Source organism: Zootoca vivipara, chromosome 15 (genome assembly GCF_963506605.1).
Source record: "Zootoca vivipara chromosome 15, rZooViv1.1, whole genome shotgun sequence".
Taxonomy (NCBI): domain Eukaryota; kingdom Metazoa; phylum Chordata; class Lepidosauria; order Squamata; family Lacertidae; genus Zootoca; species Zootoca vivipara.
The window spans coordinates 5,156,730-6,310,162 of record NC_083290.1 but is presented as its reverse complement, the minus strand read 5'-3'; the positions used below and the strand labels follow the sequence as shown (position 1 = coordinate 6,310,162).

The 1,153,433-nt window shown below is 45.8% G+C and overlaps 14 protein-coding genes, 1 long non-coding RNA gene, 1 other non-coding gene and 1 pseudogene across 43 annotated transcripts; 7 read left to right on the top strand and 10 right to left on the bottom strand.

Moving 5' to 3' along the window:
- Positions 1-80,010: 80,010 nt before the first annotated feature.
- On the bottom strand, positions 80,011-94,116 carry MRM1 (mitochondrial rRNA methyltransferase 1). Of its 2 annotated transcripts, XM_035139756.2 has the most exons (6): positions 94,046-94,116; positions 91,211-92,041; positions 90,533-90,626; positions 86,856-86,976; positions 82,832-82,951; positions 80,011-82,671 (listed from the first exon to the last, which is right to left on the bottom strand). In XM_035139756.2, the coding sequence occupies exons 2-6, from the start codon at positions 91,984-91,986 to the stop codon at positions 82,619-82,621; spliced, it is 1,164 nt and encodes a 387-aa protein (XP_034995647.1). In that variant the 5' UTR covers positions 91,987-92,041; positions 94,046-94,116; the 3' UTR covers positions 80,011-82,618. The 2 variants fall into 2 exon arrangements, with proteins under 2 accessions (XP_034995647.1, XP_034995650.1); XM_035139759.2 differs by lacking the exons at positions 80,011-82,671; positions 94,046-94,116 and having other exon boundaries at positions 86,856-86,966; positions 91,211-94,038.
- Positions 94,117-94,382: 266 nt separating this feature from the next.
- Positions 94,383-126,059, bottom strand: DHRS11 (dehydrogenase/reductase 11). 2 transcript variants are annotated; one of them, XM_060268504.1, is made up of 7 exons: positions 121,609-126,059; positions 109,116-109,325; positions 106,921-107,015; positions 104,092-104,221; positions 101,207-101,299; positions 98,263-98,328; positions 94,383-96,711 (listed from the first exon to the last, which is right to left on the bottom strand). In XM_060268504.1, the coding sequence occupies exons 1-7, from the start codon at positions 121,738-121,740 to the stop codon at positions 96,670-96,672; spliced, it is 768 nt and encodes a 255-aa protein (XP_060124487.1). In that variant the 5' UTR covers positions 121,741-126,059; the 3' UTR covers positions 94,383-96,669. The 2 variants fall into 2 exon arrangements, with proteins under 2 accessions (XP_060124487.1, XP_060124486.1); XM_060268503.1 differs by lacking the exons at positions 94,383-96,711; positions 98,263-98,328; positions 101,207-101,299 and adding an exon at positions 101,315-101,686.
- A 147-nt stretch (positions 126,060-126,206) lies between these two features.
- On the bottom strand, positions 126,207-162,576 carry GGNBP2 (gametogenetin binding protein 2). Of its 2 annotated transcripts, XM_035139417.2 has the most exons (14): positions 162,458-162,576; positions 159,652-159,789; positions 149,239-149,319; positions 147,459-147,712; positions 146,464-146,562; positions 144,521-144,634; positions 136,761-136,970; positions 132,072-132,246; positions 131,456-131,650; positions 130,567-130,711; positions 128,896-129,021; positions 128,405-128,550; positions 127,714-127,956; positions 126,207-126,848 (listed from the first exon to the last, which is right to left on the bottom strand). In XM_035139417.2, exons 2-14 carry the CDS (start codon positions 159,742-159,744, stop codon positions 126,645-126,647), a joined length of 2,085 nt encoding a protein of 694 aa, XP_034995308.1. In that variant the 5' UTR covers positions 159,745-159,789; positions 162,458-162,576; the 3' UTR covers positions 126,207-126,644. The 2 variants fall into 2 exon arrangements, with proteins under 2 accessions (XP_034995308.1, XP_034995309.1); XM_035139418.2 differs by lacking the exon at positions 162,458-162,576 and having other exon boundaries at positions 136,767-136,970; positions 159,652-159,866.
- A 5,317-nt stretch (positions 162,577-167,893) lies between these two features.
- Positions 167,894-174,515, bottom strand: PIGW (phosphatidylinositol glycan anchor biosynthesis class W). 6 transcript variants are annotated; one of them, XM_035139160.2, is made up of 4 exons: positions 174,349-174,515; positions 174,065-174,110; positions 173,001-173,192; positions 167,894-169,988 (listed from the first exon to the last, which is right to left on the bottom strand). In XM_035139160.2, exon 4 carries the CDS (start codon positions 169,965-169,967, stop codon positions 168,456-168,458), a length of 1,512 nt encoding a protein of 503 aa, XP_034995051.2. In that variant the 5' UTR covers positions 169,968-169,988; positions 173,001-173,192; positions 174,065-174,110; positions 174,349-174,515; the 3' UTR covers positions 167,894-168,455. The 6 variants fall into 6 exon arrangements, with proteins under 6 accessions (XP_034995051.2, XP_060124588.1, XP_034995053.2 ...); XM_060268605.1 differs by having other exon boundaries at positions 174,065-174,515; XM_035139162.2 differs by lacking the exon at positions 174,065-174,110.
- Positions 174,516-174,540: 25 nt separating this feature from the next.
- Positions 174,541-201,247, top strand: MYO19 (myosin XIX). Of its 3 annotated transcripts, XM_035139156.2 has the most exons (25): positions 174,726-174,864; positions 180,897-181,038; positions 181,673-181,817; positions 182,281-182,429; positions 182,929-183,042; positions 184,242-184,374; positions 185,164-185,233; positions 185,449-185,551; positions 187,212-187,308; positions 187,694-187,770; positions 188,090-188,180; positions 188,535-188,706; positions 190,540-190,613; positions 191,528-191,649; positions 191,783-191,896; positions 193,178-193,354; positions 194,239-194,397; positions 195,358-195,465; positions 195,660-195,730; positions 196,412-196,521; positions 197,783-197,955; positions 198,938-199,067; positions 200,090-200,175; positions 200,329-200,637; positions 201,111-201,247. In XM_035139156.2, exons 2-25 carry the CDS (start codon positions 180,979-180,981, stop codon positions 201,237-201,239), a joined length of 2,973 nt encoding a protein of 990 aa, XP_034995047.2. In that variant the 5' UTR covers positions 174,726-174,864; positions 180,897-180,978; the 3' UTR covers positions 201,240-201,247. The 3 variants fall into 3 exon arrangements, with proteins under 3 accessions (XP_034995048.2, XP_034995046.2, XP_034995047.2); XM_035139155.2 differs by lacking the exon at positions 180,897-181,038 and having other exon boundaries at positions 174,547-174,864; XM_035139157.2 differs by lacking the exons at positions 180,897-181,038; positions 197,783-197,955; positions 198,938-199,067; ... (1 more) ...; positions 200,329-200,637; positions 201,111-201,247 and adding an exon at positions 197,358-197,718 and having other exon boundaries at positions 174,541-174,864.
- On the bottom strand, positions 198,753-207,294 carry ZNHIT3 (zinc finger HIT-type containing 3). 2 transcript variants are annotated; one of them, XM_035139167.2, is made up of 6 exons: positions 207,163-207,294; positions 205,396-205,427; positions 204,722-204,805; positions 204,380-204,460; positions 203,026-203,233; positions 198,753-202,819 (listed from the first exon to the last, which is right to left on the bottom strand). In XM_035139167.2, exons 1-5 carry the CDS (start codon positions 207,255-207,257, stop codon positions 203,046-203,048), a joined length of 480 nt encoding a protein of 159 aa, XP_034995058.2. In that variant the 5' UTR covers positions 207,258-207,294; the 3' UTR covers positions 198,753-202,819; positions 203,026-203,045. The 2 variants fall into 2 exon arrangements, with proteins under 2 accessions (XP_034995058.2, XP_034995057.2); XM_035139166.2 differs by having other exon boundaries at positions 198,753-200,159.
- A 2,898-nt stretch (positions 207,295-210,192) lies between these two features.
- LOC118097241 (lysophosphatidic acid receptor 3-like) lies at positions 210,193-211,344 on the bottom strand. Its single transcript, XM_035139974.2, has one exon. It carries the CDS (start codon positions 211,342-211,344, stop codon positions 210,379-210,381), a length of 966 nt encoding a protein of 321 aa, XP_034995865.2. The 3' UTR covers positions 210,193-210,378.
- Positions 211,345-233,611: 22,267 nt separating this feature from the next.
- On the top strand, positions 233,612-280,365 carry CA4 (carbonic anhydrase 4). Its single transcript, XM_035140070.2, has 8 exons — positions 233,612-233,824; positions 268,153-268,206; positions 270,411-270,581; positions 272,720-272,883; positions 275,148-275,237; positions 275,528-275,591; positions 277,324-277,487; positions 278,761-280,365. Exons 1-8 carry the CDS (start codon positions 233,764-233,766, stop codon positions 278,950-278,952), a joined length of 960 nt encoding a protein of 319 aa, XP_034995961.1. The 5' UTR covers positions 233,612-233,763; the 3' UTR covers positions 278,953-280,365.
- Positions 280,366-295,608: 15,243 nt separating this feature from the next.
- Positions 295,609-432,998, bottom strand: USP32 (ubiquitin specific peptidase 32). Of its 5 annotated transcripts, none has more exons than XM_035140032.2 (34): positions 432,845-432,998; positions 388,612-388,739; positions 371,596-371,701; positions 370,519-370,637; positions 360,954-361,113; positions 336,311-336,442; positions 335,035-335,142; positions 331,735-331,850; positions 331,290-331,352; positions 329,736-329,819; positions 325,838-325,899; positions 325,571-325,673; positions 324,507-324,696; positions 323,123-323,298; positions 321,602-321,742; positions 319,333-319,588; positions 316,310-316,464; positions 315,373-315,454; positions 314,137-314,211; positions 313,713-313,851; positions 313,269-313,374; positions 312,760-312,933; positions 311,240-311,414; positions 309,557-309,708; positions 308,920-309,034; positions 308,626-308,837; positions 307,422-307,606; positions 306,106-306,192; positions 305,239-305,359; positions 301,770-301,961; positions 300,875-301,169; positions 299,576-299,994; positions 298,804-298,896; positions 295,609-297,887 (listed from the first exon to the last, which is right to left on the bottom strand). In XM_035140032.2, exons 1-34 carry the CDS (start codon positions 432,900-432,902, stop codon positions 297,714-297,716), a joined length of 4,953 nt encoding a protein of 1,650 aa, XP_034995923.2. In that variant the 5' UTR covers positions 432,903-432,998; the 3' UTR covers positions 295,609-297,713. The 5 variants fall into 5 exon arrangements, with proteins under 5 accessions (XP_034995923.2, XP_034995924.2, XP_034995926.2 ...); XM_035140033.2 differs by having other exon boundaries at positions 319,429-319,588; XM_035140035.2 differs by having other exon boundaries at positions 319,471-319,588.
- Positions 432,999-446,197: 13,199 nt separating this feature from the next.
- On the top strand, positions 446,198-454,563 carry CHCT1 (CHD1 helical C-terminal domain containing 1). Its single transcript, XM_035139973.2, has 5 exons — positions 446,198-446,260; positions 446,925-447,056; positions 449,230-449,405; positions 451,800-451,899; positions 454,340-454,563. The coding sequence occupies exons 1-5, from the start codon at positions 446,198-446,200 to the stop codon at positions 454,520-454,522; spliced, it is 654 nt and encodes a 217-aa protein (XP_034995864.2). The 3' UTR covers positions 454,523-454,563.
- Positions 454,564-458,570: 4,007 nt separating this feature from the next.
- APPBP2 (amyloid beta precursor protein binding protein 2) lies at positions 458,571-505,736 on the bottom strand. Its single transcript, XM_035139137.2, has 13 exons — positions 505,293-505,736; positions 480,921-481,009; positions 478,811-478,962; positions 478,033-478,156; positions 474,998-475,166; positions 472,587-472,676; positions 472,188-472,255; positions 472,003-472,108; positions 470,593-470,717; positions 469,151-469,236; positions 468,580-468,770; positions 468,084-468,249; positions 458,571-466,264 (listed from the first exon to the last, which is right to left on the bottom strand). The coding sequence occupies exons 1-13, from the start codon at positions 505,431-505,433 to the stop codon at positions 466,011-466,013; spliced, it is 1,761 nt and encodes a 586-aa protein (XP_034995028.1). The 5' UTR covers positions 505,434-505,736; the 3' UTR covers positions 458,571-466,010.
- Positions 505,737-517,550: 11,814 nt separating this feature from the next.
- Positions 517,551-557,597, top strand: PPM1D (protein phosphatase, Mg2+/Mn2+ dependent 1D). Its single transcript, XM_035139684.2, has 6 exons — positions 517,551-518,394; positions 527,985-528,213; positions 535,719-535,843; positions 548,131-548,321; positions 549,062-549,304; positions 555,888-557,597. Exons 1-6 carry the CDS (start codon positions 518,034-518,036, stop codon positions 556,425-556,427), a joined length of 1,689 nt encoding a protein of 562 aa, XP_034995575.1. The 5' UTR covers positions 517,551-518,033; the 3' UTR covers positions 556,428-557,597.
- Positions 557,598-560,561: 2,964 nt separating this feature from the next.
- On the top strand, positions 560,562-1,023,666 carry BCAS3 (BCAS3 microtubule associated cell migration factor). Of its 9 annotated transcripts, none has more exons than XM_060268433.1 (25): positions 560,562-560,921; positions 566,738-566,825; positions 568,768-568,822; positions 569,483-569,558; positions 571,271-571,377; positions 582,060-582,141; positions 591,411-591,483; positions 618,800-618,907; positions 620,754-620,830; positions 635,093-635,169; positions 637,114-637,197; positions 645,351-645,521; positions 661,517-661,610; positions 685,428-685,561; positions 705,780-706,044; positions 739,821-739,971; positions 752,588-752,632; positions 765,386-765,510; positions 767,709-767,874; positions 771,559-771,659; positions 791,025-791,125; positions 794,534-794,730; positions 798,080-798,177; positions 1,000,016-1,000,183; positions 1,022,551-1,023,666. In XM_060268433.1, the coding sequence occupies exons 2-25, from the start codon at positions 566,755-566,757 to the stop codon at positions 1,022,697-1,022,699; spliced, it is 2,775 nt and encodes a 924-aa protein (XP_060124416.1). In that variant the 5' UTR covers positions 560,562-560,921; positions 566,738-566,754; the 3' UTR covers positions 1,022,700-1,023,666. The 9 variants fall into 9 exon arrangements, 8 of the variants coding, with proteins under 8 accessions (XP_060124416.1, XP_060124412.1, XP_060124414.1 ...); XM_060268429.1 differs by lacking the exon at positions 752,588-752,632 and adding an exon at positions 1,018,756-1,018,846 and having other exon boundaries at positions 560,563-560,921; positions 1,022,551-1,022,676; XM_035139557.2 differs by lacking the exon at positions 752,588-752,632 and adding an exon at positions 564,173-564,276 and having other exon boundaries at positions 560,564-560,921.
- On the bottom strand, positions 928,817-928,888 carry TRNAA-CGC (transfer RNA alanine (anticodon CGC)). The gene has a single exon. It is a non-coding gene; the product is annotated as a tRNA-Ala (tRNA).
- Positions 1,012,702-1,062,148, bottom strand: LOC118097019 (uncharacterized). Of its 5 annotated transcripts, none has more exons than XR_009556815.1 (7): positions 1,061,978-1,062,148; positions 1,048,137-1,051,512; positions 1,035,849-1,035,969; positions 1,029,335-1,029,408; positions 1,022,504-1,022,715; positions 1,022,092-1,022,207; positions 1,012,702-1,021,543 (listed from the first exon to the last, which is right to left on the bottom strand). It is a non-coding gene; the product is annotated as an uncharacterized LOC118097019 (long non-coding RNA). The 5 variants fall into 5 exon arrangements; XR_009556816.1 differs by having other exon boundaries at positions 1,012,702-1,016,863; XR_009556813.1 differs by having other exon boundaries at positions 1,012,702-1,022,207; positions 1,048,137-1,048,452; positions 1,051,375-1,051,512.
- Positions 1,062,149-1,064,403: 2,255 nt separating this feature from the next.
- On the top strand, positions 1,064,404-1,101,328 carry TBX2 (T-box transcription factor 2). The gene is made up of 7 exons (XM_035139564.2): positions 1,064,404-1,065,957; positions 1,068,361-1,068,628; positions 1,078,477-1,078,623; positions 1,084,576-1,084,652; positions 1,086,223-1,086,392; positions 1,090,133-1,090,758; positions 1,098,370-1,101,328. Exons 1-7 carry the CDS (start codon positions 1,065,593-1,065,595, stop codon positions 1,098,814-1,098,816), a joined length of 2,100 nt encoding a protein of 699 aa, XP_034995455.1. The 5' UTR covers positions 1,064,404-1,065,592; the 3' UTR covers positions 1,098,817-1,101,328.
- Positions 1,101,329-1,150,993: 49,665 nt separating this feature from the next.
- Positions 1,150,994-1,151,466, top strand: LOC118097124 (ATP synthase F(0) complex subunit C2, mitochondrial-like; annotated as a pseudogene).
- Positions 1,151,467-1,153,433: the final 1,967 nt, after the last annotated feature.

The following is a 1,153,433-nucleotide window of genomic DNA, read 5'->3' as shown; positions in this document are numbered from 1 at the left end:
ATAATGTATATAAGCAGATGGTTTTGGGAAAAGGGCATTCTTTTCTTCTCCTTGATGACTAAGAGCTGAATAAAGAGCATGAAATTCAGCCTCGACTCCGAGTATATTTCACTTATAGAGTTGGGTATAGTTTTCAGCATCGCATCTCTAAAGCCTGAGTAAATGGGACAATAGAGGAGGTAATGTATAAGATCCTCTTTAATTTTCATGAAGCAAGGGCATAAACGGTGTTCTGCTGGGATTTTTGTGAATCTACTGGTCAGGTATGCAGTTGGAAATGTTTGAAACCGGGCCATAATGAAAGCTCTCCGAAGGGTGGGATCAGTGATATCCACCAAGTAGTTGGCACAGATTTTGACTGCTTTTACTCGGGAAAACCAGTAGGAAAACCCAGAATTTTTTTATCTTTGTGGTGTCTAAAAAGGTGTCTTTTTCAAAGATCCATTCCCGAACTTTATCAGGGCTCCACTGTTTGAGAGTATTAAACTCGGGTAGATTGTATCTGGATAGGATATCTAAAAAGTTTTTACGCCAAGTAGTATTATGAACAACAAAACATAGTTTGAGATCAGCCTGTGTTCCTGCTCAGTGGGAACCTCCAGTGATGAAACCTCTTGAGAAAAATTGAAAGCTGATACTCAAAGTCTGCAAGGAGACCAAGCAGGAAAGGAGGCACTGAAAAACGAGGTGATCTTGTAGATCTGAAGCTGTTGGCTTTCCTTTTAATGGCTAGAATTCAGAATTTCGTGCATGGGGGGGGGGAGGGACGTTTAATAGACTATTGTATTTTAATATTTTGTTGGAAGCCGCCCAGAGTGGCTGGAGAAACCCAGCCAGATGGGCGGGGTATAAATAATAAATTATTATTATTATTATTATTATTATTATTATTATGGAAGGAAGCTGCGTATTCCCCAATGGGAGCATGCAACCGATCTAAGGCGGCATATCCCTCCCTTTCAGCCGCCACAACCCCTCATAACGGGCCTTTTAATTAAGACGTAACAGAGAAGTTATTGTATGTTAAATAAATACTAATTGATTATTTTAAATATATGTGCCAAGAGTTTAACGGCTAAGCAATGAACCTCTCACCATTAATGGGGCTGTTAAACGTCAATTATTATGGTTTTATAATCAATTGATAGTTTAAGAGGCTTTAATTTTCTCCGCTTAGGTTCAACGGGTCAGCATTTGAATGTTAGCCAATACAAAATGGGGGGGGGGGGGCGGAAGGAAGAAAGCAAAAGGAAAGGTTCCGTCCCAAGAGTTCCATGTATATGCCACATACTCAAACTTTTGCAACCGTCCCTGCATCAGCATTCCTGGGTTTCTGGAAGTGGAGTGCAGAGAAGGCCTTGTCCCTGCAAGCAAGACAGAGAGCTGAAAAGCTCTTTTTGCACTGGGTTTTCCCTCCCTGGTTCCTTGCTGAGGTAAGGCAAATTCTTTCTTCTCTTCCTAACTTGTCTATCCTTCTTCCCTCTTCCTGAGTGCAGTGGTACCTTGGTTCTCAAATGGCTCAGTTGTCAAACAAATCAGCTCCGAAACACTGCAAAACTGGAAGTAAGTAGCCGTGTTGGTCTGACGCAGTCAAAATAAATAAAAAATGTCCAGTGGAACCTTAAAGGTAAAGGTAAAGGGGCCCCTGACCATCAGGTCCAGTCGTGTCCGACTCTGGGGTTGCGGCGCTAATCTCGCTCTATAGGCCGAGGGAGCCGGCGTTTGTCCGCAGACAGCTTCTGAGTCATGTGGCCAGCATGACAAAGCTGCTTCTGGCGAACCAGAGCAGCGCACGGAAACGCCGTTTACCTTCCCGCCAGAGCGGTCCCTATTTATCTACTTGCACTTTGATGTGCTTTCGAACTGCTAGGTGGGCAGGAGCTGGGACCGAGCAACAGGAGCTCACCCCGTTGCAGGGATTCGAACCGCCGACCTTCTGATCAGCAAGCCCTAGACTCTGTGGTTTAACCCACAGCGCCAAACCTTAGAGACCAACTAAGTTTGTTCCTGGTATAAGCTTTTTTGTGCGTGCACACGAAAGCTTATACCAGGAACAAACTTACAAAGCTTAGAAAGAAAGCTTTCTTGTGCGTGCACACGAAAGCTTATACCAGGAACAAACTTAGTTGGTCTCTAAGGTGCTACTGGACAATTCATTATTATTTATTTATTTATTTATTTATTTATTTATTTATTTATTTATTCCAGAAGTAAGTATTCCAGTTTGTGAACGTTTTTCGGGAGCCAAACATCTGATGTGGCTTCCGCGGCTTCTGATTGAGTGCAGAAAGCTCCTGCGGCCAATCGGAAGTCACGCCTTGGTTTTCAAACAGTTTCGGGAGTGGAACAGACTCCCAGAATGGATTAAGTTTGAGAACCAAGGTACCACTATAAAGTCCTTTCTCAAACCTTCCTTGCTATCCTCACATTCAAGTCTTCTGTCCCTCTCCTCCCTGGCAGGACCTGTCCCTGAAATCTCCAAAAGCTTACCCTCCAACACCAGAGTGAGGCAGATTGGGATACAACCTCGATGGAGGCTGCACCCCCTCTAACTCTGGCCCCACCCCACTTTCCTGGTTCCCTCTGACCTTCACCCGCCACGACTACTGCCACCCCTACGGTTGCCGGCACTGCTTCAAGAAGTGTGGCGCCAGCTTCTGGAAGTACATTGGCTGGAAAGCTGTGGCGGAAGGAGGAAAAGTGGGGAACGCATTGGGGTGCATGGCTGCTTTTGGTTCTGTTCTTTGGTCCCATGCTCTGATGTGAATCAACTGACATGTGCCACGGATCAGGACTAAAAATGTGTGTCTTTTGATGCTGAGCTCTGGCGTAGCCAGAACTTGGGACATCTGGGATTGGGATCAGAAGCCGAAGTGGCTTCTGTACATCCCGCTTAAAATGGGACAGTTGCGTGGCATGCAAATGCCACATTTTATCCGGTGGCTTGTGGCGTCCTTAAGGGCATTTGAACACTTCTGGCCCAGACACCTCCATCAAAGACCCTTTCAAGCTGTCCGAATTGGAGGTCATTGTCACTGCATCTTGTGGGAACGAATCCCATTGGTTAACTTTAAATACACATCTAAATCTAAATCTATCCAATATCAGAAGCGCTGGGGGAGGCAGCAGTATTTTATTTTTAAATCACAGGTTTTTATGGACATTTCTTTTCTGCACATTGTTTTCCTCCTCCTCCATATTCTTGCTTGGAAATCCACATCTGCTGGAAGGCACTCAAAGAAGCCAAAAATGGAGCCAACCAACCCAGGAACTAAATCCCGGTACCCAAAAGAAGCCCAAATGGAGCCACTCATCCAGGAATGAAAGGCACGCTTCCTCCCTCACGCCCGCTTCAAGCCCAGAGAGCACATGCTGAAGTGTAATGGTTACTAAAAGCATCTTTGCACACAAAAGGAAGAGCCTTTTCTCTCCCTCCACCCACAAGATTGAGGTGGTGGGGGGGAAAGAAAGGGTGGAATTGGCTGGTGATTATCGCTGAAAGCCTAGGAGCCACCGGCTAACCTTATAACAATGAAATATGAGAATTTGTCTTCATGGTTCAGTGCTTGCTATTCAGCTGTCTACCGGGGGTCTAAATCAATGGTTCTGCACCTTCCAGTCAAGGTTCTCTTTCAAACACTGCGGGGACGACCTCAAGGTTCACCCTCCGAATGAAGCGCTTGGCATTTAATTTCATTAACCTAAGATCTCCCATAAAAATGGCAAGAGGGCACCCCTATACCTGCCCAAGTGATTCTGCGAGTATCTGTAGCCGTCCGAAAATCCCATGCATATCAATAAGGGCATATGGGCAGTTTATTAAAAGGGGGGGGTGCTTTGTCAAACACAGACCTGTTTATCGCCAGTGTTGCAGTGTCCCTTAGCTGAAAAACACGGCCACCGAAATCTTTCTCTTACATCTTAAGCACGAAGTGGGTGGGGGAGCTCTATCCCATGACAAAAACAACATAAACCGTACCCCAAAGAAGACCAGATCTATTCTGGATGATTTCAACTGTAAGCAGATTGAGACAGAGAATGGCTTTGCCCCCTTCCTTCTGTGAAACGGCATGTGCTTTGATGGCATTATATAAAGTCTCTGCCTGCCACACATTTAGAGCACATGGCTCCGCCACAGAATCCTGAGAGCTGACATTTGTTAAGGGTGAGTTGGAGTTCTATGAAAGGTAAACTAAAATCCCAAGATTTCTTTGAGAGAACTCATCTGCTTTAGATGTGAGGTGTAGTCTAGATAGGACCTCTGTAAAGCTGTTCCAGGGGCCTTACCAACATGCGAGGCTGCCAGACTCCTGCCTACTGCTCCCAGTTGCTTGGTCAATGCAATAGTCTAGGGCAGTGGTCCTCAACCCCCGGGCCATGGACCGGGACCGGTCCGTGGATCAATTGGTACCGGGCCGCCCAAGGAACATTTAAATACAATTAAAATAAAATTATTAAATCAAAACAATCTAAATAATATATAAACAATCAATGTTCCCCCTTCGGCGGGCCACGGTAAAATTATCAAATGTCGACTGGTCTGCGGCAATAAAAAGGTTGGGGAGCACTGGTCTAGGGGACTATTATATTTGGAGAAAAACATGACTAGCAATGGATGGACTGGTCAATTTCCACTTCGTGTCAATTTTGCACTTGTTCATCCCCAAGCCCCAATGTCCTCGTTCATCTGTGTGTGCTTAAAAAAAGAAAGTATATGAAAATATTGTTTAGGTGTTATTGGATTGCCTGTTTGCTTAATGTTATTTGTTGTTTATTATGTATATACTTTCACCTGCTTTTCACTGTAAGGGCAGGTTACACCAATGTTTCCTTACAATATTAAATTTAGTGTTAAAATTCCAATTAGAATAATAGAGTGGTTTCTAAATATATATGGATCTCAGGTGTCAAACAACGCCCAAGGTAAAGAGGGGTATATGGTGAAAGTTATACAATAAAAGGTGCCAGGTGCCCCTCTTGCTGGGAGGGAAAACCAGCAGCTTTAGGAACTGTGACAAGGAATACCCTCTCCTGGGCTACAGTCGTGCCAAACTTCTGCTGAGCTTAACACCTGTGAGGGTCTACAAGGAAGGACATGCATTGTATCACAATAAACAACACACACACAAACCCACATGCCAAATTCTAAATCTATTTTATGCTAAATTTAATGCATCTTGGTATTTTATTTTATTTTATTTTAGACTATTTTATTTTTTGAGTCAAAGGGCTGTACTACAAGATTCAGTTGGATCTGAGATCCCAGGCTGTGTAATCCAGGAGGTGCAAATTTGGCCAGGTCACTTAAAAATATTGACTGAATGAAATCCTCCGAAGTTCCCGTGAGCTGCCTTCTTTTCTCTCTCTCTGCTCCCCCCCCCCCCATGCACATGCACAGCCACAAGGAAAAGGACCATCAGTGGCTGGCTAGCCATTCCTCTGTCTCCTCTCCCTCCCTTATTTGCATGCTTGAACGTTTTTGAACTGCAACATTCACAGGCTGCGGATGCCAGTGATTCCACACAATTTGGTGAACGTTTCACTAATAAAGGGACCTTGCATTACCAAGAATGGATACTGGGAAATAGGAACTGTCTCTGGTAAATGGTGACCATTGAAGAGTAGTTAGTTCCTTAATTAATTCACTGAAACTTTTTTTTCCCGTACAAGACCCTCAGTTGTTATTTATTTCATGCAATTTATACACTGCTCAATAGTTGTTGTTTTTTTAAAAAAAAACTTCACAGAGGTTTAGAAAGAGAATAAAACAATAACATGATCAGCAAAAACGGTTAAAAGCAATAATTTAAAACATTCCATCAATAAACTAAAAACAGATTAAAACATGCATCTGCATTGTACATGCCTGGGTAGGCTTGTCTGGAAAAAAATGTTTTTAGCATGCACCGAAAAAAAGCACACTGAAGAGCCCTGCCTGCTGTCAAAAGGCAGGGAGTTCCAATGTTCATGTACTGCCACACTGCAAGGTTGATTTATTGCAAATGTGGAACGAGTATTATGTGGCCCATGTAGAGGTGCCAATTCCACCAACTGAAGCAGTCAAGTGGGCATATCTGGAGTAAGGCGATCTTGTGTGGAAACTAGTCCCAAATAGTTAAGGAATGCTAAAGTGTTGCCAGAAAGATCGAGTGAATCTTGGCTTACCTCTCTGTTTCTGTTGAAGGTGGGCTTTGTAAGCCAGGCGTGGTCAACTGGCATACCCTGGAAGCCCAGATTTGGAATGTGACACAACCTCATTCACTCCCTTAACGTAAACCACTCCTTTTTTTAATAATAATTTTTATTGATTTTTTCTTTATAAAGACAAAACATACACAACATATACAATAAACTCTGTCCCTTCATTTTCCCTCCACCCACAAGACCACTTCTGCCACCAGTGATACCCATGGGCATTGAGAAACAAAGGGGTCCATTTTTGAGCTGGGTTTGACCTCCCCCCTCCCTCCTCCACCCTCCTCCCCCCCTGCCACTGAGAGGACAGAGGCGGAGGAGCTCTGAGGTTTGACATCCCCCAGCTAATTCTTCCATTATAATTCAACAACAAAACCACAAATAGAAAAAAAAGAAAAAACATGAAAAAAGGAAAAAAGGAAAAAAGAAAAAAAAGAAAAAAACAAGAACAGCTAAATTCCAAATCTTATTTTCTTAACAGTTTGTTTGCGGCTTCCACGATTCTCTTCCTCCTGGATTTCCTAACTTCTTTAATTAATTTTGGCGAGTTTTCTAATCTAATTCAAAATCTTATTCTTATTATATTAACTTAATCCTCCTCCTTCTTCATGCTGCCCCCCTCCGAGTCCCCTCCTGCCACTAGCGTAAACCACTCCTTCCAAGCTAGAGAAGAACATAATGGCAACATAATTATGTGAGTTACATTATTTCGCTGCAGCAGACACAGTGAGATGAGCAAGATGGTTTGGGCAGCGGAAAATGAACTGCAGTGGAATGGAAACGCTGCTGTGTGCGGCGAAGAGAGGGCGGAATCAGAAATGGCGCCTTCTTCCATCCCTGCTTGGGCTGTAGGCTTTTCTCTTTGTGCCACCAATTCATCTCCTGGGTAGTTTAAATGAGCCAGAGCCTAAGGCGAGTTCAGGGATTGTTATCCCAGGGTAACTGATTGCCGAAACAGGTCTGTAGAGGCCTGCGGCTCCGTTCCCTCCACAATCCGTACAGCTGTTGACATTGAGACATCGCCGCAGAGATATCGCCAGTGACAAAAGCCTCCGGAGCTGATATTACTTGATGATTTCAACCTTGTCGCCTTCCTGCGTCCTGCCATTATAAGCAAACAAACTCGAAAGGGGGAGGGGGGAGGGGAGATGGAAAAGAAGCATTGAGGTGACTCTGTGCCTGCCGTCGTGGCATAACATTACTCTGGAGAAGCAATTACCGGGAGCCAGAGCAAAGGGACCGGGGACAGGTCGCCTAAATGAAGTGAAGAAGGGGGCTGGATGTGCGAAGGGGCGGGGACAACAGCAGGTGGAAGGCACACAGAGTACATGGGATAACAAGAAAATGGCTTCATCGCTTTTCGGGCTTCAAATTGGAAAAACAGCGATCAATACAGCAGAACTTCATTTAATGGTGTGAGAAACTATCCAGAACGGAGACCCGCAGGAATCGCTTATTGCAAAACAAACAAGCCAATTAGAAACCGACAAGGAAAGAGCAGAGGCAGCAGTTGGAGGGGGGGGGGACTGTCAAACTCAAGATTCATCCCTCGGCAAACAGGGTTCTCGTGTCGCAGTTGTGTAACAGTTGCCGTAGAGCCGCAGTAGCAGGCACCTGAAATTACCTGAAGTAAGTGGATTGATTGTCTGCCTGTTGGTGAGATAATCCAAATGCCATGTTTGGTCCAAAATGAGTTGGGTGGGTGCCTTGTGCTGTCATCTGCTGATGACATCATCATTGTGTGCCAGTGTCCTGAGTAGCTTAAAGTCCTGCTGTACTGTCCATAAGCACAGGGGCAAAAGCAGAGTGACTTGGCTTTGCCTGCTGTTGGCTCTGGCGCCACCTACTGTTTGGGCTCCCTGCATTCCACCACTCCTGTCCCAGTTGGGTACCAGGTACCCCTGCATCTAAGCATACATGCAGACAATGTTTGCCCAAAACGATCCCTGGCATTCCACAAACTGCCATCCATCTGTACTGGAGCTTAGGGAATCCGTGTGTTGGTTGGTTGGCTGGTTGGTTGGTTGGTTGGAAGCAGAGAGAAGACGTAAGAAGCCACCGCATTCCAAGAACGAGCCAGTCTGCCGTGTCAAGGTTTTACAGCTTCTGTGGCCGTGGGCACGATGGCCGCCTGCAGCATATTAAACAGATTAATTGGTTTAACCTAGAGGGAGTATAGAAACTGCCAATCTTTAGCCCCGTAGCCATTTCTGAAATGACAGGCAGAGGGCAGGAAACAGGAGGTCAGGAGGCGGCATTTGGCGGTGTAACGTTGTGCTATTAAAGATAAATTCAACAAGGAGGGAGCAAATTATACATCTTCCCTCTCCACCTCACCCCCAACACACACACAATTGATGGTGGTTGGGTTGGTGCTCAAAATCTGGATTTCCTGCATCCAGCAGGAAGTTGGAGCAAAAGTCACCCCCCTCCTCCTGCAACTTGGCCATGAAACTCACTGGGTGACCTTGGCTCAGTCTCACTCACTCACTCACTCACTCACTCACTCACTCACTCACTCTCTGCTTGACCTACATCACAGGGTTGTTGTGAAGATACAGCAGAGAAGGGGAGAGTCATGCATGTCTCTGTGAGCTCTGTAGAGGGATGGTGAGCTATAAATGCAATAATAAGCAATAAAGCCCCACCCTGCCTCTACGATGCAATGGATATAGGATCCAAAAGTCAAAACCACTGTGTCATTTCCAGTGGAGACATGTCAGAGAGACCCAAGTTGTCCTCCTGTGGGTAAAAAGACATAAAGTTAGAATTGGGAAGGAATCCGTCGAATAGTTTTTATATCGATAAAATAGGTGGCGATGGCAATCTGGGCTTAATTTTGATGCTGTGCCGTACTTCATAACACCGGCAGTGTCTTAAAAACGTAATGAAAAGGCTTGATAGATTACAGAACTAATCCATTTAGTGCTCCAATAAATAACTAGAGAAATACATCCAGGATTTCAGAAAGAGGGGAGGGGAATTTGGCAATGCATGTATGTTTTGCAGAACTATTCCGGATGGCAAAGTAAACACCCCCCCCCCCAAAAAAAAGGTTGGAGATCATAGAAGCGTAGAGATGTAGAGTTGGAAGGTTCCCCAAGGGTCATCCAGTCCAACCCTCTGCAATACAGGGAAGATGGCAGCCATGCTGGAAGAGTTGTGCACGGGCTGCCTATTAGCTGAAAAGCCACGTTCGAGGTTTATTGCTCATACATTAAACCGTTAACCAGGGGGAAGGAAGCTTCTTCACCCCAAGATCTTAATGGAACCTTGGCCAGTCTTCTGGCTGCTGCAATCTGGACCAAGGGAGTTGTCTTCAAGGGCAGCCCTACGTAGATCTCATTGCAATTGGTAGCCCCAAAGAAAGCAAAGGTGCAGTGGAGCATTGTTTAGGCTGCTCAGCTTCCCCGCCTTGCAGCTGACACATGAGGTATCGCAGCAGCTTCCACCCGGTCCCAGAGCTTCAACTCTAGATATTTTGGTCTGGATTGGAGAGAGAGCTGGAGAGCAGGGGGAAATAGGCATTTAGAGGTTTTTTAGAGGGTGCTCCCCACTTATGCATGCAGGAGGATGTAACCCCCACATAATTGGGGGACAGGGATGCCTGTATAAAGATTTCAGAGCCCAAGCCTGAGACCTGGGATGAGCCCTCTGAGCTCCCTCCCACCAATAAGCCCTGGAAATGGAGGTTAATTGGGAGAGGGGAGGGAGGAGGGGAGGAGGGCAGACACACCCATGCCTACAGATACACATGTGCCAAGAGTCCTTGCAATGATTTGCAGCTGGCTCCTGCTGGACTGAAGCTTGAAAGCTTCCTGCATAGTCTTGGGGAACCTGGAGACTCAATCCCTCCACCTGACACCTGGAATTAGCTGAGCAAACCTGGAAGTCAGACCTGGAAGTCAGGCAGCCCTAGTTCTAGAGACCCCAAGGGTGGTTCTTTAGCTTTGCAAATTTCATAACACATTGGTGGGCTATGGGGGGAAACTATTTTTTTTAATAAAATAAAAATGGAATACATAGACCAGGCAAGGGTGATGTAAGACCACCCGTTCATCACAGGCTCGGCGTGAGACCCTCGCGCTACCCACCACCCCACCGGCCTCGGCCGTCGCTCAATGAGTTAAAGGCATTCCGCAATCGACAATTAATGTACAGCTCATTCTGCGGATCTCTTACCAGAAAGCACAACAGGGCAATTAACCCACTAATACACTAGGCTATTACGTTGCTATGTCTCTTATTTTAGCCCGAGGTGATTTGAAACGCATTGGATTAAAGGATATTACAGGAGATAGCATGAAAAATAGTTTAACGTAATGAGTCGTCCCGTGATGTCTGCTATTAAAGATGATTTGCGGTCAAAAACTACAACATATTGGAGTTCAGCCATTTAGAACCTCAGGAGGAGGGTGGGGGGGGAGGCTTAACCCTTTCCTCGCTGCTGCCGGCTGAGTAAATCGAAGAGATAGCGGCACAGGCACACACTCTTCCCAGTCAGTTTCTTCCTCCTTGTAATAATTCTGCTGCTATCCAATTCCAAATGTAATTCTAGGCTGCATCAACAGATGCACAGTGTCCAGACCAAGGGAAGGAAGAGTACCTCTCTATTCCACCTTGGTCAGACCCCCACCTGGAGTCCAGTGTCCAGACTCAGAGCATCACAGATTAAGAATGGTGCTGGCATGCTGAAAGATGAGCAGAGGAGGGCAGCCAAGGTGATTGCAGGGTCTGGAAACCAAACCTTATGAGGAACGGTTGAAGGAGCTGGGTATGCGTAGCCTGGAACAGAGGTGACTTAAAGGAGATAGGATAGCAGAAGAAGAAGAAGAAGAAGAAGAAGAAGAAGAAGAAGAAGAAGAAGAAGAAGAAGAAGAAGAAGAAGAAGAAGAAGAAGAAGAAGAAGAGGAGGAGGAGGAGGAGGAGGGGGGAGGGGGAGGAGGAGGAGGAGGAGGAGTTTGGATTTGATATCCCACTTTATCACTACCCTAAGGATTCTCAAAGCGGCTAACATTCTCCTTTCCCTTCCTCCCCCACAACAAACACTCTGTGAAGTGAGTGCGGCTGAGAGACTTCAGAGAAGTGTGACTAGCCCAAGGTCACCCAGCAGCTGCATGTGGAGGAGCGGAGACACGAACCCGGTTCCCCAGATTACAAGTCTACCACTATTAACCACTACACCACACTGGTGTAGTGTGTGTGTGTGAAACACTCTGTCACATGGAAGATGGAGCAAGCTTGTTTTCTCCTGCTTCAGAAGGCAGGGCTTGAACCAATGTTTCAAGTTACAAGAGAGGAGGTTCCAACGAAACATCAGAAAGAACTTTCCGATAGTAAGAGCTGTTCAACGGTGGAACGGACTCCCTCGGGAGGTGGTAGACTCTCCTTCCTTGGAGGTTTTTAAGCAGAGGTTGGATGGCCATCAGTCATGGATGCTTCAGCTGAGATTCCTGCATTGCAGGGGGTTGGATTGGATGACTTGGGGTAACTTCCAGCTCTGCAATTCTATGATTCTATATTCTGAACAGCAAAGGTGCCTTTGGACAACGCTCAGGTGATCAGAAACGTTACACGCTCTACATCCATGATGCCTCCAGCCAATGTGATGTTAAATTCACCAAGCAAACGTGTGTCCTCAAGATCTCTTACCACTGCTGCATTTAATATTCCTGAGTTAGCATTCTTGCTTAAGAAGTGGGGTTCTTAAAGCAGGATGGGTTCGAGAGTTCAAGAGTCTTCCTGGAAGACCTTTTTGGAATTCCCCGGAGCAGAACCAAGTGGTTTGGTCCAGCTGTTATCAGCAGACTTGGGGAAATGCCAGGGTGAAAAATCCTTTGGTGGGGGGGGGGACCGTAAGGTGAATGTGGAGACTAAAACAGCCCGGTGAAGGGTGTGAGCACGCTTGGTGGCTACAGAACATTGACTGGCTATTGGAGGAGAATTAGGAAACCAAGCGGGGGATACTGGCGGGAATACTTGACACTGCAACACTTGATGCTGCAACATTTTGTTGCAGGTACAGTTTGCTCCATGCAACACTCAGACTCATACTGGCCAAAGGAATTGCGTTTTCCCAGCAAATAAATATTAAGATTGGGGAATGCAATTTCCTTTTCATGAGGAAGGAACCAACCTTGAGGGTTAACACTGAGACTCTGCACCGCAAATGAACCCAACTCCAGTTTGTCTGTGTGTTTAAGCATCATTTGTGAAGGCTCCTTCTGCCACAAAATGTACACACACACACACAAGCATTAATAAACAAATATTCAATGGGAATGGGTGTTAACTGGATTCAATGAGCCAGTGACTCACGCCCCATCCCTTCAGTGCTCTCCTCACGACTGCGAAGGTGTCTCGTAGGACACACCATACATTTAAAGCACAAAACTTTCCACCAAAAGAACCTTGGGAACTGTAGTTTGATAGGAAGGGTTGGGAACTGTCCAATGAGCCACACCAACTCGAGGAATGATCAACAGCACACCTGCAGGTGATCAATCACTCCCGAAGGCACCCAGGACCTTTGAGGGAAGCCATGTGTTTTCAATGTGTGACATGTAAGTGGGCAGACTCATGAGTGCGTGCATGTTGCAATTCCACAGGGATATCGGCCGGGGTTGGGGGGACACACAGAATGTGGCACTGGGCACAGTTCCTTAAAAAACTCAGCTTCCATGTTTAAAAAAACGGCAGGGTTTCTAGCCAATTGGAACATGAATATGGGCTTCAAAGAGTGTGTAGGCCAAAGTTTGCATCCGTGCTGTGCCTAGCTTCTTGTCCCTCCTCCACCTCACAAGTAAAACAAGAATGAATCCTGCAAAATTACGAACATTTCTTTCAATTTGCATTATGTATACCAGTTGCAGAATCCAAACCTTCTCAGTGCAGGGTGTGGATTCCTGGTTGCCAAGCAGACAGGGAGACAGATGAGGAGGCAAAGCTAAGCTAGGCCCATTCAGCACTTGGGAGGGAGGGAGGGAGGGAGGGAGGGAGGGAGGGAGGGAGAGCACAAGGTGGGGTTTCAGGACCACGGACAGCACCCCTGCTGCTGAGACCAAGCATCCAAGTTGTCTCAGCAAGGCGCTGGAGCAAACAGCAGAGCTTCATAGCAGCAGCCATTGTCTTCAGACCAGTTAAAGAAGCGGTGCCTGCTTCATGGCAATGGGGTTCCCAGCTGTGGGGCACTCTCTGCTCAAGGCTCTCTTTACCCTCCTGGGAGTCTGTGGACCAACCACCAGAGCTTTGTGGCAGAGGAGTCTTCTTGGGGCTCAAGGGGGCAGCTGAGGGCTCCAGCATCGGCACAACCACACAGGCAAACCTGGGTGTGGGCTCATCTCCTCCTCCGAGCTGCGGTTGCCAGAGAACTGTGGTCTAGGGCCAGAACATCTACCACATTTGGATGTAAGTGAAATACTAAACATTACTATCTAAAGAAGGAAGACCCTCCCACCCCCCACCACCCCACCAAAAAAATATATAAGACCATTAAGACCAGAGTCTAAAATTACCTAACTGTCACCACTAACTTAACGTGCTCTCATTTTCCAATCCGTGATGGACGGAGCAGGGGTAGCAGGAAGAGACCATCTCAAAAGAGCAAGGAGGGGGGGTGCAAGCACCGTCACCCCTCCCCTCTAATCAAAGAACTTGTCACTGTCTCTTTGGTGGCAGCATATGCCACTAACAATAACCGCGATCCGAAGGGTTTTGAAATCCATTATTAACGAGTAACATTCGCCGCCATCTCCCCCCGCCATTCTAACGAGCTTTCCCTTTTGGATGTCATCCGGGGCCGGCACGGATCCCCAAGCGGCGGGACGAGCTGTCATCTCCGATTTTCTTCCAAGGGGGCGAGTGGTTTCGGAGGAGGAAGGAAGATGACCAGGTCTTGCTGACCTTTTCTCCTTCAATTCCGCTCCTCTCCTTCTTCAGAGAGAGGAAGCAGGAGTGGGGAGGGAACCCCAGCAAATCACACTACGCGGAACTGACAGACTCATCACCCTGTTGTGCTGTTACATATACAATAGCCATGTCACTCGGCATCAGGCGGGAAAAGGTCCTGATGGAATTACAGCCCCATCATGGGTCTAATCGGTCAGTAGATTTTTCCTCCTGGCGGCCTGGTGTCAATATAAGTTTTTGTATCTCCCTGGGTCTCGGAGCAGCCCAAAGTGGCTTCGGTTACAGCTGAAGCCAAAACGCCCACGCCACCCATTTATTTGTTATTTCACAAAATTTACATTTCACTTGATTTTAAAAGAAAACATCTGATCAGGTTTTCAAATACATAAGAACAAAGCACAAGAAATTTAAATGCCTTCCTAACACAGAATGGGTCTAAAGGTAAAGGGACCCCTGACCATTAGGTCCAGTCGTGACCGACTCTGGGGTTGCGCGCTCATCTCGCATTATTGGCCGAGGGAGCCGGCGTATAGCTTCCAGGTCATGTGGCCGGCATGACAAAGCTGCCTCTGCTGAACCAGAGCAGCACACGGAAACGCCGTTTATCTTCCCGCTGTAGCGGTTCCTATTTATCTACTTGCATTTTGATGTGCTTTCGAACTGCTAGGTTGGCAGGAGCTGGGACCAAGCAACGGGAGCTCACCCCGTCACAGGGATTCGAACTGCTGACCTTCTGATCAGCAAGCCCTAGGCTCAGTGGTTTAACCCACAGCGCCACCTGGGTCCCTTAGAATGGGTCTAAGGTTATGGATAAATCATAATGCAGACACTTCAAGGTAACGGGGAGAAGTAAGAAGTGTCATGTTCCTTTTCAGCTCTACAGTTCTATGTTTCTAAGTCCATTTATAACAGAGGAGAGGAAGCACCATGAATAATAATAATAATAATAATAATAATAATAATAATAATAATTTATTATTTATACCCTGACCATCTGGCTGGGTTTCCCCAGCCACTCTGGGTGGCTTCCAACAAAATATTAAAATACAATAGTCTGTCAAAAATTAAAAGCTTCCCTAAACAGGGCTGCCTTCAGATGTCTTCTAAAAATCTGGTAGCTGTTTTTCCCTTTGACATCTGATGGGAGGGCGTTCCACAGGGCGGGCGCCACTACCGAGAAGGCCCTCTGCCTAGTTCCCTGCAACTTGGCTTCTCGCAACGAGGGAACCGCCAGAAGGCCCTCGGAGCTGGACCTCAGTGTTCAGGTAGGACGGTGGGGGTGGAGACATTCTTTCAGGTAAAATGTACTCATTCTTTTTGGTTGGTGAACTGCAGCACAATTTCCAGACTGGTTTGAACAACCAATCCTTCTTCCCGGGGAACTCTGGGAAGTGTAGGGCAGGCATGTCTAACAGGTAGATCGTGATCTACCAGTAGATCACTGGACGTCTGTGGTAGATCACCAGAAGATTAGTGGCTTTCCCCCCAAAAAAAAGAAGCTAAAAAAACTTTGGCTCCCCTAAAAAAACTCAACATCTTTGCCCTGCACCCCTAAAAAGGGGGTAGATCACTGCCAGTTTTTAACTCTGTGAGTAGATCGCAGTCTCTTGAAAGTTGGCCACCCCTGGTGTAGGAGAATAGGGGCCTCCTAGCAGCTCCCTCAGCACACCTAACAAACTACAGTTCCCAGGATCCCTTGGGGGACGCCGTGACAATTAAAGCGGTACGATACTGCATTAAATGTCGTGTAGGTGGGGCTTGAAATCTTGCATTATCAGAAAGACTGGAGATACAAAAGACAAAATAGCCAGGTACAGAGGCAGCAGCTATAGGGGGTTCTTGGGGCCCAAGCACCCACAACATTTTTGTTGTGGGTGCTCAGTACCCATACCACAGGGCCCCCGACGCAACTTCCAGTGCCTTGCGAATCACCGGAAGTCATGTCTGAGGCCTTGCGAGACCTGGAGATTTTATCCAAGGCCTTGCGAGACCTCGGAACCTGACTTCTGGTGCCAGTGGGAACCTGGGGTTCAACTCAGCGCCCCATGCCAGTGAGCAATGAGAATCACCTAATGCAAAGGTGAGCAGGTCTGTGGAATCCATTTATTGCTATTTATTATTATTATTATTATTATTATTATTATTATTATTATTATTGCTGATTTTATTTTAGTAATTTAAAGAGCACCAGACATTTACTAAGCACTGGACAAAGATGAAGGGAAACTCAAAGAGTGCCTGCCAGCAGGCTGACAATCAAACAGAAATGAAACAAGAGGGGAAAGGATGGAGGGGGGATACTGGGGAGGAACACACCCAGGTACCAATCTTTAAAGTCACACTGTTGTTGCTTTTATGATGACTGGCTTGAATGGAAACCGCTGGGGGAGGCAGCCCTGTGAAATGTCTGTCAGATTCCAAAGGCCACACCCTTCACCGGCCTTTCTTCAAGCCCTCCTTGAGGGTTTTTGCCTGGCTGGAATGTGTCCTTGAACTCAGATCATCCCTCTTGATGGCCTGCGTGGAGGACAGAGAGAGGTGAGTTCATACAAACCTGCTGTACAAAGGGCAAGTTTGTGTTTGCTGCTCCGCCCACTTTTGCCTCTGGCCCCACCCACCATTGCTATGTGGGCCCCGCCTCCAGAAGGCGGCTCAGAAGGGATTGTGGCCCTTGGGCTTTAAAAAAACACGCTCCCCACCTGATACAGGGTTTTAAAAAGTGTATGTATTTGAAATGTACTCGGAGTCGAGAGTGAATTTCATGCTCTTTATTCAGCTCATAGTCATCAAGGAGAAGAGGAGAAGAAGAATGGCTCTTTTCCCAAAACCATCTGCTTATATACATTATTTACACAATGGGCCTTGCGTGATTGGCTACTTCAGGGCTACACCTGTGGGCCAATTATATTGTGGATTGACTTCTGCCTGCAGCCTGATTGGCTGCTCCTACAGGCCAATCAGGTAGCAGATTCGCTTCTGCCAGCCGCCTGATTGGCTGCTCCAGCAGGCCAATCAGGTTGCGGATTCACTTCCACCTGGAGTTGGATTGGGTAGCTCCCGCTGATTCTGAATCCTATTGTTCTAGGATTCAGCTCAGTACATAACACCCCTCCCCTCTAAGTTCCAGTCCTGCCCGGGAAGTTGCATTCGTAGTCCCCAAGGTCTGCTGGCCGCCTCCGTGTGCGTTGTGGCCTGGGGTGTTCCTTGGTCAGGGGTTCTGGTTCTGGCTCGTGTTCCGAGGCTGCTGGCTGTGCCGGGGCTGTCTGGTCTGGCGCCACTGAACCACTAGGTTGTGGCTCTGGTTCCGGTGTCCTTCCAGCCTCGGGGCGCCCCTCTGTGCCTACTGCTTCTGCTTCCCCTGCCCACCCCTCTCGCTCTACAGGCCTCACTGCCCTGCTGTCCCCTTGGGACCCCTCTGTCCCGCTCTCCTCCCAGGTTCCTCCTGGGAATCGTCGCCGTAGCTGGTCGCAGTGGCGGCGCCAACATTGCCCCCCTTCCGTTAGTACCTCGTACGACACGGGACCGGTCACCTTGGTGACTGTGGCGGGTACCCATGCTGGGCCTGCCCCAAAATTCTTTGCGTACACTGCGTCCTGGGCCACAAATGTCCGGGGGTTCCTGCCTTTCCCCACCACTACCTCATCCTGAGCTCTGTCGGGGTGAAGTCGGTCCAGTCTAGTTGCAAGGCGCCGGCCCATTAGTAGTTCAGCTGGGCTCCGGCCCGTCGTTGTGCTTGGGGTGCTGTGCTGTGCTAGAAGAAATGCGGCAAGGCGGTATTCCCAGTCCCCTTGTGTCATGCGGCGGAGGCTGTCCTTGGTGGTCCGCACCATGCGCTCCGCTTGGCCATTGGTGGCAGGGTGGAATGGTGCTGAGCGGATGTGGCGGATGGCGTTCTGCGCTGTGAAGGTCTGGAACTCCTCTGACGTGAATGCGGTTCCATTGTCCGAGACGAGGGTGTCAGGGAGCCCGTGGGTTGCAAAAAGCTTACGTAGTACCCGGATGGCTGCCGCCGTAGAAGTGGACGGTACCAGTGCGACCTCCAGCCATTTGGTGTAGGAATCCACCACTATGAAGAATGTTTTTCCCTGGAAGGGGCCAGCGAAGTCCACGTGCAAGCGTGACCATGGATGTCGGGCGGACTCCCAGGGCTGGACTGGGGCCCTTGGGGGATCCGGGCGGGATTCTTGGCAGGTCTGGCAGTGTTGGACCCAGGCCTCTATCTCTCTGTCAATCCCCGGCCACCACACATAACTCCTGGCAAGGGCCTTCATCCTCACTACCCCTGGGTGTGTCTCGTGTAGGGCTGTAAGGACCCTTTTGCGGAGGGGCTGGGGAACAACAACCCTGCTTCCCCATAACAGGCACCCCTTGTGGGCCGACAGTTCATGTTTGCGGTTTGTGTAGCCGGCGAATTCTGGCCCGGGGCTGCTGCTGGGCCATCCTCGCCACACCCAGTCCAGGACCCGGGAGATGACCCTATCTTTTGTGGAATGGTGCGCAACTTCTTGTGCCTGAATGGGTCGGTCGGGAAGCAGCTCCAGGGTCATAACCTCTTGTGCAGGCGCTGGGTCGGGGCCTGTTTCTGGTAGTGGTAGCCTGCTGAGGGCGTCTGCGTGGCCCATCGCCTTCCCAGGGCGGTGGATTAGTGCATACTGGTAGCCGGCAAGGAAAATTGACCACCTGAGGACACGTGGAGACAACACTTGGGGGGTCTGCTTCTCGGGGGCAAACAGGCCAAGCAACGGCTTGTGGTCAGTCACTATGGTAAAGGGCCGCCCGTACAAGAAATCATGGAATTTTTTTACGCCCTTCACGATTGCCAGACCCTCCTTGTCAATCTGTGAGTAGTTTCGTTCGGCTGCAGCAAGCGTCTGGGAGAAGTATGCCACCGGCACCTCTCTTCCATCCGGGAGTTGGTGTCCCAGGACAGCGCCGATGCCATAGGGAGAGGCGTCGCATGCCAGCACCACTGGCAGCCTCTCGTCGAAGTGTGCCAAGACCGAGTTCGAGACGAGCAAGTCCTTGACTGCCTGGAATGCGGCCCTTTGTCGCTGGCCCCACACCCAAGGGGCCCTTTTATCTAGGAGTCTGTGTAGGGGCTCCGCTACCGCTGCCTTATGGGGAAGGAAGGCATGGTAAAAGTTCAATAGTCCCAAGAATGACTGAAGTTCGGGCTTGCTCTTGGGCGCTGGGGCCTCACAAATGGCCCGTACCTTGTCACCGGTTGGATGGACCCCTTCTGCGTCCACCTTAAATCCCAGAAAGTCCACCTGCGGCACTCCCAGTAAACACTTTTCCCGCTTCACCTTGAGGCCCGCCGTCTGGAAACGGTGCAGGACGGAGCGGAGGCGGTCCTCAAATTCCTCTGGTGTGGGCCCGGTGATCAGTACATCATCGAAGAAAGGGGTGACGCCAGGAATCCCTTTAAGGAGAGAGTCCATTAAATTCTGGAATATGCCTGGTGCCACGCTAACGCCAAATTGCAGCCGCTTTACTCTGAATGCCCCTCTGTGCGTCACAATCGTCTGAGCCTCTGCTGTGGCTTCGTCCACAGGCAACTGTTGATACGCTTGGGCCAAGTCCAGTTTGCCAAAGATTTTTGACCCAGCCAGGGTGGCGAGGACATGGCTGACCACTGGCACTGGGTATGCATGGGCCGTGAGAGCCTTGTTTATGGTGCATTTGTAGTCTGCACAGATGCGGACCGAACCGTTAGGCTTGACGGGTGTGACAATTGGAGTTTCCCAGGGGGCGTTGGGCACCGGCTCCAGCACTCCTTGCTCCACGAGCCGGTCCAATTCCTCGTCTATGCGGGGTTTCAGGGCGAATGGGACCCGGCGGGCCTTGTGCCTGATGGGTCGTACAGCGGGGTCTAGCTGTAGGGCAATGGGGGGTCCTGTATATCGTCCCAATGCCCCATCGAAAACCCCTGGAAACTCTTTGCATATGGCGTCCACGTCCACTTGTAAGCTAGTGCGGTTCACCCCGGTAACGGCTAGCCCCAGAGGTCCAAACCATGCCAGTCCCAGTAAGCTAACGTAGGGGCCCTTAACTACCAGCAAGTCCAATTGTTGCTTTCGCCCTCGATATTGCACCCTGAAGGTCCCCACCCCCATTGTAGGGACCTTACGTTTCTGGAAGTCCCGGAGGGTGAATGGGGCCGGCCTTAGTTTGGGACCCCCATTAGGGCACAGTTCCCTTAATGTTCGGGCCGAGATTATGGATAGAGTTGAACCCGTGTCCAGCTCCATGCGGCATGGGGCTCCCTCTATCTGTACCTCTATATAAATTTTCTCTGTGCTGGGATGGGGCAACTGGAATACCTGGTAGTCCGTGATCTCCGTCGAGTTGCCTTGGTGCATGGTGCCGTGTGACCTGGGGCTCCTGGGTTGGTCATCTGATGCTTGTCGACGGGTGAGTCGAGCCCGACACACCCGGGCGATGTGTCCCAATTTTCTGCACTGCCTGCACTCTGCGTTGCGGAAACGACAGGTCCTCCTCTCGTGGTTCTCCCCGCAGCTTGCACAGTTCCCTCCTTCTCGTCGAGGCTGCTGTGGTGTGTGTGCTGCTTGAGTGCGCCGCTGTACTCGGTGTACTTCCTCCCTGTCAGATTCGGATTCGTCGGTGAGGTCTTCGTGGTAGACCCTCGGTTGGGGTGGCGGGGCCGGTCGTGCCTCTTGCGTTGACCTCTCGGCGGCTTCGGTTGCCAGGGCTTCCTCCAGAGCAATCTGGAACGTGAGGTCTTTTTTGGCGTAGAGGCGTCGTTGCAACATCTCGTCCCTCAGGCCACCGACGAGGCGGTCACGAAGCATGTTCTCCAACTCTGAGAAGTTGCATAGCCGGGCGGCTTGGCGGAGGGAGGTCACAAACCCAGTTATGGTTTCCCCCGGGGCTTGCCGCTTTGCGTAGAAGGCATTTCGGCAAGCTACCACCGAGGGCTGTGGTGAGAAGTGCTCCTTCAGCCGTTCCATTATTGTTTTGTAAGAGACGGTAGCGACATCTCTAGGTGCAAGGAGAGCCCGGGCGATTTCAAACGTCTCCTCTCCACAGACGCTGAAGAATGTCGCCCTCTTCATGGCATCGTTGGTGACTTCTTTCGCTTGCAGGAGGAAGTTGAAACGGGCGGCGTACCCTTCCCAGTCTCCTGATGCTGGTTTGAATGGCGAGAAGCTGCTGTCGGTTGCCATTCTGGGTTCCTTGGGTCCTGGAGCTGAAGCCTGGATGCACAGTGCGATGCAGCGGTGCAGCAGGTGGCGGTGCTGCGGTGCAGTGCGTGGTGGCGGTCAGCTCAGCAGGATCCCATCCTCGTCGCCAGTGAAATGTACTCGGAGTCGAGAGTGAATTTCATGCTCTTTATTCAGCTCATAGTCATCAAGGAGAAGAGGAGAAGAAGAATGGCTCTTTTCCCAAAACCATCTGCTTATATACATTATTTACACAATGGGCCTTGCGTGATTGGCTACTTCAGGGCTACACCTGTGGGCCAATTATATTGTGGATTGACTTCTGCCTGCAGCCTGATTGGCTGCTCCTACAGGCCAATCAGGTAGCAGATTCGCTTCTGCCAGCCGCCTGATTGGCTGCTCCAGCAGGCCAATCAGGTTGCGGATTCACTTCCACCTGGAGTTGGATTGGGTAGCTCCCGCTGATTCTGAATCCTATTGTTCTAGGATTCAGCTCAGTACATAACAGTATTTATTTATAAAACATATTTGTGCTGCTGCATCATTTAAAAATATCAAAGCGGTTTGCAACGGTATCTGCATATCATAAAAAAAAACATGTGCACATTTAAAACCAGGGACCATCAACTAACTATTGAGGAAAGACAGTTTAAGTTCAAACCACTCAAAACAATTCGCTCTCTCTGGCACTACCTCTCTCATTTCACGGTTCCTTGCTTGAGTCTCTGTCTCTCACCCCTTTGTCTCTCTTCCTGACACCCCTTTTCTCTCTCCCTGTGAAGTGGGCTGCCAGGAAAGGGACAGGTAACTGTTGTCAGAAGCCGGAACAGATCGCATGAAGAAGATTTCATTTCTCCCTCTCCTCCTTCCATCCGTTTTAGCTCACCGCCCCCCATTCCCTCTCTTCCTATTCTTCCTCCAGGCTCCCCACATGCAATCTGGACACAGTTCGCATGTGGCCCTTGGACACTTGCAAAAGGAGGTGGTCATTTCTTTCAGACGACTCCACGTGTCCAGCTGTCCAGCACCAGAAACAGAATACAGTCAAATCTCGGTGTCGAAATGTTCAACAACCAAGACGCGACTTCCGATGGGTTGCAGGAGCTTCCTGCACTCAAACAGAAGCTGCGTCGGACGTTCAGCTTCCGAAAAACATTCAAAAACCAGAGCATTTACTTCCAGGTTTTCAGCGTTCGGGAGCCGAAACGTTCCAAAACAGAGCCGTTGGGGTTTGACTGTACTAGACCCAGGCCTTTCTTTTCAGCCAGAACGTGCCAGAACTTAGTTCTGGTACCTCTCAAGTGGGCGCCATTGCCATTCTAAGAAAACAAAGGAGAATTTCATGGTGAGCTCCAGCACCTCTTTTTTTTAAAGGAAAATAGCACTGACTGGGCCACATAGACGTTTGGTGTGATTCAGCATGAAAACACTTACACTCTGTTTATTTGTTTTGAAAACCTGAGCTTGGTCTTTTTATTCATCGGAGTGGGGAGAGGAAAGGAAAGGAAATTACGGTGAAAATGAGAGGGGGGGGTTGTTGAGTTGGCTAGAGAGGTATTTAGAGTCCCCACTGCCCTCCCCCAGGATCTGAAGGACACCACGGGGCGAAATTCAAATAAACAAACTGAGGGGAAAGAGCCCGGACGGAAAGGGCCCCGTCTGCCGATTATCATCTGAAAAGATTCTGTCTCCGCGTTCTCTCTCGTCCACCCCGGTGATGAAAATGAGATTGTCTGATGTGCTCGCCAGGACTGGATTTACCTTTGCGAGGGTTTGCCCCCAATCAGCAGAGAGGGGTCGTGCCACAAGCATACTCAAAAAGAGAGAGAGAGAGATGTCATCTCTCAGCTTCATCAAACCGATGCCAATTTCGGCAAGGAGATATTATGCATTTCAAAGGGAATAAGACCCAAAAGGGGGGGGGAACCTCTCTCACACCCCACGTGTGGCTCTTGTCACTGATCTCTATCGCTGCGTGGTACATGGGAAATGTGTGTGTGTGTTGCCTGTATCTCCACTCCAAGCATAAGGAGGGGCTTTGTTTGTTATAAGAGATGCTCCTTAAAGATGCACAGCTTGTCACACTTTTTGCGCTGTTTTTATTTGCTTTTGCCTTTCAGGATCTGAACGGATGCCTGCCTGGGATAAAGGAGTGTGTGTGTGTGTGTGTGTGTGAGAGAGAGAGAGAGAGAGAGAGAGAGAGAGAGAGAGAGAGAATAGAGGTGAACGATTTCTAAACACACTCCCTGGAAAGGAGGGGGGGAACCCTAATAGTCTTCCTCTCCCATGCGGGTTGCTCATTAAAAAAGAGAGAAAAGAAATCTCCATTTAAATGCAAATTCGAGTTTTAGCTGGGGACTTCCCCCAAAAGTATCTCTGGAAACGGCTGGGGAAATTGACTCGGGAAAACTAAAATGGCTGACGGCCATGGAAAAGCGCTTGCCATCCCAGGCGTCTCGGCCATGTTGAGCTCCAGGCGAATCCCAGGATGCTGACAGTTGGACGCGGCGTGATGAGGAAGACCGCCATGTTTGTTTATATGCAGGCACTGGGTTTATGTATAAAATGGGGGAAGGGTCGAGGGGGGGGTTGCCTGAATAGGGGCACATGGAAGGAAAGAGCTGAACGTTTCCCTCACAACTTAACTTTTGTGTCACAGCATGGAACCATCTAGCTCAAAATGGCCTCCACCCTGGTGCTGAGAACTGAGTCCTCCCCTTTCCGCATAATCCTTCTCCTGCCCTTCACCTGCAGATCCTCATCTGTCCAGTCCCATCTTGTATCTGGGTCACAGAATTGTGTCTGAAACTGGAGCGGGGATGTTGAGAACTAGCGTGTGTGTTGCATGTGTGGACCCTTTAACCATCCCCAAATAAATTCAGACAAGACTCACATTTTTGGTTTGGTTTTTGGCAGAATTTAGGCCACAACTTTATTGATTACAGCAAGTGAGTGGTTGCATAGGCTCTGGTTCGACTAGCTCCCTGCACCCTTGCAGGCAGCGCTGACCCAGGGCACACCATAGGTCAGCCTAGGGTAAACACCCGGCATAGTGGAAGGCGGGGTCAAGCCAGTCCACCAGCCAGATGCCCCCCTGGACTCTGGCTCCGGGCACAACCCCTCTCAGGGTTGACCAACCAAGAGTCCCAGGATTCCTTTAACGGAATACCCATCGCATAGGGATGGCCAGACCACTCTGCCACCCCTATCACCTGAACCAGAGCCTATCCGCAACCTTACAAGTTGTGACGATTTGCTACGTGGCAGGCGAAACCCAAATGGCACCAGCCAATCAGCCAAGTGGGGAAAATTCCTACCATGCCCCTGTCCCAACAACAGACGACACACGATGGCATAGCAAGGTCATGCATGCAAGCCCTAAATATAGGGAGAGGTGGGCAGGTGTTCCGATGTCCTGGCCCAAAAGAGGCAGCTCAGGGACACTTGCATGGGCTTAAATAGAGGTCCCTCGATACAAACTTGGTGGCATCCTATTGGTCTAATTGCACCCAGCATCGAGGGACGTCCAATAGGGTGTTGTGGTCATCCAAATGTTCCCACCCACAACACAGGGTCTGGTTGCCAGGTCACACCGCAACACGTGGCCTCTTTTTAGGGAGGACCCGATTTATTATTATTAACTTTTGAACTGGCCTGAGATCTATGGATGAATGGTGGTATGCAAATATAATAAATAAAGAAAATAAAGACATTTATTAATTATTAGATTTCTATCCCAATTTTCCTTCAAGGACCTCAAGCTGATGGAATACATGATTCCCTCCTCTCCATTTCCTCCTCACACAACAACCCTGTGAGGTAGGTTAGGCTAAGAAACAGTGACTAGACCAAGTCCTCCCAATGAGGACTTCATGACCGAGTGGGACTTGGCCCCTGGTCTCCCAGGTCCTAGTCCAACAGCCTAACCACTAGGCCACATTGGTTACCAAATTTCCAGCATTTTGAAGAGGTTGGTGATGTCGTGGAGTGAGACCTTCTGAAGTCAGGGAAATGCCAGCTCCTAAAAGCGAGAACTGTGATTCCTAGGCAGGCCAAATGAGAGGCAGTAGGGTGTCATAGCTATCAGACCTGGGAGATCAAGGTTCGATCAAGGGTCACCTTGGGCCAATCATTGTCTCTCAACTGGGGATGGAGCAGAAATTCGATTCAGTTCACATTTTAAAAAAAAACAACTAGGGAATTTCTGAAACAGTATGTGGCCCAAAACACATCTATCCCTCAAAATGTGTATGTGTATGAATTTCGAAATTCAGTTGCGTGTTTAGACCTTTAAACCTCCCCCTTAAATAAATTCACACAAGACTCAAATGTTTGGTTTGGTTTTTGGCAGAATTTAGGCCACAACTTTATTTGATTATAGCAAGTGAGTGGTTGCATAGGCTCTGGTTCAACTAGCTCCCTGCACCGTTGCAGGTAGCCCTGACCCAGGGCTCTACCATAGGTCAGCCTAGGGTGAACACCTGGAATGGCGGAAAGCCAGGGACATGCTATGTCCACCACCCAGATGTCCCCCTGGACTCAGACATGGGCACAACCCCTCACAGGGTTGACCAAAGCATTGAGTCCCTGGATTCCTTTAACGGAATACCCCTTCACATAGGGATGGCGAGACCATTCCCCCATCCCTATCACCTGAACCAGAGCCTATCCGCCACACTCTCTGTGGCTTCCTAGACTTCTCCCAGGATGCAAAACTCTCTGGTCTCCAGTAGCTTCTCAGCCTTTCCACTAAGATCAAGTGTTTTAAAAAAAAAGCCACTGCTTTTCATTTAGTAGTAATGCCAAGGTCTACCAATCTGTGAATTGCCATTTTAAGATGAATAATGCACATCCTTTGCATTATTATGGTGTAAGTCAGGAGTAGAAATATGAAAATGGGTGCCATGTTGTGGTTGGTGAATCAGAGGTGGGTCTTCTGTCTGGACCAGTTGCAGTCCAGTTACTGCTTTGGACTGACTGCCCCTTGCTTGGCTTAATCTTATGGGTTAATTTTTCAGAGAGAGAGCAATGGGCCGGATCCCCCCAACACCACCAGCATGCAATCTGAGGATGCTTTCCACCCTCCGGCTCCCATTATGCGGGTGCCATTTTTAAATATTAAGCAGTATATAAATGCTTTGGATAATAAATGAAGTTCCTCCCTCTACACACACACACACACACACACACACACACACACACACACGTCCCACTGCTAGTGATAAGTAAACTGACCTCCCCAACACCACGTCATTGGATCACCCCGAAATCCATGGGGGTGCCACAGCCATAGCAGAGAATAATGCAACCAGCTCAAAAGGGTGCTTTTTATATATATATATATATATTTTAAAAAGGAAGAAAGCACACAGCGAATAAGCAATGTATAGCAAGAGCAAAATGAACTTTAATGCAAATGGCCAACCTGGGGGAAATAGCTTTCCCTGCGGCTCAGGCCGTGACTTGTTAAGTATTTTTTGCTTAAGTGCAAAATCTTTGTGGTATGGGTCATTAGGTTTCTGCACAGCAATGATAATCATAGGGAAAGAGAGCTTAGGGAGAGGAGTTTGGGGGGGGGGCAAGGAAGGAAACCAGGCTGGGCTTCCATCCTTACTTGATCCTGGAGTACATCCAAAATAACCATCCATAAATCCCTATTTTGATCTCTCTCTCTCTCTCGCTCTGCAAGGCATCTCTCATTCATCCAGTTCATGTAAGACTTCCAGACTGCTCATTGCTATTGCGTTATATCCCCCCCCCCTCCCCGACGTAGAGGAGAGAGTTACAAGAGAGGCGAGACTGTGCCTGAGTCTAAAGCCCTCCCCTGCCTAGCCTGTCCCCTAAAAGGACAAACCGCCACGTGTCCTCCTTCATGGAGGATGACCCTCTATTTGGAGGGTCGTAGCTGAAAGTGCAGTGGTGGTTGGAGGCCATTGGGGCTGGTGGGGCAGAAGGCAGGGAGCCCAACAGCAGGTGGTGCCAGAGACAAGGATAGGCAGAGACAACTCAGTCTAGTTTTGTCCCCATCTTCCTCCCCCCTGCTGAGTTCTAGAAGGGCAACGCTGAGACTAAGGAGGAGGGGGGATTTGACAGCCAGTGACACCTCCTGGTTGCAAGGAAGAAAGCAGGTAGTGGTGGAGTTGTGATGGACTGGTTGGACGCAGAGGAATGGTGGGAGGAACCAGCTGGGAAACCCCCCAAAGGGAAGAAGGCTCAGAGCCTGGGGGATTGGTGGTAGGATGGTGGTGAGTGGTTAGAGGGAGAAGATTGGGAAGAGAAGGTGTTGGAAGCTGAAGAGGTAACAGGGCTTAGTGAGCGGGAAGAGTCTGTGGCAGAGAGAAGTCCAGAATCAGAGACAGAAGCTGAAGCAGGAGAGAGGAACGAGGGAGGCCAAGAGGCAGAGATGAGTCAGACTAGGGAAGAGGCATGGGTGTCTCCCCCTCCTGCTGCAACAAGCTCCCTTCCCCCTTGGTCTCCCAAACCCAGAAGAGGCGTGAGACAGGAGGAGCAAAGACAGGCATGCAGGCACAGTCTGTGGTTGCTTGGAAAATTCACATAGAGACATCACTGGTTATGGGGAGCTGGCAACCTTTAGACTCAGCAACTGATTTGTGGGGGCAAGCTCTGAGTTGCCGTGCTCATTGGGCCTGTGCAGATCCTCTTTTGCTAATAAAGAGTTAACTCCAGCTTTCTCGGTGTGATTTACTGCTGGCTGGCTCCTGTCCCTGGGATAGAAAGGTCCAATTTAATTGTCATTTTGCATGGGACTCCATCCATTACAATCACTATTTTGGTTAAAGACAGACAAAATGTGTCGGTTTCTCTCCCCCCCCTCCCCCAGTGATAGGTGCCATTCTCCATAATTCTATATCGGATATGGATATAGCTATATAGATATGTATCTATAAAGATATAGCCCCATGAAAATTCATCCGCATTTTACTGCAAATTTCTTCAAATATAATAATAATAATAGTATAATAATAATAATTTATTGTTTATACCCCGCCCATCTGGCTAGGTTTCCCCAGCTACTCTGGGCGGCTTCCAACCGAATATTAAAAACAGTACAGCATCAAACATTAAAAACTTCCCTAAACAGGGCCACCTTCAGTTGTCTTCTGAAAGTAAAATAATTGCTTATTGCCTTGACATCTGCTGGGAGGGCGTTCCACAGGCCGGGTGCCACTACCGAGAAGGCCCTCTGCCTGGTTCCCTGTAACTTCACTTCTCGCAATGAGGGAACCGCCAGAAGGCCCTCGGTGCTGGACCACAGTGTCCAGGCAGAACGGTGGGGGTGGAGACGCTCCTTCAGGTATACTGGACCGAGGCCGTTTAGGGCTTTAAAGGTCAACACCAACACTTTGAATTGTGCTCGTACCAGTGTGTTATGTGGTCCCGGCGGCCACTCCCAGTCACTAGTCTAGCTGCCACATTCTGGATTAATTGCAGTTTCCGGGTCACCTTCAAAGGTAGTCCCACGTAGAGTGCATTGCAGTAATAATAATAATAATAATAATTTATTATTTATACCCCGCCCATCTGGCTGGGTTTCCCCAGCCACTCTGGGCGGCTTCTAACAGAAAAATAAAACACAATAATCTATTAAACATTAAAAGCCTCCCTGAACAGGGCTGCTTTCAGTAGTCCAAGTTTGTTTGTTTGCTTGCTTGCTTCTTTGCTTATTAAATTTGTACTAACTTCTGACATAATGATGCTGTTATGCAAATCTGTGGTTCAATTCGAGGCAAATTTAGGGGAGCATAACCACCAGTTCAGTTGCCTTGGGCTCAGAGTCTTGAGGTCACAGCAGTAGGTGCCACAACTACGGTATGTTGTAGAATGGAAAGGGAGAGGCCAAGCGCCAAAATTTAGCATTGCACAGGGGGCCTCTGTAATTTGAGACCCCCACGTCTGCCACTGGTGCAACCACATTTTGAATACTAAGTACCGTTCTGGTTGCCTCACCTCAAAAGGGATATTGTAGAGTTGGAAAAGGTTCAGAAAGGGGCGTTATCTATCTATTTCACTGGCATTATCTATTTACAGTGGTACCTCTAGTTACAAACTTAATTCGCTCCGGAGGTCTGTTCTTAACCTGAAACTGTTCTTAACGAGAGGCGTGCTTTCACTAATGGGGCCTCTGCAGCCGCTGCGCAGCCAGCACACGATTTCTGTTCTCATCCTGGGGCAAAGTTCTCAACTCGAGGTAACTCTCCCAGGTTAGCGGAGTTTGTAACCTGAAGCGTTTGTAACCTGAGGCGTTTGCTACTCGAGGTACCGCTGTATTTCGTAAGATTCATCTGTACTGCTGGACTGTAATAAACCTTCTTAAGCGGTTTACATAAAAAAATAAAACATTAAAATGATGACTGGGAAATAGTTAAAAAAACAGCCGTATAAATTTTCCAAAAAGAGAAAAGAACTTGCAATCAACAATAAGCTAAAACCCAGGCCAAAGCATATGCCAACATTCTCCATGACGGAGATCGCGGTGGGTGGCACAGAGGGCAGATATCGCCTTCCACGCATCCTGCTTGGCACACCGGCACTCGCTCAGGAGTGGCGGGGGATGACGGCCCCCTCAATATTGGGGGGCTCCACCCCTGCCTCAAAATATTGAGGGGGCTGAGGCCCCTTGCGCCTCATATACCCAGTGCCCCTGGATGTTGTGAAATAAGTAGTGATCACAATCTGGTTTCAAAACTGGGGTTCTTTTCCGTAAAACACACACACACACACACACACACACACACACACACACATTTTCTTCTTAATTTAATTATATCCTCTGCAGTTTGAAAAGGGAAGGGAGGTGGGAGAGGAACAGCAAGGTGGATGAAGCTTCTTAAACCCGGTCTGTTTAATTTTCTAGTGCATTCACCCATCGTTACCCATGGCAAATTGGCTGAAATTATTCAGCAGCTATGGGAGTCCTAGATATAGGTGTTAAACACACACGCACAAAATTAGCTGTGAAGCAGGCATCGAAAGCCATCTCTGTCAGGAGCACAAATTGTTAGAAGGAAAGAGACAAGAGGATTGGGGTGTGTGCATGTGTGTGAGAGAGAGCGCACACACAGAGATTTCTTTCTCTCTCTCTCTCTCTCTCTCTCTCTCTCTCTCTCTCTCTCTCTCTCTCTCTCTCTCTCTCTCTCCTGAGCAATATGTGTTGCAAAACCAGATTCTGGATTTTAAAAGGAAAGAAAGAATAGCTTTGTTAATGTTTCGCCAGAGCCGTTCATCACCCGCTCTCCGCCGATAAAAACTGATGGCCCACATTCAGTTCCAACCATGTGCATTAAATTCCCATAACATGGACAGGGTTCTGTTAAGTCTACCATAGCCTTTCCTCTCCCTGTCTCTCTCTCTCTCTCTTTTCTCCCCCTCTTCTCCTTTGTACAGAGATTACATTTCCAACCTAATGACAAGAGCGGTTTGTTCAGACACTGTGGGCCAGAGCAGAACAGCCATTGAACTCTTCCTACAATCCGTCACAGTGGGTGAGTGGAGGGTTGGAGAGACCGAAGGCGTGTTCCTCACGGAAAGCCACCCCGGAAAAGCTGCAGAGGTGCAATGCTTCAGGGGAGCCTGGATTTTGCTAACTTTTCCCTCCTGTCTGGCGAAAGGTTCCTCCCCACACCCACCCATCCTCTCCACTGCCCCAAAAAAGCCCATCACCAAGGAACTACACATCAAATCAGAAAGGGGTGGTAGAGGCTGGAGGAGCAGGAAATGGACTGTACCATTTCAGACCGCAGGGGAAGGGAAATCACATTTTTAGTAAAGGTAAAGGTAAAGGGACCCCTGACTGTTAGGTCCAGTCGCAGACGATGCTGGGGTTGCTTTACTGGCCGAGGGAGCCAGCTCCGGGTCATGTGGCCAGCATGATTAAGCCGCTTCTGGCGAACCAGAGCAGCACACAGAAACGCCGTTTACCTTCCCGCCGGAGCGGTACCTATTTGTCTACTTGCACTTTGACGTGCTTTCGAACTGCTAGGTCGGCAGGAGCTGGGACCGAGCAATGGAAGCTCACCCCGTCACAGGGATTCGAACCACCAACCTTCTGATTGGCAAGTCCTAGGCTCTGTGGTTTAACCCACAGCGCCACCCGCATTTTTAGTACTTATGTATTATTATTATTATTATTATTATTATTATTATTATTATTATTTCCCTGCCGGCAGTGCTATTTTTCTAGAAAAAGAAGAACTCACCATGAACACCTCTCATAGAATGGCAATGGCACCCACCTGTCAGGAAACAAAGAAGAATGTTCCGGAAGAGGTGAGGACTGCATTGGAATGGCAGTGTGTGGAGTTCTCTGGCTCAGAGTTTACAGCCAGTGATCCGTACCCATTTTCAGAATACAGTGGTACCTCGGTTTATGAACACAATTTGTTCCGGAAGTCTGTTCATAAACTGAAGCGTTCATAAACTGAAGCGAACTTTCCCATTGAAAGTAATGGAAAGTGAATTAATCCGTTCCAAGATGGGTCTGTGGCGTTCGTAAACCGAAAGTTCGTAAACCGAGGTGTTCATAAACCGAGGTTCCACCGTACTCCATTTGGCACACACCAGCTCTGTTCTCCAACACCTCACCACTGCTCACTCACCGCTTGCTACCAGGGGTCGCGGGAGAAATTTGATTCAGCTCACATTTAAAGGCAAAACTCACACTTTTTGAATCTTCAGGCAGGACTTCCGAATGGTATCTGGCCCGCCTTTGGGCAGATTTGGAGAAATTATTAACGTAGACAGATTTAGCTCTTTCAGGCTGCCAAGATCTCTGCCAGTTAAATTTATCCTGCCCATCTGCTGTTCTTATACATTACAATTCTTAATCTGATTATGTTTTTCTTTCTTTATTTTGCAACTCACTCTGAACTTCCATGTTTTAAAGTATCATGCTGTGTATCTTATTTTAGGCATGTTTTAGATATTCCCAGTATTTTATATCCTTTATGTATTGCAGCTCATTTGGATGTATTTTGTATGTCATGAGGTTTTACTCGTACAGCGGTTGGTTTCGTTTCGTTCGGGTCTTTGACCGTATCATAAAGAATCACCTGTATCTGTGCATATGGCAATGCATAAGGGTTAAGTGTGCATAAGGATGCATACCTTTGTGCAAATAACGTACAAAGAAAATGCATACGATGTTAGAGAACACTGCTTTGCAAAAAATGTGTACAGAAGCCAAAATCTCATACAAAATTGTAGGTATTCAGAAAAATTCGCACTAAAATGCAGGTGAATTTTCATGAGGGTGGGTTGTTGTTTTTTCCCCTTCAGAAAAATATTGAAGCTTCACAAACTGATGTAGAAATGTGTAGGACTGAACTTAAGATTGGAAAAAGGAGAAACTGATAGAAATGGAAATGGACACTCGCCTGTCCGTAATCCAACTGCATCTAGAGGACCCCAAATATCCCACACCCATTGTATTATAACTAATTGGGCAGCTGTGAGCAACAGCAATGGCTAGCACACAGTCTGTGTGTAAATAGTGAGTTTTATTCCAAATAGTCAAAACAAAGGCAAGTAACCACAAGAAAGACTGCAACTTCCTGCTCAAGACCACTAGTTAATCAGATGATGACTCATCTAGCTCTCTAGCGTGAGTCCACCTCCTTTTATTCCTACGCTCGAACAACGCCCTCTGCCTCTCTCTCTGTAATTGCCATTTCCTCTTATCCTGTAACCCTCCCCTCCTACGTTCCTGTAACTTTAAAGAACTAGGACCAGACTCGGACAAACTCTCTTCTGAGGTTTGAGTTATTTCTGCCATTTGCTCACCCCTCCCAGCCAGTTCCTTTATCAAAGCAAGCCTCCCTTCCAGTTCCGGGCTATCAGCCAAGTCCGACAGCTGAGCCTCATTAGTTATCGGCTCTAACCTAACATCATCCCCCCCTCTAGGGGCCTCCTCTCCTTCCTCCCGCCTCCGCACTTCCTTACTTGGGGCGTTATGAGATACCTCCCACCATTCTCCCTCTTCACTTCCCCAATAACTGCAACCCGGTTGCGACTCTTCTACTTCTTCCTCCTCTTCAAACCCACCATTCACTTCAGCTTCCCAGTCTGCCTGTTCTGCCTGCTCCTCTACCCAACCCCGGGGTTTGGGTTTATTAGGGTACCTATGGTGAAACTCTCTCTGCAGCCTAGATGCATGTATATCACTCGCATTCACCCATGAGTTCTCCTCTGGTCCGTACCCTTTCCAAGCCACCAAATACTGTACCCCCCTGCCCCTTCTACGAGAGTCCAATAGCTGAACCACTTCATATTCCGGTTCACCCTCCACCCAGATGGGCAAAGGTGGTGGCTCCTTCCTCTTCTGATACCGGTGTCTTGGCGTTACTGGCGATAAGAGTGACCGATGGAACACCGGATACATCTTCATTGAAGTCGGTAAACGTAACTTATATGAAACAGGATTTATTTGTTCCAACACTTCGAATGGCCCTACCCGTTGCGGCAGTAACTTCTTACAACGTCCCTTGCTCGGCCAATCTTTAGTGGATAGCCAAACTTGGTCCCCTACCCTTATCTCCTTGCCCACTTGCCGGTGTTTATCAGCTTCTGCCTTATACAGAGCCTTCGCTTTTTCTAGCTGTTCTCGCAGAATACTGTGCAACGCTTCCATTTCTTCTGCGAACTGTTCAGCTGCAGGCACTGCCAGTCCATCTCCCTGACCTGGAAACACCCGTGGATGTCGCCCATGGCAGGCAAAAAATGGCGTCTGCTGTGTAGAAGCGTGCACAGCATTATTATAAGCAAACTCAGCCAACGCTAATTTCCCAACCCAGTCATCCTGTTGATAATTCACGTAACAACGTAGGTACTGTTGCAACGTCGCGTTCGTCCGTTCGGCCTCTCCGTTTGTCTGAGGATGCCGAGCCGATGAGAGGCACACCTCCACCTTCAGCAATTGCATCAGTCTCCTCCAAAACTGGGAGGTAAACTGCGTTCCCCTATCAGACACAATCTTCTGCGGCAATCCATGCAATTTGAACACATGTTCTATGAAGAGTTGCGCGGTCTCCTGTGCCGACGGTAATTTCTTGCAAGGAACAAAGTGTGCCATCTTGGAGAACAGATCTACTACCACCCAAACCACTGTCTGTTTCTGCGACTCGGGCAAATCAGTGATAAAGTCCATAGCAATGCCTTCTCACGGTGCTTGTGGTGTGGGCAGTGGTTGAAGTAGCCCGGCTGGTGTTTCGCGAGGTCTTTTGGACCGTTGGCACACTTCACATGCCCGGACATACTCCTTGACCTCCTCCTGCATCCGTGGCCACCAAAAATCCCTTGATACCAGACGTTCCGTCTTCCACTGCCCAAAATGTCCTGCTGTTGGACTGTCATGGCATTGTCTCAGCACCCTCGCACGAAGCTCTCCCTCTGGCACATAGAGAGCTTCCCCCTTGTACAGCAGCCCTCCTCTCTCAGTAAACTCCTTCCCTTGGACTTCCCCCTTACGTATTGCCTTCCTCTTCTCTTGAGCGAACCCATCCTTCTGCGTTTGTTGGAGAAAGTCTGACCGTTCTAATGCCGTCATTGTTGCTAGCTGCAGTTGTTCGGGGCTCAGGATCAATCTCCGTTCTAACCCGGTCTCTATTTCGGAATACTCCGGTTTTCGGGACAATGCGTCCGCCCGCTGGTTCTGAGCACTAGACACATACTTAATCCGGAAATTGAACCTGGCAAAGAATTGCGCCCACCTAATCTGTCGTTGGTTCAATTGACGAGCCGTCTGCCAGTACTCTAGGTTTTTATGATCAGTGCGTACCTCCACCTGATGCTGCGCCCCTTCCAAGAAATGCCGCCAAGTTTGTAGAGCATCCTTTATTGCCAACAACTCTCTCTCCCATATAGTATAATTTTGTTCTGACGAGTTTAATTTCCTTGAGTGAAAGGCACATGGTCTCAGTTCCCCTTTGTCATCTTCCTGGAGAAGCACCGCCCCAATGGCTTTCTCCGAAGCATCGGTTTCCACGACCATCGGCTTGTACGGGTCTGGATGAGCCAAGTATCTTTCCTCCACAAACAAGTTCTTAAGTCTCTCAAACGCCCTTTGGGCTTCCTCAGTCCATTTAAACGCCTTTTTGCCTTTCAAACAATCTGTTATCGGTGCTGTAAGGCCTGAGTACCTTGGTATAAACTTCCGATAGTAATTGGCAAACCCCAAGAATCTTTGTACATCTTTTCGAGTCTTGGGTCTTTGCCATGACACTACTGCCTGAACCTTTGCTGGATCCATGTGCACCCCCTCTGGGGTGATTCTATAGCCTAAGAACTCCACTTCTGTTACGTGAAAGTGGCATTTCTCCAACTTAGCGTACAATCGATGTTCTCTTAGACGCTCTAACACTTCCTTCACATGTTGTACGTGTTCTTCCAGACTCTCAGAGTAGATTAATAGGTCATCTAAATAAGCAAGGACCGAACGATCCAACAAGTCGGACAACACGTAATTAATAAATGCCTGAAAGGTGGCCGTGCCCGACTGTAGTCCAAACGGCATGACAAGATATTCAAATGTGCCGTACCTGGTGTTAAAGGCCGTCTTCCATTCATCTCCCTCTCTTACTCGTATCAAATTATATGCCCCCCTCAAGTCCAGTTTTGTAAAAATTTTAGCCGACCGTAATCTTTCCAGCAAATCCCCAATTCGTGGCAACGGGTAACGACTGGGAATCATGCGCTGGTTGATCTTCCTGTAATCAACTACAAGTCTTTTCTCAGAAGTGTTCTTCTTATCCACAAAGAAAATTGGAGCTCCTCCCGGAGTCTTGGTAGGCCGTATGAAACCCCGTTCCAAATTTTTTCGCAGGAACTCCCTCAGTTCTGCCAACTCCACTTCTGACATAGCGTAGATACGGCTGGCGGGTATCTCAGCCCCTGGCACCAGATCTATTTTGCAATCGTACTGGCGATGCGGTGGTAACCGATCTGCCTCCTTCTCGCAGAATACGTCTCTAAAAGACTTATACTGTGGGGGTATTTGTCTCTCTTCCCCAGTGAGCGGACCACAGTCTGGCGTACCATTGGCCTCACCATTCTTCTCCGCCCTGATTCCCAAACAATGTAGTCGGCAATACACTGACGAAAAGGTCATCGATCTCTGGCCCCAGGAGATCATCGGATCATGACGGGATAGCCAACTCATCCCCAAAACCACGGGGTAGGAGTTCAACCTGGTGATATGGAATGCAATGACCTCTCGGTGTCCCGGCAGTTCTAGACCAATTGGCATTGTGGCCTCTGACACACAGCCAGACAGCAACACTCTACCATCAATTGTTCTAACTTCTAAAGGTTCTTCCAATGACTGTGTCTCTATTCCCAACCTGCTCACCAAGTCCATGTCTATAAAATCAGTCGAGGCTCCAGAATCAATAAGAACTTCCACACGCTCGCCCCTTCCATCTGGGAGTCGTAGCATTGCGAATGCTGTAATTACTGGTAAGATCGGTCCAGGTGGAAGCCCTTTGGGTCTCTTTTCCCCCAACCCGAGGCCTCCAGAACGGGCTGGGTCATCTCGTTTCCCGACTGCTCCACTATGCCCTCTCCAGGTGTTGTTACATTTGTGCCAGACAGCGCACCTCGGTTTCTTCCTACAGTACACTGACGAGCCATGTGATTGGGGGAGCCGCAGATAAGGCACAACCGATCTCTCCACCTTCTCTCTCTCTCAGCGTGTGTAATACTAGGTGTTGTACCCCTTCTGATAGAACTACGTTGCATGGGTGCTTCTTCCTCCACCCTTCGTGAATCCGGCAGCTCTAAGGGCACAAATGTCCTGCGGCTCTCTGACCTTCCTTGGCCCCTACGCAACCTGTCCAGCGATTGGAACCTCAGGTCTAGTTGCAAGGCGACTTGTGCCACCTCTTCCAAGGTCTTCAACCCAGGATTTTTTGCCAACTCCACCCGAATCTCTTCACTGAGTCCCGCCTTAAACAATCCAACCAAGGCCTTTCCTTCCCAGCCTAGTTGTCTAGCAAGTCTCACAAAAGAGGACCAGAACTGTGCTACAGTTCCCTTTCCTTGCTTAAGGCTCAAGAACTCCTGTTCCCACTCTGCTTCTTGTGCAGGATTCCTGAACATGCTATCCAGAAGCTTCAAGAAGGCTGATAAGTTGGTGAGCACTCGGTCATTAGACATTAGGTAAGGGGCAATACACTGCCGCGCCTTCCCTTCTAAAAGCCCCACCACCAGGGCCACTCTGGCATCATCATCTCTGTATTCTTCTCCCTTAAGCCTTAAATAATACAAGCAGGAAGCCCGAAATGAATCATACTCTGCACCGCTCCCACTAAAACGTGGGGGAAGGGGAACAAAATTCTTTGCCACTTGCCTGCCAGATAAGTCAGAGAGTTGTCTTGCTTGTTCTGAGGTCACTCCTTCCAGCCGTGCTAATCTTGCCTTCAACTCTTGGTTCTCTGCCCAGAGAGCTTCAGTATTATCTTCTAACTTCATCTCCATTGCTGTTGCGCCGACTGATAAATCCCCAGCCGGTTGCTGCTTCCCCTTTTCTTCCATTCTTGCTTAAATCCACATGCTTCCCCTTCAGCAGCAAGTTAGATGAGTCATGCTGTGAGCAACAGCAATGGCTAGCACACAGTCTGTGTGTAAATAGTGAGTTTTATTCCAAATAGTCAAAACAAAGGCAAGTAACCACAAGAAAGACTGCAACTTCCTGCTCAAGACCACTAGTTAATCAGATGATGACTCATCTAGCTCTCTAGCGTGAGTCCACCTCCTTTTATTCCTACGCTCGAACAACGCCCTCTGCCTCTCTCTCTGTAATTGCCATTTCCTCTTATCCTGTAACCCTCCCCTCCTACGTTCCTGTAACTTTAAAGAACTAGGACCAGACTCGGACAAACTCTCTTCTGAGGTTTGAGTTATTTCTGCCATTTGCTCACCCCTCCCAGCCAGTTCCTTTATCAAAGCAAGCCTCCCTTCCAGTTCCGGGCTATCAGCCAAGTCCGACAGCTGAGCCTCATTAGTTATCGGCTCTAACCTAACAGGCAGCCACTTTTTATATACACCAGGGATGGGAAACGGTGGCCTTCCGGATGTTTTTGGACTCCACTTCCATCATCCCCATTCAACATGCCCAATGGCCAGAGGCAATGGGTGTTGTAGTCTAACCGTAACTGGTAGCCCAGTCTCTGATAGATACTACCAAGAAACCTAAATTTGCAGAACTGTCCCTGTTACAAGTGTCACATAACACCTGCCCTGCATTTCCAAGAAAACAATCTTTTAGTGTGGCATCGGACAAGCACCTTCACCATTCTCTTTTGTTGTTGTTGTTTAGTCGTTTAGTCGTGTCCGACTCTTCGTGACCCCATGGACCATAGCACGCCAGGCACTCCTGTCTTCCACTGCCTCCCGCAGTTTGGTCAAACTCATGTTCGTAGCTTCGAGAACACTGTCCAACCATCTTGTCCTCTGTCGTCTCCTTCTCCTAGTGCCCTCAATCTTTCCCAACATCAGGGTCTTTTCCAAGGATTCTTCTCTTCTCATGAGGTGGCCAAAGTATTGGAGCCTCAGCTTCACGATCTGTCCTTCCAGGGAGCACTCAGGGCTGATTTCCTTAAGAATGGATAGGTTTGATCTTCTTGCAGTCCATGGGACTCTCAACAGTCTCCTCCAGCACCATAATTCTCCATTCTCTTTTAGCACCTGCTAAAAACACGTTTGTTTAGACAACCCTACCGGTGCTGTGGGCTAAACCACTGAGCCTAGGGCTTGCTGATCAGAAGGTCGGCGGTTCGAATCCCTGTGACGGGGTGAGCTCCCGTTGCTTGGTCCCAGCTCCTGCCAACCTAGCAGTTCGAAAGCACATCAAAATGCAAGTAGATAAATAGGAACCACTATAGCGGCAAGGGAAACGGCGTTTCCATGTGCTGCTCTGGTTTGCCAGAAGCGGCTTTGTCATGCTGGCCACATGACCTGGAAGCTATACGCCGGCTCCCTCAGCCAATAATGCGAGATGAGCGCGCAACCCCAGAGTCGGTCACGACTGGACCTAATGGTCAGGGGTCCCTTTACCTTACCCAGATATCTAGGCTATCTAGCACAGGGGTCAGCAAACGTTTTCAGCAGGGGGCCGTCCACTGTCCCTTAGATGTGTGGGGGACCAGACTATATTTTTTGGGGGGGGTGAACAAATTCCTATGCCCCACAAATAACCCAGAGGTGCATTTTAATTAAAAGGACACATTCTACTCATGTAAAAACACTCTGATTCCCAGACTGTCTGCGGGCCGGATTTAGAAGGTGATTGGGCCAGATCTGGGCCCCAGGCCTTAGTTTGCCTATCCAGCGTGTTGACATGTGTTTTGATCTGTTTTTCATTCATTGCTTGAAATGGAATTAATCATTCGGATGGTTTAAATCACAGTTCTTTTTTTCTATTGTTGATTTCATTGTTTCATCGTTTATGTAAACCGCTTTGATGTTCTGTTTTGTTTTTAACAATCAAGTGGGGTGTGAATTTCATGAAATAAAATAAGTAAATCAATAGTTCTTGGAGTGCGGATTCCACTGTAGCCCAAACAGCACATTCCATGCACCAGAGGGAGGAATCGGTAGGATTAATGACGGCATACCCTCCAACTTTTCTCCGATGAAAATAGGAACACCCCATTCCATAATAATATGTTTAAAATTTATACCGTGCCCATCTGAATGGGGTGCCCAGCCACTCTAGGTGGCTCCCAACATATAGAAAAACACAATAAAACAATGAACATTATTTAAAAAACCTTCCCTATACAGGGCTGCCTTCAGATGGCTCATGGTATAATTCCATAGCCTCTACCATTCCTCCAATGAAAATAGGGACGTCCTACGATACCCTCAACATTTCTCCAATGAAAATAGGGATGTCTAATCCCTTAGGTTTAGACCTAAGGCATGGTCTAAACCACAGAGCCTAGGGCTTGCCAATCAGAAGGTCAGCGGTTCGAATCCCAGCTCGAGTTCCCGTTGTTCGGTCCCAGCTCCTGCCAACCTAGCAGTTCGAAAGCATTTCAAGTGCAAGTAGATAAATAGGTACCACTACAGCGGGAAGGTAAATGGGTTTCCGTGCGCTGCTCTGGTCTGCCAGAAGCAGCTTAGTCATGCTGGCCACATGACCCGGAAGCTGTCTGCGGACAAACGCCAGCTCCCTCGGCCTATAGAGCGAGATGGTTGCCGTAACCCCAGAGACGTCCACGACTGGACCTAACGGTCAGGGGTATCTTTACCTTTACCTTTAAGGAAAAGCCAGCCATTCTGGGATGAAATCAGAAACCAAGATGGCTTCTGTAAACCCAGGACTGTCCCTGGAAAACTGGGGCATCTATCATGGCCCCCTCAGCTCCATCAGGATCTGGAATGGTTTGCCAGCCCCAGACAGAGGAGGAGGAAAGGGGTGGAGGACTGGAAGGTTGGCACCCAGGGGCAGAAGACGGGGAATATCGGAGACTGGAGGAAGTAAACCTGGTGTCTCTCTCTTCTACCTCTCCATCAGAGGAGCAAGATTTCAAGGGAGCATCTGAACAGGAGGTGATGGTGGAGCTGGATGCAGAGGGACAGGACACGATCTTGTCACCAAGAGTAAGGCATCACCTTCATGGGTGGGATCAGGTGCACTCGCCCAGACAGAGTATGTTCGTGTGTGTTTGTAGGGCAGGGCTGTCAAGCAAGCAGGTCTCACTGCATAAGTTCGCTCTGCCTCATCTTAAAAAGTTTGACAGGAGAGGCATGTCAGGACATCTCCGTAACTTGCGCACAGCTGTGAACCTCCTGCCTCGTCTCTTGGATTCTGGAGTCTTGAGTTCTGGCGCTTGTGCTTGCTGCTGAGCCTGTACCACTGTTAGCATGAGTAAAGATCTCTTCCTTACTCTCCACATGCAGCTGCTGGGTGACCTTGGGCTAGTCACACTTCTCTGAAGTCTCTCAGCCCCACTCACCTCACAGAGTGTTTGTTGTGGGGGAGGAAGGGAAAGGAGAATGTTAGCCGCTTTGAGACTCCTCCGGGTAGTGATAAAGCGGGATACCAAATCCAAACTCCTCCTCCTCCTCTTATTCTTATTCTTCTTCGACGGTGTTGGGGTGTTTTGAGGACAGGAGCCTGCCAGGCTCAGGGGAACCCCAACAAGGGGAAAGAAGGGTGAAACCCACCTGAAAATAATTAGAAAATAATTAGAATTGAGGACGCTCCGTTGCCATGGTAGATTGCTGGCTAGAGGACGGAATGGAGTAGTGTGGAAATGGGCATGGCTGGCTAGCTGGCTGAGCCCTAAAAAGGGGGACTGCAACATCTTGCTATAGGTCCCACTTGCCTCTACTGCTGGTACCTGCAAGAGGGTTTGCTAAAGGCTAGTGCAACATATGGCAACTATTCTTTACTTTTCTTTTTAAGCTAGTCATGTTGTTGATTTTTATTTCAGCACAAAAATGAGCTTGACGAAACCTTGAACTTTTTAAAACGGCGTTTGTCAGGTGTGCAAACACAAAGCAGGTTTGAAAACGACCGTTTCTCTGGCTCTGAAACTCTGGGAGCCCCCTGCTCTTCCCCGGAGGGTGTTTGCAGCAGGGGTTGGGGGGTGGGGAGGGCTCTATGAATTCACAATACCCGCTTGGGATTTCGTAAGTAATTGTGTCTGAAATATCCATTGCGTTGGAGAGATACTTCTCTTTAGAAGCAAAGCAGATCATTTGAATGTATTCCCCAGAGAGAGGGAGGCAGGCGAAGGAAGGAACTAAGGGCTGGGGGGGGGGGAGAGACATAGGAAGATTAGTCCTTGTTTTGTAAAGTTTCAAAGCAATTCTGTTGCAGATTCCGCTTTCTGAAAATGTGTTCAAATTGGTTTTTCAGCTGAATTTACAAGCAAAAGTATATACCCCTATTCCTCCAGCCGCCGCCACCACCGCCACCCCCAGTGTGTGTGTGTGTGTGTGTGTGTGTGTGTGTGTGTGTGTGTGTAGAAGAGAGTGTGAGAGCGAACCCCCTAATCTCGCCTGCTTCTGTTTATTTACGATCCGCACAGATAACACCCTAGGAATTTTGTCTGCAGGCTTCATTACAGGCTGCCGGTCTCCTGGGCGGCAATGCATTTATAATTTTTATTGTTATATCTTTTAATTTTATTTTGCTTTCCTTGCTGTGCCGGAGAAAAGGGAAGATAGAGGCCTGTATTTATGGCAGAGCAAACGATCTACCCTGGGAGGATTGCTTGTATCAGTTAATTTAATCTTTACCAGTTTTATTTAAACTGGGTTCTGTTCCCCCCCCCCAGCCAGCTTCCCTCTTTCCTCCCCCCCACCGTAAGTACCCCCTCTCCTCTTTCTTGTTAAGAGGATGATCAGTTTCTGTTAGGTGTGCTTTCTTTTTTAAAAATGTAAGAATATCTAACTATTTCAATGCATATATATATATATATATATATATATATATATATATATATATGGGGTTTTTTTCCCCTTTTCCCTCGTTGCTACGGAATCACGCTTTCCCTCGCCACTTACTTATGCCTGTACACCTCCAGTGGTTCCTCGCGCTGATTGACGTTTACAAATTACCCAGCAGAAAGTGTTCAATCTTTGACCCGTGTGTTTCTATTCAGCAATGAGTAAGATTTGCAAGCATTTTGTCATATAATTACTGCAAATCCCTTGAAAATTTCCACAACAACGCTTAGATGAACGGTAATTTGCCCTGACAGCTGCTGATTCTTTTACAATAAGCTGGGATGCAAAACAGTTTCTCATATATATATATATATATATATATATATATATATATATATATTCATATTCTCTCTCTACTTCGGATCTAAGATATCTGGAGAGAAGGAGAGAGAAAAATATGTACGACATTCTGCATTTTGCACCACGTGCAACGTAACCAGACTCTTTTAAGATTTATATTCATGCATGGCTTGCTTGTATTGTAACTGCGGTTTTTGTTTTTGTTTTTTTGTATTGACGGTCTGGGTTCTCCTCCGCCATCTCCCCACCACCACCACCACCAAATAGCAATTCTACATTTTTATTATGCCCCTGTAATATGCATAGATCACTGGCGTTGTTCTCCGTGAAATTTATTCCACCTTTCAGCATGCTCTTGATGGGACTTATTACATTACCGGTTGAGTGAGGAGATTTGATACGACAAAGCTCCAGAACAAGCCCCTCGTAACACTCAGGTGCCAGCCAAGAGACCCAACACGATAACGCCACCTTGTAACGGGAGAGGTGCTCCCTGCCGCCGGTGTCTTCGCTGACCTTAAGGGTGGCCCTGGTTAATGCTCCAATCCTGCGCTGCAGGAGCAGAGGCAGGAGCAGGGGTAGTCAGGCCCATTGGCCTATCTACACTAGTCTCACCTACACTGACTGGCAGCAGCTCTCCAGGGTTTCGGGCAGGCCGCCTTTCCCAGCCCTACCTGCAGGTGTCAGGATTTGAACCTGGGACCTTCTGCTCGCAAGGCAGGCACCCTGCGACTGAGCTCGGTCCTGCCCTAAAGGAGTGCAAAGGAGCGTCGGGTGGATCATCCTTTAAGCCGGCAAGAACAAACTCTTTGGGTGGTACTACAGCCCTTCGCCAGTGGTGGGTGGAGCCAGAGGCAGAAGTGGGTGGGGCAATTCATGCAAATTTTGCCCAATAGGCTAGTTTCTACACACACCGCTCTCCATTGTCCATCCAGGCAACTAATATGTGCATGTTTAGGCGCAGTCCTGCCCTCACATACGCAGCTTGGCTGTTTGCAGAGCAGCTTGGCGAAACACAACAGAGAGCAAATTTCAGTTCGTGCACTGGCTCAAGGAGTGCGAATTATGTGGTTTCTCATTTAAAATGGACACAAAGTCAGATCTCTTCCCTACCCTGCTAGCGCTGTGTGTGTGTGTGCGTGTGTGTGCGTGTGTGTGCGTGTGTATGTATGTATGTATGTATGTATGTATGTATGTATGTATGTTGGGGAGTATTCCCTTATTCCCTCCCCTAGTTTAGTTCAACATCCGGTAGAGCTGGGTTTTGCTGTTGTTTTCCAGAGCTTGCCTGGCGCAACAAGTAAGTAAATAAAGAGCACCCATGTTTTGAAGGCGGTGGTGAATCTATTCAGCACTGTCAATTCAGGCTCTTCTTTCAAAGCACCAGCGTCCATTTTCACCCTCATTCTGGCTTCTTGCTCATGTCTTCAGCTCCACTCCAGAACAAAGGTTAATGAATCAGAGGAGGGAGAGGGGGCAGCGGTGAAAATGATGAAGTGTCATAAAGCCTCAAGCATCATAAAAAGGTACAATGAAAACTGAGATAAGCTATTGAGTTATAAATACAAGCAATGCATGCTGCATCACTCAAAACAGCAGAAAGCCGCTGTAAAATAAGTCATTTTAAGTCTTCTCTGCCCTCCACCCTACAAGTGACTTTTAATTCTCAAGGCATGCTTTCCTTTACGGAATCCAGTCCTCTTGCCTCCGTCACCAAGTGTGTTAGCATGCAACTTTGGGGACTGAAGGTGGGACTTTCTGCCTGCAGGCGTTGGACCACTCCAATATGTGACAAATGGCTGTGGACCTTCCAGGATAAATAGGAGACTGCCTCCTCCCACACCCCAATACAAAACATTAGTCTGCCTGGCTTAGTATGTACATTGACTAGTTTTCTCCAGCTCTATGTCACTGACTGTAGTTTTGCCATTTTAGGCACTTTTTAGCAACTGTGGTCAAATGGTCCTGTTTGTATTCTCCCCCCCCCCTTTGTTTTGCATTTATATGCCACCCTGGACTCGTGCAGGGAAAAGGGGTGGCATATAAATGCAAAACAAAAGGGGGGGGGGAGAATGCAACTGAAATGTTTTTGCTGCCTTTGTTTTAACTGTAAGATTGAAGAAGGAGGGGAGAGAGCAAGAGATTATTTAGATAATGATGATTCCCCTTTGAAATACTGTATTGGAAACCTATGATGGATAGCTTGCTGTGATTGTTTAGATGACTAGCATACACACACACACACACACACACACACACACACAAACTGTGCAGCTGTGACAATGAAACAGGATCACAAAAACCTTATCCACCCAATAGGTGTTCAGAACCATGCATTTCCAGAAGAACGGTGCTGTTGATGCCAAACAGAGGGACATGATTTGGGCTGAGATCCTGTGCATATTTACTTAGGAGTGCACCTTTGAGTGTGTGGTAACTTTAAATTTCACAGGATCCTAGAAGTGTAGAATTGGAAGGGATCCCAAGGGCCATGTAGCTAAACCCTTTGGAATGCAGCATTCACAGCTAAAGAATTCCTGGCAGATGGCCATCCAACCTCTGTTTGAAAACCTCCAGTGGAGGAGAGTTGACCACCTTCCAGAAGAATCTGTTCCACTGCCTAATAGCTCTTACTCTCTGTAAGTTCTTCCTAATGTTTAGTCATAATTTGTTGGTTCAGATCCTCCCCTTTGGAGCAGCAGAAAACAAGCTTGCTCCCTATTCCATGTGACAGGCCTTCAGATATTTCAAGATGGATATCCTATCACTTCTCAAGTCTTCGCTTCTCCAGGCCAAACATACCAAGCTCCCTCAGCTGTTTCTCGCATTATTGGCCCTACTTGGAGATGTCTGGGATTGAGCCTTGATATGCAAACCAGAAACTCCAACCCTGATCTACAGACCTTGCTTCCCAGCTGTAAAGTAAAGGTAAAGGGACCCCTGACCATTAGGTCCAGTCGTGACCGACTCTGGGGTTGCGGTGCTCATCTCTCTTTTTTGGCTGAGGGAGCCAGCGTACAGCTTCCAGGTCATGTGGCCAGCATGACAAAGCCACTTCTGGCGAACCAGAGCAGCACACGGAAACGCTGTTTACCTTCCCACTGTAGCGGTACCTATTTATCTACTTGCACTTTGACGTGCTTTCGAACTGCTAGGTTGGCAGGAGCTGGGACCGAGCAATGGGAGTGGGGATTCAAACCACCGACCTTCTGATCGGCAAGTCCTAGGCTCTTTGGTTTAACCCAAGCGCCACCCACATCCCAGCTGTAAAGTACCACTATGTTTAATGGAACTTAATCCCACGTGAGTACAGTGCTTGGAGTGAACGAATTCAGGCTAACTAATTCACTGAATTAATTCAAAAATCCTGTACAGTGGTACCTCGGGTTACAGACGTTTCAGGTTACAGACGCTTCAGGTTAGACTCCGCTAACCCAGAAATAGTACCTCGGGTTAAGAACTTTGCTTCAGGATGAGAACAGAAATTGTGCCCCATAAGCTAAAGTGGTACCTCAGGTTAAGAACAGTTTCAGGTTAAGAACGGACCTCCAGAACGAATTAAGTTCTTAACCAGAGGTACCACTGTATTGCACCTGAAAGTTGTTTGTGCAATTTCTAGGTGAACGTGAATTAAATTGGGTGCTTTTCAATTCACTCTCTCTCTCTCTCTCTCTCTCTCTCTCTCTCTGTGTGTGTGTGTGTGTGTGTCCTTTTGAAAAATTGTCAGCACAAACTTTTCTGAAGAAACAGTTTTGTACACAGTTTTGTCTAATATGCACACTTTTGCAAAGCAACTTCCCCTAATACAACACATTTTACGCTGTTATATGCATTTTTACCACAAGCTTTACCCTTTAAAAAACTTGCTCTTTTTTTTTTAACACAGTACTTTGCTGTGAAGCTGCGTCGCAAAATTCGCAGAAAAGCAAATTTTGAAGGATGGCTGTGTTTTGGTTCACATACTATTTCAGAAAGTGCAGCTCTGTTACATTTGCCTTTAAAAGTGAACTGAGTTGAATTTCTGCCCCGTCCCTAACTGGCTTCCCAGCTTCTTCCATTCACTGTGTGCTCACTGCATTTCCAGTGCCCGGTTTTTAAAATTCACACGCCACCATCCAAAATGCATGCGTATCCTGCACAGAAAACGCTACCGCTTAACGTACTGTTTCTCAAACGAGCCTCACACTAGCCGGAGTCCTCAGGCCATTCCTAATCCGTCTTTAGCCTAGGCACGCCCTCCCATAAACCCCAAACGCCAACGAATCTGACACTAAGGAAGCTGGGCTGATGTGACGCAGCTGGGGTTGGAGCTGCGAAATGCAGCAGGATGAGGCCATCACCTGAGGCCGGCGACCCACTCTGGCTCCTGGTAGAGCTACTCTATAATATTTTGCTTCCACCATTGGGGGGGTCGCCTTTTCCCTTGGAAATAAATAAAGTGGAACACTCTGGGCTTCCCATTTCTCTTTTGCCCATCTCCTCACAGCGGCTGACAGGAGGTAGGGGGCACCAAGAGCATTCTGAAATTCATCAGCCTAAATGGCCGCCGTCCTCGAGTGGGCAGTAATCAGGCCTCGCATGTCAGTAATTGGTTGCTACAATCCATCTCCTCAACCCGCCTGTAAACATTCCGCGGCATTAGACAACAGCCGAGTTAATTTCAATACCGCCTCTCGCCATCAAATGAAATTGGCAGGGTAAATAGGGAACGGCGGCTTATTTGATACTTACCTCTGTCTTGTTCAGCTTAAATACGGAGTAAAACGCAAAGGGCCATTAGAGGTCAGGGGGAAATTACAGAGCCCAAACATCTGACTGCAAGTGAAAATGATATTAAAAGGTAAGGAAGGGAAGGGGAGAGCGCAGACACAAAGGGAAGAAAGGAAGGGGGAAAACAGGCACGTTACACTTCCATCGCTTTCAGAGAAGGGGTGGATTTGAAGCCGGGTGTTTGAAGAGATAAAGTAAAGCGCTTCCTTTGCACAGTACACGGTTAAACTATGGAACTCCCTCCCGCATGAGGCAGTGAGGGCCACCAACTTGGAAGAAGATTCAGTAAATCCTTATAGGATAAGGCCATCAACAGCTGCTAGCAATGATGGCTGGTTTTTACCTCCACTGTCAGACACAGCATGCTCCCGAAGACCAGTTGCTGCAGACTACAGGAGGGGAGATTGCTGTTGTGCTAGGTCCTACTTGCAAGCTTCCCACTGAAACATCTGGTTGGCCTGATGTTGGACCAGATAGGCCATTGGCAGGACTTGTTTTACGAAGCCACGGGCAAGGATTTGCATGGCAGTCCACAAGGCAGCGCCCCTGAGTGCGAAAGAACTTTTAGCATCCCACCCAAAGAAATAAGCAATTATCAGGGATAGGAATCCTGAGGCCTGGAGTCCAAATGAGGCCCTCCAAACCTCTCTGTGTGGCCCTCAGGACTCTCTCCAAGCTACGCCCATCCATGAGAAACTGAGATGAGAAACCAAGGAGGAGAAATGCTTTTTAATTTATCTTTTCATTTCTTTAATTGCAATTCTGGGCTGCATCAATAGGAGTATAGCATCTAGATCAAGGGAAGTAATAGTACCACTGTATTCTGCTCTGGTCAGACCTCACCTGGAGTACTGTGTCCAGTTCTGGGCACCACACTTCAAGAAGGATACTGACAAGCTGGAACGTGTCCAGAAGAGGGCAACCAAAATGGTCAAAGGCCTGGAAACGATGCCTTATGAGAAACGGCTTAGGGAGCTGGGCATGTTTAGCCTGGAGAAGAGAAGGTTAAGGGGTGATATGATAGCCCTGTTCAAATATATTAAAAAATGTCATACAGAGGAGGGAGAAAGGTTGTTTTGTGCTGCTCCAGAGAAGCGGACACGGAGCAATGGATTCAAACTACAAGAAAGAAGATTCCACCTAAACATTAGGAAGAACTTCCTGACAGTAAGAGCTGTTCGGCAGTGGAATTTGCTACCAAGGAGTGTGGTGGCGTCTCCTTCTTTGGAGGTCTTTAAGCAGAGGCTTGACAGGCATATGACAAGAATGCTTTGATGGTGTTCCTGCTTGGCAGGGGGTTGGACTGGATGGCCCTTGTGGTCTCTTCCAACTCTATGATTCTATGATTCTAATCACAAAACCTAAGAGTGAACCTTTACAGAATTAAAATCAGCATATGACTCACATTTTAAGCATTTTTCAGTCACCAGGTGTGTGTGTGTGTGTGTGTGTGTGTGTGTGTGTGTGTGTGTGTGTGTGTAACCCAGATCATAGGACATTGCCTTATACTAGATCAGGTTGTTTACCCATCTAACCCAACCTTGTCTACTCTGACTAGCTGGGGCTCTCCAGGTTCCTCAGGCATTAATGGACCCATCTTGCAGCTTGATCCTTTAACAAAAATAATGGAGAAGCTTGGGATTGAACCCGGGGCCTTCTGCATGCAGAGCTGGTTCCCTAATATCTTGGCTGTCCCTTACTGCAGACCCAGGTCATTGAGCCTGAGCTTCCCCAGCCTCATCATGCACATCATGAACCCCCATGGGCAGAACTGCCGGTGGCGGCAGCAGTAGATATGTTCTGCTCTTGTGGTCGTATTTTATTCTCTTGCTAAATATGCTGTTTCAAATGTGAGTTTTATATTTTGACTTCCTTTAGTAACCTTTTCTTTTGAAATGTTTAAGATGATTCTTTTTGTTGTTAACTTAGCTGCGTTAAATGCAGATTCTGTAGTTGCAATGTTTTATTTTGAAATCGTTAAGGTAATATTTTAGTTTCCTGTTAATTTCGTTGCTCGGAATGCATAGTTTATATATTTGCCTTTTTCAGTAATGCTTTATTCTGGATTGTTTTATTTGATGGGTTTTTAGTGGGTTGTAAACAGCTTTGAGATTTGTTCTTTGAAAATATAAAGTGGTATAGAAATGAAATTATATTATTATTATTATTATTATTACTGATGATATGAGGTTACTTTCCAAGTTTGCTTTGTGACTTCTGTTTATTTTTCTTACACTTTTCCTCCAAGGAGCTCAAGGTGGAAAAATAGGAACTTGAGAGTTGACTTAAAGCACATTCTTAAAAACTGTAATAACCTTTAGTTTATTCAAAAACGACAAGGCACACTTTGGAATTTGTATATCTTTTATTTGTCTCTTTTTGTATTGTGTGTTCCCTTCTCATTCTTGCTGATGTATGTACAGAAAAGACAATAAAAATGAATTTTAAAAAAAGAATTATGACAAAAAATAAAAAATAAAGCACATTCTTAAAATTCCATACTACAGGAAGGAAGGAAGGAAGGAAGGAAGGAAGGAAGGAAGGAAGGAAGGAAGGAAGGAAGGAAGGAAGGAAGGAAGGAAGGAAACAGCCCAGACCTCCCCCACCATGACAATGGTCTGGATCAGAAACCATAGTGCAGGAGGTTAACCTTCTTATTGCGAAAGTAAAAAGCTCACAAAACAAATAGCTTCAGGGAAGGCAAGTTTTTGTGGGGAACATAAGAAGATGACAAGAGCCCTGCTGGATCAGGCCAGTGGCCCATCTAATCCAGCAACCTTGTCCCCACAGTGGCCAACAGGGCCGGATTTAGGTTTGATGAGGCCCTAAGCCAGGGGTCCCCAGACTTACCGTGCGGCGGGCCGGTGCCCGCCGCGCCGACCGCGCGGTGGGCCGGAGGGCAGGGGAGTGCGCGCGCAGCGGGCCGGAGGGCGGGGGAGTGCGCGCCCGTGCGCATGCGCACACGCGCCCGTGCGGGGGGGAAAATCGCCGAAAATCGCTTGTGCGCATGCGTATGGGCCTCCCCTGACCCGGAAGTGCACCAGAAATGACCTCTTCCGGGTCAGGAGAGGCCCATACGCATGCGCACAAAGGATTTTCGGCAATTTTTTGGCGATTTTTTAGATCGTCGCTGCGCCGCGCGCCGTGAGAGCGGGCGGCGGCAGCGGGCGGCGGGGGTCGTCGCGGGCCGGATTGGAAGGCCGATTGGGCCGCATCCGGCCCGGGGGCCGCAGTTTGGGGACCCCTGCCCTAAGCTACTGAAGGTAATGGAGCCCTTTATATATGATATTTTAGGGAGCAGGCTAGCAGGCGGGGTCCATGACTTACATCATAGGAGCCTACACAACACAAAACACTGTTGCTATATGTAGGTTTTATTTTATTTATTTTTTATCTTATATTTTGGAAATGTACATCTAGGTGTTTTTTTTCCTTTAAATTTTTTTGGGGGGCCCAATAGAGTGGGGCCCTAAGCTATAGCTTGTTTAGCTTATACGTAAATCTGGCACTGGTGGGCAAGCAGGACCCACAAGCAGGACACAAGAGCCCTCTCCCCTCCTGTGGCTTCCAGCAACTGGTATTCAGAAGCATTTACTGCCTCCTTCTGCAAGGCAGAGCATAGCAGCATTGCAGGGACATGGATGTGACTCTGGGAGAGCGGCATTAGCAGTCTGCTCAGGGAAAGCCCTGGTGCTGTGCTAAAAAATTATCCACCAGTTCATCAAAAACGCTCTTCCCCTGTGTGTTGGGGAGGGGGGGAAACACTCCAGAATATTGGTCACTTACCTTACCTTAGCACTGCATGGTGTGTCTTGTGTTTTTCTTTCCGGCAAACATTTCCACACAACTCTACAGCCTCCCTGGCTGCACAATCTGAAAATGTCACATGGGGTTGCTCCACGGTGTCATCCTCTGGGCTTTGATTGACACGTGGGAAGCCAAGGAGGTTGCAGAACGGCAGGCCACTGGTGAGATGGTTTTGTAGAAGGAGAGGGCACTCGGAGACACCTCAAAATTAAGGGCATTATCTTATGATGAGAGACCGAGCCCTGCCAAATTCCCCAGAGGAAAGGAAGCTTCGCCTCCTGCTTCGTAGGTAACAATCTACACCTCTGTGACACTGGCAGCTAACTTTACACCAATCCCCATTCTCTTCTGACACCTAGTTGCATGCACAGCAACCCAAGCACTTAGAAAGGGGGCAGAGAATGACACACTGCAAACAAAAGTGTCAAGAATGGATGCCTGTGCTCCCCGATCTGGGGTGGGGGGTGGGGAACCCACACGAGAGTAGTTCTGCCATGACGCCTTCCGCTGAAGTTTGAGTGACGTGTGGGAAGCCAGGAAGGCTGCGGAGAGGCAGCCCAGTGGTGAGGTGATTTGTAGAATGAGAGGTCACTCACAAACACCTCTTGCCCACCTCGAAAGAAAGGCAAAAAAAAAAAACAACCCTTGCATCTCAACCCCTGAGGATTTCACTGCAATTTTCTCTCTCCGCCCCCCCCCCATGGTTTTCTAGTGCAATTTATTTTGTCTTTGAGAATGTGGGCGGGGGGGTGGTTAAGGAAAAAGTGGGATAAGTTTTCAGCTAGAAACTACACACGGAGAGAAGTTGAACATTTTGGGATTGAGTAAATATGAATACGATGGTGCCATTGAAGTCCCATGTAGTTTGATCCCACAAGTCAAGGGGGAGGTAATATAGGCTGGAGAGAACCAGGGAATCTTCTTATTTTGGGGGGGCAGAGCCCTGCAAAATGCCCCAAAGGTAAAGAAGGTCCCCACCCCCCTGTTTATAGGGTCCACGCTTTTGTGACACCAGGAGCTACACCGGTCCCTTGTTACATTCATGGCAACCAACACATGAAGATACGGGGAGAAGAATGACAAGCTGGAAGCAAAGTGTTAAGAACGAACATGGACTTGCAGCCCTGAGCAGGTCTATTAACTCAGCACCAGAAGGACATTTTGCTAGCATCGTATACGAATCTACCTTATACCAAATTAGACTAATGGCCCATCTGGCTCAGTGTTGTCTACACTGGCTGGCAGCAGTTCCACGGGTATTCAGATGGGTTTTTTTTGGGGGGGGGGGGTTTGCTAGCCCTACCCAGAGATGCTGAGAGCTGTGAGCTCCGTCTTCTCCTCTTTGTAAAATGGATGTGAAATACAGCCATTTATTCAGCCCCATCAGCAAAGTAGGCGCAAGGTTCCCCAAACAACTGCAATCTGAAGCTGAGCCCTTGATAGGCATGTGTGGAATTAAACACATTGGAAATATAAAGGTGTGACTTCTAAGTAAACATGTGGATTGCAAAAATAATAATAATCCTGGTTGCAATTCTCTGCAAACTCACCCAAAAGCAACGGTGGGTGAATCTGTGTCAATTTCAGTGTCTTGGTCTTTCCCCCCACTCCTAAGTTCAGTTCTCTGCATTAGTTTTCCTTGCTTTTAAAAATGATTGTAAAAGTCGTCTTTAAAAATTCATCAGCATTTCAGTGCAAATTTCTCCTAATAGTCACCTGTCTGTAGATTTCTCCTAATAGTCACCTTCCCTAATACATACATTTTTACAGAGCAATTTTACCTAACACGATGCATTCCTGAATGTTGTTTTCACTAATATGTGCACTTCACCTGAGTCTATATATTTTTGTGCGCATCAAATGGCTGACGAACAGCACTGCAAAATTCGGAGAAGCGCAAATTTTGAAAGATGGCTGTGTTTTGGTTTCTGTATTGTTTCTGAAAGTTCAAATTAGGTACGTGCAAATTGAATCGTACCCTCTACCTGTGAATAAGTCCCGTGGAGCATAGCGGGATTTACACCTAAGTAAATACACGTGGGACTTTGTTAGAAGTCAGACAGGATAGAAGGGAAAGGCAGGGCATGGATGTTAAGGACGCTCTCAAATTAATATTGCTCTTATTTATTTATTTATTTATTTATTTATTTATTTATTTATTTAAAAAAATGCTGCTAAAATATCAATAAGCAAGGCAATCACCAGGTATCTTAATTTTTCTACACCATTCTCTGAACACTTTCAAAAATGGATTTTAACATCCCCCGCTTCCATCGCAAGAAATAATGAATCACAGCTATGAACAGAAATGTTTGTGGTGTCGGGTTGAGCCTACATTAAAGCAGTGGATAATGGCAAAAGAGGGGAGAGAGAAGGGGAAGTCGGGGTGGAGGAGGAAAGAGACACAGAGAGAAGGAAGGTGCTCAGAATCCCCTGCCGAGAAAGCAAAAGGCATATCTGAAATGGTGGGTGTGTTCCCCCCCCTTCCTCCTACCTTCCAAGGCGATTAAACCAAGAGAAGTAAACAGTTTGCTAATGAAATAAAACAATTATTTCTCCGCCTCCCCACAGTGTACGCTGGGAAGGGGTTCTAACTTGTTCCTGCCTTTGTGAAATTGGATGGATAGAGGGATAGAAGGAGAGATAGATAATTGTAATTTTGCTTTTATTTTTTTAATGGTGGCTACAGGTGTTTTTTTTGGGGGGGGGAGATAACCCGCTAGTATTTCTGAAGGCACTTACAACCTATGCATTTTTCTTCCTCAAGAGGCATAAGAAATGACCATAATTATGCTTACCATTTCTCTACCTCTTCAGACCAACTTAAATAACTCTATTATACGGAGCTCAGCTTCATAATTTTCTATGGAAGGAAGAAGAAGAAGAAGAAGAAGAAGAAGAAGAAGAAGAAGAAGAAGAAGAAGAAGAAGAAGAAGAAGAAGAAGAAGAAGAAGAAGAAGAAGAAGAAGAAGAAGAAGAAGAAGAAGAAGACCTAAACCAATTTACTTGTTTATGTTCGTTTTTGGAGCATTTCTGGGGAGAGAACTGTCCGCCCCCACCCCTAACAATGCTCTCTTTTTTTTTTTAGCTTAATATAAGTTCAAAACACACACTATGATGCGCACAAAATATAGACTTTAAATCCTTAAATTGTAACACCAATTTCTTTTAGGGGGGGGGAATGTTGGTGGTTAAACGGACGCTCTGATTTTTGCTACCTTACAGCATACTGTTTTGGGAGAGGAATTCAGACAATTGTTCATCAGTGACAAAAGGAACAACTGATTTGTTCTTAGTACAACAAAGCAACAAAAACTCTCATAAATTACAGCCACCCGCTCCCAAAAATTCTTTTCCCTTCGTCACACAAGCAAGATTTTGCACCAAGCTGCGACGCATGCTGCAAAAATCCTCTGAACTACATTTTTACTTTTAAAGAAGTATCTAGTCCTCATGATGATCGTAACAACTGCTGGCTGTGTCTACAAAGTATGGTGATGTTTAAGTGCTAGGAATTGCAGTCACCTCTCTCTTTTTATAGAGGATCATGGCCGAGGGCTATCTCTTTCCGCCCCCTGCCAGCTATATCTATATCTGAGGAGTCCTCATCATTGCAACAGCCAAAGCCGACTCAAATGCCACTAGCTGAAACATGTACAAAAGAAAACATATTTAAAATAAAACATTTTATTTCACTGTTCCTTCTTCAACATAACTTTGATTCCTCTCTACCAGATCTTGGTCACATCTACACCATAGATTTCTTATTCCACTTTCATAGCCATGGCTTCCTTCAAAGAATTCTGAGAAATGTGGTTTGTCCAGGGTGTTAGGATCTCTTGGATCCTAGGATCTCTCTCAGTAGGATCTACTGAGTTCTGTTATGCGATTGCACAAACTCTGCGGATCCATAAGTGTGCTGATGTCAGTTGGCATCAGTCGCTGTGATGTTTGGGCTAGAGAAAGCTTTTGAAGCTCGCGAACGATCGACCAGGAGGGAGGGAACATGCCAGTTGGGCGTGTGTCTCTGCCAGGGTCCTACTTGTGAGTAAGAGATCCTAACACAGGGCGCTAGGAATTATATCTATGTGAAGAGTCTCCTAACTGCTCTCTGCATCCTTAACAAACTACAGTAACCTGGATTCTTTGGGAGAAGCCATGACTTATCCAAGTGTTATAAGAGGGCATTAAATGTTTGGTGTGGGTGTGACCATCGAGGCCATATTGGTGGATGAAACAGGGGCAGGTCATTTATAAATTGGGGGTCAGCCACTGGGGGCTGCAGCTGTAAATTTGGCCCCAGTCGAGGCTGCACTTGGAAGGCATGCAATGCAACAAGGTTTCCGAAGCTAAGCAGGTCAGTTCTCAGACGGGGAACTGTAGCTTGTGTTCTTTGAGGGAAGGCATGTGCTCTAAATACGCTTTAAATATATGGTGCAAATGTGACCAAATATTTCAGAGGAAGCAAAACAAGCATTGCTTAGAGTAGTGGCATGTCTCAAAAAGCTTATATTCACACACTAGGGATAGAAGGAACTGTTAATTTTGGTTTCTCATTTTTTACAGTCTTAAATGGAGTTCTCCACATTTCTTCAGCAATTTGCAATCTCTATCTATATCTATCTATCTATCTATCTATCTATCTATCTATCTATCTATCATCTATCTATCATCTATCTATCATCTATCATCTATATCTATCTATCTATCTATCTATCTATCTATCTATCTATCTATCTATCTATCTATCTATCTATAAAAGATCCTCATGGGAATGTATTAGCATTTTGGTGTGAATTTCTCCACATAAGCACATATCTATTTGTGGGATGTGCACATTTCCGCAAGGCGTTTCCCCTAACATAATGCTTTTTTTTTTTACGTCATTTTCACTAGTATCTCAATTTCTGTTGACGCTCTCCCCTAATGTACATGTTTTTGTAAACGTGGTTTGGTTGGGGAACTGCATTGCAAAATTTGGATACATGCAAATTCCAAAGGCTGGCTGTGTCTTCGGTCCTCATATTACCGTATTTTTCAGTGTATAATTTCTAGGGTTTTTTAACCAAAAAATTAGGTTTAAAAATGGGGCTCGTCTTATACATGGGTAGTGCTGAGGGGGTGTTTTCTTAGTTTGGAGTCCCCCAAAATAGGGGGCGTCTTATACATGGGGGCGTCTTATGCATGGAAAAATACAGTACTCCAGAAAGTGCGAATTTGATAAGTTCACCTTTAAAGGGGTACTGTGTTGTCCACATGCACACATACTAAATCTATCCAGTGGACCAGGAATGGGTAACCAGGGAGGGACCATGTTGTGTACAAATTCCGAATTCTCTCTTAAGCCTTCCTTCTCCTTTATCAGCTTTCCCCCCAACCTGATTCCCTCAAAATGCTTTGGACTACAAATCCCATCATCCCCGTTTACAGTGGAAAACAGCAAATTCCGAGGAGTGATTCTTTTAAAAGGAATTGTAAAGAAAACGGCCAATGTCATAATGCCATTGTACAAATCTATGGTACAACCGCATTGGAATAGTGTACGTTCTGGTCACCTCACCTCAAAACGGGCAACCAAAATGGTCAAGGGGATGGAGAAAGTCCCCTGTGAAGAAAGGTTGCAGAGTTTGGGACTTTTTAGTTGAGAGAAAAAACAAATAAGAGGCAACATAAAGAGCTGGAGGCCAAGTATGAGGTGGCCTTGTTTAAAACTGAAACAATGAGCCATTTTGAACAGGAGCGCCTGTTACAGCTAGAAACCAATATTCATAAGTTGCCAATATTTCAGATATTGAGCACAAATGGTTTAACTGGGAATTAAAATAGGGGGGGGGAATCTTCTGGGATATGTGTGAATTTTTACCTCAGAACTCAAGTGCTTTTTCAGGGATTCACATTAATATTCACAAGTCAGCAACATCTCAAATATTAAACACAAATGGTTTAACGTGGAATTCTTTTTTTAAAAGAAATGAAATAAAATCACATCTTGGAGAAAACTAAGAATCTTTAACTCCAGATTCAAGTGCTTTTTAAGGGCTCGAGGATAAGCTAGAAGCTATTACTCACAAGACACTAACTTCTCAAATATTGAACGCAGATGCTTTAACTTGGAGCTCTTTTTTTGAAAATATTCTGGCCAGGGAAGGATTTTTACCTCAGGATTCAAGTGCTTTAGACTACTTGGCATTTCTTGACCGTTTCCCATTTAGCAAGCATCGGATGTATGCCGCCGCGTGACCTGTCAAACTGTCAAAATGTTGCACATTGAAACCCAAATATTATCAGATGTGAAATACAGACATTAAGGGTGTGGTGCGGGATTGGAACATGCCAGAGAAAGAAAGGAGCCGGTGAATATTCACAGAGGAAAATTCTGAGGAGAATTTTGGAGCGTGAGGTTGGGGGGGGGGTGGAAACCAGATTTATTTCGCCGCTAGTTGAAGCCCATTTTTTCCACCTCTGTCTCCTAACATACAAAGCAGAACATTCCCTTCTTAACTCATAACACACTTGCTGTGGAAAACAAGCCTTGGCTATTTTTCGGGATGGAAAGGGCATTGTCTAATAGTATAAGAGCACCATCTAGTGCCTCGAACGAAACAGTCGGCCGTGTCGGTGTGGCGAGGCTTCGGACCCCACAGCCCATAAGCCGGCCTGCTAATTTGACAGCAAAGTGGGGAGGTGGGGGCGGCGGAATTAAAACATATTAAAGGTGTTAATAAGTGACTTATTTAAACGGGGTATTGCATATTGAACATTAATCACCACGCCGTTAAAAGTGTAATTAAGGAGTCACTCTGCCTTCTGGGGGAAGGCGCGCTTGGGAGCCGAGAGAAAATGGCCTCTTTATTAATACAAATTATTTTATTTGGCTAAAGCTAATAATTCTAAGTGAGGTCAACGGGACTCCTTGCGCACAGGAAGCAGGCACCCTTGCCCGAGCAGCGTTTCCATGGCAACGGAGCTAAGTTCACCCTCAGCATGCGCACACACACACACTTAGAACGGCTCCGCTCGCTTGCCAAGGGGTTGGGTTGTCTCTGAGAGGAGAAATAGAGCATTGCCACGGACGAACACATTCACCCACCACCAGCAAAATAATAATTATTGGGGGGAGGGGTATGGTGGGTGGCAGTGGTGCAGGGTGGGGGTTTTGAGGCACGTTTTCACCAAAGAGCCTTTCCATTTTTTTAATACACAAAACAGCAAAATTTCACTTCGGCACATTCTTTCCCTGCACCTATCTATAATCATTCCAGAACTATAATCAAGTTTCTAAAAGATAAAGGTAAAGGGACCCCTGACCATTAGGTCCAGTCGTGACCGACTCTGGGGTTGCGGCGCTCATCTCGCATTATTGTCCAAGGGAGCCGGCGTACAGCTTCCGGGTCATGTGGCCAGCATGACAAAGCCACTTCTGGCGAACCAAAGCAGCGCACGGAAACGCCGTTTACCTTCCCGCTGTAGCGGTTCCTATTTATCTACTTGCACTTTGAGGTGCTTTCGAACTGCTAGGTTGGCAGGAGCTGGGACCGAGCAACGGGAGCTCACCCCGTCGCGGGGATTCGAACCGCCGACCTTCTGATCTGCAAGCCCTAGGCTCTGTGGTTTAACCCACAGCACCACCCGCAATAGAGAGGGTTAAAAAGAGACACAGGTTGCTTCCAGGCTACTTGTTCACTGAGTATCCATCCCGATTTGTTTGCATGAGATTAGCTCACGGTCGGCTGTTCAATGAGCATTCGATTTGCTGGCAGGGAGACGAGCCTAGGAGGATATCCACATTGAAAGCATGTTTAACACACATAAAGCAACACACACACCCAAAGAACCCTGGGAACTGTAGTTTGTTAAAGGTGCTAGGAGTTGCTCAGTGAGGGGTGAGCTATAGTTCCTAGGATTTGGGGGGGGGGTACAGAGGTACAGTTATCAGAGTTATTTAACCATCAATCCCTCTTCAAAGGCCTCGGTCCAGTATACCTAAAGGAGTGTCTCCACCCCCATCGTTCTGCCCGGACACTGAGGTCCAGCTCCAAGGAGTGCCTTCCGGCGGTTCCCTTATTGCGAGAAGCCAAGTTGCAGGGAACCAGGCAGAGGGCCTTCTCTGTGGTGGCGCCTGCCCTGTGGAACACCCTCCCATCAGATGTCAAAAAGGAAAACAGCTACCATATTTTTTAGAAGACATCTGAAGGCAGCCCTGTTTAGGGAGGCTTTTAATGTTTAAGAAATTAGTATATTTTAATGTTTCTGTTGGAAGCCGCCCAGAGTGGCTGGGGAAACCCAGCCAGATGGGCGGGGTATAAATAATAATAATAATAATAATAATTATTATTATTATTATATTATTATTATTATTATTATACTCTGGGAAACGTAGCTCTGTGAGGGGAGTAGGGGTCTCCTAACAACTCTGAGCAGTCTTAACAAACTACAGGTCCCAGGATTCTCTGGGGGAAGCCATGACTTTTGGAAGCAGTATGATACAGCTTTAAATGCATGATGCGAATGTGACTGAGCTGGTGCAATGTAGCATCTAAACTGTCAATACCAGTGACCATCCCTAGGGATGGACAACCCTTTCCATTTCGGTTCCTTTCATCTTCTCATTTTCCCAGTATAAGTTAAGTCCTCTGCATTTCCACATCAGAATGCAAAATTGTTTTGTTTTGTTTTTAACCCCAATGGTAATTCATCTGTATTCTAATGCGAATTTCTCCCCAGAGGCATATGTTTATATACAATTTTGCCCAACAGACATATGCATTTGCAAAGCAATTTTCCCCTAAAACAACGCATTTTTGTTTTATTTTCACTGATATGTGGGTTTGTTTTTTTTAAAACAGACCCTTCCACCTAGTATATGCACAGGTCAATTCTGTGTCCAGGGCAGCTGTCTATCAGCTTCATCTGGTACGCAGGCTGAGACCCTACCTGTCTGCAGACTGTCTCTCCAGAGTGGTGCATGCTCTAGTTATCTCCCGCTTGGACTACTGCAATGCGTTCTACGTGGGGCTACCTTTGAAGGTGACCCGGAAACTACAACTAATCCATAATGCGGCAGCTAGACTGGTGACTGGGAGCGGCTGGCGAGACCACATAACACCAGTCTTGAAAGATCTACATTGGCTCCCAGTACTTTTCCGAGCACAATTAAAAGTGTTGGTGCTGACCTTTAAAGCCCTAAATGGCCTTGGCTCAGTAGAGCTGAAGGAGCGTCTCCACCCCCATCGCTCTGCCCGGACACTGAGGTCCAGTACCGAGGGCCTTCTGGCAGTTCCCTCATTGCGAGAAGCCAAGTTGCAGGGAACCAGGCAGAGGGCCTTCTCGGTAGTGGCACCCGCCCTGTGGAACGCCCCCCCCATCAGATGTCAAAGAGAAAAACAGCTACCAGATTTTTAGAAGACATCTGAAGGCAGCCCTGTTTAGAGAGGCTTTTAATTTTTAATCAATTATTTTATTCTTCTGTTGGAAGCCGCCCAGAGTGGCTGGGGAAACCCAGCCAGATGGGCAGGGTATAAATAATATATTATTATTATTATTATTATTATTATTATTATTATTATTATTATGTACACATTATTTGACCAAAGAACAGCAGTGCAAAATTTGGAGAAGTGCCAGTTTCGAAGGATAACTCTGTTTTGGTCCTTATACGATTGTTGGAAAGTCTGGGTTAGGTGGGTTTGCCTTTAAAAGTGAACTGAATTGAATTTATGAGATCACAAGGACCTAAAGCTTCCCTGCTTGGGTTGGAAAGCTCTGACTCAGGAAGAACAAGAAACAGAGGGAGAGAATGAATGCTGGGAACCTGGATTGGAGTAGGAGAGGCTCTCTCCTTTTCACCCTGACTCCAAACATTTTGGAAAAGGGAGCAGACTCACCTGCGCCAAGGAAGCTTGTGTTTGCAGTCTCAATATTCCCACAAGGTGAGCATCTCTCCAGTAAGTGTGTCACACCCCACCTTTAAGAACTTGGCAGAAGGGTGGGAAAATTTGTTGGGACATCTTCATCTATTCCATGCAGTTCTGAACTTCTTGCCCTGCTCCTGAAACTTATGATGCCTGAGCCCTCTGTCTTCAGCTTGAGCCTGTACCACTATTGGCCTGAATAAATATCTCTTTCTTACTTCCAAGTAAGAGCCTCTGTCTATGTGCAGCAAGTGGGAGGCTGGAGAGCTATCTTTCTGCCTCCTCCCGCCCCAATCCTACGCAGTTGCTATACAGTACTTGTGCATTATCCAACCAATTTACTTTCTGAATTCTGCTGTGATTTATCTACGTCCACGTGTGATGTAATTCGTTTATGTATGGCATTACCCAGAATACGGCATTAACATTTTACTATTAGTCTTACCTTTCAACGGAAAAAGATAAAGGCGTAAATCTCCAGACACAATGGATGTGTCAGCCGAGTTGATCTAGTGTTACAAGTTGGGTTGCGGGTTTTTTTGGCATGTCCCTGCACCCTGAACGATGGAGGAAAGCTAAGATCATTTTTCTCCCAGCTGTTGAGCTCGCAATTGCCTTATCGGGGCATCAGATCTAATTTTAATTGACGTTTGGCTTGACTAAGTGGGCACAAGCAAATACTCCGCCCTGCACATGTTTCCAGCACGAAATCGGTTTCTAGCTAATAAGAACATAGGGAGAGCCCTGCTGGATCAGGCTAAATCTTAGCCTGGCATCCTGCTATCCCAGTGGCCAATTGTCAGGGCTGGAGTCAGAAACAGGTCAGCATGAAAGACACAAGGCAATGAAGTTAACGGCATACAACTTGACAACACTTTCCAACCAGTCTTGCCCCTTCAACTGCCAGGCCTGAAGGTTCCTGTCTTCTACCCCATCTAAGTTTCCTCCTCTCCCAGATGTTTCCCAAGCAGTCTCAAGCTGCTTCTGTACAGCTTCTGTACATAATTCTGCCCTCCTAATTATTCAGCATGTTCTTGGAGACCAGGAAAGAGGGGAGTTTATTGCAGCTGGAGAGGGAGACTCCCTGGATTCTACAGGATCCTCTTGACCAGGGGTCCCCAAACTAAGGCCCGGGGGCTGGATGTGGCCCAATCGTCTTCTCAATCCGGCTCTCAGACGGTCCGGGAATCAGCATGTTATTACATGAGTAGAATGTGTCCTTTTATTTAAAATGCATCTCTGGGTTATTTGTGGGGCCTGCCTGGTGCTTTTACACGAATAGAATGTGTCCTTTTATTTAAAATGCATCTCTAGGTTATTTGTGGGGCATAGGAATTCATTCATATATTTTTTCAAAATATAGTCCGGCCCCCCACAAGGTCTGAGGGACAGTGGACCGGCCACCTGCTGAAAAAGTCTGCTGACCCCTGCTCTTGACCACCACCTTTGCTTCAGCCTCAGAGTCTGAACTGCTCCCTGCCACCGGCTCTTCCTGCTTACCAAACCCTGCTGCCCCTTCAGCATTCAGCCCATCCTCCCAATCCTCTTTCTCTGACCCCTCCTCGGTGTCCCACCCCCAATCCCTGGGCTCTGAGCCTTCCTCCTCTGGGGTTTCCCTTGGGGGTTTCCCCCGGCTGGTGTCTCCCACCCCTCCTCATCATCCAGCCAGTCCCTGATACCAACCAGTTGCCTCGTGGGAAGCCAGGAAGTAGGACCTGAATGCAATAGCATTCCTCCCACTCGTGATTTCAGCCACAGTGCAACCAGAATAATAGCCATCGCGCCAAGCCATCATTTCCTGGGAAGTTATCTTCCCCTGCAAAAAAAGGGTTCCGATTTTGGGATGCAGGGGAGCCCTGCCTGCTCCTCAAGTTCTTCAGCTTCATCCTCCGAGGACTCTCTGTCTGGTAGCAGGTCAGGGCGAGGCATGACACCGCCCCTGCTATGTGGGCCGCTACATCCAGAGTAGTCTTTCTGGTTTAAGGAATAGTTTGTCCCAGAATCCTCCACAGCTAACATGACATAGCACCTTTTTCACAAGACCTTTTTTTACATGTGCAGGCCCAGGGAGACCATCCTTCTACCCAGTTGGTAAAAGGTAAAGGTAAAGGTACCCCTGACAATTAGGTCCAGTCGCAGATGACTCTGGGGTTGCACGCCCATCTCGCTCTATAGGCCGAGGGAGCCGATGTTTGTCCGCAGACAGCTTCCGGGTCATGTGGCCAGCATGACTATGCAGCTTCTGGCGAAACCAGAGCAGCGCACGGAAATGCCGTTTACCTTCCCACCGGAGCGTTACCTATTTATCTACTTGCACTTGACGTGCTTTTTAAACTGCTAGGTGGGCAGGAGCTGGGACCGAACAACAGGAGCTCACCCCATCACGGGGATTCGAACTGCCAACCTTCCGATCAGCAAGCCCTCAGCTCAGTGGTTTAGACCACAGCACCACCCGTGTCCCTACCCAGTTGGATGGCCAAGCAAATAGTGTATATTCGCAAGTTACAACCCAGCTCCCATAACTTATTAACACATAGTCAGGATTAATCAAGCGCAGAAACACTGAAGCAGGCCCCGCTAATTAGTCGACGATGATAACTATATTTGTCATCCCTTCCCAATTAGTCTCCACTACATTTCGGGAGTTTTAATTGCACCTTGTTCTCCATTCGCATGTCACACTCCCACCCACCCCCCCAACCCATGCATCTCCCCTCCTAATTCTTCTGCAAATTTGACAAAAAGTTGACATTAAATATAGATTATCTTTACATTTTCATAATTAACACAATGGAAGCCAGCCTTTGGTCTAAACACTTCCCCTCTGAACGATAAATCCTGGCATTCCCATGGAGCTGCGTGTTTATTAAATGAGCTGCAGAGAGGGGGCTGGAATCTGAAAGATTGCCTAAGTGTGCAGAATTCTCTCGCCGGTCCTGTGTCCTGGTAAATGAGGGCCAGGGGGTCAGCTCAAAGATGGGGAACTTCTAGACCTTTAGGTGTTGTTCGAAACATAAGGAGAGCCCTGCAGGATCAGGCCAGTGGCCCATCTAATCCAGCATCCTGTTCTCACAGTGGCCAACCAGACACTTGTGGGGAATCCACAAGCAGGACCTGATTTAAAATGATGAGTCCTAAAAGTTTTGGGAAATGACACTTTAGCTGATCTAACTTATTTTGGAAACATTTTGCATATTTCATATGTAAACACCGTTGAATGTAAGATTCAGCCCCCCCCCCACCGTTATTGACACCCATGTGGTTTTTTATGTCATAAAATGTCCACTGACAGCATCCAGCCTTTGCTATCTCATGCTGTCCCGTTTTATCTTTAAAAGAACCGCACACCTCAAACCCTGCTTTAAAAAAAAAACCTTACTATTATATTTATTTATAGCCTGCATTTCCCCACCCCCACCATCTTATACAAGGTGGCTTGCAAAAATTAAAACGAGACAAGTGAAATACAAAAAAAGCATAAGAAAGAGAATCATTAAAAAGTAATTAAACTCTATTTAAACTCTATTTAAAACAACATTTAAAATTCAGGTAATGACACGGCAGTATTAAAAGCACTTTCATTTTTAAAAGAAGTCAGTTCCCAAAGGCCTGTCAGAATAAAACAGTAGCCCCTTGCTGGCAGGAGGACAGCAAGGAGGGAGCCCGTCTAGCTTCTCTAGGGAGGGAATTCCAAAATCTGGGAGCAGCCACCGAGAAGGCCATCTCTCGCTTCTCCACTAAGCGTGCCTGCGAGGGTGGCAGGACTGAGAGAAAGGGCCAAGGCAGCATTATATGAGAGAACAGGGTCCTTCTGATAGCCTGGGGCCTAAGCTGTAAAGTTATTTCCCAAGGAGCCTTATATCATACCAGAGAACCGCCCCAGAAAAAAAATGAGACACCCCATTTTTTCTTACGAGAGTACAGCAGCCAAAATGGCTGCTGGGATCTCGTATGATTTCAAGTTGCACTTTTTTAGGGCAAACACTGTGTGTTTTGGGGAGCCACGCAAGATCGCTACTCCCCCCCCCCCCCCGAAAAACACTTCCAGGGAGGCTGTGGACCCGGAAGAGGGCACCCCAGATTTCGGCCACCTTGTGTGGAAAGGTATGTTATGTAGGAGATGACTCTGATTCAGAAAGCAACGTTTTCTGCTAACAAAGGATACCTATCACCTAGCAATGGGGGAAACGGAAATCCTTTGCCACGGTTTCGCACCGTTGCGTACAGACAGAGCTCCATCTAGAGAGATAAAGGTGCTTTTGTGTAAATGTTTAGCTCAATTTGCTTGGGGGGGGGGGGTTTGAAAGTGGGGAGGTGTGTCCAAAGGCACTGAATGATAAACAGCAGTATTTCCAGGCGCAGGAGCAGTTTTTAACACACCCGTAACTTTGCGGAGGGGATAAATAAAGAAATTATGCACGCCAAGATAATTTCACGGAAATGCAAAGTTCTTGTCAGGAGCTATTCAGAAATCAACGCGTACAAGGTTTTCCTTCGCGCTCTGTCGAGGGTCTGGAGCAGAGGCAAATTGTGTACACATGCACAGGCACCCATATATAAATCCACCGCTGACGTCGCCTAGGGCGAGAAACAGAGAGATAACCAGTTCTTAACTCAAGCTATATTTGCAGAACAATTGGAGGCCCTGATTTCTCTCACTCCAAAAGATATGAGCCAATTGCAAGAGTGTATCCTCCTTTAAAATGTAGAGATCTGGTCAGATTGCTGACCGGAGCCAGTTACAAGGAGAACGAAAACACTCCCTTCTTACAATGGGTCCACTGGCTTCCAGTCCATTTCTGGGCACAATTCGAAGTGGAACAGAAGAACTCTTATTTCATTAGCCCTTAGACTACAGCAGCACTACAGAGCGAGATAACAAAAAATGTATAAACCAGATAACGGAAATTTACAAAAAAAACTTACATCAAAAAACAACAACCCACTACTCGCTATTTACAATTTGCAATTAGTAAAATTAGTCATGGAGGATTAATAAAATAAAAAACTTAATAAAAATGTGTGTTTTTATTTATTTTTTTCATTTCTAAAAAAAAGAAGATAAGAAGCCAATAAACTAAAAATAGATTTGTTTGTTTGTTTGTTAAATTTGTACACTGCCATTCAGCATAGGTTTCAGGGCAGTTCACATCAACATAAACTTCTTTCTCGGTCGGCGGAGGAGTGTTGCATGCAGGAAAGGGTTAACTCCTCCTAGGGGGAGAGTGCCACCACTTGATTGGAAACGATGCCTTATGAGGAACAGCTTAGGGAGCTGGGTATGTTTAGCCTGGAGAAGAGAAGGTTAAGGGGTGATATGATAGCCATGTTCAAATATATGAAAGGATGTCATATGGAGGAGGGAGAAAGATTGTTTTCTGCTGCTCCAGAGAAGCGGACACGGAGCAATGGATTCAAACTTCAAGAAAGAAGATTCCACCTAAACATTAGGAAGAACTTCCTGACAGTAAGAGCTGTTCGGCAGTGGAATTTGCTACCAAGGAGTGTGGTGGAGTCTCCTTCTTTGGAGGTCTTTAAGCAGAGGCTTGACAGGCATATGTCAAGAATGCTTTGATGGTGTTTCCTGCTTGGCAGGGGGTTGGACCAGATGGCCCTTGTGGTCTCGTCCAACTCTATGATTCTATGATTCTATGATTGACATTCTTCCCGACTCCATTTTTATCCTCACAACAATCCTGTGCGGTAGGCTAGGCAGAGAGACGCTTCATGGCCCTGTGGGGATTTGAACCCTGGTCTCCCAGGCCTTAGCCCCCACACTCTAACCACTACACCACACTTCTACAGCCTAAAATTACCTAAGCGCATCATTGCAAACCTCCTCCATCCCAGATCAGGAAAGTGAAGATCTCTTCTGCCATCAGGCAGTTAAGACAGACCTCAAGCAAAAGCTCTTGTGACCTTTTATTAAAGGGGAAGCAAACAAAATCGCTCTACCCTTTAACCTTGAAAAAAAAAATTAAGCTAAAGTGTTTTGCCTCTGTACACATGACTTGCTAAAATAAATTGCGTCCTTAATTACGGACACCCTCCGTTCTCCTGCGCTCCGAGCTATGTTGGATCAGTGGATACCTCCCCCTATCTAATGAGTAGTTATTGAACATGCTAACGACAATCAGCCCTAATTAAATACTCAGCTGTTGAGGGGGAAGACCACGTAAAATGCAAAAAAAAAAAAGGGAAGGCAGCCCCCCCTCTTCTGTTTTCAATAATTAGTTAACAATATTCCCCGGGCAGCCTTTGGAAATCGAAGGAAGGTTTTTTTTCACATCTGTTTTGACACCCATTCCCCCACCACGAAAACAGGACAAAACACCCCATTTTTTAATAAGCCTGTAACCTTCTGTGCACAAATGTACCAAGCCTACAGAGTCTCAAAGACATTGGGATGCAGTACATTAGAGAGCCCATGTAGGCAAGGGCATGAAATGGGCACAGAAGGCCCTCTGGGGCCTAGCCAATGTTAGCCCTACTCAAAGTAGACCCATTCAAATTAAATGGGTACGGCTAACTTAGGCCCGCTAGTTTCGATGGGTGTACCTGGAGTGCAACTCAGTTGGATACAGCCCTATATTTCAAAAACGTATACCGAGTCTGACCCTTGGCCCATGTAGTTCAGTATTGCCTGTTAAACTGTGGAACTCGCTCCTGCAGGAGAAGATCAGCTGATGGAAACTGCAGAAGGAGAGAGCGCTCTGGTGTTTGGGTCCTTCTTGCAGGTTTCCCACAAGCACCTGGTTGGCCACTGTGAGGCCATTGGCCTGATCCAGTGGGCTCTTTTGTGTTCTTATTTTATTAGCTCCAGGGTGAGAGATAGTTTATCCCAGCTCTTCCTGGAGATTCCAGGGATTGAACCTGGGACTCATACATCCAAAACAGATGTTTTACCACTGAACTTATAGCCCTTCCCCTTTTTATTATTAAGATAACATTAAATTGGGGAAAGTTTCCCATCTTTTTGGAATAATCAGGCACACTTCCTGGGGAGACTGGCACAGGAGCCATTCTGGAAGAAAAGGTTGCAAGGAGACTCCCTATAAACCAGGCCATCAAAGACCCATTCAGCACAGGGTTACAAGGGAAATTGCCGTGGGCCTTTTAGAACGGTTGAAGTGCAATCCTATACCCTATCCTATACCAAACAAAAGCAAGCCCTGTTGAACTCAGTGGAACTTACTTTTGAGTTGACCTGTTAGGTTTGCATGGTTGTTATTTGTCACCTGAGGATCTGACCCGCTTCTGCCAGATACCCACAGCAGCAAGGCAGGCTTGTGGTTTCAGCACCACGGAGAGCTCCCATTGAGGCTCTGGCTCCAACATAGGCCAGAGACGGATGGAAGCCTTTTAAATTGGCTCCACTGGTGCACTTTAGACAAAGCTCTTAGGAAGACAACGTCCTGGCCTTCAGACAATCACTTTTTGCTTTGCACCAGAATCACCAGATTGTTCTAAGGCAGTCATAGCCAGCATTGCGTCTCCGGAGGTGGCTGGACTCAAACTCCCATCAGCCCTGGGCAACATGGCCAATGGCTGGGGTTGAAGGGAGTTGTAGTCCAGTACCACAGTGGCTGCCCCACCTCTGAGAAGCAAGGCTCAGGGAATAGAGTCTGTGAGGGTCTAAGCCCAGGTCCTCCAAGTCCTGGATTTTGAAGTTTGATGGGCTCCAAACCACCAGCTCTTGAGCTCTGTTGGCTCTGAAACAGCGGCATAAGGGCATGAAGATAAGGCCTTTCAGATTAAGTAAAAGGATCATCTCCTTCTCTCATACTACAGGCAGCCCACTGCTTACGCACATTCAAGATGTATTACCCCAAACCCGGAGGTGACCCGGAAATGTCATAAATATGTCACTGAAACGTCACTAAAAGGGCAGAACAGGGGTGGAATGTGATGTTTGCCAGCTGTTTTGATGGGTTTCAAGTATATGTGGTTTCACCAACAGGCGTAATGCCTCGGAACGTAACCCCTGCGTAAATGGGGAGCTGCCAGTACTACAACCTGAGACCATCAAATGAAGCTGAATGTTGGGAGATTCGGGATAGGCAAAGGGGGGGGGGAGACCTCTTCACACAGCTAAAACTATGCCATTCACACCCACAAGAGGTACGTAGCAGAGATGACCACCCACCTGTATTGGACAAATAATTCAAAGAGGGTGGGGCTATCCATGGCTTTGAGTAATGATGGTGACATTCTGCCTCCACTGTTAGAGGCAATGTGTCTCCGAATACCAGTTGCTGGTGATCGCAAGTGGGGGAAGATGCTGTGGCATCCTGCTTTTTGAGCTTCTCATTGAAGCATCAAATTGGCCACTGTGAGACCAGGATGTTGGAGTAGATGGGGGGGCCCTTTGACCTTCTCGCTTCCTTCCTGCAGCTGGGTCAAACGAAAGAGGGTGCATCTAGTTCAACATCCTGTTCTTGCAGTGGCCAACCTGATGCCCCAAGGAGAAGCCCACAAGCATGACTGGTCTTCCAAGCAACTCAATTCAGAGGCGTCCTGCATCAAGGGTCTGGTCCAGTACCCCCGTTGGCCACACAGCAGCCCCAGACTTGGTTCACTCCTCCTCCAGCTCGGAGGAGCAAAAGGCCACAATGTGTCAACAGAAGAGGCCAAATGGTTGCATCCCAGTCAGAGGCATCGCAAGGGGGGTGCGGGAGGTGGGTAAAAAAACTCAGCAACTTTGGCTCCCCCAAAAAAGCTCAATAACTTTGGCTCCGCAAAAAAATGAAATAAAGTCAAACCATTTTTGCAGGGGGAAAAATAAAATATATCAATGTGGGGTGTGTGACGAGAAATTTTCCGCACCGGGTACCACCTGACCTTGCTACACCACTGATCCCAGTGGGTCCCCTGGATATCATTGGGCTGAACCTTCCTGCAGCCTCTCTTTCAGAGGGTACCACAGTCCCACTCCAAAGGTGCCCCTGCAGACGAGTTGAGCCCTGCATATGTGGCTTAGTATCCTTTGGCCAGAGAGCGGAGGCTTGGCATTTCTTTTCCATGATTCTGAACTGGTGGAGAGTTTGTTTATAGTTAAACCACTTGAAAGTGTGTGTATGTGTGTGTGTCTGTTCCAAATAGATGGGCGAATGAGCATTTTCTCAGTAGGTATTTCAGCTACTGGCCTCTATAAAAGATTATTATGTAAATCATTCCGCCGCCACCCCTTCCTATCTGAAAATCATTATAATATTCAATTTCAGGGAAAGCTCTTGACCAGCTGCTTCTCCCCTAAGAAATGAGCCTGGGAGATTGTTTACTACCAAAAAAATATGGCCGGCATTTAGGATCAATCACAGAGGGAATGCAGGGGATATATATATATAAACACACACACACACACACACACACACACACACACACACACACACACCTACCTGCCTGACGGATATCCATAATGCAAAAGCTCAGGGACCTAAGTCCACAACCAGCAGCAACGTGGCACAGACTTGCACTGAGTGGGGTGTATTTACCTGCCAACCTATCACTCTAGGCTGCCATTTTGGAGCAGAAAATGCTCCAGGAAACCAAGGCCACAGCTAAGTGGACAAAGCAACTGTTTTGCCCCAGGTTCATTCTTTGGCATTTCCTTCGGGAATGTCCCCTATCTGAAACCCTGGAGAGCCACTGCCGGTTAGTGTAGACAATACTGAGCTAGACCGACCAGCGACTATGTCAGCTCCCTACTTTCCTATTGGATTCAGCACCGGCATGAGGACTAGAATCTTAGCCCGTTTCCAGATGAAGAGATCTCAGGAGGAGAGCACCTGCTCCGCATGCAAAAGGCACCGGGGAGGTTCAAACCACAATGGCGTCTCCAGGTTGGGCTGGGAGTATCCCCCTCTCCACTGAAATCCCGGAGAGCCTCTGCCAGTCAGTGAAGACAATACTGGTGATATACATGGACTTGCATAAGGCAGCTTCCTGAGTTCCTATGTAAGGTCCGGGGTCAAGAAGCCTGAGGATGGAGGTATTAGGTTTGGCAGTTTTGCAATAATCTTTGAAACCAGCACATGCTCCTTGGTCCTCACGCAAGCCCCCCGCACGGCCCCTCTCGCCTCCCCACCCACCCCGAACTCGATTCCCCATCCAGCAGCCGTCTGCTCCCATAACAGGACCCCGATAGCCAATTCAATCTGTCAATAGTCAGTCCAGTCACTAGGGAGAAGGAGCCTGTTTTGTAGCTTGGAGCATCACTGCCCGGGCTGGACTGGGGATCAATAGGCAGCTGTGCCTGCTATTGATGACTCCGTCAGTTATTTTTGTTCTTGGGGGGGTGGGATTTGCGCTGAGAGTGTGGCCAGCAGGCGGCCAGGCCAGCCCCAACTTGTTGACTGAACCGATATTGACACCCCCCAAAATAAAATTCTCTGCATTTTGATTCGTGGCCTTAGGTCTGTGTCATTTTTCTCACGTCCCCTCTTCTTTCCACAAGCCTTCCAAGTAGAATTTATCTGAAATAGCTTTATATATGCAATTGTGTTTTACAGGTGTCACTGTTCTAATTTTCCATACGCACAACAGTGCAGATCTATTGCTTCGAGGTACTTTGCAGGAAGCGGTTCATAAATGAAATTAATAATGTTAAATAAACAACAGTGGTGTGTTCACTCATAACTCCTTTCTGTCTCGTTTCTTCTCAAATCTGTGGATTTGTCAAAGCCGTGCAAAAACCCACATTTGTGGAGGTATTTCAGGGCTGTTTTCAGTCTCCTTTTCAACACTTCCAAACACATTTCTTCTCAAAAGGTTGATTTCTAAAAGGCATTTCCCCCTCTCGTTTTGCATTTTGATAACACTGTTTTCAGCTGAGAATCACATCACAACATTTGCAGAACTGCAAAATGCAGCGGAGAGGACTTTGGTCTGATCCAGCAGGGCTCTTATGCTCTGAATGCATTGTGCGACTTCAGGATATAAGCGAGAAATATCATTTTAGAAGGCTGCCATGTGTAAAAAAAACTCCTTATAAATAAAAAGCAAGTGTGACAGGGAGCGCTCCCTGCTCTGCTAGCTTTTTCCTTGCAAGGATTTATTTATCTTTTGCACAGAACCCAAGAGCTGCTGCCCTTGTCCCCCTTCTCTAAGCAGAGTAGTGAAATGAGAAAACGTTGCATTCATAGAAGGGTTTCCCCACAAGCTTTTACAGCAGTCCTGTAAGGGAGCTCCATCCTTCATTTGGCTCATTTGGGTGTTGCAAGGCAAACAACAACAACAACCAGGGGGAAATCTACTGACCCTATTCATCTAGACCAGGAATCCCCAAACGTCGGCCCTCCAGATGTTTTGGACTACAATTCCCATCATCCCTGACCACTGGTCCTGTTAGCTAGGGATCATGGGAGTTGTAGGCCAAAACATCTGGAGGGCCGCAGTTTGGGGATGCCTGATCTAGACAGAAGCAGAAAATGAGTTTGCAACTTGTATGTCTCTCTCTGTCTCTCTCTGTTTCTCTCTCTCTCACACACACACACACAGGGGCTCATCCACATGACACTCGCAGGCACCGGTTTGCCCAGCAGTAGCTCCTACAGCACCCATGAAATGTCTCAGTAAATATCTCATACTTTAAAAAATAGCCAGCCCACAACGGACAAAGCACTGTTCATTCCCTCCTGCTTAGTTCCTGTTTGCATTGGCTCAGTTCCTAAAGCTGCCAGGCCTCCAGGTTCACCTGGCCCCCTCCAGCTGGCAGGTGAGCAAGAGCGCCCTCAATCATAATAAAGAATTATTAAGACCCTGTATGCAGTTTGCAAGCTTCAGTCTAGTAGGAGCTGGCTTCAAATTATATCAGAGACACGCTGGCAGGTAGGTGTGTGTTTTCTGCCCTCCTCCGCTCCCCTCTCCCAATTAACCTCCATCTCCAGAGACTTCCTCTGTGACATCATCTGAGGCCTCCTCCTGTGACGTCACCAGGGACCACACTTAGCTCTCAGGTTTGGAGCCTGAAATCTCACAATATGGAATACTCCAGATCTGGCAACTATTGGCCCCTCCTACATCGAACATGCACTGCTTAAACATGCCCACCTTTCATTGGATGCAAGGATTGGATGTGTGCTCTCCCATCCGTTCTGAACAGAGGAGAGGTACAAGGAGCGCTGGTGTTACCAGTGAAAAAGCCCACCTCCAAGTTACCATAAGCCAATAATCATCAGGGTTCTGTTAGCTGGTTGTGTTGGCCTTGCCAGGCAGTTTTATCATACCCCAACCCCTTAATTATTCTCTTAACTAAAAAGCTCCAAATGTTTCTCATAAGAGGGACTTGTTCCAGCCCTGTCCTTTTCAGAACCCCTAGTGATGTTGGATCATGGGCCTTTTCTACAGGGTGTTGCGAAATGTCCTTCCTGCTGAAATATGAAAGGCTCCCATCAGTGTTGGCATTCCGCCGGCTTCTGAAGGCAAGAACTTCTGGCTTTATTGTTTTCCACTGTTTTACCCTCAAAATCTTCTGCTTGTGAGATATATATGAGATACACCATATTTTTCCATGTATAAGACTACCCTTTTTTCTGGATTTTTTTTTGTGATAAATTGAGGGTTGTCTTATACACGGGTTAATATGCTAAGTAAGCGAGGGCTGGTGCTACGGCAGGGAAGTGTTGCTTACCCACTCTTCTCGGATTAGGAAGAGTATTTGGTGAGTGCCAGCATGCGGTGTATTACGGCACCAGTTCCATCATCCAGAGCGGGAGATCGTCAAAAAGCTGCTCAACAGCTCAGCGAACTTACAAAAGAAGCTCAACAACTGTTGAGGGCTCCCAAAAATAGGGGTCGTCTTATACATGGGGTCGTGTTATACAAAGAAAAATACAGTATATATCATAGAATCGTAGAGTTGGAAGGGACCACGAGGGTCATCTAGTCCACCCCCTGCAATGCAGGAAACTGTTGCCCAACGTGGGGCTCAAACCCACAACTCCGAGTTTAAGAGTCTCACGCTCTGCCTACTGAGATAGAGACATAGAGAGATATACATACACAGAGAGAAACAGAGGTAATATAAAGAACAAAAACCACCCCATCACTGTTTGCAAGGTTTTCTATTTCTACCCCCCACCTAAACACACACACACACACACACACACACACACCGCTTTATCTTTCAGCTACAAGCCTCATTAAACTGCAACATAACGAACACACACAAACAGTTATTCTTTCTGGAGATGTTATAAAGCAGCCCCAAAGCATTCTGGGTTTATTCCAATCACATAACATTTTCACTCCAGCCCAATTCTATTCTGTGCATTTTATAATGCAGAATGTTTGGCGCATGCACACACACACACACACACACACACACACACACACACACACACGACGTCAAGATGAGCTGTGTCGAAAATGAGACGACCAAATTTATTTTGTTTTTAAAAGCACGCTCCAGAGGATTAAACAAAGTGAAATAATGCTGGGAGAAAAAGCCAGAACCTCATGAATGCTCGCAGGAGGAGTATATTTGGCAATGTGTGTTTGCTCACCTCCCTCTCCGATATTGGCTAGGAAATTCGTCAGAGCCCCCCCCCCTTCCTCCGTTCAGAACCTTCCATTTAAAAGCAACATTAGGAAGAGGAGCCAGGCAGCCATTTAGAACTGGTGTTTATATTAAAATGTGTATTAGCCGGCGATGCTAATGGAGAGAAAACGCAGCCTCTCCAATGAGCACCTCTTATTCAAGGCAGCCACTAATGAGCCTAGGTGAAGCCACGAACATATTGACAGAAACAAGCGCCTAATTTATTCTGGTGGGTAATGGGAACCCTGGCGCATCCTATTTGACTTGCCATTAGATTGCCAACCTCATCGTACTGTTAAAAGTTGCCGGTGTCAACCAGGGAGGGAGGGGTTTTCTTTTTTCCAACCCAGGGGCCACATTCCTTTCTGAGCAAGTTTCTGGAGGCCGCATGCTCAGCGGTGGGTGGGCCCAGACACAAAAGTGGGCAGGGGGGAGGCACAAAATTTTTATCTTTTTGCAGCAGGCTAGTTTCTGTGAGTCGGCATAATCGCCATCTTCAGTCTCTGAAGAGCTGTCACACGGAAGACGGAACAAGCTTGTTTTCTTCTGCTCTGGAGGGTCGGACCTGAACCGATGGGCTCAAACGACAAGGGATGAGATTCTGACGACACCTTCTGACAGGACGAGTGGAACAGACCATCTGGGAAGCTGGCGGGCTCTCCTTCACTGAGGTTAAACAGAGGTTGGAGGTTTAAACGGAGTTTGGATGGCCATCTCAAGGATTCTGCGATTGCCGGGGATTGGACCAATGACCCTTTGAGGGCTCACCTGCCCAGATTAGATTGTGCTGTTGATTTTACATAACTTCAATAACTAGCTTCTGACTTCTGTATGCTTTTCCTTTGCCCTCCCCATGCCTACATCCTTTTGTGCCAGCAAGGCCTGACTTATAAACTCTGCACAGCCCTTAGAAAAACATAGGTGCTTTATAAGTGATGGTTGTAACCTGCAAAGCCCTATAAGGCTCAGAATCCCAATATTTAACAAAACACTTCTCTTTACTTGAGCACATTTGGACCCTGTTTTCATCAGCCGAGGCCCTTCTCTGGCTCCCTCTGCTGACGAGGGAGAAGGTCTTTCCAGCAGCAGCCCCCAGTTGGTTGAATGTTTTCCCAAGCAAGGTACTTCCACTAACAGCCTTTGGGTGCCGGGCACCTAATACGAGTCATACTCAGAGTACATCCCTTGAAATTAATGGACATGCATCACTTAGGACCATTAATTTCAATGGGTCTACAGTCCAAGCAGAACTTTTACTGGTTACAACCCTATTCATGCAATGGGGGGAAAAATAACTTCAATTATTTGTGCAGTCCCTGTTAAAAAACAAACCAACCAACTTTTAGTGTGGCAGTAACTACACTTTGGAACTCCCTGGCACTTGACATTCAGTGTCTGCTTAGAACATTTTTATTTAGGCAAGCCTGTCTAGACATGTAAAATGCCAACACGTGTTTTGAGCTTTTTTCCTTGTTAATATTTCTAAATGCCAGCTTTTAACCGATGCTTATATATAAGAATGTTCTACCTGTAAGCTTTTTGCAAACCACTTAAAGAGTTTTTTTTAATTACAAGTCAAGTGGTATACAGATACCATGAAAATATAATTTTTTTAATCCTCATCATAAGCCTCATAATATCCTTTTGCCAGTTCAATAAGTATTGGCTGTGATTCCTGCATTGCAGCGGGCTAGACAATCCCTTCCGATGCTACAATTCTGTGAACATCTCATTATGACTCCACCGTAAAAAATAAAAATAAAAACAGCAACACCTTGCCAGTTCATTAACACGTCGCTTAACGTCGGGCTTCAAGATTTTCTAAACAAAACTTTTCGAAGCTCACCATATGTCATTCCGCAACCAAGATTTCCTTGCCCCCCCCCCTTCTGATTTGCAGTTGGCACCTCGGTTCCTTTGCAATTAGATCCCGTTTAGCAGCGGGTGACCCCCTCCCCCCCCCAGCTCCCGGACCTGTCATTGCTACAGCTGGTTCCGAAGTTTAACAGCGCTTTTAAATGATGAAAATGAAAGTTAAATAAATAAATAAATCAAAATGTTCAGCAAATTAACAGCAGGGGCACAGGCTAACTTCCGCCGGGAAAAGCGTTCCGGCGCCTTCCTTTCCTTAATGGGCCAGGAGCCTGCTCACATTTGCCAAAGAAAATCGGGAGGCGGGTTGGGAAGCTGGGAGGGGGGGTGGGCCTGGAAGGGGGGGGGTGTCTCGAAATAAGTGCCAACGTATTTTTTCAACACGTTGTAGCATATTTGTAAACATCGTTAATCACGGATTAGCAGATGGTAATGTTAATTGCACCTGCGCAAGTGACAAGACCTCAAGGTTGATTACATTTACAAACGCCGATTATCGCTTTGGCGCGGCTGGAGGGTTCCGCGAGGCACCCAGAGGTATCGTTGACTCAGGTAGACGCGGCTGAAAAGGAGGAGGGAAAAACAAGATATAATAATAGCCTGCAGCACTTGTTTATTTTGGGGTGGTGGGGTGGGAGGTGGGGAAACAGGCCTTTTGCAAAACTCTCCCAAGGAGGGTGAGGCTGGTGATGGCTGTCGGATGGAGCACACCTGGAGCTCTTCAATTGATGGAGGAGAGGGTACCAGTAGCTGGTAGCCACGGTAACTATGCGCTGCCTCCACGGTTGGAGGTCGTGAGGCATCTGAGTCCCAGTTGCTGGAAGTCACAGCAGGGGAGAGGGCTCTCGCGCCCAGATCCTGCTTGCTGGTTTCCCACGAACATTTGCTGGGCCGCTGCAAGGACAGGATGCTGGACTAGAGACGGACCGCTGGCCTGATCCTGCAGGCTCTTCTTATGTTCTAAATCCCGCTGATGTGACATATCACATGGTTTTCTGGGGTTCCGTGAAGGCTCCTCGGAACTCCTTGGGGAGAGCGAGTGGGGGGCGAGCTACAGCAGGGGTGGGAAGCCACTTTTTTCCAGCTTGCGGGCCACAATGCACTATGGGCTAGCTTTGGGAACATTCATCCCGAGTCAAACCATTGGGTCCATCTTGCTCAGTATTGCCTACACTTACTGGCGGGACGCGGGTGGCGCTGTGGTCTAAACCACTGAGCCTCTTGGGCGTGCCAATCAGAAGCTCGGCGGTTCGAATCCCCATGACAGGGTGAGCTCCCGTTGCTCTGTCCCAGCTCCTGGCAACCTAGCCTTTCAAAAGCACACCAGTGCAAGTGGATAAATAGGTACCACTGCGGCGGGAAGGTAAACAGCATTTCTGTGCGCTGCTCTGGTTTCTTTCACGGTGTTCCGTTGCGCCAGAAGCGGTTTAGTCATGCTGGCCACATGGCCCAGAAAGCTGTCTGTGGACAAACGCCGGCTCCCTCGGCCTGAAAGTGAGATGAGCGACGCAACCCCATAGTCGCCTTTGAATGGACCTAACCATCCAGGGGTCCTTTGCCTTTACCTTTTTACACTAACAGGAAGCGGCTCCCCAGTGTGTCAGTGTCCCAGCCATAGAATTATAGTTTGGACGGACCACAGCAATTATCTGGTGCAACCCCCTGCAATGCAGGAATCTTTTGCCCAACGTGGGGCTCGAACCCACGACCGTGAAATCGAGTCTCTCCTGCTCTACAGACCGATCCTGGAGATGCCAGGGATTGAACCTAGGGCCGTCTGCATGCAAGGCAGAGCTCTACCAGCGAGCCATGGTCCTTCCCCACATGCAAGTAGGTAGACAGAGCCAGAGGCAAATTTGGTGGAACTACTGGTGTTAATTTTACCTTCATGCGGTCAGGCTAGCTCCTGCAAACACTTGCGCAGATCCTTCTCCAGGCAAGGGAGAGGTGTTCTCAGAGCAAAAGGACATAGCCCAGCCAGATACAAACACTCAAGGAGGGTGTGGCACAGGGCCAGGGAGGGGTGTGGCCTGGGTAAGGGGGTGTGGCCTGGGAATGAATCCCGGGGGCCAGATGGAGATTATGAAGGGCCACACTTTCAGTGCATCACAGGCCTGTCTTGAAATTTCTTCAGAGGTCTTGAATGGAGAAAGCTGGCAAATCATTTTGACCATGAAAACCTCAGAAGCCGAGGAATCTCCACTTTCAGAAGAGTCCTGCGTTTCCGAATGAAACCGGACATGAAAGATTCCCGAGATCTCTCTGTGTATCAGGTGAGTCTGGCAAAAATCTAACACCATATGCAGACAAACATTTTAACAGCTCTCTTATTTTTGGTCTTCAGAGACGCTTTGATTATTGAACCAGCATTTCAGAGGAGCAGTTGCCGGGGGGAAACCTCCCACCACCACCGCCGATGGCATAAAAATTATTATCTGCTTTCTGGAAAAGACATCCCTGAAACAAATCCCTGACAAGGCAACCGGGATGAGAAAAGTCACTTTCAAATTACCATCACAACAATTCTTCCTCCTTCTCCAGGTATCAAAAGATCGGCTGTGTGTGTACAAAACCACAAAAGTAATCAGGGAGCTTGTTTCCAATCGTGCTGATGTGTGCGAAAAGTGACAATTAAAATTCTCCTTTATGAAATGGAGCTGGGAGGGTGTTTTTCTTTTCCATTAAAACAAAATACTGGGGTGTGCTTCTCTACAGTTATATCACAAGGACAATTATATTCAGGCTTAAGGCAAAAGAAAGGAAAAGGAAGATTATAAAAATGACGCTTTTGACATTTAAAAATACCCAGGAAATTAAATGGAGGAGGAGGAGGAGGAGGAGGAGGAGGCAATGATTGCATTTAGAAACATAGGAGATCAGTATGCAAACTTGTACTCGGCCGTACCGTCAGTCCGTCTAGCTCAGGCATGTCCAACAGGTAGATCGTGATCTACTGGTAGATCACTGGACATCTGCAGATCACTGGTAGATCATTGGCTCCCCGCAAAGAAACTGAACAACTGTGGCTTCCCTAAAAAAAAAGCTCAGCATTTTACCTCCTTCCTGAAAAAACTCAACAACTTTGACCCGAACCCCCCAAAAATGGGCCTTCCTCCTTCCTAAAAACTCGACGACTTTGGCCTGAACCCCAAAAAGGGGGTAGATCACTGCCAGTTTTTAACTCTGTGAGTAGATCGCAGTCTGATTTTCTATCATTCAGTGGAAGCCCTGCCCTTTATTTTTAAGATTTAAGATTCCAGTCCTCATTGTTCTGAACAGTTTGGGCTGACCCACTAGGGCTCTCCTTCTGTTCTTATAAAACGGCAAACTAGAAATTTTAACTCTCAGCACCCTTAACAAACTACAGTTCCCAGGACTCTTTGCGGAGAGCCAAGATTGTTTAAAGTAGTACTGTACAATCCCGCTTTCAGAGTATAGCACAATATAGGGTCCAACTTAAGTCCAGTGATTTCAACTGGTCTGCTCCGACCATGGCTTACTCAGATACCACCCAGTCTTGTACAATGAGGTATTTTGTTGGCACCATCTGTTGCTATTTTTTACCACAGAGTAGGTGTTTTTTTAAGCAGAAGAAAAAGTTTCTGAGTTTGCTATACTTTCATGTTTATTTCCTACACCACTTTTTGCCGGGGGGGCGGGGGTCTTGAAAAGCATTTAGAAATCTCTCAAATAATCATTAATAATATAAAAATCATTGCCCTCAAAATGGCATTCCATTTTTTTTATTTAAAAAATGGGTTTCTCATGCAGAGAGCTACAAAATACGCGCACACACAAATACGGAGAATCAGATCTTGGTATCAAGGATAAAGAAATGGTTTTTATTCCCATCTCCTTCCAGCAAACAAGAAAGGATGAAATGATATCTTGCTATAAAACTGTTTTCTGCCCATAGTGAAGCAAACCGCAGTCTGTATCTTTACCACCACCTAGTGGGAAGAGTATACTTCCTAAGAATCTGAAACTTCACACCAATTCCCCGGTTTTTATTAATTTTATTTTTATATTTTATTTTTTTAATTAAAAAAACAGACTTCTGCAGAACAGGGAGAGCAAAGCCAATGAAACATTTCATTTGTGTTCTTTTAATAGTTTGCTACAGGCCAAGGTACACATGACTGAAATGGATCCTTGTTGCCAAGAACGGGATACAATTTTTCCGATACACCATACATAGGGAAGACTCCAGAGGCTAAGGAAAAGCTGGCCTAGGCAGACCACTAGCCAGATTCAGTAGAGCATCTTCCTATATCTGTATAGCGTTTTCGGGCTTTTGCACTGCGCTCAATGCAGTTCTTAACCCCTTGCTCAACCCCGGAACCCCTCCACCTTTGAGATTACAGAGGAGAGGGATCCAAAACCACCTTCGGCAGGCTAAGAGAGGCAGGTTGGATCAGGTGGGGGTCGTTCCTCCGCCCAGCTTGAGCTCACCTCCCACTGGCCAACACACAAACAGATCAAAATACACCGGAGGTTTGTAAGATTTGATGAAGTGAAGGGCGGTGAGGGCCGGCCAAAAAGCCGTCTTTGGTTGACCTTTTTTTAGGATTGAAGTTTTTCTATGCACATGCCTGGCTACGCATTGAGATGCAATAGCGTTTTAGGGGGCTGGGTTTACACCCTGCCATCATGAATCACTGGTCCCATCACCTCCTGGCAAATAGAAGGGGAAGAAATGGAGGCAGTGAGAGATTTTACTTTCTTGGGCTCCTTGATCACTGCAGATGGTGACAGCAGTCACGAAATTAAAGGACGCCTGCTTCTTGGGAGAAAAGCAATGACAAACCTAGACAGCATCTTAAAAAGCAGAGACATCACCTTACCTACAAAGGTCCGTATAGTTAAAGCTATGGTTTTCCCAGTAGTGATGTATGGAAGTGACAGCTGGACCATAAAGAAGGCTGATCGCCGAAGAATTGATGCTTTTGAATTATGGTGCTGGAGGAGACTCTTGAGAGTCCCATGGACTGCAAGAAGATCAAACCTATCCACTCTGAAGGAAATCAGCCCTGAGTGCTCACTGGAAGGACAGATCCTGAAGCTGAGGCTCCAATACTTTGGCCACCTCATGAGAAGAGAAGAATCCTTGGAAAAGACCCTGATGTTGGGAAAGATGGAGGGCACTAGGAGAAGGGGAGGACAGAGGACGAGATGGTTGGACAGTGTTCTCGAAGCTACGAACATGAGTTTGACCAAACTGCGGGAGGCAGTGGAAGACAGGAGTGCCTGGCGTGCTATGGTCCATGGGGTCACGAAGAGTCGGACACGACTAAACGACTAAACAACAACAATCATGAATCAGCATCAGGACTAAAAGTATTGCAGAGCACATTCATTCTCTGTCTGTCTGTCTGTCTGTCTGTCTGTCTGTCTGTCTGTCTGTCTGTCTCTCTCTCTCTCTCTCTCTCACACACACACACACACACACACCTTCTGTCACGTAACAGCTGTGGATGCCTTGTGGCCAGGCTGCTCCACCAACCCCATCTGGCGGAAGAGAGTAGAAGTGAGGACTGTGCTCCAATCCTTTCTTTCTGGCCCAGAATATTCCCGGATGGAGCTTCCTCTAATCCCAGGACTTCTGGGTGAGTTCCTCAAAGGCCCAGTGTTTTCGTTTGTTTTTTCTTCTAGAAGCATCACGGGTCTCTCTCTGTCTCTCTCTGGCTGCAGATCGAGTGCAAGAGGATTCCTGAGGAAGAATTTTATCAAAAGAAAAAGAACAACAACAAAAAAGTATTAGAAGAGTTTTAACAGTCGGCAAGATTTTACTTGCTTGCTCAGGAAGGAAGAAGCTTCAAGGGGGGGAGGAAGCGTCAAGGAGAGTTGAGTTCAAGGGTGGAATCTCTTACCAGCTGCAACAGACACATTTAAGGACTCAATCCCAGGCGGCAGCTCTCGCCCTGGGAAAATGGTCAACATCCTTTGGCACAAGCTTCTAGTCCCCGGAGAAAGGCCATAACCTTCATTTCCTGCACACGGGCAAAACACAATGCAATAAAACGCCAGGATTTTAATTTCATGGTCTTGCCCTAAGTGCTTGTGAAGCCTCTGAGGGACACATACAAAAACCACACCCTGAGACATAAATAAAATCGTGTCTGTCCCTTTAAGAAAGCATAGAGCTGGAGAGAGAAGTAGGAAGAGTGGCGCTCTTTCCCACTTCCTCTTTTACCTCTATGGCCATTTCAAGGCTCCGACTTTTACCCAGATCTGTGTGTGTGTGTGAAAAAATGGACCAGAGGAAGTGGGAGCCCAAAACACTCGCTCAAAAATCCAAATGTGCCTATGGGCTGAAAAAGTTGGCAAATCTGGCATTAAAGCTGCTTTTATTTCATTAGTGCGAGGATATGTTGTTGTTTAGCATTCGTGCCTTTTCTTTTTTAAAAAATATCTGAAAGCAAATCAGAACCAAAAAGATATTGAAATAAAAGAGGGAGGCACCGATGAAGGGCAGTATATAAACTGAATAAATAAATAAATGTTTGTTCTATGCCACACCCCTTTAGATATTTTAAAACGGGGCTATTGTGCAAGCTGTGATTCCTGCATTCCAGGGGGCTGGACTAGATGACCCCTGGGGTTCCTTCCAACTCTACGATTCTGTGTTCTCCAGACGAAATGCATCATGCTTCCCCCATAGGTCCTCTTCCCCTAACATCACCATCTTCATCCCCTGAACCTGATCTCAACATGTTTGATTAACAGGCAATGAGTTTAGTTCAGTTGCCTTTTTCAACTCCCCATGGCTCTTTTTAAGGTAGGGTGTGTTTGTATTTTAGATTATGGATATTATCAGGCAGGGCTTGTGTTTTCTTGTTAAAAAGACTGCTAAGCCGTTGGGGCTGAAAGGCAGGGCAGAAACACCCAGGTAAATAAACTTGGGTTTAGGCAACAATATCCTACACAAGATCACTCCCCTGTCCAATTTAGGTAAAGGTAAAGGGACCCCTGACCATTAGGTCCAGTCGCAGACAACTCTGGGGTTGTGGTGGTCATCTCGCTTTATTGGCCGAGGGAGCCGGTGTATAGCTTCCAGGTCATGTGGCCAGCATGACAAAGCCGCTTCTGGCAAACCAGAGCAGCACATGGAAACGCCGTTTACCTTCCCGCTGTAGCGGTTCCTATTTATCTACTTGCACTTTGACGTGCTTTCGAACTGCTAGGTTGGCAGGAGCTGGGACCGAACAACAGGAACTCACCCTGTTGTGGGGATTCGAACCACCGACCTTCTGATCGGCAAGCCCTAGGCTCTGTGGTTTAACCCACAGCGCCTCCCGCGTCCCTCTCTGTCCAATTTAATCTCCCTCAAATTGACCACCCACCCAGAAACACTTGAGAGATGCTTTTTAAAAAGATGTTTGGGGGGGGGGGCATGATCCATGGCAATGTCCCAGAGCATGAGACAGCAACACTACCTCCATGATAAAGGTGTCAGGACAGACATGAGGGACGTCTTCACACTGTTAAACTGCGGAACTCCCTCCCACAGGAAACAGGGATGGCCACCAACTTGGAGGGCTTTGAAAGAGGGTGGGACAAATTCATGGAGGAAAGGGTTATCGATGGCTACTATCCACAATGTATGTCTCCGAAAAACAGTCAAGGGGAATCCCAAGCAGGGACAGCAGGCTTCTGTGAGATCAGTATGCTAGATTAGATTCTTATTACTTATTAGTTTTCTCTACCGCCCTCCATCACAAGATCTCAGGCAGATGGGCCTCCTCTGTCCCCATCCAACTGCTGCAAATTTTCAGATTCTCCTATCTTTCTGCAAACCGCAGGCTCCTCCCTCTCCCCCATATCTCCCAGGCTCCCTGCCCTGTCCAATTTTCTCTTCTGCCAAGCGCTCAACAGAGAGCGGAAATCACTGGCAGTGAGAAGAAGCTGGCTCGCTCTCGGGAGCCCCTCTGCTCCGCAGCCCCAACGAAAGAGATTCTGTTCCCTCGCAGGGACGAGCCGAGCCGTCCTTCAAAGTAACAGCCCCCGACTGTCACCAGAGTCCCCGGCTCGTCGTCCCGCCGCCTGTTGTGGAGATGGATTTCCCCGCAGCTCATCACTCCCGCCCCCGGCTTGCCAGTATCTCTTTCCTCCCTGTAATCGAAAAGGTATCTGAGCCCCGGGAGCGACGCCACTGCGTCCTGTCAGCTTCCCGGCTTCAATCAGCGTTTCGGTTAAAGATGAGCCTGGCAAGGAAAGGAAACAGGACCACTGGGGCACCAATGCCTTTCCCGCCGCAGCGGAATAATCCAAAGCATCTCTCATGCTCCCAGCCGTGGGCAAACAGCCCCCAGCACATAACTCAGGAGAGACTCCTTGGCGGTGGAAGGGGGAAAGTCCACTTCTGTCCTGTAACACAGGGGAACCGGCTGCCCTCCCTGGGGGTTGGGAGAGACCCTCCATGTTCGGACACAGTCTCTCTCTTCAAAGCCAGGTGCTGAAGATAAAGGACAGTGGGGAAGATATCTTCCCTGTTCTCTTTCCAAAAGCCTATGGGCTGGCAGGCGCTGGGTGCACAATACTTTGGTTTGGCACAGGTAAAGCCAGGACAGGGGTGGGGGGTGGGGCGTCTGTGAGACTCCAGAGGTAGTGCAACTACAACTCCCAGCATCCTCTGCCAGACCGGCCAATGGCCAGGGACGATGAGAGTCTAGAAAGGTCTGGAGGGCTGTCTACGGTACAATATCCCACAATAACCCTTTGGCTGACCAATATTCTACAGCCTTTCAAATTTGTTTGTGGAATAAGGGCCTATCATTTTGTTGTTTTGGTTTCAGCTACTTATTTGTGCTTTTGCAGTCATACTTCGGGTTGAGTACGCTGCGGTTTGCGTACTTTTGGGATGTGTACTCCGCGGCCCCGGAAGTGTTTACTTCTGGGTTCCACTGCGCGCGCATGCGCAGAAGTGTTCTGCGCACTTTGCGCATGCGCAGAAGTGCTCTGTTGGCGCTTCGTGCATGCGCTAAAGCGCCGTTCGGGTTAAGTACTTTTCGGGGTGCGATTGGGTACTTAACCACTGTACTTCATATTTTATCTTGCGGGTGGCCGTGAGATCTTGCGAGGAAGGGTGGTACATCAATCGAACAAATAAAAAATAAAAACTGGAACGCACCCCGGACCCAAGTTCTTGTAGTCTGCTACCTGGCTTCCTTCATTTGTCAGGGGTATCACAAGACCTCCAATCCACCACCCACGTGCCGGTTCATAAAGAGGGGCTTCCAGATTTCACGATCCTGCCCCCGTTATTACCATTACCCATACAGACTCAGTCGTTCTGACTCAAGGAACAAGGCAGTTGAGCAGCTCGGCAGCTGCGTCCATGACTGAGCAGCCCTGTTTAGGATCCGCTCTGCTCACCCCGAAAAGGGGGAGGGGCTAGAAAAAGGTGCCCTGAACATAGTCTGCCTCCCTTTTTCCCTGACTGGATAACCGCGCCCAGTGGGGTCACCACCTAGGGGTCGTAAAAGACAATTGAACTTTGGAACATGGAATATACAGACTTTGTCAGATAACACAGAGAGTGAGCGTCCTGAACGCAGAACTGCCATCATTGCAAGAGAGCTGTGACGTTTTAACATCGATATTGCAGCACTTCAAGAGACTCGAAGAGCAGGCGAGGGACAACTGAAGGAAGAAAAAGGAGGCTACACATTCTTCTGGAAAGGTCTATCTGAAGAAGAATATCGAATACATGGGGTAGGCTTCGCTATCAAAAATGACCTTGTGAAGCTCCTGTCAGAAGTCCCTACCGGGGACTTCTCAACCCTTCTCAAGTCCTCAACCCTTCTCAAGTCCTCCCAGAATGGATTACGTTCAACTTCCAAGGTACCATTGTACAGGGCTTCCCCAAAATTTAAGTGACGCGATGTTACATACCTAGCAGCAGGATGGTGGGTCTCATCCAGCGGAAATCTAAGCAACTCACGATGGGAACAGAATCCTGGTCCTTGGTGTGGGCAGCTGTTCCAAGGACTTCCCATCCTTGCTCTGATTTTGCCTTCCAGAAGAAAAGGGGGGTGAGAAAGGAGCAAGAGAAAAGGGCAAACTTGAGGATTACTCCGTATAAATTCCCACAACAGCTTAACTCCATGATATGGAAGGAAAAGGTACATCTGCGCTGGTTTGCTGTTTGTTCACTGTTCAAATCAGAAACTCAAACTTCATTGGTTACCAGGAACCTCAAAAAATGAAACCTCAACACAGAACCAAAAGCATCTGCAAGCTATGGAGGTGGGCCCAACCTCCATCGCAACCAGGAATTCAAACCCAGAGGAAGTCCAAGTATCCCTTGATAGCTGGGAGTCTCTCTCCAGCCGATGGAGCGGAGGGCCCATCAAACTGAGCGCCAATGGAGAGCTGTGGTTAGAGTGCCAGGCAAGGGCCAGGGTTCAAATCCCAGCATGTTTCCGAGCACAATTCAAAGTGTTGGTGCTGACCTTTAAAGCCCTAAACAGCCTTGGCCCAGTATACCTGAAGGAACACCTCCACCCCCATCGTTCTGCCTGGACACTGAGGTCCAGCTCCAAAGGCCTTTGGGCGGTTCCCTCACTGCGAGAAGCCAAGTTGCAGAGAACTAGGAAGAGGGCCTTCTCAGTGGTGGCGCCCGCCCTGTGGAACGCCCTCCCACCAGATGGCAAGGAAGTAAACAACTATCTGACATTTAAAAGACATCCGAAAGCAGCCCTGTTTAGGGAAGTTTTTAATGTTTGGTATTTTATTGTGTTTTTAATATTCTGTTGGAAGCTGCCCAGAGTGGCTGGGGAGGCCCAGTCAGATGGGCGAGTTATAAGTAATAAATAATAATAATAATAATAATAATAATAATATCCTCACTCAGCCATTAAGCTTGCAGGAACAGGCGTGGACCAGTCACTGCTTTTCAGCCTAACCAACCTCACAGGGTTGTTGTGGGGACTAAGCAAGGCGGGGTAAAGCCACATACTCCCCCTTGAGCTCCTTGGAGGAAATTAAGAAAGGCATTGCCTCTAGCTACTGTGAGAGGGGGGTAGAGGAACAGCTTAGCACAGGTGCTTCCGGACTACAACTCCCATCATCTCTAACCACTGGTCATGCTGGCTGTGGCTGATTGGAGGTGGAATCTAATGACATCAAGAGGGAAGCAGGTCGTGCCCCTCCCGGACACAGACTTTGCTCTGATCCAGGAAAACAAGTTGCTATTGCGTACATGCTCCCAGCTCATCCTTTCAACACAACCAGCTACAAAATCCATTTTAGAGGGGGGAGGGGGGAAAATCTGCCTCGTTTTCTGAAAAAAACCTGCCATTTCCAGGCCGTAACAACGCTGGGATTTATGCCCGCTCTGCGGCAAAGGTGAAGCTGGCCAATGTGGACCCAATTAAACAGAGCGCCTCAATGGCCCAAATGTTCATAAATTGCACATTTATAGTAGAGGGAAGCGGTCCGCACAGATGTTTCAATTAAGTTGCAACACCTTCTAAATGGCTTCTTTATTGGGTCGTTCCAGAGCGGGGCGGCTGGCAGAGATCGGAGGGGGAGGCTCCCCAGATCCACAGGAAAGGGGGCAGAGAAAAGGTGGCTGAAAAATTAGGCCATTTGCCTTTCATTGTCTGAAAGGCCAGCCAGCTTTAAATCACCTCCCAGCCGACTCAATGCCCAACTGGTGGGAAGACGAGTCTTGGGCTTATGTCGTGTGTGTCCCGGCGCCCAGATGCACCTGGCAGGTGCTCATCGGATAAATTCCATCCTTCTCCCAGCTTTGTAAACCCAGCTTTCAATCTTATGTGCCCACCCCACTTCGTATAGACCTCAGGGCTGGCCACCTAGCAAAATCCAACTTATTTTTAAAACCTTGTACAACGCTGCCACTGGGTGGCCGAACGGGGCACAGCAGCCACTCCAAGCAAGGCGGAGGAGATGCTAGAATGCAACAGAGCGGAATAAGAGACCAGCTGTCTGCTATGGAGTCAGGCCATTTGTCTATCCGGGTCAATGCAGTATGCTCTGAATGGCAGCAACCCCCCACCCAGGGATTCAGACAGGGAGCCTTGCTCAGCCCAACCCGGAAACGCTGGGAGTTGAAACGCTGGGATTGTCTGCATGCAAAGCGCTGAGTTACGATCTTTCCAGCTCAGAAACAAAGATTCTAGCCCCCTTGGTTCTGGGTTTAAAATGGGTTCGCAGAAAGCTGCCTCAAGCTGAATCTAGCTCAGGGTTGTCAACTCTGACTGGCAGCAGCTCTCCAGGGTTTGGGGCTACGTGGAGACGCCGGGGATTGAACCCAGCATCTTTGGCATGCAAAGCAGACAAGCCAGCATCCTTTCCTGGTGCTTTGCTTGCAAGCGCTACAGGAGTGTAGCAGTGATTTTAGATTGATGTCGGCAAACCGCATCAGATAAAAAGCTAGCTATCAAAACCCTCAGCTGTCAAACACAACGTACAGTGCTGGCAAACCTTCCTGTACATTAGTATGCATAAACATGCATTCACAAGTTGGGTCAGGGGGACATTAGAGGGCAGCAGGTCACTACTGGACTGGCCAGAGTTGGGAGGATCCTGATGGAACCGGTTAGAGCAGGTTAGAACAGGGGAGGCTGGTCCAAGCCTGAAGGGTCAGACCCAGGTGAGGAGAAAGACAATGAGAAAATGGCAGAGTGGTGGAAAAACCCCAAGGATCACGAGTTAGAGAGGAGGGGGATGTTTGAGGAGTGGGCAGGTGACAGAGGCATGATCATGGTGAACGTGAGAAACAGGGACTTCCCTTATGGTGGGTTTTTGGGGTGTTGGCAGGATGTGACCTATGCAAGAACACCACCTCTTTGGGGCTTGACCAATTGTCATTGGATGAAGGATGCACCTCTGGTTAAACATTGACAGTTCTTAAAATTTTCAATAAAAGGGGGCGCCTGCTTTCATTCTGGGCGACCTTCCGGATCCGCATTCTGTCTCCCGCTGTGTTCTTTATTGCGATCTCCCCACACAGGAGAGTCACCCCTGGGGTCTGAGTGTCAGACTAGCACCTGAGGGACCAGGCCTCAAAGCCCCACCGATTCATGAAACTCCCTGAGTGACCCTGTCTCTGTCTCTGATCCTACCCTGCCTCACAGGGTTGTTGCGAAGACACAATGGGGAAGGAGGCAGAATGACGTCCACCCCTTTGAGATCCTCGGAGGAAAGGCGGGATAAAAATGTACAGGCTCCCAATGTACATCTCCCATTGACACGGGGATTACATTCTGAGACACCGTGCGTTTAAGCGAAATCACATCTACGGAAACACCATCGAAAAGGTCTGCAAACACAGTCTGGAAACCCTTGAAAAACCACCAAAATCCACCACAAGCGCTCTCTCCAAACTTCCCTGCTTAAAATCCAACTTCCCACAGGCCTCAAATGTCAGTGCAAGGACTCGTGGGATTGTGTTTGCAAAGGCTCGTGGGACTGCTAGCTAGGCGCTATTTTCGTGCCGTTTTTGCCCCTCCAAGTTGTGCATGCCTTGGACGTACAGGAAGTTGCCTGTAACCATTAATTTAAAAGACCAACAGGGAAAAGGTTTGGGGGGCGGGGGTTGTTACCTTAAGAAGGCCCTGAAGATCATCTGTGCTAAATACGTCCAGAACTTCCATGGCCCCCGAGCTGGCTTTGCTGACCACTGGTGTCAGGGGACAGCTACAAAGAGAGAAGCCCGGGGTAGGGGCAACAATTATTAAATGCTTCCCGGCAGATCTCCACAAGCTGGTTCTCTTAGCAACACCCGTCTCCGCAGGGACGGAGAGAATGAAAAAAAACTGCATCTATAATAATAATAATAATAATTTTATTATTTATACCCCGCCCTCCCCAGCCAAGGCCGGGCTCAGAGCAGCTAACACAAATATAAAACAACTAGTTAAAATACAATTCAACAACAAGACTAAACACATTTAAATTTAAATTTAAAAATTAAAAATCCAACCCACAGCCTGCGCTCAAGTTGGCCTGATGCAGGATTGTTCCAAAGTAAACCCCACCGAGGCTAATGGCACTTGCTCCTAAGTAATTGCAGGCAGGCAGGATGGCGGGGACTCAACCTTCTGCCCCCAAAGCAAATGCTTTATCTGGTTGTTCAGCAAAAAACAAATTAAGATTCTAGTCCTCATGCCTGCGCCGAATCAAATAGGCAGGTAAGGATCTGCCTCCCCGCATTCAGAGCAAATGCTCTGCCCCTGAGCTACAGCCCCGTCCCCGAAATAATTCACCTGGTGCTCTTTTACCTGTTCCGTTGACTCATCACAATCCTGTCAACACCCAGGAAGTGAGCAGACCGCAGGACGGCTCCCAGGTTCATCGGGTCCTGTATCCCCTCCAAAGCCAGCCAAAGGAGCTGCGACCCCTCGCAAGCGGGCCCTCCCTCTACCTCAAGGGGCAGTGCCTCCTGCCAGCCAATGGGGCGGAGGGGCGTGGCTTCCAGGCACACGCCCTGATGGACACCGCCCTTGCAGAGGCCATCTAGAACCTTCCTTGGAACCACCTTCACTGGAATCCCCCTGTCCTTGGCGCGCCGGGAGAATTCTTCCAGCGCAGGCGATGGAGTGCCCTTGCCAGCCTTAAGGAAGAGCTGGGAAAAGTTCCTCCTGGATCTGGCCAGAGCCAAGGAGCAGGGAGCAACCCCAAACAAGATCTCTGAGCCTTTGGTCCTTTCGACAGGGAGGGGTTTCTGCGGGGGGCTCCGCTTCCTCTCGGGGAAATCGTCGTCCCTCAAGTTCTTGAGCTCCTCCCTGTCAGACGGCGCGGTCTGCGCGCGAAATTGCCGCCAGAGCTCGTTCCGAAGGACACGACCCTTCCGGGGTTTACGTAGCTGGGCTTCGCTCTGGTCCTTGGCTGTTTCAAGTCCATGATCAGGAATCACTTGGCTGCTCACCCCACCAGGAAGCTCACGCTCCCCTGCCTGAGGTTTTCTCCGCGTGGAGAGATGCCGGATGGTTCTAAAGGAGCAGGACAGTCTTGCAGCGTCCCATAGGCCAGATTTAAAAGACAGGAGAAGTGCCATCTCTGACGTTCAATATGCAAAATCGACATGGATTATGTGGTCTATCTGGAAAATCCTGAAACAGAAACTTTTTCCAATATCTCCTGCCCAGAGTTTCCACTTTCAAACAGTGTGCTATATTATCATATATTTTGAATCATGGACATTTATATTTTAACGGCCTGATGACATAGTTTCGTTCCGTATTTTAGCTATTTTGAGAACTGTGCAATTAGTTGTTATGTTTTGTAAGCCCTACCTGAGCATGCATGATAATTATAAAATAATAATAATAATAAATCCCCAAATCAACTTTGATCTGATGTGCTCTAGGCTTTTTCACTTGGTCTTGACTCCCCCACCCAGCAGTTCATGCAGGAATTATTATTTATCACTCACAAATCATCTGAAGAAGTGTGCATGCACACGAAAGCTCATACCAAAATAAAAACTTAGTTGGTCTTTAAGGTGCTACTGAAGGAATTTTTTATTTTAAATCATCTACAGTTTGCTAAGCAATTTCAGCTGAATTTGGGGAGACCACTTGAAGCATCCGTTGTGTTGAGCTACTTCAATTGCTTTTGTTTTATGTGCTCATTTCAAACAGCTGGAAAAGTCTGTAAATGTTGATAATAAACCTGATTTGCAATGGGGGTTGAATAATTCCTATAGCAATGGTAGGAGCCTCATTGAGTTTTAGTTAAACAGAGCATCTGCTTTCATGTGGAAGGCCCCAGGTTCAGTCCATGGCATCTCTGGGTACCATCTGAAATGCCAGAGTGAGTCAACGTAGGCAATGCTGAATTAGACAAGGCAATGGGTCTGACTCCGTACACAGCCTCTTCCTGTATTAAATCAGCCCTTAATTCAGAACCATGAGAACTTGTTTTGGCCAACCAGCGTGGTGTGATGGTTAGAGTGCTAGCCTCCAGAACAGGCATCTCCAAACTGCGGCCCTCCAGATGTTTTGGCCTACAACTCCCATGATCCCTAGCTAAGAGGACCAGTGGTCAGGGATGATGGGAATTGTAGTCCAAAACATCTGGAGGGCCAAAGTTCGGGGGTGCCTGCTCTAGAAGACCAGGATTTGAATCCCCAGTCAGCCACTGGGTGACCTCACTGTCTCTCATCCTAACCTACCTCACAAGGTTGTTGTGAGGATAAAAAGGGGGGCGGAAGAGTGGAAAAAGCCATGCACACACCACCTTGAGCTCCTTGGAGGTGGTGGCATAATAAATGGCAATCCATATCCAGCCGAGGTTTGCCTGAGCATCTTTTAAAAGCCACCCACGTCTGAAGGCCATCGCTGCACCCTGGATAATAGCAGCTAAAGCCTTGCAGTACATTTCCGAGCATAATTCAAAGTGTTGGTGCTGACGTTTAAAGCCCTAAACGGCCTCAGCCCAGTATACCTGAAGGAGCGTCTCCACTCCCATCGTTCAGCCCGGACACGGAGATCCAGCGTCGAGGGCCTTCTGGCGGTTCCCTCACTGAGAGAAGCAAAGCTACAGGGAACCAGGCAGAGGGCCTTCTCGGTAGTGGCACCCGCCCTGTGGAATGCCCTCCCAGCAGATGTCAAGGCAATAAGCAATTATTTTACTTTTAGAAGACAACTGAAGGCAGCCCTGTTTAGGGAAGTTTTTAATGTGTGACATTTTAATGTATTTTAATCTTTGTTGGAAGCCGCCCAGAGTGGCTGGGGAAACCCAGCCGGATGGGCGGGGTATAAATAATAAATTATTATTATCATTATTATTATTACAGAGATAACTCAGGATTAGCACCGCAAGGTCCTTCCAGTTACCCCCAGGGACGAAGGCTCGAAAGGTTTGGTTTGGGTTTGGCAAATTCTGCTCCTCCTTCCCTCCCTGATTTTGCAAATAGAAAAGTTCATGTTGCTAGTCCCTGTGGTCTGTCTGAGGAGCTAGTAACAAACTCAGCTGAAAATGGGGGGAGAGAGAGAGAGAGAGAGAGAGAGAGAGAGATCTGCAGCCCAGCCTCCCTGCCCAAGCTGCTCTCTATCCAAACTGCAGCAACCCCGTCCAGGATTGCATGCCCTCCTGGCAGCGCGCAAACCTACCTGGCCACCCACGTGGGCTGCTGCCTTCTCCGCCTGAAGAGGAAGTGGCTTCCAACCATAGAGGCCACGGCGAGAGAGCGTCGTGCTTGTCCCGCAGCGCCACCTGCTGGCTAAGCCATTTAGCGGCGTTTCCCCATCCGGCCGTCGAGGAACGTAGAAAGATGCCTGGCTTGTGTAGAAGCAAGCCCGGCGCGTGTGTGTCAGCAGCGTTTCCTACACTGACCGGCAGCAGCAGCAGCTTGCTAGGGTGCTTCAGATAGGGGTCTTTCCCATCCCTACTTGCGAGATGCCAGGGATTGAACCTGGGGCTTCCTGCCCCTGAGCTACGCTCCTCCCTGGTTCGGAAGGAAGGGCTTGCGATTCCCCATCCATCTTTCATGTTTATCATTAAATTCGTATTTTTTTCCCTTTACAAGAAGTACAGATCCGAAACACAGTTTTCCCCTTTGTTTTTATTTTACAATTCACAGTTAAAGAACATACTGATAAGTTAGAGCGTTTCCTGCATCACTGTCAACACTCGAGGGATTTTTAAAACGCACAGAGAGGATTCTTCCTTTTATTCTTTATTTTTGCCATTGCAGTGCTAGAATCCCAGCTGCTACGTCCACCTGATTCCAAATGAGCCCACCCGAAGGGAGATTCGAACAAGCGGCAGAAATATAGCCAAGAGTCCGGCTTGGGAAAATACCTGTCCAGCAAATTTGCACCAAGGCAACTGGCAGTGTGAGGCAGCCCACCAAATAATAAAACCTAATAGAGTACCTCTGCAGAACACATTGGAGTGTTTTGGAGCAAGGGTGGGGTGAAGTGATACCAGTATTTGTGGTGACTTCTAACTCTACAGTTCTATAACTTCTAAATAAGGCTAGTAATTCAAGGGAGAGAAGTGGTTCTGTTAAATTAAACAAGTCAAACAGAATGTGGAGCCTTAACAGCGTTTTTACGCCAAAGGAAGTCCTATTGTGCTCAGCAGGGTTTACTCCCTATTGTGCGCCTTTGGGATTAAAGCCTCAGACAGAGGTGGACAAAATGTAAGAAGAATGCTGCTAAATCAGATCAAAACCCTGTCTTGCCCAACATCCTGTTTCCAACACTGCTCAGCCAGATACTCTTAAGCAGAGCCTGAAGGCAAAAATCCTTCTCCTGATGTTTGCCCCACAGCAACTGGCGTTAAGAGGTAGACTTCCTCTGCACCTGGAGGCTCCATGAGTGTGGGTTCATCCTCTGCAAATGTTGCCTAAGTCATCTAAGTTGATGGCCCCATGAGGCAGCTACCAGCTGGCCCATCTCCATCACTGTTCTTTGAGATTGGCTGAATCAGGCAACTGGAAGTCTCCTCTGTCTCGTTGTACACTATTCCTCTCCTGGAATGCACAACCAGGTAGGGTTGTTGTGTTTTAAAAAGGTGGGTAGTAGCAATGAGATGCCCTTGCCCCCTACACACAAACACACACACTTCTCTCTATTAAAAACGTGTTTGCTCCACACACACACACACACACACACACACACCCCAACATTTTACATGAACCAAATATATCATTAACAAATTGTTGTATTACTTTGCAGTTCATAAAATGTGGTGCGGGCACCCATGATTGGCCAGAGAAGCCTTCACAAACTGGGTGCCTTTCCAGCTCCTTTGAACGACAGCTGGGGCTGATGGGAGTTGTAGTCCAACGCAGCTGAAGGGCACCAGGTTGGCAAAGGCTGGCCTTGAAGGAGGCATCCCCAAACTTCGGCCCTCCAGATGTTTTGGACTACAATTCCCATCATCCCTGACCACTGGTCCTGTTAGCTAGGGATCGTGGGAGCTGTAGGCCAAAACATCTGGAGGGCCGCAGTTTGGGGGTGCCTGGTTTAGCCTCACCACAAACAATTTGGTTTCATAGCCATCCCCCATCTTCCCTAGGAACCCTGGGAAGTATGGTTTTGCGATCGGGGAATCGTTAGAGGTCGCTAACAGCACCGTTACTCCCTTTCTCCAAACCACCTTTCCCGGGGTTCTGTTTTGGAAAGGAAGTCGCAACAGCTAAAATGGCGGTGGGAAACAGAGTCGTCCTGCGGCAGAAAATGGCGACTCATGGCTCAAGCATCTTTCTAGCCAAATGGATATTAAGGCGAATCCTCAGTTCCAAAGGGGGAATAATTGTTGCAGTGCTCATCACAGGTGAATTGGAGAGAGATGCAGAAACCGAGGCTTGTTTCGAGAGTTTGGGGCGGTAGCAAAGAGCAATGAGGAAAGAATGCTCCACGTGACGTTGGCGGAAATTCAGCAATGGAGGGGAGCTGGCAAGTCATTCATCAAACGCCAGCTAGGCCGTCTTGAACATCCTAAACTCCCACACCCCTGAAGTCAGTTGAGGTTGGATTCTGGGATCGGCTTCTCTGTTACTGAATTGGAGCACGGTGGAGAAGACTTCCGCAATCAACAGTCCCTTTCCGTTCTGAGTTTCCGCTCCGCTGACGTCGGCTCAAAATGGGAGAGTAATGGGGGGAGAAGGAGGATGGAGTCTTCCTATTGCAGCACTTAAAACGTCACAGAAGGAAAACCCTGAGCGGATCAATGGCGCTCCGCACCCCCTGCTGTGCCGCACCAGCAGCGAATCCTCTTCCGTTTGCTATGATACCTGCTCGGTAGGCCGCATCTGAATGTCGCCAATCTAGAAGAGACAACGGCACATGTCAGCCAAAGTGTTGTGGTACTGAAACAGAATGAATTTTAAGGAGGCTCTGAGTGTCCACTGGTACATCTATTGCATTGTCTCTGGACGCCTTCCAGAAATGGCACCACACCACCACGCTCTCTGTGAAGTGTCTCCACAGTCCCAGGAAAATGGATTATGCCAGAGGATGGGTGGAATTTCCCATGAACCCAAAAACAACCTCTTGCCGGACCATGAACCAGGCAAGAGGACTCTGAATACCACACCCCCTCTCTCTGCTATGCCGATATTTGAGGCTCGTTTGACAGGAACTCAAGAAAGGGCTTTCTCAAGGCCTGCTGCTACGTTCCGGAACCTTCTTTCGCTCCCTTTCCAATGGTCTTCTGTTGACCGACGAAAGACCTTTTTATTCAGATCAGGGGTCGGGAAGCTGCAGCCTTTCAAACATTTTCGTCTCCAATCTCCATCAGCTCCAGCTGATTTTTTAAATGTTGACATGAATTGGTAATTTCATGTTGGTATATTTCATGGGTGTTTTGTAAACCGCTTTGGGTGGCGTTTACAGTTAAGCGGCATACAATTTTTTTCACTCAATCAGTCTGGGTTCATGGGAACTGGAGCCCAGTAGCATCTAGAAAGTCACAAGGTTCCCTGGCTCTGACGCAAGAAGGAAATCTCGGTTGCCACAATCAGTGTGTGTGTGTGTGTGTGTGTGTGTGTGTGTGTGTTTTGACACAGTTTTGAGCACTGCCTACCCTTAGACCAGAAAGGGGGGGGGACCTTTGGCCCTCTGGAGGCGGCTGAACCACAGCTCCCTTGATCCCATTCCTGCTGTAGCTCAGCAACATGTGGAAGGCCAAAGTTTTCCTGCACTTGCCTGAGGCCCGCACACAGAATCCGCTGGCAAGCTGCGGGCAGGATCCCTGCATTGCAGGGGGCTGGACTAGATGACCCTCCCTTGCAACTCTACAATACTTTGGTTCTTCCCCATCCCCTGCACAAAGGAGACAAGGGCTGGTCGTCATGGAGCCAGCCACCAGCCTGAGGAGCGCATCGAGCTGAAGGGAAAGATAACCCCTGCATCTCTGTCCTTTCCAGCACAGCCAACAGATACACATAGCTGCCAAGTCTCCTGTATTCCCCGGGAAACCCCCGTTTTTCCAGCTGTCCCCAGCCGAAAAAACGGATTTTTTTTGTTTTCCCCCAGTTTATTCTGGCGCGGCGGCCATTTTGGAACTGGGCGGAGCATGCTCAGAAGCGACTTTTGATGCTGCTCTGCCCAGTTCCAAAATGGCTGCAGTGCGACTTCTGGTGTGGCGGCCATTTTGGAACTGGGCACAGCAGCATCAAAAGTCACTTCTGAGCATGCTCCGCCCAGTTCCAAAATGGCGGCAGCGCTACTTCCGGTATGCTACTTCCGGTCCGGTCCCTTATTTTTCAGAGAGGAACTTGGCAGGTATGCAGATGCAGAGGCCTAGCCAACGAGAAAAGAGCCTTCCTTTCTTCTTCTCCTTGAATTGAAGGGGTTGTGCTGGTTTTTCGACTGACCTGCACGTGAGGTGGAGCACTGAGCACATATATGACGGCGTTGGCCATATCTTCTGCTTTTAGACACTGGAAGGAGAGGGGGAAATGAAGAAACGAGAATGAGTTTGGTTGCAGCAGGCACCCTCAGAGTGTGTGCACCCTCCAAGACTTATTGCTAAGCTCATACACTTCACGGTTTGGGGCCCTCGCGTTTGAAAGACTGCTACCCCACAACATCTCCTGCTTCTTACAGGGTGGCCTGCTTGCTGGCATCATAAGTAGCCCCCGAGAGCCTTTCTCCTTCATGAATTTGTATATTTCATATTTAAATAGGCACAAATACAGGATGGGTGACACCTGGCTTGAGAGCAGTACATGCGAAAAGGATCTAGGAGTCTTGGTAGACCACACACTTGACATGAGTCAACAGTGTGATGCAGCAGCTAAAAAAGCCAATGCAATTCTGGGCTGCATCAATAGGAGTATAGCATCTAGATCTAGGGAAGTAATAGTACCACTGTATTCTGCTCTGGTCAGACCTCACCTGGAGTACTGTGTCCAGTTCTGGGCACTACAGTTCAAGAAGGATACTGACAAGCTGGAACGTGTCCAGAAGAGGGCAACCAAAATGGTCAAAGGCCTGGAAACAATGCCTTATGAGGAATAGCTTAGGGAGCTGGGTATGTTTAGCCTGGAGAAGAGAAGGTTAAGGGGTAATAATAATAATAATAATAATAATAATAATAATAATAATAATTTATTATTATTATACCCCGCCCATCTGGCCGGGTTTCCCCAGCCACTCTGGGCGGCTTCCAACAAAACATTAAAATACATGATAGCCATGTTCAAATATATAAAAGGATGTCATATAGAGGAGGGAGAAAGGTTGTTTTCTGCTGCTCCAAAGAAGATTCCACCTAAACATTAGGAAGAACTTCCTGACAGTAAGAGCTGTTCGACAGTGGAATTTGCTGCCAAGGAGTGTGGTGGAGTCTCCTTCTTTGGAGGTCTTTAAGCAGAGGCTTGACAGCCATCTGTCAGGAATGCTTTGATGGTGTTTCCTGCTTGGCAGGGGGTTGGACTGGATGGCCCTTGTGTTCTCTTCCAACTCTATGATTCTATGATTCTAAAGTCATGCAACAGGCTGTCACTTCACCTTGTGGTTGCGAAGGAACAAAATCATGGAGGAGGCGGCCATCCACAGCTACCAAGCCATGAGAGCGATGTTCTACCTCCTCTCTTGTAGGAGGCAGGAGGCTTCTGAATACCATTTGCCGGGAATTGCAGGTGGGGAAGAGTTGCTCTTGAACTCGGCTCCCCCTTGCAGGTTTCACTTTGGGGCATGTGCTTGGCCCCTGTGAAAGTTGCTGGTCCAGATGGGCTTTTGGGTCAACCCAGCAGCCAGGTTCTTTTATGTAACAACAACAGCAGATCATAGATTGAGCCAGTGTGGTGTGATGGTTAAGAGTCCTAGATTTGGACCTGGGAGACCAGGGTTCGAATCCCCTCTTGGCCATGATGCTTACTGGATGACCTTGGGCCAGTCACTGCCTCCCAGCCTAACCTACCTCACAGGGTTGTGGTGGGGATTAAATGAGGAAGGGAAGAACCATGTATGCCACCTTGAGCTCCTTGGAGAAAAAGTGAGATAAAAATGCAGTAAATAAAGAAGCAAGTAAATAGCTTGGCCGCTGTAAAAAAAAAAAAAAAACAGGACACTGGGCTAGAATCATAGAATCTTATAATTGTAGTGTCGGGAGGGACACCAAGGGTCATCTAGTCCAACCCCATGCAATGCTGGACTCAAGATGGGCCTTTGGCCTGATCCAGCAGACAGGTCCATTTTTTTGTAACAACAACAGATAAAGATTGAGGCAGTGTGGTGTAGTGGTTCGTGCGCCAGACTAGCTCTCACTGGGTGAACTTGGGCCAATCGCTCGCTCTCAGCCTAAACTACTTTGCAGGTAGGTAGCCGTGTTGGTCTGACGTAGTTGAGGGGGGATTCCTTCCAGTAGCACCTTAGAGACCAACTAAGTTTGTCATAGGTATGAGCTTTCGTGTGCATGCACACTTCTTCACTGAAACAGAAGTCACCAGACCCTTATGTATAGTCAGAGGGTGGGGAGGGGTATTACTCAGAAGGGTGGTGGGAATGGGTGATTGGCTGATAGGAGTGGTAAACCAGTTGATGACTGTTAGACTGTTAACTAGTGCAATTGGTCTTGCAGGAAAAAGCAAGGGGTGAGAAAGCTTTATCATGTATAATGAGATAAGAATCCGATGTCTTTATTCAGACCAGGTCTCTCCATGGGTTTAAGCTTGGTAATGAGTTGCAATTCAGCAACTTCTCTTTCCAGTCTGTTTCTGAAATTTTTCTGTAATAAGACAGCTACTTTGAGATCTTGTATAGAACGTCCTGGAAGATTGAAGTGTTCTCCTACTGGTTTCTCTGTCTTGTGATTCCTGATGTCAGATTTATGTCCATTTATCCTTTGGCGTAGGGTTTGGCCTGTTTGTCCAGTATAGAGAGCTGAAGGGCACTGTTGGCATTTGATGGCATACACAATGTTAGAAGATGAGCAATTAAATAGTCGTCAACAGGTTTACCACTCCTATCAGCCAATCACCCATTCCCACCAGCCTTCTGAGTAATACCCCTCCCCACCCTCTGACTATACATAAGGGTCTGGTGACTTCTGTTTCAGTGTATCTGAAGAAGTGTGCATGCACACAGAAGCTCATACTTTGCAGGGTTGTTGTGAGGAAATAAGGGGGAGGGGGAGAACTACCTTGCGCTCCGTGTAAGTAAATGAATAAACCGCTTTTCCCACCCCCGCCAGAAGTGCTATGGGGGCATCTCAGTGCACAGACAAGAGCAGGCTCTTCACATAGACCGAAATTATTCAAACGTGTGCAGTTCATCTGCTTCCCCTGCCTGTCGTATCCAAGCTCAGCCACCTACCCTAATGCTTTCGTACGTCGCTGCTGCTCTCTCTGGGTCATTATCGTGGAGTTTAAAAGCAAATCCAGTCTCTACCAGTCCCGGAGATATACACTAAAAGGGAAAAGGGAAAGGGAAGGAACAAACAAAGAAAAACACAGCAACCCTAACGGGATTTGCTAACTCCTCTTTTCAATACAGAGCAAAAGAGATTGGGGGGGGGATGATTGGCCGGTTTTGTAGCAGTGTTTCCAGGAAAACAGCCCTTAATGATCACTCGAGGTCTAATGGGTAGAGCTCCCCCATACACAATCCAAAGGAACAGATCGGATGCACTGATGAGAAAAATAACTGCAGATTAGGTCTGGCTGCTGAACAGCAACGCGGCAGATGCTGAGGCTCCGTAATCTGCCGTAGGTCAAGGAGGAACGGCTCAGTGGTACAGCATCTGCTTTGCATGCAAAAGGTCCCAGGATCAGTCCCCAGCATCTGCAGGTAGGGCTGGGAGAGAAAGTGCCGATTTGAAGTCTTGCAGAGCCCCTGTCAGTCAGTGTAGGCAACACTGAGCTAGGTGGACTGATGTACAGGTGAAACTCGGAAAATTAGAATATCGTCGAAAAGTGCATTTATTTCAGTACTGCAACTTATTGTGTTTTTTTTCTTTTTCTTTTGGAAATTCCACAGCAATAAAACAAATCGTTACAATAATACGAAAATAAAAATAAACATCGCTGTTACATTTTATTAATTCCATTCCATTTCTAATTGGCCCGCCTAACGACAAATAATGACAATTGCAACAAATAAAGGCTTGACATATCTTGCTTTGCATGTCATGCATCTCTCTCATGAATCGGTTTCACCTTTTAAGTTGCACCTTAAAGACCAACTAAGTTTTTATTTTGGTATGAGCTTTCGTGTGCATGCACACTTCATCAGATACACAAGTGTGCATGCACACGAAAGCTCATACCAAAATAAAAACTTAGTTGGTCTTTAAGGTGCTACTAAAGGAATTTTTTAATTTTGTTTCGACTCAGACCAACACGGCTACCTACCTGTAAGTAGAACTTTTCAGTTGCATTACTGAAATAAATGCACTTTTCGGCGATCTTCTAATTTTCCGAGTTTCACCTGTAGAAGGCAGTTTCCTGGGATATTCTTTAAACAGGCCCTCGATTCAGAACCATGAGGACGGGAAACTTGCTCCATTTTTAGGGGAAGAGCTTGGGCACAGAGTGTGTGCTTCGCATGCAGAAGGTCTCAGGTTCTATGACAAGCACCTTCAGGTAGGGAATGTCCTCTGCCGGAAGTCCTGGAGAGCCGCTGCCAATTAGTGTAGGCAATACTGAGCAAGATGGACCAGCACCTTCCTGCTTTCCTGTTTAATTCAGCACTGGCATGAGGACTAGCATCTTTTATTTTTAGAGCTGAGTGGTAGAGGCCCCAGGTTCAATCCCCAGCATCTCCAGGCTGGACAAGGAGAGACCCGTCTGAAACCCTGGAGAGCCACAACCAGTCCCTGCAGTCCAGCCCTGGAGGTTGGATGGTGGCTAACAGATTGAGGTTGAATCCTGACAAGACAGAAGTACTGTTTGTGGGGGACAGGAGGCGGGCGGGTGGGGGGGACTCCCTGGTCCTGAATGGAGTTAACTGTGCCCCTGAAGGACCAGGTGCGCAGCCTGGGAGTCATTTTCGACTCACAGCTGTCCATGGAGGCGCAGGTCAATTCTGTGTCCAGGGCAGCTGTCTATCAGCTCCATCTGGTACGCAGGCTGAGACCCTACCTGCCTGCAGACTGTCTCGCCAGAGTGGTGCATGCTCTAGTTATCTCCCGCTTGGATTACTGCAATGCGCTCTACGTGGGGCTACCTTCGAAAGTGACCCGGAAACTACAACTAACCCAGAATGCGGCAGCTAGACTGGTGACTGGGAGCAGCCGCCGAGACCACATAACATCGGTCTTGAAAGACCTACATTGGCTCCCAGTACGTTTCTGAACACAATTCAAAGTGTTGGTGCTGACCTTTAAAGCCCTAAACGGCCTCGGTGCAGAATACCTGAAGGAGCGTCTCCACCTCCATCGCTCTGCCCGGACACTGAGGTCCAGTGCCGAGGGCCTTCTGGCAGTTCCCTTGCTGCGAGAAGCCAAGTTACAGGGAACCAGGCAGAGATGCCCTCCCATCAGATTTCAAAGAGATAAATAACTACCAGACTTTTAGAGGACATCTGAAGGCAGCCCTGTGTAGGGAGACTTTTAATGTTTAATATATTATTTTATTTTTCTGTTGGAAGCCGCCCAGAGTGGCTGGGGAAACCCAGCCAAATGGGCGGGGTATAAATAATAAATTATTATTATTATTATTATTGTCCAAGGATGGGGGACCTGTAGGCCTCTCTCCCATTAGCTGCAGCCAACATGGCCGCTGGTCAAGGATGATAGGAGTTGTAGTCCCAATAAGCTCCGAAGGGGCCAAAGGTTTCCCATCCACTGACATAGTCAATACTGAACTAGATGGACCAATGGTTGACTCGGTATAAAACATCTTTCTGCGTTCAGTCAGGAAATGTCCAGCAAGGATTCATCCTGATTTCGCTGAGCTCTGGTGTGACCATCTCCTCTCAAGTGACGTCACAGCAGAGAGATGGGGGGCCTGTGGCCTTCAGATGTAGGCCCATTCTCATCAGCCCCAGCCAGCATGGCCAATGGTCAGAGACCATTGTGGCCCTTCCCCTGCTCTTTCAGATGTGGCGGCCATTTTTATTGCACCCTCCAGCCCATCTGCCATTTTGTGCTATGTCAGCCATTTTGTCTCATGCTGTTTGCGCCACTGACGCCCAATGCACCGACTCTGATGCACCAAGTAAAGGTTGGCGAGCCCAGAGCGGGCATAAGCTAAACTCACCGTGGCTCGTATGTGTGTCTTCGCTTCCCTGAGCTCCTGTCTCAGCCCTTCGGTCAGCGCTGTGACGGCGTATTTTGTGGCGCTGTAAAAATGCACGACGGACTGAGGGACCACGCTGTGGCCATTCATGCTGGAAGGGAACCCAGAGAGGGGGAGAAAATAAAATTCCTCAACAGAGGAACTCCGCAGAGTTGAACTCCACAGAAAGTTATCTATATATATAAAAATGTAGGCATTGCGTGCACAGAGGTCACAGCCTTTCTCCGTAACCACTGAACTGTAATGTAACAAATTTGGCCACAACGTTCCATGCCCATCAGTGAGGGATCTGGCATAATTTTTTTTCCAAAAAAGCAAACCTTTCATACCTAAAATAATGATTAAACACAAAAAAGTGGCGCCCAAATTAGACGTCACCAGCAGAAGCTCCAGCAGCATCCAATAGAAAGGCAGATTGCCCACTGCTGCCTCGAAAGCCGCGCCACCAGATGACATCGCAAAATTCCACAGCAACCAACTGAAAACAGGCCTATTACAGCAACAAGGCCCAACCAACTGAAAACAGGCCTTTTGCAGCAACAAGGCCCAACATTGCCAAGTGGAGGTAGGGGCCTGCCTGGGGGGGGGGGGCGAATAGGGGGCAGGGATAGGTAATGGGTCAGAACAGGGGAGGGGGAGACACAGGGATGAAACCTGCCCTCTCCACAGTATCTCGCCTCGGCTTTGCAGACTAGGCTGAGTGGATTTAGGGGCCTGCCTGGGGGGGGGTGGGGGGGCCGAATAGGCTGCAGCATAGAATCAACTGAATATGGGCCTTTTACAGGGCCGTGCCTTTGGGTAGAATACCGGTAAATGTTATTTCACATAACACACGTGGGTAGGGGAGTCAGGGTTGGGACAGGGCAAAATTTTACAGAATACGTGCATTGGGGGAATGATTGTGTGCAAAATGAACGGGTCACAGGGATAACCCGGGAGGGGGGTGGTTGAACAGAGGAGAGGAGGGAAATCACAGGGGTAAGTGGGGGGGTTAGGGGGAGGAGAGGGGGGGAAATCACAGGGATAAGCCAGGGTGGTGGGAAGAGGGGGCATAATAGGTCATGGATCAGGAGTTGGGGGATTCACAGGGATGAGGGAGGGGGATGAGGGGGGAATCATTGGGTTAAGCCGGGGTGTGTGAGGGGAGGAGTGGGGGAATCACAGGGGTACGTCATGGATCGGCACAGGGTAGGGGAAATCACACAAATAACCCACAGCAACGCGTGGCACGGCCAGCTAGTGACTTTATAAACTGGTGTGCAGAACCTCTGGCTCATTGGGCCTCCCTGTTTGGCAAACAAGCCCTGAACTTGACAGCATTTAGCTTAGCCACTGTTATTCACACATTTATTTATCTTCCCCCCCCCCACAATTTATATACTGCCTTTCTCCGTAACCACTGAACTGTAATGTAACAAATTTGGCCACAACGTTCCATGCCCATCAGTGAGGGATCTGGCATAATTTTTTTTCCAAAAAAGCAAACCTTTCATACCTAAAATAATGATTAAACACAAAAAAGTGGCGCCCAAATTAGACGTCACCAGCAGAAGCTCCAGCAGCATCCAATAGAAAGGCAGATTGCCCACTGCTGCCTCGAAAGCCGCGCCACCAGATGACATCGCAAAATTCCACAGCAACCAACTGAAAACAGGCCTATTACAGCAACAAGGCCCAACCAACTGAAAACAGGCCTTTTGCAGCAACAAGGCCCAACATTGCCAAGTGGAGGTAGGGGCCTGCCTGGGGGGGGGGGGGGCGAATAGGGGGCAGGGATAGGTAATGGGTCAGAACAGGGGAGGGGGAGACACAGGGATGAAACCTGCCCTCTCCACAGTATCTCGCCTCGGCTTTGCAGACTAGGCTGAGTGGATTTAGGGGCCTGCCTGGGGGGGGATGGGGGGGCCGAATAGGCTGCAGCATAGAATCAACTGAATATGGGCCTTTTACAGGGCCGTGCCTTTGGGTAGAATACCGGTAAATGTTATTTCACATAACACACGTGGGTAGGGGAGTCAGGGTTGGGACAGGGCAAAATTTTACAGAATACGTGCATTGGGGGAATGATTGTGTGCAAAATGAACGGGTCACAGGGATAACCCGGGAGGGGGGTGGTTGAACAGAGGAGAGGAGGGAAATCACAGGGGTAAGTGGCGGGGTTAGGGGGAGGAGAGGGGGGGAAATCACAGGGATAAGCCAGGGTGGTGGGAAGAGGGGGCATAATAGGTCATGGATCAGGAGTTGGGGGATTCACAGGGATGAGGGAGGGGGATGAGGGGGGAATCATTGGGTTAAGCCGGGGTGTGTGAGGGGAGGAGTGGGGGAATCACAGGGGTACGTCATGGATCGGCACAGGGTAGGGGAAATCACACAAATAACCCACAGCAACGCGTGGCACGGCCAGCTAGTGACTTTATAAACTGGTGTGCAGAACCTCTGGCTCATTGGGCCTCCCTGTTTGGCAAACAAGCCCTGAACTTGACAGCATTTAGCTTAGCCACTGTTATTCACACATTTATTTATCTTCCCCCCCCCCACAATTTATATACTGCTTAACTGTAAAAAGAAAAACCAAAAGAACCTCAAAGCAGTTGACGAAAAGAATAAAACAATAAAATAATTGGCGAAGCAGCTGAAACAACTATTTAAGACATTAAAAAATAAAGCGACCAAGAAACTACAAATAGTAGCATCTGGGTAAGCTAGTCTAAAGGTCTTCTGACGTCTTGCTTGAAAACTTAACTCAAGGGCATTGCTCTTGCGCCATCCCTCCACTTTGCTTTCGCCCACCTGTTAATGTTGATAATATGGCCGTCATCGATGCTTCGTTCCTTCATGGACTGGTAGGCTTCCCGGGTGCAGATGCTCACAGCCATCACGTTCACCTGAAAGGCAGGGGAAGCCCAACGCCGTCGAGAAATCAGTCGAGGCTTTTGCATTTTGGGAAGTGTTCTTGACGCTAGGGAAGCACTGTGCTATTATTTTTCCATTGCCAAGTTTCGTCATTTTAATACTGGGGTGGATGTTGTTGTTTTTTACATTTGCAAACCTAGGACCTGATCAGGTTTAGCTGTTTTGCTGGAATACCTTAGAGCCAAAACTAGATGTGCAAGTTAATTGAGGGTTTTAGTTCTGCGCCTAGGTGTTTTTCTTTTTCTTCTTTTAAATAATGGCTTGGGAGGTTGATAAAGATCAACACCGTGAGATCATAGCTGACAAGTCTCCCGTTTTCCCCGGGAAACCCCCGTTATTCTAGCTGTTCTCAGCTGAAAAAACGGATTTTTTTGTTTTTTTCCGGTTTATTCTGGCGCAGCGGCCATTTTGGAACTGGGCGGAGCATGCTCAGAAGCGACTTTTGATGCAGCTCTGCCCAGTTCCAAAATGGCTGCAGTGCGACTTCTGGCGCGATGGCCATTTTGGAACTGGGCAAAGCAGCATCAAAAGTCGCTTCTGAGCATGCTCCGCCCAGTTCCAAAATGGCGGCAGCACTACTTCCGGTCTTCTACTTCCGGTCTGGTCCCTTATTTCTCCCACAGAAACTTGGTAGGTATGCGTGAGATGCAGGCATGAAGGCTTTTTAACATTCCCTTGGCATATGCCTTGATCCTGATGGAAATTAACTCCCCAAACACGGTTGCCCAAAGGATCTTCTGGGCTTGGTACACCATATGTGGATTGGGGCCTCCAACCCCTCTCAAAAGATTTGCAGAACATTTTGTGGCGCTGTAAAAATGCACAATGGACTGAGGGACCACGCTGTGGCCATTCATGCTGGAAGGGAACCCAGAAAGGGGGAGAAAATAAAATTCCTCAATGCAGAACAACATATGAATGTGTGCCGTCTTTTGCAGGTGGAGTGAAGGGCCCCAAAATAAATCAGCGGTCACCCGCATAATAAAATATCAGACTGAATGTGAACAGGGAAAGTTTCCCCCACAATGGTATTTCCCTATTAGACAAGGCATTTCTAACCTGATGAATTTATGCCTGCCACTGAGCCGTTAAAGGCACAAGGATCCTGCTTTCTCCCAATGCCAAAGTCTAGGCTGCAATCCTGTATCCTAGAAGTAAGCTCCATTAAACATAAAGAGATTTTTCAGTAGACTTGTATCCCATTGTATTATTATTATTACTACTACTATTATTAATAATTATTATTATCCATTTATTATTTATTATCTGGCGATTCCCTCACTGCGAGAAGCAAAGCTACAGGGAACCAGGCAGAGGGCCTTCTCGGTAGTGGCACCCGCCCTGTGGAACGCCCTCCCATCCAAGGTCAGAGAGATAAACAACTACCTGACATTTAGAAAATACCTAAAGGCAGCTCTGTTTAGGGAAGTTTTTAGTCTGTGATTTTAATGGATTTTGATGTATGTTGGAAGCCGCCCAGAGTGGCGGGGGAGACCCGGCCAGATGGGCGGGGTATAAATAATAAATTATTATTATTATTATTATTATTATTATTATTATTATTATTATTATTATTATTATTATTCCCCACCATTTTCCTGGATGGGACTCAAGGCAGGTTACGTATTGTACTGTATGTTAACTGCACAGTGATTCCTGAACGAGTGCTTGGTCTTTAGCTCCCGCATAGCAAGAGATAACACCTCAGCATCTTTGCAAAGTTTTCACCACCATGATCACACCCTGCTCCCTTGTGCAGGTGGCTACCCTTCTCTCCCTTGAAAAGCACATAGAGCTGATGGAGGAAGTTGGAAGAATGGCCTCTTTCCCCACTTCCTCTTTCAACTCTATGGGCTCTGGAAGGCTCGGATGAGTTCCATTGGGGTTGACATTCACACAGGTGCCTTGGAAAAGCAATGGGCTTACACTCTCTATATTTCTGCCTCTCAAGGAGCAGGGCTGTGGGTGCTGATCCGAGCCAGGGAGAGAAAAGTGGCAACAAGCGTTCACACCCAACAAACCCACTTAAAAAAAACCACACCAACCCACAGATTGAATTGGTCTCTACTCACGTCAATCATCGTCCTCCAACCCTCGGTCTTGCCAGAGAGCAAGGGCTCTGGCCGGGCCAAGCCAGCGTTGTTGATACAGACATCAACTCCCTGGTGAAGGGTCTTGATGGCAGAGAACATGGAGAGAATCTCTTCTTCAACGGAGAGGTCGCACTTGTATGGGATGAGGGTGCCCGGGTAGCCGGCACTCTGACACTCAGCTGCCAATTTCTAGAAGAGACATAGGTGAAGGCATCAGAATGGAATTGGTAAAGGCAGGGGTAGAAGATCAAGGGCCCTCCCTCCAGATGTTGGTGGGCCATGCAAGGTTTCCCAAATTTGGGTCTCCAGCTGTTTTTGGAAACCCTGGACCACAGGTACATCATGGCTGACCACTGCCCTTGTTTGCTGCAAGGTCTGATGGGAGTCTAAGATGGGAGTCTAAGAACATCCAGCCACAGGTTGACTAAGGTCATGGCAGCAAGGCAAGCGGAGGCAAGAAAAGGGATGAAAACAACATATGAAGAAGAGAAGGGGAATCAGCTGGCCTTTCCCTCCTCTCTCTCTCCCTCTCTCTCTCTCTCTCTCTCTCTCTCTCTCTCTGCTTAATCACAAGCCAGGCAGCCATCACTGCCTCAGGTGACAAATCAGAAGACATCAAAGTTTCTCCCAGACAGGCTGCCTTTGACCTTGACTCTCCTCAGTTCCAGCCTGGAGGAGCTGACACGGGGAAGGGAGGAAGTGCCTCATGGATGCCACATGAAAGCTTCCTCTGGGTTAGCGCACCATCTTGGAACACACCCCTGAGCACTAGCTATAGGAAGGCTTCGTAACTTAGAATTACAGAAATAAGCTGGCGTCCTAAAAATATGAACCTCAAGTGCCACTGTTATAAAGAGGGGCGTCACCGGAAGCTGTGCAATGAAGATGCACCTCTGTGAGGAAGGAGTTCTGCAATTTAGGGGCTGCCACAGAGAAGACCCTAGAATCGTAGAATCATAGAGTTGGAAGAGACCACAAGGGCCATCCAGTCCAACCCCCTGCCAAGCAGGAAACACCATCAAAGCATTCCTGACAGATGGCTGTCAAGCCTCCGCTTGAAACCTCCAAAGAAGGAGGCTCCACCACACTCCTTGGCAGCAAATTCCACTGTCAAACAGCTCTTACTCCACCTAATGTTTAGGTGGAATCTTCTTTCTTGTAATTTGAATCCATTACCCCGTGTCCGTGTCTGGAGCAGCAGAAAACAACCTTTCTCCCTCCTCCATATGGCATCCTCTAATATATTTGAACATGGCTATCATATCACCTTTTAACCTTCTCTTCTCCAAGCTAAACATGCCCAGCTCCCTGAGCCGTTCCTCTTCCTGGGTCACCACCCTCTGAGCTAGTGAGGGTGGTTGAACAACAAAGAGGGCACCCCCTGCCATTCTTAGCTCCCAGGAAGGTCTGTAGGGAAGGAGGCAGTCTTTCAGGTATTTAGGGCTTGAAACACTGTGAGCGCTTTGAGTCAGCCCCAGAAGCAAACTGGCTTCAAACAGGGCTTCTATGAGATCTGAAGGCAGCAATCTGGCCGCTGCGTTTTGAACCAACTGAAGTTTACCAAGTCGCCTTCAAGGGCAGCCCCACATGGATCACACTGCAGTAGTCCAATCTGGAAGTTACCAGAGCATGGAGTGCAGGTGATGGTGATGTCGACGACAAAACGGACGTCTTTTTTTCGTCCCTCTCTCATCGCAATAAAAAGAGTTCAAGGTCATTCAGTGAAACCAGCAGGCAAGAGTTTCAGGGCATTATTGCACAGATCCTTCCCGCATTTTAAAGAAGCCCTTGACCCCAGTTAACAGCAAAACAACCACTGGGTTATTTTTGTTGTTTCGTCAGTAAAGGGAAGGGGATCAGCCCTGAGGTTGACCGGATTCTGCACCTCCGCTGGAGGCTATGGAATCCAGACATCACATGATGTTTCCTCGCTCTCCTGAAGCTTGTCGCCATCTCCCGGACTGACAGGTCAGAGACAGTGTGTCCCTTCCGGTGAGCATCAAAGCTCTTCAGAAGAAGGGGGGAGCGCAATCCTCGGGCGAGGTAAGGCAAAGGTTTGAGCTCTAACTGACAGAGCCTTTCCTCTATCTTTTTTTCTGAGCATCATTTGAATAAGGAAGATGGATGTCAAAGGGTAGCGATCAAATTACATTTAAGGAAGGGGGGAATTAAAAATTATTCACACGGTGGTTATACCTTGCACTAGGGAGAGAGACAGAAAGAGAGAACCCCTCATCAAGTGAGAAACTGCTATGAATGGAAAATGGGCTCTGTTTTAAAAAAATAAATTTAATTTTGATGTATGTAGTCTTGTTGTTGAGTTTTATTTTAATCAGTTGTTTTATATTTGGTGTTAGCCACTCTGAGCCCGGCTTCGGCTGGGGAGGGCGGGGTATAAATAAAAAATTATTATTATTATTATTATTATAGAAGCAGATCTAAGCAATTTGTTGTTTTCACTCTGCCACTTTGACGGTCAGGAATCGATGGCACAAAGCAATGTCGGTAGCGGCATTTCAGTGGCATGGAAACTTAGTGGTGGGTCAAAAGAGCAAAAGGGCTGTGGCTCTAAAGGTAAGGCTGAGATCCTGCGTACCTTCCTGCAGACTGTCTCGCCGGAGTGGTACCTGCTCTGCTTATCTCTTGCTTGGACTACTGCAATGAGCTCTACATGGGGCTACTTTTGAAGGTGACTCGGAAATTACAACGCATCCAGAACGCGGCTGCCAGACTGGTAACGGGGAGCAGCCACTGGGACCATATAGCACCGGTCCTAAAGGATCTACATTGGCTCCTAGTATGTTTCCGAGCACAATTCAAAGTGTTGGTGCTGACCTTTAAAACCCTAAACTGCCTTGACCCTGTCTACCTGAAGGAGCATCTCCACCCCAGCCTGTCAGCCCAGACACTGAGGTCCAGCTCCGAGGGCCTTCTGGCGGTTCCTTTACTGCGAGAATTAAATTTACAGGGAACCAGGCAGAGGGCCTTCTTGGTAGTGGCACCCGCCCTGTGGAATGCCCTCCCAGCAGATGTCAAAGAGTTAAACAACTATATAACTTTTCATAGACATATAAAGGCAGCCCTGTTTCAGGAAGCCTTTAACGTTTGATTCCCCGCCCCCTTTCCCTCTGTATTTTGTTGGAAGCTGCCCAGAGTGGCTGGGGCAACCCAGTCTGATGGGCGGAGTATAAAAAAATATATATTATTCTTATTATCAGTGGGTAGGCCATCTGCCTTGCATGCAAAAGGTTCCGGGTTCAATCCCAACCATCTCCAAGTAAACCATGAAGAGCTGCTGCAGGTCTGTGTAAACAATAGGGAGCTTAAATGGGCTAAGGGGCCAACTAAGGGGGTGGCCCCCTACTTTCCTATGAGGACTAGAATCTTAACTTATTTAAGTTCAATGGCGGGGCATCTGCTTTGCATGCAGGAGGTTCAATCCACAGCATCTCCAGGCAGGGCTAGGAGAGACCCCTTGCTGAAACCCTGGAAAGCTACTGCCAACCAGTGTAGACAATATATGGAGCTAGATGGGCCAGTGGTTTCATTTTCTACCCAGAATGGTTAAGCCAGGCACCCCCAAACTGCGGCCCTCCAGATGTTTTGGCCTACAACTCCCATGATCCCTAGCTAACAGGACCAGTGGTCGGGGAAGATGGGAATTGTAGTCCAAAACATCTGGAGGGCCAAAGTTTGGGAGTGCCTGGGTTAAGCACAGGCAAGCCTATCTGGAACACAAGGTTCCCAACGCCCAGGAGCTGGAAGTTCATCTGAACAGCGACAAAAGAAGATGGACAAGCATGCTCAGCCTTACGGATGATGCATTTCCTTGACATCGAAAATGTAATTCCTGAAGGGGGCATTGAAAACCATTATTAATCCGATTTAATCTTATTGAAGGCGAGATTCCGAACAGCTGCAGATTATTAAATGAGTTTGCTAATCTCTGCACAGACTGCCTTGGCCAGGTTCTCCGAGGACCGGAAGAAAAAAAGAGAAAGGAAAACATAATCTCAAATTTTAAAAGAGAGCGGTTCCTAGAACTCATTAAGTTAGCCAAGATGGGATAAGCTCACCAATGCAATGCAGACAGAGTAACCCATTCATAACCAATATCGCTGTGAAACGATCAGAGACGGGGAACTTTTTCAGACTGAGGGCCGCATTCCTTCGAGGCAACTTTCCAGGGGCCGCATGCTGGGGTGGGCGGGGCCAGCCGCAAAAGTGGGTGGGGAGAGGAATGCAAATGTCATCTTTGCAAAGCAAAGCAGGCTAGTTTCTACACACACACACCCTCTCCATCTTCCATCCAGGAAGAAAGAGGCACAATTCTGAGACACAATTCCAAGGACTTTTCCAGCCACACACTTATGGCCAGTGAGGGGCGTGGCCTGGGGACTGGGGGGGTGTCTACCAGACCAGTTGCTGAGGATTGCAAGTGGGGAGAAGCTGCTCTCGTTTTCCCTCCAGGGCATCCGCTTGGCCACAGTGAGAACAGGATGCTGGGCTATGGGGGCTCTGCTTTGGCTTGACCCAGATGCACGACTCTTCCGAGGTTCTTGTGCTTTTTCTCCAGAGGTCAGGTGGCACTCCAACCCTCCCCTCCACACTGGTAATTTTGGTTGCTTTTTTATGCACCTTTTCCAGCACTGTATCATCCTTTTTGAAGATTTTTCTTCAAGGGGTGTGTGTGTGTGGACAGAGCCGTATACAACATTCCAATTGCAAAACAGTTTTCCAGAGAGAAGCGAACACCGCTTTTGAATTTAAAAAAAGGAAAAGTACACAAACGGGTGACACCCACAGGTAGGTTGATTTACGAGGCTTCCGGCAGAGAAGCGAGGCTTCCTCGCCGCCAGCTATTCCTCACAGAAACCAGATTTGGAAGAAGATGCTGAGGTCAATTATACATTCGGTCTATGCCCAGATCTCTCTGTCATGTAGAGAGAGGGCTTGGTTTCACTGCAATTCTACAAGGGACAAAACCAGCAGAACATAAGAACATCCCCATTGAACAACAAATAGACACACAGAAGTGTAGCGTTGGAAATGACCTCAAGGGTCATCTAGTCCAACCCAAATATGCAGCTGCCCCATACGGGGATCGAACCTGCAACCTTGGCATTCTCAGCCCCGTGCTCTAACCATTTGAGATATCCAGGCTGAGATTCGATCAACGGTGTCTCCGAAAAATTTTACACATCACCTGGGAAGACAGGTGAACTAATACCAGTGTACTGGAAGAAGCAAAGATCACCAGTGTTGAAGCAATGATTCTTCAACATCAGCTTTGTTGGACTGGTCATGTTGTGCGGATGCCTGATGATCGTCTTCCAAAGCAACTACTCTATTCCGAACTTAAAAATGGAAAGCGTAATGCTGGTGGTCAAAATAAGAGATTTAAAGACTCTCTCAAGGCAAATCTATATAAAAAAATGTAGTATAAACACCAACAACTGGGAAACAGTGGCCTGTAAGCGCTCCAGTTGGAGAACAGCCTTTACCAAAGGTGTCATGGGCTTTGAGGATGCTTGAACTAAAGGACGAAAGGGAGAAACATGCTAAGAGGAAGGCACGCTTGGCAAACCCGCACAGTGATCAACTCCCGCCTGGAAACCAATGTCCCCACTGTGGAAGGACGTGTGGATCCAGAATTGGCCTCCACAGTCACTTACGGACTCATTGTTAAAACCGTGTTTATGGAAGACAATCTTACTCGGCTACGAGTGATCGCCAAAGAGGAAGAAAGAAGAAGGAGCACATGCTTTTCTGATGGTCCTGAACCTTCCAACCTTCAAGCCCTGGGTGACACACCAGGGCCACGTAGAGACAATGGCTGATAAGCATCGCTGTCTTTGGTGCCTGGCTTTGCAAGATACCTTATCCCCCAAAGCCTGGCCCAGCCCAGGGTTGATTACCTTGCAAGACAGGATTACAGCACCGGCTGATAACGCCCACGCCTACTTGGGCGTGCACTTCGAGAGCTAAATATACACTGGATGCTGACCTCTGAGACGGGAGTGCCCAACGCCACGTGAAAGATATAGCATTCCTCTGCAATAACATATCTACAAAAGAATATTATCTGCAAAAGGGAGCCCGTTGCCACACCACGGCTCATAGTTTGGATGCAGCCTGGAGGGACAAAGCCAGGAATCGCAGTCAAAGGGACACAATATATTAGGAATGTTGTCAGGGACCAGGCCAAATCTCAGCTCAAACAGGAAGCCCTTGCTGTCCATGAAGACCCAGGGCGGGTGAAGTTGATATTTTGCCATTCCTACCCTAGAAAACACTTTCAAACACTGATTGGGTATCTGAGGCCTGAGGGCCAAATGCCTTTCTGTCTGCCCCTTGGGACTCTTACTAAGCCAAACCCCCTCTCGGGCCAAACCTCCTCGCCAGAACCCACTTTTTGTGTTTTTGCCTTCCTGCAGGGTTTTGCCCCTGAGGCAAACCACAAAACAGCGAAAACCAACCGTCACTTAAGAGTAGGATTTGAAATGTTTTCCTCGAAGCTTAACTTTGTTTTATCCTGGATTGCTTTCTTTGATATTGAATGTGCTGTAAACCGCTTTGAGGTTTTTTCTTTAAAATGTATATGAAATGGATACTAGCAGCAGCAACCAATTTTGCTGCAAAAAAAAATATGTGGTGCCTAGACATTGTGTCGTGGTGACCATAACCTAGTTTTAAGGTGTCGTTTGGCGATTCACTTATATATCTGAGTTTCTAACGCTGTTCTGATCATGCTCAGTCGGTAGAGAGTGAGACTTAATCTCAGGGTCGTGAGTTCGAGCCCCGCGTTAGGCATGAGAGGGTTGGACTAGATGATCCTCGTCGTCCTTTCCACCTCGACAATTCCATGATTCAATCATTCTATGCCCTTTACTCGTCCAGATGGAGAATGCAGAAAGGTAGCAGGTTGTACAAGCTAGAAGGGGGAATTTGCCTTGGAGGGGTTGTCCAGAATGAAATGCAGCCCTTAGGATGACAGAGGATCGCCATCTCTTCCCAAAAGCCAAGCCAACTGCATGCAGAAACACTTGCCATCTCCTGGGTGGTTGTTGTTGTTGTCCATTGCCCATCTAATGACAAGGATTGGGGGGGTGGAGGTGGGGAGTGGATAGCCCAGAGGCACAGTACTGTTTCCACTCTGCCTCCCTGCAAGGTAAAGGGACCCCTGACCATTAGGTCCAGTCGTGACTGACTCTGGGGTTGCGGCGCTCATCTCGCGTTATTGGCCGGGGGAGCTGGCGTACAGCTTCCAGATCATGTGGCCAGCATGACAAACCCGCTTCTGGCGAACCAGAGCAGCACACGGAAACACCGTTTACCTTCCCGCTTGGAGCGGTAACTATTTATCTACTTGCACTTTGACGTGCTTTCGAACTGCTAGGTTGGCAGGAGCTGGGACCGAGCAACGGGAGCTCACCCCGTCGCGGGGATTCGAACTGCCAACCTTCTGATCGGCAAGCCCTAGGCTCTGTGGTTTAACCCACAGCACCACCCAAGTCCCCGCAAGGTAGGTTCAGCTGAAAGACAGTGAATAGGACACCCACTGACTTTTTGCAGTGTTATCAGGATTCAGTTTCAAGTCTTCCCCTCCCACCCCGCCAAGCCTCACGACTGCCGCTCTAACCACTATGCCACGCTGCTGCAAGCAGAACACTGGGCTGGGGGAATGAAAGGGCCAGTGGGATGTAAGCGGACAGGGAGCAATGGATTCATACTTCAAGAAAGAAGATTCCACCTAAACATTAGGAAGAACTTCCTGACAGTAAGAGCTGTTCGGCAGTGGAATTTGCTACCAAGGAGTGTGGTGGAGTCTCCTTCTATGGAGGTCTTTAAGCATAGGCTTGACAGGCATATGTCAAGAATGCTTTGATGGTGTTTCCTGCTTGGCAGGGGGTTGGACTGGATGGCCCTTGTGGTCTCTTCCAACTCTATGATTCTATGATAATGGTTCGGGGCTTTCGACCTGCTCTACCCCCCACAGGGTTGTTGTGAGGATGAAAGGGGGAGGGGGAGAACCACTTTGAGCTCCCTACAGGAAATGTGGGATATAAGCATACAGAATAATTTAAAAAATAGACCCATGAGAATGTCGAACACCAGGAAAAGAGGAACTGCATATTGGAAATTATTTTGGACACGCGTTGTTGGCGGCAGGCAACCCATTCACCCACCTGGGTTGTGTTATTAATAAACGACTTTTAAACTGTTGACAATTTATTGGGAATATCGGCCTGGTTACATTGACATGGATACTGGCGCTTAAGGAGCTTGCCACAACCACCTGATAACAGAGCACCAGATTTATTTCCATATTTCCAAGGGGGCTCCTGCACATCTTGTATAGAAGGTAGAAATATATGCATGAATATTTATCCTGCATTCTCATCGCACGCAGGCATCTCTGAGCCACGCGCAGCAAAAGGATGTGCCATTAACTTTACACCAACGAGGATCTGGCATTTTAACCGGCTTCTACATTCACTCCATTTGAGAGGCGTTGAAGTTATTGTGATTTTGATTTTATTTATTTTTTATCCTTTAAGCCTACAATGGATGTACAGTCTTGTTATTCTAAGCAGGTAAGGTGAGACACATTTAGTGAGACATCAGTTTTGTACCAAAACCCTATTTGGAGGGTTTATATTAACATATGTTTAACTTAAGATGCGTGGACTGGTGAATCCTTTATCTGTAGTGTGAAATTATCATCCTTATTATTATTACTGAATCATAGAACTGTGGATTTGGAAGGAACCCCCAGGGGTCATCTAGTCCAACCCCGTGCAATGCAGGAATCCCAGCTGAAGAATCCCTGACAGGTGGCCATCCAACCTCTACTTAAAAATTTCCAATGAATCAGGGCAGGTGACAACAGTAAAGCAGCCTAAAAACAACTTAAAGGTAAAGGTAAAGGGACCCCTGACTATTAGGTCCAGTCGTGACCGACTCTGGGGTTGCGCGCTCATCTCGCATTATTGGCCGAGGGAGCCAGCGTATAGCTTCCAGGTCATGTGGCCAGCATGACAAAGCCGCTTCTGGCAAACCAGAGCAGCACACGGAAACGCCGTTTACCTTCCCGCTATAGCGGTTCCTATTTATCTACTTGCATTTTGATGTGCTTTCGAACTGCTAGGTTGGCAGGAGCTGGGACCAAGCAACGGGAGCTCAGCCCGTCACAGGGATTCGAACCGCTGACCTTCTGATCAGCAAGCCCTAGGCTCAGTGGTTTAGCCCACAGCGCCACCTGGGTCCCTGGTACAACTTACAGCAACAAAAACAAGGTGGGTCCTTAAAATATACACCTCAAGTGTCAAAAGCTGGAAGCTGTATAATGAAGGTGTCAGTCAACACCTCCTGCAGGTAAGGAGACCCACAATTTCAGGGAGTCCAGCAGGATCAGACCGCCACTGGGGCAAACTGAGTGGGGTGGCATGGCTAAGCAAACTTTTTGAGCAGGGGGCCGGTCCACTGTTCATCAGACCTTGTGGGGGGCCGGACTATATTTTGGAAAAAAAATATGAACGAATTCCTATGCCCCACAAATAACCCAGAGATGCATTTTAAATGAAAAGGACACATTCTACTCATGTAAAAACATGCTGATTACCGGACCGTCTGCGGGCCGGATTTAGAAGGCGATTGGGCCGCATCCTGCCCCCAGGCCTTAGTTTGGGGACCCCTGCTACAGAGGCTCAGACAGAGAAACCAGTAACCTAGTTCAGAAGCAATCTAGACATCAGCCTTCCCCAACCCGGTGCCTTCCAGGTGTTGTCAGACTACAGCCCCCATCAGCCCCAGCCAATCTGCACAACGATCAGGGAAGGTGGGAGTTGTAGTCCATAAACATCTGGAGGGCTGGGAGTCCCCCATCCCTGGTTTCAAAAGTAAACACCTGTGAACAGACCTTATTTTGGGGACCATCACCACACTTTGTGGCATTGAGTTCCCCAATTTAACTTTTTAGAGCCTCCGTCCCAAAGTATTACACACACACACACACACACACACACACACACACAGAGAGAGAGAGAGAGAGAGAGAGAGAGAGAGAGAGAGAGAGAGAGTGTACTGTGGAAAAAATGCCAGTATTTACTCCCTCCTTCCAAACGCAAATAAACCGTGCAATTGCTTGAAACCTGCAACCTTTGACTCCTTTGCACACTTTGCCCTCAGAGATTCTATCTGATTTTTCCAAGAGATTGCAGAACCGCCAGCTAAACAGGGACTCCTCCAGCCTTTTCAAGACACTCTGGGTCTGCCCCACTGAGGATGGGGGGCTGGGAGTCGATCAGGCACACTTTCCACTTTGAGCTGGCTCAAAATAAGTCCTTCTGCCTCCGCATAATCTAGGCTAGTCGGGAGCCCCAGGTTGCTGGACTACAACTCCCATTGTCCACAGTCAGCCAACAGCCCAGAAGGAAGGGAGTTGCAGTCCAACAAAGTCTGGGGAAATGTGAAGAATGCTGGGACAGGGGTGGGGAACCTGTAGCCCTCTGGAAGATGCTCCTAGACTACAATTTAACCATGCCACCTAGGACAGGTGGGAGTTCCCCATCTCTCACTTACACTGGCTGGTAGCTCTAGGGCTTCAGCCAAGGGTCTTTCCCATTTGATATACGGCAGGAATTGAACCTGCCACCTTCTGCGTGCAAAGCAGATTCTCTGCCATGGACTCAACGCCCTTAACAAACTACTGTACAGCGTCCAGGATTCTTTGAGTGGAAGCCATGACTGCTTAAAAGTGAGATAACGCTGTTTTAAATGTAAAGTGCTGATGGGGCCTGAAATAAATTCAAAAGCTTGCCATCTATCTATCTGGACAGGCAGGCAGGCAGATTGATAAGATAGATTTAAGGAAACGGCACTGCCTATAAGCTTTCTGCGAAAAGTAAATGCCGTCATTCAACCGAAACTAATTCTTCCAATGTCGAGATGATCTTTGGGAAAAGTGAAACGGGACTTTATATAGCCCGGCAATATAAAAAGGTGTCTTCATCTTAGAAACCAGGAAAAAAAAGGTGCGACTCGTACGACACAATACCGTATGTACAATCCTTTTGATGAGAAACTCTTCTAACACTGGGAGATAGAATTTTCAGTTTAAAGAAAACCACACACGGAGAACACCTTCTTCTGTAAAAGGCTAAAAGTAGAGGGGGGGAGTTGTTTTTGGACTTTCTAACCCACTCACCTCCCCCAACAAAGGAGAATGGAGAAGGGCCGCTTTGGAGGCACCCTTTGCAAGCAGAGACGCCTCTGCCTTCCATTCTGCCCCATCTGCTCAGTTAATGGAAAATACGCGCCCCGATCCCACCCCTTTCTGCTTTTTGCACCCAACGGCGCGTGCTTGCCTTGCCCCCCTCCCTTGCTACACCGCACGCAGCTCCCCCTCACCCGCCAATTCAATACACGCACCCCCCGTCCCCGCTGAGTAAACAGATCCAAGCAAGGGAGAAGGTCGCCCGCCCTCCACGCCATGTGTTCTGAGCATTGTCTGCGGAATGAATGAATGAATGAATGCGGGAGCAGCGAAGAGAAAGAGGGCGATGGAGAGGAAGGGGGGCGGGGAGAGGTCACAGAGGTTTCCCCTACATACTTTAGAGTCTTCTTCCCCTTCTGAGAGAGCCAATAAGGAAGATTCCCCCCACCCCCCAAAAAATCCCAACCACCCTGGTTAAAATACCTTCCCTTCGCGATAACTGCACCAATTTCTCCTTCCCCTCTTTCCTTATCTCCGATTCTCTTTCTTCTTTCCTCCTTTTCCAAAAGTGTCCTTATCCCTTCTTTTCCCCCTCCACTTCCATTTCTCCCTCCCCAAGCCCCTCCTCCTATCCCTATTTTTCCCCTTCCCGTTTCCTTCCTCCTTTCATCTATTCCCCTTCTTGCGCCTCCTCCCTCCCTCCTTTTCCTTTCCTCCCCAGTTTTCCTTCCCTTTCTCCCTTTATCTCTCTTTTCTTCCTCTTTCTCCCCGTCCCTTTCTCGACCTCTTTTCCTTCCTTTTCTTCCTCTCCTACTTCCCATTCCTTCTACCCCCATTTATTTGCTCTCTTTCCTTCTCTCATTTCCCCTTCCTCTTTCTTCCTCCCTTCTTCCTTTCATCCTTGATTTATTTTTCTCTCCCCTCCCATTTCTCTTTCCTTTTTTTCTTCCTTCTTTTTCTCTCCTTCCTTTTCCGTCCTTCGTTCTTTCTCTCTTTTCTGGTTCTTCTCTCTCTCTCTCTCTCTCTCTCTCCTCTTCCCTTTCCCCTTCCTTTCCCCCTTTTCCCATTCCCCCTTCCTTTTCCCCTCTCCATCCCCCTTCCTTCCTTCCTTCTCCTCTTCCCCTTCCTCTCTCCCTTCCTTTCTCCTCTCCTCTCCTTTCTCTCTCTATCTCCCTTTCCTTCCTCCTTTCCTGTCTTCCCCACTCCTCCTCTTGCTCTCTACCCCTTTCCTCCTCTCCTCCCTTCCCGGGCTACCTCGATCTTGTCCACGCTCCGAGCACAGCCCACCGCCGTCATGCCGTGCTGCACCAGCGCCCGCGCCACCGCCGCGCCGATGCCCACCGAGGCGCCCGTCACCAGCGCCACGCGGCCCTTCCAGCGCTCCATGGCCCGCGCGCCCGCCTGCTGCCCCGGCTGCCCGTCCGCCGGGGCTCCCCGGCCAGCCTCCGCCTCCTCCTCGGCAGCCGCCTCCTCCTCCCTCTCCGCCAGCCCAGGCGCAAGACCCCAGCGACGATCCCCGCCGAGAGGCGGGACAGACGAGCGTAATTACGCGCCTCTTTCGCCAAGGGCAGCCTCTGCTGGAGACACAGAGAACGAGAGCGCGCAGCTCGGCTCCTCGGCAAAACCGCCCAGGTCGGGCAGAACTCTTTGCACCCACGCCCAGGCTGGCTCGTGGTCCTTTTTGGGGGGGAGGGGGAATCCCAGGACGCCAAAACATCTGGCGGGCACCAGGTTGGCGAAGGTTCCTCTAGTCTAAAGCCACCCCCGCCGAACACACGCCGCATGCACCGCTGTGGTCATCAAACGCATATCCTTGCTTCATCTTCAAACAACAAGCTTGCGAGGTAGGTCAGGCTGAGAGAAAGCGCCTGACTGGCCCATTAACTTCATGGAGAAGTGCAGTGGAGGATTTGAACCGGGATCCCCCCAGCGTTAGAGCAAGACTCTACCCACTAGACCATACTGCCTGCCTCTCTCTCTCTCTCAACCCTGCCTTCTGGTTTCCTATAAAAATAGCTTGATCTTCCTTGTAATTTATTCTCCACAAGTCGTTCATAGTTTTTAAAATCCTCAATAAAAGAGAGATGTGTCTACTATTTTTTTTTAATGGCACACAGTGACCATCACTATAATAAAATACAATAAAACTGCAGCTAAAGAGTCCTACAATTTCACAGTACAGTACAGTTCTTTGCATGGTTCAAGCCACCTATACCGTATTAAGTAGCCTTACTCTTTTGCATGTATGTTTAGGATCAGAACATAAACCACCAAGCGGAGGGCGGGGGTAGATTTCAAACATTGCCAACATCCCCATGGAAGCAAGTGGGTCTGGGGTTTCGATTTCCCCCCACACCACTGTAGCACAGAAGAAAAACCTGTCTATAAGCTAGCAGATGTTTGCAAATGTTCCAGCATTGGGTAAAGTGGTTAGAGTGTTGGACTGGACTAGGACCTGGGAGGTAAAGGTAAAGGTAAAGGGACCCCTGACCATTAGGTCCAGTCGTGACCGACTCTGGGGTTGCGCGCTCATCTCGCATTATTGGCCGAGGGAGCCGGCGTATAGCTTCCAGGTCATGTGGCCAGCATGACTAAGCTGCTTCTGGCGAACCAGAGCAGCACATGGAAACGCCGTTTACCTTCCCGCTGTAGCGGTTCCTATTTATCTACTCCCCATTCAGCCATGAAGCTCGCTGGATGACCTTGGGCCAGCCACTGCCTCTCAGCCTAGCCTACCTCACAGGGTTGTTGTGAGGATTGAATAGAGAGAACTATATACACCACCTTGAGCTTCTTGGAGAAAAGGTGGAATATTCTATATACCGTACATGTGCATCCTGGCACAGTTGCAAATTGATACCTCTTTTCTGAAGGTGCTTCAGCAGAGGCTGAATTTCTTTCTCGGGTCCAGTGGGCTGGCTGTGGCCCTCAGAATTTCTTTATCTGGCCCTCAGAACTCACACCAAGCCACACCTACTCTGCCCAGGCCCCCCTGGACCTGCCCCACTCCCTACTTTTTTTTGCTCAGCTGAAACGTGAGCTGAATCCCTGATCTCGCAGTAGACCCACCTCAACCAGGGCCTCTGAAGTGGATCTTAGGCACCAGCTTACAATCAGGGTAGCAGATCCAGGAGTGAGGCCAATTCCATGAGGTGGTGGTGGCAGCGGTTGGTGACTGCTGGAACTCATAGGGTGGAAAACAGGGAGTCCAACAGTAGATGGCGCTATAGCGGCTGGATTCTACAAGGGTAACACAAAGAAGGCAGAAGCTAACAGGCAGTGCCACCCCCTGGACCGGTTGTATTTTTTTATAATAAAACAGTGAACAGGGTGGTGATACATTGACTACTGCAACTGGCACAATATCACCAAGGCAACTCCGTAAACAAACAATAAACGTCCATAAAAATGGCAAAAGTAGTTTCTTTTCAAAATAGGTTTTATCTTAAACAATTCCAAATGCAGTAACAAAGAGTCCACTTGTGATGTACTCAGACGTCGTTCCAGTAATCAGACATTTCGTCGCTAAAGAGAGAAGACAGTATGTAAACGGCTTATTAAAGCAGGGGTTTATCTGTCCGCATCTGCATGTTACCATCGGGAGGAGCATAGAAAGATGATGTCCTTCAGTTTGTTAAACGGTCCATGGACGCCTTTATATGCTCCTTAAAGGCCTCCCTCTTTAAGGCTGCTTTTAAATGGGTAGCCAGTGGCTGTTACTGGGGTTTTGGTCTATACCGTCATATTAATTGGCTCTACATTCTTCATAGTGCATTGTACTGTACTGATTTAAACATAACAAAAAGGCAGTTTTTAACCAGAGGTTTTAAACTGTACTGCAATTCACCAGTGCATTCTTGCTTTTGAGAAGCGGTTTGTTTGAAATGAGGTTCATGCACCTTTCCAATAAAAGTGTTTGTGGTAAAAGCACACGTAGAGATTTGCACTTAAAGGAAATGGGACTTGCAACAAATTGTTGCAGTGCATCTGTCCAACAGGAGCAGTCTGTTAGTTTAACAGCCTGTGGCTCTGGAACATGTGTGCGCGCATTATTAGACATTAGACTGGGATATAATAATAATATAATAATTTATTATTTATACCCCGCCCATCTGGCTGAGTCTCCCCAGTCACTCTGGGCGGCTCCCAATTGAATATTAAAACAATACAGCATTAAATATTAAAAGCATCCCTAAACAGGGCTGCCTTCAGATGTCTTTTAAAATTAGGATAGCTGCTTATTTCCTTAACATCTGGTGGAAGGGCGTTCCACAGGGCGGGTGCTGCTACCGAGAATGTAGCAGATGTGAGAAGATATGTTTCTTGAAGTGGGGAAGGCGTAAATCTAATACCGGCTTCACCACCTGCCATTGCAGGCAAAGCTGAGCATTTTTCTGCTGAAAGGGCCACTCAACCTTCTGCCTACGTACAACGCAGAGAGCTCTTTGCTCGACGCCTCTCCCGAGGCTATGCAGCCCGACTCCATCGGAAAAGCACCCATTTTCCAACCGTGCAAACAAGTTCAGAGTGGTGGTTCGGTTCGTGCCACTGCAAATCACCAGGGGAACGGGTCAGGGATTGTGGGAGCCTCACTAGTTCAGAAGATCAATAGCATACCATGGATAGAAAGAGGTTTCGTCAGAGCAATGGTCTTAGATAGCCCCACAATGTTCCCACAAACTGGTAAGCGTGACTGTGATCTTTGCCAGCCCTACCGGGAGATGCCACAGATCTTGGACTTTCATTCATGCAAAGCAGATGCTCCACCACTGGGGCACAGTTGGACTGACAATATATTAAAAAGCAGCAAACAAAAAACGAAAAACCACCCTTAAGTCAAAAGAACTGTCAACCTAAGACTCGTGTGCGGCCTGTCCAGAGTTGGTGTTTAAATACGTTAACCGGTTTTGACGGCCACCCACCTGGGCCATGGCACTTCCAGCAAGCATGTAATATAATAGATATGTTTTCAGTTTACTTCAATTTTTTTCTCACCTTTCTTTCCAAGGAGCTCAAGACATCATACAAGGCTGTCTCCCTCTCCAGTTCCCCTGGTATTCAGAGCTGATATTGGAAGTACGATGCAGCCATTAGTAGCTTTATCCTCCGTGAAGTTGCCTAATCGCCTTCACTACCCTCTTGCCTCTTCTCTATTTCTTTGCCCCATTTGGCATCCAATGGGTTCACAATCTGCTGCCATCTACGCTCTATATTCAAAGCAGTACCATGCCCTTTTAAGCAGCCGTAGCTTCCCCCAGAGAACTCTGGGAATTGTAGTTCTGCAGGGGAAATAGGGGCCCTAACAAACTCTCAGCACCTGTATGAAACTACGGTTCCCAGGATTCTCAGGGGGGAGGAGCCATGATTGTGCTGTGCAGATGGAGGGGCCTTAGAAACGAACGGTTGTGAGCTGCTCTAACAGCGGGAAAGAAACAAAAAAATCAACTACAAAAAGTAGTCCCAACACAGGGGTGATTAACCAGTGGCCCTCCAGATGCTGTTGGACTCCAACTCCCATCAGCCCCAGCCAGCAGAGAGGAATGGTAGGAGTTGTAGTCCAGCACCAACTGGTCAAGCTACAGATTTCCCAGCCCTCTTCTAACATAGGGAAAACATGCCTGGCTCTGGAGACATTTCAGCATTCTTTCACCGCAAGGAGTAGAAACATGCACACCTTTTTTTTTTTTTGATTTTACTATGCATATTAATAAATATTCTTTATTTTTAAATTTTGCACATTGCGCTTCAACATATTACATCCAGAACATTTTTCCTCTTTTTGCAAATGGATGTCTACTTTGTAAAATCTTTATATTGAGTTCAGTCATTTCTGTACAGAATTATAAGTACAACATTACTTTTGCCACTAAGTTTCTTTTTTTTTGTCTGTTTGTTAAGTGTCACAGTTAAGAGAAACATTGAATGAAAAGACAGAGAGAGAGAGAGAAAGAAAGAAAGAGAGAGACAGAAATGGCTTAAATTATGAAGGTCTAAGGGCTTGCCTCAATCTACCCAAAACTAAAGATCTAAGCCTGAAACATTGTGCCAGGAGGGGTGGGAGGGGGAAGAAACCCAAAATTAAAAGTTATCACCTCCACCAGCCTCCTGCACAGGAGTAGGGGCATCAGAGAGGAAAAAAAGAATGAAAGGAAACAGAAAGCCACATTGATTTTTTAAAGGTAAGATTTTTGTTTAGTTGCTAAAGAAAAGTGTTTTGTTTACGAAGACAGAAAAGGCGCAGTAGTCGTCTCGAAAGTTTTCATTGAAAGACAGAGCTAATTTTATTGGGTTTAGTTCGCTCCGGCTGTCGTCAGCCAGCCGCTACAAACCGGCCTCCTGTGATCGTTCAAGCGGCAGTATTTGTTAAATTTCTCCTTCAGGTGCTGGCGGTACTGCTCTCTATTGCTGTAGAAAGACTTGTTGTTCGCCATGAACGACTGGATCTCGTCTTGCGAGATGAAGATTTCCTCGTCGGAAGTGCATTCGGATTCATCCTGCAAATGGGAAGAGGCGGTGGAGGGAAGATGAAAAAAGAACACGCAAGGCATCCCGATGCTGATCTCAACCCTACTTTCTGCCAGTTTCTTAAAATTAACAGGTGGCATTCTGCTGTATGTTAGTCCTATTCAGAGTGGACCCGCTAAAAGTAACAGAAAAGTAGAGTAGGAAGGGATGCCCCCAGGGTCATCTGATCAGATGCAGGAATCATATCTACAGAATTGCCACCTGACCTCTGGTTAGAAACCTCCCGTGAAGGAGAGCCCCACCACCTTCTCCAGCTGAGTGTTGGAAGGCTTAGGACAGATAAAGTCATTTTTTCAAGCAGCGCATAGTTAAACTACAGAATTCACAGTGATAGCCACCAACTTGGGTGGCTTCAAAAGAAGATAGAACAAATTCACGGAGGGCTATCGATGGCGACTGGCCATCAGCTTGGCCCCTGTGAGGACAGGATGCTGGAACTAGATGGGCCACTGGCCTGATCCAGCAGGCTTATGTTCTTATTCAAAATACAGACCTGATATTTGAGGATCTGGTGGCTGGGCCTAGGAAACTTGCCACAGTCGAAACCGCTGGTTCGTGGGCACTGGGAAGTGTGCTTTGCTCCAGCAAAGAACAACCGGAAACTCACTTGGAGCATCATCAGGTAAGGGCGCGGTTCTCGCAAAACAGCCTGGTGGGCCAACTGGGGAGGCCTGAGGGGCTGCATTCGGCTCCTGGGTGGACGCCTCCCACCCCTTGGCATTTTAGCTAGCCCAGTCCCAAGTTGGCTCGGCAGCTAAGAGGCAAACCAACGCAGCCCTCAGCCCGCTCGGCGCCACCATCCACCCAGAAAAGGAAGTCTCTCCGTCTACTTACGAGGAGTTCCACCAAGCTCTTGGCACCTTTCCCAGAGTCTGGAGCGGAGGCTGCCTCTGGAAGTTCTGCGCACGACAGCGCCGTTTTCCTGTGCTCCAACCACGCTTGCCCGCCCTTCTCTGCGCGGCAGCAGGTGTCGGTGTGCGGGTCTTTGGTCTTGTCCCGGTGGAACTCCGTGTGCGTGGCATTGGCGGAGCTCTCGTGGCTGCTCGGGTCTACGGCGCAGTTGCTCAGCTTTTGGATCTGAAGCCGGAAGCGCGCATCCAGGGAAGGAAGGAAGGGTTACTCATTTACACCCACACCCAAATTAGGAGCAACCGGCGATGCGCCATGGAGTCACCCCTCCTGGCAGTGACTCTGCTGCCACTCACCGAGATGGGGCAGGAGCAGGGGAGGAGGGGAAGAACAACCTTTGTGTGGCATGAAGCTCACCGGTGACCTTGGGCAGGTTGCTCATTCTCAGCCTAGCCTGCACCTCGCAGGGTTGGGCTGGGAATTAAATGGGGTGGGGAAGAAGGACGTATGTCCCCTTGAGCTCCTTGGAGGGAAAGCGGGTCCAAAAATGTGATGAAATGAAAACTCATTCATTCGAGTTGGTTTGGCTCCCCCTAGACGACATTGGGCCGCAGCAGCAGCAGCAGGAGCATGCGGCCTTCCAGAGCAGGCTCCCCGAGAAAAACCTCAGACTTACGTGTTCGGCCTCGCCCTTCTTGCTTTTCTTTTTCTTCTTCTTGCTCTTGCCTTTCATGTTGTTGTCTTCCGAATTCGCCCAGCACTCCACACAGCTGTCCCCGTCCTCCTCCTTGTCCTCGCAGCGATGGAGGCAGGAGTCATCGCCTGCCAGGGAGAAGGTGGTCTTCTTTAATTAAAAAGAAACCCTGGGCCAAGCACAACCCTCCAGATCGCTTTCTCACTGGCCCATGGGGCTGTTCCCAGGAGACACACAGGCCCCACTCTGCGCCCTCACTGAATGCTTGCAGGTCCTCTTGGCTTGCCTGGGTGGTCGAGAGGGGTGTGTGCATGTGTGTAGAAGCTACTCTGCAAAATTTACATGCACTGCTCTGCTTGCTTGTCCCTCCATTCCCTGCCCAGCCAGGGCTGATGGAGGTTGGAGTCCCACAGCCTCAGGGGCCGCAGGTGTATCCTACGCCCCTGCCCCATACCATTTTGCACCAGGCCTACCGTTTTCGTCGTGGTTGCAAATCCCTTCAGTGCAAGCAATGTCCGAGCCCTCCCGCGACCCCGTTTCGCTGCCCTCCATGCTGGAGGAGTAGCCACAATCGCTGCCATTGCAGTGTGCAGATAAACCTAGAATGGAGGGACAGAGACAGAAAGGAAAAAAGGGGATTGCTCAGCAGAGCAAAATCACATTATATAGCATCAAAGCTGAGAGTATTCTGTGAATATTGTGGGGGTTTTTTAACATCTGTATACCAGTAAGAACAATAGTTCTGAAGAAAAATACTACACTTTTGAAAATATCATCCCCTCCTATATTTTAGCTGGCATATTTTAGTTGAGCCAATCCCTCATACTGCAGACATCTGAAGGCAGCCCTGTTTCAGGAAACTTTTGATGTTTTGGTGTGTTCCTTTATACACAGTTGGAAGCTGCCTGGGGTGGCTGGAGCAACCCAGCCAGAAGGGTGGGGTACAAGAGAATACTACTACTAATAGTAATAGTAATAATAATAATAATAATAATAATAATAATCTAGTCTTAGACAACAGCATTTTAGAATCCTGGTCTAGATCAAGGAATGGATCTGTTGCAAACAAATGACTATGGTACTTTAAATGAGGTGTTTTAAAGGGCATGTCCTGGAGGTAGCATACAACACAGAGTGTTTTCAGTTCACTTTGTATATACAGTGGTACCTTGGTTCCCCAAGTTAATCCATTACGGGAGTCCATTCGACTCCCGAAACTGTTGGTGCGGCTTCCGATTGGCTGCAGGAGCTTCCTGCACTCAAGCGGAAGCCGCGTTGGACGTTTGGCTTCCAAAAAAAGTTTGCAAACCAGAACACTTACTTCCAGGTTTGCGGCGTTTGGGAGCCGATTTGTTCGACAACTAAGCCGTTCGGGAACCAAGGTACCACTGTAGTCTTAGTTCTGTAAATATTGTATTGTAGTTCTCTGGTCTGCCAGTAGGTGGCCGTGTCAACTGCAGCATGGGACGTTCGCAAGCAAGCAAGTGGGGCAGGTGTTGGGCAGACCAGGTGAGCTGCTGAGGAATGACATTTAAAGGAGGGGGGTGGGAGGCAATTCAGAGTGGCTTGCTTGCAAGGGAAGGGGGGTTTGGTGTGAGTTGTGGAGGGAGAGTTGTGGGGGAAGCGGTGGTGGGTTGGCGAGCGGCCCCTAGTAAGCATATATTGTTGCAAAACATTCGTTTCCATATTTCAGTGTAGAAGGGTTCCCTAAAGAGTGCAGACCAGCTCAAAATGCATCAGAGCTGAGGATCAAGAGCAGGGGGCCCCAAACTAAGGCCCAGGTGCCGGATGTGGCCCAATTGCCTTCTAATTCCAGCCCGCGGACGGTCCAGGAATCAGCATGTTTTTACATGAGTAGAATGTGTCCTTTTAGTTAAAATGCATCTCTGGGTTATTTGTGGGGCCTGCCTGGTGTTTTTACATGAGTAGAATGTGTCCTTTTATTTAAAATGCATCTCTGGGTTATTTGTGGAGCATAGGAATTTGTTCATATAGTCCGGCCCCCCACAAGGTCTGAGGGACAGTAGACCGGCCCCCTGCTGAAAAAGTTTGCTGACCCCTGATCAAGAGGAACAGCGCTGAAGTTTTACTGCTTGATGGGTTTTTTCCCCCCAGACGAATCCCACCAAATCAGCTCAACATACCTTTCTTTATTTTGGGTGAACCCAGTAAGGTGCCAGCAGTGGGACAAGTGCAGGAAGTGTTTTCGTTGGTCACAATGACCTCGATGCAGCTGCCTCTCTCTTCTGTGCTGCCGCAAGCTTTGCAACCGCTTTCCAAGAAGTTTTCCTGGAGGACGAGAGGGAAAGAAGGAAAACATGGAGGGCAGCAGAAGGACAGAGGGCAAGAGAAGGGCCTGGACTCAACCAGCGACAAGCCTGTGCAACCAAATTAAAAATGTCATTTGAGGAATTCCTTTTCTCAACGCAGGCAGGCCTGGTGGTTTAGTTGTTTATAAGGTAATTTATATACCGCTTGAAATTTAGAGGCCATCTCTAAGCAGTTTACCAAACAGTGATGAATACAGCAAACAAAGAAACTGAGAATCTAAATTACAAAGCACTGCAATATTAAATGAAAAAACTACAGCATAAATCTCAGAACACAAAAACATAGCAGCACGTTTTGAAACATTTTGAGAAGTGGAGATCCCTATGTGGAGGTCTGTTAAGACAGATCTGCTGCAACATCAGTGTTTGCCAACCTGGTGCCCTCTAGATTCAACACTGTTGCTGAAGGCTGAGGTGACCTTGGGGGCTAGGAGTGCCTTTTTCCAGCTATGACTGGTTCGCTAGCTACAGCCCCTGTTGGGCAGAACTGACTTGGCTTCTGTACTCCGTGCTCTGGTAAATTCCAGGCTGGATTACTGCACTGGGCTCTACGTGGGGCTGCCCCTGAAGATGACTCAGAATCTTCAAGGGGTCCAAAATGCAGTAGCCAGGGTGCTGGCTGCGGTGCTCTTCAGATCTCATATAACCCTATCCTATCCAGACCTGAGGAGTGGGTGTACAAAGTTGGAAGGCCAGCACTTACCTTGTCCTGGCTCCTCTTCTTCTCCTCCACCCCTTGCAAGGGAGCGGGGATCTCGCACGCACACTTATTTTTTCTCCGGTTCTTGCGCTTCTGGCGCTTCTTCTCCTGCTTGAGCTCTCGCACCCGCTCCTCTTCGGAGAACTCCTCGCAGAGCTGCTCCAGCCGGCTGATGCCCTGGACTCTTTCCACGGCCATCTGTGCAGGAAAGCAAGAGAGGAGGAAATGCTCAGTTGCATGAGCCTGGGAGCCGAAGGGAGACTTGGTTTTCTTTCCCCAAAGCAACTATTATGACATCTTCTCAGCCCAAAATGCAGCAACTCTCTCTCTCTCTCTCCACCCCATACATTATACACTCAACTTTTGAATTCAAGTCTTCTCCAACAGCTCTTTAAAACCTTAGTTGCAGGCAAGTGGGAAAAATCCACCCTGTTTTTTCAGTACAGTGGTACCTCGGGTTTACAAACACAATTGGTTCCGGAAGTCTGTACTTAACCTGAAGTGAACTTTCCCATTGAAAGTAATAGAAAGTGGATTAATCCGTTCCAGACGGGTCCGCGGAGTACTTAAACTGAAAATACTCCAACCGAGACGTACTTAAACCGAGGTATGACTGTACCTCGAAACTTTTGCGCAAAGCATCAACACCAAGGTAGAACAGCATCTGCCAAGTCTGCTCCTCTGCCCTCAGCTTCTGCCAAATGCGGTGCAGCCGTTCGTAAAGATGGATCCCCAAGCAAGTCAGGACCTCCTCTTGGGCGATGTCGATTGTCTTTGCATGCCTCTCCCTTCGCCTGGAGGGTTAAAGGGTTAACAAGAGTTGTTAAAAGGGGAGTTCCTCCCGATTTGCCAGCCTTGTGCAGATCTCCTGCAAATCAAGTCTGCTTTGGAAGCCATTTTTGGAACAGAGAAAGGACCAGAGGTTTATTTACCAGTGTAAAACCTCAGCACGGCTACCAGGGAGCCAGTTATATTGTTCTTTTTGCAAAACGCTTTTTAAAAGCTGCTGCTAAATACTTCTATGGCTGTGCCCTACCTCCAGCGTCAAAGGTGGCACGCTTCTGAATACCAGCTCTGGCCTTCAAAGAAACAGCTCTGGGTATACTCGATCCAACTTATGATTCTGACACAGTCTAAGACAGGGATGTTCTCGAAGTAGTCCTGGCTCCTCTCATATCTAGGAGCTATGCTGGCCTCATAGCAAGAGCTGGAGTGGGAGCCTTCCCAGTGGGGATGAATTTCACAGAGTCCAATCAGTCCCAAGGGTGTTTTTTTCTACTTAAGACACACATGGGAGCGACTTCTTTGCTGTATTTTGGATTAGAACTGGGAGTGATGCAGAGATCCGACTGGTTGGTTGGCCACTCTGAGAACAGCAAACTTTGGGTCTGATCAAGGACCCTTTTGATGTGCTTATGATCTTCGGTGGTGGAGAAAGCACCAGATTTCAGGGTGTGTAATAGTAATAATATTAAGAACCGTTAAAAATAAGCATCTGTACCAATCGGAATTAAAACTATAAAGAGCCAAGTACGCGGATAGTGCAGGGTTCTTCGTTCCAAGCACCAGATTGAGACCTGGCCCTCCCTTTGCATTCTTGATACAGTGGTGCCTTGCTAGACGAAATTAATTCGTTCCATGGGTCTTTTCTTATAGTGAAAAATTCGTCTAGCGAATCCCATAGGAATGCACTGATTTTTTAAAAAATTGTTTTTTGCCCATAGGAACGCATTAATTGAATTTCGATGCATTCCTATGGGAAACCGCGATTCGCTAGACGAATTTTTTGTAAAACGCATTCGTCTAGCGAGGCAACCTCCGCTCGAAAAATCCTTTCGTTAAGCGGAAATTTCGTTAAGCAGGGCATTCGTTAAGCGAGGCACCACTGTACAAGCTTCGATCCAGGGGACTACACCATCTGTTTTGTGTGTGCAGCAGGGCTGTGCCTCAGTTGTCTGCCTCTCAAAACAGCAAGTGGTCCTCCAATGTCACATGGCAGGCTGCTTTTGAAAATGACAGAGGCTTTAAAATGAAAACAGATGGCATGGAAATGGGGCGGTGGTGGATGGGGTTTCCTAAGCACCTTCGAAGAGGGATAAGGGATGTGGATTTGTTCCACAGGCCACCTTTGACCCACGCATCTGACATCACAGTGCTGCGCAAGCCTCTACAACCACTGGTGGCTGCCGGTGCGTGAGGCTTTGACTGCGGGACCCTACACTTGGCATCATATTGGTATCAGGTGTAGGGCAGGTGGGCCTGGTTTGGCCTAAACAGCCTCACAGACCAAATGGGCAGGGTCTTATTAAACCCCAGGCTGGAGGTTCCCCATCTTTGCCTTAAAACCTAAATTCTTATAACGTGTAGATCAAACAGCACTGTGAATTGCAGACAAAGACTACAACCGCAGATGTTTTGTGTCTTTGGGAGTTATGCCCAAGCAAATCAATTGTGTGTACACCTGTTCATCAAGGTACAATTCAGTGCCCATTGAGCAGTCAACCAGCCCCCACATCCCTGTTTTATCTCCCCCACCCCTACAGGTTACTTTTTTTACACGTGCGCAGGTCTGCGGAGCTGTCAATCGCCCGACATAATGGCTTGCAGAGAGCTGTGTGCAGCATTTTGAAGCCCTGGCAATCTGTGGAGGCTTTGGGAAACTCTGCAAAAGCACCGATGGTCAGCCAACTGCCAGGTCTTGCAAAGAGCCACACAGCTGTGTGGAGATAAACTGGAGCCCCGAAAGGTATTTGGGAAGCATCATCTAGTTATAATGAAGTTTATGCCACACGCAGGTTAAGATGCCAGAAAACACACACACACACACATAAAAAATGGCATCATTGCACCATCACCTATGCAGAGGAGAGCCCTCTAGCAAATTGCTTGGCCTAGGTTTCCACACGTCCTCAGAGGACACACAAATACTTTGGGTTTCCTGTTCTCGCACCCCAGCGTGTGGAAGAAATCACAGCAAGCAATTCACAACCGCAATTGCTGAAGCCACTTTGCAAAGAGAAAACTCCCCAGCAACCAGCTGAGAGAGGCATGCACACTCATTAGCTGACAACTAAAACTATCCCAAGTGCACCTAAGCTCAAAAAATATAATTTAAAAACTTCTCTTCTTGCAAGCAAGCATGGAGGGGGGTGGAAATGTGGATTAGAGGAGGATGAAATAATGCCTTCTGCTAGATCCATTTCCCTTTTTTGGGGGGGGGGGTTACTGCAGGGACGACAGAAAGGCATCCCACACCATTTCTTGCTTTCTTTTTAAAGCAGGGGGTACCCTAGTACAAATATAACTCGTTTTAATGCAAAGGAACAAGAGGTATGATAGGAAGAGCTGTCCAATGATATTTTGAGAGAGAATATCTGCGGTCGTAGACCTATATTATTATTTATTTTTATTTATTAAATTTCTATACCGCCCTTCATCCAAAGATCACGGGGCTATTTACAATATAAGAACACAAAAATACGTATCATAACAAATAAACCCCCTGGAGCTGTTTTTGTGCAGCATGTCAATATTCCCAAGTAAAACTGGAGGCAGTAGTTTTTTTGAATACCAGATGCTGGAAATCACAGAAGGGGAGTGGGCACATGCATTTGGGTCCTGCTTTTGAGATTCCCATTTGGGCACCTGGCTGGCTGCTGTGAAAACAGGATGCCAGGCTAGATGGGCCACTGGCCTCATCCAGCAAACTCCTATTTCGTCAGTCAGCAAGCAGACAACTATTTCAAAAACTATCCAAAGGCGGATCTGGCCTCATCATACACATTTCTTGCACAGGCTTTTAGGGGTGGGAGATCAGAATATCCTTCCCGTTTCACGCGCTAAGTACCTCTATCTATTTATAAGAATACTAGGGTATTGCAGTTTCATTTAGAAACATGTACAGTGGTACCTCGGTTTACAAACACAATTGGTTCCGGAAGTCTGTACTTAACCTGAAGCATACTTAACCTGAAGCAAACTTTCCCATTGAAAGTAATGGAAAGTGGATTAATCCGTTCCAGACAGGTCCGCGGAGTACTTAAACTGAAAATACTCAAACCGAGGCGTATTTAAACCGAGGTATGACTGTATGTGATATGCAACAATTGCAATGCAGAGAAAAACCATGCAAAAATTAATACCCCCGGCTGACTGTGGCGGAAAAGTTTTTTTCTTAGTTGTCCGCATAAGCCTGGCAGCAATGACAGTTTCAGTTTTGTCAAATGAGCCTTTCCAACTTGGGAGGATGACCAGCAACACTCCTGAAGGTGATCTTCGTAATCAAGCTGGGGTATAAGGGTTTGGACAAGGCAACTCGATTAGGGCTTTGTAAATTAATACAAGGACCTTGACTCTGGCTCAGCCGTGGACAGGAAGCCAGGGCGCATGTTTTTAATAATGATAATAATAATTTATTATTTATACCCCGCCCATCTGGCTGGGTTTCCCCAGCCACTCTGGGCAGCTTCCAACAGAAAAATAAAATACAATAACCAATCAAACATTAAAAGCCTCCCTAAACAGGGCTGCCTTCAGATGTCTTCTAAAAATCTGGTAGTTGTTTTTCTCTTTGACATCTGGTGGGAGGGCGTTCCACAGGGCGGGCGCCACTACCGAGAAGGCCCTCTGCCTGGTTCCCTGTAACCTCGCTTCTTGCAGTGAGGGAACTGCCAGAAGGCCCTCGGAGCTGGACCTCAGTGTCCGGGCTGAGTGACAGGGGTGCAGATGTTCCTTCAGGTATACTGGGCCAAGGCAGTTTAGGGCTTTAAAGGTCAGCACCAACACTTGTGCTCGGAAACATACTGGGAGCCAATGTAGGTCTTTCAAGACTGGTGTTATGTGGTCTCGGCAGCCGCTCCCAGCCACCAGTCTAGCTGCCGCATTCTGGATTAGTTGTAGTTTCCGGGTCACCTTCAAAGGTAGCCCCATGTACCTTTGCACTGAGCTGTGTGTATAAGCAGCCCCGGGACCGCAAGGCGAAGGGCGGGTTAAAAATAGATGCAAATAAACAAAGCTAGAGACGCCTCCAGGTTTGCTTGCAAGTCAACACACCAAGTTAGGGCCCAGATGACACTGCAAACACACACACACACACACACACACACACACACAACTTGGAAGTAGCGTTTGCGCGAGGAAGGTGAGCTTGTCTCCCCGCAAAAGGGCCAACAATGCAGCAGAGAGAGATGGAAGAGAGGCACGCACACCACATGTATATATCTGAAATATACATTCAGTAAAAAGGAGAAAAAAATGTTTTAAAAAGGAAGCAAAAGTGCTAGATAGCCCACTCTAGCAAATTACATACTCATACCCTCCTGCGAACTCGGGTTCGGCTCGGCCAAGGAGGTGGGCGATGAAGTCGGTCTCGCAGCACACGTGGATGTGGCGCTCGTGAGGACAGCAGCGCAGCCCCTCGTAGAGAGCGGCACAGTAGCCCTTCTCTTTGCTGCAGTCCAGCTCGCCAATAAGGATGGTGTAAGCCCGCAGGACTTTGTTCTTGCAGTCAGTGCAAAACCTGTTTGGAAAGGGGAAAGAGGACATGTCATCTATGTAAAGACCTCTCTCTGGTGGAGGATGAAGGATTTGTACACAGGGACAGAGGAAGCTGGATTCAGAGTAGTCCGGCCATCTAGGCCAGCACTGTCAACACTGACTGGCAGCAGCTTTCTTTCTCCAAACCTTCATTAGGCATTACAGAGATGGACCATCTTAAAATATACACAAATTTTAAAATATGTACAAAGAAGCAGCCATGCAAGATTATATAGTAACAAATTTTCGTTTCATTGTCTTCCCGCTAAACTGTGTCATTTACCACTCCAAGAGATACCGTGTTTTCCCCTTTTTAATACGTAGCCATAAAGTAAGCCATGGCAGCATTTTTTAGGAGTTGCTATATCTAAGACACCCCCCGAAAATAAGACATACCTCTCATACCGTGTACAGCGAGACCGCCAAGCGCCCCAGCCAGCCAGCGGAACCCAGCCAGCCAGCAGGGCCTGGAACCAGCTACTGCAGCGGCAAGCCACCTGCCGGAACAGGCGGCTGCAGAGTGGAGCGCTCCGCAGCGCCGAGCACTCAGAGCGCACAGCAGTGCCGAGCGGAGCGCCCAGCCACCCACCTGGCCTCTTCCTGGCCCAGCCGAGGAGGCCTGCCGCCCCCCGCCAGAACAGGCGGCTGCAGAGTGGAGCGCTCCGCAGCGGCGAGTGCTCAGAGCTCACAGCAGTGCCGGGCGGAGCGCCCAGCCAGCGGCCTGGCCTCTTCCTGGCCCGGCCAAGGAGGCCTGCCGCCCCGCCGCCGGAACAGGCGGCTGCAGAGTGGAGCGTTCCGCAGCGCCGAGCGCTCGGAACGTCCAGCAGCACCAGGCGGAGTGCCGAGCCAGAGCGGCGAGGCAGAGCGCATGGCCCAAGGCAGAGCGGCGGCGGGAGCCCCGCTGGCCCTGCCAGGGTGACGGGCGGCGGCGGGAGCCCTGCTGGCCCCTTCCGCGCCGCCGGAACGTTGTGGGCCGCATGGCCCAAGGCAGAGCGGCGGCGGGAGCCCCGCTGGCCCTGCTAGGGTGACGGGCGGCGGCGGGAGCCCTGCTGGCCCCTTCCGCGCCGCCGGAACGTTGTGGGCCGCATGGCCCAAGGCAGAGCGGCGGTGGGAGGCCCGCGGGTCCTTCCGCGGCGCCAGGGCACGAACGGCAGCGGAAGCGCTGCTGGCCCCTTCCGCCCCGCCGGAGCAGCGTGGGCTGCATGGCCCGCCGCCGGAATTTTGTGGGCAGGAAGCGGGAGGCAGGCAGGCGGGCTGGGCGATGGGCCCGTGGCTGCGCTCGGCGGGGCCAGTAGTGAGCTCAACGCTGGCCTGCGCCAGGGGCTCTGGCTCAGTCCGTTGCTGGCGCACGCCGCCTCATCGTGGCCAGGATCTGGGTCATGGTTGGGTGAGTTCCCTCCCCTCCCATAGCGGCACCCGGGACAAGGCTGCCTCTGAGCATGCACAGAGAGACACCCCCTTCACATCCCCCCCGCCAGTCCAGTGCCGGGGAAAAGGGGTCTTGGAAATCTTGGAAAGCCGGGGTGGGTTTATAGCTGGGGATGGGGTGGTCTCTAAGCATGCACAAAGTGCCTCCCTCACCGCTACCTTTGCTCTTTTTTCCGTGTCTCTTTTTAAAAGAAGTTGCTCCCCAGGGTGGGTCCATAATAAAAATCGTAATAAAAAATTAAGACATCCCCTGAAAATAAGACACCTTGTGTTTTTTTGAGAAAAAAAAGTTATAAGACGGTGTCTTAAAAAGGGGGAAACACGGTACTATTGACAGATTCTTAGCTACCCTTGCAGTTACCTCCGGGTTAATACCGGACAGGTAGAATCTGATATTTTCATTGCGCCGTGATGTTAAACCACCCAAAAAGGGGGATAACACGCATTTACGCAGCTAGTTGTACAGTAGACAGTAGAAAATAATGTGTTCTACAGTGTCCGGCACATTCAAATAACATCTGCAATGTCTCTCATTTCTAGGGATGTTTAAATATCTGCCCTTAACAAAAGCTGAGGGGGAAACATTCAGTCGGGCTAGCATACATGCACTGCATTGGGCTGGAATTATTAACTTTGAGAAATAATAATAATAATAATAATAATAATAATAATAATAATATTAATAATAAATAAATAAATTTTTATTTATACCCCGCCCTCCCCAGTCAAAACCGGGCTCAGGGCAGCTCACACCAATAAAATTACAGTAAAACATAAAAAGAAATTGATTAAAATACAGATTAAAATACAGTATTAAAATTTAAAATGCAGCCTGATTTTAAGTTGTCCATAAATCCAAGCCATGAGGGAGGAAAAACACAGGGATCAGACTAAGTCCAACCCAAAGGCCAGGCGGAACCGCTCTGTCTTGCAGGCCCTGCGGAAAGATGACAGGGCCCTGGTCTCCAGTGAAAGAGCGTTCCACCAAGTTGGGGCCTGTGATCCTGTTAAAGGGTGTATTTAAACCATAGACCCTGGGGGAGCAGATTTCACTTACAGGTGACTCAATGTTTTGTTTTTCAATATCCCTTAATCTAATTTGGATATTGTGATAAATATATTGCTCATTAGAATTATACAATAATTCCAAGTAAATACCGAAATATCTAATTTTGCTGGGTATGAGTTGGAGCCATCTTGATTTATAGGAGTCCTTAAGTAAATTGGAAAGCGGACTCAGAGGTTGGGAATGAAAATGGCAACGCAGCCAGTGTTTTATAGTGCTAGTCTACGCCCAATATTCCATCATGTGTATACCTAATTCTGCACACATCGTCTCTCATACTTGATTGACTTTGGGAGCCCGAGGATACGTCTCAAGAAACTTGAGTGTATCTTATCTAAATCACTATGATATGCTTGTATCCATATTGGGATCCCAAAAAGTACCTGGGATGACTTTTAACTTGAAAAATATGAAAGGCAGCTGGTATAAATCGGTTACCTCCAGTTGTAGGACTGGAAGCAGCTCTCCAGGGTTTGGGGCAAGGGACATTCCCAGCCCTACTATGGTAGACCGAGGGCCTTTCACAGACAAAGCAGGGGACAGCTGTGACTAAGCCAAATCTCGGCTTGAGAAGCCAAGAAACAAGGGAGTTTTGTGCACCCACATGGAGCCCCCTAGGCTCCTGCTCCGCTCCTGGAATGGAAAAACCAGGAAGTGTCCATTAAACCATGGTTTCTCATTACATCTGAACCAGGAAACTGTGGCTGCAGACAAACCAAAATACGAAACCACAATGGTGAAAGTTGGCTCCCAGATTCAAAAGCACGATACCAAAACAGATGTCAAAATATTTTAGAAGACGTGATTAAAATCAAATTGTATTGTTTATAGCTAATTGCCAATGCCTATGTTAACCAAACTTTTCGTTTAGTAAGAAAAAAAAAAATAGATAGTCCAGTTAAGGCAACAGGGCTGGGCGAACTCATTGCCCAGAGTTGCTGCCAGTCAGAAGCAACCAGGAGTTCCCTCCTGCACTATATGGCTGCATCTTGAATTTGGGGTGGAACAGACCGCTCCTTTTCCCTTTCTACAATCCCAAATCTTAATTTGCACCCGCATTAACAGCGCCACTGCATCTTTTTGGTTTTGGTTTTTTGTGCACTGCGACAAACACTTATCTATTGCTTTGAAAGAATTTATACATCATTTAATAGTTCAAAAACCTCCTTTTTGCAAAAACAAAAAACAAAACTCAAAGCAAAAGAGACATACACAAAACCTGTTGGAATTAACAGAGTGAAGCTGCGGCATGTCCATTAATTTTCATAGGTATAATCTAGTTTATTCCAAAAACATAAAGAAGTTGGGTTTCAAGAGGGAAAATCTAAATTACAGGAATTTTTGATAGAAAATAGGGAAAAATCATTAGCAAAATTGTATAATTACCTTCTGGAATGGGAACTGAAAGATGAAATAGTAAAGGCAACCATGATAAAGTGGGCCCAAGATATCGGAAGACCCATATACAGTAATCAGTGGGACAAATTATGGAAAGAAGGGATGAGATTTACAGCGTGTGTGGGGATAAAGGAAAATATGCTAAAATTAATGTATAGATGGCATTTGACCCCAGAGAAAGTTGCTAAAATTTATAAGGTAAATTCAAATAAATGTTGGAAATGTCAGGAAAAGATTGGAAATTATTACCATTGTTGGTGGCAGTGCGGTAAAATTAGGGAATTTTGGAATTTGGTATATGAGAAATTTAAAAAGATGCTAAAAATAACATTTGATAAGAAGCCAGAATTATTTCTGCTAAGTATGGTGCCAGAGAATCTCCCAGAAGATAGGAAAAATATTCTCCTTTACTTTTTTTTTAATTCATCTTTATTCATTTTCCACATAAAAGAAACCATACAAAAATACGAAAAATAGGAAAAAAGAGAAAACACAAAAAGAAAACAGAACAAGACAAAAAATGCATCAAAAAGGAGAAAAAAGAAAAAATTATCTAATAATCTTATATCATCATCATATCATTTAGACTCCCCCGGTCCCCCCCCCTTGGTTCCCCATTTCCAGATCCTTATGGAACAGTTTCCACATAATACCAATTATTTTCCAATTGATTAAAATTACCTCTCTAATTATATCCTTTCACTTTTATCTATTAACTCAATTTTTATATACATACATTCTAATTAATTAATTCCCCAACTTAAATTTTCATCAGAAAAGAATTCCCTTTTAATACTTCATTCTTCCCTCCTTCCCCCGGACCCAGGTAACCCAGAAAATCCAGCAAATTCCATAATTCATACCAGTGTCAGACTTTCCCAATCAATCCAGCCTTAAATCACATGAATAAACTTTTTAGCCCACCCCCACCCTTACCGCAAACTTCCCACAATGTTTTGTGAACCCAGCATATTGTTTCCCCATTTTTCTTGCTGCTTCCCAGCACCCTCCTCCCATCCCAGTTTGCCAGTGGTTTCCCAGCACTCCCTCTCTCATTGGGAGTGCAAGGGTCCTCCCTGGTTCTCGGTTGAGGGGTTCTTTAATCAAGTCCAGAATCAGACCCACATCTCTCACTTGTGGGACATTTTGCCATCCTTCTTCCTCCTCTTCTTTGTAACTTTGAAATTCTTCTTGAATGTCATTATTGTCTGTCATTTGTAATTCTTCCTTTATTGTCTCAGAGCTGGTCTGTCCTCTTTCCTCGTCTTTTTCCATGTTGTCACTTGGCTCCTCAAGTCTTTTATGAATTTGTCTCCATTGCGTGTTGTTCTTGTCCAGCTCATCTTTAATGTACAAAAGTTCCAGGTAGACCTTTTGGTAATAGAAATCCTGTGATAGTGTTGGAACTTCCATCGTCATTGCTCTTAAGTCCCGTGGGAAAACAGCAGATAGTGAAGCCGGATGTGGCAGGAATCAAATTACATAGTGGAAACCATTTTAAGTCCCGTCCTGGCTATTCCATTAATCCAAATAAATCATATCATCTCATCATGATATCAACAAAATGTTAAGTCCATTCACTGATCTCTCCAGGAACCAAGGTCCGGTCTCCTGGAGGGTTTCAAAGTCTTATTTCTGACGAATTGGTTGCTCCTCTCCCTTCCCCTGTCAGGGATCGGATTACTGTATTTTAAAGTACTCAATGTGGGAGACCGACTTCCGTTTTTTAAAAATCTCCCACCATGTCCATCTTTAATAAAAAATATTGCCGCTTAAAGTTTTTACTCACGTGTTCTTTTTCCAATCCTTTAATTTACGGAAGGCATCCACTGCTGACTGACTGAAGGATCAGGGCTTCATTTCTGGAGGTGATGAACGTGCCCAAGATGGCTCCCGCAACTACCACTCCGCTAACTCTTGAGAGCTCTACGGGCTTCTCGGGTAGCGAAGGAGCCGCGTTTAGGAGCTCTGCCGGGCCAAAAAGCCCCCGGGAAGCACAACCCGGGGTTTTGGGGGGTCCGCGCGCCCACGCGGGATTCCCCCCCTCCACAAAAGCCAGAAGCCTCGGAGCTCGAGGCTTCTGCGCCCTCTCGCCAGCGCAGTAGACCGGAAGTCCAAAAATATTCTCCTTTACGCATGTGCAGCAGCCAGACTCCTCATCACACAGAACTGGAAAGGGGAAAGAGTCCCGACCATTCTAGAGTGGCAGGAAAAATTAGTAGAATTTATGAATCTTTCAAAAATGACAGCAGCAATTAGAAATATCCCCAAACAGAGTTGCAAAACAGAATGGAAATATGTTGAGGACTATTTGAAAAAAGAAGGGATGAATACTGACTTGATTTGTTTAGATTGAAAGATATGCAGGGAAATATGGAGAACATGTGTAAATAGTAACTTAGATAAAGCAAGATAAGAGAAATTAAGTAAAGGAAAGCGGTGCGCAAACAATAGGAAGCCAAATTTTTAAAGTTTTATTAATGTTTTTCTTTTTTTCCCTTTTCTCTTTTTGTACTATCATTTTGTATTATATATTATTTGATATATTATTTGATTATATTATTGGATTGGATAATTTGTTTTCTTTGATTATTGCCTTTTCTTTTATTATTATTATTTGTCTTTTTTTGCTTTTTGGTTATACGTCTTTGAATGATGTATATGTTTGATTATTATTTCTTTATGTATTAAATTTTCTTTTCTTTATGTAATATTTTAAAGAATCGAAATAAAGTTTGGTTTTTTAAAAAAAAAATTCATAGGTGTAATCTGAGCAGGACTAATGTCGGATACAACCCGCTGTATGTCGTTTTAATGCACCTGGGTCCTACAGGGACCAGCTTCTGCTCATCTTCTTCACCCACCATGCTTTTAAGCAGGGGTCTCATCCAGTCTCAGACTGTGCCGGATGTAAAAGAAGAATTGTTAGGGCGCTTCCAGGCAGCCGCTATTGTCAGGCTGGATTCAAACCACATACTGGAAAAAATTGGATTATACCACTGAAGCTGATTTGGAGCTTGTGCATAATTCACCTTTTAAAACATTGCAGACTTTTTACATTAAGTACAATGACAAAAAGCAGTATTTATTTATTACATTTACAGCCCACTTTCCCCCCAGAGAGCTCAAGGTGGCCTTTATGCTTCTGCTTCCTCCCCATTTTCTCCCCACAGCAAACCTGTGAGGTAAATTAGGCTGAGAATGAACAGCTAGGTCCGAGGTAACCCAGTGAGCGCTTTGGGGCTGAGCCGGGATTTGAACCCTGGTCTCCCAGGTCTCGGTCTAATGCTCTCTAACCACTGCACCACATTGGCACCACAGGGAAATGCTTTATACAACGCAGTATAACTTCAGTGCAAGCTTTGTGCAAACAGATCAGGACAAATGCTGAACAGTCAAGCTGTCTGGGAGCCTCATTCCCCCCTCTCCCTCAGCGGTGTGCTCCTCCAGGAAGGGCCCCGTAAGCTCCTTAGCTGCTGATGCAAAAATGTTACATGAACTCTAAGGAGCTTCAGAAACTGGCCGAGATTTCACACGTGCATATAAGCCGTTTAAAAAACAACAAAAACCCAACTTTGCTGGACAGAGAGTTAAGAAACTCGAGCGCCACTCTAGGAAAATACACTTTTCCATTTGCTCACCTGTGTTTCCGGAGGTAAGTTTCTAATGTTTCTAACAGACAGCTGGAGTCGATTAAAACTACTTCGTCTCTGCACTCCTGAGACATCAGCTCCCACACGTCCATCCAGCAACCCCTGCAGGGGAGGAGGGGAAAGCGGTGCGGGTTAAAGCAGAACGAAGCCGCCCCAAGTGTGGAGGGCTGGAGGCAACGGGAACACGTTTACCTGGCTGCTCCTTGGAAAGGTCCATAGTAGAAAGTGATCCTACACCTGCTCTCCTTCCTGTCGTCTTCACTACTTCTTTTATCTGCACCTAACTTCTCTGCACTCAGGGCGCTACCGTTCCCTTCGCTGCAGCACACAGTGTTAAGACAAGAATTTAGCGGCTACGTCAGTGGGCACAACAACTCTCCTGACCCTTAGGAGCACCATTCAAAGTGCTGCTACTGCTGACCCTTAAAAGCCCTAAATGGCTTCACCCCCATCATCCAGCCCGGACACTGCTATCCAGCTCCAAGGGCCTTTTGGCATTTCCCTCACTGTAATATGTGTTTTTAACTTGGTATTTTTACTTTATGAACCACCCTGAGATCTTGTTATGAAGGGCAGTATATAAATCTAATAAATAATAATAATAACCACCACCAGGGAGAGGGCATTCTCAGCTGGGGCGCCCGTCCTGTGGAATGCCCTCCCAGCAGACATCTGAAGGCAGCCCTGTATAGCAAAGTTTTCAATATTTGATGTTTTATGTATTCATATCTGTTCGAAACTGCCCCAAGTGACTGGGGCAACGCAGCCAGATAGGCGGGGTATAAACAATAAAATAATAATAGTTGTTGTTGTTGTTGTTGTTGTTGTTGTTGTTGTTAGTTTGCCCAGCTCTTGGGGTCCAGGGAAAGCAAGGGAACCTCATTCATTCATTCCCACATTGAATGGAATGATTTCCTTCCAACCCAGGAGCAAGCCGTAAGATCGAATGCAGTCTTACACACTTGGTGCCTTGCAGATGTTTTGGAAGACAGCTGCCAATAGAGCAGTGTTTGGGATTGCCAATCTCACCTGTCCCAGCCAGCACCGGGAACTGTAATCTGAGAGCACCAGGTTGTGGGAGGCTGACCTAGCAACATAGAGGTATTTGGGATACTTTTGAAGAGGAGGTGGAACAAACACCAAAGACCTACTTTTCCGGGAGCTTGTTAGAGGTCTGCTGCAACAGCCTCGGTGGCTATGCTCTGTGTTCACTGTGGGAGGCCATACGCCTCAGAGGACCAGTTGCTGGGAATCGCAACCGGGGAGGAGTGAGCTGCTACACTCTGGTCCTGCTTTTGGCTTCCCGGAAGAGGCATCTGGTTAGCAACTACGGAGAAAGGACGCAGGACCAAATGGGCCCCCAGCAGGACTCTTCCCAAGACTTTGCTCTGATTCAGCAGAGCTTCTCTTATACTCTTATTTTGGATGAATAAGCAAAACAGCTCAAGTCAGGCTTTCCAGATTCAGCTTGTCTTTCTAGAGTCACATTTGCCAGAGGGGGCCAGTTTCTACTTAGGTTTTTATTATGATTTATTAAATTCTATCCCACCCTGCCACCCAAAAGCTAGAAGGTGGGCCCCGCCTGGTGGGGTGGATTTATTAAATTTGTATACTGCCCTCCATCCATAGAGCGGTTCACAACATAAAGCTTACATTATAGTGAGACGGACTGCTTTGCTTTTCATACCCGCCACTTTTAGGGTGTCCCAGAACTATTCTGGGTACTTTAACAGAGCATCCGTGTATAGGGATGCTTCTTAAATTGTGTGTTAAACCTTGCACATTTCAGCTACCCTGCTTCTTTCACCCTTGCTGCCCTGCTTGCAGCAGCTTACAAAGCCACTTGACTGGGAAGGTGCTCCCCCTCCTGCTCGTGGAAGAGCCCCCTTTCTGGCTTCTGCACAGAGGGACACTGCTTCTGAAGAACTTACCCCAAGGGCTTGGGTTTGTGCGTGTCCAAGGAGTGCAGCTGGCACCGCTTGTTCTTCTTACTTTTCGGAATCGCATCAATCATTTCATTTAACTTGGACCTTTAAAAAAAAAATCACCACAGAGAGGTATAGAAGATATTGCAGAAGCCCGCTGCGCAATTAACTTGCAGCCGAATATTAGCGTTTTACAAGGTGCTGCTGCTCACGAGTTAAAACTTTAGAAGGTTGCAAAGCAAAATCCTATAAAAACATTAAGACTGTTGGCAGATTTGATTTCCTTCCTCCCACGTTTCTTTTAACAAGGTTTGTGGTAACGTGGAGGCGGGCTTTTTCACTGGCGGCACCAGTATCCTATAAGGCCCGCCCTGCTGAAATACGAGAGTCCCTGACCCCCATCAATATGGGCATTCTGCCGGCTCCTGCAAGTGCACCTCTTTAGGAAAGCCCTCTCCGGAACTGAACTTCTGGTTTCATCGCTGTGTTTTAATTGTCGGGCTTTTGAATTGCTTGTTTGGTTGCCTATTTTAATTAAGGATTTAATTAATGTTTATTATGTATTTTAATTACAGACTGGTTTTGCCATTTTAAACTGCTCAGAAGCCATTCTGGCATATAAGCAGCATATAAATTAATAACAAATTAGTAACAGCAACAAATTATTGTTGTTAGTAATAATAGCAGTAGTTCCTTCCATCCATGATCTGCTTTTACACCAGGCATGGAGAATCAACAGCCTTCCAGATCTTGCTGGACTCCATCCCATCGTCAGCCCTAGAAAGCAGTCATTAGGTCAATGACCAGTGATGATAGGAGCTGCACTCCAAGATGAGACTCTTAATCTTAGGGTCACGGGTTCGAGCTTCATGTTGGGCAACAAGATTTTTTGCATTGCAGGGGGTTGGACTAGATGACCCTCGGGGTCCCTCCCAATTCTATGATTCTGCCCTAAGCCAGCCCACAAACTAGTGACCGCCACACTGCCCCCTTCAGCGTACCCGTGCACGTAGAACAGCGTGTAGAGCTTCTTTGCATCCCTCATGCAGCTGGGAGTGACAGAGAGGACTCCCTTGGACCCGACAGTGAGGGGTTCGAGGGCAGGATTCCCCGACTCCACGAGCTGAGAGAAGAGGCGCTCCACGCTCCGGCGGCAGCCAACGCACGGTACAAGCTGAGAGAGAGCACTCAAGACTTCGCGCGATGTCACCATCATGGCAATATTCAGGTCCTGCTGCTTGAGCATGCTGTGCCGCTAGAGAAAGAGAGAAATGAGCTTCTTCTCTCTGTTTTTGTAAAGGCCTGATTAAATTTATTCTGTTGCATTTATATCACCCCTTTTCGTTCTGCATCTCCTTGGCATCTTCACAACAACCCAGTGAGGTAGGACAGGCCGAGAGGGAGTGACTGACCCCAGGTCACCAAGTTGAGCTTCATGGTCAAGAGGGGATTTTGAACCCAGCCTCCCAGGTCCCTCTGATACTAACCACTACACTGCAATGCAGAACTCTATACAGTGGTACCTCGGTTTAAGTACACAGTTGGTTCCGGAAGTCTGTACTTAACCTGAAGCGAACTTTCCCACTGAAAGTAATGGAAAGTGGATTAATCCGTTCCAGACGGGTCCGCGGAGTACTTAAACTGAAAGTACTCAAGCCGAAGTGTACTTAAACCGAGGTATGAGTGTACACAGAAGCTGCACTCTCTTCAAAAATGTATCTCTTTGGCTCCACAGTAAACAAAGTAGGATCCAAAGAGCGCAGGGTGTTTCTTGTTATATCCTACCTATATTCAGTATATTGTATTGCATTTAACTGACCTGCTTGTTTTTTATCTTTTACCCCTGCCTCACAAACTGCTTTTTTTTTCATTTGCATGTTAAAAACTCAGTGCCGTTAGCGGAAGAGTTTCAGAGAAGGGCGATCGGTTGAAACACCTTTTGTAAAGAGACATGGGCCCCATCCACATGATACCTTTAAAGCAGTATCATCTCACTTTAAACAGCTGTTGCTTCCCCCAAAGGATTCTGGGGACTGTAGTTTGTTACAGGCACTGAGAGTTGTTAGGAGACCCCTAATTCCTGTCCTCATGTGAAGCTACAATTCCTAGAGGGGTTTAACAAGCAATCCCTCTCCCGATGGAACTCTGGAAAATCCCAAAATTACCTCTATGCAGTGACTACATAAATAAGCCATGGCAATCAGCTTTAATGCCAAAAATAATTTATTGTTTAAGATCAAAAGAAGCAGGATATAGACATAACAAATTTCTGAAAGTATGGCCTCTGCTTATACTGAGTAACCTTTACCTCTCTAATATTCCATGTGGTTTTGATATGTTTCATGAGATTAAACTTATTTTTTTAATGTTAGAAAAGCACATGCTGCTAAAGCCAATTCAACGTTAAGTAAGAAAAATAAAGAATGGATAGGGTTTTTTAAATATCAGCACAAGCTAAGATTTTTTTTTACACCCCCCCCCCTGACTGTAGCACAGTAAGTTTGCAATTGTGAAAGAAATATTTTTCTTTTCTTAATCTTTGTTTTGGTGTTGCGGTTATGATAAAATTGTAATCGCGGCAGAAATGTTTTGTGGGGTTTTTTTCTGCTGCTGCTGTCAAACCAACTAAACATGCCATGGCATTTGTGCAATAAAGCAACAAACAATTAAACGAATGCACAATTTAAACAAAAATGAAAAATGAAAAAAATCTTAGAAGAGCAATCACGTTGCTGGGGACATTTTGGTGCTCGGCTTTCAAGGTGCATGGCAGCAACCTACCTGGATGAACTGCTTTAACTGCGCCCCACTGTTCTGATGCCCATCAAGGTTAAGCACGTTGTCAGGAAACTCCATCACCATCTGCAAGAAAAAAGAAGGCACAGGAGTGAGGCCTCCAGGTGTCACACATCCAGCCAGATATTGCCAGAGGGGTGCAGGGGGGAGGAAATCAGAAAAAAAGTTGTAAGCAGTGTGAAAAGGGCAAAACTTGAGATGATATGTGTCAGGGGGCCTTCCTCTGGGGAACCTCCCCCTCTCCTGCTCACCAGCACTTCGCCCAATGAGAGCAGCAGCAGCAGGTCAGGTGAGGGGAATCAGGAAGTCAGCGGGACGGAGGTGTCAGGGCTCAGTGATGTTGGAGAGCCTTTGCAACGCCCTGGCCAACAGGTGGAGGGGAACATGCAGCCCCCTTCCGGCACCCGAATTAAGGCACGCCCCCAAACGTAAGGTCAGGAGAAGGCGTTTCGGGGTGCCCAAGCTCTTGTTCTGGTCACGCAGCCGGAAACGTCCACTCCCGGATTCTGCGAGTGACTGAGAGGTCATGTTTTCTGCTCTCTCTGCACTGTAAATACTATGCACAATAAAACTCTTAAAAACAGAGCGGACTTGAGCGTCTTTACTCAAGAGTAGCCGCAACAGCACCCTTACAATAGGGAATAGTGCATTTAGCAATGATCTTGATTTTAAGCAAAAGTTATTTTCAAAGTCTGAGCATATATTGCAGCAGTCTTATCAGACTCAGGATCCACCTTTTAGCCAAACATGCATTTGGGGACCCACTTCCTAATACGTTGTCATATACCTGCCTGGTGGTAGTGCTCTTGTTGCTACCCACCTTGGATCACGCCATAACCTGTGGTAGGTCCCAACTCACTAACTGAAGTGGTCTACTGCACTTCAAAGCACATCCAGCATTCTCCTGACCTTCTAAACCTTTTTTTAAAAAAAGTTCTATAATGCTTAATAGCAGTTTTCTATTGCCTCTGCAGCGCCCTCTGATGTCACATTTCAACAACGCATTTTTAACATTATAAATGACAAGTGTAGATCTGCCCCTGGTTCTCACTTTCTAGAGATCCTTTAGATGCAACTCCCCTCAAATTTTACATCATCAAGATCTGCTGCACTGGACAGCATTTATGCTCCTAGGAAGGTAGGCAGCAGCCTTACACAGAGTCAGCCCACTGGTCCATCTGGCTCAGGAATGTGTGCTGTCAGACCACAGCTTCCATCATCCTCAATCATTGGCTACATCAGCTAAGGATGATGGGAGGTATAGTCCTACCCAAGACTGAAGAACTCTGATCTACACTGACTGGAGGCAGTTCTCCAGGGATTCAGACTGGGGACATTCTCAGCCTTGTCGATTATGGGGACAGAATGCGGGACCTTCTGCATGCAAAGCAGATGCCCTACTATCGCACTGCAACTTGTTCCTAACCAGGTTCAGTCCTCATGGTTCAGCATTAAGGACACTGGCATCCGTCTGTCTTGAAAGATAGTGGAGCGTGCCTGTGGGGGTGAAGCCAAACTGCTGGAGAATCACAGCAGCTGCTGTGGCTGCGGAGATCCATCATGCTGCATTTTTGCTGCATTTGTAGCACCAAAGTGACACCTCTGGGGTGCAAGCCTGGGCACTGTGTATGGAGGTCCTGGGCTGCCCAGATGACAAGACACACCCCCTCTCAGCCTTGCAGATGTGGTCCAAAGGGAAGCAGAGCAATATGTCTGGCACCACCTTGGCTGCAGGAGTTGCCGGAAGGAGGTGTACCATCCAACCATCTTAGGGACTCCGCTCCCAATTTGTGGAGGGTTTGCTCCTTAGCCTTTTCTTCTCCCAAAGATGTCCCACGAGGCAGCGGAGATTTAGGATCAGAGTTTTTCATCTCCAGGTGGATGAGCCTCATCTGCCCCCCACTTCCCTCTACAGCACGTGCAGAAACTGCCTTCTTGACTGCTGGACCCACTATTGGTCTCATCTGCTCCATCAGCCAGAACCTGTCTTCGCAGGTAGGGGAAGTCCCTAACTCACCGAGGGTTTGAGACCCATCGGCTACTCTCATCTGGTTTAGCCGGCCAGTTAAACAGGAACAATGGAAACTGCCTTGTACCAAGACAGACCATGGGTCTATCTAGCTCAGTACTGTCAACACTGACTGGCAGTGGCTCTCCAGGGCTGCAGGCAGGGAGTCTTTTCTTAGCCCTACCTGGAGATGCTGGGGATTGAACCTGGGACCTTTTGCATGCAAAGCAGGTGCTCTAACCCCTAAGCTACAGTCCTTCTGCTTATCAAAGGGCTTGTGCAATTCCTAAGTAGTCAGCAGCCTCCAAACGCCACGCAAGAGTAAGTGATCCAACGGCTTAATTACAGCAACAAAATTACAGAGCGGGAATCACGCACGTGTGACAGCTTAATGGTGGGGGAGAAGCCAATTCTCCCAAAGTGCCAATTTAGGAGCGCATTAATTAAAAACAAGTGACTCCAAGGTACAATGTTTTCTGCTCCTGTAGCCTTGCGTGAGGAGGGTGGGGGAACGGCTGGGAGCAAGGACTACCCTGCAGATTTACACTAATTGGCACAGCGCTTTTGTGACACTTCCGGATTCAATTCCTTCTTGGTAAATCTACACCCAACAAGGGCTGGCAGGTCTACCTTGTGAGGCACGGAAACGGGCATCCCCTGAGAATCTCTCACTTTTGAGCTCTTGGCAAACACAAGCTGGAAGAGTGTGCAGAAGCCTCCTACTCTAGCAGAGAATGTGTGAAGGAGGCTTCTGCATATCAGAAGTTTGGACTACAGAAGTCCTGAACACGCAAGGTACAACTGTGGCTCCCTTCTCCAAGGACCCTCCACCCCCTTATGCCTTAATTTGGATGGTAACACTGTCTGCGTAATGGATCCGGCACACTTTCATTTCCCCGTCGCCTTTCAAAGGAAACCCCCAGGAACTTCTGAATTTGGGGGGGTGGCATTAATTGGGGGTGGCATTAATGAAAACAAACATCCCAAAGCCAGTTCTGCACAGGTGGCTCTTGAGAACCAGAATGAACCAGAACTACAGAACCAGAAAGAATCAAAGTGCTTTTTAATAGGGTGCATGTGGGGGTTCTTTTTTGGATGGGGGGTTCACAAAATTAAGATCTAGCTTCAAACTTGGGCACTTAAAAATTAAAAAAACTCTGCAATTCAGTTAACACCTTTAACACATTTCTCTTTAGTGGAGTGTCTGGTGGCCCCTTTTTAGGTGTAACAGGTGAAAGCAAAGCGGCCTGGCTTTTGTTATTTTCATTTTCCAAACAAAAATCATGATAGCCATGTTCAAAAATCTGACAGGCTGTCACATGGATGATGGGGCAAGTTTGTTTCCTGCTGGTCCAGAGGGTAGGACCCAAATGAATGGAATCAGATTGCTACAAAGGAGATTCCGACTCAACCTTAGAAAGAACTTTTGGATGGTAAGAGCTGTTCAACAGCGGAAGGTGGTGGGCTCCCCTTCACTGGAGGTTTTTAAAGAGAGGTTTGATGGTCACCTGTCAGGGATTAATTAGCTGTGATTCCTGCATTGCAAGGGGTTGAACTAGATGACCCTTGGTTCCCTTCCAACTGTACAATTCTTTATTCTATATAGCTATGGGTAGTGTTAAACCAGCCTGGCTAAAAATGAGTTCTCTTTCATTTTCTCTTCTCTGTGTACTTTGGCTCAGCATTTGTTCAAAGAGGTCCAAAAGTTACCCTACGCAGACAGCATTCCACGTGCTTTGCAACTGTGGCATAACAGTGACAACTAGTCGGTGTGCAGGTCTGCGCTCCTGCCTTGTGAAATATAACTTTTAATTACCACCCTGCACTGTCTCTTGCCACTACAGCACATGCCCACATCCGAAATAGCCCTGCCTTGGTTATGAGCATGCAAGAATATTCTTAGCATTTGTCCTTCTAGATTTCACAGCACCGCACCCCGTTATTTCGCTCAAAGTTCACACATCACAGTAAGCCGCAAACCATGGTTTACTGAGCATAAGCAAAACTGCACCCTCTTCATCCTCCCCATTCATACTGGGACCCAATTTCGAACTTAGCGACCTGCCTGAACCAAGGGCTGTGGTTTGTTCTGCTCTTAAGAAACCATGATCTATAGCTAAGGAAAGGTTTGTTCTGCAACATGGTTTCATGGGAGCAAAACCGAACCAATATCCCAGGTCCAAATAAGAAGGAGCAGTAGAGGCCTCTTGGGCACATACGTAGCCAACTGGACTGGAGTCTCCTACTTTCATTGCCTTCCCCTCTCTGTGGTGCAACTGTCCTCTGAAATGCACTGGGTGGTTAACTGGGAGAAGAACCATTTCAGTAGTGGCACCTTGATGTTGGAACAACCTTCCAAAGGAGATCCCCCCCCCCCGGATGCCTACCTTGAGGCTAGGGATGGGAGAGAAATTTGACCTGGTTTGAATCTAAATGGGACTCTACCTCAGGCTTCCTCAACCTCGGCCCTCCAGATGTTTTTGGCCAAAACTCCCATGATCCCTAGCCAGCAGGACCCGTGGTCAGGGATGATGAGAACTGTAGTCTCAAAACATCTGGAGGGCTGAGGTTGCTCTACCGCAGGCATCCCCCAAACTTCGGCCTACAATTCTCATCATCCCTGACCACTGGTCCTGTTAGCTAGGGATCATGGGAGTTGTAGGCCAAAACATCTGGAGGGCCGCAGTTTGGGGGTGCCTGCTCTACCTAATTTGCACTTCCTGAAACAACGCACCAACTCAGATATTCATCACAACTTGCCACTTCACCAAATTTTAAAATGCAGTTCCCCAACCAAGTCATGCACAAAAATGCACATGGTAGGTCAGATGTACATTTTTAGAAGCACGTATTAGTGAAATTAATGTACAAAAATACCTTGTATGGGGGGGGGGAGAACGTCTAACAAAAATTATAATATTAAGCAAAGTTGCATACGAAGACATGTGCATTAGAAATTCAGACGCAAACATTGAAGAATTTTCATAGTCATTTTCATGAAGATCTAAAAATAAACAAAATTCTGAAGAGCTGAATTTAAGACTGGAAGAAAAAGAAGAAATCGAAATGGAGAGATTTGCTTGTCCCTATTTGGTTTCATTTTTCATCACAAAGTCAAAGACCATTTTATGTCCCCAGAGCTTCTCATCTAATCTGGTTTCTTAAAATTATATATATATATATATATATATATATATATATATATATATATATTGCTGTTTTTATACTACACTCTAGATTCACTGCTTGTGTGTTTATTGTATATCTGGCTTATGTGGAAAGCCACTCAGTGTTTGGAGGGCAAGGGGCAGAAATCCCCAGAATGAATTTATGGAAGGTGAGGAGTACACTTTACCAATCCCCAACTCCACTCCAGATCTCCCTCTTCAAAGCCAACCACAGAAAACCTTATCTTGCAAGTGGTGGGCTTGATCCTGCAGAAGGTCAGAGGTCACTGAGAAGAGAAGAATGACTCATGCTCCCAGAAGGCAAAGGAGTGAACTTTGGTCCAATCCAACATTCCCGCTGCCTTATGAGCACAAACACAGACTCCTTTGGTTTGAAAAGGATCTTTTCTGTCCTTTAAACTGTGAGGTTGGGGGAACCTGTTTCCACCAGCACCCGGATGTTGCTGGGGGTTCCCAACTCAGCCCCAGCCAGTGTGGCTACGGGACAGGAATGATGGGAGCTTTTCTTAAATATCTGCTTAACCCTTTCTCTAGCCCTATGCAACGTACACAGAAGTATTTAAAAGCTCTTCCATAGAGACAGTGTTAGAAACTCAGATATATAAGCTAATCGCCAAATAGCACCTTAAACCTAGGTAACAGTCACCACTATGGAATGCCTAGGTGCCTTTTTTCCAATGAAATTTATTAATTAATTTGTTGTTGTTGATAGTTTCATTTATATACCGCTTTATATTTTAAAGAAAAAATCTCAAGCGGTTTACAATACATCAAAACATCAAATAATACAAATTCAAGCTTCAAGGAAAATATTTCAGATCCTTCTATAAGTGACTTTTGGCTTTCCCCCTATTTATTTGCCTACTTAATTTATAGAGCTGACCAGTGTGGTGTAGTGGTTAGTGTCTGACTAGGACCTGGGAGATCAGGGTTCAAATCCCCACTCAGTACTGGAGCTCGCTGGGTGACCTTGGAGTCAGTCACAGCCCCTTAGCCTACCTCACAGGGTTGTTGGGGGGATTAACAGATGAGGAAGGTAAACCATGTACTGCTTGAAGGAAAAGGCGCACTATAAATGCAATAAATAAGCTCTCCTGGTTACCTGCTTAAGCTGGAGGGGATAGTTAGAGAGAAATGTCGGTCACCAACCTAGCATCTAGCGATCTCCCATGTGGTCACAACTGGACCTGCACCAGTCGCAAAACGCACCTGGCTAATTTCTAACACTGCATAGAGGGTGTGTCATGAGGGGAGGGGACTAGCCCTGCACTATAGTTACCAATCACCACTGTATCAAAGGAAAGGATATGCACCTTGACACAGAAACTGAGCAACACTCACGCAAAGGGAAGAGGACACAGCTCAGCAGCAGAGCAGCCCCAGGTTCAAATCCTGGCATATCCAGGTTATCAGGTATTGGGAGAGCCCTCCAGATGTTGCTGAACTACAACTCCCATCAGTCCCAGCCAACATGACCTACAGTCAGGGATTATGGGAGCTGCAGTCCAAAATACCTGGTGCACGATGCTTCTGGTCTACATTGACTGGCGCCAGCTCTCTCTCCCTCCCTGCCCACAACTCTAGCAGGCTTGCAAGCTGCTGCTCACCTAGGGCACCCAAGCAGCACCTCCAGGTGACCAGGCAACAAAGTTTGGCAACCTGGAAGAAAAGTGTGTTTCCCCCGCCACACACACGTCCTGCTCTGCTCGTGTTTCTAGTGGGCCACAAACTAATCCTGGTACGCGTTGACTGTTGACAACTACCAAATATATTTGGAGTTTGGCAAATAGTATGGATTTGCACGGGTGCCACTATCCCAAGTCCAGGCAGCTGCGGGAAGGATGCTTTGGTCAGGGAGAAGCTGGAGGCACAGACGTAGCAGAACAAGAGGGAAGCTTTCACAGCCAGCTTCTGAAGTGACACATTCATCAGGGTGTCCCCAGCTTGGGGCTCTGCAGGTGTTTTAGACCAAGCTTTTAAGTCTCAGATGTAAGATAGTTCTTGGATCAGGAGGAGACTGTCAGTTCAGCAGGAACCAGATAAAATGGTTCATCTCATCCAAATCCTTCCACCAAAATGCAAGAAGCCTCACCTGAGCTTGTGGCTACAGCAAACACCTAGCTGTAGCGCCGAGTCCCCCAATCCAAGGCCTGCAACTGGTAACTACATTGCAGGAACACACAGTGACCCATTTCAGCACCTTTTGAGATGTTCGACATCTCAAAGAGTTATTAAAGTACTGTACAGTGAAATCCTTGCATTTTTTTGCTGGGAAGTTAAATATGCCACTGTGTCCAGCGTTAGAAACTCTTGATATATAAGCTAGGTGCCAAACGGCACCTTAAAACTATGTTACAGTTGCCACAACGGAATGTTTATTTGCTTGGGGGTGGACTAGAGGACCCCCAGGGGTACCTTACAATGCTACAATTCTATGATTCTATGGTCTCAACTACATTGCTTGACTGTAGCTTGCTCTTACAACAATTCACTTGTCCCAGTATCAAAGATGGGGAAACACATACTGTGGAAATGGAAATGGTGTTAACCAGGGACTAAGACAGAGGTTTTTCAACTGTGGTCGCCCAGAAATCTCCACACAGTGGCTATTGGACCCATGCCAGTAGCAAAACACACTTGGCGCCTGGCTAATTTCTAACACTGACTGTGTCTAATGGGGTCTTATGCCCTTCCCAATTAAAGGTGTTTAGGACTGCAGTTTTGTAAGGCTGTATACAGTGGTGCCTCTATTTACGAACACTTCTGGTTGCGAAGGCTTCGGGTTACGAACTCCGCTAAGCCGAAATTAGCTGCTCCTGGTTGCAAACTTTGCCCCAGGATGCGAACAGAAATCACACACCAGAGGCGCATGTGCAGCGGGAGGCCCCATTAGCGAAAGCGTGCCTCGGGATAAGAACGGTTTCAGCTTAAGAACAGACCTCCAGAACGAATTAAGTTCATAACCAGAGGTACCACTGTACATGCTATGTCTCTAAAGCCTGTTTGAAGCCTGTTCTTTTCCTCAAATAATTAGGGGCACCATAGTTTGTTAAGGGTTGCTGGGCACTGTAACTCAGGGACAGGTGCACTAGAGTGCCCAGAATTCTTTGAGGGAAAGAATGTTAAAGGTGTAGCAGGCATCCCCAAACTTCAGCCCTCCAGATGTTTTGGACTACAATTTCCATCATCCCTGACCACTGGTCCTCTTAGCTAGGGATCATGGGAGTTGTAGGCCAAAACATCTGGAGGGCCACAGTTTGGGGATGGCTGATGTACGGTAGTGTATACATAGCCTTAGAGTAATCACCACTCCATTAAGCCTGGCTGCAGCAAGTGGATGAACTACCGGATCCAAACATATTAAGACATAATCTGCATAGGGGAAGAGGAAGGAAGCTCCCTGTGCAGAATGAGGACCCCAGTGAGGCCCCTAGGCTGCGGGCACATCTGCTTCTTATTGCGGGGTGGGGAGGAGAGATGTGTATGAGGACACAGCTACATCTTGCAGCAGTGGTGTAGAAGAGGGAATTTCAGCATGACACACACAAAATGGCTTAACAGGCTTGAAAATTTGCTATTAAAAAGGTGCCATCCAGTTGACCCGGAAAGAGGTCCAGTTGTCCAGGAAAGAGGACCCGGCTCAGAGAGTGCCAAAGGATAGTGGCATTCATGGAGCAGAAGGCTATTAAGCCACAATGGCTTGGTACTCTCTCCAGCATACCAGGTCCAGAATAAAAGCTGCCGGGAATCACAGGTGGGAGAGTAGTGTTGTTGCACTCAGGTTATCTGGTTTGAACAGCATGCTGGACAAGACCGGCCATTGGCCTGACTCAGAAGGACTCCTCCTACATTCTTAAACCACATCACCAGGGACCGCCATGGGACGCTGAGTTGTAATCTTAGAAGCTGCCCAGCTATTTCCTTTTCCTGGGTAACTTCCTCTTGGTGGAGGTTCACCAAAATCAGAGCCTGAGCATCTTTTAGAAGCTTACATTTTTTTGGAAGCTGATTTCAGCTCACTCAAAAATTAAGACTCCCATAATCATAAGCAGCCTGTATTTGGCACTGAGAATGGCGGGATAGTTTGTTTTTTCCTAACCAAACCTCCCTCTGACAGTGGATAATCCAAGTGTCAGGCCCCAAGTGCCAGACACACACCCATCTTTGGGATATCAAACCAAAGGCTGCAGAATAAGACAGACTTTCTCTCTGGAGGTGGGAGCTCTAGTTTTTGCGGTCACAGAATTTGGATCGTCTCATAGCACTTTCTCTCCCCCAAACAGTCCTGAAACGCATGTTAGGGAGAGATACGTCAGGTCACTAAGCTCCTTACATAAATATAAGTAACACATCCAAAATGCTTCTTGCACCATTTCAAGAGCCGGTGCAGTGCAGTGGTTAGGACCTGAGAGGCCAAGGTTCAAATCTCTACTTGGCCATGAAGCTCAATGGAGCACCTTGGGTTAGCTAACCCACCTCACAGGATTGTTGTGGGGGTTAAATAAGAGAGAGAACTGTGCATGCCACCTTGAGCCCCTCAGAGAGAAAGGTGGGATACAAATGCAATAAGAGCAAGAATAAGTCTAGGAAGAAATCCCTTTTCAGCTGCACAGTGCACTGTTGTTTTTAAAGAACACCACACAATAGCTACACACACAAAACCTCAAGCCACACAACTGCGCGGAGCATGGCCACTGCAACCAAATCCTGGAAAGTTCACTAACTGATTTTGGGACCGGAGACAGCCTGAGTGACAAGACAGCTAATAGGTCACTTAAGACGCACAGAAACCTTTTCGCCTTTCAGGCGTCAGGCAAAACCACCAGAGGCCTCCCGCTTCTTTGCAGACACCTAGGTTCCAAAATGGCTACGACTATCTTCTGGTTAGGCCGTCTGTGTGTGTGGTTCCCCCCCCCCCGCATGCGTGTGTGTTAGAGACGTGGTTAAGGGGGAAAGCGCACTGTGCACAATTGATGCAACAGTGTGTGCAGCAAAGCGCACCAATTACTGTCCTGGGAGAACTCCGAGGCGGGGCTGGGGCCTTTCTAGAGCCCGGGGAGGGCGGTGGAGTGGAGCGGGAGGGGGGTGCGAGAGAGAGAGAGAGAGAGAGAGCTCGCCTAGGCATTGCAAAATACTGCCTCGGTATGTTGCAATTCCTCCGTGCACACAGCACACAGCCCAACTTGCTCAACCGCCGCTTACCGTCAGGGTGTCATCGATGTAGAGGGGGATCTGTCGCCTCTCGAAGGGGAATTCTTCCTCGCCGTCCCTGCAAACTGCCACCAGCCGCGCCATCTCTGCCGACGCCGCTACTCTTGCTTCTTCCTCCCAGCTCCTAGCCTGAAAACAGCCAAACCCCAGGCAAGTAAATGCAAGCTCTGGATTCGCCACCGCACTTTCACCACAAGAGGGAAACTCAGCCTGCCTTGCCGCATTGGATGATTCGGCATGGGGAGATTCTCTGAATGCACACCAGAGTGCCCCCAATAAGGCCTCTTGGGGCGGGGCGGGGGGGGGGGGGCCAGGAAGAAGAGGACACTTGACAGAGTTTTACCCTGGATCCCCCCCCAAAAAAAATGGGCTTCTGCTTTCTATCCTTACAGCTAATGAACTGTAAAGTCTGGGAATTTCTGGAAAATCTAAGAGCTCATGAATACTTCTAAGCCATAAAAAAACGACACCAAAAGTGAGATATTGGAGTTTGCAATGGGGGGGGGGAACATTGGGGGACAAAAACATCAAAGTGTAGGTCAGAGAAAGAGTAGACATATTTACTCCCATCTGTTTTTAATAATTTTGGTATGGCATAGTTTGTTTATGATAGTGTTGTATCCAGCCACTTTTTACTCAAGAGCACACCTACTGAAATTAATCAACCCAAGTTAGCATGGCCGTTATTTTCAATGGCTCAAAGCTGAGTAGTAAAGCCTACAAAGCAGTGAACATCGTTAATGGTATTACAAAAGAAATATACAGTAAAAATGCAGTATGTACAATTGATCAATCCAAGACAATATTATATAATATTACACACACACACACACACACACAGTGTATATTTCTGTAATATTGAGTATACCCCTCAAGATGCTCTGAGGATTAACCAGTATATAAATAGCTGAAATAAATAAATCCGTGTTGAATCCAACAAAGTAAAGCTATTTAAATTAACGGAACCAAGTTAGTCATGTCTATTAAACCTTAAATCTTTGGCAATAGCATTGTGAGGCTTTATTTTTACAGTGGGCAAGGGATGTCCTTCTTCCACAAAGGTCCCAGCACAAGAAAGCAGGCACCCATTATTTCAGTACAGTAATGGGTTTTATCACTGGCTTGGCTAGGAAAAGGAGAGCTTGCAGGCTCCCTGATGCTCTTCCACATTGCAGATCAGCCTTAGTAACAGTAGTAAATAACTAAGGGCTGAAAGGAAACACACAGAATGGCACCTTCCAAAAGGCTTGGCTGTTAACGAAGAGGAAGTATATCAAAGAACAGTTCAGCCTTCGTTTGCAAGGATGTTCCTAAAACTTATTTCCTGCAATGCTTATGGATCCTAGCAAGGGAGCAGAGACCTCTTCCATCAGTCCAAATTCACTGAGCCAAAGGAGAACACAGGAAAAAGATACTCAAATAATTTGAGGATTTGTATAACCACTGGCCAGGGATGATGGGAGTTGTAGTCCAATAACAGCTGGGAACCCAAGTTTGAGAAACACTGATTTAGAGATATACTACCTCAAGACCAAGGGTTGCAGAAAACTCAGTTTTACTCTGAGTTAGACCCAGAGTAAATTAACAAACCCTAGTTAGTTCTGTATGTTATCTGTGATGGGTCTACTCTGAGTAGGACTAGCTTTAGATACAACCCCAAGAATGCATATGCTCCTTAGCTCTATGCCGCCAACCTTCAAAAATGATACTGTGAAATACTGTGACCAGAACTGCCACAATACAAAAAGGTGCCTTAGACCAAGTCAGACTGAGGGTCCATCTAGCCCAGAACTGTACACTAACAAGCAGCGGTTTTCCATATGAAAGGAATAATTCCTCTTTACAAATAAATAGCCTGCCTCAGGTACACAGAAAAGCCCTTGTCACACATAGTATTTTAAAACCTACAATTAAAATCTACAATCAAGAGGGTTCAAACCAACACCTAATGAAAACCTGTGCTATGCAAATGCCACATACAGGTATGTTAATCAAGGCACCAGGATTGACTGAAGCTCCCACTCAAGCGTGCACAGGCATTTCTATGACACCAACCAATGCAGGCATGTAAAAAAGGGGGGTCAAAAAAAGATGGGTGTTTTTTGGGGTGGGGCAGAATTGCTCTCATTCTAGAGTTATCCACAAGCTTCATGCACATATAGATGTATACACATCTATACACCCATCCAACACGCCAAATTTTAAAACGATGTCAACTTCCCACTATCACATTTCAAGAAATCCTCCCTATCTTCACCCTCAACCCGTCAAACCAACTGCGGAGGAGACTTTCCTTAATAAGGGAGAGTGTGGTTCATCCTATCAGCCTTTTTTGATTTTCTGCTTCAGCCCCTTTAAAGCCACTTTCACCCACTCCCTCTGATGTCGATTTAAAAAAAAAATCTTTCCAAATGCAAACACCTCGGGGCAAGGACTTGTTGCTCTGCAGCTTGCAAACCGCCATGCACCCTGAAGACGTTAGAAGGAAATAATTAAAGCAACAACAACAAAGAAGCCCGCTCAAGGTCTATCCTTCGCGATCTCACACCTTAACCCCTAAAAGAGATTCTGGAGAACCTTTTTATAGCGGGGGGGGAGTAGAAAGGAAATAAATCTACAGGAAGAATTAATCCTTCTAAGAAGGGAATAAATGAGGAGGGAGCTAAGATGTATTTCCTTGACAGGCTCCACACCTATATGCAAATTTACCATGCCACCCACCCCCAGCCCACTTTTGCTATTGGCTGAGGCTCTGCTGCCCCTGTCGCAGCCGAGGGACTGACATGTGCGCACAAACCTCAAAAGGGACGGGCAGTTTTTTGCCCGGTCTCTCTTCCCTTCCTTCGCCCACCCCTTTCAGGAGCGCTGCTACAGCAGACCTCGGGCCTCCTCGTCCGGCTTTAGCTCCTCCTCCTCCTCTCGCGAGAGGCAGAAAAAAAGGCCGGCCAGCCCTCCCCTCCTTCCCCACCCGCCGCCCCCAACCAACCGCTCGGCCTGCCCCGCCCCCTCACTCCCCTAACCCCGCCCACTTCCCCCCCTCCGCCACCACCTTCCTCTCAGATTAACTGCTTGGCCTAGCTGCTCCTCCTTCTCCTCCCCTCCCTACTTCTGCGCACGGCCGTTTCGCTCCCCTTTGGCCCCGCCCAAGCCCCACCCACCATGGCTCTCTCTCTCTCTCTCGGCGTTTTATTATGTACGCTCCGCCCCTTTCCTCTCTCCCCACCCCGTATTTTAAATCCTTCCTTCGCCTCGCGCTCCTCGGCACGCAGTTGAGGGGAGGGGAGGGCGCGCTTCCCTCACCCCTAGAGAAAGAGAAACAGGGGAGGATCCGTCAGGCGGCTTTTCGCGCATGCGCGAGTAGAAAGAAAGGCGTTATGAGAGAGAGCGGGGAGGAGGGGGGAGGGAGAAAACATAGATCTATAACAAGAAGCCCATCCCTCTTCCTCCTCCTCCGCTTGTCACAAATAGCCTCCGCTGAGAACGCCGGGAGAAGGAGGTGAATGGCCCTGTAATCAATAAACGGCTCCCTCCGCCTCGCGAAATAGTTCGCGCGCCGGGCGGGGAAAAGGAGAGCCATTTTGCCCTCAGTTCGCCCCCAAAACCTCCAAACGTGACGAGGGCCCAGTTCCTGCTTTTTCCCCTCCACAGAAGACAGACAATAAAAACTCCCTTTCAAAACCCAATACTGTACAGTAAAGGTTTATGTTATGGTTTTAGTTTGACTCCTCAGGCCAACTACTGTCCCCTCAGCCTCACCTACCTGGCCAGGTTGTTGTGTGAGGAAAAAATGGTGGAGAGAACCATGTACACCATCGTGGAGAAATAATAATAATAGTAGTAGTAATAATAATAATAATATAGTGTGGGAGAATAGGACTAGGAAGACCTGGGTTCAAATGGCCACCCTGAGGACGATGTGTCAGCTTAGACTGCCTCACAGGGTTTTTGGGAGGCTGAAATCATTCTGCCATTAAGCTCATGGGGTGACTGGTGTTGCCACTCCCAATCTCTCTCAGGCTGGCCTATTGTGCAGGGTTGTTGTGGGAGAGGACAAAAATGGTTTTAAGTCGAACTTGGCAGCAGGAAGCTCTCTGTCTGATGGTGGCTGTGATGATGCAACCTGGCCCCAAAGCTCACTGGGGAACCCATTAGGCCAGTCTCCCTCGGATTACAGGGTCCTGAAAACAAAAACGGTGCAAATCCTTACTCGGCCCACAAAGCTCTCTAGGCAGCCACGGCTCTCAGCCTAGCCTCCCTTGCAAGGATGTTGTGAGGGCGAAATGCTTTGAAGCGCCACGTAATATAAATCAGGGATGGGAAATCCATGGCCCTCCAGGTTGTGGACTACAACACCCATCATCCCTGACCATTGACTATGCTGTACTTGGTGCCTGCAACTCACAGGGCCTCCTCCACAGACCTCAAAGCAAAGGGTGGCAGAATAAGAGTCCTGTGGTGGTAATAATAATAATAATAATAATAATAATAATAATAATAATAATGTTGGTTTCCCAACATTTAAAAAGGGGTGAAGCTTTTTCTCTTTCAAAACCTGTAGCACAGGGGTAGGCAACCTCAGGCCCGTGGGCCGGATGCAGCCCAATCGCCTTCTCAATCCGGCCCACGGACGGTCCAGGAATCAGCATGTTTTTACATGAGTAGAATGTGTTCTTTTATTTAAAATGCATCTCTGGGTTATTTGTGGGGCCTGCCTGGTGTTTTTACATGAGTAGAATGTGTGCCTTTATTTAAAATGCATCTCTGGGTTATTTGTGGGACATAGGAATTAGTTCATTCCCCCCCCCCAAAAAAATTTAGTCTGGCCCACCACATGGTGTGAGGGACGAAGGTTGCCGACTCCTGCTGTAGCATAATAAGCTTTTGTGCATGGGAAGCAGAGAACACTAAGGAGCTGATCAGGCTCCCATCAGAGAAAGAGGGGTGTTTAAAGAGCAATCATGTCAACTAACCAGATAATCTCTGCCTTCCACAGAATACGTGGACAGGAGTGCCAAAGATGCCAACTGGACATTCAACGAGGGCCTCCAGTGTCCTGTGAAAGTGTCGTAGCAGCTCAGCATCTGCTCTGCATGCAAAATGTCCCAGGTTCAATCCCCAGGTAGGGTTGCGAATATTCCCCCCCCCCCCGAAATACCACAGTAAGGCACAGAATCTACATGTACATTGAACTGGAGTTTCCTGCACATTGCTGCATTTACCTGGCCATTGGCTCATAGGTTCCTGCCCCATTTGCCTGCTTATCTGGCCCATATGTGAGCCGTTGCCCATTTGTGTAGATCTCAACGTACAACTTCTTACACATTCGGCTTAGGAATTTTGCCACTGCAACAGGAACTACCAGTACCTGCCAGCAAGTCAGCCTCTTCATTTAGGCAAGCATTTGATGGGACAGGCAAGAGCTTCATAAGTGGCTTAGGTTATACAATCCCATAATAATTGCCTGGGAATCACCATCCATAAGATTACAGTGATAGAGCACACACAGTCCAAAAATCTAAAGAACACGGAGTTATTGTGCATTATTAGCTCAGTGTCAGAACATCTGCTTTGCACGCAGTTGGTCTCTGGTTCAGGCCCCAGTATCCAGATCCTGTCAGAAACCCTGAAGAGCAGCTGCTAGTCAGTGTAATCAGCACTGAGCTAGATGTGTCTGAGTCTGCATATGGCAGCTTCCTGTATCAAATCAGCCCTTCATTCAGAACCAGAGGACTCCAGTCGCCAGTTTTTTTCAGGGAAGAGCTGTGGGGTGTTTCTGCTTTTAATACAGGTTTCAGGTTCAGTCCTCAATATCTCCAGGTACGGCAGGTAGAGACTGCTGCCTAAAGCCCTGGAAAGCTGCTGCCAGTCAATGTAGACAATATTGAGACAGATGGGCCAATGGTTTGACTCTTCATATGGTAGCTTCCTATGTGCAGTGATTTGGTCACAAAATTGTTAAGAACTGCTTCAAAAAAAGGGATTAGAGAAGAACCACATACTGTACCTCACAAACATACAGCGTACTAACAAGTTTATGGCCACTATCTCCCCTGGCCAGGAACAGTTATGTGTTTAATTATGGACAACATAGCCAGTTAATTGTCACTCATTCAGCATGGAATGCCTTACTTTATTGCAATGGGAAATGACTATGTCTATCCCATAATTACTGTTGCTGGCCATGGTTCCACTGTGAATTGCTTATTGTTGAGCCTGTGACATCAGAAATGAGAGCCAGTAAGTTTTACTTGCCTTTTATTTGCATCCCAGAGATTTACTGGCTGAAAATTGTTTCCCTCTAGCCAATGGCAAACTCTAATCCAGTTTATGATGACCAATGGGCAGTTCCCAGAATCCCAAAATAGAATCAACATGGCAATCTTCAATTCTTTTACCAGACTGGGAATGATGGCCCGACCTGTGATGGGTCACATCCAATATTTCAAAGGGGCTGAGGTTGGACGGCCAATAAAGAGTTTTGAGATTTTCTTTTGGGGCTGGACTTGGCATCCTTCATGGAGGGGATAAGGGAGCTTACAAAGGTGCTAGACCACATTGTCTTGGGTGTGATTCTGTGGAGAGTGTTTGTGTGTGTGTTTTTGTGTGTGTGTGTGTAAGGGAGAGGAAAGAGAGGAAAGGAAGAGGGGAGCCTCTAAACCCCCAGATTGCCCATGATTGCTCTTGTACTTCCTTGCAATGGACCTGATCCTTTTCATAGAAGCTGTTTAGGGAAGCTTTTAATGTTTGATGGATTACTGTATTTTAATATTTTGTTGGAAGCCGCCCAGAATGGCTGGGGAAGCCCAGCCAGATGGGCGGGGTATAAATAATAAATTATTATTATTATATCTAATTCTTTGTTATGAATGGTTAAAACTGTCAAGTTTGGTTTCTTTCAGTCTTCCAAATTTAAGTTCAGCTCTCCACATCAGTTTGTGATTATTATTTTTAAGCCTCATGAAATATCAGGCTTATAATTAAAATTCCTCTAGACTAAAAAAATATTGTATGCAGTTTTGCCTCTTGTGCTTTTTGCAAAGTAGCTTCCCCTAATATAATGCATTTTTCTATTCTATCTTCATACATGCATTTTTAGGCACACTTGGCCCTAATATATTTCCTTTTCTGGAGAACTGCATTGCAAAATTCAGAGAAGTGCAAATTTCAAAAGATTGCTGTGTTTTGCTTTGTGGTTTGTGTTGGAACATGTGAATTAGGTAGGTTTGCCTTTAAATGTGAACTGAATCAAATATTCCCTCTTTTCTTTGTTATTTCTCTTCAGTATTTCTTGAAGGCTCAGGGAAACAGTTTCTTGTGAAGTAGTATAATTCAAATGTCTGACGGTAAAGCAATAACACATTACAATATCATCTTAAATATAGATATTTTATTTGCTTGGAGGTTTTGATGCATTTTATTTGCAAATTATAATCACCTTTGTGTTGACTCAATCCAATGTACACCTCCGATTATTTTGAGCTCTTTCAGTTCTCTCTCTCTCTCTCACAGCCTCTAGTTAAATTCATTTGTCTTTTTTATGAGAAATAATTCCAACATTCCTCATTGTAAGTTTTAGTTTTTTGGAAAATATTTGATTGGATTGCCCATTGCATTTGAACACAAACACATTATAAATTAAAATAGGTGAATGCAGCTGTGTAGAAGGACTTGTAGCCCATCCAGGCATCCTTTTATCATGCATTTATGAATTGCATTCCTGATGGGGTTATTATGTTATTGGAGCGGTTCTACATGATCTCACTTTCAATTCTTTTTGCACTTAAATGGCAGACATACTGCTTTATTTCCAATTGGTGCATGTCCCCATATCTTCCTGCTGAAAGATTGCTACTTTTAATGCCACAAATATTTGTTTTTTTAGTTCTGATTTTATTGCACAATAGTGCCCCTCCAGGTGGCAATAAAACAGCAACATTGATTGGGGAAGCATCTCTGAACAACTAGGAAAGCGGAATGATGTCTGGACAGTCCAGTATAAATCCACCATTAATGCACTATTATTGTGTCAATGACACGTTGCAGAATACATCTGCAAAAATACCAGTCTGGAGGGATCCATTCACATGTTGTAAACCAGGCATCCCCAAACTTTGGCCCTCCAGATGTTTTGGACTACAATTCCCACCTTCCCCGACCACTGGTCCTGTTAGCTAGGGATCATGGGAGTTGTAGGCCAAAACATCTGGAGGGCCGCAGTTTGGGGGTGCCTGTTGTAAACCTTCATCAAGCACAAAGTGCCCTCTGCCTCAGTACCACGTCTTAGCATGTTAGACATTCAGTGTGTGCAGACCCACGGCAGGAGAGAAGGGCACCCTGCACATGAATGTGACAAAGGGACAAATAAGCTTAATGTCTGGTCTGCAAGGGTGACCAACCTCAGTTTCCCCTCAAATGGCCCCCACCAGCCCTGCCTTCCTTCTTACAACTAGCCCAGGGGATGTCCCTGACTGTAAGCTTCCTGTCCCTCCTTAGTCTCATTGTTGCCCCTTATAGAACACAGTAGGAAGGAGGAGGACAAAACAAGTATGAGGAGGCTCTGCCTGCCATTGGCTCTGGCTCCAGCTTGAGCTTTGGTCCCAATGCTACAGACATATGGAAATGTGATGAAAGTGGCCATGAGTTTAAAACAACTATAGTCCACATTCCTTCCTTTATACACATTCCAGTATACCTGCATGCATGCAAAGTCTTATAAAACCAGTGCAATCCCAGCAGGCAAAACCTTTTCTTTTTGGTTACAACTTATATATATATACACACACACATATATATAATTACCACCACTTTAAGATTATATTTCTTGCTTGCAACAGATACATAACCAAACAGTTTGTAAACATATATAGATGCAGGACAAACATAGCCCAGAATGCATTGCTGTGAATCGTGTCGACCACCATATTCACAAAGCCAGTCAAGACATTCGCTAGTAAGAAATACAGGAGCTGATTCTTATTCACAGCGCTGATCATGCACACACTCCGAGGCAATGTTTTCCGATCCTGGGGCTCCAGGTCATGTTTTTTACTTGCTGCTGCCGGCTGCATGAAATTCCAGCTGCAAGGAATGCTAGCCCCAGCCACCAGAAACTTTCCAAACACCAGCACAAGATCAGCCACCAAAAAGCAACTAAAGAGTAACAGGCCGTGAGCAATGACCCACACGCAAAAGGAGAGGTTTGCCATCCGTCGGGATACGGTGTCTATGCGAGTTTGCGTTACATGAAGACAGATAAAGAGGAAGAAAGCTGCAATCAGGAAAGAGCCGATCACGCCAAGCCACTCTCCCACCAAGCTCCTCCTCTTTAACAAATATAAGCCTACTTGCACGCTAGCCATGTAAACAGCTAGGTAGCCGATGACAGAAAATATGCCCTCTCTGTTGGCATTGAAAAACCCGTCCCGTGAATCTTGGCCATCGCTCCCATGCAAGATGAACATCTTCAAAGGTGTGAAGCTGAGGAAGCCTTCATAGACTATGGCAAGTGTTGCTGCAATTAACCATGCTCTGCGCACGGGGAAGACAGCCAAAAGCAATGACGCAGCCATCCGTACAACGGCTAAAGTGAAGAAAAAGTTCCAGTGCACACCGTATTCCGAGACATGTTCGTAATAGTCAATGGCCTTGATGCTCATCACCCGCCCAAAGCCAAGAAGTAGCAAAGGCCACACAGCAAAGAACTGCCTGGCAAGATAAGAGACTTTGTGCTGTGCTGTGCCAGGCTTCAGCCGGACTTCTGGACAAACCACAGCGTTCCCAAAAACAAATGATCCCACTCCAAAATCCATTACCCCTGTTCCATAGGTCTCTGTTTTGGCATACCGCCGAGGGTACTGTGGAAAATCTACAGCCAGAATGCTGATGGATGTCAAGACATTGACAAAGACTCGGAACACCGTTATTGAAGGAATGTACTCTGGTTCCAAGCTTGTCCTCAAGAAATCGCTTATGATTTGCTTAGGCGGCACTCTCACATAATTGGTTCTCTGACTGTATATGATCAAAACCAAGCTGACACAGAATAGGGTGATGGAGAGCATTACCCAAGGTAGGACAGGAGCCAAAATTGTACAAGACAACACTGGCGGGACAACTAAGATTGTGAAGTCTAGAAGAAAATGGCCAACCATTGACTGTAGTGGTCTTCCATAGCAGAGAAAATACAAGATCAACAGAAGCCCTCTGGAAAGGAGGCATAATGATGCTAGGGGTAAGCCAATGGAGATCTCCAACAAGGTAGTTCCATTCAAATTACTTAAAAATTCTTCTTTTTCCTTTTGCGACATTTTTTCTGCTTTTGTAAGTCACTAAAAAAAGAAAGAAGAAATCAAGTTAGCAGCAAGCAAACTGAACAAAAATCAAGAGTAGGCAACTGCATCTACCCCAAGGTAAATCCTCACCTTGGTGAATCTCTCTTGGTACCACTGTAAGTTGCTCCAATAGACTTTTTAAACCAGTGGGCAGGATAGAAATTAAAAAAAAAACCCATGCTGAAGTCACTTTCTCTGTGCATGATGACATGCAGCCCACATTATTTTTTAACTGCTACTTTTACAAGCAGTTGCAAAACACGCTTGCAAGAAATCAAAAGAGCTTGCCTAGGAACCACATACCATAGGATCCCAACATGTACCAGCTGTTATTCGGACTTGCAAGGCAAACACCTGAAGAGAATATTTTGTTTCTTTTTAACAAGTCAGAGCCAACATTCTTAGCAACTGCCACTAGTAAAATTATTGCGGTGAAATCATTCACATAAATTTACACAGCACCCTCAATTTCAGGTTTAGAGGGAATCATAAGACACGAGGGCCCCTCCAGGTGTCCTTATTGAGCATTCATGGTAATTTATGCTCACGATGCTATCATTATTATTATTATATGCACTCCCGCTTTCAATACCGTCTACACCTGTGAAAGTTTCAGGGCAGTCACATTGCTTCATTTCTAGTCAGTGTGTGTCCCATAACTTCCTGCTGAAATCCTGTAATTTTTTATATCCCCCAATGTTCCAGCTGATTTATTGCACCCTAGTGAAAGATGGCACTTCAGATGGCAATAATGCAGCAACATCAGGAAAACATCAAAGAACAACAACTCATAAAGCTGAATGATGTGTAGACAGTCCAGTATAAATCCACCAACAATGCACTATTATTACATTAATAACATGTTGCAAAATATCTTTGCAAAAAAACAAACCCAACACCACTAGTCTGGAGGGCCCCAAATATTTTATATTCTCAATTTCAGTTGTAGAAGAGAGAGGAGATAAGGGCAAGAAGATTGAAATGCTACACCTTTTTGGTCCGAGAGTCACACTGAATCAGTCAACCCTCCAATGACCACATGTAAAAGTGTGTGGGGCCTTTTTGCTATATAATAAAATTGTAAGGGTGTCATCACACTGCAGTTTGCTTCGCTGCCAACAGCCAGCCACAGGAACTCCAGCATGACAACAGCCTTACAATAGGGGTAGCCAGATGTGCGGCAGACACCCTGCTATACACTCTCTACTTGGCAGCAAGCCCAGCTGAACTCAATGGGCCTTACTCACATTGAGGCTACTTGCCACAACGGCTATGTTCTCACTCCACTGTGGGAGGCAGTATGCCTCTAAATACCAGTTGCTGGGGAATCACAAGTAGGGAGAGTTGTTATGCTCATGTCCTGCTTGTTAAATTCCCATAGGGGCATCTGGTTGACCACTATGAGAACAGGATGCTGGACTAGGTGGGTCACTGGCCTGATCCAGCAGAGCTCTTCTTATGTTCTTACTCCTACATAGTATTCTTCCACTAGTGAATGCATCTCGGCAAATTCTGTCTAATCACCTTTCCTCCTCTTCTTTTTCTTGAGGCCTACAATCGACTGCCACCTTCATTTTTCCCCTAGAAACATTTTTGCGATATGCATCTTTGGGTGAGACAAGCTGCAGCTCGTCAGGGAAAGGCGTCTCTGAAGATGGAGTTTAAAAGGCAAGAGCTCACCACACCCTCGCCTCTCAGCCCTGCAAGTCTGCAAGGAGGTGACGTGCTAGCTTAATTACAGCTCAGGATCTTCCTTGATAAAAGGCTGCAAGCCAGCAAACCTTACTGACTGGCCATTTTGAGGCTCTTTGCTCACCTTCCCCTGAAGATGGCAAGCTTTCAGGACAAGGTGTGTTATGAACCTAAGAAAAGCACTGTCACTGGATCAGGCCAAAGGCCCATCTAGTCCAACATCCTGTTATCACAGCGACCAATATGATGTCCCTCTGGGAAAGCCCACAAGGTGGACCTGACTGTAACAGGACTCTCCCCATTTGTGATCCCTCAGCAACTGGTATTCAAAAGTATACCACTTCTGAGCATGGAAGTAGAACATAGCCTTCAGGGTTAGATATTTAGTTAGTTTATTTTCCTTGCTTGTTTTAACGTGGATTTTATCCACAGAAGCACACAAAGCACAGAACTTAAAAACATAAATCAAATTCTGAACAGAGCTTAGAAGAACATAAACAAAACTTAGTTCCAGAGACATAACATTCTTTGCAATTGTAACATACCAGTACTTATAGACAGGAATTTTTTTTTATAAAAAAAATCACTCTTATTTAGTTGCTGCATTTATATCCCACCTTTTTCCTCCAAGGGGCCCAAGTTAGCGCACGTAGTTCTCTCCCACTTCATTTAATCCCCTACAATAACCCTGTGAGGTAGGTTAGGCTAAGAGGCAGTCACTGGTCCCAAGGTCACCCAGTGAGCTTCCACTGTAATGCTAAATAATGGTTTATGAGAATGTGGCCTTCCAGATGTTTCTTGGCTGCACTTTCCATCATCACAGAAACATAGGAAGCTGCCTCATACCCTTCCTGGCTTCTTATAACTAATTTAAATAGCATGTTCGTTTTGGGAAGCAGATGCCTCCCTCTCACCCTCTTATGCCATTAGTGTCTTGGGGCAGAGAGACCCCCCTCTCTCTTGCTCCTTTAGCTGATTCAAGTACCAGCTGCACCCACACCTGCTATTTTAACAAAGTTTGCCCATTTCCTTCTTTCCTCCCCATTCCTTTTAGCATCACATGATGTATCAGACTGCAGCCGTTATTTAAAACTGTAAGCTGCCTTGAATGCATTGGAGAAAAGGGCGGTATATATAATTACAGTTATCAAATAATCACATCTGCACAAACATTAATAATGGGTAATTCATCCAAACCCTACACAGTGCAAGACAAAACATCTGCTCTCTGAAGGTTTCATCCACTAGTCAAAAGCCCTACAAATAAAAGCTATAAGATCTGGAAAATATGCAGCAAAAACATTTTGAAAGAATTACCTGCATTCTTATGGAGGTTAAGTTTCAGCGAAGAAAGACAGCAGGATTTGTTTGGCTAACTGAAAACATTCTCATCAGAAAGGCTGGGTCAGAGACAGGTCTTTGCTGTTTCTCTGAGAATGAAAACTGTATTTAAAATACAGGTGTAGAGTTTCTCCTTAGCTCTGCACAGCTCCTCGCTTATACTTCCTGCTGCAAAAAAAGGTAAATCGGGGATCTGTTTCCTGATGACATTTTCATCAGAGCAAGTAGCCTGCTAAACGAGATTGCCTGATTCATCAGACTGCTCAGCCATGGCCAAGTTTAATATACTGTAAAGGTTACTAATGACACATTAAAAGGCACTAAAAAGAAAAGGCAGGGTGAGGTGGGAGAACTGCATCCTGATCCTACACCTGTGACAACAGGCTGCATGGCAGGCAGATACTCAGCAGGTGAAGCCTCCCCAGCGTTATCAAGCGGCTGAAAGGCACACAATCGGTGTCATCTATGTACATAATCGCAATTCCTGATGATCACGTTCATTTACTCACAAGAGATTTGCCTAGCACAGCAACAAAGATTTGTAGTGGAGGGGCGATGTATTTTACAATTTCATGAGGTTCTGATTATTTGATTGTACAACCCCGTGGTTCTTTCAGTTAGCGGTTTATAATTTTAAAAACAAATTAAATAATTTGCATTGCTTGTTTGCCAGCCACCGATTGTAGGTTTGGTCGACACAGACTGGAGTGGGCCACTTCGCATTTCAGCTGAATAAGGATGCCTCCCCCCCCCCGTAAGTTTTCACCTCCAGTAAAAAAAAACAACAACACCTCCCTACATTTTTTTTTAAAAAAACTAACACTTCTCCTTACTGTGCTAGCTTTCTGCTTGCCTGCAAGGAAGTGTTCACGCTTTTGATCCCACCCCTCCATGATACTAGGGAGTGTAACACCCCAGGTGTTCCGCGTGTAGAACAAGCAGCGAATTTCCTTGTCCCCACGTGGGTCCGATCTGGTAAGAGTGCATTTCCTTTCCCCACCACCTCGATCCGAATACAGTATTATTAATTATTTACTTACTTAGTACTACCCGCCTTTAGTCCTAAGGTCCAGGGGCGGGTCACAACTATTAAAACACAACATGTAAAAATTTAAAACAACTATTTTAGGCTGTGGTGCAACACACGCTTTCTAGGTGCAGCGGAGCTGGCTACCGAGTAAAGCCTGCGTTGTTGCTTCGGGAAGCATGCTTTGCTTCCGATAATACACGGATCCCGGCTGTTAAACTGGAACTCACCCACCCCGCACATTTTCTTGGGAAATCCCACTAATTTCCGCGTAAACCACGCAGCGACCCTGCGCACCCTTTTCTTAGGAGTAAACCTCATTGTTGAACTCGGTGGAGCTTCCTTCCGAGGAAAACTTGCGCCACGGTTCTCTGAACGTGAATTGGCAGTCAGGAGTCAGCCCTGTCTGCTTCCTTCGGAGGAAACAGGCACAGGATGAGGCCGGCGGGCTGCAAACCTCACACATCCCTACTGGGTAGTGAGCCCCATTGGATTTCAATGGGATACTGTATGCGCAAGTTAAGCGCGCACAGACTGGCGCCGAAAAGCTGCGGTCCTGTGAGCGCTCCAGATTCCCCCTGGAGTCCGAAATCGGGCTCCGCGTCCCAGAGGCGGGGCGTCAAATCCGGATCTTCCAGGGAGTCTGGAAGCCCTTCCGATTCAAACCCAGCAGCCTCCGCCTTCAGCTCCGCCTTTGCCCGGGACTGGCTGAGAGCCGTCCTTAGCCTCTCCTTCGCCTACCTCCGGAGGACGTTGCCTTTCGCCGGTCGCTCTCGATCCTCTCCTTCTCCATATATACTGTACATGGAACGGGTGAGTCCATTTAGCCTGAAATCTCTTTTTCTCTGCTTTCTTTCATCAGTTCCTTATAAGTGTAGTTATTTCTCTCTTCCTCTCAAAAAATGCTGATCTCTTAGTTTAAGCTCCACAATTTATCCCCCCCCCACTCCACATGCTGCTTCAGAAAGGGAATGAAACAAGAGTTCCCTTAAGGGTGTGCAGAGTTCTTTTCCCACTCATTGAAGAACAAAGGAAGGATCCCGGTGGGAAAGGGCCATAGCTCAGTGGTAGAACATCTATTTGGCATGCAGAAGGTCCCAGGTTCAATTTCGGGTGGGGCTGGGAGTGGCCTCTGCATGAAAACTTGAAGCGCTGCTGCTGGTCAGTGTCTGACTCTGTATAAGACATCTCCTATGTTTCTACGAAAGGGGGGCCTGATTTTCAAATCCCTCAGTACCCCCCCTCTCATAACAATACTGTATATAAATCACTGCCTTTAGTTTGTTGTTATGTTTTAAGAGTTTTTCATCTATTTTGATTTTATTTCTTACCTATTTTTGGTTAGTCACACTTAGGCATTGGCTTGAAGAGTGGGGTAGAGAAACTTGCATAAATAATAATTATAATAAGTGTAAACGTTGCTGATCCCTGGTTTTAAGCTTCTTCTACATCTTCTGATGTGTTCCTGTCCAACGTTGTATATTTATACATTTTGGGGGTTTCTTTTATTTGGCTTTTCAATGATGACCCCCCCACCCCTTTTCAATTTTAGCTCTACAAATGCTAGGCTGCCATGATTCTATAATGTCAACACACTTACCTGGGAGTAAGCCCACTGAACATAGCAGTACTGTCTTCTGAGTAAACATGTATAGAATACCTAGGCCCTCCAGATTTTGCTGAACTACAACTCCCATCAGCCCCAACAAACAGAACCAACTGTCAGAGATTATGGGAATTGTAGTTCAGCAACATCTGGAGGGCCAAAGGTTCCCCGCACCTGGGTTAGCGCATTGAACTGGGATTAGGGAGAGGCAATCTTACCTCCCTCATAGGGCTGTTGTGAGATTTAGTTATAAAGGGGAGGGAATCAATTTTATACCCTCTGGCTGTGGAGGCTCATAGTGGATAGGTCACCCTTTATTAATCTGATTTGTGCAGGTTTCAAAACATGTCCCACTTGGAGCAGAGGCTTGCTTGAAATTAGAGTGTGTGTCTAGGCAAGCTTGGCTAATAACTGGGTGAATCTTTGGGGGCCTTTGGACTTTTCTTTGTTGACAAAAAAAGTGTGCAAGGCATACTGGGTAAAGCTAATTCAAAATACAGCATTTTTCGTCATTGTAACAACAATGTGTCACAGCACCAACATCACGTAAATTTAAAAACAAAGTGCAATGACCTTGCCTGATCAAACCCAAAGTTCAGGACATCCATTGCCAATGATGACTATCCAGGGGTCTCCAGAAACCCACAAGCAGAACAAGAAGGTGCCAGCTCTTCCATCCTGCTGTGGGACCCCAGTACAGTATGCAGGTAGACTGTCCCTCTACTTGGAGGCTCAAAGTTTGCTCTCTTAGCTGATCACCATAGATGTGGGATGGGGAAGCTGTGCCCCCCCCCGCTCCCGATGATGCTGAACTATGTCTCTCATAATCCCTGACCATTTGCCATGTTGTCTGGGGCTGATGGGAGTTTGAGTCCAGCAACATCTGAAGGGGACCAGTTTGCTCACCACTTAGTGTGGGCCTTGAAGGGCTGATCTCTCCCTCTCCCTCTCCCTCTCCCTCTCCCTCTCCCTCTCCCTCTCCCTCTCCCTTTCCCTTTCCTTTTCCCTCCACTCTGACTTTCCTTTATTGTTTCTGGCTTTTTTTGTTTCTAAGCCTGATGCCAGGGCCTGTCTCTCTCTTTATTTTTAACGTAACTTGATCTGAGAGATTATTGTTGTCTGAAAAGCAGATTTAAAAATTTATAAGAAAAGCAGAATTAAAAAATTATAAATAAATACAACTTTGGAAGGCCTTGAATACACTAAAGTAGAAAGACATTATTATTTTTATTATTTTTATTTCTATTCCACCCTTTATCTGAGGATCAGAGGGCAGTTTGCAATACAAAAATATTTCCATCAGGTAGTAACCTACATACATGCATAGATGTACCATATTAGCCAAAGGCCTGGGAGAAAAGGAATGTTTTTGCCTGGTGCCTAAACAGATGTAACAGAGTATCCAGTTTTCAAGAAAAAATGAAATACAGTATACACATCTGTAAACCAGAGAAGAAATGAAATATACACATCTGTAAACCAGAGGTTACTTTTTAGGAACATAGAAAGCTGTCTGATACTGAGTCAGACCAGCGCAATGTTGTCTACACTGACTGGCAGCAGCTCTGCAGGGTTTTAGACGACTGTTTTGCCCATTTCCTACCTGGAGATGGAACCTGCAACCTTGTGCATGCAAATTATGTCTGCCACTGACCTAAGCTCATTCCACACATTTAAGTGCCTTTTTGTATAGACTCCATGTGTTCATTTATAGTCGTCAACAACAACAACCACAACCCAAATTTCTAGCTCTTAAGTGTCTACAGACATTCATGAAAGTATTTGAAACATAGGAAGTTGCAGTTGGATTATCGGTCTATGTTAGCTCAGTATCATCCACACTGTCTGGCAGTGGCTCTCTAGGATTTCAGACAAGTCCTTCCATCCCCACCTGGAAACTGAGCCTGGCACCTTCAGCCTGCAGAGTAGATGCTGTACCACTGAGCTGTTGCCCGTCTTTCCTCATTTTCTCTGCTTCCGGCGAGAGAAGTGCAAACTTAAGTTGACCAGAGCAGTGTGGTTGCAGCAGGGAGCTCAATCAGCTGCTGTGCCGTTTTAGATTGTGATACATGGGCTGGATTGCTTTAGGTCGTACTGGGGGGCTGTTGTAAGGAGGGAGGGGTGGGAGCCCACCCCGCACCCCCCGCACCCCCCGCCAAGGATCTGTTAGTGTCTCCTAATGCACGAAGGTCCTTCCTCTCCTCTGCTCTTCTGCCTCCATACTGACATCTCAGGTCCCAGGGTCCAGTGGCCGAACTCTTAATTGCAAGGCCTTATAATGTTGCAAGCTTATTGGGTCACTTCTCGAATGCTCGATGGCTTCTCAGCTGTTGCACAGAAATGGCAATTCTTCCTCATGCTGCCTTTACATTCTCCCCCTCCCATACTTAAAATGCAACATCTCTTAAGTACTTGACAACCAATGAAGGGTGGTTAAATTCCCATCATGTCCTGTTTGGGAGCTTCCCAGAAGCATCACAACTGTCTTCTGTTGGAGACAGGCCACTGGATGGATTTTTGGTCTGGTCCGCCAAGGAGATTTTAATGCTCTTGAATCCTGAATGAGATATCATACATTGCTGTTACCGCAAATAGAGGCTGAATGAGAATTAGGAGACCCACTGTCCTTGGCACCCAGCTGAAGAGTGTGTTTGTGTGTGGAAATCTGTTCTAACAATCCTTTATAAGCAGGACAGGTTGTTTAAAGGGTAACTGTAATCCACAAAGAGGCCAACAATGGATCTTCAGAGTTAAGGGAAGAATAGCTTTATTGTTCCACCTGTAGGGGTTCCCCCCCCCAATGTTATTGACTTCAGGCAGTCAGCATTCCATGCCCACTAAGCCCTATCTCCTCTTTGCACCCCACTCCTTTTTAAAAATGATTATTATTATTTTGCACTTCTGCAAACCTTAGTGCTTCTCCCTACCTCCTACACCTGGGCCTGCTGATTACTTCCCTTGCTTGTGTGGATGGGGCTGTTTATGGATCGGCACTCACCCACTGAACATCAGAAATAAAAGGAATCCTAATTGATGGTCCACAGGGTGGATTTGATTTAAATCAAATCAAATCGATTTAAATCACTTGACTCAAACTTGACTTAAACTCCCCCCCCCCCCGATAGACTCATTATTGCTGGTATAATCTTAATATTTACAACCAGAGGAAGGTTTCACTTTTGGAATAATAAATTTTCAGAGTAGTTTTTACAGTTATATCAAAAAATACTGATTTGGTTACACTTAGAAATACATAGATAATTATGAAATTATTGTGAGGTTTAATAAGTTAACTGTTTATATTTGGACAACTTTTCTGCTGTACTTTATTGGAAGGAGAAAAATAATCATTTATTTAATAACAATTTAAACAATTTATTTAACTAGAGCAATAATATTATAGCATATGTATCCATGTTTGTTTTCGATGTGGATAATTTTTTTTAAAAAACCAGACTGAGTTTTAGCACACATGAAAAACTTAAAACAAATCCTTATTTCCTGATGTATGGCCTTTGGGCTATAATGTAACTTAAATAGAAAACTATCTTTAGAAAGATTTTTCCTCCAAAAGCATTTTATTTTAAAAATCCGATTGAAATAATAATAAAAAATGATGTTTATCCACCCTGGAGGCCCACAAATATTGCTTTGGCTTACTAGCCAGCCACAATTTGTGATTGCCACCAGCCCACTCTCCTGCATACTCTGACGTGGACCAGGGTCTTCTCTCATTAGTGCAGGAAGTATAGAGAAGCAAGAAGAGTAGGTCTAACTCTGAGCATGGCTGATGATGGATATCACCCAACATAAGGGAGCAGAGACCAGAATGGAATAACCAGGCTTGCAGGAAGCCTGAATGGGCACATTCCATGCTGCAACATTTTATTGCAAATCCCACGAATAGTAGCTGTAAATGAATAATATGGGTCTATCTCTTAAGCATAATTATTTTTGATGGGGGGGGATTCTAACCAGTGAAATGATCACAGGGGAAATTAATAAAAACAACACCCCACAGTTTAAATCTGCTGGCTGCAGCTGGCTGAGTTTGCTGCTGCTGGATAGAACCAGCAGTCTGGGTTGCTGGATGGTTTTTTGTTTTTTCCCCCCTGGCGTGTAACTTTCCACTGGCCACGCCTGTGCAAAAATGTTCTGCTGTCGTTTTTCCCCACAGGCCTTCCTTCCCCTCCTCCCACAAATCTGTAACAGCCGGGAAACCTTACATTTAAGGAAGGAGAAGAATCTACTTCGCTACCCTTAATCCAAAAGGATGCAAACAGATATTTCTCTAAACTCTTTCCCCCCCCTCATTTAGGGATTTGTGATATTGCCCCTTCCGTTCAATTTTGTATAATTGACCCTGGGGATAGTCCCCAGGCCCCACTTTGCCTCCCTAAACCCAGATGCTTGCCGTTGCTCAGAGCGCTGGAATATAGGAAGTGGTGTTCTGAGCTGTACCTGGAGATGCTGGGTTTTCAACACAGGACCAAGCTACGGCTCTTCCCTCACAGGATAAAACAAGTTTCCAGTCCTCATGGTGTCGTACTAAGGGCCGATTTAAATAGGAACAGAAGAAGCTGCCTTGTACCGATTCAGACCATTGCTCCATCAAGCTTGGTATTTTCTATCCTGAGGGTGGGGAACCTTAGAGTAGATCCCCAGGCCAAATCCATACCCGCCATGTGTCCTAGAGAAAAAAAGGGGAGGACATCCCATTTCTCCATGTGAAATTGCAGTGGGTATTTTGGGTGCTGTGATCTCACACCCTGAAAAAAGCACTTGTGGGGGGAGATAGCAGCGCAGGTCACATGCCTCACCCGGGAGCACGTCCTGGAAAACATGCACCCCAGCTTTTAATCTAAAAAAGTTGGACTGGATGCATATGCAGCCCTCTAGTCTAGGCCACACGCTCTTCTCTGTTTTGCTTTGCACCTTCCTTGAGTGTTGGTGTCTGGCCGTAAGGTGCCCTTCGTTCTGATAAGGCCCTTTGTTTGCCTGGATGGAGGAAAGAAAGCAGTGTGTGGGAGTATATGGAGAAATTAGCCTAAGTAAAACACACCTTTCTTGCTCCATCTACTTTTGCCCCTGGCACGTGGCCTAGAAGGGCTGAAAAAAAACGGTTCCCCACCCCCATGATTTATCACGTGGCCCATTGAAGTCTTCCCTGTCGCTCTCAGTAGCTTATTGCAGGTTGCCAAAACCGCTTCAAGTAAACAACCTTCTTCATTCTATTCAGGGCTCCTCGTTTCTCTTGCTTGAGATTTCCTGCAACCTGAAGTCTGCCACCATTGAGATTTTGCCAAGCTGGTAGTGCTCCAATGCATTCTCCAACACGAACTTCAAAGCCCCCCAAAATGAGAAGGGAAATGCCCAAGCAGGTAATGTCAGGGAAAGCTAAGATGGTAATGTGGAAAGGCTTCCAGTAGTGCCAGGAAGCCATCCAGGGAGCAGACCATACGGCTGCCTGTCCAGAAGCTAAGAAGCTGCCTGATACTGAGTCTGGCCACTGGGTCCATCTAGCTCAGTGCTATCTGCACTGGCTGGCAGCAGCTCTTCAGGGTTTTAGGCAGGGAGTTTCTCCTAGCTGCTGGGGACTGACCCTGAGACCTTCTCCAAACAGAACAGGGCCTTTACTGCTGAGCTACAGCTCTTCCCTAAAATTAAAGCAAGAATCTAGTCCTCATGGTTCTGAATTTAAGGGCCAACTTTGATAGGAACATAGGAATCTGCCTTAAACTGAGGCTGGCCTTTGATCAATTTATCTCAGTATTGTGTACACTGATGGACAGAGGCTCCAGAATTCCAGAGGAGTCTTTTCCATCTGTGCCTGGAAGTGCCAAGGATTGAACCTGGGACTTCCGACTGGTGGCAGTTCTCCAGGGTTTCAGGCAAGAGTGGATCCCAGCCTTACCTGCTTGTAAACGTACTTTCAGGGCAGCTTTTTATATGGCAAAATCACCATCCTGGTGTTTTGGTCACTTAGTGACATTTCCTTCTGCCCTCTTCCTTCAGGTGAACGGCACAAAGAGTCACCCGGCCACCGGTTGCGATGAAGAGAATGGTCTCGGGGAAGATGTCAAATCCTTCTTGGGTGACGAACGGCAGCTCCATTGCTTTGATGACCTTACCAAAGTGAATCCTGTGACCATCACAACTGGTAGAGTTTAAAAACAAACAAACACCACTGTGCATTCACATGTCACTAGAAGACCAGGGTGGTGAACCTGTGGCCCTCGGTCCAATTTCATGCAGCCCTCAGCATCACCCGGCACCCCAGGCTGTGGGCCTACTCTTTCTGTTCTGCCCTCTCCCACATTCAAGGAACAAACTCATTTCCCCTAGTGCATTTCTTCCATTACACCCCCCCCCCCAAATAAACCCTCCTCACCTTGGTTCTTGGGATTGGGGCTGAACTAAAAAGACCCCAGTCTCTCAGCTGTCTATAATTTATACCAGCAGTGTGGGAAGCTGTATCTCTCTAGATATTGCTGGGCTACAGCTCCAACATTTGGAGTCTTACAGCTCCCCCACTCCTGCCTTGTTGGGGGGGGGGGAGGTTGAGTTCGCAAACATGAAATAGCACATTTCTTGCCATTGATGAAACCTTCCGTCGTCCTCAGTCCTGAAGTGCCTGCAAGCGAGATACGCCATCGACGTGTTTTACACCAATGCCGGCAGCAGCCTGGTGGCAGTCAACCCCTTCCGGACGATACCGCCTCTCTACTCGCTCGAGCTCATGAGGGACTACCACACTGCCCCCCGCCTTCAGGTGAGTGAGGGGTGGAGGGCGGACTGCACCAGCTCAGCTCCTGCCAAATGAGATCTTTAACAGTTGGTGGCTTTTAAAAAGGAAGCTGTAAAGGCTGCACTTTTGGAGCAGAAGTCATGATGGGGTAGGGAAGGTTGCAAGCTTCCCACCTGCCCTGCATCCATCATCGCCCTTAGGTTCCCACTAAGCCATTAACCCATTGGGTGGGGAACAGATGCAACCCTCCAATGCCTTTTGGACTCCAATTCCCATCAGCCCCAGCCAGTTTTGCCCAATGGTTAGGGATGATGAGAGCTGGTGTGCAGAAAGATCTAGGGATCCAAGGACTACAGTTCCCATCATCCCTAACCGTTGGTGGCCCATGGTCATGGATGATGGGGACTGAAGTCTGCAAGATCCAGAGGCCACAGGTTCTCCACCCCTGTATTTAGTGAGCTGCACCTGACAGTAGCTTTTTCCCTTCCAAAAAACCACACATGTTCGCTCTTTTGCTGCTCAGGAACTCAAACCTCATGTCTTCGTGGTAGCAGAGGAGACCTACAGGAATGTCCAGAGCCAGATCCCACCTGTAAACCAGTCCATCATTGTGAGCGGCGAAAGTGGAGCTGGGAAGGTAAGGGAAAGACTTCCTTCAGGCATATTTCTGGGATCGTCTGCCTGCCTGCCCACCTCTGGGTGAAGGCCATGTTGCTGGATGGGTGGCTTGTGTAGGTGAATAGCGAACAGAACTTTTCCTTTTATATTTTATCTTTTATGCATTACCTCAAAGTGCAAGGCTTTTTCTGATCTGTGCAAAGTTCCCTGCATGTGGACAGCTACCATATCTGAGAAAGGTGTTATGTAGCCCTGATGTCATAGTGTCCTTATGAGCTATCCACTTTTGGTTTTGATAATACACTGCAGTTTCCTATCGAATCCGAAATTGGGAAACCGTGACTTATTCTGACCCAGGGGTGGGGAACCTTTTTCGACCCAGTGGCGGTGCTGTCATTTTGGCCCCAGGCCAAGACCTTTGTATGCCCAGGCATTTTAGAGTTGTGTAAGCAGTTTATTTATTATATATCTCACCAGGGCCACAAACATATCATTAAAACAAGATCATTAGAAACATTCCAAAGCAGCGTAAAAGCAATCACATTCCCTCAGCCAATGATTTCAGGGTTGTCAGGCTCAGTATCTTTCAGCCATCAATCACTTGGGTAAACATGAATGTCTTTCAAATCATCCTGAAAAGTCAGTATTGAGGGAGACAGATGCACCTCCCCCAGGGAGGGTATTCCACAAACTGGGAGCCACCACTGGAAAAGACCATGCTGCAGGTCGGCACCAGCTAGCCCCCCATGGCAGCACCAACACCTCACCTGCTGATCGCAGGGTTCGAGGTGGTGGATTGTTTTACTTGCTCTGTAGTTTTTTTGCAGCTTTATTTGTTCTGAGCATTTTAGTATGTGTTTGGTATGTTTAAGACTTGGTTGGCTGGCATTTATTTTCTGTACCCTGTCCCGGTATCGGCATTGATGGCAGGTGGGGAAATATTTTTTACTAAACTGATAAATGGGAAAGGAGAAGGGAGGTTGGAGCGTTGGAGTCCAAGCTTCCCACAGTCATTGGCCATTCTATTTAGCACATGGGTGAGCTGAGCAGTGCCTGTTCACACATTCTAGCAGCAAGTTCTCTGCACGTGGGAACAGTCTCAAAATGCTAGCTCTTCATTTGTGGCCTCTCCCTCTTTCCCTCCCCGTGAACACCTTTCTGATTCAATGACATCTGTCAAGAGCAGCCCACAGCTCACATTCATGACCATCTTTCCAGACATGGACCTCGCGTTGCCTGATGAAATTTTACGCCACGGTCGCCTCGTCCTCCACCATCCCCAAAGGCAGTGTGGCAGTGGAAAGGATAGAAAAGAGGGTGTTGGACTCCAACCCAGTGATGGAAGCCTTTGGTAAATATGACTTTTGAATAGATATATTCCTGCCAGTGTAGCAGCACAGATCAAACTGCCAAACCACAGGTGGTGTGAACTGTGCTTTGGGTTCTGTGGACAGCAGGCAAACCATGACTTGAAAGAACCTCAGCTGGGCTTTCATTTCAAATTGAATTTTAAAAGCCACCAAATAGAAAACCGCCTTCCAAGTACTAATCGGTACACTTTAAGGCTCCCAGTTGTTGATCTGCAGCCATGTCTTAATGTGCTGCACACCTGAAACCACATATGACATCAGGTAGTACAGATGTGTGCGGCTTGGGGGAAATGGTCTAGCAGGCCAGGAGTTTCGCATGTCTGTTGTACAATAGGGTTGCCATATTTCAAAAAGGTGAGAATCCGGACACAAAGGGGTTTTTTTTTGCCAAAGTTGTGAGCAATTTTTAGTTTTGCCCAAAGTTGTTGAGCTTTTTTGGAGCTATTTTAAAGGGAAATCGCCCAAAACGACACTGCCAACATGGGTTGCCATACCTCCGGATTTTCCCGGACATTTTTGAGATTTCTGCTCCCGACTGCAGTATGCTGGCTATGTACGGGAAATTCCAGCCATATGGCAACCCTATTCTACATTAACAGGGATTTCCCATTGTGTGCATACAAATGGTGAACTGTCTATTCCCAGAATCTGCCAATCCGCTACATTTCCTTCCTTAAGAGGGAGAATTGCCTTGACTGGTGTGTTGTTGTTTTATTTTTGATTATTAATCTGCCTCTTCTCTTGTTCTCCACTTGGGCTTGACTTCGCAGGAAATGCATGTACCCTTCGGAACAGCAACAGCAGCCGTTTTGGCAAATACATCCAGCTTCAGCTAAACAGGTATGAATTTAAAAAAGAGAGAGAGAGACATACAGCTGGACAGCACTGAAGTTGGCTGACATTGCCACTAGTTCCTAACTGCAAATTTTGTGCTGTCTTTATTGCCATGAGGACATGTGCTGAACTTGGCATGCATCCTTGGGGTTGATGGGGTTCACAAACTTCCAGATACTTAGAAATATATTGAAAAATGATTTCTGAGCATTTTTCTCCAGGTCTCAGCATCTAACAAGTGCTTCCATCCAGACTTTCCTGCTGGAGAAAACAAGGGTTGCCTACCAAGCCCCCTGTGAAAGGAACTTTCATATCTTCTACCAGGTTTGTGCCATCAGTGTTTTTTGTTGTTATTATTTCAAATACATGACCTTTCCTTTTTGTATGTTTACATGCGGGGGAATGCAGAGTCAGTATCTGGCTTCTGCTCCTTTGAGGGTCCCAAAATCGGTAACTTAAACTTGATAAGTATTACCAAATTAATTAAACACAAAGAGAAACCCTTGAAATAATTTGATGTCAGTTAATTACAGCAGCACAGGAAGCAGCCTTCATACCAGGTCAGATCCTTGGTCCATCTAGCTCAGTACTGTCTACACTGGGTGGCAGCAGCACTCCGGGGTTTCAGGCAGGGATCTCTCCCTGCCCTGTCTGGCGATTCTAGGGATGGATTCTGCGTAGTCGCTCCTCTTTATTCCAAGTGTGGGTTTTGTGAAAGTAAGTTTAGGCAGACGTATGTTATTTATATTTCTCTGTGTTACTAATAATTGGGGAATAAAGAAAACAATGATGTTAACCTGTCATTCCTTCATTTTTTTTTTAAATTGGCAAATCTGTATGTTTGTTCCTTAGTTTAGGCCAGGGGTTCCCAACAAAATTTTCTCGAGGACCCCTCATCGAGCCGCTATTGTGACAAGGACCCCCATTAATTCCTAACCCTAAAATTAAAAAGTGAGAGCCAAATTAAGAGTCTTTTTATATTTTATATTTATACGTTTTTTTACAGTTCTTCCTCTTCATCTGTAGGCCTTTGTCGTTTTAACGAACCACTTTTTAACCAACGGTCCATTTTTAACTACGCAAACTGTAGCTTCCGCGAAAAACGCTTTGTTTACAAACACTACTGTTTTGCAAAGAGGCAGCGCGTGCCAGGGAGGAGGGAGGGGAATGGAGAAGACAGGGTACCTGCGCAGTAGCGCACAAATGAAGTAGAATGCGCGCGTTGCCTCTTTGCAAAACAGTAGTGTTTGTAAAGCGCCACCTAACGGCATACAGCAGAACTACTGCCTCTATCTAATTCTAGTTTTGCGCTAGACTCTGCTCATGCAGGAAGCGGTCAAAACAAAAAATCTGTTATCATACGAAATATATTTAATATATTTTTTATTCTAATAGCATCTTGCGGACCCCTCTGGCATAGCTCGCGGACCCCTGGGGGTCCCCGGACCACCTGTTGGGAACCACTGGTTTAGGCAAATGCCTCTTTGCATGGAAAATATTGTAATTGTTTTGTCATCAGCTAGATTTTATGTTACATATGGTTTTAATATTTTTTGTTATTTTCTTTTGTTTGTATGCAAACTTTTCCCTCTCTTGATATAAGCTACAAATTGTAAAATATGAAAGCAGACAGGCAGACTGTTGTGCGCTTTGGAAACCATGGGTTGTATCTGACTAACTTCTACTCAGAGTAAACCCATTGAAACTAATGGGCATGACTAACTGAAGTCCATTCATTTCAACAGGTCTATTCTGAGTAGAACGGGCTTGGCTACAACCACCACGGTTTTGGCTCCAAACCATAGTTTTGGCATGATGTAATATTGTGCCATTGCTTTTAAATTTAATGTGAGTGATTCCCTTTTCTTGTCTCATTTTACTCTTCCCTACATTTCTCTACATGCACACATATATAATTTGCTGCTTACGCTACCATTGCTTGCTTTGAGGAGAATTGCCTGAACTGTTTACTCTTCCTTTCCAGATTGCAAAAGGTGCCAGTCACGAAGAACGACTGGAATGGGACGTCGCTGAAGGGGCAAAATTTTGCTGGCTTCCGAATCCTGAAAAGACTCTAGAAGGTGTTGCTTTGGGACCATATATTGTAAAAGGAACCTCAGCTGCTTTAGGGGAAGCAGTGGGGAAGTTTAAGAATAAGCTTAAAGAAATGTAGGCTCTCTGTTAAGGAAAGGCTGCATGGTTATCTGTCAGGGGGGTTGCAACCGCTGCTGTGTTGAGGACTAGAAACTTGTGGTCCTCGAGATGTTATTATTACCACATTCTTGCCTGGATGGAAAGTAACCTACTACACAAAGAGAAATTTTGCAGTCATTGCTCTGCCCACTTTTGCCTCGGGGCCCCGTCCACCAGAGGCACCATTTCACAGCTTTCTTCCCAATGGGGATAATACTCTTAAGAGACACACCATCTCCATCTCTAACTTGAGGGTCTCTTTCTCTTCCACAGAGGACTCCTTTGAGGTGACACGAGAGGCGATGTCGCATCTGGGCATTGACTGCTCCACGCAGAATAATGTTTTCAAGGTTGGTTGAAACACAGAACTGTGCCCCTGCTAGTGGCTTTACTATGATAATGCCTGGAAGGAGGATGGAGAGTGGCATGTCTCTGGCCACACTCCCCTATAGTATGTGGCCCTCAGAAAGTTGCCCACATGGGAATACGGTCCTTAAGGTGAAAAAGGTTTCCTGCCTCTGGCTTAAATCGTTGGCAGGGTGAACATTGATGACTTCCTACCCAGATTCTGCAGGGACGTTTGGAGTGCTGGCTCCTAGCTAACCTGAATCGTCTATGTGCCCCAAAGTGTTCCCCCACCCTTGAAGCATCTCATCCCTTTTCCCCCAGATATTAGCAGGTCTTCTCCACCTGGGTAACATCCAGTTCTCTGAGGCTGAGGATGAGTCGCAGCCTTGCGAACTGGACGACAGCGCCAAAGGTGAGTCGCCATGATCCCTCCGATCCCTGAAAAAATTGGTTTTATTATTCATTATATTTTTAGACCAGCCTTCAACTAAAGTTCCCAGGATGCTAGGCAACAATTACAGTAGCCTCCTTCACACTAATTATACTTTCAAACCATGGCTTAGACAGAGAGCATCATGAGGGTATTTAGAGGGAAAATCACTAAAGTCTGATTTGGCTTAACGTTGTGTGTGAACTTTTGAGTTGCCTTGCTCTCAGAAAAGAATGAGTGGTAAACCAAGGACAAACCGCAAGATTAAGTGGGAATCTTTTTTTTAAAATAGCCACAGAACCTTAAATAAAGCAAAATAAAATCTTCCAAACCCAGGATTTGCAAAGGCTGCTTCCAGATTATTAAAGGTGCCCGTAGAGCAGTTGCTGGAAACGCTGCGGATCCGGACAATAACAGCTGGGAAGCAACGGCAGGTATTCAAGAAGGCTTGCCCCAAGGTTGAATGTGGGACGAGAAGGGACTGTCTTGCCAAGGTCATCTATGCCAAGTAAGTGCTCTGGACCTTGTTTCAGGAGCTGCTTCTGTGTCACCCTCTCTCTTTGGCTTTCCTTGCCTTTTGTTCTCCCCCAAAAGAAAAGGAGCAGCCTAATTCTGTCCTGGTAACACCCCTGGAAGGTAGGCAAGCCCGCAGTGGAGAATATAACCTGTGTGGCAGATCTGGGTCTGGTTTGGCTTTCACATTCCAAGCCCAGTGCTTTATTCGCTGCCTTGCACTAGTCTCCAGGTGGTTTTAACTGCAAGGCAATGATAATGATTCTGTTTACAGTGGTACCTCGGTTTATGAACACAATTGGTTCTGGAAGTCTGTTCATAAACTGAAGCGAACTTTCCCATTGAAAGTAATGGAAAGTGAATTAATCCGTTCCAGATGGGTCCGCGGCGTTCATAAACCGAAAATTCGTAAACCGAGGTGTTCATAAACCGAGGTTCCACTGTACTTGATTCAGGAGTGGGGAACCTTAGGCCTAGGAGCCAATTACAACCTCCAGGACACTTTCTGTGGCCCTCAGGGCTCTCTCTGGGCCACACCTCCTTCCCAGCCACACCCCTCACCAGCTTCATACCCCCCTTTAAATGATTGGCATGGCTCGGGTGTGTCCCTGAACTCTTGGCTTGTCTGGAGTCGGGACAGAGGAGTGCTTGTAGAAACCAGCCTACTGTTCAGAGGTAACATTTGCTTTCCACCCATGTTTACCTCGGCCCTGCGCACCACTGGGATGTGGCCCCTGGGAAATTGCCCACCCGGGAGTGCCGCCTCTGGCTGAAGGAGGATTTCCCACCATAGCTGTCAAGTTCTCCCTTTTTTTAAGAGAAATTCCCTTATGCTGAATAGGCTTCCTTGCGAGAAAAGAGAAAACTTGACAGCTATGATTTCCCACCTCTGAATCAATAGACCTAGACCGCTTTCTTCTATGGAGACCCTGTCCAAAGCAACCATCAAGCAAATCTGAAACATATATTTAAAACCTTTTAAATCAGACTTGGGTGTGGGGTATTGACAGACATACGACTCTTGCACCCAGGAAAATTAAAAATTAATTTTTTAAAAAAAATAAGGAAGCACCCATGTCTCCCTCTGATACTGAAGTTGGGTGGAATGTGCCAACAGGATTGTGGCAGAGTGGGGCCACTGAAAAACAAGAGGGAGCTATCGGAGTGCTCATGAGCATGCTCAGTAGCCATGGAATGTTCAGTATGAGTTGGGGGGAAATAGAAAGCCGTGAGTTACAGGTGGAGAACGGAATGGAACAGTGTGTCTGGAAAAGGGGAAGACTGATTGGCTGGAAGTCTGCTCGGAAGTGCAGATACGCCACAACACAGTCGGAGCAACTGTCACTCATGATGAAAACCAGCCTTGCCACGTTTGTGTTTAGACCTTTTCAGGTTCACTAATTTTTAGATCACTGATGGGGAACCCGTGGCCTTCGAGATGTTTTGGACTTCCGACTCCTACCAGCCTCCAACCAGCAAATGGCCAATGATCAAGGATGATGGGAGTTGTCTGATCAGACAACCTTTGCAGGGCCATTGCTTTAAATGTTGGTTTGAGCCCATCTTTGCAATTCCCCAAGTTAACTCTGCACAAAGCATGTGTGCTTTGGGGGAGGCAAGGTGGGGAAGGGATCATTCTTTCACTTGTCCTAGGTTCAGTCTCAATATTGAAACAGATTTTTAGGCTAGAAGATTAAGCCCTGCACAAGATCTGTGCCACAAACGTTTAGGCTTCTCTGTGTCTGCCTCCTCCCCTTGTACCTGTTTCAAACAGGGTGTCTGTCTCTCCAGCCAATTGGGATGGCACAGTAGCTTTTTTCTGTTACAGGTTATTTGACTGGCTGGTGGCCGTGATCAATGGAAGCATCAATGCAGATCCTTCTGTCTGGAGCAACTTCATAGGTAACATTTTTCAGTTCCTCCTGGGTGTGGGGTATCAACAAACATATGACTTGCACCCAGGAAATCCAGACTCTGTGCTTTTAAAAAGCTGGATTTTGCAGCCTGGATATAAATCATTCAGACCCAGGGCAGGGTAGGGTTGAAGGCAGGGAATACTTTCAATTTGCAAATAACTTACTTTCTAGACTGCTCACACGAATCCCACATGAAGGCCACTACACCTTTGCTTGTGGGTGAAGGCTGACAATGTGGGGTTTGGGCCATGGGGCATATTTTGAATTTTGAGGAAGTATTGTGGGCACCAGTCACAAGATTGCTCCCATGGGACATGCACCATGACACAAAATGCCTGCCACATCTAAAAGAGCAGGAGAGATAAATGATGTCAACATGCCCTGTCCCACCCCAAAAAACTCCATCAGTGGTGGAAAAGGCACTTCAATCAGCCACCTCCATGCTTGCTTATACAGAGAAGCTGTATGCTACTCTACTCTGTTCAGAACGGGTGGGCAAGTGGTGTCTAATCCTGGCAACTGGTGGGAAGGGCCCCACAGCTCAGTGGCTGAGTATCTGCTGTCCCTGGTTCATTCCACAGAATCTCCAGGTAAGACTAGGAGAGACTCCCTGCCTGAAACCCGGGCGAGCTGCTGTCAGTCACTGTAGACAATACTGAGCTAATGGTCTTGCTTGATAGGAGACAGCTTCCTACACCCCAGTGCAGACAGGAGTTGAGCAAGAAGAGTAAACAGCCTCTCTTGTACACTGGGGTTTGGAGGGGATATTTCTAGAGACTTTTTGCAGGCACCCCATTGGGGACCCTGGAGCAGCAGGGTAGGGGAGGGCAGGACATTGTCTTAATCGAAGCACCCCAGATTGCTGGATCCAGCCGCCTTGTCTCCCACCCCAACTTCCAGGCCTGTTGGATGTTTACGGCTTTGAATCTTTTCCGCACAACCACCTGGAGCAGCTGTGCATCAACTATGCCAACGAGAAACTGCAGCAGCATTTTGTAGCCCATTTCCTCAAAGCGCAGCAGGTAATGCCCGTGTTTGGGTTCTCCCACGAGGCTGTTTTGCAACAGCCAGGTCCAACATCGGTAGAAGGGGGGTGGGGCTTGGGCAACATGCTGTGAGTGGCCCCACCTCCTCCTCCTCCTTCTGTTTCCCCAGGAAGAGTATGCTGCAGAAGGCCTGGAGTGGTCTTTCATCAACTACCAGGACAATCAGTGCTGCCTGGATGTAATTGAAGGCAGTCCAGTCAGCATCTTCTCTCTGCTGAACGAGGTGGGTCCAAAGCGGAGGCTTGACAGCCATCTGTCAGGAATGCTTTGATGATGTTTCCTGCTTGGCAGGGGGTTGGACTGGATGGCCCTTGTGGTCTCTTCCAACTCTATGATTCTATGATTCAAAGTGCTCAGTTTCCAGTGATTTGGGCTGCTTTGAAACCACTAGTCATTCCTGGCTTTCTGAGAGTGCTGACATCCGTGGATTAGGCCTGTTGGATATATAGCCAAGACTGTGTGGTATAGTGGTTAGAATGTTGGACTAGGATTAGGGAGAAGCAAATTTATTTATTTATTGTGCTTCTGCCAACCTCATGGTTCCCTAGCCCAAGCCTGCAGGCTTCATTCATTCAGTCATTTACTAACTACAGTAACTAACTTTCTATACCACCCTTCATCCTAGGATCGCAGGGTGGTTTACAATATACCGTAAAAACACAAAAATGCAGACCATAGTAGCAAACAAAAACAGTAACCTTCCATCTTGTGTATGGATAGTAATACTTCAGCTCCCCATTGACTGATAAGCATTAGCACTCACACCCTGAACGTCTGTAATAAAGGGAACATTTTCATAAAGGCAGCATAGCCTCCTATTTACAGGGGAGTAAGAGATTTTTGTCTTGAACATGGATGGTTAGCCTTTTTTGGACCAAGGACCACATTGACCAATGGTTGACCTTCCAGGGACCAAAGTGTAACAGGTGGGTTTTGCGAAACAAGAAATGTTAATGTTTTAAGGGACACATTTTGGGTGGAGTGGGTCACAAAAATTTTTTGACATCACAGCAGGAAGAGCGATCAGTTAAAAAAAACAATATTGAAAATCATCAAGTGAACTTTATTGCTGAGTGGAGATTTGAACCTTTATCTGTATTTTAATAATTAGTTTTTAATATTATTTCAGTTATACTAACGTTTATTTACTTCGTGACAATTATCTTTTACATGTTTCCAGCTTTTGTATTTTATCTGTGTGTTTAAACTTGTGTAAGTCACCTTGAGTCCTGGTCTGGGGAAAAGATGGGATATTAATAATAATAATAATAATAATAATAATAATAATAATAATAATAAATAATTGAACCCTGGTCTCCCAGGTCCTAGTCTGACACTCAGATCTAATACTCAAGAGAGGTAATGCCTTTGTAGTTGGAGGTTTGATTTACCCACAATGGCAAACACTTACTGCTCTCCATAGTGTCAATTAAAATTCACTTGGCATCCCCTCCCCACTTCTGTCAGTCCAACTTTCCCCATTCTTGCCATTTCTCTCTCTTAGGAATGCCGACTCAACAGACCCTCCAACACCAGCCAGCTTCAAACCCGGATTGACGTGGCTTTGTCTGACAACCGGTGTGTTAGCAGGGACCGGTTTAGTAAGGAGCCCAACTTCATTGTTTCCCATTACGCTGGGGATGTCCGCTATCAGGTGGAAGGAATGGTGGAAAAGAACAAGGTACACTCAGTAGTGCAATAGCAACAACAACTTATTATTTATACCCCGTCCATCTGGCTGGGTTTCCCCAGTGGCCGATTCAGATGTGCAGGGTCCCTTTGTGATAGTCACAGCCATGCCCCCTTCTGCAATTAAAAAAAAACACCCTTCTAAGTTTATGCACTAAACTTATAATTATACAACAATAATAATCAGGGATGCATTGCAATGATCACTGCAGATCTTCATGTGTTGCCTTTCAGCTATTTCTACAGCTTTCTGCACACAAACATGGGCAAATGATTTGGAGTGCTCAAATACCTTCTTTTGGAGTGGCTTTTAAAGTGTGCGTTCCTTGAAGTTCCATTGTATGTAGCAGAACTTGCACATTGTTCTCTTGAAACAGCACCTTGTGTTTTCAGTGTTCCTAAACGTTTAGCTTTGGAGCCTATAGAACAGCTCCTCCTTGATGTTCTTCTGCGTAGGAGCTTATCCTCAGTGGCCGACTCACCACCTTTCATTCACTCTGATACGCTCCAATCAGCCCAAGTGTGAGAAGACTTATTCTCAGGAGCAATAAAGCTTCTTTCATGCTGTTTGGGTGGCTCCAAGGCATTGGAGACAGGGACCCTGCTGCAGAAATAACAAAACCTCTGGGTATGCACAAAGAGCTCTTTGGGTGCCAAATCGCCTCCCAGTTATTGCCTCCTGGTCCAGGATGTTACCTTAAGTCGCAATATTTTAAGTTGGAAGTATTCTCCATCCAGTTTCTCCCAAGTTGTTTGCAAATATGTTGTCCTAACGATAATATTTCCTCCTGCTCCCTGTAAGTTTCATACAATTTTCCCTCAGAAAATAATAACAATTGCACGCTCCTTGTCTTCTCTTCCCTGCCCTCAAAAAAGGACCCCGTTCCCCCAGAGCTGGTTCTGTTGCTACAGCTGTCCCAGGATTCTTTGCTTCAGAAATTGTTTCCTGTGGAAACCACAAGCCAAAAAACAAGCACAAACGACATCAGGACTCAGGTGAAACCTGTGGTGGTTACAGTAGTCTCCAAATTCAAGGTTTGTCCCATATTTATACCTTTTTTTAAAGCTATGTGCCTTCAAAGCTGTTGTTTTTCTTCTTCCACACTTCTCTGTACAACAGTGAGGGCTAGAAGCTAGTGTTTGTTAAACAGAATAAAACCTGGGATTCTCAGAACAAGTGGTCATTCTGTACACAGAACAATCGTCAGTAATGTTAGATGTTTCCAAAATGCCTAGCGGCTGGGAACCAGAGGGCCTTGTTTCCCAAGCATCCTGTCATAGAGCTGTGTCTTGCTTGAGGATTCTAGGCAATTTGCTAGGGTGCAAGCCATGCAGGATCAGACTCACTGTTCCTCTGCACGAATTGGGTATGTGTTTGTGTGTGCCTAGAGTGCCAACAACACTCACCATGTCAGGAAATTAGGAACATAAAAGGCTGCATTACATAAGACCCACTGGCCCATCTAGCTCCGTATCGGCTACATTGGCTAGCAGTGGCCCTTTAGGGTTTTGGACAAGCTTCTCTTGTTTTTTTTCAAATCTTAAATTCAGCTCTCTGCATTTCCACATCAGTTTGCAATATATACTTATAATTTCAAATGCCGTTGGTGTCATAGTGCGACTTTCTCCTAATGGACACATTTTTGCTATGTCATTCCCCCTAAACAATGCATTTGTCTGTATTATTGTTACTAACGTCTGCATTTTTTGCACGCTCCAACCTAACATATGAACGTTTGGCTGGAGAACTCCAGAGCAAAATTCAGGGGCGTGTGCATTTCAAAGGATGGTTATGTTTCACTCCGCACAGAAAGTGCAGACTAGTTGAATTGGCCTTTAAGCACGAACTGAAATGAATTTTTCAGTTCCTACCCGTCCCTACTCTTGGGCATAGGCGGTATCATTTTACCTCCCTAGGCATCAGCGCTCACAGCCTGAGCATCGGAAATAGAGGGAATGATGAGCCCAACGCCCTGCCCTCTGTTTGTCTCGCAGGGGTCGCTCGAGAAGCTGGTGGAGATCCTGCGCAGCACCACCCCCCACTACATCCGCTGCATCAAGCCCAACGCAGATTGCCGGGCAGCTCTTTTCCGAAAGGACGAGGTAATGCACTCAGAATTGAACGTCCAAAGCTGGCTTGGGGGGTGGGCCGAACTCAGTGCCAAGGCCACATAAGTACCTGTGGCGCAGGTGACATTTGACCAAGGAAGGCCTTATTTCATATCGCTGGCCTTTAAAGTCACTAGAATGGGCACCAGCTCTCAACCCTGCCTTTAAAAATCATCCTATTTTGTCAGGTTCTGCAGCAGTTGGAGGCATGTGGCATCGTGGAAGCTGTCAACATCAGCGCTGCAGGCTTCCCAATTCGGTGAGGCTGTGCAGAGTTGCTATTCCCCCTTGCTTTTTTTAAAAAATTGCTATACTTACGTTGTATTTTATGCTGTTTTTTAAAGTCGCTTTTAATTAATGTTTCATATTTGCTGTTAGCTGCCCTGAACCCGGTTTTCAAATTGGAAAGGGTGGGGTATAAAGAAAAAATTATTATTTATTATTATTATTTCGGGGGACACATGTTCATCTGGATTCCCTCACCCTTCCTTCAGGGTGGGGGAGTAGATTGTACAAATTCAGGCTGATTGCTGGCAACAACCACACTACAATGTCCCCCCCACCATGAAACAAGTAGATTGAAAGATAAGGTATCTATCACAACAGGGAGATCAGTCTAGGATGCAACCTTGTGCTGCCACATCTAAAAAAGTAGAGAGAGAGCGGATCACAAAACAGGGTGTTCCTGTTCCACACCCCATCGTTGTGTGGAAAGGCCACTACCACTCTTGCTCAGACAGAAACTCTTAGCACTCCTCTTCTATTCAAAACAGACATGGAGGTGGGGCATTCAGTCCTGTCATCCAATGAGATGTGGGCATGCTTTGTGTAGGAGAGGCTGAGCAGTGGGAGTTGTGTTCAGGATGCCTCAGGCTGCACATGTTTAATCAGCAATGCTTTGGACTGATTTTCTTTCTCTCCCTCCCCTTTGACCTGGCAGGATTTCCTTTGAAAGCTTCATGGAGCGTTATAAAGTGCTGAGGAGATCACCAAAGCAAAAGTTAAACACCACGCCTCAGGAGAATGGTTTCTCGCACATTATGGGGAACGGTGTGTTTCTTTAATCAAGTCTTTTTCCTTAGCAACTTGAAATATGTCTGGAATTTACTGATATTTCCCAGCTTGGTGCACTGAGAAGCCATCTAAGAGTCTCTGTCAATTCCCCCACTTTAAATTCCTGCCTTTCTTTTCAGACTTTCTGGCGCTATTTCTCAGAGCCAGCCAAAAACGAAGCACACAATGCTTTGGTGCAGGGTCAAGTTTCCTGCATCTGTCCCATTGAGTGTGGATAAGCAACCTTGGAATCTTTATTTCACATTCTTTAAAAATTGTATTTATGTCTAGCCATAGCTGTCAACTTTCGGATTTGAAAATAAGGGATCAGCAGCCTCACCTGTCCCAGGGACAGTCTATGGTATATCTAACAATCCAGGATAGCAGTGGGAAACAGCGCTGGAATAAAGGAATTTCCAGCAAAAAAAGGGAAAGTTGGCATCTGTGGCTTGGAATAAGGGAGTTTCCCGCAAAAAAACGGAGGGTTGACAGCTATGTCTTGTGTGGTGCACATTTTTATCATCCCTCACTGGCGACGGTGCAACTGTGTTCTCCCTCCCGTCAGAGGCAGCGTGCCTCTATAGACAGATTGGGAAGTTGGGAAGAGCACTCTTGCACCCAGGTTCCCTGTAGGCATCTAGCGGACCTTTCGCCTGGTCCAGCAGGCTCTTCTTATGATCTTATACAAGCCAAAATTGGCAGAATGGAATTTTTCTTGATGTCATAATGGCATTGTCAGAAACCTGCTTTTATGCAAGAAATGCTGCTACTGTATTTTCCTCTTCTGTGCATGAATCCAATACCCTTCCAACTACACTTTTTCATCTCTCCAGCTCCACCCTGGATTATTCTGCTGCTCTTGCAAAAAACCGCTTTTCTCTCTACTGGGCTGTTTCTCCTTTCAAGCAACGAATCACATCTCTCTTTCTCTGTTTGCTTTAGCAGACCAGGCCAGCCAGTGGAGGTAAGCACAGGGTCAGGTCTCATGAGGTTAGGTCCAAGCTATATGTGGCAAGCCAACCATGTCTTTGTCTTTATTTCTATTTCTACAACAAGATCAGTTTGCCAATTCATCCTAAAACCCCTTAGCGGTTTACATGAAATATTAAAACATATATTAAAATTGCCAATAAAAATCAATGTTTAAAAGCTAAAGTCAGCCTCATTTCCCCCCTCAAAATAAAACCAATACTATACAATTTCTATGATTCTAGCAGTAAAATAATACATTATAAAATATTCCCTTCTTTTCTCACAGGTTTGATGGTGTCTTCTGCAGAGGACAAAAGCAATGCTTTACGCTCTGCGGTCCAAGAGATCCTTCAGCAAATGTGCCCCCCTGATGCCCCTCCCCTCAAGCCTACAGAGAACCAATCCTGTATTGTGCCAGTATATTGTGGAAAAACCAAAGTATTTATGACAAACTCCACGGTAAGGGGGACACCTTCAGTGGGATCTTTGGCACTCACTCTCATCATAAACAGGATTCAGTTTTCTGCAAATCACACCATGTGCCAATGGTTCTAAAGTGCTATGATGCCACTTTAAAAAGGCATGGCTCCCCCTCCCCCCCCCAGATTTCTGGGAGCTGCCATTAGTTAGGGGTGCTGAGAGATGTCAAGATAAACCCCATTCCTTTCACAGAGCTTCAGTGCCAGAGTGGTTTAACAATTAATCCCTCTTCTCGGGGAACGCTGGAGACTGTAGCCATGGGAGGGGAATGGGGTCTCGTAAACCACCTTTAAGAAACCACCGCTCCCAGAATTCCTTGAGGGAGCCATGGCTGTGTCATGTTAAATGTATTGTGTGAATGTAGCCTTGGTTTTCATTTTAAAAACAGGAATGAGCCAATGTTTGGTTTGTTTTTCTTACGTTTGCCCAATGAGGTTGGATAGGAATGTACCAAATACATTTTTTAAAAATGAAATAAATCCTAATCCAACACTTTCAACCAAGGTTCACTCACCTCACACCAAGCCATCCTCAAAATGTGTTTTTAAACTGTTGGGTTTTTTTTAATTCAGTGACTCCTCCAATATGTCCGCTGTTATGATGCCAAAATGTTGTTCAGTAATATATGTAAATTATTTTAAATAGTGTAGGAATAGCTGGTAAGAAAGTGTTTTGGAAGTTAGCATTGAGAACTGCAGTTCTTATCATGCCTACCTCCAAAAGGTCTGCCTGGAAAAGGCTAGCGGACTCTGCTCTAACCATTACCCACACTACATCTCCAATCAGGTAGGTTTGCTTACTTGTACTTAAAACAGGGACTCTGAAACTCTTCTCACCAGGTTAAATCGGTCTCCTTAAAAATAAAATAAAATCCTTTGGGGGCAGTCCAAAGGCCAGATATGCCTGAAGCCTGAGTGCATGTGGCTCCAACTAACAGACTTATTATTTTTCTCTGCTGTAGCTGGAACTCCTTGAAGTTGGGCGAGCCAGAGTCTTAGCTGACAAAGCTTTCTGCATCCAGTGCTGCTGGCGAAGGTTTAAGAGGAGGAAGCTGGCTCAAGAGAGAGCGTCGGCCACAGTCATCCAGTCAGGTGAGGGGAAAGTAGGAGCAGGTGGGTTTACCTGGGTTAGGTCGGGGGCAGGGAACCCTTTTCAGGCCAAGGGGTTACGTTCCCTTCTGAGGGTCACATGCCCGCAGCAATAAAGACAGATTTTACCGTGGCATTGTGCTATTTCATATATTTTTAAAAAATATTCATATACAGATGTTCATAAAAAGCACAAGAGAATGGTTTACAACAATTATACATAAAATCAAAGATCAGCTAACCATTGTACAAATGTCTTCTTAATTGCCTGCATAAGCCCAGTGAAACAAAAGTTTTCAGCATGCATTTAAAAGCTGGTACAGAAGGTGCTTGCTGAATCTCTGTTGGCCATGTGTTCCACAGGGCTGGGCCTGTGACAGGTTTCTTGATGTTGTCAAATGAGGGAAATGTCCAACTAGGCTCCTATAGATTATCTCAATGATCGAGCTGGGATAGAAAGGTTCAGGAGGTCTCTAAGGTGCCCTGAACCTACCTTGTTCTGGGCTTTGTGAATGCATACACTTCCAACACACACTCCTCTCTCTATCCTCCAGCCAGACGAGCAAAAGCGGTATGGTCGGATTTCAAGGACACATCCCAGGCAGGCAGAAAGCCTCAAGGAGGAGCCAGGCAAGCAGCCTGGTGAGGGATGTGGTCTAGAGAGAGAATGTGTGACCTGAGGAGAGAAGAGATGAGACCTGGAGGGCTGTATTCAGACCCCAGGCCTACGGTTGTCCACCCCTAGGTTAGATAGGTGGACAAACAGTCTGACTGGGTAGAAGGCTTTCTGTGTACATTTTAGAGAGGGGACTTAGCTCAGTGGGAGAGCACTTGCTTTGCATGCAGAAGGTGGCAGGTTCACTCTGCATTTGGAAGGATCAGATAGCAAGGGATGGGATGGAGCCTTCTCTCTGCCTGAGACCCCGGACAGTCAGAGCAGACGATACTAAGCTGCATGGACACCTGGTATCAGGTCCTTTCCTCTGTTCCTTGTACTCCCTTAATGCAATGTCTTTCTTTCTCAGCTGTTCGCTCGTGGTTGGCCAGGAAACATTTCCAGAGGCTACGGAAAGCTGTCAGGGTTATAAAACGGACCTGGAAGAAATGGAAGGTAAGAGATCAAAGTCTTCCCAGCAGCTTTTTGGAAAGCTGGAAACGAGGCTGCAGTTACACAACAGAAAAAACAGCACCAACACAACTTTCTACTTTCTGAGAATCTCTGCCCCCCCCCAATAAGTTTTAAATACTTTCTGTCTTTCTGTAGGCCAAGATGGATGTCCTGGCCGCAGAGGAGTTGGATGACTTAGAAGGAAGCCCCCTCTCCTCCAGCCTTAAGGCAACAGCTTCATTGAGTGAGACACATAGCAAGTTGGAAAAACTATGCCCCCTAAATGCAGCAATCCAGTTCTGGCCTCTTGGGCTGGTCCTTTCAAGCGGCCCAGTGACACTGGGTGCTTTTCAGAGAGACCTCGCCCTCCTGGCCTGCCTCCAAGTGCTACAGCAGAACAACCATCACAAGGCAGAGACCAAGCAGCGCACGAAAGGTGTCACCTCCATCAGAGCCCTCCCACAGGTAAGGACCATGTGACTAACCCCCCCCCCCCCAAAAACTGGTTGGTTACTGTCTCCCATGTTGTGGGAGGGAGGTGGACAGAAATCTTTCAGAGTCAGTGCCAGTTAGAAAACCCCAAAACGTATGTAAAAATAAAAAAGCCTGATGCCAAACTCTGCCCTGAAACATCCAAGGCTCATCCTTTTCCATAAAGGCGGCAGGGATGGGGAACCTGTGTCCCTCCCGATAGAATTTTAGAGTTGGGCGGGACCCTGAGAATCATCTAGTCTAACCGCCTGCAATGAATATATGTCACTGGACTACACATCACATCATCTCTAACCACTGGCTATGCTGCCCACGGCTGATGGAAGTTGGGAGTCCAACCACATAGAAAGCTGCCTTTTTCAGAGTCAGACCATTGGTCCATCTCATTTAGTGTTGTGCATGCTGCCTGGACATGGCTCACCAGGGCAACCCATTTCTCCTCCTAGGGCTCTATCAAGTTCCACTGCAGGAAATCTCCACTGCTTTACGCAAACACCAGGCCGCACACCCACAACTGCACCATGACCGGCTTCAACCAGATTCTCATCGACAACTACAAGCTCCTTTCAGCTTGAAAACTGACTTCTACATGCTTTTATGTACTATTTACTGCACTTTTTTTTTCGCTTTCTCACCCAAGAACCTTCATCAAGCTGCATCTCTCCCACTGCATTTAGGATACTGTTTCCTCAAAAAATGGTTCAGACTGTCATGTGGTGTGTAGCATCTCTTGGTGGAAGGTCACAGGGCAATTCTCTGGGGAAGGCACACCTCCCCATTACTGCAAGCACTATATGCACATGATGTTGGGAGATCCTATCACAGAATTTCTCTGTGACATACATATTCTATCCATCCTTTCAAAATACAGAAGGACAGGCTGTACCTCATACACACACTTCTCTGGGGACCGAGGGGGCCTTGTGTCCATCTACAAAAGCTGAGCAGCTTACGCCAACACCTGCCAGAGAGAGAGACTCCACCCAGCCTTGCATTTAACAACTTGCCTGGTCACCATAGGTGATCTGGAATTCCATGCAGGTCAACCCTCAGTGCCGTTCTAGCCACAGAGGAAATGAAGCAGTTTCCTCAGCAGACTTGTGGAGGTGGACTGCACCTCCCTGATCCTACCACAAGCCTGCTTAAGCAAAAACTTTATTTTTTTTATTTTTTACTAGTCAGTATTTCTTCCTCTGCAGGTGTGTAGGCTACTAGCTTCCTGTCCAGTAAAAATAAAATTAAAATGGCAGGTGAGCAACTTATTCACCAGATTGGTTTAAACATCAATTATCTTACTCCAATTTATATAATCAGGAGTTGGAAGCAAAATCTCTAAACCAACTGGGGTTTTAATATTCCAAGTCCATACCTCAGGAAAATCACATTGTGAACTACTGTCTTGAGTTATAAACCAAAGGTAACTTTTTTTTAAAGTACAGTATTGTGAAAAGGTCTCTTTTAAACGTTTTTAAACTTTATTGTAATACAGGGTGGTTGTTCTCTCAGGGAGAGAGAAACAAACCCACTGTTGCTCTGGGACTTTTTTTAAAAAAAAATTGCCCCCTATGCCAACTGGGTTCTCTCCAACTCTATTGGACCACAGCTCCCATTCACCCCAGTTGGCATGTAGCTAAGCTGGCTAGGGCAGATGGGATTCTGCAATCCAAAACATCTGGTGGACACCAGGCAGGCAAATCTACTCTGGGGTAAGACAAAGTTTATGGGCTCAGTCATTTCAAAATTTCAGTAAGCAGAATTCCAAACAATGCTCAGACAGGAAGATAAGATTCAGTCTATAAGTACACTCCTTAGGATTAGATACAGGGATCAGTTTCATACTTATAGGCCATTTTCTACAAATCAAGACTCAATAAAAACATCCATGATTATGAAATAAGTTACTGTGTTTGTTTCTCCAGCCTGCTTCTGTCAATGGCTCCAGAACTAATGGGAACAAAACCAGGGGTTCACCCCAAGGAAGTCTCACTGAAATCAATAGGGCAAAGTAACTTTAGCTGCAATTGCATTTATTCCCATCCAATGTAAGATCAAGATGCTCTTACAAGAGCAGTGGGAAACTTGGCTCTTCCTCCTGTTCCAAACCTGAACTCTCTTTACAGCCTGAAGATAATCAAAGGTGGTGGAGAGGATACTTCTGGAACACAGAAAATGCAGTGTGTGTAAACACTTAATTTCCCCCCAAATCTGGGGCCCATGGTCACCAGGGGAATGGTGTGCCCTCCCTAGGAAATAGGGCTAGGAATTATAGCTTATGGTGCTCCAGGGGTTAGCCACAAGAGAAGCCCTCCCTCCATCCTTGCAAATAACAAGCTTCCCCATCCAGAGAGGGGCATCGTTTACCTGCTCCACACACACAAAAATCACTCTGGGCATTCGTTCTCCTCGGGAGGCTCAACAACCCTCAGGCAACAGTCTGCAAACTCCACAAAGAGGGGCTCCTGCATGTATTTCTTCAGGACGGCACTCTTGTCTTTGGCCTGGTCGACAGTGAGAAGCAGCTGGCCGAGGTGGGGATTGAGGAGGAGGCCTTTGAGTTCTTCAGATTCCCCTGTTTCAGAAAAAGAGGGAGATGACTCCAAGGAGCGTGGGAAGATCTTTGGCGACTGTTGCTCATCCTTTCGAGAAGGACTGGAGCTCAGTGGGTAGAGTGCTGGCTTTGCATCCAGAAAGCCCAGAGTTCAATCCCCAGCATCTCCAGATGAAATAACACAGGGCCTGAGAACATGTCTCCATCCTGCTGTTCTTGGGCCTCCCATCAGCCACAGCCAGCAAGGGCCAATGGTCAGCCACTTCTGGAGGGCCAAAGGTTCCCCATCCCTAAGGTAAGAGATGATGGGGAAAACCACTTTCTGCCCCAAGACCCTGAAGAGCAATTGTCGGGAGCAGACAATATTGTCTTATTTGGCCCAGAGAGCAAAGACACTACAGTACTTAAACCTCTCACTCCGCCCTCCCAAATATGTGGAATTTGGTTATTGCAGAGGAAACAATGTGCAAATTACATATTTCTAAGGGTAAGATCCAGAACATTTCTATGCTGTTTGGTGGGATTTCATTTCTAATATGTCAAATTCAGGTATACAAACTCTTCCCCCAACAAACTGCATCATTTAGTTTTCATGATGTGCCTTGTTGCTTTCATTTTTCTACGTTATCTGCCATCTGTTTATTTAAAAAATACACCTTTTGTGCTGCTCCTGAGCCTTGTAATTTTGATTGTTTTTTATCTGTACTTTCAATGTATTATTATTTTATTTTAGCAGAAAATACTGGACAAAGGCTTATGGGGGGGGGGGCTGTGGTCCCAAGTCTGATCAGTCCCACGCACCCAGTCAGGGACAGAAAGACAACATCTGGGAGGGTCACATGCTCCCCATCCCTGCTATTCAGGAACTTTGGGCATGAAATCAGACAGTGGATTCTTAAAGCAGTGGTGCCCCCCCCCTACCCATAAAATAACAATCTCAGGGTCATCTGCTCACCTATGAACCAACTGCTTCAATTCACACATAGGAATTTCTTTATAGTAGGAATAACCAACCAGACACCCTCCACATGGCTACTGGGATTGCCGCTCCCATCAGCCACAGCAAGCAGGTGGTTAGGATGATGGGTGTTGTAGTCCAAAAATAGTAAGCTCCCCCATCCCTGTTTTACAGGGAAAACTCATAATATTTTCCACTGGAAAACTTACCCAAGAGCCGAAGTTTCTGCAGGGGCACCTTATCGCCTTCATCCTCTTCTGTCAAAATGTCATCCACTGACCAAGAATGTCCTGAGAAAAAAGCAGGAACAAAGTAGTGCCAGCAAAAGTGCCAGGGCTGGTACCCAATCAGTCTATGGTGCCTTTGTCACCTGCCACTCAGCCACAATGGGAAGACGGGATACTGTTCTAGAAGAAACTTTAGTCTGATCCAAAAGGGTCCTTATGATGCTCTGACTCAACTGTGTCTCTTCCCTCAGTATGACCCCCAAGTATCGATGCCAATAAAAAGCCTGTTTGTTTTTGCAAGCAAGCTGGAAAGGGTGCAAATACCTTCATTGTTCATGGATGCCGTCCTCTGGGAAGTTTCTTGACTTGTAGGCTCCAGACGCGGCTCTGCTTTGGGTGCACATTGTTCTGTTCAAACACCAAACACATCTCATTACATCCAAGCCAAGGGAAGCGAGTGGTTGAGGCCATTCTTTTGGGTTAAGATTGCCCCCGCCATATATTCTTTCCACCCCCGACATTTTATAATACTGGTATATATATAAAACAGAACAATTATAACAGACGGCAAATTAAAATATGGAAAACAATAGAATGAGTACAGTTGCACATGAGTTAAAATAACAAATGTCATCAGATTATCAAGTATAATTCCAGCTTTGCCGGCGGTTAGAGGCAATATGGACCTCTTCTGGCAGCACCTTCAAATCTCCCAGGCTCTAACTATTTCATCACCACCACCCAAACTAAGGTTTTGGGATATTATTGTTATTTCTGAAAACCCCAGGCTTTTAAGTCCACCAACACCACTTTTGTGCACGGAGGAGGCCATTTTGGCTAAAAATGCAACAGCACTCGCAGCCTGAACATTGGCATTGTTGTGACCAAAAAGTAGCCATCCATCATGAAGTATGGTATACCACAAAAGTACACTATATACCCACACTCGCAAATTACTCAAGGAAGCCTAGTCATTATTTAAAAATATATAATCCTACCTTTATGTTTCCTGCAGCAGGACACTGAACAACTGCAAGAACAAAGAGAAGCTTTTTTAAGTGGAGACATTTACTTCTTTCCCAAGGAGTTCAAACACTATATGGTGTTTCTCTTCCCTCCCACCATTTTATCCTCACAACAAACCTGTGAGGTAGATCAGGATGGAAAAAGTGTGACCTGCCCAAAGTCACCCAGTCAGATTCATGGCTGAGGGGGGAATTTGAACCCAGGTCTCCCAAGTCTTAAGCTCGACACCATTATCACACCACAAAGGCTCCTTATATTACCGCTGCACAAAACACGGCTCATTATTTATACAAATTGCCCTTTCTCAAAAAATGGTTTATACTACGTAAAATAATAAGATGCAGGAGTGGCCAACTCGGTGCCTTCTGGATGTTTTGGATTCCCATGGCAAAATAGGGATGATGGGAGTTGAAGTCTGCAACATGTGGAGTGCACCATGTTGGCTACTCCTGAAAATTTTGCAACATCAACAAGAGTAAGATAACTGTGTGTTAAAACTAGTTACAGGTAGGTAGCCGTGTTGCTCTGAGTCGAAGCAAAAGAAAAAAATTCTTTCAGTAGCACCTTAAAGACCAACTAAGTTTTTATTTTGGTATGAGCTTTCGTGTGCATGCACACGAAAGTGTATCTGAAGAAGTGTGCATGCACACGAAAGCTCATACCAAAATAAAAACTTAGTTGGTCTTTAAGGTGCTACTGAAAGAATTTTTTTATGTGTGTTAAAACCAAACACTTGTAACTCCTTCATAGTATAGCAGCAGGTCAGTGCATGACGGGCAATGAGCAGGACCACAAAAACGGTCTCCTTTATATATAAGCCACTTCTCAGCTGTATAATTGTATAGTAGCGCTGCATCGCCATGCATAGCCTCATCCTCCATGAATTTGTTCAATCCTCTTTTAAAGCCATCCAAGTTGGTGGCCATCAAGGGAGTGACTTCTACATGCTGTGCAAAGAAGTCCTATCTTTTATCTGTCCTGCCTCTTCCAACATTCAGCTACCATGACCATCCACAAGCTCTAGTGTTATGAAAGGAGAGGGGGGATTTCTCCAGCCACTTTCTCCATGCCATGCATAATTTTATAAATGACTATTGTGACGCCTCTTACTTGCCTAAAAGGTCCCAAATACTGTGACTTTTGCTCCTAGGGGAGTGTCTCCCCCCCCCCTTTTGGTTGCCCTTTTTTGAACTTTCCCCAACTTTTTTTCCCCTACGTGATGGGGCCAGAAGTGTACACGGAATTCCACTTCTTATATTACTCACCTTTGCTATTTAATTACTTTTTACTTGCCTTAGGGACTGATTTTAAGTACGAACCGCACATGAGCTCAATCAACAATGAGCTAATGATTCTTCCGAGACGGATGGGGGAGTCATGCGCTTCAAAATACTTGGGTGTGGATGTGATCCCAAGGGAGCTTCATTGCTAAGTGGGGATTTGAACCCTCGGCTCCCAGGACCTTGTCCAACACTTTTTAAAACCACCACTGGGGGCGGTAACTGCCCACACCCCGAAGCGAACACAGGATCTCTTTCACCCTTGAGGCTGTAACCCCATACAGTTTCGCGACAAAAATTGAGCTCCCCACCCCCTCAGCCCTCGTGCTGCGCCTCTGAGCACACACAGGATCCCGCAGAACCACCTCTGAGCACACACAGAGTGCCTTCCGTCCCTACGAAACCGGAGCCCACCAAAGGGTTCCCGGGGGGCGCTGCTTGCACCGGCCCGCTACTTACTATCTCTCCCGGCAGCCCGGGCAGCGGTACTTGGCGCCGCCCCGCCCGCCTTCCCCGCACACAACACACACACGGGAGCCGCCCGGCCTCTGCATGGCGGACGCTGCTGCCCGATCTCCCACGTGCGTCTCCTTCCTGGCCGGCGAGGATCTGGGGCTAGGCCGAGCCAGCAGAGCGCCCGAGCCCATCGATAGGCCGCGCCTCCTGCTCCTGCATCCATTCGAAACAGGATCGCGCTCGATTGCAATGGCTGAGAACTGCTGTGTTGCACGCTCTGATTAAGCCCCAGTGCAGGCGGGAGAGAGAATGATTTTCTCTCTGTGTCTATTGCATTGTTTTTAAGCTGTTCTTTTGGGGATGCGTGTGCGTGCTGTGGATTAGTGCGACGGTTGCTGTAAATCGTAGTAGTGGTAGAAGTAATAAGTAATAATCATATACCATTGTTGATTTTCTCTCTCTCTTGCATTGTTTATAAGCTGTTCTTTTGGGGATTCTTGCTGCCTTTAAGTTTGTAACCCCCATCCTGTGCGTGCGTGTGTGTGCTGTAGATTAGTGGGGTGGTTGCTGTAAATCTTAGTAATGGTAGCAGTAGCAGTAATAATAATAGGACTAACGGTATTGGGGTGTATGGGGTGTTAGGGGAGAGGTGGTACCTCTGGTGGGGGACACGTCAGTGCTCCTCCTGGGGTCGTCTGTGCATCTTTGGTCCCCACTCTGTACTTGGCTCTCACGTGTGGCTCCTAGAAGCTGTCGGCATGTGACAGCAGACACACCCTGGCCGGCTAAACCAGGTGAGGGGAGCCGATGGGTCTCAAACCCTCGGGGAGTTAGGAACTTCTTCCCCTGCACGCGAAGACAGGCTCCGGCGGATTGAGTGGACCACTAGACCAAGAGTAGAAAGGTAGCCCATCTTGCGGAAGGGAAGAAACGCTGGTCCTGTACCTCCGCTGCTTTGCAGGATTTCTTCAAGAGAAGAAAAGGGCTAAAGGGGTAAATCCTACACACCTTTGGGATGGAGGCACTAAGAAGATTGGCTGGCACTGTGGATGCCTGCTTCTGGCAACTCCTTGCAGCCAAGCTGGTGCCAAACATGCACAGATCTTCTCTAATTCAATTGAGCAGGTAGTTGATGGGGAAAGGCTTCTCCCTGAAACTTTGGGAGAGCTGCTGCCAGTCGGAGTAGACCAGGCACCCCCAAACTTTGGCACTCCAGATGTTTTGGACTACAATTCCCATCTTCCCTGACCACTGGTCCTGTTAGCTAGGGATCATGGGAGTTGTAGGCCAAAACATCTGGAGGGCTGCAGTTTGGGGATGCCTGGAGAAGACAATACTGGACCGGACCAAGATGAACCTAGAGTAACAGCAGGGTATAATTACAGACGATATTGTTATATTATTCAGGTGTGCAAACTCTTATCCGACACAATGTCTGGTTTTAATCATTTGTTTAACTGTTATGTATTTTATTCTATTTTATATATTTTATCTTTTGTAATGGTTTTGGCTGGACAAAGTAAGTAAATAAATAATTAATACTCAGTAGTATTGCTACTGCTACTATTACATCATCATTATAAGCTGTAAACTGATTGTGCATTTTGGAATCTTTGATGTTTTAATGATTTTGTAGTCTTACATAAGCTGCATAAGTTTATGACAAAGGAAAGCAGGATATATTTTTTATTGTTTTTCTTAATCTGTTTTAGTCTTGTTATTCAAAAAATTAATTTTATTTATTTTATTTATTTATCTTTATTTTATTTTATTAATTAAATTTATTTATTATTAATTTTTCTTAGTGATAATGATGTTGTTTTTCTTTGTTATAAACTGCTTTTCAGTTTCTCACAATCAACTGATGTAAATTTTATGAAATAAACAAGTTGCAGTCAGAAAAATAACTGGGTGACCAATGTGTTCAAAACCAGGATATATGTGTGCATGTGTGTGTATTCTTTGAGGCCTTTGAGGCCAGATGATGGAGCTAAGCTACATAAAAATGCTAATGTTTGCCTTCTGTAAACATTGTGAAACAGCACTATCTCCTGTGCATTGATGTACCAGTGAATTAAATTAAATGTGGTGAGCTTGGCTTTGCTCAGAGAAAGGTTAACGATACTAAAAGGAAGGATTGCATTTTATTAATGTCATGCCAAAGCAAACACTGCAAAGCCTTCCCAGTTGGCTCTGATGTTACATTGGTTTTATACACACACAAAATCCTTCTAAGGCTGCTCTGCTTGTTGAGTAAATCCCATTGAACCCAATGGGGTCTGATTTTTAGTAGATGAATTGCTGCATGAGATTTTCCAGTTCTGCTACACATATTGGTTGAGGTTTCTCAGCTGAGTTTTATTCATGCTGAAGCCTTTGCCAACCTGGTGTCTTCCAGATGTTCTGCACTTAAAACTTCCATCAGCCCCGCACTGTATAGCCATGCTGATTGAGGCCAATGGGAGTTGTAGTCCAAAATATATGGAGGCTACCACGCTGCCAAAGGCTGCCCCAGATTGTTCCATAAGAAAGCACATTATCCAAAGTCACCTTGCATCACATACAATTTGATGTAGCATTTATTTTTCACCCTATCTTAATATGTTTTTTCAATCAACAACAAGATTTTAATCAGTCCATATATATATGTATATATAATTACATTAAACTAGTGTTTCCCAGACTCCTGTTACACTTGCCAAACTTTCTGTACTGCATGAAGTTTGGAATGTTGCTGTTAATTCTAATCATAAGGAGGGTGGTGTGAACCTTTTAAACCACTAATCGAAATTCTTCTGTCTAATAACTCACTCTGAAGTTAGTTCACAGTAAATAATTTCTACCCAACACGATCCTGTTCATGAATGCTACCAAGGTGTAGGTAGCACAATTCTACAGTATTGTCCATAGGAGAGCCGATGAATTAAATCTCCCTCTCCCTTGTACTTGAGAACTGTCCAGTGCTATACAGTGCTGAAGCTGGCTCGCTTTGGTGAGCTGAAACAAATCAGATCTCTGTAACTGCCAGCTACCCGTGGCCCTTATAAAGTGATTTACGCTGCAGTCCTAAACACATGTCCTTGGGGAATGCATCCCACTGAACTTCGGAGTAGACATGCATAGGATTGAACTCTCAGCGACTACTCTATGCGGACATTTAAAGATGTTTGGGTGAAAACGTACAAGACTGGATTTGCTTTGGTCAGTGTCTGAGCAGGGTCACATTTTCCCAATGGCCTGCACTTCTATGCGGTTGCTGGAAGGGGACTTCAAAAACCTGAGTCTGTGCCACAAAGTTTTCACTTTCAGGGTGTAGATGATGGGGTTCCCCAACGAATTCATGGTGATCATGATGGCGGTAAGGTTTCGGAAGACGTAGACACCCATGGAGAAATTGTTGGGACACTGCTGAGTGGTTATATCCAGGACAACGCCAGCAAAGAAGGGTGTGTAAGACAGCATAGCCAGCAGCCAGATGAATATACTTGTCCGGGTTACTTGGATCTCAGCCAGCCTGTAGGAGGCATGGGTTTGCCCCAAGGCACCCATTGCCATCTTGTGTTTCCTCAAAAACCCAATGATGCCGCAGTAGGTGAAGAAAGGGAGGACCAAAACCACTGCACAGTGAGGGATAGTTATGAAAATAAGGTAGTTGATACACAGAGGGCTGTAAAGGGAAGAGGCGTTTTCTCCATCCAAGCAATTCCAGCCCATCAGGGGCAGGAAGCCCAAAAAGAAGCCAAGCCCCCAGACACCCAGCACCATGCCCAGGATCTGGTTCCTGCCAAGCCACCATCTTCTCCTCAGGCATTCTGCCACAGCCAAGTAACGCTCAATCCCAATGAGAACTAAGTTGTAGATGGTGGCCAGGATTGACATGGCGTAGAAGGCATACGCTGTGAGGAGTTCCTTGGACCCACTGGTGGTACTTTGAGGGTTGGTGATGAACAACAGGGCGATCCAGAAGCCTGAAGAGCTAGTGAAGAGGTCAGAGAAGGCCATGTTGCAGAAAAGGATGAAGATGGGCTTGTGCAGTTCTTTGGAGCACACCACGGCAAAGATGACGGCAGAGTTGAAGAAGACGGAGATTAAGGAGATGGTCAGCTGAGGGGCACCCAAGGAAAGCACCAGGTGACTAGTCCAAACGTGAGTGGTGCGGTTGAGGCAGCTCTGGTGCTTAATCATGGTGAGGGTCAGGCCAAATCAATCAGGAAGCGATCAGAGGGGAGCAGGAGCCAGCAAGGCAAAGCCAAGAGTCAAAGGCAGGAGTCAGGGCTAGGAAGTTAGTTGTTGCTCTGGCAAAATCTCAGTCTAAGCACAGAGACCTCTACCGCCGTTTCTGCCTAGGAGGGGCTAACGGCAACCTGGGTGCTGGGAGGTCCAGTCCAGAATCTGAGGATTCTTACGCTGCCTTAGAAAATATTGCAAGGTATGGTCACTCACCACATCAGGAAGCTGCTCCCAGAGCTCTTTGAGACCTGGTTCTAGCTCCAGTGACTCCCAATGACAACACGCCAAGCTTTTAAATGATCGCTCTTTTTCTTCCCATAGCCTACAGTCCAAAGCTGGATGGAAAGTTGGGTGCCCTCAGGCTTTGTGGCTCCAAGGCGTTGGGGGTGGGGGTTGAACACAACAGGTTTCTGCTTTCCAGAATACTACCCAAGCTGTGGGTTAAACGTTAACTCCTGTGCGTCAAAACATTTTGGTTATTAGTTCAGGGTGATGGCTCCCAACCCTGAGGTTGCTAGGATGGTCCTAGGTAGCAAATGCATCTAATAAGCTCCCTGTAATCTCTCTGTGTGGTTTTCTCCATCTCAAATCTCATCTTGGACGCCTACACTGGAATTGCGTTAATTAACTGCCAAACATTAAGCCTCTTGAAGAGAGAGAGATGGGGATAAAGATGGATGGATGGTTGGATGTCTAGATAGATAAGAGAGAAATGCCAAGAGCAGATAGCTAGACGCAGATAGATAAAGAGAGGATTGTAAAGTTGGAAGTCGCCACAAAGGTTATCTAATCCAATCCCAGGAAATCTGCCTTCCAACCTTTGCTGAGCAAGCTCCAACAAGGGAGAGTTCACCCACCCACTGACATAGTTTGTTCCAGTTTGTCAAACAGCTCATACCATTGGGAATTTCTTCATAATGTTTCACCAGAATCCCCTCTTTTTGTTGTTTGAACCCATTGGTTCAGATCCTGCCATCTGCAGCAATGAAGCTTTAAGCCAGGGATGAGGAAGCTGTCACCCTGCAGGTGTTGCTGGACCTAAATTCCTATCAACTCCAACTAGTACGGTATTTCCGATGATTAAGGATGATGGGCTTTGTAGTCCAACAAGATCTGGAGGGCCTGCAGTAAGAATCTTAACCATGTGAACTACATAAGGATGAAGGCATCTGTCAATTTGGGTTTCTCTCAGTTTCTCATTATTCCACTTTTAATTTCAGTTCTCCACATTTCCATGACAGGTTTTTTTAAAGTCATTACCAAAATTCATTAGCATTTAAATGCAAATTTCTCCTAGTACACCAATTTTTGTATGCAGTTTCTCTAGATATCCATATTTTCCCCTGATAGTCAACATTCTGTGATAACTGAGCATGCTCACTGAGTTATTTCTGAGGTGGGGAATTCCCCCTTAGGATTTCTCCCCCCCCAAAAAAGTTTGTGATATGCTCTAATGCCTCCCATTCTTGAGTGTGACTGATGCTGTTTTGACCAAATAATTATAATCACACACACCTTTGTGCATCAGAAGTAGATGGAATGATACCATGCCAATGTCCATAATTATTAGTTGCAAAGCAAATCTTCAGGGCTCTTGAGAAATCCAAAATCTCCAGACACCTAGAATAAGAAAGAGAAAGTGGGTGGGTTTGCACATACTGCACTAGGACAGGAGAGGGCGCTGTTTCAAATGGAAGCCCTCAACCATCTCTCTTCTGATTGCAAACATGTATCTCCTTTTTAAAATGATGCCTAGGTGGTCACTCTAATGTCTATTCTCAGAAGTAAGACCCATTGAGTTCAGTGTATAGGATTGCAGTTACAGCCCTACTGCAGGATTCTGTGTTATTTTTAGTTGCACTAATGCATTCTTCTCTATTTACAATTTTGTTTATCAGCGTTCTTTGTTTCATTTTCCCAGCTCCTCACACTGGCAAGAAAAAAAAACCAAACATGGATTTTCATTATGTGAACCTGGGTGGAGACCCTGTGGCCCTCTAGGACTCCAGTTCCCATCAGCTCTGACCATCAGCCAAGTTGGCTGGGGCTGATGGGAGTTGGGACTCCAGCAATATCTGGGCCACAGGTCCCCCACGCCTGAAAACACAACGGAAGCATAATATCAGAACGAAGATTTTAAAATAAATGTTATTTACTTTATCTGCATTCAGCACCCCACAGCTGTACTCGCTGGCTGAAGAGTTGTGGAACTGGCCACCTGAGGTCATTAAGCCCAGAGCCTGACACAAATCAGGTTGACCTGCTTTATCAGGACAGGAGTGTGGGAGAAGCTTAAAGGCCTACGTGCATCGAAGCCATTTGCCAAGATCACCTCTCTGTTTCTTATCTCTAGACTTCACATCCGCAAACTTTGTTCCTCTGAAATGACCCATTGGATACAATTTCCCCCCAACCTCCCACTTCCTTTTCAATTGCAGTTTATTGCCAGGGATGTCACTGGATCCTTCTCCAGAATTATCTCCATCTCTCTGGATAAGCAAGAGGACAGTCTGCCCAGACCATAAAACTTGTTTTACAGCAGGGAGAGGTGAGCCTTGCGATAAGGATTGTGGTTACTTCTTTGTTAAGGGGGACATGCAGAGATAAACACATGTACCTTTCCATGTAGATACAAAGGCCACAGCTGTATGCACAGGTAATTCTGTCGAAGGGCATGCAGAATGGGGGTCAGGGCAGGGCTGGTGTTCCTCTGATTCAAACCAGGGACGATGACAAAGGGGAGCGTCTTTGCTCAGATTATTGCAAGCAGAATCATGGTAGGGAAACCACATTAAGAGAAGCCCACTGGGATTCTCTGTAAGTGGGGGTGCGGGATTCTGTCAATGTTGGCTTCTTTCGCTTTCTCATTTTTCCAGTTTTGAGTCCTCCCCATTTCCACATCAGGTTCCGATGCAGGTTTTTAAAGTCCTCATGAAAATTTATGCAGCACTGTTTTCCAAAGCAATTTCTCCTAATATAACACATTTTTGTGTGTTATGTTCACTAATGTTTTGAGCTTCCATGCATATTTTGCAGTACACATGCATTTTTGTCCACATTACTTGGCTGCAGAGCATTTAGAGCTTGCACTTGTGTTAACCGTGTGTGATTGTGTGCAAGTCTGGCCTCCAGCCCCCTACTGTAATGTGGCCCCCAACAGCTTTCCAATGGAGTAATGTGGCCCTTAAATCAGTTTAGATTATCTGAATGCAGTATTTTCTATTTTTACAAGGAATCCAGGTGCCCTTCTCTCTGCTGAATACATAGTCATTACGTTCCCATTCCTACTTCAGACGTAGCACCAAGCCACAGTTCAATGTTTCAATAATGTTGCTCCAAGCCCCTTGCTCAAGCTCCACCTTTGTATACACTGGGAGGCAACCAAAAATTCCACTTTTGTTTTGGAACAATCTAATTTCCTGTTCAGTTAACAGGAGTTGGTCAACGGGCCAGCACCTGAAAGTCTGTTAGAAACATTTCTCTTGTGGTCAGAGGTGTATCAACAGGCTCAAAGTGGGTAGGAACCTTAGCTCAGTTGTCAAGCACTTGCTTAGCATGCAGACGTCCCCATGTTCAATTCCCAGCGTTTCCAGTTAAAAACATAAAGTAGCAAGCGATGGGACAGTCCACCTCTCCACCTGAAACCCTGGAGAGCTGCTGCCGGTCAGAGCTGCCTGCCAGTACTGGGCAAGCTGAACAAATGGTCTGGCCAACAATAAGGCATTTTCCTAGGATCCTCAGACAATTCTCGCAACTCTCTGGGACAGGGCACAGGGCTGGCAACGAGTTTGATTAGAGACACAACTTGGATACCAGAACTGAGTCATCTTCTTGAGCCTCCGGTTCCCTGCTCCCTGTCAATGGTCAATGACAGCAAAGGTGCTGCTGTTGACATGTCCTATTCCAAGGGACGTGAGATTCAGTTCTGGGCTGCCTTGATCCATGCAGGACTTAAATTGGCTTTCCTCACACCAGCCCACGAGGCAAATGGAAGCCTAGAGAATTGATGTGAGCTCTTTGTTTGACAGGCTTTGCCCAGTCTCAGTTTCAGCCAGGATTCAATCCTTCTTCCCCCATGATGGCGATTTCGGGCTGTCAGATCTGGCGGTGCTTGTGATCTTCTTGGCAGGCACAGGCGTGCGGGCAGAGCGAGACACTGCCCTTAGCTGTGCTAAATGATCTGTGCATATATGAGGGGCAGCCACTAGCCACGGAAATGCCAGTCCCCAGTGGGGAGATGACTGTGTGACTGTACATGGCCAGCCCGAGACTTTTTGCCAGCTGAGAAGCAGTGAAGGATGATGAGATGGGAAGGGCCCGTAAGCTCAGTGGTAAAGCATCCGCTTTGCATGCACAAGATCCCAGATTAAATCCCTGGCTGCATCTCCCGGTAGGGCTGGGAGAGAGACTCCTGTCTGAAATGGTGGAGAGCCACTGCGAGTCAGTGTAGGCAATATTGAGCTGGATGGACCAACAATCTGGCTCAGTATGAGACTTCTTCTTACATTCCTATGGTGGCATCCCTCGTGGCATGTGCATTGTGCAGGTGAATATTATTTCAACACTGGCAATGGGGCAGCATCCTTGATTGTATCAGAGGTCAGCAGGCTAGCTTGGAGGGTGCAGGCAGGGACGGTTGGATCTACAGGGCAAGTGGGGCAAAGCTTCACCAAGCACAGTTGGCCCTCAGGCAGTCCCCCACTCACAACCAGCCAGAGTGTGTCACTGGCTATTGGCTTCCTCCTCCTTAGTCTCAGTATTGCCCAGCAGGGAGGAAGATGGGGACAAAACCAGAGTCAGTTCCACTTGTCATTGGCTCTGGCTCCACTATTGTTGGGCTCCCTGTCTGCCACCCTACCAGTCCCAATGGGAAACAGCTGCAGGACAGGCTCTATGGGGCACCCACAGTTCTCTTATCCAACCACTTGCCACCACTATCCCCCATCCCCACCTGACATCTTGCTTTGCCTAATGGTAGGGCCGGCCTTGATCATGGAACTATGTGGTTATCCTTGCTGTTTCTATGGCTGTTGCAAACTTGTTAGTTGTTGGGGAGGAGGCCGCCTTTTGGTTCTTCCTAGCCCAGATCTGCCTCCGTCAGCTGCCATTCTACCGGGTGGCAGCAGGGGGAGAGCTGAGACAGCAAGGCCCACTCCATCAGCCTGGTTGGGACTTGGGAGAAGGAAGAAATGTGATTCCACTTCCATTAAAGCCGAACTTACCTAATTTGTACTTTCCGAAATAAGATGGGAATGGAAACTCATACTATGTACAATGACAATAAAGTATCTATCTATCTATCTATCTATCTATCTATCTATCTTCTATCTATCTATCTATCATTCATTCAAAAGGCACACTTCCTCTCCAATAAACATAGCATTAGGCTTGGTGAAAAGTTATATACAAGAAACGTCACTCTTTGATCTTGTATTGGTGGGTTTATTAATGTTTTTATTATGTATCAGTTGTTACTTTTTATAAAGAATATCATGGAAGCAATAAACAAGTTGAAAATAAAGTTCTTTAAAACAACAACAAAAAAGGCACACTTCCTCTGAATTTTGCGTTGCAGTTCTCCAGCCACGTAATGTGTACAAAAATGCACAGCTTTCGGTAAAGTGTGCATACAAATGCATATTCACAGAAAGACTGTATCATTTTTAAAAATTGCACTATCTTGGGGGGAAATTGCTTTGCAAAAAATTGTATACAAAGGCAAAACTGCAAGCGAAAATATGTATTGTTAGGGGAAATGTGCACTAAAACTCTGGTGAGCTTTCACAATTACTTTTAATAAAAAATAAATAAATCCGCAAACTGATCTGGAGATGTGGGGAACTGAATTTAAGACTGGGAAACCGAGAAACTGAGAGAAGCAGAAAATGGAAGATTCACCCATCTGTAGCTCCTCCTCTCTGAAGAATGGCTTCCCTCCGTGGCCATTCCCTCTGGATGCTGCAGCAGGAGAGGTGAGGCAGCAAGGCCCACTCCATCAGCCAGGCTGAGACAGCCCATCCCTAGGCATCTCCCTTCCAAAACTGCCCTGCCATCAGTCATTATGTGACAGTATGAAAGTGTTGGGAGCTAAATATGTTCATTTCCATTTCCCCTTTCTTCCCCTCTCAGGCTGTAAACCAGGCACCCCCAAACTTGGCCCTCCAGATGTTTTGGGACTACAACTCCCATCATCCCTAGCTAACAGGACTAGTGGTCAGGGATGATGGGAATTGTAGTCCAAAAATATATGGAGGGCCAAGTTTGGGGATACCTGCTGTAAACCATCATAACAAACTCTAAAGCAGGAATCCCCAAACTGCAGTCCTCCAGATGTTTTGGCCTACAACTCCCATGATCCCTAGCTAACAGGACCAGTGGCCGGGGAAGATGGGAATTGTAGTCCAAAACATCTGGAGGGCCGAAGTTTGGGGGTGCCTGCTCTAAAGGAAGGTCCCAGGTTTAAACCCTGGGTTCTCCAGGTAAGGCTGGAAAGGCTCCCTGTCTGAAATCCCGCAGAGTCCTTGCCAGCCAGGATAGATAAAGCTGAGCTAGATAGGCCATTGGGCTGACTCAGTGCAAGGCGGCTGCCCATGTTCCTACCGGTATTGGCCACGCAGCTCAGTGTTGTTTATACTGACCAGAAGCAGCTGCCGAGGGTTTCAGACAGGGGTCATTTCCATCTCCACCAGCTGCTGCTAGGGATTGAAGTTGGGACCTCCTGCATGCAAGCAGGGGCTCTACCAATCAGCTAGGCTCATCCCAACCATGCAAGTGCCAATCTGTGTGAGCTCCGTGCTTTTACTTGAAGTAAAAAACAAGTTTTGAGCCCCCCTAAGAAGGCAAAGATACGCACAAGAGTGTATGGAACATAGGAAACGACCTTATGCTGAATCAGACCACTGGTGGTCCATTTAGCCTAGTGCATATTGTCTACACTGACAGGAAGCAGCTCTCTAGGGTTTCAGACAGGGGCAGCCCAAACCTTACCTGGAGGTGCCAGGAAATGAACCTGTGACCTTCTGCATGCAAAGCTGATGCTCTACCAGTGAGCTATGGCTCCTTCACTCTGCACCATATCAACAACAGATGTTGAATGTGGGTGGAGGAATGCTGAATGCTTCTTCCTTTGGGTGTAGTTCTAATGACATAGATAACTTAGCACTACTTTTTCAGCATGAATCAGCCTGTCTTGCGTGTCCGGGTCCTGCCTGATCCAGCTCACAGGGAGTCCTCTTCCTAGGAAGAGGCCTGGGACACTGCAGAGAACCTCTGTCCAACTGAGAAGAGTTACAGGACAAGATGAAGTGCCCCCTCTCATGGATGTCTTTTAGTTAATCTTTTATTGTGGCAACACCTGCACCTTGGAAATCCTATTGGCATCAGGTAGGCTTTGAGCCTTGTAATCATGGGCAGATGAAGACCTTTAGAGGCCCTTAAAAGATTTTGGTGTTCAAAATATAAACAATAATAAACCATAAAATATTGCCTTCTACAATTATTTTATAAAGTTCAGCATGACTGAGGAATAAGATTTTTGTGAGTTAGAATCTACTTCACTGGTTGCATGAAACTGCACATTTGACTCTCATTGTCTAGGTCTCAACCCACATTAAAGGTTTTATTATGCCACTACAGGATTTCAATTGCCCTAGCATATTGTTGTTTCTTTCAGTAATTAGGATTAGGATCAGGGATGAAAGGCCATAAAAAGCAAGAGGTGCCACCTCTGACTTTCCTCTGCCTATGAGAAGCCCACAAAAGGACCTGAATGCAACATTCTTCTCCCCACCTGTGATTCTCGGAAACTGGAATTCCAAGGCCTACTGCCTCCAACAGAGGGGGTGGAGCACAGCCATTGTGGCTAGTAAGACTTGTCCTCCTTGATTTTGTCTAATCCTCTTTCGAAGCCACTTAAGTTGGCTTAATTAAATAGTTTAACCATGCACTGTGTGACATTTCTTTTGTCTGTCCTGAACCTTTAGATGCTCCTGAGGCCTAATATTATGAGAGAGAATGGTCATCCACACTTGTCTCAGATTTTTTGTTTGCCCTGCCACCTTCCATGGAGAAACCCACTGTTTGCTGCTGAGTGGTAACAAATGTCAGTCGGGTTTTCTGCAGAATAAAATATGGCACAAGAGCGGAAATGTGGACGAGGCCAGAGGGAGAGAAGCCTCTCTCTTTCTTCACACCATGCACAATTCTGCAAACCTCTATTACATCCCCACCCATTGCTCATATTTTCTTCTGAACTAAAAAGCACCAAACTCGGTGACCTCGCCTCAGAAAGTTGCTCCAGATCACATCGCATACCCTTTTCTGAAACTTTTCTAGCTCTGAAATATCCTTTTATAAACACTTGTCTTTTCTTTAAATGTTAATTGTTTTAAAAAGGGAAATTGTTGCCCGGTTCATTGGACAGATCTTAGCTGATCAAGAGATTAAGTACATCAGAAGATCCCTATTGGATTAGACCAAATGCCCGACCAGTTTGACATCCTGTTTCCCACAGAGGCTAACGCTAACCACTCGTCCCGCTTGCGATCCATAGCAACTCGTATTCAGAGACATCATATATAAATCAGATGTGGGGAGGATTTTTCCATCTGAGGGCTGCATTCCCTCATTGCCAACCTCCACAAGGGCCACATGCCAATAGCTAGTTAAGTGGGCCAAAGCAGACAGAGCAGAGAATTAATTACATTTTGTTTTTGTACAGTGGGCTATATTCCTGCCACACAGGAGTCAGAGATTTCTACACAAACACCCCACATCTGTCCGTCCTCCCTCCGGGGAAGCAAGAGACATTATCACAGTTCAAGGACCCATTCCAGCCAGGCAAAAGCACCCAAAGAGGGTGGGGTGGAGCAGTGGCGTGGGGGGAGTTTCCAAGGGCCAGAGAAAAAGGTCTGGAGGGCCACAGCACCCCCAGTGTATATAGAGCCATCATGGCTAGTAACTATCAAAAGCTATTTAACTGATGCTGCAGCATATTCCCGATATTAACATAGGGAGGTTGCCTTATACCGATTCAGACGATTGGGCCCATCTAGCTTACCGGTAGTACTGTCTACACTGACCGGCAGCAGCTCTCCAAGGTTTCAGACAGGGAACCTTTCCAAGCCTACCTGGAGATGGCGGGGATTGGATTGGAAATCTTCTGTGAGCAAAGCAGATATTCTGCCACTGAGCTTCCCCCTACAGCACATTCAGAAAGTCCAGGGGAACGAAATGCTCCTGTTATCTAGTTTTGTATTAAAATGGATTAAAGCCTTCCTCTTTAGCTACGAAGGGAAGAAGAGGTTTTGTGATCCCTTTCCAGATTTCCATCAGGACTTTTTTTTGTCCCCGTCCTGTATCAGAAGAATTCCTGTATCCCTACAGATTTCAACTTCAACATGTCCATGCGTAACCGCCCCCCCCCCCAAGAGTCTGAATGTCGGGCATTTCCCACACTTTGGGGGTGGGAGGGGGTGACTCATATTGGTGGAGGCCACAACAAGACCAGGAAGGGACCCATTCAGACCGTCCAGAGCACAACATGGACCAAAGACTCTGTAGGTGGCGACAGCTGGCTGGGATGGGAAGAATCTGTGGGATTTAAAACAAGCAGCCAACAAACAGGGGCATGCTGTGTTTGTGTACTGCATTCATATTTCTTCTCATGCTTGTTTATTTTATTTATCCCTCCAAAAAAGTATAAAATTAAAAAATACAATCCTTGCCCCTCCCCCCAAATAGATAAAAAACATACATATAACTTTATGACTTGGTATTATAAAGTTGCACTCAGATATCATCCATTCTGACCTTCAAGCTCAAGGCAGGTTTCATCCTGACAGATGGATGTTCAGAGTCTGGACTCTGGACTCTGCTTAAATACCTCCAGCTAAAGATTGCTGGACACCTCTCGAAGCAGCCTTCACCACTGTCAAATACCTCTGAAACTTTTTTCATAATGTATTGGTGAAATCTTCCATTTCCATTCGTTGATTCTAGTCTCGCCAGCATATATTCAAAGGCAGCTATCGTATCTTTCTTGATCCTTATTTCCTCCTTTTCTAACCTAAACTCAGCTCTTTCAAAAATAGTCATCACAGGATGTGAACTGTGTAAACACCATACTTTTAAAGTACATGACCACCTCAAAAAAAAAGTTAATGAGAATTGTAGTCGTTGTCCCTCCACTACAGTGCTACAATTCCCAGCACCCTTAAAAAACTACAAACCCTCAACTATCCTGGTCACTCTCCTCTGGACATGCTCCAGCCACCATGGCAAATAGTCATTCTAGCTTATTTTAAAACATTTTAACATCTCACAGCCTTCAAGGCAGCTGCCAAGCAACTATAACTCCCATCCCAGTTGACATGGAAATTCGGGTGCTTGGTGAATACCTATTTTTTATTTCAGCAGGCATTTGAAGGCTGTTTTTCTGAATTCATGGTTCAATTCAAACTGAGTTTACAATTAACTTGAACTTACTTTTAAAAATCTCTAGTGAATTCCCCCCTCCCCCCAATAGCAGTGCAATGTTAGATAAAGCCAACATACACCAGTCTAAGAACCAGCAAACTAGGCAGTTAGCTAATGGCAAGCATATGATGTTGTGAGACACCAGAAGCGGGAGATAATAATACACTTGGTGGCGGAATAATTTATTTTGGTGCCAAATGAGCTTTTCTGGAGAGGACATTCCATAATGTAATTAACCGGGGGCAGTGGAGGGAATGTGATAGGAAATGGCGCCAACAGGACACGACTGGAAGGCAGAAACACAGTGTCTCTCTCAGAAGAATGAATGAGCAAACATAGCAGGTCAGATTAGCCACATTTTGAAGAGCTCTCCGTCTGGCCCTAAGACTCTCCCCAGGTGACTTTGCTCTGCACTTTTCCTTGAATGCTTTTGCCTAGCAGGAATGCATCCTTGCACTGTGATAAGGCCCCTTGCTTTCCTGGGTGGAGGATAGAGAGGGGTGTGGGAGGGAGGGTGTAGAAGCTAGCCTCCCTGGTTTAGAAAACGAGGGTCCTCATGAGGCCGGAGGAACATCGCCCAGCTGTGAGTGTGAAGGCCGCTCTCCACAAGGCCCTTTCCACCTGGCCTAGGGGACGGGGCCCAGACTCACTCACCCAGCCCTATAAAATAAAAGAGGCTTCTCGTGAAGCCGGAGGAACATCGCCCGGCTAATGTTTTATTGATTTGTTTAATATGCTGTAAACCGCTTTGAGATTTTTATTAAAAATATAAAGCGATCGACACACACACACACACACACACACACACACACACAGTACCAGTGTACAGGTGTGTGTGTGTGTGTTAAAAGAAAAATAAAAAATAAAAAGTCGCATTAGTGAAATAAATCCATTTTTCGACGATATTCTAATTTTCCGAGTTTCATATATATATATATACACACATACACACACACACATACATATACCAGTATTCAGGTGTGTGTGTGTGTGTGTGTGTGTGTGAAACTTGGAAAATTAGAATATCGTCAAAAAATGTATTTATTTCACTAATGCGACTTATTATTTTTTATTTTTATTTTAATTTTGACAAATGCTTTCTTTTGGAAATTCCACAGGAATAAAACAAATAGTTACAATCATACAAAAATCAACAAAAAATAAACATCGCTATGACATTTCATTAATGACATTCCATTTATAATTGACCCGCCTAACGACAAATAATTACAATGACAACAAATCAAGGCTTGACATATCTTGCTTTGCATGTCATGCATCTATCTCATAGATTGGTTTCACCTTTTATGTTGCATTAATGAAATAAATGCACTATTCGACTATATTCTAATTTTCCGATATATATATATATATATATATATATATATATATATATATATATATATATATATCCTACTGTACAAAAGTGAAATCTTGCTTTGCCAACTTTTGCCTCTGGCCCTCCCCAGTCCAGCAAGTGGCCCCCCCAGAAGATTGCCCAGATGGGAATGTGGTTCTTGCGGGGGGCGGGGGGGGGGGAAGGTTCATCTGCCTGTGTTTTTAGTATCTTGATCACATAATCCCCTTTGAGAAAATGCTTGCTTTGAAAGGTGAAAAAACCTATCTGATACAATAATGAAAGAAAGGGTGGGGGCTGGTCCTTTTATCGCAGTCATCCATCCCACTGGCAAGATTTTCACCCCAAGCCTTTTCACCTCTGCCTTCCTTCCTGTCAAGCGGCAAGCAGGAGTTTTATCTAGAGATGCTGACTGAACCTCTGGTTTCCTGGGGATTTTTCTGCAGAAAACAGGAGGAACAGCTGTCCTGGAGCCAAAGCCAAGAGCGTTATTATAATGCCTTGCTTTTTCCATCCTTCATAAATTCCTTGCTGCAGTGCATCTGCCGAGGAACCGTGATGGATTGTCCTTTAGGGGGGGATCCCCCCCCAAGAATCCGAAATATTAAGTAATCTAAACGCCAAGAGAGGCTATCAAAGGGTGGTGAGAGGCAGCAGGAGCAAGAAGGCTGTTGCAAAAACATGCACGGTTAGACCCGGTGTTTGTTAAAAATGAGGTGCTGGTACTAATATCCTGAGAAAAGTATTGCAAATGCCAGCACAAAATACCTGCTATGGGCGGCAAAAGAAGAGGTCATGGTGCAAAAGCTGTACTGGTGTGTACCATAACACACACAAAAGCAAAATTGAGTTGGATGCTGCCCATCATAATCTTTTAGGGGAGTGTAACTCCAGCTTGGCATTCAGTCAAATGATAAATGTTTTGCAGAGGAACATAAACAAATGCTGGTACATTTAAAAAGGAATATTAGGATGCCCTACAATACATAGATTTTGTTCGAGATAAATAAATGAGAAATAGCTTTTTGTTAACTGCGAGTTTAAGGGGTCAGGTTCCATGTACAAGCAGGTTTTTGCTTGGAGTTACCGCTCGAAAGCATCTTCTTCCATGTGGCCATTTGTGCCTACTCAATGGTAGAATCATAGAATTGTAGAATTGGAAAGGACTCCAAGGGTCATCTAGTCCAACCCCCTGCAATGCAGGGATGACTATCCACCCACCGCATAAAAACCTCCAAGGAAGGTGATTCCACCACCTCCCAAGGGAGTCTGTTCCACCAGCAAACAACTATCAGACCCTCCAGGTGTCCCTATTTTCCAGGGACGTCCCTGATTTAGAGAAGCCATCCTGGTTTCTGATTTGATCCTGGAATGCCCCACTTTCCCTTAGAACGTCCCTGTTTTCATCAGAGAAATGTTGGAGGGTATGGAGTTATCCAATCCCTGAGCCGTCTGAAGGCAATCCTGTAGAGGGAAGGTTTTTTTAAAAAAATGTTTAATGTTTTATTATGTTTTTATATATGTTGGGAGTTGCCCAGAGTGGCTGGGGCAACCCTGTAAGATGTGTGGGGTATAAGTGGTAAAATTATCATTATGGAATGGGGGGGACGTCCATATTTTCATCGGAGAAATGTTGGAGGGTATGAGCTCTTACTGTCAGAAAGTTCTTCCTGATGTTTAATTGGAATTTCCTTTTTTATAACCTCGATCCATTGTTTCAGGTCCTAGCCTCCAGAGCAGGAGAAAACATGCTTTATCCATCTTCTGTGTGACAGCCCTTTAGATATTTGAAGATTATACATGCAATCTGATAGGCTTTGGGGACCCCCCAAAGTAATGAATGGGTACCATTTAATATCATTCCCCACATGCAATGCTGGCAATGTGATGTACCGTACATTACCCAATGGCCATGTTAAGAAATTTTACACAGGGGAAACAGCTGAGATGCTAAGAAGAGGAGGAAGATAACATCTTTGAAACGTCAAGAATAAGAAGGCAGACAGCCCCATTGGTCAGTCACTCTTAATGGCTTCCCCCAAAGAATTCTGGGAAAACCTGGATGTACGGCAGCCCTATTTAAACGGATGGTATGGCTGTGACCTCAGAGCCAACCTAGATTAATGAAATATACTCAGAGTCGAGAGTGAATTTCATGCTCTTTATTCAGCTCATAGTCATCAAGGAGAAGAAGAGAAGACGAATGGCTCTTTTCCCAAAACCATCTGCTTATATACATTATTTACACAATGGGCCTTGCGTGATTGGCTACTTCAGGGCTACACCTGTGGGCCAATTATATTGTGGATTGACTTCTGCCTGCAGCCTGATTGGCTGCTCCTACAGGCCAATCAGGTAGCAGATTCACTTCTGCCAGCCGCCTGATTGGCTGCTCCAGCAGGCCAATCAGGTTGCGGATTCACTTCCACCTGGAGTTGGATTGGGTAGCTCCCGCTGATTCTGAATCCTATTATTCTAGGATTCAGCTCAGTACATAACACCCCTCCCCTCTAAGTTCCAGTCCTGCCCGGGAAGTTGCATTCGTAGTCCCCAAGGTCTGCTGGCCGCCTCCGTGTGCGTTGTGGCCTGGGGTGTTCCTTGGTCAGGGGTTCTGGTTCTGGCTCGTGTTCCGAGGCTGCTGGCTGTGCCGGGGCTGTCTGGTCTGGCGCCACTGAACCACTAGGTTGTGGCTCTGGTTCCGGTGTCCTTCCAGCCTCGGGGCGCCCCTCTGTGCCTACTGCTTCTGCTTCCCCTGCCCACCCCTCTCGCTCTACAGGCCTCACTGCCCTGCTGTCCCCTTGGGACCCCTCTGTCCTGCTCTCCTCCCGGGTTCCTCCTGGGAATCGTCGCCGTAGCTGGTCGCAGTGGCGGCGCCAACATTGCCCCCCTTCCGTTAGTACCTCGTACGACACGGGACCGGTCACCTTGGTGACTGTGGCGGGTACCCATGCTGGGCCTGCCCCAAAATTCTTTGCATACACTGGGTCCTGGGCCACAAATGTCCGGGAGTTCCTGCCTTTCCCCACCACTACCTCATCCTGAGCTCTGTCGGGGTGAAGTCGGTCCAGTCTAGTTGCAAGGCGCCGGCCCATAAGTAGTTCAGCTGGGCTCCGGCCCGTCGTTGTGCTTGGGGTGCTGTGCTGTGCTAGAAGAAATGCGGCAAGGCGGTATTCCCAGTCCCCTTGTGTCATGCGGCGGAGGCTGTCCTTGGTGGTCCGCACCATGCGCTCCGCTTGGCCATTGGTGGCAGGGTGGAATGGTGCTGAGCGGATGTGGCGGATGGCGTTCTGCGCTGTGAAGGTCTGGAACTCCTCTGACATGAATGCGGTTCCATTGTCCGAGACGAGGGTGTCAGGGAGCCCGTGGGTTGCAAACAGCTTACGTAGTACCCGGATGGCTGCCGCCGTAGAAGTGGACGGTACCAGTGCGACCTCCAGCCATTTGGTGTAGGAATCCACCACTATGAAGAATGTTTTTCCCTGGAAGGGGCCAGCGAAGTCCACGTGCAAGCGTGACCATGGTTGTCGGGCGGACTCCCAGGGCTGGACTGGGGCCCTTGGGGGATCCGGGCGGGATTCTTGGCAGGTCTGGCAGTGTTGGACCCAGGCCTCTATCTCTCTGTCAATCCCCGGCCACCACACATAACTCCTGGCAAGGGCCTTCATCCTCACTACCCCTGGGTGTGTCTCGTGTAGGGCTGTGAGGACCCTTTTGCGGAGGGGCTGGGGAACAACAACCCTGCTTCCCCATAACAGGCACCCCTTGTGGGCCGACAGTTCATGTTTGCGGTTTGTGTAGCCAGCGAATTCTGGCCCGGGGCTGCTGCTGGGCCATCCTCGCCACACCCAGTCCAGGACCCGGGAGATGACCCTATCTTTTGTGGAATGGTGCGCAACTTCTTGTGCCTGAATGGGTCGGTCGGGAAGCAGCTCCAGGGTCATAACCTCTTGCGCAGGCGCTGGGTCGGGGCCTGTTTCTGGTAGTGGTAGCCTGCTGAGGGCGTCTGCGTGGCCCATCGCCTTCCCAGGGCGGTGGATTAGTGCATACTGGTAGCCGGCAAGGAAAATTGACCACCTGAGGACACGTGGAGACAACACTTGGGGGGTCTGCTTCTCGGGGGCAAACAGGCCAAGCAACGGCTTGTGGTCAGTCACTATGGTAAAGGGCCGCCCGTACAAGAAATCATGGAATTTTTTTACGCCCTTCACGATTGCCAGACCCTCCTTGTCAATCTGTGAGTAGTTTCGTTCGGCTGCAGCAAGCGTCTGGGAGAAGTATGCCACCGGCACCTCTCTTCCATCCGGGAGTTGGTGTCCCAGGACATCGCCGATGCCATAGGGAGAGGCGTCGCATGCCAGCACCACTGGCAGCCTCTCGTCGAAGTGTGCCAAGACAGAGTTCGAGACGAGCAAGTCCTTGACTGCCTGGAATGCGGCCCTTTGTCGCTGGCCCCACACCCAAGGGGCCCTTTTATCTAGGAGTCTGTGTAGGGGCTCCGCTACCGCTGCCTTATGGGGAAGGAAGGCATGGTAAAAGTTCAATAGTCCCAAGAATGACTGAAGTTCGGGCTTGCTCTTGGGCGCTGGGGCCTCACAAATGGCCCGTACCTTGTCACCGGTTGGATGGACCCCTTCTGCGTCCACCTTAAATCCCAGAAAGTCCACCTGCGGCACTCCCAGTAAACACTTTTCCCGCTTCACCTTGAGGCCCGCCGTCTGGAAACGGTGCAGGACGGAGCGGAGGCGGTCCTCAAATTCCTCTGGTGTGGCCCCGGCGATCAGTACATCATCGAAGAAGGGGGTGACGCCAGGAATCCCTTTAAGGAGAGAGTCCATTAGATTCTGGAATATGCCTGGTGCCACGCTAACGCCAAATTGCAGCCGCTTTACTCTGAATGCCCCTCTGTGCGTCACAATCGTCTGAGCCTCTGCTGTGGCTTCGTCCACAGGCAACTGTTGATACGCTTGGGCCAAGTCCAGTTTGCCAAAGATTTTTGACCCAGCCAGGGTGGCGAGGACATGGCTGACCACTGGCACTGGGTATGCATGGGCCGTGAGAGCCTTGTTTATGGTGCATTTGTAGTCTGCACAGATGCGGACCGAACCGTTAGGCTTGACGGGTGTGACAATTGGAGTTTCCCAGGGGGAGTTGGGCACCGGCTCCAGCACTCCTTGCTCCACGAGCCGGTCCAATTCCTCGTCTATGCGGGGTTTCAGGGCGAACGGGACCCGGCGGGCCTTGTGCCTGATGGGTCGTACAGCGGGGTCTAGCTGTAGGGCAATGGGGGGTCCTGTATATCGTCCCAATGCCCCATCGAAAACCCCTGGAAACTCTTTGCATATGGCGTCCACGTCCACTTGTAAGCTAGTGCGGTTCACCCCGGTAACGGCTAGCCCCAGAGGTCCAAACCATGCCAGTCCCAGTAAGCTAACGTAGGGGCCCTTAACTACCAGCAAGTCCAATTGTTGCTTTCGCCCTCGATATTGCACCCTGAAGGTCCCCACCCCCATTGTAGGGACCTTACGTTTCTGGAAGTCCCGGAGGGTGAATGGGGCCGGCCTTAGTTTGGGACCCCCATTAGGGCACAGTTCCCTTAATGTTCGGGCCGAGATTATGGATAGAGTTGAACCTGTGTCCAGCTCCATGCGGCATGGGGCTCCCTCTATCTGTACCTCTATATAAATTTTCTCTGTGCTGGGATGGGGCAACTGGAATACCTGGTAGTCCGTGATCTCCGTCGAGTTGCCTTGGTGCATGGTGCCGTGTGACCTGGGGCTCCTGGGTCGGTCATCTGATGCTTGTCGACGGGTGAGTTGAGCCCGACACACCCGGGCGATGTGTCCCAATTTTCTGCACTGCCTGCACTCTGCGTTGCGGAAACGACAGGTCCTCCTCTCGTGGTTCTCCCCGCAGCTTGCACAGTTCCCTCCTTCTCGTCGAGGCTGCTGTGGTGTGTGTGCTGCTTGAGTGCGCCGCTGTACTCGGTGTACTTCCTCCCTGTCAGATTCGGATTCGTCGGTGAGGTCTTCGTGGTAGACCCTCGGTTGGGATGGCGGGGCCGGTCGTGCCTCTTGCGTTGACCTCTCGGCGGCTTCGGTTGCCAGGGCTTCCTCCAGAGCAATCTGGAACGTGAGGTCTTTTTTGGCGTAGAGGCGTCGTTGCAACATCTCGTCCCTCAGGCCACCGACGAGGCGGTCACGAAGCATGTTCTCCAACTCTGAGAAGTTGCATAACCGGGCGGCTTGGCGGAGGGAGGTCACAAACCCAGTTATGGTTTCCCCCGGGGCTTGCCGCTTTGCGTAGAAGGCATTTCGGCAAGCTACCACCGAGGGCTGTGGTGAGAAGTGCTCCTTCAGCCGTTCCATTATTGTTTTGTAAGAGACGGTAGCGACATCTCTAGGTGCAAGGAGAGCCCGGGCGATTTCAAACGTCTCCTCTCCACAGACGCTGAAGAATGTCGCCCTCTTCATGGCATCGTTGGTGACTTCTTTTGCTTGCAGGAGGAAGTTGAAACGGGCGGCGTACCCTTCCCAGTCTCCTGATGCTGGTTTGAATGGCGAGAAGCTGCTGTCGGTTGCCATTCTGGGTTCCTTGGGTCCTGGAGCTGAAGCCTGGATGCACGGTGCGATGCAGCGGTGCAGCAGGTGGCGGTGCTGCGGTGCAGTGCGTGGTGGCGGTCAGCTCAGCAGGATCCCATCCTCGTCGCCAGTGAAATATACTCAGAGTCGAGAGTGAATTTCATGCTCTTTATTCAGCTCATAGTCATCAAGGAGAAGAAGAGAAGACGAATGGCTCTTTTCCCAAAACCATCTGCTTATATACATTATTTACACAATGGGCCTTGCGTGATTGGCTACTTCAGGGCTACACCTGTGGGCCAATTATATTGTGGATTGACTTCTGCCTGCAGCCTGATTGGCTGCTCCTACAGGCCAATCAGGTAGCAGATTCACTTCTGCCAGCCGCCTGATTGGCTGCTCCAGCAGGCCAATCAGGTTGCGGATTCACTTCCACCTGGAGTTGGATTGGGTAGCTCCCGCTGATTCTGAATCCTATTGTTCTAGGATTCAGCTCAGTACATAACAATTAATATGCAGGTTGCTTGCTTTTTCAATGCACATTGCATCAGCTGAAGGGTGGGGAGCTGATGATTAAAGGGATAAGAGCATGTTCAGTGAGTGTCAGGATCCAAAAGCTTACTATATCTGCTGTGCTTTTTGTCCTGAATACTGGATAACCAGAAACAAAACACAAAAGAGAGCCTGAAGGAGCATCTCCACCCCATCATTCTGCCCGGACACTGAGGTCCAGCACCAAGGGCCTTCTGGTGGTTCCCTCGTTGCGAGAAGCCAAGCTACAGGGAACCAGGCAGAGGGCCTTCTCGGTGGTGGCGCCCGTCCTGTGGAACGCCCTCCCATCAGATGTCAAAGAAAAAAACAGCTACCAGATTTTTAGAAGACATCTGAAGGCAGCCCTGTTTAGGGAGGCTTTTAATGTTTAATAGATTAGTGTGTTTTATTTTTCTGTTGGAAGCCGCCCAGAGTGGCTGGGGAAACCCAGCCAGATGGGCGGGGTATAAATAAATTATTATTATTATTATTATTATTATTATTATTATTATTATTATTACCACATCAACCTTGTGTGACAGATTCTCAGGGGCCTCAGGATGGTTCCTGTTAGAAATATAACACTGGACCACATGCATTGCTTCTCATATGTCTGATAGATGAAGAGTGTGTTGCAACCCAGAATCAGAACCCAACAGATGTGTTGGGGCTCCTCCAGATGGGCTGCTTATTGAGCATTCATCCTGATCTGCTTGCATTAAGCAGATGCGGTCAGGCAACATCCAGTCCGGACTGAGCATGTGTTCTGATTTGTTATCTGACCATGAGCACCTGATCCCATTTTGCTAGTGTGACGTTTATACATGTTCCCATTAACCATTCATTCATCCCACACTTTTCGGTGCATTTCACTGTCACTTTCCTAACAGAACCAGAGAATCATGGAGTTGGAAGGGACCATGAGGGTCATCTTGTCCAACCCCCTGCAATGCAGGAATCTGCAAACAGTCTGATTAAAATAAAAATAAAAAATTAAGTGGATTTGTTGCACCACAGCTCAGAGTCCTTTAACCCACTTTAATTGCACAAAGCTAAATTTCTGATATGCGTCCGAATCGCTCCTGCAAAATACTGGCCATTATCATGTAGGTTGCTGGTTTGCATTTTTAAATACCTGTACTCTTCCCAGGGAGGCATGTCTGGTGCTATCTTTATCCAGTTTCAGCCTGCAGCCAAAGATTTCTCTCCTTCTCCAGGCTTGCAGCCCTTGATTTGAAAGGTGGTCTCTTTTAGTGAGGAGGGACTTCTGCCTTTTATCTCTATAAGGGTGTTTTTAGTTTTTTGTTCTTAATCGTTTTTAATGTAAGTCACTTTGGGTCTCACTGTGAGACAAGTGACTGACAAATATTATTATCTGCTCCATTAGGGCAAATGGGAGGACACTGCCCCCACCCTATCTCAGTCTACCCCCTCAAGCACCCCCCCACCTGTCTGCCTTCTTTCTTAACAACCAGTCTAGTTGGGGGGGGGGCTTTCTGTCAACTTCCTCCTCTTCAGTCTCCATGTTGTTGCCCATGCAGAACTCAGCAGGGAGGAAGATGGAGACAAAACTAGAAAGAGTTGACTGGCTGTCATGGGCTCTGGCTCCACCTAACTGTGAGCTCCCTGCTCTCTCTTCCACTGGCCCTACTGGGCACAAGCTACCACTGCCACACATTTCTAGACAAATTGCTTTTATGAGCACACCACCTGATTGGGACATGGGCAGCAGTCCAGGGTGAGCCGAGGGCCATGGCGGAAGTCAGTGAGGAGTCAGAATGAAGTGTTGGATCAGAGAACTACAGGGCAAAGCAGGTGGTATGATCAAGGAGCAAGCCTGTGACCCAAAGAATGACAAACAAAGGGACACACCAGGGAAAGAAAGACCTTGCTTCAGCAAGGCTGAGCCAGGACAGGAAGCCCCTTTTATGTTCCTTCCTGTCCAAGAGTGACTCAATAGCTAGCCGGAGTGAGCTGGAGTCAGTCCAAGGCCTGAGGGACGTTCACTGAGAAGGCCTGCACCTGTAGCTCAAAGGTTCACCACATAAGGGCACTGCACAGAGATTTGGCAGTTCCTGAGCAGAGCAAGTGGCTCACACAGAGACACAATGGGCAGACTCCTCTGAGTGGGTGAGGAGGATAATTCTGCTACCTCCGTGCCTCAGATGTGACTGGATTGTCCAATCATACCAACTGCAAAGATACAGGAGAAGTGCCAGGCTGCTCTCAGCAGAAACAAACTGAGAAGAGCCTAAGGCAGCACACCATGGAGACACACAACAGGCAGCCTCCTATGAAGAGGTTCTGCTGTGTCTCCATGCATTGGGAAGGATCGAATGGACCAAGTATAGCCAAAGTAAAGATGCAGCAGAATGGCTAAGAGTTGGCGGAGGATGAGAAGAAGGCTACCAAACTAGAACAGTGACTCATGCAGAGACACAACGGGGAAGCTTTTATGTGAATGAGTGCCCTGGACTCAGAGAACTGGATATTGATTGAACTAACTTATTTACAGTGGTGCACTAGAAGTTCTGTCCTGCTACACATGATAAAGCCTGGTAAACTCTTTATTGTTTTTGTTTTTGTTTAAAATAACAATATCCATGCTCAGAGAGGGAATGGGGAATGGTAGAAAGAATGAAAAAAAATGAAAGAATTAGTCGTTCCTGCCATCTTTAGCTCTGGCCCCTGACAAATTACTCCCATTTGAATGTGGCACTTGACCACCTGACTCTAACCAGTGCACTGTGCTGCTGCAGAAAGTAGATAGCCCAAAGAATCTGATGCCAAACTCACTTAGATATTTGAATGCTCTCAAACCAACACAGCTGCCTTGCTGAGCATTATATGCACAAGAATCCATCAGCACCAGAGAGGATGTATTTGCTATTATTCCTGCATCAATATCATATTTCTCAAGCTGTCCGGTTGATTATGATCCACAATGTTTCACTGGATGAGGGAGGAAGAGAAGCAATATCACAGCCATAAAAAAGAAACAATGAGTTACCTGGAATACTCTCTGCCTTATCTACCAATATCCCTGAGCCAAGGCGCAATAATGAGAAATAGAAAAGTGGGGTGAGGGGTAAAAGAAAAGTTTGACTTAACTAATAAGTTACTAGTCATCTGGCTAAGTTCATTTCACAGGCAGCTCTTCAGGGCCAGAGGAGAATCTTGCTCCTTTGACAGCAGCCGCTGAAGGGGTGTGGAGGAAATGAAGAAGTTTCAAAGGAGACGGGATCGTTATTGCAGTTTATAGCTGGAGGAATTAAAAAGGGGAGGTGTCTCTCACCATCCTCCTGCTTATGTCCAGGAAAGGTGATCAGGGCTGCCTGCCCTCCTCCTGTATAAAAACCCAGAACAGGTCTGGGATCATGTATACAGAGATCTACGCTGGTACATCTTTCCAGCCCATCTGGAAAAGAGATCATGGGATTCCTGAATTCCCTCGTTCTGCTCTCACTGTATTTTGCTGCAGCCGCTTCAGAGGGTGAGTCCTTTATCCATTTTCCTCAAGGATGCTAAGCACAGCTTCTTTTTCAGCTTACAAATCTGATATTTGGAAGACCCCGGCAATCTCACGGTATCATTGGCTGCTGACTATATTTTATTTTTAGTCTACAATGCTATATGTTTATGTATCTGTCTATCATCTCTACATGCTCTTAATTCTCCTAAGGATGTGAAACAGTTTCTAATAGGGCTGATTTGTTTTTAGGCAACGGGGCTCCAGGGATATTATTTTGCAAAGATGCAATTGAAAGAGTGTGGCTCGACTTCATTTCACTCGCCCGGCTGATACGTGTCCATACGTGTAGTTGATTTATGTTTCCTGTCATTGCATTTGTGTCGTTGAAAATATGTGTTCTATCAGATCAAGAAGAGAAAGGCTTTATTTATGCTCTTGATTCCTTTCCCCCCAACCCCACAAATGCCAAACTGATGCCTTCAGTTTATAAAAGATTAAAAGCCTGCATTGGTGAGCCTTTACAGCCACAGATGACCTGCTTTACCTGCAGATGTTCCCGGGTTCAATCCCAGGCATATCCCATTAAAAAGGAAGCAGGTGATGGGACTGATTCCCCCGTCCAGGACCCCGGAGAGGGATGCTACCAAGCCAGAGCAGCTGATTCTGGGCAAGACAGACAAAGTCTGAAGGTGCCTCTCCAGACTGTGACTGTTTTGTGGAAGGGATTCAAACAAATAATCATACATTTTTGGGGAATCTATTATTTTCTTTCCTAAACATCTTAGCCATTTTCAATGGTGTAATACACCATCTATACATCATTTTCATGTAATTCTCTCTTAATAATATGCAATCTGTAAATTTTATATCAACTTTCCACAGTTTCCCCCAACTTTCAAATTGAATGTTGTGTCCCACATCCTGGACCCATTTAATCATAACTGATTTAACTTCTTCATCTTTAGTTTCCCATTCTAATAAAATACTACATGCTTTTTTAAGCAACTTAAAATTCTCTTCCACTATTTCTTTTTGAAATCTGGAGGCTAAATCTGGAGACCTTTTTTATTATCTTCCTTTAAAAATATCATTTAGTTGCCTATGGTGTAACCAACTTTGTAAATAATCTTTCAACTCATCGTACTCCTTAAATTTGAGTTTACCTTCATCCTCTGTTAATAACCCTCTGTATGTCAACCAACTTACTTTTTTGGTCGACTTAAGTGAAAATGCTTCAGTAGGTGACAGCTACCATGGTGTTTTCCATTCTAACAAGTCTGTATATTTTCCCCACACTCTTATTAGTGACTTTCTTATTATATGGTTTGAAAAAGCAAATGATTTATAGGAAGAAATGTATACATACCCTGCAAGCAAATCAGGATGAATTCAGGATAAATGCATGTTGTTGTAAATGAATTGGAATGAATGGTTGATAGTGACCAGATGTGTTCCAACTCCCCTGTAAGCTTTGTGCAAGGAAATCAGGATAAATGATCAGTAAACCAGGTTTCTCAGAGAAGCCCTGAGTTGCTGTACTGTAGAGGCAGCTTCCTGTGTTCCTAAGAATTTAGTCAGCATTTATTTTCTCTCATAGAGCTGCTTGATGTCCAAGAATGCGGGTGTGCATTTTATCACGTCTGCAGGCCTCCCTTGTGGGTGCTAAATTTTTCACAATCAAATTGTATCCTATTCATTTCCTTAATGAATCATCAGCTATAACTAGGGTTAAAAAACAACAACATCCCCTTAATATCAGATGGGAAATTAAAAGTGGGATAAAGTAGCCAGAATAAAATGAACAAGTATTCAAATACTGTAACCCGAGATACTGTAATAATAAGATAATTGCAATATGGAGCAATTATTTTTAATAACATAGTGGGAGAGGAAAATACAATATTTCATGTGTTTTTAGGCAGAATTAGGCTATACTGTAATGTGTATAGGATCCCTCGATTTGGTGGCTTGCCTCCAGAGGCAATTTCTGACTCTTGTTTTCACTCCCATCTCCCCTTTCTCACCTGTTTCCCTTTATAAAGTTTTACTGGGTTTTATCTTAGCATTAGTCATACTCACAGAAGATCCTCTGAAATTAATGAGCCACTACATCAGTTCTAGTCATTTCACTGTGTCTACGAATTTGTGTATGACTGAATTTTGCAAAAAAAAAGAGAGCTTACTTTTGTATTCTATTATTTTGCAGAAACGTAATGATTGATGCCAAATCTTCAAAAACAAAACTGAGGCTGTAACTGTAATTTGAGGCAGTGAGAGAGCTCATGTGTTCGTACAGCATAACAATATTATGTAGAAAATGCTCAGGGAGTTTTAATGCTAAAGGTTGATATCCAACACTACTCAGAGTAGATTAATTGAAATCAATGGATTGAATGTCACCCAAAGTGAGGACTTCCCTACCCCGTCTCATGCAACCTGAAAACGCCTCCTGGCCTCTAAATTTCACTTACTAGTGAAACAGCTGGCAAACTTTTCAGAACATAAGTTAAAATTTGTCCTTTTGCGCAGAAGACTTGACAAAATGGCCATGTCTGAACTACATCACAGTATGATCCTGTGCATGTCTACTCAGAAGTAAGCCCCACTGAATTCAATGGTATTTACTTCCAGGTAAACATGTAAAAATCTGAAAAACCGAGCTTCATACCACAATTTTATGCACGTTTACTTGTGTGTATGCTGTGGGGGGTGTTGTTTGTTTTAATTTCTTATCTTGAAATAACAGTATTGTTCAGAAAAATGCAAACGTGTTTGGGGATGGGGTTTTTTGGCTACGGAAAAATAGCTCCCACGTAAATATCCTATCTTGTTGTCAATATTAGCTTGGCAGAGATACAAAAAAAATAAAAATAAAAAAAATCCCAAGAAATATTAAACAAAAGCTGCAGGAAGACATGGAATGCTGGTGTGATCCAGTAAAGAGCTTGGGGGGAGGCACAGAATCAGAGGGGCATGGGTTCAAATTTCACCTTTGCCTTGCATCAACAGCTGCAAATTTCCCATGCAAAATGCTCTTGTCTGTGGGAAAGCAACAGTGCTAAATTTATTTATTGATTTTAATCATGCACACGCTGCTTTTTAAAATAAACATATCCCCTCTAAGCAGTACTCAAAATCTCAAGTATGATAATAATAATAATAATAATAATAATAATAATAATAATAATAATCAGCACTCACTTTAAAAAAGAAAATCAATCACATCTCAAAAAGTAAAAGCATATCAGGATAACTATCAAGTAAGTCAACATGATGGGACGCAGGTGGCGCTGTGGGTTAAACCACAGAGCCTAGGCAGGGCTTGCCGATCAGAAGGTCGACAGTTCGAATCCCTGCGATGGGGTGAGCTCCCGTCGCTCGGTCCCAGCTCCTGCCAACCTAGCAGTTCAAAAGCACGTCAAAGTGCAAGTAGATAAATAGGTACCACTCCGGCGGGAAGGTAAACGGCATTTCCGTGTGCTGCTCTGGTTCGCCAGAAGCGGCTTTGTCATGCTGGCCACATGACCTGGAAGCTGTACGCCGGCTCCTTCGGCCAATAACATGAGATGAGTGCCGCAACCCCAGAGTCGGTCACAACTGGACCTAATGGTCAGGGGTCCCTTTACTGTTAAACATTATCATGCCAGGTGCCTGTCTCATTTTGGCTGGTAAATGGGGATAAAGGATGGGGTGTCAGGGGTCCCTTTACCTTTACCTTTAAGACAGCATGAAAAGCACAGATATAAATCAAGCATGACAGTTACTTTAGCCTCCCTGGTAGAGAGGTGCATTCAGACGCTGCAACCTGCCAGTCCTCAAAAAAATCCCAAAACTTCAGAACTTAAGATTAGCCTGCTGGATCAGGCCAATGGCCCATCTATTCTAGCACCCTGCAGTCTCTACATATTCATCTTTTTCCTCTATCCATGCAAGTGTTGCTTTTCAATTGATCTTAAGGACGAGCAACATTTATAACAAAAGCTAAAGATTCCCACTTTCACATCAGAAAATAGCTTGTGCCGAGTACACCACAGACTTCTCTAAAACACTATTAAGCCTCCACATCAAAGCAAGGGAATGGGGGGGGGGTTGCAGGAAAGAAGAGAACAGTGACATTTCCCCCTTTGTTTTTTAATGCTTCCATCTTTGAAAAAGGCCGTAAAAAATAAAAAACACTTGATAGATGAACCTTGTCATTCAGCCATCAGAGATATAAGCAAACATTAACTAGCAATTACAAACATTTGAAAAGGTAGGAGAAACAACGAGAGAACAGAGATTCTGTGCTCAGCTCTAGAGCGCACAACCCACAATAGGGAGAATGCGGTTTGGCATGGGTTGGATACATGCAAAAATTTAAAACACATGGCTTCTCCCAAGGAATCCCGGGAATCGTAGAAGGGTGCTGGGAATTGCAGGTATGTGGAGGGGTAAACTATAGTTACCAGCATTCTTTGGGGGAAATTCATATGCTTTAAATGCATGGTGGTGCGGATATGCCCAGGTTTTATTTTTTGCACCTCCAGGTAAAAAGGATCTCAGATATTTGGTAAGACGGACATGTGCCATGCACAGTATCAGCCTGAAGCCAAAGGCTTGCAGAAGCTCAAAAGGGGGACAATTCCAAATCATGAGGCAAACGGAAGGCGTGATGTAAAGACAGGAAGTCTAATTTTAATTGCAGGCAGCACAGAAGGTCAACATCCCAGAAACTATCAGACTCCAACTTCTATCAGTCCCAGTGAGCAGGACAGTTAAGTCCAGTCAAAGGCAACTATGGGGTTACAGCGCTCAACTCACTTTCAGGCCAAGGGAGCCACCGTTTGTCCACAGACAGCTTTCTGGGTCATGTGGCCAGCATGACTAAACCGCTTCTGGCACAACGGGAGACCGTGATGGAAACCAGAGCACACGGAAATGCCATTTACCTTCCTGCCACAGAAGTACCTATTTATCTACATGCACTGGTTGTGCTTTCGAACTGTTAGGTTGGCAGGAGCTGGGATGGAGCAACGGGAGCTCACTCCGTTGCGGGAATTTGAACTGCCAACCTTCCGATCTGCAAGCCCAAGAGGCTCAGTGGTTTAGACCACAGCGCCATCCCAATGGTCAAGCCTGAAGGGAGCTGGAGTCCAACAATATCTGTGGGAGGGGGTACAGATTAGAGCAGGGATAGGCAACCTAAGGCCCATGGGCCGGATGCAACCCAATCGCCTTCTCAATCCGGCCCACTGATGGTCCGGGAATCAGTGTGTTTTTACATGAGTAGAATGTGTCCTTTTATTTAAAATGCATCTCTGGGTTATTTGTGGGGCCTGCCTGGTGTTTTTACATGAATAGAATGTGTGCTTTTATTTAAAATGCATCTCTGGGTTATTTGTGGGGCATAGGAATTCGTTCATTTTTTCCTTCAAAATATAGTCCAGCCCCCCACATGGTCTGAGGGATGGTGGAGCAGCCCACGGCTGAAAATAGTTGCTGACCCCTGGATTAGAGGCTCAGATTAAGTCTAAAGAGACCCTCACCCATGAAGTTCACTGGGCAGTGTCGCTCCCAATCAGGGTCCCTTCTTACTGACTCGCTGATTCTCAGACGAACCTACCTCACAGGGTTGTCGTGAGGATTGTGCATGTCAGGGGTGAGGGAAGCCATTATGGTTGTTGTCAGACAACATCTCCCATCATCCCTAGCCACTGGCCACACATCAGAAGGGACACAGGGTTACCCAACCTTGCTGCAAATCATATCACTGATCTGGGAGGAGCACATATCCATAAGGGCATCAGAAGGACTTCCCTTTTGTCTGTCCTGGATCTCTTGCCAGTCAAGATGCACTGGAGGGACCCTGAGTTCTAATCCCCTCCCCCATGAGGAGGAAGGGCATCTTAGAAAAGCAATAAATAAATAACTAAATTAAACCAATAAATAAATATTACACACTCTCTCTCCTCCCCCTCCCTCTTGTACCACGTAAAACAGGCACCCCCAAACTGTGGCCCTCCAGATGTTTTGGCCTACAACTCCCATGATCCCTAGCTAACAGGACCAGTGGTCAGGGATGATGGGAACTGTAGTCCAAAACATCTGGAGGGCCGAAGTTTGGGGATGCCTGACATAAAATAATCTTAACATATTTCCTCAAAATATACAGGATTTTGTTTGTTTGTTTGTTTGCAGTTTAATCTTGATCACTCTGCTTGACCTTTATTGCAGGGTTGTTACGAGGATAAAACGGAGGGGGCAAAAACTGTGCCACTTCAAGCTCTTTGGATTATTATTATTATTATTAAATGTATTCATAAACAGGCCTCTGTTCAATTGATCCACACTGGCTCCAGTTCACTCCAAAAATATGGTGACCGAGTGGGAATTTTATCCCAGTAGGGCAATCATATCCTATTCAAGTAAGTGGAACTGAGGTGCTGATAAAAATCTCTCCTCATCTTCCGCCTGGGTACTCTGTCCATGCTCAGAAATGCATGCCCCAAGCTCCACCACCCAGGGATGAAAAGGGATTGCAGCCAGCAGGATTCAACTCTCTGCACATCTGTCGACAAACTAAAATCAGGAAGGTGAGCCTCGTAAACTAACAATGTGTGTTAAAAGAGAAAGAGAGAGAGAAGATAATAATCCATAGCCCTGTCAGGTCCACAAGGCACTGTCAGTTTAAAGTCCGCCCAGTATTCTCCCTTATTGAGTTTTTGTTTTGTTTCTTTTAAGTGTAGTTAATGAGTGAGCAAGGTTTCCTCTGTGTGCCCCCCCCATTCCGTACCAAGCACAGGCTTGACCTTATTTTGTTCTCTTCATGTTAACAAGCAGGAGTTTTTCAAAGAAAGAAGTGCTGAGTTGGGACTCAAGGGCCGATCGTTTTGCATTCACTTACTCTGACACATACGTTTTCCAACTGTCCCTGTTTATCATGGACAGGCCCTCCTTTCTCATTCCTGCCCCCTGGTAAACTGCTGTCCCCATTTCTCTGGGCCTGTCAGGAATGCCTTCTTCAAATGTGCTTCCTCAGATTTTGCTAGAACTGTCATTCTTCAAGGCTCAGCTCCTTCCCCCCAGGGGATGTTAAATCTCAAGAGTGGGCGATGAATGCCTCTTGCCCCTAAAGGAGATGTATGTACCCACATTGCACCATCAGAATGGGACTCTTGGGGAAGAAGTCAAGTGCCCCACACAGCAGGAGGAGCAGGAGGGGCCCAAAATGCAATTTGGGTGCCATCCGGGTAGGTCTTTAGGGCAGAAGTCAAGGGCCCTTCTCTGCAAAATGAACAGGAGCATAGAAAACTGCCTTATACTGATTCAGATCCCTGGCCCATCTAGTTCAGTATTGTCTTCCTTGACTGGCAGGCACTCTCTCCCAGTCCTACCTAGAGATACTAGGGATTGATACTAGTACAGTACTTGACTGACAGAGGAATGGAGAGATAAGGACCTGGCCCAGTGGCTGGATACAAACTCCCTCTCCCCCCCCCCCATTACTTTATTTTCCCTGTCTTCAATCCAGTGTTTGCTTATCAGTTTCCTTGGCTAATCCTGGAAGGCTCTGACTATGATTCCATCAATCATTTCCAGAAGCTCCCACCCACCACCTGTCTTTAGCCTTAAAGAAGGTGTTGCAACCATTTTGCTTGTCCATTTTGGTCCCCTTTACCACAGTCAGAGCAAGGGGGAATAAATGGGGGAGTCCCCCATTAAGGCCAAAGCAAGGACAGGAAAAGAGTTAGGGGTGGTCTGACAAGGCAGGAAGAAAATGGATGAGTCAAGAGGAGACCAACAGAGAAGGAAGGTTGTGGTTCTTGCTGCATGCACACAAATGTCCATGCCAAGCATATTTTTTTTGGGGGGGGGGCACCTTCATTTAGAGAAACCGTACGATGTAGAGAAGCTAGTCAATATTTTAAAGCTGTGGCGAGATACCTCTGGTCCATGGATGCAATTAAGCCCACTGGGCTGTTTTGGATGAACCATGCCCACATTTCCCTTGCCCAACATCACATGACATCAGCTGTGCATATCCTGAAGGGCTAAGAAGTCAAAGGAGGACAGAAGAAGCTGCCTTAACGCAGCAGCAAGGCTGTTGAGTGGGGCACCCGATTTGACAGTGCAGCATAACACCTGCACTGAAATATGGCATGTTTCACTGGCTGCTTATATACGGCATTATAAAGCCATGAACAACTTGGGAGCAGGGTGCCTCCCAGAATGCCTTGCCTTGTATATTCTTGCCCAGTCACTTCACTCCTTAGGAGGGACAATCTTAGTTGTGTTGGATGCTCCCAGGATTTGCCTCATTTCCACAAAGATCAGGGCTTTTAGTGTGGTGGCACCTGCCCTTTGGAATGTGCTCCCAATGAACATCAGGCAAGTACCACCTAGGCTGCCCCCCTGAGGGTTGATGCATCTATGTTGATGAATTAATTAATCAATCAATCAAACAAACAAACATATATTACTCATAGTTTCAGTGTATCTGAAGAAGTGTGCATGCACACGAAAGCTCATACCAATGACAAACTTAGTTGGTCTCTAAGGTGCTACTGGAAGGATTTTTAAATTTTGTTTTGACTGCGTCAGACCAACACGGCTACCTACCTGTATCTCATATATTACTGTCAGCCAACCATGAAAGTAACAACAAGAATACACACACACACACACACACACACACACACACACACACACACACACACACACGATCACAGCCTCCAGAGAACAAAGGTGAAAGGTTAGAACCTTACCACCATAACAGCAGGTCTAAGAGCTATGGCAACATTCACCTGTTTGCATTTATTAGACACGCCCCCCCCCCGGAAGGTACTCAAAAGCATATGCAGGGATCTACTATGAAACTGCCTCATAGGGGGATGAATTAATTGGCTCTGTGATATATTTCATATTTCTTCCATGAATTATTTGTTGATTTTATGCTCTTCATCACCAATAAATAAATCAGACCATTTGTACTGGCTCCCCAGGGCTTAGGGAAGGCATTTACTTCATCGGCTGCTATGTGATCCTTTTACCTGGAGATTCTGGGGAATGAACTTGGGCCATTCTGTGTGCTCTGCACCACTGTGCTATGGGCACAGTAGGAATGGATGCAGAGCCAGGTGGGATCAAGGGGAAGTTTCAGGGCCATTGGAGGGAGGGTGCCTTTTTTCCAGATTCAAGCTATTGCATTTCCCATTTAGTGAGGTATAAACTGGGTTTCTTTCTTTCTTTTGTTTTCATGATAAACGAACTCAGGGTAAGGTTGGAGTGAGCAACATGTCAACCAGTGGATTTAATTTGCAGCCAGTTCAAGATTGACAAAAATAAAAACTCCTTCCCATTTAACACTCCATTCGCTTGTAGAACTCCCAGCCACAAGATGCAGTGACCTTGCTTCGACAGCTTTCGAATGAAGTGTCGGGCCAGTTGGCAGAGGAACCATCCATCAGTAGTTACTCGCCATGATACCTAAAGCAAACCTCCCTTATTAGAGACAATCAACCCCTAAGGACCAGATGCTGGGAACAACCACTGCTGGCGGCTTTCATGAGCTTCAGGGAATTCCCCGCTGCCTGCTTTTGTGCTAGTTCTCCCTTGGATTTTTTTTTTTAAAGAAATGCATGCAACTATAAAAATAACCCAATAGATTTTCCATCAGTTTACGTGACATAGAGCAGTATGACAGGCCCCTGCCCTGAAGACCTTACAATCTAAAATGGAAAGAAAGCACTAGATAGATCTTTATCTGATGCAGGAAGGCACACTGGAGGTTTTCGTAACCATTCCTTACGGAATCCCCTCCGTAAGCACAGAAACTTTAATCATCAACTTTAACATCATCAAGTCAATTGCCAAAGAAGCTTAACCGCCATCTCCCGTGATGACGTCTCTGTGTGATACAGGGGAGGCTCCTGCTGGCTTTGTTTAAAAGCACCCAAAGGAAAGAATGCCATAGGGCCAGTTGCCTTTGCCACAGTTTGGGAGAAGGTGTCCTCTTAAACCTAAAAGCAAACTGTCCCCCAGGGAGGAACTCACCTTTTGCCTGAAGTTATTGTTTCATTTAAAGTTAGCTTGGCTTCCTCCTTCAAGTGAGGGGGGGGGGAGAGAACCACACACAAATGAAACCTCAAACAGGAGCTTACTGTGCCAAAGGCATCCTATTGATTAGAGAATATCAAGAGGTAACTCTTTGCACAAGTGGAAGGGATGTGAGAGGTCACACACTCGCTGCCTATAGCATGCACATGCTAACAGTGCAGTATTTTATTTGCTGTGCATACGGCAGCACTGTTCAGGCAAGCAGACAGACAACTAAAGGGGGGAAAGAGAGAGTGCTTATAAACACGGATAACAAATCCCTAGATTAAGATGATCGTCAGTGCTTTGCACTGGGCTTTCCAAGCATGGCCAGCCAGCTGGTTCCCTGGTCCAAGTCTGCTTTAAAGATCCCAGGAGCGGTGGGTGATGAAGGATGGGGCCTCGCACTGGATTGGCTCTGCACAGTACCAACCTCCCTGCAGGCAAAAGTGCAGCTAAGCCAAAAGTGGGGTTGCAGATATTGCTGCTGTTATAAAATCATATTGGGGGGGGGGGGGTTGCAGGACACCATTATTAATGAACAGAGAGGGGTGACAGCTGCAATACCCAGAATCCTGTTCAATGCCATCTTCCCTGTCTCCCCACCCCTCCAGCTAGGACGCGACCCTGCCTGAAGGAAGGCTTAAGGATCTGCATATGCACAACAGTTAGCATAAACTCACACATTTCCCCTCTCCACCTCCCCTCCGCCCAGAACAAAACAATGTTTTCAGAAGAAGGGGGGGGGAAACCGCCCAAATCCAAAGTTAAACTTTTCTACTCAAGTTAATAATACAGCCTATTATATGTTCTCTTACCATGAAATCTCTATCCGCTGCCTCTGTATTAGAATTGCTGTTTTATATCTTAGAACTGTATATGTCAGGACTGCTACCTTTTAATTAGAAATCCCTGCATTAGGTATGTTTTCCAGGTATATTTTCTGTATGAACCCTGTATGATTCCAACCCACCTGAACCTTGCCCTACTACCACCCTATACCCATTCAAGGACACACGGACAATAGAGGGATTAGCTGGAACAACTTTATTCAAATAAATTGCCATCCTCAACGTAGCCCACCCTTCCATGGCCTGGAGGAAAACACCTGCCGGGCGGACTTCCACCCCATGGAAATCGCCAGGAACTGCCCCACCTCTGCACCCATCTCGACTGATTGCCCTTCCTGCCAAACAACAGGGAGCACCATCAACGACAGGAGAAGAGAGATTGACATCTCTCCATCTGAAAGGAGAAGTCATCTCCGCACCCAGCTAATCCGATCTCCCACCCGTCGCCCTTGTCTCCCCCTCCCTCCTAGTCCAGAGATTTCCATGCATGAACAGGAGGGTATATAGGGGGACTTCACCATTTCCGGGGGTTCCTTCCTTCTTTCCAGAGGCAGGGACCCTACAGCTGTAGCTTTGCATTCTGCAATAAAGGGATCAGTTTGTTTTTCCTGACAGCATCGTGTGGTCTCTGTCATTTTCCCGGCGGAGCTGAACTTAGTGCAAATTTTGGAGCTTCCGACCCGCGTCTGTCCTTCTTAAAAGGCAACGCATTTTGGGGTACATTTTTCATAACAATATGGCGAGCCAGGCAGGAGACTCCGTTTAGCCGTACTCTTGGGGCGCCGTGGTTGGGGAGCCCAAGCGCACCCAGCCATTTGCAGGGGGGATCCCCTTCCCCGACTGTCCCTGGAGTTCTGGCCTAACTGGGATCCTTAGCGGGACCACACAGGGAAAACAAACAGGATCCAGACGGCCGTGGGGGTTGTTTTCCAAGATTTTCTTCTCCTGTTGTCGCGAGGTGATCAAGCTTCAGGAAAAGAAGGCAGCGCGCTGCGACGTGAGTATCAATAGGGAAATTGGCTTTTCGGGGTGGGAATTGTCACAGCAATCAAACTCTTTCCTATTTTTCATAGCCAAAAAGCCCAAAGCCCGTCGGAGTCTGCCCAGGCTGGAGGTTTTGCGGCTGCCCTTTTCCTCCCCAAGGCTTGTTGTCCGTCGGAGTTTTGCCCAGATAGCGAGCCTTGGCAACTCTTCCTTCTCTCGCTTAGCTATCCCGGGTGAAGACGCCCCTCTGCCATGGCGACCTTTTGTTAGGTATGACCCATGACCAGAGATTGCAAGTGCGCCCGTTCCCTTTTCCTACTTTGCATTCCTCAGGTCCGATCTGGCATTGCGTAGGCAAGCGTTCAGTAGGACCTGAGTCTAGAGAGCAAGAGGCAGGGAGATTGCTGTGGCACTATTAAATTGTGGGTGGGAATAGGAGTCCTCCTCGGAGTGTGTCCACTTTCCTAGAACGTTTTCCTAAGGAGACTTTCCAAACCCCATTTTCCCTTAGAGAGCCCTTTAGCAAACCTTCCCAAGCCCACTTTCCTATCGGAGTCGGTCCACTTTCCTATCGGAGTCTGTCCACTTTCCTTAGACGTGCCCCAGGTTCCCAAGGAGTCCCCAGAACCCCGAGAGACCCCACAGCCCCGTCGGAGACTGCCCAGGGCTAGAACTTGCGCAAGTGCCCCTTCGGAGACTGACCAGGGCAAAAATGGGTGCACCCCTGTCCAAAGAGACAACTCTGCAGGCTTCAGGGGAGAAATAAGCCCAAGGAGAGCTTACTTCCCGTCTGAACTCTGATAGACGCCTCCAATTGTATTTAAGAAATGTTTCAGGGTCTAAAAAAACAAAAGAAAAAAAAACCAAAACAAAATGCAAGCTTGCTTAAATAATTTTTATGTAAGGGCTTGATCAACCCAAAAAAACATGGCAAATATTAAAAAGAGTGGACGTAGTGTGTAAAGGTTTATTTTAAAGAGGCTGTAGAAGGCCATTTTTTCCTCTCCAAAAGTAAAAAGAGGGGCAGGATGAAGGAAAATAAAGAGTTGTAACTTTGAAAATGCTTGCTCAATGCTTTGAAAATATTTCGAAACTTGAAAATGTTCACTTCATAAACTCCAGCTATAAGTGGATAAGAGATGTACTCAATGTTTAGAAATGTTATGGGGTTGTGTATAAATTGGCCACAACATCCATAGACTGCCTTCTTAAGTGTGCATAGTTAAAACTGCCAACTTGTTTTAAATTTCTAGTATAAAGAAACAATGTTGAACCAATCAATCTTAAACATGATAAATATGAGAATGAGGTGTGCAAATGTTGTTATTGAGAGAGGCTACAAAGGGGAGTCTTTCTCCAAGTGACTAGAGGAATATTGACTAAAGGAAAATTGAACAGCTATTCCTATAAAGGCGATTTGTTTGTCAAAAGTAGAGCTTCCATAGCCAGGAATTGTCTATCTGAGTCTAGTTTTAACTTTGATTGTGTTGGACAGAAGGGTTCTTGTTGGGCTCCTGATATCAGTCTCTTAAGGAAAAAACTCATCTGCTAAAGGGTTCTGTATAGGGTTGGTATTCTCAGTCAAATCTTCTGAATCCTGCATCTTAGAGGGTTAGACTAAATGACCTCAGGGTCCCTTCTAACTTCCATTTTAGAGCTATGTGAAAGGCAATGTGTCTGATGTGGTGATGGGTTGAAATTCAGCCCAGCTCTGCTTTCTGGCAAGGAAAGATTATTGGTTTTCAGAGTTAGAACAAGAGTGTCGTTGGTTTTTAAGGAGTGATTATATAAGTTTGTACCATTTTGTCTATTAAGGTTTAAAGTTTAAGCACATATGAAAGTCTTGACCATTTTCCCTTGTAAATAAATGGCAGAAAATATCTTATGAATTGTGACCCTGTAGCCATTTTCCCATATATGAGGGGGCAGGGAATTTTAGTCTGCCCATGGCTGAAGTTATTTAAAAAAAACCAAACATTTGCAATTTATGAATTCTGACTGGTCATTTACCCGTACATAAGGGGGCGGGTCATTGTTCCGCTAATGACTAGAGGGAAAGCACACTAATAATAATAATCCACATTTGTGAAATATTTTGAATAAAAGTCTGCACCCCAAAAACCCTGTAGATAAAGGGGGCAAATCTAGATTTCTTTTGCCTGGGGTATCCCCAAAAACCCTGTAGATAAAGGGGGCAAATCTAGATTTCTTTTGCCTGGGGTATGAGATGTTTATATAGTACAGTAAACATGGCTAATTAGTGCCATGACTTCATTAAGGAGTTTAATTTGACCAAACTTTTCTTGCAGCTTTCTTGTGAAAATATTGGGTTGGGTTGTCTGTGAAAATATTGGGTTGTCTGGATGTTGAAGTTTTATATATTTAAAGTTTAAGATTTATAAGCCTGCTTCCTAAGCAGCAAGGAACAGGAAGTAAGAGGTGTCAGAAATATCTCAGGACACAAAAGCTATAGAAATGGATTTAAACTGACCAAAAATAATTTAATTTGACCACTTTTTGTTGCTGGTTTGGTGGAAGTGTAAATTGTTGGGTTTCTGTGTAAAATCTAACCTATTCACCCTTCCCTTCCTCTATTCAAATGGTAATTCAGCCAACACCAGCAACACTTTCAAATGGTACAATGGATTTCTGAATCATGAACTTTGTACATGCACAGAGGCTATGCCAGCTTGAAGAGAAAAAATAGAGAGAAAAAGGAGGTTAAAAACAAAACAAAACAAAAACAGCAACCAAATGCTGAAGGGCCTGTGCCATGCAGGGGAAAATTTGTTTAAATTTCCTTATGTGTCTTTGACTCCAGGGGGTCACTTGAGAAAACAAAAGGGTCAAGTGTTGGACCATCATTCCAAATCTAATATGCAAAATTCTTTCCAGAGGTAAATATCTCAGCACTCCCACTTTGAGTTCATCGCTTGAGTACTTTCATCGCTTGAGTACTTTTTGTTGTTGTTTGTTTCCCCTTTCAACAGGATACTGATTGTGATTTTAGTCAAGGGCTTAGAAAAAACTCCAGACTATGCAAACCAAGGGTCTGCTCCCCCTTTCCAATGGGTATTCAGGAAGCACCTTCAGATACTTATCTCGCATTTGCATTTCACCCCAAGCATTAACTCCTGCATAACCTCCCCCCTTGCAAAGTTCCAACCTAACATGCAAAAATTATTCTCACAGCTTTCCCAGGAAGAACATTTCTAAAGGATATGTGAACCTTTAAGAAGACTAAACCCCAGTAACAAGTGTTTATTTTTTCCTTTCTCCCACAGCAAAAAAAAAAGGGGGGGGTAGTGAAGAGATACAAACAGTAATTTCTTTCCTTACAGTCTGCAAAACGAGCTTAAATCCCTGCTGTATTAGTTTACTTCCCGCTATAGTTTTATATATTTCCTTTACTTTGATGCTTCTCTTTAGGTTGCAAATAATCTGCTTTCATTTATTAAATCAGTTTTTCCATTATGTCTATGAAATTAATCTAACCATACTTGTACAACTTTAGATTGCTACTCTTTATTTTCATTTGAGATGCTCATTATTAGACTGATGTTTATTCAGGTACCATCTGTGTTTTTCCCCATAGAGTTCTCTTTTATCAGATAGCACATGATGACTTTTAAGGTTTTTCCCCATTATTTTACCATTCACCTTCAAATCTTTAGGTTACAGTCCAATATTAACCTGTATGGTCTTTATAATGTCTTCATATTATTTGATAATAATTCTTTTTTTTAATCTGAGATTTTTGTGTCAAGTCCATCTGAAAAAATTGTTGTTTGAGTGGTAATCTAAATATTATTTTGTTCTTATTTTTGATTTATTTTGCACTTCTACTTTTTTTGTATTTCTACTCTTTATTTCTGTACATGTGAATGTAACATCTAAGTCATTCTTTCCGTAGTAGTAGTAGTAATAATAATAATAATAATGATAATGATAATAATAAACCCCTAGGTAAAGGAAAACAGACTTAGCAGCTAACAACAGTAGTAATTATATAGAAAAAATACTTAATGCATCAAGATTTTATTGTTTGCAGCTTCCTAAGAAAACTCCAGGAGATGTTTTTTCCCCTTTTTCCCTCTTCTTCCCTTTGGCTTTTGCCCTTTCCTTCTTCTAACTGTGCCCTTAAGTACCCTAACCCTGCCCCTTACAGCATACTCCTTCTACAGATGTTACTACAGACGCAATGATGGAAAAAACCTTGAACCCAAATCCTCCGGACCACAAGACTTTTACCTGCAACAACAGACACCAGAGTTTTCAAACTGGCCACAACTATCTCATTCCAAAAGGATATGGGCTGACAAAGGGGGGAAAGTGAATTGCAAGGACATATGCTCTCTTTTGACTTCAGGACTCTGTGCCCTGTTAAGAGTTGGCCTCAAGATATGCAACTGATATATAATTATGTTTTATGTTACGTGATATTATGCAGAAACGTTGACCTATGCCTGACAAGTATATGTTATTTCCACAAAGGGGGGGGGCATTTTTGTGTGTAATTGTTTTCATGTTTAATGTATAGTAAGTTATTGTATGGTGGTATTATTCCTTATACGCCCAATGGAGGACTCATGTTTTCTAAAAGATCAGGCTATTGCATAGTCCATTATTGAGATTTAGATCAATTTATGACCACATTTCCTTATCTCACCTGGCACTTTGTAGTGTGCCAGCCTTCTTTTTACCAAGAAGCAGTTTCAGGATTCATGAAACCAGCAGATACAAGAAGGTGTATATGCCTTGATTTACCTGGAATGATTCCTTATAGAATTAAATTGACCAATTTGGACATGTGCCCTTTTCAGAATGGTTTTTATGGGGCTGTATAAATTATAATTGGGTCAGTTCTAATTGGGCAAGTGTATCCAAGGTGCAAGTAGCTTTCTCCCTTTAAGAGTAACTGAGCAACTCCCTACTACAGTGCAAGACCAGAGCCTATAATAAAAAAATCCCATAGAAAGCCCAAGGCAAAGGCATCTCTCTCATGACATGCCCAAACCTGTGGCAGCTATGGTGAGTGCCAGGTGACATGGTCGATATGAAAGCCCTAAGGGGATTCACCAGGGATTGTTGCTGCTGTGCCATGATGGAGGTGTGGGACCAGAAAGCTAACTTTTACACCTGAGAACACACAAAAGGCAAACTCCAAGGAAACTGCATTTTTCAGTCATTGGTGGACCTTCCCGGTAATGTAAGGCATATACCATTTCTTATAAAATGCTTCTCCCAAGCCCCCCTTTGAGCCGCCACCACATACCCCTAGGTTGTGCCAATGTACCACCTGGGAAATGGAGAATATTATGTGAGGCAATGATTGGTTGTTACACAACAATATTGCCTCAGAGAGGGGGCTGTTATAAAATCATATTGGGGGGGGGGGTTGCAGGACACCATTATTAATGAACAGAGAGGGGTGACAGCTGCAATACCCAGAATCCTGTTCAATGCCATCTTCCCTGTCTCCCCACCCCTCCAGCTAGGACGCGACCCTGCCTGAAGGAAGGCTTAAGGATCTGCATATGCACAACAGTTAGCATAAACTCACACATTTCCCCTCTCCACCTCCCCTCCGCCCAGAACAAAACAATGTTTTCAGAAGAAGGGGGGGGGAAACCGCCCAAATCCAAAGTTAAACTTTTCTACTCAAGTTAATAATACAGCCTATTATATGTTCTCTTACCATGAAATCTCTATCCGCTGCCTCTGTATTAGAATTGCTGTTTTATATCTTAGAACTGTATATGTCAGGACTGCTACCTTTTAATTAGAAATCCCTGCATTAGGTATGTTTTCCAGGTATATTTTCTGTATGAACCCTGTATGATCCCAACCCACCTGAACCTTGCCCTACTACCACCCTATACCCATTCAAGGACACACGGACAATAGAGGGATTAGCTGGAACAACTTTATTCAAATAAATTGCCATCCTCAACGTAGCCCACCCTTCCATGGCCTGGAGGAAAACACCTGCCGGGCGGACTTCCACCCCATGGAAATCGCCAGGAACTGCCCCACCTCTGCACCCATCTCGACTGATTGCCCTTCCTGCCAAACAACAGGGAGCACCATCAACGACAGGAGAAGAGAGATTGACATCTCTCCATCTGAAAGGAGAAGTCATCTCCGCACCCAGCTAATCCGATCTCCCACCCGTCGCCCTTGTCTCCCCCTCCCTCCTAGTCCAGAGATTTCCATGCATGAACAGGAGGGTATATAGGGGGACTTCACCATTTCCGGGGGTTCCTTCCTTCTTTCCAGAGGCAGGGACCCTACAGCTGTAGCTTTGCATTCTGCAATAAAGGGATCAGTTTGTTTTTCCTGACAGCATCGTGTGGTCTCTGTCATTTTCCCGGCGGAGCTGAACTTAGTGCAAATTTTGGAGCTTCCGACCCGCGTCTGTCCTTCTTAAAAGGCAACGCATTTTGGGGTACATTTTTCATAACACTGCTCTGTCGGGTGATGGCCACCGCTTGCAAAGTGCTGTGCATTCTTCCTGAATGATGTGATTTCAAATTGTGGGGGAGGGTGAAACAGGTCACCTGAAGATGTCATTGAGACATCATGTGGCTGACAGATGGGTGGTCCTGCCCACCCATCAAATGTCAATTCCTGTCCATCCAAACTAGCATGGTCAATGGTGAGGAATAATGGGAGCTGGCTTAGCTGGCTAGAGTTGATGGGAAGATTAAGCCTGCATTCTCCACATCCTTGCCTGACAAGTCTCCAGGATCAAGATGGGGACAGCCACCTGTCATACAAACTTGTGGGGACAGGATGCTGGACTAGATGGGCCCTTGGCCTGACCCAGCAGGCTCTTCTTTTGTTCCTACGAGCGCTACTTTGGGCGTGGGAAAGATGCGACAATTCTTTACCACTGAAGCATTAACAAAATTAAGTTCTGTCATGTTAAATGGATATAGGTGTGTCCTTTGCCAATGAGCAATTTTATAGGCAAGAGGAATTTAAAGTGCCACGTTGAAAGGATAGAAGCACAACAAGCTTTGTAGTTTTAAAAAGTTATTATTTGTGGGGTTGTGTTTGATGAGACCAATATGCCTGGGAACATAGCTGCCCTTACAATGAACTCCACCATTTGAAGCTCTCAAAAGGATCCAGAGAGTCACTACTGCAACCCAACAGTGTTTCCATACTTCAGAAGCTGCAAGGCCGAACATTTTAGAGTAGGATGGGGGAAAGATCCCTGCCTTAAACGCTGGGGAGATGCTACCAATCAGAATTAGATGGACTGATAGCCACTTAAATAACACAGATGGGAACCCAGAAAGAATAGTCCTGATAACACTTTATTGAGCAAACCTAACAAAAACAGTGTATAATTTGAACAGAATGCTACAGAGGTGCCTTGTCTTTCTTAGCTCAGGCCTTCTACATAGCAGGAAAACTTTTAACCAAACATATGAAGGAAAAACTTTCTCAGAACTGCACAGCTAATCAAAGCATGTGCTACCTCAGTGAAGATCATGCCGCTATGCCTGGTTGCTAAGCAACATCTCCAACCCCCTCTTGGCTTGTTCCCATAATAAAATGCTTTTCTGTGTGGCATTTTCACTAATATATGCACTTTTATGCACATTTCCCCCTAATATATGCCTTTTTGTACATAGCGTTTGGCTGGAGAACTGCACTGCAAAATTCAGGGAAGAATGAATTTTGTAGGATGGCTGTGTTTTGATTCTTATATTGTTTAGGAAAGTGTGAATTTGGTAAATTCACCTTTAAAGGTGAACTGAATCAACTTTCTCCCCCATCCCCAAGCACACATTAGAGATTGACACGCATACAAACACAGAGAGAGGTGCCAATATCTAGTGATTATGGCTTTCCTGTCTTGTGAATTCATAGAATTATAAAATCATAGAATTGTAGAGTTGGAAGGGACACTGAGGGTCATTTAGTCCAACCCCCTGCAATGCAGGAATCTTTTGCCCAACATGGGGCTCGAACCCAAAACCCTGAGTTTAAGAGTCACGTTCTCTACCAACTGAGCTATTCCCTGAAACATGTTATTCCCTGAACCTTAATCATTGTGAAGGGCTGCAGTCACTCATGTTTGTCCCTTGGTGGTAGGGTACCTGTCTTGCATGCAGAAGGTCCCAGGTTCAATCCCCTGCAGGTAGGACTGGGAGAGAACCCTGTATAAAATCCAGGAGAGCCTCTGCTAGTCAGTGATACAATACTGAGCTAGATGGACCAATGGCCTGACTCGGCATAGGGCAGCTTCCTCTGTCCTTGCAATGGGCATGGTGCTTCGAATAACACACCCCTGCCCCCAAACAGATTACAACTGGTGGCTTGGCAACAGAGCGGCTGGGGAGAAGAGCCTCAATATGCTTGGACAACTATGAGCGGACTTTGTTTTGTCCAGCTCCCAAGCAGAACGATTTTCGCTACAGCAGCCACGCAGCAGGGATCGAGTTTGGCCTGAGCCTGACAATGGAGCTGATAAGCACAGGAACCACGTAAGGGGAGTCGGAGCAGAAAGGAATGTCCACAGAAGGGCCAAGACACGTCCCCATCTGTTCCTCCCTATTTGTAACGGAGACACTGTCCAAAAGGAAACAGTGGCAGAGAGAAGCAACAGGGAGTTGTTCCAAGGAGTCGGTTCTGTAGCTGCAGCTGCAATGCCTAAGCAGGCTCAGATACCTAGGGACCTCAGCTCAGAGGAAAGTGCTGGGGAAAGTTTATCGGGAGGTATGGATAACCCCACCTCCAAATGGCCTTTTAGCTCTGAAATCCTGCAAACATGCTAATCTTTCCTTGGAAGGAAGGTGCTCCAAAATTCTGATAAAAGTTTTTTTTTTGACCTTCCCCTTGCCCAAAGCTCTGGGATCTCTTTAGAAACAAAGCGACTCTTTGCAGCACATAAAATCTGCCCCCAAATAACCCCTCTGTCTAAATGTATCTGGGGGTGGGGAATAATTCCCCAACCCCAATGAATCCTAATCTCCAGTTTCCCAGAGGGTAAATATATATCTAGCTTTTGTGGGACCTGGAATATACAGACACTATGCTTCTCATTTTTTCTTTCAATGAAACTCGCTTGCTCTCCCCGCCCCCCCCACCTGTCTACTCTCCCCCCCCAAAGAAAATTTAATAATAATAATAATAATAATAATAATAATAATAATAATAATATATTACTTATACCCTGCCAATCTGGCCAGGCCTCCCCAGCCACTCTGGGCGGCTTCCAACAACAGGGTATTAAAAACACAATAAAACATCAAACATTAAAAACTTCCCTAAACAGGGCTGCCTTCAGATGTCTTCTAAAAGTCAGATAGTTGTATAATTTCCTTGGAATCTGGTGGGAGTGCATTCCACAGGGCAGGTGCCACTACCAAGAAGGCTCTTTGCCTATGTCTCTTACAATTTTTGTGTTATTTCCAGTTTCTGTTCCTCAATAATTGAAACTTTGACATGCAGAGGGAAAGGCTGTTGCTCACTCAATGACTAGAAAACAGAACTCTGCATGTGCTCAGAAATACTCCTTCTCTAGGGTAGTGGCTTGGTACTGAAACAGGCCTGTGAGCCACAGTAAGCCACAGAAGAGCCGTAGCTCAAGGATAGAATGCCTGCTTTGCACACAGGTGGTGCCAGGTTCAGTCCCAAGCATCTCCAGGAAGGGCTGGGATTATTCTCCCTCTGAAACTCTGGGAAGCCACCGCCAGTCAGTGAAGTGACAATACTGAGCTATTATAAAGCAGCTTCTGATGTACCTATGATCTTATGCTGTTGTTAACAGCAAGTTGCTGTGGTTGGGAAGCAACATACAGATTTTTATTTTTATCTTGTTGGACAGAGTTGTACACGTTCTAAGTTTCCTCCCCAACTCCTGGCCAAGTTTCCGCTGATAACCTAAACACATGCTCATAGCTACAGTTTAAAGAACACACATATTTGCATGTTATTGTTATACAGGAACCAAACTGAGGGGGGGGGGTTAAAGTTAGGAAATGGGAAATTCAGGTAACTAAAGTTGGACCATCTGCTTAAGAAGAATGAAAGAAAGAAAGCTGGCCCTAGAGTCCCCACGAGAATGGAAAGAGTCAGAGTTTCCTTGGGGTTATACAATAGTTTGTGGGGACACCTTTAGCTGAAGGGACTAATATGCAACAGTATTTATTGATTTATTCATTGGCTTCCTCACATCTCAAGGCAATTAAAAGCAGTTAAAAACAACACAGAAAATAATATCAGATAAATTTGAAAACAGCACCAAGGAGGCACCCATGGCTGAGACCAAATTTGTCCATCTGAGAAAGCTTGTCAGAGCAAAAATGTCTTCAGTTTTTTTCTGGAAAGTGCAGACAGTTGGCACCTGTAACCTCAGGTTACAGACGCTTCAGGTTACAGACTCTGCCATCCCAGAAATAGTACCTCGGGTTAAGAACTTTGCTTCAGGATGAGAACAGAAATCGGCGCGGCAGCAGCAGGAGGCCCCATTAGCTAAAGTGGTGCTTCATGTTAAGAACAGTTTCAGGTTAAGAACGGACCTCCAGAACGAATCAAGTTCTTAACCCGAGGTACCACTGTATCTCAACAGAACAGGGGCTGGGAAGGGGCTGGGCAAGGCTCCCAAATTCACACTTCCTGAAGCAACAAACAAAACATAATATAATATAACTGCCCTTCAAAATAGGTGCTTCTTCAAATTCTGGGACTTTTCTCCAACCAAAAACTACACAAAAATGCATATAGTTTTGGAAATGACGGTGTAAAAAAGATGCCCCTACATTTTATTAGGGGAAATATTGTTTGAAAACATGCAAAATCGCAAATTTGAAGACATGGCTTCCAAATTTTCATGCGTTTTAGTTTGGAGTTTTTAAACAATCTGCAAGATTGACTTGGAAATGGGGTGAAGTGAACTTCAGGGGCGGGGGCAGAAGGAAGAAAAAATGAATTGGCCAGATTCACCCATCCTTAACAAGGACAAAGGATACAAATCTATGTGCATATGCAAATCTATAAATCTATAACTGCCAGGTGCACACAGGATACAGTGGTACCTCAGGTTAAGTACTTAATTGGTTCTGGAAGTCTGTACTTAACCTGAAGCGTACTTAACCTGAAGCGAACTTTCCCATTGAAAGTAATGGAAAGTGGATTAATCCGTTCCAGACGAGTCCGCAGAGTACTTAAATTGAAAGTACTCAACCTGAAGCATACTTAACCCGAGGTATGACTGTATTGAACAGTTCTGTTTTTTTTTAAAAATACATTTTATTCCAATTTTCCAAATTTAACAAATTAACAAAACCAATCTTTTATACAAAATCTTATATTCACATCTTTTACCTTGCTCCGCCGAGCTATGACTTCCCCCCCTCCCTTCATGCGGGTTTCTTGTTAATTCCCTTTTTTGCAGTTCCTTTTTTAACATATTGGTCAATTCGTAAGGTTTATTTTAATCCTGCGAGAGTTTTTAATGATCTACAGTTTTTCTCCATATAGTCCACATATTTACTCCAGTCCTTTTGAAACCTTGTCTCCCCCTGGTCACGAATCTTGCATGTCAATCTAGCAAGTTCAGCATAGTCCATCATTTTTATCTGCCACTCCACAATTGTAGGTAATTCTTGTAATTTCCATTTTTGGGCTAACAAAGTCCTAGCCGCGGTTGTTGCATACATAAACAGTGTTTGATCTTCTTTTCTAATCTCTCCTCCTATTATTCCTAACAAAAATGCTTCTGGTTTTTTTGGAAAGGTATATCTAAACATCTTTTTCAATTCGTTATATAAACTTTCCCAAAATCTTTTAACTTTTTCGCATGTCCACCACATATGATAAAATTCACCATCTTTCTCTTTACATTTCCAGCAACTTTTATCACTCATTCTATACATTTTAGCTAATTTAACTGGAGTTAAATACCATCTGTACATCATCTTATATACATTTTCTTTCAAGGCAGTACATGCTGTAAATCTTAAAGTTTGATTCCATAATTTCAACCACGCATCATATTCAATATTATGCCCCAAATCTTTTGCCCATTTAATCATCACTTCTTTTGTCAACTCATCTTTTGTATACCACTCCAACAACAAATCATACATCTTTGCCAAAAGCTTTGTTTTGCCTTCTAGCACTTCTATTTGAAATTTGGATCTTTTATCCTCAAAACCTATTTTTCTATCTTCTTTAAGCACATCATTTATTTGATGGTATTCTATCCATCCTGTTAACACTCCTTTAATGTCCTCAAAAGGTTTTAAACTCCATCCTTTTTCAGTTTTCGTCAAGATTTCCTCATACGTGGCCCGCCTCTTCTCCATATTTACTTTCTTAACTGTTAATACCTCTGCTGGTGAGACCCACCAGGGTGTTTTAGTCTCTAACAGCCTTTTATTTCTTTCCCACACCTCGTACAGAAATCTTCTTATCACATGATTCGTAAACCCGGTATGTGATTTCTTTTTGTCATAACATAAATATGCATGCCATCCAAATCTATTGTTAAAACCTTCCAAATCTAACAAGTCTGTATTCTCTAGAGTTATCCATTCTTTTATCCAACAGATACAGGACGCTTCATAATAAAGTCTCAAGTCTGGCAGGGCGAATCCACCTCTTTCTTTCTTATCTACCAAAATCTTATGTTTTATTCTAGGTTTTTTCCCCTGCCAGACAAATCTTGATAAAATCTTTTGCCACTCTTGGAATTGCCTCGTACCTTTAACCACAGGTATAGTTTGAAATAAGAATAACATCTTAGGTAATACATTCATCTTTATTGTTGCGATTCTTCCTAAGAATGACATTTTCATATTAGTCCATCTTTCCAGGTCTTTCTTTATTTCCTTCCATACTTGTTCGTAATTATCACTGTAAAGATTAATATTCTTTGCTGTCATCCATATTCCCAGATATTTTACCTTTTTAGCCACGTCGAGTCCATGTTTTAACTGTAATTCCTGTTTTTCTTCTTTCGTCATATTCATTGCCATAACCTTGGTTTTTTGTCTATTTAATTTGAATCCTGCCAATTGGCCAAATTTCTCCATTACTTCTATAGCTTCTGCAACACTTTCCTTTGGATTTTCCAATGTTAAAACTAAATCATCTGCGAAGGCTTTCACTTTAAATTGCTTTGCACCTACCTTAATACCTCTAATTGTAGATAGGTCTCTTAATCTGATCAATAATATTTCCAGGACCATGATGAACAATAACGGTGATAAAGGGCAGCCCTGTCTAGTTCCTTTTGTGATTTCAAAATATTCTGTTAGGGTGTTATTAATTATCAATCTTGCCTTTTGCTCTGAATAAATCGCCTCGATCCCATTCACGAATGTATTCTTCCCAACCATTGATTCCAAATTCCTCTTCATGAATTGCCAAGATATATTGTCAAAAGCTTTCTCAGCATCTACAAACATCAAGACAGCTGGTTTATCTATCTTGGTCTCCAGATATTCTATTACATCTATTATGTGTCTTACATTATCCTTTAACTGTCTACCAGGAAGAAAACCAGCCTGATCCTTATGTATTATTTGATTTAAAACTTCTTTCAATCTCTTGGACATTATATCTGCAAAGAGTTTGTAATCATTATTCAATAATGAGATTGGTCTATAATTTTTGACTTCTAAGCCATCCGTATCCGGCTTTGGGATCAATGTTATGTATGCCTCTTTCCATGTATTTGGGATCTTTCCCCCCAACAGAATATCATTCATCATTTCCTCTAAAACTGGAACCAACAGTTCATTCAGTACTTTATAATATTTCGCCGTTAAACCATCTGGTCCTGGGGCTTTACCTTGTTTCATTCTCCCTATTGCTTGTTGTAATTCTTGTGTCGTTATCCTGTTATTTAGCTTCTTCCTCTCTTCTTCTGGAATTGGTTTCAAGCCATATTTTCCTAGATACTCACTGATCTTCTTCTCATCTTCTTTCTTTTTGCAATACAAATCCTTATAGAATTTTTGAAAGGTTTTCTTAATCTCCTTTGGATCTTCCGTCACTCCTCCCTCTGTTTTAATCTTAGTTATTATGTTCTGATTTTGACGTTTCCTTAACTGCCAAGCCAACAGTTTTCCTGTTTTATTCGCCGATTCGAAATTTCTTTGTCTCATTTGTTTTATTTTCCACTCAATCTCCTGATTGATCAACATGGAGAATTGTGTCTGTAACATCTTTATATTATTCTTTATTTGCTGATTCTCGGGTTTATCAATCAGGTTCTTCTCATTTTCCATGAGACATTTCAAAATTTCTTCTTTCTTCCTTTCTTTCTTTCGTTTCAGAAAACTGTTTTGCTGTATTAGAAAGCCTCTCATCACTGCTTTACTTGCATCCCATACCATATCCAGTCCGGTATCTTTGTATAAATTCCAATGAAAGTAGTCTTTCAGGGTCTTCTTAGCTTTCGAGACCACCTCTTTATCATCAAATAGATCTTCGTTCATTCTCCACCTGAAGGACTTTTGGTCTTTGCTTTTCAATTCCATGAATATAGAATTATGGTCTGACAGTGTACGTGGTATTATCTCTGTTTTACTCACCCTGGGCACTAGTTCCTTGGAGATCCACATGTTATCTATCCTTCCCGAACTCTGATTTGGTTCTGAGAAGAATGTAAATTGTTTAGTTGTAGGGTGCCTCAGTCTCCAAATATCCACTAGACCCAGGTTTTCTACTAGTTCAAAAAAGGATTTTGGTAATTTACCTTCATTCTTCCTTTTCTTGGTCCTATCCAATTCTGGCACTGTCACTCCATTAAAATCGCCCATAAGCATTGTCTTTTGATCCATATATTCAGTCAGCCTTTCCTCCAGATTCTTGTAGAATTCAGCTTTATTTTCATTCGGTGCATAGATTCCCACCACTAACATTTTTTCTCCCTCAATCGATATTTGAGCCGCGATTATTCTTCCTTCTTCATCTTTAAAAATCAATTTCGGATCTAATTTCTCCTTTATATACAAGACCACTCCTCTCTTTTTCTTTTCCATCGAACTTATAAACTCTTTACCCAACCTTTTATTTTTAAGAATATAACTATGTTTTTTTGCCACATGTGTTTCCTGAAGACAAATTATATCCAAATTCTTCTTCTTCAAAACATGATCAATGTTATTCCTTTTAATCTTATTATTCAAGCCATTCACGTTCCAGGAATGTATCTTCAATGCCATTTTACTTCCTACTATCAGGAAGAGCAAAAAATTATTTTGCTAAACTTGGTCGGGTTCTTTATTTAAATCCTTATCTTCTTCTTCTTCTTCCTCTCTCTCTGACTCTTGATCTTGGTCTTCTTCCTCTGCCTTTTCTTCTTCTTCCTCTCTTCTCTTTCTCCTCCTTCTTTGTGGTCTTGGGTCTTCTTCCTCTTCCGCTGTTACTTCTGCTAGAACAGCCAGTTCTGGGTCCAACTCTCCCAAAAAAATTTCGTACTTCCTCAAGAATTTTCCGATATCCTGTATACTTGTCAGCACATGTCTCTTCTCCTTATAATGAAACATCATTCCTTCGGGGTATTCCCATCTATGTTGAATTCCATTTTTCTTAAGCAAGGCCACCATTGCTTTATAATTATCGCATTTTTTCAAAAATCTTCCTGGTATCTCTTTAAACACAATTATAGGCTTACCACTGATGATTAGCTTGTTGGTGAAACTCAGTCTTAAAATCTCATTTTTCATCTCCATTGTATTGAATATCACCACACAATCACCAGGTGCTTTCCTTGCTTTGGCCTTTGCTGATTTCACCTTAATTCTAAACACATTTACAATTGTCTGACTCACTTCTTCATCTGTTTTTCCCATCCATTTTGCCAATTCAGCAATTATTCTCGATTTGATATCTTCTCCCGTTTCTTCAGGAATACCCCTCAATTTCAGATTCAACTGTCTTTGTTTCATTTCTATCAATGCTAAATTGTCAAGCATTTGTTCATGTGCCTTATCCAGTTTTTTCACTTTGTCTTTCACTTTATCCGTTTCCTTTTTAACCTCTTTTACTTCTTTTTGTGTCTTCTTAATTGAATCTTCCATTGTTTTGGATCTCACTGACAGATCTTTTATCTGAGTCGAAAGCTCTCCCACCGCTCCTTCAATCTTCTTGTCAATCTCTCCCAATTTCTTATCCATTCGCTGTTCACTATGTTTAAATTCATCTTTAATTTTTTGCCATAAAGCTTCTAGATCTTTAACTTCTTCTTGTTTAGAGCCTCTTCTGTCTTTCGGTGTGCTTGCCGGCTTCTTTTCCTTTTTACCTGCCATTTTTATTCAGGAGGGAAACAAAAACAAACAAACAAACAAACAAAAAAAGACAAAGGAAATCCCCCTTCTCACCACTAGAGGGTACTGCTCAAAATCCCAAGTTCCTGCAATACCCAATTTACCCCCAGATGGCACTATACTTTGTCCCAACTCCTGAGTATGTATATTCCCTTCTCCACCACTGGGTGGTATACTCTCAATTCTCAGTCCTCTTTCAGTACTTTTCCACTCTCAGTACATAGAAGGATTACAGATTGCAATTCCCCTTAACTCAGTCCCTCCTTAATAAGCTCCCTTCCGCTTCTTACTCAATTGAGTTCACCTTTAATTTCAAAGACCTAAAACAAAGAAGCCAAGTCCCGCAACTCTTCAGCCACTTGCAGGCTTAATCCAATTAGGGGACTGTATTGAACAGTTCTGGTCCCTGCATCTAAAAACAGGCAGGCAGGCAGGCAGGCAGGCATCAAACTGTGCTTCATGCAAGCTGTGAAGCCAACAAATCCCACAATGTTAGCAAAATATGTACATAGTGGACACATTAACACTGCATGGCCTCAACCTGTACGATGGCCGCAGTATTGCTTAGCTTCAGGAAATGAAGCCCTTCTGAGCAAAACACCAGTAACAGCCACCTTGGAAACAGCATCGTTTAATTTGTATCACAGCAGCTGATGAAGGCAGAAGCTGAAACAGTTTTGCTACATAAATTAAAAACACTTTGCTTTGTTAATCACAGTAATGCACACATACATACACTTTACAGTTGGGGAGGGAGGTGCAGAAAAAGGCAGGCAATGCCAGGCAACGTTTAAAGCCTTTTTAGTATAGCAAAAACAGGACAGGTTATAAAATTATGCATGAGGTGGGGAAACTCGATAGAGATAAGTTTTTATCCCTTTCTTGTAATACTATTTTTACTTAACTTAGAGTCTTTATATAGGCCACTTAATGACATTCTTCTCTAGGCAGCTCAGAACACAAAAGAAGGGTCTCTCTAGTGATTCAGGAGAGACGGAAACTCCTCCTGTCTCCAAATTGCTCTCTGAAGGACACATCTCTATGCAACTAACAAGAGGGCAATTTTATTTCTTTATGATGTTTCAGTGGTAAATAATTATTGCAGCTTTCCCACACCCGGAGTGGCACTCTTTGTCTTGGGTTCCTCTTTAGATTCTGCTCAGTGGTAGAGCCAGGGCAGTCTTTAGCAGATGCGGCGTCGGGGTGCAAATATCTGCCCAGAACCCCCAAAATACCACGGATAGTGTTGGGGTGGCCGTAGCTGCGCACTGCCAGCCATCCGGGGCGGTGCACATCTCTCCCCCATGCTGCTGCAGGAGAGCGATCCCTGCAGAGGCTTGGGAGTGAAGTTGCGCCCCTTCCAAGCCTCCGCGGGAGGAGAGCGCAGCTTCCCTCCCAAGCCTCCTTGGGAGGAGAGTGATCCCTGCCGAGGCTTGGGGGGGGGGAGTTGTGCGCCCGCCAGCCATATGGTTGGCAGGGCACAGCTTCCATCCTAAGCCTCTGCGGGGATCGCTCTCCTCCTAAGGAGGCTTAGGAAGGAAGCTGCATGCCCGCCAGCCTTATGGTTGGCGGGCGTGCATGGAAAGGGGAGGCCGCCGGCAAAGCCGCGCAGCCCCCCCACTTGCTGGGGCACCCCTGAGAGGCTAGCGCCCTGGTGCGACACCCCACTAAGCCCTATGGGAAAGACAGCTCTGGGTTGAGCATCTGCCTTGCATGCAGAAGGTGCCGGGTTCAATCTTTGGCATCTCCAGGTGGAGTGTAGAAAATACGGAGCAAGATGGACTAGGGATCTGGCACACTGTAAGGCAGATTCCTATGTAGCTAATAAAACAGAATTTTAAAACACAGTAATGTGAAAGTACAGTAATGTGATCAGCAGGAGATTCACGGCTGGCGAAAAGAAGCATGGTATGCCAAAATTAAGCTATGGAACTCAGTGCCATGATGTGTGCTGATGTACTAATCACAAATTGTGAGCATGCTCCTGTTTACTCTGCATCCGGTGTGCTCCCACCACTGGTTTAGAAAGCTGTGTACACATGATCATGCCACAATCCATGTCTATACTGTCATTTCCTATGAAATGCTACATTTGAGGTATTTCCCCCTAAAACCGGATTTTATCCAAATTGAGAAAAAGAATGACCTGGCTGTGTTTTAAGCGCATAATGTGCATTTTAAGCTAGTAATAAAAGGCATGATGGCTACAAAGAGCAGCAAGCAACTAGTTTCCAGTTTGGCCAACCAGAGGAGTTTGAGAAGGCCATAAGCAGGGCAGGAAGGCAACAACCGTTTTCCTATTGCAGCTCCCTATCAACAAGTACTCAGGTAGGCTGCTCCTGAACTTGGAGTTTCCACATAGCCATCATGGCTTGTTCCCCACTGACAACCTTCATGAATTGCTCTAATCCCTCTTTAGAGGCTTTTAAGCTACACCCCCAAAGCATCTGAGGTTCTGCATTGGAAGTTCCTCTCCTCTGCCCCACCTTGTCCTTCCAAGGCATGCAGAGGTCTCAAGGCTCCACTTGAGAGCCCATTGTTCATGGCTGAGCTATTTGGCAGAGACACACACCTGGGGAGGCAATGCTGTTTCCTCACATTGTCCTGAGGAAAACAGACAGAGCAAAATTGGAAAAACAGAGTGACTCCCACCAGGAACAAGACTGGAAAAGGGGCAGATTTGTAGAATGGGGGATTTGTAACTTTTTCCTTTACTCTTTCAGCTACATGACCTGAATGGCTTGGAGTACCGCTACTTGCCTTTGGAAGCCTCCATATTTCCCCCCACTGCTCTCTACAACCACAGTAGACCATGATTTAAACAAAACAAACAAATAAAAAAACCGCAGACATTAGCTCTGAAATTTGAGAAAGAGGATAAAACTTATCAGATACTGATTAGAAGGATCAGGCGTCACACGAACCCTAATCCGCTTAATAATATTTGTAGAAATGGACTTTTATTTGCTTTGGCCAAAGGCTTTATCTTTACTTCTAGTTTTCCCCTATCAAATTAGCATCACTCAGCACTCAGACTCTGTGTTGGCCCTTAATTAACAAGGTGGAGAAAGACCTCTGTAAAAAGACAATAGATTGGGGGGTGAGAGGGAGTAACAAGGCATGGATTTTTGGTGTGGAAAGACTGAGTTCATTTCACCTCAGATACTCAAAACAAGGTCCTGGGCTCTTTGAGCACAGGTGTTATATGCTGACAAGGCCTCATTCCTGTCAGCAATCGTGCTGCAGCATTCGGCACTAACTGCAGCCCCTGAACGAAGCATTAGGGAAACCCCACAGAAAGTGCATTGCAGTACATAATCCAGTCTTGAAGTAGCCAATGCATGAATAGGAAGAATGGCTTTGAAAAAAAAAGTGTGAGATTTAAGCAAAATCATGCACAAAAGTGTTGAGTGTCAGACTAGGACCTGGGAAACCAGGGTTCAAATAACCACCCAAGCCATGGAATTGTAGTTCTAGACAGCTGGAGGGCATTAGCTTGGCAAAGACTCCTCTAGATGCTTAGAGATGTAGATAAATGCATAGAGATGTAGATGCACTGGGACAAAGGGAGAACAGAGAGAGGGTTGCACTCAGAAAACACACACACACACACACGGGCCGGTGCATCCATTTAGGCGAACTAGGCAGTTGCCTAGGGCGCGTAAATGGAGGGGGCATGGCCAGCCTGCCCCGCAAAACCCCCGCGCCACCGCCCTCCCACCGCCGCCCTCCCACGACGCATGCTCACACTCCTGCCACCTATGGAGGGGTTGATGTGAGCTCCTCAGCAGCTGCGAGCGAGCGGGCGGTGGCGGCAGCAGCGCCCGTAGCTGAAGCCTTCAGCTATGGAGGGGACGCAGGGGTGCCAGCGGTGTTGTGCATGGGGCATGACGCATGCGTCATGATGCATGTGCCAGGGGGCGCCAGAAGGTGATTTTGCCTAGGGCGCAAAAAGCCCTAGCACCGGACCTGCACACACACACACACACACACAGAGAGAGAGAGAGAGAGAGAGAGAGAGAGAGAGAGGAGAGAGAGAACCCTCTTGCCCTCCAGAATGCAAGCACTTGCATTAACCACTTAGACCCCGCAGTTTTAAACAGAATCTCTTTTCCATCCCCTCCGATTTCAGGCTAACTCAAATGCTGACATTGCAGAAACAAGATGCCCTGGGAGAGCTCATCTCACTGAATTATTAAGTGAGATCAAAATTCTGCTGACTGGGGAAATGTTATTTTGCTGCTTCGGTGGCGACCTTTAAAGGACCTCTCCTTTGCAAAGGAGGCACATTGGAAACGATACTGGGATGGCGCACGGCCAGGGTTCAAGGTTCAAGGGGGAACCACAGCACAGACCAATTCCAGTTTTTTAAAAAACCTGATTTTTGGAATATTTATAACAACTTTCAGGGAGTTGGAAAAGGTTCCATAAAGGGCAACTCAAATGATCAAGAGGGTGGAAGAACTCCCCCATGAGGAAAACTTGCAACGTTTAAAACTTTTTAGATCAGAGAAAAGTCAAGCAAGAGGTGACATGATAGAAGTTAATAAAATTATGCACAGCAGGGAGAAAGTGGACAGAGAATAGTTTTTCTCCCTCTCTCGTAACACTAGAACTTAGGGACGTCCAATGAAGCTGAATGTTGGAAGATTCAACAAAGATAAAAGAAAGTACTTCTACATGAGGCTATGACGCTCGCTCCTCCTGGAGGCAGCGATGGACACCAATTTGCATGGCCTCAAAAGAAGATTGGGCAAATTCATGGAGGAAGCAGGGGAGAGTTATCTTGTGCTCAGGTCCTGGTTGTGGATTTCCCACGGGCTTCTGGGTGGCCACTGTGAGAAGAGGGTGCTGGACTAGATGGACCAATGGCCTGATCCAACAGGGCTCTTCTGATGTTCTTAACTTAGATCCATTTATAACATTTGCATCACACTTTTCCCCTAAGGAACTCAAGGCAACATACTGTATATGGTTCTCTCTGCTAGTTTCATCCTCACAACAAGCTTGCAGGAGAGGTTAGATGCAGACAGAATGGCTCCTTATTTCCAATAATCAGGATGTGGGTACTATTGCTTAGGGAACCTAGGGCTGCCATATGTCCAGACATCGCTGGGATTCATCCCTTGAAAATGGCGTCCGGGAGGATTTTTTGAAAAGCCGGCTAAAATGTCCTGGAACATCCAGGCATATGGCAGCCTATTTCCTAAAGGATAGGTTAAAACAAAAACAGATCGTGACGCTCCAATACTTTGAGGCTCCAATACTTTGGCCACCTCATGAGAAGAGAAGACTCCCTGGAAAAAACCCTGATGTTGGGAAAGATTCAGGGCACTAGGAGAAGGGGACGACAGAGGACGAGATGGTTGGACAGTGTTCTCGAAGCTACAAACATGAGTTCGACCAAACTGCGGGAGGCAGTGCAAGACAGGAGTGCCTGGCGGGCTATGGTCCATGGGGTCACGAAGAGTCGGACACGACTAAACGACTAAACAACAACAACAACAACAACAAAAACCCTTCTGATATTTCAAAAAAAAATCTCCACAACATTTTCAGCAGGCTTTGCAGAACCATAAGGTTTGCAGAAGTTCACAAGATCTTTGGGAGAAAGGCACTGAAAAACAGCCTAATGAGGTTCTGAGCATGCTCAGTGGCTGTGGAATGTGGGCCTACTGTTGTCAGGGGGAAGGACAGAAAACAAGCTTGGGGAGATGAAATGGAGTATTCAGGAAGAAGGCATCACTGATTGAGTGGAACAGTGAACTCCAATACCCCATACAACATATATTTGTTTAAATATTTGTTTAAAAACAACTTCTGTATTTCAGATGCTAAACGATCACAGAGCCACTTGGGGCTTGGCAATAAGGGTTCTAGAAAGATACGGTACTGTCAGTTATGAGGAAACTGCTGCTGTTTCTGTTTGTGTCCCCCACTTTTGCACTATTACAGAAGATACTGAGAAATTATCTGTTTTTCAAAGGTGCAAAGTTTCTGTTCTCATTTTAATTACAGTTCTTCTCCTTTGTTTATACTCATATGTGTCATGACTGTTATAAATATTTTTTTTAAAAAAAATTTATTGACTCCCCACCCCAAAGAGCTAATTGTCTAAAGGCTGTTATGATCTCTCTTACAGAAGGAAGCCACTGGTGCTATCTGTCACAGCGGTGTCAAAACCAACACTGTCTAGGTAATTCATAGCAGATTTTAAAAGAAAACACAAACCTCTCAAAGGTCTTCTAAGTGTGCTTAAGTCAGTGTTGGGTTGGGGTCAGGGGGGTGAGCCCATTCTTGGCGGCAGGCCAAGATTGCTCATCTGTGTAGCAAAACGAAGACAGAGATCAATATTGCAAGGAGAATGGCTGGAAGTAGGAACCAAAGTGTAACAGGGGTGCTTGCATGGAGGGAAGCAGTTCTGGGGAACACCTAGAGTGGCCACCACTTTGATACCATTGTAAGAGATGCACATTCACATAAAACTCTTTTGCTCGATACTCTAATTTCCTATGTACATCACTTATAAAGTCTGCAGTAGCATGGCTATCCAGCCCCTCTGCTACATAAATGGGTCTCCAAACAACAAACTACGGTTCCCAGGATTCTTTGTCGTGAAGTTGGAAGCCATGTCTGTTTATAAATTGGTATGGTACTGCTTTAAATGTCTAGTGCAGATGGGGCCACAGATAAGTCCATGGGCGTACCCAGCACGGGGCAGGGGAGGCAGCTGCATAGCTGCCAACCCTCCCTGTGGCGATCAGCCTAAAGTTAAGCCAGGTTATTAAGGGTTAATCCAAATAGAACTGTTAGAACCCAAGGGGGAGGGCTCTGACAGAGTATAAAAACCCCACCCCTGGAGTTAGTTGGTAGTCAGTTGGTTGAGGTAGTCGGTTGGTTGTTGGTAGAGAGAGAGCTGGTTTTAAACACTGAGGTGAAGCATAGATGGTGTGAGTTATTAATCAGTCAGGATAAAGAGTTTGTGTGCTTATTCACAAATACATTTAGTTGTCTTTAGCGGTAATAGGCCGGTAGTAGTTATATTTAGAGGTAATAGGCTGGTATAGGAAACATCTGTTATTTGTAACAATCTTAAGACTAATACTGAAACCAGTACGCTTATGTACCAACAATAAAGCAACATCTTTTTACTTCCACACTATCCTGGTCTGAAGTATTTTAAGTGACAGCAGATATTTTATTCGGTCGTTGGCACAGTCATCAATAGACCGTAAAATGTCAGAGGGTGCTGCGCAGGTCAGGATGACCGCGACACTCCCTTTTTTTGGCGGGAAACTCCCTTATTCCAAGCCACAGCTGTCAACTTTCCCTTTTTTGCTGGAAATTCCCTTATTCCAGCGCCGTTTCCCGTTGCTATCCTGGATTGCTAGATATATTATACAGTAGACTGTCCCTGGGACAGGTGAGGCTGCTGATCCCTTATTTTCAAATCCGAAAGTGGACAGCTATGGGCAGCTGCCCCCCCCAGAAGCAAAGAGGGGGCAAACAGGCAGAGACGCTGCCAGCTGTGCTCCGCCTCAGCCTGCTCGGCTGAAGCGAAACAGCAGCAGCAGCAGCGAAGCTGCCTCCTCCGAGGGAGACCTGGACTGGACCTGGGCTAACTTCAGCCCACACTCCTTCAAGTCACAGTGAGCACAGCACAAAAAGTGCTGCCCCACAATGTGCCGCAGAGCATTGTGGGGCAGCACTTTCTGTGGTGTGCTCGCTGTGACTTGAAGGAGTGTGGGCTGAAGTTAGCCCAGGTCCAGGTTTCCCTCGGCGGAGGCAGCTTCGCTGCTGCTGCTGCCTCGTTTTAGTCACCGCTGCCGGTAAAGGAGCTGGCGAGGCAGAAGCGCAAGCTGGCCCCCTCCCCTCTGGGGGGCGTTGACGTTGACCACGCCTCCTGGGGGGATCCCAGCCATGTCATTGCCAGCCAGCCAGCCAATCGGGTGGCTGGCGGTAGGGGGCGTGGCTGGCGGTGGGGTGTGTGGCTGGTGTGCGCCCCCCCCCCTAGTTTTGATCCTGGGTACGCCCATGGAAAAGTCAGCAAAAAGAGAACACTTGTGCTAAAGCCTTTTGAAGCATCCGGGTTTTTAACCAGCCACCTTAGACAATACAGTGATGACATGTACTAGCCTTCCCAAGCTGGTTATTCCAGACGCCGTTGGACTAAGACTCCTATCAGCCCTAGCCAGCATGGCTGATGGTCAGGATGACCGTAATTGTAGTCCAACTATTTTGGAGAGCAGAAGGGTGGCATTTGCATTCCTAAGGCTGCCTAATATTTCAAAAAGCCTGGTTTGCAGAGAGCCTGATTCATTCAGTGGCACAACTTTCTCCAACTTTCTCCCCCCACTGAAATAATCTTTCCCCCCCTCCTGCCCACGACACCTTCAACAGAACCCCGCCACTGGGAACAGGATTTCGAGGTGTGTGGAAAAAGTCAACAGTCTCCTATCAACATCCTCACCAACGATGTGAAATACGACTGGGACCTCATGCCATTCAAGTTTGAAAAATACAACACCAAGCCAGAAAAACCCTGGAGAGTTGTAAATAATGGCCATACAGGTGAGAGGCGGAATTTGTAGAAGATATAACCTATTGGCTTGTGTATTGCAAGAGTAACCGGTGTGGTGTCCTTAAAGTGTTCCCATGGGACTGCACCTCCTGTAAGATCAAAGACAGGATCAGGACCGACCTACCCATGAGGCCTCAGGCAGCAGGATCCACAGGGGCAGCAGACTGGGATGCAGATCATTCTTCCGCATCACCTTTGTGCTCAATGTAGATCTTCACTCACCCCTTCTTCATTGGAGGGGAGGGGAGCACCATTCTGAAGTTTACCTCAGGTGCAAAGATGTCTTGGGCCGGCCCTGGCCAATATGTCCAATGACCGGGAAGATGGGAACATCTCTTTTAGGAGATGCAGGTGACCTTGGCAGCCATACTCTCAGGAGCCATTCCCTCCTATGGAGGAAAGGGGGTACCTGCCCATTTTTGGCTTCTCTGCATTTCAAGCTTAAGTTTGGTTCTCCACATCCCCATCAGTTGGAGGTATTTTTTGTTTTGTTTTTAATAAAGTCCCCCTGGAACTTCATCAACATTTTAATGTGACTTTCTCCTGATATGCACATATTCCTCCTAATACATCCACACACTCTTTCAGAAAGTGCAGATATGGTAAGTTCATCCCACCCGATTCCCGTGACTGTGAAATGTTTTTCGTTCTGGATTTTAAATCAATGTAACCTGCCCTGAGACCCACTGCTGCAGGTAGTAGTAGTAGTAGTAGTTGTAGTAGTAATAGCAGCAAATAACAAGAATTTTTCATTATAACAAGAATATTACAGTAAACTGAACTGAATTTATCCCTCATCACTACTCTTATATGAAAAAGAAGAATTGTTGCCACTGGCACTTTTTAGGAGTCTCTGTATTAAAAAGAACTTCAAACTTTCTAAAAACATTGTGCGATCTGAAACACAGCTGTCTTTTCAAATGACATAAACACATTTATTTAATGTTCAAGGTATCTTCATTAAAACAACATACAAACATGCATTATATCAGGGAAAGTTAGAAAAAACTGTATGTATGCCAGTGAAAATGGCAAGCACTAAAATGTTGGTTAATTTTTGTGAGGGTATTGTTTAAAATCCCAAATTGCTGCAGAAATGGGGAGAACTGAATTTAATATTAGAAAAATGAGCTGCAAGATTGACTGTTGCAATATTTTTGGAAAGACCCCATTGCTAATGCGTTTGAAACTTGGTACTAACAGCTATGGTTTGTTCCTTCCCTTCAGGAAGGAAGGCATGTACAGTCATACCTCGGTTTAAGTACGCATCGATTTGAGCACTTTCAGTTTAAGTACTCCGCGGACCCGCCTGGAACGGATTAATCCACTTTCCATTACTTTCAATGGGAAAGTTCGCTTCCACCTAAGTACAGTACAGACTTCCGGAACCAATTGTGTACTTAAACCGAGGTACCACTGTAGTAATATTACTAAAACTGATAGCTTTGATGTGGTATGCTGCAACAAAGTAACATAGTTACCAACTACTTGCTCCACACAGATCACTCTGGGAAGACACTCTGGGTTAACAAATATTTTATATAATTGATACATTCACACTGAAAACAAAGAACTCATGACTGAGTGGGATGTGAGTGTCATTTGTTCGTTGCCCCTGGTATATTTGTTTTATATGAAACAATAAAAGACACTATTTCAGGGGTCAGCAAACTTTTTCAGCAGGGGGCCGGTCCACTGTCCCTCAGACCTTGTGGGAGGCCGGACTATATTTTGAAAAAAATATATGAACGAATTCCTATGCCCCACAAATAACCCAGAGATGCATTTTAAATAAAAGGACACATTCTACTCATGTAAAAACATGCTGATTCCTGGACCATCTGCGGGCCGGATTTAGAAGGCAATTGGGCCGCATCCGGCCCCTGGGCCTTAGTTTGGGGAACCCTGCACTATTTTTTAAAATACTAAAATATTAGAAAACAGAGAAAATATGAGAAACAGAGAGCTCTGGTGTGTGGCATCTGGGCATTGCTTGGCCAAAATGGCCTGGTGGGGGCAAAGGAGGTCTGTGGGGTGGAGGTTCCCTCGCAACCCCCGGTTTATAATGATAACATGTTTTTGAAATAATGAATGACCTGAAAGGGCACTTCTTTTTTGCCTCCCTCAGTCCTAGTGCAGCTTGATGGGACAGCAAAGATCGAGTCGGGTGGCCTCCAGGGGAAATACAAGGCCGTGCAGTTCCACTTCCACTGGGGAAACAGCGAGGGGAAGAAAAGCAGGGTGAGCCCTGGATCGGAGCACAGCATTGACGGGGAAAGATATGCCATGGAGGTAAGAAAAGAAAAGAAAAAAGGTCATGCAGGGATTCACATGTCCAGAAAACTCTTGGCCCAAGGCCCCCATTCCACAGCTCCACAGGCACCAACAAAGAAAGCCTTCCCCACCCACTTCCAACATAAGGGATTGTTCTGGACAAATGTGCCAAGTGTCCACTTGAGGAAACTCGCATGGAGCATTCACACATACAACAATAATTTTTAGCATCCTTGCTATGTATTGGAGAAGCTTAAATACTGAATTTGAAAACTGAGTTAATGTTGCACAGCGATGAGAACTGGACAAACATGCATGGAGAAACAAGAATGGAGAAACAAGCCAGGTGAAATTAACGGTCATGTCAAACACAGGTCCATGAATTTCAGTGTATCCACTCTTAAGATGAATTCAGCCTTCTTCTTCTTCCTATTATTATTATTATTATTATTATTATTATTATTATTATTATTATTCCACCTTTTCTCCAAGGAGCTCAAGGTGGTGTAAACAATTCACCCCTTCCCTGTTTTATTCTCACGACAACCCTGTGAGCTATGTTCTGCTAAGAGAGAGTGATTGCCCCAAGGTAGCAATCCAATGGGCTTTATGGCTGCATGAGCATTTGAATTCTGGTCTCCCAGTCCTAGTCTGACACTCTACCCACATTGCCGCCCAATGGGTCTACTCAGAGTCTCTTGCTTCGAGATATGAAAGTTTGTTTCAGATAATACACAAGTATCCTCACCTATATTGTATATAGGTCTACATCCCAATTCCAAAGAAGGGCAGTGCCAAAGAATGCTCCAACTACCGCACAATTGCGCTCATTTCACACGCTAGCAAGGTTATGCTTAAAATTCTACAAGGCAGGCTTAGGCAGTATATGGACCGAGAACTCCCAGAAGTGCAAGCTGGATTTCGAAAGGGCAGAGGAACCAGAGACCAAATAGCAAACATGCGCTGGATTATGGAGAAAGCTAGAGAGTTCCAGAAAAACGTCTACTTCTGCTTCATTGACTATGCAAAAGCCTTTGACTGTGTCGACCACAGCAAACTATGGCAAGTTATTAAAGAAATGGGAGTGCCTGATCACCTCATCTGTCTCCTGAGAAATCTCTATGTGGGACAAGAAGCTACAGTTAGAACTGGATATGGAACAACTGATTGGTTCAAAATTGGGAAAGGAGTACGACAAGGTTGTATATTGTCTCCCTGCTTATTTAACTTATATGCAGAATTCATCATGCGAAAGGCTGGACTAGATGAATCCCAAGCAGGAATTAAGATTGCCGGAAGAAATATCAACAACCTCAGATATGCAGATGACACAACCTTGATGGCAGAAAGTGAGGAGGAATTAAAGAACCTTTTAATGAGGGTGAAAGAGGAGAGCGCAAAATATGGTCTGAAGCTCAACATCAAAAAACCCAAGATCATGGCCACTGGTCCCATCACCTCCTGGCAAATAGAAGGGGAAGAAATGGAGGCAGTGAGAGATTTTACTTTCTTGGGCTCCTTGATCACTGCAGATGGTGACAGCAGTCACGAAATTAAAAGACGCCTGCTTCTTGGGAGAAAAGCAATGACAAACCTAGACAGCATCTTAAAAAGCAGAGACATCACCTTGCCGACAAAGGTCCGTATAGTTAAAGCTATGGTTTTCCCAGTCGTGATGTATGGAAGTGAGAGCTGGACCATAAAGAAGGCTGATTGCCGAAGAATTGATGCTTTTGAATTATGGTGCTGGAGGAGACTCTTGAGAGTCCCATGGACTGCTAGAAGATCAAACCTATCAATTCTTAAGGAAATCAGCCCTGAGTGCTCCCTGGAAGGACAGATCGTGAAGCTGAGGCTCCAATACTTTGGCCACCTCATGAGAAGAGAAGAATCCTTGGAAAAGACCCTGATGTTGGGAAAGATTGAGGGCACTAGGAGAAGGGGACGACAGAGGACAAGATGGTTGGACAGTGTTCTCGAAGCTACGAACATGAGTTTGACCAAACTACGGGAGGCAGTGCAAGACAGGAGTGCCTGGCGTGCTATGGTCCATGGGGTCACGAAGAGTCGGACACGACTAAACGACTAAACAACAACAACATCCTCACCTATATTGTATATGGCTTACGTGCAAATACATGTTTATTTTCCTTTGTGTAAGGTTTTACCCTTATCAATGTTCATTTCTTAGTTTTCTTGTTTCTTCTTTAAAAGTTAAACATTTGTAAGCACAGTACTGTAGAAAAAGGTCTCAGTCTCTCTCCACCTGCCTCCCCCCATAGCTTCACATCGTCCACATCAAGGACAACTTTCCCACCATAGAGGAAGCGCTCTCCAAAAATGGTGTGGCAGTGCTGGGCTTCTTTATAAAGGTATGGAAGGGATTTGGGTTCACATTAAAACTGGCAAAGCAACTAGAATTGGCTTGGGCTGTAAGAATCATGGGGGCCATTTCATACTTTCTGGTATGTTTGCAAGATAAATTTCTACTATCTAGGGGGGAAATGCTGACCTGTGGCTCTTGGGAGAATGCCCAGAAGGGAAAGTGGTAATTGGGCTGAAAAACTGTCCACACCCCCCCCCCGCAATCCCTGCTCTAGAAAATAGTAGAGAGTTAAAAAGGGGCATTAAAATTGTACCTTTTTAAAATGTCTTATTTCAGGTTGGCAAAGAAAATGACTTCTACGAACCTTTCATTTCAAAGTTAAAAGACATTCCTTTCAACGGTAAGACTTAATGGAAACTTTTTCTTTAAAACAGCAGCAGCAACACTCAACTCTTTGATCCATAAACAAGGTCAGAAAACTTCATGTTTACTCTATACTTGACTTTAGTCTGGCTTTTAGCACCTGAGGTATACGTTTTCTAGGACCCACTTTATTTTTCTGATTGTAAGTTGTTTTCATTGTTGCAGGCTGCCCCAGGACCTTACGGTGAAGGCAGGGTAATAAAGCAAAACATAATAATAATATCATCATCATCATAGGGAGATGTAAATACATAAGGACACTTCCCTCCACAAGTTCTGATCATTGATCCATTGAGCCCAGGGCTATTTACTCTATAGAAGACTTGCCGCTCACTGGGAGAACAGCTGCTTCGCATGCAGAAGGCCCTGGATTCAATCCCTGGGCAACTCTAACAAAGCTAGGAACATGCCCTGTCAGCTCAGGAAAGCCACTGCCAGTCAGTGCAGACCAGGAATAGAGAACCTTAGGTTCAGGGACCAAATATGCCCCCCGCCAGTCTCTCTGTCTGCTCCTCAGAACTTTCCCCATCACTGGCCTTGATTCAAACAAAAAATGCTTTTGCCTGGCTGGAGTGTGTCCTTTGAACTCTAATGATGTTGGTTTTTTTTGTCTGGATGGAGAATGCAGAAGGCTGCAAAAGGGTATGCAGAAAGTAGCCTATTGTACACATAATAAAATTGTACTTTAACTGCCCTTTCCATTTTGCACTGCATGCTACTGGCAGAAAGTTTCCCAGAAGGAAATGCAGCCCTCAGACTGAAAAAAGTTCCTCTATCTGCAGACAATACTGAGTGAACTAGATAGACCAATGGCAGCTTCCTAGGTCCTCCAGAATCTCAGGCAAAGGTCATTCCTATCATGTTCATTTCGCTTATCTATTTTAAAAACAAACTGGCGATAGCAGGGATTGAACCTGGGACCTGTTGCATGCAAAGCAGGTGTTTTACTCTCTCCAGCTTCATCGTGGCCTTAAGCACCTTCTCATGTGCATGGCTGATAACAGATGGATGGTTCTGTCTATTTCAGTTAGTCTCAGTCTCAGTGTCCACATTTTCTATAGCAAGATGCAGATATACAGAATACATGCAAAGTTTGGCTAATAAATATATTTTTGTATGCAGTTTTGGCTAACATACACCTTTTTGCAAGCATTTTATCTTAATGCAGAGAATTTTGTATGCTATCTTAACTAGCACACTCATTTTTTATGTGCTTTTCTATGTATTTTTGTAAAGGTGGTCGAGTCAGAGAACTGCATCACAAAATTTGGATTAGTGCAAATTCCAAAGGATGGCTGTGTTTCAGTTCTTGTATTGCTTCAGAAGAGTGCAAATGTGATCGCTTCAGCTTAAAATGGGAAATGAATCAATTTTTTCCTCCATCCATTACTGCTCATGCATCTCAACAGATCCTCCGAAATACCACTCCTAACAAGGAAGAGATACAGTAATCATCTGAATTCCAGTTGCTGGGGGACAGAGCAGATAGTGGGGGCTAGGGCCCCTGAGTCCACCTTGTGGGTTTCCTAAGAGGCATGTGGTTTGCCACCCACGGGCCTTATCTCACAGGGCTTTTCTTACAGTCTTCCTTAAACTTCTTTTGAAAGACATCAGCATCAATAAACTTACAGAACTGAAGGCAATTGCCAGAGTGATGATCAGAAAGATGTGCCTTGCACAAAACAATAATTCCTCTCTGATCTCTTTAGGCAACGCGACTGAAATGGGGGCTTTATGCCTGGAAGCCCTCATCCCTAAAAAGTCAGCCCTCGACAGCTTTTATCGGTACACCGGCTCGCTGACCACACCTGGATGCAATGAGGGAGTCATCTGGACTTTGTTTGAGACACCTATCGAACTTAGTCTCCAGCAGGTGAGACAAAGCACAAGAGATGGGGCTTTACAAAAGGCATATTCAACCCTAACATGCTTAAGCCTCATCATTCAGTTCACTTAAACACTTCTTCAGAACTTATTGTTTATTTAATTATTTTTGGGCAATTTAACAGAGCCATTGTGCTACCGTAGTAGGTAACAGCTGCGAATGATGCACTTCAATGCAGTTTAGTGCTGTCCACTTAATTCTAATGCCCTCTCTTGGGCTCTCTCTTTCAGAATTTTGGCTATAGAAGTGAATAGTCCCGCAAGGTGGCACTGGGTTTCATCCCAGGGCGAGTACTTCTTTTTATTCAGGAAAAGGAAAGGAAAGTCGAGAAAGTTGAGGAAGGCTTTTGCTATGAATGCTGGGATCAATGCAGGCTGGATTAGGAGTAGGATGGCACCCCCACACCCCATCCTTTATCCCCATTTACCAGCCAAAATGAGACAGGCACCTGGCATGATAATGTTTAAAGGTAAAGGGACCCCTGACCATCAGGTCCAGTCATGACCGACTCCGGGGTTGCGGCGCTCATCTCACTTTACTGGCCGAGGGAGCCGGCGTACAGCTTCCAGGTCATGTGGCCAGCATGACAAAGCCGCTTCTGGCGAACCAGAGCAGGATATGGAAACGCAGTTTACCTTCCCGCTGTAGCTGTACCTATTTATCTACTTGCACTTTGCCGTGCTTTCGAACTGCTAGGTTGGCAGGAGCTGGGACTGAGCAACGGGAGCTCACTCCGTCGCGGGGATTTGAACCACCGACCTTCTGATCAGCAAGCCCTAGGCTCTGTGGTTTAACCCACAGCGCCACCCGCGTCCCTTATGATAATGTTTAGGCACCTACTAAATATGTTGTTTCAGAAGCTTTCCCCAGAGGTGTAACCCAGACATTTATGGAAGATGAAGTTGATGGAGTGTTTTCATTGGTTTTAGAGTTTATTAGAATGGTTTTATTACTTTAGTTTATTGAACTCATTCTTATTTTCTTAGAATTTGTGTTCCTGTGTTTCATTCTGCTTTTACCTTGGTACACTGTTTCATTGGCTTAATAACATGAAACAGCTATTATTATTATTATTATTATTATTATTATTATTATTATTATTATTAATGCAAACATAACCATATCTATTCAGAAGGAAATCCTATTGAATTCAGTGGTGCTTTCTCCTGGGTAAGTAGGGTTAGGATTGTAGTGCTAGTTCCATTGCTTCGTTTTTCATTTTTCTAATACGGTAATGTTTCATTTTTCTGGTGCTCCACAGATCCAAGAATTCTGGATGGAGCTCTATTTTGACACAGACAAAGAGTGGCCAATGGTGGATAACTTTCGACCGACTCAGCCTCTTGGTGGACGAATTGTCTACAAGTCAGACTCAAATGTACTTCTCGCACCAGGAAAAATATTGCTACTAATACCAACAGCAACATACTTCGCTCTCACTCTCATCCAGTGAAGGGTTGGGCAGATTTTAAATGGGTTCTTTAGCGCAAAGCCCCCAATCTTAAAACATGCTTGGTTCGTGTGCAGCTGATCCTCACCCACCAACAGGGGATTCTGCTGATCAGAAGAGCCTGCCTCCTCACTGGCTTCCACCATGCAGGAGCAATAGCCACCTACCATAAGGCTAAAAACAAATTTGAGGCCACTTCTTTGAACTGACTGAAAGATTCCTAACTGATTAATCCAACTGAATTATGTGACTAAGCACGGCAGGCATGTTGGAGACTAATTTGTAAAGCGCCTAAATAATCTGGATTGTTGCCTTGCAACAGTAGCTAGCATACAAGAATTGGCATTTTACTGAATCTTTAACTATTATATGTAACAGTCACTTTGTGATGGGAAAATTTCTGATGACCTTTGGTTAACACAAAGAAACTAAGCTTGACCTTGCATCAATGCAATGTGACACCGGCCATGTCTGAATGTCTCATTAAACCATAGTTTAGTGTGACAAGAAAGAGTAGCAGCAAGGAGGAGTTTGGAAGTTTCTGCTCCTGTTTTCCAAACCAGTAGTTAACTCTTGTTTGTTTGAAGCCATAAGTTTGAAACTATAGGTTATGGAGCTGGCAGGTTTAATATTAACATAGTTAACGTTAACATATTAAACTGTGGTAAATAAAAACCAGAAGCAAAAACTTCTAATCTGCTCCCTATGGCCATGAGGGAGGAAAAGAGGGGAGTGTAGAAGCATGATGCAGCTCATTCTTGTCATGAAAACAATAGTTTAGCCCAGCCCCCAACCTTTGGTCACCATGTTGTTGGACCAAAACTCCCAGCATCCCTCAACTGTTGGATAGTTCTGGCTAGGGCTGATGGGAACTGGAGTCCAGCGGCACCTGGAGACTCAAGGGTGGGGGAAGGAGGGTTTAGCATAAGATCTGAATGTGACCATCAGCAATCACCACTGACCCTTTGCAGGGCTTTGTATACCAGGAACGCCAAGTCATGCTTTGGCTTTGAGGTAAAGGCTGTTGTTGCAACACACCTGTTTTGTAGGCACCATCTTCTTCAATGCCAAGGCACTGGAGCTTCACCACAGCTTTACAAGCAGGCAAATGGGGTTTTTTTACTTGTACTTTACCCACTTAATTGTCAAAAGCTTTAATAAAGGCCGAGAAAAGTGTATGAGATAGAGCTAAATAATAATATGGAAATATTTATATACTCAAAGTCAACACACAGTACTGTAGGTTGTAGCCAACTAAGTGCTACTTGGAGTAGACACACTGAATATAATGGACTTAGGTTAATTGTGTGCATTAATTACAGTGGGTCTCCTCTGAGTATGTATATAGCCCTATATATGTGTTCTTACATTATTTAAGGAGATTTTGTTCGGGTTGAGGAATAAAACAAATAAAAGTTTGACACTGAACAAGGTTGCCTGATTTCCCCCCTTTACATTCATGTTCACCCATAGGTGTCCCGTGGAGCTGTTCTTGCCATAACATAGTGGCTGTTATTTCAAGAGAGCCAACGGTGAGACCTGGAAGTCCCACCTCCCTTTCCTATGGCCTGTGGAATGACTGCTGTGGGCAACAGGGGGGGGGGCAGGTGAATGTGTGGTAACAGCAAGAAGGAAAAGTAGCATCATGGGGTTCCAGGGGTTGTCACCCCAACTCCCATCCTGCTTGGTTGTGGGTCTCCAACAATGTCAATCTTTGACACCTTCCTCATTCCATCTCAACTCATCAAATGAAAATCTATTGTGTACACTGACCAATGGCCTCCGCAACCTATCCTTAAAGACCACTCCCTGTATCCTAAGATCAGGGATGGGGAACCTCAGGCTCAGGCCCCTCTACCTGGCCCTGGGGACTCTCTTCAGCCACACCTTCTGTTGCCAAGCCATACCAAGGCTCACTGGCCTTGCTCCACATCCTCCTTGAGTGCTTTAGCCTGCCTGAACTCTCTGATCATGCCTGTCACTTGTCTGGATGGAACATAGAAAAGGGTATGCGAGTGTAGCCTGCCCAGGTGGGGATGCAGCTTTTGGCCAAAAAAGGTTCCCCATCTCTTTGGGGCGGAAGGGAGTGAGAGGAATTCCAGATTGCCTTCAGCTGAGCATCCAACCCGAACAAAACTGTGCAGAAGAGGCTGGGTATTCAAGAAGCTGTTTGTTCCATTCCAGCTGCCATTTCTTATTGCTCTAATTATAGGATTCTTCACCACAGCTATGTGGTAAATCAAAGCTGCAGCGATGGGTGTTGGACTGTCATCAATGTCTCCTTCCCCCTTTACACATGCACACACAAGAAACAATTCAAGCGAGAGCTTTTGTTTTCCTCTCCGTTTGCAAAGCAGTTATGACAGAATAATTTGCTGCTATGTAATACATTTCGGAGGCCGGCTCCAGGGAGGTGCACTGACGAACGTAGCTATTTGTCATCTGGAGTGCCTCCATTTCTCCCATTAAATTAGCAACCCAAGCCATGCACATGGAAAAGGGGAGGTTGTACTATTTCACGGAGACTCTTGTCAAGCCAAGGAGCCACAATGGAAGGCAGCAACCTGCTTAACACAATACAATTGTGTTAAGATGATGGGTGCTTTTGGCTGATACCTCTGGCATAAATGATGTCATTTATGTTCATAGAAAGGGGTGAAAAGCAATGCAAGGAGTTGAAAGGCTATGTCTTCTCCATCACATCCCAGATTCTGCAATTGCACTTGGCTATGCTGGCTGGGGCTGATGAAGTTGTAGTTCTACAACATCTGGCGGGCCACACCCTCATACCTGTTGTAAGAGATGGTCTTAGGAACATAGGAAGTTGCCTTTACACAAATCAGGCCACTGGTCCCATCCAACTCAGTACTGTTAACACTGATTGGCAGAAGTTCTTCAGGCCCACAGGCAGTGCTGGATTTGGGCATGGACTACATAAGCTACAGTTTAGGGCCTAAGGTGCCTCTAAACACACATTTTCAAGTTTGCATAAATGGTGTTGTTGTTTTTTAAGGGAAACAGGGGAAACAGACCCTGTGACAAAATGATACTTAATGACTACACAGATATTTGTCAGATTGCATTTATGAATCTGTGCAGAAATAACCATAATTTAGATCAAATTTTCATTAGGTCAGGTGTCCATAAGCTGTCAAACAATATATGCTTGAAACCTTTCCTATGAGGAAAGTTTGCCACGTTTGGGACTCTTCAGTTTAGTAAAAAGAGAGAAAGAGCTGGCATGACAGAAGTTCATAAAATTAGGCACAGCATGCAGAGACTGGATAAATAATAAAAGTTGTTGTTGTTGTTGTTGTTGTTGTTGTTGTTGTGTGCTGGGTGTTAGGAAGTCCTTCACACAGCACATAGTTAAACTTTGGAACTTTGGAACTCGCTCCCACGGGAGGCAGTGATACCTACCAACTTGGATGGCTTTAAAAGAGGACTGGACAAATTCATGGAGGATAATAGCAGTTGCTAGAAAGCACAGCAAGGCGGGGAGCACTCTTGAGTTGAGATCCCACTTGCAGGTTTCCCTTGGGCATCTCATTGACCACTGTGAGAACAGGATGCTGGACTAGATGGGCCATTGGCCTGATTCAGCAGGACCCTTCTTAAGCAGCCCTGGTGGCAGGTGAGGTCCAGCATTTGCAAATTTATTTGGTTATTCAACAGGGCCTCTTAAACTTAACAAAGCTTTCAGGCCTCACTCAGCATGTCTAAATGTCTTATGACTGCAAGTTGTTTTTTTAAAAATACAGTTTTAAGTCACCGAGACATTTTATACAGAAGGCAACAAATAAATACTAATGCTAAATCATCATCATCATCATCATTTTAAAAACCTGGCCCAGCCTGCAAAGTGGAGATTTCATAGCTCAGTGGCAGAGCATTTGCCTTCAAAGAAGGTCCTTGGTTCAGTCCCTGGACTGGGAGGCACCCTTGCCTGAAACCCCGGAGAGCTGCTGCCAGTCAGTGTGGACATTACTAAGCTAGACAAACCAATGGTCTGACTAAGTACAAGGCAGTTTCCTCTGTTCCTACCAATGTGATAAATAAATAATGCAGATTAAGTACAGTGTAAAATAGGCCCAATAATCAGTATTTGAATCTACCCATTGTGGAGGTTTTTTTTTGGGGGGGGGAATTCTTGACCTTTGAATGGGATTTTCATAAGGGCAAATAAACCAACAAGGGGCAATGCAGCAGAGGAGGCCTGGTGAACGCCTAGGCAAATAATGAGCCGCCGTTGTTGATGTTGGACTTGTGCCTTTCTCCCAAGTAGGCGACAGACACACGTGGAGCCATTCTGCAGAAAAGTATGTTTAGACTTCAACCAACAGACAGGGGAGCCCAGCTTTAAGGGTTCAGGGCTGGTCGTTTATTTTATCAGAAATAAACTTCCTCTCCTTGGCCATTGAAATGGCGCCAACTTGGGCCTTCCCAGTTTAGGTTGGCGTGCGTGTGTTAGGCCTTCCTTCCTGTACAGTAGGTGTTTCCCCGGAGGATTTCCACATTAATATACAAACATAACACAAAGGGAAGACAAATTTACATATTTATATTCACAGGGAAGGCAACTTTTCAAGATGGGCAGGGGTAAATAAACTCTCCCGAACCGATGAATGAAAAATAAGACAGACTTAAGAAGATGACTTATACTGCATTACAGTAGCCTATTTCTTCACCTAGCCCAGAGTCAATGGCTAATTGTTGGAGGCAGCTTGACTCTGAATGCTAGTTGCTGTTGCCCTCCAGTCCTGCTATAGGCACCTGATTGGCCACTTTGAGTACAGGATGCTCTCCCAGTGGGAGAGTGAAATAGCAAGCCAATAAGTGTTTCTTGAAATTCATTACAAGATGGAGCAGGAAATCATATCCTGACCTTCAACCAGTTTGCAGGGTAGTTTATAAAGAATCAAAATTATAATAAAAGCAATTGAAACAAAACAAAACAACCTCACATATTTATTTCCTGATTAATATAGTCCTTAAGTGGTTTACAAAATATCTTATCTATCTATCTATCTATCTATCGATCGATCGATCGTAGTGGTTAGAATGCCGTATTAAGATCTGGTAGACCAGGGTTCGAATCCCCTCTTGGCCATGATGCTTACTGGATTACCTTGGGCCAGTCACTGCCTCTTAGCCTAACCTACCTCACAGGGTTGTTCTGGGGATTAAGTGAGGAAGGGAAGAACAACGAATGCCACCATGAGCTCCTTGTTACATTTTTCTCCAAACAATGAAACTGAGAAACTGCAATACAAACCAATGCAATAAACATCAATACAGCCTCCCCTCCCCAAAGAAAAGAACATAGCTGCACCTTTGATATACCTTCATAGTCAAGGATTTTTCTCCTCAGCCTCCCTCTTACCATGGCATATCCCACTTCAAAAAGACGCCATTCGCCATACGAACACATATGCACCACACCCAAATTTGGCCTTATGTCTGCACAAATCAAACCACGCCTGCTACTCACGCAATTCCCTCATCCCATTCTGCCCCCAGTACACCCAAACACAGCACTGTTTGCTCCAATATCTCCCAGTCAGCCACCAGCAACCACTCAACAACAAAAAAAATGCACTGTAGAAACACCCCAAGGGTGTCCTGCCAAAACATTCGCCGACAGAACTGTGTACATGACAAGGCAAATTGCTACCCATCAGTCACACGAAAGTACTGTTCCCGACAGCAGTCTGGGTTTTACCCCAGGACGCCGTCTCCCACCCAAGACTAGTCTCAACCCAACAACGGGTGGAACTGAGCACACCCCTCTCCCTGGTGCTTCTTCCCTCTCGCCAAGGAGTGCCCTCAGGAAATTCCACCCACCCAAGAGGCATGCAAAAGTACCCTCGCCATGGCTGCCAGACCTCTTTGCCTCCGTGGTGCTGGTTTTGTAGTTCTCTAGAACAGATGGGAATCATCAGTCAGAGACAACTGGGGTCCCAGAGCTATGTCCCACTTGAGGCCATGTATGTTGTTGTTGTTGTTTAGTCATTTAGTCGTGTCGGACTCTTCGTGACCCCATGGACCATAGCACACCAGGCACTCCTGTCTTCCACTACCTCCTGCAGTTTGGTCAAACTGATGTTTGTAGCTTCAAGAACACTGTCCAGCCATCTCGTCCTCTGTCGTCCCCTTTTCCTTGTGCCCTCCATCTTTCCCAAATATACCATGTATACAAAGCATCAAAGTGGTGATGATAATAATATAGCAATAAACCAAAACAAACCACCACAAACTGGCTAATAAATATAAAAGGGAATTTATGCCTTGTCGTGGCAAAGGGGCTTGAATAACTCAGAGAAGCTATGAGCTATGCCATGCAGGGCCACCCAAGATGGACAGGTCATAGTGGAGAGTTTTGACTAAACGTGATCCACCTGGAGAAGGAACTGGCAAGCCACTCCAGTATCCCTGCCAAGAAAACTCCATGGACAAAGACAACAGGCATATAAAAGTTATGACGCTGGAAGATGAGCCCCTCAGGTCAGAAGGCGTCCAACATGCTGCTGAGGAAGAGCGGAGGACAAGTACAAGTAGATTCAGAGCTGATGAAGCGGCTGGGCCAAAGCCGAAAGGACGCTCAGTTGCGGATATGCCTGGAAGCGAAAGGAAAGTCCGATGCTGTAAAGAAAAATATTGCATAGGAACCTGGAATGTAAGAACCATGAATGGAGGTAAGCTGGATGTGGTCAAAAATGAGATGACAAGAATAAATATCGACATCCTGGGCATCAGTGAACTAAAATGGAAGGGAATGGGCGAATTCAGTTCGGATGACTATCATATCTACTACTGTGGGCAAGAATCCCTTAGCAGAAATGGAGTGGCCCTCATAGTCAACAAAAGAGTGGCAAAAGCTATAATGGGATGCAATCTCAAAAATGACAGAATGATCTTGATACGAATCCAAGGCAGACCTTTTAACATCACAGTAATCCAAGTTTATGCACCAACTACCGGTGCTGAAGAAAGTGAAATTGACCAATTCTATGAAGACCTACAACACCTTCTAGAAATGACACCAAAGAAGGATGTTCTTCTCATTACAGGGGATTGGAATGCTAAAGTAGGGAATCAAGAGATAAAAGGAACAACTGGCAAGTTTGGCCTTGGAGTTCAAAATGAAGCAGGGCAAAGGCTAATAGAGTTCTGTCAAGAGAACAAGCTGGTCATCACAAACACTCTCTTCCAACAACACAAGAGACGACTCTACACATGGATATCACCAAATGGGCAGCATCGAAATCAGATTGATTATATTCTCTGCAGCCAAAGATGGAGAAACTCTGTACAGTCAGCAAAAACAAGACCTGGAGCTGACTGTAACTCAGATCATCAGCTTCTTATAGCAAAATTCCAGCTTAAACTGAAGAAAGTAGGAAAAACCACTGGGCCAGTAAGATACAATCTGAATCAAATCCCTTATGAATACACAGTGGAAGTGAGGAACAGGTTTAAGGATTTAGATTTGGTGGACAGAGTGCCTGAAGAACTATGGATGGAGGCTCGTAACATTATACAGGAGGCAGCAACGAAAACCATCCCAAGGAAAAGGAAATGCAAGAAAGCAAAATGGCTGTCCAACGAGGCCTTACAAATAGCAGAGGAGAGGAGGCAAGCAAAATGCAAGGGAGATAGGGAACGATACAGGAAACTGAATGCAGATTTCCAAAAAACAGCAAGGAGAGACAAGAGGGTCTTCTTAAATGAGCAATGCAAAGAAATAGAGGAAAACAACAGAATGGGGAAAACCAGAGATCTGTTCAAGAAAATTGGAGATATGAAAGGAACATTTCGTACAAAGATTACCATAATGAAGGACAAAAGTGGTAAGGACCTAACAGAAGCAGAAGACATCAAGAAGAGGTGGCAAGAATACACAGAGGAATTATACCAGAAAGATATGGAGGTCTCGTACACCCCAGGTAGTGTGGTTGCTGACCTTGAGCCAGACATCTTGGAGAGTGAAGTCAAATGGGCCTTAGAAAGCATTGCTAATAACAAGGCCAGTGGAAATGATGATATTCCAGCTGAACTATTTAAAATTTTAAAAGATGATGCCGTTAAGGTGCTACACCCAATATGCCAGCAAGTTTGGAAAACTCAGCAATGGCCAGAGGATTGGAGAAGATCAGTCTACATCCCAATTCCAAAGAATGGCAGTGCCAAAGAATGCTCCAACTACCGCACAATTGCGCTCATTTCACACGCTAGCAAGGTTATGCTTAAAATTCTACAAGGCAGGCTTAGGCAGTATGTGGACCGAGAACTCCCAGAAGTGCAAGCTGGATTTCGAAAGGGCAGAGGAACCAGAGACCAAATAGCAAACATGCGCTGGATTATGGAGAAAGCTAGAGAGTTCCAGAAAAACGTCTACTTCTGCTTCATCGACTACGCAAAAGCCTTTGACTGTGTCGACCACAGCAAACTATGGCAAATTCTTAAAGAAATGGGAGTGCCTGATCACCTCATCTGTCTCCTGAGAAATCTCTATGTGGGACAAGAAGCTACAGTTAGAACTGGATATGGAACAACTGATTGGTTCAAAATTGGGAAAGGAGTACGACAAGGTTGTATATTGTCTCCTTGCTTATTTAACTTATATGCAGAATTCATCATGCGAAAGGCTGGACTAGATGAATCCCAAGCCGGAATTAAGATTGCCGGAAGAAATATCAACAACCTCAGATATGCAGATGACACAACCTTGATGGCAGAAAGCGAGGAAGAATTAAAGAACCTTTTAATGAGGGTGAAAGAGGAGAGCGCAAAATATGGTCTGAAGCTCAACATTAAAAAACCCAAGATCATGGCCACTGGTCCCATCACCTCCTGGCAAATAGAAGGGGAAGAAATGGAAGCAGTGAGAGATTTTACTTTCTTGGGCTCCTTGATCACTGCAGATGGTGACAGCAGTCACGAAATTAAAAGACGCCTGCTTCTTGGGAGAAAAGCGATGACAAACCTAGACAGCATCTTAAAAAGCAGAGACATCACCTTGCCGACAAAGGTCCGTATAGTTAAAGCTATGGTTTTCCCAGTCGTGATGTATGGAAGTGAGAGCTGGACCATAAAGAAGGCTGATCGCCGAAGAATTGATGCTTTTGAATTATGGTGCTGGAGGAGACTCTTGAGAGTCCCATGGACTGCAAGAAGATCAAACCTATCCATTCTTAAGGAAATCAGCCCTGAGTGCTCCCTGGAAGGACAGATCGTGAAGCTGAGGCTCCAATACTTTGGCCACCTCATGAGAAGAGAGGAATCTTTGGAAAAGACCATGATGTTGGGAAAGATTGAGGGCACTAGGAGAAGGGGACGACAGAGGACGAGATGGTTGGACAGTGTTCTCGAAGCTACGAACATGAGTTTGACCAAACTGCGGGAGGCAGTGCAAGACAGGAGTGCCTGGCGTGCTATGGTCCATGGGGTCACGAAGAGTCGGACACGACTAAACGACTAAACAACAACAGCCGTGTTGGTCTGAGTCGAAGCAAAATAAAAAATAAAAAAATTCCTTCAGTAGCACCTTAAAGACCAACTAAGTTTTTATTTTGGTATGAGCTTTCGTGTGCATGCACACTTCATCAGATACCAGCACACGAAAGCTCATACCAAAATAAAAACTTAGTTGGTCTTTAAGGTGCTACTGAAGGAATTTTTTTTACTTAACTGGACTAAAGATAGACTAAAGACCATTCAAACAAACAAAAACATGCTACAATGCCATGTGCAGATCAATACTAGTTCTGCCAAAAACATGGAATGAATTATATGCACAGTGAACGTTTTAAAGTCTGAATAAATGAACCATTCAACAAGTAGGTAATGTCCAGGCATTGAACAGCAACCTGACGCCAATAGAAAAATAAAGAATGTTCAAGATAGTTTGTAAAAACTGAACTGGATAGAAAATTCTTCAGTTGGTCTTAGGTTGCCACCAACCTGGTGAAGTTAACGCAGGTGGATGAAAGAAAGAGCTGGATGAAATGTTCTTCAGTAGATCTTATATAACCACCACCATGATGAGATAAACGCAGGTGGGCAAAATGAAGGAAGACCTGTCCTCCGGATATGCAACAGGTTTCGCCACAAGCTTCATTAGTTCAAAAGGCTGCATGGTACAAATACCGTAACACTCAAATTACAATGTATATTAATACAAATAAATTGTAAAGCACAAATAACATGCTGTACCTTACCCAGTCAGACAAAACAGTTTACACGAAATAAGAAAGTATTCACAGGCACAGCTAATGTTCAAACTTGCTACAAGCATTAAATACATAGCAGGTGAATGGAATCAATCATTACATGGTTACATGGTTAAAGGTACAGTGTCACTTTAACTTTAATGGACAGGTTTTCCTTCATTTTGCCCACCTGTGTTTATCTCATCATGGTGGCGGCTATATAAGACCTACTGAAGAACATTTCATCCAGCTCTTTCTTTCATCCACCTTCTTCTTTGGCGATCACTCGTAGCTGAGTAAGATTGTCTTCCATAAACACGGTTTTAACATTGAGTCCGTAAGTGACTGTGGAGGCCAATTCTGGATCCACACGTCCTTCCGCAGTGGGGACATTGGTTTCCAGGCGGGAGTTGATCACGGTGTGGATTTGCCAAGCGCATCTTCCTCTTTGCACGTTTCTCCTTTGCGTCCCGAGATCGAGTTTCTTCAAAGCCCATGACACCTTTGGTAAAGGCTGTTCTCCAACTGGAGCGCTCGCAAGCCAGTGTTTCCCAGTTGTCAGTGTATATACTGCATTTTTTCAGATTTGCCTTGAGACAGTCTTTAAACCTCTTTTGTTGACCACCAGCATTACGCTTTCCATTTTTAAGTTCGGAATAGAGTAGTTGCTTTGGAAGACGATCATCGGGCATCCGCACAACATGACCAGTCCAACGAAGTTGATGTTCATCCACCTGCATTAACTTCACCAGGGTGGTGGCAACCGAAGACCAACTGAAGAATTTTCTATCCACTTGAGGCCAGTCTAGCCTCTCTAACATGGGGGAAAATGACAACTATTTTTGCAAAACAAAAAACATTTTTTAAAAAAACAAACAAACAAACAAACAAACCTATTTTTACTACTGTGTCTTAATGCTGCAACCTGCCCTGGATAGACAGTAGACAACCTACAGGGAATTGCTGTGGGGGCCCAAACTGAAATCAATGGAAGATGTAAGGAACCACGTTATGGATTGGTTACAATACCATCAGTTACACGAAATGTTTAAATTGGATAGGAAAAAAAAAGTTTTTCTTGACCAAAGCTCACAATTTGAAAAAGAACTTCTACAAAACTTTTGTCCAAAATGTATATTCTGTTACTAGGGTGGGAAACAAAAGACGAGCTTGTCGAAGCCTCAGTGACACACTGGGCAATAGATATGTCACAATATAGATATTAACCTCTGGAGAAAACTCTGGAAAAGTGATTTGAAGTTCACAGCATATTAATTCTTTGAAGGAGAACTACTTGCAAATGATATATAGGTGGTATTTAAGTGCTGGAGATGCAAAGAGGTTGAAGGAACGTTCTTTCATATGTGGTGGACTTGTAAAAGGGTTTAAAAAAAAGGAGTATTGGGAAATGGTCCATGTTGAATTTTAAAAAATGTTTAAAAGTACTTTCCAAAAAAAACCCCGAGTCCTTTTGTTGGGGATAATTCAGACTGAAATTCCCAGGTGTCAAAAAAGGTTATTTATGTATGCCAGTACTGCGGCCCGTGTTTAGTTAGCCCACAAATGGAAAACGAGCAAGGTCCCAAGTAAAGAAGAATGGCAACTTAAGTTGACAGAATATGCGCAGCTTGCAGATTTAACAAATTAAAATAAGAGGACAAGAAGAACATACGTTTAGAGAAGATTGGAAAATGTGGATAATGGCTCTCGTGAGTGTGTGGAACAACCTATCGTATCATAAGAAGAACCCTGCTGGACCAGGCCATTGGCCCATCTAGTCCAGTGGGTGGTGGCATAACACAAAATGGCTGCCGTGAGGAGTGGCAGGACACGAAATGGCTGCTGGAAAGGAGGGAAGACCACAAAATGGTGTGAACAGCCCCTGTCCCACCCAAATTAATGAGGAAAAGGCACTTGCTTCAGTCACTGCTCCCTCACAGAGAGAAGCTCTTTCTCCCCTCTCCTCTGTTCAGAAACGTATTAAGGAGGCATGTTCAAGGCAGAGAAGGCTAAGCTGGTATAAACATGAATGGAGCAGGAAGAGCGAACAGTCTCTTGTGCCATGAGGGGATATTTACTGAGGCAAATTTACTGGCAGGCACCCTGGCACACACTCTCATGGGCACCTGTATGAATCCCAGCAGCATTTATTTAAGCGAATACTACAGCGCAAAAATTGAATCTAACGTGGTAAAGGAACGAACAAGTGATAGATTTCCCCAAGTACAAAAAAAAGTTGCACGGTATTGACACTAGCCGCCTTTTTTGCATTCATGATGGGTACCGCATAACAGAAGTTGCGACTGGGTTTTCTAAGCCTACGTTGGAAGTTGTGCTGATGCAGGAATTGACCAGGGTGCTGAGAGCTGTGAGGAGCCCCTTAATTCTCCTCACAGAATAATATGGTCCTCAGTGTGTTTTAGCCGTCAATCCCTCTTCCCAGGGAACTCTGCCAACTGGAGCAGTGTGAGGGGCACCCCAACCAAACTACACTTCCCAATCTGTACATTTATTTCTATTCTGCCTTTCCTCCAAGGATGTTCAAGGTGGTGTACAGGGGATAATCTCCTCCCCTATTTCATCTTCGAAGCTCAGGATGAGAGGTCATGTCTTGTCCCAAGATTGCCCAGCAAATGTCATGGCTTGAGTGGAGATTTGAACACAGATCTCCCACTATTAGTCTGAGAGGTCATTTCCAAGAGGATTTCACAAAGATCAAAGTCCTTAAGAATTTCTACCCAATATTCACACATTTGCATTATAAAGCCATTGTTTATGGGCAGCACAGAGAGAAAACCGGGAAAGTTTCTTGTCTGGTAGCTTTATCCATCACCATAAAAATAATCATGGCATAATTATCTTTGACTGGGAGAAGAGGAAGTCACAGAGAATCTGCAATTAATGTAGGCAGGACAGCAATGCAACCCTGAGCAAAATTGCTTGGAAATCAGCTCCACTGTGTTGAAAGGGGCTTGATTCCAGGTAAGCATCATCATCATAATTAAAATAATAATTTTTATTTATACCCCGCCCTCCCCAGCCAAGACCGGGCTCAGGGCAGCTAACACCGAATATAAAACAATTAATTAGAATACATCTTAAAAACAAGATTAAATACATTAAAATTAAGATTAAAATGCAGCCTCATCAGAAAAAGGAAAAGGGGGGGAGGGGATCAAGTTGATTCCAGGCCAGGCGGAACAACTTACAGGCCCTGCAGAAAGAAATCAAATCCCGCAGGGCCCTGGTCTCATGAGGCAGAGCGTTCCACCAAGCCGGAGCCAATGTTGAAAAGGCCCTGGCTCTGGTTGAGGCTAATCTGACTTCCTTAGGGCCTGGGATCTCTAAAGTGTTGCTATTTATGGACCTTAAGGTCCTCCACGGGGCATACTGGGAGAGGCGGTCCCGTAGGTACGAGGATCCTAGGCCGCGAAGGGCTTTAAAGGTCAAAACCAGCACCTTAAATCTGAACCTGTACTCCACCGGGAGCCAGTGCAGCTGGAAAAGCTCTCGATGAATATGCTCCAGTGGCAGGGACCCCATGAGGAGCCTCGCTGCAGCATTCTGCACCCTCTGGAGTTTCTGGGACAGCTTCAAGGGCAGTCTCGCGTAGACCGAATTACAGTAATCAGGCCTGGAGGTGACCGTCGCATGGATCACTGTGGCTAGGTCGGGGCGGGAAAGGTAAGGGTCCTTTCTGCATAGGAGTGCAAATTACCCATTACTGTACATCCCAATGTAAGAAAACCCTGATGGCCATTTGCAGAGTGACAATCTGTAGCAGACAAACACCCACCCTCTACATTTCAGAGTTTTCTATTCTTCAGTTCTTTGCACTTCTACAGATCAGTTTGCAAATATTGCTTTTGAAACTCCTGATGGAAATTCACCGGCGTTTTAATTCTGGATTTCTCCTAATGCAACACATTTTTGCATTCAGTTTTGCCTAGCGCACCTTTTATCAAAGCAAATGTCCTGATAGAATGCATTTTCGGTATATTTTCACCATTTTTATGCACACCTTACCGTAGCTAGCCTATGCATTCTTGTACATTTATATTACTTGGCTGGAGAATTGGAACTGCATCGTGAAAGCTTAAGGACAAATTTCAAAGGATGACCGTTTCAGTCCATGGATTGGTTTGGAAAACTCAAAAGTCCGTAAGTTCTCATTGAAATGCGAACGGAATCAAATTTGCCTCCCATCCTTGTGTATCTAATTTTCTTCACGTGGTCAGTTTGCAAAGAGCAGTAACCTTGGGAGAACTTCTGAAGCAGATGCTGCCACCAGCTGGTCCTGATGGTGGTCACGTCACCACCCTTTGCAAAGAACTTGGTCGCGAAATATTATTCTGACAAACCACAACCTATTACCCTATTTCTACAGAATAGTTACAGCTTAGCATAAAAGGGGGTTGCAGCAGATTTAACTTTTGTGTTCTATGTTGCAAGGAAGCCCATGGATAACTGCAGATGATCCTGCTGCTTCATGGGTGGAGGAAAGTGCCCTGTACAGTCAGACAATTAGCCCACTTATCACGTTATTGACGACCCTGCCTGGCAGAGTGAAGGTGGTTTTTTTCCTGCCATTTGCTACCAAATCTTTTTTTTAAACTGGCAATACCAGGGATGGAGCATGGGACCTCCTGTAACACAAAATGACTATTTGGTTTGCAAGGTAGGTTCCGTGTTTCATCCATTTTTAGGCACTTTATGTAATAATTATATACTATGTCTCTAACCTTATTTTGCAGCTAAAACAGGCACCACCCATATGGCAAATTCATGCTTTCACCACTTGGAAAGCAGCAACGTCTTTTTGATGGTCAAATTCCACCCAAATGTATATTTATTTAAATATGGATGGGGAGCATAAAACAGATCATAAGTCAACTCGCTCATTTTTTAATAGAAATTTCTCAAAAAGAAAAGAAAGGGAAAGGAATTGAGACAGAGGATTGCATCCACAGTATTTAATTTGTTTGAATAATATAGTTACAGATAAACAAGTTCACTCCATATACAGTTACTTGGACTTTTTTTTATACAGTTCATATTCCAATACATTAATACTTTATTATTTACACAGTACTTATGTACATGGTCTTTCTAAATTCAGTGCATTGTCAATAAGTTTTTATACAATAATTTACAAAGTGAATGTGGTTAAGAGTTAACTTAATAAATTTCCCTGTTAAATTTAGGAATTAATTTAATTTTCGTTTCTCCTTAAAAATAATAATTAAGAATCGAAGTAACAAAGCATGGCAGGTTTTTTAAAATGGCATTAGTAGATCGGTTTCAGTGACAAGAGAAGTTCTGAAAGGAAAGTTAATCTGAATACGAGTTCGGAGGAGTTTGTAAAAGGAAACACAGATCTCAGAATAGTCTTGAATCCAGAATCTCTGCCGGTTTGGAAGGCTTGGTTTTCTCCAACCTCACTGCCCTGTGGAAAAGAAATTTAAGAGCAATACCCTGTGGACATTACCAGCAAGGGCAGCACCTACCCAAGCCATCTTGAAGTGTTATTACCGGGTGCTCAATAATCGTCCCACCCCACCTTTGGCAAAGCTTAAACCTAATTGTTAGAAATTACTGGACTGAGGAATGGCGTCCACCGAAAAGATCAACGCCCGAACAAGGGCCAAATTTAGCTTCTAAAGAAATGGACTTTCCAAAGAGTCAAGTCAGATACTCGCCCACTGCCAGAGGTCCTAAGGTGGAGGATGTCCCTGACTCTATACGGAGGTGGTAGCCATGAGTCATGGATTCATGCTATCTCCCCTGATCCTGATTGGCAGAGGTGTTAAGGCATCCCACAAACATGTCAGTGTGTAGGACAGGCCCCTATGTGAAACGCCATGACTTGTCAATGTCTTGGCATGGGGTGGGGGACCTATGGCCCTTCCAGGTGTTTCTGGACCCCAAGCCCCATCAGCCAGCATGGCCAATGTTCGGGGCTGATATGGAGCCGAGGGCCACAGGTTCCCTACTCCTGGTCTAAAGATTTCAGACTGTCTCAGAACATCTCCCCCTAGCAAGTGCATGCAGGGACGCAGCTAACAGCCCCACACTGAATCTGTCGGAAAGTTGCACAGGCTCAAGAAAAGCAACTTCCCCCCCCCCAAAAAAAGTTTGTAAACCTTGAAAGCTCAATCAAAGAGGAGACAGGGAAGCAAAAGCTGTGCCTTGATAGAGATTAAGCTAAGTGATTCTGTTTCATGGTAGGAGTGGCAGGCAGAAAAGCATATTGCAAATAAATAATGAGACTTTTGGCCAAGTTCCCACTGAATTGTGCCTGGGCTGCTCAGATGACTGAATATAACTTGATGGAAAAATAAAATAAAAAATCCTCTACTTAGAAATATAGCTTTTCAGGGACAAGTGTGTTTGCTTAGCTTTCTCTGACCTGCAACTTTTCCAAGTGCGGGTTTCTTTTTTTTGGGGGGGGGGGGGTCCACCGGAGCTATTCGGTCATCAGAGTCCCTGCTTGAAATTTGAAGTGGTACAGGCCAAACACAAGTTCAGGAGTTCAGCAAAAGCTAGGCTTTTTGTTGTTGTTCCAGTTTATAAATTAACACTCAAACCCTGACACTGCCTGCTTATTCCGACAAATTAAGGAGTTACAACCCTGTTTTAAGATCACGAGTTATCTTATTCAACAATGTCATTTAGAGGGGTGCTTTGGAAGAGCAAGAGAATTCAGATCACTTGGGCTCCCAGACCAGTGGACCAGATACTAAAGTTCTTGCTTCTGAGCTAGTGGATTTTCGAAGAAGACTTGTTGGGCCCAAGTCTGCAGGGATTCAAGCAGCTTTCTTCACAGATATTTCTGGACAAAAAGGAGTTCTGATGCAGACCTCTCTTTTTTGCAGATCTTCCTACAAATACAGACTTGGCTTTCAACAGTTGTAAATTAATGCCAACTTTATTACAGGAAGAAATGGGGCACTATTTTTCTTTCCAGGTCATGGGATGGGGCAGGGAAGCATGCCTAGGTTTGCACGCAGATTGGATAAACTTCAATATTAAAACTGTAATCGCTACCCAAGCAGGATTTCTTGCTCTTTAAGCGAAAGAGGTGCCCTCATCCTTCACTCAAAAAAACACTTGGCAGTAATAAAATTAACTTATGTCTGAGTTTTAATTATCCTTTCCTTTCATTTAAAGTGCAATTTAATTAAAAACACAACACACGCACACACACAACTATTTCACACCGCTCACAAACTTGAATCTGGGGGGGCAATTTTCTAGGGTCTAAAGGCCAGAGCAGAAGAAATGACTGTGAACTCTTAACCATGGTGGAGAGGTCGGAACCTCTCATTCCCCTCTCCACTCACCCCTTGCCCAGCATAAATTCCATGAGCACATGGGTAAACATTGCAGAGTTCCCATCTCAACCAAGATTTAGATATTTGTTAGTTTAGCATCCCATGTTCCCCTCCTGGAATCTCAACCATAGTTACTAGTTTACTAGTGTTGTGTCTGCACCAGGCCTGAGATCTTAGGAGCAAACTTCTGTGTGATGTAGATTCTAAGATGGGGCGCTAGTGGGCCCATATGCATGTTCAAATAAGGCAGGGCAGCTCACACTGATGCCAGGAAAAGCTCAAGGCCTCCCGACTTCAGATTGGGGACGAATGCCACATAATTTCCCTGTTCTCTCCCCACTCTCTCCTGAGTAGGATGGCATCATCTCAGCCACAAAACCACAGAGGTGACAGGAGAAGTTCCCCTCCAAGCCATTCTGAAAGCACACAGCTCACCCAAGAGGGTGGAACTGACACAGCCAAAGGCCAAGAAACAACTGAGAAAGACAGGAAGTGGCTGTCAATATTCACAAACCAAACTGAGACCAGTGGGGTTAAAAACGGAAAAGGCAGGAAATTCCCTAAGCCATGATGTTTGCTCCTCTGTGAAGGTTGCCTATCCTGGGCTTTCCTTATCTCGCCACTAAAAAAATGGAATAAAACTTCAGAAAAAGGAGGTAGCAAATTCATGTTGTCTACAGACAACACTACAAGTTCAATCGTCTTAAATCTGAAGAGAGCATCCAAAAAGGTAGGTTTTTTTCTTCTTCCTATGGGTATTTTGTTTTTGTTTTAAAAGGGGGGGGGAAGCAAACACCTTTCTATTACTCTGGGCCAGCTTTTATTTGGGCTACTCACAACTTAAGCTTTCTTGGTCCTAGTTTGCTTATATCAAACCAGTTTAAAAGCCAAAGGTAAAAAAAAGAAAAAAAGAAATCCAACCAATGGGTGTTATTCCCCCCCCTTCTCCCCACCCAGTGTGTATGGAGAGATCTGAACAAAAACACAAAAAAACCAAAGCTATCTCAACCTGTGAGCTGCTATGTAATTAGGGGTTCTTTCTTTCTCTTTTCTTCTAGTTGTGCTTTCAGATCATGAGAGGAAAATAAAAAAATAAAAACTACGTTTAGCTCTTCCGCTCTAATAAAAACCACTTTTTTTTCCTTTTTTTGCCAAACGGGAGGCAACTTTTCAAGGGCGCTCTCTTGCAACGGTCCACGGCGCCTCCCCTGGCTTGCGCTCACTGCAGCACGCAGTACTTCTTGTAGTCAGACTCAAAGTCTTCATCCATGCTGCTTGTGTCTGCCATGTTCTTGCCATCTATCTTTGGCAGAAATTGTGCATAGTCCACTCCTTGCTGCTCATAGAAAAGGATGTAGGCGGAGTCTGTGTCGATTTCGTCAGGATGCAATTCCTGGAAGATGAGGAGAGGGGGGAATGGTCATTTTGTTCCAACAAAGAACCCTGTTTTTAAAAAAGTGCTCTTCTAAAAATTAAGCTGGGTGCACCACAAGTTTGGAAAGCGCAGAATCTCAACCATCCCCGCCCCTGGGGCTAGTGTCATGGACTGGTTGGATGCCAAGAAGGCACCAGCTGGGGAACCCCCAAGAGAACCCCCAGGGGAAGACTGCTCAGAGCCAGGGGATGAGTGGTGGGACGATGATGAGTGGTCAGAGGGAGGACAATGAAAAGGTGCAGGTGAAACTCAAAATAATAAGTTGCATTACTGAAATAGATGCACTTTTCAACGATATTCTAATTTTCCGAGTTTCACCTGTAACTAGAGAAGAGGTGTTTTTATGTTGTGAACCGCTCTGCGATCTACAGGTCTAATGCAGTATACAAAGTATCAGGGTTTAATGAACAGGAAGAAGCTGTGGCAGAGGACAGTCCAGAATCAGAAGGCTGGAGAGGAGGGGGGTCAAGAGGCAGAGTGGGGTCAGGCTGCTGAAGAAGCCAGGGAGTCTCCCCCTCCTGCTGCGACCAGCTCCCCTCGAAGAAGTATGAAGAGGGCATAGCAAAGAGAGACAAGATGAAGGAGCCTCAGGTTGCTGGGGAAAGACCCAGAGGAGTCGTCTTAGAAAGCAGTGGGAAGACAAGGACCTTCAGTCCTCACAACCACCTCATTGTGGAAATGCTTTGACCACTAGGCTTGCACTGTTTGGGTTTCTTTGAATAAAGAGTTAACATCTCTGACACCGGGTGTTTTATTTATCTGAATCATCCGAACTACGGGAAAATTAGCTCCCTCCACATACAGTCGCCTCTTATGCCTGGCCATCATCACGACTGCCCTCACGTTCTCTCTTAAGGAAGGCAAAGCAGATTACCTTACAGCTGCTGTCGTTGTAACAGTACCACTTGCTGTTGGGGTTTTTGGCGTAAGTGACGTAATGACCTCCTCCCATAATTCCTGAATGGCACTGGAAGGGGAAGGAAAAGCAGTTTTGTATTGCTGGCCCAATCAACAAGGTTGTAGCAGTAGTCGGGTGTTGTTCTATATTTATTTACACCCTGCCTTTGCCCCTGACGGGTTACCCCAATGCTGATGGTGGGGGACTCTGTGGTCCTCCATATGTTGCAGGATGCCCAACTCCCATCAGCCCCAGCCAGCATGGCCAATGGTCAGGGACAATCAGAGCTGAAGTCCAGCAAGGCGTCAGGTTCCCCAACTCTGGCACAGACAATAAGTGTTTCTCAACTTCCATTAGCTCACACCATCTGATGAATTTTGCATCATTTCATAAAGGCTCTGAGGATACAAGCTGCTAAATTGTACCTTGTCGATTCTATGCCCGCCAAGAGTCCTGCAGCACCCACATTCTACTTGACGTGCTGAAGAGAGACCTCAAAATCCCTCCCCAAGCCAAATCCTACAAGTTGTGTGAAGTTTGGCAAATGAAGCCCATTTAGCACCAATTTATTATTCCTGCCACCCCGCCTCTTGGCAATGCCTTTCTGACGCCTTCATTCCAGCCCTTTCCTGACCCACCTCTGCCCTTTGGGTGCCCTGCACAATGGCGGATTTGCCTTCTGCCCTTCTACAAAATCCAAGCTTTTAAGAAACCAGGGCAGTCTCCTGCTCAAGAGTGTGTCACCTACCGAAATTGCATATAGGCTGTAGATGGGGTTAACGCAGATCTCTCCTCTTTGGTCGACCACCATCTCCTCCTCCCCGTTGATGCTGCCATTGCTGTGGGAGTTTTGCTTGCACAGGTATCCATTGGCTAAAGTCACCTCGCTGCTGTCCTGAGCGGCAAAGAGCTCGCCCTGGCTACCCCCCAAAGCATTCCCTCGGCTGAAGCCGTCTCCTTGGTCGGGGGTGACCTTAGGGTCCGGGTCCGTACCATTCTCTCGGGTCATGTCCAAGTTCTCTTTGCTGCTGGACAGTTTGTTTTTACAGAGCTGGGGGAGCCGGAGCCGCCCCTTGCTTCTTCCCAAAGTCCTGGGACTACCAGTTGGACTAACGTTTTTACTCGATGGACAGCCAGCTGTACACTTCCGCCCGGGAGATGGAGATGCTGGAAGAAGTGAATGAGCAAGTGTGCGAGTGAGAGAAAGGGAGAGAGTGGCAAAAAGCTGGACAGACAGGACTAAATTGCCCACGTTTAATCCCAAAATAAAGCAGTGCATGATTATTAAAATTTGCTTTGCAAAGATGTAACAATGCTAGAGATGTAATACAATTTGCTATTAACAACTTTTACATCAATGGGTTAGGTAAAGCAGCCAGCTGCATCACACAGAGACTTCTAGGTCTTAGCTTGCAAAGTTCATTAACTCTAGCAACAGGGGTTTGCTCACCACTGTGTCTTGGTCTACATACAACCTAGTAGTGATTATCAACCTGCTAGGTATTTAGCAACATTACATACTCCTAGATCCAGGAAAGCATTTTCAATGGCTAGCTTCACCATTTATGGAAGGCCCATTTGCCAGACTATTTGAGAATTCATTCCTGCAAAAGCAGCTCAGTCAAAATGTGAGCCCATGTACCTCTACACCGTGTATGTATCCCAGAGGCCCAAACCAGTGACTCACACAGAGACACAGCCTGCAGCCTCTTCTGAGGGCAAGCAGTTCTGTAGCATATGTCTGCTTCAGGAGTGATGGAAATGACCTAATTTCATTCAGTACAGAGATGTGGTAGGATTATCTGCTCTCACCAAAGGCAGATTTGATTGGCAAGCCCAGTGCAGTGACTCGTGCAGGAAAACAACAGCCAATTCTGAGGGCAGGTAATTTTGTGGGGTCCTGAAGTAGTCAAACACAGTGGCATGTGGAGAAGGAGCAGAATCACCTGCCCCCAGCAGAGGCTGGTTGGACACATCTAGGGCAGTATTAACCCATCCTCCATTTTACTCCATCCAGCCCAATGCAGAGGTCCCTCCTCTCCCCTACCTTTGATATTATTTAAGACGCCGGAAGTGTTGAGGGAAGAGGGGCTTCTGGTCAGCACATCGCCCTCCCCGGCCACCGGGACGCTCTGCACCTCCATCCTCAGAGACTCGTCCTGCAGAATCTGGGTCTCAGAGGGATCCTCAACCTGGGGAGTCAGCGGCTTCTGCTGCCAGCAGCTTGGATCTCTTGGCACCAGGAAGGCACTCGGGTTGAAGCTCTCTCGGGGAAACTTGACGATCTTTTGGGATTTTATCCAGCGGCCGTTGACAAACTGGAAGCGCTTCAAGTGGATTATCTAGAACAAGAGATGTGGGAGGCAGGATCAGGTCAACGCTTCAACTATTAGCATGTCTTGTCTTCTTTAAGTTTGCAGGCCTCACGGCAGGCCCTCTCACCTCTCTCTTAACGTGAGTCACCTCCAGAGGCAAATGGTGCTCATTAGGGCCGGCAAGGCAAAAGGCAGGAAGACCTACAGCACGTGGGGCCAGAGCCAATGGCAGGCAAAGCCAATTAGCTCTAGTCTTGCCCCCATTCTCCTCCCTGCCAAGTTCTACAAGGACAATGTGGGACTGAGGAGGAGGAGGAGGAAACTGACAGGCAGGGCCTCCACCGCCAGAAGGGATGTGAGTAAGGAGGAGGGGAAGTGGGGGCTGGCTGAGGGCAGAACGAGGCACTGCCCCATTTGTGCTAATGATCCAGCCTTCAGTGTTGGCTCTGGGAGACAGTAAACATCCAGAAGTAGGGACTGAACACTACATAAAATAAAGATGGAACTCGAATGGCCTGACCCACGAGAAGGCAGCTTCATAGGGTCCATTAAAAACAAAGAACTGTAAGATGCTGTGTACAGCCTGGCTGTAAAAGTGGAAAGAAAAAGGAGAGCTTTGAACCATACCAGGATAGGGGGAAGCCTCCACAGGTCCAGCTTCTTGGTGGCCAAGCAGTGAGTTTTGCACTTGGAACAGTAGTACATCTCGTCTTCGCCTAGTTCCTCCTCGCTGGTGAAGGCCCGGAGGCAACTGTCCAGGTTGATCGGCTCAGCTTGAGCGCGCCGGCTTTGCTCCACGCTCCTGTGCTCCTCGGCCATCTGAATGGGTGGCAAGGCAAACACTTGAGGAACTCTGATGGCTTGTTCCTACTTAAAAACATGTCATCTCCTTTGACCCTAGCTTAGATTCATTGTCTCCTTCCAGAGAAAGATCTCTTAACAATGTACACTGCTTTGCTTCACATCCTGCATTAGCATTTTTTAAATTAATAATAACAAAAAAATGGAGTGAGTTTTGTGGAAGGAGAACCTCATGACACAGAAGCACCACCTTCATTTTCGGAAGGAGAACCTACAGACGGGGACAGTAGCTCAGTGGCAAAGTGAATGCATGGCTTGCAGAAGGTGCCAAGTTGAATCCTGTCATTAATCCTGGGGAGCCAGTCAGTGTAGACAATACCAAAATACTTGGATTAATGGTCTGGCCCAGTACAGAGCAGCTTCCTAAGCGATAACACACTTCCTTTGGGGAGGGGTGAAGTGCACTGTAGGCAGAAACTGTTATGTTGCATCCTGGTACCAAGTGAATTCTATCAATTCCAAGATGATAATGTTCTTAGCTTTAAAGATTGTTTGATTTTAATGTTTTTCTATTCCCCGCTTTGGGACCTCTGGGTGAAGGCCGGTTCATAAATGTCAGAAATAAAATGAAATAGAAGTCCTTGACCACATGCCATTTCAAGACTCCAGGTGAAACACGGCAACTTTCATATTGGAAGAACAAGGGGTCCCTAAACACAGAAACACAGGTGTCAGGGTGAAGGGTATTTGACTCACTTTCCCCTGTCTTAATCTTATTGTTTCCCCTAGAATAGAAAAAAAAACATGCTCAATCAGGTGAATCCTCATTGCTAACTGAAGTGATACCAACTAGAACAGTTTTGAAAACTGTTTTGATAACTTGTTTCTGTAGACTGGTGGCTCCCAAGAGCTACTAGCCTAAGGCTATCCAAGTGAATTCAGTGTGACCATGGAGATTTGAACCCGAGTCAAGCCCTATCTGCAAAATGCCCTGGCCCTTGGGCCACGCAGACTCCAATTTGCTGCTCTCTCTTTTCTGTTTTCAGTCTGCTGAGATTCTGAGCTCCAAGTTATTCAGCCATCCCTCCACCCACTCCAGAAATCTCTGAGCAAGCAGTGAGTCGAAAGAACCTTCAGAAGCAATTTCAGGCCGTTGCAGAGGCAGACGGGGTGGCCTCATGCAACGTGACAGCCAATAAAGCCTTTTGGCTAAAATAAAATAAAATGAATCCCAGACAACGAGAGTGGCTTGCGGCCAAGGAGGCTGCAGAAGCTCCATGCTGTCAGACAAATGCAAAAGCAGGAGCACCAAGTTGATCTAATAAAACAGCCACTGCTGTCAGAGAACGTCTGGAGGAAGCTACCTTGTGCGAAGCTTACTGGCCCCACTAGCTCAATATTGCCAGTATTGACTGGCAGCAGTTCTCCAGCGTTTCTGATGGGGGGTCTCTCTCAGACCTACCTGGAGATGGCAGGGACTGAGCCCGCCTGCCAAACCATCATGCCTGATCCCATCATGCCTGATCACTGGCTAGGCTGGCTGGGACTGATGGGAGATGGACTCCAGGTTCCCCAGCCCTGTTATAGAGGACCCATGTCAGCAGGGCCAGGAGAAGTTTTATACTTGTGTGGCCTATTTCAACCCAACATGGGACACTCTCTGATGCCGCCACTGAGTTCTGTCATGAAGAAGGACGCAGACTCAGTGGTAGAGCATCTGCTCTGTATACAGAAGCCCCCTGGTTCAACCCATGGCATCTCAAGGCAGGGTTGGGAAAAGGAGCTTGTGTGGAAACCTGGAGAGCCACTGCAGACAATGCTGACCTAGGTGGACCAATAGTTTGGGCTCGGTATAAGGCAGCTTCCTGCGTTCACATGCTTTCAAATATATTGTAGCACCCATAAGGGCTAGGAACTTGGTTTTCACGGGAAAAGAAAATCTGGAGCCAATGCCAATTGGTGACTGCAGATGTGAGAATGGCATTGCCTGCTGTACAGTACAGGCTTTACAGGCAGAAGGTCCCAGGTCTAATCTCCAGGTTGAGGAAAGAGCCCTGCCTGAGACACTGGAGAGTTGCTGCCAGCCAGTGTTGGCAATACTGGAGTTAGGTGGATCAGTGGTCTGAGTTGGTGCAAGGCAGTTTCCTACGTATCTAAGGAAAATAGGAATATCCAAGTAATGCATCTTAAACTGAATTTCCTCCCACCCTTGTGGTTTGTTTTTAATGCATGGGATTTTAAGTAAGATTTTTCCCCTTTTTTGTGTGTGTGTGTATGTATGTATTTGTTTCAGTGGTTTCATTATCATTTATTGCTGCTTCCGTTTTTGAAAGTTGTTTTCATTTATTTCCTGTATTGCATAACTTATTTCATGTGTAATCATGCCACTGCTTTTTACAGATGCAATTGCTTCATTGTATTGTGAAATGGCTTTGAGATGCTTCATAGGAAGATGAATAACAGCAACAGCAACGCTAGTGCTCACGGGGGGGGGGGACCTCATTTTTGATGCTGTTAGCTATCCTAGTGGGGATTTGGAATGTGGGGTATACATCCTAAAAACAAAAACTCACCAAAAAATAAACCAACAGCACACAAATACACAAGCAAAGAATCACACAGCAAAACAAGCACACGAGCGTACAAAGACACAACACATCTGGGCACTAAACCAGCTAGAAGGATCAGATACTAGAACCCTGCTAGCTGACCACTGAGATGACCTCAGAGGATGATTTAAGCATCTGAGGAGGTTGGTATGGGGAAGGAAGCACTAAATACACAATTCCATGGGCTAGAGCAGAGAAGCATTCCCACTTTCAGAAGCAAAAACATCCAGAACTCACTTGCTTATTTAAAAAGACAGCCACGTGCATTGTCAGAAAGAACATATATAGTATCTGCTTAGGGTTATTTTGCAATTACAGGTAAAACTCGGAAAATTAGAATATCGTCGAAAAGTGCATTTATTTCAGTAACGCAACTTAAAAGGTGAAACTAATATATGAGATAGATGCATGACATGCAAAGCGAGATATGTCAAGCCTTTATTTGTTGTAATTGTAATTATTTGTTGTTAGGCGGGTCAATTATAAATGGAATGTAATTAATGAAATGTAATAGCAATGTTTATTTTTGTATTATTGTAACTATTTTTAGTACTGTGGAATTTCCGCATTTGTAAAAATTAAAGGAAAAATTAAAAATAATAAGTTGCATTACTGAAATAAATGCACTTTGTGACGGTATTCTAATTTTCCGAGTTTCACCTGTATACATATATATATATATTTACCCGTTCCTGTGACGTCTGGTAGCGGAGATGAAGTGCCGTGGGATCCCAGTCCACAGCAATGTTGGCATTCCCCATGTGAGCTCTCTCTTCAGTGCAGTCAATTTTACAGCCATGGCAAAACCTAGATTGGGGGTGGGGAAGAAGGAGGAGGCCGTGAGCAGAGAAGTGGGAGTGGGGAACTCTCCCTAAAGCTGACAAGGGCTGAGAATGCAAAAGGTGTGGGCTGCTTTAGGTTAAGATCCATCTGTGGCAGAGCCACCTGTCTGGCATGGGAAAAGCCCCTGGTTCAATCCCAGGCATCTCCAGGCACGGCAGGGAGGGACCCTTATCTGAAACTCCGGAGAGCCATTTCCAACGTGAATTCTGAGTTACATGAACCTACAATTCTGGTTCTGTATAAGGCTCCTGTTTAAATCAAACATCTTGAGGACTAGAATTTTACTTTAGGCTCAGCGTCAGATCGTGTGCTCTGATTGCATAAAGTCCCAGGTTCAAGTTCTGGCATCTCCAGGCAGGCCTGAAGCCCTGCAGAGCTGTCACCAGGGAAGACAATACTGAGCTAGATAGATGGAGCAGTGCTCTGACTTTCTAAATTCCTAATCCAGCACAATGCAAACAGATTTGGGACATGGTGTAAACACAGCAGTTCAGTACACAGATATTGTGAAGGTGATTAACAAGACCAAGTTGGTCTTCACAGTTCTGCCTGTTTTTAGAGATACAAGGGGCCACCCTAACAAAGGCAGAGTGTGAGGCTGACGGAGGGGAGGGGCTCTCCCTTCAGCCAAAGAACGATAGGTTTCTAATTGGACCTGATGAAGCACCCACTTTTTTTTTTTACTTGCCAAGTGGCCACCCTATACTTACCTGTACCAGGGGCACCAAGCACACGAATTGCCATCCTTCTGGACCACTCGTAGGGTGAAAGGGTATTGGTATCCCATGCTGTCATCACTTCAAATAAATAAATGAACACACAAACACGATTATTTGTAACATGCAAAAGTTTTTTTTTTTAAATGATAGTCTTTCCCTAGTTTTATTTTCTAAGCCTGTCATACCCCCCAGATGTTTTGGGCACCGGCTCCTGCCAGCAGGGTCAATGGTCAGGGGTAATGGGAGCTATAGTCTGAAACACTGGAAGGTACCAGGTTGGATTCTAAGCCACTCCAATGCCAAAGTATTTGAAGATGTAATACAGCACTCTGCATTTTTTTTCTTCTCAACCATCCTACGGTAGATTGGGCTAAAGTGTGCGACTGGTCCAAAGTAATCTGCTGAGCTACCAGACTGAGGTTGTGCCAAGTACTTGAGGATGTCATTTCCCCCAAAATAAGGCAAAACCTTTGGAACTAATTCATTTTAATAATCTTTCCCCCAGCAATTTTGGGAGGAAGATTTAATGGCATTCCTTATGAAATTTACATCTGCCTAGGAACCAGTAGAAGTGCTACTCCTGTGTAATATTCCTAGAGATAAAAGAACCAGAGTGGTTCACCCACCCCTTGTGCTCCCTTCCCAGCACAATCTTCAGAGTTTTACTGTCTTCCTGGCTAACAGATGATACACAATCTCACGGAACCGAAACAGTTGCAAAGTTTGCATTTCCAAGCTACAAAGACTTGTGAGCAACTTTTCACAGAATTGTTAAGGGCAGAGGTCCCCAGACTACGGCCCGATGGACCAATTTATCTGGTCTGCGGTGACCCTCGCCGCCCACTCTTAGCGGCGTGGTGTGGCGGCCCACTTCTGGGTCGCTGGGGCACCGGAAATAGTTTGCACGCATGCGCAAACGTCATTTCCAGCGCACTTCCGGGTCAGAGGAGACCCGTGCGCATGTGCGCGATGGGCGCTTTGGGCACTGGCCTGTAACGCGATAAGTCTGGGGGCTCCTGGTTAAGGGGGCACTCATTTCAATTTGGTCTTCTTCCTTCCAACAAGGAAAAATATATACAGTTGGCAGGCTCCCTGGTATTTTTCAGCTTCCTTTCGCACTCTGGAACCTGAAGGTCTGTGGACTTGAACTGAGCAAGGATTTGGGTCTGGGTTTTCCCTGTCCAAGACCCCATGTCTCACTGCACAAAAGACTGGCTTGCTGGCTTAAGACGTCAAGAGCCCCGCAGACACATTTTGGCGGCTAGATCACCCCCTCCTCCTTTGAGACATCCTAGCATTTAACTCACCAGTCCTGTGCGTGGTTACTGGCTTCTTGGGGAGGAAGGGGACTTGCCAGCCGGGACACCTGGATCCAGACCGCATCATACAAGTCTTTCTTCCGCGTATGAACGGTGCACGGAACTATCAGTGGCATTCCAAAGAGGCTTGGCCGGTTCTTCTGAGATGAAAGGAAGTACTTGTCCATCCTCATCTGCATTGATCATTAAAAGGGTTTTTTAAAAAGAAAAAAGAAAAGAGAAGATGCATTTTAATAATACGATATGATTTTTTCACTTTTCAAAAGGGCCACTATCAAAGCAGGGAACTACCATATTTTTCCATGTATAACATGCCCCCATGTTTTTTTGGGGGAAATTGCCCAAAGCTGTTGAGCTTTTTTTTTGGGGGGGGGAGATTGCCCAGAGTTGCTGAGCTTTTTTGGGGGGGGTCTATGCTGCCAATAGCTCTATAGCCTCCCTGCCAATGCAAGTCGCAAGCATCACTGCAGCCACCAATCATATGCATGCTCACCACCAAAACCCCACCATCACACTCAACGCCAACCAAAGCCGATTGCACGCACAACAAAATGACTTTTCCCACCTAAATGAGCTTGCCACACTAGCCAGGAGGGAACTTGTGTGTGGAAGGATCATGAGCTCAGTTCATTTCAGGTACTGAAAACAAATTCCAGATCAGAATGTGTTCAGAGACACTGTGGTTCTTTAATTCTAATCGTATGTCTGTTGCACCTGGCTCTGGTTTGTAGAGAGCTTGGGATTCTAATAAAAAGCCAGGTAGATACAACAAACCCTAATTGTATTCCTTTTGTGGCTGGATCTGAGAGGTGGGATCTTGGGAGTTAGAAGCATAGCTGCCAAGTTTTCCCTTTTCTCGCGAGGAAGCCTATTCAGCATAAGGGAAAATCCCTGTAAAAAAGGGATAACTTGGCAGCTATGGTTAGAATAATAGAATCATAGAGATGGAAGAGACCACAAGGGCCATCCAGTCCAACCCCCTGCCAAGCAGTAGTAGATCTGACAAGCTTGCCCACCCCTGGTCTACACCACTGGGTGAGAGTTCTCTAAGGTTTCAGACAAGTTTTCCCCAGCCCTCCTTTGGAGTTCCCAGGGATTGAATCTGTGACATTCTGCAGCCATCTACCATATTGGAAAATGGCAGGTGCATAACACCAGTTAAGAGTCTTAGCCACATCCATTCCCCACTAACCATTTTCCTGTGGACAGCAATGATGTAGCCTATGAAGGGGCTGTCGGAGGGAGAGGTCACATGGCCATTCACCATCCCATTGGAGAAGCCGTTTTCCATCCTGCATGGCACCACTGTGTTTGGCATCCCATTCGGGATCAGGGTTGGCCGGGGAAGATCGCCATTCATCAGCACGTTGATCATCCCATTGGCTGACGGCATGCTGCAGAACTCTGAACCCAAAGGCAAAGGTGTTAGTTACGGGTTTCCACTGATTGCAACTATACTTATAAAATCCATGCAGGGACATTTTACCTGTTTGCACAGGGCTTGGAGTAGCTGACGTGGGGGATCCAGGGATCGGTACCTCGAATGCACACAGGGACGCGCTTGCCGAGAGACGGACTTTCTGATTGTCTTGAGGAAAGTTCTTTCGAAAGCAAGAGAAAGCGACAGACAGAGTGAGAGAGAGACCCCCAATGAGGCTAATAAAACACCCACACTTTTAATGGGATTGCTTAACCATAATTATTCTGTTTTTTAAACAAAGTTTGCTGTTGGTCTTAATGTTCTGTAAATCTCTTAGAAGCCAACTGGGGATTAAATGGAATATAAATTAAATAATGGGTTGTAGTCAGTGCACGTTCTACTCAAGCAGACCTATTGGAAATGATGGACATCACTAGCTTGGGTCCATTAATTTCAATATGTCTATTCTGAGTAAAACATAGTTGGATACAAAGATAGAGAACTTGTATATCATCTCTGTGTTCTCTGGGGCTGGTGGGAGTTGAAGTCTGACATAATCTATGACTGCAGTGGAGGGTGCAGGCGGCAATAATCCCTGCCTTAAGAAAGATCAAGTCACAGTTCTTAGACTGGTTTCATCTTGGGGGGGGGGGGAATTAAAGATTCCATTTTTTAAAGCCCTAAGCAGCAAAAGCATCCTGACCTTTATGTTGGAGCTGTGCACTTCCGCAAGGAGGATCTGCTCTGGCTTCATGGCACAAAGTTCGCTGAGGTGCTTTTTCAGGCCAGTGTATTTCTCGTCCATGTTCAGCCTCAGTCCATATCGAATGGGAGTTGTCCCATCTAGCTTAGTTACTGGGAGAGCAAAATTTAAAGGGGGGGAGAGAAATAAAACGCAACACACTTGAAAAAAGCCAGTTTAACCAGCCCAGTTCTGTTTAACTGTTCATTTTTTATTTTTATTTTAAAGTGCTATTCCTGCTAGAGAACCAGGTAAGTGCTCCTTGATTATTGGATTGCAACTTTTGACTAAAATCCAAGGCTGAGCCTACTCAGTGCATCAGCTGCACACTGATTCTTGGATATCCTGAGAAACCCAGATTTCATCCAGGGCGGTGGTGGAGGCACCAAAAAAACCTAACTTATGTAACCTGGTAGAAAGCATTAAAGATCCACAGAGAAGCAGAATTTTTAAAGATCTGTCCTCCCAACCCACTCAAGGTCAGCTTCTCCAGCTGCTTGAAGTTTGCTCTGTTGACCTCGGTTCCGTGTACATGTTCAAAGAATAAAAGTCACCATGAATAATACCTGGAAGGGTTCCTTTCTAAGACTCTATAGGGAGAGTTCAGTATGATTCAAAGTAGACCAGAATAGCTAACAGTTCATATTTTCCTTCTTTTTCTAAAACAGTACTGCACATTTCCTTTTGCGGATACTCAAGCCATTAAAAACAAAAATCCAACCTGTACAAAATCATCGTTAAGTTTCTGTTAGCCACTTTCAAAGTCCCAGGATGACAGTACAAGCAATGCTACATGTGTCTATAAACACACATATTGTCTGATTAAAGTGATAAAAATGTAACTCAGGCTGTAATCCTGTACTCATATGTGGAAGAAAGCTGCATTTAACTTAATTGAGTATACATGTGTAGGACGGCATTGTCAGGCTTGTAGAGGTTGATTAACATATGAATAAACTGTTTTCTTTACGTTTAACGTGTGATGCATTCCACAGCTTTTGGCAGTCCCCACCCCTTTGAGTTTTAGGAATACTCTTTCTCTTCCCCCACCCCCCAATATATGTGATTTATATAAGCTCAAGTATTAAGCATTTACATTGTAGTTTTCTGCTAGAAATATCAAAATGTAGGAAAATTGGGATTTGGACTGGGAAGATGCCCATTTTAATTTTCAAAGGAACTTTAACACAACATTGAAGGAAGAGTGAACTTAACGGCGATTACATCCGAACACATAGGTTCAAGTACTACAACTCTTGGGGTTGGATTCTAAATTAGCTGCACTTAAGTCCAACTGATTGCAGTAGAAAGCAAGCCATGGCTATCTTTCTCCAGTTGATTTCAAAAGAAGACAATCAAAATTGTCTTAGTCTGGATCCAGCCCAATGAGTTCCCCCACCCCCCAAAAGAGATATTTCTTTCAACCAGCCACTGCAGAGTGATGATATCTGGCATCCTAAGCTGCATAGAACTTAATACAACAGAACCAACAACTGGCAGCCAGTGCAATTCTTTCAGCAGCGGTGGAACATGGTGGTGAGTGTCGGTCCCAATGGGCAATCAAACTACTGCATTTTAGGTTGTAAGCCCCTCTGGGGCTCATACCTGCCCATAAAGCACAGTGCACATAGAATCTTCACCCACCTATGATTTCAACATGCATGTAGCTATCCATCGGGAGGGGCAAAGATAAAAAATTGAAAGGGTCAAAGCGGACGCTGATGTGCCCACAGGTCTTGCACTTCACTTGGGACCTCAGCTGCCCATGGAACAAGTCCACCACTATCGAGCGGTTCCTCCTCAGGTGGTTCTCCCAGGCCTGAAACAAAAGGGGGAAATAAAACCTGTGCAGAGAAGTCGGTAGAACAAGGAGATATGTGCCCAATAATTTCACAGCTGTGGGAACCTGAGGGCATCCAGTGAAGGGTGGACTCCAACTTCCATTGTCCCCAACCAGTGGCCAATGCTGGCTGGGGCTGATGGGAATTGGAGGGCACTGGGCTGCCCATCGCTGCTCTTGGAGCAAATACGACACGAGGGAGATTTTGGTGCTCCCAGGTTTGCTATAACAAGCTAATCTGCCCATCTAGCTGTGAGGCAGTTCTCACACTGGTGTTAAGCCTCCCAGTGGGGTGTATCACTCCAGTCTGCAGGTGCAGGCACATGGAGGGAACGCTGCTTGGGTCAATAAATGAACAAATCCTTGCACACAGAAATCTAGATGTGTGAGAGAAAGTTCTATTTTTCTAAATGCAGGGTTTTAAAAAGAAAAATATATATATATTGGTTACAAAGCAGCATTTCATCATGTGAAACTGCCCTGCAGACTGAAGCTGTACAGCCCACTGGCCAACCAACTGAGTGAGGACAAGGCAGGTATGAAGTTCAGGTGAACCAGAGCACCTCCTCTGCAGGGAGGGCACCCATGCAAAAACCCAATTTGATCAAAATCCCCAGGGAGTTGTATGTCAGAGCATGAGGCCCCCAAGCCCTAAAACTCATCATACTATTTACTGCATAAACAAAACAACAACAACAACAACAGCAACAGCAACAGCAGCAGCAACAGCTACAACAACAACAACAACAACAACAACAACAACCCCACTGCAGCCTTTCCTTTTGCTCACCAGCTGCCCCACCACGCAATAATAATCTGAGAGTATTCTTTGCTTTGTTTCAGCATGTGTGTGCGTGCACAAACCCACATCACTCTGCCGTACCTTCACATCCCTCCACAAGTCAATTAAGGGGGCCTGCTGAAGTAGGTCGAGGGCCTTTTGGGTGACTACTCCCAGACTTTGAACTCACTCCCTAGAGAAACTAGACGGGCTTCCTCCTTGCTTTCCTTCTGCCAGCAGGTGAAGACTTTCTCGTTGCAACAGAAAACTGACTGCTTTTAATGAAAGGGCTGTTGCCATGCTGTTTTTATTGTAATTATGTGTATGGTTTTCATAGATTTTATATACGAGTTCTATCAAACATTGTTTTTAGTGGTTCTTATTTTTATCTGTAAGCTGCCCTGAATCCTGTCATGGAAAAAGGCAGGGCATAAATAAATACAATAATAATAATAATTACAATTCCTCAAAACAGCACAGGAAAAGGCCATGGATTAGTGGAGAGGAGGAAGCACTGTGTGCAGAGGCCCAGCACACACTCACCTCCGCTGCCACCTCCCAATCTGGCCGTCCGTCACTGTCTTTCAGTTCGACGTACGGCTTATCGTGCACTCGGTTCAGATCCTCATGGAGACCATCCAGAAGAAAAGCCAAGAGCTCCTGAGAGTCTTGCTGCTGGAAGCCATTAAATCTGGGAGCGTATTTAGCTATCGTCCACTGAAAGAAAGCAAAACACACAAGTCACTGGTATTGACTGCAGCCCCTTTCTGACTACTAACCCAAGATTCTCAGCAGGGCAATAAGTAATAAAAGCAAGGGCAATGCACCACTTTAAGCTAGGCTGGAACAGCTAAAAGCCTGGGAGCTTAAAAGGCTGTTTAGTGGAAGCAGCCAGAGAAAAATAAAGGCAGCCACTTGGTGGCAGCAGTGATGCTAGAGAGGAGGCAGGGGTTGGTTGGTTTGCCCCCACGGACCCTCTCATGGTGCAGGCTGCACCCCCACCTTATAATTAGTTCGCAGGTGAATATACGACAACACTTGTCAGTTCTCACCCGTAACTTTAAAGGAGCAATGTTCTTTTGTGTCCCGCTCCACAGCTCTTGAATCAAGTCCCCGTAACATTTGGCCATATGTCCCTTCATTCCTATTGGATTTGTCCTGGAATGCATAATGATGAATTGAGTCAATTAGCCATTTGTTGCATTGAAAAAAGAAAGGGAAAGCACACTGAGAGGCACTCCACACATTGCACAAAATGAGAGGGCGGAATCCTGGATTCTGCCACAGCAGACGAACAGAAGGGGTAACACCTTTAAGGCATTGCTGTATGCTTCCAGCACGGCAAGAGAGGGACTAGAGGGGGGAACAATGTGGCAGCCCGACAGATGTTGCTGGACTACAATTCCCATCAGCCCCAGCAACCAGCATGATGGGAGTTGTAATGTAACGTCTGGAAGGCACCACGCTGGCTTTTCCGTGTGATATACAGAAGTTACCTGTTGAGCTCATAGAGATGTCTGCCAGAGATGAAATACTGGGTGAGAGGCTGCGTGTTGCTGACACACTGGATGCTGGAGTTCATGAAGCAGGTGTTCCCCAGGTTGCTCAAGCCAGTTGCCCCCTTTTCCGTTGGAACTGGAAAGGATGAAAGGTTGCAAAATGATGGTACTCCTTGCAGCCTGACGTAAATGTGTACACACACATGATTTAAATTCCCCACAATGCTCCGGAGGGATGCTACGCTGGGAGCTTTGTGGAAATAAAAATGGGTGACCAGTGGTGGGAAAGTATTTTGTTTGTGGGTGGTAGGCATCACAAGTCAGCCCTGTTGGGACCCAGTGTGTCTGGTATTGATGGTCAACCAGCTGCTGATATTTTTGTTTTTGTTTTTTGGGATGGGGGGGGGAAGCACACACTTACCTTTATGCCTGTCTATTTTACTGCTGTTTGCTATAAAGGACATCTCCTCTGGCCAGCTCATGTCTTTGTTTCGAACTGAAAAACACAGTACAAAGCTTAGTGGGATAAACGCTCCCCTCAAATTCATGATGCAGCCGATCCAGTAATAGGCAGCTGCTAACATTTACAGCAAGAGTTGGGAGCCTCTCTGAAGGTTCTCCTGTACAAGAGCAGTGCAGGGGTAGCCAACTTGCAGCCCCATCACATGTTGTTGGACTACAAGTCCCATTGGCCACAACTAGCATGGCCAATGCTCAGGTATGAGGTGAATTGTAGCCGCAGCTGGAGGGCAACAGGTTAGCTACACCTGCTATAAAGGCACCCGACAAACAGATCCTCATTGGGCCATAAGAAATCTTTAAACTTCCATGGTGGAAGAATGTTTATTAACCAAACCCTGGTTTCAATAATAGTCCATTGGATTTGGCTCTCTGGAAAGGTTACAGTGCCACTGAAAGTAAGTAAGTAAAAGTTTGTTTGTTTGTTTGTTTGTTTGTTTGTTTGTTTTATTAAAATTTGTACACAGCCCTTCATCCGAAGATCACAGAGCGGTTCGCAACATAAAACTACAAAATGAGAACACAAAATATGTCATAAAAAGAAGAACAAACAGCCCCCTCCCACATTAGCACAGAATGATTTGGTAAGGGGGGGGGGACCACTTTCCTTGGTGAGTGAGCCCATGCCCAGCCTCTATTAAGCCCAAGCCTGGCAAGATGAAATCTGCAAGTGAATTCTAACTCAACAGCTTCATGCTGGAGCCTCCCTTGGAAATGTTTTTGCTGAAGGATGACAACCCACAGAACAAAGCTGTGGGGCTCTCTCTTGGATTCCTGAGCCTTCTGGCCTCCCATGTCTACTTACAGCCATCTCTACCTTCTGCCTGTAGACAAGTTATCTCACAAATGAGGATAAATATCACTATGCCTGGCCAAGTGCGCTCTGGCTCATAAGAGCTTAAGCCAAAAGAAATTATTTAGGCTTCAAGGTGGCATTTAAATCAAGAGATTTTGCTAAGTACAGAGCATACAGACTTCTTAAAGACATAAGACATGAAGCACAGGGGGAATTATGTACAGTATATATTAATATGGCTTATAGTAGTTGGCATAAACAAGGAAGTATTTGGTTAACAGGTGTCTGAAAACACTTTGTGCCACAGAAACTGGCTCCAGACCGCTTCCCCATTTCTTATACCTTCTATTATTAAGTGCTGCTCATCCTGGATGCTCAGGTATTCCAACGTGTGATCCTCATCGTCCAGAAGAGTAAGGTAGTTCTGCAAAAACAGGGGAAAGGGAACAGCAGCCTTTTAGTTCTTGGTTCAGAGCAGGTGTGGGGAACCTGTGACCCTCCAGCTGTTGCTAGACTACAGCTCCCACCACCCCTGTCCACTGGGCCATGATAGCTGCTAGGGCTGATGGGAGCTGGGAATCTAACAGGATCCAGAAGGGCCAGAGTTTTCTCACCCCTGATTTCCTCCACAGAGGTTGATATCCTGGGAACAGGATGCCAGAATAATAATAAAAAACCCACAGGATTCTGCATGCACTAGGCTAATCCTGGTGGCTGCCTGCAACAGTGGATGCTTGGACATTAGGAGGGTCACAGATTCAGTTGGAGGCTTACCTAGAGGGGACTTTGCACGCTCAGGTGCAGCTGAAACTGAAAGCCCCCAAAACCATGGCACTTGAAGTGGGGGAGAGGCAAGTACAGCATGCAAAGGGTGCCTTATGCGCAGAGTGTGCTCCTTTCCCTTCCAGTTTAGACATTATGCCGAACCACAGCTGAGCTTTCTTAACTGTGGGCAGCCTCCCTGAATTGAGCCACTGTCCATGGGCAGTGTCTGACCGAGCTCAGTGTCTGACCCAGGATAGTTACAGGTAGGTAGCAGTGTTGGTCTGAGTCGAAGCAAAATAAAAAAAATCCTTCAGTAGCACCTTAAAGACCAACTAAGTTTTTATTTTGGTATGAACTTTCGTGTGCATGCACACTTCTTCAGATACACTTGAAACAGAAGTGACCCAGGATAGCAATTCTCACAAATAAACGCTTTGTTACCAATAACCTGCACCCCCCCACCCCCACCCCTGACTTTCCAACCAGGTTATCTGTGCGATTTTCTGGGCCTTACCTCGCTGTTGTAGAGCCACAAGCGCATGTCCTCCTCTTTTATCCGTAGCCTCTGCGACAGATACTCGTGGATCTCCTTAATCGTCTGCATGCGGCTAAAGCAGCCGGTGTAGGCCAGGACCCTCTTTAAGGGAGCGCTGGGAGATGGGACATTCCCTGCGTTCAGAAGACGACAAATGGTTTATATATATATATGGGCAGCAAAAACAGAGGAGGCCTTAAAGAGTGGCCCAGGGATGGGGAACCTATGTAACTCCAGACACGGTTGGCCTCCAGCTCCCAATGCTCCTGGCCATTGGCTACACTGGCTGGGCTGATGGAAGTCCAACAGCATCTGCAGGGCCACAAGCTCCCCAGTTCCTGCTGTACAAAAGGTGTTTCCTTAGGCATGTTTGGGTTTGCTGGCATATTAGGACTGGTTCAGAGAGCCTTCTTCTCTACTTACATCACCAAGGCTTAAGTAGGAGAGGAGGCAGAACACACAGAGAGACAGAATGGCCAGGTGAGCAGGAGCCCTTGTAGTGTGTAAGGACTGCAACCATCCTCAGCCGACACAGGGTTTAAGCCACCCACAAGTGACCACCTATGACAGGTGTGGGGAACCTTCTGCCCTCCAGAGGGTTCTGGGTGGGAGGTGTAGCTCAGCCACACCTGGAGGGCCAAAGGCCCCAGATACCCGATGCCTGGGACACTTCCACGCATACAAATCAGATGTTCTTAATTTGTAATGGAAGTTCTTTGGGTCACTTTGGGTCTCTCTGTGAGAAAACCGACAAACAAATATAACAAATAAGATAAAATAAAAAAAATTATCTGCCTGTACCCCTGGTTAGTCATCCTACTTCCACTGGCACCATCTGCAGTTAATGCTAACAGGGGTTCACCTTGAAATCGGATCGAGAGCCAACCCTGGTTTGCGTTAACCATAGTTGGTCCTGGTGCAGCAACTAACCACAATTCAGAAAAGCCAGAGAGGATTCACAGGCAAGAGAAGAGACATCACAAGACTGTGGTGCTCCCTTACAGGATCCCTTACCTAGACAATTCTGTCTCTGTGTTTTCCCCTCAAATTATATTTGCAGGAGTAATAGATGCCACCCAGAGGAAAATATACACTTGCACTTGCAAATCATCATACTTTTAGACTGATCAGCCTTCTCCAACCCAATGCCCTAGAAATATTTTGGGCTACAACTTCCATGAGTTCCAGAGCAGCACTGCCAATGGTCAGGGAGATGGGAGTTGTAGTCCAGCAGCATCTTGAGAGCAGTTTCAGATGGTGGATCACCTTAGACAATTCCTCTTTGATATAACTAAGAGCCAGACACAGAACATTTTTGCATGCAGTTGTGCCCAAAGAGCAAAATTTAAACAGCAATTTCTTTTTACGTTCAGCAAACCATCTATTTTCTCTCAACACACCAAGCAAAGGATTATATTTCTCCATTAACATACATACAAACAAAGCATTTTTTCCTGCAATTTTTTAAAAAGGTGAGAGGATTAGGAATAAGATTACAGCAAGAAAGCATATTGGGGTGGGGGGCACTGGAGATTAATAGTTGATTTTAACAGTTAGTACAGAGCAAAACCAAATTCCAAATCATGATCAGATACAGCAAATTTGAAGAGGCCACAAATCTGAATCAGGGAATTTGATGTGTTCAAGGCAAAGCAGTTCCCACCACAGAATGGCAAGTAAGAATTTGATGGTCAACTGGCTGATTTCTCAGCACAGCTGGTTAAAGAAATCAGCCCGATTTATAAAAGATTCTGGGGCTCATAGCAGACCCTTTCCCTTTTAGAGAGTGGAAGAACAAGCACTGAAGATTTAGAATGAGAATTCAAGCAAACTCTTATTAAAGGTTGACTTATCATTAGAACTTTCCTCTCCATGGCCTGCCAATCTAATGCAAGCAATTGTCCCAGGAATTCAGCATGTGTATCGTGCCAGGACAGGGTATCTGTGGCCCTGTGGATGTTGCTAGTCTACAACTCCCACCATCCTTGACCATCTGCCACACTAGCTGGGGGTAATGGGGAGTCATAGTTCCAAAACATCTGGGGAGCTGGGTCACCGGTTCCTCACTCCTGATCTAGAACTAACATATAGGCTAGACATAGAGGGCTAATAAGGATTAAACGCATCCCCCCCCCCACTGTGGAGGTTTGTGTGTGAAAAATGAGAATGCAACATCCACACTGCCAAATGCCTCTTTGAAACTGGTGCCTGCTGCACCTGCTGCAAGCTCCACACCTCCTACCCACAGCATCATTTAAAAAGGGATGGGTGGGTTGAATAAAATGCAACCTGGACTCTGCAAATGTGAACTAGGGTGTTCCTGACTGCATATTGACTTTCGAGCCCCTGCCCCCAATGGCAATAACTGCTCACAAGTGGGGGGGGGGGAGAGAGCAGGCTGCAAAAGGGTACTGAAAAATTTCATGTCCTTTGATAAAAATGGTAAAATGCCCAGTGATTTTCAGTGAAAACATTCCTCAAAAATTCAACCTATTGTATATGACAACATTTTTGAGTGCTCTAACAAGATTCTTAAATGTATGCTTCCTTCCAACTCTTCAGTGTATTTGCACTTAAGCTGATGAGTGTTTTAACTATACTTTCCACAGAAGAACTGCTGGCCCTTCAGCTGCTGTTGGACTACAACTCCCATCATCCCTGACCATTGGCCATGCTGGGTTGGGGCTGATGGGAGTTGGAGTGCCACCATGTCTCAAGGGCCGCAGGTTACCCAAGCTTGATTTCCTCAAATGCTCAAAATCCACACAACTGATCAGTTAGGGTGCCTTTACATCAGGTCAACAGCTTCTTTACTGTACATTTTCGCCTGTACAGATTGTTTTCATCTGTCCCTCGTCATTTAGAGAGGGGGGAAATGGCTTCTAATGTCTCATGACCTTTGATAAGAGTTTTTTTGTTTTGTTTTAAACCATCCCTTTGGAAACGGGAGGGAGTTCCCGTCACCAGCCCCGCTTTGGAAGATTTCATTTAAGATCATTTACAAGCAGTGCGGCAGCAAAGCCGTTGAAGTCTGGGCGGTGGGGCCGGCCTCCCTTCGGACACTACGCAGCTGGCTTCTTGCTGTATTCTTACGTTACCTCTCGGCAAATGGTGAGGAAACATCCTCAGGCTCATCATACCCATGTTCACCCAGATGTTGGACTGCTGCGTCCGTGTGGCGGGCTGCTGCCTCAGGAAGAGCAGGTAGCGCGGGAAGAGCTCCAACTCAGGCTGGTTGGTGTTGTTGTTTCTGATCACCTGGGGAGGGGAGGAAGAGTGTTCCCGGTTGAGAGGCTGGCAAGACTACCTCCTATGCAATCTATGTGGGGCTGCCCTTGAAAAAGACTCAAACTTCAACTGGTCCAAGTTACTGCAGCAGCCCGATTACAGTCGTACCTTAGAAGTTGAACGGAATCCGTTCCAGAAGTCCATCCAACTTCCAAAACGTTCAGAAACCAAAGCACTGCTTTTGACTGGCTGTAGGAAGCTCCTGCAGCCAATCGGAAGCTGTGGAAGCCCCGCTGGATGTTCGGGTTCCAAAGAACGTCCGCAAACTGGAACACTCACTTCCGGGTTTGCAGCGTTTGGGAGCCAAAACGTCCAAGTACCAAGGCGTTCGGTATCCAAGGTATGATTGTACTGGCTGGCGATCTGTTTAGATTTCATTCAGCCCTGGATTGAACCAGCTACACTGATTCCCAGTTAATTTCTGGGACCAACACAAGAAGTTCATGTCAGTGCTTAAAACCTCGAACAACTCAGGCTACAAATACCTGAAAGACTGCCTCTTTCCCTACAGACCTTCCTGAATGCTAAAATGACAGACTAACCCTCTAGGTTAGGCATCCCCAAACTTTGGCCCTCCAGATGTTTTGGACTACAATTCCCATCATCCCTGACCACTGGTCCTCTTAGCTAGGAATCATGGGAGTTGTAGGCCAAAACATCTGGAGGGCCACAGTTTGGGGATGCCTGCTCTAGGTTATTCCACTGCCCTCAGAAACTTAGGGGATGGCGGCCGAGTAGCACAGAGCTACTCTTGATTCTGGATGGCAACTTCTCTCAGCCTTGCCCAAAATACTGAGGAACCTGGAACTTTCTACACACAGAGAATGAGTGTGCTCTTCCCTGTGCACTATTTCCCCTTTCACTTATTTGTGGTATTGGCATACTGCCCAATTAACCTTGTCCTCTGGACAGTTAACCAAGAGTGCACTGGCTAAATGCACTCCTGAAGCTTGCCTGGCACACACAAAATCTAGCCTGTTTCAGGTCATGAAAGACGCTTGTTTCCATGGAGAATGTGTGGGAGGTGTTTAGTGCTGAATCTGGGCTTTGTCAAGCTTTGGAGTTAACAGCCAGCAGACAGAAGCTTGAGCAGGCTGGCTGCATCCATCTCTTCAAAATCAGCGAAACCATTTGTCCATTTCTATGTAATACCCTCCCCCGCCCCCCGCCCCCAAAAACCCAATGTGAACAGAAGCAATACAAAAACCTCTTTAGGAAACCATTGCTCCCTGATTTAAAACTGGCACACATCACACATCAAAATAACCCATAAACCAGGGGTAGGGAACAGGACCCAGTTGATGGACTAGGTCCTGAGCATCCTCACTCCAACCGCAGTGGGCTACTTTGACCAACCTGTCAATCACCTGGTACCAGGGAACCCAACTTCAAATGAAAGAATTGGGAGCTGGGTCTAGGCCAGGCTGAAAAGGACACCAGTCAAGGAGCTCCCAAGTGGAACCAATCCCAGTAGGGCTTGCAATTGGCTGCAAATTTAGAAGTATATAAGCTCCACTTGCCATCAGGAGGCGTTAAGACTCTCAGTTGTCCTGTCTTCACTTGTCACACCTGGCATCGTATATGATGGTGGACATGCATCAAAAGGGGGGGGGGATCTCATGGAGATAAAATTAGGACCTCTGGTTGGCATGTGAGGGTGTCATCACAAACTCCAGATACAGTTTGACCCTTGTGCTATAAATCTCCTAAACAATAAACCACCTAAGAAATTTTTAAAACGCTTCTTCCCCACCCCACACAAATTAAACTGGAGAGAGCCAAAGTATACTGATTGAACTTCACAGCGCTGACTGAATTGGAAACTATATGAATAGTAAAATGCCATTTCCCCCCACCCCAGCCTTTAAAAACATCCTGCAAAAGTTTCATCAATGGTCAGGGTCACTGAGAACATGGTGGCATGAATGAATGTGAGCACCTGGGCCAGGCTAATTGGAGGACAGTGGCCTTTTCAGTACTTACTGGTCTCGGCAAGGACAGGTTTGCGCCGTACCAATGATAAAGAGCCCTCCATACTGGCTCTGGGACCATTTCATAACTCTTCCCTTGAATTAACTGAGGAGACTGCTTTAAACGACCGCCTTCCAGAGTCAACGATGGAGCCTTAAAAATAATAAGGGGTGGGGCAATGTCAGATCTTGAGCACTTCAAAACTGCCAAACCTAAAAGTCTGCAAACCTTGGACTAAATGAAGCGAATGATTGCTAGAACACTTGCTAACAGGTGAGCTACCTTTTGCGAGAGTATCCCATTTCACATAACCATCATCATCATCAGTGCTTCTACATATTTGCTCATCATAGCAAATCTGCCCCTGAGCTGCAATGAGCAATCATTCTCTCTCCTAATCTTATTAATTTTGCTAAAATGTTTTTACCATGCTCTGCAGCCAAAAAGGGCTTCCCAGAGCAGCTTGCAATGATCAGTAATGAAACAACCCCTGTTCCGGCTGACAATTGAAAAGGCGTGGCATGAAAGGAAAAGTGAATGGGAAGGAGGAGGAAAATAACAAACTTGAGCATTAGTTGCTAACTTACAAAGCCATATTCTTTCTTGCAAGGAGGGGCAAAGCTTCCAGCAATTGTTCCTTCCTTGCCCAATGGATGGAGCCAGGATGGTCTCTTTCTACCCTCACCCCCAAACCTTAATGTTCTCTCTGGGAGGCAGGGAGAGCAGCCTCCCAGTGCATGCTGGTCCCCTGCCTGGTGGCAGAGTGTACTGGCCTTCAGTTCTGGAGCTGCAGAAGTGGACAGGGATGATTGCAGCAATTATATGGAGACCCCAATGCTCTCCCCAAGGTTAAAAGGTTAAAGGCAGGTTGGCTGCTGCATTTCCAAGGCATGCAGAGCAGCCAAAGCAGCAATCCCCTTGCTATAGCAACTAGAATGCTTCAATTTCCCAGGGCCAACTCAAACCTGGCAATCACAGTTTGGGGCTTCACTAGCAAGACCAGCCAAGGGTTGTAGACCTACGTGAGTGCCAACTGTCGCTCAAAGCACATGTCACTTCAGCTGGTTTATCAGCTACAGCCATTCTTGGACCATGAGAGTTTGGCTCCAGTGATCCATGTGCTGATAATCTCCTGGATTGATTACTGCAAGGTGCTCTACATGGGGCTGCCCTTGAAAATGGCTACAACTGGGACAGCAGCCTGGTTGTTCAGCAGGACAGTCAAAGGAGGGCCCATCATTCCATTCCTGATAGCGCTGCTATTTCAAAACTGTCATTTTTAAATTATAGTTTTTGGATATGGTCTGATCAGATTTTGTGTTGTTAGCTGCTCTGGGCATCCTTTGGGAAGGAAGGGTGAGACAGAAATATAATAAATATAATAAAGTGGGCTTTGAAAAACATTTACATAAATAAAAACCCTAAATATGCCAACACAATGCACAACGATGCGCAGATTAAACTAGATTTTGTGACGAAGGAAGGCGTAAGAGAAGTCACTCGGATATTTCCTAACACCGCCAATGCCATTACCTTTGTTGGGTCTTGCGTTACAAGGGGCTGGTTATCAATTGCTCCAGGCCGCTGTGGATTGAGCTGCAGCAAAATGTTCCCATTGGATCCAAGCAGGCACTGATTGTTGTTGTCCGAAGAGTTAAACTGACGGGAAAAGCATATCTCGGCACTAGGAGGCAGGGTGTAAAGGAAATCTGGAAGGGGAGACACAAAGAGAGGACGGAAACAATCCTTTTTGCGGAGTTATGGGTAGAACACCGGTCAACCAGTACACCCAGTTAAAGAGAGGCAGGTGAGATTCAAAGTAAAACAACCCATTTGGAATAAGGAATGGGAACTCCCAATTGGATTAAGGCCTTTAAAATACCTGACTCTATTTTTGACCCCCAAATTATTCAAAGCTACACCTGTAAAGTGACAGCTTGAATATTTTATGTTGTTCAACCTTTATCACCACGCGAATTTATACGGTATGTTGTTAGACTTCTTGGGGCAGGGACCTGTCCTCTTGTGCTTTGTATAGTGCCTGGCACATTGGGCATTATCTAGAAAGACATTCCTCCCCCATGTCATCTGGTGATGCTCTGGTCCCAACTCCCATCAGCCCCAGTTTCTATGGCCAATAAGCAGAGGATGACATGCGAGTCTAACAACATATAGCTACCTACCTGAATCTAGAACATATGGAGGGTCACAGGTTCCCCACCCCTGCTCTAAATGCCCAGCCTTTATTTGTTGGAAGTTGCTTTGTGGTTCTGATATGTTAGTTACTGTGGCTCTGGTGTGCTGGCTGTAGCATACAAAAATAAAGTAGGGCCTGCTGGATTAGTCCAAAGGCCCATCAAAGCCGGCAGATGCTCACAGGAGTAAGGTGTGCCATATCAAAGTAGCTATCAAGCCTGGTCAGACAGGAATTGACAGTCTGGGGATCAACTCAGTTCGCTCTTGAACAATGAATGGGTCTTATTGAGGAAGCCAGACTGGAATAAGCAGCTTCACAGGATGAGGCACAACTCTACTGGCCCACTGGAACAAGGACGCGGAACCTTTCTGATCCTCCAGATGTGGCCTGACTACAACTCGCATGACCCCGGCCATTAGGCCATGCTGGCTGGGGCTGATGGGAGCTGGAGTCCAGAAACAGCTGGATGGCTGCAGGCTTCACATCCCTGACTTATTGCTTCACATACGCTCTTGACCAGGCATCCCCAAACTGTGGCCCTCCAGATGTTTTGGCCTACAACTCCCATGATCCCTAGCTAACAGTACCAGTGGTCAGGGATGATGGGAATTGTAGTCCAAAACATCTGGAGGGCCGAAGTTTGCGGATGCCTGCTCTTGACGCTTCTAAATTCAAACCACTTTTGAAACATTTTTTTTTAAAAAAAAGATTAATGCTTACTGCTAGCAGTCTCTGAGGCTTCTGATGCAGTAGAAATGCTATCTGAAAACTTTTCTTCTGTGGCACTGAAGTAATTTAAACGGCCTGTTTTGTCTTCTCCCTGCTCTGGCGCATGGGCTGCAGCACCCGGAAGCGAGCTCTTACCTCTGCTTAAGACAGACGAAGGTTCGATCACAACAGGGCTAGCATCCTAAAATTAGAAGACAGAAATGGAATTGAATTCCAGGGTGAGGCTCTAGCAGATACAAATCACATTTAATTGGGGGTCCTAGGGCTTAAAGAGATGTAACTGGAATTTTTTTTGCACAACTGACCATTTCGCTACCCAACGTATCAATCAAATTCAATTCAGTTTTCTTTGGGGGTGGGGTGGGGGTGATTTTCAAGTTATTAGCCCCTCATAATAATGGAGAATGGCTTAACAAGGTAAAGGCCACATCAACTGAAGGATCTGCCAATGAAAGATCCTAAACTAGGCTGTAGGAAGGCAAGAGAAGCATTTGTGAACAAGTCCAGTACAAACCATCATGTAAAGTGTTCATCATAAATTTGTGCAACCCACTTTTAAAGCAGCCCAGATGAGGGGTCATCACTATGCCTTGTGGCAGCGTAGACAATATGAAGCTAGACTGACCAATGGCCTGACTTAATGTAAGGGTCTTACTGGAAATGTTAGGGTTTGGACCTGCAGTCTAAACACAGAAGGGCTGCAGAAGGGCCCTATTTCCTAGCTACATTCACGAGGACCAGAAGCTGAACATCTTAAAAATGGAGACTGCAAATGAAAGCAAAAAGCTGTTGAGAACTGGCAGAATGCTTTCACCCGAAGACTGACAAACAGGGCAGAAAAAGAAGAGTCTGAAATGAGTCTGAAAGCTTATTGAGACTTAGGAGCAAAAATCTGGGAGAACGCACTGGTGGTTTTGGAAAGCAAATGGCTCTCTAATGGAGCTGGGGAGCACTTTAATTGCCATCTCCCCTGCACACATAATGTTTACTAATTAGCTGACTGATTAAATATAATCTCTTCCACTCCCCCACTCCAAAACAAATGTTTCACTCACGTAGTTGACATATTCTTTCCACTGCTGCCACCAAGGCATCGCAATAAGAAACCAGTTGTGTCCTTGCTGAAGGCCATATCTACTTTCTCGTTCTAACCAGCCCCTAGGTCAAGAAAAACAAACCAAAACAGATCAGAATAATATGCAATGATAAACAACCATATGGTGCTTTCATGTGTTCAAGTAAGGTAGGAGGTGACTATTATCCCCATACTGCAAATGAGGGGACTGAGGCTGAGCGTGTGTGTGGGCAGTGGGGAGGCATACCTGATGATTTGTCCTTCCTCTTCTGGAGTGGCAGGCCTTAGACCCAAGACTATATGGCACACCTGGAGACAAAAAGGAAGAAGAAGACAGGTCAATTTAAAGCAAGAATAGCAAGTCTGGAGCAGAGGAATGATTAGCAGAGGTATCACTAACACCTGCTCCTGCGCATGCTTGAATACATATTATGTATTGGCAGAAGGGGAAGACTCATGGATGTTGACCACTGCTTCCAATTGTTCCTTGTTTCTTCGATAGCTTCTCACTTATGAATCTTGTGGTCTTTTCTCTTCTCCTTACTGCTGTAATTTAGCACTGGATCTTGCTCCCCATTTCTAGTTTGGGAAACATCACTGTTGAGTAAGGACTTCCTTTCCCCATGTTGATCATTTTTCTGGAGTTTGGGGCTAATTCCCCCCCCCCCCCGTTTGATTTCCCCCCTCTTCACTCCTGAACTGAGAAGGGCTGGGACACTGAGAGGGCATATGTATAAATGATCCAACTTTTTTACCTGATGTCATCCAGTTTTCTTAATTTTTTGTACACTTGTTGAACAATCAAAACTATGTTTAAATCTAAAATTTTAATTTTTTGTCTCATCCCGTTTGTGAATTATGAGAGTTTGAAATGTCAAAAAATTGACGCCCAAAAGTGAGGTGCGTCAAAACGCCAATCTCTTCAGAACTTGCTGGACTTTAATATATGTCACATGATGGACTCGCTTTAAATTTTAAATAGTGATTTTAAAAAATTAATATGATTAAAATCCCCCAAAAAATGTATTGATTATTTAACATTTCTAAGACCTACCTGCAAATTTTCATCTTCAGATCTCAATGGGATCATATTTTTTAAAAAACAAACATTCTGTACATACATGCCATCCTTGTTGGGTACTATTTAGGATAAATGGGTCTTCTTGGAGTAAAATATAACAGAATAAACAAGATTTCAAACTGTAAAATCAGTGACTTCAGGCATTTCTTTAGAAAGTTATTCAATTAAAACGTAACTGAAAAGCTAGTTTTCTTTTTAAAAATTTTTCCAAAGCTGAGTGATAGCTTGCTGTTGCATGGTTTCTAATTCCCCATCATTTAAATCAGGCATCCCCAAACTGCGGCCCTCCAGATGTTTTGGCCTACAACTCCCATGATCCCTAGCTAACAGGACCAGTGGTCAGGGATGATGGGGATTGTAGTCCAAAACATCTGGAGGGCCGAAGTTTGGGGATGCCTGATTTAAATCAAAGGTGGATTCAGTGGTGGAGCACCTGTTTTGCATGCACAAGGCCTGGGGTGCAGTCTCTATGACCTTCAGTTTAAAAAGCATTTCAGCCATATAACCCAGAAAGCCACTGGAAGTCAGAACAATGCTCAGGCAGATGGACCAAAAGTCTGACAAAGTGAGCAGCTTCCTATTTCCTAAGAAAGCGGCCCTTGATAAGCAGATGGCTTCACTGGTGGCAGAAACATCTGGCTAAAGCATCCAAAGCTGCGAATGACTTGATTCAGAAGTCATGCCAAACCATGGTTTGCACTGGTTTCAGAGCTGCTTTTCTTTCCCATCCTCTGGCGGTTCATAAATTGACTTCTGCCTCCACCCTGCAGCAGTCTCTGAAAGCAGAGCAACGCCAGCAACTATGATTTCTATTATGCGGATGCCAAGCCCAGATACAGTTAGCACAGTTAGCTACAATTAACACTAAATTTACCAGCTGATTGCAAACCACGGTTTGTGCCAATTCAGGCACCACGACAAAAGTACAGTTAAGACTCCTTAGCCATGCTTTAGTGCGATGTCGGAAGTCGGCCAATGACTTCCCAACAGAGTGGGCAAAAACTGCAGACTTTAATTCACCCACCATGAGAGAGGAGGGCAAGACAAGCAAGAAGAAAACTTGAACGGCATAGCGATATGCATGGAGGAGTCAGAGCCATTTACTGAGAGCTGCAATGTTGGAATACCAACATTGTATTCCACCCCTTTAGCTGGGTGATCATCAGAAGATTTACACGGTCTTCTTTATGCATTTCTCGAGGCCACCAATTTGAATCCCAGCAGGAAACCTTTTTGGGATTTAAGCTGATACTACAGTGCAAAAATTGCATTCTGCTTTATGAATAAACAACAACAACAAGAGAGTCATTAGCCAGCAGGAAGCGATATAGATTTCCCTAAGCACAAAACAGCTGGCATTTTTGATGCTGGCCTTTCTTTCAAAATCATTATAAACCACACGGCTGTAGTTGCAGCTGAGTTTGCCGTGATTATTTTACAAGACTGGTGAGGGTGGGGGAGTGACTTCTACTAGGAAGGAATAATTCTTAAAATTACAGCAAGAGCAGATGGGGAGGGCTGGGTCACCTTTTCCTTTACCTCGTCTGTTCCACTAGGATGAAAATTTGCTCAAGCTGCACAGGGGCAAAACTAAAAAAATGACCCTCAAAGAGGAGTAACAGAAATATTTTAAACACACTGCACTACAAAAAAAAGGCTTGAAAAACTCAAACTGGAAAAAGATTGCTATGTTTCCGTACAAAGATGCTTGTGTGAAGAGCTTCTGGTGATATTCTGCTTTGCATGCTCCCATCTTCAGAGGTGCAGGGGGGGCGGGCTAGGCAGGTATTGGCCTAGTCTGCACAATACTGATCTGGGACAATGTAAATGTATGGGCTCCAGAGAGAAGCTCGTTCCCATTTTGCTCCTCCGATTGACTCCCCGCCCCCCTGCCCCAAGCTAAGCCAAAGTTTGGGTTTAGTGTATCATCTAAGCTGGAATGTAGTTAAGCTTTCTCCTCACTAACCATGTGCTGTGTTGGCCAAGGTTTGCAGGGTGGGGAGGGGAGAGTGGCGGCTGAGAGTTCCTCTTGGGAAGCACACACAGTCACATGATGTCAGTAAGCTGTCACTTGGGCTGGCTAGGTCATGTGAACCGGGCCACAGGGGTGTTTTCTACACTTGGTATCTTGACTTTGGAAGACCAGCTCCAGACCAGTAGGGTGTATATTTTAGGTGCCAGTGAGCAACTGTTTTTATAAATGAATAAATATCCAAGTTTTGGGTGCAAGCTCTGAAATTGGTAATTCATGCTGGCCTTAATGCTGGCCGCATCTGCTCTTAGATGGCTTTAAAACTGAGATTTTAAACTGAGATTTTAAACTGAGATTAGGAAAATTAATAAACTATGGACCTATCAATGGCTATTCGTCATAAGAAGCCTCTGTTTTCAGAGGCAGTATACCAACATGTGGCTTGCGGAAGATTCCCCCTCCCTGCACTAGACCTTCCATTCTCATGCTCCATTGTATTCAATTTGCTTTATTGCAATGGATTGTTCTGTTTACGAGAGAGTGGGGAGCTATTTTGTTGTGTGTTGCCTTGAGGACCAATTATTACCGAAAATGTAGGATATAAATGTCTTAGAATAATGGCTCTTTAATTGAGTGGTGACGGGATAGGGAGCCTGGAACATGTAGTTCTGCATGTGCTGGTGTGACACGCACTCACACTTTGATATGCAGGCCGGCCAACCAGGATTTAGAAGATTGAACCCATTTAATACAAAATGCAAGAGCTGTTAGATTACTGAACACTTCTGCATTCCTGTGTGAGTCTCACTGAATTTTTCACTTTTTAATTTTTTTAAATAAAAAACCAACAGACTGTGCTTGAAGGCATCCCAAGATGCCAGAATGCGTACAAAGTAAACTCGGCATCAGTCAGGCAAGGAGAAGCATCTCCGCGAAGCTCACGCTACAGAAAAAAAAGAGACAGGCAGAACTAGGAACACTCAGCACAACAGCTGACGCAGCAATCGGCATCCCACGACCGCAAAAAATCAGGCAGGCAAAGCTACTTTTAATTGCTGTACAGTTGGGGTTTGCAGCCTGACTGGAACTTACCTGGAAAAGGAGATTCAGAAATTCGTTGGCAAGAGCACTCTTCACACTCCAGATTTGGTAGTCTTCCAGAGTAAGGTGGCCGAGCTAAAGTAAAGAAGGAGGCAGCAAAGAGAATCTTTGAGCATTTCTCCAAGCATCTGCCCAATATTTACACACACACACAAATAAATAATGAACATTGTAAAGCATGGGTAGAGACCCTTCAGCTCTCCAACCTATTAAAGCCCGCCAGGAGTCCCAATTTTGTCTACAAGGCAGTTTCCCCCCAAACCCTGCCCATTGATACAGCCACAGCTACAAAGGAACCATCAGGTGAGAGACAGTGCACACCTGATTGTTCGTCTGCAAGCTGGGTTTACACTCAGTGCCTTTTAAATTTGATGCAAAATACAAGCCCTGTTGGAGCTAATTTCACTCAGGAGCTCCTAGAGTTTTTGAGTGCAAGCAATGCTTGCTTTTGGCATTTAATTCTGCACCGAAGGCAAGCCCTGCTTCTGATAGGCAAAGTGGGACAAGATTATTGTTTTACAGTCACAACTTTGGTTTTGACAAATAGGCTGGAAAGGAAGAAATGAAGAATGTGGAGTGCTCTCTTGCTACTTTGAAGTGTGATCACTTGACATTTCATGATATCAGGTGTCAAAAATGGCCCAGGAGAGTGCTATTGTTCCCCAGCAAGATCCAGTTCCCCACTCCCTTTTTTAAAAGGGACAGAATATGCAGTTTCATATCAAGGAAGACTACTGGCGACAATACTTTCAAATGGATCTGAAAACCAAAGGGAGCAGCAATTTTTCGCATTTACATAGGCCAGATACTGACTACGGTTTCCTCCAAAGAAACCTGGGAACTACAGATCCTCAAGGCCTTATTCCAGCCATCCATATTACAAATAGATTCTTCCACAACAACACATAACTCTGTACACAGGCCCTGCATTGTGCACCATAAAACTTGCATCCTGAGCAGAGACACAGCCAGAGCCTCTTCTCAGTCTGAACAGCAACAGAGGTTTATGCTTGGTGTTAGAACAGCTCCTTTTGCAAGCATACACCTCCAACATACAGCTCCTCTTGTAAAACATTGTTTTAAATGGAACATACTATTCCATACTTGTATATAACATATATGACTAGCACACCCATTCTTTCATCTGATTTATGCATCTCAAAAAAGCAAGAATTCCCAAGGAGTGGGGGACCCATTAAGACCACATTCTAAAATTTATTCCAGTCACTGTTAATAAGCCCTTGTTATATAACATCCACTTCATTCTAGGTATCTAATCCATTTGTGCAAAAACAAACTTCTCATATCCATAACCATCAACTATACTTGGCTACTTCACTTACAGGCCATTTCCATTCTTGCAACCTACCATTGGGTTGAATTAACAGCACACACACTTATCAACTCACTACGACCCACTGTTACAGCGGCAATTGTCCATGCTTGCCGGGGCTGGTAGAAGTTGTAGTTCAGCAATATCTGGAGGGGCAAAGGTTCTCTACAACTGACAGAATGGAGTGGAAAAACAGACTAGCAGGCTCTTACCTTGGTAGTGTCATGTGCCTTCAGAACAGCTTCTACTATGTCCGGCAGGTTCATGTGCAGCTCCTTGGGAGGGAAGAGGAAAAATAATGTTCCAAGAGTCATTCAGCCTTCCATAGGAAAGTTTATAAGCAAAAAATAATAATATTCTATCCACCGATTTTATGCAATCTCTGGATGATTTACAAAACCTAAAAAAATCAGTTTCCAGTTCACAACAGTAAAGGCATTTCTCTTTAAAAAACCAGATCTGCTCATGTTAAACCACTAAAAAACTGGCACTCATCAAGTTTGCTCCTGTCCTTGATCCAGAGAATGAAGGAAAAAGAAGCATTTTAGATGTGTAAGCTGCAGTTCTTTTTTAAAACCTTCACTCCCCCTCCCCCTTTGCATGCATGCAGGCAGGACATTTTAAAAGACAAAGCAACTTTTCAGTGCAAAAACTTACAGGAATGTCATCTGTACGGTTATCTTTCCAGACTTCCAACAGGGCAACCACCATGTCTTCAAGTTCAATGCGAGACAAAATCCCGTCTCGGTCAATGTCAAAAACCTTGAAGCAAACTAAGGGAAAGAGAAGAGAGCTTGTTCTAACCAACAGCTATGCAGTCAATTAGGATACATGTACAGTTAAGGTTCAGAGGAGGAACATGGTTCAATAGCACAGCAACAAAGCTCAACTTCATTCCGATTGTGAATAGGAGGGGTAGCACTTGGGGTTGATTCTGATCGGCACAACCATGAGGGCAAAGGTTTAAAGTCGCCTCCTCACATTGTCCAGATATAGCTTATCCTCCACCCAATACACTGGGCCAGCGTGTGTGGAAGGACCAAGGTTTGTAAGCTTTGTGGAAGAGTTTTGCATGCAGAAGATCCCAGGTTCAACCCCCTGCATTTCCAGGGAGCAGTGGGAAGGGCCCCTGCCTGAAAACCTGGAGAGCAGCTGCCGGTCAGTGTTGACAACACTAAGCTGGATGGGCCAACAGTCACACTTGGTTTAAAACTGCTACCCATGTTCCTATAAAGGAGCAGTGGAAGCAGATTTTTTTGGGGAGGGGGGGTCCAGGCCTGAAGGACAGATGCAGCTCTCTTGGGCCTTTCAGGACTTGCCCAGTCACCCCCCTCAGTGACCCTGCTCTGCAACCTCCTGCAGTGATTCTACTTTGCTGCAATATGTCCCTGGACTGTGGAAATAGCTCTTGCTTGTCTAGATGGAGTGGCATGGGTCTCTGGCTACACCCAGCACTGGGAGGCATCCACTCCCCCACCCCCCAAAAAAAATTGCCTACATGAGAACGTGGGCTTCTGGCTGAAAAGAGTTCCCCGCTCCTAAAGCAGAAGAAAGCTAGAATAATTCGGGTTTCTGTGGAGGACTTTGGAAGGAGGAGGAAGAGGATCAAAGCTATTTGATGAACTGAGAAGAGACTAGAGAATGGCTTCATTTGCACAACACAGTAAGCCATAAACTATGGCTTACTGTGAACAAGCATCATGGTAGTGTGCACTGTCCTATCATTCCTCCCTTAGAACAAAACGGAGCAAAAAACTGTGAAACTTGTTTTGCATAAGCATCCAAACCAGGGTCATGGTTTGCTTCTCGCTAAACAAACATTGGTTTCTGAAACCGCAATATTGGGTTCCAGCAACACAATAAGCAACACCAGGAGCAAAGTGGAAGCAATTGGGTAGCATGCTGCTCCTCCACATTGAGCCATAGCTTACCATGATGTGCAAACAGAGGCATGTAGTAGACAGAATATTCAGTTCACTCTCCATCTTTCTAAAAATCATATATTGGTATTTCCAGGGCAAAGTAACATTATGCACTATACATACATGGGCGTAGGCTTCCGTGCCACAAAGAGCGCAAAGTGTTTGTGCTTATGAATATTTTATTGAAGAGAAATTAAAATCCACTGAAAATAAGGTTATTGCCAACCAGCAAACAAGACAGCCTCTTCTAGAGAATTGATTATAATTGGCATAAAATGCGAGAGTAACTCACAATAATATATCGGATTAATAGAGCCAGGAGACAAACAGGAATTAGCATTTAAAAGCCCTCATTTTTAAGGCTGTTACATGAGATTAAAAATAAGAAATCTTTAGCAAGGAAGCCGGGCACTGTTTCACACATTATTAGGGTGAGCAAAGCTAGGTTTGACCACTCAACGGGAAACTACAGCCACTGTTAGCTATTCGAAGACTGCATCATCCATACTTTTAGCTGTTGTTTCACTCATTTAAGCCCTGCATCTCCTGTGCTCGAGTCAGCTTACAAGATCAGTCACAGAAACAGCAACCACTGCATTAAAGCTCAGGAACAAATCAGACTCAGCAGACAACAAACGCTTCACAAAAGGTGGATCTTGCATCCTCTTGTGAAATGCTGTTAAGAGATGGGCTCTGGCAAACCCCTGAGAGGTCACTCGCAAGCTCCAGGGCCAGTGCTGTGAAGGAAAGACCACATACAACGAGAGTCCAAATAGAGGCCCTAGAACAGTGGCTCCCAATTAGCTAAGTATCACAGACCCCTTGGTTTTCAAAAACCAAGCCATGGACCTCCTACTTTTGAAAATGTTGCTATCTTTGTGATAGTTTTTTGTTATGTGAATGGTGCCACCATATTCTCCAACATGCTCCAGTGCAAAACCGGGACACACCTCTTCAAGACTGCGCTCCCGCACGAGTCACATGACCCGTGAGAGAATGCACTGCCCAAAATAGTGTGCTTGTTATTATTAAAAACAAAATAAGACCGCAGTTCATGTATGCAATCACCGCCGCCAGGAATCTAATAGCCAGAAATTGGAAAAGGAAAACCCCTCCAACCAAAATAGAATGGCAATCTAAACTGGTAGAATATCTAATGTTAGCGAAAAAAATGGAACCAGTGAGAGGAGCCTCGGAAAAGGAGGTAGACAAGGAATGGAACTTGGTGAAAGAATATATCCAACGGCACTGCAATAGTAAAGGCTTTCTGACATTAGAAGAATGAGTAACAATATATGGTATTAATACAAAAAACAATAATGACGAAATTAAATAATGGATATAAGTAGGAAGACAATGTTTGGATCTAATGGTTATAGCAGGAAGATTACTATGGACTTAATCGGAAGTATTCACATTTCTTTTTATTTCTGTTTGTTACACGGTATATAGGCATATTAAATTATATGTAGGTAGTTACAATTAATAGATTTGAGCATTTTTTAAATTAAATGCTACCTTTTTCCATTATGGGAAATTGTTTGCTATTTGTATTTTCTTTCTCATCATTATTTTCTTTGTTTATAAACTCAATAAAGATAATTTAAAAAACAAAAAACAAAATAGTGTGCTTTGGGGCGCCATGATCTAATGCGAGACATGTGTCCAGCTGTGATCTCATGCGTTTTTGGGCATTGTGTTCTCATGTGAGAATATGGCCCCCAAAACGGGATGTCCCAGACAGTTGATGAATATGTGTCACGGATCCCCTTGGGTGGGTTACGTAGACCACCAATTGGGAACTACTGCCCTAGAAGATCTGAATTGTTAAGGGGACATATCAGCAAAAGGCGGTCCTGTAAGGATTAAGAGCCCAACATCCCAGGGCTTACCGCAATCCACAACACCCAAATTGATGCCTATGGGAAGCCTGTAAGCAGGACCAGAGTCTCTGGAATATGTAGGTCCCGGGGTTATGAAGGGCTACAAAGGTTGAACACATTAAAATGCAGAAAGTTCTATTTTGGACACTCACATTTCTGCCTTTCAGCCAGCGGTCCCCTGCAGCAGGCTGAGAGTCCGCAGGAGATTTCTTTGAAGTCAATGTGATTGTCACGATTTTCATCAAAGGCATTAAAAAGACCTGCCAAGGGGACAGAAGCAAAAGCAAGAGGTCAGGTTCCACCCAGCATAGAGATTAGCCTATCCCAGATAATCATATCTTGGTTTAAGAAGCCAAGATATGCACAAGCCTATTGCCCAAGCATGCAGCTCCTTCGCAGTGTGTCTTAACAAGCCAGGAAGTCTCTCAATCAGTTTCATGTTTCAGCTGAACTAGGAAACTTCAGTTACCAGGCTTGAAGTTGGTTTGAGATCCTGACTTGATCAGAATCTGCTGGCCATAGCTTCCTGATATGGGTGAAACAGTAAACTATGGCTAAATAAGAGACTTCTTTGGATTATCAAGGCATTTTGTGAAAGGAGGAGCAAAGAGGCTGCATGTGTGAACAACAGGCTTGTGCATCTCTTACTTTAAAAAGCCAGAATAGAATTATGTGCTTGTTCCGTTCCTACCTCAAACATTTCAGTCAAGTGTCAAATTATGAAGAGTTGCCAGATTACAGCTCTGCCATCCCAACTTCAAAACACAGTAACAGAAAACTAGGACAAATGAATTGCAGTGTCTTTTAAGAGCTGCCACCTGCCAAGCATCTACCTTTCCTTTCCATCCCATCCCTTTCCCTAATACTTACCCTCACCATTTGTATGGGGCAAACTGCTCCCATCTCTCGGAGAGCAGGAAAATGACAACTCAGGAGTGGGGATGAACAAATGTGTGGACAAGAATGGTCTGGGGGGGGGTCTACAGCACACACCCCTTTGAGATGCACTTAAACCAATGTTTTAATGAATGGTGCCCATTCCACCCTCAGCAAGCTTACTCCTCCTTCAGCAGAGGTTCTTTATGCCAGTGTTTCTCAACCAGTGTGCCTCCAGATGTTTTGGGACTACAACTCCCATCATTCCTGACCACTGGTCTTGCTAGCTAGGGATGATGGGAGTTGTAGTCCCAAAACATCTGGAGGCACACTGGTTGAGAAACACTGCTTTATGCTGCAGTGTGACACATTTAAAATACTGTCTTAATATGCTTTCAAGTCCTTTTAGATTGGCTAACCTGTTAAACACCCACCCAGAGCTTTTGAGATGGGGCAGGCTGTAAAACTGGCATTATGTAGGCTGATATAGTCTCATCACCCCGACTCCTAAAAATAAAATAAAAATATAGATAAACCATGAATGTTCCATACCTTCACCCAGAGATGGATGAATGGGAGGGGAAACCAAAGGGCCAAATGTTTCCAGATCAAAACGTCCTGTCCTTGATTGAGCTTTCAGAAGCCAATACCGTTTTTCAAGATCAATTATATCGGATTCTTCCACTGTGTAAAAAAAAAAGATGATCAAAGTCAGTCAACTGATGATGCGGTTTTAAAGCAGAGTGTTTCATGTCAGGGCAGAAAAGGCAGACACTTTACACAGGTTGCAAGATAAATGAAGCCAATCCAGATGTCCAGGTGACTTTAATTCTGGGGGTAGGGGATGGTTTTGCTTGCAAAGGTGGCACATCACACCTGACACTCAGTGTGGTGTGAGCTTTTGCAGGCAACAGGCAACATCAGCGGCACTGTGGACTGGAAACGTGGCAGATACAGGACCCAACAGTCCCGAGGATCCAGTATCCACATCACAAACCACAATATTCAAGCTTTCAAAATATTTGCTGGGGGATCTAATATGAAGACGAAAAAGAAATGCAGGACTCCCCCCCCCCTCTCTCGCCTCCCTCCCTCCCTCCCTTCCTTCTTCTGAGCTCTAAAAACTAGGTGCGTCTTATGGTCAGGTGCATCATATGGGGCAAAAAATTACGTGCATGCAGAGTTGTTTAGTTAAGGAGTTGTAGTGCAGCAATATCCAGAGGGACACAGATTCCCTACCCTCTGGGATACAACAATGCAAAATACAAGGAAAGTAAGTTAGAGGACAAGATCAGGACATCTTCAAAGATTTTTCAGCGCCATATTTTTCACTGTCAAACATTTGGGAAAGTAACAGCAGCACCTAAGACTGGTGTAAACTAAGCGCTTTGAATATCTAGTAACAAAGCTGTCTATATTAAGCATTGCCATGTGTGATCTCATTTCCAGATGGTCCTGAGCCCTTAAACCCATGCCAGCTTTATAATAGGATTAAACTTCAGCTCTTTGGGCCAGTTACCACAAAGGAACAAAAAACAAAACAAAAACATACACACACTTGCAATGGACCACACAGAGAAGCAAGCTGCAAGGCCACTGTACGCTGTGAGTTTCCTCTTTCTCCAGTGGACTAGATGCCCAGAAAGGGCAAGCAGGATGCAGACAAACATAAGCTTTCCTCACCCAACAAGGCAGTCATAGATTTGGTAAAATTCAAATGGGAAAGAGCCTTGCACAGAATCTGTTCATCTCTATGGTCAGTTTCTAGGGATGCAAGGGATCCACCTAACTTACAACTCACATTCTAGGAGGACAGTGAGACAGGAAAACGAACAAAAAGGGGAGAAGCTGCATTCTTCCATTAAGTTCCATAGCACAAAGGCAAAAAGATGCAGCCTGAGACACAAATGGTAAGAAAAAATAACTCCTTCCTGAGGTCTTCAAGGTGAGGGGACAGGGTTTTCTCGTCATTCATCCTAATGTCACCTTTTTACTTTTCCTAAAGAAGTGCACTTCTATAACTTGGGATTAAGATGTGGAGGTACCGAAGCTTGCACGCCACACCTGACACTAATGGGAGGGTTGCCCACCTCTCAGGCAAAGAGTAAAATAATTGTAGAGTCAGAAGAGATCCTGAGGTCATCTAGTCTAGGCTTCCTCAACCTCGGCCCTCCAGGTGTTTTTGGCCTACAACTCCCATGATCCCTAGCTAGCAGGACCAGTGATCAGGGATGATGGGAATTGTAGTCTCAAAACATCTGGAGGGCTAAGGTTGATGAAGCCTGATCTAGTTCAACTCCTTGCAGTGCAGGAATTTCAAGAGAATATCATGATGAAAAGAGGGGCAAAAAGCAAAGGGGGTGGAGGAGCCTATTTTTCTCATGGCCCAGCCCCAGGGATCCAGCCCAAAATCCATTCTTAAGAATGAGATAAAAGTTGTACATCATACAACATGTGCTGGAAAAGCTATAGCACCCCATGTGGATGTTCAAACTTTGCTTCAGAACTTTTGCAGGTCGCTCCACCTCCTTCAGCCTCTGCCCCAGAACCACCACCTACTATCAGGCCCCACCTCCTGCTCTTCAAGGTTACCTCCCTCCTGCCCCACCTGATCTACCAAGCTCCACTCCCTCGTCTGTCTCCAGGCCAATACAGCAACAGTTGCTGCCGTCTCCTGCTCTCCATTTGTGGTACCCTGCTCTTCAGATGATGAGCTAGGGTGGTGTAGCAGTCTTAACCCAACCTGGCGCCCTCCCAATTAGGATGGACTCCAACTCCCATCAGCTCCAGCGGGCATGGCCCATGATCAGTCCAACATCTTCAGGTCAGGAAAGGCTGGACTGGAAGAACACTGGACTAGCAAGACCCAGGGTTCAAATCTGGGCTCATCTGCAGAGATCACTGGGTGGCCTGAAGTCATTCACTACCCCTCAGCCTAACCTACTTCACAGGGTTGTTGTGAAGACAAAATGGGGGGGGGAGAGAACCACGTATGCTGCCTCAAATTCCTTAGAATAAAAATTGCCCCCCCCCCCGGAAAATAGCAGAGCCTCCCAGCTCCCACTTGGGTGCTTTTCCTTTTTGCAGCCAAGGAGATTTTGCCTTCCAGCATTCATCTGCCTCTTTCATGTGGGTGCTACCCTAATGATGCCCCAGAAGGGAAATCACCAAAGGGGTAAACTGGTGACTCCCAGTGGTATTGGCCCAACACTGTGCAGCCTGCTGGACTTGGGCACCTCTCTGGGCAAAGTCTCTAGCAGGTTTTGTTCCATTTCACTGGCTTCTCAAGTTTAAGAGCTAGCATACCATTTAAAAACAACAACACACAATTGTTCTGACAGCTGACATTTAGAAAGTAATAAGCACCTTTACTTCACTCTCATTGATCAAACACAACAAAATTCAACAGTCTATAAAAGGAGCAGGGCAGGTCTAGGCTGAGTTGGGAGGAAGAGTTTTTTAAAATAAATAAATAAATACTGTAATAGAACAGGAAAACGGCCACAGCAACCAGCTTAAGTATCCAAAAACATTTCAAGATCTAAAAACGTAAAGACAGACTGTGTTCTTTAGTGGGTTATATTTTGCTCAGTGTTGCATGAAATGGTTTCCTCAGTGTTATCTTAATTCCTTATGCCAATATAATCTCTCTCTCTCTCTCTCTCTCTCTCTCTCTCTCTCTCTCTCTCTCTCTGTGTGTGTGTGTGTGTGTGTGTGTGTGGTATTTTACCTGCATTTCTGTCAAGCAGAGGTTGTTGGAAAATCAAGGTGAAAGAAGTGAAGTGTGTTTTCTAAGCAGTCACCTTTAGAAAAATGGCTAACAAGGATGAGAATGCAGAACTGCTACGTTCACGGAATGGCAGACAAATAGGTCCACTGTATTACTGACCAGACTCAAATCGCCTAGAAAGAGATTAGCTGTTTTCTGCAAGGCAAAAACTGCAACTAAGTGGGAAAAGAACATTTACCATGCGGCTCAAAATCATACATCAATTATTTACATCAATAATCAAGCTATTGATTATGTATTTAGCAAAACACCCAATTGCAACAGTAGAATTGGTGACTAGGCTATATCCACAGATCTTGCGTCAGCCCAGGCTTTCAAATAATGCACTCAAGGCTGTGTATGACATGTCCACTGGACACTTAGTAAAAAAAAAAAAATCCAATAATTGTAGTTTTGTATTATCTTTGGTGGCTTCCTTGTGCACCTTCTACCCCACCTTGTGAGAAGTTGCCTCCTAAAAAGTAGGATATAAATTCAATTTAAAAATATACCAGAAAAAGGAGGTTGCAAAATTCTTGGCTGTGTCCAGACATTCACCTGAGCAGGTAATGTTTAAAAACATCAGCCCTGACCGTGATGCACTGAGTGGGTAAATATTTGCTTGAATGCGACTAGAAGCATCCATGCAGTTGGAGACCCTGATAAAGCCTTCTTGGAATGCTAAAGATAAGTCACAATTTTCCTTTGCAGAAGCAATATACATGTACTGTAGTATCATCCAAACCGGGGGGGGGGGGGGAGCAATCTTATGGACTGTCATCCATCAGCTGTTGATCTGCTCAACAAAAGAAGCAAAACTGATTTGAACTTGTCTTTTCCATTCCAGAATGTGGTTTCTATGTAGGATTTGTGTTTTTAAAAAAATCAGATTAGAGATGTTATTAAACAAGACCAAGTCTGCTTAATATTTTATACTTTCCTCCCTTGAAAATCAGTTTATGGCAGCATTAAGGGATGAAGTCCCCAGCTCCAACAAGCCTCTGGTTAAATCAACAACCTATATCTCAATAGGAGCATCTAAACTGAACGTAGTAAAAAAAACACCAACTACTGTACTTCAACACCATTAACTCCTACAACCCCTGCTCCCTTGTCCCAGTCTAGAGCTCTTAGGAATACAGTTGAGGCACCACTGTACAATGGTAGACATCGCCTTTGTACGCAGAAGTTCGCTGGTTCAATTCTCAGCATCTCCAAGTAGAGATTGGAGAGACCCTATATGAATCCTGAGGAGTCGTGGCATAAGAAGGCAATTTCCTATTTTCTACAATCCCTTCTGCCCCCAACTTACAAGCATTCTGACTATGAAGCACCCTTCCACCCCCACCCGTTATTTTGGTTCTCACACCCCAACGAGTCTCCCGCTGCCGTCCAATCCCCACTCAGACGTTTTTACCCACCTAATGGGACAATTCTCCTTGGTTCACAACAGGCGCAGCATACCATATTCCCATCATTTCAGCCGCCCCCTTGCCTACATCAACAACTCTCGTGGCGAGAGTTCCCAACCAACTCCAGCCGGACACCCAGAGGAACTGCTCCATGTCGCCAAACAAGCCGCCTTTCGGCCAAGAGGCAATCCTTGGGACGCATCTTGAAGAAACCCTGCCATTCGCCACTTTCCAGCAGACAACCCGTTAACCGATCCGAGGCATCAAGATCTAGTTAAGGTGACAAGCAATGACCCAGCAGCTAAGAGGATCAGAAGGTGGAGAGATGGGAGATTATGTCACACTAGGAGGGTTTTGCCTTGGGGCCAGGAGCCTGCCCAAGCACTTTCATCTCTCCCTTCCCTTATGTTATCAAGCAAAAACACATACATGAAGGTGCCTGCTGCTTGTTTGGTGTCGCCTATGGTCTTTTAACCTGGTCATTTAAGAGAAAAGGTATCACAATATATTGTAAGTTATGGGCCCACCCTTTGGTGCACCAAAGAGCTAAGAAGAAAAAGGACTCTCTTCCAGTATATGAGCTTCTTTGCCTGATCGCCTGAAAAAGATTGTTACTCATCACAGGTGACCAGACAAATGGCTGTTAATAATAGACTTGTCTTGTAATCCTATAGTGCATTTAAGAGGTCTTTAGGATAAGCATACCTGCTCCTGCTTGCCTTCTCCTTCAAGGATGCTTCTATTTATTTATTTATTTATTTATTTACTTACTTACTTACTTTCTCACCTCTCTGCTGATGGACGGGATGTGATTAGTTACTGGTACTTTGCGTTTTATTAGCATGTGTAAATTTCTGGCAGTATTAAGATGTACTTCAGTAATCTATTGCAAAAGCTGCCTGGAGAGAAATTGCTTGATAGCAGCATACAAAATCTTTCCAATAAATAAATAATTATTTGAGAATTCTGGTGGCAAGTCAAAACGCCTTTGTATCATGTCATGTGCAGTGATCCATTGCTGTGCTTGGTGCTTCTGCTGCCTCTTGTGGCTACTTTATGTTATTACTTTATTTGTGGCTGTATTAAGGAAACTACATGTGAGCCAACGTGCATGGTTTCTCTCCAAACAAACCACAGGTGGCAGCCAAGGTTTGCTCTTGATGTACTGATTGTGGTTCGAAGAGAAACCATCCATGAGCAGTGGATTGTGAGGCTCATCGTTTATTGCTCTCAAAATCCATGTAGGGCGGAGGCAAAACAGGATTCGTTCAGCAGCCTGCTTTGGCATACTGCTCATACACAGTAAGTCATGGCTTACAATGATGTGTGAACAAAGGAACGTAAGACGCTGGCTTATACTGGTCCATCTAGCTCAGTGTTGTCTACACTGACTGGCAGCAGTTCTCCAGGGTTTCATGCAAGAGGCCTTTCCCAGCCCTACCAGGAAATGCCAGGGGTTGAACCTGGGACCTTCTGCAATGTGCTCTGCAGCTGAACTATAAGGAGTATATAGTGCTATGCCTGGTGTTACCTAAAACATTCATGGTTAAAGCAACAGTTGAACTATGCAATTCCCAGCATTACCATAAGTGTGCCAGATGACAAGGCAGAAATGGCAGACAAGCCGACTATTCCAAACTGCACTGAAAGAGGCCTAAAGCCTGTATGGACAGTGTGGACAGACCAGGACTGAGGAGACCGGGGCTTAAAGCCCCATTCAACCACCAAGGTCACTAGGTGACCTCGTGCCACTCAATCTCAATGATAAAATGATGGAAGACAAAGAGAAAATAAACCCTACTCCTGCCTTCCCCAACTTGGTGAATTTTCTGGGGCTGATGGGAGTTGGAATTCCAAAGCATCTGGGGAAGGCTACTCTAAACTCTGGACAGCTACATTAGCAAAGAAAAGGGACTTTATATGCGTTGTATATGCTTTATAACACTGTGACACCAGATGGTGCTGTGGGGTTCCATTTTTTCCAACCTGATTTCTCATACAAAGTTTACAACACATTTAACTGAAATCATTCTCTGATATGCTTAGATCCAGTCTCTGCGAAGGAAAGGGCAAGACAGAAATATGGTAAGAAATGAAGTAAGACATTGCCCACTGCTGCTGAAGAAAGATACCATCATTTAAAAAATGCTCCAGACGAATGCTTCAAGGCAAAAGGGATTACAGCTAACAAGTTTCTTTCCAGCCAGGCACCACCAGCCAAGCAAAATTGAGTTTCTGTGAGCTGTAACAGGATGCCTGAAATTATTTAAGGATACCCTAGTGAGTTCCACTGTGGTCTTTGATGCTGAACCACCGACCGACAACCCGCTCCCTGAATGCACAAATGAATTCCCAGTTCCAAAACTGTACATCAGGGGTCCCCCAAACTACGGCCCCCGGGCCGGATGCGGCCCAATCGGCCTCCCAATCCGGCCCGCGACGACCCCCGCCGCCCGCTGCCGCCGCCCGCTCTTACGGCGCACGGCGCGGCGACGATCTTAAAAATCGGCAAAAAATCGCCGAAAATCCTTTTTGCGCATGTGTATGGGCCTCTCCTGACCCAGAAGAGGCCATTTCCGATGCACTTCCGGGTCGGGGGAGGCCCATACGCATGCGCACAAGCGATTTTCGGCGATTTTTCCCCGCCCGTGTGCGTGTGCGCATGCGCACGGGCGCGCACTCCCCCGCCCTCCGGCCCGCTGTGCGCGCACTCCCCTGCCCTCCGGCCCGCCGCGCGGTCGGCGCGGCGGGCACCGGCCCACTGCACGGTAAGTCTGTGGACCCCTGCTGTACATCTATCCCAACCTACCAGTTTTGAACAGCCAAGGTACACATCCATGGCAGGTATCTCCAGAGGCTAAGCTTTGCTGTATGTATTATTTAAGTGCCGCGGCATGAGACACCACAGAGGCATTTTGCAGTGATTAATGACTCAGAATGGCTTGAAGGAGGCTATGGTTGCCCTCCCAGAGAGCATTTGACGGAAACAAACTCTTTATTTCTCCCAGTTTAAGCCCAACAGTGAGATGTCTTGCTCTGCTGTTTTTGTTTTAGTTGAGATTTACAGTCCTTCTCGACCCGCTGGCTCGGAGCAGGTAACGGCATCATATAATACTAAGAGAGATGGTCTGCTGTCAAAAGCCTTGTGGGATAATTCAGACAAAGAAAGTGGTAAGGCAATTGGTTGGGGTGGGGGATGAACAGAAGGATGAACAAGGACAATGTGAAGCAAATCTACCCTCTCCTCAACGCAGTCCTCTAGATCTTCGGGTCAATAATTTCAGGGCTTGGACTTTCATAGTCTGGAGGGCACACCTACCCCAGGGAGTTTCTGGCGAATGTGCCCATTCAGGGTCAAAATAATAATAATAATAATCATAATTTATTATTTATACCCCGCCCATCTGGCCGAGTCTCCCCAGGCACTCTGGGCGGCTCCCAATTGAATATTAAAACAATACAGCATTAAATATTAAAAGCTTCCCTAAACAGGGCTGCCTTCAGATGTCTTCTAAAATTAGGATAGTTGCTAATTTCCTTGACATCTGATGGAAGGGCGTTCCACAGGGCGGGTGCTGCTACCGAGAAGGCCCTCTGGTTCCCTGTAACCTCACTTCTCGCAATGAGGGAACCGCCAGAAGGCCCTGGACGCTGGATCTCAGTGTCCGGGCTGAACGGTGGGGGTGGAGACGCTCCTTCAGGTATACAGGACCAAGGCCGTTTAGGGCTTTAAAGGTCAACACCAACACTTTGAATTGTGCTCGGAAACGTACTGGGAGCCAGTGTAGATCTCTCAGGACCGGTGTTACGTGGTCTCGGTGGCCGCTCCCAGTCACCAATCTAGCTGCCGCATTCTGGATTAGTTGCAGTTTCCGGGTCACCTTCAAAGGTAGCCCCACGTAGAGCGCATTGCAGTAATCCAAGCAGGAGATAACCAGAGCATGCACCACTCTGGCGAGACAGTCCGCAGGCAGGTAGGGTCTCAGCCTGCGTACCAGATGGAGCTGATAGACAGCTGCCCTGGACACAGAATTAACCTGCGCCTCCATGGACAGCTGTGAGTCCAAAATGACTCCCAGGCTGCGCACCTGGTCCTTCAGGGGCACAGTTACCCTATTCAGGACCAGGGAGTCCTCCACACCTGCCCGCCTCCTGTCCCCCACAAACAGTACTTCTGTCTTGTCAGAATTCAACCTCAATCCGTTAACCGCCACCCATCCTCCAACCGCCTCCAGGCACTCACACAGGACCTTCACCACCTTCACTGGTTCTGATTTAAAATAAAGTCCAGAAGTCTCTCCTCTGCCCAGAAAAGCACAACCACTTTTGACTGATTGGGGAAAGGGTAAGGTGGAATGCTAGGAAAGAACATGAGCCAAGCTATTGTACAGCTGCAAGAAAGATGCATGGGCGAGAGAAAAATCTTGCCCACACTATCAAAATTATGCAATACTTATTGCAACTTTCCTATGAATTACACAACTTAAAACTTGGCACTTTGATTATATAATTGGACCAATGAAATCTGTACTAATCTTGGCATGAACTCGTATTGCAGTGTTATCTTGTCTATTTTTTTATTTGTTCTTATTGCAATGAAATGTTTTTTTAAAAAAACAACCCACTTTGCAGCGAAACACTGGGGAAAAAATTAAATCTTCGCTCAGCTGTAAGTCTCACTCATAACACTGGGAGAGTCATCCCCCAGTGCACAGATAATATCTATTCCAAGCAGCAGGCGATATGTAGGATCCCTCTTGGCCCATGACCCTGGGCAGCCACTGCCAGTCACAGCAGACAACATTGAGCTATAGGGAGCAGTGACCTGTGCAGAGGTGGAGAGGCTGCTGGGCCCCACAGGGAGAGAACATAACAACGTAGCCTCTTATGAGGAAGATGGAGCCCCTGGCTCTGCAGACAGAAGCTCCGAGATTCAATCTGTGGTATCCCCAGTGAAAAAGGATCAGATAGCAGGCCATAAGGGGGCGACGAACCCCCTCTGCCTAAAACCCCAGAGAGCTGCTGCCAATCAGAGTAGACAGTGTTGGGACTGATGGACAAATGGTGCCATGTTCCCACAATGGGATAACCCCACAAATTCTGTCCAGAGTTATAGTGACATCTGGATCAAATCCTAACAGCAAACCATACAAAATGAAGCTCTCTTTTACTGAGGCAAATAACTGAGTCCTTTGAGATTGACACTCTCTTTTCTGACCATCACCAGCTCTCCACGGTGTCATGCAGGTCTCTCTCAGCACAGCCGTTTGAGATATCTTCATCAGAAATGCCAGGAATTGAGCCAAGAGCCAAGGATTTTTAGAAGCACGCACCAGCCTGTGCCCCCCCCCCCCAAGAAGCCAAGCTTATAACACAGTAAGGAATATGTGAATCAGAGTTTGGCTTAAATATTTATTGGTTCGTTTGTTCAGAAATTCATTACAACATGTATGTGTTTCATCTTCCTTCTCCCTCTCCCTCCCTCTCTCTCACGTCTTAGAGCTGCAACTTTCAATCTCTTTGAATCAAATAAAAGTATCCTCAAATTAATCAGCGAGTAGGTCTTTTAATTAAGTTTATACAGTATTTTTAAAATACAAGTACTTATATTGCGCGGGGTGTGTGTGTGCGTGCTACCTTAGAAACATGAGTCTCACCTGTTTTGGACATAAGGGAAAGATGTCTTCTGAAGTGACATCAACCTAAAACAAAAGGAAGTGTGCTTTTCTCTTTAGAATTTTCTCTCTCCTAGGGTGCAATTTCATGCAGACTCAGTAGGAGCCTTTTGACTCAGTATGCAGCCTCTTGGATCCTTTCTTTAACACTGACAAACCTGGGATCATCACTTCCTGTTATGTCCAAACCAAGAAACTATGGTTAGACTGGCTGTTTTTGTTTTGTTTTGTTTTCTGTTAGTATTATATTTTTAAATGTTTTATTTACCGTATTTTCCGGCGTATAAGACGACTGGGCGTATAAGACGACCCCCAACTTTTCCAGTTAAAATATAGAGTTTGGGGTATACTCGCCGTATAAGACAACCCCTCTTCCTACAATCGTCCATGGGCCGGACATGCCCACGCTGCCCATATCCAAAATGTCCGCAGCGCCAGAAATCGCTTCTGCGGCTGCGTATAAGACGACCCGGCACACAAGATGACCCCCAACTTTTGAGAAGATTTTCCTGGGTTAAAAAGTAGTCTTATACGCAGGAAAATACAGTACATATGACTTTAGTGATGGTATTTTGATGATGCTGTACTGTCACCATATTTTTATTCCTTACCTTTTGATTTTGAACTGCTTTAGGAAGCCCTTTAGTTTTGAACAGCAGCATTTGTTGAAATACAATACAGTGGACGCTCAGGTTGTGAATGTGATCCGTGTGGGAGGCACATTTGTAACCCGCAGCGTTCGAAACCTGCGTCTGCACATGTGGGGGTCGTGATTCGGCGTTTCTGCGCATGCGCAAAGCGCGATTTAGTGTTTCTGCGCATGCGTGAGCGCTGAAACCCGGAAGTAATCTGTTCAGGTACTTCCGGGTTCGGCACGGGACGCAAGCTGAAAAGACACAACCTGAAGCGTCTGTAAACCCAAGGTATGACCGTATGGTGAATGGCTTCAGAAGAGGCCAGGGCAGGAAGCCATGGTTTGAAGCTGGTTTCATGTCCTGGCTTGTTCCAAAGCCATTGTTTTCCAGTTCAGATATTAGCCAAACTCTGGTTAATAGTTTAGTTTGCTCCTGCTGCAAAGGGATGTTTACATACCCAGAAGGCTTGTTCATATCTCTGTGTATTAAGCCAATATATGATTGCCTGAACCAGTCTGCACACACAGATATACACAATAGGCTAGGCACTGCTGTTGATTTAGTTTTGACTATGTTTTACTGTAAGTCACTCTGATCTTATTAGGGAGGAACAGTAAGACAGAAAAAATTAAAATGAATGTAGATTTGTCCCTACCTGGAGGCTTATCATCTAGAATTAAATTAATGTGCATCACATCAGTTTTGAAAAACGAAAAGGTTCATGGTATTAACCTTCTCTTTTTTATTTTAAAAAAACATTTCTAGTCTTTCTAATCTGTACTTTGAATGCATATGAACAGATAACCTCAGAGGGGTGGCTGAATAAATTTTCCTGCTGCTGGAAGGAAAGACTTCAATATACTGAATCCCTTCCCTACCAATGATTAAGCAAAATCAATCGGTACAAGACACTTGACACAAATCTGATTTGCACAGTATATTACCGGTTGCAGAAACCACCTTTCATTGCAAAATTTTGTTTTTTAGTGCATAATGCTGAGAACCCTGTAAATATCCCAATTAAAGACAACTTCCCTTTCCCTTGGCTAAAACATTTAACAGTTAACACACAGGGAAGTGTGCCAAAAGTTAATTTACTATCTCACAAAAATCAAAGCCATAAAAACAAGTCCAAGCTGCAAAAACTACTACACTAACTTTCAACTTCGGCAGCTACCCTGGAAGAATATTTATGGTTTAAATGAAATGGAACAGAATTTGATTAAAAATGGCAAGTGTGTGCAACTTAGTGTGACACTTCAAAATTCCCTTTGTAATTTTAGGGCCAGGGAGAAACATAATTAAAGTCATCTGCCTTTATTTACCCGGGGTGGGGGGGGGGAGAGGAATAATATATATTTTTGGTTAGTGTTTCCTCGATATCTTGGCTCATTAAGTTAATTTAAATGGAGCCACTGGAGCTTCACAGTAAACGCTTGCTGTCTTCTCCCTTGAATCAAAGTTAATAACATTTGCCTATTTTTAACCAGGGCTATTTTTCATGGCTTTGTCAAATAGTTTTGACAGAAAAACCAGCAGGAGACAGTGAAAAGCCAGAGTTAAGATGCCAGAGGGCACTGCACTGGTTACTGACACAAGACTGTTCCTGACTTGATTAAATCAGGGGTGAGGAACCTGTGGTCCTCCAGATATTGCTGAATTCCAACTCCCATCAGCGCTAGCCAACACAGCCAATGATCAGGAATGATGGGAACTATAGTCCAGATACTACCGGAAGACCACAGGTTTCCTCATTCTTGATTTACATCATGCCATGAACTAACTTGTGCCAGTGAGCTCTGGGATTTTCACTAAAATGGTAAAAAGAAGCCACAGAAGATCCCGATTCCCAAAGTCCCAAATTTCCTGAAATTCACACAGAAACAACTGATCCAGACCTCCCCTAACCCATTCTGACAGCTAGGTAGAGCTTCCCACCTGATACCACCATGACACCAGGTGAAGCGTTTTCTTTTACCTGCAGGTTTCAAATCAAACCACATGAGCAAACGAAGCCTTTCTTTGTGGATCTTGCTACAAGTGCCAATCAGCTGACCAATGCTTACTGGAGGCCCTGCTTTGGGCAGAGATTGGCTACACTACAGAGTTCCCAGAAACTCTGCAATGCAGCTGATCCATACAGGGGCTTGTTGTAGGTGACGCCGGCCACAGTGCAGACCAATGAGCATTGACAGAGAGCCTCACTTGCCAAGGAGCAAAGCTTTTAATGCTCCCAGCTTTTCCTTTGCAACCAAAATTTTGGCCACGACACACCTGGCATCAAATATGACCTTTCACCTTATACCACCACCTTTGACCCGGCATCACAAGTCGATGTACAAATACAGAAAACAGATTAAATGATTAAATCTTAATAAGAATCTCCAGCCATGAAAGTCATAATGCAGAAATGACCCGCACAATGTATCACCCTTTCTGGAAGTGACTATCTGCAAGGGCTCAGGGTACATGGAGACCATCTTAAAGAGGCACCCAAATATCTCTCCTAATGGTGATGATGCTTGTGCTCATGTATATATACACCCACATTTTTTGCAAAAATTTACAGATTTTTATTCTTCCAGGCAGAAGACAACCTACGGTAGCAAACACTGTGAACCAATCCTCTTGCAGTAGGGGGAGAAAGACCCATGTCCAGAAGGATCCATGCTGCCTTTTGCCATCCAGGTGCCTACTAACTGGATGGCTGAGAACTCAACCAGCTTGGCTCCAAGCCCTGCTGCTGCTCTCCAGGAGAAGCCTTTTTATGTTAACACTCAAGTCATCCACTGCCTTTGGGCCAACGTTCTGCCCATACCCTCCACACTATAATCTCCAGGCGTCCTGGCTTGTTTTGGTTTTCAGTCACTGCTCAATTTACCTTGTGCCTCTTGTAAAGTGACGTTTTTTAATGACCTTCACAACCACAAGGGAAATCAGCGGAGGGATAATAGATAAGCACAGCAAGGATGGGGGTGGGGGGAGACTCTGCCTCATCACTCCTCTTTGCAGCCTTAAGCCCCTCGTGACCTTAGATAAGTAACTCTTGCAGCAGCTTTTAGGGGCGGGTGGGGGGACTAGCAGCAGTTGCTTAGCAACTAGCTTATGCCATTCACAAAACGGGCCATGATGAATATCTGGGGGTCATTTTTTTTTTAGCTCTTCCCCAGTTTTTGTTTTCAAAAAGGACACCAGACCAAGGGCAGTCAACTTCTGCATTTTCGGGGGTCGTTCTGTTCCCCAGGTAATGACTTGGAGAGGGGGACAGGATATATTGTCACAGAAGCTGAGCAGACAGATGAGGTATATCATGAAGCTGGTATCACATCATTGTCAGACCATTGGCCAGATTTGGTGTCCTCAGATCCTCTCCATCACAGCCAGCATGGACAATGGTCAGGGATGATGGAAGTTGTAGTCTAACAAGAGCTGGAGGGCACTTCACTGGCTACCTGTGAGGGACAGGGGATATCGCGAAGTCCCTCCCCTCCTGAGTTCAAGCCCAGCACTGACCACAGGGGAAAGCAGAGGGAGCTCTGATTCCAGTGGGGAAGCAGGAAGTCGGGTCCGAGGCTCAGGCAAGGTAGCGGAGCCAGGGTCCCAGGTGGGACAGGAAGGGGCAAGTAAGGGGGGGAGACCCATCCCTCCAACGCCAGAATTACGCAGAAAGAGGAGGGGCAAGAGAATGGGGCTTCCGAGGCTTTTGTGCTGGGGAAAGACGCGCCAAAAGTCATTCGGAGGTTCTGATACCGACTGAACACATCACTCTGTGTAAATAGCAATGACTTTAGCACTGTAAATACGCAGCACCAATAAAAGAATAAAATGCAGAGCTGCGTAGCGTCGTTACTCTGAAGTAGCCTACTCCGGCCACTGTGACAGCAACCTCCGAATCTTTTTTGGGCTACTTTGGAGTTGCCGGGATGAGCGTGTCAGAGGCGGAGAAATGGCGGCAGATCGCGGAACAAGCACAGGAGGAGCTGCAGCAGCTGACTCTGCATGCACAGGGAGAATTAAAGGCAGCTAAAGAAGAGACTAAGAAGGTCCAGGAAGACCGGCTACAACTTGCGGAACAGGTGAGAGCGCTTCAGGAAAGAGAGCAGCAATTAAGGGCGGTGGCGGTAGACCTCCAAAGCAAGCTGGATGCAGAGAAAGACAAGGCGGGAGGGGCCCCCCAAGTCCAAGTGCTGCCAGGAAGGAGAGCAGGGACCCTAGTAAGCAAGTTCAATGGAGACCCGAGGGAATATCATGGCTTTGAGACTGAGATCGTGTATGCTCTTGAGCTGCACCATAATGAGTTCCCCGATGATGAGCACAGAGTAGCGTTTATTGTGGAACATCTTACCGGAGCAGCCAGGGAGTGGCTAAGACCGTTAATCGCAACCAAGAATCCTTGCATGAAAAATGTCCAACAATTTCTAGAAGGTTTGAGGACGATGTATTCGTCAGATAGTCATATGGACCAGACTAAGGAGGAACTTCATAATTTACGCCAAGGAAATATGACAGTTCGCGCATATTGGGCGAAATTCACCATGCTGGTGCACAGACTGGGGTGGGTTTTGGAATCGCCTCCTATGCAAGCGGCGTTCTACTTGGGTTTGCACGAGGAGGTGAAGGATGAGCTCTCGAGAGGTCCAAAGCCCAGTACTATGGATCAGCTGAGCAAAGCGGCTCTGGCGGTGGGGGTGAGACAGGAATCCCGGTGGAACGACAAGCAAGCGACGCGCGCAAAGCGGGCTTGGTTCCCACGGTCGCAGGAGAAGCCACTCCCTCAACAACCCTTTCAAGCCACGCCTGGGGCCAGCCAGGACCAGGAGCCCATGCAGATTGATAGCGCGCGCGCGCGGGCTTTTCAAACCCCAGCGGCGCCAAGACGCAAGGAGGGAAGGGGCGGGAATTGCTTTCTCTGCAACTCACCCCAGCATCTCGTCAGAGACTGCCCACATCGCAGGGAGTGGCAAGGAAAGGCGGGAACGGTGGTGCCCTCCCCCACTGACGCAGCACCACAGCAGGGAAACGGGAAAGCCTGGCTGCAGGAGACAAGGGGCAGCAGCCAGGCACAGTCAGCAGACAACAGCCCCAACCCACCCACCCGCACAGAGAGGAGCAGAGCCAGCCCACCCCTCCCAGAGCAGGAGTGGTTCTAGAAGTCACGCTAACGCTCCCAAATGGCTATCCACTGACAGTCCTAGCCTTAATTGACAGTGGGGCGTCAGCCAACTTCTTCTCGAGAAACTTTGCAGAAGAGCACCAGATCCAGCTTCTGCAGCTGGATTTTCCTCTGCACGTGGCAACCATTGACGGCAGAGAGCTGCTGGGAGGGGCCATCACACATCAAACCCCCCCCATGAGAATGACGGTGGGAAGGCACTCAGAGACACTGGCATTCAACGTCACCACCATCTCAGACCCCCCCATCGTCTTGGGTATGAGCTGGCTGGCGCGCCACGACCCCTCCATCAGTTGGCACCAGAGGTGCATCACGTTTGGGTCGGACTTTTGTCTGGAACATTGCATGCAGCACCAACCAGGGGAGGGGCCTCCGATAGCCACGGTGGCCACCATGCATATCAAAGGGGGTGAGGCGATACCCAAGCCGTACTGGGACCTGCAGGAGGTCTTCAGCGAAGCGGAGTCCGACCACCTACCCCCGCACAGGCCTTTTGACTGCCAGATCAACCTGGTGCCAGGGGCGACGATACCCCCAGCCAAGCTGTACGCCATGTCAGACCAGGAACTGGAGGATCTGCGCGCTTTCATCGACAAGAACCTCAAGCGGGGGTTCATCAGGGAAAGCAAGGCAGCAGGGGGCAGCCCGGTCTTCTGGGTGGACAAGAAAGACACGCAACAGCGCCGTCTTGTGGTGGACTTTAGACGGCTGAATTCGGTGACAGAGCCAGTGGCTTTCCCCATGCCCAGAGTGGACGATCTCCTGACAGCGGCACGCAGGGGCAAGATTTTCACCAAGCTGGACCTACGGGGGGCGTACAACTTGATCAGGATCCGGGAAGGCGATGAATGGAAAACCACGATGTTCACGCCTCTGGGCTCTTTTGAATATCTGGTGATGCCCTTCGGTTTGCAAGGGGGCTCAGCATGCTTCCAGGCCTTCATGCACCACGTCCTGGGGTCCCTCCTCTTCAGGAAATGCTTGGTCTTCCTAGATGACATCCTTATCTATTCAAATGACCCAGTGCAGCATGTGAAAGATGTCAGGGAGGTGTTGCAGCGCCTGAAGCAGAACCACCTGTATGTGAAGCTGGAGAAGTGCAAGTTTCACACCAAAGAGGTGGACTTCCTGGGCTACAAGCTGTCAGACAAGGGGCTGGCGATGGACAAGGACAAGGTGCAGGCCATCCTGGACTGGAACAGCCCCAGGACGCGCAAAGATGCCCAACGACTACTAGGCTTCGCCAACTTCTACAGGAAGTTCATCAAGAATTTCTCTCGCGTTACGGCTCCCATCACTGACTGCCTGAGAGGCAAGCAGAAGTTCAGGTGGACACCAGAGGCGCAAGCAGCGTTCGAAAGCCTCAAGAGGGTGTTTGCCTCAGACCAGAACCTGTTCCACGTGGTTCAGGACGCGCCCCTACGCATTGAGACAGATGCTTCTGAAAAAGCTGTGGGCGCCATTTTGTTGCAACTGGACGCCAACAGGGAGTGGAGACCCTGTGCCTTCTTCTCCAGGAAGCTGACACAGCCTGAACGCAACTACACAGTGTTTGATAGGGAACTTCTCGCGATCTACGCTGCGTTCCAGCACTGGCGACACTTCCTGGTGGGCGCAAAGCACCCCATCCAGGTGTGCACAGACCACAAGAACCTGGAGTTCTGGAGAACTGCCAGGGTGCTCAACCAGCGGCAGATACGGTGGGCAGAGTTCTTCTCGAACTTCAACTTCTCCATCCACTACATCCCGGGAGAGCAGAATGTCAGGGCGGATGCCCTCTCCCGCAAGCCAGAGTACATGGAGGAGGAGGAGCCACCAGCACCCAGGCACATTTTCCCCCCGTCAGCATGGGCATGCGGAGCAGCAGTGGTGAGCGAGGCAGAACTCACAGCACTGACGGCAGCGGATGAATTTGCCAACCGCATCTTCAGAGAACTGAGAGGGGGGAGGGAGCAGGCAAAAGACTTTGCAGAACGCAGGGGGCTGCTTTTCTACAAGGGTGCACTGTACCTGCCCACCACCCAGCTGAGACGTACAGTCCTCAAGCAGATGCACGACAACCCAACGGCGGGTCATTTTGGAAGGGACAAAACCGCCCACCTTGTCATGAGACACTTCTGGTGGCCAGGGGTGCGGGAAGATGTTCGAGACTATGTACGGGGCTGTGACACCTGCCAGCGGGCAAAGGTGGTCAGAGCAGCGCCACCAGGATTGCTGGAGCCCTTAGCCACCCCACACAGGCCGTGGGAAGTGGTGTCCATGGACTTCATCACAGATCTGCCTTCTTCCAGGGGCAAGACCGCAGTGTTGGTGGTGGTGGACCTCATGTCCAAAATGTGCCACTTTATACCGTGTGCCAGGGCGGTCTCGGCAGAAGAGACAGCCAAACTGTTTGTTGACCACGTATTCAGACTGCATGGATTACCTTTAAGAGTTATTTCGGATAGAGGCCGCCAATTTGTTTCCAGGTTCTGGAGGCGGCTCATGAACCTCCTGCAGGTGGAGGTCAGCTTGTCGACAGCTAGACACCCGCAGACCAACGGACAGGCGGAGAGGGTCAACGCCATTCTGCAGCAGTACCTGAGATGCTACGTCAGCCAGCGGCAAACAGACTGGGTGGATCGACTGCCACTGGCAGAATTTGCCTACAACAATGCGGTGCACGTCTCCACAGGGGTGTCGCCCTTTAAGGCCAATTACGGGCGCGACCTCAGATCTTTCCCAGAGAGGGAGGGGGAGGAGGAGGAGGAGGGCCCACAGGCTGAGGATTGGGCAGAGGAACTGGAGACGGTGCACCAGCAGCTCAGAGAACACTTGGAGAGGGCCAAGGAAGCGTACAAAAGGGGGGCAGATCGCCACAGGCGACAAGGGGAGGTCATCAGGGTGGGGGACAAGGTTTGGTTGTCCTCGGAGGGCCTGCCCACCAGAGGGAGGTGCAAAAAGCTGGCGCCCAGAAGGCTGGGTCCCTTCACAGTCACGCAACAGGTCAACCCGGTGGCATACAGGCTGGCACTGCCAGAGGACATGAGGGTGCATCCAGTGTTTCATAGATCGCTGCTGTCGCCGTACAGGGAAAGCAGCAGGCTCCGAGACAGCGAACACACCCCCGAGGGAGGGGGGGAGAGGGGAGGCAGGGAGCAACTCAATGAAGCCACGGCCATCCTTGATTCACGGAGGGGGGTGGGGGGCCTGGAGTATCTCATGGCATGGGAGGACGCTCCGCCCTCCCAGAATGAATGGGTCCCCGCCACTCAGATACAGGAGGAATTCTTGGTGGAAGAATTTCACGCCCTCTTTCCCCACAGACCCAAGCCCTGGCACATGGAAAGGGAGGGGGAGGAGGAGGAGGCACGGGAGAGCAGCTCACCATGGCGCTGGGAGGCGGAGTTTGAGGAATCGGGAGACGAGGTATGGGTGTCACCAAGATCCACCCAGTCAGAGGCAGAAGCAGATTGGCAGCACATTTTTACCCCCACCAGCTCAGACGCCACGGACTTTTTGGGATTCCAGTCCTCCCAGGCGGAAGGGGGGGCCTCGCAGGACTGGGCGGAGGTGTTCACACCAACGGGCTCGGAAAGCACTGAGTTCCTAGGCTTCCAGTCGTCACCGACACCTGGGGGGGACCTGGGGAGGGGAGAAGGGGAGCTTGGAAGGGGGGTGGATGTGAGGGACAGGGGATATCGCGAAGTCCCTCCCCTCCTGAGTTCAAGCCCAGCACTGACCACAGGGGAAAGCAGAGGGAGCTCTGATTCCAGTGGGGAAGCAGGAAGTCGGGTCCGAGGCTCAGGCAAGGTAGCGGAGCCAGGGTCCCAGGTGGGACAGGAAGGGGCAAGTAAGGGGGGGAGACCCATCCCTCCAACGCCAGAATTACGCAGAAAGAGGAGGGGCAAGAGAATGGGGCTTCCGAGGCTTTTGTGCTGGGGAAAGACGCGCCAAAAGTCATTCGGAGGTTCTGATACCGACTGAACACATCACTCCGTGTAAATAGCAATGACTTTAGCACTGTAAATACGCAGCACCAATAAAAGAATAAAATGCAGAGCTGCGTAGCGTCGTTACTCTGAAGTAGCCTACTCCGGCCACTGTGACACTACCCTAACTGGCAACGGTTCTCCAGCGTTTCAGAGAGGGAGCCTTCCCCAGTTCTACCTGGAGATACCATCTCAGTACTGTACTATCATGAGACACTAATCTAATGAAACGTTGGTGAACTAAGGATACTTGAAGAATATCTTCATGAATTGTGATACACAGTGACTTTATCTGCCCTAAGCAGTGCTGCTCAGTCATCTGTCGATTGAAACCTAGTTAGCCACTCCTAGAATGTTCTTTATTTAGTCATTCCCATTTCTTGCTTACCTTTCACCACAAGGTACCAGGGCAGGTAACAGCAATTTAAAGAACACAATATCAAAGTCATTGTACAGCTCAAAACGCAGATCAAAATACAGTGAAAGATGTCAACAGAAAATATAATCCTAAATGCATATTCTGAGGGAATATGCATTTAAATATGAACTTTCATGAAAATCCTTAAGAAAATTTGCAGATTAATGCAGAAATGTGATGGAATGGCTTTCTGGTAAACTCATGGAAAGGTGGCACAGAGTTGTATGCAACATTAGTCCTGTTCAGAGTAGACCCCTGAAATTAATGGATATGTCTAACACTAGTCCACTGAGTTCACCAGGTCCACTCTAAATAGAAATTACATCAAATATAACCCCGATGGGCTGAGTTGACCAGCCTGCTGTGAAAGACACAGTCAACGGTATTGAAGCTGAGAGTAAACCTTTTAGGCATTCTTGATGCAAACTCGAACAGGCTCATATAGAGGTCAAACAGCTATTTCAAGGGGTTGAGAGCCTGTCCTTCATTTGCTCATCTCTCACATGGGCAAACTGCAAAAACTAAACTGATTCTAAATTAAAAACAGATCAATTCCCCAAAAAATAGGCATAGAAAAGATGAGGACCTAAGAATGTAAGCCAGCCACCAAAGAATTATTTGCTTCCTCATTTCCTTGGCCTCATAAATTCCAAAACAAATCGCTCTGTTTCACAGCACTTACATTTCTTGCTGAAACAGCCAGCACAGACTGTAAATCCCATGGCAAATACAGATATTTCAGAAAGCTATAAAAGTGCTCCTGGCTTTTACCAGCAGGGTCGGCTCTGCCTCCAACAGCGCAAGCCCCAAACAATCAGTTTTCCAATGTTCCCTTCTAAAATAAAAATGGAGGGCTCTGGCCTTCTTCTAACAAGACAATTAAGCATCAATATTGTGGACCTGGGAAGCTAAAGATGTCAGCATGTGTGAACAAGAAAACTTGGAAGTCTCAAGTTACTGTATTAAAATTAAGGGATGGGGTAGAAGAATCGTAATTGGATTTATTCAGTATCTACCAAGAAGCTCCATAGGATAAAAGAGAGAGGCTGATGCATTGCTTGCTTGCCCTGTATATCTTTGGGAGAAGAAAAGGCTAAGGAGTAAACCCTACACCAGGGGTTCCCAAACTAAGGCCCGGGGGCCGGATGCGGCCCAATCGCCTTCTAAATCCGGCCCGCGGACGGTTTGGGAATCAGCATGTTTTTACATGAGTAGAATGTGTCCTTTTATTTAAAATGCATCTCTGGGTTATTTGTAGGGCATAGGAATACGTTCATATTTTTTTTCAAAATATAGTCCAGCCCCCCATAAGGTCTGAGGGACAGTGGACCGGCCCCCTGCTGAAAAGGTTTGCTGACCCCTGCCCTACACAAATCCCGAGTAGAGTCCCTAAGACGGTTGAATGGCGCCTTGTACGCCTCCTTCCAGCAACTCCTGCAGCCAAGCTGGTGCCAAATGTCTTGCTCTGACTTCCTTTGAACCACACCAGCAAGGCCAAAAGGGGGGTCTTGTTGTCTGAGAAGCCCATCACCTCCATACACACTGCCCAGTCTTGCGCCCTGAGGAGGTCACTTTGGTGCAGCTAACGCAGCAGTTTGACTTCACCCTCAGAGGCGCACTCCATTTTCTCCCAAGATAGACAAATGCCAACAATGTATATGCCCTGTGTGAAGGAGATCTATGAAACCCAGTGTTTGGAGTCAAGCTGAACATATCTACTAGAGGGAGGGAGATCTACACATGATTTAACACTACACATGATATACACTCTTTAACGAAGCACCATACTAAGAGGAAGTGTAGAAGCAAGAGAAAAAAAAAGATGTTCAGCTATTCCAAATATTGTTTTCTTCTTCAGTCACTGGACTGGCAACAACCAGCCAGTGGGAAGCTGGGAATACCCCCTTCCAAAATACCAAGACATCTGCCAACCATTATGATGAGCCCATGTGGTGTGGCAGAAGTTAGAACATCAGACTAGAACTAGGGAGGCCCAAGTTCAAATTACCCACTCAGCCATGAAACTGGGAGATCCTGAGCCAGTTTCTCTCTCTCTCTCTCTCTCTCTCTCTCTCTCTCTCCCTCCCTCCCTCCCTCCCTCCCTCCCTCCCTCCCTCATAGGGTTGTTGTGAGAATACCAAGGAGGTGAAGAATCAGGTACACTTCCTTGAACTCCTTGGTGGAAAGGCAGGATATAAATAAATATAACAAATGAGTAGACGATACATGCCAGTATGAAAGCAAGCTGCCTCAATTCTTCCTACATTCTTGGGTATCATATGATAGGGGTAGGAAACCTGCAGCCTTCCAGAAGTTGTTGGACTACAACTCTCATCACCACTGGCCATGCTGGCTGCAGCTGATGGGAACCAGAGTCCAAACGACATCCAGAGGGCTGCCAATTCCCTATCCCTATCCTAGGGCAACACATGACACCCCATTAAGTCAACACAGAAGTTAATAACACAAACTAGGGGTTGTAGGTATTAGAAATCACCCCAGAACTGGTCTTGCTAAACATCTTCCAAGACAATAATGCCCAAGTACACTACAAAGAACTCATAACCCACTTACTCTCAGCGACCAGAAACACCATAACCAGACACTGGAGAGACCTGTCAGGAGTAAGCATGGACCAATGGTACCAAATTGTATGGGAAACAGCCCTACTAGAAAAATTAACCAATAATCTGAAACTGACACGGGGACGAATAGAAGAAGACGGCTTCATGGTTCCCCTTCATCACATACCGTGTTTCCCCTTTTTTTAAGACACCGTCTTATAACTTTTTTTACTCAAAAAAACACACGGTGTCTTATTTTCAGGGGATGTATTGTACCTTAAGGCCTCCTCGGAGGGGCCAGGCCACTGGCTCGGGGTGCTGCTGGGCGCTCTGCGCGGCACCGAGGCGGCAGGCTGCTGGCTCGGCGCTCCGCCCAGCACTGCTGGGCGCTCGGCACTGCAGCCGCCGCTTCCGGCGGCGGGGGGCAGGCCTCGGGCAGCTCTCCCCCCAAAAGAAGAGGCCAGGCGCTGCAGGCCGCTCCAAGCGCTCGGCGCTTCGGAGCGCTCCGCTCTGCGGCCACCGGCCTCGGGCAGCCAAACAAAAAGAGAAGAGGCCAGGCGCTGCAGGGCGCTCCGAGTGCTCCGCTCTATAGCCGCCGGTTACGGCGGTGGGGCGGCAGGCCTCGGGCAGCTCCCCCCCCCCCGCAAAAGAAGAAGCCAGGCGCTGCAGGGCGCTCCGAGCGCTCACTGCTTCGGAGCGCTCCGCTCAGCAGCCGCCGGTTCCGGTGGCGGGGCGGCAGGCCTTGGGCAGCCCAAAAAAAAAGAAAAAAGAAGAAGAGGCCAGGCGCTGCAGGGCGCTCCATGCGTTCGCTGCAGCAACAGCAGCCGGTTCCAGGCCCCTCTGGCTGGCTGGGGCGCTCGGCGGTCTCGCATGGAGGTATGTCTTATTTTCGGGCGGTGTCTTAGATTTCACTAATGCTAAAAAATGCTGCCATGGCTTACTTTCTGACTACGTCTTAAAAAAGGGGAAACACGGTACATAGCCCAACAAGACAATGCCAAAAATCCACCAACAGCATACAAATCAATATGGCTAACCTGATCTAAAACACCCACCCACCCCACTCACACACGATACAAAGAACACTACAGCCAACCACAAATGAACAACCATATCCTAGGCCATCCCAAACATCTCTCACCACCAAAGGAACGCAAGCAAACAGCAGAGAACCTACACAAGCGACACTGACAAAAACAAAACACAAAACAAAACAAAACAAAACCCACATACACTTGGCAAAATAGAAACATCATCACCTGACCCCACCCTCCCCATCTACCTCTTTCCCCCCTTCTTCCCAATATCTCAACAAATGAAACTGATTTGTAAGGACGTTATGAGAGACATTGCACGAATCTTTGTAAGCCAAGAAAAACTTTAATTTAAAAAAAAACTGGTCCAGGCAACTGTAGAAGGCTGGCCACAGTAACTAAGCTGGTGTGCAAGAAAAGAGGATGTGTTTCTTGAACAATCCCCAAAGAGAAGCTGCAGAGGCACAATGTCAGTAAAATCAGGGCAGAGTCTACAAAAGATAGCAGGAAGTAAGGCAATTCCTTGACAACAGGTGTTACTTACGGTGTGTGACTCCAGCAAGGGTTTGATAAAAAGTCGGGGTGTCGCTGTCATCCGTAAGCGTGACATACACTCCCCCTGAGAGCAGCCAGCGGGAAAACGTGAAGGCCTCTTTATTTTGCCACAGCCAGGTTTTGAATTTCTCAAAGTTTACCTTTTCACCCTGTAAAAAATAAAAAAAGCAGAGGGGAGGAGGATGAGTTGAGCAAAGCAGTTTGCATTTGCTAATGAACTCAGTTGTTTGCAGCTGTTGGTACACTGTAGTACAGCCTACAGGGAAAGAAGCCCTTAGTTCAGAACCAACAGACGGCCATAAGCAACTCTTTCTCAGCCGCAACCTACCTTGCAGGGCTGTTGTAGTGAGAACTGAGATATAAGTTAGCTGAAAGCACCTGCACACTCAAGAGAGTGACAAGAGAGTGACACACAGGAAGTGAGTTGCTGGGAAAGTCAGGTGGTTGTCTACTTAGGGCCGAACTACATGTTATGTTCACACTTTTAATAAAGTGCTTATTATTGCCCACTTTTAAAGAAAAAACGGATGTGGAGTCCCGATCCTGACTGTACCCCCATCTGAACCAGGACACCAGAACAGTTTCCTACTGAACCATGAGCCCAAATTCCAAAAAAACGTTAAGCTGGACCTTAGCTTGCTTCCTGGCAGCGCAGCAGCAGCAGCAAGGGAGGAGCAAAACAATTTCCGCAACATGCACTAGCACACTGGGTGTTCACCTTTAAACTGTAGTTTATTTCAGCTATGGTTTGAAGTGATGTACGAACCAGGTAATTTCCTTCTCTCAAAATAATTTACTGGTAGACAGCTGTAAACACAGAATCACCCACACAAGCAGCAAACACCTATTTTTCTTTGGTAAAGGTAAAGGGACCCCTAACCATTAGGTCCAGTCGTGACCGACTCTGGGGTTGCGCACTCATCTTGCATTATTGGCCGAGGGAGCCGGCGTACAGCTTCCAGGTCATGTGGCCAGCATGACAAAGCCACTTCTGGCAAACCAGAGCAGCACACGGAAACGCCATTTGCCTTCCCGCTGTAGCGGTTCCTATTTATCTATTTGCACTTCGACGTGCTTTCGAACTGCTAGGTTGGCAGGAGCTGGGACCAAGCAACGGGAGCTCACCCCGTCACAGGGATTCGAACCACCGACCTTCTGATCAGCAAGCCCTAGGCTCAGTGGTTTAGCCCACATCGCCACCTGGGTCCCATTTTTCTTTGGTAATAGGTACCAAAATACCACAACCAATCTGCATTGAACGGGTGCCATTCAAAAGCCCATCAAACCCTGTTATAAACAAAGAGGGGTTAAATTTACCAAATGGCCCAAGGATTCAGATCTTAGCATTTCCCGTTTTCCCCACTCTCAGCTACCGGTTCCTAGGCCCACAGGCCGCCCCAACTCCCATGACATCAGAGCAGCTAAGCCAATGGCAACTAGAGAGGTGTTAAGGAGGCAACTGCAAGCCAGAAGACGAGGAAGATGATGTGAGGGAAATGAAAGACAACAAACCCGCTGTACTAACTACCAGGCCCTTCAGCTACTTGTATTATAATATTAAAAATAATTTTCTGAAGCACTCCGCTTGGTGTGTGGAGTGGGAGAAATCCGCTAGGGTCTCTCTCATTAATATAGAGAGCAGCTTTGGTGGCTGTTCTCCTCCCTCCCCACCAGTTCATTATAATGCATGTGTGGCAGCAAACTGACTGATTCAAAAAACCGGGAACCAAAAAAACAAAACAAAACACCCTCACAGCTACTTCTCCAACACATCAGGTAGCTTGCTTTTCAAACACAAGGCCTGCTACTACATTCAAAGCAACAAAAAGATCAGAGATTACAGTTAAGAAGGGCTGTGTTTTGTTTTGTTTTAACCCTTTGGCACAAAAAGGTCAGATACTGCCTCAAACATGCTTATCAGTAGCACACAGCTTGGTAAGCAATATAGCCCACATGTGTCTCTCTCCAACGTGATTATCATGACAAAGTCTTTTGGGCACTTTTCCGCATAAATAATTTTACTATTAAGAAGTATGTATTTTCCCGGGAGGTGGGGGAGAGGAGGGGATACATAACGATGTAGGAAATATTTCATTTCACAGATGTTGGACGGATCCTAATAAGTTATCCTCTCAACTTAACGGAATGGCAGGGAATCTTTTCACGGCCAATCTTAAAATAAAGAGGTTCGGCAAGCAAGTTTTATGTTGTTCTGGAGGGGGGAGTGTCCTTAGGCACAGCACCCACACTGGGAGCCCCTAACCTGGAAGAGGCAATGCATGAAAACTGAGGATTCTCTTAGGCAGCACCTGATCTTATTGAATAGTCCTTGTTGAGTAGAAATGATAGCGCTGCCAGAGGTACTGGATGGTCCCTTAACTGGTCTTTGCAAAAGCCGGACCTTGACACCCCTGATTTCAAAAACCACCTTTCACTTCCCCAGAAGGGAAATTTCAGCCTGATACAAGTGTTAAGCATTTGGGGGGGGGGGGGCTTCCAAGTCACCATTCTCAAAGCATCTCAGTGGCCCAAGCCTGGTTAGTTATTGTGTGTGATGTGGGTGCACTAAGACGTGACAGCCCTCTTCAGGAACAGAAGGGAACAGCTATGTGCAAGAACTTAGCCCTGCAATTGGCAAGCAGCCCCTCAGGTTGGAAGGCGCCCAGCATGCTACTGAGGAAGAGAGGAGGACAAGTACAAGTATATTCCTGCGTATAAGACTTTTTAACCCAGGAAAATCTTCTCGAAAGTCAGGGATCATCTTATACGCCGGGTTGTATTTCTTATACGGCGAGTATATCCCAAACTCTATATTTTAACTGGATTATACGCCCAGTCGTCTTATACGCCGGAATATACAGTAGATTCAGAGCTGATGAAGCGGCTGGGCCAAAGCCGAAAGGTCGCTCAGTTGCAAATATGCCTGGAAGCGAAAGGAAAGTCCAAAACTGTAAAGAAAAATATTGCATAGGAACCTGGAATATAAGAACCATGAATGAAGGTAAGCTGGATGTGGTCAAAAATGATGAGATGGTTGGACAGTGTTCTCGAAGCTACGAACATGAGTTTGACCAAACTGTGGGAGGCAGTGGAAGACAGGAATGCCTGGCGTGCTATGGTCCATGGGGTCACGAAGAGTCGGACACGGCTAAACGACTAAACAACAACAACAACATGAAGCCTCTGGATTGGGCAGGCTTGGTATCAATACCCAATGCCAAGCCTTTTGCCCTTGCCTGGCTGACAGGTTCCCAGTTCCAGCACCCCAAGTCAAACACCATGCCAACTCCAGGCCTAGAGCCAATCACTGCCTGGCCCCATCAGCCACATGTAGGACGCGGTCCTAAGCACAGGGGAGGGCCTCCAAGGACCCAAAATGTTTTATATACATTTCCTGGCTACAATTCTTACAACAAGGTAGCTAGTTACAGGTAGGTAGCCGTGTTGGTCTGGTCAAAACAAAATTTAAAAAATCCTTCCAGTAGCACCTTAGAGACTAACTAAGTTTGTCATGCTCATACCTATGACAAACTTAGTTGGTCTCTAAGGTGCTACTGGAAGGATTTTTTATTTTTTTATTTAACAAGGTAGCTAGACTTCTTGGCCATTACATCCTAGCTAACCAAACTGCAGGAGGCAGTGGAAGACAGGAGTGCCTGGCGTGCTCTGGTCCATGGGGTCACGAAGAGTCGGACATGACTAAACGACAACAACCCTCCAGAGGCCACATGCAACAGCAAGCGTGGACAAATAAGTGTGGCCACCCACATTCCTGCACATCAGATGCAGCACAAAACACACCACATACCACACGTGTGTGCACACTTCGCTGAAGGGAGAAAAAGAAAGTTGATTTTTGGCTGTACATCACCTCCTCCCTGCTAGAGAGGACTTCATCAAATCAGGCTGGGCTGGTCCATAGTCATTTGAACGCAAGTATCTCTGTATCACCCCTTTCTTTGTATCACCCCTTTCTTCAGCAAGCCCTAGGCTCAGTGGTTTAACCCAGGTGGCACTGTGGGTTAAACCACTGAGCCTAGGGCTTGCTGATCAGAAGGTCAGCGGTTCGAATCCCTGGGATGGGGTGAGCTCCCGTTGCTCAGCCCCTGCTCCTGCCAACCTAGCAGTTCGAAAGCACGTCAAAATGCAAGTAGATAAATAGGAACCGCTACAGTGGGAAGGTAAACGGCGTTTCCATGTGCTGCTCTGGTTTGCCAGAAGCGGCTTTGTCATGCTGGCCACCTGACCTGGAAGCTATACGCCGGCTCCCTCGGCCAATAATGCGAGATGAGCGCGCAACCCCAGAGTCGGTCACGACTGGACCTAATGGTCAGGGGTCCCTTTACTTTTACCTTTATCTCTGTATCACCCCTTTCTTTCCATGTATCACCATCTACTAATCAGCATGGTATGGACTGCTTCATATGTAACTCCAAGGAGAATTCTCAGCCTAGCTGGGAGAAAGGAGCAAACAAACAGCCCCTCACACTTGCTCAACCACATGTTGTAAATAATTAAAAAAATATTTTTAAAGATTTTTTTAAAAAAATCTATCACACATGACATCATTTGAGAAAAGGAGGAAAAATACAAATGTTTGCCCTAGGTGGCTCTGGGCTGGGCTGAAAAGAGAAACCTCTCTTTTTTGCAGGAAATAATAATCACACCCCCTCAAAACACAAGCAGCCTTGAAGATGCAACCATGTCTGTTCCGATTTGAAGAAACAAACCTCAACTGCAGGAGCAATAAAATGTTGAAGCCCTCCAGTGTGTGGCAGGTTGCATGTCCTCCTGAGATTAACAGGCTACCAAAATCCAGCAGAGAAGGTTACTGCCGTCTATTTTCATTTCAAAAGGAAGATTCACAGAGGACATTGCTGTAGGACAGAAGACAAGCCTGCATATTTTAAGAGAGACCCCTTTGCACAATCTTCACAGAAGCTGAACCGAGCCAAAACGTTGAGCCTGCATTTCATTCAACAGGGGCTGCTACGGATTCTGTACTGAAGCAACCCAAATTCCTCTACATTTAATTGCGCAGCCAGAATTATGCAAAGTTGCACTGTTTCCCATAGCGCAGTTTAGATCTGGTATGGAGGGGAAGACCGGCAGGCACAGGCGAGATCTGGTGGTGAGCACCTGATTACAGGTAGGGCGTTAACATGTTTGCTATACAAAAGTTGGATTCCTGTTCTTATTTTTGCAGGCAGCTGTAATCTAATTTGGAGGGTGAAGTGTGTTTACAGTCTCATCTTTTGCTCATCTTTTGTAGTGGGGTGGAGGTTGAGTTGGATCTGCCCCTTTATACATTTTAGGAGTGACTGTTTTAGGTTTGTTTTTTTTAAAAAAAACTCTTGTTTTTGAACTTGTTTCTAAATGTTTGTTTCTGTAAGTCACTCTAAGTCACTTTTGTGAAAAAAGCGGTGAATACAATTAATAATATTATTACCACCACGTAAGAGGAGTTTGCTGGATCAGGCCAAAGGGTGCTATTTTGGACAGCATGGCCTTGTATGCTAATAGAATTCTTCTCGGACTGGGCTCACTTGATAGGTTTCCACCCAGGATGGGTGGTAACTTTCCCCTTCAGGCTTTGGCTTGGTCACACTTGGACTTTCTGGAGTTTGCTCCTTCCTCGGCAAAGCAGGGCCAGCAGGGTTCTAACCCACAGAATGAGAATTTACTTTTAAACATATCAAGCACAGGAGATGAGAAGTCTCTTGTATATCCTCCACTCCTCTGCAGTTCCAACAAAGTCTGCTCACTACCCACAAAACAAAAGGAAGCAGCAGCCACACCTGAATTGAAAAGGTACAGGGCTCATTCTCTGGGCTGCTACCATGCAACCCAGCCAGCAGCCACCTCATCCACAGTGTACCAGCTCACATTGCTTTCAGCATAATGAACTAGATCAGGGGTCGGCACGGAGATCGCTCTGTGGGCCAGATCGCATCTGCACATGCGCAGATGCGATTTCCGGTGCCACGGAAGTGAGTCCTTGCTTCACGCTGCGCCAGTTTAGCGCAGCGCGTGGGGACTCGCTGAGTGGGCGGCTTGGCTCGGGGGCGGCTCGGGAGCCATTTAAACGACCCCCATGGGCTTGCCGACCCCTGACCTAGACGGCTAAGACTGGCCTGTTGGGGACTGAAGTATTGATAAACCTGCTCACTAGGTGGGGAACTGTGCAAGATCAATGGAAGGAAAACACCAGGTAGAGGCCAGGGCACCGAAGCCACCTATGCAGCATTAGCTTAATGGTAGAGCATCTGCTTCACATGCAGAAGGTTTCAGGTTCAATCCCTGGCTTCTCCAAGTAGGACTGGGAATGTCCCCCAGGAGACCTGCTTCCAGTCCAGAGTTGACAATACTGAGCTAGCTAGGCCCATGGCCTGACTCTATAAAGCAGCTTCCTAGTTTTCGTAATTACTTCCAAGCTTTTCACCATACAAACAAACAATAAACAAACATGAAAGCTAGCTGCGGAATCCCAAGCTAGGGAGTGGACCCGGAGCTTCACAGGCTTGCTTAAGAGTTTGCCATTTGTTATCAGAAACCTGCCTGCATGAATTGAGTGGCTTGTGAACTCTTGATGGGCTTGCAAACCTACAAGCCATGCACACCAAACCTTTGGTAAATAAGTGCTCTCTGACTGAATTTGAATTAATGGAGCTTGGACATTACCCTTTATTGACTTGCTTAACAGTACGATTTTCAAAGATATTTCTTTACTGAACAGTTAACCTCTCAGCAGGGCTGAAATTCAAATATTCCCATCTTTGCTTTGTCAGAAATTAATCTGTCTTGCTTATGTGTTATGTGGTGAACTCTTGCTAGCCCTTTCAAAGAGGAAAGGCTGATGCAAAAGACAACTGGCTTTTTTTTTGGTTTGTCAACATGGCTGGTGGAAGTCCTGGGGAATGCGTAGAACAGGGGTATCAGGTGCAGAGTGAGATTTCCAGCTTTGTTATTCTTAGTAGCCATAGCACTGTCAGAGTATCTAGCTCTCAAGGTTACAAAGTCATGCTTGTAAACGATTATTGTTATTTATTTGATTTGATTTCTTTCCTGTTCTTTTCCATAAGGTCCCAGGGTGGGTTACAACAAATTAAAATTCAATACTTAAATAGCTTAAAACAAATTAGAATCACAAAACTAGGGTGCGTCCTGAAAATGCATGTCTTGGGTGTCAGGGGCCATGGTAAAGAGGTGCGCCTTCAGCATAGGAGGGAAACTATATAATGAAGGTGCCAGGCACACCTCTGTGGGGAGGGAATTCTACAACCTGGCAATTGCTACAGAGGATGCCCTCCACAAGGGCACCACCACCCAAACTTCCAAGGGTGGTGGAACTGCCAAACGTGGACCATCTGCTTATCTTAACACCTGAGAGGGCCTGAAGGGCAATTTTTTGTGAAGACTCAGAACTCAGACAAAGTGCTGTACAGTCGTACCTTGGGAGTCGAACAGAATCTGTTCTGGAAGTCCATTCGACTTCCAAAACGTTTGGAAACCAAAGCGTGGCTTCTGATTGGCTACATGAACTTCCAATTGGAAGCTGCGGAAGCCCCGTCAGACGTCCGGCTTCCAAAAATAGTTCGCAAACCGAAACAGTCACTTTCGGGTTTGCAGCATTTGGGAGCCAAATATTCGAGAACTAAGCTGTTTGAAAACTAAGGTACGACTGTATAAGATTTCCATTGAATGGAGTGGGAATCGGTATTTTCATGCTGCCCCTTAGCATCCAGGGGAATCAATGCACAAATGACAATCGCAGCTTGAATGGGGCAGTTGTGTTAGTCTGCCATCTGCAACACGTTGAGCTGTAAGCGTTCCTCTCCAAATGCCTGCTCATTTCAGTGGCTAAGGCAAACAAGGATACAAAAATAAATAAACCCTACCCTACCCAGCCAGCAGGGTGGCATTAAATGGTCCTCAAAAAGCATCTCCCAACAGCATATCAGTCTGTTGTTTTGCTTTCCAAGGGAAAGCACTGCTGATCAACTTTGAAATGAAGCATCTGAATAGATTTATGCTACCCAGGACACAACGGGCAGGTATATGACATTCTCATTCTCATTTACACAAACGCTTGCAGCAGACTCTCTCCTACTGCTTCTAGTGGAAAGAATTTTAATGAGCTGTAGCCCTTATGCCTGAGGACAGGCATCAGAAGTGTGAAAGACAACACTGGAAAGGAATTTGGGGGGGGGGGGTTATGCTGTTTTGGAGAAGTGCTTCCAAGGAAGACTAGGAGTCTGGGGAGGGGTGGATCTCTCCCCCTCCAAGGATGATGGGCGCTTTCCACATTTGAGAGAAAGAGAACAGGAGATGGGACTTTTGGAGGCAGGATACAAATGATACAGTGCAGAAAACCCAGCCTTGGCCACATTCACACCCTGTTTCACAAGATGAAATTTTGCAAGTCAAGTAGCTCCTAGAAATGTTTAATAATATGTTTTTTTGAATTTTTAATCATTTTAAAATCACTTTTTAAAATTTTGTAACTTAAATTTAAAATGTAACATCAGTCCATCATGCGACATGTCATATTAAAGCTCATGAAGTTCTGAAGAGATTGGTGTTGTTAGTTTTGAAGTATCTAACTTCTGGGCAGAGCTGTTAAGGTTTTTGTGTAGTCCAGCAAGGCCAAAATTGTAAATTTCAAACCCTCATAACTCACAAACGGGATGAGATAAAAAAAAATAAAATTTAGATTTAAACTTAGTTTTGATCGTTCAACAAGTGTGCAAAATATTGAGAAAATTGGATGACATGAGATAAAAAGATTGGGTCACTTGATATTGAATGACACAGTTAATGAGACCGACTAAGTTTGTTATGGGTATGAGCTTTCGTTTGCATGCACACTTCTTCAGATATCTGAAGTGTGCATGCACACGAAAGCTCATACCCATAACAAACTTAGTTGGTCTCTAAGGTACTACTGGAAGGATTTTTTTTATTTTGTTTCGACTACGGCAGACCAACACAGCTACCTACCTGTAACTAGTACAGTTAATGAGGTCACTGAAGCAGTAGAAAAGGCAATGCTTGAAAGCAGGAATAGGGAACTGTTGACACTCTGGATGACGTTGGACTCCAACTCCCATCAGCCCCAGCTAGCATGGCCAGTGATCGGGGTGATGGGGGCTGTTGTCCAGCGACACCTTGAAGGCCACAAGTTCCCCACCCCTGGGTTTAAAGCAGCAACCTGGTGCCCTGCAGATGGTTTGGACTACAACTCCCAGAACCCTTCCAGCCAACAAAGAGATGGCTGGCTTGAAGAACCAGAGGCATGACTGCCTCCCTGCAATAGCCAGGGCTAGGTTATTCATTTCAGCAACCTCAGGTGCAACCTGACACCTGCATAGCACCCTGTAGGGACTAATCCTATCAAGTCTGCAATCTCCTACTACAAGGGTGTGGAACTGGATCTGGTAAGTACACCTGATCCTGATTCCGCAGGCTACTTCCGACAGGAGGTCAGGGCTCCACATTTTCACCCTCATCCTCAGGTTATCCAGTAAAAAGAGATAAGGAACTGCAGGAAATACCTCCGAGAAGCATTTCTTGAGGCTTTCCGGGACTTTCCCATCGACCACATGAAGCATCCTTTCCATCTCTTCACGGACGACATAGCTCCCAGATTCATTTGAAAACAGGCTGAAAATGTCTAAGCAAAAAACCAACAACAGAATAATTAAACATTCAAGTCACACCAGTGCAACAGAGCTGGCAATACCAATTAACTTGCACAGCTTTCTGAACAGGGCTGATTTTTTACTTTTCTACACTCAAAAAAAGTGCTTTGCTAATCAGTTATGTTATTGGGATCAACAAGGATGCCAGTTTAAATTGGAGCTGATAATATTTATATACAAAACATGAAAGTACATCTACAGGAACAGTATCTGGAGCCTATAATCATTCTAATACTTTAATTTATTTGTTACTGTTACTTATCTTTGTATTTTTTATATAAAAGGTTTTTATACCCACCCACTTACCCCCCCCCCCACACCATTTACAGCTGAATGCAAATATAATATTCCAACTGAAATATTTTGATTCTTCTGCAGAAGGTGGAAGATGCTAAGTGGAAAGTCTCAAATTTCTTTCATAGAAAGCCTCCACCTCATTCTAATGGTCTAACCATCCTGACTGAACATTAGATTCCCATTTAAAGTGAATGGAGGAAAATGCAACCTGATGCCGTGGAACCTCTACTTACGATCATAATCCATTCCGGAGGCCCATCTGCTGGGCAAAACCGGACGCTAGTAGAGACGCCGTTGTGCGCGTGCGCATTCAGTGGCAGAGCACTTCTGCGCATGCATAGACAGCAGAAGCTACTTGTGCACACGCGCAGACGGCAGAAGCCGCTTCCGCGGATGCGTGAATCGTGGCAAACCCAGTGTTTACTTCCGGGTTTGCCACAGTCGCAACTTGGAACGTCCGCGAGAAAGGGTGGATGTAAGTCGAGGTTCCACTGTATGTCCAAGGTTATGGATTGTGGGGGAAAGTGTCTAATTCACACCCCTACCTCAAATATTAGGTTTATATCCTGCCTTTCTTGCAAGGAGCTCAAGCGCACAGCGAACCCAAAAAAATCAGACACTGCCACTACTTACATTTTGCTTTCTCTTCATCTCTGCCCCTCGTTAGCAGGACTAAGCCTACTATCAGATTGTTGAAATGTAGTCCTTTGGATGTGCCACCGAAAGAGCAATATATGACCTGAAAGTTACAGAAAGAGAGTGAGAAAACTTTACTCTTTATGCTTTCATGCAGACAAGATTCTAATCCTTTTACTTGGCCACCGTAGCACAAAACTCCCAAACTAAATGCTTTCCTGAATCTGTCTATCTAGACTGGAATCTTGTTTCCAGCTGTGGTCAGCCAGAAGTTCTTAGTTGCTCACAAGCAGGACCTGGAAGCAATTGCCTCTCCCTTTTGTCCCAGAGTCTGGAATGAAGGAATATTTATTCATTTAGAATATGTTATACCATGCCACCCCATTTGAAGTCTTCAGACAATAAAACTAAAAACAAAACAATAAAAAGTAATTCAACTGCTAACAACAGTCTTTCATAAAAACAGCAGCAGTGCAAACATTAGAACTGAAAAGTAATGAATACCTCCAAAGAGGTAACAGGTGCATTAAAAGCCTGGACATGTAAGGCGATCTCGACCTGGGATCGCAGGCTTTAATCCTACTAACACTTACCTGGGCATAAAAGTAGACAAAGATTGCAGTGTGAAACTCAAACCTGTATCTGTACAAAATGGTCCCATAGACAAACATGCATGACTAAACCCAACTAACAAAAATCAAAAGCTTTTGCAAGAAGGGAATCTCCAAGTCACCCACACCTAATACATTATCCTGGGCTTCTAGCCACTGCCAGAAGTCAACATTTACACCAAGCCCCATCAACAGAGCTGACCGGCACAACCATCAGCCCCTAGACCAAAGCCAAATGGCACATTGTTTCAATAGGTGGTTTAGTGCTACACATATATTATTCTCCCAACTGTGCATCTTAGGTTGAGTAGGAACAGGGCTTTAATATGAGGGGGTGGACGGCTGGCAGGACTATGACACAGGAAGAACTCTCCAGTGGCTGCTAGTTAACATTTCCCACTGTAAGTGACTGGATTGCAAGTGATTTAAGTCCCTGGTATGAATATTGCATCTGATATGAACTCACTTATCATCCTTTGGCCGCCTCCTTAGCCTCCCTCCCTCCCCTCATCTGTAATGTGGGTGGCAAAGCTACTGACTGTTAAGGCAGGTAAAGTGGTTCTGAGTACTTTAAAGCAATGTTAAGCACTATTATTACGAGTGAAAACTTCCCATCCACTCTAAAAACAAGTGTTGAAGCCTTGCTTATCTATTTATAGCGAGCGCAGGGAACCTTTTGGCCCTCCAGATGTTGCAGCTCCAGCAAGCATGGCTGCATTATTAGCACTGAAGTGACCTCCCCAGGGCACAAGCCCAGGCAGCGTGTATGGAGGTCCTGGGCTGCCCAGACAATGTCCCCGCTCTTGGCCTCGCTGATGTGGTCCAAAGGAAAGGAAAGCCACACATTGGGCACCTGCTTAGTTGCAGGAGTTGCTGGAAGGAGGCGTGCAAGGCACCATCCAGCCATCATGGAATCATAGAGTTGGAAGAGACCACAAGGGCCATCCAGTCCAACCCCCTGCCAAGCAGGAAACACCATCAAAGCATTCCTGACAGATGGCTGTCAAGCCTCTGCTTAAAGACCTCCAAAGAAGGAGACTCCACCATACTCCTTGGCAGCAAATTCCACTGTCGAACAGCTCTTACTGTCAGGAAGTTCTTTCTAATGTTTAGGTGGAATCTTCTTCTTGTAGCTTGAATCCATTGCTCCGTGTCCGCTTCTCTGGAGCAGCAGAAAACAACCTTTCACCCTCTTCTATATGACATCCTTTTATATATTTGAACATGGCTATCGTATCACCCCTTAACCTTCTCTTCTCCAGGTTAAACGTACCCATCTTAGGGACTCCACTCCAAATTTGTGTAAGGTTTATTCCTTATACTTTTCTTCTCCCAAAGCAAGCAGTGGAGGTTTAGGAACAGTGTTCTCCATTTCCTAGATGGGGTACCTTCCCAGGCTAACGAGCCCCATCTGCCCCTCACTTCCCTATACAGCATGTGCAGAAACCGCCTTCTTAACTGTTAGACCAAGTATTGTTCTCATCCACTAAACCTGACAGAGCCTGTCTTCACAAACAGGGGAAGTCCCTAACTCACTGAGGGTTTGGTTACCCTCACCTAGTTTAGTCGGCCAATCAAAGCTGTTCCCAGGATGTGGCTGTTGTCACATGCTGACAGCTTCTAGAAGTCATGAGTGAGAGCAAAATGCAGGATGGGGAACAAACTACCCCAGAAGGAGCCCAATGTGTCCCTCAAAAGAGAGGGCCAAAGGTTCCCCACACCACTAATTGACAGGAAACACAACAAAGCCGGCCAGTTTCTATTTTCTGGGGTGGGGAACCCTGTGGTCCTCCAGATGTTACTACAGCTCCCATCATCCCTGACCATTGACTATGCTGGCTAAGGCTGATGTGAGTTTTGAGTTCAACAACATCAGGAGGACCACAGCTGACCTACGCCATGCCTGTCACTGCGTCAGCTACTCTGGGAGGGAATGAACATTCATACTTAAGTCACCAGTGGCGTGGCCATTCTGTCACCTCCCTCTCAAGCCTCACGGGCCAACAAACCTGTTCCAACACATTTGTCCTCAGATACGCACAGTATATCATATTACTTATTAGCTACCCTTCAGGTTGCAGCACTAGGTGATTATTTATAGGTCCGATAGTCATGCGAGAAGTCATCATAGGACAAATCTCCCCCTGCTTCTAAAATAACTCAGCCTGTCTTGCTTCTCCAAGAACCAGAGGTGGAGCGTTTTCAAGGTGCATAAATATCAGGCACTCCTAGTGCCTGGGGTTTTATTTACAACTGATTTAAAAAGGCTTCTCCCTAAACAATTTATGCCGGCTCTCCTAAAGTTTGGACACTGGCACATAGAAAGCCACAACCTCTCATTCTAACCCAGGCAATCACATCACAAGCACTCTCCTCCAGTTTTCTAGAGGTAAACTGGAAGTGACAAGGCAGAGCAGGTTTAATAAACTGAAAGGGAGTGGGGCTCTCCTCCTCCTTTCAGGTTGTCTGTCTGTCACTAATCATCAACTCTGGAATGCTTGGGCACGTGCATTATTAGCAGTTTACAGGCTAATAATGTTCACTTACTTTATTTGCAAGGTCAGCTTAAATACTTCAGTACCATTCAAAAGGAGCCACATATACAGAAGCCTCCCCATACCTGTAGTGGCTACTGGTTCCAAACAAGCACTACAGGGACCTGGAGGCAGAAAGCGACCTTTCAGGTTTTGTCCTGCTCTAGGCTCCCAAGCAAGGAGAGCTCCACAAAAACTGCCATGCACACACCCTTCCAAGCAGGGTCTTTTTTTTACTGCCAGACACAAAGGCCATAATTGCTGCTCCTATTAGTTCCCTATCTTGTCCCTGCTGACAACAACTGAATTCCCCTGCTCTGTGCCCTCCAGCTTACAAGCCCCAGCTAGTGGCAGGCATTATGAGGTCTCTGGATTTCTCAGGTTTGGTGTATATCTGGGCTGGAGAAACTAGGACCGTCCAGCTATTGCTGGGACTCGAACCTCCTTCAGCCCCAGCCAGCATGGCCAAAAAACAGGGACCATGGGAACCTGAAACTTTGCCTTTGATCTCATTAAACCAGAACCTTACTTTTTAAGAGACATTGGATCAAAGAGATTGCTATTCTGGGCATGTCTCTTCTGAAGGCAGGTAACTCTACAAAATTGGGAGTGAATAAATGAGCCTTCCAGATTCTCATCGCTGTTGTTTCTTTTCTGAAGCTTCCATTCCAAGAAGGCTGAAAGTCTTAAAAAATCTTCAGCCCCCGAGTATGCTGGAAACTTCATCCGTGGAAGATAAGAAACAAAAACACAGCAGGTTGCAGCCATTTTATCCACTCACATTACCTGGCTATTAAACAGGGTTGACTTTCTGAAAACACAGCAGGGTCTCAAAAGGAAGAAAGGGCCTGTTTTGAGCAAGGAAGCTCAGCCCTGAGAGTGTATTTGAGGTCCTTTTATTGTAAAGTAGCACCTGGTTCCCAGAAAACACTGCAAGGAGCCAAGGGACTATTTTCCTGCGCTTGGTAAATGCTCAGCTTCAAAATAGCTTCTGCCACCTTCAGAGAGAGGCCCACTGCATAGCTTTAAGCAGATGTGATTCAAGTGTATTAATGGCGTCATGTTCCAGCTCCATAGATTCCAGTTCTGTTAAAAATCACATATGCTAAAGTTGTTTAAATCTACTAACACACTGCACAGCTCTAGTAGACAGACATCTCCAAGTTCTAGTGCAGTGGTTAGACTGCTGGACAGTGTTTGAGGGAAACTCAGGTTGAAATCCCCATTCAGCTGCAAAGCACAAAGAGTGGCCTTATGCCATCCTTAATCTAACCTCCCTCACAGAGCTGCTGTGAAGACAAAACAGACAAAACTAGGTTTGGGGTGGGAAGGAGCCACTGATGCGCTTCTCAGAGAAATTAATATACATGTAATAATATTAAACTGTTTTGTGCAGAGCCAGGTTATCTAACTCAAGACAGTCTGCTTCCAACTGCAAGAGTCTTATCCAAGTTATCCCTCCAACAATGCTAACTCAATGATTTTCTAGGGATCTGTCCCATGTAAAAGAAACATGGGAGATCATTTCTCACAAGCAAAGCAACTGCACACGCCCCATGAGGCAAACCTGGAACACAGGGATGATGATGATGAACAAGCAGCTTTGGCAACAATGACAAAGCAAAAGTTAACTTGAGGGAAAACTTACCTGAAGAGTGGCAACAACACAGCGGACACTGGAATAGGACAGCAACATAAAATGTATGGGACATTCCAGGCTACCACATTGACTCGCAATGACCACACAAACATTCAAGAGATGACCAGGTGCCAGAAATTTAATTCTCCTTAGTGCCAGTTGTGGCGAGATACCCTCACTCCCCACTGCTCTACAGGGACTGAGATGCACACAGTCCTTGCAAGAGATTTCCACGAGTTTAAAGACAAAACACCATCAGGAACAGATGCTTTGCTTCAATAACCAGGTAGCATGGAGCTTCAGCTTTGATTGCCCTCTCCAGTGCTTGCCATAGGCCAGCCCCACTTTTTCAAAAACAGGACCAAACACATTAACAACTTTCAATAGTTGTCAAATGGCCTCCTTACCTCTCCACTGTGTAGGTTCTCAAGGGCACCAGAGAGTCTCCAGAAAGTATTTCCACAAAACAGCAAGATAATCCACTTTACACGTTTCAAGACATGTCCCTCTTCCCAAAACCTCTGCATGGGGGCAAAGCGGGGAGCAAGTCCCAGGCTTGCAGCATTCTCCCCTAGTCTTGTCATGATCCCTGATGAGGGAGAAATACAGGGTGCCCACTTCTCCATGGACCCTCCTGAATTGAGGATGTAGCTTTACCATCTTCCTCAGAGCACAAGCCCCTGCTAACACCCCCTCCACTACAGAGCAAAGAAGTCAGTGCCTACAGAATCACAAAAGGGCCCCCAAAGTCAACATAGCCATCTTCTCAAGGAGCAGTGTTTGAAACTCCCATTGTTCTAGGCACATTTTGTGACAGGGAATTTCATCAACATGAGCAGTTTCTGAGCTCTGGGCGAAATACTGCGCCAAAGATTTCTAATTAAAACTAGAGAGTGGAAGAAAAGGACCTTTTTCTGCCTCCCCACTTCCAGCTACTCTCTGAAGACTAGAGAAGAGATCCTCTTAAGAATATCAGAGGGGTGGGGCAGGAGAAGAACTAGGGCACGTGAAAAATGAGCATTTTAGCTGCAGTTCATTCATTTTCAGCTTTGTATTGTTATAAAAAAGTGTGCCTAGACATTCCATTGTTGAGCCCATAACCTAGGTTTAAGGTGCCATTTAGCTCCTAGCTTTCACATTTTAGTTTCTAACACTGTCAAGGAGGTAGAGCCAACTGCCTTGCTCAGCATACATAAGCGCTCATGTGATACCAGCTCTGTGCTGAGACAACATCTTTTATAGCTCAGCCAACTGGGAGCTGCCCAGGGTTCTGACTTGCTCAGAGAGGCCTGCTTTGCCTTAGCTTTGCCTGTCTGGAAGGGGCTTTGTGGTTCTTCCACTTTCCCTGCAAGCCGTAGCAGAACAGTAGAGTTCTCCTCCCTCCCACTGCTCAGCACATGAATGTAAAGCATGAGCTGTCAGTTGTTGACATGCTTTCAGTTTCAACCAGAACCCTGACACATCAGGAGGCACTGATCCAGCTTTGTATTAACCATTTGGCTGGCACAAAAAGCAACCAGGGATTGTATGCAAGTGCTCAAAGTGAGCTGGTGGAGGAGGGATGGAGTGCTTTGTCCTTTCTTTAGTCCCAAAAGAGAAACCAAGTGGTCTGCAAGAGGATGGAAGCTTCCCATCTCTACACCAGCATTTCTGTCAGTCCACAGTGGTCCAATAAAACTCTGCAGGCTAGTGACCCTTTTGTGCACTAGCTCCCTATTTCTTGTTTCACGAAAGCCTGAATGCCAGTGGTGACTCGTGTGGCACAGTACTATTGGTCTGTTGTGGTAAATAGGTTGTGTTTATTTTTCAGTTCGGTCTTATTTTGCTGTCAACAAATACAGTTGCTTACAATTCACTGTTCTTTACACTGTTCTATTGTTGGTGTTTACATTTGTAGCTATTTTGTAAGCCACCTTAGTGTAGCCAGATGGATGAACACATGGTCTGAAGAAGTGGACAGTTCAAGCAGGGACACTAGCAGGTCAACCCAGAACCCTTCAGGTCCTGGGAATCACAAGACACTGAATCTCCAATTCTGTACCACAGCTGCCATAAGTGACCAGGTGTGCAGCTCTCTTAAAATCACCAAACCATCCTTCAGGTAAGACTACAAGACTGCCCTGCCTGCCCTAAGTAATTGCCAATGTTAAGATTCAAACCAAGTTACACATGATTTACATAAAACATGAAATTCTCCAGACCCACAGTCCAAATTCTGCTCTCAAAGCTGCAGGCACAAATCTCACCTTTGGATACAACTATATTTACCTCACAGCCCTTTCTGTTGACAATACACTGAAAATACACTTGCTGTGTGAGGTGTGGAAAGCAGCCTGCTTTCAAGACGAAGAGTGTGGATGTTACACTTCTAAAACTGATGGAGCAGATTACACTTCAGAATGCCCAGCTCCCTCCATGATACCTATTAAGATTTCTCTGTGCCAGAGAAGGGGGGGGAAGCTGACTCCTTAAAAAATCTGCTTGCGCTGCAATTAAAAGTGGTTGCCATATTTACGGGAAAGGAGAAAAAGAAGCAACCGATTGTGGAGCCGAAGCACCTCCTCGAGCAGTAATTACCCAGCTGTGTGCCAGGACGCCCGTGTGCTGCGAGGAGTTAAATTACCGACAGCTTCTGGCAGCCCAAAGTTTCCAGCCACACAGGAGACTGACCGCTACGTCTCCACCCAATGCCCTGCTCATCTTCCAGCCTTCCGATCAGCTATTCTGACATGTTTCTACATCAATCGTGACTGGATCATTCAATCTCTGTCAAGGTGTAGGCCAGGCAGAATGCCCTCCCCTGAAAAAGAGGCTGTCCATTGAATCTCTTTGTGAGTTGCTGTTCTGGCTTGGCCTCTGTCCAACAACCTCCTGTAAGGTTGGAAAAAATCCTATGCGTTAACCCCGTCAGGTGCAGGAAAATCATTCAGGAAAATGACTCATGCAAGGTGACAAACTGAAGCTCAATCCAGGTAAGACAGAGGCACTGTTAGTGGGCGGGTTCCCTAGAAAGGATGGATGCCTGCTCTTGATGAGGTTACAATCCCTCTGAAGGAACGGGTACATAGCTTGGGCATAGTTCCAGATTCACTGCTGTCCTTTGAGGCTCAGGTGGCCTCGGTGGCACAGAGTGCCTTCCATCAGCTTCTGTTGGACAAACAGCTGTGCTCTTATCTGGACAGGGATAGCCTAACTTCTGTTGTCTATGCTTGGTCACTCCTAGGCTAGATTACAGCAATGCATTATACATGGGGCTAGCTCTAAAGCAGATTTAGAAAATTCAGCTGGTGCATAATATGGCAGCAAGGTTGCTCACCAGGGCACGACAGTTTGAGCATATAACCTGGTTTTGTTATAAGACTGAAATACCGTGTTTCTCCGAAAATAAGACACCGTCTTATATTTTTCCTCAAAAACAACAACACAGTGGCTTATTTTCAGGGGATGTCTTATTTTTAATTACATGTCCAGCCTAGCCTCTTCCTTGGCGCCCTCCAGAACCGCGCCTATCACTATGTCTTATTTTCGGGGTATGGCTTATATTGCACAACTGCTTAGAAATCCTGCTACGGCTTATTTTATGGGTATGTCTTATTTAAGGAGAAACAAGGTACCTCAAGGATCACCTCTCCCAATATGAACTGACCTGGAACCTGCGGTCATCATTTGAAGCCCTTCTTCGTGTGCCCCCAGTATGAGAACTCCAGAGAGGGGCAATATAAGAATAGGCCTTTTCTGTGGTGGCTGCTGAAGGTACACTCTTCCATTGTCTCCCAAGATAGATGCCAACCAAACCCAAACCCTGTATTTGGAATGCTCTCCTCCGGGAGGCTCGCCTGGAGTCTTATTACATACCTTTAGACATCAGGTGAAAACATTCCTCTATAGTAAGGCCTTTCACTGATTAAATAATCTATGGACTTTTAAACAGGGGGTATTATCATTTTTTGCTATTATGTTGTGCATTTCTATGTTTTTATGCTGAAAACTGCTGTGATCCTCAAATGAAGGGCAGTTTATCAATTTAATAAATGAATAAGCAAGGTGCTCGTCTGAGGGCAGGTAGTTCTTATTCACCTATACTCTAAAAATAAAAGCATATTTTGGTGCAGAAGTGAAGCATACCTTCTAGCTGAACTCAGAAATATAGAAATGTATTCCTGTCAACAGATATTTGGGGAAATGATGCCTTTAAAAGGATGGGGCAAACCAGTGGTGCAGTGGAACAGGGATGAAGAGGAGCTACTTATTTCACAGCAGGGATGAAGTCAACATCTCCCAGAGAGCTAGCTGACAATTTTCTGCATGCCAAATAAATAAGTTTATTGGGAGATCAACTCACCAAGTAAGCAATGCAGAAGAGGTGGGTTATATTAGCCAAGAGTTAAACTGCCAACAGGAAAGAAAATCCCTTCATTATAAATGAATTTAAAAATGAACAAAATAGCAATCAAGCGTTTGAGTCCACCAAGACACTTCATCAGACTGGATGTTAAGCAAAAAATAAAAAGGGTGGGATGAAAAAAGTTGGCATTGGTCAATAATTAATCTGCATTATATAACAGGGATGGGGAACCTGTGGCCCTCCAGATGTTGAATTCCAAACTCCTATTAGCCCTGGCCAGCCTGGCCAGTGGTGAGGGATGATGGGAGTTGAAGTCCAGCAACATTTAAAGGTCACAGGTTCCACTCCTCTTGTATAGTGTTAAGAATAGGTGTGGCCATGAGCGTTGTCACAAAGCACACTCACATTTCAAAGTTTACCACCACACCAGTGGGACAAACTGCAGCCAAGTTTGACTAAGGCTCAGATGAGGCTTAAACATATAAACATGCCACATCTGTTGAGATCCACAGGTAAACACTAAACACAATGCTCCCTGATATAGAGGGCTTTGGTGTCTCTGTCCTCGGAGAAACGGAAGGGCTGAAGTACCTGTGGCCCTCCAGACGTTGCTGGACTGCACCTCCCATAATCCCCAATTACTAGGCATGATGGCTGGTGCGAGTTGTGGTTTCACCTGCCTTAGTGCAACAGCCCAAACAACCGGCATGAGCTCTATTCCAACACACACGATCCCCTGACTTCCAGCTTTCATTTCAGCAGCCCCCGTGTCCACCTGCTTCGTTGATCTCAAGCTGAGGCAAGGCAGTGGCAAGTTATAGGAAAATGTGGCCAGTCTTGGGAAACACTGGCATTTGAAAAACTGAAATTGGCCCCCAAAAGGAACTAAAAACTGTCACCTTGTAGTCCTTTGTGCCCAGCAATCCTGCTCCCTCTTCCATTAAATTCCCTCGTGTAAAAAACCCACCTTTCCTAGAAAGCCCCTGACTGAACACTCCTGGCCTCCATCCCAAATTCAAAATGACTCCCAAGTATATGCAATGGCATATTACTCAGACCCACTGCTCTTGCCTCTCCCTTCACTGTTGTTGTTGTTGTTGTTTAGTCGTTTAGTCGTGTCCGACTCTTCGTGACCCCACGGACCATAGCACGCCAGGCACTCCTGTCTTGCACTGCCTCCCGCAGTTTGGTCAAACTCATGTTCGTAGCTTCGAGAACACTGTCCAACCATCTTGTCCTCTGTCGTCCCCTTCTCCTAGTGCCCTCAATCTTTCCCAACATCAGGGTCTTTTCCAAGGATTCTTCTCTTCTCATGAGGTGGCCAAAGTATTGGAGCCTCAGCTTCACGATCTGTCCTTCCAGGGAGCACTCAGGGCTGATTTCCTTAAGAATGGATAGGTTTGATCTTCTAGCAGTCCATGGGACTCTCAAGAGTCTCCTCCAGCACCATAATTCAAAAGCATCAATTCTTCGGCGATCAGCCTTCTTTATGGTCCAGCTCTCACTAGGTTAAGTCTATGAGAGAGGGACCCATTTTTTTGCTTGCATTACTCTGTGCAGTGCCATGTACACCAATTGTGCTATTTAGTAATATTTATATCAACAACCTGGGAGCTTGGAAAGTTATTCCATTCTGGGATGAAGCATGCTCCCATACACTGGACTCAAATCAGATAATTCTGCATCAACAATCTAATAATTCCAGCGATTTCCCCCCCTAGTATGTAAAAATATTTATATGTTAGCTTTCCAAGCAAGAATATGGCAACATACAGAGTTTGGAGAATCTTGCCTTTTGTGTGTGTGCATTTGGGAGAAGAAAAGGTATGATTATGTGAGAAACAGTAAGTGGTACACTCCCTCTCCACTGCAATTAACCTAATCCTATTCTGCCATAACCATGTGTACATTTCCAAACCTCTCCTCCAAATAATGAGGCCTAGAAACTTGATTTGCCTTTCACGAGTCCAAAGTCTGTGCCAGCTACCAGACTCAACACAGAATTGAAGGTAACTTAGAGCCCTGTCCTGTGTTAGAGCTCTGTATCCCTCTGTGGACTCAGTATTTATTCTCCAAATCCTTATTATTGTACACATGTACAACAGCATCTGCAAAAGATGCAGGCAGAGTCTTATCAATAATTGCTTCTCAAGCGACAAAAAAAAAAATCATTAGCCCATTTCACCCGATAGAAATAGGTTGTGCCTAGTTCTGACTTCACTTAATGGGAGATGCCTAGATACCTAATCATTCATACCAGAAAAATCAATAGCTGTATATATCACAGATGGCCTCCAGGTTGAAATGGGTTTTAAAATTATATAGAACAAGCTTCTGACATTTTCTGAGTCCTTACTAGATGCTGCCTGCCCCTTCAGGTTTTTCTACCACAGCCATGAGTGCCAGTAACTTCCTTACCATTCAAACCCAGTTGCAGAGATTCTATAAATTTCAAGTTCTCTTCTTGGCCTTGAACAGTTTCTGAAAGTTACCCAAATATTGTGGTTGGAGCCCCCAGAAAATTTCCACAGTTAAAAAAAGGCACTTCCAATGTTTTAATTTGGGAAATTGTTTCATGTTTCATGGACTGCATCATGGGGTTCTGGTGAAGGTCCTGGTTAACAGCTGGTTATACCAGAGAACCACTTTATCAAGGGGAATGAGGGTGGCAGAATGTGATGCTATGGAGATGGGTCATCCATGCCCCTTTTGCCTCCAAGGTCAGAAGGGGTGTGGGGAAAACCTCCAGATTACTGACCACTTTGCAAAATGCAGAATATGTAAGCACTGACACCACCAGGTACATAAGCACTGGATTGCTATCTCGCGTTTCTCCTAAATACAATGAGAGAGAGGGGGGGGGAGAGAGAGAGAGAGAGAGAGAGAGAGAGAGAGAGAGAGAGAGAGAGAGAGAAATAGGGCCCATGCCCCAAACCTGGAAATTTTATTCCAACACCTCTCCAGATTGAGATATCGGTCATTATGCTTTCAAGCATATCTTCTCAGTTATGCAGGCTAGGAAAATATAGGACGGCTGAATTTTTCAAGGCTGAATTTTTCTAGAAGCTGAACAGCCCACACACAACACTGAAGTTGTTGTGCTCTTGTGGTACAGTACACACAGCCCTGAAAACGCACCAGCTCCTTCTACCTTATTGTGATTTCACCAGGACACATTACAGATTAGGGACAGTTGGGAATGAAATGGAGTTGTTACTATTATTTTAGATTTAAACATTTAAGAATGAATGTTTTATAAACAGGGGAAGTATTTTTTGCCATTTTCACTGCTGCTTGCTGCATATATTTTTTTTTAAAGAAACATGCCCAGCTAGCTTTGCTGGGAAAATAATTATTATGTTGAAATGATTATCTGTTGTCTTCCACAGGTTCAGCAAGAATGGCACAGATACATCCAGATATAACAGAACACATATAGACTGTGTTCACATGGCACATAAAGCCGGGATTTCTGCCTTATGGTTTACTGGGAATGAACTGCATGAAGTGTGCTGGTGCATGCTGCTTGATCATTCTAACTCTCTGAGTAACACAAACTGGAAAGCTGCAATGGAGCTTGGTTCTGATATCCAAAACCAGAACCAGGAGACACATGAAGAGGGCAGAGGAGAAGTTAGCTTCACACAGGTACAGCCTCAGATTGCTTGGGGAAAACTCTGGAGGCGGCGACTTAGGCAGCTGCAAGGAGGTGGGGACCTTCAGTCTCAGCAACTGCTTCACAGGGGCAAGACCTACCAGAGATGAGTGCTTGTTAGACCTACCGTGTTTCCCCTTTTTAATACGTAATCAGAAAGTAAGCCATGGCAGCATTTTTTAGCATTAGTGAAATATAAGACACACCCTGAAAATAAGACATACCTCCATGCCGTGTAGAGCGAGACCGCCGAGTGCCCCAGCCAGCCAGGGGGACCCAGCCAGCCAGAGGGGCCTGGAACCGGCTGCTGTTGCTGCTGCAGCAGCAGCAAGCACGCGGAGCGCCCTGCAGCGCCTGGCCTCTTCTTTGGGGGGGGGGGCTGCCCAGAACCGGCGGCTGCAGAGCGGAGCGCTCCGAAGCACCTCTCTTTTTTTGGCTGCCCGAGGCCTGCCACCTTGGTGCCTGGAACCCTGCAGCACCTGGCCTCTTCTTTTTTCTTTTTTGGCTGCCCAAGGCCAGCGGCTGCAGAGCGGAGGGCCCTGCAGCGCCTGGCCTCTTTTTGGGGGCTGCCCGAGGCCTGCCGCCTCAGTGCCTGGAACCAGTGGCTGCCGAGCGGAGCACTCTGCAGCGCCGAGCACTCGGAGCGCCCAGCAGCGCCGGGCGGAGCGCCGAGCCAGCGGCCTGCCGCCTCGGTGCCTGGAACCGGCGGCTGCTGCAGCGCCGTGTAGAGCGCCCGGCAGCACCCCGAGCCAGTGGCCTGGCCCCTCCAAGGAGGCCTTAAGGTACAAGACATCCCCTGAAAATAAGACACCGTGTGTTTTTTTGAGTAAAAAATGGTATAAGACGGTGTCTTAAAAAAGGGGAAACATGGTAGCTCTCCTGTGCAGATCCTGGTTTGGCTAATAAAGGGTTAATACCGGTATTTTACTGCTGGCTCACTCCTGCCACCGCCCCACTTCACTTATTTTCTCTGGTGGAGTTCCTGTGTACTTATAAAGACCTTGTGATAATTAGAAAATAAATGATTAGAAAGACTCCGCCTGCTATATTTCTACCTGTCTACGTGTAAAAAGGCACAGGAGTGTCACTTCTGGGCGATCTCTCTCATGGCAGTGTTTTTGAAAGCATTGAAAACAAGCTACATATGGTCAAAAGTAATGCTTAAAGCACCTTTAAAGGATAGTGTGGATATAGAACAGCAAGGAAGGCTGTTCATGCCACTGAACAACTGCAGCACTGATCTGCATCTGATGCTCTTTGTTGAAAGTGCCTGCTTTTATTCACTCCCTCTTGGACTAATCTTATTTTTTCTCCATTAATTTCCTCTTATTCCTCTCATTGTCTGCACTCAACTCTTTGCTAAGTCTGCCTTCCTCCTTAATGGCCTCCACCACTGCCTCTGGTTTTTGCACTACCTTTCTGTGATAAAACAGCTCCTGCCTGTCAATTACTTCTTATTCATTTTGCCTCTGCATCTCTGCCACAGTCTCATTGCCTCCTGCTTCAATTATATTTTCTTAGGAACACAAACCATCTAACCAAGCTGGGACCGTTGGTAAATCATGAGACTCTTAATTTCAAGGTCACGGGTTCGAGCCCCACGTTGGGCAAAAGAGTCCTGTGTTGCAAGAGGTTGGACAAGAGGACCCTGAGGTTCCCAACTCTACAATTTTATGATTCTAAGTACTGTCAACAGCAGGGATGGAGGAACTTGTTGGCCCTCCTGATGTCGCTGGATTACAACTCCCAGCATCCCTGAGCACTGGCTATGTTGGCTAGGGATAATCAGAATTTGGAGTCTTAACATTGCTTGGTGGGTCAAAGACTCCCCACCCCTGGGTCTACAGTCACTGATTGACAGCAGCTCTCCAGGGTTTCAGACAGGAGTGTTTCCCAGCCCTCCCTGGAGATGCCAAGGACTGAAACCAGAGCCTTTGGTATGCAAAAACTACACCTCTCCCCCAATAATGCTTTCAACTCTTGTTGGTTTACTTGTGTCTCATCTTAGGATTTTAGGTCAGTTTTCTATTCAGATGCTCAACTTATTTCCTCTGTTTGCAGCTGGAACTATGAGGCTGCTACTCCTTTACGATTACCTTACACGACTGCCTTATTGTATCCAATTTATAACTGTGCTTATTACTTTCTAAGTAATTCATTCTTCAACTCCTCCATGTTGTTCATCTTTACTTTCGCCTTCATGTTTTGGGGATATTTTGTTTCAACCACAAATTTCCATGTTCTAAGCCGCTCCCTAGGCCTAGAACTTGCTGCCCCGCTTTATTCTTTGCTACACAGGGCACTTTTAGATGGGGGTTGGGGTGGGGAGCTAATAACATAGTATTCTATCACACTCAATGATTCCAGTAATTTCCTTAGAGAAGCTGCAGCAGCCAGCGAGGCAAACTGCTGCCACCACCATCTGCGTCAGCTGCCGTTTCCCCAACTAGGATCAGCTCTGACACCCATCCCTTTTCACAGCAGTTATTTATGAACCAAATATACCTTTCCCAAAAGTGTGGGAGGAGAGCCCTAGAGCTGTTTATGATCCCCTCTATTTCTGACGTTCAGGCACTGAGTGCCATCACTTACTCAGCCAAAATGGCACCACCCACGCTCAAGAGGGAAGTTGTCAGCAAGAGGGGGGTTTTTGGCGGGGGGAGGGAACACCCTAAGATTTGCAGAAGGGGGGCAGGGAACCAACAAACAACCCAGTCAAGAATGAGCATGCCCAGTGACCATGGAATGCTGACTGACAGTTGTGGGGAACAGAGAACTATTGGAAGGGGGAAATGGAACAGGGTGGCTGAAATCCTGATCAGCAGAACCTGCAACAATTCGCTGCAGGCCCCACTACTATTAATTCAATTTATTAGTTGCCCAATTCTCCTCCTCGCTCTCCTTATTTTTTCGTTTCAATGTATATTCGTGGCCACAGAACTAGGAGAGCTTTATTTTGAAAAGAAGGGAGTAACATTAACAAGAAACAATAGCAGAAGGTAGAAATTATTGTGGGGGTTTTGCCCTCTTTTACTACCTCAAATCATACAAACATCAGGTGTAGATTTGTGAGCCCTTTTTGGGTGGGTGGCAGGATGACAGAGATGGATAAATGATGAAGTTGCTGAAGACAGCCCTGGACATCTGGTAAGAAGTGGTTGTTATGACTAGAGACAAAGATGGAGAGACTCCTGTCCAAAACCCTGGAGAGCCACTGCCAGTCCATGTTGACAATACTGTACTGAGCAAGATGAACCAATGGTCTGACTCAGCAGAAGGCAGCTTCCTGTGGGGGTCTTGTATACTAGAAGGAGCCAGTGGTGGAGTGCGGTGCATCTCTACACACTGAGCACAAAGACGTACCCTAATTCCTGACTGTGAGTGTCTGGCCACTCAGTGCAAGGATGAAGCACAGATTTTGCCTTCACCACCACCTTTCAGGGGTATTTCCTCCCACCCAATATTTTGCCACCATAGAACTCTACTGTTCTCCATAGCAGTGAAGGGCAACCACTCCCTTCTCCCTTCTTGACCTCTTAGTGGAGGTATAAACCTACTCCCTGGTGACCCCAGCCATTGAGAACCCAACTTTCTCTCCTATCTGCACCATCCCACCCCTTCATCCTGTGACTTGCTGCTTGGTCAGGAAGTGTGACAGAACTGGCCAGCACATAAAAGTTCAGCTTTCCCTAACCTAGTGTGCCCTCCAGATGTTCTGCACTACAGCTGTCTTCAGCCTGAAGCAAGCAAAAGCAGGTGTCTATAGTCTTCTCCAACCTGCTACTGATCTGGAGACAATCTGGATTAAAATTCCCATCATAGAATCATAGAGTTGGAAGAGACCACAAGGGCCATCCAGTCCAACCCCCTGCCAAGCAGGAAACACCATCAAAGCATTCTTGACATATGCCTGTCAAGCCTCTGCTTAAAGACCTCAGCCACAGCTAGAAACAACAGGAGCTATAGATCAAAATATATGAAGAACACCGGGCCGAGGGAAGGCTGATACAGGCCCTAGGATTACAACTGCTAGTTTTCACAAACAGCAACACACCATGTTATAAACGCACAAATATCGGCGTGACTAACTAGAAGAGACACTATGACTGGTATATTGGTTGGTGTGAGGCTATAAAGAACTACAGATATTGAGCAACCATTTCCAGAGCAAGTTGAATGCATGCAACTCAACCACGACCCCCCAACACTTCAGGGAAATCAGTAATTACCTCAGCAACTTTTGGAGGAACTCCATCCCCAAGCACTTCCCGAACGAAGCACTGCTGGCTCATGTAATATGAGAGTCCGCAGGTCCTCTTGAAGGCATCTTTCAGCCGCTTCAGTTCTACATCTGTAACTGCATTGGGAAGGCGGAGAGGGAAAGAGTTAGGTACATACTCTGTAATCAATAAATTTACTCAGAGAAAAGTCAGCCGATTTTTTAAAAATGAAATTGTTTGCTAAGATTATTGGAATAAGATCATTCTTGCAGAAACAATGCACACCCATCATCAGCACACAGAATTCCCTGGTCACTCCTGCAGCCCCCGTGTCCCAGAAAGCCCGTTGCACTGAAGTCATCTTTCCTCCAAACAATGATACATGACTCTGGCAGCTGTCGGTCCACTGCCAGCTGGCATTTTGCTTTTTCCCATAACACTCATCTGGGGCATTGTAGGAAAAACTAGAAGGCAGAGACCCCAAACTATAGAAGCACCAGTGGGTGGAGCACTACTCCCTCTTTGTCGCCTGTACCATTTTACTTTCTGTTTAAGGCTCCAGACCAAGCAACACTATGGGATGCTTCAAGGATGACACTCACAGGGGATCTGCTGCTCCTTACAATTTAAGAGCAGAAAAAGTCCACTCATCTACCAAGCTGCAAGCTACACTGATGCAACAGGAAAGACTCCTGCCACTGCCTGGCATTTCAATAAGCTTTCAAAATTGATTCCCCTCTTGTTAAGAAGGGTTTCTAAGAAGGGAACAGAGCGGCATTGATAACACAAACACAAAAATGCCCTAAACATTCCTCTGGTTTGCAGTTGCAATCTGTGACCATGTGACAACTGCCTGATGACTTCCTCCTGGACCCAAAGTTCCTGTTCCAAGATGCCAACAATTACCACACATCCCCACTTGGAGAAGAAACTGCAATTCCATGGTTGCTAGCTCCAAAATGAGTTATGTGGCACCCCCTCGCCTGAACTCACTGGGCACAATGCCGGGTTAAATGAAGCACAGCAAATGTTCACAAGTACACAAAACAGTTGATATGTCTGCTGCTGAAGCATGTCGTGTTGTCACGTTATAGGAGCATTGGAAGCTGCCCCATTCCATCTCAAGCCACTGGGCCATCAAGCTCAGGATTAACTGGCAGTGGTTCTCTGTGACTTCAGATGGGGTTTCTCCCTAGCCATACCTGAGGATGCTGCAAATAGAACCGGGGAACTGTGGTCCCTCCCCCAAATCTGGGGTTAATGGCTGTGGACCACTAAGGATATACAGACAGGCTCGCCAACCCCTGCATTAGGGCCTAAGATCCAGTGTCTAGCAACAGAAATATTTAGAATTCTGTGCACACCGCATCCATTTCAAAACCCCACCCCACCCCAAGTAAATTAGATCAGCTGTAGGTCCCTCCAGCTTGCAGTACATTTGCCACGCTGACCTTCAACGCTGAAAGAGTTGCCCAGCTCTGAGCTGCATGGTGCTGCACAAGAATGCTTCCCCTATTCCCAGAGTGAGGCCCTTACAACAAATTAAAAATTGAAGCTTCATAAATATTGTTAGTGGGGGTAGATTTGGAGTTATTTATCAGGCTCTTCAAATGCTGTGTCAAGAGGAATAGATTCTCTCTTTCCCCTGCCCGTCCCCTGGGGGTGAGGAAATGGCAGCGCCAGGCTGCCAGGTTCATGTGTTCTGTATTCAGCTCTCACAAGACTGTCTGCAACCACAATGGAAAGATTTCAAGTCCCAGGGACAAATTCTAATCTGTACACCCAGCTCCCCCATCTGTTGCCAGCCAGAAGATCAAGCCTCCTGACTGAACTTGGTCTGTTTCCAGGAGGCTGGTTCCAACGCTAGCATCTGGATGTCTGTTCTGATATATATATATATATATATATATATAGAGAGAGAGAGAGAGAGAGAGAGAGAGAGAGAGAGAGCGCGTTGTACACAAAAGAAGCAAGAAAAGGTGGGGTGGGGGTTGTTTTGCAGTCAGGGTGGAATAGCTCCATGAACCTAGGAGTCTGGTGCCAGCAGTTCTGAATTTGAAATGTTTTCTCTTCCTGAGTTTAATGGAAAAGGAAGCAGCTAAACTTTGGTGCTGGCACAAAGGGCATTCCTCACCCCCAATCACCCCATTCAAATGTGAACCTCTTAGGATCTTTCAATAATACAAGGCTGCAACAGCAGGTATGGGGAGAAGCTCAGCAACACAGTACATTCCTTACATGCAGAAGGTTCAATCTCCAGCATCTCCGTCCCAATGATCAAGTCACAGTATGTGAGAAATACCCTTCACAGGCAAATGCCCTGGAAAGCTGCTATCAGTTCAGAGGAGACAATAGTGGGGTAAATGCACCATGAATCTGATATAATGCGGCCTCCTATGTTGCAAAGAGCTTGTTTTTTGATTCCACAATATGAAGGAACTGTGCTATTGGAAAGGCAACAATACACAAACATAAAGAGGTACAGAGTGGCTACTAGATTGTTTCCCGAGAGAGATCAAAATGCAGACACACAGAATCCAGAATTGCAAATTCACCTGTCAGACACACGTGTACGTGTGTGTGCGCACGCACACACATGCACGCACATATTACTAGCCCTTATGTTAAGTGCAGAGTCAGTGGCTGTTCAAAACAGATGCCCTGTAGCTGAGAATGTGTCTCCTTGTTCCTCCCTATAATTAGTGAAGCAGAATTAATTATTCAAATCGGTTTTAAAGGTATTGTTGCAGGTTTGGGGATTTGGCTTTCCCTACTGCAGTACATGGAGCGCTTGAGATTTCAAAAGGCTTGAGGGTGCCGTTTTAGTTTTTAAGTGTGGACGCAGCCCTACCATTAATCCACCAGTTGCTTCTCCTGCAGGGAAATGGATCCCACTGCAAGAAGTGATACAAACGACTCTTGACAATAAAATCATTTCTTTTCCACGGTGCGAGCCTCTTCCCTATTCATCAAGCCAAATGGGCACTCCTACTCAATATTTACCTGCCTTAATAATTAATAGGGCGCATGCTGCTACAGCCATTCCAACTTGGCATCGCATCCTAGCTGCAGTTAAAAAAAAAATACACCACACAGACTTTTTCATTCTAAATGCTTTACAGATTAGCCACGCAGAAGAAAAGTGTTGGGGTGGAGAGAATCATGCTAAAGAATAGCAGTGAGTTCTCCGGGGGGGAGCTCAGTATCCTCCAGTACATACACACATTACGTCCTCATATACCAACTTGCAGTGCCATCAATAATTAATTCAAACCGTACAGCAACTTTTTTTGGGGGGGGGGGACTTGCAACTGAAGACTTGGCTCATTATACGGAATCAACAAGCAATTCCTCACCTCCTCTGCAGCTCCTGGGCATGTGAACCCTTCCTCCAGCTGAGCCTATTCTTCTCATTCCTCTGGGCCTTCTTGAAGCCCACTCACCCCCTTGCACATTCCTTCCCTAAGCCGCTGCTTCTACTTCACTCTGCTTTCTATCAGCCTAGCCTTTAGGCAGTTGCAGTGGAACAGCACATGCGATGCCATATTAAATCTGACCTTAAGATGCCTCCCGCAGCCTGGACCTAACAAAACCTTGAAGACTGACTTGCTGAATGTGTGGCCTATCTTTGTGCTAGGGAAGTGAGATATTTTGTGATTCACTGGAAAGGGCACATTCTGAAGGTTTTACAACCTATATTGCCACATTTTACCTTTGCTGCATGTTGTGCCATTTTAAATCTCTGCTGGGTTTTTCCCTCACCAAAGAGTACTTGCCCCAGCCTTGGGTCTTGGCTTCCAGGATTTCCAAAGCTATTCAGTGATACCCCCAGGATCAGTACTTTTATACACCACTGAAGCGCTAGGTCCTGGTCCACAAAACTCATGAACCAGGGTTGACTGTGCTGCCTGGAATTTGGGGCAGAATAGTTCATATTGCAAGCCTACGGCTGCTCTCTAACTTCTTGAAAACTTGATGACCTTTCTCTGTAGGTTACTTTCAAGCCTGTGGTCTTTAGTTCCACAAAGTTGCTTCCCAGTTGCAGCAGAAGTACAAGATGCCTGCAATCTGCAAGGTACTGGGCTGGGCTGAGAAGCAATCTGGACACACTGCTTGTCATAAGGACCCCAGCAGGAGACGCTGTCAAGACAGAACAGTGAGGTGCTCACACCACTACCATTGTGAAACAAGCAAAAGAATTCAAACCCCTCAGCTTCTCTTGACTGCTGCCTTAGTGGCTACACCCAAGTGTTAGTTGCACCATGTCTGAACAATGTCTCAGGACTCTCTGTTCCATTGCGAGAGCTCTCCCTTTCCTTCCAGGAACAGCAGTTAGGGTCCTTAAAGCCAGCACATCTTTGAAGCTCTAGCACAGAGGTTGGCAACCTGCAGCCCATGAAGGTTCCTTATCCGGCCCATGAGCTGCCCCTGTACTGAGCCACCTGCTTGGTGAGTCCCCATGCGCTCTCTTCCGCGGCTCTGGAAATCGCTTCTGAGCATGCCCCGACACCAGAAATTGCGTCTGTGCATGTCCGCAGGTGCAATTTGGGTGTCAGGCCATGCACAGAAGCTATTTCCGGTGCCGCGGACATGCGCAGGTGGGATTTCCGGCATAGCGCTGTGCCAGTCCGGCCCACAGAGGATCTCCACGGGAGTGATCCAGCCTATGCCCAGTAAGCCTTGCTGACCCCTCCTCTAGCACACCATGAATTGGGTGATGCTACCTCTTAAAAAGTTACCTAGATGGCTAATAAGATGGAGATCTATCATCTGCCAAATGAAAGCTGGGAAAGGTTTTGGAACAACCCTCTTATCCCAATGCCTTGTTGTAATTAAACCCAAGAATGTATAATTAAAATAACATTCACATCTTCTCCTCCTTTCTTACGCCACTTCTATAACCCTCCCTCCTCTCTTGCTCCCTTGTGTCTATTCTTAGACAGAAAGCCCCCTGAGACAGGAATCTGTCCATGTGTAAACAGATGCACTATAGAAATAAAATGTAATTTGGAACAGATCTCTCTCAACTGGGAGCACCACCCATCTAAGCACTATGAGAAGTCTGACAGCAACAAAAGAAAGCTGTACTAGGAGTACCCAAGGGATTACACCATGCAGGAGGACACAGATGTTATTCAAACATCATGCCAAACTCTGGCTTGACATTCTAGGCATATAACAGCAAATTATAGTGCAGAGCTCCTTTAAACTGCTTCTGTTTTATGGCATCCCAGAACCCACCTTCATCATTTTTTGTTCAACTTTGGCTTTACATTGCCTTATGCAGAACCTGGATAACTTCTTTGAGACATTCAGACTCTTGGGATGTCTGTGATTTGGGTTTTTCAGAAAATTTGGAATGGAAAAAATTTATGATGCCCTAGAGAATGATTTAATTTAGCATGCTTTTTTCTTTTGTTTAGTAAACAAAGCTTAAAAAAAACACCTTTGAAACTGGAACATAAAAAGTTGCCTGAAACCTTTAGTCCATCTAGCTCAGTACTGTCTATGCTTACTGGGAGTGGCTCTCCATGCTTTCAGCCAGGGGAAATTCCCAGTCCTACTTTGGAAATGTTGCTGATTGGAACCTGGGACTTTCTGCAGCCAACACAGATGCTCTATCACTAAGCTATCTTGCCCAGTGTTGTATTTGGAAATGGCATTCATCTATTGCTACTAATGAACTTACCGGTATACAATGTAAAAATTCCAATGTGTGTGGGGGGGGGGTAATTAGAAACTTCCAGTGGAAAGGTTTCCGCTCCACTTAACTGTGGGATGTAAATGTTACACATATATTTTTATTAGCTAGTCTGAGACACCTGGCGCTGTGGGCCAAAGCTAAGAAGGTGAGGCCCTTATCCACATCTGATGGCAGACCACTTGGGGTGTTAAAAAAGGCTGCTCTGAGTTTCCAAATTATGAAATAGGATTGAAGTAAAACATATATTTTGAAAGCTCTCTCTGGTATACAGTTGTACCTCGGGTTACAAACGCTTCAGGTTACAGACTCCGTTAACCCAGAAATAGTACCTTGGGTTAAGAACTTTGCTTCAGGATAGAATCATAGAATCATAGAGTTGGAAGAGACCACAAGGGCCATCCAGTCCAACCCCCTGCCAAGCAGGAAACACCATCAAAGCATTCCTGACAGATGGCTGCCAAGCCTCTGCTTAAAGACCTCCAAAGAAGGAGACTCCACCACACTCCTTGGTAGCAAATTCCACTGCCAAACAGCTCTTACTGTCAGGAAGTTCTTCCTAATGTTTAGGTGGAATCTTCTTTCTTGTAGTTTGAATCCATTGCTCCGTGTCCGCCTCTCTGGAGCAGCAGGAAACAACCTTTCTCCCTCCTCTATATGACATCCTTTTATATATTTGAACATGGCTATCATATCACCCCTTAACCTTCTCTTCTCCAGGCTAAACATGCCCAGTTCCCTAAGCCGTTCCTCATAAGGCATCATTTCCAGGCCTTTGACCATTTTGGTTGCCCTCCTCTGGAGATGTTCCAGCTTTTCAGTATTCTTCTTGAAGTGTGGTGCCCTTTGGGTTCGGTCAGTCAGGATAAGAACAGAAATTGTGCGGCGGTGGTGCGGCGGCAGCAGCAGCGGGAGGCCCCATTAGCTAAAGGGGTAGCTCAGGTTAAGAACAGTTTCAGGTTAATAACTGACCTCCAGAACGAATTAAGTTCTTAACCCGAGGTACCACTGTACTGAGTAAAATGCTGAACTCATCAGGGAAGGGCTCACTTGGGTCAGTGGCAGAGCATCTGCTTTGCATGCAGAAGGTTCCAGGCTCAATCCTCAACATCTCCAGGTAGGGAGGGAGAGACCACCGCATGAAACTCTGGAGAGTTGCTGCCACTCAATGTAGACAGTACAATAATCTGACTCAGTACAATGTAGCTCCCTGTGTTCCTATGTTGTTCCTCTCTCATAGAACGGTGGAGAGTAAGTGGGGGAGCCACTTATGCCACCACAAGCTCCTTGGAGGAAAAGGCAGAACACAAATGAGACGGGTGGCAGGGATAGGTCAGTTCTTTCATTTAAGGTGTGGGGCCTTGTATGTAATAATACTTTTTTAAAAAAGAGTCAAGGATAGGAGCCCAAAAGGTATGGCTCAACATATTTTCTTGCCTCGTTCTCGTTCCAACTTAAATTATTCCACTTTCGACACCTTTCAAAGTGAAATGCAATCTGGGATGTGCTGCTTTTGACAAAGCAAACAATGCCAGGTCCTAACAGCCTTATGGTTGGCGCAAAGGTGGTTGGCAGCCACGGGCATTCATCTCACTTTTCCTTTTAAAAAAAATTCACTGGCAAATAAAAACACACAGCGCAGCAGCTGCTTATTGCAAAACATTTATGCTGTGCACATTGATCCAACAAAGGGGTTTGTTGCAGCAATTATTCCCCCCCCCCCTCTGAAGAAAGGGCTGCAGGCTCAGCCGCAAAGCACAATCTGAACCTGTAATGGTCTCAGAAGACTCTAGTGGAACGATTCTGCTTGGATGCCTTTGCTCTAGAGTCCCGTTTGCCCACAACTGGCCCAGGGAGCTTCACTATCCAAAGCTCAAGGTGAGGACCACTACACACAGAAAATGCCAACTTCAAATCCTGACACCTCTCCAACACCCTAGAAAGCGGCTGCCAGTGGTAGCCAGTCCTGATCTATGATCCAACTTGATACGGCTTTGTATGACACTTGATAGACATTTACTTCTAATGCACAAAAAAGTAGGACTTGGATGCCATGCCTCAAAATTCCAGAAAGGGTAGCTATGTTGGTGTAGTATACACATTAGAGTATCAGGGCACTTAAAGACTAGTAAAATTATAGTGGCAGAAAAATAAACCTAGGGAGGGGAAGGTCCTAGGACGTTTTGCATACAGAAGCTCCTAGGTTCAATCCCTGCCATTTCCAGTTTTAAATAGGGATCAGGCAACAGGTGATAAAGAAAACTATTTTCTGCCTGAGACAATGGAGAGCTGCTGCCAGGCAGGGTAGGTGGAGAAACAGATGGTAAAATAGTTTGGCCTGGTATATAATAAGGCAGCTTTCTATGCTTCTATGTGTGTTGTGTAAAAAACAACAACAACAACACTTTATTATATTGAAGCAAAATATATTGATTTTGTAGATGCAGTGGAGGCCCCCCCCCCCCCGGGCTGGAGATATATAAAGCCGCTTGATTTGCATCCAACCTCCTTCTGGCATAAATTTCTTCACAGACAGTATTTTAATAGATTCGCTGCTTTGTTTACATACTCAAAAATGATATTGATTTAGTTCGGCACTGCAAAATGTATTTTCACACACGTTTTCATAGGGTGATTTAAAGCCCATTTTATGATCTCCCATTCTCTCTATAATCTCCAGCCTGCAAAAACACAGAAGAGAAAGCAAACTGGCTGGCAGGGATTCAACCAGTATAAGACCATGTAAAAGTAGCCCTCTCTCGGCAGCTGATGGCTTTGTGCATGGGACCAAGCACCCACAGGGCCTGAGGGACGGGGGGGGGGGGGAGACTGTGCAATCTATTCCCAGTGTTCAGGCTGCATATGCCAAAAGCATCACCACCTACACACAAGAAGGAGGTATTGGCACGCTTGGAGAAGCCTAAGGTTTGCAAACACACAAAAATATTCTGTGGCTCAGTAGCCACAGAATGGTGATTTGACTATTGGAGGGGTTGGGAAGGAGACTAAAAACTAGGTGGGAATGAATGGGGGGAAATTATAATTTACCTTGGAGACCACTGTAAGCAGTTGAAAAAAAATAGCAGGACTGCAATTAACACTTGTAATGTATCGAGAGCTATGGACATAATGGAGTTATAAAAAAACTTGGATTACTGAAAAAAGATGCAGTAGAAAAGGTTTAACAACAGAACCCATGGAGGGGAAGGTGGGAAGTACAGAGATTCGGAGGAATCTTCTAATTGTGGATGTGTTGTGGTATTATTATAATTTTAAATTTGCAAAACCAAATAAATAATATATTGGGGGGATAGGTGGGAATGGGCTTACAGTGGTGCCTCTGGTTAAGAACTTAATTCGTTCCGGATGTCAGTTCTTAACCTGAAACTATTCTTAACATGAAGCACCACTTTAGCTAATGGGGCCTCCAGCTGCTGCCGCGCCACCGGAGCACAATTTCTGTTCTCATCCTGAACCAAAGTTCTTAACCCGAGGTACCACTGTAAGCCCATTCCCACCTATCCCCGAGATACCACTGTAAGCCCATTCCCACCTAATCTGGGTTAGCGGAGTCTGTAACCTGAAGCATTTGTAACCTGAAGCGTTTGTAACCCAAGGTACCACTGTACTCCGGAGTGCAATGTTTTGTTGCAGGTCCACTTCAATTTCTGTGTATATATGTGTGTGCATTGCTGGAAAATTTGCAGCAATTTAATAGGCGGCTTAAAGTGAAGACAAGGGCTGAACCACTCCCTTGGCACTCTAGGGAACAGTGGAGCTTGAGCACTCTCGGAGCTTTATTAAGTTTGAGAAATTTTGCAGCATCAGTTAAAAATCTAACTGCGAATCACTGTAGCTCTAACAAGTTCTCGTAAGATCAATGAGATTTCAAAAAGCCGGAAAATAAGGAACCAAATACATGATCAGAAACATAAACACACACATGCATTTTATATAAACATTAGGTGTTGCCACTGCCATTGAGAGTCTCGACTGTCACAGCCTGACCTCTCACTACCGGTAAAATATCTGACGGGTTTTTTTTTTTTTTTGCAGAAGGACGACACAAAGCAAATGCAAAGTGGTTGGATTCAAATAGTGCCCTTTTCTGGTCTTATCTTTTAATTGCACATGGCCAAGAATACATATGCTATATTTTTCGCTCCATAAGATACACTTTTTTCCTCCTAAAAAGTGGAAATGTCTGTGCGTCTTATGGAGCGAGTGTGTGGTCCCTGGAGCCGAATTGGCCAGGGGCCAAAGGCGGATCGTGCTTTAAAAAAAGAAAGAAAGAGCTAAAGGCTAACAAGAGGGAAAGAGAGAGTGTTGAAAGGACCCACTCAGCAGCTGATTGCAAGAGATCGGGGAGGGAGATAAGGGAGCTAGCTCCCTTCCCAGCCAGCCCAGGCCCCTTGCCCAGGCCTCAATTGTTGTCTGCAGAGAGAGGCTGCTTGTTTCCCCAGAGACTTGTGACAGGCTGATTAGATTATCTGTCCGGAAACTGTAGAAATGGATCCCTTTACTTTCCTAGAGAAGCTGCAGAACTGTGAGTTGAACCCGAAAAACCGGATTGTTTCCCTTTGCAAAGTAAGCTCAACAACTTTGAGCTGATCCTCAAAAAAAAATGGAGCTTTCCCCCTTTGCAAAATAAGCTTCCTCAAATATTTAATTGGAGGGGCAAAGACACCTAGGCCTCTAGGAGTTGGCTGCTATGCTAGGACAATTCAAGAAAGCAAATTATTTTTTTTCCTTGTTTTCCTACTCTAAAAACTAGGTGCGTCCTATGGTCAGATGCGTCCTATGGAGCAAAAATATGGCACTTTACTTTTACAAAAGAAATCCAAGCAAGCAATAAAATTTGTGGCAAAGATTCCTCAAGTGGTGATGGTGGGGGTCCCATAAGCCTTTACTCAAGGGGTATTTTTCTCCAGGCTCAAATAATGGGTCATGCTTCTAGAAGCCTGTGAAGGTCAGGTTTAGCTTCAGTCTTGGCTTGAGTAGGACTTGGCTGGAAACAACACTCAGTGCTGAAAATAATAATAATAATAATAATAATGATGATAATAATAATAATAATAATAATAATAATTCTACCCCACCCATCTGGCTGGGTTTCCCCAGCTACTCTGGGCGGCTTCCAACAAATTAAAAATATATTAAATATACAGTACAGGTGTTCGATATAAACATCCTGCTGATTATCTGCTAGAAGCTTCGCCTGGCTATTCGCAAGGTTACAAAGATGAGAAAGGGAAGGTGAGCAGAGGGGAAACCCATAGAATACTCTCCTTGTTCCAGGGAGCCTGGACTGGCCAAACTACAAGGAGAAAGATGGCACCAAATAGTCTGGCAAATAAAACGAGCCTGTATTACGGCATTTCAGCACTGTTTGCTGAAGGTAAACAAGGCCAAGCAGGCACTGGAAGATTCATCTGCTATAAAAACAAATGTGTGTATATTAAGTGAAATAAGGCCAACGGTGATGGTGGGATCTACTAGATAGCTTTAGGAGTTGTTGCTCTGCTGTGGGGGTTCAATTACTTCATGCCACAGCTGTATGTTATTCCACACATAACTTTACATTTATGTGCGCAACAAGCTGCAGAGAAAACCAATTTTCAATCTTCCATGCTTTGATTACAGGTAGGTAGCCGTGTTGGTCTGGCGTAGTTGAAACAAAAAATAAAAAAATCTCTTCCAGTAGCACCTTAGAGACCAACTAAGTTTGTCATAGGTATGAGCTTTCGTTTGCATGCACACTTCTTCAGATAGGTTTGATATTACCCCAACTATTTGCTTTGATATTACACCAACTATTTGGGAATAAAGGGCACTGTTTCTGACATTAAATATTATTTTTTAGATGAACGATAACCACAGGGAACAAATAACAAATTTTCCTGACCACATTCCCCACTGCAAGAAAGCCCCAGGTTGTTGTTGTTGTTTTGTTTTTTAAAATGTGTGGCCCCCTTCCAGCACATAACATTCATAATGAGCTGGGACCATTCTGTAATTCCAAGCATGTTCTGTGATCCTTGGATGAAAGGCAGCACAGTGGACCCTCGGGTTACGTTACCTTCAGGTAGCGTAACTTTCGGGTTGCGAACGCAGCACCCCCAGAAGTGTATTCTGCCGCACACGCATGTGCAGAAGCACTCTATTGCGCCGTGCACGAGCACAGAAATGGCACCTCTGCTTGCGGATTTTTCAGGGTACGTATGGACCCCTGGAATGAATTACACAAGTAAATAGTGAAATGCAAGTAATGCTTCACTTACACAACAATCTACAACAAGTGGGGGAAAGGCCACAGGGCAGTGGGAGATCACTTGGCTTTGCATGCAAAAGGTCTTGGGTTCAATCCCCTGCAACTCTTGCTAAAAGGGTCAAGTAGGAGGTTGGAGGAAAAGACCCTTAGTTGGCCAAAACCCTGGAGAGCTGTTACCAGTCACAAGCAGGCAATACTGAGCTAAATTATCAAGAGACTGCCCCAGGGTAAGATCATCAGAAGAGCCATTCTGGATCAGGCTAAAGGTTCACCTAGTCCAGCATCCTGTTCTCACAGTGACCAAAGAGACGCCTAAGGGAAGCCTGCAAGCAGCACCTGACAACAACAGCCCTCCCCATCTCTGATTCCTAGCAAAGCCTACAAAGGTGGAAGCAGAATATAGCCATTGTGGCTAGCAACCATCTATAACCCTTATGCTCCATGAAGGTAAGGTAGCTTCCTTTAATCCCTGAATAGAGATCATAGAGGACATAGAATCTGGTATTCCTTTGTGCAGAATTTGGAGTCTAGGTGTAAGGAAATGAACCAACCAGGATCTCCCATGCCTATCTGGATGCAGGATATCCAGGCTTACATATTAACTGGGGGTGAGGGTGGCTGAGAGCAGCAAGTGACCAAGCTCAAGGCCAGCTGCCAATTTCTCTGCATAGAGTCACAACAGTTAAGGAGAAGGCAAATCTAGAGACTGTTCCTTCAGGAGGAACAAAGCCTGGTCCACACCCCCTGCGTTCCTGTCACTGGGTGAAATGGGTGTCTAGAAACAGATCAGTGAGTTAGCAGCCAGCTGATTATCACCAAGGAAGTGGCAGCTAAAATGTTATTTTATTTTAATGCTAGCTTGAGTAAATTACACGCACGCTCTCACGCACTTATGGGTCCTAATGCAAGCTCCCTTGCTTTACTCAACAAACAGTTTGAACTGGCTGAATGGGGAGAGAGAAAAGGAACTTGGCTCTTATTCTTTATAGGGAGTCACTTTCAACTACTGTATAATTTAGGGCCCTATGTGCATGCCCACAAGCCCCACTCAAAATTGGAATGTCTATCAACACCACTCCTCCACTGAACTCAACTGACGAGTGCCAACAGAAATGGAGCCAAAAAAGATAATTAAGGAACAAGAGGGAAACATCAGCATGATCAAGAAGACAAGTACAAAAAACATTTTTAGGAAATAAACCTAAGAAGGCAGAAATGTGGATCAAGCATGTTCAGTAGCAATGGGGTGTTTTGTCAGCTCACACACAAACACATACTTCTCACTTGCTTTGGAATAGCAGGTCCTTTTTAACCAGAGGAATTAACATTCCTTTTATTCCAAATTCCTCAACAAATTAGCAACTGAATCCTGTTATTCAAAGAGTAACAGCTCTGCAGGTTCAGTACCAACCTTGCAGGTCATAAATTAATCTCTGGTGACTGAATTATCTTCTCTGTAATCAACAGCTCAGGGTTCCCCCCCCTTAGGAAATTCTGTCCTACTTATACAAGATAATTGCTACTTTATACAGGACACTATTGAATGGCTGATGTCTCAGCTTGGGAACTTGTCAAGACCCAAACTGATTTACTGCACATTTCCTTCTCCACCCCCAGAAATCAGCAAGGTATAAAATATAAAATATTTCCGGGGAATGGAGGATAGAGAGAAGATATTACCAAAGCAGGAGGAAACACTTGAAAGAAATAAAATAAAACAAGACTGTTAGGATATACAGACAGATCTCAACTTCAAACTTTGACAGATATATATATTGTGCTGTACATTTTCAAGAATGTTCATCATTCACATAAGATAATACAGGCTGATTAAGCACCAAAGGTCACATTGAAAACGCAGGAAATGGTAGTGGTGACTGTGGATACATCAGCTGTGTGGAATTTGAATGAATTGCATATCTTTTTAAAGACTATGATAAGTGCTAAGTAACAACAGGAGGGAGGGATGCATTAGGATTGCTTGGCAACATAATCTTTTAATTCCTTTGGTCTGTTAAAAAAAAAGGCAAACTCAAGTTTAACAATTACCGCCCAGTCAGCCTGACATCAATACCAGGAAAGATTCTAGAGCAGATCATTAAGCAAACGGTCTGTGAGCACCTAGAAACGCTGTGATCACTAAAAGTCAGCATGGGTTTCTGAAAAATAAATCATGTCAGACTAATCTGATCTCATTTTTTGACAGAATTTCAAGCCTGGTAGATGAAGGGAATGTTGTGGATGTAGCCTATCTTGATTTCAGCAAGGCCTTTGACAAGGTGCCCCATGATATTTTTGTAAAGAAGCTGGTAAAATGCGGGCTAGACAATGCTACCATTCAGTGGATTTGTAACTGGCTTACTGACCGAACCCAAAGGGTGCTCATCAATGGCTCCTTCTCATCCTGGAGAGTAGGGACTAGTGGGGTGCCACAGGGTTCTGTCTTGGGCCCTGTCTTATGCAACATCTTTATCAATGACTTGGATGATGGGCTTGAGGGCATCCTGATCAAGTTTGCAGATGACACCAAATTGGGAGGGGTGGCTAATACCCCAGAGGACAGGATCACACTTCAAAATGACCTTCACAGATTAGACAACTGGGCCAAAGCAAACAAGATGAATTTTAACAGGGAGAAATGTAAAGTACTACACTTGGGCAAAAAAATGAAAGGCACAAATACAGTGCCTTTGAGAGCAGTACATGTGAAAAGGACCTAGGAGTGTTGGTAGACCACAAACTTGACATGAGTCAACAGCGTGATGCAGCAGCTAAAAAAGCCAATGCAATTCTGGGCTGCATCAATAGGAGTATAGCATCTAGATCAAGGGAAGTAATAGTACCACTGTATTCTGCTCTGGTCAGACCTCACCTGGAGTACTGTGTCCAGTTCTGGGCACCACAGTTCAAGAAGGATATTGACAAGCTGGAACGTGTCCAGAAGAGGGCAACCAAAATGGTCAAAGGCCTGGAAACGATGCCTTATGAGGAACGGCTTAGGGAGCTGGGTATGTTTGGCTCTACTTGACAGGCTTTGGGGTTCTTAAAAAAAAGGATTGGGGGGACATTATTTAAAAAGTGTTATCTGAAGGGAGAAAGTTCAGCAAGTGATGCCATATCCAACACCAAGAAAATGCAGCCATTTCATTCCACATACAGAGAAGGCTGCTTTAGATCTCTATACAGCCAGGAATCATATGGCTGTCAAGCCTCTGCTTAAAAACCTCCAAAGGAGGAACATGGCAGCAGGTCATATGTCCTGCTTGGTATGCTTCAGGAACGACATATTTGCTAATTCCTTTACAAGATGACCACACACATCTCAAGATGGGTTAAAACTTTATCATCTGCTGGATTTCATCCTTCTCCTAATGCTGTGACATGGCAGTTTGAAGCATCGAATTTCTGTAGGCATTGCACATGTTTTTGGATAGGATTTTTTAAAAAATTATTTAATGAGAAAATAGAACAGGAATATGGATAAAAGCATGCAAGGCCGACACAGGGAAGAAATAGAAGAGATTCATGTGTTTTGTTTCATGAAATAAACATTCTCAGCAGCAGCACTAGAGCATTCTCAGATTATCTCAGGACAGAAGAGACCTCTCTCTACAGCCTCCTTAGCAGAATCCAGCTCTGGTCAGTGAAGGAAACAGTTTTTTCTGTCACCTTTCCAGCCAACACCCATGTTTCATACAGTCACCCACACCGCCCAAGCGTAATTCAAGATGTGGCAATGTTGAAAGAGAATTCTTTTTACATAACTTGAGACTGTTTTGCCCTGGTGCAAAGAACAAATGCATTAATAACTACTGTGATGCTTTGGGGGGGGGGGGTTCTGGGTTCACAGACAGGGTGAGGAAAACCCTGGAGAACTTGAATCCCAAGCCAGGAAAAGCAATTCCGTGAATGAACATTAATTCTACCTGCTGAACAGCAACAAGCCTCTATTACAACAGAGTTAATCTGAAAGGATAAACCCACAAGAATGAACAATTGCTTTGCCATTTTTAAGCTTTGCTTCTGTTGCTGAATTTCCCATTCAGGAGATTTCTCTGAATGTCTACATACAAATATATTCAAGTACTGCAAGGTTGGGGGTGAGGTCAGGGGGAGGGAGAGAGGGAGAGAGGGAGAGAGGGAGAGAGGGAGAGAGGGAGAGAGAGAGAGAGAGAGAGAGAGAGAGGGAGGGAGAGGGAGAGAGAGAGAGCAACCACCCAGCAGCAATTAACAACACACACTCATGTTTTGTTCACAAGATTGCTAAGGAGTCAAATGCAGAGCACTGTCATTTGCATTGTTTATGGCTGCTCCACCCTAATTTGGAATGCATAAGAATTTGTAAAGGGGAGTTCAGGCATGTCCTTGGAAAACTTGTGAAGCTTTTTCAAGCAAACAAAGGGTGCAGTGACAAGAGAAAATTGGATATAATAATAATAATAATAATAATAATAATAATAATAATAATAATAATAATAATAATTTATTTATACCCCGCCCATCTGGCTGGGTTTCCCCAGCCACTCTGGGCGGCTTCCAACCGAATATTAAAAACAATACAGTATCAAACATTAAAAACTTCCCTCAACAGGGCCGCCTTCAGTTGTCTTCTGAAAGTAGAATAGTTACTTATTGCCTTGACATCTGCTGGGAGGGCGTTCCACAGGGCGGGTGCCACTACCGAGAAGGCCCTCTGCCTGGTTCCCTGTAACCTCACTTCTCGCAATGAGGGAACCGCCAGAAGGCCCTCGGTGCTGGATCTCAGTGCATGACTAGACAGGGCTCTAGCACTCTCCCACGATGGCCCTGCTCCCACGGTGGAGTCTACCTCCTTCCGAATCTGACCGACTTTATCTGCAAAAAAACTCTGCAAAAGCATTGCAGGAGATCTTGGGGTCCCTACCAGGCCGCGATGATGAAGGTGGTTCCGATAAATTGTGAACCACCTGAAAAAGTCTCCTGCTGCTGTTTTCTGCAGATGCAATAGAAACGGTGAAGAAGGTCGCCACTGCCACTTTCAAATCAGTTATTTCAATCTCATGCAGCTTTCAGTCCAGTCCTCCAATCTCCCTCTGCTATAGCTCTAGGTAGAGGAAGAAAAACTGGATTGCATCCTCCTATCTTGAGTGGAATTAATAGGAAGCAAGAGGAAAGCCACACACCAGTGGGCTACATTCCAGCCAGGCAAAAGCCAGAGGTTTCTATGCACTCACCCACCCCTCTCCACCTGCTGTACAGGCAAGCAATAGGTGTGATCGCTGTTCAAGAAAACATTCCAACCAGGCAAAAGTACTGAAGGCAGTGGCGTAGGAAGGGGGGTGCAGTGGATGCAGCCCGCCCCGGGTGTCATCACTGAGGGGGATGGCAAAAATATGTGTTTTTAAAATAAATTTTAAAAATTGGGTTCACAACACTTAAAAAAAAAATTCCCGCACCCCCTTCCTACACCACTGGTAGCTAGGTGAGGCAGGGGGCAATGGGCGCCACACTGTGGGGCTGCAGCGAGCCACACATCTTTCCTGAGGGCAAGGTGGCGGGCGGGCTGCCTGCAAGCTCCGTGCTGCTTGGACTTGCGTCTGCCCACTGCCTCAGCCACCCTACAGCTGAGGGGGAGGCTGCGGAGAGGCTCCACACAGCGCACCCTGCCTTGGTACACCCTGCCCCCATGGGCAGCTCGCTCTGCCCCCGGCTGCAGAACACACGCGCCGCACCGGGCACCCGAGCGGCTAGCTACACCGCTCGCTCAAGGACATGGAACAAACAGGGGTAGTGAGGGGAGGTGGCCTAGGAAGAGACCTGAGAGTCCGAATGCAGAGCCCGAATGCTACAGGGCAGTCTTGAGAGGCAAAAGAGCAAGTGCGTTGCACCCCTCTCTTTTCTTGGGGGCAATCATGTGCTAACAAACACACTCTGCTCACTTCCCCAATCCTTACACCAGATGCACACCCCTTTGGCATAAGAACCATGAAAGCAGCAGGGGGATTAAATCAGATTCAGTGCTGGACTCCATGTACCCTACAAGCCCATGGGCCGATCAGAGTCCCCCTGGGCTTGAGGTAAGCCAGGGGAAGAAGGAGCACACATCTTTGCCTTCTTGGAGCTTTGGGGAAATACCTCAACCCCCTACAGCCCCCCTCAATTGCTGCAGTCTCTGCTTTCATCCCTCTCTAGCTGTGCTGCCAGGACAAGTCTCCCAACACACGTGAAATGGCTGACTTTTGCAAACAGAAGATGCTACAAAAAATATCCCCCAAAGTTAACATCTTGCATGTTCAAAGCACTTCGCACCTTCGCAATCCTTTCGACTACCCTGTCAAACAGATCACTTTAATTACCCCTCATATTTGCTAAACAACAAATAATGGAGATTTCAAACCTGGGAGCTGATCTTATACACTCCCTTGTAGATTAGGATACACAAGCACCCTGATATATAGTTGTAGAAGTGTACTCAATAGTTACATTACAATTGTGGAGCTCTTCCCCTACAAAGCCCAAGCTTGACTTCTTCCTAAATGAGTTTGATAAAAGGATTAGACAAATCCCTGAAGGATAAGCTATCAGTGGCTACCAGGCAGGATGGGTGTTCTACCTCCACTGTGGGGGGGCAGCATGCCTCTGAATACCAGTTGCTGAAAACAGCAGGTGGGGAGAGTGTCTGATTCTGCTTGAGGGCTTTGCAGAATAGGCATCTTTGCCCTGATCCAGCAGGGCTACTCTTATGCTTTTAGCTGCATTTTTTCTTCAGGCAGGCACTCAGTGCCCAGAATTTGGTAAGAACTGTGTGCGGGAAGGGACTGAATTTCTACATTATGCTTTTATTGCGTACACCTTGTTTTGCTAAGTAAAGCTATCTGGAAGAGGACAGAAACTGAACTGAGCATTTTAGGTCTCACAATACTTTTTTTGCCGGGGGGGGGGGGTACAGAAAATGCAACACTACTAGGCTTCTTATCTGGGGTTGGGGTTGGATATTGGTAGTGCTGTGCACACTACACTGGCCTTGTCACACTCCGGGGCACAATTCAAGATGGCAGTGCCTGCTTTAAAAGCCCTGCACAGTTCGGGACTTGGGCACCTGTAGGATCTTCCTAGCGCCACTTCAGCCTGCCTGTCTGTTACAATCATCTCTGCAGGCCCTTTCCAGGAAAGTTTGCTTGACACTTACTTCTAAATGGGTTTTGCTTGGTGCCAGAAATACACATTCCCAGGTTTTCTGATGGTTTATTCACAACCAAATTGGTTTTACGCTGCTTTTATATGCTATCATCATCATCACTATTATATTATATAGTATTTATATCCTGCCGTTTTCCCTGATGGGGCTTCAAGGAGGTTTACAGATAAAAACAAAAACTGCTAAAAACAAAGAAAAATCAGTCATTAAAATACAATTAAACATTTATAGAATTTAAGCTATATACACTTATAACAATAATTGCAACAACCAATTACAAATGCAGTAACCCATTTTTACTGGATGCATAGGTTTCTTTTATTATTATTCTGTACTGATGCCATGAAAATGAAACCCAAGTAGATAAGACAGGCAAGGTCTATAGTATACCAAGAACCAGGCTGCTCAAAGCCTTGGCATCTTAACTGATCTGCACAAGAACGTCCTGTAACATATTAGGAACATTTCAACCTAAAACAGTTGTAAAAACAAACAAACAATGGTCTTGCGTTTCTACATCATGTGAACAGCCTGTCACCTTTGTCTAGTCCAAAGATCCTCAAGGCAATGATGCAGGAAGGCGTTATAAACTTTAGTTCTCTCACCTTTTAGGTGACAGATAACTACAATTGTTGATGCGGGAGGGACATTTTAGGGACCTCTACAAATATATTCTCTAGGCTGTATTACAAATTTGTGAAGGCAAAGGGGGAAAACTGGAGAGCAGCTGTTCTCCTCTCTGTGTGACCCTAGCAGCCCAAAGACTCAGAAGAAGAAAAATCTGCAGTGAGCACCCAAAACATTCCCCTTTCAGCTCACTTCCCCCTCAAACCCCCTCAAGTAAGCAAAGGAAGTTAAAGCTGCCCAGCACAGCTTGTCTCTTGAAAAAAGGGAAGGAGAACAAAGAGAACACTCTTTTGACACAGCAGGCTAAAGATGGGGAAGGAACGGAGGAAAACAAATGGATGAGGAAAGGCAGGAGAGGAGGCATGTACAAAGTGGGACCTGAAAGTGGAGGGAAAGAAAAATGGATGTGATGGGGGCAGCGGGGCTGCAAAGTTACTCCCTGGAGCAATAAGGAGTTTCAAATGCTGCCTATATGATGGAGGGTGAGTATCTGTTTGCAAAGAACATCATCAGTATTGGGATTTAGCTGTGCTCAGCCAGTCTCAGATCTACACCCCAAACAGAGCTTAGGCTGCAAATGAAATGGGGTGAAGTGTAGTGGAAAAGCCATACATGCCTTAGATCTGCATATCTGCAAAAACATGAACGTACATCACCCACAGGCGAGATGGAATGTCACCTCCTAAGATTAGAGTGGCAGCAAGAAACAGCAGGGCCTTTTCTTCAGCAGCCTCAAAGCTCTGGAACAAGCTTTCAAGGGAGCTGGTTCATGCTGTAAGAGTTTCAAGGGAGCTGGTTCATGCTGTAAGAGTTTTAGGAAGGTTTGTTAAAGTACATCTTTGTCAGGACCTTCGCAGGGATGGCACCCAGGCTTTGAAACGCTTTGCCCTAGAAGACTCACTTGGCCCCTCCTTCTCTGATAGCCTTCAGACACCAGGTCAAGACACTACTTTATCAGCATGCATTTGACCTGAATAATAGGTTAAAAGACTTCTCGCTGGCAATTGCTATGCTACATTTGTCACTCTTCATTGTTTAAGTGATATACAATTTTTTATTGTTTTATTGTATTACCTATTATTGTTAGCTGCCTTCATGGTCCCATGTGTGGGCCGAAAGCTGTGATAGAAATAATAAAGAGAACCTTTTAAAGCAAGCTTCTGAGAATTGATCTGCAGCTGTTTCAGCAGGTTCTGAATTTATTGCTACCACTAAATAAATTTGGGTTTCCAAATGGCCTCGCCCCCTTTCTCCAGAGTAACATTTGTTTGGTGTTTTAAAACATGTCATAAACCACCGCGAACAGTGTGAGAAACAGGATTTTAGGGTGTCTGCATTTGAAAAAAACAAACACACCTGATGCACTGTTTTACTTACCGTATTTATTTTTACAGCTTTATGATGCAAGGTGCCTCTGGGCTAAATGTTTTGAACAGGTTGTGTATGTCTATTGTTGTTGTTTAGTCGTCTTAGTCATGTTCGACTCTCCGTGACCCCATGAACCAGAGCATGCCTTGGAAACTCTCACTTTCTTCTCAAAGCTTCTCCTTATGCCCATGGAGTTTTTTTGGCAAAATACTGCAGTGGTTTGCCAGTTCCGTCTCCAGGGTATGTCTATTATTTGACACATTTATCATTAATTAAAGTCATGATTTAAATAAGGCCAAGGGAGGGCACAAAGGCACACGATTTGGTGAATTCAGAAAGGTGGGGAGTAACAGATTCAAGTCTTCTTGTGCCTTTATATTGTCTTTGCTTACAAAACTTTCCCACAGATGGTCTAGAATAGATGGAGAACCTGTGGTCCTCTAGAACTGCCACTGCAATCACCCCTGTCCACTGGATACACTTCCTGGGTCTGATGGAAATGTGTTGGGAGGGCCAGAGGTTCCCCCATCATAGGACAGCCTTATATTGAGCCAGACTTCTGGCCCATCTAGCTCACTATTGTCAGTGCTGACTGGCAGTGGCCCTCCAAGGTTTCACACAGGGTTCCTCCCACCCAGCCCCATATGGAGATGCTGGTGGTTGTACCTGGGACCTTCCGCATGCAAAGCCGATGCTCTACCACTTGGTTGATGCATGTCTTTCCGTGGTCAACACATGTGACTGGACAAACCCCCTTGACTGCCAACTGATAACACGCCTCAGATGACAAGGGTCAAATCCCTCCAGGAGAACATTACCTATAAGTGCCACGAATAGCAACTACAAAGACACTTCCTCGCTTCCAATGCCTAACACAATTTGTCATCCATTCGCTTCCACATGCCTGACTCTCACATAGCAAAAGTGACATAAGGAACAAAACTCCTAATCCAAATGTCAGCAAGCTTTTCTACTAAAATTGACAAGAGTCCTCAAAGCAGAGCTGTATCTCCAAGAGAGATGTCTCTTGCGACCTCCTCTGCTGTCATATTGTGCTAGCTTTAATGTTGGGGAGCGGGAGGGTTCTTCTTGTTCAAAGATTTGCATCATACCCTATCACAGAAGCAAATACAAGGAAGAGGTGGGCAGGGGAGCTGAGGATCCTGTGCTCCAGCACATCTTAAGTCACTCAAGGACTTTGCTCTCAAACTATTTGGAAGAATCCAAGACTGTTGTAATACTGCAAGCCCTCCAGGTTTTGACAGCTCCACCAAATATTTAAATCAGGAATGAGTAATGCTATTGCTAGAGCACTGTTTCCCCATACTGTTTTCACGAAACCCTGGGATTACTTGGAAGCTTATTAGGGATTGCTCCATCAAAGGAGCAATAATGGCAGGCATGTTTACTTGGAAGTAAGATCACTACTGATTTTCACCTGAAGTGAGCAGCCACAGGAGGACATTGAGTGTGTTCAAAATAACACTTGGTTCACAAAACACTCTGGCCGTCTCAACAACACATGAACTGAGTATGCACCTTGGAACGTGCCCCCAAAACATCCACAACCTTCTGGGATTCTTTTTTTAAATAAATAAATAATGCTAATGTAACAAAAGAAAAAAAGGGAGAAGAACCACCTGCTGCCATTAACAATAATTCATCAATCCATCAAAATAATCCATCCAATTTAATTTAAACATGCACATTAATATAAGCTATCGAAATGTTAAAAGAGTTTTCCAAACAAGATTGAAGATTAGAAAATGTACATTCAAAATTTGGTAACACCTTCAGACTACTGAGTAATACCGTATTGGCCTGAATATAAGCCACACTTTTTTTCCAAATTCCGCCCATGTGGACTGTAAGTGTGGCTTATATTCATCATGACCTTATGGCTCCCCCCCCCAGCAGCCCAGGAGTGTGGGGCAAAAGTGCACTGCTCCTAAACCTCCCCGAGCTCCCTAAGGGGGTGAGGCCGCCGACAAAGTGGTACACCCCCCCCAAAGAGCAGCCCAGGAGCGCAGGACAACGGCATGCCGCCTGCCTGTTGCTCCCAAACCTCCCCCGGGCTGCCTAAGGAAGGGGGTGAGGCTGCCGGCAAAGTGGCGTGGCTCCCCCTCCCCAGGAAACAGCGCAGGGCAATGGCACTGCTCCGCCGCCTGCCTTCCCCCCTCTTGGGACAGATGAGACGGAAGCAGTTACTCCACACTCCCTCCTGGGGGGGAGCCGTGCTGCTTTGCTGGCTACCTTCCCCCTTCTTTTCAGCTGCTTGAGAGCCGCAGACAGGTCGGGCACCGTTGTCCCACGCTGCTTCCTTGGGGGGGGGGGCGCCACTTTGCTGGTGATCTTCCCCCCCTTCCCCCTTCTTTTCAGCAGCTTGGGAGCCACGGATAGGACGGGCATGGTTGCCCTGCGCTGCTTCATCCCAAGCCACCAAAAAGAAGGGGGAAGGGGAGGAGGCCACCAGCAAAGCAGCAAGGCTCCCCCCTGCAAGCAGCCCGGGAGTGCGGGGCGATGGTGCCCATCCCATCTCAAGCCTCCCCCAAGTCGCCAAAAAGATGGGGGGAGGGCGCCAGCCTTCTTTTCTTCTCCCCTCTTGAATTTTATAGGTGCAGCTTATATTCAGGTCAATACGGTAGATGGCGGGTCTTTGACCTTCGTAAGTCTTGCTGCAGCCACAAGGGCTCACAGGATCCACTTGCCTGGTTTGCTAGTCCCCACATCACAGTAATATACCAGTAATTTGGAAGTGTGTGAAAGTGCACAAATATCTACAAAATAACAGGACAACAATTTCTGCCCCAAAGGGGGATATGCCCACATCACATGCCTCAATGAGGCATTAAGCACTCAGATAGATTGCCAGCATCTATCTGAATTCTGAAATAGCCAATTATTTCCTGTAAAGATGCTGCATAGTCTAAAACCTACTAAGATACAAACTTTAAAAACCCACTGCTCTACAGAGTGATGCCGACATCAGGGTGTCATTCAAAGTTATCCTGCTGACAAAGCTTTTAGCAATATATTTACTGTGCCAGCTTCAAGGATAATAAAGACAACATGATAAGCTAACTTGCTTGATTACAATCTCCTGTGATCAACCAAGAGTAGACACCTAGACAGACCATCCACTGGCAAAGTCTGCAACACAAAGTCACATATAAGGAGGCTGGCGTGCTTGGCAAATCCTCTGTAGTGATGGCTGTGCACCTATGATGGGTGTCATATTATACTAAAGATGGAAGGAAAACTCGCACTTTAATAGAGGGAACCCATTGGGTTGATTTCTTACCATTTTCCTCTTACAAAGCAGCTGTATAGGAACCTGAATGTAAACAGTTACTTTCTGCCAAATTGTACCTTGAGGAGCTGCAGCCTACCAGTTAGAAATCACAACCTCACATCCTTCACACAAAATTACTTAGTGCAAAGTCTCTTGATGGTGGTGGAATGCTACACTGGGGTGAATAAAAATCAACTTTTAAAAGTTTTGTTTTTAACTTTAATTACACTGGGCCACTTTTTAAAGAAAAATAACTCTGTGTTAAAGTTTGCATTTATCTCTCTTAAAAATGAATCAGTAATATCTCAGGAAAACATTTGAGTTACCATCTTGGCACAATCTCAGGCACACACTGAGTTGAATGCTGTGTTTCAATGTGAGAAAGATGGAGAAAGTTGAGCATTATAAATGAGACAATGGTGTGCAACCAACTGGTTCTAGGGACCAGCCAGCCATAGGGACATAGGAAGCTGCCTTATACAGAATCAGACCACTGGACAATCTAGCCCAGTACTGCCTCCACTGACTGGCAGCAGCTTCTCTCCAGGATTCCAGAAAATGGGTCTCTCCTAGCCCTAGCTGGAGATACCAGTGATCAAACCTGGAACCTTCTGCATGGGAACCAGGTGCTCTATCACTAAGCTAAGGCCCTTCTCCCAAATGGGTGCTAGAATCCAGGAGATGCCACTTTGTATATATTACCAGAATGAATGACAGAACCTACTAAAATCAATCTTGTGCACACATCTTTTATGCCCTCTCAACTATAAGGTCTCTGCAATGGATTCAATTCTCAAAACCATGAATATTTAGGATTATACCAAATAGATGTCAAGGACGTCTCATTCATGAGCTGTTTTTCCCCTTAAAAAGTCCTCTAGGGCACATTTTAAGTTCATACAGGGCACCAGCTGGGTTTGTGGGCCTCACTGCTGGCCCTTCCAAACTGAGCTTTCTTTCACAGGGATTCTCTTACTGAGATATTGCTGATGAACTGCAGGGTTCTCTAGAACAAAGTTTTTTTTTGGGGGGGGGCCACAAATCCACACCGCCAAATTATTTGCATTGTGCATACTGTACACGTAAAGATTCATTCCCACCCAAATAGTTTTTAAACAGATGAGGCATTGTTGAGTTCTGCACTATGCTGGGATGTTTGCTGTCACGAGGACACAGCCAAGCTAAACAGGTCACTCCCAGTTAGCCCACCAAGGTGATGCTCCAGGCATTCTTGGCCAGGCTTGGCTGGCACAGTGTGGCAGCTAGAGAACACAAATGAAGCAATGGAGAAAGGCATGTCCATCCAGCCCCCCCCCCCCCCCCGCCACCAACTGCAGCTCCAGCTTTTGCCCCATTACATCTGTGCCACTCCCAGCTTTTCCATCAAAGTGATATTCTAAGGCAGAACCGGGGGTGCCAGATGCAGCCCTTTCTATCTGCCCTTGGGACTTTCCCAGGGATACATTTCCTTGGACACACCCCTCTCTCTACATTGCACACACACCCTTTAGTGTTTTTGTGTCAACTGGAATGTGTCATTGAAATAGGATAATGCCTATTGCTTGCCTGGATGGAGGATAGAGAGGGTTGTGTGAATATGTGTAGAAACTAGTCTACCATACAAAGGGTAAATTTTACATTTGCTGCCCTGTCCACTTTTGCCACTAGCCCTGCTCACCATATGCATGTGCCCCACCCCTACCCCACCGAAGGTCGCCCAGAAGTAAATGTGGCCATCAGGCAGAAAACACTTTCCTAAGGTTCTGGAAGGCAAGCAAGCAATGAACACCCAGAGAACAGAGTTCACCAGAGATTCAAAATTCCTTGTTAAAAGTCGACAGCTGAATCCAAATGAACATTGACACAGCAAGAAAACACAAGAAAATACAGTAATAAGTCCGCTTATGGAAAATGCCCAACTCAGAGTTTCTGGTTGTCTGTTTTATATGGAATTTCAGAGGAAGTTTTTGTTCTTTACCACTGTAACTCTGTGACATTTTAAGTTCTGGTTTTAAAACTTCCCCCTTCTCAGGGAAACTAAAGTTATTTCTGGAGGTTACACACATCGAGCACGCAGGACAGCGTTGGCGAAAAATACAACCACCCAAAAATTCTTTAAAGCGTTAGAAGGAAGTTACAACCCAGTGGTACTGTTTGGAAGTATTAAGAATTAGGTCCAGCAAATGCCACACCAATGTTAAACAAGGGGGAGGGGCAACTTATATACACCTTTGCCCTGCTGTAGTGACTACTGTATCACTGTCTATTTTATTATATTTTATTGTAAGCCACATTGAGAACCTTATCATTTTATTTATTATTTATTTCAGTAAATTTGTATACCGCCCTTCATCCGTAGATCTCTGGGCAGTTCACAACGTAACTTTGGTTAGTAGGCAGGGTAAATAGTTCAAGATAAATAGTCCGAAATAAATAGTCATATTTTCTGACAAAAAGAAAGAGAGGATTTATTTGAAGGGCTAACTTCTTTATAGCAAGAGAGTCAGAAATAATAAATAATAATAATAATAATAATAATAATAAATAAAGCGACAGAAAGGAAGTTGCAGGCTTATAGCCAGTAATTTGCAAGGGGCAAATAATGACTCTTTCTGGGCAAAAAATTGCCTCCAAGACATCACACCACTCCAGATGTGTCAAAAATATTGTCTGTACTGGTTTGCAAACCTGCCTTAAAGGACAGAGTTCCAAAGAGAATTCACCAACAGGGAAGAAGAACACATTCAAAATACAATTCACTTCCAACCTGACCACATCATGATTTACAATAACCTCTGTGGATAGTTCCCTTCCCTTTCTCATAGGCTAATCTTGATGGTGAATTCCTCTCTCATCGAGGATTACAAAACAGGGATATTACCTGAATGCCAGCAAATGAAGTCTCTTCTGCCAGATACCAACCAAGAACAAATGTCCAAACGAGACCAGCAACTGCCCATGGTATCCCTAGCAACAGGCAATCATTAAATGCAGTTGTTTAAAATCTGGTTCCCAGTACTATATCTCAAACATCTCTTTTGAAGGTCAAAGGGGGCACATATTTAATGTAAATCCACGGTGAAAAATTAACAGGATTATCATAAATACAAGTAGGGATGAAAAAGCTACAGAATCATAAGAAAACAAAATCAAGAAATATATTCATGAACCTTTTAAGACCAAGACAGCCTGCTGTCATTAAGATTGCTAGAATATTTTAGTCCACCAATTAACTTGCCAGAAAGAGTAGCATTTACAGTTGAGCGAATCATTGCTTGTAGAATCCAACATTAGAAGGTTCCCCACTTTCTCTAGCTATAGTTGTTTTCGCCAGAGGAGTATTTTGTCTCATATAAATGTCCTTTTAATATGAAAATAGGAATGGGGAACATTAAAGCATCTTTTAAGCACTGCAAATACCACACAGCCATTCAACCACTGAGACAATGTTTACATTAAGGTAAAGGAAGCACTTTCAAGAAGCGGACAACTTGCTTCAGCAATTACTACACCAGTAAAAATGGATCTGGTCTCTGAAAAAGGCAGAAACTCTACATATCCTAAGAGGTGTTAACAATAATCTCTAGCATATCCAGTTAAAAGGATCCAGAAGCCTTCATTGAGAAACAGCCTTCTCTGTCTGAGACCCTGGAGAGAGACACAGAGAGACAGTGAGAGATACAGAGAGCAGTTTCCAGAGCTCCTGTGGTATAAAGAACTATTTCAAGCAGTTTCTTTCAGTCTCATAAAAAAATATTTGTTGCCAACATAGCTTCCAAGGAAGCGACATGCAGAGCGTGACTCTTTCTACCCTGTTTCTCATATTTTAAGACATACCCATAAAATAAGCCATAGCAGGGTTTTTAAGCATTCAAGGAATATAAGCCATACGCCGAAAATAAGACATAGTGATAGGCGCAGCAGCAATGCCGGCCGCGGCAGGAGGAGGAGGAAAAAAATAAGACATCCCTTGAAAATAAGCCATAGTGTGTTTTTTTGAGGAAAAAATAAATATAAGACATGTCTTATAATATGAGAAACACGGTAGCAATGAAGGGCTGCTGGCCCTTTAAGGCTAGAAGAGAAAAAGGAGACAACAGGCCTATCCACCCTTCCTAACACACATCTCTTAAGAGCACATCACACAGTGGCTGCCCAAACAGGTTATCACCACAACCAGGGCAATTTACAGCTTGGGTGACTTCCCAGCCCAGAGGCAAATTGCAAGAGCCACTGAACTTGCCCTTTACTCTGAGGTCTGTCTTTATTTATTTTCTCTTCTTGGCCATCACATATCTTCAGCAATCACAAGTGGTGGAGAACTAACAGGATTAATGCAGAGAACTCTGGAAAGGTATGCTGTGTTGCAAATAGGCAATGGCAGAGCAAAGCCGTGCTTTATTGGAAACTTCAAGGCTGAAACAAGAACCGCAAGGTCCAAGACTGGATCTAAAAATTGGAAGGGGCACAACAGCTGTGAGCAAAGCAACATCAGTCCCTGAAGCCCCCTGGACTGGCTGAGCCACAGATAAACACTAGGAGCCTGTCACTGCGGGCAACAACCAAATGCCACTCTGCTTGCTAGATTTCAGGGACAGATTTCAGGCCACTAAGCTCAATGGCTCTGAAATAGCAGGTCTAGATTTGGGTATAGATTTTGCTGACCCAGCCTAGCCCCAACAGCTTCTTCCAGTTAACCTCCTGGGTTAATCACCTGCACCAAGCAGGTGCTTGCTCATTCCACCCCACAATGAGAAACACAAGATTCATGTCCATCTGGAATGAATGACAAGCAGGTTTGGCAAGGAACTCCAGCCTAAAGTAACAATGGCTGTGTTTGAACACAAGACTAAACTATGGCTTAGCACTACAAAACAAGTCTGCATCCTCTCAGCTGAACCTCTCCCCTCCACACAGCCCAGGGGAAGACTTCAGAAGCTTTTTATCTTCAGTTTTAACAAACCACAGATTCCCATTTTGTCCAAACTGGGGGTTGTGGTTTAACTTTCATAGAATCATAGAATCATAGAATCATAGAATCATAGAGTTGGAAGAGACCACAAGGGCCATCCAGTCCAACCCCCTGCCAAGCAGGAAACACCATCAAAGCATTCCTGACAGATGGCTGTCAAGCCTCTGCTTAAAGACCTCCAAAGAAGGAGACTCCACCACACTCCTTGGCAGCAAATTCCACTGCCGAACAGCTCTTACTGTCAGGAAGTTCTTCCTAATGTTTAGGTGGAATTTTCTTTCTTGTAGTTTGAATCCGTTGCTCCGTGTCCGCTTCTCTGGAGCAGCAGAAAACAACCTTTCTCCCTCCTTTATATGACATCCTTTTATATATTTGAACATGGTTATCATATCACCCCTTAACCTTCTCTTCTCCAGGCTAAACATACCCAGCTCCCTAAGCCGTTCCTCATAAGGCATCGTTTCCAGGCCTTTGACCATTTTGGTTGCCCTCTTCTGGACACGTTCCAGCTTATCAGTATCCTTCTTGAACTGTGGTGCCCAGAACTGGACACAATACTCCAGGTGAGGTCTGACCAGAGCAGAATACAGTGGTACTATTACTTCCCTTGATCTAGATGCTATACTCCTATTGATGCAGCCCAGAATTGCATTGGCTTTTTTAGCTGCTGCATCACACTGCTGACTCATGTCAAGTATGTGGTCAACCAAAACTCCTAGATCCTTTTCACATGTACTGCTCTCAAGCCAGGTGTCTCCCATCCTGTATTTGTGCCTTTCATTTTTTTTGCCCAAGTGTAGTACTTTACATTTCTCCTTGTTAAAATTCATCTTGTTTGCTTTGGCCCAGTTGTCTAATCTGTTAAGGTCATTCTGAAGTGTGATCCTGTCCTCTGGGGTGTTAGCCACCCCTCCCAACTTGGTGTCATCTGCAAACTTGCTCAGGATTCCCTCAAGCCCATCATCCAAGTCATTGATAAAGATGTTGAACAAGACTGGGCCCAAGACAGAACCCTGTGGCACCCCACTAGTCACTACTCTCCAGGATGAGGAGGAGCCATTGATGAGCACCCTTTGGGTTCGGTCAGTAATCCAGCTACAAATCCACTGAATGGTAGCATTGTCTAGCCCACATTTTACCAGCTTCTTTACAAGAATATCATGGGGCACCTTGTCAAAGGCCTTGCTGAAATCAAGATAGGCTACATCCACAGCGTTCCCTTCATCTACCAGGCTTGTAATTCTGTCAAAAAATGAGATCAGATTAGTCTGACATGACTTATTTTTCAGGAACCCATGCTGACTTTTAGTGATCACAGAGTTTCTTTCTAGGTGCTCACAGACTGTTTGCTTAATGATCTGCTCTAGAATCTTTCCTGGTATTGATGTCAGGCTGACTGGGCGGTAATTGTTTGGGTCCTCTCTTTTCCCCTTTTTGAAAATAGGGACAACATTTGCCCTCCTCCAGTCTGCTGGAACTTCGCCTGTTCTCCAGGAATTTTCAAAGATTATTGCCAGTGGTTCTGAAATCACCTTTGCCAGTTCTTTTAATACTCTTGGATGTAGTTCATCTGGCCCTGGAGACTTGAATACATCTAAACTAGCCAAGTATTCTTGTACTACCTCCTTACTTATTCTGGGCTGTGTTTCCCCTGCTGAATCATCTGCTCCATATTCTTCAGGTCGGGCGTTGTTTTCTTTCTTGGAGAAGACTGAGGCAAAGAAGGCATTGAGGAGTTCTGCCCTTTCTCTGTCCCCTGTTTGCATTTCACCATCTTCTCCTCTGAGTGACCCCACTGTTTCCTTGTTTTTCCTTTTGCTACGGACATACCCATAAAAGCCCTTTTTGTTGCTTTTAACCTCTCTGGCGAGCCTGAGTTCATTCTGTGCTTTAGCTTTTCTGACTTTGTCTCTACACGTGCTGGCTATATGTTTGAATTCCTCTCTGGAGATTTCCCCCCTTTTCCATTTTTTGTACATATCCCTTTTAAATCTTAACTCAGTCAAAAGTTCTTTAGATAGCCAGCCTGGCTTCCTTAGGCACCTTCCATGTTTCCGTCTCATTGGTATTGCCTGAAGTTGTGCTTTTAATATCTCCCTTTTAACAAACTCCCAACCATCATGAACTCCCTTCCCTTTTAGTATTACTGTCCATGGGATTTCACCCAGCGTTTCCCTAAGTTTTCTGAAGTCGGCTTTCTTAAAGTCTAGAATTTGGACCTTAGTATGCTTGGTTGCTCCTTTCCGCTGGATAATAAACTCCAGAAGAGCATGGTCACTCCCACCTAATGATCCTGCCACTTCTACCCCACTAACCAAGTCATCACTATTGGTTAGGACCAGATCTAAAATGGCTGATCCTCTTGTTGCTTCTCCCACTTTCTGGACAATGAAGTTGTCTGCAAGGCCAGTGAGGAATCTGTTCGACCTTATGCTCTTGGCTGAGTTTGACATCCAACAAATATCAGGATAGTTGAAATCCCCCATTACTACTATCTCACTTCCTTTGGAATGCTTGGCCATCTGTTCCAGGAAGGCATCATCTGTGTCCTCAGTTTGGCTTGGGGATCTATAGTAAACTCCCACAATGAGATCACTGTTGTTTTTCTCTCCCTTAATTTTGACCCAGATACTCTCAATTTGGCTTTGAAGTTTTAAATCCTGGATCTCTTCACAGGTATACATATCCCTAACATATAAAGCTACTCCTCCTCCTTTCCTGTTTGGTCTATTTCTCTTAAATAGATTGTATCCCTCTATTACTACATTCCAGTCATGAGACTCATCCCACCAGGTTTCAGTGATGCCTATTATGTCATATTTAGTTTGCTGTACCAAGAGCTCAAGTTCATCTTGTTTATTTCCCATGCTCTGTGCATTAGTATACAGACATTGAAGACCGTTGATCATTCCCCCATGTCTCTTATTTAAGGATATTTTCGTCCCACCACTAGGTCTGCATGCTGCTTGCTCCATTTGGTCCTTGACATTTGGATGATCATCTTCAGCATTTGATAGACTCCTACCTTCAGGACCACTGTCTCCCTCCCCCACATAAGTCAGTTTAAAGCCCTCCTGATGAGGTTTTTGAGTTTTGTGGCAAAAACATTCCTCCCAACTTTTGTGAGGTGCAGTCCATCACTTGCCAGAAGTCCATCTTCAAGAAACTGCAGACCGTGATCTAGGAATCCAAACCGTTCCTGTTTGCACCATTTGCGAAGCCAGTTGTTCACTTCCCCTATTTTTCCCTCTCTCCCTGGGCCATGTCGTTCAACTGGGAGGACAGAAGAGATGACAATTTGTGCATCTAATTGCTTCAACTTCCTGCCCAGAGCCTCATAATCATTTTTGATCTTCTGTAAGCTATGGCTTGCAGTGTCATTGGTTCCCACATGCACCAAAAGGAAGGGGTATTTGTCGGTGGGTTTTATGATTCCTTGCAGCCGTTCTGTTACATCTTTGATCTTGGCCCCAGGTAGACAGCACACCTCTCGAGACATCTTGTCAGGCCCACAGATCACTGCTTCTGTACCCCTCAGTAGGGAATCCCCAATCACCACTACACGCCTCTTCATAGGCTTGGTTGGGATTCTTCTATGTGCTGTCCCTTCCAAGGTTACCTGCATATTTCCAGAGGACTGACTTGGTTGCTCGTCTTCATATTCCTCATCAACTGTGATGAGGGAGAGATCCTCAGGTGGAGTCTGTTCCTCGTCTTCCATGAGCACTTCAAAACGGTTGTGTAATTCTAAGCACTCAGAGCGATCCCTGGGCCTTCTACTTCTATGAGTCACGTTCCTCCATACATCTGGCTGCTGTGTTGGGGAACTGACCTCCTCCTCAGGGAGATCCCCTGTCTCCTCCTTGGTGCAGACAGTGTGCTCTGCTGCATCCAAGAAAAGCTCCAGCTCTTTAATTCTCTGGAGCGTAGATACACGCCCCTGAAGCTGCTGCACCTTCTCTTCCAGAAGGGCAACCTTGTTTTCTAGTAGGGCAACCAACTTGCAATTGTTGCAGGTGTAGCTACCCACATCCTTTGGCAAGAAAACAAACATTGCACAGGAATTGCAGGTGACAATGGTTGTTCCCTCCACCTTTCAGAACAAGCCAAGTTCAAACTGCAGCTTATGAAGTCAGCTTGTTTAAAGTACCATAGTTAGTGTTAACTAGATAACACTAGTTAACATAGTTAGTGTTAACTAGACAAGATGGTTGGACAGTGTTCTCGAAGCTACGAACATGAGTTTGACCAAACTGCGGGAGGCAGTGCAAGACAGGAGTGCCTGGCGTGCTATGGTCCATGGGGTCACGAAGAGTCGGACACGACTAAACGACTAAACAACAACAAAGTTAGTGTTAAAAGCAATCCCGAGCTCAGACAATACTGAAAGCCATGGTTAAGTAAGAGTAAAAGCTTCTGAGTTCCTAGCTGTATGGGGGGGGGGGAGAGATGGGTGAAAGGACCATGTGAGCCAAGGAGGAATCTAGGCTTGTGCACTAGAACCCAAGCAGTGAAACAACTACACAGCACTGGAAGCATTGTGAGAAACTAACCTTTAGAAAATATGAATATGCTTTAACTGTACCGGCTTTAATTGCACATATATTATTAAGCCAAGATTTCTTCCATAATAAGCCAAGACTCCAGGACAAATGTGACATTTCTAGAAGACTACAGTGAACTGCTCAGCTAATTTAATTACAGAGTCAGCAATGCACTCATCGGAGCTCTCCTCCCAACACAAAAAAACCAGTATGCATGAGTTGAAGCCAGAGACTCACAAACCAAGAATCTATCCTGGGCCACAAGTCCAGTGGTTTGAAAATATTAGAACCTGATTACCTCAGAAGTGGCCGGCAGTATGCTCTTTATTGATGGGTTGCAGCCATTAACGGCTTCCTGCTAGATTTCCAGAGGGGCCCATGTACTTGCTTATCCCACATCTCATTCACCTCATGAAGAGTTCTGGAGTACCTGAAAGCTTGCACACACACCCCTTGCGTTTGGCGTTTGGCCTAATGAAGTACCGGGTATTTGCCCTGATGGTTAGGGTCATTTCTTAATTCTCCCCAGCCTTAAAATGGCAGATCATTCTTGTGTTCTCCCACCCTCACCATGTGTCCCTGTTCCTTTGAATTAGTATGACACTAAAGCCTGGTTATGATGTGTTTATTTACCACCATTTTTAAAAAACATTCTCAACAGAGTTGGTTTTTGTGGTAAGAACTTGTGGTCTCTTCCAATTCTATGATTCTAAGTAGTAAGGCATTAATTAGCTCTCTTTGCCAGGAGTCTAGTTACAGGTAGGTAGCCGTGTTGGTCTGCCGTAGTCGAAACAAAATAAAAAAATTCCTTTCAGTAGCACCTTAGAGACCAACTAAGTTTATCATTGGTATGAGCTTTTGTATGCATGCACACTTCAGTGTATCTTCAGTGTATCTGAAGAGGTGTGCATGCACACGAAAGTTCATATCCATGACAAACTTAGTTGGTCTCTAAGGTGCTACTGGAGGGGATGCAGGTGGCGCTGTGGGTTAAACCACAGAGCCTAGGGCTTGCCGATCAGAAGGTTGGCAGTTCGAATCCCTGCGACGGGGTGAGCTCCCGTTGCTCGGTCCCAGCTCCTGCCAACCTAGCAGTTCGAAAGCATGTCAAAATGCAAGTAGATAAATGGGTACTGCTACAGCGGGAAGGTAAACGGCATTTCTGTGTGCTGCTCTGGTTCGCCAGAGGCGGCTTTGTCATGCTGGCCACATGACCTGGAAGCTGTATGCTGGCTCCCTTGGCCAATAACGCGAGATGAGCGCCACAACCCCAGAGTCAGTCACAACTGGACCTAATGGTCAGGGTCCCTTTACCTTTAAGGTGCTACTGGAGATTGCAAGAGGACTCTGTATCTGAAGGCACCTGTAGCAGTCATTAGTTGGGGGCTACTGCAAGTGTAGGGGGGGCTTCAATACAATTTGTGTCTACCATTTTTAAAGACTTACTGGAATCAATGAACCTTCAAGGCACATCTGAAAGCCTGCAGTGAAGTGGCATTTTGTAGTTATGCAGGAAGGGAGTTCCACAACCAAGGAAAATATGATATACATATTTGAGCAAGTCACAGCGGAATGCAGCTTATCAATTGCCATGTTTCAGAGTAAGAATGGCCCACTCAATATTTACACATGGAAAAAAGGGAGCTGCTGGCACTCACAATTTAAGAATATTAAGATATGCTCTGAGGTGTATCAACTGCCAAATTTGGCGCGCGCGCACACACACACACACACACACACAAGCAGTCAGTCAGTCACTTTCTTTCTTTCTCTCTCTCTCTCTCTCTCTCCTTCACACACACACATATCCCTAGTGTTTTTCATCGCCTGGACAACACGAGACTTTTTGAAAAGGCCTTTGGAGTGGCCAGCTGCCAATTAGGAACATAAGAAACTGCCAGACACCAAGTCCATCTAGCTCAGTAATGTCCAGATTAACTGGCAGTGGCTCCCCTTGATTTCTGACAGGGGATACACTCAGCTCTACCTGGAGATCCTGGAGATTTAACTAGGGACCTTCTGTATCCTTCAGCTGATGCTGCCATAATGGAGTTCTCCTACTACTATTGCCACTTCTTTTTATTTGCTTCTGTATTATTTCTTCCTTAAGTGTATTTTTAACAGGTAGGTAGCCGTGTTGGTCTGCCGTCGAAACAAAATAAAAAAGAAAAATTCCTTCCAGTAGCACCATAGAGACCAACTAAGTTTGTCATTGGTATGAGCTTTCATGTGCATGCACACTTCTTCAGATACACGAAAGCTCATACCAATGACAAATGTAGTTGGTCTCTAAGGTGCTACTGGAAGGAATTTTTCTATTTTAATTTTATTTTGTCTTTTTAACAGTTTTCACTCACTATCCTGTGCATTCAACCTTTGAAAATACATTTTCAATAAATAAATAAAAAACACCGTAAGACACCAAACTTTCACAAAGCTTTCCTACTCGGCTGAGGATCCTCACCCACTGTAGGCAAACGAGCAAAAGGTGATTTACGTGCATGCTCTAAAGAACCACAAAAAGTTTTACTTTTGATCAGTAAGAGTGTTGTTCTCAAGTAAGGAAGCTGCAACGGGTAATCCTTCACACAGAAGCTGTCCACATGTGTACACACAAGTTTTATTTTGGTGCAGCTTAGACTCCCCTGCCGTCTGCTACTGCCTACAGAGTTGTCACAGGGGTGAGCGCAGCCCAGCAGAGGGAAATGTTTTGTTTGCTGCACTGTTTTTATACACACACAAACACAGAATGATTCACTGACGAAGTAAACAGGCAAGTTGTTTAGCCAGCCCTGTACCTGCAAAAACGCAACCAAGCAGAGCTTCTTGAGAAAGACAGCATGAAAGAACACAACTTTGGTTGTAAACACTACTGCCCACAGAGGAGTGAATGCAGAGATCTGACTGACTTTGCAAACTGAAGACTTGAGATGAAACTACACTGTGCGGGGGTGTCATGCTGAACTATGGTTTACTACATCTTCCCCAAGCAGCTCCCATTGTGTTTAGTATCTGGAGGGCACTAAGTTGAAGGAAGGCTGTCTTATCATGACAAGAACGAAACTAATCTTCTTCTGAGTTTATGGGCCCCGCCCTCCCCCATTCCATGCACAGTCACGAATCAGGAAGTTTTCACTTCCAATTTCAGTTTACTACAGTGTAGCACAACTTGGTGCCTTCCAGATGTTTTACACTAAAATTCCCATCAGCCCCTACCACCAGCGATGCTAACCGAAACTGATGGAAGCTGTAATCCCACCACATCTGGAGGGCACTAGATTGGAGAAGATTGGTGTACTGCTTTGTCTGAACCCTAAACTGTAGCTATCTTAACAATAGTTTGCTGAAACACACTAGCTTCATAAACCATGGTTTGAAATTGGCTTGTCATACAAACCACAGTGAACATTAACAACACTCCGATGCATTCAAATAACACAGCAAGCTCGGGATAATCAAAAACAGAAGCAATAGAAGCAAACCCTTCTGAACTACTCCTCACAGCCACACTAGGAGGGAAAAATACATGAGTCCAAGAGCAGAAGAAGCTGTGATTTATTGTGATGGAAACAAGCCTATCATGACACCCAAATGAAATATGATTTTTTAAATAAAAGGCCAATGTTTCCATCTGAGCGGTCAAAAGATGCAAATTCAACTTTACAAATAAATTGGCATAAATTATCAACCCACAAGATGTTTAATCTATTTCCCCACAAGCCACTATGAGGGTCACTGGTGTCCTAAGAAGGAAACAACAGAGCCAACTTTTGCACCTTTTCCTGCCTGGTTGCATAGATGCTGTCTTAGCTACACGCCACCACAACCCCAGGAGATTAGCTGTTTACATGATTGGCCAAATTAGTATTTTCCCCTCTTCTTTGCCTCCCTCCTGCACAGTCTTCACCTCAAAAACTAAACATGATAACTTTGTGCAGTCTTTGTTCCCCTTTTCAAACTATCAAGAGATAAGCTTCGCAAAAGAAATGCAACAAGATTTCAACATGTAAAAGCACCCATTTGAAATTCAACCCAATTCCTCCAGTGACGACTTCCTATTACAGAACATTGTGCAAACTGCAAGTCATATTTTCTGTTTGGGAAACGGATCTCTGAGAAAATTTAAGTAACAATTGCTTTAAAAACTACTTGTTACACCAAAACTGCAAGTATGTTTGAAGTAAAACTGGCATGCATGTATAACCTGTGTTACGAATGGTTTTATGGAAGCTTGAAAACAATGGAAATACCAGCAATTGACCAACCGCTATATTAAACCCTGGCCTTGGACCCTTAGGGTCATAGTGCACATTAGGCAGCAGGAAATGCAACTTTGCCACTTAGCAGGAAGCTCCATCCCATCATCACCTCCTGAAAAAAATTACGGTACTGTATATTCCTGCGTATAAGACTACTTTTTAACCCAGGAAATCTTCTCAAAAGTCGGGGGTCGTCTTATACGCTGGGTCGTATTTTTTATACGGCGAGTATATCCCAAACTCTATATTTTAACTGGAAAAGTTAGGGGTTGTCTTATACGCCCAGTCGCCTTATACGCCAGAATATACGAATATGTGAGAGTGCATATTTTGCATTTTTTATATATTTTTCTATATTTCTTTTTAATGTATGAAGTAGCTTTCCATGTATCCTGCCTAAAGGTGTCTAAATGAGTCTCTAGCTGAGGTATGGGAAAACTGTGGTCCTTCAGATGTTGCTGGACTAATACTCCCACTATCCCTGGTTGCTGGCTATGCTGGTTGGGGCTGATGCAAGTCCAGCAACATTTGGAGAACTGCAACTTAACACACAGCCCTGATTCCATCTCACTGAAACAGCCACCAGTGCAGTGAGAGGCAAATATTTATTCCCCAAACCTCCGTCCTTTAGTACAAGACCGAGAAAAGGCTAAGAGATGAGTTGTAGCTTATGATGACAGCTGCAGTGGGTGAGGATCCTCAACCGAGCAGTAAAGCTTTGTGGAAGGCAGTGACCACCAATTAAGACATCCAGGTCTGCACCCATCTTGGCGTCACGGTAATTGCATCCCCCCCAAAGCAGCACGTAGTCAGCACAACCCCAGGCACAGCGGTAAAGTAAATAGCAGGTGTGTGATATGTATGCAAGAGAGCAGAGCAGTGATAAGGAAATGATGCAGCTCCTCTCAGGTATGGAAGCAGGAGCTTCTGGATCTGTTGGAAGGAGGGAAGATGTGACAGACTGATATCATGGGAAACAAGTAAAACCAGTGGCCAAAAGGGCTGCAAAGGAACTGGGGAGTGGGGGCTCTTTTTTTGCAGTGTTAGCAGCGGTCTACAAACACCCTCCTCACTTTGTAACACAACTGATTTCACCAGTGAAAGTGAGAGGAAAGTGTAAAGGAGGATAAGGGGGGAAACCACAGGTGTTTAAGCAAATGAATGATGCAAAAGCCCCAAAGGATGCAATGACCCAGAGATCCGAAGCCAGCTACTGATCCCACCCCCTTCCCCAAGTGCACTGCCCTCCTGGTACTTCCTAGAAAGCTCAAGGTACAGTCCAAGGCACAAGCGTCATTGCTGTGTCTCAGGTCCTCCATAGCGGTGCCACGAATGCAAAGGCACTTCGTGCCACTTTGCCCTGACAGACACTAACAGCTTCACAGGGAGAGGGAGGGAGAGTGAGATGAACACTGCTGGATCCCTCCCTTCCTGCCTTCCCTATGCGCAAAGGGCATTTGCAACCCAGACTCCTCTCTCCTCCACCATCCCCCTCTCACCATTCTTCTGGACAGCTCTGAAGGATATTCCTCCCTCCCCAGACACATTTAAGTACTCCATCTCTCCCTGGCCAATATCCCTCTGTCACTTATCTCCTCCCCACCCCCACCCCCGCACATGCACTCTGAAAAATAAACAGCATCCCTCATCCCACACCAAGTAATGCCCACACTCTGCTTAACCCTTCTACCTGTATGTCTTGCATCCCTCACATACTTACACAACCTCACCTTCCACCACCTGTTTTACAAGCCTCTTCGGCCTGTTTCCTCCTGCTCTTCCTGTCGCCCCTTCAAGCCAGGATTTGTGTTTTCTAGCTCCAGTATGACCTCCCCCTTCCCACAGAACTTCAGTTATGACCGCCTGAGGTTTGCCAGCCATCAACCTTCCTGCTGCCTCAGAGCCAAGGCCTCAACGTCACAGACTTCCCTGCCAGTACCTTCTAGGCACCTTCACTACCTAGCCTCATTTCCGTTCCATTAGGCCTCAGTCCCAATTCTCCAAAAGTAACACCGTGGCAAGCTGAAACTTCTGTGCCTATCCATCCTTTGCCACAGCTTCCCAACACTGGCTTTCTTCCTGCTACTACCAACCCAGCTATTCATCCTGGGCCTGCAATGTTTATGGTTTCCAACTCAACACTCTCACCCAACATTCTCACAGCTCCCCAGCTCTGGAGCTCCCTCCCTGCAGTGATCAAGCAGTCTCCTACATCAGAGGTTTATAACCCTTTTGAGACCATGGCTCCTTTAACCCTTCTTTCTGTGGCACTCCTGCGGTGCTCAGAAGCCCAGTTATATCACCCCTTGCTTGCAGAGCTGACAGCTTTTCACCCTTTTTCGAACACCCTCCCTTGTGGAGTGTTCCATCAGCCTCCTCTCCCCTCTCCTTGGGAGTTTCCGGGCAGCTGCTGCAGCCCCTGGTCTCTGAACTGCCCCCCACCCCACCCCAAAGAGAGGTGCCTCCCAGAGGCACCATTCGCCTGTGGAGCTTATAGCCAGGGCTGCTGCATTCAAGGCACCCCAGGGTGCCACAGCACACTGGTTGAAAACCACTGTCCTACGTGAATCTCATTCAGGAGACAACAAATTTTTGTTTGCCTTTGGTGTAACGGTATTGCTGACCATGTTATAACTGTAGCGTATTTTATGTTAGTTTGGATTGCAACTTTAATATTGGTTTTAGAAGGCTGCATTTTTGTGATTGTTGCTAGCTGTCCTGTGCTCCTGTGTGAGGAACAAGAAGGTACAAAAAAAAACACCAAAATTGTTGTTCTTATAATTATTGCCATGCAACCACTTAACTCTCAAGCCACAACCAGACATCTTGTCATAGTTCCTAAAGCCAGGGGTGGGGAACTTGTTGCCCTCCTTTTTTTTATTCCCAGACAGAGGAGGATACAGGTGAAAGCCACTTCAGAACCTACTCCAGATGAACTTCCCACCATACACAAACACATCTATGCTGACCTACCAACAGCTGTCCTTCGGGAAGGATCCTGATGACTTTTTAATATACTGATATTGTTTATTGCAGTTCTTTTCAGTGTCATTTAATGTACACTGCCTTGGAGGATTTGTTGTCCTGAGAGGCAGGTTATTAATAAATGTGATAAAGAAACTCCCATCAGCCTCAGTCAGCATGATCAATGGTGAGGGAAGATGAGAGTTGGAATCCAACATTTGGAGAGCCACAGGTTTCCCACCCCCTGCTTCAACTTCACTCACAAGTCAGTTATCTCCACTCAGCCTCATTCTCTGTTCTCACCAATGCTTGCATTTTGGGGTGTGTGCAGAATGTAGGGACCTCTTGATGAAATCCCCAGATGAGCCCCCTATCTCCTCCTAGCTTTAACCAAATTGTAAGTCCCTCATAAAAGTGTGGTTACATCAAAAAGAGTGTGGGTACAACAAAAAGGAAGAGGACTCTGCCACCTCTGCCTTTCATCCAGGAATTCAAGCAGTGAGCCTCATTCTCTTCCTCCAGAGCCACCTGTGCCTCCTACCTACAACCGTCAGTTGTCATAAAATCTACCTGACTCTTCATGAAACCTGACCCCCAGCTCACCATTATAGCAATATTTCACTCCCTGACACCATTCTCTCTTCTGCATCTTTACTGTCATACCAGTGCCATACCTCTGGGAAATCTGAGGCAAACCCACTCACCCAGCCTCATAAGGCCATTCAATTCTCCTCCTCCATTCCATGACAAACACTAATAATAATTAGTATGCATAAAACGCTTCCAAACATCCAGATAATTAAAAATATATAATCTTAGTAATCCTATGAAAAGCAGATCCCACTCCCCAAAAGCCTTTTGGCAACCTTAACCTGACTTATACCCCCCCCCAACCTACATTCAGCACGCACCTCAAATGTACTACCATGCGAGTCTGATCCATATGCTCCACATAGCCTCATAATCCCTGCTGCAAAGAACATGCATGGAAAATGCTCCCAACCCCCCGCAGACATATATTAACTCTAAGACCACCTATATCCAAACCTCACTGCTGCATTCACCCCATAAGCAAATTCAATAAAATTCAATACATTCAATTTTAAAAATTGAATGGTTCACTGTGAGCCACCTTGAAAATGGTAGTGGAAAGGCAGGATATAACTACTTTTAACAAATGAAATGTATCTCTCTCCAGTGTCTCTGTCCACACTCCTCTTGCCCATCAGCCTTACCCCACAAGGCTTCACTTAACATTAAGAAACTACTGCATCCCTAGAGATTCTGAGAACTAAACAACTACTGTCCAGTTGGCAACCTCCATTTGGGGGGCAAGGTTATTGAGCAGGTGGTCACTGACGAGATCTAGGAGCTCTTAGAGGAGACTGATTTTCTGGATCCATTTCAATCAGGGTTGAAATGGTTTTGGCACAGACTGGATATGGCTGCCTCATATGATGACCCCAGTCAGTGGGAGGGACAGGGGTAATAGATGTTTGTTAAACCTCCTCTGACCACTGTATCCTCCTGGAGAGGCTATCCAAATTGGGGATGAGCAGGACTGCTTTACAGTGGTTCTGGCCCTACTTCGATGGGTGTTTCCAGAGGATGATACTTGGGGACTGCTCTTTGGCCCCATGAAACCTTCAATGTGGGTTCCTCAGGGTTCAATTTTATCACCTAGGCTGTTTTAACATCTACATGAAACTGCTTTAGTGGGGCTCATATGGAGTTTTGGCGTACGCTGTCAGCAATATGCTGATGACAGACAGCTCTATTTCTCCTTTACCTCTTCAAGTGTGGCAGTGGATGTGTCTTGCCTCTGTAATGGACTCGAGGAGAGCCAGCAAGCTCAATCCAAATAAGACTTGAGGCATTGTTAGTGAGTGGTTCCCTAAATCAAATGAACAGGAGACTGTGTGCTCTTAAGGGGATTACACTCCCACTGAAGGAGCAGGTATGCAGCTTGTGGGTACTCCTGGACCCATTGCTGTTGCTTGAGGCCCAAGTAGCATAGAGTGCCTTCCATCAGCTTTGGCTGGTGGCCCAGCTGCACCCCTTTCTGGAGAGGAAGGGGACCTGTTATTATGATTATTTTCTTTGATTGTTTTATGGTTTTTTTTGTTTTGCACTGTAAATTATGTTTTTTTAAATGTTGTGCACCACTCTGGGATCTTCGGATAAATAAATTGAATAAATTAGATAATAAATAAACTGCCACTGCCACAAACAGAAAGCATACCATGCCCACCGCTTTCTTTCCTAGTAAGACAGTCTTAACCCGCAACCTACTACCCTTAAAGCCCCCTCCTCCACCACCTTGCAAACTCCTCCTTAGCCCCTTCTGTACCCCATACCCCACATACTCCTCATTCCTCTCCCTTCAACACCCCACTTGACCCCTGCAACTCTTGACCTAAACCACCCTCCCATAGGGAGCTTGCCATTCCTACGCACACAGGCCTCAGATGTCTACCCTCAACATCCCTCCGCCTCCTCCTACTCAAAAGATACAATGAAGGAAGTCCTCTCCTCTGTTAGCATAGCCCCTCATTACCGTGCCCACCCCAAGGGCACATAATTAGCATGCACCTTAGGACCCACGCCCTCCCACACTCCCATGTCCTCCGACATCTGCATATCATTAGCGCACTCCCTGCCCGCCCAATGCCCTCTCACCTTATTACCGTGCCTGCCTACACCTGCATATCGTTAGCGACCCCCTTTCACTGTCATGCCCACTTAACACTGTCACACCGTTATTAGATTTACTACCATCCTTTCACTGGGAGGTCCCAGGGCAACATAAAAAGAGCATTAATTAAAAAATAAAAACAAAACCACTTGACAACAGAACCAACACGCTCCCACACGCCTCAATTACATGTCATTAACACCCCCTTGGTCAACTTCAAATGTCCCACCCACCCAAAAAAGCTCTCTCTCACACACCCCTCAGAGGGAGCCCCGCTATTCCCCCTCCGACCCAAAAGCGCCCCCTCCGACCCAAACTCCCCCCCGACCTCATTAGCATATCCCAAGACGCCTCGCCCTCCCCAGCACTCACCCCTCCGCAGGGCCTCGTCGTAGGTGAGGAAGCCGATGCGGGACTCCTTGTTGCCCATCGCGTCTCCCTCAGTCCATGGCGGGCGCTGCCTCCGCCGCACTCACCGGCCGGGGCCTCTCCCGGGGCTTCGTCCTGGCGCCGCCCAGAGTCTGCCCGCTCCCTCCCTCCCTCCCCGACCCCGAGCCTCGCGCAGGCTGCCGCCGCCCTCGCGCTCCCTCCGGCCTCGCGACTAGCAGCGCCGACGACGACACCGCCGCCACCGCCGACTCCTCAGGAGGCTGCTCGCCTCAGCTGCCGCCGCCGCCACCGCCGAATCCATGCCGAATCACGTGACGTCGCCAATTAACTGACTCCGCCCCCGCCAACCCCCACTCGCCGTTCAAAACATCGCCCCGCCTCCTCCCCCGCGCGTGATGACGAAGGGTGGAAAGGGGCGGGGCAGTGACGATGGGGCTGGGCGCGTCCCTAGAGATCGAGCCAAACAAAAGGGAGGAGAGGAGGAGGAAAGGGGATCCTGCTGCGCAGCGCTCACTTCCGGTAGCTGTTTGAAGGGAGCGGGTGGAAAGCGGTCGTAAGGTCGGGTCGGGATCAGACGAGGAGAGTCACGGAGGATCAGGCCCGGGTGCAAATCCCCAAATGCATCCCCAGGCAGGGCGGGGAGGGAACCTTCGCTACTGCCAGCCAGTGCAGGCGACGCTGAGCTAGGCGGGCCAGTGGGCAGCATCTTGCGCTCCCAGTCCGGAACCCAAGTTCTCATAGTGGCCGAAAGAGGCGCCCCAAGGGTTGGCATATTTTTAAAGGCACCCACCGCCTCGAGCGTGGAGGCGGAGCAGGGCCACAGTGGCTGAACCTTTGAGACCCGCGCGCTGGTTTTAACCACTGTACAGTATATATTCTCCGAGCAACGCCAGGTGCAAGGCACATAATGCGTGGGTCGTTGCGCATATTGATAAGCGTAAAGGCAGATAAGAACGCAAGGGGCGGCCAAGGATAATCTTCTCCAGCATCCTTCTCTTACAGTGGCCGACCAGATGCCCTCTGGCTTCACTGAAGACTGATTGGTCCCGTAGTAGCGCCAGACTACTTGGAGAAACCTGACCTATTGCGTGGCACCGAGTTCCCTCCCGCTTTTAATTGGGAACCGGAAGTGTCTATTCACTGCAGCTTTACGCCATCCACGATCCCCTTTGGGACCAACGTTAACTTCTGCCATCTCTGGCGCGTCGCGTGACGGAAGAGGCGGAGCAGGGTCCTGTGTTGTGGTTGGATCCCAGCGGGAGTGCCCATAGATATAGCAAACGCGTTTAGTGACACTGTCATTTGTGTGCGCCTTCCCTCAGTGACGGGGCGGACCTGTTTTCCTCTCACGTTTCAATTCAAAGCTCAGGTTCCACCACAGAGATACCTAGCCTTAGAACGGCACAGCTGTGGACCCCGTATGAATAGTAGCCGCTTGTTAAACAGGAAGTGTGCATGATGACGGTCTTGACTTTTTGTCTGTATGGCATGCCTATGCAAACAGCGTATGGCAACTTTAATTAGGGGTGGCGGCCATCTTGGGGCGGGGAAGGAACGCTGTCAATCTGAGCCACAGAGATACAAAAATGTTAGACGCGCACGTTTCTCTCAAACGCCTATTGAAAGTGGAGATGAGATTTGGCACTGTCAAATGGGCCTAAACCAGTGATGGGCAACCTTTTGAGCTTGGTGTGTCAAAATTTGCCAAAAAACCGAGCATTACTCGGGTGGTGTGTCACTTCGAGGAAAAAAACCCATAATTTTGCGATATTTATAGTTTAAATAACAAAAATGTATAATTGTAATATATACAGTAACTGTATTTAATAAACCAAAAACTAATTATTTAACCAAACCAAACCAAAAAACCCTTATCACAAAGTGCCCAGAGTTGTTGAGCTTTTGGGGGGGAGCTGCTGACCAAAGTTTTGGAGGCTTTTTGGGGGGGGATGCCCCAAAGCTGTTGCACTTTTTGGGGTGGAAAGAGAACAGAAATAAATGACGAATAATACCTTCGCTGGAACTAACACGCAGCACCGACATAGTCTGCCAAAGCGCCAGAAAAAAACAGCACAGAAAGGGTTAAAAAACCAATCTCTGGCTACCAGCAACAACAACAACAAAAAGGATCTGGGTTTTAACAGCAGAGACAAGCTGTAGCGTGAGGAGCAGCAGGAGAACAAATGGGAAAAAACAACAACAACAGTGTGAATGGGTCGATGGGGCGCATGCCAGCAGTGAGGGCTCTGCGTGTCATGTCTGACACGCGTGTCATAGGTTCGCCATCACTGGCCTAAACCGTACACAACCTATGCTGAGTAGTTTTAGATTAGGGCTGGAGACACCCATTTCCAAATCCTCACTCAGCCATGAAGCTGATTTGGTAGCCTTGAGCCAGTCAGTTTTTCGCAAACCAAACTACCTTGCAGGGTTGTTGTGCGGATAAAACCGGGATAATTGAAACTATGTGCCCCACCTGTGCTCTTTGGAGGAAAGGCAGGCTCTAAATGTAATACGTAAATTCTGTGGGATTTGGGACACGTGTCACACAGCTTCCAGTTGTTTTTCATATAAAAACATAATGCAATCCTTGCTGGATCGAGCCAGGAGCGCATTTAGCCCAGCATCCAAATACTTCATATCACTTTTAGTTGCCGTGGCAAAAAAGCAGCTAATTAATTTAATGATCATGTCTGTGGAACAATGAACCCAAGTAAAAGTAACACTCACTGTTACAAACTCAGGGTCACACATACTTTCAGGCAGAACAAAAAACTGGAGATACCGTAGCTGAAAAAAAATTAGACCAACCCAAATTGTAGCTAGTGGGATCATGAGGCAGACAGACAGCCCCTCATGCCCTTAAAATTATGCTTGTTTTCAAATGGGTATAAAAACCTCAGAGCCCTTTGTGGTCCAGTTCCTTTCTTGCTAGCTTCCCAATACCTCTATACTCAAGTATGGAATAAACTGGAAATTCTTGATCAGGTAACCGTTTACTTTTTCTGTGCCTCCCTCCTGGGCTCTGGCCTCACAAAAGGGCTGCAGTCAGTGCTCCAACCTCTGGTAGGAAATTTCCCACAGCAATGATAATGATAGTAATCTGCAGCGGCCTGCCAGATGCCCCAATGTTCATATACAGTGTTTGAACTTCCTTTCCCCTCCTCCCTCCCACTGGCTTTTTCCTTGAGCGTCATGTCCTTTTAAACTATAAGCCTGAGGGTAGGGAACAGATTACGAACAATATTTGCAAGCCATTCTGGATGCGGCATAAATGCCGTGATGGGTGGGCCTCCCCAATAAATTCCAGTACCCCAGGAGCACAACTGAAAGTTAATGTTAGATGTTAACCCATTCTCATGTGGACAGCAATTGAGATACAGTGTTTACACTATCGGTTTACAAACACAATTGGTTCCGGAAGTCTGTACTTAACCTGAAGCGTACTTAACCTGAAGCAAACTTTCCCATTGAAAGTAATTGAAAGTGTGGATTAATCCGTTCCAGACAGGTCCGCGGAGTACTTAAACTGAAAGTACTCAAACCGAGGCATACTTAAACCAAGGTATGACTGTAATCATAAAACAGGTGCCCCCGACACCAGCTGTTCTGGGGGGCAGGGGGCAGGCAAGAGAGATCTCCAGACAAAGGGCCACTGGTCAAATTACACATGATCAGGTTGACCACGGCACTTTCTCATGTTCCGCTCTGTTGTGTATGATCTCTGGAGTTGACTCTTCGTTTGCTGAGAGCCAGCTTTAGCTTTGCACACTCTGCTGTGGACACGCAGCTGATTTTCTCACACCCCAACTTCCTTGATGTGGCTGGGCCTTTTCTGAAAGAGGAACAGGTTGATAGCCGCCTCCTGAGGCTCCTCTGTCAATCTGCACACATCTCTGGAAAGTTGTGGATCGAAATGAAGAAAGGAAAATGCCTGCGTTCCAAAATCTTGCCCCAGGAACACACCTTTCCCCTTTGCCCTTTATTTGCATGGTTTGTTTTTGGAACACAGACTCCTTCCCACACAGGGCTCTTTCTCGTTTGTTTTGTTGTCCTCCTGAGGCACGCAATGGAAAGCTGCCTGATAAGACGGAGCGGGGTGCTTCACTTTTGAGCAAACATTTTCAACTCCAAAAGAGATAAGATTAAGGAGTAAAGTGACAAAGGGTAGCTACTTCCAGGGAAAACAGTACAGTATTTGGAGAAGTTCTCTGTGTTTTTTTATGCATCTTCAGTCATTGGGCAACACCATTCTTATTCTGCATTCATTGTGGTTTGGGGGGCAGTTATACATAATCCCACTTTCGATACTGTTTGTGCCTGCAGAAGTTTGTTTACTTATTGCATTTATATCCCAACTTTTCCTCCAAGGAGTTCAAGGTGTTGTATCTGGTTCCCCCCAGATACACTTTTGTAGTGTTACAGGGCAAGGGTGCCCTTCCAGATAGCAGTCCACAATAACATCGCAGAACTAATACAGCAGAATGAGGTGTGGACAGTCCAGTATAAATCCGCCTTGAATGCATCAATGCATCAATGACAGTACAGAATACACCCGTGAAATGAACAACAACAACAACAAAAAACCAAACAAAAGCAGTCTGGAGGGACCCCAGAGAGCTATTTCACAGCAATTTTGGATCATTCTGGAGGAAGCTTTACATGCAAACCAGCTACAAGCAGAGTTCATCAAAGACAAGTCCCCAGTGGTGGAAGACATCAGGGAGGAGCTAAAGACGTAAGTGGCCTCATAATGCAGTGAGGAGAAGCAATATCCTCGGTGCTTACGCTAGTGATACCACAAAGGGTCGTGGCTCAGTGGTAGAGAACAGTCTTTGCATGCAAAAGGTCCTGGGTTCATTCCTCAGGATGGAGAACCCATGGATCTGTCGATGTTCCTGGACTACCACTCCCATCCCAGGCCATGAAGGTAAGGGGCTGGTGGGAGCTGACCTTCAACAGCATTTGGAAGGCCGCAGGTCCCCCGTTCCTGCTTTAGCTAAAATGATCACTGCTGGTTGTAGATGGTCCAGCAATCAGACCTGCTATTATGCTCAGTGGTATCTGTGCAATGTAACTTCCGCATCCCCTGTGTTGCTCTGGAAATGCATAACACAATTAAATCATTGGCCCGACTATGGAAGAAAATAGGATGGCAGGCTTAATGAAATATGCAAGTCCCACCTCTTAACTCCCCATTCCCTTCTCAAGTTCAGTCAAATCTACAAATATTATCCCAAGGGGACTAAGCGCCCTCTGCCACCTCTCGCCGTTCGAAGGACTGGAGAATTGTGATCAAACTAGCACCGCCACATCAGTTTGCCATGAAGAAATTGGCTCTGGCGAAGACTTATGTGTTCACAAACTAAATTGTGCCAAACTAAAGGAGGCTGTCGCCAGGTTCAGAATCTGCCAACAGCCATAAATCCTGGCTTCCTCAACCTCAGCCCTCCAGATGTTTTGAGACTACAATTCCCATCATCCCTGACCACTGGTCCTGCTAGCTAGGGATCATGGGAGTTGTGGGCCAAAAACATCTGGAGGGCCGAGATTGAGGAAGCCTGCATAAAGCTCACTCTGAACTCTCCAGGACCAGTCCTTGCAAGCAGTTAACTCTTTCTCTAGTCATGTTCCCAGCTCACCCTGCAACTGCAACCTCTGATGTTGCAAGTACCAATGTAAAGATGAGGCAAATTTTGGACACGCCCTCCCACCAAGAGAGAGAGAAAAATCCAGCTGGCAACTGGGATCTACTGAGATAAATATCTTCTCCTCCTTCTTTGGCGATCACTCGTTGCCGAGTAAGATTATCTTCCAAAACAGGGTTTCAGCAGTGAGTCTTCTGGATCCACACCTCCAGTGCTTTTTTTTCTGGGGGGATGCATACACCTAAACATTTTGTGAATCTAAGTTTGGCCTCATTGAGGGGCAGTATTTCAATATGAGTAGGAAAATGAGAGTACCCCTAAACTTTAGGGAAGCCCCTTTAGGGAAGCTTTTAATGTTTAATAGATTATTGTACCGTCGTACCTCGGGTTACGAACAACTCGGGTTATGAACTGCGCAAACCCAGAAATATTTTCGCCCCGTGCGCAGAAGCGCCGCGTGCATTTGCGCATGCGCAAATAGCGAAAATAGCGCTTTGCGCATGCGCAAAATGGCGTTTTCGGGTTACGAACTTTTTGGGTTACGAACTGCGACCCGGAACGGATCACGTTCGTAACCCGAAGTACCACTGTACTGTAATGTTTTATTGGAAGCCGCCCAGAGTGGCTGGGGAAACCCAGCCAGATGGGCGGGGTATAAATAATAAATTATTATTATTATTAAACATTTGTTAAGTAAAAAAGCACTGCACACATTCTTCCACAGTGGGGAAATAGGTTTCTGGGCGGGAGTTGAATCAAGGTGAGGGTTTGCCAAATGTGCCTTCCTCTTAGCACATTTCTCCCTTCCATCCTGAGTTTGAGTGTCTTCAAAGCCCACGACACCTTTGGTAAAGGCTGTTCTCCAATTGGAGCACTCACAGGCCAGCATTTCCAAGTTGTTGCTGTTTATACTACATTTTCCCCCACCCCCAACCTGGGATAGCTCCACTTGAACTTCCATTTTAGTCTCCACTTTCTTCTTCCCGAAAAGGTCCGTCTGCGGTTAAAGGAAATTCAAAGAGATTTGTCAATCCCTGACACCTTGACTCACCTCTTAGAAAGAACAAAGCAACGTCATCTGCTGTGTACAATCTTGCATAACGCAAACTCTTGCATAAACAGACACGGAGCTTTGTAGTCGTCAACCCACTTTCGTGGCCGGTGCAATGGCATAACCAGTTTCACTGGTTCATTTCAGCCAAGGCTTTGCATCGGCCGAGTCCCCAAATCCCTATCTGGAATGGATGTTATTTCTGGAAATCTGAAACTTGTGTCTTCTTAGCACTGGGGTGGGCAACTGTCAGCCTGCATGCTTGATCTGGCTATTGCTTTTTTTCCTTTATCAAGGTGTGCTCAGGGCGGCTAACAACAAATGTAAAACATCAACCAAAAACAACTTAAAAACAACGTAAAATACACATCATTATAGCATCACCAGGGCAACTGTCCAAGTTAGTCCTGCTAAGGCCAGCAAGAAGACCAAGGATAATTTTGATGTGGAGACCCAGAAGGCTTTCTTCATGAAAAGGAAAGGGGAAAGGGATGACAGATCAGGCTAAATTGAAGGCCAGGCGGAAGAACTCTGTCTTACAGGCCCTGTGGAAGGAGATCAAGTCTCGCAGGGCCCTAGTCTCATGGGACAGAGCATTCCACCAGGTCGGTGCCATCACTGAAAAGGCTCTGGCCTTTGTGGAGGATAGTCTGGCTATCCTCCGAGAGAGAAAGAGAAGTCCTGAGAATTGCAGTTTACCCCCTCCCAGAGCTACAATTCGCAGCACCCTTAACAAACTACAGTGGTACCTCGCAAGACGAATGCCCTGCAAGATGAATTTTTCGCAAGATGAATTCGTTTTGCAAAAAATTCGTCTTGCGAATCGTGGTTTCCCATAGGAATGCATTGAAATTTAATTAATGTGTTCCTATGGGCAAAAATCCCTGGAAAAGACCCTCATGTTGGGAAAGATTGAGGGCACTAGGAGAAGGGGACGACAGAGGACGAGATGGTTGGACAGTGTTCTCGAAGCTACGAACATGAGTTTGACCAAACTGCGGGAGACAGTGGAAGACAGGAGTGCCTGGCGTGCTATGGTCCATGGGATCATGAAGAGTCGGACACGACTAAACGACTAAACAACAACAATGGGCAAAAAAAGAAATTTCAATGCATTCCTATGGGAAACCGCGATTCGCAGGATGAATTTTTCGCAAAACGAATTGACTCGCAGAACAAATTACATTCGTCTTGCGAGGCACCACTGTACACTTCCCAGGAATCTTGGGGTGTGCTTTAAATGTCTGGTGCATACCTGGTCCTAGTCATGTCCTATTAATTTCATTGCGTCTGCTCTGAATAGGACTAATTTTGGAAACAACCCGTTATCTTCAGTCGGTGGGCTGCAATGGTTAGATGCAGAACCTCTGTGGCCCTTCCAGATGTTGCTGCATGACGGCTCCCAACTTCCCTGACCGCTAGTCATGTCGTCTGGGATTGATGGGAGCCACAATCCAGAAACATTTAGAAGGCTCACACAGGTGGTGGTTGTTTTAATCGTGAAGCCTGACTACTCGGAAGTGGGTTTAGAGTTTGTGCACTTTGGGCCCCAATAAGATTTCAGGCAGAGCAAACCTGAAGCATCGTGCAGACTGGTTCAAGCATGGATATATGCTGGGCCTCTTCAGGTATCCTTTTTATTGGGCATTCGTGGGGGGGGGGAATCCATCCAGAGGGGCCCTTACACTGGACTGTCTTTGCAAAAACTTTGTGGTGCAGAGTGCTCCTGTTCAGGGTTCCAGACATGCCCTATTTCAATATGTTGTTTAGTCATTCAGTCGTGTCCGACTCTTTGTGACCCCATGGACCAGCGCACACCAGGCACTCCTGTCTTCCACTGCCTCCCGCAGTTTGGTCAAACTCATGTTCGTAGCTTCGAGAACACTGTCCAACCATCTCGTCCTCTGTCGTCCCCTTCTCCTAGTGCCCTCCATCTTTCCCAACATCAGGGTCTTTTCCAAGGATTCTTCTCTTCTCATGAGGTGGCCAAAGTATTGGAGCCTCAGCTTCAGTATCTGTCCTTCCGGTGAGCACTCAGGGCTGATTTCCTTAAGAATGGATAGGTTTGATCTTCTTGCAGTCCATGGGACTCTCAAGAGTCTCCTCCAGCACCATAATTCAAAAGCGTCAATTCTTCAGCGATCAGCCTTCTTTATGGGCCATCTCTCACTTCCATACATCACTACTGGGAAAACCATAGCTTTAACTATACGGACCTTTGTCGGCAAGGTGATGTCTCTGCTTTTTAAGATGCTGATTATGTTTGTCATTGCTTTTCTCCCAAGAAGCAGGCGTCTTTTAATTTCATGACTGCTGTCACCAGCTGCAATGATCATGGAACCCAAGAAAGTAACTATTGAAACTATTTCAATATACTCCATTCTATTGTCTCCCCCTCAAAACAGCTAGCATGGCCACTGAGCACGTCCGGCCCTCATTGGGCTGTTTGGGGAGATTTCCCTACCTTTTAAGATTATTATTGTTGTTGATGATGTTATTTCTGCAAATGATGTTTCTGTGCTTATAAATCAGTACAGATTCATAACTGTAACTGTGAATGAGGCTGCAATCCTATATACACACATTCCTCAGCGAGGCTTCAATCAGGGTAGTCAGTAGGCTGGCGCCCCCCAGTGTTGGGCTCCCTGCCTTTCACCCTACCAGTCCCAATGGCCACTTGCCATCACTGCACACATAGGATTGTGGTGTGCGAATGAGAAAACACCACACAATCCCATAGATGTCACCTCAAAAATTAGTTCCCACCGAATTTAATGGGACTTTACGGGTAAGTTGGTACAGTACTGCAGCCTTGGCACCATTTGAAACATGTCTGTTCAGACCTAAGTCCTGCAGAGTTCAGGTGGACTTAGAAAAGCAACTTTTGCTGGGCATTCACTGGTAGGGAGAGGGACTGCTGTGCTCAGATCCTCCTTGTGGGCTTCACATAAGGGCATCTAGTTGGCCCCTATGATAATAGGTTGCTGGACTAGATGCAGCGCCAGCCCATCCATGAGGCAAGGTGAGGCAACTGCTTCAGGCAGCAGGATTTACTAGGGCAGCAGAGCCTGGTGTTGATCTTCCTCCCGCTTCATTGTTACTGATTTAGATCTTCTCTCACCCCTTCTGCCCAAGCAGGGTGGGGGGCATCATATTGGGGTCTGACCCAGCTGCCAAAATGTATTGGGTTGGTCCTGATCCTGAAGTTTTAAACTAATAAAGAATGCTTAAAATTTATCATTATGACACTTACCTTCCATCTTCCCTCCAAAGAGCTCCAAGATATCTCTTGCCACCTCTGTCTTATTCTCACAATGTTTTAAGGATTAGGTCAGGCCATGGGCAGGGAATCTGTGGCCCTCCGGACGTTGTTGGACTCCAGCACCCATCAGCCTCATCCAACATGGCCAACAGTCAGGGATGATGGGTGTTGTAGTCCAGGAACATCTGGAAGTCTGTAGGAGTCTCCATCCCAGTGTTATAGGTTCTGGGGACCAAACCCAGGACCTTCTTGTAGCAGTGATTTTAGATTGATGCTGGCAAACCGCATCAGATAAAAGCTAGCTATCAAAACCCTCAGCTATCAAACACAACGTACAGTGCTGGCAAACCTTCCTGTACGTCAGTATGCACAAACACGCATCCACAAGTTAGGTCAGGGGGACATTAGAGGGCAGCAGGTCACTACTGGGCTGACCAGAGTTGGGAGGATCCTGATGGAACCGGTTAGAGCAGGTTAGAACAGGGGAGGCTGGTCCAAGCCTGAAGGGTCAGACCCAGGTTAGGAGGAAGACAATAGGAAAATGACAGAGTGGTGGAAAAACCCCAAGTCACAAGATTGAGAGGAGGGGGATGTTTGAGGAGTGGGCAGGTGACAGAGGCATGATCATGGTGAACGTGAGAAACAGGGACTTCCCTTATGGTGGGTTTTTGGGGTGTTGGCAGGATGTGACCTATGCAAGAACACCACCTCTTTGAGGCTTGACCAATTGTCATTGGATGAAGGATGCACCTCTGGTTAAACATTGACAGTTCTTAAAATTTTCAATAAAAGGGGGTGCCTGCTTTCATTCTGGGCGACCTTCCGGATCCACATTCTGTCTCCCGCTGTGTTCTTTGTTGCGATCTCCCCACACCTTCTGGTCAATAGTCATGGGGAAAAGACTCCAGCTGCACCCAGAGGTCCAGAAGTTCCCCACCCCTGGGTTAAATCAAGGGGAAATTACTGGCCCAAAGCTACCCATTGAGCTTCATGACCGAGTGGGGGGATTTGAATGCTGATCTCCCTAGTTTAACATGCCAACATCTTTTCAGTGCTGCAACACAATCTCCAAATTGGGCCATAGTCAGGCCCCTCATGTTCTACCAAGGGCAGTAGACAGGAGAGGATCTCAAGACAGCTACTACATGGAAGTTTTCTTCATTCTCATGCAAAGAAGCATTTTCAGACATCAATACGGACACTCAACAGATTCCGCTGTGGCCAAGTTGGTAATGAGTCACCAGTAAATTAAAAGGGCAAAGTCCTGTCCACTGGTGAATTGAGCAGAGCTGATCAGAACAAAGGAGTTGGCTTCCAGAGGCCTTAAGTAATTTGTATTGTTGGCATCTGTTACACACATCTCCTCATTGGGGGCTTAATTTACATTTCCCAAACATCTGATGCAAGAGAGGGACTCTGCTTGCTTCATTCCCAAATGCAGCAGCAGAGGCACTATATAGCCAGAAAGGTCACAGACAGACCTGCTTGTGTTTTGTGATATTCCAAGAGACTTCTTCTGAGGTTTTCACCTTCAGCAGAGCCGGCCCTACTATTAGGCCAGGAACGGATTCCCTTCTGGGAGCCCACAGGCCAGTGGTGGATGGGGCCAGAGGCAAAAGTGGGCAGAACAACAAAAGGCAACTTTCTGCATTCCCATTAAAAACACTTTTCACCCACAACCAAGAGGACTAGAACCTTTGTTTTGTAGGGGGGGGGAGGACAATTCAGCTGTCGTGGATTGGCTGGATGCAGAGGAGGTGGGAGGCAGCAACAGCTGGGGAACCCCCAAGGCAAGAAGGCTCAGAGCCGGGGCACTGATGGTGGGACAATGACGAGTGGTCAGGGGGAGGAGAGGCAGCAGACTGAGAGGAGGAGGTGTCGAAGCTGAAGAGGTAACAGGGTTTAGTGAGCAGAGAGCAATCCAGAATCAGAGGCAGAAATGGAGGCTGGAGAGGAAGTCAGGCTGTCTCCCCCTCCTATGACAAGCAGTTCCTCGTCCCTCTGGTCCCCCAGAACCTGAAGAGGTATGAAGAGGGCAGAGCAAAGACACACAAGACCAAGGAGCCTCAGATTGCTTGGGAACAGTTAGCTCCACTGCCATGCTCCCAACACCTGCCCTGACATTAGTAGCAGAGGTATGAGCTTTCGTGTGCATGCACACGAAAGCTCATACCTATGACAAACTTAGTTGGTCTCTAAGGTGCTACTGGAAGGAAGGATTTTTTAATTTTGTTTTGACTGCATCAGACCAACACGGCTACCTGATTAGTAGCAGAGAATCTGTTTTGTATGCAGAAGGTCCCAGGTTTAATCCCTGGCGTCTCTAGATGGGACGAGGGCAAGATCCCCACCTGAAACCCTGCTGAGCTGCTGCCTGTCAGTGTAGGAAATGCTGAGCTAGATGGGCCAGCCTAACAGTATAAGGCAGTTTTCTGTGTTCCCTTACAGCACAAAGATCAGGGCCTCAGCAGAGACATACGGGGGCTATGGAGGGGCGAGAATAAAATGTTTTCAACCGCGTGAGAGAGATGGAAATATATCAGAGGAGCACCAAGGAGAGTGGCCCAGAGGCAGAAGGAGGGCATCTCCCCCTTTGAAATCAGAGGCTTCTTAGAAGCTTGAAATGGAAGAAAGGAGGCCGACAGAGAGAACTGTTAGGAAGAAAATTGTGTGAAAGAGCACAGTGACCTCCCAGAGAATAAAGCGTACAGGGAGCGGGAATTTTTATATATATATATAATCATTATTATTCCTTTCAAAAAGTAAATCTGAGACAGATTCCAATACTTGTCTGGGATACCACTTTACAGAAAGTTGAAGGCCTGCAGGATAAATGTAACAGACCTGTATTTAAAGGGGGAATCTCTCAATTTAATTTGGACCAATGCTTACTAGTCCTGCCACCAACTTTCAGTGACTAGGTCTCTCCTGCAGGAGGAATGAGAGAATAAATAAAAAGTACATCTGAGGCAGTGCAGAAGGTTTTTTTTTTGTTGTTGTTATCGTTCACACCTCCACAGAACAACCAAAATTCCTCAAAGAGACCATGATTCCTTCAGATATCTGAGGAGGCATTCAAATGATGGGCCATCAAGTGACGAGACTTAAACCACACACACACACAACCAAGCGTTTCCCCTCTTTCTTCTCGGAGAAGCAATCCCACTTCCTTCGCTTGTCATAGGAATTTGGAACCAATTCGCCTCAGAGGTGAGGTCACAAAAGCCGGCTTAGATTCAAACACACCCACACAGGCCGGACTGCGGCCCACGACACCCAGCTCATCTTTGGGTCCCTTGGCCCCCAGAGAGAGTCCCTAGGGAGCAGAGAAGGAGAAAGGAAGAGGCAGGATTTGGCTAACGGAGAAGTCGGCCATGGTAGAAGCAACTGCCGGAAGAATGGCAGGCCTAGAAGAGTGGAGGAGCAAGGTTTGCCAGGTCTGTGTAATGGGTACATTTTTGTAGTTGTTCAAGAAGAAAACCATTCCTTTGGCTATGCATTTGTAAAGTCACCAAGTGGTTTACCAGTGCTTTCCAGTCTGCAAAATAGGCAAGTGGGGAGGGGAGGGCGGCGGCGAGGGACATGGCAGAGGCGTATAAACTTATGCGCAATATGGATCTGCTGGGGTCATCCAGTGAAGCCGGCTATTAGGGGACTCAGGAGAGAAACTTATTCACACAGCACATAGTTTACCTATGGAATTGGCTCCCACAGAAGCTGGCGATAACCACCAACTTGGCTGCCTTCAAAAAAGGATTGGACAAATTCACGGAGGGTAATAAGGCTTTCCATGGCTACTAGCCGCAATGGCTGTGATCTGTCTCCACTGTTGGAGGCAGTATGCCTCTGAATACCAATCCTTAGGAACTGCACTGTTCACAATGAGGGCTGTTGCTGCTCCCCAAAGTCTGTCACCTGACGGTGGCTGCCTCATTTTGCCTAAGGGTAGAGCTGGCTCTGTATGTCCACACTATCGTTGTCTCAACTGTTTCTTCTGCCACTTTCCTTGACCGGCCTCTTGCTTAGAGACTTACAGTTTTGCTTACTTTTTACCTGCGGGGATCCAAGAAAGTTACCTCTAGGGTGTGTGAATGTTTGCAGGCGACTGAGCTCCAGCTTCCAACCTGCCGAGACCGTGAGACCTCACACAGAGAGACCCTCGTGAGGGTTGCGCCGTCGGGAGATGCGCTTGTCCACTACGCAGATGGACTGACACAGGACACCTTCAAAATAGTGAGAAATAAAGACGTTTCTACCCATAGGACATGGTTCCTTAAACCGCAGGCCATTAAACTGTTGGGCATTGCTCCTGGAATACAAAGAAAAAACTATTTTTCATCACCCCATACACACTCAAGGGATGGAGGAGATATCAGATTCAGTTCACGTATAAAGGAGAATGCTGCAGTTTCCAAAACAATACACAAAGCGAAACACAGCTATCCTTTGAAATTTGCAGGTCTCTGAATTTTGCAGTGAGGTTCCTCAGCAAAGTACAGTATACAAAAATGCATAGACTAGGGTAAAGTGTGCATAAGCATGCATATATTAGGGAATAAAGCCAGTGTGTGGTAATGCTTTGGCGATCACTCGTAACGGAGTAAGATTGTCTTCTATAAACACAGTTTTAACAATGAGTCCGTAAGTGACTGTGGAGGCCAATTCTGGATCCACACATCCTTCCATACTGGAGACATAGGTTTCCGGGCGGGAGTTGATCCCAGTGTGGGTTTGCCAAACATGCCTTTCTCTTACCTCATTTCTCCCCTGTGTCCTGAGTTCGAGTGTCTTCAAAGCCCATGACACCTTTGGTAAAGGCTGTTATCCAACTGGAGCGCTTACAGGCCAGTGTTTCCCAGTTGTCGATGTTTATACTACATTTTTTTATATAGATTTGCCTTGAGAGAGTCTTTAAATCTCTTATTTTGACCACCAGCATTACGCTTTCCATTTTTAAGTTCGGAATAGAGTAGTTACTTTGGAAGATTATCATCAGGCACCCAAACAACATGACCAGCCCAACGAAGTTGATGTTGAAGAATCATTGCTTCGACATGGGTGATCTTTGCTTCTTCCAGTACACTGGCATTAGTTCGCCTGTGTGGGAATGGTCAGAGTGTTGGACTAGGACCTGAGAGACCAGGGTTTGAATCCCCACTCTGCCCCCAGTCACTGTCCTTCTTAGTTTAACCTTCCTCACAGGGATGCTGTGAGGATTAAATGAGGAGGAGGTGAACTGTATACACTGCTTTGAGCACCTTGGAGAAAAAAAGTTGGGATATAAACGCAACCAACCCACCCATCAGTAACATACAAAATGCATTATTACCAGAAAGATCGCTTTGCAAGAATCTGCATATTAGGCAGAATTGCATTACATACTGAAATGCAAATGTTCCTGTGCGTTTGCTTTTGAACCACAAAATAACTTGCGACAGGTGGTACCTAACACCGCGGAAACCAGCGATAATAAGCCCAGGGACCTCATCAAAATGCTGGAGAGGATGCACCTCAACAGGCACATATTTCCACATGTGGTGGGAGTGCCCCAAAATCCAACTATTCTGGACAACAACCATAAGAGAAATAGGTAAAATAACCCAACAAACATTAGAATTTACCCCAGAATTGGCCTTGCTAAACATCTTCCAGGAAAATAATGCCCACCTGCGTCACAAAGAAGTCATAACTCACTTACTCTCAGCAACCAGAAGCACCATAACCAGACACTGGAAAGACCTGTCAGGAGTAAGCATGGACCAATGGTACCAAATAGTATGGGAAACAGCCCTACTAGAAAAATTAACCAATAAGTGGAAACTGACACAGGGACAAATAGAAGAAGACGGCTTCACTCCTGTACGGTTCCCCTTTATCACATACACAGCCCAACAAGACAATGACAAAAATCCACCAACAACATACGAATCAATATGGTTAACCTGACCCAAAACACTCACCCACCCCACTCACACACAAGACAAAGACCACCACAGCCAACCACAAAGGAACAACCATATCCTAGGCCAACCCCAACATCTCTCACCATCAAAGGAAAACAAGTGAACAACAGAGAACCTACACAAGTGACGCTGACAACCCCCCCACACACTTATTAAGCAAAATAGAAACATTGTCACCCCACCCCACCCTCCCCCCATCTACTTTCCTTCCCCTCTCCTCACCAATGTCTCAACAAATGAAACTGATTTGTAAAATTGCTAAGAGAGACATTGCACATATCTTTGTAAACCAAGAAAACCCTTAATTAATTTAAAAAAAAAAAAAAAAAACTTGCAAATGTTGGGGAATTGAACTTAAGCATGGAAAAAACGAAAGCTGGCAAATTTGCCTATCGCTACAGCCTCCCCCTCCCCCCACTTTCTTCTCCCCCCCCCCTCCCCAGTGCAAGGAGTTCCTGAGACCTTTCAAGAAATGCCTTCGGAAGCTGAATTTGCCCAAAGATTTCCCAAAGGAGAAGAGGCTGAGCTGCACCCGCAAGAACCTGACCATCCTCGGGGACCATATCAACATGTTCCTCCAGCACTACTGCAAGACGTGGGAGCTGAAGCACTGGAAGAAGTAAGGGGGGGCCCTTCTGCAGAATGAGGCTGCGCAGCAGCACCCCAAAGCTCGGAATCCACTCGTGGGTACCCAGAACCTTCCCTGAGCAGGAGCACTCCTTTAAGGGGCTGAGGGTATATTGCAACAGTTCCCTCTGGCGTATATTATTACCAAAGACAGGGCTCCTGTACAGAGCCTGTTTTCTTCGTGATGAAATAGAGCTAACAAAAAAAATGTCCTGGCACCTCCATAACCTACATTTATTTGCAACATACCAGCAGACTCCTAAGGCAGGTAGCGTTACTGCTAGTCCTGAATCAATTCCCCAAGGAACAACTGTACCCACTGCTTTTTTTCCCCTTAAAAAACAACAACATGTTTTGGGGGTACTCTCATTTCCCTGCTCATATTGAAATACTGCCTCTCAATGAGATTCACAAAATGTTTAGGGGTATGCGTAACCCTGTGTCTCCCCCCCCCCCCCGAAAAAAAAACACTGACTCTGTTACTGGAGGGGAAACATTCCCAACTTTTTGCCCCCTATCAAAACTTCTTCCTTCTGTATCTTTTTTTTTTTAAGGACAGACTTATTGAGGTCATATGGAAATATACTTTAATTTATTTTGCATATGACCAAATCCTCAGTTGTTCTGAACTACTGAAGGATGGGGAGGGGGGACTTTACGATTTAATAAATAAAAGCTATAATTCATTGTGAGGAGGAAAGCAATTATTTGTTTCATGTTTGCCTCCCCCATTGCAATTTAAACATCAGCACCATAATAGTTTTTTTTTTAAAAAAGAGCTTAACTCTCAGCTTCATTGTTTAAAATTGGCCCTCAGTGATTAAAATTTGGCTCTCCATGCTGAGGCTCTTTTAAATCTTTTTGTTCACAAAGATCCAGGTTGAGTAGGTGGGAAGCAAGCAGGGACGTGGGTAAGTAATACAAGGCTTTAAAAGGTAATGCTATAGGCATCTGCTCAGAAGTAAACCCCATAGCATTAATGGTCGTTCCCTCCACCTTAGAAAAAGTTGCATGCTTTACAGGTTTGTCAGGCAGAGTCCAAAGCAAAATTCTAGCAAGAAATCTCTCTAATCTGTATAGGAGCCAAGAGCATATGTTTATTTTCCATTACCGGAATACTTAAGGATCCAAGAGGGTTGAAAGAATTCCAGTTGCCCAGCTCTCTGCAAGCAGATAATAAGATAATCTATTTTTATTTCTTTTTTTCTAAAGCTGTTTACAGTAGCCTCCAAATAGGGCTGTGAAAGGGCAGAAGTGGGTGATTTACAAGGACAGCGGCAGAATGCTATGGCCGTGCAGAAACCCAGATGGTTCAATACTGGCAGTAGTTCAATATCTTGTTAAGCAGGGAAGGACTGTTAAGTATCATTGAAGTCTGTCAAGACATACCATATTGCCCATGAAAAGTACCGGTAGCTAATCAAAGGCTGATTTCAATAATTGATTTGGTTTAATCAATTGGGCCACCAGGAAGCCAAAGGCTCCTGTATCTATCAACTATCTTTAACACTTCTGTAATACAAGCAACCAGGGATTGGGGGGGGGGGGCGGAGAAAATTGATTAAGGTAACTTTTTAAAGGTGAACCTTTATAAATCCGTACTTCCCAGAATACTGCAAGAACCAAAGCTGCCATCGCTTGAAATGTACACTTCTCCAAATTTTGCAACACACTTTTCGAGCCATATAACATGTACAAAATTGCATACGCTAGGGTAAAATGTTTACAAAACACCCTACATCTTTTAGAAAAATAAATAACGATATAGATAGATGATGATAGAAAGATAGATAGATAGATAGATAGATAGATAGATAGATAGATAGATAGATAGTGTGTTATTTCAGACCTAGCTGCTTTGCGAGATGTCTATTAGGCCATGTTCACACCATACCTTTAAAGCACTATGATACCACTTTAAGCAGCCATCACTCCCCCCCCCCAAAAAAAAAAATTCTGGGAGCTGTAGTTCCCAGAAGGTGCTGAGAGATGCCCTATCCCAGGGCTACAAGTCCCAGAGTTTCCTTTGAAGCGGGGCGGATCGATAAACCACTCTGGGAACTGCAGATCTTTTCGTATGAACACAGAAAGATGACTTATAGCGAGTCAGACTGTTTGTTCATCTAGCTGTTGTCTGCACTGACAGGCAGCAGCTCTCTAGGGTTGCTTCCAGCCCTTCCATGAGACGCCACTGCGGACTGAACCGGGTGTCTTCTGCATGCAAGGCAGGTGCTCTGCCGCTGAGCCATGTCCCTTGCCTGAAGGCCGGCCTTTTTAGCCTTCAGCTCTCTTTGCAGCTGTCTGGCACCATTCTCTGTCCCACATTCCACGGAACAGTGACGTGTTTAAGCTTCCCCTCTCCTCTCACCTTTGCCACCTGCTCTAGGATGCTTTGGAGGTTTGTCTCCCTCTTCTCAGCACTCGACGAGAGGCAGCTGTGCCGATTGTACCGATACAGCAAGACCGACCAAATGGCCAAGTTCCTGGTAAGAGCGGTGCTTCTTTTGAGACGGCAGAGAAAGCAGTGGAGGATGGCAATAGGCAGCTGGGCAGCATCCAACCTATGTTTCCCCACCCTGCCTCAAAAAAATAAATAAATCTCTCAATGAAAGTAGATTTCTTCTCTCGCCAGAGCCTCGACAGATCATCTAGCCCAAAGCAGGAGTATGCAGCTGCCCCATATGGGTATCGAACCTGAAACCTTGGCCTCATCAGTTGTTGTTTAGTCGTTCCAGGCACTCCTGTCTTCCACTGCCTCCCGCAGTTTGGCCTCATCAGTACCACGCTCTAAACAACTGAGCTATCTAGGCTGAAGTGGTCTAGAGAGAGGTGAGGACAGGAAACAAGAGTCCATATCAGCACTACACATTTAAAGTTTTCATATGACTGCAACAGCCGCGGCTTCCCCCAAAGAAGCCTGGGAACCAAAGTCTCACCAAGGGCCCTGGGAGCTGTTAGGTATCACAGCCATCACTGGCCAAGCTTGCTAGGCTGATAGAAATTGTAGTTCAGCAGTGCCTGGCAGGCCAAAGGTCCCCCATGCCTCCTGCAGTTGAGCCCTACATTGCAGATCCTGCATTGAGTAGGGGTTGAACCAGATTATCTTCAGGATCCTACCATCTCTCTCTCTCTCCCTCTCTCCACACACCACACACTTTTATTATTATGAGCTTGTTTTGATGAGATCTTTTTAAAAAAACCCAGCATCCAATGAAATTAAAAACAAATAAAGAGGCAATAGGACTGTTCAAAGGCACCAGGTGTTGTGGACAAGGGCTGTTACCATCCTACAGTGCTTGCCCCTGTTGGAAGCAGAATACTGGGCCCAGGTGGGCCTTTAGGTTGACCTAGCAAGGCAACGTGTTCAATAACACCTCTCTCAGAGGCGAGGGGGCTACAGGATAGCACCAAAGAGATCCTTGGCAAATGCCCCAGCGTTGCCGGTATATTAACTCGATCTTTTTATGAGTTTTTATTAAGGCTGGGAGATGAGCGGGGCAGACTGAGTCATCACTGCTTCGTTGAAATCCCTGCTATGATCGATGCTGTTCTGTCCTGCTCAGGGCTTGCTAATGTGCGATTTCCCAGCCCCATGAAAATGGATAGTTAGCAGAGGAGGTTTTTTTTCCTGAAAAATTAAAGACGTCACAAGGATCTAAATCAAGCAGAAAGGCTACGGAATAACAGGCTGCATTTAAATAACTTTAATGGTGCTCAAGCATTTTTTTTCTCCCTAGTGGAGAGTCTGCTTGTGCCAGCTGTTGGGGCAGTGAGCATGGCAGCCTTTGAGTCAAGTCAGGAATGTTGCAGAGTCAGACTACTGGTCCATCTAGCCTCAGTAATGTCTACACTGACTGGCAGCAGCTCTCCAGGGTTACCAGGCAAGAGTTTACCCCAGCCCTGCCTGGAGATGCCGGGGACCTTCTGCATGCAAAGCAGATGCTCTGTCCACGGAGCTACAACCTTTCTCCTATTCCTGTTGCTCACCTAGTTAGGGCTGAAGTGTCAACAGTTGTAAAGTTAAGCTGAACATTTTTGGGGTGGGTAAAAAAAGCAAAACCACGTCCTCATGAATCTTTGGGGTGTGTGTGATTTGAAGCAGGGGTGAGGCATTCACCGGAGCTTTGAACAGCTGCAAACATCCACCCGACAAAGGGTGCCACCTCATAGGCTTTGCATTTAAATTGCAGCTTTTCCATAGTGATTCGTTGAGAAAACCATAGCGGTACCCAGTAGTTGTGCCACTTTAGAAAGAAGTTGGCCATGCTTGAACACTTCCAGCTTCGTCCTGTATACTACTATTTCTGCACCGTTGTTCAACAATGGAGACGTATATCTGGGTGCTATACAATGGGAGCAGAAGGGGAGCGGTAGATCGTGTGTGAGCTCTTTTTGAGCATTGAAAAGATGACACTTGTCCTCCGTTTCAGCACTGTTTTGAAGTGCCACAAGCCGCCAAACAGGACATTCTCAAGTGTGTGATTTGATGCTTAAAGGTAAAGGGACCCCTGACCATTAGGTCCAGCTACGGACGACTCTGGGGTTGCAGCGCTCATCTCGCTTTATTGGCCGAGGGAGCTGGCGTACAGCTTCCGGGTCATGTGGCCAGCATGACTAAGCTGCTTCTGGTGATACCAGAGCAGCGCACGGAAACACTGTTTACCTTCCCGCCAGAGCGGTTCCTATTTATCTACTTGCACTTTGACGTGCTTTCAAACTGCTAGGTTGGCAGGAGCAAGGACTGAGCAACGGGAGCTCACCCCATTGCGGGGATTCGAACCGCCGACCTTCTGATCAGCAAGCCCTAGGCTCTGTGGTTTAACCCACATGCTTACACAGCTTAATTTAGACCAGGAATCCTCATGCAGTAGTCAGAGGCAACCAGCCCTGTGTTGGTTTTGTGCATGTCTTTGTATTTCATTCCAGAAAGCTTATTGCCAGTTGGAAAGTCCCGACATGGTTGTTCTGCCCGACTGTGGCAAGCTGATGAAGCTGCGTGATACCTGGGGCCTCCACGGCGGTGCAAAGATGCAGGGGAAACTAAAACAGGTGTGCTCACTGTCGCGAGACTCTGACCTGCCTCTGGGAAGTACGTCAAAGAAGAGGTGAGTGGGAAGCATCAGCTGTGCTCAGATTGATAGGGGTGCACAGGGGGGTCTATTCCTATATAATAAAGTGCAAGTGTCTCTGCGTCCAGTATTCCCTGTGTCCCTGGGTTTGCGCTACTGTGCATGTGCCCCGTGGACACAGGGATTGGACGCAGAGACTTGGAATGCACACTCGCACAAGCACTCTCCCCACCCCCCACCCCTCTGCCAACCGCCGCTCCCGGTCAGACAAGCGCCTCACTGCGCGAGGAGGTGCTTCCTTTGCTGCCGCCGCAGAAATAAGCCGAATCGTGGCCTTCTCCTGGGCGCCTGCTGCCCTGCTGGCCTCAGCGGAGTGACCCGACGAAGCGGTGGTCGTGGGAGGGGCCAGCCGCCCCCCCATGTGCCGCCGCCGCAGAAAGAGGCCAAATCGTGGCCTTCTCCTGGGTGCCCGCTGGCCAGCTGGGCTCAGCGGAGCGCCCCAACGAAGTGGCGGCCGTGGGAGGGGCCAATCGGCCCCCCCACGCGTCGCCGCCACCATCCCTGGTCTCTGCCCGCCCTGAGAATAACGGAGGCTGGTGATGAAGGTGGCTCCGGGGGCGCACATGGCTGTCACTGGGCCGAAGCCGGGGCGGCAGGAGGGGGCGGGGATCCTCTAGGCACCCATGGAGGCCAGCACTGGGAGCGGGCCCGCTAGCACAGCCTCCGGCGCCGCATGAGAGTGTCCTGGGCTCTCAGCCTCTCTCAGCAGCCGCAGCTGCCCCCGAGAGGCCTCGGAAGGGAGACCCCCACAGGAGGGGACGGGCAGGTCTACTCAGGAGGAAGCGGGCTTCAGAAGGCTGCCTCCCCTTCTCCTCCCAGACGCAGGCCCGCCGTGGCAGGAAGATGCCCGGCAATGCGCCCACACGTTGGGGGGTGAGGTAGGCCGCGGCCCCGCCGCTCCTCTCACATACATTCTAGCGCCCGTTTACTTAACGGGCTGAATGACACTAGTGAAATCCATAATTCTCACAACTGACTAGGGATGGATGGACCTGTCATTTTCAGTTGTGTTTCTCATCTTCAGTTCTTTACATCCCTGCAGCAATTTGAGAATTGAAAAGAATAATCCTGATGTTTATCTGGATTTCAGTGCAAATTTCTCCTAACAGAGCCAAGGAAGGATTGCAGAAAGGCTGTAGCTCAGTGAGCACAGGCTTTTGCGGTCAAGTGGCCCCAGGGTCGATTTCTGGCGTCTCCAGGAAGGACTGAGAATGTCCTTCTATCCAAAACCCTGGAGAGCCCCTGCCAGTCAGTGTTGACAATATTAAGCGTCATGGAGCAGTGGTCTGACTCAGTATAAGGCAGCTTCTTAGTGGGCACTTACAAGAAAGATGGGAATCTGTGGCCCTCCAGATGTTGTTGGACTCTCAACTCCAGCAGGGCCAACGATCGGGGATGGTGTCGATCTTTGCTGGATGGTTCAGCAACGTCCATCGGAAAATGGGTTTCCCCACTCCTCTCTTACAACACTCATAGGGAGTTTCCCCACGCTGTCTCTTCAGGCTACACAAGAGACCCTCAAAGGCAAGAAGGAAGGAAGGTGTCGATAGCAGTCACCCCATGTACATGGCTACCATCTCACCTACCTCCACCAGCAATGAAGCAGTGAAGCTTTCTCCAGCGGCTGAAGAAACTCCTTTAAAGAATTTGTAGAAAGAGCTTAGCTTGACTTTTGACAAACTTCAAGATGCCTTTTAAGTTAGGCCTCTGCAGAGACTCGATGTCAACACCTTATATAAAGCCCCTCTTCCTGAGAGCATCTTTCCTGGAGTTTATGATTCAATTTGCCTCCCAATAGTGGTTTGGGAGCAAGTGGGCAGGGAGGTCTGTGAAATGGCTCTGCTGAGTGGGGCTGTTGAGCGCGGAGTCCAAAACACGGCCATTCAAACTGGGGTTGGTGGGAGTTGTAGTCCAGAACACCTGGGGTTTGGGGCACGTTGAGGAAGGCAGAGCTCCCTTGCTTTGGTGATGGCTTTGTGAGGTTTTAAAGAAAGTGAGGATCTGAAGAAAAACCATTCAAATCAAACCTCTTGCAGGAGAGTGCAGAAAAGAAACTCCTTCCCAGTCTGTGACAGTAAATCAGCACTTAATATTTCTCTCCAATATAATGTTTAAATCCTCTAAGGTGGGATGGGGAACCCCAGACCTGAGGGCAGAATGCAGCTCTCTGAGCCCTTCCACAGGGCCCTTGAGACTCTCCCCAGGTGAAAGAAAGAAAGAAAGAAAGAAAGAAAGTTAACTTCCTTAGCAACTACTGTAGTCTTTTGATCCTGAACTATAATGAAGCAGCAGTGCCACCTAGTGGTCACATGCCTCCTGGTGTTTACCACACAAGGCCCAAGTATAGTGCAAGGGCCTTCATCCTTTGCAGGCCCAGGATGCCCCCTTTGTCATCCCAAGCTAACTATGGAGCCGGCTCTACTGTTAACCAAAGTTCTGTGTGATTCCCCATGGGAGTGGTCACAGGCCGCATCCGCACCATCCATTTTAAAGCACAATGATACCACTTTGTACAGTCAATGGCTTCCCTATTGCATGAATTCTGGGAGCTGCTGTTTGTTAAGGATACTGAGAGTTGTTTGGAGACTCCCGGTTCTGTTCCTGGAGCTACAATTATCTAGAGTAGTTGAAGAGCCTCTTCACAGGGAACTCTGGCAGCTGTAGCTCAGTGAGGGGAATAAAGGGATTCCTTTAAAAAAAAAACAAACACCCACAGTTCCCAAAATTCCATGCAATGGTGCTTTAAATGTGTGGTGTGAACATGGCCGTTAATTAAGATTTGGTGCTAGATAAGGCTCCTAACAATCACGCTAACTATGGGTTATATAGTCAGTAGTAGTCATGGTTGTGTTGGTTAGTTTTCGTGGATTTAATCTTGCGTAGAATGTAGAGAAAACCTGTTGTTTTGCATCTGATCATCTTGGAGAGATGGAACAATGGGCTCAAAATGTTAGAGGAGGGCAGGAGTTGTGGTCTGCTGCTGTGGGTCTGCTGCCCACAAGGGTTTAGGATTGTGTAGGCCATTCCCCTACACAGGGTACCGAACTGAGGGGGCGCAAAGTAATAACAGAACCTGTCGAAGGGACAGAAAGGGAAGAAAATGTGTGTGTGTCAGAGAATGAGAGCCAAATCCTTTGAGGATGAGGGAGACTGAAACCACGATTCGTGTCACTGGTTTGTGATGTCTACCTCTGTCCCAGCCATTTAATTATTATTAGTAGTATTATTAATCTATCCTTCACCTCAAAGTCCTAGGGTGGGCTGTAACAAGTAAAGCACAATATTAGGAACCGTTAAAATCAACTCGCAACAACAGAAATAAGGTGGATCCTAAACAGTCCAAACCCAGGATAAAGAGGTGCATCTCTCCTGCACTTGATGAAAAACAGGATAGTGAAGGTGACAGAGGCAACTCTGCGAGGAGTCCTACAGCTTGGGGGTTTGCCACAGAGAATGCTCCACACCCCCAAGGGTGGTAAAACAACCAATAGGGCCCCCTTGGGCATTATTTCACCCCAGCTGAGCACTGTCCCCACCCCAAAAGAAAATTCATTCCCTACAGGAGGAGTGAAATCACTCGGACTCAAATCACTCAGCTCAGGGTGATCACCCACCTTCATCCGCCCCTCCCGGTTCACCCCAAAGCTTGCCATTCACAGCTCCCCACAATCCCCTTTAAAGGGAGAGGGGCGCTTCACAGAGTGGCTTGCTGAACTGTTGTGTGAAGCCTCACTGTAGGGGAAACAGCTTACCTGGGTCGACCTGCTGTTCCTCATGCTGCTATTAGTATGGCTGCCTATCAGTGGCCACATGAGCTACAGAACGTGACGACACCTTACATATTATATATATATAGGAAGATATAAAAACACTAAAGTAAAATATCCCCCTGACACTGCCCCCCCCAGTTAGTTTTCCAAAGAGTGTGCCAAATGATAGCCGAAATAGAAGCTTGCTCGTTTTTTTGTTTTGTCTTTTCCAAAAGAGCACAGAAGCCTTCTGCGTCCCGAACAAAGCACGCCTGCACGAACGCAGGAACACTATATTTATTAGGTCAATTATCCATTTTTTAGCAATACAATTACAGAATTATCACAATGTTGGTTACAAACATACTCAGTATGGGTTTTGATGGTTACAAAGAATAAAAGTCGGGCACTGCAGTCTTGGTGCGAATGTTGGAGTACAAAAAAGAAAAGGGGGGGGGAGAAACATGGGAAAGGGTGGCACAAGAGTGGAGGAGGATGAGCGTCCGAAAGTGATCAAGATGCTTTCATATAAATAACCGTGGCACAAAAAGAGAGAGACGAAAGGGGGGGTTCAGATTTAGAGCTGCCGGGAGGTGCGCTTGCTCCAATTTTAGTAGCTTTTGTTTCCAATGTACAGTGATATATGTATACATATATATATATATGTATATACATGTATTTTTAATCCCTTGTTAAGTTCCACTGAATCAGTAAAAACAAAAAACAAAAAAACCACAACACATATATTAGTACTGAACTCGGTAATAGTCAAGGGGAAAAAATGTAAGCCTTTGTTTACCTCCAAGGAGTTAACTCTAAAAAAATTCTCTCTCTCTTTTCTGTTTAAATATTATTATTTTAAAAAAATCATGGCAACATAGCTTCCTATAAAGGAATATACACAGAAAGGAAAGCAGATGAAGATTTAAGAGTTACACGTATGGTACCTGTGACAGTTAAAGTGATCCAACACTGAAAAACTTGTGTGCCAAACACCAAGTTTCTAGATATCTCTATATATTTATATAGTATATATATTTTCCCCATCTTTATTTTTTTATTTTAGAGTTTTTGAAACAAAACAAAATATGCACTTGGAAAAACAACTTCCTAAGGCCTCTCCAAGCTATAAGTTGCTTAGGATTGCAATGAAAGTATTTGCTAACGAGAACTTGGAAAGCGAACGGCGATATATTTCTCAAGGGACAGGGAAGCCGGTTTCACTGCTTAAAACATACCTGAGTTTGGGGGAGGGGGGGGCAACACCGCCAGAGCTCTGCCGAAAAGGAATTGCACAAACGTTCTCTTGCTACATGGAAATTTTTTCTTCCTTCCTTCCCTCCCCATCTTCTCAACACAACATCAACCAAAAAAACAAGCACCTAGCAAAAGGAATTTCCCACCAAAAGGCCAAAAGGTGAAAATGTGCAACAGGCTAAAAACCTGTGTCCAAGACACAAAAAGCAACTGAATTAAGAAGAAATCCCAAAGGAGCACAGATATTTCAAATTGCAGTAATAGCACTTTGATCCAGCAAGGGTTGGGTGGTGAAGGGACATTATCGGGTCCCTCCAAACCCAACCCGATGGTAGATTCCAGAACAAAATGGCACCGTGTGGCTCCAATGAGGAGCTGTACTGAGAAATGGGTTTTCCACCATGCATGTGGCCAAGTGGCTCCACTGGGGTGTCTGTGTGCTGCATCTTTTTTGGGCAGTTTTGCCCTTCCTTACAACCATAAGAACAAGCCTTTTTCTATCAATATTGTTATCTTTCTTAAAGATGGTAGGTGGGATGGAGGGGAGCGGAGAAGGCCCTCATTTTGAAACATAAGTTATTAATAGTGTAAAACATCTGCAGATGCAATGAGATTGATGAACATCCAATCTATCAAGCAGTCCAAGCTGGTCATTGGTTAAATTTAGCCAACATCCTCAGAAGTGGGTTTTAGGCTCGACACATGGCTAAAAAATGGAGAGAAACAGACCCTCTCCCCCACCTCCTTCCCCTGCACTGCTAGAAGCAACAGCAACTTCATTAAGCCAGCATCAGAGAGCAGCATCTCAACGTGTTTACGGGGTTACAGAAGGCGACGAGGGTTCGGCCCATTTCACAAGTCCCTGTCATTTCAGTGGGAAAGACTAAAGCAGGTACCCCCAACCATCGGCCCTCCAGATGGTTTGGCCTACAACTCCCATGATCCCTAGCTAACAGGGCCAGTGGTCAGGGATGATGGGAATTGTAGTCCAAAACATTTGGACGGCCGACGGTTGGGGATGCCTGGACTAAAGCAAGTATTCAACGTTCTTGTTGAAAACTGATGGGACTTAAAAACATGGGCTTGTCGTCTATAAATCTCTCCCAGCTAAATCTCAATGGGACTTGGGAGCACGTAGCTTTGAGTGGATTGTGTCTGATGCTTATAGGCCAATGACAACTTCCCAAGCCTCAAATAACTGGCTTCTCTACAAGCAAGGCCAGCTTCAGTTGCCTCCAAGCGATGCAAATGGTACTCGCTCTGCCGTTAAGCGGCTCGAGAATCCTAAGAGACAGAAAAGTCAATGGTCAGCAGGATTTGCTGCCTTGTATTGAAGTGGACCAAGAGGGCTGGGAGGGGAGTGTCCCTCCATGACAACTTGACCATTGAGCTAGGTGGGCAAAAACGCCTCTGCTTTTCCTTTTGTCCTAACCACTCCAATCTGCTTTAGAAATGAAATCTGAATTTGCAAGGGGTGGGGAAAGACAAAAAATTTTTCAAACAAACTGGAAGAGGGTGGAAACTGTGAGGATTCTCCCAAGACTCATTCATTCTTTTAAAACGGCTATGTTTCGTGACTTTGTACGGAGGGCTTTCTGGAATGATAACAACAAAAAAATAGTCCATCTCTTAAACGCTGATGTACACTCCCGTGGAGAAAGTTGCTCAAGAGGCAGGGAGAAGGCAGATTTATAATATTGAAATGTCAGGTTTGTTTTGCGGTGTGATTGTTTGGGGAGAGAAAGGAAGACTCAATCTGTTTCTAGTGAGTTTATTTCCTAGTATTGTGGGGGGGAAAGGAGAGTTGAGAACTCCCTTCTCTTTCTCATGCACAGGAGTGGGATCCCCTACAGTGCTGTACATGAAAAATGTGGCGTAGCATATGACGTGAGCACTATTACTAAAATAGTATACTCTTTCAGAAATCAACCCCTTACTTTTAAAATGCCAGCCCCCCTCAGCCCCCAGAAAACCAGCAGGAGCTTCAAAGGAAGGGAAACCGCAACATAAATCGAGGGAGGCACATGTGAGGGAGTTGTCATGTGCCTTTGCACATGAAGCTGGCACAGAAAATTAAACCCATTTCAAAGGAAATTGTTTTTTTAAAACCCCCACACAGACACTTCCAATTCTGTCTCCCCTTTTTCAGCAGGCAAGAGGATCTGGCTTTGTATACGCTATATATATTTAAAGCACGTGCTTTCTTCAAAGAATCCTGGGGACTGTACCACTCAAAGAGCTAGAAGTTCCAGAGTGCTTAAGAAACTACAGTTCCCATTATTTGTGTGTGTGCACACAATCTTTAAATTAGTACCTATCATTTGGTTCTTTTTACCTCTGATTCCCAAAGGTTTTTCTTCAAAAGGTCTCTGCTCAGAGCAGAAACCTCAAGAGAATTCCAGATTTCCCAAGGTTTTAGTTTCATTTTCATTTTGTATTTTTTAAAAGAACCTTCTAAAAATTCAAGGGGCAGAAATTGAAAATATCTTCCGGGTTTGTCCAGACATCAACCTTGGTTACACTTATAAAACCAACTAAGGGCCACTATTAATTGCTCATTAAAAGTTAGCATATTCCCAGCGGAAAGGGGGGTATTCATAAGGTACCAATTTTGTTTGCTTCCAAGGTCCTAAGAATTGCAAACAGCAGAGATGTGGAAGCTTGGCTCATATGCAACACAGTCCAGTCCTGCGTACTAAGGAAATTGGGCAGCAACAACCAGCTCAGAGACTATCCTGACAGGCAGAAGCAATCTAGATTCTTCTAAAAGATCTGAGGCAAAAACTTCCCATTGTCTTCACTTGGGAAAGAAGAAATAAAAGAGCATTTCAACTAAACCTTTTGTTGTGCGAACTTGGAAAGACCTGGCAAGCCTAGACAACCCTCAGTCACACACACAAATAAAAGCAACCCGCTTCTTTCCAACATGTAATTAATCGGGCATATCCCAGAATGCAGCCAACATGATTTAGACTGGATTGAGGGTGAAGAGAGGGGGAAGAGAAAAGAAGACTACTTTTTTTTACTAAACAAAACCAATAACCCATCCATGTTGGTACCTGGCCTAAAGCATGGGAGGCGGAATAAATGGGAGGTGAAATGCTCAAGAACAGCTGTTGATAAAAGATAGTGATGTCAAGTTGGCAGAAGGGGTTCAGCACAGGAGGAACCTTTTCTTCCCTCTGCAGGATCATTTGCAAGCAAGAACTAAGGAGGTTTTTGGCCTGAACCATGCAGGAGAAAATGAGCTGAAAGAACTCTGGGCTGAACTGATTCAGGACTGCACTTGGGAGTTGCCATTTTTCAATGCTCCCGTTTGTTATAATCTTGAAATACAAGCGCCCACCCCACTCCCACTGATTAAGAAGCAAGTATACTAGGTACCAAGGTTCTAGCTCAGCCTACACTCGAGTACTATGCCAGTACTTGCAAAAGAGGAATTCGCTTGAAACCTTGTCTTGAACAAGTTTAAGGGCTCATTTTAATACCAAAGGTGGCCTGCAATTATTATTTAAGTCAGCAAGCATTGCTGGCTTGTATGGTAGTTATAGCAATCCAATTTATTTATTTGTTTTCGCTCTCTGAGGCAATTTAATTGGCACGGTTGCATTAATGGTAGTGTTTTGCAACTTTGGGCTTTTCTTTTTACTTTTGTCTAGAATTGCAACAGATGTGCTGTGACTTTAGCAGCTGGATTAAAGCCTTTGACTCCGAACAACCAATCTATTCTGATGTTTGGTTTACAGCAGCTAAGTTGTGGCCGTCCAGATTGGCAATTGCCAACCTGGTGCCTCTCCAAATGTCTTGGACTCCCAACTCCCATCAGGCTTGGGAAGGCTAAAGGAAACTTGCTCATCTGGCAGTGCCTGGAGGGGCTCATGTTAGCCCACCCCGGTTTGACACTCAAGCTGTCAGTCAAAAGCAACTTTTAATGGGCACTTACTGGGAAGCCAGCCTGCTGAAGATTTGACACCTGCAGCATTGGGTACCTATGGGGATTAGAGTTGCAAAGTTTTATTCTGAGGGACACTTCTGCTAGAAAAAGTTTTTCACATGGTGGGTGGGTGGGGAAATGGCATTTTTATTTTAGAAAACTTGTCCAGCTCACGGAGACTTGTGGTTCGGAAAGCACCACGCAGGGAGGCTGATTCTGGGCCTGCAACAATAATCCAGGAAGGTCTTCCTACCATGTGTGGTTCTGGCCTCCAGCAATTCCCATAATAACAAGAGATGCTAAAGCCACAGCTCCAAAAACCAACACCTTTTGTTTCAAGCAGGGTGTTTACGAGATACCCCACCCACCACGCACAGGGAAGGAAGTATCTTTTAAAAAGGCACTATTTTGTTAATAAAAAACAACAACCTAAAAACTAAGCCTGCAATATTCCAGGTTAAAAGCCAAACACTATTGCTATTAAATGAGGAACTCTCAGAAACTTCCAAAGCCACTGACCGCTGTTGATATACTCTTTTGATGACAGATTGCCCCCATTTGCTTTCCATCCCCCACCCAAAAACCTTACAAATTAAAGGGGGGGAATGAATGAAACCCATTCCAAACACTAGAGAGGCTTTCTCTGGGCAACTTACAACCCCCCTGAAAATAGAGAACACCTGTCAAAACCCTTAATCGCAGAGACACTGCCTGCATCTCTGCATTAAGAAGTGAGGTAAATAGGAACTCTCCCCCTCCTTCCTTTCCAACCTAGCTCGCTATATGCTACATAGGTCTTTCAAAGTTCATTTACTACCTTGGTGTTAAAAATAGGGTACAATTAAAAGAAAAACCCACAAACCACACATATACCCCCCAAATTAAGACAAGCTAGTGAGACAGGCATCATTATTATTTTTGTTTTGCTTTTTAAAAAACATATTACGACAGACATTAAAAATATACATATATAAAGAATTGAGTTGAGTTCTGGCTGTTTTTGTTTAACGCAAATAAAAAAAAATGAAGCTGAGAGAGAGAAAGGAAGAAAAGACAGACCTGTTGTGCTTATTCTTCTGTTTTTGTTTTTTTGGCATTGTCCATTGACCCCTGCAAGCTGTACAATTAAAAAAAAAAAGATCTGCAGAAATTAAAACAAAACCAGATTTTTTTTTCTTAATGACGACAACCAATCTTATTAGCACAAGCAAGTTATAGCCTTTAGAGAGAGCCCGTTTCAAAGACAGGGGAAAGGGGGAGGAATAGCATTTGCTATGCTTTGCTTATGGCGCTAAACATCTAGTTTACCTGTGTAAACTTAGTATTTTTAAAAGACATGCCTTTGAAACCACTGAAGAACGTTGAAGCTCCTAGCTTTGTTATCTATTACATGTATGTATATAAAGTCTCAATTCATCACTTGAAAATACACCCCTTCGTGAAATAATCCTACCGAGTTTAAAAAGCCAAATGCAAAAGGGCAGAAATTGTGACTTGAAAGCCATTGGTCCGAGACTCTTTTCCTAAGGACAGGCTGGTCCGCTTGAAATCTCCCGGTCCTATTACGGAAAACTCTTTTGCCCTGTACGAAAAACAAAACAAAAAATAAAATAAACCAAGAAAGCTAAGAGACTAAAATGTTCTGCCAGTGGTTATCACTTTCATGTGAACACTGGTCCATTTCGGGTGCTCTTTGAAAGTGCAAACGGTGGTTCAGATGGAGGCAGAGCACAGTTCGCAACCAAGCACCATTTCCCAGGAGTAAATTCTTCGCCATGTCTCTTCGTAAGGCAGCAGAAGGCAAGAAGCGAATATTTCCCCCACCCCTTTTCTTTTTTTTTCATGTGTGAATGAATATCCATGGTTACTTTTTTCAACAATCCGTATCAAATAAGACCTTGGGTTTTTTTCTTGGTTTTACACTGTATAACAAGAATAATCATATGGTCTTATAGGACTTCAAACTTGTCACAAGCACTGGTCAGTCGGCACCCTCCTTATCCACCAATTAATAATGCAACTCTCAGAATGGTTTAATGGCTTTATTGCTCTCTTTCCATTCTCGCAGAGATTTCGTGTAAAGTAGCTTCGCTTGGACAAAAAATAAAAAATAAGAGAACATCGTTAGGGGTGTTTATGGGTTTTTTTTCCTTCCTTTATATATATATATATATATAATGTATGTATGTATATGTATCTCTTTCTCTCTCTCTCTCTCAAGTTGAAAACGTGAGCCAAAACAAAACATGCCGTACTCATGCTGGTAAGAATTTTAGCACACATTCGTCTGTTATGGTCACTCCATTCAAAGCTGAGATTCCTCCCCTCCCCGAGAAAACAGGGGATTTCTAATGGACTGGACCAGTGTTTCAATGCAATTTCAGCCCCCTAAGAGAGAGAGAGGAAAAAAAAACACACACAAAATTCATGGTTTCAAATTTCACAGTATGACTTTTCCCATGTAAATTTGGGGAGGAGGGAACAGAAGAAGGGGGGAAAATAGTCGTTGGTAAAATTGACCAAGGTCCTTAGCAAATCTGTCCTTCGGCGGTCTGAGACATCAGGAAAGACTGGACAACTTCTTCAGTGGATTGCAGACTGGTGCTCACGTCCTCAAGGGCGTCTGTCACTGAAAACTGCCGATCCCGCAACCGGTTCCAGTTGGCCAAAATGTTGTGGTACTCAAATACCTTCTCGTAATTGCCAATGGAATTGTACAGTTTAATGAGGCCCCTGTAGTCATATTCTAGTCCACTGTAACCTTCCCCAAAAAGCTTCTTCCCTAAAAAGAAATAAAATGTGAAGGAGAATTAATGCTGTACTTTTTTCAGTGTTGCCTAACAAATAAGCCTGTTCTTTATTTTAGTAAGTAAAAACCGATACCTTTCAGCTGGAGTAAATTATACCATGTTCTCCGATCTGGGGTGGGGAAACTGTGTCTTCCCCCTCCTCTCCAGACGTTGCCTGACTAAAATTCCCACCCTCCCTGACCACTAGGCATGCTGGCTGGGGCTGATGGCAGGCAGCATCCAGCAGCGCATCGAGAGCCAGAGGTTCCCCACCCCCAGCCTAAAGGAACAAAGAAGATGTTTGCTATTTATACTGGTTCCCACATGCCCTCGAAAATAAAATCTTGAGTGTGTGCTATCCCCACCACCTCAAACAGACCTGGAAGAAGGATCTATATATGATTAAACCAACCAGCTAAAACGAAGCGCAGTTATTTGCTCACAGGCCTCTGCTATTGCCCTAGGTCCTTTGCGTTGGGATGGATCCAAATGCTGTGTGCACAGAAAGCCGCCTGTCTTTCCTGCCCCTTCTGCAAGAAGCTTCTCTGGAAGTCCGGGACACACACCTGAAAAGCACTGGTTAGGCAGCAGGGGGCTCTGGTGGGAGGGCATTCTTGTTTTGTAGGCAGACTATCGTAGTACTTTTATCAGTGGATAGTTCCCACATTGCTTGGTTTGTTGTTGCTCTCTTTGCTTTATCAGGTTATTGCTAGCCACCCCTGGGTTTTCTTTTAGAAGAAAAGGGGTATTGAATGAATGGATGGGTGAGCAATTGTCTTGAAATGGGTGCAGGAACCTTGTGGCAGCAGCCTGCTCATGGCAACAACTCCCTGTCACAAAACAAACCCGCCAAGGAAATATCCCTCCCCTGAAAACAGAACAAACCCAGACAACAACACAACACAACACATCCATCCTCTTCTGCGGCCACACCCCAAAATAACACAACCACAACAATGAAATAGGCAATGCTCCCCACCGTTCTCCCAGCGCCCTTCCGAATTCTTACCATGCAATTCTTTCCTCCCCCTCTAGCTCAAACCTCTTTTCTTTAAAACTAAAGCTTGGCTGGGCAGGAGGGAAAACAAATCAACAGCTACAGCTGCCCTCTCCTTTTTCCCTTCTAGGAATGATTGTGGGGCGCAGAGGCATTCTGGGAAGATGAAACAAAGATGGCCGGAAACAAGAATTTGCCTCCCAATGACTAATTTTCTTTTAATAATAAAAAAAAGAAACTTAAAACAATCGTGAGGGGCTGGAGGGTGTCAAGGGAGGTGTTGGGGAGCCCACAGACACCTTGCTGGCAATCAATCCCAAGGGTAAGCCAGAAACCATAGCATGGTTATCTGTTCCTGGCTCATGCTGGGTGATAGCAAACCAGACTCATGGTCTGGACAAAATCCTGAACTAAGAATTGTGATTTGGGTAAGCAGGATGGAGACAAACGGCTCAGGAAGACATGTTTGCTGCAAACAGTTAACTATGGTTTTGCTGTAACACAGAAACTGAGGCAGTGTGTGTTGTTAGGTTAGGCTGAGACATGGTGTCTGATCTAAGGTCATTCAGTGAGCTTCATGGAAGAGCAGGAATTCGAAGCCTGCCCTAAATCCAAGCCAGGTGTGGGGAACCTTTGGCCTTCCAGATGTTGTTGGATGCCAGCTCAAACCAGGCATGGCCAAGGATGATGGGAGCGGTAGTTCAGGAACTTCTGGAGGGCCAATGGGAAAGAGAACCTCACCTACCCCCCCCCCAACCCCCCAGAGAGACAACATCACTGTATATGCAAGCTTAGGCTCAAAAGTGTTTACACACCAATTGCTATGGATCTCAAATAAAGCTTTTCGGCGTTTTCGTACTGATTCATGTCGTAGTTGTAGAGCGAGGCAAGGTGTCCCACGGAAAGAGCAACTTCGTAATCTTCTTGGCCGAGAAGCTGCTCCTTGATCTGGATCGCTTTGATGTGCATCTCTTCCGCTTCCTGGAATATGCCCACAAAATTAAGACAATGGTGAATTGCCGGTCTTTTACTAGATGATCGTCAAGAGAGCCAGAGATACAGTTCAAGGAAGACATGTGAATAATATTCGCTGGCCCCCCCCCCACCAATAATTACTAAATTACTAAAGACAACTGAAGGCGGCCCTGTTTAGGGAAGTTTTTAATGTTTGATGCTATACTGTTTTTAATATTTGGTTAGAAGCCGCCCAGAGTGGCTGGGGAAGCCCAGCCAGATGGGCGGGGTATAAATAAATAAATAAATCATTATTATTATTATTATTATTATTATTATTATTATTATTATTATTACCTTAAATTTCCTCATGGACTGGTAAAGCCTGCCAAGGTTACCATAGTGTTTTGCCGTCTGCACGTTGAACTCCCCAAAGGCTTTCTTGGCAAGCTGGAGCGAAGACAGGTGTAAGTCGTGGGCTTCCTGGAGTAGCCTTTGTTCTGTCTCCTTATTGTGACAGTCAATCGCAATCTCCTCCAAGATCAGTGCTTACACAGGAAAGGGGGGAGGAAAGAGACACATTAGAAGACCCAACACCATTAAAGGCATCAGCTGGGACCCCGAGGAAGTAAATGGAGACTCCTGAATTATCTGAAAAGTCCTTTAGCTCAACTCTGGCCCTTCCCCAACTCCAATTATTGGGCCGCTTTAGAGGTGTACGCAAAGCTCAAACACACCAGCCACTTAGAGCTGACCCTGCCTTTCGGAAGAGTGAGGCGTGGGACTCAGGTGGAAGATGCTGGCCACAGTGGAGGGGGGGCACTGTTTCCCCACACATTTCCTTCCCTACCTGTCCTTGACATTTGCTACAGTTCCAGCAGTTATTTCTGCTCCCTAAGTGCCACAGCTAAAAGCAGCATGGAGGTACCTTTGACTCTTTTGGAGGAGGCAAGGAGAAGGTGGTCTTCTGGGAGAATGTGGGTTATGATGCCAATCGCACGCTCCGCATGGAATCTAAGATCAAGAGCAAACAGGCAGACATGAGGGGGAAATCTCTTGGAAAGTTACTGAGTAGTCAACACAGAAACAGCAAGTTCCCAGAAGGGCCATCTAAATCATGCACAGAGGGCTTTGTGGGAATTGCATTAGCATACTGTGGGTTTTAGTAGACACTGGGCAGCTGTTTAGCACATGCTAAGAACACAGTGGGGGGGGGGAACAGGATGAAAAAGACCTATGTGAGAGATTCTGGTATGTTTGGAAGACATCTTGGGAAAAGGCACAACTTTCACCTTAGAATCAAAGGCTGCATTTGTCTGCCTGGTGGTAAGGAGATGGGAGGAAATTCTCCTCCTGACAAGGAAATAGTTTTTTTTTCTCCCCGTCTCCCATACTCTCTTCAGGATCATCCAACAAACCTGACTGGCAAGTTCAGGGTGGGGGGCAAAGTTTTCTTTGCACAACATGTTAGCTCACAACTCAGCTCATATTTAAGAACTACATTGGCTGCCAGAGGTCACTAGGAATTCTATGTAAGCAAGAGAGGAGCCATCTGGCAGCATATTTTTTACTAGCCTGCTAAAAGACTAGCAGCTTCCATGTCCAAGTTAGTAGTTTATTTACAAGGCTGTCATGACCACATTTTTAAAGCTATCTGTAAGGGGGGAACAGCAGTGGGACCTGCAACAAAATGTTGCCGTATCAAGTGCCTCTGTTCAGATTGTCCTGGTTCCCACCCAAAACCAATAAAACCAACTTTTTTGTAAGTAAACAAATGCATGTTTATTACTGCAGAGTATCAATACCAACTCAGCATCATGGAAAGAGTAGAATACAGTCCAGATACTCTTAACAAGACCAAGGGGGAGGAACAGTAAGAAGCACAGGATCAGGTGCTCAAGATGCAGTAGTGTTGGCCTCCCACTTCAATGGCATTAAAAGAAGGATTAGACAAATTCACAGAGGATAGGGCAACCAAGGGCTACTAGTCACGATGGCCATCTACTATCTTCAGTATCAGAACACTGGTTTTTTTATTAAAGAAATACATTCATATACCGTTTAACTGTAAATAAAACCTCAAAGTGTTTTACAGAGAATATAAAATACACGTTGACATTCCTAGCACAGCAGCCCAGGTGGCTCCAAAAGTTCTCCAAACAACAACAGCAACCACAAAAAGCTTTGCCAGCAACAAAGGGAATGGACTTGACTCGCAATCTCCCCCATGTGAGGTCTGAAGTGGTACAGCCCCAGATGCTTTTCTTTTTAACATATATATATATATATACACACTCTCTCTCTCACACACACACACGCTACGCAAGAAGAAAACCTTAGGGTCTAAAAAAGTGTAAACAGAGTACTCACAGCGCATTGTCAAACTTCCCAGAACTGTACTGGTGAACATAGGAAGAGTAAGCCAGGTCTTCGTGAGCTGTCGCGACATGGATGTTTTTGCCCCCAAATACTGACTGTCTGATGTCTAGCGCGGTCTGAAACAATTTGAGTGAGAGAGAATATTCAAGTCAGCTAAATTAGCTAGGATCCGGAAGCTGCCATAGACATTTTTAAAAGCATGGCTTGTGTGGGACAGATGAAGCATTATTTGAAGTAGTATCTCACACAGCTGTCGACACAAGTCGCCAATGGGTAACATCTAATTGGAAACATGATGATGATGATTTGTTAAATTTCTGTACCACCCTTTATCTGAGGACCACCAGGCTTTTGAAAATGAGGCTGGGCTCATAGGGAGCCTGAGCTTCTGCGTCCTTCTCGGGCAACCTGCAGCTGGAGGGCGGCTGAGAAGGACCGGGGGGGGGGGGCTCACGACACCCTGCACCCCCTAATTGTGCCTGAGCAACGGCCCTCTCTGGTAGCATATAAGTAATAAACTTATTTTTGTTATAAAGATCATCTGTCTGCCTAGACATACTTTCACAAAGCCCACACCTTGGAATAAACCGGAGGGACCATTATGGCCATGGGCTTCTTTGTTTGTAAATAAAACAATGTTGTGTCATATTGCAAAAGAATGGTTTCTTGCAGTCTGTCCTCCAATAACTTTCAATTGTTTCTAGAAGACCCATTTGCCAGACTTTGGAATACCAGCAATCTAAGTTGTCTAAATCAAATGTCTTCTAGAATTGTGCTAGTTGCTCTTGCTGCTGTTAATAGGTGTCAAATGAATTCTTTATCTCTTTTTTATCTCTCTATCCACATCTATATATAGATCTAAAAGAGCCAGGTAGGGGGAGGGAGTGATGCTCAGTCTTGTTATTAAAGAAATCTCCCTAAAGATCCCCTCCAAGAAATCTCAATTTTAGGGCACTCCCAGCAATTTCAATAATAAAACTTGTGCCCACAAAACCACTGGGAAGGAAGCAAATCCCTTTTAGTTCTCCACCCACAACACTCTGGACCTCTTTTTCGGGTTTCTTACCAAGGGATACTGCTATTTTTCTTCTTCTACTATTTTCATAAAAATTGCCCATAAAACACTGGAATAGATTAAGTGAATCCTCTTTTAACTGCCCCAAACTGCAAAGGTTATTCTTCCAGGAAGATCACTACAGCTTTCCTTCTGAAGTCTGGCAGAAATAATCTGCTACCATGGGGCTACCATGCCTGCAAATTTTATCTACTTTGGCGAGAAAAGTAAGTATGGTAACAAAACTTCACCTGCAGTAAAGAATTTTGAGCAGAAACAAACACACACATGCACAAAACCACATAATAGAATCCCGAAGGCTGCACAGACAAAGCAAAGGACCTTACCTGATAAATTGCAACCGACTGGCATATATTGTCTACGTTGAGTAAGTAAAACCCATAGTCTAGTAGTGTGTCTGAATATTTTGGGTGTTTGGCTCCAAAGTGCTCCCTGGAAGATAGGAACACAACTTAGAACCACAAACAACACAAAGCAGGCAATAACATTCGGAAACGGGGCATATACTCACCGTGCGAGATACACCGCATGTTTTATTAACTGTTCGGCTTTCTTAAATTCACGTTTTACAACACAAGCCTAAGCCAAGAGGAAGAGAAAGCAGGCATGAGAGACCATGAATATGCAAAGGCATCCTTGCCTGCCTATGGGCAGCCACTGTTCAAGAATGGCCATCGACTCTGCTAAACTGAGGGGAAAGTCTGCCCCATTAAAAAGGGGGAAGACAGAGTGACGAATTGTCAGGAAAAGCATAAAGGTCAACACGTCTGAAATGCTGCTTTTGGAATTCATTTGTTGGTTTTCTCCTTTGGGACTGATTCTTAACAGTACTAGATGCTGCCCACTTCCCTCCCAGGGTTCCATCCCTGCTCAATTGCATGCAGGCTATTTGTAGAAGAGTTAGATTTACCTTAGAAGCTTGCCGTAAAACGTCCACGACTACTTTTACTGGCAATCCAACTGAGATCTCCTTCATGGCTTCTATGCACCATTTGTAAGCCTATGGAGCACCCAAGGATATTGTCAGGATGATTTAACATTTTATAAAAAGCCTGAAATTTTCTATGTGCTGTGCAGAATTATTATTTTTTCCCCAAATGCAAAAGCAGCTCTTGTTTGCAGGCTTACAATTTGATAGCCAAAGGAAAAAAGGAAACAGGGAGGGAAAATGAAACCAAGCAAATTCAGGTTCCAGCAGGTCGATGCATCTGGGCATTTGCCAAGAACCCTCAATGTAGCAGGGGATCCATTCAGTAGAGCCTCTTAGACCTGTTCCTCCTCTTCATTGGAAACCTGCTGGTTTACCCTGCCTCTCAATAACAGAAGTAGCGAGCAGGAGGAGTTGCCACTGCCTTCATCCTCACTGGCTGTGTCTGGCACCAATGAGGAAGCAGAAAGAGCAGTGGCAGCAATGGCAGAGAAAAGACACACTCAGTGAGGAAGCAGTGGGTAGGATTGAGGGCGTCAAGCCCAAATCAAAACTGGTACAGTGGTACCTCGACTTACGAAGACAATCCGTTCCGCGGCGCTCTTCGTAAGTCGAGGTTTTCGGATGTCGAAGCGCCCGTACTGCGCATGCGCAAATTTTGCACTTCTGCGCATGGCGGACCGTGCATGCCGCTTCTGCGCAGGCGCAGAACGCGCATGCGGCGAACAGACTTCCGGGGTTGTCGACTTCGGAAGTCGAAACCTTCGGAAGTCAAAGCATTCGTATGTCGAGGTACCACTGTACTAGGTTCCAATATCACAATACACACAAACACATGACTTTATTCACTGAAGTACCGCTCTGCCTTTTCAACTAAACCTCTATGGAGATGAGAGCGTAATCTCTAATGAAAATCAGAGAGAAGGCTGGGAGTGGGGAGGCAGGTGCAGAACCCCCAATGAGGCTTGCAGATCCCTTCTCCTGTCCCGACTTCCAAGCCTGGTTGTTCAAATAAAGTTTAGGAGCAGTTGCTTAGCAGGAGCCTTGCTTCCCCACCACTTATCTTTTGACCTTTGGCCTCCTGGCCTTAATCCAGCACCTAAGATGTTCACATAAATCTAAACAGAGCCTCCCAGGAACTTGGCTTTCAAACTCTGAACTGTGAGAATCTGCTGTTCTAGCAAGACTATCAGCTGTCGCGTTGGTGTGGCTGGTTGACTGTCAAGGTGTAAAGCTGAAGTCAAGAGCAGAGGAACAGCCAGTCCTAGGGAAAGGCACCCTGGCAAACTGCATGGAGCAAAGAGTCCTGCAAGAGATCTTGGAGCCATCAATCTCCAGGGTGATGGAAGGGCCGTAGCCCAGTGAGAGTGTCTGCTATGCATCCAGAAGGTCCCTGTTTCAAACCCTGGCATCTCCAGGTAGAGCCAGGGCAGACTCCCTATCTGAAACTCTGGAGAGCCCCTGCCAGTCAGCATAGAGAATAATTAGCTAGATGGCCTGACTCAATATAGGGCAGCTTCCATTGTTCCTAAATTGTTTGTTCCCAGCTGAGGATTTAAACACTATCCCAACAAAGGCTGGGAAAACACTTCAGTTTCTGCAAACTCTGGCACTTGAACCTGAGCCAAGTGCTAGCTTTAGCCAAATGCTAATTTTATTTGGCACCACCTTACCAGCTGGAATTCTGTCACCAAACCTCAGTGAAACCTGCTTTTGTCTGCCCACGCGCTGCTGCTGAGTGAACCCACAGAACACTTTGTGCTGGAAAGAATAGCTGGCCTGTTCTTACTACATAGGAAGCTGCCTTGTACCAAGTCACTGGTCTGCCTAGTTCAGCACTGTCTACACAGAGGGGTTTCAGGTGGAGGCCTCTCCTAGTTTGGCCGGAGATGCCATCGGGGATTATTATTAAATATATTCATACCTCGCCTGTCTCCCAAGTTGGGATTCAAAGCAGCTTACAACATTTTAAAAACATAATTGTAAGACACACATTAATAAAGGCAAGCTAGTTAAAAATAGTTAAAATACGGCAAAACACATTTCGAACTGGGATTATAATACTGATTGCCCTGACAGCAGTCAACATGGTCTGCACCTGGTTTTCAAAGGCCTATCTGAATAGGAAGGGCTTAGCCTGCAGTTGGAAAGACAGCAAGTAAGGAGCCAGTCTAGCCTTTCTTGGGAGGTAATTCCACAATATGGGAGTAGCCACAGAAAAGGCTCTCTCATGTCACCACCAACCATGCTTCTGGTGTTGATGGGACCGAGGAAGGTGCTCGACTGAGATCTTAGCACCCAACTGAAGCTTCTGCATGCAAAAGACATGCTCTGCCACTGAGCTACTTCCCATGCAAAGACGTTTTAGGCTGGATTCTGCAGAAGACGCTCACCTCATCGTAATGGCTCTTTGCAAAGAGCAGGGCACACAGCTCCCCATATAGAGCAGCTTTGTTGGCTTGCTGGCCGTGCTTTGCTAGCTTGTCCATGTAAGACTGTGCTAATTTGAACGTTTCTTCTCCCAGGTGGTATTTACAGTTGCCGTTCCGGACGTGCAGCAACCTAGGGCAAGACACAAAAGGATCTTGAAACCTTGAGCGGGAAAGTTGCTGGGCGATTCAGACAATTAAAAGGCGATTACTGGCTTTGTGATCTTGCATCCTCAAATGAAACAAGGAAGCTTCTCATCACCGTTAAATAATATTTTAACATCCTAAGTAATTTCTTCAACGCATGCCGTCAAACCACAGGCAGAAAGACATGTTCAGAGCCAGCTCTTACTGTCAGGAAATCCAGTGTACTTTGGACACATATCTCTGGTAATCTGACCATTTAATTCAGTGAGTGTGTGACACCAATGAACTAGCCAGAGATCAAGAGCTAACTTACAAGGCACTACAGCTCCATACACATCACACATTTAAAGCACATTCCCTCCCACCACCAAAAGAATCTTGGGAACAGCAGTTCACCCCCCACAGAACTCCAAGAACCCTTAACAAATTACAGTTCCCAGGATTCTTTGAAGTGAGGAATGTGCTTTAAATGACTTTCCCGCGTTTGCTGAAGACTTCTCTTTGCTGTCAGGCTTATGCAGACAAGAAAAATATGTTCCGTAGTGAGTCAGCTAGTGGTCTTTTTTTTGTATTGTTCTTAATGTATTTTTAATTGTTGTAAAATTCTTCGAATTTTTAAAATGAAATTCCAGTATAGAAATATTTTTTATAAAATAAAGAGATAAAACAGGGGTCCCCAGACTTACCGAGCGGCGGGCCGGTGCCCGCCGCGCCGCCCGCGCGGTGGGCCGGACGGCAGGGGAGTGCGCGCGCAGCGGGCCGGAGGGCGGGGGAGTGCGCGCCCGTGCGCATGCGCACACGCGCACGGGCGGAAAAAAATAGCCGAAAATCGCTTGTGCGCATGCGTATGGGCCTCCCCCGACCCGGAAGTGCACCAGAAATGACCTCTTCCGGGTCGGGAGAGGCCTGTACGCATGCGCACAAAGGATTTTCGGCGATTTTTTGCCGATTTTTTTGATTGTCGCTGCGCCGCGCGCCGTGAGAGCGGGCGGCGGCAGCGGGCGGCGGGGGTCGTCGCGGGCCAGATTGGAAGGCCGATTGGGCCGCATCCGGCCCGGGGGCCGTAGTTTGGGGACCCCTGAGATAAAACATATGATGTGGACGCAGCCTGCATGTGTCTGAAAGCACTGGAAGGAGTGCCTCCACAACCACCCCCCTGTTCTAATAGCCTCCCTTCACCCACTTTAAGATGCCTCCCAGGAGGGTGGGGGGGGGGTGGGCTCTTGGCTTTTAAACAACCAGGACATGTCTGCTCTGGAGCAACCAAAGAAGCTTCTCCCCATGACAGAGCAGGCAAAAAGGCAAAACCTTTTTTTTAGGGGGGGGGAGTGGTAAGATATCTGAAAGTTCATTCCCACCATAGATCTCAATTCCTAGACAAGTGAAAGTTACTCTGTTTAATCCACTTTAAGTAGTAATTTATTAGGGAAAGCCTAAAAGTGGATATAAAGCATTCAACGAAGCCCTGAGCAGGTGAATGTGTTCTTGCAAGGGCGACTAGGAATAATTCCAAACAGCCATCTTGTACTGGATTGCTATTAATGTATTGAGTTGCACATATTAATAAAAAAGGAATAGGGTCTGTCTCCTCTTCCAGCCTTTAAAAAAAACACACGACAAAGTCCTCTGCCAGTTCTGCAGTACAAGGATCTGCAGGAAATCACAGCTAAGCATTAAGTCAGCACAATCCCCCAAGAGTCAATAACAAGCAGGTGGAGGGCGATGGTAGCGGAGTGGGGGGGGGGCAGCAGCAGTGACCTGGCTCTCCAGGCAGGAAATGTCACCTTGTTTGCACATCAGCAGCACACAGCAAGATTGATTGAGACCATGGCCCTGAACATGCAGTCTGTACTTCCCAGGGCTCAGATTTATTTATTTTTTAAACAAGTGCAGACTAGGTAACAAAGAGGTCCTTGGGACACTGGAGGAAGAACAGGTGGCTTACCTGTAAGTGTGGCTCTCTGAATGGGGAATCGTGGGGTGCAGTCACACCCATGGGGCTGCAAATGACCCCAAAGAACCACTACCACGAGCTTTGTATCGTAAGGCTCCCTGCTACGGATAGTCTCACTTGCCCCTTGTCAGCCACTAGTTTTATGGAAGAGCAACTCTGGGAATGGGGAGGGTGAGTGATCGGCTAACCGTACAAACTCACAGACGCATGTCATCTCCCAAGATTGCTTGCCGATGAATCCCATTCCAGCAGCCATTGCGCAGGACTGGCTGGAAACCCTGGGGAGGTCCAATTTGGACATGTGGGTCTCCGGAGGGCAATCCTATAAGAATGTAAGGAGAGCCCTGCTGGATCAGACGAGCCTGGCCAAGCAGGTGCCCATGGGAAGCCTGCAGGCAGTACCTGAGTTCAGCAGCACTCTCCCTCCTTGAGATTCCCAGCAACTCGTATCCACAGGCATACTTCCTCCAACTGTGGGAAGTGGAACATAGCCATTGCTGTAGGAGTCACTGACCGCCCTGGAATTTGTTTGGCCCCTTTTAAAGCCATCTAAGCCATAGAGCAGAAATATGTGTGCATGTGTGTGCTTTAAAGCGCAGGATCAAGCAGAAACACAGACCATGGCAACCAGAGGGAAGGGCAGAAAGCAAAAGGCGTGCTAAACCTGCCTGACACCTGACCTCCGCACTAGCTGTTTTCTGTCCCGTGAGAGTCACTGTTGCTGGGGACGGACGGGCACTAGGAAAAAGGCCTCCACAATCTACACAGGGGGCCTCCACAAACAACAGCCCATTAACTAGTCATCATGGCTTCTTCATAATTTACTCGCGTTAAGCACAGACACGCCCTGCAGCACGAGCATCTCACCCCTTTGCTAAAACATGGGGACAGGGCTTACCTCACGCAACACTCCACTGCACGAAACCAATGGAGCATCTCGTCGTGAAGGGTACATAACTGAAGGCAGGAGAGGAAGACCTTCTCAGCATCGCTGTACCAGCCGGCGTCCGAGAGGAAGCCTCCTACAAAGGCAATGGACATGGACAAGGTGTTGTGCAACCAGGGCGCCATTACTACAGAGAAGGGCCCTTCTCTAGACACACTTCCCCATTTTATTTATTTACTATTGTTAGCGGTTGGGCAATTATTTGGATCCAAGTCATACAGTATTGACTTTCTTTTGAAGAAAGGAATTGAGCTATTTATTTACTTTCTCACCCCTCCTCCCAGCAGTTTTTTTCCTTTCAAACTTAGGTCCCCAGCGGTTGTTGAACTACAACTCCCATAATCACTGGTGCTGTTAGCTAGGGGTGATGGGAGTTGTAGCCCAACAACCGCTGGGGACCCAAGTTTGAGAAATAGTGTTCTAGAGGCTGCTCCCCTTCTTGCTTTACTCGCCAACACTGCCTACTCCTTACCCCTCTGAACCTCCACTCGCCGGCCTAGGCCAGGTGCCCATTTGCCTCCATCTCTGGTTCCCTCTTCCTGGCCCAGTTTATGGTCATGCTGCACTTCGCAGTACCGCCTTTCAGCAGCCATGCGAATTGTAGCATGACGACATCCTTAGTAAAATACGTAATAGGAGAGAAAATCTTATTTCAGTTTCTTCTTCATGTGCCTCTTTTAGAGTTTCAAGCAAGCAAGATAGCCTAATATCCTATTTCACCCACAGTTACCTAAGACAAATCCAATCTGGATAGCTTTTTCTTTTACAGTAGCATCTGATTCCGCTATGTAGGAACACCTCCTGCTGAACGAATAGGCCAACACTGATGCCACCTTTACTCCATGGTCCATCAATGCCTGAAAACAGTGGTGAAGTAGATGTCTGAAAGGGAAACAGAAGGAAGAGGGAGAAGATAAAAACGTTTTACCTCCTTCCAACAAACACTTTTGCCTGCAATCCAAAGGTATACTTACTGGAGATAAGGTCCAATGAGTTTAAGGGGCTTACCCCTTGGGAACTGCACTGTGAGTTTCTGTTTTAAGCAACAGGCACTGAACTATCAAGCCATTTACTAAAGCAGTGGTTTTCAACCATTGTGCTGTAGCACCCTGGAGTGCTTTGAATGATGAAGGGGCGCTGCGGGTAATGCAGGCCTCTAGCCCTCTTTCCTTCCCTCCTTCCTCTGATGCCCTCGTGTCTCTGCCTCCCACAGGCTTGCACAGCTGTTTATTGTAGCGGCCCTGGCTATAAGCTGGTGCCTCTGGGAGGTACCTCTATTTGGGACGGGGCAGTTCAGAGACCAGGGACAGCAGCAGTAGCTGCCCGGAGTACTCCCAAGGAGAAGGGAGAGGGGAGGAGGCTGAGGGAACACTCCACAAGGGAGGGTGTTTGAAAAAAGGTGAGTGGCTGCCAGCTCTGCAGGCAAGAGGTGAAATAACTGGGCTCCTGAGCCCCACAGGGGTGCCGCAGAAAGAATGTAGTTGGTTCAGGGAGCCGTGGACTCAAAAAGGTTGAAAACCTCTGAACTAAAAAATAGAGACCACAAATTACAATCTGGTTAAACCCAAACAGCTGCCGCATTTTACAGCACAGAACAGATTTATGCTGTGTCCTTGAGACGGGGTGGGGTAAAGACACCTATCCACCCCCAAACCCTGCAATTTTCACCAAAAAGAAAAATCCAAAATGCCACCTCCAGCCCAGATTTGCAAAAACAGGAAGCAATCAATCATCCGGAATTCCTGCTACAGCCAATATCAGCCACATGAATTATGCGAGCACAAGGCTGAGAGCTCTTAATCAATCAAGCTTCCACCACCCCGACACAAAAGCAGCTGGCAGAGCCTGTTAACAGGGCTGTTAAGCAGAAGAACAAAAACATACTTTGGGGAGAATTTTGCTTTTCTTCCCCCTCACCCCCACAAACCTTTCCTTGCCCACAGTAGCAGAGGATACCGAATCTAGTGAGAGCCTGTTATCAGAGAAAGCTTCTTTAGTCTGGTTTATCTGTGGTTGCCTGTAATTCCCTTCTTCTCTCCTATGTTCTCTGACATACATAGAGAATTTGAGAGTTGTGTCTGTGTTTTCTTTTGTGTTTAAATTTTGTTCTGGACTCTAGACAGGAAAGCTCAAAAGAGAACGCACATATAAGAAGAAAGGCTCACTAGCAGATTCTGACCATTGCCTTCCTAGGACCTGGGAGGTCTCACCACCTCTGTCTTAAACTAAGCTTTAAAGAAAGCTGCTACCATAGATCATTTACGTATGGATTCTGCTCAACCCAATGGTGCTTAGATTTATTAGGATTACACTGTAGGGCAGGCATCCCCAAACTGCGGCCCTCCAGATGTTTTGGCCTACAACTCCCATGATCCCTAGCTAACAGGACCAGTGGTCGGGGAAGATGGGAATTGTAGTCCAAAACATCTGGAGGGCCGAAGTTTGGGGATGCCTGCTGTAGGGCATATTTGTGATAAACCTCCAGGTTAAAATCTTTACAAAGCTATGTCTTTTAAGTCAGAACATGACTACTGTATTTACATGCTGGTAGCCAAGCTAACCGACAGGAAGTCATGGCTGAAAGCAGCTTGAAAACACAAATTTATTGGGCAAGGCACTTTATGCAGAAGGGTGGGTGCCATCCAGTCACATTCTAAGTGCTGAGCACCCACTGATTCCAACCAGAGAGTTAAGCACTGAAACTGGTGGGGCTCAAAAATGCTCAGTGGTGGACTGCATCCAGTGATTGGACTGCATCCAGTTATGTTTTACGGGGGAAACGTTCATCTTGCAAAGTGCAACGTGAGAGGAGCTGCCATTTTTGGTAAGCACTGACTTACCTTTTATCTAAAGCTCGAAGCACCTTTGCAAAAACTTCCAGTTCGCAGAATTCACTACCCAGCTGGCATAGTCGGCCTTGTTGGTAAAGCTGCAGGAAGAGGGAGAAAAGAGTTTTATGAGTTGTACTGAGTCACACAAAATCAGGCTACTTGGTACACCTAATGACCAGTGTGTATTTTTATGGTGTCTGCCACCCCTGGGCAGAAGAGGTATACCCTCCCAGGAACTTGTTCATGCGCAACCTCAACAGAGCACACAAGCACCAAATTCCTTCCTCTTTGCATGCGTGTTGGGGATACCTTGACTCAACTTTGGAGTGCAAGTCCCAATGGCCTCACAATCCCATGTGGTAGCGTGTTCTTTCTCTCCATCCGCTGCCCGCCTCCTTCCTCAGGTGTGGTTTTGGCAGCAGTAGTGGCGGCAGCAGCAGCAGCAGCAGGGTAAAGCCTCTCCTGTCAAATAACTAGGCATGCAACCCGCCTTGCACCTCGGGGTGGTCACTGCAGGTGGTGTGCACATGGCAACATTTGCCCTCCTGTAAAAACATCTCAGCTCATGGTTTAAGCTTAACCTAGCAAGTTATCTGTCTGGTCCCATCCACTTTGCCAGCTGTGATGGTATCGCTGGGCCAGGAGGGGCAAAGTTATATGGCAAGGGCAGTGAGTTGCATAGCTTTGCTTGCCAGAATTAATCACAAGAAGGAGAGGAAGGAACCCACAAGATTTAAAAAAAAGAAGAAGAAGAAGCTTACTGGATTGTAGAGTATTTGTTCTTTGTAACACTCATGTGAGCCATCAGGCTTTGACAGCTTTTTTTTTTTTTTGCTTCGCTTTGGCAAGTATAGTGCATTACTTCCACACACCCACACCCTGTACACAGAGGATAAGCCAGCAAAATATTGTTTACTACGTTGCATGTTTTTCTTAAGTCCAGCAGTCTGCCCCATTCTCCGGGGACTGAAGCTACTAGAAACAGCACTGTTGTAAAAAATGTCTACATCAGGCAAATATTGTTTAAGGGCTTTCTTTTTTTAAAAGGACTGCATTTTGTTAGTGTAAGTGCAGCTTGCTAAGTCAGAGCATGGGTTCATTGAACTCTTGTACTGCCGACATTGACCAGCAGAAGCATATCAAATTTTCAGACAGGGAACCTTTTGACAGCCTTACGTGGAGGTTCTGGAGATTGAACCTGGAACCTTCTGCATGCAAAGCAAATGGTCTCTCCCCTGTGGATATAGGAAGCTGGCTTATACTAGCTCAGACTACTGGTCCATCCAGCCCAGTGCTGTCTACTTTGACTGGCAGCAATTCTGCCAAGATCTCTGGTTGGGAAAGGTCTCTGTTATCAGCTGCTACTGGACCCGTATTTAAACAGAGACAGCCAAGGATTGAACCTGGGGCCTTCTGCATGCAAAGCATTTGCTCTACCATCCTGCCCCAGGAGGTCTGGCTTGTAAATACCGGTAGTCCAGTATTGACTTGCCCATGGTGAAAAAGAACTGCTTCCAGGCAATAGGGAAAGGAAGCTTGTTCAGGCATCGAGCCAAATCATGCTTTGTACTAACAAGGGTTTAAGCATCTGCCCTTCTAAATGTTCAAAAGGCAAACCATGTCCACTTTCATTTTCAGTCTTCATGTGGAGGCAGAGAAACAACAGCTATAGTGATAGCCTGACAATTCAGACATCACACCAAAGTGACCAAACCATGGCTTTCAAACTACGGTTTCAGATTCTGGTTTGCCAGCCAATTGCAAACGGTGGTTTGTCACTTCACAGAGACAGCAGAAAGCCACAGTTAAGCTTCCTTATCCATGATATGGCTCAAATTATTATAAACTGAACCTTGAGAGGTTTCTTTCCCTCACTTCCTTTCTGTGTTGTCATACCACAAATGACTTACATCGACCATGTCTGTAGGGTACTTAAAAACAACAATATCAGTGTACGAGCCAGTAGTTTTTAATAGACTTATTGGCAAGTCTGTTTCACTATGCTTCTATGTCAGGGGTCACCAGCAAAACTGGAGAAACTTGCCGTAGGCATGATACACACACACTGCAACCAAGAATTCAGAACAAATTATTTCACAGGCAACAAGAAAAGCTTTTAAGCTTACTTTCTGCAGGGGGAAGGATCCTGTGGACACCACACTGGCAACCCCATGCTCTATGACATCCTCTTCCCAGGCCCCTGTGGGGCAATGTGAGGAAGCACCTCTCTTGGGGGCAGCGGGGTGGGGGGGAGAGACCAGGGGCGGTAGCTGCGGCTGCCCAGAGGACTCCCAAGGAGAGGGGAGAGGAGAGGAGGCTGAGGGAACACTCCACAAGGGAGGTTGTTCAAAAAAGGGTGAGAGGTTGCCAGCTTTGCAGGCAAGGCGTGACATAACTGAGCTCCTGAGCGCCATAGGGGTGCCGCAGAAAGAATGTAGTTGGTCAAGGGAGCCATGAACTCAAAAAAGTGAAAACCTCTGCTCTTTGTAGTAATCCTCAGGGTACAGTGGTGCCTCGCTAGACGAAATTAATTCGTTCCACGGGTCAATTCGTGTAACGAATTTTTCGTCTAGCGAGTCCCAGTTTCCCATAGGAATGCATTGAAACTTAATCAATGCGTTTCTATAGGCTCTGGGGGACTGGCAGCGGCATGCAACGGGGCTTCGGAGAAGGTCCCCGAAGCCCCGTCCGATTCCGGCTGTGTGCAAGGCGGCGGCGGGGGGGGGAGAAGCTCTCTTCTCCCAGCCACCGCCTTGCCGCCTGCCTCCCCTGACACGGAGCGCAACTTCGGAGGTCTCCGAAGTTGCGCTCCGTGCCGGGGTGCGGGGCGGTGGCCCCGGGGGACGGAGCCGAATCGCAGCGGGCGCTGCTTGCCCCCGCCTGTCTTCCCTGAGCCAAGGGGAAAACAGGCAGGGGCAGCCGCTGCACCGCCGCGTTTCGGCTCCGTCCCCCCTGGCAAATCTTCCTATGCCACTTTCTATGGCCGCGCTTCGTAAGACGAAGTGGCGGTCATAGAAAATTTTGTCGTCTTACGAATGCCTTGTGCAACGCAAAACTCTTTTGTCTAGCGAGTTTTTCGTTGTGCGAGGCATTCGTAAAGCGAGGCACCACTGTATTAAAATTTACTTTACAGAAACTGATTTGCAAATACTCCAGCATGTGCACTTTCTATGTACAACAACCTTGGGAGAAATGAGAAGATTGCCAAGCATCTTTACTGCTAGTGTAAATAGCTAGAAGCTGTGCGTGATCATTTAGTGACCATGCATTACAAGTGCTTAAAAGAGGCTATCACCTATTAAAGTTCCCCAAGAAGTGTCAACCTTTGATCTAGGCTGCCAACCTAACTGGTTGCGTGCCAAACATTTATATGGAGGGGAATTCCCACAAAAGCTGTTGAACTCTAGGAAGTTTTGAGAGCTTGTTTACATAGATCCACAGCAATTAATTTTTTTAGAAAACTAAACTCTTTTTCTGGCTTGCAAAGGATGAGAGAAAACATAATGAGGATGCAACACAGCTAAAGCTTAAAATGTCTGCAGTTCTTAGGAGTACAGGTCAAAGCAAAGCATGTTCAAGGATGCAATTTTATGAAATGTGAGATTCTATACTGGCAGTTTACTTTAAAATAATAATAATAATAATAATAATAATAATAATATGAAAGCATAATAAACAATAAACAAAATCAATAAAGTAATTCTCATATACAGTGGTGCCTCGACTTACGAATTTAATCTGTTCCGAAGGCACCTTCGTAGGTTGAAAAATTCGTAAGTTGAAAAGCGCCATTGGAAACACGATTTCCCATAGGAATGCATTGGAAACGGAAAAATTCGTAAGTCGAAGCAACCCCATCTAAAAATTAGTTAGTCGAAAAACCCCTATCTAAAACCACCACGGTTTCTGTTCAGATGTCGAGAAATTTGTAAGTGTGCGGCCATTTGCCCCATTCGTAAGTAAAAAAATTCGGTTGTCGAGTCGTTCGTAAGTCGAGGTACCACCGTACTGCATAAGTAGCACTTCTTCTTCTTCTTCTTCTTCTTCTTCTTCTTCTTCTTCTTCTTCTTCTTCTTCTTCTTCTTCTTCTTCTTCTTCTTCTTCTTCTTCTTCTTCTTCTTCTTGTTTAGTCGTGTCCGACTCTTCGTGACCCCATGGACCAGAGCACGCCAGGCACTCCTGTCTTCCACTGCCAACTGCAGTTTGGTCAGACTCATGTTCGTAGCTTCGAGAACACTGTCCAACCATCTCGTCCTCTGTCATCCCCTTCTCCTTGTGCCCTCCATCTTTCCCAACATCAGGGTCTTTTCCAGGGAGTCTTCTCTTTTCGTGAGGTTGCCAAAGTATTGTAGCCTCAGCTTCAGGATCTGTCCTTCCAGTGAGCAGTCGGGGCTGATTTCCTTCAGAATGGATAGGTTTGATCTTCTTGCAGTCCATGGGACTCTCAAGAGTCTCCTCCAGCACCATAATTCAAAAGCATCAATTCTTCGGCGATCAGCCTTCTTTATGGTCCAGCTCTCACTTCCATACATCACTACTGGGAAAACCATAGCTTTAACTATACGGACCTTTGTCGGCAAGGTGATGTCTCTGCTTTCTAAGATGCCGTCTAGGTTTGTCATTGCTTTTCTCCCAAGAAGAAGGCGTCTTTTAATTTCGTGGCTGCTGTCACCACCTGCAGTGATCAAGGAGCCCAAAAAAGTAAAATCTCTCACTGCCTCCATTTCTTCCCCTTCTATTTGCCAGGAGGTGATGGGACCAATGGCCATGATCTTGGGTTTTTTAAATGTTGAGCTTCAGACCATATTTTGCGCTCTCCTCTTTCACCCTCATTAAAAGGTTCTTTAATTCTTCCTCACTTTCTGCCATCAAGGTTGTGTCATCTGCATATCTGAGGTTGTTGATATTTCTCCATGGATAAAGACAACAGGCATGTAAGTAGCACAATTACCTCATTAGCCACTAAAATCCTAGTGAAATATGGTTTTTTTGGGTTTTTTAAAACCAGATGCCTGAAGCAATACTAAGTTGGGGTGAGACACATCTCAGCAGTGAAGTCATACCACAGATGTGGAGCCACTACTGAAAAGGATCTTCCAAGGGCACCTGAACCGCACAACTCAGTTAACCTAGGAACCACCAGGACTGCCTCTTCCATTGATCGTAATGTGCAGGCAGGTTGATAAGGAGATTCTATACACATTTACTTGAGAGAAAATCCCATTGTTCTCAATGGCCCAATGTAACCGTGTTTCCAATCTCCTAAAATCAGGCATACACAGTGGCTTTGCAGACACTTTCCCAAGGTTTCATTTAGCGTAGGGTGGTGTTGTAGGCAGTTGATGCTACCCAGAATTGCCTCCTAACTATGGCTTGCAAAGCTACCTCAAAGCATGGTCTCACATAGGGTTAAAAAGGATATACAGTGGTACCTCGGGTTAAGAACTTAATTCGTTCTGGAGGTCCGTTCTTAACCTGAAACTGTTCTTAACCTGTGGTACCACTTTAGCTAATGGGGCCTCCCAGGGCTGCCGTGCGATTTCTGTTCTCATCCTGAAGCAAAGTTCTTAACCCAAAGTACTATTTCTGGGTTAGTGGAGTCTGTAACCTGAAACGTCTGTAACCCGACGTACCACTGTACCTTGGTTAGCACCAATGTATGAATGATTCTACCCTAGGGTTAATACAAACTATGGGGGAAGGGAACTTTTGCATGAGGCGGAGCCTGTGAGTCTACATCTATATTCCTGATCCCCTAGCTTCTTTGGACTAACTGGATGTATCACACCGAAGAATATGACTGAACTTGATGAAACACATTGAGCAATCACAATGGCTTTAATACACTAGATACCTGTCAGCAACTATGATATATATGTATAAGCTGTAGCACAGTACAAAACACCGGGTTGCTTGTTTACTAGGTCAAAAGACTCCTCTTTTTCCCCCTAAAGAGGACGCAGGAAGGCTTCTCGACTCATAATTTGCCAGTTTCACCCACAAGGATTAAGCTGTTTTGGAAGGCTGCCTTGGTTTGTAATAACCTTATCAGAAATTCTGACAGCTTGGCATATCGCTGCTAATCTCTTTCCTTAAATACTGTACCAACAAACATGTTTAAACGGACAGTATCTGTGGCAGGATTTCAATGATATATACCTAAATGGTGTGAAAAATTGAGTGATTTGATGTGGTGGTGGTGGCAGCATATTTGAAAGTTAATGCAAAGATGTAATTGAATGATCTGTTTCCTTCGAAAAGCTACGCTCCAGCTGTGTTATGGGGAATCCTCAGGTTCCTTAGGAAGAAATTTTGGGCCTCCTCAAATATGAAAGTGGCAAACAAAAGTCTCTGAAAAGATAAGCTTTCCCATCAACCTCTGAACTTCTTAAATATGAATTTGTTCTGGGACACACAGATATTCTCTTAAGTCATAGAGGACTAAGTTATCACCTTTCCCTGAATAAACCTGCCTGGCTGCTGAGATCTTCTTCTTCAAGGGGCTGTTCCTCGTTCTCCCTCATCTTTGCCATTCAATGCTGAATTAGATAATGACCGGCAACAGGGGTCCTTATCCTTGTGCCCCCTGCCCTGACACTAGAACACCCTCCTCCAAGGAGGCTTGGCACTATCTTTTCAGCGGTAGGCAAAGACCTGCAACTTTTAGATGCACAGCTTTGTGTTTTGTTTTAAATAGGATACAGGTGACTCTCCACTTACATAGGGGTTACATTCCAAGGGAGTACACACATAAGTGAAATCGTGCAAAGTGGGAAGCACCCTCGAAACACCCTTTCTGCCCCCCTTTCTTCAATTCATACTGTATCCCAAAATATCCACAACTAGAATGGAAGCTCTGGGGCTGGCAGGAGGCTAGAGCAGTGTTTCTCAACCACTGTTCTGCGGCACACTAGTGTGCCGTGAGACGCTGGCTGGTGTGCCGCGACGTGCGGCGACGAGAAGGGCGTTTTGCATTGTCACGTGCCTGGCGGCCGCCAATATGCAACACTAACCCGCCGGAAAGCAGTATTTCTCCTCCTCTTTCCCAAAGCTCAGTGCAAACGAGCCTGGCGGCCGCCAATACACAACACTGACCCGCCGGAAAGCAATATTTGGCAAGTGTTTCTTACAGTCATAATTATAATATAGGGCGGCACAGAGTTAATTTTTTAAACTTTTTTAATGGTGGTGTGCCTCGTGATTTTTTTCACGGAACAAGTGTGCCGTGGCCCAAAAAAGGTTGAGAAACACTGGGCTAGAGGATGCATGGGGAAGTAGCTGCTGCTGCGCTGCCCCACACACCAGCTGTTAGGCAGGGAGGCTGAGCAGCCCAAACAAAGCCCCACTGCACCTCCGGTCTCTTTGGGACTTCCTCACTGACATCCTGTTCAGGATCCACAAAGGGTCTGATTGTGAGCCACAAGGATTCTCTAGCTCTCTCTGGGTGTGAATTGAATTATGTAGTTATTTCCTGGCACTGTGTGTACGCATCGTGCACAAGATGAGCAAGCGTTAAGTGTGGAGTTGCCCATTTATGACTTTCCTAATGATGTTACCTGTATTTATTGTTGCTTTACCTTTTTAAATGTATGCTGGTGGTTCTATTGCTGGAGATGGAGCACTGAGCTTGATCAGTCTTCCCCAACCAGATGCCCCCTCCAATATTTTGGAGTTCAACTTGATCATTGGTCCTGCTGGCAGGGGAAGTAAAAAACACCTGAAGGATACCAGCTTGGGAGAGGCATGGACAGACAGACCTTTGGTCTGATCTACCAGAATTGGCTCCTAACTTCTAAACTCCATATTTTTGAAGAGGGGGGAGAACAATACTGATTGAAACTTTCTCCCTCTCCCCAGTTGTTATCCTCACAACAACTCTGTGAGGAAAATTAAGCTGGGACTGAGCTAAAGTCACCCAGTGAGAGCTTCATTCTGGATTTGAACCTGGGTCTCCTTAGTCCCCATTTAGACATTCTAACACCACAACACTGTGATTGTCCATTAACTTAGACCCATTTTAGTGTTCCACATAGCAGAAACAATGTAGGCTCACTTTCATTACCAGCTGACTGCCAAAATCCAGGCCAGACCATAGCTAGATAATTAGCCTTTAAAATATATAAATCCCGTGGAAGTACCGGTAGGTCTGGCCTTTGAGAATTTTTTTCGCCCCCAAGATGAGAAAAGTCAAACACAATATCCAGACCATAATCATTCATAACTTAGCTAAACTAACAAGTGTATAATGATTGTTGCACTGTCAAATCCTGGTTCAGATTTGCAAATAGTAATGTTCAACATTTTTACAGTGCATTTGAAAAATGCTTCATTTCTCAACAATCCTGACAAGTGTGCTGCAAGGCAGAACAGTGCAGTCATCTATGGTACCTACTGCAGATTTGTTTACTGAATTTGTTTCAGCTCTTGCTCCATGGTTTTTTTATGCCTTTGTTTGCAATTTCATTGAGAGATTCTAGCATTTAGCACGGCAATGCTAGCTTAACGTTACACCTCTTCTTCCCATCTGGGTAAATGTACCCTGAAAGAAGAAACCTGCCCTATGATCTGCCCTTAGATGGGTGCCAAGGTCAAGATATGTCACCTTGCCAAAAATATGCCTGGCAGTTTGTGGTATAGGCAAAATTTGAGCAGGAGATTCCCACAGCTCACAGTCTACTTAGTGATGGTTCTGTGAGCAATTTCAGTCAGTATACACGTTTGGGGTGTGCATGGGGACACAAGATTCACCTTCTCTGTGTGTGTTTTTAAAAACACCATTCTGTTTCTGAGTCACTCTGTGCTCTCTACCCGCTTTGATCTTTGCTTTGGGTTCCAAGTCACTTTGTATAGAACAGAAAACCTTGTGAACTCCCATTCACTATACTAGGGAATCTAAAAGTGGGTATCAATCTTTCCCCATTTTTGGCCAATGTGGATGGAATTTAAAGGTAAAGGTTCAGAAGAACCCTTGAGCTGTTGCTGTTTTCATTAAAGCAGTCCAATATAGTTTCTAATTTTCAGGGAGCCATGCCCTTGTTCCACATCCCATTCTGCTTTAACACAAGATTTCTACTTAATTATTCTGGGCAAGATTATCACTATGTACGTATTTGAATATCACTGTGTGCTTGCCTTTAAGCAACTATTCCCAAACTTCACAGTTTTGTAAACAACTTATTGAACTTTTATCTTCCATTCCAGCATTATCATGAAAAGTAGCACCATATTATTGAAATCACGGACGCATTAGAGATGTGAAGGCCTGGAAAAAAACCCAGAAAAATCAGGGGGGAAATTGGTTTTTCCTGTTTTTTCCCTGAAGTCTTTTTTGTTGTTTTTTCAAAAAAATCGAAAAAAGAAAAAATAGATTATGGAATGTTTGATTTTAACATGATGAATAGAATATTTTAAGATAAGGGGTTCAAATATTTTATAAATCATTTTTAAAAAATATGTATGGTATCAGATTATTCTAATTTCTGTGAGAAAAAGCAAGTCCTAGGTTACAAACTGAACTCTCCAATGCAAGAACAAGGTACATTTCTTCCTTTAGGAGGTGCTGTTGTCACCAGAAAAGAAAAAGGTTTCAGTTTTGTTTTTGCATGCGTGTGGTATGCATTGGTTCTGTGAAAGGGTAGAGAAGCTTGTTTCAATCCAAGCAAACCTTCAGTTTTTAGAAGTCCATAATAACTGTGATAATGACAGACACAACAGAGTAGATGCAGAAGCAGAGACTGAAACTGATACTGATCATTACAGCTCAGAAAATGATTCTGATTAAATTTCATGCCCATTCATTAAAACTTAGTCCTACTTCCTTCTTCAGTTCTTTTTATGAGAATGTTTTTTAAATACTGTGGAGAAGAAATATAAATAATTGTTACTTCTGGATTTTAAAAAATTGTTTTGTGGAGTTTTTTTGTTCCACATAAAGTAGTAAACCGTTCATGAGACTGTTGCTCCATTTGTTACAAATACAAATAAATATTATTTTAAAAGTAAATTCTGTTTGTAATAATTGTTTGGATACACTATATTTTTAATATGCTAGTTGTGATAATTTTATGCCCATTAAAATTGTCCATAGTTATATTTTATGTTTCTAAAGTAACAGAATGACTTTCAATCTGGAAAAGAAAAAAGAAGTGCTAATGTAGCATTTTTTTCAATTTTTCCGAGCTTCAAAATTTCCGGGTTTTTTCCCAAGCTTCAAAATTTCCAGAAATTTTACATCTCTACAGACCCTAGACTAGCCCAAGCTGCTGTCCCCTTAACTGGTAGCTTTTGAGGGACAGATTAGCAGTCTGTATCAGTCTAAATCAGGGGTCAGCAAACTTTTTCAGCAGGGGGTCGGTCCACTGTCCCTCAGACCTTGTGGGGTCGGGCGGACTATATTTTGACAAAAATATGAACAAATTCCTATGCCCCACAAATAACCCAGAGATGCATTTTAAATAAAAGGACAGATTCTACTCATGTAAAAACATGCTGATTCCCGGACTGTCCGTGGGCCGGATTTAGAAGGTGATTGGACCGTATCTGGCCCCCGGGCCTTAGTTTGGGGACCCCTGCTCTATATCATGAAAATCAATGGGTTCTATTCAGAGTAGACTTGGTGAAACTAAAGGGCAGAACTAAATATGACTAATTTCATTTAATTGGAACAAAATCAAAAAATTCCTACCATTAGCACCTTAGAGACCAACTAAGTTTGTCATTGGTATGAGCTTTCGTGTGCATGCACACTTCTTCAGATATACTGAAACGGAAGTCAATTAATTTAATTGGGTCCACTCTGAGTAAATATGGCTGGTCCCTTAATCAGTCTTATTAGCTGGTTTGGTAACTCCAGTCCTGTTCAAAACAGCCTCCATCTCAGTCATCAGGGAAAAAACATAAATCAGTATACAGTTCCAAGATATTATTGAATGTCTCACAGTCGTTCTGCAGAGCTGCATTGAGCTTGCAGGCCCCAATTAGTAATCTTCTGCCTTTATGGTTCTTTATAGTCTCTTTATGCTTCTGTAGGTGTTAACTCAGCACTGCCAAGTTTACAGTTTTATCACCTATCACTGCAGTAATATAGGGTGACTCTGCTTATTTGCATGCACTCTGGCACTAACTGAGTTGTCACTATCTGCACAATTTGCTTTGCATTTCACTCTGATCTCACTGCTTTATAGTCCTCCACCACACCTGTACTTGGGGATTATTCTTCATGCACATTGGGAGGTGGACTCTGGCCCACAAAATATTATACCAAAATCTGGTAGATCTTTAAGGTGCCACAAGGTCCTTTGCTGTTTTTGCTGCAACAGACTAACATGGCTACTTCTGTGTCTTTTAATCTGTCTGGGAGCTAATTGTTAGAAGATAGTTCCTTAGCAAAGAGATTTCCCTGGAATGTGCAGAATGAAAACACCACCAGAAGAACATCAGAAGAGCCCAGCTGAATCAGACCAAAGGCCTATCTAGTCCAGCATTCTGTCCTCACAGTGGCCAACCAGATGCCCCCAAGGGAAGACCACAAGCAGGATCCTGAATGCAACAGCAACTCTCTCCACCTGTGATTCCCAGCAACTGACATTCAAAGCCATGCTGCCTGTGACAGTGGAGACAGAATGTAGTCTTCAAGGCTGGTGGTCATTAATAGTTTTATCTATGATGAAAGTGTTTGGAGATGATGACATCCCTGGCTAAGGAGAAGGGTGTGAGAGAGAACAAGGACACAAGCCACACACACACACACACACACAGAGAGAGAGAGAGAGAGAGAGAGAGAGAGAGAGAGAGAGAGAGAGAGAGAGAGAGAGAGAGAGAGAAACAAAAAGGGTGGTTAATGGAACAGATAGGAGCTAAAAGTGAGAAGCAGCTTGGTGTGCAAAGGGTCCCTTGGTGGATATCAGATGGGAGGTATGGGATCTGTTGCCCAGAAGGAGAGCATATGCTATCTGCCTTTTGTAAATAAACCACATACTCCCCCCCCCAATGTCATTAATCCTTCAGTGGCCTGTCCTCACCTCCAAAAGAAACCAATCCTAGGGCATGCAGCCCCTGGAACTTCCCACTACTTGAAGTGAGGAGCACACACCATATGAGGAAATGTGTCCATATTGAAGGCTATTTAATATATTACTATTATTAATACATTTACATCCGACCTCTCCTCCAAGGAACTTGAGATGGCATACACTGATGGTTTCCCCTTTCCCCTGCTTCATCCTCACAACAACCCCATAAGGTAGGGTAGGCCAGGAGACTGAGAATGGCCCCCAAGGTAACCCAGCAAGAGGTTAAGGACCCAGTGGGGATCTGAAACCTGGTTTTCCTAGATCCTAGTCCAACCCTCTAACCACTACACCACAGGCATCATGTGAACACGGTTTGGCAATATACCGCAATGTTGAAAAAAGTTGCTGCACTGGCCTCTGCATGTTGGACACCAGGTGAAAGTGCCCCCGCTCTCACCACTCGCAGACTGGGACAATGCAGGTTGTTCGCACAGCTCAGCTGGGGATAGGGAAGGTTTCCCCTCCCCAACTAAGACAGCCCCAGTTCCTCCCTCCTCCCCTCCCCGCAAGTGAGCAGCAGGAGCATTGGAGCTGCTTTGCTCAGCTCAGTTGGGGGGAGAGAAGACTCTGCCTCCCCAACTGAGACAGCCCCTCACCGGGCAAAGCATTGGGGCTCCTTTAACTGCTCTCGGGGGCGGGGGAGTGGCAACTGTGCTCCCCTCAGCTGCACACTCCTCAATTAAGCAGTTTAAAGATACAGAGGGAGGAACAAGGGCAGTGTGTATCGCTGGTGAAACTGCCACCTCTCCCGAGTCCCTCTGCTACAAGCGCCCACTGGAGGAAGGAACTACAATAATACCTCCGCGAACCTCCGCCTTCTCTAGCGTCCATTTCGGTGAATGTCCACGGCAAACCCGGAAGTACCAGAACAGGTTACTTCCGGGTTCGCTGCTCGCGCATGCGCACGCTTCACGCAGGCACAGAAGCGCAAACCGCTCCACGAACATGCACAGATGCAGCACTTTGCCCTGTGTCTTTTTTGGATCCCGGCTGCAAAACGAGGTACAACTGTATTGTCTCCCTCCAGCAGATTGTGCTAGCAGAGGGACTCAGGAGCAGTGGCAGTTTCACCAGCGATATACCACTGAGTGAAGTCAACATTGCGGTCTGCTCCTCATACCAGTCCTGGGCGATATATCAATATATTGCCCAGGCCTAATAGGCAGGTGGGATATGGATAAGTAGGGAGTCTGGCCAGCATCTATTCAGGAGACCACCTGGACACACACAACCCTCCCAAAACTGGAATGAGATGCATACAAAGTGGATGCTCTTAGGAGAAAGAGGAAGAAACAAAATACTAAAGAAAAATTCCTTCAGTGTGCAATATTAGTGTTTCACTGGAGCTCCTTGTTCCAAATGAAACTCTCAGTAAAAAAGGTCTTACTGACTTCACTACAGGATTAAAGACCTTAAATCGTAACTCCATGTTGTTATTCCAGAGAAAAAGAACGACATGAAATCCTCTCTCAGATTGTTTTTGCTTCTCCTTCCCTAATATAGTGTTGCCTTTTCAGATAATTTGTATGCAGCACTGTAATCCTGCCAGGTTTTTTTTAAAAAAAATATAATTCCTTTGCGATGTCCTAGTCATATTTGAAAATATTTTTCCCCCTCTGTCTCTTGCTGGAGAAACAAAGATAACATGTACAAAGGAAATCCATTTAGCTGCCTGCAAAAGAGGCTCAGTGAAATGGCCAGTCCAAGTATGCATAGCTAAGAACTGGGTCAGAATGAAAGTCCACCTCGCTGAATAACCAATTTCCAAGCAAGGACAGGCAGCTGCTTGTGGATAAGAACATAAGGAAAAGCCTGCTGGATCAGGCCAGTAGCCTATCTGGTCCAGCATCCTGGTCTCACAGTGGCCACCCAGATGCCAACCATGGAGAATAAAGCTATCTGTGTTTATTAAACCCATGACCATGTTCCTGTTGAAAGCAAGTGTGCTTCTGAATGCCAGTTGCTGGAAACCGCAGGAGGGAAGAGGGGGCTGTTGCACTCAGGGTTTGCTTGTGAGCTTCCCCTAGAACAGGCATGCATGGCCAAACTTGGCCCTCCAGATGTTTTGGGACTACAACTCCCATCATCCCTAGCTAACAGGACCAATGGTCAGGGATGATGGGAATGGTAGTCCCAAAACATATGGAGGGCCAAGTTTGGCCGTGCCTGCCCTAGATGCATATATGTGGCCCTCCAGATGTTGTCTGGAGTCCCAACAGCACCAGCCAACATGGCCAATGGTGAGGGATGATCGCAGACATAATCCCAAGAACATCTCAAGGGCCACAGTTTCCACATCCCTTCCCTACAGCTACATAAACTGTCATGAATCTGAAGAATTGGGATTGAAGTCTATGAAAGAAATGTATGCAGGGAAAAAGAAATGTTGTGGCTGAAGTGATGCCCTTTATTTTGCATACTTTCGGTGAATCATGCCCCCACATTCTATGGCCACTTGATGCCACTGTTTTCCAAATTTCCCCTTGACACCTGTGTAAATGCCAAATGCAGGCAACAATCCATGCATCTGTGAAACAGTTGACTAAAAGATACGCCAAAATAAAATGTTTATAGTGCTACAGAACTCTTAGCTATCACATGGTATTGGTTCCCAGAAGTTTAAACTACCTGCTGCAATTTTGGCAAAACTGGTACAGTAATTCCACTAATTTTCACATGACAATAAGATACATGGCTATATACTTCCCCCATGTGGGCACCAGGCATATCCAAAACATATGAAGAACATGGAAGAAGCAGAACCAAAACAACAAACTATTTCCAAGCCGTCTAATTGCGCTTGGGTGTGTATCCAAGGCTAGCCCTACTCAGAGCCAACTCATTGAAATTAAGGGGCATGCATTGTTACAAACTCAGATATATAAGGTAGGCACTAAATGGCTCCTTAAACCAAGGTTGCAGTCACCAAAACGGAATGTCTAGTTGCCATTTTTGGGCAACTGAAATGGACTTCAGGAAGCAAAATGTTTTTTCTGTGCAACCTGAGAAGCAGTGAACAATGTTATAGTTAATTGTTGTAGCTTGTCTTCATTTACCCCATCACCCTGCTCATAGTTGTGAAGAATATTCTTAAGTTATGAATGGTCTGTGTCACCATTAAGGAAAAGAGATAGGAATAAGCCAATACGTGAACTGTCCCTTATATTTTATCCTACCCCTTTTTCTGCACAACTGTGAGCAAGGTTGTGGGGTAAGTGAAGACAAGCTACAATTAACTATAGCATTGTTCACTGCTCCTGCTCAGGCTGCATAGAAAAAAGCATTCTGCTTCCTGAAATTCATTCCAATTGCGCAGATAAAATTTGATTGATACAATTCTTCAGGAAGTGGTATTAGTGTATGAAAAAAGTCAACATCCAATGATGCCCAGGCATGCACCTCCAGAAGGTGGAAATGTCAGGTGCCATCTTGGCGCCTAGGCATCTTTACTTGGTCGCATACTTGGCCAATACTCAGGTGCAAAATGCACCTGGCTAATTTCGAACACTGGTGGGCATAACTAATTTAGGGTCATTAATTTCAATTGATCTGGCCTGAGTAAAACTTAATTGTATACAGCACTTGATATGGAAAAATATACCAAACAATAATTTAAGGAAAGGTGCCACAAGCTAAGACTGTGTGTTTTCACAATCTGAGATGTGGCATCTTTGCCAAGAATAATTTCACAGAAAAAAATATCAATGCGGGAGCTGGATTAAGGAACAGTATGTTATGAAGAACATATGCTCACATGTTATCTTGAGAAGCACCAAATCTCACGTAAGGACTATGGAAGCATACGCTTTAGTAATTCATTGCTGGGTCTGCTCATTTAACTTTTACACACACTTTGTAACATGGAGTGCTTATGAAAGATCAAGATTCTGTAGACAGAAAAGCCAGCCAGGAAACCTAATAGCGAGTGTTCCATTTTTGAAGATAACAAAAATTCACTTATTTATTCATATGTAATTCAACTTTGCATCCCATCCTTCCTTTTAGAAGGTGTACAGTACAGTTCCTCCCCTTCAAACCTGCCTTCATGGTATAGATAAGGCTGAGAACAGATAAGGCATTTGGACGAGAACAAACTCTATGGTGTGTGTTGTTCGTTAACTGTAGTATTTTTAATCCACACTTTCATAAAGTATGTCAAGGTAGTACACATATACAAAATTATAATGCCTCATCAGTCAGTATCAAGGCAACATTCAGCATATCTGATGGGAACAGACACACAGCCCTTCCTCCAGTTCCAGACCTCTGACTCTGAACACGCTGAGCCCCTTTCCCAGGATAAGAGCTCCTTGAGCACCTCCCATTCCTCATGCAACCAGTCCCACCAAGTCACTTCCTCAGGGCTCATTACAGCTTGATGTCCAGATTGGTAAGAAATTCTGTATTTGTAAAAACCAGTGAATGGAATCTTTTAACTGTACCCACAAATAGAGGGCAACAGACATAGGGAGCCCCAGATGGCTCTGTTCAGATGTCTAGCCACAGTGGCCGCATTCAGATTATCCTTCAAATTGTGATCAGGATCCTTGAGATCAAGAAGTGGCTCGCTCGCTCCCTACTCCCTGAATGTGAGAGTTTCAAAGCTTCAGATGCAGCAAACTAGGGTTTGCTGAAATTGCAGTCTGGCCTCAAACCAGGACCAAGCCACAGTTTGGCATTCTTGTCTTCAGACAAAAGATGCAGACAAACCACCATATGATGCATTTGCATGCAGTAGCAAACTATGTTTTGCAACTGGACAGCACTGGAAGCCATACCTCATTTCTGAACCTCCAAACTTTGGATTCTGAAAGTCATACGAACGTACCCAGTGGCTCAAATCAGACTTTCCACCAAACCAGGGTGGATAAAAATCAATGTGATATATATAATTGGATTTTTTTCATTTAAATCGGATTTTTAAAATAAAATGCTTTTAGAGGAAAAATCTTTCTAAAGTTAGTTTTCCATTTAGGTTACATTATACAGTAGTCCAAAGGCTATTCAGCAGGAAATAAGGATTTGTTTTAAGTTTTTCATGTGTGGTAAAACTCAGTTTAAGGTTTTTTTTTTAAAAAAAGTTTAACCACATTAGTTAACAAACATGGATACATATGCTATACCGTTATTGCTTTGGTTAAATAAATTGTTAAAATTGCTATTAAGGAAATGATTTTTCTCCTTCCAATAAAGTACAGCAGAAAAGTTGTCCAAAGATAAACAGTTAACTTATTAAACCTCACAATAATTTCATAATTATCTGTCCATGTTTTTCTAATGGTATAAACAAATCAGTAATTTTTGATATAACTGTAAAAACTACTCTGAAAATTTATTATTCCAAAAATGAAACTTTCATCTGGTTGTAAATATTAAGATTATACCAGCAAGAATGAGTCTTTCTGTAAAAGAAGAAGATTTAAATCAAGTGTTACTGACTAGTGTTTTAAATCAAGTCTTACTGATTAGTGATTTAAATCGTGATTTAAATTGATTTAAATCAAATCGACCCTGCACCAAACCACATCTTGTGGTATCTATGCAAACCACTCTTTGATTCTCGAAATCATCTTCCCCAACCTACTGCCTTCCAGATCTTCTGAACTACAGCTTTCATCAGCTCCAGCCAGTATGGCCTTCCGTCAGGGATAATGAGAGTTGGAGCTCAAACCATCAGGAGGGCTCTGCATTATTATCCCTGCTCTCCTACATGATGCTATTTGTATTATGGAAAGAAATACAAGGCCTTGTAAACAGTTTGCACTGCAGCACATTAAAGAGGCAATCCAGCAATCATACCAAGAGAGCTTACTCAGTAAGTTTCAGCAAAGCTCAGAAAGGCCAGCAACACATGGGGAACTAAAATCTATGCTAGGGGCCAAGTGACACGTAAGGCTGTTTACTTTTTAAAATAAAAATAAAAAGTCCTTAGACTAACTACTTTTAATTTTGAAGAAAAAGCTCCTGTGGGGACTCAATTTGGAGGTGGCCATGATCTGTAAACTAGCCTCCTCATCTGTAAATACAATAGACAATAAGTGTGTTTCAACTGACGATGCAGCCTGCAAATACACCATGCACATAGAGCACATGACTCCCCACAAATAAGAATGTACTGGGAATTGTGGTTTGCCCCTTACAGAGCTACAATTCCCAGCCCCTTCACAAACTGCAGTTCTCATGATTATTTGGGAGTGGTAATGTGCTTTAAATGTATGGTGTGTAGCCTACACAGCCTTAGCTCAGTAAGAAGTGGAATCAAACACAGTGATCTGAGAGTGCAAGTTATACTATACTGTAATGCTTTTTTCAGAGTCTGCTGCCACCGCAATGCCTCACAGGCCACCACTACTGCCACTGCCACGACAAGGCTTTGCAGGCCGTCACCACTTTTGCCACTGCCACAAGGCCTTGCAGGCCACCACTACTGCCACCACAACAAGGCCTCACAGGCTGTGCTATGGTGAGCCTTCCGCTGCCTAGTAGGCATGCTGGCAGCCTCAGATTATTTGTATTCTCTATGACTCATCACCGTACTCTTGGGTGTCCTGAATGCCACCATTTGGTAGCCAAGCCCTAAACCAAGTGTCTGATTTGGATGCATTTTGGCTTGCCTGCTGTTGAAAGTGACCATGAGGTGACTGATAATATCAGCATTTATCAGTTTTAGACCCTTAAGTAGTAGCAGTTGCCAGGACATTGTGCTGTTCGTCTCTGCATAGTTCTTTCCTTACTTCAGATATTGTGATACAATATATTGATATATTGCGATGTTTAGCTGAAAACCAGTTGTCACCCAGCCCTAACCACCACCTTGCCTCTGTTTCAAAAACACCAAATTGTTACATAAAGGGATAAATGCAATACTAGTTGCACTGGACCATTGCAAAGTTGCATATTAACATTGCTCCCAGATGACTTATCCCCAGTGACTACTCACTGGTTAAATTAGGTTGTTAAATTAGTATGTTAAGAGTTTTCAGTTCCTTCATTTGTTTCCTTAAAATGTAAACATTACAGGGGAGTATAGGCTATTAAGGTCTCTTATTGTAATACACAGGTATTTGCTTAATAAATTTAAGGAGTGTTTAATATATAAAACTTTCTTTTTTAAGAAATGAAATAGCTTTTAGTACTTATTGAAATTATTATGAAACCTTTAGAACACAAGAGAAACCACCAGTGATTTGGGGAAACTTGTACATAAATTTGATTAAACAAGGATTCAGAATCCATACCACTTGCTGTATCCCAGATGACCTAAATTAATGCACAAACATTACATATATCAGACTAGAAGTGTGGGAAGGGATGTCTAAACGCCTAATGGAGAGATGAGTATGATAGCTTTACAGTAGACTGCTATTCCTCAAAATATTCCCTGGGTGGAGGCAATCTCTTAAATGGTTTACAAAGTAAAAACCATAAAATCAAAAGGCTAGAATATAAACAAAATGCAAATATGTACTATCCATAAGAATCATAGGAGCATAGACAGCTGCTTTATAATGGTACATCTAGTCCAGTACTGTCTATACCAGGCACCCCCACACTGCGGCCCTCCAGATGTTTTGGCCTACAACTCCCATGATCCCTAGCTAACAGGACCAGTGGTCGGGGAAGATGGGAATTGTAGTCCAAAACATCTGGAGGGCCGAAGTTTGGGGATGCCTGGTCTATCCTGACTGGCAGCAGCTCTGCAGGGTTTCAAACTGGGGACATTCTCAGGACTACCTGGAGATGCTGGGCTGGAACCTTTTACATGCAAACCAGATGCTCTTTAGCAGAGTTATGTTGGGAAGGGATCAGGACACTAAAACAAAATGCTAAAGGGTAAAACAAATACTGAGGTGTGCCATCTAAAAATGGTCAGGAAATGCCCAAGTACGTTTTCAGTAGGTGCCCAAAACACATCACTGTCAATGCCTTTCAAATTGTATTGGGGGGGGGGGGTTGGTGCCACTTCAAGAAGTTTGCTTTCCATGATGTCACTTGATCTGCTAGCCATGACACAGCCAGCAGGACAGTAATGATCAACCGGGTACGTTCAGGGGAATATGGTGTCCTAAGTGTCCTGGTCTGAAGTTCTTCATGATTTTGGACGTTAATAACAGAATCCTGTACATGGCTCAGTAACTAATGAGCAGCCGGTGATGTTCTTGTAAACATATGCATTAGGTATGTATTCTGCACAGCACCCTAGATGTGACATTGTGAACCAGCTTCATTTTCAAATCAGGCTCAAGGATTTAAGCTTATGGCTGAAAAAAGCGCTTGCGCCTCAGGCTGCAATTCTATACATTCGTATAATAATAATAATAATTTATACCCCGCCCATCTGGCCGGGTTCCCCCAGCCACTCTGGGCGGCTTCCAACAAAATATTAAAATACAGAAATCCATCAAACATTAAAAGCTTCCCTAAACAGGGCTGCCTCGAGATGCCTTCTAAAGGTCTGGTAGTTGTTGTTCTCTTTGACCTCTTGTGGGAGGGCATTCCACAGGGTGGGTGCCACTACCGAGAAGGCCCTCTGCCTGGTTCCCTGTAACTTGGCTTCTCGTAGCGAGGGAACCGCCAGAAGGCCCTCGGCGCTGGACCTCAGTGTCCGGGCAGAACGATGGGGGAGGGAGAAAACACAGTGAACTGACTGGGGCTTATTTCTGAGTAGACATGTAAAGGATAGTCAGGGCCCTAAAATGCTGGACTTATGTGAACTACCGCACAGGCTGGGTAACAGCAGTGAGTCTTGCCGACATCATGGAATCTGCATTTGTCATTCTATGAATAGGTATGGCAGCCAGAAGACTGTGGAAGCAATGCATGTATTCTGAAATTCTTACTTTTAAAGTGCAGAAAAAGAATTATCTATGGAAAAACAATCCGGACACTAATATGGAAATAATGAGAGTGGTAGCAAATACACATTTTTTAAAATCAGGCCTATAAATAGCCATTTGGTGAGTCAGAATAATCACCAGGGATTAAAGCAAACAAACTTTTGTAAATGAGAAAGAAGATGGTTTCTCTCCCCCACCCCCTCTTCCAGAACTATTAACATTATTTTGTGGGCCAGTAACTTCTGTGATGTTGTTTGGAAAGTTCCTCTGAAATGTCCTTCAGATCACAAGCAGATTTGCGACAAAATACCTTGCTCAAGGCCATCATTATGAGAAAAACTAGGAATCTGAACTGTGGCATACTTTCTCCTAGGTGACAGCGTCATTCACAAATACAGTTAAAAGTGTACATCACTCATGAGGAAGTATCAGGAGATACACATCAAATGGAATGGGGCTGGAAGGGCATCTGGTCTGACTTCCCTTGCTCAGTGACAAGTTCCTCTATCCACCGCTCCACCCCAATTCATGGCTCAGAAACCGGACCACTGCCTGCCGCAAGAGCATAGCTGAACTGCAACTCCCATCACCCTAGGCTGCTGGCCACACTTGCTGGGACTGATGGGAGTAGTAGTTCAGCAACACCTGGAGGACCAAAGGTTTCCCATTCCTGGTGTGGATGAAAGCAATGAAACCTGCTGAAATGCCGACTTAGCATTCACAGTTTTACTCATCTGGGATAGCTCAGTCAGAACAGAATAAATATCTTAATCTTAGGGTCATGAGTTTGAGCCCCGTGTTGGGCAAAAGATTCCTGCATTGCAGGGAGTTGAACAAAATGATCCTTATGGTCCCTTCCAACTCTACAATTCAAGGAGTCTATGACATAAATGGAGTGATGATATATGGACTTGAGCCAACATAGACGTTTGCAGATTTCCCTGCCTTTGACAAGGCTCATCCTTGCATTTCCAAATGCAGCAGCTCTATCCTATCAAGGGACACCTTTAATCTCCATTTCATTCTATGTTTGATTGATTTTTCTATGTTTCAGCAGTTCTTATTTTTATCTATAAGCTGCCTTGAGTCAGGCAGGGTACAAATAAATATATACTACAGTGCTTTCTTTCGGAGGAGTGACTTTTGCAGAAACTAAGATTCTCTTGTGTTGGAAATGCTGAGTGAAAATCCTCCCTTGAACCAAAAGCTTTGTCCATTCAGTGGCTAAAATGTGAATATTTAAATGGCTCCCCCCCCCCAATATCCAAGGTAGAGGGTATCTGGAAGTGACTTAAATGGATCCCATTACAGTGCTGTTCCTGTTTGATTGTCCTTCTAGACTAGGTCAATGATAAAAGTGGGGGGGTGCCTTTTATTGAGACACTTTTTAAAAGCTCACATACAGAAGAACTAGAAAACGATTATCATATGCTAAGGCTTGGGAAGGTGGGGATGGAATCAATTATTATTCTTTCTGCCTTCTTAAGAAGTAGGGGGGGCACACGCTAGTATACCCACCACCCCAAAATGTGTAGGTAGAAGTTGAACCTATTTTTTCCACTATCAACAATAGATCCATAATGAGTATTACTTTTCTTTGTCTTTTAAAGAACACTGGATAAACACCACAGAACAATTTGTTCTATAGCAAACAATAAGATTAACATCGAAGAATGATGGAAGCGGAGACTCTATACACAACCCAGAGCAGTTTATAGAATACAAACTCTAGGAAAATACCAAGCATCCTTCGACTTGCACTTGATCTATGAAGTTGACATTTTCAATATTTGAATATTTAACTGGATGTCAAAACAAATAGCAAGAAAACTAACTTGAGATGGCGATTTTAGGAAAAATGAAAAACATGCAGTCTTTATGTTAAAAGGGTGCTTCAGATTAAGAACTCCAGCTGTCATGAGAATATTGAAAGAGAATAAATCCTTATTTTCTTCAGCACCCCATTCTACAAACCGAAGTGAGGTGAGGGACACAAATCTCTCTTTATTGCTCCCAATAGAGTCTAGGCAAGACAGCATAATCCAGTATTACAAAGCATTCTACACTCTCAAGAAAAACACGAACGCTGGAAACACACAGCCACAGCAGTGCTGATTATGACACCCCACTCCAACAAACAGTACTCTAGTTAATCCTCTGCAGTCGAGGGTGAGAAAGAGAGATATCAATTACACATTTATGGTGCAATCCTCCTAACCATATCTACTCAGAAGCAAGTCCTGCTGAATTAAACAGGATTTGCCCCCAGATATTCAAGATTGCAATCTTAGGCTCCTATGCAGACTCAACATCACCCTGCCCCAACAGGCCTGGTTGGAAAGTGCCCCCAAAATCTGAGACACAAATCTGTTCCAAGTTCTGGAGGAAAGGGGTGTGGGGCAAAAAGTGATACAGTACTAGTTTTTTCTAGGGGGCAAATTCTAGAATGGGTGCTTACATACAGGGTAAGAAGTGCAAATAAAAGAAAGGATCAAGGAATTTTTTTGGGGGGGGGTGTCAGGGCACTTGCCTAGGATGGGTGTGCAAAACTGGAATGGGAGGCAGTTTTTGAGAAGGAAAATTCTGGAAAAGGCAGGAAAGAAGGGGATTGTTTTTGGGAGGGGGGTTGCAAGGAGCAAAATTAAAAAAAAATCACAGGGAGAGGTACTATAATGATGGCGAGTATTGTTCCAAGAAATGGTGAAAATACTCAGGGTAGGGTCTAAAAAACGATTCTACATGGGGCAAGTTCTGCAGTGAAGGGGGGCAAAAGCCAAAGAATGGGGAGCAAGGTAATAAGCAACAGAGATTCTCTGATAGCCCACATTCTACAGTGAGGGAGCGCAAGCAAAGAGGATGGTGGTGGTTGTTTTTTTACATGAGCAAATCCAATTCTGAAATACTGGTCATTCAGAAGGGGGTGCAAACCCCATTTGAAGGAGCAGGCGGAGGCGATGAGCAAAAACAAGATTCCTGGGGTGTGGGTTGCAAATAAAATGCGAGTAGCAAACAGAGCCCCCTTCTGAATTGTACAGAGGGGGGCAAAGAAACTACTGGGACGCTTCCAGAGCAAAACAAATAAGGATGGGGGTTCGAAATCTGACAGTGGGGGGGCGCAAGTAATAGTTTTAGGAGCAAGGGGGGGAGGCATGGCTCTTGGGGGGGAGGCACTCGGACGGCAGAAGGAAGAGAGCTCCTGTTTGGGGAAATGGGTGGCTGGATGCACAAGGCAGGCCGAGGCGAAAATGGGCAGGGCTGCAGCCATCTTCCTCCCCCCCCCCCAAATTGGGAAAGCGGTACAGGGCGGAGGGTGGGGGGAAGAGGCGCGCTCCTGACTGCCGCCCCTGCGCGGATCCCCCCTCCCCCACGGCCCCCCACAAATACAATCAAGGGGGTGCCCCCTTCCCTTCCTCCCCTCAGCCCCACGGCGGGGTCCGTCCCCCCCGGCCCGGCCCTGCGCCGGCCTTGCCCACCTTGTAATAGACGTCGAACTGGATGTTCTCGGGCAAGGAGCGGATGTCCCTGCGGCGCGCCCGGCCGTAGCTGTCGACCACGGCCGAGATGGCGGTGTTGTAGAGCGTCTCGGGCACCCACTCCAGCTCCACGGCCGCCATCTTGCCTGTGCCGAGCGAGGGACGGGCGGAGGAGGGGTGGATGGAGGGAGAGAGCGAGAGGGAGGCCGGCGGCGGTGGCGGCGGCGCCTGCCTCTTCCCCCGCCTCCCGCCGGCGCTGCTCCTGGGCTCGGGCCGGCCTGCTGCTTCGCTCGGGGCCTCCTGTTCGCTCCGCCTCCCAGCCAGGCGAGGCGACGCGGGGTTCAGCGCCTTCTCTGCTGAGGCGGCGGCGGTGGCTGCTTCGCCTCAGGCCGCGGCGGCGGGGCGAGGCCTGCTCGGGAGGGAGCCGCTGGGGGCGCCGTCGCCGCTACTGCTGCCACTTTGGAGGGAGGGAAGGAAGGAACGAAGGAAGGAAGGAAGGAGGGAGGGAAAAGGAGGAAGGGGAGAAGGAGGCCTGAGGGGAAAGGCCGAGGCCGCGGGTCTCGCGCTGCCTCTCGCGCGCTGCTTCTCTCTCCTCTGGCGTGTGACCCGGTGCTGCGGTCTTTTCACTGCAGCTGCTTCTAATGGAATAATAATAATAATAATAATAATAATAATAATAATAATAATAATAATAATAATAATAATAATAATATAATAATATTCCCGCAGACGCACTCTTCCACTGACTCCCGAGACAGACGGATGCCAACCAATATTATTATTATTATTATTATTATTATTATTATTATTATTATTATTAGTTGGCATCCGTCTGTCTCGGGAGTCAGTGGAAGAGTGCGTCTTTCTTAAGGATTTTTGGTAAAATTATCATCTTAATCATAGAGACCTTGCCCCATATTGAAAGGTTCAGATGTTTCCATTTTTCTAGACTTTTTTTATTTCCTTCCATTTCTCGATTAATTATCTTTGAATAAATTTGTATTTTTATTAGTTAGCTAGCAAAGTGACTTCTTTTATTCCTCCCCCGCCCATATTATATATAAAAACCCCGCATATTTAACTTTTGAAAACCCTGGTGTTTTTCTTAATAAAGTAAAATAGCAATTGTTTTATTTTTCACAATAGAAATAAAAGAACAGAATTGTTCTGTTTTTCTTAATAGAAACAAAATAGCAATGTTAACTCTTTAAAAAAATTCTTCTGTATAGTTTGGAAGCACATTGGAACAAAAAAGGTCCATTGGAACAAAAACAAACAAACTGAGTGGTTTTTCCTCATCCCTTTTAGTCCATATTTTTTTTTATAAAAAGGGGGGGGGGGATATTATTATAAGACAGTCCATAGGGTTGTCAGTTTAAAGATTGTAAACTTTAATATTAGCAACAATATGTACTACTAAGTTATTATTTGTTGTTATTACTAATAAAGTCCTGTTATTAATAGGTTGCGGTACATAAGAGATGCCAGTTTAAATATTGTAAATTTAAATATTAGTAATGTCAAGTTATTACTATTACTTATAAATTCCTGTTGTTAATAGGTTGCAGCACATTCCATAGGGTTGCAGGTTCAAAGACTGCAGTTTGTTTGCTTTTTAAAAAGAAAGGGTTGCAGTAAAATCAAAGAGGTCTCCAAGCTTACATTTTGAAGATGTTAAAGTTAAAAGCATCAACAAAGGACAAATAAGTTTCTTAAGGGTACAAAGGAAAAACTGTTCCTAAACTTGTGCAGAGTGCCTTTCCTCAAAGCGAAAACAAATCTTTTTCAAAAAGGACCTCTGCACATAGTTCCCCCGGCATGTATAGAGTGCACCCTTAAGAAAAACCTCTCCAAGATCCTCAAATATGTGCCGTGCCTTCTCATTACAAACTACAAATGGAATTTTCCCTCACCTTTCTGAAGAGCTGTCCACACAGTATTAGGAGAAGGGCCATAGCTCAGTGATAGATGGACTGCTTTGCATGCAGACAGTTCAATCCCCAGCATTCCTAGACGAGACTGTCTGAAATCTTGGAGAGCTGCTGCCTGTCAGCGTAAACATTACTGAACTGGATGGACCAATGGTCTGTCTCAGCTTTCAATCAGTCCTTTATTCAGAACCATGAGGACTGGAAACTTACAATTTATAGGGGAGAGCTATAGCTTTGTGGCAGATATATTCTTTGCTTGCAGAAGGTCTCGGGTTCAATCCCTGGCATCTCCAAAAGGCTAGGACTGGAATGTGGAGAGCTGCTGCTAGCCAGTGCAAACATTCAGCTAGATAGACCAGTGGTTTGGCTCAGTATAAGGCAGCTTCTCATGTTCCTTTGTGACAACATCTGGAAAAGTCAACATGTATTTTAAATGCACTGTTTACATGATGCCAGCCACCTTATGCCTAAGCTGATTTTGATGCTTGGGTGTATCTCCCCAAATCCCTTTTTGTCACCACTTTTCTTACTACCACCAAAGCTTGCTTTTCATAAAAGCCTTTGGTCCAGGGGGCAGCAAGGTTTACCTCTCCTGGGCCGGTTCATTCCAGCGGAGATCCCTCCATGGGCCAGATTGTGTGCGTGCATGAGCATGTGCGCCCGCGATTTCCAGCCATAGCTGTCAAGTTCTCCCTTTTTTAAAGGGAAATTCCCTTATGCTGAATAGGCTTCCTCACGAGAAAAGGGAAAACTTGACAGCTATGGTATGTTTCCAGCATCTGCACAGACGTGATTTCCAGCGCTGTGGAAGCGAGTCCCCGAGCTGCAGTTTAGTGCAGTGCACAGGACTCACTCGGCTCAGTTCAGGGGGGGGGGCTTGTGGGCCAGTTAAATGACCCCCGTGGGCCGCTTGTGACCTTAGGTTGCCTACTTCTGCTTTGGCCCAACCTGCTGGTTACAATGCTGTACTTCAAGGCTAGGCAACCTGTGAGCCTTCAGATGTTATGGACTACAGCTTCCATCATCTCCAGCCAGCAGTAGCCAGTGGTCAGGGTTGAAGGGAGTTGTAGTCCAATATCTGGAGAACCACAGGCTCCCCTTCCCTGCTGTACTGTATTTGAATTAAGCCTGTAAGAAAATCTTAAAAGTGTTTGTCACAGATTATTCCTTTTATCTTTCACTGCCTCTTATTTCCCATGTTGGATTTTAGTTTGCAAGCTCTTGGGGGCAGAGATAAGTCTTTTGTCAGTACTGTGTCAGCCACATCAATAACCTGTAATATATTAATAACATTACAACAACAATACCACAGTCTTTCTATTCAGAGATGGAGCTCAGCATGGTGGCATAGTGTGAACATTTAAAGCACATGACTTCCCTCAAAGAATCCTGGGAGTTGTAGTTTGTAAGGGTGCTGGAGATTCTAGTTCTCTGAGGAGGTAAACTGCAGTTCTAAGGATTCTTTGGGGGAACTTGTTATTTAAATGTATGGTGTGCACACACAGCCCATAGTCTTCCCTGGAAATGTACATGAACTGTGCTGCAAATGTAGCTGCCTGTACCACAGTGCAACATCTTAGTTAGTGTACTGGTAGTCACACATGTGCATTGAACTAGTTTAGGTTGTAGGATTAAGGAGCTTCTTGGAAAGCAAAGGTAGAACTAAGCTAAGCAGGTAAAGTGACAAGCAGTCCTGGGCTTGATTTGAGTCGTGACTTGTCTCCCACTGTTTGCAAAAATATTGCTTAGCCCCGGAGATAGATCTATCTATCTGGTGTATTTGACTAAGCTCTACTCAGAGTAGCTCCATTTAAATTAAAGGGCCTAAGGTATGGCCTACTCTCAGTAGGACTAACATGGGCTCCAACCTTTGGTTTCTGAACATGTACAGAGTTCATTTTGGGTCTTTTCCAGCTGCTGTTCCTTCAATATAAAAGTGGTTGACCATGGAAGATAATTAACACCTGGATAGCTCAGTTGGTAGAGCATGATACTCTCAGTCTCAGGGTTGTGGGTTCGAGCCCCATGTTGGGCAAAAATATTCCTGCTTTGCATGGGGGTTGGACTAGATGATCCTTGTGGTCCCTTCAAACTCTATAATTCTGTGAGTCAATGAACAGAGGGTTTCAGGTAGAGGACACTCTCAGCCCAGCCGGGGGATGCCAAGGATTGAACCTGGACCTTTTGCATGAAAAACAGATGCTCTACCACTGAACTACAACCATTAAATACAGTGTATGGAAATCAGAGCCTCTGAGCAAGGGGCAGAGTTGTCTCAGCCAACCTCTAGCCTTTGGTTTTCTTCCAGAATCGGGCCACTGCTTTAGTGCATTCTGAGCACCCACGTTCCCACGGTCCTTGCTTCAATTAAAAAAAACAACGTCCCGCCTATCCCCAAGTTAGAGCTGTTAGGCAAATAACACCTTATTTCAGGCCTGTGCAGAGCTTGTCTGAGGCACCAGGCGGGAGTCTTGTCCATGAGATGCGCCAGCACGGCACTGCCATCTAAGTTGATCTGATGCTACATGTTAGAACACGGTAACACAGGTCCAGGTGTTACTATTGAAGACTTGCAGCGCCTACAGACAGGCATGGGCATTTCACCACTGGCTGTTTCGCCCAATAACTCTCTGGTCAGCTGGGAGAAATGGGGCATTCTTGGCATGACAGCAAGTATGGCAGGCCCCTGGTAGAGCTCCTCACCCAGCTTAGCCCTATGAGGCCGGGGGGCAAGCGTACCCAGCTGCCCCCCACCTTCCCCGCTGCACAGGCCTGCCCTATTTGTTTCCCATCTGGCACATCCAGAAATTTGTGATCATGGCTTAAAGAGAATCACATACTTGAGAGCTAGTGCTTTGGCATCAAAGGTATACAACAAGTCAATATATGTGATTACTTACCGTTTATTTAAAAACTCTTTTCTGCATGTTTTTAAATCTTGCAATTTTTGCAACACTGGTGACCTTTGCTCCAGTTTTAGTCTGGAGAACAGAGACTGCATTATTGTCACATGCCCAAGACTACACAGTGGGTCCTTAACAGAGGCCTGATTGCCATGGCCCACATATTTTGCTAGTGAAACACAATTAAAGTACTTGTTGGTGATGCATACTCACTAGTAACCCTATATACTTACCACTTTACCATCCTACTGTGCCCAGAATTAAGGCAGCCAAAAGGTTGGTTTTCTCCATCCTGTCAACTGTGCGTATACAGGTGTTGGTTGCCATGTGTGACTTCAAGAGCTTGGGTATTTTACAATCTTTATTGAAAAAGCACAGAAAATGTAGCTGTAACCTGTACAGCATGCGCCGTAACTCTCCAATGGATGTCAAAACTAGGATTTCAGAGTCCAAGGCTCAAAGCCTAGTATAATGACTGGGCCAGTCATTATAATGACTGGGCCAGTCATTATACCTCTCACCCATTTCTACCTCACAGGGTTGTTGTGAAGATAAAAAAGGAGAGGGGGGAATTGGGTAGCTAACTTGTGCTCCTTGGAGGAAAAGCAAGATACAGTATAAATATACTGAATTTCAAAAAGTCATTTGGCAACACACTAGCCTTATCTATCATATATGTAAGCGGAAGGAAGCATATTCTGAAGGCAGCCCTGTTTAGGGCTGACTGATGTTTTAGTGTATTTTGAGTCTGACCAAAGTGCGGGAGGCAGTGCAAGACAGGAGTGCCTGGCGTGCTCTGGTCCATGGGGTCACGAAGAGTCGGACACGACTAAACGACTAAACAACAATCTCTTGTTGGAAGCCGCCCAGAGCGGCTGGGGAAACCCAGCCAGATGGGCGGGGTATAAGTAATTTATTCTATTATATTCTGATATATAGCTATTTCTCGATATCGTATCTATCGCTCGCTACTTAAACCTATGGCAAACTATCACCACTTAAATCTCTATACTGGTAGTTCATACTATTCCTTTTTCCTCTCTCACTTCCTGTTCTAGACATCTGAGTTCGATTGCTTGCGCCTCGTTGCCTTAGGAACAGCTTAGCCGGCTCCCCGCATAAACTGGCCTCTCAAGTCCGCATCCGTCTCACGCAGGCGCGCACGGAACTGTTCTTTCGCCTCGCCCGCCTTCCCTCAGTTCTGATTGGTTGGGATTGGGGTATTTTGTACGTTTCAATCTTCCCCGCCGGGGCTCTCGCGGAATGCTGGGAAGAGTGGCGGAAAAGAGGTTGAAAGGTTTGCTTCCTTGCAAGCAACGGACCTTCCTGCTTAGGAGTTGCCTTCCTGGGCTCAGAGAACGATCCATTTTGTCTGGCGGATTTATTTCCAAGAAGCGCCAGCCTTATGTTTGTTATAAGCAGGAGTTGAGGGCAGTAGCCCGCCCCTGTTGTCTGTCCCTAGCAGCTGCTATTCAGAGGTAGACTGCCTCTGAAGGTGTAGGGTCCATCCCAAAATATTATAACTAATAAAAACATAATTGCGAAGGACCATTCAGTCCAGCATCTGATTCCCCTCATTGCCGGAAAAGAAGTCCTAGAAAAATGTCTGCAAGATAAGAAAATCCCTGCTGGATCAGGATCTGTTAGAGTCCAGTATCCTGTTCTCACAGTAGCCAATCATATGCCTCTGGGAAGCCGGCAAACAGGACCTGAGCTCTCCAGTGCTTGTGATTTCCGGCAACCTGTTCTCAAAGATATACTGTCTCTAACAGTGGAGGGAGAACATAGCCATTGTGGTCAGCCGCATTCTCCATGAATTTGTCTCGCCCCTTTTTAATTCATTCTTTGTAAAATACACAATTGTAATACATATACCAACAGCTAGTTTCTCACACACACAACTGTATAGTGCCAGTACATTTTGCACCATAACTCAGGTTCTACAAAACCTAGAGACTATTAACTTTTTTAAATAAATGAGTGAATACTTCTCATAAAATAATGTTTGTCATCTACAGATTTTAGGATCGCGTTTATTAAGACTAACTTATTTAAACAATCTGCTGACCAATTAATTAAGGGCACCTTCTGAGTCAAGTAAGCTTTTTCCCTCCTCATATTGCCCCGTCGCAAAAATCACCAACCTAACTGATTAAACATTACAGCCCTTTTATTATCAGGCAGGCACCTTTTAAAAAAGTTTTTTGACACCTACTTAAAACTTTTTGATTTAGGTAAGCCTACTCAGATGTGAAACCTTGCTATGTTCCATTGTTTTTAAAAATCATTGATTTTATCTATATTTTGTTAACTGTATTAGGTCACCAGTTTTTTAAAGTCTGTTTTTATTGCTATTTTTTAACAAACAATTTGAACCATTTAGAATCATAGAATCATAGCTCAATGGGAATGACATATTATTATGGCATGAAATAGTCTCCACATCATCAGATGCATGGAGTGTGTTATCCATGCCTAATTAGCCGGTACACATACACACACACACACACACAAAGTAGTAAAAAATGCAAGCAGTCTGGTCAGAGAGAAATTAAATGCAAGCAGGGCGGACTGTTGTCAACTATATCAAAGCTTAATTATCATAATTTTAACTGGAAGGTTGGGCCCTTTGTCACTGGCACATAAAACATATTGCAGCTCCTCACAGTCCATCATTCTAACCACTATGTATGTAACAAGGCCAAGACAGTCATAAGACTAACAATTTCTGGAGCCTGTTGTAGTTGTAGTTGTGTGTGTGTGTGTGTGTGTGTGTGTGTGTGTGTATCGGAGTGTTGTCATGATGTGTTTGTAACTTTTATTGTTTTTGGTTTTTGTTGTTTATCGTTTAGTTTGTTAGTTTGTTTTCTGTATTGGTTTTAAATTCGATTTTAAGGGGAGGGGTTAATTTTAGTTTGTAATTTTCTGTCTTTGTTTGTATTGTTTTATTGTATTAGTTTGTTTTCTGTATTGGTTTTAAATTTGATTTTAAGGGGAGAGGTCAATTTTAGTTTGTAATTTTCGGTCTTTGTGTTGTTTTACTGTATTTTTTGATTTACATAGGTTTTAGGGAGGGCTTTTTAGTTGGGTGTGGGAATCTGTTAAATTTTAGTGTATTTGTAATTTTTATTGTTTTTGGTTTTATTGTGTTTTTTGTGTTTTTCTTTTGTTCTGTTCTTGCTGTTTTTTACAGAGGTTTTATTTTGTTTTTAAGGGGAGGGGTCAGGGCTGCCCGGGAGGGGGTCCCAGCAAGCAAAATGGCTGGGGCAGATTCCACAGGGGGTGATGCACTGGGACAACCGATCTCAGTGGTCACGGGTAGGAGGAGGAGTTACGCTAAGACCAGACCATGTCATTACCGAGGAGGCAGACTTAGTCGTTGTCTGAGGACTATCCCTGCCTCCGGGTCTGGTCCTGACCGGACGGATATTGGAATCAGCAAGGGATACCCACATGACCTGAAGGTGCTGCTGTGCAATGCCAGGTCGATGATGAATAAGACCACTGCCATTCACGACCTGATTGTGGATGGAGGATTTGACCTGGCATGTGTGACAGAGACCTGGTTGGATGAAGCCGATGGGCCCGTTCTTGGCGCTGCTTGCCCACCAGGTTTCTCTTATGCACAGCAACCCAGGCCATCTGGGCGGGGAGGGGGGGTTGCAGTGATTTTTAGGAAGTCATTAGTTTGCACCAGGCGTCCTATTGGTAAGACTGAGTTTTCTGAGTGCATGTTCTGGAAGTTGGGCAATAGGGGCAGTACAGGATTCCTTTTGGTGTACCGACCTCCCCGCTGCACCAAGGATTCCCTGCCCGAGCTGCTTCAGGTCGTGTCGGATGTGCTCCTGGAGACACCTAGCTTGGTTGTCTTAGGGGATTTTAACATCCATGCCGATACGACCTTACAAGGTGCCGCTCGGGACTTCGTGGAAAGCATGGCCACCATGGGGCTGTCCCTGAATAAGTCTGGCCCAACTCATAGCCGCGGACATGCCTTGGACTTGGTGTTTACCTCTATGGATGTTGGTGATCTGACATTAAGTAAAAGCGAAACAAAAGAAGTGCCATGGTCAGATCACTTTCTGGTGCAACTGGACTTCTCCACAACCCTTCCCCTCTGCAGGGAGGTGGGACCGATTCGGATGGTCCGCCCCCACTACTTAATGGATCCAATTGGCTTCCAGAGAGTGGTAGGGGATGTTTTATCCCATGTCGATGGCCTTTCAGCTGATTCCCTGGTGGCCCGCTGGAATGCGGAGTTAACCAGCGCTATTGACTGTCTGGCTCCGAAGCGCCCTCTCAGATTGCATGGAGCCCGGACAGCCCCGTGGTTTTCCCCGGCGCTGAGGGCGATGAAACAGTCATTGAGACGGCTAGAGCGCCGGTGGCGGAAAACTCATTTTGAATCAGACCGGACACGGGCTAGAGCTCAACTTCGAGCCTACCAAGTGGCAATGGCGACGGCGAAGAGGACCTTCTTCACCGTCTCCATCGCATCTGCAGAAAACAGCAGCAGGAGACTCTTCCAGGTGGTTCGCAATTTAGCGGAACCACCTGCTCCATCCGGGCCCAGTACGGGCCACATGATCTCCTGCAATGATTTTGCAAAGTTTTTTGCAGATAAAGTCGCTCAGATTCGGGAAGAGGTAGACTCCACCGTGGGAGCAGGGCCGGGGCAGGGGAGTGCTAGAGTCCTGTCTAGTCAAGTTTTGTGGGATCAATTTCAATCTGTTACCTCCGAGGATGTGGACAGGCTGCTTCGACGAGTGAAACCAACCACCTGTCTCCTTGATCCTTGCCCATCCTGGCTTATAAAAGCTAGCCGGGAAGGGCTGGGCGATGGGCTTCGCGGGTTGGTAAATGCTTCTCTCCGTGAGGGAGCCTTCCCAGACCCGCTGAAAGAGGCGGTTATTAAACCGCTTCTTAAAAAACCATCTTTAGATCCGGCCAATATGGCCAACTATCGCCCAGTCTCAAATCTTCCATTCTTGGGCAAGGTGATTGAGCGAGTGGTTGCTGAACAACTTCAGGCACGCCTGGAAGAAGCGGACCATTTGGATCCCTTCCAGTCAGGATTCAGGCCTCATCATGGGACTGAAACTGCCTTGGTCGCACTGGTCGATGATCTCCGGCGGGCTAGGGACAAAGGTAAGAGCTGTTTCCTTGTTCTGCTGGATCTCTCAGCGGCTTTTGACACCATCGACCATAACATCCTTCTGGACCGTCTAGAGGGCTTGGGAGCTGGGGGCACTGTCATGCAGTGGTTCCGCTCCTTCCTCCTGGGCCGTGTTCAGAAAGTGGTGGTGGGGGATGAGTGTTCAGACCCCTGGGCTCTCACTTGTGGGGTGCCTCAGGGTTCTGTCCTCTCCCCCATGCTTTTTAACATCTATATGCAGCCGCTGGGAGAGATCATCAGGGGGTTTGGGCTGGGTGTCCATCAGTATGCTGATGATACCCAGCTCTACCTCTCTTTTAAATCAGAACCAGTGAAGGCGGTGAAGGTCCTGTGTGAGTGCTTGGAGGCGGTTGGAGGATGGATGGCGGCTAACAGATTGAGATTGAATCCTGACAAGACAGAAGTACTGTTTGTGGGGGACAGGAGGCGGGCGGGTGTGGAGGACTCCCTGGTCCTGAATGGGGTAACTGTGCCCCTGAAAGACCAGGTGCGCAGCCTGGGAGTCATCTTAGACTCACAGCTGTCCATGGAGGCACAGGTCAACTCCGTGTCCAGGGCAGCTGTTTATCAGCTCCATCTGGTACGCAGGCTGAGGCCCTACCTGCCCACTGACTGTCTCTCCAGAGTGGTGCATGCTCTAGTTATCTCTCGCTTGGACTACTGCAATGCGCTCTACGTGGGGCTACCTTTGAAGGTGACCCGGAAACTACAACTAATCCAGAATGCGGCAGCTAGACTGGTGACTGGGAGCGGCCGCCGAGACCACATAACACCGGTCCTGAAAGACCTACATTGGCTCCCAGTACGTTTCCGAGCACAATTCAAAGTGTTGGTGTTGACCTTTAAAGCCCTAAACGGCCTCGGTCCGGTATACCTGAAGGAGCGTCTCCACCTCCATCGTTCTGCCCGGACACTGAGGTCCAGCTCCGAGGGCCTTCTGGCGGTTCCCTCACTACGAGAAGCCAAGTTACAGGGAACCAGGCAGAGGGCCTTCTCGGTAGTGGCACCCACCCTGTGGAATGCCCTCCCACCAGAGGTCAAGGAGAACAACAATTACCAGACCTTTAGAAGGCATCTCAAGGCAGCCCTGTTTAGGGAAGCTTTTAATGTTTAATGGATTTCTGTATTTTAATGTTTGATGGATTTCTGTATTTTAGAATTTCTGTTTTGTTGGAAGCCGCCCAGAGTGGCTGGGGGAACCCGGCCAGATGGGCGGGGTATAAATAATAAATTATTATTATTATTATTATAGGTACTCTAAATATGACTGTCTGGATCCTACACCATGCGTTTTGATTACAATTTTTAAAAATTCAAATTTCTAAATATTTCTGTTATGTGTTGTTACCCTAGCAGAAGTAAAAGCTTAAATGCAGAGACCCTGCCAAGATAGCTTCATTAATATGAATTCATTATGCCATTAAAATAATTTTTAAAAATCAAAGACAAACACCTTTTAACCTGAATTAAAACATTTTTTGTTAAAAAAATAAGTATAAGAAAACTTTATTGAATAAACAGTATATACATGATTAAGAACAACTTGGGATAACGTTTTCCAAAAAGGCCACTTTTTGGACAATGCATGCATAAATTATAACAATGAATAATGACTAAAGAAAAATAATAACACGATTTAAAGCATGCTTTAATAATGATACCTCAACCCATCATAACAAATATTAATTACATAAAAAATGAATTAAAACATACTCTTTAATAATGGAATGTTAATGTTTTGTTTATGAATTCAATAACCTGCACTCTTGAGTCATGTAAAAACGGATCAAGGCGGAGTACAAAGATAAAATATTAAAAAATCGACGCCAGACACAACCTTTCTTCTACAACCAGGGCCCTTGGTTGCCCTTTATCTGTAGGACTTCTGAGAAGTGTGCGGGGTGTTTTTACCGCATTTCTTCCCCCCCCTGGGTTTTAATGTGGGGTTATTTTTGTTTCGTTTTGCGCTGCCTTGGGGTAAGTAAGGTAAAGCGACTAACAAATCCAACGATCAAATAAATATTAATTTAAAAATACTTAACCACATTGCCACCGCCAACCCATTCAATCTTCTGCCTAGATTACAAGGTGGTCCTAAAAACACACACGAATAGATTTGAGTTTTGAGCGTGTGGGAGGAAGGAGCAACGGGGACAACTGGCAAAATCTGTCCTCCGCGCGCGCCTCCCTCCCCGCGCGCCTCGTTTTTCCTTTCCGGTGGGGGAAGCGGAGGCTCGTGCCCGCGAGGCGCGCCCCCCGCTCCTCCCTTGGAACGTCGAATCTCCCTGGCGTTCTATCGGAAGCGGCGATTGTTCCGCCTTTTGCTACATCGCGCTCCGAGCCGCCGCGCGGAGGGTAGAGACGGGGAGAGGGAGAACCAGAACAGGGCATGCCTGGACAGCGCCTCTGCCGCCGCCGCGGCTCCTCCTCTTCCTCCGACGGTCATAAACAATAAAGTCACCGCCGGCCGGGAGAGAGAGAGAAAGAGAGAGAGAAAGAAAGAAAGAAAGAAAGAAAGAGAGAGATTGATTGATTTGGGGGGTGGGGAGAGAAGAGAGGAGGGGGGCATCAAAAGAAGGAAGCCGATCGCGGATCACCTCTAGGCTTTTCAGGGGAGCAAGGAAGGAGAAGAAGAAGGGATAAATCGGAGGAAGGAGGAGGGGGGCGGCCGCGGCGGCAGCAGCCTGGTTCCCGTCGGGAGGAGGCAGAGGGGGCGTCCCGATCTCCCCGCATGGAGGGTCCCTGCTCGCTGGGGGTGAGCCTCTTCTCGGACCAAGGCGGCAGGAAATACATGGAGGACGTCACCCGCATCTTGGTCGAGCCGGAGCCGGAGGCGGCGTCGGGGATGGGCGCAGCGAGCGGCGGCGGCGGCAAAGCATTAGGCGGGGATGATGGCGGCGGCGACCGCTCGGTGGCCTTCTTCGCCGTCTGCGATGGGCACGGCGGGCGCGAGGCGGCCCATTTCGCCCGGGAGAACCTCTGGCCTTTCATCAAGAAGCAGAAGGGCTTCCGATCCCACAAGCCGGCCGCCGTCTGCGCCGCCCTCCGCAAGGGCTTCCTCGCCTGCCACCGCGCCATGTGGAAGAAACTGCGTGAGTTACTGCTGCCGTTCGCTGCTTGTAAACCCCCCCATCGCCTTGTTTGTTTGTTTACCTCCCTCTTTCCCCTTCCCCCACGTTTGTTTGTTTGTTTTGTTTACCATCTTAAACCCCCCAATCGCTGCTTCCCCCCGATATAGTCAGCGGGGCTTGCTTTGCAGCCAAGTAAATGGGTGCACGGTGATGGCAGGACTGCGCGCCGGAGTTTACTTGGGAGTAACGGCGTAATCCTAACGATACTTGTTCAGAAGTAAGGCCTACTGATTTCAGTGGGGCTTACCCCCTCTCCTCCCGTAAGTGAGGTTCGGGTTGCCTACTATACAACGTAGTCCTAACCCTGCCATGCTTGAGCTCAGTAGGGCTTGAGGTTCGGATTGCAACTGCAGCTCCGGATAGATGCAAGTTTACTCAGGAGGAAGGCGTTTGTCTTCTATGAATCGGGCTTGCTCCCAGGTATATGAGCAAAAGCCTCGCACCCCTATAGGCAGCGTCTCAGAATTAACTCCCATGGAGTTGTCTAAGGATGTATCCAACTAAATTCTTCTGCCCATTGAAAGACATAGAGATCTGATTTAGTCGTGCTCCTCTGATTTCAGTGGCTAGGCTCTAAGTGGATCATAACACTAGGTGCAACCTCCGCTGTCATCTTCCTGGTGGAACCCAGTGGGGCTTCCCGAATGGCAGCACTTTCTCTTGCAAGCCTGTGCAGGTCTCCTTGGAAGTAAGTCCTACAGGATTCAGGGAGATCCTGGATGTTGTGCCATGCAGTGTTACAGTGCCAGCTTCAAAGTCCTCCCCTGTTCACGCCTACTTCAGAGGTAGCTCTCACTGAGTTACTCATTCTGTTATTTAATTGTTTTGCTTTCAATGAAGCTTACTCCCTCCTACTGTAAATGGATTTACAATGGGGCTCCCTCCAGTGTGTGTGTGTGTTTTCGGGAGCATCTTCCATGACACTCCCTTTCCTGGAATTAAAGTACGGTAGCTCCAGGTTTATACTTCCTTTCTGTAGCGTTCACATAAGGGAAGACAGATCCTGATTAAATCTGACTCGGGCTAAATTGGATAGCATTATTTTGGGCTGCTGTTACAAGCGATACATTTGGATTAATTTTTTTTTTAATGCATCATGCATAAAATAGGATTGTGTGGGTTTTTTATTTTAAAAATAGTATTATTGATAATAGATTGTTGTCTGGATTTCTGACCTGCCAATAAAAAAAAGTTGTGACATGCATATTCAGACATGTAGCCGGATCCTGTGTGTGTTGCCTAGGAAATGTGTCCTACTGCACTGAGTGGGAATACAGGAAATCAGGTGCTGCCTTAAGCTGAGTTAGACCATTGGGGTCCACCTGTGTTTGAAATTAGCCAGGCTAATGACATGGGTCCAGTTGTAGCTACATGGAGATCTCTGGATGTCAGGTTGGCAACTGACATCTCCATCTGGCTGGCCTCTCCAGCTTTCTTAAACAAGTAAGCAGAAGAGCTTATTTACTGCATTTATATCCCACCTTTCCTCCCAGAGAGTACACGGCTCACCCACCCCCTCCTCTGTTAATCCCTACAACAACCTTGTGAGGTAGGTTAAGAGGCTGTGATTGACTCCCAAGGTCACCCAGTGTGAGTGAGCTTCATGACTTGAGTGGGGATTTGAACCCTGATTCCCCAGGTCCTAGTCCCAACACTTTAACACTGGCTTCCTAGAGTCCTCCTGCTATGGAGAAGCTATATAAATTAAATAGGTAAATAAATACGGGGAGATAAACAACTACCTGACATTTAGAAAATACCTAAAGGCTGCCCTGTTTAGGGAAGTTTTTAATCTGTGGTATTTTAATGTATTTTAATGTGTGTTGGAAGCCGCCCAGAGTGGCGGGGGGGGGGGGACGGACCCGGCCAGATGGGCAGGGTATAAATAATAAATTATTATTATTATGGGGAAAGCAAAATGTCCATTAGAGAAGGATCTGAAATATTTTCCTTAAAGCTTGCCTTTGTTTTATTCTGGATTCTTTTATTTGATATTTTAATGAATTGTAAACCACTTTGAGTTTTTTTGTTTAAACTATAAAACAGTATAGAAATGAAACTAATAATAATAATAATAATAATAATAATAATAAATCTCACTGCCTCCCACCCATGGTGCCTAGACACTTAATTGTGTTGACCGTAATTGTGTTAAGGAACCATTTGGCGGTTAGCTTATTTACCTGTTTCTAACACTGGCACCTAGCTCAGTATTGCCAGCATCTCTCCAGGATTTCAGAGAGGAATATTTACCAGCCCTACTACCTGGAGATGCTGGGGATCCAACCTGAGACCTTTGCATGCAGAGTAAATGTTCAACTCCCCAAGGGGAGCCTAACCCCCAATGGGGCTTATTCCGAAATTAATCATCTGCAGAATTGTGGCCCAGTTTTATGAACACTCAAGTAGGGAGGAGTATGCTCAAATGGGGAGTATATGTTGGCTTGGGCCTTAGTTCTGTTCCTGCTTGCTTGGTGCCAAATCCTGTTGATCTCTGGGGTCAACACATGAATGGAACCAGACTTCAGAGCTGGGACTTTGTGTGTAGAGGAAGCGTTGACTGGGTCTCGCCTACAAAGTAATTGCACACATCTGTAAATAGGCAGAATCTCATCTTCACGTGGAACTGTTGACATGTGGTTTCATATAACTTTCAGCCAGGGGTGGGCAACCTGTGGTTGCCCAGATGTTTTTGAACTCCAGCTCCCATCATCCTTGAATGTGTTGGCTGGGGCTGATGGCATTAAGCCCATCAATATCCAGAGAGCTGCATGATTGCTTAGAACAGGGGTTCCCAACAAAATTTTCTCGAGGACCCCTCATCGAGCCGCTATTGTGACAAGGACCCCCATTAATTCCTAATCCTAAATCTAATTCCTAATTCCTAATCTAATTTTTCCAGTAAGCTTAACACTGATCTTGGAAGGGTTAGGTTCAAGGGATGCCGGCGATTTAGGTTCAATGGACACTGACAAGATCGGTTCGAGAGTCACTGACTTACTTGCTTGAACATCAAATGCATTATCTTCCTCTTCATCTGTAGGCCTTTGTCGTTTTAACGAACCACTTTTTAACCAACGGTCCATTTTTAACTACGCGAACTGTAGCTTCCGCGAAAAACAACGCTTTGTTTACAAACACTACTGTTTTGCAAAGAGGCAGCACGTGCCAGGGAGGAGGGAGGGGAATGGAGAAGACAGGGTACCTGCGCAGTAGCGCACAAATGAAGCCGACGCGTGCAAAGCATCTTGGGGAGGTGAGCGTTTAGAATGCGCGTGCTGCCTCTTTGCAAAACAGTAGTGTTTGTGAAGCGCCACCTAACGGCATACAGCAGAACTACTGCCTCTATCTAATTCTAGTTTTGCACTAGACTCTGCTCATGCAGGAAGCGGCCAAAACAAAAAATCTGTTATCATACGAAATATATTTAATATATTTTTTATTCTAATAGCATCTTGCGGACCCCTCTGGCATAGCTCGCGGATCCCTGGGGGTCCCCGGACCACCTGTTGGGAACCACTGGCTTAGAAAGTCAACGGCTTCCTCCTGCCTGACATGGTCAATGAATGCAGAGGCACTGGGGGGTGGTTGACAAGAGTCTATTCAGCTTACCGTATTTTTCCATGCGTTAGACACCCCCATGTATAAGGCAACCCCTATTTTTTGAGCCCCAAATTAAGAAATAATTAATTCCAACATTCCATGTATAAGATGACCCCCCAATTTTAAACTTTAAAATTTTTTTTGGGGGGAATACAGTATTATACGGGACGCAGGTGGCGCTGTGGGTTAAACCACTGAGCCTCAGAAGCTTGGTGGTTCGAATTCCTGTGACGGGGTGAGCTCCCGTTGCTCGGTCCCAGCTCCTGCCAACCTAGCAGTTCGAAAGCACGTCAAAGTGCAAGTAGATAAATAGGTACCGCTACAGTGGGAAGGTAAATGGTGTTTCCGTGTGCTGCTCTGGTTTGCCAGTAGCGGCTTTGTCATGCTGGCCACATGACCTGGAAGCTGTACGCCAGCTCCCTCTGCCAATAATGCGAGATGAGCGCCGCAACCCCAGAGTCGATCAGGACTGGACCTAATGGTCAGGATTCCCTTTACCTTTACAGTCTTATACAGTACATGGAAAAATACTGTAACTCTACAGTTAATTTCCAATATTTTGGATTGCTTGTGCTTTTAGTCCATAGCTCCATTCACCTGCAATCATACTCCAGAGGTGCTTTTCTAAGGCACTCACAAGTTTGTTGTAGTGGCTAGAGGAGGACCCATGAGTCCTGGGTTCAAATCCCCACTCAGCCACAAAGTTTTCACTGGGTGACTTTTGGCCAGTCAGCATCTCTCAGTCTAACCTACCTGGGGGAGTGGGGGAATCACATAAGCTGTCTTGAGCTCTTTGGAGGAAAGGTGAGATATAAGTATAATAATAAAATCCCATTTATTTCAGTGGGACTTACTCCCGGTATAAATGTGTGTAGCATTGTCACCTTGTACACCCCACCACAATTAACCCCCCTCCCCTTTGCAGGCTTAATTCTGCATTATAGCTGTTTCACTGCTCATTGTGCCTTCTCACTTTTTTTTCCTTTAAAAAATGTACATTATTTGAAATTTGTGGTCATTTATCCACTTCTTTGATCCTGAAATGTAATGGGGTTAGCAGCGTAAAAGCTGGGTAATGTTCCTGAGCTTGGATATGTGTGGAAATGAAGAAAAAAATAAGTACAAAACCCAGAATATCCTAATAGCCCGTTTTGTCAGTGTACATCACGAAAAGAAACATTTGTGCATTCTAAACGCTTTGCAGATCTCTGGGCTCCTATCCATTAATAAGATAGTACCCTTTTCTCCTTACGTCACTTGGGCTGAAATCCTTCCACATGCCCACCTAGAAGTAAGCCCTGTTGAATTCAGTGGGGCTTCCAGGTAAAGTGGGGTTAGCATTTCAGCCTTTGTCTCTCCCTTCCTCTATCCCAAACCCCCTGTAAGCTCTTTGTTAAAACAGGGTATGGCCAAAATTGGTTACAGCTTGTTGTAGCCAGGAAACAGGCCTGGACTGAATTAGTGACAACAAGGGGCATGTCTGAAATATATATTGCAAATGCCCGGTTCTCATAAAGAATGGAGCGTGGCTGTCAAATTTCAGATTTCCTTCCTTAATTGTTTTGCAGAGCAGAACCGGAGTGTGTTTGTGTGTGCCATTTTAGGGTCTGTTTCTCTTACCCATTTTCCTGGTTTTTCAGGCTACATAAGATAGCACCAGGGCCATATCAGGTTGCTTTCTGTAGCCCCCCCTTCCATGTTATTCTCCCCTCCCCTTCGCCTGGCTGCACGTTTATCCAGAGGCAGCCTTTCCAGGCGCCATTTTAAATTCCCCACAATGCCATGGGGCGCTCTCAGTGTAGTGTTGCACCAGGGAACCATGGGAAAGTAAAATGGCAGCCTTCAATGGCCAATGGCCTATCAAGGTCTTGGGGCACTGCAATCAGGCCACGGAAGAAAGATGGGATATAAATGAGCTGGGCGGGAGGGAACACTGCGTGTTGGGAAGACTGCGGTCATGCTTAGGTTTGCAAGGTGCAGCTGATGAATTGATCAAAATGTTCTCAACTGACTAAAAAGGAGATCCTGATTAATAGCGCAGGACACTTTTCTTTTTTTCTTTTTTAAAAATATATTTTTAATGCAGGTCACATTAGGAAAGAGACGTAGCCTCTTGTGTGTGATGGGGTTCGGTCCCCATCTCTCTAAAATCTTGGAGAGCTGCTGCCAGTCAGTGTAGACAATAGATGGGTTAATTAATTAATTCAGTTTTATTCACGGTCACAGACCAGCTCACATACAGAATCAAAAATCATAAAACTCAATGATGTAGCATTAAAATTTACACGGCAGGGGTGGTACACGTGTATATATTACAGCATTTAGAATATGTAAATTAAAACTGGGTCACTAAGATATAGCCTAAGATTGCCGTTGGGGACCTTAGTCATTGTGGTGCCACCGCTTGTTCCCTGAGTTTTATGGCAGTCGCAGAAAATTTGGCTACTTTTATCGTAATCTCAGGGTCCTTGAGATGGGTTAATGGTCTGAAAAGTATAAGGCATCCCTTTGGCCACTGTGATGCTGGACTTGGTGGGTCTTTGGTCAGATCCACCAATGCTCTTCTTAGGGTTCTTATGACCCTAAATTAACTGCATTGTACAGTACAGCTCCTGTCATTCTTGCCCAAACCCTTTTTTTTTTATTATTTGCAGGCATTTTATTTATCAGCATTTCCCTAACTGTTCATTTCCACATTGTATTTGAGCTTTTGCATGATGCCAAAAGCCACTTCTATAGTGCAAGTTTCGTACCCATTTCGAATCTAAAGTGCAAGTTTCGTACCCATTTCCATATTACTTGCAAATGGATTTTTCTTTTCCTGGAAAGAAATAACACTGAAATTAGCACTAAACTTGCACTATATTCCACTAAAAGTTCAAGAAGTAGCTTTTACGTTCTTTGAAAGCTCAAATATAATGCAGAACTGAATAAGAGAAAGGGAATAAGCTTCCATGTGAATGCAGCCTTAGAGTTGGATCTGGAAGAGCTGGACTCAAATCTCCATTTTAACCGTGAACTCACGGGGTGGACCCGGGTGCAGTCACGCTCTCCTTAAATGGACATCTGTCTTGCATGGTTATTGAGGATCTTGCCTTCAGCTGTGTTACCCAGAAGGAAAAGTGGGATGCAGATAATAGCTAAATAAATAAAATGCTTGCAATCATCATCACCATCAGGGTTTAGGCAAGACTGATGGGTTGTAAAGGTAAAGGGACCCCTGACCATTAGGTCCAGTCGCAGACGACTCTGGGGTTGCGGCGCTCATCTCACTTTACTGGCCGAGGGAGCTGGCGTACAGCTTCCGGGTCATGTGGCCAGCATGACAAAGCCGCTTCTGGCGAACCAGAGCAGCGCACGGAAACACCATTTACCTTCCTGCCAGAGCAGTACCTATTTATCTACTTGCACTTTGACGTGCTTTTGAACTGTTAGGTTGGCAGGAGCTGGGACCAAGCAACGGGAGCTCACCCTGTTGCAGGGATTCGAACCGCCGACCTTCTGATCGGCAAGCCCTAGGCTCTGTGGCTTAACCCACAGCGTCACCTGGGTCCCTGACAGGGGGTGTACATTGCTGTTAATTCTGGATCATAAGAACCTAAGAAAAGAGCCCTTGGTGGATTGGACCGAAAGCCCACCAATCCCAGCATCTCAGCGGCCACCCAGTTGCCTGTGCGGAGTCCGCAGGCAGGTCAAGAACGCAACAGCGAATCTGGCCACTTGTGATTCCCAGCAGCTGGGCATTCAGAGCAGATGAACGAGCTGCAAGACAGAGCGAAGGGCTTAAAATCAGTGTCAAGACTCAGGGTTGCTACTAGCAGCTGGGCTTTTGAACCCTGGCTGGCAATTGGCACTTGCTATAGCCAGTTGATGCACTCTTGGCTCTGTTCCCTGGTCAATGGCTCAGGGGTGTAGGGGAGGGACCTGCCTTTGTTCCTCTGAGCGCATTTGGTTCGCAAGGGGGAGCGGGAAAGAGAGAGAGAGAGAAGGGGCTGCAAAAATCTGTGTGTGTGTAGGGGAGAGGAGAGGTGTCTCGAAAAGTCTTGATTGCCTTTCTGAGTTTAAGCATGCCTTCTGTGTATGCGTGGGCTCAAACAAAAAATGGATTTGACCATGAGCTGACTGTGGTTGTACACAGTACATTGTGCTGCCGTTTCTTTAATCCTCATGGTGCAGTGATATTTGGGGTGTATATGTTGTGTGTCCCGTCCCCCCCCAAAGGTATCCTCATTGTCTCGGAAGAGTTGGGAAACGTAGGAAGTGGCCTTATATCAAGTCAGAACATTGGTCCATATAGCTCAATATTGTCCACACTGACTGGCTGTAGGGTTTCAGGCGGGGGTGTGTGTGTCTCACCTGACCCTATGCTGTACCATTGAAAAGAGACCCCCTCCTGAGAGCTGTGAGGAGACACCCCCCCTGTTCCCCTCCTGGTTTAACAAATAATAATAATTTATTATTTATACCCCGCCCATCTGGCTGGGTTTCCCCAGCCACTCTGGGCAGCTTCCAAAAGAAAAATAAAACACAGTGATCTATTAAACATTAAAAGCCTCCCTAAACAGGGCTGCCTTCAGATGTCTTCTAAAAGTCTGGTAGTTGTCTTTCTCTTTGACATCTGATGGGAGGGCGTTCCACAGGGTGGGTGCCACTACCGAGAAGGACCTCTGTCTAGTTCCCTGCAACTTGGCTTCTCGCAATGAGGGAACCGAAAAGGCCCTCGGTGCTGGACCTCAGTGTCCGGGCAGAACGATGGAGGTGGAGACGCTCCTTCAGGTATACTGGACCGAGGCCATTTAGGGCTTTAAAGGTCAGCACCAACACTTTGAATTGTGCTCGGAAACGTACTGGGAGCCAATGTAGATCTTTCAAGTTATGTGGTCTCGGTGGCCGCTCCCAGTCACCAGTCTAGCTGCCGCATTCTGGATTATTCCCAGGGAATTATTGGAATGGAAGCTCTGTGAGGGGGACAGGCGTCTCCTAGCAACTCTCAGCACCCCTAACAAACGGCCTTTCCCAGAATTATTTAAGGGTGGCAGAAGCCATCGCTTTTTAAAGTCACATGCTAGTGCTTCTAAGTTGATGGTGTATGTGTGGCCTTTGAGTTTGGGAACTGGCCCACTGGATACGGAGAACTGGCCCACTTCCTTGGTTTCGCCTGCTTTTGACTCTGGCCCTGCAGCTTCTGGAAATAAGGGAATGTGGGGTTTATGCTGAGAAACTTCCCCCTTTACTGTAGTATTATTATTATTATTATCATCATTATTATTATTATTATTATTATTAGTAGTAGTAGTAGTATAGTGCCCTTCATCCAAAGGCCACAGCATTAAAATATAAGATAAAACACAAAATACATAATAAAAACCAGAACAAAACAAACCAATTCCCCCCTAAAAACACACACATTTAAAAGGGTATACAGTATGTTAATCGGCCCAAGGCCTGGTTGAAGAGGAACATTTCCGCCTGGCACCTAAACATACTGTGTTTCTCCGAAAATAAGACACTGTCTTATATTTATTTTTCCTTAAAAAAAAACCCACACAAAAACTGGCTTATTTTCAGGGGATGTCTTATTTTTTTCTTCCTCCTCCTCCTGCTGTGGCCGGCATTGCTGCTGCGGCTATCACTATGTCTTATTTTTGGGGTATGGCTTATATTCCTTGAATGCTTAAAAATCCTGCTACGGCTTATTTTATGGCTACTTCTTATTTTCGGAGAAACGGGGTATATAATGAAGGCGCCAGGTGAACCTTCTTGCACAGATGAGAAGCCGCTGCAGAAAACTCCCTTTCTTGTGGAGGAGGCACACAAAGAAGGGCCTCAGATAATGACTGTAGGGGAATCAGTATCTGTGGGCCTGGCTTATGCCTGTGCTTTTTTGTTCAGGGTGTTGTGCCTAAGTTAAAATCCATTTTCTCATCTCTCTCTCTCTCTCTTTGCAGCAGAGTGGCCGAAAACCATGACGGGCTTGCCAAGCACGTCCGGGACGACTGCCAGCGTGGTCATCATCCGGGGCTCAAAGATGTACGTGGCTCACGTCGGCGACTCGGGTGTGGTGCTCGGAGTCCAAGACGACCCCAAGGACGACTTCATCCGGGCTGTGGAGGTGACGCAGGATCACAAGCCTGAGCTCCCGAAGGAGAGGCAGCGGATCGAAGGCCTCGGGGGCAGGTAGCCATCTTGTCTTGTCATCTTGTGCTGTGTGGCGAAAAAGTTGGTTTTGCTGGACAGGTTGGATCAGGGGTCAGCAAACGTTTTCAGGAGGGGACCGGTCCACTGTCCCTCAGACCTTGTGGGGGGCCAGACTATATTTTTTGGGGGGGTGGATGAACGAATTCCTATGCCCCACAAATAACCCAGAGCATAGCTGCCAAGTCTCCCGCTGAAAAATGTGGGATCAGCAGCAGTGCGGCACCGGAAGTCGCTTCTACGCATGTCCAGACATGCATAGAAGCGACTTCCGGTGTCACTCTGCCCGATTTCTGGTGCCCAGACATGGGCAGAGCGGCACCCGAAATGGAGCCTTCCTGGCAGGTAAGAAATTGGGATTTCCGGGACTTTTTTCTATTCGGGATAACAGCAGGAAATAGATTAAAATCTGGGGGTTTGCCGTGAAAAACGGGAGACTTGGAAGCTATGACCCAGAGATGCATTTAAATAAAAGGACACATTCTACTCATGTAAAAAGAGAGAGAGAGCCTTTTTGTCAGTTGCCTCTCACCTGATTCCCCCTTTTTTTAACTGGAGGTGCCAATGGTTATAAATGTTTCCAGATTTTAAATGATGGTAGACTTGGCTAAGGTCGTATAATACAGCAGACTCTGAAAATGTCCCCCCAAATGATAAATCCCATATCAATCTGCCCCTGCTCTGAGATGTGAGTATCTGAAGCTCTTACCTTACAATGCCCAAAATAAGGGGAGGCTTCACTATCATTTCAAAAATTCTCCATTTCCCTCAGCTTCTAAACACTGCTAGCTTTTCAGGGTTTCAAATCGTTTAAGCTTTTTAAAATTGTTTTACCTGGCTTTTTAAAAAAAATGTGTTTTACTTGTGTGAGAGGGAGATGCTGGCTGGCTGTTGAAATGGGCAAACAAACGAAATATTTAAAATCTATATATGAATGTATGACTTTATTAGCTGGATCAGAGCAAAGTGTCCGTCCAGTCCCGTTTCCAGCAGCAGGCTGCCAGATGCTCCTGTGAAATTTGCAGAGAAAGTCATGAAAGCAAATAGCTCCCTTTGGTTGCAAGACCCCGGCATCTGGCGCTGAGCTCTGGTGCAGGAAAAAGCTCCGGCTCCCTGCTAGTCGTAGTCCATAAATCATGAGCCAGCCCTCTGGAGTTCCCCTTTTCATTTTGCTCTCCTGCTGGGGTTGGATGTCATTTTGGCATGGATGCCAACCAATCATGGTGGCAGCTATGGGCAAGAGGCCAACCGAGAAGGGTTCCCATCCCAACCAGAGTTGGAGTAGATTTGCAAGGTTGGTCAAGCTGGCCGCTAACCTTCCCTTCCCCCCGCTGTCTGCAGACACAGTGGTGTGTCTTATAGCTCTTGTGGTGTCTTATAGCTCTTGTCTTCCCAAGCTATTGCCAGCTGGGGTTGATGGGAGTTGTAGTCCACATATGGAGGACACCCCATTGGCTATTGCCGATCTAGTGTCACCCTGGTTGACATCAGCTATGGTTGGAATCCCTGGCAGTCATGGTTTCCATCGCAGCCCGAGTGTGAGGCGCAGTTGCAGACCAACCAGACTTCGAAGTGCAGTTGCAAACATTGGTCAGGCCTAACATTAACTTTCCTCCCTGGCATGTTGGTTTTTCTGTCTGTGTGGTGATTTATTATTTGTACAGGGGAGCATTTAATCATGTCAGCCCACCCCTGCATTCTGAAGCAGTGCAGCAAAGGCAAAGAGTGTGCCATTCTTTACCAGATAAGCTGGTATTAATATTATTTTTATTATTATCCATATCATAGATACGGCAGTAGGGACTTGGTCTGAGATAAGAGCTGGTGGCCAAAGGCCTCTTATTGAAAGTGTTGCTTTCCAGAAGGATACTGACAAGCTGGAACGTGTCCAGAAGAGGGCAACGAAAATGGTCAAAGGCCTGGAAACGATGCCTTATGAGGAACAGCTTAGGGAGCTGGGTATGTTTAGCCTGGAGAAGAGAAGGTTAAGGGGTGATATGATAGCCATGTTCAAATATATAAAAGGATGTCATATAGAGGAGGGAGAAAGGTTGTTTTCTGCTGCTCCAGAGAAGCGGACACGGAACAATGGATTCAAACTACAAGAAAGAAGATTCCACCTCAACATTAGAAAGAACTTCCTGACAGCAAGAGCTGTTCGGCAGTGGAATTTGCTACCAAGGAGTGTGGTGGAGTCTCCTTCTTTGGAGGTCTTTAAGCAGAGGCTTGACAGGCATATGTCAAGAATGCTTTGAAGGTGTTTCCTGCTTGGCAGGGGGTTGGACTGGATGGCCCTTGTGGTGTCTTCCAACTCTACGATTCTATGATTCTATGGTGAGATTTGAAATTGAATTTCTTTTTAACGTGTAGCTCAGTGCTGTGAGGGTTGATCTTAAGAACGCAAGAACAGCCTGCTGGATCAGGCCAGTGATCCATCCAGTCCAGCACCCTGTTCTCATTTGGGGCTACCCAAATGCCTTTGGGGGAAACCCACGAGCAGGACCCGAGTGCAAGACCCTCTTCCCTCCTGTGGTTTCCAGCAAATGATATTCAGAAGCGTTCTTGCCTCTGACTGTGGAGGCAGACAGAGCACAGCCATGTAACCACCAATAGTCCTTTCCTCCAAGAATTTGATCAGCCCTCTTTTAAAGCCATCCAGGTTAGTGGCCATCGCTGCCTCCTGTGGCAGCGAGTTCCACAGTTTAACAACGTGCTGCACAAAGAAGCGCGTTTCCCCCCTGTCAAACCAAGGATTGTTAGTCACGAGGGATGTATTCTACAGAGCCAAAGGCAGTGTTGCCTCTGAAAACGTGTGGCCGGGCGACATCAGCTAGAGAGGACTGTTGCCTTCTTATGGGCTTCCCAAGATGCATCTGGTTGTCTGCTGTGGGGCACAGGATGCTGGAGGGCTAGACTGACCTTCCGTTCCGATCCACCGGGGCTCTTCTTCCCATCCTGCGGTCACGCTGCAGTGTGACGCAAAAGCCCGGAATGTCCTGTGTGCGCCCTCCACCTGCAATCTTTCAGTCCACAGTTGTTGCTGGTGCTGCGCTTGATGATTTTTTCAGCCATCGTAGTATTTTGGGGGGGGGAACCCCGAGAGGAGGGAAGTGTGTGTGTGTGTGTGTGTGTGTGTGTGGCAGGGGGTCCGTCAGCTGCCGTGCCGCTGTTGCAAAACAAAACCTCTGGGGCTTGGAAGTTGGCAGCGCTTCATAGGAGCTGAAGCGTTGCCCTGAGCGATGAAGCATATGGATGGGCACTGTTCCCTCTCCACCCTCCTCTCTCTTTTCAAGTCTCTCTGAAACAGAGATAACCCGAAGGTTTTTTCTCGCTGACATGACCAGCAACGCATCTCTGTGGGGCTCGTTAACCTCCAGTTATTTGAGTGCCGAGCAGGCAGGTGGAGAGGCACATCGGGGTTTTTTTCGCTAGGGTATGCCACATGTTGCAGGATGAGAATCCTCTCCTGTTTCAGGCCTGCTCTGTTGTTGTTGTTGTTGTTGTTGTTTGTTGTTGTTTATATGCCATCCATCTGACTGGGTTGCCCCAGCCACTCTAGGCAGACCCCCCCCCCCAAAAAAAATTTAAAAACACAAACACTAAAGCCTTTCCTGAACAGGGCGGCCTTCAGATGTCTTTTAAAAATCACATAGCTGTTTATCTGTTTGACATCTGCTGGGAGGGCGTTCCACAGGGCGGGTGCCACTACCGAGAAGGCCCTCTGCCTGGTTCCCTGCAATGTCACTTCTCATAATGAGGGAGCCACCAGAAGGCCCTTGGAGGTGGACCTCAGTGTCTGGGGCTGGAGACGCTCCTTCAGGTAGACAGGGCTGAGGCTGTTTAGGGTTTTAAAGGTCAGCACCAACAGTTTGAATGGAGCTCGGAAACGTACCGGGAGCCAATGGAGTTCTTTTAGGACCGGTGTTATATGGTCCCGGTAGCTGCTCCCAGTCACCAGTCTAGCTCCACGGGGCATAGTTATTGCTCTAAGGTCTTGACCTCTGTTAAAAAGGGGGGGAAAGCATTAGCCACAACAGAGCAGTCAATTTACCAAAACACTCCTCCTTTACAACATCTGTGCTACTGATTCTCAGACTTTGGGATTGTTGAAAATGTATACAGTGGAACCTCGGGTTGCAGATGTAATCCGTGACGGAGGCATGTCCACATCCTGCAGTGTTCGTAACCCACAGTGCCGCGTCTGCTCCGATTTGGTGCTTCTGCGCATGCGCGAGCGGCAAAACCCGGAAGTAACCCTTTCTGGTACTTCTGGGTTTCACACGGTCCACAACCTGAAAATGTGTAACCCGAAGCGTTTGTAAACCAAGGTACCACTGTACAACAAAAAGTTAAATCAATTTGGGTCGTACTAGACCCCAAAAAATTAAGCAATTTGACCTAAAGTCACTTGTGGGGCACTTATTAGTTTCATAGTAGCTCCTCTGGTGTCTCTTCTCCCTCCCACGTAAAATAAGTGTTTCTGATCAGAATTCCAGTTAGCCAGCCGTGCTTTCTTCCAGAATGCTTGAAGCAGTAACAGGCTCAACTGAGTCTTTCCCTGTGTTGGCTTTTCATTGTTCTTTTTTGACTTCCACTAGGCATTTTGTGTGCTAGAGAGCATTGGCCATACTTGGGCTTGGCGGTTTTTTACTTTTGGGTGGGTGGGTGGGGGAAGAATTGCCCCCTTTTAGATTTATTTTGTTGGGAAAGATGGAGGGCACTAGGAGAAGGGGACGACAGAGGATGAGATGGTTGGACAGTGTTCTCGAAGCTACGAACATGAGTTTGACCAAACTGCGGGAGGCAGTGCAAGACAGGAGTGCCTGGCGTGCTATGGTCCATGGGGTCACGAAGAGTCGGACACGACTAAACGACTAAACAACAACAGATTTGTTTTGTATGCTTCCTGGAAACCTTGGGGTTTCACTGAGCACACTGATAACGTCCCTCTTTTAGTTGGCCATGTTTTGGCTACAGCCTTGTCTGCCCTCATCCAACTGTGTTTGCATTTAGGAGACGTGATGTTGAAAGTACAACATCAGAGGTCATTCTGCAGGTAGCTTAATGGCTAATTCTGTCCTCAGTGTTAGTCAGCTACCCAAGAGGGGGTGTTGCTTAGCAACTGGTCAGAGCGGCCTGATATTTACTGAGGTAGCAGGTGCTCTGATCTGATCAGCTGTGTAGTTCTTGCAGGAGTTTTCCCTCTATATGTTTGGTTGAATGTCTCCCTGCTAAATACAAGGCCTGGAAGAAGACAGCCAAAAGCTCTCTGTTCCTTTCTCCTCAAATTATACATTCTTTTTTTGTTTAGGTTCCTCAGTAAAGTGCCATCAGTATTCCTTTTCTCTCTGGAATTTATTTAACTCAGTTTGCTAACACATTTTGGGGGCGGTATTCCATATTATCTGTGACCTTGCAGGTAGCCCCCAGATTGCTGCTTGTAGTTTTGTTGATCCACATCTTAGCAGTTCTGTCTTCCCACTGGGGATACAGCTCCTTCCTGCCACTCTGAAGGATTAATAGCTAACTGACACCTGCTGCTTGGCACCTGTGGTTTGCTTTTTGGCTCCCAAACTGGTCCTGCTGGTTAAGTGCTGGAGAGCAGGTGCTAAAAATTTCAAGGTGCAGCTCTTGTCCCTGACGAACCCTTTGCCAGAGGGTTGGTGATGTCTGCTTCTCCCTTCCTTTCTTCTTACTGTTGCTGGGGAAAATCCTGAGTTACTTGGGTAGTTTTACATACCGTATTTCAGTTTTGGGTTTGTTTTGTTTTTTAAAAAGAGGCTAATGCGAACAGTCTTTGCTCCTGCTTTTGGTCAGAGGCCAAGGCAATTGTCTAGATACAGTGGTACCTCGAGTAACAAACACCTCAGGTTACAAACGCTTCAGGTTACAAACTCCGCTAACCTGGAGGAGTTACCTCGAGTTGAGAACTTTGCCCCAGGATGAGAACGAAATCGTGTGCCGGCGACGCAGCGGCAGCAAGAGGGTCCCCCCCCCCAATTAGCGAAAGCGCGCCTCTAGTTAAGAACAGTTTCAGGTTAAGAACGGACCTCCGGAACGAATTAAGTTCGTAACTAGAGGTGCCACCGTAAATGCCTTTATTATACAGCTTTTGGAGATTGCTGAAGATGCACCTCTGTACCCTGGTTTCTGTAACCCACCCTGGAACCTTAGGGTGAAGGGCAGGCAGTAAAAAGAAAGAGAAAGAAAGAAAGAAAAAGAAAGAAAGAAAGAAAGAAAGAAAGAAAGAAAGAAAGAAAGAAAGAAAGAAAGAAAGAAAAGATTTCCAACACCAGCAATTTGGTCGTGGCAGGTGGTGGCATCTCAGGGCAACAGACCTTCTTCTTCTGCTGCCTTCGTGTCTCTTTCCCCTACCCCAGAAGTGGGGAAAGAAACACATTGGGAGGAGCACCACGAGGACCACCCCTAGGTGGATGGCGTGTGGCGCTAATGGCAAAATGAGGTGTCAAGGGATCCGGAAGCTTTTATAGGGAGTCTGGCCTTGTCACATGATCAGCTGCAGCCTATCGGTGTTAAGAGGTTTCCTCATTGGCCCGATTGGCTTTTTTGTTTTTCCCTCTCTTTCATTTGGCCGTACAGCCAAAAACCCCTCCTGTCACCCCCTCAGCTTCTAGACTTCAAATAGATCTGAGTCAAAGTTTTGCAGTTGAGAACACTATTTTGTCGTTGCTTGAAACTGGACGCATTAGGGGGTGCAGAATTAGTCTTCTGTTTTTCCTCTGCTGCTGTTGGTTTTCCAGTGGCAAGGAGTTCTCTCTCCAGCTTTTGTCTTCCACTTTATTTATTTATTTATTATGTATTTATTATTATCATTTGTTTGTCAACTCAGAACATATTGGGTTGTATCCAGTGATAGTCATATTCAAGGTAGACCCATTGAAATTGATGAGTAAAACTTAGCTTACATCTGCACCAGACATGTAAAGCAGTATTATAACTCCTTAAGCAGTCATGGCTTCCCCCCAAAGAACCTTGGAAACTATAGAGTTTGTTGAGGATGCTGAGAGTTCTTTGGAAAAACCTATCCCCCTCACAGAGCTACAGTTTCCAGAGTTCCCTGGGAAGAGGAATTGATCGATAAATGAGAATTTTAGCTCTGTGAGGGGAATTAGGTTCTCCTAATAATGGACAGTATTGAACCAGATGGGCCAGTACAAGACAGCGTGCCATATATACTTTTAAGGGTGAAATGTCATAAGTAGGGAGAAAAGCACCTCCACAAAGTTTTCGTTGCAAAATGCCGACTGGTGGTTGGAGGGAAAATGGCGAGTGGGGGATGGAATAGGGTGCTTAGCTGGCTAGACCCCTGAGCAGCACAGCTCTGCACTGCAACATTTTATTGCAGCTCCTACTTAGGAAACCAACGATATCATTCGCGCTCCGAAAGTTTTACAGCTTCGTAACTGACTTGCCTTCTCTTTCTTCTCCCCTGTTCCCTCGCTCTGGATTCCTCTCCCTGCCACCAGTGTGATCAATAAATCCGGCGTGAATCGGGTCGTGTGGAAGAGGCCTCGCCTGACCCACAACGGCCCTGTGCGGCGAAGCACAGTTATCGACCAGATTCCTTTCCTGGCGGTGGCTCGGGCTCTAGGTAAGCAAGCGATCGGTGAGGCCGCTGTGGATATATTTTGGGGCAGTGGGGGGCAGCTTGCAGCTTCCCGTCCAATGTAGGCGCTTTTTCCCCATAGGAGAGAAAGGAAACTGTTCACTTAACATGCAGTGGAGGAATAAAATTGGCCTCCCAGATTTCCAGCATTGGAAAGCACAGTTTCATTTCAGGTTCATTTATATCCCACCTTCCTTCCAAGGAGTTCAAGATGGCAAATATCGTTCTCCTCTCCGTTTTATCCTCTCAGCAGCCCTGCATGGTAGGTTAGGCTGAGGGTGAGCGATTGGCCAAAGGTCACCAGTGAGCTTCACTTCTGAGTGGGGATTTGAACTCTGGTCTCCCAGGCCCTCGTCTTAATGCTACAGGTGAAACTTGGAAAATTAGACTGTCGTCGAAAAGTGCATTTATTTCAGTAACGCAACTTAAAAGGTGAAACCAATATATGAGATAGATGCATGACATGCAAAGCAAGATATGTCAAGCCTTTATTTGTTGTAATTGTAATTATTTGTCGTTAGGCGGGTCAATTATAAATGGAAAGTAATTAAGGAAATGTAATAGCGATGTTTATTTTTGTATTGTTGTAACTATTTGTTTTATTACTGTGGAATTTCCAAAAGAACGCATTTGTAAATAATAATAATAATAATAATAATAATAATAATAATAATAATAATAATAAGTTGCATTACTGAAATAAATGCACTTTTCGATGATGTTCTAATTTTCCGAGTTTCACCTGTCGTTACACCACAGTGGCTTTCGTAGTTGTAAGTGGATTTTGTATCCTGGTTCTGGGAGGGCCAGCATTCACCGTAACTTTGCTGAGAGACGGTGGATTGTGCTAGTCTGTAAATGATTGCCTTCCTATATCTATGCCTCTGGTTGAGGGAGCTCCTATGACACAAGGGGCACTTTCTTCACTGCCTTTTGTATCTCGGTGGCTTCCAGACTTCTCTCGGGATGCAAAAATCGCTCCTTTTCAATGGCTTTTTTCGGGTAAGAGCAAGTGTAAAAATAACTGCATTTCATTTAGTAATGCAAAGGTATAGTGCTCTGTGAGCCGCCATTTTAGGATTAATAATGGGCACTGTTAGCATTGCTGAAGTATAAAACGGCTTCGGTCCAGTATACCTGAAGGAGCGTCTCCACCCCCATCGTTCTGCCCGGACACTGAGGTCCAGCGCCAAGGGCCTTCTGGCGGTTCCCTCACTGCGAGAAGCAAAGCTATAGGGAACCAGGCAGAGGGCCTTCTCGGTAGTGGCGCCTGCCCTGTGGAACACCCTCCCATCAGAGGTCAGGGAGATAAACAACTACCAGACATTTAGAAAATACCTAAAGGCAGCCTTGCTTAGCGAAGTTTTTAATCTGTGATATTTGATGTATTTTAATGTTTGTTGGAAGCCGCCCGGAGTGGCAGGGGAAGCCCAGGCAGATGGGCGGGGTATACATAATAAATTATTATTATTATTATAAATCAAATGTGAAAGCGCGTCCCACATTGTAGTGGGTCAGAGGTGGGTCTTGGGCAGAGGTCAGCAAACTTTTTCATCAGGGGGCCGGTCCACTGTCCCTCAGACCTTGTGGGGGGCCAGACTATATTTTGGAAAAAAAATATGAACGAATTCCTATGCCCCACAAATAACCCAGAGATGCATTTTAAATAAAAGGACACATTCTACTCATGTAAAAACACCAGGCAGGCCCCACAAATAACTCAGAGATGCATTTTAAATAAAAGGACACATTCTACTCATGTAAAAACACCAGGCAGGCCCCACAAATTACCCAGAGATGCATTTTAAATAAAAGGACACATTCTACTTATGTAAAAACATGCTGATTCCTGGACCGTCTGCGGCCAGATTTAGAAGGTGATTGGGCCGCATCCGGCCCCCGGGCCTTAGTTTGGGGACCCCTGGTCTTGGGTCTGGACCAGCTGAAAACCACCACTTTAGAGGCTCTAAGCACTGAAAATATTGTCCCCTGATATGTAATACAACATTAAAAACCATACTAAACTGTAAAGTAAAAAAAAATAATTACAGTCATACCTCGGTTTAAGTACACTTCGGTTTGAGTACCGGTACTTTCAGTTTAAGTACAGTACAGTACATCGTGGACCCGTCTGGAATGGATTAATCCACTTTCCATTACTTTCAACGGGAAAGTTCGCTTCAGGTTAAGTATGCTTCAGTTTAAGTACAAACTTCCGGAGCCAATTGTGTACTTAAACCGAGGTACCACTGTAATAGAAAACCCCCCTAGATTGATTGTAATACATAACAGGATCTGATTCCCTCGCATTATTTTGAACTATGTTAGTATCCCTGGTTTTATGTGGAGTTAAGAGAACAAAAAAGTAGGGCAAGTGTGTGTCGAGGAATGTAATGAAGTCTATCAAAGTCCTGATGGACTACTTGGATGCTTAAAAAAAAAAAAATAGTCATCTCAAATGCCAAATTGTTTTATCTTTAAAAATCTCGTTTTTCTTTTGGGTGCCCCGGCCTTTCTGGTGCCCTAAGCATGTGCTTAATCTGCCTCTTGGGTAATCTAGCACAGCGCTTGTGGGGAGGGGTTCCAGCTGCTCACCCCCCCCCCCCGAGCTGAGCTTGTTGGCTCAGGTGGCAAACAGGCTCTCGCAGCTTTGGAAAAATGGTCCATGCTCCATTTGAGAGTGGAAAGCTGCCCTGTGTGTCTCTATCCACTATCCTCAAAACTGTTAGGTTGTCAATAATGCTCCAGGCTCTTGGCTGGCGCCGAGTGCTGGCTGCCCTCGTAGGTGCGCCTACCCCAGTAGCTCCTGGAGCAAGGAAGCGTGCTCTGACCTCAAATAACTCCTCTGATCCAGACACGGTCTCGCTTTTCCAATAGTTGGCTCGTTCTGCCAAGTCCTCCTCCAATCACTTTGACTGCTGTGAAGGCACACAACAGGATTTACAGCACGGTATTTCGAAGTGAAGGCTTTTGTGCCCCAGGGAGGTCACTCCAGTGCTGCTAGTGTCGCCGTTTGGCTTCACCCCCGGAGGCACACTCCATTGCCTCTCGAGACAGGTGGATGCCGACAGCAGCCAGCAAAACAAAAAAAGCTTGCGATAAACCAAAAAGCAATTTGTTGCACATCGTGGTAATTACTATTCCAGTACTGTACATCAAGGAAAACACACCCTTTCCCATATAAACTCGTTAGGTTTCTTGACTTGTATCCTTCTGTAATAAGATTCCCCACACACCCCAGCCCTGCCAGGAGATGACAGGGATTCACCCTGGGACCTTATGTATGCAAAGCAGGTGCTCCACCTACTGAGCCGCACAGCCCTCCCCCTCCCTGCTCCATCTCCATTTCTGTACACCACAAAGACACACCTCGGCAAACCCAGCAGTACGGTAAATGTTCACAGGGTGGGGATTTGAAGCCAACTGTCCCCACTTCTAATCCGGCACGGCACCTGCTTTCCTACATATACCATTACAAAAGGAGTGGGGAAACTCAGGCCTAGGGGCCGGATATGGCCCTTCAGGTGCCTCTGTCTGGCCCTCAGGACTTTCCCCAGGTTGCATTCCCTCCCCAGCCTTTTCCCGCACCCTCCTTGGGTGCTTTTCCTGGCAGAAATATGTCTTTGGCATGCATTAATACCCCTCATTTCCTTAATGGGAGAGATTGGCGGCAGGTGACTTTTGCATGGCAAGCGATAGAAACCTCTAACGTTTGCGTAACTGGAATGGAGCTTGCTGTGGTAAGAGTCATATCTTTATCACGAAATTGAGATACAGTTTGCGGGAAGAGATTTCAAAGAAATGGAATGAATTGAATAAATATCTCTTGCTGCAGACTTTTTTTTTTTTTGCCTCCCGCCCAGACCAGCAATAATATGCGGCCCCTGCAAGAGAAAGTGGACCTCGGCCTGCACACTGGATTGCCATGCTCTCCTTGGGCTGCTGCTGTTGTGCAAATGCGAGGCCGAGTGGGTGCTGTGAATTTTCAAAGTGGAGGAGGAGAAGCCTCGGGATACGCTTGATTTCCCATCCCCGCCGCCCTCCGCCCTTCCCTCACAATAGGTTTTGTAGATTATCTTCCTCCTGGGGTTCTCAGAGTAATATTGCAGGCTTGTGTTCATGCCCACAGGAGATCATTTTAATGGAGGACTGTTGAGTGTTTGTGTGCATGGAGAAGCTTGAAAGGAGAGACGAGGCCTCGACTCTGCATGGCCTAGGAACTTCAGAAGCGCGCTCAGCAATTTTTATTTTGTTTTAAAAAAGCCCCCTCCCCCTTTATGTGTGCCAGTTGTAAGGAAATGAAAGCCAGATGGACCTTAGCAGATGGTTAATGTTTTAATTACACACTTCGTCGAGTTAAGTTAACCCCTTCCATCCCCTCTGCATTGCTGTCACGGTTGAGGGATCCATCACACCAGCCCTGTGGATTCTGGTCGCAGCTTCTGGTTCCCAGTTGCTCCACAGCCAAAGTCTCTCTCTCTGTGAATTTCACTGATACCTTTTTGCTTCTTGTGATATCAGCCTTTACTGTGTGTGTCTTCGTCCCGTCGGGGAATGTGAAAGAGGTGTTTAAGATTATGAACTGGGTGGAGAAAGTGCCTAGGGAGCAGAGGTTTGTGTCATGGGACTCAGGTAGCCAAAAGAAAGTCCTCCTTCACATGGTTACACTATGGAACTCACTTCCACAAGAGGCAGTGGCGGCTCCTGGCTTGGACGACTCTAAAAAGGAATTGGGCAAACACACAGAGAATAAGGCTTTTGGCCACAATGGCTGTGTTCCACTGCCAGACATAGTGTGCTTCTGAATAGCACTTTTGAATACCCACACCAGCTTCTGTGCATAGCAAGTAGGATGCTATTGTGCTCAGGTCCTGCTCGCGGCCTTCCCTTTGGGGCATCTGTTTGGCCACTGAGAGCAGCAGGATGTATTGTAGACTTAGATGGGCCTTTGGCCTGATCCATCTGGGATCCATCTTAGATTTAGCGAGGCCTTGGCCACAGCTGCCTGCCTGACACCCACCTTAGCGAGACCCTCCTACAACCAGGCTTCATGAGCAAACGGGATTTTCTGTCTTCCCGCTATCCATATTGCTCACCCTCCCCACCTCCCACTACCCCTGGCGCAAACCTGCAATTTCTTTCCCTCTCACTGGAAGCAAATGTGCTGCAAAGTGTACACAATAACGTAATCGAAAACAGGATGAGTGGTGGCTGTTTCCCCATGTGGGGATTTGGGCCTGCGCTGCTGAATTTACATTGCTGGCTCTCGGGCACATGTGGATCTGTTTACTTTGCCGGAAATATTTCTCTTCTCTTCTCTCTCTCTCTCCCTGCAACCCCCCCCCACCCTGTTCCAGCCTCTGCACCCCCAACTAGGGGCCTTTTGGGTTGGGTGTGTGTAACTTCTGCACCTGAATAGATTTCTTTCTCTCTTTCCTGGCCTTTTACAACAAGAAGAGCCGCCTAGCCTGCTGGATCTCCTGAGCTGTGACATTCAGCACTGGCTTCCCATCACTTAGGGACATTGGAATCTGCCCTATATTGAGTCACTTAGTTCAGGGTTGTCTACACTGACTGATGCTGCCCCTCCAAGGTTTTCAGGCAGGGTGCCTTCCCAGCCTTACCTGGGGGTGCTGGGGATTGAATCTGAGACCTCCTGCCCGCAAATATATATTTGCCAAAATGCATTCTTCTCCAAAGAATAAAGATTCCAGTGGCTCATGGTTCTGAATTAAGGTCTGATTGCAAACATCCTCTGAACCCCTGGAAACCCTCGAAAAACCCAGCAGCGCTCCTGGGATTGCATTTGCAAAGGCTTGCTAGACACTTGTTTTCGCACCATTTTTGCACTTTTGGGGTGCTGTTATTGCCTCTTTAAGTGCCACTTCTGAGTTCGCAGCAATGCGTGTATGCATGTGAATCATAGAGTTGGGAGAGACCACAAGGGCCATCCAGTCCAACCCCCTGCCAAGCAGGAAACACCATCAAAGCATTCTTGACATATGCCTGTCAAGCCTCTGCTTAAAGACCTCCAAAGAAGGAGACTCCACCACACTCCTTGGTAGCAAATTCCACTGCTGAACAGCTCTTACTGTCAGGAAGTTCTTCCTAATGTTTAGGTGGAATCTTCTTTCTTGTAGTTTGAATCCATTGCTCCGTGTCCGCTTCTCTGGAGCAGCAGTAGTTGTGCTTGACTCCAACGCGGCTCAGTGGAAAGTTGCCTGCACTATGAAAAGCCTTTAAAAGGCTGTGGCACTGGTAGAGTATCTGTCATATGCACAGAAATTCCCAGGTTCAATCTCCCACATCTCCAGGTAGAGCTGGGAGTTAACCCAGGAGAGCTGCTGCCAGTCAGTGCAGACAGTACTGAGCGAGATGGACCAATGGTCTGGCACAGTATAAGGCAGCTTTCAGGGTCTATTTAAATCAGTCCTTCATTGATTCATGAGTACTGGGATCTTGTTTCATTTTTAGAATAAGTGCTGTAGCTCAGCAGTAGCTCAGGATTCCATTTATTCATTAAAGTGCTAGAATAGAGAGAACTTCCTCCCCACCCCCCCACCCCATCTTTTTGCCTTAGTGAGACTCGAGCGTTTCCAAACCTCCCACTGAAGGCAATTAATCCGACAGTCTCTTGGCTGCCTCCCAGCCATTTTTCCAGATGAGCTCCTTTGCCAGTAAATGGCAGGTGGAGGCTTAATTGCAGGTGGATATGCTTATGAGTCTTCCAGTCGTGCCCCAAAAAACCACTCCTCGACTGGATTGCGTAAACCTCTTATATATTGCTCCCTCTAATAGCGAAGTCGGGTGGCAGAGTGCCAACGGCTGTGCAGCGCTGCTGAAAAAACCAAGAGGGAAGTTATGAGCATGCTTGAAGGAAACCCTGCATTTTGCAGAAGCGCAGAAAAAATAAATAAGAATTAAAACTAAGGGCAACTTCCAGCCCCCCCCCCAAAACAGCCCAATGAGGGCTGAGCATGCTCAATAGCCACCGAATGACGAGTAACAAATTTAGCATGTCAGGTCTAGCTGTCTCATTGCCCCTCTACCTCTTTGCGTGGAAAAGTTGGTGTAAAGGTTTAGCCCTGCCCAGACTTGCAACATGGGGCGTCCTTAGAGGATGCCCCCCCCCAAGATCGCTGCACAGTCTGAAACCCTGCGGAGGCTTTGATCCTGACATACCCCCTTTAGGACTTATTTCAAGAAGAGGCAGAAAGCCATACTGGAGCTTAGGAGCTGCTGGCAAAGTGTCTGCCTAGGTCAGCAGGAGTACACAAAAGCTCAAGCCCAGATCAGGGCCTCACTGAGAGCCAGGAGCGGGGGGTGGGGGGTGGGAATCTGTAGCCATTGGATGTTGTCAGGCTTGGGTTCTGCTTGTGGACTCCTGGTGGATTTCTAGCTGGCCGCTGTGAGAGTAGGCTGCTGAGCTCGACGAGCCTTTTGGTCACATTCACACCATGCATTTGAAGCATTATGATACCACTTGAAACAGCCATGGCTTCCCCCAAAGAATTATGGGAACTTTTGTTTGTTAGGGGTGCTGGGAGTTCATGGGAGGCATCCTGTTCTCCTCTCATAATTCTCCGATTCTCAGAATGGTTTCTGTCAATCTCTCTTCACAGGGAACTCTGGAAATTGTTGCTTTGTGCGGCAAACAGGGGGTTCTCCTAACAACTCTCAGCACCAGTTCCCAGAATCCTTTGGGGGGAAGCCATGCCTGTTCTGAGTGGTATCATAATGCTTTAAATGTATGATGTGACTGTGGCCTTCGTCTGATTCTTTTTATAAAGAACTAGCTGTCCCGGCCACGCGTTGCTGTGGCTCATCCCTGTGACTGCCCCCACCCTGTTCCGACCCATGACCTATTCTGCCCCCTCCTCCCCCCACCCCCTGGCTCATTCCTGAGATTGGCCCCACCCTGTCCTGACCCATAACGTATCCTGCCCCCTCGCCCCAGTCTGCGAAGCTGAGCCGAGATGCTGTGGAGAGGGAAGCTTTCCTAGCTGCAGTACCAGTGTAGCCGTCACTAGAGGGCGCTGTTTTGCAACCTCTCCTGTGCTCCCAGCGTCCCCAGCTGTCTGAATTTTGTGTTTGGGAACAGTGGGTTCTACTTGTTTTACCTGCCATAGGTGTGACATCTATCTACGCAAACTGTATGTGGTCACTCGCATATTCGCTTGGGACGTTGTGTCCAAATTTGAACGCAACCGGTCAAGCGGTTTCGGAGAAAAGTGGAGACACACCCACATGGCCAGTTTACATTTAACTATACTGTATATATAAAAATGTAAAAATGGTGAAAGTGTGGACTCTACTTTTCTCCGTAACCGCTTGACCAATCATCCTGAAATTTGGACACAACGATCCATGCCACTCCCCGAGTGTTTGCAGGGGAAAAAACCCTCAAACCCCACACCTGCACAGGTAGAAACCTGCTTTTCCACCAAGTAAAACAGTGCCCTCAAGTGGAATTCCTTCCACAGTACACCCCCTCCCTTCCTGTGAAATCTACACCACATCCACAAACCAAACAATGACATCATCAACCAAGCAACTGAAACCACCAAGGCGGCCATTACCAGACCCCTAGGCCCTGCCAGGCTGCCAGGCCCCCACTAGGCCCGGGGGGGGGCGAGCACCCGGGCCGCAGGCCGCAGCACGGCCTTTGTTTTATGTAGGCCCCTGCCAGGCCAGCAGGCCCCCACTAGGCCCGGGGGGGAGAGGGCAAGCGCATTGATCGCAGGCCGCAGCATGGCTTTGTTTTATGTAGGCCCCTGCCAGGCCCCCACTAGGCCCAGAGGGGGGGATAACCCACAGCAATGCACTTGGGGGTACGGCAAGGGGTTTTTACTTTAAAATTTAGCGGGTGTTGTGTCACATGCGAGGCTCCGGTGGCCATTTTAAGTGAGGGCACTCATGCCCCTTTTAACTTACGCTTTATACTATGACTGACTGCAAGCCTCTGTGTCTTTAAAAAAACCAACCATGCACTTTCTCTTCCCAGTTTAAGTCCTCGGATATTTGCAGCGGCCAACCCCCCCATTTACAATCTCCTATCTTCCCCTTGCTACTTCCTGGGTTTTTTATGGAACCAAACAGCGCGGTTGCTTCGGGACTCGCCTTCTATTGCTACGGGGCTGTGGGTCTTTGCTATTTGACACCCCCCCCCCCGGTTGGGATTATTAAAGTAGTTCTCTAGGTTCTCTGGGTCACCTACTCCAAAATTAGAAAGTCCAAATAACAAAACACACACACACAAACCAAAACACACAACAACGCCCAAATCATACAATGCCCACCAAAATAAATGACAACCCAAAAAATAAAATTAAACAATAATAACTTTTGCTTCTCATGTTGTTCTTTCAAAAAAATATATAAATATATAAAAATGTTCACGATGCGTGTGCAGGGGCCAATGTATGGTGATACAGGGGGGAGGGGACAACACTCCCCGGGGAAAACAGAGGGAAGGGTGTCCTGCCGAAACACAGGGATGAGCCAGGGGGTTGGAGGGAGGAGGGGTGGGATACGTCATGGATTGGGACAGGGTGGGGGGAATCACAGGGATGACCCACAGCAACGCGTGGCCGGGCCAGCTAGTATATATATATATATATAGTAGATTAGCAAAGCAGTAGAAGAAAATAAGGCTGTTTGTGGCTATGAGGCACGATGGCTATTCTCTACCTGTGCTGTCAGTTGCTGGGAATCCCAAGTGGGAAAAGTGCTGTTTGTAGGCATCTGGGAGGCCCCTGTGAGAACAGGATGCTGGACTAGATGGGTCATTGGCCTGATCCAGCAGTCTCTTTTTATATTCTTAGGCCGTAACAGGGCCTGATTCATCTTCATCCCCCACCCCCATTTTAATATAAGCTGATTCAACTTCTTTGTGCTAACTGGTGGGCGGAGGAGAGGGCCTCCCCTACGATCAGGGATGCTGTGTGTGTTTCCCCCTAATTAGCCTTTTTAATGGGAGAACTAGTTCTTCCCTTTCCCTCTTATCTCTGCTTTAGCAGAGGCAGAAATTAGCTCTCGAATGAGGACCGGCTCAGGTTGTGCTCGGCCGTAGTAAATAGGAGTAATTTATTAGAATGGTTCCTTGTCGAGCGTCTGAAAACGCTGTCAGCTGGATGGCGTGTGGCGCGTATGGCGAAATGAGCATTGTACTTCAGGAAACAAAAGAGCTCGGGTTCCTTATTTCCTAAAGCGGCTTGCCGCTTTCTGAAGTGCCTGCGTGGGCGGAAAAAGAAGCCTTGCGAGGAACTGAGCTCACACAAAAATGGCTGCCTTTACTGGGCCCTCAGCACTTTAGGGGTTTGAGCTTTCTGATGACACAAACACACACACAACTGTTGTTATTCAGTTGCTAGGGGTTGTAGCTGTTGTAGCTGTCCTATCCAGAACAGATCCTTTGAGACTAAAGGACTGACAAACTCAGGTCCATGAAGTCCAGCAGGTCTACTCTTGAGTAGAAATGTTTTTGGCTTACAGCCCTAGTTCCTTTTCTTGTTAAGGGGTAACAGTTTGTTTTCCAGACGTACCTGTTCTGTAACACACAAAAGATGTTACAGCCCTCATTAAAGGTCTGTGTAACATGAGGAAAAATCGAGTCAGAAAATCTTTTCCTTCAGGCTGCTTATGCGAAGGGATGATTGCCTGTTCAAGAGCCACTGTGCTGCAGTGGCTAGAGCAGGCACCCCCAAACTTTGGCCCTCCAGATGTTTTGGACTACAATTCCCATCATCCCTGACCTGACCACTGGTCCTGTTAGCTAGGGCTCATGGGAGTTGTAAGCCAAAACATCGAGGGCCGCAGTTTGGGGATGCCTGGGCTAGAGTGTCAGACTGGGACCTGGGAGACCTGCGTTCGAATCCCCGCTCCGCTATGAAGCTCACTGGATGAACTTGGGCCCATCACTGCCTCTTGGTAGAACCTACCTCACAGGCAGTAGGAGAAGCCAGTATAAGTTGCAATTCCAGCTGAATTTGGGGAAACCGAGTGATTTCAATTGTTTTTGTTTGTGTTGCTCATTGCAAACAGCTGACATGATAATAAACCTGATTTGCAATGGGGGTTGAATAATTTCGATTGCAACTGTATATATTGACGAGGTTTTTATTAATAGAAACATATAATACAGGATGCAAGCATGTAAAAATATATTCAGTACAAAATGAACTGAAAGTAACAGTCTGTAACAGCCAGGCATGACGTGGCAGCTACTGTAAAGAGCCTCATAAACTTACAGAGCATTACACCTCCCCTTTTCCCTTTCTCCTATCACAGGAACACATCCATTCCAAAATAGGGCAATAAGTCAGTCAACCTTTATTACAACAATCCCAGATAAAACCACTAAATTGCAGCCAAACAAATGCAGTTTTACAGTTATAGGCCAGCAAAGGACGGATCGAAATTAACAGCAAAGGACTAGGATGTCTATAGAGCACTGAAATCCAATAGGATCTCAATCCCAGATGAGATAGATGGGTTAAACCGAAAGGTGAGTTCCATTTTCAGAAGAAGTAATGGTGAATTTCAAGTTCCATCGCTTAAAACCACCACTGTGTATGTCCAGTTGTGCTGTCTTATATTTGACTACATAATAAAGTCAAGCCATTCTCCAATGAAGTCATTGCTTTTTTGTTTGTACCCTCAACACTCTTAACTCTTGGGTTACATTGGAAACTGCCTTACACCAAGTCAGACCACTGGTCCATCTAGCTCAGTATTGTCTACACTGACTGGCAGTGTCTCTCCAGGGTTTCTGGCAGGGTTTCTTGCTTGGCTGCCTGACCTTGTGCTTGTTGCCTCTGCCAAGAGCTGTAACCATTTGCTTCTGATTGTCCAAACTGGTGCGGATGGATGCATAACCTTAACATAACCTTAAAACCCGAAATTGCAACTAAGGGGATGTTCTATGGATATATACTGCATTGCCATACCTTGAGATGCTGTGGATTGATCCAGGGATACTGATCTACAGCTGTCCCCTAGTATAGTCCCCCCTGGCTAGTAGCTAATGAGAGCCTAATCCTCTGTAGTTCAATAGTAGCTTGCTGGGACAGCCCTGCAGGGAGAAAGCTAGTCTGAACTCTTTTCTCAAGTCCTGACAGTTCTGTTTTCTAAGCATGGGGAGTTTGATTTTCAGATTCCATCCTGAACTGTTGCATTTGATAGCAGCAGTGGTTCCCCACCCCCAGTTAAATGAATTTAAATTTGTAAAACTCTCTTTTTGTGTTTTATCTCTTGTACCCTTCCCAATCCAGGTGATCTGTGGAGCTACGACTTCTACAGCGGCGAGTTTGTTGTATCTCCCGAACCGGACACAAGCGTGCACACATTAGATCCTCAGAAGCACAGATATATCATCCTGGGTAGTGATGGGCTGTGGAACATGATCCCGCCGCAGGAAGCCATTTCTATGTGCCAGGACCATGAAGAGAAAAAGTATTTTACGGTGAGCATGAGCTTAATCTAAAACCATACCAATAGTCACCAATTTCCCCACCACCAGCCGAAACCATTATAGAAAAAGAAATTTGGACTACCAGTGGCTTGGTAGTGAATTGAGAATATTCTCTCTCCATTTCTCATGAACAGGTTTCTTTTATCTTATCACTGTGAGGGAAAAAGAGGACAGGAACCCTCTAGGATTGGGTGGGAAAGTTGTGTAGCAAAGTCTTTTCTCTCTGGTTATTTTTTTGTATGTTTTGAGCTTCATGTGTTTTGCGTAAGCCACCTTAGTCCTGGTCTGGTGGAAAAGATGGGATATGAATAAATATACAGTGGTCCCTCGACTTACGAATTACTCAACATCCGATGTTTTCAACTTACGAACGGGACAAATGGCTGCACGCTTACGAATTTTTCTACATCTGAACGGAAACCATTGGCGGTTTTAAATGCGGTTTCCTCGACTTACAAATTTTTCCTTAAAATTTTTTCCTATGGGAAACCGCTTTTCGACTTACGAACTTTTCGACCTACGAATGTGCATTCGGAACGGATCAAATTCGTAAGTCGAGGGACCACTGTAATATCAGATCTCAGGAAGCCATCGTACAGAATTTGATTCCAACATCTATCTGAAGGCATAGCCGAGAAATGGAACTTCCCAAAATATATGTCGTAGTTATGGGATGGTGACTTCCCTCTTCTCTTCTTCCGCATCTCCTTGCCCACCTTTGGAACCGAAAGGGAGGGCGCCAGCAGTCTCTGGCCAAAATGCTGGTGAACCGCGCACTGGGACGTTGGAGGCAGCGCATGCTGCGGGCAGACAACACCAGTGCCATCGTCATCAGCCTCTCTTCGGTGCGCAGCGACCAGAGCAGTTTGGAAGGGGAGGAGGAGCTGTATTTCAACTTGGCCGAAGGCCCGTCCTACAGCAGCCCTGAGATGTGGGCAATGACTCCTTCACGGTGCTCCACTCCTCCAGTCAAGGTAAGAAAAGAGGGGTGGAATCCCAAGTCATGATGTTGGGAGGTCATGGCAGGGGACTCACCCATACAGCTGCAAATAAACGTTTTAAGTGCAATACACAATGTGGCACTAGATGGCGATGGCGAGCCTTATGGAAAATTCAGTGTATTTTTTGTTGTTTAGTCGTGTCCGACTCTTTGTGAGCCCATGGACCATAGCACGCAAGGCACTCCTGTCTTCCACTGCCTCCTGCAGTTTGGTCAGACTCATGTTCGTAGCTTTGAGAACACTGTCCAACCATCTCGTCCTCTGTCGTCCCCTTCTCCTTGTGCCCTCCATTTTTCCCAACATCAGGGTCTTTTCCAGGGAGTCTTCTCTTCTCATGAGCTGGCCAAAGTACTGTAGCCTCAGCTTCACGATCTGTCCTTCCAGTGAGCACTCAGGGGTGATTTCCTTCAGAATGGATAGGTTTGATCTTCTTGCAGTCCATGGGACTCTCAAGAGTCTCCTCCAGCACCAAAATTCAAAAGCATCAATTCTTCGGCGATCAGCGTATTTTAAAAAACACTTTAAACAAAACATTTTTGGAACTGTTTTTGTGTGTGTGTAGATTCCACCAGGGTAGAACTTATCACCTGTGGCGCCAGGAAAAAACTTTCCTCTCTAACCAGGCCTTCGGTTGGTAGTTGTGCCTGCCCTGTGGAACGCCCTCCCATCAGAAGTCAATGAAATAAACATCTGGCTGACTTTTAGAAGACACCTGAAGGCAGCTCTGTATGGGAAGGTTTTTAATGTTTTGAGTTTTTTAAAATGTGTTTTAATGCTTTGTTGGAAGCCGCCCAGAGTGGCTTGGTTAATAATAATAAAAATTATTGTAATTATTAGCAATCAGTGGCCTTACAGAAGCAAGTAGAATTTTTTTTCATGCTTTCTCAGTCCTCCTGGTTTTAATGCATGTATGTGGGGTTTATTGTCTGATTGTTTGGTTGTAATTTGCTTTGGATTGCCTCTGGGCCAGATAAAGCAACTTATACCTTTTAAAAATATATTTTTATTAGTTTTTATATATATTTTCCAAACAAAACATAACATCTCCTCTCATCTTATACAACATTTTGGCTATAAGCCTAGGACTTCCATCAACCACGTCTAATGATTTTTCAACCTTCATCACTTAGTCTTGCATTTAATTATTTTCATTATTACTTTTAATAGTCCATAACTTAAAATCCATTCTCATAAATCTTCCCTGTAATATTTCATATAGTTCTCCTTATAAGCATAGTCAATTGATTACAACTGTTTTTCAAATACCGTAGTTCGCACATTTACTCCAATCTTACAAGAATTTCTGGTCCCGCCGGTTTCGAATTCTCTGTCATCTTATTCATTTCTGCAAAGTCCATTAATTTCATCTGCCACTCCTCTTTCATCGGTAGCTCTTCCTGCTTCCATTTCTGTGCCAATAATACTCTTGCTGCCATTGTAGCATATAAAAACAGTTTGTTACCTTGTCTATTAATATCCATGCCTACAATACCAAGTAGAAATGCTTCTGTTTTTTTTATATAAATTTTTAATATTTTGCAGTAAATCCATCCGGTCCTGGTGCCTTTCCACTTTTTAGCAACTTACACCTTTAATAAATAAAATAAATAATAAGCCTCCAGATATTGATGGACTACAAGTCCCATCATCCCTGGCCTTTGGCGATGTTGGTCTGGTCACATGCTTCTCCACTTAGCCACTTGATTTGCCATGATTCAAATAGAAGATCCTTGGAGTGCAGTATATGTTTCTGTGGCTGCCCACCCCTTGTTGTTTTCTGTTGGAGTTTTGGCTGTTGCTGTTCTCTGTCGCCACTGCCTTCTGGAAGCCCTTTGTACAGCAGTCCTTGTCTTGTCAGAGGGGAGGGGAGTCACGCTCAGCTGGGGTGTTTTGAAGCAACCAGCAATTACCGCCACTGGGCTCGGAATAGCTCAGGCTGCTTTGATGTTCCCCTGAGTCTTTGAATAGCTCTCCTTTGGCAAAGCAAAATGGAAAAAAAAACCCACAAAGGTTTGGATGAGCTACTCTGGGGTCTCTATACAGGCGCAGCTAGTAAAAAACGGTGGGTTTTCTTTTTTCATCTGCTTGTCTTTCTTTCTTTCTTTCTTTCTTTCACTTTTTCTTTCCTCTCTCCTCCCTCTCTCCTGTTCTTCCACTTTCTCTCTCAGACTCCCTCTTTTCCTATTTTCTCCATTCTCTTCCTCCTCCCCTCCCTCCCCCATTCTGTTATTTCATTCTTTCATTTTCTTTATCCCACTCGCCTCTTTTGTGCGCACTCTCTCCCCTCTTCCAGAAAATCAAGGCAGTCTACGATATACAAAATGAAACCAGCAGTGATAAAACACCAGTAGAAGTGTCAGTAGAAGCAGCCATAAAATCTGGTTTGGGAAAAGAGTTACATATTTCAAAGGCCTGTCTGAACAAAGCAGCTTTCAAAAGAAGTCTGAAAGCAGGCAGGGACGATTCCTCCTGAGCTTCTACTGGCAGGGAGTTCCACAGGGCAGGACCTGCCACATTAAAGGCTCGGTCCCCTAGTAAAGTCTGACTGAACCTCAGGGCTTAATTCCCCCCCCCAAAAAAAATCTCTTTATCTTTTCCATGCCAGAACTAGATGGGCCATTGGCCTGATCCAGGAGGCACTTTTGATGTTCCTCTTCTTAAGGAGCGAAACAGGGCTTATAGGAGGAGTCCATGTGGCAAATCCCAGCAGTGAGCCCAGGGCCTGCCTCCCTCCCCTCCTTCCCTTTTAATATTGAAAACATTCAGTTTATATTATTATTTGGAGAAGTCAAAATGCTCATCGTTCCATCACACTTTGCTGTGATCAAGTCACAGAGTTTAGCATGTGGTTGCAGGCAGAATTATGGCAGGGAGGTGGCAGCCCCGATTCTCACCAGCAGGGGACCACAGGGCAGATTTAGGCTCTGCCCCTACAATGTCCCAGAATGCAGCCCTTCATTTTCTCTGGCAAGAAGTAAGTGGGGTGGTATCTAGGTTGGCACGGGCACAGGAATCTTTCGACAGCCCCCCCCCCTCCAATAGCACTTGTGGGGTCCACAGCTCACACCTGCCTTCTTTCCACCTTAAAAAAACAACAACTTCTCTTCTGGTGTCCTGAGCAGTGCTGGTGCTAGGGTCTTTAAATTTCCCACAATGCCCCAGAGTGATGCCTTGGGGTTGGACCACTGTGGGAAATTTAAAACAGTGGCTGGACTCAGCTGCCTGGCAATGCTGGGAGTGATGCTGCTGCCACCGTCAGGTCATCCAAGAAGGCCCACCAGAGGGCACTTTGCCAAGGCACAGGGCCGTGGCTCACTGGCAGAGCATCTGCTTTGCATGCAGAAAGTCCCGAGTTCAATTCCCGGCATCTTCAGGGAGGGCTGGGAGAGAAACCCTGTTATGACAGCACTTAATTGAATACAATCCCAAAGAAGCAACTAAAGAAACAATGGGGGTGGGGAGTTAGAATTTTTTAAATACTTTTCTCCAAAAAGCCCAGGATTGCGGAGGACTTGGTTTACAAACAAACCCCAAATGGTGGCGCTTGGGGATGAGGAATACCTAATTTAAATACGTACCAGTAAAGGCATGTGGCTTTTTTCCTTAATGCAAGACAAAATATCCAGAGGGTGCAATTAGGAACATGCAATGCTGGAGGCATGCGTTACAGTACAGTATATCCCCATTTATCCCCATTTATTAAAATTAGAGGCAATTACAGATTCACATGAGAAGTGCTCTAAGGGTATGTATGTGGTGGGAGGGACATTTGTCTTGCCTTAATACCCAGCCTTTTATAATGTGCACAGGGCAGGTGAGAAAGAGGTCTCACAGGAGTTTAGGTATTGGCAAGCTAGATGTTTGGGGTGGCTTGGCAGGCTCTGGTTATTTGGAGATGAAAGGAGCTCTGTGTATGCTCAGAGGTGCAGTGCAAGGGCTCAGAAGGAAGTTCCTTTTCGTTGAGTGGGGCTTACTTCTGAGCCAGTGTGTATTGGATTGTAGCCACAGGGGTGAAAGGAATCTTGTGTATGCAGGGTATGTGGGTGAGGTACCCCAGTGAGTGGTTAGTGTGTTGGACAAGGACCCGGGAGCCTTATTATTATTATTATTATTATTATTATTATTATTATTATTATTATTATTCTCCGAAGCGCCGTCGCATGCCGCCGCCAGTCGCCCAGAGCCCATAGGAACGCATTGATTAAGTTTCAATGCATTCCTATGGGAAACTGGGACTCGCTAGACGAAAAATTTGTTACACGAATTGACCCGTGGAACGAATTAATTTTGTCTAGCGAGGCACCACTGTATAGTCTAACGCCATTTTTTCCAATGTGGGGCACACGCCCCACAGGGGAGCAATTCAAGAATGAGTTATTAATAGTGAATGGCCTTTTAGGCTTCCTCCACGTGAATAGGAGTTCACTTTGGTTTAACATAACCAGCTGAAGCAGGGCAGCTGCTCAGAGGTGGAGGGGTGGTTTGAACGGGGCTGCTAACATCACAGACCAGAATCTTCCTGGACATCAGGTGACCACCCAAATCAGCCATCCACACAAACCTGCTGGGAGAAATTGTCCAGGGATTTAGCGTCCGCTCTCACTGATATCCAGACCGTACCCAGCCTTCTTTAGAAACGGGGTTTGTGCAAAAGCTAACAACATAGAGCTGAACCAAAGTTTTGTTCCAAGGCATTGTGGTAGACTTAAATGGCTGAAATGCCTTGCCCCTTATCTTTTTATAAGTCAGTCTGGCTGCCATCTGCCTAATTAGAGTTTTTGTTCATTCAGTTACTCTTAATATCTTTCAAGTTATCTATGGCCAATTACTGTATATACAAGGAGGTAATTTGCAGTTCAGATTATTCTATTTCCCCCAAAAAAGCTGAATTCTAAAATTTTACACTGAAATATATTGTTGAAAATTTAAAACAGGCCCTCCCCAAAAAGTCACCTCCAGAATAGCCAGGGAAGTGGGAGATCTTGCTGTAAATCTTGACATTCTAGTTCTGTAAGGGGCCTGCCGTTTACACACAGTATATTTAAAGCACATTTAAGCACCTGACTCTCCACCCCAAGATCCCTGTGAATAGTAGTTTACGCCTCACAGAGCTAATTCCCAGGACGACAGCTCCCAGGCTTCTTTGGGAGAAGCCATGTGCTTAACTGTACAGTGTGGATGTGAGCTTCAAGGCTGAGTGGCATTTGAACCCTGGGCTCCCAGGTCCTTGTCCAACACACTAACCACATACTCTGCATACACAAGATTCCTTTCACCCCTGTGGCTACAATCCAATATACACTGGCTCAGAAGTAAGCCCTCGGTGCTGGACCTCAGTGTCCGGGCAGAATGATGGATGCCGGCTGTGTGCGAGGCGGCGGCGGGGAGAAGCTCTCTTCTCCCAGCCGCCGCCTTGCCTGCCTTCCCCGGCATGGGGCGCAGCTTCGGAGGTCTCCGAAGCTGCGCCCCATGCCGGCCGTGCGCGGCGAGAGGCAGCGGCGGGAGAAGAGCTCCTGCCGCCGCCTCCCGCCTGGATTGGACAGACAACGGGGGAAGACCTTTGCCTTCTTCCCGTGCTAGTGTTCCGCTGGTCTCTGCCGGTTGCCCCTCACTGCTCATGGCAACCGGCAGAGACCAGCGGAACACAAAGGGGAACCAGCTGTAGCAAGGGAAGAAGGCAAAGGAACATCAGCTGAGAGGCGCTGACAGCTGTTCCCCTTTCGCTAGACAAATGCCCCTTTCGCTAGGTTTTGTGATCGGAGGTTTTTATGGCCATGCTTCGCAAGACGAAGCTGTGGCCATAGAAAACCTCATCGTCTTGCGAGGCAACCTCCGATTGCAAAACCTATTCGTTAAGCGAAAAATTCATCTTACAGGGCATTCGTCTAGTGAGGCACCACTGTACTTGGGCATTCAGTACCTGGGAGGTCTGTATTTTACCTTCTGCTTACATTTAACCTTGCTGCTTCTCACTGGGATAATGGCAAGGTGTCGAGCTGGGGTTCCAAAGTTTGAAAAGCTGAATTTTCCAAGCTTGAAGTTTATTTTATTGGACCTGAGACTTGTCTTCCGAGATGGTAGGAGAATGAGGAAAAGAATACCTCAGAGAAAAACAGGATGAGAAACAAGGGAGCAGGCTCAGGTGCTTATTGAATAAAAGTTTCAGCCAGAGATGATGGGAGTTGTATTTCAGCAACATCTGGAGGGCCAACACCTGAAATAAAAGTACAGCAATAATATTCACTAAAAATTCTTTTTTAAGCCTGTCCTAAGTATAACTGAACAGTGCATGAAAAAGAATTAAGGGGAGAAATTCCCACTTAGTAACACTAGTAAAATGTCTTCTATATGTATGTGTAAAGTTTATTTTAAGAGTCAAGAGTCCAGCAAAACCTTGGGTAAACATACATATTTTTCAAGAGGCGCTTAAAGCTCTCCACCTCTCAGATTATCTGACCACCACAAACTTCTCTGGGATTTGTCTGAACAGATACTGGGAAATATCTGAGTCTTTGGATTTGCAACTACATATTTTTACTCTCTTGAACCCCACCAGGTTTTAGAAGATGACTTGTGGCCACGGCTCAGCTCTCCTGAGACCATCCCTTCGCTGACGCGCAACACGGCGTTGAGTAAACCTTCAGAGCCGCCTGGGGAGGCCGCCAAAGACAGCGCCCCAACGTTAGCGGTGGTGTCAAACAAGGATGCGGTGCCACAGGAGGAGAAGTGCGGCCGACTGTTTGGGTTGAGGATGCGCGACTCGGAAGGACGGAGCCTGCCAGGGACCCTCTCTCCCTCCAACTCTGGGAACGCAGGCATGGATCCAAAAGCCTTCAAGGTACCTCCAAGCGAGCCAACCAAAGCAGCGACAGTGAGCTGCAAAAGGACATTGGAAGAATCCAATTCGGGGCCTTTGCTAAAGAAGCCTAGGAGGGGGATGACTAGGAACGTCAGCGTCCAGCCTGAAATCTTGTCCTCCACGACAGCCCAACACAAAACCACCAGTAAGCTGGCCATGCGCCGTAGCCTTCGAAGACAGAAGAAGCTGGGGAACCCATTGTTCCACCAGCCCAGGAAAGCACTTTGTGTTTGCTGAAAGGGTTTCAGTCATTAATGCAGTTTACCTGCATAGGGAAGCTTTTTAATGTGTAATGATTTATTATGTTTTCATATATGTTGTAAGCCTCCCAGGGTGACTGAGGCAACCCAGTCAGATGGGTGGGGTACAAATAAAAAACAACCCTATTATTATTATTATTATTATTATACCTTGCGGTCCAGTTCAAAGTTATGAAGTTTCGGTACAGATAAGTTGAAACTGCATATCTTTATTTTATCTTTTTCTCATTTGGGTTTTTTATTTTTTTAAATGTAGAAAACCTTTTTTGGGGCGGGTTGGTATTCGAACAGCTTTATCTCAAACTTGTACTTGCTTGTAATATAACTGTGAATTTTGTAGACGTTCTTAGGGTTATAAGGAGTTTGCTGTAAAAATGTGTGTAAATTTATATTCCTTCATACCAAAATGTAGTCTCCCCACCTAACTTTCTTTTGCATAATTGTTACAACAGGGCTTAGCAAAACCCACAAAACACACCACCTTGATTTTGGATGATGAATTTTTTTTGGGGTGGGTGGGTGGGGTTAATTTAGTACAGAGTAATGAATTTGTATAAACTTCTTGTGACGACCTCACAACTTTTTAATGAAAGTAAATTATTAAAAAGAATGGAAAATAATGTATTTTCGTAGTACTTAATACGTTCTGCCTGAAGTGTACCCTATTAGAGAATATAATACTAGGTCTATTTTCTTTCTTTATTAACTTTTAGATTTCTCTATTCAGAAATGAAACGTACGCAGAGGAGATGCTGAGTCTTCGTCACACAGCAATGCTGGTTTCTGTATTTTGATTAAAATACTATGCAGTACTTTATCTTAGTTGTATTTTCATTATATTTTTTTGTAAGATAAAGGGCCAATATTTTAGCTCAAAAACAGGAACGAAACAGTGTTCCCCTCCATCAGTTATTGACTCCTAATTCTCGAGAGGTGTTTTTTGTTTTTCTTTTAGCAACACATTTGGATATACAACACATTCCTTTTTACAAGCATGAGATATTTTACTGTTCCAACAATGGATGGTGCTCTTGATGGTGAAATTTCCACCATAAGTTCTTAAGTCATTGGGATAGTTTTCTAGTTTTCTTTGCATACGTTGAGCCATGTATACTTATAATGAAATAAAGTTAGCAAAAAACCTGGCTTTCTGTTTCTTCCTTTTGCTTTATTAAAAATGAAAATAACAACATGGTTGTCACGACACAAGGTCACACACAGTTCCATGCCATGTTGCTGCACACTGAAATGCCACAGAGAGCTGCAGGAATTTGGTTGTGTCAAAACTACTCTGGAGCAGCTCCTGAGTCACAAGACCTCAGATGAGGGAGGATTCAGTCTATGCTTCACAGGAAGGAATGGTGCATCATTGTAAACTCTGATGTTTGCTCCCAAAGGATGTAGTAAGGCCACCAATTTGGACAGCTTTAAAAGCAGATTAGACAAATTTATGGGGGATTATTAAGGCTATAAGCGGCTTCTAACCCTAAGACTATATTCTACTTCCACAGTTGGAAGTACTGTGCCTCTTTTTAGCAATTGATTGGAATCACAAGTGGGGAGAGGGTTGCTGTGATTGGGTACTACCTCTTTTGTATAATCTAAAACTTTCCATATTGCATGTTTATTACATTTATAACCAACGCTCCTTCCCAAAAGGTCCCAGGGCAGCAGCATCCGATAACAAAGGCAGGAAACAGGAGGCTTCCTTGCACCCCAACCCTGCAGGATTCTAGATACACCCAAATACCATTTAGGAACAAGCATGTATTTCTGGCTTCCTCTCATATATGCAACCCAAGTCACTTTTTGCAACATGGCAGTTTTAACTTTTTGTTGAAGGCTGTTTCCCCATTGGTGCATTTCACAAGTCAGCTCACACTGTGAAGAAAGAGCTCCCTTTCCTCAGACCCAGACAGAGCAGTTCGCAAATATTTTTGTACAAATTCACAGGAGTAGTTTTCCACCCCTACTTTCCAGCCCCTGCCTGAATTATCACTTTTAGCATGATGTTGGCGTCTGTCTCAAGAGACCATGGAATGCATCTCCAAGGCTGAAGTCAAGCCTGCGTTAGGAGCACTGAAGTAACCTCCCTGGGGTGCAAACATGGGCAGTGTGTTTGGAGGAGGTCCTGGGCTGCCCAGCCTCACTGATGTGGTACAAAGGAAAGCAGAGCAATATGTTTAGCACATGCTTGGATACAGGAGTTGCCGAAAGGTATACAAGGCGCCATCCAACCATCTTAGGGACTCCACTCTGGATTTGTAGGGTTTACTCCTAAGCCTTTGCTTCTCTCGAAGAGATCCCACAACGGAGCAGAAATTTAGGATCAGAGTTTCCCTTCTGCTATATGGGCTATCTTCCAAGGTTGACAAGCCCCATTTGCCCCTCACTTCCCTCTACAACATCAATTCGCAAGCAGGGGAAGTCTCTAACTCACTGAGGGCTTGAGACCCATTGGCTACCCTCACCTGGTTTAGCCAGTCAGCCACTGATCTGTAACTGCTGTGCATGCTGGCTAGGGCTGATGAGAGCTGTTGTCCATGAAACAGCTGGAGGATGCCAGGACGACAGATTGGGATGAGATGGCTACAAAGTTCACATGGCCCAGGTATGCTCAATTACTGGGGTGGGGGAGCTACCTGTCCCACCTGCTCATTTAATTTCCATTCCTACCCTACCTTTCCTCCAAGGAGCTCAAGGTGGCAGCATACATGGTTTCCACCACCTACCCATTTTACTATTTTACTCTCACAACAACCCTGTGGGGGTAAAAGGTAAAGGAGCTTGTGATGGTTAAGTCCAGTCATGAACAATTCTGGGGTTGCGGCGCTCATCTCACTTTATTGGCCGAGGGAGCCGACGTTTGTCCGCAGTTTTTCCGGGTCATGTGGCCAGCATGACTAAGCAGCTTCTGGCGAACCAGAGAAGCACAGAGAAACGCCGTTTACCTTCCCACCGGAGCGGTACCTATTTATCTACTTGCACTTTATGTAAAGGTAAAGGGACCCCTGACCATTAGGTCCAGTTGTGATCGACTCTGGGGTTGCGGCGCTCATCTCGCGTTATTGGCTGAGGGAGCCGGCGTACACCTTCCAGGTCATGTGGCCGCATGACTAAGCCGCTTCTGGCAAACCAGAGCAGCACACGGAAACAGTGTTTGCCTTCCCGCTGGAGCGGTACCTATTTATCTACTTGCACTTTGATGTGCTTTCGAACTGCTAGGTTGGCAGGAGCTGGGACCAAGCAACAGGAGCTCACCTCATCGTGGGGATATAAACCACCGAACTTCTGATCAGCAAGCTCTAGGCTCTGTGGTTTAACCCACAGCGCCACCCGCGTCCCTGCACTTTGTGTAGGTTAGGCTTAAAAACCATGACTGGCCCAAGGTCACCCACTGAGCTTTGTGACCGAGTGAGGATTCGAACTTGGGTCTCCGAGGACCTGGACCAACAATCTTAACCACTATTCCCCAAAATAGTTAACACATAATGGTACACTTGTGCCATTGGACAATGGCCCTGGAAGGCTGGCATGATGCGGGGTGGCTAAAGACGGTTAGTCTACTGACATTCCCCCTTCAACACAGCCACATTTCCAAGGTGAGAGAGACTGCGCTGCACCTGTTGAATCTCCACACTGCAAAGGCCGCTCTATCCCTTGGCATCTCAATGGCGGAAACCCCTACTGGGGACACAGCTCGAAGCATTAAAAAAAACTTTAACACAGAGACTCACGCAATTATTTCACAAGTATATATAAATACATTATATACACATACAAGTCGATTTTGTTAAGACCGGAAATCACCTAGAGATTATTTTGCCACTCTATATTCTTCCCTCTCTATGGTTCCTGTCGGCTTCTTACTTGTTACGTCGCGGCGTCAGCCGCGCGCTGTCGTCACGCGCCCCGGTCTCTTTCCTACGCGCCTCCTTCCTCACCTCGCCAAGCAGAAAGAGGTAAACAACCGTACGAGTCACCAGCGGCGGGCGTGGCTAAACCCGCTCTGACGCCCTCGAAGCCCATTGGTCGCGCTGACTCAGCTCCGACCCGCCGTGACCTATCTTCGCCTGCGGCTGTAGCGCCCGCCTCTATCTGATCCCCGGATGTAAACAAAGCCTCCCTCTAACCTCCTCCAGGTGGGCGTGCCCAAAGCGTCTCCCCCCACCCCGCCACCTATCACCACTTTTTTGGGGGGGGAGGGGAGGCTAAGCTCTCTCAGCCTATCCTGGTGGAGACGACCGGGAAGAAGGAGCCTCTCGGCAGCGGGGCAGAGCTCTGGAAGTGCAACCACCCGCAGTGCCCGTGACGTCGCTCCCCGGGTCCCCCGGAGCCATTGGAGGAGGCGGCCGAACAAGTCCCGCCTTCTCTGGCAGACCATTGGCTGTCGGTGTGGTGGCCGGCGAGAGGGTCCCAAACATTGTCAGTGAGGGGAGGAAGCGGGACGTATCGGCGGCGGCAGCAGCAGGTAGGAGCGGGCGGGGCTAGTTGGAGCGGGGTGGGGGGCGGCTGAGGGGGGGGGGCAGACGCTGACAGGAGTGACAAGGGGTGGGGGAGGAGGGGCAGCGATGAGGGGGCATTATGGGGGGGCAGCTCCTTATTGAGGGGGGAGAAAGTGGGAGGGGGAAATGTGCAGGGAGGGGGAGAAATGTCTGAGGTAACTGCATACATACGAGGACCAAGGGGAGTGAGGGAGGCAATGACATGCTTGGGGAGGGGAGGACATGGTTGGGAGCTGTGGGGTGTGTGAGGAAGGGGGATATGGGGGGACAATGAGGAGGAGGGAGAAGCAGGTAAGTGAGGAAGGGGTGGAAGGTGGGCATTTTGTGGGAGGGAGTGTTACATAAATTTGGCACCTGCTGGATGCAACCCGTATAGAAAGCGACTGCATATATCAAAGCCAGCTTCAAGCCCAGGGCAGAGTTCTACTCAAGAGTAGAGCCATTGGGAGTTATGGACCCGAAGCTGGCATTTCTATTCCTTTCCATTTTGTCTCTGCTCTGCCTGGCTTTGGGCACAGCCTGGTATTGCGAAATCGCTTTGAGGCTCTTCTTAGGAAGCAATTCATAAAAGGTGGAGTAATTATTATTATTATTATTATTATTACACACCTGGGTGCATATATAGCCATAGCTGATTTACATATGGACTGCATTTTCTACACACACAGGCATTGCATTGTCGAAGTGGTTCGCAAAAAAGCAAATGTGTTTGTGTGTGAGATGCACACAAAACAAACACAGAGAGAGAGAGTAAGAAAGACTAAATCCAGACTCCTTTGCAGCAACATTGGCCACTTTTCTTCTCCTCCGACTCCTGGCTTTATTTACCATCTAGGCTGGTGGGGTTCTGGAGAACTTGAAAACTTGTGCACACTATATTTTGTGACATTTCAGTCTGCCTACTAAATGTATTGCCCTAATGCAGACCCTCTAAGTCCCTATTTTCCAGGGACACCCCTGACTTATAGAAGCCTCCCCAGTTTCTTATTTGATCCTGGAATGCCCCGCTTTTCCTTAGGATGTTCCTATTTTCATTGGAGAAATGTTGGAGGGTATGGAATTATCCAACCCCCTAGCCGTCTGAAGGCAATCCTGTATAGGGAAGTTTTCTTAAATATTTAATATTTTATTATGTTTTGATATGTGTTGGAAGCTACCTAGATTGCTGGGGCAACCCAATAAGATGTGTGGAGTATAAATAGTAAAACTACCATTATTGAATGGGACATCCCTATTTTCCTCAGAGAAATGTTGGACGGTATGCTAATGTGGATTTTTGAGTTTGTCCTATGAGCCATAGGCTTTGCTACACCCTACACACACATATCATGCATGTGTTTTTTACATTGTTTAAATGCATACAGTTATATGTGTATGGTGTGATATATATGCAATAGTTGAGATATAAGGAAGAAGAAATATATGGCAGCTGGGGGAAGAATGTGGGGATAACTGGAATCTCATACAGTAATGAGCTGCAGAATTGCTTGTTTGTTTTTTATATTTCTATACTGCCCTTCATCTTAGAATCACAGAAAGGTTTACAATATAAAAACAAAAAAATACAGACCAAAATAGCAACAGCAACAAACAGTGACCCTATCAAATTTTAAAAGTCCATAGAAGATTGTTTAATTAAACAAAGACCTGGAAGAAGAGGAATGTTTTTGTCTGGGTCTTAAATATATTTAACAAAGGCCTTCCTGGCGTTGGGGCAGAGGTGTATGTGTAATCACATGTTTGTGTGAAAGAGATTAACAGGTATGACATTTATTTTTGTATTTGGCATACATGCAAGTACATATAATGTGTAAATGGATCAAACACACTCATTGTTTCTTGTTTTTCAGCTTTTATCCCCTACCTTTGTAATAAATATTCAGGCAGCGTGCCATCTTCAACATAAAAAGCAATGTAGGACAAGGCCCACAAGAATGAAACTACAGAGCAATTAAAAACCACAGAAAGCCTGCTAGAAGTCAGGAACAGTTTTTTTTTAAAAAAAAAATCTTAAGGCTAGTACATCCTCTATGTGTATTATATGTAGGTATGTGTGTGTATATGTAGGTATGCTTGTATGAGTGGATGGGAAATGCTTGAGAAGGAGGTGGAAACATATGACTGTAGGAGAGGTGGGAAAACTTTAGCTGGAGAGATGGAGACTAGAGTCATAATTCAGCTGAAAGTGGTGGTGGGGCTATAGGAACATTGGCATCTGCCTTCTCATGAGTCAGGCTATTGGTCCATCTAGTTCAGTATAGCCTACATTGACTGGCAACTGCTTTCCAGGATTTCATGCAGATAGTTTTCCTTGTCCTGCTTCGAGATGCCAGAGATTGAACTTTGGGTTTTCTATAAGCACAGAAGATGCTCTGTCGCTGAACTGTGGCTGACAGCTGACCACTTCAATTCCTTGCTATTCTTTGAGTGTTCAAACAGATGGAGAAGTGGGTTGGAGTGGGATATACCAACTGCTTTGTGTCCTAGCAGGAGGTAGCAACTACCATCAGGTTTTGTGCTTTTGTTCCTAAGCAGTGGTAACAGAGCTCTGCCAACCCTGGATTTTCAGGTCATAAGTGTGTGCTGTAGCCCCCTGCTGGCCAGTGCATTGTATATGCCTGAGTGAGGGGAGCAGGTTTGTTTTGACCACACTCGACTCTGCTTTAAATGACTAAAATATTCAAAGTATGCATTTAAAACTGAACCAAGCCTAGTCTTGGGGAGTGGCGGGAACTGTCATGTTGCTTCTCTTAGGGGGCATCTATCTTCAAGGCAGGTAAGGAAGGTGACAGGAGAGCAATTCAGTACTGTTTTTTCAGTACTGTAGGTTTTCTTTGGAGAAAGCTATTTGGGATGTGTGGTAATTGGCTATCATTTATACAACTTATACACATTAACTTGCCATTCAGCTTTATATGCATGGCAATAAACAAGCAAACTAACTAACAAAGAAAGAAAGGGGGCAGGGTTCCAGGAAAAATGACTTTGGCAGTCTCACCTTCCATGGAACCCAATGGGTTTTGACTGTACACAATTTTGAGTTTAGGCGTGATCCCTGGAATGTAACCCCTACATACGTTGTGGGCTTACTGTACTGCCACCCCCTCACCCAGCTGCTCCAGGAGAGCAGATTGAGTTGATCACTTTCCAGGAGAAACCAAATGAACCTCAGGGATTTTGTCTGTGCACTGATTGCCCCTTTCATCTCCTTCATAAGGGGCAAACAACTGCAGTGTTCAGCAAGTGTTCATAATTCAGGATCATCTACTCAGGATCCGGTACTGATCTTCTCTGCACCAGCAGTTCTCTTCCAGTTGGAAGGTCAGTTTCAAAGTCTGTTTTTCTGTTGTCTGGTCACACACCAGCAAGCGATAAATATCTCAGAATCTGATTTGTCGAGATGGGAAGGGTGTTCCAAAAGGAAAATCCCACCCACAAAAGATGAGGTTTTGAAAAAGAGTGGCTCTTGACTATGGCAGATATCATTCATCGCACAATGGAAGTATTTTGTCTGCTTTTATCCCGCCCTTCCTTCAATGGTGTCTCCTCCCTCTCCCATTTCACCCTTACAGCAAGCCTGTGAGCTAGGCTGGGCTAATAGACAGCGAATGGCAAAAGGTTCCTCAATGAACTTCATAACTGAGTATGACACACTAACCACTTCCCACACTGGGTCTCTGAGTGTTAGCTGGTGCTGTTGTGCTGGCCTTTAGTTATTTGGTTTAAAACAAAGCAACCCCCCTCCTTTTCTTACTCATTTTCTCAGCTTCTAAACCAGGCATCCCCAAACTCCGGCCCTCTGGATGTTTTGGACTACAATTCCCATCATCCCTGACCACTTGTCCTGTTAGCTAGGGATCATGGGAGTTGTAGGCCAAAACATCTGGAGGGCCGCAGTTTGGGGAATGCCTGTTCTAAACAACCCCATATCAGCTGATATCCCAGGGCAGTTAAGGACAGAAGACAAGCCTGCTGGATCAAGCCAAAGGCCCATTTAGTCTAACATCCTGTTCTCACAGTGGCCAAGCAGATGGCTGTGGGAAACTTCTCCTGTGGTTTCCAGTTTACTGTGCCAATATCAAAACATTTTCCTCTTTAAGTTTGTCTGCCTGTTGCTGCCTACATCTCTGTGTGCTTCACCAGATTCACTCCCTCTTCTGGTTTAGCTGCTTTAGAGTACAGTGGAACCTTGGTTTATGAACACCTTGGTTTACGAATTTGTAGTGCAGTTGTTCCCAAGCATTCTCCCCTTCAAAGGGAGAGAGTTCAACAGGCAAGGTGTCACTGCAGATAAAACAAAATTAAAAAATTCCTTTCAGCAGCACCTTAGAGTTTGTCATTGGTATGAGCTTTTTGTATGCATGCACACTTCAGTGTATCTTCAGTGTATCTGAAGAGGGGTGCATGCACACTAAAGTTTATACCAATGACAAACTTAGTTGGTCTCTAAGGTGCTGCTGGAAGGAATTTTTTAATTTTGTTTTGACTATGTCAGACCAACACGCCTACCTACCTGTAACTGCAGATAAACATGCTGTCAATTCCTCACCAATAATCACAATCACAAGCAGAACCTCCCCTGCTGATCTTAAGGCATGGGCCAGCACATATTGAGAGAGGTATTTCTTCAGGTATTGGGGTCTTGAGTGGTTCAGAATTTATACAGCAATCTCAGTGCCATAAACTGGGCCCTGTGCAGGCAGCCTATGCCAGTTCCTTAAGGAATGAATCCATCTCGGGTCCCTTTACAGAAGTCTCACTGCAACATTCTTTACTAGCTGAGGCTTCTTAGCCGTCTTCAAGGGTAGCCCTATGTAGAGTATATTTCAGTAGTCCACACCTAAACTAGACACGGGGGCTACTTACAAGTAAAATATACTTTATGAAAGCTGTGAACTTGTGTGTGTGCGTGTTCATGCAAGTGCATACTCCGTGTGCATAGTGAGCTGGACATTTTAAAAATTAAAATGCAGTCAGTGGAGAGGAAGAGCACCTCAGAAGTACAGGGCACATAAAGAGGGAGCAAGCTCAGGTGCTTAGTGAAGAAAAATCATTGTAGCTGCACGTTTTGGAGTTAAGGACTCCTTTTTCAGGAGCTACAAATGGAAATAATGGCAGCATTATATAATATAATGTAGGTTTCATACTATAGCAAGTTTACTTGGCCCCAAAATATTTCAAGCACATGACGAAAAATATATCTGTCCTGAACACTTACACCCATATCAGACTTTTAAAATAATCACAACATAAAAGAATATTTTCCAGACCTTTTTTTGAATAGGTGCACTTTTGACCATGTGCTTTAAATTTTTTTAGACGGGGTATACTGTCTCTAGCATGTATGTAATATACGATGCATTACATTTTTAAGACCTGTGGTACTCATTGCCATTGTTTCTTTCCACAGCTCCTGAAAAAGAGGTTCTTAACTCACAAACACTTAGAACGGCAATAAAGAATTGTGCTTTGTTTAGACCCTGAGGTTGTTCTCTCTTTTTTGGGTCAAGTTTAAGAATTAGCAAAGTTGTACCCAGGCCATAAAGCACCTGTGCCTGTGCTATCAAGTATGGATCTGGGTTGCATCATATTTTTTCATCATAAACTTCCTCTTCTGGTCTGCTGCAGGATGATACTGCCGTTGACCTCTTGTGACGCAGCAGCTACTTGCTTAAATATCACTGGTGCCAAAGTGTGGAAGACTGGTTCTCTCAATGGCAGAAAACTTGTGAGACGTTCTGTAAAAATAACTTTTAAAAAATCAAACCTTTTCTGCGTGCAGGAATCTACAGATCAGCAATGGCTGCTGAGTCTCCCCGTCGCCCAAGCCGATGTACTGGAGGAGCGGTGGTTCGTCCACAGGCTGTCACGTAAGTGATCTGAAGCACTGCTTTGTACACTGAGGAATCTTATGTGGTACACCTGGAGTTACAAATGGAAGATGAAGCTTAAATGAGTGCCTCTCCACTGCAGAGGCTATTGAAAGGTGTTGAACACCTTTCTGATATGCCTTACCTCTTAATGCAGGGGCCAAGTATCTGGGGCACTCCAGATGCTGTTGAACTACAACACCCACCATCCCTGACTGTTAGTCAGGCTTGCTGGGGCTGATGGGAGTTGTAGTTCATAGAATTGTAGACTTGGAAGTAACTCCAAGGGTTGTTTAGTCCAACCTGCTGCAATGCAGGAAGCAGCAACATCTGGAGAGCCAAAGGTGCCCCGCCCCAACCTAGAGTAATCCCATCTACCTGAGAACAGATATTCCTTTTTAAGAGCCGAAGAAGAGCGCTGCAGGTGGATCAGGCCAAAGGCCCACCTCTTCCAGCACTCTTTTCTCACAGTGGCAAACAAGATGCCCCAATGGGAAGCTCGTAAGCCGGACCTGAGCAAAACAGCCACTCTCCCCATCTGTGGCTCCCAGCAACCAGTTTTCAGAGGCATATTGCTCCAAAAATATGGCTAGTAGCCATTGATATGCTTCGCCTCCAGAAATATGTCTAATCCTCTTCTAGAGTCATCCAAGTTGGTTCTTTCTATTCTGGGATGACTACAAAATCATTCTCCCCCCTCTCCTGTATCAGGCCTTCTGTCCCTTTCTGTCCATCCTCTTTGCATACCTGGTGTGGAACCAGTTGAGCTTCTGTGGAGTACCTCAGAAGAAAACATTTTCTATTATGTTATATCACGTTACTGTTATTTATTGTTTGTAAGACGCTTTGGGATTCATTTGACTGAAAAGCGGCATAGAAATATAATCATAGAATCATAGAGTTGGAAGAGACCACAAGGGCCATCCAGTCCAACCCCATCAAAACAAACAAATAATAAATCAAAACAAACCAGGGACCATCTAAATTAGATAAGAAAATTTTGCCCCCCCCCTTTCTTTACTGTGAGTTGTTTAGGAAATGTTTTGTTTTGGCTGAGGTGATAAATAAATAATACGTGAATAAAAAAAATAACCTGGACAAAAATACCTAGTAGGTCCATGTTCAGCAGGTTTTGCAATACTTTTCAACATATTTTTCAGGTCCTGCCACTGCTGAAATCGTATAAACAGCTACCAGATTTTTAGAAGACACCAGGCAGCCCTGTTTAGGGAGGCTTTTAATGTTTAATAAATTATTGCATTTTATTTTTCTGTTGGAAGCTGCCCAGAGTGGCTGGGGAAACCCAGCCAGATGGGTGGGGTAATAATAATAATAATAATAATAATAATAATAATAATAATAATAATACAGTGAGCATACCCGCCCCCCTCACCATATTGCTCTCCAAACTTTATGGTTGGTATGCTGTAGAAATGCGTTGAGCATTATGCTGCTGAGGAAGATCTGCTAGGTTAAAACACAGTGGGTTCTTTTATCTAATTTCTTATTAACTTGCTGTCGTGAATATATTTTATTGTTTGAGTATATAGATAATATTGAGATCTGCTGCTAGGTAGTTTTGCATGGCTTTCATATTTTAGTCCATATCAAAACATTTTATTTGAGTTTTCATGTTTGCTTCCTTAACTATCTTGTTGACTTTTAGAGTTAAGGTTAAACACAACAATAATCTTGCACATCTCTCCTCCCACGTGGCAATTTTGAGTATAGTTCATAACTAGAAATCTTAGCCTCTCCCAGAAAAGACTCGCTCCCTATCTTACAGCCACACTACCCCTCAGCCTCTCCTACCTCACAGGGCTGTTGTGAAGATGAAACAGGGGAGCACTCTGAGTCCTTCAAAGGTGGCATAAAATGTCATAAGTAAAATGAAGTATTTTTGGATTTACATTTTTCTTCTCTTTTTTTTCTGGGCGTATAGAGAACAGTCGTATATGGAAAGTGTTGTTACCTTTCTGCAAGATGTTGTACCACAGGTAAGTACAGGTATTTTGTACCAATGCTGACTGGTGTATTCCCCCACCCCTTACTTTTCTCCTTTAACAGTAGAGCAAAGTAGGTTACTTAAAACAGATTGCAGTTAAACATGCAGAATACAGCTATTAAGGCTCCCATGTTCCGACAGTTTAGTCAATTAAATTCTGGGCAGAGCAGACCCATGACTAATGGCTTGATTGTGTTGTATTTTTTAAAACTCCTCCTAATATCAAACTTAACATGGTGAGTGTTGATAGGATTTTAGGCAAAACGGGGCCACTGCAAGACAAGGAGAAGGTTTTGGCCTCCTTGAGTTGAACTCCAATATTGCAGAAATATATCTAAAATTAAAATCAGTCTAAATGGGCAGCCCTTTTTGCCCATGAAAGCCTCACAGAACAAAGAGGACTAAGCACACTTAGTACTTCTATTATACTGAGAGTCTGTTGGAAAAGAAAAATGGCATGTGGAGTGTGGCCTGCCCTGCCTGAAGGAAATACCTGTCTGTGTTTCTTTAGGAGAATACACTGCAGCGTTTTGTTGCAAGCCCCACAGGTTGGATTAGTAGATTGATATTGCTTGTTTTGTGCATTATCATCATGGGTAGGCAATAATAATATTTTGACAATTTTCTCTCCCCCTCCTCCTTTTCCTTACAGGCCTACAGTGGTACAACTCCTACAGAAGAAAAAGAGAAAATTGTGTGGGTCAGATTTGAAAATTCTGACTTGAATGGTACGTCTCTCCCCACCCACTATCCTGTTTTCTATATTTGTTCTTGGGTTGCCAGTCATTCAAGCATACCCTCCAACTCCTGGATTGAAAAATCCGGGATCAGCGGTGGTGCGGCACCAGAAGTCGCGGTGACGGGGCGACGGAAGTCACTTCTACGCATGTCCAGACATGTGTAGAAGTGACTTCCGGTGCCAGGCTGCCTGTGTATGCATGTCTGGGCACCAGAAATCACTTCTGCGCATGTGCAGACATGCGCAGACAGCCGGGAGCTGGGACATGGCCGCCGGCAGAAGCTTTACGGGATATAATCAATTCGGGATAACAGTGGGAAATGGTAACAAAATACGGGGTTTTCCCGCGAAAAATGGGAGACTTGGCAGCTATGCATTCAAGGTGTTGGCTTTGACCATTTGCAGTTCTATTTTTTTAAAATAAATAATTTTTATTAAATTTTCCAATAACTCACATCCATAAATCCAAACATAATTATAACAACAATAGTAAGAAAATAAGAAAAAGAAAAAGGAGAAGCAAAAACAAAAGAAAGAGAAAGAAAAGAGAAAAAATAATCATTACATACAATAATTCATCACATTTTAAATAGGGACTTCCTCGGAATCCCCCTACCTGCGGTTCTATATGAATCATTTTCGGCAAATTCTACATCTTACTTTCCTTAACCTATTTACATCTTCTATTTTTTATTTTTATATCATATTATACCATACTACACCTTATCCATTTGCAGTTCTAAACAGCTTGGGGACTTGGATATCTCATGGGGCTACCTTCTTCTATATATGTCCCAGTGCCTGCTTTTTCAGCATCTGTGGCCTTTCCCCCATATGATGTTTAGCAGGCATCTATTAGGAGCAGGGCCCAATTCTATACTTCCAGTTCTTTGCTAAGACCTGGCACTTTCAGATTAGTATCACTTACACAACCCAGTTTTTTACATTTTTGCTGATGTTTAATAGCAATCAGTTGTATTCAACATAGCACTAAGGCCACACCTTTTGCAAATGCAAACATCATTGAAAGTGGGATCATGTATAACTGTCCTGATACCATCATGAATGCACAATAAAAAGGACCCCAAGTTTTGCAATGGGCACAATGGAGCCTTCTGGTTTGGGGAGGTTGGTGGGGGAAACATTAACTTTCATTTGGTTTTTTAAATATATATACAAGTCTTGCACAAGGCTAATACTTAAATTTTGGTAAAGGAGCATTGCAGCAGACTTCTGTATTACATTTACTTACTTACTTACAAAGTTGGTGTATAGTCTGCAAGGTAATTCCCCCCTCAGGTGTTGACATATGGAGAGAATAACTCTTCCGGACTCGCTTGTCAGAATCCCAATGTGTCTTCAACCGTCATGGTTCATGCTGCCCATGGACAGGAAGCTGTAGTACAGCAACAAATGGAGGGCACCACTTCAGCTGTCCCTGGTCTACACTCCCTGGCAGTAGCTCTCCAGGGTTTTTATACGGGGTGGGAGACTTTTCCAGCACAACCAGGGATTGAACCTGTGACCTTGTGCATGCAAAGCATCTGTCCTACCAGAATTCTAGGTAAACGCCAGCATTTGCCAAGCTCCGTCTGTTTTGTTAGCTGCTCAGAATGTTTAGAATGGGTGTGTGTGTGTAAGAGCCACCTTGCTTTGATGCTGCACTACAGTGACTTCTGGTTTTTCTTCTGGACCTTTTAGATACCTCAAGGAATGTAGAATTACACGAGATGCACAGCACTGGCAATGAGCCTCCTTTGCTGCTCATGATTGGCTACAGCGATGGGATACAGATATGGAGCATACCTGTAAGTACCTCATTGATACGCTGTTGTACTCATGGCCTGATTGCTTGCAGGTTCCAAAGAGGCACCTGGTTGGCCTCTCTGAGAACAGGATGCCGGACTAGATGGGCCATTGGCCTGATTCGGCAGGGCTCTTCTTACATTCTTAACTCTAAAATAAAAAAATTCCTTCCAGCAGCACCTTAAAGACCAACTAAGTTTTTATTTTGGTATGAGCTTTCGTGTGCATGCACACTTCTTCAGATACAGTGAAATAGAAGTCCCCAGGCACTTATGTAGAGAAGGGGTGGGGAGGGGTGGGGATGGGGAGGGGAGTGGGGATCACTCAGAAGGGTGGTGGAAGTGGGTGATTGACTGACTGATAGCTGTTGATGACCGAAAACGACTGCAAATGGTTTTGCATGAAAAAGCAAGGGTTGAGATGGCTGAAGATCGCTTATCATGTATAATGAGATAAGAATCCGATATCTCTGTTCAAACCAGGTCCCTCCATGGTTTTGAGCTTGGTGATAAGTTGCAATTCAGCAACTTCTCTTTCCAGTCTATTTCTGAAATTCTTTTGTAGTAAGACAGTTACTTTGAGATCTTGTATAGAATGTCCTGGGAGATTGAAGTGTTCTCCTACTGGTTTTTCTGTCTTCTGGTTCCTGATGTCAGATTTATGTCCATTTATCCTTTGGCGTAGGGTTTGGCCTGTTTGTCCAATATAGAGAGCTGAAGGGCACTGTTGGCATTTGATGGCATACACAAGCTCAAAACCATGGAGGGACCTGGTTTGAACAGAGATATCGGATTCTTATCTCATTATACATGATAAGCGATCTTCAGCCATCTCAACCCTTGCTTTTTCATGCAAAACCATTTGCAGTCGTTTTCGGTCATCAACAGCTATCAGTCAGTCAATCACCCACTTCCACCACCCTTCTGAGTGATCCCCCCTCCCCTCCCCATATACACCCCTCAACACCCCTTCTCTACATAAGTGCCTGGGGACTTCTATTTCACTGTATCTGAAGAAGTGTGCATGCACACGAAAGCTCATACCAAAATAAAAACTTAGTTGGTCTTTAAGGTGCTACTGAAGGAATTTTTTTATTTTACTTCGACCCAGACCAACACGGCTACCTACCTGTAACCATTCTTAACTCTAGTCTACATTCTTCTTTCTTTACGTTGACAAATTATACCCTGCTTATTCACAGTTGGCTCTAAGTGGTGTACGAGAAACCTACTACAATGAAAATAAAATTCAAGGTAGAATGATAAAATGAGGTAAAATTCCTGCTGTAATAAAAAAAGTATTTGGGTCCACAAAACTCAACACAGAGCTCCTAGAAGATACAGGCTTTGCATCTGAGCCTTGGGATTTCTGTACACACACACACACCTCACTGTGCAGGCAATCAAAGAGGCATGTTTATAGCTGAAACGCACTCCAGCCAAGCAAAAGCACTAAAGGACGTTCTCTGAATGTTAAGAACGTTTGGAATGAAGTATTCTCCATTAAATCCGCAATTACAAGCCAACCTCTTTCTCCAAATCCTGCCTTAGTCCTACCATCTTTAGACATAGACTTGGGCTCCAGCTTGCACCACAGATAACTTAATAGACTTATTACTGAATGCAGCAACAATTACCAATAGCTGAACAATGGAACAACCAGTCTGAAATACCCCTGAACATATCTTGGCTATACAGTAATACCTCGGGTTACGAACGCGATCCGTTCCGGATCGCAGTTCGTAACCCGAATAGTTCGTAAACCGAACGCAACCCGAAGGGCCATTCTGCGCATGCGCAGACCGCGCGCGCCGCTTCTGCGCACGCGGCGAAAACACTTCCGGGTTTGCGCAGTTCGTAACCCGAACTGTTTGCAAACCGAGGTGTTCGTAACCTGAGGTACGACTGTATCTTGGATTTTCAGCAATTTCTGAGAATCTCACCAGACACAGGAGAGGGATTAAAGGCATAATAAAAAGGGATACCTCCCAAGAAACACAGACCCCTTTCCTTAGCATAAGTTTTTTTTAAAAAGTATTTTTATTAAAGTTTTCTTGGTTTACAAAGGTATGTGCAATGTCTCTTTTTTCAAGTTACATTTTCTACAGATCAGTTTCATTTGTTGAGACATTAGTGTTACATTAGTAAGGGGGAAAGAGGTGGAGGGGGGAATAGTGAGTGGGAATGGGGTCGGGTGGTGATGTTTCTATTTTGCTTAATGTATTTGTGGGGTTTTGTGTCAGTTCTGCTTGTGCAGGTTCTCTTTGCTATTCGCTTGTGTTCCTTTGGTGGTGAGAGAGGTTGGGTTTGGTCTAGGCCAGGCATCCCCAAACTCCGGCCCTCTGGATGTTTTGGACTACAATTCCCATCTTCCCTGACCACTGGTCCTGTCAGCTAGGGATCATGGGAGTTGTAGGCCAAAACATCTGGAGGGCCGTAGTTTGGGGATGCCTGGTCTAGGCTATCGTTGTTCGTTTGTGACTTAGCATCAGTTAATGACCACAATCAAGACCTTGTTACACCAACCATTCAATCTTCTCAGTGGAGAGGTTACGTTAAGTAATATGTGTGAACATTGAATGAGTAAGCTAATGGCTAAATTCAATTCATAGAACAAACACTGTTATATGTACTGCTGGGTAAGTGTTTAATGGTTCTTGTATTTGTATAAAAATCAATAAAAACTTGTAAAAGGAAAAAGGAAAATATAAGCCTCTGGATTAACCCAGCAGGGTTTTTTATTATTATTTTATTTTAATGCTCTTCAATCAGTTACTGCTTTTCATAATATTTTGTCAGGTGTGTCAAACGAGAACGAGTGTGTCTTTATATCCTTTGAGTGCTGTGCCGTCGCAAAGAGTGTTGTTTTTGGGAATGAACATTAGGTGTCGCTATGATACCGAGCTAAGAACAGGAGAGCTGCATCAGCAGCTTTGGTGGCGGCAAACTTTGGAAGATGGTTTGTAACAGAGACTGGGGAAGGCAGGGATGATGTTGAACAGATCCTGTGTCATGTGCTGGCACTCAAGGAGAAGCTTCTTTTGCAGGAGGGTGGCAGAATCTGCCAATTTCTATTTCTCTTGGTTTCTTACTTTTGTAGTCTTAAACTCTGCACATTTGCAAACCAATTTTCTGGGTTGTTTTTTTACGTCCTCATGAAAACCCTAAGTATTTTAGTGCCCATCTCTCCTTACATGTATGGTTGTTTTTGTGTTTCCAAGATCCAACCCCCCCCCCAAAAAACATAAAATGTATTGTTTTTACTCATATATGCATTTTCCTGCACACTTCCCCCTGGTATATGCATTTTTGTGCATGTTATTTAGCTGGAGAGCTGCATTGCAAAACTCAGAGAACTTAGAACTTCATAGGTTGACTACATTTCAGTTTCAGGAAGTAGAAATTTAAGTAGATTAACCATTAAGTGCAAACTGAATCAGATTTCTTCCCCATCCTTACAGTCCAGCAATAAAATCCTTCTCACATTGCCTGCTACAGAACCTCTGCACGTTGCTGGGGTTTCTGTGTTCCTGTTTTCCTACTAGACCCAGGGCACTCCCTTGTGGCTATGTGTTGGCAGGAGAAGCTGGCAGGCAAGTTGTCTTTGTCAGGACCATTTGTTCAATGTGTGCTCAGTCTTCCCTTGGAGGAGCTCCTGAGCCATCCCAGAGCTCCCTGTTTCTTCCAGTTGATGGGCTACAAAGGTTCCACCTTCAGAACAACCTTTCCCATGTCCGTTTGGAAACCCCTTGCATGCAGCAGAGTGTGTTTTAGGATTTAGGGTCAATTTGCTTCAAAGGTGGGGACCCTCCAGATGTTGGACTCACATCATCCCTGAACATTGGCCATGCTGGTTGATGGGAACTGGGAGTCCAACAACACCCAGAGGACCACAGGTTCCCCCCCTTCCATTGATTTACATGGCCCAGCCTCTCTGGTCTTCACTATCAAGCCTCATGATTTGGGAGTTGGACATAATCCCGCAGCTGTGTTTTGTGGAGGAAGGTCAGTAGTGGTGTAGAAGCCATTTCAGGAATGCCAGTCTATTGTAATTGGTGGTACAGTTAGGCAGTTTTGGTCTCTGGAATTAAATGGCCTTATTGGGGCAGGGGCAGCTTTAGCTGGCCGTGCACATTATTTCACTTACTTTAAAAAGCCTTGCTGCGATTTGCCAGCCCTCTTGCTCATTCTGTTTTGTTAGGGACCTCAGACCTCTGTCCCAAAGCCCAACCTGACAGCATCGCTCCTACAGATAATAAGCCTTGGGGTTCCCCTGAATAGTATTTAAAAGCCACCAAAGTAATCCATGCCCCCTTCCCGCGATAAGATACACTTTAGGTATCTATCTATAGATGGGGAGTTTTGTCTTATTATCTGTTCTTGGTAACTGTACAGAGGTGCTTCCCTTTTAGATTTCTATATTTAGAAACCCTCCCACTCACCCCAAAAGCCCCCCCCATGCCCCAAGCCTCTTAATAGTGCGTGCAAACTTCCCCCCTTTTATCTATAGCATTGTGCTTTAGTTCTCTGTTCTGCTGGACACCTATTCAGCACTTAATAAACTAATGTGCTCCAGGCAACCCGGTTTGTGTCTGAGTGATTATGAAGTGTTTATGACAGTTCCTAAGCCGACACCCTCCATAATGGTGTTACATGGGCTTGGAAACACTTCTTGGCCCTTCCTTTCTGATGGTGTGTCTCTCTCCAGTCTGAGTGGTTTTGCATTAAATCCCCCTCAGAGTAAGATCTTTTGACTACTGAAGTGTTACTTGCAAATGGAATATCCCATTTAGATTTGCTTCAAAGGACTCTGGTAAAGGTTGGGCACGGCAAACAGCCCCGGGAGTGTGGTGTGTTAATCTATGATGCACAAAAAAGGGGGAGGAGGAAGCTGTTTATTTCAACAACTTTCCCTTCATTTCCCCCCCCCTCCCCACCCGCAGAGGAAAAGGTAGGTGGGGATGTTTAAAGTCATCTTTAAATTAAAAAGAAAGAAAATGGTGCATTTTTGAAGAAGGGAAATGGGATGAAATCATTCCAAGTGGTGCAGAGTATGGCTTATGAATTGTGAAATGTGGGATCGCACTGTTGTTCAAGTTTTTATCCAGTCCCAATCTTACTCAGAGTAAGCCAGTTGGGAGTAATGGACATGACTAACTTCAGTCCATTAATTTCAATGGGTCAACTCTGAGTAGAACTTACTTTTTGGTGGTGTTTCCCTCGCCACCCTGCCATAGCAGCAGCAAAACATTTGGAACTGGTTTCTCCTTCAAATGGGCTTCTGTTCAAAGTGGCTGTCTCTTATGGAAGTATTGCACTGTTACCAAAGAAGTCATGAAACAGAACAGATACGTTTAAAAACAAATAAGGCTGGGCTAGCCATAATAGTAATACAATAACATAATTCAGGGATGGGGTACCTGCAGCTCTCCAGATGTTTTTGGACTCCAGCTCCCATCAGTCCCATCAGCTAGCATGGACAGTGGTCAAGGATGATGGGAGTTGTAGTTCAAAACATCTAAGGGCCACAGGTTCCCCATGTCTTCCTTAATATACTGTATTGTAATATGGGCTTCAACAGTGGCCTTTGTGTGTGTGCTCAGGCCTCAGTGAATGTAGAAGTTGTGTTGAGGGTCCTGAATCTGGCAGATGGGCATTTATTATGTCCTTTGCAACCCAGAACTGCCCTGTCCAGTGCCAAGTACATGCCAGTTTTGGGGTAAAAGTGGGCATTATTATTTGGTTTTATTCTTGTGGGAAAAAAGTGGAAACCTGCTAAATGGATTTAGCTGAAATCAAGGCACAGGAGCATACAGGTATATTATGTCTTAAAGGCCACACTCTTTGAGTTTCTGGTCCTCCAAAAGCCTTGCAAGATGGCAGATCTCTCAGCTGCAGACAGCCAGATGTCATCCTGGCAATGTTGATGTTTCATAGAGCACACAAATAAGATCACCAGAGAAACATGGTGAAATGTTTTCGATAAAAGTTGTTGGGATCCTATACTTCTGTTTAAATAAATATTAAGCAACACACACACCCAAAGTGTGATTATGAGCCAGTGCATGTGTAACATCAGGACTCACTTTGCTCCACCTCCAGCTTAACTGGGGTTAAGGAATCTGCTGACACCGATGTTAGCTGTGGTTAAAGCTAACCACTACCACCCCCCAACTCAACACAAAAGTCTCTGTTTGTTCCCTTAAAAACATATACCCCACTGTTGCCTTGCATTAGTAAACCAAAGCATAGTGCAAAATGTGCACATGGTGCTTGTACCCTCGTATAGTGCCCTTTGCTGCTGCTGCATTGCTCTTCTCAGGGAGAGAGTGGAGAAATAAACGAGGAAGCTGCAGTTCTCCACACTTTTTCTAGAGCTCCTCTGAGAGTTCAGATTTCTAAATGCACATTGGGGAAGGGGAACATGTGGCTCTCCAGCTGTCACTGGACTCCCAGCAGCCAGCAAGGCCAGTAGTCGGGGATTATGGGAGTTGTAGTCCAGTGACACCTGGAAGGCCACAGATTCCCTGTACCTGATATGTACATTATTTTGGCCGTTCTTACCACAACCCTGTAAGGTAGGTTAATACGATTACTGTGCAGAGAGGGTGGAATTTGAGCTGGGGGCAGATTTGAACCAGGAAGGCAGAGCATGTCATTAGTGGTTAATGTCAGTGGTGTTGTGCCTTTTTTTGGGGGGGGGGGTGTGGTACAGGAGATTCACTCATAGGCGCGCCAGGTAGGAGGAGTTCAACAGTCCCTCAGGCTCAGTGTTGCATCTGCAGCAGATCATTGAAGCTGTGCTGTTCACATACTTAGCCAAAGGCTTCATTCTTCTCAACATGTCTGGAGAAAGTCTTCAGCTTTAAGACAACAAACGCCTTGCCGTTGTCTTGCATTAGTGAAATCAAAGAATATTAAAATGTGGAGCTGGCTCAGAACTTCACCAGTTGCGCAAAAAAGGGCAGAAACAACGGCCGCTTGTCAACTCGGATTATTAGGGTTGCTAACATTTTGAAGACATCACAGAAGCTCCGACAATTTTTGGTGGCGCCTTTAAAACCCTGCCTGCTGAAATAATGAGGATGGATCTTTGATTAAAAATAAAATAAAATAAAGCATCTTTCCTGCCCTTTACCCAGCCACCCCTTAGTTGGACAGACAGGACTGGCCCTACTGTTGGGCAGCGTGAGGCAGGTGCTGAGGGGCATGGAATAGAGTTGTGTGTGTCTTGCACCTCCCAAGCTAGCATGCTGCCCTCTGGTGGAGGGGAGGATGCCTTGTCATCACTGCTGTTGATGTAAGATTTGTCCTTTCACTGCACAGCAAAATGTCTTGGGCCCAACCCAAGGGTTTTTGTCGTCAAGCCATTTGATTTTACAGAACTTTGGTCAATCTGTTGCTGGCTCCGTTCTGTATTTTGCATTTGGATTTTCCCCCTCTTCTTTTTTTGGGTCTTTTAAATCCTATTGACGTTTGTAACTTTTCATCCTATTGACTTTTCGTTGCCCATTGCCTTGTGATGGCTCTCCCTAGAAGACTGCCTGTCAATAATGCAGGCAAATGAATGAATGATTGCTTTTAGGAATTGCTGCCGCTGGAGACGGAAGGTTGGATATGGCGACTGTGATAGGAAGCCCCAAGAATGCTAAAACATTCTGACTGCTGAGTGGGGCATATCCCAAAGGAAGCACATTTTGACATCCTTTGTATTGAAGCTGTAATGTTGAAAGGGGCCCCTATAGCACCAACCTGAAGCAGGAGAAGCTGAATATTTGGAACTAAGGGCGCTGGGAAGTGTAGCTGTGTGGAGTAAACTATAGTTCTCACTGTTTTTGGGCTAGGGGAGAAATGTGCTTTAATATTTTAGAGCATACTTGACATTATCCTGGAGGATTCAGAAACCAACATTTTCCCCGGTGCAAGCAAAATCGTGTTTTGTCTGTTTCTGTACCAGCGCTTGAATTCCCAGTTTTGATTTCTCTTCTGGGTTGTCACGCCTTTCTTCTTCATCGTTTATTTATTTATATTTCTCTTTCTCTTCCCTCCCGCCCCATATGTAAGTTATTTTCTATGGTCGGAAAATATTTGTTCGCACAGTAAGGGGAATAATATCCCATTTTGTGTTTGTTTGTTATGGATTCAAACTGGTATGCTTCCAGACAACAAAGCCTGTCATCAGGAATTAAGACATTGATTCAAATGAAGTGTTTCTTTTTTCCCTTCATCATCTTCTTTTCCTCCTCCTTAAAATACCGGCTACAACTGGGAAAGGGACAGAAGGCACAACTTCAGCTCCCTCTGTTGTTCTCTCTCTCTTGCAGATGGGGTGGGTGTGATGCTGCACTTAGGTTTGACAAACGGGCTCCTTGCGCCCCAGATGCAGGCCTCTTGTGTTTTTAAAGTCAGTGGACCAGTGGCTTTGTTCCTCATGTAGCCGGAGCTGGCAAGTCCCCTGCCTGCAGTGATGGCTGTCAGCTTGCCCTTCTGTGGCAAGGAACACCTGAGGCTGCTTTTAAGCCCTCATATCTCATTCCTAAAACCTGTCTCAGAATGTCCTTGGCCTTTTGAAAGGCGAAGGAGTGTTTCTGCGTGTAGATGCTTATAAAGGAGCTTCCACTGGGGATTCGCCACTTAGGTGGAATGTGTCCAAAATGGTAGCCATGATGAGCAGGTTTCTGTTTTGCCACAGGTGCTCTTTGAACAATTTAGAGTGCCCCCCTTCCCTCATCTGTTCTTCTAATTACGTTTCTTTACAAACTCCATCTGGGAGTCTCCGAAGAGTTGGCAAGTTTGGGAACTGGGGATCCAGTGGCCATTTTGTTTTTTCTTCCTTCCTGCATGAATGTCTAGAGCTCCTTAAGTTAGTGGCAGGTTGCAACATTAAAACATAATATTAAAAAAAGTTTAAAACGACTTACAAGCACAAAAGTAAAGTGGGTCTTTAAAATACACACCTCAAGTGTCAGAAGCCAGGGCAAAGAGTTCCCTGCTTTGCGTGTGAATTGTTTGCTCTGAAAACTGTCATCAAGAAGGAACCTGGGTTAAGGTTATCTCTGTTTAAGGTTGGTGTATATGTAATTATTAAGAACATGAGAAGATACCTTCTCATACTTCCTCTGCCAGTGAAGGTAGAACATTGCTGTCATGGCTAGTAGCCCTTGATCGTTGTATCCTCCATGAGTTTTTAGAAACATTTTAGAAGTTTGTGTGGACTTGCAGCGTAGTATTTCTGGATTTGTAATCCCTTTCGCTCAGCCGCCACCTGGTTCCTGACATTGTATGCTGCTTGCTTTGCCAAATTTATTCTGGGGTTCTCTCTATGTCAGCATGTTGTTGGCTTTAAGAGGTTTAGCCTCATTACATCTGTTTTAAGTTCTTTTCGATTTGGCACATTGCTTCGTAATGTTTGCCATTTTCCCAGAATGTTTGACATTCCGTATCGGATCCATTACCAAACAGTTCTGATGAGCCGCTTACAGGAAGTCTGGAAGAATTATTCCTCGACTAACCCTGAACTGATCTCTTCTAGGATTCCATTAATGACCAAATTAATTAAAGCAGGGGTCCGCAGATCTGCTTATTAGGTGTGAGTGCCCTTGGCAGTTCCTCTTTTTTTTTTTTTGAACGCTCCTTTTGTCCTGCGGTTTAGAGAAGGAAAAACAAAACGGCCTCGGCCTCATCTGAGCAGCGGGAGAGGCTCCTGCTGCTCCTTACATTCTCCAGACAATGGCACTATATATGTAAAACAATATCATAGCACTTTAAACACCCCAAAGAATCCTGGGAACTGTAGTTTGTTAAGGGTGCTGGAACTGGAGCTTTGTGAGGGGAATACATCTGCTTTAAATATATAGTGCCGATGGGGCCTGTGAAAGAGACTCCAGCTTTCTCATAAGGAGAGTCCTGCTTGATCAAGCCAAAGGCTTGTCCAGTCCACCATTCTGTTTCCTACCATGGTGCATCAGACGCTTATGGGAAATTTCCTCAGCAGGCAGAAGGTTCTCCTGCTCATGAGTTCTACTCGCTGGTATTCAGAGGAGTTGAGTTGTAGCCAGTGTGCATCCACTGTTAATCATATTCAGACCTGTTGAAATCAGTGAACATGCCCAACTTACACCTGTTAATTTCAATGGGTCTACTCTGAGTATAATAACTTGGCTATATACATGCCATAATGCCTCTAATCGCAGAGCAAACATGTCACCATTGTAATCTAGTAGTTTTTCATGCAAGCCAAAAGTAATGGCTGGTTGTGATTATTTATTAAATTTGTTAAATTAAATTATTTATTAAATTACTTATTATTTATTAAATTTATCATCTGTAGATGTCAGGGTGGTTCACAGCATAAAATATAGCACAAAATACATCATAAAACAAGAGCAAAAACAAAGCTATAGCCCCACATGAGCCAGTATTGGACTCTCAGATTTTGCAATGTCTGTTGTTGTGGAAAGAGCTTTTCATCAGGGGAAACGATAGAACAAATAAATAATTCTCTTTTTCCCCCAGATTACAAGAGAATCAGAACTATTATTTTAATTTTCTGGAGATTTCTTTTTTAAAAAACAAAAACAAACAAACACTATTGACACAAACCATTGAAGTTGCTTTAGAATGCTAAGCAAGGGACGACAAAAGCCTTTGCTAAGGTGTCTGTGCTTATTTATTCTGTTACACAGATCAGCGGCGAGGCTCAGGAACTTTACTCCATCCGACACGGCCCTGTCCGAGCTGCCCGGGTTCTGCCATCACCACAGATTAGTAAGTACAAAATCCTGTGTATTAACCCTCCCACCGTGATCTCTTCTAATCATCCTAGTTGCTTGTTGTCCAAATGTTCACACATTTTGTCAATGGAATGTGAGCATCCCTTTTTGTTTTGCAATGGACCGGACCCATTCATACAAGAGTGACACATGTGGGTTTTGATGCAGGGTGAGCTGAACCCTCCACCTTCCCTGACTTTCAGTCCCTGTGATTCATTCCTCTGCTTTTCTATCCATCTAGCTTATTTCTAGTGTCTGGGATGGGCAAAAGGGTTTGGGCAACTGACTGTGGAGTGGGAATGGAGGGAGCGGGGAGGGTGAAATTTGGATGCTAAACTCAGATCTCCTTCCCCCTCCCACCAAGGTAACCAACAATGCAACCAGTTAACACCATGTTCTGCCAAGTATCCAAAGCCTAATTCAGAGGTTTTCAACCTTTTTGAGTCTACGGCTCCCTTGACCTACTACATTCTTTCTGCGGTACCCATGTGGGGCTCAGGAGCCCAGTTATGTAACCCCTTGCCTGCAGAGCTGACAGCCTCTCATCTTTTTTTGAACACCCTCCCTTGTGGAGTATTCCCTCTCCCTTCTCTCCTCTCCTCTCCCCTCCCCTCCCCTTTCTGGTCTCTGAGCTCTGCCCCACCCATCCCCAAAGACAGGTGCTTCCTCACACTGCCCCATGGGGCATGGGACTTGTCTGTCCATTCTCAACAGCAAAGGCTGGCTGGCTGGGCTCCCTCAGCTGCTTGCTTGCTTGCTCTGAGGCCGTATCAGCTCCTGGCAGCCAGTACCCAGTAGACAGCCCCAGCAGCACAATTTGCCTGCGGACCTTGTAGCCAGGGCTGCTGCAACCAACATCTGTGCAAGCCTTTGGGAGCCAGAGATACGAGAGGGCATCAGAGGAGGGAGGAAAGGCAAGAGGGACAGAGGCCAGTGTTGCCCGCTGAACCCCTGATCAGCATTCAAGGCACCCCAGGGTGCCATGGCACACTGGTTGAAAACCACTGGCCTAATTCAACAGTAGCTAGTCCTTCCAAGGTTGTTGGACTCCAACTAGCCTAGCATATGTGATCAATGGCCAGGGACGATGGGAGTTGGAGTTGAGCAGCATTTGGAGGGCACCACACTGTGTGTCAGCAGAACAAGCATGTGATTACACAAACATGGCGGTGGCTGTTGCATCTACTTTGGCTATCAAGCAGGTGCTTCAGTGACAGGCTGGGGCTGTGAGCTAACAACCTGAATCCGGGACAGAGTTGGCATTTTTTGTTTGCTTAGACAATACCATGTGCTCCACAGATTGTGAATCTGCTGTTGCGTACCGACCTCAGCACCCCAAGAACCTCTGCTTTGATTCAAAATCAAGTTTCTAGCCTGTATGGAAAGCTGGCAAATCAGTTTTCGCTTGTTGGTGGCTGGCAGCTTTCTCTGCATGGTTTGATATTCTGCTGTACTCTTTTCTATAATATAAGAGGACAATTCAGATCAGTTCATAATCATTTAGATTATTTATTGAAACATATTTTGGTTTCTTTTTACATAGCTTAGTTAGAGAGCACAGTGCTTGATTAAAAGCAACCAGATGCATTATTGACCCGTATCTGGAATTAGATGAAAGTAAAGCCTGTAATAGGAGGCCCAGGATAGCCAATGTATGAACCAGGTTTGGGAGAGGAATAAAAGAGATTTTTGTAAAGAAGGAGTGATAGCCATCAGCAGTGCTGAAACACCATTTTACTGGGGAGCTTTTTCTCTTTTTTTTAAGGTGGCTGGATGTAGTAGGGGCTGCTGGTAGATAGACTTGGCGTGTTCCTTGAAAGAGATCATACCCTGAGATAGGCCACTTGGTTCCCAGGTGTGAAAGGAAAAGCTCAGGCTTTTAACTCTGTGGCTGTTTCAACATTGCAGCTTAATAGTTTGTCAGCTGTGTTGCTAAAGCTCCGCAATTCTTTTGATGTCGGGTTCCTTAGCTGCGCCGTGCTCTTAGGAGCATAAAGCCTCTGTTGTTTGGGCGAATTATTCTGTGCCTTCGGTTTGGGAAAGATACCTGGGTGTATCTGATTGAGCAGGTTCTATAGCAACGTGTGCCTGTGTTTGTGTGTGCTTGTGTTTCCCTGGATTTGAAACTAAGGACGACCCCCTTGAAGTCTGATAGTCCAGTCCCATGGCTTTCAAATTTATCTAGTAGCGGAGGACAGCGGTGGCGTCAGGTCGGGACTTTGGGGCAGGGCTCCAGGGCCTCACTTGCAAGGTTGAGGTAGAGGCGCTGCAAATGCAACAGGGCTCGCTTAACCTGTTTTCAAGCGAGTTAAATAATGCACATTGCCATTTAAAAAGTGTAAGAAACCTGCATTAGGCCATTAAGAACAGAGTCTAAAATTTTCTAACTGCAACCGCTGGTCAGTGGACTCTTTTAAAATAACTTTTTAATTGAGTTTAATAACAAGTATAATAATAATAATAATAAATTATTCAAATAAATAGACCAAGTCTTCTTGCGCCATTTGTGTATCACAAAAATTAGCAGTGATATCTACAACATAGATAAATTAGCAGTAATAACCACAACACAGATAAAAGGTTGGCAACCCACGTGATGACCTGACCAATATGTTTTTATTCAAGGAACAGCCCTAAAATATCAGTAATTCTGCTCATTGCAACTTTTGCTACATGAAAGTACTGCTACTTGGCTCCAATTGCAAATTATCCTGTCGTATCCTGCAAACATGTTGCCCCTGAAAGAAAGCACATGAAAATGGGAGGCAGAAATGAACCTTGTAGTTGCTCTTCCAACTCTGAATAATGGTGTGAAGTGAAACATCTTGCCTGGCCTTGGATTTTATTCCAAATTACACAGAATTATGCATTGCTCACATCTGTGCCTTTGCTTTTTAAAAAAGAAAAGAAAATAAGGCAACCTAAAGGGCTGACTTAGTGTGTTTGTCTGTGTTAAATAAAGTAATAATAATTATTTAGGTTGCTCTGTAAAGGAAGGCAGATGTTTAAAACACTTGTATGTGGTCAAGCGTCTTGGGTGGCTGTTCGGCTTGCCAGTCTCTTAATACAAAAGTAATTCTTTAGCAGGCCTACTATGTAAAGCTTAACTTAGAAGGTGACCCAAAAATGGTAGCAGCTTTTAAGCAGCCTACAGATGGGGCGAGGCAGGTCTTGGGTTATTATAGTGACATGTTTCTGGTTTGATGGTGGTAGAATGAAAGCTGTCCTGTGTAGACATTGAAGAGAAATTACAGAGCATAACTCTCAGGTCTTGAAACCTTTTTAGAGCTACATATTAAAATCTGGACAAAAGTTCTAATGGGTTCCATGTTTTATGAAGGTCTTTGTTGGCTGGGTTGGACCCCTCAGGTGGCAGTCTTTAAAGATGGTTAAATGCAGTCTTGCTTACCCAACTGTAACCACCAAACTTCACCTCCTTTTCATACTAAGTTAAGAACTTAGGGGGTGGAGCAAATTCCTCTTGCTACTAAGAACCTTTTAATGAGGGTGAAAGAGGAGAGCACAAAATATGATCTGAAGCTCAACATCAAGAAAACCAAGATCATGGCCACTGGTCCCATCACCTCCTGGCAAATAGAAGGGGAAGAAATGGAGTCAGTGAGAGATTTTACTTTCTTGGGCTCCTTGATCACTGCAGATGGTGACAGCAGTCATGAAATTAAAAGATGCCTGCTTCTTGGGAGAAAAGCAATGACAAACCTAGACAGCATCTTAAAAAGCAGAGACATCACCTTGCCAACAAAGGTCTGTATAGTTAAAGCTATGGTTTTCCCAGTAGTGATGTATGGAAGTGAGAGCTGGACCATAAAGAAGGCTGATCGCCGAAGAATTGATGCTTTTGAATTATGGTGCTGGAGGAGACTCTTGAGAGTCCCATGGACTGCAAGAAGATCAAACCTATCCATTCTTAAGGAAATCAGCCCCGATTGCTCACTGGAAGGACAGATCGTGAAGCTGAGGCTCCAATACTTTGGCCACCTCATGAGAAGAGAAGACTCCCTGGAAAAGACCCTGATGTTGGGAAAGATTGAGGGCACAAGGAGAAGGGGACAACAGAGGACGAGATGGTTGGACAGTGTTCTCGAAGCTACGAACATTAGTTTGACCAAACTGCGGGAGGCAGTGTAAGACAGGAGTGCCTGGCGTGCTATGGTCCATGGGGTCACGAAGAGTCGGACACGACTAAATGACTAAACAACAACAACAGCAACAACTATTAAGGAATAACTGACATGCCTGATGGAAGGAACACACACACACACACACACACACACACACACACACACAGGATGGGTCCAATGGAAAAGGTGAAAAAGGAAGGACCAACCTCAAGAGGCTGAAGAAAGAGGAATGCACTTTTTCTCATGTCTGAAATATGTTTGGTATTTTACAGTAGTAAAAAGTACATTATTCTTCCTTCAGCATCCTGAGATTGGTTCCCCACTTTAGTCTTTTAATATAAGGGAAGGGTCACTCCACCCCCCATTTATTTCCATTATAACACTAGAATTGGGGACCCACTCTGTGAAATTGTTTGGTGATAGATTCACACATTCGGTTTCAACAACAGATATCAATAAATGTAGGTTTTTTTTATAACTTCTCTGAAGCTATTTATTAGGATAAGGGTTAAGAATCAAGTTCAGAGCCACTCTTTCCATAAAACAGCAAACCGCAACATGTGCTGTTCTCAGTAGCAGGCAACAGTGGAGGTGCATCTGTCCTACAAGCAAATAGAGGTGGGAGAAAGGATGTCAAAGAATTCAGAAGCAGGAGCAAAAATGGTTGATGCCATGGTTCAGAAATCATATGATCAGTATCCACTGTTGTTGCTGTTAGTCCAAACAAAATGCAACTGATTACACACACAAACACACTTACATCGAGATGCTTTTGCCATGAAATGAATGGGGTGAAATAATGTAAGGACCACGTAACTTGCATAATTTATGTAATCAACTTTTCTAAGTTTTGTAATTTTGTGACTGTGGACAGTGAGACAAATGATGCCATTTTTGGTGGAAGACAAACAGCAGTGGAACGGAAACAGCATTGCATGCAACAAATCCAGAGCAGAAATGATGCCCTCTTACATCCCTACCTGGGAGAAAAGTGGTATAGCAGCCTTGCTGACCTGGTGCCATCTGGCTGTTTTGGACTACAACACCCATCGACCCCAGCCAGCACAATTGGCGTTGTAGTCCAAAATAGCTGGAGGATGCCAGGTTGTATATTATCTTGCACGAGTGATTCAAATTAGCAAAGTCCCATGTTCACTCAGTTCCCACCTCCATGTTACTGTATGTGTAGACCAGGCAAGTCCCAAGCCAAACCAACTGTGTGAAAATGCCTTTTCACTACTCTTTGGCAAGGCTATGAGCGTTGGGTTGTCTTTTGTATGCATGCCTTTTTCTTTTTAATTGACAGTGGCTTAGTCTGACACAGCTTGTGAAATTCCCTCTGCTTAATGGAAACTTTCATTATGTTTATTCTTTGTTTCAGATAGGCTAGATGATGACAACCCCCCCCCCCTTTCCCATTTTCTTTCTTTTTATATAAAAAACGGAAATTCCTCTAAACAGGATTGAGGAGGAGATGGCGCCTCATTGGCAGGGGAGACAGATTTCATTACTTTAATTGTGTGGTTTATCGGGATCTTCAGCTTTTGCTTTTGTGTGTGGGGGTGTGTGGGGGGCGGGGGGTTGAGGGTTAAATTCTATGAAATGCAACAGTGTTATGACAGAATTAAAAGGATTTGAAATAAAGGAGTTTAAGAGAGAGGCCTTTGCAGCGGGATTTCGGTAGTTTTTGATTTGATGGATTTGGCGAGCTGTGGGCTTAAGAGAGAGAGAGAGAGAGAGAACCCTCCCCACCCCAGATTGTCTTTTGCCATTTTGTTAAACATGTTGCACAGGGCAGGTGTATTATGGCAAGTTGCACATATGAAGCAAATGCGTGCGTGCGTACACACACACACAAAAGAAGAAGAAGAAGAGTTTGGATTTGATATCCCGCTTTATCACTACCCGAAGGAGTCTCAAAGCGGCTAACATTCTCCTTTCCCTTCCTCCCCCACAACAAACACTCTGTGAGGTGAGTGGGGCTGAGAGACTTCAGAGAAGTGTGACTAGCCCAAGGTCACCCAGCAGCTGCATGTGGAGGAGCGGAGACGCGAACCCGGTTCCCCAGATTACGAGCCTACCGCTCTTAACCACTACACCACACTGGTAACACACTGCAAGCAAACCATGTAATCCACCCATAACTGAGAATAATTAAATCCCACCTACCTCCCACCGAAGAATGTAAGAAGGCATCGTTTTCTTTCGCCCTTGCAGCATTGTTTCATCTCTGCCACAGTTCATATTCTGCCCAGAATGACATTATTCACCTTTCTGTTTGCTGTGGCGTAATTAAGTAGGTTCTGTAATCCCTGCATAAGTGGGGGGGACGCCTGTAGTAATAAAAACCTACATTTGTTGAAATCTATTGTTGAAGCTGAATATGTGGTTTTGTTGAATTTTACTGTTTCTAAAATGTGAGAGTTCAGTCTCGCATGCCACCTAAAACGTGGGTTTTTTTGGGGGGGTCTGTTTTAAAATGGATTTAGTATTTGGTTGCTGGTGCTTTTTTATTCCTCAAAATTCAAATATTTATGCTCCATGATTCGGTTATATGTATTTATGAGAGTATTTATAAACAACACGTACACATATATAATGTAATCAGGATGGTAAACAAGAAAATAGTTAAAGCATCATAAATGTATGAACTAATAATATGCAAAACAAATCAGATTAATTTTCTAAAAACACTTGGTGAATTAGAAATGTTTTCAGAAGGCTTGATTCCCTCTTCCCCTCTTTGGTTTTACTCCCCCCTCCCCCCGGCTGCAACTTGGAGTTAACCATACATGGCTCCTGATGTCCACGGAGCATGCTCAATTCTTGGGTTGTTCTTTTGCAAATCTTGGGGTTTGCCGCCGAGGACAACGGCCAGTAGTTTAATTCTTTATTGACAAAAGCATGCATTTACAGCAGCTGCTAAGGTGCACAGAATATACACAAACATACACGCTTCTTGCGACTGTGTTGCTGCCATTAACTTTTCCAGGTTGGTGCCTGGGAGAGCAGTTGAAGCAACAATGGGGCCGCACACATCCTGGGCTTATGTAGCCTAGTCTGATGGAGTGTGCTTACACAACCTGAGACTTCTCCTATATGGAAATTGCCACTGTGCTTGCCTCTTCAAGGCCCTTTTAGTTCTAGGAGACAGTGGGGCACGGAAGTCAGGGTTTCGGCTGGCCTGCCCCTCGCCTGAACAGCCTCTCATTCCACTTCTGACATGTCCTGTTCCCCCTCCTCTGTCGCTGACTGCTCAGACTCTTCCCCTTCCTTCAGCCCTGGCTCCTGCCTCGTGGGTGTCACAGAACCCCATAAATATCTGGCTCCCTCTCCTGGGTCCGCCTCCACCTCCCTTGCTTCTGCCCTACGCTCTTCAGAGCTCTGCCAGTCCCAGATACCCAAGCATGCTTGTTTCAGAGGCCCTGAAATCTTACTGTTGAGCTTGCTATTGGAATAGGTCTAATTAGAAGTCTGTTGTAGCTCATGTTAACATTTCTTCCATATTCTGTTTTGTAAGATTGTTCTTTCTGGTATACAGAATATTTGAAGCAACTAGTCTGTTGCAAGTGACTTTTTAAATTTTTTTTTAAAGGGGGGCTTTAAATGTTTATCAACAGGTTGGTTGAAATAATGCAAATGTGACTTGCAGAAGGCTCTGTTGATGGTGAAACTGTCTGTGAGTCATTAAACGCTGAATAAACCAAGACATAATTAGGAAGGGGGAGTTCCATAGATGATTGGTAAACCTTTTATGCACTTAAATTTGTACCCATTCTCTTTAATCTTCTTGAGGACTGTTGAGTGAAAAATCTGTTTGCCTGTGTTAATGGTTTTTCTCTTTCAGATTATTTCAGATTAATGCATTTAGAAGTACACAGTTAAACTGTGAATTAAGCTTTGATGGAATGGCTTTTCAACAATACTTTCTGTTGATCAAATAACCTGGATTCTAATGAGAGGCAAAACCAACTGTTAAAGGACCCGCGGTTCACTTTTTAGAATAGGGTTGTTCCTTTTGTTGTTCCTCAGTTATTTAATTTCTGAATAGGGAACAGAACATTCTGCATTATAGCCAATTGAGTTTCTTGAAGTGGCCCATTGTTGGATCTTTGCAAATATTGCAAACTGTCTTTGCGGGTGCCTTCCTCCCTGCTTCATAGTCACGTTGCTCTTGCGTTGTGATGGACATTGAGTTCTTCCAAGCGACCAGTTTATACAGCATTTATCCTGATTTGTGTACAGGATGGTTAGACTATGAACCTTTCCAGACTGATTTTTTGGGGTTGGTGTGTTCCGCAGCACATCATTGGCACAATAATAGTACAGTACATTAATGGTGGCTCTGGACTGGGCAATCCCCAAGTAATTTCGCTTTATTAGTTGTTCGGTTACACTACCTCAGTGTTACTGTATTATTGGTGTCTAGAGAGGCATTATTGTGCTAAAGTGTAACAAAAAGAAGAACAGACAGCACCACCGCCCGGGACATTTGTGCTATGAAAAGTTACAGGTTTTCATCAGGAAGCTACAGGACATGCACTGATTGGAACGGGAGCAGTATGTCCATCCTGAAACTTTTGCATCTGCAAATTGTATTGAAAGCAGGATTGTACATAACTGCCCTGAAGCTATCAGGAGCACAAATCGTCAGGAACACACAATGATGAGGGCACCAGGAGGGCCCTTCCTTGAACGTTAGTTCAGATTTGTTTAGAAAATATGAAAACAAGCATTCTGCCTGCATCCGTCCTGATTTGCTTGTGGGGTGTTTTACACGTCTTCCCGCTAACCATTTGTTCATTCCACACTTTTTGAAGCATTTGCTTGTCGCTTTCCAAACCACAAAAAAATGTTTTAACTTGGGTGACAGGAACCATTTAATCCACTTTAACTGTGCAAACATAAAATTCCGGTATGCCCTTGAATCTCTCCCACAACAAAAGTGACCGTCTGGAGGTACCTACTGTTGTATATGCAGGTATTGTGACAGGCGAAGCCATAATTTGCAGAGGACAGGCCTCTATTTCAAGCGCTGGCATCCCCCCCCCCCAGCCAAAATATTATTCTAATGAAGAAGTCATTTTGGATTTTTGTTTCGTTTTTGTTCTACTCTATTCAGGTCCTCAGAAGAGCGATAACTTTGCTGAGAAGAGGCCTCTCCTTGCTGTGTGTAAAAGCATTGGATCTTCTGGGTAAGTTGGCTGGTTCCAGATGGGTAGTTGTGTTAGCGCTGGTTGCAACAAAACAACAGAGCTGTGTGACACTTTAAAGACCCAATGCATTTGCTGTGCTATAACCTTTTGTGGGCCAGAGCCCTTCCTCAATCTCCTGTTAATTTCCTAGTTGATTCTTGGATATTAATTTTCTTGATGATTCATCAATAGTAACACCTCCAAAGGATAGCAGGTGTCTCCACCCCAATATTCCTTGCTCCCTCAGCTTTCAGACACAGCAGGTTGCATCTAACCAACTACTGGTATGTTGTTCTCATACTTAGACCCATTGAAATTAATGGACCTAAGTTTATCCGAGAGGACTAACGTTAGATACAGGCCAGTATATTTGTATTTAATGGTTTCAATCTAGATTAATTTGGGGTTTATTCATGCTTCCTCCTGTCCCTGCTGCTTTCCCCCAGGGAAATCTGCTCTTTAGTGCTCAATTGGCACAAACAGCAATTGAGTTTTCTGTGGATTGCTCTGTGTTTTGAGGTAAAGAGCAGTTTTCCCCTGGGAAAGGAGCAGGGCAAGGGGACCTGTGTCTAGAAAGTGTGGGTCAAGCAGAAAGCCTCTCGGACTTCGCTTTCAAGGCATAGGACAAGGAGAAGTGTTGGTGAGTCCACAGGTGAACTTGTTCCAACTGAAATCAATGGCTTTAAGTCATGACTAATTTATCTGGATCCAATCCAAAGTGTATAGCAAATCCTTGCTATGTTGTTTCTAAGACTATAAAACAAAGAGCAGTTTAATAGCCAATTGTAGCAATGGGTGGATTTCCCCCCTCCTTTCTTTTAACAAACAAAAAAGGAGAGAAAAAACTGGATTCTGTGCCCAGTACCACATTCTGCACTTTTCCTACTATTCTGTGGAATTGCAGCATGCACACAGCTTAACCAATGAAACACGGAGTTGCACATCTTCCAAATCTCTCATTCCACTCCCACCAGTCTTGCTCTTAAGATATGCTTGGTGGATGGCGCCTATTGTGTTTTAGCTGCTTTGGGGTGCAGGGAGAGAGGCTGTTAACTGATCGTCCTTTAGGATATGTTTACAACTCACAACGCTGTTTACACTGGAGATTATACGCTTGTCAGGATGTTTATAATCCCACAAGCAGCCTTTTTGGTCGAAAGGTCTGCATGTACTTAGGGGGCCACGAATGCCGCTTTGCGGTTGTCTGCAGGGACTTCTCTCCATAACTTACATCCAGTCCCATCCTCCAAGGTAACCCAAGAAGCGTTTGGAAGTCAGCCCAGGGGCAAATGGGGATGTCAAGACCATAGTTGAGCCTGCCTATTTTGTGCTTAGTGGGAGCAAGGCAGGGGAAGATTATGCGTCAAGGGTAGTTGAGCTGCAGTCATTCCTAATTATGTGCTCCGCCTTTATTATTTGGTTTCTTCTTCTTCTTCTTCTTCTTCTTCTTCTTCTTCTTCTTCTTCTTCTTCTTCTTCTTCTTCTTCTTCTTCTTCTTCTTCTTCTTCTTCTTCTGCAATGGGGTAGAGCAAGGAGCTAGGTTGCATCTGACCGTAAAGTCCTCTTTACAGCCTCCTCTAGCTTTGGTAAGCATTGCATAATTATGTATTGCCCACATCCTTTCAAGCCCTTCTTGGAGCCACATCACGAGGACTAGAAATGTGGGGTGTTTTTTTTTTAAAAAAAAATTGAGCGAATGCTGAAATTCTAGCCCATCGGCTGGGTTTTGTGGGCCTTGTTGCAACCTTTTCTCATGGGGGAGGTGCTCCAACCCATTGATCATTTTGGTTGCCCTTTTCTGCTTAGAGAATAGGAGAGTTAAGATGGAGCGTGATAGACGTGTGTAGAATTATGCATGACATGGAGAAAACGGACAGGGAGACATTTTCCTCCCACTCCTATAATGCTAGAACTTGGGGACATAAAATGAAGTTGGATATTTGAAAATTCAGGACAGATAAAAGGAAATGCTTTTTTCACACACCACATAGTTATACTGTGGAATTTGCTCTCACAAGAGGTAATGATGGCCACCAACTTGGAAGGCCTAAAAAGGAGGGAAACTAATGGAGCATAAGGCTATCCATGGCTTCTAGCCATGCTGGCTGTGTTGCACCTCCACTGTTGGAGGCAGCATAGCTCTGAATACTAGTTGCTGGGAGTCACAAGTGGGAGGAGCACTGGTGCACTCAGTTCCTGCTTGCAGGCTTCCCATTGGGAGAATCTAGTTGACCACTGTGAGAACAGAATGCTGGACCTAATAGGACATTGGTGTGATCCAGCAGGCTCTTCTTAACATTCTTTTCCTGTCAACTGAACAGCTAAGCAACACCTGCTATCAAAATCTGGGGCATGTTCGGTTTGCATGGTGCTCTGGCTAGGGTTGTTGGCCATTATCTGCATGAGGATAGAGTTGAACCCTGTGGCTGTATGCTCCAGGCAGAGATGGCTCTCCGGACGTTGTTGGATTCTAACTCCCATCAGCACCAGTCTGCATGGCAACGCTCAGGACAATGGGAGTTGTAGTCCGGCAACTTGTGGAGAGTCACAGGTTCCCCATCCCTGCTGCAGGTGAAGAGTTGTTGCTGTGGGTGTCTGTCCAGCTGTCTCTCAGGAAAGCTTGCAGATCATCTCACTGAACTGCCCCAGCTAATATTCTGAAGGTCAGAGATCTGAAAGCTCCACTGATTTGGAGGGAGGAAAGCAAAAGAGGGCAGCACATAGCATTTCTTCCACCTTTTGCTCAAGGGCCTCTGCTTCAGCCTGCAGAACTGACCTAGTGTAACCGAGTTGCATGAGAGGAGGATTGCAAATGGTGCTTCACTTCCTGCCCTTGAACCAGCAGTGGTTAGTTTTGTGCTGACCTGAGATTACTGAGTCAGTACGTGTGTTACATTTCTGAAGCAAGAAAACAAAGGTCCTCCAGTCCCTTCTGTTCCTCGTAAAATGCCTTCACACAGAGCTGTTGCATGAGGCCCCCTTTGGTAACCTGCAGATTAAGTATTCCTTGCCATTTTGTACGTGTTTCAAGTGAGCTGTTGTGTCCTTGCAATTTATATGCTGCATGTTCCCTTTTCCGCCCACCCCCAATATTAAATTACCATTCTCTCTCAATCCAAAGAAGCCCTTGCATGTGGAAAAAGAGGTTCCGTTATTCCTTTTCGGGCCGGCCCTAGAGTTAGGCAGTGCTTCAGGCAGCAGAACCCGAGGGGTCGGGAGTGAACAGAGCTGTGTGGGCTGCACAATCTGCCTTGCTAGACCATGCTGGGCCATATTCCATCACCAGGACTGAAGTAAGGTTCATGTGCCGCCAATTGGGTGGACTTTTGCATGTGGAATATTAGTAAGGGCAAATTGAGTATGGCATGAGCTTTTTGTAGGGATGTGGGTGGCGCTGTGGTCTAAACCATTGAGCTAGGGGTTGCCAATCTGAATCCCTGGGACGGGGTGAGCTCCCGTTGCTCGGTCCCAGCTCCTGCCAACCTAGCAGTTCGAAAGCACGTCAAACTGCAAGTAGATAAATAGGTACCGCTACAGCGGGAAGGTAAATGGCGTTTCCGTGCGCTGCTCTGGTTTCGCCATAAGCGGCTTAGTCATGCTGGCCACATGACCTGGAAAAAACTGTCTGCGGACAAACGTCGGCTCCCTCGGCCAGTAAAGCGAGATGAGCGCCACAACCCCAGAGTCATTCGTGACTGGACTTAACCGTCAGGGGTCCTTTACCTTTTTAGAAAGCTTTTTGTGGATCAGAGCCCACTTCCATTTTTTTTAGTACTGAACAAATAAAATAGTAAGTAGCAACGTTGATCCTTGGATATTAGTAAGTGCCTCAGCCAGCATTTCATGGCATTTTTTTAATGGAGTTCCTTTCCTTTTTGTCCTTGTAAATCCAGGCTCCAAGCTGTGAGTTGCGTGGGTGTAAGGCAAGGAGCCAGGCTGTATTAAAGGTGACTCATAGTCAACTCTCAGGCCTATACATGGTTGTCTTTTTCGTGTGTGTGCTACATTTACAGGGGCGGAAGCGGCATATACTGCAAGACATGCGACCGTGGCAGGCTTCTCTCGATTGGCGGCGGGGGCGGGGGGGAGTTTCTGGTTTAAACGATGAGAATTCTGCACACATTCCGATCTACTGCACGAGAAGGGCTTATTTACAAACATGTTAATATACTGTTTAACTGTCTCTCACAGTTCCTGGAACAGCTGCTTTCTGTTCCATTACGTGCCTTTTGGTGGGACTGTTGAGGAGGGCAAGCTCCTCTTAAGGATGATTGGGCACTTAGTGAAGTGCCAATGCGAGGCACGGGGGCCGCACTCCCTCAGGAGCCACCTTCTGGGGGCCGCACATCCATGGTGGCAGGAGCCAGTGGTGAAAAGAGAACAGGCAGAGCTTTGTTACCATAGACTATAATGGCGTTGCTCGTATACCAAAGCACATCATGTCCAGCATCCTCTTCTCACAGTAGCCAACCTGATGCCTACGGAAAGCCTGCCCATAGGATCTCTGCACAACAGCCCTTCTCCCCATTTCTGCTCGTGAAATCCATCGGCATTTCAGTGCACTTTTCCCCTTAATATTAACTCGTTTGTATGTGTATACACATTTTTGCCAAGCAGGCCCATCCTAAATTAATGCAGTTTTGTGTTATTTTAACTAACATATGCATTTGTATGGACATTACACTTTATAGACATTTTTCCATATATTACGTGGCTGGAGGACCACATTGCAAAATTCAGAAAAGTGCTTACTTCAAAGGATGTCTGTGTTTCAGTTCTCATATTGTTTTGTAAAGTGCAGATACTGCACACTGAATCATATTTCTCCCCAGTTCCTAGCTTTCCGCAGCTTGTCCCTTGTGCAACAAGGTCAGCCTAATCAAGGCATTGCCTTCATTTAGGTGTTGGGTTTTTCCCTATAGGTCAATGCAGCTTTATATATGACATGTTTAGTATGTGCTCTCCACCCCTATGTGACTGGAGTTCAACCTAGGACAGGGATGGGACACCTCAGTTCCTTGGGCCCAGTGTGGCTCTCCAGGCACCTCTGTCAGGACATTGGGACTCTCCTGAGGCCACACCCTTCACCAGCCCTGCTTTGAACCCTCCTTGAGTGTTTTTGCCTGGCTTGAATGTGTCCTTGAACTCTGATTATGCTTCTTGGTTCCCTGGATGGAGAACAGAGAAAGAAGAAGAGAATAAGAGTTTGGATTTGATATCCCGCTCTATCACTACCCGAAGGAGTCTCAAAGCGGCTAACAATCTCCTTTCCCCTCCTCCCCCACAACAGACACCCTGTGAGGTGGGTGGGCCTGAGAGACTTCAGAGAAGTGTGACTAGCCCAAGGTCACCCAGCAGCTGCATGTGGAGGAGCGGAGACGCGAACCCGGTTCCCCAGATTACGAGTCTACCGCTCTTAACCACTACACCACACTGGCATGTGTGTGCCGATGCATGAATGTGCAGAAAACTAGCCTATGTGCAGAAAGGTGTAATTTGCATTTGTTACTCTGTCTGCTTTTGCCTCTGGCCCCGCTCACAACTGGCATGTGGCCCCTGGAAGGTTTTCTAGGAAGGAATCTGGCCCTTGGGCTGAAGAACTTTCCCCACCCCTGTCAAGGATATTGCATGTTCCCAGGGTTCTTGAGCAGCTTGTTGGCATCCCCTTTTCAGAGATTGCAAAGGTTCCTACTGCCTACCCCCTCCAGTGGGCTCAAGGGCCAGTTCCAGCACTCCACGGAGTCATAAAAGCACTCTGGCTTGACAGTTTTTCCACACAGACCCCTCCACCTCTGAAAAGGGTCTAATGGAGCTTGCTCTGTCCCCCTGCATCATGTGCTCCTGCTGGCATCGCCCCCTCCTATTCCAACCACCGAAAAGGATGCAGCCTTGATGCACAAATGGGAAACAGATTGTGTCTCCTGGCAGACTTTGTGATGCTGGATTCATTGCTGCTTCAGCTAACTTTGGGGCCTTAGATTACAAGATTGGCAAATTGAAGGAAAACCCTCCTCCCCCCCAACCCCAACCCTAAATGAAGGAACATATGCAGAAACTCTGCTTTTTAGTACAAGCTTGGAGAAGCAGCATTGAGAAGAGGAGGCAAGGGGGGGCAGACCATGAAGAAAACTCATTGAACGGCTTGAAAATATGTTGAGCAATGGAATATAAGAGATTTAAAATACATAAAATCAAACTTGAGTGATTTGCAACATGCCCCCCCAAAAAACCTGAAACTAATTGCTTGCTCAGAAATTCAGGAAGTATTTAGTGATGTTATGTGCAGTAGCAATTGGGATGTTTAAGGAGCAGGAAACGTAGCCGAGCCTTCCTCATGGTGGTGTTTGCTTGTCTGCATAGAGATATATTTTGGAATCTTGCTGTAAAAGAAATGTTAATGCTGGGAATCCCTGATAATCCTCAGCAAGGCCCCTACGGGCCTGAATAATATGTCATCCACACTGTTTCAGTTAAGAGGTGCTTTTATTCAGGCTTCTAAAACTATGGGGTTATAGCAAACATTAGTCATTCTCAGAAGGGAATGCCTGTGACTAACACAGGCCCAATGATTTCAGTGGGTCTACATTTAGTAGAACTTAGTTGGATTATACCCATAATTATTTTTAGGCCCTGGAGTCAGCAGACATTACCTTTTGAAACTGTTGGGGTTCCAGCACCTTGGAGAGGCCATCCATGAAACATGCGCCTTGAAACGTGTCCTTTTTAACTGTCCAATCAGCACTGGGAAACTGAGTCTAGGAGCTGCCATTTTATTTTCCCATGATGACACTCAGGGGCATTCTGGGAAATTTGAAGCATCACCTCCCTCCACCCAGCCCATTCAGCTTTTCACCACTATCAGATAAGCCTGTCAGGGTCATGGGCATAGAAGGAGGGAGAGTTGGGAGAGTTGGAATTGGGCTTGATGGGAACATTGCTGTTGGGAGAGTTGGAATTGGGCTTGATGGGAACAGATTGAGAGAGAAGAGGCGGCAACAGGCTGTTCATTGCAGCTCTCTTACTGCATGATGAGTCTGGAAAAACCTTAATTTGGATGAGAGAGATAAAAGGTGATGGATGTATGCATTGATGTGCTACTCAGGGTAGGCCTATTGAAATCGATGGGCCTAAATTAGCGAAGTCCAATAATTTCAGTGGATCTTCTCTGAGTATGCCTAACATTTGATATAATTGTCTTTAGCTGTTTTCAGTGTTTTACGGTTGTTTGGTGTGCTTGTTACCCTAGGCCAGGCATAGGGAAACTCGGCCCTCCAGATGTTTTGGGACTACAACTCCCATCATCCCTGACCACTGGTCGTGTTAGCTAGGGATGATGGGAGTTGTAGTCCCAAAACATGTGGAGGGCCGAGTTTGCCTACGCCTTTGAGAGGAAGGCAGGATTTAAATTTCAACAACAACAACAACATAACCCATTAAACCCATTAAAGCCACTGCCACTGGTATCACCACCATCACCACCTGTATTTATATCTCACCTTTTCCCAGACTCAAGGCAGCTTTCACAAATTAAAACAAGGCAGATAAAATACCAAAAGCTAAAAACACATAACAGAAAATAGTTAAAAAGTAATTGAACTATATCAAAATAATATATGCCAGAGAACTCATCCAAATGGGTATATTTTGCCTCCACCTCCCTAAAACAATGCCTGTCTTCATTTGAGCTTTTCTTACAGGCTGATCTTATGCACACTCACATACACACTTGCAGCAAAAGAACAGGGTGGACTAGATTGACCAATGACCTGACTGGGTGTAGGGCAGTTTCTTGTGTTCCAGCATGTACAGCAGAGATGGGGGAATATGTGCTGCTAACCCGCACAGATGCTAATGAACTACAGCTCCCAGCATCTAGTATGGCCAGCAGATTGCAGATTCTGGGAACTGCAGTCCAACATCTGGAGGGCCACAGGGTCCCCATCCAAGGAGTCTGGAAAGAAGATAGTGTTACTGCAGTTAAACATATGGAGGTATAAATTTTTGTTTGAAGTGAGCTTTTGTGAAAATCGCACTTGGAATGTTTTCCGGAGTCAGTTTATTAATAAAGTACCTTGGAAGCTGTTAACATTAACGGCCTGTTTCAACTGCAGGGCATTTATGGACGTGCTAATGTTTGGCAAAGAAGCCATTTCAACAGGCAAATATTGTTTTATTAAAAAAAAACCCTGGTGTTTAAAGCCAAACTTTATTACTACATTTAATCGTGTGTGTGTGTAATTAATAGGAACCCACTGCCATTGCGTTACAAGCCATCCATCTGTGGTAGTTCTTGATGGGAGACTCCAGTGTTCAGCCATGAAGGATCTGTGGTTCATGATGTTTTTAAAGAAGTGTCTAGTTGTGAAATCCCTTGGAAGTGGCAAATTGCAGGGGGGGGGCTGTTCTTCCCCACCCCACTTTGGGTGGATCACCCAGGAGAAGGGAATTAACCACGATGAATAAGCTTTTTGTTCACAGTTCTCCAGTGTCGGATCTGAGTAACTCTGCCACTGCCCCATAATTTAAAAACTGGAATGTCTGTGTAAAGGCTCCTCTCGATGCCAAACAGTTACCCAGTGAAATCGGAGGCTGGTTTGGAAGTTTGAATCTGAAAAGGGAGCACTCCAGCTTTGCAGTCAAGGCACCCAGAAAGGGTGGTTGGCATCCTGCCCTTGTTGCATTTGGATTTCATCCTTCCTCAAAGAAGCTTGGGGGGGGGAGCGTTTGTAGGTCTTTGCTTATTTTATCCTCTTTGCAAGCTCATGAGGCAGGCAGGGCCAGACGCTGGTTGAAACAAGACTTTAGCTCCAGCAAAGTCCCACGGCTTGCAGCGAAGATCACTTCCTTAAAATAAAGTGAGATTTGTGCTCTTCTTACAAATACGTGTATCTTAGTTCGTGGGCAGGGAACCCTCAGGCCACATCCAGCCCAGAAAGCATCTTCTGGTTGCCCGCCAGCCCCCTCCCAAAATAAGGTCCCTATTCCTTTTGCTTTGGGTGCATACACAACATGCATTTAAAGCACATTTCCCCTGCCCCAAAATCCTGGGAACTGTTGTTTGTGAAGGGTGCTGGGAATTGCAGTCTGTGAAGCAGGGGCAGCCCTCCCCATTTCACCCCCTGATGTGAAATGGGAGTGCAACCCCCCCCCCCACCGCGGCACCACCACTGAAATGTTTCTTCATACAAGCTCAGCAAGAGCCAGAGAATTCAGCAAGGCTTTGTTGCTTGTCTCCTCCACCTCAGGGGCAGGGAAGATGACCAGCAACAGGGCATATTGGAAAGCCTCACTCTCACCAGCAAAAGGGGGCTGTTCCAGCAGCAATGGAAGTGGTGGGGCCACCGCCTTTTGTACTGCTTCATCGGTCGGCTGGCTTTTCTGCGAGGGGTAAACTACAGTTCACAGGGTCCATTTGGTGGGGAGAATGTGCTTATATGTATGGTGGATATGCAGCCTTACTTGCAAAGGCACCTCTTCTCCTTCTGGCGTGTCTCAGTTGCTTAGTCTTAGCCAGATAAAAATTGCATATGCAAAATCTGCAAAGGGAGCTGCAAATGGGAGCAACATTGTGGACAAACATTTCACCTACATCAATTCAAAATGTTGTCATGAATTTGTGTGTGTCTGTAAAAAAACCCAAACCCAACTCTTCAGCTCTGGGTTCCCCAAATAGGCTGCCCATCAACCATCTCTGTTCTGTTGGAATATCCCAGAAATTTCTGAGAAATTGCTTCAAAAACAAGCAGTCGCCCAGTTCCTTGCTCCTCAAACCCTCTCTCTCCAATAGGTCTGGTGAAATGTTTGCAGAACTTTTCTCGTGAACTGGTGTGCGATTCTCCTCCATCTCAAGAACTTTCATAGTTCTTTCCCCCACAGCTTCTGTTATGATGCCTAAAAATAGGTTTAAATTAAAACTTGCTCACTTTCCCCCCAAATTAAGTACTCTGTTGGGACCTATAGGGAAACTGAATGTGTGTGTATGTGTGTGTGTTGTCTCGGCAAGGGCACTGGAACCCACCCAGTTAAAACATTAAGCAACAGCCGGCTGAAACCACAGGTTCCATTTGCTTTCAGACGTTTCATATGTGGCTTTAGGTATGGCTGAAAGGTTTGGCTGGGGGAGAAGACTTTTAAAACTATTTTGAATGCATAGATTTAGCAAAACGTCTACAGCTGAAATCTTGAGAGGGTGTGTATTAAGAGATGTGGTAGCAGCCTTAAGCCATGGGGGACAAGGAGGGAGCCGCAAATCTAAATAGGAAGTTCTGGGATGCTAATTTCTTCATCACCTTGCCCCAGCTATAAACTGAGATATGTGTGCCTTCTAAGGCAGGGTTTTCAAAAGTGGTGCCTTTATCCCCCCCACTCCCGAGAGGAAGGGCGTTACAGAGAGCTTGGTTTGCAGGCTGGAGGAATGCTGGCAGTGTGATTTGTATGTGAAAAGGCACAGGAATAGTTAGGAGCAATATGGATGTTCTTCACTTTCACCATCTTCATTAGATTTCTCACCCATCCTTCACCATAAGGTCCCAGGGTGGGCGACAACAGTATTTAATACAATATTAAAATCTGTTAAATACCATTGGCTACTAACCGCGATGACTATGCTCTACCTCCACTGTTTGTCTCTGAATGCCATTTGCTGGGGATCACACATGTTGCACTCAGGTCCTGCTTGCAGGCTTCCTCTTGAAACATCTGGTTGGCTGCTGTGAGAACAAGATGCTGGCGCTGGCCTGATTCAGCAAGCCTGCTCTTATGCCAACTAAATTAACATTATTGTCTATGACGGATGTGTTCTACCTCCAGGAAGCTTTTGGTAGACCTTCTCTATCTAGGGGGGCCCAGTGGCAAGTCTGAGGATGGGGTCCATCAAGTTCCCGAGAGTACTTCATTGTTAGGTTGAGTCTCTAACCTGCATTTCCAGCAGCTTGGCAACTGTACATAGAGCTGAAAGCTAGAATCATAGAATTGTAGAGTTGGAAGGGATCACAAGGGTCATTGGTCCAGCCCCCAGCAATGCAGGAATCTTTTGCTCAATGTGGGGCTTGAACCCACGATCCTGAGATTGAGTCCCATTCTCTACTGACTGAGCTATCTCAGGGACATTAGCTGCTGCCTTACATTGGTCTATGTGACCGTGAAGTTGGAAAGAATAAAGATTGGGGACTTGAAGAGGCCGTGGGGTGCAAAAGAAGTTTCTGATGTATGATAGTGTGAACTGTCGGGAAAAGACTCTGTCAATCCCACGTACCATTGCACCCAATGTGTTTGGACTCTACACGATTTTGGCTTTACTCCCAATCCCTGGGATGAAACACCCTGCGTAAATTGAGGGCTTACTGTACTTCATAAGGTGATTCCACAATACAATGTGAGAACAGGATGTGGGACTAAGTGGGCATTTTTTATTACATTTTATGATTTTATGACAATGATTAATAAGTGCTGATTATGTTGTTATTTCTTGACTTGGCTTCATTGAATTCCTAGGAATTTGGGTTGGGTTCGTTGACAACTTTACCAGCTCATCAAAGGGTCCGTGAACTCAGACTGGCAGCAGCTCTCCGGGATTTCATTCCCAGCCCCATTTCTTTGAACCTGGGACCTTCTGCATGGAATGCAGATGTAACCCTTTTCCCGGTTCTACACCCACCGGCTTCTGACAGTTAGGCATTTGTAACTTGTAAATAACACCAGAGCTGTCCTGCCTCTCTCATTTCTCTTGCTGTGTCCTACAGGCTCCAGGCTCAAGTATTTCCCAGTTGTGAGGCCGGAGCAATGACAATGGCACTTTAAAGACCTGAGATGATGGGACACCAGATGCAAGGCAGAATTTTCTGGAGCTTCCAGAGGTTTCTACTGCAACGTGTTCAAATTAGGCATAACGTTCGAACTCATGTCCCATCCCATCCTCCTGCTGCCCTGTGCTCGGTTGTCCTCCATTTGCATTGGAGGACTAAAGCAAAATAACCGTCTTGAGAGCTTTAGCAGTTGGCCAGATGAGCCCATCTGCCGTGTACAGTTGCTTTTTCACAAAGGGCAGCTGTCCTGGCCACTAGACTCTGCAAATCCTGAACACCATCAGAGGGGCAATCAAGCCTGCCCAAGGACTACTCTTTAAAGAAAACAAAACCACTTAAAATTATTAAATAATGTAACCGCTATCAAGTTAATTAGAAGAGGAACAAATTCCACCAAAATAAATGTGTTTTCAATATGGGCTTTCTTCAGGACGGGGCTGGCGGTGGGGTGTGTGTGTGTGCAGGGAGGGTACAGTACAGAACGAGAGGAAATCTTATTTCTGGCAGCCCTGTAGACATGGAACTGTGGTTGAACTTTTTACCCTAATTACGTCCTTGCTAATGCCCGGAGCAGTCTGGAATCAAAGCATCCCTTCAGGCATTGGAAAGTCTCTGATGTGGCCAGCGTTTGTTGTGTGATGAGGGTTACTTAAGGGGGAAGAGGGGATGAAGAACAGAAGTAAAAAATAAAAATAAAAAAAATGCACTGGAGTATAGTGACAGGGTGCTCCCCCCCCGCTTCTTCTTCCCCTTCAGAATTTTCTCAGTTACCACCCACCTCACTTGTTGCCTACAAAAATAGTGTAATTGTTTGCATCTGTGTGTTTTTGTCTGCCTTCGGAATAGCTGCTATAAATCAATGTGACAGAGAGTCGAGCGTGCGCCTTCCTCCTTGCTTTTCTAATTGGTGCTGTTTCTTCCTTGAGTTTCTATCTGTTGCACAAGGTTAGGAAACAACAAAACACCTTGCAAGGGGAAAAAAGGGAGTAAAAATAAAAATCCCTCTCTGCATTGAAGCTGCCTTGAATGTTTCGCTTTCCTTTCCTGCTCTCTTCCAAAAAGGTTGGGACAGCTTGATAAGGCAACTGTTAAATGCATTGGAATGGTTGATAAAAGTTTCTGAAATGGATGGATGGATTTATTTATTGATATTTATTCTCCACAGAACGCTAGGAGCCACACATGCTTGTCTCCTCTCACCCTGGTCCATACCATGCTGTCTTCACAAACAGCTGTAGGGTAGGCTAGATCAGAGGGTACAGACTCAAGGGCCACATTCCCTTCTAAGCTGCCTTCCAAGGACCACATGCTGGTGGTGAGTGGGGCCAGAAGCAAAAGTGGGTGGAGCAGCAAATGTAAATTCCAGCTTTGTACAGTAGGCTTGTTTATGTGCCCCTCTCTCTATCTTCCATCTAGGCAAGCAATAGGCATTTCCAGATTCAAGAATGCATTCCAGCCAGGCAAAAACACCTGGGGTATGGATCAGAGCCAGCGAGGGGTGTAGCCTGTGGAGTGTTCTGGGGCAAGATAGACGGGCCCAGAAGGTCCACATTCCTTGCCACAAAGCAAATTCTCGCAATAGCTCTTTTCCTCTTCTAAGGCAGTAGTTTTCAAACAGGGGGTTCCAGGACACTGTAGATTTCCTTGGAAGCTTAGCTGGGGATCCTCTGAAGGGCAGATCAGTCATGGTGAACAATCTTCCTGAATTACAGGGGTTGGACTTCATGACCCTCGGGGTCCTTTCCAACTCTACAATTCTATGATGCTCTGAAAGACAGCTAGCTCACCACTGCCCATCTTCCTTTGAAATTTATAGCAGTATGGGTATGTAGGGCGCGTGACTTTGATACATGCCTGGTCAGAACCCCATGTGGAAACAAAGCCAGTTGTAATATGCACCAGAAACTTCTACAAATACACAAGGATTCCTCTGCAAGCAAGTTAGTGTGGAAAAGATTCCCTAGAGGCGGAAAGTTTTAACACCTCTGATTTAAGGTGTTGAGACACTTATTTTTTTTCTTATTTTTGCTAAAAGTTAAAAGTAAATATTAGTATTTTTAACTGCCATTTTCTTATCTTGGCTGAAACACACACACACATCTTTGTATTGCTGTCGCTCAGCAAGAATTTATATTAACCTTCCTGGTCTTCTGCATATATTTCTCAAATGTTCCTGACCAGAAATAATGGTATTTAATATATGCTGAAGTCCAGCAGAAGAAACATTTTAAAAACTGATTTATAGTTCTCGGGTCTTGGCAGCGTATACAAGAGCTGGGCCAGCTGGGTCTCTTAACGTCTTTTAAGTGGCGCTGCAGAATTGCTGTGTTTCGCCTCTTGTGTTTGCTGGGTAAAAGTTTGGCTGCCATTGGAAGTCTTTCGGGATGAGCTGGAGCCAGCTTTTAGTGGCTGCAAACTTTTAAGCAACCCCACAGCTTTCTGTTAAACTGTGTGGCGTGCAGTTGCTGCTCTTGATGTGCAGAATGCAGTCTTGTTTGTTTGGGGCTTGTTGTTTTGATCCTGTCTAGATTTAAAGTCTTTTTCTGTTATGGCAGTGAGCTTTTGTTTACAGGGTGAATTGTAATCCTTTATCTGATTGGCTGGTTGTAGGTTACATTGTGCTGGGGTTTTATTTATTTTTGCTTTTTTGCCCCTTAGGGGGTCTTTGTAGTGGGACTCATCTGGGTGTCCCGTCCCATGCTCAGCCACAAGCCCAACACTGATCATTCCCAGGAGACGTGAGCTCAATTCCCCCAGCCGGCTAAATGGCCCTCTTGAAGTGCATGCCTGCTGCTTCTGCATTCATGCTGGGAAACCAGAACCTAGAGGCCCCCAAGACTGGTGCTTTTTTGTGTGGTGGTGGGGAGGTTGTGTTCTGCAATATGTTACTGACTCAATAATAGTGCATTATTGGCAGATTCGTATTGGACCAGCCTCACATTATTCCACTTGGTTAGTTGTATGAAATGCTTCCCCACTGTTTCTGCATTATTGCTCTTTGGAAGATCACTCTTAATGCTACAACACAACAAAAGCAGGACAAAGTAAGCCTGAACATTTGTGACATGCAATGTTGCAGGATTTCAGCAGGAAGATATGTCACATGTATGGGCTGGAAACGAAGCAATATGCCTGCCCAAAAACCTTTGCAGGTGCCAAAGATATTGAAAGGGAGACCTGATGTCGCCTCATTTTCTTTTTCACTTGAAAGGTCTGGCATAATGAAAATTGTGCTGTTCTCTCTCTCTCTCTCTCTCTCTCTCTCTCTCTCTCTCTCTCTCTCTCTCTGTGTGTGTGTGTGTGTGGAGGGGGGCACTCAGCCTTTATTTGCTAGATTAAGCATTGCCTGCTCCCAACGGACCATCTGTATAATGTTGTAATTTCAAATACCCTTTCAGCTAATTTAGGGCTCAGGATGCAAAATTCAGCCTTTGAAATGGGGTTGGAGTGAGTGGGATATCATGGATTTAGGATGAAGCTTTCTGAGGGATATAGAAATTCATAAAACCAATAAAGGTTTTTGGAGGGCTTTTTTGGTCGGGTGGAATCCTTTAGTCCATATTAAAACGGACTCATTTATCCAAATATATTAAGTAATGCAAAAATGTGATGGGATTATTACAGCAGTGTCTGGTGACACGTGACTTGTCTCACTGTAGTGGAAAATGAGGCTCACACTAATTTTTTCAGGTGAGGCAGGCCTTGGTTAAAATGCCAGCTTCTGCGGTGAGAGATGATGCCACAGGTCACAGAAAGCAGCAGTTGTACATATGAGTGTGTGTTTATAGCCAAAGGTGCCCCGCTCCAACCTAGAGTAATCCCATCTACTAGAGGGCAGATAATTATTTTTAAGAGCCGAAGAAGAGCGCTGCAGGTGGATCAGGCCAAAGGCCCACCTCTTCCAGCACCCTTTTCTCACAGTGTCAAACAAGATGCCCCTATGGGAGGCTTGTAAGCAGGACCTGAGCACAACAGCCATTCTCCCCATCTGTGGCTCCCAGCAACTAGTTTTCAGAGGCATATTGCTCCAAAAATGGCTTGTAGCCATTGATATCCTTCACCTCCAAAAATATGTCTAAGCCTCTTTTAGAGCCATCCAAGTTGGTTCTTTCTATTCTGGGATGACTACAAAATCAATCTACAGTACTGATCTCTTCCCTCTCCTGTATCAGGCCTTCTGTCCCTTTCTGTCCATCTCTTTGCTTACCTGGTGTTGAACCAGTTGAGTTTGCTTCTGTGGAGTGCATCTCACAGAAGAAAATATGTTCTGTTATAGTTATCATGTTATCATTATTTTTTGTTTGTTGATGAAAATGGGGACACACTTTGTCTATTAGCTGTTACTCATCTTCATGATTGTATTTTGGGGGATCTTGGTTAGAGTCCTGGAGATTCTACTGGAGACAGCATAGAAATATTAACTCTAACCTAATCCAGTTTCAAGTTGCAATTTCAAGCTAATCTAATTTCACAATGACATGGCTCTTCAACCTTGGGTCCCCAGGAGTTGTTGAACTACAACCCATCTTAGACAGTGATCAGGAATGATGGAAGTTGTATCCCAACAAAACATGGGGACCTGAGGCTGGAAAACCCGGTCCTACCGGTAGCAAATATAGACTGTGCTCTGAATGCATGGATCCAGTTTTCTGAATGCTTCTTGCAGATAGATTAGATCAGGCATCCCCAAACTGCGGCCCTCCAGATGTTTTGGCCTACAACTCCCATGATCCCTAGCTAAGAAGACCAGTGGTCAGGGATGATGGGAATTGTAGTCCAAAACATCTGGAAGGCCGAAGTTTGGGGATGCCTGGATTAGATGCATCCCATTTCCCATTTCTGGGCAGCCCAGAAATACAGTATGAAAGCTAGAGCCTTCTTCTTTTCTCCCCAGCATCTAGTACTGTATACTGCCTCTGAAGTTGGAGGCTCTCTGTTGTCATTGTGACTAGTTAAATAAGTTGTTCAGATGTTTCCAAGGGCCGCCAAATACCTTGGAAGAGCAGGGGCAAAACAAAGTGCTGTCTTCACCTGGAATCTGTCTGAAAGCAGCCCCCCTCCCTACACACTGCTTGGCCCTACAGTCAATCCATGTGTCCCTTCTCCCCGTCTTGTGCTCCACTTGCATCTTCTCCACAGACATCTTGCACTGCAGCTGCTCATCCTCAGCTGAGAGTGGCAGAATGAAATACCTGCTCCCTTAATCCAAAGCAGATTCAAATGTGTGATGGGGCAACACTCTTCCCACCATCCAATACTCTCACATGTGGATTGTCTTGTACTGGCCATTTCATATCAGTGACCCTTATTGTAAGTCAACGTTATCCTTCACAGTTTTTGACTATTACATGGGGGGGGGGAACAGCTTCTTAGACTCTTGTAGTAACTCTTGGGCAGTGTGTGTGTGTGTGTGTGTGTGTGTGTGTGTGTGTGTGTGTGTGTGTGTTTTCCAAATTTCAGCTTCCTAGCTGGTATGGAAGTATTCTGTAACCGTTTTTGGGCGTGTCATGTTTCATACATTTAAAGTACAGGATGTCTTTGGATTACATGTGTCCCAAATGTCAAAGCTTCCTACCCTGCAATTTCAATATTATGGATGGTGTTGGATTTATGGTTCTGACTCTGGACGAACTGTATTTATGGTACATTTGCCATATGAACCAAACTCTTTATTCAGAAACACCCATCCACTCCCAAACCTGAGGCTTAAAAGTTGAAAAATCCTTTGGTGTTGAGTTGTGCAAGAATATATATATCTCCTAAACTTCTCTCTAGCCTGTGGTAGTGATTTTTAAATTTTTTTTAACAGTCTATCCCTATACATGTCTACTCAAAAGTACCGTAAGTCTTATTGAGTTCAGTGAGGCTTGCTGCCAGGTGGCATAGGATTGTAGCCACGGTCTCTTTAAAATGCAGCTGCTGCTGCTTGATATTATTTTGCTGTTTTAATTATTTTAAGATACCCAGCAATCTTTGGATGAAGGGTGGTATAAAAATCCAAGTTAAAAAACAAAATAAAACTCCAGTCAAATTTGAACTGGATTAAACTAACAAGTTTGACTCTTTGTTCCAAAATAAAACTAGTTTCGCACCAAGATGTGAACAACAACAGTTCCTGCATTTTTCTTCATATCACGGTTTTATTGGTCCTTTACAATATTTTCATTGTTATATTGCTTTGGGATATTTCATGAGAATGATTCATAAATGAAGTAAAGACATCAATTGCATGAATGGATTAGAAGAGAAAACATGTATTTTGAAATAATTTTAAATTTGAGTAAGTAACTGAGAGAATGATGTATTAGGAAGCAGTCTGGAACCTAATAACTAGCACGGAAATATAATTGTGGGGTGGAGAGAGTTGCAATGTCAAGCTATTCTACTTACAAATTGCTTCCCTCAAACCAATTGCTCCAAGCTGCATACATGACAATAAAAAATACACAATATAATAAAATAAAACCATGTTAACTGGTTATTCCTCCCCCCCCAAAAAAAATAAATTGTTGAAGAATTACTGAATAAGCTAGAAGGTTGCAATTGGGTTAGGCATTCACTAGTAAGAACATGGTTCATAGGAATCGCACTTATATTAACCAGAAGCCATCAGGCATTGCTCCCTGTTGGCTGTAGGGATATCAGAAAATTCCAGCGACAATGGGAACAGAAATAGCTGATTTTAATGCATTTGTCATATGTTCAGAATGGAATTAAATCCAGAAAATATCAATGGCATTTGCTGTCGTTATTATCAGTCCACGAATGATGCATAATGGGCATATGCCCTCCCCGCCATTCGCATTGTGTTTCCTTTGCACTGAAATGAATAGGGTGGAATAATGTAATTTACGTAATTAATTACATTTTGCCACAGCGGACAGCGAGTTGAATAATGTAGGAAAGGCAACAGTGCTGCCTGGAAAAATACAGAGCAGAACGGAAAAGGTTGCCTTTTCATCCCTACTTATCATTTCGCTAGTGTGATTTCTGCAAAGGCCCCATCAAGCTCTTTCCTGCTGTTGTCCCATCACCACCATCATCTTCTGTTGCTGCTGCCTTTGATGGAAGCATCTCTTGGGTTTATACAGCTGCTATTTGCAGACAGCTCTGCTCCCTCCGCATCTGTTTTACAATCATTCCCTCCTCCCTTTTCGCTCTCTTGTGTTGAGCTACAAAGCTATCAAGCAAAAGTTTGGAAGAAGGCACTATCTTTTGTTGCTTTGTAGTGACTCTATTTGAAAACCAGGAAAGCTCCTACTTAGAGGGCAGTATTGGTTCTCCATGACTTGTTTTTCTTAGAACCTGGGTTGGGTGTTTCCTGCATTGCAGGGGGTTGGACTAGATGACCCTTGGGGGTCCCTTCCAACTCTATGAATCTATGATTCTATGTGCCCATTTGACCCTCTTTCTTCAGAGCACGCTCCTCCATTCCCACGATGCTGTGATTCAAGCTTCTTCTTCCTTCTCTAAATTCAGCTGTCATCTCTTAATATCATAAGCTTGTGCCTATGGATTCCACTGAAAATAACAAAAAAGCAGTACTAATTGTTTGAGCCCACAACTGCTTTTATATATGGAGCAAGTTAAAAGTCTGGTTTAGCTGTACCTTGGTTTGTTTCTTTTAAAATTAAAAGCAGGCTGGGGGCTTGTGAAAGGCTTTGATATATATGTCTTTTGATGTTGCTAATTTTTCTATCTTCTGAGGTTGTTTTTCACTCAAAGGACGAAAGATGTGGGGTGTTAGCCGAACAGAACTGTGGTTTGTGCTTATTTGAATATATAACCAAACTTGCTGCAGAGCTCACCAGCCAGGGCTCACAAACTTCTTGAGTTTGTGTATTTTTCTTCTCTTGCATGTTGGAGTACCATCATAGAATTGTAGAGTTGGGAGGGACCCTGAGAGTCATCTAGTCCAACACCCTGCAATGCCGGAGTTTGGAGTTTCCACTGGACTTTTGGGTTGTATGTGCATTCAGTAAATGAAAGGTTCCATTGTGGTGCTGGCAGACTCTGGATACCTCCCTTAGGGATAGCGCTTTAGTTGTGCAGCATAAAGTACACCCACAGTGGAGTGCCCCACTATGTACGGTATACCTCTGGGGATACAGACCCGATCTGACCCAAAAGCATCTGGCTCGCTTGTGAGTCTCAGTTTTGTTTTGGTAGGTCATGGCCAACATCTAAAGTCCAATCTTCAACATTTTCAGACCTGGGGCCCACCTTTAGCCCAAACTTGCATCTGGGCACCAATTTGTAACATTTTTTTAAAAGATGGTGATGATTATTCATATTTCTTACCTATCCTTCACCTTGAGGTCATGGGGTAGGTTACAACAATGTAGAATGAGTTAGAATGATTTACAATGAGAAGAAGGCTGGGGGGTGGACATATCTCTCAGATGACAAAGGGCCAGATATTTGTATGGCAGCAGTCCTGATCATGCATCCCAACCTGCTAGCGGGTCCCAAACTGAAGATCAATGACCTAGAGGCCCTAGAGAAATTTCAACATAGAACTAACTATTGATATAGCACCCCCCCTTCCCATGTATGCTATTTCTTTTTTTCTTTTTCTTTTAAAAACCCAAACTCTTCACTCTGTATGTGGTCAGGGGAAGGAGCTACATTCGATCTCAGGACGCAAGGGAGAAACATGCTAAGAGGAAGATGCGCTTGGCAAATCCACACCATGATCAACTCCCACCCGGAAACCAATGTCCCCACTGTGGAAGGACGTGTGGATCCAGAATTGGCCTCCACAGTCACTTACAGACCCATCGTTAAAACCGTGTTCATGGAAGACAATCTTACTCAGATACGAGTGATCGCCAAAGAAGAAGATAATACTAATGACATACGGCTCTCGGGTGGCAATACTGAGAAAGAATTATTAGTGACTAGGGACCCAGGTGGCGCTGTGGGTTAAACCACAGAGCCTACGGCTTGCTGATCAGAAGGTCGGCGGTTCGAATCCCCACATGACCCGGAAGCTGTCTGTGGACAAACGCTGGCTCCCTCGGCCGATAGAGCGAGATGAGCGCCCCAACCCCAGAGTCGGACATGACTGGACCTGATGGTCAGGGGCCCCTTTACCTTTACCTAGTGGAGAAAATCTAAATTTCTCTCACATTACATTTTAGATTACTAATAGTTAGGCCTTCTGTCTGTCAGTAATACTTCTAGGATACTTTCAGAGGGCGCATTCACACTATAAAAATCACCCTTGAAGAATAAAAGGGGTCTGTGGGCTTCAGTGCCAGATGCTGAGGCCCTGCCAGTCCTATACTAGCTGATCTCCTGCCCAATTATTATTGCATTATTAGTATTATTACTAACTTGAGCATTTCCAAGCACATCTTGGATCCATGCTTTCCTGCCGTTATGGTGGGGGCAGAGATGGGCAGCTGTGTCAGAGACCCAGATTGCTGCGTAGCCATATGATTTGCTGTCTGGCTGGTGGAGACCAGCCAGGTTCAAATATTACAGTTGATTGAATAAAATATGCAGCGGGTTTGCTGTATGATTAAGATGTTGTTTGGTCTTCCTGCACAACATGTCAAGCTTTTAAAAAAACCAAAACTCCTCTTCTTAATTTGGACTGTATGTACTCCAGAGCAAATGCCAGGCCTCACTCAGTGTAGGAACATAGGAAGTTGTCTTACAATTGAGACAGACAATTGGTCCTTCAGGCTCAGGATTGTTTTCACTGTCAGCCAGTGGCGCTCCAGGATTTCAGACTGAGTTCTCTCCTAGCACCCCCTAGGGATTGAACCTGCTAGGGATTGAACCTGTGACCTTGTGCATGTAGAGTAGATGCTCTAGCACTGAGCCTGCTCAGACTCTTTGGCTGGGTCCACTCTCATCTGGTCTTCCCTTCAAGGAGAGCCCAGGACTCTGTCCTCAGCTGAAGAGAGAAGTGCAACGACAAAGAACACTTGGATGGTGCTGACAGTGGAAATCCTGTGTCAAATCCCTCCTGCCTGCAATGTCTGGATCAGCCTTTGCCAACACGGTGCCCTCTTGATATTGTTGGAGTCTAGCTTCTAAGAGCCATGACCAGCATGGCCTATGGTAAAGGATGATGGGAGTTGTAGTCCAACAACGCTCAGAGGGCATTGGGCTGGGGAAAGTGTGCTGAAATGGTTTGCAGCTATGCAAACTGCAGTTTTATACGGTCTTCCAGAAAAAATAATCTTATGAGTTGAGGCTCTGTCCTTGTGGCTCTGTGGAGGGTGTATCACATTGTTTATTATATTGCCAATCTACTTTGTGATGTGAAGTAAATCTCTGGACTTACCTCTTGATCTGAATTACCAGCTGATCTGAGTTGCAATTAACTGACTTAGGGCAACTCTTTTAGCCATGGCAAGGTTTGCTTTTTGGAAGCTTGAGCCAATTTTTTACTTGCTCATAATATAAATAATATTTTATTGTGAATGTTACCTTTTTGAAATCAGGATTCTTTCTCTTCTGTTGTAACCTAAAACATTAAAACCCTACCTGCCCGCACACTGTCTCACCAGAGTGCTGCATGCTCTACTTATTTCCCACATGGACTACTGCAATGCGCTCTACATGGGGCTACCTTTGAAGGTGACCCGGAAACTACAACTAATCCAGAATGCGACAGCTAGACTGGTGACTGGGAGCGGCCGCTGAGACCATATAACACCGGTCCTGAAAGACCTACATTGGCTCCCAGTACGTTTCCGAGCACAATTCAAAGTGTTGGTGCTGACCTTTAAAGCCCTAAATGGCATTGGCCCAGTATACCTGAAGAAGCGTCTCCCACCTCCATCATTCTGCCCAGACACTGAGGTCCAGCGCCGAGGGCTTCTGGCGGTTCCCTCGCTGTGAGAAGCCAAGTTACAGGGAACCAGGCAGAGGGCCTTCTCGGTAGTGGCACCCGCCCTGTGGAACGCCCTCCCACCAGATGTCAAGGAAATAAACAACTACCTGACATTTAGAAGACATCTGAAGGCAGCCCTGTTTAGGGAAGTTTCAGAGGCAGTCTTGTGTTCTTTGTGAAGTGGGGGCTCTGCCTGGAAAGAAGCAGGGAAATGTAAGTGCATTTCATTTGGTTGTATCCCCTTCAGGGTAAGGTGCATTTTAAATTTCATTCCTGAGACCTGCTGTTAGGCAATCTGGGGCAAAGAATTACCATGTCTTTTCCAAATTACTATTGCTTCCTCCTCCAAGTGAAAGGATTAGGTTTAGTAGCACATGTCTTAAGATTGGGAGCACCTTTTTCTGATTTTGAAAAATAAGTGTTTCCATACCTCCTGCAATTTGTGGTAGGTTTAAAAGAGTTCTGCTGTTTTGTGTCTCAGTGATATATGCACACACTTTGGGGAAATGTCACTTTAAAAAAAATACCTTGGTGTGTTTTTCTGGACAAATCCGATAAATATTATGAAAGGTATTCTTGTGTTGCTGAGCATCTGCTTTGCATGCAAAAGGTTCCAGGTCCAATCCTTGACATCTCCATGTAGGGCTGGGAGAAACTCCCATCTGAAACAAAAAGAGAGAGACTGCCACTCAGTGTAGAGTCAGTGTAGACAGTACTAAGCTATATGGATCAATGGTCTGACTGCTTGCTATGTTCCTTAATTCGAAGGAGTGGTTAGTGGATCACAGTGTTTCTTCAGAATGGTTTTCCCCTGACCTACAGCCATTTTTGTTAGCCCTCAACCAGCTTAACCCCCCACCCCACCCCCCCGGCAGCAGTTAAAGCTAGTGGCAATCACAGTCCATTATGATGGCAAATTCCACATAATTTATTTGTGGAACTCACAGCCACAAGATGATGTGATGGATTGGACACTTAGCTTATTTAAAAAGATTAGTATAAGGCAGCTCCCTATGGGTTGTATTCAGTTGAAAGAAAATGGGCATGACTAACGTGTCTTCATTAATTTCAGGGGGTCTACTCTGAGTAAGGGATGTGGGTGGTGCTGTGGGTTAAACCACAGAGCCTAGGGGTTGCCGATCAGAAGGTCGGCAGTTCGAATCCCCGCAACAGGGTGAGCTCCCGTTGCTCGGTCCCAGCTCCTGCCAATCTAGCAGTTTGAAAGCACGGCAAAGTGCAAGTAGATAAATAGGTACCACTACAGCAGGAAGGTAAACGCCGTTTCCGTGTGCTGCTCTGGTTCACCAGAAGCAGCTTTGTCTTGCTGGCCACATGACCTGGAAGCTGTACGCCGGCTCCCTTGGCCAATAACACGAGATGAGTGCTGCAACCCCAGAGTCGGTCACGACTGGACCTAATGGTCAGGGGTCCCTTTACCTTTACCTTACTCTGAGTAAAACTGTGTTTGTTACAATCCTTTGTTCCTATACACACATGGAAAACATATCTATCACAGGGATACCTACTAGCCTTTCAGCTCTTCTCCAAAAGATGTTTGCAATTGTGCAGGGAATTGTTTGTTTTTTGGTGACTTTAATATATGTATGGGATTTTGTTTGTTTAATGACTTTAATGTATGGGCCCCCATACATACTCCGGCTGCAGGTTAACAGAAGAACATAAGAAGAGCCTGCTGAATCAGGTCAATGGACCATCTACTGTAGTCCAGCCCCCTGTTCCCATAACAGCCAACCAGATGTCTGTGGGAAACCAGGAAGCAGGACCCAGCCTCAAGAGCAGGCATCCCCAAACTTCAACCCTCCAGATGTTTTGGACAACAATTCCCATCTTCCCCGACCATTGGTCCTGTTAGTTAGGGATCATGGGAGTTGTAGGCCAAAACATCTGGAGGGCCGCAGTTTGGGGATGCCTGCTCAAGAGCATTCATCCCTCTTGTGGTTCCCAGCAGTTGTTGTTCAGAAGCGTTACTGCCTCCAAGCTTGGAGGCAGAGCACAGCCATCATGGTTACTAGCAACCCTCTCCTCCTCCATGAATTTCTCCAATCCTCTTTCAAAGCCAGCCATAGGGATGGCCATCACTGTCTCTTGTGGGAGGGAGGTCGAAGTATTACCACCCATGCAATCAGCCTCATACCCCTTTTGGGTGCACCCGCAAGCAGTAGCAAACTCCCTTTTTCTTACTATTTCCTCCCTCTGTTTAAAAATCTGTGTTCTCCTGTTTGTGTGTGTTACGCAGCCGACCCTTTTGGGCAGCTTCCTAGAAACAACCAACCTTTCAGTGCACTCTCTTGAGGAGGCGGGGAGGAGAAGGGGGAGAGGAAGGAAAAGGTGTCGCGGGAGCGAAACTGCCAGATCAAAGCCGCTTCTTGGCCTGCAAGATGGCGCCTGCCGCTCTCCCTTTCTCCTCTTGCCTACCCCTTTTCTGTTGAAAGAAAGCTGGCGGCGGCTGCTTCTCTTTTGAATGAACAGCTGGAGAGCCTTATTTATATTAAAATGATAAAAGAGGCACGTGCCGCATATGGATTTTTTGTTGTTGTTGTCGTTAAAACAAACAAGGAGCCTGTTGAAACAACCATGGGCTCTTTGTACTGGGGTTGACATCGGCAGCTGTGCGGTTCAGCTGCTTGTCCATAAGACCCATTCCAGCGACGTGTGTGTTTCGCAGTGAAATCTCAAGGTTCTTGGCCACCCAGTATCCTCCTGAGTTGTCCATGTGTCAAAACACGGGGGCTGAAAGCTAGACATTACAGAGATCGCTTGGATTGGAGGTGGGAGGTGGGGGGGGGAGAAAAATGCTGCCAAAATTAGTAGTTCTCTCCTCTCCCAGGTCTCCTCTTATCCCTTCCCCAGTAACTTTAAAGCAGATGATGTCATCCCGTTGTAAGTTTTCCCCTTCCGCTTCATTGGCTGCTTTTGTTGGCATGGGCGGGGACGTTCACGCAGACAGGATGACTGTGCATTTTTAGCTTACCTGATAGGAGAGGGGGAAGACGCACTGGGCCACTGATGTCAGGGCTGCCTTGTGACCATCATAGCCAGTGGTGCGGTTAGGTAGCTTTAGACCCTGGACTGAATGGTCTTCTGTAATAAGAGCCCTTTTACTGGCTAGGTGCATTCATTGACTGGTAATGTGTATTTGCTTCAAAATATGATCATCTGCGGGACCCAGGTGGCGCTGTGGGCTAAACCACTGAGCCTAGGGCTCGCTGATCAGAAGGTCGGCGGTTCGAATCCCTGTGACGGGGTGAGCTCCCGTTGCTTGGTCCCAGCTCCTGCCAACCTAGCAGTTCGAAAGCACGTCAAAATGCAAGTAGATAAATAGGCACCGCTACAGCGGGAAGGTAAACGGCGTTTCCATGTGCTGCTCTGGTTTGCCAGAAGCGGCTTTGTCATGCTGGCCACATGACCTGGAAGCTATACGCTGGCTCCCTTGGCCAATAATGCGAGATGAGCGTGCAACCCCAGAGTCGGTCACGACTGGACCTAATGGTCAGGGGTCCCTTTACCTTTACCTTTATGATCAACTGCACCTCTTTCATGTGGGCCCACTCCTGCTCACGCTGCCAAGCACTGCAGGGCCCTTGATCTCTGCCCCTAAGCCCCCACTCTGATGCGGGCCCCAAAGTTCATAATGTGCAGTTTCAACCCAAATCTCCAGAAGCCATGTCTTGGTGTCATGTTGGTTTGTAAACTTCATAATGATAATACCATATTTTTCAAAACGCATAAAACTGTGCAGCTTGAATAGTTATAGTTTCTCTTACTTTGCTTAATTTAGTCTGCATTTTGAATCCTTTCTTTAAAAAATGCAATTGATGCAAGCTTTGTTAGTATGGGGAGCTGCAGGAAGCTATGTGGAAGCACTGAACTGCTGTTGGGCTGCAAATCTGATCTCTCCCCCATCCCCCAAATCCGGCATCTGAGCCACTATATGTGCTCTCTTCTTCTTCTTCTTCTTCTTCTTCTTCTTCTTCTTCTTCTTCTTCTTCTTCTTCTTCTTCTTCTTCTTCTTCTTCTTCATTATTCTGCAGATTGCTACATTCAGTCATTTTTCTGCTCTGCTGGGGAATCATCATTCTGACTGTTATATATTCAAATGCATTTTGTTTGTTTATTTTATTTTCCCAGCTTAATCAATAAATAAATCTTGTAAGTGGTTTACATAAAACAGCATGAAATGCTCATTTAAGAATAACAGTAAAAGCAGACTTTGAAACAGTAAGCATAATAAAATTATCAAAATGTAGATAAGACCAACAGTTAAAAAACCAAAACAAATGTACATAATAAAATGACATGTTTGGGTAGCCTTGTCTAAGCAAAAATGTTTTAGCAAGTTTCAGAAATGATATAGAGAAGGGGCCTACCCTATATCAGTTGGCAGGGAGTTCTAGAGCATAGGCGCTGCCTTACTTAAACGATCCATTTCTCGCAAATGTGGAAACAACAGTAATACGGTGCTTGTCAAAGTGCTACTTCTGCAGATTGAAGCTGCTGAGCAGCCACACATGGGCCAAGCGATCCTTCAGATAAACTGCTCAGAAGCTTTTGTAGGCTTTGTATCCTAATCATAACTCCTTGAATTTGCAAGCTGAGGTGAATATGCTAGCCAACCCCGTGTTTTTCTGATGTCTTTCAGCACCAGCCCTCCTTACTGTTGCGTGGACCTCCATTCTTTGCGAACTGGTGAAATGGTGAAATCCATACAGTTCAAAACACCCATTTATGACCTGAACTGCAACAAAAGGTAAGCCCTTTTGGATACTTTTGGGCTCCATCCAGCCCCCAACCCACTTTTGCCATTTATATTTCATGTTGTTGTCCATCATTGCCTTCCATGGGAGCAGCTTGGACCAAATGCAGGCTTTTGAGTAGTTATGAGCTGCACATCTGAGCCATTGGGGGGGGGGAGAGGAGGCAGGCCAACAAAGACTCCCCCAAAGATCCCAGTGATCTGGCAGGGTTATAAGGGATCAGGCAGTCCTTAAGGTATCCTGGACCCAAGTTGTTAAGGGCCTTGTAAATCAATACAAGATCCTTAAACTTGGCCCAATAACATATGGGCAGCCAGTGCAAGCTTTTAATCACCTGAGTTATGTGCTGCTACAGCCAATAGCCTCACTGCAGGATTTTGCACCAGCTGCAGCTGTTTCCACGTGTGGTGTCTACTGCAGAGGTCTAAAATGGCTTCCCAGCTGCTGTCCCCTTGAAATTTTTGTTTTGTTGTCGTCGTCCTTGTGCTTCATGCCCTGATAATCATTTTAAGTGATTCATTACATAAAACCCTATCCCACCCCCCCTCCTCTTAATTCCATTGTATGGAGGGTGTGGGGAGGGGAACGGGGGACACACAAAACACTTTCCGCAAATAAGGCACGGCTGTTACGCCCGGCAGATTTGCAATAAAAACCAGCAATGTGATTATTTTTGAGGATGAAACACTTTTTAGATTAATATGTCGTGTGGTTGTGATGGATTTTCATTTTGAGTCACCGGGGAGAAAGGATGCTTTTAAAAAAATAAATGTAAGTTGCAGGAGGCATAACATTGGTTTTATTAAAGAGGTACAAACCTTCTTGTGTTCTCTCTGGCATCTCACAGGTGGAAATGGGGGCACACATTACATTTGCAATTCCTGCATTCTCACACCCAGGATTGCTGCTTGAGGTTTCACACACACACACACACACACACACACACACACACACACACACACACACCAAATAACTCAATCTGGTATTGGCCACAGAATTCAGCTTCTGTGCCTGCAGTGCCTGCTCCCTAAAATATGTTAGCAGCCTCATACCCAGCATTGCTCAGGAACTCTAAGAAACAAACAAACAAAAAAATCAAGGTAGTTTTGAAGTCATTGCTTCAAGTCAGTGCAGTTTTGAAAGGTTCAGTCTGCCATCTTGAAGCAAAATGGCGCCCACCTTTATGTCCAAATATAGGGAAAAAACTTGCTCCTTGATCTCAGGAACCACCGTACAAAATTTGGTGATGGCGTCTTAAGAGGGGTCCAGATGCAAAGAGAACAGACAACTTCCAATGATCATGATTATAATAATTATAATGACACACAGATCCCGCTTTACAAACACAGTGCATTTCCCTGGAAATAGCTCGTTAGGCGAGTATTCATGTAATAAGTCAATGATTTCCATTGATTCCTATGTGAAATTTTCTAATTGTTTCCAGCCATGGAATTTTGATGCCAACATGGGGTGAGGGGAGATGGGAAAACCCAGAGAAAATGCTCTCTGATTTGTCCAATCACTCCATCTTCCTCCCTCAACCAATCAGCAAAAGGCAAACAAGGAAGTAAAAGGTGCTTTCTGTTCAGATATTTGAATCTGTGGTGTGTATATATTGAGGTTTGGGTAATGATTCTTTGTGTTCAGATAAGTGAATTTTTGCATAGTGAGCATTTGTAAAGCGGGACCTGTGTATTATTATTATTATTATTATTATTATTATTATTATTATTATTATTATTATTCCCTATGGAAATGAGAATGTCTAAATCCCACCATTTCAGTTTTTAGTATCTTGATATTTCAAGTATTCTCCATTGTTTTGTTTTTCGCCCCCAGGATCCTTGTTGTTGTCTTACAGGAGAAAATTGCTGCCTTTGACAGCTGCACCTTCACCAAAAAGTTCTTTGTCACAAGTAAGCATCCTTGTGTTTCCCCTCCTCTTCTTCCTGAATGGTTGTGGTCGAATCAAACCCAACTTGATCAGACTTGTTACCTGGCTTAGGTGCTATTGTTGATCTGTTGGGGACCCAGTACTTTTAAAACCAAGGGGCATGTCATGGGGATTTGTCCTGCACAAGCTCCTTTGAAAGGTATAAAATGGAGGTGACCTCCCCCAAATGATTCTGGACTCAAATTCCCATCAGCCTCAGGTCCATCATTCCTGGTAGGAGAGTTTTGCGAGAGAGATGTGCTCTTACACAGTGCCCATCCATCCCCATTGGATTGTTCCCGTTTGCTTTTTCTGGCTCCCAACCTGTTGACAATCCTCATCCTACTGCTGTAGGAATTAAAACGTGTGTTTAAAGTGTTGCTCCCAGATTCCTTCTGGTTTAAAATGGTTTTCTAATGGGATAATAGTTGCTTATTCAATGGGACGTGTGCAAAAGGGATGCCACTAAGGAAGTGCACAATCGCTCCCCTAGTATTTCAGACCACATATGATATCCCTCAAGCAAACTCATATTGGGCTAGAGATACCTTTTGTAAAACATGGATGTTTAGAGAATGTTTACTTCCATGTAATCGCTGTGTTTGATGATGCAGAAATGACACCTTTTCACAGGTAAGCTTGGTTACCCCCGACGGCAGGAACTTACAGCGAGGACCCTTTGAACCACTCTAATCAGAAATACACCAGCATTACTTAGTTGACACTTCTAATAAGTTGCCTGGGTTGTAGATGGTTGGGAGTTGCTATTTCAGATTGTTTCCTGTTTTATACTGACTTGGCATTATTGGTCTATTCTTGTTTTTAAAGACATTGTCTACTGTAAGGCACAAAGGTTATGCCAGGGCACACTATTTTTTAAATTTTTATTTATTAGTTCAATAAATTTCTGTTCCACTCTTCACCATATATAAGTTTATACACATAAAACGTATTATTAAAATTAAAATTATAAAACACGATATAACAGTTGTGGAGAACCTTTGGCCCACCAGATGTTGCCAAATACAACTTCTGTCATTCCTGGCCATTGACCATGCTTGCTGGTGCTGATGGGAGTTGTAGTTCAGCAGCATCTGGAGGGCAAAAGGTTCCCCTGCATGGGCTATATAGCAAATGAAGACCAGTACTAAAATCCATACCAAGCAACAGCAGACAGCAGTTATATTTGACCAGCATTCATCAACTACCTTCTAGTGGCTTGGTGAAAAAATATGTTTTCAATTGGTGGAGAAAGACATACAATATAGAAATATGACTAATTTCTAATGGGAGGGAATTCTATACCCTGGTGTGCCACCACAGAAAAGGCCCTCAGTTAATGCCCGATGCACCCCAGAAGTGCTGGCAGGACCCCTAGAAGGGTCTCTTTTGCAGATCTTAGGGATCAGCCAGATTGATATAGGGAGAGGCACGTCTTTGAGTACTTAGGTGCAAAGTTGTGGACCATCTCGGTCCAGGAATGGCTATAACTGGCAAACTAGCCATAGCTGGAGAAAAATGTACTTCATATCACAGATGCCACGTGTACTAGATCAGGGGTCAGCAAACCTTTTCAGCAGGGGGCCGGTCCACTGTCCCTCAGACCTTGTGGGGGGCTGGACTATATTTTGAAAAAAAATGTGAACAAATTCCTATGCCCCACAAATAACTTAGAGATGCATTTTAAATAAAAGGACACATTCTACTCATGTAAAAACATGCTGACCTTCCGCGGGCCGGATTGAGAAGGCGATTGGGCTGCATCTGGCCCCCGGGCCTTAGTTTGGGTACCCCTGTACTAGATCTAGTACAGGCATAGGCAACCTCAGCCCTCCAGATGTTTTGGGACTACAACTCCCGTCATCCCTAGCTAACAGGACCACTGGTCAGGGATGGTGGGAGTTGTAGTCCCAAAACATCTGGAGGGCCGAGTTTGCCTGTGCCTTATCTAGTAGTTTCCCCCCCCCCAAATACAAACCTGCTCCTTTAAGGGGAGGGCATCCCTGTTAGGAGCAGATCATCTTTCTGCATCCTGGGCATGTGAACTGCACCTCCTCAGCATTCCATCTCAGTGGGTTGACTCTCATCCAGCCCATTACTGCCTGCAGTCCAGCAGCAGCAGCAGCAGCAGCAGCAGCAGCAGCAGCAGCAGCAGCAGCAGCAGCAGCAGCACGGCCTTCCCCGATTCTGCTGACAAGGAGAAATAGAGCTGGTTGTCATCCACAAATTGATGACAGCATGCTCCAAATCCCTGGATGACCTCACCCAGTGGATGTTAAAGAGCATGGGGAATTAGATGAAACTGTGGTGGACTCCACTGCACAGGTGTCAGGTGGTTGAGAACTATTGTGTCATCAGAGGGGCTGCAGCATCCCTTGTTGCTTCTAAATCCATCAGAGCAGGAATCTGCAGTGCTGATTTCCCCACCACCTCTACCCCCAGCTGCAGTGACGTCATCCTGAAGCAGAAAGCAAAGACACATTGGGATTCTTTGATGCTGCCAACACCACAACTGATGGTTGGAAACCCCCCCCCCCAATATTTGTTTTAGTGCAGACTGTAATAGCCTTGTAAACAAGCCTACACATGTTCTAAGCTTGTAGATTCTTTACTAGCCTGCTAAGGGGTTAGTGGCCTAGAACTCTGGGCTGACCGTGGAATAGGATAAGGCCCCCTCTTCTGCAGCCAGCATAGAAATGCAATCAATTAGTCTCTAAGCAGACTGGTAAAATAATTTGTATTCTGCCAAGGGGGCTGTCAGAAGGACGGAGGGATTGCTGTGTCCAGGGTCAGCCCACCCACGAGGCAAGGTGAGGTGACTGCTTTGGGTGGCAGAATCCACAGGAGCAGCAGATTCGAGTATCCAAGGAATGCATTGTCTGCTGCAGCACTCTCCTTAGAGGCCAAATCTGCTTCCTCCTTGGCAGCTCCCGCTTAATAATAATAATAATAATAATAATAATAATAATAATAATAATAATAATATATTTATACCCCACCCATCTGGCTGGGTTTCCCCAGCCACTCTGGGCGGCTTCCAACAGAAAAATAAAATACAGTATCTATTAAACATTAAAAGCCTCCCTAAACAGGGCTGCCTTCAGATGTCTTCTAAAAGTCTGGTAGTTGTTTTTCTTTTTCTTTTTCTTTTTTTTAACGTATTTATTAAGGTTTTTTTATATATATAAAAAGAGAAATATAAAAAGAAGAAACAAAAATGACATACAACAAAAAGAAGTAAGAATACAAAAACACACAAAAAGAAGAAAATTTTACAAAAACAAAAATTCATATTTGATATCCTTATTACTAATCTAATCTGTTGACTTCCTCTCCCTCCTCCCGCTACGCTTCTTTACATATCTAGCTTAGTAAATTCGTAATCTTACATACTTCTAGATTTGCTTAAATATTATCATAATACCATATCTAGTGATTCTAAACAATTAAACTCTTAATCTATTACTTAAAAGTCTGGTAGTTGTTTTTCTGATGGGAGGCCGTTCCACAGGGCGGGCGCCACTACCGAGAATGCTGCCTCTAGACAAATAGGAGGCACTGCTGGCCTCCTCCAACCTTTAAGGGGAAAATGGCAAGGGCTGCACTTTGGGGTCTCCTGCGTTCTGCAACCACCTTCAACCGTTGGGGTAAGGTTGACTTGATTCCATGCCTATGTTCCCAGTGTAGAACTTCACTCCCCGCTTCTTTACTTGCCGGTGAGAGGCAACATTTTGTGGGTTCACCTCAGGTGCCAAAATGTCTTGGGCTTGGCCCTAGCTCTGTTCACCCTTACCCAGCTTGCTGCATTTTTATGCTCCCTTTCTAGACAGCACAGAAATCAAGCAGACTGGTTGGGGAGACAGAAATCAGCCCTGCTCACTTGCCTGCCTGGAATTCTGTGTCACCTATGGCGTTCACATGAGTTGGTTCCAGTGATGGGGGAGAAATTAGATTCAGCTGGCATTCACAGTTTATGAAGCAATCCACAAACCAAAGCGACAACCATACTTCGAAGTCCACGCTTCTCTGAATTTTCTTGTGCTGTTCTCACGCCAAGTAATGAGTTCAAAAATAAATATACCAGGGAAAGGTGTGAGTAGAGATGCGTGTATTAGGGGAAATGTTGATGGGTTTTCATGAGGACTTTAAAAAAAAACCCAGCTCATGTTGACATGTGCAGAACTGATGATTGGAAAAAGGATAAATTGGAATTGACAGATTTGCCTGTCCCTAGCTGGTTCTGTATCAACTAGACTGAATCGTACCTCCAGTTCTTAATGCGGAAAAGAACGACTGTGTACCAAGTTTGAGGAGGGTGCACTGCTTCTTTTATTTATGCTTTGAGTCTCCACTGGAACAGTAGGCTACATGTTTTTAAACAAATAAATCAGTGCATGAATTAGTGTCCACGTTTGCATGTCCCTGTCTCGTTCTATGGGGAGACAACAGGGCATCTGAAGAAAGAGAGGAACTGAGGTCCACCCTGACAGAAGCCCCAACTTCAGTTTGTGTAAGCAGAAATCTGTCTTTTGCCCCAGATGTTAAATGCAAACTTTTCTGACTTTTTGAAGAGGATGAACTAGGCTAGCCTTAATGTATATTTGTTTGCCTAGCGTGGTCCCCTCCCTGCATGCTGGAACCCAAGCTTACTTTAGAAGTAGGTTTGGTTGTCCTTAAAAGGAAAGATATAGCTAAATAAGCTTAGAATTTAATGGCAGGAGAGGGGGTGGAAATGCCTTGAATTTACTTAGTCTTTGCATTACATCGTTTTGCTCTTAGTGTGTGTGTTTAAAGCTTAAAGCAGCTTCCCTTTCTTCAAAGGGGGGGGGGGGGACAGAGTTCGTGGAGTAATCTGAAAGCTACCAATAGGTGTCAGTTTCTCCCCACATCATGGCCTTGAGATAACCGAGGGATCCGCTTTCCCCTTTGCTGAAGCCAACGCAGCAGGGAAACTAGCCTTGATTTCAAGGCATTACATGGTTCTTCCATGGCTGCTAATAACCTTTTCTGAATTAAAGTGTGAAATCAGATCTGTATGGGGTACTTCCTTTCCTGCCCCCTCGGATTTTGCGGGGAAATAAAATCCCTTCCTGATTTTATTGCCGTACTTTCTTAGTCTTCTCCCCCCCCCACCCCCCGCCGCTGCCCCAAAGTAAGTTGTACATAATCAGATCTCTAAAAACTTCTGAACAGCGTAGAGTTTGAAAGGCCATCTATCTAGCCTTTAGGCATGGGGCCCACCCACCCATTTACTAACTCACACCCCTGCCCCCTGGCAACAGGATGGCTGTATTTCACATCCAGTTTCGGAGGCAGTGCGTTGCCGAATTCCAGTTGCAGGGATTGCAAACAAGAGGGTGTGGATGTGTTGATCTGTCAATTTTGGTTTCTTTCAGGTTCTCTCCCCCCCCCATTCCCCCAATCTTAACTTCAGCTTGCCATATTTTTGGCATCAGGTTGCATTATAGTTCAGTCGGCAAAGAGCATGAGGCTCTTAACCTCAGGACCATGGATTTGAGCCCCATGTTGGGCGAAAGATTCCTGAATTGCAGGGGGTTGGACTAGGCGAGCCTCGTGGCCCCTTCCAACTATGATTTATTGTTTTCTTAGGAAAATCCACCAGCATTCTAACTACTCACTTCTCCAAATACAGTTGTACCTTGGTTGTCAAACGTCTGGGTACTCGTACATTTCGGCTCCCGAACGATTGAAACCCAGAAGTGAGTGTTCCGGTTTTTGAACATTCTTTTGGAACCCGGACATCCGACGGGGGGGTTCCGCAGCTTCCAATTGGCCGCACTTTGGTTTCCGAATGTTTTGGAAGTCGAACGGACTTCCGGAATGGATTCCGTTCAACTTCCAAGGTACGACTGTATACCAATTTTCTGTTTGCAGATTTGCCTAATGTAATTCCTTTTATAAAATGTTATTTTCAACAGTAGATGCCAGTGTATGCACTCTCACCCATAATCTAGCTCAGTGTTGTCTACACCGACTGGTAGCGGCTCTCCAGGGTTTCAAGCAGGGGGTCTCCCTCGCAGCCCTACCTGGAGATGCCGGGGATGGAACCTAGGACCATCTGCATGCAAGGCAGATGCTCTACCAATGAGCTACAGACCTTCTGTGTGCGTGCGTGTGCGCAAGTAGAACTTCCTGAACCTTTAGAAAGGAAAACTCTTGGGTGGGTGGGTGGGTGGGGGTAACTGTACCAAACTTGGATATGGGTGCCTCAAATTATAACCAGTTTGTGACCAACTCTCCTTCAAAATTTTCAGATTTTAGCATTAAACTTCCAGGTTTTAAAAACTTTTAAAAAATGACATACAGTGGTACCTCTACTTACGAATTTAATGCGTTCCGAACACACATTCGTAAGTCAAAAACATTTGTAAGTCGAATCCCATAGGAATGCATTGGGAGAAAAAATTCGTAAGTCGCAACCCTATCTAAAAATTTGTAAGTAGAAAAAATCCTATCTAAACCGTATCCAAGATGGCAGACGGAGCTCCGTTCGTAAGTAGAAACATTCGTAAGTAGAGTTATTCGTAAGTAGAGGTACCACTTGTATATGCTTATGGTCTGAGCTGGAGGTTCCCCACCCCCCTAAAAACTTTCTTTGTTGTAGTTGAGTCAGGAATTCTTAAACCTTTAAAAAAAAACACCAAAAAGCAAAACAAAAAACAAAACCCCATGAGAGCTCATTTGATTTTTGTAGTCTGTGTTCAAGGGGGCCGATAGATGCTGACAGTTTGATGTGGTGGCAATGTGGTTCAGTCACCAAGAATTGCTGTTGTTTGACCCGAAGAGTGGATTTCTGAAGTCTCCCACTTGCTTTAGCTATGGATTTCCACCATTGGGGTGGGGTGGAGAATAGAAGGGGCTCTATCTGTAGGAGATGCTGAGCTGCAATCTTGGCACACATCCAAACATTGACAAGGCTGTGGTACCACATCAAGCAACACTAACTCAGTGCTATAGCAGCTGCTTTGTGTGCAGAAAGCCCCTGGTTCAATCCTTGCCATCTTCCAGTGGAGGTGGCAGAGAGATTTCTTGTCTGAAACCCTGGAGAGCTGCTGCCAGTCAGTGTAGACAACACTGAGCTAGATGGACGAGTGGTCTGACTTGGTATAAGGCAGCTTTGTACATTCCTTTGCTGGAGATGTTCCTGCCTGGAGAAGTCAGGAACTGAACATTTTCCATGCAAAGTATTCCGTCTGCCTCTGAGCTCTGGCCTTTCTTCTCAAAAACTTCAAGTCCTCGTGGTTCTGAATGAATGATTAATTAAAAGAGGGACATAGGCAGCTGAGTAAATGATAAAATAAAAGAGGAACACAGAGTTAGACCATTGGTCCACCTAACACAGGACTCTGGGGTTTCAAGCAGGCTGCATTCCCAGCCCTACCAGAAGATGCTAGATATTGAATGTTGGACCTTCTGCATGCAAAGCATATGTTCTGCCCTTAAGGGGGTGTCTTACTAGATGGGGTGGCCACCTGATGAGATTTGATCCCATGGCTTTAAGGCAAAAAAGTCAATTGCCTTAACCCTCTCTGACTGCCTGTTGTTAATTTATGGTGCTCTTTGCCTATTCTTCCTCTGGCGCTTAATGGTCCTCTGAAAAACATCCCATTTCCCCCGCGGTGATTGGGATGGCTGGAGGAAGTGGGGAAGAGGCACAGGGACACATTTATCAAAAGTAAATAAGCGGCTGTTTGGTGCATCAGTTTCCTGCTATGACAGCGCCGGCGCTTCTGCCAACTACTCATCCTAGAAGATGCTGGAGGGGGGGTGAGGGGGGCTCTTCTCCCCTTGGAAGAGACCAGGCGATTTGGACGTGGTGATACAGCAGCAGTGGCTCTGTGTCCAGCAGCCAGTGCCGGCCCCACTTTCCCCCCGACGCTTGTCAACCTCAGGTTGATGATGTGCTCTTAGTCTCCGGGGAGGAAGACGATGGCTAAAGCCATTATCTGGCACCAAGTTTCTATTGACGCGATACATCTGAGTCCCAAAAGAGGCTCTTTTCTTATAGAACACAGTAAGCACACGGACTAAATTCTCTATTTAAAAAAAACAACCCATGATAATTCTGCTCTTGATATGTCAAGATTGTGCTGTTCCATGGTTTATTAATGCAAGACTGGTGCCAGACTTTTGTGTGGGGGCACTAGCAAGACCCCGCTGTGAGCCCCCCCCCAAATGTCCTACGCCAAAGATGTCTCAAGAATTCATGCTGCTCACACTGAGAACCACTGTTTTGAATTCAGCGCCTTACCTTGAATTCTGCCTATTGCCATCATAGAATCATAAGGAGCTGTCTAATGCCTAAGTAGCTCAGTATTGCCTCCTCTGACTGGCAGCAGGTCTCCCAGGGGGCATTCCTAGCTCTACCTGAAGAGACCAGGGATTGAACCTGGGACTTAAGCATGCAAAGCAAATGCCCCACCACTGAGCCTACTGTCTGTGCCCTAAAAACAAAGTAAGAATCTAGTCCTCATGGCTTTAAATATAGGGCTGACTTAAGAACGTTAGAAGCTGCCTTATAAAGAGTCGCCCCCATGGTCCATCGAGCTCAGTGTTCTCTGCATGGATTGGCAGCAACTCTCCAGGGTTTCAGAGGGAGAGCCCTCCCAGCCCTCCGTGGAGATGCTGGGGGTTGAACCTGAGACCTTGTACGAGGAAAGCAGATGCTCTGCCACTGAGCTACAACCCTTCTCTGTAAACCCCCAAGGCTCAGGTACAGCATGCTCTTTTATGTAGCCAGCATCCTTCAGTAGCTGAGCAGTTGCATGTGAACACTGTTTTTTTGGATGCCTCCCTGAAAGGAAGACAGAGCGCTTCTGCTGGCTGGCCTGCTCGGAATGAAAAACCTTACCAGAGACAGAATAGTTTGCCTTTTAAAGTTTGGCCCGTCTTGCAGGGGTGCATGTTGTTGCAGCTTCCCGATGCAGCTGTCTTTGATTAGGAAACCACTTTAAACTCCACTTGCCCTGTTCGTTTTGAGTTTTGAAAGGCTTTGTCACAGGCAGCCAGGCAGTTGGAGGATGTCTACATGCTGAGCGCGCCCTGTCTGCTTCTAACACGGTTTTCTAGACATGGAAACACTCTTTGGCAAAGAAAAAAAAAGACACACAATACACTTCCCCCCTGAATTAAGGTTGGAGGTGCTCCTGCACCTGGAAAGGTTTGCTTCTTGAAAGCATGAGAGTAAGAATTGGCTGTCTCCAGGGTAGTGCAATACACACACACACACACACACACACACACACACACACACACACACGTGCATCTCAGGGTTTGCCTTTGGCCAGAGCTCCTGCCTGAAGCACAGCAAGACTAGGCCTGACTCCAGCATGATCCTAGAATTGTACGAGTTGAAAGGGATCCTAAGGGTCATTTAGTCCAACCCCCTGCAACTCAGGAATAACCATTTGGTTGCATCCGTAACATACGTTTAAAGCGCATTCTCTCCCACTCCCACCCCATACACCTCAAGGAAACATGGGAACTGTCGTTTGTTAAGGGTGTTTGGAAGCGTAGCTCTGTAGGTAAACTCCCAGGATTCTTTGGGAGGTAGGTGTAAATATGCCTTAAATGTATGGTGTCTGACCAGTGGACCTGTAACAAAAAGTTGCAGTGCATCCTTACACCATAGCAGGAGTCTTCCTGTTCAGGGTTGCTTTCAGTGATACCCTTCTCCTGGTTACCCCATCCTGGTCCTCTCCTTCCTGAGAGTTCCAAGCTGTTGCATGTGTTCAGTCCTCTTTGAGCCATTTTGCTGTTGTTTGCCGCCTTAGACTTTATTTTTATTTTCTTAAGTACTGTTGCAGACTTCAGGGCTCCCCTGAAGGGGATTCTCAAACAGATCTCTCTCTGCTCTGCTTCTCTTATGATGTGTCTAGCCTCTTAGGTAAGTGGTGAGGACCGTAGGAGCCGACCCCTAGGGGCCGAGGTTGCTTTGGCTCTCCAATAAAATATTTGAGGGGGCCAGCCCCCCAAAGTTGAGAGGAATTCCCATTCAAATGGTGTGTGTGCATGTGCGCGCGCACGCGCCACATCATGTAATTGTGCAGGGCAGGGCTCACCTGGGCTCTGCCAATATTTTACTAAAGTTGGCACCCCTGGTGAGGACTCTCAGACTTGGGAGCTGATTGTAGTGTTCCGGACCTCTCTGTCTGTACCCCAAGACTCCCCCTACACCATCGCCCTCCTAGGCCATAGCCATCCCGGCCTTGCTGCACAGTAGCTTGCTACAGTAAGAGTTGCAGCCATTGCCTAGCCCACCTCTGGCCCTGCCCACCACTGGCATGCGGCCCCAGGGAACTTAACCACAAGGGGAAGTGGCCCTCTGGCTGAAAAAGGGTTCCCTGCCCCTGCTTAGGGAGAAGAGGAGTTATAAGAGGCTGAAAAGGAAGAAGACATGCTACTGGGGTAGTGGTGGTCTAGGGCACAAGAAAGTCCCTGGCCAATAGTCCCGGTGTCTCCAGCCCCAAGGATCCCAGTTGGCAGGGCTGAGAAAGACTTCTGTCTGCCTGAGACCCTGATGAGCCAAGTAGATAATCTTGGGGCTAGATGAGGGTGACTGGGTGTTCAGGAGAATGTTTGGATGAAGTCTCTTAGACTTTGGCTTCGTCTGGTTCTCATAATGCCCTTGCCAAAACTGCACCAGGAATTAAGGGTCTCCTCTTGGCAGGGTCCAGGTTGGAGGCCAGGTTGGGGAGGAGGTCAAGGGCAGATCTAAACAAGAGGAAGTCTTCAGAACAATGGAAGATGCGACGGCTCTGGGAGAGTGGTGGCATTTCTATACAGCTTTTCATCTCCAAGGGGATTCTGTAAACACATTTGCAAGCTATATTACTTCATAGTCTTTATAAACAAGTTTAATTTATCCCTTTCTTTTTGGAGGAACAAACAAAATATTAGTTGAAAGGATTCGGCAATTTGTTTTTTTCTGTCTCCTGGGAATAAACAGTGTCATGCAACAAAAGCGTCCCCTCCTATCCTTTATTTACCCTGTTCCCGTTCTACACCTCTGTTTGTCTTGATCTGTTCCCATTTTGGTTTGATTATCTGGCTGATGCAGGGTGGTGGCGTCTTATGGGGAGAGAATAAAGACCTTTGATCTTGAACATGTTGATGTGCTTCTGTGTGCATAGTTCTTTCTTTCTTTCTCTCTTTCTTCTTAATGTTCATGTGATTAGATTAACTGTAGTAGTTTGGTGGAGTTCATCAGTTATGTGGGCACACCAGACATCTTAAGGGGCCGCAGCTCAGTGGCAGAGCACATGCTTTGCAGCCAGACAGTTCATAGAAGCTGCTTGCGTTCACCCATGCTCAGTCTACTGAGCTCCTGCAGCCTGGTGGTTGGGCACAGGTCTCGTTTTCAGCATCCAGTGAAAAGGATCTCAAATTAGCACCATTAGGAATGACTTCTCACTGAGACCACGGAATGCTGGACTGAATAGTCCAGTGCACCTGAGCTCGGCACAAGGCATGATCCTAAGAGCATGAGTATAACATCAGAATAGCCCTGGTGCATGGGCGTAGCCAGGATTTATTTTAGGAGGGCAGGCATTATGTTGGGGGCAGAACCAAGTATTCAGAGACATACATACTCTCGTGGAGGCAGAACCTGGCCATTGTGGCTAGGAGATAGTTCAGCAAACTAGTCCAGCATTCTGTCTTCAGCAGCAACCAGCCAGATGCCTCTGGGAGCTTTCAAGTCAGGTGTGGTGGTGGTACCTTCTGCTATTGCTTGTGCCTCCAGCATTTGGTGTAGGCTGCCTCTGCACACACGCGTTCCTTGCAATTTCATGACTAATAACCCTATAGTGATACGTTATCCACAGGTTGTGTTCAACCAAGTGTTACTCAGAGTAGACCTATTGAAATTAATGGACCCAAGCTAGTCATGTTCCTTAAATCCATGCCTTCAAACACCCAATTCTCAGATGTTGAAGTTAGCTCTCTCAGACTGTCAGGGGGACTCCTTACAGGGACCCTCCTCCAGTCATCTTGACCAGCACTTCGCCCAGTGACAGCACTAGCAGCGGGTCAGGAGGAGGGAATGAGGAATGGAGCGGGGTGGAGAGAGGGCTCTCAGACATGTCAGAGCCAGCTGGCCAGAGGGGGAAGGACAGCGCAGCGAGGTGCCGGAGCCTCTGCAACGCTCCAACCAAAGGACGGGAGAAGGAACGCAGCCCCTTCTGGCGCCCGAATTGAGGCGCGCGCCCACAAGCAGGGCTAGGGGGAGGCACCTTGGGGTGCCCAGACTTTTATGCTGGCCGAAGAGCCGTAAGCAGCCATTGCCGGGTTCTGAATCGGACTAGGCAGTCATGTTTTCTGATATCTCTGCACTGTAAATAATATTCACAATAAAACTCTGAAAGACAGAGCGGACTGGAGCGTCTTTACCTGAGAGTAGCCGCAACAATCCCCTGACACATACCCAAATTCTTCTTGGATTAACACAGAGGTAGGCAATGTACTACTCTCTAGGTGTTATTGCAGTTCTACTGATTATTTCTTGCTGATTATTGGCTATGATGGCTAGGGCTGATGGAGTCCAACAACATTTGAAGGGCGCCATGTTGGCCACTCCTGGAAATGAGCTCTGAAATGCCTAAATGCTCTGGCTCAACCAATTGTCTGAACTCTTCAGGGTTAGGACTGGGCTATGCAGCTACACAATCTCAGTCATGAATTCCCCCTTCCGTTTTCAGACTCAACAATGGCTACTGTTGGGTCTGCACCAGCATTTTTTAATTATTAAAAAAACCTAGCAATGGTTACTTACACAGCTATTACACAACAAGAAATGGGTTTGGAAACTGTGATCTGGAGCTAACTATGGTTTCCAACCCACTCCCCTCATCCCCCAGATGTAGACATAATGCTAACCATGGTTTGCTACAAAAGGTGATTCCTTTATGATAGGAGAGGAGGTGCTCTTGCTCTCTTGACCATGGTTGGGAGATCAAGCAGTGTTGAGTATCCACTGGGCTGGGAAGAGGCAGACAATTATTTTTATTTCTTTTGAAAAAAAGAAACCAACCCACGGACATGTTCATTAGAAGGGATGGAAGAGAACCGTCTACTGAAAAGGCTTTTTCAAGAAACCCAAAACCAATCTAAGTGGGACAAGATGAAGAGAATGATAGATGTCATTGGCGTATATTTTAAAAGCCATATAAAATGGATATGGCAAGAAGGGAATTGTATAAAAGTCTCTCTCCCCTCTTCCCCTTGTTCTGTTTGGGGTAAAGGGGGTATAAGTCACTTTAACAGTGTATCAGCTTACCTTGCCTATTGAGAGGATGGGTCAAATGTCCCTTTAAGCTTATGTGGGGCCAATGTAATGATATATAGGACAGTCCAAACTGGAGACAGTCTGTGGCTTCAGACCTCCTTGAAGCAAATCAATGCTCCCCCCCCACCTCCCCAAATGTACAAATCTGAAAGGCTTTATGATGAGGACTGCTATTCCTCTGAGCAAGTAAAGAAGGCTAAATGACCCACCATTTTTTTAAAAAAACATCCATGATAGCCTACTGGGAAGCCTGATGGAAAGTTGCTCAGAGGGTCTTGAGAAGAACCGACCCCAATGCCTTGACAAGCCTTGAAGTTAGGAAAGCTTAAATACTGGGCAGGGGGTCGTACATGGAAAAAGAGACAGCTGTGTCCAATATTAGTCATACTCAGAGTAGACCCATTGAAAGTAATGGACATGACTAACTTAGGCAAATTAATTTCAGCTGGGTCTCCTCTGAGTAAAGCTTAGTTGGATGTAGCCCATCATCTTGCGCCATTCCGTTCATGGGACAGAATAACATAATTTGTGTTGATCAAGTTGCATGAATTATACCAAATCCTGGAGTCCAGTGACTGCCATGTTTAACTACAGTAACTTTTTTTTTCTGCCTGAAGGCCGCATTCCCTTCTGGGTAACCTTCTGGGGGCTGCATGCCAGGATTGGGCAGGGCCAGAAACAGAAGCACTAGCTGGGGCTGATGGGAGCTGGAGTCCAGCAATAGTTAGGGTGCAGGCACAGGTTCCTCATTCTTGAACTAATGCAGCATCCTTTATAATGGGAAACTTTGTGGCCATACCTTCGTTTAAGCTCAAGTTTTCCAGTGGGAAAAAAAGAAACTGAGATGAACATCCATGCAACTTCTGGTTTCCCCTGTATTTTGTTGTTCATAAGAAAGTTTGTTCCAGTATTCTCAGTGTTCCTTCCTCCTCCCCCCAGGCTGCTATCCTTGCCCAGGGCCAAACATGAACCCCATAGCTCTAGGAAGCCGGTGGCTGGCTTATGCAGAAAATAAGGTAAGAACTCAAATGCTTAAAGGTATGTATAGGTACATTTACTAAAGTTCTGTAGTTGCAGGAACGTTGGCAAGGATGTTAAGCCTCCCGGTGGTCCCCTTGCTATCATGATTATGATTTATTACGCTCTCAGCGTGCGTGGTGCTTTGTGACCTAAGGAGCTTACAGTCAACATTTCCACGGCGAGGAAGTCAAGCGATGGAAAGATGAGGACATTGGGGAGAGAGAGGGAAAGGTAACAGGATGAAGACGCGTGTGCTTTTGTTTCAGTTAGATATGGTGCCAAATGCCTTCTTAGGTTGCCATACATCCAGAATTTCCGGACATGCAGCAGGAAGCAGTGTCCGGGCGGAAATCTGCAAAATGTCTGGGAAAATCCGGATGTATGGCAACCCATGTCGGCAGTGTCGTTTTTGCCAATTTTCCTTAGAAAAAGTTGGAAAATGTCTTTTTTTTTTTTGCAATTTTGAAGCTCAACTACTTTGGGTAAAGTTTTAAAAAGCTCACTTTTCACTTTTTGAAATGTGGCAACCCTAGCCTTCACGGAATAAATGCGAGGAGAATGCACACGGACAAACCCACCCGTCCCTGGCCTGTCATAAAATAACAGGCATTTTGCTAGTGACAAATAATTATAGAGGCATGTCTGTTCATGGTTGTAAGGAAGCTCTTTATAATTAGGTTATACAAACAGGAGATAAAAATGGGATCTGCAACAAAATGCTGCAGCGTGGCAGGGTGCTCCTGTTCAGGTTTCCAGCTGCTTCATTCCATTCTCTCCTCCCATTTTCCATTCTAGCCCTCCTCCAACAATCAGCCATGACTCCATGGCTGCTGTGCACTCTCAGTCCTCATTGGGCTGTTTTAGAAGGATTTCTTCCCTCTTCTGCCAATATTTCCTTGGGATTCCTGCTGGTACTTTCCTATTGTATGTGGACGGAGCCATTTTGGCTGTGTAAGGACCTGCGCGAGCTCAGTGCAAATGAGTCAGTGGTTCAACCCAACTTGCTGCTCCTGCCCAATCCCCTGTTAAATTAAAATATCTTTTTAGCTATATGTCTAAACAGGGCTTTCTTTACCCGGGGTGCAGGGGGTGCGGTACACCCGGGCACTGAACTCTGGTGGGCGCCAAATGTATACGTACTGTAGTATACCTGTCCTTCTTGATCGGCGGCAGCGAAAAGCAATGGAGCGAAAGTCCCCACCCCCTCCTCTGTCGCTCTGTTACTCCATAGCATCAAATATTCCCAATGAGTCAGGAAACAAAAGCAGGTTTCTTTGCTGCCTCCTTGTTACAGGTGAGCAACTCCCCCCCCAAAACTTTGAGTTCGGCTCCCCCTAAAAAAAGGTCAACAGCTTTGGCTTTCCCCTCCCCCAAAAAGCTCAGGGGCACTGGGCAGATCTTTGCACCCCAGTGGTGCATATGCTAAAGATGGCTCTGTGTCTAAATATATTAGTGAGCCATGACGCTTTTTCACAAGCTTACCCTTTCTAAACCTTAAAAATATCTATATATTTCAGAATACGCGGCACCCTTCGGTCCTTGGCATGCCAACGGCTTCAAGTTGTCATGGATCTGAGTCTTACTTGATAGCCACTCAGATTTATGTTGTGGGAGGGCTGCCAGCTTTATATCTTCTCCCTCTCACCAATTTCCCCATTCTAAAGTTATTTGTGTGTGTGTACACACACAATACACACTTATATAAAAGGCAGAGTACATGACAGTTTGGGTGGCACCCGAAAGATTATTTTAAAAGGGAGAGAGAGGAGAAAAATGTTAGCAGTTTATTGAGGTTTGGGGGCTGTTTTGTTTTTGTGCAATCTGTATGAAAAGAGGAGTCCAGGGAAGGATCCTACACCCGCCAGAGGCATCTAAATGTGTCAGAATTGACTGTGGAGTTGACTAGGAGTGACACTGGTGCTCTCCCTCTTCCTTCTCAGCTGATCCGGTGCCATCAGTCTCGGGGTGGGGCCTGCGGAGACAACATCCAGTCGTACACTGCCACAGTCATCAGTGCAGCCAAAGTGAGTATGTCAGCAGCCACTAGGGTCAGGCTCGTGTCGTCGTTTTTCATTTTAATTGATGGATTTGAAACATTTTAAATTCTTTTTAGCGCAGATCAGGTTTTCAGAATGGTGCATAGGATAAAAACAAATATACAAGAGCAACAGCCCATCCTGCCCTGAAAACCGATTCTGAAACTTCTTTTAAAACTACTGAAACTTGCTGTAGCCCAGGAGGGAGGAGCATCAGGCCCAGAGGCCAAAAGTCGCCCACAGGACCTTTCTGTCTGGCCCTTGGAAGTCTCTCCAGGACATAGCCCTCACTGATCCTTCTTCATACCCTCCTTGAGTGTTTTTGCCTTGCTGGAGTGTGTCCTTGAACTCTGATAATAACTAAAAGGCTTGTTTGGGGGATAACACGAGGTCATCCCCTACCTGCCAACCTGCTCACGCATGAAGTTCACTGGTAAAGCAGCTCTCAGCCTGTTATCACACGGGGTTCTTGTGGGGATGAAATAGGGAGAGGGAGTCATGTAAGCCACTCTGAGCTCCTTGGAGGAAGGGTGGGATATAGTAATGAACAAGTATAAATAAATAAGTGTAAATGTTGACAGAATATAAGAGTTTTTACTGCCATAAGCACCAGCAACTTGGTTAAAAGAATACGAAATCTGTCTACACCGATTGCTGCACCCTAGTGCTGTGAAATATGTGCATTCCTATGTGCATTCTGTTTTCACTAACAACAAATACAAAATTGCAGTGTTGGTCAGCAAATGATTGGCTCTCGCAGGCTCTACTGATTATAACTTGCCAGCTTCTCACTTTGCGAGAGAAAACATGGTGGTTTTGAAGAAGAGGGATCAGAAAGGGAGTTTTCAATTGGAGAGGCCTGGTTGACCTCAACAAAACAACAACTCCAGAGAAACCCACAAAGGGAGGCAGAGGTCATGCAATTTCCTTAGGAAAAACAAATAAAACCTTAAAAAGGAAAAGAAATGTGTGTCCCATAATGATGACTGCCAATGCCAATGGAGCCACGGATAAATGGGGAGAAAAAAATCACAGGTTTTGTATTGCTCAGGGCAAATGTGGATCTCCCTTCCTATGAGTTGTGGGTGGATATATTGTGTTGAAGTTGTGTAGTCTGTCAAGTTCTTCACTATTACTGGGAAGGAAAAGCAGTATCTTTGTTTTCCTTTCTTAATTTTATCAGCACTGTCATGTATACTTGGCTATTCTTTAAAATGACAACAAAACTATTCATTTTTAGATTGCCACCTGCATGTTTAAATAAGGGTGCCTCAGCTGTCATCCAGCGATGCAGGAACAGATGGATCAGCTGGGTATTAGGACCATAGGAAGCTGCCTTATTCTGAGTCCTACCTGCAGATGCTGATGATTGAACCTGGGGTCTTCTGCAGAACAGATGCTCTACCACTGTGTACAACCCGCCCGCCCCTTTTGGTAGCCAAGCTTTATTTTCCCATTCCCCTTCCTTTCCTCCATGCCCTATGACAAGAGGATTCAGGGGAGGAGAGGATTCAGCTTCTAGGCTGGGAGGCACTCAGAACCCTCAAAGTGCTTGCAGAGGCTGTTAACCTTTACTCTTCCCTGAGTTCCAGCAGAATAGGTATTGTGAAAGCATATTCTCATTTTGTCCCAGTTTCTGGGGAAAGCCAGGAGCAGTTCAAGAGATTCCTCACTACTTCTGACTAGGGATGGAGGAGAAATTCAATTCAGTTCGCATTTAAAGGCAAAGTTCACCTAATTAGCACTTACCGAAACCATACATGAAACGAACCGCAGCCATCTTTTGAAATTGGCACTTCTGTGAATTTTGCAATGCCATCCCACAGCGAAACAATGTGTCCAAAAATACAAATACTGGGGTGATATAAAAATGCATACATTAGTGAAATCAGCATACCAAAATGCATTACATATGGGGAAATTGCTTTGCAGAAATGTGTACATTAGGAAAAATTGCCTGCAAAAGTGCTCTTAAGAGAAATTTGCACAAAGGTGTTGATGAATTTTCATGCACACTGTTGATTTTTAAAAAAATGCAAACTGATTTGGAAGTATGGAGAACTGAACATAATATTTGAAAAGAATGAAAAAATGAAATCTACAGGTTCAGCCACCCCAACTGCCAGTTCTGGTGGCTCATGGTGGAGGGGAGTTTGAAACTAGGAACTTCTCAAAGCCAGCTTTCATGCCATAATGCCACAACATGGCATCACATTAATGGGAAACCAGACATTATTTTTTTTTTAAATACAGACAGTGGTGTTATCAGCATTTTTAACAGAAGTCCTTTTACATTTATTTCCGTTGACGACGTGACAGGCTAAAAGAAGGATGTTCTTCTGAATGTCAAACAGCAAATCTACACACCCAGGTTTCCGTGTCACTCAATAACATCTGTAGTCACTTCTCTCTTTGTGTCTTTTAAATCCCAAGCTGGCAGAAATGATTTGACACTCTCCACCCTCAAACAACCCCCCCCCCCAACAAAAACACCCGGGCATCTGCTTTCTCTCGTTACTTGATAACTCCTTAATGAATACTAACAGCTTATGTGAGAGCCTGGCCATTAGCACTAATGGATCAGGAGGACAGCTGATATGGCATGGGAAAGGTTAAAGATTATCAAAGGGGGGGGGGGAATCAGCCATCCCTCCTAGAGCCTATGCACCACTCCTGCAACAAGTTCAAAATACCACAGTGCGTTAAAATACTGTATTACAATTCATATTACAATACATGGGTGACGTCCAATGCAAGTTAGCTTTTGCCAACCTGCTGGCCACATAGGAACATAGAAAAGCCGTTCTGGATCGATCCAACGGCCCATCTAATCCACCAACCTGTTCTCATAGTGACCAAATGATTCCTGTGTGAAGCCCACAAGCGGGACCAAAGTGGGCTCCCTACTTGTACCCATTTTGTCTGGATCAAAACTTAGCACTTCTGCCCTCTGATGCAACCCCACTGAAAGGCTCACTGTGTGCATGTGTGAACAAAAGAAGTGCATGCTGGGTCAAGACACTGGCCCATCTAACACAGCATCCTGTTCTCACAGTGGCCAACCTGATGCCTATGGAGAGCCTGAAGCCAGCAACAGCAACTCTCCCCACTTGCAATTCTGAGCAACTGGTTTTCAGAGGCATTCCGCCTCCAGTGCTGGAAGTGGAACATAGCCAGTAGGACTAGTAGTCATGGATAGCCTTGTTCTCTGTGAGTTTGGGTTATCCCCTTTTGAACCTATTGCCTCATTTATTTGTTTATTTCAGGATTTCTGCAAGTTGGGTATTCAGCTGTTTTGGGACTACAATTCCCATCATCCCTGACCACTGGTCTCTCTCTAGTGAGGGATGATGGGAGTTGTTGTCCAAAAACAGCTTGAGACCCAAGTTTGGGGAACCCTGGTTTATTTATTCATTTACTGAAGTATTTACATACTGTCCACTCACATTCAATGTCAAGGCAGTTGGCAATGTAAGATATTGCAGAGCACTACCAGATAACTACAGGAATGAGTGGCTCATCTAAAAAAGAAAACTGAAGAGGCCTGTGGGCATAGAAAAGTCCTTAGGATACGTCTGAAGGTTAACAGCAAGGATGCCTGCAGAATCGCTGATGAAGAGTGCTCCACAGCATGAGATCAGTCACATGAAATGCCTGACTTCTAGTGGAGTCCTGTCAGGCTTCTTTGGAACGAGGGACAACTAGGAGCATTGCGCATGGGCTCACTGACTAACCCATGGTCTAATCCTGGACTCAAGCTACTCAGGGGTCATATATTTAATCGATTAATCATAGTTCATTTATATACTCAGTTTTCCACAAATACCTTGTGCTTAAAGTAGCTCACAGAAAACAGTTAGTTTGAAAGATAATAATAGCAGAGCAGCCACAATACAGGCACCCCCCCCACTTATACACAATCAACTTCTCTCCATTTCTCATTTTTCCATTCTTCACTTCTCCACATTCCACATCGGTTTGTGATTTTTTTTTATAAAAAATTCTCATGAAAATCCATCAGCTTTTTCATGCAAATTTCTCCTAATACACACATTTTGTATGCAAATTTGCCCAATATTAATATTTCTGCAAAGCAATTTCCACTAATATAATGCATTTTGTATGTTATCTTCCTGTGATATGCGTTTTTTTGTGCATATGACTTTGCAGAAGAACTGCATTGCAGAATTTGGAGTAGAGCAGGTTTTGAAGGATGCCTTTTTTCTGCTTGCATAATGTTTCGGAAGGTGCAAATTTTGTAGGTTCTCCTTTAAACTCACATTGAATCACCTTTCTCCCCTGTGTGTATAGGGGAGCGTTCAACTGTGCTTGACACATTCCTGAGCTGTAGCGACCTTGCTTCCCAGATCGTGGCGTTGTTGCTAGTTCTTGAGTCTCCCTTGAGAAGCCACAGTGACCCTGTTTGCCAGATGTGGGAACAGACAGCAGCTCCTGACCAGGGCGCCACCACCGCAAGGGGTAGCCTTTTGTTGCTTCCTCTAGTAATGCCTATCGAAACAAAGCATATGATCCGATGTCACCACGTCGTTCCATGTTTCCTTGCCCTCTGCAAACAACACCTTGTGAAGCATGATGGCCAATCTCTTTGCATTATGGTGCTGTGTCACATGCTTTAAGTTACTAGATGTTACTGGAGGAAGATAAGAAAAGACGACACAAAGCTGCTGTTCTTGGCCAAAAAAGCTTCCTTTTAATTCCAGTCTATGGTTGTACTGAATGCATTTGATACTTGGGTGTGGGGAAAGGATTGAGTTGTAATGTTCTTGTACGCCCTGCAATGTGCTTGTATGCCTCCAGTAACAAGGCATCTTACGTCTGCATAAATAAATTAAATGAAGCTCTCTCTCTCTAACCTGCTCTTTGATTATATCATATCTCTCTCTCTCTATGTAAAATTTACTGTGCGTTTATAATGCAGTTCCTTTCCTGTGCCTGGAGTATTGCATCTGCTCGTAATTACAGACGTTTGTTTAATCGCTTGTGGATTATAAAACGGTAGTGATTAATGTCTTGTCGAAAATGGTAGTGTATGTGTGTGTAGGAAAGGGATCTCCCCCCCCCTTCCCTAGAAGAACCTTGAAGAATTCAAGTGTTCCTTTTTAGGCCCCTTTTATCAGAGATCAGGGCTGGGGAATCTGTGGCCCTCCAGATCGTGTTGAACTACATATTCCATCATCTCCGAACACTGGCTGTTCCAACTCAAGCTGATAGGAGTTGGAGTCCAGCAACACCTGGAGAGCTACAGGTTTCCCACGCCCGAATTAAATGGTTAAATCTGGGAGCTTAAAGGGTGGAGCCAATAAACTGGTTCTTCTCACTCAGTCCAATGAATGTACTTATCTTAGAGGGAACTGAGGAAATAATTGGGCACTAGAGGCGAATGGGCAGACTAGGTGTGGGTGGGAGCTCTTGTTCTCCAGATGTTTCCAGACTGCATCTCCCATCATCCCTGACCATTGGCCATTGTAATGGTGTTGTTGCGGCTACTCTCGAGGAAAGATGCCCAAGTCTGTGCTTGTCTTTAACGGTTTTATTGTGCATAATATTTACAGTGCAGAGATAGCAGAAAACATGACCTCCTAGTCACTCGCAGAATCTGGGAGTGGGCGTTTCCTGTTGCGTGACCAGCATAAGAGCTTGGGCACCCCGAAACGCCTCCTCCCGACCTTACGTTTAGTGGCGTGCCTTAATTTGGGCGCCGGAAAGGGCTGCCTGTTCCCCTCCACCTCTTGGTCAAGGCGGCTGAAGGGCTCTCCCACATCACTGAGTCTTGCCTCCTCCATCCTGCTAACTTCCTAATTCGTCCCACCTGACCTACTGCTGCTGCACTCACTGGGCGAAGTGTTGGTCAGCAGGATGGGGGGAGGTTCCCTGTAGGAAGGTCCCCTGACAGCCATGCTGAGTGGGGCTAATGAGAACTCCAACTTCTGGAGGGCCACAGGTTCCCCTGCTCTGTTTGAGGTAATAGAGCCCCCTTTATCCTATTGGTTCAGCTTATTATGGGACTGGGTGTTGTGAAAATACCCTTCCCGCCAGAGATGGTACTCGTGTCTTAGGCAACGATGGGCCGCTGAGTGATAGTGTGAAGCCTCAGCAAGAAGGTCCTGACTGATGGATCAGGCAAAAGTTCTACCTAGTCCAGCATCCTGTTCTCACAGTGGCCACCAGATGCCCCCACGAGAAGCCTACATGTAGCACTTGAAAGCAGCATCGCTCTCCCCACCTGCGATTCCCAGCAGCTTGTGTGAATTCTCAGTCCAGGCCTTGTACAAAAGCAGCCTGGTTCTAACACCATGACACCAGAGGCTGCGGGGATTTCTAGGGTTGCTACGGTACCCTTAGACAGCTGATCACGTCAATAGGCCTACTGAGGCAGTGCATATTGCATCTGGTTGCTTGGAGTGTATGTGTGTGTTTTCCAAGAAATTGTTGGCATGCCAGTTGTTTAAGGATTTTATTCCTTCCCATTTGTTGGGGGAGCTTTAAAAGGTTGGAGGTGGGGGTGAGGGATAAGACACCAAGACACACAAATGACAGGATATGTCTATTGCTAAAAGACTTTAAAAACCTAAAGACTTTTCCCTTGATGAAGCCTGGCTGGCTCCGACTTTTTCTTCTTCTTCTTTTTAAAAAAGTGGTAGCACCTCCATTAGCATTAATAGGGTAAGTACATCAACTGAGGCATCTCAGAGGTTAATCGGGCTTCCTGGCTGGATCGGTGCCGTCGATACACAGTGGCGCCTGGTTCTGTTGGCCCCTTCAGAGGTTTTCCTGACAACACACTAACAGAGTCTTGTGTGTAAGTCATTTCCCCATGAATAATTCAAGCCAAATGCTCGGCTACTAATTGATGAACACTAATGTGTTTTCTAATCACTGCAGTTTGAGTTTTTAGCACTAAACAAAGCAGTTGCAATTGATTTGTGGCTTGTCCTCCAGTCCGTCATCTGAACTGATTCCCCCCCCTCAGCACTCCCCCCCCTCCCTGCACACCACAACCATTTGGAATTTGAATGAGGAGCTTCATTTTGTCATTTCGCATATGAGTTTTTCCTTTTCTCTGGTCTCATTTCTGCATCTCCCAGAGGCCCTTTAGCTTATAAGAACCTAACATATCTGAAGAAGTGTGCATGCACACGAAAGCTCATACCAAAATAAAAACTTAGTTGGTCTTTAAGGTGCTACTGAAGGAATTTTTTTTATTTTACTTCGATCCAGACCAACACGGCTACCTACCTGTAACAAGAACCTAACATAAGAAGACTATAAGAGGAGGCTGCGGGATCAGGCCAAAGGCTCTTGGTAGCAGGAACTTAGCAGTACACCAATCAAACAGATGTGATATGCTGAGATAGAAGGACATCAGAAGAGCCCTTCTGGATCAGGCTAAAGGCCCATCTAGTCCAGTGTCCTGTTCTCAGCAGTGGCCAACCAGATGCCGGGGGGGGGGGAGCCCAAATGCAGAACATGAGTGCAGCAGCAGACCTCCCCACTTGTGATTTGGTGTTCAGAGGCCTACCCCACCTGTGACAGTAGACAGAGAACATAGCCATTGTCATCACAACATCTTGTGGGAGCAAATTCCACATCATTTTACAATGGCGCTCCGACTCAGAAGTTAAGTCCTATTGAATTCAGTGTATGCATTTTGCAAAAGCTACAGCTTCCAGACTGGCTTTTCAATTGCGTTGACGCTGCTGCTTATTTATAATCTGCTCTTCAGTCTTGGTAATAAAATCGCAGTAAAATTATACAGGCTATCTTCAAAGGAAACCCTGTGTAAGAGTGTGTTGCAGCAGCCCAGCCAGGGAGGAACTGCAGTAGCTAGGTTCTGTCCCGTCAGGGGAAAAGATGGCGTGTGTATGTATGTATGTATGTATGTATGTATGTATGTATGTATGTATGTATGTATGTATAAATGGTTCTGTGAATATATATAAATTTTCTATCGTTATTATTCCTTCTTTGGTGCAGCTTTTTAAAGGAAATGCAGTGTGTAAAGGGTTTCAGCTTCATTCTCAGGTAGCTGTTCCTGTGCAACTTGCTTACAAGGGGCAAAACAAGTGCTGCGGTTAAAATGAGTTTTGCATTAACTGTTCTTTTTATTTCATTTTAAATAGACCATAAAAACCGGGCTCACCATGGTTGGGAAAGTCGTGACCCAGCTGACAGGCACTCTGCCATCAGGAGCGACAGAAGAAGAAATCTTAGCTCACAGCAATACCCGACGCAGTCCCTTGGTTCCCGGGATCGTCACGGTTATCGATACTGAGGCGGTTGGAGAAGGCCAGGTAAGAACATATTCAGAGGAGCAAAACAAAATAAAAGCATGAGTCTAAAATCTGTTGGAACTTTTCATCTTTAGCACATGGGTAGCTAGTCTGGTGCCTTTTTCAGTGCAGAGGTTCACTGCCCTTCCCAATTTGCCACCTAAAGCAAAGGTATGGCTAAAGGGCAGGCTGAGGAGCCTCTGGGAGCATCTCCCCTCTGTTTCACCTTCCAGGCTTTCCCAGGGCACAGCTTGAAAACCGCTGCACATAGAAGACCGAAAAGATGAAGTGGTTGCTATGTGCTCCAGCTGATCACTGGATTCTGTAGGTGATGGCCTCCTGCCCTGTACCATCTTACCATGAGGTCCTTTCTGCACTATATTTGTAGCAGGCCTCTAGCATGTGTGTATTCTTCAGAGCTCTCTCCTGTCTTTCTGGCACCTCCTTGGACACCTTCCCCTTCCAACAATGTGCCTTTTAAGTAGAGAGCTTTCCCAGCCTACCTCTGTGTTGGAATGGTTTTTAGATTTTATTGTTTGTGCGTTTGGTGCCCTGGGCTTCTTTGTAGGAAGGATATAAATGTAATAAATCAATCCTCATCACCAGCAATATGGGGCTGTCACTGGAAAACAGCAGCTGCAAGTCGAGTTCCCTGGAATGCTTAGATAGGTGCACCTTAGTTATGATGGTTGTGATGTCATCAAGTTGTGCTGGTTCCTTCTCACCACATTGTTGACTGCTGCCAGCAGGACAAAGCCATAACAGTGGCAAGTCATGATGGAGGAACAGTGGAAGACTCGACACGAGATGGCTGTTTGATGTGGCAACCCGGTGTTTACCGTTGTGTCTAGTTCCACCCTAAACCCTCAGCTTATTTGGTGATTTTTGTACCAACTGATGCAAAATATAGCCCTGTTTTGTTTTGAGTCTCCCCTCCCCCGTTTTCCATCCTACCTCACCCCCACCCCCACGGGGGCTAAGAATATTTGTGGGTGGAATGGATTTATTGAACGGGAACTGCTAATTGGGAATGAATGAAAGCCAGCTCGCATGCAGCTGAAGAGGACTCAGCTAAGTGACATTTTTGACAGTGCCAAGTGTGAAGTGTCGCTCCGCATCTTTCTTGTAATTGCCCGACACTGATGTTGATTGGGGGTGACCACTTGTGTGATGTGGGTACAGCCTGATTGCAATGATGAATCCGTAATGGAGTGGGACCACCCGAGGGCCCAAAGCAACTGCTAAGAAAGAAAGAGAGAGATAGCGATTGAGATTGTGTTGCTTCTTAGAGGGCCTCATTGGCAGGCTTTAACTGTTCCAAGACTGAGTAAGAAGGGTCATAAGGAGTAACTTACCAGTGATCCTGAATGTTTGCACTAACCTCCAACATTTTCCAATTGATAGTAGGTAAACAGCACTGTGCTGGCAGTGCTTCCATCAATGGCTTCTAGCCACAATGGCTATGGTCTCCCTCCATCGTTCGAGACTAGTAGGCCTCTGAATACCAGTTGCTGGAAACTGTTGCACTCAGGCCCTGCTTGCTGACTTCTCACGGGCATCTTGACTGGCCGCATTTAGCTTTTTTCTAGCAAGTATCTATAGAGAAAGTCCATTGATGTTGGAACCACTCAGTGCTGAATGGAGCAGATGGGCAGCTGACCTGATCTTCTTGTGTTCAGATAATTTGCCAAATATAATTGTCTGAGAACACCCCTCTCCTCCCCACCCACCATTTGTCCAGTCTCAAATCTTCCATTCTTGGGCAAGGTGTTTGAGCGAGTGGTTGCTGAACAACTCCAGGCATGCCTGGAAGAAGCGGACCACTTGGTTCCCTTCCAGTTGGGATTCACGCCTCATCATGGGACTGAAACTGCCTTGGTCGCACTAGTCGATGATCTCCGGCGGGCTAGGGACAAAGGTGAGAGCTGTTTCCTAGTTCTGCTGGATCTCTCAGCTGCTTTTGACACCATCGACCATAACATCCTTCTGGACTTCCATCAGCCTCATGGCCAAGGATGATGGCAATTGTGATCAAGCAACAATGAAAAGGAACGGTTTAGGGGGAGTGCTACTCTACTTAACCACACTGGTGTGCAGAACAAATCTGGGTCTCCTGCACTTCAGTTTAAACCATATTGTGTGCGACTCACTATGCCGATAGTCCTTCTCTTTCCCCCACCTCCTAATTTTTATAAAATAACAATTGTTTTTCCAGCTTCAAACATGTTGCTTGGAGCCTGTTCCTTGAGAAACCGGTTCAAAGAAATACTTTCTTCGTTTGACCTCCAAGGACCTACTTAAATGCAAAATAACACGAATCCCAAAAGGTGGTGGGGGAAACCCCAAATATTTCATTTTAAGTTTTTATAAGGTTCAATTATCTCAGTATAAGGTTGTTGATCCATTCAGAGTTTATTATGCTTTCCTGGAAAATATTTTCTTGGCTTTTCCTACAGTGCCAGGAGAATGGGCCAGGGGTGGGGTGGGGGGAGCAGAGAAGGCAGAAAGAAATTCTACTTCATAAATTTCTCATGAAGCCTTTTTTAATGCAGTCATTATTTCTGACGTTCAGTGTCTGCTCCCAGACTCCTCCAGCAATAGCTTTAGTAATAAAATGATTTATCTTAGGTTTTTGAGTTGCCTTATATATGATTTAGAGGATTTTTGTCTGTAATGAACTTGGCCTCTGATCTTTATAGCAATCGTGAGCCAGCCTGCTTAATGGATTTGATGAAAAACTTTCGGGGTTTTGTAGTGTGTGAGTGTTGTGTATAGGTGTAAAAAGAAAAGCGCTTGAGTTATTCAGGTACATGGTGAAATATAAGTAAGGCATTATTGCTAAGTTGAGGGTTCCGGGGTTTTGGAGGTTTTTTTGTCTGACGCCTCTGAAGTATCACAGAATAACTACAGACTCTGCACTTGGACTATTCCCAGCCAGGAATAACATGCCAGCCCTTGTTCTTTTGAGCCTGGGGATCTTGAAACACTGCTGGAATTAACAATTTAGTACTTTTCCAGTGGTGAGGGTGGGCCTCAGTGTTTTGCAGCATGAACTTCATAAAAGGAAAAGGTATTCTGCCTGCAGTTCTGCTGTCTCGGTCCCTCAGGTCTCACACCAGCCTGTTATCATGTCCCCCGTGTGGCCAGAGGCTTATGACGGGCCAATAATAGAGCCCATAAGAACCTAAAAGGAGCCTGATTGCTGGATCAGGCCAAAGGCCCATCTAGTCTAGCATCCTGTTCTCACAATGGCCAGCCAGATGCCGCAATGGAAAGCCCATAAGCAGGGCTTGAGTGCAACAGCCCGTTGCCCACTTGTGATTCTCAGCAACTGGCATTCAGAGGGTTACTGCCTCCAGTACCTAGAGGGAATCTGCATGCAATTCCTTCTCACCTCTGGTTACCCGGAGAGTGGCAGCATGCACACCAACATTCTACAGCACACAGCTTTCCCCAAAGAATCCTGGGAACCACAGTTTACTTGCCCACAGAGCTTCAATTCCCAGCACACATAACAAACCGCAGTTCCCGTGATTATTTGGGGAAGTCATGTGCTTTAAATGTGCGGCGTGGTACACACAGTCATGGACTATTCCCTCTTGTCCTCACAATTCTGGAAGAGCAAGTTCAGAGAGATTTAGGTTACTTGGAAAATGTCCCTGCATATCTGAGATTTGAACCCAGGTCTTGTGACTTGTGTACCCTGAAAAGCTTACTTAGAGACCATACAGTATATGGGAGAATAAAGGTTTGCTTTTGCTCTTCAGGCTCTGGAACCTGTTGGACGGAAAATATTTTAGTGAACTTTTCTCAGCACAGACACCTTTTTGTGAAAAATTGCTTGTGGTAGCAGTTTACGTAGTCAACCCCCAACAGTGGTAGTTTTTGAAACAGAACTGTAGCACCAGGTTATTGGACTTGGCTGTTGTGTTTATATTTGAAAGCTGAATAAAAATAATTACCGAGAAGCCCAAACAACTTTGTGGTCAACCCAAATACATTAACAAGGTTTGTGAGGTTGTTTAAACTTCCTTTTAATGAAGTGTTAGCAAACTTTTCAGTTAGATGTAATGGTCGTTTCTTTGGAGCCATCAATTAGTTGAAATAAGTGAAAACAAAGATATACAGATTTCCTCTTTTTCTGCCCCCCTTCCCCTAATTGAAATTAAACGCATAAACTTTTAGTGGCTGGACTGATGTTTTCTTTTGACCTTTTGATTTTTGACTTAATTAATTCATTGGGTGGGACCACCCAGAGTTGGTCTGAAATAATGACCTTTCTCAAAAGCCTTGCAGTTTTGGGCCTCACTTTAAACCTGCTGAATGTCTTGTATAGCTGATGGAGAATGCAAAAGGAGCAATATTTTTTATTGCAATAGCTGCCCTAACTCAGCCTCCCCCAACTTAGTGCTCTCCACATGTTTTGGACTACAACTCCCATAAGTCCCAGCCATCAGGGTCTTCAGGGCTGATGGGAGCTAATAGTTGAAAACTTCTGGAGAGCACCAAGTTGGGTAAGTCTGCCTTAATCCAGTAAGTCAAAGCTTGCATAGACCTATGCACACGAAAGCTCATACCAATGACAAACTTAGTTGGTCTCTAAGGTGCTACTGGAAGGAACTTTTTTTTATCTTGTTTCGACTATGGCAGACCAACACGGCTAAGGCTAGGTACTCAAACCGAGGCCTGGAGGGTGTATTCTTCAAGCCATCCCCTCTGCCACCCGTCACTGGCTGAAATTCAAGGCAGAGGGATGCGCTGAGAGCGCAGAAATTGATGTGCAGTGAGTGGATGCTGCTGTCCTGTTGACCAGAAGGTCAAGGTCTTGGCATTTATGTGGCCAGTTCAGAAGCTGTGTAATGAACCTTGTTCACATGCCATGGTGAGCCAATCTATGGTTGATGTGGAGCACGTGGACTCCTGTTGAAGAGCTTGCGACTGCTTTTCTACTCCACAAAGAGCAAACCTCGGCTACAGCTTGTGGTTAGCAAGGAGAAAGAGCTTAACCTCGAGCCTGGGCTTGGACAATGCGCTGCACAGCATGGGAGCAGAAAAACCAAGGAGCGGCAAAGCAGCTGCGAGCTTCTCTCCAGGAGTCTTCAGATTTGCACAGTCCCTTTCGCTTACCATGTTGTGTGAATCACGGGGCCTGCCAATCACAGGGTCCAATGTGGAAGGGTTGTGTCTCAGTGAATACAAAAGGGGCTATTGGGATAACTTTGGAAGAGTTAAGAATGCTGTCTTGTGAATTTTGGTTAGGGAGTAGACTTTACCTGTGGGACGGACTCTCTCTCTCTCTCTCTCTCTCTCTCTCTCTCTCTCTCTCTCTCTCTCTCTCTCTCTCACACACACACACACACACACACACAATGAAGCAGTGTACTGTACGAAATACATGACCGGTAGAAAAAGTTCCTCATTTTAGTCTAACTAGTCTAGAGAAGAACAATGCAGCCATGGTTGCTCCTTAGTTCTCTTGGAGGGTAGTTCAAAGATGAACTTTTCCCTTGTGGTCCGAGAGATAGGTGTGAGGAGCAGGAAGTTATAAACAGGATGCAAACTTAGATGTATTATTCTAAACAGCTACCAGATTTTTAGAAGACATCTGAAGGCAGCCCTGTTTAGGGAGGCTTTTAATGTTTAATAGATTATTTTATTTCATTTTTCTGTTGGAAGCCGCCCAGAATGGCTGGGGAAACCCAGCCAGATGGGCGGGGTATAAATAATAATAATAATAATAATAATAATAATAATAATAATAATAATAATAAACAACAACAAAGAGATAGAGAAGTCAGCTAAAGGTACAGGGATAGTCTGGGAATCAGGAGGTTCCATATTTGTCTTAACTCCACACAAACCCCTCTTTTACAAGCTGAGTTGCTCTCAAACTTCCAACAGGGCCCTTATTCAAACCCTGGTGTGCATAGGTAGGACTGGGAAAGACCCCTGCCTGAAACCTTGCAGAGCTGCTGCCAGTCTGTGTAGACAGTATTGAGCTAGATAGGTCAATGGTCTGATTCAGCATAAGACAGCTTTCTAGCTTCTTATGAAAGACCCCATAACCAACACTGGCATTCTTACTCTGTTAGCCCTCTGGCTTTTGTTTCAAAAGGCATTGCCCACACTTTTTGGGAATCTATCTCTGTGCCGCCATGAGGGCTAGAAGCTTGGTGTAAGGTAGCACTTGGTATAAGGCAGCTTCCTGTGTGCTTGAAGGCGGCAGCGAATTCTGAGCCCGCACAAGTGACTCACTAGGCCGGGTCATTGGGCTTTGAGATTCTTAGTTTGAACCTTGAGCTCTTTTTATGTATGTATTCATTTCCGATTTTGAGCTGCCTAATAAAAAGAAAATCCTCTAGGTGACATGCCCACAGCAAGCGGAATAAAATGTAAGAACATAGCATACCAATGATTCAATAGTAAAACAATAAAGCTGAACCGGCAATAGTTCATTGATTTAAAATCCAGCTATCAAATCCAACTTGGCATAAAATGGAGACAATTCAGCCAGCAGCAGACACTTCAACTAGCATACTGACAAAACTCTCTCTCACACACACACCCCACACACCAATAGCTAAAACAGACAATCTGCATTGCTGTCAATCTGCAAAGACTAAGGCTGGGATACTCTTTTTGGCTCCACAAACTAGATCCCTTTCAGATTCTGGCCTCTGTGGCTGCCCAGCTGTCAATCACCTGATGTCACAGTGATGTGTTCTGTGTTTGGGTGCTTTGAAGTCACAAACTCCCTGCAAAGAGCCCTGCGTGGTGCTTTAAAGTGACTTTAAAAATCCAGCCCCCCCCTTCCAGAAGTGTGTTAGACAACTGTTGCCTAGTCCCAGATGTCCTTTTGGGGGGCAAGCTCCCTCCTGTGGGGAGATCTGCCAGTCCCCTTCCCTGCCCATGTTAAGAATGCAGTAAGAGCCCTGTTGGATCAGGCCTGTGGTCCATTTAGTACAGCATCCTGTTCTCACAGTGGCCAGCCAGGTGCCCCAATGGGAAGCCCACAACCAGGACCTGAGTGTAACAGCAACCCTCTCCCCCTGAGATTCCCAACAACAGGCTTTCATAGACATATTGCCTCTAACAGTGGAGGTAAACCATCGCCATGATGTCTCATAGCCACTGGTAAACTTAGCCTCCAGGCAAAATTCAAATACATATTTATTTGTCCAGGCACCTGGAAGGGGCTAGGAACATTCGGGGCACTGTAGATTTAAAGAATCGTTTTAATTATTGTTTTGAGTATGGCCCTGTTGTAAGCCCTATCACATTTAATGTTACTAACTGCCTTGGGCACCATAGCTGCCAAGTTCTCCCTTTTTTTAAGGGAAATTCCCTTATGCTGAATAGGCTTCCTCACGAGAAAAGGGAAAACTTGGCAGCTATGTTGGGCACCCTTTGTGGAGAAAGGGTGGTGTATAGATTTAATAAGCAGAGAAGCAAACATTGAAGGTTCCTCTTTATTTCAAATCCTGCCAAGTTTTGCTTTTCGCGTGAAAGCAGAGCTTCTAACTGTATGCAAAGAATATGCTGTAGAAAAAGCCATACGCATAACTGGGCTTTTCTGGATTCAGGGTCTTGGCACTTTTCTGTGCAACTCCCCCCCCCCACCGCCCCACAAACCCCTTTATTAGTGTATTGTGATATAGAAGACAATAAAGTTTGGTGAGGGAAGAGAGGAATGGCCAATAGCAGCAACATGCAACGTTAATTTTCATTCAATTTAAGGATTGATTTTTAAAAAAGAAAAAAAACATGGCCAATGAAAGATGCTTATCAAGTATCAAGACTCTATGAGAAAAGCCATCCATGGGCCCCAGGCCAAGAACTTAACAAATAAATGACCTCCCAACAATAAAAGTTAAACCTACCATGTAGACTTTCATTGGCCCATGTTGTCGCCACTGTTTATTTACAGCAAAACTCTCTTTTCGCAGATAACACAGTCTGCTACCCTCAGTGTTGACTTCCCCTGCATATTTTTTTCTCTGTGTGTGCTTTCTATCTGCACTTATTATTGAATAATTCTCTTTATATATAAAAAAAGCAACAGGATTCCCTCTGAACCCAATACTGTCTGCCTTAACTTTTATTAAAGGGGCTCTGCTTTTTCTCAAGAAGACATTTTTGTCGCAGATTAATGGCTCGAGCCAAGCCCAAGGCTGCTCTGAGTTTACGCTGGATTCTATTAAAAGGGAAGCAGCTGTTAACGTTGCAGATTTATCACATTTAGCTTCCCCCTCCTTCTCCCTACTGATGTTTGACCTTAGCTATAAATGTTTTGAGGTGCTCATTGTTTTTCTTTCAGAGTTCTTTTTTCTCCACCCATTATTGCTGCTGAACATCTTAAAAAAATTGAAGCTGACATTATATTGGCTCTGTCAGATTGGACAGATGAGGGCTTCACAATTATAAAAAAAAAACAATTTGGTGCTGCAAAAAAAGCAGAAGGATAAATACTTACTTTTTATCTGCAGTATCTATCTATTGCCCACCCTTCAACCTAAGGTCCCTGGATGGGTTGCGAAATTAAAGCACAACATTAAAAGCAATTCAAAACAATTTACAATCATAAAAATGAGATGGGTCCAAAAAATATATACAGCTCAAGTGTCAAAAATCCAGGGTAAAGTGGTACATCTTTTACCTTCTCCGGAAGCTGTACAATGAAAGTGGGAGCTCCACAGCTTAGGGGCTGCCACAGAGAAGGCCCTGACCTTCTGAGGGCAGAGGAACCAGCAAGAGGGCCCCCTCTGCCGATCTCAGCACCCAAGAGGGTCTGTACGGAAGGCAGTTTTTCAGTCCAGGCCTTCTTTTAAGGAGTCCTCTCTCCCTTTCTCCCCCAGCCTTCTTATTCACCTGCGTGAAATTTCTTGTCGCCTCTGGCTACCAGGCTAGAGATGTATTTAAAGATTGGTTTACAGGGCACCATTAAAGCTAGGGAAATGGCTCTCTGTCTTGTCTATTATTTCAGCTTCGTTCAGTTGATCCACATACACATTTCCCTCTTCAGGAGTATGTGTGCAACACAATACCAACCACGTAAATGGGAACTCGAAACATAGCAAACCTGTAAGGGCTACAACTCAGCAGGAGGAAATTTCAAACGCCGACCCGTCTGGATGGATGAATACGGTTGAACATGCTGCTGTGGTTACAAGGGTTCATGCGATATTTGAATTCCTGGGTTAGGTTCCTAAATTGTTTAGTCTGCCTTCTGTTGTTCTTTATTTAAGCATTTGGGGGGGGGGGGGGGAGACACACAACACAACCCGCTCCAGCATACAGTAAGAAAAGATCAAACACAGATCAAATGAGGCATTGCAATCCAATGCACTCAGGCAGGTCAGAAATGAAGGAGAAAGGCATCTACTTTACTTCAATGCCCAATTAAATATGTTCCATGCCGTAAACAAACGTGGGTAGACTTCAGGATTGCAGAATCTACAGAGGCTGATGAAGTGGAGCCGGGTGTCTGGGGGGCAGTGGGAGGCACTTGCGGCACAATCCAAACCCAGGGTGAGAGAGTTTGGATCTGGTGGGTCTTGTTTTTTCATACCCTGAGCCAGGGTTACACCAGTCCCTGATCCCCGCTAAGCTTGAGATACCCCAGTACAGATCTCCAAAAAGGAGTGTTCCTGATGCATGGCAGATGAGGCAAGGAGAGACTTTCACCTATTCCAAACTGTTTTTATCTCAGTCATGTGACCTAGGGCCCAGTCTATCAGAAAATCCCAGTCAATTGTGAGCATTCAATAGGCAATCGGGGAGATATAGAACAAGCCAGGAAACAATCTCATAGTCTGTGGGCACTAGAAACATCTTGTTCAGAGTTAGGAGCTGAGCCAGATGACCCTGCCTAAAGAATAGGGCCTTTTTAGTGTTGGCTTCATATCTCTGGGAACGCCCTCCCTCAAAAGGCATGTTTGACTTCTTCATATTTTTTTTAAGTGAGCCTTGGTCTTTCCTTTTTCAATCTGTCTTTGTGTGAAGAGGTGGTCAGGATATTAAAAGAATACTGCTCATATATATTTGCATTTTTTATTATATTTTTGATTGTATATATTGGTTTGCAGATCCAAGGTGATTTTTGCTGATCTTTTACCTCTTGGTATATTAATTACTTGTTCATATTTATTTAATGTAAGACCCCTTGAGAAAACTCTTTCATGTTTTGAAAGGTGGCACAGAAATTCTTAAACAAATATATACATGGGAATGGTCAAGAGGTAGAAAATGTGAGGTAAATTAATTGTGGCACAAGGCAGGCCAAAAATCACACAGAATAAAACCAGGATGCCTTGCAGTGTGTGTGTGTGTGTGTGTACCACAGTTCTAAATCTGTCTCCTTTACTGCAAGCAAGTTCACTACTTTGGGGTTTTTCTCAGGACACCTGAAGGTCACGTTAGTCTTTTATTTGTCCTCCTGTTTTAAAGGGACGTTCCACTTGTGTCCTCCACTGTCTAGCAATGTCAATCTCTCTGTTGAACTTTAATCCAGTCAGTATTCACTTAAGCCCTCGAGGTCGAATCTGTTCCCTTTTGAAAATCGTCAGCTCTCTTTGGGGAAGTGAGGTCGAGCAGCTGACAAGACGAGTGGTGATTTTCGGGGTCTTGACAGAAGGGAGACTTAATGTTGATTTCTTGAGTGCCTACTTGCATCTCCTTTCTTGATCGGAGGAGATGTAGCTGAGGAAATATTGCGTTCCTGTGCGTTATGCAGGATAATGGTCAGATTTATGAACCTAGCCTCTGAAAGAGTTTTTCTAATGCGCTTTCAGGGATGGCGGCGACAGGCCAAGGCTTTGGGGTCGGAAGAAGATGGTGCTGCCGTGGGGGAAGGAAGGATGTTAAGGGCTTGATCTCTCCAGAAGCCCAAGTGCGGCTTCTCTGTACCGCAGAAGATCATCTTATTTACTTGCCTTTTCTGACGTCTACAAGGCTGGCTTGTTAAGAGAGAGAGTTCTGGATTTGGAGTATGTGTGTTGTTTTACAGCCTGGTATCTGAGCTTGAGGCAACTGTACAGAACCTGAAATGGTTATGGGGCTTTTTTGGAGCTTCTAGAAGCCACTTTGTTCTTAGAATTGTATTTGTTCAAATAATGTACAGTGAGGCCTAGAACAGGTGTGGAGAACCCTTGGTCGTCTAGATGTTGCCAAACTACAGCTCCCATCATCCCTAACCATTGTCCATGCTTCCTAGGGCTGATGGGAGTGGTAACTTCAGCAATATCTGGAGGGCCAAAGGTCCCTCATCCCTGGCTTGTGTGTCCATGCAATACGAATAACATTTGAAGGTCTCTGTTTGAGGACTGTCCTGTCCAAGTGCATTGGGTCTGATCAGGCCAGCGACCTAGATACGGATTATCTACTGCTACACAGTTACTTTGAATTTGAACTTGGCTTGGCCATGTTAACCAATAGCCAATGGCCCATCTATTCCAGCATCCTGTTCTCAAAGTGGCCAACCAGATGCCTATGAGAAACCTACAAGCAGGATTTGAGCAGAAGAGCAACTCTCCTCTCCTACAGTTTCTAGCAGCTGGTATTCAGAAGCAATGCTGCCTCTGACTATGGAAGGAGAGCTCAGCCATCATGGCTAGAAGCCATTGATAGCCTTATCCCCCCCCCCCATGAATTTCTCCAATCATCTTTTAAACCCATCCGAGTTGGTGGGAGTCACTGCCTCCTACAGGGGCATGTTCCATAGCTGAACTGTGTGCTGTGTGAAGGTATGCTTTCTTTCATATTTCCTGAATCTTTGAGCATTTAGCTTCACTGGATGTTTCTCTGATATCGCCGTGCCCACTGCGTCTCCTTTTTTGGGGTTTGATGACCCTGTTTAATGGCCTTTCCTCTTCCCAAGCAAGTCTGTGACTGACCATTATGGACAGTTGCAAAAATCTGATGAAAAGTCAGGAACGTGTCTGGACTTCAAAGCCAAGGTGTCTAATATCTCTCCTGTGAAAACATAGGAGGGAACTCATCCCATCTGCTCATGACTAAACTCTTCCCAGCAAATCTGTGCCACTGATGACAGAATATGTATTTTCCCCCCTTTAAAAAGCCCCCGCTGCTGTCTATTAAATAAAGGAATTCTCCTCTCTAATTCAATCCAGGCCCCAAATATTGTCCTGTCTGTTAATGTTGGACTCAAACAAAAAGATACAATTATGCCAACAGTTCATGGAAGCTTGAAGATGCCATAGAACCTTAGAGCTGGAAGAGACCACAAGGGTCATTTGGTGAAACCCCTGGTGTCCTGACGTTTTCTCTCTTGATGCACTCTCAAATAGGTTCATGTCCAGAGCATAACAGGGATGTTCTAATAAATAATATCAATTGAATGGCATTTTTCATAGAGAAGGGGTCATGGGTTTTCGGAGGGGGGGAATGCATCCTTCAGCAGAAAACAGAAAAGGGATGGAATAGGGGTTGTAGGGTTGCCAAGCTCTAAACTGGCCCCTATTGGTTTGTTGTGATCAAGTTGCTGCTATACCTTGAAACATCTGTCTGTCTGTCTACCTGGGCCGGCTCTACTATTAGGCAGAATAAGACAATGGCCTCAGGTGGCAGTTGCTGAGGGGCAGCCATTTCCTCCAGCCATTTCTGTTGGTGGATGGAGCCACATAGTCTGTCCTAAGATCCCTAAACTAGTCTGCTGCCCCAGCTGCAGCGGCATGTCACCAGTGTTGGAAGTAAAATTCAGCTGCCAGTCTCACTAGTCCCTGTGCAGGAAAGCGCGGAGAGGGTGCCATTTTGTTCTTTTGTATCAGGGAGCAAATGGCTTGGGCCAGCCTTACTACTTACTTTCCTCCTTTTGTGCAGCATCCCAAATGCAAACGCCATTCTGCACTCAGAGGTCACGGTAGAATCACGACCCGGGGGTATGATTCCTCATCGTCAGGGGATGAGGGCGAGGACTCTGAAGCAGAAGAGCCAAGGGCATGCAGGGCGAGTCCCAGATGTGCTGCTGTCAGATGAACCTGCAGGGCCAGCACGGATCCTAGATTGAGAATGTGACATTGCCTGGCTCTGACTCGGAGGCTCCACTGCAGAAGTACCAGTACAGTAAGACCAAGGCTCTTCTGCTCTGTCACAGCAGGAGATCAGCAGAGAGGGCTGGGCTTCTTTAAGTAGAATAGCATCTTGCAGCATAGGTGGGGCTAACAATCAGTCTGCACCTGCTCTTACTCCTACAGAAGGCCTCAGGTTTAGCTTTCTCCTTTTTTGATCAACTTCAGAGCTCTGTTTCCTGGGACACAACCTGGACTTTGCATCCAGCCTGAACCTTTCTTGTGTTTTGTGTATTGCCTGAGGCACCTTGCCCTGTTTTGCGCCACAGGTGTCTCTTACCTGGCTGCATTGCAGTACACAACAGTAACCAGGTATGCCATCTCTGGTTGAGTTTATCCCCCAAATGGCCATGGATGAGCTTTTATTCTGAAACATTTGCCTTAGAAAATGTTTCTGTGCTACTTATTCTTCCTTAGGGTTGGCACAGGCAGGTTGCATATTGCATGTTCATGTTTGTAGTGCTGTACAAGCGTTTGGAAGAGGGAAATGGCTGGGCACAGTGGTGCCAAGGCTTGGGTGGGCTTGGAGATGCTATCCTTGAGCAGGAACAGGCAGTGCAGGGCTGTCACTATCCAGCAGTAGCAACACCATATTGACTCCTAGCTTCTCTCCCTGTAACGTGGAGTCATGTGGACACACAATGTGCCCCTGTTGTGTGTTTCCCCCACTTCTCTCCAGCGTTATTGGTTTCATACCTACATGCCTGGGAGAAAGGGTGGAGGAAACTGGTGCTGTGGTTCAGCCTTCAGTGGAAAATGTTTGGGTTGGTTGAAAGTGATTCCTTTTGCTAGAAAGGTCAAAGCCTGCAGCCCGCTAGATGTTGCTATACTCCATCTCCCATCAGCCCCAGCTAGCCAAGATGGCCAGTAGCCAAAGAAGATTGGACTTGTAACCCAGTAATGTTTACAGGGCTTCAAGTTCCCTGCTCCTGATGTAGAACATGCCATTTTTTTCTGTCTTTACTTTCTGTGTAGAGTTTCTTCTGAACATGACAGTATAAAAACAGGTAACTTTGTCTTGTGGTACAAGAAGGGCAAGATATATAAGAGTTTCTCAAACCACATAATTAGGGAAAAAACTGTTTGGGCAGGCATCCCCAAACTGCGGCCCTCCAGATGTTTTGGCCTACAACTCCCATGATCCCTAGCTAACAGGACCAGCGGTCGGGGAAGATGGAAATTGTAGTCCAAAACAATTGGGAGGGCTGAAGTTTGGGGGTGCCTGGTATAGGGTATGGGGAAAATACAAACACTTGTTAGAAAGGAAAACGCTTATGTGGTTGTCACCAACAGAAGCCCTTGCAAGGAAATAAATTTATACACAGACAAATTGGAGTTCATATAGATACCTGCTAACAGTCACTGGGGAGGAATATAAATTGAAAGAGTATGGAGAGTATGGAGAGATAGGGACCCAGGTGGCGCTGTGGTTAAACCACTGAGCCTAGGGCTTGCTGATCAGAAGGTCGGCAGTTCGAATCCCTGTGACGGGGTGAGCTCCCGTTGCTTGGTCCCAGCTCCTGCCAACCTAGCAGTTCGAAAGCATGTCAAAATGCAAGTAGATAAATAGGAACCGCTACAGCGGGAAGGTAAACGGTGTTTCCATGTGCTGCTCTGGTTTGCCAGAAGCGGCTTTGTCATGCTGGCCACATGACCTGGAAGCTATACGCCGGCTCCCTCGGCCAGTAATGCGAGATGAGCGTGCAACCCCAGAGTCGGTCACGACTGGACCTAATGGTCAGGGGTCCCTTTACCTTTACCTTTACCTATGGAGAGATAAAGGATCAGGTAGCAGATTTGTTAAGTTACCATCAGTTGAATGCATCATTTAAGTTAGATAAAAAAATGTGAATTTGCAGAACAAAGCTCGCAGCTTGAAAGAGAGTTACTGGTACTGTATTAAGCTCCAGGGTTAAAATATTATCTAAAATGTATAATTTATTACTTGAGTGGGACACAAAGGACAAAATGGTGAAATCATCGATAAGTTGGGCCAGAGACATGGGACAAAACATTGATTTTGCATTATGGGAACAACCGTGGAAATTAAATTTAATGTTTAAGGCATGCTACGCACTAAGGGGGAAACTCATGAAGATGATGCACAGGTGGTATTTGATGCCAAACAAACTAGCAAAACTGTCAAAATCAACAAAGGGTAACTGTTGGAAATGTAAGACGGCAGAGGGATCCTTTTACATGTGGTGGTTTAAAAACTATTGGGAAATGATCTATAATGAACTTTTTAAAATGTCTTAAAAATCATTTCCTAAAAATCCAGAAGCATTTTTGTTGGGTTTAATAACAACAGAAGTTACCAAAAAAGAGAAATTTGTTCCTCTATGCAACAACAGCCGCCTGTGTGTTGTTAGCGCAAAAATGGAAAACAGATAAAGTACCAACAAAAGAAGAATGGCATATCAAATCTTAGAATATGCAGAGTTAGAGGGGATGACCATTAGAATAAGAAATCAAAATTATAAAAGATATAAGGAGGACTGGATATTTTTTATTGAGTGTAAGAAAAGGTATTATAAGCAGATGATCAACCTAGCAGAATGGTAAGATTCTCTTAACTAGAGTTAAAATAAGGAGTTGCGATAGACAGAGTGAACCAAGAAAACACGAGCAAAGGAGGAGAGAAAAGGAACCATGGAAGGAGAGGATGGGAAGTCAGACAAGGAATGTGTCCTGTTTTTCTGTTATTTCTAAATTTCTATTGTTTTATTTCAGAGATTCTTTTCTTCTCATATTATTTTTGTTTATACCTTGCCTGTATTGAAATATATCAGAAATGCAAATAAATGCAACACACACACACACACACACACACACACACACGTAACTTTGCCATAACCCTTGGACTGTGATTGTAAAGAGGATAAAATACAGGTACGTCACTCTTCTTCTGTTCTTTCCGTTACTTCACAGGTGCTGGTAAGCGAGGACTCGGACAGCGATGGCATTGTGGCTCACTTCCCGGCACATGAGAAGCCCATCTGCTGCATGTCTTTCAACCCTAGTGGTAAGTGACTTGTTTGCTCTTCGTCTCATCGTATTCTGCTTGCTACAGACACGGGGGTGAGGGTGTAGCCTTCTGTTATTGTGGTTCTCGATGCAGTCTTGCTGGAAATCCCAGTCCAAGAAAGTCGGGTGCTATTTCCATTTTTCAGTAGCCAAATACATGGGCATGGCGTGGGGTTGCAGACATAATCCTTGAGGAGGGATGCAGCTCAGGCATACAGCTCCTGCTTTGCATGCTGAAGGCCCTAGGCTCAGTTGCTGGAACCTCCAGGCAGGGCTGGGAATAGCCCCTGTCTAAAACTGCCAGTCAGCGAGGGCAACATTGAGCTAGATCAGGCATGGGCAAACTCGTCCCTCCAGATGTTTTGAGACTACAATTCCCATCATCCCTGACCACTGGTCCTGTTAGCTAGGGATGATGGGAGTTGTAGTCCCAAAACATCTGGAGGGCCAAGTTTGCCTAGGCCTGAGCTAGATGAACCCATTGCATATGGCAGCTCCCTATGTTCATGGGTAAGGGATGGGGGAACCAGCAGCCCTCCAGCTGTTACTGACTCCAGCTCCCATGGGCCCTGATTGGCTGGGATTGATAGAAGCTGGAATCCTACAGCATATGGAGTGCCACAGGTTCCCCGTATCTGCCACTGGAGAAGGAAGACACGACTTTGTAGCCCGCTGTCCATCTTCTTACCATGCTGAGATATTGGAAGCATTATATCTGCACTGGGTCAAGAAATTACATCCAATATCTGTAGGAAATGGGCATTAATGTATCTGAAAAGTTAGGTTAATAAAAGGTTTCCTCATCCGTTATATTTCCAGTTGGAACAGACTTCACATGCACAGAGATTTTTTAAATTTTTATTTCTTGAGGTTTGTGCAAATATTCTCATAGATTTGACACCACTTATCCTTTTGCACTTAATGCTTAACCTGGAGATGTAACTTGAACTTCTTTCTGAGTCTTAGTGCCCCCCCTCCCCGGTGATGGGTGGGGAGAGAAGTGATCTGAAAATGATATTTAAAGCCTCAAAGAAAGCACCTTTGCCCCTCTCCTTCCTACTTTCAGCTGAATAAGGCTTGTGGGCAGGTAGAATGCATCCTGTCCGTGTAATCTCGTCCAGCCGACAGCATAACTTGTTTATTATCCTTCCTACGACAAGAGTAATAACTTTTTGATTGACTGCATGGCGGTCAGTGAAACAGGGTCCGTGGAAGATCAAGAGCTTCCGCTTGCCTAAATTAATGAGTTTTAAAGTGAATTAAAATGCCTTGAAGAGGTTTGGGATGAAATCACATTTCAGAGAACAAAAACGGAATGGATGTCCTCTCTTTCCCCTGCTTACAGTGGCTAGTTGGACTTACGCTTGACAGCCCATCTGTTATGTCACAACTCCTTAATAACTGTGTGTGGCTCAGAGTTCTGTTGCTCTTACTGCTTGTGACAGGAGATAGTGATGGGGAAAGGGGAAGCTGTGTTTTAATCATAGCATTTGTAGATCTTGCCATGTATTTCTGTGTAGGGCTTCTGCACTCCTGTGCCCCATTTCCAGCACCTGCCTCTGACTGCCACAGTTTTCGAACTGGGATGTAGACTTGTGAAGGAGGTGTAAACCGACTTTGCAAACGAAGTTAAAAATCAACACCCTCCCATTTGTTAGCATGTTTGTTTGTCAACACTTTCATTCATTCATTCAAAGCATTTTTATCCTGCTCTTCAGTTGAAAAGGGCTCCCCTTACATATATCAGTGATGAGACCTTCCCTGCCCTCAGGCTTGCAATCTAAAACATTGTTGTTGGCACCCATCTGTCTCAAGAGACAATGGAGCGCACCTTCAGGGGTGAAGTCAAACCACTGGAGAATCGCAGCGCCTGGTGTGGCTGCAGAGACTGGTAACTCATAACTTCTGCCTCCAGCATTGTTTTTGCTGTGTTGCAAAACTTTTAGAAAACAGATGATCAACAATTGATTTTTCTCTACCCTTTCCTGCAAGAGCTCACATCACACACAGGTAGACCCCATTTAATTAATTCATTGGGGTGATTTTGGGCCCGCCCTTCCACTCCAATTCTAGAATACTAGTTGGTTTACAAAAAAGTAATCACTACAAAATAATTCACCACTTAAAAAAAATTACACTTGGCCATCCAGATGCTGTTGGACTCCAACTCCCACTATTCCTGACCATTGGCTGTGCTGGCTAGGGCTGATGGGAATTGGGAGTCCAGCAACATCTGGAGAACATAATTCGGAGAGCTGCAGGTCTTCCATCCTTGCAATTTACAAATACATTAGAGCAATAATGCCGGTGTCCTTAGAATGACCCTGCGAGGTAAGCAAGGCTGAAAGAGCTCCTGGTCCAAGGTCATCCGGGGAGTTTCAGCAGCAATTCAAATGCAGCAGCAATTCCAACCCATGCTGGTCCAGATCCTGCCGCCCGCTGACTTTTACTTTGCCAGAGGCCACCCAGTGAGTCTAAAGGTGCGTTTGCTCCCTGGTATGTGAGATCCACAGCCAAACACCACAGGATTTTTTTCCCTATTAAAAGTTTCATTAGGCGGAATTAAGACTTGAATCATCTCCCTTATTTAAAGAGGTCCAAACAGTTTACAAACATCACGGATGCTTACAGTGACCCTGATAAAAACACATCTGACCTGTAAATGTAAATCCACAAGTTCTCCTCGACCAAAGGCGCCTCGGACTACAGTTTGGGAGGTCGTCACAGACGGGAGGAACCTACACCATAGGAGGCTGGTTGATTAAGATGTTTATGAATTGGCCTCCAAGCTCTTAATGTTGTACATGACGCTGTGCCAGGAATTCTAAGTGTGTGTAATCTTGATAACAAGAGAAGGAGGGGAAAGGATTAAATTGTTATCCAGTAGAATCAATTGCTCCATCTTAGGCCAGGCTAGACTAAACGGGCGATTTGTCTAGCCTCCGGTCTCCGGGCAAGTGACTCCTGTATTATTGAGCGTACATTATTAAAAGACATCTTGTAATTTAGGTTGGAATTGAGCAAGCTGCTGAGCTAATAACGGCAAAGGTTATTGAAGTAATTGTGTCTGTCCTGTCTGTTTCCACCACAAACAGTTTAATAGGACATTGGTTTTATGTGGTCTGCTGTTTTGGAATTTTCCTACAGTTCCACAAGTTCCTGAGTAAGTGAAGGGCTTTCCTAAGGTGGCATCATTTAGGACCTGCTGCAAAGGCTAGAGCTCATCACCTAATCCAAGGGTGGGGAACATCTTGTGGCCCTGTCTTGCTGCCTCTACGGGGACAATGCAGTTGGCCTACCAGGCAGTTGTTTTCAAGTTTTATTGAGATTACATATATCAAGCAACCTTGATCATTCTAATGCTGTACATATGCCATGGAGTAGCACCGGCAGCTAGATGTCCCCCAAATGGTGAATAATATTTGACACCTACAGCACAGACTGCCACGTTGCACTTGGAATATTCCAACCGAAGAGCACAGGATGGCGACGGCTGTCTTGGCTACTGATGTTGCAGCAGTGACGTAGCATCGGTTGCCTGTGCCCAGCCCAGGCGGGCACATGTGCCAGGCCTCCAGCCCAGCCCAGCTCTCGCCACTGATGCCACTGGAGTGACCCCACTCCCACTGAAGCAAACTGGGGCCACAGCCAGCCAACATGGCCCTTGGAGGCCGGAGAGGAGCACTGGACTAGGCCACATTGGGGCACCTGGTTCGCACCTCCTCAGAAATTGTGTGCCCAGGGCCGTGGCCTCCCTGGTACCCCCCACCACCACGCTACACCCCTGTATCACACTGACTCTCAGCGTTGCACAGAGAGAGAGCTTAGCCGTATGTGGGGAGCCTCTGGCCCTCAGCTGCCATCATCCTTGGCCATTGGCCATGCTGATGAGAGTTGGAGTTCAGCAGCATCCGGAGGGGCCAAAGCTTACTGCTGCTTCCAGGGAGTTGGGGTCATTGGACAGAGAATGGGGAACTGGCTTCCCAGAGGAAATGTCATAGGTTTCATCACTGCTGTGTATTGCGGCATTTCAAAGTTTGTTTCTATGCAGGAAATCGTAGCATGTGATACGGCCCTGACTCATGAAACGCATGCAATAGAGATTATCACCCCCTCCATGTTGTTTTCTTCATGACCTGTTTTTTAAAAAAAAGTCTTTGCTGTCCCGATTCCTTGGCTTATGTAGGGTTTATATTGCCCTGAGTAGCATTTATGAACAGACCGCTTCGAAGCCTGTTTATATAATGCCATTAGCACTTAACTGTTAGCAATTATACAGGCCCTGCAAAGCTATTTTCATAGGCTGTATAATAGGGCTCTTAAAAGCAGCGGCGCTACTTGTTAAAAAGGTATTCTAGTGAATTTTGGAGAAGTCCATAAAACATCGATATAAGGAGAACTTTTCATGCCTGATAATGCAGAGAGATGGAGTGGAAAGGAAGGGCGTGGGGGGGGGCATGAGCTGCCAAGTCTAACCTCTTCTCTAGACTAAGTGGCTTTAGGTAAACTGCTGTCCCCTTAAGTACAATCTGGGGATAATTAGCACTGGCCTACTTTAAAGGTTTGTTGTGAGGACTGCTGAGCAGTGCATAGAACACCCTCCAATGCCCTAAGTATTATGGGGTATGCTTAAAAGGCTCCTCTTCGTATAGCGTGATATATATATATATATATTATCATGCATATATATATATTACCAACAGCCTCCCCACCTTATGTTGTTATATTTGCTATGAGAATGGCTATGCCTATTCCTTGTCCTTACTTTGCTCTGTGAAATGTTGGAGAGTACAGTTAGTGCTCACTACTGATGCCTGCTCTGGGGTCATCTTTGAAAAGGTGGCTGGGCCCAGGAATTGTCATTTTTAACTCCCCACAATGCCCTGGGGGTGACGCCATGTCTAGGGCACTGTGCAAAGTTAAAATAGTCATAATAATAACAATATTAACAATAACAATTATTTATCTGCTGCCCACCTGACTGGGTTGCCCCAGCCACTCTGGGCGGCTTCCCACAGTAGAACATCACATGTCACAAACTTCCCTATGCAGGGCTACATAGTGGTTCCCACACAAAGACTCTCAGGGCTGCATAGTTAGGTAAATCAGTTCAGGTCGGCTATAGGACACTTTGCTAAAGGCTTCCTCAAACATGAGCTAGTTCAGCCCTTCTGGAAACAAGAGGACGAGATTGAGGGATCTATCTATCTATCTATTTATTTTAAATGCTGTAAACGGGACACATACAGCATACCAGTGAGTTTGGGGGACACACACACACACACACAAGGCTTCCTTGGCTGCTCAGTATGCAACGTGCTGTGTATGGGATCTATTCATAGAAGCTGAAATTAAAGGACGCCGTTAAAATGCTGTTGTGAACCAGCCAGTCCGACAGCTGCATTGAGTTTGTTTTTCAATTTCCCACTGCCTTTCTTGTTTATTAGCTGTGACTCTGAGGTCAGAATTAAAACAAACATTTTAATGGCAGCATTTACAACGTTGGCAGTGGGCACCCCCTGGCTCGGCGCTGTGATCTGGAGTGGTGGTGGTGAGCCGTATGGGTGGCGCATGACATGCCCCTCCAGACTTTAAACATTGTCGCAACTGGAGAAACCTCCCCCACTTCTCCCTCTCAACCCCCCCCCCCCTGCTGCACGTTGCCAGTAAATCACATATCTGATAAGAATCGCACAATCTGGACTTTTCAGTCCAGAGGAACTGGCTATGCTTAAATTTTGTTTCAGGGGGCCCCAGGAGGGGAAAAATAAATGTATATGTACACATTTTTTCCCTCCCAACCCTGCACATTCCCGTGGTTTGCTTTGACAGATAATCTAAGATTCACAAGCTTTGTAAGACGATTGCAACTGAAGTTGAATGGAAGGTGCTTGAGGGTTCAGGTAGATGTTCTCCTGTGCTGTCATGCTACATAAGAAGATCCTTCTGGATCAGATCAAAGACCCATTTGGTCCAGCATCCTATGCTCCCAGATGCCTCTGGGAAGCCCCCAAACAGCATGTGAGGGCAATAGCATATACAGTGGTACCTCTACTTACGAATCTAATGCATTCTGAACACACATTTGTAAGTCGAAAAAATCTGTAAGTCGAATCCCATAGGAATGCATTGGGAGAAAAAATCCGTAAGTCGAAGCAACCCTATCTAAAAATCGTAAGTAGAAAAAAATCCTATCTAAACCGCATCCAAGATGGCGGACGGAGCTCCATTCGTAAGTAGAAAAATTTGTAAGTAGAGTTATTTGTAAGTAGAGGTACCACTGTAGCATTATATATGCAGTAGCATATAGTCATTATAACTAGGAGCTACTGATAGCATCAACCTCCATTAATTGCATGCCTCCATTGGGAAAGTGAAGTGTATGCTCTCTCTCTCTTCTCTTCTTCACTCTCTGGTGTGGGGCTGGTGGCTAATCCTGGGGAGAGAGGAGACCAGAGGGGGTGGTATTCAGAAATCAAAATGTGTCCAGGGCCCCCAAAAGCTTTCTTACCCTTTAGCCAAGAACTAATGCAAAATATGTGTGTGTGTAACAGAATCTCTTAGCCAGGATTGATCCGATGTGGCAAATAAGGTGTTGAGTCCTGGAAAGGGATGTAGGTTTGCTAACAAGTGGAACGCAGCCACTTCATTTTCTGGCAGCCAAGCCCATGGCATGGTCTTGCAAGCGGAGTGTTAAGATGACAGGTCGGTGTCCAAAGTAAATCTTCCACCCCGAGTCAACTTTGGAACAGCCCAGATTTTCTGGCACAGCGCACTACTTCCACTGAGTCACCAGAAGGCCAGTCTTTTTATCTGCCGTAACCAAAATGCGACCGACTGAGCCACGTTCTTTCCACAAGCTGGCAGCACTTGAGAAGCCCACCTGTAACATGCGCCCAGCTGTGGCCGTCAGCACAAACACAGATCTAAGGATGTGTAAACCTTTGTCCCTTCCTATCTGCAAACGCTTCAGCTTTCCCACGTGATGGCACCTTACATAGCTTACACTCAGCAGGACTTCCCCCAGCTGTCTTGTTGGTTACCTGTTTGCAAGTAAGGCAAGTGACCAGGCAGGGTGGTTTTTGCAATCTGGAAGGGAGTTGCTTTTTACTTCAGATGGTGATCATGCTGCACTGACTTACAGAGTAGGTAAATAGACTGGTAACACATATTTTTTTCCTAGGCTAACTGTTAAGGTCAATGCATTGACTGCTGTTTTGGCAGGCAGCCTCGCTGTCCTCTTGCATCATCAAGCGACAGCCATCCCTGCAGTGAGATCAGTGCTCCAGCTCTGGCATGTGCTGTAGTTCCCTGTCATGGAGAGAGCATAGCTCAGTAGCTGAAAGGGATGCCGGAGCATTCCACCAGAAATTGAAACATTAGCAGAAATCGTCACAATTCACATGTTTCTCTGAGATGAGGCATGGAAATCCTGCAAGTGAATGCCCACAGTATATGCTAGCATGGTTCTGATTCCACAGTAACATTTATGGACTGGCTGGATGCAAAGGAGAGGTGGGAGGCACCATCTGGGGAACCCCCAAGGAAACTTAAGGACTAGCGTGAATGCAGTCAGCATATACCCCAGAACAAATTTTGACGGTATAATGGAGAGTTTTCTTGCAATTTTTTGGCACGTCTGCTGTAGAAGTGGCTGTTGTAGTAGAATGATTATTACTTCCAGTGGCAGAAGCAATATTTCAGCTTTCAATTTTTAATGCCGAAGCTTAACCCAGAGCTATAAATGTTACGATTTGAGTTAAACATGAGTGCAGTGGTAGATAAACATACATTCTATGTTGCCACTAGCACTGCTCTCGTGGTTTCCCTCGCTTAGCAGCTTCACAATGAATTAAATCTCGTACTGACTATTCTCCAGGTTCAGTTTTCCAGGTAGAGGTTAGCAATTCTGAAGGTGCAGAAACGTTTCCCACACTTCTTATTTGCACTGATCATTCAGACAATCACCTCCCCACCTCATTTCCTTTGGCTGCCGTTGCTTCCTCACTGCAGAAATAACCATACAGGTTATGATTCCCAACCAGGGATCACACAGCAAATGGAATGATGTCACGATGCAGCCTAGAATCTGGAAGGGACCCTAAGGGTCAATGGCGAACCATATGGAGATTACATCATGATGTCGCCATGGGAAATGAAGAACCAAATGCTTCTGGCAAGGAGCATTGGGAAATCACCAAGATGGGGCAGGTATCTTTCAGAGCAGCTGGAAAACTTTGCGAAAAACTGAGTCAGTTGGGCCCCAACATGAAGCTGCATATTTAACTCAGCACTTTTGCCTTCTTGTCTGAGATATAGGCACTGATGGGCAGATAATGGCAATGAGCAAGCAACTGAAATAGGAGCAAGTGTGGGGATTTCATTATTGGGGGCAGAGGCAGGGAGGTGGCCAAGAGTTCTGTGTGAATGGGAAGAAGGAAGAAGATTCCATGGCCTGACTAGGAAGTTAGGATGTCATTCCAACTGTGTACTGACCGCATGAATGAATAAAGGCTGAAAGCCAAGTCCTTAATATGGAGACAGAGGGAGAGGAAGGGAGACAGGAAATACCACAGGCTGAGTAAGGATCAACGCTAATGGGAAAGATACTATTTTATTTATTTATTACTGTATTACAATTATTTATATCCCGCCTTTCAGGATACAACTAAACGTTAAGCTACAATAACACACACACACACACACACACACACACACACACACACACACACACACACAATCAGCAAAGTCAACTTATTAAAAGGTACCAGGGTACTTTGGGGTAGTTGGTAGCAGATGGTTCCTGTGGAGGCTGGGTACCCACCCAACTGGCACCATGGAAGATAAGACTACCAGTGGCTACTAGCCACAATGATTCTGCTCTGCCTCCACAGTCAAAGACTGAAATGCTTCTGAATACCAGTTTCTGGAAACCGCAGCGGTGGGGGGACAGTTCCCCACATGCATCTACTTGGCCACTTTGAGAACAGGGTGCTGGACTAGATAGACCATTGGCTGGATCCAGCAGGCTCTTCTTACATTCTTACATGCTGCTTCATCTTGACTAATATCCTTCCCACAAGGCAGCTGGTGGCATAACAGCCTCGTTGCAGGAGAGGAGAGAGTCCCTCTGAAGCAGGCTTTATCTTAGAACTTTAAGCTGCAAAGACGGATAGAGGAATGGTGATGGGCATTGTGTTGGTCCATCATTAGGCACACAAGTGATGCCTCTCAACCCAGCCTTTGACAAACCTGCAAGCAGGATGCGAGCACATGAGCACTTTCCCCCTGCTATGGTTTCCAGCAAATGATACTCAGAAGCATTAGTGCCTCTGACTATGGAGGCAGAGCATAGTTATTTTGGCTAGTAGCCTGCAATAATTCTCTCCTCCATGAATTTGTCTAATCCTTTGTTAAAGCCATCTAGGTTAGTGGCCATGACTGCCTTTTACCTCTAGACTTCTAGATTTCCTTTGCGCCAGAGACATGTCCAGCACCTGAGACATTAAAATGCACTTGGAAGATCTGGTTCACTTTCAAAAGCCTAGTGTCCAGTAAATACGTGTTTTTCCGTTGTAATGTAGTAAATAATTGATCTTCCCTTCCACAGGCGTCACTCCTGCAGGCCCAGAGCTGTGAAAGGCAACACGTCTAATTTTTAAGCAGCAGCCCCCTCTTTGGCTCAGAGAGAGCTTTTCCACCCATTAATAACAGGGAAAATTAATGTTAGGCCTGCAGTAAAACAGATTAAACTGTGTACCCCTGTGGATGCCTGACTGCACCTCTAACAGAGCTGAAATTCCTCTGGTTAGTTAAATGTGGTATATTGAAATACGATGGTGGTCTTGGGTTAATAGTTAAAGAAGTTTAAATTGGAATTTTCTCCGCAGAAGTGTTTCCCCATTTATCAAAGTAAGTGGGGTTGGGGGGGGGGGATGTTAGATCGTTGGGAAGCCTCAGTAACACCTCACAGATTCAGCCAGTTCTCTTCTTGGGGTGACTTATCAAATTCATTTTTACGTATTTGGGGGCACAAAGTTGGCAGCAAAATGGCTATTTGTGAAAAATAAAGACTAGCATGGTTCAGGCTTGTTTGAACCATGGTTTCAGGATAGGTCGGTTTTTGCCCAAAATGTATCAGGTTTGCAGTATTGAAACCCCATTGCAAATTAGTCCTGCTTCACAGTTGGAGCAAAGCCCCATGGTCTCCAGAGGGTTTGTGTGCATGTGCATATATGAATATAGGGAGCTCTCTTGGTCCATCATGCTCAGTATTTTCTACACAGACTGGCAGCAACTCCCCGTTTAAACACACGTTGTGTAAAAAACGGTCCTCTCTCAAAGTAGCCCCTCCCTGTTTGGATTCACTGTTTTTGACATACATCAGGCATGGCCAAACTTGGCCCTCCAGATGTTTTTGGAACTACAATTCCCATCATCCCTGACCACTGTTCCAGTTAGCTAGGGATGATGGGAGTTGTGGTCCCAGAACATCTGGAGGGTCAAGTTTGGCCATGCCTGACATACATCCTTTGAGGAGGGTAATTCTGCACCAGGAGTGATTTGAATGACCCAGGCAGACCTTATAGCAAAGATGTGGCAAAATACTGCTAATTGGAAGAGGAGCAAGGCCAGAGCAATAAATCATGCAGACATGAATTTGAGTTTTTGGGAGACTTCAATTACTCAGGTAATTAATTTCTCATTAGCATGCAAGCAATTCTCTTGTGGCTTGCTAGCATGTGTCTCAGTACACAGTGTGGAAACAATGGATTGGATCCAAATAAGTTGTACTTAGAGTAAACCCATTGGAATAAAGTACCTGTTAGTCCTGCCCATTACTTTTAGTAGGTCTAACATGTATGGCTAACATGGAATACAATCCAGCTACTTTAAGGTCACCTATATAAAGATTCAGCTGGGTTGATGACAGAATCATGAGATTGGTACATTTGAACCTTACAGAGGTTAAGGTTAAAATAGGTTGTATGTACCATTGGTTCTACTTAGAGTAGACTCAGTTGAAATGAAGCAATTGGCCTTAGAGGCGTAAGAAAGATTGTGTTTTCTTTCCAAGATGGCAACACTCAAAGGAAACTTTAAAAAAACCCAAAAAACTCTTGGAAGCTTAACCAGTGGCAAAACTATGTGCATCTAACTGTGTTTCATCAACAGCACAGCAATTAGAGAGGTGTTATAAATAGGGATGTATCTAAGAAATCTGAGCTGTGCTGGTTTCCTATATATGTGTTTTTTACTTCTCTCTCTCTCTGCGTCTCTTCCTCTTCTTTAACTGCAAGTACCCAGCTGAGATTCCCTACCCTTTAATTTTGTCTTCTTGGGCTAACCAACTGACGCCTAGTTGAAAAGACTTATGTTGCTACACGGCCGCAGAAGCCGTCGGTTATCCCGTCGCCATCCCCGCTCGGGTCCTGGAGCCTTTTTCTGCATCTCATCAGCAAACTTTCAATCCCACCCTTTAGGCCAACCTCATCTATCAAGGGGGCAACGAGGAGAGGAAGCTCCCAAGTAAACACACAGCAGTGCCTAAACTCCTAATCACTCACGGCTTCCGCTTCCAGGCCCTATAATTAGAAGTTCTTCTTCTTCCTTGTATTCCCAGTTGACGCAAATTCTTTTTGTGGCTTGGCACCTCGCTTCAGGGCGTGGGTTTTAGTTTATGGCCAGCCCGGAGTCTGGTTTAGTCTTCTGATACTGCAGAAATAGCTCTTAAGCCACAATCTACATCTGTGCCCCCTTCTCCAACTCCCCCCCTTTGTGTATATCCCTTCTGCATTTCTCCTCCCCCATCCCCAGCCAGCCTTTATTTTCTTTATGTAAATGCACCTTATTTCATCCATCACCAGATAGCATGCGTTGCAAATAGGAAGCTGTAAATTGAAACAAATGGAAGTGTTCACTGTAACGAACTTTGGTTGTTGCTGCTGTGGAAGTGTGTGAGGTCTTTGTATCTTTTGCTTGCATAGAAGGATAGTTAATTCCTCCTGAATGGGATTTTTCCATCTTCTCTGTGGATTTGAGAGGGAGGAGGGAAACCATCGTTAATTGAACTTCACTTGCAACCCCCCCCCCTTTACAAATGGCTTTGAAATGTCCGCATGGCAATATCTGCTCGGCTCATAAATTCTTGCCAAGTTATTACACGTACACAAGAATTTGAACTCATTTCAGATGTTATCTGCTAAATGAGACAAATGTCAGTTTAAAAAAAGAAGCAGGAAGGCCTGGAAATTTTTTGATTATGATTATTCTCCTCCCCCACTGGTGATCATTCCCTCCAAAAATACGTTGTTTCAGATGGAGGCATGGTGGAAGTGTGTGTTGTGAATACAGGTATAGTATTGTTATGAGTTGTGGGTGCCAGATTTCTAATCCCTATAATCCTAAAGGTAAAGGTAAAGGGACCCCTGACCATTAGGTCCAGTCGTGACCGACTCTGGGGTTGCGGCGCTCATCTCACTCTATTGGCCGACAGCTTCCAGGTCATGTGGCCAGCATGACTAAGCCGCTTCTGGCGAACCAGAGCAGCACATGGAAACACAGTTTACCTTCCTGCTGTAGCAGTACCTAGTATTTATCTACTTGCACTTTGACGTGCTTTCGAACTGCTAGGTTGGCAGGAGCTGGGACCGAGCAACGGGAGCGCACCCCGTTGGGGGGATTCGAACTGCCGACCTTCTGATCGGCAAGCCCTAGGCTCTGTGGTTTAACCCACAGTGCCACCCGCATCCCCCCTATAATCCTAGCAAGTGTTAAAATATAAACCAGGCTAGCTTCCTCATGGGATGATCACCTGGGTGAAGGGCCATTAAGAAAACAAAAGAAAGGTGATGGGCCAATTAAGAGAGCAAAAGAGAGGGGCTCTGTGGCAGATGGCAGATGTGTGGGGGCCCTCCTCCACCTTGCAGATAGTGAGAAAGACAAAAGCCAGAGTTTAGAGTTGAACAGTGTGTGTGTGTGTGTGTGTGTGTGTGTGATGTCACCGAGAAGAAAGGCAGCAAGCTGATAATGTCTGAAAGGCAGAGCCTGACTTTGGGTGTCTGTTTGAATCTAGGCCTGTGGCTATAGGAGAAGCGAGATCATCTTGGGGTGTTGACACTGTAAACCTCTCCATCATAGGCTCAGGTTGTATATATGTGTAAATAAACTATAAATCGTAATGACACCATAGTTCCCACTGTGCCTTACTGTTCAAAAGGAGCCCTCGGTAAGGTCATGGAAACCCTATAATCTCACCCCTTGGAGATTGGGGTGGCATGCAACAGTATCCTTCAAACATAGCACTGGGTTAAGAGAAGACTGGGAGTTGGGTAAAAGGATAATGAGAGCTATATTCACATAGGTCATAACTAAACTCCCACAAGAGGTAGTGAGTCCATCAGTTTGGATAGTTTTCAAAGAGGATTGCAAAATTCATGGAGGACGACGTTGTCAGTGGTTACTAGCCATGATGCCTATGTTCTACCTTCACAGTTGGAGGCAGTATGCCTCTGAATACAGTGGCCCCTCGACTTAATAATTTAATCCGTTCCGAATGCACATTCGTAGGTCGAAAAATTTGTAAGTCAAAAAAAGCGGTTTCCCATAGGAATGCATTGGAAACGGGAAAAATTCGTAAGTCGAGTAAACCACATCTAAAATTCGTAAGTTGATAAAACCCCGTCTAAACTGCAACGGTTTTCCTTTAAGATGTCGAAAAAAACATAAGTGTGCGGCCATTTTTTTTCATTCGTAACTCGAAATTTCGTAAGTCAAATACTTCGTAAGTCGAGGGACCACTGTACTATTTTCTGGGTATTGTACACGGGAAGAGTACTGTTGCACCATCCTGCCTGCAGGCTTCCCAGATGAGGCGTGAAGTTGGCCACTGCAAGAACATGGGCCTTTGGCTTTTGACCTTTTTGGCTTTCCGCTAGAGCTTTTCTTACATTTCTTTTCTATCTTAGGATACCACATCTCTTTGACTGATGTTCTGCCAAGTCCCTACTGCCAGAGCTTCAAGAACATAGGAGTGGGAAACTTCTTTACACTGTGTCAGACCATTGTTTCATCTAGCTCAGAATTAGCCATCATAATGGGCAGCTGCAATTCTCCAGGGATTCAGGCAGGGTATATTCTAAGATCTGGTACTCAGGCCAGGGGTAGACCAAGCCCAGACTAGATCAACATGATGTGAAACATGATGTCAAAAATGGCAACAGTGCACCTGACCTGGCAGCTCCCTTCCTTCTAGTACCAGGGGAGCCAATACAGTGGTACCTCGACTTATGAATGCCTCAACTTATAAAGGTTTCGACTTACGAAGTCCGCTAACCCAGAAGTATTTTTGCCGCGCGTGTGTTCTGCGCATGTGCAAAATGGGCGCTTCGACTTACGAAGAGCACCGCAGAATGGATCGTCTTCATACGTCGAGGTACCACTGTACATATGGTGACTACCAGATATTGTTGACCTCCCAACCCTCCCCACAATGGGTACAACTAACTGCAGTCTATTTCTCTGGGTCTCCTTTGAAAATGGCTTAGTTGGATAGCAGCCAAATAGTTTGCCCGACCCTAAAGACTGCCCATTATTTGAAAGCTAAATCCACATTGTTAGGTTCTACGTTCCTCTGCCTGTGTATATTAAGAACTTCAAAAGAGGCATTCAGGAATTGCACAAAGTACTTCTGCTGTTTGGGAGCCAAAGTGAGAAACTTCAGTGTTGAGCCACAAAAGCTGGAAACTAAAAGTCCTCAGTGAGAAGTAATGAGAGATGGAAAATAGCACATAAAAAGAGAAATATATACACACATGTGTGCGAAAGGAGGTAAAGGTTCCAAAACCTCAGCAATTTATTATTTTGACTAACAATATGGAATTAAGCTCTCTCTCTCTCTCTCTCTCTCTCTCTCTCTCTCTCTCTCACACACACACACACACACACGGTTAAAGATGCTAATCATCTTCTAAGAATGTACTTGTGCGCACTGCAAATTCTTGAAGCAAGGCGAGAGCCGTAGATCAAATGCGGCAAGGATTTACAAGAAATATCTCTCTTCACCTCCTTGAATCAACAGCTCTTGTGGTGGAGAGCTGCAATCCTGCAGGTGGCTGAGTCTGCGTCGACCTGACCGATTGCCAAGAGTGGTTCTTCAGCTGACTGTTTGAGTTAGCTCTGCCTTGGTGGACCACCACACTTTCCTGCCTTATCACCATTTTGAATCAAAACTGGATGCATTCTGCACTCTGGTGCAGCTGTACTGTGTGCTCTCAAATGAAAGACTCACCATGTGGGCTGAAGGTAAAGGGTAAGGTGAGCATATGTGAACGTAAGAGGAGTTCTGCTGGATCAGGTTATTGGCCCATCTAGTCTGCATTTTGTTCTCACAGTGGCCAATCAGATGCTTACAGGAATCCCCCTGCCCCCAAGCAGGTCTTGAGCATAACAGGAGCTCTCCCTACTAGTGGTTCCCAGCAACTGGTATTCAAAGGCCTCCAGCGCTGGAGACAGAACTTAGCTGAAGTGTTTAGCAGCCATTGATAGCCTTATCCTTCATGGTTTTGTCTAATCCTCTTCTAAAGCCATCCAAACTGGTGGCCATTTCTACTTCTTGTGGAAGTGCATTCCACGGTTTAACTGTGTGAAGAAGTACTTTCTTTTGTTCTAAATCTACCAACATGGATCTCCACTAGCGCTAATGTTATAAAAGAAGGTTTAGGATTTAGTCTTCCTTCTTTATAAAAGAATTTTTAGGATTTCGTCTTCCTTCGCAGGATCTCTTTGGTGAAGTGCTAAAATCTCAAGGGTGCTGGGAGGAAAGCAACAGCACTTTGCCATTAGCTGCCCTCTTGTTCATGAGGTTCTTCTATAAGGCTCCTGGCTCAGGTAGTGCACTCCTCTGTCCTCACTAAGCTTCACCTGACCTTTGAAGCAGCACTCCCTGGTTTCCAGGTTCATCCCCACCCCCTTAGGATCTGAGCTTCATGGGACCTGGCAACTCTCCACAAGGATCATCAGTGTTCAGACAAGAAGCTCCTGGTTTGAATCTACACTGATCCTAGCAGTTTTGGAACCTTAGCTTGGGAAGTGGTCCTTATGTACTCTTACAGGGCGCTGGATGGCAGCCAGAGTTAACATAGGTCCTCACTTGATGAAAGCCTCTTATTTGAACATGGTGACACACAGCAGACTCCTCTGTTAGGCAGGCGAAGGGCCAGATCGGATGCCATCCATCTCTCTCTTGGAAAGAGGACTCCCTTTTCCTCCCGCAGCTGCCGTATCAACATCCATCTCTTTACTCTTTCAACAAGCCCAATGATTACTGTTAAAGCCATTAAAAAGGCAAGGAGAAGAGACATCCTTCTTCGGAACTTACATCTCGGGTGTGCCATATGGACTGAGTTAAAATCACAGGTAGCTTGAGCACATTCGGCTCCCTCGCGTCAGGGAGGCACACCTCACGTTTTGTAAGAGTGGCACTCAGATGTTGCGTAGCCTGCTGGGTTGTTGCTAAGGATGCCACCCCATGTGGCTCATTTCCTTATGCCAATTTAGTTTATGGATCTGCAACTCTGCATGATATGTATAGACCACAGAATGCCACTTACTTTTTTTAAAAAAATTAATTGTGTGTGTGTTTCTTGGAGGGGTGGGGAGATAATTTAGAATACTATCACATGCACATAATGCACTTAAAGCATTTTTATGCCACTTTAACAGTCCATGTCTTCCTCCAAAGTATCCTAGTAACTGCCATTTGTTAAGGATGCTGCACCTCTGGGAGGGGTCTCTTCTCAGCAACGGCAGGGAAAAGGGAACAGGCAGAACCCATATGGCGCAATGGTAATTTATCCGAGAGTCTCCAATTCATTTCAGATATTTTAAAGTGTTCCCAGCAGTTCAGAAGAGGGACAGCAGCAGCTCCTTTTAGCATTCCACAGCTGGTGGAGCCACATATCTGAGCATGACTGAAAACTCACCGGTCACTGCTCCATTCACGCAATTCAAGATAGGAGATGCAGCTGTGCCTCTTTTCTTCACATAGATGAAGGATTTCTTCTGGTTGTTGAAGGTGTTCAGAACATGTTGGGGACCATTCATTAAATTACAGTTACAGTTGTCTTCTACAAGGGAACGTAAGAAGATCAATCCAGTGACTCATCTAGTCCAGCAACCTGTTCTCACAGTAGCCAGCCAGATGCTCCTATGGGAGCCTGCAAGCAGGACCCAAGCACGAGAGCCCTCTCCCCTCCTGCGGTTTCCAGAAACTAGTATTCAAAAGCATTACTGTCTCTTGACGGGAGGCGAAGCATAGCTATCATGGCTACTAGCCATCTAGGCCTTCTCCATGGATTTGTCTAATCCTTTTTAAAAAATTCATTGAAGTTAGTAGACATCACTGTTGGAGCAAGTTCCATAGTTTTAACTACCTACTGTGCGAAGAAGCACGGTGATTTGAGGACTGACGGTTGAAAGTGCAAATGGACTCAATTGCTTGGAAAGCACCAAGTTAAAGTTCTGGCTGTGGCACGTTCCTTGTTCGGTTGCTGGCTGCACAGGATTCAGTTGATAACCTGTGTGGGAAAGGTCCTTTGGTTGCCACTGGAGGCTACAATCTCTCTCTCCCCCCTTCCAGGTGGTCGGTCCAAGAAAGCTCAAAGAGGCAGCTGCTGGGAAATCCAAAAAGCTGCCTTATGCTGAGTCAGATCCTTGGCTCATCTAGCTCAGTATTTCTGACAATGGCCGGCAGCAGTTCTTCTGGGTTTCAGCCAGCCATTCCCAGTCCTAGCTGAAGATGGCAGGGTTTGAACCTGGGACCCTGTGCAAGCAACGTATGAGCTACAGCCATTGAATCTGTGAATCTCGGGCACAGGTTTTTAATGTTGATGGACGTGCTTGTTCAGTGAATTCCTCTCTTGGCAGTGCGGGGGTGCCTTTTTACAGTTTCACTGAGAGTCCTTTGCATTCTTGCATTAAGGCTTAGCTTTATGGGGGTGAAGCGGGCCCATTTCCCATGGCAATCCACCCCTTTCTTTGCCCCACCCCACCTTGGTTGAATCACCATGTGGCGCGATGGGACCCTAAAGAATGGCAGCTTTTTAACGTGGGTGGCCCCAATTGGATGCCTACAGTTTTCCTTAGTGAACATGTTTAATGGTTTGGATATATGTTATTTGAAATTTGTCCACGTCTAATTCCAGGAAAACATTAGAATGTGTGTCCCTGAGCAGACTTCACTGCAAGCTTGAGTATATATTGTGCAGTGGATATAACTGACTTCAGCAGTTTTGCAAGTGTGTTTGTTAGCCATCATCTGACATCACATTATCATATTTTGGGGGGTGGGAATATAGTGTTATTTCCTGAACCTCATTCCCACCCCAGTGTTTGGGATAAGAAGCCAGCTTTGTCCCCTTACCAACCATTCTCCTAGATTGCAGCCTGTTCCTTCTATCCCATTGGACACCGTGGGAGCCAGTGTGAATTAAACCATCCCCTATCTCCAAAATCCTCTCTCCTTCATCTGCATAGCCATGCTCTGGCAATGGTACCATTAGGGAAGGACTTTACAGCAGAAGTCAAGGGCAAAATCAGTAGGGGGTGGGAAAATGCAGTAGGATTGGTTTACCGCATTTTGAAGTAAATGAACACACATTACCAGCTTTTAAAAATGGGAGTGTATTAGGTTATGCTGAGACCCTATGGTATGTCAAGTTTAAGAGGTTCTATAGCATTACTCAAGAATTGTGTGTTTATTATTATAAACTATTCTATATTATATAAACTATTTCTAAAAACTATTGTTATTTTTAACTAATTATGTAAAACTTTAAATTTAGTATTAAAAGAAAAAAAACTATTTAGAGGTCCCTGACAATCCGAGGACCTAAGCTGTAGTTTACTTAGCTCGTGTGTAAATCAGAGACAGTGTGATGCAGTGGTTAAAGTGCCATGTCTAGGAGACCGGAGTTCAAATCCCCCTTTGGCCACAAAACTCACTGGGTGACCAGACACTCCCTCCCAATCTAACCTACCTCACAGGGTTGTTGTGGGTAATAGGGCAAGAACCATTCACACCACTTTGAGCTCCTTGGAGAAAAAGGCAGGATATTGATGCAATTTTTTAAAAAACAAAAACCACTGTGGGTGTCCCCATTGGACTATTGTCCAAAATCTAGTTGCATCACTGCACTCTGAATCCTCTTTCTGATAGTAATTAGGGCAACAAAAATACTTTTGTAAATTGACATAGGCATCATGGCAGCCAGTGTTAACATCTTAACAATAATTTCTCCTTGCATCCCTCCTTATTGGGCAGTCAGAGGGTTCCAATCCCTTCTGGCTGTGAAGGGCTTTTTTTGTTTTTTTTGTTTTTTGAGGGGTGGGCAGTAGGCCTTGTGAGGAATGCCTCTTGGCTTACTTTTCATGAATCTTGCTCAGGTCAGAGTTAAGGTTGCGCCACATGGATGTGATCTGTAAAACCGAAAGAACCTCCCGGTGTGCCTTTCCGACATGGGTGGCTTTCCGGCATGGCAACTTAGCGGAACGGGTGCAGTATTTTAAGTCTACTTTGCCAAAATCAGCGTGAAGTTCTTTGCAGATGGAAAGAGATGATCTGACAAACTTCCTGTGGCTTACCAAAAAGAAAAGAAAGAAAAGGGGGGGAGCAGAATCCCAGATTGGCAGATCCACCAAATCCTGGCAGTTCAGAAGGAAAATCCTGCATGAATTGCAGGGAAAACATGTGTGCCTATGCCTGTGCCAGGTTCATTAATAAAATCTCATAGGGCTGGGTGTTTTAAGACTTCTCCCTTGAGGTCTCCATTCTTCATTGACTTACTATTCCGGCGTATAAGACGACTGGGCGTATAAGACGACCCCCAACTTTTCCAGTTAAAATATAGAGTTTGGGATATACTCGCCGTATAGGAAATGCGACCTGGCGTATAAGACGACCCCCGACTTTTGAGAAGATTTTCCTGGGTTAAAAAGTAGTCTTATACCCAGGTGGCGCTGTGGGCTAAACCACTGAGCCTAGGGCTTGCTGATCAGAAGGTCGGCGGTTCAAATCCCTGTGACAGGGTGAGCTCCCATTGCTTGGTCCCAGCTCCTGCCAACCTAGCAGTTCGAAAGCACGTCAAAATGCAAGTAGATAAATAGGAACCGCTACAGCGGGAAGGTAAACGGCGTTTCCATGTGCTGCTCTGGTTTGCCAGAAGCGGCTTTGTCATGCTGGCCACATGACCTGGAAGCTATATGCCGGCTCCCTCAGCCAATAACGCGAGATGAGCGCGCAACCCCAGAGTCGGTCACGACTGGACCTAATGGTCAGGGGTCCCTTTACCTTTACCTTTACCTTTATACGCAGGAATATACAGTACCTTCCGTAGAAGAACCCTCTGCCTCACTTGGGAAGCATTCTTGGGCATGCCTCCGTCCTTTAGAGCAGTATTTCCTACCATGGACTACTTGAAAATTGCTGAGGGACTTTGGCAGACCAATTAATGATTTTTCTACCTGTTCCAGGAATTGTAATGTGCTGTACTAGATGCTATATGATTTTTAAATCATATTTTTACTTGCTTCTTTTATTTCTTATATACTGCACTTTATTGTTTTATAACTTGACTGCAGTAAATGGAATAAATGCAATTCAAGAAGTAAAAGAAACAATGACCACACAATTAAAAATAAATGTGAATATTCGACACAATGAATCTGCTGTCTCCCTTCTTAAATCACAAATCCATGCTGAATGAAGCCGTAGTTTGGGAACCCCTGGTTCAGACTTTGCTCTCGCTTTCTGTGAGTCAACAATGCAACCCTTAACACCCAACAGTACTTAGTTTCTGAGGAAGATCAGCAGTATGTGGACAACCTGTCTTTCCAAGAAATTTGTCCTCCATTGTTGATCTTCTCATGGAGGGGGAAATGGCAAAGGGCTCCCCGGAGCACACTTTGGTAACCATAGCTCTACGCAAGAGTTGCCAACATGGACCCTGTGGACACAGGTGTGCCCGGAGAGGCTTTTCCTGGTACCCACAGGGTCAGGTTGTATATCTGAGAGCATCCTTGAATCTGAATCATTAGCCAAAGAAACTCAGGCTTTGCAGATGGTACATCTGGATGGAAGCCTCTCGAACATCTGGTTGGATGTACTTTGTCTTTTGACAACCAAAAAATAATTAATGTGGATTCGGCATGGTGGTCTTGACTAGGAAAGGCTGAAGTCGCTTGAGCTTAATATATAAGAGAGGCCACCTCAGACTACCACGTTTCCTTCTGTCTGGGTCTTTGGAAATGCTACAGGAGCACAGGAAAAGTGCAGAATTTGACACTAGGGACACCATATTGGATGTCCTTTTCTAAAGCTTCTAGTCCTCATGGCTGCAGAGAGGTTTTGAAAGTGTGTGGGCAATGCCTTGAAACAAAAGCGAGAAGGTTGACAGAATTATTCCAGTGGTGGTGGTGCTGTCTTTCTTGAGAGCTTAGGAACACAAATCAACGGTTCATCCATCTCTGTATTGTTTACACTGACTGGCAGCAGCTCTCTAGGGTTTATGGCAGGGGTCTCTCCCGTCCCAACCATGAGATGCCAGAGATTGAACCTTGGATCTTACGCACGCAGAACAAATGCCCTACCACTGAGCTGCATAGCTGCCAAGTTATCCCTTTTTTAAAGGGATTTCCCCTTATGCTGAATAGGCTTCCTCGCGAGAAAAGGGAAAACTTGGCAGCTATGCTGAGCTGTGGTCCTTTATTTCTCTGCATAGTCTCCCCCTCTGCCTCATGACGGACGACATTGTGCAGAATAAATTAAGTTGGGCAGATTTATAGAATAATTCATGCCAGGATTAGATAATTTAGGGAGATATATGTATAATATATGTAAACCTCAAGTTTTCTGGGTGCAGAATTTTAATTCCCTTTATTTAAATGTGGAACCCATTTTGCTCTACCTGTGTTCCACCACCGTCTCCAAGCTTTTTTCTTAAAAGACCATTGCTTATGGCATATCCAGTCAGACTCTGCTAAAATCTAGGCTTCCTGGGACAGGTTGCTTTCGACATAGTAGATCAGACTGGGTCAGCGGAAAGTTAAACAGTCCCACGACTCCTGGGGTTGGCTGCCACACACTTGCACGTGAGAGAGAGAGAGAGTGCGTGTTTGCATCTGTTTTTGCAAGAGGAGAGGGGAGGAAATCAGGATTCTTTGGACCTGTGGAGAAAAGGGGGCCAAAAAAATTTGGAGGCCAAATTGAAACAGTAAGAATGGTTTTCTTCTCCACAGTTGACAGCAATTTTGTGTGTTCCAAAAGTCACCGGCAACTCACTTACCCTCTGCCCAGTAATTATGTAGCATTTGGAGGAGACTAAACGCAGTCACAAAAAGAAAGAAAGAAAATACTTAATTGCAGGCCTGGCTGTGGCGTGAAGCTCAACACAACTTGGGCAAATAAATCACATCATCCATAACGCTTTCTGCTTCTGCAGCTTTCGCTTTTTGCCATGGAATGTCCCAAATCCCTAACGGAAGAGAATCTCACGCTAGAACTTTGCACAGTACATACCCTTGCTCACCCCTCACTTTGAGCGAAGCTTGGAAACGTGTATCTTGTGACCGCATGACTCCATTGAAAAGAAGAAAGAGAAAAGCACAAGTTAGACCTTCAGGCTCTAACGCAGGCATGTCAAACCTGCGGCCCTCCAGATGTTTTGGCCTACAACTCCCATGATCCCTAGCTAGCAGGGCCGGTGGTCGGGGGAGATGGGAATTGTAGTCCAAAACATCTGGAGGGGCCGCAGGTTTGACATGCCTGCTCTAACGCTTCAGGCCTAATCCCTCTTACTTGAGAGTAAGCCCCATTCAGTTCAATAGGACTTATGTCTCAGTAGACATGGTTAGAGGTTTGTGCTACGAATCAATTTCATCGGTGTCTTGCTGTGTTGTGAACTGCCATGAGATCTACGGATGAAGGGGGTGCACTATTATCAATAATAATAATAATAATAATAATAATAATAATAATAATGACGACAGGCTGTAATCTTATGCACTCTTACTTGGGAGTAAACTCCATTGAACATAATGGGACTTGCTTCCAAGCAAATGTGCATAGCATACCATTGCATTGTTAAATCAGCATACCCCCCCAGAATTGCACCGATGAAAAACATTTTTTTAAATGAGACTTTGATTCTTATTCAAAGAATAAAATTCAGTCCTGGCCTCTCTATATTGTTCTGACTGCTGTATGTACGGAGGATACGGAGGAGGGGGTAGGAATGGGGGATTTAACTCACTTCACATTTAAAGGCGAGTCTACCTAATTTGCAGTTTCTGACAAAGATAATATAATTGCAGTTTCTGAAACTACCTGAAATGAAACAAAGTTGTGCTTCAAAATTCATACTTCTCAAATTTCACAGCGTGGTTCTTCAGCCAAGTAATGTGTGCAAAAATGCATTGTATTGGGGGGAAATTGCTTTGGGGGAAAAATGTGTATGTTGGGCAAAATTGCACACAAAAATGTCGGTATTAGGAGAAATGTGCATGATTAAATTGCCAATCAATTTTCATTAAAAAAAAAATATGCAAACTGGTGTGGAAATGTGGAGACCTAAATTCAAGATGGGGAAAATGAGAAATGGAGAGAAACTGACAATGGCAGATTCTCCCATCGTGTGTGTGTGTGTGTGTGTGTGTGTGTGTGTGTGTGTGTGTGTGTGTTTATTTGTTTTGACCACAGGTCATAAAAAAATTAACCCCCTGTTCTGAGTGTCTCTGACTCCCCTGGTTTCCTTTCTTCCAGGTATGCTACTGGTCACGACAGACACGGTGGGCCACGATTTCCATGTTTTCCAAATTCTGACCCACCCCTGGTCGTCTTCGCAAAGTGCCATCCATCACTTGTACACATTACACCGCGGGGAGACCGAAGCCAAAGTAAGTTGCATAAGAAGCCACGAGGCTTTTTATCTGACTTGGCAATTGGAGGAATCCATGTGGGTGTCCTTGGAAATTGCTTGTCTTGCAGTCAAGTCAGAGGAAGGCCATTTAAGATGGATTCGTGTGTTTTTCTAACAGATTTGTGAGCATGTGTGTTTAACAAGATGATAAAACGCGGCTGCGTTTGCACTCTCAAGTCCCACAAACCAACAGTTTGCAAAGTATGAGTGTTGGGTTTGGTGGGTCAGTATTAAGAACGGGAGGGAAATTAGATTCAGCTTGCAATTTAAAGGCAAACCTACCTCATTCACACTTTCTGAAACAATATGTAAGCTGAACCAATGTCATCCTTTGAAATTTACTCTTCTCTGAATTTTGCAATGCAGTTCACCAGATAAGTAATACATGCAAAAAACATGTACTGGGGTAGAGGTTGCATTTAAATATATATATATTAGTGAAAATAGCATACAAAAGTCCATTATATTAGGGAAAATTACTATGCAGAAATGTGTATGTTGGGAGAAGTCTGCTGATGAATTTCCATTTTTTAAAAAATTCGCTAACTGATGTGGAAATGTGGAGAACTGATTTAATATTGAAAAAAATGAAAAACAGAAGCCAAAATTGTCCATTCTTACTTTCACATGACTGGAATGTCAAACAAGCAAACTGTAAAGGCAATAGGTTAGTGTAGATCAGGCATCCCCAAACTGCGCCCCCCCGATGTTTTGGCCTACAACTCCCATGATCCCTAGCTAACAGGACCAGTGGTCGGGGAAGATGGGAATTGTAGTCCAAAACATCTGGAGGGCCAAAGTTTGGGGGTGCCTGCTGTAGAAGATGCTGGTGTTTTGGTGCCTCTTTTCTCAGCTGACCTATTTCAGAATGCTTGTCCAATGAAGCAATGATTGCCTTGGCACTTCTGGAATGGTACATACCCCTCGGGGAACAGATTATTGCCACCTTTTCAAAGAACACCCTTTTAAAATTCTCCAGAGTAACCAATGAGCGGTACTGAAATTATTTTTGGCTTATTGCTACTATTGTAGGTTGAAATCCTATTACATCATGGGTAGCCAATGTGGTGCTTGCCAGTTAATAATTTTGAATAGACCAGGGATAGCCAGTGTGGTACCTCCAGATGTTTAGCTGGATTACAGCTCCCATCAGCCCCAGGGAGCATGGCCAATGATCAGGGATGATGGGAGTTGTAGTCCAATATCTGGTCTACTCAAACTTTTGAATTTGATCGGCGTTAGAGAGGGAAAGCCCCACAACCACCTATTTATTGGGAAATGGTGCTTCTTTATTTAATATTGGGATAAAGCTTATGACATAGTTCAACCTTATTCAGTCATGGGAATTATTTGAACGATAGGTATATATGCATTTATTTCCTCTTTAAGACGATTGGATTTAATTTTAGGTAGCTGAAAATTCTCATGGTTGCAATGGCTTGTAACTGTATTAATTAATGAAACTATTAATTATTTATTGCCATGCTAGTTGTTACTTTGTTTTTTTTATCTGATATGATATGGCAAATAAAGAGGATGACATAATTTCAAAGTTCATTGACAATAAGAAAAATTTCTAGAACCAGCAGCAAATTTAAACAGTTAGAAGCTAGCAACAGGTCAATGAAAGGAGTGGAAAAATGAAAAACCAATCCATCTTTATTGCAGTCAAAGACCAGACATAAAGGAGTGGAAAAATGGAAAGGTCTTTAGGGCTTGTTTAAAACTATGAAATGCGGGAGACAAATCAAGTTTTCAAGGGAGTTACAGAAGTTTGGCCACCACTGAACCTGGTAGTCACCAACCTCACTTTTTTAATGCCACAGAGAGCAGGCCTTCTGAGGCCAATCATAGGGCCTTGGAAGACTCATAAAGGTGTTGACATTCCTACAAATACGCTGTTGCAAACAGTTCAGAGCTTTTGAAGGTTAAAGCCAGTACGCTGAGGTTGGGACCAGTATTACTGATGCAGAAACAGGCTGGTGGCTTTGTTCTGCACCATCTGAAGGTTGTAGACTGTCTTCAAGCGGAGCTCTGTCTAGAGGAAATTACAGTAGTTTTGGTCCAGAAGCAACTAGTTCAAGCTGGAGAACCAGGCATAAGCAGAGCCCTGCTGGATCAGGACAAAAGCCCATCTAATCCTGCATCCTTTTCTCACACTGGCCAACCAGATACTCTAGTGAGAAGACATCAGGCAGGACTTGAGCGCAACAGCACACTCCCCGCTTCTGATTCCCAGCAACTGGTGTTCAAAGGTATACTGCCTGTGACAGGGAAGGTAGAGAAAGCTGATCCTCTATGCCACCTGCATCTTCAGAGATAGTGGCAGGCCCAGGAGAATGCCCAGTGGGCATCCCTAACCAATTGCCAATCACAATTTAGGTCTGTGGTTTTCCAAGCAACCAACAAAACAACACTGTCTTATCTGGATTAAGTTTCAGCTTGTTCAACCATCCTAAAACTGCTTCCAGCACCTCTTTAATAGTTTATTTCATCACCCCTCTGGATTGCCAAATGAAGTCAGGAGGTGGAGCTATGTGTCACACGCATACTGGTGTTTCCTGTGCTCAAACCCCCAGATATTTTCTGGAAAAATACATTGGGTGCATCCCAACTAAAATGAAGGACTTTTAAATATACCGTTGAAATGAGGGGACCATGTTACCTTTCTCCCAAAATTAATCCTGGCCAGTCGTCTCATAATGATTAGGATGATGTGATGTCAGTAAGGCAAAAAAAAAAAGTCAACTGAGAACGAAGGCAAGCATAATTCATGGAGGAGAGTGCTATCGAAGGCTACTAGGCATTATGGCTATGCCCTTCCGCCACAGTTGGAGGCTGTAGTGTTTCTGAATACCAGTTGTTAGAAATCACAGGAGGGGAGAAGGCTCTTGTGCTGAAATCCTGCTTGCTGGTTTCTCACAGGGACATTTGGTTGGCTACTGTGAGAGCAGGATGCTGGAATAGACGGGCCACCGGCCTGATCCGTCAGGCTCTTCTTGCATTCTTATCTTTTTTAAAAGAAGGCCATGTAAGTGAATAAATAGCCTGATGTCACGCAGGCAAGCAAGATGAATTGAGGGTGAGTGCGAGGAAAAGAAGGCAATGTAAGTGAACGGGTGAATATTTTCATAAGGGGTGTTGAAAAACCATCAAGGAAAAGGAAGTGTATTCGACAGTGTTCACAAAAAGCTGTGGATAGTTTTGGCTTGGCTGTAATATATTTAAATATATGCAATTTAAAGTTGGCTCAGATACCAGGGCAGAGAGTGAACTTTATAGCCATCAAAAGGCCAACAAGGAAAGAAAGGACAGCTGAGCCACTTTTTAACCAGCCAAGTTGGCACCCTAGTTGGCAAGAGGCGTCGTGCTGGGTTTTACAGGGCCCCCCCCTAACCTCTTGGAAGATGTCTGGCAACGATGCCAAATTGGTGGTTGAGATTGCCAAGGATATCCTATCATTTGGAACGTTTATGTAATTGCACGTATATGTTTTTAGCCTTTGTGTGTAACAAAGTATATCCACTTCAGCGGCCTGGGGGGCTGCAGGGGGAGTAACGTGGTGTCTTGATAATGCCTTACTCGGCAAAACCACTAGTGTGCATTGCACTGTGGTCTACGGGGAGCTTTGAGGGTGCTCATTCAATGTGCAGCTCCTTAATTCTCAGCGCTGGGCATCCCATGTTTCAGAAAAGGTAGCTTTATTTTCTTGTGGAAGTGTTTTATGATACATCTATTATATTGGCCTAAACGTAGCTGCACAAATCTGGCTTGTATAAAACCTGTGTGTGGCTTATGACTGCTCTTTCATAAACGGAGAAGCCATGATTTAAGATGAGGATTGCCTGCCCTTCTTACCAGGGGGCACCGGCTGCCCAGTGAGCTGTTCTTTGTGAGGTGCTTAATGCAGACTGCAGCTGTATGCTGAGCTGATGTGGACCATGGACATTTATGTGTTTATTTGTTCCCCTCTGAACTAACAAGGCTGTGATGATTATCCTCTCTACTTCTGTGTTTTGCAGATCATCCATTCCCTTGCAAAATTCTCTCCTTGTGTGTTGGGTGACTTTCATAGGGGAGGACAAATTATAAGTGGTGAGAGTGGCTTACCTTTAAAGGGAAGGTGGCCAAGCCGAGTAAAAAAGCTTGGTTGCCCTCATCAGCTTTCCTTTTGCAGTTTTGAACGCAGCACCCCATGTAAATGTGTCATGACCAGGGTAGGAGCAGAGATTTAATTTTGCTTGCATTTGTTTGATTTTGTCCGCATTCTTTTCCAGTCCTACCAGTGAGGATTGAACCTGGGACCTTCTTGTTTGTGCCCAGCAGTTGCTATAACACTGAGCTGGGTTCCCTGCCTGCCACTTGTCTGAAAAATCTCTCCTTCCTCCCCCACGATGCTTTTAAAAACCTAAGAACAGCCTGATGGATCATGCCAACTATTCCAGCATCCTGTGCTCACAGTGGCCAGCCAGATGCTAGGGGGAAACTGCAAACAGGATCTGAGCACCACAGCTACTCTCTGCCCCTGTGGATTCCAGCAGTTGGTATTCAGAAGCATTACTCCTTCTGACCATGGAGGCAGAGCATAGCCATTGATAGGTTTTAGCTCTACAAATTTAAGCAATCCTCTTTTAAAGCCATCCAAGTTGGTGGCCATCACTGTCTCTTATGGGACCAAGTTCCATAATTCAACTGCATGAAGACGTACTTCTTCCTTTTTCTTTTTCTATATATCCCCTTCCTTCCTTCCTTCCTTCCTCCCTCTCTCCCTCCAGTTTCCACTAGGATGCTATTGATGTTTCTTCATCTGTTATCTCAGCATCATGTTTTTAAGTTGTACACTGCCTTGTTACGTCTTCTGTGAAAGTACAGCTTATAAATATTTCGAATGAAATAATTTGCTGCTGAGCTGGGGAACTCCGGACGCTACTGAACTACAATTGCCATCAGCCCAAGGTGGCATGGCCAGTGGCCAGGGATAATGGGAGCTGTAGTTCAGCAACATCTGAAGGGTGATAGGGACCCCCCCTCCCAATCTGCACAGTAGCTAGGGTGTCTCGACATGCCTTAACTGTTGAATGATGAGTTCCGCCCTCAGACCCCACCCACCTTGTATCAAAGTGCTTTGATCCCTTGAAGGGCACTGTTTAAACGCTGGATATTGTTGTTCGGCAACAGAGGAACACGGTGTTCTGGAGGTACGCTGTCTTCCTTTATAAACAGATAAAGGTCTGGGGTTTGGCCTGGCTGCACTTGTCTCTTTGATCTTTGTGCATAAACACACACACACACATACACCAAAAGGCCCGCGAGTCACCTTATCTCGATCCCAAGCAAATAAACGCAGCGATAGTGAGGCGGGCTGGTGGCCAGAAAAACCACTGTGTAATCTTTTTGGCTGTCCGGCCTTTGCTTATTCTGACTCTTAGGCTGTTGTCACAAGCGAGCTCGCCTGAGCCTCGTTAAAACACAGAGGACCATGTAATCATGTTGGCGCTACTTTTCCGGGCTGTGCGAGGTTTGTTTTCCCTAATGCAAACGTTGACAAAAGTATGTTTAAGGTTAGGCTTCATGCACCACTCTGGGGTGGCTCGTGACTCTCCCCCCCCCTTAAAAATAATGTTGTTGTTGTTGTTTAGTCGTGTCCGACTCTTCGTGACCCCATGGACCACAGCATGCCAGGCACTCCTGTCTTCCACTGCCTATGGGCTGCTTTAGAGGTGTGCACTACACATGGAGGGTGAGCTGGAAGTGGGGTTGGGGAACAAATCCCCGCTCAGTCCTCCTTGGTATTTCCATATTCCACTGAGCTTGTCTGCCAGTGCAACATGGATATTTATTATTATTTATTTATTGAATTGATATACTGCCCTATACCTGGAGGTCTTAGGGTGGCTCACATAAAAAGCAAAATAAAAAAATTCCTTCAGTAGCACCTTAAAGACCAACTAAGTTTATATTTTGGTATGAGCTTTCGTGTGCATGCACACTTCTTCAGATACACGTATCTGAAGAAGTGTGCATGCACACGAAAGCTCATACCAAAATATAAACTTAGTTGGTCTTTAAGGTGCTACTGAAGGAATTTTTTTATTTTGCTTCAACTCAGACCAACACGGCTACCTACCTGTCACATAAAAAGATCACAGTATATAAAATAAAAATAAAAGCAACAACCCAATAATACCCCCCCCAAAAGAGCCACATTTTAAAAGGATATGACATGTTGATCAGGTCAACCAAAGGCCTGGCGCCTAAAGGTGTATAATTGAAGCTGCCAGGTGAACTTCCCTGGGTAGAGAATTCTGCAGATGGGGAGCCACTGCAGAGAAGGCCCCGTTCTCATGTGCTTTCACCATAGAGAGGGCAGGGATGCAACGACACTTCTGTAACCTCCAAAGTGTATAATGGACAATGGCTTCTTTCAGTTAATGCATACTTTTCATTGTTTTTAAACGGAGGCGCAAGATCAGTTTCACCCACTCTGCCCATCCGGTTGCACCTGTTCTGCCTCTGAACATGTTGAGTATCCACACTCCTAGCCGTGTCCTCTCCAGTGCAACCAACAGAAGTGGCCTTCAAGGTTTTCTCCTGTTATTCCAGGAGTGGGGGGAACATGTTTCAACCTGAGGGCCACATTCCCTTCTGGGCAACCTTTGAGGGCCACATGCCAGAGGTGGGCAGGGCCAGAGGCAGAAGTGGGTGGAGCAAAAATTTACCTTAGTGCACTAGGCTAACACTCACACACCACTCTCTATCATCCATCCAGAGAAACAAGAGGCATTGTCAGACTTCAAACACACATTCCACCTAGGAAATAGGGCTGGGGAGAAGCTCCCTGTCTGAAACTCTGGGGAAACCGCTGCCAGTCAGTGTAGACAATACTGAGCTGGACTGACAGATGATATGACACTGTACGTTCCTAAGACACTTGTGGAAATGTTGGATCCTGGTTCAAGAACCCTTTTGCTGTTGATTTTTATTATTTTATTTGAGGCATTTATATACTGCTTAAACACTCACATTTCTAAGTGGCGTACATAAACCACACAGACAATAAAGCAATTTAAAAATTCATCGCAAACCCAAACCCGAATGCTACCTTAAAATGCCTGTTGCACTAAGAAAGTCTTTGTCGTTCTTCTGAAGTGACGACGGTGCATTTCTTGGGAGGTTGCTTGGTGAGTTTGGGCCCATGGCACTGAATTCATGTTGTCTGGGTGGTTGTGCTGCATCTTCAAGGACAGGGAGTTATGCTGGGGTGGAGCTCGGATCAAGCCTCTCAAGCTGCCGGTTTCCTGGTGGTGTTGTGATTTTGAAACCCCCCTCCCCTCATCTCTCGCCCCATCCTCAATGCCTTTGGCAAGGCAGCAACTGTCTCTTGGCCACTTCTCCAGCCACGGAGCACCTGCATAATAGCCATTAACTCAGTCTCCCCAACCCCGGCCCGATCCTGCAGCCCACGGACCATCTCTTCTTCCCCTGTGGTATCTCCTTTCTTGTAATTGACATGGGAATAAAACTTTAAACAGCGGTGTCTAAATGTACTCAGTGTTGCATTACTCAATCGGTCTGTGATTACCGAGTGTATGTTTTCACTGATCTTTAACGGAAAAGGTGATTGTGAAATAGGCAGGGCAGGCTGGTCCCAGACACACACCTTGCCTGACTCGTAGCTGAGAGGGGGCCTCAAATATCTGAGCCAGCATTTCCCCCAAACTTCTGATCATTGACACAGATGCTATTGTTCTGAATGAAAACGGGACGTGCTTGCACCTGAAAAATCCTACTGGGGTGGGGGAGGAATGGGCTGAACATCTATGGAGTGTTTCAACCCAGGCTGAGGTCATCGGCTGATAGCATCACTTTCCATGTAAGCCCAATTGTGCCTAATGTCATCTGCAGCCTCAGAAACTATTCTGATACCGTACACCAACAAAATGAGGGCCTAGTTTTCATCTTGAAACAACTTGGATTACATTTTAAGAGGCTGGGAGGCAAGTTCCTAACACCACACTGTTCAGGGACCCCACAGAGGAAGACCTACTGAAGAAGGAATCTCCTACATATATCCAGGAGCAAATAAGCATTGCCACAACCCAGGAGCCTCGCCCAGTGGTCTTCAGGGTTGGGGTGGGCAGACTTCTGGTTCTTGGGGTCCTTTTATTTTTACTAGAATATTGATATCCACTAACCTTCACCAAGTGTAAAATAGCGCTTAGAATTAAGGAATCCATACGCTGTTCAGGAATTTGTTTCAGTTCCACAGTTAAATTCACAGACCTATCATACACAAAAATCCGCTCCTGGTTCCCCCCCCCCTAGCTTTCATCATCTCAGCCACCTAATTTTTTTAGGAGAGAGAGGAAGTAAAGGAACATGGGCTTTCTAACGATAAACAATGGCAAGTCAGAAAGCCTTGCTGGTCTAGTGCAAATTGCCCAGAAATCGCCCAGTAGATCATGATCTACATTTTGCTTATCTAGGTATTTTCCTAAATCTACAAACCAGGAAGTTACTTTAGGAATTACCGTAATACTATATGAGCTCCAGCCTCATGCTTCATGCTGTCAGTACCCCAGTGCAACATACAACCAACTTCCAGAAAACTGTAGCCCATTCACAATGTCCCACAAAATAATATTTTTGAAATCATGAATGTAGGTAGCCCATGCATTGATCTCTGCAAAGGCTCTTGTGTTGATATAAAACCCCAAACAGCTTGGTTCCTGGATATCCTTATATCCCAGCTTGATGACTAAAATCACCCTGAGGAGCACTTACTTCGCTCCCATGTTACAGAGGCTTGACTTGGACTCAACTAGAAGTCGGGCCTTTAGTGTCACCAATTCCATGCTGTGAAATACTCTTGCAGCAGAGATTTGGCAAGTATTCTTGCTTTTGACTTTCAGGCGTCCCTTGAAGACCTCTTTATGACCTTCATGTGCTGGATTTCTTTTACTTTTTTCCAATGGTGTTTTATGTTTTAACAGTGTACAGTGCCCTGACATTTTATGATATGGCGGTATTGAAATACGGTTATAAATAATAAATAAATGACGACAAGCCTTTGCCAACGATATTCTTGATGGCAATACAATGCATCTGGCCCTGGGGGAGATTTGAGACCCAGCCAGGAATCTAGGCAGGTATGTCCTGATCTTTGGCTCCTTGGGATCATTAGTAAGTGTGGAGAACTGGTGAAGGCAATTGCTCTCCTTGGTGCTCATAAGAAGAGCTTGCTGGATCAGGCCAATGGTCCCTCTCGACCAGATTTGCTACATACATTTTCCCATCAACAAAACCTCAGTATAGGGTGTCTTTTAGGGATATTGAAGGCATGGGAGTAAGTTTACTTAATACAGTTTGTTAAGTTATCCCATGCCTTGAATTCAGCAAATACTCAGAAGGCAAAAATCATCCTGACTACTTGTCGTCGTCCCCCTCCCCACCCCAATAAAATAGCAAGGTTTGCTGTGGACAGAGCAAGTTTCATCACAGTCTATTTGTTTACTATCTAAGCTTGTAAACTCTTTCAGGCTAGAGACCTTATTATTTTTTGCTCATGTTATCCTTAAGCATGTATAATGATTGGGATACATTTGGCCTTATTTTGGTGGCAGAGCACACGCTTTGCATGCAGAAGGTCTCAGGTTGAAACCCCAGTGTCTCTAGGTAGGACTAGCAAAGACCCTGCCTGAAACCCTGGAGAGCTGCTGCCAGTCAGTGTGGACAGCACTGAGCTAAATGACCCAATGGTTTGAGTTGGTATAAGGTGACTGTCTGTGTTCCTACACAAAGTGTGGCACCTATATAAATAACACTTTATATCTTTACTACAAATGGTGCATATATTTTAGAAGCTATGCCCTTAATGCCCCCCCCAAACCCCCAGCAACAGCAACAATGCTCAAGGGTTGGGGCATGTGCTCTGGTTCTGTGCCCAAGGGGTGTGTTTACGGACATCAGTTTTGCCTCCCCAGATCCTGAGCTGTGCCTGGGCTTGTAGAGCTATCGCTGGGTAAACTGACCCTTTGATCGCTGTGTTATCGGAAGCTGATGTCTCCAGAGTGATTAACAAATCAGAGAAGGGGATGAAATTCCATGCCCCGGTGCTTTTTGTGCTACTGCTCCTCGGGTTTGTTTCTGAAAATGGGACCCTCTCTTTCCATTTCAGTGTGGGCGAGTTTGTGCCACCTCTAGATGCAAAAATACGTGGCGAAATCGGAGATAGGCTGAATTTTTAAGAAGTGGCGTGGAGGGAACAAGCAGAGAGGGGCAGAGTGGTGCCTGCTAGGGATGAACAAATCTGTCAATTTGGATTTCTTTCAGTTTCTCGTGTTCCCAGTCTGACACATTTCTGTGTCAGTTTTCCATTTTTTTAAAAAAGTCCTTTTGAGAATTGATCAGCATTTTCGGGTGCATTTCTTCCTATGTATATATGTTTATATGCAATTTTGCCTAATATATTGCATTTCTATACAGTGGTACCTCTACTTACGAATTTAATGCGTTTCGAACGCACATTCGTAAGTTGAAAAAAATTGTAAGTCGAATCCCATAGGAATGCATTGGGAGAAAAAATTCGTAAGTCGAAGCAACCCTATCTAAAAATTCGTAAGTAGAAAAAATTCTATCTAAACCACATCCAAGATGGTGGACGGAGCTCTGTTCGTAAGTAGAAACATTCATAAGTAGAGGTACCACTGTATATTGTTTCCACAAATAGGCACATTTTAATACACTTCTGTTACTATTATTAGTATAACTTAATATATTTATATCCTGCCTTTTTCCTATATTGCGATGCAAGGCAACTCACAACATTTAAAAAACATCAACTTTGGGCCTTAGGGTAATGAAAACCAACTAGTTAAAAACCAAGAATACAAATACATCACATTTAAACCCAGCAGCTCAAATGCAGCTTGCCCTGACAGCAGCCCAGGGATCAGAATGTTCCACACCTTAGTTTTCAAAGGCCTGTCTCTACAGGAAGGTCGTTGTCTGTTGGTGGAAGGATAACAAAGAGGGAGCCAGTCTAACCTCTCTTGGAAGGCGGGACTTCCACAATATGGGAGCAGCCACAGAGATGGATCCATCTCTTGTCTCCACCTATCATGCTTCTGATGTTGATGAGGCTGAGAGAAGGTGCTCACCTGAGGCTCTTAGCACCCAGGCAAGTTCATATAGGGGATATAATCTTTCAGGTTGCCTGGGCCGGAACCATATAATATGTGTTTAATTAATTGTTTGCTGGGAGAACTTCAAGTTCCAAGAAGTGTGAATTTCAAAGGATAGCTGCATTTCTGTTCACATATTGCTGTGAAAGTGCAAGTAAAGGGACCCCTGACCATTAGGTCCGGTCGTGACCGACTCTGGGGTTGCGGTGCTCATCTCGCGTTATTGGCCGAGGGAACCGGCATACAGCTTCCAGGTCATGTGACCAGCATGACAAAGCTGCTTCTGGCGAAGCAGAGCAGCACACGGAAACGCCATTTACCTTCCCGCTGTAGTGGTACCTGTTTATCTACTTGCACTTTGATGTGCTTTCGAACTGCTAGGTTGGCAGGAGCAGGGACTGAGCAACGGGAGCTCACCCCGTTGTGGGGATTCGAACCACCGACCTTCTGATCGACAACGTTAAAATGCACACCCATTTGAATGCATGGTACATTGTTGAAATGAGTTGTGCACCTGAGCTACAGTGGGGGCCACAGACAGAGACTCCCTTAAGGATCTCTGTGATCAGGCAGGGATATAAGGAATCAACTGTTCTGAAGGTGTCCCGGACCCAAGTTGTTAATGTAAGTTAATACAAGAACTTTGAAGTTAGCATATGGGCAGCCAGTGCAAGCTTTGAAACAATGGAGTGATGGCAGTAGTCAGTCCCCACCAACAGTCTAGCTACAGCATTTTGTGCCAGCTGAAGCTTCCAGACCAAATCCAAGGGTAGCTCCATAGAGAGCGCATTGCAATAATAAAGTCTTGAGGTTACCAGTGCATGAATCACTGGGGCCAGGCTATCCCTGTCCAGGAACAGCTGTAACTTGGCTTATCAGCTGTAGCTGGTAAAAAGCACTCCAAGTTAACTGAGGTTACCAAACTATGTTATCCCTGTTTGGCTGGTATCCTGCGATCATTCCAGGAAGTATTGCCCTTCTGTTTTGATTGGCGTCAACATGTAGGCAAATCTGATTGGGTGCATACCATTGTGACATCATTGGGATCTCTGGAATCTCTGAATTGCTGGGATCACTGTAGGAAGATTGGGGTGGGGACCACAGTAGGAGGTTGGTGAGGGGAAGGACCCCTAGCTATAATACAAAATGGTGTTGAAGCATCAGGAGAGAGGGGGAGCAATGAAAAGAAACAGCATCAGAAAATAGCGGCCATTTGCACAATTTCGGGAACTGATTTCCACCCTGCAAAAGCATTATTTTATACCTGAAAATCAAGATGGGTGAATGTTCAGCAGAGCCTGAAGGTTACTGTAGTGTTCTAACTGGAGCAGAAAGCTGCGAGGGAGCCAGCTTTCAGCATCCCAAGGTCTGAGTGAGTGTTACTTGGCTGAAGACATGGGAAGGATTCCATGCTGAAATAAGCACAGGATCCGTCATAAACCCAGTGACCGAGGAGTGTTCGGACTAGTGGGACACTCCGTACTTGAACAGAGTAACGGAGGCCGTTAAACAAATACTGAGAAGAGTTCGAGAGCAGTGAAAACCAGGCAGTAATCTGATCCTTCCAAGAGGTTTACAGCCAACAGCACCACCTTCCACAGTTCTTTACAAACACCTTTTTGGGTTGAAAAAATATTGGTTTGGCACTGGAAAAGTTCCTTTTGCTTCAACTGCTACCAGATGCGGAACAGTGGCTGAGCTTCAAGGAACGCTTCCAAAAGAAATACCAGATTGGTCTCACCAGGGATGCTGTTCTGAGTCTGAAGAGTTCCTTGTTGTCCATGCAAACAAGAGTTCCTCTACCACCACCCAACAAATCTGGAGCATCCAGAATGCAGCTCCTGAGTTCGAATTCAGTTTATCTGCTGAGCTACTGGAGTTCTCATCTGAGATAAAAGTTTGAAGGTTTAGACTAATAGGGGAAGAAACAGCACTGTGTGTCAACGCTTGCTTCTTTGTTATTAACTATTACCTTGCCATTCCTCCAAAGCGCTCAGGGTCACATACATCCTCTGTCACCATGTTTTATCTTCATGGCAACCTGTCAGGTTGGTTCTGCCAAGAGAGAAGGGCACATGAGGCTGCCCTGTACTGAAGCAGAGCACTGGTTCATCTAGTCCAGTACATCACAGCAAAGTGCAGCTCTACAAATACTTGGGAAATTGAGTCCTTTCCAGTACCAGTCTTTTTTCCTTTTTGTTAAAAGGCAAAAATAAAACTAGAAATTTCAGAAATTGAACACAGAACCTTCAGCAAATGCAAAGCATATGTTCTCCTGAGCGATGGGTGAAGGCTGTCAGAGCAAAGGTCACCACTGAATTTCACAAAGAACTAATCCATGGCCATCCGCATGGCAGAGCAAGGATCTGAACCCAGGTCTGCCAGGTACACACGTCCAACATGTTAGCCATGGCACCTTATTGGCTCCTAGTAAACTTTCTTACTGATGAAAAGGCACAGTCTCTTGATCTTTCTTCTACTATGGACCCTACACACTCCCTCTTTACTGGAATGTGGGCCACCACTCCTTCACTCAGAGGAGAGGGGAACAGAGGGGCAGCTGCCCCACAACATTGGCTTGACCTCTTGAGCTTCAAATAAACCAAAACAAAACAAAACCCACAACCACCCACCCACTGGAAACCTCTCTCTAGGCCACCCAGAGGCCCATCTCTTGAAAAGCTGCTAAGATTATTATTGGCCATTGTACCACCCTGCCCCCATTGGCTCTTTTCACCTTGTATTTGTACTGTGACGCTCCTGGAGAGTTCATTTAAGCCATATTTCCCATCCTGGTGCCATCCAGAAGTTTTGTACTACAGATCCACCATATGCAAACTTCATGCAAACCAGGATGAATGCTTCTTACACAGGCCGTCTGGAAGTGACCCAAGAAACATAAGAAGCTGTCTTACACTGAGTCAGACCATTGGCCTACGTAGTTCAGTATTGTCTACACTGACTGGCAGCAGCTCTCTAGGGTTTTAGGCAGGGGTCTCTCTCCCAGCCCTACCTGTAGATGCCAGGGATTGAACCTGGGACCGTTTGCATGCAAAGCAGTTGCTCTGCCACTGAGCTATGGTCCTTCCCTTAAAGGAAAAACGCATGAATTAGATTTAATAATTGTACTCTTGTTCTTCTCCATTTCCCTAATTGTTGACCCCCCCCCCATTCCAACAAAACAAAACAAACCTTCATTCTCTTCTCACGGGCCTCTAATCCACTTTGAGCCTGCAGTCAAGACAAAGGCCTTTGTAGAACAATCCAGAATATTAGGTCCTGACAATAAGGTTTTTACGAGGATCATCCCAAAGCCTCCAAAAGGGGTTAAAACTGACCACTCTTTAACAATGTCACCAGTGGCTTGTTTGGCTGTGGCAATGCATCTGAAAAGGACAGGGTTGTGTATGAGTTTGGGTGTAAAGCTAGGCCAGCATTTTGTGTGTGTGTGACATTGTCCCTCTGATGAAGTACTTCCGTGAGCAAACCTCTTTGCCTTTCAGGAAAACATCTTCCAAGTCATGTGATTTTGTTTTCTAATCCCCTTTTTAATGCGAAGGCTTTAGATATACGGGTACTTACAGGCAAGTGAATCCTTGCTGCTTTTGTCTGGAATATTCTGAAGTGCATTTCTGGAATACTTTTGTCAAGATTTGATGGCTGGCCTGTTCCATCGTTGAGTGCCCACCGCATTGTGAGAGCCAAACTCTCCTGAGGTTGATTTAAACCCTGTGCTTTTTAATAACATAATGAAAGCTAATCCCCGCCATCCTGTGCGTTTCCATTTGTTGCATTGGACCCCATTCACCTACGATGGGTTTATCTGCAAATATTTTCATTCAGTTGTTGCTTCTTAGGACTTTTCTTTTGGTTGCATCACTTGAGGCCAGGCTACTTGAAGTGATTTTGTCCTGGAGAAAAAAAGAGGAGGAATGTGATTTCTACCTTGCTGTTGTGTAAAGCAGACATTGGAGGGGAAAGGGGGGTGGGGAGGGAACTAAATCCTCTCCTAGTTTTTGCTTCAGGATCCACATAAGAGGTCATTATAGAAGCGAGGGACTCTTGGCTTTGATGAAGAAGCTAAGCTAGTTTCACAATTCAAGGAGCCCCCTCCGCCTCATCTGAGTTGGGCCACTGGTGGTTCTCACCCATTAATGTTGACCCTGATTGGCAGGGTCTTGAGTTCTCAGCTGGATTCCTCGATTCACTTATTCCCAAGCTATGTGCTGTGACAGAGCTTCTGGTAAGAAGCTAATAACAGGTGGTGGAAGCGATAAACAGTCCTCCCCTCTATCAGCAAGATCAGATGGTGACTGATGACAGACATGGGGCCCCAACAGGGCTGCTGAAAAACAAGAGGAAGAGAGGAAAGTTCATTTCTAAAAGGAATTAGTTCCCGTTCCAATTCAGCCTCTCCAAAAAGAAACAAATGCCATTTCAGTTCAATTCACAATTCATTCACGCGGTCCATTCATGCCCTCTGCCCAAGTCTTCAGAATTTTACAAGATGCTCTGCTGAAGTATAAAATATACTTAAGAGGACTAAGAAAACATCAAATACACAGAATGTAACTTCTTTTTATTCCCCCCCCCAATAATTGTGAATTGTGGGATTTCTTACAGCTCATAGGAGCCTAGAAGAAAGCACAGAAATCATGCAAAGAAGCACTTTTGCTAAGATGGGAGGATAAACAACATTACGATAATTCCTATTAGTAGAAGTAGCCAATCCATTGGCAGGAAGTTGCTTAGGGGGAGGCAACGCTAACCCGGGGCTCATCTGCACAGGTCCATGCTTTAAGGCTCCATGTCCGAGCACTTTCTCTCTTTTTTTTGCCCTGGCGTTTCCCCCGCGAAAACCCTCTCTTTGAATCAGAGCAAACAGCAACCACGAAAAACCCAAAAGCACAGGCCAAATGGTAAGTATGGATGAACCCCCAGTTGTGCAGAGGCACGGCAGCCACTCGCGTGTATGAGTGGGCTTTTGGGGGGGGGCTTTAACAAGTCACACTGTAATCTTAAGCCACTTTTTCAGTATTGCTTATTTCTTAGGTAAGGTTGTTTAGGGTTGTAGCCCCAATTTATACTCTTACCAAAGAACCAGGCCCCAGTCTTTGCAAAGCCTGGGCTCTCGTTGCCAAGCAGTGACTCCACAATATGTTTCTCATTTAGCTGCCATACATTTAAAGTATGTCTTGTGAGTTTTAGGAGAAATGTCTGCATTTTCTTTTTTTAATAGAAAAGTTTCATAATGTCTTTGGTGGTGTGGCATGGCTTCAGAGCCCATAGACTTGACTCACTTCTTTAGCTTGGCCAAATAATTTTGGGCTCACCAATCATAAAGAGGGGTGTCCCTGTTTGCCTCTCTCAGGGGCTGGAGGCTGTTTCCCCCTAAATAACCCTCTGCTGAAAAACCAGAAACTGCTGGCGATGTTGCTAAGGTTGTCCTCGTTGTCTGCTACCAGGTTGGGTTTTCTCTATGAGAAACGGGGGTAATTTAGCTGCAGGAATCTTAAGACATATCTATATGACCACATCCTCCAACATGGCACAGTTATTTCACAGTACTCAATTTGAGACCCTTTTCCTCTGGAAAGATCTCTGCTGTTTGAAATCCAAGTAGCTTTCCACTATGCTGGGGCATGTGTGTTAAGTTTGTTTAATGTGTGAGATTGTCAAATGTTAAGATTATTTTGTTTTCTTTCAACCCCCGCCCCCCCCCCAAATAAAGTGGTGTTGTTATTCACTTTCTTCATTTCTGTCCTGGCAGTCTAGAAAGCCTCTTCCTTGCTGTTCCCTTCAGTATCCTAATCCTAGCTGAACTTTTTATTTTAATCGAAGATGGTTGATTTACTAGTGAGCTTGTAACTGAGTGCGCTTTGTGATCCATGCATCAGCATTGGGGGAGAACAGAGGGGAAATATCTGGCCAGCTATCCTGAGTCCTGGGGAGACATCTTGGTGGAATTGGGAGGCATGGGATGAGAATGTGGAGGAATTGGATACTAGGCGTCAATCAATTGGGATCCAGTGGAGGGGCCAAGCCATCTGGCATTCTAAGCTCCACATCACAGCAGACTGACCCTGTTGACTCTGCCTCTGTTACCAAGGACATAGGGATGACTGTGCCAGCACGAAGATTCAGCAAACCCATCCAATTCTGAGGAACTCCCATTTGCTTGCCCAGTCCCATGGCTTGTATCTCCAACTATGCAAATGTCTGTGCCCACCCTTCTCTTCAAAAGATCCCGGGGGGGGGGGGGAGGATCTCAGGTCTTGTGACAAAGTCTCAGCTCACACCTGGCCGTAAATTTTAACTTGTTGTGCTTCCTCTTAACCTGAATGTTTGCCTCCTGACTTACATATCACACTGACCTATGCATTTGACCTATGCCTTTGACAGAAACTGAGTTGGGTGCGCGACTCTGCTGCATCCTCCTGCAGGGGGCCAGGGCACCAGCAACGATGTGGGGAGGTTGATCATTTCACACATAGAACTACCTACTTCATTACTACTAACACTGAATCACAGCAGCTCTCCAGGTTTCAGGAAGGGGGTCTTTTTCCTGATCCTACCTGGAGATACTGGGGGTTGAACTTGGGGCCTTTTGAATGCAGAACACATGCTTTCTCACTGAGCTATTGGGGAAATCTGCACACTGCACATTTGTTGGCACATTTGATGGGACATTTAACTTCCCACAAAGAATTATGGGATCCCGAATTTCCTCCTCAGAGAGCTACAGTTCCCAGCACCCTTAACAAAACCACAGTTCTCAGCATTTTTGGTGGGAAAGAGTCACGTGCTTTAAATATGTTCTGAATGTTCTTCAGATCTGTGATGTGGTTCTGCCCACGGTCCTTCTCCATGTACAAAGCAGAAAACAATCCAGCAAAAAATTCCGAGTGCATCTCTTTTTTTATTATTTATTTAAAGCAGGTGTGGGGGGATCTCCCTCCCTCCAGATGTTGCTCGACTACAACTCCCATCATTCTTGACCATTGGCTGTGCTGACTGGGGCGGGAGTCCAGCAACATCTGGGGAGACGCAGGTTTTCCCACCCCCAATTTAAGGTGTTTATACCCCACCCTTTAGCAACAAAAAAACAGTTCTCAAGCAGTCCCTGCGCTCAGGCTCATAATCTGAAAAGGTATGAAACAGGAGGGGAAATGAATGGGTGAGAGGAGGGGAAAGCAAACCTCAAGCACAAATTCACTGACAGCCAATGTCAATGGTGGTTCTCGTTGTCATGCCTTTGAGTAACTCTATCTAGTAAAAACAGTGCTTTAACTGAGATAGATATGCAGCCCAAAGTGGTGGGAAAATCACCAGTAGAGTAATCATGTGTACAACCTGCCCCCTTGCTATTTTCCTTCTAAGTTCCAAATTTTCCAGAACAGGTTATGATTTCACATGGTATACCCTGAGTAACGATCAGCTTTCATTTTCAAACTGTTGGCTTTGGATTACTGGCAACTTTTACACACCCAAATTTAGAAGAAAATTTCAGAGTTCCTCCTCCTTAAAGGCCTTGTCTTTAAATGTTTAAACACAAACCACATCCAAAACTTTGGCACGGATCTGTCATTTTTGCTGGTGATTATTTACCTCTCATTTTTCATGTTTTCCCCAGGATGAAAAATGAGCAAGCAACTAATGTGTATCTTGCCTCCTGTAAAAACAACAACAGCTCAGCTCTCAGGGCCAAATTCAATTAAAAAATTACACCAGACTCCTGTGGTTTTGGTTTTCTTTTTTTTAAGCAATTCCGCACCACCCCAGCCCCCTGGCACAACAATTTTGCTTTATTGAACTGGGCTCTTGATTTAGCTGAGAAACATTTTGAGCAATGACCAAGGTATTGCGTTGCTTGATGTAATATTAAATTCCTAGCAAAAATTCCTGGGTTTGCATTAACAGGAAAATCAAACTTTTGACCCCAGAATTTGAACTCTAACTCTTGACCTCCTCCTGAGCCCACTGCTCCTTATTAATAAGTCTTTTATTATATTTTACAAAAAAAATTCTGTTTTTGCTTATATTTTGGAGGGGAAAGTACACCGTGTGCAGAACTCAAGTCCACCTGTCCTTCCAGCCTTGCATATCTCTCCTCTGATGTTTAGCATGTTAGCAGTCATTTCTTATGCACTTCCAAGCACATTTTCCACTAGCCTTGTTGACTGGACTGATGGAAGTTAATAACAAATAACATCCTCAGGGCAACAGTTTAAAACCTTAGCACTTCTTCTAAACCCAGGGGTTAGAGTAGGTTTTTAGACAAATTCATAGAAGATAAGGCTTCAGCGGCTACCAACTTGGATGGCTATGTTCTGTTAGAGGCAGTATGCCTCTGAATACCGGTTGCTGGGAATCACAGGTGAGGAGAGTGCAGATGTGCTTGGGTCCTGCTAGCAGGCTTCCTATAGGCATCTGGTTGACCACAGTTGAAACTAGGATGCTGGACTAGATGGGCCATCCTCGGAAATTTGCATTCTCCAAAGTTTGTGATGCCTCTCTCCAACCCAAAATGTAAAAGAATGCATTGTGTTAGAGGACATTGCTTGTTAAATTGTATACACTGGGGAAACCCAGCCAGATGAGCGGGGTAATAATAATAAATAAATAAATAAATTGTTGTTGTTGTTGCTGCTGCTGCTGCTACTACTACTACTACTACTACTACCACACTGGGCAAAATTGCATATAAAATTCATATATAAAAATGTTTTTTTATATATGTTTGTTGTCTATGTTTGTTTGTTTTTTTAAAAATGCAAACTGATATGGAAGTGGGGCAAACTGAGAAACCAACATTGACAGAGTTGTCCATCCCTAAAGGAAATATTAATATTGCAGGTTGCCCATAGCCTTTAGGCTATCAAGTGAATAACTAGAGTTAACCTCCATGCACTTGCCTGATCCTTTCCATTCTGCAAGTCAGGCTGATTTCTTGACACCGATTACAGCTCCTCAAATGGTACCACTTGATTTCTCTCCTACCCTCCACTCCAGGTGCAGGACATTTCCTTCAGCCATGACTGCCGCTGGGTGGTGGTTAGCACTCTTCGAGGCACGTCCCATGTCTTCCCCATCAACCCGTATGGAGGGCAGCCCTGCGTCCGCACACACATGTCGCCAAGGGTTGTCAACCGAATGAGCCGCTTCCAGAAGAGCGCTGGGCTGGAGGAGATTGAGCAGGAGCTGACGACCAAGCAAGGAGGTCGCTGTAGTCCCGTCCCGGGGCTATCCAGCAGCCCGTCTGGCTCCCCTCTTCACGGTAAGCGTTGGCTTTTCCTTTTCAATTAAAAAGGAAAACTGCCCTTCTACAAATCTGTGGTGGGTCCACATTTGGAATACAGTGTACAGTTCTTGGTTGCCCTCACCTCGAAAAGGATATCGTATAGCTGGAAGAGGTTCAGAAAAGGGCAACCAAAAGTATCCAGGGGATGGAGTTTCTCCCTTATTAGGGGAGATTGAAGCATTTTTAATTAAGAGAAAAGGTAAGTAAGGGATAACATGATAGAAGGTCATAAAATTGTACATGGCATGGAGAAAGTGCGTAGAGAAGAGTTTTTCTCCCTCTCATAATACTAGAATTCGTGGATGCCCAATGAAGCTGAAAGAACACTCTCCCCTCCTGTGGTTTTCAGCAACTGGTATTCAGAAGCATAACTGACCAAGGAGGCAGAGCCTAGCCATCAAGTCCGGTGGCCATCAATGCCTCCAGTGGGAACAAGTTCCATAGTTTAACTATGCAATGTGTGAAGAAGTACCAGTTGCTGGAAACCACAAGAGGGGAGAGTGTTCTTGTGCTTGGGGCCTTCTTGCAGGTTTCACACAGACATCTGGCTGGCCGTTGTGAAAACAGGATGCTGACCAGGTGGACCATTGGCCTGCTATAGCAGGGCTCTCCTTATGTTCTAATGTAAGAAAGAGAACTGAGTACCTTCCTGATGTTGTTAGACCCCAACTTTCATCATCTCTGACCATTTGCCATGCTGGTCGGGGCTGATGGGAGTTGAGGTAGCCACAGGCTTCCACCCCCTGTGCTACAGCAAGGTATGCAGAAGATAGATCAGGAAAGATGGGTGCTTTTCATATGCAGGTTAAAAATCATTTGAAAGGTTTTAGAGCTTGATCATCTCATGTTTTATTTCATAGACCTCCCAAGGTGGTCTGCTTGGTGTTTCAACGGGTGCTTTTTAACCTGGCAATCGTATTGTTGGTTGGTCAAGGGTAGGCAGTGAGCAACATCTGTACATTCTGAAGACAAATATTTATTGTTTTGCGAGGAAATGTGAAAGCCAGCTCAAGATGAAAGATGAGCTGAAATGAAAAGTTGGGTTTGTTGTCATTGTCGCTGATCTCTTTCACAGTAGTGTAGTTGGAGAGCAGTTGTTCCAAGAGGAAAGTTGTTTCCACAGAGACTTTGCCTAATGCAGCTCCTAACTCTAGGGCTGGAAGCCTGTGGACCTCCGGAAGTTGCTATTCATAGTCCAACAGTCTCTATGAGAACAGGATGCTGGACGAGATGGGCCACTGGTCTGATCCAGAAAGTCTCTTCTGATGTTCTCAGGAGGTGTAGTTGGTTGACCTTAATGCTCTACTATTTATGAAGCATCTTGAAGCAATTTCACAGTACAGTAAACACATATATAAAACCATTGCGTATATAAAATTGGTTTCAAATTCAATGTGATACCAAATGGGATAAGGATCTCCACTTAGAAGGCTTTTTGGAAGAGGAAAGGTTTCGAGAGATGCCAAAAAGGCAATAGAGACGGCGCCTTCCTGTTATGTCAAGGGAGGGATGTTCCAGTGAAAAGGTTCAATCCTCGGTATCTCCACATACGGCTGGGAAAGACTCCCTGCTCCGAAACCCTGGAGAGCCACTGCTGAGCTTGGTGGACCTGCAATCTGATTTCATATAAGGCAGCTCCCTAGGTTCTTTCTTGTGTGATTAAGAGTAGGCCTTGGTTGTTGAGTCATTGCCATGCTAAGGCATCCATTTTTCTGATTGCTTCCTCATCTTGGCATGGTGGCCGGTGAGGTCTGTGCCACCCAGCTTCTCCTGAGATAGAACATTACTTTGCTCCTTGCATTACAATGCAGTGGTCGAGTGTGGCATGCTTGGAACAGACACCAGATTGCTGTAAACCATTATTATAACACATCCAATCATTTTTAACTACTGACATCATATAGAGAACAGGAAGGAGCGATCAGCGTCTGCAGCTTTCATCCATTGGTGTCTGCTTTTTGTCAAGGGGGAACTACAGTAAGTTGTCGCCTTTATAGGTTTTCCAAACACGTTTGAAGCTCTTTCTTTGTAAATAGAAAGGAGTGTTTGATGCTGAAGAAGCATCTGTGAGGTTTCATTTGGTTTTGATTAGTATCACGACCAAAAATTTCAGGAGTGGGCGGGTGGGTTTTTGTTCTTTCCCCAAACCTAGTGGATTATATTATTTTTTTAAGTGTGGGTGTTTTTTTTTTAAGTGACAAGTCAAAACTAAACACCTTGATTTTTGGAGGATATCACAGTTCATCGTAGCTGAGGGAAATACCTTATATATTAAAGCCGTGAATCCTCGTCCTCTCCAGCCACCTCCGATTCATTCCATTTGATGGTGGCTATCCTTGTGGCTGTGTTCCACCTCTCCCGTGGGAGGAAGCATGCCTCCAATAATAATAATAATAATAATAATTTATTATTTATACCCCGCCCATCTGGCCGGGTTCCCCCAGCCACTCTGGGGGAGTGCCAGCTGCTGGGATTCATGAGTGAGGAGAGCGCTGTTGCATGAGGTCCTGCTTGTGAGCTCACCATTGGAGCAGGGGTTCCCAAACTGGCCCGCAGACCACCACAAGCTTCATCCAGGTGGTCTGTGATGTAAAAATGCACTTTAAAAACGTGCAGCATCTAGCACAATTACAATTGCTGCAGCAGAAAAAAAACATGAAATGGTCTGTCGGGAAGGGAACCTCAGCAAGTTTCAAGTTGTCCTTGGGTGGGAGGAAAGTTAGGGGATTAGGACATCTGGTTGGCCACTGTGAGAACTGTCCAGTTGTTCCTACTCACTGCTTCCTGTTCTGTTATCAGTTACTGATCCATAAGAGGACCTCTTCTCTTTCCCCATGATTGGGAGAAAGAGAAACTGAGTGAGATGGAAAGGGTCCATTTAGGCAAGATCGGAAAACCCCTAGGTTCAAAGGATATGAGATACCAGGGACAAGCAATGGTCCTGGCCTTCCTACCTAGATTGGGCTAGTTGTTTTTAGAAACAGGATGCTGGACTAAGTGGGCCCAGACTTTGCTCTGATCCAGCAAGGAAGTCCCCATGTTCTTATTACTCATGATCCTTAGGAATCAAATCTCCTTGTTCTGACGCTGTCTACCTTTGACTGCCAGCCCCTGGGGATTGAGCACAGACCACCGTCTTCCTGCCCTGCTCATGGGCTTCCTGGAGCCATCCGGCTGGTCATGGTGGGAAACAGGATGCTTGGGCTTGATGGGACTTTGGCAGGGATTATTTTATGAGGAGCTGCAGCTGCTGCAAATGTCCCGGTTGCATTGGGCCTCTTTACGTCTCCCCTAGCATGTAGCTTGCCACCCTTCCACTACCACCCTTCAAGACCTGTGAACCTCGTCCGTAGGGCAGAAGCAGCCCATGTGGTTTCCTCCAGATGCTGGCTGAGACTGCTGGGAGTTGGAGTCCAGCAACACATGGAAGGCACCCACCCGGTTGGTTCCTCTTGCTTCGCGGAGAAGGGTGGTGAACATTTTTCAGGTGAAAGGCCATATTCCAGGTGGGCCACATACTAGTGGTGGCTGGGGGAATGGGTGGAACGACAAATGTGGATTGCACCTTTGTACAATAGGTTTGTTGTTGCACACCCTTTCTCCATCCTCCATCTAGGCAAGTGAGTCCAAGGATGCATCCCAGGTAGGCAACGGCAAGGGGTGTAGCCTGGGAGAGTCATTTAGCCCTTGGCCCTGATATTCCCCACCCTTGCTCTAGGACATGGAAGAAATGTCCCCACCCCAAATGGTTTTTTATCCTTCCTTCTGACTTTTATCTTTCAAATGCATTTGGCGCAGCAGAGAAGAAAATCTATTTATGATTTATTCTGGTCCCAAATTGTTTACTTGTGCAATGTAAACCTTTTTATCAGAGTGGGGAGCCGTCCTCACAGGGAATGACTCACTCTTGACTCCTGCCAGGTTTGCTGTCTTTGAGCAGGAAGGCAGGAAAGGAAATGGTTAAGAAGCATCAGACAAGGGGATAATTTCCTTTGCACCTGTTATACAGTTTCTCTTTTGTTGCTTAGGTCATTTTATCTGCCAGCCCCACCCTGTTGTATATTTTTGGTCCTTTGGTAGAGCTGCCAAGCTTGTTTCACCAGTGACCTCAGTCCCAAGTTGAGCATCCTTCTATGGGGTTTTGCTGTTTCCGGGAACGACATGGTGCTACCGAGTTACATCAGGGGAAGATCAAAATTAGGTTGCCATTGCCTAAATTCCCAGATTTAGCAATGATCTTTCATTTTCATTTTCAGTTTTTAAGCAGTGAGGTGACAGTGAACTAGCATGACAAACAGACATTTTTGGGGGTTTTTGCCCCCTTGAAAAATTGATAAGAGAATGACATACCCAAAATGCAAACATGATGAATAATTGGTTGCAATTTTATTTTCCCATTTTTAGTTTTGTTGTCCCACAACCTTTAAACTGGAGGGTGGGATATATGTGATCTAATATGAAATTGTTCTTTCTTTCTTTCTTTCTTTCTTTCTTTCTTTCTTTCTTTCTTTCTTTCTTTCTTCAGAATCATAGAATCATAGCAAATTACCTTGCTGTGACTCAGGCCACTGGTCCAGCTTCCTCAGTATTATCTACACCAGGCATCTCCAAACTTCGGCCCTCCAGATGTTTTGGACTACAATTCCCATCTTCTCTGACCACTGGTTCTGTTAGCTAGGGATCACGGGAGTTGTAGGCCAAAACATCTGGAGGGCCACAGTTTGGGGGTGCCTGATCTACACTGATAAATAGCGACTCTCCAAGGTTCAAGCAGGGAGCCTCCCACAGGCCTACCAGGGGATGCTGCCAGGGGTTGAACCAGGGACCTTCTGCATTCAAAGCAGATGCTCTGCCGCTGAGCTGCAGCCTTTGCTCTCTACAATGGATGAGGCTGCTCTTTGTTGTCTCTGAATCACTGTGATTAGTTTGTTCAATCGCTCCCAGTGGAGAGAGGCAGGGAAATGTGTCCTCAACCCCAGCTGAAATATTTTTGAATTGCAAAACCTAGAAGAAGGTTGGGTAGGCCTTAATAAGTTGGTTTTCTACGTTATGCCTTCGAATCATAGAACCATAGAGTTGGGAGGGAATACGAGGGCCACCTGGTCCAACCCCTTGCAGTGTAGAACTCTTTTGCCCAATGTGGGGCTCAAACCCACAGCCTGAGATTAAGAGTCTCATGCTTTACTGACTGAGCCTTGTCTATAATAAATCACTTTTATTTAAGGTTTGTGGCAGGATTGGGAAGACCCAACCAGTTTATACGACTTTCAAACCAGCTAATCACAATCCATGGTCCTGAGAAAGGAATTAATTGAGTAACTGAAGGTTCTTGTGAGTCCAGGGTGCATGCTTCTCACAGAGGAGGCTGCCCACTGCATCTCTAAATGAGTCACTGCTCATCCAGGGAGAGGGCAGAGCACGTTCAGAACATTGAACGCCCCAGTTTCAGTCCCCAGCACCTCTAGGTAGGGCTGGGAAAGACCCTTGCCTGAGCTCTGGAGAGCCTCTTCCAGCCGTTGTAGATGATTTTGACTTAGATGAACCAACCTGCTTTCCTGTGCCTCCTTCAGCTTCTGCTTGGGGAGAGCAACTTTGCCACATCTCTGCATCAGCTGTGTCAGGTTCATTCAATCGACCCCAGATGCAGGAAAACAATCAACCTGCAGATAAGGTTGCCAGTTGTGTCTCTACCTGAGTCCCTGCCCTTTCAGTGAGAGGCAGTGGATGTCACGGGGGGCGGGGGGAATTGGGTGGCAGAGAAATGAGCTCTAGCCCAATATTGTCTACTCCAGCTGGTAGCAGCTCTCCAGGGTTTCAGGCGGGGGACATTCCCATACCTACCTGGAGATGCACAGTAGGTTCCCCCCTATCTAAATAAAGTAGCCAGTTGAAGTGCACTTCCCTCCCCCATCAATAATGTGTTGTTTGACCCTAAGAAACTCTTGACTTGAGCCTCCTGCGGGGCTGCAGAATAACATATGTCACATTGCAAAGTTTCCCTTAAAATCAGGGGTGGGAGTGAGAGAGACCAAGCGTTTTCATCCGCAGCCTTTTACTGTCTGTGCGTACGAGTTGTATTGCAAGGGAGAAAATGAGGACAGAATCCAGAGGTTTGATAAATATACACATCTCAGAATGCCTGCAATGTGTCCCTGTCCCTGTGCCCGATTTCCTCTCCTCTCCTAGCAGGGTTCTTATGGGAAAGCAGACTTGAAAGACGTGACGGCTCCTGTTCCCCCTTCCTGAGAAACAGATTGGCTTCCTTTAAGTAACACTCACTTAAGAAACCACCTTTTAGAGCATGGAGGACCTAAAATAGTCCTTGCAAAAATGAGCTGGAGCATAACACGAAGCACTGGAGGGCAGTTCCCGTCCAAATTACATTTAATATCCGAGCCTGTAAACAAGAGAGCCTGTCGGCAGAGCTGTCTGCATGCCTCTCTCTCCAGTCCACCCCCTTTTCTCTTTCATTTTATCTCCTGCCGTGTTGACTGGTGGTTCTAGATGCAGGCCTTAAAACATTCAAAGAGGTTTTGCTTCGTCTGACAGCAACCACAGTCCAGCTTTGATCAGAGCTGCTGTAAAGATGTCCATCCCCGTCCCCGCTTTTACTCATCATCCAGAAATGATGAGAGATCTGCATCCTCTGGGTTGGATGATGTGGAAGAGGGTGTCAAGGGCTCCTTCCCACTCCGGGTGGCGTGACATGTGTGTTGACAGAGTCCGAGCCTTCCTCGGGCCAACACGGGGGTACCCCTGTCATGACATCTCCTTTTCCTCAGTTACTGTATTGCAAAAGCTCGTGTTCTATGCTTCCTTTTGAGTTTCAGGAGAAGTTTGCTATGTACCAGAAGAGTGGGTTTTTGGGGTAGGGGGTGGGATCAAGCTGCAATCCAAGCAGGTCAACCGGAGCCTATTTGTATGACGATTGGCATTATAATAACCATTTATTGCAATATATATTGTCCTAGGGATTAGCAAATCGGTCAATTTCAGCTTCTCTCAGTTTTTCTAGTTTTAAGGTCAGTTGCCCACATTTCCACATCACTTCGTGGTTTTCTTCGTTTTTAAGAAGTCCTCATGAACATTTAGTGTGAATTTCTCCTTTTAACCACATTTCTGTACATAATTATGCCTAATGTGCACATTTCTCCAAGAAATTTCCATTAATGGGCTGCATTTTTGTATGTTATTTTCACCAGTGCTTGCATTCTCCGCCGCCGCCCATCCTAGAATATACATTTCTGTCCACGTTTCTTGGCAGGAGAGCTGCGTTGCAAAATTAGGAGATGTGCAAATTTTGAAGGATGGCTGCATTTTAGTTTGCAAATTGTTTAAGTAGGCTTGCCTTTAAATGTGAACCAGACTGGGTTTCGCCCGGGCCACTCTCAGTATTCATGTACACTGGTTTTTTAAAAAGCAAAGTTTAGATAGGCATGTGCCAACAAGAGGCTCAAAACCTAAAATCAACAGTGGGTAATACAACCGGAGGAAGGTAACAAGGCCATAGCTCAGGAGCAGAGCCCTTCCTTGCTTTGCTTTCTGAAGGCCCCAGGTTCAATCCCTAGCATCTTCAGTTAAACAGATTGTATGTTATGGGAAAGACCTCTGTCTCTTTGCCTGAGATTCTGGGGAGGAGATAGTGTTAGGTTAGATGGACAAATCATTTGACCTGGTATGAGGGGAGAGGCAGAGCACATCCTTTGGGCATTTCACTCTGAGGTCGCCATGCTGAACACTGAAGCAGGGCAGCATTTTTTTTCAGTTTAGTTAATCCAGAATATGTCCTCCCCTTGCTCTGCCCATCATTGGCTCAGGCTCTGATTGTAAAGCAAACAGAGGTTAGGGATCAAGCTGGTCTGTATTCAACATATTGAACCAGGGATGGGGGACCTTAGGCCTGGGGGCCTGGGGTCTTCCAGTCCTCTCTGTTTGGTCGTCAGAACTCTCCCCAAGCTGCACCCAGCCACACCCCTGCCCTGCTTTGTACCCTCCTTGGGTATCTTTGCCTGCCTGGAACGTGTCCTTGATTTCTGATCATGCTTCTTGCTTGCTAGATGGAGGACAGGAAGGAGCGTGTGTGAGAGTCAGTATAGGGAAAAAACCCTACAGTATTGTATAAAGGTGAAAATATACACCTGTTGCTTTGCCCACTTTGGCCTCCAGCCCCACCCACCATTGCTGTGTGGTCCCCAAAAGGGAGAACATCCCTTGGGATGAGAAAGGTTTCCCAGCCCTTGGAATAGTTCAGTGCCTGGAAGGAAGGACTAAGGGAAGGTATCCCAAAGGAGGAGGGAGACTCTGAACCCCATGTTTATTTTAATTTTTTTAATTACACTTAATATTTCACCCTTCTTCCACCGTGGAACCCACAGTGGCACACACATGGGATTTTCCATCCAGGCACTGACCATACCCAGACCTGCTTAGCTTTGGCAAGGTGGTGGCCTCCTGGACCTGCTAGCATGGACCTTTCTTGCCTTAAATACAAGACCACCAACTAGTTTCCCTTTCTGCGTGACAGAGGCAAAGTTCCACCTTTAAACAGAAGGTGCCAGCCAGGACCATCACATCTATTTGGGGCCTTAGATGTATGCAAAACAATGACACCACAATCTTCATTTTGAGCATTAACGTTGGGATGCTTAAGTGAATGTCCTCTAGAGGGTGGTGTTTTCTCAGCTTTTGCCACGGGTGCCTCGGAGAACCCCCCTCTCCTCTCCCCGCACTGTATGTCTGTGTTAGGCCAATGGCCGATTTATGATGTATGAGGTAGCAATATTGTTTTATCTTGCTGTTCCACGATATGGGAAGGCCGTCACAGCCGCTTGTTGACTTCGTGTTTGAAATGTTCTTGGAGCTGTTGTTTATACGTTCCCCTCGGAAAGAATTTGCCTCAGCTATTTCTCCTTTTCAAATTCCAAATGACATATTTTTTGTGTGGGGGGGGGGAGAGGTGGGAAGAATTGCTCTTGATTGTCCAGCAAAATTTCAAATCGTCCTTCTGTGTATGTGTGAGAGAGGCCTTTTCGCTAGGAGCCAGTTCAAGTATTATGCAGTGGAATTATGGGCTGCACCATTTCAAAGTGCAGGATCTGTGTGTGAGTGTCACATTTCGTTAATGCTACTTCACATTGGAAAAAAAGGGGAAAGTGCATATCAGAGAGAGAGGTTTAGCATACACACATTCCCTCCACTGTAAGATCATAAGAAGAGCCCTTCTGAATCAGCCCAAAGGCCAGCATTCTCTTCTAACAATGGCCAAGCAGATGCCCCAATGGGAAGCTTGCTACTAACCTAGTAACTGCAAGGAGCTTTTTCTGTGGTAGCACATCTGCCGTGCATGTAGAAGTTCCCGGGTTTAATCCCTGACATCTCCACACAGGGCTAGGAGAGAATCCCGCAAGTCAGTGTAGGCAATACTAAGCTAGATGGACCAAGACCTGACTCCGTGTTCTTCAGTGACAGAGCTCATGTATTATAGCAGTTGAATAAATTCTGAGTTAAACTTGAATACACAGGTTTACTGTGACTTAATTCGTTCTGTGGCATCCTCTGCAATAATTTGGCATGCACACCCAGAAATATTTCTTATTTTCTTATTTTCATAGCAATTCCTTTCAGTACAGGTTTTTTTAGGGGAGAGAGGGTGTTCTCAGTAGGTACCTGTATATAGGTGTTGTTGTTGTTGGCATTCATCTGTCTCGAGAGACGATGGAGTGTGCCTCTGGGGGTGAAGTCAAACTGCTGCATTAGCAGCACCAAGGTGACCAAGCCTGGGCAAAGTGTAATGGAGGTCATGGGCTGGCCAGACAGCAAGACCCACCTCTCAGTTTTGCTGATGTTGTCCAAAGAAAAGCAGAGCAACATGTTTGGCACCAGCTCGGCTGCAGGAGTTGCTGGAAGGAGGCAGACAAGGCACCATCCAACTGTCTTAGGGACTCCACTCCAGTTTTGTGTAGGGTGTACTCCTTAGCCTTTTCTTTTCTTGAAGAAGATGGCCGTCTTCTTCTTCTTCTTCTTCTTCTTCTTCTTCTTCTTCTTCTTCTTCTTCTTCTTCTTCTTCTTCTTCTTCTTCTTCTTCTTCTTCTCCTCCTCCTCCTCCTCCTCCTCCTCCTCCTCCTCTCAATGCTCTGTGTGAAGAACCACCTGCACTGCCCTAAATTAGGCGCTGGTGGGCAATGGGAGGGCCCAGGAGTGGTGGCTTTGTTTGTGGGTGAGGATGGACAAATCTGCAGTGGCAGTCAACTTGGATGACTTCAAAAGTGTATTAGACATGGAGGATAAAGCTGTCAGTGTCTACTAGCCACGATGGTTATGTTCTGCCACCGCTGTCGGAGGCAATATGCCTCTGAATGCAATAAGTGAGGAGAGTTGTGCTATTGTGCTCTGGACATGATTTCAAAGCATCCCATTGAGGCATCTGGTTGAACATAATGTTCAACTAGATAGGCCAGTCACCTGATCCAGCAGGTCTCCTTATGTTCTTTTAAAGCAGTTGCAAAGGGGTAGAAAAAGTAGGTTTGAGTAGGAAAGGGGTTCAGCCCCAGACTTGTTCTTGCCCATGATATGCTAAAAATGCTCTCTCCACACTCTCCACTTTATATGAAGCCCCCAGCAAGACCCCTCATGTGCACAGATCTGCCACCACAATATCTCCTTTGGCCCATGCAGTGAGCTGAACAGAATCCTACCCCCCCTGCACTGATGCCCAGGAGTCCAGGCCGGTCAACTTCTGAGACCACCACAGCCACTGAGGCTTTCCCCTCCAGGAGCCCTGAGGCCTAAGAGCATGATTGATACCCTTCCCGTAGAGGGTTATTTTCCCCTAGATGCAGGGAAGTTCAACAGCTTGCTTCCCTACTTTGCCATATAATAATTGATTTTGTGTGTGTCCTGATTTATAAATAAGGAAGGGGAGAGCGGTTGGCTTTTGAACCCTAAAAAATGTAACCAAAGAGGGACTTTAAAAAGTGTCAGGAGATTAAAATGAGCCCATCTCAAGACACAGGCACAGTTTTTTCTTTAGTATTGAAAGATGTTGATGGGCGGTGAGGGTTTGTCTTTTTTTCTTTTTAAAAAAGTTCATTGGTTCCGCATTTGTGGGCTCGTGAAACGGGTCCCTTTTCCCATCCCAAGGAAATGCATCTTTGACACTTCTCATGACCTGACTCGATATATTTTCTGACATGGAGCCAGAGAAATATCCTTAAATGTAAAAGCAGAAGCTGCTGAGAGAAAAGCGGAAAGGAAGGGATGGCCTCAGGCACCTTGGCACCCGGGGTGAAATATCAAAAATAGATCTCTCTCCTCACCAGGCCTGGTCTGGCCAGAGTTCACTCCCATAGCCGCTGCGTCTCCCTGCTTCCCCTCTCACAGAGGCCTGTGCTGCTGGTGTGATCTTCAGGTGTGGTAGTGATGGGGCTTCGAAAGAGTATTGGAAAGATTAATACTGTACAGTGATTATGTCCCAACCCCATGGTTGAGGATAGTAATGCTTCTGAATACCAGTTGCTGGAAACCACGGGACTGGAGGGTGCTCTCACTCTTGGATCCTGCTTGTGGGTTTCTTACTGAGGCATCGAGTTGGCCACTGTGAGAACAGGCTGCTGGACTAGGTGGGCCATCGGCCTGATCCAGCAGGTCTTTCCTTATGTTCCCTGAGGGGCCATTGGATGGTTGTCTAACCCTGTGAGGTATATTATCCAGGGCTTTCTTCCTAGAAAGAGACTTGTTAAACCTTTTTTAGGGCCCTGGGTATCCAGGTGAAACTCGGAAAATTAGAATATCGTCGAAAAGTGCAATTATTTCAGTACTGTATTGCAACTTATTATTTTTTCTTTTTCTTTTAATTTTTACAAATGCTTTCTTTTGCAAATTCCACAGTAATAAAACAAATAGTTACAATAATAAAAAAAAACCATCACTATTACATTTCATTAATTACATTCCATTTATAATAGACCCGCCTAACGACAAATAATTACAACAAATAAAGGCTTGACATATCTTGCTTTGCATGTCATGCATCTATCTCATATATTGGTTTCACCTTTTATGTCGCATTACTGAAACAAATGCACTTTTCGACGATATTCTAATTTTCCAAGTTTCACCTGTATTACCAGCTTTCCCCAACTTGGGGCTCTTCAGATGATGTTGGACTCAAAGTCCCATAAACCCTCAGCAGTCCTGGATGATGGGAGCTGGAGTCCCACCACATTTGGAAGGGCTGTTGTGACGATGTAATTGTGAGGTGGGCAAGAGAAACCACATGCCACCACTACCCAAAATTTCTAATATGAAGTTTGTGAGTGTCAGACTAGGATCTGGGAGGTCAGGGTTCAAATCCAAACTTGGCCGTAAAGGTCACCGGGTGACCTTGGTGTTCTTCCTGCCTCTCAGCCTCACCTACTTCTGCAAGTTGTTGTGGGCGTTAAATGAGGAGGCAGAGAACCGTGTGCCCCACCTTGAGCTGCTAGGAGAAGACAGCGGGATATAAATGTAACAGATAAATAAAATAAATAAATTGTGGAAAACGTGAGCTTCAGAAGAGGTTTGTGTGCTTATAAAAGCATTTGTATGTTGCTCTTGGACACTAAAATGGGGCCATCAGCCACTCATATAAAAACACCATAGAAATCAAAATAAAATCCGGTAAAATTGGGAACAGAATGAACACCGACATAATTAGCAAAGGGAGAGCCCACATTTTACAGATTAAAAGCCAAGCATTTAAAAAATATATATCAAAAGTCTTTACTCATTTTGAACTTGCTGTTTCCCACACATTCACTTCAGTCCCACATTCTCCTGGTCAGCAACCAATTTTTACCAGCGGCCATATTTTGAATTGAGCAACGCCTGGTGACATTTATTTTCTTGTTCATTTTTAGTGAGCCATTTATGTCTGGCCATTCAAAAAAAAAAACACTTTCCCAGGGTGGATCAGGCAACACACACACACACACACACACACACGTGTACAGTAATAAAAACTTGACATAATTAACCAAATTATTAAAAAGCAGCAAATAAAGCAGTCAAGAGCAACTAAAGGTATGCAGTTTTTAAATTATTGGTAAATAAAATTTAAAAGTCTTTTCCCAGCACTGGAAAGGTGTTAGTGCAAGTGCCCAACAAACTCCCTTTGGCAGACAGTTACACAAAAGGTCCCCACCCCTTGAACAGACCCTTCCTCAGTCACCACATGCCAGGTCTCCAACAACGGCTATGGAGAAGGGCTTCTGAAGATGATGTTGCTGCTTAGATTTCTTACCATTCTTACAATGAGGTCCCAGAGTGGGTTACAATAATTTTTAAAAAATACAGTATTAAAAACAGTTAAAACTGATTGTTATCAAAAGAGTGGTGTGGGTTCGAGAATATGTTTTTCAGGTGTCAGAAGAGCTGTGTCTTCGATATCTGTTGAAGGTGCCTATTGCACCCCTGTCACAGAAAATGCCCTCTCCTTCAAGAGGGTCTGTAGGGAAGGAGGCATACTTGCAGATATTTGGGGTCTAAGTCATGTAGGGCTTTAGAAATTGATCTGTAAGACCGTCTGTATAGATGCGGGTTGTTTTACACTTTTATTGGTTTTGTTATGATTGGTTTAAATGTTTCTACTTTTCCGGCAAGTCACTTTGGGTCACTTTTGTGAGGAAAGCAACTAATAAATACAATTAATAATAGTGATAATGCCGGGCCTAAAGTGGCCAAAGCTGCTTTTGTTCACACTGAGGGCACCCTTTGCCTGCACCTCGGCATGGCTTGTGTCCCTTTGCATCTGGGATCAGGCTGGGGGCCAGGTGAGAAGCCCATGCAGGCCAGAAGGAGCCCCCAAGGTTGCCTATTGCCTTCTCTCTGTGTTGCACATCTAGCAGACTTGGCGTGTCCTTGGCCTGCCGCTGACGCTCACTAGGGTGTAAATAAACGCCTTGCAGCAGGATCTCATAACAGCGGGTGAGTGGTTAAGAAAATGGTGCGTGAAGTTCACCCTGATCTGGATGTGCCACTGGTTTATGAGGCACACGGCCTCTCTTCTCCCAGTGTGTATCGGGGTGTGAACTCCATTTGTCCCTGGCGCTGGAGCTTATCTTCCAAATGTACTTGCTTAACTGGCTGGCTGGCACAGCAGCCTGCATTGTGCTCAACAGCAGGATCCACCTCTCTTCAGGCCCTGAACCCTTGCCCTCCTTTGGGAGTGAGATGTTTCATGATACTTAAAGGGGATGCAGTGATGACATCAAAGGATGAACACCTGGGAAGAGGGGGGGGGGGGGTCGCTTCACAGACGTAATGGCTTTCTATTACCATGGTCACCACTTTGTCACATTCGCAGCCAGAGGTGTGAAAAGTAGGTTTCATTTATTTATTGTCGACTTTGCCAACCCACGCAGGTGGGAGTTGTAGCCCCAAACCTCTGGAGCCTACCAAGTTGGCAGAGGCTGATAATGAGGAAGGGGCCCCCTAGCTCAGTGGTAGTGCAAATGCTTTGCGTGCAGACGGTCCCAGGTTCAATTCCAAGTGGCGTCTCCTACATGCCTGTGTTTCTCATATCCTAGCCCTGGCCTGTTCTTATAGCAGACTACTCATTTCTGCTTAGCGTAACTGGTCTGAATTTTCGGTCCAACTTCCTCTTCCTTCAAGCAACCAACTCTGCCACCTCTGCGACTTGTGCCAGTCTTTTATACACCCCTGCCCCAGTACTGTGGTTCTGTCATGCTACTTGCAACCATTGCTGATACAGAATCTTGCCTGGGGTTCTAATCTTGCAATGCCTGGAGGGTTTCTGGAGCCCCAGTTCAGGACTTGAGTCAGAGATTTTGGCTTTTTGCCCCCCCCCCCTCAAGCAGTGGTGGCTGGTCACCATTGGAACGGGTGGCGTGGAATACATGGAGCTCAAACAGCAAGTGGAGCCAGAGCCAGTGGCAGGCAGAACCAGCTGATTTTAGTTCCCACCCACCCACCTTCCTCCTCCCTGCTGAGTTCTACAGACAAGTTCTGGTCTGTGGGATCACAGGTACAGGACTAGTCTCAAGCCTTTTGGCAAACTGTGACTCACACCAAGTCTTGAGAATAAGAGAGACAATATTAACAGAAGGATGGGGGGGGGATTGTATGTAAGAAAAATGAACTGGTGGCAACGATGTGTGTGTGTTTTGCTAAGTGTTGCAATTGTCCCAGCTGCGGGTTACGCATTCTCCCAAACTATTTCGGCGAACCAGCATTGCTTCCGCAGAAATCCATGCCTCCCCTCCCGGTTTAGATTCCAGGCCTGTTGTTTCTCTCCAGGACGCCACTGTTTCCTCTTCCGACTCTCACAGATTTGCTGATAGTACTGTAGCAGGTCTGAGAAAAGGTCAAGAGAGGAGGGTGAAAGTCCTGGAACTGTATCTGGGAAGGGTTTTTTTTAATCCTCATCACAACTCTCCCCCCCCCCCCCGTATTGAATGAAAACAAAAAAGGAAAGAAAATAAACTGCACAGTGTCCCATGCATATTCTTCCCTCCCCCACTAGAACAACATCCTGACATATATATTTAGAAAGATGATTCCCCCCATTTTTTGTTGCTGCATTAAAAAAAAATAACAGTGACTCTGACTGAGAGTCTTTATGGAATGCAAAAGTAAAATAAAACCTCTCAGCCCAACCCACAAACAGGTCTTAAAGAGTCAGGCATATTCATAAAATATTACTGTGATGTTTTATGTAACAGGGGTATATATTTGAGCATGTGCAGAAAGCATTTCTTTAAGCAATAAGCCACCACTAGGGATGGGGGAGTAATTCTGTCCCTTTTGCATTTAAAGGTGAATTTACCAAATTTTCAAGGAAACTGCATGCAACTCAGCAAGACTTCCTAGTAGATCTTGCTCCTATAGAGCAATTGCCAGGACTGAAGGCCCCTGCCTTCAACCCCTCCTAAGGCTCCTCCTCTCCCAGATGTTTCCCACCAGTCTCAAACTATGCTTACAAAGCCTGCAGTTTGTCTGGGCCCAGTAAATATGTTTGGAGCAGGACTGTTGTTTTTCCAACTGCACTTCAGGCAACATGATTGGCAACTGCTTTCAGGGCACCCAGAGAACACACCCTTTCGGCCTAGATTCAGCTGCGGCTGAAAGTAACTGCAGCCTATCTGTGACACTGTGAATGGGAGGAAGTGCGAACTTCTGCCTTGGTCAGGTCTGGTCTACTAAATGCTAGGAGCCTGGCATTTGCCTGATCTGTTCCAGTCCCTGGCTCTAGGTATTGACTTCCAGGGATGCTGGGATGGAGAGAGCTCACTCCAAGCCTAGATGTGGGTATGACCACCAGCTCCTTCACACACCCCAAGGCTCTGTCAAGATGGAGCATGTTGCTGGTACTTTAGTTGCCCCAAACTCATAGCTGCCAAGTTTTCCCTTTTCTCGCGAGGAAGCCTATTCAGCATAAGGGAAAATCCCTTAAAAAAAGGGATAACTTGGCAGCTATGCCCAAACTCTGTGAAAGTTTAGTGATCTACGCAATATTTTATTCAAGTTAGCACCCTTGGATGAGATGGATCCCTGCTGTGATCCAGGAGGGCTCCTCCCATGTCCTGATCAGGTTCAGACCAGTTTCTTCTTTGCCAGGTCAGTGGAAACTTTATACCGCAAAGGTGTTTTTGATGATTGCACAGACTTTGCCCCTTCTTACCAAATGTGACATCTTTGCTAGCAAAAACAGCTGCTGGCAGCCCAGAGGCCATCAACACTGTCTTAGGCTTGTGACTATTGAGTGATTAAGCAATGGACCTGCATGCTTGTGTGTTTTCTTCTTTTTCTTTTTTAATTATTACTTAAATTCTCTCATGTTTCCATCACACTGCAATTGTTTGGTGTATCCAGATTTCTGCACATTTCGCATTCTTTCTTAAATGTCTAAGAAACAGCCGCTTGATGTCTGCTTCCTGCGCCCCCCCCCCCAATGGCCACAATAGTGCTTCTTTTTTCCTGCCATTAATTTAATAGCCGCTCCTTAAAAAACCCCAACTATACCTTTGAAACTGCTCTGCACCGAATCATACCACCGGTTCTCTGGTGAAAGGGCCACAGCTCAGGAGTAGAGCACATGTCTTGCAGGCGAAAGGTCCCTAACATCTAACATCTTTGCTAGCAAAAACAGCTGCTGGCAGCCCAGAGGCCATCAACATCTCCAGTTAGGGCTGGAAAAGGTTCCCTGTCTGGAACTCTAGAGTGCCTGCTGCCAGTCAGTGTAGACAATACTGAACTTGATAGACCAACGTTCTGACTCAGTATAAGGCAGCTTCCTAGGTTCCTATACTCTTTCCATGGAAAATACTGAGCTAGATGGACCATTTTTCTGGCTCAGTATAAGGCAACTCCATACATTCCTAAGTGTTAAAATCAGTTGTTTCTTTTCCTGTTCCCATGTCAAACATTGGCTGATATTTTGAGGAGGAGCTGAAGCATCTGCTTTGCATGCAGAAGGACCTGGGTTTAACTGCCCCCCCCACACCTGGTGTCTCCAGGTTGGGGAGGGAATGTCCCCTGCCTGAAACCCTGGAGAACTGCCGCCAATCAGTGAATACTGAGCTAGAGGGACCTATGGCCTGACTCAGCATAAAGCAGCTTCCTTTGTTTCTCTTTACCCTATATTGCCTACTCTGACAGGCAGCATCTTTCATAAGATTTTAGGCAACTGTCTTTTCCAGTGCTATTTCAAATGCTTTAATTGCCAGTGTAATATAGTACAGGATTAGCCAACATCCTGCCCTCCCAGGTTGTTGGTTTTTTTGGGGGGGAGTACAACTCCCATAAAATGTTGCCGACATGGCCAAGGGCCAGGGATTGTGGGAGTTGCAGTCCAACGGCGTCTGGAGGGCACCACATTGGCTAACTCTCAAATAGAGGACGTGCAGCATATACCATGGTCTCTGTGCCCACGAAACGGCTACATGTACACCACCTGCTTTGGCCAAGTGTCTCCAGATCACTCCATTCAAGAAGCAAGCATATCAGCTACCCAGATTTTCCTGAGAGGGAGGGTGTGTGTGTGCACGTTAGACAGAGGAGGAGGATACTTTGCAAATGGCATTACCCGGGAGTTGCTCCTGATGGCTTTTGCACAAACGCCCAACTTTGTCAAAACCCCGTAAATCTTGCAAAGTTTATTTTTCTTGCAGCATCTGTGTTTTATAACAGCGCTTTTAATTTGTTTTTGCTTTGTCTGTTGGGATTTCTTTTGTCCGGCGTATTCGGGCCTCCCCCCTTCCATTAAAAAAGAACAAACAAAAAAAAGGACTTCTGAGTGGAAGCGAGCATGTTAAGTTATGACTGGCTTGGGACTCTCTCATCCAAAAAGCAACTATGACAGGCAGCTATCCCCTGCGCAAGCCACAAAGGTGATTGTTGGTTCCCCCCACTCTGTCTCCTCCTCGCCTTTGAATCCTCAGCTTAATCCATTTTGCTGATGTGCACTTCTAATAGAAAAAGTGTCTGGAAAAATATGGATTCCAAATGTTGAAGGGGTGACAGGATGAGTTTGGTTCTCTCTCCACCCCACCCCACCCCACCCCTCTCCTCTCCTCCCTCCTTCAATGCTAAGCATGCAAAATAAAAAATAAAAATTATGGGCTGAGTTTTCCATGTTTCACTTGTAAGTTTGTTTATTGGGGGAAATGTTCTGCTTTTCGAAGAAGTGTACATTATTGTTAGGATGTGCTTTGAAAAGCCAAACTTACCATACTTCCCCCAGCATTAGGGATGAGGGATTTTTCTTTTATCCAGTCCATGTTTAAAGGTGAAGTTACCTACTTTGCAGTTTCTGAAGCAACACACAAACCAACGCCACCACAATCCTTTGAAATTCACACTTATCTGAATTTTGCAGTGCAGATCTCCAGACAAGTAATGTGTACAAAAATGCATATACTAGGGTAAAGTGTTCATATATTAGTGAAAACAATATACAAGTGTGCATTATATTAGGGTGGAATCACCTTGCTAAAATTGATATACAGTAGTAGATAAGATTGCATACAAAAATGTGCATATTAGGAAACATTCCTACTGAAATACTGAAATACTGATAACTATTCATGAAGGCTTTTTAAAAAATTGCAAACTGATATGGAAATGTGGAGAACTAAACAATGGAAAAATGAAAAATTGAGAGAAATAGAAATTACATATTAGCCCATCCCTGTGTAAAAGTAGTGCCTTGCAGTAAAGAAGGAAAAATGGAAGGTGTTTGAAGTCTAGACTTTCTAGATCTCCAGAAACCCCAAACTTGAGACTTGAGGGGCAGTGCCTCGTGATGTCTCAGGGGTGCAAAACGGCCCAAGGATATAGCCTTAGGGGCAAAGGAGCAATTATACAAAGGTCCCATCCAGTGTGCTCAAAACTAAGTCAAGATTTGGACTGGGCAGGAGCCATGATCAATCAGTGGCATGGCCCTAGTTCAAGAAATGTTCAGCAATCAGCGACAGGGGCTTCCTGTGGTAGAGGGCAGGGTATGTGCCTTCTACCATCAGTAGAGTCACATGGCCGCACCTCAGGATGGCCCTGCCACTAGGTAGAGGGAGGCATAGAAGGGAGATGCTGGGAGAACAAAGGGTTGTGTCAGGGTGCTGGAAGACTGAGCTGTGTGTGCCAAACAGCTTGTTCTGCACTCCCCAAGCTCACCTAGTGCCCTGAGGTACAGTGCATGCAATTGAAGTAAGATTCAGCTGTCAGTCTGGTCAGGTGACGATGCCATCTTGTCCTTTTGCCTCAGGCAGCAAAACAACTTGGGCTGGCCCTGACCACTCCACCCAGAGGCCTGCATGTATGGCTGCCTGATTTGTGTGTAGTTCCTCTCCGGTAGAGCACATGTTTAGCATGCAGAAGGACCCAAGTTCAGTCCTTGGCATCTCCAGGGAGGGTTGGGAGACAGCAATAGTGAGCTAGGGGGACCAAGGACAAAACTCCCTATTTCCAGTGACAGGTAATTAATTTTATTTATTTTTATTTCATAACATTGATACACCTCTTGATTGCAAACAAAAACAAAAAAAGCCTTCCAAAAAAGAAGGACTGGGATACTGTATTGCATAAATCCAAACTGTGTCAAGTTTTAAGATCTGACAAACCCAACAAAGTTACTGCCAACTTTTAAGTAAAGTGAGACATGTTTGGTTGGTTCGGGTATTAGAGAACTTCGACAACTAGTGTAAGTTAGCACATTAGGTATGTTTCAGTGCTCAATGCAGTTTTGCTGCTGTGCCTGTTTTGTATAGATTCTGGCCATGTAACGAACGCTGTGAAGGGAGCAGAATAATGTTTTTTGAAAGAAAGAAAGAAAGAAAGAAAGAAAGAAAGAAAGAAAGAAAGAAAGAAAGAAAGATTGGAACCAGTGTCCCAAGTCCAGCAGTATCCAAGAGATCGTAGCAGTTCACAAAAAGGTGCTGACATGCATTAAACCATTCTCAAATGAAATAGTGCAGAGCAGGTGGTGTAAAGAGACCCTCCTTGTACAGCAAAGTGGCACCACTGTGGGGGTGGCGAAGAAGGTGGGGGGGATTTACTGTTGGACAAATGGTTAACCAAGAGTGACATGTGATTTGCTTGGAAGGATGATTGAACTCTGGCACCGAGGGCAGAAAGTCCCACAGTGGGTGGATCTATATCTCACATGCCTCTGTGTCCAGTGCCTGCAAATACCCGTTCATCAAACTGTGTATTCCCATTTTCTCTGGCGTTAGCAGCCCAGTCAGACATTTCGCTAAGGTTACCTAAGTGTTCTGAACAAGGGAAAGAAAGCGCCAGTCAAAAACAGTGATAGCTTTTCCTGGCAGCTGAGTGGAGCAGGAAACAGGAGGCCAGAGTTACCTTCTGTTAGGGGCAGGGGGTCGGGTTCAGCCAGTTCACATTCAACAGCGAACCCAGGTAACCTTCACTTTCAGAAGCCATGTATGAATTGGAACACAAAACCCCCACTTTGCTGTGCATGTTCTCCAGAGAAGTAAAGTATACAAAAGCACTGTGCTAGGATAAAGTGTGCATCCCATCAAGTATCTAGCTGGCATGAGAGGACTCTTGTCAGTCTTCGTTTTATGTAATGCATTTGTTTTAGGCTTTTAAAATGGTAAACCCGCCCTGGCAGGAAGGTGGCAGATAAATCCAATAAATAAATACATGAATAATATTAGGGGAAACAACACATGAAAATACATGGGGGAACTGATTTGCAAAAAAAGCACAGCTATCCTTTGAAAATTCATACTCCTCTGAGTTTTAGGATGCAGTTCTCCAAGAAAACATTTTGTACGAATAATGCATACAGTGTATATGGAGAGGCCAGGATGAGCGTAAAAACATAAATATGTTAGTGAAAATAGATTTGCAATAGATGCTGGGGAAAGTTCCTCATAACTTCTGTTGTGTGTGGCATTCACAAACCATTGGGATAACTTGGGGTTATTCCGGCGCCTGGTTCCGGTCCCCGTCCCCCCAACCAGGACACACGCACACAGAATGCTTTCCCATCATCACACTAGAGGACTTCGCCTCTGGCATGTTTGCTTCCTCGTCCTTTGACAGAGAATCGGCGGCTTGCTTGAAAAGGTGGAAAGGCAGCTGATGCTTGAGTGCACCCTTCTGGACTTTGGGCCTGCACTGGAAAGGGCTGCTTCTGTTTGCAATGTTCCCAATGTTGCATTGGGAATTGCTTGCTTGTTCAGAGCCTGAAGGGGAGTGAAGTGTAATAGGGTTTCTCCCCACTCCCCGCCACTCCTTTATCATTGAGTGTTTTCTCAGGCCCAGATACAATAGCATGCCATAATTCCCCCACCCCCGCTCTTTTTTTAAAAAAATAAATAAAGAAATTGACCTGTTAAATATAATCTGTGGAGCGCCACTTCATCCTGGTAGTGGGTGCACAATGCAGCTCTTCTTGAATACAAGATAAAAGAGCCACTGGAGCGCATTTTGCTTGCTCCCTACGGCCATGCAATTAAGAAGTTAAGGTTGCAGCTTGATGGTGCCGGCCACGACAACATTTCCCTCTCTCTCTCTCTCTCTCTCTCTCTCTCTCTCTGTGTGTGTGTGTGTGTGTGTGTGTTGTGCATCTGCTCAATCTTCCATAGTTACAAAGGACCTAAGTGTAAGACACTGGAAGTAAACACTAACGACGTTACCATCTTCCTAACCTTATTCACTGGCAATTTGTGGAGCTGTTTGGAGAAGTCAAATGGTCATCTGGAAGCAAAGCAAAAGCTTCAGTCCATCCTGGAAAATGCAATTGATGCTGTTTATCATTTAGCGATTGACTAGTGTTATCCTATTGCTGTGCGTCCCCAAAACAAATAACTACTGCATCAGAGGAGTCTCAAACCTCCGTTTAGTCCAACCTTCTGTTTCCCTGCAGATGGATCCCTCTGGGAAACCCACAAAAAGGCATGAAGGTGACTGCTTTCCTTGCTCAGAATCTGGTTCCCAGAGATATACTGCCTCTGGGCAAGGGGGTGTCATGAAATCATAATGTACAAGCCTCCAGGGTCGGCTCTAGGTAGAGTCCCGTGGCGCGGGTGCCAGGGCGCCGGGCCGGTAGGCAGGGTGCTGCACGGCCAAGCCATGCTGCGCCCTGCGAGGGCGGGGGCGCCGGAGCGATCTCCGCCCCTCAGCGCCAGGGCGCGCAACCTGCTCGAGACTGCCCTGCAAGCCTCTCAGTTTAAGGTATAGATATAGATGTTGTCACTTGCCTGACTTTGATCCATGAGGACTAGAAGCTTAACCTTTCTGTTGCCTGCCCCCCCCAAAGTTGATATTTCTCCAGAATCTAACCTGACATTAAGAACTGAAGAGCAGTGCTGTCTCTGGGGCTGCATAGTAACCCATATTACTAAGTGAACAGCTTCATTTTCTATCCAGCATATTCCCAGAGGAAATAATCTATAGGTGGCTTCGCAGATGGCAATTTCCCCATTAAATAGGCACTGTTATCATAGAATCTGTAAATACTGAAGATTTTCTGTGGTCCTCTCTTGCTAACCTCAGGATGGCGGCTTTTATCGAGGATCTTAATTGTTCAGTCACTTCCTCCTGGGTAGGATCAGTTGTTTTAAAACAATTTAACACTGTGTCTCAATCTAGATTTGTGCACACTTCAAAGCAGGAAGTGCTGCAGGCTTGGAGAGCAGGGTTTCTTCTGCAGGAGTTCAGAATGTGCCGTTGGGCCCAGAATCCAGCTTTTGGGAATTGGAGCTTTTCTCTTTAAAACTGCTTATGAATGTGGAAGATATGCTTTGAGAGTGTATGGCGAATGCCTGCCTATCACCTTATGAATGGAATTCAGTTTTCCTATTGCTCCTCCACATCAATAGCAAGACCAAAATGAAGTGTGTGTGTGTGTAACTCAAATAATTTTCGCTTTAACCTTTGATTATATATCCATCTGAGGTTTATGAATGGTTTTGATCAGCAAAGTATATTAATAAAATTGAAAGAAATCTAGAAACATTTAGCCAGCAATTTAGTTTTGCAAACAGGGGAACCATTTCAAATGTTACTGGAGGGTGGGGATTAGTGCTTCAGTGCCCCTCCTCCAAGATTAAAGTGAGTCAGGTTAGATTCCCTGATCAAAAGTTACGGCGCTGTTTTTAATAAAAGAAGAAGACACTGCAAGATCTGGTCTTCTAAATAATAATAATAATATTTTGTGGATTTTGCACATTGAGTGTTGTTCAGCCATAATGTTACTGCTTCTTAAATGAATATTTCCCCCCTGCATATTATTTTTAAAATACTGTAAGCAGTTGGTGGTTAAAAATGACAAATATGAAAAAAGGAGAGGAAAAGGGCATCTAAAAATTATAAAGCTGATGCATCAGAAATAAAAGAATAACCCGAGAACAGGCAAGCCTTCACTTGCTGTGATGAAACAGCCCAGGCAGAGTATATCCCAGGGAATCGACTCCTATAGAAGAACAGAGAAAGCCCATCTTAATGTCTCATGTGTTTTCGTTCTTGTAAAAGAAAGGATCAAGATTAGAAATGTGGAAGCTCTAAATAGGATCCTTGAGGTTAGTGCCATAAAATCATAATAATTCAGAAGTTCGTTTTCATGAGAGACAGAGAGAGGCAGGCATGACTGGATCTGTTTTGTTAGGTCCGAGAAACCAAACAGGCTACAGTATGAAGTGCACTTTCTGTGGAGTAAGTACCACAACTCAGGATTTACTTCTGAGTCAGCGTTTGGGCAAAATGGTAATGAAAACCAAACACTACAGCTTGTGACAGTTCAATTAAGGCTTTAATATATGCCAAAGGAAAGACAGCAGTTTTACACAGCCGCAACAGTTGGTGAGAACACAGATAAATTAACCCCTGCAGCGGGACAAGAAACTCTGGCCTCTATTCGTGCCCAAACCAATAGAGACAAACTTCCCGATTCATTCTACTTTAGCTCTTTGTGCACTCGGTGAAGTGGACTCTAGTCCAGTGGCAAAGCAAGGTCAGGCGGAAAATTTCTCTCCCCCCCCCCCCACATTGATTTTTTATTTGCCTGCAAAAATGGTTTGACATTATTTCATATTTTTTGGGGGGAGCCCAGGTTGTTGAGCTTTTTTGGGGAGCCTTGCAATGAGCTACAGCTGAAGGGGAGCCAGCGAGTTGACTGTTTTGACAGCTGGAAGCCTATGTGTGCCAAACTCACAGACATTGATTGCCGCACAACATTTTGTCACCCCCCTCAGAGGTGGCACCTGGGGCGGACCGCACCCGCCTTGCTCCGCCCCTGCTCTAGTCCACAAACACTTCTGCTGTAATAAATTGTCTTGTCTTTAAAGTTCCACACAATTCTTCTGTTCTGCTTCAACATTCAAACGTAACTTGCCCCTCTAGAAGTTTTGAGCATGGTGGGATTCCCATTTGGGAGGAACACACACACACACAGTCCTGAAAAATACTTAATGTCACAGAGTATCTCGCCGTGCTTCTTATAGAACAGCAATAACAGGAAATTGCCATTTTAGGCATGTGAGGGAGGGAGGCAACACTTTTTTTAAAAAAAAGGCTAGCACAGGCAAGCACTGCACTCTTAGCACATGTTTTTAAATGTATCTCCACATATCTCACCCAAGGACAAAAGAGAGACAAAAGAGGTGTGGATGTGTTTACCAGAAACAATTGGGAGGTATGACACATTGGCAATCAGGCCTTTCCTTTTAAATTTCTGTGATTTATTGCATCCTTGTCTTGTTGGATGAAGTGCTGCTTGGCTGTTTTATGCACCGTTCTTATTGCATGCCTATAATATGTATATAATACATCCACATGAGGGTTGCAGCTGTTAAGGCAATTAACTGGTTAGACTAATTGATTAACTATATGGATTTGGGCAAGTTTCACTTAAAACAAATAAATACGACCTTCCCCTCGATTTCCAAAGTTCAGAAGTTAGTGCGGATCCTTGTTGCCAAAACAGCCATGAGTGCACAAGAGGTAGGTCCCAACTGGCTCCCTAGTCTAGAGCAAGTTTTGGGAGCATGCCGGCAGGGGGTGGGGGCTGCAGGGAGGAGGGAGAATCCTTTTGGCCAACAACATGTGTTCTTTTGGCAGATGGACACCATTGGATTTCACTCGTCGAATTATTCCCTAAGTAGTTCCTGATCTTGCAGTACTCAGTTCCTTAGTCCAGGCAGTGCTTCAAAGGGGATCTCTGAATTTTAGGAACAGTTCAAGAATTTGCCCTAGTTTTAATTTATTTGTTTTGTTTTATTCACATATTATTCAGATATTGGTTGCTTTTCAACATCCGGCAACAGAAAATGTCTGTCTGTCCATCTGTGTATCTATTTATCTATTAGTCAGTCTTATCTATCTTGACTATCAGGCTTCTCTCCCTCCCCGTTTTATCCCCACAAAAGGTAGGTTAGGGAATGAGACAGTCACTGGCGCAGGATCAGCCCCAATGAGCCTCATGCTTGAATGGGGAGTTGAACTTGGGTCTCCCTGATCCTAGTCCAGCACTCAAAACCACTTTGTCACGCTACGCAGACACACAATTTTTAAATACTAAAAAATCATTGGCTGAGATAAAGGATTGTGACATGGTTGCTTGGCCAGCCTCTAAAGGCAGAGTGTTACATAAACAGCACATTGATGCCCCCAAAAGCCCTTTCTCTTATCATTACATAGCTCACCTCTGATAAGGCACCTGTGGAAGGAAGGGCCTCCTCACCCCGTGTGTGGACATTGTTGCTGTCGTAATGTGCAGCCGCCCCATTTGCACACCTAGTCCAGCTCTTCGGAGCTATTACCTATGTGCAAATTATACTGCCGAAAGGTCCCTTTTCGTTAGCTCTAGCAAGAAGAGGAAGGCAATACAGACAGTGGAAGCTTTCGCTCTCCGGAATGCCAGCTCACAGATAGATAAACCAACACGTAGATGGAGCTGTGTTTTAATTTGAGATGCATCCCTGCAAATTATTCCTGTAACAGGTTGCTGGACCTTGACAGATATATGGCATTTGAGTTTGAGCAAACTGGATGCATTTGCAAAGGGGGGATAAAGGGAGGAGGGGATAGGCAGAAGCATTTTTTTTTTTTTAGAATATTCCTACGGTATTTGTAGTTGCTCAGAGTCTTTTTCTTTTTCTGTTTATATTCGGGGCCAGGAGGTGAAATAGATAGATAATGTATGTGTTTGATCCATAGAGTACCTATCCAAGATCATCATTTGATGTATACTGTCCAAAATATCATTATCTTGATCATTCCTCCATCATTTAAACCATTCACTGCATCCACAGAAACATAACAATTGAAGTCTATGTTTCACGGACAAGGCATGTTAAGCCACCTTTGCAGTTGGATCTTTGAAATTCAGTCTATTTTACTTGATTTTATTTTAGTGCCATCAGGAAACCATTCCAGGCATCTCTGGATCTTGCCTTCTTTTAGATACAGCAACTTTACAGATAGTGGAATTGATCCTTCATTGCAAAGGGTAGCAGACCTTCTCTTGACAAAATGTGACTAATTAAACCACAACATGCAGACGTATTCTTTATGTTCTTTATGAACCAAGAATGAAAAAGGAGCTAATTAAAAATCTGTCCTATGATTTCAGGGTAGTAGAGTCGAGGAATGAATATAATAGCTTCAGTGCTATTCTAAAATATACACACACAAACCTTTCTCTTTTTTTAACAAAAAAGTTCTGTGTATGTTTTTATTGTATTGTAATTCGCTTCAGGATGCCTCATAGGAAGTAATTCATAAATAAAGCTAATAATAATAATATTTTTTTTTTAGTTTCTTTCCTTTTTCAAACAATGCATGAAATTAAATAAGCATCGGTTCAAACTCCTTTTGTCATTCACCGGATTAGAATTTCACAACAGCTTAGATGAATGCTGTTTCATTTTGCCCCCCCCCCCAAAAAAACTTTTTAAGTTCATTCTCAGACCTCTCATACCAAAACCCTTCCCAGTTTGTCATGGGCTGCAATTCAGGAATCCTGGGGTGTTAAATAGGAAAACCAACATTAAAAGTGGGTGTAGGGGGGGGGGAGGAAATCCAAGGTAATGGTTATGTGCCGGATTAAATGACCGAAAAAGAGAGAGGGGGGTAAAGGAAGCCTTGAGTGTCTTTAGGAAGATGAGGCCTTCACTAAGAAACCCCTCCTTTGCCTTCCTTTTCCTATCTTCAATTCATCTGAAGCACCATTATAGCTTCTCAGACCACTTCCTGTGAGGAACCCTTTTCTCCCGCCTTGTTATTCTTCCTTGGAAAAAAAAGGGGGGGAGGGCAGTTGCACTTCAGCTCTGAGTTTTGGACGCTTCTGCCGTGGGACTTGGATAATATCTCTCCAAAGCGCAAGCTGCTGTTTAGGAACCTAATTCAAACATAGCTCCCTTTTAAGTATCACCCCCTCCCTCCCTCCCTCCCTCCTCTCCTCTCCTTTCTTCCTCCTCTTCCTCAAGAGAAAAGCCACCATTTCACAGTATTGGCCGGACGCAGAAAAACAAGTTAATGATCTAAACCTTTTAATTCATGGAAGCTTTTCTATGTTTTGAGTGCTTTTCAGGCTCTTGTAAACAGGCGAGGCCCCTGTTTTCTTCTGCTTTCCCTTGCACCCCACCCCTTTTCTCAGCTGGCAATGAAATGTGGCATTTATTCTGTGTCATCCCCCCCCCCCCGAAAAAAAAAGAATGAGAGGATGAAAGATTATTGACTGAAGAGAGATACACAATTGAGGAAAATGATGTCAAAGTTAGGCGTACAACTTACTTTTCTTAGGATGCCTTCCGGATTAGATTTTCTTTAAACCTATTGTACAGTGGCTAATGATTTAGGTGCTCTATACAATATTATTATTATTACTACTAGCAGTAGTAGCAGTAGTAGTAGTAGCCTTAGAAGTGAGAGACAACTGTAGCTTAGTTGATCGTCTGTTTTTAAAAGCAATGTTCTTTTTAAAAAGAGCACTCGGACTTCATCCTACAAAATCATAGTGTTGGAGGAGTTAAGCTTGCAATGTGAGGTTACACTGATTTGAGAGTGAGTCTCATTAGAACTTGCTTCTGAGTCAGCATGCATAGGGTTGGGCAGTAAAATTGCATAAAGTTACTCCTATCTTTCCACCGATGCTAGCTGAATTCTGGTTTTTTATTTCTATTGGCAAAGAACTTGAACCTTCCCTCCAATACAGTATAGATTATGGGTTTGATCGAGCCAAAATTAACTTATTAAGCGCCATTGGTTTCCATTCAAGAGATTTAAGCATCTTTTAAAATCCTCCCACTTAAATCAGAAGTATATATTAATTAGGGATGGAGGATAAATTTGATCTTGTCTAATTTTAATGAGGAATTACCTTATTTTCACTTTCTGAAGCAATATGCGAACTGAAACACGGCTGTCCTTCACAATTGGCACTTCTCTGAATTTTACGATGCAGTTCTCCTTTGAATGGCATGTATAAAAATGTATAGGTTGGTGAAAGTTACATGCAAACATGCATTAACATTTGGGGAAATCGCTTTCAAAATATGTATATTGGTCAGGACTGCATGCAAAAATGTGTTCAACAGCAGAAGTTTGTATGAAAACGCTGACAAATTTTCAAGAAGGTTTAAAAATAATAATCACAAATTGTGTGGAAATGGGGAGAACTGAATTTAAGTTTGGACAAATGAGAAATTAATGGCTGTAAGTTGCTTGGGACTGCCTTGGGCAAGATATAGTGAAGCGCCCTGAGAGCTACAGGTATAGGGCAGTATACAAATTTATAAAAAATAATAACAACAACAAATTTAATAAATTAATAAGAGAAACAGAATCTGACAGATTAATCCATCCTTGGGTTCAAAGTGCTTAATTTTGGCTGGATCCAGTTGTATTTAATTTGTTTGCTTTAGCCTGAGCACACGATATATGCTAACGTTATTAGATGGTCTCTACTTCAAATGTAATGTTAGAGGGTGGTGGTCAGGACAATATTTTAACACAGGTTTAGGAACACAGTCAGACTACAAACAATATAACCCTATCACTAGAGACCAATACGTTGCTGTGTTATGCAGGAGACAAACAATGTTAGCTCTAATATCTCATATGGGGAGCATTCTGGTAAGTCCTCAACTGAGTGAAAGATGCATATTCAAAATTTGCCACATGCAAAAGCAAATCCTCAGGGCAGCCCCCAAAGGAACATCTGCTTTGAGGCACATTGCTGCAAAGTTTCCCTTTTACTTTTTTCTGTGTGTGGTGATTGGGAGTAGCAGCTAATAACTCTGTACACTATGCGCAGTGCATGCAGCACATCAGTCCCAAAGGAAGCAGCATTTCAGGGATCACAACATTCTATGAAGGAAGACCAGTTGATTGAGCTGGCCTGTCCATGTAGCCAACCTTAATTTGCTAAATAATGCTCTCTGACCTTCCTCCAGAGTCTGCTAGACATTTATAAATAAGTATGAAATAACAACCGATAGATGGATGCAGAAATAACATTTTTATTATTGGTAGGATTACCATTATCATTATATCACAGTGAGGCTCTTTAAAAAGATTTAAAAGAAACCACACTTTGCTCCAAAACTGACCGTCTGGCAGTGCAATGCTATGCATGTTGACTCAGAAGTAGGTCCCATTGAGTTCAACGTGGCTTATAGCCGGGTGATAGATAGATAGATAGATAGATAGATAGATAGATAGATAGATAGGACTATAGCCTAAATTTTCCAAAGAGAAAGCATAGAAAAGAGATAAGGTGGGAGGAAATGATTATATTAGAACATTCGGTTCTCCTGAAAATAGACTATGCTGGCAATTGTGCCTGTCTGTTTAGAATGAACCCAAAAGTAATGGTTGGTAATACTTTTTATTGACACAAATGAGTTTCAAGCGTCTGAATAGGAGGAAGTGAGCGGCCCAGATCTCGGCTGGCAAAGCATTCAGAACGCAAGGCGGAACCAGGGAAAAAGCAGGCAATTGAGACGGAGAAGTGGAAATCCGTGGTTTGAAAAGGAAGAATGAAGCCAAGGAAGGGAGCAATTGAGGAGGACAATAATATGAAATCAAAGAGGAAAGATAAGAAGGAGCAAGAGGGAGCAAATGCACTTAAGTTAATAATAAAATCATGGATAGGATTGTAGAGCGACGAGGCCTTGATGCAAAGGGTGAATCAGAGGTCGGTCAAGTGTGATGGGGGCACGCTGTGAGATATACAGGGAGCGAGCTAGAGATACGGGTTGGAGAAGGAAATAGGGAAGAAGAAGAAGAGTGAGAGGAAGGCTTTGACACAACTACATACAGCACATTAAAAAGGGTGGAGACCTTTTGCCGGCTTCGAACCAAGCAGAGGAGGAGGAAAGGCAAAGTCATCAGGAGCCAATCTACAGATTAAACATACACGCAAGAGGGTTTTTTTTTTAGTATAATTTTGCATTTCCCTCCCAACAAAAGGACAGTACCTAAGAAGGCCAGGAGTCTCAGATGAGTGCAAAATAGCAACTGACTTAATGTTCTTCTCGGTATCAAAACTGCTCATATCGATTACACTGCCGTCGATATAATCGAGAAACGCTTGTTACTGTCCCAGCCCTTTCCTTTCATATATATATATATATAGCTTTGCCCTGTATTATGAAATATCACGAGTCTTTAAAAGAGCAGTTTGTTTTGAGATTTAATTTGAAGTTTTTGTTTCATAACAGCGAATTCTTCTCTCTCCTTCTTTTGTTCCAGTTAGATTCACAGGATAGAGTTCCTTGCTATCTACATTGTGATTGATCAAATCCTTCTTCTTGTTACTGCTTTAAAAAAGAAATTTATTGTGGGTGGGTGTTGGGGAATCTTCCTCAGTTTTCTACTTTTTTCATTTGATTCTGTTCTTTCCTTTTAATCAAAGAATTTGCAATTCAGCAATTCAGTTTCAAACATTTGTTTATTAAACCAATGTTAGTCATACTCAAAATATATGCATTGAAATCTATATGCATTTATTTCAGTGGGTCTACTCTGAGTATTACTTAGTTGGATTCGGTCCCCGGGAGCCTTTTAAATTTACATTATTTTAACACTGTTGTTTCCAATGTATGTGGAAGAAACTACAGTTCTACACGAGATCAGTATACAGCTTTATGTTATTACATTTTTGCTTCCAAGTTAAGCACTAGGGGAGGGCGTAAATAATTATTGCAAACAAATAATTATTGCAAACAAAACCTTTATTTTCCAGGGGGGTGGAGTTTGCAAAATTCTAAAATAAACAAATCAGTCGTGATTTAGCATTTTGATTTACTCAAGCATCTGGCTGTTCGCCAGATTTCACATTTCTCTCAAAGTTTCCACACAATCTCTTGCTGATTCAAATGCATTAAAATTCAGCACATTTATATATGTATATTGGGAGGCAGATTCACATTTGCTTATTTTTAAAAATGAAGATAAATGCAGAAACGGAATGGAATAGAATTATGAGCAAAAAGCCTGTGAAACAGAAACAGGCAGAAGTCCGTACATTTCTTGTTAAGCATGCTGAAATCCTATTTATTTAAATGGGATGATTAATTCAGGACAGCCTGATGCTCAGTTACTTTTTGCTCTCTCCCTTCTTTCCCCTTGTACTTAATAAACAATTATTGGAAGGCTTTTTGTTGTCGGTTACAGCAAATGCAGGCACACCGATGCCCCAGTGCCTCACGCTTTTGTTTGGACAGACACTGCTAAAGCCTAAAGCAAAAAAAAAGCTGCAGTCCTCTATGCCCTTGGCTTTTGGGTGAAAGTAAATGTTCTCTGTGGGTTTTATGTTTCTGAGTTAAACTTCCTTGGAGTTCAGCTCTGAAATGCACACACTGAGCTTTTAGGTCGCAGCCATGCAGAGTCCCTTCTGTTTTTATAGCAATGGCTCTGTATCACCCAGAAACACTGCGGCTTACGGATGGCAGTGCCTCCGGTGAACATCTCTGCAACCACTGCTGAGAATAGATCCCAAATTACAGAAAAGATTGCATTAAAAAAAACCACACCACCTAATACAGGAACCTTTGGGGAGACATCTATCTCTGTTTATCTAATTCCCATGCTAAAAAAAAAAAGTCTTTCCTACCCCAAACTCTTTAGGTAACAGTTACAGACAGTGTTGTCCCAGTCACTGCCGTGAACTAGGGAGCATTCAACATCCAATATATTTGAGGGTCTTTGGCTTTACTGGCCGAGAATTAAAGGACCAGGGGTATAACCCTCAGCTACAACCCTGGGAGACCAGGGTTCAAATCCCTACCTGGCCATGTAGCTCACTGGCTAGTCACCATCTCTCAGCCAAAGTTGGCTCCCGGGGATGTTGTGAGGATAATAACGGAGAGGGGGAAGAGCCATGTATTCCTTGGAGGAAAGGGAGGCTGTGCCTATAAATGCAATAATACATAAATAAGGATGTGTGTGCCCCCTCTGCCCCATTCTCAGAAGGATCCTCACTCTTTCTGAGGCAAAGTGGGTGGCAATAAAAGACGGGGCCTTTTTGTTCATGGTGCCTTATCACCGTGCCTTATATCCTTTACCCCTCTGTTGGGCTCTCTACCTGATTTGTTTTTAGGAAACAACTAAATACACAGCTTTTAATAGTATTTTCTCTGCATTACTGTAGTGGGCTTGTTAGCAGGTCTGATGGCTTAATTGCACATACAGTGATGTTTTTGTTAGCCACCACAAAGCTTCCTGCAATTGAAAGGTGGAACATACATACTTAAAATAAATAAAAGACAAATCCAGCATGTTCAGTTTGGCCTGGGCAAGTATCTGCATTAGCTATGTGAGAGGAAAGCTTCTCCTATACATGAATCTCTCGTGCTGGATTGGGGCCAGCATAAATTCAGTTATGGATTGGGGAATAAATTCAGTTCTTGTGCATCTACCTACCTAATACGCACTTCTCAAAACAATACTCAAGCTTAAAACAGCTATCCTTTGAAATTCGCACTTGCAGCACAGCTTCCCAACCAAATAATGGTGTACGAAAATTCATGCTATTTGCGGGGAACTGCTTGCAAAACTGCTAAATCCAGCACACTGAATTTAAGGTTGGAAAAAAAAGAGAAATGGAGAGAAACCTACTTTGACCAATTCATCCATCGCTGGAGGGGGGAGGGAGGTACGGTAAACTTAGTAATAAAAAAGCTGAATCTTGGAAAGGTGGGATTGAAATGTTTAAAATAAATTAATAATGCTGCTTCCCTTCCCCCCTCCAATTATTTCTCTCTTTCTCTCTCTCTCCTGTTAAGGTAAATTGAATAGTCAAGACACTTACAACAATTTCACCAACAATAACCCAGGGAACCCTCGCCTTTCTCCACTTCCCAGCCTGACTGTGGTAGTTCCTCTTGCTCAAATCAAGCAGCCCATGACTTTAGGAACTATCACCAAACGTACAGGGTAAGTAAAGTGCTTTAAAATAGCAATTCCTTAATGCATTAAAAATATTTTTTTTTCTTTGCATATAGTATTTTTCTTTGGGGGTGGGTGGGTGGAGAGTTGTGCTTAGCAGCAACACCTCTGTTCTGTATTTAAAGGTTGAAGACCTGTGCACAGTTTCTTGCATCTAAGTCCCCTTGATCACAGTAGGACTTTATTCTGAGTAAATGTGCATAGGATTGCCCTGCACATTCACTCTGGTTTGTGCCACATGTAGAATAAGGGAACAACTCCAGGGCATCTCAAACAGGGTCTGTAAATATTTGTCCAAAATTTCCAAACTCTTTTCTTTTTTCTTATTTTTGTACTTCGATGGCTCATTTTCTCCAAATCATCTGAGGGATTTGCTTTCTGCTTGACATCAGAGGTAATTAGTAACTTAAACAGAGGATTTCCCGGCCCCTGCTAAGCTATCAACAGTGCTGGTGTTGTTTGTTTGTTTTTTATAAAAAAAAATATTATTCACATCTTACTCTATTTCATTTTAGTTTATTTTTATTATTTTCACCCCCTGGCCTCCCGGTTCATAACGTGATATATGTTATAGTATAAAAAAAAGAAGTTTGGGAGACGTTCAGAGTAAAGTTCTTGCAATTGCTATACTTCAATCCAGTCAGTGTACTCAGCCAAACACAGGGAAGGCGAGCAGAAATATTGAGCTTTTATAGAGCTTACCTTGAGAAGGGGGGGAGGGAGGGGGAGGGAGAACTGAGCAGGGAACATATGCGTGTGTTTTGATGGCAGAACAAAATACTGCCAAACATTTGCCCTCCTTAAGCGTTTGTGTCTCTCTTCACCCGCAGAGAAGCAGGAGTACTTGTTTTATCAATCTACTCTGGCTTTCCTCACCTTGGTGCTCTCTAGAAGGGTTTGGACTGATGGGAGTTGCAGTCCAAACCCATCTGGAGGGCACCAGATTGGGGAAGGTTTTATCTGATCTGATACATTTTCAAGCACTCTTTCATCTTAAACTTTTCAAGCTCGATGAATAGTGTTCTTGGGTGATGTCCAAGGTTAGTCCTATACAGAGGAGATTCATTGAGCCATATCAAGCTAAATCCTACTCAGGGTAGACTCATTGAAGTTAATGGAGCTATGCTAGTCATTTCCATTCATTTCGGTGGGCAGCATCCAACTAAGATTTACTGAAGGGGAGTCCCATTGAAATTGATGGACCTAAGTTAGTTCTGAGCTAATAGAATGGACTGGCTTGTTGTTGTTGTTTAATCGTTTAGTCGTGTCCGACTCTTCGTGACCCCATGGACCATAGCATGCCAGGCACTCCTGTCTTGCACTGCCTCCCGCAGTTTGGTCAAACTCATGTTCGTAGCTTTGAGAACACTGTCCAACCTGGCTTACTGTACATCAAATGTGAGGGTGCCACATTAAAAAATAATAATCCAAAAAATCTGCAGGAAGAACACTAGAATAGCTGGGGATCAGTCAGGGATAGTAGCTTTGCCCTTCATGTGCTAGGGATTTTTTTAAAAAAATAAATATTACATAGGATGGAAAGTAATAAAAAAAATGTCACCCTGCACTTATAGAAGTGGTACATTAAGACAGCCAGTGTGGTATAGTGGTTAGAGTTTCGGACAAGGACCCAGTACGCCACCTTGAGCTCCTTGGAAGAAGGTGGGATAGAAATGTAATAAACAAACAAAACAAAACATTTCAATCTATCACTTATTTATAAAAATATTTGTATACGGCTATTCATTTTTAAAAATCAAAGTGGTTTACATTCTATACAGACACAGAGAGAGTAAAAACCATATAAAATTTTAAAGTCAGAGATCATCAACTATTACAGAAAGCTTTTCCCCTTACTTGCCTGCATAAGCTTAGAAAAGTTTTCAGCAGACATTTAAAGGTTAAAACAGAAAGTGCCTGCTAAATCTCTGTTGGCAGAACATTTCACAGGACTGGTCCACTGACATTAAAAGCTCGTTTTTGTGTCACTGTCAGATGAGCCTCTCCAACTTGGGGAATGACCAGCTATTCTTCTGGTGATGGGGCTGGGATACAAGGGTTCAAGCAGTCCCTAAGGTACCTTGAACCTAACTCGTTCAAGGCATTGTAAATTAATACGAGGAACTTGAACCTGGCTTGCTAGCAGATGAGCAGCCAGTGCAGATGTTTTAATAATGGTGCCACGTGTTGTCAGCCATGTGCCCCTATCAACAATTTGGCTGCTGCGTTCTGCACCAGTTGGAGCTTCCAAAGCAGGCCCAAGGGCAGCCCTGCATAGAGCACGTTGCTGGAATCCAGACTTGGGGTTACTAATGCATTGACTTCAGTGGTCAGGCTATCCCTGTTCAGGAACAGACATAGCTTTTGAACCAAACAGACGTGGTAAAAGGAACTTCTAGCCACAGAGGACACTTGGGTTCCTAGAGACAGATATGTCTCACCAGAGTGGTGCATGCTCTGGTTATCTCCCACTTGGACTACTGCAATGCGCTCTGCATGGGGCTACCTTTGAAGATGAGTCAGAAAGTACAACTAATCCAGAATGCAGCTGCCAGACTGGTGACCGGGAGTGGCCACCGGGACCATATAACACCGGTCCTAAACTATCTACATTAGCTCCCAAGATGTTCCCAAGCACAATTCAGAGCATTGGTGCTGACCTTTAAAGCCCTAAACGGCCTTGGCCCTGTCTAACCGAAGGAGCGTCTCCACTCCCAGCGTTCAGCCTTCTGATGGTTCCCTCACTGCGGGAAGTGAAGTTACAGGGAACCAGGAAGAGGGCCTTCTCAGCAGTGGCGCCCTGTAGAATGTGCACCCCGTCCCTGTCAGATGTCAAGGAAATAAACAACTATCCGACTTTTAGAAGACATCTGAAGGCAGCCCGGTATAGGGAAGTTTTTAATGTTCGAGGTTTTGCTGTGGGTTTATAATTTGTTGGAAGCCACCCAGAGTGGCTGGGGCAACCCAGTCAGATGGACGAGGTAACAACAACAACAACAACAACAACAACAACAACTCTGAAGCTGTACATCTTTTCCTTCAGACGCAGTGCAACCCCATCCAGAATGGGCAACTTGCCTCTTTCAGGGTTGCACTACTGAATGTGTAGACCAAGCCAGTGTAAGAAACCCAGAAACAATGTGAAGTGGCTGAGTTAAGCCAGAGGACACCCAGTAATCATTTTCTTACTCCAGGGCACGTCTCCTGTCCTACTGGAGCAAGGAAAACCCATGTAGTGCCCTTCAGTTGTTGTTGGACTCCAACTCCCATCAGCCCCAACAGCCCCAACAGTCAGTGGTCATGGATGATGGGAGTTGCAGTCCAACAGGATCTGGAGACTACCTTGTAGGCTACCCCCATTTTAGATAACCCATTTCCTTTAACCTGTGCATGGATACTGATCCTTGGGTAGGGTTCTAGAGAGGATTTTGTCCGGGCTGCATTACTCTGCCATTCCTTCCCTTTAGTAGCTTCTAAGGAGCCAGTGTAGTGTAGTGGTTAAAAGCGGAAGACTCGTAATCTGGGGAACTGGGTTCGCTTTCCCGCTCCTCCGCATGCAGCTGCTGGGTGACCTTGGGCTAGTCACACTTCTTTGAAGTCTCTCAGCCCCACTCACCTCACAGAGTGTTTGTTGTGGGGGAGGAAGGGAAAGGAGAATGTTAGCTGCTTTGAGACTCCTTCGGGTAGTGATAAAGTGGGATATCAAATCCAAACCACCACCTCCTCCTCCTCCTCCTCCTCCTCCTCCTCCTCCTCCTCCTCCTCCTCCTCCTCCTCCTCCTCCTCCTCCTCCTCCTCCTCCTCTTCTTCTTCTTCTTCTTCTTCTTCTTCTTCTTCTTCTTCTTCTTCTTCTTCTTCTTCTTCTTCTTCTTCTTCTGCAAGAGGGGAAAAGCAAGGTGAGGATGGGGGGGGGCTTTCCTCTCTTCTTGTCTGGTGTTTGCTCATGATGCTGCAGGGCTGAAATGCCCTCTGTTTCTCCAGGCTGCAACTCTTACATTTGATCATGGTTGATTTAGCCCTCTTGCCGTTTGAGATAGGCTAGTTAAATACTGAGCGGCTTACTCCATAATCTTTTGAAGATCTTTCAGCATTTCCAATGCTTGAATTGCTATCCTTCAACATCCCTGAGACTAAAAGAAACGTCCGGGATGGTTTTTGAGCCTCCTCTTATCCTCTGATGGTACATCAAAGCAGGCGCTGATCCAGCAGGTCCTCTGTGTGCATGGAGACTCTGATACACACAAGGAATCTTCACATGAATGTCCCTTTGCCTATAAAAGGGAGCCCCTGTGAATGTGGAGCTTTGGGTGTGTATCTTGGCTGTGACTCTTGGAGGACCTGCTCCTTGCCTTGCAGGCCTTTTTTCTGCCTGGCCTGGGAAGGCAGGGCCCTGGCTGACTCCAGCTACAATTTTTTTTTTTTTTGTGGCTCTACTGAAAAATTCAGCTGGGGTGTATTTTGGGGTTTTTGTTTGGGGCAGGGGTTGTTGCTGTTGGTTTTTTGTATTTTAGATCTTGTGATTTATGTGGAAATGGTTCAGTTTGGTTGAGTATTTTTTTAATGTTTATGGCTACTTTTCTTGTAGTTACGTACTGTATTTGTTTCATGTTGTAAGCCGCCTCGAGCATGGTTTGAACTGTGGAAAGGCAGCATACAAATAAAATTATGTATCCGTGTATGTATCAAAGCCCTGCGGGGTTGGTGTTTTTTGCCTTGTGTCTCAAGTGAGTGAAGGTTGCATATTCATTTTGACGGAGGGATAGAGCAAATATAATTCAGAAGAGTGGAGAGGCTGTAACTCAGTGCTGGCACCTCCAAGTAGGGCCGGGGAGACCCCTTTTTGAAATCCTGGGGAGCTGCTTTCATACAGTATAGGCAATACTGAGCTAGATGGGTTTGACTTCTTCATGTACCCCCATGAGAGGTCTGGAAGGGGGCAACACGAAAATGGCTTTTTAGTGGTGGCCCCCATCTTGTGGAATGCTGTCCCCAAGGAGGCACTCCTGGCACCGACTATCTTTTCTCTATCTTTTTGGCCTGGGATTTTGGCCCTTAATTGTAAGTTGTAGCATTGTGGTCTATTTTATTGGAGTCAGATCAGTACGTCCTGATCTGTTTTGTCTGTGGTTTTAGATTAGAAAAAATATATATGGATGCTCTTAATTGGTTTTAATGTAAATCGCTTTGTGTCACTCTGTGGCAGCTTCCTGTGTAATAGAGTAGAAGGAACTCTATGGGCCTCTGTGGACTCCAGAAGCCAAGGGCATAGTGTGAAAGCAGCACACAGACTGTTGGACAGGGGACCCAGGTTCACATCTTTTAGTCCGGGAAGCTCACTAAATGGCCCTAGGAGTATCACTGCCTCCCAGTTCTATACCTTTCTAGGGCTGTTATATGAGTAAGTAAGCGCAGCATGCTGAAATTATGCTTATAAATTAGAAGAAAGGGATTGCCCCAGTACCAGGAGTGCCTTACACAGATCTGATGTTGTCTAGGGGTTGGTAGCTGCATGTTGAGGCTGCCAGATTTGTAGCATTTTCCAAGCCCTGTTGTTTCCACTGGGAGATCTACATCAACTGCTCAGTGGAAGGGAATCCACTTTGAATGCGGAAGGCATCAAGTTCATTCCCTGGTAGGGCTGGGGATGTCTCCTGCCCCCGAACCCTGGAGAGCTGCTGCCTGTCAGTGTAGACAGTATTGAGCTGGATGTACCCAAGCGTCTGACTCAGAATACAGCAGCTACATATGGTTGTTACTTAACTCACCTTGTGCTTCTGTTTGTGTGTTTAGGGAGGACCATAGCTCAGTGGTAGAGTGTTTGCTTGGCATGCAGAAGGTTCCAGGTTCAATTCCCAATGCCATCTTCAGGCAGGGCTGAGAATATCCTCTGTCTGTAATTCTGCAGAGCCACTGCCAGTCAGTGTAGAGCTGGATAAGGCAACTCAGTATAAGGCAGCTTCTTGTGCTCCTGTGTCCCGTTGAAATCAATAGGACTTAAAATTGCTTGTGCTTGGCTAGAACACGTACTATAGATAGATATAGATATATTCAACAATTATGAAACTCTCCCCCTCCAAAAAAAGTTGGCTCACCATCCCCTCCTGGCAAAACAGCAGGAAACTGAAATCGAAGATACAGCCACAGACAGAAATAATTTAAAGCCCATTCAGATTCCAAACCAATTCCATTTCTTGTGCATCCAAAATTTAGCGGACACACACACACGCTGTTGGATAGAAATACGGGGGGCTCTACAGTTGCTTACACAGGGCTGGAGGTTTGCAGAGATGTTCATAGTGGATTGGGCCCACCATCTGAATGCAAGGGTTAGGGAGGGGGAATGGACGGGAAGCCCCTTTTGTGGAGGAGAGAATGAAGCGGAACGCCGATGTTCCCTGAAGCTTGGCAAGGCCTAAAATGGCCAAATTGAGACAGCAGCCTTAACTTAAACCTCCAGGGGGCAAAGCGTGTGTTAAACATATTTAACATCTGCCCTCCTATTTCTCGGAGCACGGAGCGACGCGAGGCTGTAATAGGAAGACAGGGCAGGGACCATCTGCCTGGCTCTGAGAAGTGTAGGGCGAGTGTATTACCACAAATGGCAGAAGACAGATGTATTTACACCTACATGGGCAACACCTTTAAGCGCCGCTCTGAGGGAACAAGGCCCTCCCTCTTTCTCTCCCTCTCTCTCGTTCTGGCGGCAGCTGCCTAACCTTGGCGATTGTGCTTTAGTCAGGAGGAGAAGTGCCTGGAACCCACTGGATTTTTGCAACTATCTCCTGTGCAAAGAGGGAGGGGGTGTGTGACTGGCATTTCCCTCTCCCTTCAATTCATCTTCGAAGTCTCAGATCCGTCACTAGGCTATCCAGGCAGTGCTAGATTTTTTTAAAAAGCAATTCTGGTACAATACCAGATTAATTCTGGAATGGCAATCATTTTTTTACCCAAGGTTATTTGATCACACATACACACACACCAACATCCTCCTATTTTTGAAATAGTTCACAACAATTTTCTTCCCTATAACCTTATAGATCAGGTAGTACGGTGGCTCAGTGTCCCATTTTACAGAGGACACTTAACCATTTTTAGGGTGGCATGGGCTGTGCTGTACAGTTTAAGTCTATTTTAAAGATAAGGACACTGTAACTAGGAAAAGGCTGTGCCTTCCCTTCTATGGTGAGAGGGGCTGCATATCTCTTTAAACAATTGTTCTTTCTAAACAGACACCTAGAGATATGAATTAGCATGTGCGATTTTTTATGCAAATCTATGCCCTCTTTTGTTCTTTGGCAATGCATAACTGGCCTCTCTATCAACAAACTAGCTTGTTTTGGGGAGGAGGGCGTTATGGTCAGCCGACTTCTGCTCAGGGTAGACCCATTGAAATTCATTGACCTATTGATTGCAGTGGATCTAGTCTTCAGTATGAATCATGTTGGATACAGTCCTGTGTGGAGGGGTCAGCCAGGGGCTCAGTCAAATATGAGTCGCTGTGCGTGCACCACAATAGACCTGCACATTAGGGGGACATAGGAGACCCAGACCTTCCATATCACTTTCCAATGCCTTCTCCCACTTCCATACTTCCCTCAAGACCTTTAGGGCAGCCCTCAGCAACATGTGACACCTCCCCAGCCCACACACTGCCTTCCCAAGACAGGTAAGTGAGGTACTAGGCTTTGGGTCTTGAGGCTCTGACAGGGTCTTAGAGTCCTCCCATCTCCCTCCCAAAGCCCAGTTAGCACTTTCCCAGCTTTGGGAAGGAGGTGGGAGGGCTCTAGGACCCTGCCAGAGCTCCATGCTTCCTTCCCAAAGCCCTGCACCTTGCTTAGCCCACTTTGGGAAGGCAGCGTGAGGCCAAGGCCCCGCCTCCCTCAAATTTTGGTCTTGCTTTCCCCCACCACATGACAAATCAGAGTGTGGCCTGTGGCTTCTGTGCCAAAGTACTATTGTGGCTTTCTTGGTATGAAAAATTGAGCCGCCTTAATTTAGGTAATAATATTAAATAGTGGGCTTTTTTTAAAAAAAAATGGCCCACTTACCATCCTTTGAAAGCCCCTTCTGTTTATAAAAATGGTCTGCCTGCCAGATGACAATTGGAGATGAGCTGATCAAGAAACAACCCAAGTCTGATGCCCCTCCGGAGCTCAGAATTTTTTGGATCCCAGCCCTGGGAAGTGAAGAGATGCACAGCTTTACAGATCTAACCTTTGCCCAGTTTAGCAAAAGTTTAGCTAGCAAGAAACTCCCTTCAGCATGGTGGAACTCAGTCAGTTGCGTTTGTTTTTGCAGTTCGGGAAGAAGAATGTAGATAACACATTTTTTTGATGTGGGATCTGGCTGAGATGTTATCATCTTTTAACGTTTCCCATCTCGTGTACGATTTGTTCATAAAATCACTGATATCCGTTTGATCTCTTTTGAACTCTGGAGACTTTAATCCTTTCCAGGACCTATTAGTGGTTCAGACTTCTTTTTTTCTCTCCCTCCCGCCCCCCCCCCCTTTCTTTTTGGTAAGAGGAGCAATACCAGCTGAATAGGAAATAACAAAAGAAAACCAAAACCAAACTCTTAAAGGACGACAAAAATCTGAATTAAATCCCTAGATTTCAAACACACAAAATAAAACCAGAAGGCAACACATTTATGGAAATTAAATTCGCAAGTCATAATGTTTTGGAAGAGTGGGTTAGGTCTGTGGGTTCAGATTTGTACCATAGTTTATTCCTGGGGCTCTGGTTGGGTAGTGGTACAATATCAAATTTAGAAATACCCAGTTCACTTTCCTTAACCCCCAGAATGTAAAACAGTGAACTGAGGGGTGGATACGTAAAAAAATAGTTGGGAAATATAATCACTTGACAAAATGCTTTCCAGCAACCCCATATTCTTGATGTGATTCTGAGGAATGGAGTCTTGTGTTGCCTCTTCCAAGGAGAAAAATACTAAGGAGGGGACAATAGCTTCATGGCAACTGCATGTTCTTAGTCAAAGAACAGACTACCTTGGGAGGCGGTAGACTCTCCTTCAGTGGAGGTTGGATGGCCACCTGTCTCTAGCTGTGATTTCTGCATTGCAGGGAACAGAGGTAACCCTCCCAGCTCTACAATTCTGTGATTCTGTGATACATTGTAGAGAGAGGATTTTAAAAGCAAATATACCCAGTTCCGTAGGGTTAAATAACAAACCATAGCTGTTGTTGGTATTTATTATTATTATTATTATTATTATTATTATTATTATTATTATTATTGTGGTGGTGGTGGTTTTGGCTGTATAGATATATACCACCCTTCCTCCCAAAGGAGCCCAAGGGCATCGAACACACAAACCATAAAACGTATTTTTAAAAAATCAATTTCGATGCAGGCTTGTTGGAAGAGGAAGGTCTTCAGTAGGTTCCAAAAGTCCAGAGATAGTGCCTGTCTAATATTTAATGGGAGGGAATGTGCTGTGTTACCCATAGATTAATCAGCAGCAAATCATAAGGGATGCTTCTACCACGTTACGGATCCTAATTTTCACGGCTTGTAACCCAAACTATGAACAATAGCAGAAGTGAGAGAGAAGGGTTCCAACTAAAATGAAGGCGCTGCTTTTGTTTTTTAATCAACTGATCTAACCTGTTGATCAACTAAAGTAGCCTTCCCTAATCTGGTACGCAGCAGAGGTTTTGGACTCCATCCGTCTCAACCAACATTGCTGACGGTCAAAGAAATTTGGAGTCTAAAACATCCAGAGGGCACCAGGTTGGGGAAGGCTGAGCTAAAGGCTGCTGCCATTATTATTATTATTATTATTATTATTATTATTATTATTATTATTGGTGGTGGTTGTAGTAGCAGTATTCTTTAACCCATATATTTTATTGTCTCTACAGTTTCGAAAAACGTTTACATAAATCCACTTTTTAGAAAACCCAAGAGAGTCTCCTGGGGTGAAAATAGCAATCATCTGTTTTGCGCATGCAGTGAACCTAGTAGCTGTCGGACAGGCCTGATGGTTTCTTTGGCTTGACATTGCTGTGTTCTTGTCACCCAACTCAGCCATCTGGTGCTGTCGATTCGAGGATGGTTTCTCTTGTAAATTTTGTACATTGTCCTTTTTTATTAATGCACGCAGAGCCATTCTGCGTTGGAAGCTGCTCAGAAAACATGCTCAGATATTTGTCAGACGGGTGATCCCAGACATCAGTTTTGATAGCAGGACTCTTTCTGGCCATATTCCGGTCAACCTTTTGCAAACATTTGGCTTTCCCTCCCACTTTTCTTCCGCCTCTGATAGCTGAAGTGGGGGGGGCACCTAAATCAGCCCATTCCCACACCTTTGCAGATGTTGGGCAGAGCTCCTGTATCTTGATTTCCCACTCAACAGTGTTGTGCTTCACTCCACATTTAATAGGTTGTCCATGTGTCCTACTTTAAAGAGACAGCCCTTCATTTCAAAGGCTATTTGAGGCAGCCCTGTAATGGAAAGTCTAATCTGTTGGAAGGGCTGTCCAGTTGATAAATAAATGATGGGCGGGGGCTGTCCTTGATGTTGCCCATCAAAACTTCCTCACTCTGCCTAATGGAAGGACCGGCCGGCCCTGAGAGCAGAAGTCTTGAAGGTGCCCCTATCATCAGTTAGCACATGTCCACCGGGTCTCTCTCTCTCTCTCTCTCTCTCTCTCTCTCTCTCTCTCTCTCTCCACACACACACACAAAATATTAAAATACAGAAAAAGAGGGGAGATACAACGAAAGAACCAGTGCAATATACAAGGCTTAAAGTTGCCAAATGTCCATAACGGCTGTTGTTGTGTGTTTTTGCAAGTTGTCACCAATATGGTGAGATGTATTAGTTTTCTATTTAAATTATAGTTATTTCTAAATACAGGCAGCCCCTCATTCACGCGGGGGTGGCGTTCCGTGTCATTGCGTGCTTGCGTTAAATTGTGTGAAAACAGGAACCCATTGAAGAAGCCTGCAAACACCCAGTTCCACCCCTGCCCTGCCCTTTTAGTGACATGTTTCCGGGTCACTTTGGGGGCGGCGCTGTGCATGATGTTTCCGGGCCACTTTGGGGGCGGCGCTGTGCGCATGCGTTGCACCTGAATGCAAAAACCAGTAGATGCTTTGGTAGCAGATTCCTTTTTGTTTACTGCATGAAAATCATAAATGGCAGGTGTCTCAGATATGGGGATATTGTTCACTGCTGTGTGGGTGACAATGCATTAGAAGCATGTTGTAGGTCTACTCCTGTGTAAATTCTGTAATGAACAAACTGGATTTCAACCCCATGTTCTTGAAAGTTATACCTTGCCCAGGCATCTTTGGTGTACATGCATAGGGGTTAGCCTGTTTTAGCCACAAAACAATTTGAGGGGTGGTTGAATTTAGGCCTCCGTGGTACTACTAAGTCACAACCTCTCTCATTTACTGCTTTCCATATTTTGTTACTCATTTGATCCCTGAGGTTTCGTTGTCTTCCGTTGAACACTTTGTATTTTGTTCTGTTTTATTAAACTCCAGCATTGTTTCTGTTGATATTTAGCCACATTCCTGACCCTTGGCAGGGCCCACATAAGCGGAGACACAAATGTCCCTTTTCCTAGTGGATGAGCTGGCCCTGCTGCTGGCACCATTTTTAGGAACATGTGAAGCTGCCTTATACCAAGTCAAAACCTTGGTCCAAGCAGCTCACTGTTGCCTACCCTGAGTGACAGAGACTCTCCAGGATTTCAGACAGGTGACATTCCCAGCCAAACCTGGAGGTGCCAGGGATTGAACATAGGACCTTCTATGTGCAAAACATGTGCTCTATTAAGCTATGTCCCTTCCAGACATCCAGTCTGGTTCTTGCAGAGGGGAACATTTTGCATGTGCACCTTGTGCGCATACCTCTGCAGTGTATACATGCCCCATTTCTGTTGCCTTTCCATAGATGTTGATGGAAAACTGATGTGCATGCGCACCTTGAGCATGTGAATGTGTGAAGCTCTCCCTTCCCATAGGACAAAAATGGGGAAGCTGTGATCCTCCAGATATTGCAGCACTCTTAGCTTCCATCAGCCTCGCCCAGCATGGCCAGTGGCCAGGGTGATGGGAGCTGGAGCCCAGGAACATGTGAGGAGCCGCAGATTGCCTACCTATGGCCTAGAAGATGAAGGGACGGCTATTGCATGGTTCTCAAGAGTAGAATTAAAAATACAAAATGATTTGCTGGATCAGACAAGGTCTGCCTTGTATGGAAGAGTCATGTGTTCACCCACCTGCAATCTGACATGGTACAGTGCAGAACACACTGGTTTACTGCCTCCGTGAGGACTACCGTAGTCCCTGGTGATGTCAGGACTACACGTTACGGAGCAGGAAGGGGAGATCTCAGCACGGGGCTGCTATTTTCAGCAACATCCCCATGTTTCTTGCAATGGGGTTTTCAGCCCCCTCTTTCGGGTGGGAATTACTTTTTTTTTCATTTAGAAAACGGGTGACCATTAGAAAAAGAAAACCTTTCTTTCCTTCTTTCTTTTTGAAATGGCATGATTTTGAGTGTTGCTTGTTGACGATGACCTCTGCCATCTAATTTCTGTGCATTTCTCCCCCTTTTCACGAAGACCCTACCTGTTTGGAGCAGGATGTTTTTCCATAAAAGCTCCGTGGTGAGTTCAGTTCAATCCCAGCATGCCTTCTAATTAATTTGCTGTACTCACTGGAAAGTACCATACATTGCTTTTCTCCTCCTCCTCCTCCTCCTCCTCCTCCTCCTCCTCCTCCTCCTCCTCCTCCTCCTCCTCCTCCTGCATGAGCTTCTTATTCCGTACATGGAAGTGATATGTGATTAAGGGGCAGAACTAAATGTGATGCCCAACGTGAGTTACTGCTATTAACAGCTGCCCCTGGTCAAATTTCCCTTCCCCCTCCCAGTACTGGCAGACAGAATGTCTTGTTACTGTGTTGTTCGTTTCCCAACGTCTCCTGGTGCCAGCTCCAATCATGAGGGGACTCCAGGCACAGTATACTCTGGGAAGGTCTCTTCTTAGGCCAATCCCTCCCCTTGGGTGGTCTCATCCAGGGGCACCACTGGCACCTCAGGGATCAGTGCTGACCAACTATTTACACTTCCCACAATGCCCCAGTGACACTACACTGGGGACATGGTTGCAAGTTAAAATAGCAACCACCTGGTGCTGATTATATGGGATTGTGTTTTTTTTTTAGTGGGGGTGTCTAATGCTGGCACCGGCAGCGGGCCCTACTGGGGGGGCTGGTAGTTGCCTGAGGATACCTTCTGGTCACATTTGGCCTGGCTTCTCCCCACCCCTCACCGTGACAGCCAACAATATGTGGCCCAAGTTGGGGCAATTCCCATTGTAACAATGTCATACCACCTGTTTCTGTATCTACGTGTTACTGGGAGAAGTGGGGGGGGGGACTCGACCTGGGGTTCTCGATTTTCGACAGCAACCAAATGTTCACACTCATGTTTGGCTCCACCCTTGTAATTGTCAAACCAACATCCTCTGTTACCCTCTACATCAAGTGGGGGGGCAGGACTACGGCCTTCCAGACAGTTTTTGGACTCCAGTTCCCATGGCCAATGGTCAAGGATGATGGGAGCTGTAGTCCAGAAGCATCATCTAGAGCAGGGGTAGGCAACCTAAGGCCCGTGGGCTGGATGCGGCCCAATCACCTTCTCAATCCAGCCCACGGACGGTCCAGGAATCAGCCGTGTTTTTACATGAATAGAATGTGTCCTTTTATTTAAAATGCATCCCTGGGTTATTTGTGGGGCCTGCCTGGTGTTTTTACATTAGTAGAATGTGTGCTTTTATTTAAAATGCATCTCTGGGTTATCTGTGGGGCATAGAAATTTGTTCAGTTTTTTAAAAAAAATATAGTCCCGCCCACCACATGGTCTGAGGGACGGTGGACTGGCCCACGGCTGAAAGAGGTTGCTGACCCCTGATCTAGAGGGTCACAGGGTTCCCCACCCCTGCTCTATGTAGTGGGCATTTTGTGCATTTGTGGCCAGCCTGTTTGTGCTTAGATAGCTTTTCTAAGACTTAAAGACAGCATGCTAGAGCCCTCATTGCCCATGGTACTCCCCCACTTTCTGCCCCAGTGAACTTTGGCTGGGCTCAAACCCAGAGGAGATATTCTAATGGCCTGAATTCAGCAGAGGCTATCACAGGCCTTTTCCATTTTTTCCATTTTCTTAATGTAGCAACAACAGTAGCTGCCTTATACCAAGTCAGACCACTGGTTTACCTACCTCAGAACTGTCGACATTGATTGGCAGTGGCTCTCCAGGGTTTCAGGCAGGGAACATTCCCAGAATCTGAGGCCTTCTGCATGCAAAGCAGATGTTCTGTACCACTGAGCTTCAGCATTCATTATATGCTACAGCAAAAAGCACTTTTCCAACGCCAGTTGTTTTTAGAAGAAATTCTTGACTGTCTGCAGTTCAACATTGCAAAAACTCCCTTAAATTTCAGCACCAACCCATGGATGAATAAATTGAGTTTGCTCCTGCTACCCTGATTAGTTTACTCAGGAATAAGCATCGCTTTGCTGTAGATTAGAATAATGCATTTGTGTTGGACCCAACTATGTTTTACTCACAGACAAGTCACTTAAATTGATAGGCCTAAGTTAGTTGTGTCCATTAATTTCAGTGAGCCTACTCTGAGTAAGACCAGCATTGGAGTAAAAATGAAAACATGGGCATCTGTAACCAGTCTGTCAGCCCCAACTATAAAATGTCTTTAAAAGAATTAGAAAAGTAACGATGCCACAGTGACTAGCATCACCCCCAGTGAGCTCTGTCATGCCCACACTGAGACTGCTTGCTTATCTCTCTGTTGTCTGCTACTTTGGGTGTGGTTCTTTATCCCAGGCTGCATGGCCCTAGACTTTGGCTAAAAAGTCCACTCCTGCCCTACTTAAACCACCAAAAAAGTGTGTGAACTGGGCCACTCTCCCCACATCAGCTCCATGTTGTCTTTCAGAAAGTCGCCCCCCCCCCCCAGGCAGTTAGCTCTTTCTCCTTACTTCATTTCATTAAGAAAAAAAATAAAAGAATAATGGTCGAAGCGTTGATTCTCTGTCAAATACCCTTCAGTGGCTCGCAGTGGGGGGAATAAGTAGATGTCCATAGCGTACGTAAGAATAATTGCTGATTCCTTGTCAACCAGGGATGGTGCTGGCCTGAGCCAAGATTAAAAGCTCTAGATTAAAGTGAGGAATATATAGAATGTAATAGAATAGACCTTAAATCATTGTATTTGCGCTCACAAGAGTCTGTTGTGGTCTGTTTGATGCCGCAGTTGTAGCGTGCTCAAGAAAATGAACCTCTCTTTGCTTACACAGCAATTGGGATGGTTCATCTTTTTAAAATAATTATTGGGAGAGGAACCATTTCTTGTAAAAAGAAAAAGAAAAAAGTCTGCATGCTGTTTTCATTAAGGTCTTAATGATGTCAGCATAATTGAACATAGATTTGCCAGCTCTGTTTGCTTGTGCTGAATTAAAGAAGAGGGGGGGGGCTGTAATTATTGTTATTGGTTGATTTTAAAAGCAAAAACCAAACAACTCATTGAGGGGGAACTTTGAATGTGTGTTATTTGGGAAATGCTAATTTGTGATCTGCCAAATACATGTTTGTTAAGGGACAAATGTGTGTGTGTTTGGACAAGAAAGATAAATGCCCTAATCCAAATGTAGGGACTGGGGTGGGGGGCAGTTTAAATTCAGTTCTCATTTAAAGGTGAACCTGCCTGATTTGCAGTTTGGGAACAATGCCTGAACCAAAACACACCTGTCCTTCAAAATGGACACCTCTCCAAATTTTGTATTGCCAAGTAATGTGTTACAGTGTGCTGTTGAGCAGCTTCCATCCATTTCTGGGAAGGGCCATAGCTCATGTGGCTGGGCACATGTTTTGCATGCAGGAAGTCCCAGGTCCAATCCTTGACCTCTCCTAGGAGGGTTCACAAATTCCCAGAAAGCTGAGCCCCTGGTAAAGCCACCCTCAGTCAGTGTAGACCAGGGGGTCCCCAGACTACGGCCCCTGGGCCGGATGCGGCCCAATTGGCCTCCCAATCTGGCCCGCAACGACCCCCGCCGCCCGCTGCCACCGCCTGCTCTTGCGGCGCGCTGCGCGGCGGCGCACTTCCAGATCTGAAAAAAATCGCCGAAAAACGTTTCTGCGCACGCGTATGGGCCTCTCCTGACCCAGAAGAGGTCATTTCCGGTGCACTTCCGGGTCGGGGGAGGCCCATACGCATGCGTGCAAACAATTTTCGGCGAGTTTTCCGGCCTGGAAGCGCGCCACCGCGCCAGTAAATGGGTGTGTGCATGCGCACTGGCGCGCACTACCCCGCCCTCCGGCCCACTGCGCGATCGGCGCGGCGGGCACCGGCCCGAAGGCGGGTAAGTCTGGGGACCCCTGGTGTAGACCAAGGATAGGGACCCTGTGGCCCTCTGGATGTCGTTGGACTACAACTCCCATCTTCTCTGACAACTGGCTGTGTTGGCTGGGACTGATGGGAGCTCTAGTCCAGCAACATCTGGAGGGCCACATGTTCCCCATCCCAGGTGCCAGCAGTCCTGTCCTAGAAGTTGACATTGCAAGTGAGGTTAGCTCATGCAGGTTAAGAGCCTCTTCCCACATTATGTTGCTTATATATACACCTGAGATCTTTCTTTTCATGTCTACACATGAAAGATGTAAGTTGTGTGTGCTATGAACAAATATTTGGGAATTAGTGCCTGTAGGCACAGGGAACGAGGATTGGCAATTAACTGTTTTGAATGTACGTTTGGAGGCAAACCTAGTTTTGTTTCTGTGAAGCAGAAGGGATCTGGGTTCCATGGGGAACGGAGTCTTTTCGGTGGTGGTGTTGATGTTTTCAAATCCCCTGCATAAGAGTTGCCCATACAGCTATGTCACTATATAGCTCCTGCTGCTTGGTGAATACTAGTCTCTCTCTCTTTTTAAAGCCTTTTGGAGAGAGGTTGAACTGATAACGTCTTCTGTTTGGTGGTTCTCTTGTAGTATTTTATCACGCTGCCTTGATTGGTTGTAGCTCTATGCATTTAGTCACTTCAAGTTCCCTTTGTGTACGAAGAGTGCGATAGAAAATGTTAAAATAAATAAATCCCACTGAGACACAGCTGGATTTCTGCCCCCCCCCTATTTTTAACAAAGTCACAGACAAGTAGTCTGTACCATTTTGTCTTAATGGACAGTACTGAAAGTAACGAAACCCTGTATTACATCTAACTGTGGCTACGCTTATTTTTCCTGAGTGAGATGGTAAAAGGAATGAATTTGAATTTTGGTTTGTGGATGCACATTCTTCAGATTCTGTTGACTGTGGAGAACGCTTCTGCCTTTTGCGTCCCATATCCCCCCCCCCAAAAAAAAAGTTTTCAGAAGCTTTAATCTTTAGACTTAATCAGAAAACTGAAATAAATTACAGGGAGCCAAACTCTCCCCCTTCCCCCCTATTCAAGATTAATTAGCCACCCAAAGCACAACCCAAAGGAACTTGATAACAGCAGTGCCTGTTCTTAAAAAAAAGTCTTGTTCCAATCAGTAATGACTTTGCACTGTGCAGTCTGGATGAAAATAAACATCTACATACTACTCTTAGCAATGTGTGCTGAGCTTGGAGATCTGAATAAATTATTGGTTTATTATCGGGTAGGAGCAATGTATTCAGCCCTGAAAACCACATCAATAGTATTGCATAAACCAGATCGCTGCAATAGTAACATGTGAATTGTAGACCTGTGTGATTAAAGAAGCTTGCTTGCCATGATTGTGAATTGCTCTGCTTTCACTTTATGGATGGTGATTGAACTATGATTTCTGATGATGATGATGATGATTATACTTCTCCTCTCTGTAGATCACTTTTAAAAGAAAAGAAGAAAATCTGTGGCTTAATCTGCAACTTTTAGTTCTCATTGGTAGTGCATTTAAAAAGTCCAAACTTTTCTTTTCATTTTAGCTTCTCTGCCTGCCATAGTTTACAAGGCGCCAAGAAGTGACTCACTCATGTATGCACATGCAGTAGTGCGCATAGAGAGAACCTTCGGAACAAGAAATTTGGCCATCACGTGCCTTTTTTATTATTAATAAACATTTTTATTAGATTTTCCAATTTAAACATCTAATCCATTTTCAAATTATACAAATATCAATTAAACAATTAATCCAAATCTTCTGCCAAATTATACTAATTTAAATTTGACTTCCCATGCTTCAGACTCAGAAAGCCTAGTCCTCTTACAGTCGCTGCTTTCTAATCAATAAAATCCAGATCTTATCCAATAATCTATTAAAATCCTTCTATCTTCTTTCAAGCCCCTGAGTTTTTTCGAGCAAGCAAGTTTAACCACCTGCCTTTTGGAATCCTTGCTGTCCCATAGACCTTGAAAAGACTCCCCCCTTTTTATTGCATTTTTGTGTGGCTGGAGGAGGCTTGGTTTAAATATAGCAGGGGTGCAGAAGCAGTAGCCTTTGCAATGTTGTCAGGCTCTCCTGACTATCAGCCACGGTGGGTGAAATGTTGGGAGTTGTAGTCCCAAATACATCAGGAGGGCTACAAGTTCCCCGCTCCTGTCGTAGATTCTCTGCATGGGAACACACAGTGATGGAAATATTTCCCAAGTTGGTCAGTGGATGAAGTCCTAAATTGCTGTTTGAGCAGTAGGTCGGGTAGATAGATGGCTTTCCCAAAAAATCTGTAAAAAATACAAAAGCAAAAACAATGCAAGATTTCCAGGCTGAGGTGCACACCAGAGTCATTTGGTTCCAAGGCGCTCTGTGAGCATCACAAGAGTCCTGTTCATAAACTGGCATTCAGCACTCACAGGTCCAGGAAAGTGAAGCTCTCAAAGTAGATGCAACACTGTTGGCCTGAATGCAATTGATGGACCTCCTCTGTTGTAACCTTCCTTCTTTGGAATGCTCTTCCCAAGGAGGCCTGCCTGACACCAACCTTGCTATCATTTTGATGCTAGGCAAAGAAATTTTTGTTTCCCCAGGTGTTTGGACAGGCACCAATGATAAATCTCTTTTTAATAGTGTCTGTGTGATATTTTTATTACTTATTTTTACATTTGGCCATAAATAGCATCAGGCTTTGTTTGTGAGAAGTAAAAAATTGAACCTAAATCCAATGTAATCTTAACTTGCCCAGGTTTTGTATTGTGAATTGCAGCCATAGGAGTTGGAGGACAGGGGAGCAGGAAGCACCAAGGCTCCTTTCACCACCTGATCAAAGTTGCCCTCCCACAAACTCCTGTTTGCACCAGGAGGGAAGTCTCAGTGGAACTGCATGAATGTGGGGGTCCTGAATTGTGCATGCAAATTTGTTTACATGAAATCACTTCAGTATCTTTCACACAGCTGTCATGTTTAGTTTGGCCCAGAATCCATCAGCTGGAAAAACAATTTGATTCTTTTTCTTAAGTAGGAGAGGGGTAATTTGAACAGGAATGCATAATGAATACAGTGGTACCTCGTGTTGTGTAACCTCCAGGTTACAGAATCTTCGGGTTACGGCTGCGGCAAACCCGGAAGTGTATACTTCCGGGTTTCGCTGCTCACGCATGCGCAGAAGCACTTTATTGCGCATCGCATGTGCGCAGAAGCAGCTGGCCTCTAGTTACAGATTTTTCAGGGTGCACACGGCACCCCAAAACGAATTAAATCCATAACCAGAGGTACCACTGTACATGTAACTTGCATCTTACACTTATTTTACTTACGCGATCACAGCTTTGTGTGGGTGGTGGGTAAACAAACAAACAAATAAATGGAAAGCAGAAGAAACACACTCCATTTATTTATCACACACACACACACACACACACACTTCTGTAAAGCTGGTATTGCGAGCTTTTCCGACTTTGGGAAGGTGGTGGGAGGGCTCTGAATGCCCTCACACCATCTTCCAAAAGTTGAGTAGGCAGTCCTCCATTGGGGGGGGGCAGTTTCAGGGATACCTGACTTTATGCGTTTTTGCATATATGTGGGGACCCCCAGAACCAAACCGTGTAAGATGCAAGTTGCCTCACAAGGCTGGGTAGCCGAGGTGTGTGTGGCAAGCCTGCCTATGTGGAATATTAAAGATTCATTTTTTTGGGGGGGGGAATCCAGCAAGGATTTGAAGCCATGGGTTCAAGGTAACCCCATGCACACCCTGCCCTCCCCACTTCAGTGAAGTATGTTTAAAGCAAAACTACTATATGCCCGCTTTCTCCCCTCTCCTGCTTCTCACTCAAGTTTAACCGCAAGAGTAATCATGTTTTACAAGGCTGCCTTTTCTCTGTCTACAAAACATCATTCTTAAACTGAAAATGTTTTGGCACTGGAAGCCGGGGCTTCAGTGTGAGCCGGAGAGGACGTTTGTTTTAAAGACGTGGTGTAAATAGAACATACTTTATTCCATTTCCTTTTGAAACTGTTTATACTTGCGTTGTGAAAAATTGTAAGTGTTTGGGGGCATCAAGGGCTTGGGAAGAGACTCGCCAGGGGTGACCTTTCTGCTTACTGCCGGCTCCCGGTGAAATGCAGGGCGTGTAAAGAAAATCCCATGTGGAAGTTTAGGCGATTTCTGTTTTTATAAAGTGTTAAGGTGCGAGTGCATCTGCCTGTGTTACAGGACACACGGACTGTGCTCTGCTCCCCACCCCCATTATCATTTTGGTGGGGTAGATTAAAAGATGACAATTATTCTCCGTCTCCCTGCTGAGCACGAGGGAGCTGAAAATGGTCCATGTTTCCAGATCTATAATGTGGCCCCTGGGCCTCTCTGGCCCTCAGGACTCTCTGTAAGCAGTACCCCTCAGCATGCCCTGTTTTGCATCCTTATTGAGCAGCGTCCCCAAACTAAGGTCCGGGGGCCGGATGCGGCCCAATCGCCTTCTAAATCCAGCCCGCAGACGGTCTGGGAATCAGCATATGAGTAGAATGTGTCCTTTTATTTAAAATGCATCTCTGGGTTATTTGTGGGGCATAGAAATTCGTTCATATTTTTTAAAAATATATAGTCTGGCCCCCCACAAGGTCTGAGGGACAGTGGACCAGCCCCCTGCTGAAAAAGTTTGCTGACCCCTGTCCTTGAGTGTTTTTGCCAGTCTGGAATGTGCCTTTGAATGGTTACATTGCCTCTTGCTTGCGTGGATGGTGAGATGGGGAGCAGTGCTGCCTAGAAACCTCTGACTTACACATGGCTGGAATGCAGCCTGTCGTACAATGGTCAGGCTTGCATCTATTGCTCTGACACTTTTGCCTCTGGCCACACCCACTTTTGTCTCTGGACCCGCCCACTACTAGCATGTGGTCCGCACAGGGCCGGCTCTAGGTAGACCCCCAGTGGTGCGGTGCGCCGCCCCCTCAGCACCAGGGCGTGCAACCTGCTCGAGACTGCCCTGGGTCCGCAGGTAGCCTTCATGGGAATGTCAAATTTGGGGTGGAAATGACCCCCGAGGTCGCTTCCAATGCTACAATTTATGATTCTATGAAATACCTTTCTTTCACCCACCTCCCAAAAAGAAGTCACTTAAGGCAGCTTACAAAATATAAAAAAGCAGACTTTTTTTTAAAAAAGCAACCAAACAACAATCCATCATTAAAACACAATTGCAGGACTAAAAGCAGCCTCAGAGAACCAGAACGCAATGAGCCAAAGCTAAAAATCAATAAATTAAATTCAGCCAACAGCTTGAATCGAAAGTTTTGTTTAAAGATAAATGTCATCAATTGCCAGCAGACACAAGCTCACCTTTTGGAGCTCTGCCACAAGACATAGAAACATAGAATCGTAGAATTGTAGCGTTGGAAGGGACCCCGCGGGTCATCAAGTCCAACCTTTTGCCTAATGTGGAGTCTGAACCCATGACCCTGAGATTAAGAATCTCATGCTCTACCAACATGGAGGATTTTTTGTTTGTTCCAAGGATCAAAGTGGATGATAGATTTGGTCCCAGTCCCGGAATTATTGGGAGAGTGGGTGGGGTGCAGAGAGGAAGAAAGGCTGGCTAAAACAAGAATCAGCAAGTGGTGCTTGTGACTTTCATTAAGGGCCTCTTCTCTACCTCTACCCCTGTAACAGCGGAGATGGGGGCCAAACAAAGGGCAAATTGGCGTCCCCCAGGCCCCTCTGCCTGGCCTCAGAACTTTGCCACCACCTCAGACTATGCTTGTCACTGGCCCTACTCCATGCCCTCAAGTGATTCTTGCTAGGCTGGAATGTGTCCTAGAACTGTGACAATGCTTTTATTTGACTGGATGGAGAAATGTTTGTGGAGTGTGCAGGAAACCCTGCAGGCTCCCTTGCAGTCTGCCCTGCAAGATAGAAATCACATCCTTTGCTCCACCCACTCTTCCCTTTGGTCCCCACCACTGGGTTGAGGAGTCTCGGACAGTTTCCCACAAGGAATTTGGTCCTCATTCTGCAAAGGTTTTGCCTGTCCTGCCTTATTTGTAGATCTTGAACTCTGATAATGCTGTTTTACCTGCCTGGATGGAGGATAGAGAGGGTGTGTGTGTGTGTGTGTGTGTGTTCTAGCCTGTTGTACAAACACAACACTTCCCTTTAGTGCTCTGCTCACGTTTCCCTCCAGCCCTACACACTGCTACCATGTGCTCCCTAGAAGGTTCCCCAAGAAGAAATACAATTCTCAGGCTTAAAACGATTCCTCTCCCCTCTCCTATTATGTGAGCACTGACCAGTCCATGGTGTGAAATTCTCCTGCATGATACATGTCAAAATGCACAGTTTCTCAGCTTGGTGCAATTATATTACTTTCAGCCATTCAAGGAGCACTCCACACCACCTCTTGTTCAATGAGCCAGGGGCTTGGTTCCAGCTGCTCCCGTCCATAATACTTTCATCCCAATCTTTCCCTCGGTGCTCAACACCTTTTCCAACACCACATAGTCACAACCTCCCATTAGCAACACTTTTAAAGGAAACAGCTATCGCTCAGCTGAACACTTCAGCGTTGCCTTCAGCTTGTGCATCATGGGGATGGAGGGATCAGTCTGTTACAGTTTTCCATGCCCCGTTCCCCCCCATACATCTGTTCTGCCTGCTTCTATATTAATCTGGTGTTGTTGTTTTTAAATTCCATGTATTTAAATGCAAATGTATGAATAAATGCAAATGTGTACTTGAATATGTATTCCATGCATTTGTCGTATTCAAATAACAGAAACGTCAGTTTATAGCAACAGTATCATTCTTTACAATAGCAGAAGAAACGAAACAAAAAAAGCTTAGGGTATCTGTAGTGCTGCTGAGACATGAGAGGAGAGCAGAACTTTGTACCAAAGAGAGAGAAGGCAGAGTGGGTGTCTTTCAGTTGAATTACTTTTATTAACAAATAGAACAGCAGGATACCAAATCACCATAAATTTACCATAAGTTTTGATCCCCACCCCCCGCCATACCTTTCTTCTCTCCAAGGCTAGTTGCTAAACTCTGTTGTACCAAGCTTCAAGGGAGAGATGTTCTGCTGTTCTCCTGTTCCTGACAATTTCTAGCTATGCTGCTACAACAAAATACCTATTTCAATATGTATTTTATCTCATACACACAATGTACACAGGATCCAACATTCTGTCTGCTAGTGCAGGGGCTATTGCAGATGGGTGAGTTTTAATGTTAAACAACAGAAGAATCCAAGGCAGTAGTTTCACTAGTAGAAACTTGTCAAGCAACAGATTGCACAATATACAGTATTCCGCAGCGAAGTTCCCAGCAACCTGCTTATGCATTCTCTTGTGCCACAACATTCTACAGTGGTACCTCGGTTTAAGTACACAGTTGGTTCCGGAAGTCTGTACTTAACCTGAATTGTACTTAACCTGAAGCGAACTTTCCCATTGAAAGTAATGGAAAGTGTATTAATCCATTCCATACGGGTCCGCAGAGTACTTAAACTGAAAGTACTCAAACGGAAGCGTACTTAAACCGAGGTATGAATGTACTGGCATAGAACATTTTACCAGCGGAAAATAGTTTCCTGCTAGGCGACTTTAACCTAGCGCTACGTTGGACACAACCCTTCTCAAACATACTTTATCCTTTTTAAAAGTACATCGTTTAAAAACACATTTTGGCACTTCATTTTTGGGGCAGAGAGCTGAATTGCAAAATTCAGGGCAGGACGAAACCCCAAAGATAATTCCATTCTAATCCATGTATCAGCCACAGGAGTTGCGCCATTAGATCAGTTTCACATCAAAATGCAGACCAAACAGAATAGTCTTCCAACCCTAGCACCAAACTAAGAATCCAGATGGCGAGTTTTCAGTTCCTGGACAAGACAGACAAAGGAGTGTTTTATTTATTTATTTTTTTAAAAAATGTGAACAGGCAAGGATGTGGCATGTGCCTTCTGCTGCCCTGGCACCAGGGAGTGCTTCTAAGTGTCATTGTCTGTGGCTTGCTTGCTTCTCACTTGTTGTTGTGGATTTTGTCTCCATTCCATGTAACTTCTGCGTGTTTCTCCACCTTGGCTTGTGCTCTCTTACTCTAAAAGTTGGTGGTTTGCTGTTGGGTATTTAAAGATGATGTAAGTATGTAGGTTGGGGGATTGGAGTCACCTGCATGCAAGAAAGATGCCAAAGTCTGGAAGCTGGGCGTTTGGAAGCAAATTTCCCCAATTCGGAAGTATCTGATCCCATTACGAGCCTGAGACCAAATCCCTCTGAAGTTTGGACTCGGTTCTTAAGAACCTCCCTGGACAACCTACTGGATTAGCAGTAATGCAGAACCCCCAAAGTCATCCTTCAGTGAACTGGGGTGGGGGTGGGGTAATTGCCTGAATCCACACGCTTCATTCATATTTTCACCCCACCCCCAAATCCTGGTGTGGCTTTTAGACATGGCAGTGGAACTGTAGCATGGAGAAGAGCCTCCAGAACACAGTGCCTTTCTACCCTTCTTCCCAAACCTGGCCCATACAATTATTTGGGGAGCTAATTTTGTCAGGTGCTAATTCTTAGCAAGTGCTAAAATCAAAGCTGTCTTTTCCTCCTTGCTGCTGCTGCCTCTAGCTCGGCTGCCAAGGCTGGGGTGGGAAGGAGAAGAGATAGCCTCAAGGCCGTTAGTCGCTGATCTCTGCCATACCCACTGAGCAAGCAGTGAATCAAATAACCAAGCTATTTCTGCTTTATGAAAGGTTCGTGTTAATTTTGCATTTCTGAAATGCTGAACAGCCACTGTTCTGTCTGTAGGATTTATTGATTCTCCATAGTTCTGAGAAAACAGTCCCCTATAGCTTTGTATTGCCTCTCAAGCAAAACTCATGCCGGTGGACTACTTGATAATAATTAGACTTTGATCTTTTTTTATTCCCCCTTCCCTCCCACCTTCTATTTTCCATAGCAAAAGCAAGCCAGCTCCACAAATTTCACCCAGCAAATCAGTGGGAGGAGAATTCTGTGTGGCTGCCGTCTTCGGGTCGTCGAGGTCGTGGTTTGCAAGCAATCCAGGTCTTAAAAGGGAAAAAGGTTTGTGTGCTCAGAAAACAATGCATAAACAAATATGTACTATATAATGCAAAGCTGCTTCATATTGGCTTGACCCATTGGTCCATCTAGCCTAGTGTTGTCTTCTCCGACTGGAAGTAGCAGTGCAGGTGTTCAGGCATCCAGAAGGAAGTCCCATTATTCACTACCTGATACTTTTAGTTGGCGGTTCAGGGGGTTGAGCTGGGATGTTCTGCATGTGAAGCAGCTTCTTTCCATAGAGAAAGTGGAGCATCTGTTCTGCTTGCAGAACGTCCAAGGTTTAATCCCTGGCATCTCCAGCTAGGGCTGGGAAAGATTCCTTGTAGGCCAGCCAGTGTAGACAGTACTGAAGGAAGTAGACCAGGGTTTCCCAAACTTGGGTCTCCAGCTATTTTTGGACTACAGCTCCCAACATCCCTAGCTAGCAGGACCAATGGTCAGGGATGATGGGAACAGTAGTTCAAAAATAGCTGGAGACCCAAGTTTGGGAAACCCTGAAGTAGACCAGTTGTTTGAAGCCATATAAGCTCCTTATGTTCCTAATTTGGGTGTTCTGCCTTTTTATCCTCCCAATCACTCTGAGGTAGGTTAGGCTAGGACAGAGAAAGAGTGACTGGCCTAAGGTCTCACACAATGTGTGGGGCTTGAACCCTTCACTCTGAGTCCCACATAGTCGGAGAACCTTTGGTCCTCCAGATGTGGCTGGACGATGTCTCCCATCATCACTGGCTGAGGTTGATGGGAGTTGGAGCTCCACAACATCTGGAGCACCACTATGTCACACTAACTCAGGGAAGGGCCCTGGCTTATTGATTGAGCATCTGCATTGCATGCAGAAAAATCCCAGGTTGAGTAACTGGCAACGCAACTGGGGAGGTTCCCCTATCCAGAGCTCCATAGAGCTGCTGCCAGTCAGTGCAAACAATGCTGAGCTGGATGGACTCAGTATAAGGCAACTTTCGAAGTGCTCTGTCACTGAGCTATGGTCCTTTCTCAGCAATGCTTTTGGATGCTGCCATAAAATTCTGGCTCTAGAGGAGGAGTGCCAATCATGGTGGCAGAAGGAAGGAAAATCAAAGCTGCACTCACAACAATGTGCAAGTAAGGGAAGGAAAATACCTGAAATCCATTGGAAGCTGCCTTTGATCCATATAGCTCAAGATTATCTGCTCTGACTGGCAGTAGCTCTGCAGGGTTTCAGGCAAGGAGATCTTCCCAGCACTGCTTAGAAGTGTCAAGGGTTGACCTTGGGACCTTCTGCATGCAGAAGATATGTTCTCCCACTGAGATGTTCTCCCATGGCCCTTCACCGTGGGAATTCCTGGGTCCAAAAGAGCCCAACGTTCACACTTTGAACTTTCTGCTTGTCTTTTTTGGGAAAACTTTAGAAAGCAGATAATGCAAACTGTTCACAATCTAGTCTTTGCAGCATTTATACCAGCATTTATTTATCTTTGCATAATATCCTCAGCAAAAGTTTAAAAAGGGGGGGGGAGTCAGGTCCCTGCCCTGAGAGTCTTGCTGTCAGACTTTGGCAGAGGGTCGAGACAAAAAGGGTGGTGGGAAAGGGAGAGGCAATATTAACATGAGCTGGATCACTGAGTGCAATCCTATACTGTACCTCCCTTGAATGCTTAAAAATCCTGCTATGACTTATTTTATGACTACGTCTTAAAATAGGAGAAACAGGATATATTATTATTATTATTATTATTATTATTATTATTATTAGCAGTAATAGTATACCACCTTTCACAACAGAAAAATGGTTCACAACAGAAAAATGCAAAATATTTTTTTCAATTATATTTTATTAAGTTTCAACATTTTGAACATATACAGTCAAAACACAATTTCATCTTTTCTATCTTTTCTCTTTGTCAATTTCTTGCCCCTTTTTCTATGGAGTTGTTGTTTCTCACCTTCTGCTCTGTATCTTTTAGCTATCAAATCACAACTACTGTACAGTATTATAATCTAATTGCTTCTGTTGCTGTTAAGTATACAAAACACTCAATAGACATGGGAAGGCAGGCAGGTGGGGCCTGAGCGAGGGCAGGCTGAGATGGGTGGGGCTGTGGCCCTTTCGTCCGAATGGACCAGCCTCCACTACATTAAAGGATGAAGGTGGTTGTGCAGCATTTGCTAATCAATAGAATAAATTCCAGTATCTTTTCAATCTTCTTCCTCCCCAACAGATCAGTCCAAACAGTTTGTCGTGGAGTCTCTCTACATCATCAGCTGCTATGGTACTTTGGTGGAGCATGTGCTGGAACCGCGGCCCCTCAGCACTGCCCCAAAGATAAGTGATGACACCCCACTGGAAATGGTGACTTGTCCAAGGGCCAGCTGGACGCTCGTTAGGTAGCCTTCCCTTTCCTAACTTCTGCTCCTGCTTCATTTGGCGCTTGCAGTTAGAGTTATTTTTCTTGGGTCAGATTCAGAACTTCCAGCCTCCAGGGGATCTAGTCCCAGGGCGTTCCACAGTTTTAACCACAGGTGGAGGTGTCAGAGCAAAATCGATGTGGGAATTCCCTTTTCATGCAATGCACATTCCACAAGGAAAAAGGTGAATTTTGCAGACAGGGTAAATTATGCAAATTGGGCCTGCCGTTGGTATTATTTTTCTTATTTTGCATTCTGCAATGTTAATTAGTTAGCATAGTTCATTCTGCACCTCCTCTGCTTTATAGATTTGCTGCTGCTTTTACTGAAATATTTATTGTACTTTTAGGCCCGGCCTCTGGGAGGCACTGGGGCATCCGAGGCCTTTGCGGAGCAATGGGAGCGCCTCCGCAGCTGCGACCCAGTCTTCAGGCTTTCGCTGAGGCCTCCGTAGGCCTCGGAAACCTCGGTTTACTTACTTCCGGGTTACAATCGTTCGTAAACCGAGGTGTTCGTAAAACGAGGTTCCACTGTGAGATTCCACTGTGTGTGTGTGTGTGTGTGTGTGTGTGTGTGTGTGTGTGTGTAGTCCACCCAGAGACCTTGGGTGAATGCAGGTGACAAGAAAATCAAATAAATGAATGATTAACTCACGGGGGGGGGGCAACACCCCCCCCCTCGAATTCTCATTCGAACAACTCTCTCTTTCTGAGATTTCAACATGCCTTGCCATGTTTTCAAATGCTTTTTTTATGCCATAAGGAGTAGAAACCGGCTTCTCTTATTTATATATATATATGATTTCAAATGAAAAACAGAATTGTGCATTGGGCTCAGTGCTAAGAGTTCAGTGCTAGAACATCTGCTCTGCATGCAGAAAGCCCCGGGTTCAGCCCCCAACATCTCCAGGTGCCATTGGAAATGTCCCATCCGAAAATGTGGAGTGTTGCTGCCAGAGAGTGTAGACAGTACTGAACTAGACAGACCCAATGGTCTGACTCAGTATAAGGCAACTTCCTATGTTTTTATGTTCCCAATTACAACATATATATTGCTGCTGTTGGAATAGCTCAGTCGGTAGAGCATGAGGCTCTTAAACACAAGGTTGTGGGTTTGAGCCCCATGTTGGACAAAAGATTCCTGCATTGAAGAGGGTTGGACTAGACTAGTGGTTCCCAACCTTTTTTTGGCCATGCCCCACCTGTTGCCCCCCCCCCCGGTGACATATAAGTCTTATTATCCAAAAAGTGAACAACTATTCACGTGAAGGAAGCCTAAAAGGCCATGAATGTGGTCTAACTCGTTCTCAAATTCCCCACCACCACCACCAAATTGCCCCCCTGTGGGGCGTTTGCGCCACATTGGGAACCACGGGACTAGATGATCCTCGTGGTCCCGTTTCAACTCTACAATTCTTTGATTCTATATGGGGATCTGGAGTTTACTCACGTTTGTGTGTACTCTGAGCTTAACTATGATAATGATAGTGAATTGTTCTGCATCAAGTTCACCTGAAATCTGTGCAGAGCGATGACATCTTCTGCCCTGCTCCAGCCTAACTGGGAAAATAGAGTGGAAGGAGGCAGACAGATTGGCCCCACAGAAAGGTCCCATGGGCCTGATCAAGCCCAGGGGCTGCCAAGTCAGCCCTCCGCAGCCTGCAGCAAGCGACTAGACCAATTGTCTTATGCAGGTCTTCCAAGCGGGTGTGTTCTGAAGGCTATTTAAAGAAATTAGCCATGACTTACCGAATAAAACCAAAGGAGGATTGCTGAGAAAATATTGTCAGTGCTTTTGACATTTTAAAATATTTTTCAATTGATTTTCTTTTCTTTTTCCCCTGTTTGGTAGGCTCCAATCTTCTTCAGTGCTGGCTTATTCCTGGCTTAGACTAATCAATACATGATTTGCCAAGCAATTGAAGAGAGGCCAGCCCTGATTAAAATGACAACACTGTCTTTCTTTCTTTCTTTCCCAGGGCCATTATTGTCAAAACAAGCAACTTGTAATGGCATTGTGAATCCTAGCCGGATCAATATTCTGTAACTTTGCCCAACTTCTTTTTCACAGATCCTTAGTTCTTGCAGCGTCATATGATATGCCAGTGCCCTGGGTTAGGATCAGGTCAGGCTTAAGCAATGAGTTATGAGAAGTTGCACGGAAGTGGCAAATCCACACACCCCAGAAACATGCTTTTAAAAAACCCTTGGTGGGTTTCTGTGGCGGCCAATGAAGGGGAAAGTAGAAAAATATGTTAATTCAGTGACTTCATGTCACACATTTGTCCAAGTAAGCAATTCATTTAAAAAGTCTTAATTCATCAGCATTTTAGTTTGAGTTTCTTCTAATGTCCACATTTCTGTATGCAATTTTGCCCACTGTATCAATTTTTGCTAAACAAGATTCCACAACATAATGCATTTTTTGCACGTTCTTTTCACAGATATATGCATCTTTATGCACACTTAGCCCTAGAGTATGTGAGGTTTTTTTTACACATTACTTGAGTGGAGAACTGAACTACAAAACTAAGAGAAGGGTGAATTTTGAAGGATGGCCGTGTTTGCATATTGTTTCAGAAAGTGCAAAATGGATGGGTTTTTCTGTAAACATGGACCGAATTGGATTTCTTCCCCACCCTTAACTAGACCACTGGTTCATCTAGACAGGGGTTGTCTCCTCAGACTAGCTCTCCACTAGACTCTCAACTTTTCGAAACAATATGCAAACTGGAACAGCTGCCATACTTAGAAATCCACACTTCTCCAAATTTTGCTGTGCTGTTCTCCAGCCAAATAATGTGTACCAAAAATGCATATACTAGAGCAGGTATCTTCAAACTTTTCAGACCCAGGACTTTCAACCCAAACATACATTTAGGACCCCTTTCTGAATCTTTCACCATATATTAGCATGGTGGCCGTGCTCCTGTTGCGACCCACCTTGGATCAGGCTGCAGCCCACTGCTGGGTCCTGACCCACCAGCTGAGAACCAGTGTGCTCAACGCAAAGTTTGTATATAAACGCATACATTATTGAAAATAGCATACGAAAACAGATTACACAAGGGAAATTGCAAATTTGTATATTATGCAAAATTGCATATAAAGATGTGTGTAGTAGGAGAATCATGAGGACTTGTTTCTTTAAAAAATAAATTCACAGAACTAATGTGAAAGTGCGGACAAATGCAGTTAAGAGGGGGGAAATGAGAAACAGAAAAATCGAAATGGACAGGTTCAGCTATCCCTTGTTCCGTAGCTCAGTAGTCCCCCTGGGTTTCAGGTGGCAGGGGATCTTTTCCATCACCTGCTGCCTGTTTGCTGTGAGCCCTCAAGCCAGTTTCATACCGAAGTTAGATAGACAAATAGTCTGACCTGGTGGAAGTCAGCTCCCCCTATTCCTAAATTGATCTCTGTGTCAGAAAGAGTAATGTACGAAGCTTGCATGTTTTCACAACTTCTCTTCAGGTTGGGCCACTCCTCGCCCCTTTCCCATCTGTGTGTGTGTGTGTGTGTGTGTGTAATATTCCGTGCTTGTACGAAACAACTTTAAATAATTATAAACACTGCACTCTCTTGCATAAATAATCGGATGCGATGACACAGATGCTGATTTTTCTTCCAGCTTAAATATTAATACTCTTTTGTGTTGCTTCCGCAGAACTCCCCAGTGGACTGAACTGCAGCCGCCCTTTAACTTGAATCATCCGCTGCTCCTGGCCGCAGATTCCGTGCAGTGCTACCAGTATCTGCTCGTCGGCTGTAAGTAACTTGGAAAACTCTCCCCTCTGGAAGCTGGCCGTGCGGCTCTTTGTTTGGGAAAGGAGAAACAAAGCCTTGGGAACAGAAACCTTTGTAGTTTCAACAGCTCCTCTCCCTGGCCTTGATAACCCTTGCGGCACTCTCAGGGTGTTCTGCACCCCCACAAAGGATTCAAATTATATGCATGCTTATTCCCTCACTAGTGCCACTTCATACTCTCACGTAGTCTCCGACAACAGGAATGGGGAAACCTTTCTCACCCATTTCCTTATGGGTGACAATCTAGGTGTTGGGTGCCCGGGGAGGAAGGGGCCAGAGAGAGAAGTGGGTGGGGCAACAGATGTGCTACTTATCTTTATAGTAGGGTGCATTCCAGCAACGCAACAGTAAGAGGCTGCTACACCCCAACACACCTCTCCATCCCTCATCCAGGCAAGCAAGAGGCATCAGTCACAGTTTAAGGACCCCACCTGGGTAGGGAGAAGCATGCAAGGAGTGTCCGGAGCAGGGTTTTTGAGGGGTGATGGGGAGATTCCTGAGGGCCAGACACAGAGGTCTGGTGGGTCACCTTCAGCTCCAAGGCTTGCAATTCCCCACTCCTCATCCTACAATAAAGGGGTTGATTGTTCTGTATTATTTCAGGGAGAGAGGGTTAGACCCCATTTACAATGATGGTGTGTGAAATAGTGCTTGTCCCCCCCCTGCACCAATTGTTACCTGGCAGCAGCAGCAGAGGAGAGGAGAGCAGGGCCATTTCGTTGGCGCAACTTTTGGCTCTACCTCTCCTCGAACTCTTTCCCACCCTAGCGGATCACTAGAAAAACCTACGACTAGGAGTTTGTACCTGAGTTTGCTCATTTCCTCCTTCCTCCCAATCCATTTTCCTTTTGTGTCGTGTCTGTTCAGATTGTAAGCCTGGGAGCAGGGGATCCTGTGTTTATATAGCTTGGGTCACCTCTCGGGTGCCGAGATCAGCAGCGGGGGCCGTCAGGAGGGCAGGGGATGGGAGCCAGGAAGGGGCTTTCTCTGAGCCAGCCCCTAAATGGTTGAATTCCCTCCCCACAAAGGTGGATCTAGCACCATCATTCTGCATTTTCCGCCATATGCTGAAAATACGCCTCTTTACCCTGCCCTTTGACATCTGATTTTCTATATAGATGGGACTTGGTCGGTGCTTGGCGTGATACAGCTGCCAGGGGCCTTCTTATGTACCTATCCACTGGTAGATGGATCAGCAAGAATTTCTGACTTCCAATTCTATAAGAATAGCTACAACATTTTGAGAAGCCTGGGCACCCCAAAGCGCCACCCCCTGGCCCTACGGGTGGGTGCGTGCCTCAATTTGGGCATCGGAGGGCCGCCTTTCTGGCTGCCCTGTGTCCGAAAGCCCACCATGCTCCTCCTCCCCTACCCCTCTCTCCGAGCGGTGCTGGGGCTCTGGTACATGAGATAGCCCTCTCTCCACTCCGCTAACTTCTTCATTCCTTTCTCCTGACTTGCTGCTTGAGCTGACGCTGGGCAAGGAGCTGGTGAGGATGATTGGTGGGGGCTCTCTGTAGAGAGACCCCCGGACATAACTGAAGACTTGGATCAATTCCAGTAAGAAAAGGGAGCCTCCAGATTGAGTTAGCGAGTTCCACAGGTTCTAGATCTCAGGGAGCTTTAGAAAAGGCTACAATTTGCTTGAGACAGTATGGAATGTGAATGGATGCACTGAGTTATGTTACTGTACTTTGCTTGTTGCTGATCTTAACCTTCCAAGGGGCCTGGTGGTCATATGGGAAGACATGCTCCCTCTAGGAACTAGAACTCAAGACTGCTGAGACCTTGCAAGCTGATTGCATTGACATTTTAGCAGCAATTTACACCAAAGCCACAGCCTATTTTTGCACACTTTTAATAGTGCCTTTCTGTTTACTGTCAACCTTAACCATTTTGCCAACGAAGTCCCCTTTTAAAACCCCATCCTGCCCTTCAGATGACTGAGTTTTCATGTTGTTGTGTGTTCTTTCACTCTCTTGGGAACTCTTGGCTTGAGATGTGCAAATTTCATCTTGCTCTCTCAGATGCTAATTTGTGCGTGAAAACTGAAAAAGTGGAGACTCTAATTTAATATCTCTACATCCCAGGCAGCAAAGTGGAAGCGCTTAATCCAATCGGCTTGGTTGATGGCAAGCCTCCTGTCGTAATATTCTATGGTATCGGGTAGACGTCTTGGCCCTATCTGGTGCAGGTTGCTATGGGGAGGAGGGCTAGGCTTGTAAATTAATCTTGCTCTTAAAGGGAGAGGGAAAACAATAATCATAAAGAAGCTGAAATGTTTCTACGGAGGAGAAGAAAAGACCGAAGGCCGGAAGGATGCAGCTTGGCCATGTTCTTAGGAATTGTAAGCATCCTCTCACCCTTTAAGGTGGGAAAAGAGCAGTGAGGTTTTGCATAAAATATGCATAGATGCAATATATCAGGGGTCAGCAAACTTTTTCAGCAGGGGGCCGGTCCACTGTCCCTCAGACCTTGTGGGGGGCCAGACTATATTTTGGGGAAAAAATGAACGAATTCCTATGCCCCACAAATAACCCAGAGATGCATTTTAAATAAAAGGACACATTCTACTCATGTAAAAACACCAGGCAGGGCCCACAAATAACCCAGAGGTGCATTTTAAATAAAAGGACACATTCTACTCATGTAAAAACATGCTGATTCCCAGACCGTCTGCAGGCCGGATTTAGAAGGCAATTGGGCCACATCATGAAGTTAGGTTCATTAATTTCAGTGAGCCTACTCTGAGTAGCTTTCTCCTGCTGCTTCGTCTCTGTGCTGCCTCTTGTAGAAGCAATGCTTTTTTTTCACTCAGAGCGCACTAGAGCACAGTTCTGGCACCTCTCAGGTGGGCGCCATTGTGGGCTGGCGCTCCCCCCCCCAGGTCTCTTGCCTTTACATATTTCTGAGAAGCCCAAAACAAACATTTCAAGTCAAAACAGAAGCTGGGCAGTGTGTGCAAGTCTACATTTTTTTAGATCTATGACTCTACCTAGCTCCTAGCCACTCCTAGCCCCGATTGGTCAAGCTATGGGGCCAATTCGTATTTCCTTTTTTTCAATCCGTCTCCCATGTAGTGGCAGCAGGCTTTAAGTTTTTCAGCAAGGCCTCTACCATTGGACACACATGCAGTTGCCCAAGCTTCCAAGCTGCCCTAGCCACCTGCCTGAATGTAAGAGAACAAGGGAGGTGGGGGTGCATTGATTTGACCTGCACCAGAACCAGGGGTGGCCCCCAAACCACCTAGGGAGACAGCTTGCCATAGCCTTTAGCACCTCCACAGGCGGTGAACTCAGCTATTGTCAACCCGGAATCTGTTCGGGGCTTCCCCGAGTCGCCTGGCAACTTACTGTAACAATTTCATGGTGAGTTCTGGCACCTAAGACTTTTAGAGTCAGCTGTTGGGGTTGGCATAAAACACCCACCACCACCTTCTAAATTTCAAACGACCAGCTTGCAATTTAGAGTGGGAACCTTCTCGTCGTCGTGATTGACACCCCTGTTTTGTCAAGACCCTGCCTGGATGCCCAGCAGCGTGGGACGCTGGCAGTGGCTGCATTTGAGCAAAGAGGCAACACCCACACTGGCTTCTTCATGTGTGCCATTTTCAACTCCTTCCTCCATCGTTTATTTTCCTTCCCCTTCCCTGCCGCTGCCCCACCACACAGTAGTCATTTGTCAAAAGAATGTATGTTCCCACAACGGACCTCCATGAATGGCGCCTTTCATGAGGGATGGGGACCTCCCAAAGAAAGGTGACCAAACCCCACCATCTCATAGCGGGATCGATGTGCCGAAACAAGGCTTTGCTAAATTGCTGCCTGTGGCTGTGCTTATTTTGCCTAATGCTTTCCATCTTCTGAACCAAAATAATTCCTTAGTTCCTAACCAGCTTTCTTTTGAGTCTTCCAAGGAAACGCCATCAGGGCCAAAGTTGTTTAATAGTAATAATGTTTAGCACTTGTAGTCATTCTTTTCAAATGTGCAGAGCAGTGCACACAGGCTGTCTCAGTAATCCTTCAAACAGGCATAGCTCAGTCGGTAGAGCAAGAGGCTCTTAATCTCTGGCTCATAGGGGTTCCAATGCATATTAGGGAGCTCCTCTCAAAATTACAACTAAACGTCAGGAAGAACTATTTGACAGTAAGAGCTGTTTGACAGTGGGATGGAGTTGGGAGGTTGTGGGCCAGGCATAGGCAAACTCAGCCCTCCAGATGTTTTAGGACTACAACTCCCATCATCCCTGACCACTGGTCCTGCTAGCTAGGGATGATGGGAGTTGTAGTCCCAAAACATCTGGAGGGCCAAGTTTGCCTATGCCTGTTGTGGACTCTCCTCCATTGGAGGTTTTTGTGCACAGATTGAATGGCCATCTGGATGCTTTAGTTGGTATCCTTGCATCGCAGTGGGTTGAACTAGATGACCCTTGGGGTCCCTTCAAACTCTACCTTTACATGATTCTGAATCCCCTTGCCTCATCTTAGTCAGGTGGTGCTTGGCACAGAAGTCTGCTCTTTGATTTTAGAACATTGTTGTTCCAAAATAGCCCTGAATGTAAAAAAACAACAACATAGTAATCCTTCAGTTTTGCTCTTGAAAAGAAGCAATGAAAACCCCACGTGGAAAATACATGCTTGATCTATGGCCATAGGAATCAGTTATGCCACATTATGAACTTCCTGGGCTATTAGATCCCATTAAATACAAGAAGATGGCATAAGCCGAGAGCAGGAACCCTACCTGAGCTTGCTTCTACTCTTCCCCCCTTAGGGAAATATCTGTTAAGACACAAATGCTCTGCTTACCTGCAGGAGCAAATGTAATGGTCTCACATTAGCCGTGGCGGCCTGCGGTTTGATGCGCTATCGCTTCCGTCAGTATGTTTAATTGCCAGCAAATGGCTAAATGGGAAGTTGGGGGGTGAATGGCCGCGGCTGTCTGCCATGTGAGCGGTAAAAGGGATTCTGGCGCCATTTCAGGGTCGCGATTTGTATCTGTCTATCAGAGCTCAGAATGCAGGCCGTTTTCTCTTGGTTTCAGACCCTCTGTATAGCATTTCTGCCAATTGTTTGGCTCCATTAAGTGTGCGGCGGTGGAGCAGAGAGGCGGGTGTGTTGGGGGGAGGAGAGGAATAAAAGCTTGAATGGTCCGAGCCGCAAGGGGCTACGGATAAGCCCTTTCTTTGTCCGGAGCTCGGAACACTGCATTAGGTCTCATTATCCATTTATAATAAGTGACCTTTGCCCCCCGAGGTCATTGAAGAAATACTCTGTGTGCTTTGCTAACAGAAGGTACCCCTCGATCAGCCGACAGACGCAACAATGAACCGTCTGATAGTCTGGTCGCACAGGGTATACTTTTGGGGCGGCGGGGGAGGCGAAAGGTTTATAAATATACAGCTTGATGTCAAAGCCTCCTCTCACATCCCTTTAATCTTTTTGGGACAATTCATGGGCAGCCAGGGGAAGGTCTCAGCTCCTCGAGAGGGAGAATGTATTTGTACATTTTATTTTAACCTGCACACACGCTGTTTGAATTTAGCTACGTGTGACCTTTACACTGATACTAGTGAATGGTTTTATTTATTTGTTTAGATTTTAAAATAAATAAATTGCAACAGCTGTGTCGAACAGCTGGAACAAGGACAGTGTTGTCTGGATGGAGCAAGTGTCCAGAAGTGGTTCTGGAGGGTGGGGTGAAGTGGGCTTGTAATCGGGCTCACAGACCTGTGTGATTTTGGGGTGGGGGAATGATTGGTGACATCTGCTACAGAAACTTGAAGGCCGAATTCTCATATTGTAACCTACCTAGGGATAATAAACAGTAATTTTCACACACACACACACACACACACACACACACACACACTGCTGCTCAAGGCTATTCTAGGAACATAGGAAGCTGCCTTATACTTTGTCAGACCTTTTCTCCATCTAACTCAGTATTGTCTGCACTGACCAGCAGCAGCTTTCCAGGGTTTTGAGAGGGAATGTTCCCAGCTCTCATGGGATGTGCCAGGGATTGAACCTGGGGGGCCTTCTGCATGCAAAACCCCTGAGCTGACTGTCTTGGCTAGTTCCCTATACTATGTACAATACAATTTGAATCTTGACATACCATAAGAACAAAGGAAACTTCTTTTTACATCAGTTCAGAATTTTTGCCCATCAAGCCTGGTATGGTCTACACAGGCTAGCAGCAGCAGTTCTCAAGGATCTCAAGCACAGAAGGATCTAGCCCATCTACTGTTACATGATCATTCTTTCTTACTTGAAAAAAACTAATTAACAAACTGGAGATGTGGGGGATTGGACCTGGATCCTTTTGTATACCAAGTATGTGCTCTATCCCTGATCTAAAGCAACAACGTTATATTCAGTGCAGTATAGTGCAGGGGTAATGAACTAGGGACGTGGGTGGTGCTGTGGTCTAAGCCACAGAGCCTAGGGCTTGCCAATCGGAAGGTTGGCGGTTTGAATCCCCACAACAGGATGAGCTCCCGTTGTTTGGTCCCAGTTCCTGCCCACCTAGCAGTTCGAAAGCATGTCAAAGTGCAAGTAGATAAAGAGGTACCATTCTGGTGGGAAGGTAAACAGTGTTTCTGTGTGTTTGCCGGAATCAGCTTAGTCATGCTGGTCACATGACCCGGAAGCTGTCTGTGGACAAAACGCTGGCTCCCTCGGCCTATAGAGCGAGATGAGCGCACAACCACAGAGTCGTCCGCGACTGGACCTAATGGTCAAGGTACCTTTACTTTACTTTAGTGAATGTGGTGCTCTTCAGACACTGTTAGACTGCAAGTCTCATCATCCTTGACTATTGGGCACTCTGGCTTGGGCTGATGGGAGTTGGAGTCCAGCCTTGTTGACTAACCCTGGTATAGTGGCTGAAGGATGTGAATGTGGAACCTGTGGTCCTCCTGATAATGTTGGACTCCAGCTCTCATCATCCTTAACCATTGCCTGTGCTGACTGGGGCTGATGGGAGTTTGAGTCCAACAACAGTTTTCTTCAACCCTGGATCAGATGTTGTTGGACTTCAACTCCCATCATCCTTGACCATTGGCCGTGCTAACTCGCTGGCACTAAAGGGAGTCCAACATTTTCTGGAGGGCAACAGATTCTTTTTTCCCACAGTTAATGGGTTTTCCCAACCATACCAGCACCTTGAAGTGCGTCCAGACACAGAGTAACTTACTTTCCCCTAACCCCATTATAGAAGTAAAAGAGCAACAAACTTTAGATCATGCGTTGAGTTCTTTCCCCACTCCACTCCGTTTCCCATAATCATGTCATATGGAAAGGGCACCTTCTATTTACGGGCATTCTTCTTGGTCAGATATATAAAATTTATGGAAAAAGGCCTACAGAATTTAGGAGGAGTCTGACGGCAAGAATTAATATATTAACTGGTCTGCAACATTCTTTGACAAATTGCTTACTAAATACATCAAAATTGATTGGCCGCTGTGTGTTTTTTGAATTGACAAATGAGTGCATTAAAGGAAGGAGAGAAATCCATTAATTACAGCTGCCCTCGACCGTAGGAAATGTAATGATATAAATATAGATTTTGTTAAAACAAACAAACAAAAAACTAACCCCCATCACCCCCTGACTTTTGCTGTAGGGTTTGCTGGTAAGCTTACACAGCATACCTTCACTATTAAATCTCTGCTGGGAGGTATTGCAGTGAGCAATTGATCTTGAAACGTGTGTGCTGGGTGGGAGCCTTTTTGTTGTGTTAAGATGTGACATCACATGCCACAACATGGTTGGGTTCAAGCTTTCTACAAGGATCTCTTTCCACGTGGACTTGTCTACCATGAAACATGATGATTTGAAGGGTGGGGCAAAGCCCAGGGTGGTGCTCTTCAACTTGTACCCTCATATGTTGGTGGTTTACAACTTCCATCATCCATTGGCTAAGCTGGCTGGGCAACATGAGATTTGTAGTCAAGCAACACCTGGAAGCCACAGATTAAAGAACTAAGGTTCTAAGGTTCAGTGAGTTAACATGGGACTGTTGGTCAAGCCTATTATAATAGAATTGTAGAGTTGGAAGGGACCACAAGGGTCATCTAGTCCGATCCCCTGCAATACAGAAATCTTTTGCCCAACATGGGGCTCGAGCCTGAGATTAAGAATCTCATGCTCTACCAACTGAGCCATTTTTCCCAAACCTCATTTTGCCCAATGTGAACCCAGCTAGGGTGGCCACTTGCACATTGCCAGAAAAGGACAAAAGAGAGCACAGATCTCCATACATTTTGCATATGGAGGGCATCACATTGGCTAGACCTGCTTGAAGTTCAAGCCCTGCGGTAATGTGGAAGGAGTATGGAGAAACACATGCAGTACTGGTGGTAATGTTCAGTTTTGCCCTGAATCTTTATGGCATTATTTGAAGACTATCCCTATTTGAACCAATCGCACTGCCTGCCTCTTCTGACCTAAATAGTAGCTGTGCTTTTACAATAAGAAACTGATGGTGCTTTATCCACATTTCAGCATTTTGCAACTTCTGGTAAACAACAGAGCAATGTATAGACATTGCCTTGTGTTGTCCAAGCAGAAAGTTAAATATTCATATTGTCTCGGTTCTTCCTTTCGATGTCGTTTTTTTAAAGCTTGCTATGAAATGTTACCTCTAGTGAGTGTTGCTTTTGCTTCCCAGAATTAGACTTAGATACAGTAATTAAACCAGGCATCATCGTTGTCAAGATGACTTAGCTGTCAACATGAGCTAATTGAAAGCCTGACTTGTTACTTTCTGAACTAGATTTTAGTTTTCCTGCATATAAAGACCTTAGAATCCTTAGAAAACTATAGGGTTTATTTGCTCAAGACAAACTTAGAAGCATAGGAGTTTAGAGTAGGCATGCTGAAATTAATGGACCCAAGTCAGTCTTGTCCATTATTTTCACTAGGTCTATGCTAAGCAGGACTAGCATTGGAATCAACCCAGAGTCGGTTGCTCTAATTTCACACTTGGAAATATGTGGTGACCTGAACTGGTGAGTCAGTGAATATGGGCACCTTTGACTTGTGTCCCTTTGACCTGATTGCACCAGATTTTCAGGAACACATTGCAGTTTCAAGTTACGAGATGGAATGGAAAGCTTGCTCTCCAAGGGCAAAGTCTTCTTGACCACGAGTTTCAGGGCATCTCACACCTGCATCCACCTATGTGGCAGTTTTCCTGGGGAAAATGTTGGGGAACCACTGGTGCCTTAAGCTTTGATGCCATTCTGAGCTCCCACAACTTGTATTCTTCAGATTACCATTCACCTAGGCATGCAGAACAGCAATAGTCAGCATCGGATATTGTTGGACTCCAATTTCCATCATGCCCAGTCAGCATGGCCAACAGTCAGGGATGATGGGAGATGCAGTACAATGACACCTGGAGGGCACCACACTGGTTATCCCCTGATTGATTTTCAGTTTTTGCTCAGAACTAGTGTTGCGAACTAGGGACACGGGTGGTGCTGTGGGTTAAACCACAGAGCCTAGGGCTTGTCGATCAGAAGGTCGGCGGTTCGAATCCCCGTGACAGGGTGAGCTCCTGTTGCTCGGTCCCAGCTCCTGCCAACCTAGCAGTTTGAAAGCACTTCAAAGTACAAGAAGATAAATAGGTACCGCTCCAGCGGGAAGGTAAACAGTGTTTCCATGCGCTGCTCTGGTTCGCCATAAGCGGCTTTGTCATGCTGGCCACATGACCCGGAAGCTGTACGCCGGCTCCCTCGGCCAATAACGTGAGATGAGCGCTGCAACCCCAGAGTCGGTCACGACTCGACCTAATGGTCAAGGGTCCCTTTACCTTTACCTAGTGTTGCGCCAAATGCCCTCTGATATCAGCATTTGCCTTCAGTATGAGCACATTTGCTGCAGTTGAAGGAGCTACTAATACCGTTGAAAAATAAAAAAAAATTCCTTCAGTAGGACCTTTGTTGTTGTTGTTTAGTCGTTTAGTCGTGTCAGACTCTTCGTGACCCTATGGACCATAGCACGCCAGGCACTCCTGTCTTCCACTGCCTCCCGCAGTTTGGTCAAACTCATGTTCGTAGCTTCGAGAACACTGTCCAACCATCTCGTCCTCTGTCGTCCCCTTCTCCTAGTGCCCTCCATCTTTCCCAACATCAAGGTTTTTATTTTTATTTTGGTATGAGCTTTCGTGTGCATGCACACTTCTTCAGATACTACCTGTAACTAAAACCGTTGAGTTCACCACTGCTTCTTTTAACCACACCTAATCTATGTCCTATTGTCTTTTTCGATGGAGCATTCATGACGTTGTTGCTTTAGACTTTGCAATGGGAATGGCATTTGCATGGAGTCCCCAGAGCTAATAGGGCTCCGTGGCCAGGAAGGAAGATGGGGTGTCAAGGAGAACAGCACCTGAGTGACCCAAATACGTATTCGGGAAAGGGTGGCACTTTTTGGTGCTCAGGAAAGCTGACACGAAATGAAGAAAGTCGCTTTGGCTCAGCCCTGTTGGAAACCTTCACCTGACAAAGAACTTGTAGTTGCAAAGCCCACTTCCATGGCCCGCTACAGAAGGTACACAGCCTGCAGAAGGCCCTAGGGTCAACCCCCAGCACCTTCTGGTATGGCAGGGAGAGAGCCCCCTTCCTGAAATGCTGGAGAGCTGCTGCCAGTCAGTGCAGACAGTACTGAGTTAGGTGGATTGATTGTTCAATTCGGTATAAGTGCAAGTCCCTGTGTTTCACTCTGGTGAAATCAAAAGCGGTTGTCTCAATCAATCATTTCCCCGCCCCAAACACTTTCTGTGAAACCAAATGTACGGTGATTTCAAGGAGCGGAAACCTGGCCCCATGTCGCTGCCCAGGACTCCTCATATTAAGTGGTAAGGTCATTGCGATAAGCACTTCCGTGTCTTAACACAACCTTTCGCGAGCCAGCCTGCATTACCTCTCGTTCACTTGAAAGGCGTTTGTAAGTGGAAACGTCAGCGGCCACAGCCCATGGGGAAACAAAAAGGAGGGTTCCCCCTCCCTCTCCTTAAGACCTGACTGTGTTGCCCTTTTCCTGAAGACAGAGAGGTTAAGTGGTGAAAGGAAGTACAAATAATTCCTTTTGCCGAGCGTATGACAGAGCAAAATGAGTAGAAACAGGGCAGGCTTCCGTTCTTCCATCGAGCTGAACTATCTCGGACAGGTGGAGCCTCTCTGGGGGCTCAGAAAGCGCTGCCCCCCTTGCTCTGCGCAGCCGTTTCATAAACAGACCCAACCAAGATGTAGTCATCAACTTGGGACTGTTTATGCAGATGTGAGAAATTTGCTGCGATCTTTACATCCCTTTGTGGCTCTGGGTGTGTCCATGTTCGTTGTATCTCGGTAGTAAACACTGGTCTGTCCCCTGTGTGGCTCTCAAACGCTGGGAGTAGTTCTGAGGGCAGGAGGGGGGATTAAAATAACTTTCAGATGCCTACAAACAACAATAACATGCTGAAATGGTTCTTTTTTGCTGCTCTCGCTTGGTCATCTGGAACTTCTTAAAAAAGATGGTGGTGGTTGGAGAGCATTTGGGGAGGGGGGTTTCCATCAATGCGGAGAGGTCAGTTTTCAAAGCAGCGTGCGAGGGTTTAGCTGTGCGAGCCCTCCTGACGCTAATGGGAGTCAAACGGCTAAATCCCCGCGCTCCGCTTTGAAAATTTACTACTAAGCCTCTTGACTTCTCACTACATACTTTGATTGTAACAGTAATCCATGGTTAACATAATTTTCCCGACAATAATGTCAAACATACTTTTGAAGTCGGTGAATTATAGAAAGAAGTTACCTCTTCCGTAACTCTTTAAAGATGGCCCCATCAGGCTGATTTCACAGTAGGCCCTCGCCCCTGATTTTATTCTCCAACACAAGAGAAGAATGTATTTGTTGCCGCTGTTAGGATCTTTGGCTGCAGGCTCTCTGTGCTTAAAAAACCCAACACTACTCAGTTGCTTGTTGCTCACACAGCCCCAATCTTAACAGGGGGGCCTTTCACAAGGGATGCCATCTGCCTTTTTGTACTAAATTTGGTCCTGACCTCACAAATGCTTAAAAAAATAATACTTGCAGAATGTGGGTATGCCTGCATATCTTCTAACTCCCCAGCCATGTGCATTAAATGCACTGCAGGCAGGGGGTCAGCTCACTAAACACTTCTTTATTACTTATTTGATAAACTCCCAGAGAAGTTATAACAATTTTTTAAAAACTGCCCACAGACTTACAATCTGAAGGACACAACACAAAAGGAAAGGGGATTGGGAGGGAGGAGGGTGGAAAGCCAACTTTGAGCACGATTTCATAGATTAAAAAGACCTTATAGTGTGTTCTTTTTCAGAGTAGGGAGTGGCAAAGCAAGCTTTTTGCAGCTGCTTCTTCCCTGGGCGATGGATGGAACGGAGCAGGTCTTCCCCTCACTAAGATGATATCCCTGGGAAGCAGAAGGAGCAGCTTCCTAATAGCCCCAGCTCCCTTGGCGGGTGGTTGAGGACAGCAAGTGCCTTCCTTCTGCTCTCCAGTCGTAGAGCACCTAGCAGTTAGCGCTGGGTGTTCTTTCTGACGCCGAGAGCAGAAGCAGGCTCTTTCACTGGCTAATGGATGGGGCCAAGCTGATCTTCCCCTCACCAAAATCTGCTTCCTGAGAACCTTGACAGTTGATAGTCATGTGTGGTGAAGGTGATTATTGATCCAGGGCCACCTTAAGACGTTTTGCCGCTTGAGGCAAAACAGAAAATGGCACTCCCTGCTGCTGCTGCCTCATGCCTTCCCCTTCTCCTTCTCCACCTGAGGTGTCTAGAGGCAGCCTGGGGAAGCCCTGACATTCAATGTTGACTTAAATAATGAGATTAGTGTCTTTCCTTTTCCTGAGGAACAAATTTGTTGGAGAGGGTGCAATCATCAGGAGCTCTTGGGGCTAGAAATGGGAAGTTTCAGTTTTGTGGGCACCTTCTCAGTATGGTGAGTGAGCAGAACTGCATTTTGGATCGTCATCATCTTGGACAATGAATCAGGCTCACTCAAGCTAGCCAATGGTCTCTCCTGGACAGGAAGGGCTATATGAGACTTCCTCTTTGGACTAAGACCATGTGTGATCCAAAAGGTCTTCCACGCTGTCTCCTGGGTTTGCCAGTCTCTGTAGAAAATAGTGAGCTAGATGGACTAATTGCCTGACCCCCTCAACATAAGGCAGTTTTCCTGTGCCCCGAGTAGCTTGCCTTGCCTTGCTCAAGCTAGCTGGCTGCCCTCAGGTGTGTGGTGGAGGATACTATCCCATCACCAATGTGGAAGCAACGTTCAGTCAGCTGCCCCTCTGGCACAGAGCGGGTTGGTGCCAATTTGCCCTTCAGCCCCTGTGGCTGTTTGATGAGGGTGTGCTTTGCCTGGTTTTATTTCAATCTTCCCAGGTCATCATCCAATGTGAGTGCCAGTGAACACACACATCCATACACATATATCCTGGATTCTGGCAAAGTTGATTCAGCAACCCTATTGAAACGACAGCTTACTAGATACCTATATATCTATCTCTGTCTCTTATCTATTTAAGTTCAGCCTGGTTCCACAACACTGAGTTTCTTCTGGGGGGGGGGAGCAACACACCTGCAGTCGGCGAGAACCCACCATGTCAAAGATCTCTCTGCAGCACACAGAGATGTCTGTTTCGTAATTATACCCTGTCTGTGACTGTTCTCCTGGGAGGAATGTAATGAGAGGAAAAGGAAACCAGATCTCTGCATTGAGCTGCTGATAGAAAACCTGAAAAGATTAATAATTGAGCATCTATTGTCCCCTTGTGTCGGAGGGCATGGAAGAGCTGCAGTGGATCACACGAGCAAGATGTGCTGCTTTTAGGGATTCGGGCTGCTTTGCCGTTGTTAATCGCTGCAGCGCCGTGTGGTTCTGCTCCTGCAGGGATCAGGCCGCAGTTGTTCAGCACCCTTTTAGCTGCTTTACGTACCACTGATGAGGCTTCTGCGCTGTCTTTTCATAAATCCAGACAAATAAATAAAAATACATCGGAAAAAAGATCCCAGACATAAGAGCATCTGAAGAGCACATAATCTAACCCAGGATCCAGCAGCCTCAATGCATTGCAGAAAGAGGAGGAACTGCATCACTTTAAAAAGAGTGCAGAGGGGACAGATTTTGCATAGAATTTGCATATCCTGATTTGTAAGTACTGATAGCGATGTAGGAAACTGACTTAGGCTGAGTCAGGCCACTGGTCCTTCTAGCTTAGTGTTGACTGGTGGCAGCAGAGGACACTCCCAGACCTACCTATTGAACCTGGAACCTTCTGCATACGGGCAGATGATCTACCGCCAAACTATGACCCTTCGCCAGATCTCTAAATCGGGCCTAGGCAAACTCAGCCCTCCAGATGTTTTGAGACTACAACTCCCATCATCCCTAGCTAACAGGACCAGTGGTCAAGGATGATGGGAATTGTAGTCTCAAAACATCTGGAGGGCCGAGTTTGCCTATGCCTGCTCTAAATGCAAATCTCCAAAAATTTAAATAGCCATGCAGTGCATGACAGCATAGTGGGGAAGGCTATGTTCAGGGGATCTCTGTACATGCTCATTCTGCTCTCCAGGTGCTGTTGATGCTTCAGGGCCCCTCCTGCTGCTCTGCCTCCTTTTGGTTCTTTGTTTTAAAACTGGACTTGGGCTGGGTGGCCCTTCCCCGACAGGACTGTTCCTCCATAGAGTAGGAAACATGGCCACCCTAGAAGAGCAGCCTGCACAAGCCAAGGTAGCCAGTCCTTTTGACTTTTGACAAAGTGAATTCTGTTTGGCCCCCTCCCCCCCAATAAAAGAAATGGTGTTGAATATCAAGCTTGCCTCCAAGCGCCCGAGTTGTTAAAAAGTATGCATTTCTCCAGGTCAGCCATGAGCCAGCAGGAAAAACAAAGGCCTCATTCACACAAACAGCAGATGTGACATTAAAGCCGTTCCTGGACTGAATGCTAGTGATGGCCCTGCCCTGTCATCTTCAACTCTCTGAACTAAACTATTCACCCTCCTGGTTGTTGGCCTAGCTCAAGCAAATAGCAGATGAGGTGGCAAAAGTTCATTGCTGGCAGGGTGGGTGCGGGGTCACATGGTTTGGATGCTACCCCATGAGCAGAAAAGGATCTGCATGTAGAAAAGCAGCCTCTCAGTGATCTGAAGATGGCGCAGTAGAATTGCCATTGTCTATGATGTGCGCACTAATTTTTATTTCTGCCCTGGTATCCTTTGTGATGGCACAGGTGTTTTGAGCATGGTAAAACCTCCATAGCCCCACCTCCTCTGAATAGCCCCACCCATTCCTTGGCCATGTGTGACCAAAGCTGCTTTGGCTTGTGTGTGTGGATGGATAGATAGATAGATAGATAGATGGATGGATAGATAGATAGATAGATAGATAGATAGATAGATAGATAGATAGATTCATAAACTGAAGCGTTCATAAACTGAAGCGAACTTTCCCATTGAAAGTAATGGAAAGTGAATTAATCCGTTCCAGATGGGTCCGCGGTGTTTGTAAACCGAAAATTCGTAAACCGAGGTGTTCATAAACCGAGGTTCCACTGTATAGATAATGTAAAGCGGCTTCATAATGTACATTCTAATTACTAATACCAAACTCAGGCACTGAGTTATTAGCAGCTTTGCATAGCCAAAACGATGCTTTCTGGGACACAAAAGGGAGAACAGCAGCATGTTCGAGGGAACCCAACTGTTTGCAGGAGTAGAAAAAATATATTTAAATGTGGGCAAAACCTAACAGGTAAACTGCCCATCACAAAAACACAGCCCAGTGTATTCTGAGCATACTTAGTAACCACAGAATGCTGAATTGTGGGGGTAATGGAAAATAGGGGGAATGAGATGGAATGGAGTATCCCGAAAGTGGGTGTGTGGTTGGATGACTGGCTAGAACAGAGAAAAGGGAGCATGCCACATTGTGACATCTTGTTTCTGGGTCTCCACTTGTCATTTGAAACTGGAACCACAGCAATCAGTAGTGTTATCTGCCGTCACCCCCCCTTCCCCCCCCCCGCTATGGCGGAGAGGCTGTTGGATTTGGAGGAGACAGGGCAGTACAGCAGCAATCAAAAGGAGAGAGAGGGAGAATGAGGGGTTATTTTGGCTGTGGTTGTATTGTAAGCACACTTCCTTGAAATCAATGGGGGTTACTTTCAAGTCAGCTTGGCTCTGGGCTCTTGGTCTTTCAGTGTTACAAGAGAGGAGACCAGCTGATGCGGAGAGTCTAGAACCAGTTGTGGCTAACATTAAGATTTGCAAGTAATTAACAACAACAACGCACGTAGTGTATGGATTTATAGAGGCGCCAACATCTTATTTACGGTCCTATATGTGTCTCTTTCCCATTATTAACTAGTTTACAGCACCGTTATAAAAAATGGGAGTGGGCAGAAACTTCACACGTCAAAGTTACCCCTGAAGCAACATTTCCCTTGTTCTTTCCACGCTCTTCCCTCCCCCCCTTTTTCTTCACAATATGCAGACTCTAAAGCTGGTTCATTTATAAGTTCTTTGTGCTTTTTAGTTCTAATTGACACAAGCGGGACCTGCACTTCAGCAAAACGTTGCAGTATTTTCTCATCCCCTGACAAGGGCCTTCCTCTGAGATACTGTAAGCTATGAGGGTCCCTATGTGCCACCTCTGGCTTCTCTTTATGAATTTTCGGTTTACGAACGCCGCGGACCCATCTGGAACGGATTAATCCACTTTCCATTACTTTCAATGGGAAAGTTCGCTTCAGTTTATGAACGCTTCAGTTTATGAACAGACGTCCGGAACCAATTGTGTTCATAAACCGAGGTACCACTGTATATAATAAACACTCCCATTAAAACAGCATCATGGTTAAATTAGTTATACCACGTGAGGCCATTGGCCCGCTTAGCTCAGTACTGTTTACCCTGACGGACAGCAGCTCTCCCAAGGCTTTCAGGCAAAGAACCTTTCACAGCTCTTCCTTGACATGCTGGGCATCGAACCCAAGAAGTTCTGCATGCCAAGCAGGTGCTGAACCCCTGAGCTACAGCATCTTTTATGATCTTAAAGAGATCTGTGTCCCTTAAGAAGCAGTGTCAAAAGGGACTTGAGGTTTACAGCCCATTCCCCCCCGTAAGAAGACAGATTTTGAAGCCTCTACTCTTTCCTCAACAGGACAGGCACTGACCGTACCGTAAGCTCACTTGACACTCATTTTAATGACCCAGGGAGAATCGGCTGGGAGCCAACATTAAAACTTCCCTCTTTTCCCACAGCCCCGTCATTCTCTAATCCCGATCTTTCCTCATTCTGGCAACCCATTCATGTCCCCCGGTATTCCCACACACATTACGTCGCCCTGAATTCCGGACGTCCCCTGATGGCGGACAAATCCCCTGTCCCCCGAGGTGTCCTGATTAGAGGCAGGGTGGGGAGGCTCCTCGCGGCTGTATTCTTTCGGTTATAGATTTCACTTAACGGTGATAAAATATGGCTGTTTGGCAAAACAGCTGCTGCCGAGATGTAAATCATCTGCTCCCACCTGCCAAAAAGATCTTGGCCAACTTAATTGTCAAGGCAGCTTCAAATAAGTTGCATTAACGTCAAGGCGGCTTGATGGTTACGACTCCCTAGGCCAGAGGAGAAACGCTGTGCTTTCGAGGGCGGCCTGCCCAGCACTGCCCGAGGAGGCGGTTTGTCACTGCGGCTTAGCTTGGCTCCTGCATCTCCTAAAGTGGACAGTTTCTGAAAACTTTGCGGTGGGCGCTGTATCGTTGACGGTGACGCTTGTCAAGGGGTGAGACAGCTCTGGAGCTGTCAGGTTTACTTGAAGCTGTTTTGCCATGCTTTGTCACTGCCAGCTGGAAGACACAAGCAGCTAGTTTGCATGGGAGCAGAGGAAGCTGCCATATACCCCATCCAGACACCTTGGGCCATCTAGGGCAGCATTGTCTACTCTGACTAGCAGCAGCTCCCTAAGATTTCAGACTGGGAGTCTCCGAGGATTCAGTCAGAGGATGTTCCCAGCTGCACTGAGCAACGGCTCTTCCCCTAAAGTGAACACACAAAACTGTAAGCAAAGTTACAGACACATTACACTGTAGAGTGGTATGCGGATAAACAGAAAAAAAATATACTTTTGATGCTGATTGGTTTATATTTATTGCTTTTATTAACTGTCACCCAGAGGAACCTAGACTCCCTGTAACTCATACATCTTTTTGGCTTAGTTATTTAACTAACTTAACATGCTGCAATTATTTTCTGCCTTATGCACACCACAAATGCAATTTTACTTTGTACCCGGTGACCAGGACCTAATATTTGTTGTTTGTATTGGTTCATGCTATTCTTAAAGTTAATTATATTATATTTGAAAAGTTAACAGACACATTTTGTCCACCTAGCTCAGTACTGCACTACCTAACCTGATTGACAGCGGCTCTCCAGGGCTTCAGACAGGGAGTCTCTCCCAATCCCTAAGGCCAGGGATTGAACCTGGGACCTTCTGCATGCAGAACAGGTGCTCTACCACTGAGCCGCAGTCCCTTCCCTCTTCGTTTGCTTGTGGTCCAAACCAAATCTAAGTATTTCTAAGTGTTAAAAGTGCTGGGATTTACACTTAACCTGGAAATTAGCCTGTTTGGCCAGCATCTCCGATTAAAAGGATCAGGTAGCAGGTGATGGGAAAGCCTCTTACCTGCTTAGGTGCGTGGCATCTCTGTAACGCTCAAAGCTGTCAACTCCCTTTAACCATGGTACCTATACTGAACTGCAGGGATGAGGAGCAATAGGTCTTTGGACACCAGATGCTAAGACTTGCAATGGCGGAGATCTGTTGCTTTCATGTCCTGCTTGTGGGCGTTTCACAAGAATCTGCTTGGCCAGAGTTGGAAGCAGGATCCTGCATGAGATGGTCCATAGTTCTGATACAGTGGGCGCTGCTTGTATTTTCATGGAGGGTAAGACAACAAATGGCCACTAGCCAAGATGGCAATGCTCTGCCTCCATGGTCAGAGGCAGGAACACTTCTGACTACCAGTTTCTGGAAACCACAGGAGGAAGGAGAGCTCTTGTGCTTGGGTCCTACTTGTGGGTTTCCAATCGCTGTGTAAACAGGATGCTGGACTAGGTGGGCCATTGGCTTGATCCAGCAGGCTTTCCTTATGGTTTCTTACACACCGTTCCCAAGATGTCTCGCACCTAGGCTCAGCCTGAGCTACAGAACTATGCCATGCGTCTTCTGAACATTATTTTGACCCTCTCTCATTCCTTTCCCCTTTCTCTTTTTTACACAGTGGTTCCTCTGGGAAGTCCAGGACCGATCACACGGCACGAATCTTACGACAGCTTAGCATCCGACCACAGTGGGCAAGAAGATGAAGAGTGGCTTTCTCAGGTATAGATGTTGCAGGTGGCGTGCATGGTTCCGGGGCAAGGGCAAGGGACCTGTGGACCTCCAGTCGCTGTCAGATTTCATTTCCCATTAGCCCCAGACACATAGGCAATAGTCAGAGGTGATGGGAGTTGGAGTCCAGCAACCTCAGGAGGTCCACAGGTTTCCCACCCTTCCTTTAGGTTGGCTACATTGCTGGGATCTTTGTGTGATTAAAATTGAGCCAATGAAGTTCAGTATCAGATCAGTGCTCAGTGGAGGAACACCCACCATGTTGCCTTTTGCCATGCAATCACAGAATACCGTCTGCATTGCAGAGCTGGTGGATTAGGGTATTTGGGTGGAGCTGTAGGGGATTTGGACTAGAACCATAAGTAGTGTGTATCCTGCAGAAAAGTGTGCATAATAATGCATGAAGACTGGAAAAATGAGAAATTGACAGGTTTGCCCATCCCTAGCCTGTTGATTTAGCTGCAGGTATCCAACACCTGCAGCTGTGTTGGATACCTGCAGCTGTGTTGGATACCTGTTGGATACCCAGGTGGCGCTGTGGTTAAACCACTGAGCCTAGGGCTTGCTGATCAGAAGGTCGGTGGTTCGAATCCCTGTGACGGGGTGAGCTCCCGTTGCTTGGTCCCAGCTCCTGCCAACCTAGCAGTTCGAAAGCACGTCAAAATGCAAGTAGATAAATAGGAACCGCTACAGCGGGAAGGTAAACGGCGTTTCCGTGTGCTGCTCTGGTTTTCCAGAAGCAGCTTTGTCATGCTGGCCACATGACCTGGAAGCTGTACGCCGGCTCCCTTGGCCAATAATGCGAGATGAGCGCGCAACCCCAGAGTCGGTCACGACTGGACCTAATGGTCAGGGGCCCCTTTACCTTTACCTTTACCTTCATCCAACACCTAGGAGCTAATAGCAACAGAGTCAAAACCCCCAAGCAAAGATTCAAAACAGCAAAACAGAGCCTACATGTCTAGTTGTACGCCAGTGGGTTCTGTTCATTGCTTTCTGGTGACTGCCAGTGTTTGCCACTTTTCAGACCTTCACCGAATTCCTCAAGCACGCATGCGAGTGCTGATGGCCAACAAATTCCGGATACCCACTGGAACATGACTTATATTGTAAAGCGAAAAAACAACAACACCCCAGCAGAATTCTTTTGGGGCTGCTCTAGGGATAATCAGGAGTACTTTGGTTATTTTTGTTAAGAGCAATCTCGGAACACAAAAGGCGCACATGATCCCTGAGCCAGCCACTTTAGATGAGAAGCCCCGCCGTGCGTGTGTCTTTTTCCAGACGAAAGTGTTGCCATTCGCAGTAACAGCATGCAGTGAAGAAACCCTGCCCTGCGCTTCCACTTCTCAATTAGAAGAGTGGGTAATGCGTGCTGTCATTGGGAAGTACATACAATATGTTTGTCCTGCGCTCGGCGGGGGAGTGAATGGGAACATCTGGCTTGTACCCTGGGTGAAATTGCAGAGGCATCTGTTTACCTCTCGGGCTCTGCGGCGCTGATGGTTTCGAGCTTAAAATATACAGAATGCTTTAGTCGTGGCCTAATTTACATAGCGGCGCAAACGAGCTGCCTGCATCAGGCAGACAGCCTGAGCTACCCCCACGAGAAGGGGAAATGCGGATTGAGAATGGAGTGGCCTGTGTGTTCGTCTTCCTAGGCTGGGAAAGAATCGCCCAACAGCAAGACTGTGATAAAGGGGGGGGGGATACTTGTTATAACAATCACAAGTCACCTGGAGCACTGAAATTTGAGCATCAGTAGAGACAATGCAGCAGCCCAGGAATCGTATCTCTACAAATATGAAGCCAGCGTTGTGAGGAATGAAAATGACTTTGGAAGGCCACATTCTGTGTCGATTTAGATTTGGGGGCCTTGTCTTTCTGCCTCCCGCAAGCAAAGCAGCTTTGTTCTTCTATGATGTTGGAACCTGTAGTCTTCAGAAGACTCCTTTTACTTTCTTGCGTGCAAGATTGTTAAACCCTTTTTTTGCTCTCGACTTCACTTTGGTCTCTGAATCTGATGTTGCTGCTTTTCTGTCTTGGTTTTTTTTTTGTGTGTATGTGGCTGTGGCATTATTTAACCTCACTTTATAATTTATTTCTTTATTGAACATTTTCTCTGTTTTTAATGCTGCCCTTCATCATCAATACTGTGGCAGTTTGTTTCCAGCAGTCCAGAACGTAATAAAATACCGTTAATGCTGTAAAGCTCAAAAAACAGTAAAGTAGAAAATATTAGTGCATGTAAGTGCTTAGAAATACCTTTAAAAGACATGGATAAATAAATAAAACTTCACCTAGCCTCTGAAGTAAAGGCAATTCCCCATTTATGTGGAGGTTACCTTCTGAGGCACCGCACGTTTAAGTGAAATCGTGGATATTGGGAACACAATGGAAAAAGCCTAAAAATACCCTCTAAACCTCCTTGCTCAAACTCCAGCTCTCCGCAGGCCTCAAAGGTTGGCGCAAGGGCTCCTGGGATTGCACTTGCAAAGGCTTGTGTGATTGGCAGATACAGCTTTCGCACCATTTTTGCTGTTTTGCATTCTTTTAGGGCCACTTTTGCCCCTCTTTGTGCCACTTCTGGGTTCACGGCAGTGCGTGCGGTCATGGTTGTGTGTTCCTTCAACACACGTAATTGAGGAGTTGCCTGTATAACAAAATTGGTTTCCCTAAGGAAGGACTTTCGCAGATGGGGTGGATCAGCATAAAATCCCCCCCCCTCCTTGGGCAGGGGCATGTTTTGGCAGATGACTGCTGTATGTGGTCAAGTTCATAGGAGAGCAAATGATCCCTTTAGGGCAGCCTCCCCAAACTTCTGATTGGGCATTGCCCACAGCGATCTTCACTGATCGTTGCAGTGTATCCCTAATAATAATAATTATATGACTCTTAAGATTATTGTATGTTCTGAGAAGGTTATATAATCTTAGAAGGGGATGCTGTTGTGAGGGGCATGGCTGTGACTATCTTGAAGTGTCCCCACACTTCTGAATTTGCCACTACACTATTGAGGGGAGTGGGTTTTTGTCCTTTTTAGATGAAAGCAGATGATGGAACTAGATGGTATGTCAGACGCAAGGCTGCTGCTGAAAACAGCACCCCCTTGTTCTCCCTGATTACATAAAGGGTCCACTGAGCTCCTTTGGCTGTTGCATCACAAGACTATGTCAGACTGTTAAGAAATTTGCCCTGCAGGAGCACTCAACACAGGGCTGCCATTTTATTGCCATTCTTTCCTGAGATCTTTAGGACACTTTGAACCCAACAATTCAGTTATTGCATGGAGCAGGTTGGGGATATAGACAGAACCTCCCGATAAAGAGGTTACAGGACTTAGTTGCATCACAGCCATTAAGCACTGCTTTTAACCCTGTTTGGATGCTCCCCTTCTAGGTTGAAATTGTGACTCACACTGGACCTCACCGGCGCCTGTGGATGGGCCCACAGTTCCAGTTCAAGACCATCCACCCCTCAGGCCAAACCACAGTCATCTCATCCAGCTCTTCAGTGCTCCAGTCACACGGCCCTAACGATACCCCACAGCCTCTCCTGGACTTTGATACGGATGACCTGGATCTCAACAGTCTCAGGTGTGTGTGTGTGTGTGTGTGTGTGTGTGTGTGTGTGTAAGAGAGAGAGAGAGAGAGAGAGAGAGAGAGAGAGAGAGAGAGAGAGAAACACTATTCATTTTGCATTTCCTTGGTTGTTGTCCCTCTGGCCATACACAACCAGCTGCTGACTGACAAAAGTGATTCTCTCGCATACAAATGTGGGCCGAATCCCATCAAGCCAGTCTCCTCAGGGCAATGGGTCTTTAACTGGCCTCAATTGCCGAGTGAGGGTCAAAGTCCCCTCTATCTGGGCACAGCACCTGAGCACAGTTGCTTAGTCGCTTCCATGCAGTGGTGGCTCATGTTCCATAATGATCATAATCATAATCAAAATTTATATGCCGCCCATCTGACTGGGTTGCCCCAGCCACTCTGGGCGGCTCCCAACAAAATGTTAAAAACACTATAAAACATCAACCACTAGAAACTTCCCTGTGCAGGATTGCCTTCTTGTATCTTCTAAAAGTCATATAATTGTTTATCTGTTTGACATATGATGGGATGGTGTTCCACAGGGTGGGTGCCACAACCGAGAAGGCCCTCTGCCTGGTTCCCAGTAACTTCACTTCTCACAATGAGGGAACCGGCAGAAGGTGCTCATAGGTGGACCTCAGTGTCCGGGTTGAACAATGAGGGTAGAGATACTCCTTCAGTTATACTGGTAAGATGCAGGGAGCCCTACATTGGCCAGAGCCAATGATTGGCTGAGCCAGAACCAGTGACAAGAAGAGGCAACTAATTCTAGTTTTACCCCATGATCTTTTCTGATGAGTTCTACAAGGGGCAACAATGATACTAGGGTTGCCAGACTCAATAGTGGACAGGACTTCTGTGCCTTTAATTGCCCTGCTCTCTTTTGAGTCTGGAAACGTTAAAGAGAAACCAGCAGACCCTTTGCTTGGAAATTAAACAAAGGGTCTGCTGGTTTCTCTTTAAGGTTTCCAAACTCAAAAGAAAGCAGGGCAATTAAAGGCACAGAAGTCCTGTCCACTATTGAGTCTGGCAACCCTAAATGAGACTGAGGAAACTGACGGTCAGTGCCACCTGCTTGACTGGTTCTAAGTAAGGGGACAGGCAGATGGCGGCTGGCTGAGGGTAGATAGAGCTTGGGTGGGGCCCTGCACCATTTCCCCCGAATGGACTAGCCTCTGCTGCTCTGGTACTCAAGCTGAACTGAGGAATGCCTTGAATAACCTTCTCGTGTATAAAACACATAGTTTTTCATTATTTTGTTATTACCGGGCACAGCTAAATCATATGGTAGAAATATGCACCTTTGCCAGCAGCGATAACATCCCGGGATAACAAAGCAGAAGCGAATGCTGGTTCACGGCTTCTGTTCTTTCTTAGAGTGACTCATAACCTGAGTGGAGAAGAACATCGCTTATTTAACCTTACTTGTACTCTCTGGTTTTCTCTACCCCATTCTAATGCATTTGGATTGATATGGATATATAAAATCGTAAAAGCAGGGGGGACGGATCCATTGAGAGTGTGCTGAAGGCAGACTTAGGCAGGAGCAGGAGGCGGACAGTTCAACTGAGCCACTAGCACAATCCAGTGGGAACATCTCCTGCACAAAACAGAGAAAGGTTTTTTTCCCCTCTCTCATAATACTAGGACTCAGGGCCCACCCAAGGAAGCTAGGTGGGATCAGGACAGACAGAAGCCAGCCCCTTTTCACATAGCATGTAGGAATTAGTTCCCATTAAGAGGCAGTGATGGCTACCAACGTGGATGATCTTAAAAGAGGGTTAGACTAATTTATTGAGGACAAGGCTATCAATGGCTACCAGCCACGATGGCTATGTTCTGCCCCCACTGTCAGACAGTATGCCTCTGAATGCCAATGGCCGGGAATCACAAGTAGGGAGAGTGCCATTGCACTCAGGTACTATGTTCAGGCTTCCCGTTAAGGTATGAGAACAGGATGCTGGATTAGTATGGCCACTGGCTTGATCCTGCAAATGCTTCTTACATTATTATACTCCAGAGAATGGGAACTACACCAGAATAGAAGCCAGGCAGTTTCAATGCGTTTTGGAAAGGCTTGTACAGAAGGATTTCCTAATGCAGTGTTTCTCAACCTTTTTTGGGCCAAGGCACACTTGTTCCATGAAAAAAACCACGAGGCACACCACCATTTAAAAAGTTAAAAAAATTAACTCTGTGCCGCCCTATATTGACTATATAATTATGACTGTAAGAAACACTTGCCAATTGCTGTGTTGGTTGCAATCTCCTGTAATAAGGCTTCACAAGCCGCTGATTTCTCTGCCAGCACAATCCTTTGCTCAGCAAGTTTCAGGTTGAGCTCATCCAGCCAGCTTCTTTAAGTTTGTCTAAAACCACCCACCCGTGGTGGTGGCTGTTGAGAGCTGCGCTCGCCCCGCGTCGTGACCCGGCTGGCTTCCTTTCCGGCGGGTCAGTGCTGCCTATTGGCGGCTGCCAGGCACGTGGCAATGCAAATCGCCCTTCTCGTCGCTGCACGTCGCGGCACACCAGCCAGCGTCTCGCGGCACACTAGTGTGCCGCGGAACAGCGGTTGAGAAACGCTGTCCTAATGGATTGTTCCGCAGGATAATTAGTCTGTAAATGGTGCCATATTTCTTTCTTTGTTACATTATACCCCACCTTCCCTCCCCTTTCTCCTCACAACAACCCTGTGAGGTAGCTGAAGATGAGAGACACAGACAGACAGACAGACAGACAGACAGACAGACAGAGAATGAATGAATGCTCGGCAGGGGTTGACTGGATGGCCCTTGTGGTCTCTTCCAACTCTATGATTCTATGAATGAATGAATGATGTCCAGGCTCATCCAATTAGCTTTGTGACCCCACCCCACCCCCCAAGTCCTAGTTCCTCAAGGGCTGAGGAATCTGGTGCCCTCCCAAGGTTGTTGAACCCCAATTCACTTCAGCTCCAGCCAGCATGGCCTGGGGTCAGAGATTACAAGGGCTATATTCCAACCATTTTTGGAGGGCCACAGGTTCCCCACCCCTGCTCTAACCGCAGCACCACAATGGCTCTCCATAGGGTGTTTCCATCCTGAGCATGAAAGCACCTCAAGCCTTCCCAGATTGTACAAACAGGCTTCCTGAGGAAAAAGTGCCTCTGTGTCTGAGCCAAGCTCTGCTGAGACTCCACAACCCTCCTCTGTGCATCTAGGGTTACACACAGTCCAGCTCTTTCTGGTAATGGGTGCAACCACAGACAACCAGCACTTCTCTCTTTCTGACTTGCTACCCTTTTCTGCATTGCTATCCTTCTTTCCTCAACAAACCGGCATTTAGATCTAGCCACCTGTTGCATTTTGCATTGCAGGATCCAGCCCGTTCGCTCTGAACCCGTTAGCATGCCGGGGTCGTCATGTCCAACTTCTGATCGCCGAGGAATTTCTACAGCGGCCGATGCTACCTCAGGTAGGGAACGTTCCTATGAATGGACATGGGTGGTCTTCTCAAGGGTGCCTGTTATCAGTTGTGTGCTGACTTACTGCTCCTCAACCTTTTGTGGCTGTAGAGTGAACTTGGAAGAATTGTTTCCCGTCCCCCCAAGTGATAATATTGTGAAAGACAATTGCTTTCACTGATGAATGAAGGTGTGTGGCAGTGCAGGGATGAAGGTGAGACTGAGGCAGATGCTAGGAGCCATGTTTGTGACCATGTGACTGGAGGGCAGCGTCCGATTGGTGTGACGTCTTGACAGAATGCCAGAGCTGTAGCTGCCACCACAACTTCCAGGGCAGAATTAGCTTGGTCTGTTTCCCCCTTCCTGGGTCAGTAGTTGTCATCTTTTGGAAGCAGAATGAAAGCGGGGGTGGTTGTGATCAGTCAGCCAGGTCCTGATCAACACCTGATTGACTTAAATACAGGGCTTGGTTGGAAAAGAGCAATGTTGTCTCCTTACGTTGTATTTCATTTGATCTCTAAAGCAGAGGTGGCTGATCAGATGATGTTCGACTGCCGCTCCCATTGTCTCAGAACGTTGGCCATGCTGGCTGGACGTGATAGGTGTTGTAGTTCAGCAGCATCTGGAGGGCTACGCATTAGGCACCCGTGCTATAAAGTTACTTCTACAAGATATGGAGAACGGATGGAACAGACAGCATCTTTGCCTCTACTTTTTGTGTGTGTTTCCCCCTATCATTCTGAGACAGGGTCTCTCCAACCTTTCCTTCCTTTTGTGCATTCATGATGATTTGTGCTTGTGGCAGTTTCAGGCTGGTTATATCCTGTCTCACCTTCAGTGTTGTTTGCACCTGCAAACGTTTCAAGGGAGACATCCTGTTTCGTTTCCAATCAGTGCATGACCTGTCACTTCCTGCTGAAATCCTGCAACTTTTTATACTGCAAATGCTTGGGGGGTGTTGTTGTTTCTGGGGTGTCCCACTTTTGTTGTAGTAGAACAGTAACATTGAGGAAGCATCGCGGAACAAATAAAGCAGAGTGATGTGTGGATGGTCCAGGATCAATCCACCGCTCATGTACTATTAATGTCTAAATGGCATGCTGCAGACTACACCCCCACCAATCTGGAGGGGCCCTTAGCCAGAAACCAGTTGTTAACAATTTGAGCACAATGCCCGTAGTTCTATGAAGCAGAGAAAATATAACATGTATTTAAACCGAGCTGTTGACCTCCTCCCATAGTAAATGCTGTGTTCTGTTCCCTCCCCTTTTTAATTTCTTAACCTGATCTGATCCTAGCAACTCTTCTGTGGCTCAGTGCTGTGCTTGCTCTTCATGTCTTCCATAGTGTTATAAGCAAGATGCTCTCTGCCTGAATTTGGCCCCACTCTGCCCAGGTTCAGTGCATGAGAGAGCTTGTGGGATAGGTCAGCCCCGGACCAGCTTCTGTGATTCATGGCAGCGCCTTTACCATATTCGTCCAGAGAGAAGGACACTACAGCCTTGCATTTTAATTCAGCTGTATAGCTTTCGAAGGGTTCAGCACCGACGGATTTTCTCCAGCAAAATCTCTCACAAGTGGAGTTATTAAACACACAGCATTAGCAAAAACACTTGGGGCTTGAGGAGGATTTTAATCTTTAGTGATTCGGAAATCCCTGGAGACTGCTGATTGGATTGAGGTTTAAACTGTCAAAGGAAACTGAAACACATAGAGAAAATTGATTTGTGAAAGTTGTTTAAAGGGGAGTGGAGGGGGGGGCTCCCAATCCCCCCTCCTCTCCTCTCTCTCTCCTTTCTATAGAAGCAAAGTTTTAATCCAGGCATCACACAAGCTGCCAAGTGTATTTATTGAAATGTTTTAATAATTACTTTTTAGTCTAGTGTTTTGAATCGTGAATGGCCTAACCGTCTGGGCAGCTGCTCTAAGCCGGCAGCTCATGGGATAAGGTGCGAGTTACACAATGGACATTGGTGTCGTTATAGTTCAGGGAGGAGGGACATCAGGCCCAGAGTCTGAATGCAGCCTCCCAGGATTTGGCTCCCGAGGCTCCCTCCAGGCCACACTCTTCACTACCCCTTCTTGACAACCTTCTTCAGTCAGAACATAAGAAGGGCTCTGGATCAGACCAAAAGGGGCCCATCTAGCCCAGCATCCTGTCCTCACAGTGACCAACCCGGTGTCCCCATGGGAAGCCCTCAAGCAGAACCCGAGCACAAGAGCGCTCTCTGCTACTGTGGTTTCTTGCAACTGTCATTCAGTCCTTTACCGCTACCGCCAGTTGCAATTTTCAAATGATTTATGTGCAGAAATGCTACTATTCCCTTGAGGACCTCTTGCACCACTTTCAAGCCTAACTGGCTTCCCTTATTGTTGTAATATGCTTCATTTTAAGGTGCCTGAATTCCCCACCCCTTAAAAAACAAAGCAGCGTAGCATGAAATTTGACATCCAAGACCCATCCTACAAAACTGTACTGTACATGCAACAGAAGGAAGGGAAAACTCACCAAGAACCAGAGGTGTACCTAGGCTCTCTTACGCCCTTGGCAGGAGCTGTCTTGACAGCATCCCTTGCATCCTCGGCAATCACCAGCTCCCTTCGTCTTTCTTCACATTTTTTGTCTCTCCCCCCAGTCTGTGTTCTTGGCAGGCGCCAACTGGGCTGACTTCTAGGTATGTCCCTGCCAGTAACCCTTTGGTATAATCTCCTGGTGTAGGGCTGAGGCACCGGTGGCCTTCTGGATATGGTTGGACTCTGACCCCCCCCCCCAGCCAGCATTGCCAGTGGTCATGGATGATGGGAGTTGGAATCCAATGACATCTGGAGGGCCAGCGCTCTTAAGAAGTAACATTCCCTTCTGTGTGGGAGAGATGGCAGAATACCTCTATTTAGAAGAGGCAGTTCCCTCTGAGTTAGGACAATGTCATTGGGAACAGTGGGTTCAAAACCTGCGGTCCTCCAGCCCCAGCCTGTTTACCACTGCCTGCATTTCCCCTTCCTCAGTTCAATGTCATGTCTAGGGGTTTTTTGGGTGTGTGTGTGGCCAAGATGCCATGGGAGAGGAGTTCTTCCTCATCCTCTCTGTTGCAGATGATCATTCACTTACCCAAAGCACCATGGCTCAGTGGTAGAACATCTGCTTTGCTTGCAGAACGTCCCAGTTTCAATCCCCACATCTCCAGGACCTGTGCTTGAAACCCTGGAGAGTCGCTGCCAGTCAATAGGGCCTGACTCAGTATAAGGCAGCTTCCTATGGTTCCCCCCCCCCAAAAAAAAACACCTTGGTGCTTACTAAAAGGCAGCAAATGGGTTAACTTTGAATAGAAGCTTCTTGGTTGCAAATGGCATTCCTCCACTGTGTAATGTCGTGTTCTACTGTAAATATTCCAGCTTCCTGCTGAGATTGCCAAACGGGCCTCCAAAAATGGCACTGTGTTCTTCGCAATGACCAATTTATTGGAAAATGCGTTGTGTCCCCGCCACACACACTTCTTTATTCTATTTGTAAAGGTTTGTGGAGGGTTAATAGGTCATAAATTTTTACTACCCATCCCGAACCAGGAAGTGATTCTTCTCTTATGGCCCGTTGCGTCTGAGTCTCTTGCCTCTTCTAAAGATGCTTATCTGGCTCTTTGATTGCCTGTTGCTCGGAGATACGGCTCCAGTGGCGCCTTCCTTTATCAAGGCCCATCGCTTGGTCTTCCCATCAGAAAGTTGCAAGTGTGTGTTTTTCATCTTTAATTGATCTTAAAGCACATTTTATAGCCCTCACTTTTCCCTCTACCCCCCCCCCCAGCATGGAGGACAGTTCTTCCCTTTGTGTGAGATGTGATGGTGGCATAACTGATTCTAGGGGGATAGCTAAGAGGTTTTTTTTAAAATAAAAATAAAAATTAAAAAGTAGCTGCTGAATTATGAATATGGATATGCATGTAGAGCACCCCCTGCACTGGAACACTGAAGGGGAATTGGACAAACATCTAGCAGGGCTCCTGCATCCTGGCCCCAACCCTTTAAAAAGTTTATTTTCAAAGTACGTAAGATGAAAGACAACCCTCCTGCAGGGGCTGTTCTGGGCATAAGAGCTGGTTCCAGGTCTGAAATGGACTTATCAGCCCAACCCCAGCTATGTTGAGGACTTGACTCTCGCTTACCCAATTGTGGACAGGAGTGGACATTAGTGTGTCGGCGGCAGTGTAGGTGCGTCGCACGAACGCTCCCTGCACTATTCCCAGGGCTGGGAAGGGGTCAGATTAACCTCTGGTTTGCCAGTAGAACTGAATGACTGTGTCGTGAAATGATGCGTGTCTAAAACGTGTGTCACCAACATGAAAAGTGTGGAAAGCTCTGCCTTACAGTGACAGTACATAGAGGGTATTAGGGAAAATTAACATTGTGGCTTCTAGAGCATGCCGCTTTCTTAAAAAAACAGGAGAGGGGAACCAGGGCAAATACTGACAGCGCTACCCAACTAGGTTTCACTAAGAGTTGACCTGTTGAAGTTAATGGACCTAATTTATCCATGCTCATTAAATTCAGCGGGTCTGTTGTGCATCAAACCTTGTTGAATGGCACTCTGTTGCCCCAGCACTTGTTGAATGGCACTCTGTTGCCCTAGCAGCTGGGCAGGTGTGATTGAAACAAGCAGAAGTAGAGCAAGAAATGAAGTAGTGCATGGGTGGGGGAACCTCAGCCTCAGGGGGTGAATGCGGCCCTTCTAGCTGGCCCTCAGGGCAGTCTCCAGACCACGTACCCTTCCCAGCCATGCCTCCTCTTGGAGGTGGAAAGAGGTTGTTGCTCTCAAGTCTTACTTGTGGGCTTCCCATAGGCAACTGCTTGGCCAATCTGAAAATAGGATGCTGGACTCGCTTGGGCCCCTTTTGGCCTGATCCAGAAGGGCTCTTCTAGGCTGACAAATATCTGTATTGATTGTAGCTGTCAAGCCTGGTGCCTAGCTTTGCCGCAGAATCTGACTCCAGCATAGGTAGGAGACAAGGAGAAGTGACTACAGATAGGCTGGAGGTCATATATGGGATCAGGTAGGGCAGGGCAAGGCACAGCCACAAAGTCTGCTTTGCTCCTCCATGTGAGAAGTCGCTCAGCCTGAAGAACTGGCTTGGCTGGAAAGTTTGTCTAGAAACCTGTCATTCCTCGATTGGTTTTTGATCTCTTGTTTTGCACACAAAAGGTCTCAGGTTCAGTTTCTAGGCTCTGCAGGTCAGGTTTATCCTTCCTGAGACCATGTAGACACTGATTCTACCAGAGGGACCAACGATCTGACTCTGCTTCCCGTGCCCTTTAGCCACAGAGCCTAGTCTAGTTTGCTGAGGGACCAAAGTGCCATAGGAGAGCGGGGTAAGATGCTGGTTCAAAATACAAACACACACATCAGAACCTCATAGTAATTTCAAGGTTAACCCAGCCTTGCACCTTTGATGCTCAGATTTATGAATGCCAGTGGCTGGAAAGCACAGGAAAGGAAAACGCTCTTAGTTCTTGGGTCCTGCTTGTGGGCTTCCCACAGGCATCTGGGTGGCCAGTGTGAGAACAGGACTTTGGACTGGGTGGGCCTTCTTACGTTCTCATGCATGGATTCCACCATTAGATAGAATACAAGGTGGGCTATGCACACACACACAACACATGTCTTTGAAGGGGTGTGCCACGTGTCACCTGCCTTGTTTCATTGTGAAATCTAGCTGTGCAAACAGTCCCGTCTGTCAAGTCTGTATAAACAAACACTGCGCTAGTAAAAGCACTCAACTGGCGGACTGGTGACAGCCTTCAAAGGGCCCGGCATTCGGCATCTTGCTATTTAAAGGCCTAACCTCACGGGCAGAATTTCAGAAATGATGGGAGCTGCCAGGCACTGCAGTCTTGCATTATGATAATATTGACATTGCAGCTGGAGTTGGGGCAGGTGGCGGCGGTGGTGAGAGGGAGAACGGCTCTTGCAAAACGTTTAAGCGAGTGACATCAACCTGTTTGGCCCACATTGGTGATTCAGAACATTAACTGCCTCTGGAGACCAAAGCTACAGCAAGAGACTCCTAAAGGTTTTAGTGTGGTGTCTAGAGAGCAGGGGTTGCAAACCCATTGCCCTCCAGATATTGGAACTCCAACTCCCATCAGCCCCATCCAGCATGGCCAAAGGTGATGGGAATTGTAGTCTAGCAATGTCTGCCAGGTCCTGGGCAGTAGCAGGGTTTGTGCAGCTGCGTGGCAGAGGATTCTGGGAAGTGTAAGGGGACCCACTTGGGTGTGCCTCACAGGGAGTCTCTGCAGACCCAACACTCTGCGCATCCCAAGGGACAGTTGGTACTATTCAGACAGTCTGTCTTTCAGGCCAGCTTGACTGCTGTTATCAGTGTTCTTACTGGGAAACTCCCAAGGAGCCACACGGTACCCTGGCCTAGAACACAGCTGATAAGCTAGTAAGAAGAAAAGCCCTGCTTGATCAGGCAACTGGCCTATATTGTTTCCAGCAACTAGTATTCAGAGACATACAGCCTGCAAGAGTGGAGGAAGAACATATCCATCATGGATGCTAGCTATTCATGGGGAAAAAATATAAAAAATTCCTTCCAGTAGCACCTTAGAGACCCACTAAGTTTGTCAGTGGTATGAGCTTTCGTGTGCATGCACACGTCTTTAGATACTTCAGCTATTCATGAATTTGTCCAATCGTTTTTTTAAAGTCATCCAAGTTGGTGGCCTTCACTGCCTCTCATAGGAAGAAATTCCATACTTTGTGCATCTTGAGAAGAAATACTTCTACAGCATCAGGGTATTCTGAATAACACCAGAATATTCATATAGATTACCGGTAATTCTCTGCCACTCTCTGTCTCTCTCTCGCACACACACAGAAGAGAGAGTTGGCCAAAATGATGGTCCAAGATAGGAGTGGGGGAACCAAAGGCTGCTTAGGATTTTGTCCTCCTGAAGCACAGCGGCAGCTCTGAAGTTGTGTGCATGCGTAGGAGGAGCCTTGGATTTCCTAGGGTCATGAGGCAGGGCTCAATTTGTGGACGGCAGAATCAAGAGTCAGCAGCTCGGCGCCACGGCTGTCCCCTGCTTGGCTTGAAATGTTGTTATGGGCCTGGATAAGTGACAGAAACGATAGCATCAAAAATGTACACTAGTAAAATCTTGTTAAGGAAACGCCACCGTTGGGGGGGGCAAGGGGGTGGGTGAAGGAAATAGCCCTTGGAGGTGATCACAAAGCAAGAAAATTGGTACTGGGGGAAGCAGAGTGTTCTGATGCGTTTGGGTGCTTCAGGATAATAAATTAAATTCTGCCACTTAATGTGGTGATCGCAAAGCAACCCCAAACCGTGCACGGGTAATGGAAATGCGCGCAAAGATTATGCGGGGCATTTCTGTGTATCCTTAAGGAGGTAAATGTGAGCTGTTGTTGGAGGGGAGGTTGCCTGCATTAAATCAGGGAGGGATGGTGGCCTTTTGAGGGGGGGTGCAGCTTTAAATGGAAGATTAATGTACATCAGGGGAAGTATATCCCCCGGAGGAAGGAGAGGCATGGAAATTCCAGATGCTGTTCCAGATTGACAAAGACAAAATGCCAGGTTTCCAAATTTAGGATTTTACAAAAAAAAAGCACCAAAAAAGCACAATGCCTTGCTCTTAGTAGTCTATAGGAGAGAGAGAGAGAAAGACAGAGAGAGGATTTGTGTGTGTGAGAGAGGAGGTCATGGGAGTCACTGCAGTTGTATGTGTGTTCTGTTAAGTTCACAGCAATGTTGTTGTTGTTGTTGTTGTTGTTGTTGTTGTTGTTGTTGTTGTTCTAAATGTTTCTATAATGCTTTAAAGCAGTGGCTCCAGGGAATCCTTTCCACACTGATCTATGGCTGAGGAATTATTCTGCCTTTGTTTCACAGCTCTGTGCTGCAAAGGGCTTTGGGAAGTGTCCCAGGGTGCACACTCCATTCACAGAGGGTGGTTGGCTAGCCGGCTGAGCCACCCTGTTGAGCTGTTCTGCATGGGTCTGCCCTACAACCAGCCCAGGACTCTCTTCTTGCAGGAGGAGGTCAGTAATAGAGGTCAAACTGTCTTTCACTGACATTCCTCCTACCTTACTGACCTGCGCACATTGAGGGAGCCGCTGAGGATTGAGCCACAGAGGATGTTAGGGGTAGGAGAATCTGACAATCTCGTTTTCTTGCGTTTTCCCACTCTTCAGTTCAGTCCCCCACATTTCCACATCAGCTGGTGAGGTTGACTAACAAAATAGAAATGTTAAATTATTATAGCCAAACATTTCTCCTTCCGCCTTCATCAGTTGCTCTGATAAAAATGATGTTTCCAAAATTTATTTATTGTATTTATTAAATTTATATATCACCCTTCACCCGAAGATCTCAGAGCGGTTCACAAGATGAAAATATATAGAATAAAAGCACAAATAAATAGTAAGAACAAAAACAAACCAATAACACCCCCTCCGACAAACACATTTAAGAGAAGTTGAAGGGGAACATTTTTGCTTGGCTTAGGCAATCCCTGGGGATTGTTATACAGCTTTTAGGATCAGAGGCACTGGCTGGAGCTGATGGGAGTTGTAGTCCAGAACATCTGGAGGGTGCCACGTTGCTGAAGGCTGAAATAATAGTTTGCCTGCAGCTGCCTAGTACAGTGGAACCTCGTGTTACGGACGGGATCCATTCTGGAGGCCCGCCCGTAACACGGAACTGACGCAAACCGAAGTGCCGTGTCTGCACATGCATGCAGTGCGATTTAGCGCTTCTGCGCATGTGTGAGCTGCGAAACCCGGAAGTAACCCGTTCCGGTACTTCCGGGTTGCCGTGGGACACAACATGAAAACACGTAACCTGAAGCGGATGCAACATGAGATATGACTGTAAATTCCTATGCTTTGTGAATGGGATTGTGGACGAGTGCACAGCCAAACAGCTGCCATGGCCACTCACATTAAGGAAGTGGATATGATAATGAGCTCGATTTGCACACGATATTCGCGTTGCAAGATTAGAACTCCTTTGGGATCAAATCTGGAATGGAAAAGTGAACAGAGAATCAACGAGTCCTACATTAGCCCAGCCCTCCAGACCTTATGGACTCCCCTCATCATCCCTGACCATTGGCCAGACTGGCTGGGGCTGATGGGAGTTGGAGTCCAACAGCATCAGGACAGTGCCAGCTTGGAGAAGGCTGCACTAGAGGAATCCCATGTAAGGTCAGGCTGAGGCATATGTAGCCAAAAGGCAAGGCGAAATCACGGGGGAAAGCAGCAGGCCAATATCAGTTCCCAGAAAGACAGCCCAGGTGGGTAAGGTGAGAAAGGAGCAGGAAGAACAAGGGGAAAGCTTGCAGAGTCAGGAGAGTGTAGCAGGGAGAGGCAGGGGCAGAGTGAGGAACAAAGCCTATGAGGCTTTGTTCGGTGCTTTCATGCACAGACTGAGGTCTGATCTGTATGTTCAGCAGAATGAGGTGGTGGAGTGGTTTGTACCACTTCAAACACAGGGGGGGGGGGAGATGTCATTTTCAAATAACTACGAACAACAAAAGGGATCTGGATTCCTGCCTGTCCCTTGCTGTGCTATTTTTTCCTTTTGCAACAAAGTCTCTGTCTTTTGTGGCAGAGCATGTGGTGGGGGAGACGATTCTAGCATTTTCAGTCTGGTCCCAGTTTGCCACCTCAAGTCTCAGCCCACCTGTTCCCCACCTAAATTCTCTGCCGTGTGTGGACCAGGCCAAAGATGGCAGACAGGCAGAGGGAGTTACACAGATACATACCCACCAGCATTTCTCTGATGAAAATAGGGACATCCTACATCATCATCATCAAAATAATAATAATAATAATAATAATAATAATAATAATAATAATAATAATACCCCACCCATATGACTGGGTTGCCCCAGGTATTCTGAGCGGCTTCCAATCTATATAAAAACATAATAAAACATTAAACATTAAAAAAACTTCCATATACAGGGATGCCTTCTGAAGGTTGTATATCTCCTTGGCTCAGGGGTTGCATATCTCCATACCCTCCAACATTTCTCCGATGAAAATAGGGACGTCCGAAGGAAAAGCAGGATGTTCTGGGATCAAATCAGAAACCAGGACAGCTTCCATAAATCTAGGACTGTCCCTCGAAAATGGGGACACTTGGAGGGTGTGTGGATTAAGGGAAGGGGAGGGGTTCATTCCAGTGGACAGGAAGTGGAAGATGTATGTAGGGGGCAGGAAAAGGCAGGTACCAATCGCAGGGGGAGCTGTGGAGCAAAAGCTGACACCATAACACAATTATGCTCCTGCAAAGAGACAGAACTGGTTACACGGTTTTGGCCCAGCTCCCCAAAGGTCTGTGATTCAGGCCTATCAGTGATCAATGGACACAGCCCTATTAGCCAGACTGGAGGCTGCACTGCTTTCTGGGTCCATCTCTCTCTCTGTCGCTGTCTCTCAGTTTCACGAACACCTCTTGCCTGCATCAGCGCGTTCAGCTTCCCTTTCCCTCTCAGGCACCATCAAATATTTATCCCCAAACGTTGTAGAGTCACTTGAAGTGCTGCCCGGGAGCCGCAGAGCGCAGCTCTACTCAGGTAGCAGAGATGTGTGAATGCAGCCAGCCGATGGGAGTTGGTGGCGTTGGGGAATTCCCGCGCGGCCCTTATCGCCGCCGGCAACTGCTTGACAGGCCCGAACGGCCACCAGTTTCCTATTACTGGCATTGAGAGGGCCAGGGGAAGCCTGGCGTCGCGAATAAGTAGGCTGCGCTCATAAGAGCCGCTGCCCGCAGGGTCCTGGTTGGCTGCAGGGATGTGTAATTAAGATGCCCTGAAATCCTTCACCTGAACCAGTAATTACCTGGATGGTATCAAGGAGGGTGGTTGTTGCAGACAGTGGCTTCATTCAGGCGACATGGAGCTAATCTATGAAACAGTGACCGGGGGAGGGAGGGGATCTGACCCATTCCCCATCGCGCGCCCCTCGGTTGTTCACAATAATGGGAATTCTTGAATTTGTTTGAGTGTCTGGAGGGAGCTAAGGAGGGTCAAAATGCAGCAGGCCTGGTTTTCAGTCCAGTTAAAGCAGGGGTGGGGAACCTTTTGCAATTTGGGGGCCACTTTCCCTTCTGGGCAAGCTTGTGAGGGCCATATACTAGTTATGGGCAGGGTTAGAGGCCAAAGTGGGCGGATACATGAGGTTTATCTTTTACGGTAGGCTCATTTCCTACACATACTCCTGCATCCCTCACTCTCTTCCACCCAGGCAAGCAAAAGGCATGGCCAGAGTTCAAGGACACATTGCAGCCAGGCACCCTGGGGAGGGGTGTGGTGTGGGGACAGTCCCAAGGCCCAGGCAGAGAGGCCTGAGGTCTGCATGTTACCCTCAGGCCTGGGGCTTACCACCCCTCAGTTAAGGTTCTGAAGGCTGCTGACCATTAGCGTTGACATTCCTGGGCCATCTTTGCAGCATTCATTCACAAGATAGGCCCATTGCTGAGCAGCAAAGTGCCTTCTTCACATGCAGGAGTTCCCAGGTTCCATCTTTGTTATCTCCAGCTCAAAGTAGCTTTGCTAGGGAAGACTTCAGCCTGAGAACGGCTTTCGGAAATGTCAGCTGTTCGAAAATATGGCCGCCAGTTTCCTGATGGGGTTTAGGTGGTCAGCATTGCTGATATCGGCTCCACTGGTTTGCCAGCATGTCTCCCCAAATCCAATTTAAGGTGTTGCCTTTAATTTTTAAAACCTTATTTAAGCTTCATTTGCGGACTTAGAAAGCAGCAGCAGCTTTAACCAATACCAACCACTCGCTTGACTGATTTCCATTCCTGACCAGAAACAAACCTGCAAACTGCAGCAGTGCCCACTTCCTTTTCTCCTTTCGTTGGAATTCTCCGACTTCCTTTCTTGCAAGTCTCCACCTATTTAGGTTAGGAGAAAGTGGGGCGCTCAGCAGGAACACCACTTCTGTCTTTGCTTAGCTTGCTTTATCTCTCCAATTACAAGAGGCGAGGAAATCAATATTCTGCAGGCTTTAAATCATCTTGAAATTGGAAGAAAGTGAGCAACACATGCAAACATTTAGGGTTGTGCAGCAAACAGGGCCTAGTTGCGCCAGTCCTCAGTGTCTCCCCACTTGCCGCCAGCCCTGATGTCGCTGTCTCTGTGATTGATGTTTTGACCAGTTAATGGGGCTCAGAAGTTAATGGCACAGGGAGTCCCAGATTGGGTATATTATTATTATTATTATTATTATTATTATTATTATTATTATTATTATTATTATTTTCACATAAGCATCATAAGAAGGTGTGCTGGACAAGAAAATGTCGTTGTTCTCATCCAGGAGTGGCAGGAAGTTGATGAGAGACAAATTTTAAAGCTCCAGTTTGGACAAAACATTCCAGGAAATTTCAAGGGAAGCCAAAGTGTGAGGGGGGGAGAGTTTAGACAAGACTAATTGTCTGATCTTGGCAGAGTTTTGCTCCAGGATATTGGGTGCCAAGAGAGGAGCAGGCTAAGAAAGGTGTGAGGAACCATTGGCCCTTTGGATGTTGCTGAACTACAGCTCCCATCATCTCTGGCATTGCTTGGGCTGATGGGAGTTGAGTTCAGCAGCCTTTGGCAAGCCACAGGTTCAAAGTTCCTGCACTAAGAACACAAGAAAATGAGAACATAAAATACTCTGGATCGGGGCGTCTTAAGCTTATATAGCGCCTTGGCGCAAGGACCCCTGCTGCGCCCCCACCCCCCATGTTTCCCTCTGGGTGGGCAGCAGACAGCTGTCTGCTCGGCAAAACGGAGGCTCCGGGAGCACGTGGAGGAGCAGCGCAAGGAGGAGTGGCCACGGACGGCACCCAGGAGGAGCCCATGCCATGCTTTCCTTCCTCAGCGCTGCTGCTGCTGCTGCTGCGCTCAGGACAGGTGTGGGCTCCTGGTGGCGAGGAGGCGGTGGCGGCAACTCCGAGGCTCGCACCCAGCCATGGCCCTCGGTGCCCGGCCGCCTCCTGGCAGCCCCCACACGGGCTGTCTCACAACCATGCCCTGTGAGGGGCTGGCGAAGCACGCGTCATGGTGCGCCTTGGCGTTTCAGCAGCTGCTGCCACCATGCCCTGAGCGCCCCGTTCGCCAAGGGGGAGCCATGGAAGGTGAGAGGCAGCAGCCGCCTCCTCGGGTTGAGTAGGGAAGGCAGAGGACGCTCTCAGCGCGCTCGGAGGAGGACTTGGACGCAGTGCTGAGGGCAGAGGGGGCTTGCCCTCGGCGGCCGGCCGCCTCCTGGCAGCCCTCGTGCGCTGTGAAGGTCTGGCAAAGTGCGCGTGTTGCAGCATGGGGGAGGTGGGGGAGGGCGGGAAGCTGATACGGGAGGCGCCGCGTCCAGCCTCCACCTCTTCCATGGCAACAGCAGGCGCAGGTTGTAGGCGGCGGGGCACCGTGACTTGCAGGGAAAGGGGAAGCCGCCAGCAAAGTCACGCAACTCCCCCACTTGCTGGGCCGCCCCTGAGGCGCCCCTGAGAGGTCGGCGCCCTGGCGCAATGCGCCAGTAGCCCCAATAGGAAGGACAGCTCTGCTCTGGATCAGACCAGAGGCCCATTGAGTCCAACATCCTGTTTTCAGTGGCCAACCAGATTCCTCTGGGAAGCCTGCAAGTCGGACCCGAGTGCAATAGCATTTCCCCCACTTGCATTTCCCAGCAACTGGCATTCAGAGACATACTGCCTCTGACAGTGGAGGTAGAGCATGGCTGTCAGCCCACAGGGTATAAACAGAACATTGGTCCAGAAAAGGCAAGTTCCAGTTCCCAGGAAAGCAGATTCATCATGTGATCCGAGGCTGAGGCTAAGGGGCCCTTGCACATTTACCCGATGCTTGGGGGCAGAGACTTGTTCATCTGAAATGCAACATGTGTTGTCAGTGCAACCAAATACTACTGTCAGATAGACTGCCTCCTTCCCTATCAACCCTCCCCAAGTGTTAAGATCAGCAGAGGGGAGGGACCCTCTTGGTAGTTCAGAAATATGGAGGTGGCCAGGGAGAGGGCATTATCGGTGGCAGCCCCTAAGTTGTGGAATGCCCTCCCCAAAGAGGTGTGTCTGGCTTCTTCACTGCCTAGTTTTCAGCGAATGCCGAAGACACAGCTCTTGACCCTGACCTTTGACACCTGAGATGTGTGGTTTTGGGACTCATCCTATTCCTATGGCTGTGGTTTGTTTTCACTGTGAAAATCTTAATTTTAATTTGCTGTAAGCTGCCCTGGGACCTGCTGATGAAGAGCCGCTAATCATCATCATCACCCTCTAGTCCAGCATTCAGGGTGTCATGCCTCTAAGTGAATACATCCTTTTTATGGCGCTGTTGGATCCATGGTTCCCATTGTTCCAAAGGAGGCCAAGCTCTGCCTCTGTTGGTGTCAGATGAAAACCTGAGTGAGCTGTGTTTTGAAAAAGATATTAACTCTTAATGGAAGGTTATCGTCCTCCCTCCCCCTGTTCCTTAACCAAAGGAAATCCTTTGGAAACAGAACCTCTAATCAAGGGGTCACTCCAAAGCAGTAACATGAAGCATGACCCCAAGGCATTCGCTGCCTTTTGGATGCACGCTCAGGCCTCCTTTTTCACTTTGGTGTTTTTTCTCGTTTCACTTCCTCCTTTCGCTTTCTTTCTTTCTTTCTTTCTTTCTTTCTTTCTTTCTTTCTTTCTTTCTTTTTAAAAGATAACTAGATTACCTCTGTTGGCTATGTATGAGGTGGTAGCAGAGGTGTATCTAGGGTCCCTTGTGCCCCTGGCAAGGAACTGTGTTCCCCTCCCCCCCTTAAATCGCTTTACCACAATAGCCCCATTATTTGTCTAAAAACTACTGCTAAAATGAAATTAGTTAGTTTCGATTTAGTTGTGCATGCTTTAATTCCATTGATTAAATGCTCCATGTGGATGTGAAGGTTTGTTGGGGGCTGGTGTGTCCCAGCATGGGGTTCTCCGGCTGAATTCAGGCTAGAAACGCAGCCTAGAGGGTATCTTTGATCCACTGTCTCTCATCTGCCTGGTTTGCTGAACCAGGGTGCTGAAGGCACAGGAGGAAAGGCAGCAAAAGGTGGTCGCTGGAGAACTGCCCTGAGCTTAGACTTTCTCAACACCTCACAGCCAATCTGCCCCAATAAGCAGGTACATGGTTGCCGCCTTCTTTGCAAGCAATCAAACTTGCTGACCCCTGGCTTGGACGGTACATATCACTTTAAATAGAAAACCCCTTCAATAAGAATGCCTCTCCCCCTTAGAATGCCTCTCCCCCAGCTCTGCCTGGAGAATTCCTGCCAGTCAGAGTAGACATTAAAGGGCTAAATGGATGAATGATGTGTCTCTAAATAATGCGCATTACTGCCTGCCTGCAGATGTGTCTTCTTTCTTTCCTTCATGTTGAAACCTTTGCTCTCATCACGTAAGCTTCGTGAAGAAGCATGGACTACAAAACCCTCGTCTAGCCCCCAGAAGGTATTATCTCACTTGCTCTTCATTTCTTACAAAGATTTGCTCTTACAGATATTTGAAAGTCTGTTTCACGGTGCATAAACTGGAACCGCAAATAACCTTGTCCTTTTGTGGTTGGGTGTATATGTGTGTTTTCCTTTCACAGTGTCATGTTGCCTTTGTGGGTATCCGTGGTTTAGCTTGACGGATAGGAAAGAAGACAGAGGCTTGCGCGATAATTCTGCCGCGAGCCTTCTATATTAGCGATGCTACACATTTTATTAGAAATGCATTGGGGTAAGCCCAATCTGCTATGGATCTTTACAGGAGAGATCAGATCATCTCCCCAGGCAATGATCCAGTTGAACTGGAAGCCTACCAAATCCGAACCTCAGTGCAATCTTGTGCACTTTTTTTTACATTGCAATGGCTCTGGGAAACCAGGCCCATCTTAAGGAGATCCATATTTGCCAAAGGGGGTAGTCCTTTTAGCACTTGCAAGGACTGAATTTGTTACATCAAATCACTTCCATGTGCCAGGCGCCGTGGGGAATTGAACTGAGAACCTTGCAGATCAGGTTGCTGATTCCCTGCTGCCTGCACCACAAGGGGGCACTGCCTGGAGCAAGGAACTACAGTTGTTAGCCTGGGATACCCTGGTTTGGCAAGTCATGTGATGCAGGGAAGGCCAATCCCATGCCACAGACTGATACGAAGCCCACAGCCCTGCTGCTCTGGCCACCTTGCTGTTGGAAGCATTTAAACAAGACTAACAAACAAAGGTCTGCATAGTTAAAGCTATGGTTTTCCCAGTAGTGATGTATGGAAGTGAGAGCTGGACCATAAAGAAGGCTGATCGCCGAAGAATTGATGCTTTTGAATTATGGTGCTGGAGGAGACTCTTGAGAGTCCCATGGACTGCAAGAAGATCAAACCCATCCATTCTGAAGGAAATCAGCCCTGAGTGCTCACTGGAAGGACAGATCCTGAAGCTGAGGCTACAATACTTTGGCCACCTCATGAGAAGAGAAGAATCCTTGGAAAAGACCCTGATGTTGGGAAAGATGGAGGGCACAAGGAGAAGGGGATGACAGAGGATGAGATGGTTGGACAGTGTTCTCAAAGCTACAAACATGAGTTTGACCAAACTGCGGGAGGCAGTGGAAGACAGGAGTGTCTAGCGTGCTATGGTCCATGGGGTCACGAAGAGTCGGACACGAATTTATCTCCAGGTTCTCTGTCAGTTCACAAAGCTAGTCCTGCCAGCTTTTCAGGGTGCAGTGATGATAGTGACGATAGCAACAAATCTCTGAGATCACAAATGGTGCTTGTTTGATTGTGAGTAATAATACAGAATGCAGATATTTTCTTGTCCAGAGTCCAGAGTTGACACCTGCCTGCTCACTTTTGTTTGATCGTAGCCATTGTTAACCGCTTGGCATAGATAAGGTTTGAGGTTAAGAGGGGTGGGCAGTTTTGATTCTAATTAGATCTGATGCCCCGATCTTCCTTTGTGGATAAGCACAGAAGCTGGAGATCCTCAGAAGGACTCCTGAAGAAATATTAATTGTGCTGAAGATAAAAACAGCTTGCAAAGGATCCCCTGCATCCTGCCATCTCCACCTTAGGTTTTTTTGCATTGTGGATATAAAAATCTTTGTAGTGCCATCTGGAGACTCTATTGATGTTTTCTTTTCTTTTTTGCTCAGTGTCTCAACAGAGAGCCTAGTCCCAGGAGGATAGAGATGGGCTGCAGTTATTCCGTGGGAAAGGAAAGGTGCTCGGCGTATGCTCAAAAGCACTGTTCTCTTACATTTCACCGGTGGAGAGGGGTAGTTGTGTTACTCTGTTGTAGGGAGGGGTACCTTGTGGCAGCTTAAGCACTTTCCAGATTTATCAGGGCATAATCTTTTGTGCATTTAAGCCTACATCATCTTTTCCTCAATGTGAAATCTTAGTTGGCAGGTATACAAAGGAGAAAAAGGTCAGGTGGGAGTTATATGACAATAAGGCGCAAAAATCACAGCTCGTGATAATTAGAGCTTGAACACACATTAAGTAGGCACTCCTTTAACCTTTTGCAATTCAGCCCTGCTGGATCATCAAGTCCAGTGCTGTCCTTCCACCTCACAAAACTACTAGACCAAGCTCATAAGATGGGCTGAAATGCTACAGAGCTGTGACCCCCCTTATTGTGAGGAGGACCCATGGAATATAAGCTGGGGTGGGGCGAAAGGTTGCTTTATTTTTGTACCCTGGGGCGGGTTAGTTTTGACCCTCAAATGTGATGGGTGGTTAAAACAGAGCCCTAGGTAGGTATTCTCCTTAAAATTCAAGTGAAATTAATCTCGGATAACTTGAATGGGGGAAGGAGGGAAAAAAGGAAAAGGTCCTTTCGTGCCACTGTTCTATTTTTTATCCATTTCCTTTTTGTTTTCAAATATAGCATATTGTAAAACACAGATAAGTACATTTTCCCCTTAAAAACACAGATAAAAAATTCACCATATTCTAAGTGAGCCGTTTCCCCTTTGATTCCTGTATGGGGCAGCAGCATATTCCTGCATTGCAGGGGGATGGGCTGGATGATCTTCAGGGTCCCTCCAACTCTATGATGGATATTTATAAGGGGGAAATCCTATGGCAAGATCTGCCAGGGTGAGCAGCTTAGGATTCGGTGGGTCTCCAGCTCAGCTGGCCTTAAGTCCCCAACCTCGGTTCTGCCAAAGATCTGTTGTCATAACTTTATATATTTATTGAGTTTGTATATCGCCTTTCCCCCCACCAAGGAGCTCGAGGTGGTGTATATACTTCTCCCCCTCCTCATTTAATACTCACAACGACCCTGTGAGGTACATTAGACTCTGAGCTGAGGCTGATCCCCCAAAACGGGGATTTCCGGGGGCACGGGTACCAACTTGGATAAAATATGGGGAGGGGGCTTACACATAATTGATCACATGAAACAGTGCATGTACACCATTTGAAGGAGAATGCCATTTGAAGGAGAATGCCCATCAACTTTGGGGGTCCTGGCCCCCTCAAATATTTTATTGGTGGGCCAAAGCCCCCTTGTTCCTAGGAGTTGGCTCCTATGTCTGGGACCAGAAGCATCTGGAGGCTGAGAAGGAGGGTGTTCTGGAAAGAAAATGAATTGATGTTGATTTATATAGATGTATGTTAGCTGAATGTATGAAGCTGAGGCTACAGTACTTTGGCCACCTCATGAGAAGAGAAGACTCCCTGGAAAAGACCCCGATGTTGGGAAAGATGGAGGGCACAAGGAGAAGGGGATGACAGAGGATGAGATGGTTGGACAGTGTTCTCAAAGCTACAAACATGAGTTTGACCAAACTGCGGGAGGCAGTGGAAGACAGGAGTGTCTAGCGTGCTATGGTCCATGGGGTCACGAAGAGTCGGACACGAATTTATCTCCAGGTTCTCTGTCAGTTCACAAAGCTAGTCCTGCCAGCTTTTCAGGGTGCAGTGATGATAGTGACGATAGCAACAAATCTCTGAGATCACAAATGGTGCTTGTTTGATTGTGAGTAATAATACAGAATGCAGATATTTTCTTGTCCAGAGTCCAGAGTTGACACCTGCCTGCTCACTTTTGTTTGATCGTAGCCATTGTTAACCGCTTGGCATAGATAAGGTTTGAGGTTAAGAGGGGTGGGCAGTTTTGATTCTAATTAGATCTGATGCCCCGATCTTCCTTTGTGGATAAGCACAGAAGCTGGAGATCCTCAGAAGGACTCCTGAAGAAATATTAATTGTGCTGAAGATAAAAACAGCTTGCAAAGGATCCCCTGCATCCTGCCATCTCCACCTTAGGTTTTTTTGCATTGTGGATATAAAAATCTTTGTAGTGCCATCTGGAGACTCTATTGATGTTTTCTTTTCTTTTTTGCTCAGTGTCTCAACAGAGAGCCTAGTCCCAGGAGGATAGAGATGGGCTGCAGTTATTCCGTGGGAAAGGAAAGGTGCTCGGCGTATGCTCAAAAGCACTGTTCTCTTACATTTCACCGGTGGAGAGGGGTAGTTGTGTTACTCTGTTGTAGGGAGGGGTACCTTGTGGCAGCTTAAGCACTTTCCAGATTTATCAGGGCATAATCTTTTGTGCATTTAAGCCTACATCATCTTTTCCTCAATGTGAAATCTTAGTTGGCAGGTATACAAAGGAGAAAAAGGTCAGGTGGGAGTTATATGACAATAAGGCGCAAAAATCACAGCTCGTGATAATTAGAGCTTGAACACACATTAAGTAGGCACTCCTTTAACCTTTTGCAATTCAGCCCTGCTGGATCATCAAGTCCAGTGCTGTCCTTCCACCTCACAAAACTACTAGACCAAGCTCATAAGATGGGCTGAAATGCTACAGAGCTGTGACCCCCCTTATTGTGAGGAGGACCCATGGAATATAAGCTGGGGTGGGGCGAAAGGTTGCTTTATTTTTGTACCCTGGGGCGGGTTAGTTTTGACCCTCAAATGTGATGGGTGGTTAAAACAGAGCCCTAGGTAGGTATTCTCCTTAAAATTCAAGTGAAATTAATCTCGGATAACTTGAATGGGGGAAGGAGGGAAAAAAGGAAAAGGTCCTTTCGTGCCACTGTTCTATTTTTTATCCATTTCCTTTTTGTTTTCAAATATAGCATATTGTAAAACACAGATAAGTACATTTTCCCCTTAAAAACACAGATAAAAAATTCACCATATTCTAAGTGAGCCGTTTCCCCTTTGATTTGAATCTAAAACACGGGTAAAAGCAGGGGCGGGAGAAGCACGTTGCAGCTGCTATGATGCATTTTACAAAAGAACATATGCACTCATTTAAATCATTTACATTTCGCCTTTTTGATTTCCGTTATTTTTAAACCCGTGTTGTAGCGAACAGCGGCCTCTTTGCAGGCCCAGAAAAGAGGCACTTGAAAGCACTGTTTTTAAAGTTTGATGCACAGTAAGGTGAGCTAAATCGGAAGTGATGCTCTCCCCAGTTTAAAGATTTTTTTATTGCAAAGTTCTGGCCTGGGAAATGCTACTAAAACTTGAATATCTGTCGACTGGTGCACATCGCAATGCTGCGAGCTGGATACAGAGCCTGCTGAAGATGTAAGAGCAGGTAGGGTTGGGCAAATGTGTTGATTTCCCAAACATGTTGCCAGGGCAGGCGCAAGACATTTTGCAGCCTGAGAAAGAGGGATGCCCCCTGCCATTGCCAATTCCATGTACAGAAGCTTGCTGGTCTGGCATTCCAGCCACGCCATTAAAAAATTAAAAATTGTCACTTTATTTTACAGTTTCAAAGACGCAACAAACACATTCCTCAACAGGTATTGGAAGTTTACAATATTCCAGGCTCATTTCCCCATCATTCTTTGATCATTTCAGTTTCATAGAGGAGAGGGCTATCAATAGCTGCTGTCCTGTGCCTCCACAATTGGCGGCTAAGATACTTCTGAATACCAGTTAATGGCAACCACAGGAGGGGAGAGAGAAGTCTTCACGAGGTGCCTGAAGCAGCTGATCGTTGCTGCTTCACATATAGCAGAGAGAAGGGCATCCCCGTAATAGGATCTGCCTTGTTTCATTTTAATATTGAGGGAATCCAAGGATGTGATTCCACCCCTGAAATGGCACGTCCCAAGTAAATCTTTGCCCCTTGAAGATGCAGAAGGATCTCAACCTGACCTCATAGTCAGCTGAATCCTGCCTAGTACTGCAAATAAACCACTTGCTGCCGTACATATATGCCTTTGAGGTGGCTTTGTGGCAGCGGAATTTCCGGCTCCCCGAAAAAAGGTGACAACTCCTGTGTTTGTCATTTGCTTTAACATTCCATCCATATTTCAAGAGGGCTGTAGGGTTTCGAAATCTCTAGCTGCCAGGCTCTAAGCTAAGCAGAGCTGGCAGCTCGGCGACGTGGAAGGCCATTATCTCACCTTTGTGCTTCTAACTGCAGCCACTTGCCTCTTCCTGTTTCATAATACATTCCCCGGGTGGCAGCGGAGAAACTTTTTAACACCTATTGGAGGCATTAAATAATCAGCCGTGGCACCGTGGTGGGCCTATGAAAATTGCATGAAGGGCAAATCAGCTTGCTTCACTTTCTTTGCTAAGGCCTGCAGATGTTTTCTTCCGCTCTCTTCACCATCCCCTTGCAACCCGCTACCGTGTTTATTGATTTGTTAAATTCACACACACACCCCCAAAAAAAGTCTTCCAAGGTGATCAGAGTGCCACATGTGATACCTTCTCTTTTCTTCTCCCAGCAACCTTGTGAGGTGGTGTGTGGCCAACAGAGGCTAGTGAATGCCCTGCCGCCCTCCTACCTGCCTTTTTTCTTTCCATCCAGTCCAGCAGGTAGCAGTGGCTGTAAGTGTCAGTCCCTGTAGAACTCAGCAGGATGGAGGGTGGGGACGAAGCTAGAATTAGTTGTCTCTGCCTGTCATAGGCTCGGCGCCACCTACTGTTGGCCTCCATGCCTTCTGCCCCAGAAGTCACCTGGGCACCGGCCACTGCAGCGTGTGGCTGGCCCAAAGTTGCCCAGTGAATTTTGTGGCTTAGGGGGCTAGGTGGATGTGTCAAGCCTGGGTATCCCAGACCATTATCCTTTGCAGCAATTAGGGCTAGGCCAAAGCATCCATCTCCCATGCAAGTTTCTGTTTCCATTTGCAGGTCATGAAGTTAGGGGACCATTTGGGCTATTTCCAGAAGGCAGGGTATGCGATTTGTGATGGAAACAAAACCCAGCTGAGTGCTCACAGTGCCAATCAGTTGCCAACCACCTCTGCTCTGCCAAATGCCTCCTAGAGCAGGAATTGCCAACAACAAATGCTTCAAAAGAGCCATGTCATATTTAGGGGTGAACAGATAATGTCAGTTTGGTGCACCTCATTTTCTCCTTTTTCTATCCTTAAGCTCCATTCTTTACATTGTCACAAGTCACATGTCCTCACCAGTGTTTTAGTACGGTTTTCTCCTAATATACTAATACAAGTTGATATGTAAGTTTCCCCTAATACAATGCACTTTATATGTTATTTTCACCATTAGATTCATATACATACACACTTTACTGATGCTTATGCATTTTTGTAGACTTTATTTGGCTGGTGGGCTGCATTGCAAAATTCGGACAAGTGCAGATTTTGACGGATGGCTGCATTTCAGCTCTTGTATTATTTTGGAAAGTGTGACTTGGGTAGGATTGCCTTTAAATGTGAACTGTATCAAATATGACCCACATCCCTAGTCCCAGGGAGCTCTCTAGGCTAAGTCCGAGATCAAGAGGTCCCTGGTTCAAATTCCAAAGTCCCTGACACTTCGACCACTGCAGTATCTAGCTTGGTCTGTACCATGCCAACATATGGCATCACTTCATAGTCCTATCACTGAGTGTGATCATTTACATTTATTTTAAAGGCCATAACTTCAGATTAAAAGACAATACAGGTGCATCTGGGTTTGGAAGTCACAAAATCAGATGATCCACAGTGTTTGTTCATTCCTTCTCTCTCTCCCTAAAAAAAGCAGCAAATAAAACAAATTTTAGTTTTGATCACCTACTCGGCATCTCCAGGCTGCTCCCCGAGCCATTCCAGGTGTGGGATTGCAGCAGGTAATTTCCTGCGGCCGTGTTTCGTAGGGAGGACTCTCTGCCTTGGAAGATTATATCTGCTCACCTGGCTCTGGTGGTGACAGAGAGACCCTTTGTTTATTCATTTAGGAGGCAGATTAACCCTAATGAATATGGTTTCCTGGAAATTGATACAGAGGACAATGGGGACCAGAGGACTTCAGGGAGGGGGGGGGAGAGGGCAAATTCCCTTCTCTTTCTTCACTTGTAAATAATGCCCCCCTTTCATAGCAGAGCTTTTAAAATCAGGATGGCACGCAAAATATGTCAACAACACCAAAAAGTCCTGTGGTCGAGCAAATTTAATTGAAGCTCGGACCGTTAACATTTGCTTTTATACGGTTAGCATATTTAATTGCCCCTCTCCTTTCCCTCCTTTCCACCAACCATTGCCATTATTTGAAATAGAGACGTATAAAAGTTTTGACAAAGTACATTAAAATATATATATGCTCATGGTTAATGATCCCCAGTGTGTGTGTGTGTCTAAGAGAGAGAAACATAAATATACTCGTGTTTTGTTTTATGACACTTGGGGTTGTTTTTACAGCATCCATGATGTAAAGACTTTTATTGGGGATGGAAGGCATTGGATGCTACATGGAAGCCATGTGTGTCTTTCCTTGGGAAATACCTTAGACTTTTATGCTTCCTTGCCCATGAGAAGCACAGAGCACGTTAAATAAAGAGAGTGCATTTGTGGGCTCCTGTTGTGCTGGGTGCAAATAACTCTCCTATTAGAGCTGTTCCCTTAGAAATGCTGGTATCCCTTTGACATTACACTAGTAAAGGCAATGAAATTAAGAAGGGCCCTGCTTGATCAGGCCAGTGGTCCATCTTGTCCAGCATCCTGCAGCCCACCAGACGCCCCAGTGGGAAGTCCACCATCAGGACCTGAGCACAAGAGCACTCTGCTCTCATGCAGTTTCCAGCAACTGTTTCTCACAAGCATACTGCCTCCCACTGTGGAGGCAGCACATAGTCGTTGAGGGTAGTAGCCATTGGTAGCCTTATCCTCCAGCATATAGGCGACAGGGACTTTTTTGAGGAGGCCAAGCTCCCATCAAGAGACTGTCTACCGCAGGAAGCAGCAGCAAAGTCTCCTTGTTGGCCAGAGTCCCACTCTGGATGTGGCTGGGTGTGGATGAGACCCACTCCATATATTATTGTCAGGAGGCACTCTTGCTGGTCCAGCCAGTTTCCCTCAAGCTCCTTCTTTTTGGCTGGAGCTTGGTGGTGCTGACAAGTGGACACTTTTCACGTCCTGGCTCAGGATCCACTATGACCTTGTGTCCCGTGACATGGTCACCACCGGGAGGGTCGATGTAAAGCCCAGTCTGGTCCCACCTCTTAACACCAGGGATCTGGATCAGTTGTATTACATACTATCATTCCTTGATGTAGCCCATGCACCATAAAATTATGGTACTCTCCTAGTAGCGAACATAAAGTGTGCATTGGAAGCCATTGTACTGCCCATCATTGACACACAGTGCAGCTGAAAATGCCATGTATGTTACTAGTTTAAACCCCAGCGATCAACCAGAAAACCAGGCATTGACATGAGCAGAATTATGGTCTCTGTTATGCTGAAGAAGGGAACATTTTCTCACATTTTTCTGTGAACGGAACATGAGACACATTATTCCCAAGGCCTGGATGTGTAGCCACAGATGTGAGACCCTCTTTGACTTCCAACCAAACTTTTCCAGATCTTATCACTATAATTTATTCCTTTGCTCCCTGAAGACAAAGTGTGTTTGCGGGGGGAGGAACCTCCCTCGCTCTGCCTTCTTCTTTCACATAACTTTATACATTGGAGGCTTTTTCTTTTCCGTGTGTTGCAGGATATGTGATGGAGGTGGAACACTGTTGGCTTTAGCCTGCTGGCTTTTCTAGTTGCCTATAAAAACTCTAGCAATCGAAAAAACAGAATTTATCTTTCGGCAGGGAGGGCGAAAAACCGTGAAAGTTCGTCTTGTCTCCGAATGCATGTATGCGCAATAGCTAAAGCTTCCAGAGGAGAGCCAGCATATGCTGTGTTTCATAGATAGCAGTATATCCAAAATCCATTTGTTTGCTTTATAGTGGAGATTGTTCTATCTTGTGTTTATCTAACCCCTTAGCCAAACCGAGGGTAGCCAAAATACTTCCGCAGACGTGAATAGTTCCTCTGGCAAAAACCTCCTGACTTCTGCTTGGTCCAACTGTGTGGCGCAGGGTTGAGCGCCTCATGTTCTAGTGGTCGTAAAGAGAATGTGCCAAGGAGGCTTTTAAAACTCGTGTAAGGTAGGAGGGTTTGCCCCCATGTCTTTGGTTTAAAATAGCTGAAGTGAGAGTTAGATTGTGGGATTGGGTGCTCCTGAAATGTTTAGTTAAGATCGCAGGCCTGCTTTGGGGCGCCTTTCTCAGAGTGTCTGGCTGTCTGCACTCAGGCACAACCGCCTGCCCAGTGGTCCCACAATCATGTCTTGAAGCAGCTCATGGGAAGCTGCCTGACAACGAGTCAAATGATTTGTTCACCTAGTTCAGTACTGTCTGCACTGCTCCGCCCATCTATGGGCACCAAAAATGGCCGCCGCCAACACCAGAAGTCGCGTCTATGCACTTCCGGACATGCGTAGATGCGACTTTTGAAGCCGGCAGCGGCCATTTTTGGTGCCCATAGAAGGGCAAATCGGAAAGAAAAAAAATGGCCACCGGCAGGAGAAAATAACGGAGAAAAACGGGAGACGAAGTGATATGGGGCACCACCGGGAAAAGGTAAGTAAAAACGGGGTTTTCCCGGGGAAAACGGGGTACTTGGCAGCTATGCATGCCCACAAATTATCCCCCCCCCCAAAAAAATGGGACAATACTGCAGGGGTTTTGCAGAAGAGGACGGCAGCCATAATGGCTGCCACAATATTGCATCCTTTGGAGCCACACTCTTGCTTCAAAAAAGGTAAATTTCTGGGGCAGCAATCTTGTGCAGCACCATAAAACACACATTTTTGGGGTGCCATGCCCCCCAAAACACTTTTTGGCGGCCCACAATCTTGTGCGATTTCAGGCCACACTCTTGCCATGAAAAGGTGCTTTTTCCAGGGCAGCAATCCTGTGCAGCACCCCGCACAAGCATGTGTTTTTGGGTGCCATGCCCAGGAAAAGCACTGGGTGGGCACGTGGGCAACAAGCGGGTTACATTACTCTTGCAGAGGTGCAGCCCTGGAAGACGGTATTCCAGTTTTTGTCCGCTTTGTATTGGAGGGTATGGGTGGGTCTCGATATACAGGTCCAACTTTACTCCCACCATTGCTGTCCCTAGCCCCCATAGTCAGGTGTGGCTTGAGTGGTGGGGCAGTGCTGTGGAGCCACCCACCCACCCAGCACCAGCACTGCTGCAGCTTAGTTGGATAGCATTGGGGTGGAGCAGGATCGTAAGGTTGGGACGGCGTGGGGCACCAGCAGAGCCAATCTGGCGCTCCCACTGTTGTGCCCTCATAGCCTCAACCTCGCTACTACCCTGACCCTACAAAATGCCAGTAATCTGTAGTGACTTTGGTGTCAGGAGGGTGTCTCCTGCCCTCAGCCTGAGCTCCCTGACTTTTAAGCATTCCCTTTTAGAAAGATGCAGAAATTCTGGCATCATCATCTGGTTTTGACTCGAATAACTTTCCAACTTTGTTTGACCACCACTAGCAGTGTGGCCTGTTGAACTGGTGGTATTTGCAGCCTTTTCGAACCTCTTGTTTTCTTTGCTTTGGCTTTTGATTTGTGAGGCATTTAGTTGCATTTTGCTAACGTATTTCACAGGGGAGGATGGGGAGTAAGCCCCCCCCCCCGCCCGCCTGCCCCAGGATCAGGATCGGCCAGATAACAGAGAATCAGTGTAATCAATAAATAGTACTATTTCATGAATAGTGTCCTGAGACCCTAAGGCCCGAGCCAGCCGCTCAGTGGTGTCAAAATAAAATTATTTAAAAATGTTCCAGAGTTGCTGATCATCCTCTCTATGGCTCATTCATTTTTGAGGGCAGTGTGGGCTATACCTCTCTCTCTCTCTCTCTCTCTCTCTCTCTCTCTTCAATTTTCTTCTCCTTTAAAGCAAACCCAAAAGACAACAGTGATTATACGATTTTGTATTTTAAGTATTTTCATAATCCAACATAAATTGGCCCACCCAAGGATTATGTCTGTCTTCTAAAGATGTGTTTATATAGTCCTTGGGTGAAAGATTGCAGAAGCCGAACCACTAGTTTGGAAAGCTGAGCCAGACCAGGAAAAAATCAGCATACAATTTGGCACTTATGGAGACTAAATGATTTCCTTTTTAGCTGCTGATTTCTACTGGGAAATGTATCCTTGGACTGAAAATTACATCCGGAAAAATGTTTATGTAGTCTTTTTTTTTCTTTTTCAAATGACTGATTATTCTTCTAACCTTTAACACGCACTGTGTATAATTTTGTCCCCTCGTTAACTCTTTCCCAGCCTGGGCATTTAGCTGTTTACTTAGGGAGTGAAACACAGCTAGTGAAAAATGGGCTTTTCCATTTCTTTATTTTTCTTTGAATATAGCATTTCCGTTCTACTTATCTGCTCCAGACCCTTCCTGTTAACTTGCTTCTTGGAAGTTGAAATCTTATTGCGATAACAGTAGACTAAACTCAGCTCTGTAGAAGTCCCCGAGTATGAGGAGCAGCAGGCACGGACCTTTCCACATCCTCTAGACCAGGGATGGGGAACTTTTTCCAACCCAGGGGCCGCATTTCTTCATGGGGAGCCTTCTGGGGGCCACATCCCCATGGTGGGCATGGCCAGAGGCAAAGATGGGCAGAGCAAAGGTTGGGACTTTGCACAGTAGGCGACATCTCAGCCACACAAAACTTAGAAGTGTCTACATGCCACAAGCACATCTTTTGATCCTCCACCAAAGCAAGTGAGGGGCATTAGCACAGCTCATGGGCACATCCCCAGAGAGGGAACACTCAAGGATGTAGAGCAGAGCTGGGGAGGGATGATGGCAAGGCAGAGAGGCCCAGGGGCTTCATTTGGCCCCCAGGCCTGAGGTTCTCCACTCCTCCTCTTATAGTTAACCTCGTTATGTGACATGGGGCCCACTTTTTATTTGGTACCAAGCATATGTCTTCTTTTTCCAGCCTTCCCCTTTCTCTTGAAATATTTCTGCGACGTGCTCTAGAGTTCCTAGACAGTGTGCTTGATACACTGGCAAGGCCAGTTGTTGCCCCAAGTACATGGGAATGTAGCTATACTTAGTAGCCTTGTGGCTGCATAGGTAAAAAGAATTATGTTCTGGCCTTTGCCATTGGGCAGAGGACCAAGGGCACTGGTCCTCTGCTTCCCAGACATCATGGAAGGGCGAAGGCCAACTTGGAACACATTTATAGATGCCACATTGCCATTAGAATGCAATCAGTTAAAAGTTGTCCTAAAACATGGACAGAAGCGAGGCTGGGAGGATGTTTCCATAATCTTTATGCTGTAAGGCCTTTCTCATTGCGTTTATTTTTATTTATTTATTCTTAAAGATTTATACACAATTCACATTGTAATATAATAATAATAATAATAATAATTTATTATTTATACCCCGCCCATCTGGCTGGGTTCCCCCAGCCACTCTGGGCGGCTTCCAAAAAAACAAATTCTAAAATACAAAAATCCATCAAACATTAAAAGCTTCCCTAAACAGGGCTGCCTTGAGATGCCTTCTAAAGGTCTGGTAATTGTTCTCTTTGACCTCTAGTGGGAGGGCATTCCACAGGGTGGGTGCCACTACCGAGAAGGCCCTCTGCCTGGTTCCCTGTAACTTGGCTTCTCGTAATGAGGGAACCGCCAGAAGGCCCTCAGAGCTGGACCTCAGTGTCCGGGCAGAACGATGGGGGTGGAGACGCTCCTTCAGGTATACCGGACCGAGGCCATTTAGGGCTTTAAAGGTCAACACCAACACTTTGAATTGTGCTCGGAAACGTACTGGGAGCCAATGTAGGTCTTTTAGGACCGGTGTTATGTGATCTCGGCGGCCGCTCCCAGTCACCAGTCTAGCTGCCGCATTCTGGATTAGTTGTAGTTTCCGGGTCACCTTCAAAGGTAGCCCCACGTAGAGCGCATTGCAGTAGTCCAAGCGAGAGATAACTAGAGCATGCACCACTCTGGAGAGACAGTCAGTGGGCAGGTAGGGACTCAGCCTGCGTACCAGATGGAGCTGATAAACAGCTGCCCTGGACACGGAGTTGACCTGTGCCTCCATGGACAGCTGTGAGTCTAAAATGACTCCCAGGCTGCGCACCTGGTCTTTCAGGGGCACAGTTACCCCATTCAGGACCAGAGAGTCCTCCACACCCGCCCACCTCCTGTCCCCCACAAACAGTACTTCTGTCTTGTCAGGATTCAATCTCAATCTGTTAGCCGCCATCCAACCTCCAACCGCCTCCAAGCACTCACACAGGACCTTCACCGCCTTCACTGGTTCTGATTTAAAAGAGAGGTAGAGCTGGGTATCATCAGCATACTGATGGACACCCAGCCCAAACCCCCTGATGATCTCTCCCAGCGGCTGCATATAGATATTAAAAAGCATGGGGGAGAGGACAGAACCCTGAGGCACCCCACAAGTGAGAGCCCAGGGGTCTGAACACTCATCCCCCACCACCACTTTCTGAACACGGCCCAGGAGGAAGGAGCGGAACCACTGCATGACAGTGCCCCCAGCTCCCAAGCCCTCTAGACGGTCCAGAAGGTTGTTATGGTCGATGGTGTCAAAAGCCGCTGAGAGATCCAGCAGAACAAGGAAACAGCTCTTACCTTTGTCCCTAGCCCGCCGGAGATCATCGACCAGTGCGACCAAGGCAGTTTCAGTCCCATGATGAGGCCTGAATCCTGACTGGAAGGGATCCAAATGGTCCGCTTCTTCCAGGCGTGCCTGGAGTTGTTCCGCAACCACTCGCTCAATCACCTTGCCCAAGAATGGAAGATTTGAGACTGGGCGATAGTTGGCCATATTGGCCGGATCTAAAGATGGTTTTTTAAGAAGCGGTTTAATAACCGCCTCTTTCAGCGGGTCTGGGAAGGCTCCCTCATGGAGAGAAGCATTTACCAACCCGCGAAGCCCATCGCCCAGCCCTTCCTGGCTAGCTTTTATAAGCCAGGATGGGCAAGGATCAAGGAGACAGGTGGTTGGTTTCATTCGTCTAAGCAGCCTGTCCACATCCTCGGAGGTAACAGATTGAAATTGATCCCACAAAACTTGACTAGACAGGACTCTAGCACTCCCCCGCCCCGGCCCTGCTCCCATGGTGGAGTCTACCTCTTCCCGAATCTGAGCGACTTTATCTGCAAAAAACTTTGCAAAATCATTGCAGGAGATCATGTGGCCCGTACTGGGCCCGGATGGAGCAGGTGGTTCCGCTAAATTGCGAACCACCTGGAAGAGTCTCCTGCTGCTGTTTTCTGCAGATGCGATGGAGACGGTGAAGAAGGTCCTCTTCGCCGTCGCCATTGCCACTTGGTAGGCTCGAAGTTGAGCTCTAGCCCGTGTCCGGTCTGATTCAAAATGAGTTTTCCGCCACCGGCGCTCTAGCCGTCTCAACGACTGTTTCATTGCCCTCAGCGCCGGGGAAAACCACGGGGCTGTCCGGGCTCCATGCAACCTGAGAGGGCGCTTCGGAGCCAGACAGTCAATAGCGCTGGTTAACTCCGCATTCCAGCGGGCCACCAGGGAATCAGCTGAAAGGCCATCGACATGGGATAAAACATCCCCTACCACTCTTTGGAAGCCAATTGGATCCATTAAGTAGCGGGGGCGGACCATCCGAATCGGTCCCACCTCCCTGCAGAGGGGAAGGGTTGCGGAGAAGTCCAGTTGCACCAGAAAGTGATCTGACCATGGCACTTCTTTTGTTTCGCTTTTACTTAATGTCAGATCACCAACATCCATAGAGGTAAACACCAAGTCCAAGGCATGTCCGCGGCTATGAGTTGGGCCAGACTTATTCAGGGACAGCCCCATGGTGGCCATGCTTTCCACGAAGTCCCGAGCGGCTCCTTGTAAGGTTGTGTCGGTATGGATGTTAAAATCCCCTAAGACAACCAAGCTAGGTGTCTCCAGGAGCACATCCGACACGACCTGAAGCAGCTCGGGCAGGGAATCCTTGGTGCAGCGGGGAGGTCGGTACACCAAAAGGAATCCTGTACTGCCTCTATTGCCCAACTTCCAGAACATGCACTCAGAGAACTGGGTCTTCCCAATAGGACGCCTGGTGCAAACTAATGACTTCCTAAAAATCACTGCAACCCCCCCTCCCCGCCCAGATGGCCTGGGTTGCTGTGCATAAGAGAAACCTGGTGGGCAAGCAGCGCCAAGAACGGGCCCATCGGCTTCCTCCAACCAGGTCTCTGTCACACATGCCAGGTCAAACCCTCCATCCACAATCAGGTCGTGAATGGCGGTGGTCTTATTCATCATTGACCTGGCATTGCACAGCAGCACCTTCAGGTCATGTGGGTATCCCTTGCCTATTCCAATATCCGTCCGGTCAGGACCAGACCTGGAGGCAGGGATAGTCCTCAGACAACGACTAAGTCTGCCTCCTCGGTAATGACATGGTCTGGTCTTAGCGTAACTCCTCCTCCTACCCGTGACCACTGAGATCGGTTGTTCCAGTGCACCCCCCCCCTGTGGAATCTGCCCCAGCCATTTTGCTTGCTGGGACCCCCTCCCGGGCAGCCCTGACCCCTCCCCTTAAAAACAAAATAAAACCTCTGTAAAAAACAGCAAAGAACACAATAAAAGAAGAAGACAAAAAAGACAATAAAACAATAAAACCCAAAACAATAAAAATTACCAATACACTAAAATTCAACAGATTCCCACACCCAACTAAAAATCCCTCCCACCTACCACCCCAAACACAATAAAACAATAAAACCAAAAACAATAAAAATTACAAATACACTAAAATTTAACAGATTCCCACACTCAACTAAAAATCCCTCCCACCTACCACCCCAAAGAAGATAAAAACATAAAAAATTCTTTTAAAAGCATTTTAAAAAGAACTCTGTGCTGTTTCAAGTTCCCCTGGGCAGCACCAGCAGCAGAGCAGTGGCAGCAGTCCTTTATGAGGCCTTCCAGGCCCCGCCCTAGACCAGGTGGAAGGAGGCAGGGACAGGGCCTGTGGGCACTCACAGCAGGAGAGAGTCCTGGGCAGCACCAGCAGCAGAGCAGCGGCAGCAGTCCTTTATGAGGCCTTCCAGGCCCCGCCCTAGACCAGGTGGAAGGAGGCAGGGACAGGGCCTGTGGGCACTCACAGCAGGAGAGAGTCCTGGGCAGCACCAGCAGCAGAGCAGTGGCAGCAGTCCTTTATGAGGCCTTCCAGGCCCCGCCCTAGACCAGGTGGAAGGAGGCAGGGACAGGGCATGTGGGCACTCACAGCAGGAGAGAGTCCTGGGCAGCACCAGCAGCAGAGCAGCGGCAGCAGTCCTTTATGAGGCCTTCCAGGCCCCACCCTAGACCAGGTGGAAGGAGGCAGGGACAGGGCCTGTGGGCACTCACAGCAGGAGAGAGTCCTGGGCAGCACCAGCAGCAGAGCAGCGGCAGCAGTCCTTTATGAGGCCTTCCAGGCCCCGCCCTAGACCAGGTGGAAGGAGGCAGGGACAGGGCCTGTGGGCACTCACAGCAGGAGACAGTCCTGGGCAGCACCAGCAGCAGAGCAGCGGCAGCAGTCCTTTATGAGGCCTTCCAGGCCCCGCCCTAAACCAGGTGGAGAGAGGTAGGGACAGGGCCTGTGGGCACTCACAGCAGGAAGAGTCCTGGGCAGCACCAGCCCAGCATTTTTTGAGTTGAAATGTTTAATTATATCCCGCTGTTTAATTATATATCAGAGTGGTGTACAGAAAATGTTTAATTATATATCAGAGTGGTGTACAGAAAAAAGAGAGAATATAAAATATATGGCCACTATGAGAACAGGATGCTCAGCCAAATGGGCCACTGGCCTTCTTTCATTCTTAAGGTAAAGGTAAAGGGACCCCTGACCATTAGGTCCAGTCGTGACCGACTCTGGGGTTGTGGCGCTCATCTCGCTGTAGCAGTACCTAATTATCTACTTGCACTTTGACGTGCTTTTGAACTGCTAGGTTGGCAGGAGCTGGGACTGAGCAACGGGAGCTCACCCCGTCGCGGGGATTCTAACCGCCAACCTTCTGATCGGCAAGCCCTAGGCTCAGTGGTTTAACCCACAGCACCACCTGCGTCCCTTTCTTTCATTCTTAATATACACCAAAGGAAGGGCTTCTTTCATTCTTAATATACACCAAGTGTAATACATTAAGAACAACAGTGCGCTAGAAGTTGATCAGCGGGATATAATTAAACATTTCAACTGAAAAAATGCTTGGGTGTGCATCTCAAAGAGTAAATAGTTGATTGCTCAGATGGACAGGGCAGTTGCTTTGTGAGACAGGTGTGTGCTGCATCCTGCAACAATGCTGCTCACCACATGGGGCAGGTGCACACAGATCCACAGGTTGTTCGTTCTATCTCTGACCCCTAGAAGGAGTACCTGGCCAGATCCAAATGCTGGCAGACCAGAAGGGAGAGGACAAGATGCAGTGGACTCTCCCTTCTGATTTTAACTGCAGGGCAGCAAGGAGCCCCACACTAGGTGCATTTTCTCACCTGGCAGCGTTTTGCTGAAGAAAATCAGATTGGCTTCTCTTGAAGTTGGGGGTAGATCTTTACGCCAGTCTATAAGCAAGCTCATGTGTTTTGTACACAGACTAGTCCATTTTGAAGAGTACATGGCTGGCGCGCACACGCACGCACACACACACACACACACACACCGCATAATTAGGAATGAGCAAAAATCTTGGTTTCTCTTGGTTTCTCATCTTTCCACACTTCAGCTTTCCACATTTCCACATCAGTTTGTGATTAAAAAGCATTTTGCCCCAGATATTTCCTAACATTCACATTTTGGGGATGAAAATTTTCCTTGTGTCAGTTCCCCCCCCCCAAAAAGCAGTCTCCCCTAATGTAATGCCTTTTTGTATGTTATCTTCACAGATAGGTGCATTTCTATGCATGCTTTACCTTAGTAAATGCAGTTTTGCACACGTGACTTGGCTGGGGAACTGCGCTGCAAAATTCAAAGGGCAGCTGTGTTTTGGTCCGTGTATTGTTCCAAGCAGTGTGAATTAGGTAGGTCCACCTTCAGATGCAAACCGGACTGAATTTCTCCCGCATCCCTAGCGGTAATGACAACCTTCAGTCCTTCTCAAACCCTTGACTGTCCAAGATCCTTTAACCGGCTCGTGATGGATTGGAATTTGGCAGAGAACCGGGAAAACTTTTCCGTTTGATTCCTCTCTTCTAAATAGTTTGACAGCTGTGTAAAATCCCCCAGACCTTATGAGTAACTGGTAATTGGTTTGGGTTTCTTTTCTTTTTCTTTTCATTCTTTCTTTCTCTCTTTCCCCCCTTCCCCTTTAACATGGAACCCAACAGAGTCTCTGGTGGAAACCGTTGACCTCCTTTATGCTGTTTCTTTTACCGTCTCGTCAAACATCTGGAAATCGGCGTGTTTGCTAACCGTTTCTCGACATGATTTTGCATTTACATCATGCCACTATCTGGTAAAAGTTTTCTCTTTGGTGGGGGTAGAAACGGAGCCTAGGAAAGTTGCCCCGGGGGGGGGGGAGGATGAGCCAGGAGAATGGGGAGGGGGAAACACCCAGCAACTTCTGGGGCTGTCAGAAGGTCAAGTGTTGATGGCTGATACGGCCTGTGCTTTTGCTAAACATATGTTTAGCTCCGAAAATCTGAAGTGGTTCCCAAAAATTTGGTAACCATTAGAGTACTTCCGAAGTCAGTTCCGGATATCAAGCCTAAGGTGGAAAGGGGGGAAGGAGGAGGGGAGGGGAAAGGGGGATTGAGCTGGTCTGAATTTCCATGAAAAGGATTTTGAAGTCTGGCAGCCGATGCATCTGAGGAGCGGCTCACGCAAGGCTGAGCAAGTCAGGAAGCGCTTCGGGAAGGGCTGTTTGGACAGGGGATCGGCAGCTCAGGCCTCGAGCTGTGAACTTTTCATGCATCCGAGGCCAGATAGCGCTGGACAAGCCACCGGAGGGCATAGGAAGGAGGAAAGGAAATTAAAGGATCACTTAAGTGGAGCAGGACCAGACAAATGGTTACGCAGCCATTTTTTCTCTTCCCCATCTCTGCGTAAAGGAATGTTGCAAAATACGGGCTTCTTTGAAGTGAAGGCACATAATTGTCACAGAGTGTAGAGGCTATGGAGTTTTTCTTCCTCTTTTTCTTGCATTCCACCTTGATTACAAAACCACCTGCTCCGGCAGCTTTTTATAAACCCTCTTCTGCATCAAATCCTCTCGTTGTGGAACGTATGTGCTACAGCCCAAGCAAACTGTCTCAGATACTGTATATTTATGGGGCTAATCATTTTTAATCTAATGTTTCCTGCTTAAGTGCACACACTTGAAATGAGGAAGACTCAATCATGTGCTTTTAAAGTGAGGAGGGAACATATGATAAATAATGGTTAACTGAGGGCCGAACTAGACATTGGGTGGCATTTAGCTGAGGCTTACTCAGAGTAAGTCCGTTGAAATGAATGGGCCTAACTTAGTCATGATCATTAAGTTCAATGGGTCTACTCTGTGTAATACGTAGTTGAATGCCACCCCATGCATTTAAGTACATGATACCACCCCCACCACCCTGAAAAGAAAAAAAAATCCCCCAAAAGAAAAGCAATATAACAAAGGATCAACACGTAAAGGGGAAAGAGAGTAAGAATGTCTAACATATAAAACAGTATAATGGTGGAATTCAGTAATAATGAGGTCTTATGGGCAGGGAAAGCTTGGGCACAAAAGATATGTATTTACAAGTTATCTGAAGCAACTGTATGGCAAAAGGGAGGGCATTCTATAGTGTGGGGCCCATAGTGCAAAATGTCCTTTTTTGGTGGGGGAGAACTAAGTCAGGGGTCAGAAGAACTAAGTCAGGGGTAGGCAACCTAAGGCCCGTGGGCTGGATGCGGCCCAATCGCCTTCTAAATCTGGCCTGCGGACAGTCCATGTATCAGTGTGTTTTTACATTAGTAGAATGTGTCCTTTTATTTAAAATGCATCTCTGACATATTTGTGGGGCCTGCCTCGTGTTTTTACATGAGTAGAATGTGTGTTTTTATTTAAAGTGCATCTCTGGGTTATTTGTGGGGCATAGGAATTCGTTCACACACACCCCTCAAAATATAGTCCAGCCCACCACAGGGTCTGAGGGATGGTGGACCAGCCCACAGCTGAAAAAGGTTGCTGACCCTGAACTAAGTGATCTTACAGGTCTGTACAGGGGTAGGCGGTCTTTCAGGTAACCTGGTCCCGAGATGTTCAGGGCTTTATGTTTTAGTAACAAGACTTTGCAGCCAGTAGGCCCAGATGCTGTAAAGTGAAGTTGCTAGGCACACCTGTGGGGAGGGAATTCCACAATATAGGGGCTGCCTCAGAGAATGCCTTGTCTCAGGCTGCCCCTACCCCTGAGCTTCTGAGTGTGATGGAAGCTCAAACAGCTCCGACTGCCAACCTGGGAGGTCTGCAGGGAAGGAGGGCAGTCCTTCAGATATTGGGGGCCTGAGTCATTTAGGACTTTAGACACTAACACAGGCGCCTTGAATTGTGCCCAGAAGCCAACTGGAAACCCGGCCACATTCGCAGCTTAACAAAAACCCAAATGCAAACTTCTGTGATGGAAGTGCCGTACTCTACCAACTGCCTCGCAGCATCTCCCCCCTGCTGCGCTGCAAAGCGTGAGCTGCTTTGAAATAATTTCTGAGTCCATGAGCCCCGATTGGCCCAGAAGACAGTGACGGTCAAGCGGTTCCTTCTACCCAGCGAAGAAGGCCTTCCTTGGGGCCCCGTGAAGCCTCTGGGTTTCCTCCCAGCTTTCCGTGGTCTACACTTTTCGCTGTTGTTCTTTCCCGGAGAGTGCTGATTAGTGACTTGCGGTGGGAGAAGCTGATTTATCGTGGCCGAGAGCCACCCCTTGGGGGCCGGGCAGAAACACTCATGAAAGAACCCTGATTAAAAAGAGTGGTAATGAAGACAAATGTTTCAGAGGGAGTGGAGAGCACGCCGGGCCTTGGCGTTCCCAGAACTCTCTCCTCTATGCCTTTGGAGTGCTGGTAATGGAGTGGCCAAAGGAAATATCTCTCCTGTCCACCCCCCAACTTTCTTGTTGTTTATTTCTCATGGCATTGGAAAAATTTTCCTTTTCCTCCTGGGTGTTCTAACTCTCACTTGTTAACTGCTGTTCATGCAGGGTTGCAATTAACCCTTGGCAGACGCTTCCCCCTGTCCCCCCTTTCGCTCTACTCTTTACATAGAGAAGTGGTGTGTGTTTTTTAAATGCTTCAACCCTGCTCAACTATTTTGAGATTCTTTTAACTTGATGGCTTTGTCGGAGTTCTCACGTCGTTAAATGGGACTTTATTTTTCCACGGTCTGTTCACACCAGCCTTGGCATTTTGATAACTATTCCCCCCACATTCTTGGACTTAAAAAAAAAGTTAATAAAAGAACACACAAAAAAATATGAAGAATGTGTGCTTGTGTTGGTATAGATAATATTAGGGATCGGTGAGAATTCTGTTTTGTCTGCATTTTAAAGTGAACTGATCTAATTCACATTGTGTGGATGTTTTCACAGATCAGAACACAGCTAACTTCTCTGAATTTTGCAATGCTGGTTGGTTTGTTTTTTTAAATGTTTGTAAGAATGTGTGTTTTATGAGGAAATATGTACCAAAGTGCATATTTTAGGAGGGACTTCATACAAAAACATATAAAAATATGTATTTTAGCAGGGAAATGTGCACAAAATGTTAGGGCAAGTGGGGGGGGAGGAATATAATTTAAAAGTGGAGTTTTTGTACTTTAAAAAAAATCCACAGAAACAGGACAAAACAGACATGATTGAACACAAGTGGAACCAATATGAAATGGAAATAGGTTGATTGGTTCATCCCTAATGGAAAGTGTCTTGGTTCTTCTGCTTCCTACTCTGTGCTACAGCTGGCTATTGTAGGTATTGGTTGCCGATAGCCTGCCAGAATGGAAGGAAAATATCTCTCTTCCAGACTTGGTAAATCTCCATATGAAAAAAAAAAAGTTCTGTAGCTTATGACTCAGTTTTCTTTTTTGTGTGTTTAGGAGGAGGCAAAAGTTATCTGAGGGGAATGTTCAGTGTGAAATTTGTGGGTGGTGGATGAAAAGGAGTGCCCAATTTAGAGAGGCAGCAAAATTCTTCAGACATTTTGGGGTCCGAACTTTGCTTGACCATCATTATTTCTGTCCTCTTAATCTTCCTGATAGCCTCTTCTTCTGGAGTCTTCATGGGGAATGGAATCCAGAAATGGCACCTCTCCCAGTCAGATCCAAGCAAGGAAGGTCCATTGGCAGCTTCAGATAAGCCCTGCTTTCTGAGCTGTGGAAAATGTTATCTCAGCAAAGAATCAGCATCACCTGAAGTTTTAAGAAGGCTGGCAGGGTCAGGGAATCTTCACACACACACACACACACACACACACACACACACACACACAATTTCTAGGAGAGCTGTGAACAAAAAGGGCTTGTGGCCTATTTGTATAGACTGCTTCTTTGTGGCTGTAGAACAGGAGAAGCTAAGGGGGGATTATCCACAGAGGCTGAGAAAAAAGGCCAGGTCCTCAGCCTGGGAAGTTAGAGAGGAGACACTGAGGATCTGTGATTTGTTTGAACCTGAGTCCTTCTCAGGACAATTCTAGGGTCCAGTCATGGAATGCAAGGCTACAGAGATGTGGTTCCCATCCAGCTGCTGGCCAGATCCTGACTTACTTAGCTTCAACAAGGTGGTGTGCTTTCAGACCATACCTTTCTAAAGTAGTTAGAAAAATGCATCGTCAGGGTGTAGCGTTGTTCATGGAGGACTTCGGGTGGGGGAATGGTAACCTTGAAGAAGAATTTTGCTGCTCCCTACAAAAAAACAACAACCATTTTTACCACCCAAGAATGGGGTTGCAAATGGACGTGTGGTTGTTTCTTCTCAGCTTTAACGAAACTAAATCAAGGCATCTTTGTAGAAGTTGGAAGGTTTGCAGGGTGCTTCTGGGTTCAGGAGCCGGAAGGGAGTGGACCCCTGGAAAGGCCAGCTCTTCTTTGCCGGGTGTCGTGCCGATCCTGGTTTTGGCGGCTCTGCTGAAGTTCTTGTGGGTGTTGGGGAGAGCTCGTTTTCAGGCCGGCGCCGTTGCACTCGTCAGAATGCATTATTGTCAGCCACCCACTAATTATCAGGAAATTTATAGCTGCATTAGGTAAATGTCACTTCACTGCAGTGGCCTGGAATAAGAGTGTTTTCTGCTCTGAGTTAGCACCATAGGCACATCACAGTGAGAGTCTCGCCAAGTAAGCTACAGGCTTTATTTATGCACAAGCATATTAGTGTTTGGAGAGAAAGTAGCTAAGAGATGGTGTGTTTGGTTCTTTCTCCTTTTCGGTTGGGGTGGGCGACAGCATTTGAAGACTCAAAGCTGTGCAATTCTCTGATATGTAGCAGCACCAAATATAAAAGACCTCTTCCTCCTCTTCTTCTTCTTTCTTCTTCTTTGCCGATCACTCGTAGCTGAGTAAGAGTATAAAACCTACATGCTGACTGGCCCAAGAGCTGATATTTTACTGACCTAACTTGGAGGAAAAGGCTGTCAGTGGCTACCAGTCAGGGTGGCAGTGCCCTCACTCCACGGTCAGAGGTGATAATGCTTCTGGGTGCCAGTTGCTTGGGAGCCACAGGGGAGAAAGTGCTGGCCACTGTGAGAACAAGATGCTGGACTAGATGGGCCACTGACCTGACTGTGCAGGCTCTTCTTACATTTTTAACCTAGTAAAACTGTCAGAAGACCAAATGCCAGGGTCTGAAAAGACAGTAGATTCCAGGTCCGTGCAGGACCCGCCATATTCTGCCAGTTTTTTTAAAGTCAGCAGCTACCCATAAAGTTGTTCTCTGTCTGACCTTGAGCCCCATTGCATGTGGGGCACCCAGCAGCCTGCAGAGGGTATAGCAGGGCGGCAAGGGAAGCATGTTGGTGGCTGACACTGTGCCACGCAGGGCCCATCCAGCATCCGCGCAGGCCATGATACCAGCAACTTGCTTTAATTGCTGCTAGCTTCTCAGCGGCTGCGTTGCCCCTACAGCGCTGCCCTAGCAGCCTCCTTGCCTCCTCTGCCCCCTCGTGATGCCCTCTGTTAAATGGCACTTGCCCCCTTCATGCTCTCAGCTAGTTGCACTGCTGCTCTCCAGGCAGCCATCTTCCACACTGTCACAAAGCTACCGACAATCCATCACATTGTGAGTGGCTCCCCGCCAGCCCATGATACTCTTCTGTGGTCCACTAGGGGGAGGCCGGAATGTTGCATCTAGGTCTGCCCTGAGGGGCTGAGTTTAAAAGTGCTCACTCTTAAATGCTGCCTGGATCTACGGCATGATAAGGAAACAGCCAAATAAACCAGCAGGCTCAGAGAGCAGCCAGTGGATCAGGCTACCTTGCCAAGGCTATGGTGTCCCATGTAGAGAAAACTGTTGGGGGCCAATGGGATACTGTACAAGGAAACAGTTTTGTGAGTGGCTTCTGGAAAGACGTAAGCAAGAGCAAAAGAAAGAAGCCAGCCTGTGCCTGTCCCTGGGATTCGGCAATGCAATGCATATGTCCTTACAACAATCGGCATTGAACTCATCTGTGTTTGTAAATTAGTAAACAACCATCCTGTTCTGGCATGAAAGTTTTATACTTCTGCTTTTCTATAAGAAATGGCCTTTTACATTATAGTGATATGAATTTATAATAAATAGAAGTCTAAGATGGCTGCTGGGTAGTGCATGATTTAAAACCCCCATTATGCTCTAATATGGGAGAAGCGTTCTGACAAACGCTGACCGAGCAAAAGGTACCTCCTCTCCCCCTCCTCTAAATTTAATCCGATCGGTCACTTTGAAGATGTATTGCCCATTTGCTGCAAACAAGAGGCAGACAGAAAATGAGATAATACGGCATAAAATAGCTCTTTCTCATGCAAAATGGATGGCGCTTTATCACAGCAGTTTACTGCTAAACTTTGATCATTCGCGGAGAAGTTCCCGGAGCAAAGAGCACAGAAAATAACTCGCTGCATGATTCCCCTGCTTTTTGCCTATGGTGGCCACTTAGGTCAAGATCCTAAATATGGTACCATCACTCTGAAAGAAGTGATAAGGCTGAGCTCGAGACCCTGGGATCAGGGCCTGAGTCAAGCAGAGGATTGAAAATGTAGCTCAGTTAAATACCTCTTGTCCAAAAGAACCTTGTTTAAACTGAAATCTTATCTGAACTACAAACAAATGTGTTAAAAGCCTTTGTGGGACCTCTAACTCTTCAGATATTGTTGGAATTCAGTTCCCATCAGCCTAAGCCAGTGTGCACAGTGGTCAAGAATGATGAGAGTTGTAGTCTAGCAGTACCCAGGGGGCTACAGGCTCACCAAGCCCTGGACCAGGCTCCAACTGGGGCTGAGGGGAAGGAGGAGCTGAATTCAGTCTCTACCATGGAGCTCAGACAGGTCCCAAGACCAAGGGAAAGGTGGCACTTTAAACACCAGGTATAAACCCAGCCTATCCAGAGAAACCTGGCCCATCTGGCTATAGGCAAGGAGTCTCAGGAGCCAGAACTGAAAGAGCTGCTTAGGCACACATAAGGTCCAGTGGGACCTTTGGCTTTTTTACTGAATAGTTGACCTTGTCACACCCTGGTTGTTAAACTCCCCTCGTTATTATTATTATTTAAAAGGTTTGCCATGCAGTATGGTGGTGGGAGAAGAATATTAAGCCCTTGGGCTTAGTTCTGTGTTTTGGGTGGCCCTAACTATAGTTTGCAAGTCAAGGGTCTTGATTCATGTTCTTGCATGTGTACATATGCTGTCTGATTTCTGTCACCATTCATCTATTACTTTGCAACTAAAGCGTGCATCATGGCCTCACTCTCCATTCAACAAACAGGTGGCACCATTTAGTGGGACCATGCTGGCTAGCCATGACTCAAATCTGACATACGGCTCTAGCTGCAGACCCCAAAATATGCATGTTTATATACTGTATCAGCTTGATTCCCCCCCCCATTTATATCCCTCCTTTCCTCCAAGGAGCTCAAGATGGCATGCACACTTCTCCCCCTCCACATTTTATCCCCACAACAACCTTGATAGGTAGGTTAGGCTGAGAGACAGTGACTGGCCCAAGGTCACCTAGTGAGTTTCATGGCTGAATGGAGACTTGAACCTTGGTCTCCTATGTCCTGATCTGACACGGTAACCACTAGGCCATGCTGGTTGAGTTGAATATGTAAAAGCCCCCCCCCAGCAGCTGTACAAAGGCAGATGCTTCTCCCCATTAAGAATCCCATGCAACTGGGATTCCTGATCACATGGAAAAGCTACATGCATGAAAAGGGGCCCCTTTGGTTGTAGTTGGTAGTATAAATAATGATATAACATAAGAGAATAATACGAATCTGCTGGATCAGGTCAATGACCCATCTAGTCTAGCATCCTATCCTCCCAGCGGCCAACCTGATGCTTGTTAGAAACATCTGGTTGGCTGCTGTGAGAACAGGATGCTGGGCAAATATGTCTGATATTCTTTTAATGCCATCCAAGTTAGTTGCCATCACTGCCTCCTGGGGAAGTGAGTTCCACAGTTTAACTTTCTGTCCTGAAGCTTTCAACGTTCAACTTCATTGGAAAGCCCATGAGTTCTGGTGTTATGAGAGGAGAAAAACTTTTCTCTCACCCACTTCCTCCATGCCGTGCATAATTTTAATAAACTTCTATCATGCCACCTCTTGCTCTTACCGCATCTTGGGAAATGCATAATGATTGCTGTTGTGCTCGTGACCTGCTTGCCAGCTTCCCAAGAGGCATCAGGTTGGCTGCTGTGAGAACAGGATGCTGGGAGAGGTGAGCCTTTGGTCTGGTCCAGCAGGGACCTTCGTATGTTCTGAACGTGGTAATGGGATGCTCTAAATGTGACAAATGGGGGGGGAGCTTTACTGCCTGTTGTGCAGGTTAGGAGAAGAAATTTACCTCTCATAAAACATGGAGCTCTTCCTTGGGTTTTCTAGTGGTGAATGAATCACAGGCTCTTGCTTCCAATCTACCCATTGAGTTTTGGACGGTCTGCCTCCTTTCTCTCCATGGGTAACCCAGTGATGACATTATTCATGAACTCTCCGCCTCGCCTGCCTTGTTCTCTTCTGGTCGAGGATGTAACTGGTAATTGGGCCCAGATGCACCAAAGTCCTTTTGGTTGCTCTGTTGTTTTAGCCTAGACGAGTTGAGTTTTTAATACAAGTTTGACCTTGGGTTGAAACATTCTCAAAATGCCATACTTTAATATCAATTTATACACTTTTCTTTTTTTGGTATTAAAGCAGGTCAGATAACTGGAGTCGGGGGAGGAAAGAGACAGAAAGTTAGAAGGCAGGGAATGCATTAATGAAATGCTTTTGACCCACAGAAAAACAGTGTCTGTCTTCTTATTTTCAAAGCCTCTTTAATAATTTCAGGAACATGTGGGATGAGCGGTTTTTGAGGGACCTCCTCAGAATTGTTGAATGTGGATCAGTGACCCTCGGAAAAACTTGAACTATTATTTGGGCCACGAGGATGGGTGAAAAGAGACAGCAGAGATTTCCCTCCAAACAGTGATGGGCCCCGCCATTGCAAGCTGCATTAAGCCATTGTAGCCATCTAGGCCAGCCTTGTCCAGCTCATGGGTGTGGAACCTGAGGCCTGGAGGCTAAATGTGGCCCTCCAGGCCTCTTGGTCTGGCCTTTGGCACTGTCTTTCTAGGCCACACACCTCTATGACCCTGACTGGCCCCCTCCTTGAGTGTTCTTGCTTGGCTGGAGTGATGCCTTGGACTCTGTTAATGTTTCGTGCTTGTCTGGATGGAGGACAGAGAGAGGTGTGCACGAGTGTATGCAGAAACTCGTCTAGCGTGCAAAGGTAACGATGTTGACAAACTGCTGAAAACAGGAGCTGCTCTTCAACACCCATGGAAAAGGATGCAAATCAGGTTCAGCTCATTTTTGGCTCGGCCCCTAAGAGCGTGATGCAAGAAATTTGCCTTTAGAGCAGGTCGTGGAGAATGAGGTGGCCTTTCCTGCTGTCTCAAAGCCCTCCCCCCCGTTCACACGCACACATGCTGATGTCCTGGCTGCTTAAAACCTGTTTAGCTTTGGGCGGTGCAGACCAAAACTATAGAGAGCGAGAAATCAAAAGTCTTTCTTATCAGAAATGTTCACTCTCGGTCTAACAACTGTTAGGCCAAGATAACAACTCCAGGCCAGCTGTCAAATGTTTACCATTATCGTAACCCTCCCCAGGGTAAGATGCAACTTTGGCTCTCTTCACCGGCAGTAATTTAATTTTTCCTTCATCCTGACTCGGAAATGGCAGCAGTTTTGTTGCTGCTGCTGCCGCTGTTGTTTTTTGTTGTTGTTTTTCAAAAGCTTCCTCTCCTTTTTTTCTGATGGCTGAAATTTTCCTTGTGAAAAACGATTTCCACCAGTCTTGATTCCTCCTTGCTTCTGCAGTCTTCACCTTTTTAACTGACGGCTCTGTAGCTCGTCACCAGCTATGCAAACTGACAGTTCACTTCCTGGGGCGGCAGCAGCGCCTCTGGCCTGCAGAAAGGAGCAGCCTGACCAAATTTACGCTTGCGAGATCTCTTAATTCACAAAAGCATTTGCTCTAGTTCCTGTTTTCTGCTGCAGGGGCTGTTGCGGGGGTGCGTCTGTGTAGGGGCGGGGGGGGGAGAGAAGTAGCAAGAGACTGTTCAGAGGAGAAAGGAGCCTCTCTTAACACTCTACTGAGTACACAATCTTTGTAGATGAAAAACAGAAGGGGAAGGACATTTCAAGCCATCTTGCTGATGTAAGCAGCGGTTCATTGAACTGTACATCTTACCACCAGACCCTTTTGCCGCTTGGACGTGCTAATTTTGGGTCCATCCACCCCATCCCCGCTCTTCTGCCATCGTCCCTTACTCTTTTTGTTGCCTAGTTGTCTTAAATCTGGAACTGTTTTGCCAGACCGTGAATGGAGAAGCCGCTTAAGCATTGCCAAAAGAAAAGGAAACAAACACATAATGGAAAAAAGAGGATGAAAGGGGGGCATCAATTGGCATAAAATTTGTTTATGCTAATGTACAGATATAGGTGCAAATTTAGAAAGAATCGCTGGTGCTTAACAAAAAGTATTGTTACGCACCCAATTTCCAAGCAGTGAAAGGTTTCTGGGATTCCTGCACTTTGCCCTGGGTTCAGTTTTCTTGGAATGAAAATCAGCAGAGACTGTGGTGTCTTTAGTATACAGTGGTACCTCGCAAGATGAATTTTTCGCAAGACGAATGCGTCTTGCGATCTGATGGTGACTCGCAAGACAAATTCGTTTTGCGAAAAATTCGTCTTGTGAATCGCGGTTTCCCATAGGAATGCATTAAAATTTAATTAATGCATTCCTATGGGGGAAAAAAAGAAATTTCAATGCATTCCTATGGGAAACCGCAATTCGCAAGACAAATTTTTCACAAAACGAATTGACTCTCGGAATGAATTAAATTCGTCTTGCGAGGCACCACTGTATGTGGTCATATTTACACATATATACAACCTGAGCATGGAGGGATGGAGCCTAGATGGAGGGACTCCTTAGTCATAACTTTAGATCCAGCGAGAAGCAAGGCATGTCCCTCTCTCCTGATTCCAGCTCTGGCCTATTGTCCTCCTACATAGCAGCTAATTAATTCCTCCTCACTTTCTGCCATCAAGGTTGTGTCATCTGCATATCTGAGAAATATCAACAACCTCAGATATGCAGATGACACAACCTTGATGGCAGAAAGTGAGGAGGAATTAAAGAACCTTTTAATGAGGGTGAAAGAGGAGAGCGCAAAATATGGTCTGAAGCTCAACATCAAAAAAACCAAGATCATGGCCACTGGTCCCATCACCTCCTGGCAAATAGAAGGGGAAGAAATGAAGGCAGTGAGAGATTTTACTTTCTTGGGCTCCTTGATCACTGCAGATGGTGACAGCAGTCACGAAATTAAAAGACGCCTGCTTCTTGGGAGAAAAGCAATGACAAACCTAGACAGCATCTTAAAAAGCAGAGACATCACCTTGCCGACAAAGGTCCGTATAGTTAAAGCTATGGTTTTCCCAGTAGTGATGTATGGAAGTGAGAGCTGGACCATAAAGAAGGCTGATTGCCGAAGAATTGATGCTTTTGAATTATGGTGCTGGAGGAGACTCTTGAGAGTCCCATGGACTGCTAGAAGATCAAACCTATCAATTCTTAAGGAAATCAGCCCTGAGTGCTCCCTGGAAGGACAGATCGTGAAGCTGAGGCTCCAATACTTTGGCCACCTCATGAGAAGAGAAGAATCCTTGGAAAAGACCCTGATGTTGGGAAAGATTGAGGGCACTAGGAGAAGGGGACGACAGAGGACAAGATGGTTGGACAGTGTTCTCGAAGCTACGAACATGAGTTTGACCAAACTACGGGAGGCAGTGCAAGACAGGAGTGCCTGGCGTGCTATGGTCCATGGGGTCACGAAGAGTCGGACACGACTAAACGACTAAACAACAACATAGCAGCTAGGTGAGGAGGGTCTGAGAAAGGCACAGAGCCACCGATCTGGTTATGCTAAATCATGAGCATTGACTAGCCAGCCAAAGCCATTACCTTGGCAGAGGAACTGGTTTAGCAAGCTTCCGTGTGTGCATTCTACCTTCTCAGATATAGGACTGCAGGTTCTGGAAGGGAACCCAATGTTCCATCCAGACTGACCCCTTCCCCTCCTTAAAAGCCTCATAACAGTATCATAGGTAAAGGTACCCCTGACCATAAAGTCCAGTCGCAGACAACTCTGGGGTTGCGGCGCTCATCTCGCTTTACTGGCTGAGGGAGCTGGCGTTTGTCCGCAGACAGCTTCCGGGTCATGTGGCCAGCATGACTAAGCCGCTTATGGTGAACCAGAGCAGCGCACGGAAACACTGTTTACCTTCCCGCTGGAGCGGTACCTATTTATCTACTTGCACTTTGACATGCTTTCAAACTGCTAGGTGGGCAGGAGCAGGGACCAAGCAACGGGAGCTCACCCCATCACGGGGATTCGAACCGCCAACCTTCTGATCAGCAAGCCCTGGGCTTTGTGGTATCATAGATCCCTCCATATAAGAGGGAAATGTGGCATAATCTTTTAGAGTAATCAAGTGAAACCTTGTTATACAGCATGACAAAAGTTTGTAATTTTATCAGGACAAGTCGTTTGTTTTTTGTAACAATTGTTTCCTCAAAATGTATCTTCTGTACCATGAAAAATAAATAAAAACATCATTTTTAAAAAGGGAGACCCTCCCCATGTCTCTCGCGCTCATACACGCATAGTTTTCTCCCTCAGTTCGCTCTAATTGGTGGCTCTCCAGCTTAGCTCTTGGCCACGTCACACTTCGCAAGTCAGAAAATGACTTTCCTAATGCTGGCATCACCTTCAGGCCCAAACCAGACCAGGGAGCATCCTGGACATGGACTGTCACCTGCCAGATGCTTAACATTCCCTTCACCGCCTCCTCTGCTTCTACCATTTTGTTGTTCTACTATCTTGTTGAGATTCCTGAATTGCAAACGTTTGGACTAGACAACCCTCTGGGTCCCTTCCAACCAGGGTCGTCTTACCCATAGGTGCTAGGGGTGCAGGGTACCCAGGCTCTGGGCTCTCAAGGGCACCAGGCCGAGAGTCCGGGGCCCGAGAGTTGAGTCCGGGGAAGAGTCCATCTGTCAGCAGTCAGAGTGCCATGCCGGGCTCTTCTGCTGCGGGTGGCTCTGCTCCGCGAGTTCGGGGGCGACCAAGTCAGTGAGATGCTGAGGCAGGCAGCCGGATCCACCCTCCTGCACACCTGGGACTAGGAAACCTTAGGGGGGCACCGGGTTAATCTTGCACCCCTGTCATATGCTTAAGACAGCCCTGCTTCCAACTGTACAATTCCACGTTTCTTTGATACCATCAGAAATAGGCAGACTAAAAGGGAATTTTGTCCTTTGCAGGCCACCATACATGACTGGGGAGTGGCATGCTGTGGAGGCCTTCCATTTTTACATAAGGTGGAAGTTGCAGCCTCCCCTACAGCACAGCTGCCATGGTCAGATACGCATCTGGAGTAGAAACATATGTGCTATTTCCACATCCGCCCTCCATGTGCATTGGTTATGTGTGGCGGAGGAAACAGGACTCGTCCACATGCCCTCTGGCCCTACCCCCAGATGCCCATGCATTCTGCAGAGTCTCAGGAAGAATAGCCTATGCAGAACCAGCTGTATGTGCATAAGCTTTACACACAATCTGGATGCAGGTGTGGACCTAAACTCTGCACCGAACCCCCAAACCAGACAAGATTAGAGTTTGCTATCAGATTTCACCTAAATTGAAATGGTCAACCATATGTTGGGGGGTTGCTGCTCAGGAGAAATAGCCAAGGGGTTTTGAGGAAAGAAAGAAGTCCTGCTAGATCAGGCCAGTGGCCCACCTAGTCACTCAGATGCCTATGGGAAGCCTGCAAGGAGGCCTCGGGCATAAGCACAATCTCCCCTCCTTTCCAGCAACTGGGATTCAAATGCATTGCTGCCTCTGACCATGGAGGCCGAGCATAGTCATTGTGGCTAGTAGCCATTGATCGCCTTCGCTTCCATGAATTTGTTCAGTCCCCTTTTAGAGCCATCCGCGTTGGTGACCACCACTGCCTCCCGTGGGGGCGAGTTCCATAGTTTAACTATGCACTCCATGAAGAACCATTCTGTTTTATCTGTCCTGGATCTTCCAACATTCATCTTCCAACCAAATACCACTCTCAATGTGGATTGGTTGTGTTTCACTGCTGGGTACAAAGTCTGTGTCATCTTTAAAAGGTTTGCAATGGGAGTTGGTGGGTCTCTCTCTCTCTCTCTCTCTCTCTCTCTCACACACACACACACACACACACACACACACACACACACACACACTGGCCTTCTACTTGTTTGCCTTAATTTTACATGATTTTTATTTATTTATCCGGAGCCTTTAGATGATTTGGAGAACCATATGAGAGATTTGCAAAAGGGAGTGGGGGCAAGGCTGGTTCAGATGTATCAGATGGTTGGATTCCAGCAAACACGGGGATTTCTGGACAAGTTGAAGAGAACACATGTTCGAGGAGTAGAAAATGAAATACAGCACCTCCATTTTGTGTTCGTCCCATCCCACTTCTTGTTCCAAGGGCCGGGGGCAGGGTGAGGTGGGGAGCAGGAGCAGTTCCTGGGGTATTTGTCTTCCTGGTGAATTCATGCAAAAATATAACCACAATTCTTTTATCAGCCTGCATTTTCTCTCCCTCTCTCTCTCATATTCATATATAAGAAGGATAAAAGTGTTTGATGGAAAATCCGAAAGGAATCTCTGGTTAGCTCGAGGAGGTTAAACTCAACCGTTGTTTCCCTTTGAAGTGGCTGGCCATGAGGTTAATTGCCAAAAGTGCTTGTGGAAAAGGTGGTAGCAATTTAACAAGACTGTACAGCTTGTAGCCGCTCAGATCAATATCAGGTGTTTGCATATTTTTTAAATGGGGGAAAGAGGGCCAACTACCACCCCCTTGCTCCAAACCCCATCGCAGAATGAGAAACAGGGGCAGGGCTGGCCTGGGGCAGGGGGAAGGCAGGGAAGCCCAAATAAGCAGCCAATAATTCTTTGTTTGCTTAGCCAATCATCCTGTAATTGGCCACGAAGTTCATAGGAACCTATTGATTGGCCCAAATGATTGCTTACTCCTTCTGTGTTTTAATTTTTAATTTTTTCTGTTTTGCTGTATGCTGCTGCTACTACTACAGAAGAAAAGGCAATTACTGGAGCCTCTCTCCCTCTCCCTTCTGATCTTCCAACTTCCCCAGCTCTGATTTATGAATCTGAGTAAATAAAAGCAGCCCCCAAACAGGAGTTTAAAGCTCAGTGGCACTTCCTGCATCTTTGCCACTGGCAGTTTACCTCCACCGCCACCACCCCGCCCTCTCTCAGAACGTTCTGTTTCACTGCTTCTAAATAAGTTCGCTGAAATTACTCGCCTACGAGCTAGGTTGCTAGCTGACATGCCTGTGCACACCAATGAAAAAAAAGACAACCCACCTCAAAGCAAAACCTTACCTTGCTGACATGTAGGTGACTCTTATTTGCCACAAAGGGTATAGGCAAGTAAGTGGCTCTTGACCAGACTGGATGAAGAAGTTTGTCCAGATCAGGGGATCCGTTTTGGAGCTGCTAGGAGGAACGGATCCCATAGATGTGTGCCTTTCGTAGGTGCAATGTTGGCACGCAATCTGTGTCCACGGCCAAAGGGCCAGTGCAGAACACCTTTATCTGCTTTCTGATTGGGTGGGAAACTCAAAGGAACATTGCCAACACCCCCGCAGTCAGCAAGCCTGGAGATGCAGGCTGCCAAGTTTCATGAGGCTCGGGAAGGAGATCTTGGGAGCTAAGGTTGGCTAGTCAGGGTGGAGCCTAACGGCGCTTCAAGGGGGTGGGGGTGGCATCTGGTGAGGCAGGAGAAACTGCAGGGCCGTGCCTGATACCTCAACCTGATTGCCATAGGTGTGGAGCTAGGAGGAAAAAGCTTTCAAACGAGGCAGAAAATATTCTCCCTGCTGGTCCTCGGTTTGTTGCCGTAGGATGGCGAAGCACTTTAGTCAGGTTTAACTGCACAAAAGCATGCGCTTCAGGGTGACAGCCTGAAGGGACTCCTCTGCTGTTTTTTTCAAGCACAGCTTCCAACAAGCCCTTAGCTGAGGCCAAAGAGAACCTGAGAAACTTTGCAACACTACACCTCCCCCCAAAAAACCATCTCTTTCATACAATATTTCTGTTAGCCAGCCCGAAATGGCTTTTACTGATACTTTGCCACCACAGCACTTAACTGCAATCCTTTTCCTGGTCCCTCCTTCTAAACCACAGTTCCTTCCATGCTGTTAGAGGGGAGAGGAGGGAATTGGCATTATTTATATCCATTTAACAGATTTAAGTGACTTTGGTTTCCAAGCGGTAATTGAAAGAGAAATAATTTTTAATATCTTCTTCCAAAGAGCGTGGCATTTGCCTCTTTTTAGAAGGCATCAGCTTGGGGCTTTTCAGCCTCCCCCATTTTGTGCTCTGTAATACCCACAAAGCTCTACTGTTCCCTAAATTCCCCTGTAAATGTGTCCTTCACACAATTCCCAAGACTTAGGGAGGGGGTGGGGAGTGCAGCCTGTTTTTTCGCTTAAGCCCGAATCTTCCCTTGTTACAGGAAGACGTCTTGCTCAGAAGCCTAATAAACATGGACTATCACTCTGCTTCAAGCCTACTGGCGAGGTCTCCGCGCCGCAGACTTGATGAGTCGCCTATTATATATTGGCTGAGTTCAGCCAAATTTTTGAAATAATTCGAAAATCCAAGCTGTCTAAGAAATACTGATGCTTATAGTCAGGTGGGGCCCAGCCAGACGGCAGTCCAGCGTTGTGTCTCCTCTGTTATCCTCCTGAACATAATCAGGATTTGTCAGCTGAGGTTTTTTTTTAAAAAAGGGGAAAGTTTTTTTGTTGAAGTTGACTTGGACTTCAAAAAAAAGAGGCCTGTTATACGTTTTTCATTGGGTGGCGGGGGAAGAAAACTAGCCTAGTATCATGGGCATGTGTATGAACTAGGCATTCCCTTGATTTTGCATCTCAGCACACCCACAAGCCTATTCAGCCCCCCTTAAACGGACAATTATAGCTGAATTTTCTACTTTCTCCCAGTGTATGACTGATCTATTTATTTATTTATTTCGCAAGGTTTATATACCACTAAAACCACAAAAGGAGCTGAGGCTGGGGTGGTAATGTGGCCTGGAGAGAGTCTTGAGGGCTAGATAGAGAGACCTGGAGGGGGCACATTCTGAGTTCCTCCTCCCCTGGCTTAGCGGTTATATGAGTGGGGATTTGACCCTGAGTCTTGCCAGTGGTAGCCCAACACTCTTCTCCAAGGATGGGGAACCTGTAGCCCTCTGAACTCCAACTCCCATGAGCCCCAACTAGCTTTGGCCAGTGGTTAGTGGTGCTGGGAGATGGAGTCCAATAACATCCGGTGAGCCACAGGTTCCCCATCCCTACTCTACTAAAGCACAGTGCCTCTTGATCATTTTGTAATACTGTAGCTGATAACTAATATCTAACAAGTAGCTCCTTTTCATTCATAGCTGGTGTCCCATCACCCCCATTCTTACCTAATGCAAATAAAATCATCATAACCTTTATAGCCCTTGAGGCTAATTCCAAGCCAATCAAAAGTGGGCATGTGGAGGTGTTTTGTTTTTTGTTTTGAACAGCATTCGGAGGTACCTTGTGTGACCCGTCTTTTTATTCTCCACACCTGCCCCGGGAGACAAACCATTCATTAAATTGTAAAGGCTTTTTATATGAGTTTCTTGCAACACCAGGAGGCAACTGAAGCAGAAGGAATTCATGGAAAATCTCCAGAATTTATTCTCTGCTGATGTGGCCTGCAGGAAGGAAAGAATTCTCCTGAATTCGTATGCCCGGGGGGGGGGGGGTTGTCTGTGACTCTCTTGGCTGGAGTGCCATGAATGTGGACTGGGCTAAGACTCATTCACTTCACCACTGGGGAGCTAAGCCCTCTTTCCTCTTATTACCTTTGAAAAGGGTTCATTCGATGTCAAATGCACATACATTTTTGTAGGAACTAGGAATGTCAAAGAATTCCATCAGAAACTGAAATGGCAGCAGAAATTGCTGCAATTCATATGTTTGTTGGAAGCCAGGAACAGAAATCATGCAAATGAATATAGCAGTATTGGAGGGTGGGGGTGGGGGGTTAGTCCACAAGCATCATGTAAATAATTGTGTTGCTTCCTGCATTGTTTTTGATGCTTCCCTTCCATTGAAATGCATTGAAATTAATAACATTAGTCTTGGGTGTAGTGGATAGTGAGATGAACAATGTAGTTTTTAGTGAAAGCCGAACTGCAGCAGAACAGAAACAGAGCTGATTGCAACAAATGCAGGTCAGGACAGACTGCTTCACATCCCTAGTCAGAACTAACCTTCACTTGCTGGCAGACTTTTCAGGCAACATCTATAAGCAGAATTCTAGTGTCTAGCTCACACCCACTTGCTCATAGATTCACATAGAAGAGGGAGAAATAGATGTATATCCCTTCATACTTGTGCCTCTCTGTGACAGGGAGCACCACCCAGACTAAAAGCAGCCCAAGGTTACACTTGCCAAGTTTTCACATCTCCATGACAATTTTGCAGATCCTGTTTCTAAAGGTCTTGAGCCCATTAAAGAGTGTAACCAATTTCAATAGGGAATATATCTATACCAGGACTGAAGAACATGCAGTTGGACTATAGCTCCTCTCATCCCTGAACATTGGTCATGCTGGGTGGAGCTCATAGGATGTCCAGCAACATCTAGAGCAGTGTTTTTCAATATCAGATCCCCAGACATTGCTGGTCTCTGACCCCCATCACCCCAGACCTTTGGCTAAGCTGTCTGAGGGTGGTAGGAATTGTAGTTCAACAGCATCTGGGGATCCAAGGTTGAAGAACACTGACCTGATGGGCCACAGCCTCCCTGCTTCTGACCTTGACCTATATCGACAGATAGGACATGTGACTCCGTTATCACTCCAGTTGCACTGACTACTTGCTCACCTTATGAGCTGAAGATGCTTATGGGTCCTGGTTAGTGCCTTTAAAACTTGAGGCAGTTTTGAGATCAGGATCTCTTATTTGTTTGTTTTATAGGCTTATATTCCACACAAACCAAGTATTTAGGTAGATAACGCTACACAAACCATGTTGGGGCAGTGTTACCATCCTAACTGAGGGTTAAGCTATGTATTTTAAAAAAAGGTCTGTGTAAGCAGAAGAGTTTTAAACAGGTGTCTTAACTACCGGTAAGCAGTGCTTGCTTAAGAGTAATCTGCAATGAGTTCCACAGCCTTGGCACAGGCGCACTAAATACCCTCAGTTTCGTTGAAGCAAGGCGAGCATCCAGTGGCACCTTTAATAGTGTTTTTTGGTTGGGCAACCATATATGGGGCACGGCAGTCTTTCAAGTGGGGGGGGGAATAATTATAAATTAATTTAATAGATTTCCATCCCAACTTTCCTCTGAAGAGCACAGGGTGGCATACATAGTTCTCTGTTCCAACCACCACTGCTACCATTTTGCTCTCATGCCCAACCCTCTAGATGTGAGAGAGTGACTGCTGGCACAGGGTCAGTCAAGAAGCTTTGGGACTTAGCTTGGATTTGAATGTGGACCTCCCTGCCCTAGTCTAATACACTGGGCATTCCACTGCACCAGCTCTCAAAGGCCTCTCTATCCATGCCCAAGCCATGTGATTCAGTTCACAAGCCTAATTAACACTTTCTGAAACAATACATGAACCAGAACAGCCATCCTTTGAAATTCACACTTCTCTGAATTTTGCAATGCAGTTATCCAGTCAAGTAATGTGTGCCAAGAAATGCATATACTAGGGTAAAGTGTACATGTAAATGCCTCTATTGGTTAAAATAACACAAAAAGCATTACATTGGGAAAATCCTTTTGCAAAACTGTGTTCACTAGGCAAGATTGCGTACAAAAATGTGTATATTAGGAGAAGTTTGCACTAAGATGCTAATGAATAATCATCAGGGCTTTAAAAAAAGAAAATAATAAAAATCACAATCTGATGTGGAAATGTGGAGAAGTGAACTTGAGGTTGGAAAAATGAGAAACTGAGAGACCCCAAAATTGACAGATCTGCCCAACACTTGCCTCCATCCCTGAGAGGGATGACTTGGTCCTCACTGATGAGGAACCCTCCGTGGTACTTGCAGTGTACATGTCCACCCACTGCAAATACCACCAGCTACTCCTTGGCATCTGAACAAACCTCTTCTCAGAATTGCTTCCTGAAAAGAGCAGCAGCTTTGCTGCTTCCAGCCTCCCTGCTTTCTTCAGGGGCAGGATGCACAGGTAAGTCTCGCTTTGTCTGTGCATTTGCTTTTTGGAGGCGGGGGGGATTGCTCCCTGCGCACAAGGAAACTGCAGCCTCGCCCGTCAGAATTTATTTGCTGGCGACAGACAAGCGCGCGCAAACGTTTCGATGACTCCGGCTCGCCTCCTGCTTTCATTAGGTCGGGTGAGCCGATCCCAGATGGCGTTATGGAAATCGGCAAATGAAAACCATATTGATCGGCCTTGTGAACTAATGCAAAAAAGCTGCTCCGAAGGGGAAAAGGTGGAGAGGCGTGTGTGCTCCACTGTTCAACCCGATAGCCCCTTGTTAAGGCCTTTAATCATTTATTAATGTAAACCCACTCCTTCCCTTTCTCCTCCATTCCCTTTTCCTTTCCACTCAAATTACCACAGCCATAGAGCATCCTGTTCCATTTATCTTTTAATGTTTCCTTTATTTAATTTATTTTTAAGTTACATGTTAAATTTTATTACAATGGCAAGTGTGTGTCCTCTCTGAATCTTTCTTTCTTTCTTTCTTTCTTTCTTTCTTTCTTTCTTTCTTTCTTTCTTTCTTTCTTTCTTTCTTTCTTTTCCTCTTCTCCCTTCTGAAGCGCAGCTTCAAATGACTTGAGATTTTACATATGTGTTCGTTGCATTCGTCTGAAATGTCAGGGCCCCTGACCTTTTCCTGCTACAAACCTGTACAGAATTTTAAAGAACTTCATTGCAGGATTGAACCATAGCCCATTTGAGCAAACTTAAATTTCTGTTTGAATCCTTTCTGCAAAATACTGATGGGCTGGAAGTGGCCTAGGTTATCGTTAGAGAGTGCATTCCGCAGGGTGATTGACTAACTCTGCAAAAGAAGGCACTTCTTTTTGTCCTGCCCAACAATATTGGGCTGATCCATCTATAACAGAGAGAGCAATAGCATCTTGTCCTAAATGGAGCTCTTGCAAAGATTATGGGGAATGTATGTAAGCCACTTGGAGTTGTGTAAATGCTAATATAGAAAACAAAATAAAATACCCTGGTGTGTCCAGACTGGAGCCTGACCTATGGTCCGATGGAATTTGGGGATTTGCAGAAGGACCGTAGCTCAGTGGTGGAGCATCTGCTTTGCATGCAGAAGGTTCCATGTTCACTCCTCAGCATCTCCAGGTAGGGCTGGGAGAGACACCCGGCCTGAAACCTTGGTGAGATGCTTCCAATCCGTGTAGACAGTACTGAGCTAGATTGATCAATGGTCCTACTTTGTATAAGGCAGCACAACAACCCTTTTTTGAGAGAGGGGGATCAGGCTTAAAGAGAATAGCTGGCCCATAGTCCACCCAGCAAGCTTTGTGGCAGAGTAGGGGACTTTCACCCAAACCATCCTCAGTCTTTGATCCCAACACTCTCTAATCACCACATTGATGTGGAAGTGAGGTTCCCTTCACTCTGCTGACATTGACTTCCCAGTAAAAGTGTGCTTGGGGGATCCTTTTGTGTAATTGTGATTTCAGATTTTTTGGGGGGGGCAGGTAGTCCCAAGGGCAGGCCCCAAAAGATGTGCCTGGTGATCTGTTTCGAAAATATGTGGATGAAACATATTCTTTCTTTCCGTTTCCTTGAACACTCATGTCCAAGTCCACCCCCCCCCAACTCTGCCTTCCACCCACCCACCCCGCTAGGGTTTGCGTTGTGATCCAACCTTTCTGTTCCCTTCCAAAGGCTCCAAACATCAAACAGTATATAAATTACAGCCAGAAATCCTCTCTGTGACAGCCAAGTGGGTCTTATTTGTGACCAAAGAGCACAGCATAAGGAACAGCAAAAAAGACTATGAAGATCTCTCTCTCTCTCTCCCTCTCTCTGCATCTCTACTACCCCCCCCCCCCCGTTCCCACTGGGAGTGTTGTTTATAGAGCATTATAATTTATAACTGAAGAGAGTGGATTTAATTTCAATGGAGGGGGCTCGCCAGCAGGGCGCCGGCCGGCAATCATATGAATCAGCAAGCTGCAAACGCTATTGAATGGAAAGTATTCTCGCTGGCCACAAACGGACAGTGTTTCTCCTGAAACAGCTCCCTCGGTGCAGGAGGATGCTGCCCGTCGTTCATCTATTTTACATATCTTACTCCTGTTTTAATTCTGCTGTTTTCTTAAAAGCATTTCTCCCTTTGTTGCTACTCTGCCACTTTGAGGCATCTCTTTTCCACTCTCCCTTCGCCATGCCCACCCTTTCTTTCTTTAATTTCCTTATTTCCTAACCTAACATTAGAAACTAATTATATCGCTGGACTTGTAGATATTCCAGTCTGCTTCTCCCTTTCCTCCTCCCTGATTCCCCCCTTTTTCTTTTGACACATGGTGGGTTGTTGAGGGTTTATCCAAACCCCCCACCACCACCACCCTAAATCCTTCCATCATCTGATCCTGTGTACAGCAACTTTGTATGGCAACTGAAGTTAAAACATGCAAACAAGACTATGATCGTCCATTAGCATTAATATTGTAAAATAGCAGTCAGATTCAATCACAGGAAGTTTTATTTAATCATGGATGTTTTGTGGAGTCTGGTGCATTTCTTAAGCACAAATGGGACTGGCAGAGATGCGGGGGGGGGGGGAGTTGAGGAGCTCTATGCTGCATAAACCTTCAAAACTTTTGCTGGTTTTGAAATACGACCAAGTGGAGACTTTAAACAACTTAGGTATAGCAGCTGTTCAGAGTTGTGCACAAAATACTTTGATCCAGGTCAGGGGAATCATGGGAAGTATATTCTGTTAAGATCACTGGGAATCTGAAGCTCTGTGAGGGTGCAAACCACAGTTCCCAGGATTCTTTGGGGGAAGTCATGTGCTCTCAGTGTGCAGATCTACCTGCAACTGTCCATCACCCTGACTATTGGTCATGTTGGCTGGGGCTAATGGGAATTAGATTTTGTGGGAGGAAGAGAAAATATGTTTCAGTTCACATTCTAATACAAGCACGACTCAACTTGAAGCACACCCATCTTCTGACATTCAGACTCCTTTCAATTGTATGTACACTCCTCCAATTCCCCCCTCAAATGTGTGGATTAGGGGAGAGTGTTCAGAAGAATACATACATTCGTGAAAATAGCATTAAAATACATGTGAGTGGGACTTGATTACAGAAATATTACATTGGACAAAATTGCATAGAAAATGGTGCATATTAGGAGAAATGTGTTCTAAATTGCTGGTGAATTTTCAGGAGAATATATATATATGCATGCGCAAACCAGTGTGGAAATGTGGAGAAGTGAATTTAAGGCTGGAACAATGTGAAACTGATGTTGAGAGATTTGTCACATGGCCTGTCATCCTTCCCCTCCAGCCATCATCATCATCTCACCCTCCCAATAAGCTTTGCCCAGCCCCAGAGCTCATTCAGCCATTGCACCCTCTCTCCATTTCAGAAAGTGCCATTAAAATATATTGTGCATATTAGAGGATATGCGTATTAGGGGAGAGTGTGCATAAAATGCATAGATTAGTAAAAACAGCAAACAAAAAATTAAGGGAAGATTCCTTACAAAAACGTGTATACTACACAGTATTGCATACAATTCTATATATTTTTGTATATTAAGAGTAACTAATTTAACTGTACATTTGTGCAGGGGGAGCTTTTGCTTTAGATCAGGCACCCCCAAACTTCGGCCCTCCAGATGTTTTGGACTACAATTCCCATCATCCCTGACCACTGGTCCTGTTAGCTAGGGATCATGGAAGTTGTAGGCCAAAACATCTGGAGGGCGGCAGTTTGGGGGTGCCTGCTTTAGATCTCGGGAGATTTCTATGGTACTGCTCTATAAGAGGGGTGGAAAACCTCAGGCTTGGGAGGGTCTCAAATGTGACCCTCCAGCCCTCCCTCTCTGGCCCTCAGGCTCTCCCCAGGACAAACCTCCTTTCCTCAGGCCACACCACTCACCAGCCGTATTTCACACCCTCCTAGAGGGTTTTTACCTACCTGGAATGTGTCTTCATACGCTGATCCTGGGTGGAAGATAGAGTGGTGTGTGTGTATGTGTTGAGTGTTCAGAAAGGTAAAGTTTACATTCATTGTTCCACCTCATTTTGCCACTGGCCCCACCCACCCCTGGCATGTGGCTCCCAGAGGATTGCCCAGATGGGGATGCAGATCTCTACACAATTTGGTGCATGCAAAATTCCGTTATAGAAAGGAGGCAGAATCCATTCAAGTCCTTCTCTTGTGCTTTTGTGTTATTGTAGCTGGAACAACACGGCTGCAAAAATTGGAATGGTACAAGATGCCCGTAAGTAAATGTGATGATTGCCACATATCGAGAACAAGAAAGATGCAAACCACCCATGCTTTTTTTAAAATGAGGAGCCCACTCATTAAGGACTCCTGCCCGTTTCCCTGCTGCACTGTTGCATTACCCGCTTAAAGACTGGAATTAATTCAGAAAGGCTGCGTGCTGAATTTTTATTTTTATTTTTACTGTATTAGATTTTACTAGGTGGCTTATGAGTGTGTAGCACCACTTCAAGTTACAAATGCACATGCGCTTGTGGTAAACCTCACTCAGTTTATTGGTGGGCTTTGATGAAACTTCACAAGGCATTCAGCAGCGCAGGAGCATTGCAATGTGTTCGCACCAAAATGCACCCAGCTAAATGTATGGGTATTTGTAGCACTCAGCATAGGCCTTGCTTTCAATCTAAGGCGGGGTGGATAATCTTAAGGCCTCTCTGTCTGGCCCTCGAGACTCTTCCCCAGGCCACACCCACTCTCCTTAGGCCACACCCATCACTGGCCCTGCTGCACACCCTCCTTGAATGTTTTTGCTTGGCTGGAATTTGTCATGGAACTATGATAATGCCTCTTGCTTGCCTGCAAGGAAGATAGAGAGAGGCATGCATTGAAACTAGCCTACCATACAAAAGTAGGCTATGCCCCCTTTCACCTGTGGCCTTGCCCACCACTAGCAGGTTGTCCCCCCTCAAAAAAAAAAGTTGCCCAGATGGGAACGTGGCCCTCAGGTTGAAAAGGAGTCAGCATGGTATAGTGGTTAAGAGCGGTAGACTCGTAATCTGGGGAACCAGGTTCGCGTCTCCGCTCTTCCACATGCAGCTGCTGGGTGACTTTGGGCTAGTCACACTTCTTTGAAGTCTCTCAGCCCCACTCACCTCACAGAGTGTTTGTTGTGGGGGAGGAAGGGCAAGGAGAATGTTAGCCACTTTGAGACTCCTTCGGGTAGTGATAAAGTGGGATATCAAATCCAAACACTTATTCCAAACACTTCCCCTCCCATTATCCAAGAAATCAGGATCGTCACGAGGGACGAGGAATGGAAAGAGAGCTGTATGAGAAAGCAGAATGACGAGCTGGATTTTTGTCAGGGGTTTAAATGCACTGGTGGCAAGAGCAAATGGGTAAAGGTAAAGGGACCCCTCACCGTTAAGTCCAGTTACGGACAACTCTGGGGTTGTGCGCTCATCTTGCTTTACTGGCTGAGGGAGCCAGCGCTTGTCCGCAGACAGCTTCCAGGTCATGTGGCCAGCATGAGTAAGCCGCTTCTGGCGAACCAGAGCAGCGCAAGGAAATGCAAATGGGTACCAGGAACTAAAGAATTCCCCAGGAATAGAGCAGTTTAAGGAGGCCCTCTTTTGGAAATGGAGATTTTTGAAATGAAGCATCAAGTTCGGGTGGGTGAGAAGGAAATCTATAAACTCCCCTCCCGATCCAATTTTTTATAACTAAAGAAGATTGACATTATGAGGGGACCTCCCCACTTCGTTTGCTCAAAATGGTGACCTTTATCCCCCAAAACATGGATCTTTGTCAGTCCCTTCTCTCTGCACTTGCTTCAGTTTTGATGCGCTCTGGCAGCTGAGCATGGCTAATAAACCGAGAGAGGGCCAGCTGCCTGAAAGGGACAAATTCAAATATTCTGACCTGCAAAAGTATAATATGATGCCCATATTCCTTCATTTAGCATAATTAATACATTGTATTTCCACTGAGTTTGATAAACTAACACACAGACCTCTTCCCCTCTCCACCACCAACACCATTTCTCCTTTCCCCTACTCCCTGGTGGCCTCTCAAGTAATGAATCCTGGAGATCTAGTGTTTAAATGCTTTTAAGACCTAACAGGAAATATTGTGTCTTAATAAAGCTAAGATCCAAAGTCCCAGTTGGGCCACTGTGAGCGAGGCAAAGGGTTGTCTCCGAGGTGGCATGGCACATTTTGGGATTGCTGCCCAGTCAGACCCTTCAGATTCTCATGAATATGTTATGTGCACAATCAATGGAGATGTGTTAAGCATTATATAGCTGGGTTTTCCTTGACAGTCTTTTGTTGTGTAAAGAGACAGCATTGTCTTGGAGGGCTCTGGGACTTGAACCGGGAGCCTTGGGGTCAGGAATCTGGCTCAGAGAGCTACCTAGATTATCCGTGGTCAGGCTATAGAACCTTCTTTTGGCACAGGAGGGAAGAGAAGTGTTCCACGTCAGCCCCTGTAATTGACATGAGGGCTGCCAGGTCTCCTCAGGCTCTGAGCTGCGAGGGGACTCATAGGTCAGTGTTTCTCAACCAGTGTGCCTCCAGATGTTTTGGGACTACAACTCCCATCATCCCTAGCTAGCAAGACCAGTGGTCAGGAATGATGGGAGTTGTAGTCCCAAAACATCTGGAGGCACACTGGTTGAGAAACACTGTCATAGGTGACACCTTGCAGGTTCATGGTGGAACCTGATGGGGCAGAGGATGGCACTTGGCAAGGGCCTACAAATGCACTTGCCGACTCACCAACAGCAAACACATCTTTTAATCTGGCAAGGGCAGCATCAGGGGGATAACCTGCTTTTGTCAGGAGAAGTGGAGGGGACCTTCCTGGTGCCACATTGAGCCTCAGTGCTTTTCCAGTGTCTTTCAGGTGCAGCTCAACAAGGGTGGCCCAGCCCACCCACCTTTTTGCTTTAAGGATGGAAGTCATCCTTGAAATTTGGGTGCAGAGCTGCCCAAATTTGCCTAGATTAGAAGCAGTTCCCAAGCTTTATCAAGCTACCCTTTAATACAGGGGCAGGGAAACGTAGGCCCTCCAAATGCTGCTGGACTACACCTCCCATCAACCCCAACCAGCATGGCTCATGGGAGTTATAGTCCAACGACATATGGAGGGCCAAAGGTCCCACACTCCTGCTATAATAGGAGGTGCCTGGAGGGCATTTCAGTCATTGAGCCAGTTGATGTGGGCCTTCATGGCTGAGATTTGAGATGCCCTGCTCCGAATCAGCACCAGGATCAAAGTATGTGCCTTGAATTGCAACCAGAACCACATTGGAAGCTGGTGAGGATCTTTTAACATGTTTGAGCAAAGGTTGAAGTAACTGCCATCGTTTGAACCAATTGAACAGGAATGGAGGGTCTTTTTGTCCCATGAGCCTGAGGTTCACCACCCCTGCAGTTGAAGTTGTTAAATAGTTTTCAAGGGCAGCCCCATGCACAATACATTGCAGTAATCAAGTCACTTAAGGCAGAGGACTGACTTGCAAGCGATTTCCTATGACTTAGAAGGCTTATCTCTTGCACACATCTAGAGAAGTATTGGTGGGGGTGGTGAAGGGAAACCAATGCTAGTAATACCTTGGTACATATTAATCTTTCCATTATGTTCTCGGTTCTTCTGTGTGAGCCCCTGCATTCCACTGTCTCTTCGTTCAGTAATTTAATTAGGATGGCGACTTGGAGATCTTGCAGCCGATTAGAGGCCGTGACTTGCTTGAGAGATCAAGAAAGCAAATTGATAAATGTCAGAGCAAAGGTGGGCTGTGTGGGAAGAGAGAAGGGGAGGCAGCCCTATGCCTTTGGCTCTGAATGAGTGATCAAGGTCAGCTCTGGTTTGTTAACATATTCCGGGACCCCAGTTCATTATAAATAGCACCCTGGTGGTTTGCCTTTGCCCCTGAAGATCACGGCTGAGATTTACCAGTGAGCCTTCTTTGTAGCTGGTTGGAGATGGGAGAGAGGAAGCACTCCTTAAAAACCTAGAAATCAAACTCTTCTGTACTGAATATCTTAAAAAGGCATTTGTGTTTTCCCAGGGCTGGGCTGGCCCAATATATTTTGCCACCTGAGGCAGAGGACGAGATTCCAGACTGGTAGCTGAATCTTAGTTGAGCACTAGTGATTGGATGCTGTGTATTTAGGGGCATCAATCTAGGCTAAGAGGGTGAAGGGGAAGTGAAGAGGGACGCACAGCTTCAACATCTCACTGTCATTGCCCACCCCCTCTGCCTCACTCTGACTAATGGTAGGACTGCCCCGCATATATATTGAATCATCAGGATCTCTTGTCCTAGCAGCACACCTCTGCCTCCTTTGGGTATATTTGATTGGATATGAAGTGGAGAAATCTTCCATGGGGCAGTTCTTCAGAATCTTCTGTGCTGCTCTTGCCCGGCTCCTGTTCATATCAATGGGGCTCACTCAGGAGAACCTCCCAGTAAGATTATCTCCAGTGGGTCAAATCAAATAATCATGTGCACCAAGAGTGAATTCTGTTCTCTTAAGTGATGGCCCTGATTAGGTTGGCCACAGCATCATTGCAAAAGCGAACTATGATGTGCCTAAAATGTGCATGTGCTAATTTACGTGTGTAAACCCAAATTTTAGAAAGAATTGCTTTAATTCCCCTAGTGGGGAAGACTGTGAGCAGCTCACCTGTTTGCTTACTCAGTCTCCAGTCAAGGTGCTAAGTGTTGATGAGGGAACGTCAACACTTTTCACTGCTCTTCCTTTTCTGCTTCTTATCTTTAAAATGGACTTGGACCTGTCTGTCCTTCGACTAAAGCAGAGGAGGCTAACCTGTGGCTCTCAGTAGGTTTTGGGACTTCCAACTCCCATCAGCCCCAGCCAGCATGACCTATGAAGTCTGGGGTGATAGAGTCCAGCAGCATCTAGAGGGCTACAGGTGTAGTCCTCCCTGAAATAGAGGACAGTCCTTTGTAAAGTAGGACATGAGACCACCTTAGAATCTAGCCCAAAAGGGCACTATCCACAATCAAGAGGGAATTGGCAGCAGGCTTAGGGAAATCTCAGGCCTTGAAAAAGTACAAAAAAAAACCTTTAGAAAAAAATAGGTCCCTTTTTTCTAGAGGAGTAATTTGGTAATCAGGATGTTAATGTGAATCCACTTTATTTGCAATTTCCAAAGCCATGGGTGAACCAAATCATAGCTCACCTTCAACAAATACTTCTCCAGATTTTGCATTGTGTTTCTCCAACCAAATAATATGTATGGCGACATGAATGTTTGGGGGAAAGCATGCCTAAAATTGCAAATATTTCTGAAAGTAGCTTATTAAAAGAGCATTCTATTAGGGCAAAAATTACTTGCAAAAAATTTTTCTTAGACAGAATTGCATACAAATTGTGTATATTAGGAGAAATTTGCGCTGAAGTGCTGGCTAATTTTCATGAAGACTTCTTTGAATAATAAAAAAGCAAACACATGCAGAAATGAGAAGAATGGAATTCAAGACTGGAACAATGAGAAACTGAGAGAAGCCAAAATGGAGAGATTTGTCACATGGCCCATGTCACATGACTCCAGCCCTCTCAGCCTTAATCGACCCACCCTCCCAATATGCTTCACCCTTTGCCCAGTAGCTCATTCTCTCATTTGCAGCCATTGCAGCCCCCTTCCCACGTCAGAAAGTCCCATTCAAACCTCTTTGCTGCTGTCGCTTTTTTTCATAGGCCCCAGTTCCTTGACATGAAGTTAAGCTGGTGTCAAGCCCCTTCTCCTACCAAGAAGTGTCCTTCAGAAAGACTTTCTTAAGTCCTTTCCCCCCGCCCTTGAAGTGAAGCTGCGAATCGCTTTGAGGTGAATGTGTGTGTTTTTTGTTTTGTTTTTTCAAAAATCTAGAACAAAAGAGTTTTTCCTTACAACAGCTGTGCAGTTTTATTAAAAATTTAGAGAAATCTTATGTGTCTAATCCTTTGAGCGGATGTGTAATTACTTGGCGAGGGTGCTTACACATGGATAACCTAGCTGTACTGTGAGACAAGATTCTTATGTTTAATTTAAAGGACCGGAGCTTCTGCTGTGGTAGAGATTATCAACACCAAGCCCTAAGAAAAGAACACACAGCCCAAACCAACCGCTCTGCGTTTTCATTTGTTGCACAGATGTTCGGGGCCATCTGACGAGCAGATAGCGGAGTTGCCGAGACGGCAAACGGGCAGGAGATGTGCAAGAGAGATGTGAACATCAGCTTTGTATTCAGTGGGTTTTTTCATTTGCTTATGGGGTTGGGGTTTGTTTCTTTCCTGCTTTCTGGATATGACTTGTCTCCTTTCTGCTCCAGATTAGCATGGCTACTCTCTCTGTTAAACTGCATCCCTTACTCAAGGGTGTGAGAATAAGACGATCCGTGGCTACTAGGCACAATGGCTATGTTCTACCTCCACTGTCAGAGGCCATATGTGCTTGAATTCTAGTTGCTGGGAATCACAGGTGGGGTGAGTGCTATTGTGCTCACGTCTCATGTCCAGGCTTCCCATCGGGACATCTAGTTAGCCACTTTGAGACCAGGATGCCAGACTAGGTGGGCCTTTGGCCTGATCCAGCTGCAGGGGTCTTCAGGTGTTCCTAAAGTGTGGTGCTTCTAGAATATAGGGCATGGGAAGCTTATATGTGTTCATGGAGACCGAATGTGTACCTTCCTTCCATAGAAAGGCCAGGCATCGTTGTGATTTCCCAAATGCATGGGGCGAGATCCTTCAGATTTGCTTTGGCATCTAAGCCTTAGATGTAGTGAAATTGCTCGCCAGTGAAGGTTTCAGTGGAAACACAGAGATCAGATGAGTACCAAGCAATCCTCGTGTGATGGAATCAATGGAATCATTGGCAGCGCCACCAGCCTTTTACCATGTCGCCTCCATGGAGAAAATTTTGACATGCAGATGAATGAAACCCTTGTGTAGATGGGGCGTCATCCATCTCCTGGCACTCAAGTTCACTGGAAGCTGCAGACAGGGCAATGCTTAGCTCTGCCTCCAGGCTCCTTGATGTTGCTTTCTGGAACTTCTTTAACTGACAGGAGGTGTGATGCTGTGACCCCCTTCAATCAGGGCTGGGCAACTTTTTTGTTTTTTTGTGGACCACATACCCTTGGAAGTAAGCTGCTGGGAGTGGAGCAGGCAGAACTAAAAGTGTGTGGGACCACCCCTTTTCTTTCTGTCTGCTGCCCCTTCTCTCTCTTTCTCTTCCCCCTAACCAGCTAGACGCCAAGAGATAGTTCACAATTTTAGTCTTGCAGGTGGCCTTTTAAATTAGTTAAGCAACCCCATGAATATATCCACCTTGGATATACAGAGACCTCTGAAAACAATATTCAGCCAGGATCATTGGAGGAGGGTGGGAATAAATCTTCCTGGCATAGATGGGAAGCTCCTACAGAAGGTGAAGGGGCAGGTGCCTTGACAATAGCGAGAACCTTCTCCTGTCTTTCATAGTGTGACTTCTCTGAGTACAATCCTAGGTCTTGCAGTGGCCTCATCACACTGGCTCTTGTGAGATCTGCTACCTACTCATTATGTCTCACTGCCTGCTGATAATTGCTGTCTAGGCTGGAACGTATGGAGAAGCAGGAAGTTGCATCCGTAGCCCAGTGACAAAAGGTACTCCTGTATGTACCAGGTATATGTACCAGGCTTGGCCAGTAGTCAAGAGTCTTGATACTGCCTGCTAATCACGGAGGTCAATGTTGCGCAATGTATTCCCTTCTGTGCCTGAAGAGGGCTCTGATCCCAAATGATCCCAAGATGATGTTGGACTCCCATCATCCCCATGCCGCACAGCTGATGATCAGGGATGGTGGAAGTTGGAGTCCAGCACTATTTATTTATTTATTTATTTATTTATTTATTTATTTATTTATTTATTTATTTTATGCTTACATTCCTTTTTTTTTTTTTTGCTTTTTCAGGCAAGTGCCCACTCAAAGCAGCTTAAGAACTTAAAACAGCGAGAGATAAAGAAAGCAGTAATACAAAATTTTAAGCTTAAAAAGACAGCATCTGTCCAAAACCTGGAGCGTACCGGGGTGGGGAAGGCTCTATAAGCCATTAGCCCAGAGGGTCCCAGATCAGGAACCTGGAACTCCTTTCACAGGGTTCAGATCCCACGGGGATGGCATTAAATGGTGCGCTTTGATCAGATTGCTACCAGTGATTGGGCCCAAACAACCCATGATGCAGTTCCTTTAATAGGACCATAATTATGATCTGCATCTGATCGTTGGAATGCTGATCTATTTATTTTGTGTTTGGGAGAAATGCGCAAACAAGCCATAAACTTGGTGAATTAAATAAGCACTGGGCGTGAAGAAGCAAATGTTATTGGGGGAGGGGGGGAGGGAGCCGGAGAAAAAGCAAGACCACACTATGTAGCTGGACAGATGTGTTGAGCAGCTTAGTTCTTTGTTGAGTCCAACGCTTGCAAATGAAAATGTCTCAGTTGTAAGAAATTAAAGACAAAACATGCTGTTAGATTATAGGGAAAGGGAGGAGGAACGAGGCGTATCAGGCTGGTATTTAAGCCATGCCATTAATTGTTTTGAGGGTTGTTTCAATATATGTATAGATATATATATTAAAAGCCCCTCGAGCAATTGCTTTGTTTAATTTGCATTTGTGCCACGTGACCTTGCATAATAGCCAAGCGAATGTGGAGCATCCGAAAGGCCAGGGCTGTTGCAATTGTAGGTTCTGCCTTGTGCAAATGAAGATGCATCTAAAACAGCATTTCTCTTTGTTGTTGTGTGTGTGTGTGTTTCAAAAGGCACTCTAATGAATTAGCGGAAAATGCACTGCTGTAAACAGCTGTTGTGTGTTCGTCAAGCATCTGCGGAGGGGTCTGTCTGCTTTTCATTTCTTTCCATCGGTCCTTCTCTCTCTCTCTCTTCTGACACAACCCACAGACTATTTTTTTAAAAAAAAGGTCCTGCTCCTACTGTAAAATGTAATATTTATTTCCAGATACGCACTCCAGTTTCTCCAAGTATTGGGGGAGGGGAGTGTCAAACAGATTTAACTGACGTTACAAATACAGAATTCAGAGACAGTTGTTAATGTGATTCTCAGGGGAGCCAGTGCATTGTAGGGCATGGACTTCCCTGACCGAGGGAGACAGTGGTTCAGATCCATTATCCGTGGTGTCACCTTCCCTCAGCCTACTGAAGAGCACAGGCTTGTTTTGAGGAGAAAACAGGATAAACCCTGGAAGCATGCTTTGCAGGGAAGGGATGTAGCTTACCAATAGAGGTCCAAGGTTTGTTGCTGAGTGATTTGCTGGAAGCCTTCAAGTGAGGTCAGATTCTACCCATTCCATGAAGTGGTGGTATTTATTTATTTATTTATTTATTTATTTACTTACTTACTTACTTACTTACTTACCGGTACTTGTTTCAGAGTGTATCCCATGCCTTGTTAGAGTATTAAAGCTGATTGGCATAGTGGTTGGTGAGTCAGATCAGGAACCCCCGAGAGGCCAGGGTTCAAATGCCCCACTCTGCCACGTTGACTTGGGGGTCAGTTACTGTCATTCAGCCTAACCTGCCTCAGGTGGTTGTTGCAAGGACAAATTGAGCACGGGAGGGGGGGCATGGATGTTTATTGCTCTCCTGAGTGAAGGTCTTTCCAGTATAAACCTTACACATATACAGTGGTACCTCGCAAGACGAATGCGTCTTGCAGTCTGATGGGTGACTCGCAAGACAAATTCGTTTTGCGAAAAATTCGTCTTGCGAATCGCAGTTTCCCATAGGAATGCATTGAAATTTAATTAATGCGTTCCTATGGGCAAAAAAAGAAATTTCAATGCATTCCCATGGGAAACTGCGATTCGCAAGACGGATTTTTCGCAAAACGAATTGACTCGCAGAACGAATTACATTCGTCTTGCGAGGTACCACTGTACCAAGTTGGAAAAATGGGGAAATAGTGTGTTGGTTTATCATCGACCCTCTCCCCTCTACTCTCTCCCCCTCCCTTGGGATACCATATTGTCTTACACTGAATGTAACCAAAACACTTTATACTCTTTACAGAGAAAGAGACATTGCACGTTCTTTTGTCTTTCATGAAAATCTTTAATAAAAAATATTTATATTTTAAAAAATATATAGATTTGAACCCCAGCAATGCTTTGGGTTGCCAAGCTTTGTAGATGCTAATATAGGAAGAGCTTTATAGAGAGTGTGTGTGTGCATATACATATACTGTATGTGTGTCTAGATATGTATTTCCATACACATATGCCTGAAATAAATATGTTTCCGCTCACCCATCCATCCTGCGACTGAATGTAAACCCCTTCCTTTCAAGAGTTAATAAACACACCCAAGCTGTGCTGATCTTGTAGCTTTAGCCAGCCTTAATCTGTAAGCTTGATTACCTCCTAACCTTCAGTCGCCTGACGCAGCAGGGGGTGGCAGGAGGTGCGGGAGGGAGGGAGGGGGCTCCACAGCAGCTTTTGTGGCGTTGTGCCCAGCTTGGACTTAAAGGGAAATCATTCGGGGGAAATAGATGGAGGGGGCTTTGTCATCTGCACAGCGGCAATGGCAGAGCAGTAGCTCAGGGACAGAGTGTCTCCTTTGCATGCAGAAGGTCCCCGGTTCAGTCTCCAGCATCCCCAGACAGGGCTGGGAGAGACCCTCTGCTTGAAACCCTGGAGCCAGTCAGTGTTGACAATGCTGAGCTAGATAGACCAATGGCCTGACTCAGTTTAAGGTGGCTTCCTATGCATTTTCAGTGCTCAGGGTGGGAAGCAGGGAAAGGGGGCAGTCCCTGGTTGTGAGATTGCAGGGGTTGTGAGATTGCAGGGGGAAATGCCATGGCACCACTAAACTCTCCTGCCTATGCCTCTTTCCATTCCCTACTGCCCATTAGATGGATAGATTTATGGTTCTCGCCATGGCAGTGTGGTCTCTGCTTCCCCATCAGTGTCTAGTCATGCCTTTCACATAACTTCTGGATGTTTGGACTTCCTGCGCTGCCATTTCTGCCCTCTGGAGATGCACCCTGGCAATCTGGCTTTCCCGTGTGATATCCTATCCACCTAGGGATCCACACTCAAATGCATAGGGGTCACCAATGTGGTCCCATGGTACCTTTGAGGCCTCTCCCTGGCACCCAACAAATCTCAGAGTGCCCCCCTCCCACTGCCTTGGTCATGAGTGTGTCTACCTTTCTTTCCCTTGAAATATACATAGAGCTAAAGGAGGAATTTGAAGAGTGGCCCTCATTCCGACTTCCTCTTTCAGTCCTGTGTGGTTTTCAAGACTCAGATTAATTCTGCCGGATCTGGGGAAAACAAACTGTGAGTTTCAGTCTGTCTGCCAGAGCCCAGTCCAACAACATCTGGAGGGCCATTGGTTCTCCACCCCGGCATTGAAACGATTTTGTTTTGCCATTGTCACAAGGGGCCAAAGCAAAGCCCCAGTTGCCTGCCTTCCAGTGTGGGCCACCATCCATCCACACTCAAAGAACAACCCTGGAATGGTGCCACGTAGCAAAATAGCCTCATTCCAAGCAGAGATGTATTTGCAGACAGTGGTTGTCCAGGGCTGCAGACTGGGGTTGGTGTTAGCATTGCCGCCCACAGTGGTCACCCTGGGGTGTGAGGCAGGCTGTGTGAAGGGGGCCTCTGCACAGCACAGGGGCAGCTTTGTCAATGGGCCTAGCTCCTGCAGAGAAGGAGACAGAAGGAGAGGAGGTCCAACACTAGGCAGAGCCAGAGCCAATGGCAAGAAGAGCCAATTCATCCTCTTCAGGAGGAAGCTGACAAGCAGAGTCACCCCTTTGACTGGCTGCATGTAGGAAGGCAAGCAGGTGTGGGCTGGCTGAAGGGCAGATTGAGGTTGGTGAGACAATGCCCCAGCATAGCTGCCAAGTTTTCCCTTTTCTCGCAAGGAAGCCTATTCAGCATAATGGAATTTCCCTTTAAAAAAGGGAGAACTTGGCAGCTATGTGCCCCAGTCACCCACATGGACCAGCTTCCATAGTGAAGCATCAGGAGGTTCTTTCTAATTCCACCCCTCCCAATCTCCCAAATTTCATCTTGCAGCAGTTTTGAGGGTGAATTTTTGAGGACTCCACACAATGCATTTCAAAGTTTAGATACCTTTAAGCCTTTCCTAGCAAGACCTCTTTTGACACCCTTCATCATGCTTCTGCATTGCCCCATCTTGCCCGACTTACGTTGAGGGGTTCAAAACTGGGCCTCGCAGTGAGCTGGTGTAACGCGGAGACTGTGAGCACAACCCAGAGAGTTGTTTCCAAATTTGGATGTGTGGTTTTGTCCATGGTTAATACGCTGGGAGAAATGGTGCTTGGGGTGGGGTGGGGGTGTTGGTTGGTTGCTCTGTGACCACTCTGTGACCTTCCAGAATAAAAGTTGCCGATCGGAAGCAACTGGCTGAGAATTACAGTGGTTGATATATTCTAATTTAAATAAAAACGTCCTCCGTTTAAAATATGGTTCATTCACCGGTCAAACCGTCCTTACTCCCTTTAATTGAATTAAGATGGGCAAATGAGGGGTGTATGCAGGCCAAGGAGGGAGAAAATGGTTAACAAATCACTGTTATCCTTCCTCAAATGGTGTAAAACGAATCAATTAGAGGCATGTCAGAGCACCTTTTACACACACACACAACTTTCCGACTGAGAATGTTTAATAAAAGGGGAAATTTAAATAGGAGGATAATAAATTAGATTTTTCAGCTACCCTTAATTTGATTTCCACCACTCCCCTCCAGTTTTTGCTTTGGGAGGGAAAATGCTGTCAGGATTTGTGCGGCTGTTAAATCAACGGTGGTCCTCTCCTCTTTTATTTTTTTTATTATTTTATAACTGGTACATTTCTCAAAACATGTCCACATATTTTGCGTCTCATTGAATCCTGGTGGCAGCTACATAAAATGAAGGGAAGGCAGTAGAGTGGATTCCAACCACTCAGCCTTTAAAAAGAAAGAAAGAGAAAGAAAGAAAGAAAGAAAGAAAGAAAGAAAGAAAGAAAGAAAGAAAGAAAGAAAGAAAGAAGGAAAGAAAGAAAGATTGTGCTCGCCTACGTGGAGAATCTTGAGATAGCAGGAGTATTCTCTTCTGCATTCTGCTTGGGGTGTCAGGATCAAAATCAGAGAGGGGACATTTGTGCCCATACATACATGGAGGCTAAAAAAAAGAGGAGGGAAGAAACTCCCAAGTGCTATAAAATGGCATATACCATGACCCTTTGGGGAAAATTCCTTTCTCAAAGACATAGGGCTATGGTGTGAACTCCTGTGCACTTGAAATAGGATTCCCCCCCAACTACACGCTGAGCTCACAGCTGTGGTGAACCTGTAGGCCTCCAGACGTAGCTGAAATACAACTCCCATCATCCCTGACCATTTACCATGCTTTCTGGGGCTGATGGGAGTTGTAATTCAGCAATGTCTAGAGGTCTAGAGAAAAATTTCCCAGTGGAGTTTTCCTTCCTTCCTTCCTTCCTTCCTTCCTTCCTTCCTTCCTTCCTTCCTTCCTTCCTTCCTTCCTTCCTTTTTTGTCTGTTAGAGATGCAACTTATTTTACAGTTCATTTTGATACATACCTAGAACAAGATTTATCTGGTGTCCCCCACCAGAGATGCTACCCCTCTCCTAACACCCCATGCACCCCAAAGGATGATGTGGAAAATAAGAAAAGCAATGTCGGATCAGACTTACTGTAGGTACCATTCCCCCAGCATTCTGCTATCACAGTGATAATTATTAACCAGATGCCTGTGAGATGCCCACAAGCATGACATGAGCACAAGTAGCACTTGTGGAACATAGGCGTATGGATGGCCTGTTGGATAAGCTGGACCTAAAAGCCCTATGTAATGCACATTGCAATCATCCACATTTGACGAGATGGAGGCCTTAATCATGAGCACCAGGTCCCCATTTGCCCCCTAACTGAGTAGAGCTGCGAGGGAGCACAGCTGGTTATGCTGTAACCTTACAGTCCAATTTGGAACTGGGCCTGGGGTTAGAGCCCCTGGGGCACAGCAGACAAGGAGAAAGCCAGGCTCCTCGCCTTTATACTTAACCTGGCTAATGCAGGGACTTCATATTGCCTGTCAGTTGTCAGGGCAGGTTCTTCTTATCCTTAGTGGTTTATTTCATTCATCAGATTAAAACAATTTTTAAAGATGCTCTTTTGGCATATAAGCAGCATATAAATTAATAAATAAAAACAAAAACTGAGAGAGAGAACAAAATACTAATCCCAGCTACATAGTAATACAGGGGCCAGGGGCTAGACTTGATTACTTTTGGGGTTTCTTCCAACTCTACAGTTCTGTGACTCTTAAGTCCTCACCACCTCACTGAAATATGAGCACCGCCGTAGGGGAAACATGAATTAATGGAAGGCCTGAGTAAACTGAAAGGTCTAAACCTGGCGCACCTTCCACAAACAGGGGCCACCACTGAAAAGTCTTGTTCTCATGTGGCCACACTCTGCACCTCCTGTGGGAGGGGAGACAGAGAAGCTACTGTATGGAATCTCCATGGAACTCAGTGAGACTTACATCTTCAGTAAGCATGCTTGGATTACACAACAGACATGTCAGGAACGGCGGTAGCCAGAACTCTTGCAGTCTTTGTTTTTTTATCCCATGTGGACTTTTTCCCTGTGCAAAGAGGAATAGCAACATTGGAAAATACTTCATTCCAACAGTGACTTTTATTTCCAAGGATTTCTCTTTCAAGAGCATCGTGGTGTTTGTAAGTTCAAAATGGGCACCCTTTCATAGAGGTGTCAGCAGCTCCAGGGAAGAGAGCTTCGATTTTTCCTTTCTTTCCTTAGTTTGGAAATTTGGCCTGGTGACCCTACACTGACATGGCTGAAATCAGAAGGGGAAAACACACACGTGGGACCAATTAGCTTGGTAGCCCACAAACACATAAAATGTGTCAAAATGCACATATGCATAGCAACACAGGATATAACAAACTAGGCTTACATTAAAGCTACATCAGAAATCCATAGGAGATAAACTGAAGGTTGTATTCACCGTACAAATATAATGGGGGGAATTCAATGTTGTCCTCTTAAGAAGCTGTGCTGCGTGGAACAATTTCCCTCCCCCTCCCCTGCACGCTGTTCTGGGTGTTCTCCCAACCTCCCAGAGCTGATTTGGGGTGGGGGGAAGCCCTGTTGCATAAGTGGGACTCCCACTAGTAAAACTGTTCAGCTGAATCCAGCCTAGTTGTGTGTGTTTTTCAAATGGGAAAGGGCAGTAGCTCAGTGGCAATGTATCTGCCTTGCATGCAGAACGCTGACCAACCAAACCCAAAGAGTGTTCACTAATGGTTCCTTGTCATCCTGGGGGAAAGTGACAAACGGGGTGCCACAGGGATCTGTCCTGGCCCTGTTGTTGTTCAACATCTTTATAAACCACTTGGATGAAGGTGTTGAGGGGATGCTTGTCACATTTGCAGGTGACGCCAAACTGGGAGGGGTAGCCGATGCCGCTGAAGACAGAATCGGGATTCAATATAACCTTTACAGATTGGGTAAAATACATTTTCACTGCCTTTAATAGGATTCAGGAGGGGGAAAGTGCTGCTGTGCAGTTAGAATGCTCCACAGTGCAGTGTTAAAGAGGAGGCCCCTCTTGGTAGCCTTCAAAAGTTCAGGAGGGGTGACGGACCGAGAGATAGTAATAATGATTTACCATCTATATGCTGTCCATCTGACTGGGTTTCCCCAGCGACTCTGGGGGGCTGGGAGGGGGCATTCTCTATGGAATTCTCTCCCCAAAGAGGATTGCCTGCCACCTTCATTGCATCGTTTCTATCATATTCTGAAGGCTTTACTCTGGCCTTGGACATTTGAGATATACGGCATATATCTTCAAAACCTCCCCTATTCTTGTGACCGTAGCTTGTTTTTTAAAAACAGTTTTAGTAGTGTGGTTAATATTGGCAGTTCACATTTTAAGGCAAGCCTAACCAATTTGCACTTTCTGAAACCATACAAGAACGGAAACCCAGCCATCCTTTGAAATCTGCACTTCCTGAATTTTCCAATGCCGTTCTCTATCCAAGTTATGTGTGCAAAAAAAAAAAAATGTATACTAAGGTAAAGTGTGCATTAAAAAAATCCATGTATTAATGGGAAAAAAACATTAAAATGTATTACATATGGGGAAACTGCTCTGCAAAAATGTGTATATTATGTAATAATGCATTTAAACATGAGGAGATTAGGATAAATTCACACTAAAATGCTAAATAATTTTCATGAGGTATTAGAAATACACACACACAAACCCAATGTAGGAATATGGAGTTCTTGACGAACTGAGAAAATCTGAAATTGTGATATTCCCCCATCCCTGCCAGGTGTTTTAATGGGCTAAATCTGTAGTGATAATGTATGCATGTTGTGGCTACAGGCAGCATGTTGGCATAAATATACATTACACCTTAGAGGTCAAATCTCTCTTTGCACTTCAGCTCAGGAGATGGGGAGGGTGCCGGGGAGGACTGGGCAGCAACTTGCAAAATCCCTTCCTTTAATTGCGTGACAAATCCGATTCCTGGATTGTGACACACAAATGGTGTGGGTTGTTAATTTCTCAGCTCAGGTTCTCGTGGATGAGCCAGATGGCTTGGCAAGAAGGCTTCATCCCAACCATCGCAAACACATCCAGCCGGAGGGGGGGTGCAGGGAAAAAGAAGATTGAATAGCGATTTCACAGATTTTTTCATTAGTTAATCTGCACTAGAGAGGCTTCAAAGATTCCATCAGTTAAGTCGCTCAGCACTTGTGGAAATTCCCAGCGTGTTGTGCTAAAGCTGGATTCCAATCCAAGCTGCGAAGCTGGTCCTTCAGCGGGAAATTACTAAAGAGGGAGAGAAAAAAGTCATCTCTCAATCCAGACGTATGACATTTTTTCCCAGGTGTAATGCTTGTTCCATTGACCGGTATCGCTTTGGATTCACTGCCCCCAGTGTTCACATGTTGCTGTTAATTCAAATTAGGGCTGATGTGAGTTTGTAGAAATTAGAGGGGATAAACAGGATCTGGACCTCAGGAAGGACTCCACGGATGGAAGCAGTATGCCTCTGGGTGCCTGTTGCTGGGAATCACAAGTGGGAAGAGCGACATGGCGCTCGGCTCCTGCATTCGGCCTTCAGGTTGGCCACTGTGAGGACAGGACTATTGCTATTATTATTTCTATTCATAAATTGCTAGAATCCACATTTAGTTAAGTATGGTGAGACCAGCAGCAAGGAGGGTCGTTTGCCATCTTCTTGCCTGCTCCCATTGCTCTTTTCACCTTTTGCAGATTGGCCCACTAAATCTTCATCGTAGTCTCTGGCCTTTCCTTCACTGGATCAATTATTAATGGGCTTAAAACCTTTTCCCTTTGGATCATCCTTTGCACCACTTCTCAGCTTTAACAGTAAATTTATTTTTAATTAATTCTGTGCATTGAGAATTAGAAGACGATCTCCTGCAGCCCAAGCAGAATGCAAGTGCCTTGGTGGGTTATGATCAAGAAGCCCCTTTAAGCTTCTGAAAGCTGTGAAGAGCTCCAGTTCATTGTTTCTGTAACTCACCATTAAGGAAATGCTATTGTCCTTTGGTGAGTATCCATATTGGATTAAGTAGGTCTTCTTGATTGGCAGTGTTTCTGCAAGAGGTTTCATATTTTAGGACTGGCTTTTCACAATTTACTTACTTAGGCTGCTATCCAATTAAGTCCAAGTAGGTCCATCGGAATCTATGAGTTGTAGCTCTTGTTATTATATATTGCACTTATTTGTCACCTTTCTTTTAAAAGGCTAACCCAAAGTGACTTACAAAATACTAGAGATTAAAACTAGGATCAAACAAAACAGTATAAAAACCTAAAAGCACATTTGTACTTATAAAAAAAACAGCTCTGACGCATTGTCCCCACTGAAAGATGCCACGGGTATATAAAACCCTCCAGATGACAGCCAAAGAGAAGCGTTTTTGCCTGGTGCCATGGGCGTACTCAGCGCGGGGCAGGGGGCAGCTGCCCCCCTAGAAGCAGGGCTGGCGCAGCCGTGGGCAAGAGCATCGCTGCCGGCGGGGCTGGAGGGCAGAGGGGGAGGCGGAGCACAGCCCGGCAGAGCGTGAGTCCAGCGTTCCCGCCCACCGCGCCACGCCCTCCCTCCAGCTCCTCGTCGCGCCCTCCGGCAAGGCCAAGTGCGGCGGGGAACCAGAGAGCGCAACAGGAAGCTGGAGGGCACGGTGCGGTGGGTGGAAACGCCGAACTCGCGCTCCGCTGTGCTGTGCTCTGCCTCCACCCCTGCCCACCAGCCCCGCCGGCAGCGCCGCTCTCGCCCACAGCTGTGCGCTCCGCCGGGGTGCTCCGTAGCCCCGCCCACGATCCCACTTTGTGGCCCCTCCCCTCCCATGCCTTGGCCCTGCTCCTTGCCCCCCCTAGTTTTGATCCTGGGTACACCCCTGCCTGGTGCCTAAATGGTGCCAGTTAGGACTCCTTGGTGAAAGCATTCCGTAAGCAGGGAGCCACCACAGAAAAGGCCCATTCTCATGTTGCCACCTTTCTCAGAGGTGGCACGTGGAGAAGGGGCTCCAATGCCAAACACAGGGTGAGGGTTGTGTTGTTGGCCATTCTGAGAGCAGGCCCGTTGAAATTAATGGACAAGATTAATTTAGTACAATCAATTTCAGTATATCTCCTCTAATTTAGTTTGCTATAACTAAAATGTATATAACTTAAGTCCCCTGATTTCTATGGGTCCACTCTGTCTTAGATATCACCCTTTTTTATTTCGATACTTTTATGTGCCACTCTCTTTTTTTCCACACAAATGCCCCTGGAGGCAGGTTCCAGTCAATTAACCAACATATATAACATTATAAATCAAGCTCAGCACAGGATTCGGAAAAATCCAGTGTTCTCACAGCCTTTTGAAAGATTCAGAGGAGAAAGGGTGCGAGAGGGCTAGCCACTTGCTTCCGAGAAGATAGCCCCCCCCCCCCGGATATAAATTTACATGACATTTGTATATGTTAATTTGTAGGTATATGTGCTTCTTTAGAAATACTGGGTGGGATTCAACTAAGCTGCTGCATACATGGAACATTAACAAGGTCTACTTGTTAGGGATTTAATCTTTTTTTTAAAAAAAAGTAATTGTTTTTGTGTCTTAGCTGATTTTAATTCTGTGTAAATCGCCTTGAGATGGTGGTTTTGAAGGTGATTCATAAATCAGTGATGATGATGATGTGCTGAAATTGTTAGAAGAAAATGCTATCATTTCCCCTCTCTGTTAATGATAGCGTATAGCTGAACGAGAGTGGGTTTAAAAATTAAAAAGTGACCTTCAGTCAGCCTCAACAATAAAAATTTGGTTCTGTCAATTAAAATTTGGTCCCACCAATTGACCCAACTAATCTACAAACCAAACCAATTTAAACCTGCAATCCTCTGCACAGTTAACTTAGTAATACAACCCATTGAATTTAGTGAGATTTGCTTCCTGGTCAACACACGGATACTCTGATGGCCAGGCTTAGTAGCAATAAGTAATGTTGCAGCTAGAAAATACTTAATATTAAGAACAATGACAGCTTACATTTAGGGATGAATCTGTCAATTTCTGTTTGTTTCAGTGTCTTATTTTTCCAATCTTAAGTTCAGTTCTCCACGTTTCCAAATCAGTTTGCCAATTTCTTTTTTTTTTTAAAAAAAAAAAGAGTGCTCATGAAAATCCTTCAGAATTTTAGTGTGAATCTCAACTAATGTATGTATTTTTGTATGCAACTTTTTCTAATGCATGCCTATTTGCAAAGCAATATTCCCTCATGTAATGCATGTTTGTATCTTGTTTTCACTAATGCAAGCACCTTCATGCACACTTTAGTATATGTATTTTCTTTTTAATCTGTTACTTAGCTGGAGAACTGCGTAGCAACAGCCAGAGAAGTGCAAACTTCAGAAAATGACTTTACAGTATTTCAGTTTACGCATCATTTTGGGAAGTGCAAACACCTTTGCCTGCAAACCGAACTGGATTTCTCCCCCTTCCTCGACTGCAATATATTATTTTGATATCTCTTTTGTGTTAATGTGAACTGGGACCTATTGCATAAGGGTTGCCATTATTGTTCCGGTAACACAAGGCAATATTTTGAAAGTGTCCAAAACTGAAGGGAGCCTGCCCAAGAGGGGACCACAAAGTCTCTTTATTTATGTTTTTAAACTGATCCTTCCATCTCTGGATTTCGTGACATTAGCCCAAAGGGAAACACCGGTCCCTTCGATCACACTGTGCGCCCATTGTCTTAACTTGTCATGGCTGTAACGCGGGTGACTGTTTGCCTAGCGTGCTAACTCTGTCCGGGTCAGTTCCAGTCTGGGGCTGCGAAAAATGAAAAACATACCCCAGTCGGGATACGAGCTGGGTCAACAGCTGGCAAAGGATATGGCAATCATTTATATAAATATGTTTTCTCGAGCCCACAATTTTTTTCTTTTTTTTTTTTAAAAAAACCCTAACCCAACAGCTGGGAAGGGTTGAGAGTAGCCTGAAGGCTGGTTAGTTCCCTTCCAGATGGGGAGGTTAGACTGAGGCTAGCCAGGCTGCTCCACGTAGACTTCCGATTTGCATTAGAAATGAAAAGAGAGCAGGAGAGGCAAGAGGAAGTCGAGCTGCAAGGGTGTTTGCACTGTTTTTCACCTAACTTAATCAAATAAGCAAAAAGTTTCCGAGGCGGAAGGCTTGCATTTATTTGGTATTCTCGCTCAGGGGGCTTTTTGGGTGCTTATCGCGGAGTCTGCCGTGCTCCCTGCCCCTTTCAAAGGGGAAGCCCAGGCGCCGCGTAGACGTCGTTCCTGGGCAAATCCCGTGGCCGTCTCAGTGAACCCACATGAGAGTCCATGTTGGCGTCTGCAGCGGGCAGAGCCTCCAGAAGGATGCACAAATAATTGCCATGGTTTCCCTTGCTTTAGAATTTGGAAGACCAGAAGACTTGATCTGTTTTAGTTGTTTTCTCTGCTATTGCAACTTATGAACCTGGATCACTTCTTTTAGAGACCCAGACCAGGTTAAATGTTACCATTTTCCCTGGGGTCACTTTAAGGTCGGGCATCATGGGAAGTAAAAGAGAGAGCCGTGGTTTTTTGGTTTGCGTGTGTGTGTGTGTTTTTAATCTTTTTTTTTTACCCAAATATCCTGGTTAGCACAACACCAACTACATGCGCTCTTAAACAATCCAGCAGTAAAATCAGCAGCAACCAGGCCCCTGACAACCTTTGAAAACCTCCTCCTAACGACAAAGGGACACGGCAAAGAGCCGTGGTTTTGAAAACTGTTTTCCACGGGGGAAGCCTTTCAAAAGGAGGTGTTCTCTTCTGTTGAGTTTCTCAGTCCCCAGCATCTCTCTTTAGGGCTGGGAATGTACCAGTCTGCCATTGGTGATCTCATAAGAACTGTTGCAGGCATCTTTTGGCCCTCTGGATGTTGGTAAACCACAACTCCTATCAAGTCTAGCAAGCATGGGCAATGGCCAGGGATGAAGGGAGTTGTAGTTCAGAAAAATAACACAAACCCACAATATCGGTGAGTTACGCAAAGCAACATAGAATCAAAATGGCATTAAAAAGTATCAAAACATAAATAGAACTAGCAGTTTTAAAAATGAATATACCTAATCAAACTGTTGTATGTTAAAACCAGCAGTTTCAAAAGCAGGTATACATAATCAAATTGCATGTCAACATTGCAGCTTAAGAACAAATATACCTGATGAAATGACATCTCTGGGTGGGTGTGCCTAAACATTTTTTATAAAATGTTTTAGCAGGTGCCAAAAACAATCAATTGAAGACACCTGCCTAACACTGATGCACGTGGACCTGGGTACATACCCACAGAGCTCCGTAAGAATTACTCCCAGGGTGATTTGCCTTAGATTGGGCTGTTGTGCATTAATGGGCAGCGCATGTTCTTCTTCCTTGCTCAATTCCTCTTGGCAAAGTTCAGCCAGATGAAGTAATTTAAAACTACCTGCAGGGCATCCTTCCACCTTCCACTTGGGCCCTGCAGTTGTAGCCCTTTGACCCTGGAGGTTACAGGTCTAGTGCTTTTTTATCCTCCTTGATTCCTTGGTATCTGCCTACTTCCGCCTCAACATTAGGGCCTTGTTGTAGAAGGAAATTGGAAACACCGTGGCAGGCCTGTCTGGAGGCCGCAATCTCTTCACCCGATCAGGCCCTTCTTGGCTTTTACAAGAGCACAGCCTCTTGCTTTAAAAAAAATTCAAGGACAAAAAAGAGCAGGCTTAGATATTTGACTGCAATTTTTCGTTGGTGTGTTTTAGTGTGGATGCAGAGGCTTGCAGGGCTGTTTTCAAACAGCAGCCACAATGTAATTTGCTTCTGGGATCCCTGCCCTGCCTATTCAGCTTTCTGCAGGAGTCACTCACCCAGTGGGATGGAGCTGCTGCAATAGCCTCCCAGTGGTAGATCACTGCTGCTTTCCAGGAGCGTGGGAAGCAGTGCAGGGCCGGCCCTACAGCAAGGCTGTGTGGCGCAGGGCCGCCAGGGGGGCGCCGCACTGCTGCAGCCACGCTGCGTGCTGCGCCCGCCAGACAGCCACGCTGGGAAATGGGGCGGGGGAGGGTGCCGGAGGGATCTTCGTGCCAGGGCGCCATATATGCTTAAGACAGCCCTGAAGCAGTGGTTGGGTTGGGGCTGTACAGATAGACCTGCAGTGGTGGTTGGTGCCCCCTGGGGTTTGTAAGGCAGAAGGTAGAGATGCTAACACTGGGCAGAGCAAGATGACAGGCAGACAGGGCCGTCTCAAGCATATCTGGCGCCCTGGTGCTGCGGTGTAAAGATCCCTCCGGCGCCCCCCCCCCTGTTTCCCAGTGCAGCTGTCTGGCGGGCACAGCTGGCGGCACCCTCTGGCAGTCCGGCGCCCTGGTGCCCTGTGCCACCCAGCCTTGCCATAGGGCCGGCCCTGCAGGCAGAGCCAAATAATCCAGGTTGTATTCCCCTTCTCCTCCCTGCTAATGAGTCATACAATGGCAATGCTAAAATTATCTATGTAAAGAGTGCCTTTCCTGAAATCTTGGACCCTACGATCAGCTTGTGAGGCCTGATTGGTGGACATGCCACTGGGGGGCTGCCTGGTCAGTGTTGATCCATGGCAGGGCCTTCTCAGTGGTGGTTCTCTTTTTGTGGAATGCCCTCCTCAGTGAGGTGCATCTGTCTCCATCATTATTGACTTCCAGGACGAATTTGAAAACATTGGCCAATAATGCTAGATGAGCGCCACAACCCCAGAGTCGGTCACGACTGGACCTAATGGTCAGGGGTCCCTTTACCTTTACCTAGATTTGTAAGTCCTCTGCGACACAGTGAACCTAACTTGTGCAAACATTTTTTAAAAAAACAATTCAGAACTTTCCTGCTGTGAGAATAAATCTCCATATGAAACATTAAACCATGTCACCATCATTGAGAAGGTCATTCTGTATTTGGTGTCTCTGCTGACACCCGACTGGTACTTCACTCAGTTGCTTTAACTTCTGTGTTCTATTGTTGGCGGGGTGAGAAGCTGCCTAGATGCTGCCTTGGGATCCGTGTTGAGTATACCTGCCAGTTAAACCTGGTTGAATTTCACATATTTTAGGAAGGGAACATTCATAAGCATAAGTTGGGAGGCGAAGGATGGAACACCGCAAGTCGCAATGCATATTTATGCCCTTTCGCAGCGGGAGTTTTGGCAAAGTGTTGCTCCTGCTGTTAAACATGGTGACCTTGTTGCCTGTGATTTACTAACTGTTTCGCAAACATTTCCTCACTCTGTGTGGCTTGATATATTTTCCGGCCTCAACATCTCGGCAGAGGCTCCTGTCCAAAGCCCAACCAGCCTTTGTTTACAGCTTTTGCGGGAACTTTTTTTTTTTTACAAAGGAGAAGCTTTCTCCTCTTCCGGTACTCTATTTTGTAAATCAACACTTCTTGTTGGATTATTTGTGCAAACGAGCCATTTGGGTACAAGGTATCACTGTGGATCCAAGTGGAAACAGCTCCTTTTCTAAAAATAACACCAGGGTCGTGTGAACCAGCTCAGAAACATCAAGACACATGGACTTTTAAAGGACCTTTATGTTTGCTGGTTGATTTTTTTCCATAATATTCTGGGCCTGGGTTTTTTCTTAACATTTAATTCCCACATTGGTGTCTCTAGAATAGAACATGGAAGTTAAAGGGCTGAAAAAACAGGAAGGAGCCCTTCAAGGAATCACATATATCAACGTTAAAAATAACAGCCTCCTTTTGCCCCAGTGTGTGTGATTTTCTTCTAAAATATTTGTTTAGAAGACTTCTATGAAAATGTATGCCAAGGTCCAGCATGTGGCATCTTGGAGCTATTCAGGACTTTGTACAGGCAATACAGACAACTTAAAGAAGTCAACCAGGGTTGGATTTTCTGGTGGGTGCCTGTCAAACCAGTCCTGCAAATAAATTTCTAAATCAGTTCCCAGTACTTGTGTAAAGTGCTTCTCTTCACTGCCTTTAGTGCAAGGGAGAGTAAACTTAACTCCACTTATGTGCTTCTGCATCCTCTGTTGGGACGAAGTCTTTCACTACTCATTTTTTAAGGCTGGCATAAATAACTGCTGTTTGAGATAATGGTTTTTTAATGTAACCCCCCCCTCCTTTGTAATTTGACAAGATTTATATACCTTTAATTGCAGGACGCGGGTGGCGCTGTGGTCTAAACCACTGAGCCTAGGGCTTGCTGATTAGAAGGTTGGCGGTTTGAATCCCCGCGACAGGGTGAGCTCCTATTGCTCGGTCCCAGCTCCTGCCAACCTAGCAGTTCAAAAGCACGATAAAGTGCAAGTAGATAAATGGGTACCGCTCCGGCGGGAAGGTAAACGGCATTTCCGTGTGCTGCTCTGGTTTGCCAGCAGTGGCTTAGTCATGCTGGCCACATGACCCAGAAGCTGTACGCCAGCTCCCTCGGCCAATAAAGCGAGATGAGCACTGCAACCCCAGAGTTATCCGCAACTGGACCTAATGGTCAGGGGTCCCTTTACCTTTACCTTTTTATATACCTTTAATAGGCACAAACCTCTAAGCTGCTTACCTAAAGCAATAGAAAATATCCATTAAAATACTGATAAAATCAAGTTTGCGAAAAACATTTCAAAATATAAGCAGTAATAAAATAAAATTATAGGTTAAAATTACATGTCTGGGTAGGCTTACCTGACCCATTTCTTTTTTGAGCAGGCCCTGAAAACAACACAGCAAAGGGCCCTGCCTAATATAAATAGGCAAGGAGTTCCCAAGAGTAGCTGCTAGTGCCACACGGAAGGGTGGATTCCTTGCTAAGGGCAAAATGAACTGTGGCGCTTATAAAATGTGACGCTTTCTATACCCTGTGCTGCTGGCTGTTGCTGCAGCTGCTGCTTTAGATCGTGAGCCTGCTTGAAATATGGCACCATTCCGCTCGATAATCTTGGGGAGGGTTTTAATGGGAGCAGTTGCCACAATGAGGAAATTCAGAGGTTCGGCCTTTTCTTTTGATGGTTGTTCCAGCGATCCATCTTTGCGAGCAGACAGGAAGCAGAGAAGACTAATGTTGGGCAGATGACATATCCTTGAATTCAAGTTTGCTGGCCTTTGGGATACGCGAGAATCTCTGGCGAGCATAGAGGCTACATTATGTCGGTCGCTTGCTGTAAGCCCGAGAAGTGATTAAGATGCTGGCACTAAATAAAAACTGGCTATTGAAGAGCCCCTGCCCCGAGGACCTAATTCCAGATCAAATTTTGCAGCCCGCGCAGGAACAATGGAGGTCCAGTATTCTCTCCTCTCCCTTTTTGTCACGTTGCACAAAGGAAGCCCCTGAAAGTCTTTTGAGAGACAATGGGCCCCTCTGGATACGAAGCCCGGCCAAAAAGAGGAGTGGGGGAGCAGGAATGGGGAGAGGAAACGGTACAAAAACACATTTTAAAAATACATTTTGCACCGCCCTTGACATTTGGAATAAAGAAGAACCTGGTGTGTGGAAATCCCATCTGCCCTTTTGCCACGGGGCGTTGTGTCTTCCACTGCTGCCGCCACCCCCTGCCTCCCAAGTCTCTAGTCAACTTGATCCTTTGACATTCTGACTCCTCTTTGTAAAGAAGAGGAGTACAGACAGACAGACAGACAGACAGACAGACAGACAGACAGACAGACAGACAGACACGAAGATCATTAATGTTTTAGTAAAACAATTGCTGTCATGATGAAGGCAATAATGCAATAAGGAGCCTGGGACACCTTATGATGCCTGCTGGATCACACCAAACGCCCATCTAGCCTAGCATCCTGTTGTCCTAGTGACCAACCAGATATCTCAGAGAGAAGCCCCCAGGCAGGACCTGAGCACAGCATCACACTCCCCACTTGTGATTCTCAGCAGCTGGCGCTCATAGGCACACTGCCTCCGACCCCTGGAGGTGAAGCATAGCCATCAAGGTCCGGCATTGACTCTGGCTGGCAGTATCTCCCCAGGGGTTCCAAAGCCTGACACCTCATTCTTTTAAAAGTGGAAATGTCAGGGGTTGAACCTTGGGCTTTTGTGCTAAGCATGTGCTTACCTCCAAGCTCTCACCTGTAACTGCCGTTTATACAGAGTGAACTGTCCTGAATTAGCTGTTATTTCCCTCTATTTTGTGGTTTTGTTTTCCACTGCATTTCTTCCATGTGTCTTCTGATATAATGTGCTGAATTCCTCCTCCTTCCCTAACCTCCCCCCTTTTTTAAAAAAAGAAAAATAATAAACATAGCAAGAATTTGGCACGGCTCAGTTGCAGACGGTTGCTTCTGAGTGAAGCGAACCCTAGACCATATGTTTCAAAGTTGAAGCAATTTAGAATCAGAGGTATAATTCCGAATGTCCTCAGCAGGAAAGTGTATGTAAAATACCCAGAGGATCAGAGCTCTACAAGAGCACGCGGGAGAGCCTTTTTTTAGCATTTCCCCCCTAGCAACAAATCTGCCCCATATCACTACTTATATCATGGAGGTAGACTGCAACCATGCTGACAGCAACAGTGTGTTTTCCCTGTTCTCTCTCTCTCCCCCTCTCGCCTTCTTCCCAGGGAGCCTTTGAGTTTCAAAAACAAAGAAAAGAGGGGAGTGACCTCTTCATACACAGCTTCTAAGCCCCACACAATTCTGATGTAGAGATCATTCATGGACATGGCCACTCTCTAGTCTATGCAGGAGGCAAGTCTGAGGATCTAAGACATATACTGGTGATGAGAGATGAAGTTCTAGGCCTAATAAACAAAATAAAAGCCCGGTCCAGATGGCATCCACCTGAGAGTTCTCAAGGAGCTCGAATATGAAATTCATAGAATCATAGAGTTGGAAGAGACCACAAGGGCCATCCAGTCCAACCCCCTGCCAAGCAGGAAACACCACCAAAGCATTCTTGACATATGGCTGTCAAGCCTCTGCTTAAAGACCTCCAAAGAAGGAGACTCCACCACACTTCTTGGCAGCAAATTCCACTGTCGAACAGCTCTTACTGTCAGGAAGTTCTTCCTAATGTTTAGGTGGAATCTTCTTTCTTGTAGTTTGAATCCATTGCTCCGTGTCCGCTTCTCTGGAGCAGCAGAAAACAACCTTTCACCCTCCTCTATATGACATCCTGTAATATATTTGAACATGGCTATCATATCACCCCTTAACTTGCTGGTCTTCTAATGAAAAATTTTAACTTGTTCCTTGGATCAGCCTCCGCACCCAAGGACTGGGAAGTAGCCAACGTAACATCAATTTTAAAAAAGGAATCAAGGGGGAACCTAGAAATGACAGGCTGGTTAGCTTAATGTTTGTCCCTGAAGAATTGGTAGAAAGTATTGTTAAAGGTAAAATAACCAAGCACATAGAAGAACAAGCCCTGTTGAAGCAGAGCCAGCATGGCTTCTGCAAGGGAAAGTCCTTTCTCACAAGCCTATTAGAATTCTGTTAACCCTATTAAAATTATACATGGCATGGAGAAAGAGCTTATGGTTATCCAATGAAGCTGAATATCAGAAGATTTAGGACAGATAAAAGAAAGTACTTCTTCTTGCAATGCATAGTTGAACTATGGAATTTGCTCCCCCAGGAGGCAGTGATGGCCACCAACTTGTGTGGGTTTAAAGGAGGATTAGACAAATTCATGGAACTGGGGGGCTATCAATGGCTACTAGCTATGATTATGCTCTACCTCCACGGTTGGAGAAATTAATGCCAGTTGCTGGAAACCATGGGAGGGGAGAGTGTTCTTGTGTTCATGTTTTGCTGAACAGGATGCTCAACTTAGATGGGCCATTGGCTTGATCCAGCAGGCTCTTCTTATATCCTTATGTCAAAATATATGTACTGCCTTTGAGCTATTGCTCCCAAAGTATTTCTCCATCTCATTTTTAAAAAAACAAAAAAACCCAAAACATTAAAATATTGGATCAACACAGTGCTCCCTCTAGCCCAATATCCTGTTGCCACAGTGGCCAACCAGATGCCTCTATGGGAAGGCCAAAAGCAGAAGCTGAGTGCAAGAGCAACTCTCCCCACCTGCTCTTCCAAGCAACTGGCATTCAGAGGCATCCAATAGTTGAGGTAGGAAGCAAACATTGTAGATTCCTTTTGAACATTTAAATAACTCAAATGATTAAATTTCGATAAGCCGAAATGCCTTTCCAAGACGTGAGAAGCCCTCATCTTATTTCTTCGTCCAGTCCAACAGTAGAATTTTGATAACTTGTTTGTTTCGGCAAGCATATGGCTACATCATGTTTGCCTTCCAAGAACAAAACACACACACCCTCACTAGTGTTCCCTGTTTTCTTTCCCCCGCACAGATTCAAAATAAAAAGCCGACTGAGCCCAGGGAGAGGTTAACATATTCCGGGTTTGATAGCCCGTCTTTTCATTCACTCTCGAATGTAGTTGTGTGGGCATCACACTGATGTGGGAAACTCTTTTCATTGAAGAATCTGAATATTGTTTAAGGAAGTGAATAATTGCACATATGCTTCTCTGTGGCTCCAAGATAGAGAACAAGCAAGCCATTATTGGGGGAAATACTGAAGTGCCATTGTCACCAATCATTTTACAGAACTCTATGGAGAGAGATGGGAGGGGGGAATATTCCAAACTTGACAGATTCGTATCCTAAGTAGTCTTTTGCTCCTTCGTCAGGGAACAGTATAGTTTGGTCAGCACAGCCTGATTCAGATGCTGCCAACTTTTTCACAGGACATCGGGGGGGGGGGGTTGTTTTCAGCATGTCGAGCTACAAAGGTCTGAAGTTAAAACAGAACTGGGTGGGGGTAGAAATTCCCTTTTAGAGAAATGAATCAATGCAGTAGAAATGATGGTTATCTGCTGCTGAACTTTCCTTTCTTGAACTGTGCTCTGTAGCCCCTTTTTAAAAAGGAAACCGAAAGAAGCCACTTCTCACTCTAAGCAACACCCCATCATTTGAGAGTACTGATGCAGGATTGTAGCTCAGGGGCAGATCTCATGCCAAAGACTCTGAGGTCTGCTAGCTGGTGATGGTAAGGATCATAGTTCAATGGTGGAACGTCCATCTTGCAAGCAGTAGGTCCCAGGTTCCATCCCCAGCATCTTCACGTAAGACTGGGAACGAGGCCCAACACCTAAGAGACCTACTGCCAATCAATGTAGCCAGTACTGAACTGGATGAATCAGTAGTCTGACTCAATATAAGGCCTCTTCCTCTTCTCTTGTCTATCTTTCTCAGCCTGATGCCCCAGAGAACCGTTGGCAGTCAGAGTACGCATTAGGCTCATTGGTTCAGAGGAGACTTTCTGGACCTTGTTCTTTACAAATGAAAGTGTGAACTAGGCGGTGGTTTGTGTGTGTGTGTTCCCTTCACACCTTGATGATCGGACCACATCCAGCAAAGAGCCCAGTGCTTGGTTAGTCCTGATCTGCACCCTGCAATAAACGACCGAGGTCCTCATCACACCCATGGTCCTTTGGCCTGAAACCAACTAGCACTATCCAGATCAAACTTCTAAGTCTGAAGGTTCCTGCGCGATAGTCTAAGTACTTAATCCCTACCCCTAACTAAACCTGATTAACTGTACACGTCTCCTGGTACGTTCCTTCCTAATCCACTCCAGCGCTTGATTTAATTTTCCCTTTATGTAAAGGCTGAGGTTCAGCTTGATTCAGAATTATTTCAGGGATTCGGTACATATGGGTTATTACTTCCTTTATCCCCCTTGGTGTTTTCTTCCTTTCAATCCACTGAGTTTGGGAAGGGGGGAAGAGATTTTAAAAGCCTTCATTGGCAATTCTTTAAACAAGTGTCGTGAAAAATGGGAGATCTGGCCCTGAGGCATCCTAATGATGAAGGCAGCCCGCCTTTAAGAACCTTTGGTCAATCAGAACGTTGTGGTTGTCCCTGTTAGAAAAAGGCTCCTGATTTTGATGAGCAAAGGAAGTAAGAGAGCATTTTAAAAGACTTCGTCTGCAAATCCCAATCCTGGGTTCCATTTCCTGGTGTGTGTATTTGTGTGTGTGTGTGTGTGTGAGAGAGAGAGAGAGAGAGAGATTAATAGCTAGTATTCATGTTGGCGGCATTCTCGAAGAGTTTTCAGAGTCTCATGCTATCGAGCACATGCTTATTCCTGAAATAATTGGCTAAATCTAACACACAAGCACATATGCCTGTTCTGCAACATCCATCACAATGTCATTCAGTCTTAATCACATTCTTGCTTGTGCCAGCATTCAGTCTTGTTGTTGATACTGATGCTAAGGTTTATGGGACTTTGACGAAAACGATTGTAAAATGTCCTCTCGTCACAACTGGTTGATCAGCTTAGGTTTACATTGTGATACCCAGGCGCTGTGGTTAAACCACTGAGCCTAGGGCTTGCTGATCAGAAGGTCGGCGGTTCAAATCCCTGTGACGGGGTGAGCTCCCGTTGCTTGGTCCCAGCTCCTGCCAACCTAGCAGTTCGAAAGCACGTCAAAATGCAAGTAGATAAATAGGTACCGCTACAGCGGGAAGGTAAACGGCATTTCCATGTGCTGCTCTGGTTTGCCAGAAGCAGCTTTGTCATGCTGGCCACATGACCTGGAAGCTATACGCCGGCTCCCTCGGCCAATAATGCGAGATGAGCGCGCAACCCCAGAGTCGGTCACGACTGGACCTAATGGTCAGGGGTCCCTTTACCTTTACCTTACCCAACGTGGTACCTCCCAGAGGTTGTTGGACTACAGCTTCCACCATCCCTGACCATTGGCTGTACTGGCTCCAACTGGAGTTGGAGTCCAGTAACATCTGGAGGGCTCCAGGTTCCCAATCCCTGGTTTAAACCCACCCATTAGTTGCGTCTGATGGTACAGAGACTTCATATAAGAATATGATCTTCAGGAGAGGTCTTCTCAAGGTCCACTTAGAAAGGTAGGGACACAGGAAGCTGCCTTATACCAGTGCAGGCTATTGGTCCATCTAGTTCAGTACAGTGGTACCTCGGTTTATGATCGCTGCAGTTTCCGATTGATCGGTTTGCAAACACCGTGGACCCGGAAGTGCTTACATCCGGGTTCCGCAGTGCGCAGATGCGCAGAAGCGATCTGTGCGGCACGCACATGCGCAGAAGTGCTCTATCGGCGCTTCGTGCACGCGCAGAAGAGGTGCTCCATTTACAGAGTTAATGGTGGTCATCCGCCTTCCACCCTTTGGGAACAGTTTGGGTTCCTTTGTCAGCCACTATGCCTGGATTTACCCAGCTGTGAACTCAGGCCCTGGTTATTTCGGATTGCTATATGTCCTCTTTTTCCAGGATGCGTCCTCTTTTTTTATGGGTCTGTAAAACAAGAGTTGTCATAGCAATCCATAGTTAAAAGTAGAAATTGGCAAATGTTTTAGTCTTCAAAATATTGCAACCCTAAAATTCCATTTTAAAAAAGAAATCTAAAACTCAATGGTCCTCTGCGGTTCACAAATTCCAATAGGGAATTTTAGTCTAGACTGTTTCAACAACCTATTTTAAGCTTCTTTTCATGATCTCCACCCAGCCCAAAATCAGAGGAGGGTTTCTAAATACTCCCCTCCAGTATTAGCTCTATGATATCAGAGCATTTTGCTGAATATTTTATTGACTGTCTGTTTGCCCTCTGCTAACCTGCCTGCTATCCTAGGTTTCTCCCTCTCTGGAGAGTGCATGTCAGTTCCAGTTAGGCGTTGGAGCATAAATTTCCCCTTCATATTTCCTGTGAATAAACCTTATCCCAGCAGGCAGGATGCTCTGCCCAAGTGCGTTGTGGGATTGCCCAGGTTTCCAGGACAGATCCTCAAAGGTCCAGGGATGGTTTTAAGGTGGTACAGACTAGAGGTTTCATGAACCAAGCCTTTTCCCATTGTGGATGGCCTTGGGTCAGCGCCAGAGGACTATCTTTCATGCATATTGAAAAGGTGCATCAAAAGAGTTTCCTTTCCCTTCCCTTCTGAATTCATTTATTTTCAAAATGAATGTCTTGCCACTGTCCAAAAATGGACACCCATTAAAACCTTAGAAGAGCCGTTGCTGCATCAGACCAGTGGCCCATCAAATTTCAGCAGCGCCCTGCTATAAATGGCTACTAGCCTTGATGGCTGTGTTCTCCCTCCACTGTCGGAGGCAGGTCTGCCTCTGAACACCAGTGTTTGGAAGCCACAGGAGGGGAGAGTGTTGCTCATGTGCTCAGGTCCTGCTTGTGGACTTTCCATTGGGGCATCTGGTAGGCCATAGCAAGAACAGGATGCTGGACTAGATGGGCCACTGGCCCGATCTAGCAGATCTTCTGTTCTCCCGAAAGCCCACAGGCAATCTCCCTTGTTTGTCTGCAACAAGTAACATTCAAAGATGTATTGCCTTTGAACATAGAGTTTCCATTCTACCAGTCTTGAATTGCTGTTGATTTGGAATACTTCTTTCCTTCTTTATGGCTTGAAAATGTTGGAATTCTCACTGGGATTTACAAATCCCTTCACTTTTCTGGCTGGATAAGTGTGAGAAACGAAGAATAGCCTGCTCTTCAAGTAGCACCACCCACTGTAGTGCTGCATGAATCACTGTTATGGGCATGTCTCTTAACTGGCAGTCCTAGAAGAGCCATTTGTGTGGAGACTCGATGAGCAACCTACTCTGAGGGCAGATAATTCAGCCAAATCTCTGTATCTGGAATGTTCTCGTGTTCCAATTGCACCCAAGACACAGAACCCCTGACCCTGTATCCACTGCCATTTGCTACCTTTAAAGACAGCAGTCTTTTGGAACCAACCAAACTGTCACATTTTGTGACTTGAGTGGGAATTTAAAGGATATTGGTTTTGTTTTCTTGTTTTTTAAGTAGCAGTTTACTATTGACTATGCACCAGATATCAATAATTACTATTGACTATGCACCAGATATCAATAATTACTATTGACTATGCACCAGATATCAATAATTCAGAAAGAGTTCTGCTGAAGAACATACTAATTTCTGAGATTGGTTTTCCTTCTCCTGTGTGAAGCGGATGGTTTTTCGTTGCCCACCATTTTCCTGCAACTTTTTTCATCCCCCCTGGAGTCTTGGGCTGAATTCATAGGCTTCGGCCTGCAGAGCTCTTTCGTATGGAGGAGGAAGAGGTGAGCCCCTTTAAACAGAGATCTCAAAATGCTGTATTAGGCCAGGTCAGACTTTTTCTCCATCTAATCCAAAGTTGTCTGCACCACAGTATGGTCTCTGGGGTCATCAGCAAGTCCTTCCCAACACCTGCTAACTGGAGGTGCTGGGAATTCAACCTAGAACCTCTTGTGCACAAAGCCTGTGCTCTTTCACTAAGCTATGGTCACTTTCCAAATGTATGTGCTGGCTCCCCCATGCATAGAGACCCAGTCTGTGCAGTTCTTCCTTCGAAACTGGGTGTGGGTGGGTGGGTGCACGCATGCACTCACGTGCACACACACACACATAGGAAGCAGAGTTTAACCAGATTAGGTTTGTGCACATAAGATGCTCCTATGCAATGGAGAGCAAGGCTCTACACTAAGGGGACCACTACCCTGTTAACTGCCAAGCTAGCAGTTCGAAAGCACGTCAAAGTGCAAGTAGATAAATAGGTACCGCTACAGCGGGAAGGTAAACAGTGTTTCCTTGTGCTGCTCTGGTTCGCCAGAAGCTGCTTTGTTATGCTGGCCACATGACCTGGAAGCTGTACGCTGGCTCCCTCGGCCAATAACACGAGATGAGTGCCGCAACCCCAGAGTCGGTCACGACTGGAAATAAAAGTCAGGGGTCCCTTTACCCTTTAACTTGTTGATTAGACCAACTCTCTTGTCAAAAAGTTCCCAGGATTTGTTCATTGAAAACCCACCATGAGGTTTAGAAACTTGGTATGTCTTTTTTAAAAAAGAAAGAAAGAAGAGAAACACAAGTTGAATTATGCACCCATAACAACCTTCTGTGGTTTTTTTTTCTGGATCCCATAATGTTACAGATTACAGACAACCTTGCTATGAAAGCTGCTACTGTGAGTTGGTGCCTGTTTTATTTATTTGTTTGGAGGATTTTTATCCTAGAGTAACTTACAAATGTCAGTGCTAAGGCAGCCCCTGCCCAAAAACCGAAGAAGAGGAGGGGTTGGGGGAGAGAAGGAAAAAAGAAAACTCAGAATTTTGTTTCTTAGCTACTTCTTTATTTTGTAATAACAACTGACAACACTGACTTTGTGGCAAAATTATTCCTATGCATTCTGATTCTGCTTTTCGGGGGGTGGATTACACAAAGCTGTGTAGAAATCACACAAATCACGCTGTCAGTAAAAGTGCAGCTCCGCACTCTGAAATACAGCAAGCCGAAGCCATTTATTATATACATTTCTCCCCTGGTCTACTCTCCATCAGAGAGACTTATCTACTACAGTCGCAACAGTGACCCAGAGTGTTGAAAGATTTCTACTTCTGTAAAAGTTTTGCCCCCACGGATTCACAGTGTCACTCTCTTTATTCACTGAAGCCAGTCAAGTAGATGAAGATTGGTATTTAACTGACAGGGTCACGAGAGAGCAGCAAGTAAATAAATAAATAAATGAAAACCAAGCATTGTGGGTTGGCTTCTAGGTTTTCAACTCGTGGCATCCTGACCCTCTCTCCCCTTGGACAGGGAAATAAAAGCGTGCCACGAAAGGTGCGCCAAGGGCCAGCGCAATGGCTCCGAAATAATGGGAACAAGCGACAATTCCCCACAGAAGGGCTGCCGGAGTATCATCTCATGTAGAAATCTTTGCACATTCAGGTGAAAATAGGCCCTTTAGACCCTCCAAACCTCGGCGTAAAGGGGATGTTGAGTCTGCGAAGCCTTCATGTGAGAATATGGAGGGCGGTAGAGCGTTATGCCTGCAGAGACCACGAGGACATGGAGAGCAAGGATTTGTTTGCACGGTCTCACTGTTTCCTCCAGTAGTGAGGAACTCAGCAGAGTTAGCTGGGATGGGCAGGGCGATGAGGAAGTCTGGGCACAATATGGGATCGCAGAATAGCAGGTGCCCACAGGGCGCAAATGAGCTCACAGAGGCCTTCCCTGGTGTCCTCAGGGTACACCCCTCCCCGGTTGAAATTAGGCTTGAAAATAAGTAGTCTGTTATAGTTAAACAATAAAAGGTGTGTGTGGTGCCCCAGGCAGTTTATCCAGTTTGCAAACGTGCCAGGGGCCCAAAAAGGTTGTTGTCCCCTGGAATAGAATTTTAGTCTTGAAAAGGCCTTTGGGGATCCTTTGATCCATCTCCTTAGCTCCTTGCAGGATCCTCAATTCAGGATTCAGCTGCAGCATCCTTTCTTAAATACTTCCAGCGAAGGAGAGAGACCACCATCACCTCCTCCTTCCACTCTCAGGCAGCTCTCAACTCTTACACTCTTACCTTAATGTTGTCTTCTCTGTCAATAGTTGCTCATAGGACTTGGTTCCCATAGGTGCCAACTCCTAGGGGGCGAGATCCCTTTGGCCCCCTCAGTAAAATATTTGAGGGAGCTGCTCCCCCCCCCACAAGTTAATGGGCATTGCCATTCAAATGGTGTGCATGCAACACATCATGTGATCAATTATTTGGGACAGGGCTTACCTGCCCCCCTCCAATATTTTATACAGCCCCCCCTCCTATATTTGATTCCAGGGGGGAGGAATTTGGTTAAATTTTTTAGGTTGAGCTTATCCACACAGATTCCCCCCCCCCAATTCTGTCTTATACTTGGCAAGATGTAAGTTATTTACCTTATTTTCTAAAAATGCAAACAATTCTCGTATATGCATTCATATGCACATTGCTATAGGTATAATGTTATGCATGTATTATATGCATATACAGCTGGAGGGCACTGTTTTGATTCCCCCTGTAGCCTGCTCTTAAGTTTCCTGGAAAAATTGTGGGTCATGGATGGCAAAAGCGATTGCTGGGGTGAAGCAGTAACTCAGTGGTGAAGCGCATGCCATGGGTTCTGGCGGTCCCAAATGCAATCCCTGGCATCAGCATTAAAAGAAGCACCTATAATATTGGTGAGGAAGGTCTCTTGCCTGAAACCCTGGAGAATTAGTTCCATTCTGAGTTCTTGGTTAGACAGGTCAGTCAATAGATGGACAGTTTAGAAGGAAAGGACCAAAGCTGTTGCCAATGACTTCTCACAGGTCTCTTTCCTGCAGTAATTCCTATGCTGAACTTTAAAACACATCTTGCAGCAGAGGGTGTAGCAGTGATTGCTTCCAGAACTCAATAATGCTCAGGCCCTGTATTTTTATAATGGAAGCCCATCCAGCAGCCAGTATTCACATGACAAGTTAAAACAGCAATTGCTGGCAAAGGAGAACATACATAAAACATTTTTTAAAAAAAAACCACTGTTTTTTCTAAATTGTTATTTTCCACCCAGAAAGTACCCAGGGAGGGGCAGGCTAAAAATCTAAACACGCAAGGTGATTCTTGGGCAACAGGCAATGAATCTGCTGAGGTGACAAGCCCGCTTGTTGACTCCATTGTCTGAGCAAATGTCACGTCACAGGGCTTCAGGAATCAGACGGATTATTTACGAGCTTTACAAGGCTCCGATGAAAACATGTGCTTCAAAAAATATGAATTTATTGCCGTGGCGTTCATTTTTGTGAGCGGTGTCACACCATTGGGCATTCCCCTTTTTCAAACGAAAGAAAGAAAGAAAGGTACATCCATTATGACTTGAAGAAAAATATACCTTGGTCTGACCTTATGCACTGTTGCATCAGTAAATAAGTACATTAATGTGGTTTCTGGGCCTTCTGAGGTCAGAGACACAGGGGTTGGAGCCTGTCAAATCAGGGTGCGGAGTATTCTGGGATAGAGGTGGAGCCTTGGGGTTCCTGGCTGGGGAAAACAATGACACTTGGTAGGTTAAAGTATGAGTCTGACACAGCCTGGTATCTCAAAAATGGAACCTGATGGACACGAATGGTGGGGACAGCAAATATCACAGGCTTTGGAATTTAAGCGGGGCATCTCCCTCTGAGATTTTAATCTTTCCTTCAGGGACCTAGAGAAGCAGTCTAGAACTCTGGCATTTCAGGATGAAACCCAAGACCCAGCAACCCTCAATATTCGGTTATTGGTACTAACGTGAGACCACAACTAGTGCCCCCTTGCTGCCACCAGAATCCAACCCTATTCAGGCAAATTAATCAAGGAGTGGTCTGTTGCCAGGTCTGCCTCTGACATCACACACACACACACACACACACACACACATGCTCCAGTGCTTTGGCCTCTTCGCCAGTGTCTCATAAAGGGCCTGTCAGAGGGCCATACCTGAATCTAATTGCATAGCGTGTGTCCTAAACCAGTGTTTCCCAACCTTGTGCCTCCAGATGTTTTGAGACTACAATTCCCATCATCCCTAGCTAGCAAGACCAGTGGTCAGGAATGATGGGAATTGTAGTCCGAAAACAGCTGGAGGCACAAGGTTGGGAAACACTGTCCTAAACAATCAAGACTGAATTTAACATTGAGTCAGTGGCCCACCACTCTCCCCACCTCCTCCTCCTCCTCCTCCTCCTTCTTCTTCCTAATTGTTTAAAACAATTCATAAACCAAGAACTCATACATTGACCACGAATAATGAAACATGTGTTGTTGATATTTTCCCACATTTATTATGCTATTTTTGTGATGTACAAATGACATGAGAAGACTTGGTATACTTATTTGTACAATATTCTTCTTGTTTATAAAACCCAATTTTTTTAAAAAGGAGCCTGAACTACAGCAGGCAGAATGGCCTTGCTCTGTTGACCAGCCATGGGGCGAAAGCTGGGCTTAGTCAATATTGAAACTGGGCCTGGCCAATCAAGCGGTGTCGTGATGTAAGAGCTATAATTCCTGTATTGTAGGGGATTGGACTAGATGACTCTCTGGGTCCCTTCCAACTCTACAATTCTGTGATTCTATGCCGTCTGCCCGTCAGAGAACTGATACTGCATGTCTCTGTTTCCTTCTGTGCCTGAAGAGGGCTCTGAGGCTTAAACACACACGGCCCACGATAGTTTGTAAGGCAAAGCCCCAGCCTCAGGCATGATGCAGTTCCTGTTCGAGACTGGGAGTCCCTGATAGGTTAGCCTTTGGGTGGAGGAATTGAGGGAAGCCCCCCCCCCAGTGTTTTCCATGGCTCATTGCTGACCAAGCAGACATCCAGGCATTTTGCAGCTATTTCGTCAATGTACTTGTGTGGCATCGGGGAGTGTCTGTTGGGTTTCCCCAGCTTCCCCTAGAAGAAACCCAGGCCGAAAGGTCAGTACCTCAAACGAGTGACGTGACAGCTGGCCTGCAGCTTGCCCACATCTCTGGTTTCTTCACAGCTCGGGGAGGTTTATGAAATTTTGATGCAGGAATTAGGTTGTTGCTCATCTTGTACCGCCGTGCTCATAGTATTGACAGTACCACTGAACTGCTTCAGGCGGAGAGCATCTCTGCAATGGCTGGGCTCTTTCGGCTCTTCCACTGCTGACAACATCAGAAGTGTTTTAACAGGGTTTTAATGGGCAGACTCTGTGGCTCCTTAGAGAGCTGCAAATAGCTCCCGTGAAAAGGAGGGGGGGGGCTTAGAAAGGAGGGAAGCAACTCCAATCGGCCGCGATGAGCTTTTGACGTGGCCTCCTTTTCCTCATCCACATGCTGCTTGCTGAGATGGCTGCAGCGTGGGTGACAACGGGCCGCCAGGAGACCCCCATAGGCAAGAAACATGGTTCCGTGTCTCTTAGAGAGTCGTCTCTGAAGAATTTAAAACAAAACACACACACAAAAAGACAACCAGGCTTTGAAATTGATGGTGGAAATAACTCTGGAAATGCTAAGCTCCGGTGCGTTGGAGAAAACTCTTAAAGATTCTCCTTCCTCAGCTTTCCCCCCCTGCGGGTGGAGGAAGGGTGAATGATTTCAATCAATAATTTAATATACAGAAGCTGCCATAGTCACACTTGAAGGTGGCTGGTGACATTCCCAAGCGTTCCTTAACGCGTCCCTCCCCCCTGCTCTCCTTACACCCCACCTCCCAGTCACGATCTGGATCCAACCTTTGAGCCTATGGCAGAACAATGGAGTTCCTCTGGCAGCATGGAATGAAGTGATTGCGTGTCTGCAAGTTGTAAGACATACCTCTCCAGGGCAGATGTGCAGGGGTGGGATTTCTGTGCCACCAAGTGCACAGAGATGACTTGCTGTCGTAAGATGAGACCATTTGGGTTCAAATCTCAAGAATCTGAATTTTCCCATTTTTGCACTTCTTTCTGAACTCCCCTCACGTCTGGCTCCTGCACTTGGGGCATCATCAGGCAATTGCTGTAGCCCAGCCCCACAGCTGGACCCACCACTGATACTAACCCTGACCAACTCTCCCACTGAATTTTATTTTCTCACCACTGACGGCTGAGTCCGGCAAGAGCTGTTTTAATTTCTCACAATGCCCTGGAGTGATGCCACATTGGGCGTTTTGGCTGATGGTAGCTTCCCACCCTGCACTGATCAGAACATTGCTGCTGCCGCCCATCATTGCATCTAGGTGAGTCTGTCGGGACTCACTCATGTCAGAGGGAGCTACTGACATAGGCCCACCCGAGTGGACATTGCTGAAGACCCCTTCAAGCCCAACTTCCATGGACCTCTCAACATTCATACCTTGTCCATCAGAGGCCCTCTTTTTTTATCCTCATCCTCCCTAAACTTACTGTATGTTCTAAGCACCTTGGCATGGCATTTGGGGGAGCCTCAAGCCTTCTTAGATATGTTTCCTTCCTGCAACCTGATCCCAGCAAGTATTGCCCAATGCTTGGGCTCACTGCAAGCATCCCCCCAACCGCCCCCTGTCTTAGTAAAGCAAAACTGACCTCACGAGTCAGGTGCTAATAAAGAACACACCTGTGTCCAGCATCCTGTTCTCACAGCGGCCAATCAGATGCCCTTGTGGGAAGCCTGCAAGCAGGATTTAATAATAATAATAATAATAATAATAATAATAATAATAATAATATATTATTTATACCCCGCCCATCTGGCTGGGTTTCCCCAGCCACTCTGTGCGGCTTCCAACAGAAAAATAAAACACAGTGATCTATTAAACATTAAAAGCCTCCCTAAACAGGGCTGCCTTCAGATGTCTTCTAAAAGTCTGATAGTTGTTTTTCTCTTTGACATCTGATGGGAGGGCATTCCACAGGGTGGGCACCACTACCGAGATGGCCCTCTGTCTAGTTCCCTGCAACTTGGCTTCTCGCAATGAGGGAACCACCAGAAGGCCCTCGGTGCTGGACCTCAGTGTCCGGGCAGAACGATGGAGGTGGAGACGCTCCTTCAGGTATACTGGACCGAGGCCATTTAGGGCTTTAAAGGTCAGCACCAACACTTTGAACTGTGCTCGGAAACGTACTGGGAGCCAATGTAGATCTTACAAGACCGATGTTATGTGGTCTCGGCGGCCGCTCCCAGTCACCAGTCTAGCTGCCGCATTCTGGATTAGTTGTAGCTTCCGAGTCACCTTCAAAGGTAGCCCCACGTAGAGCGCATTGCAGTAGTCTAAGCGAGAGATAACTAGAGCATGCACCACTCTGGCGAGACAGTCCGCGGGCAGGTAGGGTCTCAGCCTGCGTACCAGATGGAGCTGATAGACAGCTGCCCTGGACACAGAATTGACCTGTGCCTCCATGGACAGCTGCGAGTCCAAAATGACTCCCAGGCTGCACCCCTTCAGGGGCACAGCCACCCCATTCAGGACCAGGGAGTCCTCCACACCTGCCCGCCTCCTGTCCCCCACAAACAGTACTTCTGTCTTGTCAGGATTCAACCTCAATCTGTTAACCGCCATCCATCCTCCAACCGCCTCACAAGAACACTATTCCCACCTGTGGTTTCCAGCAACTGGTATTCAGAACCATTGCTGCCTCCAACTGTGGAGACAAAGCATTGCCATCATGTCTGGTAGCCATTGATAGCCCTCTCCTCTGTGAATATGTCTAGTCCTCTTTTAAAGCCATCTAGGTTGACGGCCATCACTACCTCAAGCTCCATAGTTTAACTGTGCTACATGAGGAAATATTTTCTTTTAAGCTATTTACAAATTGGATGTGGCCAGTTTCTGATAGGTTGGCTCCTTGGAGCGCACCCCCCCAGGTTTCTTTGCACTTCACTTTGCATCTGAGATATGCATAAGCTTCCAGCTTCCTACTGTTTTGAGTGTTAATGCAACTGCACCCTTCACACTTCAAGTTAAGTAATCTCAGCCAAAGAAGGAAAAAAAGGAGGGGGTGAGAATCAAGGTACGATACTTAGATGGGGAGTGGAGAAGAGAGGAGAACTAGAAATCCAGATTTTTATATCTATATATCTTGTACAAACTAAGCACAGCAGGCCCCCAGACAAAAAAAAAGTAATTAAAAAATTATAAGGTTTCCAGTTAGGCTGTTGTCCTCAGTTCCTCCCAGCATCTGCAGCTTCGTTTGAGCATACTTCTGCTGGTCTTCCTAAGGAAAGATAATAGAGCGAGTTGTTTCTTTCCCCATTGATCAGGGTACATCTTTGGAGGCTGTTGCAGCGCTGCTGTCTCTCAAACTGTAGGGTTGCCAAATTCCGATTTAGCCAGCGGCATCGTTGTATCCACTCTATTGCCCTTGTTGTTGTTGTGATCCTGAGTGGCCTAAAGGGTTGAGAACCAGGAAAGAAGGTCCCCCACCACTGACAGGTGCATAAGCATGAGCAGACGAGCTCAGTGCTTAATTCTGGCCCAGGCTGCGACCTGGAAGCTTCGGTGGACATCCCACCTGGGGAGAAGAAGCCCAAGTCCTGTTGCTCAGTGTCAGAGCACCTGCTTTGGTGCAATCCTTGGCATCTCCACTTAAAAAGGACCAGCTGATGACTAGTGGGAGGGGGATCCCGAAGAGCTGCTGCCACACAGAGGATACAGTACTGGGCAAGCTGGACATGGTATTAGGCAACTTCCTATGCTTTCGTCAATATGGATGTTCGAAGTTGCAGAATATAAGAGCAGTCAAAAGGGGGCCCATCTAGTACAGCATCCTGTTGCCACAGTGGCCAACCAGATGCCCCTATGGGAAGGTTGTTGTTGTTGTCGTCGTCGTCATTACGTTCTTATTTTATATTTGTACCCCACCTATCTGGCTGGGTTGCCCCAGCCTCATTTTGTGAAATGAAAAAGTTGTTGTTATCATCTTCATCATCTTCATCTTCATCATGAATTAGCTGGCTCTCCTGGGTGCCTCCAGGATAGGGTAGGGTAGGTACCCAACTATAAAACCTACCAGGACACAGCAGTGGTGGTTTGCGTAGAGATGGAAGCCTCTCTTCACACAAACCTCCACTGTCACATGCTGCAGATTATTTATTCCCCCTCCCTCCCCCGGCATATTTTTCAGACAAATTCTATTAAGCTCCTGCCGGATGAGTCCCAGTCAGTCACACTCATTTTCATCTTTTCCCTCAAATCTCATCACACATTAATGAGGATACAAGCAATCATGCGCCACAGAGAAGAAGGGGGCTCCCCCCCCGACGTACACATACATATATCCCCTTATGCAGATGGCCCTCCTGTGTTCTGGAAATCTGGAGGAAATGAGGGTCATCTTCATTTCATTTTTATTTTTATTTCTTTGCTTCCCAGTGGCCTCTTCCTTGAGCTTTTGGCAGCTTTGGAGTTCAATGGAGGTTATTTATGAAACGGAATAATTCAACCCACACCCCGCACAACAACTTGACGGCCTCTGCGTGCCGCTTGGTGGCAGAATCCTAGTGTGGCTGATAGCATTTGCCGTTGCCTTTTATGTCCATGCCTGTACCAACGGGAACAGGCTCTTGGGGCCCTGTCTGGCTTGCACCAGTTCATAATCATAGCTGATTTAGTTACGTACCACATTTTCTGCAAATGCATCTGTATTCAGAGCAGTTCACATAGGTATGGGGTGGGTTAGCCATTCTGACACAGTGCCACAACATGAAAGATGTTATGGAGTGACTCCCCTGTGAGGATACCCTGCAGCATTTGGGACTTTTTAATTTAGAGAAAAGGCAAGTAAGAGCAGTCGTAACAGGAAAGTTTGCAGAATCATGTGTGGCGTGGATAAAGTGGATGGGAGAAAGTGGGTTCCCCCCTCTCTCGTAACATTGGTACTTTTGCATCACCGCTGCTGAATGTCTCAGTTAGGAGTAAGGCCTTCATATTGTCCCCAAGCTATGGAATGAACTCCCCTCCATCCCAAGATCCGCACTTGCCCCTTCTCACGTGGCATTCGGGCGGGGGGGGGGGGGTCAAAATGCAACTCATCCCTCCCACCTTTGGCTCTGTTGTCTTGTTCCGTTAGTCCTTAGAGTAGATGTTTTGTTGCTGTAAGATGGGACAAATCGTCCTCAACTACCGGTACCTTACAAGCAAGCCCATACAGAGATACAGAGGGGGCTGGCATCCAGGTACACTTGCCCCCGGCCTCGGAGGACTAAGCTGGCACCCCCACCCCAGGACTTATGCTGTCATGCCAAGAACAAGACTCCTGCCCTGGGCCTCAGATATGCCCTACTTACAAGGTCATTACAGAGATTAATGAGAGACCTAATGGGACGTGGGTAGCGCTGTGGTCTAAACCACTGAGCCTAGGGCTTGCCGGTCAGAAGGTCGGCGGTTCGAATCCCCGTGACAGAGTGAGCTCCCATTGCTCTGTCCCAGCTCCCGCCAACCTAGCAGTTTGAAAGCACGCAAGTAGATAAATCGGTACCGCTCCGGCGGGAAGGTAAACAGCGTTTCCATGTGGTGCTCTGGTTTCGGTGTTCCGTTGCACCAGAAGCGGCTTCGTCATGCTGGTCACATGACCTGGAAAAACTGTCTGCGGACAAACTCCGGCTCCCTCGGCCTGTAAAGCGAGCTGAGCGCCACAACCCCAGAGTCGTCTGCAACTGGACTCTCAGGGGTCCTTTACCTTTACCTTTTTAATGTTGGGTAGTAGCTGAGAAAAGCCAGGCCAGATCAGGCCAGAGGCCCACCTAGCCCTTCACCCTCTCCTCGCAAGGGTCTACCAGATACCTCAATGCGAAGCCCCCAAACAGGACTTACGTGCAACAGGAACTCCCTCTGCTGTGTTTCCCAGCAACTGGACTTGCTTTGCTTGCCACTATGCACCACTTTGGGTGCTGGAAACCCAGGAATGAATAATTTTAATAAGCAATAAATAAATACATTCTCAGTTTGCATATCCTTGCACATGCTTTCAAGGTAACCCCCCCACCCCCATGGAGACACATTAGTGAATGCAATCCTTAAACCCTTCTGTCACACTTAAACGGACAAAGCCACCCATTTGTCATTAGTCCAACTACTAGAGTTATCTGGTTTAATTTTGCGGTGGTAGGTTTAATGCTTAAAATTGCAGAACAACCCCCCACCCCCCGCTAATGGTCAGTAAATGGCTCGAGATGGGAAGGGGGGGTCCAAAGGATTCATCAGCCTCCTCCTCGTTTTAATTCCTCCAGTTTTAAGTTGTTCTATAAATATGTCTTTATGGATGTTGTTTGACTAGCTTAAAAACATCTAATTGGAACCAGTTGCTTAAATCTCTTTGGATCAAGGAGTCCGTAATAAGCAAAGAGAGGGTATCTTATCCTTCCAATCCAAAAACGCTTAGCAACTGGTACTCCTTGATGCATGTATAATCAGTTTATTTTCAGTTTCTCATTTCATCTTTAACAGAGAGAAAAAATGCTTAGCTTTCTGTCGGTGTGATCTAATGCTTCACTTTAAAGGCCACGTTTTCTTCTTATCCTTAAGATCGTCAGCTTTGGAAACGACAATGTAAAAAGCAGAGGAGCTTAAGACGCTGAAAGGTTTAAAGAGCATCTTATTACTGACATAACGATTTCCTTTCTACCCTAAATGCAGAACATTACGGCGAAGCAGCCTGCCAATGGGGCTAACCATTTGCCTCCATTTGGATCTCACGGTTTCAATTTAGCTTACGTGCCCTTTCCTAAAAGTTGCCTTTGCAGCAGCAATATTTTTTAAAAAGAAAGACACCCAATGGGTGCTGTTCCGTCTTTCACTGATTTTAGCAATGTGTGGCACACACCTCAATTGTGTTAGGACTTCTGGTTATGTGCTCCCTCTATGAGTTATCTTTAAAAAGGCAATGTTTTAGAAAATCTAAATGGCAACATATATAGAAGGATCTTCCAGATGTTTTTGGGCTCCAACTCCCATCTTCCTTGACCATTGACTATGCTGACTGGGGCCTTCATGCGGTATCATTCTAGACAATTTCGGGAGACGGGAAAATGGCAGCCGCTGGAAGGTGTTGCAGCAGAGGGTAGTGAGTACATTGCTGAATTTCCCCTCTTAGGTAAATCAGTGGAAATGCCCTCCTACAAATCAAGGAGTGGGTGCAAAATGGGGGGACTGTCTTGGCTCAGCTTAGGAAGGAGTTGCCTAGATGAGGCACTACAGCAAATGAAGCATTTACTGCCATGAGGCAGAGTAAGGGAGCAGCCTCAGATGGCAATATCCTGGCTTCCGCCCCCAAAAAGCCAACAGGTGCCCTTTCTTATAAGTAAAGAAGTGAGCGTTTAGTATAGCAGACTAATGGTACCAACTCAGCATCATGGAAAGAGCAGGGTATAGTCCAGGTGATCTTGCAAGGGAAATGGCTGGCAAGAATAAGTCTGGTCCAGGATCAGGGCCAAAGTTCAGGTACCCAGGGTCAATCACAAGGGTTCCAGGACCGCAGGGGAGCGGTGAAGTTGGTCCAATGAGTTTCCTCGCCTACCCGCCAAGCTTTTAAGCAAAGGTGGAGAATGCCCAGCTACTTGCAAGAACCTCTGTCTCTGTGGGAATTCCTGGCTTAAAGGCAGATGCTCCTCCTAGGGGAATGAGTCTCCCATTTCTTTTGATGCACCTCCTCTCCCTGGGAGACATCATTGGAGGCCCCTTCCCCTCTGAACCCTCATGCTGTGCCATTGTGCCTTGCCCTCTGGCAAGGAAACAGCCTCCACTCTCTGCTTTGGGTTTTTTCAAAAAGCTTTTATTCCTACGTTTATATTCTGCTTTTCCTTGAAGGAGCACAAGGCAGCACACATAGCACTCCCACACCCATCAACTCTCCATTCCTTCCCCACAACAACCCTGTGAGGTAGGTTAGACTTAAGAGACAATGACTGGTCCAAGGGCAACCAGTGAGCTTCATGGCTGAGTGAGGGATTTGAACCCCGGTCTCTCAGTGCCTAGCCTGACACCCTAACTGCTACACCACACTGTCAACCCAGGCTTATTAAACCCATAAACAATGATTGCATCTGTAGAGTAGAAGTGACACAAAACTGGCACATATTTAACCTTACCCTGATCTAATGGGATTAGACACAGAGGTAACCTTTAAAGCGGGAAACAGGAATGCAAACAATTCTTTTTTGAAACACACACACACAAATAAACCAGCAGCTCCATAAATTATGTAATTAAAAAGACAGGGAAATAATGTACAAGCCCAGTTTGGCAGGTTAAATCTTAGGACAATTGAGGTTGGAAGCAAAATCTGGGTACGTCACATACCCTTTTTATTCCAGCCTTGCATGTCATCACCTGCCTCTTCAGCGAAGCCGTGACATGGGTCTTTATTCAAAAATTATGTAACTTTGAAAGCCTGACATATAATTTAAAACAAGGGGAGCTCAAGGACTGTCCTGTTTGATTTGAAATATGCACCTTAAAGTAGCTTTGCCTTACTTTTTGGCCCATTAATCTAAGACGTATTTTAGAAGGCCACAGCTGCATAAATTTCCAAGGCGTAATAAATTTGGAGCTTACATTTTGACATCTCACCTTTTGCGTAATGTGGGTCATGCACGATTGGTGTCCTCTGTGAGACAATGTTGGCTTATTATACTCAGGAGATGAAGAGCTGGCAAATGGGTGCAGAGCCCTGGAATGCACAATCTGCCCTCCTCTGCTTGGTGACAAGCTACTATTTTCCAGCCTTAGTCTCCACTTCTGTAAGGTGGGGCTAATCGACCTCAACTACCTTACAAGCAAGCCCATGCAGAGGGGGCTGGCATCCAGATACACCTATCCCTGGCCTCGGAGGACTAAGCTGGCACCCCGGGGACTTATGCTGTCGTGCCAAGAACAAGATGCCTGCCCTGGGCCTCAGATATGCCTGCTTACAACGTCATTACAAAGATTAATGCGAGACCTAATGTTGGGTAGTGGCTAATATCGTGAGCTGCTAAGTCCTCAGCCAAGGGTGGCCCAAGGCATTTCAGCACCTGAGGCAAAATGCCTCCCCCATGATGGGTGTGGAAACTCTGGAGTCCCAAAGGGTGGGGAGGAGATCCTCTCAGGATTACTATACAGTGGTACCTCGCAAGTCGAATGCCCTGCAGGACGAATTTTTCACAAGACGAATGCGTCTTGCGATCTGATGGTGACTCGCAAGATGAATTCGTTTTGCGAAAAAATTGTCTTGTGAATCGCGGTTTCCCGTAGGAATGCATTGAAATTTAATTAATGCGTTCCTTTGGGCAAAAAAAGAAATTTCAATGCATTCCTATGGGAAACCACGATTCGCAAGACGAATTTTTCGCAAAACGAATTGACTCGCGGAACAAATTAAATTCGTCCTGCGAGGCACCACTGTATGAGTTCACCAATGGGGCTTTCAGTTGGCTCTTCCCTTCAGGAGAAGCTGGTGCAAAGCCCCACCACACCTTCAGGCGGGGGGGGGGATCTCCCCTCCTCAGCCAGTTGCAAAACTGTGTGGCAAAACACCTCCCTTCTTCTCACAGGCTTTCCACAGAGGTTTGCCACCTGTCCTCTCTGTCCCTAGCAGACCTAGGTGGCAGGTGAGGGTGCCATCCTTTGTGGGATGCTGGCTGAGGGTGCCACCTCACCCACCCTCCTGGGCGGGCCTGCTACCCCAGCTCAGCACATCAATGTGGTGTCATGGTTAGAACAGAGCTAGCCAATCTGGTGCTCTCTAGATTGTTTCCAGCTACAACTCCTGTCAGCCTCCAGCCAGATAGGATGGGAGTTGTAGTCTGCCACATCTAGGGGGCACCCCTTTGACCATCCCCTGGGTTAGGGTGGTGGGCTAGGATCTGAGAGACCAGGGTTCAAATCCACACTCAGCCACAAAGTTCACAAGGTGAATTTGGGCCATTCACGCTCCATCTCAGCCTAAACACACACAGCAACATCCTAGAATGGTGCTACATTGGACAAAAAGCATTGTGCTAAATTAAAATGGCAGCTCCCAGCCTCCTGGTTCCAATGGCTATGTTCCCTTTCCACTGTCCAGCCTCCCTGTCCACACGTAATACAAATTCCTCCGCAAATCCCTCATATTTTCAGACTTTTCTTTTGAGTCATGGGGCTGTTGCTTTGTATGCTTCCAGTATAGTATGTGAAAACGTTGTGCAACCAGGCTGTCAGTACAGTCATTTGGGAAGGTCAGGGGGGTTCAAACGTACAACCGAGTATCATGTGGAGACTTTCACACTTATGCATCCCAGTAGAGAAATGATAGCCTGGTTTTTAAAAAACAAAACAAAACATGTTTTATCGGTCGTCTTTTTTTTTAAAAAAAAAAGAACAATAAAAATTGAACTCCGCTAGAACTTTAAATGACTAATGAGCTTTGCAGAAGAAATTTTATAGTCTCAACCTCCATTAGCAGATTTGCAGACTTGTTTCATTGCTTTGGAACTCGGAGAGCTGCTCCTGCCAGGACCCCTGTAACAACAAATAAATAAATAAATAAATCGCTGCTGCTGCTGCTGCTGCTGCTGCTGCTGCTGCTGCTGCTAACAATGGCAATAAATATTTGAACACTAACAAGCATTCTATACAGCACATTTCAAATGTTCAAACCGCTTTCCATGAAAAAGTAATCATTGCAAGATCCCCTGCAGTGTAGGCTAGTATTATTATCCCCATTGCTGCAGGTGAAGGGGCGGAGGCTGAGGCAACAGTTGCTTGCCTCAGGTTGCCTGGTTAGTTTGGGGTGAGATTTGCACTCAGGACCTGCCGGTCCACAGCTCCTTGTCATAACCATAATGGCATTCTAGTCGTTCAGGATAAGTGGTATGGGCAAAGGAGGGGAAGTTGGTGGTGTGTGTGTGTGTGGGGGGGGTGTCAAACAATTAATTGCATACTAATTTGAGTAGTAAAACTGTGTTCTTTCAGATAAAACTAGTGGAAGCTTCCGAAACCAGGAACCCCTAAATTAATTTTTATTTATTATTATATGTTTAGATAAGGCTTCAAATGACATTGTTCTCCGGGTGGCACACATAAAACATACCCTCCAACATTTCTTCAATGAAAATAGGGACAGTGGTGCTGTGGGTTAAACCACAGAGCCTAGGGCTTGCCGATCGGAAGGTCAGCGGTTTGAATCCCCACGACAGGGTGAGCTCCCATTGTTTGGTCCCAGCTCCTGCCAACCTAGCAGTTCGAAAGCACGTCAAAGTACAAGTAGATAAATAGGTACCTTCCAGCAGGAAGGTAAGCGGCGTTTCCGTGTGCTGCTCTGGTTCACCAGAGGTGGCTTTGTCATGCTGGCCACATGACCCGGAAGCTGTACACCGGCTCCCTCGGTCAATAGTGCGAGATGAGCGCCGCAACCCCAGAGTCGATCACGACTGGACCTAATGGTCAGGGGTCCCTTTACCTTTAAGGAAAAGTTGGACGTTCCCGAATCAAATCAGAAACCAGGATGGCTTCTCTAAATCAGAGACTGGAAAATAGGGACACTTGGAGGATTTGATAAAATGAGATCTGGTGGTGGACAGCATAGCCCAGGGATGGGCAAGCTGTGGCCTTAGATGCGCATGTGGCCCTCAGCATCATTTCATGCTCTCCTCTGGGCTGATTTCATGTGGGTGGCCAGGAAGAAATGGGAGAAATGGGAAGAAGGGGTGTCAGAAATAGGGAGGAAAGGGTCAAGAGAAAGAGGGGGAGAGAAAAGGATTGGAAGAAAGAGAGAGAAAAGGGGTGGCCCCACGTATCTTTGCCTCAGGTCCCCCAACACGTTGCCCCCAAGGGAATGTGATCCTCCACAACATCAAAAATAAGTATAGTATGTTAAATATACTTTTCAATCTGTACCTGAATTGTTGGATCAAATTGCAAATACTTTGCAAGATTACATTTCGGATCTTCCTTCATTTTAACCAGTTAGGTGTCTGAATAAAGCAAGAGAGCGGAAGGGGTCACATGCTTCAAGACTTGCGGGTGGGGGGGACGACACCAAATTTGTTTCAGAGCCCTTCGTCAAAGACCACCCTCGCCCCTCTTCTTAATTTTCTATCTTCCTTTCAACAGCCCGCTATGAAACCTCGTAACCTTTTCACCTTTAAACTTTGCTTGAACTTGGAAAGAAGACTTGTGAATTGTAAAGTTGGGGGGGGGCATTGGCCGGGGGGGGGGAGGAGAGGCCTGATTATATGTTACCGTAACAGTAATACTAGGAAAATAATCCTTCCCTTGTACACAAGGTTTTCGCTACTGCAACCTCCGGCACAATAAACTCACATGACATCCCTAACAGCGAATGCTGGCCTATAGTGATGGGCTGTTGGTTATTTTGTCTTTCGCCACCCCTTCTCGCCCCCCTCTCATTCTTTCCCTTGTTCTAAACAAAGGCCGATTATCCAAACAAGAATTTAGTCTGTAACAGGCAGCCTACTTTAAATGATAGTCCAAAACCTAACCATTTTGCAGATGCGTTCTTGAAGGAGGTTTAAAAATCAGAAGTGTTTGATGGGCTTTACTTGAAGGTCAATGGATATAGGACTGAAAGCTAAGAAGGTGTTCGTTTTTTTAGAAAATAAATAAATAAAAATAAAATAAATTTTAGCAATAAATATGACAGGGCGGAACGGCAGCAGATTTATACAACTCCCAACCCACTGGTGGCAGTGCAGCGGTTTGAGTCTCAGACCTGGAGCCCAGGACTCAAAGCTCGCTGGGTGACCTTGGTCCAGTCACTGCCTCTCAGCTTAACCTACCTCTCAGAGTTGTTAAATGAGAACCTCCCTGGAGGAAAAGGTGGGATATAAATGCAGAAAATAAAGAAACAATATGCCTATTCAGAAGTCAGGCCATTGAGTCCATGAGGGGTGGCTAATACCCCAGAGGACAGGATCACACTTTAAAATGACCTTAACAGATTAGACAACTGGGCCAAAGCAAACAAGATGAATTATAACAAGGAAAAATGTAAGGTACTATACTTGGGCAAAAAAAATGAAAGGCACAAATACAGGATGGGTGACACCTGGCTTGAGAGCAGTACATGTGAAAAGGATCTAGGAGTCTTGGTAGACCACAAACTTAACATGAGTCAGCAGTGTGATGCAGCAGCTAAAAAAGCCAATGCAATTCTGGGCTGCATCAATAGGAGTATAGCGTCTAGATCAAGGGAAGTAATAGTACCACTGTATTCTGCTCTGATCAGACCTCACCTGGAGTACTGTGTCCAGTTCTGGGCACCACAGTTCAAGAAGGATACTGACAAGCTGGAACGTGTCCAGAAGAGGGCAACCAAAATGGTCAAAGGCATGGAAACTATGCCTTATGAGGAACGGCTTAGGGAGCTGGGTATGTTTAGCCTAGAGAAGAGAAGGTTAAGGGGTGATATGATAGCCATGTTCAAATATATGAAAGGATGTCATATGGAGGAGGGGGAAAGATTGTTTTCTGCTGCTCCAGAGAAGCGGACACGGAGCAATGGATTCAAACTTCAAGAAAGAAGATTCCACCGAAACATTAGGAAAACTTCCTGACAGTAAGAGCTGTCCGGCAGTGGAATTTGCTACCAAGGAGTGTGGTGGAGTCTCCTTCTTTGGAGGTCTTTAAGCAGAGGCTTGACAGGCATATGTCAAGAATGCTTTGATGGTGTTTCCTGCTTGGCAGGGGGTTGGACTGGATGGCCCTTGTGGTCTCTTCCAACTCTATGATTCTATTATTCTATGAGTCCAACAGAACTTACTCCAAGGGAAGCGAGTACAGAGTTGCAGCCTTACATCTCTCTACAAGACAACTATATCAAAAAATCCCCCCTTAAAGTAGAAATGGGAAGATTTGTTTCTTATTCTCTTGGTTTACCCTGATTCAAAATGAGCTGCAAGCCTTCTGGAGCACAGCAGCAATGCTTCTGAATACCAGTTGCTAGAAACCTCAGGAGGGGAGAGTGCTCTTGTGGTGCTCGGATCCTGTTTGTGGGTTTCCCACAGGCAACTGGTTGACCACTGGGAGAAGAGGGTGCTGGACTGGATGAGCCATTGGCCTGATCCAGCAGGACTTTTCTTATGTTCCACCTGGAGTGGTCCCTTTTATGGCAGGATGTGGTCTTTCAGCACACTGATGGTTGTACCAGTGGGACTTGCTTGGGGATGTTAAGCTTAGCCTGAAAAATGTTTGATTAAACATTAACTCCCCATTTCTTCTTAGGTTTCTCCCCTGTTTCAAAAGTGGGTATCGATGTTTGGCCCACAGTAATCCACATCTGAAGAACCTATAGGTTTATCTTGATTGAAAATCTTCTTTTCAAAGAAGAAACCCTTCTTGGTTTTTAACAGGAGGAAGCTAATTTCCTCCTCATCTAAACAACACAGTTGCCCTTACCCCAAGTTGTTGCATACCACATTTCCTTCTAACCTGTGACACCACAGGTGCCTGGGGGGATTTTAAGTCAACTTTCATCTTCCAGTCCTCCAAGGGATCACCGTGAAGTGCCTAGACCAGTCTCGTGATCAGACCAAACTTTTTGCAAGAAGTAGTTGGCCTGAGTTCTTTATGGTCGAGCTTGGGGCACCAAAAGAAGAATCTCCATCCTAATCTTTTACTTTGGTACATTGGTATGATTTACTCTAGCAGAGTCCTCTAGAGTATTGTATACACACAAGGCCCTGCCCTCAAAGTACACTGGGGCTCATAGGACATCTGGGAAATGAAGATGGCATCAGCTAGAGCAGGTGCATCTTTTTACAAGGATGGGTCCTTAAAAATACATTTTTACCAAGGGGTGCTAGTATCATCCGCAGTGGGACCTTCAAGCCTCACGGACCCTAGCATTTGCCCAACCATGTTGTAGGCTGATAAGAATATACAAAGATAGCACTTCCTCTAATGACAAACTCAAATACCGAGTGCCGGTTGCTCAGTTGCAAAAGTGGGACTGTTGGGAAACAAGAGAGAGGTGACAGCATGTTTGGGGAATGTTTGTAGAAGTACAACAAAAAATTCATGGATGTGGAACCCTAAGGAGACAAAACAGCCCAGTGAGGAGTGAACGTTTGTGAAATACTGAGTGCTAATTTGAAAATAAAAATAGGAAATGGGTAATGGAGGAGAGACTGGGCCACTGGAGGGCATGGGTGGCTAGAACTCTGAAGAGGAGGAATTCCATGAGGAGGCAAAAATACTTTGCAGCATTTTGTTGCCCCATTTTTGTATATAAATGTACACATATGAATTAGCCCTAACCTTGACTAAATAAAGGAATTGCTTCCTTTACCTTGGCTAGAGTAATGGACTTCTGCGGAAAGTCCGTCTGGATAATTCAGTTCCCTCTGCTGCCCTTTGCACTGGCCTATTTGCTGTCTTTTGTATTACGCTGATGTAATATTACACTGATGTTTCTGCTCGTGCATACTCGGAACACAGCCACACAGCACCATGGGTCTTGTAGTTTATGATAGCCTACAGTAGACTTGATGAAGTCTGCAGCAACTCCTACCACCATGGTGGCTGGGGGAAAACATTATTAGAAGTGCTGCCAGCTACCTGCATAATTGCTTGCGTTCAGACATTACATTTCTGTAAATGTACATACTACATTTGTGTACATTTGCGTTCAAACATTACAATTGTGCATATAATTATATACTTAAGGATGATCAGGAACTGCTCATGTGCAGGAAAAATGTCCTGTGTGAATCAGCTCTGCAGGACCTGCAATTAAATTTGATAAAAAATAGTACTCTTTCCCATTTTTATGTCAAAAGGAACCTTTTTTAGTTATTACTGGTGCTTCTAGCGAGTGTATTTTGGTTGAATCAAGCTGCCTTGCTCCACAGTGAGATGATTGAAACAGCATTCTGGCAATTTAAGAGGCCTTGGTTTATGACCTTAATTCAAATCTCCGTTGGTTGTACCTGGTTTACCCATCAGGAGGCATACCGATGGCAATAAAACGCAGAAAAGGTTAGCCACATCAAATTGAGTATTTAACGTGAGACTATGGCCAAGCTGTTGACAGAAGGAATCTAAAATTTTACAACCTCCTCCCTTCAGATGTTCTGAAAATCATTTTGGTCGCCGACAGGGAGTAAGCAAAATGTGGTTTCAGTATAAGTGAAAGGGCTTTATTTTCACTGTGAGGTTTTCAGTCCAGGAGATATCCCTCTTTGAGGATGTTTCCCCCCAACACTTCAGCTGACTGTAAACTGCAAACCCATTTGCTCATCCCTTGTCTTATCCAATTAATCTTCTTCACCCCTTTTGTTTGGTAGATCTATCTCAAGGTTACCAAGGGAGTGGAAGAGAGGAAGTGGAATGAAAATTCCTCAATATGGCAGGAAGTCATTGCTCTTGTCTTCTTGACAGGAGCACCCAATGCAGAATTTCCTTCCTCCTGATTTTCAGGCTTAATTTGATTTTAAAAGGCCAAGCCTGGGTACCAGTGGCACATTGAATGAAGCGATATTGCACACACTGTTGAAGCCCAGAGGAAGCACAGGAATGCAAGAACCCCCCCGGCTCATTATAGCTAAGCAAATAAGAAATCTCTATGTGGGACAAGAAGCTACAGTTAGAACTGGATATGGAACAACTGATTGGTTCAAAATTGGGAAAGGAGTACGACAAGGTTGTATATTGTCTCCCTGCTTATTTAACTTATATGCAGAATTCATCATGCGAAAGGCTGGACTAGATGAATCCCAAGCAGGAATTAAGATTGCCGGAAGAAATATCAACAACCTCAGATATGCAGATGACACAACCTTGATGGCAGAAAGTGAGGAGGAATTAAAGAACCTTTTAATGAGGGTGAAAGAGGAGAGCGCAAAATATGGTCTGAAGCTCAACATCAAAAAAACCAAGATCATGGCCACTGGTCCCATCACCTCCTGGCAAATAGAAGGGGAAGAAATGGAGGCAGTGAGAGATTTTACTTTCTTGGGCTCCTTGATCACTGCAGATGGTGACAGCAGTCACGAAATTAAAAGACGCCTGCTTCTTGGGAGAAAAGCAATGACAAACCTAGACAGCATCTTAAAAAGCAGAGACATCACCTTGCCGACAAAGGTCCGTATAGTTAAAGCTATGGTTTTCCCAGTAGTGATGTATGGAAGTGAGAGCTGGACCATAAAGAAGGCTGATCGCCGAAGAATTGATGCTTTTGAATTATGGTGCTGGAGGAGACTCTTGAGAGTCCCATGGACTGCTAGAAGATCAAACCTATCAATTCTTAAGGAAATCAGCCCTGAGTGCTCCCTGGAAGGACAGATCGTGAAGCTGAGGCTCCAATACTTTGGCCACCTCATGAGAAGAGAAGAATCCTTGGAAAAGACCCTGATGTTGGGAAAGATTGAGGGCACTAGGAGAAGGGGACGACAGAGGACAAGATGGTTGGACAGTGTTCTCGAAGCTACGAACATGAGTTTGACCAAACTACGGGAGGCAGTGCAAGACAGGAGTGCCTGGCGTGCTATGGTCCATGGGGTCACGAAGAGTCGGACACGACTAAACGACTAAACAACAACAAATAAGAAATAAGGAAAAAGGCATGTTATTTATTTGGGTATCCTTCCCTTAGGGATGGATGCTATCCACATTTTCTGTTTGCAGGCCTCAGGTGTGCTGAATGGACACTGCAGGAAATTAGCTGGCTGCAAAAACTGGATCATTCTGAGATCCCACAGCAGTCATTCAAATCTCAGGGTCCCTTCCAACTCGTATCATTCTATGATTCTATGAAATATTTTAAAGATGGTTTCCAATAAATCAGCCAAAAGTTTTTTTCTGCAAAAGTTGCAAGGGCTCACAAATGAATTGGAAGTGCCCCTTGTGAACAATCTGGTAACTCCAGGTGCTGCAATATTTTTGAGGCTCAGCGAATCTGGATTGAATCTGAATTAATAATCTGGTTAGATGGCTGTTGATGGTGGGGTTTTCATTTGAGTGACTGGGTGGTTCTGTTTGTCTTAAAGGAGATTCTGTCTTTGTGGAGGGCTGGTTGATTATCATCTTTGATTCACAGTCATCACTGCTACTTCATAAATCCCACTTCTTCCCAACATTGGCCATTCCCATGAAAGGACTTGACTAGATTCGTGTTACCCAGTACCAGACTTGAGATAACCCAACAATGAAAGAGCAATAGGAATTATCTGGTCAACTTTTCACATCAAATCCACATCAAGGGAGAGGTAAAACAGGGTGCCCTCTGTGTGTGTAGAATTGCATAGTTTTATTTTCTCATACAAATAAGACATGTGAAGAAGTACACTTCCAACCCTGTAGGCTACAGTTTAGAAAAAGAATGAATGATTTGAGCATCTGGGGCATTATCATCAGTTGTTTATTTTATTATGCCTTAAATCCCTCTGTCTGACGAATATGATAACGGGGATAGCCTTTTCTATAACGAGAACTAACATCATATTACCAGCTGTCGTGCCATTGTAAGTGATCAAGACATTTCTTTGGTTCTCAGATTTTATTGTGGTTGTTTACTGGTGTTTATGTTTGATGCATGTACATTTTTTAAAAAGTAGCTGTTAATTAAATAACCACCCCACCCATGTTGCTGATGCAAGGGTGTGGCAATATGATGGGACTAGAGGAAAAGTTGGTTGCACTTCAGCCCCAAAAATGTAGTTCCACCACTGTGTGGAGGCAAGTGATAGGGCAGACTGAGATTGGTAGGGTGATGTCCCCTTATCCGAAATGGACTGGTCCAAAACATCTGGAAGGCACTCAGTTGGGAAAGCTTCTTAGGTGCCACCTATGCTTTCTGACATTCCCTTCATCTTTGGTCTACCAGACACATCTGTTCAAATGAGTCAATTGAGAGGCTGGTTTTGTCTACAACACACATCTTTACATATATAATGCTTAATGATTCCATGTGTAAAATGTCACTTGTGCCATAGATTTCGTGTGTGTTTCATGGTGTGCTGTCCAAGTGGTTGGATGATCCAAACTGGTAGCACAGTTTCCTCTCTTCTTCTTCTTCTTCTTCTTCTTCTTCTTCTTCTTCTTCTTCTTCTTCTTCTTCTTCTTCTTCTTTGGAAATAAAGCAACAGTGAGTTCTTTGTGCCTCTCCCGTTACCCTTCTCTCTTGGGGAATTCTCTGTAGTAATTACTGCTGAGTTGCTGACCACAATACCACCTACTGGTGAGAGTGGAGCTGATCGTGGGCCAACTCTGCTTTATTGCTGACCGCAGCTGCTTTTGACTTCGGCAGCTGTTTCTCCTTTAAGGCAAGACCGTAAAAGTTTATTGAGCAGCTCGCCATCAAAAGCGACATGTTGTCCTCGGCCGGCAAGGCAGGGCTGGAGCCATGTTGAATTACAAGGCTGACACCCCATTATGAGCATTGGTCTCTGGTTTTCTCCCTCTCCTTCCTGTCCACTCCCCTCCCTTTGTGCCTGTTCCTCATCCAGAGTGAGAGTCAGCTTTGGAATAGTGGTGCCAAGTGCCCATTGGGACAGGTAGGGTGGAAGGCAAGGAGGCTCACAGTAGGCGGAGCTCAAAGCCAATGATAGGCAGTGTCAACTATTTCTAGTTCTGCCCCATCTGCAGGGGCAAAACTGAGACTAAGGAGGACCAAGCTGACCAGCAGTGCACAAACCTCCTGAACTGGACGTGTGTAAGAAGGCAGGCAGATTGATGGGGCAGTACCTGGTTTGCCATAATGGACTTGCCTCCAGTGGTTTTGAGGATGAGGAGAGCTCCAAAATTTTATCTTTTCTAGGCTTCCCCAGGACCTACAACTGATGTGCCACCCAAACAGCACCACCATTTTTATTTTGCATGGGGCATTCCAAAAGTTGATGACTTAAACCAGGAGACCTCAACTCTGTGGAGGGTTGACCATGTCTGTGGTGAGCCACAAAATCTTCCAGTTAAGTGATGGGTTATCAGGCCCACCCACCATGACCAGGAAGAGTTAAAGAAGACCTTTTTGACTTGATTTCCTTTCTGGGCAACCTTCTGTGATAGGCAAGGCCAGAAGCAAGGATTGTCAATTTTATCTTTGTCCTGTAGGCTACTTTCTACCCCCACACGCCTGTCTCTGTCCTCTGTCCTCCATCCAGGCAAGGAAGAAACACGATCAAGGACACATCCCAGCGAAGCAAAAACACTCAAGGACAGTGCGTGAAGCAGGGCTAGTGAGGGGAGCGGCCAGGTATGTGTCCCAGGGAGAGTCTCAAGGGCCAGGCAGCTTTCTCCTGAAGCTGTCAGCGCCTAGGTGGGAGAACATCCAAGCAGAAGTGCTTCAGTCACAAACACAGCGTACCGCTAGGCAGGCTGCTATTTTCTAAGTCTTGTTTCCTCTCCATCTGCAATATGGTAATAATGAACAGAAGCCTACCTTACAGGGTTGATGTAAAGATCACTGTGTTGATGTATGTGTCTCTCAGCCCAGGTTCTTTCTTTTTTAGTATTAGTACAAGTGGGACATGCATCAAAAGGTTGCAGGATATCCTCCTCAGCAGGGTTCTTGCCAGCCCACCAAACCCTCCTTCAGGAGACTTAAAAATATAACACTTGACACTTAGAATTTTGTGGTTGCTGAGCATGCTCAATCTTAGCAGACAAGGCTTTTCTTCAGGGAGGGGAAGATCTTAGGGTAGTTGTTGTTCTTAAGTACTTCTGCAAACCTCAGGGTTCCTACGAACATACCAATATGTCCCCTTTGGATTTCACTTGGCGTGTTATGGCTCTATTACTTTTGGCACTCAGCACCTGAGTTTGCTTTAGAGTGAGCAATTGTTGTTTTATTATATTCAAACATGTTGCTCACGTGGGTTACCTTAGTGAAGCGGTTTGTTTTCAGCCTCCCCTGTCCCCCAGGAACAAAGGAATCTGCCTTAAACTGAATCAGACCATCTAGCTCAGCATTGTCTGCACTGACTGACTCCAGAATTTCATGCAAGGTTCTCTCCCATCTCTTTTTTCCTTTCCTTTTTTCTTTTGTTTAAACTCCAAAAAAATGTATACAGTCAATTCTTTACAATAGCATAAAGTAGACATTTCACTGCTGTGACTTCCCTCCACCTCAAATCGACATCTTTTCGTACTCTGTATTTTTGTTTACATTGTGTCTTTGGTTTTTTTAAACGTTCCCCTATTATTAATTTTACATACTCTGCACCAACTTTACGTACTTAGTCTAAACATATCAACAGATTTTATTTGGAACAGTGTTTTTTCATATACTGTAATCCTCAAAGCATTGCCACTCCATCCTTTATTTCTGATTTGACTGGTGTCTTATGACTGTCGTTAATTTGGCCAGTTCTATAAATTCATATAGCTTTTCTATCCAGTCCTCTTTTGTGGGCGTAATGTCCCCTTTCCAGTTACCTGGAGGTAGAGGAGGTGGCAGAGGGGATTGAAGCCTTCTGCATGCAAAGCAGATGCTCTACCACTGAGCTACTGCCCTTCCCAGATTGTTGTGAGGGTGTAGAGGAGTGGAAAGCTTCATCCCCCCCAAAAAAACCAGAATGGACCCCCTTCGATGGAATATGGGGTCACAAGCACATCCTTGGATTCGTAAGGGGAAAATACATACACATTCACACGTACAGAGGCTTTAATACGCTGAGATATCTTCTGCTTTTTGTGCAAAATCTCTGGGTGGTTAAATAAATTAGCATTTCTACATATTTTATAGAATGGCTGTGTAAACAGAAAGAGTTGTGGGATGCATCCCAGTTACCTTTCCATCACCTCTTCTGCTTGGCAGCCAGTGAATCGGAAATGGGGGCTCTTGCTGTGTGACATAGGCCTCCTTCGAAAGACAAGAGAAGCACAACAGTTTCCACAACCCTGTCACTGGCAGCAAGGTCAAGCAGAGGGGTCTCAAGAATGGAGCTTCCTTCAAAGCAGGCAGTGGGATAGGACAAATACAACTCCCTCAGGAGGCTCTTCCTCAATCCAGATTTTAAAACTGAAAAGGCCCTTTTATTTCCACCAACCAAACACCTGTCAGTTGTGGGCAGGGGTGTTGTTAGCTACTTGAAAGACCTGGTGCACAAACCTACAAAGGTCCAGTAAGGTCTAAAGTTGTGCAAACCACTTGGGATATTGAAACCGAATATGGTTTCAGGGCTAAAAGGGGGTGCTGAATTACCTTTAAAATTTTCTTTCTGCACCATTGCTGTTATTACTATTAATTACCCACTCTTCAGCCTGAGATCCCAAAGTTTTAAACAGTTTAAAATACTACATTAAAAACAAAACAAATTCAAATCACAAGAAGGGGGGAGGTAGTTACAATCCGCGCGGCAGCGTCGGCAAGGTTTGCTCTTCCTCTTGCTACCTCTACCTTTTTACCACGACGTAAGTTCAGCACTACCACCCCATCCAGAAAATTGCAGAAATGATACCCCTACTCCTCTGCCCACAGGATGGGGTTGTGAATCAGATTGGATGGCGATGCATCTCTCTGCTGCTCCGTACTGTCAGAGCTGAGGGGCTATTTGAGTGGGGGGCAGATAAAGGTGCCTGGCAGGCTGCAATTGGCCCCCAGACCTGAGATCCTTCCCTCCACCCCATTTTATATGATTGTTGATTAAAGCACAAAGAAGCAATTACCCCTCTCTTCATTTTGACTGGACCAGTTTAGGTCTGGGTTCACCAAAGCTTTTCTGGGGGGGGAGCTGGGGGCACATTTGGAAATCTGAAACTCCTGTGGGGTTCACATAATGCCCATTTCATGGGGGGGGGCTAGAGGGGTGATGCTTCAAAAAGATAACCACCATCAACCCAACACACACCAAAATAAATAAAACACAACGCTCCCCAAATCACAATCCTCTGCCACAAAGCTAAATCCCCCTGAATTTAAAGGGAGGTGGGGCTTAGTGGGCACCCAGGGGGGTGGATGAAGGCACTGTGTTGGAGACCCCTGGTTTAGCCAAATAAACTATATTCAGAGTAGGTCTTCCAACTCTCCATTTCAGACTTAGGAGGAGAAAGAGATGGAGGCAGTTTTCATTACACTTGGTTTTTTTGTTTTTTCATCTTTCCAGGCAAATGAGTGTGCCTTAAAATCAACTTTACCTGCAATCCAAATTTACTTTCTTACTCCTGATTAAGTTATGAAATTATTTCTGTTTTGTTTTCAGAGGGGTGTGGCTAGGGGAAGCCATTCCCATCGCTAAAACGCAGTAGACACAAAGGAATAATATTTAGAAATCCGGTTACTTAAAGGAGCACAGTTATTTTAGCCAGATGTATATGATCTTCTTGCAAGAAGCTGTCATTCCCCACTCCCCCCGCCCCAACTGCTGCCCTTATTTATAGAACTCATTTTCTGGAATCAAGTGTTTTATAGCGAGGTGGAGATTGTAAAGGAGTTGTTTGTAATGAAGTTTCTCTTCGGCCAAAGCTCCCTTCCAGTTTTATATCAGAAATGATCTGAACAGTGCCTTTATGGGGGTGACACTTGAATGAAAGAGGGGATGAAAAAGCCAGTGAGTTAAGGGAGGGGTTGGCGGGGGGAGGACCAGGAAGGCCAAACTGGGGATGGGTGGTGGTGGAGAGAACCTCATAAAAATAGTTGAGATCATTTGCCAGTTATCAAGAAACAGATACTGCTCTTTTATAACAGGGAGCACTCAAAAGTTTCTGCGCTCTTAAAAAGGCAATTAAAACCTTATAACTCCAGAACTATAAACCATTTCTTTCCCCTTCTCCTTTTCATCTGGAACGTCGAGGGCAGATTACAACGCATTAATAATGTTTTGTGTTTAGAGTCCGGGGTTTCTGATGACTTCCAAATGCGAGGCCGCCTTGAAGGAGTCCGGTTTCTCTCGCTCTCTCTTTTAAAAAAAGAGTGCTTGTAAAAAATAAAATAAAAAAGTAAAGCAAAATGTGGTAAGATTGTTATGAAAAGAGAGTGTATTTAGGAAATAGCACTTAGTGGGGTCTCTCTGAATGCTTGCCAGGTCAGGAAACTGAAGTGCAAGGCTTGGCCGACGTTCAGATTACCAACCCCCCCCCCCAGCCCCCAGCTCCTTGACCACACAGTACGTCAAAGAACATGTCACGCGCAAACCAGATCGGCTCTGCCACGCCTACGGACCAGCTTGGCATAGATTTTTTCACATAACCCGGAGCGCCAGAGAGGGAGAGAAAAGAAAGAAAGCATTCCAGAGCGGAGGGAACATTTAAAGAAAAAGAAAAAAAGTACCAGAAATGAATAAATAGATTTATAAAGAAGCAGGAGGAATGGCCTGGGAATGAAACATTAGTTTAGTCTTTTAGGGCACGTTGAGCAGCAGCTTCCCACCACCACCCTGCAGACCGGAACAGAGCCATTTTCAGGCAACACAAAGGGATCTATGGTACACAGAGCAGGTGGGAGGACTTCTGAGGTCTGCTCTGCGTACTTAGAAACCCTGAGGTCCAGCAGCCGGGATCCAGGTGCGAAATAGTAGTGTGAGTGGGAGGAGCCAAGTGTGCAATGGAGGTTCAGGGTGCAGCGAATTTCCTACTGTCTCCCCATAAGCTACACAATGACACCCAGGACAGAATTTGCAGGGCAAGGTGATGAACCTCAGATAGCACCATGGTGTGGGAGAGGGCAGGCAATGGATGAAGATGTGACTTGGGTCTCTGAATGGTAAAGCAAGATTTTTCTAGGGTTGACTTTGTGGGTGGGGGTGGGGGTGCAGTTTGGCTAGCACTGGGAAGGTGGATGGGGGGGGGGAGTCATTTGATTCAGTCCACATTTAAAGGCCAATCCATCCAATTTACACTTTTCCCGAAACAATATGAGAACTGACCTTCAGAATTTGCACATACCTGAACTTTGCGGTACAGTTCTCCAAACAAACAATATTTGCAAAAATGCATCTGTTAGGTAGAGTTGCCATCTTCCCAAAAGTGAAAATCCAGACAAAGTTGTTGAGGTCTTTCTTTTTCAAAGTTTTGGGGCTCTGGGGGCTTTTTATAGCCTTTTTTTAAAAAAATCACCCTACTTGCCATGCGTTCGGCTTTCCCCAGGCATTTTGTGGATGTGTACGGGAAAACCCGGACGTATGGCAGCCCTCCTGTTAGGAGAAATTGTGCCTAAAAGTGAATGAAATAGTGAAAATGGCATGCAAAAATATCTTTGGGACAGTTGCTTGTAAAAATGTGTACACTATTCAAAAATGCATATTCATTAAGTGAAATTCGCATGGAACTGCTAGTGACTTTTCAGGAGAGGTCACATGCCAATGTGGGAAGAGTCTGAGACAAAAGTGGGTGTAGCAATTGATGTTACGCTTACCTTCATACATTCCAGCCACACAAAGGCACACACACACACACACACACACACACACACACTTTAGTCCTCCATCCAGGCATGCAAAAGCCATTATCAGAGTTCAAAGGCACATACCAGCCAGGCAAAAGCACTTGAGGATGGCATAGAACAGGGCTGGTGATGGGTGTGGCTTGAGGAGAGGGGTGTGGCCTGGGGAATGGGAGTGGCTTGAGGGGAGTACTAAAGGCTACACAGAGAGTCCTGGAGGGATGCATTCTGGCCCCAGGCTTGCTTTTCATCGTCTGCATAGAGCAGCCTAGTTTGAGTCAACCCCCATGACCTCATCCACTTAAATAATTTTGTGTTTTTAACAATAAAAGATGGATTCGCCTGCCTGTTTAATCATAATATATAAACCACATTGCACAATGTGAATGATGATCTGTATCAACAACAGACATTATTGATAATTTCTAAAAAAAAAGTAAAGGCTGCTATGCCCAGACTCGGTTTCATTTGTTTGCTTGGTGACATTTGATTGAACGCCTGCTCAAATTGATATTTATGCATTTTTTTTATTTCAATCAATTAGTAGTTACAATATTAAGGGGTGCCCTCTCTTTTTTACTTTTAACTAAAATGCTTTCTACCAAGAAATGGTGGGGATATCCATTATCCAGTGACCTCTTGCATCAAAACACAAATGACAAGTGTTTTGTCCTTCACTGGAATAAAGGTCCGCTAAGTAGATAAATAGGAACCGCTACAGCGGGAAGGTAAATGGCGTTTCCATGTGCTGCTCTGGTTTGCCAGAAGCGGCTTTGTCATGCTGGCCACATGACCTGGAAGCTATACGCCGGCTCCCTCGGCCAATAATGCGAGATGAGCGCGCAACCCCAGAGTCGGTCACGACTGGACCTAATGGTCAGGGGTCCCTTTACCCTTTACCTTTAAGAGACCTTCACTGCTTGTTTTCAGGGTTCCACTCAGCCAGCCAGACCCACTACCAGGATAATTCTATTCCATTTGTCCTCCTCGCCCCTTTTTTCTGCCATTTCCCGCCCACCCAGTCAGCCCACATCTACTGAGCATGCTGAGCCCTCCTTTTAGTGTGAATTTCTCCTAAATACACTTTTTTGTATGCAGTTTTGCCTAATGTTTGCATCTCTGCAAAGCAGCTAGTAGCAGTATTACCAGCCCTTCACCACCAGGACTCGGGGCAGGTTACAACAATTTCAAAGTTCAAAATTAAAAACAGTTAAAACAGATTACAGTCGAAGGAATAGGGTGGATCCTTAAAATGCACATCTCAGGGGTCAAAGGCCATGACAAAGAGGTGAATCTTCAGCATTCACCAAAAGCCGGATAGTGAAGAAGCCAGATGTGCCTCCACGGGGAGGGAATTCTACAACTTAGCATTTTTGCATGCTGGTTTCACAAATATATGCACTTTTGTGCACACTTGCCCCGAAGATATACTTTTTGTTCACATTACTTGACGGGAGAACTGCATTGCAAAATTCAGAGAAGTGCCCATGAATATGGGGGGGGGGCTGCATTTCGGTTTGAGAATTCCTTCCGAAAGTGCGAAATTAGGTAGGCTCATCTTTAAATGCATCCTGAATTGAAATTCTCCCCCATCCCTTGCAATATTTACTACAGCCCTCTGAGTCTGACGAATATTATTCACATGTTGCAGATGTGAGGGTAGAGGCTAGCTGTCTAGGTACTTCATTACAGAAGCAATCGAGCCGGGGACTTCCTGATTTGGAATTTAGAAATGCTTAAATTAAATTGCTAGAGTGCCTGGTTTTAACGTGTGTGTGTGCGTGTAAGAGAGAAAGAGAGATAACAGATGAACAAGGGTCTTAAGTTGTTTCCTGCCTTCAGACAGTAACTCATTAAACCTTTTGAAAGCTTTGAAAATCCAGCCAAGTGTTGTTGCAGTGTTAGCACATTCTCCTCTCCCTAGACTATATACATCTTGGTTATTATTATTTCTACGCTAAACTAGCAGATGTTGCCGGCCAGATTTTAGCTCCTTGAGACATTCCCCACCCCCGAAAAATCGAGACTTTGATTAAAAGCTGAGTTTCTGGTCTTAGCCCAGAAACGCTTAATTGTTCACAAACACCAGATTCCACAACATTCATTGCTCACAAATGTCGCACTTTAGGATCTGTGGGAGTGAAGCTAGGGTACTTGAAAACTCTCAGGGTCTTAAAAACAGTTTTACGTCCATCTTAGAAGGATCCTTTGAGGATTTATTTTATTGATTTTTTTCGTTCATTGCTAAAAGGGATGTTGTGAGGGACGGGGTGGAGCGAGTTGAAAGTTTGAGAACATGTAACCATCTGTGTTGTGGTCGTTCCCCAGAGTGAAATGATAACTCTTGGGAACATAGGAAGCTGCCTTATACAGAGTCAGACCATTGCTCCATGTAGCTCAGTCTTGCCTACACTAACTGGCAGCAGCTCGCTAGCATTTCAGACAGGAGTCTCCCAAATCTACCTGGAGATGCTGGAGATTGAACTTGTCACCTTTTGTATGCAAAACAGATGCTCTAATACTGAGCCTGTACAGTCCAGGATCTCCAGCAAGCATGTGCACCAGTTAGAATAGCTTACATGCTTAGCATAAATAAATTTAGCAATACAATTATGAGTTGGTGCAACCGGTCTACCTTCTAGGTGTTGTTGGACTCCAGCTCCCATCAGCTCCAAACACCCTGCCCAGTTATCGAGGATGATGGGAGTTGCAATTCAACAAACTCCAGTAGGGCTCAGGTTCCCTTCTCGTGGTTTACAGTACAGCTGCCCAAAAATTGCTCTGAGTTGGTTGGATTTTGTAAACGTTTTCAACAGTGTTGGGGGGAAATACCCTCTTTTTAAAAAATACTTCCACACTCCTTGCTTATTGTTTGATTGCCCTTATTTGCTCTCACTCAGTGATCTTCATGTGCCATTAGTAATGTCATCACAGCTAATTCAGTCTATTCTCTTATTGGGTGTCACTGCCCATGTGACTATTCCAGGGAGAAGGAGTAGCTGGGGTTGTTGGCACTTGTTGTTTAGACGCTCTTCTCCCTTCTTCGTTCATCCTTGCTTTCCCAGCCCATTGCCTCATATGCCCAACTGATCTTTAGTCCTATTGGCTGTGTGACCATGCAATCTAATATTTATTTATTTATTTATACATACATACATACATACATACATACATACATACATACCCCGCCCATCTGGCTGGGTTTTCCCAGCCACTCTGGGCGGCACCCAACAGACTATTAAAAACAGAACAAAACTTCAAACATTAAAAACTTCCCTAAACGGAGCTGCCTTCAGAGGTCTTCTAAAAGTCAGATAGTTGTTTATTTCCTTGACATCTGATGGGATGGCGTTCCACAGGGCGGGCGCCGCTACCAAGAAGGCCCTCTGCCTGGTTCCCTCCTGTAATCTCACTTCTCGCAGTGAGGGAACCACCAGAAGGCCCTCCTCGGAGCTGGACCTCAGTGTCCAGGCTGAACGATGGGGGTGGAGACGCTCCTTCAGGTATACTGGACCGAGGCTGTTTAGGGCTTTAAAGGTCAGCACCAGCACTTTGAAACATACTGGGAGCCAATGATCTTACATCATGGACACTCACAAGCAAAACCATATGGGTTGACACCACCAAGCAGATATAACAGCAGTGCAGGCAGATGAGGCTCAGGACTGGGGGACGGGAGAAAGAGGACCCCAAGCAGCATCAAAACAACATGAATATTTGGCACAGTGAGTATCCTCCACCACCACCCCACCAGGTAATCTCTTAAACTGTGTCAAATGTGCAACTGCCAAAGTGAATCTTGAAATGGCAGAATATTCAGTGAAATCTTAGATTCCTCCCCCTTAAAGGTAAAGGGGGCCCCTGACCATTAGGTCCAGTCGTGACCGACTCTGGGGTTGCGTGCTCATCTTGCTTTATTAGCCAAGGGAGGTGGCCTACAGCTTCCAGGTCATGTGGCCAGCATGACAAAGCCGCTTCTGGCGAACCAGAGCAGCGCACGGAAACGCCGTTTACCTTCCCGCTGTAGCGGTACCTATTTATCTACTTGCACTTTGATGTGCTTTCGAACTCCCCCTTACACGCACACATAATTTCCAACAACCTTTTGTGGGTTGGGCCTAGAAAAAAAGAGAGGACAACTGGTTGCAAGTCTCTCAGGAAGCTTGCAGCTTGAATGGAGATTTGAACCCGAGTCTCAAGTTCAAACCTTCTGCCCGCTACATCAGACACAATTAGGGTGGATGGCTCAAGAGGCTCAAACAGCAGTCCCAGATTTGCTACCCATTCCTCCTTTTCAAAACAAACCTCATTTACAGGCCAGCTGGATATACTGCAAAACTTCTTTATTTCCTAGAGACACCTATATGTATAAATTAGCTTATACAAAATAATGTGCAGATTTGCACCATGAGCCTGTCCACCCCCTTCCCCAGTGCCCAGCAGTTCCCCCTGGACTGCACCACACCGATCATGGGAATGTGCCCTGTCAGACCCACACATATTTCTACATCGGTGCAGGCGGAAGAGAAGGCGCCTGGGAGAAATTCTAGGTAGACCTCAGCTTTGCTTTGCTGTGGCCTTTGGTTTCGGACAGACCCGAGTGGTCTCAGCAGATGTATGAGTAAGCACCACATTTTTGCCATACCCCCACCCACCCGCAAATATACATACGCACACACATACAGTGGGAACGTGTTACAAAACATTCTGCCCTTGTTCCCTCCCCCGGGACTCCCGACGAGAGACAAGGAGGCTGACAGCTCTTTTCCTGTTGTAGGTCAGAGCTTCAAGGAACTCTGCAATCTTCCCACCAGCTTTCTTCTCCCCCACCCCTTCTTTTCTCCCTCCTGGAACTCACGGTTAAAATTAGATGTTGGCTGAACTCTGAGAAGTTCACTCCGAAAGCCGTTTCAGAGGCAATTTGTATGGCGGCTTTGCTGCCCGGTCAGTTTTTCTCACAGGACCCGTTTTGGGAAGCCAGTAACCTGGATTGCCCCGACACTTGAGTCATTTAAACGACAGCCGTATCCTTCCCATACATCTGAACTTACAAGGGACCCCCATGGCGTGGTGTGGAGATTAGGCCAGAGATATGCTGGGCTGCCAGCAAGAGGTGCCATAGGTGGTTGTTGTTGTTTAGTCGTTTAGTCGTGTCCGACTCTTCGTGACCCCACGGACCATAGCACGCCAGGCACTCCTGTCTTCCACTGCCTCCCGCAGTTTGGTCAAACTCATGTTCGTAGCTTCGAGAACACTGTCCAACCATCTCATCCTCTGTCGTCCCCTTCTCCTAGTGCCCTCCATCTTTCCCAACATCAGGGTCTTTTCCAAGGATTCTTCTCTTCTCATGAGGTGGCCAAAGTATTGGAGCCTCAGCTTCACGATCTGTCCTTCCAGGGAGCACTCAGGGCTGATTTCCTTAAGAATGGATAGGTTTGATCTTCTAGCAGTCCATGGGACTCTCAAGAGTCTCCTCCAGCACCATAATTCAAAAGCATCAATTCTTCTGGGAGGTGGAGAACATGGCAGCCACCAGCCATTAAAAAGAATTTCTGCTGTCACCACCTTAGACCTCTCAACAGGTTTTGCCTCCTCTCAGGGCACTAAAACAAGGCCACATTCACACCGTACATTTAAAATGCTGTGATAACACTTTAAGCAGTCATAAAAGCATTCTGGAAGTGGTAGGTTTTTTTAGGGGTTGCTGGAAACCACAAGAGGGGAATGCTGCCCTTCTGCTCAAATCCTGCTTGCGGATTTCCCATTGGGGCATCTGGCTGGCCACTGTGATAACAAGATGCTGGAATAGATGGGCCATTGGCCTGATCCAGCAGGCTCTTCGTATGTTCTTAAGGGTGCTGGGAGTTGTTAGAAGGACCCTATTCCCTCCGTGGAGCCATGATTCCCAGAGTTCTCAGTGAAGAGGAATTGAGAGTTAAACCAGACCGGATATTGTCGCTTCTGCCTCACAGAGCAGGTGTAAGGATAGAATGGGCTGGTCATGGGAGAGCCGTGTAAATAAACCTTGGTAGGGCCAGCTAGGTTGAAGACAGTTCCCAGCCCAGTGGTGTTTGTGCCTTTCCTTACACCATCTACAATATAGGTTGGGGAACTTGGGCCGAATCTAGCCCTCTAGACTCTCCCCAGGCCACACCCTTTCCACACCAGTGTTTTTGCCTGGCTGGAATGTGTCCTTGAACTCTGACAATACTTCTTGCTCTCTCGCCTGAATGGAGGGTAGAGGGGTGTTTGTGTAATGCCAGGCTTCTGTGCAAAGGGAAACTTGACTTTCAGTGCTCCACCCACTTTTTCCTCTGGCCTCTCCCACCATTGACATACAGCCCCCAGAATGTTGCCCAGAGAGGAATGTGGCCCTTGGTCTTAAAGAGGTCCTCCACCCCTGGAGAACTAAGCTTTTGGTGGTAGTCCTTTCGCTATACAAACCAAGCCCATCTGGAGGAAGGGGTAGAATTTAGGCCACTTTCTTCCCCGTCGCGCCCCCCCCCCCCATGAGAGAGGACGGAAGAAAGGAAAGCAGGAGTGAAGATGTTTTAAAAAATGAAATGCGTCCTCAGCAACCCCTGAAATGAAAGCAAGGAAGAGCATCTTGCAAGGATGCATTCCATGATGTGCTTCCATGCATCAAATTGGGTGTTCTTACAGTGGGGGAGAGGGTGTGCGGACACTATAAAAAGGAGCAAAGTGTTCTGGTTAGCATCTTCAGCAAGACTCTGGGCCTGCCCCTATATAAGCCAGCTCCTCCCCCCCCCTCCCTTTTGTGGTCAATTCAAAACTCAAAACAGCTTGTAAATAATTTTACACACACACACACGCACATATATATCTGGTCATTCCAAGTCCAGATTGTGTCAGCTTCTTTTGCTCATTTGCTTTTTCTCATTCACATCTGCTCCCTAGTCTCATTACTCTTCTGTTATTACATTCATTGAAGAAAAGACGGGAACCTGGACTTTGCTCTATTCCGCAAATTCGTTTTTAATCCCTCCATTTTATGAACATGCATTAAAATGTCCGCCAAGCAGGAACATGGGAAGGTGCTGTATAACGTGCCAGATTCATTTTCCATCAAGACCGGTGATGTCTGCTCTGACTGGCAGCAGCTCTTCAGGCCCTCAGGCAGAAAAGCACCTTTCCCATCAACACCTCCCAATCCTTTTTAACTAGAGATGCCAGGGATTGAACCTGGAACCTTCTGCATGCGAAGCAGATGCTCTGCCACTGAGTTACAACCCTTCCTCAAACATTAGTCCATGTCTGCTGAGATAATAATAATAATAATAATAATAATAATAATAATAATAATAATAATATTTATACCCCGCCCATCTGGCCGGGTTTCCCCAGCCACTCTGGGCGGCTTCCAACAGAAAAATAAAATACAATAATGGATTAAACATTAAAAGCCTCCCTAAACAGGGCTGCCTTCAGATGTCCTCTAAAAGTCTGGTAGTTGTTTTTCTCTTTGACATTTGATGGGAGGGCGTTCCACAGGGCGGGCGCCACCACCGAGAAGGCCCTCTGCCTAGTTCCCTGCAACTTGGCTTCTCGCAACGAGGGAACCGCCAGAAGGCCCTCGGTGCTGGACCTCAGTGTCCGGGCAAAACGATGGGGGTGGAGACGCTCCTTCAGGTATACTGGACCGAGGCCATTTAGGGCTTTAAAGGTCAGCACCAACACTTTGAACTGTGCTCGGAAACGTACTGGATAAGAATACAGAGCTGCCTCAGGCTGTTTCAGGCCACTGGTCCATCTGCTCTGACTGGAAGCTTCTCTCCAGCATTTCCAGCAGGGGACATTCCCAGTCCTTCCTGAAGATGATGACAGGGATCAAACTTGGGACCTTCTGCAGGCAAAGCATATGCTGCACCCACTGAGCAATGGTCCCTCCTCCATTGGGTAGCTTCCTGCTCTGCATCTTCATATTCATTCATGACCCCCCCACTTCCATCTTCAAAAGTGCTTCTTTCTTAGGATAAGTCAGTTTGGGGGAATGTAGAAAGATCTGAGGTGGTGGTGGGGGATTGGTGTCGTGACTGTTGGTGTCCCAAAGGCAGAGATAGCTAGCTTAGGTAAGAAAATTGCTGCTGTTCCCCAATGCAGTCCCTGTGGGTGAAATGGGTAGCCTCGGGCATGGGGGCCAAATGTGGCCTCCGACCCCACCCACCACACCTCGTATGAGGTCCTCGGGAGGTTGCCCAAGTGCCAATACAGCATCAACGAGACATGAATCTCCCTGTCTGCTTCCGCCTCACCCAACCTTACGCTTCCCTCTTCTCCGCCATTGGGTTTCTTAGGCAGCCCTGTGGGTTGTGGGGAGATTAATTGAATCAATAAACACAACATTATGTTCCAATTTAATGGCGTGATCAGCTATCAGATGTGCTGTGCTAAAACAACATTTTCCTAGGAAACTTCATGGCTAAGTTTTCTTAGGCACAGGGGGCCTTTAATCCCTGGAGGGAACTTGACTCGCTAAATATAACATGAGCAAATATATTTTATGGAGGTGAAGAAAAATAACTTTTCCCGTAGTTTTGGCACGCTATTCCTTCTGCAGAAATATGTATTATTCTTCCCCTTCCCAACAGTGAGTCAGAGACTTTCTGGTAGGCATTTAGCTTTCATAGGCTGCTTCCCGGATTGTGATCCTGTATCCCAGCCATCCCCAACAGGGGTTGTACCCCCAAACATCAGGAGGGCACCAGTTTGGGGGAGGCAGCTGTATCTCATGAGGACTAGCTGCACCCACTTCTTTTAAAAGCCACATGTGGAGCGGGTTTTTCCACTTCCCAAGGCAGCTAGCAAGGATGGCAGAGTAATTTGATTCAGCATTTAAAGGTGAACTTTACTCATGTGCACTTTGTGAAACAACATGTAAATCAAGACAGTGTAATTTGCACTTCTCCAAATTTTGGAGGGCAGTTCGCCAGACAAACGATGTGTATAAAAATGCACATACTGAGATAAAGCATGCACAGAAGAGCATATATAGTGAAAATAACCTGACCAAAGTGCACTATGTTGGGGGGAGTATTTTAGGAGAATTTCACACTGAAATGCTGATGGATTTTCATGAGGACTATTTTTTAAAAAAATCACAGACAGATGTGGAACTATGGAGGAAACAGTGGGAAATTAGGGGAAATGAAATGGTTCAAATTTGCCTGTACCCAGCAGCAAGTGGTCAGTCTCTGGAAGGTCATGTGCTCCAACATCACTGGCACCATCCATAAGGGGCCCTTGAGGGCCAGCCCCCCATATTTTCAAGAAGGGAGCTGGGGGGGCCCTCAAAATTCTATGGCGATCCTCAAACGACGCCCCAGGAGAAAGATGCTTGGCCCTGCCACATGCTTTTGAGGATCACCAGGTACGTGGCAGGGCGAAGCATCTTCACCCCGTGCATCCCTTTCACAAGGTAAGGCGGCTGACAGGTCGAGTCGGCCTGACCAGACTGGGGGGGGGGGGCCTCACACGTGTGATGTCATGTACACGTGACAGGCCCCCCAATGTTGGACACAACTCAGTGCTGCTGCTCGGCATCAGGGAGGGCCATTCATTCTCTCTTCACATGGTGCCCTTTCTGTTCTCCAGGCAGTATTGTGGGGGCCTGAGATGCAATTCGATTTACAAACTTGAGTTTTCAGGGGCAGTGATGAAGCTGGCTCTCCTTGAGCCGTCAGGGCTTTGCCGTCACGGAAAACACAAGCTCAGGGAGAGTATTGTAGGTCCACTTCTCTGTTGCAGACAGTTTCCCTGTAAAATCTAAGCAGGAGGTATAGTTTTAATGTATGGAGCTCCTCTTCTTCTTACACCTTGACAAAATAAAAAAATTCCTTCCAGCAGCACCTTAGAGACCAACTAAGTTTGTCATTGGTATGAGCTTTCCGAAAGCTCATACCAATGACAAACTTAGTTGGTCTCTAAGGTGCTGCTGGAAGGAATTTTTTTATTTTGTTTCGACTACATCAGACCAACACGGCTACCTACCTGTAACTAGAACCTTGACAAAATGTTTTCTTTTCCTTACAAAGGAAACTGTGGGCCAATCTTTTCAACCTCACCTTTATGGAAATTTGGCAAAGCAGATGCTCTGTCACTGAGCTACACCCCTTCTTCACTGAAAACATTCAGCCCAACCTTGACATCCCCCCCCCATAGCAGTGAATGGCACTGCTTGTGTATGAGAGAAAGGAAAGGACTCAAGTGACCAAGCCGTTCCACTCTGCATAGCTGTCCCCCCCACACCTATATGAGTTCTGCTCTTGGTCATGCTAGAGTATGACGGAATGCAGGAAGCAGCTTTTACATTTTATCTGCAAAGCTGATTGTGTTTTGGAGTTTGGGGGGAAAGAGAGGCATCTGTGAGGGATCCAGTCTCTCCATCTGCTGTCATAACAAAGGTTGAAAGTGATTGGTTGGTCGTGCCACGGATGCTGTTTTTGACCACCGTGGGGAGCCTCGGGCAAAGCCCTAGCAAAAAGGCCCCGTATGTTTCCGATCACCGCAGGCTTTGAAGAGTGACACTTTGCAAATTGTGACACACATGTTGTCAAGTGTCTTGCCCACGTGGCAGATGCTTGTATGTGAATGTTTACTCTCCACCCCTGGGGGTATGTTTGTGTTGAGGCGGACGGCACATTTATTGTGGTCTGGATTGCAAAATATGTTCCTAATTGTACACTGAGGCCCTGGTGCCACAATGGCTGGGAGACGTTCAAGCCTACCCCTCCATCCCTGTTGTGTAACAACCGAGCATGGCAGGTAACCACGAGCCGTGGGTTTGGCCGTCTCTTTCTCCAGAGCGACTAGATGAGAATTGAGCATACACTACACTTCCTCACTTCCCTTTTGACACTCTCCCACCAAGTCTAAATATTGGTTTGCTTGGCCAATGTGGATGCTGGCAAGGGAAACGCTCTATTTTTTTCTCCTCCTTCCCCTTTCCTTACCAAGATCTTCATCTCTTTTATCTTCAACTTTGAAAATCTTGCTGCTGAAATCCAAGCGGATTCATGGTGCGTTGGGTGGCTGGCTGGCTTTGCATGTGGTTGTCAAAATGCAACTTGGATTTCTCCCCCATGAAGGTTTATATAGCTGGTTCAAAGGAGGAGGAGGGAAAGTGAAGTGGTGATGGGGGAACACTGGACGCTGGATTGAGGGTTGCTTTGCCCACAAGATAATAGCAAGGCTCAAACTTCGGGTAGTACAAACAGCTGTAATTTAGGATGTCGGGAGTGCTGTTTCAGCACTTCCGATCCTTCCAGTCCACACATACAGGGTATTCTAAGCCTTTGATTGGCCCCCACATCACATCTCACCACTAATGGGAATGACAGCTGCTTTCTCATGGTCATTGCAGGATGCTTCCCTAGACTGGCTCATTTGTGGGTGAGATTGCAGAGCACAGCACAGTTGGGCATTTTCCAGAGCCCCCGAGACCAGCAGAGGACCCACTGCAAAATGCCCCCATTTCCCACTTTGCACAGGGTAGTCTAGAAGAAGTGGACGTCACTCCATTGGGACTGGTGACGCACTGCCTCACCGACCTCAGTCCTCCCTTGTCTGTCCTCTTAATTACAACCAGTCTAAGGAGTGGCAGTACCTATTGGCTTCCTCCTCCTTAGTCTCAGTTTCACCCTTGGAGAACTCAGTGGGAAGGAGGATGGGGACAAAACTAGAATGAGTTGGCTCTGCGTGTCATTAGTTCTCACTCCACCTACTGTTGGCCTCCCTACCTTCTGCTTGAGCATTTCCAATGGGCACCAGCCACAATTGCCCAGAAGACTGAATGCTATGCCTCTTCCAGATTTGGAGTGAGTATGCACAACACCACCCAAAATCCAGGAGCCAGCACTGGTTGGCCTGAAGATCACATCCAAAGTGGCAAATTTCAGGCACAGTTTGGGGAAAGGTAGCAAGTTTTGAGAGCAGAGATGCCCCCACAAAGGTGCCATTCATTCTGTGCCCAAATTCTCTCTAGCAACAGCATGGTTTCTGATGGCAACCTATCAGTTGATTTAGAGACAGGGGAAATTGTTAATTCCCTTTGAGCTCTCAGCGGCGTTCAATGCCATCAACCATGGTATCCTTCTGGAGTGGCTGTCTGAGTTAGGGGTGGGTGGCACCACTTTGTGGTCGTCCCGGTTCTACTTGGATGGTTGTTTGCAGAGGGTGATGCTTGGCAAGTGCTCTTTGGCACCTGCAATGCATGTTCCTCAGGGTTCGATTTTATCCCTCGTGCTGTTTAGCATCTACATGAAACCACTATAGTGGGGGCCATCTGGAGTTTTGGAGTGTGTTGTCAGCATTCTGCTGAGGACACACAACTCTGCTTCTCCTTTATCTCTGCCTGTGTGGCAGTGGATGTGCTGGACCAGTGTCATGCTCCGGCACTGGGGGCGGAGAGCAGGAGGGGGCAGGGCTGGCGCGCGTTCTGGGGGCGGGGCACATGTTCTGGGGGCGTGGTCAGGTTCTTGGGGTGGAGACCGCCGCCTGCAGGGACGGGGCGCCCAGCGCGGGTGGGGGGCAGCTGCAATGGAACCCTCGGGATCGCGCTGCCCGGGGCGAAGCGCCCCATTGCCCCTCCCTTCCCACGCCCCTGGTTGGTGGTTCCCTAGTCCAGATGGGTGGGAGGTGACCTCTTCTTGATGGCGTTACACTCCCTCTGAAGGAGCAGATACACAGCTTGGGGGTAATTCTGGATCCATTGCTGTCGCTTGAGGCTCAGGTGACCTCGGTGGCACAAAGTGCCTTCCATCAGCTTTGGCTGGTGGCCTAGCCATGCCCCTATCTGGACAGGGATAGCCTAACTTCTGACGTCTATGCTATGGCAACATCTAGGTTAGATTACTGCAACATGTGATACATGGGGCTGCCCCTGAAGACAGTTTGGAATCTTCAGCTGGTGCAGAATTTGGCAGCCAGCTTGGTCACCGAGGCAAGACAGTCTGAGCATATAACACCAACCCTGACCCAAATGTAAAAGTAAAGGGACCCCTGACCATTAGGTCCAGTCGTGACCGACTCTGGGGTTGCGCACTCATCTCGCATTATTAGCGGAGAGAGCCGGCATATAGCTTCCAGGTCATGTGGCCAGCATGACAAAGCTGCTTCTGGCAAACCAGAGCAGCACATGGAAACGTCGTTTACCTTCCCGCTGTCGCAGTTCCTATTTATCTACTTGCATTTTGACGTGCTTTCGAACTGCTAGGTTGGCAGGAGCTGGGACCAAGCAACGGGAGCTCACCCCGTCACAGGGATTCGAACCGCTGACCTTCTGATCAGCAAGCCCTAGGCTCAGTGGTTTAACTACAGCGCCACCTGGGTCCCTCGACCCAAATGTACTGGCTGTCAATTCGTTTCCAAGCCCCATTCAAAGTGCTGGTTCTGACCTATAAAACCTCAAATTGCTCAGGACCACAATACCTCGAGCCCTGCCTCTCCTTATATGAATCAACCCAGACCTTATAGCTGTCATCTGAGGCCCTTCTTTGTGTGCCTCCTTCCATGAGAGGTCCGGAGGGTATCAACGCGAGAACGGGCCTTTTCTGCAGTGGCTCCCTGTTTGTGGAATGCTCTCCCCAGGAAGCTTCACCCTGGCGCCTTTGTTACATATCTTCAAGTGCCAGGCAAAAACTTCTCCTGGGTCTTTGGCTAATTAAACCATTTTTGGCCTTTAAAACTGGGGGGGGGGTGTTGTTTGTTACTAAGGTATGTATTTTTGTGTTTTTATATTGTGAACTGTGGTCCTCTGATGAAGAGCCGTATAGAATTTCAATGAAGGGGACCGCCGCCTCTGAATAACATGCCTCTGAAGGTTTGCTGCTGGGAATCCCAAGTGGGGAGTGTGTTGTTGCCCATTGTAAGAACAGGATGCCAGGTTAGTTAGACTTTGGCCTGATCCCACAGCCAAGCTCTCCTTAACTTCACATGTTTGTCTGAATGGAAGTGCCTTATGAAAATGCCTCTTTTGATTAGAAAGTTGAGCAGTATGTGAACCCTTTTGCACTGCTCCTGAACTTACACACACACACACACACACACACACACACACACACACACACAATTCTTCTCCCCTCCCTCCTCTTTGGGGCCTTTTCTTTCTCCCTGTCACTGCCTTCTCCCCTGTGTGTACATTTTCCAATGGCCAGGGCAACTATTTCCTCCCATAGGCTTCCCTCCGGAGCTAAGAGCCCCATATCTCGAAAAGGGCAGGCGCAGCTTTTCCAAACAGCCAAGCCAGCGACGAAGCAGTTAAAAAAAATGTTAGCACGCGAAGCGGCCAGCAGGAGTTGGTGCTTCGGAGTAAAGGGGGACGCCAGCCTGTCTCTAAACTTTCTGGCCCTCCCCGAGTGCCTAGATGAAGGAAGAGCCCTCCATAAATCACTGGAGATTAGAGTCCCTGTTCCTCCAAGTCGGCAGGCCTGTACTGCTTAACGTCAAAGCCTCACGTATTACTTTAACAGCACTCCTTTTCTTTATTAAATCCACTTGGGGTGGGGGAATGAGAATACAAAAAAAAAAGAACAGAAAAGAAAATGATGATCTTTCCAGTAAATGGGGAGGAGGCCTAAAAGGATTTAGAAAGTATCTCTTAGGTTACATTACGGAGACTAATAACCGTTCGGGGAGTAGGTAACATTTTTTGCGCCATTTCGGCAAACAAACCAAATAAACGGATTGTAAAGGTTTGGTTTTATTTCGTTTTTTCCAGTCGTGCCATGCAGGGGCTGATGTTTTGGGGTATTTTTTTAGCTTGGGAATGGGTTTTTTCCTCGTAGCGTGCACACGTATTCTTTTGTCCTGCTGTGTGTTGGCAATAGTTAAATAGTGTTTGCAGGTTTTTGAAATTCTACAAAAACCTGCTGGACCTGTTTGATCAGTGAGGAAAGTGGGCTGGGTATATATGCCATGATCCCTCTTTCTAACCCACCATTGCCTTTTGGGGGGGGGGGATAATCTCATTTGCAGCTCAATTTATGCTTCTAGCACTGATCCAGGAAAAATAATGACAGTGGCATTGGTGTCGGTGTTGCCCTTGTGGAACTCAGCCACGAGGAGGAGGGTAGGGCCAGAACCAGAATGACTTGGCCCCACCCACCATTGACACTGACTCCACCTACTTTTGGTCTCTCTGCCTTCCGGCCTCCCAGTGCCTTTTTAAATTTTTTTTAAAATAAATTTTATTTATATTTTTCATTATTACAGTTCCCAGAACCACATTCACATTGAAATCAACATTTCCCTATCTTTCTTTCTAATAAAACAATCATTTACGACTTCCCTTCTTCCCCTTCCCTGGTTCCTTTGATTTCCCCATCATTCTTGCATATCCTTATATATCCATTTAATTCTCTTTTCCTTTTATTATGCCTTTATTTTATCCTATGTTGTTGAATTTACCTTAATCCTGCTAACGTTTTCCCATATTCACAGTTACTTTCCAAATACTCCACAAAATTTTTCCATTTCTCTTTATATACTTGATCTTCTTGTTCTGCTAGTTAAACCTGCTAGCTCTGCATAGTCTATCATTTTTAGTTGCCAATCTTCCTTGTTAGGGACTTCGCTCACCCTCCACTTCTGCGACAAAATCCGACTGCAGTAGTGGCATTCATAAATCTGGGTACTTCTGCCTGTACCATTCCCAAAAGGAATGCCCGGGGGGGGGGTTAAAACATTTTTTTCATCTCCTTGTATATCATTTCCCAATACTCTCTATTTTGCAGGTCCACCACATATGTGTCAGCCTCCCAGTTCCATTGGGCACCAGGCACGGCTGCCTTCATCTTCATACGGTTTTTGGTTTAATACTCAAGTGTTGTGTGACCATTTTAAGCAGTGGAATTTCATTGCAAGGTTGCCTTTAAAAAAAAATTTTTTTTCAATCCAATACATGTTTTGGAATATTTCTGGAGATTTAATAAAAATTATATTGGCAAAGAAATGAAACAAAAAACCCTGCACCAAATCCTAAGAACAAATGCTAAGATTCAGGTTGAACTTTCCCTTCAGCGGTATAGTCTTACACTCCAGGAATCTGAATTTTTCTTCTTCTTCTTCTTTAAGACTTTAAAAATGTAACCTAATGAAAAATCCAGGATTTTATCATCTTTCATGGATGGACGCTGTTCAGATGTTTGCAGGAGAGAAAGGTGAACATAGCTTTGGCCCCAAAGGACTTTTAATGATAAACTCACACTATTTTAGATTTCTTACGCCTGTGAAAAAAGACCTTTCCTTTGTCTTTCTTGAAGCTCAGTGTGTTTTCCCCTCAGTTCCCTGCCCCAGTTCAAGCCCCACATTTCTTGTGTGTTCTGAAGCTTGGAAATAGTTCACACCTAAAAAAATGTGGGCATTGGCTCCTTTGCCAAGGGAAAAGATGGACATCGTTGGGTTTGGGGTGTTTCCCCCCCCCCCACCGTGGAGTGCATCCAAAATATGAGTAGGAACAGCTTTTCTGCTCATTTGGGGTCTGAGGAACAGCTTGGAGGCATCACCCTCTGTGGGTGTTTGCCTGCTTTTATTTGTGTGTGTGTCCCCGTTCAAGAAAACGGGCATTTTGAAAGTTTCTGAACTCTTAAAATAACTGGGAGGTGGAATAAGGCTCTTGGGTGGGGGGTGGAAATTAGGGCAACTGTTCTGAAGCTTGCCTGTGCAAGTGTTTTAAGATTAAATATGGAGCGATTAGCGTTTCACAAGTATGTCAGCTCGGGGGTGGGGGGGAGCGGTTTGGGGAAGGGGAGAGAAGGGAGGCAGAAGGTTATCGCAAGATTATAGCCAGTGGCCCTGAAACAGCCTCCGAGACCTGCCGTTACTGTTTTATTAGGAGAGAACAAGTCCATAAAAGGAACAGGCGGTTCAATCATATTAGAACAGGGTGATACGGAGGCAGTTGACAGCCGGGCTTCAAAACCCATTTAAGATCCAAGTGAAAAAGTCCCCCCCCCCCCAAGTAATACGCTGCAGCTGGTGTCGACTCATTTTGGAAAATGCTGACCCTTTGGCACCAGCCATTTCTACTTTTTGCAATCCGGGGAATATCCTGCCTTTTGGGGGGCGTGGAAACAGAGCGAAGGTTTGGTAACGCACATGTCTCCCATCAAAATGGAAGGCGGGGGACAACTTGGCAGGGATGCATGTTTGCTATCTTCTCAATCTAATTTCTACATTTAGACCGGAGAGCAGAGGAATGTTTTTGATGGTCGGAGGTGTGCTGTTCTGGAATAAACTCCCTAAAATAGTCATCGGAGCGAAAGGACTGTGCTGAATTTGAAAAACAGGGCCGGATGCCTTTCCGGCCTGGACTGTGGGTTGGAAGAAAAGAGCAGGTTGGGGGAGTTTAAAAAGAGGGCTGGCATCCCATTCTATTAGCAGCCAGCTAGCTCATCAGGACAGGAAAAGAGTGTTGCATTTGACTGGCTGCTATGGGAAACAGAAACCTGAACTAGATGGGTCTCTTTTGGTCTGATCCAGTACTGTCAGAGTGGAGGATATGAGAAGGCTCTGCTGCATCATGTGAAAAGGCCCATCTAGTCTAGCTTCCCATTTCCTATATCGATCAGTCAGATGCCTCTGGGAAGCTCAAAGGCGGGTCATGGAGGCAACAACCCTCTCCTACAACTGGTATTTAGTGGTCTTTGAACATGGAGGTTCCATATCACCATATTTAGACCAACAATAGACGCATCCTCCCTGCAGGGCCTAGCATTAGGGATAGGTATCCGCGGACAGCTGCCAAGGCCAACTCTTCCGAGGGCCCTCTATCCATTCCTGTGTCTCCTGATTCTGCTGCTCCACCTTGCTGTTACCTGACCAGGGTGAGGAGAGCCTTGTCTCGCACTCGCACCCTGGGCGATGGTACAGATTGGTCCCAGAGGCGTGAGCAGCAGGAGCAGAAGTGAGGAACGGGAAGGACCCACTTTGAGAATGCATGTGCTGTGGGTATCAAGGCCACCGGCCTTCCAGAAATTGGAGTTGGCACTGCCACCAAGAACCATAGCTGAAAATCCCTCAAAAGTCTGAGTCTTTCTTGTTTTGTTGTTAAACATGACAGCTGGTCCCCCCCCCCCGTTATATTTTATTAAGTTTCAACATTTTTAACATATGCAGTCAAAACACAATTTCGTCTTCTATCTTATTTTTTGTCAACTTCCCACCTCCTTTTCCATGTTGTTGTTTCTATCCTTCACGATAGCTGTTTTTTTTCATTGCGCATCCAAGTCATGTACAGTTTTGTGTACAGTTTTGTATATTTAGTAGCAAAGAAATATCATTAATAATAATAAAAAATAATTAAATATTCAATCTTTATTAAATATTACTAATGTGTTGTTTCCAAAAAAGTCCTACTCAAAGTAAACCCCTTAAAAGTAATGAACTTATGTCTGCAGCACTAACATTGGATGCAAACTAATAGTACTATTACAACTAATAATAATGATAATAATATAAAGATGGGTGGCATTATTAGAGCATTGAACATCTGTGTCCTCCTACCCTCTGTTTGCCTAGGCTTGTTTTTAGTTTGCCCTCTTCAGTTCACAACAGACCATGTAGGGCTCTCTTCTGTCAATGCAATCCACATTTTTATTTCCCGTTTTCTTTTTAAAGCTTTTGTTATCCTCTGTTGCGTGGTACGGAATGCTACTTTCTCATTGTTGGCCATTTGTTGGACTTCAAGCGGGAAGAGGGATGTGCTGGAACACAAGGGCAGTGTCTGTCATCCCCCCAAACAAGATGCTTTTAAGGATTATATACCAATTTCACACAATATAGGCATGACTGCCGTGGCAAAGGGAAACCTACATCCTGGAGGAGTAAGCCGGAACCTTGATTTGCCTTTAAACCTTCCAATGGGTAATATCCTAATAAGCTGGCTGAAACAGGATATCTGGAAAATGAACTCATTTTTAAGTAGGTCACAACATCTGTGATTATCTTGTTGGGATTACTAGCCTGATCATACTGTTGGGATCATGGTGGGTTTTCTTTAGGGCCTCGCCATTCTGTCAGACCAGGCCATGATAGCATCTGGCTTTCTGTAAAGTGGAGCTCCTGGCATGATTTGGTCGTTTTCAGTGCAGCTAGAAAATCTTGGAAGGGGCATGGAGCTCCTTGAGAGAAGATTGATAGCAGCAGGTGAATGGCACGCGGTTATGAATTGTAGGGACTGGAAACATTCTATGGCTGCATTGGGGCATCGGGAAGATGCTACAAAGCAAGTGCTAATGGCAAGTGCTAATACCTGCAGGGCTCCATCCATACAGTAAGAGGGCAAACCTCTGGTTGCTTCAGCATCATCAGCCTTAGAAATGAGCCTTATATAGGAGCAGCAGGTCTGTCCCAATTGTTATTATTATAATTGGAAATTGCAGAAAGCACAAAAGGTATACATTTCGTATTGTTGTTTATTGAATTTCTATACTGCTCTTCATTTGAACATCACAGAGCTGCCTACAGTGTAAAAACACAAAAATGCATGCCATAGGAACAAAACAAAACAAATCCAATATCCCCCACATGCACAAAGTCATTTGAACCTGACAAACTATGGGTAATCCTAACTATGGTTTGCTTGAAATAAGTCAGCTTCACATCGTGGTTTATGAAGCTGGTTTGTTTTGACAAACCATAGTTACCTTTAGCTGCAATTCAGATTGAGACGTAATGCTAAACTGTGGTTACTTGAAACCAGAAGCAAAAGTTTCCAAACTCCTCTTCGTGGCCATGCCTGAGGAGGGGGCTGGAGAGGGACGTGCCACCCTAGGAAACTAGGTTCATTCCCATCACAATAAGCCATAGTTTATCACAATGACCAAATTTATGATGATGTCTTAGTTCAGACAGCTTTGCAGCTGCTACACTAGCTTCCATTATGCTTCCACCCACAAGTTATGAAGGGCAGCCACTTACCGTAGATGTCACCAAAAAAAGGTCAAAGGACGACATTTCTTTGCATAGCATTTATTTGTACAGATGCAAATTTACAAACAATTGATGTTCCTGCCCTGCCTTGACGATGTGCCTTGGAGTTTGTGTAGTGCGCATGGAGCATAGAAATGGTTTCTTTTGATGGACTGACACGCTGCTTGCTATGCGCTGAAATGCTTTCCTAGGCCATTGTTCCCTTAATTACTGCAACCTCTGCCCTCTCCACTTATCACTCTTAACACACCGCTGGCAAAGTGTTTTCTCCCTGTCTCTTTCTCCTAACATGTTCAAGCTCTTTAACCTACAAGGCAACTCAAATCCTTGCCCCCAGTCACTCTTTGGCACCTCCTTTCTTCCTCTCATCTCTTTTTTTAAAAATTAACTTAAGGCGATCGTTCTGATTATGAAACTTCCTCTTGCTTCTTTTCTCCTGCTTCCTTTCTCACCCAAATAGCAACCCTGTGGAAAAGGATCCCGTTGGTTGGTTGGTTGGTTGGTTGGTTGGTTGCTTGTTTGGCGAAGGCATTTAACAGGTGACCACCACAACAAAATGTTGCAGTGAGGAGTGTGTCGTCTTTAGCTAGTTGTGTAGGAACTCACTACAAACTGAGATTAAAACAAACATTATTTCTGATGAGATTTGGGAGCCTGCACAGAGTAGTAACCAGCCTTTCTCAAGCCAGGCCACACCTCAAAGTCATCTCTGCAGTCACTGGCCTCTTAGGCCATAGCTGTTTCTCTAAAAGGGGCCACATGTCAGATATTTATTTGATAATGCATGTATTAAATGGAGCGCTTCTGTTCAGGGTCCTAGCCAGCTAGACATGCTTTTTTCCAGGTTCCATTTCCACACACTTGCCATCCTGGTTTTCTGTCCCCACTTAAACACACACTCGGCATTGCTCCATCCTCATTGGGCTGTTTGGGGGATATTTTATACTATTCCCTCATATTTTTTGGGAGGTGCTTTTTCAAATCTTGGGGAAAGATGTGAAAGCTTTTTCAAATCCTTCCCCCCAAGGAGCCTGATTCCCCCATTGTTTCTCAGCAGCTTCTTTTATGGCTGCATAGCTCTCACCACTAGGGATGGGAAGAAATTCAATTCAGTTTGCATTTTAGTATGAACCTGCCTAATTCACCCTTTCCAGTTCAATGTATGAACTGAGAAACAGCTGCCCGTCATAGTTTGTGCATCTCTGAATCTTGCAGTGCACTTCTCCGTCCAAATCATGTGTGCAAAAGTGTGTATATTGCGGGGAAGTGTGTGTAAAAATACAGTTATTAGTGAAAAAAAAACACAAATGCATTATATTGGGGGGGAGCCGCTTCCAAATATGTGTCTTTTAGTCAAAACAACATACAAAAATATGTGTGTGCACATACGATGGTGTCTTTTCATGAGGATTTCTAAAAACAACCACCGTGAACTGATGCAGAAATATGGGGGACTGGATTTAAGGCTGACAAAAAAGGAGAAACAGAGAAAAAGCAAAATTATGATTGTTTGCATAATATTGACAGATGGATCCACCCCAAATTGGCACTAATCAACTGACTTCACTGTTACAGGGAATTTGCAAGGCATCTTTCAAAAGCATATTGTCAGAGCAATCCGTAACCCCCTTATGCCAGTCTTAGGGGTTATTTTGGTGTCCCTCTGCCCAACCTCTGCCTGCTTCCCACCTGTGGAGTGAAGCCAGTGTCGCAGCCCCGCCCCCCCCTTTCCAGGACCAATTTCACCACCTGAACTGTTGTGTGGGCTAGATGGGAGCAAATGATTTGGCAGAATGTGCAGGCAGCAGGACCGCACCTTGCCCTCCTTCTTTCCCACTGATCTTGGTGTTCTCGTCCCTAGAGGTAAACGCCGCCTGTCCTCCGGAACACAACAGCTGGTTCTTATGTGAGAAGGCAATCCACAGATTAACTTGACAAATGTATTACCAGTTCATTTTACAAGATTGAGGACCTACAGGGTATTTTTTAATAGAGTTTTGACCTTGATCGAGTGCAGAAATCCCATAAAATGGAAAGGGGTGTGTGTGAAATGCCCTCATTCTGAAGTCTAACCTGCAACTTACGTGTGTTGTTTGTGCTCTAGTCGAGCTTGATGTTTGCCTCTAGCTGTCCTTGTCAGCTTTGGTGTGAAGTCGAGGCTTCGGAAGCAGAGCTGTTTGCAGCATGAAGGGTAAATTATTCACTATACCAGGTGCGGTGGCAAAAATTGTGTCATTCAGCCTGGCGGTGTTACACTGATTATTACAGAAAGCCAGCCTGATGTTCGTAGTTCTTGAATGCCAGATTAGGACCAAGGAGATCCAGATTCAAATCCCTGCGCAGCCACCAAGCAACCTTGGAGTAGGCAGTAGTCTAATCTACCTGACGGGGTTGTTGCAAGTATAACATGGCGTTGAGATTGTTGTTGGCATCCATCTGTCTCAAGAGGCAATGGAGTCCACCTCCGAGGGTGAAGTCAAAACGCTGGAGAATCACAGCGCCTGCTGCAGCTGCAGAGACTGGTAACTCGTAACTACAGTGGTGCCTCGCTTAACAAATGCCCTGCTTAACGAAATTTCCACTTAACGAAAGGATTTTTCGAGCGGAGGTTGCCTCGCTAGACGAATGCGTTTTATGAAAAATTTGTCTAGCGAATCGCGGTTTCCCATAGGAATGCATTGAAATTCAATTAATGTGTTCCTATGGGCAAAAAAAAATTCAATGCATTCCTATGGGATTCGCTTTACGAATTTTTCGTTATAAGAAAAGACCCGTGGAACGAATTAAATTTGTCTAGTGAGGCACCACTGTACTGTCGCCCACATTGTTTTAGCAGCACCAAAGTGACCTCTGCAGAGTGCAAGACTGGGCAATGTATATGGAAGTTCTGGGGTGCCTAGATGACGATCTTGGCACCAGCTTGGCTGCAGGAGTTGCCGGAAGGAGACATACAGGGTGCCATCCAGCCATCTTAGGGACTCCACTCTGGGTTTGTGTAGGGTTTATTCTTTAGCCTTATATTCTTCTAAAGTGATCGTGCAAGGCAGCGGAGGTGTAGGGTCAGTTTTCCTTCTCCTAGAAGGTCTACCCAGAATAATAAATTTAATAAAATAGATCCTTTCCCAACAGACACAATTCTCATAACAATCTGCAGCTATCAAATGATTAGGTGTGTGTTTTCCATGTCTTTTGCAGCACGGCCAAATTGGCACAATCTGATCGTTCAGGTGGGTGGGAAGGGGTTAGCAAAAAAAAACCTTCTGTTCCTTTCTCACATGCTCAGAATGGGAGGGAGAATGATCCTGTTCATTCTGTACCTTTCTCCCTTGTTATGTAAAGGGGAGGCATGTATGCTTCACTGGAAACCACAGGCGGGGAGAGTGGCCGTTTTGTGCAATTCCTGCTTGCCAGTTTCCCAATGGGGCATCTGGTTGGCCATTGTGAGAACAGGATGCTGGACTAGATGGGCCTTTGGCCTGACCCAGGAGCCAGACTCTTCTGATGTTCATCTTCTTCTAATTATTTATGCTAGGAATGCCAATCAATCCTGCAGCAGGAAACAAAAAACTATCACTCAAGCCACCCCTCTCTCTTGCCTAGGGTGCACACGATCTCATTTCTCACCCATGTGTCCCTTGATACCGCCTTATTTTTTACCAGTGGGAGTTTGTGTGTTTTTATTTTTTAAATCCTCCCATTTCCTTCCTGCCTCCCTGTCTCTTTGATGTCAACTCTTTTCACACCACGGTTTTCCAGGCAAGACGGATCAGTGACTCTATTTGGGTAGCAGTGGGTGGGTGGGGAATCCATTGCATTTACATAATCAAATCAGGCCAGATATGCATCGTCAGGAGCCATAAGATGAAGCTTGGACCGGGTGGGGAGGGTTGTGGCGGCGGCTCCCTTGTAGGCAAACACCGGCTGATAAAGAAAACACTCGTATATCTGACACGTCGGCAGCTCTTTGTGTTTACTTACAGCCGGTGCGCTCGTTGCTCGCTGCTACTGCCACCATGCTCTCCATGTCCCGCCGGGGGAGGGCTGCTTTGAGTCAAGGCTCTTTCTCCAGGCTGTTGAGTCAAGTACGGTGGGCTCCACTTGCCTTCGGACAACATTCCTTGGAAAGGGGGTCGGCCACTTGATGGGGCACTTTGGAAAGTGCACGTTCGTCTGGCGCACAGGGCAGTAAACCTCTTGGCTGATACTTATTTTCAGCTGATAACAAAAGAATGCACGCTTACTCTATTACCGACCTTTTGAAAGGCAGAAGGCTTCACCCGACATTTGGACCTCATGTCATCGGTCCGCCTTTGAGAGTCTTTTGTGTGATGGTGATGGTGATCTAATAAACTAATCAGTTATTTGGTTGTGTTAATTGCCTAACAAAGGGCACTTTTTAGGAGACTTACAATCAAGTTTAGAAACATATAAAATTTTGTTTTTTAATATCAAAATCGAAACTGTCAAATAAGCACATATAAAACAACAACTTCTTGGGGTGGTATCCAACAAAGTTCTACTCTGAGCAAAACAGTTGAAGTTAACGGAGCCTCAGAAGGTGGTGGGCTCTCCTTCATTGGAGGTTTTTTGACAGTGGTTGGACGGCCATCTGTCAGAAATTATTTAGCTGTGATTCTTGCAGTGCAAGCAGTTGGACTAGATGACCCTTGGGGTCCCTTTCAACGCTACAATTCTATGATTCTAAGTTGATTGTGTCCATTATTTTCAATGGGTCTCCTCTAGAAATGACAAAGAGTGGCGGTCTGGAGCTACACTAACATAATGCCTTGGCTCAGTTGGGTCAAGTTCTATCAAATCCCCTGTTGAAGTGCAAAGTCTTAACTAGACATTGAAAAAAATGCTCAGTGTCAGCACCAGGCAGGTCTCACATGGGAGAGCATTCCACAGGTGGGAGCCACAAGTGTAAAGGACCTCACCCTTGTCACTACCTGCTCAAAGGACTCATCGGAAAGAGGGTTTGGGAGGAGAATCTTAAGATAGATTTGTGCTGGGACAGGTGGTCAGCCAAGTATTACAGTCCCAAGAAATGTATACTAGATTAAAAGCAGCACCTTGAATTGGGCCTGGGAACTTATAGGCACCCCAAGCAGTTGTTTTAATACTGGTTTTATACAGTGTTGTATAACGCCATGCTTCTCTGTCTGGCCATTTAGACTCTTGCCAGGCCATTCCACTTCCCAGGCCACACCCCTCAGTGGTCCTGCTGTGAGCTCTCCTTGAGTGCTTTGGCCTGCCTGGGATGCGTCTTTCAACTAGGACACTGCCTCTTGCTTGCCCGGATAGATGGAGAGGGGTGTGTCCAGTGTGGGATCTTTGACAAATCCTCTTACTTCTGTGTAACTTGAGATGTAGTCTATTGTGCCAATGTAAGAGTCAGACCTGTTGCTGCACCCACTTTTCTCTCTGAGGCCGGCCCCACCACTGGCAGGTGGCCCTTGGAAAGCTGCCCATGAGGAAATGTGACCCTTGGGCTGAAAAAGGTTGCCAACACCATGTTATATAGACCACCTAAGGGATTCTGTTGCCTGTCCCATTGGCTTCTGTATGGAGACTGGAGGAGAGGTCTCCCCCTTCTCCTCTGGCCGCTTCTTTGCTTGACTATGGGACACTCCGCGAATGACCTGCCAAAACCACAACATCGGAAGAGCAACCTGCAGCACATACATTGCACTGACTTCAAGGCTGTTTCCTAACTTTGCATGGTCATAATGGCGCAGCAGAGTTCCCGCATACTTTGTGCATGAATATCCAAAGAGGAAACAGGCAGCGGGAATGTTCCAAAAACTACCAACATGGAATTGGGAAATCAGGCTTCTAAATCAAGAGTGTTACGTGGACACTCATCAACTCAGGGAGGGATGGGAGTAATTACTGTGACTGCTTCCAGTGAAGCAACCTTGAGAAAGGCTCGTCCAGGCGAGATTTCTTGTGCCGTCACAGCCTGCTGAAGTCGTGTCATCTTCAAAGGTGTTCTCCCCCCTCCTCTTCAGGCTGCTGGCTGCCCTTTGAATGATGAAACAGCACTCAGTTTCTGAACTGTTATTCCTGAGACGTATTATTTGGCAGGAGAGGAATGTGCCCAGTGCACTGATGTATAACGCCGTCAGCGGTCTGTTTTCGATCAGTGATTTCTGCTATGCTTATTAAACAGATTTATACAATGAACAACTTTAATAACAAAGCCCGTAACCTCCTTTATTATAGTGCATTATTTACAATTCTGTGGTATATGGGTGTAGGGGTGTTTTTCCTGCTACCTTCAGGAAAAACGACGCGTTCTATTTATTGTGCTTTTTATGAACTTTCTAAAAAGTCTCCTATATTGGGGAACTGAGGAAAGTGGTTTAATGTGCCGTTCCCATCTACCGTTTCACTGCATCTGCAGGACAGAAGTTCATTCCAGATAAAGCTCAACCTGGCTAAGATTTCTGGGGCTTTGGGAAGCCAGTCCCCCCTGAAAAATGGCAGGGCCAGGGATTGGAGTTGAGTCGAAGTGCATAAACCAACTTCCATCAGTCTTCCAATGATTGCTAGCTGGTGGCCACCATTTTTATTTGCCAAAGCCTCCTGGGCATAGCTGCCAAGTTTTCCCTTTTCTCGCGAGGAAGCCTATTCAGCATAAGGGAAAATCCCTTTAAAAAAGGGATAACTTGGCAGCTATGCTCCTGGGAACAATATGGTGTAACAACATACATCATCCCAAGGGGCTTTGGGGGGGGGAGTGGCTACCTGGAGGCACTTTGGGTGGTGTTAGTAAATTTTGCACCCACCAACCCCTGAATTGTATCCTCTCCACAAATTGCCAGAATGCCTCTCCCTTCCTTTCATTTCACCACCTATTAACGGAACAATGAAAGGAAAGGGCAGCATTTCAACATAGCATTAACTTCAGGAGGTCAAAGTAATATGGGGGAGGAGTTGCTAAAATTCGGAGCCGTCCTATGAAGGTGAATGTTGGAAAATCCTGGAGAGAAAGAAGAAAGTACATATTCACACAGCACATGGTTGAACTACATAATTTGCTACCATAAGAGGTAGTGATGGGCATCAACTTGGGTGGCTTCAGAAGAGGATTAGACCAATTCATGGAAGATAAGGCTACGCCTACTAGCTGCGACAACTATGTTTTACTTCCACTATTCGAGGCAGTATGCCACTGAATTTTAGTTGCTGAGAATCACAAGTGGAGAGAGAGTGCTGTTCTGCTCAGGTCCTACTTGTGGCTTCCCATAGGCCATCTGGCTGACCTCCATGAGAACAGAGTGCTGGTCTAGACAAGCCTTTGGCCTGATCCAGCAGGCACCTTCCTGTGTCCTTATCTCTCTCCCCCGAGCAACCCCTTGTTCTCCAGTCCTCTTCTTGCTGAAACCATTCCTTTCCAGCTTCCCGCAATCTCATTGCACCACTGGCTTATACGGTACTCTTCATCACTTAAGGTAAGCCATGGACACTGCTGTGATGTCACAATAATATGGGGAAATAAAATAATATAAATAATATGGGGAAATAAAACGATTTCTGTTGGCATGGTTTAGATTTCCAGCCCATCTGGACCCAGAAGCATAGGGTGAGTTATATAACATTACACAGTTTATTGATAAATAAATAAAATGAATATTACAGATCATCTGTGCCTCTGGGTAAGAATGAGGTAGAAATCTGAATCAGGAATAGAAATCGTTCCGTTATGAGAGAGGTAGAAAATCTTCTCACTGTCCACTTTCTCAACACCATCCATAATTGTGTACACTTCTATCATGTCCTTTAAGGGAACCTGTCCAGGAGGCAGAGCTGAGATGATGGGGAAACAAGTGGGAAGATTATTGGAAGGGCCTCACATAGAACCTAGCTGTAGCAGGAGCTGCGTGTTAAGAGAAGGCATAAGGTAAAGAGTCAAGAGAGATAAAAGTCCCTCATAATATATTTTGACCAACCAGATCTTCAGCAGTAGTTCTCAGTGTAAAGAATGCTGACAGCACTTACTTCTTCACAACAATCTCTTGAGATAGATCTCTACCCATGTACTAAGGAACCACAGCCAAAAGGTCATGGATGTAGCTGCTTCTGCTATCACTTCGTGCCATCACTGACCACAGGGTTTCTGTTGGTGGCTAGTGGACAAGTTCTTGACATTAGCCAGTGGATAACACTGCCCTGTTGATCAGCCTCAGGTCATCTTTTACACAAATGTGCCGTAAATTAAATCCATTATTAGTCCAAAATAAAAGGATTTCATTCACAAGGGTCCCTTTGAAAGATGTGTTCCATCATGGCCTTGGGTCTCCAAGCCTTGTTAACTTCCAGTTCTAGGTCAGGCAACTTTTTTCTTCCCCAGGAAATTTCTACAAGCTTTTTCTTCCTGTCCCATTATCAATCTAAAAGCTCAAAATATCCTCATTTGCTGTCCAGGGAATAAATTTGTCTTTCAAAAGGCCCTTCTTTCTTTCTTTCTTTTCTTCCTTCCTTCCTTCCTTCCCTTGTCACTCTCTGTCTTAAGGCAAATGAGTCACAATGGAGCATTTGTGGTCCGGATGGAAACTCTTAACAAGCATCAGCACGCGATTCAGGCCGTGCCAGTTCTTGGCGAGGCTTATCAGCCTCAAGCAACCATAAATCTGCTTTGTGCCTCCCAATAAGACTGGCAAAACCATCAACCCAAGTTGCAGGTCTCTCCCTAGGAGTCTGAGCTGACGTGACGTTGAGGCTGAGAGTGTGAGGTGTGATCTTTAAAAACCTCCCACTTCAAATCTTGCTTGGCCATCAGAATGCTAGGTGGGTTTAATCAGAGATTGTAAGAGTTGGGAAGGACATCAAAGACCATCTTCTCCAACTCCTTTCTGATGCAAGAAATCCACTGGCAGGATCCAGCAAGTGCTTGTGAACTCCTGATGGAGCAGTGTCTTCCACCTTCAAAGTCAGTCACTTCTTGTGACCTCACAACACTGAAAAGCAGATACTGTGTATAATATCCACATCAATGAGACAGTGTGGTGTATTGGTTAGGATGTGGAAAACCAGGATTCAAATCGCCACTCAGCCACGAAGCTTGCAGGGTGTCCTTAGGCCAGTTGCTGACTCTGCGCATGGGGTTGTTGTGGAGGTTAAATGAGAAAAGCAGAAACCAGGTAGATCACCTTGAGCTCCTCGGAGGAAAAGATGGAATCTAAATGCAATAAATAGATAAAATGAAATGAAATACTAGTTATCCTAAAATATTGAGCTGTGCTAACTGGATACATCTTTCAAATGCTGACTACACCATAGCAACAGTTACCCAGAACCTTGACGTCTTGGAGATGAAGACTGTTTAATGATATCTCTGAGATACCAACTCAGCACAGCTGGATATTTTTGAATACATTGATGTGATATGATAGAGAGTGTTTACTCTTCGGTTTCTATTTTTTCAGGGTTGCCAAGTCACAAAAGATTGTCGGCCATAGACTTGCTCTTTGTAAAGTTTTTTAAGCCTTTCAAAAACGCATGACGTTCATTTAGTACCATGACTTCATTTAGTCTTTTGCATCTCTTTGATTGGTCAGAGAACATATTCTCTAGGCTTGTTTCCTTTGGTGGCAAAATAAGGTCAGGAAACGTAACATGGTGCCTGTCCCTGGAAAATGGGGACAACAAGGAACATCTGCTCCGTGCAAGTATTTTGCAAGCTTGGTCATTGAAGCTACTAAGATTTTTTTTTTAATTTTATTTCCTTTTGGTTGTGATGAATGGCTGAGCTGATGAGTTGGCAACTAAATGGTTATAAACTGAAACCTTCTACGCATATGGATGCGGCCCTGCTCATGATGTGTCTCCTAGCCATTCATTCTCAGCCGCCTATTACTCAGAAGTGTGAGAGGTACACTGGGGGTGTGTGGTGTTGGGAGGGGGAGTTGGAGAAGTTAAGAGGTTTCCTTGAAATATGCTGCTTGCGTTATATGTGTCAGCTTTCGAAACGCCCGTTCTCTGCCTTTCAGATGATGATAAATTGGAAACGTGTAATTAAGAAATTCAAGCATTCCAAAAAAGAAAAGGGCAAAAGGGGTCAGGGCTGGGGTTTGAGGGGAGAACTCCAGTAGTGAATTGCAAGTGTTCCTAAAGTTCATGAGCTTCAAACATAGAGCCAAGTTTGTCAATGGTGGCCGCATCTACCTTTTGCTTTGAAAAGCAAAAGAAAGGCAGGGGGAGGGAAGGGGAAGCTTTGAAGGAGTAAAGCTGAAAGCTGGGTTTGATATTGCAAACATGGCTTGTGTGTGCACTACATTTCACATCAAGCAGAACTAGAGCCGTCTCCGAAATAATCCATTTTCAGGCGGATACGTGTTCAGTGCAAAGCAAACCAAGAGGCAGGTCCTGCCCCGAAGAACACGCAATCTCAAAATTTGACCCAGAGGAGGCAATGGAACGAAGGGAGGAAGATTGAGGCAAAGGAAGAATAAATGTTTGTTTTGGTTACACCTCCCTAGGGTGAGCTTCAGTGTGGGGTGAGGATCTCTAGACAATGGTGGCTGGTTGGGCCCATCGAGACTGTCAGGGGAGAAGGAAGGGAGCCCCAAAGTGGGTGGAGCCAGAGTCCATGATTGGCTGAGCCCATCAACTTTTGCTTTGCTCCCATCTCCCTCTCTGCTGAAGAGAGTTTACAAGGGCAACACTGAGATTGAAGGAAGTTGGCAGGCAGTGCCCCACACACATCCCAGGACTGGTTGTAAGTAAGATAGCAGGCAAGTGGGAGCTGGCTGAGCTTGGTGGGGCAGTGCCCCATTCACCTAATCAACTGGACTTCACTTGTCATAGGTAGAGCAGCTGAATCCCTGGAGGCTCAGATGCTGAGACACTTTGTTTTAAGGGGTAAGGCCTGGTGCATTTAGAGGCAGAGCCTAGAACTGTGGAACCCATGGGCACTTCAGCACATTGAACATTGCCATCTTTATTAGTAGCAATTGATAAATCTACATGCTGTGCATGCAGCAGGTCCCCAAGTTCAATTCCCGGCATCTCCAGGCAGAGTTGGGAGAGACCCCTGTCTGAAACTCTGCACAGCCACCGCCAGTCGGTGTTGACAGTCCAGAATTAGATAGACCAATGGTCTGGCTTGGCATAAGATAGCTTCCTCTATTCCTGAGTTGATTGACATTGTGAAATTGGGTTGCTGTTGGAACAGATCTGTTTGTGTGTGGTGTGTGCAGAGAGGCAGAGAGATTGGTCCAGCCATGTTCATGCCATTAAACTGGGATTGTGACCTGATCTAGGTGGGCGTTGCCCCAGGGTGGCAATATATGTTAGTACTTTTGAACCAACAATAGCCATCAGCAGTTCCATATGGGAGGGTGGCAGTCAAACTAGCAGGTAATTTGATGGAAGGACATGATATCCTAGCAGTAACCACTGTTTGCTGACATGGGATGCTGGGGTTGGGAGAGCCAAACTGGACATAAGATCTTGAAAAATAGGAGAGGTCACAAGAGGACCACAGGTCAGAGCAGAAGCCCTGCCAACTCCAAGCAGGGTATCTTTGCATAGCAGAGGGGAATTTGCAGGAGCTAGCCGGTGTGTGTGTGTGTGAGAGAGAGAGAGAGGGAGGGAGAGAGAGAGAGAGAGGGAGAGAGAGAGAGAGAACTTTTGCAGCCAGTCCTCCCTCTTGATTCATGCCCGAACTGTCACAAGTTTTGGGGAAAACCCAGACTGACCTCCCCACCCAGCTCACTTCTGCAAGGGCGTGGATTGAAACTGACAGCAGAGAGTGGCATGGAGGAGCCAGGGCTGGCAGAAGCCGGAGCCAAGGGCGCCAAGAGGCTCTCTTTGTATTGAGCAACTGCTGTCTTCGTGACATTGTAGAAAAGCATGCTCATCCCGAGCTGCCAGTGGGCCCAGTAATATTCATTCTCTCTGCGAATGGAGGAATTGCTCGGGAAAATCCAGGTGGCTTCCCGGGTTCCTCTTACCCAACAAGCTGGCCGGACTCCCCTGAATGGAAACAGCGCTGGCATTGCAGTGAATAACATCCCCCTGGTGTCGACATTGCCGTGGAAGGGGTCACCATCCCTTCAGTGATGGTGGCCTTCGTGGTAGCATCACTCTGGCTATCTAATCTTTATTTGTTTGTTACATTTACCGTAAACCCCACCTTTCCTTGAAGGAGCTCAAGGTGGTGTACATAGTTCTCTCTGCTCTCCATTTTATCCTCACAACAACCTGGCAAAATAGATTAGGCTCAGAGACAAGGTCACCCAGGGAGCCTCATGGAGTTGAACCCTGGTCTCGCAGTCCTCGTCCAGCACTCTAACCATTACGGCACACTGGCCGACCATCTCCTGTTAACATTTCCTCTTCTTGAGAGAGAGTGGAAGGTTCCCAGAGCGGAAACCTTACTGGCATTGCCATAAGAACCACCTATCATTAGCTGGCCAGCTCCTATCTAAGCTCCCAGCCTGGTTTTATTGCTGAAGCAAGAGCATCTTAAGACCTCTAGTATAAAGCCTTCCTGGACGGAGGAAAGAGACACACATTCTCCCGCTCACTTTCTCCCTCTCACACATGCTTTATATATATATATTTTATCTTGCAGATTATGCTACCCAAATTTCAAAATGTTGTGAAAATGTGAGAATGTTTCATCCTTTTTGCAAGCCCTGTTTGGGGGGCTCATGGTCAGAGCAGGGGGGCAGAGGTGACCCCACTGAAATGTGAACTCTTAAATGATCACATCTTGCAGTCTTAGCAACTCAGCACCCCCCACCCCGCCCACTTCCCCTGGCTTTGCTCATCCTCTGGACCTGAATTTTCGGAACACTGGTACTTTCCTTCCCCACTGAATTTGAAGGAAAGCGTTTGACTTGTTGCTGTGCAATCTGCTTGTTCGTGTGGACACAGAAAATGATGTAAAGTCCTGCGACCTTCCACACAGCGCAGGGGACTGCTAATTGACATCTCTAACCCCTCTTGGTTGCCGCAAGTCCGTCCTGCCCTCCTCCACCACCCCACTTTTTTGTTTCACCTCTTTGACAACCCCCCCAATAAACCTCCAGCGCCCCAGGAAAGACATTTGGCAGCACTGCCCACAATGTTTTCAATTGCACTCAGCCCAGGAGTGATCCTGACAATAAAATACTACATAGAAAGACTGGTGCAGAGATCAGAGGCTGGGAACGCTGGCAATTAACCTATCTGCCCTCACCTCGTGGGTGGAATTGGCCTGTAGCATCTCAGGAGCTGCAGCCCGGCATGACACAGGCAAACTTGCCCTGCCCTGTGGATTTGACCGCTCCTCGGGTTAGGGGAGGTGAAAAAAAACAATTCTGTTACTGAGCAGCATCCAAAAGCTGCAGGTTTCTTACAATGCCTACCAGGGGTGGGGAACCCTCAAGACTCTCCCAGCCCATGTCCCTTTTCCTCAGGCTACACTCCTTCCGAAGCACTGCCCTCACTAGTTCCCCTCCTTTTTGTTGTTACTGCATTTTCAGTAGTATCTTTGTTCCCCGGAAGTGGTCCAAAGAACTTATACAAAATAATACAAACACCAGTGTGGAGGCAAGTCTAACACAACACAACTGGCTAAAAGGAAAGCAAGAAGGAGGCCACAAATATATCAGAAACCCTCCTGACCAAGGGCTAAAAGCCAGGGGAAAGGTCCCTGCACAGAAGGGGCTACAAATCCTTGCTCTGCTGGTTCACCACAAGCAGCAGTTGGTGCAAAAGCTCCACTTCAGGTCCCAGCAGCCATGGTGTTCACTGTCTGATTGTGGGCCATGCCCCCATCTCTCAGTGCAAACCCACCTCGCAGGCTGTCTGTGAGGATAAAATGAAGGGGTTGCAATGCGTGACACCCCTGAGCTCCACAGAGGAAGGATGAGATAAAGTGCAATGCATTTATCAGTGCAATGTCCATACAGTCCAAAGTGTTCCTGCAACTCTCTAACTTCTACAGGGCTCTCCCAGATGACATGTGTATTGAGCGTCCGCTACAATTTGTTTTCACAAAAATTGCACTGAGGTTATACAACATTACTGTTTACTGAGCATCTGTTCTGATTTCCTTGCGTGAAAGTTGTATGTTGCCATCCAATGCTGCTGTTGCCGCATACTTTCCTGTGTGGTTTCCCCATCATGCTTTGTACCACAAAAATGTCTTCCCCCTGCTTTGGAAATTGAGTTTGTTGCACCGCGGCACAAATTCAGTTTTAATTGTGCTACCTGGATGTGTCGATATACGGGTGACTCACACCCACAAAATAGCAGCAGCCTAGAAGCAGCCAGAGACACAGGCATTTTGCAAATATATTTGTAGCGGTCGTAATTTTTTTATTTTGAAAAAGTCTTTTTATCAAATGGAAACATCCATTTATCTGTTACAAGACTCAGCTGCTTTGAACTGTCTCCTTCTTTGGCTTGGAAGTCAGATTCCAGGTTTGGTGGGGATGGGGGGTCATTTCTTAAAAAAAAAAAAACATGCAGGTTAGACGTATTTGGAACCCTGTGGTGCGGCAGAGAAGGTCTCTCAGTGGCAAAAAATCACAGTTGTTTTTCATCAATCATCTCTACTTTTGCTCCACCATTTGGGGATAATTGTACCCGGAGCAACTGTTTTTTTGTTTAGTCTGGGTTTTGCACAAGGATAAGCCGCGAGACCAAAAGAATAGCTTGTAATCTTGGTGGAGAGCCAGTCTAGGCCAAGGGAAAACATTAGGGGATTGCGAGTTACTAGATGTTTGAAATTTCAGGGGGTGGGGGGCAAATTAATATACTTTGTGTCCTGGCCTGTTGGCATGCATCTGTAGATTCCTTTGAATGCCAAATGGATGCATGTTTTCTTCAGTCAATGCTTTCTTGAGATTGACATTCATGTTGTCCCATTTTGGTATCCCAAGGGAACATTTTCTCCTGGTGTTTTCACTAAGGCTGGGGCAAACCTCTGAACTGTTGAAAGCTTGGATCACACTTGGTGGGGGTCAGAGCAAAGCCATCTCCCGTCTCTTGCATTTTTGGGCAAAGGCAAATGCTTTTCAAGTACTCTTTCACGCCAGTCGGCTGAAGCCGTTCCCTTCCCTCTGCCCCGAAATTGTGCACTCCCCATGAATCAGGCACAGTGGAGGCTAGTCCATTGGGCATATGGGGCACTGCCCCACCAAACGCATTCTGCCCTCTGCCAGTCGTCCCCTCCCCCTGCCACCACCTGCCTTCTTACTTGACAGCCAGAGGGTAGTGCTGCCTACCAGCTTCCTCCTTCATCTCAACATTACCTTTGTAGAGCTTGGCAGGAATGGGGACAAAATGAGTGTTTGTTGGCTTCATCTCTCATGGGCTCTGGCTTCATCTACTGTTCGTTTCCCTGCCTTCTACCGTACTGGGCCCAGAGGACATCAGCCACCACTGGGAGAGGGAGTAAGAGCCCTTACCTTTATTTTATTTTTCCCGCACATACACAGAAATAGACGGGAGGGTTGATAATGTTTCATGCAGTGTCCTACCTTCCTCATTCCATTTCATTCTTGGTTCACACTTCATCCCACACTTCACTGTGACCAACAAACAAACCTCGGGGCATCACTATGCAGATTTTTTTGTTTGTTTTATTAAACATATCCTTGGTTATCATGCAGAGGAAAATACTTTGGGGGGCCAGATTGGACTCCTAAAAGCATCCAGCGGGCTGCCTGGAACTTGAGCCCTCAGATCTCCCGGACCCCCAGCACTCTGCTCCACCTTGCAGGCCTAGCTGCATAAGTGTGGCATCTCAAGGGTTCCACTTAGGTGGCAGTAATTGTCGCCTGACTCCAGCAGGCAGTCTCTGCTCATGTAGACCTATAGAACCTGTCTACCAACTTAGCCAGCCCTATCCCAGCTCACATAGGCCTATAAAACCTTACCAGCTGCAGTGAGTAGCAGCACCAACCAGCTCCTGGCACCTGACTTGCTTCTCTGGAACTGAACCCTCAGCCTGGCCCTGTGGACTCAGATCTGCTTGCTCTGAGCTTGATTTTCCCTAAAGAACCATGTTCTTATTTCCACCCACCAGTGAAGAGCAAGTCTCCTCAGCACCCCTAAGCACCAGCATGAAGACAAGCTCCCTTCCCACATACACTGAGAATGCAGCGGTAGTGTGTTAAAGGCATTTGAAGGCAACGAATAATCCCAGTGTTGCGTCAGAGAAGCCAATTTGTTGCTTAACATCTCCAGGTCAAAAAGACAATCCTGGCCTTGCCGAACCCTTCGGAACTGGCCGTATCGTTCCGATTGGTTGTAATGGAAACACCCGCTCAGATGGTGGCAATGTGTTAAAACGCCCTTGTGTTTCCCCGCGGTAGTGGAACGTTTGCTCGGCTTTAAGAGGTTTATTCAATTAACAGTTTAAACGGTCCCTTATATTTTGTCATTTGGCACAGCGGATTTTCATGCCTTTAATAGTTTTACGCATTTAACAGTGAGCCCCTTAAGTGGACTCTGATGGATGGGACTCTGCCGTTTTCCTCGAGGCAGCAGGAGGGCATTTGTGCAAGGAGTGGGGGGGTGGGGGTGGGGAGAGAAACTGATGAGGCCGGGCAGCGATACTCGACACATGCCTGTTGGGTGTTTGCATCTCGGTGACCTCCTGGGCCTGTGTGTCGAAAGGTTGCCGTTCTCTAATCGGGTGCCAGCTGTTGGATTGTGGCTAGTTGTATGCTTATAGGGCAGGTGGTGGGAAGCTCAGGTAACTTGCTGTAGGATGGCAGATTGCAAAATTGCCTTGACTGGCCAAGGGCCTTGCCATCAAGGAGAAGCAGATGGCCTCTTATTATTGAACGTAATATTGTCCTTGAATTCATTGAGCCTCTATTATTATTATTATTATTATTATTATTATTATTATTATTATTTTCAATTTATTCAATTTATATACCACCCTTTTTCAAAAGATCTCAGGATGGTGTACAACATTAGAAACACATTACAAAACATCAATGATTTAAAAAATAACAAAAACATAGTAAAAAGCATTCTTGAGTCAAGACAGCCTAATAATAAAACAATCATAATAATAACAGTCCTTTCCCCCACACTTTTACAGGCCATAGATTACTTAATGTTTTGATAAACATAGAGGAATGTTTTTGCTTGGCGTCTAAGAACATGTAATGATGGTGGCAGTCGAGTCTCTCTAGGGAGAGCGTTCCACAACCGAGGAGCCACCACAGAAAAAGCCCGTTTAATTGTTGCCACCCTCCAAACTTCTCTGGGAGGGGGGACATAGAGAAGGGCCTCAGATGACAAGCCTCTTGAAGCACTTTACATGAATCAAACCATCTCCAAGCTGGCATTATCCGGCATTTGGACTGTGCCTCCTGGTGATGCCGCAATCTGCCTGCTTGTTCAAAATATTCTGGAATTATAGCTCTGTGAGTGACCTCCTAACAACTCTCAGCACCCTTAACAAACAACACTTCCTAGGATTTTTTGCAGGAAGCCACATTTGTTAAAGGGTATAATAATAATTTAAATGTATGAACTTAAATATAAACTTTAATAATCCCCCCACCAAAACAATTTTTTAAAAAAGAGAGAGGATTGACCCTCCAGACATCCTTAAAGTTGGAATTCAAGTTGCCACAGGGCCAACAAGGAGAATTGGCTGGTCTGTATGTCTTCCTTAATTTGGAAGGGGTATTGTGATGTATGGAAGTGAGAGCTGGACCATAAAGAAGGCTGATGGCCGAAGAATTGATGCTTTTGAATTATGGTGCTGGAGGAGACTCTTGAGAGTCCCATGGACTGCAAGAAGATCAAACCAATCCATTCTGAAGGAAATCAGCCCTGAGTGCTCACTGGAAGGACAGATCCTGAAGCTGAGGCTCCAATACTTGGCCACCTCATGAGAAAAGAAGACTCCCTGGAAAAGACCCTGATGTTGGGAAAGATTGAGGGCACTAGGAGAAGGGGACGACAGAGGATGAGATGGTTGGACAGTGTTCTTGAAGCTACGAACATGAGTTTGACCAAACTGCGGGAGGCAGTAGAAGACAGGAGTGCCTGGCATGCTATGGTCCACGGGGTCACGAAGAGTCAGACACGACTATACGACTAAACAACAACAATTGTAATACAAATAACATAATTTTATAGGACCCTTCTCTTCCGTTAGCATCCAGTCAATTTATTATACCCAAACACACATCAGACCACTCCTTAAGACAAGGAACATTTTCCCACTCCATCTTTTTGATGTCCTGAGTATTAAAAGATGAGGAAGAAATGCAGAATTACTGGAACTCAGAGCCGGCCCTTCCATTAGGCAAAATGAGGCAGCTGCCTCAGGCATCTGATTGTGGACCATGAATGGGTAGCAGGCAGTTAGTTGTTTTAATTTATTATTACTGTGTTTTTACAGCCAAGGAAGGATTGAACAAATCCTTGCTTGTGGGGTCTCAGTCCCCCCAGCTCTGGTGCCAAAATAACTTAACTGGCCTCCAGTGTGATTGGCCTTAACTGGAAAGCACCACTGAGTTTTGTCATATATCCTCACCCACCCTTTTGAAATTCAAAACTGACCTCCAGCTCTCCAAAACTTTAAAGAGGGGGAACCATTTTACACCCTCTGTTCCATGTGCCCCCACCCACAAAATTGAATGAGAATGTTTAGCCTAACATGAGTTACTACAGCTTTCTCATTGGCTCCCATGCTGGGTGCTGTAGTATCCTACTTTCAACAATCATTGACTGATAGGTCTCGCTCCAGGCACTAGCGTGCGCATCCACCAGGCTCATGGAGTCTGCCACAAGCGTTCCATGGAACGTCCACTGAACATCAGGCACTGCCGTAAGAACAGAGCCCTGGATGGTGGGTGTGCGGTTTCTAGCCAAGCATGACCACCTGCAAGTCTTGTGCTAGTGTTAGCAGTTTTCGCCTTGCCATAATTTGAATCCAGCTGGTTTTTTTCTTTCTTTTGAAGTCGGTTCCCTGATGTTAAATGTTAACTGCAGTTTCTTTTGGCCCGCGAAGCAGGCTGTGCATTCTTTCCTGTCTGCATGATAATAACGGCTGTCCGTGGGCCAGCTCCGTTCTACGACCGGGCCTGCAGCACCAAATGGTTTCTCTCATTAATAACGTCGTCCGGAACACTTAAGACAGCAGAAATGTGTATTCCAGGTGCAACATTTTAAATGGATGAGGAATTCGGGTTGTGTTGCAAATGCTGCAGAGACCCAGACTGCACTTTACACCCAGGGTGGGCAAGCTCAGGTCCAGGGGACAAATGTGACCCTCTGGGCCTCTCTGTGCGGCCCTTGTGAGTCATAGAATCATAGAGTTGGAAGAGACCACAAGGGCCATCCAGTCCAACCCCCTGCCAAGCAGGAAACACCATCAAAGCATTCCTGACATATGCCTGTCAAGCCTCTGCTTAAAGACCTCCAAAGAAGGAGACTCCACCACACTCCTTGGTAGCAAATTGCACTGCCGAACAGCTCTTACTGTCAGGAAGTTCTTCCTAATGTTTAGGTGGAATCTTCTTTCTTGAAGTTTGAATCCATTGCTCCGTGTCCGCTTCTCTGGAGCAGCAGAAAACAACCTTTCTCCCTCCTCCATATGACATCCTTTAATATATTTGAACATGGCTATCATATCACCCCTTAACCTTCTCTTCTCCAGGCTAAACATACCCAGCTCCCTAAGCCGTTCCTCATAAGGCATCGTTTCCAGGCCTTTGACCATTTTGGTTGCCCTCTTCTGGACACGTTCCAGCTTGTTTGTATCCTTCTTGAACTGTGGTGCCCAGAACTGGACACAGTACTCCAGGTGAGGTCTGACCAGAGCAGAATACAGTGGTACTATTACTTCCCTAGATCTAGATGCTATACTCCTATTGATGCAGCCCAGAATTGCATTGGCTTTTTTAGCTGCTGCATCACACTGCTGACACGCCAGGCCATACACCTCACTGGCTCCGATTCATTCCACAAATTTCTTTCTTTTCTTTTTTTTACTTTTGTCTGGCTGGAATATGTACCTGAACCCTGATCATGCCTTTTGCTTGTCTGGATGGCAGAGGATAGAAAGGGACTGGTGACTGGGCATAGAAAGTAGCCTGCTGTACACAGCTAGATTCAATCTCCAACATCTCCAGTTAAATGAATCAAGTACCCCCGGGCCCTCCAGATGTTGCTGAACTACAACTCCCACTGGCCCCAGCAAGCATGGCCAATGGCCAGAGATGATGGGAGTTGTAGCTCAGCAATATCTGGAGGCCCAAAAGTTCCCCAAATCTGAGGTAGCAGTTGATAGGAAGACCCTGAAGAGCCACTCCCAGAACAGATGGACAAATAGTCACAACTAGTATGTTCCTTTAAGAACATCAGAAGAGCCTCGCTGCAGGATCAGGCCAGGGGCCCACCTAGTTCAGCATCCTGTTCTCACAGTGGCCAACCAGATGCCTACAGGTTAGCCCATAAGCAGAATCTGAGGCCAACACGGCTCTCCCTAGTTGTGATTTTGAGCCGCTGGTATCCAGAGACCTATTGTTTCCAATAGCAGAGGCAGATAATATTTACCATGGCTAATAGACATTTATAGCCTTCTGCTCCTTGAATCTTTCTACAGTAATTCTGTTTTAAAGGATCCAAACTGGTGGCCATCACTACATCTTGCCGGGGGTGAATTCCATAGATTAGCTGTGTGCCCTGTGAAGAAATCCTTGCTTTTGTCTTTCATGGTGTCTACATCCCAGTCAGCCATCTTGCAAATGGGTTGTGAGTGTTGTCAACTCTGAAGGACCGCATTGCTCCCTTGCCCCTCTGGAGGTATTTTTCATTCTCGTCGTTTTGGCACCTGCTCCCGCGACGAGCACATAAGGGATCAAAGGCATGTCGTGACCATTTGAACTTGGCCTTCCTAGGGGATAACAAAAATTAGATATGTGACCCTCCCCTTGTTATGGCAACCTTACAATTGTGGCCCACTTTCCTGTATTTGTGTGTGCATGTGTGCATGGAGGATACATTACCGTTCTTCTGGGATCAGTATAAAGAATAATTAAATCTATTTATGTATTCCAAGGCCAGAACATTGACACCACTTTTTCATATTGTCTCTGCGACTGAGAATCATAATCAAATAACATGTCAGGAGTATTGATCATACGGTTCTAAATTTGTGTGATATATCACAGGGGCCTTTTGTTATTAGAAGGTAACATGCGATTTGTTACTTTTCTTAAAAAGTATAAAAAATGGCACACCATCTGTCTTGTGGCATTTATCTTGTGGCCTGAGACGGTTCTTCCCTCTAATCAGCCACAAATTTTGATGACTTGTCATTTTTTGACATTGAGTAAAGCAATCTCTTTCTCTCCTCTCTCTCTCTCTTTTTTTTTTTTTTGGTCCTCCCACACACCACGAGCTGAAACATCCTTTTTGACAAAAAAAAAAGTCAAAATGGACGAGTCTGTATTTAGTTCAGGTTTTAAAACAGGGGTGGTCAATGTGATGCCCACCAGATGTTCCCACCAGCCCCCAGCCGGCACAGTCAGTTATGTGGGACGATGGGAGTTGTTGCAGGACAACGATATCTGAAGAACCACAAGTTCTGTGGTACTGATCCAGGCAACCTCTCAGTCCAAAATCTGCATGTTAAAGGTGTAGGCTGTGGTTGCAAAGACTGCGTGCAGCCGTTTCTACAGAGATGGGAATTGTAGCACTGTGAGGGGGAATGAGTTCAGCTAACAACTCTCAGCACCTTTAACAAACCACAGAGTTATTATTATTTTGGGGGAGGGGCATTAGTAGCCATGACTGTTTGAGGTGGTATCTCAGGGCTTCAATGAATGTGGCATAACTCTAGTTTTGCCCCATTCTCCTCCCTGCAGAGTTCTACAAGGGGCAGCACTGAGACAGAGGATAGGAGGAGGAGGAAGCTTACAGCCTTTAGACTGGGTATAAGAAAGCATTGGGGGGGCTGAGGGTAGACCACATTGGTGGGGCTCCATTTGCGCTCATGGAGCAAGCTCCAGTGTCCACGTAGGAAGACGCCCCTGGTATATAAGGGGAGCCCACAAGAGGCAGTTTCCCCTCAAAGCTGGAGCCAGCCTTGAGACCTTATAAACACTCGCTCACTTCGCAGGTGGTGTAGTTTTTTAAATATTAACATAAGTACCCAAGCGCTAGGCTTTGTCTCTAGGCACCCTCCTCTGCATGTGGAGAAATCTGCCACTGTTATAAACCTGCCAATGTTTTTGGGGGCTGGAGCAGGGAATCGATGTCTCCATATGCCCAACTGTGTGTCACTTCCCTCCCCCCCATCCCAATCAGGTCTATTGTGCAAAGGATCACATTGCTGCTTAATGTGCCCAGGCTGCTATAAACACATTTTTTAAAAAAAAAATTAGGGTGGGTCTAAATGAACATTTGCGCTGAGTATTTCCCTCCCCTCCCATCTCTCTTTTCAATAAGAACATAAGCTTTGAAGATTTCATTCAGATTTGGTGGCAGAATGCATGCATTAAGATTAAATTTCTTTTTGAAATAAATAAGTATCCATATAGCTCTCTATATTGCACGCTTTGCTTTTGCTTAAATGGGCCAAGAGGGTTTTCCCCTCTGAGCCTTGGGGACGTCTTAGTCTCAAAATCTAAAGTAACAGATCTTTGTCCCTAATGTGCTTTGCGAATCTGACCTAAAAAGTGTTGCTCGGAGTCTTGGAAATGAGTTTCCCCCAACAACTTGTGAGCTGATTGTGTGTTTTAGGGGAGGTTAAATGGGTTAAGATCCTTAGCTCTTCCAAAGCCACTAGAGTGATTCCTTATTAATCTTTTTCACCCTCTAAGACATCATCTGCAGATCAAGGTGGATTTACTGCATAGGATAACGTGGCCGGCTATTCCATAACTATCTGCCACAGCTTCTGGATTTTATTTTATTTTTATTTATTTTTTAAAAAAGGACAAAAGAATGGCAAAAATATTAATGCATTATTATGTACAATATAACCATGTTGAGTTTGACGCTTGGCATCCATTGTCCATTGTGCTCCAGCTCATCACGCTGGGCGAAGCAGGTTTGTTTGTCATAAGGAGTCCTGCTGAATGTAGCTCGTGACCTAAATTGCAAAAGAAAGTATGTTTGTCCTCTGCATGCTACCGCCACACTGGAGAGCGCAAGGCACTGTCTCCAATTAGGACTATTAGCAGCAATTGCCAAGGGAGCCTTGTTTTTGCGGGACAGTGTGAGGCTACAATTAACATCAGCCGCCTCACTCAGGATCACTTAGTCAACTGCCCCAAACCTGCTTCTCATGATTGGTAAAACTGTCAACTCTTGGAATGAGCAGTGGTGTCAAAGTGTAAACATCCTGGGATTCCCCCCCCCCCTCCTTGCTCTTGGGGAATGAATTTCCTTTTCCTGCCAGAATGGGGATGGGGGAGGCAGAGGGGAAGGGAAGGGAACCAAAGATAGTTAGAGATGATTTATGTCTCCATCTGGTAGATGTTCCTAGACATCCAGCTTGGTTTCTGATGGGAAGGTCACCAAACCGCTGTGAGGGTAGGTGTTTTCCATCACCGGCAATGATATTTCGATGGATGGGGATGCAGGGAACAGTTATCCTTGAATAAGGAACTTCAGATCTTTCCATCATGTTTTTTTTCTTTTAAATGTTGGAGAAGGCTGTTTTGTGCAGTTGGGCAGCAGTCAAATTAGCTGTCCAGAGAAGCTGTGGGATCTTCTCAGGAGTTTTGTAGGAAAGCTACAGTGGGCAGTAGCGCATTTTGCAGAGGGAGAAGGAAGGAAGGAAGGAAGGAAGGAAGGAAGGAAGGGAGGGAGGGAGGGAGGGAGGGAGGGAGGGAGGGAGGGAGGGAGGGAGGGAGGGAGGAAGGGCAGCTAGATTAAATTAGTTATTTACTGAGAATCCATTTGTTTGCACACACACAAAAAAGTCTGATTTGGGGAGGAAGGCCTGTTCCACTTTAAAAACAATAATAGTTAAAGGGAGAGAAGGGGGTGATCTTACTTATTTTATTTATAAAAGTATTTATATACTACCATCTTGAAAAACATTGGGGCAGTGCAAAAGAACATAGAAACATTTATAAGCAATATGATGCCAACTCTAAAATGACCAGCTGCTTAAGGGACATTTTACATAACTGCATAGGCCTAACCAGTGTTTGGGAGATACCTAAAAGTCAAAATCATTTCGATGAATGTTTTGTTGTTTGCTTTATTTATATATTATTGTGTTTGATAGTATAGCACTTGTAAGGTTTGTTGCTTTTTAAATACTTTGAGCCCAACCTTTGCAGAAATATTAAGTCAACTCAAATCAAAGCAAGGATGCCTGCCATATCTCTGTTGTATCTTAAAGGTAAAGGGACACTTGATGGTTAGGTCCAGTCGCTGGCGACTCTGCGGTTGCGGCGCTCATCTCGCTTTACTGGCCGAGGGAGCCGGCGTACAGCTTCCGGGTCATGTGGCCAGCATGACTAAGCCGCTTCTGGCAAACCAGAGCAGTGCATGGAAACGCCGTTTACCTTCCCGCCGGAGTGGTACCTATTTATCTACTTGCACTTTGACGTGCTTTTGAACTGCTAGGTTGGCAGGAGCTGGAACACAGCAATGGGAGCTCACCCCGTTGCGGGGATTCGAACTACCGACCTTCTGATCGGCAAGCCCTAGGCTCTGTGGTTTAACCCACAGCACCACCCGTGTGGTATCTTACATACTAACAAACAGCAGTTCTATTGTGCATGTGGGACACACGGACACAGACACACACACACACACACACACACACACACACACACACACACCATCTTCCAAACTACATGTGATTGTGGCACACAGGAACACCTGAATTTCTGGTCAGCTTTCTGCTTTTATACTTTGACAACTTAAATATTGTTCGTAACAACAGTTGATTTGTAGGGGAAAGGCTGTAACTCAGCGACAGAACATTTGTTTTGTGTGCAGCAGATCCCAGCTTCAATCCCCAGCATCTCCAAACTCTGGGTAGGACTGAGAATGTCAAAACCTTGGAGAGCTGCTGCCATTCAGTGTTGGAAGCATTCGGCTAGAGATGGATCAATGGTCTGACTTTGGAAGAAGGCAGCTTTCTTTGTTCCTGTTGCCCTTGTTTACTTACATCCAACACAATACCAAAGGCTCTGAATCCTCGTTCTAGTTCAGTCAGTACTCCGTCTGCATTACGCTGGATCTTTCGGCCATCTTCCTGCTACAGAACCCTAACACCCACTCCTCTGGAATTTTCCAGGGACGTTTGTTGCTCTCTTTGACGTGCCGCAGGGGTGTTCTGCTGGACAGAAACAAAGATGGGCTGGCAGCCCTTTGGGTATTAACTCCCTGCCCACCCCAGCAATTTTCGTTGTGTGTGTTTTGTATGTGGGTCCCTTAATTACTCCTAATCTGACTTGTCTTTCTAATTGAGGCGCCTAGCAGCTGTTTAGCAACCAAGGCTCTTAGCTCCTAATTTACATTGCATTTGGCACCTGACCTCAGATGGCATACGTAAAGCTCTTAGACGGATCATCCAAGCTTCTTCTTGAGAATTATGGCGCCACAAAAGGGTCAGTGGTGTGAGACAGGACAACTCAAGGTGCGAAGTGTAGCGGCGGCTAACACCCTTTACCTCACTGAAACCGGCAATCCTTTAAAAGGCTGATCCGGGGTTTTAAATCAGGATTCCTCCTCTTCCTCTTGCTCTAGAAAGGGTGCGGGTTTTATTTTATTTTTATTTGTTTGTTTGCCTCGTAACCCCTTAGGCTTAAAAACATTTTTAAGAAGGCTAACGCCCTTTACTACTAAGGTGAAGCTGGCAAGCCATTAAAAGGCTGATCCGTAGTTTTCAATCAGAATTCCTGCCCTTCCTCATACTGTACTTCTTGTTGTGGGAAAGGAGGAAGATTTTTTTTATATTCCCTAGTACTTTTAAGCCTTGGGGGGGGGGACCTCCACCTAGCACCCTTTACCTAGTTGAAGCTAGCAATCCTTTAAAAGGGTTTTAAATCAGGATTCGTTCAATTTCTCCTGCTTTATTTCTCTTCCTTGGGAAGAAGAAGCGTTTTATTTTATTTTATTATTTTGTTGCCTTGTAACTCACAGGTATCCAAAAAAAAAAATTAAAAGGCTATAACACTTCTCATCCAGTTAAAACCAGCTGTCTTTTAAAAGGCTGATACAGGGTTTTTAAACTGGGAATTCTCTTCTCCTCCTCTTCTCATCCTGGGAAAGAAGGCAGGTTTAATTTTAATTTATTTATTATATTAATTTATTTGCCTAGTAACCTGTAGGTCTAAAAAAGAAACAGCCTGCCTGTGCTGCTTAATTCCAGGGCCTTGGCAGATGCATTTCACACTTGATAACACCCTGTGGGGCCGTGTCTAATTGAACAAATTTGAGCAGCAGGCTGAAAAGTCACTGCTTTTTCCCCCAAGTAGTTGATAAATGATTACGCTCTTAAAGACACAGCTCTCCTGCTCCATTTCGAGGGATTGCTGGCAGCAGGCTTGCTCTCCTTGGCCACCAAACTCCCTTTGCTTTATTTGCCCTCTGCCTTCGCTTCAGCCCTTCCCACCCGCTCACTCAACTCGGGATGGGCAAGTCTGTCCATTTTGCCTTCTCACAGCTTCTCATTTTCTCCAGTCTTACGTTCTCCGCGTTCTCACATTAGTTTGTGAATTATTGCCTTTTGTCTTTATGAAAACCCATCAGTGTTTTAGTGCGAATATATCCTAGTATACACTTCTTGGCATGCAATTCTCCCCAATATTACACATTTTTGCAGCGCTTCTCCAATCTCTCCAGCTGGAGGACTGAGATGAAAAATTTGGAGAAGTGAACACGTTGAAGGATGGCTGCGTTTCGATTTCCGTATTGCTTCCCCCGAGAAAAGTGTGAATTCGGAAGGTCCGCCTTTAAATGTGAACTGAATCTGATCCCCCCCCCAAAAAAAACCCTCTACCCTCAGGTATACAGGAGCCAGCTCTGACATGTGGTTTCTAGACAAAGGTACTAAGCCTTCTCTGTCTATCCTATCCCTTCTAGAGCATGCCAGGATCCAGCAGGAAAAGCCCAAGATGAACCCAAGGCAATAGGAATCCACAGGCAGGCAGGGGAAACAGAATTACGGGCAAATCAATGACATTGGGGGGGGGAGCCATCCCCACAAGCAACAAGATGGCCCATTATGTGCAGAATCTGTCTTGCTCAAGAGAGCATGCTAGTGTTGCAGTACTGGCTGTGGCCAAATCTAGAGGATTGGCAGGTTTCCAAAGCTCGAGACTGGCAAAGGGCTCCCTGCCCCAACACAGCCACTGGTTGTTATTGGGTTTGGTTTGGTTTTGCTTGGCCTGGCCTGGCACACTCAAGTAGGCTAGAGGCAGTGTGAGAGAGTTTGTGCAGCCTGGCTCTGTTCGGCACAGTTTCCAGGATCCTGAACTGTTCAGAACTTAGGGCATCTGCTCCTTGATTCCTTCAGGAGCACAGGCTTCTCATTGGGCCAGAGAAGGTGTAGAGGGTCAGGGTGGTGAAGTGATTATAGAGTGTTGGACTAAGACTTGGCAGACCAGGATTCAAATCCACGAAGCTCTCACTGACTGACCTTGAGCCAGTCACCGCCACTCAGCCTTACCTAACCACAGAGTTATTATGAGGAGAAAATGGGGAGAAGGAGAACAATCTACATCACTGTGACTTTTCTTCAAGATAGTATATAACTGTTATAACTGGATGCGGGTGGCGCTGTGGTCTAAACCACTGAGCCTCTTGGCCTTGCCTATCGGAAGGTTGGTGGTTTGAATCCCCGCAATGGAGCGAGCTCCCGTTGCTCTGTCCCAGCTCCTGCCAACCTAGCAGTTTGAAAGCACGTCAGTGCAAGTAGATGAATAGGTACTGCTATGGCAGGAAGGTAAACGGCGTTTCCGTGCGCTCTGGTTTCTGTCACAGTGTTCCGTTACAGCAGAAGCGGTTTAGTCATGCTGGCCACATGACCCGGAAAGCTGTCTGTGGACAAACACCGGCTCCCTCGACCTGAAAGCGAGATGAGCACCGCAACCCCATAGTCGCTTTTGACTGGACTTAACCGTCCAGGGGTCCTTTATCTTTACCTATAACTGTAATTCCTAAATGAGTACATAAAAAGAGCTCTGCTAGTTCAGCATCCTGTTCTCACAGTGGCCAGCCAGATGTCCCCAATAAAGTCTGCAAGAAGGAACTAAGTGCAATAGAGCTCTCCCTTCCAGCAGTAGCCAGCAGCTAGTATTCAGAGGCGTACTACCTCTGATGACAGAAGGAGAACAAAGGTGTTATGGCTAGTAGCCATTGATAAAAGTTAACAAACCAGTCTTCCAGCTTCCTTTCTCCCTATATATTCTTAAGAAGTGGCCTTCAAGCTTCGTCTCTGCCTTCTTTCCCCACTTTCCATGACTCTGAGATTGGCAAAGGGGGCCGAATTGGTGCTGCTTAATGAGTGTTGCTTCTGCGGTGAGGGCCTCTTATGTGGTGGCACCCCCACGATGCACTTCATTCCCCTTGGAAGTTTGATTAGCCAGAACGTTAATGGGTTTTTGCTGGTCTCTGAAGAGACTCATCTGTTCTCAAAAAGCCTTCGGTGGTTTATTCGGTGCTGTTGTTTCTCCCACTGGGCCTTGTTGTAAAAGGGAATGAAATTGCTATAGATTCTGATTTATGGTCCGATAATATTTTAATGATTTTGTGTTGATTTAATTGTTATTGATGTGCACTTTTATGCTTAGAGGTCACTAGGGCATAAAAGTGGGTTGTAATAATTCTAAATCTACATTTTGGAAAGTTGTGTATTTGTTGTGCATCTCTTAAGAGATCCTAACCCAGCTTTGCATGATGATTCCTGAAACCAAGGAGCAGGCTTCCACCTGTGCTTAGATGCAGTTGGATGCTACATCAAAGCTTCACTGATCTTAACCACTGATTTTAATGACAAAAGGATGTCATATAGAGGAGGGAGAAAGATTGTTTTCTGCTGCTCCAGAGCAATGGATTCAAACTACAAGAAAGAAGATTCCACCTAAACATTAGGAAGAACTTCCTGACACTAAGAGCTGTTCGGCAGTGGAATTTGCTACCAAGGAGTGTGGTGGAGTCTCCTTCTTTGGAGGTCTTTAAGCAGAGGCTTGACAGGCATATGTCAAGAATGCTTTGATGGTGTTTCCTGCTTGGCAGGGGGTTGGACTGGATGGCCCTTGTGGTCTCTTCCAACTCTATGATTCTATGATTTCAAAACTGCACTGATTTTTTCCCCACATTCTTTGTGTTCCAGGGCAATTTGGGGCACAAGGCTACTAGTAAATAAATGGCACCAGACGCCATTGATTGGACAGGGTTGCAAAGCGTCCGGCTCTACTTCCCAGGCTTTACCTGTTCTAGAGAGGGAAAGCAGGGAGGGAGAGAAGGCTAATGTTTCATCCACGCTGGAGGAGGTTGTTACTCCTCTGACACCTTTAAAAGGGTACAAGTCCCTGATGTGAGCTTTGTTAAATGATGACTTGTAATCTCTTTATTCAGTTAGCTCATTTGCCTAGCACTAACAGCTGAAGAGCTGCTTTGCAAGGACTTTGAAAACGCACAGGAAACACTTGCTGTTAATTACTGGAACATGGAAGGATCTCACAGGATGCAATCAAGAAGGATAATTATCAGGGAACGTTTAATTTTTAAAAGAAGGTGGGAGAGAACTGGGGACACGTATGCTGAGGATGATAATGGAGAGGAATGTGAAAACGCAATCGCACAGACATTTCACTTTATGCACCTTGAATCATCTTGGGAGGGCTTTTCCAGTCCAAAGGACTATGTAAAAATATGGAGATAAGGAGGGAAATATCAGGCCCCAGGGGGCTAATGTGGCCCTCCAGGCCTCCCTCACAGGCCCTCAGAACTATCCCTAGGTCACACCCTCCTTGACTGCTTGAATACGTCTGATAATTCTGATAATGCTTCTCGCTTGCCTGCATGGAAGATGAAAATAGAAACATCTGGCTCTTGTGTGGCTGAAATGTAGACTTCTATAAAGAGGTGAGACCCACATTCCTAACTCCATCCACTTTTGCTTCTGGCTCCACCCAGTTTCCCCCTCTGGACACCACCTGCATGTGGACCTCAGAAGGTCTTCTGAGGAGAGGCAGCCTCCAAGCTTTTTCAGCTTGAGATGAGAAATCACCTGACATAGTGTGTTGGACTTCAACCTGGGTGACCGAGTCAGACTGTTGGTCCATCCAGCTTAGAATTTTCTACACTGACTGGCAGTGACTTTTCAGGATTTCAGGGAGGAGATGTTCTCAGCCCTATCTGAAGATGCCAATGATTGAACCTGGGACCCTCTGCGTGCAATGCAAATGCTCTTCCACTTACCTACCATATGTCCCTTTCCCCAGGCAAAGACATGGTCCATTCTGACTGTTGCATTGTATGTCCCCACCTCCAAGTGTCTTGTTGCTACTCTTTTATCTGGCCCCAAACCCTTTGTTCTCTTGCCCTGCTTAAGACTGGTGTGTTAGTCCTTTAATCCTCATTCCGCCAGAAGTTTGGATGGGATGGAGGATGTTTTTGTTTTATTTTTGGAACAACTGAGCAACGCAGCCAAGGAGCACACGAGGAATGCAGTTGCTAGGACGGAAGCCAATTGCAGAAGCAACTGTCTATAAAAATTGTCCACTCTTTGGACAGCAAATCCCTGCACTGAATATTCTACACTCTTAATACAAGCAGCACACGACATCCCTTTGGGTATCTCGAGGTTGCTGCCTGAACAGGCTTACATCAAGCCAACTGGGCTGCGAGGCAAAGGGAAGCTGCTCTGTCTTGGCCACACCAGGGAGCAGAGCAGAGCTTGGATATGAAAGCCGACAATGTCGGGTGGGGGGCAAATATTAATGTATTTATTAAGCAATCCGAACCGTCTCTTCATCTGTTTTTGCCAAGATAACGGAAGCTACTTGATGTAGCACATATGGCTGAAGGGAGCACAAAGTAGAGCATGCATGAGAGATGGAGAGAGAAGGACGGAACGTGTTCACCCCTTGAGGTCATTGGTTTGCATCCAGCCCAAAACCAACGCCAAAGGATGTTACCATCTGACAGCTCTTTGGTGGCCTGTTGGAAGGGATTTGGTGGTTTCTGATGAATCCTGTGTGGGCAGGTGTCCACGTTACACTTGGCAGCAAGCGGTGTTCTCGCTTGGCAGCCTGGGTGAAAGGCATCGCAGAGGGGAGCAGCTGGGGAGGTCGGCTGCATGATTGGACTGCCTCCCGTCATCTGCACGGCAGGGCAGAGATCACCCGAGAGTGAGAAGAGCCGGGAGGACTTGCAAGAGCGTAAGAAGCTCTGACACATGATGCCAAAGGTCCATCTAGTCCAGCATCCTCTTTCTCACAGTGGCCAACTGGGTGCCCACAGGAAGCCCCGGGGGCATGGACAGGAAAGCAGGAGCTCTATGATCTTTGGTTAAGAGTACTCCCCACTAACATCACTTTTGCTCATCACAAAGCTTGATCCTTTTGCTAATTACAAAGGTGCCTGGGATGAATGAATTACGAGAAGCAATCATTCAAATTTTTTTAAAGGCTTATTCTTTGTAATGTGAGACTAGTCACATCAGAATGTCTTGCATTGCCAGTAGTAGGAGCCACCTGTGTGCCTGGCTTTTTCCGAGCTGAGGACACCTGCCTACTGTTCATTTCCCTATATAGCAAGGATGGGGAGAACCTGTGTCCCTCCTGATGTAACTGAACTACAACTCCCAGCAACAGCCTTTGGCCCTGCAGACCAGGGCTCATCTAGGCAGCAACATCTGCCTAGATCTCCTTAAAGCCATCCAAGTTAGTGATTGTCTCTACAACTTGATGCCTGCCAACCTCTGGTTGACTTTGATTAGTGGTGGCTCTCCAGGGTTTCAGACAGAGAAGTGTCTTTACTGTCACCTACTTGATTTTTATTATTTAAACAGAGTTGCACCTTGGACCTTCCACATGCAAATCATGTGCCTTCTAATGCAGCCATTGTTCATTCCTGTTATTTATTGGATGCTTTTAAGGACCAAACTGTAGCAGAGAAAAATAAAAACACAGTAGAACCTCAGGCAATATATGAAGCACTGAGTAGATACAAAAAAACAGGTGCGTTTTGAGAACCTGAACTAAATTGCCTCAACTCTCTTAAGGAAGGCACCCCTGCTACAGTGTGGACCAAGAGCGTAGCCAGGAATTATTTGGGGGGGGGGCAGGCTTTATGTTAGGGGAGGCAGAACTGAGTTATCTGTGATGCACTCTCCCTCCTGCATTTTCCAGCAACTGGCATTCAGAGACATACAGTCATCCCTTGGATCCCAAATGGCTTGGTACTCGGACATTTTGGCTCCCGAACGCCACAAACTCAGAAGTGAGTGCTCTGCTTTGCGAACGTTCTTTGGAACCCGAACATCCGACGGGGCTTCCACGGCTTCCGATTGGCTGCAGGAGCTTCCTGCAGCCAGTCAGAAGCCATGCTTTGATTTTCAAACGTTTTGGAAGTCGAACTGACTTCTGGAACTGATTCCATTTGACTTCCCAGGCACGACTGTACTGCCTCCAACAGTGGAGGGGAGAACATAGACAGACATCCTGGCTAGTAGCCACTGATAGCCTTCGCTTCCATGAATTTGTCTAATCCTGTTCTCAAGCCCATTCAAGCTCATCTCCTGATCACCGTCTTCTTCCACTAGCATGAGATATATTGCTCTTATATTTAAATTATGGCCAGTGCAATCTATACTTGGAGCAGACCCTTGGACGTTAATGGGCATGGCTAACTAAGACCCAGTTGGTTTACTCTCTGTCCCATTTAGTTGGATACAACCCAATGTTTCTAAATGTGTATATATACAAATAAGAAAGCACATGCAAATTTCGTGCAAATCCACATTTTCTTTTGCCCTCTCACTCTTTTTAGCAATATGCTTCCTCTTTGGAGGCAATTTGTTAATTGGACACCTTGACAACCAATAAGGGGGCTCGGAGGGTTGCGGCCACCATACTGCAGCAAACAGATTGGTTGGCTGTCTTTGTTTAGAAGGCATTTCTTAGGTAATTATCTTCAGCCAACTCTGCTCTTTCAACTTCAAGAAGGTTGGCGTATCCAGGCACAAAGCTGGAAATGAAACACATCTGGAGGTCCGAAAGGGGACAGCGGCTGATTCTTATTTTGCTGTTTTCTGTGTATGCGATTTTTTTAAACAACAACAATGAAGAACAAAAGTTCTGTATCTTGCTAATTGAATGCATGGACTCTTTTTTCTCCTCCTTTTTATTTTTTGAAAACTACACCCGGATTCTGTTCCTACATGTGCCATTAATGGGACTCTGTCATTTGATCTCATCAAGGCCATTTTGACCATGTGTTTGTGGTATTCACTAAAACGTGTGAGACTTGAGTTGGTGGCACGTCCTGACCCTCCAGTCAGAAGGACAACAACTCGCCAAGGGGTCTTGCACTTCCCTTTTAATGTCTTATTTGGCCAACAGCAGTTCCTTGATCACGCCAAGCCATGGAGATACTTCTGTTCATATTACAATCCCAAATGACCCTACCAGGCCAAAGTTGAAAGCAGAGGAACTATGGCTTGCCTTCAATGAACATGAGAACATACAAAGAGCCTGCAGAGAATATCTATCATTGCTGGTAGCCTTCAGTAGCTCTTTCCTCCATGAATGCTAGCCAGTGAGTCTACTCTAACTAGAACTTTGTTGGATCCATTTTTGTTTTGTTTTTTTAAAAAACTGAATGGAAATGGGAGGCATGCTCCCCAAAAAATGATACTAATTCTTCATTCCATTATCATCTTTCTTTTTTTAGAACTAATGGCTGGGGAGAGAAGTGGTACTCAGGACTAGGGCTGTTGTGTGTGGAGATTTGATTCTCTACCAGAAAAGACTCAGAGCCCATTTGTAGAGCACAGGGGTGTGGGTTGCTTGTAGAGATGGGGACGAATCTGATTTGGTTGACATTTAAAGAAGAACCTACCTAATTGCACTTTTCAGAACAAAATTATTATTATTATTATTATTATTATTATTATTATTATTTATACCTCGCCCTCCCTGGCCAAATCTGGGCTTAGAGTGGCTAACATCAAATATATAACATAATACCATAAAATCAAGCAATCATTTAAAATCAAATCCTAAAATCAAATCAGAATCAAAGTGAAAGAGCCAAAAGAAGCTGTCCTTCCGAATTTGCACATCTTCGAACTGTGCAATGCAGTTCTCCAACAATTTTACAGAAATGTGTATATCAGGCGTAAAGTGTGCCTGAAAAATGAATACTTTAGCTGAAGTATCATACATAAAGGCTTTTTTTGTGTAGGGGCAATTGCTTACAGGATTGTGTACATTACTCAAAGCTGCGTACAAGAATGTATTTATCAGCAGAAAATGGCCTTAAAATGCTATTGAACTTTCACAACGGTTTTTCAAAAAGAAAAAAATAAATTGCTGCAGAAATGCGGAGAACTGAAGTTAAGATTGGAAAAACGGGAAACGGGAAAAAGCCAAATTGACAAGAGCAGCTCCATCCCTCTTTGCAAATGGGTCTTGGGTTCAGCCCTCGGAATTTCCAGGTAGAGGTGAAGGAAGCTTTGAAACCCTGGAGGATTCCTGCCAGTCACGACAGATGGCACTGTGATCTGGTTGAACCCATGTTTAGACTCGGTGTATAAGGCTGCTGCTTATGTTCCTTAGCCCATTGGATTCTGTTCCTTCCCAGTAAGCATGCGTAGAATTGCAACCGGTTTTTCTTCCCCAAAAAGAAATTAGCGTGGGTACACAAATGAAGCTTTCCCAGAATCCGCAGTTCACATACATAGATTATTTTGGGCATCTTTGCAGCCAAAGTCTTCTCCGGCGTGAGTCCCAATCGGTTTTAGTGATGAATACCATATTCCGTTGAAACTAATCACATATTTTAAACAGGCAAGATATCTCTTCCCAGATGGTGGTTGACCCTCAATTAGTTGAATTCTTCAGCCACAGACTTATTTTAAAAATTCTTTGCACAGGAAGGTTCTTCCCCGCGCGCGCGCACACACACACACACACACACACACACACACACAATATAGGTGTTTTTTCCTCTCTCTCTTCCCAATGCCCATAGGGAACAACGCTGTAAAATACAGCCCTAAATTGTTCCCAGGCCTCATGATGGTCTGATTATCCAAGTCGGAGGACGAATAACCGAGTTGCAGGGAGGAGGGGGAGAGATTCGTAAATGTGGAACAATGTGACAATGATCAAATTACTGGGGTCCGTAACGGTGTCAAGTGCCCCGTTAGGGCATTTTTGTGTGTGTGGTTGAGCATTGTTGGATGATGCCCAGCAGCGGAGAAGTTGGAAGGCGGGGGAAATGGTCGGCCTCTCGCTCAGCAGCAGCATTGGACAAGTCTTCTAACTTTGGGGGTCCCCGCATGAGGTGAGAAATGAATTTTTACAGAGAGAGAGTTTAAAACAGTGTCTGTCCCCGTGGGTTGAATCCAACTCAGTTCTACATACAGCAGGCCCACAGAAACTAATGAACCTAAATTAAGCATGTCCGTTACCATCGGTGGGCCTACTCTGAGTAGGACTAGCATTGGCTGCACCCCATGTGTGTGCCTGGGTGGCTTACCTCTTCCTTGACTAATGGTCTACTTTTAGGTAGCGGTCGGTATAGGTAGCTGCTCTGGCACACAGAGCGGCGGGGGCGGGGCGATCTGCCCACGGGGGCATGGCAGCGATCCACCCGGGGGGCACAGTGGCGATCTGCGCACGGGGCGCCGTGGCAATCCGTTCAGGGGGGCGCCGTGGCGAGCTGCCCACAGAGTCCGCCTGGCGGACGCAAGCCCCACATTGCCATTTCAGGCAGCCCGGGGCCCCGAGCCACCAGGTCACTCCCAGGAGAGACACGTGGCTTGGGCACGTGGCAGGCCAGGCCCTGCTGTAAGTGCCACCCCCCCCCACGGTGTGCCATTTTGTCACCCCCCTCAGGCATGACACCCGGGGGGTAGCCTCCCTGGATTCCGCTGGTGTATTTATGTTTTGTAATTTTGCTGCCTCTAAACCATGGGGAGGAGGCACTTCTGGCTCTCTAGAGGCCTCTCTATCAGACTCATCAAATCATATCATTGGAAGGGACCCAAAGTGTCATCTAGTCCACCCCCTGGCTCCTCAGGACTCTAACCAAGACCTCAGTATCCCCATGGATTTCAACAGGGGGTTCCACTTGCAGGTCTCCAGTGTGGAGAACGTAGCAAGAGTGTGGCTGCTGCCCATCTAGTCCAGCATCCTATTCTCACATGGCCAACCAGACGCCCCAATGAGAACTTGAAGACCACAGCCCTTTCCATACTCTCTGCCAGGCAGAGAGCCTTCTCAGTAGTGGCACCCATCCTGTGAAACGCATTCCCATCAGATGTCCAGGAGATAAGTAACTACACAACCTTTAGAAGACATCTGAAGGCAGCCCTGTATAAGTTTTAAATGTTTAATGATTTATTATGTTTTTGTATATGCTGGAAGCCACCCAGAGTGGCTGGGGCAACCTGGTCAGATAGGGTAATAATAATAATAATAATAATAATAATAATAATAATAATAATAATAATAATAATATGATGCCTAGTGATGTTAACAGAGTCTACATAATACCAGACGAGCCCTGCCACAGATCAGGCCAAAGACCTGTCTAGCCCAGTGTCCCGTTTTTTCAAATGTTAATTCTTAGAATCATAGAATCATAGAGTTGGAAGAGACCACAAGGGCCATCCAGTCCAACCCCCTGCCAAGCAGGAAACACCATCAAAGCATTCCTGACAGATGGCTGTCAAGCCTCTGCTTAAAGACCTCCAAAGAAGGAGACTCCACCACACTCCTTGGTAGCAAATTCCACTGCCGAACAGCTCTTACTGTCAGGAAGTTCTTCCTAATTGGACATGCCTACCTAATTGGACATGCCTACCTTGCCAGGCTGTTGTAAGTTCTGCAACAAAATAATGTGGCGTTTGCAAAGTAGGGGTGGAGCACCTTTTAGCCTGAGGGCCACATTCCACATCGTGGGTGACCTTCCGGGGGCTGTGTGCCTGTGGTGGGCGGGGCCAGAAGCAGAAGGGGTGCATTGCAGCCACGCAAAAAAATGGGGGCTTCTGCACCCCACACAAATCTTCACCCAGGGATTCAAAAGGCACAAGCACAGTTCAGGGGCACATTCTATCCAAGCAAAAGCACTTGAGGAGGGCATGGAGCACAGCCAGTGAGGGGCATGGTTTGGGAAGGGGAAGTGGCCTAAGGAGAATCCCAAGGGCCAGAACAAGAGGCCTGGAGGGCCACATTCCGGAGAGTCAGGCCTGAGATCCCCCTGTCTCTGTCCTTAAAAAAAAAGCCTGCTAAATGCAATTAATAATGATTATGTGTTATAAACAATAGCAGTAATATTCTGCACGCTCCTTGATAAATGGAACATGTCAGCTGGGCTGCCTCGCGCACCCTCCACTTTCTCCCCTGAGCTTCAGATGAAGCCTGAGAGTAATTTAAACTCAATCTGGGGTTGCATTCGAGGGCCTTTCCTCCAATCAATTGGGGAATGAGAACCTCTGAAGTCGGAATTTGTTTTAACCAAACGCATTTAAGATTATTATTCATAAACACACATGTTATGGCTTCGGCTCTTTCACTTCTTCCTTTTACAGCCCCTATAAATCGCATGCAGAACACAAAGGCCCTACGTTCTCAAATAAATGTTCTGCAGCCGTCGTAAATTATCTTTTTTCTTGCATTCGTAATGAAAGAGAGAGTGAGGCGGGGGGGGGGCGGGAGTGACTGTTTGATGTTTTATATCCTCTTCCCTAAAATGTAAAAATATGGGAGATGGAGCCAGATTTTATCTCGTCGGAAAATAAAAGCGGAATTGTTTCCTACTTGGGTTTTTTTTTTCCTCCGCCCCTCCCTGCACCCGAGTTCTAGGTTTAACAGCTTCATGAAATGTTATGCGTAGGTTTGGAATACATTTTGCATTAATGTGTGCTTGTGTGCCCATCCATGCTTGCCTGCCTCAGTGTCCACTTTCAGGGTTGTAAACCTAAAATGAATTACAAACACTAAGAAGTGTGTGTGTGTGTGTGTGTGTGTGTGTGTGTGTGTGTGTGTGTGTGTAAACTAGAGGGGGGGAGTTTTATACAAATGTATGTGTGTGTATAAACACATTACATGCATGTTATATATGATATGCTTCATCACCAAGCTCCAGTTGTTGCTATTTTTTCAGGATTGCTCCTCATTTTTTGGCCTCTTGCCCCCAACCAAATCAATGTCCCTCTTTTGCCTTGGAGGGAAAATTTGAGGGATCTTTTTAAATAATAATAATAATAATAATAATAATAATAATAATAATAATAATAATATTGCCACGGTGGTGACTTGGATAATGTTGTCATTCTTAACATGTCAGGACTCTGAGTAGGAGGGGAAATAAGCATCTTGTACCTAGCACTCGGACACCATTGGAACATAGGAATAATCTACTTTACACCAAACTGAGCTATTGCCTGGCTAGCCCAATATTGCCTGCAGTGACTGGCAGCAGCTCTCCAGGGTCTCAAAGATTTGAGATCCCCATCCCCTGCTTTGGTGTTCTTCAACCTGGGGTCACCAGATGTTGTTGGACTACAACCAGTGCTTTTTTTTCTTAAAAAATGTTTAGGGGTACTCTCATTTTCCTACTCATATTGAAACGCTGCCCCTCAATGAGGCCAAACTTAGATTCGCAAAATGCTTAGGCTTGCATCCCCCCAGAAAAAAGCACTGACTACAACTCCCATCATCTCCACCCAGCTTAGCCAAGTAGAGCATGAGACTCTTAAATCTCAGAGTTGTGGGTTTGAGCCCCACGTTGGGCAAAATAGTCCTGCATTGCAGGGGGCTGGACTAGATGACCCTCATAGTTCCTTCCAACTACACAAGTCTGTGATTCTATGGTGAGAACATCTGGTGACTCAAAGTTGAAGAACATCCCAGACTTTGTCCCATGTCCCACATCACAATTAAATTATTCAGGCACAACAGATTGATAGGAGACAATCCCAGAGCGGGACTCATACAGAGATCCAACAGCCAGACTCCCCAAAGAGCAGATGATATGCAGAGTTTCTCTCCATTGGGGGAGCGACTGAAGGCTCAAAGCAAACCTATTGAAGAAATGCTGCAGAACTGCCCATCTTCCGGTGAGAATCGGAGGATAGCGACTCATGCACTGTGGCCAGCCTCATTCTCCAAGCATTCTTCCCCTTTGGAAGTAGCTGTTTTCTCATGGTACGTGAGAATCAATCTGTGAACTGAAGGACAGCCGTTCTTCAAAATTTGCATTTCTCTGAATTTTGCAGTGAAGTTCTCCAAACAATGTGCATTAAAATGCATCTGCTAGGTTAAAGTGTGCATGTATAACTGGAATTAATGTGGGGAAATGCATCATAGCCAAGGGAAATCACTTTGCAAAAATGCTTATATTCGAGGGAATTCGCACTATCGTGCTTATGAATTTTCATGAGGACTTTTTTTAAAAAACCAAACCAATGGGGAAATGTGGAGAACGTAACTTGCAAAGAAACAGAAAGACTAAAATTGACAGATTCGCCCATCCCGTCTGTATGTGCTTTGTTTTCTTTTTAATCTCACCCTACTGAATGTTTAGCACGTTCAGACCATAGAGGCGGGCCCTGCCTCAGCCTGGCTCTCCTGGAAGAGGGCCTGCTTGCAAAACTCACGGCTTCTCTAGTTTGCAAAGCAAACTTTTGCCTTGTACTATTTACCTTGGCAAATGCCCCACCAGATTGATGATCTGTAAAGTGGATTTGTTATTTGCCTGTTTGCTTTGGCAGTTCTTGAAAGCAAGTTCCCCACCCCCCCCTGATTACAGTCCCAGATGTCATTGCATACATTACCCTTCGCTCCAAGTTTCTCCTAAAGTTTTAATTTCCACTGCAAATACCATTAAGCTTTCCTTCTTTTTCCTTTTTTTCCCTGCACCTCTTTCTTGGTACTTCAGCTCCAAGAAGGCAGCCCTCCTCCATTCCCCATTTGATCACTACATTGTTAGCCCTCTCGGCTTCTTCTACTGTATCAAAACAAGCAGCCAGTTGGAGAAACTCAGCTATCCAAACAGGTTGGGTCCCATGTTCCTGGGTGTTTGACTAAAGCTGGCAACTTTTCTAAGAACAAGTCGCAAATGCAGATGAAGCCATCCATATGCCGTAGGGGACGGAAGAAAATGAAAATGCAGAATGGCACAACAGGCACTGAATCCTGCTTCCTAACCATATTGGTACTCATTTTAACTATGAAGTTCCTAGATATAGCTGCTGAAAGCTCAGAATGCAGGGCTTGTGTATGCATGGGTGCTAAATGGGATTTTCAATGGTTGGTAATATCAGTGGCAAAAACTGCAGAATAATTTAAGGATAAGAATAAGCATATTTTCAAAAGGTATGTAGGCCTCTGGATTCTTCTTACTCTCTCTTTGGTACAGAATTTGGGTCACCCGGCTCCTGTACTATCGATTGCCATTTACTTTGGGCTGCTTCTTATTCATTTGGTTGTTTCAATGTGTGTTTAAAAGCGCTTGATGTTCTCACAGAGTAAACACCTGTTTGGAAAAACATTGGAACCTACTTCATATCAGGCTTAATTGTGATCTTCAGACTGTCAAGAGAGAGGTCTGCTCCATCATCTGCCCTCTGATCCATTCAATCTTATTAGGCCAAGGATTTTCACTTTACACGAAAAGCATAGGCTCTACCACAGACTGGTGGCATTTGGGAGGCCACTGTTTGGTGCTGGACCAACAGGGAGGGCCCTGGACCAGACAGGGTGCTGAGACTAGATAGGCCTCTGGTCTGATCCATCTGGGCTCTCCTTACGCTCTTATACTGGGGCATTCACGCTTTATAATAATATATAATAATGATTTATTATTTATACCCCGCTCATCTGGCTGAGCTTCCCCAGCCACTCTGTGCAGCTTCCAACAAAATATTAAAATACAGTAATCCATCAAACATTAAAAGCTTCCCTAAACAGGGCTGCCTTCAGATGTCTTCTAAAAATCTGGTAGTTGTTGTTGTCTTTGACATCTGGTGGGATGACATTCCACAGGGCGGGTGCCACCACCGAGAAGGCCCTCTGCGTGGTTCCCTGTAACTTGGCTTCTCACAGTGAGGGAACCACCAGAAGGCCCTTGGAGCTGGACCTCAGTGTCTGGGTAAAATGATGGGGGTGGAGACGCTCCTTCAGATATACTGGGCCGAGGCCGTTTAGGGCTTTAAAGGTCAGCTTTGAATTGTGCTAGGAAGCGTACTGGGAGCCAATGTAGGTCTTTCCATCAATGGCCTCCTGAGTTGGGATCCAGCAGTTCCTGGTTTGAGCAGCACAGCAGTTCCTCACACATGTCAGCTGCAGTGTCATTGCAATGTATCTTAATCCACACACCACTCTCCTCCCAGCTTGAACAGAGAGTGTAGGATATAGCACCGTAGTTTAGTGGTAGAGATCCGCTTTGCATGTAAAAGGTCCCAGGTTCAGTCCTTGGCCTCTCCAGGTAGGGCTGGGGGAATCGCCAGCCCGAAACCCTTCCCATTGGGGCATCTGGTTGGCCAGCTATGAGAACAGGATGCCGCACTAGAAGAGCCATCTAGTCTCATGGCCTGATATTCTCAAGGCATATACCTCTTTAAAGCATCAGGAACTGCAAAATGCGGATCTAGTGGAGCAGGCATGCCTATTTCCACGAGTAACAATATAGCCCATAGCCCAGGAGCAAAAAAAAAGAAGAAGGTGGATTTTTGACCAGCACTGAAAACTCGCCAGGATCACCTTATTTTGGATCTGAAACTATGCAAGCTCACCTCTCTCGAGACCATTTACAGAATCCCTTTCTGGTCCACAAGAAGTAGCGCTTACCAACCTGTCTGCTGTGTAAACGTCTCACCAAGGACGCCATCGTTAATGCCCTTGTCTCCCCATCAGTGTCCGGATAATGCTTCTTGAGACACTCTCCTGTCTCCATCCATTGTCCTACCAGACGCCAAGCTGTGTGTGCAGGAGGATTAAGGGCAAAGAGTGCTACCTGTGTTTGTCTTTATCTCTGTGGCGGTGTCTCCAGACCACAGTTTCTCTCATAAATGAGCAACGGCAAGGCCCCAAAGCGCTTAGCTTTGACTCTTTGGTGTTTACCCAATTCCCACCCCCCCACCCCGAGTCTTTGGTTGAAGTGCCATGGGGGGGCAGGCAAAATGGAAGAGGACACAACTCCAAATAGTTTCAATTTTCAGCAGAGGGGTAGCTTGGAGGAGGGTGGGCTTTGTGTGTATGTTTGTGTGTGTGTTTAGTAGAGAGGGAGTCTCGAGGATTTTGTTTTTGAGCAGCCCATCCAATTTGTACTTCCCAGCCCACTACCTAATATGCGAATGAGAAAGCAGGGTAAGTTTTCAGTTTTCACATCTCTTCTAAATTTTCAGTATGGTTCTCGGCTCAAATAACATAACAGAAAGCCTATTTTAGGTTAAGATGTGTACAAAAATTAGCATTGTAGAATGAAATGCACACAGAAATGTATGTGTCATAATGACATGTATGCAAACACACACACACACACACACACACACACACACACACACACAATTGCAGACTGAAGTGGAAATGGAATGGGACAGACTTAAAAATTAAGGCATGCAAAACCAACACCAAGAAGAAAATAGACTGATTTCAGCTGGAGTAGGGATGGGCAAATCTGTCCCTTTCAGTTTCTCACCGTTTCTCATTTTTCCAATCTTAAGATCAGTTCTCATTTCTATATCAGCTTGCAATAACAATAATAAACCTTCCTCGTCAGCATTTTAGTGCAAATTTCTCACAGTATAGACATTTTTGATGCTATTTTGCCAAATGTACACATTTTCCCAAAGCAATTTCTCCTATATAGAGGTGTTCGTTATTTTCACTAATATATGCATTCTTATGCACCCTTTCCCCCCAGTGTGTGCATTTTTATACACATTACATGGCTGGATTCCTTGTAATATTTGGAGAAGTGCAGATTTAGAAGGACGTGTCCTGGTTCACGATTGTTTCAGAAAGTGCAAATTAGATAAACTCACCTTTAGATGCGAACTGAATTGCATTTCTTCCCCATCCCCAGCTTGGAATGGTTGGGGCTTTCTTTGTGGCGAAAGAGCAATACTTTGTGCTTGGAAATGTTTTAAGTTGAAGAAGCAAACTCATTTTCCTCCCAGTGAGTTTACTTTTGGTGGAAGAAAGAAAAGGACTTCTTTGCAGTGATTCTGGCAAAAGGCCCAAGAAGCCTCCAACTCTTTGCTATATAGTAAGCAAAATGAGCTGATTAAAAACTCATTACTCTGTTGAATAGTTTTCTTAACTGTGTAAAGCAACTGAGGGAGACAGATAGATAAATAGATGGATTCTATGTCAATTGTTTGGGGATGGTGGGGGGGTTGGATGAGCTGATCTTTTATTTTATTTTTATTTTATTTTTAAAAAAATCACTTCCTCTTCTATTGTGTTTGAAGTATCTTTGCACTGACCTGTCAGGGTTGGATTCATCCATATGGAAGTGTTTCTTCAAGTTTTTTAATCATTTAAAGGGGGGGAATGCCGATCCGATTTGCAGATGTCTCTGGTTTTGTTCACAGACAGCAAGCCCGACTTGCTGCAGGTTTCTGCAGAAATGAGTCAGGGTAAAAATTAATGAGCATGCGTGGCGCAAAGACCGCATTCCGAAGGTTGAGCTTTTAACTGCCCTGGGGGAAAGCCCCACCACCCCAAGCCCAAGACCGGGCACTGAATTCAGCTTCCTGGGGATATAGACACACACACACACACACAGAGAGAGAGAGAGAGAGAGAGAGAGAGAGAGAGAGAGAGAGAGAGAGAGAGAGAGAGATTCTAGACCTTATGACTGCACATTTTTCTCCTTCCTCCCCCCCCAATCCCCAATTGCACCCATAGACTCAGTTGTATTGTGTGTTTGGGATAGGATGCCCACAGACAGCAGTTCCTCCACTTTGCAGATGTGCCTACAGGCTCAAAGAGGTTGGACGACGTCCCACCTGATCCTGTACTTCTCTTCTCCTTAATCACATCTTTAAGCCTCCATAGTCCGTCAGCCTTTAAAACCAAAAAAGGATCTTACTCTGCTTATTTTTATCTCTAGTTCTGCTAACACGGCAAAAGGTCCCCGCTAGGGTTAGTTAAAACAGTGAAATAAAATTTGAATATCTACCCACACCCTATTATACACACACAGAGAGAGAGAGAGAGAATGGTATTTTAGCAGTTTATATAAACTTCCAGTGAGCCATACTGACCTCAGCCCTCTCCTACTCACTTACAATGACTCTACCCATTCCTCCTGCCTTCTGTACCAGGAATTTCATCACAGACCCCTCCCCGCATAGATCCCCTGCTTCTTTAAGCGATTCGGTCTTTTCTCCCTCACTGCCCTATATGCCAAGAATTTTGTCCCAGATACCCATAAACCTCGTGCCTTCTTAAGTGACTCTGGCCCTTCTCCCTTTCTGCCTGCCATTCCAGGAACTTGGACTCAGATGCCCATAGTTCCCCTGCTCCCTTAAACAGCTTTTTCTTTTTCCCTCGCTGCCCTCAATGCCAGGAACTCCTCCCAAAAGAGTTGCTTTAACTTTCCCCTTTGAACAGAGCTGGGGATGCCTCTTCTAAAATGATGCTTGCTGCAACAATATTTCATCTTTAACAAAAACAAAAGTAAAATACGCTTTTTCTCGTATGCAGAGCTATTTTTCTAGAAAAGGAGGTGCTGAAACTCACCATGAATGGCTCTTGCCTGAGGAGTTCCAGTGAGTTCTGGCTGAAAAAACCCTTTGCTCGTATGTACCTGTGCCGACCCTCCAAGTGTCCCTATTTTCCAGAGTCAGTTTCCGATTTCAAGAAGCCATCCTGGTTTCTAATTTGATCCTGGAACATCCCGCTTTTCCTTAGGACATCCCTATTTCAATGGATAAATGTTGGAGGGTATGGAGTTATGCAACCTCTGAGCCAAGGAGATAAGTAACTATACAACTTTAGAAGACATTTCAAGGCATAGGGAAGCTTTTAAATGTTTGCTGTTTTATATGTTTTTATATACTTTGGAAGCAATTGGGAGATCAGGTTTGGGCTGGCATCAGCAGGCGTTGTTCTCAAGGACCACCTCTTGCTGACACAGCTGCCCCAGGCCCCCTCCAGGTGCCAGGAAGCCACCACTGCAATTGCCCAGAATGCATTGTGGACAAGCACAGTGGAGGCTGGCTGGCTGGCACCCTTCAAGAGAGCACCGCCGCTGCCATCACTGCTGAACCATAGCTCAGTAGCAGAACATGTGCTTTGTGTGCAGAAGCTCCCTGGTTCAATCCCTAGCATCTTGATGCAAGACGATGGGGAGAAACTCCCTACCTGAGAGCTGCTGCTAGTCAGTGTAGACAATACTCATCCACACTTATGCCTAGAAAGCATAGGACTGAGCAGTTTTGCCTTTGCTCCATCACTTCCGCCCGAAAAAACCTGCTCTTTAGTGCTGAATCAGAGCAAACGTCATTCCGGAGAAAACCCAGTTGATGTTCAGCGGTAACCTGTGAGTTTTCCAGGGGGGAGTGTGGGTTGCTCCTGACATAGATAGACCAATGGTCTGACTTGGCATAAGGCAGCTTCCCATTCATCCAAAGAATACTTGTGTAAGAAAGTTTAAAGAAACACATGCTCCATAGTCGTCGTCTTCTTCTTCTTCTTCTTCTTCTTCTTCTTCTTCTTCTTCTTCTTCTTCTTCTTCTTCTTCTTCTTCTTCTTCTTCATGCCTATGAGAAGCTCCCTTTCCACCTCCTCCTTTGCGTTTGCTGCCGATCTCCCAATTTCCCCAGCGCACGCAAGAACCAGGCTCACAGAAGGATAAACTCTCCTGCCCTTTTGAGTCCGGTCTCTCCCGCAGATGAGAATGGGATGAGTTAAGTGACTGAAAGCCCGAGGCCAGGACGTGCCGCCTGCAATCATTTTTTCACTCCATCATCTCACCTTGCGATGCCACGCTGCCTTATACAGCCACCAGATGGCTGATGAATAATATAAGTGACAAGGGCAAACCCTCTCAAATGCATTCAGAGGAGAAACTTCGAGATGCCGAGGAGCTGGCTAGTCCTTTGGCTCAAGACCAGCTGGGGTTTGTTTATGCCCTTTGACTGAATCCAGCAAGCGGGCTGCGCCATTGCCTCAATTAGGCCAAAGTCTATAGGAAAAGAAGGCTCTCCGTGAACTAGAGGGATATCCTGGCCTTGTTTTGTTCCGTCTGTGTCGCCTCGAGTGCCTGCATCGTCTGTGGCATCCTGAACTCCCTTGTCTAATGAACGCTTTAGAACACATTTCCTCCCTGCTTCCTTTTGGCCTGCAAAGCTCTGTGCAAGCGTTGAAGTACGTCTGGCTTGAGAGAGGGAGAGTGTCTCTCCCCCCAAGCTATCGGAATGCATCCGCACTAAACAAAACTGCTTTTTGCAGGGTATGTAATTAACCTGTGGAATTCATTGCCACAGGATGCGAGCATAAGCAGTTGTTGTTTTCAAGTGTTTTAGATGCAGGAGCAGTTTTCAAAGTTCCTCAAGGATTTTTCAGGTCAGTGTATCTGCCAAGGTATTCTCTGTGTTTGGCCTGACCATTTTAGGATTAGTGTTGTTGCCAAAATCAATAATTAACAAGATCCAAATGTGTCTGGCTAACAATGCTTGACTCCGTTTACAAAGCAAGTTCTATTTATCCTCCGACAGGTCAGATTACAATTTCAGACTATGCCCTCCCCTCTCTGGTGCCTTGAAAGCTTTAACATTCTGGTGACCTGATTCCTTGGTATGGACATCAGTGACATCAGATTCCCTGGAAAATTCATCCCCCAGGGACTCCTTGAACCTGTAAGCAAAGATATGGGGTACAGCCCAGACCCATGTGCTCTCATTGGGGGTTGAACACATGCAATGTCTCCCCCCCCCAAAAAAAAAATAGCTGTGCATTTCAGGGGGGAATATGGGTTGTGTTGGGCAAACTGTCCTTCCTTGCTTATTCCACCATTAGCACCCTTTCCATGGATGAATCTCCAGCATTTTCTGGGTGCAGAGTGAAAACCACTGAAATAGATCAATGACTATCCACAGTCAAGGGTAGTAAATACTTATGAATACCAGTTGCTGGGAACCACAGGAGGGTCCTGCTTGCTGGTTTCCCACAGGCATCTGGGCAGCTGCTGTGAGAAAAGATCCCAGACTTAATGGGTCGTTGGCCTGCTCCAGCAGCCAAGCTGTTCTTATGTCCTTCTTTACCATGCAATGCAATAGGAATGGAGATTCTCTTGTCTTGAAATCAACCCACTGGTCTTGCTCCAATGCTGAACTGGGATCTTGTCTCCAATTCTAACAGTGCTCATTTTTCCTTCCACTCTTGTCTGAGATTTCTGATTTCCTTGCCTTATTCTTAGGCAGCTGCAGGGTTATGTTGGTTACATCTCTCTCAAAGCTAGCCTAAGCCCTACAGTCGGACTGGGGCCTGCTCTATAGCCTGGGACAATTTTGACACAGGAATGTCATCATTTCCCCACCTGTATCTATCCCTGCTCCCTGACTGTGCGCAAAATCTGCCCATGTTAGCCATCCATAGGTCAGCTGGCTCAGTCACATGATTCTCCTGAAGGTCATATTACCTCCTGTTGACCAGCTCCCAATATGACTGCATCGTAGCACCTCATATTTACCCGTGTTATCTTCTTTCTGCAAGTGAAACTCCTTTTTTTGCAGTTTAGGCGTGTGTGTTTTTTCTGGGAACCCCCGATGTTTCGTGAACTCAACAGAAGCGCAACTGAAATGTTAAACTCCTTGGCTGAAGGCTCCACCACTTACTCTCAAGAATTATTCAAACCCATCCGTGGGTCTCAGAGTGTAATCAAAAACATTAGTTGCTCCAAACAAACAAGCCCCACATCAAGGATGAAATGTCGGATTGCCTCCCCACCCCACCCCACCCCCCGCTTCTCTTTTACTTGTGGCTAAATCGGATTCCTTTCTAAAAGCATAATGCATCCTTTTGTATACAATCATCTGTGCGCATGCAACACACCACAGGGGTTGATAATGTCCCCGATAAACCCGGCTGTTTTCTTAAGCGAAGCGAAGCTGTGTGTTTTTTCAATTGCTTCTGACAAAAATCAGCATTTCCTGATTCTTAGTGGTGTGATGTTGGTAAGATACAACTTATGCGTCCCAGACTTTTCGGTGAGGTCAGAAATTACTTGTTATAAAAACCAGGGCTCAAATGCTCAGGCTTCAGTTCAGATCACAGTTATTCAGTTACATATACAGATTGGTTGTGCTTGTGACATCTGTATCCCACCCTGCTTCTGGGTTGCTGGGGGAGAGAAGTGTTTTTAGCATCGCGACAACCCTGTGAGGTAGAGTAGGTTGAGAAACAGTGGCTGCTAAGGATTCGTCTGCTTTGTTAGGGGTGTGGAACTTTCAGCTGCATGCATGCGGCCCTTCGTGAAAGTGGACCCCAGAAAGAGGAAAAGAGGGCAGGAGTGGGGAGCTGAAATGGATGGAGAGAAGGGAAGACAAGGGAGGGAAGGCTTCTGTATGCAGTCAGTTCAGAGCTCTGGCAGCCTGCTAGGTAGGGAAGAAGAGAAAGGGGAAAGGTTTCAAGGAGAAAGGGGTGCAGAAAGAGTAGGGGGAGCAGAGAGAGAGAGAGAAGTTTGATTCAGTTCACAAACCTAATTCACACTTTCCAAAACAATCCATGAACCAAAACTCTGCCTACCAAAAATGTGTATATATGGAAAATTCACACTCAAACACTGGTGAGTTTTCATGAGGATCTTTTTTGCAGGGTCAAGGGGAATTGTCAACTTATATGGAAATGTGGGAAACTGAATGTAGGATTGGACCACTGAGAAACTGAGAGAAGCCAGAATTGACGAATTCACCTGTCCCTACTGGCCGCTGCTGATCTTCCTGTGAAATCTGCTGCCACAGGAGAATTCCCAGTGTGTTTCAGGAGAGCTGGGCAAGACAGATGTGGATTCATGGGTAGACCTCCTCATGGTTTGCAGTAATTCAGCAAGCATTTCTGGCTCCCCAAAGTTTGACGATAGAAAGCAACATTGCTAGAAAAAGAAATTCTCTCTGCAGCTGGTGTGGTAGCAGTTACTGATCTCTCTGTTTCCTTGTTAAAAATATTAGTAGTGAATTTTAAAAGCTGTTAAAAAAAGCAATGGTAGGAGACTGCCTGGTCTATAGTCACTCTTATGTCGATTTGCATCCCACTGTGTGGTTCAAAGGGTGCGTAGGTAACTGGCTCCACCCACCCTCAAGCCATCATTTTGCAAACAGATCTGATTGCTGGGCATTGGGGTTTTAATAAAATAAAAAGAATGTAACACCTCAACCCTCACTCTTGGGATTATACTCCCTATACCCTCCAACATTTCTCCGATAAAAATAGGGACGTCCTATTCCATAAAACAGTAATTATAATAATTTTATTATTTATACCCTGTCCATTTGACTGGGTTGCCCCAGCTACTCTTGGCAGCTTCCAACATATCTAAAAACATAAACATTAAAAAAAAAACCCTTCCCTATACAGGGCTGCCTTCAGATGTCTTCTAAAGATTGTATAGTTATTTATCTCCTTGGCTCAGGGGTCACATAACTCCATACCCTCCAACACTTCTCTGATGGAAAGTGGGACATTCCAGGATCAAGTCAGAAACCAAGATGGCGTCTGTAAATCTGGGACTGTTCCCTGGAAAGTAGACGCACTTGAAAGGTCGGCCCTCCTTCTCCCAGATGATGACTCTAAAACTTCAGGCCCAACCCACAGCTGGTCAGGCAGAGGTGCTGGCAGTGGCGTAGCAAGGGGGGGCGATGGAGGCGGGTCGCCCCGGGTGCCACCCTGGAGGGGGGTGACACTCGGCACACACACACCCCACTGGGAAACTTTTTTTCCTGTTGCATGAGATTTTTCAACTGTTCTTATATGTTCTTTCAATGCTAATTTCATATAAAGTCAGTTTTGTTCTGTAAGCTCTAGGGTTTTTTTTGCAATTCATGTTTTTCACTTTTCACCAGAGCCGTGGGGGGGGGTTGATTAAAAAAAATCTGCACTGGGTACCACCTGGGCTTGCTACGCCTCTGGGTGCTGGTGCTGGGATCTGAAAAGGTAGTAGATCAGAATCTGCTGAGCTCATCTCTGATTCCACATGTCATGGCTTCATTCTGCTGTGGCTCCACCCTGGGCTTCTGGGTTCTTCTCTAGTGTTCCAGAGATGACCACCTTAGCCATATTAGAAATCTGTAGCTGGCAATCCTATCAGCAGCTGGGAGCAGCCACTGAAACAAAGGCAGCTTTTCAACCAATGGTGCATTCTTTTGTTATAGTTTTCTCTCTCTCTCTCTCTCTCTCTATATATATATATATATATATATATGTATATATCTTCTATTACCTTTGCCCAGACCAGACTAGAGCAGTCTTTTTTGTCTGGGCCTCCTTGGCTGAGGCTTTCAGTGAGGTGGGCTGGGCCTTGTGCTGAGGAAGTGCAGATCCTCCAGAAAGGAGAATAAAAGGTCAGGAATAATCCAAAAGGACAAGCTGTGCAGATCTGTGTGTATATTGGGTTTCACATATGAAACCCAGTCGTGATAAAGCTGATGGCTTTGGAAACATCTACTTTGATTAATGAAAACATCGTCCGCGTCGACTGCGGGTTTCATACTTCAAAAGATCGGCCAGGATTAAGGAAACGTCGGAGGGGTGGGGGAGGAGGCGGGAGAGTTGATTATTCATATCACATCCCAGGAAACTATTTTGTAAAAAAAAAAAAAAAAGTGCAAAAAAGGGAGGATTTCCAGAACAGAGGAAAGAAAAATGACAAGTATTTTCCCGTTTGAAAGCTACAAATAAATTAGGCAATCAAGAGAGCCATTAACACAGAGCAGGCGGTGGTTGTAAAGGGGGAAGTTTGCAGATGTCTGAGCAAGGGTGTGGGTTGGTTCCCCCTCCCCTTTTTGTATCTAATACTTTTGCTTCATTCATTCTAGAGCCCCCACTTCTGTAAAGGAGTTGGAATTGTTGGGTGGGTTTCAGTGTATCCAGTGCTTTTGGGGGGGGGTGTTACGCAGGGGTAAAGGTCAAGGGATCCCTGACCATTGGGTCCAGTCGTGACCAACTCGGGGGTTGGGGCGTTCATCTCGCTTTATTGGCCGAGGGAGCCGGCGTACAGCTTCCAGGTCATGTGGCTAGCATGACTAAATCGCTTCTGGCAAACCAGAGCAGTGCACGGAAATGCCGTTTACCTTCCCGCTGGAGCGGTACCTATTTATCTACTTGCACTTTGACGTGCTTTCGAACTGCTAGGTTGGCAGGAGCAGGGACCGTGCAACGGGAGCTCACCCCGTCACGGGGATTTGAACTGCCGACCTTCTGATCGGCAAGCCCTAGGCTCTGTGGTTTAACCCACAGCGCCACCCACGTCCCGTTAAACATTTTGCATACCCTTAAACATTTTGTCCATTTACTATATTTTCCCCGAAAATGAGAGTTCTCCTAAACATTTTTTTAGAAAAAAAGCACTGAATGTAGCTATTAAATTGACCCATTCTTTAAATTGAAATCCATTCCTTATAGAGGATGCTCCAAGATAAAATACAGAGCTCTCTCTCTCTCTCTGTATTAAAGTTACCCACCTGCAGTGAGCACCTGGCTTGAGCAGGCACACACAGGCCACCGAGTCATAGCTTTCCGCATAATCCTGAGAACAATTGCCTTTCTCTTTCAATCCTAGTCATTATTTCTAAACTTGCATCTATGCATACAAATGAGCATGTGCAAAGCTTCCTTGCAAGTCTTTGTCCTCTTTTGCCCCTTTCTTTGGTGATGCCCAAGTGGCCACAAAGGAAGAGACCAGCAGCTGGATCAGGCCAGTGGCCCATCGAATCCAACATCCCCATGTCAACCATGTCCAACCCAAAGTCCATGCGAGCAGGATCTGAGTGCAAGAGCAACTCCCCCCACCTGTGACCCCCCCAACAACTGGCATTCAGAGGCTGGTACTACCCCCTTCCCGAAACCCCAGAGAGCCACTTGTCAGTCAGTGTTAGACCATTCTTAGCTAGATGGCACAGTCGTCTGACTCAGGACAAGGCAACTGCCTTTGTGTTCCTCATGGTCTGAGCTGGTGTAAGGCACCTTGCTATGTTCCTCTACTCATCCACAGTCTTAGCCAACAACTATGGACGTGTAACACTGTCCATAGTTGTCCACTGCTCTTCCCTCTGCTTGCTCTGTCACAGTGTTACACAGCAATTAGCGCTCTCTTGGCATACAGGACCAGCGAGCATCTTGCTATTTATAGATCGGCTCCAAGCAATCCCGCAAAGTGAGCACCCTAGCCAGGGAAAGAAAAAAAGCTGACAGTTATATAGACTTAACTCCTGTGGTAGATATTTCTGCCACTGTTTTCCAAAGCTTATCTTTTGCACTTTAAGCCTTGATTTATTAAAAACATACAAAGGGGTGAATTGTTCCTGAGGGTTGTCACATATCGTAGATAAATTAGAAAGAAACTATGTAGGCCCTCGTGAGTTTGTTAGTCTTTAAAAGGTGCTGCAAGACCCTTTGTTATTTTTTCCCCGAAGCAGACTGACACAGCTGGCCTTCTGGAAGGATATGAGCCATGTGATGGAGAGAATGAAGCTGGCTCAGTGCAGGGCAAACTGCTCCATTGGCCCTGGGCCTCGTTCTCAGGGAATAGGCTGCCATGGTGCCATCAGTATGCCCACTTCTCTGCTCTAGGTGTGGAGAGGTGATGGAAAGGAAGACGGCGGTGCTTTCTGGTGACAGCTACATGCTTCTTTCATCTCTATATTTTCTCTCCTCACAATAAACTAGGATCCCCGTTTCCATTTTTGGAAAACAACAACAACAACAACCGAAGTTTCTAGTCCCTGTGGCTGAGAAAGAAGGCTTTAAGAGATGTGCCCAGGCCCAGGGACCAAATGTGGCTCTTCTGTCCTCCCTCCAACCCTTTGAACTTTTCCCCAGGTCACATTCCCTCCCCCAAGCTTGCCCCTGCCTTATACCTTCCTCGAGTGTTTATGGGTGACTAGAATGTGTCCTTAAACTCTAAGCATGCTTCAGAGAAGGGTGTGTGAGAGTATGGCCGTAAAAACCAGCCTACTATGCAAAGCGTACAGTTTGTGTTAATTGCTCCGCCCACTTTTTCCTCTGGCCCCGCCCACCACTGGCATGTGGCTCCCAGAATGCTGCTCAGATGGGAATGTGGCCCCCGATTGGCAAACAGTTTCAAACACGTGCTTTTAATGCATGTGGGCAATGCCTGGTGAAGTTTCAGAAGCCTTCTTTCCTCAGAGTAAATGCAGGCCTGAAAATCTCAGCTTCCATTTTTTTTAAAAAAAGGAAAGGGAACTCTATGTTTCTAGGCCTTGTGGCTGACAAAGAAGGTTTAACTCTTGTGTGGATGGTGCCCAAAGTCTCAAAAGTTATGAGAAGATTGGGAAGGGGGGCGTCATTGAGTAGGATTTCCAAAGACCCAGAAGCCCCGGTCTATTGCCCACTGCATACATAGCACTTTATCCTCCTCCCCACCCTGGCTGACGAATGAAACCAGAATAAACTATGCAGAACAGCAAGAGTAGCAGACTAAGCTATGCAAGATGAAGCCAGTGTTGTAGGCATTGCAACACTTGGGTTACTGTTGATGCCGAATTTAGAGGTGACAGTCTGTGCATAGCCCTAATGGGAGGATGCTCAGAGTTCTGCCGTCTGCTTCACACGGCATGTGTCACTCCTAGCTGGGCTTGGTAACTTGGTGTCAGGAATGATGAAAGATTAAACCAGGTAGGGATTAATGGCTGTCTGGAGACCGGGTGAAGCTGATCACCTTAATCCATAAAGCAATTCCAACGCCAGGGAATGCCAAGGCAAAAGGTTGTCAGAGTCCAGTGAAACCAGTAAGTGGGGGGGGTGGGGGGGTTAGGGCTGCACCACTCGTTGGGCTGGATGTAAGTAGATAGGCAGGCAGGCGGGAGCTGGATGAGGCCAGACGGAGATGGGGGGGCAGTGCTCCACTTCCCCTAATGGAGCAGCCTCCACTGATGGACGTTTTCCTATGTCAGTGAAATACAGTTTAGGCTTAAATAATGAAAAAGTGGTTATTAGTGTTCATGCTTACTCATCTTTGTGCCTGTGCAGTAGAGCCAAGGTGCATCAGAAAGGGGGTATGGAAGAAGGCTGAGAATACTAATACTGTAGAAATAATTTTTGATAGCATTCCCCAGTTCTCCCCCTAAAAAAAAACCAAATGATTACGGTATATCCCGTGCGAGTCAGGCTCCAAGTCAACAAATTGAAATTCACGGGCAAGACCAACTTAGGCTTTACTCCAAGTAGAGTTTAGTTGGCTACAACCCCAAACTTGTATCCATCCAGGACTTGTATCAGAAAACGGGGGCTCTCCCTGGCGAATGGGGATTATTGGCCCACGTGTGATCCTAGCTTAATGGTGTTGGCGTGAGATTTACTACCAGACACATAGGTGGAATGCCATTGCGGGGTGAAAAGGGAGGAGAAGATCAAAACGGAGCGTCCTGAGCAGAGGTTTTTGGCACCGTTAATCCCTGAAAGCAGCATTCTACATTAATGCTCACACCTCACAAGTTGCCCGCTAAGAGCTCTTGGCAGGTCTCGGGGCTTGATTGGGGAGGCAACGCTACTCTTGTCTCCTCGGCTCTCACTCAAGCATCTATGGAACTAGAGTCAGACTCTCTCTCTCTTCCTCTGAAGTTTTTTTATTTATTTGGGTGCCTGCACAGCCGCCTTGGCAGAGCATCAAAAGCAATTGCCACTGTTATTCATAGGCCTGCTTAAAAGGAGGACCAGGGTGTTTGGGTTTCCCACTTTCTGAAATGTGATAAAAAGTCTTGATCTCCCATCGTTTTCTACCAAAAAAGGGGAGGGTGAAGCTTTGGGAGCCTGAAGAAAAAGACAACTGATGAGGCATTTGAGAACATTCTTCAGGTCCCCCAAAGTGCTGACACAGGAAAGAAGGCAAAGACTAGGGGTGCTTCCAGATCCAGCTGGGGTTCAACTACACAGCGGCAAATTCAAGTTGCACAATTAAATTGGATTTGGTGCACTTATTATTATTTTTAACCACTCCCTGCCATCACCACCACCCCAAAAAAACAGCGAACTTTCTGCAATATAGAAAGTGACAGGAAGATGTACTGGGAAGTGAGGCAGAGCATTTGGCTTGACAGCACATGCTGTAACCAGTGAAAACGAATGCTCAATAAACAGCCAACATTTGTGGTGGGGAAAACAATTGGCCCAAGTTCACCCTGTGAACTTTGTGGCTGAGTGTGGATTTGCATCTAGATCCTATTTGGACACACCACCCACTGCACCACAGCAGCTCCACCAGTGGGGGCTGTTCCACCAGGGCAAACGAGGCACTGCCCCAGCAACCTCAGTGACCATTGCCCCCCCCCCCCCGCACCCTCCCACCCAGCTTCCTGCCTTACTTGCAACTGGCCCCAGGGAAATGCCCTGGCTGTGACCTTCCTCCTCCTTGGTCTCAGCGTTGCCCCTTGGAACTCAACAGGGAAGAGTTGGCTCCGCCTTTCATTGGCTGTGGCTCTGCCTACCATTGGCCTCCGTGCCATCCAACCCACCAATCCCAACAGGCACCAGCCGCCAATGGACTGTACACCACAGATGAACTCAGGAAGCTGCCTTATATCAGGCCAGACTGCTTGTCCCTTTCCCTAAGAACTGTTCCCTCTGGCTGAGCGAGAGGTCGCTCTTTCCAACCCTTTGGGTACCTGATCCTTTTAATGGGAGGTGCCAGGGGTTGAGCCTGGCACCTCCTGTACCCAAAGCATTGTTCTCTCCTGCTGAGCTGTGGCATGAAGCTGAATCGAAAAGGATTTTGCAGAGCGAAAAGCCCATGTAAGCAATGATAGCAGCATATGAGTTCCAGGAAGTGACATCAAAATGGAAAGTGACGTTGACTAGATTTGGGGTTCCCCTTGCTGGCCTTAAAACACCAGACCCCCCCTACCCTTCGTATTTATTTATTTTCTCCAACCCATTAGCTTTTCATATTATCTCTCCTCTTTGCTGATGCATGGATTAGCTGGCCGGCCTGAGTGTTTACCACCGGTTATCACCCAGTACTTTGGACGTTATCAGAGGAAGGGACGCCTGCCGCAGGGCCTGGTCTCTCGCCCTTTCTATTACTACCTGTCAGAGGCCGGGAGTGAGCTGTGAAGCTGCCCAGTTGCCGCAGGAGTGCAGATAGTTTCTGACAGCTGATCAAAGGGAAGCACCAGAAGCCTGATAACCAGGGGATGTGTTTTGTGCACTTTCAACTTCGAGAGAAACGCTGGCATTTCCCTCCTTCCCTCCGCGCCCCCCACCCACCCACACCCGACCTCTGCAGGCTGGCAAAAGCCAGGCCCGCTAAACGCTCCATATTCAGTTACCTAATTGTTGAGTGAAATGGCATGCAGATCGAGCGTCAAAGCCCCCAGACAGTAATCTCATTCCAAGCGGGGGAATGATTTAAAGTAAGCCTTCGCGGCGGAGCTGCTATATAATAGACTCGAATAATTTTAATTTGTACTTTGAAGTGATCTGGGGGTCCACAATCTAATCTTTGCATTTAGTCAAACGTCATGTCCTATTTTTGAATTAGGAAACAACTGCAAGTTAAGGGAATTATTTTTAAGTTGCCTTTCTGGGGAGCGTAGAGGTTTTCGCTCCATCATCTTCGCTGCGTGTGCCCGTTTATCTCTCGGGTTCCTTTCACTTGTTCTTTTGGAATGGTGTCAGCACCCAATATTTCCAGGCTGCTGCTGATGCCCAGTCCCCTCAAGAGGGGTCACCGCTGATGCCAGCCCTCCCTGTGGCATGTAGCTGGGTCTGGAGCTGCCCACCATTTTGAATTTCCCACAACTCCCTGGAATGCCTGATAAATCATTGTTCCAGGGTATAATAGAACATCAAAATGGCCGTGTGTTCTCCAGTGAAGGGCACCATTGAATGCTCCAGAGTGAAGCTACATCATCAAGCACTCTGGGGCATGGTGGGAAATTTAAAAGGGTGGCTGCATGGGCACACTGATATAGATGGCTGCATTCCTTGCCGATGACCCCCTCAAGCCTGGATCAGGCCCTGGATGCTGATGATCGGTCTATTTGCTTGTTGTAGAAAGAATTTGGGAGTTCTGTTTTAAAAGAATGTGTAGTGCCTGGGTGATGCATGGGCTGGTCGTGCCCTGTGCGCCGGGTGTTAACATTTTCTGCGTGCTTAAAAAAATAAAATATCCATCCTGTTCCTTGTGAAAAAAAGACCTTGCCTTCTGGATATGAACTTGGATATGATTTTTAAAATTAAATGCCAATTGGTCCCCAGTAATTCACATCTTGAGGCCCTGATCCAGGTGCTGTTGCCCAATAAAGACCAGTGGGCACCTGCTAGAAACAGGGCCTTTTTGGAAGTGGCACCAACTTCACTGAGTGCCTTCCCAGGAGATGTCTGCCAGGCCCCAATACTATATTATTTCAGGCTGCAATTTTGTGTCCACTTATTTTGGAGTAAGCCTCACTGAATTCAATAGGACTTACTTCTGAGTAGACATATATTAGGGTTGTAGATGTTAGGCAAGTGGCCAAGTCTTGGTTCTCCCAGAAAGCTTTTGGTCAATATGTCTTAATCCTTTTGTGCCTTACCAGTATCTAACCGTTGAATCGTATAAGGCCAATTAAAACTAATGGACAGAAGTTAGTTGTGCTCATTAATTTATCTGGGCTGTATCCAATGTATGTTTTACTTGAGGTCAACCCATTGAAATTAATGGGTACACCAAACTTAGATCCATTAATTCAGTGTTTCCCAAGCTTGGGTCTCCAGCTGGTTTTGGACTTCAAATCCCACAATCCTTAGCTAGCAAGATCTGTGGTCAGGGATGATGGGAATTGTAGTCTGAAAACAGCTGGAGGCCCAAGCTTGGGAAACACTGCATTAATTTAAGTGGGTCTGCTCTGAGCAGGGCTAACATTGAATACATCCCATAATGTGATTCTTTTCCCTCTGATCTTTTGTTACATAATACTGCTGTGAAATGTAGTATATATAATACTGTATTGTTTTATATTTTCTCACCTTGGGTTTTCTTTTAGACATCTGCTGCTCTCCTGAAGTGAAGCTGCTATAAGCGAAATGGGGGGAAATAACATATAAACTAACTTTCATCCCGTCGTTTCTCCTGAAGGTGGCTTTGATCGGAGCATGACCCTCCTGGAAGTCTGCGGGAGTTGGCCCGAGAGCTTTGGCCTCCGCCACCTGTCTTCCATGGAACAAACTGACGAAGGCCTCCGGGAACGGCTGGCTGACGCCATGTCTGAGTCGCCCGGTCGGGACATAGTGGGATCTGGAACAGGTACAAAGAAGAGATGTGATCAGAGATCACATACGTCTCTCACCCAATGGTGATTTTCTTTAACTAACTTATAATGTTCATCCACCCCCCATTGCCTTGCTCCCTCCAGGACATCCCCACCCCCAAGCAGATGAGTAACATATTGGGGTAGCGCTTAGATATAGCTGAAGCATTTGCAGAGGGTGGGGGAGGTTGACAATCTAACACAAAAAACCAGGGCCCATCTGCACTATACATTTAAAGCAGTATCACACCACTTTAAACAATCAAGACTTACCTCAAAGAATCCCGGGAACTGTCATTTGTTAAGGGTGCTGAGAGTTGTGAGGAGGCCCCAATTCCCCTTGCAGAACTACAATTGCCAGAGTTCCCTAGGAAGAGGTTGATTGTTAAATGTTTCCGGAAGTTGAAAGTTCGGAGAGGGATGGATAAGTCTCCTAACAGTCTCAGCACCCTTAACAGGAGACTACAGCTCCTAGAATTCTTTGGGGTTGAAGCCATAACTGCTTGAACTGGTTATGATCCCACTTTAGATGTGTAGTGCAGATAGTGCCCTGGCAGTGGCAGAATTGTACCTTTCTAACAGAGGGAGGATAGAAGGTATTCAAACTATATAACAGGCCTCTTGGGCCATGTGGTTCTCCAGACCAAGGGAGGTTTCAGATGCTCTTCAAACATCCTGGCTTGGCTGTGCCCATCCCAGCTGCCTCTTGCTTCCCCCAGCACACTCTGGCCTGAAATTAGAGGTTAGAGAGGGGAAAGGCAACCAGTGGCCGTCCAGGTGTAGCTGGGCTGCAGCATCCATCATTTCTGACCCTAGGTCTTGCTGGCCGGGGCTGGTAGCATTAGAGTCCTATTGGATCAGGCCAATGGCCCAGCTAGTCCAGCATGCAATGGCCAACCAGATGCCCCAACAGGAAACGTGAGTGCAGCAACAGCAGTTATCCCCATTTGCAACCCCCAGTAACTGGCCCTGCCTCTGACAGTAGAGGTAGGTCAGACGGGAGTTGGGATCTGATAGCGATCTGGAAGGACACCCAAGTTACAGAAAGACGATGCAGAAGCTAACAGATCCCTTCATTGTGAGCCGCTGTGGTGTACATTACATTCCCAATATTGCTAACATTTCCAAAAGCGCCTCCGGATAGCCCCATTCCCAGAATTCCTTTGAGAAAATTGCTGGTGGTCTTTCTTCCCACCCCACCCAAATGGACTCTCCCTTCCCTTCTGAGTTCAAACTCTTTGGGGCCTCTGAACCCTCCCGATCACATGATGGCAGCCCACCTCCCTCCGGGGTTTGTGTCTGCCGTGGCGACATGAAAACAAAATGTTTGTGTCTCGGGACATTTGCAGATTTAGGGCTTGTGACAACCCACCTTAAAAATGTCCAGTCTCCACACACACACACACACACACTGCACCCCATTCCATGCCGCACTGGAACATGCCTCGCTTCCTCTCGCGTGGCATCTGCGCTGATCAACAGCTAATGTACAGATGAGGTTCTGGGTGTATAATTATCTGCCTTCGACAGAGTGCTGGCTCCCATAATCCAAATTAATCCATCTTCATCACAGTCCATTATTGTGATAAATTAAAGGGCCCATTAACATAAATGGAATGGCACTCCCAGGGATTAGGCTTCGGCTCGAGAGGCCGTTGGGAGGCTGGAATGCTTGCAAATTGCAGGCGCTGTTGGCGGCTGGGATTGGTGTTAAGCAAATTCCCTCTCTCCCCACAAGAAAGATCCCATTTGGACTGTGAGTAACAACTAAATATCAACACCAGCATTAGAACAGGGCCTGGCGGGAGTTTTTCAGAGGGGGAGAACGATTGCATTGTGTACCCTCTTGCTTGTGCCTCAGAGGAAGAAAACGGATCAGGTCAGAGTGTGTGTTCCAGGTGTCTGTGCCAAACAGTGTGGGGATATATAATATAGCACAGAATACGAAAACTGAAGAATCTTCCTGTTTGCTGTTCTAGAGAAGCCAAGCTTCTAGCCCTCTTTGTTCAAGGAAGTTTGAAGCAGTCCCCAAAGCACCATGTGTTAGGTCTGTTGCAACTCTGCTCCTCAGCCTTTTGCTGAGTTTGGGGCCTGGGGTTCCAAAGGGATGATTTAGCAAAGACTAGCAGTTCGAAAGCACGTCAAAATGCAAGTAGATAAATAGGAACCGCTACAGCGGGAAGGTAAACGGCGTTTCCATGTGCTGCTCTGGTTTGCCAGAAGCGGCTTTGTCATGCTGGCCACATGACCTGGAAGCTATACGCCGGCTCCCTCGGCCAATAATGCGAGATGAGCGCGCAACCCCAGAGTCGGTCACGACTGGACCTAATGGTCAGGGGTCCCTTTACCTTTACCTTTAGCACACAATGTTAGCAATGAGGGAGGACCATAGCAAGCTGTCTTACACTGAATCAGACTGTTGGATCAGGTCCTCTGGGCCACCCCTGAACAATGCTCCTGTGGACCAAAACAGCCGCTTGAATTTCTCATTAAAACCTTGCCAAGCTATAATCTGAAGAGCAAGCAGAGGTCAAGATGAATGGCTGCCCCTTTCTGCTATATCTCAGACAGAATATTGCTGGCTGCTTTTGAAACCCATCCCCGTTCTCCTCACCCACCCCACCCCCCTAATATTTACTCTGTTGTTGAAAGCGTTTGGCTGAAACAGCCATTTGTCTCTCTTTTATTTAAAAACATTATTATTATTTTTTGCTTAGTCTTCACTTTCTCTAATGCTTTTCCACCCAGTCAGCTGGACTAAATGATACCAGCAGTGAAGTCTCTGTCGAGCAGCGCCATAAATTTCTCCCCACAACTGGTTTTCTTATATTGTCTGGAATAAGTGTTTTAACTCCTGGAATGTGCTGTTTTTAACTCTGAGCGAGATGCGTGCTGCTGTGTGAGCAAAACAGAGCCTTGGTGGTCAATTGGCAATGGGCGGGAGACAGTAGCTACTAATGGACAATTAGGTTGCTCTTTGCCTAAAGCCACCTTGGACTGTACCATGGATCACAGCTCTCTAACGGCGTGGCTCAATTTTAACTCTTCTCAGAGAGTGACAGAAAGTTATCTCAGGAGAAGCTGGTTTAGGGTAGCAGGGCGTTGATGTTGCTTCGCAGCCAAGACACCTTGCCTGCTTGCTTGCTTGCTTCTGTGCCTTCCCCCCCAAAAAAAGTGCTCTTATGCTTCCAGTGTTGTCTCCTCCAAAGGAAAGGAGCAACAACTAAGAGGAGTGTGATTAAAGAATACTGATTCCTCCATCACCATGATGAACATTAGATACAACACAGAACCCACCCTGGTTTTCTGTTTGTTTGTTTGGTTGGTTGGTTGGTTGGTTGGTTGGTTGGCTTGTCTTCTCCGTCAGCACATAAAAATGAAGATGAGTTTTGTCCTTCCGTAGAAACTGCAGAGCAGGGAATTTGCTTTAACAGAGGATGTTGGTGGACTGCAACTCCCATCACCCCTGGCCATTGACCATGCTGTGTTAGGGCTGATGGAACCTGGAGTCCAACGACATCTGGAGGGCCGCAGGCTCCCCAGCCCTCCTCTGAAGTATGTGTGTTCTCCCCTGTGTCTACAGGGGGAGAGGATGTGTGTTAACAGAAAGCCTCTAGCATCTGGTTAGCCACTGTGAGAACAGGATGCTGAACTACATGCCCGACTTGATCCATCAGGCTCTTCTTCTTCTGTTCTTGTCCTCATCAGCAGGCCCTTTCATCTGTTGTTGCTCTGTTCTCCTTGCACTGTCGGAGGCAGTATGCCTCTGAATGGCAGCTGCTGGGAATCGCAAAGCTGTTGAACTCAGATCCCACTTGCAGATTCCCATGGGCAGCTGGCTGGTCACTGTGATAAAGGGATGCTTGACTAGATGGGCCTTTGGCAAAGGTTTTTACGTTGAAGTGGGTCATTGGTGAATTAAACAGTTAAAAGACTGGTGATTAATCAAGCAAAAAAGATTTTGCTTGGTTGAACAGACCTACCTTTCAATTTAAAAATTATATAAAGGTTTTCCTATACTTGGAAAGATAGGATGAGGCGGGGTGTTTTTCAAAGGTTTCTGTAAGAGATAGTTACACTAGTCAGCATAAAAAAATCAGCTTGGAGCCATCTGCTAAAAATTGCTTAAAGGCATGCAGGAAGAGCTGGCTGGGGACATTTACCTCCATGACCAAAAGGGTCTTTTCCACTTGAAGCTTTCTCTGACTTGACAGAAATAGCTATCAGGCAGCAAGCGGAAAAGGAACCCGATCAGAATAGCAGAAAAAGAAGAGAAAAGAGGAATCTATTTTCAATGTGGCTTCAGCAATAGAGCCAGTCGTACAGTTTGGCTGTTCTCAGGGAAATAGCCTTTTGGCCCCATAATCTAACAATCCCGACAGCTTTGTGTCTATCTAAATCCAAGTCCGTCCTTCATAAACTGTCGTCCAAGAGATACAGCCCCAACAGAAGTATGCGCAGACAGTGGCGTTTATTTTTCAGCTCCGAGATGGAAATGAAAGCCTAGTCCAAACACAGATACTTTTGTATTGAGCTGCCTAGAATGCCTACATTCTACAAATGTGGATTTTTTTTCCAGCTAGGGATAGAGCAGGAATTGGAACTTGGGTGTTCTGGCGCACTTCTTTCCTCAGCAGACATGTCAAAATGTTCTTTTCAATGCACATTTTGATATTAAAATGAAATGCACATTTTCAGAGAAAATCTGATCAAGGCTACTTATCTAAATGTGAATTTTCATGCAGATTTTTTTTCTGAGAATTTTTTGTTGTTAGTTAAGGTGGAAATGGGACATAGGATTGAGGGGGTGAAAATAGAAGGATTCTCTCAGCTCCCCTCTCCACAGGGTTGGCATCGAGGGTTGATGTGATCAGGCATCTGCCAGGGGCTCACACGCCCACAGGGGACCAGCTGCTCCTCCCCATTGCCACCTGCTTGGTTGTTCTCCTGCCTCTTACTCTGCCCCAGACAACAGTGGTGGGGCAGAGGAGGAGGAGATGCCACCGCCTACTTACTCGCTGGGTCTCCACTGGGCAAGCAAGCAGGTGGCATTAAAGAGGTAAAGGACCCCTGGACGATTAAGTCCAGTCAAAGGTGACTATGGGGTTACGGCGCTCATCTCGCTTTCAGACCAAGGGAGCTGGCGTTTGTCCACAGACAGCTTTCCGGGTCATGTGCCCAGCATGACTAAACCGCTTCTGGCGCAACGGAACACTGTGACAGAAACGACAGCGCACGGAAACACCATTTACCTTCCTGCCACAGCAGTACCTATTTATCTACTTGCACTGGCGTACTTTCGAACTGCTAGGTTGGCAGGAGCTGGGACAGAGCAGCAGGAGCTCACTCCATCACGGGGATTCAAACTGCTGACCTTCCAATCGGCAAGCCCAAGAGGCTCAGTGGTTTAGACCACAGCGCCACCCGTGTCCTCATCAAAGAGGAGGAAGTGCTGGAGACAGTGGTGGAGATATGGAGACTCACCCAGGGATGGGGGCTCATAGAGGGTGTCCCGGAGCTGGAACTGCTCCCCTCTACCAGTTTTAGAGATTATGCTGGTTCTTTGCCGCCATCTTCCCCATTAAGGGCAAAATGCCCTTCCCGGAGAATCTTACCTGGCAATGAATTGGATGTCGTTGCAGTGCCAGGCAAAGTCCTTTTTGTTTGCCAAAATGGTTTCGTGCTCCATGTTACAGCTTTGTTTCCAGTGGCACATCTGCGGTTTAATTCTGGCAGTGTTCGATTTATGCCCTGATGTCCCTGATTTGGTTGGAGCCATGACTTTGTGCAGAGACGCTGGGCAGACAATTCTGCTCTGGGTCTCCCTTTTCTTTTGGAACTGCCTGCCCCCAGCAGAGCATGATGGGAAGCTTGCAGAGCCAGAGCAGTGGATCATGCAGGGGGGCATCTTGACAGGAGGAATGATTGGTCCGGGGAGAGCATGAAATCCAGGGAGGCAGCAGGCACCCTCTCTAAGATGGATTACAAGAGGCTGTTCTTACTCTACAGATGCATGTCTTGTGGCAGACTCATGTGCTCTGGCATACAGCTTGGGAATTACAGCGTCCGGATGCCTGTATTTTGAATGTCTTTAACTTTGGCTTCGCTCTGTTAGCATCTTCTTCCTCCGAATGGGCTTTTGGCATTCATTTGGAGGTTGCCGTAGCCCCTTGTTTCATCTCCCTCCCATTCCATCACGTCCCCTTGTCTGCTTTTACGTCTTGGAAGTGCAGGAATGCATGTACCTGCCACCATCCAGCTCTAAACTATTTTCATCCTGCAAAGTCCATTAGAGAGCTTTTTTTATACAAGACAGTAAAAAAAAAAAAAAAAAAAGCTGGCTTCGCATTTTATTTGTCCCTTTGCAGCGCCGAGGTGAGGAAGCGTGTATTTAATACGACTCCCTGTAAGCTTTCCGAAAGGAAACCGGTCACTCCTTGCTACAGTACCATTGCCAACAACTGAATATTTTTACATTTTTTTGTTTTTGTTGTTGCTCTGGAATGACTTCCAAATCTCTGGAATCTTGGCGACGGGCCATTTTTAAGCCTCCTTGGTGGGGGAGGAACGGCGGCTTGCTCCCAATGTAGGCAGCTCGATGAGCCATTTCCTCTCCCAAACTTCCGTCGAAGGTTAAACATGCACACGCTTTTGAGCAAGGGAGCTGGGCCTCGCCAGAGCCCCATCTGCATTTTAAGCTTGGCCCAGAGACGACAACAGTGGCGCTAAAAATATTTCCAGAGGGGAAGTTGATCCAACCATAGATTAAGAGGCAGGGATGGAGGAAAGCTTCGTTGGCTCTGCGTCTTGAAGCAAACATACCCCAGTCTGCACCTGCTGGTGCAAAACTCTCCTTCTGATCTTGCGCTTTGCAGCATTTTGTGCTACAGGTCTCAGCTTGAAAAGGGCACCAAAATGCATTTGAAAATGCAGGTGTTCAGATAAAATACATTTTGAAATGTGTGCCTTAGGATAGCATACATATTTAAATATCTGCTTTGCTTTTAAAAAAGTGTGTCTATACCAGCGTTTCTCAACCTTTTTTGGGCCACGGCACACTTGTTCCGTGAAAAAAATCACGAGGCACACCACCATTAAAAAAGTTAAAAAAATTAACTCTGTGCCGCCCTATATTATAATTATGACTGTAAGAAACACTTGCCAAATATTGCTTTCTGGCAGGTCAGCGCTGCCGAGTTCTTAAAAGATCCGGGTTTCTGATCCACCCCACCTGACCCCGCCGTCCCGTATTTTACCCTGTGCGTGTTCTCGGACTTGTGAGAGGACGATTTGGTCTTCATGCCTCCGTGAATTAGCAACAAAATACCTTTTGAATGATGGAGATTGAATATTTTAAAAGTAGCTACTTGAAGTCTGCTCGATTTTCCAAAAAAGAGACACACGTGCGGCACTATTAGCTGCTGGGGGCTGCCATCTTGGCTAAAGGATTCTGGGATGATCCTGTCACGTGAGGCATGGGGAAAATGGAAATAATGAAAGCTGATTGGTCTGTGGAAACTAGAAGGGGCGAAGAAATAGGACGCCCAGGGAGGTGGAGTTTGCAGCTGCAAAATCGCCCTTTATCGTCGCTGCACGTCGCTGCACACCAGCCAGCGTCTCGCGGCACACTAGTGTGCCGCGGAACAGCGGTTGAGAAATGTTGGTCTATACTGAAATATAGAAATACAAAAATTTAAACTGACCACTCTGGATTCAGGATGGAATGGACTTATATAGGAACAGAGGCAGCTGTCTTTTACTGAGTTAGACCCCTGGTCCATCTTGCTCAGAACTGTCTACACTGACTGGCAGCAGCTCTCTGTGGTTTCAGGCAGGGATTCTTTCCCAACCTTAATTGGGGATGGTGGGGATTCAACCTGCCACCTTCTGCAAGCAAAGGAGATGCTCTACCACGGAGCTGTAGCTCTTCCCCCCCCCCTCAAAAAAAGTCAGTCTTTCAGTCTTCATGGTTCTGAATTAAGGTCTGATTAGACCAGCCATGTGCAGATTCAGGCTCATTGGTCCATGTAGCTCAGTTGTCTAAACTCACTACCAGCTGCTCTTCAGGGTTTCCAACAGAACCTGGAGATGCCAGGGACTGAACCTGGGACTTTCTGCAGGCACAGAAGATGCTCAGCTACTGCACTGTGGTCCTTCTCCAAGGAACAGTCATACACAGTCTTAGGCTGCCATCCTAATACCCACCCACCTGTAATTAAGCCCCATTGTTTCTTAGCTGACAAGTTGAGCATTGCATTGTCCCTTAATACAGTGGAACCTTGGTTTATGAACACCTCGGTTTACGAATTTTCAGTTTACAAACGCCGCGGACCCATCTGGAACGGATTAATTCACTTTCCATTACTTTCAATGGGAAAGTTTGCTTCAGTTTATGAACGCTTCAGTTTATGAACAGACTTCCGGAACCAATTACACCCATGCTTCGGGTTAAGTACGCTTCAGGTTGAGTACTCCGCGGACCCGTCTGGAACGGATTAATCCACTTTCCATTACTTTCAATGGGAAAGTTCGCTTCAGTTTATGAACACTTCAGTTTATGAACAGACTTCCGGAACCAATTGTGTTCATAAACCGAGGTACCACTGTATATGCTTTTCGCACACTTTTTTTTTTTAACTTGGAGACCCGCCTTGCAAAATTCAGAGAGATGGAGGAAGGATATCTATTCATTTATTTATTCATGAGATTTCTCTCTTGTCACTTCTCCCCAAAGGAGCCCAGGGCAGTAAATAGCAAAATGGCAAACCTGTACACAATTTTTTTAAAAAACAGTAACATTTTAAACAAACTCTTGGTTAGATTGCTGCAATGTGTTGTATGTAGGGCTGCCTCTGAAGACGTTTCAGAAACTTCAGCTAGTGGAGAATTCAGCAGCCAGGTTGCTCGCCAGGGCAAGACGGTTTGAGCATATTATTACACCCATCCTGGCCTGGTTGCACTGGCTGCCAATTAGTTAACAGGCTCAATTAAAAGTGCTGGTTTTGAGCTATGGAACCTGAAGTGCCTCAGGACTGCAATACCTGAAGGGAAATGTGAATATTAATAATGAGGGAGGGAGACGCGCCTCACCAAGGAGGGCATTCTGCAAACAGGGAACCACCACTAAGGCCCTGGGATCAGGCTATTCTGATCCAGGAACAGCTATAGCAGCCTGAGGTGGGCATGAACATTTGTTGTTACAGAAGCCAGTTGGGTCCTTGGTGACGGGTTGGAATCCACTCATGTTCCCAGACAGCAAACCTGGGTTGCCCACCTAACTCCTGGGCACGGAATAGCCACGTTCGGTTTGTACATTTTTTTCAGGAATTACATGGATTCATGTGCAAATGTAAACTAACTGAATTTCTCCCCCATCTCTGCCACTTTCCTTCCATAGTTAAGGGGAGGTACACTTCAAATCACATCCACTGAAGCAATCATAAAAACAAACCAGTAAGGTGTTGGGCTGCATAATATCCTTCCTTAGCTTGCTCCTGCACAGCTGCTTTCTGGTGCAGCCCATTCTCCTGTGCTGGGCGTCTTCCAGCCCATCGCTCTCTGCTTCTGCAACATTCACAGGAATCAATGCTTCCTATTTTCCAAGCATTTGCGGTAGCCAAGCCCTGTACACCCTTGAGTGCAACTTGTGGCATTCACTTTCCTGTGCCCAGGAATCCCAGACACCCTTTCTATAGAACTACGCAGCGATTGTGGAAAGGGACACCCAACTTCGATGGAGTCTTTACAAATCTTTCGCTCCCCAGGGAAAACACTCCTTGCTCACGCAAAATGGCCGGCGTTTAAATATTTTCCAGCAGTTTGCAACCATTGCTCTTGGTGTGTGTGTGTGTTTAAGCAAACAAGAGTTTCTTTGATTATTATTATTCTTTCTCTCTCCACCCTCCCCACCCCCCTTTTTATTTTATTTTTAAAGTCAAATTTGGGATTCTGTTGTTCAGAGCAGAGAGGTCACAAGACCCTAATGCATTTAGCATTGACTGCCCTCTCTTGTACTGCTTCTATTAGTCAGTAATTTGATTTGTACCTATTCATTTGCAGTCCCTGCAGGAGCACTGAGCTGGCCCGGCGTCTAATTGGTGCTGTCTCTATTTTAGCCTCATTAAATTAGCCCTGACTCCTGGCCACTTGGTGTCTGCGCTTGTCTGTCCATTTATACAACCTAATGTAACACAAAATTCATTACTGATCACATTACTTTCAACTCTGAAGCCAGCCTTGTGATAAACATTTCCTTAACCCTTCTCTTGCTGGCACACACAACACACCCACATAACCTGAGGCAAGAGCATTGCACTCTCCAGAAGGCGGGAGAGGGATCGATATGGACGATAAAAGCTGAGTGGAATCCCATTTCTAGATTTGCCGTCCCTCTTTGAGGAAGGGAACAGATTGGAAAGCATAGAGGAGATGAAATTGGATTGAATCAGAATGAAGGGACCACCTGTCCACTGCCAGCACTGAATATAACAGCCCAGTTGGATCAGGCCCAAACCCCTTCTAGCCCAGTATCCTGGTCTCACAGATGCCCCAATGGGAAACCCATGAGCAGGACCTGAGCACAACTGTACTCTCCCCACTTAGGATTTCCAGCAACTGCTATTCAGAGGTATATTGCCTCCAGCAATGGAGGGGGAACATAGCCATCATACCCAATAGCCAGTTCAGTCCTCCATGCATTCATCTAGTGCTCTTTTGAAGCCATCCAAGTTGGCGGCTCCGGATGTTGTAACCTTTCTTCACAGGGGTCAGAGAGCTCTGGGGCAAGTAGCACAGAGGTGTCCAGGGAAAAGCCACACCTCAGCGGCAGAGCATCTCTCTTGCATGCAGATGCCCCAACTTCAATTCCACACATGTAGGACTGGGAATGTGCCCGTCTGAAATCCAAGATAGCTGCTGTCTGTCAGCGTAAGCAATACTGACCTTCGTGGACCAGGGGTCTGATTCCGCATAAGTCAGCTTCCAATGTTCCTGTGTAAATTTTGGGGCCGCCATCCAAATAATCAACTGCTATGTCCCCACCAATGGATGGGTAGGCTCATTCTTAGTTTTTGCTTTGGAACAAAAATGACATCAGAGTTGGCGTCTTAGCCAAGGCTCCTCAGATTTGCTGAGATTTTATTCTTACCAGGATTCTCTGGAGGTTTGTGTGTGTTTACCTCAAGTCAAAAAAGGTCATGTTACCATTTTTGAAAAATTTTGTCCTCTCTCCTTTGCACGCAGGTGGAGGAGTATATGAAAAATAATACTTTTCCTCATTAGCATATATGGGGGGGGGGAATGGTCACTCTTGGACCTGTTAAGAGCAAAGCCCCCTTTTATTGGATTCTTCTGCTTGTGTTACTGCTGCTAATTACATTTTACGTTGCAAATAAAAACCAGATGACTCTCAGGACACCCAGGCCAACCTCCTGCAAGTGAGAATTTATCTGACGATCTGAGTAAACAGTGTCTCATCATTTAACAGTTATTGCATATAATGGCTTTCTAAGCGCTTTTGTTCTGTGGGGAGTTAGCAGTGGCTCAGCATAGCTTGACTTCACTGAAAATTTGCAGGCCACGAGATGTGAGGCATCCAGAGTTGGGTTCTCTGTATGTGTACTCCCCTCTCCTTGCCTTACAGAAGCATTTCTTCCTTCCAACCAATACAAACAAACTTAGGGCTGAGCAAAAGTGTGTGCGGATGGTGCCATTCTACAGCTTAGGCACTAGGAGGCACTGGACTTATTTGTGACTGGGTAAGGTCAGGCATTTCCTGCCTCTTCTGCTTTAAGAGGCATGATAACGTTCTCATCCAGCTTCCTGGCTGGTTGCATCCCCAGCATACATTAAAAGCACATGTTCCTCCACCACCTCAAATAATCTTGAGAACTGTAGTTTGTAAGGGTACTGGGAATTGTAGCTATGTAACTGCAGTTCCCAGGATTCAGGGCGGGAGGTTTTAGTGGGTATGCAGATTGTGTGACCTGAAGGCCCTCTATGATATCTGCTGACTTTTGTGCCTTCGCAAGTCCTGAATGTGTGGGGATGAGGGCATTTCAGCTCCTTTTAAGCTCACTATTGTCTACAGTGCCTCTCCAGAGTTTCAAACAAGGGATATTCCCAGCCCTACCTGGAAATGTTGGGGATTGAACCTGGGACTTCATGCATGCAAAGCAGATGTTCTGCCTCTAAGCTACAGCCCTTCGCCTCTGTCACATTTCCTAGATGATATCAGTCGGAGACCACCACACTGGACAGTGCGCAGGGAGGCAATCCAAATTTGTTCCCATTGGATGACCTTCTTTTCTTTGGAAATCAATTACAGGGTGGCGGGGGGTGCTGTTTGCAAAGGAGGCTGTTTTTAACGGTTGCTGATGTTAACTCAGCTCTGTGATCCTGGGCAGCTCTCAAAATGAATCTAATTGCTCAAACATGGGATGCGGAGAAAGGAATGTTCATGGTTTTTCATTAACTCCTCAAAGCTTCTCATAAGGTCAGTTTTTTCACAGCTTGCGAGTATGTTACGGTCTGTGGTTCAGCTGTTTGACTGGCAGTGTCCTCAAGGGGTTGCAGAGTGTCAAGTCACTACGGCCTTTTGATGGGTGTCAGATGGGTATTTGAAACATCAGGCAACCATGCCACCCCCAACCCAACCCACTTCAGGCAGGCTGGAGCTTGGAACAGAGAGCTTTTGCTTCAGCAAAAGTAGCTCGGGCAGAGAGTTTATATTGGGAGTTTAGGGCTCCATTCCCTTCCTGGCTGTCTGCCAGGCCCTGATCCAGGCATGTGCTTCCATACACTTCCTCCTCCTCCTGAGGAACCTCACATAAAGCTAGCTGGACCTAAGCTGCTGCCTGACTCATCTCTGCTCTGTGGGACGAGAGTCTGAGATGGTCAGGCATCCAGGCCACTGATGTGGGGACCTGTAGCCCTGAGCGGAACGGTCCAGATTCAGTGGCCCTTCAGTCTATATGGAGCTCTGCTATGGGGTCCTGCTCCCCGCCACTTGAAGAGACCTCATTTTTCCAAGGCCTGGAAGGGCTCAAACATGAGCAGTCTCAACTACATCAGTCTGCCCCTTAAAAAAAAACCTCTGCATTTATAAAAAGAGCACATGGAAAAGGCCCTCTCCTTTATTTAATTGCTACATGTAAGGGATTTTTTTTAAAGTGGTAAAGCTTATAAAATGGGGAAAGGCTTTACAGCCCACGGACCACATTTCTTCATTCACTTGGCTTGGCCTGGGCAAGATAGTGAGACCAGAGAGGGGAGTCACTCTCACCACCCAGACCTGAGGTTCCCATCACTGATGCTATAAAAACATGACATTCTTTGCCACACACAGCCTGAAATGGTCCAGTCTTGGGGGTTTACCCCTCGGTCAGGCTGATAGTGTCATTGTTGGGCTTCTGCTCCCATTAGCATTTTCCAGTAGGTAACTTACTCTCCATGTTTTACTTGCTAAAAGTAGATGTTCATTAAAGGATCCAGAAACACAAATAACCTCAAAATTGGAAAAGGGCGGGAGGAGAGGGAGACCAGGTCTTACACATGAAAGGAGTTGCTAAAATTTTGAGGTTAAAGTGTGTCTGAAATCCCTTAGTCAGCATATTGGTCAAATGAAGCTCAGACCATGATGTAATTGCCTGATTTAGGAACTTTGTACCTCTAAGCCAGCTTTTCTCCTGTTTTCCCTAGACAGTTGGGTTGACACAGCAGTAAAGACACAGTGGGAGGCAGTATGCCTCCGAATGCCAGATGCTGGAAGTCACATGCTGGGGTGTGCTCTTGTGCTCAGGTCCTGCTTTGTGAGATTTCCATAAGCATCTGATTGACCACTGGGAGAACAGGATACTGGACTAGATGGGCCTTTGGCCGGATCCAGCGGGGCTCCATCTGATGTTTCTATAATGTACTTCTGCTTGCCAGAACACTTTTTTAGGTTGGCAGCAGTGGAGTTTTCAAAGGATCACAAGTGATCAAGTCTTGCCCAGAACTAATTTATAAATTATTAACAATAATATTACTTAACTTTTCATTGTTATTTATTTCTTGCATTGATATACTGGCACGGGTATGTGTGCCCGTATATGCATCACTTAATCCCGTGAGAAGCTGAAATTACACTGTCTTAAGTAGTTGCTTAAAAGCAGGCAATGAGGTATGGGGAAAACACACCTCGCCGGGGGGGGGGGGCTGTTCCATAACACTCCCATTGAAAGGATATTTTCTTATTCCCAACATCTTTCAGCAGCAGAATCGCAAGGATCTCAAAGCAGACTGGAGATCTTAAAAGAGAGGAAATAGTCCCTGAGAGGCCCTGCTTCCCAACTGTTATGGGCAGGAATGGCAAACCTGTGGTCCTGAGAGGTAGTTGGGCCACTGCACCCATGGGATGTACTGCCTAGGGGTTATGGCAGTTGAAGGGCCACAGATTCCCATTTCTGGTTTAGATCTTCAAGGCAGGGGGTGAGGAACCTTTGTCAGCCCAGTGGCCGACTCAAGGGTAACGTGCAGGTGGGGGACACAGGTTAGTAGCAAAAGTGGCCAGAGCAACCAATGTGAGTTGTACTTTGTACAGGTTACATTCCAGCCATGCAAACACCAGGCCTGATCCCAGTCCAAGGACTCAGGCCATCAGGCAGAAACTCTCAAGGAGGGCATGGAGCAGGGCTGGGATGGGGTCCAGGGAGGGTCTTGAGGGCCACATAGTGGGCTGCATTTTCCTCCAGGTCTGATATCGCCCGCGTTAAAGGGTTCTGCTGGTTGTGCAAAGAGATGTGCGATGTAAAACGCCAGGAAGCAGGAAATAACTCCCTTTCCCCTAAAGCACACAGCGACATAAATGGGATTGTCGTGCCTATTGTGGAGGGAATTGTTTCTCTAAAACACTTGCTCCTTTATCTAGTGTACTTTTAACCTTCCAGAAATTGTGCCGAGTCAAACTTGGAGAAGTTCCAAAGGGCTGAAGACTAAAGCTTTGACAGACCAAGTCATCAGTGCTCTTTAACAAAAAGGGGGGGGGAACCACAAAAGCCTTTAAAAAATAAATAAATCCTAAACTAAATCTATTTTTGTCAAAGGAAGGGGGTTGGGTGGAAAACTCTCTCATCTGAAATCCCTGTTGTGGTCTATTTGGATATCTGTCAAACTGTATGGCTTCCTTGCTTCTCCATACATGGCTCATTTATCTTAACGGAGCACTGATACTCAGTGGTGTGCAAAATGTTTTTTAAATGTTGTATTTGAGATACAAGTCAGCCAAAATTTGATGACAAACCTGCTCCTTGCTTCAGTATTCATGTGGGCTTTTGTGCATCCCATAATTGTGTGATTGTGCCCATGTGGACAAACCAATGAAGGATTCGACATTGGGTGCAGCCTTTGGTGTTCTGCGAGAGTCTCATCTCTTGTGGAGGAGAGAAAATTTAAAAGTTTAGTCTTTGTGGATGGGCTTAACAAAGTATTCTGTATATAGGGCTGCTGTGATGATGAATCCATTCACTCTACCCTGAGCTAAGTATCTGAGTAAGAGGGGGGTCAGATGGTGCCTTGGCTTCTTCAATTAATGTTTTAGAAGGCTATAGGAGAGACATAACTTGTCTAAAATCACAGGGAGGGGCAGAAATCAGGGAGTTATGCATTTCCTTAAAGATTCCCCTGAACCTTTCCTCCCATAATCTCATATCAACCTGCCAGTGCATTGAGAAATGAGGCCCTCTTGGCTGTCCTTACACTGAAGCAAGCATGGTTTAGGGCTCCAAGGAAGGGACTTTTCAGTGGTGGTTCCTTGCCTGTGAAACTCACTTCCCTACTGAGGTATGCCTGGCCCCACCTCTTCAAAGTTTAAGGTGGCTGGTTAAGACACACTTTTCAGCTGGAATTTTCAGGAAACCTGATTGGACAAATGGCTTAGTTAGATGAGTAAATTGCAGTTTGGTGGTTTGCTTTGAGTTGTGTTGTTAATTTAGGGGGGGGTTCACACATGTATTCTTTTAATCTTATCTGATTTAGTCATAAGCCACCCTAAGGCTTGTACAAGGGGCAGTAAATAACTCGAATGAATGACCTGAACGGTGCCTGAACTTCTAGGAAGAGCAGGGTGGACGGGTGGATAAACTTACCAGGCCAGCAGGCGCCACTTCCCATTGTCCCCACTCCTGCCACCATTGGAGGTCTTGTTCCTTTTAGAAATGCCATCATCAGGGTGCATCTCAGCGTAATTCAGCACAGGGATTTGAAGGGGGGGGGAATATTAGTCGAGCTTCAGAAAGCCCAGCGCTGTGAAAAGTGACTGACGTGTGAAAACGAGGCTACAATTAGTTCTTTCCACCAGCGCTCTCCCATTCAGTCTGGGGTCACTCCTTCGGCAAGCTGGGCACGCTTGAGCCTAATGCGTTGTGACAGGTGGAGAGGAGGAAGGAGAATCCTGGGATCCGAAGTTGTGCCTGCCGCCGCTCTGCTTCCCCTGCCGCCAACACATCGGCCCCGACTGTCATTGTATCATTTCGTCCACCCTGCGTCTCTGCAGGAAATGGTGCAACCCTGGCAGGGCGGGCGGCACAGAGAGGGACAGAACAGCTTTTGGAGCAAATCCCTTTCTCCCCACCCCCCAGTATCCTCCCTCTTCGTTACCAAGTAGGATATTTCTTGAATCTTCTGCTCAGCAATTCCTTCTGTCAGGGAAAGCGAGAGAAAGGAAAAACCATTAGGAGGGCTAATACACCAGAGAGCAGATTCCACAATTGAGAGAGAGAGAAAGAGAGAGAGAAAGACGGAAAGGGGGGGGGGAGAAAGGGGAGAGAGGCAGAACAATTTATGAGTGTTCCAGGCAACGGAGGACTACATAGAGTTTCTGAGCAGGCCCCGGATTAATGTCCCGTATAAAAATGGTTTCAGGTTTAAGCAAAGCCAGCCGGGACCTTCTTTCCTTTTAAGATTTCCGTGGAGTCCTTTGATGGCTCTGGGTCTAAGTCAGACAAAAGATAATGACTGATGGCAGCTCCATGTTCCAAGAAGATCCTAAAAGCAAAGGCGAATGAAAATTCGTTATATCCAGCTGTTCTCAGACTTTGTCCTAGCCGCCAAATTAAGTTTTTTTCTCCGCTTACCCAGGAAGACTAATGCAAGGACACAGGGGTTGGCTTAGTACAGGGATGCAGAATTTCTGGCCCTACGGATTTTGCTGGACTGCAACTGTCATATAAATTGGTAAAACAATGATAATCCCTAATTGCTGGCCATTGAGAATGGAGTCTGAGAACATCTGGAGAGTCACAGGTCCCTCGTCCCTGGCCTTATACCATGTCAGACCACTTATCCAGCTATGTATTTTCTACCAATCTTCCCCAACCTGGTCTCCTCAACACCACCAATGAGCTTCAGGTCCAGAAACCAAACGTGGTCCTCCAAGCCTTTCTGTCTGGCCCTCGAGACTCTCCCCATACCCCACAAAATCTCTGCAAGCCACATCCCTCACTAGCCCTCCTGCACCCTCTCTGTGTTTCTTTGCCTGGCTGAGATGTGTATTTTAACTCTATTAATGCCCCTTGCTTGCCTGGGTGGAGGATCGAGAGAGGAGCATGCGTAGAAATTAACCCGCTGTAAAATTTACTCATCGCTCCACCCACTTTTGCAACTGGCACCATCCACCAATGGCATGTGAACTCTGGGTAGCTGCCCAGAAAGGAATGTGACCCTCAGGCTGAAAAAGCTTCCCTACCCCCTAGCCTAGATGAAGTGCTTTAAAAGGGGGCTATAAATGCCTAAAACATTATTAATGTTGCTGTTGCTGCTGTTAAAGCCCATCTTTCTTCTAAGGTGCTTACTCAAGCTGGTACACCTGGTGCTCCCCAACTCCCCATTTTATCCTTACAACAACCCTGTAGGTAGGTCAAACTGAGAGACAGTGACTAGCCCAATGTCGCCCAGGGAGCTCCAATAGTTGAGTGAGGATTTGAACACCAGTCTTTGTAGGCTGGGTCACCAACCCAGAGGTCACCAACCCAGTTGCCCCAGACTCTGAGCTTTCATTTTAAAAATGTCAAGCAATTTTTGTAAAAGGAGAATGATGTAACTTGTACATTTTCCCTGGCACTGAGGAATGCTCCCTGTTATTTGACAGCAACTGCATTCATGTGTACGACTCTATAATCAGGACCAACAGGCACAGCTGACCTTCCATGATAAGCATAAGGTTGTCGGGGATTGTTGTCTCTCTAATTTTGTGTTATGCCATGCTCTCTGTGGCAACCATTTTGTGAGCGGCATCCTCGGCGCTCCCTCAAAATTCAAAATGTGCCCAGTAATCCAAAAAGGTTGGTCACCCCTGGACGAGTCTGACACACCGCTATACCACACCAGCAATTATTGGGGCTGCAAATATTTATTTATCACAGAGCAAACTCCAAGCCCCACTCCTTAATGACAAATAACCAAATCTCCAAACTTGCGGCAAGCTTCACCTTCTCCAAACATCCAGTTTTGATTCTTTACTGCTTTGGGGTTTCTTTAGAAAAAATGTCATAGTCCCCCCTCCAAATGAACACAGCACTCTGTTTATCCACAGAACAGGCACTGCAACCATCGCCGCATCCAAATGCAACCACTCCCAAACACCTCAGCCCAAAAGTAGCAGGACCACCTGTAAGGTTGAGAAGGTAATTCCTGTTTTTTAAAACAAAAACGCAAACATCCAGCCACATCCAGTGCTCTCTTCCATCCACCAAGTCAAAGGATGCCCATCAAAGTAAGGTAAGTATCGCCATCCCACTTCAATAATTTCCAGAGAGGTGATGCAGGCAAGTTCCGCTGTACCCAGAACGACTCCAGGCGGATATTCCCAATCTCTTCAACCGCTCTCTCTTTCTCCTCCCCCGTCTCTTTTCGGTTCTGAGGGTCCTATGGGCTTCTGGTAGTCCAACTTTTGGAATATGTTCAGGGCTGCAATGTAATTACTGCACATGCAAGGCGTGTGATAGGCGCATGGTGATTGGCACTGGTCTCTCCTGTTCTTTAAAGGGGGACAGCATGGTAGGGTGTAAAACCTCTGGCTTTAGCATGGCTGGAATGTAGCCTGCTGTGAAAAATAAGTGTCACAGTTACGGATCCAGCCACGTTTGCCTCAGGCCTCACCAATTACTGGCAAGTGGCCCCCAGAATGTTCCCCAGGAGGGAAAGCAGCCCCTCTATAGCAGACCTCTCATGATGATCTCTCATCAATAGCCTTCTCTTTCAGCCTTCTCTTAATATCCTTTCAAAGCCATCCTGTGAGAACAGATTCCAGAATTTGTAGCTAGGCTGAGAAAGACAGTAATTAACTCCACGTCACCCAGTGAGCTTCATGGCAGACTGAGGAGCTCAACCTGTGCCTCCCTGGGTCCTAGACCAACCCCAAATCCCTGGAGGGTCTTGGTACCACCACCACCACCACCACCCAAACTCTCCCTGCCTATCATAGCAGCAGATGTGCTGCTGTTACTCACAAACATGATTCTCCCACCTGCCAGTAAAAAGTGGTACAGTCCAGTCTGCTGCCCTGGGACTCTCCTGCCTCATTCCCATCTCATTATGCGGTAGGATAGTCCATCGTGATTTGTCGGCTGATTTCACCTAGTGAGAATTTAGAGTCAGGTGCAATGAATTTTGACTAGAGAAAATTTATTGTGGGAACTATTCACACATATATATTTGCACTTAGCTTTCTTTAACTGCCTGCTCAGAATATTCAACTTCCTGCCTCCTTGACTGTTCCTTGTGTTTCCCCCCAATATTTGTTTCAAGCATGTCAAACTTCTGCTGCGCCGACTGCTTAACTAGTTGCTCTTGGGGTGATGAGGCTTCCACTGTGCTGGTGCTGCGGTTCACAATCATTCTCACCTTGAAAGTGAAGGTGGGATGGTTGTTCTCTCTCTCTCTTTCTCTCTAAATGTCTCTTTTTCACGCTTTCTTGCTTTGGTTGGGTGTCCCGTGGCAGTTACTAAGAGCTCTTGGTATTGATCTGCCTGTGCCAAAAATACCTACTGGGGGCGGGGAATTAAGCTTGTCATCTACTGTGGGAGGAAACAGGTCAAAAGAGGTTGATGGAGAGGCATGCACACCAGCTGTTGAATAGGAAAGGCAAAGGGTACTTAGCCAGGGCAAAAGTGGAGGGATCCTCAACACAAGAGGCTGCCTGACACACAATGCTGGAATAAGGAGGGCAGAAAGATGGGAAGCTGCTTCTGAGGATTCCCAGCAGATGGTGGCTATCACAACTTGTGAGCTTCCTGGATTACTGGCGGGAAACCTGCTGCCCTCCAGATGTTGCTGGACTACAGCTCCCATCATTAGAACATAGCCTGCAGCTGGATCAGGCCAAAGGCCCATCTAGTCCACCATCCTGTTCTCACAATGGCCAACCAAGTGCCCCAATGGGAAGCCCTCAAGCAGAACCAGAATGCAACAGCAACCCTCCCCCTTGTGATTCTCAGCAACCGGTATCGCCTCTGACACTGGAGGTAGTATACAGCTATAATGGCTAGCAGACACTGATAGTCCTATCCATCATGAATTTGTCTAACCCGCTTTTTCAAAGCTATCCAAGTTGGTGGCCATCACAACATCCTGTGAGAGCCTGACCATTGGCCATGCTGTCTAGGGCCAGTGGGAGTCAATGTCCAACAATGTCTGGGGGGTTACAGGTGCTCTAGCCCTGACATGTAGGTGGGGCACTGTTGGAACCTTCAGTGCTGGGATGGGTGGATCAGGAGTCCCATGCCCATTCTGGGCAGCACAGTTTAACAAGGGCACTGGTGAGTGTGCCCAAAGGAGGAGGGACCAAGAGAATGGGGGGGGCGGTCTCAAGAAGAAAAATGATTTGGAAGAGGTGGACCTATTTATCGGTAGCCTGGTGTAGAGAAGGACAAGAGGGAACACAACAGCAGGCTCCAAATATCGGAGGGGCTGCCACACAGCAGATGGAGAAAAATAGCTCTTTCTTGCCCCAGACGGCAAGACTAGAAGTTGTGGCTGGAAATGGCAGAGAAGCAGTTTTTGGGTAAATATTCAGACCATGGCTCCAATCATCCCTCCATAGAAGGGCAAAACCAAGACTAAGGCAAGTTTCAGCCAGTGCCATCCCCTGGGCCGGTTGTAAGAAAGAAGGCAGGAAGAAGAGGCAGGCTGAGGTTGAAGGGGCACTGCCCCATTTGCCCTAATGGACCAGCTTCCGCTGCCCCTCAGGTCACCTCTTCCTCACCCCAAAGAGCTTCTCTCTACTTTGGCAAGCAGGTCACTGTTCCATCTTCACAGACAACCAGGATTCAGCAAATATTAACATCTGCTTCCCTGTTCCCAACCTTGCTTTTTTCTTCTTTCTGTTAAAAAAGAAAAAAAATGCAACATTGGCATGAAAATCAATACTAGGTTGTTGGGTTTTTTTTTTCTTTAAAGGAAGAGACAGGGAACCTTGTAAGGAGTTCAGAAGCCAAAAAAGCAATGTTTGGGCGGAGCTGTTGCCCACATTCCGTCTCCCTGCTGACGGCGACCCGTGGAGTGACGCGAGATGTTTAACCAGAGCCAGCTGTGCATGAGGGGAAGATAAAAGGAGCCAAATCAGACAGGATAAGACTAGCATTAGTGCGGAATATGCTACTCATTGCAGAGCTACACTGCAGTTTTGCAATCTCTGAACTCATGAGAGAATAAGGATACACATACATGCATGCATAATTTTAACTGTACACTGCCTTTCCACAGTTCAAACCATGCTCAAGGCGGCTTACAACATGAAACAAATACATAACCACAACATAGCAAAAGTAGTCAATCACAACAAAATCTAAAATAAAAATACAAAAAAAACAGCAGTGCTCAACAAAGAAACCCAAACACCCCGGCCTAAGAGTTTATTCAGCAACCTCACCTTTTGTAGCTGGAGTCAGTCCGGGCCCCACCCTCTCACACCAGGTGGAAAAGGCCTGCAAGGTAGGGAGCAGATCTCCTAGGACTCACAGCCAAGATGGTCTCTGGCTTCTTCAGCTTTTGTAGGAATAAAACAGAGAAGGGAGAACCATGCACACTTGAACTCCTTGGAGGAATATAAATGTAACGAATGTATAAATAAACCTGGACTGGCCATGAGAGGTGGCCGGGGGGAGGGAGTGTTTGAAGTTATTCATATCTCCTAAAATGGGGGGGACACACCACATACAAAGCTACCTTGTACCCCAGACGGGTGAATGTAAACCAAGCCCAACCATACAGTTAAACACACCCTTGTAAGCCCCCCCCCCCCTGGCCTTCTAATGTCTGTCCTTTTTTTCTTTTTTTTTTACCTGAAGCACTGACCAGAGTGGTGCCTCCTTTTCTCTCCCCACTACAGAGCTACAGCGAGAAGGAAGCATCGAGACGCTCAGCAATAGCTCAGGCTCCACCAGCGGAAGCATTCCACGCACCTTCGACGGATACCGATCTCCTCTCCCAACCAACGAGAGCCAGCCATTGAGCCTCTTCCCGACAGGCTTCCCGTAAACAACTCCCAGCGTTCCTGAAACAAAATAACAATGATCCTGCAGGCCAATGACTTGATGTGCGCTCACCCCAGTGGCTGGCTCCGATGCTGGGTGGTTCTTGTCACCCTAACCAACACCACGTCCGCTTTCCACACTTCCAGAACTATATGAACAAATTTCTGATTTGCTGCACCGTGCAATATATAAACAGAGACTCTCCTCTTTTCATCCTAATGGCTTTTCTAGTACAGGGAAATGGCTGTTTCAAATAAGTATTTTAAGCAACTTTTATGTTCTTGTAACCATAATCTGCTTCCCCACTCCGCGAATCATCCGTAAACCTCAGATGAGGGAAACATCTGTGGCCCAGCAGTTGTTGTGGGACTTTAACTTCCATCTGCCCCAGCCAGCATAGTCAGTGATCAGGGATGATGGGAGTTGTAGTCCGGCAACGTCCAGAGAGCCACAGGGTTACCTACCCTTGGCAAAAGGAGACTCTCGTCTCTAAACCCGAATTCACTGCTAACCTTCATTCTGTAACAATTAAAGCTGCTACCCCTATTTGGGAAATGGCGTCATAATTCTGAAGAATGAGGCCCATATAAATTGAGGCTGTCAGCATGCAACACTTTGCAAATGTATGAAACAGTGACAGATTGATTACTGGAAGGGGACATATTGGAGGACGAGCTCCAAAGGGGACACTGCTTTCTTTGCAATACTGATCTTCTTTCTTCATCCCTCCTCCCCGGCAAGATTTTAAATTGATACCAGGAGTATTACAAGCAAAGGAAGTATCTTCTCTTTTCTTTTGTCCTTGGGAAGGATGATCTCTGATGATTCCATGTATTTTAGAAACGTACTTCATCTGATTAACTCCAGTGGGAAATCCTTCTTGTTGAACTATTATAACATTGTTCCTTGGAACTCCTTTTATCTTATCCAAAAATGCATGTGATCTTAAATAAATCTCTGTGGTGAAAGGATCTTGTTTATATTTTTGTGCCGAGGTCATTTTGGTGGTGTCGGTGGAGGCTGTGGGCTACAAATAATCTATAAGGTTGCTTTATACAGTCAGATCATTGGTGCATCTAGCCCAGCACTGTCCACACAACTAGCAGCAGGAAGCCTTTCCCAGCCCTCCCTGGAGAGGCTGCCAGGGATTGAGCCTGGGAACTTCTACATGCAAGGCAGATGCTCTGTCCCAGAGTTACAGCCCTTCCGCTTCCAGCTCTGTGCCACCTGTGGCACAGCATCCCTAGTCACGGCCAACTGCCCAGTGTTAGAAACTCAGATATATAAGCTAGGCACCAGGTTTACAGTCGCTAAAACAGAATGCCTAGTTGCCATCTTGGGGCCAGAATCATTCATTCTGATTGTGCAGATAAAGTAAAATGGATAGAATTCTACAAGATGTGTTGCTCGTGTGGGAAAACAGCCAAGATCCAAGGATCCCCAGGCACGCAACTCCAAGTGGTGGAGACGTGGGGCACCATCCTGGCACCCAGCAGCTTCACCTGGTCACAAGTAGCCAATAGCCAGATGCCCACGTACCTGGAAGTAAACCCCATTAAACACAAAGAGATTTACTTTTGAGTAGTACCATTGCACTCTAAGTTAACTATACAGTGAATTCTTAATGAGTGCCTGAGCCTAAGCCTCTTTGCAAAGTTTTCACATTTTTCATTTGCCTTTTTTTGGCCGGGGGCGGGGTCTTTAACATCCATACACATTTACTATGCAGTAGTATCCACAGAGAATAACTTCTTTGGTATCTCAGATGAACCTACCCTAGGAGTGCATCCTAGTTGCTAGGGAAAAAAGGAATGGCAAACAACAAAAATTATATGGACTCAAAAATGAGGCAGAAGTAAGGTAAGTGCACTATAGGGGAGGGGGAAACAGCAGCTCTTTAGGACCCCAGCAATTGCTGCAGCCTGGTGTCCAAGGAGCTCACTTGCCAAGCACAACTCTGACTTCTGATTGGCTATAGAAAAAAACAGACAGGCAGGAGCAGCCAAGCTGTTTCATCACACAGAGGTTGCTTAGAAAGAAACCTTCATATTTTCCTTCAAAACTTTCTTTCTAGCAGAGCTAGAGACTTGCTCTTTTAAAAACGGAACTTCAGAATCCATGTGTGCCAATGGCTGTGAGCCTGGTATTCCCTGTACCTGCCTCTCAGTGGCCCTGCAAGCTCCTCTACAAGGTCCTTTTTGTTTCATTTTGTCTTTTTATAGGGACTTATAAAGACAGGTAAGGTTCTTCCAAGATTCAAAATATATTTGCCTATTTCACATGATGAAAGGACAAGGCATCTTGAGTCACAAAGCAAAAAGGAAACGCATCCAAATCTTTTAACGCTTCCTCAGCTTTGTAGCAGATGGAAAATTGACCTTTTTTATTCTTTTATGAAAAATAAAAGATTTTTTTTAAAAAAAAAATCAGATTTGCTCTTTGGCTTTGCACTATAGGCTTAGCATATCCCTAAAATATTGGGTTTCCAAAAATTTTGTTGTATCCCCAATCTCTTTCCCTTTCTTTCATAATTGCAACCTTGCAAATAAACAGGAAATTTTCAGAGTCTCTTTAATCTCTGCGCATTTTCTCCAGGAATAGCCCCCATCAAAATGGGCAACAGTCACCGCCAAACAACATGTGGTGAGAGAACACTTCATGGAACACACATACACAAAAGAATTGTATAGGCTCCCTGGAGCTCAAAGAACTCACCACCCATAGAAGAGAGATCTGGCTGCCACCGCCCTAGATGATGCCCTGCTCTGTCTTTGCCTCTTTTTAAAAAAGCCTCTGCTGAGTATCTGGGGGTAATTCAGCCCTGGCTCTGCATGTGGCTGGATAAATGAGTTGTTCCTGATACAGCTGCAGAAGGAGCAGGATTAACTTGGCCATCAGAGGATGTTGTGTTTCTTGTCTATCTGCAGGAATCCCTGGTCTTTCCAGTCAGGAAGTGTCCCCGTCACCAGTGATTCATAAATATATGAGCATCACTGTTGGCATTATCGGGCCCCTATCATTAGTCATACTGCAGGATGGGGGCACTGCTAAGCTCCTCCAGAAGCCTTTGGCCCTTCTCCTCCTCACAGCTACTGTCTAGGCCAGGTGAGGAACTGTTATCAACCCAAGGACCACATTTTCTTCTGGGCAACCTCCCAAGAGCCATATGCTAGAGGTGGACAAAGGCAAAAATGAGTGGCGCAACAAATGTAAATGCCACCTAGTTTCTAGCCATCCCCTACTCTATCCCACATCCAGACATGCGAGGCATTATCAGAATTCAAGGAGACATTCCAGCCAGGCAAAAACACCCGAGGAGGATACGAAGCAGGCCAGTGAGACCTGGGAAGAAGGCAGAGGTCCAGAGAGAACCAGAGGGCGACAGTCAGGACCCATGGCCGAGGCTACCCACCCTTAACTTAGAGGCATAGAACTGTAGAGTTGGAAGAGACTGGGGGGTCCATCTAGTCCAACCCCCAATGCAGGAATTTTTTGCCTGATGCAGGGCTCGAATCCATGATTCTGAGATTAAGTGTGTCATGCTCTGCTGACAGGGCTATCCCAGGCTCTTGCCCTCTCCAAAATTGCAAGGAATGACAAGAGAATGTGGAGAAAGAAGTCTCCATTTGCCTCCCCTTTCCTCCCAATGGCACAGAGGGGATAGTTGGGGAAGGCGGAAAATGGTGACCACCAGGCTTAGTGCTGCTGCTGTAATGCATCTGGTGGCTGCAGAGAGAGAAAGGGTAAGGTTAGGAGGACAGAAAGGCTGTTTTTCGCCCCTGTTTTCACCCCTGCAATCATTCACACACCTCCAAAAGTAATTCAAGCCAAAAGCAATAATCTTTGCGCTTGGCCCTATGTTGTCATTTGTGTGTCACACAGCAGACCTACCGCACCTACCTTTTTTGACAACCCCTTGCATTTCCTCCAAATATATGTCAGGGAATGGATTGAACCAAGCAAGGCCGCGGACCTCGTGAGCGAGTAGGACCAGCGAGGTTAAGCCAGTCCACTCCAGCACAGATTTTTTAACACAGTTCATGCCAAGGTCAGTTCCAAAAGTTCAATCACAATCCAGATTAACACATACAGGAGGGATTGTCAAAACCCAACGCTTCCTCCTCCTCTGCTCCCGCTCCCGCTCCAGACAGCACCCTCCGGGGACAAAGTTCTTGTATCCAAGGGAGGCAAAAAACCCTTCATCACCCTCAGTTTGGTCTAAATTGTTCTAAATTCTCAGAAGCAGCTTTGGGGAAAGTATGCAAGGGCTGGCAAGCATTAAATCTCTTTTTCCCCCCTCCCTGTTTTAAAGAATCATCACCACACAGCCACGGGGAAATTCCCGCTTCTTCTTTTTTTAAGTGCCCCTTTGAACCAAGACTTTTGCTGTTGTCAGAAAGGGGAAATTTATAGAATACGACAATACCTGAGCATCTTCTGTCTGAGGAGAAGACACTGTGCAATTTGGGGTCGGGGAGAGGTTCATAGCATGTCATGGGGCCATAGCACTGCAGCAGAGCACACACTCTGCCTTGGGAAGGTCCTGGGATAAATCCCCACTGAGATTCTTTTATCTCAGTTTGTGGAGCTGGGAAAAATTCTTCTCCTGATGAGATGTTAAAGGGTGGCAGGACACCTGCCTTGCATGCAAAAGGTCCCAGGTTCAATCCGTGGAAGCAGCACAGGTAGGGCTGAAGAGCAGCTGCCACTCAGTGAAGACAACACTGGGCTAAGTGCACCAATGGTCTGACTCAGTAAAAGGCAACTTCCTATGTGTGTCTTCTCTAGCTCAATTGGTTGGAACATGGTGCTGGTAATGGAAAGGCTACATGTTCAATCCCTATATGGGACCACTGCATATTCCTACATTGCAGGGGCTTAGACCTAGATGACCCTCCAGGTCCCTTCCAACTCTACAGTTCTATGATTTCTATTATTTCTATGTGCCTATTTAAATCAGCCCTTGTTTTGGAACCATGAGGAGTGAGTATAATAAGGCTGCTTTCTACATTCCTACCTAGTGGGCAGCCAATGGTACTATGGTACTGACAAAATAGGAATCACATTTTGTACATACTAGACTTGGTCAACTGAATAAGCAACATTTTAATATGTTATGTCACGATGTTGATTTTGACGTTATAAGAAGCTGTATCTAATTTTGAGAAGTAGTTTCCAGTAAATAACTTTTTTTATACAGCCTATTACGTTTACGTGTTTTTTCAAGTGGACTCCAAATCCCATCATCCTTGACCATTGGCTTTAAAAGCAGTACAGAGAGGGGTCAATGCAAAATATTAATAGGCAAGAATTCATATAAAAGATAATTAATAATTTTTTGTTCTCAACAACCGTGTGAGGAAGGTTAGGTTGAGCAACACAAAGAGGAAGAGGGATTGGCCCAAGGCCACCCAATGATTGGGGATTTGAACCCGGATCTTCCCAATCCTAGCCCAACACTTTAACCACAATGAAACAGACATCTCCTCTACTGGGAACGTTCAGCCTCATGCAAGAAACCCCTGAAAGACCTTCTGCGAACGCAGGCAAGCCCTTTTCCAAGTTGTAGCGACTGGCCGCCCCCCTACGGAGTTCAAACACCAAATTGTCTCATTTAACCAGGGCTTGGCTATAGATCACTCTTTGGGATAAAGTGGGAGCTTTCTAATAAAGCCGGGCTCACGTTTCCTGAGCGAACGTGAAATACGGCTTTGCTACCCTTTCCCTGGTTTCTGTAATAAACACGCCCATGTACTGCCCTTAAATCATTTTGGGTGGCAGCGCTGGAGTGGGGGGCGGAGGGGGATCGTTTACTTGCACACACACACAGAGAGAGAGAGAGAGAGGATGGCAAAGAAAGGTTGCTTTGCAAAGGCAACCTGAAGTTCAAATTCACAGCATGTGTGAAATCCTGGAAAGGATCCGATGCACGCCTGCAGTCGAATGAGGCAGTCAAGCAACCTGCACCACTTCAGAGGGCAGTTGCAGGGGGAGGGCAGAGGGGTCGCTTTTGTAGTAGTAGTTACTTAAAATATTTTTATGCCATCCTTCAATCAAAAATGATAACCAAGGCAGGGCAAAGCATTATGCTAAAAAGCATAATGCAAAAGGAAAAGCCAACCCTATTAAATCGACAGGTAAGATGTGTAGCTCAGTGGTAGAGCATCTGCTTTGCTTGCAGAAAGTCTTTTCCTATCCCCAGCATCTCCAGGTACGGCTGGGAGAGACTCCTGGCTGAAACCCTGGAGAGCTGCTGCCAGTCAGTGTTAAGCCATACTGAGCTAGGTGGACTAATGGATTGGCTCAGTATAAGGCAGCTTTCTGTGGTCCCACCATTCATCCAGAACCAAGAGGACATAATTGTTTTTTTAGGGAAAATATAGGTAGAGCATCTGCTTTGCTTGCAGAAGGTCCCAGGTTCAATCCCCAACATCTCCTGGTAGAGCTGGGAGAGAATCCCGTCTGAAACCCTGGAGAGCTGCTGCCATTCAGTGCAGAAAATACTGAGCTAGATAGACCAACTGTCTGACTCAGTATAAGGCAGTTTTCTTTGATAAGACATGACTTTGCATAACATATGTTACAATGCTATTAAAAGCAGGGTAACACAAGCAAGTTTTTAGAAACATTATGAAATACCTGGATTGATGGAGCAAGCCATATATCTCTCAGAAGGGAGTTCCACAAGGTAAGAGACTTTTAAATGGTTCCCTCTGTAAGACAATCATATATATTAAAGTTTTTAAAAGCACTACAGAGGGGGAAATCCTGCTTTAAGATGCCCAAGTTTTATACTTGTAAAACAACCTGATTGGTTTATTTACAAGTTTCAAATCACATTGCCTGACTTATCACTCATAATGGACCTTAATTTGCTCTGTCTTGAATTTGCCAACATTCAGCTTGGATGTCTATGAGTTCTGGTATTATGAGAGAGAATCTACACCTCTTACCATATCCCTCCCCTTGAATATTAGACAGGTACTTGTCTCTGTTGTATTTTTGGTGCCTATAGATGACATTCCTCTTTCAATGAGCCTTTTTAAGATGAGATTTTTCTCAGTCTGCATCTGTATTGGAATTGTGTCTAAGATGTTTTTAAAGATTTTAAAGAGTTTTCCTTTTTTTAAAAAAAAGGTTTCTGAAGATGTTTCTAATGATAATTTTGTTGTTTTATTACTTGTTTGCTGCCATGGGCTCCTTTGGGTGGAAAAGCGGGATATAATAAACAAGCAAACAAATAATTCCCTGCCCTTAATCACTTTATTTCTAAACTAAAAAGCCGCAGACATTGTAAGCTTTCTTCATAGGAGAATCAGCTCAGTCCCAGATCCTCTCGGAGGCCCTTCTCTGCACCCTTTCCAGCTCTACAATATCCCTTGTGAGATGTGGCAGCCAGAAGTATAGCCACATTGCATTCCAAGCGTTTGCTTGCACAGTATCATAAATTTGAACAAAGGTATCATGGAGAGTCGAACATGACTAAGACGACTAAACAACAACCATCCCACCAATAGCAATATATTTTCAATTACTTTCCTAAGGATCCATAACACGGAGCACACATTTGCTCATAGCAGCCCATATTCTGGGTCTGTGTTTTTAACAAGACACCACAATTACCCCAAGGTCTCATTCCTGGCTAGTACAAATAGAAAATAATTTCAATTCAGTGTGCATTTAAAGCTGAATCTATCAAATAACACACCTTCCAAAACAATATGTTAACAGCCACCCTTCAAAATTCACATTTATCCAAATTTTGCAAATTCAGATCCCCAACCTATGTCTACAAATATGTATATATTAAGGAAAGTATGCATAAAATGTCATATCTAAGTGAATACAGCATATAAAAATGCATTATATATGGGGAAATTGTTTCCAAAGATGGGCTCATTAGAACTGCATATAAAAAATTATTTAGTCACAGGGCAGTTCACAACATAACCAATAACCCTTCCCTCCCACAAACACATTTAATCAGCCAAAGGCCTGTTTATAGAGAAACGCTTTTGCCAGGTGCCCTAACATATAGAAGGCTTCAGGTGAGCCTCCCTGGGGAGAGCATTTCACAAATAGGGAGCCACTGCAGGAAAGACCCATTCTTGTGTTGCCACCCTCCAGACTTCTAGGGGATGGGGCAAAAGAAGGCCTCAGATGATGATCACAGGGTCCAGATTGATTCGTAACGGGAGAGAGTCTTAATAAAATGTGTTCATTAGGAGAAATTTGCAGTGAAATGCTGGTGAATTTTCATTAGATTTAAAAAAAACAACACAGATTGCTTGTAAATGTGGAGAACATAATTTAAGAGTGTAAAAATGAGAAAGTGAGGGAAGCAAAATTAACAAATCCATCCACTGCTGCTGGTTAGTCACCACCAGTTCTTACTCCATAAACATATCTGCAAAATTAGGATTGTTTTGCCCCAGTGTGCATCATTTTACACTTACTTGCATTGAACCACATTTGCCATTTGTTTGTTTGATAGTTTAAGTAGTTAGATTATGTTCTGATATTGTCACCACCCACCTACGTTCCATAGTAATTATAGGCACATTAAAACACCAGAATCAACCAGGGGGGAAACAATCAATAACAAGTGTAAAATCAGCTTGTTATTGATCAGCTGTCTGAGGAGACTGCTTCACTCTGTCTAATGGTAAAGTCAGTCCTAAAGTTTGGGTCTTTGCACACACAGCCCTTCTGTCTTTTTATTATTATTATTTTAACCAGGCCAGGAGCTGCTGAAATTCTACCATGTTTCTGGCCAGATCGAAGAACAACCTTTTTCTGCATTCACCATGATGTGATATTGGTTCCCCTCGCCTCATCAGGACTGTATATGTCCAAATGTTTCCTCTTAAAAGACAAACTTAGCAGCTGTGAAACATTAAGGGCGAGGTGATCCGAGCTTAACTGGCGGAAACAGAGGATTTTTACAATATCTTAGGAGCGCAAGGGGGGAAGCCAACAGGATATGGAAGAAGATGGTCTCTCCCATGTGTGAACTATCTAAAGCCTCTAGACGCACCAAGTCCTGAGAACAGAAAAGCAGAATCAAGCACTGAGTTGGGGGGGGGGGAGAGAACACACTAAGTCAGTGTGGTACAGTGGTTAGAGTATCGGACTAGGACCTGGGAAACCAGGATTCAAATCCCTACCAGAGCAAAGCACGGAAATGCTGTTTACCTTCCCGCCAGAGCAGTACCTATTTATCTACTTGCACTTTGACGTGCTTTCGAACTGCTAGGTTGGCAGCTCACCCCATCGCGGGGATTCAAACCACCGACCTTCTGATCAGCAAGCCAAAGAAGCTAAATGGTCTAGACCACAGCGCTAAACAGTCTGCTACAGTGGTGCCTCGACTTATTAATTTAATCCGTTCCGAAGGGACCTTCGTAGGTCGAAAAAAATGTAAGTCGAAAAACGCCATTGGAAACGCGGTTTCCCATAGGAATGCATTGGAAACGGAAAAATTCGTAAGTCGAAGCAACCCTATCTAAAAATTCATAAGTCGAGAAATCCCTATCTAAAACCGCCACGGTTTTCTTTCAGATGTTGAGACATTCGTAAGCGCGCCGCCATTACCCCCATTCGTAAGTCCAAAAAAATTGGTTGTCGAGTCGTTCGTAAGTCAAGGTACCACTGTATTTGGTGAAAGGAAGGAGAAGGAATGGGGGGGGTGGCCCCACCATTTCCTTCTGGACCCAGAGGATCAAGGCTGGCCCAGGACATGTTGCAGCTATAGGCAAAACATTTAGATGTGCCCCCACCCCCACACAGATCCATGCCCTCACCTGACTCCTGCTGTTTCACCCGCACTGCTACCAGCCCCACCAGCTCAACTGCACCCTCAGCTGCACCTGTGCTGCTACAACACAACGGCAGCAGTGAGGACGCAGTGGCGAGGGCACTGGCACTATGACTATGGTGAGAAGCCCAATGCAGCGCTGGCAGAGGTGCAACTGTGGGGGCAGGGAAGAGGTTGGATCTGCTGCCTGAGGCAAATGACTTCACCTCTCACCTTATGGGTGGGCCACCCCTGCAGAAGATCTTGTCTGGGTGCTAATTTGCACCATGAGAGTAGCTTCTCATCTTGCAAGGTCTCCTAAGGTAGGCCCAAAATCCTCCACGCACCCCACAGAAGTGCAGTGCCTACTGAGAGATAGGGACAGGGCCTGTCCTCAACTGATGACATCACCAGCACTGGTGTTTCTCACTCCAAGTGTTTTAAACCCTTAATACACATGCGGTGATACACCAGGCAACCTCATTTTCTAATGGTTATTTGAGGCATGCTATTTGTTTGTTTGTTTGTTTGTTTGCTCATGCAAAATCCCACTAGCTCACAGCTTGGAGAATTACGGAATCACAGTATCATGTAGATCAGGCCTGCAAGCTTCATTCAGGTGGCCTGCAGATTTGTGGTTGAAGACTGGGGGGCAGGGTGCATCTATCACATTAAATATGTATACTGGTTTTAATTCTATTTTTATTGCTTCTTCTATTTCTTTGATTGTATTTTATCATATTATTATTTAAATTCTATGGCATGCAAATTGCAATACAATAGAATACAATGAAGAAGTCATAAGAATACAATTAAAACACAACATCTCGCACCCCACATTCTCTATCTCGTCCTTCAAACTCACCTCAGGCCACCTCTCACTGGCTTGGTTTTGCACCCTAAATGTTTTTGCCTGAATGTGTCCTTGAACTCTGATGATGTCCCTTGCACATATGGATTGTTTGGGGGGGGGTGAGTGTGTGTAGAAACTAGTCTGGAGAAGTGGATAAAGAAAGGTTTTTCTCCCTCTCTCATAACACTAGAACGTTCTAGTTACAGGTAGGTAGCCGTGCTGGTCTGGTGTAGTCGAAACAAAATAAAATAAAAATTATTTCTTCCAGTAGCACCTTAGAGACCAACTAAGTTTGTCATTGGTATGATCTTTCGTGTGCATAGATGCACACGAAAGCTCATACCAATGACAAACTTAGTTGGTCTCTAAGGTGCTACTGGAAGAAATTTTTTTTTTTGTTAACACTTGTTAACACGTGTGAGCTGAATGAGGCTGAATGGTGGAGGATTCAGGACACATAAAAGAAAGCACAGCGCATGGTTAAACTATGGAACTCGCTCCCACAGAAGGCAGTGATGATCACCAACTAAAAATATAAGACAACGCAAATGTTGCACTTATTATCGGAGGCCCTTCTTCAGGTACCTCCTCCACAAGACTTCTGGAGGGTGGCAACACAAGAATGGGCCTTTTCTGCAGTGGCTCCCCACTTGTGGAATACTCTCCCCAGGTACGTTTGGCTGGCACCTTCATTATACAACCTTGGGTGCCAGGAAAAGAAATTTCCCTTTTTAACCAGGCCTTTGGCTGATTAACAGTATGTTAAATGTGTTTGTGGGAGCATGGTTATTGGTTTGGTTTGTTCTTGTTCTCACCATGTACTTTATGCTTTTACTCTGCATTTGTATGCTGTGAACCGCCCTGAGATCTTTAAAAGAAGGGCAGTTTACAAATTTAATAAATAATAGTAATAGTAATAGTAACATACCGGTAGTAATGACCAGTGTGAGAGCAGGATAATGGACTAGATCATACCCTCCAACTCCCGGTAAGAAAAATCTGGGATCAGCAGCGGCGCAGCACCAAAAGTCGCTTCTATGCATGTCTGGACATGCGTAGAAGCGACCTCCGGTGCCGCTCTGCCCGATTTCCAGTGCCCAGACATGGGCAGAGCGGCACCCGAAATCGGTTCTGCGCATGTCCAGACATGTGCAGAAGAGCCTCCCTGGCAGGTAGGAAATCCGGGGGATTTACGGGATTTTTCTCTATTCGGGATAACAGCGGGAAACGGGTTTAAATACAGGGGTTTCCTGAGAAAAACGGGAGACTTGGCAGCTATGGACTAGATGGGCCATGGTCTGATCCGATAGGCTCTTCTTATGTTCTTACTATTCAGTGGTACCTCAGGTTAAGAACTTAATTCGTTCTGGAGGTCCATTCTTAACCTGAAACTGTTCTTAACCTGAGGTACCATTTTAGCTAATGGGGCCTCCCACTGCTGCCGCCGTGCAATTTCTGTTCTCATCCTGAAGCAAAGTTCTTAACCCGAGGTACTATTTCTGGGTAAGCAGAGTCTGTAACCTGAAGCGTCTGCAACCTGAAGCGTCTGTAACCCGAGGTACCACTGTACAAAGATTAAAATCTGCATTCATTCCTCCACCCACTTTTGCCTCTGTCCCCACCCACTACTGGTATGTGGCCCTCGGGAGGTAGCCTAAAAGGGAAAATGGCCCTTGGGCTGAAACAGTGTTCCCCACACCTGGTTTAAATAATGCAGAGCTAGATAAACCAATTGTCTGACTCAGTATAAGGCATCTTCCTCTCTTCCAAGGTTCATCCAGTAACACCGATTACTGCGTCAAAATTCCCCCTCCCTCTGATACTCACACACACACACAAACACTAACCCAGCCAAGGATCAAACTCCCTTTGACACCTCCCATAGGCTGAGACAGGCTTAATGTGTGTGCAATTTCACACTCTGACTAATCTACGCACTGGGAAAACTAATCCCCGTAATAACCGGCAGATTTAGTTGTAAATCAGGCCATCGATCCAGAAAGTCCCCAAATGGCTCGGTGGCTAAAAATACTTTATACTTGGGAGAGAGAGGAAACAACTCACACACATGGCCTGAATGTGTGCAAGAGATTTTTATTTTTATTATTCCACTGGTAGATTTTTAGCCAAAGCCGTTTGCAAAAATCTTGTTAATCCTTTTTTTCCCCTCGCAGAAAATCACAGCCCAGAATTATTGAGAGGGTCGAAAATCCCACTCAGGCACCCCCTCGAAAGCAGCTGATTGCCACCAGCAAGCTGCTTCCCCCCCAAAAAAAAAATCCCTCCATTGGCCTTAGCTGTAGCAATGGCACAGGATGTTCACAAATATCACAACTGCTTGAAGAGGAAAGTTCAAACGTTAAATGCTGACAATAACAGAGGTAAATCTGTGGGTGGTGATACGTCATAGTAGAAGGGAATTTGAGTTGTGCAAGAATGGGAAGCAGAACTAAAAAAAACCTCAGCATCTTTGTCCCCTGCCCCCGAAAAATAATCCCACAAACCTTATGTGCTGGTCTTAACCAAATTCTGCATGTTGGTTCCTGAGATCAAGGAGCAGGTTTTCATCTATGTTTGGGTGTCATTTTGAATCTGTACCTCTTTGAAACTGCACCAATAGCTTTCCTATGTGGAAAAATATTGACATATGCATATTACAGGCCATTCCAACGTGTGTGTGTTTAGTTACTTGGTGCAATTGCATTATGTACTTGAGATTTAATATGGTTCAATGAAAAGTAATAAAAAAATATAGGAAATGCACTTATTTTAACCACCAATTTCAAAACCACACTGAATTTTATTTTATTTTTAATTCCCAAGCAGCACCAGGTATGAGGCTGTTAGTAAATGACTAAAGAATAATATATAATATCTTTCCTTCTTTATCTATTTATATAACCAGGTTTGCTCAATAATAATAATAATCTTTTATTTATATCCCGCCCTCCCCGGCTAACATCAAATATACAACAATAGTATAAAATCAAACAATAATTAAATTACCTCCTAAAAAGGGGTCAAAATCAAATTAAAGTCTAATTAGATGGCTTTCCGCAGGGTTAGGGTTGGGAATAATCTTGTGTGTGTGCAAAAATCCAGGAAGGACATAATGCAAGTCTAGCACTTTTCATACCTTCTGCTTCCAGCCCTCACCCCACTCCCTTTATTTTAGCAGAATAATAAACAACACCTAGCACTATAATATTCTCTCTAACTTCCACTTACTGAGAAGACTAAGAAGATGCCTGGCTGCCGCTGCTGAGCTTGACTGCTGAAAAATAAAATGTAGGCCCAAAACCCACCACCACCACCACCACCCCACGGAATGAAAGTGAGCCTCTCATTGGTCGAGGCAAATGAAATGGAAGTCACGAGGCACCTGACTGGACAGAACTGCCGCCCAAACTCTTAAGGAGCTCCTCTGATTGGATACTGCTCATGAGGCAACAGTAGGACAACAGAGAATTAATAGGAGAGCAATGGGGCGCTCTAGAGCGGCCTTACTTGACATTTTCCTACCTATTTATTTCTTTCATAAAATCGCATACACAACTCGATAGTTACACACACACACACCTTGAAGTGGTTTACGAAATATAAAACAGTGAATTCAACAACAACCACACTTTAAAAATTAAAACACTAAAACCGGACTAAAATTACCTCAGTTTCCTAAGCAGCTTGTCTAAGCAATAATGTTGCCTTTGTAAACTCTGTTGGAGTTTAATTTCTATCATGCGTTATATTAATTTTTTTGGGGGGGGAGAATGAAATAAAACGATTTCCTCCCTTCGGAACTGCTCCTCATCCATCTAGCTCAGTACTGCCTACTCTGACTGGCAGCAGCTCTCCCCATGGTTTCAGGCAGAGTCTTCTTCCTAGTCCTACCTGGAGATACTGAGGGTTGAACCCGCAACCTTCAAGGTGGGCTGCAAGGGCCTGAAATAAATATACGAGGCTTCTAGAGCTGCTTCTCCCTCGAGCCCAACCATGTCATCGCTGAGGGCAGTCAATAGCCTTTTAATTTATATGTGCAGATTTGATGGATCTATGGCATACCTGCCAAGTTGCTGTCAGAGAAATAAGGGACCGGGCCGGAAATAGCAGACCAGGCTGGAAATAGCAGACCAAAATGCCGCCATTTTGGAACTGGGCGGAGCATGCTCAGAAGTGACTTTTGATGCTGCTTTGCTCAGTTCCAAAATGGCCGTCGTGCCAGAAGTCGCACTGCAGCCATTTTGGAACTGGGCAGAGCAGCATCAAAAGTCGCTTCTGAGCATGCTCCGCCCAGTTCCAAAATGGCCGTCGCGCCAGAATAAACCAGGAAAAAACAAAAAAATCTGTTTTTTCAGCTAGGAACAGCTGGAAAAACGGGGATTTCCCGGGGGAAACGGGAGACTTGGCAACTATGATCTATGGCTGTAACGTGCAAGTGTATATGAGCAACCAAACAACCAACTGCTTCCCACCCCATGATCCTGAGTGCTGGCAGGCCACATGAGGCCCATATGAATCCAGTCCAGAGGTCCCATTGCGAAGCCCCACTGATATAACACAGAGGGGCTTGTTCCCAAGGGAGCTGGTGCAAGGTTTGTTTTGCAAACCGCTTTGTATTTCATTGCTTCAAAAAGCCAAGCTGTTTACAAATCCCAACAAAAAGAAGTCAAATATAAGATAGCTACACAAGATAGATTCATAACCAGAAAACACCCCCACTGCGACTAATCCACATCATCACAATTCTACATTTTAAGCAACATCATTGAATAAAGGTAAAGGTAAAGGGACCCCTAACCATTTGGTCCAGTTGTGACCGACTCTGGAGTTGCGGCGTTCATCTCACGTTATTGGCCGAGGGAGCCAGTGTAAAGCTTCCAGGTCATGTGGCCAGCATGACAAAGCCGCTTCTGGCAAACCAGAGCAGCGCACGGAAACGCCGTTTACCTTTCCGCTGGAGCGGTACCTATTTATCTACTTGCACTTTGACGTGATTTCGATCTGCTAGGTTGGCAGGAGCTGGGACCAACGGGAGCTCACCCCGTCATAGGGATTTGAACCGCCGACCTTCTGATCGGCAATCCCTAGGCTCTGTGGTTTAACCCACAGCACCACCCGCAACCCTAACATCATTGAATAGCAACCTCTTAATATTGCACCGTTTGGCTTTGTTTCAGGGGGTTGGTAGCCCCCGAAGAGCCGTTTGAAAGGAGAAAAGAGTTGGCCACTCCTGACATTCACTAAAAGCGCCCACATTTGCTGACAAGCTTGCTGGGCACTGGCGCCCAGTGTATGACTGACAGGGAATAAATGAATGACAGGGAATGAAGCTTTGGGAATGAAGCTCTCTGGCAACTGGAAGATAGGGAGAGCCCTGTGGCCTTTGATGAGAACAAAGGGGTCATTGGCAAAGGGCTGTTGAGTGGCCTTATCGGTCCTCCCCCAGCTATGATTCAATGGATAATAGCATCCTCCACCTCTCCGCACTTGTCTATCAGAGGTCCACTGATTACAAAGGCATGAGATTGCAATTCCTCCTCCTTTGATTAGCCAGCTCTTGGCCTGAAGGTGCATGATAACCCTAGCTCCGGAAGGCTCTTCAGACTCCTCTGGAGAAGCTTATCAAGGAGACAAAATGCTCCTCGTAAATGTATGTCCAATACTTGAGAGATTTGCAAGGGCTTAGGCCCCTCCCTTCCTCCTCCACCGCCACCCTACCCTGAAGATCGCAATAATAGCCTTCTTCATAATGAGAGCAGGTCAAGGATGGGGCTCCTAGACTGCAAGCATTGAGGTTAGAGAAAACTTCGAATAAAGATTTGGTGGAAAAAATAATGTTAAGTAGTAGTAGTACTGATACTACTAGTAGTAAGTGTTGAGTAGTGGTTTTTAATGTGAGCAGTTTTATTTATTTTTTTAAACATACTTTTTATTAATTTTACAAAATACAAAAAAAAAATGGTACATACATAAACACCTTTTCCACCTCCTTCCTACCCACACACATGGGTCCTCCCCTGCCACAGAAGTATCCCATGTATGTGAACAGTCAGAGATGGTCCATTTTATGCTTGGATTTCTGTCCTCCTCCCCCTCCCCTGACCCCAAAGCCCCCCCCTGCCACCAGGGAGTTCCAGCAAACCAGGGCAGTACGCAGGAGGCCATCCATCCAACCATCTATTGTCATACCAAAAAAAGAGAAAAATAGAAATAGGAAAAAAGAGGAAAAAGAAAGGGCAAAAAAAGAGAAAAAAACAATACAAAACAGAAAAAATTTTCTTACATTCATAATTGTGAAACCATATTTTGTGGGCTTCCCCTCCCCCCCCTTCCCCGGTTTTCATCCCTTTTTTATCATCTGCAACAGTTTCTTACTTTATAAAAATACACCTTTGTATCTTATACAACTTATAAATCAATTGTTAACATTTTCATCTAATATTCAAATCACTGAAAAATCAAACTCCCATTTTATCTTCCCGTGCCTAATTTTTACTCCCTCTATAAGCCTCCATATTTTCACATTTTTCCAAAATCCATTCACTTTTAAAACTATAACTATTCTCAATTTAACCTTACATCCCCGATTACCGGCTCCACCCCCCCAATCCAGCAAATTCCATAATCAGCAGACCAGTTATAAACCTGTTAATCCATCCTTATAATCACAACATCACTGTGAGCAGTTTTAAATTGATACTGAAAATAAAATATGGTAAGCATTCTGGTTAGAGCTGTTATTTTTTAATTCCTATGTACTTTGCAGTTATTGTCAATAGGGGATTGTTGCCAGGTAAATGTAAATTAGTAGTAGTGTTGTTGCTGCTAAATGGCATAAAAAATGGGTAGTGTTAAATCAGGCTTCCTCAACCTCGGCCCTCCAGATGTTTTGAGACTACAATTCCCATAATCCCTGACCACTGGTCCTGTTAGCTAGGGATCATGGGAGTTGTAGGCCAAAAACATCTGGAGGGCCGAGGTTGAGGAAGCCTGTGTTAAATAGTTTTACATTTTTCATTTTTATCATAGGGAAGATCATGGGCACACACAGGTCATCTGCACACATAAGGCATGTTCACCTGTTACACTGAACACAAGTACAAGCTGTTTCCACACATGTACAAGCATTTATTACCGTAGAAAGAGTGCACACATGTTGATTTGTGGACTCAACAGTTGTGAGCCCAATAACATTGACTGTACATTTGTTGAATGTTCCATGTGAATGATTGCAAGTCTGTGCAGCTCAACTATTTGTTTATACATATTGTACACTCGTTTAACATAATGTGTGAACACCATAACAGTCTTCCTTACTATGGTGAGATGCACTGTTTTTCTAGCCGGACTGGTAATGGGAAGGAGGGGTAGTGTGGTGGGGAGAGTCCCGAGAGCTGGATGAAGAGGTTTGAAGAATTACATTTTGTCCCCGGGCCTGAGATTCCCTAACCCTGATCTATACATATAGATTAGTGTGTGCACATTTCATGAACATCATCTGTGCCTTCTTTTTTAATGATGAATTTCCTCTTCCCTCCCTGTCCCTTTTCACTTGTGTGCTGTGTGTTTTTATATACTATAAGACTACTTTTTAACCCAGCAAAATATTCTCAAAAGTCGGGGGTCGTCTTATACGCCGGGTCGCATTTCTTATACGGCAAGTATATCCCAAACTCTACATTTTAACTGGAAAAGATGGAGGCAGTCTTATACGCCCAGTCGTCTTGTACGGTATACGGCATACATTGTAAGCCTCTGGGCAGGAACTGCCTTCTTTTTATTGATTATATGTGAGCAACTCTATGAGCCTTTGTGGCTGAAGAATGGGATACAAATGCTCCAAATAAATAAATAAAATAATTTTCCTCCTTTTCGGTGATGCATAAGCAGCCAACCTGGTTATAAGATGCTTTCAGCTACAGGAACAATCGGATGCCACCCAGGCAAATTACTTCACCTATGCCTTGTAACTGTAGCATGGGGTGGGGAGGAAAAACTGATTATTCTACATATCTCCCCTCTGTGAACTGAAATGTCTTTGTGTTTGCTGGTGTGTGTGTGTGTGTGTGTGTGTGTGTGTGTGTGTGTGTGTGTTCCTGGAACACTCATATACGGAGTTGGAGGCTGTGAACACATGTACTTTCCGGACTCTGGGGTGAGCTTGGTGTTTTCGTAAATGCAGCTGAGGGCCTTCTTTTGATCTCCTTGATTCATGCCTAGGTTTGGCCTGGAAACCTGGTCCAGATGTGGCGTCCACTTCCTTCGCTTGACTACTGGTGGGTGGCTTCAAGATTTCTCTGCGATGACACACACATGCAGAGGGAGAGTGGAAAGCAAGGCGGCTGGCTTCCAGGCTTCGTTTCAAACACATTTCCCCTGCAAGCGGCTTGGAGAGTCGCCCGCGGACCTCTCAGCGCTTTTGATACAGCAGGCCAAGTTTGGAGTTGGATGCCTCAAGACAGGCCCAGCGCGGCTCATCGTAACCACCCGTGCTTTGCAAAAAGTTTGGCTCATCTGCATTTAGCCATCTGTGTGCATTAGGTGCCAATCTTCTCCCAGGAGAAGGGAGGCCCTCCTTTGCATGCTAAACAGCGGCAAATGCACTAGAGGCCCCATCCCAGTCTTATCTCAGTGGCTGAGCATCTCTGTCTTGCATGCAGAAGGGTCCAAATTCAATCCCCAGCATCTCTAGGTAAGACCAGGAATGCTCCCTGTCTGAAACCCTGGATAGCTGCTGCCGGCCAGTGTAGACAATACTGAGCTCGACAAACTCACTCAAGTCAAAGTAATCTCCCTCTGTTCCTATGTAATGGCCTTGTTGGGGAGAGGGTTCTTTTCCGATGCTTAAGGGTATTACTGGTGGCAGAACTTGGGAGTCTGACATTTTAGCAGCGCCCCGTGCAATGCCAAATTTCGGCGCCACCCCACACCTCCCACCTTCCATTCCACATCACAGTTGAGGCATGCCAAGGCTCCATGCCCAGTGCGACCGAGCCGGTTGCACTCCCTTAAATCCACTTCTGGTATTATTTCAAAATGTGATAAGCCAACTCTGCTGCTTAAGACTAGTGCTGGGAGGGGGGGGAGTGTCTCTGGTGGGGGATGCCTGCTGAGTGCGATTCTGGACCTCTGACCCAAAGTTGACTCTTGGAGACCATGGCTATCTCTTCCCTTTGTAGGCATCAGAGCGTTAGCTTTGAGGTCTCCCTCCCAAGTTCACTTCATCTGCGTCTCCTCTGCCGCATTCTCTTGACTATTCAAGATGTCAGCTTCTCGGTGTCAAGGGGCTCCCCGCTATCAGGTCCCCCCCTCCCCGGCTCCTCATGAAGGGGCCTCTCTGATACTTGACCAGCCATGTAAGAGCACCAAGGATAGCAGCCAAGCCATCTTGGTGGAGTGCGAAATTCACCCCTGGTCCGAAGGCCAAAACAAGGCCTGGCCGACACTTGCCTCCACTTCAGACTCCGAGATAGGAATTAAGAGGCAAGCAGGCCTCAGCTTGGCCCTGTGTACTTGAGGGTCACCCCTGTAAAGTGTGGCACACTTTGAAGCACCGGGAGAAGGAATTCTGTCACAAGGAGAGCCGGCACTGGAAATATAACTAGGGCGGTACAATGGGAAGGAGACTCTTCTGGGCCCAGATTGACCATTCCAGCTGGGGAAAGGCAAATCCATCGATTATGGGTTATATCCATTTATTCTTTTGGCACTCTTCAAGTCACCTCTACACATGTGTTTTTTATTTGTTGCATTTATCTCCTGACTTTCCCATACCACTTCCTCATTTACTCCCCACAACAACCCTGTGAGGTAGGTCAGGCAGTGACGGGGCCCAAATTGCCCAAACGAGCTTTTTTGTCTGAGTGAAGATTTGAACCCTGGTCTCCCAGCATGGCAATCACCATACCATATTGACTTTTTAAAAGCCCTTAAAGAAAATTCATCGGTCAGAATTTCAGTGCAAATTTCTGTGTGCGGTTTTGCCTAATATGCACATTTTCGCAGAGCAAATATAATGCAATTTTTAAATGCTGTTTCAACAGCTGCATTTTTGTGAACACTGTCCCCTACCATATGCATTTGTGTGCATATTATTTGGCTAGAGAACTGCATTGCAAAATTCAGGGGATTTGTGAATTTCAAAAGATGGTTACATTTCGGGTCTCAGATTGCTTTGGAAATTAGGTGGTTTCACCTCTAAATGTGAATTCAAACAAATTTCTCCCCCATCCGTAATGATCAGGGGCCAAATGCCTCTCTGTCTGGCCCTTGGAACACTTTCTATGCCACACCCCCTCCCACAAGCCACACCCTCATCAAGTGCTTTTGTGTCAAACCAAGAGGATGCCTAGAAGGAGGGCCAAGAGGAGTCTATGTATATTTGTTTATAGCAACCTCTGACTTTTGCACAGCTGGAATGTAACCTAGAATATGTAATAGAATTGTGGAGCTGGTTGGAACCCCTAAAGGTCATCCACTCCAGCCCTCTGCAATGCATGATAGATGGACGTTGAACCTCTGCTTAAAGACCTCCAATGAAGGAGAGTCCTGCTATTATAAGCAGGTGCCCTAAGACAGGTACCCTAAGAAAGCCACCCTAATAATTTTTTTTAAGATCCCTGCCCCAAAGTGCTGCCAATCTAGAATGCACGGCTTGAGAAAGGGAGAAATGAACTGGGGAACTGAAGAGGTGGCGAGGAATGGGGCTGTGAGTAAACGTCATTACCAGGAGCAGGAGACATTAATTGGGGGAACTCCGTAGAACGATGGGGGTGGGGGACAGGACGGGCGGGGTGCAAAATGTGGTAGCGGGTGGAATTGAAGAGAAGACGGTACTAACGCAATTGAATTTACTGAGGACTAGCGTGGTGCCGTGGACCAGGATGCGGAAAACAGAGTCCGAATCCCCAGTTCTGTCACTTACATAATAATTCGTGTTTTAAAAAATCTTCATTCTAAAGCCTGATTTTAAAGAAGAAGAAAACCGAACGTTAAGTAAATCGAGCTCTCCTTCGAGTGAAGGACTCCTATTTTTGAGCTGAAATGCGACTTTGCCAAGTTGTAAGATAAACGTCAGGAAACGATGGGACGGTACTTCCTGAGTGGGTGGGTTAAAAAAACAAAAACAAAAAACTTTCACCTGCCCTGGAACCCTGAAAACAGTTGGAACGAACAGTTGATACTTTTGGGGGAGGGGCTTTTTTATTTAACAGAAGAGGAGAAATGGGTTTTGGCAAGTGTTTGCAAACTTACCTGGGAGTAAAGCCCCTCTCCACATAACTTTTTTTATTTTCCAGCAAGCATACACCGGATTGCGCGAGGGAGCTCTATTACTTACTGATTTTTAATTATGTCTTTATAATAATTAACTAATTAATTTATCTCCTGCTAAATGCCAAGATAGGCATTCTTCATTCTTTACTGGAGAGGGGGGTGGGTCTTCTTTTCCTCTGCGATCTGAAAGCTGAGGAGTCCAGAGATATCCAGCCTGGATAACCGAAGGGAAAAGTCACTTTATTTTCTTTCTTTCTTTTTTTTAAGTTTACATTTCAGAATTATTCTAATTGTAACAGGAAATCAACCCATTTATTCGACCCTATGTAAACTCCACTTCATATATAAAGGCGATGGAGAGAGGAAGAGAAGCGGCGGCGATTCCCGATTGTGTGTGAAATGCTCACACGCACGTGGGTGTCTAAAACACTCCAGCGTTAAAAATTCACACAGATTGGGTATCTTCTCAAGGCTAGGGACAGGCTGCGTACATACCACACTTACCATACATTTACACCCACCTAGCCACCCAAATAATCCTGGGAACTGTAGTTTTTCCCCCTGAGCTACAATTCACAGCGCCCATAACAGACTACAGTTCCCAGCATTCTTTGGTCGGAGGGTGCTTTAAATGTAGCCTATTTTAGGTTCTGGCGCAAAAGTGCCCAGAAACTGATTTATTTCTATCTTATTGCTGGGAGGACCTTCAGTATTCATCGCGGACAGACTGGAAAAATCATATAAATCTTTGACCCACCCTTTCCCCCTATTTGTTTCCTATGATTTCTTTAATAAAAAAAAAAGAATAGACCCCCACGAGCAGGCTGTTCTTTATTTTCCCCATCTTCCTCCGGTTATTATCCTATTAAAATCATTATATTGCCTTCGTGTTATACGCCGCCTTTTAACACACGTGTCCCGCAAGGCGGTGTACATAACCGAATGCTATACATTGTAAAGACAGCGAAATCATACTCCTTACGGTATCTGCTGCATGTGTTTTGACGTTATTACAAGTCTTGACGGTTCGAGGAGGTGGGCTGCGCTATAGTTGAGCAAACAGAAAGGAGATATCCGCCCCGATGAAGCTTCCAATCACCTTTACAAGAAGGCGAGAGGTTCTGCTGTATATGAGAGCCTTTATCTGCACTTTCTCCCCTCTTCTCTAGGACCAAAAGGCATTCAAATATTGCAATAAATGTTTAAATATTTCACACATCAAACATCATCAGGCTCCCCTTTGCGTCCATAATCAAACTGGCCTCCCTTAAAGGGTTCTTGGAAGGATCATTGTGGGAAAAAGGAAGCGCTTGAGATGCCTTTTATCAACCACATTTGGGCCCCGACACTCCCTGCCCCCCCCTCCACCGCGCGCCTTTTAACACTTTTGGCACCCGGTTTATTTCAATGGGATGTTGCGCGCATGCGTAAATCCTCCCGCTCCAGTGGGCGTTTTAATGAGTCCAATGTCATCGTGCCCATTGTTTTCAATGAGTCTGCTCTAAGCAGGACATTTCATGGAGTGGTGTGTGCATGTTTCATATGGGTTCTATCCAACTAAGCTTTACTCAGAGCAAACCCACTGAAATGAATGGATCCAAGTTCGTCGCGTCCATTACATTTCAAGGGAGTCTCCTGTAAGCAGAACTTTTAAGTCTGAAGCAACTCTAAAGCTAAAATTCTGTGTGCACACTTGATTGGGAGTAAGCGCCATTAAAGGCAGCGTCGCTGCGTAAATGCGCATTGGACAGGACTGTAAAAAGTGTGCTTAGAGTTTGGCTGGATTGTTTCCTGCCTTAAATAATAATAATAATAATAATAATAATAATAATAATAATAATAATAATAATAAATGCAATCAGTATTTATTTCACACACCTTAGAATTGTATGGCACCAATTCATAAAAGGCAGGGAGCTCCCCTCAGAGAAGGAGACACAGGCCTCTTAGCGGCTCAAGTTAGCTCTCTGCCCCAAGGAGGTCACCGACTAGAGTCTCCAACAAGGGCCGCCTCCCAACTCAGAATGACAGCTCCAGCAACTGGCAGCTAAAGAAGATTGGAAAGGACGCGGGCAGGGGACGTTTATCTCCAACTTTCCCTCTGAGGTTTACATGCAATTTTCCCTTGACAATCAGGGGAAATGTGTTTATAAAGTTGTTAAACTCTGGATAAACTTCAGGGGAAGTTTGATGGGGGGTGGAGGACCCGTCTCTTTTTCTTGGCGTGTTGTTATTTTCCAGAAAGCTGGATTACTGGAAATATTTTTCTTTTAAAGACGGAAAGAAATCTAAACAGTCTTTAAAAGGTGGGAGGGAGGGGAAAGAGAGTGAGAAACTTGGGAAATTGAAACGAGGAGGAGAGAAAAATATCCCCAAAGGCAGCCTTCACGCACTGGAGAACAAACTGGCGTAGAAATAAACTCACATGCCCGTCGGATTAAGCTTTTCATGCCGCAAGCCTTTTGCGCAAAACGATGCGCATATTTCCTCGGAAGCCCCATTGAATCCAAGCGATTCTACCCGAGATCGGAGCCTTAATTATTTTAACTCTTGTTTAAACTCTCCCTTCCTCTTTCATCTCTCCCCCCCTTCTTTTAACTCTTCTTCCTCTATTCTCCCCCTCCCTGCTGACTCTTGGAATAATTTCCCAACCTGGTAAATATAACTACAGGCTATTTTTACGTGTGTGTTGTGGAGGGAGGGGGTTGTATTTTTAGAAAGTATGTTAGGCCCCTCCCATTTAATGTAATTGACGCTTATAATTCTCGGCGCACATAGATAAAAAGGCCTGCTTTCTTTCTTTTTCTTCTTGTTTTAGTCATTCATGTTCACAAGCCACCTACTTGCGCAATGGCCACCCTGAAATCTTGCGGTTTATTTACTTTGCCTCGACCCCGAAGTGATTTGCCACTTGTAGCCCCAAAGGAGCCTAGATGCTCTTCTGACCCCATCTGCAGTACGGTAGACCTTCAAAGCAATATCCTGCCATTGGGAGTTGTTAGGAGACCCATGTGTCCAGGATACAGAGCTACAACTCCCAAAGTTCGCTGGGAAGAGGGATTGACTGATAAAGCACCCTGGGAATTGCAGCTGGTTGAGATGAACAGGAGTCTCCTAACGACTCTCAGCACCCTTAACAAACTATAGTTCGCAGCATTCTGGGGGAGCCCTGGCTGTTTTAAATCATATTATGCCGCTTTAAATATCCCATGCAGATGGGGCCTGTGCCTGCTTCCCGGCTCCTTTCATATAATCATAGAATTGTAAAGTTAGAAAGGACCACGAGGGTCGCCTAGTCCAACCTCCTACAAAAGTGTCTACGGAACCAGGCCTGGGAGAACCAGCCTGATGGTGCAAAACTACAACACCCATAATCCTTGGCCATTGGGGCTGATGGGAATTGGAGTTCATCAGCATTGGGGGGGGGAATGAGAAGGCTTCCCCCATCCCTGTCTATGCAGAACTAAGTCCTACCTACTGGAATTCAGTGGGACCGACTCCCAGATAACTCCACTTACCTGCGAGTAAGCACCATTGAATTCATATGGGTTTCCTTCTGAGTAGACAAGGTGGTGTTCTCAGTTGGTGCAGTAGCCTATAGTATCCTGATGTCTTGAAATAATTTCAGAGATGTAGGTTCCCCCCCCCCCAAAAAAAAATTCCAACGTTTATTTGAGGGTCTTTAAATGGAGGGAAATGCCCAGACTATTTGTTCTGCAATCAAGAATCCTTTATTTATACAGCATCGTCAATGCACGTGTTTCACTTGTTTATTCAGAAGTATGGAGGGTTGTGTGTTTTGTTAAATAACACCTTTCATTCATGTTCCCGGGGCTGTTTACAAAAGAAGGACAGAACAATTAAAGTCTACATTAAAAGTAAAATGCAAAACATATATGCTAAAAGTCAGGAAATTATTATTATTATTATTATTATTATTATTATTATTATTATTATTATTATTATTTTGCTCTTAGTTCCGCATGAAATTTAGGTGATCCGCCTGGAGAACTTTGCTTGAATGGGCCACATCATCATCATCATCATCATCATCACAGTATAAAACAATAGGATTACAAATGCATCTGAAAACACTCTGGAAAATGCTTTTGTGTGTGTGTGTGACAGAAGCCTACATTTCTACCCCCCCTCTTCCTCCAAAGAGCTCAAGGTGACGAACACGGCTTTCCTCCTCTCCACAACAACCCTGTGAGGTATCTGAAGAAGTGTGCATGCACACGAAAGCTCATACCAATGACAAACTTAGTTGGTCTCTAAGGTGCTACTGGAAGAAAAGAAACTGTATTTTGTTTCGACTACGCCAGACCAACACGGCTACCTACCTGTAACGGTAGAACCTGTGAGGTAGGTTAGGCTGTCAGACTGTGACTAATCCCAGTGTACCCAGTGACAATTAGACAGTGGGTTCCAAGAGAAACTCCTTTGGGACCGTTTTCCGCCTCTGGGGTGCCATAATGGAGCTCCCCACCCCACGTTCTGCTTGTGACCTGTTCATATCAGATGGCCCCAGCGCACATCGACTGATCCACATAGATATGAGAAGCGTGAACATATTATTTCTACAGATATCGGACGGGGGCTCAACAGCCCGATTCTCTGCCGGGACAAATCCCCTGTAGCTGTAGATAGGGAGAGAGGTCTGTCCTACTGTGTGTCTCGCTGACAATTTTATTCGATCATAGTAATAATAATAATAAATCGCTATTAATGTAATCGACAGCAATGGGACAAAATAAGCTGGCTGTGTTCCCTACCAAGAGCCTTTGCCACAGTTGTTCTGACATGCTTATTCTCTCTTCCATGCTGCAAGGCACGTATGAAACGCCTTAAGGGTGAGTGAGATTCACACGTGCAAATGTCCGTGTTCTTAAGCTGCTGGACACCCTTGATGCACATGAGCTTACTGGTCCCTCGTATATCTGATGAGCGGCAGCTATGCGTGTGAATGCACCCGGAGGGAGGCTTCGATGCCAACCCTTAACTCCACTTACCCGGCTGGCATAAAACTAGAAAACCCATATGCACACACCTGGGATGAAGTCCCAGAAAAGTCAGAGGGATTTACTTTTGAGTAGACACATTTATAGGCGCTGCACTTCACCGCTAGAAAGATTCTCTGTGTTCAGTCGGACCAGAGTCCTAAGTGAGGCCTAAAACACAGCAGGGCTTACTTCTGAGTAGGCACGTTCAGGATTGCACTGAGACAGGGATGCCAAGCTTTCCAGGCACAGAAGCCCTCTTCGTGTTTACAAACTGATTTATATATTCTTGAACCCTTTTATAGTTTCACAAATCATTTATTTAAAAAGCAATGCCTTTCCATATATTTGATTTTCCCCCGCTGAGGGAGTAAAATAAGCCTCGAATTTCGTGTCTATCTGCAAGAACTAGAAACTCTTTAAATTAAAAAAAAAAACTAGACAAGGGTTTTTTATCATATAACCCACCCACTCACTCCGAAATAATTCATTCTGCAAACAGCCCAGAGAATTTGAAACAAACAGCCTAGTTCTATTTTTGCATCTAGGACTAGGAAACAAGATGATCCGGGTTTACTTTCGAGTAGATAAGCGAGTATGGGATTGGAGCCTAACAATTCAACCCATGTCTTCTCGGAAAAGAAGCCCCGCTGAGTTCAATGGGAATGGGATTTACTTCCAGATGAATGTCGCAGGCTGTCCTAAGAACAAGGCTGCGAACTGAATACACATTCTTACTCCTGAGTAGGTCCTACTGAGGTCGGCAGGTGTTACTTCCAATAAATTCTGCATACAGGATAGGGGCTACATGTCTCTCCCGGGAATCGACGTGATCTCTGAGTTTAAGATTCCACCGTAAAATTAGGCTCCCACCCCAGACCTTTCCCCCAAAACAAGGGACGGTAAAATAATAATCCGAATCTTGACTGAAGTCGCTCCCAAGTCTTGATCTTCGTTAGGAAAACAAACACGTTGTCAATTTCTCCTCGCTGCTTTGCTTGCCTGGCTGCGATCAGAAGCGCTCCTGCACCTGTTGATCCGAGAACCAGCCTTGCTGCACGCTGCGCCCCTTCTCCTCCTCTTCGCTTTCTTTGCGGCCCGGAGCGGGTGGGGGGAGATGAGAAGACCCTATTCCTTGTTGTGAATCCACGAGCATTCCCCATCTTCCTCGCCTTTCTGCGGCAGTAAATTGGGGGGGGACCCAATCTGGATCGCGTGCAAACTTCTTTTCACCTGTCTCTGGGGTTCCTCTTGGGTGGATTTGAATTCGTGACTTTTCCCCCTCCCCCCCCCACCTCTCCTCTCCTAGGACGGCGTCCCGCCCCCAGCTTCACACCAGGAGAATTACAGGAGAAGGATATAGGCACGTGGAGTTTGCAACGACTAAGAGAAGCAAGTCTCTCTTTTTTCACTCCCCCAATGCTATTGAAAAACTGGGCATTTTGCACTATTAAGGATCTCTCCGCTCTTCTTTCACGTGCTGCAATGGCAGCAACTTCAGTGGGGGGCAAACCCCCGGGAAGGGGCGTTTCAGGAGCGCAGACTAGGCGCTGTGTTTCTCCAGCCGCTCCTTCTGGAAAGGAAGGCCCATTGATTCCGGTGGAGAGACCGACTCCGGAGGAATCATACTTAGGATCCACTCCGGAGAAGGACCGGCCTGCAAAACAACATGAAATCTCTGCCACCCTTCATAATAATAGCAATGATTCCAAAGGGAATAATATCGAATTCGCAGAACAGAACTGGATTTCCTTACCCATTTCGAGGTTCCTGTTAAACTCCTCTTACTAAGTCCTTTGTGGGGGTTGGGGTAGGAACGCGAGACTAAACCGGTTCCCTGGGATGTGGGTGGATGAGGAGGTTCTACAGGACCGGCGGGCGACCGCCTCCCCTCCTGCAAAATAGAAACCAGAGAGAACTAAATCCAGTTTGAGGTGAGGCACACACGCGCACCTGGATTTAAAAAACCGAATCTCCAAAAAAAAAAAAAAGGTTTAATCAATCCATATTGTCCCTCGAGTAAAGCGATGGTGGGCGGCTTTGAAATATCCTAACCCTTGAAAGTTCCCAGTGCCCTCCCCCCCCCATTTTAAAACAATCCAGTCTTTCCTGGTTTTGAATCTTTATTCCCAAGCAGCCAACAACCTTCTTCTTTCTCTCTGGATTTAATCTTCATTTCATTTGTTTGAGGGAGGAGCAAAGCACGTGTGAATGCACTCTCTAATATGCATTCCCCATATAACTTTTGGTCACCCTCTTCCTTGGCTCTCCCACTTGGATAAAAAGATATTGCAAGCTTATCGGGGCAGAGACCCCACTCTTTCCCGTCCTTGTTTTGCTTGTAAAGGACTTCGATAAGCGACCATAAACTTACAAGGGGCGCAGGTCGCCTTGGCTGTTCATCTCTCAGCTTATTATATTTTAAATACTTTTGATAACAGATATATGTAAGCTCTTTCGTGCCTTCTCCCTCCGTTTGTTTATTGCCTTGTGAAATTCATTGATAAATGCATTATCTATTGGGAGTCCAGAGAATAACTTGAAAGGCGGGGAGCAGACGCCAGACAGATATTATGAATTTTTCTTATCCCTTGAAATCTCTCCACGCTGTGCTGCTTCCTCCCACAGATCCTTTGAAACCAGAAGTGTGTGTGTGTGTGTGTGTGTGTGTGTGTGTGTGTGTGTGTGTGTCTGCACATTAACACAAATATTTATTGCACATATACATGACTGATACTAGTGTGTCTGCATGCGTGTAATAGATAAGAATGTTTGCGTGCGTGTACTCGTATAATGTTGCAATTGTGCCTGATAGCGTTGAAGAATTAGATTCTATTACCTTGCATAACTGATTTATAAATCCGTGTACTTTCTGAAACCAACCGGCCTTGTTCCCGAGTAACCCCCGACACCCTTTTTTAAAAAATTGGGCCCCATCCTCGGACTAAAGTTCTGGATACCAGGCTTGTTCAAGCCGCTGGTTGTGTTTGATGCTTGACTTTCAGATTTGCCTGACAAAGAGATCCATTTTGGATGGAATCGCTCCGGGGCCGAGTCTCTGGCCTGGGGGGCAATTCAGCAGTGACGTAGGGAAAAACATACTCTAGGCAAGCTCAGAGGCACCACAGAATTTTGAATCTGGCACCCTGAATTTGGGGGAGAACAAGCCCTTGCTGTGCAGAAAGGGGGAGGGGGAGGTTATGGGGCTGGCCGAAAGGGGCATGAAATTAGGTTGGTCTGTTTTGCGGACAGCATAATTGAGACAAGAGCTTCTTCTTGTCTGAGACTGAATGGGAGAGGAAAAGGGGAGACTCGGCAGCACGGTTTAGGGGTGCTATTTAGGGAGACCACCCACCTTTCCCAGCCATACAGTAAAGGGTTACTCCTTAGAACACATCCAGCTCTGATGATCATTAGGTATATAAAAAATTAAACGTATCACCAGTACTTTTTTGGGGGGCGGCGGTTCTTAATATTGTACATGACCTCTGAATCCTCTCCAAAAATAACCCACCTCTCCCCACCGCAAAAAAACCCCCTGCATTCCTTAATTGTGCCTTCAACGCTGATAACCATGTATGAAGCGGGCTGATTGGAAATCCAAGGCTTTGTGGGTGGGACGCCACGTTAAAAACACAAAATAACACAGCTAACTTTGCCGAACTGATCTGAATATCCTCCCGGATCTATATATAATGCTGTTAAAACCAACAGACTGCGACCGCCATCGTTTTCCGATCCAGTTTGTAGGGAGGTGTCAATTATTGGGATTGTAACGTGTATTCTGCTTGTATGTGTGTATGTGTATGTCTTATCTCAAGACCTCCCTCGCGGATCCTCCAAAACTGGGCTCCCACGGCCACACACACACACACACAGACACACAAACAATATTCATTCTTGGAATAAATTCTACCAAGGTAGAATTTTTGAATGTTACATTTTTGCTCGTGTTCTTGTGTGTGTTGACGATCCATGAAAGCGATTGCCTACTACCCAATCCACGGCTGGCCACGTGATTCCGTTTATCCCACTGAAATCCGTGCTGCATACCTGTAAATTATTCCTATGGAAACTCAGCGGGGTTTCATCGCGAGAACCCCCCCCCCCAAAAAAAACCCCAGCGTGTAATTTTGGGATTCCTGTCTCCTGTAGACTTTCTGTCCCAGCCCCCTCCCCTGATGCAGAGGAGGCTGGAGTGAAGCTCCTGGCGCACTTTTAACGTCAGAAGGGTGCTCGTTTTCTGAACTTTGCAGATTTGCGTGGGGTCAAGTAGCGAGCTATGTGCGCGCGTGGGGGGATTTTTATTTTTGGGAAGGAGGGGCGAGTGAAACCATACAGCCAGAATAATCTCAATAGTCATTTTTAAAAACGTTTTATTTTTCGAAACAAGACTGCGCCTTTTCCTTAGAACAAACTTTGACCTTTTCCTTAAAATACACAAGTTAGAATTGAGAACAGACATACAATAAACAACATTATTTTAAAAAAGTATGATCACAAACTAAACTGGGAACCGGAGCGGTTTGGGGTAGTTTTGCAACGCTCTCCTCTCACAGTGTCGAAGGTAATGCAATGAGATCTTGTTTAACTGTTTATTCTGAAACCCTAACAGGAAGAGCAAGCACCTTGAACGCGCTAGGACTTATTTCTGATTAAAAGCAGGCAGCTCTGCCTGGGCCGGTAACAATCCAATGCGCGCTGGGAGCGCGATCCTAATAATGTCTCCTCCAAAGGCCGGTCCCATTATCTTCAGCGGGGCTTACTCCCACGCAGGTGGGGTTAGGACTGCAACTTTCCCCGGGAATAAGCCCAGCTGAACTCAGCGAGGCTTACCCTCGAGGAAACATGCAGAGGATCGCGATGCGCAGAAGGTTGCGCCAGATGCAATGGCGTTTCAATAACTCCAGTGAACAACTTAAGCAGCGAGGCGCTGGTCCCTATGATCCTTCTCAAACCACACCCGCCCGCCCCTCAGCCTAGAGTTTTGTGGCTGTGTTAACTTGGAGGTCTGGCGATATTTTGCTTTCCCGGTTGATCTGTTCCTGGGGACAATTTTCCATTCATTTCCTATGGTGCCTGGAGAAGGGGGGTCGGGGTGGGTTAGGAGGCAGGGAGGGGCATTGATTCTTGTGAGAAATGTTATTTTCATCAATCACCCGCAATTTGGCTAAGTGGCCCGGACAGAATACCAGCAGTCCCGCTGGCTGAGGTCAGAGAGACGAGGGAGCCGCGGAGAAGAGCAAATTGAGGACCCGGCAACCCTTTTGCAAGAGCGCCAAGGTCCCCAATGGCTGCCTGCGTGTGTGTGTGTGTGTGTGTAGTTGCAGGCAGAATTGGGGGGGGGGATAAGGAGGGGCAGACTAGGAGGGGGGCCCGGGAAGGTCCGCCATGTGACATGAGGGAAATATGAAGGACTTTGACAGGTCTTAAACGGCCTGGCGCCAGGGCCGGAGTCTGCGTAGCTAAAAATAGACGAGGGATGGAGAGAGGAGATGGGTCGAGATGAAAGGGGGCGCATGGTGGGGGGAGGGGGGAGAAAATGGGGGGGAGGACAGGGACCTGCTGGGGGTGTGGGCAGATGTTTAGCCAGAGCAGCTTTCTCCCAAAGTTCAAGCAGCATTTTTTAATTGTCTGTGGGAAAGTAATAATAAATCCTCGTTTTGCTTGTTACGCATCTCCTTTCGTAACGTTTTAGGGACCCATTTCACTCCGTTCCCCATCTCTTTCTTTGAAAGAATGATAAAATATATATATTTTAAAAAACACCTCTCTCCCTCATTCATCCAACCGTGGGTTTCTTCCTTTCAAATTAATGCTTCCTCATAATTTCACACACACGGGTCTTCACGTTCATTTTCTTCTCATTGCGAAGGGAATATTGGCGTGTGTTTCCATTTTCCCCGCGATTGCTCCTTCTCCCTCGTTAATTCACACACCCTTAGCTGCTGCTGTTTATTTCTACACAACTGAAACAGGGGGGGGGGAACCTGGAAACGATGTTAGGATGTTATAAAGGTGTGATTATGGATATCTCCAGGGATGCTAAATTTTGCTTTAAAACCCAAGCAGGATTTCCCATCTGTAATATTTATCTTTCCCTCTTTTCCTACCTTGTTTTTCACTCCCTCCCTCACACAGATGTAGAGTGGACTTGATTTTCAGGCTGGATGTATTATCTGAATGTAATTATTCTTCACTGTGAAAGAGGACTGAGAAATCCATTGCAAACCTTTTTGTTAAACTGGGGATCTCAACTTCCCGATAGGAAGAGTGTGTCCCCCACCCCCACCCCCTCGGAGCACTTATGGAAAATACAGGGGTTAAAGGCATAAGCGAAGCAAGTGGAAATAAATCTGTGCCAATTCTCTTTCTCCCCCTTTCTCTTTTTCAGTCTTTACTAGGAGAATTGCGGCGGGGGGGGGGTGGAGAGGGATCGGGGAAGGAAGTCGACAAGATAAGTTATTTAAAAGATAACCAGTCCCAGAAGGTTGCAGAAGGGGAGAGAGAGAAAGGAATAGCAAGGAAATTATTAGATCAAAATGCACTTGGGAAAAGGGGGGGCAGAGTGGGATGTTCCAGCTTGTTGGGGGATTAAGGGAAGCTTAATATAGAAAATGGCTGGAAACTGAACTTTGTATATTCGCTGGGGGGGGGCGTGGTTGAGGAGAGATCCAAGTCTCCAGAACTTCCCCCCATTTAAACTCCATCCCACTGCCCTGATAACCGGAATCGACCTGAGGCTTAAAACAAACTCTCTCCCTTCACTTCCAGATAAGCCCCCACCTCGTATTTAAACAGTGTGTGCGTCGTGTCCGTCCTGCACACGAACGCAGATGTACCTGCGGGGTACGAGGAATCTACAAATAATCTGTATATATTCTATGCATAAATACAATGCTTGTTTAAAATTCACCAAGTTGGGGAGGGGGAGGAGAGAAACAGCTCCAAAACATATACACGCACGAAGATTGCACTCCTCTACGGGTCTACTCAAAGCAAGCCCCATTGAGTTCAATGGGGCTTACCCTCAGGCAAGAGGGTACAGTATTGGATTGCAAGCTTAACCTGCAGGAGCAAGAGAATACAATTCCGGGGCCGATTAGATTGGGCATGTTAGATTTCCGTTTGTTTATCTCTGACACACACAGATAGACACGAAGGGGGAATACATATGTGTTTGTGTATTTGTGCGGGGTGTGTGTGTGTAATGTAATATTGGGGGGGAAGCATTAACGTTCCAAAAACATGGAGCATAACATTTAATTTTGTATACCAATCACGAAAGAGAGAAAAAGCAGCTTATTTTTATATTTAAATAATAATAATTGGGGGGGGGAGGTGTCAAATTATTTGAAGAGGTGGAAAGCGAATTTTTTGGGTTCCTTTATATCCATGGAGCGTAAAGGCGTATATATTGGTTCAAACTTCCACTGGTGAGTTTATACTCCAAATGCTCTCAGATCAGGGGTCTAATTTTCCTCTCCTACGTCCACCTCCCCACCCCATTCAGTTCATGGATGAAATGAAGTAGAAAGCAGATGCTTTATATACTGTAATTCAGTTCCTTTCATGGTTGCAGGTGATTCACCCTGCTTGGGTTTCAAAACCAAGTTTAGCATCCTTGGGAGATATATACTGTATCTATAGGGCAGCTGTTGCATAAATTACTTCATTTTTATTTCATAACACAGTGAGGACATTTTCTGTAGTTGGTCCGTCGCCTGCGCTTGGTGGGATTCCCTCGCCCCTCTCCCCCACCGCGATCCTCTGCACAGTTAAGCAAGCCCCATTTGCATGGTGGTGGGTGGTGGGGAAGAGAGACCGGTGGGCTCTACAGTACTTCCAGCAAATAATGACTGGGAAGGATATCCTCCTAAGTGCAAGATCCTGCCCCAAACGAGCCGCTAACACCCATGGATTTTGCCGGGTAAAAGAAGCAAGCAAGCGTTTACAGTTCTGCTGTTGAAACCAGCGAGGTTTCAACCATTAGAGTTGTTTGTTTGGCTGGAATCGTGTCGTCGTAGGTATGCTTTGAACACCAACAGGTACCGAGTGTGTATCTTCTTTATTTATCACCAGCACCCGACAAACCCTTTCCTGGAAGTTAAAAATGAATTGTGGGCAAAAGCTGTGTCGTCCCCCCCCCTTTTTTTTCTTTTAAAGGCTGTGATCCTGAGCGCGCTTTCCTTGCGAATAGGAACCCCTGACCTCTGCGCTGTAGCGCTTACTTCCGAGGAAGTGAACCTAGAATCGGGCTCGTTTGTCGGTTCTCGCTTTCTCCGTAACAGCCTAGAATGGGGATAAAATTGTAAGGGAAGGGAAGGGGTGTTATTTTGGAAGGGGTGGGCTTGCCCCTCCAGGATCTGATGCCTCTCTAGCTGCTGGTTGACTTTGTCCACGTTTAATAAGGGACTCCTCCTTCTCCTCTCTTTGGTGAAAACAAAACAGAAAGATAACAAGAATAACATATCGCTCAAACTGCCCTTCTCTTCCCCGCCCATAGACCGCAAAGCCAGAAATCGCGTTGCAAAAAGCCACGTAATCGGTTGCTTATTTACAAGTGGGTTTAAAATGAGCGCGGGTGGGGGAATATTGGGATCTATCGTTTTCAAATCAAGGGGTAGCCTGCCTTGAGCAAGCAGGTGCCATCGCTTTCACTAAAAAGAACATCAACCTTGCTCCCAGTTTTAAAACGACTCCCTTTTTGCACTTCCTTTCCTCAAATCATTCCTTAGCACTAATTATTATTAATAATATTATCAATTTGCCTGTTGCTGTCATGGACCGTGGCTTGGTATTTGGGAAGAGTATTTCCCCCCCTTTATAGCTGATGTCCACCTCCTGTTCTGCACTACTGGGAGCAAGAGAGCTGGGAAGGAAGCTGGGGTGATGGGTTTTAATTCAGGAAGAGGCAGCAGGAATATCAGCAAGGGTTGGCAGAGGTCAAAGAGGCGGGGACTCCTGCACCTTCAATAGCTGGGTAGAAAATGGACTTTCGGCAGCTGCAGCTTGCTACTAAAGGTGTGGGAGCCCCGGCCTGTTTGGCCTCTGCCCACCCTTGCTGGAGGAGCAGAGCCTTAAATTGAACACCTTTACCTGGCTGTCATAAGCCCCTTGCAGAATCTGAATTTTAGCAGTCAGAGACTAAATTGGTTTTAAGGTAGTGAGTCCCCACCCCACAGCCCACCACGGGTAAAATCTGGTTTCTGATTTGGCTTTTGGCAAAAGGGTGCTCTTCTCTGTCTCACTCCATCAGCAACAGGGTAGTAATGATGCCCTACTCTGCAAGGTGGTTGTTTTGGATTATAAGGATGGGGAAAATGAGAGGGTGAAAAATCTGCAGAAGCGCCGTCTGGACCCTGTTCTGACTAGTACATTCACCTACTTGCAACCCGTCTATATGGCTTCCTCTCTGTTCTCCGGAAAGGAAAGGTCAGGGGTAGAGAAGCTGCTGCTTTGCCTGCAGGAGGTCCCAGGTTCGATCCCAGGCATCTCCTGAAAGGAGAAGGAATGCCCCCTCTGCCCGAAGCCCTAGAGAGCTGCTGCCAGTCAGTGTTGGCAATATGGAGCTCGATAGATGAATGGTTTGACTCGGTATTAGGCGGTTCCCTATGATTTTTTCTCGTGGGCTATGGAGAAAACGAGAGCGTGTGCGTGACAGACCATCTCAAACACACACATAAAGAGAATATATTCTGTAAAAAGCGTGCCTACTTATTGAGCCTTTTTTAAAAAAAACACGTACCGGGGTCAACACAGGCAAACTGGAGGAGCCACCCCTGACCCCAGAAGCCTCCCTCTTTTAAGACAATAAATGTGCGGGCTTGTAATAATAACACCTTGGTGGTCACTTGAAATGCACTCTGTCCATGTCCAGAGAACCCCTCTGCCTCGGTACTCAACATCTTGTGGGAATGAGGTCTGGCTTTTTCAAACAGATCCCGGGGCTCAGGAAGCCTCTTGCACTGGAGCAACTAAGTCAAAGGCACTGTAAACGGAAATATTTACTGACTGGCTGGGGGGGGGGAGGAAAGGGGAGCAAAGAGTTCGTCACAGAGCATAGCAATCCTATGCGTGTCTATTCCAGAGAAAACCCTGTTCAGTTCAATGAGGTTTACTCCCCAGTAAGTGTGGTTACGATTGTAGCCTCATCAGACTCAAACTGGATATTAGGCGCTCAAAAAAAAGGGGGGGAGGTGGGGTTATCTGGCTGCTGCAAACAGCGCAAGCCCCCTCCCCAATCTCTATGCTGTGAATTAAGGGTTGTATCTGGTGGGTGGGTGGGGCCAATGCATTTTCACTTCCCCCCTTTCCGCTGTAGTTTTCATTTTTTTGGTTCATATTAATTTCCTCCCCGCCCCCGTTCATTCCCTCCAAAATGCTCAGCGTTAACTGTAAGCTTCTCGGGGCGAAGCTAAGGCCACGCCACACACGTGAGGCGCAATGCTTCCTCTGCCCCAAAATAACCTTGGGAGCTCTCGCTTGTTAAGAAGAGCTGGAAACTAGTTTGTTCAGTGTACTGAATACTGTAGCTCTGTGCTGGGTAAACCTACCGTCCTCGGGATTCTTTGAGAAAAGTCGCGTGCTTTGCATGAAAGATGGAGAGGCAACCTAAGGCGCCTGTTGGCGCTCCATAGATCTCGACCCGCCCTGTAGGGATGCTGCCCCAGTTGGGGACTGGGCTGGGGGACCTGTGCGTGTCTGTGCGGAGTCGCTCCCCTCCCCCCTTCCCTCCACGCAGCCGAGGAGCTGCGAAAGACTAGCTAGCCTTGCTGAGTCTCTCAGAAGCTGATTAGATGCGGCCATCTAGGGGTCAGGCGAGCACATGATTTCGCAGCCTGGGCAGACGCGGCTCCTGCTCCCATCGCGCGCTTATAGGTCCTCTCCCACTTGAAGGGAGAAAAGGAGGGGGGGAATAACTTCCCAGAATTTGGGGGACATAAATGCTTCTCTCTATTTATTTTTTTAAAACTCCTTTGTCTTGTCGCTTTTTAATTGTGGACACTTCAAACTGGTGGCGCCAAGAGGCTCTTGACCCAACTCTCTTCTCTCTCCCCCCCCCCCCGGCTCAATCGGGGGGAATCTGAAAGTAGACACACACACAGACAGATAGCTCTTCTTGTCAACTATCTGTGGAGTGGGAAGATTTGGCTGGGACAGGGTGGTTGTGTAGCTGTATTCTTTATCTCGTGCTCCCCACAGGTTGGGTGGGGGATCTTGAGGAGGTGGTGAGAGAGAAAGAGGTGCGCCTCTTCCCCACTCCCCTCCAAAAAAATCCATTTTCAAACAAAGTAACCTTTGCAAGCGATCGCCCTCTTGGCTCTATTTTCTCCAACCCCCTAAGTAAATTCTCTCCCTCCAGAAAAAGACTAGGAAAGGCGGTGGGCAAATAACGCCGATCAATTGAAAATGGAACAAGGGGGCGAGAGATGAGAGAGCCAAAACTAATTTCATTGCTATCCATTTCTCATTTGGAACCAGTTTGGGGGGCGCAATAGAATAAAGGAAGTTCCCCAGCCAATTTACATGCAAGCGGGCGGGTGCCGGTGACAATTCGTTGGGTGCTGTTAAATGGGTGGGGGGACCATTTAACCCACCCCGCGCCTGTATTATGGGATATGCTGACGCGCTGATGTGGCTATCAAGAGGTCAGGGCTGCGATCCTTACGCACGCTCACTTGGGAGTAGTAAGCTCTATGCAAGCGAAGTGGGACTTTATTCCGAATAAAGATGAGGAGAACTGGACGGCAAAGTTGTGTTCCTAAGGACGGTGTGGGTAGCATTGGTGTTTAGGGGTAGACAAGTGGTTTGTGGATGTCAGCCCAGGGGGTTGCGGGGAGGGGAGGTGGGGAGAACCGCTACAGTATTTCCAGGGCTGCGATCCAGCAAAAAGTTAAGCGTGGGAGTCTGGGATGTACAAACCCATTTTTTAAAACAATAAAGTCCCCGAGTAAAACTGGGAGCTGTTCCTTCAGAGCGCAATCCTGTACATGTCTACTCAGAAGTAAGTCCCGCTGAGCTCAAGGAGGTTTGCTTTCAGGTGAGCTTAACATAGGATTGCAGTTGGGAGCAAGTTCCAGTGGGGTCCAATCGGAGTAGACATCGCACGAATGCGCTGTTGGAGACCATCAAGTTCAAAATCTTTAGGGTGGCAGTATTAATAGTATCGGAGTTGCAGAATAGTAAGAATGATTTAATAATGAATACATCATCCTGTGTTCCACACTTTAGGCACCCTCCTCGCCTCTGCGACCTTTCCCCAAAAGCTTTAAAAAATAATAATACTACGGATCGGCGCTCCCCCGAAACCTACCCCGAGGTATCTCTGAACGCGCGCCCCTCTGCTCGCTACTCACCCAAGGCTGCTTTGGCTGCGTTTTGCAGAGGGTCGGATTCGCTCCGCTATTACTTCCATTGCCCGGGCTGAATCTTTCCATCTCCGCACGGTCCCGGAGGCCGAGACTGGGCTAGGAAGCGAAGTCTTAAAGCGGCGATGCGCACCGGCTTGCCTCCATTTTTCTCAGACCCCCCCCCCCAATGCCTCCCCCGCGTTATCTATGCGCCCCACCCCTACCCCAAAGTTTGGGAAGCCGCGAAATCTGCTCGTGGTCCAGGCAGCCCCTGCCCGGATCCGCTGGAGGGGGGAAGCGCATGGGCCTTTCTCCGTTCTCTGGGTGGGCCCTACCCGAATCTCTTCAAAGGGTTTCTCTCCCTCCCTCTCTCTGGCTCTCTCTTCCCTCCCTCCTTCCTTGCTGAAATTAAATCGCGCGGGGGGGGGGGAGAGGAACATCGCGCTCGGGGTTTTGGAAAAAGAATGGATGTCATCATAAGAAACTATAATTTGGGGGGCAGGAAAGGAAAAAAAAGGAAAGGAGCAGCCCTTTGATGGATTAAATAGAATAATTATATTCACGATGTCCCTGTTTACTTCCCCTCAAAATATTCCTCTTTGTAGGGGGCGGGCGGGCAAGGGGAGCAGTTTTGGCCCTAGACCGCTTGAGGGGTGAACATCTGAAACCGGCTCGCACCTAGTTAGCTAACCGAATGTGTAAGCCTGCTGTCTTCAACGATATTTACTCAGAAGTAAGTCACCTTGCGGTCAGTGGGATTTATCCCAGGGTAAGCGTGATAAACTGGGTCTTCCCGAAGCCCAGGATTGTCCCCAGCAAGTGGCCTGATCCACAGAACGCGTTCATGCATGGCCTTCTCAGAAATAAATTCTATCGGGTTATATACTCAGTGTAGACCCGATAAAATTTATGCCTTATTTTTCAATTGGTCTACTCTGTGTAGGACTAACGCGTTGCACTCCAAGGGGATTTACACCCAAATCCAAGGGGATTTCAGCCTAAAGCGGAATTTCTTCGCCAGTTTCTTTCGCGACGAAGCTGTGACATTTACTAACACCTGAATTGCATTTTCTCGAAAGTAAACTGCTCCCAGAACAGTGCGATTCTAACTGAAGCTTTCCCCAAGAATGCCGCACTATAGATGCAGAATAGACGTGGAAAAGGTTAGCATATTTGAGCTCCTTAATATGTTTATTGTAAGTTCATCGGGGCAGTGACCTGTCGGTCGCTTGTGCTATGCAGAAAAGCCACACCATGCTGTACTGGTTTCAGCAAATAATAAATACAAATTCTAATGTGGTGTTGTGCTGGGAAGCACCCACTATGTACACCCTCAGAAAGAACAGGCAGGTAGGCCTCCGAACAAGATAACAGAGTTCTCACGTGCAGAGGACTCGCCAGTCTTTAGACACGTGACACCCACCGGCTTTTGCTCGAAGGCCTTTTGGGCACCAAGGCCCAATAAGCTTACAGCTCCAAAGTCCCGAGGCCTGTGTGAAGGGATGAAATTTCTATAAACTTTGCCTAAGAATAACGTGGGGGGGGAACAAGTGTGGAAAGAGACACCTGCACTAGCGTTCAAAATATAGCCTACACCGAGGGGGGGGGGGTTGCGTTCTGGGGAGAGGGACCCTTTTCAAGCACCTGTTCGAGGCCAAACACTCATCCCCACAACCTAAACAACCGAATCCGAGCAAAGATGGCTCGTTGCCGGCGTCTCCAGTCCTAGGAATGGTTCCTGCCGCTTCCTTTTCCACTAGGTGAGATAGATCCTCTCCGTGGGTGGATTCAAGGGCTTTCTGGAGAATCAGGGTAGTGCCCCCCCCATCCCGGTCCGCAGGCCTCCGCCCTCTCTCTGATCTCCATCCCTCGCCCGGCCTGCGCCCTGGTCGCTTGCGCGCTGGCGCATTCCGTGGGGCGCCTTCTCTCCTGGCTGCCTGGCCAGACTCACTCCGGGTGCCTCTGCCAACAGTTCCTGCGCTGGGGGAACGTCCCCCCTTCCTCTCCCCCTCCCTCCCCATCAGCTAGGAGCCGGGCCTGGAGAGGGGAGGGCTCCCGAGGCCTTGCCTCTGTCATTGGTTAATATTTTATTCTGTTGACATGTTTTCTTTCGGGTGATGCCTCCGACACCTTTCACCCCCCCCCGTTCCTCTCTTCTTCTCTTTCTCCTCCCTCTTCTCTCTTTCTCTCCACCCGCCCATCACAAACCCCTTTCTATTCCCTCCTTCTCTCCACCCCCCACCCCTTCTCAGCTCCCTCTCTCACCCCAGATCTTGGCCGGACCTGTCAAAACCACGCCTATGGACATCCACAATTGGTCTGAACCGCGTAAAATCCACAATCAAGGGGGGCTCGGCTCATTAAGGGTTGGCCCGAGAGGTGGAAACGCGCGGAGCGGAGCGAGGGGGGTGGGGAGGAAGGAAGGAAGAAGAGGGAGGGAGGGAGAGAGAGAGGAGGAAAGAGAGAGAGAGAGGAGGAGGAGAGAGAAGAGGTGGAGGAATCCGAGCGAGGAAGGGCGCACGAGAGATTGTCCCAGCGCTTTCTGCTCCTTTATTTTTTAAGACAGAGGGATCCAGAAGAGACGCAAGCCAGTCTGCCCTGGGGCTCGTTCTCCTTCGGAGCTATGAAGCGCCTGGCTCCCGGCTCGGATTCCGGCGTCGATCCAACTCCGGAGCCTCGCGATCCTTGAGCGACCGGAGAAGAGGGGGCGGGGGTTGGTTTCGCTTTGGGTGGGAAAGGCGAAAGAAAAGGAAAGAAGGAAGCTCCCCCGGCTGCTGCCCGCTCGCAAACTGCGAGGGGGGAAAAGAGAGAGCGCGAGCGCCAGAGAAGAAAAGGGGGGCCGGCGGCAAGATCCCCCTCCCCTCCCCACGCCACGGCCGCCAGATCCAGCTTGGCTTTCTCTCCCTCTCTCGGGGAGGGGGGTCAGGAGTTCTTGTAGGACTGGGAGGGAGGGGGACGCGCTTCTCCGCCGACTCCCCCTCCCCAAACATTTCCGATTGCAAGATCATCTTGAGCTGTTCTTTAAAATTTTGTTTTAAGGACTTGATTGTTTTGAAGGCGTCAAGACTCTCCCTTGTCGGCTGCACTTTTTTGGGGGCGCCCCCTCCAAATTGATCGGGGAGAAGGGACTCTGTTTCGCCCTCCCTCCTGCCTGCAAGAGAAAAAACATATAAGGACTTACCGGCCCCTCGGAGACGTCCAGAAGAACTCAAATCACCGGGACTGTTTGGTAGTGTGGTGTTTGTATGTGAGTCTGTGTGCGTCTGTTTGTGTGTGGGGGTTTTCCGCTCTGCTCGGGCTTTCCTCCCTTCTCCCCAGTTTCTGGCCCCCTACACAGGAACCCGAAGGCAGTTTAGCCAGAGTTGAGGTGGGTTGAAATCCACCAGCCCGGGGGCGCTTCTGAGAACCGCGAACAGAAAACGGGTTGAAATTTACTTGCTCTCCTGCCTGAGCTCGCAGGGGGAGGTGTATTTGTGTGCTTGTGTGTGTGTGTGTGTACGGGGTGGGGGGGATTGAAATTGACAAGCAAAGCAGGCGCCTCTTCTTCTCCCCCCCCATCAACTCCCAACCCCTCCCTTGCCGGAGGGATCGGGCTTTCCTCCCGGATTTGTGGATATACTGATGAGAGATCCAGCCTTCCCAGGGACTGCGATGGCTTACCACCCTTTCCACGCGCCCAGGCCGTCCGACTTCCCTATGTCAGCCTTCCTAGCGGCCGCTCAACCCTCCTTCTTCCCGGCTTTGGCTCTGCCTCCGGCCGCCCTGACGAAACCTTTGCAGGATCCTAGCTTGGCTGGAGCCGCTGAGGCCAGTTTGCACGTCTCGGCGCTGGGACACCACCACCAAGCCGCCCATCTGAGGTCGCTCAAAAGCCTGGAGCCCGAGGAGGAGGTCGAGGACGACCCCAAAGTGACCCTGGAAGCCAAAGATCTCTGGGATCAGTTTCACAAACTAGGGACCGAGATGGTGATCACCAAATCTGGAAGGTGAGCAGTTGCGGGCACCAACCACGTTGCAATTAGGAATAGCAAAAGTAATAATTGATAATGATAATAATTCACATTTTTTGCATGATAGCGGAATAATAATTAATGTTTTGCGTGATAAGGGCATTTTTAAGCACATATTTTTCTGGGTGTGGGGAGGATTCAACCTTCGGTGTTGTTTCTCACGGTACGCTCCCCCACCTTTGACTTTAATTTAAATGTATCTGTCATCTCTCTTAAAACACCTTCCTACCCCCAAACCCCTTTCCAGCCAATGCCACATAAACTAGAAGTAAAGTTTTCCTGCAATCATGGGGTTTTATTCCCAAGCCAACGCGTTCAAGGTTTGGTTAGTGTGTTTAAATGCTAAGCAGATATATCTGATTTTTTAGTAAAGGGTTCTTGCGGTGTGTGCGCGCGCGTTTGTGTGGAAGTCGTCTTTTCCACGCTGAAACTAGGTCTCTTTCCCCCCACATCCCCAATTCATGGTTAATTATTTAAACCCTATCATTCTATATTATATTTGTTTACACGATAAAAAAACTTGTTTCCGGGTTAAATGTTTCTGGCTGATATCCTCGAAACACCCCAGAGTTGTGTGATTTTAGCTAATATTTCCATTTTATTTTTAAAGTTCATATGTATGTATGTATTTTTTAAAGCTGAATAGTTTCACTTTACATTAAAATATCCTACGGTAAAGGAGCCTAGGAGTGTAGATTGCAACCGTAGGGCACGCTTTACATAGGAGTAAGCCCCAGTGACCACGGTTGACTTGACTTTAAAGGGTAAAACAGACATTAGGATCAGGCCAAAGAGGCATAACTGATGCCAGAAAGCTCCCCCCCCCTCAAAACTGAGGGTCTTCCTTACGAGCAAAGCAGGCTGTTTAATGAAGGAGGAATGATTTTTTGGAGGTTTGGAAATGGATTTGAAACGCTCCTTTCCACCCAGATTCCTGAAAATTTCGGTATTGCGGTTTGGATCTGCTAAATTTCTTTTCATTTTCCATCTCATGTTGCCTGCAGGCAAGCCCTCCATACTCGCTGGGCCCCCTGCCCTCCCCACCCCAAATGTAATGAGCGGACAAATTTCTCGAACTTCCAGGGAGGGGGTTTTTTCCTGTTTTATCTATTCTCTCCCCCTCCCTTTGCCAGCAATGCCTTCGGTCTATTAAGAGAAGTTTGAGGTTTGCATTTTTGTCTCTTTTCAGGTTAGGCCAAGGGAAATTTGGAATGGTAAAACAAAGGGCGCCCGCTTGGGCTTCGACACGACCCCTCACCCCCATTCTACATGTAGAATTTGTAGCTCATTTTTTTTAAAAAAGAGAGAGATAAAAGATCTGCCGTGCAAGCGCACAACAAGGTCATTCGGCTTCCCTGCCCCTGACAATCCGGACTTCAACTTCCTTTTGAACCTGGGTTCTTAATCCGGAACAAGGAATCGTTTTCTTATTAATCTGCTCCTAAAATAAATAAATAAAAAGTCTGTCCTTTGCACTCTGTAAATCCCATTCACCCTTACCTTGAAGTAAATCCCAGCGAAATGAATGGGATTTAGAATTTCAGAGTAAACCTGTTTGCTAGAATTGGGCTTTCGAATGCAGGAGGAAAGAAGGGGTTTTTTTTTGGGGGGGGGAAAGCTTCCTTTCTTTCAAACCCCTACCTCCTCGAAATGCACACCTTTTTATAAAAGCAGAATTTGGATTGGTTAATTATTTTCTGGGGGGGGGTCTTTCTTTGTTTTCATAGAACCCCGGCCCTGAAAAGGTGGTCTAATTTCAAAGGATGTGCGCTGGGCCTGCATTTTAAACTGCAACCTCGTAAAGACTTTCCTTGCAAAAAACCGGCTTTACTCTGGAGTAAACGCGTTTAGGGCCCCCGCGTCTGAGAAACAGTTTCAGTCCAGTTGGACGTGCATGTTTACTCTGAGACCATTCCCATGGTGCGCAAGTGAACCCTTCCCCCTTGAACTGTGCTCTGGGATCGCAGGCGCCAAAGACCGCAGTCTCTGCACCTTCCTTGGGAAGAAGACTGCTGCACGGAACAGAGTGGCATTTACTTCTGAGTAAACATGCGTGGAAACCGCCCGCCAAGGAAGCCCTGTACCTTAAATCCCAGCTTGTCTTCAAAACAAAGCCTTAGATTGTCACGCTTCTTCTCTCTTTCGAAAAAGAAAGGGACGCAATTCAAAACAAAAACATAAGGCCATCTCTTGAAATAAAAACCAGTGTTTAAACCAGAGATCCATAATGTTTAATAACGGGCACGTGTGTTTTAAATAGCTTGCAATGTTTCCGAGCTAAATTCTTGTCTTTGCGAAGAGGTGGGTGGAAAGATCGTTTCCCTTAAAACCTTGTTTTTCCTTCTTTCTTTCTTTTTAAATTTCCTGGTGTTTATTCAGGCGAATGTTCCCCCCTTTCAAAGTTCGCGTCAGCGGCTTGGACAAGAAAGCGAAGTACATTTTGTTAATGGATATCGTTGCGGCCGACGACTGTCGCTACAAGTTCCACAACTCGCGCTGGATGGTGGCCGGGAAAGCGGACCCGGAGATGCCCAAACGCATGTACATCCACCCGGACAGCCCCGCCACCGGCGAGCAGTGGATGGCCAAGCCCGTCGCCTTCCACAAACTCAAGCTCACCAACAACATCTCTGATAAGCACGGCTTCGTAAGTCCCCCCCCCTGCCCCCTTTCATTCTTTCTGTGGGGTAAAAAGCTGGGTGGGGGTGGGGTGAGGAGGTGCGCTATTTTTCTTTCATTTAATTTCCAAGGCTTTGAAAAATCCGCCCAGCCTCCCACCTCCTCTGTGCCTCGGGGATGCCCGGCTCCTGTCACATAATTGACGCGTGTCTCTATCTTCAGATAATCTCTCCGCTGGGAACTGGAGTTTTTTTTTTTTGGGGGGGGGAGAGGAGAGAGAAAGAGATATCAGGCAGGCGTACCGTACCCTTTTTTTAAAGAAAGAAAAGCTGCGATCTGGAGCGCAGGATTCATTAAAGAGTTCAAGTCCTGGTTGAAACGGTGGAGTTGGGGGCTTTACTCCTGAGTAAACCACCGCAAGGACTGGCGCTATGGGGCTGCCGTTGATCAGCACAGTTTCTCCCCCGCCCCCAACAAGCAGATCTTTTTTCCTTACTCTTTGAGATTGGGATTTTCTGGGGCGCCAGGCGCTGCACATCTGTGGCTCTTTAGATCCGCATTAAAGTGAGTAGTCCTCAATCCGAAATACCTGAGCTCCTGTTTACAACTCAGTTTTGCAAACCTCCTCGTTAAAGCTCTCCTTTTGGAGTCTGTATTTAGTAGACTCCTTATAAATATTCCGTATATAACACGTATAATAGTGTGTGTTCCATTTATAATTCGTACAATATCTCGTGTGTGTGTGAATGTGAATGCATGTGCACGCTCTTGGTTGGTTCCCATCTTAAGAACTTGCAACCTCTAATCTGAAAGACCGTACACTTTTAAATAAGTTTATTCGTTATAAATCTGTAGGGTGCTTCCCCCCCCCACCTGATGCTAATGAAGGGGGCCTCTTTTACCCATAGCTAATAAATCATACCTCCTTATCAGGAGTTTAAAATTCGTAACAACCCACACCCCTGCCAGAGGTTCTCTCCTTCTGGGGTCAGGGGTGGGGTGGGATAATGGGCGGAAAATCCTCGCTGGAGAGCGTATCCTACACGCTTGAGCACGGTTGACTTGGAAGTAAATTCTCATCGATTGCAATGCGGATTTAAATGCGCATCATCGTAGCCTTGCGGATTTACAGTCGCATCTTGTATGCTAAGAGAGATGTTAAGTTGGGAAGGAAATCCCATTGATTTCCCCGCTCGCCTTCGCATCGGGACCTCTCGTCAATTTTGCAATCCTATCCAGATTTGCCAGGGAAGTAAGCTTAACTGAGATCAACAGTGTGATTTAGAGTAAACACGAGTAATGTCGGGAGGGGAGATCAGCGCTTGCTTTCTAATAGTGCAGTGGAAGGTCGGTTTACTGGGAAGGAATTATGGTGTGTTGAGTGGAGCTTACTCCCAGGCAAGCCTGAAGAAAACAATGACCTGTATAAGCAACATTTTTCCCAGGGTGAGAGGTTAGTTACGGTAGTGCTTCAGTCCAGGGAAGGCTGAAGCAATAATTCATGGAGGTAAATCCCATTGAATTCAGCGGGGTTTACTTCTGAGTAGGCACGCATAGGATTATGCTGTGAGCTACCATTAACATTTCTGATCACTTTTTTCACTGCAGGGACTGGTTTGCTTGTTAATTTATTAAAACCTATAAAGTCTTGTTTTTGGCAAGACAGCTAAAGTGAATTAACAGGAAATATTTTTATCCTATAAAATAATCACCTTTATTTTTAAGGAAATTTAAACTCCGCTTGTTATATTTTCCTTAAAATTGGCAGAAGGGGCTGAAGAAATGCCTTTTACCTAAAATGCTTTGGTGGGTGCGTGCGTGTGGATTTTTTCAAAACTGGAAAATAGGGTTTGATACTGGATTACTCTAAAATGTACGCCAGTAATTATCGCCCCCCCTTGAGCAGAATATAGTATTTTTCATCACTTCTCCATAATTTTGCAAAAAGTGTAAAGGAGATAATTGTAATTTATATATATCTATATGCGTGTGTGTGTGTTTGAGTGTTATATAAAATTAAGATCCCTTAACTTTGGCGTGTGCGTTGAGGGAACAGAAAATAAGAAATGCAGGGATTATTTCAATAAATCTTGAGGTCATTTGCTAGGTGATGAAATGACCTTTACTTAAAGTCAAATTAAGAGGTTACTTAGAAGGGTTTTTTTGTGGTGTGGGGGATGCATGTTTAGATTTTACAGGTGTGTTCTTAGATGAACAGACTAGTTCGTTCTCCTTCAGGATCCGGAAAATAGGGGATCAACAGGCTAGTTCGATTCCTTTCCCTATTGATTCGGAAGTAACTGCCCTGGTCTTCAATGGAGCCTTGGGGAAGCAATCGGGGTGTCCTTTGCATAGCTGCCAAGTTTTCCCTTTTCTCGCGAGGAAGCCTATTCAGCATAAGGGAAAATCCCTTAAAAAAAGGGATAACTTGGCAGCTATGGTCCTTTGAGGTACACGGGGCTGCACTGCTCCCCCCATCACCCCCCCCCCAGGAAAACAAACGCTATAATCGACAATGATTGTACACGAAGCTGCGTATTCGTGCGGTGTGGGATCCAAAAACAATTCTGCTGCCTTAACAAGAGTTTCCTCCGCCGCCCCTCAGCCTTCAATGGGTCCTAGTCTCTCTCTGCGTTATACACACGCACTTTCAATGCCTTTCTAGGTTTGGAGAACTCAGCGCCTTCTTAAATATCCCTTGCTAAACACCAGGATGTCTTAAAAAGGCGAGCTTAACTTGTACTGGTGTGGTTGTCGCGCCCCCCCCCTAATATTGGCACAATTTTAGTACGCTGCCATAGTTCCTACAGGAACAATTCAAAGCGCACAGTCCAAATGAGCGTGTTGCTTTATATATTTAATAATAGTTGCCGATAGATTTTGTGCCTTCTGTTTATTTCGCAGTAGTCTTACCTGTAGGTCACCCCATTTCCGCAGCAGAATTTGCGGGTCTCTCTCTCTCTCTCTCTCTCTCTCTCTCTCTCTCTCTCTCTCTCTCTCTCTCTCTCTCTCTCTCTCTCTCTCTCTCTCTGTGTGTGTGTGTGTGTGTGTGTTTCTCAATGATTTGCTGGCACACGCCTGTTAAATATAAACGCAACCACCCCACCATCGCATATTGAAATAGCGCGCTGCAGTTTTGTGCAGCATTGCGGAATCCAAGAACTTGCGCTCTTTGCATTAAACAAAGGGAGGGGGGGTGGAGACAGGCGCGCTTAGCAGGCACGAAAGGGAAAGTTTCTGGTTTTTTAAAGTAACAAATATAATGATTTGCAGAGGGGGTCAATTTCACCTTTAAGTGTAGAAAAAAATACCTTGAGCCCAGCCCAGAGAGAGAGAGAGAGAGAGAGAGAGAGAGAGAGAAGGCCCTGATCTAACAGAAATGAAGCGTTTGTGTGTGTTAAAGCCCAGGGGTTAACTTCATCAGCGAGAAAGTTTTAAGGGTTTAAACCCAGGTTTAAGACCTCTCTTTTTCTGTGCCCCTCCCCGCGAAGTTAATGGGGTGTGCAGACCGAGCCTAGGTGGGCTTACTCGGAAGGAAAGGCCGCCCATTAAAATGGGCACGACTCCCAGGCAACTGCGCCTAGTAGGACTGCAGGTTTTAAGGTGCCTCTGTGGGGTTGAATTGTGCCCAAATAATATTGGTACTTTGTGGGGGGTGGGAGAAGGAAACGGAGGGGGTCTTTCTTAAAACACCTTAAGTTAAAAAAGGTCCATTGGTGGAAACAAAGAATGGGTAGAACTACCTTAAATGACTAAGCCCAGTCAAGTATCTTTGTTTTAATGTGGGGGCGGACACCCAGCTAAGGGGGAGGTTAGAAATTATTTAATTTCAAGCACAACTCTTCTTTCAATATTGAAACCTAAAGGCTCACGACGCCAGCTCTAAAATGTATAGGAAATAACACTTCCACTAGCATAAGAATTCCTCTCTTAATAATAATGATTATGACGATTGATGGATCTTGCATTCTATTTTTGTTCGGACGCTAATCCAGTTTCCTCTTGTTGAATTCGCTTTCAAGTTCGTAATGTCAAAGATCGCAACCCAGTCCTGTAGGTGTTTACTGGGGAGGGGGCGGTTAATTAAACTGACTTAGACCCAAATAAGGGAACTGTGCACCCTCCAGGATAGTTACCTTGGGAAGCAACGCAGTGCATTTTTACTCAGGAGTAAGACACAGTGAGACTTCCTAGGATTTTTTTTAAAGGGTTTACACTTGTATAGCCGTTCCCAGCACGTTCAACATCTTGCTTCCAACCGCTTTGATTCTGGAGTGAATCCGATCCCACCGGCTTCGGTTGTGGCGGGATTTACTTCCAAGTAAGGTTTGCAAGCCCATACTTAACATGGAAGGAGGTGGGACATAACCCCCCCCCCAAATAACCACGGACATCAACTAGGATTTATGGCTAACGTGTTTAGGATGCTTAAAGGAGGGGGCAGATTTTCCCTTATTATAGCTTAGTATATAATACCATGTAAGCAGTTTATTTAGGGCGCAGTCCTATGCACGCTTACCTGGGAGTAAACGCACTGGCTTGCCTAGGAGTCTGTGCACTGCTAAGATATAGACTCCTCGAATTTAATGCAGCTACTCCCCCCCTCTATGTAACAACTCCATTTTAACAGTCCCCCCTAAAGCAGTGGGTTTTAGAGGTGCCTAACTCTGCTTAATGTATGGATTATTAGTGTCCCCAGAATGAGTGGGTTTAAGGGGTGCCTAACTACTCTGTAAAGTCCTATAAGCCTTATGGATATAGCTGCTTGGATTCCGCAGGAATCCCAACTCTCCCGGGTCAACGGCTTCCGGATCAGGCCATATGTTTGGCCCTCAGGTCATAGCTGCTAAGTTATCCCCTATTTTAAGGGATTTTCCCTTATGCTGAATAGGCTTCCTCCCTCGCGAGAAAAGGGAAAACTTGGCAGCTATGCCTCAGGTACCTCCAATTTGATCCCCGGATTTGTGCTGTTTGTAATTCAGACGCTCCAACAAACCCCCACCCCGTTTACTCAGAAATAAACAAAACGAAAACGAAACAAAACACCCCAATTCTCTCAGCAGGATTGATTCCCGAGTTGGCTTGCGCTTGGCTGGGGTTATAAGTGTTGTCTGGAGAACATTATAAGGCCAGGTATATCAGTCCCAACGCCAGAACTCCAGACTGGATGTGGGGGGCAAGAGAATAATAATAAAAAAGAAACAAAGAAATCCCATTTGCAAGAGACGCCTCCAATGAGGAGAGCTCAGATCAAGAGAATAACTGGCGTCCCCATTTTAAGTACTGTATCAGTCAAAATATTGGTGTATGTGTGTGTGTGAGAATATCTTCATGTAAGAAAGCTGCATGCCATTATCATTCCTCCAAGGAATAGACGGGTTCGTTTAAGGTTCGTTCCGCACAGCATTTAATCCGAATTACCAACCTTCTCCATCCCGCGCTGGAGAACTGGCCATTTTAAGGCGGCGGTTATGTATAACCTGGCTTTTGGGGGGTGGGGGTGGGGAATAAGCCATCAGGGCTTACTTCCGAGTAAGGATGCAATGCACATGGAAGTGACACATGTCCCTTCCGATCCTGAACATGTGTGCGTGTGATTTCCAGACACAACGTCGAAGACATTCATTTCCATTAATTTCAAGGGCAGACCGCAACTCTGTGCGGTTCCCTGCCTGCTGGGGAGTAAATCCCAGTGTGGGAACTCCAATGGCGCTTACTTCCAAGGAAGTGGGTCCAGGGTTGTAGCCACAGGCTACACAGTTTGTAGGCTTCTATCCTAACGCCTGCTCCAATGAAGCAAGCCCCAATGAATTCAATTGGACTTACTTCTGAGTAATGGTGGTTAGGACCGCCCTGAGCTGTCTCCCACTCTCTCCTGGTGTTTTCTCGCGTTTCAAAAGGGTTTCTGCTGGACTCCTGGGCACACTTACTTCCGAGGAAACATGCCCTAGGTGGGCTTGCGCCCTTTGCCTGGAGCGTGTCCCTCGAGTTAGGCTTGGCTGCTGCCTTCCTGAACAAAGCGCTTTGGTCCCACTGACGGCAATAATGTATCCTACTCCCTTGAGAGATTAATTTGCTGTTGTTTGGATCGGGGCGTTGGGCATCTTCAGCCTCAGACACTCGAACAGCGCGGTTCTTTCCTCCGAATTAAGTCCCTCGGATCATGTAAATTAAATGTGCCTTGTTGGGCCCTTGGATGGTAGAGATCGTTTGGAAGCAGATCCACCCTAATCAACGGCGTTTACTTACAAGTAAAAGCACGTCCTAGCGGAGGCAGAAGCTGCCCTCACGACGGAGCGGAGTCTTCCTTCTGAGTAATCCTACTGGAAAGCCTGACATATCCCAAAGGGGAGCGCATTCCATTATCGGATAAATGGGGCATCTGAAACGTGTTTGGGAATTGGGATGAGTCTATAATCCTCCCAAGAATTCCTATTTCCCCTTGTCGTTAAATATTTTAATATATGGACGCCGAGGAAGGAGCAATTGATATAAAGCGACCTGGTCAATGTAATTTGGACGGTAATTAGTTGAGACTGGCTGAATTTCTCTTAATGGTGTTTCCATTTATATAATACAGTATATATATATCGTCTATTACCTTTGAAGTCCACCCAAATATTCCACCATGAGGCTCTTCGCTATTTGGCAACCCATGTGGTTTATTCGGAAGCAAGCCCCAATGAGTAAAATGGAGCTTGCTCCCAAGTAAGAGCGTTGAAAGCAGTATTTTTGTAGAGAAAAGAAAAATAAAAGAGAAGGGGGGGAACCCACAAGGTTATGCACACCACACATCTAAAGGCACACCGCCAAAGAAATTTGGGAGCTGTAGTTTAAGGGTGCTGGGAATGGTAGGGCGGTAGGTGTGTGTGTGTGTGTGTGTGTGTGTGTGTGTGTGTGTGTGTGTGTGTCGAACTACAATTTCCAGGATCTTCTGGGAACAGATGTGCCTTATGGGGTGCAGGCAGCAGGAGAGTGTAAATGTACCTGTTGAAAGCGTCAACGTACAGTACTTGCTTCTAAGCCCCCCCTCCCCCCCAATCATTGGGAGAAAAGGATCGTTAGAGTTCGATCCGTTCCCCTTCGCACACACAACGGAGTCGAGAAACATGTCTTCTGGGTTTTTCCGGAATTAGTTATTCCCCATCCCTAACGTTCCATTGCAAAGAACCCAGACTGGGCTTTGGACACAGGGTCTGATCCTGGGCACGTGTCCTGGGGAAGTCAATTAGGCTACTCGGAAACCAAGGTACTCTTCCCCCCCTCTCACAGCTCAACGCAATGGTTTGTGATTTCCCCAAGTGAAGCGACTCATTTCAGCTGCAACTTACCCAGTCACGAAATCTGCCCAGATAATTCCAGATGAATTTGTTTATGAAAATTATAGAATTTCCTGTTGGATTTCCAAACTTGTTCCGAGGTTAAATGAATTGAAAGGGGAGGATATTTATGGCAGTACCTTTGGCAATGCGTTTGAGGTGTGTGTGTGGGGGGGGAGGGGGTTTAGTGACCTGTTATGGTTAAGTAGGTTCCTAACCAAAGGTGGTAGCCAACGTTAGTCATTCTCAGAGTAGACCCATTGGAATTAATGGACATTATAAACTCTGGTCGCATTTAGTTGGATGCAATCCCGTGCTTCTAGGTGTTCAAAGAGCAAAATAGGATCTACTCCTTTGAAACTGCTTAAAGAGTTACACCCTTACCTGGAAGTAAACTTCGTTTATAACTAGAGAGGCAATTTACTAAGTTTACTCAGGAGTAAAGAGAGCACCCTATACTCACTGCTATGGGAGTTAAGCCACCGAATACAATGGAGCTGAAGTTGTCAAACGTATGTAGGAATACATGCTTAAGTTATTTTATTTTGTTTAGTTTCCTGGGGCTTACTTCCGAGTAAATATGTATACCACCCAGATGCTGGGGGTGTCAGGAAAAATGGACTTGCTTGGCACTTGCTCTTTGAATACCTCCCCCCCTTCGGACACGGTCCAGGGATAGCAAAACATTTCTATGTCCCCTCATTGAGTTTCATGGGGTCAGTACTGTATGAAGTTTGTGCTTAAAATTCTCCCATTGAATTAAATGGGGCTTCAAAGGGTTTCCTTCGTTAGTTTGTCTGCTCTTTATTATTATTGTTATCATTATTAGTGTCGGAAAAAATCAGCTTTCTTTTTTATTTTCCCCCCTTTGTTTTATTTGTGGGACCGCTGGACATTTCTGTGTGTGGACAAAAGGCAAACCCAACTGACTCCCTTTGAATGTCCTGCTAAAATAAAACCTGTATTTCCTTCCAATAATATTATCTATTTGTCAAGTGACTGAATTGGCCTCTTTTGGGGGGGGGAAACAAATTTGCCTTACAATTATGTGTGTATGTGTGTTTCATCTGGTATCAAACTCTATTTAAAAACAGATAGCTGTAGAATAGTGTTGCAAAGAATTATGTATCTTTTCCTGGACCTATAGCAAAACACGCACACATATATCCAAACTTAAACAGGTTTGAGAGTCTGCACACTTTTATACCACAGTCATATGAATGTATACTCAGAAGTAAGCCCCATTGAGTTCAGAGGGGCATATTCGCAGGTAACTGTGAATAGGATTGTAGCCTTTGCTTTGGGTGTAAAGGCTGCTGAAGCCTGGAATATTTATTTTCGGATCAAATGCACAGGAGTATATTTTGCATTTATGAAGACCCATTACATTCAACACCTTTGCTCTTTTGTCTTGCATCAGGCCATAGCAACTTCCGAAAGCATGCAGCATATATAAACCCACAAAGTGTAAAATAGCATGTACAAAACACACTTTGTCTTTTAAAATATGATCAGTTCTTTCTCCTGAACCTTAGGCACCTTTGTTTTAAAGTGCACCAGCAGTCAAAATCTTAAGCCTTTCTGTGAATTGATCATGTTGTTGTTGTTGTTGTTGTTGTTGTTGTTGTTGTTGTTGTTGTTGTTGTTGCTGCTGCTGCTGCTACTATTACTACTACTACTACTATTATTACTACTACTACAGTGTTTTTGTTATACCTCCCGCAAAAAAAAGGAGAACAACAAAGTTCCAGGATGAGATTATGGTATAAAATCTAGGTAACCTAATTCACTGCATTTTGTTTTACTGCAATTGCTTGCCTGAACCTATGATAGTTTACTGTATATTCCTGTGTATAAGACTACTTTTTAACCCAGGAAAATCTTCTCTAAAGTCAGGGGTTGTCTTATACACTGGGTCATATTTCTTATACGGCGAGTATATCCCAAACTCTATATTTTAACTGGAAAAGTTGGGGGTTGTCTTATACGCCCAGTCGTCTTATACGCCGGAATATACAGTACACAGAAGGGAAGCCTTGAGTTCAATAGGCCTTACTTGCAAGGAGTAAGTGGGCTCAGAATGCAGGTTTCATTTTTCAAGCTGGGGGTTCCAGAGCGAAGGCCTTGGCTATGTGCTAGAGCATCTGCATTGCATGTAGAAGTTCTTGTGTTCAACTATCGGCCTCCCCGGATAGGGATGGGAGAATTTCCTACCTGAAACTCCGGAGAGCTGCTGCCTGTCAGTGTGGACAATACTGAGCTAAATGGATCAAGGCAGCTTTTTTTGCTCCTTTGTTATAGGACTGCAGCCAGCCTGCCCTCTCCATTACCACCACCCTTTTAACTTGCCCCCAAATGTGACTTTCTATATAAATATATGTATAAATATCAACTCGGAAGAGAAAAAGGGTGATATTTTTTTTAATAAAACAAAACAAAACACCCTACTATATATATTTTAAAAAAGAGTGAATTTGCCAAATATATTTGTTTTGTTTGTTGCCTGGATTTTAACTGCCTCTTTTCTCTCCCTCCCCTGCCTTTCTCTGAAATATAGACAATCCTTAATTCGATGCATAAATATCAACCGAGATTCCATATAGTTCGGGCCAATGACATTCTCAAGTTACCCTACAGCACTTTTCGAACTTACGTGTTTCCTGAAACGGACTTCATAGCAGTGACTGCTTATCAAAACGACAAGGTAAGAGACACAGATAGACTTCCATTGCATCTGGAGGTTTTATTTTGCTAGCATTCTGAATAGACTTACCTTCCATTCATTTGTTTCCCCCTCCCATTATTTTAAAGTCAAAATAATTCACAACATGTTCCTATGCCGCCACCACCTTACAGACCCTATTCGGACCCTTGCAATTTACGGCGATCTAGTTATTGCTTCATGATCTGAAGCTGGAGAGTAGGGATTAAATTTCCTCTTAGCTTCATAGCTAGTGAGCTGAGTGAACTTGGAGCAATCCCTATCAGCCTCAAAGTCTACCACACAGGGACAATAACACGTGTGGGGCAGGGAGGGAAGAATCACATATGTCGGTCACATTTCCCCAGAGAAAAGGCTGGGTTTAAAACTCCATTGATGCATTCAATTATTCAGCAGATGCACATGCTTAAAAAAGAAGAAGACAGCTCTCTGCCCTCTAGGAGCTTACAGTTCAAATTCACACGGATTATAAAGATAACGCCCCTCCCCCTTTCCATAAGTTAATTTATTTCTTCTTTATACCTTCCAACTCTACAATTCTATGATTCTGTGTTTGAAACATTGCACTAATTCACTAAGTGGCTAATAAGATTGTAGGATTACAGATTTCTTTTTCTTCTTTTGGGGGGGGGGAGTGGGGGCGGAGGGAATAACTGGTCTGAAACAAAGGAGGAAATGTTGCAACCCCCATATCTCTTCCGTACGTGTCTTGATAGATCCCATTTTTTAAGTCAAAGAATTACATAGCCACACATTACTCTGATGGTGGTATTCCACCTTTCTCGCCACCCGTCCAAAGCGGAGGCACCATTGCTACCAGTGGGACATACTCCTGATGACAGGGCAGATATGCACAGCCTGATCCCACCTGCGTTTACTTGGAAGGAAGCCCAATTGTGTTCCTCAAGGTTTCCTTGCAGGAAAATATTTACTGGTAGGCACTGCAGCTAAGCATTGCATGTTAGTCTACATCAGGGTCCCCAAACTAAGGCCCGGGGGGCCGAATGCAGCCCAATCGCCTTCTCAATCCGGCCCGCGGGCAGTCCGGGAATCAGCATGTTTTTACTTGAGTAGAATGTGTCCTTTTATTTAAAATGCATCTCTGGGTTATAGTGGAGCCTGCCTGGTGTTTTTCCATGAGTAGAGTGTTTCCTTATATTTAAAATACATCTCTGGGTTATTTGTGGGGCATAGCAATTCATTCATATATATTTTTTCAAAATATAGTCCGGCCCCCCCACAAGGTCTGAGGGACAGTGGACCAGCCCCCTGCTGAAAAAGTTTGCTGACCCCGACATGTATGTTGCGTGGGTGGGTGGGTGGGGGTCTTATGTGGAGGGAGGGGGGGTGAGACTTTCTCTTTGTGCAGTCTCTTCTTAAGCCACTTCAGTTCCTCAGTCAGCTTCTCAAACTGCAGTTCTAAAACCAAATCGCAGAAACTAGATTTAGGAATGTCCTTTAAACTGAGTCAGAGCACTGGTTCATTTTTCTAAGTACCATCTCCACACTTTCAGGTAGGGGGACAGGTCCAGGCCTACCTGGAGATGCCAGAGAACAGGCTTTCTGCATGAAAAGCAGATGCTCCCATCATTGAGCTAGGGCCCTAGCAGGGAACAAGCAAATAGGCCCATGTCTGCTTAACTGGTTTTGGTGTCTTTATTCGGAATGGAGGCAAGGACACCAGTTCTTGTCGCCAGATAGAGCTTCTTCTCTCTCCCCCCCCCTCACTTCCCAGCTCACCCCCTTGCTAGAGAGAGCCTGGGCCTGTTATTTCGCCTCAGGTCGCTCTCCTCGATGGGGGCCTGCTTTTGAGTAATCGTTAATCGATTACGAACTTTGCCATAAACTTTACGAGGCAAACAGGCCCACCAGGGTGCTCTGCGCTGGCTGTCAATTAATCCTGCAAGGCAGTGGGTGGGACCAGCTGTGTGTGTGTGTGTGTGTGTGTGTGTGTGTGTGTGTGAGAGAGAGAGAGAGAGAGAGAGAGAGAGAGAGAGAGAGAGAGAGAGAGAGAGGAAGAGAGGGAGAGCCGGAGAAATAAAAAACGCCTAGCATTTGATGTTTAGAGGTATAGCAGATGTCAGGCTTGCGGGATCTACTTTGCGTTTTTTATTACAACCCTGAGATCCACCGTCCAGAGCCGGGTTGAGAAAGGAAAGCGCTTGAAAGTTAAATAATTCCGAGCCAAGGACATTTGTTTTATGTACTAGAGCTAATGGTCCTCCCATACAATAATGTGTTCCTGGTTAACTCCTCAGGCAGCTCTCTCCCACCTAGGAACATGGGAGCTGCCTTAGAGTGAATCAAACCACTGGATCCTGTAGCTCAGTGACTGGCAATGGCTTTCCAGGATTTCAACCAGGAAGCTTCTTGCAGCCTTACCTAGAGATGCCATTGACCCACAGCCCTTTCCCTTCAGTTTAGGAATATAATTTAGGCTAGGAGCGGGGAAGTTGTGTCCCCCCCCATTGTTGGGAGTCTGAAATCTTCATTGATCTGTTTCAAAACCACCCTGAGGTTTGCATATACTGTAGTTCCTCACCTACCTCACAACATTGACCTCACTGCAGGGATGAGGTCTCTGCCAATGGTCTCTGCATGAAAAGAAAAACCCCACCACATAAACTCAAACAGAGGGAAGGGGATCAGGTTACGTTAGCATGCGCAGCTAAGGGTTAAACCCATGGGTAGGCAAACTAAGGCCCGGGGGCTGGATCCAGCCCAATCGCCTTCTAAATCTGGCCCGCAAATGGTCCGGGAATCAGCGTGTTTTTACATGAGTAGAATGTGTCCTTTTATTTAAAATGCATCTCTGGGTTATTTGTGGGGCATAGGAATTAATTCATTCCCCCCCCCAAAAAAAAACATAGTCCGGCCCCCCACAAGGTCTGAGGGACAGTGGACCGGCCCCCTGCTGAAAAAGTTTGCTGACCCTTGGGTTAAACTCCCAAAGTTCCCTTTATGATGAGCAACCAAAATGGTGCAAAGCAGTGAGCAAGCTTTGGAGTCCACCAGAGGTCTTCATCAGAGGGATATTAAGTAGGGGGGGAGGGAAACATGAGGGGCAAACTGACTGCTGTTAAAGAAAATGTGGGAGGGAACATGTTTGCTGGGCAACAGCTTCATCTCACCTATATAATTGCACAGCCTTAATTTGCTAGTGTGCAAATGACTCCCACCCCAAAACTGCAAAAAAAAAAAAAATAGCAAGGTAGGGCAGGGGGAAAGACTCACTGTCTGAAACCCTGAAGGGAGAGCTGCTGCCAGTCAGGGTAGACAAGACTGAAGAGATGTGGACTCAGTTGTTCTGCCTCAGTTTCCCATACTGCAGATGTGGTGATTGTGCCCCTTACCTCAAAGTAAATATTGATCGAAATGGGTAGGGCTTAATTTCAGGACAGAGGAAAGTTGCTGAATGATGTTCTCAGACCTTCCCTGAGTCATAGAAAGGTGGATTTCTGGTTGGCATTGCTGGTTGGAGTCCTGGCTGAGGCTCCTCCTCTGTAACTTACATATAAATCTTTGGAAGAGTGCAGACTCAGGCTGGAGAAAGCGGGAGAAACAGATCAAAGCAAATGGAAAATGGCGCTGGAGCACCTTTCCTCTGAGGAAAAGTGAGTGGTGCATTGAGATAATTCCCAGACTCAAGATTCAAATATTATGTGCCCCCACAGGATGGGGAACCTGTGGCATTCCAGATGTTTGTGGGCTCCAGCTCCTATCATCCCCTGACCATTGGTCATGCTGGCAGCAAGGTCTGATGGGAGCTGTTCCCTATTCCTGGCCTTGAGAACATTTTTTTTTTGTATTATTATTCCTGTGGCCTTTTCAGTGGTGGCTCCCTGCTTGTGAAATGCTCTCCCCGGGGAAGCTTGCCTGGTGCCCTCATTGCATATCTTTAGGTACTGGGGGGGGGGATGTTCCTTTTTAACCAGGACTTTGGCTTTTAAATATCTACAGCCTTTGGCACAGGTGGGATGGGGTGTGTGTGGGGGGGGCGTGTTTGTGTGTGTGTGTGTGTGTGTGTACGCACACACTAGTTTTAATGTACGGATGCAGGGTTTTTTTTTTGCTAAAAATATTGTAAGTCGCTTTGAGTTGCTATGGCAAAAAGGTAGCTAATAAATTTAATAAATAATAACAATAAAAATTAGAGGACAACCAAACAAATAAATAATGGATAAATGTAAATAATGGATAAATAAGATGGGCGTCTGATCCGGCCGTTTTGGGGGATGTGTGTGTGTGTAGGGATCTAAAAGTAATCAGCAGGCTAATATATAAAAATGTAAACAATAATCTCCCGTGAAACGGTGGAAAGAGTGAAAGATGTCTCTGTGTGTATCAGGAGGGAAAAATACAAGAAAATTGCGCATCCATTTTTAAAATGCGGTATCTGCGGGACATATTACCAAGCCATGAATAATTGAGGGGTCTCCTGTAGCCAGTCGCCAGAGCCCATAAAAAAAAAACCTCCTGGCGTGCGCTCCTTTCCCTGAGACCAGATAAGAATAGCGTTTAAACAGCCTGGCCGTGTTTTCGTCGCCACCTTCCCTCTTGGGGGCCGTGAGAAACTGGGGCCGGGGAGCCGAGCAGCTTCCTATCATTAAACCCCGATGAATAATTCAGGCAAAACCTCAACATCGTTTTTAATAAAGCCTGCGGTGTGTTTTAAACCGGAGGGGATTCGGAGCTGATCTATAAAAGTGAGCGGATGAGATGCTTTCTGGGTTGAATTGGAAAAGGGGAGTGTGTGTGTGTATGTGGTTTTGTTTTTGGTTTTTTTGGGGAGGGGGATGTAGACACAAGTAAAAGCTGATTATCCAAAATCAGGGAGGGGGCCTCTGTGTCCCTCCAGATGCTGGACTACAACTCCCATCATCCACTGGGCTATGGATGATGGGAGTTGTAGTCCAAGGACAGCTGGACCTCACCCCCCCCCGCCCCAATTTTCCTATCCATGGCTACTCTGGAGTAGCGTGACTTTCAGACACTCCAAGTGTCCCCATTTACTTCTGTGGGAGGCAGCTTGGCTAGCATTAAGCTATGAAGCTGCCACGGCATGCAAGCGGTTACTTGGAAGTATACCCCACTGAATTTTACGGGGCTGGATTTTTAGTAAAGGAACAAGATGGGACTCCTGGCACAAAGGATATGGTGATGTTTTCCATTTCGCCTCCCTGCTCTCTCCCACATCCCGATTTATCCCAAGTGATTTTAAATTGCTAATATCTGGAGGAATCGTCAGAGTGCTTTTGGTTATTGTTTTTAAAATCCGACTTCCAAATTTTCTTCCCCCAAACGGAGGGGGTGGGGATATAAAGTGTACCCGTTAAGAATAATAATAATAATAATAATAATAATAATAATAATTTATTATTTATACCCCGCCCATCTGGCCGGGTTCCCCCAGCCACTCTGGGCGGCTTCCAAAAAAACAGAAATTCTAAAATACAGAAATCCATCAAACATTAAAAGCTTCCCTAAACAGGGCTGCCTTGAGATGCCTTCTAAAGGTCTGGTAATTGTTCTCTTTGACCTCTAGTGGGAGGGCATTCCACAGGGTGGGTGCCACTACCGAGAAGGCCCTCTGCCTGGTTCCCTGTAACTTGGCTTCTCGTAATGAGGGAACCGCCAGAAGGCCCTCGGAGCTGGACCTCAGTGTCCGGGCAGAACGATGGAGGTGGAGACGCTCCTTCAGGTATACCGGACCGAGGCCGTTTAGGGCTTTAAAGGTCAACACCAACACTTTGAATTGTGCTCGGAAACGTACAAAGAATGGGTGTCCAGCGCCTAGCACCGCGGGGGGAGGGGGAGAGCAGGGTGGCCAGGGAATTTCCAGGAGCTGAAGTGACACAGCTTTGGTTGGGGAGGGAAGAGTGTCCATCAGGTGCCATGCTTGAATTACAAGAGTTTTGTCCTTTAATTTTTCAGATCACCCAACTGAAAATTGATAACAACCCCTTTGCAAAAGGATTTCGAGATACCGGGAATGGGAGGAGAGAAAAAAGGTATGTATGAATACTAATCAAGTTTGGGGATTTTTAAAAAAAGCAGGACACCCCTTTCCTTTCCTTTCCTTTCATCCTCCTCCTCATGCCTCCAACTCCCCTCTTAGGTGTTGACCTGCAGATGTTTTGGAACACCTATAAACACCTATAACCCCTGACCATTCGCTGGTCATGCTGGCTGCAACTTCTAAAGCAGGCATCCCCAAACTGCGGCCCTCCAGATGTTTTGGCCTACAACTCCCATGATCCCTAGCTAACAGGACCAGTGGTCGGGGAAGATGGGAATTGTAGTCCAAAACATCTGGAGGGCCGAAGTTTGGGGATGCCTGTTCTAAAGGGCACCAGGGTTGGCCTGCCTTTGAGTTGCATTTTGCGGCTGCAGTCTGAAAAGCCCTTGCTGGAAAGCAACCCCACTAAGCACACTGCATTTACTTCCAAGCAAACATCTGTGGGATTGTGACCTGCACCTTAACCTACAAATGTTTACATGATAGTTATTAATAGCAGCAGTAGCATTTAATGTGTTGTTCCACCAGCGTGCACATTTATCAATTATTATTGCTACTACAGTCATACCTCGGTTTAAGTACGCCTCGGTTTGAGTTCTTTCAGTTTAAGTACTCCGCGGACCTGTCTGGAATGGATTAATCCACTTTCCATTACTTTCAATGGGGAAGTTCGCTTCAGGTTAAGTATGCTTCAGGTTAAGTACGGATTTCCAGAACCAATTACACTCATACTTTGGGTTAAGTACGCTTCAGGTTGAGTACTCCGCGGACCGCCTGGAACGGATTAATCCACTTTCCATTACTTTCAATGGGAAAGTTCGCTTCAGGTTAAGTACGCTTCAGGTTAAGTATGGACTTCCAGAACCAATTACACTCATACTTCGGGTTAAGTACGCTTCAGGTTGAGTACACCGCGATCCTGTCTAGAACGGATTAATCCATTTTCTATTACTTTCAATGGGAAAGTTCGCTTCAGGTTAAGTACGCTTCAGGTTAAGTACAGACTTCCGGAACCAATTGTGTACTTAAACCAAGGTACCACTGTACTGTTATTAAATAATTTATCAAAGCCACAATAATAATCAGAATATTAATAACCATCCTAATAAAAACTGCACCATCAGCACGCTCATTATTATACTGATAGTCCAGTTAACAGAAACGACCATGAATAATCATAGGCGCATTGATGGTGCAACAATGTGTGTGTGTGTGAAAAAAAAATACAGTATTCTTATTAGTGCCATCAGCATTCCTGGCACTTCTCAGAGTCCAGGTCTATGCCCAAAAGCATAATAAACTAAAATGTGACCCAGGGAAAGCAGAGGCAGGGTTAAGCAGGGGAGAAATACGTGGCTGTCTCAGTTCCATGGGTCTAGGTTTGGTTACAGGGTTGTGTGTGTGTGTGTATCTCTGCAGTTACCAGTGAATAGCCAATGATCCCTTTCTCCGGCTGTTCCTCTCGAAACTGAAAAGGCAGAGACAGATGAGGCTCTGGGCACCCACCTCGCTGACCATCTGTTTCAAACTTAAGACTAAAGCCTGCTTTTTGTCACTGAAAGGAAACAACTCACTCTCCCCTCTTTGCGGATGTACGAAGACCAGTGCAAAGCAGACCGGGATGGGGCTGAATCGGATGCGTCTTCGTGTGAACCGGCCCCAGTCCGGGAGTCACTCCACTCCCCCTTGGGCACAACTCCCAGTCCCCTGAGGCTCCACCGGAACAGCAGAGGTAAAAAGCTTCTGAATACCTTCCTCAAAATGGAATGGGAATGGGAATGGGAACCATAGTTTGTTCAGGGTGCTAGCAGCTGTTGCTCTGTTAGGGGAAAACTACAGTTCCCAGGATTGTTCCTTTTTTGGGGGGTGGGGGGATGTGCTTTAAATGTGTGGTGTGGTGTGGTCCTGTTGAACTTCATGGGGGCTCTTTTTCCCTTCTGAAACTACAAAAGACTTTGATGTTGCTTTCTGCAGGCTGATCCTAGGCATGATTTACTTAGAAGTAAATCCTGCTGGCTTCAATGGGGCTTCCCCACTTTCCCCCAAATGATCCCACATAAAGAGCTCCTGGCCTTTCAAAGTGCTATCTTTTTCTCCAGGTTGGATGCAATGGGAAGTTTACTTCTGAGTAAACAGGTGCAGGGCTGGAAGGCATGCCCTTGTGTCCATGGGGTTGTATCTATTGATTAAGAACAAAATTAATATTTCCCCCTTCATTAAGAACTCTGAGTGCATTCAAACTAGTGCTTAACACATCTTTTCACAACAGGCTTGTGAGATTGCCAGTGTGAATATCATTCCCACATTACTGAGTGGGGTTACGGCAGCTATTTTACCTTCTTGTACTTGCGATCCGAATGATCAAATGATTTTTTTCTTTTAATCAGCAACAGATCTGGGGCTGGGGGGTTCAGATCGCACTGAACGATGCCTCATTTTAACCAGCATGTGCGTGGGTGTGCGTTAATTTAGCACCAAGCCGTGTCAAGGCCTTGAAAATCTTGGGTGGTACTACCTGTCTAGCATCAGCCATGCTCAGAGGAGACCCATTGAAATGAATGGAAAGGATTCATTTTTAGCTGCATACAAACCAGTGGCTCTGGGTTATTACACCTCAGAAAAGTGTGCTTAGAATTGCAATGTGGAATAGGTACCTGAAATGACATTCCCTAGGGCTAAACCCTTGAAACCTATGTAGGATTTGGTGCATTGCAGGGGGTTGGACTAGATGACCCTTGGGGTCACCTTCCAACCCTACAATCCCATGATTCTATGATAATTTAGGAACACAGGAAGGTGCTTTCTACTGATTCAGATCTTTGCATCCAGAACCACAGCTAAGGTTCGGTCTGTGATCCAATGCTCACTTCCTAGGAGGAATAAAAACTCTGTTGTGAGGCTTCATTCCATGAAAACCCATGTAAAGGATAGCACGAATATATTTCCCTGGGGGTAAACCTCATTTGAACAGAGTATCTAATCTAAGATATAAATCCTCAGGTGAGGAGTTTCTTATCAAGATTGCTGCGCTTAACTTAAGAACCAGAGTGGTTTTATTTTTATTTTTGGATTTTATTTCTGTCGAAAGAAAAAGCCTACTTCGATGGGCTTCTCATCAACTCAACTCTCTTTCCTCACTCCCAGCCAATAAAAATATTAGCTTAGAAAGAAAACTGGAGAGCTTTCAAAGGGGAGAGGAATAAAATAAGAAAAACATCATCACATTTTTAGTGATTTAGCTTGCAATCCCGCCCTCCCCGCCCCTTTTACAACCTGTAAATCAAATTTGCAAAATAGAAACCACTGGAGTTAAAAGGCAAGAGACTCAACAACGCAATCCTTTACGTGTCTACTCAGAAGTAACTCCCGCAGAGTTAAATGGGGCATGCGTTCAGGGAAGGAAATTTAGGAATTTGTTTCCTCAGACGTCAAGATTCAGATAAATCTTTTTTGTTATGGATTTGCAGCCTGATCTCAAGGACGAATAAGAAGTCATTTCCTTTGTTGCCTGCATAATATGCATGCATATTTAGAAGTATTTTTTATGGATATCAACACATTTTCCGAGTAAACATCATTTAGGTTCGGGATTAGCCCCATTGAATCTGGTGGGTCAGTTTATTTCCAATTCCATAAACAGATACAGGATGTTTTTATATATTTTCTCTCTTTGTTGCATCTTACCCGCTTGCTCTCCACTCCCAGCAACAAATACGATCCTTCTGACATCTTATTTTTCTTCCAATTACCCATTTCAACAAGGGCAATTTCCCCCATCAAAACAGATCGAATTTCTCTTCCAGTTGGGGGAAGGAAAGAGGGAGAGGGGAAGGCGCCCCTTCACTGTTTGTTTATAACTGTGCAAAATTATGGATTTTAAATAAAGTGGAGTAAGAACCCCCCCTTTTTTACGTTGCACGATAAGTGGATCTCAAGAGCGAGCCGTGTGTGTGTGTGTGTGTACTGTATATATATTTCTCCCCCGATCGCTTTGCTGGCGAGAATGGTCAGTGGCTGGGGCGAATGACCCTGTTCTCTATCGCCCCCTGGCAGCGGCTCTAAGCACACTTCATTTCCTTCTTCACCTGTATATATTTCTCCTCTCCTTTGAGGTTTTTTTTGGGGGGGGGCAGTCTCCTGCAGCGGCCTCAAATTGGAAGGTCAATCAGCTGCGCTGAATAAGCGATAGCTGATCATTTAATTTTTATTACAGAGCAGAAGAGTGTTTGTTGCGTCAGTCCACAGACCATAGCAGAATGATGGCTATCTAAAAAGAATCGAATATAAACAAATAGAAATGCCCATCTCAATATGGCTTCCCCTTCCCCTTATGTGTTGTGAGGTCTCTGTCTCTTGCAGTCCATTCTATTTTACACTAACTTGGGCTGTCATCCTGTGCTCCAAGGATGGGGACCCTCTGGGTGTCAAATGCGGCCCTGGTTGTGGAGCTGGACCAGAGAGGGGGTTTCAAGGGCCAGAGAGGTCTGGGGGCCATATTTGACCCCCAGGGTGGAAATCCCCCAATCCCTGATTTATTCCATTGTAAGTGGTTTCTTACTTCTTTGAATACAACAACATCATCCCCTTGCTAGAGATTTGGTTAATGTGCACTCTGATGATTCATAGGCAAAGGGAACTTCGAGATGACCTGTTTATGGAGCATCCACCTTGATTTGATTGCAGGGAGATTAGATTCATGCCTGCTATTTAATGAAGGTTTGTTCTGATTTGTTCACAGGGAGGTTAGATATAACATTGCATTCATCACACACTTTCCAGTGCATTCCCCCTCCCCATCACTTCCCTTCTTGCAAAAGAAAAAGCCTGATCTTTCGGGGGAGCAGGTTTATTGCATAAGACCTTCCAGTGTGCAACCTGAATATGACATTATAAAGTTCGCAACTTTTTTAGTTTGGAGAAAAGTCGAGCAAGAGTTGGGCATGATAGGAGTTTATAAAATTATATATGGCATGGGCACAAGTGGATAGAGAAAGGTTTCTCTCTCTCTCTCCAATTGAAATCATGGATATCCAATTTAGCTGAATGTTGGAAGACTCCGGACAGATAAAAGAAAGTCCTTCTTCATGCAGCGCAGAGTTAAACTATGGAACTCCCTCCCACAGGAGGCAGCGATGGCCACCAACCTGGATGGCTTTAAAAGGGGATTATACAGATTCCTAGAGGTTGAGGCTCTCTTTGGCTATTAGCCCTGATGGCTATGTCCTGCCTCCCCTGTCAGAAGCAGCAATGCTTCTGAATACCAGCTGCTGGAAGCTGGTTGTATGTTTGAAGGTTTGCCAGAGGCGGTCACTGTGAGAACAGGATTCTGGTCTCGGTGGGCCATTGGTCTGATCCTACAAGCTCCTCTTATGTTATTATGTGATTGAATATTGGAAGCAACCAAAGGTATATAAAAAAAACCCCAACAACACAAGAGCCCTCTTTAATTTTACTTTCCCTCTCCTTTTGCAGAAGACAAGGGCAGCGACCAAGAGCTGGAGAAGCTCCCCGAAGGGAAGAGAACAAGCCCTGACCCTGGGAACTGCAGCCCCCACAGCAGCCCCCGTTTGCAAGGTGGCGAAGAGCGGAGTAAAGAGAGAGCCGGCAAAGCCAGCGATCTCTCCAAAGAGAGTGCCGAAGGGGGCATTTTCAGTCCCCTGGGCTTGGAGAAAGACAAGGTGGAGGGGCGCAGGAAAGAGCCACCCCAGCCCTCTCAACAGCAGCAGCAGGAAGGATCCAAGAAAGAGGCTCCGGATTGCGCCACCCTGGGGGGCAGCAAGGAGTCATTTGCCCCGCTGATGGTGCAGACAGACAGCCCTCCGCACCTGAGCGCCGGGCACCTGCAAAGCCTGGCACTCTCGGGGCTCCACGGCCAGCAGTTCTTCAACCCTTTGAGCACCGGCCAGCCCTTCTTCATCCACCCGGGACAATTTGCCATGGCTCCCGGGGCCTTCTCTGCCATGGGCATGGGGCACTTGCTAGCATCAGTGGCAGGCGGAGGGAGCCTGGAGAATGGAGGCCTTTCTGCCTCGCAAGGAGCGGCTGGCACAGCCACCCCCTTCCCTTTCCACCTCTCCCAGCACATGTTGGCTTCTCAGGTAAGGTGGCAAGATGCGGCGAGCTGTTTTGGGAGGGGGAAATGGCTAATGGTGCTGAGATGTAATAACCTGGGCAGCCCAGTGCCCAGGTAGATCAATGTGCTTTGCCTTTAGGAGGCCCCAGGTTCACTCCGCACTGTCAGCTGCTGTGGCAACCAGGTAGCAGGTGATGGGAAAGACTGGAGACTCACTGCCAGTCAGAGAAGGCAGTGCTGGACTGGATGGCCAAACAGCCACACCTGCTATAAGGCAGGTTCCTACGTTCCTGCAGTCTTTTCCTCGGGCAGCATAGTTAAGTGTGAAGGCTGCAATCCTAGGCAAGCCCCTTTGAACTCAAGCAATGGGTTTACCTCTGAGTCAACAAGCACAAGGACAGGCTGCACCGAGGCTCAGTTTGTGAACCAGGGAAGTCTCTGCAATTCAAATCCGGCCCTTTGCCAGCCCTCCTGACTCGGTATTCACTCCTGCATCTGCAAAATGGGTATAATGAAGGACCATATGCAGTGGTTGTAAAGGCCAGCAAGGCTCTTCTTAAGGTGCATAGGAATGAATGAGCATATGTAGGCAAATGAGCTTTCTCTGTGTCATCCTTGCTGCCACACCGTCATATCTTGCACCTGGGGACTGTACACATAGGTCCTGTGCAGGATATGAGAGCTTTTGAGAGTTTGGTCCAGGCAACCGGCACGCTGACGCAGGAATTCTGAGGCAGTCTGTTCCATGGGCTTTTACTGGAGTCAGCTGAAGAAGCTGGTCCTTTAGGGCAAAAGGGGAACTGCCACACCAACCTCAACCTGCCTTTCGCCAGCCCCCACTTGCCTGCTTTCTTATTGACAACCAGACCAGGAGGTTGACCCTGTCTGACATCTCCTGTAGAACTCAGCTGGGTGGTGGATGGAGACAAAACTATAATTAAGTTGGCCACACCCTTCATTTGCTCTGGTGCCACCTACTGTGTTGACTCCTTGCGTTCTGCCCCACTTGTTCCAATGGGCACCAGCCACTGCAGCGGGTCAGGAAATTCTTCCTAATGTTCATCCCCAATCCATTTTAATTTTCATTCGGTTCCGTTGGCTTTTTCCTACCCTCTGGAACAACAGGAAACATGTTTGTTCCATCACCCACATGACACCCCTTTAAATACCTGAAGACAGCTATCATAGTCACCTCTTAATAATCTCTGGGCTAAAGACACCCAATGCCTTCGACCGTTCCTCATCTGGCTTGATCGCCACCATTACTGCTCTCATTAATGTAGGCACCCCCAAACTCGGCCCACCAGCTTTTTGGGGACTACAGTTCCCATCATCCCTGACCACTGGTCCTGTTAGCTAGGGATGATGGGAGTTGTAGTCCCCAAAGAGCTGGAGGGCCGAGTTTGGGGATGCCTGCATTAAGGAGCCTTGGATAAGCCTCTAAGGGAATTATTGGGACTTCAGTACACAACTGTTGTCATTAGGGTGCCCTCCTTGTTTGGGGGACTTTCCTAGAAGCACAAGACTGGGACATCATAGGAACATAGAAGCTGCCTTGTGCTGCATCAGACCACTGGTCCATCTAGCTCACTATTGTCTACACTGGCTGGCAGCAGCTTTCTCCAGGGTTTCAGGCAAGGGACATTCAAAGCCCTATCTGGATGTGCTGCTAGGGTTTGAACCTGGGAGTTTCTGCATGCAAAGCACAAGCCTTGTCACTGAGCTATGGCTTTTCCCCAGCAGGACCTGAAACAAGGCTGTGTGTTGAGTAGGGAGGGTGTGCTTGCTTTTTGCTTACGGGAAGAAGAAGAAAATACGTTTTAGGAAATAAGTGCCTTGTGTCTCTAACTAAGGGGTGTTTTATCTATCTGTTTGGGTTTGATTTGAAAATCGGAAGGGGTTTGTGTGTGTGTGTGTCCAGAATGCATTTAACTGAATTCGGACTGGGTGCCGAGTGCTGCCCTGTCGAGACTGATGGGGAAGAAGGCAGGAAGATGGTCAGCAGATGAAGCTAGAGCCAATTACAGGCAAGACCCGCTCCCTGATTGGTAACAGGCAGGAGAGGGTGGACTGAGGTCAGGCTGCGATTGATGGAGCAGTGGCCCATTTGCCCTACTGGGTATATTACACTGAGAGGGGATAAGGCTTTTGCCAGAAGGTGAACCTGCCAGTGCTGGGATGCCCTTCAATAATTCTGGCTTGTCACCTGGTCACCTGCAGCATATAGATTTTTCTGCTAGCCGTAGTCAGGGGACCTTTTGTAAAATAGAAGATGACGAGTTGTGGGTTTTTTTTTTTTGATGTGCTGCAAAAGACTACTTATTGCAGCAACGTGCAGACAGGCAGGGCTAAGTACATAAGCTCTGCAGTTGGGTCAGGCCAAAGGAGGACCCGTGAAGCATCTCTTTCTCAGATGCCTCTTCCAGGAACCTCACTGAGCCCCGCAGTGGCTCCCCCTACTTTGATTTCCCAGAGGCATCTGAGATTGGAGGCAGCCCATAGTCATCATGGCTGGTAGCCATCAACAGACTTCTCCCCCAGGAATTCCTCCAAGCTGGTGGTCACCACAGGATCTTGTGGGGGCGCATGCCAGAGTTCTAACTAGGAGCTGCGTTGGTCATTATTTTTATTTTATTATTTATACCCTGCCCATCTGGCTCGGTTTCCCCACCACTCTAGGCGGCTTCCAACAATTACCAACATACATTAAAATATCACAGATTTTCCCTAAACAGGGCTGCCTTTAGATGTTTTCTAAATGTCACGTAGTTGTTCATCTCCCTGACCTCCAATGGAAGGGCGTTCCACAGGGTGGGAGCCACTACCGAGAAGGCCCTCTGCCTGGTTCCCTGTAGCTTTGCTTCTCGCAGTGAGGGAACCGCCAGAAGGCCCTCGGCGCTGGATCTCAGTGTCCGGGCTGAACAATGGCCACTGAACAACAAAAGTCTTGTTACTTTTGTTGTCTTGCAAGGGCTGAAGGCCGATGTGCATTTCTGGGGCCTTTGCCATTCTCAGCTGCAGTCAAGGTTGATCCTATTGGTCTTTGATCTGCCATCTGGCCTAGCCTCCAGCCGACTCAGATCTAGAACCCATATTTAGCCTCTGCACGTGGCACACTTCCATTTCGAGTTTATTTTTGCAATATGAGTATTTATTTCCGCTTCTCTCTCATCCTCCTCTTATATTCTCGCAACCATTCCCTGCCATTCGTACTCTTATCTGCCCTGGCCCCCCCCTCTACATAATAATTAAACAGAAAAGAAAATAGCAGACCCACCTTGGCTTCCTCCACACCCTGTTTTCAGAACCTGGTGGTCTAACTCAAAGGTGCACAAACTCAGGCCTGGGGAGCAAATGCAGCCCTGCCCTCCAGGCTACTCTGCCTGGCCCTCAGGACTCTCCCTAGGCCACACCCTCTCTCCCTAGGCCACACCTCCTTCCCCAAGCCACACCCTCTCACTGACCCTGCTTTGCACCCTGAGATGATTCTACTCATCTTTAGGAGGACAGGAAGCAGAAGTATAATGAGGCAGACCATTGGTTCCTCTTGTTTAGTTTTGTCTTGTTTTCTTGTGCTAGTTTTGTATCCAGAATGGCTACTGGGATACTATTCCTTCTATATTTCCAATGTTTGGGTTGTGAGTGCCGCTGTGTATAGAGTCAAAGTGGAACCACCCACCCACCCACCAGCAGGCACAGAGAAGCCTCAAGGCTTGCAGAATAACAAAAATATAGGGGGGGGATAATGATGGATGAACCCAATGAGGATTGAGCACGGTCAGCAGCCACAGAATGCAGACTGAGTGTTGGTGGGGGCACTGGAAAGCTGTGAAGGGGGGAGGCGGAATGGAGTGCGGTAGAGGAGGGCATGGCTGGCTGACTAGAACACTGGAAAAGTGCACTCTAAACTATCATTTTTGTTGCAGGTCCCACTTGAAAACATGCAATCTGTTCTGACATGCCTGCTGTTTATATGCTGGAGGGTGCCCCATTTTGAGAATGTAATTTCAGAACTGCACTTGTGAATCCCCCCTATGCATATCCCCCCCCCAAAAAAAACCAGAGCCATCAACTGATTTAAAGAATTGTTAAATGAGCTTTCAGCCAGTTGGTTTTATTTAAATAAATTTGCACACTAACCACGATTAACGTCTAAGATAAAAGGGACCTATCATGGTTAGTGTGCAAATTTATTTAAATAAAACCAACTGGCTGAAAGCTCATTTAAAAATTTAATCAATAAAAGAGTCCACTAAATGTTATAAAGAAGGGCCATTATATTTCTGTATTACAGTATCAGATTGGAACCAACCCGAGATAACTCAGATGTATCCCCTCCTAACCCATGAACAGGCTGAACCTTGCAGAACCCATTTTAAAATTGTATTTATTTATATAGGGAAAAATTATAAACTGCTTACGTTGAACTCCTTGCCTGTTGATATCAGGCAGGCTTCTTCACTGCACACTTTTCAGCACCTACTAAAAACAGGAATGATGCAGATATTTAGAAAGTTAATGAGAGTTTTCATATGTTTTTAGTTTATTGTCGATATTTTTTGGGGGGGAAAGTTTTAATTCATTGTTAATTCCTCTTATTGATGGTTTTATTGTTTTACCTTTTTTTGGTAAACTGCCAACTGACAAAATGCTTCTATTAGTGAAGATGATGTACAAAAATACAGTCATATTAAAGGAAATAACTTGCATGCATGTGTACCTTGGGCATACAAATCGCACACAAATTAGGTGAAATTCACACAAAAATGGTGCCTGAAATTTTGTTGCGGCCATTGAACTACATTGCAAGCCTTTAGAGAATTGGGCAGATTTTTAAGATTAGCTGCAGCTCAGTTAGGAAGCATGAGTTAAAGGTGGTTGGCATTATTCTCCAGATTTGGCAATGCTGTTTACCAGCCAAACAAACACGCGTGTGCATGCATGTGGGGTATATATGGGAAAGTGCATGGAAATATGGGAATTACTCTCAAAACTACATATATCAAGAATAGCAGAAATGCATCTCTTAGGTCGAACGCTCATAACAACTTCATGCAGATGTGTTGTTGATTTTCAATGCACTCTGATGGGATAATCTGAAAAAAAAAATATGAGAAGACTGAGAGGAACTGAATTTTACAGATTCAGGCATTTTCACCTGGACTTACAGAAAGAACTTTAGCTCAGTGGTAGAGCATCTGTTCTGCATGCAGAAGGTCCCAGGTACAATCCCCTACCATTTCTGAGTAGGTCTGGGGGGGAAAAGACTCCCTCCTTGAAACCCTGGAGAGATGCTGCCAGCCAGTGTAGACAATACTGTTGGCCTGACTTTATCTTTCCAAAGCAAGTTCCTTCTTGTTGTTTTTTAAAACCTCTTTTTCAATATTCGTTGGTTAATCAAGGCATTTATTTATTCATCCTTTCTGCATAAAATTTCAAGCCTGCTTTATCTGCTGACGGATCTAGTTGTGCTTTTAATTATACTGCAACCCAAAGTGCATTTAAGCAGCATTTAGTATCTAGGCAGGAGATTTTCCTGGATTGAGGCAGAAGGGAAGTTGCACAACGTCATTTAGACAAAAGGTGTGTGGGAGGGGGTGGACAACAAGCTGGACCCATCATGTTTCTAGTCTCTAGTTTCTAGTCATGCTTTAAAAAAAAATTTGAAACTTTCCAACATACTATACAGTAAAAGCCAAGAACAAGACAAATACACGAAAAATAGAAAGGAAGACCGACCAACCAAAAACAAAAAGAACAAGTTGAAAAAAGAAGGGAACAAGTGGGGGGGGGCTCTATTGGAAGCACATCTTAACCCTTGCCTCCCACAAAAGTTGGTGAACCCTTCCAACTCAACTGGGAAGTTTCTCTTTCTTCTCCCAGCATCCCACCCTGGGAGATCTTCCCTGTCCTTCATCCTCCATCCATCACCTTCCTGTGTGTATCCTCATTAACACACAGCGGAGGACATCAAGAAATCAAAACACAATTATAGATCGAAGTAGCGGAAGACGGCAAAAGCTAGAAAGCATTAAAAATAAAAGAGAGAGCTAAGAGAGAGAAATAAGGGCTTCTGATTCTCTACCTGCCATTTATGTATATAAAAATCATTCAAAATGTTCACTCCAGGAACAGCTGTGTTCATCTGTTCCAGAGGCAACTAATTCTAGTTTCCTCGGAATCCTCCTCCCTGCTGGCTTCTACAAGGACAACACAAAGGAGGAAGGAGCTGACAGGCGGGACCCCCTCCTGGAATGGTTATAAGGAAGGAGGGAGGCAGACTGAGCTTTGGGGGTGGGGGCTGCTTTGGACTAGACTGTACCGTAAGCCTGTGCTTGTTCACCAGTTGCATAGCCCCTTTTGTTTGTTATCCAGAGCAGCATAAGCAGAAAGAAAAGAAAAGAACGATACAATTCCCTGCCCCAAAGAGTTTGCAAATTAAAAGCGGACCGCAGTAGAGAAATAAGGCTGGATATGCCAAATGTGCAACAAACTCTGCGTCGGCAATATAAAAACAACAGAAGAATAAACATAATAAGCAATGAACAGAAGTACAAAAAAAGCAGCACAGTATATCCGAGACAGACTTAATATTAAGTTGGAAAAGTCCTTAAGACAATGTGGACTTCCATGTTGTAATATGAAGAGGGAGTCCTGTGTGTCTGTATTTGCTGTCCCTAAGATAAAATCTCAGTTAACTGTGTAGAACTTTTCAGGGCCCTCCAAGCCCTGGCGACAGGTAAAACAGAAATTGACTGATTTGTCCATCTCAATAATAATAATTTTATTATTTATACGCCGCCCATCTGGCTGGGTTTCCCCAGCCACTCTGGGTGGCTCCCAACAGAACATTAAAAACAGAATAAAACTTCAAACATTAAAAACTTCCCTAAACAGGGCTGCCTTCAGATGTCTTCTAAAAGTCAGGTAGTTGTTTATTTCCTTGATATCTGGTGGGCGGGCTTTCCACAGGGCGGGCGCCACTACCAAGAAGGCCCTCTGCCTGGTTCCCTGTAACCTCACTTCTCGCAGTGAGGGAACCGCTAGAAGGCCCTCCTTGGTGCTGGACCACAGTGCCCAGGCTGAACGATGGGGGTGGAGATGCTCCTTCAGGTATACTGGGCCAAGGCCGTTTAGGGCTTTAGAGGTCAGCACCAACACTTTATTGTGCTCGGACACGTACTAGGAACCAACGTAGGCCTTTAAAGACCAGTGTTATGTGGTCTCGGTGGCCACTCCCAGTCACCAGTCTAGCTGCCGCATTATGGATTAGTTGTAGTTTCTGGGTCACTTTCAAAGGTAGCCCCATGTAGAGCGCATTGCAGTAATCCAAGCAGGAGATAACCAGAGCATGCACCACTCTGGAGAGACAGTCTGCAGGCAGGTAGGGTCTCAGCCAGCATACCTGGTGGAGCTGGTAGACAGCTGCCCTGGACACAGAATTGACCTGTATGAATTTTAACACCAAGAGGGCAATAGATAAAACATGCTAAGATGTGATCATGCCTACATGGAGCCAAATCTGTTTGCTGTAATTTAACACAATTTCTTTGCTTGTTCCTTTCAACTCTGTAACCGGTGGTTTATGTGAGCTGTGAAATTCCGTAACCTCCTTTTTGTCTTTCCTTGTTCCCAGGGAATCCCTGTGCCTACTTTTGGCGGACTCTTCCCTTACCCGTATACTTACATGGCGGCGGCAGCTGCCGCAGCGTCTGCCATGCCGGTGACCAGTGCCGCCACTGCCAGCTCGCTATCCCGGAACCCCTTTCTGAGCAGCGCCCGTCCTCGCCTGCGTTTCAGCCCCTACCAGATCCCGGTCACCATCCCACCAAGCACCAACCTCCTAACCACTGGCCTGCCTACCAGCTTGAATGCCAGCTCAGAAGGTTCAAAGCCCGGAAGCAGCAGGGAATCCAGTCCGCTCTCGGATCTACCCGTTCACAAACCCAGCAGCCAACGGGCCTCGTTGTCCCCTAAAGGGTCCTTAAAGGATTCCATCAATGAGCTCCAGAACATCCAGAGACTGGTCAGTGGTCTAGACACCCAGAGGGAAGTCTCTCCCGGAAGGGAATCTCCTAAGTGACTTAGCCTTGGGAGAGGCAGCCCCTCCAAAAGGGATCAGGAGATGCTGGGGGGAAAAGGTGTGTACAGCACAGTATAAATATTTATTTTAAGAAAAGGAGGAGGGGGGGATTTAAGGTAAGGGAGAGTAAGGATGAGGGAGCCCAGGTGTGATGCACTACAGAGGCACCCAGGTGGAACAGGGGAGGAAGGAGATAGACTCCATCATTTGAACATCACCTCTTGGTAAGAAGCATGGGAGAATTTTGGTGCTGACCTGGGTTCAAGGAGGTCAGTCCCCACAACCACATCTGCCCCCAAATGCACACATGTCTCCTGGTTCTGGTGGTTGTAGCAGGATATATATAGAGAGAGCTGTGGTCATGGAAGGGTATGATTCAGGCCACCTACTCCTATAGCTTTTTAAAAAATAAATAAATAAAAATCAGCACTGTTGGAAAAGGCATTTTGCTACTTTCTACCTATAAGGATGGAATTTCTGAAATGCGGACATTGTTTTCAAGCAGGAACAATGGGGAGAAGAATTTTTCTTTCCTCTTAAATCTACAAACTCTGGCCGACTGAACACTGGACATTCATTTGGGGCGCAGTACATAAGAGGACAGCAGACTCCTGAGAGTTGACACCCAGCTACCCACCTTTCTTGGGAAGCCATCAAAAAATCATCCACAGTGATCTTTAGAAACTGGTACAGTCAGTGTGATTGACTTTCTTTCTTTCTTTTTTCTTGAACTCAACCTGTGTACCAGAAAAAAAAAATTAAAAGAAACATAATATTTATGGAATAAATGGTAATTTGTGTAAATAAGCTATACGAATCCCAAAATATGCAAAAATTGGTATTAATTTATTCAGAGTTGTACATTGGAGTGTACATAATTAGAGTTTAACTCGTCACATTTCATTGTTTTGTTTTTTCATTTTACGTGAGCATACATATTGTAAATGAAGACCTATTTAGCTCTTTGTGAATGGAAGAAAATATTGGGTTTTCTTTTTGACTTTTGTGTCTAAAAAAAGGCTTACCCTGCCTGTTCAAAGACAATCGTGCCATCAGTACTGCTCTGAAGACATGGGGGGGATTAAATCCTTTTTACAGGGACTCTACAGGGAACAGCGTCCCCTCCCAGTATATAACCATTGAAAATGAAATTTTAATGTTGAATGAATGGGGCAGGGGAAATCTCTTTTGGAGCGTGGGGGGTATTAAAAAAAAAGCAGGAATAAACCTCAGGTTTTTATTTTTCACTCCAGAACAACAAAAAAGGAAAAGAAAAAACCTTTAAAACTATACTAAAATTTAAAATATCACATGGACAGTGTGCTATATATTGTTTTAATTTTTTAATGACATGATTAGAAAAGTGCTGGTTATTCGGGTATCTATCTGTTCAATTTTTTTTGATGAGTTCTCTCACATCTTTCAATAAAAAATATTCAAAGAACAAACCCCTCCCCTGATTCTCTCTCTCTCTCTCTCTCTCCTTCACACAGAGAATCTAGACAAATTCTGGATCTGACAAATGGTCCACAGAGAGAATGTCCCATTTCTCTTGGTGGCCAACACTGTGCCTTCAGGTATAGGAGGCATAAGCTAGGCCTGAAGGCTTCAGCACTTTCCCATCATTGTCTGCCTGGCAACCGGCACTCAGTGATATACTTCCTCTGAAACTGGAGGTTCCACACAGCCATCACAACTACCGGTAGTAGCCATAAGCCATCAATAGGCTTATCCTCGATGAAAGAATTGGAAGCCCCTTGGGACTCCAACTCCCATCAGCCCCAGGCAGTGCAGCCAATGCCATGGGTAGGGGAATTATGGGAGTTGTAGTCCTGCAGCGGCTGCTGGGCAACAGGTTCCAGAGAGACATTGGCTTTTAAAAAAAGTGGAGGCAGGGGGTTAGACCATTGGTCAACCACATCTCATGATCACACCATCCACAAATTAAACCTGCCTTTTGTGGAGAAAGCCTTTCTTTCGCCTTAACTTGGCACGATATAGAATTATTTTATTTGGTATAAAAAAATTCAGCCTGGGATATTCTATAATTCAATTTATAACCTCCAGACCTGCAGCAAAAAAACACCCGCCGTACATTAAAGGCATTGCAAGCCAGTATATGTATTTTTGGAAGACAGTCCTAAAATGGCAGAGTGGAATATTTCTAAAATGCTGCTACCTCCCTGTTATGTACTGAGCTGAATCCTAGAACAATAGGATTCAGAATCAGCGGGAGCTACCCAATCCAACTCCAGGTGGAAGTGAATCCGCAACCTGATTGGCCTGCTGGAGCAGCCAATCAGGCGGCTGGCAGAAGTGAATCTGCTACCTGATTGGCCTGTAGGAGCAGCCAATCAGGCTGCAGGCAGAAGTCAATCCACAATATAATTGGCCCACAGGTGTAGCCCTGAAGTAGCCAATCACGCAAGGCCCATTGTGTAAATAATGTATATAAGCAGATGGTTTTGGGAAAAGAGCCATTCGTCTTCTCTTCTTCTCCTTGATGAATATGAGCTGAATAAAGAGCATGAAATTCACTCTCGACTCCGAGTATATTTCACTCCCCATTGGGCCTCCCTGTCTTCTGCCCCACCAGACTCATTGGGCACCAACAATCACTGATAACTGCCCATCAAATTTTATTGGATGACCCCTGAATGCCAGTATTATGAGCAAGGAAGGAGAAAGGCACCTCTCCTTGGTCTATTAGTCAAGCATTCTGCTCTCACGGCACAATTTCAGTGCCCCTGTGATTGGGGTCGCCCTGAGGCATTTTCCTGCCTGAGGCAAAAGTCAAGATGGCAGCCCACCTAATTCCATGTGCAGAAGCCAGATGGGCTAACAGTTTGAATATTAACACCGGCAGAAGAACACCATATTCCACCCCATCTGGGTACAGGAGAAGCTGTATGTGTGGCACACACAGCACTGCCCTCCGACAATTCACAGCCACTCCTTGCCCCTCAGGATTTGCTGTCCAATGACAGGGCCGGCCCTGCCATCAACCAGTTCCACATCTAAAGGACCTTCTGCCCATGGAGCTGCTAGGCCTGAGGTAGGCTATTTTCTATCCTGGAAAGTCTCATCAGAGCTCAAGGGCACATCTGAAGCAGGCAAGGACACTCAAGGAAAGTGGGGAGTATGGCTAGGGGGAGTCCCAAGGGCCAGAGGAGGGCTCCTTTTGGCCCCCAGGCCCTGAGGATTCCCACCCATGGGCTAGGATTGCCCATCCTTCCTCTCTGGGCCATCTAATATGATTGAGATTGTGGATGTTGTCGCCCGTAATATTCCAGGCCCTTTGTTCTGGGGCAAGGCTGCCAAAGTGGCACCCCCATTGGCCTCAGCCAGCATGGGCAGGAATGGTGGGAGTCCAAAATATTTGGAAGGCACTGCCTTGGCTACTCCTGCTTCTTCAGAGTGCCTTGTTAGTTAGGGTTGCTGCTACGAACTCTTCTCTCGGGATATAACATTTGCTGAGGCCACTCTGAATAACTCTCAGTTACAGCTCCCAGTTTGCTCTTGGAAGAGGCATTGGTTGTTAAACCACTCTGAGAATTGTAACTCTGGGCAGATCCGCTGCACAAATTAAAGGCGCTCTACTTTCCCCCAAAGAATCCTGGGAAATGTGGTTTGTTAAGGGTGCTGGGAAATTGTAGCTCCGTGAGGGTTCCCAGGATTCCTTGGGGCGAGTCATGTGCATCAGGTGTGCTTTAACTATAGGATGTGGCCTTGCCATCTGTGAAGGGGAGAGGGGTTCTCTCAGAGCCAGCACCCTTGAAAAACTACAATTCCCAGGATTCTATGTAGGAAGCCATGGCTGTTAAAGTGGTATAGCAGTGCTTTAAATGTATGACGCAAATAACTTCTCCTGCAATAGGTTATGCTAGGGCAGGGGTGGCCACCTCCCAAGAGACTCTGATCTACTCACAGAGTTAAAAACTGGGAGTAATCTACCCCCTTTTGGCGGGTTCAGGTCAAAGCTGTTGAGTTTTTTTTAAGGAAGGGGAGCCCTGTTTTTTTGGGTTTAGGTCAAACTCGTTGAGCTTCTTTTAGGAGGGAGGGAGGCCCATTTTTGTTTAGGGCTTCAGGTCATAGCTCAGCTTTTTTTAGGGAGGAGGAAAAATTTGGGTGAGCTTTTTTTAGGGGTGCTAGTGATCTAGCAGTGACCTACCACAGACATCCAGTGATCTACTGGTAGATTCACAATCTACCTGTTGGACGTGCCTGTGCTAGGGCATTGAGAAATTTTAATGTTATCACCACCCAATCCACTCTCAAACTGTTTTCAGCTATTTTACACACCTCATAGTCAGTCTCAACCACAATTTGCATATTTGGCAGCGAATATGCTGCATATTTAAACACACACACCCTGCCCCACCAAAGAAATTTGGGAACTGTAGTATCCCCCTCAGTCCTCACAGAGCTACAGTTCCCAGCACCCTTAAAAACATTCCCAGGATTCCTCAGGGGGGAAAGTGCTTTAAATGTATGGTGTGTTCACAGCTTTTTTTACTCTGAGTCATTTGGTCTCAATTTGGGCTTCTTCTTCTTCAAATAACTGATGAGAAACCATGATAAATTTTCGAATATAAAGACTTTGCTTCTTTTCTTTCAAATTAGGAATCTCCCTCCCCCCTTTCCCTTACTGTTTCTTTTTTCCTCTTGCTTCAGTCAGGACCATACATAATAATAATAATAATAATAATAATAATAATAATAATATGTTTGTTATTATTTTCAATTAGGGGATGTGTAGAAAGTCTGTTATAAATCCCAGCGGGTCTGCATTTCATTTTGATCAGGAAAGATTAAAATGCTTCAATTCACATCGACATCCGCTTCGCATTACAGAGATATAAATGGAAAAGGAGGTGGGGTGGGGGGCGGCTGCAGATTGATTTAAAGCGACAGCAACAGAAATGCTCTCCGGCAAGATGGGGTAAGGCACAGGGTGGGGGCAGGTTGGGGGGGGCGGACATTGTACCGTTTTGCTGTAATTAAACAAAACAAAACAACAACAACTTGGCTCTCACAATCCATAAAATCTTCTGTTCCTTTTCCTTTTGATTCCGATTGCCAACATAAACTGTTTCCCTTTGAACATGATCTTTTGCCTTAATTATGTTTGCAAAATATGCTTCCCATCCTTGCAGAAAGGAAGCTTTTTATTGGTTTTTTGGCTTGATGAACTTTCTAGGATTTATCTCTCACAGGCTCCCTGGAATGAGATGTATACATATTTCCCCAGCCGATGGGAGCTGGGATTGCACAGCGACTAAGGCTGCAATTCCATGTGCCCTTCCTCCCCCCCCCCCCGGTCAAGTCAGAGAATGTGGGGCTTACTTGAGTGTAAACATGCCTAGGACCAAGCTACAGGCGTGTGAGTGGTGAGTTAAGAAGGCTCTGGTTCAGATCTTACCATAAACTCACTTTTGACTATAGCTGCAGTCTGTTCCCATCTGCAATATGGGACAGTACTACCCCTCCACTTTATTGTAACGGTTGCTGATAGAGCATCAACACAGAAATGATTGAGAACTTCTCTGCTTGATTGGGCCACAGAGACAAACATGTAGGGCCTGCAACAAAATGCATAGCTGCCAAGTTTTCCCTTTTCTCGCGAGGAAGCCTATTCAGCATAAGGGGAAATCCCTTTAAAAAAAAGGATAACTTGGCAGCTATGACAAAATGTTGCAGCGTGTGGCGGTGTGCTGCTCCATTCCTTTCTATTCCGTGTCCTCTCCATTCCAAGCTCACTGGGCATACTCAACCCACTCTGCTCTAAAAAACAACATAGCTGCTTTCTTGTTGCTGTTACAGGACTTGCTTCTGGGCCTTTTATGGCAGCACAACAGGCTGAGATTTAACAGGTGAAGCTTTTCCGGCTTCACCAAGGGACAGTTTTCAGTTGCTAAAACGAACCATAGTGCTCCCACCAAAGGGAAACTTCCTGAGAAGTTTTAAATCTCAAGCAACAGGGCTATTCTTTCCATTGTGATGGCCCCTGAAGATGTGGGGAAAGACTTGGGAGGTAGACAAACCACAGAGAGATCAGCAGAATCAGAAAAGGGATCCAACCTTTGTTTGAAAAGCAGTTCCAAACTTCACGACCGCACAAGAGTAGTTCCCTTAAACACTCTGTTCATTAAACTCTGGAATTAAATATCATTAATGGAATCCTCCTCTTCTCATACTCCAAGAGGTGTGTGCTCAGTTGCCTTCCAAAATTGCCTGCCCAGCTGGACAAAATGGCCCAGATGCAATTCTTCCTTATGCCCCCTAATTATGTTTTGTCAGTGGGCCCCATGGTGGGTTGTGGGTCTTTGGAAGCCAACACATACCGTCAGATCTTCACACATACAGTGGTACCTCGCAAGATGAATGCCTCGCGCAATGAAAAACTCGCAATCCAGTCATTTTGAGAATCCCTAATTCCCAGCCCCTCCCATGGGCCAACACGGACAGGTAGGTGGGACCATCCACCCGTCAATTACCCTGATGTCATAATAACATCAAGCGATCCAGTTAAACAGAGGTCAGGTCGCTGTAGCTGTCAATTAGCTGATTGGTGGTTCCTTTAAACATGCGTTTTCAGTGCCAATCAGCTGATCCACACCGACAGGGAGCCCCACTTGCAAAGGAACAATCCAGAGGCCAGTGTGTTTTAGGCTTACAAAACTGCCATAGATGCTCCTAAAATCCACTTTTCTTTTCTCTTTTAGAGGCTATTAAACCTGAAGTGTTCCATCCCAGAAGCCGAATCATTTTTCCCTTACTGTGGGTCTCGCCTCCCCATCTTCCACTCCTGAATGTGATCTTCTCTGCTCCCACCACACCTCCAGTCCCCTAAAAAAACACCCCATCTGAAATGGAAAGTTCTATTTTCTTCCTCTTTGCAGTTGAACTTTCGCCTCTTCTTGCTCTCTCTCTCTGCTTTAAGTTCAGCTACATTGCTTTATGGTAAAGCAATAAAGGATGACATAAACAACCCCTTTTCTTCACCAATTACCCTTTCCTCATTCTCTGGAAGATTTATTAGTCAAATTGTTTGTCTTGGGAAAGAGGAGAGGAAAAAGCCAGGGGGTCTGGCTCCTCATGAACAGGGCGCCCTCTGCTGACAAAGCCTAATTAGTGTTGTAACGATGGTGACATACAGACCACCGAACATTTCAAGTGCATCGTTTTAAAGCACATTCCCACACCCCCAAAGAATAACCCCGGGAACTGTAGTTTGTGGAGGGTTCTGGGAATTGTGCCTTTGGGAGAGGGTCAACTACAGTTCCCAGGATTCGTAGAAGAAAGTCGTTTGCTTTAAATGGATGGTGCGCATGCAGCCTATGGAAGCTTTGTGAAAATCTAGACCAATCAAGGGGGAAATAAATAAAAATGAACAGTCCTTTAACATTTATACAATGCTTCCATGTGTTAAAGCACTTACAATTTGATATCTAGTTGAAATCTGCACAACCTCCCCTGTAAAGCGGGGGGGAGGCCACCCAAGTCAAAGGGGCCAACTGCTCTCCCTCAAGCATTTCTATCTGGCCCTTGGGAAAGTCCCAGGGAGTTCCCCTGGTGCCGCTGCCCCTCCTTCTCCATTGCTTTTGTCTGGCTGGAATGAGCCCTTGAACTCTGGCAATACCTTGTGCTTGGCCTAGATAGAGGATGGAGAGACGAACGGGCTGGAACCCTCTGGCTTTTCACAGAATCAGAACTGCAAAGTTGGAAGGGACCATGAGGGTCATCTAGACCAACCCACTGCAATGCAGGAATCTTTTGTCCAACGTGTGGCTCGAACCCACGGCCCTGAGATTAAGAATTTTGTGCTCTATCGACTGAGCTATCTGTGGCCCCCAATTTATTTTGGTTGGTTCTTCCTGTGGGGGGGGGAATTGCATTTTCCTCTGATGACAATCATTCAGTTCTGCCCCCTCCACACCATTGGCATGTGGTCCCCTGAAGGTTATCCAGAAGGGAATGTGGCCCTCAGGCTGAATATGGTTCACCATTTCGCGGTGTAAGAATTGGGGGTTCAAGGGGACAAATTCCGGTTTGGTTCTCCTTTTAATACAGGCCTACCTATTCTGTAGGGACCCAGGTGGCGCTGTGGTTAAACCACTGAGCCTAGGGCTTGCTGATCAGAAGGTCGGCGGTTCGAATCCCTGTGACGGGGTGAGCTCCTGTTGCTTGGTCCCAGCTCCTGCCAACCTAGCAGTTCGAAAGCACGTCAAAATGCAAGTAGATAAATAGGAACCGCTACAGCGGGAAGGTAAACGGCGTTTCCATGTGCTGCTCTGGTTTGCCAGAAGCGGCTTTGTCATGCTGGCCACATGACCTGGAAGCTATACGCCGGCTCCCTCGGCCAATAATGCGAGATGAGCGCGCAACCCCAGAGTCGGTCACGACTGGACCTAATGGTCAGGGGTCCCTTTACCTTTTTTACCTATTCTGTACCTCCAGAAACAATGTGCACTTCTCAGCATTTTGCGATCCACTCCTTTGGCCGAATACTGTGTGCAAAGATGCATGCGTTGGTGAAAATGACATTCAACAGTGAAATGTTGATTAATCCTCCTGAGGAGTTGTTTTAAGAAAGGTCATAAATGTGGCAAATGGATACAGTATATTGCTTTATGATAGAATTGTTGAGGAGCGGACCTGCAAAAGCCAGAGTTAAGAGTAAGTGGTCGCTTTCAATGTTATAGCCCACTTGGAACTTAAAAGACTAAATAAGAAATGAAGTGAAATTAATCCTTGCCCATACCTCGTAAGAATGGAGTGTGCCTTTCGTGTGATCTTGATCAGTCATAGAATTGTAGAGTCCAGAGGGACCCTAAGGGTTATCCAGTCTGACCCCCCGCAATGAAGAAATGGAAAATGGCAGTGGCTGTTGAGGCTTGGGCGATGCAATGGGAATCTTGCAGGGGGAAAACGCTGTGCAAGACCGATTCTGGTGAAACCATGTGAACTCAAGCATGCGAGCTGGAGCTTGAAGCGGACGGCGTCTCCCGGCACAGCTTGATCTCCGCTGCTTAACCAAACGGGCGTGTGAGATTTTTCTGCTGCAACAGAGCTGAAGACACACCTGCCAGCCTGCACAGCACAGGGAGGGGGGCAAGGGGCTGAATGCTTAACAGATCCCCCAATATCTAGCCTTACTCCCCATATGCTTTGAGCACAACACACACACACACACACACACACACACACTGCCAGGTTGTCCCTCACTTACTGCCCTCAGAACCCTCCCTGCACTATGATGGTCAAGGTGGCATTCAGGGAACGTGTAGAAAATTCCGGAAATGTGCCCAACAACAGGGCTGTTCGTATGTCAAATCCTCACTCTGCCATGAAGTGCTATATTTTTTTTAAAGAAAGTATAAAGCAATCTATAACTCTAATACAGTGGTACCTCGGGTTAAGAACTTAATTCGTTCTGGAGGTCCATTCTTAACCTGAAACTGTTCTTAACCTGAGGTACCACTTTAGCTAATGGGGCCTGTCGCGCTGCCGCCACGCAATTTCTGTTCTCATCCTGAGGTAAAGTTCTTAACCCGAGATACTATTCCTGGGTTGGCAGAGTCTGTAACCTGAAGCGTCTGTAACCCGAGGTACCACTGTACAGAGGTGGATAACTTCAGGCCCTCAGGCCAGAAGACACAGGGGAACCAGACTAACTGAGGGACCTACTCTGAGTCCCCCAGTAGAGGCAAAGGGGGGCCCTTTGGTAAATGGGTCTACAATTTCCCAACAGGCCCATTGGTTCCTGCCCTCTGCAGTAGGAGAAAACAAGCTTGCTCCATCTTCCATGTGACAGACCTTCAAATACCGGTATCTAAAGATGGCTATCACAGGTAGGGAAAAGGTTATTGCACTCAGGTCAGGCTTTTAAATCCCCACTCAGCCATGAAGCTGATTGGATGACCGTGAGCCGGTCACAGACTCTCAGCCGAATCTACCTCACAGGGCTGTCATGTGGATAAGTGCAACCATGTTAAATATCAGACAGGCACCATCTCTGTTGCCTTTTTTGGCTCCTCATGAAGACCTCCCTCTTCCAACACAGCTTTTAAGGACATCTTTCTCTGTCTGCCTCTGTATTGGAACAGGGTTTTTTAATAGATTTTTTTTAGTGTGTTTGCTGCCCTGGGCTCCTTTGAGAGGAAGGGCAGGCTATACATTAATGAATTGATGTGTACCGCCTTTCACTCCTTGGAGGGAGAGCAAGGTGGTTTATATAAGATACAAAGGAAGGGCATTGAATATCCCTGAAGACAATTTGCCTGGGAATTACATAGGCTGGAAAATTATCTAGGCAGATGTTGCAACCAGCTATTGTAAGAGGAAAACATCATGCTATATTTCTCTCTGATAAACGGGTTTGGTGGTTTGTTTGTTTTTTAAAAATAAACTTTAAAAATTCAATAAAATAGAAACAAAAACCTTTAGAAAACAACAACACCCTGCCAAACCTATTTGTCCAAAGGCACAAGCGGAACCAAAGATGCAGGTTGTCGGTAATACAGTTTTGGCTTTCTTAAAAAGGGAGAGTCTTGTTTGGGGGATTCCTGGTGGTCCACCAGCAGGTCTCTTCTGACGCCCTTACAAATTTGGTTCATCAAACATCTTGCTGATTTTAGTGCCCTGTCCCAATGAGCCGGGAATATCCTTCAGCCTCCCAGAAAGGGGTTAATAATTTTCTGAGATTTGGGTGAGAAAGGCTGGGGGGGCGCAAGGGGGGGGGAGAGAGATGGACGCCTGGCTTTGCTGGCAGCAGACAGTCCTTTGTCCAGGAGTCAGTGGCTGACGCCTTCTTCCTCAATATGAGGCCCCTCCTGGCTCCTGGACAAAGAGAAAGCGGGTTGATCCATCAGGCGCAGCTCCCAATTAGAAGAGCCTTGCTTGTGTTTGTCTTAACTTATTTCCCCCCCCCTCCCCGCCCCCAGTTCGCCCTAGAGCGCCATTGTCCCCGTCTGTTATCTCCCAATTAACAGCAATTGCACACTCAAGGAGAGCCAGCCTTTGTCTGAGGTCATCTATCTGGGGTGGACGGACAATGTCTGTATCTGTGTGTGTTTCTGCACAGACCTATCCGTGCACTGATTAATTTCATTGAAAAAATATTTTTAAAGCAACCCTGGCTGAGATGTTTTGCTGCTGGGGGCAAAGCAATGGTGCCCCCTCCTTCCTTGCAATTCAAGGTGCGCTGTCCCCAAGCTATTTTAGCACCTGAGGCGGAAAAATCCCACAAGTCCTTCTCCTCCTGGAGAGGTACTGCCAGTCAGTGTCGACAATACTGAGCTAGGTGGACTCAGTGGTGTAATCAGGGCAGCTTCCTTTGCTCCTAGTGCAGATTTCATTGCTGTTGGGCCTTTTTTCATGGAACGGCAAGGAGTAGAGGTATTAAATAAAACTCAACTTTCAGGGTGGCATGAGAGTTCCCTTGAATTCTTCCCAGCCTTTATTTTGAGGCTTCCATTTCAGGCTTGGACTGTGTGTCTATCATGTTTAGCCTTTCTAGGATGCATAAACATCCTAAGTGTTTTGATCAACTGAATGATTCTAGCTACCATGGTCTCCAAGGGGAGATCAAACCTGATCCAACCCATCGTCCAGTGAAAAAGAAACTGCTCTGATGCTTGCTTTCCTCTTCCCTCCCTAGTCCTTTTCCTCTTGTGTTGTGTCTATCAAGCACCAATATTAATAGTGATAATAATACCTAGTACAGAGTAAGTCCCATTGGACTTACTTCTGAGTAAACCTGCTTAGAATTACCTTGTTAGTCTGTGAGGTCCAAGCAGTGACTATATTTGTTTTGCATGACCTGTGTACGTTCTCCTTTTCATCTCCTCCCATTGCTGTCAGCTGTATAATTAAAGCAGTTGCACCAATGCTGCCAAGCTCTTCACAAGTTATTAATAAGGTCATGGAGGTTAAGATACTTCAAGGTCTCTTTTTGCTTTGCTCTTCTCTTTTTTTTAAAGACACTCATTAAAGGATGAGTGACTGATGGCTGCTTCAAGTGACTGGGAATTGATTTCAGAAGAGCTGACAAAAGGGGGTGCCTTCATTCAAGACGGCATCTATTTATCCATCAATAACATTTGTGTCCTTCCTCCAAGAAGCTCAGCATGGCATGTGTGAGGATTGCCCTATTTTTATCTTCCCAACAGCCCTGGGAGGTAGGCTAGGCAATGGAGAGCACCAATTGACAAGCTTCATGGCTGCATAGGAATTTGAACCCAGTTCACATTTCCCAAAACGATATGCAAACTGAAATGAGGGTATCCTTTGAAATTTGCACTACTCTGAATTTTGCAATGCTGTTTCCTGACCAAATATGTGTGCAAAAAAATGCATACATTTGGGGGAAGTGCATAAAATGCACATTTTAATGAAAATAACATACAACTTTCTTTCTACAACTGTGACTATATTGTATTTTAATTTTGTCAACCTTCCCTTGAATTAAATTTTGATGAAGGCAGTACCGAAAAGTTTTAAATAAATAAAACATTTATCCCCACAGTACAGATGGAAGACCGAGGCTGAGAGATAGTAGCTTGCTTTGGGTTCCTTCGGGAATTAATGAGTAAGGTTCAAACCAGGCCTTTCCTGGGTCATAACTCATTCTCTTAACCATGACAGTACAGTATATCAGGTCACCGTGGATTGACGAGTGTTTTCTGATGGACCAACACAGCTGCCTTTGTTTTTCCCTTTTATATACACGGTGCCTCACTATTAAGAGACTGTGCTAACCATGGTTGAAAACCCAAAGCATGGCTTGAATTTCCAAATGCACCAGGAAACTGTGGTGTGGAGCTATTCGGCCGCTTTTGCCCTTCCATGTGCTTACAACTCCTGTTTCTATAGCACAGTGGTCTCCACAAATTGAGCAACAGTCAAAACCATTTCGTTGCAATTTAGACATCCCCCTTTAGCTGCAACTTGGCACAGTGTCTGCATGGAGCCTGCAGTGCAGGTGGCGGGAAACTTTTCAATCTGAGGAGCAACTTTCCGGGGAGCACTTTTTAGCAGTGGACACGACTAGAGGAAACCTAGTCAGAGTACATTCTATTCTTTTGCACAACAGGCTAGTTCAGGGATCCCCAAACTTGAGTCTCCAGCTGTTTTTGCACCAAAATTCCCTTCATCCCTGAGCACCGGTCCTGCTTGCCTAGGGATGATGGGTTGTAGTCCCTGGGCTAGTTTATACACACACTTGCAAAACCCTCCTTATTCTCCATCCAGGCGAGCAAGAAGCACCATCAGAACTCAAAGATATATTATGGCCGTGCAAAAGCATTCAAGGTGCAAAGGCACTTAAGGGCGTGCCTTGAGGAGAATTCTGTGGGTCAAAGAGAGATATATGGATAGCTGCATTTGGGTCCCTGGGCCTGAGGTTTCCCACCCCTTCTGTAATGGTAGAAGAGAGACCTTTCCTTCTGGCTCAACTTCTTTTGTTCCTTTGCTCAGTTGCAGAGCATCTGCTTATCTTCAATGCTCTGGTTATCTCCCGCTTGGACTACTGTAATGCGCTCTACGTGGGGCTACCTTTGAAGGTGACCCGGAAACTGCAATTAATCCAGAATGCGGCAGCTAGACTAGTGACTAGGAGTGGCCGCCAGGACCACATAACACCGGTCCTGAGAGATCTACACTGGCTCCCAGTACGTTTCCAAGCACAATTCAAAGTGTTGGTACTGACCTTTAAAGCCCTAAACGGCCTCGGTCCTGTATACCTGAAGGAGCGTCTCCACCCCCACCATTCAGCCCGGACACTGAGATCCAGCACCGAGGGCCTTCTGGTGGTTCCCTCATTGCGAGAAGTGAGGTTACAGGGAACCAGACAGAGGGCCTTTTCGGTAGTGGCACCCGCCCTGTGGAACGCCCTCCCAGCAGGTGTCAAGGCAATAAGTAACAGTTTTACTTTTAGAAGACAACTGAAGGCGGCCCTGTGTAGGGAAGTTTTTAATGTTTGATGCTGTACTGTTTTTAATATTCGGTTGGAAGCCGCCCAGAGTGGCTGGGGAAACCCAGCCAGATGGGTGGGGTATAAATAATAAATTATTATTATTATTCAAGTAGGACTGCCTGAAATTCCACTGCTAGTCACTGTAGATAATAGTGAGCCAAATAGACCAACTTGGTATAAGGCAGCTTCCTATGTGCCTAACTCCTGTGACTGTACAACACCCAAAATTGCTGCTGGCAAAGTGATCCCCATCATCACAGCTGCATGCTGGCAGTGAGGTGGGGAAGAGCCAAGAGGCGCAGGAGCCCAGTACAAATGTTGTTTAAAAAGCTGCTTTTCCCAGGATCATTTAAAAAGCACACACATTAATTTGTTGGGGTTTCTTCTTCTTTTTCTGAACACGTCCAGATTGTAATTCTTTCCCACGGCCTCATAAGGCGAAACTGGAAATTCTGAGGGAGGAAATATACCGTATGTGTGTATGTGTTCCATGAAATGCTTCCTCTTGTCAGGAACATTTGACTATATTCATATCGTAACTGAGTCTCTGGAAATGTTTCTTCTTTATCTGTTTGATTTTACTGTCAGAGCTCACCTAATTTATAAACAGTTCCTGATGTAACAGAAGGTTAAGGAAGTAAACTATTATTTCAACCCCCATCGCAGCATGCTTTATTTTTAAAATTGTCTTTAAAAAAAACACTTCTTTTTTCATATTTAGTGGCTGCGTATAATCACAGGAATCGTAGCTTACCTTTCCCAGAACTACATTCCCAACACCTTTAACAAACTACAGTTCCCCACATCCTTTGGCGGAAGCCATGTGCTTTCAATGTGCAGTGTGCACAGAGCCTGAATCACATTTTTAATTTAGCTGTATGCTGCTTTTCCAAGGTGGGACATGTCCGAACTGGCAACAAACATTTGGGCTTGTATCCAACGGCACACCTACTCAGAACAGACCCATGGAAATGAATGGACCTGACTAACCTAGGCCTATTGATGTCAGCTGGTCTGCTCTTAGCATGGCTTAGTTAGATACAACCCTATACTGTATAAATAATCAAACCACAGCATCATATACGAACACCTGTTACCAAAATATGGAGAGGGGTATTCATTCTTGTGTACAGAAAACATTTGGAACAGCTGGATACCAGTTTGACAGATGGTTTGTTATTATTTTTTGTTTATTTCATCAATTTGTTCAACACTTTGGCCACAGTTGTCTCTCGGTGGTGATGGCATTGACTACAGATGCTGTTTAAGCAGGAGAAACAGTAACCAGTAACTCTGCCCAAGTGTTATCCAAGTGTGTCTCTTCAGCATCCCTGCTTTGCATCCTCCTTGAGTTCCTCAATGAACTGTGATAATGCCTCTTGCTTCCTGGATGGAGAGGTGGTGTTTCCTTGAAACCCGACTTTTCCATGGCTGGAAGGCAGTCTGCTCTCCATTGCTCCACCCACTTTTGCATGTAGCCACACCCACTTTTGTTTTTTTTAAATTAAAACAAACTTTATTTTATGTCACAACAAATACAATCAGTCAAAATCAATAAAAAAACCAAATTACAACCATAACAATGTTGCAGTTGTCTTGTTTTTCCCCTCATCACCCCCCCGCCCATCCTCCCACCCCTCTCCCCTGCGACTTCACAACCTGGTCTGAACTAATCCCATTTATCTTCCTTTTCGTTCTTAATATACATACCTTACTTTAATATTTACAATAAATTCATATCATTCTTCTCATCCATCAAGTTTCCTAGCTCAATCTCTCTTATCCTACTACAATTGATACTTTATATTTCTAAAAAAAAGATAGAACCTTTAGACATTGGAGATAGGGTTTAGGTTCTCTACCTTAGTTTGCATATAATCTATAAATGCTTTCCAATTATTTTTTGAATCGTCCTCTTTTATTCCTTTAATTTCTTCATATTTTATGGCCAGATTATAATAATTATAGAGTTTCTTTTGCCAGTCTTCTTTTGTTGGGACGGAAGCGGTTTTCCAATTTTTTTGCAATTAACACTCTTGCGGCAGTTACGGCATAGCTTATACAGCATCTATCTCTGGGGTTGACATCTTCAGGCAACATTCCTAAAAGGAGCAATTTGGGGCACGTCTTGATCGGATACTTTTGCATGTGGTCCATAGCTGCCAAGTTTTCCCTTTTCTCGCGAGGAAGCCTATTCAGCATAAGGGAAAATCCCTTTAAAAAAGGGATAACTTGGCAGCTATGATGTGGTCCCACCTACCAATGGCATGCAGCCACTGGAAGGTTGCCCACAATGGAGCATAACCCCCAGTATGAAAATTGTTTCCCCTACCCCTACTTTAGAGCAATAATAGTCACTGAGTTTGTAGCCCTAGTGAACAGGCCAAAAAATGCAGATACTCATGAGGACTATTCAGAAGTGATCTGAAGGATAGGCATAGCCCACAGGAGATTAGAAGCCAGCCTTAATCCAGGAAGATTGTCCAGGAAGAATGATGTCTCTGTCATGAAAGCGGAAGAAGAGTGGTTTCTTGCTGTCTTCTGTGTTAGTGATTCAGTGATTCAGAATTCATTGTAGATTATTGATTTGATTTTCTATCTGTTGTTCGTAAAATTCATCTAAATAGAATGAATGCATGACCACAGAAAACGGTCAGAAACATCTATATTTTTTTTAAAAGAATCCTTTGCATTACAGTATTTATTGACATTTTGAAGGAAATTTAAATAAACCCTCTCTCCCTCCCTCTCTCCTAGCATTATGTCTACAGAAAATGCTTGAAGGTTAAGGATACAATACCTTTAAGTCTTATGTGAAACACAAGAGAAAAAAATCATACTGTAAAGGCCTGCCTAAAAAATTGTTTTTTAGAGGCATCCTGCCAAACTGGGGGGTAGGGGGAACCCTTTTACAGCCTGCCACTCTAAAGGCCAACCAAACTTCCAGGGTGTGGGGAACCCCCAGAAATGCCCCATCAGTGGATTTTGATGGTCAAAGTGGAATATAAGGGTACCCCAATCAGTCCTTTTAACCTAGATTTTGTCAGGCTTACAAAAATGGTAAAGCCAAAAGCAATGATCCTTCCTGTTTCAATTGTAGATTGGGGCTCTGGAAATAATCTAATGTTCCCACCCCCTGGAGATATCAGGACTGATGATGAGGCCCACTTTTAAGTGGCGCACTTGGGTAATTTTTTTACTCTGGGCTAATTTTGGGAGGGGGATCCTCTTTAAATAATTATTTGTATTATTACTTCAAAATTATTACTCCCCGGGGAGGCTCGCCTGTTGCCTTCATTGCATATCTTTCGGTGCCAGGCAAAAACATTTCTTTTCACCCAGGCCTTTGGCTGATTAAACAATCTACATCCTTTAAATGTGTCTCTCTCTATGTGTGTTACTGTTCGTTGTGTATTTTGCGTTCTTATATTGCAAACCGCCCTGCAATCATCGGATGAAGGGTGGTATAGAAATTAAACAAACAAACAAATGATTAAAATGTGGGTCTGTGGCTTCTCCTGCCAAGGTGTCAGAGGGCAGAGCTGCGTGCCAGAGCTCAGAGGTTGAGCAATCGCTTTGCATGCAGAAGGTCCCAGGTTTGATCCTCGCCATCTCCAGGCAGATTTGAGAATGTCCCCTGTCCAAAAGCTCGGGGGGGGGGGCAGCTGCCAATCAGTTTTGGCAATACTGAAGGAGATGGACAGATGGTCTGAGTCAGCATAAAGCAGCTTTTTGTGATCCGAAAAAGTAAGCTGCAACTGTCAGAATGGTTGGCTTCTTTATGTGGAATGGAGCGGGTAGGAAAATGCCTCTGTGTTCAAACTTTATTATGATGTACTGTCAAATGTCTCCTCTGGAACCAGGGTGAAGCTTCCAGACCTGCAAGAGGGTTAATGGAGGCAGTGGTGGAAAGACAAGGAAGAGAAATTGCTAAGATCTCCAAGTCACAGTCTCCTAAATTTCATATCTATCCTCTCCTGGCTGGGGGAAAAAAAGATTTGGTTACATAACACCCCACCCCTGTTCCTTGTAGAACTAGGCAAATAAAAACCAGATCCCATTATTCTGATTATAAACTTTCAGTTTTGTTTTACTTAGCAAACTTTGCTGCTGATCCTTCTGTATAAAGAAATACTGTACTCGCTAACCATTGCTCCTTTCTCAATGTGGTAGAGAATGTGTTTGGCGGCTCTCTAAAGGAAGTTTTAATTTCTGCAATCCCGTTTGTTTTTAAATGGCTGATAGTGAAAAGGAATTCTTTCGCAAACAACATTAAAGCTTGGCGTTTCAGTCTCCAAAAGCTGAGTTTTGCTTCTTGTTTAATAACCTTTCCGTGCATGCTTTTAAAAACTCTGCCTTTTGCAATCTCAAAGGATAGAGGGTAGCAATGGTCAGGTAATTCTGCATCCTGCCACCAGATGTCGCCCAATGTCAAAATCCAGATTGACAGAACCTCCCGTTGAAAACGGGTTAGCAAATTACAGTGCTATTGTATCTCTCCGGATTTATGTAAACTCTTAAGGGAACAAGGGTGCTCTTTTGGAGCACGGAGCGCACTTCAACCACCCAATAGCCCATTCAGTTAGGCTGCAATCCTATACCCAGTCTCCTGGCAAAGCCAACCCAATTGAGCTCGATTGGAATTATGTTTGAGTAGACATAGGATTGCGCTGCTGGAATGCTGGGTGAATTTATTTTATTTTATTTTATTGTAAAAAAACAAAACAAAGCCTTGAAATGGGTCACAAGAAGAGTAAAGCAATAAAATTATCAGTATAAAACACTTAAAAGCATTCAAGCAATAATAAAAATTGGCAATAAACAGAGATTAAAACACATGTAAACATTCTGCATCTTCTCTGGGCAGGCTTGTCTAAACAAAAATGCTTTTAGCAGGTGCTGGAAAGAGTACCATGAAAGTGTCTCCCTCACAGGTGACACCTGAAACAGTGTTAGTTTTGCAGATCGAAGCGTGTCGAGTGGACGTATATGGGGCAAGGTGGTTTCACAGGTAAACCTGGTCTCAAGTTGTTAATAGAATCTGACAGAAACACTTTGAACTTGGCCTGGCAGCAATTCAGCAGCCATGGCTTGTCTCTACAGTACAGGTGTTGTATGCTGGCAGAGTCTTACACCTGTTAGCAATCAGGCTGCAGCATTCTGCATTAACTGTAGGCTTGAGATCAAGCAAAAGGCCCACATAGTGCACATTGCAGTAGTCCACTCTTTTTTCTTTTTGCAGCAGTCTAGTCCCCCCCCTTTTTTTTAAAAAAAGCATCCAGTGCAAGAACTGCTATGACTGGTCGGGAAGTGGATAAATACGAATTTATCTTATTTTCTCTGCCTCTCACTCTCTCCTGCATCTGAAACGCTTCAAGTATGCTGTTGTTTAGAACTTCTTTCTATATTTAGAGTTGTTGTTTTTAAGTGTTTCACATGCAATTGTTTTAAATTGTTTTCATAAAGATGTAACTGTTTTGTATATGACATATTTTTAATGACTAATAACATTATATGTAAATCTACCTGAGATGCTGGTTTAGAAGGCGGTTAATAAATCAATGATAATTATAATATTGTAACTCACTTCAAAATGCCTCCTGGGGGAAGCAATTAATAAATGATATTATTATTATTATTATTATTATTATTATTATTATTATTATTATTATTATCCACAGCTTCCTGTGTTCCTGAGAAGGCCACAGAGGGGATGGATTATTCCTGTTTGACATTGGACTTCAATGTTGCTTATTCTGATGCTGCAAAGCAAATTTTTATCTTCTTATGAACACCGCCTTCCATATTAAATCAGGACATCCCATAAGCAGAAGAAATGCATTACACCAACCTTCAATATTTTGAAAGCATCCTGTAGGTATGATTTGTTTAGGGTTTTTTTGTTTTTTGTTTTTTGCAGCTCCGAAAACTACCTGCACAGGTGAGGGGAATACACACACAGCCAACCTGTTTAATTGTGCATTCAACCCAATTTGCTTCCATGGTGCTTGAGTGATGCTTGCCCTTTGTTGAGCATTTGTTTTGATTTATTTCAGGGGAGTTCATGCAGCAAGGAACATTCACCCTGATTTGTTTGCAGAGGTTATACACCTTCCCATCAATTGATCCCCATCCCACACTTTTTAGTGTTTTGTCCGGTCAATTTCCTATCCACAAAAAATGAAATAAAATAAATCTTTTTTTTAAAAAAAAAGTTGATTTGTTATACTGGGGAGGCAACCCACTTTATAACTTCGCAAATTATAAGTTTCCACTATCTAACTGAACACACATCAACTAAAGTGACCATCTTACAGCAGCCACAGTGTAAGGATTGCCTTGGCTGGATCTGAACTCAGGGCCACCTACTCCAGGACTCCGTTGCCAACAGTGGCCAGCCAGGTGCTTCAAGGAAGGCCACAAGCCAGGGCCTCGCCCCTCCTGCCTGCTCTTGACACCCAGCACTCTGAATTTTGCAGACTCTGCTTTGCATAAATCTGCCTGCCCTGCCTGCATAAAAGCAAAGCACCCATATATATTTAAATAATGTCCGCCGGGAATGTTGGTGATCCCACCACTAGGGGGAGTATGTCCTTCTCCCGCAATCTCCATCATATTCGTTTCACTCCTTAGCATTTCGCCGTTGTCCAGCAAATTAGCACCACCAGCGTCACTGCCGACAAAATGCTTTAGCAAAGAAAGTGTTTTTGTTTGCTGTCAGGCTCATACTTTAATCCTGAGTGGCTGGATCCTGTATTTAAAAGTTTTGTTCCAGCCAATTGTCCTTCATAAGCGTTTTAGCCAAGAATGTTTGGGTATATCTTGGTAATTTTTCCATTAAAGCACTGTTCCAAATCTGGAGGTACCAATATACTCTCTGTTTAATTTTTTTTCAGTGTGTTATTAGCAGTGCTTCCCCCCCCCAAAAAAAAAATATTTAGGAGTTCTCTCATTTTCCTACTCACATTGAAATACTACCCCTCAATGAGGCCATACTTAGATTTACAAAATGTTTAGGGGTATGCGTACCCCTGCGTCCCCCCAGAAAAAAAAGCACTGGTTATTAGTACGGTATGTGTCATTTGAGCAGTTTGGGTGGTGTTTTATTTATTTACGTTCAAGGAAACACTGCTTAGGGGTTTGACTGAAGAGGCTGATCTCTTAAATAAGTAAATAAAGGAATGTGTATCATAAATAAATAAAAATAAAAAGCACAAAGTCCTGGCTGTTCTGACCATGCAGGCACATGGTCACATTCTGGCTTGAAGCTTTGCTGCAAAAGTTGGAGAGAGATGGAGAGAGGCCTTATTCTCCAAAGCTTTCCTTGCCATCCACCACAGCCACTGCCACCACCAAACGTCTCCCTGCAGCTTCTCTGGAGCCTAGCAGCCCTCGTCCTCCTCCTCCTCTGCCCATGCTATCTGCAAATGGGGGCAGATCAACTGCAACCCCTTTTGAGATTAGACACACACACACACACACACACACACACACACACACACACACACACACATGTCTGTTTCTCCTTCCCAAAAGGCTCGAGCAAGCGAGTGAGTTTGGCGCAGGGTCGGCTGCAGACTCCTTGGCACCGCAACTCTGATTGCTTTGGGTAACCTTTCCCCCTTTTTCTTTCTGGAAGGTTCTTGTTAAGGTTTATGCGGTGTTTTTAACAGGGGAGGGGGGGGAAAGAGTCCATCTCCACCCCCTCCAACCAATTAAATCGGCAAATGCATGGAAATCTGGCCAGCGTTTCCAACCAATTTATCTGCAGGATTTCTGGGAATGCCACTGGTCAAGGTGAAGTTTACAAGCGTGCACCCCTTTTCCCCAGACCCAACATGGGTTCCCTGCCCTTTTAAGGTTCTGATCCACAGCCCCCTACTCTTTGGCCCTTATTTCTCACTATACCTGTGACCTTCTCACCTCTGTTTCTATTAACTGTGGCTGCTTAAAACTCCCTGCTTTCCTTAAATTGCTCTGCCCACTGTCTCTTACTGCTCTCTGGCCTGATCCAGCATCCCACTTATTGTGTGTGGGATGAACAGATGACTAACCGAAAGGTGTATGAAAACCTGAAATCATACCAGGATGAACGTTCATTGTCACATTTATTTGCCTATTTGTGCTCCTGATATGCTTACTGTTTCAATATTTTGCATTTGTTCATTAGCGGTTTGTTTGCCACCTCAGGGGTTTTTTAACGGGAAAAGCTTGGGTGCTAATATTTTGATAAATAAATGCAAATAATCAAGGAAACAGATGTTAAGAGGATATTTTGAGGCAGGCAGGGGGTAGGAAAAGTCCAGAAACAGACCTCACTTCTGGCATCTCAGGTGGAAAAACCTCCTGGTGTCTTGTTCCTTTTCATGGACCAAAGCACCACGTAAACAGCAGGATCTGATGTGGAAAAGCAGGAACTTGAGGATGTTACTTCCCCAAGAGAGTTGAGTTCTTCTGGCAGAGAATCACAGAAGAAGCTAATGAATGCGTGAGTGGGGGGGAGCAGTATTCACCCTTTCACTCATCTCCTGCTAGTCTGGCTCCCCCCTTTTTTCCTTGCACTCACAATGGTCAAAGGTCATCCACAAGATCCTCAGTCTCAAGCCAAAACCCTGAGCCCTGGGAGCTCTCTGTCTTCCAGGCCTTCATGTGAAGTGCCGTAGCTCAATGTGGAGCATCTGCTTTGCATGTACAGAAGGTCCCAGGTTCAATCCCTAGCAGCGTCACCAGGTAGGGCTGGGGAAAGTCTCCCTGTCTGAAATCTAGTTACCAGTTAGTATAGATGATATTGAGTGAGATGGACCAATGGTCTGACTCAGTGTTAAGGCAGCTTTCTATTTCCATCCGCTCTTTACTCACTGCCGTTCCTCCAAAATGCCACTTTTAATGCACAAGTGAAAAGCACCTGCAGATTCGGAAAGCATATAGGGGGGGGGGAACACTGAGGTGAGAACCACACTGCAAAAACAGCTCAACACTGGATTAGTGGTTTATTAGGGGAAATTGCCCACTGCCCCACCAAGCACAGTCTGCCCTCAGCCAGCCTTCATCTGCCTGTCTTCTTACTTAATGACCAGTCCAGGAGGCAGCACTGGCTGTCAGTTTCCTCCTTCTTAGTCTCAGTGTTGCCCTTTGTAGAACTCAGGAGGAAGGAGTCTGGGGACAGAACTAGAAATACAGTAGTTGGCTTCACCTGTCATTATCTCTGGCGCCATCTACTGTTGGGCTCCTAGCCTATCGTCCTACCAGTCCAAAAGAGAAGGGGGAAAGGAAGAAGTCAACACCTTCTTCAACAAATGGTTTTCTCCTGGGACCACAACAACATAGAAGTGCTTAGCATTTCTAGGTAAGAGAATCAGAATGCAGTTGATGTAAAAACCCTTTCCGTATCTGAGATCATGGAGAGCTATAATAATAATAATAATAATAATAATAATAATAATAATAATAATAATAATAATGTATGTATGTATACTGCCCATCTGACTGGGTTGCATCAGGCACTCTTGGCAGATTCCAATAAATTATAAAACCACAGTAAAACATCAAACATTAAAAACTTCCCTATACAGGGCTGCCTTCATATGTCTTCTAAAAGTCAGATAGTTGTTTATTTCCTTGACTTCTGACAGGAGGGCTCTCCACAGGGTGGGCATCATTACTGAGAAAGCCCTCTGCCTGGTTTCCTGTAACCATACTTCTCACAATGAGGGAACCACCAGAAGGCTCTCGGCACTGGACCTCACTGTCCAGGCAGATTGATGGGTGTGCAGACGTTCCTTCAGTCAGAGTAGACATTACTGGGCAAGGTGGACAATGGATTATGAAGCAGAGGGCAGTGTTTTGCATGCAGAAGGCTCCAAATTCAATCCCTTGCATCTCCACTTTAAAAGATCAGGTTGCAGGTGATGGGAAAGATGGCAAATGAGAGATCTAAAAGTGGGAGTGGATTGAGGGAGATGGAGCATCATTTATTCAGGTGCCTGTTTTTTTCTGATCTATCCATGATATAATTAGATCTGCCAATTGTTATTTCTGGAACCCAGATATTATTGGGGGGTGGCTTTTATTCCAGCAGCTGGTGGGAAGATGGTGGGTGAAGTATTTGAAACTGGAGATGGGTTGGATGAGGTAGAGCCTCATTTCTCCAGCTGCCTGTTGTGGCTGTTATCTTCCAATGTATCCACAAAATAACTGAATCTGCCAACATTTCTTTCTGAAGTCCAAATACTGGACGGGGGCACCAGCTAATGGGAAGATGGTAGATAAAGCATCTAAAACGTGGAGTAGGTTGGGGGAGACTAATCTCCCAGTTGCCTGTTGCTGCTGCTACTGTCTGATAACTAAATCTGCTAGTGTTTCTTTCTGAACTATTGGTCGGGTGGTGGTGGGAAGTAGAGTTCCTGCCAGCACCTGTGTTCTGGATTGTGTGTCCCTCTTCCTCCAAGCAGTGGGTGCCATCACTAACACCTTTGGCAGTGCACATGGCTGCTGTGAATCTTCAGCAGCTGGAGGTGTTGATGACAGCATCCCTTGTTCTATGGGAAACAGGGCTCTGCTCTGTCTTGGCAGGTAACTGGAGGAGGAAGAGGAGGAGGAGGAGGGTGGGGGAAATGACTTTAAAAGATTGTGTGCTTTCAGCATATATCAGCATTCCTAAACTGGAAAGTCACAAGGAAGGATACTGTTGGAGAAGGGTTGTGGTTCAAGGATGGAAAATAATTAAATAAGATTTAATTGCACAACCTGAATTTCTAGGTTTGCAGCTGGATCCCACCCACAAAATAGTGACAGTCTGGAAGTAGCCTGGGTTTGTCTTCTCAGTAGACATCCTCTGTCAATGTGGTTCATTGATATAGACTGCAACCTTGTCCGTAAGAAGCCATTTGATTTCATTGACATCCAATGCCCTTTTAAAATGTGTTTTTTTTGGGGGGGGTGTTATTGGGTTGTTTTAAATTTGATTATGTATTTTGTGGTTTTATATTTTTATTTTCTTCTGTGAATGGCCCTGAGACCATATATATATATAAATTCTAATAATAATAATAATAATAATAATAATAATAATAATAATAATAGGAATAGACCTTTTTTAGGCCCTTCACCTCTTATTGAGCAGCTTTAAAGTGGGTTCTATATTAAACAAAATTATTTCAACAAACCGCGTTTGATAAATTCAACTCACTTTACAATGTATATAATCTCTGTAAACATTCTTCTGCAGTGTTTATATAGTCAGAACTAGGTAGAAAGAAAACTCTTAGCAAAATGAAATATCTATGAGGCTGAAAAGATTAAGGATTTTTTTATGATCTTAAATTCTCTACTACGATTCTGTAGTAGAGAGAAAATGCATTTGTTCCCAAGGATCTCTTTTCTCCTAAAGGCGAGGAACCTCAGGCCTGGAGGATGAATGTGGCCCTCCAGGCCTCTCCATCCGGCCCTTGGAACTCATCCCAGGCCACTCCGCTCGCTGCTCCTGCTTTGTGCATTTCTTTAGTGCCTTTGCCTGGCTGGTGTGTGTCCTTCAGTTGTGGCAAAGCCTCTTGCTTTCCTGGATGTACAGAGATGTATATGTGATGTGATGTATCAACCTCTGACTTTTGCTCAGTTGGGATATTGCCTACTGTGAAAGGTAAATGTCATATCACTTTTGCCTCTGGCCCTGCCCAACTTTGGCAAGTGCCCCCTGAAAGGTTGCCTGTGAAGGAATGTGGCCCTCTGGCTGGAAGAAAAACATCTTCCCTGCCCCCGTCCTAAAGTTCATTTAAGCATTTATTAAATCAAGGCTGCAACCTTTATCTAAGAACAAACATCTCTGGCCACCATGGGAGTCACTATACCTAGGACTGCACTGATAGATCTTGGGGCCTGACTGGGGCGACCATATGCATATTGTGAAAAAGGGAAAGGCATCACACACACACACACACCCCAAAAAAACCAAAGAGGATACAGATTTGCATTCCTAGTATGTATATGCTTATCTGTAGATGCAATTTTAAAAAGGATGGCTGCAATTTAAATAGATTCCCCCTGGCCAACCTGTACAGTTATGCACTTAAGAGACCTCTGGTCACAATCCCCATGTTCCACCACTGTATATATGCTGCAGCATCAAGTGATGTTATTTAGGATCCAGTAGACCTATGCACTGGACCCAGGTGGCGCTGTGGTTAAACCACTGAGCCTAGGGCTTGCTGATCAGAAGGTCGGCGGTTCGAATCCCTGTGATGGGGTGAGCTCCCGTTGCTCGGTCCCAGCTCCTGCCAACCTAGCAGTTCGAAAGCACCTCAAAATGCAAGTAGATAAATAGGAACCGCTACAGCGGGAAGGTAAACGGCATTTCCATGTGCTGCTCTGGTTTGCCAGAAGCGGCTTTGTCATGCTGGCCACATGGCCTGGAAGCTATACGCCGGCTCCCTCGGCCAGTAATGCGAGATGAGCGCGCAACCACAGAGTCGGTCACGACTGGACCTAATGGTCAGGAGTCCCTTTACCTTTACCTTTAGATCTATGCACTGCTAAATTCCTGATTGCTGCAATTCAGCCTAATAAGGTCTCAAGTGAAAGTGTGTTGCCCTAGAACTGTTTAAAAGATACTCCAATTGGTGGGCAACTGTCCTTGTTGAGCTGCTTTGCTGAGATCAATCCAACTGGCTGTGTTTTATCTTACTTTTAAATAGAGTAATCTCTCTCTTTCCTATCATTAGATACTGTTGGATATCTCTTCCAAAATATACACCACGTTTTCTCTCTCTTTTTACTTCACAAGCTGCAGGATCTCTTCAGGATTTTCTAGGCTGTATCCATGTATCCATCATCAGAAAGTGACTGTGGGCCCACGTGGAATTGCTCTTACAGAACTGCTATGCCCTCTGCCTTTCTGGAAAGGCCACTATAAAAACAGAGTATATTGTAAAATGAGTATATGTAGAGATGTTCACAACACACCCAGTTGTCCTCTATAGAAATACAGTGGTGCCTCGCTTAACGAATGCCCTGTAAGACGAAATTTTCGCTTAAAGAAAGGATTTTTCTAGCAGAGGTTGCCTCGCTAGACGAATTCGTTTTACAAAAAAATTGTCTAGCGAATCACGGTTTCCCATAGGAATGCATTGAAATTCAATTAATGCGTTCCTATGGGCAAAAAAAAAAAAATCAAAAAAATTCAATGCATTCCTATGGGATTCGCTAGATGAATTTTTCGTTATAAGAATAGACCCGTGGAACAAATTAAATTTGTCTAGCGAGGCACCACTGTATCTCTGTGAATAACATATTTCTGAGTTTAGCCACAGGAAGAATTTTGTTATACCAAGTAAATATGTTTGTGGTTTTTTTTACGGTTAGGCAAGGAAAACTATGCAAGCTTGCATGTTTCTCTTTTTGCATTTGTTGCCACACATTGGCAGCTAGGAAATTAATCAACAGATTTGTGGATCAGTTCTGAATACCTTTTATCTTTGTTTTGGTTTATAGCTAAACAATTGCTGCTACTACATACTGTTTTTATCTGGTCAAACAGCTTCAGGCTTGCATGTTGGGACACTGATCTTGGGGGCAGGGATGAGGAGAGAAATCTAGATAGAAAACTAGCATGTAAAATTAAAAGATGCATACAACCTCGACTTCTTCACATAGGATTTTGCTTCATAAAAAGTTATTTTGTGCTCCCCATGGCATTCAGACCCAAAACTACATTCCACCTGCATTCTGGAATGGCACAGTCCAGGAAAAGGGTTGCCATTTAACGCTGCTGAATCTATAAAGTAGCTCCATGTGCAGTTTGGGGGGGATGGAGGGATCTGCATGGTCAGAAGCCTCTGAGTGACTGTAGTGCCACTCATTCTTCTAGCTGCTACAAGCACCTTCCATCTAGGGAACAGTGAGCAAGACTTGGAACTTAGGATCATTTCACACGAGGCACCTGTGAATGAATCTCCACATGATTAAAAATCTCCTGGTGATTGCAGAAGTTTATTGTTTCTCATGGCTGCTATACCTATCCATGAAAAATCCCCTCTTGGCACCAGTGACCACTCACTCACCCTCCATCAACGCTTGGTTTTTTGTTTCAAGTGAGGAAGTCACTGTGATTTTATTTTGGGCTTGTTCTGATTTTAAATGTGAAGCAGCCTGAAACCTGTATGATTGAAGTAAGTTTTAAAATAATAGCTATATCCTTTACATCTAAATATTTGAACAACATTTTATGGCATCGTTTTAAATCAGATACCTACACTGTTGGAAATTGGGTTTTTTTTGGGGGGGGGGAATGGGAATGAAATTCCACCAGGGCGTACTGTGAAATGAACATGTATATCTGGCAAACTCTGAAATGTCTTATAAAATATACCAACAGGCAACCATGTTAAAGTACACCATATATTGGGCACATAAATTTCTTCTTCTTCTTCTTTGGTTTATGGCCAATATTTTTAAAAATATTATTTTTCTTATTGGCTACCATGTGGTGGAGACAGATCTGGAAACCATTATATTAATATAATATAATATAATATAATATAATATAATATAATGTATGTGTGTATAGAATCTCAGGGGCACATGTTTGGGTGAGCATATAGAGAAGTCAAACAATGAACATAAGAGGAGTGCTGAAGAATCATGCTAAAGGCCAATCTGGTCCATCTTGTTCTCACAAAATTGCTAGTTGATGGGAAGCCCACAAGCAAGACTTGAGCACAATAGCATTATCCCTTCTCGATGGTGGCGCCCGCCCTGTGGAATGCCCTCCTGTCAGATGTCAAAGAGAAAAACAGCTACCAGATTTTTAGAAAACATCTGAAGGCAGCCCTGTTTAGGGAGGCTTTTAATGTTTAATCAATTATTTTATTTTATTTTTCTCTTGGAAGCCGCCCAGAGTGGCTGGGGAAACCCAGCCAGATGGGCGGGGTATAAATAATATATTATTATTATTATTATTATTATTATTATTATTATTATTATTCCAGTGGCTTCGAAGAACTGGTATTCAGAAGCACCCTGCCTCCAAATTGTTGTTGTGATGGTGGTAGTTAATTAGACTTGTGAGTTGCTTGTTACCCAAAGGACTCCAAGCAACATACACACACACAAAACATAAAGACATTATACAATAAAACCTGAACAAAACAACCCCCATAATGGACACAGGAGGCAGACATCACTGGTGAGGGGGTCCTGCAGGTATGGAGCAGCAACTGAAAAGGCTTTCTCTCCACTAGGCATGGTGCAGAAACATTTCCTTTTTCCTATTGTGAACCCACAGCCAAAGCAGATCTTTGTGAAGGACCCTGAGCTGTGGTATAAGAAAAGGAGCAACGTAGCCTATATCTTGCTACCCACCTTTCCACACTATCCATCATTTTTGTTTTTTAAAGCAGCGGTTGCCCTTTATACTTTTGCTTCTTTTAAATTTAGAACTTTTCCATTAAAAAAACAACAAGAGGAGAACCCCACATTGTTATTCTCTTAAACAGATAATGTGCCCCAATTCACATTTGTATGGCCAGCGCTGCTGACCTGCTTTCCCAACTTCAGTTTTACTAGGAAACCGAGGTGAAACTAATCCCTTTCCAGCCCCGGGAGGAGCGCACGGAGTATTTGCACAACACACCTACACAACAACTTCTTCTTCTACTACTACTACTACTACTAAACACTGCAGCCGACACACTAACATGTCGTGACACGAAGTTTGGAAAGCTCTGAGTTAATCCTATGCACATTCTGTAAATCTTGTAAAATGTTTTCTTTAGCCCAAGGGCCACATTCTCTTGTGGGAAACCTTCCAGGGGCCACATGTCAGTGGTGGGCAGGGCCGGAGGCAAAAGTGTTTATAACCTATGCTTTTGTACTTGTACAAGATGCAGTATTCCAGGCGCACAAACCAAATACACACACACACACACAATTTTGATTCAAGGACACATTCCAGCCAGGCAAAAGCTCTCAAGGAAGGCACAGAGCAGGGCTGGCGAGGGGGATGTCCTAGGCGAGAGTCCTGTGGGGGGAGGTACAGAGGCCTGGAGGCCTGTATTTGGCCCAGAGGCTGCGGTTCCCTGCCCCTGCTGTAAATAAATATATATATTTACTTGGAAACAAATCTCGCTGTGTTCAATGGGACTTCCTACTAAGTATACTTGAGGTTGCCACTTAAATGTTGTTAAGGGGTTAACTCCCCACCCCCACCCCCACCCCCACCCTCCCTGAAACTTTTGAAGACATGTACAAAAATATTAATCCAGTTGCCTGCAGGATTCTCTGAAATTGGAATTTATTGCGATAATCAAAACGTATGTTTTTGGATCAACACGACAACCTTTCTTCAAATACCCCCACCCCACCCCCTTGAACAGGCTGTCTAAAAGGGCATCCATAGTCAAATCCATCATATTTATTACATTTAATCAAAATTTGATTTTGGTTAAATTTATTCCATATGCATTGTGCATGACGTGTTCCCATTTCAAGTCCTGAAACACAGCTCTATAAATATCTCCCTGTTAAGTGGCAGCTACGATGGATCAGATACTTGGCCATTGAACACTAATATGTTCAGGGCCAAAGAAAAGAGCCAGCCTGGTAAAACGCCTAGAGTATTGGGCCTTGGGGAACCTGGGTTCAAATCTCTGTGAAACTCAGTGGATGACCTCAGGCCAGCCAACATTGTTGTTGTTTAGTCATTTAGTCATGTCCGACTCTTCATGACCCCATGGATCACAGCACGCCAGGCACTCCTGTCTTCCACTGCCTCCCGCAGTTTGGTCAAACTCATGGTCGTAGCTTCGAGAACACTGTCCAACCATCTTGTCCTCTGTCGTCCCCTTCTCCTAGTTCCCTCAATCTTTCCCAACATCTTTTCCAAGGATTCTTCTCTTCTCATGAGGTGGCCAAAGTATTGGAGCCTCAGCTTCACGATCTGTCCTTCCAAGGAGCACTCAGGGCTGATTTCCTTAAGAATGGATAGGTTTGATCTTCTTGCAGTCCATGGGACTCTCAAAAGTCTCCTCCAGCACCATAATTCAAAAGCATCCATTCTTCGGCGATCAGCCTTCTTTATGGTCCAGCTCTCACTTCCATACATCACTACTGGGAAAACCATAGCTTTAACTATACGGACCTTTGTCGGCAAGGTGATGTCTCTGCTTTTTAAGATGCTGTCTAGGTTTGTCATTGCTTTTCTCCCGAGAAGCAGGCGTCTTTTAATTTCGTGACTGCTGTCACCATCTGCAGTAATCAAGGAGCCGAAGAAAGTAAAATCTCTCACTGCCTCCATTTCTTCCCCTTCTATTTGCCAGGAGGTGATGGGACCAGTGGCCATGATCTTGGTTTTTTTTTTTTTTTGATGTTGAGCTTCAGACCATATTTTGGGCTCTCCTCTTTCACCCTCATTAAAAGGTTCTTTAATTCCTCCTCACTTTCTGCCATCAAGGTTGTGTCATCTGCATATCTGAGGTTGTTGATATTTCTTCCAGCAATCTTAATTCCGGTTTGGGATTCATCTAGTCCAGCCTTTCGCATGATGAATTCTGCATATAAGTTAAATAAGCAGGGAGACAATATACAACCTTGTTGTACTCCTTTCCCAATTTTGAACCAATCAGTTGGTCCATATGTCTTACCTAACCTCCTTCAGGAGGTGGTGGATGTTTTTAAGCAGAGGTTGGATGGCCATCTGTCATGGATGTTTTAGTTGAGATTCCTGCATTGCAGGGGGTTGGACTAGATGACCCTCGGTCCCTTCAAACTCTACAATTTTATTATTCTACCTCACAGGGTCATTGTGAGGATAAAATGGGATAGCCCCTATGTGTGCTAGCCCCAGCGCTTTGGAGGAAGCTACCTCATATTAACAAATAAAAAACTGAACTCTACATTGTCATAATATTGTTATACCAGGGATGGAGAAACAGTGGCCTTCTCAATGTTTCAGGACTACAACTCCCATCAGCCCCAAATAGGATGGCTAATGGTCAGACATTATGGCAGCAGTAGCCCAGCAACATTTGGTGGGGAGCTGTTTCCCCACCTTTAACAAACTACACTTCCCAGGGTTCTTTGGGGGAAGCCAAAGTGGTACGATACTGCTTTAAATGTATGGTGCGGATGAGGCCAACTCCTGTCATCCTCAGCCAGCAGGGCCAATGGTAAGGAATTATGGGAGTTGTAGTCCGCAACGTCCAAAAGGCACAGCATTCGTTACCCTTGGCCTAGGGCAGGCTTCCTCAAACTCGGCCCTTCAGATGTTTTTGAGACTACAGTTCCCATCATCCCTGACCACTGATCCTGCTAGCTAGGGATCATGGGAGTTGTAGGCCAAAAACATCAGGAGGGCCAAGTTTGAGGAAGCCTGGCCTAGGACCTGCTCAAAATAATGTAGTTTCTGAGGGCCTAACAAATTTCCTTCAAGTGTCCTTATTTCTTCTCAGAGAACTGCAATTCTCAGTATCTCTGAGGGAAAGAGTAAAAAAAAAAGAGGGACTATCAAACTAGTCAGGGCCGATCTCAATACATTTTGCTTCCTGAGGCAGTAAAGCAAACACAACACACACAACCATTGGTTAAGAGGCCTAGTGCCCAGGCTGGTGAGGTTATTTTGGCACCTGAGGCAGAAAGTCCAATAAGAACCTTTCCTCCTTCCCTGGCAATAAAAATAAATAAATAGAACTTTTAATTCAGCAGCTAACCATTTCCTGCCACTTTATAACAAGCCCAGTCCTGCTTAACAGCAGCACAGGCAGCCTGAAGCCATTTTACAGGTGGGTTAAGGCAGGACCGCAGGCCTGAAATGTGGCCTTTGGGACTCTTCCTTAGACCACACTTTCCTCCCCAGGCATTGATTGTTTTCCCCTGGCTGGAATGTGACTTTGAACTCTGATAACGCTCCCTGCTTGCATGGATGGAGGGTAGAAAAGGATCTGTGAAGGATCTAACCTTCCTTAAAAGTTTGCCTGCAGTTGCCTCTGGGAAAAAAGCTTGCCCAGGGTGAAAAAGATTCCTTATAACCTACCTGCCTTAAGGTATGGCCTGAAGGTGCACAAGGCCCCTAGCAAATGAAGTGAGGCAGGTGTGGGTAATTGCAGAAGATGCAAAATGTCAACAGGTGTGTGGCTCTTAGCATCAAGAGGACTTAAGTGATAGAAAGGAGAGAATCTCACCTGCTCTGGGGCTGAGTTAAGTAACTAAGGTGAGGCCATACTCTGGTAAGAGATGAGAGCAGATACAATTTAAATGGAGGCCAGGGTTGACAAGAGCATTTTAAGTTGCTGACTGCGTCTGGCTACTTTTAAATTATTACCATGGTCTTGTTTGGCTTGAGATGCTCTTAATGGTTTTAATATGTGTTTTTATTTTATTTTCAATTGTATTACTTTACTGCTTTGTTGTTTGCTGCCCTGGGCTCATTTGAGAGGGTTTTAAGTTAATTAATAAAATTAAAATAGATATTTAATTGGTAAAAAGATATCCACATTTTTTAAATAAAAAAATCTTATTTTTCTTCCTAATTTAGCTGCTCTACCACTGGAAGGATGAAAATGGTGGAAGACACTCCCATAGATGACTCCACACCCCGGATAAATGTAAGTGTCCTTTGTGGCTGCTGCCTGTATTTCACCTTGCAGACATTTCCCCCCAGAGTAAAAACTACCGTACGTATCATTTGCAAGCATGTGTACTGTAATAGTTTTTATGCTGTAACACACACACACACACACACTTACTTTGCCCTAGCTGTGGGCAACCAACACTTCTGTAACCTCATGCTGGGAGATGGTAGCTAGGACAGGCATTTAAATTATGGAACTTGCACCCACAAGAGGCAGTGTTGGCCACCAACTTGACTTTAAAAGAGGATTAGAGAGATTCATGGAGGATAAGGCTATGAACAGCTACTAGCCACAATGGCTGTGTTCTGCCTCCAATGTCAGAGCTATTGCGCTCCTGAATACCAGTTGCGGGGAACTTCAGGTGGGCAGAGTGCTACTGCTCCTATGTCCATCTTGCAGGCTTCCCAGAGACATCAGGGTGGACAGATCCAGCAGGCTTGTCTTATGTTCTTATGTGACAATGTATTGGTTAAGGTTTTTGGACTAGAGCCAGGAAGACTTGGGTCCAAATCTCCACTCAGCTATGAATTTCACTGGCTTACTTTGAGCCAGTTGGTGCCTGTATTAATGTATGTTTTAATGCACCCAAAGCTTTTCCTATATTGCAGCACAGAAAGAGTGCGGTAGAGAAGGCCTGAGATATTTTTGTGCCTGATGCAGAGCAGCAAAAGGACAGGCAGAATTTTCCATGAGGAAAGGTGCATAAGACCCAAAGTCTGCCCAAATATTTTGGTGCCCGAAGTAGAAAAGCTTACAAGCAACCTCTTCCCATGCCCCCACGGTAAATAAAAATAAAATAAAATTCCAGAAATAATATATTAGATAGCTATCAATTTGGTGCCTTCTCATGACACCCCCAAAACAGCTGTGCCAACCAGTTGTGGTTGGTGTCATGGTCGTAAGTCCCTTTTCCAGACATTGAGTTTGGATAAGGGATGGGGGCAAGATTTGATTCAGTTTGCATTTAAAGGGGAACCCATCTAGTTCATGCTTTCCAAAGCAACACACAAACCAAAACGTTGGACATTTGTAATTTTGCAATGCAAATTCTCCAGCCAAGTAACGTGCACAAGGCATATGTTTTCAAAATGACATAGAAAAATGTGTATATTAGGGGCAGCTGCTTTGCAAAAATATGTGTTTGCCGAAATCACATGCAAATTTGCATATATTAAAAGGTAAAGGGGCCCCTGACCATCAGGTCCAGTCGTGTCCGACTCTGGGGTTGTGGCGCTCATCTCGCTCTATAGGCCGAGGGAGCCAGCGTTTGTCTGCAGACAGCTTCCAGGTCATGTGGCCAGCATGACAAAGCTGCTTCTGGCAAACCAGAGCAGCGCACGGAAACACCGTTTACCTTCCCGCCGGAGCGGTCCCTATTTATCTACTTGCACTTTGATGTGCTTTCGAACTGCTAGGTGGGCAGGAGCTGGGACCGAGCAACGGGAGCTCACCCCGTTGCAGGGATTCGAACTGCTGACCTTCTGATCAGCAAGCCCTAGACTCTGTGGTTTAACCCACAGCGCCACCTGGGTCCCATGCATATATTAGGATCGATTAATAGTAAAATACTGGTGACTTTTACTGAGGATTTTAAATTAAAAATAGTAATTGCAAACTGATATGGAAATGTGGAGAAGCTGAGTTTAAGCTTTTATAAATGAGAAATCTAAATTGGCAGATTGCCTCATCCCTAGCATGCACCTTTGCCCTTTTGGATGGTCAACACCTGCACTCCAAAATTAATTCTGCTCCTTGTAAGAAGCTATGCATCGAGTTGCTAACTGCAGAGAGAATAGCTAGTATTTTAAAGGCATTGTTTTCAGCTGTTGCTGTAGATTTCCAGTAGCAAATGTGGGGTGGGGAGAGAGGGTATGAAGTTGTTTTATCAGGTTTGAGCCTGCAGCTTATGGAACGTTACGGATTTCTTTTGCATTGTCTCCTGAGGATTCTCCAAGATTAAAAAGTAAGGTACTGTGCATCCGGTTTGGCTACAAACTGAATGGGGAAAGCTCTTGTGTGCTAATAAGAAAAACATAAGCCTTATTTTTTTTCACCTGAAGGCAGTACATTATAGAGGAAAAATAATAACTCATCCTGTATATTTAAAAGCTCTAGTGTGAGGGAGAGAAGCTACAGACAGCCGCCTCCCATCTTAAGTACAAGCTCTTCTCCCAGCGCCAGTGGGAGCCGGGAGGGGGATGTCTCCAGCGGGGAATCAGGAAGTGGAGGGCATGGCTCAGGTAGGGTAGCAGAGCCACTGCTCCGTTTAGGAAAGGAAGGGGGAAGCAGTGGAAGCAGGACCAGAAGACCGCTCCCGCCAGCCCCGGAATTGCGCAAGAAGCGATGGGGGCGGAGATTCAATATTCCCAGGCTACTTTGTTGGAGGAAAACGTGGGAATCTCCATTCGGAGGTTCTGACCCAGACTGACAACATGTACATAGTACTGACTCTGCACTGTACATAGTTTGCACATAATAAAAGCATGAAAAGGCAACATCGTGAGGAGTCGTTACTCTAGAGTAGCCGCTACCGCGCCTGTGACATCTAGCATAGGATCTCTAGCCACGGATGACCCTACTACAAGGTGGAGTGAGCTATCCTGTTTCTCTGGTGGCAGATTTTGGGGATACAATTGAAAGCTGTTGTAGCTAACCTTTTCTAATCCAAGGAGCCCATGTCAAACTCTATGAAGGGCCAGTTGCCAAAATGCACATGGCTGAAGTGTAAAAGCAGGTGTGGCTGAAGTCAAAGTCAAATTGAACATCTTTATATTGCATGTGGTTTTGGGATACAGTATATTAAGAGAAGGGCTGTAGCTCAGTGGTAAAGTACCTGTTTTTGCATGAGAAAGTCCCAGGTTCAGTTCCAGGGCTGGGAGAAGATTCCTGTATGAATCCGAGTTCACCTGGGCACAGTCCTGCCCCTGCCCCTGGCCAAGTAGAGTGAGATGCACCTTATTTGTATTTCACTTGAGAGCAAGTGTGCTATAATGGTTAGAACATCACACTGTAACCGGGGAGACCTGGGCTCAAATTGCCACTTGGGCTAGTCACTGCTTCTCAGCTTAACCTAACTCACAGGTTAATGTGAGTTAGGTTAAGCTGAGAGTAAATGAGTAGGTGGGGAACCTTGAGCTCTTTGGAGAAAAAGGTGGGATATAAATGCCACAAATAATGACTATACTTTAAATTTTTCGGACCATAACACACACCTAGTTTTTTGAGGAGGAAAACGAGGAATTTTTCTTCTTCTAGTTTTCCTCCTCTAAAAGGCTGGGAGGGGGGCGCTGGAGGGGGAGCGAAGGAAGCAGAGGGGGTTGGCGGGGAAGAACAAGCAGCATCCCTCCGCTGCCCCCGCATCTCGCTGAACGCGGTGGAGGTGGGGGGAGGCTGATACAGTATGTGAGGTGGGGCTTACCTGCCCCTCCCAATATTTTATTCAAGTTGGAAGAGGGAGAGAGGGAAGGGAGGAAGGGGTGAGAGTGAGAAAGAGAGACAAGGAAGGAAGAGGTGAAAAAGAAGAGGGAGGAAGAGAGAGGGAAGGAATGAGGGAAGGAAGGGGTGAGAGAGAGAGAGAAAGAGAGGGAGGGAGGGGAGAGAGAGAGAGAAAGAGAGAGAGAGAGAGAAAGAGGGGGGAGGAAGAATGGATGGAAGCTGGGAGGAGGGGCGGAAGGGGCTCCCTTCTGTCTCTCCTCTCACCTTGCTCGCTGTCACGGAAGCAGCCCGAGGCTCTTGCGTGGGCTCTGGCTCTTGTGTGGGCCCTGGCTCTTGTACTGGCTCTGGCTCTTGCGCGGGCTCGGGCTCGGGCTCTGGCATTCGCTCCATAACACGCAGTGACTTTCCCCCTTCCATTTTAGAAGGGAAAAAGTGTGTGTTATGGTTCAAAAAATACGGTACTGTATTTCTAAATATGCATCTATGCATTGAAATTAGCAAATGCAAACTTTTGGTCCCTTTTTTGGGAGGTGGGGAGTGATGATGCACACCATCCTGCTCTTACTGTGGCTGAGGAGAGTGTTCCACAAGTGGGGAGCCATAACCTCCCTCTTGTGCATAGGTGCCACTATTTTGGTTACATAAGGAACAGCTTGCACAGACTGAACATCCGAAGTAGAATCAGTGCTTTTTTCAGGGGATACTCAAGGGTTCACAGTACTGGCACCTATTTTTGTTGTTGTTAAAAAGTGTGGCACTTAATGTAACAACTTCATGGTGAGTACTATCCTGGCTCTGATGGCTTGTGAGCCAGGATGGATGGATGGACCCGTCAATTTTGGTCCTCTCAGTTTCTCGTATTTCCAATTTTCAAATCAGTTCACCACATTTCTGCAGCAATTCACAATTATTATTATTATTATTATTATTATTATTATTATTATTATTATTATTTAAAATTCTCCTGGAAATGTGACCGCGTTTTTGTGTAATTTTCTACTAATAAAATACATTTTTGTATGCAATTTTCCCCAATACAATGCATTTTTGTTTTTGCACAAATACATGCATTTTTATGCACACTTTGGCCTAGTATATACGTTTTTGGACACATTACTTGATTGGAGAACCACACTGCAAAATTTGGAAATGTGTGAATTTTGAAGGACAGCTGAGTATTGAGTCGCATACAGTGGTACCTCTGGTTGCGAACGGGATCTGTTCCGGAGCCCTGTTCTCAACATGAACAGTACGCAACCCGCATCTGCGCTTCTGCGCACACGCGGGTCGCGATTCGGCGCTTCTGCACATGACATCATTCGACGCTTCTGCACATGCGCGAACTGCCGAACCTGGAAGTAACCCGTTCCTTTACTTCCGGGTTTGGCGCATTTGTAACCCGTGTTGCACGCTACCCACAGCATTCGTATTCAGAGGTATGACTGTATTATGTCAAAAAATGCGAATTTGGTAGGTTCTGAGTCAGATTTCTCCCCATCCCTACCTGTGACAGATGTTGGGGGAATGCCACAGAACTGTGACAGAGTTTCTTCTGTATTTAGTGGAGTGTGTGTGCATGTGTGCGCGCATGTTGGGGTCTGGCTCAAGCCAGCAGAATATGTACAACTGGGGCTTTGGGGGATTAAATTGAAAAGGTACAAAGTGAGGTGTAGAAATCATGACGTGTGAAGCGAAATGGGAAGCTTCTGCTTTGGCGGGGAGTTGCCACAACCGCTTCAAGGTGTTCCTGAACCTGTCATCAGGCTGTTGAGCCTCCTTTCCAAAGGTAAATAAGCCACATAGTAAGAGTGTCTGCAGCTGACATTCACTGGGGATACCAGCTGAGGCCGAAAGGAAGAGGGATGCACTGGCTGAAGAAACCAGAGTTCTACACCGGTTCCGTGTGGAGTGTTAACCTTAACAACTAAGGAATTATGATTAATAATCTGCAGATCAATGCAGAAAGGGGACATAAGAGACTTAGGGGCAAACACGTGCAAAAAAAAGAAAAGAAAGAAAGAACAGCCATTCCGATTGGTTCCCTCCAGATGTTGTTGGACTCCAGTTCTTCTCAATCCAGCCAGCATAGCCAATGATCCGGGATTATGGGAGTTGTAGTCCAAAACCAATAGAGGGCACCAGGTTGAGGAAAGCCTTGGTTATTAACAGTTCGGGAAACACTGATTTAGAACTATTAAAAAAAAGCAAAGCAGCATAGGAGAGACTAGTTGACACTTGCAATAATAATAATAATAATAATAATAATAATTTATTTATTTATTTATACCCCCGCCCATCTGCCTGGGTTTCCCCAGCCACTCTGGGCGGCTTCCTATAGAAATATTAGAACACACTGATTTATTAAAGATTAAAAGCTTCCCTAAACAGGGCTGCCTTTAGATGTCCTCTAAAAGTCTGGTAGTTGTTTTTCTTTTTGACATCTGGTGGGAGGGCGTTCCACAGGGCGGGTGCCACTACCGAGAAGGCCCTCTGCCTGGTTCCCTGTAACTTGGCTTCTCACAGCGAGGGAACCGCCAGAAGGCCCTCGGCATTGGACCTCAGTGTCTGGGCAGAGTGATGGAGGTGGAGATGCTCCTTCAGGTATACTGGACCGAGGCTGTTTAGGGCTGTAAAGGTCAGCACCAACACTTTGAATTGTGCTCGGAAACATACTGGGAGCCAATGCAATGCAACTTGCAATAGGCCTTTAAGCTGCATTTTCAGCCCTAGCAAGGAAACTTTTTTTTTTTTTGAGGTGGGGGTGGGGAAGGAAAGGCATGAAATGTCTGTCTAGCTTGAATTTTGTATTCGTCGTAATTAACATCATTCCGTCCGATTAGTTGCCAACAAGCTGCTGCAGCAGCTGCTTAGTTTCCCAGGTCTTTATGGCAACCCTGGCAAGAACATGTGGGATCAGGTGTTCCCCCTAATTGGGAGTGATCTTTTGCTCTTTGAGATTTCACCCTGTTGGGGTCTTGTAAAAGTAAACTCCCGTTAACTTCGCTGGGAGGAGATCTGGGAGATATGGAATAAGTTTTCGTGAAACCTTTTTTGTGCTGATAAGGATGTAGAGAGAGCTGCTCTGAGGGTGGCACTCGGTGTTAAGGAGAGATGTGAAGGTGGTGACATGTGGCTTGCTTCCCCCCTCTCCAAATAACCCCTCATTCAGGAGTGCAGAACCTTAGATCTGGGGCCCAAATTTGAACAGATAAAGGTGAACTTGCCTGATTTGGACTTTCTGAATACAATACGCTAACTGAAACGTGACCATCCATTGAAAAGTCCACTTCTCCAAATTTTAAAGTGTCATAGGATCATAGAATCTTAGAGTTGGAAGGGACATATTTTCCCTGTTTCTAAAATACTAGCATGAAGTGAAAGCCAAAACAAGACTGCATCATAACACAATCAATAGCATCAGGAATATTAGTGGCTGTTGCAAGGAAAACTATATCTTCTCCTTGTAGTGTCATAATGCTAGTGAACTTCATGACCTGAGACCCACTGGGGTCAATACAGCAGGCAGTCATTTCTGATCATACATTGCATTCACAGCTCTAATATTTCTGCTTTGCGTTAGCGGGCTGTATGTAAGCTATTGTTCTTAGAAACTATTGGCAGCTAGCAGGACACCAAGGAGAACTCGTGTCAATGAAGAACGCAGGGAAGCTGCTGAGTTCCTTCAGACTAGCTGGAAGGTGAACTATGGCCTAGTTAGAAAGGCACAAAGTTCCCCTATGCTGACATGCTGATGTCACTCTGCTTACACAGAACATGTTTCTGATACCTGAGGTATAACTCAGCAATACCATACCTGAGTGTTATAATTCAGAGGCTCCATCCTGCTAAGTGTTGAGTCTGCAGAAACACGTTCCCACAGCTAAACTGCAAGGTGTATCTAGGGCTGGATCTAGACACATTTTTAAAAAGTGTTTCAGGAAAACGCGTTGTAAACTTCATTATGGGAAATTATGTTGGCGAAAGATGGAACTCCACAGTGCCATCTGGTGTCAGTGTTATAACACATATAAAACTAATGTAGCTGAGTCCCATGATCGCTTAGGCCACAAGATGTGTCCATAGTTGCAACTGCAAGGCCAGTTATGCCTAGCAGGCCTAAATTTGAGATAAGGGCCTAGTTTTGCCCCTGCCTGTGGGAAGTGTTGTAGCAGTTTGATGACTCACTTTTGTGGATACTGGGCTGGGCAGTGAGCCGTGGCTTGGCTCCCACCCCTGGACAGGCCACAAGAGGACCATGTGAGGGGGCTATGAGCTGGCGGAAAGAGTGGGGGATTAAAAGGGGGGGTAAAAGAAGAGGCGGTGGGTGGGCTTGTCTTGTTGATGGTTGAGTGTGTGAAAATGACACACACACAAATAAAGGAGAACCAGCCAGGGAAGAAAGCGGGGTGGGGGAGTTGAAAAGGCTCATTCCCCCTACCACAACCAGCACCAATCCCCATCAAAATACATTTTTAATGTAGTGGGCTATCTAGATAGAGCAGCCAAGTCCCAACATTTCCTGTTTGTTAGAATGGGCACACAGAGGAATGTGGCTCCAGCAGGGAGGACTTCCTGTCAAACCTGCAGGAGCTACCTCCCCCTGGGTGCGACCATGTAGAGATGGGTGTGACCCAAATAAAAGGACTGATTGTGTTGCCAATTCTCTCTCTTGATCTTTTGCTCTCTTGATGTCCTTTCTTCACCTGCTCTACGCCTGCACATGGCTCATCCATAACAAAGAATGTAGGCCCATGTTGTGAGTCTGAGACTTAGCTCAGACTTCTCTCATACCCTCCAACATTTCTCCAATGAAAATAAGGATGTCCTCTTCTACTTCTTCTTCCCTACCCAAACACTCTGTGCGGCTTTCAACATATATAAAAACACAATAAAACTATACACGGCAGCCTTCAGATAGCTTCTGAAGATTGCATAGTTACTGATCTCCTTTGCTTCCTGGGTTGTATAACTCAATACCCTCCAACATTTCTCCAATGAAAATAGGGACGCCCTAAGCAAAAACGGGACATTCTGGGACCAGATCAGAAACCAGGACGGCTTCTGTAAATCCAGGACTGTCCCTGGAAAATAGAGACACTTGGTGGGTCTGTGTTCTCTTCAATATAATCTATAAATGCAACAAGGCATCTTGGATTGCTTCATTAAAAGGCTGAAACCAACTAATTAACAGCTTCCTATTTGCCGCAAAGGAATGTGTTCTGATCTATGCTCACTAACGTGAGTAAGGAAGCATAATATACATTCCTACATATTTTCCCTCTTAATAGGCCAGGAACAGAACTGCATCATTTTGAAAAGTGCAAAAACTGGTTTTACATAGCTGTATTGAATTCCTCAAGCATTGCTACATACAAACAAACCTATTTTAAGACTATGCTGATTCCTGGCCTGGTCAGCGATGAGCTAATATATGTGTGTGTGAACCAGCTTGCAAAATAGCTCTTCTTTTAGGGCTGTTATATTATTTGTGACATATATTCTTGCCCATCCAACAAGCCCTCTGATCTCAAAATCGAAGAGAGAGAGGTTCAGAGTTAAACTAAGGGATTGTGTATGATAAAACACAGAGGCCTATTTGTTAAACGGCTTTGTCTTAAGAAACCAACTCCCCCCCCCCCCACTCGCCTACCCACCATATTCTTGGTTTTCCCATTACCAGTTTTATTGGGTTTTCTGTCGGAAAAAGATGTCATCTGAAGCTTGTAGCCGAATGCTGAATTAGATAGGATTCTGTGCAAAACACACACACACACCTCCAAACAACCCAGTGTCTTTTGAGTGTGTGTGTAAAACCCTCTGATGCTCATAAGCAATGTGGCTCCCTTCCCAGTTAGCGCTGTGGGGCGGAGAGGTCTTTGTCTTTCGGATGCTTCTCCCACACTCTTCCGTCACCTGACCACAGCAGAGGTGTGAGGGAGGAAGCAAACTGTGTTCCACCTACTGATGCCAAAATATTTCTCTCTCCCCCGCACCGCCCCCTTCTTTTTATAGCTAAAGGAAGATGCATCTGAGTTTCCGAAGTTTGTTTCTTTTTAATGGAAGAGTTGGATTATTTCCCCCATATCTGGCCTTCTGCAGTTGTTCTTTGGGGACATCAGGTTTTATTTGGGGTGGGGGGTACACATATACCACCTGTTTCTTGAGAATCCCCACTATTTTGATCCATTTTATTTTTAAGCAATCCTGGTGCCCAGCCTGGTGCCCTTCATATGTTTTTGGACTATAACTCCAATCGATCTCAGCCACGGTCTTTGGCCAACAGGGCTCTTCTTCATGCTCTTATGATGATTGTTCTCATTCTATTGCTGTGGAAAATCTTCACAACGCCATGAATCAAATCATTTTAAAATTCAACTAAGCGCCACCACAATATTTGTGGGAAGGGTATATTTGCAGGTGGCTGCAAGGGACAGGAGAAACCACAGAAAGTTGCCTTTCTTCCTGCCCCTCGGTGGATACCGCCCATTTCTTTATTTTGCCCAAGCCTAGCCCACTCAGCTACTTTAGTAAACATACACACAGAGGTTAAAATGCGTTATAATACTGCGACACCCAATGGTGCTGTGGAGTTCCATCTTTCGGCAACTTGATTTCCCGTTACGAGGTTTACAGTGCGTTTTCCTGAAACTTTTTTTGATGTGTCTAGATCAGACATCCCCAGACTACGGTCCGCGGGCCGGATACGGCCCGAAGGCCTCATTTATCCAGCCCGTGGTGACCCCTGCCGCCCGCTGCTGCCGCCCGCTCTTACTGGCATGGCGCAGCTGCCTACTTCCAGGTCGCAGGAGCACCGGAAATAGCTTGCGTGCATGTGCAAGTGTCATTTCCGGCACACTTCCGGGTAGGAGGAGGCCCGTGCACATGCGCACAAGCTATTTCCGGTGCTCCTGTGACCCAGAAGTGCGCTGGAAATAGTGTGAGTACACGCGTATGGGCGCGCACTCCCGTGAGCTCCCCTGCCCTCTGTGCGATCGGTGCTGTGGGCACCGGCCCGAAGCCCGGTAAATTTGGGGACCCCTGGTCTAGATCTACCCTAAGAGAAAAGTGTTGTATGAAGTTGGGACTTTATCCCTCTGTCTTTAACCTTAGGTGAGTACAGGGCTTCATTTTAAGGAAGGCTTCCATTTTAAGGAACTCTACCATGTTCCTAACCATATAAAATAATTCCTATGCAGTTATTGCATCTCTGGGCCCCAGTGCTCCTACCCACTGGCTGCCTATTCTTATGGATAATTAAATAGGCCTATGTACTAATTAATGTGCATGCCCAAAGCACAAATCCTACTCCACTCCACAGGAAACTGTTGGCTCCTGTGTCAGTGTAAAGTCCACATAGTTATTTCTTTATTAATACTTATTTATTTTGAATTTTATTTTGCAGGTTGTAGGTGCCACTTAATCTGAGTGATTTAGATAAAAGTCATTTTGCCCATTGCAAGAAATTACCATGGCAGCGTTAAACATAGTACTTCAAGTCAATCCACTGAAATACACTTAACAGCACAGAAATACCGCCAACGGTACCAACAAGGACTGATAAAAGTATTAGAACATTGAAAGATCATAGAAACGTATGAAGCCGTATTACACTGAGTCCATCTAGCTCAATAATGTCCACACTGACTGGCAGCAGCTCCCCAGGGTCTCAGGCAGGCGTCCCTACCAGCCCTACCTGGAGATGCCAGGAAGGGTCATGAGCCTTTATACCTTTGATGCGGATTCTTGCTTTTAAAAGGGTGACCTTTATATATGGTCATCAAAAGGGGAGTGTTCACATGCCTCATGTGTGACCAGAGCATTGAACTCTGAAAGCAACTTCACAGAGTAAGGCCGAGCGAGGCCTGCCTTCAATTGAAGATTCCTCCGACTGCAAGGGACTTAGGATATTGTTCACTGGCAGGTTGACATACAATATTATAAACTCCACTTCCTGTGACTGAGAAGTACTTAACCTTGAGGCTTCCCAGGGCTTCCTCCTGACTTAAGATGTCCTTTTTATAGGATGGTTGATGCTAGTGTTTGAGTGATTTCATTGCCAACTCCCCCGTTCTATGGGGTTGTTGTTGTTTTTTAAAAAAGGCCTACTGTCCAATTTAATGGCAGTAGGCCTTAAAAATACCTAACCCTTTAATAGCGCCGCTGAATCTCTTGCCCTTAGCGATTCATCCCTCAAAAGCTGTGTCGCGAATGCCATTCGGAAATCCGTTAACACAGTAACCTTTGTCAGTTTCCCAATTCATGGGAGTGGCAGGAGATTGAGAAAGAGCCAAGTCTGGGAGAGATGACCTGCTGAACCACGTTAAGCTGGGTTGGAAGGAAGTGGTCTTTAAGGAAGCAGCGATGCCAAGACCTGCTGTGTGACATGCCCAGCGTGCCGTTTTATTCTGATGTCATTTGGGCCCTGAAAATGAAATGGGGAAAGCTAATGCAACGCAGAATCCATCATACAAATGCCGTGAGCTTGTTTTGAAGGCTTGCAGTAAAAAATTCCTCCTGCGGTCATGTCGGCCCTTTGAAGCAGATCAGGATTTCTTCCTCACCACTCTTTGTGCAAACACACACACACACACACACAGATGCAGTAGTAGCTGTTGTTGTTGTTGTTGTTACACTTAATAATACAGGAATTGGAAGAATATTTACTTTGTTAAATTCAGTTCAGGTCCGCACTGCATTTGATAAAGAGGACTCTAGTCCACAAAAATTCTCCTAAAAATACTTTAAAGCTGTTTGTGGTAGGTTTGCCACAACAGTCTTTCATTGACTAGCCCTTTGGAAGCTGCAAATGCAACTATAACTCATAGCCAGCACTTTTGTGGACGAGAACGAGACATTAGAGGCTTTGTACATTGGTGTGAAGCAGGAGAAACCCTAATAAGATGGGGTCAGATAATTTTAACATATTAAAAATATTATGAAAACCAAGGGGGCTGGCTTAGAAATTGACTACCAGAAGACAAAGTGATGTTCACAAGCTTCGATGGCTGTCGAAAGCATTAAGAACATCAGGCAAGCTTGGCTGCTGGATCAGGCCATCTAGTGCAGCATCCTGTTCTCACAGTGGCCAACCAGATGCCCCAGTTGGAAATGCACAAGCAAAACCTGAGCGCAAGACCACTATCCCCTCCTGAAGTTTCCAGGAACTAGTATTCAGGAGCTCGCTGTCTCTGACGGTAGAAGGTAGAACATAGCCATTATGGCTAGTAGCCACAGTGTTATCCTCCATGAAATGGTCTAGTCTTCTTTTAAAACCAATGTAGTTGGTGACCATCACTACCTCTTGTGGAGCAGAATCCAATAGTTTAGCTATGCACTGCATGAAGAAGTACTTGATTTTTGTCTGAGGAGAGTCCCAGGGGCCAAACTGATAGTCTGGAGGGCCACACTTGGTCCCTCAGGTCAGAGTTTCCCCACCCACCCTTTAAAGCAGTAAATGTTTGCCTCATCTTTGATACGCAGTAGTTTAATAATCTAGGAGATAACATTAATAAAAGTTCTCAAGGCCGTCTCGCCCATGAGGCAGGCTGAAGCAGGCATATCGGGCGGCAGAATCCTGTGGCATGGCACTCCTATGGGCACCCTGCCCACCTATGCCGCTGCTGCTGGAGTCATGCAGTGATTTCTTCTGGGAAGCTGCCGCCGCCTCTACACATGTACCTATTGCTTTCCTTCTTCCTTTCTTTCTAAAAAATTAATCATCTGTGTTTGGCAGCCAAGACAGAACCATGACAGCGATGAGTGTTTTTGATGGGCTGCTCCTGTCAGGGTAACTTAATTCCTCCCTACAGTGCCTCTCTCCTCCTTCGCTCCTCAGTGACCGAGGAATCCTTGCAACATCTCATCACCACTAACTTGACTTACCTCACAGTTTATCTAACAAGTAATGACATCAAGGGTGTCTCTGAACCTCTGAATAAATGGTTGGAGACTTCTAAAAACATACACTGGACTTAGACTTCAAAGGTGAGCAGAATCCTAGTTTGATCAGGAGGCTGTTTTTAAGTCCCTCTTCTTTCTCCCCCCATCCCCACTCTTTCGTCCCTCCATCCTTTTTAAAGAAGGAATGGGTGGGGATTTGAATAGACCTGGGAGACAGCTTGGCTTGGAGAAATGGTGGGGGCAGGAGATGGCCACGAAGGCTAGAAATGGCCAGTAGCCATGATAGCTGTGCTCTGCTGCCACTTTTGGAGGCAGTGTGCCTCTGAATACCACTTGCTGGCAGTTGCAAGTCGTCTGCTTGGCCACTATGGGAACAGGATGCTGGCTAAGCAGGGCTTGTGCCTTTTACATCCGAGTGTGGTTGGTAGCACACGGGCTTCTAGCGAAAGATCAGGCAAGCTTGAAGTCTGCCTACCCTTGCTGTAAAGTGCCTTTACATGCTGACAACTTTATTTATTTGCTCAGTTTCTCAGTTGCCTAATAATCAAAGTTCTCTGGAGAGCAGGCAGATTAAAATCACAGTTTGAAACTCCTGTTAGTAACAGCACACAAACATACCAAAGTAGAGGTAGGCTTACGCTGATGATATCAAGAGCTAGTTGATGAACATCCAGTCACAGGCTGGTGTGTGAACAACAAGAGGAACTCGGGGTGAAGGGGTAGGGCTATGCAAATAGAATTAGCCTCAACTTCTTCATCATGCTTGATGTCCCCAGTACAGGAAACAGATTTGGGCTCTAAAGGTGCCCCCCCTTCTATTTCCCCTCCTCATTAAAATGAATGAATACCCATTCTCCCCCAGCAATACAAGTCCCACTCCCACCTGATTGAGATCCCGGACTACTGGTTCTGCTAGCTAAAGGTGATGGGAGTTGTAGTCCAACAATTTCTGGGGACCCAGGTTGAGACAGGCTGACCTAATGCACACATCCCAACCAGAGGCTGCATTACAAAGCCCTGGGCAACTTGTGTCCAGGGTACCTCAGGGGCCACCGGAACTCTTATATCTGGATGAATTACTGAGATCATCTGCAGCAGCATCATTAGTCGTTCCCCAGGTAGGTGAGGCTCTTCTGGCAACAAAAAGAAACTGAACTTTTAGTGTCATGAGCTGAGTAATATGGAATACTCTGCCAATAGAGATTCAACAGGTGCCTTCAATTTCAACTTTTAAATGCCTGCAGAAAACTTTTTTTAGTCTGTCAGACTTATGCAGGCAGTTAAGAATACATCTTTCCATGATAGCTAGCTAATTTCTGATTTTAACATTTTTATGTGATTTTTATTGTATGGTTATATGTGTAATTGTTGTAAACCACTCTGTGGTTTGTTTGTTTTTATGAACAGTGGTACATTATTAGTTTTAATACTGTATACTGTAAATATATACATACTACACCTATACATAGCAGTCCTGGCAATGCACAAGTCTTCCAGTTATAGTGCTACCACCCATCATAGTAGCAGGTGTCTTTTTGCTAGTGCTTGCAGGTCCAACTGGGAACTCTGCAATGCCCGGATGAGAAGTTCTTGATTAGGCTCAGTATTAGAAGGCAGGTTGTTATGTCAGCCCCTGCTCAGCAACAAGAAGGCTTGTGCAGCAGAGTGGCTAAAAACCCAAGGCTGTGCACACAACATACTTTTAAAGCACATTCCATACAACCAAAGAATTATGGGAACTGTAGTTTGTTAAGAGTGCTAGGAATTATAGCTCTGTAAAGAGTAAACTAAAGTTTGCAATGTTTAAAAGAAGAAATTCCTCATGAAACTAATCAATGTGCACATTTTTGCACATGGTTTTGCCTGATACAAACACATTTTCAAATAAAATTTCTGTAATAGAATGCATTTTTCTATGTTTTACTTAATTTAGTGCATTTTAATGCACACTTTATCCTAGTAAATGCATTTTTGTACACATTGCTCGGTTGGAGAACTGCATTGCAAAATTCAGAGAAGTGTGAGTCTTGAAGGATTGCTGTGCTTTGGTTCATGTGTTGTTTCAGAAAGTGCGAATTGGGTAAATTCATATTTAAAAGCAAACTATACAAATCGGAAGATAACAAATCACTTTCATATTGCTTTTATTCGGATAGTTTTATGGGGTAACACAAGAAGGAGGTCTGTGCTGCCTGTGAGCATACAACCTAAAAGTTCAAGATGGGGGAAAGACAGCGACAAGAATAATGATGGATGGATGAGAAAACGCAGCTTACAAGTGGCTATATCATAATCCTATTCTTGCCCTTCTCCAGGATTCTCCATTCCATTCCACCCTTTCCCTCCCCTCCCCCAACTGACACTCAACGTTCCATTGCTATTGAGTGTGATCAGTCTTCCACTCCATACATTTTATTTTTTGCTTTTTGCACTTCTGCAAATCAAGGGATTTCCATGAGCATGCTGATATCTCATTCCAGTTGCTGGCACACAACATCTGAATTTGTTATTAGAAGCAGAGGTGATGAGTTTTGAAAAGAAGGCCATCTAAGCTAGTTGATCTCTCCACCTCTATGGGCAGTGAAATTCCAGAAATTCAATTAGCTACATAAATCATTACATACGTACAGTATACATATACAGAACAATCATTATTGGGCAAAGCAATACTGTATTTTGACAACCGGAGTCATACCTTTTGTAGAGTTTCTGGATCTCAATCAAAGCAAAACACTGGGTATTAAATATGTACCTAAAATCTGTGTTTCCACTTAGTGCAGAGTAGTATGGAATGACATCTGGTGCATTCAAGTTTTTGTTTTTTTAATATTTGTCCAAAACAAAATAGCCACAATCCGTTTTTCTGGAGATAGGAGAGAGTTGATGGTGTGTTCCAGGCATCCCCAAACTGCGGCCCTCCAGATGTTTTGGCCTACAACTCCCATGATCCCTAGCTAGCAGGACCAGTGGTCGGGGAAGATGGAAATTGTAGTCCAAAACATCTGGAGGGCCGAAGTTTGGGGATGCCTGGTGTGTTCAACCTATAATACCACTCTTGCATCCAAATCTTAAAAGCCATTTGTGTTTCTCAGCAGTCCCCACAAGAGCCCTGTAAGGTAGGATGATGATATTTATATCCCGCTCATCTGGCTGGGTTCCCTGGCTAGGCTTGCTTATTCCCATACTCCTACTGGAAGGACCGAGAGTAGAATCTGCAGAAAAGAGATACCTCCAGATTTGCTTAAACATACCTACTTAGCCAGTTGTATCATTAGCAGCTACCTCTCTAGGGCAGATGTGGAGATACAGCACAGCTGTTATGTTTCCACAACATTTTGTAAGCCCTTATCTGCTTAGATATCCTGATGTCATTGAGGATACATCAACAGCCAGAAAGGAAAGAAGCACCATTCTCCAACCCCCACAGAAAGCTGATTGCCCCGAATGAGACTCTGAGTTGCCACAGGCGGCTGAATCCTAAAACTGGAGGAAGATAACTTACTACCACCTGAAGATGGGACTGTGTCCAGGGCAGCTGTCTATCAGCTTCATCTGGTACGCAGGCTGAGACCCTACCTGCCTGCAGACTGTCTTGCCAGAGTGGTGCATGCTCTAGTTATCTCTCGCTTGGACTACTGCAATGCGCTCTACGTGGGGCTACCTTTGAAGGTGACTCGGAAACTACAACTAATCCAGAATGCGGCAGCTAGACTGGTGACTGGGAGTGGCCGCCGAGACCACATAACACCGGTCTTGAAAGATCTACATTGGCTCCCAGTACGTTTCCGAGCACAGTTCAAAGTGTTGGTGCTGACCTTTAAAGCCCTAAATGGCCTCGGTCCAGTATACCTGAAGGAGCGTCTCCACCTCCATCGTTCTGCCCGGACACCGAGGTCCAGCACCGAGGGCCTTCTGGCGGTTCCCTCATTGCGAGAAGCCAAGTTGCAGGGAACCAGGCAGAGGGCCTTCTCAGTAGTGGCGCCCGCCCTGTGGAACGCCCTCCCATCAGATGTCAAAGAGAAAAACAACTACCAGACTTTTAGAAGACATCTGAAGGCAGCCCTGTTTAGGGATGCTTTTAATGTTTAATAGATCACTGTGTTTTATTTTTCTGTTGGAAGCCACCCAGAGTGGCTGGGGAATAATAATAATAATAATAATAATAATAATAATAATAATAATAATAATAATAATTTGTATGTTTGGGTGGAAAGAAGTGTTCTTCAGCCTCAAGGTGTGAGGTTGGCATGGCAGTGCCCCATTTGCCCAAACAGCTGGCAGAATGTCTCACTGAGTTACTTTTGGAGTAGGATCACTCTGCAAGTTGACACTCTCCTCTCCTACCCCCTTCCTAAGACTGTGACTATGCAGGCTTTGTGGATCCAATCATGACAGCTTTTTCGCTCTCCTCTCACTCTGGGATTTTCTTAACATGTAGTCTGGATTAATGAGTTTTGGAGAACTCTAAAGGTTGCTCGTGACTTTGCAACATTTTGCTTGACCTTAATAAAAAAGTATTTCCCAGTTGCAGATTTTGACTTCCCCACCCCTGCCCCAGCAAAGCAACACTGTTTCCAATGCTTTTTTTTTAAGAGCAGACCTGCAGATGAATATGTTTTCTGTTTGAATGCTAAATGGATGCTTTCTGAATAAGCCACTGTCTGAAATTCCAGGTGGTAACACACATAACCAAAGTGCTCTATCTAGCTTCTCTTTTTGCCTGGTGGAGGAACGCTGTATAACTCCAAAGCTTGTACAACAACAACAATTATTTATACCCCGCCCATCTGGCTGGGTTTCCCCAGCCACTCTGGGCGGCTTCTAACAGAATATTAAAATACAGTACAATAATCTATCAAACATTAAAAGCTTCCCTAAACAGGGCTGCCTTCAGATGTCTTCTAAAAGCCTGGTAGTTGTTTTTTTTCTTTGACATCTGGTGGGAGGGCATTCCACAGGGCGGGTGCCACTACCGAGAAGGCCCTCTGCCTGGTTCCCTGTAACTTGGCTTCTCGTAGTGAGGGAGAAGCCATAAGGCCCTCGACGCTGGACCTCAGTGTCTGGGCAGAATGGTGGGGGTGGAGACGCTCCTTCAGGTATACTGGACCGAGGCCGTTTAGGTCAGCACCAACGGTCAGCACCAACACTTTGTACAAACTTTTTACACAGGCAGGCATCCATTTGATAAAAAAGATACAGTACTAGAAACACAAGATGGTTAGGCTAGGCCCTTCTCTCGCGGTCTTCCCCTGAGCAGCAGCTGTTGAGTGTGGTCACCCGCAACATCCCTGAATATGTATACCTGTGCAAAGTTCATCTCTGCTCCCACCCTTATAAAGAACAGTTCCCAGCTGCTCTGTAGGCCCATCTCTGCCTCTGTGCTGAACAGGCCTGAGGTCAGGACGAAGGAGCCTTGTCTCTTAGGTGCTCACAATGAGCTCTTGCTAGTGTTGCGTTGGGAGTTCCAAACCAGCACTGTTTCCAGGAACATTGATACTGCCACCAAGTTGTATTGGTGCTGGCGCTGCCACCGTCGGTGTAGCTGGCTCTGGTGGTGGCGGCATCGGGACCGTATTTGGCAGTCTTATCATTAGCTATGCCAGAAACCATTCCCTAAAACAGCAGCTCTTTTCCTATGCCATCCTGGGTTGTGCACTCTCTGAGGCCATGGGGCTGTTCTGCTTGATGGTGGCATTCTTCATTCTCTTTGCAATGTGAAGGAGCCGGATGTGCTGCATGTCATGCGCTCTCCTCTCCCCCCCCCCTGTGTTTAGTCCAGTGTGTATGACAACCTGATTGTTCTGTGGCAGATAGGGGAAGCCCATCTGTTAACCAATTCTGTGCAGCTCAGAGGGGGCAAGTCAATAAATACTGTATTGGTATAATTATTTTTTAAAAAGATGGTTAGGCTATTGGTGACTCCACTTGCGGATTCCTTCCTCTCCCATTGGGCTCTGATGAAACTCCAGCGAAAGTAGATGCAGAGGCAATTTTTGAGGGTCCTGGCAGGGTGGGGAAACAGTGGTAGAGGCTTTTAGGAGAAATGTTTTAATTTACAGTATTTGATTCTGAAGTAAATACAGATCAGAGTGCCAGTAAGATCCTGATCAGGAATGAGGCATAGTTTGCTCATCTCAGTTTTCTGCTTTTCCCTCTTTGCTTCGGTTGCATTTCATACCAAGGAGAAGTGCAGCTTTCTGATTTCTTATCAGTGGTGGTGCAGCTGTTTTGCATGCAGAAGATCCCAGGGTCAATACTTGCTAGTCAGCATAGACAATACTAAGTAGGGAAGGATGAATCTGTCAATTTCGGTTTCTTGTTTTGCCAATCTTAAATCTAGTTCTCCGCATTTCCATACCAGTTTGCATTTTTTTTAAACATAACAGCATGTATAAAAATTCATCAGCATTTTCCTTTGCATTTTTCCAATAGACTCTTTTTTGCAATGCACTTTCCCCTAATGTAATGCATTTTTGTATGTTATTTTCACGAATCTATGCATTTCAATGCACCGTAGTATATGCATTTGGGGGGTATGCATTAGTTGGCTGGAGGACTGCACTGCAAAATTTGGAGAACTGCAAATGTTCATGGATGGCTGTGTTTCGGTTCGCATACTGTTCTGGAAAAGTGTGAACTAAATATGCTTGGACCAATGGTATTGAACCAGTACCAGGCAGCTTCCTGTGTTCTTGTATACAAATTCTTCGTAATTTGAAGCAGCTTTGATGCTCAGTTCCACATGCCTGCAACTCTGGCTATTAAAGGAAAAGAGGATAGGAGATAAGAACTTCAACTTCTTCCAAGTTTACCATGCTGACCATTGTTGGCTTTTTTAAAAAAATGTGTCATTAGAGCCCAGTATGTGTAATTCATTATTTAATTTTCCCACTGCCTCTTCCATCTTTCCCAAGGAATCTGAAGAGAAGTTCAAAGCAGTGTGTTCTGACAGTTTTTGGTACAAACACTCACTTTCTCTGTTTACATTATAGACATTGTTTCTTAAAAAAATACATTAAGGCAGAGAAAACCTTTTAAGACTGCTCTATTTTATTTTAAAGTAAAATACTAAAAGTGTTCCTGCTCAAACAGGGGAATGTTGACTGTACAAAAATCATAGCTGAAGTTTTGGGGGGCTTGAATACAACTAAGTATATAGATGGGATGGAGAGAGAGGAAGATGAGTTTGACCAAACTGCGGGAGGCAGTGCAAAACAGGAGTGCCTGCTGTGCTATGGTCCATGGGGTCACGAAGAGTCGGACACGACTAAACGACTAAACAACAACAACATATAGATGGGATGGAGAGAGAGGAAGATATATCAATTTGGGGGGTCGCTGTGGGTCAAACCACAGAGCCTAGGGCTTGCCGATCAGGAGGTCGGCGGTTCGAATCACCACGATGGGGTGAGCTCCCATTGCTCGGTCCCAGCTCCTGCCAACCTAGCAGTTCGAAAGCACGTCAAAGTGCAAGTAGATCAATAGGTACCACTACAGCGGGAAGGTAAACGGTGTTTCCGTGTGCTGCTCTGGTTCACCAGAAGCGGCTTTGTCATGCTGGCCACATGACCTGGAAGCTGTACGCCGGCTCCCTCGGCCAATAACACAAGATGAGCGCCGCAACCCCAGAGTTAGTCACGACTGGACCTAATGGTCAGGGGTCCATTTACCTTTACCTTTAAGAA

Bases quoted from the DNA above. Each gene is read 5' to 3' on its own strand.
- MRM1 (XM_035139756.2), bottom strand. From the start codon at position 91,986: ATGGCACTTCTCCTGTCTTTTAAATCTGGCCTATGGGACGCTGCAAGA. The intron at 90,627-91,210 runs GTAAAAGAGCAC...CTCTCTTTGTAG, and splicing joins GTGATGAGTCAACGGAACAG to CTGTCCCCTGACACCAGTGG. The intron at 82,672-82,831 runs GTAAGAGATTCC...ATTCTTCCTCAG, and splicing joins AAATGTGTCTGTTGCAGCTG to GAATCCTCTTGCACTCGATC.
- DHRS11 (XM_060268503.1), bottom strand. From the start codon at position 121,740: ATGGAGCGCTGGAAGGGCCGCGTGGCGCTGGTGACGGGCGCCTCGGTG. The intron at 107,016-109,115 runs GTGAGTAGAGAC...CCTGCCTTTCAG, and splicing joins GTTGGAGGACGATGATTGAC to GTGAACGTGATGGCTGTGAG. The intron at 104,222-106,920 runs GTGGGCGAAAGC...GTTCCCTTCCAG, and splicing joins CATATTATCAACATTAACAG to CATGAATGGCCACAGCGTGG.
- GGNBP2 (XM_035139417.2), bottom strand. From the start codon at position 159,744: ATGGCGCGGCTGGTGGCAGTTTGCAGGGACGGCGAGGAAGAATTCCCC. The intron at 147,713-149,238 runs GTAGGTTGCTGC...CTCTTTCTCTAG, and splicing joins AGTTAAAGCAGTTCATCCAG to CGGCACAGCATGCTCAAGCA. The intron at 129,022-130,566 runs GTATGTTGAGCT...CCTCCATTCTAG, and splicing joins TTCACCCAAAATAAAGAAAG to GTTTATCTGCACACTGCAAT.
- PIGW (XM_060268605.1), bottom strand. From the start codon at position 169,967: ATGTCGCAAAAGGAAAAAGAAGAATTTTTAAGTAATTTGAATGGAACT.
- MYO19 (XM_035139155.2), top strand. From the start codon at position 174,550: ATGGGATACTGTATGCGCAAGTTAAGCGCGCACAGACTGGCGCCGAAA. The intron at 188,181-188,534 runs GTGAGTCGCCAT...TTCCAAACCCAG, and splicing joins ACTGGACGACAGCGCCAAAG to GATTTGCAAAGGCTGCTTCC. The intron at 190,614-191,527 runs GTAACATTTTTC...CCCAACTTCCAG, and splicing joins TGTCTGGAGCAACTTCATAG to GCCTGTTGGATGTTTACGGC.
- ZNHIT3 (XM_035139167.2), bottom strand. From the start codon at position 207,257: ATGCAGAGGCCGGGCGGCTCCCGTGTGTGTGTTGTGTGCGGGGAAGGC. The intron at 204,806-205,395 runs GTAGGATTATAT...GTGTTTGAACAG, and splicing joins CTGCTGCAGGAAACATAAAG to AACAATGTGCACCCAAAGCA. The intron at 203,234-204,379 runs GTAAGTTTTCCA...TTTCTGAAACAG, and splicing joins GCAGAAACTTCGGCTCTTGG to GGGAATCTGAAGAACTCAAA.
- LOC118097241 (XM_035139974.2), bottom strand. From the start codon at position 211,344: ATGATTAAGCACCAGAGCTGCCTCAACCGCACCACTCACGTTTGGACT.
- CA4 (XM_035140070.2), top strand. From the start codon at position 233,764: ATGGGATTCCTGAATTCCCTCGTTCTGCTCTCACTGTATTTTGCTGCA. The intron at 270,582-272,719 runs GTGAGAGGCGGA...TGCCTCCCTCAG, and splicing joins TGTAAATAATGGCCATACAG to TCCTAGTGCAGCTTGATGGG. The intron at 277,488-278,760 runs GTGAGACAAAGC...GGTGCTCCACAG, and splicing joins TCGAACTTAGTCTCCAGCAG to ATCCAAGAATTCTGGATGGA.
- USP32 (XM_035140032.2), bottom strand. From the start codon at position 432,902: ATGGGCAACAAGGAGTCCCGCATCGGCTTCCTCACCTACGACGAGGCC. The intron at 331,353-331,734 runs GTAAGTTTTTGC...TTCCCTCCCAAG, and splicing joins ACCGTACAGATGACATTCCT to GAGCTGCACATGAACCTGCC. The intron at 325,900-329,735 runs GTAAGTTCCAGT...TTTTGTCTCCAG, and splicing joins TTCTGAATCTCCTTTTCCAG to GTGTGCCATATAGTCTTGGG.
- CHCT1 (XM_035139973.2), top strand. From the start codon at position 446,198: ATGGTAGAAGCAACTGCCGGAAGAATGGCAGGCCTAGAAGAGTGGAGG. The intron at 449,406-451,799 runs GTAAGGGGGGGC...CACCTGCTCTAG, and splicing joins GAGCTGAAGCACTGGAAGAA to GATGCTTTGGAGGTTTGTCT. The intron at 451,900-454,339 runs GTAAGAGCGGTG...ATTTCATTCCAG, and splicing joins ACCAAATGGCCAAGTTCCTG to AAAGCTTATTGCCAGTTGGA.
- APPBP2 (XM_035139137.2), bottom strand. From the start codon at position 505,433: ATGGCGGCCGTGGAGCTGGAGTGGGTGCCCGAGACGCTCTACAACACC. The intron at 481,010-505,292 runs GTGGGCAAGGCC...CTCTTCCTGCAG, and splicing joins AGTTCGACGTCTATTACAAG to CTTTACCAACAAGGCCGACT. The intron at 469,237-470,592 runs GTGAGTACTCTG...TCTTGATCTTAG, and splicing joins GGGAAGTTTGACAATGCGCT to ATTCCATGCGGAGCGTGCGA.
- PPM1D (XM_035139684.2), top strand. From the start codon at position 518,034: ATGGAGGGTCCCTGCTCGCTGGGGGTGAGCCTCTTCTCGGACCAAGGC. The intron at 528,214-535,718 runs GTAGCCATCTTG...CCCTGCCACCAG, and splicing joins ATCGAAGGCCTCGGGGGCAG to TGTGATCAATAAATCCGGCG. The intron at 549,305-555,887 runs GTAAGAAAAGAG...GAACCCCACCAG, and splicing joins GCTCCACTCCTCCAGTCAAG to GTTTTAGAAGATGACTTGTG.
- BCAS3 (XM_060268433.1), top strand. From the start codon at position 566,755: ATGGCTGCTGAGTCTCCCCGTCGCCCAAGCCGATGTACTGGAGGAGCG. The intron at 685,562-705,779 runs GTAAGTTGCATA...CCTCCACTCCAG, and splicing joins GCGGGGAGACCGAAGCCAAA to GTGCAGGACATTTCCTTCAG. The intron at 767,875-771,558 runs GTAGCCTTCCCT...TTGCTTCCGCAG, and splicing joins GCCAGCTGGACGCTCGTTAG to AACTCCCCAGTGGACTGAAC.
- TBX2 (XM_035139564.2), top strand. From the start codon at position 1,065,593: ATGAGAGATCCAGCCTTCCCAGGGACTGCGATGGCTTACCACCCTTTC. The intron at 1,078,624-1,084,575 runs GTAAGAGACACA...TTAATTTTTCAG, and splicing joins CTGCTTATCAAAACGACAAG to ATCACCCAACTGAAAATTGA. The intron at 1,086,393-1,090,132 runs GTAAAAAGCTTC...CTCCTTTTGCAG, and splicing joins GCTCCACCGGAACAGCAGAG to AAGACAAGGGCAGCGACCAA.